The sequence below is a fragment of the Notamacropus eugenii genome, chromosome 5 (genome assembly GCF_028372415.1).
Source record: "Notamacropus eugenii isolate mMacEug1 chromosome 5, mMacEug1.pri_v2, whole genome shotgun sequence".
Taxonomy (NCBI): domain Eukaryota; kingdom Metazoa; phylum Chordata; class Mammalia; order Diprotodontia; family Macropodidae; genus Notamacropus; species Notamacropus eugenii.
The window spans coordinates 234,508,447-235,661,879 of NC_092876.1; the positions used below are offsets into that span (position 1 = coordinate 234,508,447).

General features: G+C 37.8%; 3 protein-coding genes, 5 long non-coding RNA genes and 2 pseudogenes across 22 annotated transcripts; 7 read left to right on the top strand and 3 right to left on the bottom strand.

Moving 5' to 3' along the window:
- Positions 1-12,778: 12,778 nt before the first annotated feature.
- LOC140505871 (uncharacterized) lies at positions 12,779-19,225 on the top strand. The gene is made up of 4 exons (XR_011967688.1): positions 12,779-12,860; positions 17,173-17,242; positions 17,755-17,885; positions 19,039-19,225. It is a non-coding gene; the product is annotated as an uncharacterized lncRNA (long non-coding RNA).
- A 15,759-nt stretch (positions 19,226-34,984) lies between these two features.
- LOC140505872 (uncharacterized) lies at positions 34,985-35,381 on the bottom strand. Its single transcript, XR_011967689.1, has 2 exons — positions 35,307-35,381; positions 34,985-35,167 (listed from the first exon to the last, which is right to left on the bottom strand). It is a non-coding gene; the product is annotated as an uncharacterized lncRNA (long non-coding RNA).
- Positions 35,382-57,633: 22,252 nt separating this feature from the next.
- Positions 57,634-67,084, top strand: LOC140505874 (uncharacterized). 3 transcript variants are annotated; one of them, XR_011967691.1, is made up of 3 exons: positions 57,634-57,730; positions 59,225-60,243; positions 62,652-67,084. It is a non-coding gene; the product is annotated as an uncharacterized lncRNA (long non-coding RNA). The 3 variants fall into 3 exon arrangements; XR_011967692.1 differs by having other exon boundaries at positions 59,225-59,508; positions 60,084-67,084; XR_011967690.1 differs by having other exon boundaries at positions 59,225-67,084.
- A 27,956-nt stretch (positions 67,085-95,040) lies between these two features.
- Positions 95,041-95,756, bottom strand: LOC140505873 (14-3-3 protein theta pseudogene; annotated as a pseudogene).
- Positions 95,757-137,084: 41,328 nt separating this feature from the next.
- Positions 137,085-138,930, bottom strand: LOC140505876 (uncharacterized). Its single transcript, XR_011967693.1, has 2 exons — positions 138,740-138,930; positions 137,085-138,087 (listed from the first exon to the last, which is right to left on the bottom strand). It is a non-coding gene; the product is annotated as an uncharacterized lncRNA (long non-coding RNA).
- Positions 138,753-494,771, top strand: RAPGEF4 (Rap guanine nucleotide exchange factor 4). Of its 9 annotated transcripts, none has more exons than XM_072612340.1 (31): positions 138,753-138,941; positions 184,589-184,731; positions 194,402-194,490; positions 211,477-211,623; positions 332,139-332,211; positions 341,101-341,120; positions 377,844-377,897; positions 378,249-378,355; positions 384,450-384,571; positions 386,043-386,226; positions 411,497-411,581; positions 412,292-412,352; positions 414,883-414,959; positions 415,447-415,593; positions 418,238-418,353; positions 423,333-423,421; positions 429,983-430,061; positions 442,070-442,220; positions 443,786-443,874; positions 445,324-445,354; positions 445,593-445,671; positions 447,402-447,548; positions 448,877-448,974; positions 460,070-460,195; positions 460,807-460,985; positions 464,519-464,609; positions 472,803-472,853; positions 473,654-473,741; positions 474,127-474,191; positions 489,891-489,945; positions 493,391-494,771. In XM_072612340.1, the coding sequence occupies exons 1-31, from the start codon at positions 138,877-138,879 to the stop codon at positions 493,516-493,518; spliced, it is 3,036 nt and encodes a 1,011-aa protein (XP_072468441.1). In that variant the 5' UTR covers positions 138,753-138,876; the 3' UTR covers positions 493,519-494,771. The 9 variants fall into 9 exon arrangements, with proteins under 9 accessions (XP_072468441.1, XP_072468440.1, XP_072468443.1 ...); XM_072612339.1 differs by having other exon boundaries at positions 138,778-138,941; positions 341,101-341,165; XM_072612342.1 differs by lacking the exons at positions 138,753-138,941; positions 184,589-184,731; positions 194,402-194,490; positions 211,477-211,623 and adding an exon at positions 221,042-221,406 and having other exon boundaries at positions 341,101-341,165.
- A 20,413-nt stretch (positions 494,772-515,184) lies between these two features.
- On the top strand, positions 515,185-515,825 carry LOC140507812 (uncharacterized; annotated as a pseudogene).
- An 11,409-nt stretch (positions 515,826-527,234) lies between these two features.
- Positions 527,235-737,069, top strand: MAP3K20 (mitogen-activated protein kinase kinase kinase 20). Of its 4 annotated transcripts, none has more exons than XM_072612348.1 (20): positions 527,235-527,366; positions 552,780-552,972; positions 621,305-621,392; positions 631,516-631,617; positions 637,187-637,252; positions 640,205-640,233; positions 640,335-640,472; positions 650,164-650,250; positions 658,347-658,421; positions 665,606-665,712; positions 675,481-675,616; positions 689,399-689,443; positions 691,701-691,731; positions 691,826-691,965; positions 696,311-696,373; positions 697,834-697,926; positions 720,129-720,245; positions 722,671-722,745; positions 725,006-725,156; positions 735,967-737,069. In XM_072612348.1, the coding sequence occupies exons 2-20, from the start codon at positions 552,814-552,816 to the stop codon at positions 736,656-736,658; spliced, it is 2,394 nt and encodes a 797-aa protein (XP_072468449.1). In that variant the 5' UTR covers positions 527,235-527,366; positions 552,780-552,813; the 3' UTR covers positions 736,659-737,069. The 4 variants fall into 4 exon arrangements, 3 of the variants coding, with proteins under 3 accessions (XP_072468449.1, XP_072468451.1, XP_072468450.1); XM_072612349.1 differs by lacking the exon at positions 527,235-527,366 and adding an exon at positions 552,450-552,599; XR_011967694.1 differs by lacking the exon at positions 735,967-737,069 and having other exon boundaries at positions 722,671-723,365; positions 725,006-725,065.
- A 45,815-nt stretch (positions 737,070-782,884) lies between these two features.
- CDCA7 (cell division cycle associated 7) lies at positions 782,885-798,202 on the top strand. Of its 2 annotated transcripts, XM_072612352.1 has the most exons (10): positions 782,885-783,079; positions 787,368-787,493; positions 787,916-788,158; positions 792,708-792,944; positions 793,313-793,390; positions 794,100-794,294; positions 794,908-795,045; positions 795,883-796,032; positions 796,607-796,743; positions 796,855-798,202. In XM_072612352.1, the coding sequence occupies exons 1-10, from the start codon at positions 783,059-783,061 to the stop codon at positions 796,889-796,891; spliced, it is 1,362 nt and encodes a 453-aa protein (XP_072468453.1). In that variant the 5' UTR covers positions 782,885-783,058; the 3' UTR covers positions 796,892-798,202. The 2 variants fall into 2 exon arrangements, with proteins under 2 accessions (XP_072468453.1, XP_072468452.1); XM_072612351.1 differs by lacking the exon at positions 787,916-788,158 and having other exon boundaries at positions 782,926-783,079.
- Positions 798,203-1,001,823: 203,621 nt separating this feature from the next.
- On the top strand, positions 1,001,824-1,093,294 carry LOC140509106 (uncharacterized). Its single transcript, XR_011968572.1, has 5 exons — positions 1,001,824-1,001,907; positions 1,085,300-1,085,507; positions 1,086,237-1,086,340; positions 1,091,872-1,092,005; positions 1,092,732-1,093,294. It is a non-coding gene; the product is annotated as an uncharacterized lncRNA (long non-coding RNA).
- Positions 1,093,295-1,153,433: the final 60,139 nt, after the last annotated feature.

The window sequence follows — 1,153,433 nt, forward strand, 5'->3', positions numbered from 1 at the left end:
GAGTGTTCCAGAGGCATTCCCATGTTCTCTAAACCAATGTTGAGAGGATCTTCAGGGTTTGCTTGTCCACTGATTTTGAAGCCACAGGACTCTACACCCCGCCACTAGATGGCACAGTGCATAGAGCGCAACTCCTGGAGTTAGAAGATCTGAGTACCCATGCAAGCTTGGACGCTTAGCTGTGTGACTCTGGACAAGTCACTCCTCATTTTCCTCATCTGTAAAATAATCTGGAGAAAGAAATGGCAAACAGGTCCAATAATTTTGCCAAGAAAATCCCAAATGATGTGAGGAAGAATTGGAAACAACCAATCGACTAAACAACAATAGATTTTCTAAACTGGTGTGAGAGAATCTGACCTGAAATCAAACACCAGAGCCCCCCTCCCAGGAGCACAAAGCCCTCTCAAACCACAATCATTTTCAAAATCCTTTTTGAGCTCTTCCATGGCCTGAGCCCATTGAATACTTATTTTGGATGTTTGGGATACAGAAGCCTTGACGTTTACGTCTTTCCTGATGGTAAGCATTGTTCTTCCTCATCAGAAAGGATGGGAGGAGATATCTGTTCACCAAGAAAGTAACCTTCTACGGTCTTATTTTTTCCTCCCTTTTCTGGGAATTTTCCCAGCCGGTACTTGACTTCTGAGCTTCCTCTCCACACCCACCTGGCCTCCAGATCCACCCAGCTAGTGCTTGGGGTCTGAGATTCAAATATTGCTTCCCAGTCTTAGGGTTTTCAGGGGGGGCAGGGTTGCTATTCAATGTGAGATTAAGTTCAGGTGCTTGGGTGGGGGCAGGGGTGCCTCATGGGGCTCACTTCCCTCAGGGGGTTTACGCAGAGACCTTCAACAATGGATCCAGGCTCCCAACTGCCCTGGGAGCCCCTGTCCACTGTTGCCTCCACTGCTGCCTCCCGAGGGGGCCTGAGTTATGGGGACACCCTGCTCTCCTCTCAGCGAGCTGAAAAGACCTTCTCACTGACCTTTGGCACCTGTGGGTGGAGAGACCTGTGCCGCTGCTGGAGATTCCGTCCCTGAAGCCTGCTGGGATCTGCTCCTCTCGATGCCTCTCAGCCAAGGCAGGGCTGGGCTCCGCTCCGGGTTGGTGTGCGACGGACCTTTCACGTCGGTTTTTCAGGTCTCTCTGGAACAGAAATCTCCACTCTGTTGTTTTGTGGCTTCTGCTACTCCAGATTTTGTTGGGAGTTCTTCCTTACTGGTATTTTATGGGCTGTGGGTTTGGAGCTATCATATGTGTATCTTTCTACTCTGCCATCTTGGCTCCTCTCCCCCAACCCACAATCATTTTGGCAACAAGTGTGTGCCATGTGCTCTGCAAGGCACCTGGCACCCCAAGAGGTCCAATTATTTCACGGTTTTGGGAAACACGTTCTAATGATGGATGCAATGTATGGACGAAAAAGGTGGGGAATATGACAATTCAGAGAGTGACAACACGGGAGTTCACAGCAGAGAAGTTGCAAGACCGAGGAGGGAGTAGTAGTGAATGAGTTAAGTTCAACAGTGAATAAAGCATTTATTAAATACCATGTTCAAAGGACCATGCCAAGCTGCTGGGATACAAGTAGTAAAATCAGTTCCCTGCTCTCAAGATGCTCACAATCTAATGGAGGAGACAAAACCTTGTCACCTCATTTCTGTCCTTTAAGAGACTGACATCTGCAGTGGGGGAAGGGCAAGGAGAGAGATCAGAACACCTTGGGAGTCAGAGAAAAAGGTGGGGAATGGGGGTTGGGGGGATAGGTAGGAAGACAGTTGGGGAGGTGGAGAGAGACAGAGAGAGAGAGAGAGAGAAAGAGAGAGAGAGAGAGAGAGAGAGAGAGAGAGAGAGAGAGAGAGAGAGAGAGAGAGAGAAAGAGAGAGAGAGAGAGAGAGAGAGAGAGAGAGAGAGAAGAGAGAGAGAGAGAGAGAGAGAGAGAGAGAGAGAGAGAGAGAGAGAGAGAGAGAGAGAGAGAGGGAGAGGAGAGAACGCTTCTTGACTCCAAAGATACAAACGTTCCAACGGGAAAAAGGTCCTAGGAATATCCTCGGTTTCCGTCCTCCAGTCTCCCCTACCCAACTTAGATTTTTCCTGGTTTTGTGGAAAGCTGGGAGACGGACACTCCTTTTGACAAGAAAGGCAGCTACCTAGGTAGAGAGTTGCCTTCTCCTGAAGAAGTATGAAGCCAGATGTGACAGTGTCCAGAGAACCACAGAAGTGGACGTTCTTTGATGCGTAGACTTGTGATTCCAGAGCTTGCGAAAGGTGTTAATTCACTCGGGTCCCCGCCCTCTGGAGGCAGGAAGTCGCTAGCTGTCAACTCACTCCAGCCTCCCATTGGTTGCAATTCCGTGGCCCCACCCACTCCAGATGCTTGATAAGAATCTTCTGCCCATTGTTAGTATTGGAAGGCAGAGGCGGAGGCGGAGGCGGAGGCGGGTGAACAGGCGGCAACATTTGGGTGAGCCAGTCCAACAATCCTTCCTCTGATTTGCTCAAACTAAGGGCGTGTGGGAGACCATCAATTGTGGAACACTGGCAAGCAGTTCAGGATGGCCTTCAGAAAACGACTGGAAAAAATGACCGAGATCCTGAGAAACCTGGAAAAGGGACCCTTTATGTATGGCCTGGAGTGTATGCAAGAAGGGACTGGCTTAATCTCCAGTTGCATTCGTCGTCTGCAACAAAACCAGCTTTTCAGCCAAGGAGAGGTCCAAGACACCTTTGGTCAGGACCGATTCCGAGAGGCTTTGAGGAGGATCAGCAAGTCTCTCAGAAGACTGCGCCCCAGACTACTGTGCAAACTCCTGGATGACATGTTAGATTGCTTGGATGATCTGGATGACTTCGAGGATTCTGCCTCTCTGTTCTGCACTCTAGTTCAGATTCAGAGCAGGCTGGAACAGCTGGCTCCTGCACAGGTCCTGAGATAACTCGAGGACTTGGCTGAAGTGGTGCAGGATGTGTGCCTTCCAGGGGGTTTCCAGCTCTCCTCCTACCACCCCAGCCTGGCAGCTCGTCTGCGCAAGCTCCATATCCTGCCGGTTCTCATCACCCTTGAAGAGGTCTTTGATTTCATGTTCAGCCCAAGGAACATCCAGCAACTCCACTTGCTTTTCTACTTTCTCCACCCACGCCACACGCACAAGCAGCCTAGACTGCCATTTCCTCACTCTCCTTTTTTCACATGGCTCACACTTCAGGACCTCCAATGGAAGCTTCATTTTTCTCTCATGCTTTATAAATGGCCAAGTGGATTCCTGTGTGCGTGTGTGTTTCTCGAAGATCTTGTTTCATTCCCTGAAAATAGATGCAATCTCAATGATCTCTGATGTTTTGATCCCTCTGGTTCCAGAGCAACTTTCAAAGCCAGAGACAGGTCTCCTTTTGAAAGTGCCCAACATGCTAATGAAGAGGTTTTCCACAATAATAATAAGCAACAGATGCCTGCTGAGTTTATCCCAATCATCCTGTTCCTCCAGCAACTAGTTGAAGATGAGGTCATACCATGCCATAGGTATCTGGCAAGCTAATCTAACAGCTGGCAAGCTGATGCATCTAGACATGGTGAGAGAGAGATAAGGTGGCATGTGTCAGGAAAGCTGAATGATCAGTACCATCACCTTGGTCATCATTTTCCCTTCTGCCCTGAAGGAGCAAAGCCCAGGACTCTTGGCCCAAGACTTTTGGGAGTAGTCATGATGCCAACTCATTGCCTTCAGCTATCATCCTGGGCAGCAACCTGTGTAGACATGCAGCCTGGAGACTAAAGCTCAACATGCTTGTCTCACAACTAGGGAAGACTCAGAAGACAAGGGTCTTAACATTGTCTCATGGTTAAACTCAGAAAATGGTACAAGTTTAATCCATTGAAATAACATCAAAGAAGAGGAGTTAAATGCAGCTTTGCACCCTAAAATTCTGGAACTTTTGAATGTCACTGGCAGCTGAAACCTTTCAGGACTCTTATCTCTCCTAGCTAACTGTGCAATCCTTGAGAACAGTGATTATGTCCCCAACATTTAGTACAGTCCTTTGCACAAAGTACTTACTAAATATTTCATTCATTCATTTGTTTATTTTTCTTGTGTTGCAACCTTCCTCTCACTCCACTCCCAATATTCTCTTTTCTGAAATACACTTATTGTAAGTTTGACCTTTCACAAACCCAGCCAGCATCTCTCTGGATATTATTACCATCACTTTTGCCTCTATCATGAAAGCACAACAAACTATGTCTCCCAACATATTGCCTTTCATTAAAATAAACTGAAGACAATTTTCCAACCAAGGATTTAGATGCTTCTTATTTTATTCTCTGGTGACACTATCCTGACAGAGGGAGACTCAAAGACAGAGACAGAAAGATAGATTACATTACATTAAAATAATTGAATAATAAGGTGCTGTAAGAAACAGAATATAAAGAAGTATGGAAAGACCTACATAAACTGAAGCAGATTGAAATAAGACAAGGTTAGAAAACAATATAGTGACTACAAGCCATATCAACAGAATGAATTGAACAACCACAAAACAAGCGAAATTTGCAAAATTCAAGGAACAGTCAAAAGAAATAGGAGACAACTTTCCTCTCTTGAAAATGAGGAACTCCATGAGTATGAAACAGTGTACATATTTTTCTAATGTTATCTGTGTATTGATTAATTTGTTTTCTTTATTGTCTCTTTTCCCTCTTTAAAATAATACTACTTACATGGGATGGCTTGCAGGGGAGGTGGAAAAAGGGTTAAATACAAGTGATGTCAAAACTAAAGATGTCAAGAGAATTTATTTTACAAATAAAACAGGTATGGGAGGTGGGAAGAGCCAACATTAGCCAAGGGTCGGGGTGTTTTGAATTCGGTCTTGGAGTGAAGATAACCTTCTTACAGACAGGTGGAAAATAAGGCTGATTTGACTGAACCAAAGAATATGTGGAAGGAAATAGTGAAGAATAAGCCTAGAAAGTTAGGATGGGATCAATTTGTGAAAAGCTTGAAATTACAAACAATTTATATTTACAAGGAATTTATATTTAATTCTAGAGGCAAAAGAGAGCCTTGGGAGATAGGCAGGGAGAGGGGTAATGTGGTCAGATAAGGCAAAAACAAGTAAAACATTAAAGGGGAAACTATATTATATTGAAAGGAACTATAGACAATAAACTAATATCAATACTAAATTTACATGCTCCAAATACCTTAGCATCTAAATGCATAAAGGAAATACTAATTGAGCTACAAGAAAACATAGCAATACCATAGTGACAGGTGATCTCAATGTCCCTCTCATAGTTTTGGAGAAATCTAAGAGAAAGATAAACAAAAGTTCTAATAAAGAGCTGAATAAATTGCTGGACAAACTAGAACCAAAATTGACTTATAGTGTCTTCTAAATGGGACTACAAAAATATATATGGAATCATATGGAACTTTTACAAAAACTTACCATGTATTAGGACACAGAGATATTGCAAACAAATATTAAAAGGTAAAAATAATCAATACACTATTTGCAGACTGTAATGCAATAAAAATAGTCATCTGTTCAGCGACCACAAATAAAAGATGGGGATCCAGAAGGAAGCTTAATAATGAAATCATAAATGAGTGGATCAAAGAATAGATCATAGACAAAATTAATAAATTATATGAGGAAAATTATAATAATGAAACAACACACCAAAATTTCTGAGTTGCAGTTAAAGCAATTCTGGGGTAGGGGATTACATCACTGCAAACATGCATTAGCAAAAATGGAAAAATAAGTTAATGAACTTAATGCATATTTATAAAAATCAGAAAGATAAAAAACAAATACAAAATAAATACAAAAGACATTAAAAATTAGAAGAGAAATATATAAACTGGAAACCATAAAAACACAGAAATGATAAAAAAACCTAAAAGCTGGTTCTTTATAAGAACTAATAAAATTGATAAACTTTTCACCAATCTGATAAAAAAAAAGAAGGCAGAGAAATCAAATAAGTAAGGAGAAATCACAAAAAAGCAGAAGAAATGAAAAGAATAATCACAGCCTACTATGCAGTTCTATGCTAACAAAACTGAGAACACAAAAGAGGAATACTGACAAAAGTAGAAAACATGTAAGCTAACAGAAGACCAAATAAGAAGACCACTATGACTTTTATCATCCTCTTCATCTGAAAACTCATCACAGAGATACATTTATTACCAGGAGACTCATCTTCGTGGAAATTGCTTCAGTTTTGCCTTTCATACCTCATTAGTACCTTCAGTTGTTTCTTTTTCTTTGATTGGAGGGCTAGAGGATAGAGCACAAAACTCTTCCCATGGAGGGAGGAGTTTATGGAAGGCTCAGAATGACAAGCATGTCTTCATTTGCCACCAACGAAGTATTTTACTTGCTTGATGGTTCAACCATCATCTATAGCATTACCTCCCCTTCTTATATCTTTTTTTGTGTATTATCTTCCCCAATTTTTAAGCTCTTGTGAGCAGAAACTGACTTTCTTTTTCTTTTTTTAAGTCCCCAGCACTTAGCACAGTGCCCAGCATATAGTAGGTACTTACTAAATGCATAGCGATTTAGTTTTATTAAGGGTCTCAGTGTCTGGTACCTTATCTGCCAGGCGATCTTCAGAATCTTCCTAAGACAATTCAAATGTAAGTAATTCAGTTTCCTGGCATGGTGCTGGTAGACTGTCCAGGTTTCACAGGCATATAAAAGTGAGGTCAGTACAATGGCTCTGTAGCCCTTCAGTTTGGTAGTCAGTCTAATACCTTTTCTCTCCCATACTTTCCTTTGGAGCCTCCCAAACAGTGAACTAACTCTGGCAATATGTGTGTCAGCCTCATTATCAATGTGTACATCCCTGGGAAGCATACTGCCAAAATAAGTGAATTTATTCACAGCATTCAAAACTTCTCCATTTACTATAATGGATGGTTCTATGTATGGATGGTGTGGTGGTGGTTAATGGAGCACTTGTGTTTTCTTGGTGTTAATTGTTAGGCCAAAATTAGCACAAGCAGCAGAGGATTGATCCATACTTTGACGCATCTCAGGTTCAGATGCTGCATTGAGTGCACAGTCATCTGCAAAGAGAAAATCACGTGCCAATATTCAATACTTTGGTCTTGACTTGTAGCTTTGCAAGTTGAAGAATCTACGACCAGTGCTGTAGTTGACTTTTTTTTTTGCCATATTCATCCTTATTAAAAGCATTTGACAACATGGCTGAAAATATCATGCTAAAAAGCATGGGAGCAAGCACACAGCCTTGGTTCATGCCATTGGTGACTGGGAAGGCATGAGAGCATTTTCCATTATCTAGAACCTGGGCCAACATGCTATCATGAAATTGATGTGCAATGCTGATGAACTTCTCAGGCAACCAAATTTTGGCATAATTTTCCATAAGCCCTCATAATTAACAGTATCAAAAGCCTTGGTCAGATCTACGAACATTGTGTACAGGCAAGTATCTTGACACCAATGACTAAGAGAGACACCCCCCCTCCCCACCGTGATTGTCACAGGACAATCTATTTCCTTTATCTTTACAGAGATAAACTGCCAAGCATTCAAGCTCTACTTTAGAGAGCACCACCCCAATGGGCTGACCATGTTGGTTGAATGCAAAATGTACACTTGCCAAAAAGACTGTTTTATGGAGAATTCACACAGGGCAAGTGTTCACATGTTGGTCAGAAGAAGCAACACAAAGACATTCTCAAGGTCTCTCTTAAGAGCTTTAGAGTTGATTGTGTGACATTGGAAACACTGGCACAGGACTGCTTAGCATGGTGTGCCCACATCAGAGAAGGTGCTGTGCTCTATAAGCAATGCAGGATTGAAATAGCTCAAAGGAAATTCAAGATGCACAAATTTAGAGTATCCATCCCAAATGTTCACATGGAGTATTTGTGTCTGACCTGTGCTAGAACATTCCAAGCTTGTATTGGTCTAATCAGCCACAGTCAGACACATTGAAACTTGACTCTAGCACCATAATGTCATTTTGGTCCTCTTCCAGAATGGACAACTAAATGCTTATCATTTGTATTGTACCAAGTAGAGATCTTAAATAGTCCAGTCTCAGAAGTGGAGATAGAACTATCTGTAAGAGAAATTACCTCCTACTCCTAATGGATTTGCAAAAGAATTCTATTAAACTTTTAAAGAAAAATTAATACCTATATTTCACAAATTACTCTCAAAAACTGAGAAAGAAAGCATCTTGCAAGAATCTTTTTATGGGAAAAAAATATAGTGCTAATACTTAAACCAGGGAAGGATAAAAAATAGAACTAGAGATGAATAACATAAATAAATATCAATTCAATACTCAAATACAGTCCTGTTAAATAGACTACAGTAATTTAGCAATAGTTAAATAATTAATTATGACCAAGTTGGATTTATAACAGGGATTCAAGGACAGTTCAACATTAGGAAATCAACAGTATCATACAAACAAAAATATTCCAAAGCACATGATTATCTTGAGGAATGCAGAAAAAGACATTGACAAATTATAGCCTTTATTTATGCTAACAACAACAAAAAATACTGCTGACTATAGGTATAAAGGGACATTTTTTAAAAAATCATAAAAGCCTCTTATCTAAAGTCCAAAACAAGCATCATATGTGATAGAAATATACTATTTCCAATAAATATGGGAGTAAAGCAAGGATATCCACATTACTTATGGAAATACAATGAGGAGAGAAAAAAATTTAAGATTTGGAGACAGGTAAAGAGGAGATAAAGCTATCCCTATTTGCTGATGATATGATGGTATTCTCAGACAATCCTAGGAAATAAACAATGATACTAATAGAAACAATAGCTTCAGTTAAGTTACGTCACAAAACAAACCCTTAAAAATCAACTACATTTCAATATATAATAACCACAAAATCCAAAAAGCAGTAAAAGAAAAGAAAATTTTATTCCAAATAATTACAATATACTTAAAGTATCTGGGGATTGAACTACTGGTAAATCAATAGATATTTGTTAAGTTCTTACAATGTGCCATGCACTGTGCTAAGCACTAGAGATACAAAAAAGGGGCAAAAGACAGTCTCTGCCCTCCAGGAGCTTACAGTGTGGCATATACCATGCAAACAAATACACACAAACGAGCTACATACAAGATAAATAGGAAATAATCAACAGAGAAAAAGGCGCTAGAATGAAGAAGGCCTGGAAAAGGTTTTCTATGGAAGATGGAATTTTATTTGCTCCTTGAAGGAAACTGGGGGATGCAGGAAACAGAGGCAAGGAGAGAAAGAGCTCTAGGCAAGAGGACAGACAAAGAAAATATCTGGAGTTAAGAAATGGAGTGTCTTGTTTATGGGACAGCAGGAAGGCCAGTGAATCAAAGTCTTGGGTGGGGGGAGAGAAGTAAAAGAAGACTGGAAAGGTGGGAGAAGGGTGGAAGAGGGGCAAAGTTATGAATAATTTTGAATGTCAAACAGAGAATTTTGTAGTTGATCCTCAAAGAGATAGGAAGCCACTGGGTTTCATTAAGTAGGGGTGTTCACATAGTCAAACTTGTGCTTTAGGAAAATCACATTGACAATTAAATGGAAGATGGATGGGGAGAGACTTGAAGTAGGCAGACCCACCAGCAGACAGCTGCAATAACACAAGTGTAAACTGATAAAAGCCTAAACTAGAGTGGTGGCAATATCAGAAAAAAAAAGGTGAAGTCTACAGGCTTTACCAAAGTACAGAAAAAGCACAGGTATATTCCTCATATTTATTAATTTTAATTTGTGGTTGTTCAGTCATTTTTCAGTCATGTCCAACTCTTCTTGTCCCTATTTGGGTTTTCTTGGCAAAGATACTTGAGTAGTTTACTATTTCCTTTTCTAGCTCGTTTTGCAGATGTGGAAGCTGAGGCAAACAGGGTTAAGTGACTTGCCCAGTTTCACACAGCTGGGAAGTGACTGAGGCTGAATTTGAACTCAGGAAGGTGAGTCTTCCTGACTTCCAGGTCCAACACTCTATCTTTTACAACCCCTGACTGCCCTATTAATCTTAATTACAAGATACTAATTAAGCAATCAGTAACTAAGTACAATGATAAAATAATACTTAACAGAAATTAAATGCGATGATAAGACAAAATTAATCAGCTGATCTCACTGGACATATTGATTATTTCCAGTTTTTTGTGATAACAAATAATGCCGCCAAACTGTGTTTGAGCATAGAGTTTTTCTTTTAGTTAGTAAACTCTCCAAGTTTATTTCATATAATGGGACTAGGGGGTCTAAGGGTAAATCATAATTTTTGGAACCTTTGTTGTGTGCCACCAGATTGCTTTCCAAAAAGATTTCAACCTTTTTGAAATCTCAGTAATTGGGCATGACGGATTATACCTGTTTTTCCACAATCACAAAAGGGTTTCAAGTTTAATAATTTATCCTGCTGATTCCTGTTTCAGTGTTTGCAGCTTCTTCAACTCTTTGAGAAAAATAGAAAGAAATAAGCTAAACTATAGTTCTAAGGGGATAAAGGAAAAATATTTTTAAAAAATCAATAAGCAGAGACCTAGTCACTTCTGGTAAATAACAGTTACTTTGTCAAACAGGAAGATGGCTCAAGGTGAGAGTAGTCTGATATAGTTTCTGAGGTAGAATTGTTGAACATACAAGGTTCACTTTGATTGAGCTTCTAAGGAAGGAGATGCTTCGATTCCCTCTCCACAGGCATTAATCACAACTTCTCCACAAACTTAACAGATGTTTTTTTTTTTTTTGAGTGTAGCTATGACAAAGCAAATTCATTACTATGATCATGGCATAAAAGATGATCCTCTCTCAACTTATCTAGGGTGGTCTGAGGATAACATCCAGTTTGCCACCAGTCTGAAGTCAAAGCCTCTCCAGTTTGGGAGAACTCTTCAGATCTTACACTTGACTTCCATGGCCTTCAAGGACCCAGGATATCACCAACCACAATGAGGCATAAGATTTTAGTGCAGCATCTGGAAGAGGGTGATAAATACACATGAAGAACAACCATCTTAAGCATTTAGGAGAAGGGGAAGGAGGAAGCTGAGAAGGGAGGACAAAGAAAAGGGAGGAATCAGAAGGGGGAAGAAAAGGGATAAAGAGGAGGAAGAGAAAGAAGGAAGAGGAATAGAAAGAGGAGTAAGAGAAAAGAGGAGGAAAAAGAGGAAAAGAAAGAGGAAGAGGAAGAGGAGAAGGGGAAAAGGAGGGGGAAGAGCAGAGGAGGAAAGTGGAGAAGAGGAGACAAGATGGAGGAGAAGGCAAGGAAGAGGAGGAGAATATGAGAAAATGAAGAGGGGAAAGGATGAGGAAGAATTTGGAGAAGAGGAGAAAGAGAGAAGGGGAAAAAGCAGAGGAAGGGCAAGAAACTGTGGTTGGAAATGACTGCTCCAGGTGGATTTCACCAAAACCTGGAAAAACTTACATGAACTGATGCTGAGTGAAGTGAGCAGAACCAGATCATTGTACATAGTAAGAGCAACACTGTGCAATGACTTTGATAGACTTAGCTCTTCTCAGCAATGCAATGAACTAAGACACTTTCAAAAGACTCATGATGGAAAATGCTATCCACATCTAGAGAAAGAACTATGCAATCTGTATGTAGGTGGAAGCACTCTATTTTCTCTCTTTTTTTTCCCTTTCTCATTTTTTGTTTTGATTCTTCTTTCACAACATTGCTAATGTGGAAGTATGTTTAATATGATTGTTCATCTATAGCCTATGTACACATATTTATATGTATATATATGTATGTGTATATATCTGTATGTCTCTGTCTATCTACCAAAATATCTATCATCTATCTTTATCTACCCATATACCTCTCTCTCTACCAAATTATCTATAATCTATATTTGTCTGTCTACCTGTCTATCTATCTATCTATCTATCTATCTATCTATCTATCTGTCTGTCTGTCTGTCTGTCTGTCTGTCTGTCTGTCTGTCTGTCTGTCATCTATCTATCTCTGAGAGGCAGTGAATAGAGGCAGCTAATGGCACAGTGGATAGAGTACTGGGCCTGGAGTTAGGAAGTTCTGATTTTAAGTCTTCCTCAAACACTAGCTCTGTGACCCTGGACAAATCACTTAACTTCTGTTTGCTTCAGTTTCCTCAACTGTAAAATGGAGATCATTAAAGCACCCAATTTCTCAGATTGTTGTGAGACTCAAATGAGATATTTATAAAAAGCACTTAGCACAGTACCTAAATATTAGGTAGTAGAGATGCTTATTCTTTCCTTCCTAGGCCTTTCTTTCAGGTAAGACTGAGGAGTAGGGAACAATGACCAGAAGCTAAGAAGAATTTTGAGAATTATATTGTGAATTGATGTTTGAGTTATTATACATATCAGCTACAAAGATATTATATATAGCAACTATAAAATGGGATGAGGAATAGAAGAAGTAAGGTCTTACAGAATTTTACAAACAAAATCTATGGACTGAGTCACTAATAAGACCTATGGACTCAGATGTCTGTGAGCTTAGGCTAAATCTTTGGGATTATCATATGATATTATCATGGTCCCAGAACTTGTGGGACTGTTAAATCAAGCACTCCTGGCTCTCACGATGCCACCATTAGGGCAGGAGAGGAAAACTGAAAGGAGGAACCAGGTATTTGCTGAGAAGGGATGAGACTTTGCTCAGGTCTGTCCGATTGGTTTTTTGCCTCTGATGTCTCAGGCTGAGAGGAACCAATCAGAAATTCCATGTGGCAGTTAGAAGGTGCTCAACAGACAGTTAGGAAAACAAAGAAAGATTCTAGGTAGAAGAGAGTTTGTCTAAGGTCAAGACAGATCTTTGAGAAAGATGAGCCTGAAAAACTAGAGGTTTGTGTTTGTGTGTATGCAAGTATTTTCCAGACTATAGTGGATTAACCTTACATTGGTGATAATTCAGTGTTATTTGTACTGTAAATATTGTTTGATTCACCTATACACTATAAGCTCCTTTGGAATTAATTTTCTTTATTGGAGATTCACCAGTTATGTTGAAATCCCTAAAATATAAGGAATGACTGGAACATCTGTTTTGATGTGTGAGACAGGTTGAGAAAGTAGAAATTATTCTTGGAAAGAAGTGGGCTGACTCTCCATGATAAATACAATTGTTTTTCCTGGGTATGTCATAACAAAATATTATTCATGAAAATAAATAAATAGCATTAATATATATTTTATATTTCATCTGTGGTATATATTTAGTTGACAATATCTTCTTTAAAATGTTTTACTTCCCATTCAAATAAGGTCTGGAACTGTACTGTGCAAGGAGCCATAATCAGGAGCAAAATGATGAAAAGAGTCACTATATTGAACTTAAATTTTTTAAAATTAAAAAAAGTGAGTCATGAAATTTATTTCATAATTGCTTATTTTATATGAGAGGCAGAGAGTTGGCCTCAGGGCCAAGTAGACTTAGTTCTCACGTCTCACATGTATTGCATATGTGATACTGGACAAGACATTTAACCTTTCACTGCTTTTAGGCATTCTCAAAGGCTATGAGTTGTAGATAAAATACTGAACTCAATTGGTTAGGGGTTTTCTTATCTGGGAGTTCCTTATATCACTTAATCATAGGTCAAGAATCTTATCACTGTCCTTTAGTTCACTCACACACACATATGTATATCTCTATACATAGAGATATACATATAAATAGATATACACACATATATACATATCTGTCTCTGACTCACTTATTAAATATAGATTTATTTTGTGTGTCTAATGTAGAGAATTTTTTCAAATAAAATATTCAAAAATTATACCCACATAATAGATAAAGTATAATTATCCCACACCTTGAATACTCCACTTGAAGAATCATCCCATAGGAATATCCAGTGGCCACCCCAGTCCCATGTCCAGTAGAGTCATCCCCCACAGCTTACACAATAGCTGCGGCTCTTGCTGCAGATTCCCTTCTGTCCACCTCTAGGACTAGATCTACAACACCAAAGCTCCCATTTTCCCCCTTCCTTTGCCTTGAGGACTTGCTGCCTAAGGCTATTCTGCATACCTTACCTCAGCTACAGTTTTAGTTAAATACACTTTGATGGATCACCCTGGAGTTATGAATAACACTTTCTATTAGAGCATATATTTCTTGATCCAAAGTATAGTATCTTAATTGATCCTTATGTCCTTTTGAGCCAATGACAGAGTAGATATCTAATAAAGGTTTGTGGAATTGATTTTAATTCTATGGGAGAAGCAAATTCTGATTTACAAATAGTTGACTTCTCAACAAGATTATAGAGCCTACACCCTATACCATAACATGGGAAACTGTTACTCGGATGATCTGAATGTGTGTGACTTGATATTTTAGCATTACTTTAAATACTTTGGGACTTCACCTGGAGTTTTTGTGAAAAGGGTCTAGAGATCCTTATTTGTCTCCTCTATGATCCAGGACACAAAGATGAGAAATAACCAAGTTTTTTTGTCATGGAAATTGTTGAAAGAGGTATAGCACATAAATCTGGGAAGTGAGTTTGGAACTGACTTTTAAATTCTATAATTTTGTAGGGAGGACTTGGAAATGTTTTGAAGTGGGTCATTTTAGTATATGTGCACAAATGCAGACAGAAAGGAAAGAAAAAGAAAAGCGAGGTAATGGAAATATCTCTATAAAGTCTTGTACCCAAGTATTATTCAATATTTGGAAAAATGTAGATTTTTTTCCTAAAATTCTTTTCCTGGTGGTACCTTTCGAAGGTATTATAGTTTATACTGGAAAAATATAGTGACACATTCAAGGGTCTTCATCTAGTCATATCTTGTTAGAGCAGGAAGACATCTTGAAATCATTTGATCACTATAATAATTTGACATTCAATGAGGCCATGTGACTTCCTTAAGTCCATACAACTATAAGTAGAAAAACTGGAACTAGAGCCCAAGAATCTTGACTCTCAAATCCCTTGTAACACATATTGTCAGTTTTTCCTTTCTAGAGAAATTGAATTTTTTTTTAAAAAAAAGCTGGCAGTACAAAGAACTCTAGGAGAGAAAATCCAAAAGTTCTACAAAGGCTTCAAAGCAGTGCATCAAAGGATTAGTCAAAAAGCATTTATTGATCCCCCTACTATGTGACAAGTCCTGTACTAAGTATTACTGTTGTTCATCCTTCATTTTTGAAGAGGACCAGTGACATCACAGGTGATGTCCTGATTTGGGCGTGAATTGGATTGAAGTGAGGCAGAGTTGCACAAACTCATTAGTCTCACTCTCTCTTCCAATATCATCAATTTCTGGTATCAGGACAAAAGTAAAGATAACTAGTGATGGCCCCTTGGGATGCAGTGGATGACCTTGGTGTCTTCCACAGTTTCTGCTTTAGCCACCTTCATGGCCATTGGAACAAATTGTTTTCATCAGCCCATCCTACCAGGGGAAACCTTCACATCCTCTAACTCACTAACAGGTTTGACACCTATTGGTTAACCTCAATTTGGATAGGCCTATTTGCTGACTCCTATTGTGCATGGTACAGCTTCTTGGAGCCACAGATGAAAGTGGGTGACAGGTGGACAGCAAAGGTGGACAAGCAGCCTTGAAAAAGGCTTAGCAAGCCCTCATAGTAGAGGTGCTAGTCTCCTGAACATCCCATATACCTGCCTAAACCCTAGGAATGCAAAGAAGAAGTCCCTGCCCTTGATGAGCTCACAATCTAATGGGGGAGACAATATGTACACAACTATATACAAACAAGTCATAATATAGGGTAAATAAAATATAATTGATGGAGAGAAGACACTATAGAACTTAGATGGATTGGGAAATGCTTTTTGTAGAAGGTGCGATTTTAGTTGAGACTCAAGGGAAACCAGGAGACAGAGATGAGAAGGGAAAGCATTCCAATCATGTCTGACAGAGAAAATTCCAAGAGGCAAGAGGTGGAGTGTCTTGTTTGTGGAAGAGCAAGGAGGCCAGTGTCACTGGATCAAAGAGTATGGAATAAGGTATGAGGTGCAAAAAGACTGGAAAGGAAGGAAGAGGGGAGTTGGGTTATAAAAGGCTTTGGATGCCAAATAGGATTTTGTGTTTGATCCTGGAGGTTAAGTAAGTTCAGCACCAAGGCTTTCCACAGTCTTGAGTCCAAATAGGTCTTTCCAGCATTAATTCCCACTATGACACTCTGTAAAATGAATACAGCAATCATTCTACCTTACTCATCTTTCCCAAAATGGCTGTTACACTGTTCCCCTGTTGTACCTATGCTCATCCTGTTTCCTCTACCTGGAAAGCCAGCTCTCTCATCTCTACCTAAACAAATCTTGACCTGCCATCAAGGTTAGCTTCAACCTTTTATAAGGACTTCCCAATAGATCTTCCCAGCTAGAAGTAATCTGCTCATTGTAATTTCTTTTTGTACAGAGTTGTATAATTTAAGCCACCATTCATGTTTTTTTTTAGTTGTTTCTGTATATATTTCATTACTGGAGTATACATTTTTTAAAAGGCAGACGTCATCTTTTCAGTTTCATCTATACGACAGGAGCTAGACGAGCACTGTGCATGAACTGTAGTGGGCTCATTGAGGAGCAGGTATTGCAGAGATTCATCTAGTAGAGAAACATCAGAATCTCAGGAATCAAAACTAATAGAAAAAGTAAGATGGAATAATTGGAAAATAAAGAATAAACATATTCTGAAAAATTTTAGCAGTTGAAGAAAAATATTAGCACATTGAAAAAAGGATTTAGGAGGATTTTGGAGTCTAAGATGGAAGAAAAACAATTATTAGGAGAGTATCTAGAAGAATGTTAGAGGCCCTTGAATCTTCCCATTTAGGTACATCTGCCTGAACATGGACTCAGTGGACGGGGAAACTGAAATACTTGAGTTTCTGAGGAGGAACTTAAGTGTGACATGTGGGCTGTAGCTGGATCATTAAGAGACTGGATTCCTGAACCACAGGAGTTGGAGCTATAGAATATCCAGAAAGAAAATATTGTGATAAAGAAAAGTAGCTTTCTAACAAAAAATCACCAAGATTATTGGGGTTTAAATTGTAAGATAGAACAGGAGGGTCATCCTTCATTTTAAGGTTCTAAGATGGTATGGCATGCCAGAGTTGCTCGAAGATTGCATGATATTCTACTCTTTGAATTATCCTTTTTTTCACTAGGCAAGTTCTGGATCACTGCTGTCAAATTTGCAAGGCAATCATTCCTGAAAGGATGTAAGGGGAAATAGAAGTAAGTTGGAGAAGTTTACACTACAAAACAAAAATAAGGGTCTTGGAGCAAATGATCTCTCAGGCCCCTACTAGATCTGATATCCAATATTAGATACCACAATCTGATATTGTGGAAATACCTAATTTCCACAACTTGTAAAATGGGATTCTTACGTTAAATTGTATCCCTGGTGCCTAGCACAGTGCCTGGCATGTAATTGGTTCTAAAAAAAATACTTGTTCATTGGCCAATTGTAACATTAAATGACATTCCGGGTTTTTAAGTATCATCCCCCTTTCTTGACTTGGAAGTATCTAGATGATTACAGCCTTTGTGGCTGCATATTCAAGTCAAGGTTGCCTATCCGAATGTGAGTGAGTTTCATAAAAAATACTGCACAACAAAAATTTACTGTCAAATGTAGGCCTTGGAGCAAATGGCCCCCAAGAGCACTTCAAACTCTGACATTCTGTGGTTCTTAGATTTTTGTCAGTCTAGGTGTTAAGTATGGTCTCCCTTTCTTGACTTAGTTTCCGGATGATTGTTGGGTACAGCTCAGGGAGATGACATTTCATCAGACAAAGAAACAAGTGAATTTGACAAGCAAAACTACAGAACAAAAGTGAATCCAACATGGGTCTTGGAGCAAACGACCTCGAAGGTAAGGTTCCTTCCAGCTCTAATATTTTAGGATTCCTAGACTGTTGGCATTCTGGACTTTTAAGTATAGTCTCCTTTTCTTGCCCTGGAAGCTTGGAGGTTATGGCCAAGTAATAAACCCAGTAATCTCCTACTACAGAAAAGAAAGGAAATTAGTTTGACAAGTAGAACTGCAAAACGAAAGTGTATTCTCTGAGCTCTTGGTTGGAAAAGTCAATGAATATAAAAACATCTATTAATTCCTAATGTGTATAAGAAGTCCTGTAGCTCTGGGCTCTTCAAATCATATGTCATTCTCAGTATCTAAACATTGTTTCTCTTTCTTACCTTGGCAGTTTTCTGATATTTAATAGACAAGAATACTGCAAATACTACAATTACTTCATGTAAAGAAATAAAGTTGTAGTTTTCAAGCATGGGCATGGCTCATTATTTTAAAATTTTGTCCATAGCTCATTATCAGCTGCTGATGCCAAATAAGAGAATACTCAAGATAAGTTTCCATATAGACTTTCTACATCATATCATTAAAGAGTAACAAGATTATAATGACTTGCAGAATGGTAGATGGAAAATGAAAAGTATATAACATAGTATAGCAGTATATGCCTCATTTTATAATGCTTCTGAGTCTCTCTATGTCCCCCTCTCCTTCTACAATGGGGATTTTAAGGAAATGCTTCACTAAAACTGATCTGAACAAGTTAAGCATGGATATGGGACATGCCACTGAAATGCTGTGATAGTGGTAGGGATCTGACCTGGAGAAGTAGAAGAGTTTGATGGAAAGTCTAAAGGCCACAACATTTAATTTTCTACTTAGTTTGAAAGTATGAGGCCTGGAGGTCCCAGTATGAGGATGCCTACAACTATTTGAAAGACAGTTTGGTGACTCAGAGAATTCAAAAATGACTTTGAGGCAATTTCTTCATATCAAATAGCAGGAGGGAAAAAAGCCTTCCAAAACTTTGGTGTATGTAAAGTAACTGCTTCAAGGCTTGACATTCAAAGAAGCAGAGAATAAAAAGTAAATGGGTAATGTCAGATTATTCCAGATGGGGAGTGGGTTTTCAGGTATTGGGCATCTATTGTGAGTATTTGGATAATCTTGATGCAGCTGGAGAAAAGATTAAACATGACCTATTTCTTCACAGGTGAAGCTTTTCAAGTGTAGGTCAGAAGAATGATCCAAGCTCTACAACAGAAATAAAAAGGCTTTTCTAAGCATCTTGTCATGTCAGGATTATAGAAGCCAGGCAGGAGATACATTCCTGATTGCCCAGAATCAAAGGCAATGTATGTTCAATGTATGTTTGCAATTAAATGCGACTCTGACCATTATCACTCCTCCCAAAAAGATCAAGAATCATGGGACCAGAGAACAAAGCAGCTCTCTACTAGGATTCAACAGGCAGAACAAATATCGAAAGGCAGAGTTATTTTCTACTAAAAGTGTAATGCAGGTTATATGTACGTGCTGGAAGAATTTGAGAGGCAAATGCAGAATTGGTTGGGCAGAAGATTATGACCATGGGACCAAGTCTGGGAAAATGACAATGTGATCAGGGATAAGGAGTTACCCCAGACCCTACAGATTGTATAGTTGGCACAAAAATGTACATTTTTTGTGCCCCTTGCCTTGGTTGTCCTTGGATAACTGGCAGTAAGAGGAATGGACTTAATACTCAAGGCACTCCTGTTTCATTCCCCAGTGTCTTTGCCTATTATTAGAACAATGGAAGTGTTGTTCTATGCCTAGATGACATTAGTCCTCTATATGTTCCTTCTTGAGTGAGCATGTGGTCTTTGGAGCATGATCTCAAGGTTTATGGGGTACAGAAGGACAGTTATGATGTTATTTGCTTAATTATCAAATTGTGTAATAAGAGCAAAATATTACACTATAGCAGATTCCATACATGATAGCAAGAAAGACTAAGATGCTTGAGTTCATTGTCACAATCATCAAAAAAGATTATAGAGTTCTGCTAAGGAACTTTGTGTGAAAAACTTGAAAAAACTAGAAAGCAGGCCATAGGAAGTCAAGTTATAGAAAGACTGAGAAATGTGTCAGGCTTTTTTTGTTGTTTTAATTGCCTTGGAAAATGTTAGGGAGTAACAAAGGCAATGTGGTGAGATAATCTATCACCCATAAAGTAATTATCTGACTCACTGGTAAGCCAAAGGAGAAGAGTGATAGCAGCAAGTTAAACTCTTAGGAGCAGAGTCAGCTTACATGGGATGGGAGCTCTACTAGAAAAGTTAGGGGCTTATTAATCATAGAAATCCTGATGGATAACTGTAGCTAGCTCAAGGATCCAGTGAAAGAGCTGAAGCCGTATGATTCCTGGTGAATGTTATATAGGGCCTCAGATGACCCTCAAAATAGCTAGAGTTGAGAAACTGTTGGAGTTAAGAAAACTATGTGGGAACAAAGGGAAGAAATCTCAGAATGAGATCAAGAGAACTGGAGAGTTATGGGTAACCAAGTCTGGAGTTGAGCAAGTCGTGCAGAGAACAGTGGGATGGCATATGTAGGAGACATTGGCAGTTTTCCAATTTCCAAGGCATGAGCAACTACCACATGCTTATGCTTTGCATGGACATTTCTTCACAAATGCACTAGCCACAAGAATATCCCGTATGCCTAGATGACCCACACATTATTTCTCAGTATGTCCCTTCCTGTGTGAGTATGTGTTCTTTAAAGAGTAACTTCAAGGTTTATGGGATAAGGAGGAAAAGTTACAATGTTATTTACTTTATTATTGAATTAAAACACCATCATTATGTACTACATGTTTTGTATGACATACTGGTAAAAAGGTAATACATTGGTAGAGGCTACTGAGTTATCTAATAGGTTGGAGAGGATTTGGACCCATTAAATACCTGGCACCAATACCAACCCTGGGAAAGAGGATGCACAAGTCCCCAAGGGCAAAAAGGTCAAAACCCAAGGTGGCGTGGAGACAAAGAAATAGAGATAGAATAACCTGACCTTAGCAGTGCCAAGTAATCAAGGGAAGGGAAGAGGTTGGGCTGGGTCTCATGACTCCTATCATAAGGCTTTGCTTCCATTGGATGTGGGTCCCTTCATGGATGGCTATTTCCAAGAGTTAGACATGGTAGGAAAAAAAAGGATATTTATGTAATAATACAAAAATGAGATAGAGGAATGAGGTCAGTTGTGATGTTAATTCCCATGAAATATTTAGAACAATAAGTAAGGGGCATAAAGTCCATGAAATGGATGAGAGAATTCAGGAGAGACTAGAAGGAAAGTAAAAGATAGCATAATATAAAACAATTTTACATAGCAACCGAGTTGTATTTAGAGGATGCAGTAAAAAAAAAAAACAAACAAAAAACAAACAAACAAACAAAACAAAGAGGTTTAAAAGTTGAGGAGAAAAAAAACAAAAATTAAGAATTTAGGTAAAGACAAAAAAATTGGAAGAGGGCAAGAAAATAGGAAAGGTGATTTCTTGGGAGGAGGGTCTCTGAAAACAGTATATCAAAGTATACTATAAGCAAAATGTATCATAATATTTTGATGAGCAAATGGATAAAAATCAATGCCAATGACATAAATGGAGAAAAACGCTAACCATAAAGGTACGTGGATTAAATAGTCCAATAATTTTTTTTTAAAAAAGGTTGTAGTTGGGGATTTAGTTTTTGGAAGAAGGTTTGTGAGCCAGATGAGACTCCAGGAAGCCACTAAGCTCCTCCCCACTCCAGGTTTTTTTTTTTTTTTTTAAACCCAGATGGGGCTGCTTCCCTCTCTGACAAAGATGTATATATGTTAGTGGTCAGGCAGTTTGAAAATATTGTCTGTTGATTTTTTTTTTATTTCTCTGAAATTTTGACTTTGATTTTCTCTGATATCTGTGCTTTATTAGTTATTGTTAACCCCTCAAAAGTTGCCTTTCCTAAGATGGCAGAGTGAAAAGATGCAGCTCTAGAAGCTCTCCTCCCACAGCCCACAAAACACCTGTATAAATGAGTCTAAATTCTAGAGCAGCAAAAGCCACAAAACGACAGAGTAAAAGAGATTTCTAGTCCAAGGCAGCCTGGAAAGCCAACAGGAAAGGTCTATCACACCAGGTGTGGAGCAGAGTGCAGCCCAGCCTTGGATGTGGAGTGAAGTGTAGCACAGCATGGGCCATGCTGCTGCAAGGACAGAACTGGAGCAGGTTTGAAGGCACCACTGGCAGCAACTGCTGGTCCCAGATTCCTCAACTCACAAATGCCCAAGACAGCTTCAAAAGTTAATGAGAAAACTCTTTCATTTGGGTGAGAAGGGAACACAAGGATCTAGCCTCAGACCCAGGCAGTGGCAGCTTCCATTGTTGGAGCCCTGGCCTAAACTCCCTGGGGGAATTGAGCAGCTGATATAGATCTCAGCCCTGAGTGGCAGCCCTAGGGTCAGGAGGAGTGCTGATGTGGTGGAATTGGTAGAGGCTCTGGTAGAGAGAATCCTGCTCACAGACCAGAATATAGGCTAGAAGAGGAATAAAATCCCCTCCCTTAATTGTGTCACCTTGGAGGAATTGAGAACTTACAAGTCCCTTGAGTATACCCTCCCCTTGACAAAGAACTCAAAAGTCAAGTGACTGGCTGGGAAGATGCCCAGAAAAGGGAAAAATAATAAGACAATAGAAGGTTACTTTCTTGGTGAACAGGTATTTTCTTCCCTCCTTTTGGATGAGGAAGAGTGATACATGCCATCAGAGGAAGACCTAGGGGTCGGGGCTTCTGCATCCAAAACCTCCAAAGTGGATATGCAGCAGTCTCAGGCCATGGAAGAGCTCAAAAAGGATTTTGAAAATCAAGCAAGAGAGGTGGAAGAAAGGTTGGGAGGAGAAATGAGAGCAATGCAAGAAAATCATGAAAAGAGAGTCAACAGCTTGCTAAAGGAGACGCAAAAAATGCTGAAGAAATTAACACCCTTTAAAAATAGACTAACTCAAATGGCAAAAGGAGTCCAAAAAGCCAATGAGGAGAAGAATTCTTTAAAGAGCAGAATTAGCGAAATGGAAAAGGAGGTTCAAAAGCTCACTGAAGAAAATAGTTTTTTAAAAACGAGAATGGAGCACATGGAAGCTAATGACTTTATGAGAAACCAAGAAATTACCAAAAAAAAAAAAAACAAAACCCCAAAAGAATGAAAAAATAGAAGACAATGGAAAGGAGAGAAGTTAGAACTCAAAGTTTTAGTAACAAATGTTGAGAATTGTTTTTGCATGCAACTGGGAAATAAGAAATATAGGTAATGGGGTATAGACATCTGTCTTGTCCCACAAGAAAAGATAGAAGATGGGGATAAAGGAAGGGAAAGATGTGATAGAAGGAAGGGTATATTGGGGGAAGGGGTAATCAGAATATATGGTGTTTTGGGGTGGGGTTAGGGGAGAAATGGGGAAAAACAACTGACCTAGAAAATAGAATCAGGAGAGACAATTTAAAAATTATGGGACTACCTGAAAGCCATGATCAAAAAAAAGAGCCTAGGCATCATCTTTTATGAAATTGTCAACGAAAACTGCCCTGATATTCTAGAACCAGAGGGTAAAATAGATATTGAAAGAATTTACTGATCACCTCCTGAAAGAGATCTGAAAAGAAAAACTCCCATGAATATTGTAGCCAAATTCCAAAGTTTCTGGGTCAAGGAGAAAATAATACAAGCAATCAGAAAGAAACAATTGGAGTATTGTGGAAATACAATCAAGATAACATAGAATCTGGCAGCTTCTACATTAAGGGATCAAAAGATTTGGAATATAATATTACAGAAGTCAAAGGAACTAGGACTAAAAGAAAGAATCACCTACCCAGCAAAGCTGAGTATAATACTTCAAGGGAAAAAAATGGTTATTCAATGAAATAGAGGACTTTCAAGCATTCTGGGTGAAAAAACTAGAACTGAATAGAAAATTTGACTTTCAAACACAAGAATTAAGAGAAACAAGAAAAGATAAACAGGAAAGAGAAATCATAAGGGACTTTCTAAAGCTGAACTGTTTACATTCCTACATGGAAAGATAATATGTGTAACTCTTGAGACTTTTCTCTGTATTTGTGTAGTTGGAAGGATTATACACACACACACACACACACACACACACACACAGGGCACAGGGTGAGTTGAATAGGAAGGGATGCTATCTAAATAAAGTTAAGAGGTGAGAGAAGAATATATTGGGAGGAGAAAGGGAGACATGGAATGGAACAAATTATCTCATGAAAAAACCAACAAAAGGCTTTTTCAATGGAGGGGAAAAGGGGAGAAGTGAGGGTGAAAAGTGAAGCTTACTCTCAGGGGTGTGATAGAAGGAAGGGTAGATTGGGGGAAGGGGCAATCATAATGCATGGTGTTTTGGGGTAGGGGTAGGGGAGAGATGGGGAGAAAATTTGGAACTCAAAATCTTGTGGAAATGAATGTTGAAAATTAAAAAAAATTGGAAAAAAAGGTTGTAGTTTAGATACAAAAACTAAACAATGTGATGTGTGGAAGAAACATCTTAAACATGAAGACATATTTAGAATGGAAATCAGAAGTTTGGACAAAATATTCATTAGCTGAGATTCACCCCACCCTTCTCCAAACAAAAGTCATAACATGCTTTTAGACAAGGGAAAAAATTTAATTCAGTGTTGAGAGGCAAACAAGGGTGCTGGATTTTGTTGAAAAGCTCCAATAAAAAACAGTACTAAAATACATTAACCAAAGGACACAGAATCTACATTTATAAGAGGAAATACTATAACTGTCACAAAATATAAATTTTCTCTTTCAGAACTAGATACACCTGAAGGAGAGATAAAGCAAAAGGATAAATCTAGAACCCAGCTGACTGCTGGTGATGTTAGGTTTGAAAGATTTATGATCTTCTGAAGGAGATACATAATTATAAAAATCTCATGTAACCTTTACAAAAAATAAGGGAACATAAAAGTTCTAAATAATTATAAAAGTCTGGGATAATACTGGGGACACAAGCAAAAGGTATAGGCCTAAATGGAGACTTCATATGTGACAACCACACAAGTGAGTCAGTGAAACACAAAAGTGATAAATATTAAAAAGGAAGAACACCAAATACATTCTTTACGCACAATAACAATGCAAGGAAAAGATACAGATGTCAACGGGGACATCATAACTTTTTCAATAATGAGAGGGTCAAAGAATAACTTTACCAATATAAAGGAGAGTAATAAAGTTGAGATATTATACCAATATTTCTGTATGTAGCTAAAGAAATCCTCAGGGGAAAATTAATGTTTCATAAAGTTCACATCAAAAAAAAAAGGAATCATGAACAGAATACATAATTTAAGACTCAAAAATAAGCTCCAAATAAACACATGAGAACTATTGAAAATGAGGGGAGATATGGAAAAAATGAAAGGCAAAAAATTCTAGCAATGATAAAAGTAAAAGTTGTTTCTTGAAGAGACCAATCCTAAATCTTTAGTTAAACTGATTAAAAAAGGAGAGGATAGTTAAATTACCAGAATAGAAACAAAAGTGAAAAAATAGCGAACAAAAGAAAAAGTATCTGAATCCATTCTACCCAATTATATTTTAGAAAAATGAGGATTTATGAGAAATACAGGATTACTGACAGCAAGATGAAGTACTCAAATTAATCCAATATTACAGAGAGGTCTTAAACTACCCAATATCAGAAAATGAAAATGAAAAATGAGTAAGCCACAAAAGAAAAAGAAATGGAAAAACTCTGGTCTGGATGGATTTACACATCCTTTCTATCAAATGTCTAAAAACCAAGTAGTACATATGTTAAATAATTCTCAAAAATGGACAAAGCAAAAACATTCAGCTGAACTCCTTTGATTAGAAAAATATGATCCTAGCATCTCAGCAATCCAAAGAAAGATAACAATTGTATCAATACCACTGACTGTTGATACAAATGTTATAAACAAAATCTTATCAAAGTGTATAGCAATACAGAAAGATAACCAAATAAAGATAACCTATAACCAAATTGAATTAGCAGGATTCAAGGAAAATTCAACATTAGAAAAACAATATGAGCAAGTTATATCAAAAGATGCATAAAAAGTCTGTTTTAAAAATACAACTGATGTTTTTAAAAAGATCAATAAAGCCCAAGTACAGAAGCACTCCTTTTTTTTAAGGATCTGTACTTTTTAGTGTAACAATGTATCAAGCAGCATAACTTTGATTCATGTCTATAGGGCAGATTTATAATGAGACCTGAATTCATGGTAATTCAGCACTTAGAAGGGTGGCTATGAAATGGCTAATGCTTATACTCCCAGGTAGAAAGCAAAATTTTCTAGCAGTGGACATGGGGCCCCAACCCTGAACTAGGGAGGGTCATTTCTCCTGGGTGGCTTCCATTGCATCATCATGCCACAAATAAAAGGACATTAGACAATATAAGGACAGGGTCAACCAAAGATATTCATGAGAAATGCCATTAAATCTGACCAATATATTTAACAGAATTTAAAAAAAAATAAGCAGAAGTAAGGCCAGAGAGAGGTAGAACCTATAAGTTCCTCTCCTCTGGCTTGTTTTTTTTAAGCCCTCCTGTTTCTAGAATATAGGCCCACAGGAGAATATGCATACACAAACACACACACAAACACATACATACACACAGTTACATACCTCCCACTTAGTCCAATTATAAGTCATACTTCTTAAAGGAGTTGTGGATGTGGCAGACACCAGCTACTGCCACAGTTGAGTTGAATACCTTGGGAAGACCCCTACTACTTCCTTCTAATCTCCTTGAGAGTCCCTAAAATCCCATAGCTGATATATGAAAACTTCTGCCCTCTCATCCAAGGGCTGATTTCACATTAGCTCTTTATTTAGGGATTTTTGTGGCCAGTAAAAAACCCTTGTCAGAGGCGATAGCACTAACATTATTTGAGACAGGGAAACACTAAGCAGCTTTCTCCAAAACACAAGTGTAAAATCAAGGACATTACCTTTCTCCACAATTTTTTTATGTGAATCTGAAAATGTTAGTGCTAGCAAAAAAAATTAAAATGCTAAAGGGGGAATAAGTAAAAAGGAGAAATCAAAGGGAGAACCTTGCTTCAGTGGTAAGAAGGGGTACCATTGATGAATGTTCCTTGGGAGAAGAGAGATTGTCTATAAGAGGAGATTGGGACCTTACAATGGATATAATCTACAGAGATTCAGTTCTTAGAGAAACCACTCATTCTGCCTCAGGAGAAGGGGAATAAGAGCTTCTGGGGCAACTGATATCCAGAAGAGTGGAGAATGGACCCAGAAAAGAGATTTCAAGACAAATGGAGGAAAATGATCATGGTAGAGAGGGAGGAAGATTAATAATGAACTCCACAGTCAAGCACATAGGAAACTTCATACCATGGGGCAATAGCCTCACTGTCACCTGCAGGAATTGGTATTTCTAAGAGTGATGCACAGTAGAAAAAAGGGGGCTAGGGGGCAAAATCTACAACACAACAATATAGAAAATGTTTGGAGTGAACCTAAAATAAGTACCTTAGAAATGTTAATTCCATGAGGAATACAGAGACTAAAGAACCACTAAAGTATAAAGGCCAAGAATCAAAAAATAAAAGTCTAGAATGGACAGAAAGAAAGATAAATCATGAAGAGAATGAGTGAAAGAAGTCTCTTCTCGAAAAAGGCGCAGGAAATCAAATTTAAAAAGTAATCAAAGCAATCAAACAAGTTGAAGGGGAGGAGAGGGCGACTTTACTTGACTAACAGAGGGGGAAAAGAGGGTAAGCACTAATTAGATAAAAACAAGCATGAAAAACTAATACATCAAAGTTACTTATATCTACTTAAAGTCACTTGCTACCAAAGCATATTATATTTTAAATCTATTACATTTGAGAACCCAGAGTGCAAAGTACTATATGAATTGCTCTTGGGTAGGCATATGGAAGATGAAGATGAGGGAAGGGCAGTCCTACTCGCAAGGAGCTACAGCCTGGTTTACAGGAGACAAACACACAAGATTGTTCAACATATTGGAGCTGCAACCTGGCATTTGAATCTTGAATGCCTTGAGCTCTGTCTTGAAGAGTTTAGCTCTTGGAAGGCCTAGTTACAGCTGTCTCCCCAATTACCTCAAAAGGAACTTCTAAGATAGTATTCTAGCTAGACTTTAAATATACAAAGCCAAGTGCAGAGTATGGAATTTTTGTGATAGAGAAACTAATGGCAGGGTAGTTCTCTGTGTGTGAGTATAGTTCTTTGTTGAGCCTATTACTTGAGAAAGTACAGTATTTCAAAGTGCTATCATTAGTATGTTCATAATTGTTTGATGAATCTTGAGGCATGCCTGTACACATTGTGTTTATCTTTAGGGAAAATGAAATGCATGTAAGTGAATATGGAATATTATAATATTCCATTAGCATTTTAGTTATTTAGGAAAGAAAACAAACATGTCTTTCTACAAATAGCCTCTCTGATATTCCACTTTGGCTTGGCACTTTTGCTAATGTGGCTCCCTCTACCTGGAATGCTTGCTGCATTGTATCGATCTACTCAAATCTAATCCCGCACTCTCTTCTGTGCATATGTGTTCATCTCTTCTATTTCCCTATGTCTTGAAAGTGCAGACCATGCTTTTTTCATCTTTATTTGTCCTACAACTCCTAGAAAAGTACTTTGCACATAAGCATTTGTTGAATGAATGAATTGTAAGGGGTTAACTGGGGAATGGGTAGAGTAGTACAGAAATAGAGTTGGCAAAAAAGTTACTTAGAAATTTGAATTGTGAAAATTAGGGGAAACCAGGATGGGATATTTTGAAAAGGACAGAACAATTTTGGTTTTAAAATTATAATCAAAGTTTAAAAATTTTCAGATTTGGGGAATTAATAGAACAACAGCAACAGAACAGTAGTTGAGCCTAAAAAAGCAGAAATATGAAAATATATAAGCTGTAGTATCGCTAGAACAATTTACTGTTAGAGTCTTTCAGTCCAGGTAAGTCTAAGTGATCACTGACTCAACTGATAAGAAGCAGGAGCATATAAGTCTTTCAAAAACATGTTAGTTGTTAGGATAAAAGGGCTTAGGACAGATAACAATGTAAGTGTAGAATTTTTTAGAAAAGTTTGAGGGTAAAGATGGAGTAAGAATACTGTCATTGAATAGGTCAATGACATGTTCGAAATTAAAATAGTTGATCTCAAATTCCTCTGGAGGATTCTGAGTGGCTGAGGGTAAAAAAGGGAGTGATTTCAGAAATGAAGAGTCAGACTGTGCAAATGTATAGAGAGATGGGATGCTGAATGTGGAAAAGACAGAACAGATTAATTTGTCTGGAAAATAGTTTGTATAAAATGCCCTTGAAAGGTATGCTAGAGCCAGGTCATGAAGGGTTATGAAAGACCAGATAAGTTCCTGTTCTGTCTGAGGCACAAAGTAGTCACCAAAGCTTCTTGAATCAGGGAGTGAAATGATCAGTTAGTCTTAAAAACAGGATTACTTTGGTAACTTTGTAGAGGATAAATTTTATAGAAAGAGGAGATACTGGAATCTCAGAGTCCAAGTTAGGGGGTTATTGAAAGAGTACAGATAAGAGGTCATAAGGATGGTGGTCAACGAGCAGAGAGGAGGCAAATCAAAGGATGTTGCAAAGGTAGTATGTACAAGATTTCATAACTGATTGGATGAATATAGCAGATGAGGATGAAAGACTAGTCAAGGATGACTCTGAGGTGAATGAAGAGAGAAAAAAGAGAGACCAGAGCAGCTTTGGGGGGACATTCACAGTTGAAAGCAGGACCTATGAATGAAAAAGAAAGGAAAATGAGAATGATAGGAATAAAATCAGGAGAGAACATTATTAAGGAAACTAAGAGAAAAGAAAACTGTCTCAGAGGAGGTTGATCAAACATGTGAAAAGCTGCCAATAGGTTAATGAAGAATGTCCAACTGAGAAGAAGCTATCAAATATAGCAGTGAAAGGTGTTGGCCTTGTTGGTCTTGCATCTCCCATGAACGTGTTCAGGAGGTTGCAGAAGGGAACATATCCTTGTGAGTTGCTTGTGGTCCACAGGTGGCTCAGGTACCACAGTCTGCTTCCTAAGTTTAGGGTGGTCTTTCTAGATAGGGGAGACAATCTTAATTTTAGGAAAGTGGGAGGAGGCAGAACCTTAAGGCAACTCTTATTTGATGCCAAAAGAAAGCCTCTTTTTAGCCTGTTCTGCTGCAGCAAAATCAACGTGGAGCCCACAATGGTCCTCTGATCTAAGTTTCCCTTGGGGATGGACTAGCCAAGCAGTTTAAGAGATGGCTTCTATTTGGAGTCCACTAATTGACAGCATCCAAGATGTTCATCTCTTGTCCAGAAGTTATGTCTTTAGGGTTTGAAGGGAAAGGTATACAGGGCATTAGAGCAGTGTCTTAAGGCAGAAAGAGGTGTCTGACTCTAAACAATTTCAGGACCTGATAGAGAAGTGTAACTTGGAGTATGAGGCTCCCATAATCCTTCAGAGAAGGTAACTGTTTATCTGTTTCTATCACACCTCTGAAGAATGTTCTAAATTTGACCACACCTCTGCCAAACATCTCTTGGCTCACTTTATTCAAGGTTCTGGTAATTGATTCATTTTTTTTTAAATGAATACGACTATTGAAAAAAATAGAAGAAAATGTAAGGAACCTCATATCCAAAAACAACTGACCTGAGAAACAGATCAAGGTGAAAGAAAATCTAAGATTCAGAGGACTGTCTGAAAGTCATTGCCAAATAATAATAGTGTTTATATAGCGCTTACTCTGTGCCAGGAACTGTACTTTATGTAATCACCTTACAAATATTATTTCATTTGATCTTAATAACAACCCAGGGAGGTAGGTTCTAGTATATTCCAATTTTGAAAATTAGGAAACGGAGGCAAACAGAATTTAAGTAATTTGCCCTGGGTCACACAGCTAATGTCTCAGGTTGGATTTGAACTCAGGTCTTCCTGATTCCAGGCCCAGAACTCTATCCACTGTGTCACGTACCTGCCAAATACAGAGCCAGAATCATATTTCAAGAAATCATGAATGAAAACTGCCCAGACTAAGAACCTTTCATTCTAAGCACTCCAAAAAGATGATTTCCCACGACATGGCTATTCTTATTGCTTTTAGATATATATATCTGAAACCAAACCTAGCAGTTCCATTATTCACTTCAGAATTATAGAATACCAACATCCACAGGTCTAGTTTGTTTCATTGAAGTCACGCATGAGCCTTGAGTACTTCCAACATCTTGTTTTTGGTAAGTGTATTTTTAATAGTGATTCTGTCTCACATGGCTGAAAGAACATTGGCTTTGGAGTCAGAGGACCTGAATTCAAATCTCTCTTCTAATGCTTACTTGCTTATATGACCTTGGAGAAATCACTTATCCTCTTTTGGGCCTCAGTTTCTTCATCGGAGTTTCAAATAAATGGCCTCTGAAGTCCCTTCCAGCTCTGACTTTATGACAGTGTGATCTAGATAATGCTTAGTTTACTGTTGTTCAGTCATGTCTGACTCTTAGTGACCCTGTGGGCCATACTGACTGTAGAGTTTTCTTGGCAAACATCCTGGAGTGGTCTACCATTTCCTTCTCTAGTAAATTAAAGTAAACAGAGGTTAAGTGACTTGCCCAGGGTCACATAGCTAGTAAGTGTCTGAGGTCACATTTGAGTTCAGGTCTTCCTGACTTCTGGCTTAGCACTCTTAACCACTGTGCCACTTAGCTACCTCTCTCACATTCTACTTGCTGATAATATACAATAATTATCTAATTTCCTTAATCTTGAAACAAAGAATTCTTTTAACAGCTGAGAGATAAGTTTCCAAGGAAAACTCTGCTTTTATTAACCTCTGAATGTTGGTGTGTGGTTTTGTAGTCCATTATAAGGTTGCTGTTTGTCCTTCATTCTAGAAGAGGACCATAATGTCAGGGAAGTGATGCCATGACATGCAAGTGAATTGGATTTAAGTCAGGGAGGGCTGTGCAAAATCACCAGCCTCACTTTCTCCTCTGGAGCCATCTGGGTCCAGTAGCCAGATATAGATCAGGATGACTGGAGATGGCCCAGGATGCAGTAGGGGACCATGGCCTTTTCAAGTTAAGGTCTTCAACACATCTCAGCTTGACAAATATTTGAACTATGTGGCCAGACCATCACAGTTGCACTCTCTGAAGCAGAATTTGAATGCTTGGTAGTTTAGTTTGAGAAAGGACCTCAGTGACAGGTATCTTATCCTGCCAGGCAATCTTCAGAATCTTCCTAAGATGGTTCAAATGGAAACAATTCAGTTTCTTGGCATGGTGCTGGTAGACTGTCCAGGTTTCACAGGCATACACCAATGAGATTAGCTCTTTGGCTCTGTAGACTTGAGCCAATCAGGACCCCAAAAGTGACCAAATCAGGCTTGGTCTTGGACCAGAGTGATTTGGGGTTAGCTGTAATGTCCTCTTAACTAGAGACTAAGGTGAAAATACCCAGTTTTCTAAATGACAGTTACAAAACATTGTAAGAGAGGGCTAGCAGGGAAACAATTTTTCTGCTCTTTTGAGTTTCTCTCATTTCGTACTCTAATAACATCCATGTTATGAAAAGTTGTATGACATAACCCTGTTACCAATCAGGTGACTTCAGTCTTGTTGAATGCGTTCCAAATTACTTTACACAGAAAACTGGCATCTCATCATTAACATTTTGAAACTACAATTTTAAAAGAGTGGGTTTACCAAATGCAGAGGCTGGCTGGCTTCTTACCTCATGCTGCCACCACCTATCCTTTCCTCTCTCCCCACAGCTTCTTCAGGGGACTGGAGGTGGGGGGAGGAGGGGGAAGGGAGAGGTGAATAGGATATGCTGAACCTGGATGATATACTTCCAGTTTTCTGGGCATGCTAAAGGTGCCCAGGGTCCAGAGTCATTTCCAATGGGTCCCCCTGCTGCCCCTCCTTCCTCCTTCCTTTGCCAGGTGAGGGAAGGTAAATTTACCAGGTGGGGGAGAGTGACTCAAATTCCCTACCATTTCCAACACTCTTTTCTCTTAATCTGATCTGGGATGAGAGGAGTTAACAGAAAAAGCTGGAGCTGTTTGTAGTCCCTGAATTGAGATACCCTTTTGCCTCTAGTGATGGGAGTGATCGGGATTGCAAGAATCTGCTAAAATGTTTCTTAGCTGTTCAACTTTTCACTGTATCCTCAGTGTGGTCATAGCTGGGTCTAAAAGAAGAAGAATCTTAAGAACTTTTAAAAAATTTCTTACTGAAATAAACTTCCTTTGCTTGTACATCCAAAGTGGGGCATTGGACTTTCCAGACAAGTAAGATGGTACCTCTGGAAAAAGATGCAGTTGGCACCTCCTCCCTTCTCCCCAGTACTGGAGAGCTTCAAGGGGTTTCTGTAAGCCAAATCTGTGGCCATTTTGCAGGAAACTGACTAGTGGGAGTCATGTTACACAAAAGCTTTTCTCTTTAGGTGAGTCAGGAAACAGTTAAGTACTAGTTAACCTGCTTCTTTTTGATCTGGTGGAAAAAGTCCTCCCTTTTCTCCCTTTTATCTCTCCACATTAAGAACATGGCCAGAGTTCCAAAGGGGGTTGGGGGGAGAGGAGAGAGAGAGAGATAGAGGGAGAGGGAGAAGGAGAGGGAGAGGGAGAGAGATAGTTTTTTAGTAACTTCTTTCATTCTAAAAGTTTCCAGACCATTTGCTTTCAAACCCTTTGTTCACACTGCTCATGCAAATAGGTTATGCCTTTCTTTCTGTCCATCCTCCTCTCATTCCTATACGCTAAAACTTTCTTGGTTTTCCCTGTATCTACTTATCCCTCTGGTGGACTTTGAGTAAAGCACCTTTATAACTGCACATATTTCTTTCCAATTCTGATGTGACATTTCTCTTACCCTCCTCTATTTGCCTTTATCCCTTTTCTTTCTCTTTCTCTGCCTTGTCCTCCTGCTCCTCTGAAACTGCTGCAATCAGAGAGTGAAAGGAGAGGGGGAGAGAAAGAGGAAAGAGGCATTCTAAGAAAAGTCCAGCTCCAGCCCTTAGAAGCTTTACTTGCTGGTTGGCTGCATTTTGAAAGGGTGAGGGTTAGTGTTAGAGCCGGATGGGGAGTCGGAGTAGGAGGCGGGCTAAACCTTACAGGGTTTTAGATTACACATATACACTCCCTCTCACCACACAGAGGCAAACATAGATCAGAATGACAGGACAAACAGAGTAATACAGATAATGATGGGGAAATCCAGAAGCTCAGAGAGGCTTGTCAGAAATCCCCTGCACTAATGAGAATATCTTTTTGGTCCTCTAGATTATATTGACTTCAGGCACAAACCTTTCCTTTTCAAAATCCGGAAAATTGAGCCTTTTGCAATTCTGTAAAAGATAACCTAGGAGCAAATTTCGGAGAAGTCCTGCTGAGTCTGACTTGGAGGCTGAGGATCCAGTGGCATGAGGCTGGAAGAGAAGGGGGATCTGGTAGGCTTGGACGTGAGAACTGGGGAGTCCCTCCATGATCCTGGGGTAGGCAAAAACCTCCATATGGAAGGAGAACATATATATATATATATATATATATATATATATATATATATATATATATATATACATATATATATATACACACACACACACACACAGACACACACATATACACATGTATACACATGTATACATATATGTATACATAGCCCCCCAGGTATGCACAGTTCTTACAGGAACTAAATATCAAATTGTATAAATGAGTTGGGTCATAAAAGAAGATCAAACCCTTTGGGGGAATGTGGTGGATTTCTGATTTAAATGCTTATATTTCTTTCCTTTTAACCTAAAATAGCTATTAGAGGGTTTCTGGACAAAGAGATAGGTTGATTTTTAATTTTGGAAATGAGTTAATTTCACATTTTTTCTCCTTTCTTCTCTTGTGTAAAAATAGGACTTTAAAATTATTGCTCCAACTTTGAGAACAGTCAGTTTCTCCCTCACTCCATTCTGCTTTGTTCCTGGGAACAAGTGGAAATGGTTTTTTTAGTATTAATACAATCATTTATCAAGCCACAGGTATCCTCTGTAAGAAAATATATTAGGCATTTGCTTATTGTTTTTTGAGCAATGTACTTCCATCACCAGGAGGCAATAAACTTTCTTCCTCTTGTAAGACTTTCTTCAGAGCTCCTGTTGTCTCACAAATGACAGACCTGAAGCCGAGAGGGCAGAGCAGAACCCACAGTAAGCAGGAGACTTCACCTGCAAAGCAACAAAAAAGTCAACTGTCAAATGTGGAAGGATTGTATAAGTAAGCTCTAAGACCCCTGATCCCTCTGAGAGGCTATGGTTTTGTATGATATAGCAGTATGACGCTTCTTCGTAACCTGTACACTTTTACCTTATTCTTTTTTCCTTAATTATGCTTCCAAATATGTTTCCCACCATCTCCTCCCTTTCATATCTTGCACTGAATTTACCAGTTATCATTGTATGCTAACTTGGAGGGTCTTATCAAGTTTTTCACAGAATTTCTCAATTTCTGCCAGCCTGCTCTTGTGTTCTGATTGTGACGTCAAAAGAAAGTGATAAAGGTACTTAACGGGGTGACTGGACTGACCCTCTGTGGAGAAATGATTTCAATCTCTGTTATTGAAGGGAATTTCCAAATTGATACCCTCACCATCCTTGAGAGAGGGAAAAGTTTGGAAAAGTCACTATGGAGATTGGAATAGTGAATCAATTAGGGATGTCTTGCCACAGGGAGGGCCCAGTTTCAACAATGTAATATAAATTTATAGTAAACCCAGTTACTAGAGTTTCATGATTTCTTCCAGCTTCATTCAGCAGCAGGAAAGTAAGAGTGAAGGGAGCAAATTGGGAGTAATCCCAGACTGAGGCTTGGGAAGGTGAAACTGATGAAATGATAAGCAAAGGATTTGAGAGAAAAGGGCTGTGTTGAGTTGAACTGATTCACTAAGGGATCAAGATGGGCATAGAAGGAGATTGTTGAGATTTTTGTTCTTAAAGGAAAGTAAATATGTAAAGCCTTCTGGATTAAACAGCAAGATACGTCTAAATCTTGTCTTTATAGAAAGAATAAAACAATGACAAGTTTGGCTGAGAAGACTGACAATATGGCCAACTACCATTCAAAAATTCTTGTTAAAAATATTGAGGACAGTATAATTACACTCAAATCTTTTGACACGGAAAAATTGCCTAGATTATTTTGCAAATGTAACCTGTTCCAGCCTGGTTTATTGCATGGGATACTTCTCAGTGATGGGGAGATTAAGTACAAAGTTGCATGCCTATGTGAGAGTGGAACTGGCAAACGCTTGGGAGACTAGAGCAGTTGAGAGATGCACATGTTTCCAGATCCTGTTGTGAGAGAGAAGAGGGGAGGGGAGGGAAGGAAGGAAAGTAGAAAGGTGGGCAGATAGAGACAGAGACAGATACACACACATAGAGACAGATAGAGAGAACAGACTTTGGAAATCAGGAATATGACAAGGGATCTGGCTCTTCTACATATATGCCTTCTAAAATCTGTTTCCTCCTGGAACCATGTGTACCTCCTATGTAATAGTAATAATAATAATAGCTAATATTTATGAAGTACTTGCTATTGCCCGGCACTGTGCTAAACACTTTGTAATTATGATGATAATCTATCCTCATAACAACCCTGGGAGATGGGTACTGTTATTACCCCCATTTTACAGATAAAGAAAGTGAGACATGGAAATGTGAAGTGACTTACTCAGGGTCAAACAACTAATAAGTATCTGAGACCTGATTTGAACTCAGGTTTTCCTGATCAATGTAGTTTCCAAGCATATCACCTTAATACCAAATATCAAGTAAGTTTATCATTAAGTTTTGATCTACCACAATTATCCTAATAGGAGACCATATCTTACTTTAAATGAGACCACATTATAATTTAGTTTCAGGACAAATTTCTTTTTTTTTTTTTATTTAACTTTTAACATTTATTTTCACAAAATTTTGGGTTACAAATTTTCTCCCCTTCTCCTCCCCCCCCCCCAAACCCAAGCATTCTTATTGCCCCTGTGACCAATCTGCTCTCTCCTCTATCCTCCCTCCCTGCCCTTGTCTCCGTCTTCTCTTTTGTCAGGACAAATTTCAATCAAATCAGAACTGGATTTGTAATCATAAATGGTAATATTCAAAATCTTAGTTTTCCCAAGGGCCACTACCTCAAATTATAGAACTCACTGCTCTCAATTAGCTCTCTTTCAAAAATATCTCACACTCATTTTCACAAAGATCTCACACTTTAAGTCTCACCTTCTCATCGTCCTTGGTAGGAACCCACGAGGCTCTAAAGATTGGAACACACTCTTCTAATGCTTTTTCAAGGACAAAATGTTATACTCAATTGATTCTATGCCACAAACTTATGTTTATATGATGTAGTTTAGGGGTGCTGACGCAGTTTAGGAGTGCTGGAGCCCCTAAAATTATCAGGTTATAAGGCGGAGTTGCCTGGAACCAATTCAAGAATTCAAACTGTCCTTCAGTCAAGTGGCAAAGTTTATTGTGATGCCAATAGAAGAGGGCAGAGTTCCTCAGAGAACTTGCAACCTGATAGGAATGAAGTTAAAGTTTATAAGGAAAAGGGACAGTGAAAGGATGTCAAAGAATGCTAATCAGGTGATTCGGGAGCTGGGTTCGGGAGTGGTCAGAGTTAATGCAAGCAGTCCAGGTGCTGGCTTGCTGGAATGTAGGGAAAACAGAGATTTATTGAAGGGACAAGCATTGCCAGAGCATGGTCCTTGAGCAGGCACTAGAGACAGGACCCTTAGGCAGGCACCCCTTGTGCCTGCGCTGATAGCCTTTATCTGAGGAATTTCAGAGTCAACTCTGTCTGTGCCTGTAAAAAGAAGAAAATTGTCTCATGGGGAGGGGGTGGGGCAGACGTGGGATTCTGTTTGCTCCCAGGGACATGGTCTTAGGGCTTTTTGGGGTCCAGGTCCTACCACCTATAGTTTCCATTTGGTAAACGTTGTCTATATGAAATTGCTAGTAAGTATTTCTCTAGAAAGTTTCTCATGTCCTTCTTAATCTCAGTGAGATTAACAGCTTCATCAAGGCTGTCTTCCAGCTCCAAATTCTTCACTTTCAAACCCTCTGTTCACACTGTCAGTGCAAAGGAACTTCAGCTTTCTTTAACATTCCATCTATTTTTTCATTTCTACATACTTAAACCTTCTCTTGCTTCCTTTCCTCCCACAGTAGTCTTTGATTAAAGTCCTACAAACTTCAAAACAGTATCTTTCTTGTTACACTCTGATTTATCATTTCACTTTACCCTGCTTTATCATTTTAAGGAGATAACATGCAGCTGCTTTAACCATTTTCAGGAGCAGACTGCGCAGTATAATGAATGCACTCACATCAGATTGGAAGGACAATATGAAGCAGCATTAAAGGAATATAGTAATACATGTATAAAGGTAAAGCCTAACAGAATAATAGAAATATTTACATATATCACCAAATCAGGGGAAAACCTACATCTGGATAATGTGGCTGGGGAATACCAGTTCAGCCTTCAGAGGCCAGACTGGGAAAATATCCTGGGTAGAGAGTCCTCCTCATGGGTGACTCCAAAAAGTATGGGAAATCTCTACAGGTTATATCCAGTTTTAGACAAAAAAGGCATGGGGCCAATTAATTGACTTGTCACCAGAGCCTTACATGACTTAAAGTAAGTAACTGCACTGGATGTGCTGCAGGTCTGGATTGGGCCAGAGTCCAGAGGAGCAAAATGTCGGTGATTGATATGACAAAATGTTTGTGTTCAAAAAGATACAGGATTGTATCTTTATTACTAGAAGGGCAGCCAACACTTGCAGGAGGAGGAGTCCGCCAAGGCCAGGTTCAACTTTTAGTCCTGAGAACCAGGGCAAGGTGACTTTTTAGTCATGGGAACATGGCCCCTGTTCCATGGAGAAAGAACAACATATGTACTCATGTAAGCCTATAAATGTACAGGGAATATCTTTAATATTTCATTAACGCTTCACCTGGATACTTTAGTCTATCTCATCTTGTTTCCCAAATATATTCTAATCTAGTCTAATATTCCACTGAATCTCTCTGGTATAGATTTTCTTATTCAGTACCAATTAATTGTTCTGTTTATTCTCTAGTTACTGAAATCATCATCTGCTAAAATAATGCATCTATAGCCTTCAAGGGAAGGGAGAGAATAATAGAAGTTTTTGCTGTTTACTCCTAATCTTAACCAAAGGGAACTGCAAACTGTCCCAAAATCTGACAAGATATTTTAGCAGTTCCAAAAAGCTCTAAACCATCATTTGGACATTTACCTTAAAAATTTTACATTTCAGTTACAAATTTAGTCTCTAATTAGTTTATAATGCCATAAATATCTATAAACCAGGAAAAAATATTTTCTTTTCTGTTTTTTATTTCTGTAAACTCAACCTGGCTATGGTTGTGAAGATAGAAAGTATCTTGCAGTATTTCCTTCTTATCTCTCACTGAAAGTCTGATTAAAAGGGTAAAAGAAAGTTCCTGCTAGTCTGGGGAGGGGAGTTTTAGCATCAGATTTGTAAACTGGAATAGTTGTTTTAGGAATGTAGGCAAATTAGGAGAGGCAAATCATCTGTATAGCCCCTTGCACTCTTCTAATCTCCCTTTCTGTACGTTTTTTTACAGCAGTCTTTATGGCTGGCTGGATGTTAGTCTTCAAAAATATCCAAAGTAAATACAACCACATGCACAGATGAGAACTGCTGAAGGGGAAGTCCTAGTTAAAGTCTGCTTCACTGCCTACCAAATTTGAGTTTTCCTCACTAAGCTAAGTGAATGAGGACAAAACTAATGTTGGTCAAGTATTTCATCTACTTCATCAAAGTTGTTCAAAAGGCTGATACAGTGGACCCTTCCTGAAAGATCATGAGATTTAACTGGTGGCTTTTGCCTTTGAATCCTGAATCATAGCACCATATTCACCAGATTACTGGGGCAGCTACTGATCAATCTCAGACCATGTATGAGGGTTGAAGGGAGAAATACAGGAAGAGAAACAAAATGAGAGAGAAAGACTGGCTGAGTTTTAACTGATTGCAGGGCTCCCTAGAGCCCTTGAGTGATCAAGCCAAGGGAATTATTATTGTTATTGTTTGTATCACAACAGCCAGGGTAGTTTTAACCTCACCTAAGTCCTTTCCTGGGCTAAAGTCAAATGCAGACTCTCAAATTTTTGAACAATCCAGAGTCCTCAGAGTCCTAATTCAGGAACTTGAGTGTGTTCAATCTGAACCCCAGGGGACTCACCAGGTTCTTGTCATGTCCAATTTGATCCTGTACTGATTATTCCTGCCCCTGACTGAGCCAGAGATCATGGAGATTCTTAGATTCTGTGGTCTCGGGAGAACTTTTAGGTTCACTAGGGTCAACACTGAGGGATCCCACTTCTGACACCAAAATTGTTGGTTAGGAACAAAACCAAAAACCTGAAAAGGTTTTAGAAATGATTTTATTAAGTTATTTGGCAGAGGAAAGTCTCTGTGAGGTTTAAATTATGTCAAGTTTAAACAAAGGCATAAGGACTAGCAGCTGGGGGGCCAGCCAGTAGGCAGGCAGTTTCTAGGTAAGGTTGCTTGAAATATACATCAGCAGGTAAATATAAACATTCAATAAGGTTTGGGCTAAGCAAAAACACAAGCTATTGGGTAACTAGAAACACAAGGTTTGTGGGTGGGTAGGACCTGGGTGGGTAGACCCCCCAAAAAGCACCCTGAGTTCCTGGAGGGTCTCTGAGGTCAACATGAACTTTAGTTTCTGGTTAGACAATTTCTAGCTATATAAAGTTAGGCTCAAACAGTATTATTAATAAAATATTTTCCACACACAAACTCACTTCCCCTATATGTCTACAGTTTTTCAAGTTTGTCTTTCTATATATTTCTTTCCTAAAGATGCTCTTGGAACCAAAAACAACTTTGTTGATGAATTCTCTACCTTTTGGGAGACACACCCATCAGTGAGGGTCTGATGACTCTGAGTCAAAGACAGGAGCCCAAACTGAAAGTAAAGGCATTTTTAAAAGCATACTAAGGAATTTGCTCTCAATGTTAGAAAATTCAGATTCCTGGAATACAAATTTGGTTTCAACTGGGCCTGATTAGATTACATAACCAATCAGCATCCTGCAGAAACTTCCTAAAGAAAAATAAAGCATTTCACAGTAGAGAGCAGGGTATTGAATTAAGTGAATAAGTCAAGGGAGAAAAAACGTATTTGAAATGCAAGTGGCAGGATTTATGATCAGAATAAGAAGTAAGAAAATATGCCCTGTTCAAGGGCAGGTGACAAGGGCAGTATAAGGCCAAATAATTTTACAATTGTTTTGAAAACAGTCTTTTTAGATGTTGTGTCTAAAACAAGACAAAAGGATAAGTCTATTTTTTACTGTGTCCTTGCAAAAGGGATAGGGACATTTTAATAATAGGCCACCAAGTGATTAAGAGAATTTCTATATTGTTAGCTCATCAAGATGTAGCAAAATAATTGTGTTTCTGATTTCTCCCCCACATCTCTTTTCTGTGCTCTGTCCACCAAATGTGTCTTTCCTCAAAAAAGCTCTGCTCCCAACTCTTTCCCTTATACAGTAAGAACTCAGCATTTTCTCCTTCAATTAAGAGTCACATCTCTCTTCAAAATTATATCAGGCTTGGTTGGAAGCCTAGCCTTCCTTATCCTCTTTGCCAATAAATAAAGGAGGAGAAGGAAAGGATGGAGGTGGGGAGCATTTAAGAAATTTCATATTATTTGCCTTAGACATGTAGTTCCCAGGAAAACTTTTGTTATAATTTGATTGATTGGAAGTTTTATTTTCAGAATTACTGCCATGTTGTTATTCCTTAGTATGGATGGTTTGTCCATTCTGGAAGAGGACCAAAATTACATCACTATGTTAAGAATCAAAGTACAGTGTGACCAACTGTGGCTGATCAGACCAATATGAGCTTGGAATGCTCTACATAGGTTAGGCACAAATAGTCTATATAACAGTTGGGGTAGATTCTCCAAATTTGCACATCCTGCATTTCCTTTGAGCTGTGTCAATTCTGCTTTACTCATAGAGCACAGCACCTTCTTTAATGGGACATGTTAAGAGGACACACTCCTGTGCCATTGTCTCACATGTCATGCAATTAATTCCAAAGTTCTTAAGAGAGACCTGGAGAGTGTCCTTGAATCACTTTTTTTCTGACCATTTGAGTGCTTGCTTTATGTGAGTTCTCCGTAAAATAATTCTTTAGGCAAGCATACATTTGGCCTTATGTAACAGGAGGTAAAAATCTTCTCCTCCCATTGATATTCCTCAGGTGGGGCTATTGGGCGAGGCTTGTTTTGTATGGGAGGGGCACACCTTTTACTGATTGCTGATGAGGCACTGGGTCAGGAGGGGTTGTGCCCACTGGTTCTGAAAAGAGTATATATACTCTGAGGTGAGGTTTGGCTTGGAGCTTAGTTTTTGGAAGAAAGTTCATGTGCCAGATCAGACTCTGGGTAGCTGTTTTAAGAAGCCCCCAGGCTTTGAAAACCCAGATGTTGCTGCTTCTGTCTGGTAATGATGTATCTATCGCCTATGGTCGGACAGTTGCAAGCCCTGTGGGTTGGTCCTGTTTGTACTTTATCTGTTGGGTTATGTGTTTAATTAAAGTGATTATTGACCCCTCAAAAGTTACTTTCATTTAAGAAAAGCGGATCTAAGAATCCGTGGAGCAGGCCCTCCTGTGTATGCCAGGGTGCTTTCTGCTACACCTTACTAAACTCTCACGAGAATAGCTCTGTAGATAAACCATACTATAACTTGGGGCCAGTCAGATTCACTTTATTGTGACTGATCCTAAAGAGTTTATCGTAGAGAACTTCAAAATCTTGTTTCATATGTGGGAAATAAAATATCAAGTTATTCTTAACTGAACTTTGGAATGAAAAATCTAGGCGGAGTTATCAGGGCCTACCCTAAATTGGACATCCTTTTTTTCCCCATTAAGAGAAAATAGAATAAATTGACCCAGTGTTTACTGTTCACTTAATACAGACATTATCTATAAGATTTTGCATATAAATTCTTTCACAGAATGCTACCAGAACAGTCCTGTTCTTGAAATGAAATCAAATGCTGCCATCTGCTGATTAAGAATTAGAAATACATTGAGAAGATTTGATAAGCAGCCACCTTTGTATTTCCTTCTTTAGGAAACATACACCATGGATAAGAAATGATATTTCCAGGTTTAAATGAGAAGCTATGCCAGTCTTTCCACAATTTTAGGTTTTTACATTCATTCATTATAGAATTGTGCAATTTAATTTTTTTAAAAATTCCTTAGGAAGATCTAGAAATACCTAACTATACTTCATTTGACTTCCTAAATATTGGTGTTAGAGACAGACGTGACACACAAAAAAAGTATCAAGAAAAATTCATTAAAAATGGAGTTCAGAGGAGGGAAGGCCTACGTTCCTTCCCCTGAAGTTACGGGTAGCTTCCTGCATGGCCACCAGAAGGACCATGAACAGGTCGGGATGAGGCAGGACCCTCATAGAAGTCTGAACTTTGAATTTCCTGCGATGCTGTCCCCTGGCCATGTGACTCCATGTTCTCCTCTCTAATAGGCCCTTCCTCATGCAGCGCCTTGGGTCTACTGACCTGTTTCTGACCTCTAACCTGTCCATGCTAGGTCACAACCCCACCATCAAAGTGTGGAAATAAAACTTACTTTCTGTTTTCCTGCAATAGAAAGGGCAGCTAGGTGGCACAGTGGATAGAGTGACAGACCTGGAATCAGGAAGATGTATCTTCTTGAGTTCAAATCTGTCCTCAGATACTTATTAGTTGTGTGACCCTAGGCAAGTCACTTAACCCTGTTTGCCTCAGTTTTCTCACCTGTAGAATGAGCTGGAGAATGAAATGGCAAACCACCCCGGTATCTTTGCTAAGAAAACCCCAAATTGGTCACAAAGAGTCAAATACAACTAAAACATGCTGAACACATACAATAGAACTTGGCTGATTAGGAGTATGCGATGTGGTCAAATGAGCAACCATGAACAGAGCTGAACAGAAACCGTGTAGGAGTCATCTATGGGTCCTGTTATCTTACAGCTATGGGCTTAGTGGATGTCTAATAGTTGTAAAATTCTGACTGTAGTCATAAAAAAAAAGATACCCTCTCTTAAAATCTCAAAAGTTAGGATAAAATTATTACTTATATCTGATTTCTTAAAGCTTCAAAGCTGGATGAGGGAAATAAAAGGAGATGTTTGAGGGGTTAAAAAATATTAATTTTATGTCCAATTAACCTAACAACATAAAAAAATGCAACTGCAATTTATTTGTGGTATTATTGTCTCACACTTTGCATAGAGCATGTAAACTTTTTATCATTACTTAAAGACTAATGTGGCAAAACAAAGTGTCTCAATTTTCCCCTTCCTCTTTCTGCTTTTAACAGTTGGTTGTTGTCCTTCATTCTTGAAGAGGACCAAAATGAGACCACCATGATAAAGTCAAGTTTTAATGTGTCCAACTGTGACTGATCAGACCAATATGACCTTGGAATCTCTACCACAGATTGGGCACAAATAGTCTGTGTGAACATTTGGGTGGTTACTCCAAATTTGTACATCCTATGTTTCCTTTGAACTGTTTCAATTCTTCTTTGCTCATAGAGCACAGCACCCTTTCTGATGTAGGCACGCCATGCTGAGCAATCCTGTGCCATTGTCTCCCATGTCACACAATTCCAAAGTTCTTGAGACAGACCTTCAGAGTGTCCTTGTATCACTTCTTCTGAGCACCATGCTATCTCCTGCCCCATGCGAATTCTCCGTAAAGTAGTCTTTTTGGCAAGCAAATGTTTTGAATTGGAACAGAGTGGCCAGCCCCAGAGTGGTGTTCTCTGAAGCATAGTTTGAATACTTGGCAGTTCCACTTAAATTAGGACCTCAGTGCCTGGTATCTTATCCTGCTAGGTGATCTTCAGAATCTTCCTAAGGCAGTTCAAATGGAAGTGATTCAGTTTTCTGGCATGGCACTGGTAGACTGTCCATGTTTCATAAGAATGAGGTCAGCACAATGGCTCTGTAGACCTTCAGTTTGGTAGTCAATCTAATACTTCTTCTCTCCCATACTTTTCTTTGGAGCTTCCCAAACACTGAGCTAGCTCAGTAATTAGCACTTAGATTGATGCATATCTTTTGTCCAAACTGTGGCATGCAATTGGTAGGTAAATTATACAGCTTTTCTATCTGTTTGTATACACATATATGTACATACACACCTTGGAAAGATATTGAAAATCAATAAGCTGAACCTAGAATTGAATGACGGAGAGCACTATGGATTGTCTCTGGGAAATTAAAATGTTTACTTAACAAGTCTGGACTTTTCCGTAAATCAAACACTCAGTTTTTTCATTCTTCTATTCTTTTGATTTATTTAATGGCCAAAACTCCAGGAATGCTACACTCTTCAATTAATTAAAATTGAGAATCACAGGACAGTGGAGAGATGGCAGCACATACAGTTTATAACACAAGAAAATAAAATGAAAACAGACTAATATATGTCATCAAAAATGTGTAAGTGAAAAAGAACTCTTGTTAAAATCAAGCAACAACCGAGTGGCTGCACATGTATTCCGTTGGTATCCTCATGATATCAGAGGAAAGCAAGGAAGGCCCCAACATGTTGGGCTGACTCCCTGTACTGAAGTAATGACATATTACGAAGAAGAATTACACTATGTGGTGGGCACCAGCAGACTGTTATCCCTGAAAGGACAGTACTATTTGAGCATTTGAATAGAAATAGTTTATGTGATAACTTCAGTTTTATAATGTGTTTTCTCTTTTCTATCCAATGGAATAAAAGATCTAAGGTACTAAATTTACTCTTTTGCCAATTTTAAGTAATGCTTTTATGGGCTTTGAAGATACCATGAAAGGAGTGACAAAAAAGTTGACTAGTAAAATACCAAGTTCCTTTAGAGTGTTGAGAGAATGTATGCTGTTTAAAGGAAGATTTTGCTTCTAAACCAAAGTTTAGCACTTTGAATATACATCATAGTACTCAGAATTAACTTGAAAAGGGACATGTAAGAGGTAATGTTTTTTCTAAATTAATTTGCACCTTCAAGACAGTAATGTTGAAAAAGAAGTAATACTACTGAATGGGAAAAAGCTCTAACTTGGACTTTTCAGAAATATTAAAATTTTTTTAATTAAATAAAAATTTTCAACATGAAATTTTTTCATGTCCTTTTTCTATCCCTCTTGGTAAAATAGTTAGGTGAAAGACTTGATATGCACAACAATTTTGTCAGTATTATACCTTTTGGCTAGCTAGATAGGGAATTCTTTTTCTCCACAGTTGACTTCTATCAAGGGTATCACTGTGGGACCTGGAATAATAATGAACATTTGGTTTTCTAGTATACAATATCCAATTTGCAGCGTTTAGCTCACAATAACCTTGTGAAATAGGTAGTACAAAAAGAGGTATCCACATTTTTACAGATGATGAAATGGAAACTCCAAGAGGTAAAGTCTCACAGGTAGTAAGGATCTGAGGAAGGAAGCAAACCCAGATCGTCTACCTCCAAAGACAGCACTTCTTTTCCTCAACTTCCACTGCCTTCCTACAAGCTACCAAGCTTAGGAACTACAAAAAGAGGAATAGTGCAATGCATTGCTGCAGTCATTCTCTACTTTTCCTTCATTCCTCTTGCCCACGCAAGGTTAGACAAGTGCAGTCTGATTCATCATATAGCTCATTGGTGGGGAATTCAGAAATGGGGATGCATGAGAATCACTGTGGGCTACATTTTGGTTTAGAAAACCACACACGTTTATATATTCTTTTTTTTTTTTTTTCAAAAATGAACATATCACATTAAGATCAGTTAGGAACAACATTTTAACATGATTTGGGCTAAACTTGAGACTGCTGAGGGCTACATGTGGCCCATGGCCTTGTGCCTGATACCTCTGATGTGGATGGAATCACTGGTAAATGAGCTTATTCAATCATTGAGCATTTATCAAGTGTTTATTTAGTGCTATGTGCTAGGATGGCTCAGTGGAGAGAGGGCTGAGCCTGGAGTCCGGAAGACTCCTCCTCCTGAGTTCAAATATGGACTCCGATACTTACTAGCTGTGTGACCCTGGGCAAGTTACTTAACCCTGTTTGTCTCCGTTTTCTTATCTGTAAAATGAACTGGAGAAGGAAATGGCAAACCATTCCAGAATCTCTGCCAAGAGAACTCCAAATGGGTTCATGACAAGTCAGATGGGACTGAGATGAGTAAATAACAAAGACATGTGTGAAGCACTGGGGATGCAAGAAGAGGCAAAAGACAGTCCCTGCCCTTCAGGACCTTGGAATCTAATAGGGGAGACAACAAGTAAACAAACAAATGCAAAGAAGCTGTCTACAGAATAACCAGGAAATAGGGAAGGCACCAATTAAAGAGAGTTAGGAAAGGCTTCTTATAGAAAAATAGGATTTTAGTTGGGACTTAAAGGAAACCAGGGAGGCAGAGATGAGGAGAGACTATGCTAGGCATTATGTGAAAGCTAGAGAAAATACATGAAGCCAAGAGATGAAGGGTCTTATTTGTGGAACAGCAAGGAGGCCAGTGTCACTGGACAGAAGACTATGTGACAGGGAATAAGGTATCAAAAGACTATAAAGATGAAGAAAAAGGATAGTGTATATTATGAAGGGCTTTGAATGCTAAGTAGAGGTTTTTGTATTTAATCCTGGAGGTGATGGGGAGTCTTTGGAATTTATTGAGTTGGGGGAGGGGGAACCTGCTAGACAAATGAAGGTTAAACCAAGAAAGGCTTTGCTTACTAAATAAATAATAAGGTATTTGGTTAACCTTACCAGGATTTCCCTTGCTCAGTTGCCCCTGTTTGTTCATAGCACATTACTAATGTTACAAAAAAAGCATGCTGCTTGAAACAAATTTAATTCAGACCATTCTTAGTAATTTTAAAATTAAGACAAAGTTATGGAGGAGGAGCCAAGATTGCGGAGTAGAAAGAAGCACATATGCTTAGCTCTTACCCCACAGCCCATAAAATACCTGTAAAGAAGAACTCTCAACAAATTCTAGAGCAGCAGAAACCATAGAACAACAGAGTGAAGGAGATTTCTGTTCCAGAGAAACCTGAAAAACCGACAGGAAAGGTCTGTTGCACACCAGACATGGAGCAGAGCCCAGCCCTGCCTTGGCCACGCAGCATTGAGAGGAGCAGATACAAGCAGGCTTCAAAGACAGAATCTCCAGCGGCAGCACAGGTCCCTCAACCCACAGGTGCCAAAGGTCAGTGAGAGAGTCTTCTCATGTGGCCTAGAGGAGAACGAGGTGTCCACATAACTCAGGCCCCCTCAGGAGGCAGCAGTAGAGGCAGCCGCAGATGGGCTCTCAAAGCAGGCAGTAGCCCGCATCCATTATTGAGGTAACTGAGCCCTGTGTGGTGGCCCTTCCCATACATGAGCAGCTGATCTTAATCTCACACAGAATAGCAACCCCACCCCTGCCAAAAAACCCCTAAGGCTTGGGAGTAGCTCATTTGAATCTCAGTCCCCAAGTGCTGGCTTGGTGGAACTGGAGGCCAGGTGGTTGTGGAGAGGAAACTCAGAAGTCAAGTAACTGGCTGGGAAAATGCCCCCGAAAAGGAAAAAAAATAAGACCATAGAAGGTTACTTTCTTGAGGAACAGGTGTCTTCCCCCATCCTTTCAGATGAGGAAGAACAAGGCATACTGTCAGAGGAAGTCAAGGTCCTTGCCTCGAAAGGGAACTTAAACTGGGCTCAGGCAATAGAAGACCTTAAAAAACAAATTGGCAGCTTACTAAAGGAGAACCAAAAAAATGCTGAGGAAAATAACAGCCTTAAAAAGAGGCTAACTCAATTGGAAAAAAAGGTCCAAAAAGCCAACAAGGAGAAGGAGGTTTTAAAAAGCAGAATTTGTCAAATGGAGGAGAAGGTTCAAAAGCTCACTGAACAAAATAATTCATTGAAAGAGAGAATTGGGTTCAGGGAAATGAATGACTATGAGTTAAACCAAGAAGTTAGTAAACAAAACCAAAAATTTGAAAAAATGGAAGATAATGTGAAACAACTCATTGGAAAAGCAACTGACCTGGAAAATAGATCCAGGAGAAATAATTTAAAAATTATTGGACTACCTGAAAGCCATGATCAAGAAAAGACTCTTGACATGAAATGATCAAGGAAAACTGCCCTGATGTTATAGAATCAGAGGGCAAAATGGATATTGAAAGAATTCATCAATCAACTCCTGAAAAAACCCGAAGAGAGAAACTGCTAGGAATATTGTGGCCAAATTTCAGAGTTCCCAGATCAAAGAGAAAATACTGCAAGCAGCTAGAAAGAAACAATTTGAGTACTGTGGAAATACAATCAGGATAACACAGGATCTGACAGCTTCAACATTAAGGTATCGAAGGGCTTGGAATGAGATATTTCAGAAGTCAAAGGAACTAAGATTGAAACCAAGAATCACCTACCCAGCAAATCTTAATATAATACTTCAAGGGAAAAAAATGGTCATTCAGTGATATAGATGACTTTCAATCATTTTTGTTGTGGAAAAGACCAGATCTGTATTTAGAAATTTGACTTCCCAAGACAAGAATCAAGAGAAGCATGAAAAGGTAAACAGGAAAGAAAAATCATAAAAGACTCTCTAAAGCTGAACTGTTTACATTACTACATGGAATGAAAATATTTTTAACTCTTGAATTTTTTCTCAGTATTTGGGTAGTTGGAGAGATTGTACACACACACACACACACACACACACACATACACATAGAGAGAGAGTACAGGGTGTGTTATATCAGAAGAGATGATATTCATACACAAAAATAAAATAAAATAAAGATTGAGGGGTGAAGGAGGAAAATTCCTGGAAGAGAAAAGGAGTAATGGAATGGGGCAGTCTATAACTCGTAAAAGAGATAAGAAAAATCTTATTCAATGGAGGAGATAAGGGAGAAGGGTAGAGGGGGAAAAATAAAGCTACTCTCCCCACATGTGGATGAAGGAGGGAATAACATGCTCACTAAATTTGATATGAAAATTTATATACACCACAGGAAAGTAGGAGAGGAGGCGACAAGTGGAGTGAGGGGAATGTTAGAAGGGAGGGCAAATGGGAGAAGGGAATCACTAGAAATAAACACTTTCGAGAAAGGACAAGGTCAATTGTAGGGGAGAAAAATAAGGGGGGATACAGTAAGACAGAGGGCAATATATTTAGTATTACACAACATGATTATTATGGAAATCTTTTGCAAAACACATATTTAGTCTGTATTGAATTGCTTGCCTTCTCATTAGGGCTGGGGAGGGGGGTGGAGGGAGGGAAACTGGAATTCAAAGTATTAGAAACAAATGTTGAGAATTTTTATTGCATATAATCGGGAAATAAGAACTACAGGGATAGGGGTATGAAAATTTATCTTGCCCTGCAAGAAAAGAGAGAAGATGGGGATAGGAGAGGGGGTAGGAGAGGATGGAGGGGAGGGTACATTGAGGGAAGGAGTAATCAGAATGCAAGGTATTAGGAAGTGGGGGAAGGTGAGTGATGGGGAGAAATGTTGGACATGTTACAAAGTGAGGTAAAAGCAATTAGTATTAAAACAATAGACTGAATTAATTACTGAGAATAAATCAATGACATCTTTAGTTTGGAGAAAAGAATTTCAGTCTAAAGTTCCTAGAGGAAGGTAAGCTCAGGTAAAATTTGGTATTGATGGAAAAGTCAAGGTTTTAATGGTAAATTAGATTTTATGATTGCCATTTAAGCAGGAACTAGAACATGTATAGAAAGGCATGTAAGCCACTTAAGATTTTCCTCAAAAGATGTTCCTTAGCCAAAGTGAAACTATAATCATATTTGAAACCTGATTATTAGAACTTGCCATTTTTAGATGCTATGGGACTATTAAGTAACTGTTCTTCTGAGTCTAACTCCAGGTATGGGTAGCAAGAAAGGTGATCTGATCCTCCAATCCATGATGCCAGTAAGCTGATGAGATGCTGGTATGAACTGCACAGGTGATCTCAAGGGAAGGGTGGGAGAGTGGCTGTTCAGCATGGGCTGAGGTAGGATTCTCCTGACTCAATTTCCCCACTGACACCTGGCAGACTTTAAGCCTGATTGAATGTAAGTGGATAATCTAATCCTGCCTGGAATTGACATGAAGTTGGGGAGATATTGTATCCCTGCAATGTCCTTACTATTGGTGGCAATTTCCTATATTCAAAAGGTTTGTAAGTTTAATACCAGATCTATTCAATTATAGATTATGGGTAGGGGAACATCCCTAAAATTAAGCTATTAGGTATAGGACTTTAGACCAACAACAATAAGTTAGGGTCCTTTAATTCTTAGTAATACTGTGGAGACAATTAGGTCAAGAGCTTATGAAGTTAGCAACATAAATATTATCTGTGTCTCAGTTGGTTAATGTTTAAAAAAATCTTTTGTGGTCCATATTGTAAATGCTTTAAAAAGATGTATCACCTGACCAAAAGTTTGAATTGCTTTATCTGTTATAAACTGTGTTAAAAATAAATAATAATAAAAAAAAGACAAAGTCATTAATTTGTATAATTGGGAACTTATTACTAGAATAAAATCAGGATATACAATATCCACATATATATATATAGGCAGTACACATGGAGAAGTAAACATGGTATGGCATGGACACACATAGGAAACATAGCAGTCAGGGCATATATGTGAAGAGACAACTCATAAATACACACACACACACACACATAATGCTACAGGGCTACTACAACTTAGTTATCTCATTTGGTCACTCCTATTGACGCTAAACTCATAGCATCTGCTGGATGGGCCTGTTATAGGCCTAGCGATGTCTTCTGGACATTGGTCTCCATAGGACACTTCTTTGCGGGACACAGTTTTTGCAGATTTTGCTTGGCTCTAGTTTCCATTGTCTCCCCCTTCTGGGTACTGCCAAACTCTTTTTAGTTTTTTAAACACACTTTTCCAGCTCTTTTAGAAAAGTTTCTTGTCGTGGGAACTCCAAAATGTCTTCTCTTTTTTTATTTATCTACAGTTTCTTCTCTGAAGTCTCCTATCTCCCTTGTGTGAAATTTTCACGCCTACATGTCAAGGTCTTCAGAACAAAAATCAGATTCATCACAGCTGACCAATGTGTGGAGATTTGGTCTTTTCTTTGGACTCCCCACCATGATCAGAGACCTCACTCTAGTTTAGGATGAATATTCTATAATGAAAATTTTTACTTCTGAGGATAATCTAGATTATGGTTATTTGCCCAATAGTTATCAAACAGCTCTGGAATTTTGAGTATTTTACTATCTGACTGTTTGTCTTTCTTTCTCGAAGAGGACTGATGACGTCACCAGGGTGATATCTTGACTTTCCAGTGAATTCGTTTAGTGGGCTGAGAAAAAGTAAGACTGAGGACAGTCACTGTCTCAGCCACCAGCCCAGCCTCTTTCCTGAAACTTTCATCAGCAGATAATGTCCAAAGAAGTCTGAAAAGCATTTATTGAGTAGTTACTACGCCAGGCACTTTACTAAAAGGGACAGGAGAGGTACAAAGAAAATAAAAACAGTTTTCGTTCTCAAGCAATTCACATCTGAATGCAGGGAAACAATATAGCACGAGATGTTTTCAGAGTAGATGGGAGGTAATTTGGCAGGGTATGAGGGTGGAGGAGACTCTAACGACTTTCAGAGACAGGGAAAGGTCGCCTACCTGAATGTGCTGGAATTTTCAGTGTAAGCATCTATTCCTCAGAAAACAGCAAATGCTAAAGACCAGAGTTTGATACACTGTTTTGTTGATTGTCTGGACCAGGATTCTGCAAGCTACCTAGTCTGCTGCGTGTTTTTGTTTTCCCTATAGGGAAGAAGTTGTTTTGTTTTTTTTTTTTACATTCTTAAATGACTGGAAAAAATCAAAATTAGAATAATATTTTATGATAGATTAAAATTATATGTAGTTCAAATTTCAGTGTCCATAAATAAAGCCTTATTGTACCACAGTCATACTTATCTATTTATATATTATCTACAGTTGCTTTTGCTACAAGGGTAGAGTTGAATAGTTGAGGTAGACCATATATGGTACTCAAATCACTTCCCATTGCTGTTAGTGCACACTACAAATAGCAGAGATGGTTATAACTTGATAGCATTTCAAGTGCTTGTATCATCTTACAGCAACATTTTATTTATTTTTATTACTTGTGCATATATATCATGTCAAAACAAGAAAAAATGCATTTTTGAGACAGTGGAATGTGGATTATTTTGTTATTGAATTCGATGGCAAAGCGTTGTTTACTTTGCAATGACATGATAGCTGTACTAAATGAACACAATACATGTCCATGTTACCAGACTAAACACTCATCACACTATTTATAATTCACAGAAAAGCAACAGTCAGAAAAATGAGATAATTTAAAATGAAATCTCTCATTGCAGCAGAATTTGACAAAAAATTAAAAAGGAAAACAAAGCTATAACCATAGTAAATTTCCAGGTAGCTGTTTTCTTTTTTTTTAGCTAAGCAAGGAAAATCTTTTACTGATGGAGCATTTATTAAATTGTGTTTGATTATAGCAGCTAAAGAAATGCTTCCAGAGAAAACAAACTTGTTTAAGACTATTAGCCTTTCAGTTCAATTTAAATCATATCCTTATGGAATTAATATCAGGTATCTGGAAGTACCTCTCTGTGTGAAAAGACATTTTCAAAGATAAAAACATAAAATCTCATTACAGATCAACATTAACAACAAATTTCGGTGATAGAGAACTTTATACCCCAGTTAAGTGAAATGTTATCCTCTTATCAAAAAGAATTATGTTCTTATTAGTAGAATTTGATTTATAAACTATTGTACTTAATTACTATTACATTTTTAATTTCCCCAATAAAAAATTGTGGAAACGATTTCTTGTTAAGTACTTATATGCTATCTTTGCTTTTGTGTATTGGTCCACACGGCCTAAATATCTACTACTTGGCCCTAGATCTCTAGTTTTCCTTACTAAAAACAAAAATGAAAAAGCCAATCACCTGGAAACTTACTATGGTTGTAGCCTTATCTTCCTTTTTTTTGGTCAAGAAATTCTGCTGCAATGAGAGATTTCATTTTAAATTATCTTATTTTTCTGACTTGCTTTTCTGTGAATTTGGAATGTTGTGATGAGGGCTTAGTAGTCTGGTAACATTGACATGTATTATATTCATTTAGTAGAGCTGGTGTCACCTAAAAAAGAGATGGAGAAATGTTTATAAAACACAATATTATTTTAAATTTTTTTACATGTAAAGGCTATTTTTAATATTCATTTTTATTTATTTTTTCTTTTAAACACCATTTTATTTTTTCAAGTTACATATAAAGACAGTTTTTAACATTCTTTTTTAAAATAAAATTTTGAGTTTCAAATTTTCTTCTTCCCTCCTTTCCTTCCTCCCTAGAATGGTAAACAATTTTATATGTTATATATGTGCAATTATGTAAAAGATATTTCCATACTAGTCATGTTATGAAAGAAGAAAAAGAATAAAAGGAAAAAAACCCAAAAAACTAAGTGAAAATAGTATGCCTTAATCTGCATTAATCTGCCTTAATATTGGTCTCTCTCTCTGGATTTGGATAGCATTTTCCATGATGAATATTTTGGACTTGTCTTAATCATTTCATTGCTGAGAAGAGCTAAGCCAATCAAAATTGATCATTGCACAATGTTGTTGTTACTGCGTACAATGTTCTGCAGGTTCTACTCACTTCACTTTTCATCAGTTCATAGAAGCCTTTCCAAGTTTTTCTGAAATCTTCCTGCTAGTCATTTCTTATAGCACAATAATATTCCATTATATCCATATACCACAACTTATTTAATCATTACCCAATTAATGGGTATCTCCTCAATTTCCAATTCTTTGCCACAACAAAGAATGCTGCTATAAATTTTGTACATATAGGCTCTTCCCCCCTTTTTTTGTGATTTCTTTATGATTTCATAGTAGTGGTATTACTGGATCAAAAGATATGCACAACTTGATTGACCTTTGGGCATGGTTGCAAATTGTTCTTCATAATGGGTGGATCACTGCACAACTCTACCAACAGTGCATCAGTGTCCAATTTTCCTACAGCCCCCCCCAACATTTATCATTTTCCTTTTCTGTCATATTAGCCAGTCTGATAAGTGTGAAATGGTACCAGAATTGTTTCAATTAATACAAATCTTACAAGTATGTCTTGTATACTTTTTTTTTTGTGGGGGGAGCCAGTTGTTAAACATTTATCAGCATTGCTGCCTCCAGTACAAAGTAAGAATGAAGTTGGAACTTAAAAGAAGTTAAGAGAAACTAAGCTATGGGAGCTGAAGGGAGAGAACATTCCAGGCAATACAAAGGCAGGGAGAAATGGGGCATCCTTCGAGGAGCAGTTAAGTAGGCCACTTTCCCAGTCACCAATGGAGTAAAATAAATCTGTGTGCTTGCTCCTATGCTTTTTCAACAGAACAAAGGTCTGTACACAACATTTGCAGATCTGACCAAGCCCTGTGACACTGTTAGTAGTGAGGGGTTAAGGAAAATTATGTCAAAATTTGTTTGCCTGGAGAAGTTCATCAGTATTGTACGTCAATTTCATGATGTCATGCTGGCCTGGGTTTTAGATAATGGACAATATTCTCATGCTTTCCCATTCTCCAATGGAATGAAATAAGGCTGTGTGCTTGTTCCCATGCTTTTTTTCTTTTTAGCATAATATTTTCAGTCATGTTGTCAAATACTTTCAAAGACACAGCTTCAAGGTCAACTATAGCATTGACCGTAAATTTTTCAACTTGAAAAGGCTATAAGTGAAGAAGAAAGTGGAGGGAGTGTTGGTGCGTGATTTTCTGTTTGCTGATGATTGTGCACCCAGTGCAACCTCTGAAACTGAGATGCAACAAAGTATGGATCAATTCTCTGTTGCTTGTCATAATTTTGGCCTATCAACACCAAGAAAACAACAGGTGCTCCATCAGCCACCACTACATCATCCATATGTGGAACCACTGATTACAGCAAATGGAGAAGTTTTGAATGCTGTACATAAGTTCACTTACCTTGGTAGTGTCCTTTCTAGGGATGTACACACTGATAATGAGGTTGACACACACACATTGCCAGCGCTAACTCAGTGTTTAGGAGGCTCTGAAGGAAAGTGTGGGAGAGAAGAGGTATTAGACTGACTACCAAACTGAAGGGCTGCAGAGGCATTGTGCTGACCTCACTCTTGTATGCCTGTGAAACCTGGACAGTCTACCAGCTGTATGCCAGGAAACTGAATCACTTCCATCTGAACTGTCTTAGAAAGATTCTGAAGATCACCTGGCAGATAAGGTACCAGACACTGAGGTCCTTACTTAAACTAAACTGCCAAGCATTCAAACTCAGCTTCAGAGAGCACAACTCCAATGGGCTCGCTATGCTCCAATGCAAAAACATGGGCTTGCCAAAAAGACAATTTTATGCAGAAGTCACACAGGAGAAGCGATCATGTGGTTGTCAGAAGAGGCAATACAAGTACACACTCAAGGTCTCTCTTAAGAACTTTGGAATTGATTGTGTGACATGGGAGACACTGGCATAGGATCGCTCAGCATGGCGTGCCCACATCAGAAAGGGTGCTGTGCTCTATGAGCAAAGCCGAATTGAAACAGCTCAAAGGAAACGTAAGAAGTGCAAATTTAGAGAATCCACCCCAAATGTTCACACAGACTATTTGTGTCCTGACCGTGGTAGAGCATTCCCCAGTTTGTATTGGTCTGATGAGCCACAATGGCAGACATTAAAACTTGACTCTAGCACAGTGATGTCATTTTGGTCTTCTTCCAGAATGAAGGACAACAACCAAGTAGGCCAGATGGAAACCCTTTGCTAGACGACAGTGAGGGTTCATATAGCCACCTCCGCACCTCCCCAGCCCTGTGTCCCTGGACATCTTCTGCCTTTTGGACCGAAGCTGGCAGCCAGGAGGACAGGGAGAGGCTTTGACCAGTCAGCAGACCTTATCAGGTCTCAGCTATAAACTGGGCAGAAGAAGCCTGGACAATCTGGGAGAAGAGCGGCCAAATCAGGAGCCACCGCCGGGGCACGGAAGGTGGACCACCTCTGGGAGTGGAGCGTGCTTCCCTTAGGGTAGGCGGTCCAGTTGTGGGCGCCAAGGGGATTCTGAGTCAGAACGGGAGGTAGTCCGTGAGGTGTGGAGGGGAGGGAGGAGGGAGGAGGGAGGAAGAACAGCTTGGTATTTTAGTATGTGAGAAGAGGAACTGGAGGAAGGAATGGGAGAAGCTCTGGCAGAGGTGGGACCTGAGCTGACCCCGGTAAAGGACATGAGGCGGGAGCGAAGACTGGAGAGCTTCCATGCAGTGGGGGGCAGGAGGTGTTAGAGAAGGGCTCCAGCCGCTCTCCACCCCTAGCTTCCCTCGCCCTTTCCTCCCCGCCCCCCCCACCCCAGGACCTCTCTCCGTCCCACCCCCCCGCCCTGCCCCCACCCAGCTTCTCCCGCGCCCTCCTTCGCTACAACGGCTCCCAGCGGTCCCAGTTCTCTCTTCATCCCTCGCTCCTCCGCCCGACTCCCTGAGGCCGAACATCAGCAGGGGAGTTGGGATCAGCCCTTTGGGTATGTGGCCCCACCAACCGAGAGGAAAAGGGGGTATGGTCTCGGGGGGCGAGGGGGGGATGGGAATCAGTAGGACCTTGGCACGTGACCCTGTAGCCCCTGGAGGGAGAGCGCTCTTTAGACCGAGGGCTTCTCCCCTGGGCACCCTGAAGGGTGTATGTGTGTGTGTTGGTCATTTCAGTTGTATTCAACTCTTCGTCACCCCTTTTGGGGTTTTCTTGGAGAAGATTCTGGAGCGGTTTGCCATTTCCCTCGCCAGTTCATTTGACAGATGAGTAAACTGAGGAAAACAAGGTTATGTGACTTGCCCAGATTCACACAGCTGCTCACAGAGTCTGAGGCCGAATCTGAACTCGGTTCTTCCTGACTCCCGGGCCAGGCACTCTATCCACTGCACCACCTAGCTAACTGCCTATGAATGTATACATATATATACAAAACAGACACATACATGTATAATGTGCATGCTTATATATTTGTACGTGTTGTGAATATATGTTAAATGATTTGTCCAAGTTCCCCCAGGCAGTAAATTACAGGAGGTATTTGAACACCTGACCTCTGACTCCAGATCTAGTGTCCTTTCCACCGAGTCACACTTTCTCACGTTTCCTGACCCAAAGCTTATTGAAAAGAGCCGAATGCTTTGTGACAATAAGAACCAGAGCTATAGCATAGCCTGAGGTCTGCTAGACCACTTCCAGTGGACTGAAAAGTTGGGGAAAAATTGATAGTAAATCCAGAGAGGAAACCAGCCAGTGATGTGAGAGAGAGAGTGAATGAAGACAGAATAGTTTTGGAACTTTAGGGCATGGAATTTGCCCCAGGTGCCAGACTCACTTGAACTCCCCAAGAAGAAGGGAATTGACAAAAGAGGAAGGGAAAAGTTACCTGAAGGACAAGAGATGAGATGACTTTCAGTGACTACTGCTTTCAGAATAGAAAGCATAGGTTTTAATGGTTAGTAGGATGAAGAAACCTCAAAACCCAAGGAAAAAGAAATGCCTGGATAAAACTTTTATGGGAGTGACTGTAAGGATTCAGCGGTACTTCTGGGTTATGTACCACATAGAAAGTTTAAGTTTTCCACAGCAGATATCAAGGAAGGAGTACAATTTTCAGTTATATGTTATTACCATTTTGATTTCCAAGTGATTTATACGAGTATATTTAATGACTACCCCAAATTACAAGTAAAGCAAACTAACCCTGGCATATCAGTATCTGGATTTTCTATTTAAATAAGTGTCAGGAACAGACCTTGTCTTTTCAGATATTCTGAATTCCACCTAAGTAATGTGTTTATAACTTATTCAGGGGTTACTGTAAATAGTGTTTAGTAACTAGAAAGGTGGTTACCCTGCTAATAAATGAATGCTAGAACAGAACTTTTCAAACTTGGAAGAACCTTTCAAATACAGTTGTTTAATCTTTGCGCAGATCTGTAGATTGTGACTTTAAAAGCTTTAGTGAGAATAGTTAATTTAATTCTAGGTGCTTTTCAAAGTGCTACAGAGTATACAAAGAGGAAAAGACAATGACCTCATAAAGGAGTTTATAATCCAGAAGGGGAAAAGAAGACTTGTACATAAGTAATTATGGTAACATATTGTAAGTAGTTCATGAATTGTACAGACACTAATAAGAGAAATAAAAGTAAGGAGATGTTTTTAAGTGGGAGGATTTCCGCAGGACTTCATGAAGAAATTGATGGTTGGATTTGACCCTCATGAAAAATAAGACCTTAACAGACTCAGATGACAAAGAAGACATTCCAGGTAAAGGGACAAAATAGTAACAAAAGTATGAGAGTGGAATAATAACAGGAGTGTTTGGGGGAAGACAAGTAAATCAGTTTTATAAGTCTCAGGTTTGTGTAGTGGTATAAAAGATAGGAGGAAAGGTGAAAAGAGGATTGGGAATAGCTTGTGGAAGGCCCTGAGCTTAGACTCTTCACTTAATCAGTAGGCAAGAAAGATCCATAGTGAATTTTGGAGCAAGGCGTTGAGTATGATCCCTGGTAAAGAAGGACCTTGCTATTGTGAAAGTAAGGCTATTCTCACTAATTTTTAACAAATTATGGAGGGACAAGAGTGGTACAGGAAGCAGGATATGAGTAAATGTCCCACTTTTTCAAAATAGTTTGTTGGTATTCTAGAAACTGCAGACCCATAAAGGGGTTGAGGATATGTTAGAAACTATAGGCTAGGTAAATATGACCTTATCCACAGATAAAATTATCCTATTATAGATTTTTATTATTATATTATAGAATTATAGCAGTTTTATAGAGTGAGTTATTTAAAAGATGACTTGTGATCATGAGTTCATTAAAAATTTTCTTTTTCCATAGGGTTATTAGACTGATTCATCAGAGGCATAATGAGTCTCAGTGGTAAACACTAGTCCAGACCACCCCTGAAAATGAACCATATCCATAGCATCACCTGAAAAGTTGCTATCCAGTCTCTGCTTGAAGACCTCTAGTGAAAGATAACTCAGTACCCCCAGAGGTAGCTCATCTCAGTTTTAAATAGCTCTGAATTTCTCATGGGATCTTTGAGAACAAACTAGTTTCTATGTAGACTAGTTTACAATATAATTAGATGGATCTGTAGCAGTATTGATTGATGTCACCCTAGAGAAAGAGTACCTTAGTATTATGGCACAGCATATTGTCCATATCCTGTTCTATCTAATATTTGTATCAGTGATTTAGAGGAAAGCATAAAAGACATTATTATCATTTTTTCCAGATGATACCATGCAAAGAGAGATAAGGAATATGTTGGATGAGCACTAAAATTTAAAATGATTTTGAGAGGCTAGAATATTGAACTGAAATGAGATGATATGTCTAAAGGCATTCTTCATTTAGCTTTACTGAAACAGAACTATTGCATAGGATAGTATAGGATGAAATAAACCTTTCTTGACAATATTTCCCATACAAAAAAATCTTTAGGCCCAGTGCACCACAACATTGACAGAAGTGTTTGTATAATCTTAATTCTATACTAATATAATATCAGTGTCCAGAATAAGGAAGATAGTGTTCAGTTCTTAGTATTACCGTTTAAGGGAAACCATGACAAAACAAAGTTCATCAGTTGGTGACCAGTTTGTTGAAAGGTTTTAAAAAAAAACAAAACATAAATGAGAAGCAGTTATACTGGGTGGAGAGATTTTTGCCTAGAAGGGAATATAGTGAAAAGAGCATTATTAGGAGTCAGAGGACATACATACACGTTGATTCTCCCTCAAATACCCTAACCACTCAGATTTCCTCAGCCTATTCACCTCCCATGAGCTGCTCCTTTATCCCAGCTGAGCCAAAAGAAGATGTTCACGTCCTTCATCTTGCCATCACCCACAAATGTACCACCTCCACATTCAAGAATTCTGAAATCCCCTTATCTGACCATAATCTGTTGGCTTTTCACTTCTCTCTATAATGTCCATAAAGACTTATCATTTACTTTTTTCTGTCTTTAATATTCTTGTCCATCTCTGTATGTATAAATATACCTTTCCTTTTTAATTTATGAACATTTTCCTTTTATACAGGTGTAGTTACCATGTATTCCTTGATATAGGTTCTGTTTTCTTTGCTTCATATTATTTCATGTAAATCTTTCTAGATTTCTTTATAATCCTTGTCCTTACTCATCTTAATCACATGACAGTAATTTATTGCACTGATAAGTCATAATTTACTCAATCATTCTTCACTTTGTGGGGGTTTTGGATAAATGTATGAACTGATGCAAAATAAAATAAGCGGAAGCAGAAGAATAGTACACACAGTTACTATAATGTGAAAAAAACATCCCTGAAAGGCAGTTAAATGCCATTGAATTATAATGACTAATTTTGGCTTCACAAAGAGAGGCTGAGTTATAAAATGTGGCATACTGTCAGAGAAGATTGCTGTGTTGGTTGGTTTTGATTAGCTGTTAGAAGAGTTGTGGTTAATGGTAGAGTGAGGCACATGTCAGGAAAGAACTATGACATTAAAGTAAATCAAAAGATGTAATAGCTTAAGTTTCAGTGTATTTGCTATTTTAGGCTTGTTCAGCCTAGGAAAAGAAATTTGTTACAATGATAAGTTGTTTTTAAACTTATTATAAAAAAGCAAGAATTTCAAGCTTTTATATCATGTTGAAAAATAACACAATAAAATGCCAAGTTTGTGTATTTCATATAATAAAGATTCTATAATCAGTTAAAAACACCTTATACTATTTCTGTAGTCTTCCTAATGCATTGCTACTAGTCTCTCAAGCCTCCTGGCTATTCCCATAAGAATGTTAGACCCAAATGCCCACACTCAAGTTATGTACTTGCATAGTAAAATGCATAGTAATTTAAACAATATGAATATGCAAATGCATAAGCTGTCAGATGTCCACAATTTTTTGAGGCTAAAGTGGCATTTATTTGCCAAAAAATAAAAATGTATTAACTAAAACAGTCAGAAAGTGAAGTCATCGGTAAAGATCTCAAAATATTCTTAGATACATGTGGGTATTCAGAATGAAAGGAACAAGTGGAACCCAAAATCTTGTAGATTGCTGCACAAAATTTGATCATTCCGATTTGACAAAAATGATGGAAGAGTTTTCCTAGAAAACAAAGTTTTCCTAGAACTGTAAAGTTCTTTCATAATCCTTTATTTTACAAATGAGAAAACAGGCCAGAAGAGGTACAGTGACATGCCTCAGGTTACATAGAGCAAATGGAAGAATTAAGATTTGGATGTAGGTCTTCTGACTTCAGAAATGGCACCCCCTATATGAGTCTGTCTTTTGGTTTTCCTTCTTTCAACTTTTACTATTTTAACACTTTGAATATAAATTTTAGTATGTAAGGTAAGTTCATAAGGGCATACATTTACTTGACATTGTTTTCTGTCTTTTAGAGTGCAGAAAGTACCTCAAGTTGACTTATTCCTGTTATAATAGCTTGATGGATGTCAAGAGCCTGGTCGACCATACTACAAAAGTGGTTCTTAAAGGATGTGTCTCAAGTTTTGGCTAAGCTGCTGCATTAATTATGGATATTATGGTGGTTTTTTTATTTCTTGTTTTTGTTAGAACTGTGATTTCATTATTGTAGGGAGCTTGATGAACAACATCTTCTACCAAAGAAGATGAGCATCTTTTCTATAACTTAGAGTTTTAGAAAATTGTCTGGATCACTCTGTAGGTTAAGTTGACCTTTCCAGGGTCACACAGCAGCCATTATGTGTCACAGGCAGGACTGGAATCCAGAGTTTTTGAGTTGGAGGTCATTCTCTGTCTGCTATGCCATTATCCATTGATTATTATCTGACACCTAGGGTGGGAATGTAGGTATAGTACTATACTTATTAGCAGTATTTCACTTTACCTCTAAATAGCTCCAAGGGGCAGTTAGGTGGTGCAGTAGATAGAGCACCAGGGCAGAAGCCAGAAGGGCCTGAGTTCAAATCTCACCTCAGACACTTGACACCCACTAGCTGTGTGACCTTGGGCAAATCACTTAACCCCAGTTGCCTCATCCTGCGTCATTTCCAGTCATCCTGATGAATATCTGGTTACTGGATTCAGATGGCTCTGGGGGAGAAGTGAGGCTGGTGACCTACACAGCCCTCCCTCACTCAAAGCAAAGTCAAGTGCAAGTCATGTCATCATCTCTCTGATGGCTTGGTCTTCTTCGGCAATGAAGGACAAACACACGCACACAAATAGCTCTAAAGAGCTGGACAAAATGTTTGACAACCACTTAAATACTGAAGCGATCTGGACTAAATGAACCAAAAAGACTCCTTTGTGCATACTTAGGAGACATAAGGATTATACTTCAGTATTGGGAGTCTTTATGATTTTATTGTTGTGACTTCTTCTCCACACAGATCATAACCTCCAACTTAAAAAAATAACTTCATGGGGGTTGCTGTGGCTCAACAATTCATTATCTTGCAACTAATGTGGTAATGATCTTGTGTAAACTTGTATAGACTCATCTTAGAATAACAGACATGTGGTCTCAGCAGTACCATATGCAAAGCCTTTCCATCTGTCAGATATGTAAAAGCCTCTGTTGGCATCATCTGCAAAAATTCAACATCTTCTCCATTCCAGAATAAGGAATAAAAATAAGGAGTTTGGTGCTTGGTGGAAGCTATTAAAATATATAGCAGAATAGTCATTACCACCAAATAAAATACTGGCATATTATTTAAGCATTATTTGGCCTAAATCACAAATGCAAAAATTTATTTAACATAGTATATACAGAATTTGAAATAAACTCTTCACCTGAGGTGTCAGACCCCATCAAATTTCTTGGGTCTGAGTTGGGAGGTTACAGAAAATAACCCAATTGAGATCCAAATAGACCTTTGTTTTATTACAGTGTGAACAAAAAAGAACTACATATGAGGGTAAAGAATTCCAGCCACGTGTCTGAAACGTTTGGAATAAGTTTTGTAACTACTGAGGATCCCACAGGGAATTACCAGCCTTAGTGAGGCAGTGAAAATTCTAAAAGGACTGCAAACAGGGAGAGTTCAGAAATAGTTCCTTTGCTAAGTGAGTTAAAGTAAAGAAGAATTCATACTTAGGCTTAGAAACAAAGTTTTTTAGCACATTATTTAAAGGAGTTGAGGCTTGCACGGAAGTGTGTTGTAAACTATGAGAAGAGTAAAAATGAGTTTCGTAGTTGTGCCATAGCATGGAACATTTAATAAATATAATTTTGAGTCATTTGTCTTGAATATAGGGGATTTTCAAACTTTTGCAAGTTTGATTCTGTGAGTTTGGGGCATTTAACATGCCTTTTTCTAAAGCACCTGGCTAGAGGTTTTTTATAAAATATCTTACTTGTGAGTGCTATCTGGTAAATCCTTTTGAATCAGAAATACTTACAGTCAGACTCCAGTTACTTTATCAGACTTAGTTCCAAACATCCTATTTGCTGTAGTTTGTAACTAATCCCAAGGACCGTAGGTAAAAAAAAGTTATGCATATTCCAAATAGATTCCATAGTATGACTAGTAGAGGCAGTAATGAAGTACTATATAGATGACCTATGAAAAAAGATTTTAAAACATAATGGGTCTTTATTATAGTGTCCTCTTAAGTTTGAATGCTAGTTTGGCTATAGCAGTATTTTTAAAGGTTATTTTCATAACCTATGGCTAAGTAACCCAGGCTATTGGCTTAAACAGAACCAATTCAATCATGGAGGCTTCCCCAAAGTAATCACTCTTTTTTAGGGGGGGACTTATTTTGCCACCACCTAGAATTTTCTCTGGGAAATCTCAGGATACAGCTCATTTCTAGGTCTCTATAGATGTACACAAAAGTGTCTTCAGATTTCATACAAGCACTCATGGTAACAATGCATATCAGGCACAGGATAGCCTTTATTTTATCCCATAGAAAACAGATAAAAGACTCACTATAGCCCATAAACAATAAAATTCTTGCTCTGGTGAATCTGTGAATTCTCACACTCCCCCAAGGGGTATATCTAGCCTCCTGGTACCACTTGTGATTTGGAACTTCCACAGAAAGGAAATACACTTTGGAGTTACTACAGAGGCAACCCTTCCAATGTTCCATTTCATTCCATTTTCAGCCCAGAGACTCCACAGAGGCATTTGACCTTATGGAACTATCCGTAGGGTTTGAGAAATAGACTAGAACAACCCTATAACATTCCAGTGAGTCCTCCTTTTGCCCTAGAAACCCATGTAGCCATACAGGCTAATGACACTTTCCTGAGAGCTTGGCCTCCTTTAGATAGGAAATGACTGTAGGATTACTAGAAAGGTAACATTTTGCTCTCAATCTTAACACTATCTGAATATCTCTTGATTTTAGTTGAGGGCAAAATTCAAGTCAGTCACTTTTGCATGTTGTGACTCTAATAAACCTTAGTTTTAGGAGCTATGTGTGTAAGTTGGCTTCTCCACAAGAGACAGGTCTTCTTTGAAACTCCCCTTCTTTTTGTAGCAGGTTGGATTTTAGAATTTGAGGTTCAAGAACTCCCATTTGCATGGGGAAGAGTGCGAATAGCTCCTATGTGGCTCAGCCCAAAGGAAGAGCTATATCCAGCTCATGGAGGTGGGAGGAGGCCATGTCCTTACATAGGATTCTCCTCCCCCATGCTGTCTGGGACCTAGATGTGTTCTTCTCTAGTCTGTGTTTAGCTTTCTCGTGATCTCAGTCATGGGCCAACTTTGCAACTGACTCCTTTTTTTCTAGATCCAGAACAAAGTGGTGATATAGGCTTAGAATCTACCTCCTTCAATACTTCACTTCACAAAAGCACTAAACTTTATTCATGCTTTGTCTATGTAGTGACTGAATTCACAAATAAAAATACTTAAATTCTTTTTAGCTTAAATTTTTTTTTGCACAAATGCAAAAGATAAATGTGAACTTAAAAGTGTCAGCCTTAGGCAGTTTCGAACTTGTATTGAAGTTAGGATTTAAAGCTTTATTTGTAATCACTTCAATATTATTCTTAGGTCTTCCACAGAATTATTAAATAGAATAGATTTATTATCTTCTTGATACTAGATGCTAAGGGTCTCAAATATAAAAAAGGATTACCCTCAGTTTATCTGCTAGAAATGGTGGTTTAAAGGGCAATCTCCCAAATTAATTTGCAGATTAAACACACCTGGATGCCAAATGGAGAGGCAGTGGGGTGTAGTGTGCATTGAGTGTTGGGCTTTCGGTCGAGAAATCCTAGTTTCAAATACTGCCTCTGACGTTAGTTATATAACCTTTAACGAGTGTCTTAGTCCATCTGAACTTCAGTTACAGGTGAGCTGTGCTATTTGTGCATAAGCGGAAGGAATTCCCATATTGAGGAAATGACATGTTCTTAATACATTGATGTAGTTGAATTACATGTAGTACTGGATATCTGTCCTTGGACACACAGTTGCTATCAAGAGAAGGGTGAGGATAGGAGCTCTGATGGTGGCAGTTATGAAAGTTGTGCTGTGCCAAGGATACTTTATAGCAGGGGCCCCTGTATTTCCAGAGGGAAAGGTCTCTAAAATAATAATATTATGGAGTGAAGTAGCAACTGGATATTTATATGTAGGGATTTAATTGGAATATTCTTAAATTGAAAATGAGTTGGAATTATTTGTTCATATTTGGAAGTTATGATATTTTGAGAACATGGTTGTTATTGGCCAGAATTAAATACATTTAATTAAAATGTGGTTGAATTTCAAATTTTCTTTTCCAATAACAGAATGTATACATAAAATCAGCAACCATAAAAAGAAACTGAATAAATTAAAAAAAAAACTTCTGCAGTGAATAAATCCAATCTCTACCTTTTTCTCCATCTTGTCTTGAGTTAATAATGGAATGGAATGAAAAATCACTTTTAAAGCATTTACTGTGTGGCAATTACTGTGTATTCCTTCCTCACTAAGTGCTGGGAACACAAATAGAAAAGCAAGACGGTCTCTACTTCTGAGGAGTTCACATTCTAATTGGGTAAAACAACATATAAAAGGGGGTTCAGTTAAATGACAAATGCAAAGGCCAGGTGGTACTTGGGTTCAGCAAGCAAAGTAGTAGACCACATGGCAAAACTTGTAGGGAATGGCAAGGAGATGGCCCCTGGTACCAGAAAGTATTGAGAAGAGGGGAGTGTATCCAAGGGTTAGAGTTCAGTCAGGTTCAGGATTGTCTCTGGCAGGGTGGGGTGAGGTTTGAATCCAGATGTCAATAGACACACAGTGCCTGGCTTGAATTGGGCTTTGGGGCTTAGGTTGAGAAGGGTCATAGGGTCTCCTGATTACTGACAAGGACATGGGAGGTATGTCTTCCCTCATGCTATTCACTCTGGCATCATCACTGAGCTTTGCACTTCAGGGAAATCATAGTCTTTATATGAATAGGAGAAGCATTTCAGAGGAGGCATAGTGAAGTAAATTTAAGTCAAAGCTAAAATTACCAGTGGTCAAGCAGATGTGGTGCTGGGCCTAGAGTCAGGAACACTAATCTTTCAGAGTTCAAATCTGGCCGCAGACACTTACGAGCTATGTGACCCTGGGCAAGCCACCTACTTTTTTCCTCATCTATCAAATGATCTGGCACATCACTCCATTATCTTTTGCCAAGAAAACCTCAAATGAGGTCATGAAGAGTTGGGCACGACTAAAATGACTGCAATAATAAAATTATTGCTCTAATATGCTCTAATCCTAGTTAGGAAAAGCTAGATCTTTTGATATGAAAGGTCTCTGGGCAAGAATTGTGTGTGTGTGTGTGTGTGTGTGTGTGTGTGTGTGTGTGTATGTGTAGAAGAGTTAGTCCATTTCTCCATGAATTATTTTTAATTTCTCTCATAAAAGCTTGTGACTTCTTTTGGCAGAGCTCCCGTGTCATAGCCAGTAACTTTCTTGGGTGGGAAGAGACCTAGAAAGCAAGCAATCATATGTATCCATGGCATATAATTAAGAAGATTATAGATTACATTGAAGTATTAAATCAGATAATTTTAATCAAATTTTTTAAAATTAAATTTAGTCCAGTGCCCTAGCCTGCTCCAAGGCTCTGTGCTTTTAGCAGTGATGTTAGTTGGGGAGTAGGACAGCTTTAAGCATGATGGCTTTGCCCCCTACTAGTTATAATTTTTTAGGATAATGCATATTTATCCCTTATTATGATGAGTCAACACCAAGGTGCCCATAATTTGGTTTATTTTGTTGAAAAATCCAATGTGTTTTTGAAGAACTGCATGTGATTCTCAAATTGAGGATTATTGACCCAACGTACTTCCTCCTAAACCCCCAAGTTTCTAGTGTCCTCGTAGAAACTGTGCAAGACCAACCCTTTAATAATGGCCAGAGAACTTTGCTCTTAGTAAAGTAAACCCATACAATAAAAATAAGAGCCTATTGCCCATAAGCCAATACACATTCAACTGATAATATAGCTTTCCCTTTAAACAGTGATACATTTTCTAGTGAACTACTTCATGTCCTCTTGAGGATGTAAGAAGGATGAAGACCTGAGTTTGGATTGCATATGATTTCCTGCTTCTAGTAAAATGATTTACTTGCTTATCTGCCTACTTCACCATTACAATTCACCACCTCCTCCATTTCCTCTTGCTAGAATTGTGTAACCATTTTTTGGCTAAGTTTCATCCCTGAAATCAATCCTGTATTGAAACTAAGGAAATCAGGATCCATGAATTCATTGCTCAGGTAGTTTAGCATCTTATCACTTCCACTACTGTTTTCACTCTGACATTTTTATGCTGATTCTAACAACTGTGATCTTTACTTGATCATTTTAAGTAATCTAATCTCCTGTCAGGTACCCTAATATTTGGACCCTTTATTATTCTAAGTACCATTTCTCTGACTTGGAATCTCTGTAGGGACAGGGAGGCAAATTTATAATTTTAGAAAATAAAGAGATCTGATCCAATTAATTCATAAATTCTTTTGTGTTTGGCACTGAAAGTTCTTAAAATTTATTTTATTGTTTATCTCCTTATTTCTGGACTTCAGCATAAAATTCATGTAAATTGTAACAGGTATTTTGTGAATTTATATGTTAAAATATTGATGAATAATCTGAATCTAGATTTCATATAATGTTTGAGAGTTGGTGAAACATTTTGTCAAGTTAGTGAAAATTATAATCATAGAAAATTGGGTTTTGATGAGATTCTAATTGTAACTTGTATCGTTTATTTTTTCAAGTGCATATGGCATGTATGCTGAATTTCCCATTTGTCTTGTGTGGGTTTCTTGATGTGTGTAATGTTAAATTGGGATCTCAGGTTTTAAATAATTTGTACACTTGCACCTACATTGTATTCTTGAGCAACTTTTTTTGGAACCATTATAGTTATTTTCTTTCCTGTTTTCTCTTCCTTGCTGGTACCTCTTATTTTAGAAGGAATACTTTCATGTTGTTTTCTTTTCTTTCCAGGATAGAGAAGAACTTGAGTCTCTGTCTCTATTTCTCTGCTTATGTCTCCTTCTCTGTCTCTCACTTTTCTGCTTAACCAGAAACTGCAAAGCACCTGTCTTCTTTAGGGGTCTTTCACTGCAAATTGCAGCTTCTTCTGTTTCCAGTATCCTGTCTGGATGCATGTGTTTTGTTGAAGGGTGGCTCTGTTTGTGTTGCTCTGTGTATTTGTCTTATTTTCATTTCTTACACTTCTCATACTCCTCATTTTACAGAGGAAGAAACAGCAGCCTGGGATGTTAAATTAATAGTAAAAAGTCACATAGATAATGTGTTTGAGGTGAGATTTGAACTCGTCTTCTGACTTCGAGTCATACTGTTTCCCCTGTATTAATACTGTATATAATTTAACTTCAGAAGTTGTTTAAATTTCTCATGCAAGGAAATACCTGATAGAGCTAACTTTCATTTGATGATTTCTCGCTTAAGGCTCAGCTCATGTGCAATCTAAGGGAAGGCTTTCCTAATCCCCCTAGTTGTTAGTGTTTTCTCCCTCTACAAACAGGCATGCATGGATTTAATTTGCTTATGTGTTATCTTCCCTCCAAAAGAATGTAAGTTTCTTGGATCCAGAGACTTTTAAAAGTGTTTTGTTTTTATCTGGGGTCTAGCATTTCCTTGGGACAGCTAGGTGGTGCAGTGGATAGAGTACTAGGCCTGGAGTCAGGAAGACTCATCTTTCTGAGTTCCAATCTGGCGAGAGGCAAGTCACTTAACTCTGTTTGCTTCAGGTTCCTTATCTGTAAAATAAGTTAGAACAGGAAATAACAAACTACTCTAGTATCTTTGCCAAAAAAAACCCAAATGGGGTCGCAAAGAGTTAGGACAGAACTGAACAACAACATTGTCTTGTGCATAGGAGGCACTGAATGATAGTTGATTAGATTAGTTTGAACCTAGATATTTGGAATGTTTAAATTATAATATTAAAACTAAAAAGTGAGAAGTCCTGACATTGGCAACTTTGGTATATGTACCTCTTGTGCAAATGTAACGAAATAGTCAATCTCTAAGATTTGAAAGTATTGTTTATTAGTAGTCTCTATGACTTGTAGATTAAGTGAATTTAGAATTTTGGCTTTGTGATAACTCATAATAACTTTCTTCCCATCCATGACTGGCTTTCATAATTGAGCCCTCATTTTAGTACTCAACATCCTCAGATACACAGGTCTCTTGGATACAATGTCTTCTCCCCCCCGCCCTTTTACCAGGGTTAAGAGAGTTTACAACTGATTTTTTATAATAGAGAAAAGAAATTTGAAGAACTAAAGCTTAGAAAAGAATATTGCAGGAATTCCGGTCTTTAAGATAATAATTTCTGCTTTGAGAAATTAGCAACAAGGGAATAAGTGAGAAAGCTTCATTGTGTTGCAGCATTCGTTTTGATGAATGATTTTCATGTACACAGTAGGTCTGTATATAGGTATAGCTTTGAAAATACAGATTTAGCAAGACAACAACAGAACAGTATTTGGAAAGGTGAAGAAAGTAAATAATCCTGATGTTATCAAGATTAGAAAACATTAGAACCAAGCCATGCTGGATTTCTATCATATGACCCTGCATATGATAGAAAAAAATTTATATATATATATATATATATATGTATGTATGTATATACACACACACACATACATACATACAGTATATACAAATATTTATATAAAAATGATGACAGTTCCTTTCTCAGGTTGGCTATTGGCCTGATGACAATTGATGACCAAGTGCCTAAATTATTTGAGGACTAAGATTCCTACAAGCATTTAAAGCATTTTGTATATCTTCAAGTTGTATGTCAATGTCAGCTATTCTTGTTACTGTTTTATTTGTATTTTCTTTTGTAATGATTAAGCCTACAGAAATCTCTTCCTGACTATTATATATCAAGTGGTCTTAAGTCAAGAGGTAGTCATCCCTTCACAAGAGATAAAGTGAAAAGTGATTGTCATCTTTGATGCCAAGATAAATCCACAGAACATAAACATCTCTTGGAAGCCATGTAAATCACAAGAACACATAACATTTTGAGATAATGAAAATGCAAAATTGGAGTGGTCATGTAATAATCAGAAAAATTATTGGCAGCAGGATAAAAATTGAACTGTGTCAGTTGTTTGCCATCTACTCTGATTTTGTTATCCAGAAGAACCTACTTATACTGTGGACTGAATGTAAATAAACTACAGTGAATTTTGATTTGTTTGCTAGAAAGATTGGCTAATAAACAGACATTTTGGAACTTGTTAAAAAATGGGAGTAAAAGAGTGACTAGAAGTTCCCACTTACTAATTTATGGGTTTTTTATTTTAAATTCTTACATCTGTTCTACAGTAACACATTTTATAATGCTGTTGTTTTTACTTTTATTTATTTTATTGATGTGTAATATGGATTATATTATGACGGTTATGTGGTATGTCATACATGAATGAAATATGGAGCTGGAGGTTTAAGAAAAGAACTGAAAGTTTTGGAATGACATAAGAGTTTGATGGCTTCAAAGGATAATCCATTGATTGCTATAGTTGGAAGCCAGTAAGATATTAACTAATATCGATGTAGAAATTTTATCGTTAATCAGCTATGTAACATATTGTATAACTTCACATATCTTGCTGTTGTAAACTGACACATCTACTTTTGTAATATGGAACCCACTGAGATTATTAGCTATTTTTTCTTATTATGATTCTATTTTGAGCAACTTGTTAAAATAGACATAATATAATTTATCAAATTAGAAAATTTAATTAGTGCTAGAATTTTTTATTGATGAGGATAAGCCACCCAGTAAGGGAATAATATTAGTAATCCTACTAAAGTATGTATGAAAAACAGACATACTGAAGCCATAATAGTGGTTGGTCTAAGTGGATCTGTGGGTGCAATGAGAGGAACTGGAGAAGCAACCTCTGGAAAGGAGTCCTAAGACTTTTCTGAAGACTTAATTGCTATATCCCTGCAATAAGACTTTACACCATATAAGTAAATTTCTCTTTTGTGTATGTGTTTTTCCCAAGACATTTTAACTTGAACCAGAGTGCCAACGGCTAGTCAGTCAGGATAGTATAGCACCTTCATTTCCTGGATAAGGATACTAAAACCCAGAGAAATTGAGTGACTTCCCAAGGTTATATAGGTAGTAAGTTCATAGAACAGAGATTTGATCCTAGTCCTTTGACTCAGAATCAAGGGTCTTTTTATTTTTTCTGTTAGATCATGAAGTTATGGATTGTGGGTACCCCTTCCACCAGGGAAGATTAAAACCCTATTCATATCTCATTGTTTACTTTAACCTTCTGTAGAAGAGCCACCTGACATGCCATATCTACATTTTTATTAAATTAGTAAGAAGTAACACATTATACTGATAGGTAGAGAGAGAACCAGACTTGTAGCCGGAAATAGCAGAGCTCAAGTTAGCTCTTGATACATACTGATTGTGTGAGCATGGACAGATCATTTTGGTCACAGTGCTCCAGTTACTTTCTAACACATTTGCACAGTAGGTGTTGATCTGCACTAATAGAAGTTTCCTCACCAAGAATTTCACCAGTAAAATCATAGGTTCAGACCAAAGGGAAAAAAAAGTAATACAACTAAGTGCATAATTACTGTTAGTCTCCAGTGAGGGACAGAGAGCATGACCTAATGAAGAGAGGGCTGGCCTAAAACACAGGAAGACCTTCTTTCAAATTCTATCTCTGACCCGCATCATCAGTGTGGTCACAAATAATTCACAACCTTTCAGTACCCTAGATTTAGTGGGAACTATGTCCTAACTAGTTCTAGGTTCTAGGACCTGGTTCTAGGAGAACTAGATTTTCCTTAAAAGGTAATGAATCCATCCCTGAGAAGTGAATAACTTAGGAGACTGAAGGCTCAAGCTATTGAGATCACTTTCTGGTGCCTGGTGTACAAAGTGGCCACAAGGAGCTCCAAGTGTTAGTGAATCAAAATGTCTAACACACCAAACTGAGTCAATTTGGGAGGTCCTCAGTGCATATTCTTGTTGAATATTCTCCTGAAATGGCAAAATAAATCTTATGACTTGTTTTGTTCCAATGTCAAACAAACTGCCAAGGGACTGACCTGGATCAGGCCCAACCCAGTACTAATATTTAGCAAGTCTCAAAGAGTTTCAAGTGGTAGACAAATTGTCATTCTTCATCAGTAGAGGGAATTTCCCCACCAGGAGCTCCCTATCCTAAAGAAACCATAGTCCCAGTCAAACAAAAGGTCAGGTCCATTTAGAGATGCATAAGTATGAAGCCTGGAAAATTCCTATAGTCTCCCATAGACACAGTAATGAAGTTAGCTAATTATCACTTTAGGAAGCAATAAGAGAGAGTTTGGTTCAGAGCAAATAAGTTAGGAAGAAATAATGAAGAAAGCATGACAAGTGTTAGAGGTTATGAGAGTTGTTCAATGAAGGCAATAAGAAAAAGAAAAGCCTGTGTGGGGAACTATGGAACCTTGGATTCAAAAGAGACCACAAAGGTCATGTAGTCCAATCTGCACCTAAATGAGAGTCTCTGTACTGTAGCTAATGAGATCATCCAGTCTTTGAACACCTCCTCGGTGAAGGGACATTTTTTTTCCCTTACGCTGAGCATAAATATCTGGATAATTTCCACTTTCTGTGATTTTGCTTTGCCCATTGTAGTTAATCCATTCTCCTACCTTGTACTCTAATACTTTGACCTATTTTGGCCCTACGTGGTCTAACTCCCTCTTTCCTGCATTTTACTTTATTAGTTGGCAAGTAGTTGAGCAAATTAGGTTATGTGAATATAATGGAATAACATCTATTAATAAATGACAAAAGGAGAGTTTCAGAGAAATGGGTAAATCTGTATGAAAGTGTACAAATTCAAGTGAACAGAACTTGTTAAATGATTTAGAGAACAACATAAAAAACCCCCACTAAGATTTAAGAGGTTTGATGAATATAAAAACCAGCTGCAATTCCAGAGGACTATTAATGAATTGCTACCCATCTCCTGACAGAGAAGTGAAGAACTCAACGTACAGAATGAGGCAGATGTTTTTGGACATAGACAACGGTGGGAGGAAAAGGGGGAGGATTAGTTTTGTTTGACTACATATTTTTGATTCAAGGCTTTTGTTTTTCTCTTTCATTTTTTTTTTGTGGGAGGTGAGTGCTAGCAATAGGGTTATCAAAAGGAAATTTAAAAAGGATGGTCACTGAAACATTTTAAAAATGCACAAAAAAGAATAAAAGAGACTGGTGGGAAATCCAGATAAAAAAGGACAGCTTTGAAAATAGCACCGAATTTGTCATCTCCTTCAAAAGTAAGGCATTTTGTACATAATACAAGTTTGAGGCTTAATTGTATAATCTTTTTTGTTCTGCTTTGTATATAGAAATGCCCAAATTGCTTGGTGTTAAGTTCTGAATTAAATATCTATATGGAAATAAATCCATATGTATGGTTAAATAAGCTTACTTTCTCTGTGTGACAGATAAATCATTGCAAGGTACTTTGAGGAGGTAAAGATCACAAACCAGAGAATCAGGAAAGGAGATGATACCTGAGCTGAAATTTGAAGGAAACTAATGATTCTAAAAGGAGAAGGCAAGGAGAAAATGCATTCCAGCCATGGGGGATATACTAGTTTGTGTAGAATGCAGAGTGCATGAATGGGAGTAATGTAAAAGAAGTTTGGATAGGAAGACTGGTACTAGAGACCCAAATGTCAAATAGGATTTTGTATTTTAGCCTAGGCACAATGGGAAGCCACTGAAACTTCTCGGGCAGGAGAGTAACGTGATCACAACTTGCTTTAGGAATGTCAATTTGGAAGCCAAATGAAGGATAGAATGGAGGGGAAAAGATTGGAAGCAGGAAGAGTAATTAGGAACCTATTGCAGTAGGCCATGCAAGAGGTGATGAAGGCCTGGATTAGGATGATTACAATGGATGTAAAGAGAAGGGGAGAAATGTGAGAGATGTTGAGGAGGTAGACTTGAAAAGACTTGACAGCTGATTGGATATAAGAATTGAGAGGGACTGTAGAGTGAGGCATGACTCCTAAGTGGTGGTATCCTGGAAATAAATAGGAAAATTCAGATTGGGGAATGTAAGATATCCTGGTCTCTATTATTTGTAACTCAAAGGACCCTTCACAATGATTAGTTACTGTAGTCATGCCATACTACTGTATGTTATTTAATATCTCTTATATTTGTTACAATGAAATATTTGAGGCATCATTGTACTTTTGCTCTTATCAGTGAAATCTGGTATGCGGGGACAAAGGCAGGGACACAGAAGCATTAGTTCTGTTTGATTTCAGGTATGAGTCATTGGCAGCTAATTGTATGAAAGGATGTCACAGCCAGACTCAGAATTAACCAGGTGTAAAAATGTCTTGAGTGGGAAGCTGAGTCAAGAGGGTCCTTATCTTAGTCTTTCTAAGGTTAGACCCTTCCCCCAACTATTTCCCAGGGACAGATATCCACTGGTGGGAATTTACAGATGCTACTCCCATAGAGCTGATGATAATTTTTCTGAAATAATGGACTAAGGATCTTACGAGAGGTCAGATACTTATACCTGAAATCAAAACTTATAAGAATATCAAATTAAAGTCCTGCAAAATTCTGCCTTATGTAGCAAAACTTCATTAATCATATGTTAGGGCAGGATGTGATTATTGTGTTCATGTGCACTAACAATGTTGGTTCAGATTCATCCTACATTTGGTATAGTTGTTGGAGGCAAAATTTGCCATGTGTGCATATATATCTGAAAGTATATCTAAATAAAATAAATATGTGATAGAATTTAACACCCCCACTCTCCACACCAACCCCCTGTTGACTCTGTAGAGAGACTGAAGGAAGGGGAAGTACATCTGGCCTCTTTAGGTGGTCTTCAGAGTACCGCTTGCCAAGGAGTTATATGTTCTAGGAAGAGATTTAACCCAGTAAGTTGAAGGGAATAACTACCACAGGAAATGAGGGAGAAAAATATCTGGTTGAATACTGGATAAGTTGGATAAGCAGTATTTTACATTCTGGAGTTTTCATGAATTTAGTTTACACACAGTGAATGGCAGTTGGTTCAAAATGTAACTACTACATGCTAATTATTAACAGATATAATTTCCTGATTTTCTAAATGATCTCAGATGAAACTCACTCTGTAATTTGAAGTTTAATTCAGAAATTTCCTACTGTGGCTGGGAGGGGTTCTAGTTCTTTAAACTGCAGCACTACAGTTTCATCACACGTCAGCAGAACTGGTCCTAAGGCACCTCACAGACAGTTATCTCTTAAGAGGATTTTCATATGCTTCTCTCCCAAAAGTAAGGCAATTAATCAATTAAGCCTCAAACTTGTATCATGTACAAATGCCTTTCTTTTTAAGCATATGACAATTTCAAAGCTGTCCAGTTCTGACCTGTCATCTCAAAGTTGTTTTCTTTTTTCAGGGGAAAATAGATTTTGTGTTTAACTAATCCTATTTTACAAATGGATATACTGAGTTTACAGAACACTTCCACCCAGTTTAACCCAGTTTCCTACCTCCAAAGACTATGATAAAGATTGGCAAATGGGTTTAAAAAAGAGTTGGATAGATAGAGGACTGATGATAATGATTGAGTTCCATCTTTTGAAAAATAGACTGAAGATGAAGAAAAAACTATACATTTTTGGAAATAGCCAAAGCATGAATTTGTTTTGTTTGACTATGTTTATTTTTTACAAGGGACTTGTTTTTGTTTTATACTTCAGTGGGGGGTGGGAAGAGAAAATGAATTGTTCATTGAAAAAAGAGTAAAATAAAATTGAAGTTAAAAAATAAAAGTCATGCAGTACAATTAGTGCACTTGACTTGGCAAACTATTAAGAGATCTACAGATCTTCACCGCATTGAATAGATTCTCTGTGGAGAATTTATGGAAAGACATAGACAAGAATTGCGTGGGATGAGAAAGTATGGAAAGGTTATAAGCTATACAAGTAGAAAAGTAAATTTGAAAAATGCTTTGAGATTATCAGCAATAGATACTACTAAAGATAAAATGGCCCAACCCATACTCTTTCCATGTTCTAGGGCCACTTTTAAACGTGACCTGTTCATCTATTTTACTACTACTCTAGAAAATATTTCTTATGGAGGTAAAATAAAATATACTGTCAGAATTGCTACGTTAGCTTACATTTTCTCTGTACTGGTTTACTTTTGGAGTAATCAGCCCCTTACTGTGTTTCTCTAAATATTTAATTTATATAGATCATACTTGACTTGAAAAGTAACAACATGTTTTCTGACTATGAGCAGTAAGAAATTCTTACACAGCTGCTAGGCTTTCAGGATAGGCAGGATATTCATTATGAAGTGCTACTGTTTAGCTGTGTTTCCCTCTTCAGATTGTTTCTAGTTCTCTTTTTCATTTTTGAAAATTATGCACTAGAAAATCATCAAGAAACATGAATATTTCCATATACATAGACCAAAAAAGTAAAATTTTTGAATATGAACAAACATTTATTATATATTAAGTTTAGTATGGTAGAACCAACATTGCTGTGTATTTATAGCCATTTTTGAATTTCCTTATGTTCTGTTTATTTTAAAAATATTTTGTGGATATGCTTTTCTTTCTTTTCTTTTTTCTTCTTACTTCACTATTGCTACTAGCACCTTCTAATTCTCTTAACTCCCAAATCCAAGTTCTCCCTTTCAACAAAAGTATGGTCAAGAAAGCACATTTGTATTGTCTTAAAATATAGGTCCCATAATGCAAATATATTCTACACCTCTTCTCTAGTAGGTGAAAGTCATGCTTTGTTATTAGTCTTTTGGAGTAGTGAATGATGGTTATGACACTGATAGGAGTTCTTGGATCTTTCAAAATTGTTTTCATTTACAGAATTGTTGTCATTGTATAAATAGTTCAGTTTCTATTCACTTTAATTTGCATATGCCTTCCCAGGCTTTTCCTAAGCTATCCCATTTGTTATTTCTTACAGAGCAACAATATTGCATTATATTACATACCATATGAAGCAATGCCATTAGCAAGACAGAACCACATACACAGAGATTCACCCATTAGTTATGCTTCATTTCATCATGAACTTGGTGGAGCAAATGTGGAGAAACTGCTTTAAGTGTGAACCCACTCTCCTCAGGGACTGAGGAGAAAGGTAGAAGGAAGAATGTTGGGGGTAATGCTTATAACTTTATTCTTGCTATATTATCTTAGTAAATATGCCTTTGTAAAATCCACTGGTATTAAGTGCCTTTGGTCCTATCAACATGACCATTTGAAAAGAAGAGTCACTTCAAAGATGACCAAGATATGAAGAGATCCCTGTAAGTAAATAAGAAAGAAATCCAAAGCAAGTGAATAATCAGCAATGAACAAAAGAAAATACATACTTTAAGCTTGTTTCTATTTCTTTTTAAGATTCAACATATAGTGGTGTAAGAATTATATATATATATATAATATTTTACAAATATTTACCAATAATATTTTATTTTTTAACAGAAGCAATCAAACTAGAATGTGGTGTAATAATGTGTACTATGGTGGTTAATACAGAAAGGTAAAAGAAAATGAAAAGAATACATTTTTACTATTGAAAAGGCATTTAACAAAGATGCGAAATATATAGTTTTGCTATTGGTGGCAGGTCATTTTCTTGACTATTTTTAAAGATTAATTTTATTGTTTCTTTCATGTTTTATAATATAGTAATTTCTGGATATATCTTCTTCATGAAACGATAGTCAGTAATTGAAACCTCCATTATAATAATGACAAATAGTTAAGTAAAGAAAACCAGTTTATTATAGCTGAAAATGTATACATTTCCTTAACCTACAAAAGGGTTTTAGTGGAGCTGACTCATTTAGTTTCTTACTGCTTAGTGCTTAAAACTTCATCATTTTAAAACAATAAATGTTATTATACATATTAAAATACTTCTTAGACCATAGTAGGTATTTAGTTATTGAATGAATGAGAGAAAAGCATTAATATGATTAGAATTCATTTGATTCTCTACCCCCTCTCCCATTTTCTGTCTTCAGATCTATTTGTCCATAATGCCTTGGAGAGGTAAGTCCTATATTCCTATTTTCATTTATTTGCTTACTTTTGCCAAGGCATTCAGGGTTAAGTGACTTGCCCAGGGTCACACAGCTAGTAAGCGTCAAGCATCTGAAGTTGGATTTGAACTCAGGTCCTCTCAACTCCAGAATAGAGCCCATACTCTATCCACTGCACAACCTTGCTGCCCCTATATTCCTATTTTAAAAGAGTCATTCTTGATGAGAATAAACACAATACTCTCTATTATTATTTTACTGTGCAAGTTCTAAGTACTACTCACTTAAACACTCCATCTTAGTGAAAAAATAAAATTTTATTTCCAATCAGATTTTTAAAACTTACACAAGATGTAGTTTGATTAATCCACAACAGAGATGAAGAGAACTGTTCTGGGGGCAAGGGGATTATTTCAGGAATCCACATACCCTTTTTTAACATCAGTAAGATCAATGAGGCATCTTGACCAAACTTGTACACTAGGGATCTTTGTGGCAGAACACACACAAAAAAGTGATTGACATTGGCCTGTGAACAAGTTTTAGTAATTGAAGACAAGGCATTAGCCATCTAGACTTTGCCCTAGCAATGGATCATAAAACTGGAAGATGGGAATAAGTGATGAGAACAGGATTCAGAGGGTAGAACTGAATTATTGGAATCAGTGAACAAACCACAAAGCATGACACTGGTTGCAAATCAACCCGAGGTGCAGAGATGAGCCTCCAGTGACACGCACTGGGTAGCTTTATCTTTAAACTTCACCATAGGCAGGCGATGAGGAGGGGAAGAGGAGAAGAGAGAAAGATTCAGGGAGGGAAATGAATATACTTGCATATTTTTCAAAACTATATGTAGCATCCAGTTAATGCCAGACATTTGGAAAGTTAAACCAACTTGTAAGGGGGCAACTTGTATTTATTTGTAGATACAAATATAGGTTCAATGAAGAAGACACTTCTTTGTATAGGCTGTGCAAATGATTACTACCTATGTGACTTCTTCTAAATTGAATCACCTCTGCGGGCATCACTTTCCTCATCCGAAAAATGAAGGGGCTTGATTAGACGATGTCTGAGTTCTTTCTGGCTTTATATCCATGATCCATAACTTTGTATCCAGCAAATCATCATGGTCCTTCTACTTATTGATGATGTGCTCAGAAGAACCACAAGTCTTGTGATGACATATGGAGTGCACTGAGAAGTTTAGTTGAAAATTATAGTCAAAAAGCTGTTTTGAAGTCATGTGTACAGAGGCTTTCGTAATTCATTGTCATCCGTCAGGAATGTGCATTTTCTCTTGTCTAGTTCCTAGAAATAATGAATCAACATGTGAAATGAAACAGTCATAATACACCCTTGCCTCCTCCCTTCTGTTTGGCAACTTGCAAAAACAGAGTCATTAAATTAATCAAGCAATTGGAAAATATAGAATATAATTTATTTGCTAGCAAGTAGTTGTCAAATTGTGCACTGAAACTTTGACTACTTCCCATCTACTGACCTGAGGAACTTGTGGCCAGTACCTAGGCAATGACCCAGGTTCATATTAGAGCTAGATGTAAGTGTATGATATATATCAGGGGTATCAAACTCATAGTCTAAAATATCCAGGTGCAGCCAGAATCAGATCAAAATGTAACTGTGAAATGTTAAAAATACAGTATAACATAGATAATGTTAATTTGTGGGGCTTTTTTTTTTTTTATCAACTTGCGTCCCACAGAGATCCGTTTCTATTTGAATTTAACACCACTGATATAGACTGTTTTGAAATTTCTAAAATAGAAAATCTCTCATCTCTACTCTCAAGCCTCCCAGTCTGAATTTGGGAACTATTCTGATCTCGTTAACCAAATTCACTCAGGATAGTTGACTTTTTAGTAGCCACATGATATGTTAACGTTGAGTTAGGTAACTTAAAAAATGTAGCATAGAAAAATCAATACTGAAATGCAGTTTTCAGAAATCAGACTATAAGAAAGCTGCTTCACTTCATTGACTTTCTTCCCTCACTTTCCCTTTCCACCCATATCCAATAGATTGGGGAGAAGAGCCAGGGAAAGCATTTCAAGTTTTGAAATTCACAAAAGGTCAGCCCAGAAAATAATCTGAGGCAACAGAACAAGGGGTTATGAAGGACTCCTCAGGATCCGGAATTCATGCTTACTGTCACCGTGCCTACATCTGCCAGTCCAGTTCAGTCTTGCTCAAGTCTATTCTGTACTGCAAACTGGTCTCTGGTAGGCCCATCTTACTGGCCCCACATTACTCTGTGTTCTTACCATCATATCTCTGCCTTAAGCATCACAATGTTCTAGAATTGCTCAAGACTCATCTTTGCACCATTTTGAGTTACGGTCATATCACCATGTCAGCAACTGAAGCTCATGGCAGCATGCAGGTGCTGTCTCCTTTGCACCCGTGGCTCCCAGACTCTTAGTATGGAAGTCAAGGCAGAGACAGACCAAAAGTTTCTCCAAGGGCAAAGGAAAAAGAAAGTGGTGATTCTGAGAATGTCCATTCCTTCACATGACCTCCACTTAATTCTTCCCTATTCATTACATGAAATTTAAATCACTTTATCAGATCATAGGGTTTTCATATAGAAAGAGTATATTGATAACTTGAAAAAATGAATGTGAGGAAATGATTTTATAATTAAACCATACTCAAACTTATGAAGTGTGAGGAGCAGAGAGAAAGCCAGTTTAGTGACATCGCAGACTGTGGGAGGAATAATTTCTAGTGAGGCTAGAAAGAAAGGTTGGGGCTCAGCTGTGTAGGGTTTTGAAAGTTAAACAGAGGAGCTCCTATTTTGTCACGGTGGCACAAGGGAGTCAATGGAGTTACACGGTCAAGTCTTCGTTTAAAGGCAGTCACTTTGGTAGACATGCAGGGAGTAGACTGGAGTGAAGAAAGACAGGTTTCTGTTGCAATAATATCTGGGATTTGAGGGTCTGAACTAAGGCAGTAGCTGTATGAGGAGGGAGAAAAGGGTGGATGCGAGGGATGTTGTGGAGGCAGAAATGTCAAGATCTGACAAATGTTTAGATATGTTTGCTGGGTTGTTGGGGATAATGCCAGTATTACAAACTTGAAGACTGGAAGGTAGAAGGAAGTAGAAGCAGAAATAAGGAAGTTTGGGAGGGGAAGCGCTTAGGAGAAAAGAAGATGAATTAAATTTTGGACATGCTGAGCTAGAGGTGTCTCTGAAACATCCAGTTTGATAGATGTAGGGGGTCTTCTGCAGAGATGATAATTAACTCCATGGGAACTGATAAGGTTCCAAACCTTGAGGAAAAGCTACAGTATTTATCTTCATTCATCCATCTATCTCACTTAGGTCCTTGTAGCATGGCCACAGTCTTTCCTGTTGTCTTTTGGCCAGTGAAGATCAAAGATCTCTGTTGAGGCAAACATTCCCTGTCATTAGGTATAGTGCTGGTTGACACCATTGAAGGTAGTACCTCCAGTGCTCACTCTGCCTAGCTGGAGACATCACTTTCTCTGTCACAGCACTTCCTGTCTTGTCCAGGGAACAGGCTTCTCTTTTTCAGCTTTGAGAGTCTCTGTCACCAACTCCAGATTCAAATACATGAATACAAATCCTGAAGGCTTTTCTTTCCCTGACACCTAGGAAGTGTTTGTCACAGTAGGAGGAAACTTTCCCTATTTATTCAGAAGCCAAGAAAGTAGTCCCATTACCTCTCTAATTAATCTCTTAAGTACTGACATTCAACTGCTTACAGCTCCTTTATTTGAAAAGGAGAAGGGCCTTCTCTAAGCCAAATATGACCCTGAGACCCTAGTATCTGCCCAAAGCTCCCAACAATTTGAGGGGGACACATATTTCTGCGCGGGAGACAGGGACCAATTTCCCAAACCCTCATACTGGACACTGCTTTTCCCAGAAGTGGGAAAGTTTGTCCCCTTGCAAAACCAATATATGCATTTTAAGACAGACATGACAGACACTTCTGGCTCTACTTGGTTCCCCTTCACATTCCCCCATATGACCTCAGAAATTCTCTTTCCTAACTCTTCTAGCTTTTCTGTTCCTTTCTTTCCAGCCCTAGCTCGCAGTTTTCTTTTGTTGCCCTAGGAGTTGGGATATGATGAATAAGCTTGGCTTCAGGGTTGTGCTTCTTGAGATGATGTTCATTGTGAGGTCTGGATTGGGCCTCAATCTTAGGATAGAGAGCTGGACGTGGAGTCAGAAAGACCTCAGACCTGACCTCAGATGCACACTAGTTTTAGGACCCTGGGCAAGTCCCATAATTTCTCTTTGCCTCAGTTGCCTCAACTGTAAAATGGGGATAACAATAGAACTTACCTCCCAAGGTTTTTGTGAGGCTTGAATGAGATATTGATACTTAACTTAGCATGATACCTCACACATAGTAGGCTCCATAGAAATGTTTATTCTTCCCTTTCCCTTTCTATTCCCAGTTCCCATTGAATAGATCCCTTCAGGTGTGACTTGGCCTCTTGAGTCCTGAGGTGGGGCTAGAGAAGCTAAACTGCCATTACTACTCCTAAATCACAAATTAAATTACAGCTAAAACATTTGTTGCTCAGTTTTTTCAGTCTTGTTTGACTCTTCATGAACCCATTTGGAGTTTTCATGGGCAAAGGCTACAGGAATGTTTTGCTATTTCTTTCTCCAGCCCATTTTACAGATGAGAAAACTGAGGCAAGCAGGGTTAAGTGACAGGATCACACTGTCTGAGTAAGTGTCTGAGACTGGATTTGAACTCAGGTCTTCCTGATTCTACACCTGCTACCTACCTGCCCCAAACATATGATCATTCTTTATGTTTAATTCCCATATTAGCCATCTGTTCATATAATATGTTCATCTATTTACAACTTCAAAAAATGAGAGAAAATGAAATAAAGTACTTTTTTTTACAGGAGAACTTTTAAAATTGTAGGTGGAGTGGGATAGCTGGAACAGTTTAGATAATTCCAATTTTGTTGATAGATGATTCCAATTTTGTTGACAACATCTAAAGCATCATAGTCTGGAGCAAGTCCGACATAGACCTTCTTCTCTTCATCAGGCCCGATCAGTGTGTTGACCTTGGCCACACTGATGTCATACAGCTTCTTTCTTGCCTGCTTGGTCTGATGCTTGTTGACTTTGATGTCCCCAATGAAGACTTGAGTGCTGTTCTCTTCAGTCTTCTTCATAGTAGATTCAGTGGTCAAGGAAAACTTAATGATGGCATAGTGATCAAGTTAGTTTCTCTGAGGGGCACTTTTCCAAGGGTATTTGGGCTGCCTTTGAAGTCTTAACATCTTGGGTCTCTGGAATGTAGGGGATGTTTGAGTCTTCTTTTTGTGGCTATGAAAACCCTTCAACACCACCTTCTTGACCTTTAAGGTCTTGGACTTGGCTTCTGTCTTGGGAGGGACAACAGCTTCCTTCTTTGCCTTTGGTGCCATCTTGGGGGAAAGGCAAAATATTCTTTTGCACAGCATATAGCTAGTTATGTTCAGAGGTAGCACAAACTGAAAATTATAAGTAGAGTAGATCCGAGAAAAGATTACACAATGTTGTGAGTAATAAATATAGATACTCACGGTTTTAGGATAATTATTAAAGTCAGCACCACAGAAAACAATTACCACAACATCTAACAAAATGCACTTGATACCTCTGTCAGAAATGGAGCTATTGGATCCACAGTGGATGGATCGTAGATCTTTTTGTGCTTGGCATTTCTTACATTTTTTAAAGAGGAGGTAGGGGAAAAAACTCTTACTATCACTGAGGCATTCAGAACTCACTGGATATTTTTGGGGACTTGGTAAAATGTTTTCTTTTTAGTATGCAAAAGGTCTTACCTGACATTAATGTGTGTGTAGTTAGTGAGGATATGTATTATCTACAAAGAACATAGCTATTATTCAATTAAGTAGGTGGAGAAGAAAGGAGAAAGCAATTGTGAAGGAGAACAAAGCACAGTGTAGCATAGCAGAGCATAGGAAAGTATGAGAGGTGCGGTTAAAGCCCTGATGACACAGCCAGTCTAGGAAAGGCAGGATCACATTTTATTCCTGAGGGCAGAGGTTTTTTCACATCTCTGGGATGAGGTGGAAAACACTGATATAAATGAATTATTTCACTTAAGTAGTTACCACAAAGTAGCTGAATCTCTACCCTGTCATAACTAGCTAATATAGCTGTATATTTTATAACTTTAATAATCTGGAACTGGATTGTTTTGCTTAGGCTAGTTGCTAAAGAGTATAGGTTAAGGATGGAAAACCTACAGCCTTGAGGTCACATGTGGCCCTCTAGTTCTTCACGTCTGGCCCTTTGACTGAATCCAAACTTCACAGAACAAATCCCCTTAATAAGAGGATTTGTTCTGTAAAATTTGGACTCAGTCAAAAAGTTTCACCCAAGGACTTAGAGGGCCATATGTGGCCTTGAGGCCAAAGGTTCCCCACCCCCTGGTATAGGTGAACCCAGGACCAAGAATTTTAAAATGAAATCCTCCCTAGCTGGCCTTACAGTTAAGGAGGAACAAAGAACTTTTAAGCAAGTGGTATATGCCTTGAAAGATATTCATTGCCAGGAACAGTAACTTAGGGAAGCAAAATTTAAGATGTATTTTTTTATTAAGCTGTAACATCCTGTTTTTTTTCCTCTTAAATTTTAAGCTCCCTCATGTATTCATGGCAAGAATTTTGTTATACAAAAAAATCTTTTCTTAATTATTTCAACATAACCAGTAGTTTGGGGAATATTTAATTTCTGGAAGGATTTGAATAGTCTATTACAAAACACCTAGACATATCTAAGGGATAGTGACCTTTGGGGAGCTAATACTTCTTAGTTCTGGGAATCTGGAACATGAGTGAAACTCCTAGGATATTAGATCACATTTTAATGTCTCCCAAACATTATCCTACAATCTAATCATTTTGCAAGAATAAGAATCAGGCTTGGAGGAAGAAAGAGTACAGCACAAATGTACCATAAACTAGAATGAATTCTGTATATTGGTAATTCTTTTTATGGGGGAATTTACTGATAAAAGTGCTAGCAGTCTTTTGTTCTGGAGAAAGTGCCAAGGGCTGAAAACATTTTCTCTTGAGGTTTAAAAATTCTTGTTTATGTCTTAAGCATCTTCTTTTGGTACAATTCCCATTGACTGCTGTCCTATCCTTTTCTCAATAGCTGTAAGGATCTGGTCTCTGTCTACAGCTTTACCACTGTCTAATGATTTCACTCCTTAGACAGTAAACTTGTGAAGTTGGCATATATTTTGAGTTAGTCTAGGCAAAAAGTACAAGACACAGTGTATTATGAGAACTTAGGGGATATTTCCCTGGGCTTAATGAGTATGGGAGAATAGTTGCAGAGCCAGAGTTTCAGTTAGACACAGGACTTTTTGAGATTAATGTCATAAAACAATATCTCCCTTCCCTTTCAGTCACTGTTGCTTCATAGTATTTTTCTTACTGTTGAACCTGTAAGGGAAGATTAAATGACACCTATGAAAAAATGCTCTAAACTACTATTGTTTAGAGAAATACAAATTGAAACAACTCTGAGATACTACTTCACACCTATCAGAATGACTAATATGATAAAAAAGGAAAATTACAAATGCTGGAGAAGATGTGGGAAAATTGGAACACTAATGCATTGTTGGTGGAGCTGTGAACTGATCTAACCATTCTGGAGAGCGATCTGGATCTATGCCCAAAGGGCTATAAAACTGTGCATACCTTTTGATGCAGCAATACCACTAGCTCTGTATCCCAAAGAGATCATAAAAAAGGGGAAAGGATCCACATGTACAAAAATATTTATAGCAGCTCTTTTTGTGGTAGCAAAGAATTGGAAATTAAATTGAGGGTATGCCCATTAATTGAGGAATGCCTAAACAAGTTGCAATATGTGAATGTAAGGGAATACTATTGTTCTATAAGAAATGATAAGCAGGCAGATTTCAGAAAAACTTGAAAAGTCTAACATGAACTGATGCTGAGTGAAATGAGCAGAACCAGGAGAACATTATACACAATAACAGCAACATCGTGTGATGATTAACTTTGATAGACTTAGCTCTTCTTAGCAATGCGGTGATCTAAGACAATTCCAAAAGACTCATGATGGAGAATGTTAATCACATCCAGAGAAAGAACAGTGGAGTCTGAATGCAGATCAAAGCATACTATTTTCTTTTTTTTTTCTTTCTCATGGTTCTTTCACAACACGACTAATTAATATGATTGTACATATGTAGCCTATATCAGATTGCATGCCATCTGAGGGAGGGGAGAAAAATTTGGAACTCAGAATCTTATAAAAAGAAATGTTGAAAATTAAAAATAAATTTAAAAAATTAAAAAAAAAACGATCAAGTGACACTCCGAGGGATCATTGAACTGCAGTGGGATGTTCACTATGCTCTTGCTTTGCTTCAGACTTATTGAGCCTGGTTGAATGCTGAATTAACATATAGGATCTAGAAATAAAGTTTTTGTCAAGCATGGCTCACCCTAGATATTTCCCCTTCTGAGTGGAATAAATGTAGCTAACAATCATTCAGGCAGGCAGGCTACTATGCAGAAAGGATTTTTATTGAGGCACAGATTGAATTAGGTAGCCTCCTGCAGGAGTGCACTGGAGCCAATTCTAACTGACAGATTTTCAACATTTTCAACAACTCAGAAATTGGATGTGCTACAAATCAGAACTTGACTAATTGTTTTGTTTATTATCTAGACTTAAATGAGGGAGAAAATATTAATAATACAGATTAAAATTAATAGTGTTATGCACATTTCTGCTTCTCCTCTTCCCTGCCCTCCGACCTGCCCCAAGAGCTAGTTAAATGTTTACCAATACACCACTGCTCAAGATCCCTTTCAAATCTAAGATCCAATGATTCAATATAACAAAAAAGTTCCCAACAATTAGAAGGATCCAAAAGTAGAACAGTCAACTTGTGGTGAGGCCCCTGTCACTGCAAGTTTTCAAGTGAAGGCTGGATTCCAACTTGCCTGTGATATCTTAGAAGAGATTCTTTGCCCAGTGGATTGGTCTAGATGGCTTCTGAGGTCTCTTCCTACTCTAGGATTCTGTGAGGTGAGTGTAAGTGAGGAGTGGAGGATGACACTGGTGTTGCAAGCATGAGTGACTTGGAATTTGATGGTCCTGTTGACAGCAATAGAAAAAGTTGGGAAGAGGAGAGGGTTTGGGAGTATAGGGGAAATGAGGAGATAATAAATTCTGTTTTGGACGTGTTGAGTCAAATTTATCACAAGAAATACAACATGAAGAAAATGTGAATTGTGTATTAAAGAAGCCTATTTCCAAGTCATATAGTGTCATTTAAAAATATTTGATATTTTATTTTTTCCTAATCATATGTAAAACAATTTTTAACATTTTTTTTAAAAATTTTGAGTTCCAAATAATCTGTCTGTCTCCCTCCACCCTCACTGAGAAGTCAAACAATTTGATATAGGTTATACATGTGCAGTCATGCAAAATATATTTCCATATTAGTCATGTTGCAAAAGAAAATGCAAACCAAAAAAAACCCTAAGAAAAATAAAGTAAAAATTGGTATGTTTATAGACTCCATCAGTTCTTCCTCTGGAGATGTATAGTATTTTTCATCATAAGTGCTTTGGGATTGTCTTGGATCATTGTATTACTGAGAATGGCTAAATCATTTATACTTAATCATCATACAATATTACTGTTACTGTGTACAATGTTCCCCTGGTTCTGCTTAAGTCTTTCCAGGTTTTTCTGAGGGTATCCTGCTTGTCATTTCTTATAACACAATAGTATTCCATCACAATCATATACAACAAATTGTTCAGCCATTCCCAAATGGATAGGCATCCTTCAATATCTAATTCTTTGTCACTGCACAAAAAGCTACTATAAATATTTTGTATATATACATCCTTTTTCTTTTTGTTTTTAGCCCTTTGGGATACAGACCTAGTAATGGTATTGCTGGGTCAAAAGATCTGCATTATTTTTATAGCCCTTTGGACATAGATCCAAATTGGCCTCCAGAAGGGTTCAGTCAATTCACAACTTCACCAACATTGCATTAGTGTCTCAATTTTCCCACAACCTCTCCAACATTTTTCATTTTCCGTTTTTGTCATAGCAGCCACTCTGATAGGTGTAAGGTAGTACTTCAGAGTTGTTTTAATTTGCATTTCTCTAATCAATAGTGATTTAGAGCATTTTTTCATATGACTATAGATAGCTTTGATTTCTTTGAAAACTGCCTGTGCATATCCTTTGACCATTTATCAATTGAGGAATGGCTCTTACTTTTATAAATTTGACTCAGTTCTCTATATATTTGAGAAATGAGACCTTTGTCAGAGAAACTTGCTATATTTTTTCACTGTTATGATTACTTGTATTTCCCTCTATCTCATTTCCCCCTATTTATCCTTCTCTCTTTTCACCATATTCACCTTTCCCAATCCCCTATTTCTTCTATTAGCTTCCCCCTTTAGATATCTCCTTCTCTCTTACTTTCTTGTGTGTGAGTGTATGTGTGTGTTCATCCTTCATTGCCAAAGAAGACCATGCCATTAGAAAAATAATGACATTACTTGCACTTGACTTTGCTTTGAGTGAGGGAGGGCTGTGCAGGTCACCAGCCTCACTTCTCCTCCAGAACCATCTGAATCCAGTGACCAAATATTCATCAGGATGACTGGACATGACCTAGGATGAGGCAATTGGGGTTAAGTGACTTGCCCAAGGTCACACAACTAGTGAGTCTGAGTGTCTGAGGTGAGATTTGAACTCAGGTCTTCCTGACTCCTGCATTGGTGCTGTATCCACTGCACCACCTAGCTGCCCCTAGTTTCTTGTAGGGTAGGATAGATTTCCATACCCAACTAAGTGTATTAAAAATACAATATTATTAAATGAAGGAGGCTACATCTTCTCAAAAGAGCATGACAGAACACATTGACTCTTTCTTTTATTTTTAAATACGTTACCATTAATTCTAGTTTTATAATCCATGATAAATAACAGTTTTATTAAGCCTAAGATCAACTTCTTACAGTAAATATTATTTCACCAAATCTATAATTCCTTCTCCTTCTCAAGACACACTCCATTCCCTCCAAATCATCATATCAGGAAATGAAAGTTGTTTTTCTGCTTTCGCCAGAGGGGCATGCTGAATCTTACTGTATTCATGGCAAAGTGTTCTAAAGAAGCAGCTTACTTTCTAAGAACTGAAAAATGACTATTTTTATGAGGGTGGATGGGACCAGGATGCTCATACATAAATAAGTGGCAAGCATTGGGGCTATAGGGACCCTGCTTATTTCTTAGTTTTGTAATAGATAATAAGATATTGAGCTAGTTTGTTCATTGTACCAAAGTCTGTCTTGATGTTGTTCTGATTCACTCCAATTATCCTGAGGTGTTAGTTACCAGAGATGACTGTTCTCTATTCTTGTGATTATTCTTGTTTTGGCTTATGTCCATTATTATTGGTCATTCACACCATCTGGTGTTATCACTACATGTGTTCCATAAGAATTCACTTTGTCTTCTCAGGCCTTGCTTCAAAACAGAATAATGTGACTCAGAAGTTCCCCCAGAATAAATCATTCTTCCATGTTCCCACTCACAGCTTTTTAATCTTCACAATTCCATCAGAGCTTTTAAAACATATAGTCTAAGAAGGTGGTTGCAGGTGATTGAAGTTAAAACACATGTGAGTCTTTTTTTGTTAAGAAATGGAAAACAATAACATATGTGCAGTTGCAATAGGCAATTACACTTTTGTATATTCTGAGACTACTATCATTGGGTAGTTATTTAATGGGATATAATATGTTGAAACAAAATGTATCTGTCCTTCCAAAAAAAATCAAAGGATAACAGATTGATATGCACTGTGTAGTACTGATATTAATATATTAACAGAAGTAGGGCAGCTAGGTGGCACAGTGGATAGAGTGCCAGGCCTGGAGTCAGAAAGACTCGTCTTCCTGAGTTCAAAACTAGCCTCAGACACTTACTAGCTGTGTGACCTTGGGTAAATCATATAACCTTGTTTACCTCAGTTTCCTCATTGGTAAAATGGACTGGAGAAGGAAATGGCAAACCACTCCATTGTCTTTGCCAAGAAGACCCAAACGGGGTCACGAAGAGTTGGACACAACTGAAATGACTGAACGATAACAGAGAACTTCTGGGCATGGTCCTCTGTGGAGGATTTAGGGAAGGATATATACAAGAGAAAAACATGGCAAGAAGGCAAATATGGGGAAGGTGGAGTCAAGATTGTGGAGTGAGAGTCAACATTTTCACTAGTCTCATCCAATATATCTCCTGCACAACAACCTAGAAAACCTCCAGATGAACTTCTGATCAGGAAAGCCAGGAAAAAGTCACAGTGAGTACAGTTATCCCTTCCACATCACAGAAGTTAGGGGTGTGGTGCCCCTGGGATCTGGAAAATTCATTTTAAAGTTTTCACCCTCCCTTCACACCAGATAAGAAGTCTGATTTTTTCTTTTTCTTTTATGGATTGTTTACAGTACTTTATTGTAAAATTTGGGTTCATATTTGTAAGACAGATAAACCCAGAACACAGGAGGGCTGCTAGCACAGGTTCATTCTTGATCTGATCAGATAGGGAGAAAACTTTAGAGGGGTTAATAATCTGACTTTATTCTTGTCTAGTCTTCTGAAAAGGGTTGCTGGTAATGGGAGCACTAACTTCTACAGCATCACCTCATCACCCTTCTCACAAGGACCAGTGAGAAGGGAGGGCAGCGACTCCTATGTCAATCGAGACAGGCACAACTTGTGCTTCCCCTAAATCCCCTCAAGCCTCAGTGGGGGTGGGTTGAGGCTAACACAGATTCCCCCGAGCCTTGATGGGGGCTGAGCAAGGCACACACAATCAAAGCATTCAACCCTAAGACTTCCCCAGTCATTGACCATGCCCACCTGCTTTATAGGGCGCCAGACAAAGAAGGCATGCTGCCAGCAATTCTTCTAATTTTACGTCACCTCATCGCTATATCTCACTGCACAGCTGCAGTGGATATTTACAATTTAAACACAAATGTTTATATTATTTATCATTATATAATGCTGCCCAAGCATGGTAGAGATATCTTGAACCATAATCATGAAAACGCAAATCTAATACCTAGGAGCAAGAGATTATTATGGCTGTGGATTTTGGGAAACTAAACTCTAAGAAAGAATAGTCAAAATCCACTCACACACACTAAAATCCACCTTACTTACAATATTATACAACACTATATATCTATTTTATGCATTTCTGTTTTTCTGAACTTTTTCTGTGTTGTCTGTTGGCCTTTGGGTGTCTTTTGTGGCTTCTGCAAAATGCCCCCCAAATTCCCATTTAATTTATTATGCCAATCTGATACATTGGAACTGTGATGGGGAAAGTCATGATTGGAACAGATAACTGTGATTTTCCAACCCAGAGAGGCTTATAAAGAGAGACAGAAAGGTCTGCAAGCCCCAGGGGTAAGGATTAGCTGGGATCCACACTGTAGAGGAAATAAAGGCAGCAGCAACTTCAGCAGTGGCGGTAGCAATGGTAGAAGTGCAGGAGGGGGGAAATATTTTAGCATTCAGAGATGGTAAGGGTACTATGACCAATCAGTAGGGCAGGAATCACCAGGACAGAAGATCCAAAAGGACCCATGAGCTAACACTGGGAACAGGAATGGATTCTAGCTGGCATCTCTGTCAACCATAACCTAGTTCTAGAATAGAAAATAGCAGTCATAGTCTCAAGTGAGAAAGGCCCTAGTTTGAATATAGAGCAAGGAATAAGTTCCAAAAATTTAGCTGTGTGATTCTGAGCCCAAGGGTGGGGGATGGAAAGAGGAGAGGTGATTCAGTTCTAACCTAATTCAGCCCCACACATAAACCTGCAATGGAATAATAAAGGAAGTAAACTAAGACCCAAAAAAGAATCAGGAAATTCAGTAACTCTGAATCTGCAAAATCTCCCAGCAAGCTAATATGATTGAGTCCAGGAGTGATCTAATGAAACTCAACCATATACAACACAACAAACCCAAAACTGGGTCAGAAACTTGCAGAGTTCCTACCAGCAGGGCAGTGAACTAACCTCTACCCTATTGCACCTTTTTTTGTTTATAACATGTAATTTTATTTTATGTTACTTTGCTGTTACACAGGGCATAACATTTTCACAAGGCTTTTTTTGGGACTACAGTCAATGATTAGCAACACACAACAGTGGTCCAAACTTTCTAAGAAACGATCACTGGACAAACATGACACCCTCTCACATGTGCACAAATCTGCATGGAAAAGTACAAAAAATGTTAGGCCTGGATTTGTGTATTTCCAATGGTTTCCCCCAGTCTAGTGTTTTAAGAAATGACATGCTCTTTGCTTTACCAAAAAGCAACATTTATATTCTGGTAGTTACATGCTCCTTCTACATTACTACTTCATGGTAAAGTAGACATCAGAACTACAAAGGCAGAAGTGTGAGTGAACCTTTATTGAGACAGGGAAATTGTCAAATGAAACAGCAGCAACTGAAGCAGTCATGCTGTCACAGGACTTATTTTACAGTAGGCATGTTTTAGTTTGTGATCTCTAACTCTAAAAGGCCAAACTTGTTTCCATTTGACCCAATACTTCCAAGATTCCTCCTTAAAAGAAACGTATAAGAGCATGCGGAAGTTGTTTGGCGAAAGGAAAATCCTGAAAAATAAGGTGGGAATATGGGGAGTAGGTGGTAGGGGAAGCTATGTAAAACACTTGAGTTGTATTTAATTATATTTTCATATCTTCACTGTAATAGAAAACACTGTCACTTGCAGAACTGGTTCAGATTTTTAAATACCAGATACACTTTAGTCTTCTACATAAATGTTTGGAAGTTACTTATTTTTATATGAAATGAAGCTATTAATACTTTTCTACAGCAGTAACCACACACCAGGAAGGCCAGGACAAACGCAAATCAAGGAATGGAGTTTTCCCAAAGCTGCAGTATCAAAAGACTATAAACGATTGATTTCCATACACATGGATGGGTTCTCTTTGCTATAGGAAATCCAAGTGGAGCTATAAGGAATGGAGACACGTAAAAAAGTTTCTTGAGAGAAACGAAGATGACACCCTGTATGAATTTTAATTTTCTGACCCTTCTTCAGCATCACATTCTTCTCCTGCACTGCCTGATGTCCATAATGTTAGGTTGTCTCTAAGCAGCTGCATGATAAAGGGACTGTCTTTGCAGGAGTCTTCGTTCAGTGTATCAGGTTCTGCAACAGCCTCATCAAAAGCCATTTTAGCCAACGTGCAGGCAAGCTCTGGGTTATTAAGGATCTCATAGTAAAATACAGAAAAGTTAAGAGCTAGCCCCAGGCAACTGGATGTATAGGTTGCATCTCTTTCTTGCTGAGGTCAATGATTTCTTGATAAACTCCTTGGAATTATCTGTTGTTTGTTTTCAGTCATCAACACATGCTACTTCAGCAAGGTACAGGAAGTAGTCTCCTTTCGTTTTCAGACAGAAGACCTTGCTCTCTGGATTACTCACGCTGGCTATTAAAAACTTGTCCAACAATTTCAGGATGGTGGTGCAAATGGATCTTAGTTCACACTCTACTTTCTCCTGCTAGTCCTTGACCAGCTGCATCTTCTTGTCAGTGCTATAGGTTTTCCGCTCAATGATAGAAATGACCCTCCAGGCTGACCTTCTCCCCTCCTCCCCTCCGCCTTGCCCACGATGTTCTTGTAGGATCCTCGTTGGAGAGCTTGGCCCCCTGCTAAGTCATTGCCTTCATGCAGGTGGCCATGTCATCATAGTGCTTGGCTCTCTGGATCATCTCGGTCTTCTCCATGGTGGGCAGGTTTCAGGTGGGTGCGGGGGCAGTGGCAGCCAGAAGCAACAGGACTAGGGGAGAGGGAGAAGCTGCACCAAGGGTGGGGGCAGGAGAGAATCAACCCAGGTCAGGAGGAGTCCTTGAAAGCCTTCACCTTCACAACCTCCCACCCTACTTTGATCTGCTTTAGGCTTTGGCCCCAGATCACATCTTCTTGAAAGCACTGAAAACTTTCAGGCTCCCAAACTGAGCTATAAAAACAGCAGGACATAAAAAATATATGCTCAAGTCGGATATTCTCTCTCCACCCTAGAAGTGAATCAAGCCCAACAGTAACATAAAATCCAAAAGTCAAGAATTAGGGTAGAAGAATGAGCAAATGAAAAAACAACAACCATAAAAAGTTACTATGGTGATAGGGAAACTTATTACACAAACACAGAAGAAGACAATCACTTGCAAACATCCTCAAACAAACATAAAAAAATGCAGACTGAACACAAGCCCAATAAGAATTCTTAGAAGAGTTAAAGAAAGAGAATTTTTAAAATGCAAAAAAAAAAAAAAAAAAAGATTTTTCAAAACCAAATTAGTAGGGGAAAAATGGGAAGAGAAATGAATTATGCAAAAAAAATTATGAGAACTAACATTTCTATAAAAAAGGTACAAAACATTACTGAAGGAAATAGCTCCTTAAAAATTAGAATTGGTCAAATGGAAGCTAATGACTCTAAAAGACATCAAGAAATAATTAAACAATGTCAAAAGACTGAAAAAATAGAAGGAAATGTGAAATATCTCATAGAAAAGTAACTGACAAGGAGAGAAAATTAAAGAGAGATAATATAAAAATAATTAGGTTACCTGAAAGTCATGATTAAAAAAAAAGAGAGGGAACTAGACATCATACTTCAAGAAATTACAAAGGAAAACATCCCAGCTATCTTAGAACCATAAAGCAAAGTAGAAATTAAAAGAACTCACTGATCACCTCTTGAAAAAAAACTCAAAGATGAAAACTCTTAGAAATATTGTAGTTAAAATTCAGAATTCCTAGGTCAGTGAGAAAATATTGCAAGTAATAAGAAAGAAAGAATTAAAGTGCCATGGAACCATAGTCAAGACCATGTAAAATTTAATAACCACCACTTTGAAGAAACAGAGGGCTTACAATATACTCTTCCAGAAAGCAAAAGATCCAGCATCAAAAATAATCCCCCATGTAAAAGTATAATCCTACAGGGGGAAAAAAATGGATATTTAATTAACTAGATTTTCAAGCATTCCTGATGAAAAAAACCAGATCTGAATATAAAATTTCACAGGGCTCAGAAGAAGCACAAAAAGGTAAATATGAGGGAGTAATCATACAGGACTAAACAACAAATGGAAGAGGACTGTTTGTTTTTACATGAGGAAAAGGTACATGTCCTTCAGAACTTCATCATCCCTAGGCTTCTTAGAGGGAGTCTAATGAGACAGAAGGCCAATCTGTGATTCTGTAATTCTTTTATGTTGAGATAATCTCAAAAGAATGGAAGGGTGAGGAAGAGTAATACACTGGGGAAAGGGGGAAGATAGAGGAAAAATGAAGATTACCTTATATAAATGTGCCAGCAACTAGTGGATTGGAGGCACGGTGGTTATAGAAAAGAAAGAGATAATAGCAGCGGGGGCTAGGTGAGTCTGTACCATCTGTACATGACTGGTTTATTGATCTGAGGGTCAGGATTTATATACTCTCAAGCAAGCAACGAAGGTTATTCCCATGAGAACATTTTTAGTTTACATCTTTTACTTCCTTATCTTAGTTCCTTCTGCGAAACAATCAGGGTCAGGACGATCTCATCTTTGCTTATCAGGAGTGGAATGGTAAGCCAATCCTGAGAACATCAGCCTTTGCACTAGTACAAGTCTCAAGTATAACCTGGACAGTACCTCACATTCTGAACTCCATCAGTACTGGCCCTTTTCATAAATGGGGTGCACAAGGAAGAGTTTATACACTGAACAGAACAGCAGGAGGGGAACAGGCAGCATTTGAACCTCACTCTCATCTGAACAGATGGGAGGATAGAGGAACATACACACACACATTTGGATACTGAAATTAATTTTAACTAATAGAAAAGGAAGGAAAGAGGTTAGAAGAAGAGAGTGAAGGGATAAGATGGAGGTCAGTTTAAAGGAGGCACAAGTTAGAATAAAATAAATTCTTGAAGAGGAGACAAGTTAAAAAATGAAAGTATAAGAAAATATGAAGGAGGGAAATAAATAGTTAACAATCATAACTGTAAATGTCTATGGCATGAATTTACCTACAAAATAAAAAAGGATAGCAGAATGGACTAGAAACAGAATCCAGAATCCAGAATCTTTGTTTACAAAGAGTACATTTGAAGTAGAAAGATACATATACAGTTTTAAAAATAGGGATCCAGAGCAGAATCTGTTATGTTTCAGATGAAGTCAAAGAAGCAGAGGTGACGATCATGATCTCAGACAAAGCAAAAAGCAAAAATAGAGCTAATTAAAAATAAACAAGGAAATTACATTTTGCTACAATGGAATCATAAAAAATATTAATATGACCATATAAACATTAAATGGCATAGCATCCAAATTCTTAAAGGAAAAATTAAATGAGCTAGGGGGAAATAGAAGTAAAGATATATTAATGGAGGATCTCAATTTACTTCTCTTGAATCTAGATAAATCTAACCATAAAATAAACAAGAAAGAAGATGATGAACAAAATTTTAGAAAAATTAGTCATGATAGACCTCTGGAGAATATTGAATGGAAATAGAAAGGAGTATACTTCTTTTGTTCTGTGAGACACTTCCACAAAAATTGACCATATATTAAGGCATTAAAAACTTCACAAACAAGTGCAGAAAAGCAGAAATATCAGGCACCTCTTTTCGACAAGCAATGTAATTACATTCAGTAATGGGCCTTTATAGCATAAATTAAATATTAATTAGGAACTAAATTAATCCTAAAGAATGAGTGAGTCGAAGGACAAATCATAGAAACAATACTACAATCTACCAAAATTTGTCAGATGCAGACAAAAGCAGTGCTTAGGAGGGAATAGATAGTGAAATTACTACTCTTGTATGTATAAATCCTGATGACACAGAGTCCCCCCTGTTATTGATCTCTGAAGATAATCAAACTGTTTGGTAAGAAAATGGTTTAGGGTTACATTTTATTTTTGAATGGTGGTATTGTGTTCAACACATATATGAATATAAAATTGTAACCACACTAAAGTTTGCATGAAATATTGATTACACTATATATTTTGCATGCCTTTATAATAATAAATCTTAATAATCTTCTTAATCAGTCTTAATAATCCAAGCTTAATGTTTCATATTTTTGTCATATGGCAAGAATATTTTGTTACTTTTGTTTTACCTAAATGTTAAAGAAATTGAATGCTATGCTATGAGAAAGGAACCTCTGAACTAAATTTCAACAAAAGAAATTACTTCTAAATTGTGTTTCTTTTTTAGTTACATTATCTATATGCACTTTATACAACTAAGTCAGAAGATTCATTTTCTCTTTTATTGTAAATGCACTTATTTCATCTTACACATGTACAACACTAATAAGAAAAACATGTAGGGAGATTTCCAAGTTTTTTACTAGTTATTTATGGAATATGTCGTGTCAATTTGCTTTTTGTGCATATTAAAGTTAATTCAAATAGCTAGTCTGTATTGCAAATAGGAACCAGGATCCATATTTATAAACATTGTTCAAATTAAAGGCATTGTAATTAAGTATAACTAGAAACTTTTTCCTGATTTCTTTCTGTGCTTTGTCTTTTAGTCCTCTCTGGTGTATAGAAGTGCTCAATACTATTGTATTTTTTTCAGGTGAATTTTTTCATAGAATCATATAGTGCAGTAACTTTCTTTACTTTTAAATATAATATAATGACGAGACATAGACATCTCCACTCCAAATGCTTGTATGGATTGGTACCTGATAAGTGGTAGTGCTTTCTAAGCTTGTATTGGTCAATTCAGCCACAGTTTGACACACTATACATTGATTCCAATACAGTGAGTGATGTTATTTGATTACAAAGGACAATAACCAATGAACCAACCCACATCTGTGGAAAACTAGAGAAAACTATTTTTGTCATTCATTTGTTTCAGTTGTGCCCAACTCTTTGTGACCACATTTGGAGTTTTCTTGGCAAAGATACTGTAGTGGTTTGCTGTTTCCTTCTCCAGCTCATTTTACTTAGGAGGAAACTGAGGCAAATGACTTGCCCAGGGTCACACACCTAGTAAGTGTCTGAGGTCAGATTTGAACTCATAAGGGTGAATCTTCCCAGCTCTAGACCCAGAGCTCTACTCTGCCAATTTGAACTATAGTTAAGCTGTAATTTGAGACTTTACATAAGGAACTGGTAGTGACAGCAAAATGAATAAAAGACAGGATTTTGGGGAGCTGTTTCTAGTATATGGGTCCCTGGGTAGTATCTTTTTATTATTGACTGAATTTCCTTTAAGTTGTTATGGATCTTTGAAGTACTTTTTCTAAATGCCCAAAGAGTAGAGAAAGAAGGACAGAAAGAAACACAGATAATCAGGACATTTTGAAGTTACATTTTAAAATTATAACATATTATAAAGGTATGCAAATTTTGTATACTAGGGATTTATAATTTTATGGACAATGCTTCTTTTCTGTTCTATTCTACATATAGAAATTCCCATTTTATTTTGGGATTTGTTAAGGTCAAAATGTTTTTTGAAATTGACTTGCCCTGTAAGCTTTTTGCAACGTTCAGATGAGAGAATAGATATATAACCCTTCTCAGAAGCAGCCTACACAGGTTCAATACTTATCGATCTTCCCCTTTTCATCCAGATCTCTACACATGCCAAGGAAATGTGAAAGTGTGGAAGTAGAGAAGCTTCTGGGAATACCTACTGACATTTATCACAAAGAGTAACTGTCATAGGTCATGGTCTGGAAGGATTTTAAAAAACAACTACACAGTTATTTTTTTTAAACATCTGACTTGCTATGACTTTTGTCTTAGGAAGAGACACATAGTTCTTGAGTGTTTCTCTGAAATCTACTTGGGATGTTACATTTGCCATTGGGCCACCAGGTGATGAGCTATAGTATCTGAATAATACTACCAAAAATTAGCATTAATGACATTGGTGATAGAAGATGGTACTGGACTGAATTGTGGTGAGCTTCAGGGATCCCCCCTGCCTCCCACCTGATATTTGACCAAGAATTTTTGATAGTACTCGTCTAAAGAAAGACCTTTTGGTAAACCTGTCCCTGGAGGCTAAGGTATGGAATATAGAAGACAGAGTAAAGGAATGGAAACCGAGAATTTACATAAATGTACAGTTATTTATTTACATAAATAAATAATACCTACATATTTATTTACATAAATGTGTACATTTAAGATACTTCGTATGGTTACATTTTACTTTAGATTTAACTGACAAATGAGGGAATTCTTTGGATCTATCATTACTGAAAAGAGAAACAATACTGGGGCCAGAAGTGAAAAGGAATGAGTCTGTGGGAGTTGTATTTGTTCATGCTTAGGTTGCAAGGAGATATTGTAGCTCAAGCTTAGATTGCCACCTAGTGGCTTAGACAGATATAGCATGCTGCATCAGCTTCATCCCTCCTAAAGAAATGTTATCCTGATGTGCCCTTTGTATCAATAACTCTAGGACTCAAATGTTTCATATTTAAAATCATCTGAAAATTTTAAATAGCTCTATGGAAGTGACTACTTCCATATCTACTGGTTACCCTTTATTCACATTTCATTTATTGAGAAAGGAGGAAAAGAAACCCAATCAATAACAGATAAACATAAACAGGTGGGGTAGCTAGGTAGTGCACATACTCCAGGTAGTCCTCGAGTCAAGAAGAGTCATCTTCCTGTGACAAAATCTGGCCTGAGACACATACTAGCTGTGTGACCCTGGGTAAGTCACTTAACCCTCTTTACTTCAGTTTTTTCATCTGTAAAATAAGCTAGAGAAGGAAATGGCAAACCACTTCAGTATCTTTGCCAAGAAAACCCAAATAGAGTCATGGAGAGTAATTTCTCCTCGAAATCACCAATAGCAACAAAAGACAAACTCTTTCCACCTCTGTTTGTATCCTCCTATAGCTTAGCGATGATGATATTCTAAATGTCCCATGGACCTGCTGATGCATTTGAAAAAAGATCTCATCTTTTCTTTTCTTTTTTTTTTTTTTACTGTCCGGAGTATAAACCAAAATCATTTGAACCAATTACTGCTCTCCAGATTATAGTTCAAGGTAATGCTAATTGTTCTCTACTTACTATGTGCGCTACTTTTCCTCTTGGGGAGGAACTGATTAGGGAGGGAGAGAATAAGCATTTATATTGCTTCTGTTAGGGGCAAGGTGCTGTGCTAAGCACTTTTACTACAAATACTATCTCATCTGATCCTCACAACAACACTGAGAACTAAGTACTGCTATTACCCCTATTTTATAGTTAAGGAAACTGAGGCTGACAGAGTGGCTTGTCCAGATTCACACAGTTCTTTTGTCTAAGACTGCATTTCAACTCAGAATTTACCTACTCTAGGCCCAACACTTGATTTAGCATATGCAGCCCTGTATCCTTTTTATGTGTATCACCAATGGTATGTATATTTTTCAATAAACTCTGTAGAATTATTTTTTAAGGTATATGCCTCTGTATATATATATATATATATATATATATATATATATATATATGTATATGTATATATACATATACGTGTGTGTGTGTGTGTGTGTGTTTCTTTTGCTCCCTTAGATCTAGACTGGACCAATTTGTCTTTTTTTCTATCTAACCTCCCAATCCATCCTGCATCTTTCTGAATCACCACTTTATTCATGTCATTTTCCTGCTTAAGAATTTTCAATAGTTTCCAGTTTCTATAAAATAAAGTGCAGACTCCTTATACACCCATCGAAGACCCTCAATAATCTTACCCCAACCTCTGTTTCCAGACCTGTTTTTTGCTTGTACATGAAACTAGGACTAATCTACTCATCATCAGGGCTAAAATCAGGTAGACCTGAGTTCAAATTTGGCCCTAGACACTTACCAGTTGTATGACTCTGGGGTAGTCACTTAACCCCTGTTTGCCTCAGTTTCATCTTCTGTAAAATGGGGATAATAATAGCCTTGCAATGTTGTGAGGATCACTAAGTAGTAAGTAAGCGCTATATAACTGTTCACTATACATATTATTATTATTTCATGCCATGACTCCTGCCCCTCTTTCCATTCTCTTTTGTTGTCTGGAATACTTCCTTTCCCTGACTGTCTTTTGAAACTGTCCCATCTCCATTCCCTGACCTTCCATGAGACTTGGAGTTAATTCAGCTAGAAGTGGTGTCTCTCTCCTCCCTGAACTTCCATAGCACTTCTCATAGAGACTGCTCATATGATGCTAGCCTGGTAGTGCCACAGATTGTAGTCATTGAGGGTATATGCCTTCCCTTCCTTTATAGACTGGGAACATTTAGGAACAGAGATCATGTAAATCCTGAACTTCTGGGTCTTATACTTCTTTCTCAGTTCCTTTCACATAGCAAGTGCTCAAGAAATGTCTGTTGACTAAATGAGCTAGGTGAGGCAGTGAATAGAGTGCCAACCTGGAGTCAGGAAGACCTGAGTTCAAATCTGGTCTCAGACACTAATTATCTGGGTGACCTTGGACAAGTCACTTAACCCTGTTTGCCCCAGTTTCCTCATCTGTAAAATGAGCTGAAGCAGGAAATGGTAAATCACTCCAGTATCTTTGTCAAGAAAACCTCAAATGAGGTCTTAAAAAGTTGGACACAAATGACCGAACAACAAAAATGAATAGAAAGAAGCCTCTACTGGAGAAGCTACGGATCTTCAGATCTTCCCCCCACTTCATCTAGATCAGGGGTTCTTAACCTCAGTACATGGATAGTTTTCAGAGTTGGTGAACACGGATTGGAAGTTGTCCAATTGAAAGTTGGACAAAGGAGGCAATCAATAATTATTGAGCAAGCACCTACTATGCCAGGCACTAAGTGCTGGAGGTACAGAGAAAGGTAAAAAAAGACAATCCTTTTTCTCAAGGAGCTCACAATCTAATGAGAGACACAACATGCAAATAACCATGTATAAACAAACTGTAGGATAAACTGGAGATAATCAACAGAAGAAAGGCACTAGAATTAAGAGGATCCAGAAAGCCTTCCTGTAGAAGGCAGGGTTTTAGCTGGTTCTTAAAGGAAGTCAGGAAAGCTCAGAGGCAGACGTGGAGGGACAGCATCAACGACGTGGATCGGTTGGGAGTGGGGGGGGGGGGGGAGAGTTAATTACACAAAAATGTTAAGAATTTCTGGTCTACAGCCATTGTACAATGGGGAGAATGGTTAAAAGCAGAGAAAGAATTCCTATTATTATAGGTAAACCTGATTGTGAAAGGACTTTTCTTGTATGATGATGAGAAAAAATGTGGAAAAATATGAATTCATCTTCAAAGGTATTCTGCACTTTTGAGTGAAACTGTGCCTCTGCCCTCTAGGAATTTGCAACCTGTGAAAGGTCTTTGGAACTGATTCAAGAAATATGGCGAATTAAGAAATAGTGTATTAGAGGTTTAGAAAAGACTCAGTCTCTGTGCTTTATCATAGAGATCAAATTTCCTTTTGATTAGGTTGGCTCCTTTGCTCTGGTTTCATTAAATTTGAATTTGAAATTGCACTTTGTTACAGGAGCTGTGCTAGGTCATGGGACCTGGCTTGGAGGTTTCCATTCATTCTGATGAAATGCAGCAGGAGAGAAACCACAGTATGATGACAGTTTAGCTCACCATCCCAGGCTGGTGTTTAATACCAAGTCTGACTGCCTTGCTCCTAGGGAATCATGGAATTGGGCTGTATTTCTCCTCTTCCACAACATTTGTTCTAGTTGCTCATATTCTTGTGAAACAGATACTTCTATAAATCAAAATGAAGCAAACACTAAACAAAAGCTGATGTGTGGGTTTTTTCTTAGAAAAAAGTTGCTGCTTTTTCTTGACACATGTCACATTCTAAATTAGATAATTGTTTATCTTTCATTCTGAAGAAATTCGGATTTTGTGAATGTTCTAAGTCATTTTTACTTCACTTCTTAGCTTGCACACACACACACACACACACACACACACTTCTCCTTGTACAATTTGGGTAATTTCTTTCATTTTCCTTCCTATTCATTTTGAGAAATCAATTTCATAAATGAATGATAGAATTGTTGCTGTTTGTCCCTCATTTTTGAAGAGGACCAATGACTTCACGGAATGAAATCTTGACTCAAGAGTAAATTGGATTTAAGTGGCAGAGTTGCACAAAGTTGTCAGCCTGACTCTTCCTGAGTCATCAAAGTCCCTTGGTAAGACATAAGTCAAGATGACTAGCAATGACTCAGGATGCAGTGGATGACCTTGGTGTCTTTGGTGTCTATCCAAGCATTAAGCACTCCATAGAAAGAAAGCAAAAAACAATATGCTTTGGCCTGTATTCAGACACCATCAGTTCTTTTTCTGGGAGCATATAGTATTTTTCATCATGAATCCTTTGGAATTGCCTTGAATCATTATTGTATTGGTAAGAATAGCTAAGTCATTCACAGTTATTCATTGTACAATATTGCTGTTACTGTGGACAATGTTCTCTTGGTTCCACTCTCTTCATTTTGGATCAGTTCATGTAAGTCTTTCAAGGTTTTTCTGAAATCATCCTGTTCATCACTTATTATAGCACAGTCATATTCCATTACAATCATATACTACAATTTGTTCATCCATTCCCCAATTGATGGGTATTCCCTCACTTTGCAATTCTTTGCCACCACAAAAAGAGCTGCTATAAGTATTTTTTGTAAAATATGTCATTTTCCCTCTTTTAAAAAAATCTCTTTGGCATACAAAGCTAGTAGTGGTATTGCTGGGTTAAAGGCAGTTTTATAACCCTCTGAGCACAGTTCCAAATTGCTCTCCAGAAGGGTTGAAACAATTCACAACTCCACCAGCACTTCATCAGTGTTCCTGTTTTCCCACATCCCCTCCAACACTTATTTTATTCCTTTTCTGTGATATGAGTCAATCTGATAGGTGTGAGGTGGTATCTCAAAGCTGTATTAATTTGCATTTCTCTAATCAATAGTGATTTAGAGCATTTTTATGTGAATATAGATAGTTTTGAAAACTGCCTGTGCATATCCTTTGACCATTTATCAACTGAGGAATGGCTTATATTCTTAGAAATTTGGCTCTGTTCTCTGTATATTTGAGAAATGAAGCTTTATCAGAGGTACTTGCTGCAAATTCCCTCCCGCCCTGTTTTTTTAACTTTCCTTACAAATTTGGTTGTATTAGTTTTGTTGGTGTAAAAATGTTAATTCAATAAAATCAAAATTGTCCATTTTATATCTCACAATGTTCTCTCTCTTGTTTGGTCCTAAATTCTTCCTTTATCCATAGATCTGACAGGTAAACTATTCCATATTACCCTAATTTGTTTAATGTCTAAATCATGTACCCATTTTGACCTTATCTTGGTATGCAGTGTGAGATGTTGATCTCTACCTAGATTCTGCCATACTATTTTCCAGTTTTCCCAGAAATTTTCTTTTTCAAAAAGTGAGTTTTTGTTTTAAAAGCTTGGATAAAGATCTAAAAAGTTTTGTTGAACACCAAATTCCTATGGTCATTTACTGCAATGTATTGTGTACGTAATCTATTTCACTGATCCACCACTCTATTTCTTAGCCAGTACCAGACTGTTTTGATGATTACCACTTTATAACACAGCTTGAGATCTGGTACAGCTAAGTCACCATCCTTCACATTGTTTTTCATTAATTCCTTTGATATTCTTGACTTTCTGTTCTTTTAGAGAAATTTTGATATTATTTTTTTCTAGTTTTATAAAAGAATTTTTTGGTAGTTTGATTGGTATGGCACTGAATAGGTAGATTAATTTAGGTAGAATTGTCATTTTCATTGTATTGGTCCAGTCTACTCACGAAAAATTAATATTTATCCAACTTATTTTGCCCTGTGTTAGACAAGCTATATCTGAAAATATATTTAGTTATGGGAAAAGCATTTTATGAGGGATTCATATAAAATGGAACTCTTCTAGAGAGGATGTTCAGAATGGTGAGGGACTTCAAACCAGGTGTTATGAAACTTGCTTGAAGAAACCAAGGATGCTTAATGTGGAGATTTAGGGAGATACACGATAATCATTTCAAATGTCTGAAGTCCTGTCATGTAGAATCGATAGACTTCCTGTGTTTGGCTCCAAAGGGTAGAACTTCGAGAAAGGAGTGTGTTATAAGGAGTTTGATTATGCCTCAAAATAAGAAGCACGTTGTAATTTTTAATATGGTCTAGAAATGAAATGGTTACCTTATTAAGCAATGCCCTCCTTATTCCTGGAGGCATTCAAGCAGAGGATGACCATTTGTCAGGAATGTAGTAAATGGAATTCCTTTTTTTGGGTAAAGAGTCAGTGCTTCTTAAACTGGGGGTCATGACCCTCAGTTTAAGAAGTGCGGAAGGAGTCAGGAGTGGAAAAAGTTTAAGAGACCCTAGACTAGATAATCTCTAGTATGAAACTGTGTTCTCTTCCCACTGTGGTATTCAATGAGTCTATAAAACCTCTGAAAGTCTATGAGCTGGTTTCAGGGATAAGATGTCACATAAATTAAGCCAACTTACTGCATCAGTCTGAAGGAGGGCCCTTTCTTGTGAGCTGTAGTAGGTTTAAGATGGAGAAACTTGATCAGTTTCTCCTACCCATTTCAAGTGCTACATTTGACATAAAAGGCCTCTCCTAATGAGCGATTACTGGCAATCTATTCAAGAAAGGAGAAAAGGAAAAAACCATAGACCCAAGCACAAGACTCAGCAGTGCCCAAATGAGTTATTAAAAGATTTCTGAACAGCCGACTGAGGCCTCTGTAGGGCTGGAGATGAGAGTAGGGCTTTGTTGTTATTCATGTGTTTCAGGCGTGTCCAACTCTTTATGACCCTTTTTGGGAATTTTCTTGGCAAAGATGCTAGGTTGGTTCGCCATTTTCTTCTCCAGCTCATTTTATAGACTTACCCAGGGTCATCCAGCCAGTAAGTGTCCATAAGTGTAAGACCAAATTTGAAGTCAGAAAGATAAGTTTTCCACATTTGAGGCCTGGCACTCTATCCACCGTCCACCTAGCTAGCCATGAGAGTGGTATTTTGGACCTCCAAATCTGCCCGGATATTTGGGGGGTGATGTGGCAGTTTCTAAGATGGATTCCCAGTTTCCCTCATTTTTGTACAGGAAACTCCATTTCTGATATGTTTCAGGGATGCTCTCTCACATATTCTTTGACTTCCAAATAATTTACAAAGAATTGAAAAGTTGCAGACAGCCGTAAATGCTACTCAAATCTTAGGGAGAGGACAATAACTTAAGACTGTGAAGTCATACAGAGGAATATTTCAAATGATTTCCCAATCTAGTAACTCCTATTGATTGCAGTTCAACCGTTCCATTACCCACTTTGAGGTTTTGTTTTGTTGTTTTACTGAGGAGTATCCCAAAACTTAACTACTCTCAGAAAATGGTATCAATCTGTAAATAACAAGATCATGAACCTTCAGCTCTTTTAGTCAATACTTGTCCCTTAGGGTTCCCCTTCATTTTACTCTTTAAAAATAAGTTTTTATTGATATTTTCTGATTCTTATATCACCTTAATATTTTATATATCCTTCCACAAACCTCTCCCAGAGAGCCATCTAATATGACAGTTTTTATTTTTTTTTTGGAGAGAGGAAAAAAGTCAGCATAATTGATTAATACATTGAAAAACTCTGAAAACATGTACAATGTATATCCCTTGGGGACCTCACAGTTCCTTAGAGGAATGGTTTGGGGGTGTCTAATACGTCTTTATTAGAGTCCCACTTGTTCTTTAGAATTTTGTTAGATTTACTTTTGATTTTTTCGATGAGTCATTCTTCTTTTCATTTACATTGTAGTTACTGTGTATATTGTTTCTTGGCTCTGTTTACTTCACATCTGCATCAGTTTATATAGATCTTTCAATGCTTCTTTCTATTCATTATGATTATCACTTCTTACAGTGCAGTAATATTTCATTACGTTCATGTACTACAATTTGTTTAGTCATTCCCAGTTGATGGGCATCTACTTTGTTTTCAATTCTTAGCTATCACAGAAAGTGCTGCCATAAATATTTTGGAATATATAGAGATCTTTTTCTTATTAGTGGTTTCCTTGGGGATATAAACTCAGTAATTGGGTCTCTTGTTCAAAAGATATGATCATTTTTGTCACTTTTTTGCATAATTACAAATAGCTTTCTAAAATAGTTGTACCAATTTATACCTCTGCCAAAAATATGTTAATGTGCCTATCTTTTCACAACCCTTCCAACGTTGACTGTTGTCATTTTTCATAATTTTTGCCAATTTTTCAGGTGTGAAGTGAAACCTTAGGATTGTTTTAATTTGCATTTCTTTTATTATTCGTTATTTGGAGCATTGGATATATTTCCCAGTTCTTTTGAGAACTCTTTGTTCATATCTTTTGACCACTTATCTATTATGAATGGCTATTATTCTTAAATATATTTATCAATTGTTTAGATATCTTGGATGTTCAGACTCTTTTCAGATATTTTCCTATTCAACCACTTCTATTTTTATCCTAGATGCATTGATATTGTTTGTGCAGATGTTTTTCAGTTTCAAGTTCTATCTTCTGCTGTAGATGTAATATTATGTTCCTTAAGTTACTTTAATTTTTTAATGTGGTCCTATTCCTGGTTCTCTTTCATTTACTTCTGATCCCCTCTTTTTATTTGATATTCTCCATTTCTCTCCTCCTCTTTAGCTAAGGAATGATCTTATTCCTTAGTTTTTACATTTATTCTTTTTGCACCCCTTTCCAAAAACGGATTTCAATCACTCTCTTCATTTTCCATCTTTTTGTTTACTCTTTACCCTCATTCTCTAATTCATGATCCCTATATAAAATGAATATCTATGAAAATGAATCTTGCTAATGATTCAAACCCTTCAAATATTTTAAAATTATCTAATTGTACTTCTAAAAAGCTAAATTTTTATAGTTATCCACGTAAATACCCTCAGTATAATTTAGAGATTAGCAAAAGACAAGCTATGCCCCCAAACCTTGCAATATGAAGAAAGGGCAAGACTACAATATATTAATTTATTCCTCCTGAAGTTATCATGAAAGAAATGATCTTAATTTCTAATAAAACCTGTGGAAGAGCTTCCCTAAATTAGTGGAACAAACTTTTTGTTTATATGACCCATAAAAAAGAGCCATCTTCTCAATCGACTATTTCTAAGAAGAAATGTTACCATTTACTATCCATAACATGAATGCTTATTTTTAGAGATGAAGAAGGTTTTTTAATACCTATGACTCATTTGAAACAAAAATTTATCTCTTTTAGGACTTAAATACTGATAAAGAGCCTGATGTAGTAGTATGTCTAAGTACTATCTTGAGTCAAATCCTTTGTTTTTGCAGTCTCTCAGTATAGGTATAAAAGCCTAATTACTAATCCCCTCCAAATCCAAAACAAACTAGGACTTTGTTCTGGGCTGGAAAAAGTCTCAAGGTGTGAAGTTCCCTTGGCAAATTGGATATTTTGGAAGATATTGACTAGTCTGGCCTTAGGTACTCATTGCCCCTTTGATCTTAATTATTTATAGATACACAAATCTTTCCAAGTTTCTCTGAATCCATTATACTTGTCATTTCATCAAATATAATAATTCTCTTATAGTGAGCATTAAATAATTTGGATATTGATATTTTGCATTTCTTCTGAGAACTAGAGAATAGAATAGCCAACCTAGAATCAGAAAGCAGTTAGTTTGAAGTACTGCCTTAAACACTTAGCCATGTGACCCTGGGCAAGTTACTTAATCTCTCTGTTTCAGTTTCCTCATCGATAAAATGGCAATTATAATAACACCTACTTCAGAGGATTGTTGAGAGATTAAAAGACTAACATACAAAAAGTATTTTACAAATCTTAAAGATATTAATGTTGGCTCTTATAAACTTTGACTACATGTTTATTAAGGAATAAGCTCTTTTGTATTGTATTTATAATCAATTCTCCATCAGTTCTTGATATCAGACCTTGAAAAAGAAATTTACTCCAAATATTTTTCCCTGAGGTAACTATTTCCATTTTCATTGATTTTTTCAATTGTGCAAAAGCATTTCCATTTTATGAAATCAAAATTGTTTGCTTCTATGATCTTCTATGATCATCTCTATACCTTGTTTAGCAACGAATTCTCTCCCTAACCAGAGTTGAGAAAGGTATTTTCTTCTCTTTAATTTTTAAATGATCTTTCATATTTAGGTTACAAATACGTGTGGAATTAATTGTGATATAAGGCATCGGATAATGGTCTCAACCCAATTTCTGCCAATTTGCATTGTCATTTTTGTCAGAGAAGGAGTGCTTATCCCAGTAGATGATGTCCTCTATAATGATGAATTCTACTGTACATAATTGGCCCTATTGTTTGTTTACCTAATCTGATACATTCTTTAACATCATCAAATAGCTTAGATGATTACTTCTTTATTATACAGTCTGAGATATGGTATTGCCAGCCCCTCATTCCTAATTTTTCATGATTTCTTTTTTTATCTTGACACATCTTATTCTTTCAGATGAATGGTAATTTTATCTAGTTTTATAAAGGATTCCCTTGACAGTTTCATATGGTTCCAAGTCTTTAAATTTATGTAGTATTACCTTATATAACACAACCATGGGTAATACCTCTGCAATTTATTAAATCTTCCTTTATTTCTGGAAAATATTTTGTACTTGTATTCACAAGTTCTGGGTGTCTTGGTCAGGATACTCCCAGATAATTTATATTTTTTAGAGTGATTTTGAAAGGAATTGATTTTTCTATTTCTTCATACTGTGTTGTTAGAAATACAGCAAATCTGACTTTTTGTGGATTAGATTAGAACTACTTTTGGAGCAGTTATAATAAAGGCTTCTTGAGTTTCGAGAATTTAAAAATGAGGAGATGGTTTGATCAATTTCTCCTACCCATTTCAGTTTCTTCATTTGAAGAGAGGTGCCTCTCAAAGTGAGTGATTATGTGGTAATACAAGTGCCCACACTGAGAAGGGGAAAAGAAAACTCTTGTACAAGACATACATTCCAAGGATTTATTAAAGGATATTCTTTGCAGCTGCATAGGGATGAGAGGAAAATACAAATTTCTTCCATATTTGGGTGATGGTATGGAAACTCTGGGATGAAGGTCAGCTGAGTTGCTTAGTGGATAGTGTGTCAGACCTGAAGTCAGGAAGGCTTAAATTTCTGAGTTTAAATCTGGCCTCAGACACTTACTAGTTGTGTGATTCTGGGCAAGTCACTTAACCATGTTTGCCTGTTTCTTCACCTGTAAAATGAGCTGGAGAAGAAATGGCAAACCAGTCCAGTATCTCTGCCAAGAAAACCTCAAATGAGGTCATGAAGAATTGTATATAACCAAAAAGTGACTGCACAATAATAAATGGAAATTCCCCAAATTTCAATGGTATGGCAGCTTTAGAGATGCTTCCTAGTTTTTCCTTTTTGTGTAGGAAAAGTCCCATCTCTGCCTTTATCTCTTTTGGGGGAGTTTCAGGATGGTAGTTGATGGGGTAAGCTATTATCTTCTCTACCTTTGTATATCTTTGAACACAGCAATTGGTTGATGGGCAATAAGAGAGTGAGAGTGGGATGTTCCCTGATTTAGTCAGGGATGGCTAACAAGGGACATCTGGAGAATCTTATCTATAGTGCCGAATGCTATGGGGCCATCTGGATTCAGAAGGACACTTATCTATGAAATTATTGGGAAAATATGGAGAGCCTTGATTTCAGAGTTTTTTTTTTTAAGCAAGGGATAATGAATACTTACCTTAGAGACTTGTGGTGATGTCAATAGAGTAGTGGGCCTGGAGTCAGAAAGACCCAAGTTCAAATCTGACCACAGAAATTTACTAGTAGTATGACTCTGGATGAGTCACTTAACCTCTGCCTTAGTTTTCTCTACTGTAAAATGAGGATAATAATAGCACCTACTTTTCAGAGTTATTGTGAGGATCAAATCTGATAGCATTTGCAAAAAGCACTTAGCACAGTTTCTAGCAGCCATAGGTGCTATGAAAATGCTTATTCCCTCCGCTTCACAATTTATATGCCGATTATCATTCAAGAGCCAAGAGAATCACTTTGGATTGCTCTCTCCAATGAGGAATCAGAGCATTTATAGAGGTGCTTATGAGTTGGGATCATATTTGTGAAATGCTAGCTTGGATTTCATGGAGGAAGAGGAATCAATTTCCCACACAAATGAAAGCCATTGTAAGAAAATAGAGATTATATTTACATATATGCATATATTCCATGGCAAGTAATATTTACATTCTTGAGGGTACTAAATAGCACAGGGTCAGGGATAAACCTTTAAGACTTTCAGCTGTAGGTCCCCCTTCAAGATGAGTGATCCCTGAATGACTATTCTTGGATCCAGTTATTCAATCAGTTGTAAATCCAATTATTATGCATTCTTCAAAAAGAAAAAACCCTCCAACCTTTACTTTGTATTATAACAATGACCTATGTAATTTGTGGAAAATAGATAAAGTGTTGCCACAGGCATAGGAATTTATATAACTTAGTTTTTTGATTTGTTTTTACAAAATATAGTGATATATAGTATATATATATATATATATATATATATATATATATATATATATATATATAGTGATATATGTATAGTGATACATACATATATATATATATATATATCAGTAGTGCTGAACTGATCCACTATAATTTATAAACATAATCTTTGGGCTGACATCTAGACCAGAATCATGGTAGATGTGCTTTCAAGTATTGTGAAACAATTTATATTGTTCAAGAACTACAATGAGCTTTAAATGAAGATAAACTTCAACAGATAGTAATGATTTTTTAAATATATCTATCTTGCTGATCAAGAACAGGGAAAGTTCTCAGAAGTCATATGATCTAACTCCATTTTATAAATTAGGAAATAAGGCTCAGTTTGGAGTCAGGTTGTGAAGGGTTTAAAATCCCAAACACTAGTCCATATTTGAATCTAGAGATAAATAGGGAATTTTGGCAGTACAAGATCAATATGTTCAAACTTGCATTTTAGTTCTATAACTCAAAGGAAGGTTTATTGAAAGATGGGCACATCAATGTGCTGTTGTTCAGGCATTTCAGTCCAACTCCTCGTGACCCCATTTGAGGTTTTCTTGGCAAAGATACTGAAGTGATTTGCCATTTCCTTCTCCAGCTCATTTTGCAGATGAGGAAACAGAAAATAGTTAAGTGACTTGCCCAGGTTAGCAAAAGCTAAAAAGTGTCTGAGGACAGATTTGAACTCAGGAAGAGTTTTACTGAATCTCGACCAAGCACTCTATCCATTGCATGACCTAACAGTGAATATATGTGGCAAAAGGGTAGCTCACAGCTCCTTGTTGCTGAAGTTCTCTTTTTTCATTCTTTTTATCCAGTTATTTATTTTTAGTTTTCAACATTCATTTCCACAAGATTTTGAGTTTCAATTTTTCTCCCCATCTCTCCCTTCCCCCATCCCATAATGCCTTGCATTCTGATTACCCCTTCCCTCAATGTGCCCTCCCTTCTATCATACCCTATCCTTCCGTTATCCCCATCTTCTCTCTTTTCTTGTAAGGCAAGATAGATTTCTATACCCCATTACCTGTATTTCTTATTTCCCAGTTGTATGCAAAAACAATTCTCAACATTCATTCCTAATACTTTGAATTCCAACTTCTCTCACTTCTTTCCTCCTCACCCATGCCCACTGAGAAGGCAAGCAATTCAATATAGACTATATATGTGTAATTTTGCAAAAGACTTCCATAATAGTCATGTTGTATAAGACTAACTATATTTCCCTCCATCCTATCCTGTCCCCCCATTTATTCTCTCTTTTGACCATATCCCTCCCCAAAAGTGTTTACTTTTAATTACTCCCCTCCTCTCATTTGCCTTCCCTTCTATCATCACCCCACCCCACACTTATCCCCTTCTCCCTACTTTCCTGTAGTGTAAGATAGATTTCATACCAAATTGAGTGTGCATGTTATTCCTTCCTTAAGCCAAATGTGATGAGAATAAGCTTCACTTTTTCCCTCTCACCTCCCTCCATTTCCTCTCCATTGAAAAACCTTTTTCTTGCCTTTTTTGATGAGAGATAATTTGCCCCATTCCATTTCTCCCTTTCTCCTCCCATTATATTCCTCTCATCTCTTAATTTTATTTTTTAGATATCCTATTCTTCTCACTCTGTGCCTTCTGTCTATATATATGTATATTTGTATAATCCCTTCAACTATCCAAATACTGAGAAATGTTTCAAGAGGTACAAATATTATCTTTCCATGTAGGAATGTAAACTGTCCAACTTTAGTAAGTCCATTATGATTTCTCTTTCCTGTTACCTTTTCATACGTATCTTGATTCTTGTGTTTGAAAGTCAAATTTTCTATTCAGCTCTGGTCTTTTCATCAAGAATACTTGAAAGTCCTCTATTTCATTGAATTACCATTTTTTTCCTTGAAGTATTACACTCAGTTTTGTTGGGTAGATGATTCTTAGTTTTAATTCTAGTTCCTTTGACTTCTGGAATATCATATTCCAAACCCTTCAATTCCTTAATGTAGGAGCTGCCAGATCATGTGTTATCCTGATTGTATTTCCACAATACTCAAATTCTTTCTTTCTGGCTGCTTGCAATATTTTCTCCTTGACCTGGGAACTCTGGAATTTGGCTACAATATTTTTAGGAGTTTCTCTTTTGGGATTTCTTTCAGGAGGTGATTAGTGGATTCTTTCAATATTTATTTTACCCTCTGGTTCCAGAATATCAGGGCAGTTTTCCTTGATAATTTCATGAAAGATGATATCTAGGCTTTTTTCCCATTAAGCCTTTGAGGAAGTCCCATAATTTTTAAATTGTCTCTCCTGGATCTATTTTCCAGATCAGTTGTTTTTTCCAATGAGGTATTTCACATTGTCTTCTATTTTTTCATTCTTTTTTTCTTGTTTTATAATTTCTTGGTTTCTCATAAAGTCATTAGCTTTCATCTACTCTATTCTAATTTTTAAAGAACTATTTTTTTCAGTGAGCTTTTGAACCTCCTTTTCCATTTGGCTAATTCTGCTCTTTAAAGCCTTCTTCTCCTCATTGACTTTTTGGGCCTCTTTTGCCATTTGAGTTAGTCTATTTTTAAAGGTGTTAATTTCTTCAGCATTTTTTGGGTCTTCTTTAGCAAGGTGTTGACTCATTTTTCATGATTTTCTTGTATCACTCTCACTTCTCTTCCCAGTTTTTCTCCACCTCTCTTACTTGATTTCCAAAATCCTTTTTTTTTTTTTTAGCTCTTCTATGATCTGAGACCATTGCATATTTGTTTTGGAGGTTTGGGATTCAGAAGCCTTGACTTTTAGGTCTTCCTCTGATGATATGCATTGTTCTTCCTCATCTGAAAGAATGGAAGAAAATACCTGCTCACCAAGAAAGTAACCTTCTATTGTCTTATTCTGTTTTCCTTTTGGGGGCATTTTCCCAGTCACTTACTTGACTTTGGAGTTCTTTGTTAAGAGGAGGGTATACTCTGGGGACCTGTAAGTTCTCAGTTCTTTCAGAGTGGCACAATCAAGGGAGAGGAGTTTACTCCCTTTACAAGGGTGAGGAGTTACAAAACTGCACTCTGGTCTGGGAGCAACTACAAGCACTCTTTTCTACCCAGGATCTGCCAGTAGAATTCCCTCTTCAGAGCTTCCACCATGCCAGCCAGTGCTCCTCTTCCTCACCTCAGGGCCACCACTCAGGGCTGAGATTCGGATCAGCAGCTCAATTCCCCCAAGGTCTTTAGACCAGGGCTCCAACAATGGAAACTTCCACCGCCTCAGGCCAAGGCTAGGGCAGGAGGACCCTGCTCACTTCTCAGGCAGGTGAAAGAGCTTTCTCACTCACCTTTGAAGCTGTCTTAGGTGTTTGTGGATTGAGGAATCTGAGAATCGCAGCTACTGGTGGCCCCTTGAAACCCTCTCCATTCCTCTCCCTGCAGCAGTGTGGCCAAGGCTGGGCTGTGCTTCACTCCAAGCCTGGTGCAATATACCTTTCCTGTTGGCCTTCTAGGCTGCCTTGGGCTGGAAATCTCTTTCACTTTGTCGTTTTTTGGCTTCTGCTGCTCTAGAATTTGTTTAGAGTCATTTTTTGCAAGTATTTTATGGACTGTGGGGACAGACCTTCTAGAGGTGTGTCCTTCTATTCTGACATCTTGATTCCACCCCCTCTCTTTTTTCATTCTTTTTTTTGTTATTTTATTTTTTCAGTTTCTTTTTTTTTTTTTAGAGATTTATTTATTTATTTTAAGCTTTCACATTTGGTTTAAGGAAGGAAAAACATGCACACTCAATTTGGTGTGCACACTCAACAAACTTCTTATCTAGTGTCATTTTATGTTATATGACTTTCAAAGACTTTTCACATTTAGTCTAAGATCTTTGGATTGATTGAGATAATATTCTCTCCCAGAAAAGGTATCAGTGCTAAAATGGGGCATAAAGGTTTCAACCCTACTTTTACATGCATATATCTTTTGCTTTTCTTTATATGCTGTCTTCCCTGATAAAACATAATCTCCTTAAGGGCAGGTGCTGTTTCATTTTTTGTCTTTGACTCTCTAGTGCTGTGTGCAGGACCTGATACATAGTAGGGATGAAGGAAATAAGCATTTATTAAACACTTACTTTGTGCCAGGCACTGTGCTAAATGCTTTACAAATATCTCATTTAATCCTCACAAAACCCTGGGAAGGTGGTACCATTATTATTTGAATTTAATAGTTGAAGAAACTGAGGCAGATGGAGGTTGAGTCATTTGCTCAGAGTCACACAACTAGTATGTGTCTGAGGCCAACTTTGAACTCAGTTCTCCCTAACTCCAGGTCCAAAATACTCTGTCCACCATTGCACTGAGCTACCTTTAGTAGGCTCTTAATAAATGCTTGTTGATTGATTTGCCCCTCCCTTTGTCCTCTGCACTGGGCTGGCTGTTTAACCATGGGCAAGTCATTGGATATCTCTGAGCTTTAGATTTCTTATACACAGAATGGGAATAAAGCTTATAACTTTTTAGTTTTTTCAAGATGCATTATGGCATAGTATGTTAGAGGATCAGCCTTGCAGTCAAAAAGATCTAGGTTCAAGTCCTTCCTTTTATACCCAGACTGAACAAATGGATGATTTCTTCCACATGAAAGACTTCAAATGAATACATCTAAAATAATTCACTCATAGTACTTTACATGTATATACAGACACATGTATATATGTATGTGCACATGTATGTATTTATATACATACACATATATATATATATAATCTCATTTAACTCTCACAATTATTCTGGGGGGGGGGGTCTATTTAGTGCTGTAACTTCATTGGGAAATGGGGATGGGGGCTTTTCCTAGTGGGAGACTCCTGGTGTGGAAACTCCTTCCACTAACTCACATTGTCTACTCATCTCTTACTCAAAATGTTGCTTAGGGACACTGAGAGGTTAAATGATTTGTTCATGGTCAAAGCAGCATGTGCCTGAGTCGAGCCTTTCTAATTCCAAGGTAGATCCTTTATCTACTTTACCACTATACCTCTTGAGGCTTCTAGTATAGCTTTTATGTCCTATTTTATGAATAAGGAAGTCTGGAAACTGCCATAGAAAAGGCTATTGGGATTTAGCAAGAAAGAGGTTATTAGTGACCATGGAGAGAGTAGCTTCAGTTTGGTCCTTGTTAGGAAAGGCAGATTGTTAAAAAAAAAAAAAAAGTGCATTAGAAAATAGAAAGTAGAAACAACTATTGTTGGAAGCATTTTCTAGGAAATGGAAGAGAAACAAAAACAGTCAGAATAATTTGAGTGTGTGGTCAAGTGAAGATTTTGTTTTTCCAAGGATGGAGTAGATATGGGTATTTGCAGTTAGCAGGGAAAGCCATTTAAAAGGGAGAGGAAAATTAAAGCAAGAGATCAGGTCAAAGTCTGACCTAGAACACAATTTCTTACCAGTACAAAGGTCATTCAGGCCTTTAGATGACAGATACCAGGGACTAGTAGCTTAAATCAATTTATTTATGATGTTCAGGTCCTGGCACTGGGTTCATTTGGTTTTCTGGATTTCCAATCTGAATTCTACATGTCTTACTTCTGCCTCCGATGAGGGGTGTGACTTAGGAAGGGTCATTTCACATCTCTCAATCTCATCTATAAAATGAATAGGAGTGGACTAGATGACCCCTAAGATCCCTTACAACTCTGATACTGTATTATTCAATGAATTGCAAAGCTTTGTAAATCATTGCTTTTGTGCTCAGTATGTTTAAATTAGCAAAGATTTTATTTTCAGTTGTACTTCCATTCAATGAGTTTGATACAAACATATATAGCATGTATAAATCACCACTAACAGCAGAGGCAGCTAGGTGGTGCATTGGTGCGTTGTCTAGAAACACTTGAGCTCAAATCCTGCCCCAGACAATTACTACCTGTGTGATCCTGGTCAAGTCACTTAACCTCTGTCTGCCCCAGTTTGCCCAACTTTTCTTTTATTTTTTTTTGCCCATTTTGCCCTACTGCAAAATGAGGACAATAATAGTACCTACCTTACAGGATTAAATGAAATAATATTTCCAAAAGCACTTACCACAGTGTCTGGCAAAAGTTTGTTCCCTGGATCCTTCCTACGGGTCTAAAATATCTAAGGATTAAGCAGTAAGGCAGACAGATCACTTTATGGCCTCAAGGAAAAGGAAGAAATGACATTGGAATTCAGGAAACGTCTGCACCTGCTTAAAAATATAATTACCTCTTTACAAATGGTATTTTAAGAGGTGTGCTAAGCAAAAGCAAAACAAGGACCAAATACTAGTTTAAAAGTTTCACAAAAGGTTAGATTTGATTAACTACTGTCTGATTTTAGAGGCATCCTCAGCAAATACAGAATCTAAAATATTTGCCATTGAAATTTAAAAAATATATAATTTTGTGTACCTGTTATTGTTCTATAATGAATTTGTCTAAAAAAAAGAGTCAGAAGCCATTGAAGTTGACATAGGGAAAATATTAATATAGAAATCAAGGAGAAATTATGCATTTAAATAATTTCCTATTTATAGGAAAAAACTAAACCATGTGTTTATACTTGCAAGGTGAAGTGGAGGATTGGTTATTAATTTTGTAAACATTATTTTTACCTGAAATATTTAGAAAAGAGTTGAGTGTTTTATCTTGATATTTAAGTGATTTATTCAGTTTTCTGAGTTTTTAAGACCAGCTCCCCTAGACTTATCCTTGAATCTATTCTCTCCTGTCTTTTTCAATAGGTGGCCTGTACTATCATCTTCTGTTTCTTTGTCTCTCCTCCCATCTTTGTCTTTCTGTCTCCTTTCTTTCACTCTTTCCCACTCTGCCCCCTTTCCTGCTTTACCACACAAAGCAAACCCTTCTACATGCACAAGTAATCATATTCAGTTCTATCTTTCCCAACAGATTGGCCCAATTCATCATAACTCTTCAAGTTACCAGTGATCTCTTAATTGCCAAATCTAATGACCTTTACTTCATCCTCATCCTTCTTGTCCCTTGACACTGTTGATCTCTTCTCTCTAGGTTATCATGATACATATCTCTCTTGCTATCCTGCTATGTGTCTGCTCTCTTCCCAGTATTCTTTGCTAGATCTTCATCTAGATTTCACCTGTTCACTGTGGGTGTCCTCCAAGACTCTGTCCTGGATCCTCCCCTCTTCTCCCTCAATATTATTTCACCTGGTGATTGCATCAGTTCCCATGGTTTCAGCTGTCATCTCTATGTAGATGATTCCCAGATCGTCTTGTCTAACCCTTACCTCTCTGCAGACCTCCAGTCTCACATCGCTAACTACCTATTAGACATCTTAACTGGAAATACTGTAGCCGACCAGTCAATAAACATTTATTAAGCATCTGTTATGTTCTAGGCCTAAGCTAAGCATTGAGGATACAAACAAAGGTAAAGGACAGTCCCTACTCTCGAGGAGTTCACACTTGAAGGGGAGACGATACTCAAACAACTATGTCCAAACACATTGTATACAGGATAAATTGGAAATGATCAACAGAGGCATTTAGGGAGAAGGAGAAAGGGTTTCCATAGAAGGTAGGATTTTAGCTGGGACTTGAAAGAAGTCAGTAGACAGATAATGAGTAGGGAGAGAATTCCAGGCAGGGAGGACAGCCATTGAAAATACACAGAGTCAGGAGATAGTGTCCTATTTGAGGAAAAGCAAGGCCAGTGTCATTAGATTGCAGAGTATATAGAAGGGAAGAAGCCTGGGAAGGTTGTGGTGGTAGTGGTAAAATCAGATTATGAAGGGCTTTGAATGCCAAGCAGAGAATTTTATGTTTGATCCTAGAGGTGAGAGGGAGTCCTGGAGGTTCTTAAGTAGCGGGGCTGACATGGTCAGATCTGTGCCTTGGGAAGATTACTTTGGCAGCTGAGTGGAGGATGGCTCAGAGTGGGGAGAGACTTGGGGCAGGCAAACCCACCAACAGGTTAAGTCAACAGGTGTGAGGTGATGAAGGTCTATAGCAGGGTGTTGGCAGTATCAGAGGAGAGAAGGTGGCCTATGTGAGAGATGTTAGGAAGGTAAAATACATAGGCCTTGGAAATAGTTTGGAAATGGAAGATGAGAGAGATTGAGGAGTCAAAGAGGAAATCTACGTTATAAGCCTGGCTAACTGAGGATATTGGTGCTGTCAAAAGTAATAGAAAGTTAGGAAGAGAGGAGTTTAGGTGGAAAGATAATTCAGTTTTTATTGTTGTTCCTGTCATGTCTGAATTTTTGTGATCCCCCATAAATCATAGCACACCAGTTCTGTCCATGGGATTTTCTTGGCAAAGATATTGGAGAGGTTTTTCTTTCCTTCTCTGGTGGAATAAGGCAAATGGAGGTTAAGTGATTTACCCAGAGTCACACAGCTACTAAGTATCTGAAGGTGGATTTGAACTCAGGTCCTCCTGACTCTACCACTGAGCTAATTCAGTTTTGGTCATGTCAGATTTAAGACATCTAATAGGGATAATCTGTTTGAGAAGTCCAAAAGACCATTGATGTGGCAACACTGAAAGTCAGTAGAGAAGATAGGGCTGGATTTCTATATACTTTAGGTTATGAAGGACAAAAATTTAACAAAACCTGGAAGAACCAGCATATTTTTGTGTCAGTTGATACCCTTGGTCTTCCTAGTGTTAATTTCTCTCAACTTGTTTCCAGTAAAACAATTTAGAATTGGCTAATGAGTATTTATCAATGAGTTTGTGATTCTCTCGGTGCTGTGCGTTGGGGTGAAGATTCACTAATTCTGAAGCCTTCCTCTGTGCCTCACCCTGAGGCTGGATTTATCTTTGGCTTTTCCTATCATTCTCAATTGGAAGGACTGACATTAAATATATGACAAAGTCTAGCAGCCGTTTTGTTTATGTAACAATGAAAATAAATGGTAGCAAAGAAGGCAATGAGGTGGCACTGTGGATACAGCACCAGACCTGGAGTCAGGAATTTTTATATTTCTGAGTTCAAATATGGCCTCAGACACTTACTAGCTGTGGGCAAGTCACTTCACCCTGTTTACCTCAGTTTCCTCATCTGTAAAATGAGCTGGAAAAGGAAATGGTATCTTTGACAGAAACAGGGTCATCATGAAGACAATCAGACATGATTGAAAATGACTGAACACAAAGAAAGAAGAGCAAATACAGAGTGAATGAGGACAGTCTGAATAAATATTCCTGGAAGCTACTACCTAGAGAAGGATCATTTTAACCCTCTGTTCCCAATTCCCTTACCCTAATTAAACTCTCTTTGGGGAAAAGTGGAGGCAAAATTCCAGGGGAGAGGGGTAAATAACCCCTCCCATTAAGTCATGGATGAAAGATAGTGTCTCTCAGGGGTCAGTTATGTTAGAAACATGCTTGACACTGAAAGGTATCAAGGAAAATTTATTAGAGTTCAGAGGAATAGAACATTTCTGGCCAGAAGTGGACTCCACCTTCTTCAGGAGAAGGGAGTGCTGAATAGAGAAGTGAGATGAGCTTTATACTGTTAGTTCAGAACAGATCCTCCCATCAGAGGATGGACTGGTCCATTCTCCTTCAGGTCACAATCTCCCTTACGCGCCCATCATATGTGGCATGTGTAGGCATGTGCCCCACCATTATCATAGGTTCCATGATAAGAAAATGGAGGGATAATTTTATGCAGGGTGTGTCAGCTAATATGCATGAGGTTTATTAAGCAAGCACAACGAAGAAAAGCTTTCTTCCAGTCATTGATCCTAATCAGTTTAGGCAAGTTTCAGGCTTGGTCCCCTTTATAAAGAACTTTGTGGCTTTCTGAAGGTCACTGACTGTTTCCTGATTGATTGGACACATCTGAGATCTGCTAACTTCCTTATCTGATTTGTTTTCAGCAACTCTGTGGAAACTTAACTCTTTGCTTAGATCCAATCAGCGTGGCAACCACACCCCACTGCAATCAGCAGCAACTCCAGCAACACCTTTCCGATCCTCGGTAGGGAAGAACAGAGAGGTACAAACCCAGATCTTCAACTAAGTGCTTTTTTTCCTGGAAAGTCAAGTGCCAAGACAGAAGATGATATCAAGAGGAAGGATGAACTCTGAGCTCTTCAGCTGTCAACCTGGCTTCCCTCCTTTTGGCATCTTTCTCTAGACATCGACATAAAACAGTACCAGACTCCTTCACACAGTTCTTCCTAGGAGTCCCAAATCTAAAACATGCAAAGCTGGTTGATTCTGGGTGGCCTTTCCATTGCAATGCAGGTGCTATTTTCTTTCTGATCTGTTCTGATGTATTTTGCCTTCTTGTGGTACCAGAATATGAAGAAGATCTAGCGCTTTGCTTCCCCACCTTATCTCTTGCAGTAAATATGGTCATGGTCCTCACTGGAGTGTTCTACCTTCCTTTACCATACCAATAAAGTCAACTTAGTCAATAGATCAACATTTATTAAGCATCTATGTGCCAGCACTGTGCTAAGCACTGGGGATACAAACAGAGGCAAAAGACAGTCCTTGGCTTTAATAAGCTCACAATCTAACAAAGCAAGTTCTATACAGGAAATTATTAACAGAAGAAGGGCACCAGAATTAAGAGGAGTTGAGAAAAGCTTCTTGTAAAAAATGTGATTTTGAGATTTAAGGGAAGCCAGAAAAGTCAAGAGGCAGAGTTGAAGAGAGAAAGCATTCCAGGTATGGGAAACAACAAAAAAAAATGGTGGAGCCCAGAGATGAAGTGTCATATTTATGAAACAGCTAGGGGGTCAGTGATACTGGGTCAAAGATAGAAATGAGAGAGGAAAGAATTCCAGCCAAGGGAAACTGTCAACAAAAATGCCCAGAGTCAGGAAATGTAATGTTGTGTTTCAAGAAAATCAAGAAGGCATGTGTCTCTGGATTGCAGAGTATATGGAGGGAAAGAAGGTGGGAGAAGATAGGGACTATAGGAAGGGGCCAGATGATGTAGAGCTTGCAAAAGCAGAAAATTTTATGTTTGACCCTGGAGGGGACAGGAAGCCACTGGAACCATTTTATTGAATGGAGGCATATGTGACATTGTCACACCTGTGTTTTTAGAAGATCAAGTTGACAGCTGAGTGGAGGATAGACCAGAGTGTGGAGGGACTCGAGGCAGGGAGACCAACCAAAAGGCTATTATAATAGTCTTTGCCCACATCAGCATGGTGGCAATTTCACAGGAGAGAAGGGGGGATGCACAAGAAATGTTATGAAGGTAGAAATGATAGGACATGGCAATAGATTGAATATGGAGAGGGGTCAGAGAGAATGAGGAGGATGGATGACATCTGTGTTGTGAGCCTGGATGACTGGGAGAATGGTGGTGTTTTTGACAGTAATAGGAAAGCTAAGAAGAGGAGAGAGCTTGGGTAGGGTCAGGGGAAGATGAATTCAGTTTTGAACATTGAATTTAAGATGTCTACAGGTTACCTAGTTTGAGATGTCCAATAGGCAGTTGGAGATATAAGACTGGAGGTCAGGGAGATTTTAGGGTTCCATAGATGAGAAAATCATCTGGGAGTTGATGAGATCATCAAATGAAATAGGGACGGAGGGAGAAGAGGGCCCAGAATAGAGTCCTGGGGGACACTAACAGTTGGTAGGCATGACCTGGAGAAAGATCCAGGAGAGAAGACTGAGAAGGAGCATTCAAACAGATAGGAAGAGAACCAGCAGAGGGTAGTGTCATAAGCATCTAGAAAGAAGACTCTCAAAGAGAAGACCATGATGTCAAAGAGTGTGCAAGAGTTAAAGAAGGATGAGGATGAAGGAAAGGCCATTAGATTTGGCATTTAAGAGATCACTGGTAACTTTGAACAAAGCATTTTCAATTGAACGATGAGATCTAATCAAAGAGAGTTATAGTGATAATGGAGAAAAGGAAATAGAGGCACCTACTGTAGATGGCCTTCTCAAGAAATTTAGCCATGAAAGGGAGGAGCAATATAGGATACTAGCTAGCAGGGCTAGAGGGTCAATTGAGAGGTTTTTTTGAGGATAGGGGAGAAATGGGAGTATTTGTGGGCAGTAAACAGGGGGAGACTGAAGATTTTTAGGAGACTAGAGATAATAGAGGGGGCAATCTGCTGAATAAGATGGAATGGAATGTCATTACTTGTGCATATTCAGAGGGTTGCCTTTGCAAAGAGAAGGGCCACCTCTTTTTGTGAGTTAGGGATGAAAGAGGAGATAGTGGCACAAAGCCTCTGAGTGGTGTTAGTCAAGGAGAGGGATAAGAGGGAGCTATCAAAGAATGGCCTTGATTTTCTCAGTGAAATACGAGAACAGGAGAAAATTTCTTCCAGGAAGCAAACTGGCTATGCACCACTGTCATGGTAGTTCATATATATACATATGTTCTGGCTGAGTTCATCATTGTAGGACACTCAGACTGTAGAAACCCCTAAAAGACTAACTCTTCATACACATTATTGGGGAAGGGTGGCAACAGTAAATGATGTACTTGCCAGGATGTACTTGCAGCAAGCACTTTGTGTATGCTGAAACTCCCTATGATATCTGTGAAGCTCTGAGAGGAACCCTGAAATACTGGCAAAAATGGATTCTGGTGATACCACTAGTTAAATAGTACCTTGAATAGGGTCATGAAACTATTCCTGAGTCAAAGAAATAGATGGGGATACCAAAGATTCCAGACTATACCTATTTGAAACTGTTATGATCAACTTAACACAAAGGACAGTAGAATGATTGGCTCTCCTTCATGTTCTGGTACCACATGATGGCAGGATTCACTGGAACAAATGAGATACCAATACTCCACCTGCTAGAAACCCTTCAGCGCAGGAAAGTATTGACCTTTAAATTGGGCAAAGCATGAGTGCACATGAAATGAACTGAAGATATGAATGTTATAATAAAAATGGAAATATATTTTACAGTTTTAAAAGCAAGGATATTCTACTGTTTTCTGTCAACAGTTTCCTCAGATCCACTCAAATCATACAACAATGTATCACAGGGCAATTGTAAAAGCTAATTTAATCCCTAAATGCAGATTAGATTAATTAAAAACTGAAACTAAGGAACTACGAAAATCTGGAGAGAAAAAATTTGAAGAATCTGGAGTTGGTGAAAATCTTTACTTAATACAAACTCCAGAAATCCTGTCTTATGACTGATTGGATGGCAAAAACAATGTTGATATTTCTAGTGATTTTGAAGAAGAGATGTGCATAGTTTTATTGGAATTTCAAAAAATCCTTTTTGAGTTTGACGGCATGAATGCAATTAACAGACTAACTATGCCAAAACAGAGTAATTTTAAGAAACTGGTCTTTACTATAACTAACATAAACACATAAATGAATGAATTCTCTTGAAATACTTGGCAGAAAATGTACAAATATTTCAAAATTTGTGAACATGGAAAGTACAATAGGAGAAAAGGTGGAGGTAATCAAGGAATACTCCTATGGGCAGGTGTCAAATTCTACCATGAGTGAAAAAAAACTTGAAAAAAACTATTAAAAACCTGCAGAAAATAAAAGATTACCTTGATATGTCATTGGCATGTAGTAGAAAATATGAACAATATATCTCCTGATTAAGACAAACAAAAAAAAATGAAATACAATCCCCAAAACAAAAGTATTTCAGACATTCTACATTCCTAGGCAGCTAGGTGGCACAATTCCTGGCTTGGGAAACTTAGAATTCAGATTCAAATCTGACCTCAGACACTTATTAGCTATGTGCCCAAAGAAAGTCATTTAATCTCCATTGCCTTAGTCTCCTTATCTATAAAACAGATAAACTAATAGCACTTATCTTCCCAGGTTTGTTGTGAAGATAAAATAATATAATAATTATGAAATACTTTGCAAATCTCAAAGAGTTGTATAAATGCTAATCATTATCATTTCTTTATCAGCAAAATAAAGAAAAATCAAAAAGAAGATGCAATTCAAGGAATCAAAGAAGCAAAAAAAAGCCAACAATTCAGTATTAATCAAATGCTTTTCTAGAGAGGTTTGAAAAGCAAAGAATTCAAAAGGGAGTGGGAACTTCTGGGAGAAGAGCATGTGCAAAACTTCCAGCCATCTATAAAAACCCACGAAGTTACAACAAAAAAAGCTAGATCAAAGGTGGAAAGGTGTGTATAGTTCATAGTGCAGGTACATTACGAAAGGTGACTGAAACTCTAGTTTGTTCATAAAACTGGAAAGTTTTGGGGAGATTAGATATATATTTTTTGGCTCAAATATTTGCAGGGATGCCTGAAGTACTAGCAAAACATTTCACCAGATTCTTCTCACATATGCTTGACTTCACTTTTTTTTTTTAACAGAAATCTTCATATAACTATTTTAAAAGATGAATAAAAAATGGGAAGAGAAGATGAGGTAAAAGATGAGATTATCAGTGACTTCTAAATAGTCCATTACATATTTATGTAGTTAATAAAAATAAGTCAATGTTTCTATTACTAAAAAAGTCAATTAACATATGAAAGCAACATATTTGTTTTTGAGGCACAAAAAGAGGTTGCCAAGAAGTCCCAGGGAAGTAAAGAGCAACTTATTATTGATTTTGCAATTATTGAACAGGCTGGTTCAAAGTACTATAACATTTATACTTCCTTTATTGATTATCAAAAAGCATTCTCTTTAGTTCTATAGTGCTGGTATAGTAATATGTTACAAGTCTATTACAAAAAGAGCTAAGCATAGTGAGAATGCTTGAATAGTTGATTTCCATATAGAAAACTGCTCTCTCTCTAAAACATGTCACAATACTTGACACAATAATGTCAAGAACAATTGATAAAAATGTGGCATCTTTTAGGGAGGCAGTTTAAACGTGTTATGCTCTAGTGAGCCTATTTGTAAATGCATTATTGCTTCTCCTAAATACAACAAAGGATGCCTTCTAAGTTAAAAAGGCAGTCATAGCAAAATATCTTATTAGTCACATGGATAACATCAAGTTACATGGTTCCACTGAAAAACACATGAACACCTTCATCCTGTGGGATATCTCTGCAAAAATACCTATTTGGACTTGAAAAGGGTAAGATTTTTTTCCAAAGTAAAAACTTTCTATTGAGAGAGGAAAACAGGGATGGCTTCATGGAGAAGGTGACATTTAAGCCTTTGAAACTGAGGTCAATAGACTTCCTCTAAACATGAGCATGCTCAAGGGAAAATTATTATAATTATTATTATCTGACACTTATACAAGCCTTAGGATTTGTAAAGTACTTTACACACATACATTCATTGGATTTTCCCAATAAGAATTAATATTCCCATTTTACAGTTGAAGAAATTAAAGATGAAAGTGAAGGGTGTTCATGTTCATTTGCTTAGAAGGGTATGCACTGGAATTCAAATTCAAGTCTTCCTAACTCAGGGTCTAACTCTCAAACCACTCATGCCATATTGATGCAAACTTTGGCATACCTCCATTTCCTTCCCTTCACTGTTTCCCAATAATTTACAGTTTAATTGCTTTTTTACCCCTCATCCCCTCTCTCCAAGTAAATAGAATTTGTCCATGAACTCATGAAGATGTTACTGGAGCTGAACAGATAAAATTCACAAAAACAATGAAGGAATTTTTCTCTCTAGCTGTGAAATAAAACTTGCAGCAGTTTATTAAGACACAGATGTGCTGCGTTCACAATGGGGTACGATTCTTAATGAATAAAGGGAGAGAGAGGCTAAAGGTGTTCACCTTAAATTTTAAGGTTCAAATGAACTAATAGATGATGGAGATATTTAAAAATATTTTGGACCCTTTTAGGCAGGACACATCAAGCATAAATCTATCAAGGAGAAAATTGCAACTGTATGTGTAAAGAAGCTTACTAGCATTCTGCAATCAGAGCTGAAGGAGAAAAACACATCTAAAGCAGGCAGCACTTGTGCAATATCAGTCTCAATGTACACTTGCAAGAATGGAAAATGAATCATAACAATTCTGGAACATATTCTAAGAAAAATTCATACAAATGATAGAAACACAGAGCTCATTACTCCAAAATAGATATAAAAAGGTGACTACATCCTCATGAAAAATGACAAAGATTGATAAATGTTCTCAAATCACATGATAAATAGATTAAAAACTTAAATAGTTTTTGGAAGAAGTGTTCATTATTTCACCTCGCAGCTGTAAAGGTTGGCAAAGGATACCCACCAATGGATTTGTTCAAAGTAACTGTAAGTGGCTTATTTCTGGATTAAGCCTCTGAAATGCCTAAGATCCAGGAGTGGAATGAAAATGTCCTATAGGACCAACAACCATGTCAATTCAGCCAGCATATGTTGAGAAGTAAAGATTGAACAAGTGGCTGAGCCATGTGGGCTTGCTTATAGAATTTATAGGCCTACAATGGCAATTAGGACCAGATAATTTTCAACAGAAATCATACAAGGGTTACCTGCAAGAAGCTGGTACATAGTGATCAACGCAGATTATGCAAGGATGCTATAGAAACTGTGTGACACATTGCTTACTGCAAGAGGCAAAAATTTAACCCTTACCAAATAACTAGTAAGGCAAGACCCAGTGACTAGAAATACACATCAGAAGTTCATTATCTTTCATGGATTGAAAGGTAAATCAACACACTACAAATACAGACCTTAAAATGCCCTAGAAAACTCCACAGATAAACTCTATTATGATTGAAGCATTATCATCAAATGGACCTAACATTGATCCATAAAAAAATTAAGAACAATATTTTAATAGAAGTAACCAACCAAAACAATATACTTTTAATTCTAAGCTATGTGGCACTAAAAACTTCTTCTTTTAATTTTTTTAATTTTATTTTTTTACTTCCAAATTCTCTCCTTCTCTCCTACCCAATGAAAAGATGTGAAAACCAAACCCCATTACAAATATCTATAGTAAGAATCTATTTTATTTCTTACTAATGCCTGTCTTAATCTACTTTTCTTCTTATCCCCTTCTCCCTCTTAACTCCTTTCCCTCCTATTTCCGTTTGGTAAAATGTATTTCTATGCCTGTGTGTGTATAGTGTGTATATATATGTGTGTGTGTGTGTGTGTGTGTGTGTGTGTGTGTGTGTGCGTGTGTGTGTGTGTGTGTGTGTGTATCCTTCCCTGCTTTCAGACAAAAGTAAGGATCATATCACGAGCTCCTCCTACTATTCCCTCCATCATAGAAATTCCTCCTTGTGCCTGCTGTTCATGTAAGACAATTTTTCTTATTCTTCTTCTCCCTCCTCTCTTAGTGCATTCCCCTGCCTCACCCACCCCCTTTTTCTTTTGAGATCATCTGTATACAATAGAATCACACCAGACTCCCTAATTAGACTCCCTATAAGAACTTTGATGATGATAATTTCCTTATGTAAAAATGTAGACAGCTTAACCTCATTTTGTCTCTTATGATTTCACACTCATGTTTACCTTTTTATGCTTCTTTTGTGTCCTTGTTTGTATGTCAGATTTTCTATCCAGCTCTGATTATTTCACGGAGAATGCTTGGAAGTACTGTTTCATTAAAAATTCATTTGTTTACCCCTTACTCCCCCAGTAGGATTATGCTCAGTTTTGATGGGTAGGTTATTCTCTATTATAAACCTAGCTCCTTTCCTTTTTGGAATATTTTCCAATCTATCTATTCCTTTGCAGTGGTGGCTACTATGTAATCCTTACCATCTTTACCATGACTCCATAGCACTTAAATTCTTTTTTTTTTTTTTTTTGGCTGCTTGAAGTACTTTAAAAAAATTTTTAAATAAATTTATTTATTTTCTCTTTTCAACATTCACTTTCACAAAATTTTGAATTTCAATTTTTCTCCCCACCTCGTCCCTACTCCACCCAGGACAGTGTGTATTCTGATTGCTCTTTCCTCCAATCTGCCCTCACTTCTATCAACCCCCCACGCCACCCCACCCTGAAGTATTTTTTCCTTGACTTGAGAGCTCTGTATTTTGACTTTAATACTCCTAGGCATTTTCATTTTGGAATGTCTTTCAGAAGGTTACCAATGTATTCTTTAAATTTCTACTTTACCCTCTTGTTCTAAGATATCTGGGCAGTTTTCTTGTATGATTTCTTGGAATATGATGTCTAGATTCTTTTTGTTCATGGCTTTCAGGTAATCCAACGATCCTTCTTAAACTGTGTCTCCTTGACCTATTTTCCAGGTCAGCTGTTTTTTTCCTATGAGATATTTCACATTTTCATTGTCCTCTCCTTATCTTTTATCCTTGTTTTATTATTTCTTGATGTCTCATGGAGTTATTAGCTTCTATTTGGCCAATTCTCATTTTCAAAGAGTTATTTTCTTCAGTAAGATTTTGTACCTCTTATATCAAGCTGTTAATTCTCTTTTCATATCTTTCTCTCATAACTCTCATTTGATTTTTAAAATCTTTTTTGCTCCTTTTAAACTTCAACTCTTAGGTATTCTTTTGGGACATAAATCTCATCTGCATTGTTCTTTGATGCTTTACTTGTAGACATTTTCAGTTTATTGTCTTCTTCAGTGTTTGTGTCTTGAACTTCCCTGCCACCATAGCAGCTCTTTATGTGGGGTTCTTTTTTTATTTGCTCACTCTCCCAATCCATTTATTGACCTTGGATTTCATATTAGTGCTGCTGATCACTTCTGTTGGGTGGATATCTTGTCTGAGTTTCTGTCCTTTTACGTCCTTCTTCTGCTTTCATAGCTCATTTTGAGGACCTACAAGTTTTTAGTTCTCTGAAAGTAATGTGGTGTGGGGAGAGGTGTGTTCATTACCCTCCCAGTATAAGTTCTGCAAGTTTCTGACCCAGGTTTGGATTTATTGGCTTATTGTGGTTGAGGATTTCAGTGGACTTGCTGGAGTCAGTAGCTGTTAGTTTGCTGAGTGATGCTGCATGTTCAGAGTGACTCACTGAATCATTGTTCTCAGGTTCCTGCCCTGATTATTCCACTGAAGGTTTATGCTTTGGGCTAACTCTAGAACTGAGTCACTGCTGTTCTTTGGCTTAGAGTCTAAGATACATTTCCAGAATTTGTTTCTTGCTCAGTACACAGCTAGGGACCACATTCCTGATCTGCTCCTTTCAACCCTGAATGTGACTTGTGATTGGGTAATGAGAGAGCTACTAGATGGTACCTGTTCCTGCATGCAGAGCTAGTTCAGGGATCCCTTGGCATACCTTCTTGCCTTACTACTCTGCCCTAGCCCTCTTTCTGTCCTTGAACACTGGAATGCTCTCTGCTGTTACAACTACCATTGAGTTTACTCCTGGATAGACTCCAAACCCAGTGTTTGCAGACCTCTCTATCAGTCTCCCTAGGCTATGTTTGGCTGAAAAAATGACTTATTATGACCTTTTCTTGGCTTTTCTGATCAGAAATCCGACAAGTACATTTTCTACATTTTTGTGGCAGAGGGATGCTAGGCAAATTAGGTAAAATGCTTCTTCTCACTTGGACATCTTGACTCCACTCCCTTGCACTGTTTTCTCTGGAATGAAAAGCTTTTTGAAATATGGGGTACCTCAAAAGTGCAGCTTTAAGTTACTAAAATTCAAAACTTCACTAAGACTTTTAGGATACTTTGTATAGAGACCTACCAGAAAAAAAAATAATCAAAATCACGTGGGGACAGTATGAGGTACCTGTAATCTCTGTCAACTAGCCTGTTTTTGAAACTGTCTTGAGAATGTTTTTGGTGAGCCAACAGATTCAACAATGATGAGTTTAATTCCCAATATTTTTTTTTAGGGATTATGTGACTTTAATTTTTTTCTTTTTTTCCAAAATTTATTTATTTTCAGTTTTCAACAATCACTTCCATAAATTCCAAATTTTCTCTTCCTTCGCTTTCTGTCCCCAAGATGACATGCAATTTTACATGGATTCTACAATACATTCCTATTAAACACATTTTCACATTAGTCATATTGCATAGAAGAATTAAAATGAATTGGAGAAACCATGAGAAAAACAAAACAAAACTTAACAAAGGAGAAAATAGTCACTTCATTCTGTATTCTGACTTGATAGTTTTTTCTTTGGATGTGGATGGCATTTTGCATCATGAGTTCATTTAAATTCCTTATTACTCACTCACTCATTTATGAAGTGGAGGTGCCCGATTCTGCAAGATTAATCTGGTGTTCCCTATTTCCTTTCTGAAGCCTGCATATCTATATATGCCACAAAACACTTACAAAAGACACTTATTGACCTGTAAAATATTCTACAGAACATTAAATATAAAAGGATGATATCAGGGCACTGAATTTTCTGAGGACTTTTTTGTGTCTGAACTCCATGAAAAAGACTAGATGAATGAGATGAATAATGAGAATAGTTCCTATTTACATAATACTTTTCAGTTTCTAGAGTACTTTCCTCATGGCAACCCTGTGATGCCATGAGTTAGTAACAATTACATAATTACGTTAATAAACCAACATAAATTATTATTCTCATTTGGTCTACACAACAACCCTGGGAGGTAGGTACTATTATTATCCCTATTTTTCAGGTGAGGAAAGGTTAAGTAACCTATCCAGGGTCTCACACCAAAGTTGGAGATCACATTTGAACTTGGTTTTCTTGACTCAAAGCCCAGTATTCTATCCACAGCACCACTAGTGGTATTTTCTACATTTTGTAGCTGAGAAAGGGAGGTTGAGGGAGTGTGGTGGGGGAGGAGAGGTGACTTGTTTAATATAAGCTACTTAGTGGGAAGAACTCAGGTTTTCTGAGTCCTCTTGCTATTATATTAGAAATTGATATACTTGATTTCTACTATAAATTTATATATTATACAGGATTTCTACTATATTTCCTATTGTAGTGCAAATATCTATTGGTTGCCCAAGGATGGGATAGAGGCAGAATGGGTTCCAGAAATCCTATTATGACCTAGATAATTGAAGTTCATACCAAGTTTGCTACTTTATACTTGGATGATTTTGAGTTAGTCACTTAATCTCTCTGGTCTCAGCTTCCTCATCTATAAAATGGAGCAGTTGGATTAGATGGCTTCCAAGGGTCCTTCTGGCCTTAAGGCTGTGAGTCCAGTTTTGCCATCTGCCTAATAAAGGCTGAAAAGTTTCTTCCATCAGACTACCACAGTGCCTGAGAGTTTATAATTCCATCATTAGATGCCTCTTTGAAGTAAGGCATTGAGGGTACATATAAGACTTGGTGTTAGCAGAGGGGAGGGTGCTATGCCATTTCAGTCACATGCCTTTGTTTTTTGTGTTCAGAGTTCTTTCCTTCCAAGCCTAGCTCAATTAACAGTCAGCTCAAACACCACCTTCTCCAGGAGGTCCTTCTTGATTCATGATATTCCTTTCCCCCAGATTGCTTGGTATTTATTTTGTACATATTCATGTGTACATAGTCCTCCTTAATAGTATATAAAGAGGCCCTTGAGGTTAGAGACCATTTCATTTTTGTCATTGTATCTCTATCACTGTCATTGTATCCTTGTATCACTGGTACAGATAACTCTAAATTCAGGAAGTAGGTATTAATAAGAAAATGCTAATTTAATACTTGTTGAATGATTGATGTTAGTCACACCTGATTTGAGCAAGTTACTTGGGTAGAAAGAGTGTGGGTTTGGGAGTCAGTAAAGATGATTCTGTTCACTAGCGTGGTGACTTTGCGTTGACACTTAACTGGCTTGAGCTTCAATATACCCATCTGTGAGATGAGAGCATTGAATTAAACAATCTCTAGGTCATCTGTTGACTTTGACATTCTCTGTTCTAAGATTTCTTCTAACTTTAATAGCTTTTTTATGTTCCAAGATACCTCCCAGCCCAGATCTTCTTTGTTCCAAGATCCCTTGCAGGATGGACTCTGTAATCATACATGAATTTATTAGTTTATTAGACCAGAGGTAGGAAGGAAAGAGCTGCAGATTTGGAGTCAGAGGACCTGGGATGTGGTTCTGCTTTTTATCACTAACTTTCTGACATTGAGAAAGCCCATCAGTCTCTTTGGGTTTCAGTTTTGTCATGGAATCAATGATCTCCATAGTCCCTTCCAGTGATATCAGTGATCTTATTTCTTTCACAAGTGTACACAAATCATCCTTGCTAACATGTTGCAACCTACTTATACCTATCTTATATCTCTCCTTTGGCCTTCGGGTCTAACGCAATTTTGCTTTTGAAATTATAGTACTTCATGATTTGCATTCATAAGCATCACTGGGAAAATATTAATGTTAAAAACATGTGTTTCAGCATTAAAGAGTTGCTTGGGATTATTGAAAGCAAGACACAATTTCTTGAATCAACTTGATAAATACAACATGGATGGGGTAAGGCAAGGAAGAAACATCTCTAAAAATAACTGGGAACTTTACTGAATTGCTAGTTCAAGATGAGTCAACCAACGACATATGGTAGAAAAATTCTTCCCCTCCCCAAAACATGAACTTAGACTTGTATTGATGGATATGTATTAGCCAGGATGAGGAGAGGTTTATATCACATTGGTAGTATTGTATTCAGTCCTTTAACCACATTTTAGGAAGGAAAATTCCTTATTACTCACTCACTCATTTATGAAGTGGAGGTGCCCGATTCTGCAAGATTAATCTGGTGTTCCCTATTTCCTTTCTGAAGCCTGCATATCTATATATGCCACAAACTACATGTACGACCTAAGTTGGAGAATATTCAGAACAGATTAGCCTGAATGGTGCCAGAGAGTTCCTGTAGGCCATATGCATATCCATTTAATAAACTGAGGATGTTTAGCAAAGGGAAGAGAAGACATATTGGATATGATACCTGTCTTCAAGTATTTCCATTCGTCATATGAAAAGTCATTCGATTTGGTCTGTTTAATCCCAGAGGACTGAATTAAGATCAGGGATGGGGAACAGAGTTACAAAAGAGGCAAATTTAGGGTTGATAGTAAAGAAAAATTTCCTAATATTTACAGCTAAATGAAAATGCAATGAATTACCTTGAGAGAGAATGGGTCCTTCACATAGGAAATATTCAAACAAAGAGTGAATGGCCTTGTTGGATATCTTATAGAGGATTAAGAGGGGATTCTTGTTCATTCATTCCTGTACGAGACGGACTAGATGACTTTTGACCAACCCTGAGACTCTGTGAATATGGTTTTTCATCTCTATTATCTCAGTAGTAAACCCTTTGTAGCAATGCTCTGAATTGAGTGAACCAGCAAAACTCACAATGGTATACGTGAGTATTCTAATTTTCAGTAAGTTCAAGGTTTATTGCTGTTACAAATCTCACACTCATACTCACAAAACTGTCTACTTACCCACACCTTGAATTATTTTAGGCTGGATGTACTCCCTTTTTGTATAAGTGATGATAGGAAATATTGGCATAAACTTTGCTTATAATTAAGGAGAAGACTGTTCTCCTTGTGACTCTCATTATCACCATCTTTTGAGTAAGACAATCTGAGTAGGCATCTGTTATCCTTCTATGTATTTTCAAGAACCCTGAGACCATTAAATAAATCAGGCTACATAAGAAAGGATATGAGTCAACTGTTTTTCTCATATTTATCATATAAAAAATGTGACCACTGGAAATATTTTGGCATGATAATTTCTAGGCCGTGTTTTCAGTAGTCTCCATTACCTTGAAAAAAGTTGGAGAATTTAACCAAGGAAGTTCAACGGGGATCCAAAGGACAAACTACGAGGAGGGAAGTCCACTTGATAATCTTGTAATCATATCCTGAGATAAGGTGGTTTGAGGATAAACAGAATACTTTCTGGGGTGTTTTAATATGCTGTCACTTCTAGGGGAGTAAAAACATTCCAAGAGCTTTCTCTCTGCTTTGTTTCTTTAAAAGCAGAAGAGAGGGACCATGGCTGTGACTCTGGTCCCCTGAACTTTTATTGAGTAATTCACTAACACAGCCATTGTGATAATCAAAAGATTTAATGAGTCTCAGAATTCTTGAGCAAGTCAGAGAACTAGTTTTTCTCCTCTGGTAGAATCTTACTGGATAATTTCTACATTGCTTATTGTTTGTTGACTCTTAAAATGAATAAGCCTTTATGACACAGTCCACCTTAGGTTTTGGGTTTGGTTTGCAGATGGGGGTGTAGGAGCTGGAAGTGAGTAGGCAGGTGTTGTTATCTCTGGAACAGTTTTTTCAACAGAACTACCCACACCTCTATTCTGATGGCAGCCCTCCTTTCCACTTCTCCCTCCAAGAGAACTTTCTTTGTGCGGCTTCATCTGAATTCAAGGTTTTCTCCAATCAAATGTGACAGCAATCTCTGTTTTTCCTTCTTCTCCCAGTTCCACATGCTGCATCTCCAGGCCTTGGTTTGGGGATTAGGCTACAGTGCTCTCTCCATTCACCTCCCAGGCCTTGGTCAATACCTGAAATGCCAAGCAGTTCTCCCCACCTCTGGCCCACGTCCTCTAATTGGTATCTTTCCAGGACCCAGCTGACAGGGAACTTGTTGCCATTGGAGCTGTTCTAGCGGAGACTTTTTCTTGTCCCCTCCCCTCTTCCCTTCATCCTTTCCAGAGGAGAGAAATGAAAAGAAAGGTGAGGAGGAAACGCCAGCAAGTTTTGACAGCTGCTGAGGAAGATTAATCGGTTTCTAAGGAAACACAGAGGCAGCAGCCATTTTAGTGGCAGATGCCGTATGAAAAATAATGACACTGACAACACATCTCTCTCCCCCCGCCCCCCTCGCCTCCCCTCCCACATTCCCCTCAAACCATTGCACCGAGCTGCGGGCCGGGCTGGCGCCAGTGAGAGCCAGGTGGGAGAAGAGCAAGCGAGCTAGGGAGCGAGCCAATCCCCCTGGCCCGGCCACCTGTCGCACAGCAGCCACCTAGCCTGGGGGGACTGCGAAGCTCCTCACTCCCTGCCTGCTCCAGGCGAGGAGACACACCTGGGACCCGCAGTGCGGTCTGCTCTGCCCTGAAGCCGCCACTGCCCTCTGCTGCTCAGCCCCAGCCCGGGGACCCGGGAGCCTGGGAGCCCGGGAGCCCGGGAGCCCGGGGAGCTGGGGCAGGGGTTTCGAGGTCAGCCGTCTGAGCTGCTTCCCGCTTCGCCAGCCCCCACCCGGCAGTCTCCCGCTCCTCTGCCTGAAGGCCGCAGGAGCCAGGCTGAGAGGGAGGAACTGGGGTGGGGGGGAGGGAGAGGGATGTAGAGGAACCTACTGCTTGCTGCTCTCTGGGTGAGAGGAAGAGAGGAAGGAGGTGGTGGTGGTGCAGTGGGTAGAGAGGAAAGCCAGCTGGAGAGCAAAGGCACTGAGACACAAGGGAGGTGGCTGACTGGCTCCCTCTGACAGCCCAACATGGTCGCTGCGCACGCTGCCCATTCTTCCTCCTCCGCAGAGTGGATCGCCTGCCTGGATAAAAGGTATCACAAGAACTCTTCCCCACCCCCCAACGCCCCGTTTCCCCCCAACCTCGCCCCCGCCTCCCCTCCATCCCAAGCTGCTGCAGCGGCAGTAAGGAGCTGCTGGTTGCATTGCGGTGCCGGGCATCTCTGCATCCCGTGCCTCCCTCCCCAGCACCAGCACCTGCTTCTTTGGAGACGAAGAGCAATCAGAGAGCCCTCAAGATGCCCAGGAAGAAGAGGGGATGGCGGAGGAGGAATTGGGGGGAGTGCAAGGGGAGGGACCGTGGCCCAGAATCTCCCTAGGGGATGTTAGGAGAGATACTCTCACCCACCCCGCTGGAGTAACCATACACGTGGGGATAGAAAATGAAATGTGGTTATGTTAAAAAAACAAACAAACAAAAAACATACCACCGCAAATCCTCTGGCTAGACCCTCTCTGTCCTTCAACAGCTGTCTCGAAGCTGCCCTTTGGCGAACCCCACTTCTATTAGTGCAGGAAGGCAGAGGGGTAAAATCTGATATTTGCCTGGCAGTTTGGACCAAGGGGGAGGGGGCGTTTTTCTTAACTTCTATCTGAGGTTTGGGGTAACAGATAAGGCAGCCTAGCGATTCTTTTCTTGCTCTGTGAATCAAAGTATTGGGGCCCAGTTGAAAACTTCAAACCATTTTGCATATTTATTCCCAGTGGTCTCCTCAAGGTTTGTACATTAGATAGGTCATGAGGCCGCCTGGCTACTTTGGGTTTTTTGTTTGTGTGTTTTGGGTTTGTTGGCCATTCCGGAAAAGGGATACCTTTCCTTTTGTCACATAAACAAGCAAACAGCCAGTTCATTTTAACTTCTAAGTACAGTTCCATTAACAGGGATTCTGTGCGTGTGTGTGTATTCAGGGTGGGGGTGTAATTTTCCCAGGCGATGACAAGATAATTTTGTGTTTGACCAGATTGTGGGTTTAACAGTAAACATTACACAGTATGTAAGACATCATAGTTTATTACCCTGATTAAAAGGTGCTGCATCTGAACTGTGCTTGGAATTAAAATCTAAGCAAGGGATCTCACAGAGAAAACCATTTCGAATTTTAGAGTTTGAGATAGTCCTGGTGGGGAATATTTCAATGTCATGTTGCTATCTGCATAACATCTCTATTTATAGTTGTGTGAAATATTACTTTCTGCCATATTGAAACCTTTACAATGATCATATTTGTAACCAATTAGAAATCAGAAATCTGACATATAGATTGTATGCTCCAAAATGATAGAAGTTTGTAGAAGATTTAAGCAGTTTGGAGAAAGAGGAATACTGTGTCTTTTTTAAAAAATCTCATATAGCTGACAGACATTTAGGGAAAAGTCTGACTTTCATTTGTCATATACTAGCAAGATTTTTGGCAAAGGGTGCCCCTATTTATGTCTAAAACAATATGTACTAATATCAGAGAAGTTACGTGCAATAAATAGCAAGAAGATTTCAGTGACAGTTAAATCATACAAAATTATTTCTTGGAACTAGGAGCATTTTAAAATGAATAGTCTACTAATGTGGAGAGTAATCTGAATTTAATTGTTTATGAAAAATGGTTTTAAAAATAGAAAACCTGGCTCCTATGCTTAATGCATCTATAAATTATCTAATTATTAATGCTTTGTAATGAAATGTTTCTTAAAATAATAAACTTTATTTTTCCATTTGCCCTAAGGTTTAATATATAATCTCTTTGCATGTTTATGATGGCTAATAATTCACCGGGAACCTTTTTGCCAGCATTTTCCTATGATAAAATCATATAGAAAAGTCAGCACTTAACTGATCTGTTTTTGAGCTGGTCCTTTTTGTAATGTTTCTGTCCTACTGAAACTGTTTGAAATTTGATTTTTAAAATATAGAGCTATTATTAACTAATCTGTCATCAGTCACAATGGTTAAAAATCTGCAAATTAAAAGAAACCTTTAGTGTTTAATTACTTAAGCAATGTTAAAGAGTTTCTCTTTGGGGTATAGTGAAAACAGCAATAGGCTATATATAAAGCTGGAGACCAGGGTTCTAGCACCAGTACTGTAATAACGCAGGATGTGATTTTGGGCAAGTCAGTTCACCACTGTCTGCCTAAGCTTCCTGAGAGGCAGCGTGGTGTAGTGGATAGAGTGCTGGACTCGGAGTCAGGAGAGACCTGGGTTTGAATCCCACCTCTGACACTTCCTAGCTGTGTGACCATGGGCAAGTCACTTAAAATCTCAGCGCCTCAGTTTCCTCATCTGTAAAATGGGGATAATAATACCTGTAGTACTTACCTCCCCGGGAGAATATAATGATGAGGTAAGTACTACAGGTATTATCCCCATTTTAGAGATGAGAAAACCTTACAGAGTTGTAGTCAAGATCAAATGAATTAAGGTATGGGAAATGCTTTGCATACCTTGAAGCCATGTATAAACACCAAAGACAGTTATTATTAGTGGTATCTGTAAAATGGGGATATTAATATCTGCCCTGCTTATCCTTCAGGGATGCTGAAGGATCCAATGAGCCAGTGTACATGAAGTCACTTTGTAAAGCCTAATGCAATAGAAGTATAAGATGGTATTAGTTTGTGACAGCAATGACTACTTTGCATTTTGCTCACTATTTCTAGAAGGAACTGTGTCTTGATGTGGTCATATAGTTAGTAATGAATAATGCATATGACTATCGATACAGAATCTAGTTATATCCACGAAGGAGTTTATAGTCTTTTTTCTTGTTCTTGGTTGTAGACACATAACCTGCAGTGTCTCAGTTGACTGGCATATTTAAATGTCAAGAGAGATCACAGGCTAAACCAGACAACTTAGCCATCCTGGTGTGTCAAGAATGTTGCAATCTTTTCTAGCCAGCTGATGAATTCTTTAAATATTAATGTTTTCATTTTAAAAGATGCTTTGTATGTAGTTGCTTTGCATCTGTCTTACCTAAGTAGATGCTAAGGTCTTTCTTAGTTTTGGTTTAATTTAAGAGGCTTTTTAGAAGTCCCTTAAACAAAATATATATTAATCAAACTTTAGGTCCTTAATATGAGATTTTATGGAGGAGACAGAATCAGTATGTTAAACAATATGTCATTAGTGTGTTTGGTAAGTAAGAGTAGTTTAGGGCAAATCATTTAACTCTGACTCACTTTCCTCAGGGTAGCTCTCGTTCTTAAAAAGTTACTCTCTAGTTAGGAAGATCATACTTACAAATAAATGAAATTACCAGACAAAAGCATAATGTATCAGGGAAGCTTCAAAACCCTCTGCTCTTCCTTCACCTAGAGACCTCACACTCTCACTTTCTATTGTGACCTCTGCTTGGATCTGACCTGACCTGACCTGAACTCCATTCTCCCAGCTTCAACGTCCCTCTGCCTCACTTCCCACATTCAGTTAGTCACCAAATTCTGCTGGTTATTTCCTCACAACCTATCTCTCTCCATCTTTTTCCTTACATTCCCATTTCCATCAATTTAGATCAAGCCCTCATGACTGACCTACAACAATACTTACTGACTTTCCTGCTATCCTTAAAGACACAGTTCAAACTTCAACACCACAGTAATACCTTTCCTAACCACTCCAGCCCAAAATGAGCATCCATTCTTTGCAGTCCTATGGCAATTATTGCCTTTAGTTACATCTGTTCTTTTGTATCCTGGGATGTAATTTATACATCTTAATTCCATTTAATGTTTCATATGTTTCTAGATAACAAACCAATATATAATTATAAAATCTACAACTGGAAGGAAGAGGCATTAGGTTGTATTGGAACTAGCTCCTACCAGATTGAAAAAGGTAATTTCAAGATTTTCAAAGTAAAATTACAGAGATCAACTTTCTCCCCGGAGAGTCAGTTGTTAAACACTTACTAACACACTCTTGCGTTAGCTTTGGAGTCAGAAGACCTGGTTTCAGATCCTGCCTCTACCATTTAATACCAGTGGGATTTGGGGCAAGTCCCTTCCCCTCACTGGTTCCTCCTTAACCCGTTTATAAGAAGAATGGTATGGACTACATCATCTCAAAGGTTCTTTCTGGCTCTGACATTCTGAAATCTAAGACAACCTGAAAGATCATGTAGCTGGACCTCTTACCCAATGCATGAATTACTGTATTTCATCCCATCCCACCTCAAGGTAGCATCATAGCACCACAGATTTAGGGCTGGAAAGGAACTCATCTAGTCTATCCTCCTCATTTTATGGATGAAGAAATTGAAACCCAGAAACATTAGGTAACTTGTCCTAGGTTACACAGGTATTAAATGGCACAACATAGATTTGAACTCAGTACTCCAAATCCAGCATTCCTAATACTATTGATATACCTCTTCTTGAGCATGATCAATGATTTGGGAGATTCCTACCTTTTAATGCTTAAAGTTTTATTGTTGGACAACTTTAAGTGTTAGAAAATTACTCTTATTTTTAATCAAAATCTGATTCCCTATATCTTCCATCCACTGATTTTAGTTCTCTCTGATGTAGGTATTCTAGATAAATTTAATCTCTCTTCCAGATTACAGTTCTTCAAGTATTTGAAGATAGCTATCATATCCTACCTCATTTTTCCTTCTTTTCTGACATCCCTAATTCCTTTAGCTGTTTCTTATATTATGTGGTTTTAAATCCTACCATGAGCCTGGTATCTTTTTGTAGATAGCCATGCTCCATTTTATCAATGCCCCTATTTAAAATGTGGTGCCCAGGAGCAAAGATCCAGGATTTCAGGACTAAGTAGTCAAAAGTTGAGTTTAAAACTATTAAACCATATCTCTCTCATCCTGTACTTGTACAGTTGATTTGTAAAATCCTAAGTGAATGACTTCATATTTATTTATTAATGTTAAGCACTTCAAGGGCAGGAACTGTATAATTTTTCATTGTTGTACCATCAATATCAGACATAATGCTTTGACGTAGTATATACTTAATAATTGTTTGATTAATTGAATCCTTATTAAATTTAATATATTTGACCAGTTGAAATTTTTTTGGGCCCTGATTCTATCACATAAAGGTATTGACTATTCCTCTTAATTTGGTTTCATCCACAAATTTTACAAATATGCTACCACTTTATCCTACCAAGTCACTAACACCAATATTGAAAAGGATAGGAACAAGGAAAAAAGTTGGCAGCATATCATTTGAGACACTTTTAGGTTGCCATTAAGAAAAACTCTTTGAATTCAAGTTATTTGGAGACAAATTCACCTAATTATACTATCATCTATCTAGTATATATTTCTTTTTTGTTTTCTTATTTTACTATAATATTTTATTTTTTCCCCAATTACAAGTTAAAACAATTTTTAAACATTTAAAAAAAATGTTTGAGTTCCAAATTCTATCCCTTTCTCTCTCCCTCCCTTTCCCCTCCTTGACATGGCAAACAATCTGATATAGTTCATACATATGAAATCATGTAAAACATTTAGTCATTTTGTACAAGAAGACTCAAAAGAAAGAAGGAAATGAAAGAAGAAAGGAAGGAAGGAGGGAAGGAAGAAAGTGAAAAATAATATAGCATATATTTCTTCTTTCTATTGCCAAAGATTTAATGAGAAATGATATTAGCTGTTTAGCTAAAATCCACACATACTGTGGCATGTCTATATAATTTCCCAGATCTGGTAGTCTGGGAACTCTATTAAACAAAGAAATTAGTTCAGTCTTATATAACTTGTTCCTGGTGAAAACAGAGATTATTGCTTGCCTTTCTAGGACTTCACAAGTCATCTGTTTAATAATTTTGTTTATTAGGTTATGAACTTCTTGAGGTCAAGGATAATTCCTTATACTTAATTTGATCGCCCAAAGCACCTAGCATATAATGATGGGGGTTGACAGAAGATGATTACACTGTAATGGAGTGGGGAGGCACTATTCTCAGCTTTCACCTTGTGGGTTAGGTGATCAATCACTCCCTTTCCTGAAGTTTTCACAACAGGAAAAACATTGTGCTCCTCTCAGGGTGAAAATAAAGTAATACATATACTTATTACTTCTTTGGTATCACTTTTTTTCAGCTGTACCTCAATGTTTGCTATTCTACACCTGGCCTGTTCAAATTAGAATGAGATATGGTTTTTTTCTGTTGTGTTTGTTCTAGTTGCCTAGCAACATCTTTCCCCAGTTCTGAATCTGCTAACACCAAAACAAATCAAAAAGTGTTCATGGGTAAAGAAATGTGTCTAATGGCTCATGCTTTGTTTCTTTTACCCTTGGGGGTAAAACCCTGTTTCTGGGTTGTTATCGTTCCTGCTCACATCAACATCTTTGCTTTGGGGTCTTTGGGCAGCTTAGCCTGTGGTTGGCCTTGCAAGTTTGCACATATAGCACATATATAGAAGACCCATGACTTTCATGCCGTAGGAGTGGTCCATAATCATATATACCCATAACTCTATATTCTAGGGACCTTCTTGGGGTAAGGAGAATATTACAAAATGCAGAAATATAATAAGCAAGTGAAAGACGTTTCTCTCTGTCTCTGTCCCCTCTCACCTCCCACCCCATTTTGTTGTTGTTGTTCGGTCATTTATCAGTTAAATCTGATTCTTCTTGATCTCATTTGGGATTTTCTTGGCAAAGATATTGGAGTGGTTTATCATTGCCTTCTCCAGCTAATTTTACAGTTGAGGAGACTGAGGCAAACAGGACTAAGTAACTTGCCCAGGGTCACACAGCTGCTAAGTATCTGAGGCCAGACTTGAACTCAGAAAGATGAGTCTTCTTGACTCTAGGCCCAGTGCTCTAGCCACTGCACCACCTAGCTGCTATGTATTCATGTATGTGTATGTATATTTACATATATGTATATATGTGTACATGTATTTATATGTATATGTGTATTCCATATTTATATGTCCCTTTAAGGTTTGCAGAGTGCTATATCTTTATTATTTCATTTGATTCTTACAATAAACCTATGAAGTAGGTGCTATTATTTTGGATGGAATAGGATGGTAGATCTAGAGCAAAGAGGAGCTTTAGTCGACAACTATTGTGATGATGATGATAAAAATTATCTCTTTAAGGTTTACTGAGTTACTTGCCTATGGTTATATAGGTACTAAGTATCAGGGTAGGAATAGAATCCAAATCTTTGGACTCCAGAGTCAGTTTTCTTTACTTTGTACCACACTGCATCATGTTTGTGTATCTCTCTGTGTATGTGCTAACACAAACATTTCTGTCTTCAGCATGCAAGATTTCTTTTGCAGTGGCATAGCTTTTGCAACTGTATCACACATGTATGACCAGAACTCATGCTGACTCAAAAAAGTCACCATCTGAGCTGCAATATGGTTCCAACATAAATGTATCAATACATTTCTGTATTCATGATCTTACTGAGTTCAGTATCCCATCTTTTAGTACAGATCTTAACCTATTCATGCTCTCCCCTTCTGTGTAATTCTTGTCTGTACCTTTTTCAGCAATCTATCATAGGGATTCTGGAAGCTTCCTCTAAATCTTTTATTATTTAATAGATACTGTTGCAACATTTGGACTTTCCACATGTTTTCACTTGCTCTCACTATTTGATCAGTCCAGCTTTTTTCCTACTTATACGTTAATTTGATAATATCTTTTATATCACTTTATACCATTAATCATCATTGATATTTACTACAATTTATAGTTCTATTTTGTGTTCTGTTGCCCTTTTGACTCACTTGCAGTTTTGATTCTCTGGAAATTGTAGTGCTCAGTAATTCTGAACCATATAACACCCCCAGAAGACTATTGGAGTTAAATAGATGGACTTCTGTGTCAGAGAATGAGCATAAAGTAGATTATAATTGCTAGGGTGATGGTGAGAAGGGGTAGCTGCTCAACTTTTATTTTGCTTCTATTTTATTTTCTGTCAAAGATTATCATCTTTGAACTGGAAAGAAAAAATAAAAGAGATTAATAGGAATTGATAATTTATAAAGATATTAATAAAGATAATACTCATAATAAAATATCACAAATAAAAGATAATAAAGATAATAAAATGAGATTAAGAAAATCTCTAGGGGTGTTTGCTCAATCAATCAATAAGTGGTTATCAACTATTATAACTATATTAGATGGTGAAGAAACAAATACAAGATCAAGATAGTCCCTTCCCTCAAGGGAATTTAGATTCTACTGGGTGAAAGGGTGTGTTTACAGATAAATAAATAAAACATATATACAAAATAAATATATGGCAATGGTGAGGCTGATAATTGGGAGAATCAGAAAAGATCTCTTGAAGGAATTGCCACTTGGATGGAACCTTGAAGGAAGCCAATAGCATTAAAAGATGGCAGTGAAGAGGAATGTGGGATGGACTGTCTAAAGGCATGTAGATGAGAGATAGAATGTCATGTATAGGGAAGGAACAGCAATTCGACCAGGTGGGTTTATGTGCTGTTGTTGTGTTCATCCTTCATTTTCGAAGAAGACCATGACATTAGAAAGATGATATGACTTACACTTGACTTTGTTTTGAGTGAGGGAAGGCTGTGCAAGGTCACCAGCCTCACTTCTCCTCCTGAGCCATCTGGATCCGTTGACTAGATATTCATCAGGATTATTGGAGATGGCTCAGGATGCAATGGGAGACCTTGGCACCTTTAGGCCACGGCCTCTTCAAGTACTCACTTAGGGTGAGGTAATGCCCATTCAGTGAGTAGACCTGTTTAAGAAGTAGTCAGGGATTAGCCCCTTTAATGAGCCAAAGAAAAATAACTAAATCAAGCTGGGAGTGAAACAACAACAGTTACTATTGATAATCACTCTTAAGCAAGGAGGGTTCAGAAAACAGCCCGTAAGTGGAGTTTGGGCAGGGGCCTAGTGTTGTCCAATCTGTGGGCTTCAGAGTTCAGTAGGTTTAAGGTTTTGGAAAAGGAAAGGAAAGCAAAGCAAAGAGTTTATGTGTAGAGTCCTCCAGGGGGAGTAATATGTAAACAAGACTTCTTTACAATGGAGACATACTAGAGACCTCTCCAAAAAGATCAGAGGTAAAGCATGAATTTTTCTTTTTATCCCTATTATTTTTTAGAGTTCTATAGCAATAGGACAAAAATAGAGGTTGAAGGAATAAGCATAGTCAAAAAGGAAACAAAGTAAAGGGAACTTACTTTTCATTTTATCTTTAATCGTGTACAAACACTGAAACCTTTCATGAAAGTAAAGGTATCTGGGGAGGCAGTATCAGACTTCAAACTATGTTACAAAGCTATAAACATCAACACAGTTTGGAACTGGCTAAGAAATAGTGTTCAGTCAATGGAAAAGATTAAGTTACATAATAGTAAGTGGCCATGGTAATTTAGTGTTTGATAAATCCAAAGAGCCAAACTTTTGGGGCAAGAACTCACTATTTAACAAAAATTGCTTGGAAAACTGGAAAGCAGTTTGACAGAAACTAGCCATAGCCAACATCTCTCAATATATACCAAAAGGTCAAAATGGGTACACGATTTAGACAAAAAGCATGATTTAAGTAAATTAGGGGAGCATGGAAAAATGTACTGTCAGATCTTTGGACAAGGGAAAAGTTTGTGACCAAACAAGTGACAGAGAGAATCATGAGAAGTCAGGTGTATAATTTTGATTACATTAAATTAAAAATCCTTTGTATAGAGAAAACAAATGCAGCCAAAATTAGGAGGAAAATAGGAAACTAGGGAAAACTTTTGTAGCCAGTTTCTCTGAAAAAGATCTCATTTTTCAAATATATAAAGGACTGAGCCAAATTAACAAAAATAAGAGATATTCCCCAACTGATAAATAGTCAAAAGATATGAATGGGCAGTTTGATAAAGAAATCAAAGCTATTGATAATCACATAAAAATGCTTTAAATCACTACTGATTAAAGAATGCAAATTTAAACAATTCTGAGGTACCACCTCACATCTATCAGATTTGCTAAGTTGACAGAAAAGGAAAATGACAAATGGAAAAATTGGGACACAAATGTATTTTTGGTGGAGATGTGAACTGGTGCAACCATTCTGAAGAACAATTTGGAACTATGCCCAAAGGGATATAAAATTGTGCCTACCCTTGGATCCAACAATACTGCTATTAGGTCTATATCCCAAAGAGATCAAAGAAAAGGGAAGAAGCTCAATTTGCACAGAAATATTTATGGCAGCTCTTTTTTGTGGTGGCTGAGAACTGGAAATGGAGGAGATGCCCATCTATTGGGGAATGACTGAACAAGTTGTAGCATATGATTGTGATGGAATACTATTGTGCTATAAGAAATGACAAGCACGATGTTTTCAGAAAAACCTGGGACAACTTCTATGAATTCATGCAAAGTGAAGTGAGACCTTTTTTTCACAGTAACAGTAATATTATAAAGATGATCAGCTGTGAAAGACTTAGTTACTCTGATTAAAACACTGATCCAAGACAATTCCAAAGCATCCATGATGAAAAATGCTCTCCATTTCCACAGAGAGAACTGATAAACCCTGCATGCACATTGAAGTATACTCTTAAAATTTATTTTTCTTGTGTTTTTTTTGGTCTGTGTTTTCCTTTGCAATATGGCTAATATGGAAATATGTTTTGCATCACCTCACATGTATAATCAATTCCAAACTACTTGCCTTCTCAAGAAGAGAGGAGGGGTGAGAGAGATATTTGGAACTCAAAATTGAAAAAAAAATGTTAAATTCTTTTACATGTACTTGGGAAATATTTAATGAAATAAAATTTAAAAAAAATTTTTTAAAAGGTACCTGGGAGCAAAGTGAGAAAGACATGTTAGAGACAGGACCTTCAGTGTGATCTGAGATTACAACCCTGAGGCTTGGTAAAGATGGCACTGCCTCCTTTCAGTTGGCTTGATAGCTTTATCTTGAGAAAACATTGATATTTGCTACTTGCTCTCTTTTTATGTGGATGAACATCACTCTCTCTGTCTCTATCTCTCTATAAATCTTTTCTCTCTCCTCTCCCTATTACCTTCTTCTCTTCCCCTCTCTTCTTCCTTCCCACTCAGACCCCATCCTTGATCTTCATAGAAGCTTCCAGCTGCTCTGTGTCTGACCTGGGTTAGTTTATCTTTCCCTAGACTTCCTGGGGGCCCACCATCTTAGTGCCAGGCTTATGGTAGACATCCCATTGACTTTAGCCCTCCTGCAGTTCAGAGCCTCTGAACTCAAGGGATCCACTAGCTTTAGCCTCTCAGTTGCAGGGACTAAAAATGTGCATGTGCCACCACACCTGGCAAGATCCAATTGTCTCCAGAAATCGCATCAGTAGAAACAGGCAAAAGCTCTTCAGATATCCAGGTTTTCTCTTTTGAATGTACTTATCTCACAAAATAAAAATAAATGAAATTCACCTTGATATTTATGATCCTCCTTGAGAAAAATGGAAGCTGATTATTGAATTCTGAAGAGTGTAGTAAGAGGAAAGTAAAATTTGTATCCTCTAAATCAGTTTTCAAGATATATTTATATAGTTTTCACTGGCTTTTAAACTCCTTATACTTCTGGTGGCTATATAAGCTTCTTTATCCTACCCATAGGATAGGGTAGGATAGGATAGGATACGATAGGATAGGATAGGAAAGGATAGGATAAGATAGGATAGGATCTCTTTCATTTTAAACCAAATTATTTTGACAACGATGACTTTTTAAAATGTGCCACTTCAAAACAACTTCTAGAAGATATACTGGAGAGTTAGCTGACTTGACATTTTGGGCATTTGTTTTCTGGCCTTGAAAGCTTTAAATAGTATCCCACTACTCTATAATTTAAAGTGTTCCTGTAACTCATCATTTTGGTATAGATATGTGTGATGTTTGTTAATTCTGCTTGTTGTGATACCTAAGATGACAAGCAACTGGAGGTCACAGTTGGGATCTTTCTCATTGTTTCCGTTGTGTCAGATTCAGGCTTATGACCACATAGTGACAGCAACCTAGCCAAGGAAACCAAAAACTGCTCTGTTGCACTGTGTTGCAGTTTGGAAGATTAGACAAGAGTGACCCACCTTAGCATCATTGTATGACTCCTTGGGTATAATGTGTGCTGTTGCTTGACATGGAGCCGTCCTTCTGCCACTATTAGGTGGCCCAACAAGTTTAGGGTATTCCAATTATACCACCGTGCAGACATTTGATAAATATTTCTTGAAGGCTTTCTAAAGATAAATAATTAAATAGAATATCAACTCTTATATTTAGTTGCTCAAAATAAAATATTATTACTCAGAGCAGCAGTTTCTGTTAAATTGTCCAGATCGTTACTGTGTATCATCTACCCCACTGGAACCTTGTAATACTGTCCTCTATAGAAAATATAATTTGGTGCTTCAGAATTTCATTAAAAGAGTGTCAACAGAATATCGTTATAAGATAGTCTAACCTATTGGAAAGGGCTTTGTAGACATTTATACACTCTAATGTAAAAATTAGGATAAAGTAAGCTTTTATTCTTTTTCATTCTTAGATGCTTTCATTCTGACCTTATAACTCTTCAGTTTATGACTACTCTCTTATCTTTCTCACAATTGAATTTCACATGATCTGGTTTGCTTTCATTCTTACTGCTTTCACCAGCTTCATTTTAATGACTTTAGAGCTGTGCTTTGCCAGACTTCTTTGCCCATGAATATTTTTGAGTTTGAGATCTAGATGGATAGATAGGTAGATATAGACAGATAAATAGATAGAAACCACAAATGCTGATCCTATGGACTGTGATAAATGGATAAGCAGAGAAGACCAAGGCAAAGTTTGGAGCAAAATATAAGAACTTAAGTGTACTTTCATAGAAAAAAATTGTCACCTGTAGTTACTCCAGTATTAATATTTTTGGAGAGAAAATATTATTAGGTTTAATAATTTCTACAAGAATTCCTAATCTCACTGTGTGGTATATCAGGATTCCTTTCCAGAAAGAGGGAAGGGTGAGAAAGAGAGAGAGAGAGAGAGAGAGAGAGAGAGAGAGAGAGAGAGAGACAGACAGACAGACAGACAGACAGACAGAGAGAGACAGAGAGGCAGAGAGGCAGAGAGACAGAGAGAGACAGAGACCGAGACAGAGAAACAGAGAGACAGAGAGAGACAGAGAGAGAAAGAAAGAGACAGAGAGAGAGAGAGAAAGATGAAGAAGAGAGGAAAAAAGAAGAGAGGAAAGAAGAAAAGAGGAGAGGAGAAAGGTCACACCAGGTAAAACCTTGTAATGACAGAACAATACAAGATACAGTACTACTGGATGGTTTTCCCATAAGTCCATATGATTACGTGCTCCTGTTTTGGGGAAGTTTTGTGTGTGAGATTGTGCTGCAAACCATTGTAGGTCTTAGAATCAGAGAAGGTTAAAGAATTTTGTTGTGATGAAAAGTCATCATAAGGATTATCCTTGAAGATATCTGAGTCATTCTCTATCCTGAAGATCTGCCAGGCTTCCCATTACTAAATTAACTTGGGATTTGTGGTTTCTCACAAGAAGTTTGATGAAAAGTTGCCTCCTCTTGCTTATACAAATTGTTTTAATTATCTTACTGAATTAAATTAAGCTCAGCTAAAGTTTATGCTGTGTCTACTCCGTGCAAATCATTGTGCTTTTTCTTGATAGAAAATAGAAAATAGTAAGTGCAACTGTCAAGTGGACTTCAGTGAAATGAGGAGATAAAGCAAACACATCATTACATGTAATGCAAGGCATAGCATGATAAGGGCAAGGAGAGGTCGCTTTTGGTTGGGGAAATTGTGGAAGGTTCCTTGATGGATGCAGATCTTGATTTAGGACTAAAAGAAGAGAAAGAGTACCATAAGAAGAGTTGTGGAAGGAAGGAGTGTGTTTCAGACATAAGGAACAGTGTGCAAAAGCTTGATGAGGAGAGGGGAGAGAGGACAGTATTGCATCAGGGAACTCTCATATCCTCATAAGATTCCTGTTCAAAATTATAATATTGGAGCTCCACTGTGATATGACAATGTTTTCCTCCCCCAACAATCTCCTGGAAAATGTAGTAACACCAGATCTGTTTTTGCTTATTCTTAGATTATAGTGTCTGACATTTAAAAAATTGATTTATTAAATAAATGATTAAATTAAATAATTTAAAATAGATAAATTAAACAATTAAATAAATAGTAAGAATTTAATAAATATTTGTTAATTGACTGATAGATGAGCATTTGTGCTTAAATCAGTGACTAGATAGTGATTTTAATTCTAAGGAAAATTGAATGTAGTAAAACATTCCCCTCAGAGAGGATGATTGTAAGTGAAGTTCTCTTATTGTTCTGTCACAATAATTTTCTTAGCAAATCTATGTAAAAGAAAATCTATCAAATTGTTTCTGTGTGACATTAAATTATGACATTAAAGAACAGGAACTAATACTTGTTTGCTGTTGCAACCTAAGGACCACCCTATCTGACTTGTAATTAACAAACCTTTCACATATGTTGCCTCCCCTTTAGAACGCAAGCTCCTTGAGAATAGGGATTGTCGTTTTTATTTGTATTCCCAACATTTAGCACAGTGGTTTGCACATAGTAAGTACTTAATAAATGTTGTATTAATTAATCCACTTATCTTATAATTTTAAGTGTTTTATAGTTACCTCATGATTTCATTAAAAACCTTACTTACATAAATATATTTTACTAATATCTTTTGCTTTTACATTGCCTCAATTCCCTTCTGTATTCCTCCCCATTATCCCACCCCAGAGAGCCATACCTTATGTAATGGGACTTTGGTGCATGCCTAGATCATCCAACATGGAGGCATTTCTGTGGAAGACTACAAGGGTCCACTTCTGTGAGAAGACATCTCTGTTGACCTACCCCATGGGTGAGAATAGCCTGTTTCCATTGACTTCATCACCAGATGTCTATATATTAAAATTACCACCCTGGCAGAGGTTCTCTCTATCTTCCAAGAGTACCCAAGAGTGGAGGATTTGTTCACTTCCTGAGTAGCATCATACAGTAATTGATGAAGGGCCTCTGGGTCGCTTCCTCTGCCTTTAGACTCTGTGACCCCAAGAAATGGGTTTGGGGTTTTGAGCTTCTTTTGAATGTGCTTTTCAGTCATGAATTCATAGATTAGAGTTCCCAGATCTGGGAGCTCAAGCCATGGTGAACTTGGATCCCAGGAATCTGGGCTGACTATTTATTGCCTTGAGCCCAGGAAGGAAGCTCTGAGAAAATAGAGTTCTTGCATGGAAGGTTAGTAGGGGCTTTGGACTTTTAAAAACATTAAAAAAAAATGTTTTTGGAATTTTTTGAAAGAGAAAAGGGAGAAAAAGAATTTACATACTTATCAATACACAAAAAATCCTGACTACATCTAGATACAGCTATAATAGGTATCCATATTTAGATCTATATGTAGCTTCATAGTCATAGACAACAGGTGCACACACACACACACACACACACACACACACACACACACACACACACACACACACACCCTCTTCAAAGGACCAGGGAGGAATGTCTTATCTCTTTCAGGCTGATTTATTCTTTGTGATTTTGAAACTTTCATATTTTATTTTCGTGGCTATGCTTTCCTCTATTAGTGTGGTCATTGTGTTGCTTCCTTGGCTCTGCTTACATCAGCCTGCCTAAGTTCATCTAAGTCTTTCCATACTTCTCTATATTGATTATATTCATCCTTTCTTACAGCACAATATTATTCCATTACCTTTATGTACTGCTGTTTGCTTAATCATTCCTCAATCAGTGGGTATCTACTTTGTTTCCAATTCTTTGCTACCATAAAAAATGTTGTTATAAATATTTTGGTGTGTATAGAGCCTTTCTTTTTATAAATGACCTCATTGGGATCTATGTTTAGCAGCAAAATCTCTGGGTTAAAGAATATGGACATTTTAGCCAATTTATTTACATAATTCCAAATTGCTTTCCAGAATTTTTTTTTTACTAATTTATCACTCAGCCAAAAATGCATTAATGTTCCCATCTTTTCATAACCTCTCCTTTTTACTAGCTCCATCTTTTGTCTTTTTTGCTAATTTATTGCCTATGAAATGAAGCATGAGGGTTGTTTTGATATGTCTTTTTGATGTTTTGTTATTAGTGATTTGGAGCATTCCTTCATATGGCTGTTAATAGTTTGAAATTCTTTTGAGAGCTATTTGTCCATATCTTTTGCCTATTTGTCTGTTACAGGATGGCTTTTGAATATCTTACTTCTGTGATGAATGAAGTAATAATCTGGGGGTGTCTAAATTAAGGAAATAAGTATACTTCTATTTTTTCATTCTCTGGAAATTCCTCAATTATAATAAACATTTAATTCAATTTTGAACAACAACAACAAAATAGCACTGTTGGCTAATCAGAGTAGCCTCAGTAGGAAAGGCAATTAGATTTAGAAGATTACTGTGAAGTACTTTAGACCCATCTCTTAGTAAAAGATTAAAAAGGAAGCCAATTAATATTTAAGGTAAGAGTACATTAGGCAAGCACCAATGGATAACACTTTTGCTCATTCTAAAAGGGGAAGACAAAGAAAGAGAATTTTGCACTTTTAAGGAGAACGTTGCTTGACCTCCATAAATTTAAAATGTAAAGGAGGGATTTACAAACCCTGGATGGGATTATACTCTCCTAGAATTTCTCATTACCCAAAGGTATCCTGTGATCCTGGATTTAGAATTGGATGGGATATCAGGGGCTATTTGATCCAATGTCCTCATTTTACATGTGAAGAAACTGGGACCCAGAAAGACTGAGTGACCTGCCCGAGGTCATATAAATAGCAAGTGGCAAAGTCAGAATTTAAATCCAGGTCCTCTGGCTCCAAATCTGGCATTTTTTCCGCCATACCAAGCTGTCATAATAAGCAAATAAAAAAAAAAAAAGATTAGCTATCCTGTCCTATAGTGTTTATCCTAAGTAGGGAATGGACATAGTAAAAGATAATGACAAAATCTTAGTGAGTTTACACCTCCCTGTTTTGTGTTTTGTTTGTTGAATAGGATTATCTCTGTCTTCCCATACATCAAGATATCTTATAAGTTTTTAGGGTATACCAGAGCTTTGAAGGCTGTTTTTCTTCAAATGCTTAGTTGTAAATGATGACAACAAAAATAGTGGCATCTTATATTCACCACACCTTCCGGTCATTTATGTGACAATGTGTCTATATAGACATGTGGTCTATATAGAGAATACTTTTTCATGAGTTGAACCCTGAAATAAATGGGAAGAAAAAGAGGGATGGGTTGGATTTGGGGAGTTGAAAAGTTCACTAAAACCAATCCTTTCACCCTATATTGTGAGACAAGATAGTAGAGTTGGAATAAGTTCTACCTTGAGCATCAGAAGATACCATAGGTTGAAGTCACATCTCTTATGCTTAGTCCCTCTGTGACTTTGGCTATGGCTCAGAGGAGTTGGGACTAGCTGACTTCTAAGATCCTTTCGAGTTTAAATTTATGATCTACAAATATTTGTGAATCTTAAAATATTGAAATCTCCAAAATAATAAAATTGTGGATAACCTGAAGGACAATGGAGAAATGTGTGGAGAGCAAACAGAGGCTTAAGGAATATTGTCAAGGAGTTGTATGATTGGATGTGATCCTGTGGTGAGAATAAAGCATTATTGATCCATGTGTCTCAGTGATATTCTCAAAATAGAAAGTTCTGAAATGATTCCATTCCCATACTCCCTTGGTTTTCAGTAAATCTTCCCATATGCCCTATGAATGGAAATAAATTCTAGAGTCTACAATGCATCTGTACAGAAGCAATAAAATAAACAGATTGATTTTCATGAAGAAAACTTTATTAAGTACATACAATTTTAAGACCATAAAGTCAATAAATTTTTATTAGGATACAGTCAATTTAGTGAGGCCTTTGATTCTATTTCTTATCAATCAAGTTTTATTATCATTCTTGTATTGAAAAAGATACCTCTATATTCATTTATTTCTTGCTTCAGATTTAATGGAGAGCATTATGGATGAGAATCCTGATTGACAGAGATAAGTTGTTATGAAGGGAATTAAAGCCTTGTGAACACGTTTACAAGGAACAGGATATTCCAATGGTACCTCCAAAATTTCGTTACTTCTTTGATTGAAAATCAATTCAGATTTTCTGATTATTGTGGAAATCAATTAGCTCATCTTTTACTGGGTCATTGTTGCCTTTTTTATCCAACTCCGTGTAAGAATAGTTTTATATCCAAATCTCATTTGTTTGTTTTTAGTCTGGAGGAATTATTTTTTCAATTATTTTTCAAACTTTTAAGGCACACTATTCGACTCCTTTTATCCTACAATATTTTTAGCAGCACAAGACCTTTTTTCCTTGATAAATGCCCTGCCTGATACTTTTCAGAGCTATAATCCCAGAGATCATGAGTGATAGTAGGGCTCTTAGATCTACTCCTTGGCACCAAATCAAACAAGTCCAATCTCTCTTCCACATGACAGTCCTTTAATACTTGACAATGCACCTCCCATTTGTAATGAGTAATGACAATTCTCTCAGAAGTAATAAAAATATTCCCATTTTCTTATCTAATTTTATTGTTTCCCCTCTTAAAAAATCATCCTACCAGCTCTCAATGGAAAATTAGTGATTTCAGTGGGAAGAATACTAGATTTGTGGTCACAGGAATCTGAGTTCAAACCCAAACTCTACCACTTAGGTAATTTTGGATAAATCACTGCCCTCTCTGGGCCCCATCTGGAAAAGTGAAGATGTTGGACTAGATGACTTCTAAGGTTCTTTCCAGCACTATATATATATATAATCTTCTGCTTTTAGTGTATAACAAGGTATCATAACCTTCCTAATCAAATTCAATGTATTTTGCTAGTCTTTTGTTCTATGTGCATATCTTCACATAGTTCATAATAAAATAAAAAAATAGAAATGAATTTCTAGAATTAAAGCTGATGATGTAGCTATCCATCAGTATTGCTTGGATTATTTGTCCCTAAATCCATCATCTGGACCTCACAGATACTTTTCTGCCACTTTTGGTTTGCTCTGATGACTTCATAAACGTACCTTTCAATTTATTACAGACTTGTATTTTGCTGCTTTCTATCTTCAGTTGACTAGGCTTCTTGTATTAGATTCTTAGACAAATGACACACAACAAACTTATAATAGCTTTTTATTTTTTTCAGAAAACTACCAACTGGGTTTGTTGAGATCGGTTCAGATATCTCCATCTCCTACATCTCAATATCATTGAGTAATACAATATCATTGAATAATAATACCAAAGGCTCAGATTGACTTTTCTGAGCCCCATTTGTTTCATATGTTATCATGCCTACTTCCCCTACTTCCTTTTCTTTCCCTTAACAAAAAAGTCATCACTAAATGACAAACTTTCTAGTGATGAGTCTCCATATTTAGTTGGCTGGGTTGGTTCTCAGACATATAGTAGACATATAGACTGTTGCCAAGCTCAGTTTGTTACTTATAACCTACTGTGGTTGGAATCAGATAAATTTGGTAGAACTGTGTGCCAATTCAGAATAAAAAGATCTGAATAGAGCCCTTAAGATTTTTGTCTTGGTAAAGCTGTGTACTCTAGTGACTATAGTTTTTGGCATAGAGATTTTTTGCTTGCTTTTGGTTTGTTTTCTCAGGTACAGTCCATATGGAAGTTATTTGATGACCTCTGAAAAAGTGAAGTGCTATAGCATTTAGATGTTTAAAATATACAAATATTTTTCTTTGTGTAGGTAAAGAATCCAGAAAGTAGTGGAATTTTTCTGTTATCCTTTGAATATAAAGCATTGGGCTGTAGACATAATTTTTCCTATTCTGTTTGACAACAGGTTGCCAGAGAACAGAGAAAATCTTGCAAAACTTTCAGAAAAAGTCTTACAAATGCCTTAGCAGTCCAGAAAATGGTACAGTAAGGATGTAGACACTAAGTGAACAAATATGAAATATCTAACATTCAGGACACAGAGCAATCCTGGAGCATAAAATCAGTTGGTCAGAGTTGTGATCTAGACATGCAGCCAAAGAATGATATCAAAACAATGATTGCAGGATAACAGAAGATAAGATAATAGAAAACCAGGCAGAGGAAGTGTAGAGGAAATGATATATAGGTGACACAGAAGAAACTAGGAAAGCATGGGGTGCTATTGTCTGTAACAGATGGGAAAAAAGAACAAGGAATCAACAGCAAACTGATAAATACTAAACAGCAAGAGAGCAAACTATCACAGCTGAGGCACACAAACTGCTGTGAAACTCTCAAATGGTATCATCATTAAAGCCAGAGTTGGCTAGTGATTAACCAATAAACAACGTATGTCTCCTCTTGTCCTATGTCACTGAGAACATGTCCTTCTGAGAAGAAGGCACACCTTGATGAAAGTCCTTGATTTGTGCTCAGGGTACACATTTGTTCATTTAGTAATTTTCCAGTTCTGGTTATTGTTTAGTTCATATATGTGCAGCCACATACACATTAGACTACCAAAAAGAAAGGCAGCGGGCATACAAAAATGTAAACTGTAAGGGATGTGAAACTTGTATGTTATTGCTACCCAGACTACAAACTACTTAAGTAAGACTATCTCTTTTATAGTAGTATTTTTAGTTTGAATTTTATTTAGAAAATTCTAGAACAATTTGACCAATCTATTCAAATCTTCACTTTATTATAATAGTAACATTTTTCTGACTCCTTTTCACACCTTTCCATCTTCTATGCATCTTATAACGTATCTGAGACTGAATCTGTTTATAAGATATTCAGGGATTTAGAAGCATTGAAAAAGTCAGGTTAAGCTAGCAGGTTAAGCAAAGCTCTGGTTATCATTGACAATAGGTCCCAGGTCAAGTCCCACTTGGTCATTGGGCCCTGATTGGCTCAGTAATTGGCCAGAAACCCTGAGGGTCTTCCCCTGTCAGATCGATTTTTTTTTTTAATAGATAAAAGAGGCCATTCTCTGCCTCATTTCTTACCTAGCCTTAATCACTGAAGAGGCATTGCCTCAGACAAACTAAGACCTATTAAAGACCTTAGCTTTAAAAAGGTGAAGATTTAGCACTGCATCTGGGGCCATCTCCAGTGGTTCTGATCTATATCTTACTATTAGACCCAGGAGAAAGTGAGGCTGGTGACTTTGTACAGTTCTCTCTCACTGAAATCCAATTCACTTGTATGTCATGGGATCACCTTCCTGATGTCATGGCCCTCTTTGAGAATGAAGGACAAGCAACAACAAAAAGGGGAGAGAGGGAGTTAATTTAACTTCGAATTGTGGCTTAAGAAAGAGAAAAATTGAAAGGTAAATTAAGAAAATATTTGATCAAAAGTAATAGGCTACCCTGAGAAAGTCCTCTAAAATTTTTCAAAACAGAGAAGGTGTTTAAAGATGCCTAAAGGCAACATAGTTTAACAAAAACTTCATTTGGGGAAGAAAGGGAAAGAAAATGTATCCAGGAAAGGGATGGAAAGTGGGGGATCAACCAAGTCACAAAAAGTGCCAATGAGACATAGTGACTACCCAATCTTCTCTATGGTAGGAGAGAGGTAATGGACTTCTAGTGGGTAGAGTTCTATAGCCATGAGACTGGGAAACTAAGGACTAGGGCATCAGACTCTGGTCTCACAGCCAGGTGGGCCAGTAATAGAACAAACCAGATTATCCTGGGTATAAAATGGGAAAGAGTACCTACCACCTGCCTGTAGAAGTTTGTGAAAACTGCTACTGCTGCTTGCTGCAATGGATATCAGGAAGGTGATGTCATGACCTCCAACTGAATTATATTTGAGTGAGGAAGGGCTTCACAGTCACAAGTCTCACTTTCACCTCCAGAGCATTCTGAGTTCAGTGGCCAAATATAGATCAAAATGACTAGAGATGGCCCAGGATGCAGTGGGGAACCTTGGTCTTTTTAAGCCAAGGTCTTTAGCAAGTCTCAGTTTGACTGAGGCAAAGGCTATTCAGTGATTGACTTAACAAGGAATGAGAAAAAGAATGGCCTCTAAAAAAAAGGTGAAAATTGGATTGACATAGTGAATGAAAAACCACGAAGGTAAGAAAGAATAATACATCATGCTTTATGTTCTCTGTATTTATATGTGTATATGTTTTCTTCTCAAATAGAAGATAATTTCCTTGTGGCAAGGGACTCTTTCATTCTTGTTTTTTTATCCCAAGTGCCTGGTTAGTTGTTGTCCTTCATTCTTGAAGAGGACCAAGATGACCAAGATGACCAAGATGATACTAGAGTCAAGTTACAGTGTGTCTGATTGTGGCTGATCAGACCAATACGAGCTTGGAATGGTCTACCCCTCAGGTTGGGGACAAATAGCCCATGTGAACTTCTAGGGTGGGTTATCTAAATTTGCATATTTCACATTTCTTCTGAGCTACTTCAGTTCTGCTTTGCTCACAGAGCATAGCACCTTCTCTGATGAAGGCACGCCATGCTGGGTGGTCCTGTGCCAGCGTCTCCCACGTCATACAATCAATTCCAAAATTCTTAAGAGAGTTAAGCGTGTCATTATATCTCTTCTTCTGACCTCCATGTGATTGCTTGCCTTGTGTGAGTTCTCCGTAAAATAGTCTTTTTGGCAAGTGTACGTTTTGCATTTGAACAAAGAGCCCAACCCATTGGAGTTACACTCTCTGCAGTAGTTTGAATGTTTGGCAGTTTAGCTCGAGAAAGAACCTCAGTGTCTGGTGTCTTACCCTGCTAGGTGATCTTCAGAATCTTCCTAAGATAATTCAAATGGAAGTGATTCAGTTTCCTGGCATGGAGCTGGTTTTGTGCTGATAGTAACAGGTCTGAGCGATTTTATGATGTCCTGAAGGTTATTTATGGGCCAAAGATCTATGGTACAACTCAACTACTCAATGTTAATGGAATCACATTGATTAGTGATAAGGATGTAATACTAGAGAGATGGGCTGAACACTTCCATAGTGTTCTCAATAGATGGTCATCTATCAATGCTGAAGCCATTAACTGTTTACCTTAGGTTGAAGTCAATCCCTCCCTAGCTGAAGCTCCAACTGAAGAAGAAGTTTTGAGGGTCATTAGGCTCCTTTTGTGTGGCAAAGCACCTGGTGCTGATTCTATTCCAGCTGGGATTTACAAGGTGGGGAGTCCATTGCTCATACAAAAGCTGACTGAAATTTTTTGGGTTATATGGCAAGAGGAGGTTGTCCCTGGGGAGTTCAAGGATGTCTCTATTGTCCATCTCTATAAAGGCAAAGGAAATTGATTGTCCTGTGGCAATCATGGGGGGCAGGGTGTCTCTTTCTAGGTCACTGTTGACAAGATTATTGCCAGAGTCCTCCTTAACAGGCTGATCCTTCATCTGGAAGACGATCATCTACCTGAAAGTCAGTGTGGCTTCAGAAAGGGCAGAGGAATTGTTGATCCCAGTGCTTAGAATATCATAGAAACATAACATGCTTCTTTATTGTCATTTAGTCCTTTGACAAAAGATCTGTATTTTTAAAGAGTCTACACAAATTGGCTTGAAACATTTGATTTTTTAAAATAACCTATGTGGTATCTGAGGATATTTCCCAACTCAGAGGATACTACCCCAGAGAAGGCTGTCCCAGGTATGCTTTAAGGTATAAGAAGCCTCTGCTAACCATTACTGTGTTAGACATTTCTCCAATGGACAGTGTTCTGCTGAATGCCTCCTGTCTTCGGGATGTAGGCAGATAGAGCCCCGCTGGACTTGTGGGTGCCAAGCTTCTCTCTGCTCCCAATCTCTGAAATGCTCTTTCAGTTCAAAAGCTGTAGATTGTAAAGCCAGCATAGCCAAAGGATTTGGAGGGTGGAGAAACCATTCTTTACTTTTTTCCTCAATTAGTGCTTTGTCCAGATCTCTTCAGTCTTAATTTAGAGAGCTCAATGCTAGCCAAAGATTCTCAGGCCCTAGCACCAATTTTGTTTTTAAATTTATTTTCAGTGTTCTACAATCACTACCATATAACTTAGATTTTTTCCCTCCCTCCCCGATATGGCATACAATTTTATACATTCCTATTAAATACATTTTCGCCATAGCATGTTGCATAGAAGAATTAAAATGAATGAGGAAAATCATATAACAAACCAAAATGTAATACTAAAGAAAATGATCTGCTACATTCTGCGATTGAATTCCATAGTTCTTTCTCTGGATGTGGAAGGCATTTTGCCTTAAAAGACCATTGGGAATTTTTTAGGTCCTTGCATTGCAATGAAGTTCTTAGTCTATCAGAAAAAATCCTCGCACACTGTGGTTATTGCTGTGTACAAATTTCTCCTGGTTCTGCTCCTTTTGCTCAGCATCAGTTCATATAAGTCTCTCCAGGCCTCTCTGAAGTCTTCCTGTTCATCATTTCTTATAGCACAATAGTATTCCCCTGGCACCAATTTCTTTAGAACAAAGAGCAGACAAAGATTTGGTTAAGTAGCTTGTGCACTCAGGCTAAAATCTTGTCTTTTCTTTGAACTCCACTTCTTGGTTGGAGGGCTTGGGTCTCTTGGTCTGAAGCTTTATAATAGTATATGGTAAACTTTCATAGTGCCTCTTCATTTTAATCTCTGAGGTTTAGGCTACCCTGGGGCATTATCCAAACAAGGGCTATTTGTCCAATAGCTGCTCCAAACTCTGCAGTTCAGGGATACTCTTTTCCTATTCTAAACTTCTTCCATTTCCCCATAGAGATGAATGTGTAAAGAAATGGCACTGAAGCAAAGCCAAACCCTTGAAGTAAATTCATAGTCTTCTCTACCTTTCTAATATACAGTTCACCAGATGGGGTTACCAAGGAATAAAGGAAAAGGAGAGTTAAGGAGAAGGGAGCAAAAAAAAAAAGGAACATAAGAGGAGACTTTGATTATGCCTTCGTGGGAATATAGATGCAACCCCACCCTCAAATGAGCAGTGAAGAGCAATAGCTTCTTTGATAGTACATTCATTAAACTATTATAATGTCCTTTGAACCAGGATTCAGTTCTGTGCAGTGAGTACGCTCACAACGAATCTCGTACCTTGCCAAGAATTTATGTCAGGTGAAAGTTCTCAAAATCTTTGTTTTCTGGATTCCTTTATATTATTAAAAATAATTTAAGATCCCAAAGAGCTTTTGTGGGTTCTATATACCAATATTTATCATATTAGAATTGAAAACTGATATTTGTTAATTAATTATAAAATAGTAAAAACTAACAGATTACATATTAACAAATTATGTATTTTTAATGAAAAATAACTATTTTCCAAAACAAAAAGTAATTAATGAGAAGAGTGGTCTTGTTTTACACATTTTTGTAAATCTTTTTAATGTCTGGTTTAATAGAAAACAGCTAGATTTTCATGCTGCTGCATTCAATCTGTTACAATATGTTGTTTTTATTGAAGTGTATGAAGAAAATCTGGCCTTACACAGATATGTAGTTGGAAAACAGAGGAACACTTTGACAGGCAAAGAAAATCTCAGCATTATTATGATGGGCCTCTAGGGGGCGCAGTGCATAGAATGCTGGGTCTGCACTTAGACAACTGTAATTTGTTTAGCCATTCCCCTAAGTGATAGACATTCCCTCAAATTCCAATTCTTTGCCATGGCAAAAAAAAAAAAGCTATATATTTGCACATACTTACTTAGGGTTTGTTTTGCTTAGTACTAATCTTTTCCTTTATAAGTCAGAAAGACTCATCTTCCTGAGTTCCAGTCTGGCCTCAGACACTTATGAAGCTGTGTGATCCTGGACAAGTCACTTCATTCTGTTGCCTCAGTTTTCTCGTCTGTAAAATGAGCTGGAGAAGGAAATGGTAAACAACTCATTTCTTTGCCAAGAAAACCCTGAATGGAATCATGACTTTGTGGGCTGCCAAAAAGCGTCTTATGAAGCCTTTGGGATCTTGAAGGTTATACTTTGAGAACTACTGATACGCGGTAAACAGCTCTGCTAACTGACAGTAGCATAGGATTTTCCTAAAATAGTCAAATTGAAGTAGTTTATTCTGCCCAGAGTAAAGAGTAGATGGCTATGATTTGAGAGACTCTGAAAACATATTCTTAATCATAAATAGCTCCTCTTTCATTGTTTGAAATTCAGTCATTAAAGATGAATTCCTTTGATTTCTGAAAGTTTGAGCGACTTCCAGAGACCTTTGTTAGGAGGCAAATATTCAGGAAACTAGTACTCCCTATTATTAACATGTATAGTCATGCAAAACAAATTTCCCCGTTGACCACATTAAAAAAAATTTCATTCTGTACTCTGATTTTTTCACCTATCAGGAGATGGATGGTATATTTCATCAACAGTTTTCTGGAATCGTGGTTGGTCATTATACTGATCAGAGTTTCTAGGTCTTTCCAACTTATTTGTCTTTATAACATTGTTGTCATCGTAGAACTTGTTCTCCTGGTTTCATTCTGGATCTCTTCATACAAATCTTCCAGAGTTTCTCTACAACCATCCCTTTCATCGTTTCTTATTGTACAACACTATTTACTCTCATTTAAAAACTGTAGCTTGTTCAGCTGTTCCCCTAACTGATGGTACTCTCTCAGTTTCTAGTTCTTTGCCATGGCAAAAAAAGCTGTTTTTGTACATACTTAATTAGGGTTTGTTTTGCTTAGTACTAATCCCTCCCTTTACTTACCCACCTTCTTCTTTAGTCACCCTTCTCTCTTCTCTCCTTTTACTTCTATTTCTCTGTTGAGTGAAACATATTTCTGTACCCAGCTCTCCTGTGTATGTATTCTTCTCTCCTTTGTCCAGTTCAGATGAAAGTGAGGTTGTTCAAATGCTATCCACTTCCCTCCACCTTTTTCTCCTTGTTTGGATAGACGTCTACTTATGTAATCTATCATATTATGCGAGATAATTTCCCCTAACTTTCTTCTTCCTTTCCCTACCTAATGTATTCCTCTTTCCCTCCCTTTTCATTCTTCTAAGATCAACAAGACATAATAGAACCATTCCCAAGCTTTCTGTCTAGATTCCCTCGATGACATTCAATTAAGATAGGATTCAGAGGGGACATGTGTATCATCTTCTCATATTAGAAGGTAAGCAATTCTCCCTCCTTATTTAGTCCTTTTGATTGTTCATTTGTGTTTGTGTTTTTGTATTTCTCTTGACTCCCTATGTTTTTACTTCAAAGTTTTTATGCACCTCTGGTCTTTTGATCAGGAAAGTTTGGAAGTTTTCTATTTCATTAAAGATCCATTTGCCCCCCACTCTAAGATTCTACTTAGTTTTGCTGGCTAAGTTATTCTTTATTGTAATCCTTTTTCCTTTGACTGCTGGAATGTACTATTCTAAACTTTTCTGCTCCTTAATAGTGGTGGCTGCTAAATTGTTTGTGATCCTAACTGTAACTTTTTTCAGTACTGAAATTTTTTCTTTCTGGCTTATTGCAGAATACACTCTCCCCCACCCCCATGTATATATTTACTTAGAAATTTTGATTTTGGCTGTAATACTTCTGATAGTTTTCTTTTGGGGGTTAGATTTATTGTATTGTCAATAAATTTATTTATTTTATTTTGCCCAAGTTAATTTGTACACAATTCTAAAAGTGCTGGGGATACAAAGAAAGGCAAAAGATAGTCCCCACTCTCAAGGACCCCAGTCTATTGGGGGAGAAAATGTTTAAACAAGCTATAGCCAGGATAAATTAGGAATAATCAACAGAGGAAAGACACTGGAATTAAGGCAGGATGAGAAAGGACATGGGGAGGGAGGGAATTCCAGCATTCTGAACACATGAATTTTGTAAAAGACTTTGAGAAATAATTTTCTAAAATACAGGTATATTATATAAAGGTATGTTAGACATGTTATATAAAGTACCTGACCACTCCCAGCATATATGTTCCTCTAGAACAGTAGTGGGGTTACTAAACCGCATATAGGGATCCCTGTGGGCTACATGTTGACTTGAAAAACCACATATTAACATTATCTATGTTCTTTTGTATTTGTTTTGAGAAATATAAATATTTCCTAAATACATTTTAACCTAGTTTGGGCAACACTCAGGAGTGTTGTGGCCACAGGTATGATACCTCTGTTCTAGAAAACTATGCCAGGATCATGGTACTCAAAACCATAGCTTACCAGTTACTGCCAATATCATTACTTTTACCAAGAAGCCAGAAGATATATATAGTTCAAAACAAAAAGATATTTGATCAATCAGCATAGTAAGTACAGTGATGAGAAAAAATTCCCTTATGGTAGCCCCTGATTTATGGGGTATACATTTTCACAGTTTGCCAGGGCATCAGTTGGCAAGGTAGGGAGGAAGGAGGAGAGAAGGAAGTGCACAAAGACAGGGAACACATGCGACTTGGGAGTGAGAGGAGGCACATATATGATCACAGCACACCATTGAGAAGGCCACACACATAATAATCTGTATCTCAGAGCTGCTGCTGTCTTCTCTCAATGTCATCATATTCTTCCTTGCTTGGTGTCTTCATTAGTTTAATGGTCATTGAGGTATTCTCTATTACTGTCTGTTAGTTCAGCTGGGGACCCTTCTCCTGATGAGGAAACTGAGGCAAGGAAAGTTAAGTGACTTGCCCAGGGTCACAAAGCTAGTAAGTATCTTAGGTCAGACTTGAACTTGGGAAGATGAGTTTATCTGACTGCAAGCTCAGCACCCTATCCACTGTACCACCTAACAGTACTACACTCTGCTAGGCTTTAACTATCACCCCCTGGGCCAATACTGCTACCATCAACTGATGAGAAGTTATAAAGTTTCTTCCTTACAGATTGAACCATAATTTTTAAACTGGGTAGACAAGGGTTGTAAATCACCACCACTTTCGACCAGGAAAGCCACAGAAGCCAGCAGAATGTTCCAGGCTCATAACAAGTATTCTTTCAATTCTCTGTGTAAGATGCTGATTCAGAGTCTATTTTTTCCCCCTTTAGAATGATCCTGTGACTTTACTGATATAGAGAACTCCCATCAGGTGAGGGAGCTTCCTTTTCCGATATAGCACATGCTCTGCAACCTAGAAGACTAGGTTGTCTGGAGGGCATTGAGAGGTTGTGACTTTCCTAGAGTCACACAGCCAAAGTGTTTACGAGGTAGAACTTAAATCCAGGTCTTCCTTACTTCAGGGAGTGTCTTTTATACACTACAAAGGCAAATAGGTGGTGCAGTGGGTAGAATGTTGGACTTGGAACTGGGAAGATACAAGGTTGAATCTTGTCTTAGCTGCTTACTAACTGTTTGATTACAGGTAAGTGACCTACCTCTCTTGCTTCAATTTCCTCACCTGTAAAATGGACGTAATAATAGCATCTACTTCATAGAATTGTTGTGAGAATCAAATGAGATAAAGTGCTTGGAAAACCTTAAAGCTCTATATAAATGCTTTGATTATTAAACTATATTGTCTCTCCTTACAACAATTGCTTCTCCTTATAATGATCAGATGCCTTCTACCACTATTTCCTCCCTTACCCCTTTCTTACAAGAAAAGGTGGTTCTGCTGCTTTCCAGGGCAAACCCCTCTACATATTTCTCCCGTGTCCTCTAGCCTTCTTTATCATCCCCTCTCACTTACCTTCAAACTCTCCCTATCAACTTGATGCTTCCCTACTGCCCACAAACATACCTGTGTCTCTCATCCTCCAAAAACCTTCACTTGATCCTTCCATCCCTGCTATGATCCCATATCTATTCTGCCTCTTCTAGCTAAACTTGAGAAGACTATCTTCAATACATGCCTCCATTTTCTCTCCTCTCATTTTCTTTAATTCTCTGTAGTTTGGTTTCTGACTTCATCATTCTACTGAAGCTACCCTCTTTTTGCCAAATCTAATGACTTTTTCTCAATTCTCATTAAAAAAAAATCTCTTTGCAGCCTTTGATGGCGTTGATCACCCTCTTCTCTTTAATACTTTCTTTTCTCTAGGTACTTTGGGATACAGTTCCCTCCTGGTTCTCTTCCTGCCTATATAATTGCTCCTTCTCAGTCTCCTTCACTGAATTTTCATCCAGGTCATGCCCACTAATCTTGATTATCCCCAGGGCTCCACACTGAGCCCTCTCCTCTTTTCCTCCCTTATTTCTTTTGGTGATATCATCAGCTATCATGAATTTAATTATCATTTCTGTGCTAATGATTCTTAAATTTTCTTATCCAGCCCTAACCTCTCTGCATGCCTCCAGCCTTCCATCTCCAGCTGCCTATGCAGCTGTTCAGTAAACATCTTAAACTCAACATGTCCTAAGCACAACTCATTATCTTTCCACCAGACTTTCCTCCCTTCCAAACTTCTCTATTATTACTGAGGACACAGTCCCCCAGGCTCAGAACCCAGGTGTCATCTTCAACTCCTTGCTACCTCTCACCCCCCACTCTCCATCCAATATGTTGTTAAGGCCTGTCAATTTCATCTTTGCAACATCTCTCAGTTATACTCCCTTTTTTCCCTCTGATACTGCCATCACCCCAGTACAGGCGCACATCTCCTAGACTCTTGCAATAGCCTGCTGGTGGGTCTGCCTGCCTCAGGTATCTCCTTATAACAGTCTCTCTTCTGTTCAGACACCAAAGTGATTTCTAAAGTGCTGGTCAGACCATGTCAGCCTCCCAGTCAGTAACCTCCTATCACCTTTGGGATCAAATACAAAATGCTCTGTTTGGTCTTCAAATTCCTTTATAATCTGGTCCCTTCATACTTATCCAGTCTTCTTATACCTTATTTATTGCCATATACTCTTTGTTCCCATGTTGCTGTCCTCCTGGCCATTCCACAAACAAGATACTATCTCTTAATTCTAGGCATTTTCTCTGCCTGTCCCCTGTATCTGGAATGCTCTCCTTCATCATCTCTATCTCCTGGCTTCCTTCTAGTCCCAACTGAAATCTCACCTTCTATAGAAGCCTTTTCCAGTCCCTTTTTATTCTAGTGTCTTCTCTCTGTGAATTATCTCCTATTTATCCTGTATATAGCCAGTTGCCCAAGTAAATTCTTTCAATATTCTAAAACCTAGGTCATTGATTCCAAGGACTTGAATTGAATACATATAGGTTCTCTCTTATCATTTCTTTACCAATAATGGCTTTAAATGACACTTTCAAATTCCATTTTTGTTCTGTATTTCTGCAGCCTGCCTGTGAAGTGAGACCTGAACATAATGGATCTGGTTTACTTTGGAAGGGCCTCTCGGCAATAGTAGTGCTAACAACAGTTAACATTTGTGTAGTGCTGATTATATGCCAGATGCTGTGCTAAAGGCTTTATAATTATTATTTCATTTGATCCTCACAACCACCCTAGGAGGCAGGTGCTATTATTATGCCCATTTTATAGGTGAGGAAACTGAGGCAAACAGAGGTTAAGTGACTTATCCAGGGTCACACAACTAGTAGATGTCTGAGGCCAAATTAGAATTCAGGTCTTTTTGACTCCAGACCTGGCACTTTATCCGCTGTGCCATCTAGCTGCCCCAAACCCTTCTTGTAACATATTGCTCACTAGTAAAAGGGAAAAGAACTTAACTGACTCTACTGGGTATATATCTGTGCATTAAGTCTAGTCAGAGTGCTTAGTAAAGAAACAGAAGTTGAATAGTTCTTACTTCTTCATGTTACATCATCATTCCACTTATCCATAAAATGATGGTACGATGCTGATTCTTCTTTTCCTGTAGAAGAAAAGTTTGTACTCTGAATTTTATGGTATAAAGCTTCCAGAATATTTTTAAAAATTAAGTTGGATTATTTTAATCTATTAATGCTTCAAGAGAAATGAGTACAAATATGGGCAGTGTGTCCTTGTGGCTTTAAACATCTCTCTCTGACCCAAGCATTTTGAAGTTGCAATTTTTTAAAACTACATAACAAAGTTATTGAACAAGAGTTCTCAGTTTTGGTAAGAGTGAAGTTAACAGATCACTTCACCAAACAGAACAATAGTCACTTAGGTATACCCTTGGAGAATCATTTTCCAAAATCATTCAATCTCTCCTTGGCCTTTCTCTTTGGTCTCTTTCAGGATTCCCTTTTCCAGCTTCTCAAAGAGGAATTTCTATTAACTGAAGCTTATAATAACAATAAGCTTTTATACAGCACTTTAAAGTTTGTTCTATAGTGTCTGACTCTTCATGACCCCATTTAGGATTTTCTTGGCAAAAATGCTGGAGTGGTTTGCCATTTTCTTCTCCAACTCATTTTATAGATGAAGATACTGAGGCAAATGGGGTTAAGTGACTTGCCCAGGATCACACAGCTAGTGAGTGTCTGAGGCTAGATTTGAACTCAAGAAGCCAACTCTTCCTGACTCCAGGCCTGGCACTCTATTCACTGCACCACCTAGCTGCCCCTCATAATACTTACAGAAGAGTAATAGCATACAAATTGTTTTCTCCATTTGAGTTGTTGACTTTCCAGCCATAGTGTTGCCTTGCTCCTTCTCTTTTGGGACCATGTTAACAGTGGTCTAGCTCGTGACTGCTTGATAAATATGATGTTTAAAATGTTCACACATCACCATTTGACTTACTAAGATACCTATTGACTAGAAAACGTTCTTTTAAGTGGAACTTTTGATAGACATAGTGTTTCTACAGAACATATAGAAAAGTCCACTTAGCTCCTATGGACTCTCCAGCTTTACAAAAAAGTGGTAAAACCATTCCATTTTGGGTTTAAGTGGAAGGTAGAAGATATATAGTAAAAGACAAAAGGTATAAAGCATGCATTGTACCCATCCTGTCATTTAAAAAACACTGACAAACTTTAAACCTTCATGTAAATTAGCATAGTATAACAGCACTAAAATGTGGGAAGAAATTATGGCCAGTCTAAAAGTAAGCACACTATTAATGATTGAAAACAACCTATGTTTTTGAAACAGTATTAATATAGTGAACATGCATAGCCTAAAGATTCATTGTTATTAAGTGGGGGAAAGGACAGTGAAAATTGTGCATTAGACCAGCTGATTTTCACTTAACTGCGAGGCAGCTCTAAACTTTCAGAGGAGATCTTTCAGAAAGCAAAATCCTAGATAAACCTGTAATTGAATTTACCACATATTCATGACATCTATGGATATTCAAAACCTACTTAATTATAATGTGAATTCACCTAATTATCAAAGCCATTCAGAACAATGAGGTTAGAAGACTGATTACTTAATGATGTGTTCTAAGCCATTAATATTTTGACATATTTTCAATATTTTACTGTGCTTTGTGGTTTCAAAGTTCTTTAAAAATTCTTAACTCTTCATAACACCCTGATCAAGTGATCAGTGTTATTATCTAGGTATTACAGATGAGCGTGCTTGAGTCTTTAGGAAGAGACTTACTTAAGGACACATGATGATTTAGAGGGAGAGACAAGAATAGCACTTAATATTCCTGACTTCCTATGCCAAAGGCACCATTTTTTGTATGTCAGCATCCTAATTATTCCATGCTATCTAATTAATATCTATGAAAAGCTAAACACTTCAAAGAATCCTCCTCCCTCTCCACCCTGATTATACATTACTCTCTTTCCTCCATCCCATGGTCCAGCCAAACTGGACTTCCTGCTGTTCATCACATATGACATTCCATTTCCCATCTCAGTGCCTTGGCACCTGCAATCTCTCATGCTTGGAATGTATTCCCATCTTCGTTTGTCTTGTAGAACCCCTTATTTTCTTTAAGATCCAGCTTATGTTTCAATGTCTGTAAGTCTCTTCTTCTCCCCTTGCCTAATTTTCCCTCTATTCCCCTTCTCTCCACCCAGCTAGTGCTTTTTCTTCTTAAAAGTACCTTCTATTTATTTTGTGGTTCAGTCATTTCAGTCACATCCTATTCTTCATGACTGCATTTGGCATTTTCTTGGCAAAGATACTGGACTGGCTTGCTATTTCCTTCTCCAGCTCATTTTACAGATGATGAAAGAGAGGTAAACAGGGTGAATTAACTTGTCCAGGGTCACACAGATAGTAAGTAGTGTCTGAGGTCACATATGAACTCAGATCTTCTTTACTCTAGGCCTGTAACTCTATCCATGGTGCCACCTAGCTGCGCAATGAATTTATTTTACATTTATTCTATTTTCACATATGTTCAACATTTTCAGAAATTTTGAATCTCTATAAATTATTACTTTCAATGAAGATGAATGAGAGTTGCTAGTCTATGTCTTCTTCACCAAACAAAACAAACTTTATTCTTCAATACAATCCCCAAACTGAAAATGATCTCAAATTTTCCTAGAATACTTTACCTACATCTCTCATCCCCATTACACTCTTCCTTGTGTTATACTTATAACTCATGGCATAGAACCTTGATTCGTTTTCATTGATCAGTCAGGGGAATTTCCCACAAATCAGTTTTTGATTTATGACCCTAACTAGGGTAATCTGGGAATTTCAGAATTTGGTTTAAGTCTATATTCAACAGAGAAGTTTTGTCAAAGGACCCTAGGACCAGATGTGCACTGGAGTTAGGGTGAACCAGCTCTTCTTACATCTTTAGCATGAGCATCAACACTTTACAAATCATCCAATATTGGCTTCCTTTATTGGTTTATTGATTGTTTAGACTTAAGAAACTGATGTTAATATTAATAAGTTAATAAAACTTATAATGTAAATATTGCGGGTTAAACTTAGAAGGGTGTCATCCATATAATTTTTTTTGTTTGGAGATTCATTTGTTAAACACTTACTAGCATACCCCTACTTATAGACTTCATACAAGCACTCTAGCTAACAATATGTGTTTGGTACTAGACAGCCTTTTTTTCAGCCTGCAGAAAAATGACTCACAGACTGTTTCATTTTTGTCTTCATATCCCCAGTGCTTAGCATAGTGCCTGGCACTCTGTAGGAACTTAATAGATGCTTGTCGAATGGAATAATGAATGAATGAATAACAATAAAGACAGAAATAATACTAATAAGTGAATGAAATAATTTCCTTTCCCTCTGGTTAGTCCTACCTTCCCCTGGGATCTTTTATAATCCTTCATATTTTTTGTACCATCTTGCCTTGTTTATTAATAGGTCAAATAGGTTTTCCCAACTCTATTCTTTCCTTTATTTGATCTATCATTTACACCAGAATAATTTGTGTATAGATCTGGTAAGGTCATCTCTGTGCTAACTAATTTTCAGTGGCTCCCTCATTGTAAATAAAGTTCAAGTTCTTTTGTTCCTATGCATATAGATCTAGCCTTTTGCATGGACTTGACATTCAGGGATTTGACAGATTTGCTAGAGAGCTAAAGTATGTAGATCAGGTAGGGTCATCTCTCTGTTGACTAATTTTCAGTGGTCCCCTATTTTCCTCACAGTATAGATCAAGCTCTTTTATCTGGCATTCAAGGGCCATCTATCAAGCCAAAGGAAGCCCCTCTAGATGGACGAGTGATCCCATTCTGTTTCACTTTTGCTGGACAATTGTCCCCTCTACCATCCCTCTCTTTCACTTATCTTCAGTCTCTTCCTATCTACTAGAGGCTTCTCTATAGGCTACAAATACATCCGTATCTCCCTCATCCTGAAAAAGCCACTTATTTTATGTTTCCATCCCAGCTAGCTATTATCCTATCTCTTCTCTATTTTTTGGACAAGCTTCTAAAGAACTTGATCTGCAATTCATACCTCTACTTCCTCTCATCTCACCCTTTTCTTAACTCTTCGCAGTCTGGCTTCTGATCTTATCATTCTACTGAAACCATACTGTTTCTAAAGTTACCAATAATGTAATTGCCAAATCTGATGACCTTTTCTTAGTCCTCCTTTCCCTCTCTGTAGTCTTTGACATCGCTGATCTCCCTTTTCTCCTTGATACTCTCTTCTCCCTAGGTCTTCATGACACTAGTCCCTCCTAGTTCTCCTCCAGTCTGTCTGTCTGCTCCTTCTTAGTCTCCTTTGCTGGATTTTCATTCAGGTCACCTAAGGTTCTGTCCTGGTCCTTCTTCTCTTCTCCTTTTATCATGTTTCACTTGGTGATCACACCAGCTTCCATGGATTTCGTGGATTCTCTTATGCAGATGATTCCCAGTCCTATTTGTCTAGCCCTAATTTTTCTCTTGAGTTCCAGTTCCACATCTCTAACTTCCAGTTGGACTTCTCTAGCTGGGTGTCTTATGAACATTTTAAACTCATCATATCCAAAACTAAATTTATTATCTTTCTACACAAAACTTCCCTACTTATTATTTTTGGGCACTACTGTCCTCCCTGTCACCCAAGTTTACAGCCTAGGTGAACTCCTCATTCTCTCTCACTCCCCATATCCAATCAGTTGTCAGATTGTGTCATTTCTACTTTTGTTGCATCTCTTGTATGTACCCCCTTTGACACTTCCTCCATCCTAGGGCAAGCCCACATCATTTCATACCTAGACTATGGCAATACCTATTACTTGATTTCCCTACCTCAAATCTCTGTTCCCTCCAATCCATCTAATCTAATTCAATGGAAGTTTATTAAGTGCCTACTGTATGCCAGGTACTGTCTTAGGTAATAGGGATACAATTAATAAAAAGACAATCCCTTCCCTCAAGGAGCTTACATTCCAACAGGGGAAACAACACACAAAAGGAGGCAGGAAAGGGGGGAAAAGGAAGACGTCAGGGGTTACCTTGAGCCAGGGCATGTTTTCATGGAGTTGAAGCAAGGCAGGGCAGCAGATGCTGAGCGGATGATGTGAGTCTAGTTTCTGCCCTCTGTAAAGGAAAGCATTGTGAAAAGTTTCATGCTCTACCCTTTAGCCCTCCAATCAGAAGAGGGAAGAGGCTGAGGGAGGAAATGTCCATCAAGGCTTGAGTCACCAACTTAGTGGTAAATTTAGAAGTGATGAGCTTATCCTGGGAGAAGCATCTTGTTCCATGAAGTCGAAACCAGGCAGGGCAGGAGATGTGAAGTAGAGTGAATGCTCCACTCAGCTTTGAAATTGATCTCCCCAAAGTGCAAGTCTGACTATGTCCTCCTTCCCCTCATTCAGTAAGCTCTAGGGGCTCCTATTACTTCAGGATCCAATAGAAAATCCTCTGTTTGCCTTTTAAAGCCTTTGTAATCTTGCCTTTTCCTACCTTTCTAGTCTTCTTATACGCTACTCTCTCATCTCCCTTTCCTCCCTTCCTCGTACTCTAAGAGCCAGTAACCTTGGTCTCCTTTGTTCCTTACACAAGACACTCCATCTTCCAACTCGGGGTATTTTCATTGGCTGTACCCCATGCTTGGAATGCTCTCCCTCCTCATCTCTACCTCCCAGCTTCCCTGACTTTCTTCAGTTCTCAGCTAAAGTTCAACCTTGTGTAAAAAACCCGTCCTAGTCCCCAACCCTAGTGTCTTCCCTCTGAGATTATCTCTGATTTGTCCTGTTTAAAATCTTGTTTCTGCATAGTTATTTGTGTATTGTTTCCCCATTAGGCTCTAAGCTCATTGAGGCCAGAGTCTATTTTTTCCTTTCTTTGTATCTATAGCATTTAGCACAGTGCCTGGTACACAGTAAACTCTTAACTGCTTGTTTAATTTTAGGCAATTAGGCAGGTTGTTATTTGTGATATCTTGACTTCTGTGATATATCATTTGTCACATCATTGCTTTATATGATGTGGAGCCATCGGTCAGGTACATTGTCCCTCAGTACGTTACTATGGTTATGCTAAACCTGCTGTACATAACAGTTTTTTGGCTTATATTGTAATTGCCCTCCAGTGTTTTTTCCAGCTCTACATTTTATGATTGTATGATCTCTATCCTACTAGGTCAGGCTATGCTAAGCAACAATTTTTTTTAACCTTGTAACTGGCAGGAGGACAGCAATAAAACCTTTATTTGTATCCCCAGCCCTTGGCCTGGCAAATAGTAGGTACTTAATAAAGCCTTATTCACTAACTGACCATCTGAGCACTGGTGTTTTTCACACTTATGCATAAAATGACATAAACCAAAAAACAAACCTTGCTCTTTCCATTACACTTTCAGTCTCTTTTCCTTCTATTATTCCAACTACTTGACCTTTATCTCAGGCAGACACTACAAGTGGACGATGAGTTGGGTCCAGAATCAAAGATGAGGAGAGCAGGCTGGATTGCTTTTGGGAAAGTACAAATTTCCTTTTGTGATTTCCAGACTCCTCCTTGAAACAAAGGTTCATCTTTTTTTCATACCAGTGTTCTTCCAGTATTATACATTTTATTGCATATTATATGTTCCATATTATATGTTTGTGAATTATAGGACCATATGGCATCTGAAGAAATCAAGTAGAGAAAAATCCAGAGGACACTGGAGAGAAGCAGATCAAGACTAAGTAATTTCCAAAAGATTACAAAGTATTATGCAAGAGCAATGATTTAACAGATTCCATCAAATAAATGTATGATAAAAACATGATCTGGTCACATTTAGATAGTTATCATGCTCCATAGATATGATCCCAGTGTCAAGAGAATGAGAAGATCCCCCAAATGTTGGTTGGACATCCTGTGATGGACTTATGGGAGGACATGGAGAAGAGTTACACAGGAACCAGGAGGCATGGATGGGTTGTGATCAGTGTCAGTGAATGGAATGCAGATCTGTTGACTTACTGGGGTATTTTAATTTCTCATAACTCAAAGCTGATAGTGGAAGTTCATTTTCCAGTTTGGCTGAAAAAAATAGATTTTTAGCATTTTATTTCTGAACTTAAATCATGGGCTACTCTATTGGAATTGTTTTACTTTAGGAATATTAGGAAGTGATAAACACCTCAGCAATCCAAGTGGTTGATAAGCTTCTTATTAAAATAATAACATAATCAGCAGAAACAATTCTGACTTCATAAGATTTTTCAAATTTTTCTTTTTTTTTTGATTCCAAACACCAAATAAAGTGAGCACTACCACATACGCTGCAGAATAGAAAGAGAAGTGTACATGAAACTGTGAATCCCTATTCTTAATGGACTTTTAGAAGGCTATGTATCTACAATTATTGTTCCTTTCATAATCTGTCCATGTCCATAGAGAAGACTCTGTGAAGTGCTGGTATATAACTTACTCCACCAATTCACAAAGATCACAACCATGTATAACCTGGTTAAAAATTCTTTGGCTTGCCTAAAGCCCATATAGGTTAATTGTGTTGTCTGTTGTCACAAAGATAGTGTCAGAGACAGTTCTTCTTTCAAGTCTGACAGTCTATTAACTAAGTCTTCTTGGTCTTAAACACTATTATAATTTCTTCACCTATAAAATGGGTGTAATCATAGTTATCCCAAAAATTTGTTGCAAGTATAAAATTGTATAATTGAGATCAAAGTCCTTTAAAAAGAAAAAAATGCTATATAGTCACATTAAATATGTGACACATTAAATATTTAATGTTTAAAGAAGCTATTGCTATTTGAGGGGAAAACACATAAACCAACCTAGAAATCTTTCTTAAAAAATGTTCCTTCCTTGGAAACTTTTTGTTTTTGTTTAAGCAGATCTATCTTTTGTCTCCCTTTAATTTGAAAAAGTTATATATTACTATAGATTAAGGTCTGGAAAGGCCCTTTGAGGCCAACCTCCTTCTTTTGAAGATATGGAAAGGGAGGGTATTTAAGGTTCTGTAATCTGCTTCAGGTCCTTACAAGTACTGTCCTGTATGTGCCTTGGGAGGATTTGCATGCAGGTCCTCTGACCCACACTCTTTCTACTTCACAATATTGTGTCAGATGATGTGCTTAGCTAATCTTTCTTGCTTCCTCTTGTAACTTGCAAAACCCCAACCAAAAGATATCCTTTCCATAGCTATAATTATAATTATATTAAAATAATATAATTAAATGATTAATATATATTATATATTTTGTCATATTATATGTATATATATATCTATCTAATGCAATCAAAAACACAAACTCTCATTTTAGATGCAGATATGTAAAATAGTTGAGGGACCCTGAAATTAAGTAAGAATTTATACTTAGAAAAAGACACACCATAATTAAGCCTCTAAAAACATCATTCTTTGTACTTCCCTATACATAGTGACTTTTTGCAGAGTCTTGGCCCTTCCTCTTAGGTAATTATCAGAGCTGGGTAGGACCCCCGAAATCATGTGGTCTAAGCCTCCTCACTTTAAAGGTGAATAAATTAAAGTTTGCGAAAGTGGGCAAGAGACTTCTCTAAGGTCATAAAGTGACAGTTTTACTTTATTAGATGTTTAGAGATTACAACATTCACCTAATTTTGATATTGAATTAATTTCTTTGGCTAAAGGAAATCAGCCTAAAGAAATATTATAATAATTCACCAAGTAACGCTGTCTTGAGCTGCACTGTACAGCCTTCAGGAATACAAAGGAGTGTTAGTTTCAGTGTACTTTGTCCCTGTTATACGTTTTATGGAATATTTGTTCAATTCTGGGCTCCACAGTTAAAGAAGGACATTGGTCTCCACCTGCTTATAGGCTGCTAAGCCAATCAGACAGTATATATTTCTTAAACATCTACTACGTGCCAAGTACTGCACTAACTTCTGGGGATGCAAAGAAAGGCAAAAGACAGTGCCTGCCCTTGAGAAGTTCATAATCTAATAGGGGAGACACACATAAAAAGATGCTGAAAATCAGGGGATGGGGAGAGTTGAAGAGGGTGGGAGAAAAGGGGCATGAGAATGTCTGAGGTTGAAGTCCAAGGGAGTATAGAGAGGGGAGGATCCCCAGGAGGAGGGAGATTCTGAGAACTTGTAAATGTCAGAATGATGAGATTCCAGAAAGCATGATGAAATCTAGATGGGAAAGGATGAGATGGCTGCCTCCTTAAAGAGAGGGTCTGGAAGGAACTCTCCATTGTTCACCCTCCACCATAGGGATGCCCCAAGGGACAGGGGCTACTGAGGAGGTAGAGTTTCATGTTTGATGCAATCTTGTAGAAGGATGAGATTACAAATAGTGTGATGAAAACCAGGGATGCAACCGCATAGGAAATGATGCAGTGGACACAGTGCTGGCCTTGGAATCAGGAAGATCTGCATTCAAATCATGCCACGAATATTTACTGGTTTTGTTCATTCCTGCTCTCATGCTTTTTAACATGATGTTTTCAGTCATGTTGTCAAATGCTTTCAAAGATGATGAACATGGCATCAAGGTCAACTACTATATTGATGGTAAGTTCTTTCATTTGAAAAGGCTACAAGCCAAGACCAAAGTGGAGGGAGTGGTGATGCATGACTTTCTGTTTGCAGATGACTGTGCACTCAATGCAGCCTCTGAAGCTGAGAAGCAACAAAGTATGGATCAGTTCTCTGCTGCCTGTGCTAATTTTGGTCTAATAATTAACAAGAAAACACAGGTATTCCATCAGTCACCACCACACCATCCGTATGTGGAACCATTGATTACAACCAATGGAGAAGTTTTGAATGCTATGATAAGTTCACTTACCTTGGTGTACTTTCCAGGGATGTACACATTGACAATGAGGTTGGTGCAAGCATTGCCAGAGCTAGCTCGGTGTTTGGGAGGCTCTGAAGAAAAGTTTGGGAGAGAAGAAGTATTAGACTGACTACCAGACTGAAGGTCTACAGAACTGTTGTGTTGACCTCATTGTTGTATGCCTGTGAAACATGGAGAGTCTACCAGTGCCATTCCAGGAAACTGAATCACTTCCATTTGAACTGCCAGGAAGGTTCTGAAGATCACCTGGCAGGATAAGTCCCGGAAGTCCTTGCTCGAGCTGAACTGTCAAGCATTCAAACTATGTTTCAGAGAGTGCAACTCCAATGGGAGGGCCACATTTTTCTTATGCAAAATATATACTTGCCAAAAAGACTATTTTATGGAGAACTCACATGGGACAGGCAATTACATGGTGGTCAGAAGAAGTGAGACAAGGACTCTCTCAAGGTCTCTCTCAAGAACTTTGTATTTGACTGTGCAGCATGAGAGACTGCTCACCATGGCATGCCCACATCAGAAAGGGTGCTGTGCTTTATGAGCAAAGCAGAATTGAGACAGTACAAAGCAAACACAGGATGTGCAGATTTGGTGTATCTACCCCCAAAATTCATACAAACTCTCTGTGTCTAACCTGTGGTAGAGCATTCCGAATTCGTATTGGTCTGATCAGCCACAGTTGGACACACTGAAACTTAATTTTATCATGGTGATGTCATTTTTGTCCTCTTCGAAAATGAAGGACAATAATCAACCAACCAACCAAATAGTTGTGTGAGCCTGAGCAAGACACTGAAGTGCTCTGTGCTTTAGTTTCCTCACCTGCAAAATTAGGGGGTTGAGCTTTGGTAACCTCTAAGGTCCCTTTCAACTCTAAATCTATGATCTTGTAATACTCTAGAGTGTTCAGAGAATGCCAAGCAGAGTGGAGAAGGACTTTGAGTCCTTGTCATATGAGGGTAAGTTGAAGAAGTTGGGGCATGTTTAGCTTGGAGAAGAGTAAGCTCTGTGGGGACAAAACAGCTTTATTCAAGTACTTGGAGGACTATTATGTGGAGGAGGGAATGCATTGGTTTTCTAGGGCAGAACCAGGAGAAGGCATTCATCTTGAAACTGAACTATTCCAATTCTTAAATGTTTCCATCCAGTTCTCATATCCCATCATTCTGTGATAGCCACTATCCTTCCAAGTATTTAGAGACTCCAAAAGGTAATGAACACACCATAATGGGTAATTATTTGACCAAATATTATTGAACCTGGTAAACGTAAAGATCAGTGACAAAAGAAATTTAATCAGTGAGGTAGGATTTGAACTGAGTCACTGAGGATAACCAGTTCTGAAGAAATTACTTTGTAGCCTGGCTGAAAACTTATAATTCTGTTTAAAAAGTGGATTGAATGTCAGAGTTCGACTGAGGTAAAAAGCAGAACACTTAAGGGACCTTATAGTAGTTGCCAAAGCAAGTGAAAGGGGCAGTGACCAAGAAGAATTAATCTAGGAAAAGTTGGCTTTTGATGTTTCCCTTTCTCCTTTTCCTTTGAGAAAGGAAAGACTGAAGGAGCAGAAGGAAATATCCAGAGAGCTAATTGGGAGAGCTCAGAAGGCAACTCTGTGCTTCCTTTTGTGAGATATAAGTGGGCAGTCAAAGGTTTCTGCTGATAAAGTAAAGGCAAAGTAAAGAATCTACCTCTGAACTCTCAGAAGCCAAACTACTCTGATGCTTAAAACCCCAGAGCCGTAGCCACACTATGTTTTAAATTACATTTAAGAAAGGTGAATTAAGTCATTTGTTCTCTAAGCTGAAAGGGAGAACAAGGGTTGAGTTAAAGAATGGTAGATAACAGCTAAAAACAGGAGGAGAAAATACCAGTTGGCATCTAGGTATATTTATTTTTGAATGGCTAGTCTTAAGTATATCATCCCTTTGACCATGGTGCATCAAAATCAAGGACCTGTGATTTCTTCACTAGGGGGACATCCATAATGAAAAAAGAATTCTGTTTATAAGTCTTAAAGACATTCTACAGTCACACAGCTAGTAAGATTCAGAAGCAACATTTAAATCCAGGTCAGCCTGTGTCCAGGTCTAGCACTCCAAGTCTCACCATCCACTCACTACGTCACATTACCTCTCAAAGTGAATACAGAAAATTGGTGGCAAACTCATCTGTAACAAGAAATTAAATACAAAATGACAACTAAAAGCATATCTTTCTAATTTTTGGTCTGGATCTGTGATTTCCTTGCTGTGGGGAACTCCCTGTGCCAGTACATATGGTTGTCAATAATTAATAGTTTAAAAGAGTTGCCTGGGACACTGAGAGGTTAACCAGATATGGGGAACATGCAGCCTCAAGGTCAAATGTGGCCTTCTAGGCCCTCAAGTACAGGACAAATCTTTTTATTAAGGAGATTTGTGAAGTTTGGATGTAGTCAAAGGGCTAACTTGAGGACCGACCAGGCCACATGTAACCTCGAGGCTGCAGGTTCCCCACCCCTGGGTTAAGGGGCTCACCCATGGTTAAATTGCTCATGTGTCAGAGCCAGGAAATGAATATAGGTCTTCCTGACTTCAAGGCTAGACCTTGAATACATATTACAACATGCATGCTATCCTTTCCTAAGGCCACAGACTGTTCAGTGATTCTCTACATTGTCAGACACTCCCATAGCTTCTTGGTTCCAAAGGGCATACTTTAAGAGTCATACGTCTTCCAAACGTCAATATGACTGACTTCATGCACTAGAGACCAGCCTCCCCTACGAATGATTTCCTTCATCTTATCAAGCTGTGGATGAGCCTCTCTCAACAAAACAAAATTCTCGAGACTTCTAGGTTGACTCATTAGGCTTATTCAAAAACACCTCTTATGCATCGTTTACCTCCAGGATTCAATATAAAGTCCTCTCTTTGGCTCTTAAATCCCTTCAGAACCAGACCCCTTCCTACCTTTCCAGTCTTTATGCCTTACTCCCCTCCACATATTCTACAATCTAGTGACATGGGCCTCCTAGCTGGTCCTTGTAGGTGATGCTCCAACTCCTAACTCTGGGCATTTGCACTGGCTGTGCCCCATGCCTGGAAATCCTCCCTTCCTCCTATCTGTCCCCTAACTTTGCTGGATTCCTACAAGTCTTAGCTAAAGTCCCACCTTCTGCAAGAAGCCATTTCCTGTCCTTTTCAATCTCAATGCCTTCCCTCTGAGATTACTCTTGGTTTAATCTCAATACATTTTGTATATACATAGCTATTTGTATGTTGGGCCTCTCTTTTCCTCCCTCCCACCCCTATTTAAACTGTGAGCTCCTTGAAAGCAGGGCCTTTCCTTGTATCCCCAGGGCTTATCAGAGTTCATGGCACATAAAAGGTACTCATTAAATTCTAGTTGATTTGACAGGTTATGTTGAGACTTAAAATAAAGCAAGACCCTGAACATCTGCTTAACTATAATTAGGTCCCAGTATTTAAGGCTCAGGGGATAAATGTTGACAAAATGGGTCCTCTAGAGGCAATTTTAATACCTTTTAAGTACTATGCCATCAATTTAAGCAAATGTCCATGTGATTGTGCATGCCCTATGATCTGGTGGCCTGAACAGCTTATTTTCTCCTGGGCATTAACAACTGTCAAGGAGACATACTCAGTATGTTCTTTCACTCAATTATCCATTTTCTGTTAAATAGATAAAACTTTAAAATAATAAGCAGTTGGCAAATAATGTTAATGGAAACACCGTTTAAAATTATTTTTATTTTTAATTTGTGGAATAAAACAAACATTTCAATAACAGTATAATAAAAAAGATGATTGCACATGAAACTGTGCATCTATGATGTACAGCTAACTATTCCTTTTTTAAACGTACGAGAAAGTTATCATGTAAATTTCTTTTCTCTTTCTTTTTGTTAGGGGATACAAATTAAAGCATCGTTATTATGGTTACTATATTTTTTTTATATCCTGTCTTGTAAATTCATTCTTTTACACCAGTAGTTCTTAAGTGTTCTAAATTCACACTAATGCTTATTTCAGAAGTTGCTATATTATGGCAACCTGTAGCTATGCTGAACAATGCTTAAAAAGTTTTACTTCAGGACCCCAATACGAGCTTCTTCATATTATCATTATTTTAAGAACTAGATGGTAAATGAAAATTTAAAACCAGAAGAAAATGATGTACTAGCTACCAGCTGTGTTTTAGGATAACCCCATTCCTGAAACTGATATGCCTTCTTTTCTTACAGACCTTTGGAACGATCCAGTGAAGATGTGGATATTATTTTCACACGACTTAAAGAAGTTAAAGCTTTTGAGAAATTTCACCCAAATCTTCTTCATCAGATCTGTTTGTGTGGTTATTATGAGAATCTGGAAAAAGGAATAACATGTAAGAAATTTAATTTCAGTGAGATTTTAGCTTCCATTTTCTTTAACTTGAGTTGAGATTATCCTCCGGGGATAAATAACAAATCCAATAAACTTGAATGTTCTCTTCTAAGGTGCTGGATCTAGGCAGAATGTCAGGAGTATCAGTAATTCCAATGAAACTTGTTTTATCTTCAGGGGACTTGTAGCTTATGGCTTAGTGTTAAATATTTAAACTTAATATTGAGGATGAAGTGAGGGGACACATAATTTTGAACTCCTTGGTCAATATTACTATCTACTGTTGTCCTTTGATTAATGTTTTGGCACCTTTTAACATTTGCTTTGGGAAGCTCCTTTGTTAATAAGAATATCTTTTTTTCTGTTGACTTTTTCTTCCAGCTTAGGGATAGCTGGTAGGGAAGGCATATATGTTCAGACATATTTTAAAATCTACACAAAGAGTTCCTCTCCCAACCCAAGAAAGGAATGAGCCAGCATGAGAGAAGCTTTAGCTAGAAAAAGAAGGCAGGTCAATTAATGTCAATGCCTTTAATTAATTGGAGAAATGGTTTGTTCACTTTCGGTGTAAAGAAAGATTTAAGGGAGAGCTGGGCAAAATGACAAGGGAGCTTCAGTGTTTTCATTCATCTAGAAATACCCATGTTAAAATATAAATATAAAAATATGGGTAATTAGGTGGTGTAGTGGAGAGAGAGCTGGGCCTGAAGTCAGGGAGACTCATCTTCCTGAGTTCAAATCCAGCCTCAGACACTTACTAGCTGTGTAACCCTGGGCTAGTCACTTTATCCTGTTTGCCTCAGTTTCTCCATCTGTAAAATGAGCTGGAGAAGAAAATAGCAAACCACTCCAGTATCTGCCACAAAAACCTGAAATGGTATCATGAAGAGGTGGATACAACTGAAATGACTGAACAACAACAAAATAAAAATACTGCTCAATGATAAACATGAAAGACTTTAGAATTACCTACTACTTGGATTATCTTTAGTACTATTCTCCATTTGCATAACTAATTAGAATATTAACACAGTGCATGGCACATTGTAAGCACTTAATAAATGCTCTATTTACTTATATAATGGAGCACTTAGTCTAATGTTTAAAGATAAAACCTTTTTGATTCTTTACTAATGTGAGACAAAGATATAGTCTTCAAATAACAAAATAACTTTACTTTGGGTGATATATATATATATATATATATATGTCATACATGTATACTTTTTCTTTTACACGTGAGTTTTCCTGTTTATGACAAGCATTGCCTATAGTGATCAAGGTATTTTTAAATTCATGTGAGCTTTTTTTAAAAGAGGAAGATGGAATAAAGCAGGAAATTACCTGACTCTTCCAAATTCTACCTACCCCCAAATAACTTAAAATAATACTTCAAAGTGAATTTTAGAGGGGCAGAAATAATTAAAAGTTGGGGAAAAACAATTGTCCAGCTTAAAATAATTTCGAAGGATGTTAGGAAAGATCTAACCTCTTGGGGTGATGGTCTGGCCAGAGTGAAGGGCAGACAATGAAAAGAGATACCCACTGAGTCAACAAACAGCACGACTTGAGGGCAGTTGTGTAGGGGGCAGGCTTAGCTTTGGGAATTTTCATCCAGTAGACTGTGTGTGAGGTCTTAGCTGGGGCTGGATGTAGCACAGTTACCAGACCCAGTCCCCAGAAGTTATTTCAGTGAGGAGCAAGTGCACTAGTGAATGCAATAGCAGAGGGGGTAGGTTCTGCTAGCTGTAGTCACTGCAGGAGAGCAGAGTCCCTGGTTTCAGTTCCAGGTCAGAGGGGTGAGCTAACACTTACCACTGCCAGAGGGACTAAAGGGAGCAAAAATGTTGGTGGTGATAGTGGTACTGGGAGCCTTGGTCAAGGCTCAGGAGTGGAGAGGAGTGACCAAGGTCACTCATAGATCAAGCATGAGCAAGAGGAGCAGTGACCATACCTGGTCGTGGATTATAGAACATTGGAAGAACCAAAAAGTCAAAGACCACCACTTAAGGTTCAGGAAACAACAGCACAAAAAACCTGAAGCCTAAGACATTATCCTCCACACTCCAGGAGCAGAATCTGACCCTAACATAAAGTTAATAGCTAAGACATAGGCTGGTTAAAAAAATGAATAAACAACAGAGACAGAATCTGACCATAGATAGTTAGTATGGTGATAGAGGAGATCAAGGTTCAAATTCAGAGGAAGACAATGAAGTCAAAACAGCTACATATAAAGCTTCAAAAAATATAACATGATCACAAGCCTCCCAAAAATTCTTGACAGAGCTTACAAAGGACTTTAAAAATCAAGAGAGGTAGAGGAAAAATTAAGGAAAAAATAAGAATCATGCAAGAAAAATCAAGAAAGTCATAAAAAGAAAATCAACTAATAGGAAAAAGAAATCCAAACACTTATGGAAGAAAATAACTCTTTAAAAATTATAATTGGGCAAGAGGTAGCTAATGACTTCATATGATATCAAGAAACAATAAAATCAAAAGAGTGAAAAAATAGAAGAGAATGTGAAATATTTCATTAGAAAAAAAGGAACTGACTTGGACAACAGATCAAGGAGAGATAATATAAGAATTATTGGACTGATTATTGGACTACCTGAAAGATATGATAAAAAAAAAGAACCTATGCACTACACTTCAAGAAATTATTAAGGAAAATTGCCCTAAATTTTAGAACTAGAAGGTAAATTAGAAACTTAAAAACATCCACTTATCACTTCCCCAAAGAGATCCTAAAATAAAAACTCACAGAAACATTATAACTAAGTTTCAAAGATCCCAGATCAAGGAGAAAATATTACAAGCAACTAGAAAGAGGCAGTTTAAATACTGTGGAACTATAGTCAGGATAATGCAAGATGTAGCAGCTTTATATTAAAAGAACAAAGAGGATGGAATAAGATTTTCCAAAGAGGAAAGGAGCTGGATTTGCAACTAAGAATAACCTACCCATTGAAGCTGAGCATAATCTCTTAAGGGAAAAAGGGAAAGTTTAATAAATTAAAGGACTTTCATATAGTCTTGAGGAAAAGAACAGAAGTGGTCAGACAATTTGATCTACAAGAATCAGGAGAAGCATAAAGTTAACATGAAAGACTAATCATAAAGGATGTAATAAGGTTAAACTCTTTACTTCTTATATGGGAAAATGCTATTTGTAACTCTTAAGAATGTTATCATTACTAGGGTAGTTTGAAAGAGTGAGGAGAAGTATAATGAAAGAAATTATCTCAGAAAAAAGACATGAGTGAGAATCTGTTACAGTGGAGGGCACGAGGAGGTGGAGGACTATCAGTGCTAGAACCTTATTCTCATCAGAACTGGGTTAAAGAGGAAATAACATATTTATCTAGTAGGGAATAAAACTCTTCTTAATTTACAGAGAAATAGGGTAAGGAAATATGATAAGAGAGAGACTGAGAAGAGAATGTGAATTAGGGAGGCAGTGGTCAGAAGAAAGCCAGACTTCTGAGAAGGAATAGGGTAAAAAGAGAGAAAAAGATAAACAGTGAGGGAAAATGCAATGGAGGGAAATACACAACTAGCAATTTTAGCTTTGAATGTGAATGGGATGAATATATCCATAAAACAGAAATAGCAGAATGGATAAAAAACCAGAACCTGACAATACGTTGTTTATAAGTAACATGTTTAAAAATGAGAGACATATATGAAATAAAAATAAAGAGCTGGAGTGGAATATATTAGAACAGGGGTAGCAATCACAATCTGGATTTAATTAGAAGAGATAAATAGAGAAACTACATTATGTTAAAAATGTTACATTATGTTAAAATGCAGTAATATTAATACTAAACATATATGCACCAACTGCCCTAACATCTAAAATTTTAAAGGACAGGTAAATTAATTACAGATGGAAATAGATAGTAAAATTATAATATTAGAGACTTCAAACTTCCCCTCTCAGAATTAGATAAATCTAACCAAAAAATAAATATGAAGGAAGTCAAGCAAGGAGATGAATAGAATCTCAGATAAACTAGATATATTGAGAGAATTGAATGGAAATAGGAAAGAATATACCTTTTTCAACAGTATGTGGTACCTTTACAAAAATTAACCACATATTAGAGAATGAAAACTGAAATGGAGAAAAAGTATTACACGCATCCTTTGCAGATCATAATGTAATAAAATTACATTTTAATAAAGTACCATGGAAACACAGATTAAAAAATAATTGGAGACTATTTAATCTTAAAGAATGATTGGGTTAAAGAACAGGTTAATAAAAACAGTAAGTAATTTTATTAAAGAGAATTATAATGATGAGATAGCATGCTAAAACTTATGGGATGCAGTAAAAGCAGTAAACAGACAAAGATTCATGTCTCTGAATACATCAATAAAATTGACAAAAAGCAGATAAATGAATTAGGCATACAATTGAGAAAACAAATAACAAATTAAAAATCCCCAAATAAAGACCAAATTGGAAATCCTAAAAATTAAAGGTGAGATTAATAGAATTGAATGTAAGAAAACCATTGAATTAATAAATAAAATGGTGAGTTGATTTTATTTTAAAAAGCAATAAAATAGGTAAAAAATTGGTTAATATGATTTTAAAAAAGAAAGAAAACCAGATCAATAGTGTCAAAAATGAAAAGTGTGAGTACACTATTAATAAGGATGAAATTAAAATAATTGGTAGGAGTTATTTTGCCAATAAATTTAACTGAAATGGAAAAATACCTAAAAAGTATAAACTGGCCAGATTAACAGGAGAGGAAATAAAATATCGAAATAAAACTATTTTAGAAAAAAAAGAAATTGAACAGACCATGAATGAGCTTTCTAAGAAAAAAGCATCAGGAACAGATGAATTTGCAATGAATTCTACCAATCATTTAAAGATCAACTAATTCTAATATGAAATAGATTGTTTGGAATTAAAGGCAAAGAAAATGTCCTACCAAGATCCTGTTAAGAAACAAATACGGTGCTGATACCAAAATCAGGAAGAGCAAAACCAGAGAAAATGATATACCAATTTCACTAACGAATATTGATGCAATAATCTTAAATAAAATACTAGCTAGGAGACTACAGATATGCATTACAAAGATTATATATTGTGACCAAATGGAATTTATACCAGGAATGTGGGGCTGGTTGAATATAAGGAGAACTATTAACATAATTGATTATATCAATAGCAAAAGCAACAAAAATTGCATGATTATATCAATAGACTCAGATAAAGCTTTTGATAAAATACAACACTAATTTCTATTAAAAATACACACCTGAAAGCATAGGTAAAAGTGAATCTTTCCTTAAAATGATAAGAAACATCTATCTAGAACCATTAGCAAGTATTAGCTGTAATGGGTATAAGCTAGAAGTCTTCCCAGTAAGATCAGGAGTGAAACAAGGGTGTCCTTTATCACCAATATTATTCAGTTCTGTACTAAAATTGCTAGCAATAGCAATTAGTAAAGAAAAATCAATCAAAGGAATCAGAATGGGCAATGAGGTAATAAAAAAAAAAAAAAAGAGCAGACAGAAGTTAAGTGACTTGCCTACCCAGAGTCACACAGTTAGAAAGTATCTGAGGTCAGATTTGAGCTCAGTTCTTTTGGACTCTAGGCACAGTACTCTATCTACTATACCATCTAACTGCCTCTACTTAATAGCTTATAACATTTTTGGTATCATGGAGTTAGAACTGGACAGACTGCCAAACCATTATAAATAAATAGGTTTAGTGATGAGTGACAAATTTTTTTTAAAGTAATTTATTTTGGTAGATGAAAAGGACTGGAGTGTGTGTGTGTGTGTGTGTGTGTGTGTGTGTGTGTGTGTGTGTGTGTATTTAGGAATTTTTGTATTAGTTTCGTATTCATAGTGAGTGACCTAGGAAATATAAGTATGTGCCAGCTTCAGGCTCATTCCATATCTTTCTCCCTGTCTCATAGACTTTTGTCTCATGGCTGTTGAATCCTTTTTTGCCCCAATTTTCTACCATGATCCTGTAGGGCAATCTTAAGACAGATGAAGTCCATGACCCCATAGGTCAATGTTGACCATTTGTTCTAACAAATTTGGCTCATTTTTTACAGCTTTGGAGTGAATTTCCTCGTTTGTTTATAACATCAGTCTTGGAGACATAAATTAATCTGAACATATTTTGTGTTCTGTGTGTATAATCTTCTTCATTATCTCTTCTTTCTGCCACAACTCAGTCATACTTTTGCATCTTAAAGTTGTGCTGGAAAGCCCTCTCCTTGAATTTCTGGAATTTTTCCTTACTGTCCCTAACTCATTGCTTATATGCAGGATCCATAACAAAATCTCCCATCCAATTGGATTAAACCTCTTGTCTGATCTCATTTCACTTCATCTAATGATTTTCAAAGACTTTGTGCACTCACTAGTCCAAGGTTTTGGTGTTTATTGCTTTACTGAGACATATTCTTACCTAAAAGTAGTGAAGTGGTTTCAAGTCAGCCCTTACATAGGTATGAATTGTTGGACAAATATCAGCAAAATAAGTTTGTTGCTGCCATTTTGAAAATGATTCTCTTGAAGGAAATGGGATCCCATTAAATGACTATTGAGTTGAGCAAGGCTTAATTTGCAATTTAGGTCCAAATATAGTACAAAGATGTTAATTCTGGAATCAGAGTAGGACATGACTTCAAATTCTCCCTCATATGCCTATGACCTATATGACCTTGGACAAATTACTTAACTTTCCTGGATGGACCTCAGTTTCCTCACCTGAAAAATGAAAGAGTCGGATTAGAGAACTACTGATGTTCCTTACAACTTTAGAACTAATGACTCTTTGATCACAAGATAATTCTTACCCATGGTGACTCATGAAATGGTGAACCTTTCTTGGCTCAGTCCATGATAGATATGTACTCATCAAAATATCAGTGATTCTCATGAGTTAAATTGATTCCAGGGTTTAATTGGATGGTATATATTTGATTATATATTAGTTTCCAAAGTATTATTTCTTACCTTACTGGGCATTAGTGTGGGGAGAAAAACAACCTGTTTGCAGCCTTTAAAGAATGTTAAAGGAAAGGCTCCCAAAAAGACCCTCACAGGTACTGAAGCCACCAGTAGGATGAAGAATGGGAAAGATCATTGGAAGTGGCAAGAGTCTCATGGCAAGAGTCTCAACTTTAGAATATGTTCTAATTCCACTTCAAGTAATAACTAGCTGAATGACTTTAGGCAAGGCACTCAACCTCATGCTGCAGTTTCCCTCTCAAAAGGATAAAGGCAACTAATAGTTATTCTATGTACTTTGTAGGGCTGTTATGAAAAGAAAATGAGACTGTAGATGAGAAAGGATTTTTTTGTGGGGAGAGAGAAAAACTATAACCAGTATTACATGAGGTCATCTAAAAAAACAGGTAAAAATTTAGACTTGGTGAATACAAGTGGAGTTGATGTCTCATAGTGATGATGTGGATCTAGGTTTGTTTTATTTTGTTTTTGCATGTGAAATGATGTTGATTTATGAGAGGAATTACTCAATTACTCAGTCTTTTTCTCTTTTTAGAAAAATGGAAGTATGTCAACCTACTGTAGACAGGTGGAATAAAGATGAACTATTGTGATATTTTCTGAGAATTTCCCTATAAAAGGCCTTTTTAAAAAGATGACTTAATTGCTAAGGATGACAACCAGCAAAAGGGAAAAGGCCAGCCTGGAAGAGAGTTTTTTTTAAAATCATTTTTTTCTTTTGTTTAACATTTACACAAAAGTTTGACTAGCCTTTTCCATGCCTAACAGTAATACAATGGTACATTTGATGATGGAAAAGAATATTGTCTATACTGTGTATCAGTGAAAATAGCTTAAATTTATTTACCCTACTTGTTACAGTCAAGTAAATTTGAGACACATGAAGAGACTTTGCTTCTGAAAAATGAATAGATTATATTATGACTTTTTCCTTCTCTTGCCTTCCTCATAGAGGAAGAGTACTAGACTTAGAATCAGAAGGGCTAGTTCAGATATCCTTTAAACACTAAATAGTTGTATGATCCATTTAACCTCTTTGAGCCTCGGTTTTTAAATCTACAAAATGGGAATAATTGCATATCTATTCTATACAACTGCCCACACATCAGTCATGCCATCCAGAAACTTTGACTGATGAATTAAAAAAAGAATTTAGCTTTTTATGGAATTGTTATGTGATTGCCATTAACTTTTCTGCCAGAAACTATGTATTGAATATGAAAGATCAGCTTCTTTCCACCTCTTTATCTGGCGTAGCTCTTTTAAAAGATACCTTTATTTGTATAGGGTTTTTGAACTAGACATTTCAACCCCTCATCCTCCATGTACTATTCTTTGGAATAGTTCAGAAATATTTTCTTAAATAGGTATAGGCAATGGGGTTTCTATTGTTTCATCCTAACTTCTATGATATCCCAAGTGAAAGAGAGAATGAGATTCAAAACTAAGAAGGTCCTTATGTGGTCATTTGTTAAGTTAACATATTAACTACATGACCAAGAACAAACAAATGGCTGTGAGTAAAACTGTTTTTTTTCCAAGGAGAATATATTTGACTGTTTTAGTAGGATAATTTATTGGACAGCATATGAGGCGAGATGCAGGTCTAGAGAGTATTACTAGATTGTCAGCTTTCTGAAGGTGAGAATTATGTCTTATTTATTTTTCTTTCCCCTATAGTCTAGCACAGAATATTGCACATAGTAGGTGCTTCCTAATAAATCACTGTTGTATGAACAAATAAATATTGCTTTAAATGCATGGATATGGTAGAAAGAATCCTGAACTTGGAGTCAGAAGATCTGTGTTTGATTCTAGTCTCAAATACTAGGTGTGTGAATTTGAGGAATACATTTCATCTCTCTGGGCCTCAGTTTTCCCATCTGTGAGACTAAAGTTTATAAACTAGTACTGTATCTCTTGCACAGAGTTGCTGTACAGTGCCTTGTAAAAGTTAAACATGACATAAACATGTGCTACTAGTTATACCAAAAACAAGTAGATTCAGTTATAATCTGTTAGTTTGCTTGTTTTTATATGTGTGGAGTAAATACTTTATAATATGCTCAATTTGGGGGATTTAATACTTAATTGGCATTTAGATTATATTTTATTTCAGGTTTGCAAATTACTTTACAAGCATTATGTCATTTGAGCCTCAAAACAAGGCACTGAAAGTATTATTATCTCCATTTTACAGATGAGAAAATTGAGGCTTAGGTTAAATGATTATCAATTCAAAGAAGTGAAATGTGAGAAAATATACTGAAGATGAGAACTATTTTTAACTTTAGACAATCCTCAAGGATCATATTGTCCATCATAACAGGCATAAATTACCATCATTCTGTGGTTTTGAAGAAGCCATTGCCCAAGAATCCTCTTTGATAGAATGTGGGATGTCAGCCTTCACAGCAACTCAAAAAAATCTGTGAATTTATGTATAAGGAGTAGGACAGCATATTGCAGACTTGGAGAAATGGATTAGAGATAGGAATATTTAAACAAGGCAAAAAAGTTGTTTTGTTTTACTAAAAATAAAGGTACATTTTTCCATATTTGTGATAATCTACAGACAAACTCACCAAGTAATGAAGTCAACTTATTCGTGGTATATTTATACTACTTCTTTTCAGTATTTCGTCAAGGGGATATTGGAACAAACTGGTATGCAGTCTTGGCAGGCTCCTTGGATGTCAAAGTATCTGAAACCAGCAGTCACCAGGTAAGAGTTCAGCTTACTTTTTTTAGAATCAAGCTTTTAAAAAAATTTAATTAAAATTTTTAAAAATTTTACATGAAAGAAAATGATTAAAAACAATTCAGATAACCCCACATATTTTCATGCATTCAAAAGTTTCTCACCAGAAAAATCAATTCTATCCTTTTCTCCTTCTTAGCATTTCTATGATATCCCCTCAGGAGTCTTCTCCATCATAATACCTTACTTCCTACTATGCTGTGTCCCCCAAGAACTGAGACCTCAATTTGGGAAATGGAGGAGAATTTTGACAATCATTGTTGACATTCTTTCTGTCCCTCTCTTTCTGTCTGCCTATCTCTGTCTTTCGGTCTCTGTCTCTGTCTGTCTCTCTCTCTCCTTTCCTCTCCTGTTTCTCCCTCCCTCCCTCCTCATAATAAAGGAAGATTGATTACTTGGAAAGATAGAAATGAACAAAGACAGCCAAAGAACAAATGCAATATTTACCCTTGGTACAATGGGCTCTTAGCTTTCAGAATATTATTTTTCCATTCTGACATGATCCTAAATTTTCCACACTGTGCTCTTAGGAGAAATCAATTGATATCAATAAGTCCTTGAACCAACCCATCTTCCATGGGCTATGCTCCCCATATGCCAGGGTAGCAGTGTACAGTGTAGGTCAGGATCTTCCTCTAGAGAGCTACTTTCATCACAGGTCAGTGAATATCAAGCATTTCCTGACTTATGTAAGGACTTATACTTCCCTCACTTATACTTAGGGGTCTGGGAAGCAGCAACATCACTAACTAATTTTGTGTTTAAGGCAAAAATCTAATATTGCCCAGCTCATCCTAATGGCATGGAATTCTTGGCATAGGAGATGATTGATAATTTTCAGTATTTTCTAGAGGGTACACTGGTTTTGGAGTGAGAGGATCTGGGTTCAGATATTGCCTCCAGCACTTAATTACTTTTCTTTTAAAAAACACTTTTCGTTCTGATTTGAAGCTGAAACCTGCATATGTTGTCTGCCCCTTTAGAATATGATCTTCTTGAGATTAGTAACTACTTTGCTTTCCTGTTTATATCTTCAGCACTTAGTACAGTGCTTTGTACTTAACAAATGACTTTTTGTTGATTCATTCATTTCCATGTTCATCCATTCATTCCTATATATGTGATTTAGAGCAATCATTTAACTTCTTTGGGCCTCAGTTTCCTGATTTGTAATATAAGGAGTTTGAACTAGATGACCTTTGAGGTTTACATCTTTGATCCTATGATGCCTTAGATTTGTTAGACATTTATTGCAGCTCTTCCAGGGAAGACTCCATTCTCCCCTGCCTTCACTCAGGTGCAGAAATTGCTTTAGTAGGAGACAAAGCCTTTCATTACAAAACTTAAGAGGGAACTTAAAACTGAAATGCCAGGAGACATCAGAATAACTTTGGAGAACAGGTTTTAATTGTGAAGTAGACAATTGATAACACTAAGCACCTAAAAAAGAGGGGAACCATAAAGAGGAAGGAATCCCAGCATGAAGGGAAGGCTGGAGTGTGAAGAAGATGCCAAACTTATAAACTGTAGAGTTCTGGTGAAATCTAGTCCTGCTTTTTTGTTCTGATGGATAGGGTCCTTCCATTTGTGGCTGTACTGTTAAATTCAGAAACAGAAGATGGCCAGCAGAGGGAGCTACTTCACCATTCAAAAATTTCACTAACGTCGCCAATGTAAGCATAGAGAGAAGATGCTTTGTCTTATTTGCAGAGGATCTCAAAGCTGGACCGGATGTTTGGACAAATACAGTCAGGATCCATGCAGATCTTGATGAGCTGGAGCAATGGGTTGGAAAGAATAAGATCAAATTTATTAGTGATAAACATTAATTCTGTATGTGGTTTTAAGAACAGTCTTATAAGTTACGGGATGAATAAATTTTGGCTAGACAGTTTTTGTGGGAAAGATCTTGGTAGCTCTAATGAAAGGCCGACTCAGCTGTGTCAACCAAAAAGTCCAGGCAATCTTGGAATTCATTAAGAGATACATAGTATGCAGAATAAAGGACCTAATAGTTTCTATCCTACTATTATTGTTTGACCACAGCTGAAGTAGGTGTTCAGTTCTGGATACCAAATTTTAGGAAACAGGAAAGATGAAGAACCCCTAGAAGAGAGAATGAGAATGCTGAGTGACCTTACAACCATGTCAAGGAACTCAGGATGTTTAACCTAGAGAAGTCTTGGGGGTGGAGGGTAGGGAGCGGAGATTTACAATGGTGTTCAAATACTGGAAAGGCAGCTGTATGAAAGAAGGATTAAGTTTGTTCTAATTGGGTCTAGAGGCAGGTAGGTGGCTCAGTGGTTAGATCATAGGTCCTGGAGTCAGGAAGACATGAGTTCAAATCTAGTCTCAAATATTTAATAACTGTGTGACCCTGGGCAAGTCACTTAATCCACCGGAGAAGGAAATGGCAAACCACTCCAGTATCTTTGCCAAGCATGGAGAGTATTGGCTTGCTATGGTCCATGTGGTCACGAAGAGTTGGACATGACTAAACCACAACAACTTGGGTCTGTGAGACAGAACTAGGACCAGTGATTGGAAACTTCAGAAAGTTAAACATCAAGAATTTCCTAACAATTGGAGCTACCTCAGATTAGAATGTCAGCTACTGGGTTGCTTATCACAAGACAGGCCTTTAAAACAAGAGTTGTGTTACGGACCATTTGTTGGCAACATTGTGTGTGGGGGGGGAGGAGGGAGTTCTTGTTCTGTCTATCAAGAGATCCTGTGACTCTGTATGAGGAAAATTCCCACCCTGCTGGTTTACTGAAGCACACCTGACCATCCTGTTTTGAGGCATTAACATTTCAAGATGAGGAAGTTGAGAAACAGTAGCCATAGACACCAGAACTGAGTTCTTGGCATGGCCTTGACCCTTTACATCTTCTTAGGCTACCTTCTGGCTCAAATGCAGAGTCAAATGCTCTATCTGGCTTCTCTGTTTTCCTCAAATTCCCAATTTTTGGCAGTACTCACTGAGGGTCCCTACTTCTCCCTCATCCATCATATTATTCTCTTTACACCTAGGCTGGGGAGTCTGGATGTGAAAGAGTGTTGCTAAATGGAAAGAAGAAAGACAGAAAAGGCAGACTAGAAGAAAGAGGCCCCTTTCTTGTCAAAAGTCTCTAAAAATGAGCCTTGCTTGCTCTCAGCAGTTAGTCCAACCTTGAGTTTTGGCTTCCTTTACTGTTACTTTTTTAAAGAGCAAGCTCTTTTCCTTAATGTGGCTTTCCTAGAAAGTGTTTAGGGAATGCTATTTCTAGTATAGTCAGTCCTGAAGTTAAGAATATGTTGTATTTTTAAAAGTTCATTCAGAATAAGCTGGCAGTTTGGAGCTCAGAATACAATTCTCCAGAGAGCCAACATTGCCTGTCGCCGTTTGTTTCATAGGACAATCCACAAAAGCTCATGTAATCTGTAATCCACCAGAAATGTGGAAGTACTGAAAATTTCCAGCTTTAGAACTTAATTATTTCATGGGATAGTGTTTCTATGGATTCAGAATCCATTTCTAATGAAAATGGATTCAGCATGTCAGTATGAGGCACAAAGAACATCTAACAACCAAGGAAAGAGGGACTCCCATAGTTTCTAAGTACTTTTGTGACCTAAGCAGTGTCTCTAGGAGTTGGGGATGGGCATGGGAACAGAATAGGAGTAAATAAGGCGAGTGTACAGGGTTTGCTGGAACCCAGGTCAAATGATTTTCAAGAGCCAATTGTTAAATTTTCAATGTGAGCATTTATACCTTTGAAATTGGCAAATGTCAATTTAGGGCTTGATTTATAGAGCTGGTTGTTAAACGTTTATCAGAATATTACTAGGTGAAGCATATAGGCTCACAGAATTTATATCTGGAAGTATTTTGGACCTCATTTACGGATGATGGAAGCAAGACATAAAGAAGTTAAGTGTCTTGAGGGAAGCAAGAGAAGGGGGATGGAGTGCCAAGGTTTCAAGGATAATTTTATGGTGCTTTAGGGATTACTTCTGGCACAAATACCTGGAGACCTTTGTCTGTCCCTAGGCATATCCTAGGCATCCTCTTCCATCCCTCTAACCCTTTCCTTTCTCCCACCAGCCCAAGGGATTGACTAGTCTGCTTCCTTTTCCACTTCTATCAACTATTGTTTCTACCCTGACCTTTTCTCCTTCAAGGCACACTGTAGAACATAGTTCATTCTTTGTTTATCCCTTACCTTCCTGTTTCTGCAGAAAGCACCCCTTTTGGAGTGCTTATAAGTGTTTTTACTGCTAATACCTGGAAGTGGAAGTAAATGATTTCCTCCAAAGCCTTCCCCATCCCACTACCTTTTTCTTTTCTTACTTAGACTTTGTTGAAAAAGACAGTTCTATGCAGTTGCTAATAGAAGATCTCTGGGTAAACAAAATACAGAAGGAAGATATATCTAATTTCAGAAAAAAATGAAAACTACATACAGACTTTATGGGAACTGGGCCCAGCTGAGAATTCCGGTGGGGATGGGTCTTCAGGAGAGAGTGGGCAATGAGGAGAAGTGATGAAAGATGGGGAAATGTCAGGAGGAAAGTTCTAGGAGAGGGATGGCATAGCAGTGAGCTTGGAAGGTTTTACGAAAGAAATCTTATATTATTCAGTTTATTTAAGTCTCTTCCAAGCCCTCCCTGTTTCGTAGGCTTCTCCTCTTTATGCAGACTTCTGTACCTTCTGTAACAGACCGTTGGTTCACTCTGCTGATCCTTTCTGTTTCACCCTTGCTTTCCACCACCTTCATGCCTTGTTCTTAGGAATCATGAGATTTCAAGTTGGGAGGCTTCTGAGAGATCATCTAGTCCAATCCCCTCATTTTTCAGATAAGAAAACTAAGGCCCCAGGTGATGGAAGTGACTTGAAGAAAGCCACACAGTAAATAACACAGCTGGTATTGATGTACGTAAATTTTCCTGGTTGGTGAGGAAATAAAGTCATTGACTCTGAGCCAGCCTCAGGCCCTAGGTGCTGCTCTTGTAGCTCCCCAGAACCTGAGCCATCAATGTCCCCTGAACTAAGATTAAAGGAATGCCCTGATTCAGCCTTTTCTCTCTCCTAGGCACAAAGTTTGTTTTCAGCTTTCCATGTTCATGTCCCTGCAACCATCCTCACAGGATTGCCTGTGACTTCCCCAGCTGTTCTATTTGCCTTCACTTCATGGCTTTTCTTACCCTCTATGAAATAGAGTCCTTATGTTACTCTAGGGCAGAAGTTCTTAATCTTTCTTGTATCATAGATCCCTTTGGAAGGCTGATGATGCCTATGGACATCTCAGAGTAATATTTAGATACATAAAGTAAAAAATTGAAAAGGAAACCAACAATGTTGAAATACAACTATTTAAATATATTTTCAAAAACAAAGTTCATGGACCCTAAATTAAGAAACCCAGAGTTAGAGGTTTAGAAATAGTTAGTTTAATTTCCATTTGGAGTAATTCTTTGCTGAGATTTTATTTGTCTAATTCCCTCAGGATGCTTTTTCTAAGTAGGATACCCCATTCTCAGGACAGATGCCTAAAGATGCCATATTCCCACAAGAATACATCCTTCACTGCAACACTTCAGTAGGCTTTTTGCTTCCCCATCTTATTTATATATAATGAAAACAAATACAATGTCAGTTCTTCATTAAATTTCAGTGGGAATGCTAATTTGTTAAAATTTTAGTGAAAATAAATTAATATGAACTGTTTATATATATGCATACATGTATATGTCTGTTTGCATACATATATGTGTTCTCTCTGCACTGTTTTAAGTTATGAAACTCTAAATATTGGGTTAATGAAAATGGGTTTGCAAATATCGCAGTGGATGGGATGACAGGACCACCTAAATTTTTGTAAAGACAGTTGTCTTCCCTTTTCTCACATGTTCGAGAACACTCCCCAGAGACATTTATGTGATTACAGAAAAGTACCTGGATGGAAGGGAAGATATGTACTGACTGTTTCATAACCAAGTAAGACATAAAAGAAGGCTGTGATCCTGGTTATATTGCCCTCCCCATTGGGGATGTTGGAAAATTTTATGGGGGAGGAAAGAATGCCAATGGGAAGGAAAAGGAGGAATCATGGTAACAGTAAGTGGCTTAGAGATGTACCAAGAAAGGCCTTGACATCAGCAATATGAAGAAGCTAGCTGAAATCCAAGGGGTGAAGGCCTGAAAACCTAACTAAATTAGAATCCAGCTAATAGAGTTTAATCTTGTTAAAAAAAAAAAAAAAAGGAAAATAATATGATGATCTATTAAAATATCTACAGTTTTAGTTCTTAAATGTCTGTTTGAAGTACTAATAATCAAAGGTGATAAGTAACAGCCTGACAAAAACAAAATAAAGGCAACCATATGGGTGTGGTAGAGAGCGTGACATGGAATCAAAGAACCCAGGGTCAAGTCTCAGATCTGTCACTTACTGGTTGTTTGATTTTGGATGAGCTAATTCTGCTCTCTGGGCTTTAATCTCTTTATCTACAAAATAAAGAACCCAAACTTAGATATTATCAAAGGCCCTTTCCAATTGGAAAGTGCCTGGAACTGTATTTGTCTGTGGTTGTGACTACAAAGCTGTTGTTTTACCACAAGGGGGCGGTAGTAGAATGTCAAAAGGCAGAAAACCTATTTGTTATACACTTGGAATTCTAACTTTGAATATTTAAGAAAATGGCTTAGCAATTTCACTTTCCTCTGAGAAACACAAAATCAAAGACGGTATATTTGGGTGAAATTTAGGAAACTAATTTGTTTACCAATTTTAGCTCCTCAATAATTCATGCTGTCCTCTCTCATACAAAGACTATATCTCTAAAAAAGACTTACCAGTAATATATGTGTGGATACTAGTTTATTTCTTTCATAGTAAGATATCCACCTCCTTTCCTCCTTTGCTCTATGTTTCTCCTTCTCTCCTTCTGTCTCTTTCTCCCTCTCTCCCCTCCTTTTCTTTCCTCTCCCTCCCCTTCCTCTCATCCTTCTCTTTTCAATAAAAGATCTCTTCTAGAATGCTTGCTTTGTGTTAGGCAGTAGTTTATAGTGGTAATTGTAATTCCTGACTATTTGTCAATGTTTGAATTTTGAGCGTTGTCAAAGAATTTGATAGTTAGTATTTCTCCTCGGCATATTGCCTGCTTTTTCATCTCTAGAAAACTTTTGGGAGAATAGTCTACAAGTATATCTTGTGTATACTGTACATTGTGAAAATGTGAGGAAGGAATAGATACCGTTCTCAGATGATTTCTACAATAGATTAGTTCTTCACATTCCTATAGATGATGAAGAGAAGTATCAGATATAAAATTGTGCTGCTTTTATTGGAATATTCATTATTGATTACTTATTGCCCTTCCCCTCTCCAAGTTTGACTTGGAGTATAAAACTTAACCTCAAAGGTACTGTTCCCTCAAGCAATCCCCTAGGCATGTCCAACTCCTTCCAGATACCTTGATAGACAAGTTTGGGATAATTTCCTCCAAAAATTTCCTTATCATCATCATCAAGTGATGTATTAAACAGGGAGAAGTTTTCACTTTCCCTTTCATGCAAGGTCTTGTTTTGGTTGTTTGTCTTTTATCCTGGAAGAGGGTCAATGATGTCAGGAAAGTGATGTCTTATCTTGCAAGTGAATTGGATTTAACTGAGGCAGGCCTGTGCAAAGTCACCAGCCTTACTTTGTCCTCCAGAGCCATCTGGGTCTAGTGGCAAGATATAGATCAGGACAACTGCGGATGGCCCCAGATGCAGTGGGAGACCTTGGCCTTTTTATGCTAAGGCCTTTTCCAGGTCTTACTTTGTCTGAGCCAATGCACATTCAGTGATTAAGGCTAGGGAAGAAATGAGGCAAAAAATGGCCTCTTTTTTACCTAGTCAAAAACACATCAGTCTTGGAGAGCTGTACACAAGTCAAAGGAAGGAAAATTTTCCCAAAAATGATCTTTCTCATGATGCTTCCGTTTGTGGATGACATCCCTTCTGTTGCACTGAATCCCAAAATACCACATAATCTTTTCGATGAGAACCATGGCCAATCAGAAGATATTGGTATTGCAAGTAGTGAAGCAAGTAAGCGAAAACTAAAGAGATAAAGAATATGTATTGTTCATATTGCGTAAATATTAAGACAATTAGCTGGTGCAGGGGCAAGAGTTCTGGAACTGGAGTCAGAAAAAACTGAATTAAAATGCTGCTTCAAACTCTTGCTAGCTGTGTGACAAGACACTTAATCTCTCCCAGTCTCGGTTTCTTCATCTGTAAAATGAGGGGAATAATGCTTCATTGGGTCATCAGATCAAATGAAATCAAATGAAATAACATGTACAGTGCTTGGAAAACTTAAAGCACTCTATAAATGCTAGCTATTCTTCTTATTCTGATGGTGGTGGCGGTGGCATACAGTTGGATAATAGATTGCTTTTGGTGTCACTTTGATGCCTATTAAGTTACTCCATGAGTACATACATCTTGGACAGAAATTGTGGATGGGCAATTACTTCAACTTAGAATTCATTAGAAAGAGGGCGGAGTAGGACGTGTTTGGGAAATGCACGATACTTTTGGTGATTCTAAGATGCTCCCTAACTACCAAGGCCTATCTTTATAAACTATACAATGAAACTCCTTGGAAGCTAAGTACTTTGGATTCAGTCTTTGCATCTCTTAACACATAGTGACTTGCATATAGTAGATAATAAAAAAAAGTATTTGATGAATGAACATACATCATCTCCTGCTATATGATCTTAATCATGGAACACTTCAAATTCAGAAGAATCACCATTTCTTATGTCCCCAAAACACTGGATAGTAGTAGGTTTAAACATATTGTCAGTGATATAAGTGCCATGAATTACATTTGTGCCGAGCAAAGAGATGGGCCAATCAAGGTTCAGGGCAGCTGCTCTGTGAAGGGTTTACAGGATGACTTGGACAAGAATCAGGCAACAACATGAGATGTCATGAATGGGCTGAAATCTTAGCTGGTAGAGTGAATGCCCATACCTATGAGATTCAGTAAAGTATTGAAATGCTTTATTTTGTTGTTTCTATTGTCATGGAATCCAGTAATGAAAAGGTGTTAAGATTCAGCCATGGGACCTGTGAGTGTAGAGCATCAGCCTAAATCAGTGTCCTAAGTTATATTCTATCAGAGCCTTTACTTACTTAATGACTTGTAGCAGAAGTTCCTTTATTGTTTATTGGATGAAAGCCTTTGACTTGAATGTGTTCTACCTAACTGATAGTACATAGTTTTTCCTCTTGACAGTAAATGCAATCAAGTGTATGTGGCAAGCTCAGAGATCAGGTTGCATTAAATTTTATTATTTAAAAAGACTCAGGAGCACTCAATAAATTTGAGTGATAAATTTGAGATAGTGCAGAGAAGTCAGATACTATAAAACTTAATGGAAAATGCTACCCAAAGGACTAAAATCTAAAGAATAGAAGAAGTTTTCCCTCTACACTGAATAATTAAAGGACTAATACAGTCTTTGAAGTTATTCTTTATTTATATTTATTCAAGCCATTCAAGTCAAGGTAAGTTTAATTTATGAAATAAGAATAATTGACACCATTTAAATGATAGCTTGTTGACTGGTCATAGAAGAGGACATTTAAAAAATGTCTACCAAATTATATGTAGATTTCCCCAAACTTTTTATTATTTTTATTATTATAACTAGTGAAGTCTTATTTTACTTTGATAATATCTCTGGTTTTGGGAAGTTGAATTTCAAATGACAGCTATGTATGTATTGGTAAAGCAATATTATATGTGTAGTTCTTTAGATTAGGTACAGTCTTTTAAAATAATGATGCGTTACCATTGCACATCCACCAGCACTCCAATTTTAAACAGAAGCTGACTTTGTATAGTATTTCAAAGATCCACAATTCCTTTCATGTGGATATTCTTTCTACCTATGCTAGTCAGAGTCCTTCCATCTACAAATGTTGAGATTTAGCCAGGTTGGTGCTTTGGCCTGAGAGGTGATGTCATGACAGCCAGATGGGAGCTGCCATTGTTTGGCTAAAGCAAAAGCTGGAGAACTCAGAGTCACTTCCAAGGTGGCAATTAGGCATCAGGGTAGGTCTTTAATGGAGTTTACAATGAAATAAAACAAATCAAGCCCTCTATAGAGATAAGAGTGTTCCAAGAAAACTCAGTTTACAATGATAATATTAGTAATGCAGATAAATTAAAGAGTCACGATTTGAAATCTAACAAGGTCCAAAGAGAATTCTTTGGTTCATATCAGGCTTCACTAACAAGGACTCCTCTGACTATCAAGCCTGGAGACTCTGAGTCTTTTGCAGACTGTTTGACTGTTAGACTGGGAGATAAAAAACAAAAAAAAACAAAAACCTAAAGTGGTAGAAGCTACTTAGAATTGGCCATAAAGGAGAAATTATTATAAAGTATATCAGAAATTATAATTATTTTCTTTTAGTGGTATATACATACATATGCATATTTCTATGTATAGAAGAAAGGGAATGTGGCAGAATAGATAGAGCTGACTTCAGAGTTAGGAAGACCTAGATTTAGGTTCTGGCTGTGCTGTATATTGGCTATGTCACCCTGGGCAAATTTCTTAACCTCTCAGTGCCCCAGGCAATTCTCTAAGACTATAAATTGTAGAGAATGTGCCCACTTGTATTAATAGGAATTTCATCACCTAATAGTGTGGCAGCTAGGAGTGCAGTAAATAGAACACAAAACCTAGACTCAGGAAGACCTGAGTTCAAGTTGGGCCTTTGAAACTTACTAGCTGTATGACCCTGAGCAAGTCACTTAACCTAGGTCTGCCTCAGTTTCCTCAACTGTTATAAAGAAGTCAGGAAGATTAATTTTCCTGAGTTCATATCTGGCCTCAGACACCTCCTAGCTGTGTGATCCTAAACGAGTCACTTAACTCTGTTTGCCTCAGTTTCCTCATCTGTAAAATGGGCTGGAGAAAGAAATGACAAACTATTCCAGTATCTTTGCCAAGAAAACCCCAAACAGGATCACAGAGTTGGACACAATTGAAAATGACTGATAACAGCAATGGCGCCTATTGCACAGGCCTGTGAGGATCAAAGTGACCTCATATTTGTAAAGCACTTAGCACAGTGCCTGGCATACAGAAGGTGCTCAATAGATGTTTGCTCTCTTTTCCCTCCTCCCCTTTCCTTGAACTAATGACATCACAGATCAAGTCCCTATTTCTACTTCATGATTTATATTCCATACAAGTAAGTATGTAGTATATATGTATACAGGTAGGGGTTAGGACATTCATTTTTTTATTCCCTAAAATTTATCTCACAGTGCTGTAACTTTGGACAGTACCTACCCATATATCTCTTGCAAATCTGTAAACCAGGTCTCATGCCTCCTAAAGAATGCTGGATTTGGAACAAGAAGATGTGGACTTGATCCTGGTTCTACTAGTTAATACCTTTAACACCTTAGGCAATGCATTTATCCTTTCTCTGCCTTAGTTTCCTCACCTCTTAAAGTAAAACTATTCAACTAGGTGACCTCTAAAGGCCTTTCTGACCCTATGCCTGGTTGTTAGAACTTTTCATTGTTCTAACCGTTCTAGAAAGTAATTTGGAATCGTGCTTTGTGACTAAAAGTAACTAAAATGACCATATCTTTGGATCCAGAGATTCAACTATTAAGCATGTATCCTAAGGAGGTGAATAATAAAAAAGAAAGGCCCCAAATTCAGCAAAATGTTTACAGTAGCACTTTTTGTAGTAGCAAAGAATTGGATGAAAATATATGCCCTGTGATTAGAGTATATACATATAACAAAATATTACTGTGCTGTAAGCAACAGTAAATATGAAGAATACAAAAAAAGCGCAAGAAGACTTAGGAAGTGATGCAGAATTGAGGTCTTTGGAATTAGGCAAACAATACATACAATGATTGCAACAGAAAAGGACAATAAAACAATAGAAACTGAATGCTGAAAAATTACAATAACCAAACTTGGCCCTAAAGAAGAAATATGAGAATAACACTGTTCTTGTCATTCCCCTCCCCGCCCCCCCCACTTTCTGGTGCCGTGCATTCCAGAGCAGGTGTTGGTTAGTTTTACTGAACTGTTTTCTTCTTCTCTTACCATAGTATCGGGAGGTGAAACAACCATGATCATGTAGCCCAGTCATCTTATAACAAGCGCTTACTGCACACAGTTGTCTTGATGGATACAAAGTACATTCAAAATGATCATAATGAACTATTATGAAATTCTACCCTCTGTGTACGTGCACACACATATACACCATGCTTAAAGCTCCTTTGGATGTTCATTTGAAATCAAAACAAATTGCTATCCATCATTTGCATATAGCTAGCTCCTCTTGCCCACTTTTCCTCATCTTTCACCATTGATTGTAAACTACTAATATAGTCCATACATATCCCTGCTGATTGGTAAGAGTTCACTACATTTCACCAGGAACAGCCACTCAAATATGTCTTCTTCCTGTCATGCTGCCAAAGAGATGCCCCCTGCTCCTCTCACCTCCTTTTCTACTTTCTGTTCTGAGAACAGTAATCAAATAAATTCATGGCTTCTGGAAAGGCTTCACAATTTGATTGTCTTATAAATTCAGACACTATCTCTGTGACTTTACCCTTCCTTTGCCACCACTTATCTCTATGCATTGTATATTCCTATTAGAATATGAACTCCTTGAGTCAGATACTGTCTTTTTTGCACTCTTTAATACTTCATATAATCTATTTCATTCATTCACTCATCACTATCTATCATCTATCTATCTGTCTATCTATATTTCAAAACATAATTTTCTACTCATATGTACCTTAGCCAACATTTTCTGCACCAATAATCACATGCACTTATCTGTGTACTTAATTACATGGCAACATAAATGTCATGGATCTCTCTCTCTCTCACACACACACATACATACATACACACACACACACAGAGCTAGTAAGTGTCTGGGGCAGGATTTGAACTCATGAAGACAAGTATTCCTCATTCCAAGCCCAGTGCTCTATCCGCTGCTCCACCAAGCTTCCCTATCCATTCATTTAGTGTACCCTCACTGCTCAGGACAGTGTGATAGGCCCTCTGGAGGATATAAAGAGACATTGATGGAATTTGGAGATAGATCTGAGGCTATTTCCATTACAAAGAATATAAGAGTACATATCATTTTGAGGGCTTCAGGACCCTTATGGTAACCTGTGATCCTTTTTAACAGAGCCATGAATCATTTTGGGTTCTGTCTTTATAGTTCAATTCTTTCTTTTGGTATATGACAAAGGCTTCCTAAAAGGTAAATAGAGATGATGATACCATACTACCAGGTTTTGATTATTGGTGGTAACATGGAAGCATTTGTAAAGTAAAGCCCCACATAATCCAAAATCCTCTTATTGATCATGAGGTTCAACCTACCAGAGCTACTATTGAGCAGAAAACTTATTCTATGTAAATTTCACAGGACTGGACAGTGAGGAGTTATACAAACCTTTCTTACTATCAACAATGTTAATTTTTTTATCACCAAAAATAATGAAGTATCTCAAACACTTAAGATGACAAGAAGAGCTGATCAGGAGAGCAAGAATACAGGAAAGCCTATTTTAAAACAGTTTTTGATGAATTATAGCAAATCATAATCTGTCCTTAGAATCTGCTTTACTAAGCTGAGAGAGATTTACTAAACAGAGAGAGTACAAAATGCCCAGAGTCCTGGGATCTCTTATCATGGGCAGTTTTCAAACTGAAAATGTTCAGTTTTGTTTCTTGACAAACATCCTTCATTTCTTCCCTGCTTTTTAATTCTTTTCTTTGAATTTATTGATTTTATTTTCTTGAGCACAATTTTATATGGTAATATCTGTGCAGAAGCAATTTTCCATTGTTCAGGGATCTGGACTATTATGAACATTTGTCTTAGTAATGTGATTACAGAGTAACTAACTTGATCTTAATAACATTTGGCTATTATCATGTATTAGATGCATGAAAGGAAAACAATATATATTCTAAAGCAGAGAATTATCCTTGTATGCTTCCATAGTTTATTTGCCATAACAAGGTAGCTGATGGAAGGAAAGATTGTTTCAGATGACATTTGAGTAACTATTGGTACTTTTTATTTAATTTAAAAATTGTAAGCAATTGAAATTACATTTATATATAATTATTAAAAATTATCATTTTACTACCATCAAAAATGACCGCTCAAATAAGCATAGAAAACAAGGGAGGAAACCTTACAACAAATATTTAGCTTTTAATAAACCAACAAAAAAAATGATGTTCTGTGCATTCTATCAGGTCTGTTCCAAGTTCCACCATGTTTGTCAGCTTTTTACTTTTTCCTTCTCCTTTTCCCTTTCCCTTTCTATTTCTGTTTCCCTTTCCATTTTTTTTTTTTGCATAAATGTTAGTGGATGGTCAGTTCTGGTTCTGTTGCTTTGTTTCCTTGTCACCTCGAATATGGAATGACTATTCTGTATTTCTCTGAAAGCTTAATGTTTATTGTTATAGTATCATAAAATTCTATTGTATTATTAAGTCATATTTTACTCAGCCGTTATCTAGTTATTCGATATAGGCTATTTTCTAACAGTTTTGCTATTTAAAAATAGAATAGCTATTGATATTTTCATATAGCTAGTTCTCCCCTCCCCCTTTCATGGTGTCTTAGGATGCATCCTATGAATCGAATCTCCAGGGCAAAAGGTAAGATTAATATTGTGATTCATTCATTCCATATTTACATTTTGCTGTCCAGAATGTTTGCCTATTGGCATTATCTAAAACCAGATAGAATTACTTCTAAATTTCATAAGCAATATTGCGTACAAATTCATTTGTTAGTGTTGAGAAGTATCTGGATTATCTTATTGTTTGAATAGTTGCTTCTTGTGCAGCGTTTTTAGATATACAAACTATTTTCTTTACAATAGCTCTGTGAGGTAATATAAATAAAATATTGTTATACCCATTTTAAAGACAAGGAAATTACCCTTTTCTTTCTTTGTTTCCTATCCCTTCCAAATTTCTGAAACATATCATTGTCTTCTACTGTTCCTAACTCCTCTTCAATTCCTATTGTATTCATATTTGCCATGAAAGCAGAGTCATTCTCACAAAGATTGTTTGTCATTGACATGTAGCTAAATTCAAGCAGTGACCCACCACAATTTGAAAGGCCTCATGAAGAAACATTATCCACCTCCAGGTAGAGAACTGATGGACTCATAATGCAGATTTTATTTCATTTTCTTCCTTTTTTTGGCACATAACTAATGCAGGAATTTGTTTTGCATGACAATACATATTTGTAGTGGGGTTTCTTTTCTTTTTTTTTGCCTTCTCAATGGGAGTAGTGAAAGGGAGAGAGAGAATATGGAATAAAATGGAATTTAAAAATAATAAACAAATTCAGTTGAACGTTCTTTTCTAATTTTCCTTAGATACCTTGCTACCTTCAACATTGTGACCATTTAACATTCATCTAAATGTTCTTTGACTTAATTTCCAGAGCAATCTTTCGATCTTTCTGTTAAAGGGAGACTAAAGGTTTGAATAAATGACTGACTCATGGACTCAGTTGATTAAATTAGAAAGAATAAGAGAATGTAAAACTATCCTTGATACAAATAATTGTTCTTACATGAAACAGAATATTGTTGTTCCCTTATAACATTTTGTTAATTCTTGACCATTTGTGGTTTAATCTCCTGGGGTCTTCCTATTCTATTCCTTTGGTTCTTATACTACTCTGCCCTGGTGTTGTCAGTTAATTTGTTATGTGCATTATGTTTTTGTTTCACCAACTGGATTGTAGATTCCTGGAATTCCGAAAGCATGTTATAATTGGTTTTTGAATCACTTTTATGTTGTCTAGCATCGTGCTTAGCAGGGAGTATGCTGCAGGATACAGTCGGCTGGAGTGGAAAGTGTATGAATCCTGAATTCTAGAGTCTAGCATAGTGCCTGGCATTCAGTAGGTACTTAATAAATGCTTGTTAATTAATTGATTGAACTTAGATGGGACCTGGGTTCAAGTCCTACCTCTAAAACTTAACTCTAAGGTCATGAGCTATCTAATCTCTCTGAGCCTCAGTTTCTTAATTTGTAAAATGTAGATAGTAATACCTGTAGTGCCTACCTCAAAGGATTGTTGTGAGATCCAACTGAGATATTGTGTGCAATGCACTTTGTGTACTTTGAAAGCTCTACATTGATAAGCATCGCTTACGTAGAGCACTCACTAAATCTTTTCTTCATTGATGGTTCAATCTGCGAACTTTTTACAATACATGCTTCTGTTTGTTCTTTATGTATAGACAGCTTTTCAGCATTTTTATGATGACTCACAAGAGATCATGTTTCATTAGGACTAGCCCAGCTAAGCACAGATAGGCTTATCACCAGAAAGCTGGCCACTAACTAGGGATAGAGTTTATAGCCTCAGCAATAGATGAAATGTAGAGGTAGTCTAAAAATCTCACTTCAACCCATAATATCAACTCTTCTACCAACAAGCCTTTGTCCAGAGCTGCGAATAAGCAGAAGAACTGACTGATGTATGTTACACAGAGGAAGAGGAAGGAAGTGTAACCCGTAATAGTCAGTTTTGCTGCTCTGGATGAAGGCTTGTACTATGTGTGGGTGGGGTGGGGGGGTTGAGTTGAAACTTGACTAGGATGAAGTTTCTGTACCATTACTGGGTTTCATTTATTTGTGTTTCCCAAATCCTCCTATCCCAATGCAATTGTTGTGACTTCTTCTCCCTCAACCTCTTATCACTGAAGCAAACACATTTGTCAGGGGGGACTCCCTCCTTCCTTTTCTTAAAACAGATATGAGACAAGAAAACTGAGAACCAAACATCCCCTAAACATAGAAATTCTCTCACAACTACTTATTTTGCATTCATAGGATGCAGTGACAATCTGTACTCTGGGAATTGGAACAGCATTTGGAGAGTCGATTTTGGATAACACTCCCCGCCATGCTACCATTGTCACAAGAGAGTGCAGCGAACTCCTCCGCATTGAACAGAAAGACTTTAAAGCACTATGGGAGGTAATCTCAAAGGCTTCTCTTCAATTAATGTAGTTTTAGAAAAATAAATACAACTGTAATGTGTATGATGACATTACAATCAAGCCTTAATATGTTACATTCTGAATCAGCAGATGGAATTTTATTTCCCAAACATTCTTCTGAATGAATGAACACCACCATTTTGACACAGACATCCTTGATTTTTTCAAGTATCTGCTTCGTTTTCTAGACTGGCATTCCTTATAATTATTTCTCAAATGACCACTTAGTATTTTCTATGCTTTCTCACTATTGCATGAGCAGTTTAAGAGGCTATTTTGGAGATGTATTCTTCACTAGGGAAGATGATATGGAGTGTTCTTAAAGTCTTAGTGTAGTTTTTTTAGCTACTAATACTTAATAGTGGCATTCCTTTTTGAATTAAAAAAAATTCATCTATACCTGCTTAGTAATGTGGAATACATAGAGTTAACACCTGTATTGTTTAGATGCTTTTTTAAGTGTTGTGCTCCATAATAATATATGGTAGGTGGCTACACTATAATAATGCCTGGTTTCTTGCCAACGTTGACGGAGAGTGGCCCAGCAGTGAGTGGACACAACAGGTCCTGCTGGTTTTTGCATTTATCTGCTGCTTACCAAAGTCTCTCAGTTATTGAACTCATTTATGTCCTGCATTGGTAATAAATTAATCTAATGTGCAGTCATAGTAAAGCCAGCCCTTGTGAAAGCCCAGCTAATCCTTCTATCCCCTCACTCTCGTGAGTTCTCTCAGCTTTCTGATTTTAAACCATGGTTAGTCCTTGCCTTTGTCCTCTTCTCAGTGTGTTCAAGTGTTAACCCACTGAGCTGGCAGCCTTCACTACTTGTCCTAGTGTTGCTAAGATTTTATACTTGATATAAAAAGAATTTCGTGTAATCAAATAGTATCCCCCAGAGCAAAACAAAATGCACTAACCGAGAAAACCCGCAGGTGAACAAGTGATACTTTGCTTTAAAGGCCACACAAAGCCTTAGAAAACCTCCGTGGTGAAATCGGTTCCTTTTATTCTTGGCAGTAGTGTATAAATTGTGGGGTTACTTGTTTGAAATGCTTCTCTTGGAAACTATTACAAAGCCCCAACTGATCAGGAAAGTTCAGAGACAAAAGCTTAGTTTTAGGAAGGAAAAACTAAAATAGGTTTCCATGAACTGTGGGTTTTCTGTCAATTAAAGTGACTGAACTAGAGGCAAATAAGCCATTTCTTTTTTTTTTTTTTTTTTTTTTAATTTTTTTATTAAATTTATTTATTTAACTTTTAACATTCATTTTCACAAAATTTTGGGTTACAAATTTTCTCCCCTTTTATCCCCTCCCCCCCCAAACACCAAGCATTCTAATTGCCCCTATGACCAATCTGCTCTCTCTTCTATCATCTCTCTCTGCCCTTGTCTCCATCTTCTCTTTTGTCCTGTAGGGGCAGATAGCTTTCTATACCCCTTTACCTGTTTTTCTTATTTCCTAGTGGCAAGCACATTACTCGACAGTTGATCCTAACACTTTGAGTTCCAACTTCTCTTCCTCCCTCCCTCCCCACCCCTTCCCTTTGGAAGGCAAGCAATTCAATATAGGCCATATCTGTGTAGTTTTGCAAATGACTTCCATAATAGTTGTGTTGTATAGGACTAACTATATTTCCCTCCATCCTATCCTGTCCCCCATTACTTCTATTCTCTTTTGATCCTATCCCTCCCCATGAGTGTCGACCTCGAATTGCACTCTCCTCCTCATGCCCTGCCTTCTATCATCCCCCCCACCCTGCTTGTCCCCTTATCCCCCACTTTCCTGTATTGTGAGATAGATTTTCCTACCAAAATGAGTGTGCACTTTATTCTTTTCTTTAGTGGAATGTGATGAGAGTAGACTTCATGTTTTTCTCTCACCTCCCCTCTTTATCCCTCCACTAATGAGTCTTTTGAGTGCCTCTTTTATGAGAGATAATTTGCCCCATTCAATTTCTCCCTTTCTCTTCCCAATATATTTCTCTCTCACTGAAATAAGCCATTTCTTGATCTCCTATTTTAAAAGGTGAACTGAAATGTTCTTTTTAAAAACCAAATTTGTAAAAGTGATTAAAGACCTAAATAGTCCTCACCTGTGAATTGTTCAAACAGAGAAATGATTTCCTATGTGGCAACTGATTGAAATCAGTAATATGACAGTGTTTGTAAGAACATTTTTAAAAAATGACTTTTAATTAGGGGCTCCTAGGGGCTGTGAATTTTAGTTTCCCCAAAAGCCACTCTCTGTATAAGTTTTTAAAACATTTTTCTCCATTTTTTTTACTTTGAGAGGTTTAATATCAAATCATTTTGGGGAAAATGTTGGGATGTTCTATACATACTGGACCTATTATTTAAATTCATATCTGTACTGTTTATGTACTAGAGTTCAAGATCTTTGTGAGAAATTTCCTCACACAGTTAATGCTGCTAAGTTACTAAATGAATGGATAGCAACCATACCAGGGTAAGTTAGGAGGAACTTCAGGAAGGTATCATATGGCATTGTTGTGTTTAGACAAAACTTCAAAATTGTGCCACACATAACTTTGACCATGAGTGCAAATGGTGATCTAATCTCAGAATTGTGAATTCTGATGTCTGTGCTAATCTGATTCAGTATGGTTGGGAACAAGCCACGTAACCTCAGATCACAGCTTCTCCACATGGGATGGTCAAAGAGCCCTTGTTTGATGAACTTTTGGTGGCTATTAAGATTCAGATGCCAAATGATGAGAATTTGGGTTCCTGAAATAATTCTGGGTTAAAAATGAATATATCATATATTTATATAATATGTATTATATATTTACTTGCCTACCACTGAAGATTTAATTGTGGGATTCCCCTCAGGTTGCATTGTGATAGGAAGATATTTTATATACATACATACATATATATAATTTATACACACATATACATACATATATATACATACATACATATATATATATAATTTATACACACATATACATACATATATATACATACATACATATATATAATTTATACACACATATACATACATATATATACATACATACATATATATATAATTTATACACACATATACATACATATACATACATACATACATATATATATAATTTATACACACATATACATACATATATATATTCATAACTCCATCAGTGACCTTAACATCAATTTAGAGGTATTTTGAAACAATGTGAATAGAACACAACTAAGGCTGGGGTATTTATTTCCCACAAGCTAAAATGACAATAGTTACGTAAAAAGCACACATATTACAATAACCCAGCTAAATGTACCTGAAACTACATTTGAAACCACCTCTCCTATAGTATTTGAGGGCTGCTTCATGAAGTCAGTGCCATGTCATCTACAAACAGTCACATTTAGCCCTTCCTTTCTATTTGACCTTTTGTGTAGGACATCCACCTCTAGCAAGTATATACATACGTGTATATATATATTATATACATATAATATATGTGTGTGTATGTATACGTACATAGACATATATGTGTGTACACATATATTTGTGTATATACATTTGTATATGTGTGTATATATGTTTGTGTATATATGAAAAGTTTCGTGTTTTCTAACGTGAATCAGAATGGGAAAAGGAAATAGATCATATATATCATATAATGTATACACATACATGTATGTTCTGTTTGGCCCCAAAGGGCAAGGCCAGGAGCACTGGGTACAACTTGCCAAGAGACAAATTCAGACATGATGCCAGAAAAGATTTCCTAATTATTAGGGCTGCCTCAGGAGGTGATGGACTCTTTGTCAATGGAAGCCTTTAAGCAAAGTCTGGATGATCGTTTATGAGGTACGTCATCATGGGGATTCCTTTCAGGTATAGGATGAGCTAAATGGTAATCAAAGTCACTGACAAGTCTAAAATTCTGTGATTCACTTCTTTACCACTTTTGGTGTCACTCTCCAGAGGGTCATTGAATCATATTATCTCTGTGGTTCTATGTATCAAGAAAGCTTACATGATCTTAACATACATGCACAGCAGGCTCCATGATCATTTTACACTGTGTCGTACTCTATCAAGTTAAAGCCTTTTCCTACTCAAACAAATGGGCCACCTTAGATGACAGTGGGGTTTCATTCATTGGAAGCCTTCAAGCAGAGACTGGATGATCAGTCTCTGGGAATGTTGTGTGAGAGATTCTTTTTTAGAGTAGACAACCAGAGTAGGCCCTTCTAATTCTGATATTCTGTTATTGGTTTACAATCCACTCTCTTTTAAGACTATGCTGAATTCATAAGCTATTGTTTTCTTTTCCCATTCTGATTCACATATCATAAAACCATGAGACATGTTTTTAGTTGGTCAACATTATTTGGTCTTCTGATCATAGCTTCTGAATAGTGGTATTTGTGGTTATGCCCTAGTTAACCAATAATGAAAGCAGTGTGTCAGAGAAAATGCTGGCCAGGCTAAATCTGAAGCATTGAGTTCAGCTCTGGGTACCACATTTCAGGAAGGACAAGAGCAAAGTGGAGAGTGCTCAGAGCAGTAGTGGGTGGGGCTTAAAGGTCTTGAGTTCAAGCAATTTGAGGATCAATTGAATTAAGTAGGAATGTTTAGCCTAGAGAGGAGAAGACTTTGGGGGTAGGGAAAGGATTTGATTGCTATATTTTGTATTGGAAGAGTATTAGAAGAAGTATAAGACTGGCCTAGACAGTAGAACTAGAAGCAGCGTGTGAAAGCGGCAAAGAGACTAGATTAGATTGAAGTAAGGACATTTTCTTGTGCCCTAAAGCAAAATGGTTACAAGATGGAGGTGGGTCCTCAAACAGAGACTCCATGACTTTTTGCCAGAGGGAATTCTTTTTCATATATGGGTTGGATTCAGCCACAAAGGCCCTATGCTACTCTGAAATTCTGTCAATCTGAGGTTTTAGAGAACAATTTCCTGTAGAAAGTCTGTTCTTGTGTTACAGAGACTTAGACATCAGGTTTTTAAAATTATTAAATTAAATGTTAATTAATAACAGTAATTAAATTAAATAAAAATCATTAAATATTTTAAATATTGCTCCTTTTTTTGGAAAAAAAAAGACATCATGGTTGCCTCTTTATTATTTTTTTATCCCCTCAAATTTAGATAACTAAGGATACTTAGATCTCTCAAGAATTTCAGATTCATGGTGCATGAAGAAGGCTCTTTGGTAGAATCACAGTGCACATCATTAACATATAAATAAACAATTGCTCCATTTCAGCTTGTCCATGATAGAACAGAGCCAAGACACTTTAATCCAAATACATCTCAGACAATGTAAAAGACAATTTTCTTGCTCACCCTTTTGTGGGTCTTGTCAACATGTCTTGTGATCCTGTTCTTGGTGTGCTCATTCTTGCTCTCAGTTTCATGTGTACAGTGGGTACAAAGCTCGTAACACACTTTAAAAACCAAAAACAATCTTTTGAGCTCTCAGGTCATTTAAAGGCCTAATGTTGGACAGTAAGTCAGGGAGAGAACAAAGCAACCCTGATTTCTTGTCCAGTGAGAACCCAAACCGCCCTGCTTCACACGTATTTTATATTTATATATCAAGAGCTACCATTAATCAAAAATACCCATAATCTTGGATCAAATATTAATAACTGGTTTAAGACTCCCAAGCCTATACTTAAATTCAGCACTTTGTCATTTAACTTCTTTACTGATGGTGCAAAGTACCACTGAGTTTAAATTCTTATTGTCTCAAGAACTGAAAATGGTATGCAGTGGCTTTTAATATTAATTTTCAACGCATAATTCAGGTGCCTGGCTACCATCTCCTGCTTTTTCTGTGGCAGTATTGAAAATGAGATGTTTCCGGCCCCTGTTATATATTTTAACAAGTATTAATATCAAAGATGAGTGAAAGAAGTAACGTATTATTGACTAACACGGAATAAATTGCCACAATTCACTTAAGCTAAGAAAAGGTGACCTGACCTTAAAGTAATGCTGCCTAATGACCCCCAAATAGGACTATAAATTGGAAACTAAAATAGGGAAAAAGATAGGGGAAGACAATTTTCATTAGCAAAGAATCAGGGAACGGAAAAGGATAATTTATATCTTGTGAGAATATTTGTTTTACTATATATTTATTGATAGAGACAAATGGATAATAGCCCCTGATGGGAAAAAAATTGTATGACAGGGGCATGTTGGAGAGGTCCTGAGGGCTGCTAATTTCATTTACGCAATATAAAACAAGGTTAGCTGAGCTATAATTGAAAAATATTTCACAGATTTTCAGATCTAGTCCCTTTTTTGAGTGAGCATAGGGGAAGAAGGTGAGAAAATATGTTTAATAGAACTACACATTTAGAAGGATCATCTAGGTCATCAAGTCTATTCCTTAATTTTACAGATGAGAAAATTGGGACCCAATGTGGTTAAGTGACTTGCCTAAAGTCAAGCAAATAGTAAATGTCAGAGATGGGTTTGAATGCAGGTCTTTCCACAGTAAACTCCGAGCCTGTTCCACCATTATCATGCTGCTTCCTTTCATATGCATATCCATTGAAGCTTCTGAAGGCCTTCTAATAGGTAGTCTCTAATAGGTAGTTGATAAGTTCTAGGGAGTTGCCTGAGGTAGGTAGAAGGTGTCACTTGCATAGTATCACGCAACCATTAAGGGTCAAAAGTGGGCTTTCAATCCAAGTCTTTATGATTTCAAGTCCTGTACTTTATCCTCTTAGGCAGGATACTTCCAGATAACTGTCATACTAACAAACATGGTTATTTTCAATTGGTCATGGGGAGAAGAGAAGAAATATAACTTGCTCTGTCATAAGTGATGAAGGATCCAATAACACAGCAGGGACTCTATAGCACTGGAGAAATCTATTTGTCTTATGCTCCCAGTGCTTTGAATATAAGAATCCTGTCTGATATTTCACAACCTCAGTGCATCTCTTCTATCCATATCCATATCCAATCATTTATCAAGTCTTGCTGATTTTGCCTAAGCAACATCTCTCACATTCATCCCATTCATTTTACTCTGTGGCTATCCCCCTAATTTAGTCTCCTATCAGCTTTTACCTACCTATTGCTTTCACCTCCTAAATGGACCCCCTGCCTAAGGTCTCTGACTTCTTAAATTCATCCATCCTTGCTGACAACCAATACTCCTAAGGCATAGACTTGACTCTTTCTCCCATGCAAGAAGTTCCAGTGGTTCCCAATTGCTTTTAAGATAAAATACAAGCCCTTCTATTTGTCATTTAAACTTCTCTACCATCTGCCTCAGCCTTCTTTCTAGACTTTTTCTTTCTAGACTTATTCCTTCACACACTCAATGGATGGTCCAGTCAAATTGACTTAGCTTTTGTCCCATGTACCAAACGTTCCATCTTCCTCTTCTGTGGCATTGTACAGTCTTCCCATTGGCCTGGAATGCCCTCTTTCTTCCTGGCTAATCACTTAGGATCTCTAATTTCTTCAAAGTTTATCTCGAGTACCAGCTTCTTCAGAGGTCTTTCAGTTACTAGCGCTGCTCATTCTACCAGAAAATAAAGATATTTTGAACTTGTCAGTGTTTTTGATTTATTTATTTATATGCATATTGTTCATCCCCTAAATAGAATGCAAGTTTCTTGAGAGTAAAGTAGTGTTTAATTTTTCTCTTTGTATCCTCAGGGCCTAGAACAATGTTGCCATGTAGCTGGTAAGGGCAACTGGGTGGCACAGTGGATAGAGTACAGGAAGTGCAGTCAGGAAGACCTGAGTTCAAATGTGACCTCTAAAACTTATAAACTGTGTGACCCTGGGCAAGTCACTTAACCCTGTTTGTCTCAGTTTCCTCATCTGTCAAATGAGCCAGAGAAGGAAATGACAAACCACTCCAGTATCTTTGCCAGTGTCAGTTGTAATCCAAATGAGATTACAAAGAGGCAAATTTGACTGAAATGACTCAACAACAGAAAAATGCTTTTTGAAAGAAGAAAGGAATAAGTGGACAGTATTAGCACTGAAATCTTTATTATAGCATACCCTTTTAGGATGTATTATAACATACTCTTTTAGTTTACATATGCACATAAAAGAGCGGGAGCATGCACACGGGTGCACACAGACACATAGACACACATTCACACACACAGACACAGACACACAAACACACATTCACACAGACATACATGCACACACACACCCCTTTCTGGATTTCTTTCTTCACTATACCACAGCAATCTTATTCACTTGGAAGTCTACTCCACCACGATTTCTTCTAGGAACTTTCATTTTAAAGGTCCCCATGTCCCCACTTGAGTACCTCTTTCCCACCCAGCTCCCACCAATTTTCAACTTCCTTTTGTATGTTTTCTCCTCCTATTAGAATGTAAGTTTTTTGAGGCCAGCTTATATTTATATCCTCAGTATTTAGCACAATGCCTGGCACTTAGTAAGCACTCAATAAATGCTTGATAACTTGACAAATAGATAAATAACCTTACGGAAGTCTGAAGATGCTATATGAGTAGGCATTTTCCACAGAAAACACACATACATACATTTTTTAAAAAACCAAACCTGTGATTTCATCAGTACCGGGAGCTCCTAGTGAGGGACTTGTGTTATCCATACAGGTTGGCAGCTTCCCTGCAGCTTCCCTGCAACTCGTCTAGGGTCACACAGAGGCGGGGACTGAACCCAGGGAACCTGTTGCAGTTAATATAAAAAGGAATTTTTGTTAAAGTAATCTTCAGGGAAGTGAGTCTAGTCTTCCCCAGTGCTCTTTGACAACTCATTTGGAACTACGTTTCTAAGAAACATCGGCTCCTGCCTGTGTCAAGGGGACTGGTTCTGTTACCTTTATCTGTCTTTCAGAGTCAAATTCTTAAACCAAGAAATTTCTGAAAAGTACTTGAGGAGTTCATTGTTTTGTATAACATGCTTTTGACAATTGCTGCTAACCTCACAATTACTTTGCTAGTCTTAGACCTTCAGTCAACGAGTGTGCATTAAGCATCTACAGTGTGTAAGTAGCTGGGATATAAAGACAAAGGATGAGACAAGCCCTACATTCTTTCTACTTAAACAGAAGGATTGATCAACCTGATTTCTGAAAGGCATTTGACTTGCAGTATTCACATATGATGCAGTATCATGATATGTAATCTGGAGGATATAGTAGATATAGATTAAAAATCCATCTTCCTTCCTACTGCAAATGCCTACTCATAGCATCTTTGGGCATCTGTAAGGTTATTTCCTAGCCCAGAAAATTGCATCAAGAGGCTAAGAAAAACATATCCAAAAATAAACATGAAAGCCAAGACTCCATGCCAGGAACTTTGGCCACACACATCCTGTTGGGCTGCTCTCTTGCCTCGCCCCTCAGAGTTCTGATCCTTTCAAACCAAACGGAAGCCTGGTCAGATTATTTGTCTCCTATGTCTACTCCAAGAGTCCCTCACCGCTCTATCCTCAGACTCTACTTCCTTTTCATGCGTGACAAAATGATTCAAATCCAGAAAGGAAGGGAGTGAAATTGTTGGGAGGTAACTTAAAGAAGAAAAAAACGGAGATCTCTTCCTTTGTCACTGACCACTTGAGCTTCCCTGGATAACACATGAGCACCAGTTTCCTTTTCATGGACTGAGATAATGCTAAGAGTTAAGAGTTACTGACAGGGAATCATCTACTGTGGAGATAGATTTTGCTGTCCACATCAAGACTAGGGATTCACTGTGTCTCTGACTGAGAGATAGCAAAAGGAGGACGCATGCTCTACAAGGTCAGAATACATCTTTTTATTCTTTTGGGGGAGGCAGGAAAAACATGAAACTAATTACACGTGTCATTTGAGAAATTACATTTGAAACCATTTCTGGGGTTTTTTATGTCCCACTGGGCCTGAGCAGTACAGCGATATTCTGAAAAAATTTGTTTTTGCAAATCTTAGAAAGCATTTTTTATTTCTAATGATGGGGGCTGTGATGGTTTAATGAAATAGCCTCCCCACCCCCACCCCCTACATTTTTGGAGAAAATGAAGAAGAGATAGGCACAAATAGTTTGTTTTTTAAAATAAATGTTAGTATTCAGTCAGTCACTTAGCAACTCATTTGAATGGCATATAATTTTAGAAATGAACTTTGGTCAAAGGAACAGATTAAATGCTATTATACTTCACCTTCTGCATGTCAGTGGGACTCTTTCCTATGGTTCTAAGACAGTGTGTGTCCTTTAATGTATTAGGAGTTTTGTTTCTTACATTATTTATAGTTTGAAGCCCTAGGACCTTCTCAATCTGTGATCTCATCATCTTTCAGAAGATCATCAGGGGAGTCGGGATAGATCAAGTCAAGACTCTAGGGAAAACCCAGATGTCACATAGTATGGCTGGTGGTGGGGGTGTTGTAAGAATTAGCAGGCCTCTTTGCATGGGTATTAAACCTGAGATGCCTCCAGGGCAGTAAAAGATGCTGTGCTGATGATCTGGCCATCTTTGAGTTTCTCTAAACAGAGATTCTGAAAATACACTTGGCCTTCAACTCTTCTTTTGGGGAGCATGAACATTATCTGCCCATTGACCTCTCTTTCCCATGGAGCCTCTTACCCTTCAGTCTCAGCTGGTGGTAATATTCTCCATTTGCCCTTTTACATGGTTGTTCATTAAATGGGAACTGATGCTACTTGTGGTATTTTATCCGAAAAAATTTATGTTTCAACCAAAGGCAAAAAGGATTTCTATCTGGCTTATCACTTTATTTTAGAGCATCTCCCAAGGTTTTGTATTGGGCAACCAAATTAGAGAGAATTGAAACAGTATTTTCCTCCTGATATTGTCCACAGAGTTAGGAGACAGGCATTGATAAATCTGTAGTCAGATTAGCTGCATGGATAGCGTACAGTGGAATCCTTCCTCTGTTTTCTTGTACATAAACATGTAGGTAACATACTGACCTGATTCACAAGGCTCTATGCAGAGGAAAAGGTGGTCATGTGTGATAATGTCTCTAGTCCACTTTTTTCACTTTGTTTTCAAAAAATTAACTGCAGAGATTTATCATAATATTTCCTAACTGCCTTAGGCCAACATTCCTCCAGACAGGGAAACTCATAGAAAGAAGCATGTAAGATTTTCAGGAGGAAACTGTGGTATGAGCAATGTGGTTCTGGGACTTTCCTGCTCTTTTTCTCTCTCTCTCTATCCCCTCTTTCTCCCTCTCTGTTTGTCTCTCTCTTTCTCTTTCCTTGTCTCTCCTCTTTCTCTCTTCTTCGCCCTTTCTCTTTTCCTCCCCCTATCATTCCCTTCTTCCCTTCCCCCTGTTTTTCTCTTAACCCCCCCTCCCTCTCCCTCCATTTACCCCTCTCTCTTTATCCTTACCTTGCCCTCACCCATTCTGTTCTGACCACTGGAACTCCACCATTGAGAGGAATCCTGGTTCTGTTCCTGGGTTACAGTATTTTGTACTGAGAAACAAAAAGAAAGAAATCTGGTTGCAGTATTTATTCTTTCAAAATTGCTTTAGGAATGTCCTCATGAAAGGGTTTTGCCAACCTCAGACTAACGAGGCATTTTGAATGGAATGGGAAGATAGAGACCAAACCAATAAATAGGAGTCTGAGCATGTAAAGGAGATCCTGATGTGGTCTGGTGGTCTGGACAAACATGAACATCTATTCCTGGCTTGGGTCAGTCTTGCTCCATGACTTTTCTGAAGGCATCTTAGTTTTTTGGTCAATCTGTGGTAAAATGCTGGTCTTAACAAGGACCTATCCACCTATGGGGTTGAGAATTAACGAGCTAATGTTGGTTAAACCTCTAAATGCTTTATAGGTTCAAAGAACCTATTTCTACTCTTTGTTTGGGGCATGAAGAACATCCACCCACAAAAGCTGTGCATGTAAATGAAGAAGGAAAAAATTGGGAAATCTGTACAGCAGCTGACACCATGACAAATGAAAGTATCTGAATGTTTGACAGGTACTTGGAGCATTTTCTTCATTTTTTTTGCAGTGATGAGATTTGATTATCCTCAATCCTATTGGAAAGTATTTTGAAGCTGTCACATATTGCCTGGCATTCTTTGCACTCTGCCAGGGCTTTGTGAGTGTGAAAGGTGTTTGTTATTTGCCAGACATGTATAGATTTCTGTAGCTTATCTTTTTCTTCTCTTAATAGGAAATTTTACTTATTAATTGGTGTTTCTGACTGATCTTAGTGATAATAACATTGATTGTCAGATGTGACAGAGGAATTTATTCAGGGCTTTATTGATGGTTGTCTACTTACAAGCAAGTGCACCAGATTTAGAAACAGAGGACCTAGTCCTTAGTTCTGCTAATAACTTATCTATCTGATTATACACAAGATACTGCACTGTTCAGGGCCTTAGCTTCTTACTGTACAATGGCGGCATCAGATTGCATGATCTATAAGGTACCTCCTCGGTCTAAAATCTGTGATCCTACCTATCTGATTTGAGGGGTACTGATGAAGATATCACCTCCCCTCTAAAAGTCTTCCTCACTGGACTTCACCATTTTTAAATTGGTATGCAGTAAACCCTTTTAAAAGTGCGAATGCCACTGTGGGGAAAACATACTCAGTCTTTTGACACTTTAACCTAGATTGGTTTATTAGGTTTTTTTTTATTCTACAGTCTTTCAGTTGTATCTGACTCTTTGTGGTCCACTTGGGGTTTTCTTGGCAAAGATACTGGAATGGTTTGTCATTTTCTTCTCATTTTACAGATGAGAAAACTGAGACAAACAAGGTTAAGTGACTTGCCCAGGCTCACACAGCTGGATTTGAACTCAGGTCTTCCTGACTCCAGGCCCAGCAGACACTCTATCCACTGGGCCATCTAGTTGCCCCTTTATTAGAGATGAGTAGACTATAAATTATATATAGATTTTATATAATGTAAGTTATATAATATAAATTACATATAATCTATAGGAGAGTAGTAGACTGTAGACTACAGAGATACAACGCTAGGTTGGGATGAAGGAGATTTTAATTTTATTTCTGTCTTTTGTTTTTAATCACCGTTACTTCCAAATAGATATCTTTCCACTCTCAACCCTACCAGTGAGCCTTCCTTGTAATAAAGTAAAAAATATTAAACAAACTCAGTTGCCCCATTTGAAATCTTACGCAAAATTAGGACAGGCCATTTTTGACAAGAGAGAAGCAAAAACTCTGCCTATGGTAGTTGACTCTGAGTTCAGCTATAATAATAACTAACATTTACATAGCACTTACATGCCAGGCACTGTGCTAAATGCTTTACAATTGGTATGTCATTTGATTCTCTCAACCACCCTGGGAGGTAGAGCTATTATTATCCTCACTTAACAGATGAGGAAACTGAGGCAAACAGATTTGCCTGGTCTAGGGTTGCACAAATAATAAATATCAGAGGCTGGATTTGAACTCAGGCACTCCCAGGCCCCATATTCTATCCACTGCATTACCTAGTTGCTCACAAGGCACTGGCTCCTGATTAAGGGGCATGATTTTGCAGGGAAAGGATAGCTAGGTGTTGTAGTAGATAGAGTATGGGGCCTGGAGTCAAGAGGACTCATTTCCTGACTTCAAATCTGGCCCCAGATACTTACTAGCTGTGTGATCCTTAGTAAGTCACTTAACCTATTTACCTCAGTTCCCTCATTTGTTAAGTGAGCTAGAGAAGGAAAAGGCAAACCACTTGAGAATCTCTACCAAGAAAGACTCAAATGGGGTCATGAAGAATTTGGACCCCCTTGAAAAACGACTGAACAATCTAATAGTGTGGGGGAGTACTGAAGATGAGGGTATATTTAATTGGGATAGGAAAACAGATATAAAAAAAACCCTGTTTTTACAGTTTTACATAAAACAAGCTTTAGGTATATTGTATGGTTCAGTAAAATATGTTGGTTTAATTATATAGTTTTTGCAAGTTATGTTTTTCACCAAAGTAGGGAAAGACAGACACTTGCATGATACTGTGGGGTGAAATCCTATATTTGGCATCAAAAGACTTGGGTTTGAATTCTGGCTCTAATACTACCTGTGTGAATGTGGGCATCTAATTACCCTATTAAGTACCTTACTACTACCCTCAATTTCCTCATCTGTAGACGATAAGGTTGCACCAGATGTCCTTTGAATTTCTTTTCAGCTCTAAATCTTCTATCCAATGTATATGTGCAAGGAAAAAATAAAGGGAGTGAGGGAAGTAAGAAATATAAATGAAATCTTGGAGATTGGACTTTGTCACAGCTGGATTTCCCTCTTTGAGAGGAAAAGTAAGTAGATTGTAGTAATGTTGTAGGCATTGACAAACAGCTAAAATTTATCATACTTTGTTTAAAAAGAAACCCCAACCTCTCACCCGACCTCTGTTGCTGCCCTTACTCCTCTACCAAGTTGGGACAAAGTCAGGATAGTGCCACAGTGAGAGGAATGCAAACATTTGCATTGTGCTTAGATGTTTGCCCTACAGTGAACAAGCTATACCATTTTTACCTAGAGAAGTAATGCACTGTGGCCTTTCTTAATAGTAAACAACAGAGCTGAAGGAATTTTATAGCTAGAGGTCATGTCCCCTAAACTCACGAGTTAGAAAACTAAGATCTGGCAAAAGCCGAGTGATCTTCCCAGGACTGTGAAGGTAGTGATAGCAGAGCTGAGATTGGAACTCCAGTCCTTTGATTGCAAGCCTGGTGTCCTTTCCACTCTGGCTTCCATGTGTAGAAGCACCATAATAGAGTGGAAAGAATATTGTGTTCAGAGTCAGGAAAACTGGGTACTAGCCTTGGTTCTGCCACTAAAAGTTCCTGTGTAACTGCCTTATTTTGCCTAGTCTATATCTGGAATAGATAGCCCACTAGGTCTGCGTCTGGTGCCACACCCTGTTTTGTGCCTAGTCATTATGGTTTGTGCACAGGGAAGCCTTCTTTAGTGGATTAAGTCCCCCATCTTTTTAACTTCTTGGTTCATTAACACCACCCTCCAACCCATTCCAGGGCTGGTTTTACTTATGGTGCACAAGACCAAGGGGCTTTGCAAAAGAGAGGAAGTAAAGGAAGGAAACAAGCATTGACTAAGGGCCTAACTCTGTGTCAAGCACTGTGCTAGGTACATATTGTCTTATCTGGTTCTTACAACAACCCTGGGAGGTAAGTGCTATTGGTGTTGATGCTGAGCTGTTCTAGTCATATCTGACTCTTTGTGATCCCATTTGGGATTTTCTTGGGAAAGATACTGGAGTGATTTACCATTTATTCTTCCAGCTCATTTTACAAATGAGATACCAAGGCAAACAAGTTAGGTGACTTGTCCAGGATCACACAGTTAATAAGTGTCAGAGGCCAGATTTGAACTGAGGAAGATGAGTCTTCCTGACTCCAGACCTGGCACTCAATCCACTTTGCCATCTAAATGCCATTATTATTGCCATTTTACAATGGAAGAAACTGCAATAGACAGTTTGAGTTTCTAGAATTACATAGCTAGTAATGTCTGAGGCTCAATTTGAAGTCAGGTCTTTCAGGCCCTACTCAATCTACTGTACCACTTAGCACCCCAAATAAATTCGGTATAAGTTTTATTTCTATACAAAGAGAAATGCTAAGCATAGAAGAATGACAATAGGAATTAACAAAATTAATAAAATTTAAAAAAGATTCAATAACTCAACTTGGAGCTGTGGTTATAGTTGGATGGAAGGCTAATGTTTAAACCTTGTGAAGATACAAAACAGTCCATTTACCTTTCACCTTTTTTACAGTTGTGCTGCTCCACCATATTTCTGGTAAACACAGACACCCTTCTTTCCAATAGCCACCCTTTCCCTCGTAGAAACATCCTTCATAACAAACCCCGTCTTGCTGCTGCTGCAGTCAATATCACTTTGGCAGGTGATGCCACCACCATCACTTGCAGATCCCCAGAACTTTTGAGCTTACAAAGTCAACTGGTTAAGGAAAGAAAAACACAAAAGAGTGAAGGACTGCCAGAGACTTGGATGTAGGCTCACCTAGTTTGACCTCCCAGCCCTAGCTGCTACATGGATATGATTGCCATGACACCTTTACAGAGAAGGACACTTACCCCTCACTAGAGTCTATGACCTGCAGAACCACAGTCTCGAGAATGACAAGCTGGAAGTTTGTCTCTTTTTAGCAGATGCAGCACCCCATCCCAACCACTATTGTTATGAGGTAGGAGGTTGACAAAAGAACCTCTCAGGGATACACCATGTTGTACTAAAACACCAATTTAACTGATTGCTGAACATTGTGTGTCCAGAAGCAGCCCTGGAAATCTCATATAGTTGACTGGAACCTGGGAGAGGATAGCTGTGCATATACTATGAAATGGCATATGTCACATATAAAATGAGGGGATGTTACTAGATCAGGGGCTCTTAAACCAAGACCTGTAAACTTGGTTTGTTTGTTTTTTTAAAAACTATTTGAATACTGTATTTTGATATAATTGATATTTTTATTCTCATATGTCTTCTATTTTATGTTTTTAAAAACATTATTCGGAGGATTCTATAGATTTCACTGGAATGTCAAAGAGATGCATGACACACTTTAAAAAAGGCTTAAAATTCTTGGATTAAGAACTCTAAAGATCCTTTCTTCCACTAAAATTCTAGATTCCAAATATATTCCTGTCTGTAAAAAAAAAGTAAACTTTTTTTCTGAATTGAGGACTTATGTACAGGAGAAGGGGAAAATGCTACCGATACCTAAATTGCTATAATGATGGGAATGATCCCATTTTAGTTTGAATTCCCCAAACTACATTTCAAGTATTATGTTTCTCATTTTTTTATTTGTTTAAACCTATATGGTGCCATGGAAAGAATATTGACTCCAGAGTCTAGAATTGTGGGTCTGAGATGATTATTACTTGTGTAACCTTGGGCAATGCATTTAACCTCCCTGGCTTTCAGTTTCCTCAATTATAATATGAGAGGACTAGATCATATGGCCTTTGTGATCCCTTCCAGTTTCTGGATCCATGATATTGTGATTATATCAGTCTAAATCCTAAACTTTAGGACACTCCCAGTGTGGAAATTCCCTCCAGTACAGATTCCCTTCTATAACAGTCTTACAGAGCTTTTAGGAGCACTGAGAAGTTGAATTATTGTAGTCATACAACTAGAGCATGTGGCAAAGGCAAGATCTGAACCCAGCTCTTCTTGATTCCAAGGTTGTTCCTATACTCATTATGCTACTCTGCCTCTCATACACTATGTGGAACAGAAAATATGTATTTGACCAGTGCCTTGCCCTTACTAAATACTCAATAAACGCTTAATGAATGGTAATGCAAATGTATCATTTTAGATAATAGTTTATTTTATGACATTTTACAATGTTAATGTTCTTTCAGGGATTGGACTTTTCACAGAATTGTAGAGCTAAAACTTAATGTCATTTTCTTTGGTTGTTTTTAAGACACAAGGAAATGAAAAAAATTGTAGGACTTTTGCTTTCTCAAAGCAACTATAAAAATAAATGCTGCAGAGAGGTTTTTCTTGTACTTTTGAACCTTCAACAAGTTCTTAGTAGACTGAAGATTTGGGTCAAGATTACCCCCTTAAAACACTTAAAGGCCCTGAAGATTCATCACAGTGGATATTCCCTTCATGAATGCAATTCAAGATCTTGCTACTAGTGGTAGATAGTCTTTTAAGAGGTTTTTGTTGTTTCAGTCACTTTCGGTTACGTTAGACTCTCCATGACCCCATTTGAGGTTCTTGTGGTAGTAAAGATACTAGAGTGGTTTGCCATATCCTTCTTTAGCTCATGTGACAGATGAGGAAACTGAGACAAACAGGGTTAACTGACTTGCCCAGAGTTACACAGCTAGTAAGTGTCTGGGATCAGATTTGAATGCATGAAGATGAGTCTTCCTGATTCAGCCTGACCTAGCTGTCGTCTTTTGAGACGTACTATCAGTGAAAAATTTTATCATCTTACAGCCATATTGGCAATGAGTCTCCTTGAATTTAGGCTGGCCTGTGCAGACAGGTATGTAATCTATTAGCCATTCAGGACTCAATGCCCTTCTGCCTTGGTAGCCTTGTGAGAGTTGGCTCTCCACTAATCTTATCTTTCCAAACGTCTTGAGGGTAAGATGAGGTATTACAGAAAACTTGGCTGGTTCTAAGCTCACTGGGTGAAGAAAAGATGCTTGCATAGCCCCTTGTCCCTGAGTGATATTGTCAGTTGCCTGCTCTGTCACTGCTCAACAGTCTTTAAACACTCACCTGCAAATTCAGACATTAATACAATTTTTTATAAATGACTATAACTTTGTGAAACTTCCCTTTGACTAATTACTAAACCTGTCTGTCACAGTTTAACTTAGATCTATCCTCCCAGCATCTTTTTCTGAAAAAAAAACTGGAGTTTAAAAATTATTTTAAATCCTCATAACTTTATTCAACTACTTTCACTCCACAAGTTGACTCCAGCATTCATGTTTAGAGTTGATTTCCTTTCTTTAATACACAATAACAGAACTTCCCCTTATAACAAAGAAAAGGAATTTTGCAAACTACTTTGTACAAACTAGAAACATTGCCATCGTATCTGGTAACATATGTGAAATTCAGCCCCAGTAGCCCTAGATTTAATCAGATGACCTGGTTCCAACCCTAGTTCTGCCTTTTATATTTATCTGACCTTAGACATTCCACTCCATCTCTATGGGCCTTGCTGTCCTCACCAGCATATTGGCAATGTGACCACAAATCACTTAACCTCTAGGTGAGTCAGGAAACTAATAGTCAGTAGAAATTTATTAAGTGTTTACTATGTGTTAGACACCGACTAAGCTCTGGGAAGACAAAGAAAGGCAACACACAGTCCCTGCCCTGGAGGAGCTCACACTCTAATAAGGGAGACAATGCGTAAATCAGCAATGTATCAAGAATACGAAATAAATTGGGGATAATCAACAGGAAGGCACTAGAATTATTTTTTTTTATTTTTCATTTTTAACACAGTTCATATCACATGAAACAATTCCAACTTTTGGTCAGGTGATACTTCTTTTAAAGCATTTGCAATACAGACCGCAAACGAATTTTTTTTTTTTTTAGCATGAACCAACTGAGGCACAAATAATAACTATGTATTCTAACTTCCTTGACCTAATTGTCTCCACACTATTACTAAGAATTAAAGGACCCTAACATTGTTGTTGGTCTAAAGTCCTAAGCCTTATAGCTTAATTTTAGACTTAACCTCAGATGTTCCCCTACCAACACTCTTTAATTTAATAGATCTGGTATTAAGCTTACAAACCTTTTGATTATAGGAAATTGCCACCAAGAGTAGGGACATTGCAGGGAAACAATATCTCCCTAACTTCATGTCAGTTCCAGGAAGGAGTAGATTGTCAGCTTACTTTCAGTCAGGCTTAAAGTCTGCCAGGTGTCAGGGGTGAAACTGAGTCAGGAGAATCCTACCTCAGCCCAGACTGAACAGCCTCCCTCCCACACTTCCCATGAGATCACCTTTTGCAGTTCATACCAGCATCTCACAGGTTTACTGGCATCATGGATTAGAGGCTCAGACTGCCTTTCTTGCTATCCGTATCTGGAGTTAGACTCAGAAGAACAGTCACTTAATAGTCCCATAGCATCTAAAAATGGCAAGTGCCAATAACTAGGTTTTAGATATGACTATAATTTCACATTGGCTAAGGAACATCTTCTGAGGCAAGTCTTAAGTGGCTTGCATGCCTTTCTATACATGTTCTAGTTCCTGATTAAATAACAATCATAAAATCAAATTTACCATTAAAACCTTGACTTTTCCATCAATGCCAAATTTTGCCCAAGGTTACCTGCCCCTAGGAAACTTAGACTAAAATTCTTTTCCCAAACTAAAGATGTCTCTGATTTAGTCTCAGTAATTAATTCAGTTAATTGTTTTAATACTAATTGCTTTTACATCACTTTGTAACATGTCCAATTTTTCTCCCCATCTCTTCTCTCCCTCCCTTCCTACCCATCCCCACTGAGAAGGCAATCAATTCAATACAAACTAAATATGTGTCATTTTGCAAAAGACTTCTATAATAATCATGTTGCGTAATACTGACTATATTTCCGTCTATCCTACTCTATCCACCCTTATTTTTTTTATTCCCTCATTTGACCTTATCTCTTCCCAAAAGTGTTTATTTCTAGTTACTTCCTTCTCCCATTTGCCCTCCCTTCCGTTATTCCCCTCACCCCACTTATCCCTTCCTCCCCTACTTTCCTGTAGCATAAGATAGATTTCCATTCCAAACTGAGTGAGCATGTTATTCCCTCCTTAAAGCCATATGTGAAGAGAGTAAGCTTCACTTTTCCCTTCTCCCCTTCTCCCTTTTCTCCTCCATTGAACAAGATTTGTCTTATCTCTTTTATGAGTTATAGCCTGCTCCATTCCATTTTTCCCAGTATTTTCCTCCCTTACCCCTTAATTTTTATTTTTTTGTGTGTGAATATCATCTCTTCTGATTCAACTCAGCTTATGTGTGTGTGTGTGTATGAGTGTGTGTCTACAATCCGTCCACCTACCCAAATACTGAGAAAAGTCTCAAGAGTTACAAATATTTTCTTTCCATATAGGAATGTAAACAGTTCAACTTTAGAAAGCTCTTTAAGATTTCTCTTTTCTTTACCTTTTCATGCTTCTCCTGATTCTTGTGTTTGAAAGTCAAATTTTCTCTTCAGTTCTGGTCTTTTCATCAAGAATGCTTGAAAATCCTCTATATCATTGAATGACCATTTATTCCCTTGAAGTATTATACTCAGTTTTGCTGGGTAGGTGATTCTTGGTTTTAATCCCAGTTCCTTTGACTTCTGGTATATCCTATTCCAAGCCCTTCAATCCCTTAATGTTGAAGCTGCCAGATCCTGTGTTATCCTGATTGTATTTCCACAATGCTTGAATTGTTTCTTCCTAGCTGCTTGCAGTATTTTCTCCTTGACCTGGCAACTCTGAAATTTGACCACAATATTCCTTGGAGTTTCTCTTTTTGGGTCTATTTCGGGAGGTGATCGGTAGATTCTTTCAATACTTATTTTGCCCTCTGGTTCTAGAATATCAGGACAGTTTTCCTTGATAATTTCATGGAAGATAAATGTCTAAGCTCTTTTTTTGATCATGGTTTTCAGGTAGTCATGTAATTTTTAAATTGTTTCTCCTGGATCTATTTTCCAGGTCAGTTGTTTTTCCAATGAGATGTTTCACATTATCTTCTGTTTTTTCAAACTTTTAGTTTTGTTTTTTAGCTGCTTGGTTTATCTCATAGTCATTCATTTTGCTGAACTCAATTCTCTCTTTCAAAGAACTATTTTGTTCAGTGAGCTTTTGAACCTTCTCCTCCATTTGGCTAATTCTGCTTTTTAAAGTCTCCTTCTCCTCATTGGCTTTTTGGACCTCTTTTTCCAATTGAGTTGGCCTTTTTTTTAAAGGTGATATTTTCCTCAACATTTTTTGGTTCTCGTTTAGCAAGCTGCTAACTTGTTTTTCAAGCTCTTCTATTGCCTGAGCTCATTTTAAGTTCACTTTGGAGGCCCTGGAGGCAGGGGCCTTGACTTCCTGTGACAGTATGCTTGTTCTTCCTCGTCTGAAAGGATGGGAGGAGACACCTGTTCACCAAGAAAGTAACCTTCTATGGTATTATTTTTTTCGCTTTTTTGGGGTATTTTCCCAGCCAGTTACTTGACTTCTGAATCCTTTGTCAAGAGGATAGTCCTATTGCTCCTCCTCCCCCCAGTACTGGGTTCAAGGCTGAGATTCAACTCAGCTGCTAGATTCCCTGGCATTTTGGGTGGGGGCAGGGACATCACTCAGGGCTGAGGTTTAGATCAGCTGCTCCCTACTGCCAGAGGCTTTAAGCTGAGCTGACTGGACAATGGACCCAGGTTGCTTCCTGGCCACGATAGCGGCCTGCAGTCTGCTCCTGCTGCTGTCACCTGAGGCTATTGCTGGAGGAACCCCGTTCCCTTCTTGCCCAGATAAGAAAGCCCTCCCACAGTGACCTTTGGAGCTTTCTTTGTCACTTGTGGGTTGAGGGATCTGGAATGCTCCCTGCTGGGAACTCTGCCCCACAGGTCTGTTCAGGTCCTGTTCCTCCTGGTGCCACGTGGCCAGGGCTGTGCTCCGCTCCACTCAGCATCCCGTGAGATAGACCTTTCCTGTTAGCCTTCCAGGTTACCTTTGGCTGGAAATCTCTTTCACTCTGTTGTTCTGTGGCTTCTGCTGCTCTAGAATTTGGTGAGAATCATTTTTTACAGATATTTTGTGGATTGTGAGGGAAGCGCTAGTATATATGCATCTTTCTACTCCACCATCTTGGCTCCACCCCCAATTCTAGACACTAGAATTTAAGGGGATTTAGAAAGACTTTCTGTAGAAGTTGTATTGATAGAAGGAATTTTCTCACTGGGGAGTTCTCTATATCAATAAATCCCAAGTCCAGTTCCTTGTTTCATACGTTAAGGCTTGTAAAGCACTGTGAGACATTTTCTCATTTGATCCTCACAACCATTCTGTGAAGTTGGTGCTTTATTATCCCAATATTACAGATGAGGAAATCGACATACAGAGATTAACTGACTTGCCCAGGGTCACACAGCTAGTTTAGCGTCTAGAGGGGATTTGGGCCCAGGACTTCCTAATTCAAAGTCAGACTCATGGTCCTCTTATTAGGTGTTTATAATCTTAGAACTTTACTGAAAATTAAGATTTAAATAGAATTTTTTTAGACATTGAGAGTCCTCCTAGCAAAACTAGTCTAAATTATTATTCATTAGATTCTTGCTCTTCAATAAGCTCCTTTAAATATAGTAATGCACAGTGACGTCAGTAATAAACAGAGCGAACATATAGATGAATGTTTGTTATGTGGAATTTTAGCAGATATAGAGTTTTTTAATTTATTGACTCAGTGTTGTCCATAACCTTATATTCTCATGGTGTGTGGAATTATTTTTGCTCCATGTATATTCCACATGTCCTATGTTGATGTATTTGTACCTATCAGTGCAAGTATCCTGGATGATATGTGTCACCTTCTGTCCACGGCCATGGACAAATTAAATCTTTATGCTGACAGTGCAGCTGTTATGAATTGAACTCATAAAATTGGTTTGGGAAAAGGTATTCTGTTGACATAAAGTATTGTTTTTTCTTAATTTTTCTTAGCTGGCTGTGATTTCAGGTCTGTAAAATTAGGGTTAACATCAACCCAAGGCAGAAACAGAAGCAGGAGCAGAATCTCTTTGCAGACATGGTCTATATTTCCTTAAAAGGCATTTAGTTGTTCAAGACAAGTTGCCTTGTCTCTTTCTGGCTTTTGGGAGCTCATTTTTTGTTCCATTCTTAAGTGTTAGATGCCCTACAGCCACATGAAAGTGCTAATGATTTGGCTGAAGTTATTTGTCAATATAGTTAAATGAAACATGGGCACTGAATGAATATAAAAACTGAGAAGTTTGGGATGATTGCTTGTAAATTTATTCTGATAATTTTAAAAGAGGCATTTTCTGGCATCCTAAGAGTTTAGATCAGGGATTCTTAACCTTTTTCATGATATGGACCCATGTAGCAATCCAGTAAGGCTATGTGGATTCCTTCTCAGAATAATATTTTTAAACGGACAAAATAAAATAGGATCACAAAGGAAACCAATTTTATTAAAATATAGTTATCAATATTTTAAAAATCTTTTCATGGACTAGGTTCCTTCCAGCATTCAAATCCTGTGCTCCATTTTCCCCTTCTCTCTTCCCTTCTACATCCACTTTCAAACTCAGGAAGTTATTACTTAAATGAGACTTCATAACTGTAAAAGCAAAGGCATACTTTAGAGGTTGGGTGGCCTGTTTAGCTTTTCTTGGAAAGTTTCCACAGGAATAGATTTCCGTTTATATATTTGCCACTGTGAAGATGCTATGATAGGAAATGCCCATGATAAATAAAGAATATTCCATGATCAGTTCACTACTTGCAGGGCACCATGGTCCAGTGGAAAGATTTTTAGTTTCATCAGTCAACACACATTTATCAAGTGTTTTCTGTGTGCCAGGCACTGGGCTGGGCTTAGCCTCATAGGATCTGCTTTCAAATCCTAGCTTTACCACTCATGTGACATTATATCTAAGGTGATATATCAAAGTCATATATCACAACTTTGAGTCTCCAATTTTCTCCTCTTTAAGAGATCTACTGCTACAATAATCCATACCTACCTATCAGAGGATTCTAAAGAAAAAGATTTTTAACTCTTTTTGGTTGTAGTATGAGTTATTTTTCTTGGACAGATTGGGGTATCATTAATCTAGCCCCTTCTCTGTTGTTTTTGATATACGTTAGATGCTTTTAGTGTGACCATCTGGTTGGACTGAAATTGAAGAGCCTTGATCATATGATCCAAGTAACAACATTATATACCACTGTGTCAGAGTAATTGGAATCTGGTCTTCCCAGGAGACTAAAAACACTGAGTAAAGAAAAAGTCACATCAACTGGTAAATGAATGATGGAGGGGAGGAGGAGCAGCCAGTCTTTAAGGTAAAGATCAATAGAAACTGCTAGCTGTCATAAGATATAACAGAATTAGAAATTTAACATGTAAATGTAGACCTGCTAAGCAACATGATATAAAATTCTCCAGTGATCTGGAGCTGACCTTGAATATTCAAAGGCAATTCTGGTGGAATACAAGTTCAGGAAGGTTCTATCAAACCTGAAAAGCTTTGACTATGATCTGGGGAATAGATTGTGTGCCTGTTGTTAGGATTCGCTTAGTTAAGTTTGGAGAAACACATTATCACATATTTCATTACCAGGTGATGAGTATTTTTGGCCATGAAAGCTCACAAAGAATACTTGATGAGGTGTGGAAGTATTGCAGTCTTTGTCAGTAAAAAGACAATTTGTTGAGATGAAATCTTAGATCTTTCAGCGTCAAAGTGTAAGGATAAGAAGTGAGACACTAAACTGGCTAGCTAGCTAGCTAGGAAACATTTTCCAACTTGTGAAACCTCTCTTACCCTATAGATATTATCCTCAGAATGCATTTATATGCAAATGAATTATTTTTTCATTTTCTCTATTTAAAAGTCTTGGTAATATGTAATTTTATGGTGATAGAATCTCTTTAATTACCATAGCCAATTTTTCCTTGATGAAACAAATTATGTCAGAAACATGAGAAGGTAGAGAAAAACTATTTCAAATCATCTCTCCAATTTTTGAATATGGTTTCAGAATATTGGGGAAGGGAAAAGGAGGCATAAATAAAAGTGGAGGCAGAGAAGGAGAAAGGTAGAGATTCCCTTTCTTCCCAACAACTCTCTTTGATTTTGAATCAAGGAATTTTTCTGGCCCTCTTACTAAATTAATATAACTGGTGAGGTCTATCTAAACCACTGACTTATTTTAAAGGAGTACTTTTTCAATCTCATGAAAGATGTCATGAAAGACATCATGAAAGATGTCAAGTCAAGGTATGAAATGATGAAATATGATTTCTTAACGTAGCAAATATAATTTGACAACATACGTAAAGTCATCTTGGCAACATAAATTTTCCTAATAGCTTTCCTTATATGCATATATTTACTTATAGGTATACTCATATACATGCAGGGATATTATGAGGACCAGATAAAGTGACATGTGGATAGAGCTTTGCAAACCTAAAAGTGCTATGTAAATGCTAGCTAGTATTATCAAATTATTACGTATTATTTATGTATTTGTATGCACATGATGCTATATTGCATTATAATATTGTATTTTGCACTGTAATTACACAGTACGTACATACATTTATACAGACACTCCTATTTATATCTTGAAAGAGAAATTTATCATCTCTTTGCTGCTGGATGATGCAGATTTGAGCCACAGCAACTTCTGGAGAAGGTTTCCTAAGTCACAGAGGAACCCTACCTGGCTTACCCCCACTTCTGAAATCGTGCATTCTTCTTTCTTTTTTGCTTTCCAGTCTTGTGGGTGTGTTTTCTTTTTACATCACAGATATTTACAGGTTATTCTCACTTTGAGAGAGGTCTTTCTTGTAACAAAACAAAACAGTTAAGTAACATTAGTAATTCAGTGACCTTGTCTGAAAATTCATATATTTCACATCTATAGTATCCTCCCTACTTCTCTGTTTGAAAAAAAAATTAGCAGAATTCTCTTTATTTTCTTTACCTTCCACTCTCTCCTTCCCCATTGAAAAAGAAAAGAACAAAAGCAATTTTGAGGGGTAGCAAATATGCATAATCAAGCAAAATAAATTCCTCCATGGCCACATAAAATATATGCATCCATCCATATATGTTTTATATATATATATTCTACACCTAAATCTATCACCTCTTTTTAATGGATGGCATATTTCATCATTGGCCCTCAAGAACCATATATGGTCCTTGTCTTGATCATAACTTACAGCTTACAAAGTTGTTTATAACTTTGTTGTGTAACAAAGTTGTAGAAATTTTTTCCTAGTCCTATTTATTTATTCTTCATCAGTTTATAAAAGTCCTCAATTGTTCATTTTTTAGTATTGATGTCAAAGTGTAGGATGTTCTTCTATTTCTGCTCATTTCTCTCTATATCATCTCATCACAATCTTTCCCTGTATTTTTTAAATCATTTATACACTAATTTCTTAGAGTACAATAATATTCTTTCACATTCATACATCAGAACCTATCCAGTCACTTCTCATTTGTTGGACAATATCTTAGTTAACAAATTTTTTATACATAAAGGACTTTTTTTTCTTTGGGATATAAGCCCAGAAGTGATATAGCTGGGTTACTTGTGATGTATTGTGGGTGGACCTGTGGATAGGCAATTCTGGAAAGCATTTTGGAGTTATACATGAAAAGTTACTAAACACTTCATTCTCTTAGAAATCATAGGTTGTTGAATTATTGAAGTGTGCCTGGAATTGTCACTTTTGAGCAAAATGCTGGAAAGGTTGATAAGAGCTTAAGCTATGGTACAACCTGGAGTGAAACTTTGGAAGGCATGATTTTAGTAATCTGATGCTTTTAGAATCACCAAAACTGATTCTAGTGATGGAGAGGTCTGGGGCAGGGTTATTTCTTACATCTCTTTCTCATATTATATATTAGTTGTAGTGGACAGAGGAGATAGTTTCCCCTTGGACTTGGTGGAGGAAAGTTCAAGAGTGACGTTTGTAGGGCGGTGGCAGATTTTGATGTTTGGGCCAGACTCTAAAGTTCCTTGTGCTGAGATAGACTTGGGGAAAATTGCAGCAACCTGGCTGAGCTGTGAAAAATGAGTTGGTCCAGTGGATAGAGATGAGGCAAGACTCCAATGGGAACGAGAGTTAAGAAGGGCCATGGTTGAAGAGCCTCCAACTCCACCTACCTTGTAAGACGTTCTCTGTTGAAGCTATAAGTTCCTTCTTTGTTAATAGACTATGGTACAAGTCCCATTAAATCCTTATACATTCTGTAATAAATATGTGCATGTTGTACTCCCTGATTGTCTTTGTCGCTCACGTTAGCTGACTCAGATGTTTTAGAAGTCAGTCAAAACCAGGTATTCCTAGGAAGGAGACACTACAGATATAGACATGAACTATGATTTTATTATTGACAAGTGCCCAAGACTGAATGCTGTGCATTTATCCTCAAGCAACGTGCCAGTAACACAGGTGTGAGAAGTTAGTGCATTACTCAAAGCTCTGTTCTTCCTATCAGATGTGATTATACTCGCTTTTGTTTGGTTGTTGCCTGGTGGACAAGAATAACACCGCTTGGGTAAGAACGGTCTTGTCCTAAGGCGTTTATTCCTTTCTGGCTTCCTCCCCCAAAAGAAGCATTTCCTGCCTTTCAGTCAAATGATGAGTAATTTTCAGACTTCAGGATGTGACATAGAGACCAGTCAGGCCATAATTATTTTGATGGGATAGATGACAAATCAGCTCTTAGCATACATCCCATCTAGGTAAAGTCAGGAAATACAAGGAAAGCTGAAAATAGCTTGTGGCTGTGTGGCAGCATCTTTCACTTCAGTGATATGGTGTCAGATTATAGAAATCATGCTTACCAAACTTCTCATTGCAATACCTAAACAACATAGTGCTACTTGTCATTGTAATTTAAACGATTTTTGGCAATTAGGAAGTGTCTTAAGAACGAACTTCAGGGGAAAGGGCTGAGGATTGTCACACTCTTTAGCCAAGATAAAGATATTGCAACTTATGTAAAGTAATAAGCAGCAAAATGAAACCCCAACAGAATGTTTGGTACAATGAAATATAGAAAAATAACAGCAACACAATTCAATGAGTACACAGATGGAAAAACAGCAGTCGCAACGTGCTATAATATAAAAAAGTTCTAATGTATGTAGACAAGTTTTTATTTGGGTACACTTTAAGTAGTATATAGTTTGTGGCTTATTGTGATTTGTACTATGTTAGCATTACATTTGTCAAGGCAATTCTGCGAAATTACTATTGAGTTTATAAAAATATTTTTTAAAAGATGCTGTACGTACTATGTATAACACAGAGAATGTATTAGAAGAAGCACAAAGTATTTGGAAGATGGCAGAGTATTTAGGACAATAAAAACATTTCTAGGGTAGGTTTGGCAGTTTGTTACTATTGAGTCATAGACCTCAGTCTCTTAATTTCTTTATACCAGAAACAGAGATAGAAAAGGACCTGGATAAGTCACTTATCCTGTCTCAGTCTTAGTTGCAATATCTATACAATGGCAATAATATCTGCACCTACTTCAAAGGGTTATTGTTTAGATCAATTTAGGTAATATATGCAAAGTGTTTCACAAAGTTTATAACACTATATAAATGCTAGCTCTTATTTTTGTTGTTATTGTTATTAACAGGAATAAAAATAACTTTATGCCAAAGAGTTAATATGAAAGTGCATCTCTATTCTCATGGGCATGAATGGAAAAACTGAATCCAGACATTTAGTTAATTCCAGGTCCTGCGTTCCATCTGGCAGAAATTTATCAACTGAGGTGAAAAATCAAGAAAGAGGCACTTATGGAAGGAACAGCCTCATATTATGAGGGCTACAGTTCTTAGTTTAACAATCCATGCTGTTAGGTTTCATTTTCCTACAAGAGGTGCCCTGTTGGAGAGCCTCTCCAGCAGAGATGGCAGTTGGGAATCATTGATTCATCTGCCAGAACTAAGATATGAAGAATTTTGATCCTCTTCAAAATTCTTTTCTTTATTTCAATTTCAGTGTACACTGTAAGAAGGACAGGCTTAGAGCAGTGTAATATGTAATGGAAATACAAGATCACCTGGCATTTCCTGGTCCTAGTTTATCCTTCAGACCTGTCTGACTTCCCATTTTCCTTTCTTTTCTAAGTGGCAGATGAAGGGAAGACGCAGTGAGAATGTCATTTGATTCTGATATTGGATATTTGATTTATAGCCAAAAAAAGAAAGAAGAGACCATGTCCTTACATTAGTCAGCTTGATCCGAGGAAATCATATGTCCAGGACAAAGGTACAAGGACAAACTCAAGACCTTTCTCTGCCTGTAATGATGGCAGCTAAACAAAAGAAGGAGACTGGATGGAGTCAGACTTGAGAAATGGCAAAGCACTTGTGATTATTTCCAAACTGGTTCATCTTCTCCACCAAGAGCTCCTCTTTGGGGTACCAGTTCTCACCCCCAAGATGCTGCTTCCCACCCCACCTTTTGTATGACTGCAAAGTCATGGAAATACCATGATTCAGAGTGACCCAAAGGACTTCAGTGATATAGATAGAAATGGGAAGCAGGATGTTACCTATGATGTCTTGTGTGTGAGAAATAGTATAACAGACATCAAGTACTGAAAGAAAGAAAGGGGCTGGTCATAGTGCAGGAGGAGTGAAAGATAAAAGATGAGTACCTTGAGTACCATACTTATATCCATGAAATATGAAATAAATTCTTTTGTTTAATGGTCATTATTACAGGCAGAAATATGAAAATAAAAGGTTTTAACTCTAGCATATTGGGGAAGACCTTTATGTAGGGATTTGCAGAAAGATGAGGACACGAATTGCTATGAATGAGAAGGCATGGAAAAGGGAACACCAATGAAGAAAGGAAGGAAACAAGCATTTATTAAGTGCCTATTTTGTGCCAAGGACTGTGCTAAGTGATTCATGATATCATCTCATTTGATCCTCTCAGTAATCCTGGGAGGTGAGTGCCATTTTATCCCCATTTTGTGTAGAAGGAAACTGAAGCAAGCAGAAGGTTACATGACTTGTTGTGAGTCGCACAGCTAGTAAGGGTCTAAGGCTGGATTTTAAGTCAGATCTTCCTATCTCCAGTCCCAGAACTCTGTTCACCATGGTGCCGTCTAGCTGCTCCTGAGTTCACAGATCATCAGCATACTTCACATCCCTGAGGAGAGGTTCTAGCACACTTCACCCCATGGACATTCTTTTGTCTGTTGATAATGTTTGCTTTTCTTGGTCCACCCTCCAACCCTCTAATCAGAGGGAAGATTGCACTGTCCTGGAGTGTTAGAACATGTAAACAGGTCAAGCTATACATGGTAATTTGAGGAGAGAGTGGGCACAAACAGACAAGGAGGATTAGGGAAAGCTTCTTGTTGGAGGTGGGCTATGATCTGAGCCTTGAAGGTAGCTAGGGAATATAAAAGGTAGAGATAAGAGGGGAAAGTGCATTCCAGGCATGAGGGCTAACCCAAGTAAGGCAGAGAGGTAGGAACTACCATGTCAAATTCAGGGAAGGGCAAATAAGTAAATTTGACTGGTAGAGTACATAGTATCATAGATTTTGAGCTGGAATAGATCTTAGAGGACATTAAGTCCAACCCCCTTGATCATAGACAAGGAAATTGAGACATCAAGAGGATTTTACTTTTCTAGGGTCCCACAACTAGTATCTAAGGCAGGATTTTAACTCTGGCCTTCCTGATTCCAAGTGTAATAATCTATCCACTAATGCCACCTTCCATGAACAGGAGTAATGTGAAATAAACCTAGAAAGGTAGATTGGAACACAGTTTTGAAAGGTTTTAAATGATAACCACCTGGGACAGTATTTAAGAAACAATAAGGAACTAATGAAAATTCTTGAGGAGGGAAATAGTGTGGCGAGAATTCTGATTTGGAAAAATTTTGGAATTTTAGAAGAATTCTATTTTGACTTCTATACAGAGAATCAATTAGTAAGGGGAAGCACAAGAGTCTGAGAGTCCAATGTACAATTTTTTTTTTGTTGCAGATTCTTCAGATATGCAAATCTAAGAACCAGAATTATATTACACACCTGTAATAAACTCAGAGGTTCAGAGAGAGAAAATCACGGCATAGAATTCACAAGTGAGGCAGCTGTGGTATAATGGAAAGAACATTGAATTGGGTGACTACAGGACCTAGATTCAAATCCTAGCTTTACTAGTTAGTATCTTTCTGACTTTGATCAAATAGGTAGGTATCTTAAGGTTAAGGTTTTATTTTCCTTGCATTTAAAATGTGAGGATTAGACTTGATGGTCTCAAAGATCCCTTCTAGATCTAAAGCTATTATCTTATCATGTTCTATCTCTCATCCCTTCTGTTGTCTTTTCTCCCTTCAAGTGATAGGGATGTTAATTATTGTGAATTATGTCTTCAGTTTCATTTTGAAACTATATTATTGTCTCCACCATTGGCTTGGATTTTTTTGAGATAAGTTGAGAGTGCTTATTGCCAGTGTCTTTCTTTCCCTTCAGCAACCTAGTTGGAATGGGCATCTTCTCTCTAAAAATTTGAAACTGGAAATGCCCCAGATTTCCCTCCTCTCTCAGAATTAGCAATTCTCTTCACCCCTCATGTAGGGAAAGGACATGGAGTCATCTCCACCAATGTGGACAGGTCCCATATGATTGACTCTTTGAGCCAAGAATTACATCAATTTGATTGGAGCCAATGAATTTATGTTGGAGAGTAGTGGGAGATAAGAAAACAAAGTTGAATTAAAACCAAGTCATGGAGGTTCTTGAATATCAGAATAAAGTGTTTTACACTGTAAATAATAGGAGACTTTGAAGGTATTGAAAGGGAGAGTGAGAGAATAAAAAGTGATACTTCAGGAGAACGCTGATCCGCACAAAGGAGTTGATCCACAGAAAAGCGGTGAGATCATTGCCATGTATTGAAGACGTATTCATAGGGTCTGTATTGAGGAGCTGTATCAGAAATAGATTGGAAAGAACAATTCTGAGATGTCATGGAGGAGGACAGCACTTGGTAACTGACTGAATATAAGTAATGTCAAAGAAGGAGAAGTCAAGTTTATATGGAGATTTTGAGTAAAGTAGAGAAAATGACTTCTATTTTAAGGAGATCAATAGGATTCTCTAAGTAGGGCATACACGCCCCATACAGTAAGTATGTGCAGAAACTCAGTCCACAGTGATGCAGGAAATGCCCAGATGGAGATTAAGGCCAGTGTGAAACCTTCTAGTGATCAGCTGTTGGCTAGTGTCCTGGGCAAGTCCACGCTTCTGTCCCTAGGCTGACCCTTCCTGGTTAGTGACCTAGAAGCCCCTGACTTTGATTCCATTCTCCTTGTATTTAGTTTTGCTCAGTTTATAATCTATGTGTCTAACAATATCCTTGGCTTTAATTCTGAGCTGCCCTGTGTAGACTTTTTGAGTATTTAGTCTTCTAAATTAGTGGAAATCCTTGGCAGAATAAAGAGCAACACTTTGTTGTACAATATTTATGGAGTACCTCCTGTAAGTCAATAATAACAATATTAATTAGATTATCCTAGTGTTTTTATAATTAAGAATTATAAAATTATATTCTAAAACTTTTATTGAACTATAAAAAGCAGTTATTTTATCCATCTGTACAACAGTTCACAGAATATTTAATATAGAAATAACAAGGTAGCAACTGATGCCAGTATTGCTTCTACCTGAAGTCCATTGAAAATTTAGAAAGAATGAGATAATAATAAAAATAACAATAGTATCTGACATACAGAGCTTTAAGGTTTAAAAACCACATGTATCATCACATCTGGTCCTAAAAACAACCGTCTGAGACAGGTACTATTATTATTCCCATTTTACAGATGAGGAGACTGATTTGGGATTTGTCCAAGTTCACAGAGTGAGTGAAAGTGGGATTAGAACCCAGAGATTTCTTACTTCAAATCCATATGCCACAGAATGCGTGCACAGAATATGTGCATATTGATTTTTGAAATATTTTGCATTTGCATAGTAACTTAACTGTTTTCAAAGAGCTTTCATATTATTTTGCCTTTCCAACATCCCCGTGAGATAGATAGAGGGTTAGTCAGTCTTATGAGCACTTCACAGATGAAGATGCCCTAAGGGATTGCCTGAGGAGGTCAAATAATTAGTCAGGGTTTCTAAGCTGTAAAGGCCAATGGATTTCACTGGCAAATCCATTTGAGGATAAAATAAGAATAAACTTAAAAGAAATTGACAAAAGGGAACAGTGCTGGTATATTCTTGAAGAACCGATTCTACCTAGGTTTCTAGGTGTACAGGTTGGGGGAGTACAGGAGCCAGGTGAGTTTACAAGTAGGACAATGCATGAATCTGAAAACAGTAATCACTGATCAGTGAATCCTCTTGGGGCAGTTTCCAGCATTCTACACACCTTCTCGTTGTGCTTTCTCCCACTTTCATGTCTGGCTATACTTCTTTCTCTCTCTTTCCCTACCACATAGACCAAGCCCAAGTTCTTGCTAAAGCAGGCTATTTTTCTGGGCTTCTGCATTTGGCTGTCTTGTCTCTGGCAGGTGTTGCTCTTTCATTTTACACAGGAGGCCAAAAATTTATCCTAAACACTTCCTTCATTAGAGGTAATCCTCGTACTTTGTGGTGCCCTCGGGAGAGGACAGTCAAACCCACTGTGGCACAGTATCATGGCCCAGCTCTGCCTTGTTTTGGGAGTTCCATCTCAAACTTCCACCCTGGGACTGAGGGGATTTTGGTTCATCTTCTTTATGCCTTCTTTATGTTTTCATAATTGCCATAGGCAAGGACGCAAAGTATGGCCCTTTGGAAAATGACAGCGTTCTTTCATCCAGAATTCTTCAACTCCGAAGGCTGGCTCTGTTTTTCATCGAGAGAAAATTACTTCTAAATTCCTCTGAGTTTCTCATTTCCCTGTCTCCTTCTACGCACCCCACTGTGAATCAGTTGGATCCTCTCAAGCATGCAATTCAATTACTTTTATTGTGAAGTTGAACCATGATTGTCCTTAATGGTCAGAAAATTATTCAGCATCTAAGAAAACAAAATGCACAATTAAAAACCCAGCCACAGAGGTTTCCCTGGGATTTGTTTCTGACCGTAGAGAAGTATTTTTTATGTGAACTCCCCTTTCAGGCACCTGACGTTTCACATTTGTTCTCCAAATTTTTTACAAATGGAAATTTGTTCTTTGAACCAAGAGTATTCTTATATTGAATGAAATGTTAATTTGCCTGAATGTTAATTTGTTGTGTTCCTTAGGGAAGCAAAAGTATTTCATCTTGATTTATGAGAATTGTCAGGTATTAGGGGACAGGCAGTGTTATTGTTCAGTGGTTCCAGTCATGTCTGACTCTTCGTGGTCCTATTTGCAGTTTTCTTGGCAAAGATACCAGAATGGTTTGCCATTTCCTTCTTCAGCTCATTTTTACAGATGAGGAAACTGAGGAAAACAGGGTTAAGTGACTTGCCCACAGTCATGTAGCTAATAAGTGTCTGAGGTCAGATTTGAATTCAAGAAGAGGAGTCTTCCTGGCTCCAGACCTGGTGCTCTATCCATTGTACCACCCAACTGCCTGGGGGACAATAGATAGCAGTGTTTTGATTCAGTCCTTAACTTAGTGTGGATCCCAGGGCAACTTACTGAATTTTTCAATAACTTTGTTTCTCTTTCAAAAAAAGAAAATGGAAGGAACCTTAAAAGGCTTTTTGTCATTGTTAGAAATATCTAGTGAAAATAAAGAGAGAGTAGTTAAATAGAGAGAGTTCTGAGGCTGATGTCAGGAATGCCAGGTTTCAACTTCTACTTCTAACATGATATGTGTCTGTGAACAATTATCATTACTTAGCTAACAAATGCTTATGGAGCATCTGCTGTATGCCAGGCACTGTGCTAAACTCTGGGGATAGAATGAAATGTCAAAACAATTCTGACTCTGAAGGAGATCACAGTCTAATTAATACACATGCTTATATACATCTATACATACATTTACACATATATGTATATATGTGTATGTGTATATATACATATATGTATGTGTTTATGTGTGCACCTATATCTATATGTCAGTATATCTATATCTATGTATCTATACATAAAATTGGAGTTACTCAGCAGAGGTAAAGTATTAAAATTAAGTCTCTTTTACATGCTAAGTTCTGGGGATACAAATAAAGGCAAAAATCAGTCCCTCCTCTTAATGAGTTCACAGTTTAACTTCTTTGTACCCTTGGACTGATCTAATCACTAAACCAGTCTTTTTTGGGATCTTCATTTCCCCAGGCTGATGACAACACAGATGCTTCAGATATTTGTTACTAATGAAACTGGCGTTGCAGCTATGAAGTATTCCAGGAATGTTGTTCATAATAATCTTTAATTGGCAATCTGGGGGATTTTCTGTAGGTGTCACATGGAAATTATTTTATTATGTGGTGGGGTTGCTTTGAGTAATCTGGGGACAGGGAGTCATTGAACTTTATGAACCAGTAATTGTCTTGATGGAGCATCAAGGGTTTTGTAATGTACTGCAATTGAATATATGAGGGGAGGGGCCTCATCCTCCTCTGCTTGAGGAGAGCCTGGGAAGCCTGGGTAAGCGATGCCTGATGAGGTGCACAAACAATCTAAGGCATGCACCTGCTCCTGTGGTGGTGAATGATGCCAACAAATCACCAAGCAGAAAGACAAGGCACGAACTGAAGCCACTTTAAAACAAAAAAAAAAAAGGAGTAGTGTTGGGTATCTGTTACTCTGGTAAAGGGTACAGATAAGGAGTTAAAACCTGTGTTACACCTACAAACAAGCATTTACTTATTAAGGTTCTACTAGGTGCCGGGCATTGTGCTAAGCCCCAGGAATGCAGAAATAAAAGAGACCTTGCCTTCAAGGAACTTCTGTTCTGTAAGGGTAGACAATACATGCAGATTTAAGTACATAAAAATAAACAAAGATAATTTTAGTGGGGGATGTCACTGGAGGAAAGGAAGTGGTGTCAGGAAAGACTTTGTGGAGAAGGTGGCATTTGAGCTAAGCTATGACAAAAGCTGGGGATTGATTTTAAGAGATGAAGGTAGGAGGGAATTCATTCCAAACCTAAAGTATGGCCTGTGTAAAGAAATGAAGGCTTTAGATGGAAACCTACCTGTGACAAATAGGAAGAAAACCAGGTTGGGGTGGGGGCAGGACAGGGACTGCAGAATCTGTGAAGGGAAAAAAAGTATAACATACAGAAAGATAAACTGGAATGAGGCTATAACAGACTTCATGTGTTCTATGGAGGGCAGTATGTCACTTAGGTGGCTAGTGGTCACTCACTTTGCTGTGGCTAATGAAACACATTCTGCAGTGGGGAAAAAATATAAAAATTGTTTCTGAGAAAGAATTTTATCTATCTATCTGTCTTTCTGTCTATTTATCTGTCTATCTATTTATTTATTTTTACCAATAATTCCTTTTAGGAATTTTCAGTCCCAGTGTGGAATGAGCTGTGAATTTTGGGGTTGAGATTTGGGTGATATTTCAAGTCTTTATCCATGTTTTACCTCTATCAATTAGATTTTAAGCCCCTTGAGGGTTAACTGTTCTTTTTCATCTCTATTACCAGGGCCTCTATTACCAAAGCTTTTGTAAACTTCAAAGGGTTATATAAATGTCAGCTTATTTTTTAAAATTAGGAGTTACTAGCAAATGTTTCTTGAATTGAATTGACTTATTTTAATTCTGGCTACAGTTGCCATTATGTATCTTATTCTACTTTCTTTCAAAGTAAAAAGGGTCTGGTTATAACTTAGCCACTGACCCACAATGTGTGGACAGGGGTCATAGGATCATAGATTTAGAGCTAAAAGGGACCTTAAAGTCCTTCAGGTACAAACCTCTAATTTTGCAAATGAAAAAATTAAAGCCCATAAAAACTTGCAGGTAGCAAGTAACAAAGATGGGATCTGAACCCAGATTCCTTGACATTAGATTGCAAAAAGTTTTGTGGAATTCACTAGTCTGTAAAGTCAGGGGGATAAATGAGTTATCTCTAAGTCCTCCACATATCTCAAATTTCTCTTCTGAAAACTGCCCTACAAGCCCTTTCCAAATGTTTATCTCCGTGTGGCTTAGACTCACTATAACCACAAATTCTCCCCCTACTTCCCTGTACAATTCCTCTCATGAGGGCAGCAGTGATTCTCTGGTGCATGGGGAAGCAGCTTCACATAGCCAAGACTGAAAGAAGGAGAAGAGGAATTCTCTTCTTTTTCACTACCAATGTAGCCTGTGGGTTGCCTGTATTATTCCTTGATCTTAATACATAACCAAACCACCTACTTTTCTGATCACTTATCTGGATGATTTCTCTTCCTAGGCATAAGTCATACGCTAAAAGCACCACTGCAGTTTTGTAACCTGACATTTGATTCTTTGCAGGTTAAGATGTTGCACGAGTTGGAACCATCATAACACCAGGAAATATTAGTATTTATAGGTTTCTTGTTTGCGATATTTCCTTAGGATCATTGAAAGTACTATGTAGTTTTTCAAGCACGGTTCATTCTGTTTTCTGACTCCCATTTGTTTCCATTTCCAGATTACTGTCTGACTATAGTGTGTATCTAAGATTTGTGTACTAGTGGATCATCTCAGTAGATATTTAATAAAACTGTTTTTATCATGCTTTTTAAAAAAAGTTTTGCTGCCTTTGGTTCTTGTACCACAGTCATTTCCTGACACATAGTAGGTATCTCATAAATGCTTGTTTTCTTCCTTTCTTCCTCCACCTCCTCTATATTATGTCCACATGGGGGCAGCTAGGTGGATAGAGCACCAGTGCAGGAATCAGGAGGACCTGAGTTCAAATCTCACCTCAAACACTTGACACTCACTAGCTGTGTGACCTTGGGCAAGTCACTTAACCCCAACTGCCTCATCCTGGGTCACCTCCAGTCATCCGGATCTAGTCATTGGATTCAGATGGCTCTGGAGGAGAAGTGAGGCTGGTGACCTGCACAGCCCTTCCTCACTCAAAACAAAGTCAAGTGCAAGTCATGTCATTATTTCTCTGATGACATGGTCTTCTGCAATGAAGGACAAACACACACACGGCACAGATCACCCCCTACACCTTGCCCCACCACTACTCAGAACCCAAGTCACTGCAAACACTGGCAGATGAGAAAGGAGAATTCTGACCCCTCAAGGCTGGTGGGGGTTGGGGGTGGTCAGCAAAATAAGAAGGGAGAAAGCAAAAGAAACTTGACTATCTTGGGTCCCCAGCACCTGCCACTGATTAAAATAATTCCTGCTGGGACCATGTCACCATTTCCTATCCATTAGAATTGTTTGAATTTTTTTTCCCTTAACCTCATCATTTGTAGGACTTCTCTGAGAAATTTTAGAGCTCTTTATCTATAAGAAAAGTCTATTTTCTCTTCTCCATAGTAGGTCTCCAACAGCTTCCAACTTTCCTTCTTCTCTGAGACCTTTCCTGGGTAAATTTAGAAGTAAACCATAGATTTGGTGGTATATCAGTCTTCAGGCCTCTGGAGCTCCTCTGTGCCCCCTTTTCAATTTGCAGAGTTCATGGTAATATAGCAGTGAAACCAGAGAAGGGATGAAGGCAGAAAGATGATAGGTTCTTTGAGTTCTGTGGAACAAAGGCACGTGGCAGTAAATTCATTCTCATCAGCATTTTCATTATTATTATTTCTGGAGTCACCCAAAGGGTGGGTTTTTCAGGGAAGTTAACTCCTCTGTTCTTTTTCAGGTGAGTAGGACTGGACATCAGAGGTAGGTGACCTGGAGTAGCTGCTCCAGCTGGTGTGATTTAGGGTGTGCCCACGATCACCAGCTTCCACCCTGGTCCATTCTTTTAGCTCTTGCCTTGGCTGCCCCACCCTGGGTCAGCCTGCCAGCTAGAAGTGTAAACAAGGTGACAGGGCTCAGTGTGATCTCTGAGTTGGTGCTAGTTTGAAAGCAGAAGAGGAAGGAGATGGGAGGCTGTACAAGAACGGCTAGTCATATGTGGAGGAGAAAACAGGTAGTAAAATTTGAAGAGGCCTTATCTGTTAACCTGGATTTTTTTTAGATTTCTTTTAGAAGTTTTTACAAAGGTACTTAAGAAGAGAGAAGGAAGCCTGTGGTCTTAGACGGTTATAGGGATTAGATGCCTAAAGGTTTTTTTTTAATGCTTCTATTATTTGACACAAAATAATTGGAGATACTTTGCTTCAGTAGGATCCTGTTTTAAACTTGACACTTATTTAGACCCTGATTATTTTGTAGATGGGTTTTTTGTGGTCTTTCCTCCCCTCATTTCCCTTAGGTCAATGGTGATTCACTAGGAACATGGGTTCGTTACACATTTCATGTCCACATTATTTCATGGATCTTGGAGTGGGCACCAACCCAGACATTGTCTGGGACCTATAATGACTTGCTGATCCTTCATCTTAATGATTGTGAGGTCTTGGGCCAAGGCACATCCTGTTGTTTTTCCTTTCTTTATCATAAGGAAAGGTTCTGACTCCAGTAAGAGAGAAATTATCTTGGGCTTGGGCTAATTCTGGTATATTTTCATATACCTCAAGGCATTCTTCATAAATTTTAAAATTCACAATCAGTTAATACTTTCTTTCCCCTGAACTCATATGTTATGAGTGGGCCAGTGATAGTTGATCCCTGTCACATGAATCAAAAATAAATTGGAAAAAGGAAAGATCATTGAAATTGGTATTAGAAGGACCTGGGCTTGAGGAGTTCTCACCCTTTTTTTTTTAAAGCTGTGTTACCTTGGACAAGTCACCTAACTTTACTGAGACTATTTCCTTCTCTAAAAAGTGGGATGTAGATACTTTACCTATCTCATAGTATTATTGTGAAGAAGGTCTATTATATTATAAACATTTAAATGGGGATTATTATTACCAATAATAATTATGCTTATCCTTCAATATTTGTTATTTTTTATCTTTGAAGGTACTAAGAATAATTAAAATAACATTGTTATGAATAATAAATTATGAATAACAGTTATTATAAGTATGTACTTTTCTTTTGGAGGCAGCTATGTGGTATAATAGATAGAGCTCTGGGCTTCGTTCGAGTCAGGAAGGCCTGACTTCAAATCCAACCTCGGACAGTTACTAGCTGTGTGACCCTGGGCAAGCCACTTATCCCCTGTCTGCCTCAGTTTCCTCAATTGTAAAATGAGGAAAATAATAGCATGTACTTCTCAAGGTTTTTGTGTGGATCAAATGAGATAATATTTGTAAAGTGCTTAACACAGTCCCCAGCACGTAGTTGGCACTTAATAAATACTTATTTCCTTCATTTCTTTTACATGTTTTGACTTTTACCATTTTCTGATATGATGTAGTAGAAAGAAAATGTGGGAGGCCAGGAACTTCCCTTTTCATAGCAGCTATGCTGCTAACTAGCTGTGACATGACCTTCTACTTATTTGAATCTCATTCCCCTTGACTGCTCAGTGAAAAGGCTTGGACTAGAAGACCTCTGAGGTCCCTTCTAGCTCAAAGGTTCTATAATTTTCTCATCTTCACCATTAATATAGTCACTAATATTTTCCTCTTCAGCACAGAGCATATTTAATTAAAACTTGCATGCCATTTTTGATAATTTGTTTGACTTAATGTTGTTAATTGCCTTAAATGCTCTTCCTACAGAAGTGAGCATAACCTGCTTGTTTGAAGTATTGCTGCGTCATTTACATCGCTTTGTGCATAGTACTTTGGTGAAACACTAGACTAAAAAGCATGGCAAATAACTCCATTGTCGTACATGCTAATCTATTGGTCTCTTTTTCCATTCTCTGTTGAAGGTGCACATAGGTATACTCTACCTAACACTGTTAGGTAGAATATTAACAGTATTAACATACAGTTAATTGGTGCCACCAAAAAAAACTGCTGTAGCTCAAAATATATTGCAGGGAGTAATTAGTTACATAGCAACATTACTATAAATGGAGGATGCATTCCTAGGTAGACAAGTCGGACCATAAAAATCAGTCTTTTCAGAAACCTCAGATTACAGTGGAGCTAGTGTGAGAAGGATGAATAGCTGTCAGATCTCAGATGCGGAAACCATACACCAAGTTTTCAGAGGGACCCTTGAGGCCTGCTAACAGCCAGTGGAATTAGTGAGGGGGTGGTGCTGACTACAACACAGGAAGGAAAAATTCAAGTGGTGTCTTGGAAGTGGAATAGGAAAAGAAGCTAACTCTTTCCTGTTCAGTAATATAGAATGGTTCTTGACTTTAGATTGAGGTTTAATTATTGTCTTTGTATTTCTAGCACCTACCACAGTATCTGGCACATAGTAGGACTTTACTAAATGCTTGGTGATTGATTGTTTGATAGTTAGCCAAACTTAGAGGAAGGGAGGGGAGAAGAAGGAATGTAAAGAAGGATTGCTAGAGAGATTGATAACTACTAACCCTACGATTTCAGCTTATTAATTATTAGTAAACTTAAAGGTGCCCAGGATTTTCTTGCTTTAAGACTAATATAATTGTAAGTGACTTTGGGTTCCTTTGCCTGCCTCATTGTAAAAAAAATATATATATAACCCTTAATAGAGGGTTATGTGGGCTATGTCCACATAGAGTATTCACATGTGTGGTTTCATTTTGATGAGCCAGACAAAAGTAGAGACCCAATAGGTGCCAGTCTAGCAGATGCTAGATATAGGATGCAATGCAGGCTATCCTAACTTATACTAGGTAATTTATTATTGTCTTATAAAGGGTCTTTAAGGGATTTGCTTTGATGAATAGATGAGTGTTTTTGGATAAGCAAATTAGTTAGATGTCATTGGGTGTTTCTAAAGTGTTTTCACATGGTTGCAAATTCTTGCTACTAGTATTGTTTGTATGTTGTTCCATTTGTCCCTGGAAACCCCACTTTTCCTTTCGCCATAAGATTTAACTCACTTGTACCCTCCCCACATTCTCATTGCCATTACCTCTTAGGCTTGTGTTGTAGGCTAGGATGCAGACTGCAGCAAGCTGTATTAGCTCAGCCTCCATAGGGATATCATGAGCCAAGACACTGTGAAACAGACATGGAGCAGTTTGAGTTAATTTCACAGTCAAGTAGACTGAACAAAAATACAGCTTTGAACTAGGAACACATAAGGTTGGCTCTGTGGATTGAGACCTTATAATAACTTCAGGAATCTCATTACAGGTTGCTTTCAGTTTCTTAAGGACTACTCAGGAGCTTATCAAGTACATATTTAATATATTAATTATTTATGAACCCTCAGACTCTGATTGGTGCATTATATTTGGAATCCATTTTGGGACACACCTGGGTGCCCTTGTCATCTATATTTGCCTATGGTGAAGGATGCTGGCATTTCCCTTTCATCTTAGCCCATTCCCCCAAAGTAGCACACAAAACTTCTTTAGGTGCTGAGCTGTTTCTTTTATTATTGTTATTACCACCAAGCCCTGTGGAGAAACATAACAAAATTGAAATAATGGAGAGAAAAGTTCATAAGGTACAAAGCTCAATCATGAACTCTAATCCTGCAAGTAAATAAAAGGGAACCAGGTATTAATCTTCCCTCTCTCTTCCTTGACTAAAACCTTTCTGGGACATGTGGCTTTTAGATTCAGATAACCGAGTTCTGTCTGGAAGGCTTGATGTTAGCTGAATTCTAGGTTTCGTATGCAGTGGATAAGACTGTTGAGCCTGGAATCAGGAAGATCTGAGTTGAAATCCAGCCTCAGCCATTTACCAGCTATGTGACTGTGGGCAAGTCACTTAATCCTGTTCCTCAGTTTCCTTTTCTGTAAAATGAGCTGGAGAAGGAAATGGCAAACCACTCCAGTATCTTTGCCAAGAAAACCTCAGATGGGGTCATGAACAATTGGACATGACTAATCAACCAAAAAAAAGCAGCAATCTCTTTTTCTGTGTCATCATTATCATCACCACCACCACCATCATCATCATCACTAACATTTTTACAGCACTTACTATGTTTGAGGCACTCCACTAAGTACTTTACAATTATCTCATCAGATCCTTGCAACAACCCTGGGAGGTGGTGTTGTCATTATCCCCATTTTACAGATAAGGAAACTGAGGCAAACAGAGGTTTAGCGACTTGCCCAGGGTCACACAGCTAGTAAGTGTCTGAGACCAAATTGTTGACATTATTTGGCTAGTCACATAACTAGTTGGAGACAAACTTAGGACTCAGAAATTAAACTATGTTTTATCATTTTTGATTCAACATACATAGTTAATGATGACCATCAGTAACATCATTTTTCAATATGAAGGATAGCCTGGAAGATTGTAGATATTTAATAAATACTTGTTGATTGATGTAGTTTTCTTCTAAATCTGTATATTGTATCATATTGTATTACGTTCTATTATATTATATTAGGTAATATGTGTCACATATAGTATGTATAGATGTTGATTAATTGATATTTTTTCTGAGTCTGTGTAAGTGGCAACATTGTATTCTATTATGCTAGGTAACCTTGATACATACGCATGTGTAGTTGTTGTTCGATGGTTCAGTCACGTCTGATCCTTTGTGGCTATGTAGACCGTACTATCCATGGGTTTTTCTTGGCAAAGATACTGGAGTGGCTTTCCATTTTCTTTCCTAGCTTATTTTACAGATGAGGAAACTGAAGTAAACAGGATTAAATGACTTGCCCAGGGTCACTCAACTAATAAGCATCTGAGGCTGGATTTGAATTTAAGGCTTCTTAACTCCAGGCCCCATGCTCTATCCACTGTGTTACCTGGTTACTCTCTGTGTGTGTGTGCGTGTGTGTGTGTGCATACACATATATATGTAATATATATATTATATGTGTTTGTATATACTTGCTGATTAAATGATATTTGATTTTCTTCTGAATCTGTGAATGATATGTATGTTTGTATTGCATTCTGTTGTATCTCTTAGACAGAATATAAATATATGTGTATATATAGATGTGCATGTATATTTTAGTATACTCTTAAGGCATTTTATAGAGCTGATGTTAAATCCCACCTGTGGCAAAGCTAAGTTGTTTGCATTCAGCCATCACTGGAAGGAAATTACAAAGTCTGTAAAGAGTTGAGAGGTAATATAGACACAAAAGTGGCCTTTATAATCCCTGGGCAAGAGAAACTCAGAGACAGAAATAGCTCTGTTTGTTGGCTCATTTCAGAAGAGTAAATTAACACAACAATGACTCTTTTTTTGGTGTTCTCATGTTAAGCTTAAAATTCTCCATGTGGAGATGAATGCAGGGAAGTTTCAGAGAAAGAGTATCATCAGGCTAGGATGGATTTTGTGTGTGTGCACCACCACATACATCCCCTGAATCTATGAAGTGCACAGGTTTGTTCATTTTACACTTAGAAATCATGTTTGTTTCTTGAAAGGAGAAACCAAACCTAATCTTCTTTTACTAGTCCTATTTCACCTGAGTCAAGAGATTTCAGAGGATTCTGAAAGAGCTGCAAGCACTGTTGGCAGCCAATTGAAAATCATCCAGTAAAGAATGCTCGGATCCTATGGCCCTTTGCAAATATTTAAGGAGCACTTTAAATATCTCCTGGGGATGGAACTGAAACCTCATGAATTAAATAAAACCTTTAATCACCGGCCGATGCTCCGATTGCTTTTTGACAGCAAAGTATAGGAATGGCAAGAATGATTTGTTTGATTAGTTTCCTCTAATTAACACAACTTGCTCTCAGTGATAGCACTGGTATCGGTGTTTATAGTTGCTATCTAAAGAAGCACAGATTTTTCGTAGTATTAGCCAAACAGGAATAACAGAAAGGTAAGTTACATATTAGGCAGTTGAGTATCAAGTGTTTTCTTTATGAGTGATGTAAATTCTGGAATCCTGACTAAAAATTCACAAGTGACAGCTGTCTGCAGTCTTTTCTGAGGCCATCTGTACCATTTAGCAGTATAAATCATAAATAGACCTTTGATCTAGGACAGTCTCATTGGACCCATCCTTTTGCTTCCCTGAGTCACCATCTCAATGGGATATTGAAAGGGAGGTTCAATAGAATAAACAGTGGAATCCTTGTCTGGGAGTGACTGCTCGGCAATTGTTTCATGGCAAAGGAAAATAAAAAAAGTCCTGCTCCATTCACTGGCTCTTTAATTTCGATTACCAATGATAAAGCAGTGGCTACGGCTAAGGTAGGATGCAGAAACATTAGCGTTAATATGCTGCAGAAAGACAAGATAAATCAGCACAGCTCTCATACATCACTAAGGGAGAAGCTGATTGCAACTTGACCATGTGCCTGAGTAGTCATATCAGTGGGAAGAACAGAAGAACATGGATTAAAAGTCTAAAATGTACCCTTAGGGCTATTGGCTGTGCTGGACCTGTAAGGAGACCTCAGTGTAAGTGTCAGTTTGTTTTATATACATATACCCTGTATGGATATTTCTGTAAGTAGTAGGTACCGCGTCTCTTCTCTCTGTGTTTTCACTGGTTTGAGAGTGTTTATTTACAATATTAGATTTTATTTTGTCCATATTTAACATTAACATAATGGAGTGAAGTATTTAATAGAGGATAATTTAGTACTGTATATATCTTAGAGTGAAACATACAAATTTGTCAATACTTAAGACCATGTGTTAGTGTTTGAAAGTTTGTTTTTTTAATGGTATTTTAAAGTAGCAGTTCAATTCCTTTGCCATACATTAAGAAGATATATGGGGGTGGTCTTTTGGCAGGGGAGGGCAACCCAACATTTCTCTGGTGTTGTCTTTTATTTTGAAATACTCTGAATATGCAAGTACAACCTCCTCAAAAATGCATTCTATTTCTACTGCTGGGATGTTTGTATTGTTTTATAGCTGTTATTAGGCAAAATAATCATAAAGGGTGTTTTCTATGGACCTTTTTATATTCCAAAATTAAGCACAGATGGTAATTTCCAGCAGTTTTAAAAATTTGTCAATTATTTAATTTAGCATCACTTAAGCATCTGCAAAGAGAGGAGGCTGCGATGGCAAGGAAACTGAATAAGCATTGATTGCTAGTCTGAATTACATTTTAAAAGTTTTTTGCTGCAAATCTCTGATTTCACAGTTTATTTTTACCAAATTAGATTATCATATCTCATTATCAAGGCTGGAGTGTAGCAACGAACGGGTGGAACTAGCTCAGCTATCCCACATTTCCTGTCAGAGCAGTGTATAAAGCTGTTACTGATTGTTACTCAGAGGAAAATTCTAATGCCAGTGCACAGAGCAACATGCTTAAATAATGCATGGGCAAGGAGGAGGGAAGCCAGGATTTTATGGCTGAAGCAGTGGCATGGAGCTTTTGTTCAGAAGGGAGTCCGCAGAAGTGTGAGCATAGAATATTCCGAGGAAAGGATGTAACTAATCCAATAACTGGCCACAGGCTGTATCCCAAATGACATTTCAAAACTAATCTTTAAATAAAACACTCAAGCCATAATGTATCTTGAGGAGGGGCCAAGGGTGAATGGGATTTGCAGTGTCAATTCCAACAGTTTCCTTCCTGAAAATTCAGTGAAAAATTTACTTCAAGGAGATTGAATGGTAGAAGAGGGCAAAGAGTGAGAAGGGAGAATGTTGCCCTAGAGACGCTGGGGTATCTTGCCTGAGGGATGAAGTTTTGGCATAGTAGACCTACTAGTGAGGAATAAACATTGAATGATTAACTGTGTTCCATCAGTATGTCTTCGATCCTGCAATAATTAGAGGCATATGTCTGCTGAATCCTAATCTTTTTAATTGTTGATAGAGCAGCATGCGATTTGCTAAAAATATTCTCAAGCATTCATTTCTGCAATAATGTTTGCTGCCAAATACGTTAGGCCAACAGGAGCACTAGTCCAGTGATGGCTGCTCTGAATAGTTGAGTTTCTGAAGGAATGGACAAAGTTGAGAATTGTTACACAGCTGGCACAGCAGCTGCATTCAGTCCTTAGCTCAATTTGGCCTTAAATTTCCTTAAACTTATCTTTATTCCTGGAATGGCCAAAGTAGCCAGAACGTGCTTAGCCTCAGCTCACTGCAAACCAAACAATCTGTTTTCGAAAGAGAGTCTTTTCTGTAGAGTCAACAGCAAGAGCAGCCAAATACAGTATTGATTACATGACAGAAAGTTTGAATAATACTAATAACAAACAGCAAAAGTAAAGGCAAAGAAGTAGAATGAGGTAAGCTGGTCAAAGACCAGAAGTTAAAAGGATGCATTGGGTCACTATTGCCTCCGACTAAAGGACATATGGAAAATCCCACTATAAAACCAATGGTAATTACATTGCAGTTAGGGAAAAAATAAACATGCCTGTGGGTTGGAAGGAGGCCTGGTAACTGTAGTTTCTTTTTTCTCCTAAGAATTTATTACTTATATTTTCTTTGGGATTGTATCATGAAGGTGTCAGGGAGAGCTTTTTTATATTAAGAAGTGTTCTATGAATAAAAGAGTCTGGCAAGGAAGAGTTTGGGTTAGAAAGCAGGCAGGAAACTGATAATAGAGACACATCCTTTCCTATTCTCCCTGTCACAAACAGTTATTTGACATCTGCTATGGTGCAGGGTACCTCCTATTGGAGTTACCAAAGAACTAAGACATACAGTTTTTGCCTTCAAGGAGCTCATAATCTATTGCAATGGATACCAAATGGGTATAGCTGCTGAAGGATATAGGCTACTTTAGGAAAAGGAAATGGTGATCCTGGTACTTGGTCCTGGTATGAACTCATTCTGGGCACCTTTTAAGAAGGGCATTGAGGAACTCAGTAACGTTCAGAGGAAGGGGATGGAGATTATAAAGAGATTTCATTGTGACACTGGGAAACTGAATGAAGAAAATGGTGATATTTAGCCAGAATAACGGAAAACTTGTGTTGTTGTAGCATGATAACTATCTTTGAACTGACAGAATTAAGGGCAGAGAGTGTAAGATTCAGAGAGGCACATTTCATCTCAACGTAAGGGAAAGCTTTCTAATAATCAGAGCTATCCCAAAGTGCAATGGGCTGCCTCAGGAAGCAGTATGTTCTTCATTAAAGGTTTTCAAATGTAGCCTCGATGAGTAGTTGGAAGGTATATGTTAGTTATGGTGTGGTTGGACTCAGTGGCCTGTGGAGGTCCTTCCAACTCGGTGATTCTGATTTTACTTGGAGAAAAGTAATGAACATATAAGAAACAACATATCTAATACAGGGGATGTTTTATCAAAATTATTTAAGCTGCAGTGATTCAAAGAAAACATGAAAAATGTATAGGGCAATGAATAATCAAATGTTAAGAGATATGCCTTGGAATATAAGAACAGCGATCTGAGAAGGGTTAGATTAGGGGGAAGAGGTTTGTAGGAATTTGGACCTGAATTGGTCCTAAAAAACTACATAAGGTATAGATATAGGAAAGTGGAAAGGAACAGACCTGAAAAAGTGGAGAGGAAATTTACATGAGTCATAAGAGTGAGCATTAATTAACATGCTGTTAAGGAGACTGGTCAGAGCAAAAAATTTGTGTTACAGAATGGTAATTTGGCAAGATGGAAAAAAGTTATGGAGGACTTTGAAAACTAGGTACCAGGCTTCACACACTTAGTTCAGTGGGTCCTGGGAAGTCATCATAACTTTCAGAGCAAGATAGTTACAAGTTGAAAACACTCAGAGCATAGGATTACAGACCTAAGACCTTAGAAGCGGTCATCTAGTTCACTCTTTCATTTTATAACGAAGAAGCTGAGGACCAGAGAAATTAAGTGATTTACCCAGCAACATTTAAAGAGGATTAAATTGGCAGATACTATCCCATTTAAATTGAGGAGCAGTGATATTGGTATCAGAGGCACAAATTAGAAGGTTTCTGTGGTAATTCAGATGTAAGGTGAATAGGATAGTTGTGGTGGAAATAGAAAGGAAAAAAAGATAAACATTTTGAAAAATAACAAAACATGGTGACAGACTACAAAGGATAAAGGTAGAATTAATGGCAATACACACATAAAGATATGTTATATAAGTGTGTATATACTTATATGTGTGTATATAATGCATACATATAATACATACATATATACATGTGTATATGGGTACACACACATATACACCCATATATACACATATATGTATATATCTAGGTCTAGGAGACTGTACTAATGTTATTGTTCTTAAAAGGAGTTGGCAAAAAATGACTTGGTTTAAGGAAGATAAGTTTGATTTGGGATTTGAGCTTGAGGTAGTATTGGGGGCATGATTCACAAAACAATTTCCTAATTAATTGTGACCATCCAGAAACTTCAAGAATGAAAAAAGAAAAAGATTGAAAAGAGCCATAAACAGGAGGGTGAAACTATGGTGTCTTAGTTAATTTGATTCTTGAAGAAGGAAAATTATTACAAAAATCAAAAATATTTAGACAAGGAATACAGGATTATCATTTTTAATAGGAGAATGTAAAGGCATGAAACATTATGAAGTAGTGTGTGTTTGTACTTTTTCTTCCTCAGGCAAGACCCAGGATCATCACAGAGCTTTTATGTAACCTTAATATCTATTTGTGTTTTCAAAAGGAAGAATTTCCAAAGAGCCTCTGAATTTATAATGGTTTGGGGGAGGGAGATTTAAAATTGGGAATGGGAAATTTCAATATAGACTCATTGTGAAGAATGTTCTGGTTGGGAGGACAGGGCTGGATGTGCTTTCCCATGGCTCAAGAATCAGCTCAGGGATCCTAAAAAGCAGAATGCAAAGACTAGAATTACAAATACACAGTACACTGAGAGAGTTCAGAGAAGGCAGTTTGCATTTTAATAGGGAACTAAAACATGATAAGTGCATTCAAGAAGAAAAAACAAGGTGCTATGGAAAATTAAAAGGGAAAAGTTAGGTAACAGTTCTTTCCTTAGAAGACAGAATAGACTCTCTGAGGAGAATAAGGATCAAATTTGCCTCCATTCCATATGATCTATGCTTTACCTTGTTTACTTTTATTTATTTATATTTTACAGACTTGTGTATAGATAACTGAAACTATAGGGTTTTCTTTTTATTCTCCCTCATCTTGGATTTGATTTCACAGATTTTGTGAGATATAGTTAATGACTGGAATATAGATATGAAAGGGGGAGTATGTCCTATTTAAAAGGAACAGATTAGGGAGCCAAGATGGCAGGGTAGAAAGATGCACATATACTAGCTCTTCCCCGACAGCCCATAAAATATCTGTAAAGAAAGACTCTCAACAAATTCTAGAGCAGCAGAAGCCACAGAACAACAAAGTGGAGGAGATTTTCAGCCCAGGGTGACCTGGAAGGCTGACAGGAAACGTCTGTTGCACTAGACACAGAGCAGAGCGGAACCCAGGCTTGGCCACACAGCATAGCTCTGTGAGGAGGACACCTTGGGGTTGGAATCCCCAGTTACAGTAGCAGCAATTCACAGATCCCTCAACCCACAGGTGCCAAAGGTCAGTGACAGCTTTTTCAGCTGGCTGAGAAGGGAGAAGGGCCTTCCCATAGTTTCGGCCTCAGGTGGTAGCCACAGAGGCCACATCAGATGGGCAGCAGCAGCTTCCACAGCAGCCCCTACAGCCCCCCACATCCATTGTTGGATCATAAAACCCCTGGGGACACTGAGCAGCTGATTCCAACCTCAGCCCTATATAGAGGGCCTGCCCCCAGCTAATACTCCTGGGGGATTTGAACAGCTGATATTTGTCTCACACTGGATGGCCGCCCTGCCCCTGGAGCTTATCTGAATCTCAGCCCTCAGTGCTGTCTTGGAGGAACTGGAGGCTAGGTGGTTGTGAAGTGGAAACTCTATTACTCAGATTCTGGTCACAGAATTTTCTGCTTGCTCCCAGGCCAGTGTAAACACTTGATTATACCATCTTGGAGGAGCTGAGATCTTACAGACCCCCAGAGTATACCCTACTCTTGACAAAGGACCCAAAAGTCAAGTAACTGGTTGGGAAAATGCCCAAAAAAGGGAGGAAAAATAAGACTAGAGAAGGTTGCTTTCTTGGTGAACAGATATCTTCTCCCATCCTTTTGGATGAGGAAGAACAATGCTTACTATCAGGGAAAGACATAAAAATCAAGGCTTCTGTATCCCAAACATCCAAAATAATATGCAATGGTCTTAGGCCATGGAGAGCTCAAAAAGGATTTTGAAAATCAAGTAAGAGAGGTGGAGGAAAAATTGGGAAAAGAAATGAGAGACATGCCAGAAAATCATGAAAAGCAGGTCAACAACTTGCTAAAGGAGACCAAAAAAAATGCTGAAGAAAATAATACTTTTAAAAATAGGCTAACTCAATTGACAAAAGAGGTTCAAAAAGCCAATGAGAAGAATGGAAAAGGAGGTTCAAAAGCTCACTGAAGAAAATACTTCTTTAAAAATTAGAATGGAACAAATGGAGGCTAATGACTTTATGAGAAACCAAGAAACTACAAAACAAAAGAAAAAGAATGAAAAAATGGAAGATAATGTGAAATATCTCATTGGAAAAACAACTGACCTGGAAAACAGATACAGGAGAGACAATTAAAAAATTACGGGACTACCTGAAAGCCATGATCGAAAAAAGAGCCTAGACATCATCTTTCATGAAATTATCAAGGAAAACTGCCCTGATATTCTAGAACCAGGGGGCAAAATAAATATTGAAAGAAGCCACTGATCACCTCCTGAAAGAGATCCAAAAAGAGAAACTTCTAGGAACATTGTAGCCAAATTCCAGAGTTCCCAGGTCAAGGAGAAACTATCACAAGCAGCTAGAAATAAACAATTTGAGTAGTGTGGAAATATAAGCAGGGTAATACAAGCTCTAGCAGCTTCTACGTTAAGGGATTGAAGGGAGTGGAATATGATATTGCAGAAGTCAAAGGAATTAGGACTAAAACCAAGAATCACCTACCCAGCAAAACTGAGTATATACTTCAGGGGAAAAATTTTCTTTCAATGAAATAAAGGACTTTCAAGCATTCTTGAGGAAAAGACCAGAGCTGAAAAGAAAATGTGAGTTTCAAACACAAGAATCAAGAGAAGTATGAAAAGGTAAACAGGAAAGAGAAATCATAAAGGACTTATTAAAGTTGAACTGTTTACATTCCTACATGGAAAGACAATATTTGTAACTCTTGAAATTTTTTTCAGTATCTGGGTAGTTGGTAGGATTACACACACACACACACACACACACACACACACACACAGAGCACAGGGTGAGTTGAATAGGATGGGATCATATCTAAAAAAATGAAATTAAGGGGTGAGAGAAGAATATATTGGGAGGAGAAAGGGAGAAATGGAATGGGGCAAATTATCTCTCATAAAAGAGACAAGTAAAACACTTTTCAGTGGAGAGAAAAAATTGGGGAGGTGAGAGAGAAAACATGAAGCTTACTCTCATCACTCAAGGAAGGAATAAAATGCACACTCATTTTGGTATGAAAACCTATCTTACAATACAGGAAAATGGGGGAGAAGGGGATAAGCTGAGTGAGGGGGATGATGGAAGGGAGGGCAATGGGAGGAGGGCATTTTGGGGTGAGAGGAGGGGAGAAATGGGGAGGAAATTTGGAACTCAAAATTTTGTGGAAATGAATGTTGAAAATTTAAATAAATAAATTTAAAAAATAAAATAAAAGGAACAGATTAGATATAAGGGATGGTAGAGTAATGTTTTATATCAAGAATATGTAGTCATGTGTATTACTCCACAAATACAGAATATAGTGGAAGTAGGAAAAGTTGATAATGATGTAGAGAGCATTGGGGTAATGCTTAATAGATGAGGAACCAGGAGTGATGTTGTTGTGGTAGTATATTATAAAGCACCTAAACAAAGGTAGGCTATGGATGATGAGTTTTAGAAAATAATAGCAATACTTAGTCTTAAAATTTGTATTATAGAACAAGATGAGGAAGGGAAATGAGAGAACACTTCCCCAATCCCCATTTTACAGAGGAGAACACTGAGTCTCAGAAGGGTTGCCACAATTGTGTGATCTCATTCAATCCTCACAACTCTGGGAAGAAGGTTGTTATTATTATTCAAATTTTACAGATGGGAAAATGAGACAGGTAGAGGCTAAGTGATTTGCCCAGGGTTAAATAGCTCAGTAAGGGTCTCCAGGTCCAATACTCTTTTCACTGCACCATTACACTGCCTTATGCTGAAATTATACATACCTGGCATGTGGCAGTAAGGAGGGACTTCAACTGTCTCTGCCTCTGCTGACACTTTCTCTCCACCAAAAGCATAGCAATTGGTTTATTTTTTATTTGCCTTAATAATAATTTCATCCTTTGAAAAATGGAGGATGAGAGAAGAGGAATTCCTATTCTAGACCTAATTCTGACTATCAACGAGAAATATATGATAAAGAAAAAATAACTGGAAACTTGAGAGGAAGTACATCTTAAAGTCTCAAATAAATCAGTAGGAGATGCAGTCTATCAGATACCCTAGATTTGGGGGTAGCAGAGGAGAGAGTGGGAAACAAGTTACAAGGAGTTCAATAAAAGGATAGGTAGAGACTCTGAACCTAAAATTCTCCAGAAGAAGTCAGACCAAAAGGCATGGGGAATTCCATGACCAAATATGAAATATTTTTGGTTCTTAAAGCCCTTTATAATCTGCCCCCTCCTACTTTTGTAGGCTTCTTACACTTATCTCATGTCCACGCAATCTCCAGTGGCATCAGTTTCCCTGTTACTATTTGCACAAGACACTCCATCTCCTGATGCCTTAAATTCTCTCCCTTCTCATCTCTGTCTCCTGGCCTCCTTAGCTTCCTCTAGGTAACAGAATCCCTTCTTTTGCAAGATGTCTTTCCTGATCCCCCTTAATGTTAGTGCCTTTTCTCTAAGATTAGTACCAATTTATCTTGTATATGGTTTGTTTGTATGTAGTTAATTGCATGTTGTCTTCCCCATTAGACTGTGTGCTCCTTGAGAGAAGGAACTGGTTTTTTGCTTTCTTTGTATTAGCAGGGCTTAGTACAGTGTCTTGCACATGACATAATAAATGGTTTGTTGACTTGTTGATGTTTTTACTCTCAAGAATTGTGGAGACTTGTAGTAATAAATATCAACAAATTAGGGGAATGCATTTCTTTTTGGCCATGTATAGTTCTCTCAGGTCATGCAGCTCTGGACGTGAGTAAGTTTAAAAAGTTAGAAAGAATCACATTTGAAAAATGATGTTGGGACTTGAGCTTTCTTTTTCATATCAATTTTTACGTCATTTGGAAGATGGTGAAGACTTGCACTGGAGAAACAAGAAATATGCATTAAACTGACCTATTTCAGTTGAATATCAAGTTTTAGTTAAAGTCTCATGCTAAAGGAAATAGGACACACTTTGAATTACTTTTGCATGAGGAAACCAAGAAAGCAGAAGCCATTTTATACATGTAAATAACTTCATTCCTAAATTAACCCCTAATCCAATTTTTAATCATTGAAAGAGAGATTAGAAAAGGTGAGACATGCTTCAGTTGCTGTGTTTTTGTCACCCAGACATGCTATTGCATCTGGAATGGGCTGGAAAACCATTTCAAAATTACTGTTCAGGTCAAGCATAACAGCAATCAATTTCTGAAATAATAAGAATGTGAATTAAGAGTCCTTAATCAATACTCTTCACACAGGTCATAATCTTAATTATGTGGGCAGCATGATAGTGCAAGTGCACTGGCTTTGGAGTTGGAGGATCTGGGGTGAAATCCAAGATCTGCCACCCATAGTGCAAGCTATGTGATCTCTCTTGGGCAAGCCTTCTGAAACTCAATGTTTTCCTCTGTAAAATGGGATTTGGGGAGCTGTTCTCTCATTTCCCTTCCTCATCTTGTTCTATAATCCCATGAAAGAGACATTTACTTCAAGATTTCTATGTCATCCATGGAGAATTCTTATTTTGTTTCAATACTTTAGTGCTTCCAGAAAATCCCAAATGGAAACTTCATACTATGAATGAACTGTATGGAGCTGTAATCAATTAGGTGGCAGTGGGGCAGAGTAGGGGATTTAGAGCTGCATAACTTAGAGATGCTCCATTTCAACCCCTAATTGTACAGATGAGAAAATATGTTCAAGATGAATTGATTCCCCCAAGACATGCAGGAAGCTAGTTGCACAACAAGGGCTGGAACCCAAGAGATCTTTCCATTAGCATTTGCTGTTCATGTAATGTCATTGGCGATGGAAGCTGCATATTGTTGACACCCAAGATCATTTCCTTCTCTTTCATCCATTATTTCTCAAATAAAGGAAGATAGGAGGGAAAAAAAACTGCTGGTGAGAAAAAGAAAGGTACTATGAATTTAATTCTACCTGTGGAAGGTGAGTGAGCTCTGAGTGGTGTGAGAAGAAGGGGCACATTCCATTAGTGTGATTTAGAACCTCATGGCTATATCACAAAATCTTAGGAGAGAAAGCTAGAATGACACCAGAAACCATCTCATCATAATACCCTTGTAATATAGATGAAAAAACTGAGGCCCTGACTGGTGAAATTACTTGCCTAAAGTGACCCAGGTAGTGATTAGCAGTTCTAGGGTGTCAACCCAGTCACGATTTCTAACTACAAGTCTATTATAGTCTTTCCACAGTACCTCAGATCCCCAGGGTTCCTTGATTAGTGCCTTCTCTCTATTGATTATCTCCAATTTCTCCTGTCTATCTGTAACACTAAGTACCCCAACATACACAGTGGGACCTACTATCACAGATTCTTAGATCTGCATTCATAAAAAGAAAGCAGCTTTCAAGGGGTTAACAATCACTTTAATCAAGCACATGTATCATTTCTTTAACCAAGTACATATATCGTTTACCTAGTTCAGGCGAGTGAGCACCCTGCACTTCAAAGAAAACACAGAGAAATCAAAGATCAACAGACATGGCTTCCTCTGCCTGAATTCAACAGACAGATCCATTTGTCTGACCATAGCTACCAGAGAGGGAAGCACTGATATCTGGGTTTTCAAAGCAGGGAGGCTCCTTAAGTGGCTTCCCAGAGTCCTCATCTGACCAAACAAACACTTCCAGTCAGTAAGCCCCAACTCAGAGCAGTTATACCTTTTTTAGAGCCAGAGGGCACCACAATCTTTGAGAACCAGTGCCTTAACAAAAGGCTTGGTCCTTTCCACAAATCTTCCTTAATCAAACTCCCCTTAATGGGCAGGCCCATTAATGGGTGGGAAAGATCTTTAATCACATTACAATAATTATCAATACAAATACATATACTGTTTCTAGTTAACGAAACCCTTATTTCTGTATTTTACTCCTAGTGAAGACTTTTGATTGATAAAGGCAAGATTTAATCAGAGGTACTTGATTATACTAAAGCAAAAAACAGCAAAAGATCCTATTTTGCTTGCCATCACACTATCTCATTTGTATATAATTGTTTTCATCTTATGTCCCCATTAACTTGTGAGGAACTGGGATTTGTTTTGGTTTTTTTTGTCTTATAAACAGTCTCCAGTGCTTAGCACAATGATGGGCACATAACAAGTGTTTAATAAAATGCTTGTGGACTGACTATTGTGACAGGGAGCCAAGGTCCCTGGAATATAGCTCTGATTTCAGCCCCAAATGAGCCCTTGGGCCTTGCTTTTTCTCTTTTCCAAAAGTAAAGCCTTTATGATGCTTTGGAATATATTAAGAGAAAGACTTCTGAAATATTGAATTGTAAAATAAAACCCTTCAAATAAAAAATTTTAATTGGGTCATGTTTGGATCCTGGTAGTAGGTCTGACTTTGGGCACTGCCTTCCCAGTCTTGGTTTTAGGAAAGATCTCTTCATATCCCAAGACAACTTCAGTAACATGGCATATTGAAATAGAATCAAGGGTATCTTAATTTAACCCTTTCCTGTTTCTGTGAACTTGAAAAGTTAAGTTCTGTAGTTCTTAATCTTTTGAAAGATACTATCAGAGATGATGTCCCAAGAAATGAGAACACTGACCTGACAATTTACTTTCCTGTACCAAGAACTAGACTGGAGACTCTCTGAAACATTGCTCTGGATTAGAAGTTTTTAACCTGGAGTCCATGAACTTATTTTAAAAAATATTTTGATGACTATATTTCAACACAATTAATTTCTTTGTAATCCTATTTATCTCATTTTATGCATTTAAAAACATTATTATGAGAACGTTTCCACAGGCTTCATCAAACTATCAGAGAGTGCCATAGCACATAAAGAAACTTAAAAAAAAAACCCTACATTAAGATGGAGACTATACTGAGGTCCAGAAGATGCAGAAGAAGATGATAGGCAAGTTTTTTTTATTATTTCCCCCAAATGGCATATAAAAAATGGCCTCTTTTAAGGCCTACTTTAATGATTTGTTCCTTGATAAACCATATTTATTATCAAGACTGTTCATTAGTGGCAAAAAAATTAAAAAAAGAAAACAAAACAAAAAATGAAACAAAATGAAAACTTAACTAATGATGTTATAGCCTCAAGCTCCAACATTATTTAATTCTGAATCATATAAATTTAGAACTTAAGGGAAGCATAGAGACAACACTATTCCAATTTTCTAATTCTAGATGTGAGGAAATTGAAGAACAGAGAAATTAAGGGCCTTGCCCAAACTCATATAGCTCATAGCTCATAGCTGACTGAGCTGAGACTAGAAGCCAGCCATTCTGATATCCAGTCCAGTGCTCTTTCCATTATATTAAACAGTGCATAGATGTGGAATATATACTTTGGATGTCTTTACTGAGAACTAGACAACTGTCTTGAAAGTAAACTTTTAGCTCATCTGATTGTATAGCATTTTGTATTCTTATCAATTTATATTTTGATTTTTTTAAAGATATTTATCTGAGTAAGTACCTTGACAGGAAGAACTATCTCATTTCATTGGATCAGAGATATACAGTTGGAAAGGGCCTTAGAAATCATTTAATGGAATCTCCTCATTTTATAGATAGCGAAACTGAGGTCCACAGAGGTTAATTGACTTGACCAAGGTCATACAAACAATAATTGTCAGAACCAGGATTTGAATCCACTTTGTCTGACTTCAAATCAAGTATTCTTTCCTTTACAATATATTATATCTTTGTATCCCTTTAGCCCCCACAAAGTGCATTGAATACAGCAAATGTTTAGTAAATATTTGTTGAATGAAAGATAGATCATATTTATGTTGGTTTAAATTTTGCTAATACACATACATTATCTCCTTTGAGTTTTCCAACAACTTCCTGAGGTCTATGGTATCTTCATCCTCATCCTACAGAAGAGGAAACTGAGTGTCTGGGAGTTTAAGTTACTTTTCCATTGTCAAGAAGCTATTAAACCTTGTGGTATTAGAACCAAGGTCTACTGGTTCCAAATTCACTACTCTATTTAGTAGCTATAGCAAATGACTCCTCCCCTGGTACATTCTAGCTGTGAGATTCTCTGACTCTCCTACCCAAGGAACTGATTAAGTTCTGTGAAAAAGCTCATTGATTAAAGAAAACAGTAATTATCCCTGAACAGCTTTGGTGGAAATGGTAGCTTTTCTTCCTTGCTAATCCTATGAAGATAAGTATAGGAGATAGGTGAGGTAAGGTTAGTTTCTTGTTCTTTATTCTAAGACCACCATGGTTCAACACACCCATGTAAGGACTTTTTAGTGATATAGAAGTTGCAGACTAAACAATGCATCCCTATTATTCCTATGCAATACATACAGAGTAGTAATTAATGAAGCTTGTTTTAGAAATGTGGAGGGCTTTTCTATTCTTTTCTTTTTTTAATAGATCTAGTGTGTCTTGATTGCTAAATTCTTTATTTTTGTGTGGTAGAGTTTGTGCATACTAAAGTAGTCTTTCATAGGATTATTATGAAAGAATTCAAACACTCAGCTTAGGTTTAAGACCAAGAAAGACTGATTTTTCTAAGAAAGAACTTCCACCTGAGGAAGAAAAAGATTGGGCCATGAGAAGTTCATTTGTTGCATTCCCACTGATTTACAGCTATTAAAAAAAATCTCCACTATTGTTGAGGAAAATTTTGAATCTTTCCAGTGAGTAGTGAAAATATTTAAAAATAGAGAAAACTTTTCAAAAAAAATAATAGCATTTACATTGTGGGTAGAATGGTAGCTCTTTGGAGTCAATGTTATAGATATGAACAATAGAGCTTGTGTTTTTAAAGCTATGAACTAGTAAAAAACTTCATATTTTTAGGTGTTTCTGCTCATATTTCTATGTATCTTCTCCCCTCCTTTCTCTAAAACTTTTTGAGACTATAGCCTGTAAGTAAACCTATTATTCATAGTGATAAAGTATTAAACCAGCCCATTTCATAGCCTTGGTTCCTGGCCCACCCTTAGTTCTTTTAGAATCACAAAAGTCACAGTCACATAATTTTAGTGTTGAAAGAGACCTCAGTATATTCCAACTTAAAGCTTATAACACACATATTAATTCCATGATCATAATTCTAATGCTACATATGTAGGAGTTTTTCCTATTTGCCCCTTTGGATTGTAAACATCTTGGGATCAACAAACACATACGATCAATAAAATCTTTCTGAAGCACATTATGCCCTGCCATCTACTTTGTGAATGCCTCCTATTATTTTTGGCTTAATAACGATAGGGTTAGGACCAGGAGGCAAGAAAATTGATTTTGAGGCAAGTTTTTTCATCATCCTGCCTTTTTACTTAAACTGTAGCTAATGTTTTTGACTTGTCTCATAGGACTCATCAATGACAGTAAAGTGTATTGTAAATAATTAAGTGCTTAATAGTTGTCCTGATCATTTGTGCGATGTAAGCTTTCTTGTCTGAGACCTACTGCTCACCTTGGGATCAAGCCCACTAATATTTGTAGCATGAAAATGCTCTATTTTTCTTCAGATGTTTTCCTTACTCCATCTACCCCATCTGACTGCTTACTGCTGCTTCCACTTCAATCTGGGACTGCTACTGTTTCTGCTTTCAAGATTATTCACATACTGAAATTATGCAGGAAAATTTGTAGATTCTTTATCACTCATCCTCAGCCCCTGTGCCCACATATGATGCCCTTCTCCTTTTTCCTATAGCATTGAGGACAGCATCTGATAAGAGTCAAACTTCTTCCATTGAGACTGTGTCAATGGCCATGGCCTGGGTGGCCAGATCCTTGTTTGGTTCTCTGGTTACTTTTTTACACTATTATCAGACTCTGTTAGGTAAACTCATTGTAGAAGCAGGTATGACTTATCTGATTGATGCTAAACCTTTTGATTATAATATAAAGCATTCCTTTTTGGAATAATGATCCAATTAAGCTCAGGGAGAATTTATATGCTTTGAGAGGGGAAAGAAATCCAACACAATCATTAAGCTTTTTTCTTTCTAAAGTAACTATTGTTTAGTTGGGTTTATATCAGAATTTGCTTTCCTAGTCATGTTTTTAGGGAGTCCAGGAACCTTGCAGGCAGAACTTTACCCTCTCTCTCCCATTACTGAACCCTAAATATTAGCTGACACCTTTAAAAGCCCATTCCTGCTTCTAGAAGCAAAAATTATTCAAAGTTGTGGCATTTAAATTGTTGCACTATTTTCTAGAATAACCGTGAGTGGTCCCTGAAAACAGCACCGTAAGCTAATATGCCTATGTATTCAAGATGGCTGGGGTGAGGTTTTCTTTTCAGATCTATCTCTAATAGCAATAATTTTTTGATCATTTTATCTTATAGTTTGATGGCTGGGCTTATTTAGAACTTGTTCAGAATCCTGTCTGGACAGAACTGGAACCCAGTAGATTGGATAGAATTAATAGCCTGAAATTTTCATTTTACTTGTTTTGTTTTTCATCTCTTTTTGAAGAAAAAGTGCATTTTTTTACTGTAATATTGGTTTACTGTTATCCACATGTGGAGATTTGATGGATTTCTGTTCTGTCAGACTGGAGAAAAAAATATAAAGCGCAAAGGGGAATACTTGATTTTCAGGCAAAAGAAAAGGAACTGGAAATCAGGGATCCTTTCAAAATGGGCTTCTGTAGTTTTTACAATGACTCTGATTCCAGTGCTTTATCTCCTTTGTCTGTTACCTCTTTACAGAGATTAAGAGATAGGAGATTAAGAGATAAAGAGATTAAGAAGATAGTAGATGCTAGATCTGAAACAAGATTCCTTACTTTAAATTGTGGCAAGTAGACACATGAGATTTTCCTATTTAGGTGAAGGCCAGGGATTGAGATAACTACTATAGTGAAGAATTTTTTTAAAAAAATATATTCTCCCTGTCAAGAGTTTTCAATATTTTTAAAATTATCAAAGCTTTCTGCATCTTATTCTACATTAGTGTCTGAGTGATATTTGTAAGTGATGCAAAAGATACAAATTATATTTGTCATTTGTCATACGATTGTCATAAGTGAATTTTCTTTTGAGAAGCTTTAGAGATACCACAGGGAGCTCAGTGGTTTTTGTGTAATACAATCTTAAAAATTTATGTAGTAGAAGAAGCGTTGGACTAGGAATTCAAAATTATCATGAATATGACTTTGAAAAAGTCTCCGAACTTTTCTGCATCTGTTTCCATCTGATATAAAGGAGGAGGGTATGGGAATAGAATTTATTTTTCTTTCCAGGAAACTCACTTTTAGTTAAGTATGACAATATCATATACGATGGTAAAGTTTTCTTGTGTGGCTCATGAACTGATCTTGAAGACAATTTCAATTTCTAAGAGTTCAGAAAATGTTTCAGAATAATGCCAGCAACATTGGAATAAATGCCTGGCTCCCAAGATGACTGCTTTGAAGAACAAAAATAATTTTTAGTAATTTGAATATATGAGTTCTGGTTTGCTTATTAAAAAACACTTTCATTGTTTTGTAGTCCTAACCTCTTGTGTATCAGGAGTTCTTTGAAGTTTTATTTTTTAAAATAATATTTTTCCCCAATTACATTTAAAAACAACTTTTAACATTTGTTTTTTTCTAAATTTTTGAATTTCAAATTCTGTCATTCCTCCTTTCTATTCTCCCCTTCACTGAGATGGCAAGCAATCTAATATAGGTATACATGAGTAATCATGTAAGACATTTCCATATTAGTCATTTTGTGGAAGAAAACAAAGAAAGAAAAAAGAAGACAGGAAGGAAGGAATAAAGGAAGGAAGGAAGGGAGGAAAGAAAAAGAGTATGCTTAAGTCTGCATTTAGATGCCATCAGTTCTATCTCTGGAAGCAGACAGCATTTTTCATCATGAGTCCTTTGGGATTGTCTTGGATCATTGTACTGTTGAGAATAGCTAAGTCAGTCACAGTTGTTCATCTTACAACATTACTGTTAGTCTATACATTGTTCTCCTGGTTCTGCTCACTTCACTCTACTTAAGTTCATGTAAATTTTTCCAGGTTTTTCTGAAATCATCCTGTTCATCATTTCTTATGGTACAATAACATTCTGTAACAATTATATGCCACAATATACTCAGCTATTTCTCAGTTGATGGGTATCCCCTCAATGTCCAATTCTTTGACACCACAAAAAGAGCAGTTGTAAAAAAATTTTTGTACAAATAGGTCATTCCCCCCCCGCCCCAACCTCTTTTTAAATCTCTTTGGGATATAGACCTGACCCAGTAGTATTACTGGATCAAAGGAAAGGCACAGTTTTATAGCCCTTTGGGCACAGTTCCAAATTTCTGTCCAGAATGTTTGGATTCATTCATAACTCCACCAACACTGCATCAGTGTCCCTATTTTTCCACATCCCTTTCACATTTGTTATTTTCCTTTTCTGTCATATTAACCAATCTGATAGGTAAGAGGTGGTGTCTCTGAATTGTTTTTTATTTGTATTTCTCTAAGCAATAGTGATTTAGGACATTTTTCTTATGAGTATAGATAGCTTTGATTTCTTTGTCTGAAAACTGCCTCTTCATATCCTTTGACCATTTATCAATTGAAGAATAACTTGTATTCTTATAAATTTGATTCAATTCTCTTTATATCTGAGAAATGAGGCCTTTATCAGAGATACTTGCTATAAAAAATGTTTTTCTAGTTTTCTGTTTTCCTTCTAATTTTGGTTATATTGTTTTTGTTTGTGTAAAAACTTTAAAATTTAAGATAATCAGAATGATCCATTTTCCATTTCCTAATGCTCACTATATCCAGTTTGGTCCTAAATTCTTGCCTTATGCATAGATCCAACAGGTAAACTATTCCATGTTCCCCTAATTTGCTTATGGTATTATCTAAATACATCTAAATCATGTACCCATTTTGAACTTATCCTGGTATACAGTTTGAGATGTTGATCTATACCTAGTTTTTGCCATACTCTTTTCTACTTTTTCCAGTAGTTTTTTTCTAATAGTGAGTTTTATTCCCAAAAGTTTTGGTTTTTGGGTTTATCAAGCACTTAGTTACTATGGTCATTTACTACTGCATATTGTGAACCTACTCTAGCTTACTGATCCACTTCTCTATTTCTTAACCAGTAACAGATTGCTTTGATGGTTACTGCTTTATCATACAGTTTGAGATCTAATGTTGCTACACTAACTTCCGTCATGTATTTTTTCCCATTGATTCTTTCAATATTCTTGTTCTTTTGTTTTTCCAGATGAATTTTATTATTTTTTTCTAGCGCTGTAAAATATTTTTGGTAGTTTGATTGATATGGCACTGAATAAGTAGATTAATTTAGGTAGAATTGTCATTTTTATTATATTGACTCAGCCTACTTATGAATAATTAATATTTTTTCCTCTTGTTTAGATCTGACTTTATTTGTGTAAAAAGTGTTTTGTAATTGTGTTCATATAGTTCCTGAGTTTGCAGGTAGACTCCCAAGTATTTTTATACTGGCGATTTTAAATGGAACTTCTCTTTCTATCTCTTGCTACTTGTCTTTATTGGTGATACATAGAAATGTTGACGATTTATGTGAGTTTATTTTATATCCTGAAATTTTACTAAAGTTGTTCATCATTTCAGCTAGTTTTTTAGTTGATTTTCTAGGATTCTCTAAGAATACCCTCATATCATTTGCAAAGAGGGATAATTTTGTTTCCTTATTGTTAATTTTAATTCCTTCAATTTTTTTCCTTCTCTTATTTCTATAGTTAACATATTTAATATTTTATTAAGTAATGGTTGTGATATTGGACATACTTGCTTCACCCCTGATTTTATTGGAAAGGCTTCTAGCTAATCTGCATTACAGACAATGCTTGCTGATGGTTTTAAATAGATATTATTTATCATTTGAAGGAAACTTCCATTTATTTCTATGTTCTCTAGTTTTTTTCTAATAGACATAGGTGTTGTCTGATGAGAAGTTTTTTCTTCATATATTAAGATAATCATATGATTTCTATTAGTTTTGTTTTTGATATGGTCAGTTATGCCTATAGTTTTCCCCAATAATGAACTAGCCCTGCATTACTGGTATAAATTCCATTTGGTCATAGCATATGATCTATGTAATATATTGCTGTAATCTCCCTGCTAGTATTTTATTTAAAATCCTTGCATCAATGTTCATTAGGGAAATTGGTCCATAGTTTTCTTTCTCTTTTATTTTTTTGTTCTTTCTGATTTAGGTATTACCAACATATTTGTGTCACAAAAGGAATTTGATAGGACTCCTTCTCTGCCTGTTTTTCCAAATAGTTCATGTAGTTTTGGAATTCATTGTTCTTTAAATATTTGGCAGAATTCATTTGTGAATTCATCTGGTCCTGGGGATTTTATTTTCCTTAGGGAATTCATTGATGGCGCATTCAATTTCTTTTTCTAAGATGGGGCTGTTGAAGTATTCTATTTCCTTTTCTGTTCACCTGGACAATTTATATTTATGTAAATATTCATCCATTTCACTTGAATTGTCAGATTTATTGGCATATAATTGGACAAAACAACTCCTAATAATTGCTTAAACTTTCTCTTCATTGGTGATGGATTCACCCCTTTCATTTTTCATACTGGTAATGATTTATTCTTTCCTTTTTTAAAACAAATTAACCAATGGTTTGTGATTTTGTTTTTTCCCTTAAAATCAGCTTTCTAGTTTTATTTATTAATTCAATGACTTTTTTTCCTAATTTTATTAATCTGTCCTTTGATTTTCAGGATTTCCACATTGATGTTTAATTGGAGATTTTTAATTTCTTCATTTTCTAGTTTTTTAGTTGCATGCCCAATTCATTGATCTGTTCTTTCTCTATTTTGTTGATGTAAATATTTAGATACATTTTCATATAGTACTACTTTTGCTACACCCCATAAATTTTGGTATATTGTCTTCTTCTTGTCATTCTCTTTAATGAGATTATTGATTGATTCTATGATTTGTTGTTTGGCCCACTTATTCTTTTTCATTAAATTTCAATTAATTTTAATCTATCTTTTCATTGAATCTTATTGAATTTAATTTTATTGCATTATGATTTGAAAAGCATACATTTAATATTTTTGCTTTTTTGCATTTGATTGTAAGGGTTTTATGCCTAATATATGATTAATATTTGTGTAGGTAGTATGTACCACCAAGAAAAGGTATATTCCTTTCTATGCCCATTCAGCTTTCTCCAGGGGTTTGTCACATCTAACTTTTCTAAAATTCCATTCTTCTCCTTAACTTCTTTCTTGTCTTTTTTTGGTTAGCTTTATCTATTTCTGAGAGGGGAAAGTTGAGGTTCCCCACTAGTATGGTTTTACTTTCTTTTTCATCCTCTAACATATTTAACTTCTCTTTTAAAAATTTAGTTGCTATACTATTTGATGATTCTATGATTAGTATTGTTGTTACTTCATTGTCTATGGTACCTTTAAGCAAGCTATAGTTTAAATCCTTATCTCTTTGTTTTGCTTTGTCTTGAGATCATGACTGCTACTCTTGCTTTTTTTTACTTCAGCTGAAGCATAACAGATTCTGCTCCAGCCCCTTACCTTTACTCTGTGTGTGTCTCTGTGCTTCAAAAGTGCTTCTTGTAAACAGTATATTGTAGGATTCTGTTTTTTAATTCATTCTGCTATCTGCTTCCATTTTATGGGTGAGTTCACCCCATTCACATTTACAGTTATGATAACTGCATATTTCCCTACATACTATTTTGCCCCTCTTTATTTGCCTCTCTCTCACTTTCACCCTGTCCCTTCTCACAATTGTTTTTACTTTTGACCACCACCTCCCCCAATCCATCCTCACTTCTATAAGTAACCCCACTTTTTTTCATCCCTGTTCCTTCTTACTTCCCTGTAGGGTAAGATAGATTTCTGTCCAACTGAGTGTGTATGTTATTCCCTCTTTGAGCCAATTCTGATGAGAGTAAGGTTCAAGCATTATTCTCCAACCCTCCATATTCCCCTCCACTGTAATAGCTCTTTTGCATCTCTTTTATGTGAGATAAATTACCCCATCCTATCTCTCCTTTCCCTCGTCTCCCAGTGAAATCTTCTCTCACCCCTTAATCTTTTTTTTTGTATATCATCCTATCATAGTCAACTCACCTGCACCCTCTATTTATGTTATTCCTTCTAATTGCCCTAATAGTGATAAAGTTTATAAGAGTTACAAATATCATCTTCCATTTAGGAATATAAACAGTTTAACCTTATTCAATGTCTTATTTTTTCCCTTCTATTTGCTATTTTATGACTCCTTTTATTCTTGTATTTGAAGATTGATTTTTTTATCAGCCCTGGTCTTTTCATTAAGAATGTTTGAAAGTCCTCTGTTTCACTAAATATCCGTCCTGCACTCTCCAATCCCCCAAGGATTTGTGGGTAGGTGATTCTTAGTTGAAATTCTAGCTCCTTTGCCTTCCAGAACATTATGTTATAAGCCCTCTGATCCTTTAATGTAGAAGCTGCTGAATCCTGTGTAATCCTGACTATAGCTCTATGACATTTGAATTGTTTCTTTCTGGCTGATTGTATTATTTTCTCCTTGGCCTGGGAGCTTAGGAATTTGGCTGTAATATTCCTAGGAGTTTTCATTTTGAGATCTCTTTCAGACGGTGTTTGGTGGATTCTTTCAGTTTCTATTTTGTCCAGTGGCTATAGGATATCATGGCAGTTTCCTTTAAATATGATATCCAGGGTCTTTTATTATCATGGTTTTTAGGTAGTCCAATAATTAATTCTTAAATTGTCTCTCCTAGGTCTATTTTCTAGGTTGGTTGTTTTTTCAATGAGAAATTTCACATTTTCTTCTATTTTTTCATTCTTTTGATTTTGTTTTTATCATTTCTTGTGTCATGTAGTCATTAGCTTCCACTTGCCCAATTCTAATTTTTAGGAAATTATTTTCTTCATTGAACTTTTGTGTCTCCTTTTCCATTAGCCTGGTTCTACTTTTTAAGAAGTTATTTTCTTTACTGAATTTTTACAGATCTCTTTCCATTTTTTGTGCTTCCTTTGCTAAACTATTGACTCTTTTGTCATTATTCTCTTGCATTACCCTCATTTCTTTTCCCAATTTTTCTTCTACCTCTCTTTTATCATTTCTAAAGATCCTTTTTGACCTTTTCCAGGAGTACTTTTGGCAGGATGGTAGGACTGAGACCAATTCACATTTTTTCTTTGTGGTTTTATATGTAACAATTTTGACATAGTGTCCTCTTCTAAGTTAGAGCCTTTATCCTCCTTGCCATCATAGTAACTTTCTGTGATCAGGTTCTTTTTGTTTGTTTGCTTTTTGCTGATTTTTCAGCAATATTGTGGTATTTTGTAACTTCATACTTTACATAAAAGTTGTGCTCTACTCTTGGAGTGGAGAGGACACTGTCCCAAGCTTCTTGTGCCAGGCCTGAAGGCCTTGCTGCTAACTTGCAGTGGGCCTCAGGGCATAGCTTCTGGATTACACTGGGGGTAGGGTCTCACTGCTGGCTTACACCAGGGATGGGACTTTGCTCCTGTGCAAGCCTAAACTGGGACTTAGGGCCTTGCTGTTGGCCCCCTGAGGTATGGCTTGCCACTGGCTCACTCTCTGAACCCTGTTCCCCTCCCACCCTAGTGAAACCTTTCTTGTTTACCCTGTAGGGGTGGGGAAACCTGCGACCTTGAGGTCACATGCAGCCTTCTAGGTCCTCAAGTACAGCCCTTTGACTGAATCCAAACTTCACAGAACAAATAAGTTTGGTTTTAGTCAAAGGGCTGCACTTGAGGACCTAGAAGGCAGGTCCCCACTCTTGCTCCAAGCTGTCCTGGGCTAGAAAAATTCTTCACCATTCTAAAATTGGTTTTAGGTGTTTCTTCAAGGTTGTCTGGAGGGGAATTTGGGAAAGATCAGGTGAGTTCCTGTCTCACTCTGCCATCTTGACTTAAGAAGTTCATTTTTTTGAACTTTTTGAAGAAACTTCCTGTGGATGACTTTTATTCTCTCAGTCATTCATTAAGAATATACTATATAAAAATGACTATGGTAGATAAAGGAACAGAAAGATAAATATGCATAGCCTCTGTTTTCTGATAGTTTATATTCTAATGTGTGATGTGTAATTGATGTGTAATTCTAATGTGTAATGTGTAATGTCTAATGTGTAATTGATAACACTATTGTCATTACTGACCCAGACCTGTGATTTCATGGGCATAGGAAACTCCTAGTGAAGAAACTCCTTCTATCAGTGCAAATTAGTCTTGGAGAGTTGTTTACAGCACTGAGAGACTAATCACTTTGTCAGGGTCACAGAGCTAGTACGTGTCACTCTCCATTTTAAAACGTGTTTAACTGTAAATAATCTTAATAAGTTTACTGTAAGTATTTATATAACCCACAGCTGTCACAAGAGCACTGTCTCCATTTATATTACTTTTCTCATTGCCATATATAAGTTTTACACTCTAATGGCTATTAGCTATTAGAGTTTTCCTCTAATAACTTTTATCATGTGTTGCAATCACCATAACCTCCATCTACACAATAATTCTGTCACCTACATCAGACATGCTTTGTGTTAGCCATAAGATGATGATAATATGTTTTAATCTTATTTCAATTGATAGAAACCTGAACAGCACCTATAATTGCCTATTCTCTCTTACTGTCAGTAGTTACATGAACTCAATTTTTCTTTAGGCTTAAGTATATTAGCAGATAGCTTTGTCTTTAATATTAAGTAATCTATGGACAATTCAGTCTGACAGGATTCTGCTTATTGAATGCTGACTACTTAGATCCATTTAGTACAGTACAAATTGATTGTCACAATACACCACTAACTCAGGCTAGCTAAACTGGCACTTTAGTTGAAGATAATGCTGTTGAGTGCCTGACTATAAAGTTCAATAAGTTTTTTTCCACAATGAGCACAATGTATCTATGATTGCATCATCAATATACCCAAAGAGAAGTGATATTTGGGGTTGCTGAGTGGTCCTCTAAGGAGTCTCAGTGTTAATTTTATCTCAGGTACTCTTTCAGTTTTCTACTGGTTGAGCCAATACAGATATCATTTTTTCACATATTAAGCTTTTTTATGTGATGATGCCTGTCTTAGATGAGAGGCACAATCTTTATAATAAACATTCTAGGAAATGCTTTGTGAATTGAAGAAGCATTTATGAAGTGATTAGTTCTAAATATGCTTATGCAAGATTTTTGGGTGTGAGCCTTAGTTCTTTGCTTTCAATTTTTCAGCAGTGTGTAACCCATAGATTAATTAACACATTAAGTAGAGACAAAAAGCTCAAAAGCTGTCTGTGCCAAAATGGCAATTAAAGGGTAGATTTCTCTTGCTGCTGTACCCATAAGCTACTATGCTCCCCAAAGAATCAGAGTTATAGGTCTCCAGAAGAGCAATATAGAGACTCATGGTGGGCATGAATGGGCTATAGCATCCTACCAATGAAATAATTTGTGGGAGAAGTAATATATTAAAGAAACAGAAAACCAGAAGAGAAGGGAAGCTGGTTCTATAATAAGAATAAGGGATATCTTATGGACAACCTATGTGTTCATTGGGTAGCCACACCGTTTTATAACATCTAGAACAAAAATTCTTAACTTTCTTGATACCATAAAGCAAGCCTTGGCAGTCTAGTGAAGCTTAAGACTTCTTCTCAGTATGATGTTTAAAATAATTTTAAAAAATGCTAAATATCAGTTAGAAGTTTATGAAAAATAAATATTTAATTTTCTATCCAAATCCACAGACTGCTTGAAATTAATCCATAGAATTCAAGGGCTTGTGGACCCAACATTTAGAACTCTTAGTCTTGAAAAGGCCATATTGGATAGACCATTGGAGGAGGATTTGTGGGATTTCATGAACAAGGGTCACTAAGATGAGAAGGTGTTGATAAGATATGATCTTATCAACTCCCTTTAGAGGGAGTACCCAAGTTGATTAAATTGTAAGTCTATAAAGTGGGTATCCCCCAAATCTCTGTCTTTTGTCCCCTTTTCTCCCCCTCCCCATGTAATTTCACTTCTCTATGTCATCTCCCATTGATCAATTATCTTCTCTACGTAGATGATTCTCAGATTTATTTACCAAGCCCTAACCTCTCTCCTGATCTCTAGTCTCACATTTTCAGTCTAAGGTACATCTCAAATTAGATATACCATAGGCATCCTCAACTCAACTCAACAGATCTAAAACACCAAAGCCCTCCTGTGTTCCTAACTTCCCTATTCCTATCAAGGATGCCACCATATTCCCAGTCATCCAGGTTCTCAGTAGAGGTGTCATGCTTGACTCCTCACTGTCTCCAGTCCTCTATATCCAATCTGTTGCCAAAACTTGTAAGTTTACTTTCATAATATTTCTTGTATATGTCAGAGGAGACTCTGACAGTACCACAATCTTGATACAGGCCCTCATCATCTCAGGCCTGGTTACTGAAATAATCTTTTACATTTTCTCCTCTCATAAGTGTGTCCCTATCTGAGTCCATTTTCTACTCAACTATCAAAGTGAGCTTCCTAATGTACAGCTCTAACCATGATACATACACACACACACACACACACACACACACACACACACACCTTCAATAAACTCTAGTGACTACTTATCACTTTCAGAATCAGATATGAAATCTTCCATTTAGCTTTTAAAGTATTCCATAACTTGGACCCTTTCTACCTTTCCAGTCTTCTCATGTTTGACTCCTATCTATGTGCTCTTTGATTCAGAGACACTGGTCTCCTTAATATTCCTCATACAAGACCATATCTCTCAGCTGCGAATTTTCACTGACTGTTCTCCACATCTGGAATTCTCCCCTTGCTTATCTCCATCTCCTGGTTTCCCTATCTTTCTCCAAGACTCAGCTAAAAGCACCCCTTAATGCTAGTACTTTCCCTCTGAGATTATCTGTCATTTGCACTATATAGATTTTGAATGTACATAGTTGTTGTATGTTGTTTCCCTCAGTAGACTGTGAGAATCTTGAGAGCAGTGACTGTTTTTGCCTTTCTTTGTATCCCAAGCACTTAGCATGGAGTAAACGCTGCTGGCTAATTTAGCACTGAGTAAGAAAGATTCTAAGTTGTAGGAAAGGGGCTACTGTTTGTTCTTCATTCTCTAAGAGGACCATGGGAGGTGATGCCATGACATGTAAATGAATTGGATTTAAGTGAAGGAGGACTGTGAAGTCATCAGCCCCACTCTCACAGGGCTGGCCTGCATTAGTAGCAGGGGTGTTCTCATTCAGGAGTTTCCTATATCCATGAAACCAAAGGTTCAGTACCTAGCCATATGTGCAAGGTACACTAGGGTCAGAAAAACAAAAGCAAAATGGTTCTTGACCCCAAAGGGATTCAGCTGTATTGATGTGTGAAAAGTAGGGAAATAGCTTGTATGTAGATACGCAAATACAAAGTACATTTCTCTCCAAAATCAATTAAGTCACAGATCTATGGGAGTATCCCAGCACTCTGTTGTTAAAGTGGCTTTTAGGAAGCAGAGAACTGGTTAGAAGTACATAATGTGGCATCATCTTTCTTCTAATTTCACCTCTATAGATTTGGATTGGGAGAAATTACTGGGTGAAAACTGCGCTCTTGTACGATCAATTTGAGTGTTGTGACTTCACTCTAAAATGTCATAGAAAAACTTTATTGGATTGTGGGTAGCTGGGAAAGTACTGGTTTTCAATACCTGATAGCTTTTCACTTGTAAGTGAAAAATAATACAAAATACAGAGTATTTCACTGGGCTAAGAATGATGGGAAGTCTTTGTCTCTAGGGCATCAGAAAAGCTCAAGCAGATTTTGCCAGTAATTTCCTTCTGTTGACAAATACCACATCAGTGTACAAATACTGTATTTCACCATTGGGGAAAAAATGTGATTTGTTTATAGGCATGTGAAAGCACGAGGAAAAAGCATGATGGTTTATGCATAATGCAGATCAAGTTTTATTCTGAGATTAAATTAAGCATATCTTGAGTAGACACCCGCCCTGGTGTAGATAAGCCAATGGACATCTCCTCAGTGTATGTACATCTTCCACCAGTGTAAAGTACAACTCCTGTCTAATTTTTCATACGGTCCATGTCTTTCAGGAAATCCCCAGGAAGAAATCTATACAATCTATACAACCCATTTAAAACAATGTTTGCTGTGTGCCAGGCAGTGTGCTAGACTCTAGAAATATAAAGATAGAGATGAAATACTGTTTTACCAAAGGAGCTTACATTCTATTAGGTGGATGTGTATGTTGTGTGTGTGTGTGTGTGTATGTGTGTGCACGCGTAAAATAAATACATTGGAGTGGATGCCTTCTTGCATCTCTGTGCAGTAATCCAGACACTTTTCATTCTACTTATACATTTTATTTGCTTGGGACCCTTTCTCATCCTCTTATTTTTAGGTTTCCCTGTGTGTTCAAATAGAAATGAGTGCTACTGAATGGTAGTTGTTGGATACTTACATCTCTGTGATTGGCTGAGCTTTTGATCCTTGAGAAGCCTTGAATCTACTCCTACTTCATCATTTTTGCATGTATTTAAGCAGATGCTGCCCAGAGCTCACTCTGGTTCTGCTACCTGCAGCTTAATTGAAGGGAAAACATCAGACGTTTCAGAGATGCTTTTAGAGGATAATTTTGGAAGCCATAAATATGGAGGATCAAGGTAGCCAAAACAGAACTAAGTATCCTGGGTTCCATCACTGAAGGCAACCTCATGGGTAAAAGAAGCAACAAGGAAGGACCAAATACTTAAAGCAGGAGACTGGTTTTTCTATTGTCCCATGATTCATAAAAAGTTTCATCTCAAGTCAGCTTGCCGCTTTTCCCTGCCAGAATGCAGTTTATCATTTCAGTGCCTTGAGTTTTAATTTGATCTTTAGTTTAGAAAAGTTTGTCTTGAAACTAAATATACTTGTATATGCATATATATATGTATATATACATATATATACATGTATAAATGTTGAAAACTTCTTTCCTGACAGCCCTCTTTTTAATCTAGACTCCAAAACTAGAAGCTCCAAATTCTTATGGGACCTGTGGTGAGGGAAAACTATGAGTTTTTACCACTCTGGGTCTGAAGATGCTTGAACTTTAAAAAGAACAGTGTGTGTGTGTGTGTGTGTGTGTGTGTGTGTGTGTGTGTGTGTGTTGCTGTAAATACCAAATCCTGGTAAACCTATGTAACAGTAATTACTTTCACTTATGAAACTCGGCTTCTTTATTTTAATCGTTTAAACAGGTTGTTTACATTGTGATGTTCTTTTAACGATGGAGTTCGTGGAATCCTCCCCTTCCTTCTAGACTTCCCCAAAGACATGTGTCAGCTAAAAAGAAAACATCCACCCTTGTCTGTCTAGTCAGGGTTTACGGATAGTTTGAGATTTAAATGTACATTTTAGGTTATTAGAGAAAAAGAATGATGTCAGGTGGGGAAATAACTTTTCTGTCCCTTCATGAACCCTTAAGTTGCTTTTTAAAGTCAATGAAAAACTGGAGAATATTGATTCATTGCATGTTCGCCACTAATTGACCATGGACAAAAAAACTGAAACCAAAATCACTCTCTTACTGAAAGATTTAAATCTCATTACCCGAACAAAAAAAAGATACAATAATAACGATGATGTTGATAATGATAATTACAAGAGCTAGCATTTATAGAGTGCTTTAAAGCTTACAAAATACTTTATAAATGTTACCTGTCATGTTGCCTGCACAATAACTCTGGGAAGTAGGTGTTATTAATAACCTTCTTCTTACAGTTGGAGAGGGATGGGAAAGGAAGGGAATGTGTATGTATACAATACCTTCTAAATGCTAGGCACCGTGCTACGTGCTTTACAGGTATCACATCATTTTGTCCTCATAACAGGGTAGAAGACAGGGACTGTTATTATCCCCATTTTGTAGTTGAGAAGATTGAGGAAATCAGAGGTTAAGTGATTTTCCTAGGGTTGCACAGCTAGTAAATATCTGAGGCTGGATTTGAACTGAAGTCTTCCTGATGCCAGGCCCAGAACTCTGTGCCACCTAACTGGCTAGGATTTAACCATGATTGCACATTAATATTTACAGAATAACATATAACAACAAAATTGTCTACAATTTGCTTGTTTTCTAGAACATAATGATACTCACCAGGTGTCCATGCTCAGATACTTTTTATTACCTTCAATCATTCACTTGCTTAGAAGAACAGAGTAGGTGGACAGGGGCAGATGGCTAAGCATATGGTGAGAATAATCCACATCTTGAGAGATGGGAAGTAGAAGTTGGAGAGGGGTCCTTCTCCACATGGCATGCTCAGTGCAAGGAGCGATGAATTGGAACTTTCTTTGACAGAGATACCACCCCCACCACCCACTGGCTCATCCCCAAGAAGTCAAGCCACAGCCTTGTGAGCTGTATACCAAGCCTCTGGCTTATGTGTTTAGTGAATTGGAAGAAAGGGGATTAAAACTGGTTGAGTAAGCACATGAGTAAATCAAGGAAAATCCCGATGTGCTTTGCAGTGACAAGAATACAGCTGAGAAAATACCTTGAAGAGAGTTCCATTCTCTCTTTCTCTCTGGGGTTCTGGATCCACACAAGAGAAGATTTAGATGGAAGGAATTCTTTGGGATGAGGCAGTGGTAGATAGGGTGATATCTTTGTCAAAGGAAGTTCTAATTCATCTCTTCTTGCACTGAACATACCTTTTGGAGAATGACCCCACTCCATATTCTAATTCCCACCTGTCAAAATGTGGGTCATGATTGATTCTAGCTTTGGTCATTTAAAGTGATACCCAAGCTCCAGAAACCATTCAAACTTCTGTGTCTTCTTTTAACTACAAAACATCAGTCATTTCCTTGGACCAATGCCATGTCTACAGACTAACCCAAAGCCATATGCCTCTCCAAGAGTGCTCTTCTCCAGATGTTAACTCAAGAAATTTTCTGATATATTCTTACCAGTTGGAGGCTTTAAATAAGTAAGATGCTGAATATGGATTCTAAGTATGCCAGAGTGTTGAGTTTTTAACCTGTAAGTCACATACCCAGTTTCTTTTTGTTCAGATGTAGAGCAAAATAACACAATAAGTGAAATAATTGGACTCATAGAGTGGAGACAAGAGTTGTGGAGCCAGACCAATTTTAGTTTTCATCGATTAAGCTTCTTCTGATAACTAACTGCTTCACAGCATTTTTATATCACAGTATCCCATGATCACAATGTTTAATTCTCAGTATACCTTTGAATGACCACACCAGGAACCTGAAGGGAACATTGAGTAGTTAAAATAAATGAAGAGTTTTCTCACTGTGAGAATACTTTTGTGGTAGAGTCTCTAAGTTGGAAATAATGAAAACTCTTTGAAATATTTTACTTTGCAATACAAAGCCTTAATCTCAATGATGACCTTGGGCTATAATTTTGATAACTGGCACTTTTGTTCTCCATTTTCAGCAGGGAGGTAGACTGTTTAAAAAAACCAGACTATGTTTATAAATCATTCTTTATGAGTTGGCCATCTTTTTCTTATATCCTTTTTCCTTCTGAATTTGTGGATTCCATAGTCCTTCTTTGAACAATGTAGAGGTTAGGTCTATAGGGAATTTGCTAGAACTGCTGGGTTTTCCTCCAAGTAGCTCTTCTATTTTTCCTGTCACTTACCTTTCACTATGAAATCTAGAAGTCCAGAAACTTTTCTTCTTAAATAAAAATTTAAATTTTCAAGCATATACTCATCCCTATTATTTATAGCATCTGTCTTTTTTTGTTTACATATCAACTGACATCTTTTGGCTTCAGTTTATTAACATTAGTGAAACTATTTAATATGCTTAATTTTTAATGGAGAGAGAGAAGTCTGGTAAAGTGAACACAGAACCCTCCTCAGATTCAGGGAGATCCTGAGTTGAAGTCTTCTTATGTATGTAACCCTGGGCAAGTTGCTTAACCTCCCAATGACACCCTTCTAAGACTACAAGCTTCAGAGTAGATGCTAGACGTTTATTCATATGGATTTCTCCATACCAACTAAATTACAAGCCCATGTGCATTTTTAAAAAGAGGCAGTATGGCCAAGTTGATAAAAGGTTGTCTTTGGAGTCAGGAAGACCTTTTGATAAAATCAGCACACAGATTCTCCTTTCACCTCCACCCCCACCCTCAAAAAGAAACCAACAACAAAAGTGAATAAAGGCATATAAAGCATGCTCCCATTTCTCAGTCTTTCATTTTTTACCAGAAGTGATAATATAATTTATTTAGGAAGCTTCAATGACATTAAGTTGCTTTCACTTTTAAATTCCAATCTGTGAGCCCCAGAGTGAAATGAGTTTAATGGTTGGTCTTTGGGAAGAAAGAAAGAAGGAAAGGAAGGAAGGAAGGAAGGAAGGAAGGAAGGAAGGAAGGAAGGAAGGAAGGAAGGAAGGAAGGAAGGAAAAGAAAGGAAGGAAGGAAAAAAGAAAAAAGAAAGAGAAAGAAGAAAAGAAAGAGATAGTAAGGAAGGGAGGAAGGAAGGAAGGAAGGAAAGAAAGAAAAGAAAGAAAGGAAGGAAGAAAAAAAGAAAGAGAAAGAAGAAAAGAAAGAGATAGGAAGGGAGGAAGGGTGGAAGGAAGGAAGGAAGGAAGGAAGGAAGGAAGGAAGGAAGGAAGAAAAAAAGAAAGAGAAAGAAGAAAAGAAAGAGATAGTAAGGAAGGAAGGAAAGAAGGAATCTAGTCAGTATGCCCCAAAGTAACTGGGCAACTTCCAGCCATCAAAATTTACCTTCCTTTGGAGAGGAGAGGGAGAAGAAGAGAGAACAGGAGAGAAAGAGGGAGAGGGAGAGTATGAACCTCTTACCCAACTGGCTCTGGAGCTCCCAGGTTGGACCACAATAGGCTCCTGCCCAAGCACCACTTAAAGGCTAATTTTAGACCCTCCAGGCTCAGATAGAATGTCAATAGTAACTTTCTATTTTGACCACCTAGCCTGAGGGTCTTCCCCTCCCTGTTTGATTTTTTTTTTTTAATTAAAGGGGCCATCCACTAACTCACTTCTTAAAGAAGCCTATTCACTGAATGGCTGTTAACCTCTCTCAAAGTGAGGACCTGAAAAAGGCTTTAGCCTAAAAAGGGCCAGGGTTTCTCATTGCATCCTGAGCCATCTCCAGCCATCCTAATGAATATCTGGTCACTGGACCCAGAGGGCTCTGGAGGTGAAAGTGAGGCTGGTGACCTGCACAGCCCTCCCTCACTCAGATCAAAGTCAAGTGCAAGTCATATCATCATTTCCCTGATGTCATGGTCTTCTTTGAAAATGAAGGACAAACACAAGAACAATTTTTAAGTTATTTTCCATACTAGTTGAGTCTTGAAATTGAATTCCTATGAATTTTGTTTTGTTTTGTTTTCTTCTCTTTCTACCCACCCAGAACCATATTTGAGCAAAAGTGTTATCTATGCAACACTTTAGCTTAAATTTCAAAATCCTTTAACTGTATGGGAAAAACCCTTCTCTCACATACAATGTACTGAATGTATAAGGACAACAGATATCAGAAGGATACATTTTAAATATTTATGCATATATCATGACATAAACATATAACCTATTGACTCACTCTCTCTCTCCCACCACTAAAATAATATTATTGCTTGAACGTTACTTGATTGGTACCTTAGGTGGGTTCTTAATTCATACGCTTGTCATAATAGGTATAAAATCTTTTTACGATCCATGCTTATTAATTCTATAGCAAAACAAAACTGAAGATTCATGGTTCAGGAACTGATAAAAGCCTTCTGAATTCATTCAGGATACTTTTTTGTCAAATAACAATCAGATCTTGCATACTGTATTGTGCTTAGCTAGGAAATTTGCTAATTTTTCTATTGCTATTTAATGGACTTTATACTCAGACCTGAGAAATCTTTACTATATAAAGGGATATTCAACTTCTTTTTTTTTTCTCTAGGTGATGGAAAATGACAGTAAGAATTACTGTTCTGCTAGATGTTATAGATGGGTGAAAAATATTATACTGTTCAAAGGGCTTTCTAGTTTCTTACTTTGGGGTAAAGAATCATGCTTCTTTACGCTCTTGGGAAAGAATTCCTGAGAAGGTTTCCTTTGAGCAAATAGGACAAAGCGTAAGAGATTAGATCTCATTTTAAAACATTCATGATGGAGAAAGTAAAGACCTGCACAGTCTTCAGAGTATTACACATCCTTCCATTCCTGTAGTCTCTGGTCTAGCTATACTGGCCGACTTTCTATTCCTAATTAATGATGTTCAATCTCTCATCTCTATGCTTTTGCATGACTAGGAGGCAAAAGATCTGGTTCTCCTCTCATTTTGGCGACCCAAACTGTGACTTTCCAAGGTCTCAGTTTCGTCCTCTGGGTTAAATCTGATAATGTTTAGAGTATGTTACTGCTTCATATGCTTTAATTTCCCTGATGACATTATTCTACACCTTGCCTCTAAAGACTAGCATTAAAATTAAAAGCATTTTCCTGAAAGGAGACCCCAGTTTCAAGTTCCATGTAATCACAATCCAAGTCATCTCACCATCTACCTGCTTCCAGTAAACTTCTCCGTGATTGGAATCTTCCTCTCTTCCTGCTTTCCATCTCCCCTTTCTGGACATCATTCCCGTGTGTGTGTATTGTCTTCTGCTATTAGACTATAAGCTCCTTGTAGGCAAGGATTGTCTCCTTTTTAAAGAAATTGTATCTCCAGAACTTAACCCAGTGCCTGGTACATAGCAAATGCTTAATAGATACTTTTCCATTTACCATTTCTCAGGAAAATATTTATTTGAATGATATTCTTGAGTTTCGGTGCTGTTGTTGCACTTGCTGCTGAAAGGACGTGATTCTTTGTAAAAAGTTAGGTAATCTTCTGATGCTTCATATTTACCTGGCATGAGTCTCCTTCTGCTTTCCATGTATCTTCTCACTGATTTGCTTAAAGGCTGCACTCTCTTCTCCCTGTGTCAATCTTATATGGGCATGAATAGACTGGTGAAAAATGCAACTTTCTTGGGTAATAAAGAAGGAAAGCTGATTTCTTTTATTTTCCTGCCTGGGTACCTCTCCCAATGAAGGAAATGAAGAGAGCAGAGAAAGAAGAGGAAAGGGGAGAATGATTTAAAAAAAAAAAGTTTCTGAAAGCTGTTCAGTGTATCAGTCCTTATTTTCAAAGCTAGAATAATGGATCTGGCCTCTTAATTCTGTCAGATGATCAGTATCACACAGCTCTGTGATAAATCCCAGAAATTTGGAATGACTCAAGGGTAGATCCTTCAATGAGCTGTTGTCCAAGGCTAGCCTAGTTCCAAAAACCACGTCACTAAAAGGTTGTCTGACAGATAAAGAATGTTTTGGCTGCAGAAACTTATGAAACTATCTACCATGACATGGAAAAAATACTTACAGATGGGATCACAAATTACCTTTTTGTACTGATGACTAGTTTGCATTTACAGAACACTTTAAATTTTTAAACGTATTTGTTTCACAATAACCCTGTGAGATAGAAGTATACATTTTCTTTTTGTTGTTGTTGTTATTTTTTACTATTTTTGTTCCAGATCTGTGATTTCTTTGTTGCAGGGCAACTTTCAATGTGCAAAATCCCTCTGTCCCTCCAGATTAGACACTGATTCTATAGCATATGGTCTTCAGGCATTGTCTGGGGACACCAAGAGGTTCAGTGACCTGTTCAGAATTATTCAGTTATATGTATCAGGCATGGCTTGAATTCAGGTGTTCTTAACTCCAGAGACCACTGTTGATCGACTACAGCTAAGCTGTTTCTCCACTGCAAGCATTATTATCCTCCTTTTGTGGATTTGGGGCAATTAAGAAACTTTTTATTTTGTCTTGCAAAGTATATGCACATACACACAATCACATACACACACGTGTGTGTATCATTTTCCCATAACTACATGTTAAAACAATTTTAACATTTTTTTTAAGTTTTGAGTTCCAAATTCTGATTTCTTACCTCCTCCCTGAGATAGTAAGCAATCAGATGTGGGTTAGACAAGTGCAAGCTTGTAAAACACTTTCATATTAGTTGTTTTGTACAAGAAGACTTGAATAAAAGAAAAAGAGTGAAAGAACGGTAAAAGTAGGATCCTTCAGTCTGTATTCAAACAAAATCATTTCTTCCTCTGAAGGTGGATAGTATGCTTCATTAATAGTCCTTTGGGATTGTCTTGGATCATTGTATTGCAGAGAATAGCTAAGGCATTCACAATTCTTCATTGTACAATATTGCTATTACCGTGCACAATGCTCTGGTTCTGTTCACTTTACTTTGCATCAGTTTATGTAAGTGCTTTCAGGTTTTTCTGAAGTCATCCAGCTTGTCATTAATTAGAAAACTTTAAATGTCTTTTTATTATTTTAGATGAGAAATGAAATCTATTTCTATTCCATATTTGCTCATGAATGATCATGTTTTTATGTATATTCCTAACATTATAGTATAACTCCCATGGGGAATGACAAGAGGAGTCATCGCTTCTTTGGGACTACGCTTGGTTATTGTAATTTTTCAGCATTCAGTTTCTATTGTTTCCTTTCAAAGAAACTTCAGTCTCTGATAAACTAGATTGTGTCTGATTGCTAGAAACATGGGAAGCATTGGATCTAGCTGATCAAGCCATTTGGCTTTAGGCTTGTGTCCAAACAGATAATGTCTCATCTCTAAGGAAGTCCCCTTACTTCTCAATAATCTGGTAATTAATACTCAAAACATACAGGGTTGATTTTTTTTTAATTGTGTTTTACAACTGACCTATCCTTAACTTTTTACATCTTTCTGCATAAAGTATATAAACCCAGACTTCCATGCCTTTGTGCAATTAGTTCTTTTGTATTTGTTCAAGCTCACATTTCCAAAAAAAGCAATCAATTAATCATGGATACATATTTAACAAACTTGCATCGTGAGTGACGTTTAGGTCAAGTACCACTTTGACATTTAGGTCAAGGACTGCTTTCAAAATCCACGGCCTTTCATAGCAGATGATATAAATGAATTCTCATTTTTTGAAATAGCAACTTACCAGAATGATTGGATAGTATTATGTTTTTTCTCAACCTTCTCCTTGTTAGCAGTTATCTAAGGGGAATGGGGTAGGGAACTAGAGATTGGGAGATTGTATTATAGCGGGCTCTATATTTGTGATTCTATCCACGAGTTCGTGGGAATGCTGTTTCACTGTGTGTTTTATTGCAGCAATAAGAAACCACAGGGTGTGCATCGTTCTTTTCGCAATTGTAGGCCTCACATGCCAAGCTCATGTGCCACTAGACCTAACAACTATGGGACAAGAAACCATCCACCTAGAAAGCCTTCTTTAACAGCAAACAACAGATTTTTTAAAAGAGCTTGGGGATAAGAAAGGGACTATATAGAATATAATTTAAAAGTCATTTTGGTAGTCAAAGTTATAATGAAAAATCCATAATTTTGTCTAAAGAAAGTCTTCAGGGACAGTTGAGAAATAGATAAATAGAGGGAATCACTAGATTTACATGAAGGGAAACTTGGCAAAAGATTAGGGCAAAGGCATTTAGTGTCCTGGGGAAAATTACATACCCTTTTGTTGCGTTTTGTCCTTTCTGGAAAGTGGATTTATGTAAGGATTATTTTTGTTGGTATCACAAAGTATCTGGACCTGTGATTTCATTGGCAGAGGAAACTCCAAGTAAAAAATAAATCCCTTGACCAATGTACATTGGCAACTCTCCCACAACTCTAGTCTTACTACATTGCTGGGGCACCCAAACCTGTGGCTTGCCCAAGATCAGACACTGGCTTTCACTCAGACTATATCGCAGAAAAACATTTTTTGGATCATTGATATCTTTTGTTTTTTATATCATCTACATTTCCCTTCTAAATCTTATTCCCAGAGAGCCATTCCATATAACAAAAAAGAGGAGGAAAAAGTTAAACAAAATTAATTAATATATTAACCAAGTTCAACGATATGTTCAGTGTTCCAGAGCCATTGTTCCCCATCTATTCAAAGAATGGAGGGGGGTGCACTCTTATATCTCCTTTGAGGGGCCAACCTTAGCCCTAATAACTTCATAGCTTTTGTGTTTATTTATTGTGGTTATGTTTTTCCATTTGTATTGTAGTCATTGTATGTTATTGTTTTTCTTACCCTATTTTATCAGCTCATATGTCTTCTCATTCTTATTTATCTTCATCATAGTCATTGTTTCTTATAGTGGAGTAATAGTCCATTAAATTCATTTAGCATAGCTTAGTCATTCTCCTTTTGCTAGGCATTTACTTTGTTTCTAGTTCTTGCTATGATAAAAGTGCGCTCTCTCTCTTTCTCTCCCTCTCTCCCTCTCTCTCTCTCTCTCTCTCCCTCCCTCCTTGTCTCTCTCTCTCTCTCTTTCTCTCTCTCGCTTGCTCTCTCCCTCTCTCTCTCTCTGTCTCTCTTTCTGTCTCCCTTCCCTTTCCTCCCCCTCCTACCTCTATGTATACATATATAATAGTAACATGTACTAATATATATGGCATTGTATGTAGTAACATATAGTAATGTGTATACACATAAACATAAATATAATATGTATTGGTATTTAGTCCCTTCTACAACAGTTGAACAACTTTACAGCTCCACCAAATGCATTATTATGGTAACCACAGGAGAGGTTTAGGGGTTCACTCAAATATTTCTTCACATAATCTTTCTATGCAGAGTAGTTAATAATAATTTTGTAAGATAGATGGATCGGTATTGTTCCCAGTAAGAAGACTGGAATAAGGGATAACAGAATGTTAGAGAAGCAAAATGACTTGTATGAGGTTATACAATTCAACATTGCAGTAAATGCTGAAACAGGACTTTGTGGATAAACTGGTTATTGTCCACATTATTGTGACTTGTCATTCATTTGAAAATAAAGATATTAACCCTCAGTTTTCTCTTTTCTATCTTTCCTTCTATCTTTCCCCCAGGACTTAATTGATCTCTTTCATTATCATTGTTGTTTTCTGCTATTTTCACCCTGATTAAATTCAGAGGGAATACCTAGACATCATCGAGTAATGAAGCCTTGATCAATAGCACACAAAATTTAAAAAATGGCTCCCAGTACTTGGGTGTCATGCTCATTATCATGTGAGTTTTGCGAAAAAAGAAAAAAAAGCAGATTCACATTGTTGATTTCTTCTCAGTTTACAATTCCCTGACCTCAGGCCTTTGTTCGTCCTTTCTAGCTATAATTTTTAGACAGTGTATCCCTACCAAACTTACTATTTTTTCAATGGGTCATTTCTTCCAATTTAGTCAAATCACGTTCACTTATCTTCCAATCCACTTCCGTTATCAAAAGTGCTTTTAGCCACCCTGTCCAGATTAGTCATTTATCAGCTTGCTGTTCTGCATCCCTTGTTATTATTATCCCCATTATTTATATAAGGCCTAGTATTTCAAGCCTACTTTTAATCTGCTTCGTCTTTTGTGACTAATCCTGTGCTGTAGATTAGCAAATAAAAAATTAGCAAGGCTGTGTTTCACATTTGTTGAACCTCCTAAGCTAATACTCTGATATTACATAATAAATAAGCAAATCATTGAGAAGATATGTGGTAATCAGTTGAAGGCAACTCATACCAGTACGATATCTATGCATCTTGACAAATGATTCTAGAAATTATCATAATTTTTTAAAAGAAGGAAAAAATAGTGTGCCCTCCCCATGAATAATACTTTTTTTATTTACTCTCCTGCCCCAGATTTCTAATAAAACATTACTTGTATATTTCCTTTGCGCTTATCTTTTACTCTCTTGTATTAGTCATTGGTGTGCCTGCCTTCCCTTATTATTAAATTGTAAGTTTTGTTTCATCAGCACTAAGCATGGAGTCTTGTACAGAGTGGGTGCTTAATTTTTTAAATTAATTTTTTGAACTTGATTATTTACTCTGCATAATACGTTAAGTACTTTTGCTGTGTCTTATAGTCAATTTAACAAATATTTCTCAGTCCTTTACTATGTGTCAGATACTGAGTTAGGGGCTGAGAATACACAATTGTGAAACAATTCTTGATCTCGAGAAGTTTGGATTTACTTGCTTAAAGGAGATCATCAAGAAATGAATATTTCAGTCTAGCAAAAAGCAAGAATTGTTTCAAGCCTTTTCTCTCATTTTACATTCTGTTTCTTTATTGAATTTAATAATGGGTAAATGGCAGAGAACACTTACTACTTTCCTGAGAGTAATAGATAATTTTCCAGTAATGATTGATTAAACATTAGATTCTCTATCTTTGTGCTTGTTGCCTTTCCCATTATTTTTCTCAATTCTCAGACTCTCAACTAGTGTGTACTAATGTGTAAGTATGTGTATGTATGTGTTTGTGTATGTATGTATGTATGTACGTACGTATGTATGTATGTATGTATCTCTCTTCCTCTCTCTCCATTTCTTGAGCCCATCCCTTCCCAACTTCTCCTTTCTTTCTTTCTTTCTTTCTTTCTTTCTTTCTTTCTTTCTTTCTTTCTTTCTTTCTTTCTTTCTTTCTTTCTTTCCTTCCTTCCTTCCTTCTTTCCTTCCTTCCTTCCTTCCTTCCTTCCTTCCTTCCTTCCTTCCTTCCTTCCTTCCTTCTTTCCTTCCTTCCTTCCTTCCTTCCTTTTTCTTTCTTTCTCTCTCTCTCTCTTTCTCTCTCTGTCTCTCTCTCTCTGTCTCTCTCTCTCTCTGTCTCTGTCTCTCTCTCTCTCTCTCTCCAATATTTTCTTTACATACCAGCTATATATTTTGCTTTCGTGTCCCTTTTCTCCTGTTTTACTGCTGTGACATCTGCTTATCCCTGGGTTACTATTAAACTGAAAGCTTCATGTTGGAAAAGTAAGGCTGATTGCAAGAAACAAAGGACCAAATTCATTCACAGTTACTGCGTTGGGGTAGTATCAGAAACAGATGGGATGCAGTCAATGGAAGCTGCACGTGCAAGTGAATAGTGGGATGTGGAAAGCTGATAATGTTGTTAGCACAATCCTGATCAAATCAAGAGATCTTGCAGTTGGATGGATCAGGTATCAAGTCAGTGAAGGAGAGAAAAGTTAGTTTTCACTGGTATGAGAAACACTGACAAATATGGAACCATTTAATGAATGATTATAGCGTTTTAGAGTTTGAATAGATCTTTAAGATATAATTTAATCCACCCCATCTTTTTATTACAGCCTAGGAAACTGAGTCCTATAAAGTGAAAGTGATTTGTCTAAGCTCATATAGATAATAAGTAGCAGACTCCAAATCTAACTCCTTACGACAAGCGCTGGTCTCCTTGTTACCAAGACCTAAGGTCAAGTAGAGAACCAAGACTGTCCCTGAAGGATCAAGCCCAAGAACAGCTACATTCTCTCCACTCTCTCCTCTCATTTTTATATGGATGAAATCAGGTTAAAATGAACACCAAGATTAACTCTGAAAAGAAAAAAAATCATGAAAAGGCAACAAGCAACCTAAGGGGTGTGTAGAAGGGGAGAAATGCTTTGAATGTTCAAACTCTTAAAACCAACAAGGAAATTAAAACTCAAAATCTTTCCTATGTTAAATACTCGTTGAAAAGGTTTAAGGATTGTGTTATTTATCTTCCTTGAGGTGTGGATCTATGTGAATGCAATTGCAGGGCTGACAGAATCACAGCATTGGAAGTTGCCTGGTGAGCCAGACGAAAGAAAATTAGAGTTGGTTAAGAGACTCCTACAAGATTATATCTGAACCATTATATCTGAACAGATGAGTGTCTGTTCTATTTTTAAAAGGCTTCTAGATAGTTAGGACTTTGAAGGTTTCTCTTAAAGATCCTACCTTTACCTCCTTGATATATGATTTACAATGGGAAAAAAAAAATAAGTGTTAAAACTTCACAAAAATCTGCTTTTTTCTAATTCTAGTTCCTATACTTTGGTCTTTTTATTGTACGGTAGTGGGTGGAAGAGTCATTTTGTGAAGGAAGAACATTTATTTTGGAAACAGTAAATGTTAACCTGACCAGTAAACTATTGAAAAAATATCTAGTCATTCTAACCTGAATAGGAGCCTCGTTTTCTGTGTGTTTTGAAACTGACTGGAAGACTACAGATTTAATGAGGAGAGAAAGCTGATCTTTGACTTTGTGATAAGTGGGTGCTGAGAAAAAATCTATGTCTTTGCTCTGAGGGGGGTTCAGCTTTGAAGCTCAAAATAATAGTGTCAGTGCCCTGCCATCTGCTTTCTTAATCCAGTTTGTACCAACCTTTTACAAGCCACACGTGCACATAGAAAGCATAGCACACACAAAATATGGCCTTTGAAATGCTCATTGAAAACTCTATGATTCTCACGGTTCTGAGCTGTTGCTATGTTGAAGTTTTCTATGCTAATAGATGTTTCATTTATGTTAAGCTTCTTCTAATAAATAACAAACAATCCAAGAATTTCCATTATGCTCTCTATGGAAACTCTTCCATGGCTTCTCATGTGGGAGCAAATATACTTTCAGTTTTTGTTATTGTTTTCGTTTAATGTTTTAAGCCAAATAGAATTTTAGGGCTAGAAGGAATCTTAGAAATCAGTTCATTAACTGATCCCTAAACCCTAATTTTATAGGTAAGGAAACTGAGGCATAGAATATCAAAAAACTGACCTAGAATTACAGAGGTGATTTATAACTGATCTGGGATGAGGATCCAGACCTATTAAATCATATTCCAGAGAGCCATGATACCTTTTTCTCTACCAGCCTCTCAAAACAGTTTGCTTTAAGATTTTCCATTTTTTTTTGTTGTTGCTAATATTTTCTTTGCTAGGTGACAGCTGGATTCTACTTTTAATCCATACTCTTTATTCCCTGTCCTGTTGTGAGGCATTCTGGCAGGTTTTTGCTGTTGCTGGGTTTTTTTTCTTTTCAGGCATGTGGCATTCTAGTTCTGAAACAGAAGCTGAAATTCATGAAAAATAGTGGCTAATTTGAGAAAATGAAGAATGCAGAAGGATGTTCCCAAAGACAGTGGGCCTTTAAACCAACTTGTATACACCTGTGTCTGTGTTGGGAACAAATGGAGTTCATCATCTGGGTGAATGGTCAAGCTTCAAAAGGTGGAGGAACAGATAAGGGGAGATTCTGTTTTGAATCTGATTATAGCTAACAAGAAGGAACTGGTGGCTGATTAGATATGCCTAGAACTCCAAGGAAAGTGACCACTCTATTTTAGAATTCCTGACAGAGGAGAGGAAAGTTGAATGAGAATAGTCTGACAGAAACTATAGATTTGAGAAAATCAGATGTCAAAGGGTTTAAAGAAAGGAAAGAATCTAATAGCTGAATGTTTCACAGAGGAAGGTAGTCAAGAGGGATGAAAAGCATTCAAGAATGAAATTCTGAAGACACAAACAGAAATAATCCCAGTGGGTGAGAAAATGGATGATTCTCTTAAAGAGATTGATGTAGATGTATAAGGAGCTCATTGGTCATCAGGGATTTTGAAAGAACTTACATTGAACAACAGGGGCAGATAGGTGGTACAGTGGGTAGAGTACTGACATTGGAATCAGGAAGACTCATCTTCCTGAGTTCAAAACTAGCCTCAGACACTAGCTGTGTGATCCTAGGCAAGTCACTTACCCCTGTTTGCCTTAGTTCTTCATCTGTAAAATGAGCTGGAGAAGGAAATGCAAGCCACTCTAGTATGTCTGATGAGAAAACCCCAAATGGGGTCGTGGAGAGTCAGACACAATCGAAGGGAGTGAACAAAATAGCACAATGGAAATATAAATTATTACTAGCAAGATAAGAATAGTGTCAGAATAAGTTGAAGCTATGGATGAATGATAAGGGCAACAACACAAGACTTTTGGAAGGTATTTCGGGAAAAGAAGAGGATAAAGGAAAGAATATAACTGTGGCTCAAGGTAACATAATGATGAGTCAGTAAAATCATTCAATTTATTTGCTCCTCTTTTCTCTGCCAAAGAGAATGATTTGGAGAGTCAAAAAAGATAAGACAAAAATGGGAAATGTGAAGTATAAACCCAAGATAAGAAAAGAGATCATAAAAGAACCCTAGAGAAAAAGAAAAAAAAAGGAAAAGCTACCCTAGAGAAGTTAGAGTTATTAAATCTAAAGAAAATTTATCCTTTGATACTAAGAGTCAGCAGGTGCAACTGTTGAGCTATTGTTCGTGATCTTTGAAAGATACAAGAACATATTAACAAGCTGTTTTGAATCTGTGAATTACTACAACCATCTAGAAAGTAATTTAGCATTAGGCAATTAAAGTGTCTAATATATTCATACCCTTCTACTGACTGATTCCATCGCTAGGCATATGCCCCAAGAAGATAACTGAAAAAAAGAAAGGCTACATATGTCAAAATATGTATAGGAAACAAAATAGAAACCCTTCAAAAGAGGAATGAATGACTTAACAAATTTTGGGATATGAATGTACCTGCACTTAACACAGTAGGCATTTAATAAATGCTTTATCTATCTATGAATGCAATGGCATATTACTGTGTTGTAAGAAATGATGACTAAGATGAAAATGGAGAAGCATCAAAAAAATTTACACAAGAACGGATAAGATGCGAAGTAAGCAGACACAAGAAAATGATACACACAGTGACTACACCAGCATAAGGAAAAAATAACCACAAAAAAGTTAAAATTGAATGTTATGAAGTTATAAATAATGTTTCCTTCAAGGAAGAAATGCGTATTGTCTACACTTTTTCAAAGGTAGAGAGGGGGCAGTGTCCACCAGGGTGAAACATTACATATATTGTCATCTTTTTCATGCATCTATTTCTTTTTCTAAATCATTTGTTATAAGGGATGGTTATAAGGAGAGTACCAGGAGAAATTTAGGTGATATAAAATCAATTTTTTTCTATAAAAGTTTAATTTTAAAATCTTTCGTTCACAGAGAATGGAAAGGGTGACATAAGACTGGAGAAATGTCCAATTGTCCCAATTTAAAAAATGGAAGAAATTGGAGTCTGTTAAGTATAGATCAGTGAATTTAACTTTGGTTCCTGGCAAAATTCCACAAGAATTATTAAAGAGGTCATTTGTAAAGAGTTAGAAATTGAATGTGTGATTACTAAAAGTCCGAATAGCTCAAATAGATCATGCTCACTTCTATTTCCTTTGTAAAACCATTACTTTATAGATGTGGTGCTCAAACTTTTTGGTTAGTACTTCTTTATACTCTTGATGATTACTAAAGACCCCCTCCCCAAATAGCTTTTGTTTCTGTGGGCTATATCTATTGATACTTATCATATTAGGCATTAAAACACCCTAACATTATTATGGAAATAGTTTTAACCTCAGAGATCCCTTAAAAGTATTTTAGAAACCCCTTAGAGTACAAATAATATATATACATACACACACACACATACATACATACAAAAATAGTTGTTGTTCAGTCATTTACTTATGTCTGACTCTTTTCGACCCATTTGGGGTTTCTTGGTAAAGATACCAGAATGGTTTACCATTTCCTTCTCCAGCTCATTTTATAGATGAGGAAATTGAGGTAAGCAGATTAAGTGCCTTACTCAGGGACATACAGTTAATAAGTTGTCTGAGACTAGATTTGAACTCAGGAAGATGACTTCCTGATTCCAGGTCTGGCACTCTATCTGTCACCTAGCTGCTCCCAAGACAGGGTGCGGAGAGGTGATTTATGGTTGTTTTGTAAAACCACAAGGCATCAATAAACCTTTAAAGAAAAACAATGACATTCAAGGATCATTTGAAGGAGCTGGGGATAATTAGGTTGAAGAAAAGAAGAGGAAACATGCTCTCTGTTTGAATATTTGAAAGTGATCATATGAAAGAAAAACGAAATAGACTTGTTCTATTTGATTCCAAAGGACAAACCTAGAAACTGAGGAAAAATCAGGGAGGCAGATTTGGGCTTGATGGAAGAAAACCTCAACAAGTAGAGCGATCTGAAAGTGGAATGGGCTATCCCAGGTAACAATAAGGGAAGATTTCAGAAGAAGCTTTTCCATCGAAGGCTAGATGACCCCTTATTGGGTGTGTCATAGAGGGCATTTTTGTCAAGATCTGATTTGGACTAGGTGATTTTTAAGGTCCTTTCAACTTTGAGGATCTGATTCTGCACTGTGTGCCCTCTTTTTTTTTTTTTTTTAATAAATTCAATGGATTGCATATACTTTAAAACTCTAGATACAGGACTGCTGCTTCTGACTGGACAACTTTGGAACTCAGAGACTGCATCTGAAACCCACATTTTATAGTGATAAAGAGCCTTCCTTCACTGGTGTTAGGTTTAGCCCTCTTGGAACAACTAGGTGACCCAGTGAATAGACCACCTGACCTGGAATAAAGAAGTCCCAAGTTCAAATCTGGTGTCAGGCACTTACTAGCTGTGTGACCCTGGGCAAATCATTTAACTCTGCTTGCCTCAGTATTCTCATCTGTCAAATGAGCTGGAGAAGAAAATGACAAACCACTCCTGTGTCCCCCAAGAAAACCCCAAATGGGGTCACAGAGAATCAGACGCAACTGAACAACAACAACTGGCAGCTTGAGACCTGAGTGCAGCAGGTTAGGGAAAAGAATTAGAGTGGAGCTCCCACAGGACATGTTTAGTGACCAAACAAATCATGATGAATAACACACTTAAAGGGTAACCAAGTTCTTTTAAAAAAATCTCTCCTGTCATTTATTGTTTATCTTGCTCTCTCATTACCAGATCAGCGTAATCAATCTTCTCCTTCTCCTCTTCCTCCTCCTCCTTCTTCTTCTCCTCCTCCTTCTCTTTTTTCTTCTTTTTCTTCTCCTTCCTCTTCTTCTCCTTCTCCTCTCCTCCTTCTTCCTCCTCTTCCTCTCCTCCTCCTCCTCCTGTTCCTCCTCCTCCTCCTCTTCCTCCTACTCCTTCTTCTCCTTCTTCCTCCTCCTTCTTTCTCCTCTTCTACTCCTCCTCTTTCTCCCCCTCCTCTTCCTCCTCCTCTTCCTCCTCCTCCTCCTCCTCCTCCTCCTCCTCCTCCTCCTCCTCCTCTCTCTTCTTCTTCTTCTTCTTCTTCTTCTTCTTCTTCTTCTTCTTCTTCTTCTTCTTCTTCTCCTTTTTCTTTTTCCTGAAATTGCATTTTTGCGGATATTCACTCTGCCAATATAGATTACAAACTCTCTTTAACTCACTGTATGGTCTTCAAGTATTACTATCACTGAAAAATTATCATTGTTGTGATTTAACAAATAAAACCCTTGTCACTATTTCTCTTACGTGGCCAAAATCAAGAAGAGTTTTTAATGTAAGTAGAAGTTTTCCCAAAGAACAAGCCTGAAGTAAGAATGACAGTCTTTTAATAGTCTGTCTGAGAATTTTTAATACTCAATTTAGTTCAATTTGACATGCATTGTATATTTTGTGCAAAGCACTGAGATCAACTTTGAGGACTTTAATATTTTGCAATATCCCTCATTATAGATCAAACTGTAGAAGCTACTATATTTTGTGCAAAAAATGGTTATAATTGGTCTAGAAAAGCTGTACTCCCTCAGAAACTTTAGATTTACTAACTCTCTGAGGTCCTGGATTTAGAAAAGTCCTATGGCAATATGACTGGATATAGTTATTCAGTGAACAAAGGATTTGGGGGTTTCCTACAAGAGATGTCTTGATGAGTTTTTCTCAGCATAGCAACCCATAACTGAGTACAAATAGCTGCAGCACACTGAATTTTCATCTAGAGATTATAATCAATCAACAAATATTTATTATGCTCTCTTTATTGGGCACTGTACTAAGTGCTAGGGATACATATCTAATAGTCAGAAGGTATGTATAGTGCTGTTTCTACTCCCTCTTAGTAAGTCTCTAACTTTCTGAAGGTAGCTCACTTTGTTCCTAATTCCTACCTTTGGGCAGGTCTCTACTACTGGGCTCTACCTGGAGGCGGGGAGGGGTAGAGTTTCACTGAGTCTTTCCTGGAGCATGTAAGGTCTAAGGCAGTTCTGAGGGCAGCAACGGCAGCTCTCTACCTCCTTAGCCTTCTTTTCCCACTACTACCATACTGTCAGCTCATCTGTCTAAGATATTCAGGGAAGTCTAAGATATTTAAGATTCATTTTGATTTCTGTTTTGGGGGAGTTTAGTAAGATGTTATGAATCAAAATCTCTTTGCATTGTCTCAAGCCCTCAGCTGGTAGAAATCACAGCAACTGAAACGGGAGAGTCTTCTTTCTCTGTCCCAAGGCCACCAAGGTCACTGCTGTAACTTTTTTTCCAAAGACTCAGAAGAACAGAAACTAGAGAAAAGCACCAGCACACATTTAAAGAAACCTGTTTCTTTTGAATATACATAGCTGTTACAAAAAGTCAAGAAATGCTTGTTAAGGGAAAGAAGAAATGGAGGGTTGAGAAGAAAAAAAAAATTCATCTCTTCCTTGAGAAAACAAGGGCAGAAGGAAAATAGAGCACTGGAATGGGGCTCACCAATTCTGCCCCCACCCAGTAGCATGACAAGAATGGCTCCCTGAACCAGCTTTGTCACCAACTTTCTAAGCTATTTAGATGACTCAGCATCATCTCCTGCTCTGATATCCCAAGTTCTGGCTTGGGTTTGTGATCTGTGGATCTCCACAGCCCTCAGCAGGCTTAGACTTTTTGCAATTTTATCACCGCAGTTTAGCTAAGATCTTGCTCTTTTCCTCTCCTAGGAAAAGGAGAGGGTTAGTTTTCAATCATAGTTCTATGACTCTCCAAAGATTAAGTATATAATCATTGTTACACAAAGAAAGACGTTTTGTGCTTTATTTCCTTGCTCCTATTATTTATGATGTTCATTCCAAATCTTTGGTAACAATTATTTAAAACTATTCATATAACAAAAGAAAATACTTATGAAAATTCAGAAAATGATGATTCTCCAGGTTGTAGTAAGGAAGAACCACCTTGCTTTATACATTTCCACATATGTAAAAATAAATTCATTGTTGGGGTTAAGTTTCCTGAGTGATTATGGAGTGAATAGATTTATTTTGGAAGGAACATGCACCTGAAAGATTAATTTTAAGTTAGGAGAACACATTGAGCCTGGCAGAGGGCATTGTGAAAAAACAAAGTCTAATTTCTTCCAAACAAAGCACTGCTTGTTGGAAAGCATGCTTTAATACTTGTAAATTCTATATATATGCAGAGCTGCTCATCAGTTCACCCTTGGGCTTTGTGTGCTTGAGGAGTCCTTTTGTTTGAAAAAATCAAATACTGGAAAAAATGTAGGAGTCTCTGCATGTTATGAAGACAGAAGAAACTGTTATGTGCTATTAGACTTGGTGTTTTGGCAATTTAGTGTGTTTGGATCTGCTTATGGGTAGTACATGTGGATCCGGGTTTCATGCAAATACAGTGACAGGATGCACCGTATCTCTGAGTCCATGTGGCTCTCTAAGCAAATATCTATTCTGCCATTTTTTTTTAGTGCTATCTCCTTTGAACAATGACCTCTTCTAAAAATGGACAAAGGTTTTTGGATTTATGGAATAAGTTAAGATCATGCTTTGTAGTTAACACTGATGACCCTTTTGTTCCTGGGCGCAAGTCTGGCTTTAGGGATTTAAGTCCTCCATGAATACTCATGGCAAATGATATAAGCCAGAGCAGCTCAACTTGCCTTAGAATGCTTTCTAGTGGCAGTTTTCATCTGCCAGTCTGTGACCTAGTTTCAAGGCAGAGATATGGCATGAGGTTTTGCCTAGCTGTACAAGAAAAAACAGTCCTGCTTACTTGTGTTAGTTTTTGACTATCACTTGGATGTAATAAATATCTTTGCCTTAATAAAGCAAGAACCAGAATCTAGATTCTTTAGAAAGTGATCATTTTCTTTGCCATTGTTAAGCATAGAGATATATCCCGGTTTACATGGTAGATGCTTTTGAAAAGTTATGCCAAATGAATCTGTATATGTAACACCAATGGATGCTTCTCTATCATTGTAGTGATTGAAAGTGACAGATAATGTGATACACAGTGATATAGTGCCCTTTACTTCCTACACACTCTGTCCCTGGAGATATAATCAGCCATACCCTGGGACAATAATTAGCTCATTTATTGTCCCTCAGATCTCGTGATTCTCCCTTCCACTGCTTTAGGAAGTTTATATTAAACAAAAAGTTAGAAGTATAATCACAATCTCTCTGAGCCCCTAGTTAGGAAAATTCCTAACATTTAGGCAGAGGTTTGGCTGTGTGCCTTAATTTAAATTTATATTTATTCCTGACTAAGCCTTAGCCTCTTTGTGGTTGAAACAAAGTTCAGGTTACCAGAAACATTTGGGTGAAGTTGTAAGCAGAGTTCATTAGAGAGTCTGTCAATGAAAGAGTGGACATTTTCTTGGAATTTCTCTCACTCCTGGAAGAGGCTGTTATAGCTCTGGGGGCTTCAACTCGAGTCTTTTCTCCTCAGTCTCTCCCATAGCTCAGTTCTGCTTTGTCTTTCTCATTTTACCTCCTGTGGTTGTGCTGCCAATTCTTCTTCTCAGTCCTTTCTGTCAGTCTGTATCCTGCTTGCCAACACTCTTTCTCTCTTCAATTATTTCTTTTATGTCCCTGAAGGGATGCCACTGGATCCATTCTCTGTGCTGCCAAACATTCAAATGACTGGATCCTCGATTGGCTTGCTAGTTTATACAAAACCTAGAGTAGGACCAGTCTCGTCAACTAATCCAAATATACTTCCGATGCAGTTACTGTAATCCATCCAATGGGTTTCAAGGACTTTGAAAGTGATCCAGGACTTTTCCCATTTAGTCTAATGTCTTTGACTGAGGGTTCATTATGTATGTTCTTTATCCATACCTCTAATTCAATTAAGAAATCCTGTCTCTATGAAATTGTTGAGGTATATATATTTATATATATTTATTGAATAAGTAGCATATTCTATTGGAAAAAGAACTCAATGTAAAGTTAGAAGAATGTATGGACCTGGTTTTAAGCCATAGCTGCCACTTATTAGTTGCATGACTTTGAACAAATTGCATATCTCCATTTGCCTCAGTTTCCCCATCTGTAAAAAAGGGGATAACAGTAATTGAACTTTCTGCCTATTTTGAGGACACAGTATTGTTTTAGACACCATAAAATATCATATTTAACTTGATCTAGAAAAATAGAGTAGATGTATGGCTTAGTGGATAGAGAGCCAGCTTGTGTGTTAGAAAGACCAGTGTTCAAGGCCCTCCCTAGACACTTCACTTAACCTCTGAGTGCTTTGGGCAATTTACTAAATGATTAACTTGCCAGTCTTCGTTGGTTTAGCTAGTTCCTTTCCTGGGCATCCTGGCATTGGCTCACTTATTAGTTCTCACCAGGCACCCTCCCCATCCCTCAACAAAACAAAAAGAAAAACATACGTGATTTTTTCTTCTAGTCTTAGACTCAAGGCAGGATACTATAATGGTGATAATTCAACCCAATACTTTCCCAACACAGAATATTGTATTAAATGAGAATTTAGTTTCCCCTGGAATCCTATTCTTTTGCCTCATCATTTTGTGGGGGAAACTTTTTGGTCCTTGAAGGCTAAGCCAGTGGAGCACAAGTTCTGGCTTCTTCTATTAACTTAAAAAGCCTTCAAGTAGGAGTTAGTCCCCTAAGATTAACCTCTGACAACCAGTCCCTCAAAGGGACTCATGGAAAAAGAGTTGGCTAACAAGTGACTGCACTTAGCCACAATGACTCATGAAACCATCTATTTCCTCTAAAAGTGGAGGGTTTGCACTTGTGCCAGGGAATGGAATACACATGCACTGATGAAATCGCAGGTGTTTTGAAGTAGTGAAATAAGAAATGTGGCAGACAGGAAGCTTCTTCACAAGAACAGAACTGAAAGGAAATTTTATTAGAATTCCATTGGTACTATCTTAGAAAACAACAGTAAAAACAACAGCAAGAGAGACATACTTTTTGGGTATGGCCAGTGAGGGAATTTGTTTTTCTTGAATATGTATATTGGTTACAGGACTTTTGTTTTTCCTTTTCCCAATGGAGGGGAGATAGGGGAAAAAAATAAATTTTTGCTAATTTACTAAGAAAAATAAAAATTTTAAAAAGAAAGCAATAGTAAGACATAAGGCTCTAAAGAGGAATAAAGAGTATTGTATTGGTTGTTATTGCCTATAACAGTTATTACACAATCACCAGCATTTTCAGTAGGATTAATACCTGAGAATCTTAAAACTGAATTCACTGTAAAAAGTATAAATGCTGGCAGTCCTACACTATTAAACACCTGCATTTATTTTCATAGCTGATTAGTAGTGACATTTTCTGTAAAGTTAAATTTACTTGTTTTTATGAATAATGATTGACATTCATTTTTGTGTTCCTATACTAAGGGGGAAAGATTATGAATAAAAGGTAAATAAATGTAGTTTGGAGGCATTTAGAAGTATGTATCACATTTTGAAATGACATCTGCCATTTTGTTTCCTTAGTATCAGTTAAACTTACAATTATTCATCATTTTCAACAAATTTTGTTTATGCCTTTTTATGTGTCATTTCTTATTTTATCTCCCCTTTGAATCTTCCCCTTTAAAAAGGAAAATTTGGTCCAAGTCAATAGGAGTGCATCCAATGGTACCTGCAAATTCTATATCCTTGCCTACCTTCCAAAATAAGAGAGGTATAAGTCATTCTCTTCTCCCTGGGATCAAGACTGATCATCAAAATTCATTTGAATTTGGCATGCTTTTAGTGTTATTTGTTTACCCAATAATAATAACTATTATTATTATATCACTATGATTATTGTGGATATTGTTATCTTGGTTGTAGTCTTCCTTTGTTCTGCATTATTTCATAAAAGTCATTGAATTCAGAAGTCAATGTCAGTGAAAGACAAAATACTTAAAATCTGAATTCTTTGAATTTGTCATTTCTTAAGGTTGAATAATAAACATTCTTTTACATTCATGGACCACAATTTGTTCAGCCATTGCCTAATCAGTCGGATACCCATTATGTTTTGTTTTATACAGGTAGAGTTTTCTTTACGTCATTGACCTTTTGGGGGAGTGTGCCTAGGAGTGAGATAGCAAAATCAAGAATCCGAACAATTTAGTGATTTTTCTTGAAAATTGTAAATTGTTTCCCAGAATGGTTGTATCAAATCACAGCTCCACCAATGGTATAATCACATTTAAAATGATAGGATACTTCTCAACAGAGTCAGTTGTGGGCAAAATTGTGAAGTAGACTTTTTAGACACACTCTGTTCTTCCCAGGTATCCGAAAACCTTGCACTCAGAAAAAACAATACAAATTCTGCTCTTATTCAAGGGATAATATGACTGATAAATCATAGTGTATTATTCTTCCTAAGAGTAATTGCATTGTATTGGGGGGGAACCCTTAATATGCAGTTAAGAATTCCTTGTATAAATTCAGGTATCAGTGTAAAATAAAATATTTTTGGAGGGTCATTCATTCTATCAAAGCAACCTTCTGCTCTGCCTAAACACAACGCCTCTTTGCACCTAAGTAAAGGAGCCATCTGACACAAAAGCAGAAATAAATCAATGAGTCTACATTGATGATGGGATGTTGTGTACCTAATATTTTCTGTTACATAGTCTCCCACACTAGCTATTAAAAGTCTAATTGTTTAATATCAAATTCATGAAGTATTCATGCTCTAAAACATGGCATGTTGTTTTTACATACTGTAAAAAAGAAAAAACATTTTTAGCCCAAAAGTTATACAAAAAACAGGTGGCAGGCTGGATTTGGCCCATTGGCCACAGGTTATAAACCCCTGCTCTAAAATATGGACTGCTTTCTGCTTTTAGTAAAGCTCTATCTGTGTTAATTTTGGTTCATCACATCTGGTCCCATCCTTTCATAGTTTGCTGAGATGACTGGATAGAAATCCAATCATCTGTTTTTCCTACATCAGCTTGCCATTTTCTGTGTTTTCAATTACTTATGTACTTTAATTTAAATTGAATGTAGCAAGTTCAATAAGTGAGGAACAAGAATCCTGTTTCTAGTGTAACCTTCATTGAGGTGGTGTTATTCGGTAGTATTCCCTAGGGCACTTTCTTTTATGACATCCATTTAAGTGTCATTGACCTACTGTGTGCATCTCACTCTAGCAATTTGAGTGGGCCTAAGAGAAAGTCATTGCTTAATTACCCAAATATACTGAGTGGGCAATACCTTCAATTAGTGTGATTCCAGTGAACTACCTGGAATCTCAGCATGTCTGAGTACTGTTAAAAACATGGAAGTGCTGAGCATTCTTGGATGGGGACCTTGCATCTTTACCACAATAAAAATAATGTGAGAATTAGTCAGCCCTAAGAAAAATTGTTAAAATGGACAAATTTGTGCATCTCCTTACTGCAAGTGCTTGGTAGTGTCTGGCAAATCATATTAGAAACCATCTCATCTCTTGTCCCTTAAGAAATTTTTTCTTTTTGTCCCTCATTGCCCTGTTCTATGTCAGATAATAGCCAGCTAACCTCATAAGCAGTCTGTTTAAAAGAGTACCGATGATATTAACCTTTCCAGATAATTACAGAAAAAACCCTGGACTTGGAGGGAGAAGATCTTGGTTCTGTTACATATTACTGATTTGACCATGGTGATTACTAATATGTACTCAGCCTCCCTGTGCCTCAAATTTCTCCTCTGTAAAATGAAGCAGTTGAGCGAGACTACTTTTAAGGTCCTTTGTGGTTCTAAACCTAGGAGTGAAAACATGTGGTCTTTCCCAGCATAGGAATTTCAGGCTCTCGAGAAGACTCCAGAGTGGGGAAGAACCTTGGAGGCAAAGAGACCTCCAGCGTTTCTCAAATGGTGCTTGACTCTTTGCTGGCATTGACTGAGGCCTCACTCCACCTAGTCCACCTAGTCAACCATTGCATAAAATCATGACAATAATAGCTGACATTTGTGTAGGACTTTAGGATGTACAATGCCCTTTGCCTGCATTTTCTCTTGATCCTTGCATCAGCCCTGAGAAATGTGTTACCTTTCTTATTATTCCTATTTTTATAGATTAAGAAACTGAAACTCAGAAAGGATAAGTGGCTTGTGTGTGGTCACACAGTAAATGCAAGAAGCAGACATCATTCCTTTAAAAAAATGTTTTGTTGATGTTATTTTCTTTTTAAAATATCATTCACTTCCTAAAGATGCTTCTCTACCCCAATATGGAACATCCTACCTTACCCTCCCCTTGTGATGGGTAAATATGGTAAAGCAATACAACACAATAGCCATATCATTAGATGATTAAAATCTAAGTTTTTTAAAACACCAAGATCAGTGTTCTTTCTAAGAGAAAGGTAATGTAGAAGATGAAAGCAAGGACCATTACTGAGAATAATTACTGAAGAGTAGCACAGTATAGAAGAGTATGAGGAGTTGGGTGGGGTGGGAGAAACTCAGAATGAATTGAAGCTAGGGATTATGTCTATTGACAAAAAAAATGCTAAATTGTGGCCTAGAATAAAATCCAAGATGCAATAGGAGAATAGATGGGATTGCTCAGGATTTGGTGGGGTCATGATCATGAATGACAGTGAGAAAGCAGTGAGAAAGTCAAGTCTCATTTTGTTTCTGTTTTCTCTTACAAAGATAATATTTTTGGAATGGGGAGGATAGAAAAAAGAGTGGCTAACAGGGAATTGAGTCCAAGATAAATAGAGAGATAAGAGAATCCTTAGCTACTCATGAAAACATTCAAGTCACCAGGCCTAGATAAATTGTCCTGAAAGAAGTTGTAGATGTAATTGATAAAACACTGTCTGTAATCTTTGAAATACCAAAAAAAAAAAAAAAAAAAAAGAGGAAAGCCTTACGAAGGACAAGTGTCATGATTTAAGAAGAAAAAAGGGCTAAGGTAGCATCTGCAAAGTATAAGCTGGTGAGTGGAACTCTTCATGGCAAAATTCCAAAACACAATTAAGTGGATAGCTTCTGAGTATTTAAAAATCGAGATGGCTTCGTTATAGATAGGTCATGACTTGTGCTGTTTTAGCAGGAGCATTGGCTTACAGATCTGTATTCAAGTGCTGCTTCTGATACTTTTATTGAATTATCTTGGACAACTCTCTTAACCTCTCTGGACCTCAGTTTTCACATCTATAAATAGAAAGCACTGGACTTCCACAATTTAAGTTTTTGATTATATGACTAACCTTACTCTTTTTTTGACAGGCAAGCTAGACCACTAAACCATGATCTATTTACATGTCAGCAAAGTATCTGACAATATCTCTCATGCTCCCTTTTTGGTTACAATGAGGAGATATGGGCTAGGTGATTGCACAGTTAGGTGAAGTCATATGTGGTTAAACAACCAAGTTACCTTGAATGGATATCATTACTATAGTGGCCCAGTTATCTATTCTTGTGCCAGTTAGGAGTTTTATCAATGCCTTGCATAAAGGATCAGAAAGTACATTTGTCAAATTTTCATATGACATTAAACTGACAAGGCATGTTGATGACTAAGTCAGGGTCCAAAGAGATCTTGATAGGTTAGAACATTGGGCTGGATTGAATCAGATCAGAATGATAATAGTGACAATAACTCACTTTTAGATAGCACTTGAATGTTTGCCAAGTTCTTTCTATGTTATCTTGATTCTCACAACAGTGGGATTCCCTATTCTTCCACAAATGATGTTTTAGAGGGAATTCTTGGGGTACAGTACAAGTTGGATGAAGAGACCTCTTGTCTCCCAGTTTTGAGATTTTGTGATCTTCACAGAAAAGCCATTTGTATGAATTTAGAAAAAATACCTATAGGGAAAAAAGATTGCTGGAACATTCTTATTTAAAATAGCACACTATTACCATTTCCCTACTTGTCTACTGTTCAACATATTAATATGTTTTAGCTCTGCAAAGTATGGGAGCAAAATGTCACATCAACATTTCACGCCATATACAGACAACAGTTTTGTTGTTGTTGCAGAGCAGCAGAGAAAGAAAACAAAAACTTTTAACCTATCCTATGAATATAACTGTTTGGAGATAGTGAGGTACCATGTTGGATAGAGTGTTGGACCTGGAGTCAGAGACATCTGAGTTCAAATCCCACCTTAGACACTAGCCATGTGACCCTGGCTGCATCACTTAGCCTCCATTTATCTAAGTCCCCTTAAATGTAAAATGAGAATGATAATATTAATACCTACCTTCTGGGATTATTGTGAGCTTCAAATGAGGTAATATTATTTAAGTACTACTTATTATTGTTTTCCAATAGAAAGCATTTAAAGCATTTTATTACCAAGGTTTTTTGAAAAGATGATGGCTTAAGAAGTCACCATGTAAACCTTTTCCATTTTTCCCTTGTTTTCTGTGACCCCTATGTCTCATTCTTAGGTATCATAGGATTTGAAGCTGGTACTTTAGAGATGGTGTATTCTAATCTCCATTTTAGAGATAAAAAAAGTGGAGGCCTCAAGATCAAAGGATATGGACAGGCAGTTTTCAGAGGAAGAAATTAAAGCTGTCTATAGTCATATGAAGAAATGCTCTAAATCACTATTGATTAGAGTAATGCAAATCAAAATAACTCTGAGGTACCATATCAGACCTATCAGAATGGCTAAAATGACAAAACAGGAAAATGATAAATGTTGGAGAAGATATGGTAAAATTGGAATGCTAATTCATTGTTGGTGGAGTTGTGAACTGATCCAACCATTCTGGAAAGGAACTATGCCCAAAGGGCTATAAAACTGCATACCATTTGACCCAGCAATGCCACTTCTAGGATTGTATCTCAAAGAGATCATAAAAATGGGTAAAGGACCTACACGTACAAAAATATTTGTAGCAGCTCTTTGTGTGGTAGTGAAGAACTGGAAATTGAGGGGATGCTCATCAACTGGGAAATGACTGCACAAGTTGTGGTTAATGCATGTAATGGAATACAATCATACTATAAGAAATGATGAATAGGTGGACTTCAGAAAAGCCTGTAAAGACTTATATGAACTTTAAAGACTTATATGAACTGATGCTGAGTGAAAGGAGAAGAACCAAGAGAACTTTCTACACAGTGACAGCAACATTGTGCAATGACTGACTTTGATAGACTTAGCCCTTCTCAGCAATGCAAGGACCCAAAACAGTTCCAAAGGATTCATGATGGAAAAAGTCATCCACATCCAGAGAAAGAACTATGGAGTCTGAATGTAGAGTGAAGCACTATTTTCTTTTTTATTTTGTTTTGTCTTTTCTTTCTCATGGTTCCTCCCATTCATTCTAATTCCTCTATACAACATGACTAATGTAAAAATATGTTTAATAGGAATGTATATTTAGAGCCTATATCAGATTGTATGCTTTCTTAGGGAGGGGAGAGGGGAAGTTGGGGAATTGAAAACTTGTGGAAGTGAATGTTGAAAACTAAAAATAAATCAACTTTTTTTTTTTTTAAAAGAAAAGATAAAGAAAAAACTAAGAACCAAAGAGATCATAGGATCATAAGCTTAATGCAGGAGGAGACCTTAAAGGTTATCAGTTTCAACCACTTTATTTTACCAGTGAGGAAACTGAGGACCAGAGATTTCCTCAGGGTCACATGGCTAATAAAATGTCAGAAGAAGGAAGTGTGAAGCCAAGATGGTGGAGTAGAAGCAGAGACCTGAGAGAACTCTCCCCCCAAATCCCTCAAAAAACATGTAAAAAATGACTCTAAAAAAATTCTAGAGAAGCAGAAGTCACAAAATGACAGACTAAAGCAAATTTCCAGCCCAAGACAATCTGGAAAATCAACAGGAAGGGCCTACCACACCAGATTGAGAGTGTAGCACAGTTTGGCATGGGCCATGATAGCATGGAGGGAACTGGAGCCAGCCTTAAGGGACTGAATCTTTGGTGGTGGCTACAGTTTCTAAACGTCTCAACTCACAAACACCAGGCAGCTTTGAAGGTTAGTGGGAAGGGAATCTGACTTGACTGAGAGGGCAACATGGTCCAGCCCCAGCCCCAGTTATAGCCTCAGGGCTGCGGCAGCCACTGTGGAAGCAGGGACTGCTTCTGGAATCTCTCACTTAACAAAGAACTCAAAAGTCAAGTAATTGACTAGGAAAATGAGCAAATGGGGAAAAAGGAAACACACTACAGATTCTTGCTTTCTTAGTGAAGAAACATTTTCTTACATCATTGGTGATGAGGAAGATCAAAATATGCAAGCAGAAGAAGACAAAAAAGCCAAAGCTCCTTCATTCAAAGCCTTCAAGAAAAATATAAATTGGTCTCAGAACATGGAAGAGGTCAAAAAAGATTTTGAAAATCAAGTAAGAGAAATAGAGGAAAAATTGGTAAGAGAGATGAGAGTGATGCAAAAAAAAAAAATCATGAAAATCAAGTCAACAACTTTCTAAAGCAAATACCCAAAATGCTGAAGAAAATAACATCTTTAAATTACACTAACTCTAATGGCAAAAGAGGTCCAAAAAGTTGATGAAGAGAAGAATGCCTTAAAAAGTAGAATAGGCCAAATGGCAAAAGAGGTTCAAAAAGCCAAAGAGGAGAAGAATGCCTTAAGAAGCAGAATGAGCCAAATGGAAAAGGAGATCCAAAAGCTCACTGAAGAAAATAATTCCTTCAAAATTAGAATGGAGCAAATGGAAGCTAATGACTTGATGAGAAGTCAAGAAATTATAAAACAAAACCAAAAGAATGAAAAAATAGAAGACAATGTGAAGTATCTCACTGGAAAAACAACTGACCTGGAAAATGGATCCAGGAGAGATAATTTCAAAATTATTGAGCTACCTAAAAGCCATGATCAAAAAAAAAAGAACTTAGACATCATCTTTCAAGAAATTATCAAGGAGGGGAGGAGCCAAGATGGCAGAGTAGAAAGAAGCACATACACTTAGCTCTTACTCCACAGCCCATAAAATATAAAGAAGAATTCTCAACAAATTCTAGAGCAGCAGAAGCTACAGAACAACAGAGTGGAAAAGATTTCTGTCCCAGAGAGACCTGAAAGACCAATGGGAAAGGTCTGTCATGCACCAGATGTGGAGAAGAGCCCAGCCCTGCCTTGGCCACATGGCACTGAGAAGAGCAGATCCGAGTAGGCTTCAGGAACAGAATCTCCAGTGGCAGCACAGATCCCTCAAACCATAGGCACCAAAGGTCAGTGAGAGAGTCTTTTTGGCTGGCTGAAAGGGGAGTGGGGTCTCCCCATAACTCTGGCCTCCTCAAGTGGCAGCAGTAGAGGCAGTAGCAGATGGGGCTCCCAAAGCAGGCAGTAGCCTGCATCCATTGTTGAAGGTCTCATCAGAAAGCCCCTGAGGGAACTGAACCGTGTGTGTCAGTCCTGCCCGCACCTGAGCAGCTGATCTTAATCTCACACTGAATAGCAGCTCTGCCCCCACCAAAAGCCCCTGAGGCTTGGGAGCAACTCATTTGAATCTTAGCCCCCAAGTGCTGTCTTGGTGGAACTGGAGGCCAGGTGGTTGTGGAGAGGAAACTCAGAAGTCAAGTAACTGTCTGGCAAAATGCCCAAAAAAGGGGAAAAAAGGTAAGATCATAGAAGGTTACTTTCTTGGGGAACAGGTGTCTCCCCCCATCCTTTTGGATGAGGAAGAACAACCATACTGTCACAGGAGGTCAAGGCCCCTGCCTCCAAAGGGAACTTAAAGTGGGCTCAGGCAATAGAAGATCTTTTTTTTTTTTTAATTTAACTTTTAACATTTATTTTCACAAAGTTTTGGGTTACAAATTTTCTCCCCTTTTATCCCCTCCCCCCCCCAAACCCAAGCATTTTAATTGCCCCTGTGACCAATCTGCTCTCTCTTCTATCCTCCCTCTCTGCCCTTGTCTCCGTCTTCTCTTTTGTCCTGTAGGGCCAGATAGCTTTCTTTACCCCTTAACCTGTATTTCTTATTTCCTAGTGGTAAGAACATTACAGTTGATCCTAACATTTTGAGTTCCAACTTCTTTAGCTCCCTCCCTCTCCACCCCTTCCCTTTGGAGGACAAGCAATTCAATATAGGCCAAATCTGTGTAGTTTTGCAAATGATTTCCATACTAGTTGTGTTGTATAGGACCAACTATATTTCCCTCCATCCTATCCTGTCCCCCATTACTTCTATTCTCTTATGATCCTTTCCCTCCCCATGAGTGTCGACCTTGGATTGCATTCTCCTCCCCATGCCCTCCCCTCTATCCTCCCCCCCATCCTGCTTGTGCCCTTGTCCCCCACTCTCCTGTATTGTGAGATAGGTTTTCCTATCAAAATGAGTGTGCATTTTGTTCTTTCCTTTAGTGGAATGTGATGAGAGTAGACCTCATGATTTTCTCTTGCCTCCCCTCTTTATCCCTCCACTAACAAGTCTTTGCTTGCCTCTTTTATGAGAGATAATTTGCCCCATTCAATTTCTCCCTTTCTCCTCACAATATTTCTCTCTCACTGCTTGATTTCATTTTTTTTTTTAAGATATGATCCCATCCTCTTCAATTCACTCTGTGCACTCTGCCTCTATGTATGTGTGCGTGTGTGCATGTGTGTGTGTGTGTACTCCCACCCAGTACCCAGATACTGAAATGTTTCAAGAGTTACAAATATTGTCTTTCCATGTAGGAATGTAAACAGTTCAACTTTAGTAAGTCCCTTATGACTTCTCTTTGCTGTTCACCTTTTCATGGTTCTCTTCATTCTTGTGTTTGAAAGTCAAATTTTCTTTTCAGCTCTGGTCTTTTCATCAAGAAAACCTGAAAATCCTCCATTTCATTGAAAGACCATTTTTTCTCCTGAAGTATTATACTCAGTTTTGCTGGGTAGGTGATTCTTGGTTTTAGTCCTAGTTCCTTTGACTTCTGGAATATCCTATTCCATGCCCTTCAATCCCTTAATGTAGAGGGTGCTAGATCTTGTGTTATCCTGATTGTATTTCCACAATACTTGAATTGTTTCTTTCTAGCTGCTTGCAATATTTTCTCTTTCACCTGGGAATTCTGGAATTTGGCCACAATGTTCCTAGGAGTTTCTCTTTTTGGATCTCTTTCATGCGGTGTTCTGTGGATTCCTTGAATATTTATTTTGCCCTCTGGTTCTAGAATCTCAGGGCAGTTTTCCTTGATAATTTCATGGAAGATGATGTCTAAGCTCTTCTTTTGATCATGGTTTTCAGGTAGTCCCAGAATTTTTACATTGTCTCTCCTGAATCTATTTTCCAGGTCAGTTGTTTTTCCAATAAGATATTTCACATTATCTTCCATTTTTCGAATCTTCTCGCTATGTTCTGTGATATCTGTCTTTCTCATAAAGTCCTTAGCATCCATCTGTGCCATTCTATTTTTGAAAGAACTATTTTCTTCAGTGAGCTTTTGAATCTCCTTTTCCATTTGGCTAATTCTGCTTTTGAAAGCATTCTTCTCCTCATTGGCTTTTTGAACCTCTTTTGCCAATTGAGTTAGGCTAGTTTTCAAGGTGTTAATTTCTTCAACATTTTTTTGGTTCTCCTTTAGCAGGGAGCTGATCTGCTTTTCATGCTTCTCTTTCATCCTTCTCATTTCTCTTCCCAGTTTTTCCTCCACCTCTCTAACTTGATTTTCAAAATTCTTTTTGAGCTCTTCCATGGCCTGAGCCCATTGGGTGGGCTGGGACACAGAATCCTTGATTTCTGTGTCTTTGTCTGATGGTAAGCATTGTTCTTCCTCATCAGAAAGGAAGGGAGGAAATGTCTGTTCTCCAAGAAAGTAGCCATCAATAGTTTTATTTCTTTTCCCTTTTCTGGGCATTCTCCCCAGCCAGTGACTTGACCTCTGAATATTCTCCTCACACCCACCTCGCCTCCTGGTCCTCCCAGCCAGCATTTGGGGTCTGAGATTCAAATGCTGCTTCCCACCTTAGGGCTTTTGGCGGGGGCAGGGCTGCTATTCAGTGTGAGAATTAAGTTCAGATGGTCAGGTCGGGGCAGGGCCGCCTCTCAGGCACAGTTCCCTCAGGGGGTTTATGTACAGACCTTCCACAATGGATCCAGACTCCCGCCCGCTTGGAGAGCCCCTGTCTGCAACCGCCTCTCAGCTTCTATCTCCGGGGGGGGGCCCGAGCCATGGGGGGCACCCCACTCCCCTCTTGACCCGCCAAAGAGACTCTCTCACCAAGCCCTGTCACCTGTGGGTAGAGGGGTTTTTGCTGCCGCTGGAGATCCCGTCCCTGAAGCCTGCTTGGATCTGTACCTCTCGGAGCCACGGCCGCCGCAGGTCTGGGCTAGGCTCCGCGTCTGCAGCGCGACGGACCTTTTGCGAGAGGTTTGCAGGTCCCTCTGTGGGTGGAGGGATCCGCGTGGCCGCTGGAGATCCCGTCCCCGTAGCCCGCTCGGATCTTTTCCTCAAGGTGTCGCGGCTGCTGCAGGGCTGCACGCAGCTCCCAGTCCCGGCGCCCAGTCCTCAGCGTGAAGGACCCCCCGCAAGAGGTTTGCAGGTCTCTCCGGAACAGAAATCTCCCTCGCTCCAATATTCCATGGCCTCTGGGTGCAGAATTCACCGTGAGTTGGTCCCCTCTAGCCGTTCTGTGGGTTGTGGGTTCGGAGCTATGTGTATGTGCATCTTTCTATTCTGCCATCTTGGCTCCGCCCCAATAGAAGATCTTAAAAAACAAGTTAGCAGCTTACTAAAGGAGAACCAAAAAAATACTGAGGAAAATAACAGCTTTAAAAAGAGGCTAACTCAATTGGAAAAAGAGGTCCAAAAAGTCAATGAGGAGAAGGAGGTTTTAAAAAGCAGAATAAGCCAAATGGAGGAGAAGGTTCAAAAGCTCACTGAACAAAATAATTCGTTGGAAGAGAGAATTGAGTTCAGGGAAATGAATGACTTTGAGTTAAACCAAGCAGTTAGTAAATAAAACCAAATATTGGGGAAAAAATAGAAGACAATGTGAAACAACTCATTGGAAAAACAACTGACCTGGAAAATAGATCCACAAGAAATAATTTAAAAATTACAGGACTACCTGAAAGCCATGATCAAGAAAAGAGCCTAGACATTATCTTCCATGAAATTATCAAGGAAAACTGCCCTGATGCTCTAGAATCAAATGGCAAAATAAATATTGAAAGAATTCACCGATCACCTCCTGAAAAAGACCTGAACAGAGAAACTCCTAGGAATATTGTGGCCAAATTTCAAAGTTCCCAAATCAAGGAGAAATTACTGCAAGGACCTAGAAAGAAACAATTAAAGCACTGTGGAAATACAATCAGGATAACACAGGATCTGGCAGCTTCAATATTAAGGGATTGAAGGACTTGGAATGAGATATTTCAAAAGTCAAAGGAACTGGGATTGAAACCAAGAATCACCTACCCAGCAAATCTGAGTATAATACTTCAAGGGAAAAAATGGTCATTCAATGATATATACTACTTTCAATCATTCTTGTTGAGGAAAAGACCAGATCTGTATAGAAAAATTTGACTTCCCAAGACAAGAATCAAAAGAAGCATGTAAAGGTAAAGAGGAAAGAAAAATCATAAAAGACTCTCTAAAGCTGAACTGTTTGCATTACTACATAGAAAGAAAATATTTTTAACTCTTGAATCTTTTCTCAGTATTTGGGTAGATGGAGAGATTGTATACACACACACACACACACACACACACACTCATAGATATATAGAGAGTACAGAGTGTGTTATAACAGAAGAGATGATATCCACACAAAAAATAAAATAAAATAAAATAAAAAATTAAGGGGTGAAGGAGGAAAATTCCAGGAAGAGAAAGGAAGAAATGGAAAGGGGCAGGCTATATCTCATAAAAGAAATAAGAAAAATCTTATTCAATGGAGGAGATAAGGGAGAAGGGGAGATGGGGGGGGGGATAAAGCTACTCTCTCCACATGTGAATGAAAGAGGGAATAATATGCTCACTAAATTTGATATGAAAATTTATATCACACCACAGGAAAGCAGAAGAAGAGGTGACAAGTGGGGTGAGGGGATTGTTAGAAGGGAGGGCAAATGGAAGAAGGGAGTCAATAGAAATAAACACTTTTGAGAAGGGACAAGGTCAATTGTAGGGGAAAAAATAAGGGAGAATAGAATAGGACAGAGGGCAATATAATTAGTACTACACAACATGATTATTATGGAAGTCTTTTTCAAAAGAACAGATATTTAGTATGTATTGAATTGCTTCCCTTCTCGGTGGGGCTGGGGAGGGAGGGGGGAGGGAGAGAAGTTGGAATTCAAAGTATTAGAAATGAATGTTGAGAATTTTTATTGCATATAATTGGGAAATAAGAATTACAGGGAATGGGGTATAGAAATTTATCTTGCCCTACAAGAAAAGAGAGAAGATTGGGATAAGGGAATAGTGGGGTATGATAGAAGGGAGGGTACATTGAAGGAAGGAGTAATCAGAATGCAAGGTATTAGGAAGCAAAGGGAAGGGAGTGATGGGGAGAAAAATTGGACATGTTACAAAGTGAGGTAAAAGCAATTAGTATCAAAACAACTGACTGAATTAATTACTGAGAATAAATCAATGACATCTTTAGTTTGGGGAAAAGAATTTCAGTCTAAATTTCGTAGAGGAAGGTAGCCTCAGGTAAAATTTGGCATGGATGGAAAAGTTAAATTTTGGCACTGATGGAAAAGTTTTAATGGTAAATTTGATTTTATGATTGCCATTTAATCAGGAACTAGAAATGTATAGAAAGGCATGTAAGCCACTTAAGATTTGCCTCAAAAGATGTTCCTTAGCCAAAGTGAAAATTAGAATCATATTTGAAACCTGGTTATTGGAACTTGCCATTTTTAGATGCTATGGGACTAATAAGTGACTGTTCTTCTGAGTCTAACTCCAGGTATGGGTAGCAAGAAAGGCGATCTGAGCTTCCAACGCATGATGTCAGTAAGCTGATGAGATGCTAGTATGAACTGCAAAAGATGATCTCATGGGAAGGGTGGGAGAGTGACTATTCAGCCTGAGCTGAGGCAGGATTCTCCTCACTCAATTTCCCCACTGACACGTGGAAGACCTTAAGCCTGACTGAATGCAAGTGGTTAATCTAATCCTTCCTGGAACTGACATGAAGTCGGGGAGATATTGTATACCTGCAATGTCCCTACTCTTGGTGGTAATTTTCTATAGTCAAAAAGTTTGCAAGCTTAATACCAGATCTATTCAATTATAGATTATTAGTAAGGGAACATCTGAGGTTAAGTCTAAAATTAAGCTATTAGGCATAGGATTTTAGACCAACAACAAAAAGTTAGGGTCCTTTAATTCTTAGCAATACTGTGGAGACAATTAGGTCAAGAGCTTGTGAAGTTAGCAACTTAAATATTATTTGTGTCTCAGTTGGTTAATGTTTTAAAAAAAAAATTCTTTTGTAGTCCATATTGTAAATGCTTTAAAAAGAAGTATTGCCTGACCAAAAATTTGAATTGTTTTATCTATTATAAACTGTGTTAAAAAATTAAAAATTAAAAAAGAAAGAAATTATCAAGGAAAATTGCCTTGATATTCTATAACCAGAGGGTAAAATAGAAATGGAAAGAATCCACTGATTACCTTCTGAAAGAGACCCCAAAAGGAAAACTCCTAGGAATACTATAGCCAAATTCCAGAGTTGCAAGGTCAAGGAGAAAATATTACAAGCAGCTAGAAACAAACAATTCAAACATTATGGAAACACAATCAGGATAACACAAGATTTAGCAGCTTCTACACTAAGTTTTCAGAGGGCTTGGAATATGATATTCCAGAAGTCAAAGAGCTAGGATTAAAACAAAGAATCACCTACCCAGTAAAACTGAGTATAATCTTTCTGGGGAAAAATGGAACTTCAATGAAATAGAGGATTTTCAAGCATTTTTTGTTGAAAAGACAGAACTGTATAGAAAATTTGACTTTCAAATATAAGAATCAAGAGAGGCATGAAAAGGTAAACAGGAAAGAAAAACCACAAGGGACTTATTAAAGTTGAACTGCTTGCATTCTTACATGGAAAAATGATATTTGTAACTCATAAGACCTTTCTCAGTATTAGGATAGTTGGAGGGAACACATATATATATATATATGTGTGTGTGTGTGTGTATGTGTGTGTGTGTGTGTGTATGTGTGTGTGTATGTATATATATATATATATATATATATTTTTTTTTTTTAGATACATTGACTTACATAGAGAGACAGAGAGACAGAGGGCATAGGGTGAGCTGAATATGAAGGGATGATATCTAAAAAAAATTAAGTGCTGAGAGAAATGTACTAGGAGAAAGAGAAAGGGATAGGTAGAATGTAGTAAATTATCTCACATAAAAGAGGCAAGAAAAAGCTTTTACAATGAAGGGGAAGAAGGGGAAGGTGAGATGGAATGAGTGGGCCTTCCTTTCATCAGATTTGACTTCAGGAAGGAATAACATATGCATTCAATTGAGTATGGAAGTTTGTCTTACCTTACAGGAAAGCAGGAGGAAGGGGATAAGAAAGGGAGGATAATAGAAGGGACAGAAGATTGGGGGAAGGGGTAATCAAAAGCAAACACTTTGGTAGAGAGATAGGTCAAAGAAGAGAAAAGAATAAATGGAGGGCAGAACAGGATAGAGGGAAATATAGTCAGTCTTTCACAGCATGACTGTAATGGAAGTGTTTTACATGACTACACCTGTATAACCTATGTCAAATTGCTTGCCTTCTCAATGAGGGTGGGTGGGGAGGGGCAGGGGAGAGAATGTGGAACTCAAAGCTTTAAAAATGAATGTTAAAAGTGGTTTCTACACGTAACTGAGAAATGAGATATATAGGCAATGGGATATAGAAATCTATCTTGCCCTACAAGAAAATAGAAGGGAAGGGAATGGGAGGGGAATGATAGAAGGGAGGGTAGATTGGAGGAAATGGTAATCAAAATACATGTTGTCCTTGTGTGGGGAGAGGGGGGAGATGGAGAGAAAATTTGAAATTCAAAATTATGTGGAAGTGAATGTTGAAAACTGAAAATAATTAAATTTAAAAATGTCAGAGCAAGGATTCAAACCCAGGTTCTCCTTACTCAAAGTCTAGTGCTCTGTCTACTATGCCATGCTGATCAAGATTATATAGCAAACAGTAAAGCCTAAGCCATTTTTTTTCAGTGTTTCTGGTCACTGGAGAAGGAAGCAATTTCTCTGTAAGCCCTGCCAGTTCCCTAGTTGCTTCTCTCTTAACTAACCCAAAGCCTGAGTCAGCAGATTCCCCTGAACTACGCTAAAAGGAATGCCCTGAAAATCAGTTGATCCTAAGTTGTGAGCATAGATCCTGCCACTGAGCTTTTCGTGCTCATGTCACTCCAATTATTCCCACATATTTCTGATTCTATTTTCTATTATCTTTTTCTATCAGTCTGCTTATCCCAGTCCAAGGATCCCCAATACTTTCTAGCAAAGAAGTACTTTTGATCTCTCACTAATCTTGTGCTGGCCATTAGGAGGAGGAAGGAAGAAGGGGTGCTGAGAGTTAAATTTGATAATGGGGCAGCAGTTTTTTCATTGCCTATTGTTGGTGGCGAAGGTATGGTGACAATCACCACTCTACACTTGTATCCTTGCTTCCTCTCCCCTCCTTCTGGAGATTCCCACCAAATACCTTTGGAAGTAAAACCGCAGGCCACAAAACCAATGGGACTTTGGCAGCAGCAGATAATTTGGAACTTAGACAAAAGCATCATGGTCTAGTAGAAAAAGGAGAATGTATTCAAATCCCTACTCTTCCGCTTACTATCCATGTAACCTTGTACAAGTCTCTTAAATTTTCTGGGCCCCAATTTCCTTATCTGCAAAGTTGAGGGTATAGGACTAGATGACCTCTAGCATCCCTTTGTATAAATCTCTGACCTTATTGATGGTTGTACTGGTTATGAGCTCTGGTCAAGCCTCTCAAGTATCCATCACTCATACAGGGTTCTTCACTCAAATTTCTATCTTCTTCTCTAGTCTCTAAAATAGGGGTTCTTAATCTAGGGTCCATGAACACAGTTGATTTCCTTTGTATTCCTATATATTTTATAATTTTAAAGCATTATTTTTAGAAGGGGTTGATGTGTTTTGCCAGACTGCCAAAGGTGTCCATGACACCAAAAAGGTTAAGAACACCCACTCAGAAAACTCCAAATTCCTTTTCTCTCCCCATCTCTCCAACATTATTGTTCTAGGTTCCTAACAAGGTGACTAGGAGTGTCCCCACCACACACACACCACCCCTACCCTGGTCCCTAAGAGAGCTATATCTTGAGGCCACTGGGCTACTGTCTCAAATAATATTAGCATAAAATGATGGAACACTTATGATTCAGTTGCATTTCAATTCCTCTAGTTCCAGTCAGAACTAGCTCCCAATCCCCAGTGATCTGCTGGGAGGGTTTTTTTCTTTTTTTCTTTTTTTGCCACTGACTAACATAGTTTTAAAAATAGTCCATATTTTAAAATCTATTTGTTAGACTTACAGGTTTTTAAAAAACTTTAAAAATAATTGAAAGTTTATCCTTTACTGTTAATAGAGCATAGGATTACAGATTTAGTACTAAAAAGCACCTTTGAGGTCACTGAGTCCCTCACCTCCATTTTAGATGATGGAATTGCGGCACTGATGAGGTGTAACTAGGGCCATGTAACTAGCAAACATCTAAAGTGGATTTCAATCCAAGCCTTACTGACTTCAAGAATAGTGCCCTATGTCCAGGAGGCCCATATTAATATCAAAACCAGAATGTTTTCCAGATGACATTTTTGGTAAATATTTAGATAATTTCATTACAGGATTGTTGTGGTATCTACAAGCAAATTTCTCTTTCTTGTCTGCCTTCCTCTGCTCTTTTTCCCACCATGATTTTGGAAGTATCTTCCTCCTGCTTGGGATATTGTTTTATTCTTTGAACATAAAAACATGGAAAAATAGAAAAAAAAAGAAAAGCATACTAGAAAGTCTATTGTTTAAATATCTGCTGTTATTTTCCCCTGAAAATTTCTCTCTTGGGAAGATCCCTCTATGTTGTAATGTATATGCAGGCACATGCATTGTATACCTGTGAATTAGTGATGTAGAGACATGGTTATTCCTTCAAGACCACAGAATAGTCTGTATTAGCAAGTATCACCAGACAGAAATGGTTGCTATTTTTGTTAGTCCTAGCTGACTGCAATCTAGTACAGAATTGGTAATTAGATTCCTAATTACTAGACTTTGCTGATAAATCTTTCAGATCTGAACTAAATTGCCTTTGAGCCAAATCCACAACCATGTGGCTTCCTTTCAGAAGGCAAACTGCCAGCATACCCTGTATAGGTGGTTAACTGGTTCCTACTCAGCCATGCCTTGAATAGACCTCTCTCCCTTAATTATTGTACAAACCAGTCGAAGTCTTTCATTGAGTAACATCTGCAGCTTTCCCTAGAATTTCCTGATCTCTTGTAGGCAGCTTTCGGGTGTGTATTTGACATAGACCTTCATAGTAATTTATGGAGTTGCTAGCAATCATTTGAACAAAAGAACTATTAGCTTTCAACATGCTAGAGATATGGGAGCTTCATGCCGTCGGGACCCAGATGATATCTGTTAAAATATCTAAGTGTGTGTTCGTCCATCGTTGCCAAAGAAGACCATGCCATCAGAGAAATGATGACATGACTGGCACTTGACTTTGTTTTGAGTGAGGGAGGGCTGTGCAGATCACCAGCCTCACTTCTCCTCCAGAGCCATCTGAATCCAATGACCAGGTATTCATCAGGATGACTGGAGATGACCCAGGATGAGGCAATTGGGGTTAAGTGACTTGCCTGAGGTCACACAGTTAGTGAGTGTCAAGTGTCTGAGCTGAAATTTGAACTCAGGTCCTCTTGACTCCTGTATTGGTGCTCTATCCACTGCACCACCTAGCTGCCCCATCTTAAAGTATCTAATGTTTTGGTGAATGGCAGCACGTTATTAAAATTTTTTTTGGCCTTTCTTTGTATTCTCAGTATTTAACAGTACCTGGCACATAGTATTAGGTTTTTGAAAAGTATTTGTTGACTTGATTTGATGAATGATGGATAGGGTCCTGAATTTAGAGTCAAAACCACCTGGATTTGAACTCTTATTAGCTGGGTGAATGTTAACAAATAATTTAACCTCTCAGAGTTTCAGTTTCTTCATCTCTAAACTGGGAATTATAATAATCATCACTTACCTCTCAAGGGCATTAAGAGGAAAGTGCTTTAGAAAGTTTAAAACACTATATAGATGAATTATTATTTTCATGTCTCTTGACTCATGCTTTTTCACTTTCTCACTGGCAACTTAAAGTTTGTAATCCCTTTCCCTTATTATTTCAAAAGTCTTTTCTTCTTAAATTTGCTGGGTTTTTTTCTGTTTTATGATTTTTATTTCAATTTTTGTGTGTTTTAAATTTTGTCCGTTAACTTTTCCCCCTTGATGGTATATATATAAGGTACAGTTTGTAGCAACTACAATACAGTAAATGAGACCAATTGCTAATAGAGTTAGGTTCTGATTAGTTTAAAAAATGAATTTCATGAAGTGTTCATATGTATTTGAATTTGCACTATTTGAAGTTATAATTGTGTAAAATATGGTAATTGGTTGTAGCCCAGTGGAAACATGCAGTGCAAATTCAAATAATGTGATGGCTTCAAGGGATTCATTATTCACACTAATTGGGATTTAGCTATATTAACAAAATTGCTAATGACCTGGCTGTACAAAGAAATTGTTCTAATTTATACAAGGTTCCAGAACTTTTTCAGGTGTTGCTATTTTCAAGATACAAGATCTGTATTTCTCTCTGAGTTCAATCTAATGTTTCCAACTTGGATATGCAGGAACTGAAACCTTTATAGTTGGATGGCTTTGCATAAGAACCTGGGAGAGCAAATGATAAACATCAGGCAATATGTGAATACATTTGGCACCATTATTTTTCTTATACAATCTTGTTTCAGTGAACTATTTCTGCCCTGATTCATATAAGGCATTTTGTAAGGGCTGAACACAAAGACTGTGACCGGTTTTAGCTAATTTATATTAGAAGGTACCACTACCTCATTTGAAAATGTGGGTTTTTCATGATTAAGAGAATAAAACCTCAGCACCATTTTCCTGTTTAACCATGAGATTAACATGTGGATTAACTTTTAATGTGAGGTCATGTTTTGTTCATACTAACTGCACTGCCTTTTCTGTTATTAGCTAAAATGGAAAACTTTTTTAACTTCCATTAAGATAATATTTTGAGACCAGGTAGATTGGTTTCATCTCAAACAACACTTTTATCTCAAACAACACTTTCCTGCAAAGTGAGATCTTCCCATTGAGAAGCAAAGGCAAAGAAGATGGCTTTCAGCGTCAGGAATCTAAACAACCTCAGGCTCTGAACAATTAGTTCCAGGTGCTTTCCTGGAATTCTTTTGTTTAGTAGCATCTGATTAGTACTCCTACATAAAGGTGCTCAACCACTCCTGTGTGATGAGGAAGAAAGTGAAAAGGATATAATAAAGAAATGGACAAGAAAGTGAAATTTGACCATTTTCAAGGGGCAGTATTCAGGAATCTTGGATGCTGGCCTGGCCCCGCGGATAATATGAATGGTTAATGAACTCACAGAAAGAAAAATGAAGAAAAAATATGTTTGGCTTGGTTGCCTTGGTTTGCATACAGGTGTAAATATCTTTGCCCCAGAAGAAAAATAGATGAACCAGGAAAATCTTGACTGACATGAGGAAGAAGATTATGTCTTTTGAGAAAACATCAATGTTACATTACAGACATCATTCAGAGCTACCCAATGGGCCAGATGTTTGCCAGAATCCTTAGTGTTACCAGCTGCCCACCAGAGCAGATGAAGCCTTTCTGCTGACAGTTTATGTAGCCCACAAGCACTATGAAGTGCTGATTCTTTTGATGCTGTTTAATATTTATGTATATTCATAAATATAAACACATAAATATACATGACATTGCACAATAAATAAAAGCTCAGCTTTCATCATGAAAGGGGAGGATTGTATTTATTACCTGAGAGGCAGTCTAATATTCATTATTTCTGTTATGAAATGTCCCCCCACTTGAGTTGGATACTTCAGGTTGCTTTATGCTCATTTTGGAATTAAAAGTATCCAGACCTGTAAATTAAAATAAGTGGTATCATCTATGCAAAGGGAGTGTTCACAACATCATCTTCAGTTATTTTCTGAGTCACCCAGGCTTGAAATCTTATGGTCACCAAGTTTTGCCAATTATTCTTTTACATTTTTCAATATCTGTCTTTCCCTTTCTATTTTCATTGATTCAGCCTTAATTTAGAGTATTCTCACCTGGACTTTCTTAGCAGCTTCTTAACCCTTCCTCCTGTAACCCTCTTCTTAAACCATACTCCATACCACCATTAAGTTAATCTTTCTAATGTAATGTTTTAATCATTCCAGTCTCATACAAGACTTTCAAAGGCTTTCCATTTCCTATAGAATAGAAACCCAAGTTTCTTATCACCTGAACAATATATTATTCCCTTCTTTCATTATGACCATTTGTGAAATAATAGTTCACATTTTCAGCAGGATTATTTTTGGCATCCTACTGAATTTGGGAACCTCCATGTTTTCTGAATCTTTGTGTTCTCAGTATTTAGTACCATTTTTTAAAGATAGTGTTCAAGAAATATTTATTGAATTTATAAACTTGTTTAGACAGGGTCATAGAATTTAAAGTTGAAAACGACTTCAAAGATATTTCAACCAGGCTTAGTCAAGGAAAGTAATTTACCTATATAATGGGGTGTGTCTGTAAGGTACTAAAGCTGAATTTCAACAAACATAGTAAAACACATCTAAGTATTGCTCTTTTCAAAATCATCATCTCATTATACAAGTAGTATGCTTTCATGGCTCAGAATATTTTGAAATTCCTCAGAATTTTTGCAATGCCTTCAGAACTTGGAACATGTTCTTTCAAATACCTCAAATTTTCATCCTTGGTTGGTTGATTTGCTCTTTGGGAAATAGGGACAAATAGAAATTAAGTGACTTCCCAGGGTCACATAGCTAGTATGAGTCTGAGGCAGGATTATAATTCAGATCTTTCTGACTCCTGGCCTAGCAATCTATGTACTGTGCCATGGTCATACAATACAAAAAAACATTTCTCAAAAGAGGAATTATAACCTATTAATAGCAATATAAAACAGTGTTCCGAATCCCCCAAAGTAAGGGAAACACAAATGAAACAACTTTAGGATTTACCTCACATCCAGCAAATGGAAAAAGATGGAAAAGGATGACAAGAATCAACATTGCAGGGGTTGTGTGAAAACAGGCACAATCTTGCCTTGTTGTTGGAGCTATGAACTGGTTCATCCTTTCTAGAAAGTAATGTGAAATTGTGTCAAGAAAATGATAAAAATGACCTCATAACTCAGAAGTCTCATTGCTAGACGTCTACTCCAAGGGGATCGATGACAAAAAGCAAGCCCTTACATGGCCCCAAAATATTTATAATGGGATTTTTTTGTAGTTGTAAAGAATAGAAAGCAAAGATATCCACTGATTGGGTAATGCTGTGTTGTGTTTGTCCTTCATTGATGAAGAAGACAGTCAAGGGCAAGTCATATCATCAATTCTTTGATGTCATGGTCTTCTTTCAAAACAAAGGATGAACACAAACAGATCTGAAAAGGCCAGCCTAAAAAGACCAAGGTCTCCCACTGCATCCTGGGCCATCTCCAGTCATCCTGATGACTGATCACTGGACCCAGATGACTCAGGAGGAGAAAGTGAGGCTGGTGACCTTGCACAGCCCTCCCTCCCTCAAAACAAAGTCAAGTACAAGTCATGTCATCATTTCTCTGATGTCATGGTCTTCTTTGAAAATGAAGGACGAACACAGAATGTTCTTTGGAAATATCTCAAAGTCATTTGGAGCCAACTCTGGTGACTAAAGGCATTTCTTCAACTTTAAAATAAGGAGATTGCAGAATAACTGGTTGCTAAGGTCCCTTTCAGGTCAAAATTCTGTAATTAAGATGGTTAATAATGTTGTTGATGAAAGAATGTTATATTGAAAACTCTGTAATGATAGGAACCATGTAGTTTTGGTCTTTATATATACCCCAGACACTCAGCATATATTTACGGAGCATAGATTATTAATTGTGTCTTTAACAGCAGACAGAAGAAAGATAATACTAATTCAGTTCCATCCAAAGACTTCTTAGTTAAGCCATGCTATTTTTCTACGTAAGCTTACTAAAAGTTTCCCAGAGGTCACATAAAATGCAGGTGTAGATTGTGCGTTGAAATAGGCTAATAGCATGAAATTACCTTCTTTGGAAACATCCTTTCTAGAGAAAGGCATTTCTATCCTTTGAAGGAAGCTAATTTGGTGAGATTCATCTATTAAGAAAGAAGCATATTTTGTTTTGTATGTGCAGCTATTAAAAAATTCAAGTGTTGAAATTATTAACTCTTCACATTACTAATAATTGATCCTGTGTAGGAGGGGTGAGAGGGATATGTTCAATCAATCGGACAGAAATATGGAAATGATATCCTGTGATATAACGCTCCTAGGTGAGGGAATACTCACCATCTTATCATGGGAGCCTTGTTTGAAAGACAGGTATATTTTATGTTATCATAGGGCAAATTTATGAGTCTATAAATACACACCTCAGATGCTTTATGAAGTCCAAAGTTTCTGCTTTTAAAAGTATAAATCTGTGACTGTTTAAAATGAATAAGTGTCAAAGTATTTAGTTTATCATATTCTCTTTCAGAAATACCGGCAATACATGGCAGGACTTTTGGCTCCTCCTTATGGTGTTATGGAAACCAGCGCTAACAATGATAGTAAGTAAAAAAATTGAAAATGTTTTGTCTAAAAATTTTAAATACATATGTGTAGTCATTGTGATGGTTTATCAGTGTGATGGATGCAGAGATGTGTGTACATTCAACTGATTTTAAAAATCAGAGTATGTCTATGACTTTGGTTTATGCAGAATGTGTCTTTATTAGCTATATGCACCTAGCATTTGAGCAGTTAGGTGGTGCAGTGGATAGAATGCCAACCCTGAAGTCAGGAAGACAGCTCATCTTTCTGAATTCAAATCTGGTCTCAGACATTTACTTGCTGTGTGACTCTGGGCAAGTCACTTAACCTGTTTGTCTCAGTTTCCTCCTCTGTAAAAAGAGCTAAAGAAGGAAATGGCAAACCATTCCCGTATGGGGTCATGAAGAGTGAGGCATGACTAAAATGACTGAACAACAAAAAAAGCTAACATTTATATAGTGCAAAGCACTTTAGTACATTACCTAATTTGAACCTTTCAACAACCCTGTGAGGTGCTATTATTATCTTCATTTTACAGATGAGAAGATTGAAGCAGAGAGCCCAGAGCCACACCTCTATTGAGTAACTGAGGCAGGATTCAAACTAGGTCTTCTGGCCACAGGTTCAATGCCAATGCTCTCTCTGCTGCATCACTAGCTTCTCTGTAAAGACATATGATACCTATAAATACAAAATACCTTTCTGAAAGGTTTTCATTTTGCTGTAAAACCCTATGTCATTGCTATGCTTCCATTAAAAATAGTACCAGGGGCCATCTTTGTCTTACACAATTTCTAATACCTAAGAGCTGAGAGTTGCTGGGGCTGCAAAACCAGCTTTTGCTTATTATGCATTTTTATTATATTGATCAAGCAGAGTATAATGATTCAAATAGCATAATGATTCATTATTTACTGGAATAAAATCAAGGTCTCTGCAAATTCCACACCTTTAGTAAAAGATCAATCTTTACCTAAACATTAAAAGAAATGTGCTCTTCTGTGCCAATATCTGTTTTAGTAGGTAATGCCTGCCTTACTGACTTGATGAAATATTAGTCATTGAAGTCTAATTATCCATCGATATATGGCAGGAACTTTTGTTTCTTTCTAGGGTTACTGGAAGTTTTTTCATAAATTCTAGGAAAATAGAGCATTCCTGACTCTTTAGTTGTATATTTTACACATACATGACACAGCATACATTCTTTAACGGTTTATCATCTCAACACCTAAGTAAAAAGGTATGTATAACCTCTTCTTGTTATCCCACAAACCTCAGAACTTTAGTGTAATTCTTTCAAACCTTTAACATATTCATAGTCCAAATCTACCTCTGCTCCTTTTAATCTTAGCTAGTGAGCTTATTTTCTACTTTAATCCACCAAACAAATCCAGGCTATCTGATGTGACTCTCCCATCTCTCCTCCATTTTACCTCATATATTCTCTGCATTTTCATTCATACCCTTTTCCTTTGTTCTTGTATCTATGGAAGAAGAATACCTCCTTACATCTTCAAGGTTTTCCTCTCCTCTGATCCTTTTCTTCAACTTATAAAAATATCCTAAGACCTACTCTACTCTTTAAAAAAATATCCTCCTTTACTCATTTATTACTTTTCTATCTCTTTTTCCCTTTTCACCTCTGAATTTCTCTAAAGAGTAATAGTTCAAACCCTCCATCTCTTCTCCAGACATTCCAGAACTACTTACAGTGGCTTCTATCCTTGCCATTGGACTGGAAGTTCTTTCCCTAAAACTGTTATCTATGAAGTCATTTTTTTTAACCCAAGTGTATTTATCTCTATTGGATTTCATTTCATTACAGTCAGACTGCTAGCCTACAAAGATATTTTGTAGTTTTTACTCATCCATTGTGTTAACTATTCCTGTCAGCTTTGTGTCATCTTAAAACATTCTACCTGGGCCTTTAGCAAACCAGTGATAAAATTTTCAAACAGCACAACGCCAAAGGTATCTGAGGTACTCTACTGGAGACATATATCCTTCCAAGTAGACACTGAAGCATTAATGATTACTCTTTAAGTCTGGCCACTCAATCAATTCCAAATCCATTTAATTATATTATCGTCTAGTCCACATTTCTCCCTACATCAAAGAAATCATGTTTAGACTCAACCATCCCAAGTATAAATATCTTCCCATTTCTTCCATATGAGTAGTATTAGATATTTGACCAAATGCTACATCAAGAGTATCTAACGCATTTCCTCAGTTTGCTAGTGTATTACCCCCATCAGAAAAGGAAATACTGTCAGTATGGTTTGACCCATTCTTGATGATACCATGATGACTCTTCATAATAACCATTTCTTTTTCTAGATAATTGCTAACCACTCATTCTAACACAGACTTAGGGAGGCTCTGAATGTGATGCTCAATCAGCAAGGCAAGATAGATACATTAGGGAGAAATACAAAATAAAAGACAGTCAATGACAATGATAGTTACAGGTCCATAGGGCCCCTGGACATAATTGATTACCTTGATGGGGGTTCCAGAGGGAATGGGGCACCCTCTCTATAGTGGCAATGTGATATTCACAGCACCTAAAGAGGCTATGAGTGTGCCAGCATAGTTCTGAGTTGCAAAATATAACAGGCTTTCCACATGGAAATCAGAACCAAACATTTATTCAAATACCAGAAAGCTTAATCCCAATACCAGAAAACCAAATCTATCATAGTAACAAAAATCTATGCACAATAACAATGCAGGGGCACTACCATCTCCAAGCCTTCCTTCTGTTAGGCTTCCCACAAACCAGCTCTCTTACACAAATTGCAAACAGGCTCCCTCAAACAAAATCACAAACAAGCTCTCCTACTCACGCTAGTTGCTGCCCCAGCTGCCTGTTTTCTCTGCCCTTCCCATCTCTGACTAGTCTGACCAACTTCCTCTCAGCTCTGCTCTAGCTCCACCTCTTCCTATTCCATGCATTCAGCAAGTTCCTCCCACCAGAGGCTTCATGTGACTCAGACTCCCATGTGACCAGGCAGGTCATTATTACTAATGAATGGGAAAGATCTTCCCATTTAAATTACCATTACACTTCCCCAGACCAATTAAGTGTAAAGGGATTTTAATAAGGTTGTTAATTGGGTCTAGCAGGACCAGGAATTGGGGGAAGGGAGTGAGGAGCCTAGACCTGGACAATAGTACTGATTCCTGCTAGTTGGGTGGAGAGAAGAATGCTGAAAAATTAGAGGCTAGTAGATATTCAAACTTACCACTTTGGGAAAAGGACTTTTGACAATTCTTGCTGATGTTGTTCTGACAGAATTACTCTGGTTTTTATGCTTCCTGTGGGCTTATGTGTTTATCAGGTTGGGGAGGCTACTGTATTCTTTATCCCACCTCTTTATTGATTCACTTCAGCATCTTGCTAGGAATCAAAATCAAGCTCCACAATCTATAGTCTTCAGATTCTGTTCTCTTACTTTTTTTGAAAATCAGGATGTTTGCCCTTCTCCTGTCCCATGATACCTTTCTAATTCTGCTCAAACTTTCAAATATCCCTAAGCTCAGCAATTAGATCCACCAGTTCTTTCTATATCCCAAGATACAGTTTACATGGGTTAGATGACTTAAGTTCACCAAGGGCAGGAAGGTGTTCACACCCTCTTTCTTTAGTTATCCATCTTGTGCATCTCCTTCCTGTTGTCTGCTTTGGTTCTGCCATTTCCTCTGCAAAGATGACCTTTCTTGGCAGACAAAAATTGAAACAAAAGACTTAGGCAGCTCTTCCTGCTCTCTGTTACTAGTTATCGCAACCTCATTCACTCCAATAAAAACAACGTCAAGAACAACATCTTGTTGTCCTTAATGTTCCTCACCAGCCTCATCCATCTCATTTTGAGTTTAGTACTCCTGAAGCTTTTTTACAAAAATATCCCAAAGTTGTATATTCATTTTTTTGTTATACGTTCTTGCTTCCATCTTCTGTTCATATATTTTGTTTTGTTTTATTTTGTTTGAGAATGGATCTCCCTAACTCTCCTAGACTAGAAGTGCAGCTGCCACTGATGGGCCCTATCGCATTGCTGATCAGCATGAAAGCTCTAACCTGCTCTTTTCCATCCTGGTCTGGGGCAGCCCTTCTTAGATAGTCCAGTGGCCCGCTGGTCCTGGGGTTCACCATATTGGCACCACCCTTAATATGGATACCTGATCAACTTCCGTACATTTTTAAAATCTAAGCTCAGTGTACACAAATCAATCTCCAAATAATCCTCTTTTTTCTTTTCACTGTAATTTCCCTTCTTTGTTTCTTCAGAAATTCCCATCTCGCCTGGGCTGACTTTCCCTAGAGAATTCTAATCTAAGAGATCCTATCTTTCCTTTGAAACCTTCAAAATATGCTTTTCCCATATCTAAAGTATATATCCAACTGTGTGTGCCTGGCTAAACTCTCATCTATTATAAATTCTAGGAGGGAGTAGCTACCTCCTTTCAATGTTCTCATCATTTTAATCCCAGAAACTAGTTCTTTCCTGCCAGTGTTCCAACTAAGGTTGTTGTGAGGATCAAATGAGATAATATTTGTAAAGCTACACAATGCCTGACACACCTAGGTGCTTAATGAATACTTCTTCCTTTTTCTTAGTGAGAATCCGATCCAGTACAGAACAGGGTCTTTGTTGGTTCCTCCACCTTTTGGATGGTGAAATTATCTTTCAGGCAAAGTAAAAAGTTGTTAGCTGATCTACTTTTGAAAGAGGGAGAAAATGTGCTCTGGACTATTGAAACTGGTCTGGATAATTGAAGTCCCTAATTATTTCCTCTATGCCAGGGTTTTTATCTATTTCCTGAACTCCTCTATTTCTTTCTCTTCAGGCAGTCTGTTGTATACTATAATGATAAAACCACTTCTGTTTCTTCTTCTATTGATCTTTACCCGAAATACTCTTCTGCTATTCTCCCTTTCTATTATTCCTGGATTTCATCACATAAGTGATTTTTTTTAAAATTTTGTTTTGGAGGCAATCAGAATTGAGTGACTTGCTCAGAGTTACACAGTTAATAAGTGTCTGAGGCCAGATTTGAATTGAGATCCTCCTGACTAGGACTGGTGCTCTGATTTCTTAATATATTATGCTTCTCTACTTGCTCTCCCTTTTATGTCTTATGTTTTAAATATAAATCCAGAGCTATATAGCAGTCATGGGTTTCTCCCATCAAGTCTTAGTGATAATTGTGAGGTCAAATTTGCCTCCATGCGTCAGTACCTTAGTTACTTTTGCCTTTTCTTAGACCAAAAGTTCTCAAAGTGTTGTCAGGGTGGGATCTTCTTTGGGGTTTTCAGGTTGTTCATGAGGTCAAAACTATTTTAATAATGATCCTAAAACATTTTAATTTTTATAAGTATCTGTAAATACAACCCATGTAAACAAAAGCTCTTTGTGGGGAGGTCTTCAATACTTTTAAGAGTGTAAAGGGCCCCCAAGACTCAAAAGTTGAACTGCTAGCCTAGAGACTGGGAGCCTTAGATTTTGCTATTGGCTTCTTCCTTAGATTTTTTGACCTGTAAACTTATTTGTATCTCAAGTACTGTTCTTCATTCATTATAGATACTCTTTTATCCTGTTTGATGGATGTCCATAGGCAGTTTTCACCTTCTGCTATGATACTAAAATCTAAATCTCATTCTAGGATATGACTGTCATACGAAACTGCTCCATTCCCCGGTCAGCCTTTACATGCAGTTAGGCAGGGCAGTGAATTGACACTTAATAGCTGTGTGACCCTGGGTAACAACTCTATTTGTCTCAGTTTTCTCAACTATAAAAGAGAGATAATAATAGCACCTACTTCCCAGGGTTGAAATGAGGCTCAAATGAGATGAATTTTATAAAGTGCTTATCTTAACACCTGGCACACAGTGGGTGCTATATGAATATCTATTCCATTGCTCCTTCCTTTAACTTCTGCATCCCTTGCTTTCAATGGGCAGCACTGAGGAAAATACTGCCTATGCCCCTGTGCTCTTTAGTTTCTTGCCCAAGGTGACTGGGCAGTGATTTGTAGGTTCTTTCTCTCATTATAATCATTTGTGCCCACGTGTATCACCAGAGGTGGTTAGTAGGCATCTGATAAGTACCGGGGTTTCTCTGTTATGTCTTAGGTAGGAGTCCAGGGAATACAAAAGACATTGTTATCAGGGCAATAAGTGGTTGCTGTGGTACCTCTTAACAGGGCATCCAACTCACCAATTCTCTTCTCTCTTTCCTCTGACCCTTATTGGAGGATTTCTCATTCTATAGCTTCTGTGGTTCTGCTATATCATCACTTACAGGAAAAAAATAGCCATTTCTTCCTCACTTCATCCAACCCCTTCTCTTCAGTTAGAGGCTCATAATTGTTTTGAAAATCTTTTGTTATTTTTCAGTCTTTTCAGTGATTTCCAACTCTTTATGACTCCTTTCAGGATTTTCTTGGCTAAGATACTGCAGTGGTTTGCCATTGCCTTCTCTGGTTCATTTTATAGGTGAGAAAAACTGAGGCAAACCAAATTAAGTGACTTACCTAGGGTCACAAAGCTAGTAAGTATCTGAGACCAGATTTTAACTCAGATCTGTCCACTGTGCCACCTAGCTGCTCTCCCTGTAGTTAGAGGCTCAGAGTTGTTCAGAAAATCTTACCTATCCCTTTATGCCCAGTTCTAACGCCATCTGCCCCATGAACTTTTTGTCATCACCTCTCTCTGAAGAATTTCCCTCACCTTTTGTTCAATAGTTTCAGTACCTTTTTTGTTGCATTCTGTCTTGTACTACAAATGGATATGTAGAATCCCCTTGCAAAAAGCTCTGTTAGAGCAAGAACTATGTTTTATTCAACATCTTACATCCTCCACAGTTATTAGCAAACTGCCCTACACATAGCTAATGTGTAGTCAATAAAATAATTTATTAAGGCATTGACTGCAAAATGTTGTATATGTTTGGGGGGCAGGGCAGCTGGTGGCTCAGGGGGTAAGGGAATTGGATTTGAATTCAGGAAGACCTGAGCTTGAATTTTGCCTTTGCCTCAGACATTAGTTGTGTGACCCTGGCCAAGTCACTTCCCTTCTCCCAGGCTCACTATTCTTATCTATAAAATATGCATAATAACAGCATCTATCTCACAGGATTGATTTGAGGCTCAGATGAGATAACATGAACAGTGCTTTGCAAACCATATATAATGCTAGCTATTTTCATCATATACATGTTATTATTACTGAATTGTTATTGAGCTCTTAGATTTCAGTTAACATTTTTGGGGGATGAAGGAATGAATGACGTTAAAGTGCTCACATGAGAGGATTATTATTTTGCCTCACAATTCAGATCTGGGGACTCAACCTCATCCACGTACTTCCTGTTTTGTATCTTTCTTAGGTCTTCTGCCTAAGTATTTTAAATGCTTGAGTTACACCCTTTTTGATAGAGACTTGGGATCAAGGATTCAAAAGAGGAATTAGTGTATTTCTTGTTCCTCTCTAGCTCCTAGAGCTTGCTCCTGTTGTCCAACAAGACAATCATAGTTCCTGTAATAATGATAGAGTAAAACCTATAATATACATGTGTTCAGTACTCAGTGGATCTGAGTTTATTGGTTTAGGAGTTCCCTCCAACAATGCAATTGCAACCCATCCATTCTTTCCCACCCTGAACAACTCTTGTTGGTGACCTCTCAAAAGTTTGCCACAGGAGGTCCCTCAACATTCTAGAGACGTTCCTCTCTTTCTCTTGACATTGCAGGTTATCAGTGGAACACCATAGCTGTTTTGTCATTTCTCATTCTTGCCATGTGACCAGCCCATCTTCTTTTCTTATCCTACAGTCTGTGGTGATGTCTGTTGTACCTGTTCTTTAGAGTTCTCTTTGGTTCTACATCACAGCGGCTCATATCCACCATTCCACTCGCCATTATTCTCAATGTGATGTTCATCGTTATGTCTTCAGCACTGACATTCCATATCTTATTATCCATCCATTATCCAATATCTTATTGTCTTATTATCCATCTAGCAATACCAATGAAATGTTAGTATTGAAAAATTGGACTTTTGCTTTCAGGGAAACTTTAGGATCAGTAAAGGAACTTGGAATTTTCTGAAAGCAATCTACCCTTCTGTTCAACTCTGAGCCCAACTCATGTTCATCCAAACTGGCTATCCTATACATACTTGCATCATGTGCATTTACAAATAGCATTTTTGATATAAAACAATTTAACTATTACACTCATTTTGCATGCACCGTATTTTAAAACTGCACATTGTACTAAGCCAACATACACAATGTGACCCTACCCCTTTGAGCTGTGTGTGCCTAAGAATTGTTTGCTTCTCTCTCAATGTAGCTGTCCCTCCTTCTATGAACTGTTCACATCATTGTCTGTTCACAAGATGGTTCTTTTTCACTGCTTCCTTCATCATGTCATTTGCTCATCATGTTGACTCAGGAGTAGCCATACCAAGGGTGAGAAGAAGCAGAGAAGTGTGAGCTCTTTTTAGTTGCGTGATGATAGATGCATGGGCATATGTGGTCCATGGGCAAGTGTGGCCACTAGTACATTGGAATGAGTCCTGCTTCCTTGGAAAAGTGATGAAAGTATTAGAGCATATTAAGATGCTATCTTTTATAATTTTATAATTTTGTAATGCTATTTTTTAGTTCTACACCATTTCCCATTCATTTTTTATTTTAGGAAAGCATTTTGAAAAGTTGCTGCTATTTTTCAAGATTACAAATACCATATGTAAGGTTTCACCCCACCTAAAATAGGAATTAACTGGTACAAATTTGTCCCTTGGTTTGGTAGCAGCATTTAAGAGGCTGAAGACTTCAGAGTTTGAAGCTTTCCCTGTTAATTCATGTTCTCTTCTTTTTCCCCCCTAGGGATGCCCGACAAGGAGAATGTGAGTAGGAGCAATCTCTGCTCAGCTTCTAAAAACTGTAATAAGGTAAAAAATAATAATAACTGTCCTGGTAAAGAGAGCCCCTTAAACTTCTCCACGTTAAAAAGAAAAGCCATAATATCTTCTGCTCTCTACATCTCAGCTTTGGTGAAAATTTTAGAAATTGAAAAATAAAAAGAAAATAGGAAATAAAAGATGAAAAACTTGGTCTGAGGAATAAATGAGAAGGGAGCATACTTGGCTTGCCATAAATATGTGTGTGAGTGATTTGTCTAGGGGAAAAGAGGTTTTGCATGTCATCACCAGACTTCTCAGTTTTTGTATCCCTGGACGGAACAGTTAGCAGTAATATAACCCACCCCCACTTTACAAAACATAGAGGGTTGTTTGAAGTTGTAGATGATGTCTGTTGTTACTGTTGTTGGTTTAGTAGGAGCAGCTTGAAATCTGAGATTACAGGTGAGGTTACTCAGTTAGTCCTCACTTCCCCTCTCCCAAACATGACAATCATTTTGTTTTCTGTTTCATTTGAGGACAACCAGGTAAAAAGTGAGTGGTTCAGTCCAAACCCCTCACTACAATTAGAAAGATAATGCTAAGCCCATGGTCTCACAGTCTCATGACTCATTCAATGGCAGCAGCTTTATATATAACTAAATAATTGTTATTGTTTTTTAAAACCTTTGAAAAGGCAAATTAATTGAAGATGACACCATGGACATCTAAATCTCCATGACAACTTAAAAGTGTTAGCAATTGAAACAGAAGGAAAGCAATTAATTTGAAGTTCTATTCAGTGTGATTAGTCTCTCAAATGCTTTACTACTGTTCACCTGTGTTCTCTTATTACTCCTATGTAGTAATATTGTAGAATTGTTGGGGTTTTTTATGCTTTTTGCCATAGAAAAGAAATTCAGAGAATTTTTTAGTCCCTTTCCTGAAATTTAAGGAACGTGTTTAAAAGCTTCTATCACTCCTTCTTTGTGTTTTTCCCTTTTATGTCTCAGTGCCATTGGGTCTTCTAAATCAGGGAGAGGTCTTTCACTTCCTTTTTGTGATGGGCCCCTTTGACAATCTGGTAAAACCTATCACTGCCTTCTCAGAACAGTGTTTTTTAATGCACACAATAAGAAGCACAGAATTATAAATGAAAGAAATTATATTGAAATGCACTTATAAAAATAATTTTAAAATAAGTTCACAAGCTTCAGGTTAAGAATCCTTGTTTTAGATCATACTTTTTCTCCCCACATACAGCAGGAATTTTCTCCATCATCAAGTTACTGTCCTTTTATCATTGGTGTCCCCCTTTTCCTATATAAACCTTTTCTTTGATTCTTTGTCACACACACAAGAATAAACTTTGTGCTTTGAATAAAATAAAAAACACTATTAAGATTTAATTTTGTTGATCACTTAGTAAAAGTAAATGAGGATGAGTGAACAAACATTAATTCTGATAAGTACTTTAAGGGAGGAACTGAAAATGATTGAGACTTTATGCACTGAAATTGATTAAGTGTAAATAGTTACTAAACACATTTAGTTGCTTGTAGTGATGCGCCATGTTTTTAATAATGGATTACTAATCATAACTGGGACAGTTTTGTGAGGCAATATGACTTTCTATTCTGTCCTACTCCAAGGGAGCACATCTCAGGTCCAACAAGTTTTTTTTATTCTACTGTACTATATAGTACCATCTGACAATTAGGAGTTATTGATTTGTCTGGTTCAATCCTGTGACCTTTAACCTCTTGGGGGAGTAGGAGGCTGGGGGAAGATACTATAGAAGCAGGGATTATGGTATCTACCTCCTTAGGGCTTGTCAGGCTACCAGCCCAACCTGGGACTAGAGACTCAAGCATTTGCCATAGGTGCTTCATTCATTCATAACTTCCTTCCTCTCCTCAAGAGTGTTGGTACCAATCTTTGTCTCTGGGGAGGCATATTAACTTCACGTAGAATGTTATACATACTCTGCTTTGTTGCCTGGGCTTCCATACTCTTCCATATGTTGTAGATATCAAGTCTCCTTGATGGACACTGAGATGTCAGAACAACCAATGGTCAATAGTATTGGCATCTATTTGGATGTGGCCAATTATGTGTAAGGAAAGGTGTGGCATTAGGATGAGGCATCCTTTCTGTGTTTTACAGAGCTGTCTGAAGATATATTTATTATTCTGCAATGTTATCTTTAGAAAGATTCTCACAATCCAGCTCTGTAGGCAGGAGGAGAATTTAATTCTTCTGCTCCCTGAACACACTCTCAAAAGAATTGACATGGGCTGAAATCAAGATACAGCTCTGAGTTTGTTAGGCAGAAATAGGGTTAGGGGATTTTAAGGGAGAGATTTCCTTCCATAATGAGCATCATTAGGCCTTTATTTGGGAACATTACATATGAAATCTAAGCAAGATTTCTTAGGAAAGAGACAAACATATACTTAGGTACTAACAAATGTGGTAAATGTCCATATCCTTAATTGGCTATTAGGAAACTTTTCATCAGCTTGTAGATGCTAAACAAGATGCAAGTAATTAATAAGCAGCCTTTTAGTTGCAGGAGGACAGAAACTAGAGTCGGAACCTCTGGGTTGCGTGAAGGAAAATATTTCCTTGATAATAGAGACATTGAGTTATGCTGAAATTATTCTTTACCCTCTCTGACTACATTCAGGACCCTGTTACATTCCCTTTGTTCCTATGATTGTCAAATTAAATAGATTTACAAAATAATTTCAGTCTCAGACTAGATTATCTGTAGAAAGAATCCCTTTCTGTGATACCTACTGGGGATTTTGTTTAATTACTCTTTTCCAACATTAATTAAATTGTTCATTTTTTTTTTCACTGTCTTCTTGTTGGCTGTATAATATTTACTGACCCAATCTCACCTCCTATTAAAATTGTGGTATTTCCATGAATTGACATTTTGCTAGAAGCAGATATATACTTCTTTCATTGTTTGGGATACCGACAGAGATGATGCCAAGATTCTGGAAATTATAATATAATGAGAAAAAATAATCAGGAAGAACTAGAACCAAAGAATTACAGTACAGGGAGAAATACTTCAGCAGTGTTCTCTGTTAAGAGAAATCAAAGGGGGAATTCTCCAGGCATGATAATAGTTAACATTTAAATAGAACTTTAAGGTTTGCAAAGCGTTTTGCACATGTTATCTCCTTTGATCTTTACAACCTTAGGAGGTAGGTGTTATCATTAGAGCCATTTTACAGGCAAAGAAAGCTAAAACTCAATGAGTTCAAATGACTTGACCAGCGTCACTTATATAGTAAGTGTCTGAGGCAGGATTTGAACTCAAGTCTTCCTGACTCCAAGTCCAACATTCCAGGTATTGTATCACCTAGCTTTAAATCCTGCTAAGGGATAATATTCTATACAAAGTTTATGGGACTGGAAGCTTTCTGTGATGCCAGCTAGTTACCTAGTATAGCAGCTAGAGAGCTGTCCTCCGAGCCAGGAAGACATAATTTTGCCTCTTACTGATACTGGCTTTGTGACCCTGGGAAAGTCACTTAGCATTTCAATGTTCTAGACCAGAGGTGTCAAATACACCAGGACCCACAACACTCCTGAGTGTGGTCAGAACCAGAATAAAATGTAGTTAGGAAATAACAAAATAAATAAAAATATAATAAAACATAGATAATATTTCATTTTAAAACTAAGTCAATATGCATCTTCTGGGGAGCTTTACATATGGATTAGTGCCTATTAGCTGCAGAAAAGGTACTTATCTACATAGGTGGAGGGAAGTTCTTCAGCCATGAGTTCTCTATAACCATGGACAAATTGGATCTTCTGTCAATCGTAGGTCCTGTCCCTAGGTTGAATTTTTTTCCTCAAAGTCCCAAGTTCATGTTGAATTTAGTAGAAGTATCTTTCAAAATAAGTCAATGGATATGTAACCCATTAGATAAAGTGAGAATTTAGAAATTTTATTTTTGACAGGTACAGTCACCTTTTTTTAAGACTTTTAAAGTTAAATTTCTTCTTAATTTGCTATTTTCTATCACTTGAAAAATTAGATGTTTTGTTGATATTTTTAGAGGAAATCAATTAATTTCTTGGAAAATGCCTTAATTCTAATTAAATTCCACTTGCAAAATGCTCACATGGGATGGGAAAAACTCTGACTTGGAATGCAGTCATCAGCACTTCCCCTGAATATACAGAAAGACAGGCTTCCTAATGTACCTGGAGTCCAGGAGGTTTGACCTGAGGTAATTGACAAGTCACTATAAGATTGAGGCAGGAGCCAGAACAAGAGTAGAAAAGAGAGCAGCTATCTAAAAGTAGAGCTGAGCTTTGGGGAACAGAATGTAGTCATTTCTGGTATCTTGCTTTTTGATCTTCTAACCTAGTACTGACTTCCCCACCTAAATTTCTCCTCTTGCCACCTATTTCCTACATAGCTCCAAACCGTTGGATATGGGACTCTGAAGGACCCTTTCTGTCTCAGCCTGGTTTTTTTGGCTTGCACTAGCTTCTGATTCAAATGCCATTCCTCTTCCCAGGTGGGTACTACCCATCCTCAACCCTGGTGATAATCCAATCACTGGCATACCTTGGCCCTGATACCACTAAGCACATATCAAGATATCTTAGTCTGTGGGCATAGATTTAATCTAGGTGATTCAGTGCATAAAACCTGGAGCTGGAGACAGGAAATTATGAATTTGAATCTAGTCTCAGATGCTTCTTAGCAGTAAGACCCTGGGTAAGTCACTTAATTTCTGTCTGCCTTTGTTTCCTCATTTGTAAAATGGGGATAATTATAGCACCTATCTTCCAGAATGGTTGTGATGATGAAGTAAGATAATATTTATGAAATACTTTGCAAATCTTTAAGAAATTTATAAATTCTAGCTACTATTATTGTTAATTCTGTAGGATGTGAATGATGCCAGTCACATTGTTACAGACACAAGCAATTCATGTGTAACTTGTTGGAGATGTGTGGTGGCAAAAGTAGGAGAAACACCAAACAAATACAAGATCATTAAAAGAATGATGTAATACCAAAGAATTCTGGAATGCAAACAGATTGTCAAGTACATGCAGAGCCTGCTGCTAGGATTTTGAAGGAGAGACTGCTTATCATTCATGTGATTAGCCCTAATAATTCTATTGGTCCAAGCTTGTGCATGGTGTGTTGTGTAAATTTTCATTCTCTAAGTTAGTCCATTAGAAAATACAGAGATGTCTGCCTAAACAATAGCATGGCTCTCCTTCTGGAACATACCAGTGGCTTCATATCTAAGGTGCTCAAGGACAACTCCAACTCTCACGCCCCTGAGAAAATGTTTGTTCTGGCATTTGTGAGTTATGTACTTTCTGGCGGTGGTAGTGCCCTTCATGGTCTTTTTGTCCTTTGGATTCCTGACCTCCCCCTCTCCAAGTTGCTCATTTTATAAGCTGCAGGCACTGGCTCTTTCTTTAACTCCTGAGGTGACTGTTGTGGATTGCTATTGCTTTGTTGGATGTTGTCTTACAATTAAATACTAAGGATAAGGGAGCTATTAGGAAGAGTTGAAAGGTAACTTTTTAAAAATATGATTTTCTTGGTGGTTGTTTGTTGTGAATTTGCCCCTGCTTGTTGCTTCTAAATATGTCATATTTATTGTAAACTAAATTAAGGACTTATTTGAAGACTGCCTTTTTTTTTTTTTTTTTTTTTTTTTTTTTTTTTTTTTTTTGGTGAGAGGGCAGATAGACAATATTCTGAATCTTCCAGCGTAGGGGGACATATTTGACAGGTGTTTGCACACTCATATGAGTAATGTTTAGTCTGCATTTCCTCCCTAGGTTGGTTTTCTTAATAAATTAAAACAAAAATAGAGTCCTATAATGTATCCAAAATATAAGTTTTGCTATTTAAGTTGTTGCTATTCACAGTTTAACTAGAACTTCACAATAGTGCTATGCAGGGCTTTTTATTTATACAGTTTAAAAACAACAGCAAAAGTAGGGTCTGGCAAGGGGAATAAGGGAGATGAAAGAAAGGCATAGTGGGAAAATGCTGGCTCCAGAGGACCTGGACTCAAAGATGACTCTGATGTTTCTGTTTAAAGTTGCCTGGGTGACCTTGGCCATCCTGTCTCAGTTTCCTCCTCCATAAAATGAAGGGCTTGGACTTCATGACCTTTGTAGTCTCTTCCAGCTCTAAATCTATGGGTTTTTTAACCTCTCAGCATCAATTCCTGATTTTTGAAAATGGGTACAGATCCGGTGTCTGGTGTGCTCAATCTAAACCCAGTTGCTGAATGCTTATTACAGCCATAGTTCATGAAAGGAAAATATTCTACTTTCCCTTTCTATGATAAAACACTGTTTCTGCCATAAGTTTTTTTGAAATCTCAAGAAAAAACTATTAAGCAATTTAAAGAAAATATATGTATGTACATATGTATATATATATTTCTAGCTCCATTCTTCACTCTCTGCTCCCTCACTTTTTTTTTAACCAGTGTCCTTCTAGCTAATGAATGAATAATTCTCCCAGGAAAGACTGAGATATTATTGCTGATTTGAGAGTTATGAAAGAGCATACTTCTGTCTTCAGAAACATTTTTTCCATAGTGATTTCTTTTTCTCAGTTGTTAGATTCAATTGATTACAAGTATAAAATATAGAGTATCATTTACTTTCAATATATTTGCATCTTCCTTGCTCCTATTTTGAGAAATTGAGACCAAATTACTTGTAAAGTAGGCTTTATTCAGGATTGAAGAAGGCAAGGTTTCTTGGGTTGAGTAAATTAATCCAATGATTGCATCTTTTAATCTAGATTTAGTCTTTCCTAGCATCGGCTCCGCTATTTGAATGTCAGGAACTGCTGGAAGAAACCTGAAAGCATTATCTAGTTCATTTTACTGCCTCTAGGGAAAACTGTATTAAACTTATCCAAGGAAGATAGCTATTTATCTTCATGAAAATTGCCCTAGAAGGAAACTCTAAAATCATGATATGTTCCAGTCTTGCAGAATTCTGATCGGCAGTTCTTTTAAAATGTCTAAACCTTTCTTATTGCAATTTTAGTCTATTCCCTGTTGTCTTGTATTCAAAGAATTACTCAAAAATACTTATAAAATATCTCTTATGTGGTTTGAGGACTATTAAGATCTCCCTGAGTCTCTACTTTTGAGACTAAGTTCAGTTTCTCTAAACTTTGTTCTATGATCTTTTATTTGAGCCCTTTAATTATTTTCCTGAGTTCCCAAGCTGCATTCCAGTAAAGGATCCACTTATCCTAAATATGTAAGGGGAATATGCTCATAGGTCCTCTACAACATCAGTGGTGTCAAATAAAGTAGAAATAGGGGTCATGTAATGTTATACAAGGATCCCCGCAAGCTGCGTATTGACTTAGTTTTAAAATGTAACAGCATCTGTGTTTTGTTGTATTTTTACTTATTTTGTTAAATATTTCCCAATTACATTTTAATCTGTTTCAGGCTGGACTTGGGATGTTGTAGGTCCCATGCAGCCAGTAAACTGTGTATTTGACAGGTATGCTCAAACAGAGTTTGAAAGTATTGATATCCCACTTGCTTCTTTTAATTTCAAAGTACAAAAATGTTATCACTCCAGTTTGGTCCACCATGACCTATAGCTCTCTTTCTGTTTGAAAAAGTCAAAACTGCTCTGTATTTTATTGTTCTCCCTTGCCTTTCACTACTAAGTAAATTACTTTGTATTATCCCTACTGCCTTATCCTTTTTCTCTACAAGGTCATTTCCAATTTCAGTACAATTCTCTCAAAGTACTCATCACAGCTCCCAATGCTAAATTTAGTATTATCACCTTTAATGAGTTAGCTTTCTTTTTTTCCCATATAAGTCATTACTATTTCTAAAGAGCTGTGAGTATTCCTTCTAGGGACTCAGATCATAGTTTTCTTGAGTGACTGTTGTACATACATATGTACCTACATATATATGTACATATACATATGTAGAGATATATACACACATATGCACACATATATGCATATACATATGTGTATCTATTTCTCTATTACATTGAGCCTTCTGGTAATGAGTCTATTCAAAATTACCTAGGATGGTTCTCATATTGACAGTTTGTGGTCAGGTTTGATATTCAAAACCTTTTCCTTTTGATAGTCTCATTGGCGTAGTCTTTGGGAATTCAAAGGGATCTCCAAACATTATATGATGAGGACAATAATAACCATATTCAATCTAATAGCATTGGCCACTGGATGTAACCTCATGGTACTTATTTTGTCACTATTGCATTTGTAGCTGTGGTAAGATGACCTTGGCTAAATCACTTCTTTTTTTGTTTGTTTGTTTTAAGATTTAAATTTATTTATTTTCAGTTTTCAACATTCATTTCCACAAGATTTTAGTTCTAAATTTTCTCCCCTTCTTCCATCCCTGATTATCCAGATCTTCCCCTAGTCTGCCCTCCCTTTTATCTTCCCCATCTTATCCCCTTCCTCTTTACTTTTTTGAAGGGCAACAAAGATTTCTATACCTCATTTCCTGTATATCTCATTTTCCAGTTGCATGTTGTTCTTAAAACTTTGAGTTCCAAATTCTCTCTTTTCTTCCCTCACCACCCACTACCATTGAGAAGACAAGCAATTCAATATAGGTTATACATGTGTAGTTATGCAAAACACCTTCAGAATAGTCATGTTGTGAAAGACTAACTTTATTTCCCTCCATCCTACCCAGCCCCACCAATTATCCTATTTTCTTCTTTGACTCTGTCCCTTTTCTAAAGTGTTTGCTTCTGACTACCCTTCCCCCAATCTCTATCATTCCTCCTTACGGCTTTCCCTCCTACTTTCCTGTAGGATAAGATACCCAATTGAGTGTGCATGTTATTCCCTCCTCAGTCCAAATCTGATGAAAGTAAGGTTCACTCATTCCTTCTCACCCTCTTCATCTTCCCCTCCATTCTGAAACCTTTTTCTTGCCTCTTTTATGTGAGATAATTTACCCCATTCTGTCTCTCCCTTTCTCCTCCAAAAATATTCCTCTCTCTCCCTTTAATCTTATTTTTTAAATATCATCCCTTCATATTTGACTCACCCTGTGTCCTCTATCTATCTATCTATCTATCTATCTATCTATCTATCTATCTATCTGTCTGTCTGTCTGTCTGTCTGTCTGTCTGTCTGTCTGTCTGTCTGTCTGTCTATCTCCTCCAGCTACTGTAATACTGAGAAAGGTCTCATGAGTTACAAATATCATCTTTCATGTAGGAATGTAAGCACTTCAACTTTAATAAGTCTCTTATGATTTTTCTTTCCTGTTTACTTTTTCATGCTTCTCTTTATTCTTGTATTTGAAAGTCAATTTTCTGTTCAGCTGTGGTCTTTTCATCAAGAATACTTCAAAGTCCTCTATTTCATTGAATATCCATTTTTTCCCCTGAAGGATTATGCTCAATTTTGCTGAGTAGGTGATTCTTGGTTTTAATCCTACCTCCTTTGACTTCTGGAATATCATATTCCAAGCCCTCCAATTCCTTAGTGTAGAGGTTGCTAAATCTTGTGTTACCCTGAATGTGTTTCCATAGTACTTGAATTCTTTCTTTCTGGCTGCTGGTAATATTTTCTCCTTGACCTGGGACCTCTAGAATTTTCCTACAATATTCCTAGGTGTTTTCCTTTTGGGATCTCTTTCAGGAGGTGATTAGTAGATTCTTTCAATTTCTATTTTACCCCCTGGTTCTAGAATATGAGAGCAATTTTCCTTGAAAATTTCTTGAAAGATGATATCTAGGCTCTTTTTTTTTTTATCATGGCTTTCAGGAAGTTCAATGATTTTTAACGTATCTCTCCTGGATCTATTTTCAGGTCAGTGTTTTTTCCAGTAAGATGTTTCATGTTTTCTTCTATTTTTTCATGCTTTTGGTTCTGTTTTATAATTTCTTGATTTCTCATGGTCATTAACTTCCATTTGCTCCATTCTAATTTTAAAGGAATTATTTTCTTCAGTGAGCTTTTGGATCTCTTTTTCCATTTGGCCAATTCTGCTTTTTAAGGCATTCTTCTCCTTATTGGCTTTTTGGACTTCTTTTGCCATTTTGGTTAGTCTATTTTTAAGGTGTTATTTTCTTCAGTATTTTGGGGGTCTCCTTCAGCAAGCTGTTGACTCGATTTTCATGATTTTCTTGCATCACTCTCACTTCTCTTCCCAATTTTTCATCTATTTCTCTTACTTGATTTTCAAAATCCTTTTTTAAGCTCCTCCATGGCCTGTGACCAATTCATAGTTTTCTTGGAGGCTTTTGATGTAGAACCTTTGACTATACTATATTCTTCTGGTTATATGTTTTGATCTTCCTTGTCACCAAAGTAAGATTCTATAGTCTGAGTTCCTTTACAGTATTACTCATCTTCTCAACCAAACACTTGACTTTCTAACTCTGTCAAGGTAGGACTCTGCCTCCAATGGGTGTGGGTGTGGGTGTGGTTGCACTGTCCCAGGCTTCAGGGATTTTGTATCAGTCACTTGCCCCCCACCCTCTGTGGGCCCAGAGCTCTAGAAGCAGCCTCTGCTGCTGCTTCTACCTCCCCCCATCACCACCCTGAGGTTGGGGCTTGACTCTTTTAGCCAGGTCCCACAGAGTTTTCCCACTGACCTTTTGGGCATTTGTGGGTTGAAAAGTCTGGAAACTGCCAGAGCTGCCAATGATTCAGGCCCGTCGATGCTAGCAGCCCACGCCAAACTGCACACTGCTCCCTGCCCAGTGCAAAAGACCCTTCCTGTCTACCTTCCAGGTTGTCTGGTCCTGAGAATTTGTTTCACTTTGTCATTTTGTGGGTTCTGCAGCTCTAGAATTTGTGTAGAGTCATTTTTTACAGGTATTTGGAGGATTTGGGGCAAGAACTCAGGGAAGTTCCTGCTTTTCCTCAGCCATCTTGGCTCTGCCCTGCCAAATCACTTCATTTTTATGGGCTTCAGTTTCCTCATCTGTAAAATGAAAGGCTTTGACTCAAGGGTGTCTACAATCCCTTTTGGCTCTAAATACAAGAACCTATTAGGCCTTAGGTGTGCATGGAAATGAAACTAAGGAAGAGGTATAACTATGATAATTGTATCTCCATCCATTGTCAGCATTTGTATCATCTTAGTACTGTTTTCATTTTCATTTAGGGAGAAAATTGATTTCTTTTGCTGTTTAGAAGTTTGAGTTAGGGGCAGGAGCTCTATCCCTATCTGAACTCTGTCTCTTCCTTATTATTTTCTAGAGGAGAGATACAGGTGAAGGTGAAAGTTGCTTAAAGATTGTTTTTATCTGTGTGCATGTGGGTGGGGTTTTGTGTGTGTGTATACATGGCTTTCTTGTGGGTTGGCTTTTAGACTAGCCAATGTTTTCTTTTTCTCCTTTTAGTTTGCCAACAACAGTCCTGGCATTCCTCTGTGTAATCTAATGATTTTTATCACCCATTCTGTAGAGGCCTGAGTAATAGCTGAAACGTGCCTGGCAATCTGTGAAATGTGCAGTATGTGGAAGGCAATGTGATAATGTGGCAATGGAATCATCAGGCTAGCCATGTTTTGTAAAAGAACATGTTCTTCAAAGGGTAGAAATAATCAAAACTTTCCATTTGCATTTGTCTCACGACATGTCTCTATGACATTTTTATATTCTATAAATGGGATTAACAGATGGGCTTGACAAATCTCTAGAAATTTTCCTTTCATGGGGCCTAACTTCAAATCTTTTCAATTTAATTCAACAAATTAAGCTTTACTACATGTAAAACAAAATATTTGACCCCAGTCAAAGATTAAAAATTGAATTAGTCCCTGTTCTCAAGGAGTTTATAGTCTACAGGAGGTGCAGAAATGTTAACAACTAAGTATAATGTAGAACAATTTGCCTTGTAACCTGAATCATGGAATAATATGCTAAGAAGATTAAATGCTATTCCCTCACCCCATTATATCTTGCTACTCTTAGCACAGGTAAGCTATGGGAGACCATCTAGTCTAAACCTACTGTCTCAGGACAGTTTTGTAGTTTATGAAGTCTCTTAGGTTGCTTTTTGGAATTAAGTTCATCCTTTTTGGTGACAAGGGTAAGCCTTAGAACAGTCCCCTTAGGGCTCAATCCAACTCCCTTAGGATCATAGGATTATAGAGGAGAGGCAATCTTGGGAATGATCTAGAGCCTTCAGTCCAACACCTTATTTTACAAATGGAGAAACTCAGGCCCAGGGAGATAGAAACTTACCAATATCACAAAAATAGGAAGTCAGTCAACAAGTATTTATTAAGAACTTGCTAAGTGCTGGGCACTATATTTAGTGCTGGGGATATAAAGAAAGGCAAGCATAGAATTCCTTCCCTCAGAGAGTTAACATTCTTCTGGAGGATACAATATGCAAATATCTATATACAAATAAAATATGGAAAGTAATTTCAGAGGGAAGGCACTGATTGGTGAAGGGATTAAAAAGGAGTGACTCAGGTCTCTTCCAGAAGGTGGCATTGGAGCTGAGTTTTGAAGGAAGCCAGAGAAGTTAGATGGCTCATGGCCCATGACCATGCCCTCCAAATACAGAAGACAACCAATGCAAATCCACAGTTGAGAGAAAGGGCGAAGAACATTAAGAAGGCCAATGTTGCCACATTGTGGAGTGTATGGAACTCTAATATCTGTAAGAAATGTGGAAAGGGAAAAAGAGTTAAGGTTTTATAGTTGATTCTTTAAGTAATAGGGAGCTACTGGGGTATATTGAGAGTGTGTGTGTGTGTGTGTGTGTGTGTGTGCTCACGCACACACGTGTGTTTGGGGGGGGAGTGATGTGATGCGTTCAGACCTGCATTTTATTTTATTTTTCCAATTTTTAAAAACATCTTTATTTGAAGTTTTGAATTCCAAATATTCTCCCTCTCCCTCCCTCCCAGGCCTGCATTTTAGAAAAATCACTTTGGCAGCTAAGTGGAGGATGGATTGGAGTGGGGAGACCAATTAGAAGACTATTGCAAGAGCGCAGGCAATGAAGTCTGAGTGCAAATTAAAGAATCCCTTTTTCACTTTCTTTTATTTTTCTTGCTTTTTCTTGCTGTAATTTTTTATAGCTTGACTAATATGCATGACTTCACATGTATAATTGATATCATATTGCTTGCTTCTCAAGCAGTAAGAAAGGGATGAGTGAGGTAGAGAATTTGGAACTCAAAAAAATTTCAACGTTAAAAATAGATAAAAGTAATGAGTGTCTGCCATGAGGGTTGTGGCTCTATGAATGGAGAGCAGAGAATACATAGGAGAGATGCTATGAAGGTAGAAATGGCAAGAGTTAAGCAACAGATTGTACATGTAGGATAAGTGTGAGTGAGGAGCCAAAGTTCCAAGACTGGCTAGCTGAGAGGATAGTGGTACCTTCAACGATAACAGGAAAGTTGAGAAGGAGGGAGGGCTTGAGGGACATATTGAGTTTGAGATACCTACAGGACATCCAGTTTGAAGTTCTGTGATCCCAAATTGAGTGCTTTTCCCACAGCTCCACTCCTGTCATAGAGTTATAGGCAGTCATTCATTTGAATGTCTAAACAGTGTGATTAACTCAACCAAAAGCAAGAAATAAAAATCACTAAGTGCTTACCCAGTGCTCTCATTTGATAGTTTGGTTATAAACAATAGGAGGAAGCCACACCCGAAACTTCCTCCAAAGTTCGCAGTAAAGACGAATGGGGTCTTAGTGGTCACTCTTGTCACCCTCGAGCAATGCACAGAAAGAAAAAAACACGTCCAGGGCTGGCTGGAATGGAGAAGGCCCAGTGTTAGGCCAGTGGTACTCAACATCGGACCTTGGCTTTTCTTTCTATTTTTATCAACCTCTCTCTTTCAAATGTCAGAGAGTTATAGTGCCCAGACGCACAATGAAGGACTACTAAGCCTAAATTCAAGAGGATTTTTCCAGAAGTCAAAAAAAACTCCACTAAAAAGGAGGCAATAATCCATGTTTTAGCATTATAACTTATGTTCATCTCCTTTTCCATACTATTGATGGTTATGTGCATTCATGAAACACTTGGGCTCCCTCTGGTGGTCTCAAAGGCAACTTTGCATTTCAAGTATTAAAGCTAGGGCTTAACCATTGAAAGCCATCTTTGACTAGTCTTGGGTTACAGAATCTTAGACTTGGAGTGGACCTCAGAGACTGTCCATTCTAGCCCATTCCTGGACTGAACTCTGCTCGCCAACACTCCTAACATTCTTAGTGACCCAGCTTAGTTCCTAGCCCTGAGATCCTTGGATGAATCACACAGGACCTCTTTGCAACTGTTGACTACTTTGACCTGGGAGAAGTGTTCCATAGCTGTGAGGGTATATACATCCCCTCCTCCCCAGGTAAACTGTGATCCAATGACACTGGCCTCCTCATCAAACAAGACACTCCATCTCTCCTCACTGGCATTTTCACGGGTTGTCTCCCGTGGTCGGAATGTTCTCCGTTCTCATCTCTTATCCCATTTTCTTTCACATCCCAGCTAAGATCCCACCTTCTACAGGCAACCTTTTTCACCCTCATGATTCTGGTACTTTCCTTCTGTTGATTATCTTTACTTTATCTTGTCCATAGCTGATTTGTATATGGTTGTTTGTGTATTGTCTTCCCCACTAAATCACGAGTTCCTTGAGAGCAGGGACTACCCTACTGTCTTTGTTCTCCTAGCCCTCAGCACAGTACCTGGCACATATTAGGCACTTTATAAATGTTTATTGACCAGTTGAGTGAATAGCCTAAGGTCACCAATTTCACCAGTTTAGTTAGTGGCTGAACTGGCCCTAAAATCCAGATATCATGACTGTGAGCTCAAGTTCAACCCAGGTAAGCCACTTTCAGGAAAGTCTAGGAATGATGCTACTGGTCATTACCCCAATGTGGCATACTGACCAGTATGATTGGAACAAGTAGCAGGTATAGACCGCTGGGGCAGTATATGGAACTGGCCTTCAGAAGTAGACATAATAAAGGGCAAGACAAGTAGTCACGGAGGCAGGAACTTAGAATTAGCTTAGAAACTAGTGGAAAGAAAGGCAGAGAGAGGCGGAGCCAAGATGGCGGAGTAGAAAGACGCACATACACATAGCTCTGAACCCACAACCCACAGAACGGCTACAGGGAAGTAACTCACGGTGAATTCTGCACCCAGAGGACACAGAACATTGGAGCGAGGGAGATTTCTGTTCCGGAGAGACCTGCAAACCTCTCGCAAAAGGTCCTTCACGCTGCGGACTGGGCGCCGGGACTGGGAGCTGAGTACAGCCCTGCCGCGGCCGCGGCACCGAGAGGAAAAGATCCGAGCGGGCTTCAGGGACGGGATCTCCAGTGGCCACGCGGGTCCCTCCACCCACAGAGGGACCTGCAAACCTCTTGCAAAAGGTCGGTCGTGCTGCAGACGCGGAGCCCAGCCCAGACCTGCCGCGACCACGGCACCGAGAGATACAGATCCGAGCAGGCTTCAGGGACGGGATCTCCAGTGGCTGCACAAGTCCCTCCACCCACAGGTGACGGGGGTTGGTGAGAGAGTCTCTTTGGCAGGTAGAGACGGGAGCGGGGTGCCCCCATAACTCGGGCCCCCCCCCAAGAGGTAGAGGCTTGGAGGCAGCTGCAGACCAGGGCTCCCCAAGCAGGCGGGAGCCTGGATCCATTGTGGAAGGTCTGTGCATAAACCCCCTGAGGGAACTGAGCCTGAGAAGTGGCCCTGCCCCGACCTGACCACCTGATCTTAATCTCACACTGAATAGCAGCCCTGCCCCCGCCAAAAGCCCTAAGGCTGGAAGCAGCATTTGAATCTCAGACCCCAAACGCTGGCTGGGAGGATCAGGAGGCAAGGTGGGTGTGAGGAGAATATTCAGAGGTCAAGTCACTGGCTGGGAAAATGCCCAGAAAAGGGAAAAGAAATAAGACTATAGAAGGTTATTTTCTAGGTGAACAGGCATTTCCTCCCTGCCTTTCTGATGAGGAAGAACAATGCTTACCATCAGGCAAAGACACAGAAGGCAAGGCTTCTGTGTCCCAGCCCACCCAATGGGCTCAGGCCATGGAAGAGCTCAAAAAGAATTTTGAAAATCAAGTTAGAGAGGTGGAGGAAAAGCTGGGAAGAGAAATGAGAGAGATGAAAGAAAAGTATGAACAACAAATCAGCACCCTGCTAAAGGAGACCCAAAAATATGTTGAAGAAAATAACACCTTGAAAAATAGGCTAACTCAATTGGCAAAAGAGGTTCAAGAAGCCAATGAGGAGAAGAATGCTTTCAAAAGCAGAATTAGCCAGATGGAAAAGGAGATTCAAAAGCTCACTGAAGAAAATAGTTCTTTCAAAATTAGAATGGCAGAGATGGAGGCTAAGGACTTTGTGAGAAAGCAAGATATCACAATACAAGCCCAAAAGAATGGAAAAATGGAAGATAATGTGAAATATCTCATGGGAAAAACAACTGACCTGGAAAATAGATCCAGGAGAGACAATTTAAAAATTATGGGACTACCTGAAAGCCATGATCAAAAAAAGAGCCTAGACATCATCTTTCATGAAATTATTAAGGAAAACTGCCCTGAGATTCTAGAACCAGAGGGCAAAATAAATATTCAAGGAATCCACAGAACACCACCTGAAAGAGATCCAAAAAGAGAAACTCCTAGGAACATTGTGGCCAAATTCCAGAATTCCCAGGTGAAGGAGAAAATATTGCAAGCAGCTAGAAAGAAACAATTCAAGTATTGTGGAAATACAATCAGGATAACACAAGATCTAGCACCCTCTACATTAAGGGATTGAAGGGCATGGAATAGGATATTCCAGAAGTCAAAGGAACTAGGACTAAAACCAAGAATCACCTACCCAGAAAAACTGAGTATAATACTTCAGGGGAAAAATTGGTCTTTCAATGAAATAGAGGATTTTCAAGCATTCTTGATGAAAAGACCAGAGCTGAAAAGAAAATTTGACTTTCAAACACATGAATGAAGAGAACCATGAAAAGGTGAACAGCAAAGAGAAGTCATAAGGGACTTACTAAAGTTGAACTGTTTACGTTCCTACACAGAAAGACAATATTTGTAACTCTTGAAACTTTTCAGTATCTGGGTACTGGGTGGGATTACACACACACACATGCACACATGCACACACACATAGAGACAGAGTGCACAGAGTGAATTGAAGAGGATGGGATCATATCTTAAAAAAAAATGAAATCAAGCAGTGAGAGAGAAATATATTGGGAGGAGAAAGGGAGAAATTGAATGGGGCAAATTATCTCTCATAAAAGAGGCAAGCAAAAGACTCATTAGTGGAGGGATAAAGAGGGGAGGTGAGAGAAAAACATGAAGTCTACTCTCATCACATTCCACTAAAGGAAAGAATAAAATGCACACTCATTTTGGTAGGAAAACCTATCTCACAATACAGGAAAGTGGGGGATAAGGGGACAAGCAGGGTGGGGAGGATGATAGAAGGGAGGGCATGGGGAGGAGAGTGCAATTCGAGGTCAACACTCATGGGGAGGGATAGGATCAAAAGAGAATAGAAGTAATGGGGGACAGGATAGGATGGAGGGAAATATAATTAGTCCTATACAACACAACTATTATGGAAGTCATTTGCAAAACTACACAGATTTGGCCTATATTGAATTGTTTGCCTTCCAAAGGGAAGGGGTAGAGAGGGAGGGAGGTAAAGAAGGTGGAACTCAAAGTGTTAGGATCAACTGTCGAGTAATGTTCTTGCCACTAGGAAATCAGAAATACAGGTAAAGGGGTATAGAAAGCTATCTGGCCCTACAGGACAAAAGAGAAGATGGAGACAAGGGCAGAGAGGGATGATAGAAGAGAGAGCAGATTGGTCATAGGAGCAATTAGAATGCTTGGTATTTGGGGGGGGAGGGGATGAAAGGGGAGAAAATTTGTAACCCAAAATTTTGTGAAAATGAATGTTAAAAGTTAAATAAATAAATTTAATTTAAAAAAAAAAAAGAAAAAAGAAAGGGAGAGGAAGCTGCCCCTGATTACATCTCAAGAGCAAAGTGCTGGGAAATTTTGAAATCACTGAAATCAGCCCTAGTGGGCTTTCTTGTTTCTGACCTGGATCTCAACTTGGATTGCCCTCTTTACCTCCAGGCTTATTTATTCCCTCCAGACTTGTTCTGCTAATTACCTGACAGTCCTCCGAGCCTCAATTTTGCCACAGGAAAATTGTAAAATGAGAATGTTAATAACATTTCTGGTACCTTGCTCAGAGGGTTGCTTTGAGGATCAAACAAGACAGGGTCTGTAAAGTGCTTTTTAAGTCAGAAAATGCTGTTATCAGTGTCAGATATCATTATTGTTCTTATTAGTAGTCATATAATCATTATTGCTACCATAAAACTTGGTATTATTACTGTTTTTTACTACTACAGCTACTATGACTATTACCACTACTACTGCTGCTGCTATTGCTAGGTAGGTTGGTAGTATAATGTAGGTGGAATGAATAAAATGGAGGTATAACAATGGGTAAGGTCAGTATAACAGATAAAATTTTGACTTGGAGTCAGAGAGACCTAAGATCAAATCCTGCCTCATTCACTTCCAAATTGTGTGACCCTGGGCAAAGAACTTAACTTCTCAGCCTCAGTTTCCTTTTCTGTGAAAGGAAGATAATAACTTTAAAAGGTTGCTGTGAGGACCTAGAGGGATAATATATATAAAGAGCATTGAAAATCTGAAAGTACTGTGATTTTCAGCTATTACTGCTACTATTGCTGAGGGTTGTGAAGTATTTATTGCCCATAAAGTCCTATTTGTCTCTTTCCTTTCATTGCTCAACTTATCTCTGCCTACAGTCTATTTTTTCTTCCCTTGTTTTCTTCTTGAACCCTTACAATTAGGCTTCCAATCTAAATGGAAAAAAAAAAACACCTCTCAACATTGCTACTGTCATTTTTTGTTGATAAACTGAGTGACCTATTTTTCACTTTCACATCTTAGAGTTTATATATTCTTACAGTGATAATTTTCAACACCCACCCTTCCATACTTTTTTCTCCCAAGTTCATGCTTCCATAGCTGGTTTCTCATATGAGCTCAAGTCCTATATATTCAATCACCTATTGAACTTATATAGATGGAAGATTTACTATCAACTGAAATTCAACATGTGTAAAAAGGAACTCTTCAAAAACAGCTGCCTTTCCTAACTTCTCCATGTTGGCCAGCAGCACCGCCATTATTTTATGCATTCTGGGGAACTGAGACACATACATATTAAGAGAAATCTCCAAAATAGCAGTTGGTAAATGCTTAAATGCCAATTAAAAGTTCTTTAAAAAGAAGTATTGTAGAATTCAGATGAGAAAAAGATAACTTCAGTGAAATGAGGGGATTGAATTAGAGGACCTTGGGAGGGCTCTCTGATCTCCAAATCAGTGATCCTATGATTTTGTGATTTCTATCTGAAGAAAACAGGGAGGGTTTCATGGAATAAGGGAAATGTGTACTGGGCCTTAAAAGATGACTCGGATGTGAAAAGTCAGGGAGGAAGCAGGAGGGCAGCTGTCATTAGGGACCAGAGGAGCAGAAGTGGGAAATTACGAATTGTTTTTCAGGGATAATGAGAGGACTGATTTGATTAGAAGAGAGAAGTAGAGATAAGATCAGAAAACTATGGTGGAGGCAGATTGTGGTGAGTCATGAGTACTGGACTAAGCTGAGTTTGGACTTTATCCTGTATTAAATAGGGAGCCACTGAAGGTTTAATAAGTTTATTATTAAATAAACATAAGGGATAAATTTATTATCCCTTTCCTTTGTATTGGCAAATTTCTTTGGTTGTGATATTAAGTCAGAACTAGTATTGTCGTATCAAGTCTAGTCATTAGTGACCTTGGACAACTTTAAACTCAATTTTGACTTATTGTCTATACATCTGAAGCATATCTCTGTCTAATACAATAGACCTCAATAGCAGAATAGGTAGAGGATAAAAGATTAAAATTAGGGAAATAGAGCAGTTAGACATCTTTTGGAGTAATACAAGCATGAGATGATAGGACCTTGAACTTTTGGGGTAGATAAAGGAAATAATGAAGGAATGGATAGGAGAACTACTTTGAATAGGGAAACAGACAGAATTGGCTACTGAATGAAGGATGGGAAATAGAAGATTCCAGAATGACTAAGATTCTCAGCCCCGAGAGAATGTCCATGAAAATGAAAAACAGGACGTGGAGCTGAATTGGGGAGGGAAAGGCTGGTCAATTTTAAACATCTTGAGTTTGAAGTGATGGCAGGATATCCAAATGGAAATTTTCATCTTATAGTTGAGAGACAGCATTGGTATAGTTGAAAATGCAGAACTACAGTTTGAAGATATATGACACATGACTGTGTCAGATGGGAAAGAATTTTTTGTGTATTTCTACAGTGACCATAAATAAGTCACTGAACTTGTCAGTGTCCCAGAAAACTAAGACAAAAAAATCATAGAGGAGATGCCCTTTGATATCAGTGGAAGGAAGAAGGGAAGGGAATAAGCATTTATATATCACCTACTACATGCCAGGCAATATACTAAGCCCTTTAAAAATATTATCTCATTTACTGAAAAGAACTATAGATGAAATTTCAGATCTAGACCAGAATGGAGTTGCTATTTTTCTGTCATCTCTATCTTTAAAATGGACATTCATTTCTTCAAAACTCCCATGTTATTTCCGTAAAGACTCATGTGCAAAGGAAAAAGAGTAGGGTTTGAATTAATGATGGCAATCAATAGGAAATATTCTTCTAAATGGCTATTCAAATTCAGAAACAGAGCTGGCTGAAATGCTAGCAAACTATTTTTGGCACCAGTTATCTCTGATATTTTCAGACATAGCTGGCCATTTGAGGGGCATTTTACATAGAGAGTCATGAACCTGGGAAGTTAGATCATATAGAGATTAATTATTCTCATTCATACCAAAGACCTTTAAATATTTGAGATTCTGCCGTCTCCTCCTTCTCTTCTTCAATTATCGTGTAATATTATTGCCTTACACTATATAGCTGTTCATTCTGTTATACATCCTAAAGATGAGTGAAATATATTCATTTCTCTTTGATCCTTTTGGATTTTATTAACATAGTAAATATTAAAAATGCCATCCATATTTGGTATCCAGTGCCCAATGAATCAAGCAAAACCTCCAGGCTGCACTCCTGATTTTCTCTGCCATGCCACAGGAACCTTTTTGACAATGGACACACACTTCACCCCTGGACATCTTACACTGAAAATGCCTTCTCATCCTGCAACCTCTCCCTCTGATTGGCTGGCTCGTTGCATAACCTCCATTTTTAGAAGGATACCCAGGCTAGCCATGTTTTCATTCCTCTCTGGGCTCCACTCCTGATTCTCTAACCATTTATTCCTTCCTCCCTTCTCCCACTTTTCAGCTTTTTTAAAAAAATGTATTGCATTCCCTGATTAGAGTGCTCCTTGGAGGCAGGGGCTGTCTTCCTGCTTACGTTTGTATCCCCAATGCTTAGTACAGTGCCTGGCACATGGTGAGTATTTAATAAATGCTTGTTGAGTTGACTTGAAGGAACAGTCTAGTTTAGTGTCATCATCAATGTCCATTGCACCATAGCAAGAATGCCATAGGTCATCACTTACAGCCAGTCCTGGCTTTCTTCGCAAAATCTGCTAATTCTAAAGAGCAGCTAATACACACACACAGTCTTCCAGTGTACAACTCCTAACACAAGTTAAGGAGATAGAATTGAGACATTTAGTACTTATTGAAAAAAGCGAAGTTAACTTGAATCATGTAATGATTCACACCAATCTGAAAATTTGAATAAAGAAGCTATGAGAAGTGCAGACAGAAATAGTTGACTCTTTCTTCAGCAGACATTACGATAGTTTGTCCTTAAAGGATAACACTTAACTTCTGCCTTTCTTCCAAAATAGAAATGTTTCACAAATTCTAGTGTAATCTCTGGTCAAAGATATATGCAAAAAGAGACATCATAATCTTTGACTTCTTTCTCTGCACAGTACTAGCAAATATTGAAGGCATTCCTAATCATTTGAAATGATTCATAATAAGCTGAAAACACTAAGGTAGAAGTGTCAGATTTCTTAAGTATGCTTGAAATGGTTCCTACTCAAGTTTTAAGGGTTTATGACTTTTTAATTATTTATTCATCTGAAACAGTTTCTTTGAGCAGGAAATCTGCCCCTCTCAACCACTGCAGACCTGTGCTTTTAAAAAAAATGGGGTCAGAGAAAAGGTCAATGGCACAGAATTTTAGACCTTAAAATTAGGAAACTGATTTTTTTTTGTATCTTATACGATACTTAACTAAAGTGACTTTGCTTAGAGTGCTTCTCAAAATATATACTAAAAATGAAAGGTAAATATTTATGTTTTACTGTAGGATTGATAATTTTAGAGTTTGTATTGCAACAAGGCAAGTCTAGTTACTGGTTCTCTCTGTATGGCTTGGCTCATGCTGCATCCCTTACTAGGAATACCCTTGCTTCTTCCTCTCTACCAATCCAAGTCCTGTCCATTTTTCCAGGTCCAAGTCAAATCCTAACCCATTCACTCAATAAATATTCATTAAGATCTGCTAGGCTATGTGAAAGTCAGCTTGGCAGAGTAGATAGTAGATAGATAAACAGCCTCAGACTTGGGACAACCTGGGTTCAAGGCCCACTCTTGACATGCATAGTACATGGCACATAGTTAAGCATTCATGAACACTTGTTTATAGGTCATTTGACCTCTCAGTACTCCAGACAGCTCCATGAGACTATAAATTGAAAAACATTTGATCATCTACATTGAAAGAGGAGTTTTCTGATCAATCAAATGTTTAGGAAAAGAAAAAATACGCTAAAAGCATTGTGCCAGACACTGAAGCAATTTTAAAGATAAAGGGGAAAACATCCATCTCAAAGAACCCACAATCTAGTAAAGAAGATAGGATATACACACAAATAATAATACAAAGACAATGTATGACATCACATGTATGTGATAGTCAAAAGCTTATATACTTTCCATGTATTATGGCATTTGTTCCTCACAATAACACTGTGAAATGGGTGCTATTGTATTTCAGATGGAGAATCTGATAGAAGCCCCAAGAAGATGCCCAGGGTCACATAGCTAATACGTGATTAGTGTATAACAGAGGTACAAGCATCACCTCCTCCTCAAAATCTTCCTTGACTATTTTGGGCAGCAGCAGCTTTTTTCTCTTCTGAAATCATATGGCATTATATGGAGTGAAGGACAGAATGGAGCCAAGCTGAGCTGGGTCTGGATCCTACCTATGCCACTTACTAACTGTGTGGCCATGGTTAAGTCACCTTTAGTCATTACCACCCCCCCACATACACACACCTTGTTAAACTTCAAGCATCATTTTCATCATGTCCCCTACTTAATCTACACAAGCTCCTTGTTGTCAATTCCTGATGCATCCATGTTTCCTCTATCTTTTCAGTTTTCAACGATCATCTACCTTTTTCAGTCTATCTTTCCCACTATGCCTTAATTCAATGCTTTACCCCATTCAGAACTTGATCAAGCTGCTTTGCTTGTTTGGAATGCCCTCTCCTTAGCCCAATCTAATTCATAAAGGTCCAACTCATTTCATTTCTTTATAAAGTCATCCCTCTCTTTTCCAGGACTCACTAATATCTCTCTCTTCTGAAGATAGTTTCCACCATATAATTAACTATATGCAATCTCCTGTTGGTCACATATATAACTCTTTCTCTCCAACCCATTGTAAACTTAGTAAAGGTAGACACTGACCATAAAATCATGCTTTAAACTTCTGTTTTCCCTATTATATCTAAAACAGGGTTGAACACAGAGGCAGAATAAGTACTTATTAAGAGTTGATGTGAAGTTTGACTCTCTTAGTCCCTTCTCAGCTCAAAATATTCTAAAATTCAAAGTAATAATAAGAGTTCCAACTTATATAATGCTTTAAGACTGACAAAGTGCTTTATATGCATTATTTCACTGGCTCCTCATAACAACTTATGAGGTAAATCCTAGTAGTATTCCTTTGCTTAAAGGTTAAGTCATTTCCCCAGGATCACACAACTAATGATTATCTTAAGGGACATTTGAAGACAGTTTCTTTTCTGATTCCAAATCCAGCATTCTGTTCGCTATATTATTCTCCCTCTGGTACCTATAATGATCCTGCTTCTTTTATAGTATCTCCATGGTATCAATAGGTTTAGTGTCTGGGAAACATTTTAGTCATTCAAGCTATTCAATGTATTTCTAGTAGATGTTACAGGGTAGCTGAGAAATAGAAAAATGACAGGAAAATAAGGCATCATTAGCTATGTTCTGGGCTTTTGTACATTGGTGCCCTGTCTCAATGTTCTTTTTCCTTTTGACAGTTGTGGTGAAGTATCATTTTTGGTAATTGTTGACTCATTTTGTGCTAAAAGTGAAGACATTTATGGGTTGTTGTTGTTTTTTTAAGGATGCAGGGTATGCATTGCAAAACACTTGCTTGGCTATGTTAAGATTTTTCCCATTCATGTCCAGATTTGTCACTGCTCAGCTTAGTGAGAGTGGAAATCTACCATATATCAGAACTATCTTGCAGTTAACATTTCTGTTCTGTCCAAACAACTGGACTATTGGCTCATTTCACCCAATTTTTTACTTCCTGGTTGGCCATTTCTGATCCCTTTGGATCTAGTTTGTTAAGTCAGGTGGTTCATCTATTGTCTGTCATTCTTTTTGTGGAATTTGCCCAATGTTTCTTCATTTAATGAACTGCCTCTTGTATTTTATTACCCCTGACCTCTGTGATTCTTAATTTGTCATGCAGTTCTGCTGCCACAATACTATGCAGCATTCTTTCCATTGCATGCTGGATAAAGAGAGGCTTCTCCCTTTTGCTATCCATTATAAATAAGCATCCTGATGTGGTGAATGTCTCTGATCAAATCTGTGATTATTGTTTTCTGATCTATTTCTCATCCAAGCTGCCATCTTGCTCTGAAGTTGGTGACCAAAGTAAAGATATTCAAATACTTCATGCATTTCCAAATTGCTTTTATTAAACCTTATGATCATTGTGTGTTATGAATTTGCTCCTTTTAAATGAGTTTCAAATATAAGCATCTTAGCTTTTCTTTGTTTGTTCTTTTTCAAAGAGTTAAACAAATTACAAAAAGAAATTCATATATTGTTTTTACCTACCTCCACCTTCTACCATCCTCAAGAGATTCATATTTGAGATTACTCTTTACCCAGACAAATATAGCAACCAATATCATTTAGAAAGACAGCATTTCCAGATTCCATTTCAGTGCCATGACTACTGTGTGTATTTGTGTGTGTGTTTGGGGCGGGGGGGACCGGGAAATTATTGGGGAAAGGAGTGTGGGGTATGTTGCTTCCATGAGTTGTTTGTAATGGGTCCTTCATTGATCGTCTGACTGTATAGCTATACATTTTAAATACAGTTATTTCAAGGATATGATTTGTTTGTATAAAAACCACAGGTGTGAGAGTATAATTCTGTGCCCAATTAGACACCTGTATTTATGGAATAGCATGGGTAACTTGCTCAGTTGCTTGCTCTGAAACCTTATAACTTAAATGCACCTTTTAATATTGTGTTTTGGCAGGTTAGCCCCTTGTATGAAAACATGGGTCGAAACAGTCAGGAATTAATGAACCCCTGAGCAAAAGCATTAACTGCTTTGAGGTACTAGATTAATATGTATGGTGGTAGGAAAAATCATTGGCCAAATGGGTCATGTGAATTAGAGAAGAAAGTTGATGTCTCTCTAGAAAGTGAACCATGGCTCATTGACTGGATAATCAGAATATGGCAAGTAGTGAAAAGCTGTCCTAGATGATAGAGAATCAAAAACAAACAGTTAGAATTAAGATTAGAGCCTATCAGAGGTATTTTCCCTTAAACAGTCATGGACAGATAATCTTTTGAAGGAAAGTTGTAAAACGTGTGGCATTTTATAGAACATATTATTCTTGATATAATCAGAACAACTCAAAGACCAAATCAAATTCTGAAAAAGAAGAGGTTGGAGAAGAAAATGTGTGGTGTTGTTGATTCTCTGAGGAACATTGTGTCCGGACTGAAAATTCTGCTGAAGCAATGATTATTCTGGAAGGTTCTTACCTACATCTGATTACATGTACTCAAAGCAGTTTTTAGATCTGTGGATTTAATCAGACTAAATCTTGGAATACAGAGAGATTGTTACCACCCTTAGAAGTCCCTTGAACATTAGCCCACCTTTTGCCAGTAAAAAGTTTTCTTTTATGAAGGAACACAGGTGAATGAAGCAAATTCACAAGGTGAGGTTTTTGCCAATATCTAGAGCTGGAGTGAGAAATCTGGAAGTTTAATCCTCAACTTCATTTCATATGATCTAATGGGACAAGTAATAAAAGATTGTCCCATTGATGTCTGTAGTTGCAAAAATGCAACATATGTATTTAATGCTTTTGAGGTGATACTGTGAAAGACTAAGGAGGTCATTTCTCCCCATAAAACAAAATATATTAAATTCTTCTTTTGAAATTTTTTTAAATTCAAAAATGAATTACTTCAAATGTTTAGGCAAAAATTTTAAAAACTTTCCATAATAAATTTTTATCATGGAAAACTTTTTTAAATCTGCAGGTCAGTATTTTTACCATCCAAAAAGAAATAGTATTATTAAATGAGCTAGATTTTTGCCTTGAAAGACTGATAAATATTGATATTACTTTTATGTCTCCTATTGTCAATTTTCCTGTCTTGCCAGGATATAAAATTTTAAGTATAATTTTGTGATCTATAGTATTTATTAAATAATTTTACTTTTTATTTTCTTAACATTTGTATCTTTATATTTGTCTTTTGTTTTAATATTTATTTCTGACTATATCCTTCTCTACTTCCTAAGGCAAAGAGTTCTATCCTAAGAAAGATTATAAATTTTTTTAAACAATTTAGCCAAATGAACTAGCATATCTTTTATATCTGATAGTACAGTATATATGATTTTCTACCCCTAAAGCTCCTCTACATTGAAGAAGGGAAGAGATCCATTTTCTTAAGTCTTCTCTGGGGCTAAACTGGGTTATCATAACATCATTCAGTTTTATTTTATTATTCTTTCTGTTTACATTGTTCTAGTCATTGTGTATTCTCTCTCTGTCTCTCTCTGTCTCTGTGTGTGTGTGTGTGTGTGTGTGTGTGTGTGTGTGTGTGTGTATGTGAGTTTGTATATGTATTTTCTGGTTCTGCTGATAACACTCTGTGTTAGTTCCTATAAGCCTTCCCATTTTTGCTCTTTCTTATGGTACCATAGTATTACATTGTGTTCAGTGCCACAATTTACTAAGTGATTCCTCAGCTGAGGGACATTTACAATGCTTCTTATTCTTTGCTACTACAAAAAAAGTAGTAGTACTTCTCTGAATATTTATTACGTATGACCCTTCCTTCTGTCTTTGATGTCTTTGAAGTATATGTTTAGCAATAATATCTCTGGATCAAAGGGTATAGACATTTCAGTCAATATTTTTTAGCATAATTCCAAATTATTTTCCATAATAAAATATTTTCATCCCCATTAACAGTACATCAATATTCGTGTCTTTCCATATAGCCTCTAGCATTGATTATTATCATCTTTAGTAATATTTATCAATGTTCCAGATGTGAAGTAAAACCTTGGAGTTGTCTTAATTTTTGTTTCTTATATTATTAATAATTTAGAGCAATGTATTGTAAGGTTGTTAATAGTTTGCAATGTTTCTTTTGAGAAATGTTTGTTTACATTCTGTGACAATTTATCCAGTGCCAGTGGCGTGCTGGTAAATGTTTAACAACTGGTTCTCCAAAATTTATATGTATTACACATTTTAAAGCTTAGTCTGTATTGTTAACATTTCCTCCTTTACTTTATCCAGTCTAGACAATCAGTAAAATAATAACAAGCAAGTATTAAGTTGTTCATTTGTGTCTGACTCTTTGTGATATTATGGACCATAGCATGCCAATACTGTCCAATGAGATTTTCTTGGTAAAGATGCTGGAGTGGTTTGCAATTTCTTTCTCCAATGGATTAAGGGAAACAGGGTTAATTGACTTGCCAGGGACACTTCATAACTGTCTGAGGCCAGATTTGAACTCAGGTCTTCCTGACTCTAGGCAGAGCACACAATCCACTGAGTCACTTAGATGCCTCCTGAATCATAGCATTTGCCAATTTCTGAGGAATAAATGTTAACAATGAAAATTTAGCAATTGACTCTGGAGAGCCAGAATGAGCCAGCTCGTACTTGCTCACCATTGATTAGTCCTATTATATTTGTATTACTAATATATATTGGATATTGTGAATAGCTTTGAGGCAGTGTGTCATAGTTAGAGAGAGTTCTTGATTTGGACCTAGATATCTTGCATTCAAATATTTGGCGATGTTGGTCAAGTCATTTAATCTCTATGGACCTCAGTTTCCTCAGCTGTAAAATGAGAGGGTTGAACTAAATAATCTTTAATAATTCTTCCTGCTCAAAAATCTATAATCCCATGATACCACAATTGTACCCTTATCATTTAAATTTGATTCAAAGATTTTTCCCTATCAGTTTTCCTTCCCCAGTTGCATTCCCTTCAATACTGAGAAAGGTCTCATGAGTTACAAATATCATCTTTCCATGTAGAAATGTAAACAGTTCAACTTTAAAAAGTTACTTATGCTTTATCTTTCTTGTTTATCTTTTCATGCTTTTCTTGATTTCTTGTATCTGAAAGTCAAATTTTCTATTCAACTCTGGTCTTTTCAACAAAAATGCTTGGAAGTCCTCTATTTCATTGAAGCTTCATTTTTTCCCCTAAAGTATTATATCCATTTTTACTAGGTAAGTGATTCTTGGTTTTAATCCTACCTCCTTTGACTTCTGGAACATCATATTCCAATCCCTTAGTATAGAAGCTGCTAAATCTTGTGTTATCCTGATTGTTTCTACAATACTTGAATTCTTTCTTTCTGGCTGCTGACAATATTTTCTCCTTGACCTGGGAACTCTGGAAGTTACCTCCAATATTCCTAGGTGTTTTCCTTTTGGGATCTCTTTCAGGTGGTGATTGGTGAATTCTTTCAATTTCTATTTTACCCCCTGGTTCTAGAATATGAGGGCATTTTTCCTCGATAATTTCTTGAAAGATGATGTCTAGGTTCTTTTTTTTTTGATCATGGCTTTCAGGTAGTCCAATAATTTTTGAATTATCTCTCCTGGATCCATTTTCCAGGTCAGTTTTTTTCCAATGAGATACTTCACATTATCTTCTATTTTTTCATTCTTTTGGGTTTTTCTTTCTAATTTCTTGATTTCTCATAGTCATTAGCTTCCATTTACTCCATTATAATTTTTAAGGAATTATTTTCTTCAGTGAGCTTTTGGACCTCTTTTTCCATTTGGCCAATTCTACTTTTTAAGGGATTCTTCTCCTTATTGGCTCTTTGGACCTCTTTTTCCACTTGGGTTAGTCTAATTTTAAATGTGTTATTCTTTTCAGCACTTTTTTGGGTCTCCTTTAGCAAGCAGTTGACTCATTTTTCATTATTTTCTTGCATCATTTCTCATTTCTCTTCCCAATTTTTCCTCTACTTCTCTTACTTGATTTTCAAAATCTTTTTTGAGCTCTTCCATGGCCTGAGACCAATTCAATTTTTTTTGGAGGCTTTGAATACAGGAGCTTTGACTTTGTTGTCTTCTTCTAGTTGTATATTTTGGTCTTTCTCATCACCAATGATGTAAGAAAATACCTCTTCACTGAGAAAGTAAGAATCTATATAGAGTTTGTTTCTTTTTCCCCATTTGCTCATTTTCCCAACGAATTACTCGGTTTTTGAACTCTTTGTTAAATCAAGGGCTCCAGAGGCATCCCATCCTGCCCTCCATTCACTCCACTCTCTTCCTTGACCTGTTCCTCCCACAATAGTGTTCGTCTTCAATTACTCCTTCTCCCAATCTGTCCCATCTGTCATCCTCCATCTCCTATCCCCCTCTCTCCCTCACCTTCCCGCAGGGCAAGACAGACTTCCATACCCAATCGAATGTGTGCTATTCCCTGAGCTAAATTGCAATTTATAATCTTAAAGAATTGCTTGAGACAAGGTAAGATTAAAATTGGATTAAAGGGCACCTGGCAGGGAGTAAGGTATAACAAGAATGGAAAGGTAGAAGGGGGTTAGATTTGAAGGGCTTTGATTACCAAATTGAGCACATTGTATTTGTTCTTTAGAGGCAACAGGAAGCCAAAGCAGATGACTATCTGTTGTCATGTTAGCCTACTCCTATAGGGTCAAGGGTAACAGTATCCACTGTTTCACTTCCTATTTTTCCTCACTCTTAGCCCATTAGTAACCACACATCAACTTCCATGGATACAGTTACCATCTCTATGCTCACAATTCTCGAATCTACCTTTCCAGCCTCAATCTCTTTGATGATCTCCAATCTTGTATCTCCAACTGCTTTTTAGGAATCTCAAAATGGATGGCCACTAAGCATCTTAAACTCAATATGTCCAAAACAGAATTCATTATTTTTCCACCAAGTCCTGCCCTACTCCCACCTTCTCTATTCTCATAGAAGACAACATCATCCTCTCTGTCCCTCAGGTTCACAACCTGGGTGTCATCCTGGACGCTTTGATAGCTCTCATCCCCTGTATTCAAACTGTTGCCAAAGCCTGTCAATTTCACCTTTGAAATATCTCTTGAATTTGACCCTTTCTGTCTGCTAACACTGTCACCCCTCTAATGCAGCCCTTCATCACCCTATAGCTAGACTATTACAATGTGTGTTTGTCCTTCATTGCTGAAGAAGACCATGCCATCAGAGAAATAATGACAGGACTTGTACTTGACTTTGTTTTGAGTGAGGGAGGGCTGTGCAGGTCACCAGCCTCACTTCTCCAGAGTCATCTGAATCCAGTGATTAGATATTCATCAGGATGACTGGAGATGACCCAAGATGAGGCAATTGGCATTAAATAACTTGCCCAAGGTCACACAACTAGTGAGTATCAAGTGTCTGAGGTGAGATTTGAACTCAGGTCCTCCTGACTCCTGCACTGATGCTCTATCCACTGCACCACCTAGCTGCCAATAGACTGCTGGTGGATCTCCCTTCCTCAGTCTCTGTCCATTTCAGCCCATCCTCCAATCAACCCCTGAGTGATTTCCTCCTCAATAAATTCCACTGGCTCCCTGTTACCTCTAAGGAACAAATACAATATGCTAGATTTGGCATTCAAAGTCCTTCAAACTTAACCCCATTCTACCTTTCCAGTCTTGATATACCTTACTTCCAACCAGGTGCTCTTTAATCCAACGACACTGGCTTCCTGGCTATTCCATGAACAAGACACTCTCTTGACCCCCAGCATTCTGTCTGTCCCCTACACCTGGAATACTTGCCCTCCTCCACTCTGACTACTGACCTCCTTGGCTTTCTTTAAGACCTAACTAAAATCCCACCTTCAACAAGAATCAATGCCAGTGCCTTTCTTCTGTTAATTATTTCCTATTTATCATGTAGATAACTTGCTTTGTGTATATTTGCTTACATCTTGTCTCCCCCACTAGATTGTAAGCTCCTTTAGGGCAGGGACTATATCTTGCCCCTTTTTGCATCCCCAGCACTTAACACAGTATCTGGCATATAGTAGACACTTACTAAATGTTTATAAATTGATTGATTGATGGAACAGGTATCAAGGAGTGGCATATACATGTATGTCTCAAAACTGGGACAGTCATTACAATGAGATAGAAGGCAATAGTGGTGACTGGGTTGGGATATAAGTGCATACCACAGCCTTCTTCTGTCCTTATGACTTAAGCTCCTGTATTTTTTTCTCAGCTACTGAATACATGAGAACCTGAATATGTGTTACAATGATCAAAGGTTAGGAGACCTAGATTCTAGTTCCCTCTCTACTACTAACTCATAGTGTGAACTTGTCACTTCCCTCCTCCATTAAAAAAAAAAATGAGAGCGTTGTAGTAGACGATAGCTAAGTTTCCTTTCATTTCTTATGTTCTGTGTCAGCATGGGATGCTGGAAAGATCACTGGACCTGCTAGTCAGAAAAACCTGGGCTCAAGTGCCAGCTTTGCCACTTACTAACTGTATAACCTTGGACAAGTCACTTGACCCCTCTTGAGCATCAGTTCGCACAACTCTACAATGAGGAAAATAATGCGCTACCTAACTCACAGGGGAAGTAAAAGTGCTTTGTAAACTTTAAAGTATTTTATAGATGTGACCTATTTTTATTATGAATCCAAGTGCTTTGCTATTTCAAGTGACAAAAAAGGGTCAGGCTCAGACCAAGTTGGTGTATGGGCTTGATTTTGATGATGATGCATTTGTAAGATTAAGGCAAAAAATTGATAGGCCAGGAGGATTTCTGTGCAGTTCTGTTGAGAAGCCCAACAGATCATGCCCCACTGACAAGTGACCCTGAGAATAAAAGCTTAGAGTCAAAGGATGCTGAGACGGCTGCCTCCCAGCAGCTAGTCCAGGCTCCCATGCGGGCAATACTGGTGCCCAGGACTACCAAGCTTGAAAGTACCCTTTGATGTTTTCTCTTTAAGAAACTATGATGCTATCAAAGGAATGAAGGACTTGACAGCATGTTGGAACTTACCTTTTAAACACCTGCTCTTGGGACTTTTTTGCTCTTTGGAGTTCCCAGAAACTATAGGCATAGGCCAACACAACAAACTAACGTTATAGTGAGGATTATTTGCATTATTATACTAAAGCTACACATTCTGCAAATAATCCAGACAGGATTTTTCCCCATTTGGTTGTTTGGTCAGTTAACTAGCATTTATTAAGCAATTGCTACATCGCAGGTACTACAGGGAGTGCGAAAGATATGAAAAAAGGCAAAAATAATCACTGTCCTCAGGGAGCTGTCCAATCTAATGGAGACAGCATGCTAAAAAAAAAACCCACAGCACTATGTACATTCAAGATATATAAAGAGGAAATGGAAAGTGTTCCAGAGGGAAGACACTGGTCCCTTGGGGAAGGCCTCCACCAGAAGGTCTGATCTAAAGCCAGCTAGAAGGAAGTCAGGAAATAGTGGGTACTTAATAAATGCTTGTTGATTCACTGACTGACCGATTCATTGATTCGTTACTGGGTGAAGTAGGACGCTAAAACCTTTGAGCTCCCTGAGGTGAGCTTTCCCCTGTTGTTTCTTGCTCTTTATCCTTCAGCAATATTTCCTGAACCTATGTCTTGGAGTCTCTACCTACGGAAGGGGACTCCTGGGATCTCTGTCTTGGGGTATCTGTGAGGTTCCTTCTCTGCTTCCCTCCCAAATTTGCCATTGGTGTCAGAATTCCTAGTTATGACTCTTGTAGTACAGCTTCTTTATGCTCCTGAAAAAAACAATAATTCTGATAGCCTCACTGGTCATAGTCAAAATGGCCAGCTGTCCTTTAGAGAAAAGAAACATATTTCTAACTTATAGTTGCTTATGTGCATATTGACATGTTTTAATTCCATAAGTCCTTGTTTTGGACTCCTCCAGCATACTCCCTGATAAGAACACCATAATAACATCTTTAAATATGGAAGGCAAAAGGAAGTCTAATTCCTTGAAGTTCTTAGAACTGGGAGAAAGGATCAGCTTGGAGGGAATTTGTAAAGACTGGCTTTGGACGTTGGCTAAGGAGAGGCAGCTGTGGTTATCTGACAAGTTATTTACTTATTACCTTTCAAAAAGGCAGCAATTATTCTTACTCAGAGATCTTTGAGTGCAAAGAAGTTACTTAGCATTAATGGACCTAGTTAGGACTTTCCACACTGCTGGACATTTTCACTTGAATGTCTCATGGACTCCTAAAATCCCACATGTTCAAAAGTGAACTCTTCATTTTGCCTCTATAACTTGTCCTTCTTCCTAACTTTCCAGTTTCTCCTTTTACCTGTTGGATTAATACCAAGACCTCTCTTTGGCATTTAAAACCCTTTTATATATCATTCCTAATATGCTTGTTGCCAGTTTGGCTTTCTTGTTCTCTTAGCACATTCCATCCCATCTCCTATCTCTGTGCCTTCATACCAACTACCTCTCATGCTTGGAATGTGCTTACTCCTTATCTCCACATCCTGGAGTAGCCAGTTTCCTTAAAAACTTGGTTCTGGCATCACCTTCTTTTCTACATGAAGCCTTGCAGATCATTCCTGTTCCCATCCCCCTCCCTCCAATTACCTTATATTTTATATATATTTATATATAAATACATGTGCTATCTCCCCAATAAACTCTCCAAAAGTTAAGACTGTTTCATTTCTGCCTTTGTTTCTCCACTTCCTAACACAGTGTGTGGCACCTCATAGATGCTTGTAAGTTGATTGTCAACCAAGCTTTCATAGTCACTAAACCTTGTTTACTCTGCCTTGGCATTATCTCTCCAAATAATAATCTCTATTCCATTCCCACTGCAACCATCCTAGTTCAAGCCCTTAGTTCCTCTTATTAAATGATTTTAATAGTCTGTTAACTCATCTCTGTTTCTCCATTCTCTCTCCTCTCCATTCCATGCTTCACATTGATAACATAAAAAAGCTTCCAAATGCATAGATCTAGTCAAGTCAGTCCCCTGCTCAGGAGCCCTCATAGGTTTCCAGCCCAGGTCTACTTGATTGTCTGCTGAACAAAATGCTAGAAACTCTGTAACTAGCATTTGAGACCCTCCATAATCTAGTGGCAACCTACCTTTCTTGTACTTTCTTTCATGCACACCGTGCTCTGGGCAAACAGGACAGTCTGCCACTTCCATATGTTTGAATATGCCTAGAATTGACACTGTCCTCTCCCACCTCCATCTTTATTTCTATCTCTAAAAAACCTTTGTCCTTCAGCGTTCAGTTCAGGTGCTACCTTCTCCATGAAATACTCACTGATCTCTTTAGCTAGAAACCACTCCTCCCTCCTTGAATCTTTCAAGCCACCCTGATAAATCCTCTCCCTCAGTATTCCCTAACGTGTGTTAGGCAGTTTAGTGGATAGAGTACTGGCCTTGGAATTAGGAAGACCTGAGTTAAAATCCTGCCTTAGATATTTAACAGCTGCTCGACCTTGGGCAAGTCCTTTCATCTTTCTCAGACTTAGTCTCCTCATCTGTAAAATGAGGTTGATAATATTACCTACCTCATAATGATGTTGTGAGAATAAAATAGGATAATACATAAATAATGGCTATTGTTATCATAGTATATGTTTAGTATAAGACATGTATAAATCTTATCTCCTGTACTAGTTAGTTAGTAAGCTCCTTGAAGGCAGGGACTATGTTACTTTTTTATATTCTTAGCCTTTGCTTACTTACACTTTACAACTAGTGATCATGTGATGTTTGTTGAATTGAATGTTTTGAACAGCTGACTTTCAGAACACAGGTTACGTAAGGGCATGTTAACATAGTGATGAAATTTTCAAAATAAATAAGTTGAGTGGGAATTCAGCCATTTCAAATAAATCTTTAACCTTGATCCCTGTTTTCTCCCTATATTGCTCATATTTCTTCCTCTCGATCTTAGTAGTGCTGGAACAGCATCCACAAAATTTACCAGTACATATGTATGTGGAAAGCTACCCCTCATGCATTTATAACTCATTATGACCTTTATTCCCCTCTGCTGATGATATATTTCTCTTGCTGGACCTAGGAGGAAGACTTTCCAATTCATTTTCATTTGAATGATTTCTAGTTGTAGAGAGAGGGCTTTGCTGTAAGAAATAATTTTTTGAATGAAGCTTAACTGCTAGTGCTTCATTTCCCCTGGAAGGGGCAGACACAGACCTGAGCTGGTGGGCTTTTGATGAACCTTTGACTGACTACATTTTGCTCTGTTCTTTGATCAGACAGCAGAGGGTAATGAAATGAGTTCTGTTCTAAGAATCAGAAGGTCTTGGGTTCTAATCTCAGCCCTCACTTAACCCCGGAGAGCCTCAGTTTTTTTTTCAACTGCGAAATAGTAAAAACAGTACCTATTCTGGATACCTCACAGGGTTTTTGTGAGGATGAACTGAAATTAAAATGTTTAGAAAATTGGATTGTGTGTATTTGAGGTATTATTATCATAAGAGCTGTTTCAGTAGGTTCTAGGAATTTGAGGTCTCATATGCCCTGAAAAACTTCAAAAGAATTTCCTGTTTCTAGAAATCTTAATTTCTAGAAAGAGAAGGAAATTGCTTTTCCTCCCTAAACCCATCAATATTTATTTCCTTGGGGCTTGGCATTTTAATCTATTTTTATGTTTATCTTGCTTTTCCTTTTATTCTACTTTGATGTTTGCCATGTTCTGAGTGGGCATTCATTGCTATTACTTTAAACACACCAACATCCAATCATTCTTGTTTGTTTGGTTCTCCATGTTTTATATAATTTCTATTTAAATCTTGGCAAATAAGATAGTCTAATTTTGCCCTTTGAATGCCCACAGCATGCATATGTTCCAGGCAGGATTTATCTCAGACTGTTATTTTTTTTTTAATCTTATTAAACTCTTTAGTTTTAGTGAAATTGCTATTTTCTTGCTGTCTCCCAGCCCACAATTATTTTTAATTAACTTTTAAAAAATTTCTTTTGCTTGACATTTTATTTTTCAGACACCCCTCATAGAACCTCACGTTCCTCTTCGTCCTGCTAAAACCATTACCCAGGTAATGGAATGTAGGTGGGTTTTGTAGCTAAAAGGTCTAAGATTTAAAGTAAACGTTAGTGAGGTAGTCTGTATGTTAAAGAATATGTGAGGAAAACATCAATGTACTTGCCAAAGATGTTTGGTGTGTATTTAGAGCTTCTCTCTCATATATATGTGTTTTCATATGTTTTCATATATATCATTACGTGCTGTCCAGATAGACACTGTAAGTATATGGGTGGCTTTCACTTGATAGAAAGCCAAAAGATCAGATTTGAAAGTAACTTCTGAATTTGTTCCGTTTACTGTTCTTTAATCTCTTTTTCTCTTTCTCATTTTTCATTCTTCCTGCCACTTAATTAAAATTTAGGTTCCTTCAGAGAAAATCCTCAGGGCTGGGAAAATTTTACGGAATGCTATCCTCTCCCGAGCACCTCACATGATAAGAGATCGAAAGTATCATCTGAAGACTTACAGGTATGTACACTGCTGCTGACAATCCAGCGAAGGCTGTGACCGACATTCCTGTGGTAGCCTCTCTCTTACAATGAATGTCTTTCTGAAGGCCTACATATCTTTAGGGCAGAACTCTAGGACACGGCAACCAGAGCTTTAGCCCAGTTCATCAGATTTACAGATCACTGAAAGCAGTTCCACTCATCAGCATACTGGGGCAAGTGCCTTTCTCATTCCCGTCCCCCTGCTCCCAGTCATACACACTCCCCCTCCATGGTGGCAGTAGAGGCCTCTCACCATGTCCCTGAATTCCTGGCTTTCCCTGTTATCTCTCAGATTAAGGTAACCTTTCATGGTATTTGTCCCAAGTATAATTTTTCATGCTTGTTCTGGGCATTTAAAACAACCAAACGAAAAAGCAAAAAAACAAAACCTCTCTTCTTGCTCTTCATAAGGCTGCTTAAGTTCTGCTTAAGGGGCAGCTAGGTAGTGAAGTGCATACAAGGCTGGAGTCAGGAAGGTACATCTTCCTGAGTTCAAATCTGACCTCATACTTATTAGCTGTGTGACCCTGAGAAAGTCACTTAATTCAGTTTTCTCATCTATAGAATGAGCTGGAGAAGGAAATGACAAACCACTCCAGTATCTCTGCCAAGAAAACCCCAAATGGGATCACGTAGAGTTGGACATGACTGAACAAGACTGCCCAACACTAATTCGTGAACTAATTTGCTTTGAAATGGATTCTGTTGTGCTAAATACTACAAAGACCTTAATGTGTCTAGTTATTTGTCCCTATTTAAGATATGGATAAGATCTTATAATATATAGGCCAGAAATGTTCATTCATGAAGTACATCTCTGCCTATTGGGGCCATCACGATGTTCCCCAAATCTCATATGACTGGAAAGCCATGATACACAATCATCTATTTCTTTTTCTGATTTAAACAGTATGATTATACTTTCCTGTGTTTCCTGCCTACCCCTAGAAAAGCCCATCGAAATAAAACATTTTGGGGAACAGAGAATGAAAACTGAAAGTCAGAGATCACAATTTATTTTTTGCCTAGGGTCTTTAAGATGATAAACTCCTAGAATGCAGGAATTATGCCTTTTCTTTGTTAATGATGCCAAGAGGTTGAGAATGGGTCTCAGGAGGCCTAGTTTCTCTTCCCTGAGATTTTCTCTTGTTTTTTTGGCATCTTTCTCCATCAAACCAATATGTCTAGTCCTGTCACCTTGATTCCTTGCTTCCACTATTCTCACTGCTACAGAAGGAAAGGAATAATTAGCTTGGGTTTCTCCTTTCCTCCACAGAGTCACCATGACAGCAGCAGAGGCTTCCTATGACCTGAAAGACAGCTAGAGAGCTCATATTTTCACTAACAACCATTCCTGAGTTTTTAGGAGGGTACATGTTCCTGATGCTAATTTTCTCCTTCCTGTAACAGGAAAGGGCTGAGGGAAAATGAACAAACAGCATCATCATGCACATACATACACACACACATATTTGCCCTTATTCCAGGTTTTCTTCTAAGTAGTATGGACCTGGCAGAGAGGATCATAAATCTTTCACTAGTCCATCTCACCCAGTCTCAAATACTTACTAATCATATGACCCTGGACAAGTCACTTAGTTTTCTCAACTGTAAAAAGGACATAATGATAGCACCTGGCTCCCAGGGTTGTTGTAGGGAACAAATGTGATAATATTTGTAAAGCACTTAGCACAGTGCCTGGCACACAGCAGGGACTTCATAAATACTTGTTTCCTTCCTTCCATCATATAGTCCCACTGCAGCTGGGTCCAATTTTGTGTTCCAAACTAATTACTAATGGTTAGAGGACTGTCCATGTGAACAGGAGAGAAATCATCTCAATGTATTTGCTTTAAACTACTTGAGGAATAGGATTGTATGTCTCATTTCATCTTTGCATCCACAGTACTGAACTGTGTCTCTGAATATATTAGATACTTAATGAATGCTTTTTTGGATTGAACTTATATTTTTAAAAAAAAGCATCACCTTGGGAAGTAGCTAGGTCCCATTTGTTGCAGAGATGAGAGTACAGTCTAAGTACACTTAACCTATTTTGTATCCTGGACCTCTTATCTGGTGCAGTCTGTAGAACCTTTTCAGAATAATTTTTTTAAGTTCATAAAATAAAATACATAGGATTCAAAAGGTAGCTACTTATACTAAAATTGTTGTTGTTCACATGGTTCCATGGTGTCTGACTTTTTGTAACTCCATTGGGGGATTTCTTGGCAGAGATTCTAGAATGATTTGCTGTTTCCTTCTCCAGCTCATTTTACAGATGAGGCAAAGAGGGTTAAATGACTTGCCCAGAGTTACACTTGCCCAGCTAGCGTCTGAGGCTGAATTTGAATTCGCTGAAGATTCTTCCTGACTCCAGGCCCAATATTCTATGCACTGTGCCACCTAGAGGCCTCTATGCTATAATACTGTTGTCAAGATATATCAAAACAAAAACAAGTTCATAGACCCTAGGTTATGATCCCCTAGCATGGTCAAATATGTAAAGGAGATGAGCTGCACATAGTGGACAGGGCTTACCTTCTATTCTCAAGCCTATAGACATTTTAAAGACTGGTTCCTCTGTACTTCTTCTCACCATTCTAGATGCTTAATTGTCTGTTAATGCCTGTTAATGCAATTAGCCTTCCCAAGAATCCCTCTCTAGATCTGAACTGCCTCCAAGTTTGTAGTACTGAGAGTTTCCACATAAATTCATAAAATTGTATAGACTGCTAGGGCTGGGAAGAACATCAGAGAACATCTTAAACAGCCTTTTAATTTGTAAAGATGATGTACCTGGGAGCTAGAGAGGTTTGATGATTCCCTAAAGATCCTGCTGCTAGTTAGTGGCAAACATAAGAGACAATTCTGTTTTCCTAGAATTCTTTTCCTTAGTTCTAACCTGTTGAATTCACAACCCTCTTCAGGGACTTTATCATAGATAATCAAAAGCCCTAATGGGATATTGGAGCTGACCCATTCGCCTTAAGGAATGTAGTCCAGGGAAATCAGTGAACTTCCTTTGGGCCTGAACATTTTCTAGTCACATCTAGTCAATATTCAGTAAACATTTATTAAGTACCTACTATTTGCTATTCACTGTGCTAAGCACCGAACAAAAACAGAAAGACAGTCTGCCCTCAAAGAGTTTGTAATCTAATAGCAGAAAAAAAATACACAAAAGGAAGCTGAAAAGCAAGGTGTCAGGGCTGTGAAGGGTGTGGTGAAGAAGGCGGAGACGGACCAGAGTATTGCCACCAGGTGAGAAATTAGACATCCTGAAACTAGTTCCACAGCAGTTTTGGAGTTCATAGCTCCACCCTTCAATAAGATAGGCAGAAGATAGTGATGAGGTGGAGAGCCAAGGCTAATGGGGTCTCAAAGGATGATGAGGTTTTTCCAATAAGGAGCTTCCTGGATCATAGACATCAAAGTTGTCCCAGAGCAAGGTAGCACATCTCATTCCCAAGGGAGGCTTCCAAGCATGCTTGAGATTTGCTTGTAGATACACACACACACACACACACACACACACACACACACACATATGTACAAATAGGCATCCAAGCTCTCTCTAAGTATCTCTTTTATTCTAATGCTCACTGGAATGATCAGTAGGACCAACATTCATTTTGGTCTCTCTTGGCCAGTGATGGCTATGGAGCTCCTGATAACCCCACAAGTGATCCCTGCATTTCTTACCCACACTGGTGGGGGAAGCCAGGGAAGCTGTCCTATTCTACTTCCTTTTTATGAGAGAGGGGTGTTCTAGGAATGGATGAGTAAACAAATATACAGTAGCTGTTTGGAGCTCTTCTGATGAAAGGCTCTGTAAAAGTGGCAATTCTGTCCTTAAGTTTCGGAATAGAGCGGGTTCTACATGTTGTTTCCCTTAGCCTCTATTATTACTTTCTCATAACTGCTTTGAGATGAGAATGGGAGTCTGGTTAGCTAGAGTTTCAGAAACTGAAATACATGACACTTAACTTATCCATGTTAGTAATTTGAAGTGAGGGAGAAAGGAAGGAGGGACTTCCCTTCACTAAGTTATTTTAATCTACTTTCTCCTTATTTCTACTTATCAGGCCTACTTAATATTCCCCATAGGCAATATTCAATAGCCTACCTCTATGTCTTTGCATAGACTGTCCAACCTACCTGTTCCTAGAATCATCTGTCAGTCCTTCAGTAAGCATTTTTAAGCACTTTTCATTAAACACACTTATTAAGCCAGACACCATACTAAGCACTGGAGATTTAAAAAGAAAAAAGAAGGAAAAGACAGTCCCAGCCCCCAAGGAACTCAAATGGGTTCTACCTTCTTTCCTTTGACTCTGAGAATCCCTACCTCCCAATGAGGCTCAGATCAAGTATCATCTTCTACATGAAGCCCTTCTTGATCCCTGCCCGTACCCAGTGTTAATTCTCTCTACCTCTCAGTATTTTGTATGTGTATATAAGGTGTCGTAAAAGTCTTAGTGCAGTTTTAAGCTATTGTATGAGGAAGCATTCCAACATACACTGGGCAGGGGGGGCTTGCTATCACAGGTTCTTAGATCTGCATTCATAAAAGGAAAGACACCTTTTGAGGGGTTAACAATCATTTTAATCAAGTGCATGTATCATTCCTTTAACCAAGCACTTATATCATTCAGTTAGTTCAGGGGAGCCAGCAACCTGAATTTCAAAGAAAATACAGAGAAATTAAAGATCAACAGGCATGGCTTCCTCTGCCTGAATTCAACAGACAACTGGACCCCAACTATCTGACCATAGTTACCAGAGAGAGAAGCATGCCATCTGGGTTCTCAAAGCCTGGGGGCTCCTTGGTGGCTTCCCAGAGTCCTCATCTGGCCAAACAAACACTTTCAGTCAATAAGCCCCAAAGTAATCATCAACAGACATGGCTTCCTCTGCCTGACCATAATTCAACAGACAGGTACAAGCTGTCTTACCATAATTACCAGAGAGGTATATCCAGGTTCTCAAAGCCTGGGGGTTCCTTACCAGCTTCAAACCTTCTTGCAAAAACTAAGCTCCAAAGTAAAACCTCACCCTCAGAGTATTTTTAGAGCCAGAGGACATCTCAACCGTTGAGAGCCAGTGCCTTATTAACAAAAGCTGTGGGTATTCCTACAAATCTTCCCTAACCAAACTCCCCTTAATGGACAGACCCATTAATGGGTGGAGAAGGTCTTTAATCACATTAACAATACAAATACATATACTGTTTCTAGTTAAAGAAACTCTTATTTCTGTACTTTACTCCTAGTAAAAACTCTTGATTGATAAAGTCAAAATTCATATCAGAGGCACTTGATTATACTAAAACAAAAACAGCAAAAGGTTCTATTTTGATTGCCATTACAACCATTATTTATTATTATTAAATTATTTTTAAAGTTATCAAAGGTTAAAACTGCACTAAGACTCTTGAGACACTGTATATCTGTGTGCATATATATATATATATGCATGGGTACACACACATACATATGTACATATGCCCACACATCTGTTATAAGTATATGCTCTAAATATATACATATGTGTGCATATAGTATATGTCTCTCCATAGATGTACTTATATCTATACACAGGTATTTAAAATAGGTGTTTATGTACATTTATTTGTATATATATATGTTTATATATTTGTATACATGCATATATACACACTCTTACATACATCCGATTATACATCTGTATAATTGCTATTTTCCTCTAATAGAAGATCACCTTGTGCACAGGTATTACTATGCTTTTCTATCCATTCCTAGTCCTTAGCATAACACCAACAACATTTGGGTGGCAGGGGAATGTGTGATTTTATGGCTCTAGGCTCCTCCTGGCAAGTAAGCTCCTTCTACCAGAGCAGGTCAGCAACTGTTTTGCCCTCAGTCAAAAAGACAATATGTTAGTGGAGAACCTTGAACCCAAGACTTCCTAATTCTGAGGCTAGTTTTATATCCACCACACCATGCCAGCTCTTCCCTTGTACACAGCAGCTGCCTAATAAATGTTTGTTGAATGGTATATAATTGATGCATTCATTTGTCTCCCTTTAGGCAATGCTGTGTGGGAACAGAATTGGTCGACTGGATGATACAACAAACTCCATGTGTTCATTCCCGGGCACAGGCTGTGGGCATGTGGCAAGTTCTCTTAGAAGAAGGTGTTCTCAATCATGGTAAAACTGAAATTGAATTACTAGAAAATCCACAGCATATCCTACAGTGACAATTAGAATTTACATAGATCTCTCGAATGGGAAAGGAAAAAAAAGAATTATGATCCCATTAGGGACCCTGCAAAACTAACATCTTCTTTTAGGAATACAAGTTCAGTCACTGGATAATATTGATTGCTGAGTTCCATCATTATCCCTTCCTAACTCAGGAGAATAAATGAAAGGAAAATGAAATTGTAACCCAAGGGCAACAGTTCCAGTTAGGTTTATTAGTTTGTATTCATGGTCCATTGATAGTGTGATTATGTTGTGAGCATTGTACAGCCATCCTGAGGTAGGACCAACTGAAGAGCATGAAATGTGCTGCTGGGCTAATGACATAAAAGTAGGTAATGAATTTAAAAGCCTCCTTTTAAATGTAGCATTGTGTAAGAGAATCCATTTGTGGTGCTACAGTATGACCTCACTGAAAATCATAAACCTTTTGTCAAAGAAACACATGCTACCCAGGGCTCCTATGCCCATGTGTGATCAATTGTCAAGGATGTCAAGGTATTTGGTGACTGGAGGAGGGGTGGTGTTGCTATGAGGTAGTGATATTTGTGCTAAGAAATTTTCAGTAAACTGATCAAACATTGAGCACACCCATCGAGTGACACCAAAAGGCCTGGGGATAATTTGTAAACCTAATCTTTATTATCTAGCAGTACCGAGGCACCATTAGGCAGGGTCTGGAATATGCCTGACATGTAGGTGATGAAGTCTCCTGGGCTTACTCTCAAACAAGATCCAAAGCTTTTGATAGTCTTCAAGGCAGGAAGAATTCCTCTTCCCTACCTCCCTCCCTGCCTTTTCTCAGAGCTTGGACTGAGAGAATTTCTCCAGAGGGACCTTCTAGGAGTATGATCTACTTTGTAATTTTTACTTGAAAATGTTTATACACATGTAAAACACATTAGAAATTAAGAATAAAGGTCTACACTGGAAGGAGAAAGTACTGAAAAAAATCACAGATCATAGTTCAGTATCCTTTAAACAGAGTGAGCCCTGACAGGACAGTTGTACCTTTTGCTACATTTCATGTACCTAAAGGAGAGTCAGTTCTTATTGGACAAACTGATCAACATCCTCAGAGTTCAGCTACCAGTCATTCTTTTGCTTTACAGAATTTGGCAAGTGCTCCTAAAGGGAATTTTAGGGAAATCCCTTGAGAGAGGTGTGTCAGAATAGGATGTAGATGGTCCCTATGACTCCAAATAGGAGGTAATGCATTCCAGCTGCAAAACACTGGGCAAGGCAGACATGAGAAGGGTGTATCAGCCTCATCATTTAGCTGTCATTTGGTTCTGCTTGCTTGGGAAGTTTCGTTTGTTTTTGTTGAATTGCAACAGCCATTCAGGGTGTCCCTGCAGAGCAGGCAGGGTCTGTGAGTCAGGTGTGTAACGGGACCTATCTTCCATGTTGCCCTTAGTGGACCAAGAGCACCATTTCCAAGATAAATATTTGTTTTATCGATTTCTGGATGATGAGCATGAAGATGCCCCTTTGCCAACGGAGGAAGAAAAGAAGGAGTGTGATGAGGAGCTGCAGGACACCATGCTGCTCCTGTCGCAGATGGGACCTGATGCACATATGAGGATGATCCTCCGGAAACCGTAAGTGAGAAAATTAGAACTGACCCATTTTAGACTGTTATCTAAGCAGCCTGGGTGTGGGGGCCTCACAAAGGTTTACAGAGTGGGAGGAAGTGCTTATTTCCAAAGCCCTGCCCTCTCACAGAACAAAGGGACATTCATGGGATTTGTAGCACACTAATCTGCTTGTCTTAAACCAGGCACCTTCAGTTCACTTCTGACTAGTTGAAATTATAGATTTCTCACTAGACAGTGTGTGTGTTGAGTAACTACGTCTCTTTACCTTAGACCATTCCTGGTCTAGTGTGTCTGAGGACTGTCTGTGACTGTCCCAGTGCCAAGCTATAACCAATCCTTTCCACAGTAATGCTACCCTACTGAGCTAAATCAGAATACTTAGATCATCTGCCTTTGGTCACTAAAAATGACAACGCTGTGATTTGTTTCTTCTCTGCCCTATTAACTGTCCCTCGCCTCATTTTGTGCTCCTCCTGTCCATTTCAGACAATCTAATCTCATCTTCGTCAGTCACCTAGCAGGGTTTGTTTGGGCTTTTGGTCCAATTCTGCGATTTCGTCAATGTAAGGAAATTCATTTCCACTCAGGAAGATCTGGCAACTGCTCAGCGATTTAGTCATAGAAAGTTGATAAGGGGCCCTTTAGAGGTTAAGAGGCTTGCCCAGAGTCCTATAATCCATTTATGTAAGAGGGAGGAGGAGAACACAGGTAGTCCTGAGTTCTGAAGCCAACCTCTTTTTCCACTCTGACTGGATTAAATTAATGTAAGATTAATTCATCCTTCAAGTCAACTGGCACATATTTTATCGAGAAACCCCATCCCAGTAATAGTTCCCGTTCCTGTTACTCTTTACAATATTAACAAAGCACATTCTTGCATGCTGCCCACCTTCTGACAGAAGATCCAAATGACAGGTCAGAGAGATGTTTACAGATGTAGCTCATGTATGGATTTGTTTTGCTTGACCATGCTTATTTATTACAAGGATTTTAGTTTTCATGGAGGGATGGAATTAGGGAGGGAGAATGGAGTTAGCAATATAGTTGCCAAAAAAAAGAGAAAAGAAAGAAAAAGGGGGCATTGAAGCATTTAAAAAATATGCACAGAAGAGAATTGAAGGAACTTCAACAGGAAACACAGACAAATAGGACAGCTTCGAAATTAACATTGAAATTTTTTACATATTTGAAAAGGTAAGCCTTATGTAATATAAATTCACATATAAGCTTTTCCTCTTATTTTTTATGGGAATGTTCTCTTTTTTTGATGTTTGCTAAGTTTGGAATAAATGAAAATTAAATTTTAAAAACTACCTTTATTTTACAACAACTCTGTGAAGCAATTAGAATGTGTACTACCAATCTCATTTTACAAGTGAGGAAGCTGAGGCCCAGAGAAATGAGATGACTTGCCTTGCTTCCACAGGGCTATACAACAGGGAGACAATGTTTTATAACAGAAAGAGAACTGAATTTGGAGCCCAAAGACCTGTGTTCTAATCTAGACTCTGTTACTTATACTTCCTATATAACCTTGAGTAAATCATTTGGCCTGCCTAGACCTCATCTATAAACTGAGGGGTTTGAACTAGTTCATCTTAGAGGTGACAGCTCTAAAATCGTGTGAGAGAGCAATGGCATTTAAGTTCAGGTTGACTTGATACCAAGTCTAACATTCATTCCACTATGCCATGATACCTCTATCAGTCAAGTTAATTTAAAAAAAAAAAACAACCACTTATTAAGCACCTACTATGTGCTGGGCACTGTGCTAAGGATACAAAGAAAGGTAAAAAAACAGTACTTGCCCTAAGAGACACAGTCTAATGAAGGAGATAATATGCAAACATAAGTACAAACAAGTTATATGCAGGACAAACTGGAAATGACCAACAGGAGGAAGGGACTAATTAAGGTGAATCAGGAAAGGCTTCCTATAGAAGGTGGGGTTTTAGCTGGGACTTGAAGGAGACCAGGGAAGCCAGGACACAGAAATGAGGTGGGAGAGTGTTCCAGGAATGGGGGACAGCCAGGGACAATGTGTGAAGTGAAGAGGAACAGTAAAGAGGTCAGTCTGGAATGAGGAGTGAGGAAGCCAGTGTCATTGAATCACAAACATGTGGGATGTTGGGGAAGGGGGCAGTGTCAGGACTGGAAAGGTAAGGAGTGGCAATTAGGCATATTAGGTAAATTGGGAAGGGCTTTGAAAACCAAACAGAGGATTATATGTCTGATCCTGTAAGGAATAGGGAACCACTAGAGTTTACCAAGTAGGAGGGTGACACAGTCAAACCTGAGCTTTAGAAAGATTACTTTGACAATTGAGTGGAAGAGGGATTAGAGTCTGTATGTGAGAAGTACCAGGATAGGCGTAGGGGAAGATAAAAAGGAAATAGAAGACTTTGTGAGAAGCCTTCCTTGATCCTTCCAGCTAGAAGTGATCCTCCCTCTTAGAATCTTTCAGGTGCCTCTGTCTGACATCTCCTAATTACTTAATCATTTTCTAATTCTTCATTACAGTTATTTGTGTACATATTTCTTAAGGGTAAGGAAGTGTAATTTTTCTTTTCACCTTTCTATCCTCAGTGCTTTGCACAAAGTAGGCACTCAATAAATTCTTGTTGAATTTAATTAAGCTGTGTTCTACTTACGGATGATTTGGCAAATTGTTCTGAAGCTATCCACATACAGGCAGATGTTTTCCTGCTAGAAGTGAAATCATCTCTCCACCCTAAAACCAGTGCCAACCAGATGTAAAAGTTGTCACTGAATCACTAGTCTGGCCTACAATTATTGTTGATGTGTCCCAAACAAGGCTACTGAACTGTATTCTTCATATATTCCCTGGGTTCAATCCAAGAATGACCTATCCCTCAGGCCAACTGTCACAATGTTGTCTTTATGAGACTTTTCCTTTCCATCCCTCCAATTAATCATACCCCCAACTACCAAAATGATTATCTATTTACCGAAAGATACAGCATAAGGAACCGGCCAGAGTCAGGAGGACCTGGTCTTAAGTCCCCTCTCTCTGACACATACAGACTATGTGGCCTCAGGCCAGTAATGCAAGTAAATATCTGTAACTGTTACTTAGTAAAGTTGATTTGCATTTCCTTACTGGGAAATCCCTACATCAAGGGCATCATTTGTCTGACACCTCCCATAAATATATATACACATATATGTATATGTGTGTGACTATATAAGTGTGTATGTGTGCATGTGTATGTTAATCCCATTGTATCTCTTATCAGAACTTTCTACAAGCTCCTTGTCATCTTCCAAATCAGCCATGTCAAATTCAGAAAGAAACAGATCCTTGCAGTTGCATGTTGAAAGAGAAAACCACAAATCAACATGATCTTTGTGATATTATATTTTCATTTATTTTGTTAAATATTTCTCAGTTACATTTTAATTTTATTCCAGACACATTGGGGAGTTTTGTGGGATCATTGGGGGTTATTTAAGCCAGTGGGCCTCAAGTTTGGTACCTCTTCTCTAAATCATTTTTCTTTCCCTTCCCATGAGCTCCAAAGGGCTGTCTTTCACTTGTTGCTAACCCAAAACTCCAAAAAATGCTTTCTGTTGTAGTAAATTAATCCTCTTTTCTTCATCCTTTTTCCAACTCTGTCTTTGCTTGTCCAGACTGCCTTATACATTGGGGATATTTTCCTTTCTTTCTCCCATCATATTGCTATAGCTAAAACTTGCCTGTTTTTTTTTTTCTTTCATAAATCGCTTCCCAATGACTTACCAAGCTAGAGTTGTGAAACATCCTCATGATCAAAAGCACTATGATTTTGTTTCAGTGTGGGTATTTTTTCCACCAATGTAATTGACAGTTGCATACTTTAGTAGTGGGTTTTATGAGTTGCCATGTTTTCCTCATCCCTAATTTCAATCCCTAGTCAACAGCTCTGTAGTGACAATCTTCTCTAAACAGTTTGGTCTTCATATGAAAATGTGTTGGCTGAGTCCTTCCTCAGAGTCATTCCAACTTGATAGAACTTTCCGGTCTTATGCTCTTTTGCATAACCTTCCAAGCCAAGTCAACAAGCATCTATAAAGCACTTACTATGTGCTAGGCCCTGTGCTAAGTGCTGAGAATACAAAGAAAGTCAAAAAACAGTCCTTGCTCTCAAAAAGCTCACAGCCTAATGCAAAAGACAAAATGTAAACAAATATATATGCAAGCTAGTATACACACACACACATGCACAGATAGAAATATATACATATGTAAAATCCAAGCACGAAGAGGCATGAAAGTGGAATGTTATTAGAAGCCATGACCAGGACGGGGTCCCTGGAGCTTTGTTCCAGCATGAGAGATTACCAAATGGTGAAAACATTACCTGGGGGTGGGAAACTGTAAAGCCCTGCTGACAAGAACCTGTATTCCTCTATGGAAGAAGGGAAGAGTGGGATTTTATAAAGTGGCATGGTAGAACCAGGGTCTAGTGGTGCTTTGGTGACGTAGAGCTAGTGACAAGGTAGTTAAGAGATGGAGGGTGCACCCCTGCGTGGGATGTAGGTTGACTGTCTCCCCAGGTTACCTGAGCAAAGGTCAAGACTGGTATGACCAATACTCTATGCCAGCCTAGGGTTGGAAAAGAAGGTCCAGTCCTGGCGTGGTGATCTAGTCCCCTCAGTTCAGACAGTGAGAGGTCTTTCAGATGCTGTTTCATAGCATAGTTTGTCATCCAGGGAGAGAGAATAGCCAGAGACCATAGGTAGAGTTCTCTTCCTTCTTCCTTTCCATGAAGGCCATGTGTGTGAGTGTGTGTGCATGGTGTGCATATGTGTGTGCATGTATGTGTGTATCTATTTGGGAAGAGAGAATTAGAAGGATACACAGAAGAAGGGAGACAATACCTCAATATTTGCCAGAGAACTATTTCTTCCTATATCCCTGTTTCCTCAGTGATCTAACTTTTCCTCAAGTATGAGAATTGGGCAGAAGGATTAGGTTAAAACTTCATTAGGTTTCCCCATGAAAGGAGAGGGAGGGTCATGCCAAAGGTAGGGGACAAGAGCTGGATCACCTTAGGGAGGGGAAAATGCTCCTAGGCCTCAGAGCTTGCTTTAACCTTCTGGTACAATCTACCTTAGAAGAAAGGGGTAGGCGGTGCTTCAAAAAAGGCAGCTTTCTACTGGATCCATACTCTGGCTTTCCTGACCCTGCCAGATCTTACACTCCACAGGTATATACTTTGAGACTCCAAGAACACCTCCATATTCCCCAATGACACAGAAGTAGAACCTTCACTATTATTAGTGGACAATTTGCAATTCAAATATAAGTAAAGTAAAGTGAAGGGAATCTCCCAGATTTCACAGTGAGGTTAAAACCCATTTCTTCTGAATCCAATGAGCTCTTTCACCATGTCATGCACCCTCCTTTGAACTCTTTGAACTTAGCTATGCCAGTCCTCAGACAAATAAACCCAATATAGGCTGGCATTAATCATGGCATTAATCTTCACAGGAGTTATAGTTATCTCACCAGCCCAGAGAAGGCAGAGAAGTATTAGTATCTTTAAGTAAGCACATTGATCCGCCAAGGAATTTAATGACATGTGCCTAACATCATGCAGAGAGGTAGATTACTAGATAGAATTGGCCCTTGGTACCAATCTATTGTGTAACCAAAAACTGTAACTGAAAACCTTTGGATGCAACAAATGTAGGTTGACAGAATATACTGATTATCATGATTTTTTTTCCATATACCTCTTAGGCTAATTACCCATTGCATCCTATCATTCTTTAATAATAGTTGCACTTGAAAACTTGGACTCTACTTTGTTGCCAATCAAAATACAGATTTCACCAATTTTGTAAGATTCTGAGTGTGTCAGGGGTGGGGAACAATTTGTGAATGTTCCATGTCCACATTCCATATACAATACTGAAAGCAATAGAATTGTGCTGGCTGTTATAACTTTGATTTAGTAGTTTCAGATTTATGTATTGGAATGATGGCCCTAAGGAAATGGAAAATGACTAATAAAGAGAATAATAAAGCTATATCTATTAAGCACCTAAGATTTCAATCTGCATATTCAGATACTTGTTCCTATGTGATCAGATTGGTTGTTGAATCAAACAAAATTATCCTTAAAAAATAAACAACTTTTGATTACTAGAAAGAGTAGGGACTTCCTAATTTATTTGCTTATTTATTCCTAATTTCTTTCCCTTAAGGGGAATGAAAACTTTTGGACAAATTCAGCTAGAAGCATCAACACTCTCATCATTACTTTTCCTGGTAAGCCATAGTACTGACCCTGAAAACATAGGACATCTTCAGAGGTTTTGCCAAGACTCACCATTTTGTTGTCCAGTTGCTGAGGACATAACAAGATAGCAGATACATTGACTCTATGACCCTCCAATTTTTCAACTGAACACAGCTGCATTTTACAATAGTCACCACTGCCAGAGAGGTTGCAGAACTCTGATAATTACTAGGAAAGAAATAACACAATATTCTTTGATGAGAAGATTACTTTGAGAATTTGATTGTATAATGAAGATGTTGCTTTGAAAGGTACTTCCTATTGTTCTGAATCTGAGACTCGCTAGCAAAAAAAAAAGTGTCACTTGTTTTGACAGGCTACTTAGAAAAATTCTCTGTTTATTACATTAACTGCAGCATTTTATCTGTCAAACTATGAAAGAATGTCCTATAGTTTAAAAAACAGAATAGAGCTTCAGGGGATTTTTTTTGGCATGCTCTTATTGCTATTGGTATTGGGGGAAAAAAAAACACATACATTTTGAATGTGAAATTAGCTTTTTGTGCCATGGCAGGCAGAGTGGTTCACAATGCCCCATTTCGCAGGTGCAGACCTGGAGGGTGTGTGAGGGCAAACGCTGGAGAATGATGACACTTTGATCATGCAGCTGTTACAGCCCTGAGACAGAGGAATCATCCTAAAAATGGGCTTTTGAATGTTCTAGTTTTTATTTTCTGTTATTTATAGACTGTGGGAAGTTACCTTATAGAAAACTGATGGCAAACAATTCTCCTTTTCCAAGAAACTTATTTGGTTGTTGTTGTTTTGTGTTGTTTTTTTTTAATCGCATTGGGCAAAAGGCATGGGTGGAGTGGAAATAAATGAATATGTAAGTTGACAACACATTTGGAGTCATAAGTAGGAGAACAGCTGGAACAAGGATGCTTAAAGAAGGAAGGAGAGAAAACACTGCTGACCTCATCATTTAAGTGAAATTGCCCTCTCCAAAGTTCCCAGTGACTTCGTCCATTGCTAAATACAGGAGTCTTTTCTCATTCCTTAGCCTCTCGATTTCTCTGCCAAACTTGACATCTCAACCCCTCCCCAGGGTATTCACCATTCTGGTGCCATTTGTGACACTGCTCTTTAGGGCTTCTCTTCCGTATCTGGCTGCTCCTCCTCGGTCTCTGCATGGTTTGTCAAACATATCATGTGTTGGAACTGTAGGTATACCTGAAAGCTCTACCCTAGGCTCCCCTTTCTTCTCACTCTGCATTTTCTCATTTGGCAAGCTCATCAGCTTCCGTGGAGTTAATTATCATATCTATGTTGATGGCTCCCTGATCTATCTGTCTGGCCCTACTTTCTCCCCTGAATTCCAGTTCCACATCACCACCTACCTGTTAGACATTTTGAACTGGATATCCTAGAGACATCTCAAACTCAGCATGTAGAAAATAGAACTCACTATCCTGCCTCTAAAACGTGTTCCCCTCTGGGAACACTTAGCCTTTATTTTCACATATCTCTTCCAAACGTCCCTATTGATGTTGAGGGTGCCACCATCTTTCCAGTCACTGAAGTTTGTAACCATGGTGTCATTCTTGGCACCTCGATCTCACTCACCCTACACTTCTGATCAGTGGCCACATTTTGTATTTGCTCCACAACATCTCACCAATCTACCTTCTTCTCTTCATCCACACAACTACCACTCTGGTCAAGACCTTGTCACTGCTCACTGACTGTTGCAATGGTCTTCCACTCACTATGACTCTCACCATTCCAATTCATCTGCTACACACTGCTAGGTCTGACATTTGCCACTCCCTTTGTCAATAAACTCCAGCACTTCCGTCTTATTTCTAGGATCAAATATAATCTCCTTTGTTTAATATTCAAAGTCTTCCACAACCTGAAGTCAACTTATCATTTTAGCCTTTTCACACAACCTCTTCATATATTCTATGATTCAGTCAAACTGGACTTTTTAACTCTTCTTCATAGATGATACAGCATTTCTCATTGTCTTGCCTTTCCACTATCTGCCTCACATCCCTGGAATGATACATGCCTTTGTCCTCTCCTAAGACTCAGCTCAAGCACTACTCTTTCCACAAGACTTTTCCTGATATTCCCAGCTGCTAGAGTCCCAAACCTGACAAAATCACCTTACATAAATTTTGTAGATTTTTTTAATAAACCTAGATATGTACATTTCTGTCCCTATAAAAATGTAACCCCCTTAGGGTAGTGATTTTTTCCCTTTTGTGTTTCTATCATCATGATCTAGCATAGTGCTTAGCACGTAAGAAGCACTTAATATTCGATCCTTGGTTAATTGTGTAAGACACCCAATGTTGTTCCTAAAAGTCCAGTCCAGTGAAGTCAAACTCTCTTCTGTGTGCAGTTTTTAAGTTACTCCCATTTGGTAGCACTGGAATACAGTAGCTCTATCTACTTTAGAGTTAAGATCCTATAACTCCACGAGAAGCTGAATTAAGATTTATTCCAAACAAGGGAGAGGAAAGTAACATAACATGAGAAAACAGAATTGTGATTGGTTGTAAATTTGGGGGGCGTATTTGATCTAAAACTAGAGAATATGAGTTTACCCATTTGAAGAATTATTATCACATTGGTTAAGAGTTAGAGAAGATAGATAACCATAGATAGATCAAGACCAGGGGTTTCACACTGAGAGCAGATTTTCTAATCAACTAAGGATTTTCTGTCCAGTACCTCATTTGGTTAGGTGGTGTTAAGAATGAGGCCCCATTTAAAGGCCTGAGAGCAGACGTGTGACTGGGGACTCTTGAGAAGCAATTATTAAATTTTCGAGGTGAGCATTTACACCTCAGAAATCCACAAAAGCTACAAATCAGGACTTGATTTATTGTGTTGTTGATTGCCTAAACTGAAGAAAGTGATGAAGAAAATGTTAATAATGCAGGTTAATCTTAAAAGTATGTCATGAGGCACATTGTTCCACCCTTACTTAGGTTGTTAAACATTTACTAGCACACCCCTGCCTGGAAGTGAATCTGATTTTAAAGGTCTTTCTGTTTGGTCAGAATGTTTCTGAAGGTACAAACTTTAAAATCCAGATAACCGTGGGGTCATATGATCTCAGACTTCCTAAAGCCAAAAATACTTAGTATTATGAGTTTTCAGGCCTTTGTCCAAATTACTAATAAGACAAGAAGAGAAAGAAATGGACAGGCCAGTTTTTGTTAAATAAAAAATTCATTGTATGTACTTTTCACTGTGTAACAGATGTTGAGAAGTTTGCCATTTAACTGTCCCGTAAAATTACCACATGAAAAATTGTGGAAGTAAATAATTTTCCTAAACATCCTTCTACTGCAATTATCCAACCACCTTGGGAACAATTAACCACTTATCCTTCATTTTCACACACCTAAAGACTATCTATACTCACACAAATGGAAGATGCCAGTAGAGATTTTAACAAAAAAAATCATCTGTTTTAAAATTCTCTTAACTATTCTACCTCATCCCCAAAACATAAAGCATCCTACTATAATAATAATAATTATTATTTTCATTGATCCTCATTGTTGTTATTTGAACCAATTATTTCATTAGTTTAGGAAATTCTTGGTAGGAAAATCCCTCTACCAATGCAAGTAGACACATTATTTGCAACTTGGAGACATAGAGAGTTGCCTAAGGTCACTGAGGCACATTTGCCCAGGGCCATACAGTCAGTATAGACCAGAAGCAAGACTTGAACCCAGGTCTTCCTAAATCTGAGCTGATTACCTATCAGCCATGCCTCTCAAGCTGCCTCTCTGTTATTATTAGTGGTTAATAGTTACATTGATAGTTAATTAAATTAAGTGATGTCACGATTTGTATTTGTATTGTGCTTTGAGGTTTACACAGTGCTTTCCTCACAACTCTGCTGTGAGGACACATTGCTAACATTTATATAATTCTTTAACATTTTGTAAGGCACTTTACAAATATTATCCAATTTGATCCTCATAACAAGCCTGACAGGGAGGTTGCTATTATTATCCCCATTTTGCAGATAAGGAAACTGAGGCAAGGAGCACTTAAGTGACTTAGCTGGGATCACAAAAGTAATAAATGTTTGAGGCTGGGTTTGAACTCAGGTCTTCCTGACTTGAAGTCCATTATACCACTTAGCTACCTCTGATAATTATGTGTAGATATTATTATATTCATTATACAGACAAAGAAACTGTAGTCTAAAGAATTGAAATGGCTTTAGCATAGTGACTAGCACATAATAGGCACTTAATAAATGTTTTTGAACTGACTGATTGACTGACTTGCACAGGGTCACACAGGTAGTAGGTGTCTAAGTAAGCTTCAATATTATTCTTCTGTCAGTAGGAACTTTATGTACCACCTCTTTTATTAAGGTAGAGACCAGTCTTGGGGGGGGTCAAGGGGAATAACCACTTAACAGAAGTAGGAGGATAGAGATTGGTCAAGTGATTATCAGATTTGGGGAAGATGTTTACCTTTGATTTTGCAATAATTATACTTCCACCCCTCCTAAAAACTGATATGTGGTGTAGATTATCTTTGGTGAATGAAAATAAATTTTGTAATCACTGGAGATGCCTGATCAAGAATTTTAAATGACTGATATGGAAATATCATTTGGGATCCTATGTAGTTGTGAGATCTGAGTATAGTCCTGCCTTAGTAGCTCAGAATGAATTCCTTATCCAACATGCCCAATCATTCAACCTCTGCTCGAACACCAGCAATAAATAACAAGGGATGAACTGATTAGTGTATTGAACCCAAACTGTCATCCTTTAACTTTTCTTCAGTAGTTATAGAGTTGCCCTTTGGAACCACACAGCATCAATCAAATCCTTCAAAAGGAGAGTCCTTCCTATTTTGAAGACAGCTATCATCGTCCTCTCCCTCACGCTAGAATTTTTTTTCTCCAGACTGACACCTCCAACCATCTCTCATACAATATAGTTTTGAATTCCTGTACCATTCTGGCACTGGTAGCCCTCTTCTAGTTCTAATTCTGTCTCTCAGAAGAAAACCCAGTGGTGACAAATGTGGAATCACCCGTGCAGAGAATACTAAAACTTTCACCTGTTTTGTTCTGGACGTGACACTTCTATTAACGAAGCCTGGTGTGGCGTTAGTTCTTTGGCAGCTAAAATCACATTGTTGACTCATAAAGACATTATGGTACACCAAAATCTCCATTTTTTTTTCAGCTGAACTATTTTTAATTCATGTCTTCTGTATCATGGCATTGTGTGATGGATTTTTTTTTGACTCATGTTGGACTTTACATTTATCCATACTAAATATTATTTTTATTAAGTTCAGCCCCAAATTACAGCCTGCCAAGATCTTTTGGAATACTGTGTCCATCATTAAATGTACTAGCTGTCAGAGAAGCAATATGGAGTGGCAGATAACAACCACAGCGTGAATTTATATGGTATGTTAAGGTTTGCACAGCACTTTATTATATTATCTTGTTTTAGTCTAGCAAGAACCCTTATAGTTTGGTGCTGTTATTATCCCCATTTTGTAGATGGAGAAACTGAGAGTAAATGACTTGCTCTGGGTTAAACAGATAGTAAGGGTCGGAAGCCAGATCTGACCTCAGGTCTTCCAGACAATAGGTCCAACAGCCTGTGCGTTACCCCACCTAGCTGCCTAGATAAAGAGAACTGGCTTCAGAGTCAAGAATGCATGGGCTCCAGTTCTGACTTTGTGGTTTTGTGAACCTTGGCAAGTCACTTAATCCCTCATTGTCCTCCAGATAGCCCTCTAAGACAGGCTTTCTTATTTTGTGAGTGTGTCATGGGCACCTTTGGCAAACTCATCAAATGTATAGATCCCTTCTTAGCGTAGGATTTTAAATGCATAAAATAAAATATGTAGGATGTTCAAGGAAATCAGTTGTATTGAAATAAAGATTTTTTTTCCCATCTGAATCACAAACCCCATGAAATCTATCTATGGACATGCTTAGGGGCTTGGACTCCAGCTTAAGAACCCTTGCTCCAGGCCCAGCACCTAGCTGCCCTTGGTGCTCTATAAATGTTAGCTATTATCATGATGAGGATAAGGATGAGGATGATAATGTACTGGTTCTCATTACCACCTCCTTGGTACAAAAGCCTCCTAAAATGTTTTCCCTCTGCTATGCCACTTCTTAATACATCTTTTATACTACTGACCTTACTATAATTCTCCTAATGTATCAGCTTGATCATATTTTTTTTTGCTTAAATTTATATTGGCTCCCTGATGCTTAATAATGACATTGGGAATTCTTTTCCTGATATCTAGCGGCCTCCACACTCTGGTACCATCCTACCTTTCCAAGCTTCTTTCATATTATTCTCCTCTCCATGGTCCTACTAAACTGAATTGCTTCCACACACATCCTGAACTTTCATGCTTTCCCCATGTTGTTCACTATGCCTAGAAGGTCTTCCTCCTCTTTCTTCACATGATGAATTTCTGCCCATCCTTTAGAGCCCAATTCAAATACTTCCTCTGCCATAAAACATTCCTTGATTCTTCTATTAACAATTACTTTCCCTATCACATAGATTTTGTTGTGCATTTCTTCCATGTACTTATGTAATAACAAATCTTCCAGTTATCTTTGTTTCTGTCTCATCCTCCCTCTAGGCTATAAACTCCATGACAGCAGGGACTGTATTTTATTTAAACTTTATGCCTCCCTCAGATCCTGAAACAGTGACTTGCCAACAGTAGGTACATAGTAAATATTTGAAAGATTACTATTATTAGCAAAAGAAAAATAACAAGGATCCATTACATCTACAAAGTACCTCCTCAGAGTATTTTGGGTGTACCAGGTCACACATGTATAGTTACGCTGACCCATCTGGGATCATGTAAGGATACGATGACACTGTCTTGGCTAGAACCCAGTTTCCTTTTCCCAGTCTAACATTTAGTCTCAGAATCATGAAACTTATTGTTTTGGAACTGGAAGGGACTCTATAAGTCATCTAGTTCACTCCTTTCATTTATATGTGATGAAACTGAGGAAGAAAGAAGTTATTTTCCTAATTATTAAGATTAGAAGCTGGCCTCCTGACTCTCCATCTAGCAGTCTTTCTGGTTATTTTAAAGAAAAGTCTGTTTTACCTTTCAAGCTTATGCTTAGTATTTCGCTTCAAAGGAGGATGTATAGAATTGACATTTACTAAAAAGTTGTCAGACACGTAAATTAAAAGAAATACTCTGGGAAACCCTAACCCACAAACACCCAGAACTCAAAGGGCCTGAACTGAGCAGCCCAAATACTAATGCCTAGATGTGACAATGTAATCCCATAAATTTTCTGCCATTAGCTACAAATTTGTATATTCTGTGTTTTCCAGTCTATAAAGAAGGAATGTATAAGCTTTTCCAACAGCCCAGCAGCCTATGACTCTGCCAGGCCATTGGATTCGGCTCATTATTCTGTTCCATTCCATTCAACTCAGCAAACATTTAGGAACCTTTTATGAGCAAAGCATTCTAGGTGAGATGCCTTATTGTACCTGATAAAAGCAAGTATGCTTTTCTGAGCTAAGACAGCTAAGGGACAGGCTGAGAACAGACAAGTATGCTGTGTAGGATTGAGAAATGACCTTTTAAAAGCCTCAGATTACCAGATCCTTGGAATACCCCCTTCACTCTCCTTTCCTTTTAAAGGAATCTGTTTTGCTTTATCAAGTTTATACCTGATCATGAACTTCAAATGGAGGAATGGAGGATGGTTAGAATGATGAGACAGAGCAAATGTGAAGGGGAACAAGGAAAGAAGGGTAGAAGAATATTTGCTGTGTTGGCATGCTCATATTCCCCTCAAAAGAAGTTGAAAAAGGAAGATTTAAATACAAGGAGCAAAGAAATGCTCTTCTAGTCTGAGGAGAAAATCTGGAATTAGAAAAGGGAAAAGCAAGTGATTCAGTAAAGGGCAAATCCATCATGGAAATCAGCATGAGTCACTTCAGTCCATGATTCTCAAAATGCCAGACTTGTTCACAGGTGACCATTGTGTAAGTTGTAGCCTTTGCGGAGGGCCCACTCTGGTCTTGTCAGATATTTATACAAATTACTTCTTTGGATGTGCATCTTATCCTCTGTACCCATGGAAACAAGAATACCAGAGGGTTGCTCTGCAGGACCTGGGCAGGCAGCCTTTTCCCCTACAGAGTTCATTAGGTAAGGCCCCAAATGGGGTGAGGGGCAGAGCACAGAGAGAAAGAATGATAATGTTTACCAATACCATTCTGCCACTTAGAGGCTGGCTAAATCCCACATTTCAGCCACGTTCCAACAACTGAGGATCTCTGTCTCTGACCTTGATAAATTCCTTGATAAAGCTGTATTTACCAGGAGCTTCCAATATCACCTGAGCCCTCCCAGCCTTTAATGTATAAACTGCTTCTCCATCCATCCCCATTTATTATCCTGTCTGTAACTAGACATTGCCGCCAGAATGCATCCCCTGCGGAAACTAGGCCTTCCCACAGCAGGATCTGACAAATCCACTTCAATGGGGCACCATGCAGGTTTGTAAAGAAGCAGGGATGCCTAATATCTCTCCCTGTGACATCTGGAGAAGGACAAGTAAAGACCAGCTACATCCATGGGCTGCCACTCAGAGAGTAGCTTGAGAGTCTATTCACTTGTCCAAACCTCGTAGGTTGCTCTTATGAAGGTACATGGGAGTTATCTCCTCCTGTTCAGGGCAGAGTGTTCCCTTTACTCTTGAAAGCCAAATTGCTTTCAGTCCTTGGGACCCTTTCATTACCTTTTGAACGAGCTGGTGCTGATTTGCAGAATGTGTGTTCTGCATAGCTTCTCAGTGCTTTCACACCTGCCCCCTCAGTTCTCCATAAAGTATGAAAGAGGGTTAATGCTGGTGTTTGCCAGGAGAAACTATCTTTTAAAGTTATTACTTTGTTCAGTGATTATGGTAGGAGGACACACTGCTTAAAATATTACTTGATGCTCTTGGGGGGAAGGTAGATCAAGAAAAGTACCTGGATCTGATCAGTGGAAAGTAGAGAGGGGTGAACATTTTCTAAAACACTAGAGGGCATGACAGCACAGGTCCATGGGAGAGTTAGTCTTCAGTGCCCAGTTACTGGCCTTGTGGCAGCTTGTTTCTTTCTCCCTGTGCCTATAGCATCGCTGAGTCTGGCTTTTATACCTGGGTGTTAAATAATGGGCACCACCCTCAAACAAAGAAGAGCCAGAGTGTTTGATTTCCTTTGGTGGGCAGAGGTTGGTCAATCCCCCTGATGCTTTGTCTGATCCTGTCCCCGTGACTTATAGCAAGCTTCAGCATCCAGCTGAATTGGTGCTACAGCTGGCCAGGAGTCAAGACCCCCTTTCTCTGCCCCAAGTCTCTCTCATGAATGCCTGCCTTTGCAGTTTGTTAAGCTGGACATAGAAAGAAGCAAACTTCTTCATACCTTTAAATCGTAGCCTCTCTGATCACATTAAAACATTTGCCATAATATAGCCAAGAAGATCTTTCTTTCTGAAGATATTTTGAATACTCTGGTTTCATGATTGAACTAACTATGCTTTAGATCCTAGCTTCGCATTTTGTAAGTTTCTTGGATCCCAAGATGAATGGGTGAGCTCTTTGTAGCTCAAACACCTTCCCCACCTGTTTCCTCTTCAACTGATCACTCCGTGTACAGCTTTTATCTTTCTTCCACATTTGGACATCTCTCCTTTGCTTACCCAGTTTGTTTTAGGATCTCATTTTTTCATCATGCCTTGCATTTATCTTGGGTATATTATACTGTAATCACTTGACAGGATATATAGAATGGACACTTTTACTAAAAAGTTGTCAGACGTAAAACAACTTAGCCTAAATCTTAAGCCTACTAAATCCTCTGTATACAAAGCTATAGAATATAGTTTCTGTTGGAAAGACGTTTGAAACAGAATGTATCACTGGGTGTGGTCAGAGATGACAAGTTTGGCTTAAGTGTGGGCTGAATGTCAATAATTAGAGACAATAGTGGCGGGATTAGGATAGAGTGTTCCAGCACCTTAATTTTGATACTAGGGATTTCAAATTTGATCTCTTCTGCAATGGAGAGCTATTGAAGTTTCTTAATATAGCTACATGATAAAAGCTGGGCTTTAAGTATCCTGTATTCCCAAATTTACTTATTTACTCTGTGTGGCAATAGTGTCCCTGTCCCCACTAGTGTGTTTAGTAGGCCTTGATACCTTTATCACATGTCACATCACAAATAAGCAGGTTCTGAGACCACTCAAGGATTGTTATTAGCTTTCGTAGGTAGTGAAGTGGATAGAGCATTGGGTCTGGCATAAGGAAGACTCCTCTTCCTGAGTTCAAATCCATCCCCAGACACTTACTAGTTGTGTGACCCTTGATAAGTCACTTAATCCTGTTTGTCTCAGTGTCCTCATCTGTAAAATGAGCTAGAGAAGGAAATGGCAAACCCTCGCAGTATTTTTGCCAAGAAAACCCCAAGGAAGGTCATGAAGAGTTCGATATAACTGAAAATGACTGCCAAATTCATTTAACTACTCTATGTGGCAATGGTGCTCCACTAGTGCGTTGAGTAGACCTTGGTCATTCATTACATGTGTCCCATCACAAATAAGCAGGTTCAGGGACCATTTAGGTATAATTAGAGCCATTCCCACATGTGTTAGGAATGACTGGATGATGATGCATGTTCCCTGGTAATACTCCTGTTACAAACAGGTGCAAAGTTCCCAGAGAACCAGAACAAGTCTAACAGTTGGTATGTCATATCCTGGGTAGTAGTGATTAGTCTCCTTCCAGAATAATCCTAGGCATGCCCATTCCCCAAGAGACACAGTATCCTCTCCAGTATAGGGTAACCATAAGCCCACAGCAAGATAAAATCAATATCTCCTATTTGTAGATGTATATCTCATCCACAATACTTTAGTCCCCATGCTACTCCACAGTATCATAAGTTTAAATCTAAAAGGGCCTTAAGAGATCACCTAGTCATTACCTCTTATTTTATAGATGAGAAAACTGGGACCAGAAACTAGACTTGCCTAAGTTCAATGCTCTATCTACTGTGGCACTCAAAGTGAAGAGAGTGCTGGTGCATGATTTTCCGTTTGCGGATGATTATGCACTCCATGCAGCCTCGGTGACAGAACTGAGATCTTTCTTTCTCCTGTATGATGCGTCTCCTCGCTACAAACCAATGGGGTAAATAAAACCCGATATCGGAGACTACTCAATTCAGCAGTGAACATAAACATCTAAAATGTGGAAGGTACCATGTGAGGTGTTGAGTATATAGAGATGAAATGAGTCAAAGAATGGAATATGTCAGAGCATGGAATATGATGGGAGTAGGGGGTGGGCAGTATGGTAACCATAAATAAGCATGATAGAAGATAAATTATTATAGGGACAAAGGAGAGACCCAGAAAAAAAAAAGCTCTGAGGTAATTTGAACCTAGCAGCATTTCTCTCTTTTTTTTTTTTTTGCAGCCTCAAAGAATTGGGAAGAAAGTGTATTCGATCAGCTGATTAAAGACTAAACAAACTGTGATATAGGAACATAGTAGAATAATCTTGCTCAATAAGCAATTACAAATATGATGAATTATGTCCCCTAAATGTTGTTTTGCTGATATTTTATTCTAATTCCTTTTTTACACCTACCCAGACTAGCTACAGTCCTGGTATGATGCATCCTCCCTGTGGTTATTTAGGCAGTGAGGTGGTGTAGTGGATAGGGTATTGCTTCATCTGCCAGAAAAACATCAGCATTTGACCAGTTACCCCCAAAAGTCACCACAAAGGGGACTGAATTCTGTTCATTCATGGATCAAGAGTTACTCTGGAAAGTTGTGAAGGGTATCTATGGGCTACACTCTACCTGGGACTGTCTATAAAGTCCATTCTGATCTTAAAAACACTTACTGGCCCCCATCTCTCTTAAATCTGGATGGAATTTCACATGCATTCACCCTTGTGCCAGGGAAGACTTGCTCCCTCCAGTATTCACAGTTCCAAGTCCTCTTTTCTCCTCCTTTCTGCCTTTTCTGCTTTCCACTTCCACTCCCTCTAATAAGCAGATGTCCTTTCCAAATCTTTTGGATAAAACATTTTATTGTAATAGACTTTTACATGAGTACTTCAGGGAATGATTACAACAAATTTAAAGCATCCTGTGCTTAAGAGGGTTTTAAATATATGTATATATATATATATATATATATATATATATATATTTTTAATATATTCCCAAAAGTAGGTTTAATTTTACCACTTTTCTTTCTTCTTTCATGTTGTACCAGCCCTGACTAGACCTCTCATAACTAAAAGACAGGAAGCAGAAAGACAAAAAAAAAAAAGATTCGGAGGGGTCTGCGCAATCCACAGACCTTACTGTGCAACTTTTAAAAACCCACTCTGATGACAAAGAAATGTCAGGTTATATTTCCAACTTCAAATAGGGCCCATTTTCCTTAAACATGGAATTTTAAAAATTATAGATAATAGCTTTCTTTTTTCATGATAGTTTCAGAGGTACGCCCACATTTCAGTGAGAGGAGAGATTTAAAAATGATGAATAATTGAAAGTTATAGTGGTTTTTGTTTAGGAGTAAGATTTATTAATACAGTAAGATAACTGATGCAAGCAATCCATAAATCATTTAGCAAGCATTTATTAAGCATTTGGATATCTAGGTGGTGCAGTCAGTGGAGCGCTAGACCTGAAGTCTAGAAGACCTGAGTTTGCATGTGGCCTTAGACACTTACTAGCTGTATGACCCTGGGCAAGTCACCTAACTTTGTTTGCCTCAGTTTCCTCATCTTTAAAATGAGATGGCACTGTGCAAAGTACTGGAAACAAAATATGCTAGGCACTGTTCTAGGTAATGGAGACATAAAAACAAACATAACATAGTTCCTGTCCTCAAGGTGTTTATATTTCAGTGTGGGAGGTGGGAGTGTGGACTAAAGCTCACACACATACACATTTACATAGATAAGTACCAAAAGGAATATAAGTTCATTTCAGAAAGGATTGCATCTGTAGCTGAGGGGATCAAGAAAGACTTGATACAGAAGGTAACACTTAAACTGAATCTTAAAGGAAACTATAGGTTTCAAAGGGCAGTGGTGAGGAAGGCGAGCATTCCAGGCCTGGGGGACAGTCTGAGCAAAGGCAAAGAAGCTGGATGTGTGGAACAGTGAGAAGGCCAGGGTGGCTGAATCTCAGAGGATGAAGAGGGAAATGATGTATAAAAGGACTGGAAATGTAGGAAGGGACTTAAACATCAAAGTTTTTATTTGCTCATAGAGGCAATAGAAAGATACTAGAGTATGGGAAAATGGAGATTGCGACAGTCAGACCTACTCTTCAGGAAAATCACTTGGTGGCAGCTGCATTAAGTAAAGGTTGGAATCAAGGAACTTTCAGTTCAACAAACATTTAATAAATACTTACTTTGTGCCAGGCGTTGAGACAATATCTCCCATTTCTCTGGTGATTTAATATTTAGCAGGAGATTTTCTCCCAACCACTCTGTGAAGCAGATAGTACAAGTGTTTTGCTTAGTGAGGTCAATTAATATGTTCCAGGACAAACAGCTTCTATACATCAAGAATTTGAACAAGAGGCTCCTGAAGCTGAGGCCAGTGTGCTTTTTACACATTCTTAGAGAATCCATCAATATTTTCAAGATGCTACTTAAATACCTTCTTCTCCACAAAATTTTTCCTGATGCCCCCACATGCTAGTGCCATCCTGCTCAAACTACTGTTTTATTCACATATGTATGTTTTTACATGTTTATTCTGGATATGTCTATGTTCTATTTTTCTGTCTATCTATCTGTCTATCTATCTATCTATCTATCTATCTATCTATCTATCTAATCTATGTATCATCTCCTCTAACAGAATGTAAGCTCTTAGACTAGAGTAGGGACTGTTTCACTTTTTGGTTTCCATGTCTGCAGCCCTTGGCACATTGCTTGGCACATAGTCACTTACTAAATGATTATTGATTGGTTATACTATGAATGTCATGTGCCATTCTCCGAAAAAAAAAGAAAGAAAAATTCTTCTATTTCTCCTTTGTTTCTTCTGAATCCAAAACCAAGTTTCTTTCTATGTCATTATGCTTTCTCCCATCTGTCTCTGACCACAGAGAAAATAATGTGTCAAAGTAACTGAGCAATTGGACCAATATAAATTACTCAAGAGTATCCTTTTGAGAATTTGAAGTAAACAACTCATCAAAATAGTGACACTGGACAGTCTTCCAGGATATGGCAGTAGCTTTAGGTAAAGAGCCCTTCTCTGCAGCACTGTTTACCATATGGAACAGGTGGTGGGAGATCTGGGGCTCTAGTCCTGGTTCTGTTGCTGGTTAGCTGTGTGACTTTGGCAAGTCATTTACCTTAGTTGCAAAACCTCAGGGCTTGTGGTCAGCCCTTCTTGTCCTTGACCTTTCTGCAGCTTTTAAAAATTGTCCATTCTGCCCTTTTAGATATTCTCTAAGAGCATCAGAAATTTTCTTGGTTTGCCTCCTATCTCTTTGACTACTATTTTTTGCGTCCTTATCCCTTCCCTGATCTCTTTTTTGTGACTATTCCATAAATCTATCCTTGACCCTATTTTCTCTATTGACTGTTTAGTTTCCTTTAATGCTTCCCCTTTTATGAATCTCTACTTCCAGACTTTCCAGGATTCAGTTCTGCCAAACTCTGTTCTGAGCCCTGGTCTCTCTTCAGAGATCCAGACTCGTATCTCCAGGTGTGCCAACACTGTATCTTTACCTAAATGTCTCTTCAGCATATCCAACTCAAAATGGAGCTCATGATCTTGCCTCCTAAACTTGTTTCTCTTTCTAACTTTATTGGTTTTATCTATTGTGTCTATGGCTCCACAATTCACTCAGTCTCCTGTCCTCTTGAACTAAATCTTGACTCTTTCTTCTCACTCACCTCTCATATCTCTTCTGTTAATTACCTCTGTAGCATCATTTTTTCCCCTCATTTGCCTCTATTTTTTTCTTGCCTACAAGTCCTTATCATCACCTACCTGGACTTTCAAAGTAATCTCCACACAGATTGTCTCACTCCTATCTTCTCCTTCCAATCTATCCTTCATAGCACTGCTGAAATCAATTTTCTTATGCATATATCTTGTCATTTTACCACTGCTCAACTGTTGCCTTTCAGATAAACTATGAAGTGTATAGCCTGACGCTTAGGGTCTTCCACAATCAGTTACCCCTTGGCCTCTACACATTTTATATTGCAACAAAGCTGGACTAAATCTTCTGCCCCTCAAATACAGACTTGTACTTATACACCTCTGTAATATTTTTTCACAGCATCCTCAGTGCCTAGAATAGCCTCTGGCCCCATTTTGCCTACCTTTAAAGCCCAGTTCAAGTGCCACTTCTTCTAGCAAACCTTCCTTGATTATCCTTTCCCCCTTTGCTTTGTAACTCCACAACGTTATCCTATAATATTTTCTGTTGTTGTTGTTTGTTTGTTCCATCCATATCTGACCTTTGTGACTCTATTTGGGGTTTGCTTGGCAAAGATACTGGAGTGGTTTGCTATTTCTTTCACCAGTGGATCTAAAGGATCTGTTTTGTCAGGCACTCAGAGGTTAAGAGACAGGGAAGTGTCTGTAGCTGAATTTGAACTCAGGTCTCCCTAGCTTCAGGCCCAATGCTCTATCCACTGAGTCCTCAGCTTCTTTATATCTTATATTATACTATTTGTATACTTATTGTTATTATTGTATTGTATTAAGTTATACACTTTTATTTAGCACATGGAGCTAATGATGATCTAGGTCCCAGGTTTGGGGCCTGCTAGCTTCACCATATCCCAGGGCAATATTCTATGTATACCCCTAACTTCAGCCACTTTCTCAAGAACACATGCTATTTGTCACAAAGGGGATTGGTTACAAAGGTGTCTAAAGCAGTTGACCATTAGGTACCATAGTAGATAGAATTTTGGACTTAGAGTCAGGAAGACCTAAGTTCAAATCCTGCCTCTGATACTTAGCTGTGTAACCCTGGGCAAGTAATTTCACAGCCTCAGTTTCATCATCTGTAAAAGTGGGGAGAATAATAGCACCTATCTCATAACATTATTGTAAGGGTTCAATAAAATAACATGTGTGTGTATATATATATATATGTATATTGCAAACCTCAAAATGCTATATAATTATTAACTGCCATTATTGTTTCTATTACTGGTAAAATAATTGAGCATGCATATTCTTTGTTACTAGTTCAGTAGCCTACACCCATTTTGAAGGACAGTGCATCTTTGAAACCTTAAGAGTGCATCTGTATGTCCACTTCACTTTCACACACACACACACACACACACGCGCACACACACACACACACACGCACACACACACACACACACACACACACACATTATAAGGAGCCTTCCTGCTAAACTTCAGAAAGACACAGGCCAGAAATCCCATAACCTGAATTATCTTCTTTACTTTTAGAGATTTAATTCTGGCCCTTCCTTCCCCCAGTTTAATTCCTTCCTCCTTCCATGACATTATACCCCACAGAGGTGTGAATGAGGCTTGGTTGCTGCTTTCACTCTTAGCTTTCTATCCTGGTTACCTTGGTATTTGCAGCTAGTGCAGAGCAGGGGAGCAGCAGGGTTGCTCCTTGTATTGAAGAACCATAATCCTATTAAACCTACCTTGAATCTTTCACATTAACTGCCTTTAAAGTGGGGGGGATGGATAAAGGTGACTCAATTGACTTTTAAATCCTTAAGGGTCCTACTTCCAAAATCCCCATGTGTAAGTCAAGTAGTAGATTAGGCTCCCTACTAAGAAGGCCCTGGCTGCATTGGAGACCTAGCTCTTGAGTCTTGTCCTATAGGTATATCCCCATATGGGGCCTGTACCTTCTAGGTCCCACCATGTCACATGAGATTGGCATGTGATTATGTCTGTCATTGATGATCCTTGGCAGGGCCTAAATGTGGATATTTCCTATCCAGTGGTTTATTTTTGATCACCTGATGGAGAATGAACTAGGAAATGCAAATCTAGCTGGATTTCAGTACTATAGTTTTTGGTTTGCATTGAAATCATTGAAAAAAATGAGATCTAAAGTGTACTCTTGACTATATGATTCTCTATCTGTCACCATGCCCATAAAAATATATATTAAAATGTATCAACCCTATTTTCTATTATAGTTTCTATTTTGATTCACCTTTAGTCATATAAAGGTTTTTAAAACCATCTTTATGCTTTTTACATTACATATAAAGGTTTTAAAAACTATCTTTATGCTTTATGCTTTTTCTATTACAGCAGCAGTCAGACTAAACCAAGTGGTACAGCATCAGAGTCTTTTTCATGTTTGACATTTATAGTAATCTGGTCTTTCAATTCAATGTTAATCATTGCATTTATTCTGACTCTAGAAACCATGTTGTTTCTCTGGTTCTTCTCACTTCACTTTGCATCAATTCATATTAGTCTTCTTGTGTTTCTTTATGTTCATCATTTCTTATAGCTCTGTAGTATGCCGTTATATTCATTATCATCACTCAGAAAATAGTGATTGATATTTCCCATCACACAGAAAATAGAATGCCATACAATATCTAGTTCTCTGAAATTCATAAGAGACCATCCTTTCTCTTTTCCTTCTCCCTTTCTGTTAATATCTTTGCTCTGTTTATTATTTTCCATTTGTCCTACAAATAGCTTGTTTGTTCAACCATTCCAAAGTTGATGAGCATTTCTTTTCTTACCACAAAAAAGCACTTGCTGATGCACAGATTGTTGAGCTGTTTAACTAAGTACCTGAACAAATATAATCTTATCACCTTCTGATTTTTATGGGTGATCTAGTGGGGAGATCATTGGACCTGGAGTCAGGAAGACCTGACTTCAAATCTGACCCCTACTAACGTTGGGCAAGTCAGTTTCTTCATCTATAAAATGGGATAGTAATAGCACTTACCACTCAGGGTTATCATGAAGATAGAGTGAGATAATATTTGTGAAGTATTTCACAAACCTTAAAATGCTATGTGATTGCTAGTATAGTTAATGTTATTATTATTAAACTTATTTTCTTTTCACTTCAGTGCGCATCTCTTTTTCTGTCTCTGAATTTGGTATAACTTCTTTCTCAGATCAGTATTTAATATTCCTTGTTCATTTTTCCTGGAATCTCCTTCATGCTCCTTTCTTCTCCCCTCTGAATAATTCTAGATGGCCCCTGCTCATAAGTGAACAGAAATATTGGGGGTTTTAGAATCATTTTGATCCCTTAAATCAAATAATGATCATCATTATTTTTATTATTACCCCATACTAAAGGAGTAGCAAAGGATCCCAAGGACTTAGGGTTGAACAAATACACATAGAATTAATTATCTCTATTATCTTTTTGCTATTTCAAGTTTTTATGGATAAAGAAATAATCTCTATGTCCTGAAGTAACCAGCAATGTCATGTGGAAGGTGTCTTTCCATGCTGTATCCTGAGTATGGAGTCAAGAAGACCTGAGTTCAAATCCCACTTCTCAGACACTTATTAGCTGTGTAACCCTGGGCAAGTTGTCTCACCTCGAAGTGCCTCAGTTTCCTTCCTCTGAAGGCCTCTCAGGTCACCTCCAGCATGAAATCTATGATTCTATGGTCCTGGGTGTTTTCTTTTTTAAGTCAAAGGAAGAGAAGAGGCTGTATTTTTTTTCTTTTTCATTTGATTTATTTCATTTCCTTCCACCAACAAGCATATTTACTTCAACAGTTCCTTTAGGAATTGTAATGGCATAAATCCTGCCTTCTGTTGATGTCAATTTAATGAGAAGACATTCCCACCCACTTTACTGGCTTGTAAATCTATTTCCATAAACAGCATATTTGAGCAAACTCAGATTTTTTTTTTAATGTGTTCTTTCCCTTCATCACTTCCCTTGTAGGCCTGGCCAGAGGACTGTGGATGATCTAGAGATTATCTATGAAGAACTACTTCACATTAAGGCCTTATCACATCTTTCCACAACAGTAAGTTGTCTTTTCAATTTGGTAACACTTTTGAGTCAGGAGAAATGTAGGAGACATTTGCTACCCAGGATTTTCTTCTCATAATATTAATATTTCATTGGTACTACTGTTACTATGTCCTTTATAAAAGCCATGTGCGCCAATACAAAGAATCATCAATAAATGAACAAGCTTGCATTTATTAAGTGCCTACTTTGTGAAAGGCACCAGACTAGGTGCTAAGGATATAAAAATAATGACGTAATCATTATTCTCAAGGAATACATCTTACATTCTGATGGTCAAAACCACGAATACATATATAAGTATATGCAGAATAATTATAAGTAAATATAGAGTAATAAACTGGAGAAGTATAAATTGAACACTAAAAATCATGCCTCAAGGGAGCAAATATAATGTGGTAAAGACCAAAGTGTTCAAAAGCTTGGTTTTTTAAAGAGTATAAGCTCCATGAGAGCAGAGACTTTCTACTTGTATTTGTATTTCCAGAATTCAGCACAGTTCTTGACACAGAGTAAGTATTTGATAAATGCTAGTTTATTGGTTTTTAAATTAGCTGTTGTAGGATCTTTAAGAAAGGAAAGGAAAATTCTCCCTGAAGAAGCATGCATAGGGTGAGAAAGTCTGTGGACCAAGAAAGCACAAAAAAGCAAATATAATTTAAAGAAGCTTTGTCTTTTCTGAACTTTCTCCTCTGTTTCTTTTAGGTGAAACGAGAGTTAGCTGGGGTTCTCATCTTTGAGTCCCATGCCAAAGGAGGGACCGTATGTAAGTGAGGCCCCCTGGCTGAAGGTGCTGACTAGTTAGAGATTCTTAAAAGCACACACCCTGAGAAGCTATTTGTGGAGTCTAGTAGCCATTTGGGGGAGAAGGGAGGGATGGTACATGAAGCTTTTCTATTTCTGGCTCTTAGCTTGAATGATTTCTACCAGTCATTAAGATTCTAACATTTGGCCCATAAGTACTGTTATGCCCTATTCAGATTGGCTACAGAAACTGTGAACAATGCCTAGAGCATGGCCGGGGGGGGGGCCGGGCGGGGCTGGTCCAGTAACCTCTATGATTCTTTTATTGGTGTTGCTGTTCAGGTGCATAAAACTCTTTGTGACCCCATTGGTTTGTTTGTTTTTTTTAAGCAAAGGTCCTGGAGTGGTTTGCCATTTCCTTCTCTAGCTCATTTTACAAATGAGGAAACTAAGGCAAACAAGGTTAAGTGACTTGCCTAGGGTCACACAGCTAGTACATGTCTGAGGTAGGATTTGAACTCAGGTCTTCCTGTCTTCAGACCTGGTTCTCTATCCACTGTGCCACATACCTGCCCCATGATTCTTTTAGAGGAGGGCTCTAAACTAGCTCTCCTTGCCTACATCTGCCAATAACTAGCTATTGTAACCTTGGTCTCTGGTCATTCTAACTCTCTGAGGTTCTTATTCTTCATCTACAAAATCCCTCAGTTGGAATAGATGGTCTATAGCACTGAGAGGTTAAGGGACTTGCTAGGGTCACACAGCTAATATGTGTCACAGGTGGGACTTTTACCCAGGTTGTCCTGGTTTTGAGCTTGGAATTTTATCCACAATAGAAAAGATTATTAACCTTTTTTCCCATTTATTTTTATGTGAAGGACCCCTAGCCAGTCTGAGGAAGGCTAAAGACCACTTCTCAGAATAATGTTTTTGAGAGCATAAACTCCTTTCTCATTCTAATATTTTTGTGACTCCATGGTTCTCCAGTTGAAACGATGGGCAAAACCCTCGCCTCTTCCACACAATTCCAGCTCTCTTTAAGCTCTCTGTGTCACAGTTGCCTTGTCTGTAAAGTAGGGGTAATAATCATATCACTGACTTCACGGGGTGGTTGGGAGGAATGAATGCACATTACAAGCCTCCAAGTGTTAGATCGAGTGTCCCGAAAGTCTTAGGGCTGTCAAGTTTAAGACACTTAGGATACCCTGTATAAATATAAGCTTTTGAGTCATAAGAGCTGAAATTTATCAAGTGCTTAGAGATAATCTAATCCAAACTTCTTACTTTCCAAGTGAGGAAACTGAGGCCTAAAGATGTTAAGTGATTTTCTCAGTTTCACACAGCTGCAATCAGGCTTTGAACCCAAATCCTTTCAGTCTAAATCCAGTGCCAGTGGAGTCAGGAAAAAACTGAACTCAGATCTAGTCTGGGACATATACTAGCTCTATGACTCTGCACAAGTCACTGATTCTCTGTATGCCTCGGTTTCCTCATCTATAAAATGGGAATAAAAATAGCATTTACCTCCCAGGGTTGTGAAGTTAGAATGAGATAATAATTGCTAAATGCCTGGCACATAGCAAGAGCTACAAATGTTACCTCTTTTTATTAGTGATTCCATAATATGTTTTTTACATTTCTTTCACAAACTATAAATTTTTTTTTAAAAACTCTTTGGAAGTCTACTGATTTTTTCTGCTTTATGGAAGCTAGCATCCAGTTGGAAAATGAAGGATTACTGGTAAACTGACATTTAATAAAAATAAATTAATGAATAGATGAACAATAGATAAATTGATGAAAAGATATATAAAAGGCAGAACAAATAGAGGCATGTTTCTGTTCCGTTTTTATGTCTTATACTTCAGTACGTAAAGGACCCATGGTTTCATGAGTATGGGTATTCCTTTCAACTAATGCCAACTTCAACCTTTCTATGCCACCATACCTTTATAACCTTCACATGACCTGGTGACCAGTCTCCACACAGGGAGGTGCAATGGTCATACTAGCCTCCGTTGTCTATACGTGAAGCATTTCCAGCTCAGACAGAACCTTAGTATTATAGTCTGACTCTAGAATAAGGATCAACAAACCATGATCCCAAGGTCAAATCTGACCTGCAAGTTAAGAAAGAGTTTTACATTTCTAAATTTGTTGTATTTTAAAACATAGAAACCATTCTTAGCTCACTAGCTGTGCAAAAACAGACAGAAGCAGAATTTGGCCCTTGTGCCATAATTTGCCCATCCTTATGCTAGATAAGTAATTACTAAGGGGAAAAATCCCTAGAGTAATGTTTGAGAATTTACGACTGCTTCCACACCAGAGGTACCAGAGTACGAGATTAGTCCAGGAATATTTATTTTAAGCTACTTGAATAGGTTAAAGTTTTCTAGTGATGTTTTTCCTCCTGGAATGAATGTATAATGTCAGCATGTTGATTTTTTAAAAATTATAATTGGATAAGCTGCAATTTAGATCGATGTGCTTCTATTACTATTGTTGTTGTTGTTATAAGTATTGTCTTTCTTTTCTGCTTTTTCTTGCAGTGTTTAACCAGGGTGAAGAAGGTACCTCCTGGTATATTATCCTAAAAGGATCAGTGAATGTAGTCATTTATGGCAAGGTATTTTTCCCCCTTTTTGAAACCTTAATATGCTCCATTTGCTGTTGTAATTGTAAGAATTAACACTAAAGTACTAGCATTGAGCTTGCAACAACACTGTTATCTGATTTAATAAAGAGAATATAGCCTCTCTTATAGAAATGATCCCACTCTATCATAGTGCTGTATGGTATTATCTTTTCTGGTGCTCTCCTCCCTGTTGATTATAGTGTGTGAATTTCTTAAGGCAGGTCCTAGACCATGTGAATATAACTCAATGTGGTTTCATCTGTTAGAGAAAGCTAATCTAAAACAGTGTAGAAGGAAAATGAAACTGAATTCTTATGACACACCCTCCCTCTGGCACCCCGAGACAGGTAGAGTCCAGTAAAATGCATCTGTGTTCTTGTGGTTTTAGCACCAGAGAGACTAGGGAGGTTCTGGGGGGTGAGGTGGGGGGCAGCTTTCCTGCTCAAACAGTCGCTTTAGAATCTTCGGTTGTGTTTAGGGAGTGGTGTGCACCCTACATGAGGGAGATGACTTCGGAAAGTTAGCCCTGGTCAACGATGCACCACGAGCGGCCTCCATCGTCTTACGAGAAGATAACTGTCATTTCTTAAGAGTGGACAAAGAAGATTTCAACCGAATCCTAAGGGTGAGTGAAGAGCAGGCTCCTGAGAGTGGGGAATTGTCACTAGGAACTTCTCTCCCCACAAAATACATGCATATTTTGAATCTGGATGTTCATACTTTGTAAATTAATACTCTGGGAATAAATCTCTATTATTACAAATTCAATCACACTTTGAAAAAGAGAGAGAAGAGCAGATGTAGAAAAATAAAGTAGAATGGCGTACGTGGAAAGATCACTGAACCTTAAGTGGTCAGGATTAAAATCCTGTCTCTTGTCACTTAGACTACTGCTCAGGGTGGGGAAGTAACTTAACCTCTCTGGTTAACTTACCTCACCTGTAAAACAAGGTGCCAAATGCAGGATATTTGATTCATGTGAATATAAACAAAATTCCTTTGTAAAATATTAAATTTATGTATTTAGTTGCTTTTGCAATACACACACACGCACACACAACAGATAAAAGACTTCTAAGGTTCCTTCCAATTCTAGATTTCTAATCCTAAGAGAGGGCAACAAAAAAGAAGGAAGAAATGATATCTTCGCATAATGAGAAGCAGCAGCATATAGTCAGGAGTGTACTGGAACCAATTTCAACAGTCATGAGAGAGAGCTGATGGTTAAATTTTCAGTGTGGGCATTTAGATTTCCACAATCAGCGAAGTCTACAAATCAGAGCTTGATTATTATTTAGTTAGCTGTCTAGAAGACTTAAGAAAGAGATGGAAAAAAAGTTAATAATGCAGCTGAAACTTAAAAATGTGTCATACATGCTTTTCCCCCCTTGGAGTGCCACTTCTTAAATAGGCCAGTACACCCACCCCTACATTTAGTTCATCATCCTCATCATCATTATCGACAATATCATCATCCTCACCATCGTCATCATAGCTAGCACTAACATAGGACTTTAAGGCTTACAAAGTGCTTTGCAAATGTTATCTAAATTTAGCCTCACAACAGCCCTGCAGAGTATTACTACTCCCATTTTACATATGAGGAAACTGAGACTAAGAGGTAAAATGACTTGCCCAAGGTCTAAGCCCACTCTTTGAACCCTGTACTTTATGCTCTTTTCCCCATTTGCTAGGTACCCTTCCTTCCCCATCCCTTTTCTGCATCTCAAAGCCCTGTTTTCTAACTCCTGTCCTCTCATGCAAATTAGAAAGGACCTGATATGAGGTAATTCAGCCTCCATCCTTACCTCTCTCTCCCCTCATTACCTCACTTCCTCCAGTGCAAGACCCAGGACCTTCCTGATCTCCCTACCTTCCCTTGTCAAACTCAGAATTAATCTGCTCTGCTTCATTTAAGTCAGAAGTTCTTAACCTGAGATTCAGTCACTTAAGTTTTCTTAAAAAATAGCTTGATAACTATTTGAATAAAAATGAATTTCCTTTGTAATCCTGTGTGTTTTATGCAATGCATTTGAAAACAATATTCTGAAAAGCAGTTGTTTTGCAGTCAGTCAACAAATACTTACTAAACTTCAACTGTGTTCCAGATCTTTGGCTAAATATTGGTTAATCGTCTTTCCTAGAATACTAAAGGAGGCCATTTGTGTTTTCTTAATGTAGAAAAGGTTAAAGGCAACTCAGTTAGTGATAGGGACCAAGACAGCACTGGGACATGGAAAGACTTTGCTAGGGTCATGGGGCTAGTAGGTGACAAAGGCAGGACTGGCTTTGTTCATGGTACTTTATTCACTATTATGGAACTCAGACATTTTTTGTCATGGACCCCTCTGGCAGTCTGGGGAAGCCAAAGGACTCCCTCCTAAGGATAATATTTTAATGCATAAAATACAAAGGCTGGTAAAGGAAGCAAATAAGTGAAATACAGGGATCAAAATATTTCAAAAGCAAATTCACGAATCCCAAGTAAAGAGCCCTTGCACTTTGGGGAGCTACCTTTCCTTTATCATTCATACCAAGTTAATTGAATGTGAGTCTCCACCAAAGTCCTCCTCCATTGAAATGCCTCATCATTGCATGGACGTGATCCCAGGGAACATAAACTCTGGAAGGCTGGGCACAGTGACACACAGTGCCTACTGCCAATAAATGAGCATAAATGCTCTCTTCATCAGCAAGTTGGCTACTAACTAATTTATTTATGGGCTAATAGCTGCTCATGAAATGAGGGGGAGGAGGAAAAGTAGGAGGGTAGGGATAGGGGAGTTTTTAGTTAGTCCTTAGAAATCAGTTTAACTCTTGGTATGCTCACTTTGGGCAACTCAGTTTCCTCATCTGTAAAATGAGCTGGAGAAGGAAATGGCAAAACACTCCAGTACATTTGCCAAGAAAACCCCAAATGGGGAATTCATGACATGACTGGAAACAACAACATCAGCAACTCTCTCAATGTGAGATCATTGCACATCAACCAGTGAGTCAATATGTTGTCTGGTATTAGAATCCTTAGGTTCCAATCCTGACTGCCATTTACTACTTGTGTGACCTTTGGCAAATCATTTAACTTCTCAGAGACTCAGTTTCCTCATCTGTAAAATGAGAGATTGGACTAGAATAGGATCTAAAGTCCCTTCTGGTTCTATAGTGAGAATCCTCACAAAGCCCAATTGAGTGTCTGAAGGGTTTCAATTATTTTTGTCATTTTCTAAATAAATGGCAGCATTGGTATGTAATGTGATTTGTATTTCTAGGATGTTGAGGCGAACACAGTAAGACTTAAAGAACATGACCAAGATGTCTTGGTGTTGGAGAAGGTCCCAGCAGGAAACAGAGCTTCTAATCAAGGAAACTCACAGCCTCAGCCAAAGTATGTTTTCATCCAACCTTGCAATTGTCAGGCAATGATTAACCCTTGCACGTGGTATCATCATCTCTATAATAACATATTCTCCTCTGTGGAAGACCGCTGGGCATGTCTCTTTTCTTTTTAATTTTTTTTAATGTGATAGACTATATCACACATCTTATAAAGCATAATGTATCAATTTCTGACCATGTATGAGATCTGGTGCTATCTGAAATCATTTTCTAAAGAATATTGCCTTAGACTAAAATCTCTTACTCTTTGCCATGCTTTAGAGAGATAGCTTTAAAGAAGAAAACAGGAGAGAAGGGAGTGAAGAAAGGGTATCAGTCATCTAAGAGGGCCAGTAGGTCCCTGCATAATAGGAAAAAATTAGGTTTGGCTCAGAAATCTGAAAATACAAAGAAGCATTATTGTTTTTGTCTACAGAATGGATGGCTGGAATTAGAATTCAGTGTTTAGAATTCAGTCTGCTGAGCATGGGACAGTAGGTATCAGTGATTTTTGTCAACACCCACCTGCCTGTTAAATTCAAAACTGCATTTGATTCTTATTCCTATGACCCTCTATCTGACTCACAGTGTCTTAAAAATAATCTCTTTTAGTTCTGCTTTTATCTGTATCTTCCTACACAAGATGTCTATCAAATGTATTTGCTTTGTGGGGTTGTAAGATATGTTTGGCTTCCTTAGTAGACTCTAGAAACATGTTTTTATAGAATCTTAAAACATTCCTTCAAAAATTGAAAAGGCATATTATAATATGGAGATTAGCATTGAATTTCTGAATGAAAACAAATTTATGCAATAGCCAGGAGAAATATCACCAAATCCTGATATGGTCAGAAGGAATGAATGTGTTTAGAATAAATGTTTATTTTCATAGGCATACTGAACAAATAGGGTCTGTACAGTCACAGAATGCTAACAATTAGGAGGACCTTTCAACATCATCTAGTGTTACCTTCTCATTTGTAAGATGAGGAAATGGAGGCTTAATGTGATAGAGCTGTTAGTAGAACCAGGACTAAAAACGGGAAATCCAGGTTCTGCCAAAAAAAAAACAAAACAAAGTAAAACAAAAATCCCCAAACCCAAACAACAAAAAAACTCTTCTTCAAACCTTCTCTGACACATGCAAGCCATTATAATGCATTGTAATAGCACTATTAGGATGTAAAAATGCCAGCATAAATTCATTTTTAAATATTAAGAGTAATATAGGAGTCATTTCTAAATTATGGATATCTATACAGTTAAAGTACCAACCTATTAAAACAAAGATAAAAGTCCATATCAAACTCAAAGAATAAAAATGAGAAGCTATGTATATACTTGAGGCAACTCCAACCTGACTTATTTAAACTATCTGTTTATTTCCTCAGAATGGGAAATGGATAAAAGACAAGACATTGACACCACTATTATGTTCCCTAAGCAAGTTTAACCAATGTAATCAGTTGCCACAATGAGGAAGTTGAAGGAACCCAACTTGATTTCCTTGTTGAACAGAGATACTACAGCCAAGAACACTAGATTAGAGTAGACATGCATTTAACAATTTACGGAGAGGATTGTGAAACATTATCAACAGTATGGTTTCATAAAATAGCAAGAGGAAATGGAATGAAAATCAAATTTGCTAAAATCTTGATGAGAATAAATTTATCACATGTTCCTCCTCAACAATGAGAGATGACTGGAAGAAGAACAACAAACAAATGAAATATAGAAAAGATCTGTAAAGATTTTTATAACAAACCCTTTTCTCCATCAATTACAGTGGAGCCACTACATTTGGACTCTAACCTCACAGTCCCTGATGTGCTTCATGAAATGGCAAAAAAGAAAAGAAAGATGAGAAGAATGGCTGGACTAGACCAAGTTTACAGACAGGAGGTCTGTGCTGAAGATGACATAATTTTGAGGTTGTTAGGTAATGATTCTAAAAGTATTTAAAAGAGGGGAGAATAGCAAAAGTTAAAATCTAACTTTTTTTTGCTATCAACTAAAAAAGTAATCAAGAGAAGATTAATAACACCTCAACCATTTGCCTCTTTTCTCATCTGTACAAAGTTTTTAGGAGAATATATGTACACCAATGGAATCCTTGATGAAGTAAATAGAAGCAAATAGTCAGGCTTTCCTAAATGATATTCAATAACAGACAACATTTTTATAGTCACACATTTGACTGAGAGTTGCAAAGAATACAGAATCTACTGTTTATTTCTTGTTAATTATAAAAATGCATTTGATTTGCTATGGAAAAACTCCACCTTAAAGGCTCTCCTAAAAAAGAAAAAGTCTTTCAGGTATATATCAAAATCATAAAAGATTCCTTGAAATATCTAACTAACATCAGAAATAGCTTTGTTTGATAACCCATTGGTTATTAGTATCAAGCAAGGCATAAAATAGGGAGATAGTACTCACTACATGTATCTACCACTGTCATGAACAGAGGACGTTTACTACAGAATCCAAATGGAAGAGGGATTCCCCAGATGATAAGGTACTCTAGCTGTTCCCGTTTGTGGATCCCATTGAATTAAGTATACTTTGCATAACCTCTTCAAGAAGATTCCTCGTGATTCTGTAAAGAGTTCAGTGGAACCATGCACATAGGGAAAATCAAGTGCATAAAGATTTCTATTGTCCAGAATGACATTCATTTGGGTGGACAACTGATAGAGCTGTTCCATCAGTATGTATATGACAGACAGATACATCACATATATTGACCTAAGAGGACAACAGATTGAATTGCTTTTGGGAAATCCCAGAATAACACAAAAGTAGAGGATAGGCAGCCAGGAGGTACAGTAGATAGAGCACCAAGCCTGGAGTCATAAAGACTTATCTTGCTGAGTTCAAATCTGGCCTCAAATACTTCCTAGTTGTTTGACTCCAGCCAAGTCACTTAGCCTTGCAATTTGCCTCAGCATACAAAGCAGGCCTCCAAGCTAGGAAGACCCACCTCTGACACAAATTGACTGTGTAATGCTGGGCAAATTATTTAGCCTCTCAGGACTCTGTGATACTTTATAAATTACAGTCAAGATGTCAACTTATGTTTATAGAGGAAATTTCCTCTGCCAAGAATTTCTTGTATGAGTGAAATCATAGGTCCAGACTCTAGTCTTATCCTTTTAATAATCTCAACCTTCCCAAAGAAACAAAGGTTCCTCTTATAAATGATAGTATTCCTCCAGTGATTCTATGTGACTACAAATCATAAGATGCCTCTGTCTCCAAAGAATTAAAGCTGAGAGTCTCCCAAAGGGCAATGGAGAGATACATGGTAGCCTTGAGCAGACTGTAATACATTATAAATGAAGAAATGTTCAAGAGAAGTGGGGTGAAGGACACATCAGAAAGATGCCTGACTGAGAAGGAAGAGCCAATCAAGTGGCAAGAGCACAAGATAACTGATGAACAGGCCAAATGCTCTAGTGGTACCCATGCAACATCAAGAGATATTGAGGAAAGAGCCAAGCCAGAACATTGGGCAAGCCCATTTTGGAGGATTTATGGGAACGTATAGATCTAAGGGTCATGTACGTTAAGAAGATACCATGGTTGCCTGTCTGCACTGTCAGAGGGAATCCACAGATCTTCTAAGATCACAGATCCATCAAAATGTCAGAACATTTTATGGCCTGTACCTTCTTTGTCTTCAAGAAGTCCTTACCCAAATACAGTCTCTGAATGAGCCTCGAACTCCCAGAGGATTCAAAGCAAAGAGACATTTTCTAGTTTCAATGTTGGGGTACCCGCCAGTGATTTTCTTCAATTCTAAAAATAAAATTGAACCAACTATCCAAAACATTTTTACATTCTAATGTGTTCTTTTATAATGATCCTGATGTCATAAGGAGCCTATAGGTGATTTGTCTTTTAACCATTAGACTTTCAAAATGTCTGAAACACTTGATTTCATATCCTTCCTCTGACTCCAGTTGTACTGCCAAGATTGAGTCACCTCAAACTCTTTGAGCCTCAATTTACTCTTCTAAAAATGAGGATATCAATACCTGCATCTTCTGTCTAACTGGCTTCCTGCTGTGATGCTAAAGGTGCCAATGCATGTAAAGGGCTTTCAAATGATAAGCTTTCAAGTGCTACATAAATGTCAGTCATCCTCATGGCTCAGACCCTGTTCCTGTGTGGTCATCTCTCAATTATTTATGCTGTTGGAGGGAGACTATAGAGTAGAGCTTCTGAAGTAATAGATGAAACAAACTTATATTTATCTTTGTAATAAAAACGATGAAATTTTCCTACACTTTAAAATTTTCCTTCCCAATTTATGATTTTGATCTATTCTATATCATGTCGGTTTTAATTGTTTTTTAATTACTTTGCATTCTCAAAGCTCATATCAACTAATAGTGAGAAAAGCCATCCAGAAGTGGATAGAAGGAGCCAGTGTGGAATAAAAGAAGTCCTATAAATCCTAAAAATAATAAAATAAATTCCTATAAATAAAATTAGTCCTATAAATTACTATAAAATTTCTATAAATAAAACCACATATGGATATTCCAGAATTGACCAGGCTAATATCTTCTCTTCTCCTCCAAACCTCTATTCTGAATTACCTGAATTGTATTAGGACTTAAATGTGTTATTGTATCACCCTCTAGAACATTCTTGATCTCTTAGTTCTCAGTCTTCTAATGTTTGGCTTTTCTCCAGGTCCTTTTAATCCTTGCAGTCAAAGAGTTTGGATTTTTTTTTTTAGAAAGAATAATCAATCAGAAAATCTGCTTCAAGTGGTTTCCCCATTACCTTTTGGTGTGTGTGATTTGTTGGATTACTTTCTCTCTCTGTAAAGTGAGAGGCTATTGAATTAAAGTTTGATAAGCTTATTTGAGTTTCTCCAATTTAAAAACATCTCTAATACACCATGAATTATTACACAACACTTTTTTCTCCGTTGGAAAAAAAACTAACCACTTTTTTTTTCTCCTTCTCCAGGTATACTGTGATGTCAGGGACACCTGAGAAAATTTTAGAGCATTTCCTAGAAACAGTACGCCTTGAGCAACCTTTAAATGAAGGGACAGGTATGTGTTTTCATAATTAGATACAGCTGTCATAAATGTTTATAGTGTAAGCAGGATCAGAGTTCAGGGTGATCTTTCTAAGCTTGACTGAAATGTCAGTGGGGAGTGGAATGGTAGAGATCTCTCTTTCTCTTGCTTCCCCAGTGCCTTCTTCTCTCCCTCCCTCCCCACCCTAATGATGTTGCAGACTACCTAGATTTAAACCGTGCATGTGAGGGTTTGCTTTACACAATTCAAGACTTGCTGTAATCGGTATGGATTCTTAGACAGCTTCAGAGTGTGAAGAATCTCACAGTGGGATGGACCAGGGCCTATGTATGTTGCAGAGGATGAAGATACTCTCAACATTGGATTAACAATTGAAAATTGGGAAATCTTGTCTTTTTTTCATTACCAGCTTACTGAATGTCTCTCTTCAAGCTACTGAATCTCAAGTCTTTGTGCCAGGAGACGTCTACTTTTTAGGGAACATGGCAAAATGGAAATTTGGAATCAGAATACCTGAGATAAAATGTGTCTATTCAACTTACTACCTGTGTGACCTTGGGCAAATCATCTAACTTCTTAGAGACTTAATTTCCTTATCTGCAAAATGAGAGGGTTAAAGTAGATAATTTCTCAGGTCCTTTCCACCTCTATGATCCTGTGAGTTCATATTTGTGGATGAAAGTTACTTGCTAAATATAACAAATAGGCTTGTTGCAAAGCTCTTTATGATTACAAAGTACATTTCCACAATTACATTTGCCAACATCCTTACAGGATGACCTATTATTGTTGTTGTTCAACTGCTCAAAACTTCTTTTCCTACTTCTTATTCCCCTCTCCTATTCCATTTTCTAATTTTATAGGTGGATGCCCTGATACTCCATTCATACAAATTAAGGAGGGAGTAGTGGGACAGAAAAGGACCATACGACCTACTAAATAAATGTAATCAGGATAACTCAGTCATCGGAGGTGTGTAGGTCAATGCCTCAAAATTTTATGATTTCATCGAAGTTCTCTCCCTGCCCCCAAACCACTGATGAGAATCATACCACCTCTGTAGCTTACTTACTACATGATCTTCTAAAGTCACTATGAAACATATATTACCTAAAACACAACCTGATGCTGATCTTAGTCTGGTACTTATATATCCAATCCGTCACCAAGCCTGAACTCAGAGTCTTTCGAGCATGGTAAGGTCTGCTGTAGCTTGTGCTCCACTGACATAGCATTTGAGAATCCTTTAGGGTGACCTCTATGTCAGGCAGAGGCATTAGAGTGGGTAGGATATTAGTGATGCTTCCGTTACATGTCCATAATATGCTACAACCTTTCCCTCTCTAATTTGACTTATATATGTAATATGTGTGTATGTATGTATAATATGCTAGGAAGCTTTTTATTTGTGTGCTTGCATTCATATATCCACATATATACATGTATGCCTATGTATTTATGTATATGTATATATGTATACACATGCACACATATATGTATGACAATATTTGTGTGTCTGGGAAGGGGAATGCAGCTAGGTGGCACAATATAAATTGTTTGACTCAGGAGCGAGTATGACCTGACTGACCAGTTTTCTGACCCTGGGCAAGTTAATTAACCTTTCTCTACCTCTGTTTCCTCATTTATGAAAACAGGTACAATAATAACAACACATCTCACAGGGCTGTGGTGAGGATTAAATGAGATAACGCATGTAAAGCTCTTTGCAAACCTTGTATTGCTATATAATTGCCAGCTTTTATTCTAAGCTATTATTTGTGCCTATTTGATCATGTCATGGGTTTTATGGGTATGTATACAGCTCTCATTTTGGTACAAAATACAGACCTCTCTATAATCTGAATATTGACTGAAAAAAAAGTTTCTGTTTACATTGGCAAGTGCCTTATCTAAGAAGAGATCTGTAAGGTTTTTTATTGTCTAGGAAAAGAAAACAGTGCCTTTCCTTTTAAGGTCTCCTCTGAAGGTACTGTTCTTTTAAGGAACTTAATTTTACTGGCCTTGGAATAGCAAAGAGTAGAAGTCAAGAAATCAATCTATTTTGCGGCTGTTATGTAGATCATTGACCTTGCCTCTGACCAAAGAAAAGATACAAAGTGTTCTGATTCAATCCTTCCAAAGTAAGAAAAAGCTACATAAAGTACAGTTACCCTGATTTAACTTTTCAATATCCTTTTCTGGGAAGGCTCTGGTATTAGGCCAGTGTTACAAGCAGTTAAATAGTATAGAAATTATGTATCAGAATTATTCCTAAAAGAAAGACCTCTATATAACAAACCTATGCCCAAAATGCACCAAAGAACTGGGTTAAATAGTGGGACAAACTGACATTCATTCATTGTCAGTCAACATGCAATTATTAAACACCTCCTGTATGCCAGATATTTACCAAGTCCCAAGCAATAATCTGACTAATGAAAATGAGCCTTTTTACATTTTTTGTGTAGTGTGTCAGTTTTTTAACTTTGTGTCAATATTCATTCATTGCATTGTTTTGGTGTTTGAAAACTATGTCTGATCTGAGAAACAGTACCATTGCATTCCATTCATATAAACGAGAAGCCTATTCACTAACCAGACAATAATTTTGAATAGATAAAAAATAAGAATACCAAGTATGAGCTCTATTCTTCCTTTTCTTCTGTTCCTCCTTTGCTTTTCTGGTATTGTCTAGACTTACTTAAAGAAAAATTATTTGTTCATCATTTCAACTTCGGCCTAGATTAGATAATAAAAATTATGGATATTGTATAATTATTCAGTACAGAGAATCAATACATGCTTGATTGATTTCCTAATGCTCTTATACATTTTCTCAGTGATCCCATTATCTCTCATAGATTCATTTTGGGGGCAGCTAGATGGTGCAGTGGATAGAGCACCAGTGCAGAGTGAGGAAGACCTGAGTTCAAATCTCACCTCAGGCACTTGACACTCACTACCTGTGTGACTTTGGGCAAGTCACTTAAGAATATCTGGTCACTGAATACAGATGGCTTTGGAGGAGAAGTGAGGCTGGTGACCTGCACAGCCCTCCCTCCCTTCAAAACAAAGTCAAGTGCAAGTTATGTCATCATTTCTCTGATGGCATGGTTTTCTTTGGCATCAAAGGATGAACACACACACACATAGATTCAATTCCATATCTGTGTACAGGGAGTCCCTAAAGTCTTATTGAAGTTTTAGACTCTGATAGCCTAAAACTGCACTAAGACTTTTGGGACTCTCTTTCATATTTACCCATGTATACACACATATGCATGTACATGAATGTATATGTAATGCACATACATGTGTGTGTGTATATGTATGTTTGTTTTGCCTCAACTGTGGGTGAACAGAGCCCTTTGTTTCCTCAGTAGGTTCTTCATAAGCACTTCATGGATTTAGGGGAAGTTGTCCCTAAGACAGTCCAGAGAAATTATTTTTTTCTTCTATTTGGAAAGTTTCTATTTATCAGTGTTAGAGCTACCCTTATTGACATGGAGATAATTGCAAAAGTGGACCTTTTTCTCGAATTCTGGCCACATATTTCTCTTTTAAGACTAGGGATTTGATGAAGTATGCAGCAAGCTTTCTTGATATGTTAGAAAAACAATAATCATTAGTCAGCTGATTTTGTACTCACTAAGCTATTGCCAAATCATTTCAATGAATTAAACACTGCATTTTGGACAGCTAACCTCATCAGCATCAGATGGGATTATATATTTAGAGATCGAGGAGACCTTAGAGGTCAACTAGAGATCTTGAAGGTCAACCTGTTCCATTTACAGATGAGAAAATTAGGGTCTGGAGAGGCTAAGTGACTCATCCAATTTCAAAGAGCTTTTAGTTATAAACTCAAGTATCTTCTCCTTACTCCAAGACTAGCACTTTATCTACTGTGCCTATTGCATTATAAAAAATAATGCATATGATGAAGGCAGAAAAGCATAGGAAGACTTACATGAACAGATGCAAAGGTAGGATTTGAACCCAGATCCTCTGACTCTAAATCCCAAACTTTCCCCACTGTACCATGCTTGCTCCCCCGTTCTTGGGCATCAAATGTAGGGGATCATTTTAGGATTCTAAACATTCACCATCTGACCAAATAGATTTGGAGATAAACGAGAGGTTAAAAAGAAATCAGTGTTAAAGACAAGGGGTGGAAAAGAGGAGGAGTAATGTAAAATAGGCATTTCAGATTTGGTACATCCAAGATGTAATTACTCATCCTCCTCTCAACACTACACTTTCAAAACTTGCGAATAATGGGTTAAGAAAAGACATTACAGGAGTTGTAGAAAGACAGATTCACTAATGCACCACTGGAGGGCCAGTGAATTGGTCCAGTCATCTAGTCACTTGGAATTATGCAGAAGTGACTAAAATAGTCATGACCCACAGATCTCACTGCCTCAGGAATAATAATCCTCAGGGAAGTTCTTGACAAAAATAAAGGTCCTCTATGTGCCAAGATATTTATAGTAGGAGTTTTTATAGTAGTAAAGTATTGGAAATAAAATGGATGGCCATTTCTTGGAAAATGGATTGTTGATGATAATGACAATGATGGTGATGAGGGCAGCAATGATGATAAGCTGGCATTCACATGGCATTTTAAGGTTAACTTATAAAATATAATAAATAATATTTATATATTACTTGCATATAACTTATTAATATTAATATTTTATTATTTATTATTAATGTTTATATATTGTTTATATTATATAATTTTATCCTCATCACAACCTTGGGAGTTGTCTTCTTGTTGTTCAGTCATTTCTGTTGTGTCCAACTCTTTGTAATCCCATTTGGGGTTTTCTTGGCAAAGATACTGGAGTGGTTTGCCATTTCCTTTTCCAGCTTATTTTATAGATGAAGAAACTGAGATAAACAGGGTTAAGTGACTTGCCCAGAATCAAACAGCTAGTAAATGTCTGATACTGGATTTGAACACGGGTCTTCCTGATTTCTTTTATCCATTGCACCTACTGCATTATAAATAATAGTGCCTATGATGCATGCAGAAAAGCATAGGAAGACTTACACTAACAGATGCAAAGTGAAGTAAGCAGAACCAAGAAAATAAGGCACACAAGAACTACAACAATGTGGATAGAAAGACCAATGGCAAAACTTAAACTGAAGGTTGTCACAGTTTATAATGACTAAGCCTGACCCCAAAGAAGAGATGTGGGAATGTATCTCCTTTCTTGCAAAGCTGGAGGACAATGAGTATGAAACATTGCTCATGATGTTGGACCTGAGTAATATGTTAGTTTTGGTTGTACCTTTTTTCCTCTTTTTTTATTTGTGCTTATGAAAGATAGCTGCAAGGAGGGAAGGAAAGGAATATGTTGGGAAATGTAAGTGATGTAGAAAATCAAGCAAATCACCATATAGAGGCAGCTTAATGATGTAGTGTTAGGGTGAAGGACTTGGAGTCAAGAAGACCTGAGTTCAAAATCTGCCTCAGATATTTACTAGCTGTGGGACCTTCTCTAAGTCACTTAATGTCTGTCTCCCTTAGATTTCCTCATTTTATGGGCATAATAATAGAACCTATCTCCCAGGACTATTGGGAGAATCAAATGAGATATCATATGTAAGATTCTTTGTAAACCTAGCATGATTTAAATACTAGCTATTATCATTGTCAGGAAGCTACATGGCCCAATTGATAGAGCACTGGAACTGGAATGAGGAAGACTCATCTATGTTTAAATCTGCCTCAGATGTTTAGTGGCTGTGTGACCATGGACAAGTCACTTAACCATTCGCGTCCATTTCCTCTTGTGTAAAATGAGCTGGAGAAGGAAATGGCCAATATCTTTGCCAAGAAAAACCTAAATGGGATCATGAAAAGTTGGACACGACTGACCAACAACAAAAATTGTCATTATTATTTTTATTAAGAACAAAACAAATAATATTAACTCCTATAAATGGAAGACACTCTGTAAATGCAGTGCTGAGATATCTCATAAACAGTTTAGAGTTGCCGAGTCCATCGCCATCATTAAATTTTCTGGCATACTTGGGAAATGGAGTGTTTTATTATTTACTGCTTTAATTTCTTCAATGCTTTATTTTTGTGGTTTATTCATTGGAGTAACTTTCCTCTGGTGGAGGGAATTTTGGCAGTCTAGGACAGCGACGTTCAGGCTTGCAAGCCTTGCTTCTGTGCTTCTCAGGTCATTTGTTTGCCTGTTGTTTATTCATTCATTCATCTAGCAATGATTCTTGAGTGTTTGATATAGGTAAAATCCAGATCAAAGCAAGGAGACTAGTGACTGCTTCTCAAGATATCCTGGGACTATGCTGTGTTCATGAACTGAGAATCTTTCTATCTCCCAGGCCTATCCATGAGCTGTGAAAAGCCGCATCCAAAATAAATTTCTAAGAAATGTTGGGTTGAGAGTTAAAGATTACTTAGTGTTTCTAGACCAAGGATTTTTAGATTCTTGTAAAAATCCTTGGTCTAGAAACACTAAGTAATCTGTAAAAAAGATTTTACAAGAATCTAATTCTTCTGTTCTGTTCTTGTTTTTCCCTCTCCAGATTCAGTTCTAAATGACTTCATCATGATGCACTGTGTTTTCATGCCCAATTCTCAGCTTTGCCCAGCCCTGGTGGCCCAATATCCTTTTATTATGAAAAGTCACTTCCCTTGAGTACTACCTTTCACACAAAAGATTCACATCACCATGATACCTTGTAATCATCTTCTGGTAAGTCATGGCCTCAGGCTGAGGTCTGTACTGTAAGACTATACTAAAATCCAGGGATTTTCTCCAATCAGAGAACCTTGGAATCACCCACAATTACTTTAACCATCATGTACTGGGGAAATTCCTCAATTCATTTATATTGATGTCAGAAAAAAATATTGATGATAATCACATTGGATAAGAAGACATATATGGGTTGTGATCTGTACAGCATAGTGCCTGGCACATAGTTGGCACTTAAGAAATGCTTGTTGACTGATCAACTAACTATACAGGTAAAGGAAGTTCCAATGATCCATAATAAAACATGACTCCATTGATACTTTGAAATACTATCCATTAACCTGTAGTTATGTGGTGAAAATGTAGGGAATACAAGTGATTGCACAGGAAAGAAATGAAAATTGAATCCAGAAGAATGTGTATGACTGCATAGGTGGCAAAGCAAGGCAAGAGGAAGGGAGATTGGGGGGTGGGGGGGAGGGAGGGAGGGAGGAAGAGACAGAAGAGAAGAGAGAGAGTGAGAGCTATTTAGGACAGTTTTCTAACAGTGATATGAAGGACTGCTACCACATTATCCCTTGGCACTCCCTTCTAGAGATAAAATGACAACACTTAGGCTCTTAAAGAAAAGTGATATTGTTGCTAATTCCTGCCATATTCAGATAGTCAAATGTGGAAAAACAAACCTCCCAAAGTAATTTATTTCCTTCCTATTTGAGTTGTGTATCATTTGGGAGAGTAGTCATATCAATTAGACCACAGATCCATGGATGTATTGGAGCTGATCACAGTCCTTTTCTGCCCCTCTTAGATATGTATCAACTACCTTATCCTTTCATTAATGAATTTTTCCTCATATATTGATTTTTTAAAATACTGTTCATTTTAATAGTTAGACTGTCTAATAGCATTGTTAAAATGTCTCCCATAGAAGACAACTTAGAAATGGTTTTTGTTTTGGGCAATTGCTTAAGATCCATTGGTGAAGTTGGTTGAGATGTTGATATTAACAACTCCCACATCCCAACACTGAAGTATGAAAGGGGTAATTTACCACTAGCAGCAACAAAATTTTGAAATTAGAAGCAAGTTGACTTTGAGTAGCATAATGTGTTGAAGAAGAGAGAATGGCTTTCACTGATATTCCTTTCCTTGTTCTAAAGCAGTGCAATCACTGTTGACATGCAATTTTTTTCTTTTTTTATTACAATTAATCTGCCTGATTCTCATTTTTCTGCATACCCATAATTCTCATTGAAATCAGCAGAATGCATGAGGGTGAGAGATTTGAGCTGAATATGTTACTCAGTGGGAGCTGCAAGAGTGAGATTTGAGTGTTTATTTGTCTGGGAAACTATCTTTCCAAATAATGACAGCTTAATGAGACTTACATATATAATATGGTCTTTTTGGCTCATATTCAGTTTTTCTGAGACAAATGGACAATTCCATGCTCACACTGTTCTCTTTTAACAGTACACGTAGGAGTCATTATTAGACTTGGGGTTGTAGGGAAGACTAAAAAACACCTTTGAGAATAGGCATTTTCTTTGCCATAGCTGGCAAGTATTATATAAACAGGAACCAAAGGAAAATGTAATCAAACTATGTGCAGGGAGGAATATAGGAGAAGCATTTTTTCATTTTTAAACCCTCCCCCAAACTCCAATATTCAAGCTTAGACAATTTGTAATTTTAAACATTGTGTTTGTCCTCTTGCTTTTGTATCTGATCTCTTACAAAGGTGCATGTTAGGATACCTATGTCACTGTCTTGAAACATAAACACTTGGTGGGTGAGTATCAAATTAGCTTTACTTTAGGTACAATGCCATGCCCATGTAGGCATTAAATAAATACTTTGTAATGGAAAAAATAAGGGGAAAAATCCTAGAAATGTGAACAACAAAATCAAAAAAGTAAATTGACACCAAAGGCTGATTGTTATATACTAGAATCCTAGATGTTGTCTCTGCCTCACTGTATCTACCCCTTTATTTCTCAACTCTTATAGAATCTTAGGTCTCTGATGTAAATTAATGCCTGACATCAAAGAGATGACAAAATCAACTTTGAAATACATCTTACATGACAGAGTTTTATGGCTCCAGTATTATAATACGTAAGTCCTAAGTGATCCCTTTAAAAGATCCCAGTGGAAGTTTCTTACAGGACTGAACAGAACACAACAGCATTTCTTATGGTCAAGTACCAGCCCTTTCTCCATCCCCAGCACCTCTGCTAACCTTCTGTACCTATGCTGGTGGTGGGGCCCTTGAACCTTGGATCTTTGAATTCAGTTCGAATCATTTCCTTGCATCCCACCAATCTTTGCATCCTCTTTTTCTCCCTCCAAAAAATTCCTTGCCTTTGAGGTGCTTATATACTACTAGAAAGAAATAATATGCATCAGATTGCCTCTTGTTCTTCCCTAGATTAACTAATCCCTGGAAATGAATATAGTAAGTGGACTGATTTACTATTCTTTCCAGTGATCATGCCACACAGTGCCTTCTCCTTCTTTCTGTAGGCATTCTCATTCATGGTCCACTGCCCACAAAGTTAATTTGGTGACAGTATGGTCCAAGTGGAGAATTAAATGAAGGCCAGAGGAGAGTGTTCTGAGAAGACTGACTTGTCCATTCCACTCTGCCCCCTTTCCTACTGATGCTACCCAGTTATTCAGTGAATAACTGGTTGTGGAGGGGTAATAGTGAATTGAAGTAATTGTTGTTGAGTGGTGTCCTCACTACCTAAAGAGGTCCTTTCAATGAAAGGTTGGCAAATTAGTTGGACTTTAAAGGATAGATATTAATTCAACAGAGAAGAAAGAAAAGAGTTCACATAATAGCCCTGGGTCTCAGTTTTCTCATCTGTACAATGGAGGAGTTAGGCTAGACTATCTCTAAGATTCTTTCTTTCTCTAAATTTCATGTTGTTATAATTCTTTTTCTTTGTTTACAAGAATAATTGCTCCATCGCCATTCAATCTCCTCTACTTGTCCAGAGTTATGGGTGAGAAATTTGACTTATTTAGCTGGAAAATTCTCTCTCTCTTCTTCTTACCAGTCAAATTCCTTCTGTAGTCAGTGGGCAGATGACCCCCAAAGTTTGTTTTCATCTCTAAGCACAGATGTTGTATGCAAAGCAGACATTCAAGGCACAACAACACTGAAGAGGATCAGTTTGGATGTTGATTAGTGTTTTATAAATAGCTGCATAATTAACATGTACTTACTGCAAAAAGGTATACATAATATTGTATTCCCTGTTGTAGGCTGTAATGAATCTGCCGCCCGTTCGTCCTAGGAGGTTTTCACTTACTTTCACCATGATAATTTTAATATGTGGAGCCATTATTAGCTGAATTAAAAATAAGTAAATGAGCAGTAAAAATACAGAAAAATTACAGGTGCCTGTGGTGAGTAAGATAATAACTAGGTAAAAATATATGAAATAATTACAGTGTATGAAAGGCAGAGCCGGCATGAAGAAAATGACTCAATGGAATATTAAACCTGCAGTTGGCAGTGTTCAGAAGGCACAGTCTACATCATGTTCTCCATCTCCCCTGATCCTCATCTCCTATGTCTTATTATTAACAGCTCCAACCCATCAGAATGTGCCTAGCCAATACAGCTGGCCTTTTAAATGCCAAATCTTGTCATACCTGTATTTGACATCCTGCAAACTAAACATCCAAGCGGGTAGTTGAAGAGTTGACTCAGTGGACCAAATCTGTCAAATATTTTGAATTCTTACAGCCTTTAACTTTGCCAGTCCCATTGAGTCCTTTATGACCTTCATTAGCATGCTGATTTCTGCTTAGTTTTGGAATCTTAGTGGTTTGGAAACTTTTCTGGGCAATTATAATGAAAGATAAACCATACAGGCAGGTTTTGGGTGGTTTTGAGGATTTTTAGAAAATGACATTGCCATTGATTTCCCCAAAAGGATGATTTTGTTTTTAAAGTCAATAAATTTTAAAAAGTATTGCAAAGTCTGAAACTCTGGTAGGAATTATGGAAATTCAAAAGACATGGTCCCAGTTCTCAAGAAATTTGCAACTTATTTGGGAACACAAAGACTGAATGCTCAATATATTAGTGAATTCATAGTTGAAGATAGGAATGGTGAGAAGAGAGAGAAAGGTCAGATGGCATTACCAGGGAAGGTTATACACTTAGGGAGCGCCTAGCAATGGGGGATGGCTAAACAAATTATGGTGTATGAATGTAATGAAATATCATTCCACCATTAGAAATAATGAAAATTATGGTTTCAGAGAAACTTGGTAAAGACTTGCATGAACTGATGTAGAATAAGGGGATTAAAATCAGGAGAACATTGTAGCATAACAGCATTATTGAAAAGAAAAAAGTACTCTGATCCATTTGATGGTCACCTAAGATTACGGAGGACTCATAATGTTTTCTGCTTCCTGACAGACAAGGTGATTAACAAGACATACATGGTCAGAAAGAATCAGAGAGAGGCACAGCAGCAATGACAGTACTATGTTGAATTTATTGTTTTAAAAGAAAAGTAAGCTGAACTTAATAGAAATTCAGAGTACCATAAAGAATTCTCTTTTTCTGCTGTTAGGTATATGGAAAAGCTCATTTGGTTTGGTGCTTGTTGTATTTAGAGTAAAAAAATTCTAAATAATTCTGTTAATAATTTACATAATGGCATGCAAGGAGCCTGGGAATTAGGAGTTCTGATTCTGAGTCCTGGCTCTGTTCACTGCCCTGTGTGACTTTAGGCAAATCATAGTCTCTTGTTTATTGAATAATCTATAAAGCTTCTTTCAGCTTTAACACAAAAGTGATCCTATGGTTTGTAGATTGTATGTGGTTTACTGTTCTGGATTATCTCCTTCTAGTGTGCAGATTATTAAAAATTGACTATTATCTGAGGGTGGTAGAGGAGACTCTAATAGAATTGTGTGAGTCTCTGCTGTTCTGGTGGAGAGGGTGCCGGGGTACACAGCCACTCTTACTTGCCCCTACCTGTATACAAGCTTGGTGACTTCTCTCCTGACTTCTTGTCCAGGGACACCCTCACTTTCCTCTCTGACCCAAACTGGAGAAAATGGCAGTCTCCTCTCAGAACTGGTTCACCTTGTCCCAATAGACCCAAACGCTGCTTCTAACTCATTGCCTAGGAGGACCTTGATATAAATATTTTAATCTGTCTTGAGATATGGTAAAAATGATTTAATAACTCTTTTCTATAGCTCTGAACTTCCAGCTGGAGACTCAACTTTGGTAAAATGCTGCAATTTTAATTCTACCTTGGTTAATCTTCCTGGTCACAGCCCCTTGCCTTTCTATGAAATGCATTCCTGATAATACATTTAGATTAACTATGTAAATATTTTAAAGTTTGTGTCCCAGTTTAAGAGACAAGGTGAACATTTAAATAGATTTTTTAAGAAGTTATATAAACCTGCATGTCCCAATGAAGGCATTAATTAGTCTCTTGCCCTGTCCTCAGGGATGGGATGAGAAAGCAACAGAAAAACAGAGACACAGAGAAATAGAATGAAGGTTGTTGGCTTTGGTGTCAGGAATCCTAACCAGTTCCAACAATAGAGTATCTACCTTTGTCTCATACATGATTTAAACATTCTGCCTTGGACATAGAATCAACTGGTAGCAAAATTCGTGACGGTTGCTCTACTAAAACTCTTGTTTGCACCCTTGTCCCTGGAATTTATTAGCCTCTTCTCCTCACAGTCTCTAAGGATGGGCAGATCTGGCTTGTTAATCAGTCAAGCCCCAACAGCCTCAGAATCAGAATGAAACTCCCTGAGGTCAAGGAGGAAGACACTGGGGATTTATGTTGACCAGGGGGTCATTCATCTCCAACATTCTATTACATTTTGGGGGAAAAAGAGCTATCTTCTGAAAGAAAAAGTACGTGATCTCTTGAGCTCCTTTCCAAACCAATGGTGTGATAATTTCTAAGTATTTTGCTTCTGATCTCCACTAAATCCCTTCTCCCAAACCTCTTCTTGGCATGGAAGTGACCCTAGGCTCTTGAAGGTTATGCTAGCAGATTTTGAATACTTCCTCCTACAGATAAATCATGTCTATTGTCTATGGATCAGCCTAAGTTCAGAGACCAGGTTGGCCCAAAGATGCTGAACTTTTTGACCACAACTCTTAATGACTAACTACTTTATTCATAGAGGTTACATTGTATATCAGTGAACATGGTACCATTACAATGAAACCAGAAAACCCTGGAGTATTAAAGTGTAAACATTCTACTTTCAAAGGACAATTTAATATCAAAATTTCACTTGAAGTGAAGTTAACTGATCAGTTATACCTATCTTACTTACCTTTACAAGATTTTTGTAAAGATCAGATAAATAATGTGTATTTGCAATCATTAAAGCACCCTCTAAGTACCTGTTATCATCATCATCATCATCATCATCATCATCATCATCATCATCATCATCATACTGTTCTTCATAGTTTTTGTGATGGAGTTAATGGTCTCAGGAAAAGTTGTTCTCGATATATTTCTTTCGTATTTAATGTTAGGTTAACTATTGTCCAGGTGGATAAAAGTATTTTGTTGTTGCTGTTGTTGTTATCACCTACTCATTTCAGCCGCTACTTTATTTTTTCAGAAGTCTTTAAAATCTTCAGTAAGTTTCAACAGGAACTTATAAAGACCAAAGGTCACCTTGTCCTTCTGTCTTTTCTGTAACCTGGGTTGATAAGAGTTTCATAGTGGGTAAAATGCTTTGAAATCTTCTGATCTTGTTCATTTGCATGGTAAAACGTCTTCAGGAAAAGGGGGTGGTAGGGAATTATACAGTTAACTTCCAACACACTGGTTTCCTCGCTGTTTCTAGAACAACACATTCCGGTCTCCTAATTCTGGGCATTTTCACCAATTTTCCCACAACCATAATGCTTTCCCTCCTCAATTCTTCTCCTGGCTTCCCTAGCATCCTTCAAGTTCCACCTTCTACAGGAAGGCTTTTCCCATCCCCCTTAATGCCAATACCTTTCCTCTATTGATGATTTACAATTTATTCTGTATATAACTTGTTTGTATGTTGTCTCCTTTGTTAGATCATGAGCTCTTTGAGGACAGAGATGGTCTTTTGCTCTTCTCTGTACGTTGAAGCATTTAGCACCTTTTCTGTCCTTCTAGTCTTTTTACACCTCATTCTCCCTACTGCATATCCTATGATTCAGTGACATTAGCTTTTACTGCTGTTTCTTACACCAACACACCATCTCCCAACTCTGTGAATTTTCACTGACTATCCCTCATGCCTGAATTTTTCTCCTTGGAAAAGGGAAATGCTGAAAGTACTGGTAGTCTGGATGCAATGCTGTTCTCAAGGCTCTTGGGTTCAGCATCCTGGGATGTCTCTATCAGGGCCTGCTGGTTCTTTGACAAGGGCACATGCTACCTCCTGTTTCTCCCTAAGGATGCTTCTTACTACATTACTTACAGCTAATAATGATTGAGGAGAGTATTCTGAAAGACCAGAAGAGATTAAGTTCTTGAATGATTAAGAACATTATGTGAATGAAATAAATTTCAAGAATTAATTAGTAACAGCAGTAACAATTTTAAAAATCAGAAGTTTGGGATATATAGACTTAGGAGTGGGTAAAGTTGGGAGTTGTGGTAGTTGGAAGTCAAATTCAGATATCAATAAAGGTTCAGAAATTAGCAAAAGCTGAAGTAAAGCCAAAGGTTCCCTGGATCACTACTGTGAAAGAATTGGAATCCATAAAAAGTTTATTAAGGTTCAGCAAGACGTACAACTAAATCCTTCAGAGGGTAATACCATGGTTTACAGTTTTATACCACAGTAAGCTGAATAAGCTGTAATCAACTGAAGTCTTAGTCAAGAGACTAAGTTGTTTTCCTGTTAAATCCCTATGCTTCCTAACCTCCAATGCAACTAGTTTTTCTGAAATTCTATTTTTTTAAAAAAAATTTCATATACCCTTGCAATCATTGACAGAAACAAAAGGCTTGGCGAACTACCTTTGTCATTTGCTGCAGACAGGAGACAAATTTTCCTAACATAAAAATGGAAAAAGATATACCTTCCTCCTGTCCCATAGAAGGAATAACTTCTGTTATAGTGGGCAATGAACTTTATTATCTGCAACTGGATTCACATGAAGACATACTGCTGGTGTGATGCTTCTATCTGCTTTGTGACACAGGGCCTCCTCAACTAGATGATAATGACCTTGAAATTTCAGACTAGATCCAATATAACTGCAGGGATGAGGGGGGTGTGTATGCTAAATTTTTGTGTTTGAGTCATGTCTCCTTGAAAATCAGGTCAAGCTAACCTTAAAAGGAAGAATGAATACTCTAAAGATCTCTCTAATGGATTATTTAGAATCTTGATATTCCAAAACATTTGTTCTCATCTAAGTAACAAGAAAACCCTTCTTCTCAAACCTCAAAAACAATAATCCATCAGTGAATTTTGTTGAAAGCATTTTAAGGGGTTTTTTTTACTAGAAAACATGGGAAGTAAACTAACATTTTCTTAATGAACCACTCTCTCAAAAGCCACATTATTAGAATAATTAAGCCATTTCCTAGAGACATTTTCCTAAACTCTGATTCCAGGCTCCAAAAATTAAAAAATTATTGAGGGAAAAGAGTTCATTTCCTACATGAGATTTGACCATGCAAAAGTGGTTATTAATGTACTTGCTTAACATTCTACATACATGTACTATTTTATGATCTTCATGTATTTAATAATGATTTTAGGTTTTTTGTAAAATTAGTAATGGCATAATTTAAAATAAAAACAAGGCCTGAAAGTTTTGCACAGCAAAGTATGTTGATACCCATCTTTTAGGATTCACTAATAAACTTAACTATAGAATTCACAATAAGTAGCATTGACATAGAGCTTTAAGGTTTATGAAGTGACTTACAAATGAAATCTCATTTGATCTGCACAATAAAACTAGAATGTAGGTACTTTATTATCCTCACTTCACAGATGGGTAAACTGAGGTAAATAAGAATTAAATGACTTGCCTATAGTCATATATCTAACCAGAGGCAAGGTTTAAACTGAGATCTTCCCAGACTCCAAGTTCAGCATTCTATAGACCACACCACCCAGCTGACTAAGAATTTATGAGGTCATCATACCGATCAAAGAAATGGCTGGCAATGTTGGATCTAGATTGGGTGGCATGAGGGAGAGGAAAGTTAACATGTTCTGCATTGGTTATCAGGATTACAGTTAGGGATTCTGCTTTAGGGAGAGTGGTAGCAGAGCCTTGTTTTCAAACATCATCAGGTTGAAACAAATACTATTTTATTTGATCATCTATTGAGATGCTTTTTAAATTTTTTTTAATTGTAGTTTGCTACATGGAATTTACTCTTATTTGCTGTCACTTTCCTCCCTTCTTTCTATCCATTCTTCCCTCACCCTACTGTTGCTTTATCATCAAGCTCAAATACTTCAAGGATCAGAGACTATCGTCCCCATGGCTACACTGGCACAGTTTTGTAGATATGATTAATGAATTGCTGTGGTCAAAAAAAACCCTTCATCACTCAGTGGCTCACTTTTCAGTGATGACAGACTTTCAGAACTTAGCCAGACTGATCCGAAGATGAAAGATAAGCTGTCCATGTTCAGGCCCATATGGGACCTTTCCAAGCCTGTACTTTGGCTGATGTAGCCCTCAAAACTAGAATGAACACCACAGTATAATAAGACATCAAAGATTTTAGTGAAGGTTCAGTGTCATTGAAATAAGAAAATGAACTAATCTTCCCAAATCAAATATGCTCTGAGCTACTTCAAATTACAATCTACCATAAATACCAAACGAAAAAGAGGAATGGGGTAGGGAGGGGGGACAGTCCACATCAACAATATATTTAAATTATCTTAGTTCTGCTTTCCAGTTCTCATAAGTCTGTGTTACTATTAGGTTTGGATATGATGGTCCACTGTAATATTTATTTTCAGTTGAACAATAAATTAATAAGCAGTTTTTTTGCTACTCAGTTGTCTATTAAATACTACATGCATACTATGATGTCTCATGAGAGCAGGGACCCCTGCCATTATACCTCTTAGAAAAAGAAAAAAAATAGAATCAAAAATACTAAAAAACAGGAGACTGAAGGGTTAATCAAAAAAGAAATCATTTTCATAGACAGTGTATGTGTTTCTCCATTTTCCCCCTAGTCAACTCCAAGAGAATTGTAGTAATACAGGTAGGCCAATTTCCTTTTTATGAATCCAGTGCTCAATTTATGAAAACCATTTTGTAACCCATTTACATGTAGGAAACCTTTGCTTTAAGGTTCTGTCATTTACTTTGATCATGATTATTTATAACCCCTCTTGAAAATGCCTTTTACCAGTGTAGCTCTCAGGAATAACATTCCTGAGAGGCTGTTTTCTACAATGCTTTAAAACAGTGGTAGTGGAGCCAAGGGAGGATCTGGTCTTTTTTATTCAGTTAGAAACTAAATGGCTATATGTTTTATTAGTCACTTGAGAGAGAAGGGAGTGTTAAATGAAAATGGGCAAATAATTAAGCATCTACACTTTGCAAGGCATTGTGATTTGCTCTGTGGGAGACATAAAATAAAGTAAAGCATGGTCCCTGCTTTATATGATGGAAGGCATGCTGGCTCTGGAGTCAGAGGACCTGGGCTGAAATCTCAACTCTGACAATTACAACCTTGAGGACCTTGGGCAAGATGCAAACTCTCTGGGTTTCAGAATCCTTATCTATGTTATGAGCCTCTGGGGATCCTTTCCAGCCCTAAAGCTATGCTATATTATTTCCCAGGTTATTTGTAGTCTGGTTCTAAGACAAAACGTAAATATGAGGAAAATTAACAAGCTCTATAAAGCAGTTTAAACTCAAAGGAAAAGAGGGCAGTATATCAGGGACTCCTAAGGAATAGATCAGTATCCTACAAGTTGATCTCAGAGCCCAAATTGGTTAATTTCCAAGCCAGTTGTTGCTGTCACATAGCCCTCATATACCTTCCTAGGAATCCCAGCAGAAAAGAAAGTAAAGCTTGTCAGTAGTGCCCCCAACTTCATTTGGGGTGGGTGAGTGAAGCTTTACTTTCAGCACCCCCATTCTCCCTTTCATCTCCCACTCTAAGCTATGCTTAACTATCATATCTACTTCCATCTAAATGCTCAGGCATCCTATTATTAATATTTCCTACTACCTCCCTGCCCCTTCATACATGCACACTCATAGATATAAAGTTTCTGAAAATTATCTCTTCATGTTTAAACTGTTCCATGCAGTACTTAATAAATTGATAAATGGTATGTGTAAAAGATGCTTCAAAGAAGGAAGAGAGGACTTTAGACTAGGATGAGTAGGAAAGGCTTTATATCAAGAGGTGAAATTTGAATTGAATGGGTAGAATTGCAATAGGCAGGGAAGAAGAAGAGGGCATTCCAGTGTAAGAAAAAAAATGGAGGTAAGAGGGTGCAAAGGGATGATGTTTGAAGGTGTGGGGAACTGTGGTTGAAGCAGATGATTTGTCTAGTGGAGTTATAGAAGGTAAGTCTAGAAAGGTTATTTGGGCAAGATTATGGAGGGATTTGAAGACTAGGACAAGGAATTTTATATTTAGCCTGTGGGAAATAAAGGGTTTTTTTTGTCATTTCCAGCAATAATGATCGAAATGTTTGAAGTAAGACTTTTGGAACATCAGTCTAATGTCAATGTGCAAGATAGATTGGAGAGGAAGAGAAACCTTAGGCAGAGATACACCGTGGATGGCATGTCCATAACAGTCTAGTACAATGTAGTTTAATTCTGGCACTTTACAAATACTTCCCTGAAAAATAGGTTCCAATGTGCTGAATGTTTTCCTTGACCCCTTGGCACTTATCATGCACAGCCTTCTCAAGGTACAGAACAGGACAAAATGGACTATGCCCTCAACAACAAGAGGCGAGTCATCCGCCTGGTCCTCCAGTGGGCTGCTTTGTACGGAGACTTACTCCAAGAGGATGAAGTAGCAATGGCCTTCCTAGAGGTACTCCAGAATGATTCCTTCTCTCAGCAGCATGGTATATAGTTACTTATTCTAGAAACAGGACATAATTTACAAGTTTTAGAGTGATATTCCCATTTCAAAGAAGATGAGGCAAGGAATTTTAAAGATGTTATTAAAATTGGGTAACCTATTACTTCTTTTAGTGATGGAGGTGAGAGAGGAGGAGTGAGGTGGTTCTGCGGTTGCAGAGATAGAGCCATGATTAGATATAGCTTGTGAGCTAAAGACTATCCAGTCTGAAGAGAATGCCTCTCTTCCAATCTATGACTCTAACTCTCCATGATGTCTTCTCTCCCCATTTACCTCTCTCTTAACAACAACTCTCCTCCATTGTTCAATTGAACACCTTACAATGATTATACCTTACCCATCTGACGTTAGGAACCAGAAGAACAAGATGGTTTTTTAAAAATTCCTTCTAGTCCAAATGCTTATGATCCTATGGTTTCTGAACCAAAATAAAGCAAGGTTTGGCTGTTTATTCTTCTCCCCTTCTCAGCAGCACTTTTTGGGTCAGGGGGGAATGATGTAGGAATAGTGAGGCATAAGCACCCCTTAGGGTAATGGAATGGAATCTTTTTTTTTCTTTAATGCTGAATGGTTGCAGGAGTTTGAACCTCCATCCATCCAGTGGATGTGAGTGATATATATGCCATAGGCCTACATTAAGACAATCATTACAGATCATTCAAAACAAAGATTGAGCTCCCGCATCCCACTCCTTTGGCTTCTTCCCATCTCCTCACCTTTTCTAACCAGAATAAAGAATGGCTTTATTCAAAATTGCTTTTGTTGACACCCTTGCTGCCTCCTCAACTTAGTGATTATAAAACTGCCCCTAAGGAATGACATTACTGAATAAAGCTTTCTAAGGAACTGATGAACCCAGGCAGGGATCTCAGACTGATGGAACATATTATATGGAAAGGAGATTCAACAACCTAACTGAGCAGTAGGAAATCTTGAAGCAAGAAGCTCAACAAAACTGGATGATGGGAAATTTCTCTAATAAAAAGACCATTAATTTTGTGGAACTACCTTCATCTAATTCTTTGAGGATCCCTATTTGATATCAATATATTGAATACTTAATCATTTCAAGGGGTGAACTTTAAGTTGAACTTCAGAATTTATTTTTAATGAACCTAACATCAAACAAACAAAAACAACCTGTAGAGCTGAGTTGAACAGCTTGCTAAACCCAGTAGCTGTTAATGTTTTTTAGTAACATTATTCATTTTAATAATAATAGCCAATGTAACGTATGAAATGTCTCCTCTCATTTTTTTAAGAAAAAAAAATTTTTATAGAATTAATCAGCATTAAAATGAAGAGCATCATAAAAATAGTTCTCTATAGGAGGGTAGAAAACTCTGGAGGAAAATGATGTGTATGACGCAATAGATTTTCCTTTGTTCAACTTATTGAATAAAGGCCTAGTGACTAGCCAGTGAAACTAACCTATGGAACCTACTTCTTAAACTTTACAGAATACCATGTCTGTGGTTGTTATGGCTAAACAATGTGTTCTTCACTAATTTCAGGAGTTTTATGTGTCTGTATCAGATGATAGCCGGATGATTGCAGCCCTCAAGGAGCAGCTTCCAGAATTAGAAAAGACTGTCAAGCAAATGTAAGGAGAGTCTTGGCTTTCTTTGTTTTATAATGAAATAAGTATACTACCTCTAATAACAATCTCCTTCTGACCAACTTGTATATATTAAAGTTTTAAAAAGCAATCACAAGACATTGTAGAGTGAGGGACCTGAGTCCAGTGGGATAGGCAGTCATGATGTGGAAGACAAAAAAGGGGATGAGAATATACCAAGCTACATTCCCTGTTGGAGTGTAGCTAGGAGGTACAGTGGAATCAGAAGGACATGAGTTCAAATCCAGCCTCAAACACTTATTAGCTGTGGAACCTGGGGCAAGTTGCTTTACCTCTGTCTGTCTCTGTTTCCTCATCTGTAAAATGGGGATAATAATAATACCAAACCTTTGGGGTTGCTATGAGGATCAAAGGAAGTGATATTTGTGAAGTGCTTTGCAAAACTTAAAGGACCTCATAAATGCTAGGTATTATTAGCAAGTTTAATTACTGGGGTTGCAGTATAAGTTGCTTCATTTTCTCCCAGATTTAGATGAACAAAATGGGGCCCTCCCTGGTTTTAAGCTTCAAATTCCAGAATCAGAATAGCTAATGTTCATATTTATTTAGATATTCAGATTATTTATTTAAATATTTATTTAATTATTCATGTTATAATTATTTAAGTGTTTATTTAAATATTAAATTGGATTTAATTAAATATTAAATTGTTAGTTGTTTATGTATTAAATAGATTAGTAATATTAGTATAAATTTTAATAATATTACTAATTATTGTTAATTATTAAATATTAACAATAAATATATAAAATATTATTTAAATGATGATAGTAATACTAATGATGATAATAATACATAACATAGATCAATTGATAGAATGCACTATATGCCAGGCACTGTGCTGGACATTTTGCAATTATTATCTCATTGGATCCTAATAACAACCCTGGGAGATAGATGCTGTTATTATCCCCGTTTTAGAGATAAGAAAAATGAGGCAAACAGGGTTTAAGTAACTTGCCCAGGATTATACAGCTAGTAAGTGTCTAAGACTGGATTTGAACTCAGGTCTTCTTGACTCCAGCTCTAATGCTCTACCCACTGAGCCACCCAACTGGTGTAGAGGAATATTTAATGAGAGAAGTACTTAACATGAAACTTCCCTCCAGCCCAACTCTGTTTAGTACTAACATTCTCATCATATAAACACAGAAGACTGGAAGGTGAAGCTTGAGCTACATCCTAAGTCCTGGGAGGAGTCAGGGATCCTTGTTGTTAATGTCTCTCCTGCCTCCGTCTTAGCTGATCCCTTCATCTCCTCCCCTGCCCTAGTCTCCTTAGCCTGAAATGAGGATGATCCTCTCTTTTTGTGAGAGTGTTATCTCATTGCATTGTGTAAGGCAAGACTAAGAAATAAAAGTTATATTTACCAAAGACATTGAATAATGGGTTGTCCCTGCTTCTGCATTTTAGCTCAGAAGACGGCAAGACTCCACAAAAGAAGGTGGGTAAGAGACTTTTAGTTGGAACATGTTATTTTGTACACAGTAAGACTATGAGCTTCCAGAACATTTAAATATGCCATTTAAAAATATAATGAATATTTTAAAAATAGCAACATCTTTTTCACGCATTTGTTTTTCTGGACCTGATTGATGCCCAGGTATACTTTTATTGATGTTTCAAGACAAGGTAGTTATTCTCCCCTATAGCATTTAATGCCATTGCTTTTTTCCTCCCAGCACAAAGTTCTTTTGCAACAATTCAACCCTGTTGAAGACAGAGCACAGAAACGCCAACCTGTCCGGGGGTCTGATGAAAGTAAGCACTATCCATTTTACATGACTCATTACAGCTCAGTTAGGTGGCACAGTAGATAGAATGCTGGGCCTGGGTCATAAAGAGTCATCTTTCTGTGTTCAAAGCTGTCCTCAGATGCTTACTAGCTATGTGATCCTGGGCAAGTCACTTAATTTTGCTTGCCTCAGTTTCCTCATCTGTAAAATGAATTGGAGAAGAAAATGATAAACCATTTCAGTATCTTTGCCAAGAAAACCCCAAATGGGGTCAAGAAGAGTCAGATGTGACTGGAAAACAACTGAAGAACACTGCAAATCAGGATAAAATCTTCCCTCCCACAATAATCATCTTGGTCCTTCTCTGTTCAGAATTGATCATCTTTGGCAGCTAGGTGGAACACTGCATAGAGAGCTTGACTTGGAATCCAGGAAACCTGAATTCAAACCCTGCCTCAGGGTTTATTTATTAACTGTTTAATCCTTGGCAAAACTCTTAACCTCCCTGTGCCTCAGTTTCATCTGTAAAATGGGTTGTGATGAGAATCAAATGAGACAACATATTTAAAGTTTTTTGCAAAACTTAAAATGCTACATAAATACTAGCCATTATTAGGGGCCCTTCTCAATACATGAGGCTCCATTATTTGTACTTCTTATCTTTTGACTGGAGTGAGGTCATTGCCACAGTGTGCTAGAGGCAAGCATAATCATCTCCTGCTGCTATCATACACCTATATGAACATGGGTGAGATGCCAGGGTGTCTGTCATCAGATGCCTCCTCTGGGAGGGTAGTGCGTTTGGTGTCATGGGTGCTTTGCAGATGCCAAAGAGAGTGGAGCTGCTTGGAACACTTTGGGTAAAACCCATCTGGTGTCCTCAGAGAGATTGACTAGCTTCCCACTCATCCATTCACCCACAAAGATTCACCAAAAGCATTGTGAGGGAGGGGAGGAAAAGGCTTACATTTTCCATTTCAAATCATTAATACATCATAGGACTGGGGTGGGGGTTTGGGGAGGCTTGAGACAGCAAACATGGCAGCTGAAACTGCCTCTGTGACAATGGCTCAGGCGTGATAATGAACGGCCTGCCACTACACTCTGCTACTCCAAATAGAAAGTGAGGTGTCTTTCTTACAACAGATGGCATTAAACCAAAGTATACATGTAAATGAACCAGATGAATGAGACATTTCAAACCCCAAATATTCTTCAGAAAATGAGTCACAGACTTCATGCTCTAGGCAGGGGAACAGAATGGGGGCATCAGGTTGCTACCCCAGGCCTGAAACTGTGTACCAGTTTGGAATACCCACCATAGGACACCTGATAATCATTATCATTAAGTGTCTATAGTGTGGCACCTTGGTCTGTTTGGTGCAGTTTTTACAGTAGTTGTAAAAGGATCAGAGTCTTCAGGCAGGCCCAGATTATGGCCCTAGATAACAATTAGCATTCTTGTCCCCGTTAGCTTTTGTGGTTTTCACAGGCATCTGAACTGAGGGACAGGGGAAGGAAGAGGTCATGAATATATTTGTTATAAATAGTTAATAAATAACCATTTTGTATATTTAGCTCAGTCCTTTCTGAATAAGTAAAAATGTGGATCCATGGGAACATTAGCATGGAAAATAGTAGGCTAAGAGTGTAAAAAAAAATTTCAGGATGAAGAAAAGATTTCTAAAATTTGTGATTTTAAAAAAGTACGTGCTAGACTTACACACCGTAATAAAATTTCTCTCTTTCTCATAGTTCTGTTTAAAGTCTACTGCCTAGACCACACATACACCACTATCCGCGTGCCTGTGTCAGCTTCTGTGAAAGAAGTTCTTAGTGCTGTAGCAGACAAACTGGGTTCTGGAGAAGGACTGATAATAGTCAAGATGAGCTCTGGAGGAGGTAAAAATTTAATCCAAATGTTTTACTTTTCTGCCAAAAGGAAAATCCTGGCCGAACAGGAACACTGAGGTTAGGATTTGGTAGCGTCCTTCCACACTAATTTAGGTGGATTAGGTGAGCACTCACACTTTTTGTCATCATCCTCAATGATAATACGTGCTTATTTTACTAGTGCCTTCACATAAGCGATTGCATTTGAGCCTCACAACTCTGATGTAGATAGCACAGTTGTGATTATTTCCATTTCATAAATAATGAAACTGAAATAGAGGCAGATACAATAACTTTAGAAGGTACTACATTTAGACAGGGACCAGTCCTGGATTCAAATTTTGGCTTTACTATTTGTGGGTCCTTAGAGAATTCTGCAATTAACTTTAATTCAGTAAGAATTTATCAAAGGTCTTCTGTATTATGGACCTCTGGTGAAGTAGACTGCAAAATGGACCTGTCCTCAGAATGTTTTTAAATGCATAAAATAAAATGTATAGAATTTCAAAGGAAACCTATTGTACTGAAACTCAGTTATCAAAAGAAAAAACCCCAACTTTTTTTAAGCCTACAAAATTAAGAATTCCTACTTTGGAAAGAATACTATTTGTGAAGAAGAAATAAGGGAAATTATAAGAAACTGTTTTCAATAACTATATGCCAATAAAGCTGACAAATAAAATACATACATATTCATAAAAATATGAATTGCCCAGATTAAAAAATAAGAAATGGAAAGTTTAAATTGCCTGATCTCAGAAAATAAATAAAACCATAAATTAACTAAAACAAAAGACACAGATATAAACAAAATTAAATAAGACCTGATAGATCATAGATTCATTTAAATATCAAAGTATTTTTAAAATATGTAAATAAAGGAAATAATTCAAACCAATTGCATTGAAAGTCCTTTAAAAATATAAATACTGTGTTCAAAGTCCAATATTAAAACAGAATCCATCTGAGTTTTATAAAGTTTTCACCTACCCTCCAAAGACTGGGAATTACTGCTGAGCAGAAACATCGTGTTTGATAGATAGCAAACGTAGTTTATGCATATGATCACAACAGGATCTTGGAATTGGATAAATTGACCTTTTGGTATTTTGATCCTTGCTTTGTGTTTATTTCTGATGGGCTTTTCTTTTCTGTCACTGAGGGGCCTGAGTATACCATGTCTTTTTTTATTCAGTAGGTCCTTTAGTAATGTGTTTCACACAGTCACTGTCCACGTTCAGGTAATTCACATGGCTGACAATTTGTTGGTGTGATTAGGGCAGTGCAGCATATTTCAGATGCATTTAATGGGCAGTCTTATGCTTTTATGTTCACAGAAAAGGTGGTGCTGAAACCTAACGATGTTTCAGTGTTTACAACGCTCACTGTTAACGGACGTCTGTTCGCCTGTCCACGAGAACAATTTGATTCACTGGTATGTATGGATGCCATTCTCATAACAGCAACTTCAGTCAAAAAGCTTGTGTAATCCAAGTGCTTAAAAAAAGGAAAAGAAATACATTGAATTCTGTTTGGTTTTTCCTACCAAAGAAAAATCTAAAGCATATTTGAGATAAAGAACATTTTAAAAAAGATACTCCAAACTACAGATTTGGGACTCTGGTATTTTTTGAAAAACACTACTTCAGAGGCACCATTCCTACCATTTCTGCATCAAAAACATAGTCTACCTTTCCAGGTACTTTGAAATTTGAAAGTTAGCATAAGCTTTTTTTCAACATAAAGGTGCTATCTGTCAGACACAGTAGTAACTTCTGTGAACTTATTAAGGTGAGATCATCATTCAGTAATGAGAAAAATAGTTTGCTCCTGTAACGTTCGAATTTGTTGTTGCTAAGATTTTAAATATTTTTATGTAGACCTTTTTTATGCAGTCTTCAGTAAAGTATCCAAGTGACACAGAACTTTTAGACGACTATCAAAATAACCCTGAAACAATCCATCCCAGTTACTGTTAGTTGTCAAAGGTACTGCCATGTTCCTAATTACCCAGGCTTAACACTTCATTGTCATCCTCAGCTCCTCGCTCTCAGCCTATGGAGAGATAAAGAGAGGAATAGAGAGGAGGATAGATAGATAGGTAGGTAGATGGGCAGATAGATAGATATTCTTCTCTAACACAATTCTACTCTAGTTCAGGCCCTCATCTCCTCTTGCCTGGACTATTGCAATGAGCATCTAATTGATTTCCCTCCCTCAAGTCTCTTCCTGCTCCAATACATCCTCCACTCAGGGGTCAGGTGATTTTTCTGAAAGGAAGAACTGATTACATTACTCTCCGATGCCCCAATGGTTTCCTATTGCCTTTAGAACTGAATATAAAGTCCTCTGTTTCACACTAAGGGCAGCTAGGTCGCATGATGGATAGAGCACTGCACCTGGAATCAGGAAGACATGAGTTCAAATAAGGACTCAGATAATTCCCAGATATGCGATCATGGACCAGTCACTTAACCTCTGTTTTCCTCAGTTTCCTCATCTGTAAAATATGCTAATACCTACTTCACAAGGTTATTGTGAATATTAGAGATATTTGTAAAGTGCTTTGCAAACTTTAAAGCACTCTATAAAGGTCAGCTATTATTCTTTGCTATTTAAAGCTCTTCACAATCTATTTGTCATACTTTTGTCTCTTCCATGTTCTCCTCTGTCCACACTGGCCCCCTCATACACACCACTCCATCTTCCATCTCTGTGCCTGTCACCAGCTATCACCCATCCCTGGAATTCTCTCCATCCTCCCTTCTGCCTCTTAATGTCCCTTCAAGTTTCAGCTAAAATCTATCTTCTGCAGGAGTCCTTGCTTAGCTGCCACAAGGGCTACTTCCATCCTCTATTATTTTGTATCTACTCTGGATATTTCTTGTATTCATTTTTATTCCCTCCTCTATTAGACTGTGAGTTCCTTGAGGACAGGTACTGTTTTACCTTTCTTTGCCTCCTCAGCACTTAGCACAGTGCCTAACAAATGGCAAGTGCCTAATAAATACTTTATGATTGATTGATCTTGTATTTAGGAGGTATTCTAGGAATATTTGCTGAATTAAACTAAAATACCCTGGTGGTAGAATTCTTTTCTACTTACCCCACATAAAGTGGGTTAAAAAGTCAAAAGGCTATTTCCTGTGCTGTTTGGAGGAAAGCCATGAGACTAGTTCAAATGGCAGAAATGCCTATTACTATGCATCTGCTTAGATTCCATAATAGAGAACAAGGACATTGACCTCTAAGCACCATTAAGCAATTAGCACTACATAAAACCGAGTGACTACAGTTACTATGTCTTTAGAGAGGCTTTAAGTATAATTGAGAGGAGGGGTAAGTGCCCGGGAACAGGGTCAGAACACATGGATGGACCCAAGTCTTACCTCTGCCCAGTAAGGACTGAGTTACCTTGAGCAACTCACTTTCATTTTCTTCATCTGTAAAATAAGAGGGTTGGTTAAATGACCTCCAGGATCCTTTCCAGATTTAAATCCTATTATTTACTGTCATATGATCTGGGTTTTGTTTTCTTTTTAGACTTTTTACATAGTACTATACATGAGAAGAGTTCACTTTTCTATACATTTATCCCTAGATCTAGGTTTTTATTAGTAGCATACTCCTGAGAAAAGCAGAGAATATGTATAAAATAATGGGTTTGATTCTGGGGCCAAATCAGAAAAAATCCTGCAGCAGATCTAGGCAATACTTTTGAGGCCAGCTTCAGCTTCCCTTCCTCTCTGAAACTTCCCATAGCCAGCACTCAAGAGCCTAGAGAAACAGGACCAAAAAAAAAAAAAGCCTAGCTCTTCTTCCTGTTGTAGAACTGACAGCTCTTGGATATAGGTGAGATTTCTTTATGATAGAGCAATGAGTTTCCAGATATGTAATGATCCTAGTTCCCTCTGTTTCTTCTGTTAGTCCCCATGCATTGTGTTTAATTGGGTTTTGTCCTGGTCTAGAAGTGATTTGGGATATTGAACATAGAAATCACTGAAGATTGGTAATGATCAATCTGGGTCACAAGGTCAGCAACAGCTACATCCTTAAAACATGATTTTAGATAGGGAATCCTGTGTCAGAGGCTATGGGACCATGAGCATTAAAGGTCATGGTACTTAAAGGACACCTTGTGACATAGCACAGACTTAAAAATGCAGTGAAAGATTCTGAATTCTAATCTTTATTCTTCTCCTAACTTGTCGTATGACCTTGGGTAAATCACTTTACCTCCCATTTTTTCCTCACCTGTAAAATGAAGAGATTGAACCAAATACATTATTTGACATCCCTTCCAAGCATAACATTCTGTATTTTAAAATTGATTTCTGCATTTATCAAAACTAGCTAGAAGTGAAGTTTTACAGACTACAAAAGTATCTCAAAATGATTTAAACGGAAACTTGCCAGGGACAGTGTCATCTCTTTCAAGACAACCAGGGTCCCCTTTCCATTTATGTTGGTAGAGTCCATGACCTTTGCTTATAAATTTGCAGTTTGTAAAGGCTGATCATGCTTTTATCCATATATTTTTCTGTCATCTGCTGAGCAAACTGAATTTTTTTTTAAATTCTAAACTTGAATTTCAACTGAAATGACTGTTTCAATATATACAGTAGAACTGAAAGGCTGTCTTGTACATGAAACAATGACTCCATTATGCAAATCTTGCTTTTCTTTTTAAGTATATAATCAATTCAATATTACTTTCAAAGCTGCCCTGCTTGTTAGATGATTTCTTCTTTTATTTTTTATGCATTTCAAAAGCATGTTTTAATGACTCCTCCCCTTGCTTTCTTTTCATTTTCTTTCTTATTGGGGGCCAACCCTATCTGTAGGTCCCCTCTTTCTCCTCACTCTACCCCCCCCCCACATACACTCATTTGCAAAGAAAAAAAAACAAACCTTTGTAACAAATGTGCACAGTCAACCAAAATTAATCCTCATATTGACTGTATCCAAAAATGTACATTTCCATTCTGCAACTTGAATCCATCACATCTCCATCTGGTAACATGCTTCATTACCAGTTCTCTGGAGTTGTGGTTGGTCATTACATTGATTGGAATTTAAACATTTCCAATAGCGAGTCATTTTTAGAAGGGGAAGCCAGAACTGGAAGAGAATGCTTCCATGGAACACTATTTAAGGTGCTTTGTGATGTGTTTACGACATGAAGGCAAATGGGGGTTTCTCTTGCCAGTTGGTTCTTGTTGAGCGTGTCAAATGGCTTTGGAATGAAGATATAAAGCACGGCTATCTCCAACTCCTTGTGGGGAAGACACTAACTTTTTAAGCCTCTGTTTATTCACAGATGATCCTGCATCCTTACAAGCCATTACTGCTTGTCAGGATCAGTCTTCCATTTGAACGCTTGAGCAGTGGAAAGGAATTTATACCCTCTCTGAAAAGGGATGCTCATGTATACTTCTTGGGGCCAGTTACCTCTTCCTGACAAGTAGCTCTTTATTAGTATTACTGTGACTTATGGCATCAAAACAAAGGGGTGGTTTGCACACAATATGTGAATATTTAGGCCATGAAGCACTCTTTGGAGTCCAAAAGCAATTTGGAAGACTTCAGGGATATCATCTATGAAGTAATGCTCCTCACTAGAATTTGGGCTGAGCCCATCCATCAATCACTCATACAAAGTATATTTACTAAGTGCCAACTATGTGCTCAGCATCATGCAAGGCACAGTGTGGGTTGTGGAGAAATGCAACACATAATCCCCACTCTCAAGGAGTTCATCATCTAACAAGAGAGATAAGAATAGCATATTTAACAAACAGTGCCAGGTGACACTAAGTGCAAACTGAAACTCATCCAGAGAAAGGCAACTGGGATAGTGAGGGCACTGGTGGCCATCCTGGAGAAACACTTGGACGAATTAGGAGAAGCAAGCAAGAGAGGACTGGACATCTGTCTAAATGTACTTGGAGGGTTGTCATGCAGAAAAGGGATAATTAAGCTTTGGGGTACTTGTCCTTCAAGGACAGAAGTAGGAGCACTGGGAGGAAGTTGTACAGACTCAAGATTTTAGCCTCAAAGTAAGGAAAAATGGGAGAAAATGGGGTAGCTCTTCCTGTAAATCTTCAAATCCAGATTGGATGGGTATTTGTTTATAGTTTAGGTTCCTTTCTGGTCTTGGTGGATGAGATGTCTTCTAAGGCCCCTTCCTGCTCTTAACATTTTGTCATATAATTGTAATATAATGTAATATAATTGCATGCTAAAATGTACAGAACAACTTAGAAGTCCTTAAACAGTTCAGAGGAGAATATTAAATATATCAGTAAAAAATGAGTGGGGCAGGGGGACTCTGACCACTTCTCAGTGTGCTGTGCAGTAACATTGGGGAAGATGAGTGATTGTTGTCGCTTCAGCTGTGTCTAACCCTTTGTGACAATATTTGGGATTTTCTTACAAAGGTACTGGAGTGGTTTGTCATTTACTTCTCCAGCTTGTTTTACAGATGAAGAGCTGAGGCAAACAGGGTTGAGTGACTTGTCCAGGGTCATAAAGCTAGTGAGTGTCTGAGGCCAAATTTGAACTCAGTAGATCTGTCTTCCGGCCTAGTACTCTATTCACTGTACCACCTAGCCATCCAATCAAGATCACAGAACTAGATAAATGTAGGCATTCCATTGTATGTGTTTTTTGGTTTACATGGATATATACATATATAGATAGTGTGAGGGCCCAGGCTAATGAAGTATTGTAAGGCAACTCAAATAGTGAGGGGATTGGTGGCCATCAGGGAGAAGCAGCTGGAAGAATTAGAAGATGAGAGACAAGGGATTGAAGGAAAAGGGGAGAGAGCAAGAGAGAGAGAGGGAGGGAGGGAGACAGAGAAAGAGAGACAGACAGAGAGAGAGAAAGAGAGAGAGAGAGAGAGAGAGAGAGAGAGAGAGAGAGAGAGAGAGAGAGAGAGAGAGAGAATTTATTAGGTGCTTAGTTTGTGCCAGGTCTTCTGCTAAGCATGGGGAACACAAATAGAAGCACAGTCTCCTCAAGGAAGTGATATTCTAGGGGGAGCTAGAAAGGTGGAGGGAAGTTGCCAGCAAGGAGATAGAGAGGAAGTCCAGAGAAGTGGACAGGAGAGAAGGGAGCATGGCTGGGGTACCCCCAAGAAATTGTGGTCTGGACTAGGAACTCAACCAGTCAGAAGAGTGGATCTCAGGGTAGAGGTATTCCATAGTGGGAAGGCTGTTGGTGAAGGTGGTGGAGAAGACCAGAGAGGAAGTTGAGTCAAAAGGGAATCATGTTCTATTTTGACACTAACTTGTTATCTATTCATCCCTGATTACTGTTCTACCTTTGTTTGGTTTGCTTTCCTGGTGTCATAGATGAGCAAACTAACAGTACTGCCTTCTCAAACACAGTCTAGTGAAAATAAAAAAAAACCCACTAACTGCTCCCCCCAAAAAAACCCTACAACATTGTTCTTCTTACAATGTAAAAACACCATTGGGAGAGAAGGTGGAGGGGAGAGACAGAGACAGAGACAGAGACAGAGAGAATGCATATCTTTGGGGCTATTGTTCTGACATCTCCTAATCATGGGCACATGGACACTAAAAGAAGTCTGTCATTTTTATCCAGGCATTTTCCAGGACTACCTTTCCATCCCAAACTACTCAACTCATGCTGTAGAGTCTTTCTATATAGCCTTAAATGGCTAACACTAAACGAAACTCATTCCTCCACAAGCTGATCCAACTCCCTGCCTTTCTCTATCAATTTTAATAGCATTGCCCTCTGGCCCATTATCTGAGATTAGCTCAGATGCTTGGAATAATCTTTCATTCATCTTTTTTCCTTTGTTTCCTTCCTCCTGTCATTCATTTATCTTTTAATTAGTAAATACCTACTGTATGAAAAGCTAGATGTTGAAGGCAATATAAGATAATTAAGATTGCTGGTGCCCTCAAAGCTTATAAAGAGAAGACAAGAACGTAATGGGACATTGTCAGAGGGGGAAATCACTCTTATTTAAGGGATCAAAGATGACTATTAGTATTTATGCTGGATATTGATGAATGAAAAAGTGGGAAGGGAAGACACTGAAGGTATGGGGAATGATGTCAATAGGAGATGAGAAAGACTGTATCATGATAAGTGGAGAAGTGACCCAGTTTAATGGGGATACAAAGTGTCTGAAGGGAAGTAAAGTGTTATACATATAATTGGTTAACAATTATCCATCCATCAATGAGCATTTCTTGAAGGCCTACTATGTGCCAGGAACTCTTCTAAGTACTGGGGATATAACAACAATAATGAAACATTCCCTTGTTCTCAAGAAGCTTACATTCTCTGGATGAACAATTTGTTCACCAATAATGTATGCAAAATAAACACAAAGTGAATTTTTGGGATGGAAGGGCAGTAGAAACGAGGAGGGTCAGGAAAGGCTTAGTATAAAATGTCGCTGGAGTAGTTTGAAAGACAGGGTTCCAGGAGGCGGAGGAGAGGGGCATTCCAGGCATGAGGACAGCCAGTGCCAAAAAAAAAAAAAAAAAGACACAAAAAATAGCAGAGGTAAGAGGCAGAGTCATCAATGTGAAAAACGGAAAAAAGGCCACTTTGGCTTGGCCACATAGTATGAGAAGAAAAGTAATAGGTAATAATACTAGAAAGGCAAATAGGGGCTAAGTCATGAAGGACTTTAAAAGGCAAATAGATGAGTTTATATCTAAATCCTAGAGTCAATAAGAAACCAGTAGAGTTTATTGAGCGGAGAAGATACCATAACTGAACTTTAGAAAATCATTTTGAGAACTATTTAGAAGGTGAGACACTTGAAGCAAGGATGCCAATTAGGGGGGCTATTTGAATAGTTTAACTAAATGTAGATGAGAGCTAGGGTGGTAGTCCTGGGAGTAGAAAGGAGACCACTACAAAAGATATTGTTGAAGTAGAAATGGCAGGACTTGGCAACTGGTTGAATATGTGGGGTAAGGAGAGTGAGAAGACAGGGATAATGCCAAGTTGATACAATGCTGATAACTGGAAAGACAGTGGTGTCCAGGACAAAAGTAGGGATGCTCAGAAGCAAGGGTGTAATTGAAAGGGAAAATAAAGAGTTCTGATTTGGATATGTGGAAAGATATCTTGCCACTATACTCAGATTTCTTGGCAAAGGAAATGGTACAGCAAAGGCTTGAAGGCTAAGAAGGGATCATTTGTGTTGTGTGGCATCTGTCTCTATAACAGTGAATTGAGACATATTCATTCCCTTTGCCATAGCTGTCTTCTAGGCACTGGACATCTTTCATCTGACCTATGGTAGGTAGACTGCCTGCCTCCGCCCCTCTGTCCCTGTACATTGTTGTAAATATCACTGTTGATATGTTCTTCATGTAGCCCTTCTACAACATCCCATCAATCCTCAAATCTCTATTATGACCCCTTGATTTATCTTCCATACCAAAGAAATTCCTGACCCCTGAGCTCCAGAGCTCATTTGAAGTTGGTAATCCTGTTTGCATGCACCTTATCTCTCAGTAGTCTTTCACTTACAACTTCTGTTTCATTTACTCATATCTTATTAATTATTATAATTATAAATAATTGTTAGTAATAAAATCATTAACTAATTATTAAGATCACATATTCTTCCCATCATTAATCCTCCCTCTTGGACTCCCTCTTACCAAGAAAAACAGAATTTAATGGAAAGGACACTGCTCTTAGAGGCATGAAAAAACTGAATTCAAATCCTGTCTCCAACATTTACTAGCTCTGGGACCGTTTGCAAGTCAATTAGTCTCCCAGAGTCTCAGTTTTGCTGTCCCCCAAATGGGGACAATAATGTACAAAATACTTACCTTGCAGGGTTGTTTGGGGATCTAATGGGATAATGTATGAAAAGCACTTTGTAAATTGTAAAATTTTGCATTATCATTCCATCCAATCTTGTCCTTTCCATCCTTGAGAACCTAGCTTCTATTTCCACTATATACTACTTTTACTCTAATTCTCTGCTAATTCTCAGAGAAATTTCTCTCCTCTTTCAGCAACCCATTCATGTTTGTGCTCCTAGGTACTTATGTGCCACTAATTTAAAGTGTATTTCTATATACAAATATGTCTTTGCACGTACCTATTTATCCATGTGTTGAACTGTATAGGTTAATCTGACCCGTGTTCCCCAGTCCCCTGTAAATTATGAACTTTTTGAGGGTAAGGACTGATTGCACTCTGAATAATTCACCCCCATTCATTTAACATGACACCCCCAGTCCATGCATATTGTTAATGGAGACAGAAAAATCACATTATCAAGATTCCCTAAGTAAAGTATTTTCATTTATTACCACCAGTAATAAGTCTTCTGTGAATATTTAGCAATAGAGTTAAGACTGAGGATAGGCAAGAATGGCTGCAACCCAGGGTACAACAGACCACGGGGCAAAAAGGAACACTTCGATATTGTTGTTTAGAAATGCAATCATTTCTAATGAAGGACATTTCACTCCAGAATTTATTTACTATAGGAGGAGCCAAACTCAATGTTTGAATTCCTCCTTGCACCTAGGGTTGGAGAGTCTGGTAGGCAGTGACTCACAGGGGTCACAGTTTTCAAATGCAAGAGCATGCAATTTTCAAACCCTGTCTAAAATATATAGATACCTCATCCTGACTACTCAACAGAATTTCCAGGAAAAAAAAGAGGTAATTCTAACTAAGAAGCAACATGATGTTGTGAGTGAACTTATTTAAAATTTTTGTGACCTCAACCTTATAAAATAGTTATGTGTATATTAACATGATGGACACCCTACGGAACTGCCAGGAAGTTGTTGTTAGTCGTTTTTCAGTTGTGACAGGCTCTTTGTGACCCTTTTGGGGTTTTCTTGGCAGAGATACTGAAGTGGTTTGCTCCTTCCTTCTCTAGCTCATTTTACAGATGAGGAACTGAGGCAAACAGAGTTAAGTGACTTGCCCTTGTCACACAGCTACTAAGTATCTAACGCCGGATTTGAATTTAGGAGTCTTCCTGATGCCAAGCCTATGATTGTGCCACCTAGCCGCCCACTGTCAGCATGACCTGCATTCAAATCCTATCTCAACTCTTTACTATGTCCATAGATAAGTTGCTTAATATCTCTGAGCCTCACTTTCTTGATCTGTCAAATGGGGAATAATGATGGTACATATGTACCACAGGATTGTTGAGATGATCAGATAAAGTGAGGCATGTCTGTAAACCTTAAAACACTATATAAAATGCGGTATTGTTACAGTTGTGATCATGTTGAACTGAATGGAAGTATGTAGTTTATTTCATTCGGTAAATTGAGAGCACTTCAGACAGTTTCACAGGCATAACAATACACTGAATAATATATGATATTCCATTTATAGGCAAAGAAATTGATGTATGGGGATGGTGGGGAGTGGTCTGAGGCTACTAGGAAGTCAGTAGCAGAGCCATAATCAGACCCTTGATCTTCTAACTTCTAACCCAGCCCCACACTTTAGTCAGCAGCACTGCTTTGGTCCAGTACTCCCCGTGGAGTGAGGAGACTGGGTTTAATGCAGGATAAAGAGGAGCATTCCCTTCTGCTGGTGTTGCTGTTTCAACATTCTGAGTTGCATGCTGCCTAAAGAGGCTTGGTTGGGATGGCGCTAGGGATGGAAATATAGTTATTCCTGTGAAAGCCACCAGTACCTTCAACAGGAGGGTTATGATCAGATGTCACAAACTCCTCTGTCAGCCACTGCTTTGAGTTGACTCCAGGGAACAAACACTGAAGCAAAAGAAAATTCTCCCACCTCCACCTCTCAGGAGTTGCCAAGATCCTCTCAGAACACAGTTTATCAGAATGAGGATCTCCAGTTGTCACTCTTCACAGCCAAAGGAAATTGTTGTTTCTCTCCCCAGAGTAAATCCAATATATGAATTTAGGGGCAATGCTGATTTTTACAGCTTAGATTGGGTGATACAGCTTCTCACAGTGTGTTCCGGGACCCCTGACAGAGGGTCCTCAAGAGAACTTTAGAGGGTCCATGAGGTCAAAATTATTTTCATAATAACACTATAAATAGATGTAACATATGTGAATGAAAGCTCTTTGGGGTTTCCAATAATTTTTAGGCATAAAAAGAAGTCCAGAAATAAAAACCAAAAAGTTTGGGAACTGTTGGTTATATGTCACAGTGACGAGTTTTATTATTATGCTGAAGTGAAGTGAAGTGAAGTGAAGATCATCTTACTGCTGTGACTAAAATCAAAACCTAGGGATTTTATTTAAAAAAACACGATTAGAATCTAGTTTTGTTCAGCAACTCTGAGTAGAGCTCAGCACCACACAGTGCAGTGGAAAGAACACTGTCTGGTCAATCAGAGGAGTCAGATGACTTCAGTTTGAATCCTGACTCAGGCAACTTGTAGCCATGTCACAACTGCACTGTGCCTCAGTTCCATACTTGTAAAATAAGGGAGTTTGAATTAGATGATCTCAAATATCCTTTTTATTGCTAAATCTATGATCTATGTATTATTTTCATAGACACCCTTACCAGAACAAGAAGGCCCAACAACTGGAACAGTGGGCACTTTTGAACTGATGAGTTCCAAAGATTTGGCATACCAGATGACGATTTATGATTGGGAGCTCTTCAACTGTGTACATGAGGTAAGGAGTCCCAATGCTGAATTTTGCATTTTTATTCAGAGCTCTGGGTTATAGCTGATGGAGTAGCTCAACTCTGAGTTTTAGTTTATGTTACATTGTGTGTGTGTGTGTGTGTGTGTGTGAGTGTTTGTGTGTGTGTTTTCCCACCTGAACCTGAAACTCCCTGTGAGGAAATTGCTCTTACCTGCCATGAGCACCAACTATGCAAATTGCATTCCTAGAGAATTGTCTCTAAGTTCTATTACAATAAGGAAACTAAATGACAACTCTGTGAACATCTAGCACATTTAAGTCAGCTCTAACGTCTTTGTTGCTAAAATAAGACAAAGGGGGAGTAAATGAAATCCCAACTTGAGTGCCTTCCTGTGTATTGAATCACACTGAGGTGTCTAAGTATATTAAGCCTTTAATATATAATCTATATTTATATGATGAACATAAATGTCACAGTGAACCTCTATGAACTTGCAGTACAGTGGAATACATATCCATGAACCCACATTTTCTACCCTGCAAGATTATCATGAGAAAAAGGGGAAGGTGTCTATTGCTTTTCTTTATGTAAATAAAAAGATAAGCAAATATGACAATTTTGAATTGTTCTTTTCTAGCTGGAGTTAATCTACCACACATTTGGAAGGCACAATTTTAAGAAGACCACTGCAAACTTGGATTTGTTCCTAAGGAGGTTTAATGAGATTCAGTTTTGGGTCGTCACTGAGATTTGCCTTTGTGCCCAACTCAGCAAGCGAGTTCAGCTCCTAAAGAAATTTATTAAGATAGCAGCCCAGTAAGTACCTTTGGCATATGCAAGAGAAACACTCTAGTGTGTGTGCCAAGTGCAAAATCTGTCTGCTGCTTTCTTTAGCCTTTCTCCAAGACAAAAAATCTCTGAAGTACGCACCCTGTCTTTACTCCGTGTCAGGCATGCAGTTCTGTCCAGGGGTTCAGAGAAGAACTTAATTTTTTCTTCTTCAGAGAAATGCCATTCTCACCTTTTTCTAGCACTCAACATCCACGCCTCATAAACTATCAGCAGTTCCACACCTGTGCTGATCATAGGGCCACCGGATCTCATGATCTCTCTCGGTCTGCTCTTGGCACTTGATACTCACTCTTTGGCCCAATCACCTAAAGAAAATTCAGCAGTCAGTGGGTATGGCCAAAGAGATGGAAATGAGTGAGCCAGCGTGGCCCATGGTGTCCAGGAGAGGGCAGTGGAGCACGCGCAGAGAAGCCAGGGAACTGTGTCTAACAAGGAAGGAAATGCCCCAAAGCGTGGAGGCAAGCAAACCAATACAAGAGAATCGTCTCCATAAAACTCAGGGTAAAAATCAAGCACCTTTAAATATTCCATTTAGGAGCACTTCATGGGAAACCATCTATTTACTGGTGGGCCAGTTAGATCTCCCCTTGACACGAATTTAATCTTCTCTTGCTATTTAGATATGCTTGACAACCCCCTGTTTACTTCCATGCTTCCAGTATCACTACAATGCTAAAAATAAATTGCTAACCGTGGCCCGGGGCACCGACAATCCTTTCCCTTCTATATTCAAGGAGCTCTGCTGCACAAAGGTGGAGAGGAAAACAACCTCCTCCGAGCTGCTTTCTGAAGCTCCGAATTCGGGAGCCTGCTCAGTCTGCTTTCTAGACCGCTAAACAAAAGACAGCGAACCCTGAGCCATGTTTTTCCTTTGCCAAATGTCTCAAATTATCCTGCCAAAACAGGAAGGTCAGCAAAAACTCCCCCTGCGTGTGGCTCTCAGGCCTGTTTTCTTGTCACCTTGCAGCTTCGGGGGCTTTTCAAGGGAAATGTAACAAAAATGTCACTAAGGAAGTGAGGCCGAATTGTCCAGCCCCTTGGCCTAGGAGCAGAGAACAGCCTTTTTGCCAGGTAAAAAAGGCCGCCAGCGTCTCTCCCGTATTTGGTGCTTACTGAAACCTGTGGACAGATACAGCTTCCAAATCTGACAGAGCTCATTTTCCTCTTCCCGCAGTGGTGAGTGCCAGTGGAGGAGAAAATACAAAAGCATTTTTTGCATGAAAATGGGCAAAGTCAGAAAAACATATAAAGGCCTCTTACTGCTAGATTGGGCTCCTACCCACTTTGTTGTTTTTTGTGAGAAAGAAGATGGAATCTGAAAGTAAGACTCTTTCTTTAAAAAAAATAACAACATCGACATAAAACCTAAAGAGATAAAATGATTGTCAGCAGGGGAAATCATCAGGATCATTTTTGCATTCCTCACCTCTCTGTATGAGGTATATATATGATAGTGAATATGGATTTTTATGTTAACTCCTGTCATCTAATTAGGGCTGTCCTGGGCTCAACATGGATAAGGAATCTCCTCTGATTTTAATAAACTTGTTTCCCAAATATGAAACATACATGTTATAATAGTAACACCATCCATTTTTCTTGTTTTCCTCTTTTTAAAGTACTTTCACACATTATCTCCTTAATGCACACACACACGCACACACACACACACGCACACACACACACACATACACACACAACCTTATGAAGGGAGGATGTAATACTATCTTCACTGAGAAAGCTTAAATTGAGAGTTTACATCCCTGGCTCAGGATCCCAAAGATACTTAGTGGCAGAGCTTGAGGCAGGCTGGCTTCAGAGTTACTGATTCCTGGCCAAGTAAGAATTCCATTAAGCTTCTCCCTCCCATGATAAAACGCATATGGACAGACACAATGCCTGGCATGTAATAAAAAAAATTTTCACCCAATTCTCACTCTTCCTCTCTTGGCTTTTTCCTTTTATCTCAGTTCTCTCCTTCCTGTTCCGCTCTTTCATAGAGCTAAGGGCACACAGAGCCCACATATGGCAGGCTTAGGGAAAGGCATTATCATTGGTGCTCTGTGTTCCCTTCATAGCAGGGTCAGTGGTGATGGCCTCCCTTCTTGCTCCCCCAATACATCCCTCAGGGGAAGAGAAGGGAGGTGCCAGCACACCCAGACCCATGTTCTATGCCTGCATAAGCTCATACATGACCTCTAAGCTTCTTTTCAGTTCTAACTCTATGATCCAATGATCCTTTTTTCTCTTTCCCCACCTCCTTCCCCCAAAATATCTATTTGGTTAATTACCTCCTTTGGCCTAAAGCACTTACAGCCAATACAGAGGTAAGTCCTTCACTCCTATCTCCCTTGTAGGATCAGGTCCATTATGCTGTACTCTTATTTTTTTTCCCTTTCAGAATAGACAATTTAAGATTTACTAGAGACTGATTGTTCAGTCTGATCCCTGGCAACACACCAAACAACTTAATTTAGCCTTTTATAAAAATGCTAATCCATGTTGGGTTTAACTAAGATTCAGTTACCTTGGATAACTATTGATTTTTGGTAGGGGATTTGTCTCTACCACAAGTGTACTGCCCTCCTTTCCCCTCCTGACCAGCTAATGTTGGAGAGGTTGAGAATAGAAGTATACTTGAGTCATGCCAAGTACCTGGGCTGCTCAGTGATATTCTGACTAAGAATTTTGTTAATATCTTTCATTTGTTCCCCTCCCAGATATTCAGTCATCAAACTTAAATAGACCATCAAATAGCAAAGTGATAGGCTCAAACAACATGCTTGATCTGATGGAGCAAACTGGTGGAGGGAGGTGGCAGGGATCAGTTGATTCCACATCTATTTTCAGTGAAGTATCTACTACTATAAACGTCCTAGAAAAGGAGTGCCTAGTGCCTAACTCATAACTCCAGCAAAACCTTTTGAGGGGATGGGTGCACCGCTTATTCCCTGTGATGGCTGAGAACAGAAGGGAGGACAATGGCTTCTCTCAGCAATTACAAGAATGAAGAACAAAGGGTTCCTCCTCTGCCTTCTAGATGGGGGACTAGCCAGCTATGTCCGTCAGTAGGTTAGAGATCCTATTCTCTCAAAGAGCACTTTTATACCCTCTTCAGATTTGTTAGAGTTTTCATGTGGAAGCAAAGCTTTGAAAAGGTATTCCAATGCCACTTTACCAGGGGACTTATTTTTTTAACCCTCTTCCAAAATTTATCCATTCCTACAGTCATTATCATTAAATGGTATACAAAAGTATGACTGAGAAGGGGAGCAAAGGCGAAAAATGCTAAAAGTTCATCTGTCTGAAAGTATAGACAGAAGCGAGGTAATAAGAATGTAGCCACTCGACTGAAACTTATCCGACACATTAAATCCAGTCTTTCTCATTCTTTTAAGGAAAGCCAGCAAATATTAATGACTGCCAGAGGCAGAACCCTGATCTTCTGTGTCCCCCAGAGTTACATTTTACTCAAACATAAGCTTCTTGTGTTTCAGCTGTAAGGAGTACAAAAATTTGAATTCCTTCTTTGCCATCGTCATGGGACTCAGTAACGTAGCTGTGAGCCGCTTGGCGCTAACGTGGGAGGTAAGCATTGGCTGAAATCTAATTGTCCTATTTTCCTGAAGCACAAATACATAGTCTAGAGCTGGGTTCTTAATCATATTGTGTGTTATGGACCTCTTTGGCATTCAGATGAAGCCTTGGGAGAGATTACATTTCAGAATGATGTTTTTGAATAGTTGAAGGAAATGCTGAATTTCAGTTAGAGGTTACTGAAAAAAAAATGTGCACATTTGTGTATATATCTGTATGTATTTTTATATATATATATCATATACACACACACACACACACACACACATTTATATGTCGTTCAGTCATTTATTTCAGTTGTGTGCAACTCTTAGTAAACCCATTAGGGATTTTCTTGGCAAAGCTACTGGAATGGTTCATCATTTCTTTCTCTAGCTTATTTTACAGAAGAGGAAAGTGAAGTAAACAAAGTTAAATGACTTGCCCAGGGTCACACAGCTAGTCAGTGTCTGAAACCAGATTGAACTTCCTGATTCCAGGCTGGGTGCTGATTCCTTTACCACCTAACCACCATATGTGTGTGTACATATGTGTGTGTACATATGTGTATGTGTGTGTATGTATGTGTGTGTATGTGTACACCAAAGTTCACAAACCTCCTGAAATCTTTCTGCAGACCCTTTGGGAGTTTGTGGATCTCTGGTTAAGAACCCCTGGTATATTTATTAGTGAGGTTTTTCCTAGAAAGAACCCTCCATGGTTTGTGAGAGTGGCATATCAGGTAAGAGACTGGGAGACATTTTTTTATACTAATTTCCCAGCTATCTGAATTTGATCAAGAATTATCTTCTCTCTAGGCTTCAGTCCTACCATCTATACAATAGAAATATTAGTAGTCTCCCAACAGGACATGGTAAAAAGTTTTCAGATGTTCACAGGAATGACAGAAGGGAAGTTTCTGCTAACCACTTAAATGGGAGATGTGTTTTTAACCAAGGCAGACATTCCATTACTGAGGGAATAAGCAGTGAGGAAAACTGCCTGGGACTACTGTGAACTGCGTCTCTTAGCTATCTGGCAGATCTGTTCTATTTGAATAAAGGACAATTGACCAAAACTCAATATTTAATTCAATTTGACCAACATTTGTTAAGTCAATACTTTTGCCAGTTTGGCTATTCATAGTCCTAGAAGATGTATGTATTTCACATTTGTCCAAACATTCACAAAGCAGTATAAGTTCATTGTATATTGTACATTTACATAATTAAAGAAATACTCTTCTTACTGGCAACAATGCAGAAATAGATTTCTGCCCAAAGTGGAAACATTCAAAATTAATGAATAGATAGAGAGATAAATGGAGACAGATGATAAATGGATAGATAGATGATTGACAGATAGATGATAGAAATAGCCATTGAGAGATAAAGACATTAAGAGAGACAGAGAGAGACAGAGACAGAAAGACGGAAAGAGACAAAGAGAGTCAGAAAAAGAGAGAGAAAGAAAAAGAGACAGAGAGAAAGAGAGAAACAGAGGCAGAGAGAGGAAGCCAGAGAGAGACAGAGAGAGAGGGCTTACTATGTGCCAAGTACTGAGCTAAGTCCTCTGGATACAAAGTCAAGCAAGCTAGAACCTAAATGACAAAAGAAGAAGATGGAGGAGGGAGACAGGTTGCAGAAGGGGCAGCTGAAGGTTCTTCTGAGAGCTGCCCATTTTGCAGGCTGTCCTGAAAAATCCTTTCATGCTCCTTTGCCTGCCATCCCCTAACTCTCCCAAATGCTGGAATTGCTTTCAGGGCATGCTATCCCAATTCCTTCTCTCTTGAGTTTCTCTGTGTATGCAAGGCAGATGCGGCACACAGCACCTCATCTCCTGAATATAGGAGTGAGAGAATTGGTGAGGCCTGCATGTCATGAAGCTGTATCAGCTTCCATCTGGCAAAGAAACCATGTTAATGCTGCAAGTAAATAAAGCAATCAAGTCATCTTCCAGTTTCCCCTGCCTTTCATCAGAAGGCTTATGGGGGCCATTAAAGACACCCTGAGGGGTAAATCTGAATTGAAGCAGGCCCAGGAGACCCTTTTGGGTAGATAGCCTGTCCAAAGCCTTGTGTTTTAGTGACTCTGCCCCTTCACTCACCTGGTACCACTTTTCCCTCAGGGGTTCCAGACCACTCTAGAGCAGGCCTTTTGAATCCAAGGAAGCTAAGGGACCCTGCAGGAAGACCAGAACTAGACCAGAAGCAGGTATCTGGAAGAAGTAACTCTGAGTTCACCTAGAGCAGGTTTTGTGTCATAGACCCCTCTGACAGTTTGGTGAATCCTATGGACCCCTTCTCAGAATAATATTTTAAAATGTGCTAAATAAAATATGCAGGATTACAAAGGAGACCAATTACATTGAAATACTATCAAAGTTTAAAAAAAAATAAGTTCCCAGTGCCCAAAGGGCTACAAAAATGTGCATACCCTTTGACCCAGCAATATCGCTACTAGGACTATATCCCCAAGAGATCATAAAAATGGGAAAGGGTCCCACATGTACAAAAATATTTATAGCAGCACTCTATGTAGTTGCTAAAAACTGGAAGTCAAGGGGATGTCCATCAATTGGGGAATGGCTGAATAAATTATGGTATATGAATGTAATGGAGTACTATTGTACCATAAGAAATGATGAAGAAGACTTCAGAGAGGCCTGGAAGGACTTATATGACCTGATGCTGAGTGAAAGGAGCAGAACCAGGAGAACCTTGTGCACAGCAACGACCACAGTGTGTGAGAGTTTTTTCTGGTAGACTTGGATTTTTGTAATAACACAAAAACTTCTTATAAAAAAAAAAAATCCCAAAGGTGGTTCTCAAGGCAAAATGCCTTCCACACTCATAGAAAGAAATATGGAAGTCACTCACAAAATGTAGCAGATCATGTTTATGTATGTCTATGTGTTTGTGTATCATGTTCTGATTTGTTATACGATTTCTTTCATTTATTTTAGTCTGACTACATAGCATGACTATAGTGAAAATATACTCAATAGGAAAGTATATGTAGAATCTATACAGAATTGTATGCAGTCATGGGGAGGGAGGGGGGTAGTGGGGGGTAGGTAGGGGGGGATAAAATCTCAATTGTATGGCAGTGATTGTTAAACATTAAAAAATAAAAAAAATAAAAATAAGTTCCCAGACCTCAGATTAGACCTGGCCTAGATCTTGTCAAGAGCCATGCTAGTTGTGGACAGGGGACTTTCGGCCACATCCCAAATGCTGGCACCATAGTATATAGCATAGAGGAGCCACTGCCCTCAACCTCTCCCATTCACCTGGAAGGAATTACAAATATCAGGCAGGAAGCATTTAATGCTTAAATGCAAGGGCAGAACCAAGTGCCATAGAATTCGGATAAGTCTTTGTACTCCAGTGGAAGCAAGAAAAGACTATGCCATTTAAGCCAAAAGAGATTCTTGTCTCATCCTTAGTAAAACTCTGTCTTAAGGTAAAACACAACTAAATTAACATCTTCCTATCTCTTAGAAATGCTTCAACTCATATAGATTCTTGAGTTTAATCAAATAGGCCTATGGTCCTATTGTGGACCTACACTCACCTGTAATTATGAGGTACAGGAAGTTTACAATACCATGGGGGATCATGACATGTACATATGAAACTATTAGAGAACCAGACAGTATGCAACAAAAATACCATGTAGTTCAGATAATATATGCAAATTAAATACAGGTCTATTCCTCAGCTTACCTACAGGCATTTATCTACATCTCTGACATACAATATCTACCTGTGAATAGCTAACTCTTGAGTGGCTAAAATACAATCCACTAAGCATTCATAACATGCCTACTATGTGTAAAGCAGTGAGTTAGGTACTGAGGCTACAAAGACAGCACAAAAGAGTTCCCTTCCTCATGGAACTTATATTTTACTGGGAAGAATATAATTGATAATCATATAATTATACATGCTTTATTTGGAAGAGGGAGGAGAAAATACTAACAAACTAAAGGTATAAGAGTAGACATCCCATAGCACTGAGTGGGGGAATATGTGTGATAATTAATTCCACTAAGTTTTCAGCTGTTTTTCATTAGGATTTCCCCCTCACCTCCATTAACCCACCTCCTCATCCCCAGTCCCCTGATTCTCAGTTTTTCCATAATCCATAAGGTATTCAGTGGCAGAATTGTTCTTGACAGGGAGTAAGTGAGGTATGAGAGGAGGAGTTAGCCTTAGTATCTCCTTCTACCTTCTCCTTCCCACTGTCATTTTCTTCCCTCCTGTTCTGGGAATGGTTTCATAGACAGCTTAGAATTCTCTATCCTGTTTCTTACTTCTGGGTCCCACTTCTGAAAAAAATTCTTGGAGTATTAGTTGAACCTGTTGAACTTAAAAGTGTTGATGTGCCTGCGCTACATTACAGGAATTCGATTCACAGAATCCCAGGACAGTAGAGCTAGAGAGTCTAGGTCCAGGAGGCTCTCTAGTCTAGTCACTTCATTTCCTAATACAGAGCCAGACAGGAGAGGTATAATTTGAATCTAGACTTTCTTACTCAAAAGCCAGTGCTTATTTTCCTGTATCACCACCTCCCTCTTTGGAGTCAACTAAATTCCACAAAAGTTTCTTAAGCGTCTGCTTTGTACAAAGCAGTGTTAGATATTGGGGATACAAAAATAAGGAGCTGATAGTCTTCTGAGAAGGGAGAAGACACAAGGAATCCTTCTTACCACCACCACTCCATTATGTTTTCCAACAAAAGCAGAAGGCATGGTCTTTTCTATGATAAACTTTAGATTGTTTGTTTAGCAGTGAAAAGGAAAATCTTGGGAAACCTTGAAAGGACTGCATGTTTGCTGCTTGGCTGGGATTAATGGAGGAGCAGTGACATTGTGTATATTCTGCACTGGATCAGAAGGGGAGAGAAACCCTGGTTGGAAATAATAGGGAAAGAGAAATACAGCTTAACTCCTGGGAGTTCAAAGGAATAAAGAAGAGTAACTGTCTCCAGTTTTTCCTGAATTTAACTTCTTTGGACGTAGTGTTTACCTGTTTTCTCTTCCATTAGACTGTGAGCAGCTTGAAGACAGGGACTCTCTTTTACTTTCTTTGTTTCCCCAGTGCTTACTCAGCACAATGCCTGGCACATAATAGGGACTTACTAAATGTTCATAGACTGACTGGGTGACTGAAGACTATCATTGGAGGGTTATACACAAGCAGAGATCTGCCACACAGTGCCCCCTCCTCTTCTATCCCATCCCCATCCCTCACTTCACCCTTCATGCTTGACTTGCAAGTAGTATCCCTCCTCCAAATCACAGAAGCCATCACAGATGGCTTGAAGCTGGCAAGGTTGGTCTTCCTTGCCACATCCTAGAAAATAGGGAGGAGGAGCAGCCACAGAAGGAGAAGGGATAGGAACTGATTCTTACTTTCAGAGCTGCAGTCGGAGGAAGCTGTTGGCATCCCAAATTGCAAGCCAGAATATTAGATGCTATGCTACTTTAGCACTTCAATGCATCTGTGAGCTTGTTAATTTAGTAGTATTCAGTGATTATCTTAATTTTTCTGTGCTTTTTTCATCCTTTGTAGTTCTTACCCATGTTCTTCCATAGATCCTCCAAAGAGGATCCATTCAGCATGCTAGAAGCCTCCTTTTAAAACATTTCATAGGTACCAGTGAACTGCTCAGGCCATCAGTGATTTTTCCTTCCAGCTATATGCCTGACCCACTTCCTTTTCTGACTATAATTTCCTAAATGATATCCCTTTTGCCACTTTGGTATGACAGTCATCACTGGAAACATGCTTCAGCACACTTGAATATACAGTACTTTTTTGTTGTCTTCTGAGGATGCAGTTCTTAGGCAAGTGTTGCATTTGTACCATCCTACACCATGGTGCTGTTGTGAGGATCACATAAATCATGGATTTCAAGTACTTTATAAACCACAAAGTGCCATATTGGTTAAATAAGCTTCTGTAAGTTGGCCTGGAAGCCTAACCACCACATCTTTTTGATTCTGTGGGAAAATGCAGCACAAATTCCAAATAATTAATTTACAAACAAAGTAGTTAACTATTTGTAAGTTTCTTGTTAGCCATGTCTGAATCCTCTTGATCCCATTTGGGATTTTCTTGACAAAGATACTAGAGTGGTTTGCCATTTCCTTTTCCAACTCATTCTACAGATGAGGAAGTGAGACCTACAGGGGTAAGTGACTTGTCTAAGATCACACAGCTAGTAAGTATCTGAGGTCAGATTGGAACTCAGGAAGATGAGTCTTCCTTACTTTAGGCCCAACCTTCTATCCACTGCATCACCTAACTATTTATAAGTTAGGTGACTGCCTATATAGATAAGACAGAGATCAGTGTGAACTAGTCTACTCAGGGGACTTTTACACTAGGGGTTTTAAACTTAACTCAAAATGGGTCATAAAAGGTAGGTAGGATTGGGCTAGAGTGAGAGTGGAAATTCTATTTTTTGCAGAGAGGAGGTGTAATATAGAAGTAAACTAATTTTACAGATGACAGAACTGAGACTCATAGAAATGACAGCACCATCGACTTTTAATTCTCTGTGCTAAGGAGAGGAGGGGTAAATATAATAGAAAATGATGAATCATCTTTTATATTTGGCCATGGAATGTAATCTGAGATATACACTGGATTAGAGAGACACATTCAGCCTCATCCAAATTAGATGTGCACCCTCACGGACTCTGTGCCCCTACTTGACTTAGCTGTATGACTAACGAACCAACTGGGTGATAAGGAAAAAGTCTATTTATCAATTAAGTCATTTGTGAATAATTAAACATTTATTAGATTACTTAAAAACCCTCCAATAACTCGGGAATTCAAGTTGAGAACTTTTATCCCCAAATGCCCTGGATCAGAACTCAGACCACAACTCTTTACCATTTTCTTTTGAAGTAATAAAATTAAAACCCATCCTCAAAATGAGAATTTAGGGAAAAAAACCATGGCACATAAAGTACACTTAGTTTCTTTAAAAAAATGATCTGTAAGTTTTTCAAAAGAGATTTTGAGATTGGTTCAGATTTGGAATGAGAGGAGAAAAGCTATTTATGCATAATATAAAAATCTAATGAAATTCAGGATGTATTTATCAAAGGTGAAATTTACACAGGAAAGAAGGAAATTGGAAACCTCTGACATCCAGGACATTGCCAGTCCTATTAATGATGCATGATAGAAAAGACAAATCATAAAGCTCATCATGCTCATTCTTGATTTGGAGACCTTTAGAAGTGGGAAAAACATTGGTTCAGTTTTACTGAAAACCTGGGACTTATAGAATGGTGGACAGCAGATTGAACAATGAAGAACAGTGGTGGACTTTGTGTTATAGAATTTTGATTTGAATTCACAGTTCAAAATGAGAAAGAAAATTAAGAGCTCAGTAGGACATTAACTTCTGTACTGCATGCAGTCAGATAAATCAGGCAGTTTGAATCTGCTCTATTTTGATAAACATACAAAATAATCTCAGGAAGGCAAAGGGATATAGTAGCAAGAGTCCTCCAAACAGGACATGGGGTCAAAGTCTGATTCTGCCACTAACCATGGATGTGTCTTTGGGCAAGTCACAACCTTCTTGGGTTTTAATTTTCTTCTCTGTAAAATGATGGAGTTGGATTAATCAGTTCCAAGCTCTGTAAGAGGAGTTCTTCAATATATTTGGGGGGGGGGGTGGACATGGACCCCTTTGGCATTCTGATCTCAGAATAATCTTTTTAAATGCATAAGAGTACTTAGAATTACAAAGAAAATCTCTCCTCACCCCCAAAATCTATCCATGGACCCCTTCCATGGATCCCAGATAAAGGATCCCTGTTCTATGATCTTAATTCCTAGTTGTGGATATCAGAGAGTTAAAAAAAGATTACCAGTCTAGTTGTGACCCAGGAAAGCTATCATCTTTATGAATCATCCTGTATGGATAACAGTGTTAAAAACAGTAAGACCCAAGCATTCATAAGTAACTTTTGGTTCACACAAGTTAAAAGACTTCTGGAAGGATAGTTTTTGTTATTGTAAAGTACTTTGAAATGGAAAAACCTGTTACAGCCTCTGCCTGGTTGTTTGATTAAGAGCCAGGGGTAGGCAGGAAACATTTCTTACAGAAATGATAGTGTATCTATATATACTGAGTGTGACAGAGAGTGTTGGTATTTTGATTTTGTCAACAGAAACTTCCAAGCAAGTTCAAGAAGATCTATGCTGAGTTTGAAAGCTTAATGGTAAGTGGCAGTAGCCCCTTTATTCTGTTCACTGTCTGTATTAAGCCATTTGCTGATGAACTAATTTGAAGTCCTCGTTTCACAATATTTTATCTGTCCTTGTCTGACTTTAGGAAGTTTATGATCCCATTTTAGTGCTGCTAAAACAAGCATGTATGACTAATGAATTACACTCTTAGGAACCAACTTAAAGAGGACTTATGCCCCACATAAGGTCGATTTGTGTAATTAAGAAAAGCAGTGTGAAAGGCTTTTTTTCTCTTATCAGACATTGGATGGTTATGTGCTCCAAGCTGCATTTTTCTCGTTTTACTCAAAACCACTTTTCCCTGTGAGTTGGCATGTTTGCAGATGAAAAATAATTGAGTAGGATTTGGCAAGAGGGTTTGGGTGGTGTCAGGAGAGGTACATGTTTGGACTGGTAGTGCAAGACAGGCAGAGGCAAATCAAGGAACGTGTAGATAACTTTGGAATAAGGGCCTGTAGGTAACAGTGGACTGCATACTCTGGACTTTATTGTAAATTTAATATTTGCATTAAAGGACATGGCTCCCCAATAAGCAAATAATCCTAGTCCTATCATCATGAAAATCAAGAAAGAAGAGAAATGGAAAAACTTTGTATGTGAAATGTTTTGTTTTAAGACATGAATTACATTTAACTAAAGCTGTTGTACTTTTGTATTCATCACCGATTTAAAAACACAAAAGATTAGACTTATCTGAAAGTTGTCTCTTATTACCACTATTCAATATGATGTATTTGCTGGTGGGTTTTTTTTTTTGTTGTTCTTTCTTAAGGATCCATCCAGGAACCACAGGGCTTACAGGCTCACTGTTGCAAAACTGGATCCACCTCTCATTCCCTTCATGCCCTTACTCATTAAAGGTAATCCAAGTGAGCAGGTAATAAGTATCTGAGAAGTGAAGGGGTGATAAAATAGAGCTCTTCTGAAAAGGGGGGAGAGGGTAGGGTCCTTCCACCTTCTCTGGCGTTTTATGGTTTGTTTTTCAAGGGCTAAGAGGGTTAGGAGAAGCAATGATCTGGGGTTTTGAAAGTCTCTCTGGCTGAACTAAGCACTAGTTTAGCAATTTTACTAGTCTCAAGTAAAGAGATTTTAAAGTTAAACACCTGATATAAAAGGAACCATTGTCGGCCTTGTACAATTACATTATGCAAATCAGTTGCTGTAATCTAGTGTGGTGCCATTGTGCTTTTGTCCTGTGACAAATTTCAATTGGTTATTAGCTTGTGACTTTTTATTTCCATACAGATATGACATTTACTCATGAGGGGAACAAGACGTTCATTGACAATCTAGTAAACTTTGAAAAAATGGTAAGTACTCTATATAATCTCACCTCAACTGTTGGGAGGGAGTATTTCTCCCAACTCCCCCCCTCACTCACTCCCCTCCCTCAAAAAAAAAAAAACCTAACAAATTTGCATTCATTCTAATAAAAGAGGTAATTTCCTCATATGCTGTTAAGTGGAAACTCAAGGAAGTTATACATAAAGGATTTTGAAAAATTTGGCTCAGAGTGACTCCCATTTTATTCTGTCAGTTCTTTTTTGTGGTACTGAATTATATTTGTGTGGTTGCCCACAGTGGCCTGGCTTTTATGCTCCTCTTTTCTCCTGGGGGCGCCTGTTGCTATAATGTGGAAATGCGATAGACTGACTTTCGTGTTGTTGCTTTTATCACAAGGTTTGTGGAGCTAGCCTGCCCTAGGATGCCAGGGAAATGCTTAACTGCCTTACCTGACTTTGCTGCACAAAAATAGGCAAAAGTCAAATTCTGCAAATAGATTTCCACTGGAGTGGTATAGTTTATAGGCATAGTTTGTATGATTTCACTCAGGGATGGAGAGACGAATTTTAAAACCTTCAAGGTAGAGGGTCTATCTGGTTCTAAAACAGCAGGCTTCAAGTTTGCATTTTTCTAGGATTTGGCAAAAAGCTAATTTTTTTCTGTTGTATAAAGCAAGAATGAGGCAAGAGGCAGGTAGAAACCTAAGAAGTGCTGACTTACTGTGAGTGGGAAAAGTTTAAGAAGCCCTGAATGGAGCACTGGATAGAGAGTCACCTTGGAAGCAGGAAGACCTAGGTTGAAGTCTTGTCTCTGATATATACTGGCTGAGTGATAAAAGCCAAGTTATTCAACCTCTCAGTGCCCAAGCCTGCTAGCTAAGATTGTAATTTGCAGCTTTAGACTTGAAGCTTATAGAAGAGTTGCCGTTAGGCATCCATCAATAGAAGGAATTCCTACGTCAATGTGGGTGAGTCCAGCTCCCCCAAAAAGAAAAAAAGATGTAAGAACAAAACTTCTATTCATGTAGGTTGAATGTGAGTGAGTAATGGCATATATTCTACTAAATCTTTTATGAATTAATGTAATGTAAATAAAAGGCCATTATCTATGACACTTATTGTTTTCCAAGCTCATATAAATATGATACTATTCATTGCAACTTTGTCTTATTTTCTGGAAAGTTTGATATATGTTACCATATGATTATATCTAATTTAGGAAGATTCTTTATACGTAAACCTGAGATCTGATTAAATTTTCCACAGTTTTTTTTAAGTTGAGCTCATGTTAAGTTAAATTTTTGCTTTTATAAAGTATTTTATTTGCTTTTATAAAGTATTTTAAAATATGCAGGTTAAGAAATGCGTAAAGAATGCTGATTTTTATAATGATTTTTAAATTTTATTTTATAATGTTTTATTAATGCTTTTATATTTCTATTACCCATAAAATCTGAACCCACAGTGGGCCTGAAGGATATTTGACCCCTTCATTTTTTTATAGACTATATCAACCATCGAAAACCTTCTCGAAAGGAATTGTTCTAGGTAGCCAAGTTTTCCACATAGCTGAGAGTTTATACCACTGAGAACCAAGAATGGTTTATTTTTACCATTTGGGTTGGAAATCTTCCTAAAATGTATTGTGTAGTTTCTTCTCTGTCTTCATAAATAAGTACATTAGAATGGAACTTAACCTTTTCTTGATGACTCTAAGACATCATTATTAATACCAATTATTTTACCATTCAATTAAGCAGTAAGAGCTTCAAGAATGGAAGACTTCCAAGAAAGCCTGTTTAGTTTTAAGCTGTAGTAAGAGAGGTATAGTGAGTGTCCAGGAATAGAAAGGTGACTAGCATACTGTCCTCTGCCTTGGTCAGACAACATCTGAAATACTGGACTCAGTTCTGGGCACCATATTTAAGGGATGACATTGAAGAGCATCCAGAGGAAGCCAGCCAGAGTGGCAAGGGGCCCAAGTTGATGCCATCTGAGGAGGAGTTGACATAACTAGATAGTTGCACAAGGAAAATGAAGATTTAGGGAGCAGGATAATTGCTATACTGGAAAAGTCATCATATAGTAGAAGAGTTAGATTTGATCTACTCATCCCCAAATGGTGGAATTAGGAATAGTGCATCATTCAATTTTGCAAAGAGGCAAGTTTGACTTGACGTTAGGAAAAACTTCTTAACAATTAGAGCTATGCGAAAACTGAATGACTGCCTCCAGGGGTAGTGATTTCCCTCTTGCTGGAGGTCATTGATTAAGGTTGGATGAACACATGTGGGCAATGCTGTAATATCAATTCTTACTGAGGAGTGAGATGGACTAGGCAGTTTCTAAGGTTCCTTCCAGCTGTGAGACTGTAACTATTTGCCTCTGTATTTAAATGTCTCCAATTTTCTAATGATTGTTTGCTTTATTTAGCTTTTCCTCTTCTTCCTAGCTGTTCAACCTGTTTGCTTACACTAGCCCCTATTCTGTTTCTTATTTGTGGCTTCTTATCTACTATGAAATCAGAACCAGATGGTCAAGCCTGCTGGAATTATCAGTCAATTGACAAGTATTTATTAAGTGTCTACTATGTGGCTGACCCTGAAAAATAAAACTAAATTGCCTTGGGATGAAGGATTAGGGTCTTTCCTCTAAGTGAAGCATATGATTTAACACATGGGCTTTGTGATATCTAGTTTGTGTTCTCAGAGACTCTACCTGCTATTTCCTCATTCTCCACGGGGTTCTGGTTAGGTGAAGCTGCTAGTTAGCTGAGTTCTGGGGAGTAAAAGTGTCCAAACAAAGGCTGGACAAATTCAGGAGACCGTTGAATAGTTGGTTGGTCCAATTTCTTGCTAGTTTAAAAAAACAGGAAAACTGTAGCACTAAAGTTGAAAAAACAAACACCACATCACAGGAGAACATGGGAAATCCTATAGCAATTCTGGACGAGTCAGCACTGTTGAGCTTTGGGAATCAGCCAAGCACAGACTATAACCATGCAAAATAAATAAATAAATAAACAGTTGCTCAGTCCAGGGTTTCGGGATTTTGTACATCCTGGAAAATAATATATATGCTCTGACTTCTCAGTGGCATTTGCTCCTGAAGTCAAGTTCTTTATCTGTACTGTTTGTCAAAGGGGATGGATGTGCAGTGGTTGCATTTTTTCTTTTCTGCTATTTGAGTCACTACTGAGCATCCAGATCAGCATTCTTCACACGTTTCTTAACTCGCAAATTTTAAAATATTTTACCAACTTAAAAGATAAATCAAATAGCTACTCAGAAATAGAAACCAAAAAAAGCTTCCTAGAAGCAAGTTGCCAAATTATACAAAAAATTTAAAAGGTGGACACAGTCATTTAATATCATTTTCTCATCAAAAAGGATATCTGCATTTGGATTCCTCATCATCATTATCATAATAGCTAGTATTTATATTATAGTGTTTTAAGATTTGCAAAGTAATTTTCAACTGGATTTTTTTTTAAATTTATCTTCACAACAACTCTGGGAGGGAGGTGCTGTTATCATCCCCATTTTATAGATGAAGAAAGACAGAACTTGTCAGAATTCTGACTTGTCCAAGATGACATTGCTGGCAAGTGTGTGAGGCAGAATTTGAACTCAAAGTAAAATATCTGTCAACATCTGACATGACCACTGGCAACTGTCCAGGTCGAGATATGACTGGGGGATGAAATTCAACAAATGTAACAAGAATTAAGCTGTTGTTTAATAGTTGAAGTTAGACTCCACAGTATCCAGATGACCTTGGGCAAGACCTCTGTGTTTCCTCACCTGTGAAATGAGGAGATTTGGACTAGATGACCTCCAAATGTGTTCTAAGTCTATGACCCAGTGATCCCCTATGAAACATATTGTTCCACCTGCCATGGAGTCCAATATAAGCATGTGGAATGACATGGACGATGCTATGGACATATGGGAAGGCAAAATGATGTAAAACCAACTGCTGAAAAAGCCTGAATGAGAGCCTTGGAATTTTCAGGAGTCCTAAGATCTCCAGCTGCAAGCAATGATCTAAAATATTGAGCCATGTGACCGAATGATGATGATTGATGATGACTGACATTTATGTATGACTTTAAAGTTTGCAAAGTGCATTATGTCCATGATCTCATTGGAGCCTCATGATAGAATGTGACCCTATAATCTGAGATTTAGAGCTTCAAGGGTCCTTAGAGGTTGCTGACACCCTTCATTTTACAGATGAAGAAACTGAGACTTGGAAAGACTGAACTGAGGCAGGGTTCAAACCCAAGTCTTCCTGACTCCAAATCCAGAATCCTTGCAGGTATACTATGCCGCCTTCCCCTCTCAGGAATTGAGATGTACTATGGAATGAACAAGGCCTTGGGAGTTTTATTTATGGAGCAAGACAAAGATCTTCTCTTTTTAAAAGTATATGACAAGACAGCCACCAGCCACATTTCTCCTTAACCAGCAAAGTAACATGCAGTGACTACTGTTCAAACCTATTAGGAGAATACAGTCCATTTACAATGCTGACAATAATGATGATGATGGTGATGATGAGGATGTTTATTATACTACATACCAGGCACTGTGTTAGCATTTTGCAAATATTCCATTTTATCCTCACAACAACCCTGGGAGATAGGTGCCACTAGTCTATTCATTTTACAGTTGAGGAAACTGAGATAAAAATAGAGGCTAAGAGACTTGCCCATGGTCACATAGCTAGTAAATAGCTGAGGTTGGATTCAGACTCAGGTCTATCCATTGTGCCACCTACCTACCCAGCTACCTTTCTCTGTGCTGCAGTATTTATGCACCACAGGCAAAAAGCTAAGAGGCCTTATGTCAGGTGTGTGCATGTTGAGCTAAAGCACATTTTGCCACACGTAGATAACACTTCCAGCTCTCCAGCTATGATACCATCCTAGGAAAAGTGGATCTGTTTTTAAAATTGCCCTTCCACCAACTGGATGGCTCAGAAAGAAGGAATGGAAATCCCAAAAGGCATTCCACATCAGCATCTCTACAGAAACTGGGCCTTCTTCCCCTATCCTCCATCCCAAATGCCAGAAGCACTTACTCACAAGTGTGACTCTCTCAGCTGTCACCTTCTGTGGCATCACATACCCTGTTGGCAGAAGAAATCCCCTTTGTCCTCCTGTACATCATAATAGTGTATCAGGGAGGCCAAGATGATCAGTTGTTCTTGGGGTCTGGATGACTGTGACTCCAGAAGTTGCACCTGTGCAGGGAGCTGAAGTCACCAGGACATTCAAGGACCCAGGTTGCTTTGCTTTCTGTGGAGTGGAGCACGTTAGCAGGAGACCACTGTGCCAGTCCCTCCACCCCCCGCACCCCTCCAGGCCTTTATTGAGCCTCTCCACCCTTGAGGTGTGAAATGAGGATTAGGGAATTTGTTGCATATTGGTTTTCAGGTTTTGTGGATAGGAACAAAAGAGAATTCATACTCTGATCCTTATGCAAAAAAAAGAGGGGGGCAGACATTCTTTCATTTTTTTTGGAACATAAAGGGGTATTCGAAAAGTGTTTGAATAAAGCCCTTAGTAGCTTTCTATGGCATCCATGAATATTTATAACATTTAGGAGCCTAGGCTAGGAATGGATTAGCAGATAATGTGTTGGCCTGCTGCCACCATACCAGGCTGCATAAAGCTGAAAGGGTATTGTTGCATATATATAGCGTGCTGATAGTCACAGTTGCTACTGTATTATGTGCTTGGTTCTATTTCAGACATACCCATATTTAGGTTTATTTATTTATGAATATCATTTTTAAGCTAATAGTTTTATTTGGCATGAGAAGACTGGTGCAAACTTCTAAACATGCATCATCTCTCCTTGAACGAAAAAGAATGTTTTGAACCGTTATTTTTTGCTTTACAAATTGTAACTGAAATCCAGCCCTTCCATCCTGCCAAGATGGAGAAATAAAAGATCCTACCTACCCAGCCCCACTGTACCAGCTAAAAAAAAACCAAACTATAAAATTATTTATGAAGTTTACTCTTTATAGTACATAAAGCAGTCTAAATTCAGATTTTACAAATGCTTTAAATTAAATCAAGGCATATTTATTGAATGTCTGTTCTAGTTGAGGCATTATCCAAGGATGTACATGTGAGTCCAGGCCTTGAAGTTCCTTCCTGCCTTAAGAAACTCATAATCTAGTTACTGAGACAGAACATAAAAAATGTGATGAAAAAAGGGTGAATTACCATGACATATTTACATCAGAGTTCAGCCATCCTATTAAAAACTTTTAAGAGTCTTCTACGTATAACAAACACTAGGTGATAAGGATATCAGAAAAAAAGAAGGCACAATTCTTGTCCAGACAAACTTCTCCTGGCCTTAATAGGAAGAAAGCTCTCTAAGGGCAGGGTTTATCTGTGGTTCTGTCGTTATATAGCACCCAACACATATACCTAGCAATGTATTTTGTACATTAAATATTTGTACTTTTAAAATAAGTGCTAAATTGACTTTTCCTCAAAGAGCTTACAGTCTAGTATGGGGAATAAGACAAATTACCTGTGATACAAAATAGAATATAAAAAGTGCTTTAGCAGAACAGTTTATATGACCCAATTGGCTCAATCAATCAGCAAATATTTATCAGGCAAATAAATTCATGGGAGCTCATGAAACCACTCTAAGGGTCACCTACAGTTAGAGGTAATGATCTGAAGTCATTGTTCAGTCATTTCAGTTGTATCTGTCATTTTTTTTCAAAAAGCTGGAATAATTTCCTTTTTGTCCTGTACAGTTTTCATTTTTTATTTCTTGAAATATAGCTCTGAAAAAATAGGCTTTCAAAAAGCCCATTGTGCTTTCAATGGAGCTAACTTGACCAAACCTTTAAACCCAAATCACTCTGGTTTTCACTGAATGACCAATAATAGCCCCAAGCCCCTAAACTGGCCCTATGGGGCCTTGTAGGTCCTTGAGTGAGACCTTTTGACTGAGTCCAAGTTGTACAGAACAAATCTTTTTATTAAGGGGATTTGTTTTCTGAAGTTTGGATTCAGTCAAAGGGCTGTACTTGAGGACCTAGAGGATCACATGTGTCCTTGAGGGTGCAGGTTCCCCATCACTGCCCTAAACTCATTGGTTAGATTTTGATTACTTAAATGAGTGTAAACAATCACTCTTTTCTGTTCAGACCAAAAACTCTTGAGGAGTTTCCCTTCCCAAATAGATGCTTTTAAAGTGATAAACTGGGCCATCTTTTGTCTCAATTCTTACTTAGCCCTTGGTCATTGAATGGGCTTGGGCTCAGACAAACTGGGAAAGACCTTAGTTTGGAAAGGCCAAGGTCACCCACTGCATCCTGGGCCATCACCAGTCCACCTTTGTCTTGCCACTTCACTTTGAACATTCAGAGGAGATACTGAGGCTGATGACTTTGCACAGATCTACCTCACTTAAATCTGCTCCATTCTCAAGTCAAGACATCACCCTCATGATATCATCAGTCCTCTTTGAGAACATATGATGAACAACAAAAATAGTCCTGTCCAACTCTTCATGACTCCTTTTGGGGTTTTCCTGGCAAAGACACTAGAGTAGTTTAGCATTTCCTTCTCCAACTCATTTTACAGATGAGGAAACTGAGGCAAACAAGGTTAAGTGACTTGGCCAGTGTTATAGAGCTAGTAAGTGTCAGGGGCTGCATTTGAACTCAGATCTTCCTGACTCCAGCCCAGGTACTCTATCTATCCACTGCACTACCAGGCTGCCCTATGATCTAATGATCCAGAAAAGGAGACAAAAAGAATGGTCAGACTAGGTTGGAGAACCAAGAGAGAGTAGTATCCTGAAAACTTAGAGAAAGGAAAGTATCAAGGAGGGGACAGTGTTTAAGAGTGTCACATACTGCAGAGGTCAAGGAGAATGAGAATTGGGAAAAAGTCACTGGATCTGATAACTAAGGGAACATTAGTTAAACTTTGGAGAGAGCAGTTTCAGTGGAATGAGACCAGATTGTCAAGGGGTAGACAAGAGAATAAGAGGAGGGAAAGTAGAGGCATTGATTCATATAATTAGGAGTTTAGCTACAAAGAGCAGAAGAGATTTGGGTGATAGAAAGGACTAGGGGAGATGTGGTTGTGTTTGTAGCTTGTAGGAAATGAACTAGTAGAGGGGGAGAGGTTCAAAATGAAGATAGCGTGGAGGTGACAAGAAGGGCAATATGTTGGAGGAAATGGGGTGGAATGGGATCACTTGAACAAGTAGAGGGGTCAGCTTAGGTAAGGAGTAAGGCTACTCCATCATGTGGGACAGGAGTGAAGGAGAGTCGCAGAAAGCCCCTGAGTGATAAGAGATGAAAAAGAGGAAAGGAGAGAGTTCACAGCCAATGGCCTCAATTTTTTTTCTGTTATATATGAAGCAAAATTCTCAGCTGAGAGAGTGGAGGGTGGGGGAGCCACAAGAGGTTTGAGAAGGGATAAAATATTTTGGAAGAGCCTTTATGGAGAGGGATTGGGGGTTGATAAGGGACTGCCTAGCAGCAGTGAGAGCCCTGTTGAGGTTGTATAACATAAATTTGTAGTGGACCCAGTCAGAATGGTTGTATGACCATTCAGCAGCATAATATAGAACTGGAGGAGGAAAATACTAGGAGTAATCCATGGCTTAGGTTTAGATGGGACTAAACAGTGATAAGGAGGCTAGGTATTCAGAAGAGAAGACCTCTGTGGAGTCAAATTAATTCACCAAGAGGTTAAGATGGAGAGAAGACAAGGATACAGAGGAGATGGCCTGGGGGAAAATTGAGAGATCAAGGGATTCAAGGTACAGTGCAGATGAAAACTAGGGCTATGTAAGAGGAGAGAGAGAGAGAGACAGAGACAGAGAGACAGAGAGAGACAGAGACAGAGAGAGACAGAGAGAGAGACAGAGACAGAGAGAGAGACAGACAGAAAAAGAGACAGAGAGAGAAAGAGACAGAGAGAGAGACAGACAGAGAGATATGTGAAAAGCTAATAGATTATGGTCAGGTAAGGGAATTTCAGTGTTCTAGAATTTGGAGGTGATACATTTGTGGGTGATGGCAAATTCAAGGGTATGACCATCTCTGTGTGTTACTGAGATGAGGTAAAGGAGTAACTCATGCAAATAATAAATGCTTGTTGACTTTTTTGACTTCTGAGACTTAAAGTTGATCCTGAGCAGAGGTATATGTCAATAGAGACAGGCATCATGAAGTACTGGATAGAAAGCTGGCCTCAGTCAAAAAGACAATAGCTGTAAATTTGAAACCTGGAATCTCCAAGGGGCAGTCCCTTGTACAATTTTGTGACTAGAACTCTGAATCTGGGGCAAGGCTGGATTTGCTCACGGAATAAGACAACATCCATTGGGTGGACGCTGGGAGGTAAAGCCTATGTATTTTTTTACTTTTCAGTCACTCGGCATCCCAGGAACTTGCTAGGTTTGTTTTATGGAGAACATCCCTTCTGGCAGAGGTGGGAAGTCTTGGGTAACGCTACTTGGCTCTGTCCCCATCTTGCCAGTTAGGTCATGAAGTCTACGTACTTTTAACCTCAATTGCTTTCAAAATAAATGTGAGCAGCGACCTGCTATTTGCCGAACATGAGGATCAGAGGGCTGGAAAATATTGCTGGAATTCCATGGTACAGCGGAAAGACCCAAGAACTTGGAGTCAGACCTGGCTGCAAGTCTTGTCTTACCTACTTAGTACCAGAAAGCAAGCCATTGATCCTAACTGGGCCTCACATTCCCCAACTGTAAAATGAGGGGGTTGGATTAGTCTCCAAGGCTCCTTTCAGCTCCAAATTGCTGGTCCTGTATTTTAGCTCGTTAGCCCAAGTTTATTCTGATGCACGTTGAGGGGAAGAGTTGTCTGTCAATGATTGGAGGACTACCTAAACTTTGAATGTTTAGTCCAGTCTTTGTGCATGATAAAACCCACTCGAGTTACATGGTTTTTGTAGAGGCATTGGCAGGGTTCATACCAGGCTACATGCCACTGGCAGCATTATGCTGACCTAATGAAGCAAAGAAAGGGACCCCCATGCAAAAGCAAGGTTTGAATTTCGAAGATGTAACTAAAGTTATCTTTGAGTGCAATTAAAAAGGAAACATCAAAATTAAAACCATTGTTAAAATTAATCAAAGATTTAGAAAGGTAGAACCCAACTCTCGAGCTGAAAATTACTGATTTAAACAATTGTTCTCACATTTTAAACTACATAATGAGGTAAAAATTACGAAGCCTCAGAGCATAAGCTCTAAAGACTAGTCTAAAACTGAAGTCAGAATGAAATGTTTTAGCTTTCAAAACGAAAAAGCAGAACAATTACTTCCTACAAAATGGTATAGGAAGAGGTTTCTGACCCCCGTTAATTGTTTTATTATTCTTCAGAGGGGAATACAGGCAGCATTTCCCAGGGTTTCCAGTAATTACACTCCATTCAATATCAGAAGAATTACAATAATTCTGCATGGAATATGCTTGTGCCCTTCAGATGCAAAGCCTTTGGAAAAGTGGAAAAAACAACTTAAAGTAAATTAGCATGAAAATTATCGTAGTTACTGTTTATTTGAGTGCTCCATATATCAGAGGCTAATTATACATTGTATGCCACATTTTCTTGGAGGTATTTGTGATATATTTCTCATGCTGACCAAAAGATGTATGAGTTTTAGGGTCCTTTATAAAAGTACACTTGAACTTTACCAGTTCTGCCTTTGTCCGTGAGAAAATGTCTGGGCATGGACCGTTCAGACTTAGAGTAGCAGTAGTCACCAAGATCTTATGAGTATTCTTTTTAATATAAAAAATCGGGAATCCTCTATGAATCATCTTGTATGAATTGGTTTTTTTTTTATTTTGAAGACCATTGAGTCTCTCTCAGATTCATTTTCTATAGTCTGGTAGGGCGAGAGACCAGGGGGAGGGGGAGAGGGTGGAGGAAACAAGGCAGCTCCAGGGCTTGAGAGTCACTTTCCCTGTGTGGAGTCTTATCAATTTTCTTGCTATTGTTAAAGGTAATTCACCATCTCTATGGAGCCACCTTTAGAACATAAGCAGCAAAAGCCTCGTGGAAACAGCACACAAAGATTGAGGGGTCCTTGCTAGTGTTAAAATGCCATGTTCAAAAAAATTCCATATTCCCTGCTGTGGAATGATGTTTTGTCTCACAGATTAAAAAATACATATCAGGGCTTTAAAAAAAAGAATTTAAACTAGGAAGAAATGAAAAAAAATATTTCCTTCCAATCATTTGAATTTAACCAAAAGATTTTTAAAGGAAATTAATATTAACCTTGAAACAGACTTTAACCTAGAAGGCTAATAGACTTGAAAGAACAGTAAATCACACAACAATGTGGAGTATCACATTAGAGGTAGAATGTTTTTTATAGATAGAGAGATATTGACTGGACCTGTGATTTGTTATAGGGAATTCCCAAATGGGCAGACGCAGTCTTACCCATGCAACAGAGAGTCTTAGTTGCCTAGGGCATAAGAAGTTAAGCAATTTGGCCACAGTTACCCAGCCAGTATGTGTCCTGGGCAGGACTTGAACCCAAGTATTTCTGACTTCAAAGCTATCTGTCCCCTGTTCTATACTACCTGTTACTCACATCTACAACCGCACCTATCTACCTTACCTACATACCTGCCTGCCTGCCTGCAGATCAGCTTGCCTAGTGCTTCTCAAGCAGGACTTGTTTTTGTTCATCTGACCAAAACTATATAAAGCTGCTAAAGCAGAACATAGTGGGTCTCTGTCCTCCAAAAGTCTTATAATGAGTTGATTGAAAGTGTCATGAGTAAAAGAAGCTGTTTGGGCACTTCCTAGAAGCCCACAGCACTTTAAAGAAGGGCTCAGTGTTTTGAGATTTTTCGTACTTGTGCCATTACACCTAGGACTGGGACTGTTTCTACTGATTTTTTACAAAACATTTTAAAGTATGGCCTGGGTCTCAAAGTGAGGAATAAGAGAGGAGTTCACTAAGTGATAGCAATGCTATTTTAATAAATGTAAAGCATCATGAAGAGTACTACAGTATAGTTGTTGTTTTTTTAAATGCTGAACTTGCGATCAGAAGCTCTGGGTTTGAATCTTACCTCGGTTACTTCCTGCCTTTGTGACCTTTGGCAAACTATTGACCCACTGGCGCTCAATTCCTAATCTGAAGAATTAGGACAGTGTGGAGGGTGGACCAGGTATTCTCTAAAGGCCCTTTCAGTTATAAATCTATTATCCTATGAATCAAATAATGGGAATCTTTTAGCCACTTTATATAAGAAGTCCAAGTGAAAGATGAACCTATTGACATATCCTGGAGATGCCTCACTGCTAGCTCATTGAACCCTAATGCTGGGTGAACAAGGAATTTGCAAATATCCCTGGCAGAAAATTCCCAAGGAGGAGCTCTTCCCCAAAACAGTTCCCTGTTCCATAAACTTTGTATCTTGTATTTTCCCTTCCTTGGTTTTAGAACTAGGTGGAGTAGAAGACAAATGCTAGATTTGGAGTCAGTTCAAATCCTGCTTCAGACACTAGCCGAGTAAATTACTTGAAACTCTCTCTGCCTCGGTTTCCTGATCTGTAAGATGGGAATAATAATATTGCCTCCCACTCCCAGGGCTGTAGTGAAGATGAAGTGAGATAATATGTGTAATGTGTTTTTCAAACCTTAAAGTGCTGTACAGGTTTAAGCTAACTTAAAACTGTACTAAGACTTTTGGAACACTTTGTATAAATACTAGTCATCAACATGATTATGTTGCTAATCTTCTATTATATTTATTTACTTTTTAAATATTCATTTTTAAAAAAGATTTGAGTTCCCAATTCTCTCTCTTCCTCACACATTGGGAAGCCCAGCAAATGATACCAATTATACATATGAAATCTTAGAAAACATATTTCCATAATAGCCATGTTACCAAAAAAGCAAGAAAAATAAAGTGAAAAAATTGTGCTTCAATTTGCAGTCAGAGTTCATCAGTTCTGTTTCTGGAGCTGGATAACATTTTTTATCATGAATCCTTCAGAACTGTCTTGGATCATTGTGTTGATCAGAGAAACTAAGCCTTTTACAGATGGTCATCATTACAATATTATTATTGTGTCCAATGTTCTAGTTCTGCTTACTCCACTTTGCATCTCACTATTATTATTACTTAAAAGCAGGGGAAACAAGTACAGAAACACAGTAGGTGATGTTGGTTGCTATCATATTGGCCTGACAGACAGACTTTTTAAATCTCCAAAATTTTTAACAACCTTTCCTAAAAGTGTCTTACAAACAGAGCTTCTGTTAGGCAATTATTAATAACTTAGGGAAATACAGAACCGAAGCTGGGCACCAGATTTTAAATATATACTTTCACTCAAAGCTCTAATGTTGTTAAAAAAAAACCCTCCAATTTTTAAAATGTTTTATTTTCCTTTTAAACTGGGCCCCACTGGCACACACCTACAGCCATTGCTAATCTGTATGACTTCCCAAGGCAATAGATGATTCAACAGGGCTTCTAGTTGTCCTCATATATTCTACACTGCTTTCTGACTCTTGATCCAATAATTTGATGAGCCTGTCCTTAAGTCTATCATCCACCACCTGTCTGCAAACCTCTTATGTCCGCAGAGCTTGACTTCTTAAAAACTGGTGGATTTACAAACCTGACTCTTTCTTAATCCTGTGCCTTACTTCCCTCTTGGTGTTTGACTTGTTCACAGTCTTATTTAAATTGGGAAATACCGGTCTACGTTGTAAAGCGTTCTGTAATCACCATGTGAAGGTTCAGCCCTAGAGAGTCAGCATTGACCCTGAAGTTCCATGTTTCAGCAGATGTCACCATACTTGCTGCAGGCCACAGGCAAAAGAATCAAGAGGAGGAAACAGAGTGCTCTCCCACATCCTCTTTGCAAGTCACTTTTTTCATCTCTTGTTCCCAGTCCCTCCCAGAGGCTCTGGCTACAGAGGACCACTCCTACCCCATGACTAAAGTTCTCCATCTAGTTTTCCTCTCCCTGGGAGGCAGCCCCCCACTCCAACTCCCCAGGAGGTGGCCCTTCTCACCACACTCATCAAAACTTCCTCGAGTGTCTTACTGTGAAATGAACTGCCCTCAGCCAACTGTCAGAAAGGCTTTGATCAGCTCCTTCCCTGGATGGTGTCAATAGCTTCAAGGAGTTCAGTGTGTTACTCCAATACACTCCAGGGGTATTGAAATGGGGGAATTTCTGGCACCAAAACAGAGAAGTGTAAGAGATTATTTCTTTGTGAAAGGGAGATCATCCACTATAAATACACCACCTATGAATAAGGCCAACCTGGCCATATAACTGAGGAATTTAATTGAAATAATGTTTAATTATATTTTTAAAATTCTTACATGTGTTTTTATAGATTAACTCCCAAATAGTTTATGAGTTCTATAGTATATATTGGGTTTTTGACTAATCAAAGAAGCTCAGAAACTGGGAGTCTGAAGGGACTTCAGAGGTCATCTTTTCTAATCTGTAACATCTCTCAAAAGCCATCATCCTATTTATACTTGAAGACTCTCTCCCACCCTTCCCCCTCCAAAGAAGGGAATCTTCTCTCTCCCAAGGTAACTCATTTCTCTTTTGTATAGCTCTAATTTGTTAGGATTTCTCCCCCCTTAAATCAGCCTAAATTTGTCTCTTTGTGACTTTCAATTGCTGCTTTTTGCTCGATCTTTTAGGACCAAACAGAGTCGGCCTGATGCCTCTTCTTCAAAACAATCCTTCAAATGCCTGTCTTAAAGACAGACTTCGCATCCCCCCTAATCAATATTTCCCTTCTTGTGGTTATCACCCCCACCAGTTCTTCCAAATGATCCTGTTAAAGTCTCCTGAAATGTTTCTCAACCATAAACTCTCTTCAGAGTGCTCACTCTAGGATAAGAGAACTCCTTTGGAAGGCAGTAAGACGTTAAAGAGAGATTTAAAAGTTATTATTTGTGAAGACTCTTAAATCTTAGGTTTTTAAATAGCCCTGTGTTCTGTCTCCCACCTATCCTTCCATACTTATTTAATATTACTCCCTTTAACAAACTCTATGTTCTAGCAAACTTAGAAGTCTACTGTTGTTATTAATCAGTTGTGTCTAATTCTTCATAACTCCAGTTGGTGTTTTCTTGGAAAAGATACTGGAATGGTTTGGCATTTCCTTCTCTAGCTCATTTGACAGATGAAGAAACTGAGGCAAACAGGGTTAAATGACTTGATCAAGGTCACACAGCTAGAAGGTGTCTGAGGCAAGATTTGAACTCAGCACAATGAGTTCTTGAATTAAAGCCCTTCACTCTATCCACTGAGCCACCTAGCTGCCCGTGGGGAGGCATAGCTACAGGAATAATTCTCCTTTGGCTTTTTTTTTTCCTTTGCTTTTTTATCCACAAAAAATAAGGGGTAAATAGATGCAGAATGAGATTAGAACTCCTCCTGAACATTTCACCATGCCCTAGCTTACAAAGATGAATTTTTCATCAATCTTTAGTTTCTCCCAAAGTAATGTAATTTGAATCAATATTATTTTAAAATTATTACTGAGAAGCATCTGGATCATATACATTACAAAGGATATGGTTGCTCATCACACCAGCTATAGCTGCAATAAATAATGATTGTTTTTCTTGGCAGGTTCCATCACTTGCTACACTGATAGGCTTTTTTCCTCTTCTTTTTAGCGCATGATTGCTAATACGGTCAGAACGGTGAGATACTGCAGGAGCCAACCCTTCAGTAAGTTATACATTATATCTTGCCATCTGGGTCTTGATGGCATGACTGTTTTTTAATGAGAATATTTAATGGGAAGGCTTGAGATGCCAGGTAACTATATCAAACACTTTGGACTTCAAACTCCAAGAGGACTTGGGACCTTCCCTTACTTTCAGGTTGTTGCAAAGCTAGACAGTAAAAACAGGAAGACTATTTAAAGAATGAATGGGGGAGGGGGGATGAATTTAAGAGTATTATTTTGATGTTCCTAACGTGGTCTTTGAAGCTGTATAGAAAAAGATTAAGACAAGCTTACCCAGCAAATCCAGCCTTATCCTAGCTCTTCCTCTGACTCATTGTTTGATGTTGGGTAATTCACTTAAACCCTTTATGACTCAGTTCCATCACTTATAAAATGGGAAGACAATATTTATCATCTGTCCAGGAGTGGTGTGAGAATTAATTAATGTTTGAGATATATTTGCAAAAGGTACTGTGCAAAGAAGTAGTATTTTCTGTTCCCGATATCACCATATGGGTTTAATGTGCTTTTTTTAAATTTTTGTAAATTCATCAGGGTAACTGGCACAATAAAATGCATGATGAGAATCACAATAAAGTGGTGTCACTAAATGCAGCCTGGGGCACTATGTTACCATGGCACCTTGGTTCTAGCTTTCATTTGGGTCCTACGTAGGTGGACTGGTTGGTGGGTGAGAGGAATTTGGCTCCCTAGAACTGGGCTGGAAAAGTGTATTTTGTGGCATTTTTTGGTTGTTAACCTTATTCCATTAGTCATTTTTAGAAATTTGGATATTAACTCAGAATTAATTTGTCATAGAGCAGACCCCATAAGTCTCCTTGGTGCCATTCCTGCTGGTGAATGCTATGAATAGTAGTTGCTTTTACAGACGTAAAGACTGTCATTATCACGAATCATTACTGTGCTTTCTGTCACTGTGGTACATGACAATAAACTTAACCAGCATTTGTGTGGTGCTTTATAGTTTGCAAAGCAGTTCACATATTTGTTCTTCACAATAGCCCTGTGAGGGCAGTGCTACATATATAGTATTATCCCCACTTTATAGATGAGGAAACTGAGGCACAGAGTGGTTAAGTGATTTGCCAAGCTTGTGTCAGAAGTCAGTCTAAGCCCAGCTCTTCCTTACTCTAAGTCCAGTACTCTAACCACCAGGCAACACTGCATTTCTATCAATGTATCCTAGTAGGTGTCACATGGGGTATAGGTGTTTCTTTCTTGTCAGGACTTCAGGTGGGTAGGGTCACATAAAATGCTGATGTCCTATTAGTACCTATTTTTATTTTAGCTTCAGTGCCAAAAGAGGGAAGGGACTAGGGGAAAAATACTATGGATTAACACGGTGAAGACTGACAGCTTTGAGAAATTGGGATTTAGGATGGGCAAGGAGACATCATTGCTGAAGGACAGATGCCCTTGCCTTCTCAAGCCCCTGTTATCTGCTCCCCCATGGCCTTAGGCCAGATAGGCCAGGTGAATCACCAAACTGTCCCACACAGATTCTCTCAGGGTCTGTGAGTGGCTGGCATTCCTCAAAGAATGGTAATTAGATAATGAAAGAAGAGGCTTCTCTGGAGCCACCTCTTGATAGTCCCATAGGCCTTCCTGGAAATATACCCCTGCGTGAAGGAGAGGGTGGGCTCTGGGGATTTGCATATTTGCATTCTGCTCCATTTTCTCCAAGAGGAGAAGGAAAACCGGTTTGTAAAATAAAGTGTACTGCATTTGTTGAAGTTATCTGTAACTGCTGGTAAACAACAGCTGCTCAGCTCTGAAGTCACCAGTCTATAGATAAAGCTATAGGGATAGAGTTATAAACATTGTGAGACCATGGACAATGTAATTACAGTATATTGTGCGTGGAGGGTATATTGCCAGCCCAAAGAGATGAAATTAAACACAATGTGTTTCTCGCTCAGTCCAGTGAGAGATTAATTCTATGTGATTGGTATCCTGATGAATTTCTTCTTATACCAAGTAAGGACCTCTGAATCCACATGTTTTTCTCTGTTCAGTCCTAAAATCTTCTCTTTCCCCCTTTGTGCAAAAAGTACATTCCCTTTGCCTTTGGGAATGGTGAGAGGAAAAGGAGAAGGGCATGTGTGTGTGTGTGTGTGTGTGTGTGTGTGTGTGTGTGTGTGTGTGTGTGTGTGCATGTGCACATGTGCATATGTGTGCATGGTGAGGGTGACAGGAGTGGGGGAGAATAAAAGAAATGGAAGGTCTGTAAGAGTGACAGCAAGGCAGAAGAGAAAGAGCCTGACCTGGAATGTGCAGTCCTGGCCCTAACCACAAAACCACCTTGTGACCTTTGACACAAGTGACAACCTCTCTGGGCCTCTGATAAATAGAAAGGAGTTGGTCTAGAGGATCCTTAGACTTCCTTCCTCCATGGAGCTATAAAGCTGGAATTCAGGGAGTCCTATTATAGAGCACCCTCTGGAATGCCAGGTACCAGCTGGGTCAGGGAATGTTGTTTAGCAGGAAGAGTGGCGTCAGCCTTCTGGGTTGGGGCTTTATTTTTTCAAGTAGAGAAAAGAGGTGTAATAAAAAGAACCTTGAACTATGCAAGACTTGGACCCACATCCTAATGTCATGACCTGCCAGCTTTTTTACCTTGGTCAAGTCACTGATGCTCAATTTCCTCATGAGTAAAATGAGAATGATATCTGTACCATTTACCTCCCAGGGATGGTAGAAAAGAGGTTTATGAACCACAGCGGAAATGGAAGCTTCTCTTAAGTACAGAGGCCTCAGAAAGGTCAAAACAGGTACCTTTTTAGCAAGGGAAGTGAACATTTGGTATCATGAATCAAGAGTGGCATTCAAGCAAAAGTAAGTATTTCAATTTTGTAGGCAGGTCATACAAGCAAAAGAGGAAATTGCTTCTTCAGACTCAGGGCTTATTTCTTTAACCTTGACCCAAATGGAAATTAAAAGCAATAGACAGTAAACAGTGAAACATGTAGCTAGCATAGGCTAGAGTGATTCTTATCTAGGGAAGAAAAAAAGGATCTATTTTAGTCTTAAAGTGAGATTGATGGGAAGAAGGAAAAAGACAAGTCAATAGACAGTATGTTATCAGAGTGAGATGTGCCCTCAGATGGTCGCTTTGATTTGACTGAGGTAAGATGCTACGGAAAACATCAAACAAGGAAGTTTGGAATAGGAAGAGAAAATAATTAGGAGAAGTTATTTTTAATGTCTCCTATTAAAGTTTTAATAAATTAAAATATTAAAATAGCACAGTAATTATTAAATAGTATGTTGACTGTTTTAATATAGATATGAAAATTTTACTGTAGCAACTTCTCAGTCTTATTGACTCCCAACATTTAAGGTAGTAAATATGTGAAAAGAATAAATCATTTGATATTGAATAGGTTGACTGTAATAACCTGTGCTCCTTTCCTGTGTCATCAGATCCTGATGCAGCCCTTGCTAATAAGAACCATCAGGATCTCCGGGGTTACGTACGACAATTAAACGTGATTGACAACCAGAGAACGTTATCCCAGATGTCACACAGATTAGAGCCTCGTCGAGCATGAGCATTTAAAGGGACTAAAACAATGGTTCATTTCTGGTCTACTATCTGCTAAAAAAAAATGCCATTTCTATTACAACTGTACTGCCATATATAACTTTATAGAACAAAGAAAAAATTAGTGAAAACAATCCCTGGGCATTGCCCAGCACACCAGCTACATGGTGATGAGGGCAGTGTGGCATTGTGGAAAGAGTATTGAACTAGATGCTAGAAGACCTGGGTTCTAATCTCAGCTCTGCCCCTCACTAGCTGTGTGGCCTTGGGCAACTCACTTAATCTCTCTGAGCCTCCGTCTCCTCATCCATAAAATGGGGATAATTAAAGCTGTTTCTGCCTACCTCACAGGGCTGTTGTGAGGATCAAAAGAGATCACGTATGTGAAAGCGCTTTGAAGATTCTCAAGCACTATCTGAACATGAGATATGATAAGGAGAGGAACATATTTGGCTTGTGAAATGCTTGTACACTGTAGCTTCAGGAATGCCCAGTTGGTATGCAGCTTTATTCATTTTGAAGTGCATCACTATCTTTGCTGTACTATAAATAAAAACCATAGTAAAATCCCATAGATCTACAGCCAGCGACAGGCACATGGTAAAATCCCTACATGTCTCCAGCACCTTTGTATAGGAGTAAGCAGATCACTGGCAGAATTGGTGGGGAACTTCTCGAAGAGAGGGCAGATGTAATATCTTCCATGGTTTTGAATCCACAAGGTTATATGTTGTTAACAGAGATCCATGGAAGATCAAGATGGAGGTAGCAACGATGTTCTCACCTCCATGGCCATGGCTCTGAGAGGACCTGACTTTGCATACTACTGTATAACGCTGGGGTTCTTTAAGTGAACTTGAAAGAACTGGTCTCTAATTTTTGAACGATAACTAGAATTGTATTTATGTTTACAATATAACCTTTTTAAAAAAAAAAAACTGACCAATAAGGATTACACAGAAATTCCAGGACTGAGGTTGTTAAAATTGCGATAGCAAAGGTAGAAAATGACATTGAAAAAGAGCACAATATGCACAAAGCATTTTTTTTTTCAAAATGAGAATATTTTCCTGGGCATTAAAAAAAAACTTTACTATCAACTGCAAATTATTGTTACTGGCAAAAAAAACCAAACACATATTTTCTGGATGTAAACATTATTACAGATATCTTAATTTTCAACAATCGTTTTGCACTTTCAGGTAGAATGTAAATAAAAGTGTTTATTCAATTAAAGTTATAAAGTATTTATTTGCTACATATCCAGTATTGTGCCAAAATCATTACTTTTTTATTTATTTTATTAGCATGTAATTGGAGTACAGGTTTTTATTTGATCTTCATAATTTGGCAGCATTTAATAATCATATGATGTGTATGTATCTTCTGTAAATAACGTCTAGGATCTTCATTAAATAGAAATGCTGAAAAAATGTGCTTGAGCCTTTATTTTAAAAAAAATGATGGTGGCTGGGTGTGGTCCAGACTTTTGATTTCATCACCTTAAGGAACTCCTGCTGATCAATCTCTCTCTACCAGTGGAGATCGGCTTGTGTTCTGCAACTCAACATCTTAAAGCCCTGAGAGAGTAAGTGATTAATCAGGGTCACACAGCCAGTATGTTTTAGGGGTAGGATCTGAACTGAGGTCTTCCTAACCTCGAACCTAGTTCTCTATTTTCTACCTCATGCTTCCTCTCCTTACCAGACATTTATTCACTCTCTTCCTATCCTACCAAGGTTGTCAGTTGGCTAATGTGAGTGAATTGAATTTGAAAGTAGCATCTAGTTCAGAGGTTCCCAAACTTAATTGTCATACCATCCCCTTTAAAAAAATTACTCAGCACCCCCCTGGAAATCTACTTTCTTTAACTCTTTAACATTTTTTTTGAAATTTGCATCATTTCAAATATATATACATTTATATGTATGTATGTATATTAAACTACTCATATTAAATTTAATAGCTTATTGTAAATTTGTGGGTTTTTTTCCTGCATTGAAATTTTGATGATACAATAATGCATCATATATATGTATATATTATTGTATTGTATCCTAAATAAGTCATTACATGTACATATTCCTGCCAATGCAGGTTGGAATTCCTGACAATGCTCATTGTTGCTCCTTGGATAAACTACTTATTCCTTGGTTAATCATTTAAAACCTTTCACTCTCTGGCTCCAACCTGTGTTTTCAGATGGATTTCCCATCACTCCTTCTCCTGCTGGTAGCCAAGCTGGCTTGCTTGGATTCTCCATACATTATATTCCTTGTATCATCTCTATCATTCACCCAGACTCTTTCTTCCCTCCATCCCTGAACCCCCTCCTCATCTCAGTCCCTTAGAATCTTCGGCCCTCTTCAAGGCTCAGCTCAAATGCCACCTTCTATAAGATGGGGGAGAAGCCTTCAAGTCCTGATTCCCCTCTTGTTTTGTGCACCACAAATTAACCTATATTTTATATGTATTTTCTGTTTCCTTATCTTTGTAATATGTTCTTTTCCTCCAATAAAATGCAAATTCCTTGAGGGCAAAGACTATTTTTCTTTCTATTTTATAGACCTAGTACATACATAGCATAGAACCTGGCACCTAGAAGGTATTCAACAAATGTCTGTCAAATTGAATTGAAATGGCCTGCTACAATCAAGTCATATCATGAAAAGATGATTGATGATCTCTGTGGGTACCTTAGGCATGAGGTAAGGGTAACAAGGTGGCTTTGCAATATTAGGAAGTAAAATTAGGATTGCTACCCTAAGTGCCCATTGGCTATTAGCATAAGATGATAATTACCAGAGAGGGCTAGATCCATGACATTTCCACGATTCTACCTAATAATGTAACCAAAGGAGCATTTTTTTAGGGGAGTGGAAAATGTTTCATTTTCCTGGCATGAACCTGAAAAGTTAATGACATTCCCCTGCCCCATCCATCTGCAAAATACGTATCTCTCTTCAATAACTCATGATTTTTAAATACAATATGTGGTCTAATCATTTTTAAGTTTATATTTTCAGTTCAAGTCTTTTGAAATAATGAACTCTATTAATTTATTACTCATTATCTAAAGTGATATTTGTCCCCAAACCAAAATCCAAAGTATATCTTCTGATTCAAGTATCCTGGTGTAGAATTTCCATGTTAATACTATCAGTCAATTAATCAGAAAAAAAGCATTGATTAAATACACGCTATATGCTATACACTATGGTAGACTTGGGGACACAGAATATGTTGTACTATTTTTGCCATGACCATTTAGTAAATACCTTTTGTAAAAGCTACTTAAGTCTGGCTGACAATCAATAAGAAGCACCCTGGTTGGGGTTTGTAAGCAATACTAGAAATCCAGCCCCTCAAAGTTACTCCTAGAAGAATGAGTAGTAGTCAGCCCCGGAGGGGCTGTTGCACCCATAGAGGCATATACAAAGTACATTCAAGGTAACCTAAAGCATTAGCTACTAGAAAGTACCGGGAAGGGCCTCATGCAGAAATTCGTGCTTGAGCTGAGCCTGGAAGAAAACCAGGAATTCCAAGAGAGGGCAATGGTTTTTGGTCTTTGATGGGTTTTTGAGGCTTTGAGATTTCACTTGGACTTCATCACAACACCATGAGATTGAAACTACAGATATTGTTATCCCTATTTTTACAGATAAAGAAACAAACTTGGAGAAGCTAAGGGATTTTCTCAGAATCCTAGCAATGAAGTTTCATGGGAAGGGTTCAGACTGTAGTTGTTGCTGCCTCTAAGTTCATTATTCTGCATAGCCTCTGTTCAGCATTAGTATTTCTAGACCTTACCTTTCAAAAATCAGCTCTCAGCCACACACACACACACACACACACACACACACACACACACACACACACACACTTCCATGCTTTTGATTGTTTTAGACATTCTGGATTTTCTCTGACTCAGTTTAGTTTTTCCTATGAGGGACTGGAAGTAGGCAAGGAGGGACAACAATCAGAACTACAGGCAGTATTCTGGGTATAAGCTGATCAAGACTTGAACAAAAGTAAAAACTCTTTCTGTTTATTTTAATATTTGAATATGCTCAATATTTTAATAGTACTTTTGGCCACAGGAAGATACTGAGAAAGCACCTTTTGTAAACAGTTGATAAGAGAGGTGTCAAACATGTGAACTGTACGTGACCCACACTGAACCAAGTTAAAATGTAATTGGGAAATATTTAGCAAAATAAATTAAAATACAATAAAATATAGAAAATATATTTTTAAATTAAGTCAATATGCAATCTGCAGGAATTCTTAGGTATGGATTAATTGTCCCCTTTTCTATTTGAATTTGACATCACTAATCTGTGGGGGTATTTAGATGGGACAGTGGATAGAGCACCAAGCCTGGAGTCAGGAGCACCTGAGTTCAAAGTCAAGCTTCAAACATTCACTGAGCAAGTCACTGAACCTTTGTTTGCTTCAGTTTCCTCATCTCTAAAATGGGTATAATAATAGCACATACCTCCCAAGCTGATCCTCAAAATAATCTCCAGGTTGTTGATGAGCATATACCTTTGTTGAAGATTGTTATGAGGATCAAATGAGAATAATTGTAAAGTGGTTAGCATAGTGCCTTATACATAGTTGGCACTATGTTACTGTAAATGTTAGTTATCATTATGATGATGATGATGACGATGATGACATAACCTTAAATCCCTTTATGGGTTTTAGCTACTGTACAGAGGCCATGATCTTACAAAAAGAATCAGAGTTCTTTCCACTAATTGAACTTCACCACACCAAGCTCATGTGCCACTTTTCTGCATGCTGACATAGCATTACATGATCTGCCGGCATTTAATTGGCTTGGCATATTACTTTCTGAAAGACCTCGGTGTCATCTTTGAGGATTGAATTATGTGCTTCCTCTTCCAGGTACTTCATAAAAATATTAATATTGTTTCTTGCTCTATTTGAAGAAGTGACTATTATTTCATTAAGTGACTGACCTTTGTCGTAAGGCAAGCCCAATTCCAAATTCATTAAAAAATATCCCCTCCCCTGTCACCTGGCACCATGTTGTTCTCAACATTCTATGACCATATGCTGACTTAGATATCATGTTGTTTAAAATAAACACATAATTTATAAAATGAATACATAGTTTTAAATAAACTTATCTTTTCTTTAGCTTTCCTTTCATTCAATAAACATGTATTAAGCACCAAATATAAATATTTACAATATTTTTAGTGTATGAATATTACTTTTTTTGCTAGACCTGTGGTTTCTTCAGTGTAGGGAACTCACAATGAGGAACTTCTCAGAATGTAGATTGAGCCCTATTCTGCCATGAATAGAGAACTTCTTGGGGATGCTAAGAGTTTAAGGGACTTCCCCAGGGTCTCACAGCTGATATGTGGCAGAAGCTGATATATGACTCAAGAGCAAGTCTCTCTGCAATACATCCCACTGCCTCTCAAATTTTAATAAAAATGCTTCAGCATTAATAAAATTATTTACAATAGCAGCAATATTATTTTAAGAATGACTTTGAATGAATAAGTTGTTTCATCTACTATAAATACCCAAATTAACTATAAAGGACATAGGAAGGAAAATTCTATCTGCATCCAGAGAAAGAACTGATCAGTAAAAGTATGTATAGAATGGTTTTACGTATATATAGCTATTTGTGTCTAGTAGTAGCCATGAGGGGTGGGGAGAGGGAAGAAAAAAAGGAAGAAAAATGTACATGATAATTTTGTTATAGATTTGAAAGGAATAGCAAATTGGACATAACAGATCTGTATTATCATGTACAATCATTTTTTATTATCTTATGTTATGGAAATGCTCATTTTATTCCATAATATTTTAATCTTATCAGTGTAGGCATTCCCTTCACCAATAATTATCACAGTCTGTCTAACCTAACCAGGGAGTCTCATCCTAAGCAATTCTTGCCCAAGTCTATTTATAATTCCTTTACAGAAGATCTACTCAAGATTTTGTAGGTTTTCAACTGTTAATATTTCCTGGATACAAGTGTAATCATCATAGTAATAATTATGCAAGCACTTTACAGATATTATCTCCTTTGATCCTCACAACTACCCTAGGAGGTAGGTGCCATCATTATCCTTATTTGACAGATGAGGAAACTGAGGCAGGTAGAAGTTAAGTGATTTGCCCAGGGCTACATAAGCGGTAGGTGTCTGAGGTCACATTTGAACTCAGATCTTCCTGATTCCAAGTCCAGCATTCTACCTACGATGCTACTTTGCTGAACCTGTGATGCTTGATAATTAAAGCCTTCTTCCTTTTCTTAATATTCTTTACATCATTCACTTCCTTTATAGAAAAAAAAAATTGCTATTTACATTCACTCTGAGCCAGTGGGGTCAAACAATGACCAAATGAAGCTTGGCCTGGGATCTATCGTTGGCCGATCAATGACAGCCAGAGTGATTTGGGCTTAAGGCACGGTTCTGAAGAAAGAAATCTAACCTGTGAACTCCAAGATATCTCGGGAGGTTTCAGTGACCAAAATTTACATTCCTTTGGGTAGAGCACCTGCAGGTAAGGGTATGATACCTTGATGTGGACAGAAGGAAGGGAATAGAGGGGAAAGAAAGAAAGAAGGAAGGAAGGAAGGAAGGAAGGAAGGAAGGAAGGAAGGAAGGAAGGAAGGAAGGAAGGAAGGAAGGAAGGAAGAGCTGTGTTGCCCAACTGGCCAGTTACCTGGTCTATATGAACAAAATGAAAAACTACATGCTCATCATAGAGACATGATTTGCCAAGAAATTCTATCAAGGCAACAGCTATAATTAATATTTGAAAACTTGCGAACAAAATTTTTGAAAAATTGAATGGCTTACAGGGTCATAAAAAAGATAGTGAATTTGACCGGAAGGAGGAAGAAGAAGAAAATGCTTTTGTTTTTAATCAAATACTACTATAGGAAATAGTCCATCTAAAGTGGTTAACATCCCACTTAGCAAAGTCACCAGCAGCCTGAAGAGGAGTTAAGCTTTTTCCTGCAATTTCTGATAGCCATGTAGGCAAAATTGGCTTCTCAATTCAATACTAATTCCTCTTGAATGCAGATCAGTGTCTATCAGTGAGAAAAAAATTAAAACAAGCATCCTTCTCATTTTATTTTGTGCTGACAATAAAATAAAATATAAAATATCAGGCCTGGGGACTCATTGTATTAAAAATGAACCCTTACCTTGAGGTGTTTACTTTTTAATCCACTTGAAACATTTTTTTGAGTAATCAGAACTTTCTCTGGTTAAAGATACACACATGTCATGAAATAGACAGATAGGCCACAGTATTCCTGACATAGTGGAAACTTGAGAAAAACCTTTAACCTAACCTCATTTATCAGTTACCTTTAAATGTGTATGTTTCTTGTCTTCCCAAATACATTGTAGGCTTCATGAGGACTGAGGACTTTGCATCTCCTGCCCTGTTTTGTACAGGGTCCTCTAGGACCCCCCACTTTTCTTTCACCATCAAGCTCCCAACAGTTGGCTCTATGGCTTTGCAGACTACTTTTTTCTGATCTTACCACTTCTAACTTGGCCTCCCACCATCCAGAATTGCCTGCAAGAGGAGACACAGGTATTCACTTCTCCCTTCCACTGCTCACTAAAATCATCTTGCAAACCAGTAAGTGGAAGAATAGGCATCAATAAAGTAAGCAAAAGTAGTAACTCAGAGAAGGCAGGAAAAGACTCAGGACAGTCACAATACAAAGACCAAGGCAACAAAGAGAATCAAAGAGAGAGTAGCCAGTACTGACAAGGGCTGCAGAGGGGCCAAGGATGAGAGGAGCTGAGAAAAGCCCATTGTATCTGGCAAATTAGGAGCCACTGGTGACCCCTAAGAGAGCTATTTCAATAGAATGCTACAGATAAGAACCAGATTCTAAGAGGTAAGTAGGTGATATAGAAATGGAGGCCAATGGAGGATGCTAAGTTCAATGTCCCAGTAGATCCCACCTCTGACATCCAGTCATCTATGTGACCTTGGACAGGTCGCTTAATTTCACCAAGCATTGACCAAATCATCTTTAAAGTAGAAATTATGGTAATTGCTCTACTAAGCTTGCACGGCTTTTGTGAAAGTCAACTGAAAGAATTCATAGATGCAAACGTGATGGCTCCTTCAGTCTTCTACTTATATACTTCGGGCTGCCCTAAAGGGACAGTGGTATGTTTTGGAAAGAGTGGCACATACCAGGGGTCAGAAGATATCTCATTCAAATCCCTCCTGTGACACTTACAAGCTATGCAACTATGGACAAATTACTTAACCTCTTTAATGCATCGAGATCATAATACCTGCCTCATAGAGCTAATGATCAAATGAGATAATGTATGAAAAGTTATTTGCAAACTGACTTACCAAACTGAAGGCCTGCAGAGCCATTGTGTTATATTGTTGTATGACTGTGAAACCTGGATAGTCTAGTAGCATCATACCAGGAAACTGAATCGCTTCCATTTGAATTGTCTTAGGAAGATTCTGAAGATCACCTGTCAGGATCAGGTACCCAACACTGAGTTCTTTACTTGAACTAAACTGCCAAGTATTCAAACTCTATTTCAAAGAGCACAACTCCGATGGGCTGGCCACACTGTCAGAATGCCAAACGTACATTTGCCAAAAAGACTATTTTATGGAGAACTCACACAGGGCAAGCGTTCACAAGCTGTTCAGAAGAAGTGATATGATACAAAGATACTCTCAAGTTCTCTCTTAAGAACTTTGAATTGATTATGGGACATGGGAGACATGGCACAGGACTGCTCAGCATGGCTTGCCCCCATCAGAGAAGGTGCTGTGCTCTATAAGCAAAGGAGAATTGAAACAGCTCAAAGGAAATATGAGATGGCAAATTTAGAGAATCCATCCCAAATGTTCTGATGGACTATTTGTGCCCGACCTGTGGCAGAGCATTCTGAGCTCATCTTAGTCTGATCAGCCACAGCCACTGAACCTTGGCTGTAGCATAGTGATGTCATTTTGGTCCTCTTTGAGAATGAAGGACAACAACGAAAGAACAATGATATACTTACTTACATGCATATACATTTGTATACATATGTGTGTATATACACATGTGTCAGACATCCTGCAATTCACCCTCTTAGTTAGCTCTCTGCCTTTTTGGCCAGGGGCCCATTAAAAGCTCAAACTTAACCCTTGAATCCCTAGGCAATGCATCCTGCCTTTCCTTTAAAACTTAACTCAGATGCTGCTTGAATCTTCCCTGACCCTTTCTTTGATAATGACCTTCCTCATCCCCTATACATAGCCCTTTGTTTTGTAATTCTCTAAGGTGGGCAATACTGTGTTCTTGTAACAATATCATGTAATATTATATTCAGTGTATTCCAAAATTCTTAATGCATCTTTAAGCTATTATGCACTAAGAATTTTAGGCTATTCCACAGATAGCCATCTGTGTGGATGGCTTTCCTTCTTAGTAGATGACAAGCTGATTGAAGGCAAGAACTTTTAAACACGTATCTCTATTCAGAACCCTGTACACAGTCATTATTTAATAAAGCACTAATTTTATAGAAATTCCAGTTGGAGTTCCAGTGGGAACCCTTTTGGGGTGCAAGGTAGGGTGGGTATAGCACAGAAGTCAATTGGTTCTTACCGGTATGATATGTTTTAGTTATTGTGGTGTTTGTCTTTAATTCTGTTTTTACTAACCCTACTTTCAAGTTACTAACCTACAACCTTCCTCGACTGGAAGTTGTTCTAATTCCTCCTTCACCAAAACATCTCTGATATCCCTAGAGGGTATTCATTTGCTGATGCTTTATGTGAAGACTTGTTTTCATATGTATATTTAGATCTGGATGGTTTTAAGGGCCAGGTGATCATGAGTCCCTTCTTTGAGCCCATTACGCTTAGCAAAGGCATCAAACCAACTGTATTTCTTCTATTCAAAGCCCATAGCCCTTGATAGACCTCCTGCCCCCACCCCATTCTGTTTCCCCAGTTGTGTCTGGCTCCCAGATTATTGGTGGAACAAAGGTAACTGACAGGCCCTGCATTCAGTGTAGAAGATTGGAGGAGGTCTTAAATGCCAGAGTAAGGAGTCAAGATTTCATCCTATAGACAATAGGGAGGCAGGCTGTTTAGGCAAATGATCTGTTTGTATAGTCTACAAAAATTATGCAGTATTTGAGAGGCTCCTTCTGAGAGTGTGGCCCCTCACTATTACTTCTTACTCTTCCCCCATCTGGTACTCACAAAGCATTATCAAAATCATTTGTATTTCTGGCTTCAGAAATTAAATTGTAGGTATGAGCCAAAATATGCATTAAATTAGGGATTGTTGAGTGTGGCACTGTGTAGGGGCCAAGCAATGCTGGGACCATGTTATTAATAACTCATTTTCAATGACAACACAACCAAATGAAAAGAATCAAGTCAACGTTTAAATTGTTGTGGGGAGGAGTTTGGGGATAACGCCAGAAGAGACACAGTTGTTTTATAGGTTTATCAATCAGATTTCACTTATGTGCTAGAAAAGAAATCCCTGAAGTAATAGTGTAAACTCTTTTGTGTAGTATCTGCCTTAGAAATCCTTTCGGCATCCGGAAAAGATTATGGTTGGCATAAACCCACATAGCCCACATAATTCTGCATTTTACTGGAAAGGATAAGGGGAGCAGCGCTACTAAGGAGTGCAGGGTGTTCAGTGATGATGCTCTGCATATTGAGTATTAGGAAAGATTTGGGGGATTACAGAGTTTTAATAATAGCTACTTTGTTAAATTAGGAAGTTTGATCCTCTGGTCTTATTGACTCCAAGTATTCAAATGACAGTAAAAGCTTCAATCAGGGGCATCAGAACGTAAGATTAAGGTCTGACATCAGAATGAAAGAAGAGAAAACCTAAATAAAAGGGTCACATCATTTGTGGGGGTAAGGGGGAGGGAACTGGGAGAAGGTACATTTCAAATCTATGGTTGAGAGAATATTTAAAATATCTTTTGTTATAAACTTTGGGACCACCAAAAAACATGAACATTTCAATAAATGAAGAAGAAAAGAGGATTTTATATGAAGCTGTGAGCTTGTTACATATAAATTTTCTAAAGTGTAACATTAAAAGACATTCCTCAATAGATAAGTGGTCAAAGGATATGAACAAAGTTCTCAAAAGAATTGCCCACTATTAATAACTATGTGAAAGAATATTTCAAATTAAAATGACCCTGAAGTTCCAGCTCACAACTAGCAAATTGGCAAAGATGCCAAAGGATGAAAATAGTCAATCTTGGAATGATTGTACAAAGACAGGCACACTAATACATTGTTGGTGAAATTGTGAATTCTTACAACAGTTGTGGAAGACAATTGAGAATCATGTTAGTGGTCACTGGTAACAAGAAAGGCTTCATATACACCAATATATTTTAAGCAGCACTTTTTTGGGATAGCAAAAAATTGGGAATAAAATATATACCATAAATTGGAAAATGGCTAAATAAATTGTGATACATGGATTTAATAGAATATTATGATACTTAAGAAACAAAAAATGATAAATAAAGAAAAGCATGAAAAAACTTTTCAGACCTAATGCAAACTGCAGTAGAGCCAGGAAAACAATATAAACAAAGATTATAAGACATTGCCTTGTTAAAGAGTCTTTAATGACATGTTTTACTCTTCTGAGTCAAATGCTTTTTTGTAAATATCTCTCTCTCTCTCTCTCTCTCTCTCTCTCTCTCTCTCTCTCTCTCTCTCTCTCTCTGTGTGTGTGTGTGTGTGTGTGTGTGTGTCTATGTGTGTGGTTGTGTGTATCACACAAATGAGGATTTTGGATTCCATGAATTTTTAACTCAATTTTAACTCAATTGTGAAGATATGGTCTATGGAAAATCATATGTAAAAGTGCCTTTTCCCTTCCCATGTTTTTGTCAGCAAGCTAAATAATACATAAACCCTCTTAAATAGATTTGGGAAGGAAAGTTTATAGGATTGTAGTTGCTGAATTCTTCTTGATCTCTTTTTCTTTTCCCTCTTTCTTTTATTTTTTTGTTACAGATGTTTCCTCAGTCAGGGAAAGAAGAGAGATATATTTGGTCTAGTTTTGTTGTTTGTTCAGTTTTTTTCAGCCCTGTCCAACTCTTCATAACCCCATTTGGGATTTTCTTGGCAAAGACGCTGGAGCGGTTTGCCATTTCCTTCTCCAGGTCATTTTACAAATGAGGAACTGAGGCAAACAGGGTTAAAGTGACTTTCCCAGAATCACGCAGCTAGTGAATGTCTGAGGTCACATTTGAACTCGTGAAGAGTCTTCCTGATTCCAAACCCAGTGCTCTATCCAGTGGGCCTCCCAGCTACACTTTTGGCTTAGTTGGATAGGTTGAAATACAATGGAAAAACATTTATGAAGTTCTTAATAGATGGGACCCATGGGAACTTGGCCATGGGGATTGAGGTGACTAAGGGAAATGCTTCTGAGGTCTCGGGGCTCTGGGTTGCTGCCCCTGGGTTTAGCCCATGGCAGAAGAGGGGAAGTTCTTGGGTCTAACTGGGCCCTCAGGCTCCTGTTGCAGGAGGGCTAGGTATCCCAAGAAGCTTAACAGATACCTTTCCATCTCCTACCCCTGCCTACCTGATTGGAAGGGGTCCTGGAGGGCCTTGGTATGTTGAACTTCCCACAGATTTGTCTTCCTGTCCACTTATTGTCTTCTGTTTTGTGCTTTTCAATAAAATTTTCAGAGCTCGTACTCTCCACAGGTTGGCTGAGGTTCTTGAGGTCTTCTTGCTGTAGTAGTGGGTTTTTATGACTTAAACTTCATGAAATGGTGGTAATCGGAGTTAGGTCTTTACTGATATCCAGATGCTACTTTAGAGAGTTAACAACTTGCTTAAATAATTCAAGGTGGAGCTTTTGTAGCTAGAAATGGGATCTTCCCATCAGTTTTCTTCCTTCCAATTTGGTTTTGATCTCTACTAGTTTAGATCTTTGTTCTAAGCATCCAGTGATCTCACTATATAGAAAGTACTGATTCCCATAATGGTAAAAAAGAACGTGTATGTATAGCAGGTGCTTAATAAATGTTTGTTAAATTAGAGTCCATCTAATTTTTTATGATGTTTTTTGTAACTTGCCATATCTATCACCTTTTAACTTTTGAAGAAAATATTTGTGACATAAAGCTGTGAAGACATAGTCTTTGATCCTGTTTTGTTTTAATCAGCTAGGTTATGCAGCCGATAGAACACTGAGCCTGGAGTCAGGAGGACCTGAATTCAAATCTGATTTTAGACACTGATAGATGTGTGACCCTGGGCAAGTCCCTTAACCTGTTTACCTCAGTTTTCCTCAACTGTAAAATAGGGATAATAATAGACTACCTCCAAGCGTTGTCATCAGGATCAAATGGGATCTTTGTAAAGCACTTAGTACAGTCCCTGACATTTAGTAGGCACTTAACAAAAGTTTGTTCCCTTCCTTCCTTTCTTCCTACTTTCCTTCCTTCCTTCCTTCTTCCAAAATCTACTTTCTTATAAGAGAGGTAATGTGGGGCAGTCAATAGTGTGCTAGACTTTGAGTCAGGAAGACTTAGGTTTAAACTTCACCTCTGTCACTTACTAGCTAAATAACCATGAGTAAGTCACTTAATGTCTCTAGGCCTCAACTTCCTCATCTGTAGAATGGAGAAAAGAACCACAATGCTATCATGACTAACACAAGTTAATCCATGTGAAGTTCTTTGAAAAGTTGAAGACACTGTATAAAATTCAACTCTTATTGTTATGTCATTATCCCTGTCCTCCCCTGTACCAAACTTTGTGCTGAAGGCTTAAAGTATGAAAATAGATGTTGACTTGCTTTGGAAGATACGAGCAAAATTCCCCTGCCTCCTGATCCTTCGCAACACGGTGATAGTTAAGTTGCATCATTTTCATAGTGATTTGTTAGCTTCCACTCACGAGCACCATGAGGTAGCAATATCAGATGTTCCACCTGGTCTGCCAGCTCCTTTGCTTGTCTCTTCAAGGGGAACTCGGGAGTTCTTCTCCTTGAAATATTCATTGGTTGGCACGTGCTTAAGTGCCTACTATGTGCCAGGCAATGTAGTGGGCACTGTTGTGACAAAATCAAAATAGTCCTTGCTCTAAAGGCATATAAATTCTATAAGAGGAAAAGGTGCCTACATGCAGACTTCTCTTTAGCAATTTTACTACAAATCCCGAGATTCTTAGCTAGTCCTTGGATTTTTCATACATGTGCACACATGTATACGAGTATATGATTGCATACATGCATGTATGCATGCGTGTATATACATACACACATATAAATACACATGTTTTTGTGTGTGCGTTGTGTGTGTGTATTTACATTTATTATTTTTCTATACATATAAAAGAAGCATCCAGAAGCTAGATAAGGATCTTGGGATTTGTTCTATAGCTGCAAATACATGTATGTATATATGTGCATGTATGTGTGCTTATAGATGGAATCATGAACAATATACATATATTAACACAAAGGGAAAGAACATAATTACTTAATAGAAAAGAGAAGACAAGGCTCTTTTTAAAAGTCAAACATATACAAAGTAGATGTAAGGTAATCTGAAGGCAGGGAGACATTGGCCTTTGGAGGAATCAGGAAAGGCTTCGTGTAAGAGGGGATCTGAGCTAAGCTGAGAAGGAAGTTGTGGCTTCCCAGCCAGGGACGTGAGCAGGGAGCACATTCCACACAGAAAGAGAAGTCTATTTTAAGGCAGGGAGACAGAAGACAGACTGCTATGCCTGAGGAACAGCAAATAAGCCATTGAGTTAGAACATAGAGCACATGAAGGGGAGTCATATGTAGTAATCCTGGAAAGGTAAGCCAGGCTGTGAAGGGCGTTAAATGTCAACTGGTGGTTTTATCCTAGAGGCAAAATGGAGCTACTGGAACTTCCGAAGTTGGGCAATGACTTGGTCAGACCTCCTCTTTGGGAACATGATTTTGGCAAGAGTGTGGAGGATGAATTTTAGTGAGGAGTAATGAAGTCTGAAAACAAATGAGGAGGCTATTTCCATAATCCAGGAAAGAGGTGATAAGAGCCTGAGCTACAGGAAAGACTATATGATGGGAGAGAGGGGAATGGATGCAAGAGATGGGCTATATGTAAAATCATCAAGATTTGGCAACTGGTTGTATATGGTGGTGAAAAACATGACTTTTCAGCTCTAGATCTATGATTCCATGGATGCAGAAGTTAAGGATAACTCCAAAAATATAAATTCGGTTGACTTAAGTGACTTGCCCAGGGTCACACAGCTAATAAATGTCTGAGGCTGGATTTGGACTCAGATCTTCCTAGTGCTAGTGCTTTATCCACTGTACCAACTAGCTACTATGAAAGGAAGGAGAAAGTACTATAGTTTAGAGAGGATGGGAGGCTCTGTTAAGGGATTTTATTTTATTTTTAGGATGGAAACATGCTTTTGTAGGTAGCAAAGATGGAGCCAGTAGATAGGGATAGGATGAAGGTGAGAGATGGGACTGGACATTGTAGAAACAAACTGCCAGGAGCAGGAGAAAGGGCTGAAGTAAATGGGTTGGCCTTGTCGAGTAGAGGGGCCACTCAATCAGATTCCAAGTAAGGGAGGAGGAAATATAGGATGACATCTAGGGCTTTAAGTATATAAAGAAGTGGAGAAGAAAGAGCTTGTAACAAATGTCCTATATTTTCTCAGTAAAGAATAACAAGTCTTCTGATGAACGGAGAAATGGGGTTGGGGACGAATGTAGAAAAATAACGGGCATGAAACTGTCTGCATTTGAAATGTACAACAACAAGCTCATCCACAGGACTCTTGCCAGAGTTAGAGTTGGGCGTTTTAACTAAGATTTGGGAAGAATCCATTTCATCCTATGTAACCCTCTCTATGGACCAGCCTGAGCTCTGTTGGCCACAAACACATATTCTTCACTGAGCCAACAGCAACAAAAAAAGTTATCATCAAATTCTGCCCATATGATAAGCCATCCAAAAAACATTAACTAGAAAGATGGAAAAAATTGTTACACACAATGCTTTTAAAATCCCAATATATGGAAATAGGTATTTAGTGGCAGATCATATGTTAGAATCTTCACTTCTTCAGTTGTTGCTGCTCAGTTGTATTTGACTCTTTGTGATCCCATTTGGAATTTTCTTGGCAGAGATTTGCCATTTCCTTCCCCAACTCACTTTATAGATGAAGAAACTGAGGCAAACAGGGTTAAGTGGCTGGCCATTTCCTAATCTAGTTCATTTTAAAGATGAGAAAACTGAGGTAAGTAGGGCTAAGTGACCAGCCCAACGTCATACAGCAAGTGTCAGACTGGATTTTAACTCAGGAAGATGCACCACCTCCCTATCAAAGGTCTAATAAAAGATTGTTGGTTTGGTGGGTGTTTTTTGTGGAGGTGGGAGAGTGGAGGAGGAGCAGAACATTGGGATAGGAACTCCCACTTTGGAAAATCACTCCGCTAATGCAGATTAGTAACTTCTCTGTAATTAATAGTCCTAGAGGGTTAACTAGGAGACTCTAGGAGGTCAATTCACAGAACCATTCAGTCAAAACTTGACTTGCCTAAAGTTATATAGGCTAGTACATTTCAAAGCAGGATTCTAACCCACATCCTTTAGTATCCATTATGGGTTATCTCCCCAAATGAAGTCATATTTCATAAAAAAAAATAATAATAAAGATCATTCTCTGATTTAAGAGGAGGTATGGTTGGTGCTAATGTAATGAACATGGTAGTCTCAGATTACTCCAGATTCATTAGAAGACGATGAGCAAATTTCTTACTCTAATTATTGAAGTATATGTAAGATATGGTTGTTTCTGCTAGTTAAGAGTAAGACTTTCTAGAACACTGAGAATACAAATTAGGAAATCAGATATGGTGGTTATAATGCAATTTAGTTAATGTGGGCTACTTTTCTTAAATCAGTGCAAGAATATCTATTGAGAAAAAAAGTCTTCATTTTCCTGTTTATAAATAGTTATGGCTTAGTGCATAACAATAGCTCTATCTCTGCTATTGCAGTGCATTTAAAAGCCAGATGATGACTGTATTGAAAAAGAAGCGAGAGAAAATCAATAGATTATTGCTTCAGTGGAGCTTACAACAGTGCTGATTAGAGAACACAAATGGATTGCATAATAGTAAAATAACTATAAACTTGGTATGGATTTAAGCCCATGTTAAGACCATTCTTAACCACATGTATCTTTAGAAAACATGCATTGAAATTAGAACAGCAAATTAAATTTATTCAACCACAAAATCTAATACATATAAGAAATAGCATTTATTAATGATCTGGAAGAGGGAGCAAATAGCATGTTAATGAAAATTGCAGAAAATATTAAATTGGAAGGTGTTACAAACAACTATGCAGACAGAAGTGGGCTACGAATGGCTACAGATGAACCTTAGAAAGTTGGAAAACATAATGGGTGGATAGATTAAGTTTTTAAATGCAAATTATTATAACTCGTATTTAAATTTCCAAAAGACCCTTGCATAAAATTTGAGGGTGTTAGAGCAACATGCACCATGGAGGCTCTATCGGAAGATGCCCTGGGTGAAGAAACAGAGTTAGAAATAGTAAGCAGTTCAAGGCACAATCTGGATTATATGTAAACATTTTGGTTCTAGGGAAAATGAGGAAAAATTGGAGGCTAGGAAGAATGCTAAAACGGGTATGGAAATGGAGAGAACGAAGAAAAGAATAGATATGTCAATCACTCAATCAATCAACAAGAAATTATTAAGCACCCCGTATGTACCAGGTACTATGTTGGGAGCTATGGATGTAAATACAAAAGTGAAGCAATTTGCCCTTGAGGAGCTTACAGGTGTAATTGAACCATCTCCTCTAAAGTGCCAGCATCCTCAGTCAGACTGTCATCTCTCCATGCCTGGACTATTGCAATAACCTGCTGGTGGGGCTGCCTACCACAAGTCTCTGCCCTCTCTAGCTCATCCTCCACTCAGTTTTGCAAGTGATCTTAAAGCACTGATCTGACCAAGTCACCCTCCTGCTTAATAAACCTATGACCTCCAGGATCAAATGTAGAATCATCTGCTTGGCATTCAAAGCCCTTCTTAACCCTCTCTTCCCAGTCTTCTTATACCTCACACTGCTTCCTTCTCCCCCACTTCAATCCAGTAACCCTGATCCCCTGGCTTTTCCTCTCACAAGAAAGCCATTTACCCCACCCTAGGTATTTTCCCTGGCTGTCCCCCATGCCTGAAATACTTTTCCTCCTTATCTCTACCTCCTACCTTCCTTCTAGTCCCAGCTAAAATCTTATCTTGTACTAGAAACCTTTCTACATCCCCCTAAATTTTAGTGTCTTCTCTCTGATGATTATTTCCAATTTATCTTGTATATAACTTGCTTGTTTATAATTGTTTTCATGTTGTCTCTTCCACTGGACTGTGAGGTCCTTAAGATCAAAGACTATCTTTTGCATTTCTTTGTATCCCTAGTGTTTAGAATGGTGCCTGTCTCTTAGTAGGTGCTCAATAAATTCATTGACCAATTAACTCAATTTATACAATAATCCTCTGTAAATATTTGAAGTTAAAAAAATAACTTTTATGTATAACAGTTTGCATACATTACTTATCTTAACTGTGCAATAATCCAATGAGACACATATTACAAAGATTGTTGTTCTCATTTTGTAGGTGAGGAAACTGAGGCTTTGGGAGCTGAATTGACTTGTTTGTGGTCACCCACCTATTAGAAGTTAGACATGGAATTTGAAATCAGATTTTTTTAAATTATATGTAATCTAATAAAGCTACATAGTCAATAAATTGGTCTGGTATCACAGATTTAGAGCTAAAAATCTAGTTCAATCCCCTCATGTTAGAGGAAATTGAAAACAGGGAGGTCCAAACAATTTGCCCAAGTAACACAATGTGAACTCAGATCTTCTTGACTAAATACTAACATTTTATGCTCTATGCCACTGAAGCTATTAATTGATACATAGTGAGGAAATAAAATATGGAGTTTTAAAAAGACTTTTAAAAAATAAACAATTTAAATTACTTCCCTCTTTCCCCAGTCCCTGTCCCTTCTGTTTCCCCTTTGCTCAACAAATTTTAAAAGGCCCTTCCTACCCTTGTATCTTTATCTTAAATGGAAGGTCCTAATGATATCAGTAGGTAGAGCAAAGGGAGGTGATGGAATGACCACTGTTCCAGTAGAAGCAATGGATCCCAATGGGCCACGTGGATCACAGGTTCTTAACCCAAGACCCACATACCCCTAAAGAATCCATAGATAAATTTCAGGTTGTTCATGAACTTGGATGGGGAAAAAAGCAAGTTACATTTTTATTTTTGCTGATCTTTGGTTTCCTTTGTAATCTTATATTTTGTTTTATGCATTTCTAAACATTATTCTGAGAAGAGAGCCACAGGCTTCAATGGGACTGCCAAAGACATCCATGACATGAAAAAAAGTAAAGAATCCCTGATTTATATGAACTAATTCCTTCTTGTTCTTCAGTACTTCCAAAAAGATGTTAGTTTCATGATGTCTTTCTAGCCTTGGGAGGAAAATCCCTATGTGTGAGCTGGTACCATACTCTTCAGGTTTCTCCTTCAAAGAAAAAAGAAGAAGCTCAGTTTTTCAGAATAGGTAAGCTTCATTAGCAATAAACAATTATTACAGGTGAGCCCTGGGGTCATTTCATTCCCTGTCACACACAATAAAAAGAGAAGACTGTCTGGTTCAGCCCCAAAGGCTCCAGAAACATCTTCCAGGTGAGTTTTTTCAGTTACCTAATGTTATCTCTGTGAAGTATGACTAAATCATCTTTTAGTTGCTTGTTTTTCACTTACTAATTGTCATCTGATGAAAGGGGGAAACTGTGACCCAGTGATGTAAAACTGAATCTCTCTCTTAAAAAAAAAAAAAAAGGTAAGAAATAGCTTTTATTTCTTTTATCTTAAAACACCAACCCATTGTCTGATTCTAAACTGAAATCACTTCTTTATTATTTGGGTAACTGAATGAGATTTTTCCCCTTCATTTTATTTTAATAAGCAGGCAGGAACATCAGAGCTTTCAAGGGAAATTCTCCATTTGAAGAGAATATAACGTATTTAGAAAACAAGGAACAAGGTGATTTTTAGCCCTTAACTGGGGGCTAAAATATTGAAGTAAACATTTTTAAATTTTCTGGGTTTTCCAATATTTTTTTACCCTTTCCACATATTTTAATATGAGAAAGTACTGAAGGAAGAAAAAAAATAGATGCTTTCATGTGTTATAGAAGTGTTTTCCATATTAATTTGGCCACAACACATTTTTTTGTCCTTGAAATATATTGACATAAACCATAACGAAAAGAAAGTATCTAATCATATAAAATGTTCTTAAAAATAAAAGTTAATTGGGGATATTTTGGAGCAAAATAGAACAAACTAAACACTTTCTAACAGTAAGAAACTGTCACACAGAAAACATATTTTTGATACATATATTATTTTACGCTCCATGCAAGTCTTCCTTGAAGTTTCATCACAGAGTTGCACCTAGGTTTTCAAAAGCTATGACAACAAAATACAAGGCTTTAAGTATAGGCTTGGTTACAGAGAGAATCTGCTGTCTAAGAACCAGCCTAAGGAAAGCCTCTTCACAAGGATCTGGGCACCAGACAATTAATTTTTTGGCACTGTGGCTCATGAGACAAAAAATTAGTACAGAAAATCCTGTGTATCGAACTGTTACAAAACAAGACAAATGCACCCAGAATTATATATTTTTTAGATTATCTGGAAACATTAACTTAATTATTATTTTATTTTATTTTTATTCTTAAAGTGTGTTCTTTATCTAATAATCAAGTATTTTACACACTATGTGAAGAAATAAATTATGTAAGTGTGTATAGCATGCTTGTGTATATACATATACATGCGTGTGTGTATATATGTGTATATATACATATATATATATATATATGAAGGGAGAGAAAGTAATATATTCAGATTTCCTTATTTGCCACTGTAAGGAGGACCTGTGAATGTTCCTTCTATTAAACTGAGCTAAAGGACAGCTCAGGGCAGCTAGGTAACACAATAAATAGAGCATCAAGCCTGGAGTCAGGAAGTTCAAATCCTGAGTTCAAATCCAGTCTCAGAAACTAACTGTGTGACCCTGACAAGCCATTTAACCCTGTTTGCCTCAGTTTCATCACCTATAAAGTGAGTTGGAGAAGGATATGGCAAACCACTCCAGGATCTTTGACAAGAAAACCCCAAATGGGGTCAAAAAAAGTCAGACACAACTGAAACAACTAAACAACAACAAGGGACAGGTCTACCTTGAAGGGGCAAAGAAAGATATTGGCAGGGCCGATTTCACTGGATGCCAAAAGGAAACTAGAAACATCATTTCATGGGATACTTGGTCAACTTGCTTTGTTGAGCTTATGGGGAGCAAACACACCATCATCAAGATAATTACAACAGAGTCTTTCATCTCAGTCTCTGCCAGCAAAAGGCTGCTCTCAGACAGACTCCTCTCTGCTGCTCTCCCCTGCTCTTGATGTTGCCATAGACTTTGCCTATGGATCTGCACCCTCTGTCCCCTAGTCATGTGCCACCACCATGATGAGTCTTGGGAAGATTGCTAAAAATCAAGGTGAGCCAAAGAAAATGGGCATTCTTCCAAAGCACATAGAAGAGAATGAGGATGGGGACACATCAGAAGCAGTGGAAAAGTTGTGGTCCCTCAAAAGAATGGCAAGAAAGCTGTGGCTAAACCAGCAGAAAAAAGGTACCACTGGCCAAAATAGCTGTTGTCATTACCAGACCTGCAGAAAGAAGTCATGACTCCCAGTAAGAAAGTCTCCATGCCCCTGACAAGAAAATGACTACCTCAGTCAAAGCTGTCATCAGAGTAGGTCAGAAGGGAGCCACTCCAGCTAAAGCAATAGCTCCCATCCCCCTTCATCAAAGGAACAAAAAATGGGAAGAATGTTGAGAAAGAGGGCAGTGAATCTGAAGAAGAAGACAGTAAAGATGAGAAGAATGAAGAATCTGAGCCTTCAAAAGCCACAAAAATGAGAGGAGCTTCAAACAAACAAGACTCTGGGGATGAGGAGGAAGAAGATAGTGATGAAGATGAAGAAGATGAGAAGGATTCTGAAGAAGAAGCTATGGAAGGGAAGTCCACTTCTGGGAAATGTGCCCTTGACAAAGCTGGGAAAGCCATGGAATCAGAGGAGGAAGATGAAGAGGAAGATTAGAAGGAGGAAGATAAGGAAGAAAAAGAAGTTCCCACAAAAAGAAAAATGACCAGGAAAGAGGAAAAAGGAAATAGGCAAATAGAAAGCCCCTAAAGTCGAGAAATAGACATTGGAAATTGAAGCAATTTTCAACCTCTTTGTTGACAACCTGAATTTCAGCAAAACCACTTAGAACTAAAAACTGGCATCACAGACTTCTTTGCAAAAAAAAGGACCTTACCACTGTAGATGATCATGAGGAAGTTTGGCTATTTGGAATTGAATTAAATTTGGAATTAAATTAAATTTGGAATTAAAGTCAGCTGAGGACTTGCAAAAAACCCTGGAACTCAGTTGCTCCAAAGTCCTTGGCTCTTACATGGAACTGGAAAAAGGAAAAAGAAAACCAAAAAGATTGAAATGCTACAATGCTCTTTGTTGGTCTTACAATGTAACTCAGGGAGAAGTTAAGGAAGTGTTTGAGGATGCTCTTGAGGTTAGACTGGTCTGTACCAAGTATGGGACACCCAAAGGAATTGCTTACATTGAATTTAAAACAGAAGCAGAAGTGGACAAGACCTTGGAAGAGAAATAAGGATCTGAGACTGATGGTCAGGAGCTCATTTTGGACAACACAGGGGAGAAAAGTCAAGGACAAGAGAATTCAAGTGGTGAGCCAGAATAAGAGTAAGCTGGCAGATTAAAGACACTGGCACTGAATAACCTTGTCTAGACTGCCTCTGAGGAAAGCCTGCAGGAGATATCTGAGAAGCCAAGGTCTATCCACTTAACCCAAAACAACGAAGATAAATCCAAAGAGTGCACACCCATTGAATTTGCCTCTGTGGAAGGTACAAAAGGAGCTTCAAATTTTTGGAACAATATAGAAATTGAAGGCAGAGTGATCTGGCTAAAGAGACAGAAGACAACTAATGCACCACCAAGAAGCCAGTCTTATAAAACTTTGTCAAAGGTCTGTCTGAGGACACAACAAAAGAAGCATTGAAAGGTTCATTTCACAGCTCTACTGGTGTCAGGACAGTCACAGACAGTGAAACAAAGTCATCTAAAGGCTTTAGTTTTGCAGACTTAGACTCTAAAGAAGGTGCTGTGAGAGGTCATGGAAGACAGGGAGATTAAAGAAAAAGAAGCTAACTCTGAATTCAGCCAAATTCAGTGGCTCTGGAGGCCATGGTAGCAGCCACGGCACTGGTGGTCATGGAAGTGTCAGTGGCTGAGGATCTAGTAGAGGAAGCTAAAGGGGCTTTGGTGGCAGAGGCTGAGGAAACTTTTGAGGTAAGGGCGGTTTCCAAGGAGGCTGAGGAGGAGTACAGTAGACAAGAAGCCACAAGGAAAGAAGATCAAGTTTGAATAGCTTCTCCCCCAGTTTCTTTTCCCCTACTCTTTGAACAGACTCTGGGGGTTTTGTCTAATCATCTAATCATTGACAGAATCTTCTGAGGAGATTCCAAGACAAATATGCAGTCCAGAGGTCTTTTCAGAAAAACCTGGAAGAAATTTCAAGGGAGAGAGGGTGTTGTTTTTTACTGGATGAATGTTCCATATAAACTTTTTCGGAAAGATGAGTGAAGTTGTGAGACTTAGCCTCTTTGTCTGTGAGTTGTCTTGAGTTTATAATGTTCTACCCCACTTACAAAACTATTTTTTCCTGCCAAAAAAAAGAGAGAGTGATGAATATGATAACCCTAACATCCATTACTCAGCATGAATTAGGGAAATTCTATAAAGAATTTAACAAGGTTCTCTAAAACAAATAAGCATATATGTTGATACTCGGTGACTTTAATGAGAAGGTAAGCCAGGAGGAGGACAATTAAAACTATATTGGAAAATATACATTAGGATTAAAAAATGAAAAATGTCAAAGGCTTGAAGACCACTCAGAGGATACACCTGTACATTAAAAATACTTTCTTCAAGAAGAGAGTCAGATAGTTTTGGATGACTTAAGGACCAAATGTTATCATGCAAAAATAAAAAGAATATATCTGAATAGAAAAGAAATAACTATGAATTGATACAGGAATCCTTCTCAATAAACTAATTATATACAGTCAGATCATTGATAACTTGAACCAAGGTAAAAATCAGTAATATCTGGCTAAATCAGCTCATTTCTAGAATATTTAAAGATCAAACTGGAATGAGGTTAATGAATAGACAGAGAATATGTTATAGATCTGTCGGCATTTCTATAGTGATCTAATCCTATTGCTACTGATAGTAGAATGACTGCCTTTAAATTCTACCACCTCATCATGCAATGTGCTAAGTGACAAAAATACTCAAAAGATGAAAGTTAGAGGACCTGACCAAAGATATTCAGAGGAAATGTATGTTAGGTGCAGTAAAATTTCAAAGACATTCAAAGTCAGTTTTCAAGATGTCTTGAAAGAGAGCAAAAGTATAAAGAATGGAAAAATTCATAAACCTTAATTCTTTGCTTTTAGGTGACTGAGGTGACATCAGATATCACTAAACTTCAGTGATGTGGTGCAGTGGGTAACAGTGCTATACTTGGAGTTAGGAAGACCTGCTTCAGATACTTGCTAGTTGGGTGACCTTTCACAAGACACTTAAACTCCCACAAACTCAGTTTCCTTATCTGTAAAATGGAGAGAATAATAGAAGCTACTTCATAGGGTTGTTGTGAGGAATCAAACGGATTAATATACATACAGAGCTTTGAAAATTATAAAAACATTATTGAAATGCTAGATATTAATATTGTTGTTGTTAACACTTTAACTATTTTCTTATCCATACAAATTTATTAAAAGAATGCTCTATGTATGTATGTATGGTACTGTGGGAAGAGGCCAAGAATCAGAGGACCTACAATCAAATCCCAGCTCTTCCATTAACCATTATCTAATCTTCACCTCTCTAGACCTGAATTTATTAATTTGAAAATGAGAAGAATGGACCAGATCTCTAAGGTCTTCTCCAACTCTAAATAGATGAATCCATGCAGAGTATCCTTTTTTTAAATTTTCGTTTCCTAGAGCCATTAAAGAGTTACTTTATTTAGTCAAAGGGTTGAGTGAATAAAGCTATATGACATGGTGAGATATCACTATAGCAAAAGTGGATAAGATAACCTGCAGGGAAAAGAGACTTGAGGAAGGCAGACCAATCAGGAGGCTACTTGATAGAAAAAAAAATACAAAACAATACACAAACAAACCAAATGCACAGGAGTTTAGAATCTCTAGATACTCTGGACCTTGATTTGGTATTAACAGTCTCCTGGTTCTCCTTTGCAGGGTTTTGACTCCACTTTATAACTTCTAATTATTTGAAAATTTAGAGCTCAAAACCTTAAAAAATGTTTTAAATTGTTTTAACATATAATTGGGGGAAGTAAAATATTCTATGTATATTGGAAATCATTTTGAATGTCCTTTAGTGAGGACCCATTCTGCCCATTCCTCTCTGTTGGGGAATGTATTCTAGTTTCACTTCTGCCTCTTTGAATAGCTGACTTCTGTGCCTTCATCTTCCCTTTACTCCTCTCCAGGTACTTTACTATCCAGGGACTGCTCCTTAAACAGGACACTCCATCTCCTGACTGTCATTTGCTGTCTCCCATACCTGGAATTCATCTCTACTCTTTAACTTTCACAACTTCCTTCAGGTTTCAGCTAAAATTCTATCTTCCATGAAGAGTATCCTTAATGAAAACAATTTACCACAATAATTTTCTATAGTATTTCATATCTTTATAATTATACAAATGGGAAGAATAGAGGATATACTATCTTACTCTGCCTTATTTCCTTATTTTTTTCAAAAAGCATTGACTCGGTTGAATAAAATTAAGCTTTAAAGGTTCTCAATCAAGGTGTCTTTCACATTTATATTAAAATTTTAGAAGATTCTATGACTGTTCTAACTATTGAGGTTACCTTGTTCAGTAATCTGCTGAGGATCAGAACCTCAATTAGTGCTATTTACCATTGACATGGAAGAAATTTCATTGGGGTCCAAATAGAATTCAGGTTCTTTTTTTATGGCAAAAGACTCTAGAAGCTATCACATTAGAAGTAACATTATACTTATTGAATCATCCTTCCACACACACAACACATCAATGCATCTTCAATGAATTCATACTCATTTGAAAGAGATCAGCTTATCCACAATAGAAAAACAAAGTGGATGAAAAGTTCATGCAGTCAGAATTATGACATGCAGTTGAATGGGAAGCCTACTGAACTATTCCATCAGTAGATGCATCTCGGAGAGGTGGTACAGATGGACATAGAACTGGGCTCATATTTTAATGGGAAGAGATCAGGCTGTATCACATTTGGGAAACTACAAAGTGCTTAGAAAGATCCCAAAGTACTTGCTACTGTAGAAAGCTGTCCTTTTGATAGCTACAGAAGATCTTGAATTTGTTTATAGCTGCTAGCAAGTACTCTCCATCATGGACATATGTGCATGATGATATGTAATCAGAAAAGGAAATGAACTAGTCTAGTAGAGAGAGTAGATGGCCTAAGTACTACAGTACTTAATACCTCTGATCTATTAAAATAATGACAGGAAGTTGTCTTGCACCTTTGTGGGCTCTTTAAGTAAGATTTACTAAAAGAAATGGGCAAGAATTACATAGGATTAGAAAGCCTGGAGGAATGTTATCATCGGTGTAGGAAAAATCTATATTGATAATGTCACAAATTCATTGAGGTTTTAAAGTGTATATTTCATACTTTAAAGTAAAATAAAATTATAAATAGTAATGAAATGTTTTACCCATCATTGCTTTTCCCATTACATCCATCACCAAGTTTCCATTTTGGAAATGCTGCATTATACTTTCTTGATGGTAAACTACCACTAATCCATCTTATTTAGGACATCACAAACAAATGTTCTGGTCATTAAAATGTTGCTTTTTTCAACATATTCCAATGAAGAATTCAGTTTCTATTATGTGCTGTATTTTCCCTCTCTCTAATGTGGGATTGATATATATATACCCTATATGAAATGTTGTCTCCAAGTGTGACCTTATTAGTATCTCTTAGTAACATAGGTGCACTACCAGAAGGCAGAACTTGTCCTTTTACATGTCTTTGAAGTCAAGAAAACACCACATATAATGGTAATACTTTCATTAAAAAATAATTCTAGAAAGAAACAAAGAGTTTCTTAGTGACTGTGGCAAGTAAATTGATTAATCATTTAACTATTTGATGAGTTGGGGCAGAATAATGAGTTTTCAGGAGGAAGTAGAACATTAGAGCTTAAGAGGTATTGTTCTGGTAAGGTTCATGGCTAAGCTACAGAAGCGTTTTGTCTGACAGCGAGTAGCACCATAGGATGAAACTTTACTAATCTTTCTGGCTACAGTACCACAACAGTGCTGTTCTGAATGAACAGTGGCTCCTAGATCCCTGCCCTGAGCCCTCACTTGTACCTCATCACTTCACAACTATTCTGTAGCCTGGGTGATTTTTTCATGGATGTGATACCCCATACTTGCCTGTGCTTGAGCTCACCTGCCATTTTCCACCCTCCTCAAATATCCTTTCACAGCCTCCCTGGTGATCCTTGGCTTCTTGGCCTGGAATTCACTGCCTGGAAGAGCTCAGTGTCATCTATAAACTCAGAGATGTTGCTGTGAACTCCCTCTTTCAAATCATTTGTAAAACTGTTAACTAAGACCAGTCCTGGCATAGCTCCCTGGAGGGATAAACATAGAGAAACAGCATGGGATAAGTGTAAAAAACCAGGAATGAATGAAGTAACAGGCATAGTTTGGGCAAAATCAGGGGTGAGAAACCACAGCAGTTAGGAAAATAAGTAACAGTGAGACTACTAGAATAACGTTAAGCAGTGTTTTAAAGGTAAAAGGAGAGCAGACAACATCTATTGGGGAACAACAGGATAGCATAGTGATGAAATTCAGTAATGGAAGACACATTACAGTTACCTCTTGATTATTAGTTTTGGAAAAGGAGACCATTGGTGTTCGTGGTATAGGATGATGGATAATAAGCTAACACACAGCAGGAAAGATAAGCTTTATCTTTGGGCATCAGCTATGAGGTGTTGAGTTAGCTATGAGGAATTCATCCCCAGAACCCGTGGCAGTAAAGATGGAGGTGCTGAAGAGGAAAAGGTGAAGCAGAAAGAGCTCTAGACGGAGCCCAAAGATGGATATTAGAATTTTAGCGTTGCTACTTTGGACCTACATGTCCTTAGGCATATCATTTATCCTCTGTGTGCCTCGTGTAAAATGAGTTTTACTTCGTGAAACCTAAAGCCTTTTTTGACTCAAACATTTTATGATTTGACAGGGAGGGACTACAGAATAAGTCCATGTGCCAGGGGAAGCTAACCTAAGATCAGGGAAGGGCGAGTTAGGGCTGTGGGGATAGCTAGGAGTGAGGAGATAACTTAAACCTCATGTAGCTCATCTGAGCACAGATAATATGAATTAGATTATGCTATATCTGAAGGTAGTGACTATAACCTTTGGATTGAATGAAAGGGAAAAACCATAGTCTGGAGAACTGACTGATAAAAAGGTTAATTATCCTGGAGGATAAACAGGGTTTTGGGCAATTCTAAGGGAAAAGAATGGAAAGATTTGGCATTTGCCTGGGTTTGCAGAAAAGACTAGAAAGGAGAATAGAAAGACAACAGATTGGCAGGTTGACAAAAAGGGAGGATTTTGTACTTAAACATCTGGAGTTAGAAATCCAAGGAAAGCTGATACATGATGATGAAGGCACTCCCATGGAACAATGGACCTCCTGTGCCCTTTACTTCTGAGTGATTTGGATGTAGCTAGAATGATGACAATTCTTAATCTGTCAATGATACCCTCTATCTCCTGCTGCTCCTCTCCCTGGCTGAAAGTCTCTTCTCCTTCCTCAGATTTTCTTGGAGTAATATGTCTGGATTGCTCCTTGGCCCCCATTACCTTCGACTTTGAATTATCCCTGACTATCTCCATGTCTACCATCACAGAAAGTAAACTTCCAGAGGACAAGAACTTTGCCATTTAAAAAAAAATCTTTGTTTCAAGGGCCTGGCACAGTGCCATGCATATAATTGTTTAATTTAATTGAATGATTTTTGGGGTCATTCTACAATGGTGCCAGTCTACAAGTCAGTCAGCAATATTTATTCAATGTGTGGACTATGATGAAACACAAAATGTTTTTTAAAATATAGTTCCTTACAATAGAGGAGCTGATAGTCTAATTGAGAACACACACAGAGAGACACACATACATAAGCTGAAGAAAGTATTTTGTTGTTGCTTTCATTCAGTCATGCCTGACTCTTCCTGACTCCACTTGGGGTTTTCTTGCCAAAGATACTGGAGTGGTTTGCCATTGTCTTCTTCAGTTCATTTTACAGATAAAGAAATTGAGGCAAACATGGTGAAGTGACTTGCCCAGGAAGCATGCACAGAGTCATAAATCAACAAATGAAAATTAATGAGATAGAAACTAGCAACATATGCCTTCTGAAAAAGTTTTGGGTAGGAAAGTGAACAGACTCATGATGGATCAACAGTTCAAGATTCCCAGAGATCTGAGTTTGTGTCTACATTTTTAAGGTAGTGAAAAATATACATTATCAGAGAAGGAAGAACATATCATATATCCTATACCCTTTGCAAAGGCAAAGGTTAAAATGGTATGTGTATAGGCAAAGGTTTAAAATGTGAACAAAATCTGTATATTAAAGCAGATTAAAGGATATAGGAACACTACAGGGCACTATTAAATAAGAAAAATTAAATAAAAATTACCATCTTGTGAACTGAATATAATGCTGATGAAGAAAAATTCTATTTACCCTTTGGTTTATTTCTTTAATTTATTTCTATTTATCCTATTTTGTCCTTCAAAAAATAACATTATTTAAATCCATGGTGATTGTGAGCAGTGATTTTCCCAGGATCTCAGGGATGCAAAGGAACTCAAATGTCATCCTTTATATGTTAGCACAGTAATTTATGGTTAGGAGCCAGACACAGAATTACATATATCACGGTCTGAGATGGCTATCTGTGATGGCTAGAGAAGGTGCCTTTGGGTATGAGCTTGCACCATAGTTCTTAGTGCTAGAGGGCAAGAGGAAGACTACTTGGGGAGCTTTCCCTCTTCTGATTTGCTTATCCTTCTGTCATAATGAGAATTAAATCTGACACTCTGCACCATTAATGACAGTGGACCTTTAAAAAAAATGGAATCATTCTAAGTGAGAGATGAGCTCAATGAGCAAGGATTGGTCAGATTCCTTTTGGTTTTGAAACTAACACAGACTCTGGTTGGCCTAGCATTCAGGAGACAGGGAGGATTAAACAGACACTAATAATAAAATTGACAGATTGTAAAAGCAAAGTTGGCAGGGAAATAAACACTAACCTATTTATGTACTTATGATTAGCAAATCAGGTTAATCTTAAGACAATTTAGGTAACAGGCTGAATGAAGAGGTTGAGATGTGAGTGAAGAAGCTCTTGGAAAGATGATATTAATCAACAAATGTTTATTGAGCATCACTATACGTTTAACATGGTTCTAGGTTCCATGAGGAGATATTGAAAGGTAATATTTATGCCTGATTTTATCTTAGCTGTTTGTGTCTGTGTATCTAAACACATGTGTGTGTATACATGTGTGTTTTATTTCCATAACGGTTCGGGTGTATTTTAGTGAAACTTTGCTTCTCACCCAAGACCTTAGTTTCAATGCTCTGGACAGTATGTTTAAAATAGATATTTCATAAGGTGAATTGTTGAAGATGTGGTCTATGACTTCTAAGGAGGGAATTCACAGTCTAGTTGGAGAAATAAGACTAACCATTCTCTCCCCTAATGGTCAGGTAGTGATGAGATCTGTGTTTATAGAGGTATGCTACAATATGATGTCTTTGCTCTGGACAGATTGGCTGTCTCAGATTATTACCCCGGGAGAGGTGGTAGAAGAAAACAACAAAAGATGACTGGGAAGGTGATAGAACATGGATTAAGAATGTTGTAAAAAGTAGAATGCATTTTGCAAAAAGCTTCATGATTGTTAAGGATACCTAGGATATATCTGGGTTTAAAACTAGAGAATTTAGTTTTCTAAGTATATTTACCAAGTAAATTTAGTTAGCATTTCCTAGCATATCAGGAACTCCTTTCTCATTATCCGCTTTTTATCCATATCTTTCCTTCTAAGTTTTACCTCTTCCATTGAGTTTTCCCTTATCATTCCAACCTAAGGAGATCCCTTCCACCTTTAAAATCCTGTAATAATCATAATTAGTGCAGCCAGGTGACAAAGTGTATAGAGTACCAGGCCTGAAGTCATGAAGATCTGAGTTCAAATCTGGCCTCAGATAATTACTAGTTATGTGACCCTGGGTAAGTCACCTAATCTTGTTTGCCTCAGTTTCCTTATCTGTAAAATGAGCTGCAGAAGGAAATGGCAAGTCACTCCAATATCTTTGTCTGGAAAACCCCAAAATGGGGTTACAAAGAGTTGAACACATCTGAAACAACTAACAATAACACAGCTTATTTAGCACAGAGTGAGTTATGTAATAGCCATTTATTGATTTGATTCAATTTGAGAAACATTTATTATGCACCTATGAGCAAAGTGCTCTTCCTGAATTATTTCTCATGTCCCCTAACAGTACATGTCTAACAACCTAATAAGACATTGTTCCCACTCTGATATGCAGAAAGAATAATCATGGCAGAGTCAGGAGACCTGGGGTAAAACCTCACCCGTGATACTTACTATCTGTGCCATCTTTAGCAAATCATTTAAGAATGAGAAGGTTACTCTCAAAGGCCTCTAAGGGACCTTCCAGATCTAAACTGATGATCCTATGATTTTCTCTCTTTAAACTCTCTCTCTTAGAAATCTCACCCATTTCTGAAGCTGCAAAAGATTCCCAGATCCACACTTCCAGTCTTCGTTTCTCCCTTTATTTCTCTATCTGCAGCTGCTGTGACTGGACTTGTCTATCTGCATAGAAGTTATCACCTTTCCCCCAAGTCCTGTCCTTTCTGACTTTTTAGTAGACAGCCTGGGTGCTCCATAAGGATCCACTCAATGTCTGGGCTGTATGGGGTGTTTTGGGGGGACTAGCACCTGTGGTGTGAGGGTTTGCCAAGCCCTTTTCAAGGCTGCCCATTTTCCTTTGGTGTCTACCTGCCACTCAGTCTATAACTCCATTGGTCACACCCAGTAAACTTTCTGAGCAGATGAGCTTAACAGATGAGCCTCAAACCAATTGGTGAGTTAGGAATGTGTCTACCCCATGTGAAGACTTCTCCAACAGAATGGGTAGATGAGAATAATTTATTCCAACAGGCCATGAAGGTGGCTGAAGCAGACACTTGCAGGGAGGATTAGAGCTTGGCCAGACACCAAAGGTTCAGAGACACTAAGATTATCCACTGCATCCAGGGCTATCACTAAAAAAATGACTTTTGTTCTGTCATTGAACTTCAATGACTCTAGAAGAGAAAATGAAGCTGAAGATTTTGTGCAACTCTGCCTCACTTAAATCCAACTCATGCACAAGTCAAGATTGGTTCTTTTGGAAAACGAAGAAGTAGCAACAACAAACTCAATGTCTAGTAATCATTTAAGAGGAACTTTCACAGAACATTAGATAGATTCTCCTATGGCAGGTTTACATAGGATTGGACAAGAATGGCACAAGATGTGAGGAAAGGATGGGTTTCTTTTTGGTGTGCCCTAGTGAAAGTACTGTCACAGAAAAGAGCACTGATCCATCAGTCTCGAAATATTTCTAATACTATTGCTGAAATATTTATATAGGAGTGAAAGGGGATCAATAATGGACTTTTTTTTCTCCTGGCTGTCTCCCTTTCCTAGTCCTCCAGCATGCAGGGAGCACTATGACATTTCTGCGGATTCTTATTGAAACTGCACCTTTCTCTCTTGTATAACAAGAGCTGTCTGCTGGCTTCAACCTCCGATGGGATTTGGGTGGTTTTTATTCCTTAATGTCAAGGTGAAAAAACTCAGTGAGACTTCAGCTTGGAAGCAGGAGGAGGGAGGCTCAGGTGGATGGTTTTGGGTGCTGTGCATGGGAGCCTGCTGCACATCGGCTTGCCCACATCTCTAGACGAGACAGACTCGTTTAAGCGGCTTCTCTGAGTCTCCCCGAGCTCGGCTGCCTTCTTTCGTCCCTGGGGGTGGAGGGGAAGAGCAGGGCAAGGGTCTAGGGGCCAGCTTGGCAGTGCCTGGTCCTGCTGTTCCGGGCGGGGGTCATAGCTGCTGCCAGAGGGTAGGTGGTGCTGTTGTCGTGACTGTGGCTTCCTCATTGGCGCTGGGAAGAGAGGCGGAATGTTTAACTCCGTGACATGAAGCGGAAGCGTGGGAGAGCCATCGCACTCACGCCGCCTGCCTGGGACTCCCGCCGCCTCGGCCCCTCCGCTTGAGCTCGCCCTCGCCGGGCCGCCTACTGTTCGCTCCTGGCTGGGCTCTCCCCGCTCCTGGAGCGGGCTTCTTGCGCTAGGTCCAGAGGGGGAGGCAGGTAAGAGGCGTGTGGGATGGAGGGAAGAGAAGAGAGGGGTCCTGCCAGTGTCCTCGTCTCCTAGGGGAAGGGGCACCCGGGAGCCCGCTGCTTGCCCGCCATGGCGCGTCATCCTTCTGCTGTCACCTTCTCCCGGGCCAGAGGCGCGCGTGGGGCCGCTCACTTGTAGGCCTCTGCCGGGACTGTGGCGTGCGCCCAGGCTGTCCGGGGACCGGGAGGCCTGAGGGGGCCCCCCCAAAGAGCGGGAGCGGGGTTGGGGAGAGGATGGGACTCCCGAGTTCCCGTCTGCGGGTGCCAGCCCTGGTGGCAGCTTCGGGAGGGCACTCCTCGGAATGGGGCCAGCCCTTGGGAGTCGAGTAGAGAGCTCAAGGAAGAAAAGGGGAGGCAAGCGAAGTCCCGACGCAACTTTGATTGCTGGGGAGTTCAATGTTCGGACGTCAGCCTTGACTTTGGCCCGGGCTGGGCAAAGTTTCCTGCAAATTGCGTCTTCTCTTCTGGAAGGGAGACGAGGGCCAAGAATGAGCTGCGCTTTCTGCCTTTTCCATCCTTTAAAGCACTTTCCTGACGTTCAGAGCACTTTAACAGAGCAAGTGAACCCGCGGGTGTGACCGGAGGAAGCCTCCAACTTTCTTGAATATTCTGCGGTTTTTCTCCTCTCTTCTGCCTCCTCTCTGCCGGCGTTCTAGCCCTCTCCTCCCTGGCTCCCATCCTTACCGCTTTAGGGAAACACCGGGCTTTTCCTGTTCACGAACCTACCCCCCTCCCAAGAATTTTGGAAAGAGTACGTATTCGAAAAGTAAAAGAATCACAAATAAACAGAAAAGGACGTTGTAGCTGATCTTCTGTTCAGTTTTGTTCGGGCACCATTGTGCCTGTCAAATTCGGGCAGCATGTCCTCTAAGTGGAGATTATAGGGCACGCACTTGCCCTTCAGAATCCCATAAAAGTGGATGCATTCAATAATTGTAGGTTACTGCAAAATTAGGATGATATGAAAGACACTTTGTCCTCTTCCTCTGATCTTAAACAACTATAAAAAGAAAACCCATTTTTGGTGCTTTCTCTAATTCTTAGTTTTCTTTTCTTTTCAAATTTCAAAAAGAAAGTAGTCATACTGATCTCAGGGCCTGAGTCTGGTGTTTTCATATCAAGCGAATTGATCCACTTTACACTCTTTAGGAAACCCAACCAACCTGGGATTCATTATCTAACTGATCTCTTTCAGCTTTTGTAAAACTTTAATGGATCTTTTGAAAACATTGAATTGTCCTCAAAAAAATTAAGTTGTTCATAAGTTGTTGGGCTTAAGAATCAGTGTTGGGAAAATGATTTGGAGTTCTCTTCATTTAAGTGTGATATGGTTATTTTTATTACTACTGTTTTTAGTAATAAGGTGACACAATCGATTGAACCATTCTAAAAATGTGGCAATAATTAACTTCCATGTTTTGTGCTGTCATCCTATTGTAGAAAAAAAGTTGAGATTTTCCATGAAATGTTTTTTCTATTAAAACATATGTTTATTTTAATGTTTATACTGATTTCAAAATATCTAAATTCCATCTTCTCTCCTGGCCTCACTTGAAATACTCTAGAAACATTTCTGTAAGGCAGAGACAATAAAGGCATTCAAGACTGGCTAATTTTTTTTTTCCTGTATAGCAAGTCCATTTCAGGCAGTTTCATTCCTTTTTAATTTTCAAAGACAAAAGAGATGACTGCATTATAATTATAGCACTGGGCCCTTGTAGAGCCTTTGTTCTAAACTCATGCTACACTAGTGAGAGATTTTACAGAATTACAGAATTTTCTGTAAGTTGGAAAAGAGCTCAGAAATCATGGGGTCCAACCCTGTCATTTTAAAGAAGAGGCGCAGAGGCTTGAAAGGACTTGCATAGGGTCATAGAACTAGATGGGGTTATCTCCAGGTGTAGGAACTATGGCTTTTGGTCTCTGTCCAGCATACTTTCCACACAGTTCACTACAACTCTATAAATTTATATGAATTAAAGAGTAGTATGTATTAAGTTTCTTTAATCTTTTGCAGTTTAATCTTCTTAAGGTCAATGTGACGTTATTCTTTAAACAGAAAAAATGAAAATTAATGTTTAGCTCTTCAGTTTTGGCAAACCTGTATATCTTCCTGAGTAACATAATTGAAGAGCAAAGATTTTTCTTTATCAGTAAAGCAAGAAGGTAACTAGCTTACTTTCCCCTACCATTGAAGGGAGCGTCAGGATATTTTAGAGACTGAGAGCAATATCCAAGTATTAAGTACAAAGATTTGGGTCTAAAAATGGATGGTCAAAGATCTTGGGAACCAAGGAAGCTTCTTGCCAAATAAGGAAACTTGGCAAGTAGTCCTGTGTATTTTAAGTTAGCACAAGAGTAAGTGTTATTGGCAATATATTGGCAGTGTGCCTATCTGGAATGAGCAGAGAAACTGACTTTGACAGGGTTACAAAATTTTAAACTGAAGCAATCAGAGGTGTGGGATGAATAATCTAATTATCAGAGAAAGCACTTGAAAAATTAGAATGAGGGCAATAGGAAGAGATGCCAGAAGTAGTGCAAAGCTACTGTAGCTAGAACTTGAGTCAGGAAGACTGTCTTTCTGAGTTCAAATCCAGCCTCAGACAGAGTGACCCTGGCAAGTCACATAACCTTGCTTGCCTCAGTTTCCTCATCTGAAAAATGAGCTGGGAGAAGGAAATGGCAAACCACTCCAATATATTTGCCAAGAAAACTCCTAATAGGTCACATAGAGTTAGTCATGTCATCATTTCTCTGATGTCATGGTCTTCTTCAAAAATGAAGGACCAACCTGTGAGCAGACCATGCTGCCTCAATGGAGACCCAGTTAGCTGGGTAACTCAGCTCATCCTCTCCCTTCTGTCTCCCCCTCTCCTTCCTACTCCTCTCCAAAGGAAAGTAAATTTGGATGGCAAGAGGAAGTCCAGTTAACTTGGGGTTTACTAGCTAGATTTTTCTTCCTTCCTTCCTTCCTCCCTCCCTTCCTTCCTTCCTTCCTCCCTTCCTTCCTTCCTTCCTCCCTTCCTTCCTTCCTTTCTTTCTGTCTTTCTTTCTTGTCTTTCCCAAAACCTTAAACCCAGTGCACTCTGAAGCCCATGGACTAGACAACCATAGGTCCCTGCCCAAACTCCACTTAATGGCTGTTTTCTGGACCCTCCTGGCTTGAGAGTGATTATCAGTAGTAACTGTTGCTCTTTCCCTCCCAGCTTGATTTAGTTATATTTTTTTTCTTTTGCTCATTAAAGGGCCATTTTTGAATGGGTATTACCTCACCCTAAGTGAGTCCCTGAATAGGCCTTAGCCTAAAAGGCTAAGGACTCCCATTGCATTTTGGGCCATCTCCAGTCATCCTAATGAATATCTGGTCACTGGATCCACATGGCTCTGGAGTCAAGGTGAGGCTGGGGACCTGCACAGCCCTCCCTCACTCAAAACAAAGTCAAGTGCAAGTCATGTCATCATTTCTCTGATGTCATGGTCTTCTTTGAAAACAAAAACACAACAACTGAACAACAACAAAAAAGGCAGTAGACATTTGATTCTAGTGAAGATATCTAATGAGGTTGTGAATATGGATCATAAAAGACAGAGAAGAAAAGAATCACAAGTCTCAATAGAGACATCTGTGCAAACACTCCTAAAAGTCCTAGAATGAGATAATCAAATGCTAAACTTCTAGGATTAAAAGTGGTAATTTGGATCATCTGTTTTTCACTTTCTTACAACCAATACAGTTTGATAGTCAGATTTTCTTATCTACCCAAGGAAAGTCAAGGCCATTCTTGGCATGATTTGAGTAGTTGGATTGGGGGAGGTGACATTTTTTTGAGGTACGGACCCTCTCCCACTGTCTTCCCGGATCTCACATACTGATGTCAGTGAAAAATTCAGTCAATATGTCCCTCAAATATATCATCAGTAACTAGAAAGCTCTACCTGATTTGGGAGGAAAGTTATGAATGTTTGAAGTTTATGTGGATTTCTTTAATATTTGCCACCTGCTGTCCCAGCTTTTCCTAGCACAGTTGCTTGCTGTAACAGCAGGTCAGGGATAAAGACAAGACCTGGGATTTTATTGATAGAGGAAAGCCAGATAGAGAAATTCTCTTTACCAATGAATTCTTTGCAACTTAAGATTAAGTGATTTGCCCACAGTCACACAGCTAGTATGTGTCAGAGGCTGACTGGAACAGCAGCTAAATAACCCTAAATGAAGAGTTTTGTGGGACAAAGTGTTTACAACTTTTCTAACATCCCAAATTGAACTTCACATGGACAGCATATCGGGAAACCATGAAATTGATCTATGTACAAAAGAAAAAATAGGTTGAGGATGAGATGATTTTTGAGGGGTACAGTTTTAAGTCAGGGCCTTTCTTGTTAAAGCGATGAACTTGACATTTATCTTTAGCACTGTTCCCTCTGTCTCTCCTCTAACCGCTCATGGGACATACATATTTCCCCAGCACCTTCCTTCTGCTTCCCAGGTATGTGGGGTCTTTGTTAGCAGTGTTCAAACTTTTTTTTTCCCTTTCTTCTATGCCAAATTAAAACTTATCTATTCTCTCTCATATGACCTAAGGGTCCTGCTCTCTTCTAGGAAACTGTGATGAACTAGTTCTTTCTAAAATTTCTTTTCTTTGTCTCTTTATTTTTAGTTTTCAGCATTCACTTGTGTTTGATTTTTAGTTCTAAATTTTCCCTCTACCTCCCCTCCCCACTCCCCAAGACAACATGCAATCTGATATGGACTATACATATATAATCATATTAAATATATTTCTACATTAGTCGTATTATGAAAGAAGAATCAGGAGAAAAAGGAAAAACTATGAGAAGGGAAAAAAAAGAGAGAGAAAATAGTATGCTTTGATCTGCATCTAGACTCAATAGTTATTTCTCTGAATGTGGATAGCATTTTGCATTATGAATCTTTTGGAATTGTCTTAGATCATTGCCTTGCTGAAAAGAGCTAAGTATCTCAAAATTAATCATCGTACAATATTGCTGTTACTGTGTACAATGTTCTCCTGGTTCTGCTCCTTTCACTCAGCATCATGTAAGTCTTTCCAAGTTTTTCTGAAGTCTACCTGCTCATCATTTCTTATAGAATAATAGTATTCCATTACATTCCTATACCACAACTTGTTCAGCCATTCCCTAATTGATGGGCATCCCCTCAATTTCTAGTTCTTGGCCACCATAAAGAGAGCTGCTATAAATATTTTTGAACATGTGGGTCATTTTCCCTTTTTTAGTATCCCTTTGGAATATAGACCTAATAGTGGTGGTTGTTGATTGTCCTTCATTCTCAAAGAAGATCGTGACTTCAGGAAGGAGATGCCATGACTTGCAAGTGAATTGGTTTTAAGTGAGGGAGGACTGTGCAAAGTCGCCAGCCTCACTTTCTCCTTTGGAGCCATCTGGGTCCAGCGGCAAGATATAAATCAGGAATGGAGATGGCCCCCATTGTCTCGGTAATGCCTGGTACAGAGTTTGTGCTCAGTAACTAAGTGCTTACTGATTAAATTTCAGTATCATAAAAGTTCACGTTTAAAAAGCTTTAAAGTTTGCAAATCATTTTACATATTATCTCTGAACTACCATTTATTGGAAATGTTCTTGAGTTGATTCCTGTGTGATTTAGAAAAGGTCCCTTCCCATTCTAAAATTCTGTGACTTATTAAAAGTGACAAAATAACTAAAATTCTAGACATGTTTTATTTAATCCCATCCACAATGACATTTCAAAACTAATTCCAAAGAATGAAATAGATAAAATAGTAAAAACTATTACCTTAAACTCAGCAACTTGTGATGAAATATGCAACATAAGGCTATCGCTGGGGAATTTCATACCATATGAACCTAGCAATTCTGATAGTCACTTCATTTCTGATATGTATTGGTAGATCAAAGGGTACAAACATTTTTATAGCCCTTTGGGCATAGTTCCAAATTGCTCTCCAGAATGGTTGGATCAGCTGATGAACTAGTTCTTGCTGATGGGTTAGTCAGTTCAATTAAATTCAATTAATACTTATTAAGAACTTACTGTGTGCAAGTTGATTAGTCAGGCAATATATTAGTGAGTATCCTCCCACATAACCAAACTCCTTAAGCAGGGAAAATGTACATTACTCTAAAAAGCCCTTGTCAGTAGTAGAAAGGCAAGGGAAATAGGGCTACAAAGCCTTGGCTCTTGGAGCTTAGGGAGATATTTCTAAGCAAAAAGAACTTGTCAGCTGGTAAATGGCTCTGCAAGAAGCAGCATGAAAGGACAGTAATTACCCAAAAGAGCTTCAGTGGGAGATGCTGTGTCAGAATATAGACCTTATCACTTGACATGAAAGCAAGTGCAAGGAGTGGTCTCAAGTTTGGCTTGCCAGTATGACTCACTGTAGTTAGTATTAGGTTTCCAGGCCCCAGTGCTAGGGTATGCATTTATGTTCCCTCAGAGTTTGATCAGCTTAGTTTGGTATCCAGTCCTTGTCTTTTTTTCTTTAGTACAGTTCGCTCTGGGAGTTTCCCTAACCATGTATGTTTAGGACTATGGAAATAGTGGAACAGAGTTTGAGGAAGGCTTCTCACCAGAGAAAATAGGAGTGAAGAAAACCTTAATAGATACTTGCTATCTTGAAGGGAAGTGCACCATGGATATGTTCTTTTTAAAGAATTTGGTCCTGGACTATTTGACATTCTGACAGTGACTTAGATAAAGACATAGATGAATGATTATCAAATTTGGGGTGACATAAAACTGAGATGAATGGATAGCAGGGTCAAGATCCCGAAAGATCTGGCAGGATAGAATAATCTGCCAGTTCAAATATAATGAAATTTAATGAAGATAAATGTCAAGTCCTATACTTCAAAAATAACCCGTAATTATAAGATCAAAGTAGAATGGTTATACAGTAGTTCATGTGAAAGAGATCTGGGAGTTTTCATGCATTTTCTTGTTGTTGTTCAGTCATTCCAGTCCTGTCTGACTCTTCATGACCCCATTTGGAGATTTGTTGGCAAAGATACTAGCATGGTTTGCCATTTCTCCAGCTCATTTTACAGATGAGGAAACTGAGACAAACAGAGGTAAGTGACTTGTCCAGGGTCATACAGCTAATAAGTGTCTGAAGCTGGATTTGAACACGTCTCCTTGGCTCTGGCACTCCCTCCACTATACTCCTTGCGGCATAGTCAGATTAGTATAATTCAGCTGTGTGATGTCAGCAGAAAAAGCTAATGTGATATTAGACTAAGGTACAAAAGGCATAATATCCAGATGTAGTAAAGTACATAAAGAGTATTGACTCTGGAGATGAAGTTCCTAAGTTCAAAACCTGCCTCTGGGGTTTACTACATGTGTGACATGAGGTAAGTCATTTTACCATCTTCAGCCTCAGTCTCTTCATGTGTAAAATGAGGAAGATGAGAAAAAAGGCCCCTGAGGTCCCTTCTAGCCTTAAATCTAAAATTCTGTTCCAGTCAGACTACATTTGGAGTACTGTATTTAATTAATTAATACAGACACATTTTAGGATTGTTGACAAGTTGGAGCATGACCAGAAAAAGGTGACCAGAATAAGAATACTGTAGGTGATGCCATAGGATGGTCAGTCAGGTCAACTAGATGACACAGAGGGTAAGAGTGGTGGACTGGGAAGTCAAGAAGACCCAAGTTCAAATTCCTCCTCAGATACTTCCTAGCTGTGTGACCTTGGGCAAGTCACTTAACCTCTTTCACATTAGCTGCAGTTATCAGCTAAAAGAACTGGAGATGTTTAGCTTGAGGAAGAGCAGAGTCAGGCAAGACATAATATTCATATTCAAATAGTTGAAGGACTATCCCATAGAGGATGTTGCAGAGGTCGATTTAGATTCGATGTAGAGGACAGAGGAAGAAACAAAAAACAAAATAATATGTAACAAAACGAAATGACAGCAGCAACAGCTGCAACAACAACAACCAAAACCCACTCCTTCCTAACAATTAGGCATATCCATACGTAGAACGGGCTGCTTGAGAAGTAATCATTTTCCCCTCCCTCGAGGTCCTTATGGAAAATCAGTGTGATCACATGTCGATTACTTGCCAAGATATTGTGGAGAAGAGCAGGTAGGTGGTACAGTGGTTAGAATGCCAGGCCTGGAGACAGAAAGACCTGAGTTCAAGGAGTCTGGGCAAACCACTTAACTCTCTTTACCTCAGTTTCCTCACCTGTGTAATGGGCTAGAGGAGGAATTGGCAAACCAAAACCCCAAATGGGGTCATAAAGAGTTGGACATGACTGAAACGACTGAACAACATGCTGTAGAGAGAATTCATATGCAGATGTTATGGCCTCTAAGGTCCTTCCCAACTCTGAGACTGAAGTTTTGTGAATTGCCTCTGAGATCTGTTTGCCTACTCTGAGCCTGAACACCCTTACCAAGATGGTCCTCTGTGCCTAGGAAAGGTTCTTTTTTTCAAAAAAAAAAAATTATGTATGTGTGTGTGTGTGTGTGTGTGTGTGTGCGCGCGCGCGCTGAACTCCTTAGGTAATCTGGCAAAGCCTATGAACCCTGTCTTAAACTAATATTAAGTGTATAAAATAAAAAACATAAGATTCCAAAGGAAATAATTACATTAAATAGTTAAACTAATTTTTTAAAAAGTTAAGGACCCCTGCCCTAGAATATTTCCTATAGTAGAATTATGGGGTTTTAAAACTGAAAGAGACTTCAGTATCCATCTAATCTGACCTCTTCCTGTTAAAAGAACCCTCTCTATGAATTATCTGCCAAATCATGTCAAGCCATTCTGTAAAGTTCTCCAATGGGAGGAACCCCCTACCTTCCAAAGTAACTTCAGCCTCTGACAAGTCCTAAGGAATTCAGGCTGATGATCTTTGTGGACTATTGAGAGAAATATTTTTGGTCAGATTATAGCCTTTCTGTGCCCCTCAAATTATATCATATAAATATCTGCCCACTCTACCCAGAGGGAGGCCTGTTAAGTTAAGATGTTCTGTCCCATTGCTACACACGTGCATGTTTTGGGAGCTAACTGCTCCTTTGACTGTTAATATCATCATATTCTAAAATAATCTGTTGTTCAGACTCTGGAGAGGATTATAAGAGTATAGAGAGATGAGTTTCTAAATCGGACTTACATATATCAGTACTGCAGTGTTTATTTCTAGTGTGTGAGTTTGGGGGAGTTGTTTTCCAATATAAAATTTGATCTGTGAAGGATATTATTAATGCACTTAGTATCTATATAAAGAGTATGAGAAATAGTCAGAAAGAACTCAGAGGTTATATAAATAGGGGAAGTTATGACCCTGAGGTCATAACTTAAACCTGGTGGGACCATTTTCATAGCTGGTTCTTCTTAGCATAGTTTAGTATAATCTTGTTTTGAGGGGAACTAGAAAGATGAAAAAAATCTGTCTCTGACCATAATTTTTAATCAAGTGTCAAAAGTCATGGGAGAAATGAGGCAGTGTGATAGAGTTACAGCAGCACTGGACTCAGAGTCAGAGGACTTAAGCTGATGTCTCTCCTTTGTCACTATTAGGTCACCCCTCTGGGTCTCAGTTTCCTCATCTGAGAATGAGAGAGTCAGACTAGATAGCTGCTAAGACCACTTATAGCACTAAATCTGCGATCTCATGTTCTAATAAAGGTCCACACATTCTGGGGAGCCCAACCTGACCTTGGCCTAGTCTTGCAGAGTTAGATCAACGCGATATAGTTCAATAGTGAAGAATGCAGGACTGAGTTAGGATCCAAGAAATGAAAAACAAAACAGAAACTTCATTAAGCTTTGGACCAGTCACACTGAGACTTTAAAGGCATATTTTGCTCTCTACATTTGGAGAACGTGGGGGAAGGCTTGTAGGAAAAAGTTTCTCATATGGCTCCCAGGACCCACTACCCCATTCCCAAATGATATAATAGACCATCATGGTAGTTATTACTGTGCTCCTTTGGGGCTGTCATAAGACTCTCATTGCATCCATGAGAAAAGGAGTAGTGCTGGACCAGAGTCAGAGAATTATACAGTCTTAAAATCAGAAGGGACCTTCAAGGTTCTCGAGTTCAACTTCCATTCCTCCCCCTGCCCCATCAATGGAATGTCTTCAACATCTGATAGTCATCCATCTTCCACTTGAGCACTTCCAATAACAAGGAGCTCACATTTTCACAAGACAGTCCATTCTATTGTTGAATAGCTGCAATTATTAGGAAATGCTTTACATTGAACTGAAATCTGCCTCCTTTTAATTCTCCCCCATTTACTCTTAATTCTGTCCTCTTAAACTATAAGGAATAAATAAAATTCTTCTATGACAGACCTTCAAATATATTTGAAGACAGCTATGTTTCTCCTTATTTATCTCTTTTCCAAGCCAACTATTCTCCATTTTCCTCAATCATTCCTCATTTATATCTCTTGCTGTTCTGGTCTCCTTCCTTTTAACATGTTCAGATTCAAGTGACACAGCCCCCCCCACCCCCATTAAAATGCAGTATTCAGAATTTAACCCATTGCTCAAAGCAGTCACTGTCATATCTTCTCCTTTTTCTACAGAGTGGAGTTGCATATTAAACTTTATGCATATTCATCTGTGTGTGCTAAGCTAAAAGAAAGAAAAGTTATAATTTAAGTAATGAAGTTATTTTCACCTTGTTATTCTACTTATGAGTGTGTCTGAGATAGAAGACATCAATCTATTGTTCCCTCAGTAGATCTTAGTACTTGTGTGGCATCCTAGAATAGTAGGACCATAGTTTTAGAGCTGGAAGGTACCTTAGAGACTAATTCCTCCATTTTACAGATAACAAAACTGAGACATAGAATAATTAAGTGACTTGCCTAGGATCACACAATTATCATCAGGCAGGATTGACCTTGGGCAAGTCACTTAACCCTGTTTGCTTCAGTTTCCTTATCTGTCAAATGAGCTAGAGAAGGAAATGGCAAACAACTCCAGTATCTCTACCAAGAAAATCCTAAACGGGGTCATGAAGAGTTCGACATGACTGAAACTATGGAACAGTAACAGTATTTGAAACCAGATCTTTCTGAATTCAAGTTTAATGCCCAATCTACTCTATTTGACCACCTCTCTATTTTCCTATGCTGAGTGTGACTCTAGAATCCCATTTATCATACCCATAAAGTATTCTGCTTAGGTTGATAATAATGAGAGAAACAGTCTCGGTTGATCTTAGCACTCTGGGGCAGCTATGTTCCCTTTGACTTCTTTGTGTACACTCTTGGGGAAGCAGGAAGAATAAAGTCACATAACTGTGTGATAACCCTCTAATATAATTATAGTGTGAAGTCTTTTTGAGTATCTTTCCTTTTCCTTTGCATTTTCTCTCAGCTAAGTCTTTACCTGGTTTTGTTTTCTTGTACTTGAGTAGAAGACCTGATTCCTGACTTTCTCTTTTCAGTACCTTAGCTAGATGTAGTAAAAAAAAAAAAAAAAAAAAATCAATTGTTCCCATAGTAACTATCTCAGATCTATCTGCTCTCTGATATAAACTGTCATCTTTTAAAGAGACCTTAGTCTCTTTTTAGCTATGAATGTTTAAAGATTGTCTTAAATTCAGTCTTCACCTTCCATGCTGACTTTAGGCCCAAGCCTCTACGTGAATCCATTATAATGGAAACTGGAGTACTGAGGTACAGTTCATAGGATGAGTGACAAAATATAGGTGGAAGTGAAGATGATGGAAGCTTTGAACCTACTGATACCTCCCAGAGAGTTGCCATTTCTACCCATCCACCTGTGAGTTGCTGTCTTAACAAACCCCAAAGAGTCTGATCCATAATTACGTAACCTGCTGTTCTCTGTCCCCTCCAAAATCCTTACCAACAAAGAATCAGGCGGTATTACTGCACCATAAAGCATGGCAACTTATTGTGCAGTAAGTAAGCCAGAAAATGAAATCTATTTGCTTCATATTGACTAGTCCAATTTTAGTGTCAATGGCAGATCCTATCAGAATGGGGTTTTATGATGTAATCCTACTTTCTAATGTCCTAGATGTCAATCATTCATTGTATCATTGTATTTACCTACTTTGGATGTGTAATATATTAAAAAGTATCATTTTATTTGATACATTGTATCAATTTCACCACATTGTATAGGTATGTATGCATACGTAACTATGTGTATGTTGTACATATTTTTATATGTATTTATTCTCTCCTCTATGAGAATATAATTTTATTGTGATTAGCTAGTATTTTATTCTTTGTGTTCACATCACCACACTGCCTGGCACATAGAAGTCACTTAATTGGTTGATTGACTTCTACTTCTAGGAAAAGAAACAAAAATGACAAGAAAATAGTACATTGGAATATATCTTATTGTTTAAAAAACAGTAATATTCTTTGTTTTTATATGACCTCCATTTTCTACCCACAGGTACTCTGGCCTGTGCTACTAGTTATTTCCAAAATTCTAGGCCTCTAATGAATTTTTGGTATACTGTCCATACTCAAATAATCAGATAATTAAAAGGATGTATGTGTTCTCTCCAATTGTGTAGGCTGTAGCCTTTTTATGCCTGCTCCTAAGTTTGCCACAAGGAATCCACCTAACTGTTGAGTACTTTCTCACTTTCTTTTGGTTTCAAGATTGCAACATACAGGCTTTCCTTAGCTTTTGCCTGTCTTTGCTCTGTGAGCAACCTATCTTCTTTAATCATGCATTTTTTTGATAACATCCTTCATTTAGTTCTTCATAGTTCCTTTTGTTTTGTCACTATCTCCTCACACCCACCATTGCTATTTGTGATAAACATTTTCAGTTCTTGGAAGGTAGAACTGTTCCAGGAGCTCCAGCTATGCAATGACCTGGATAGGATACTGATATTAAAAAGATTCTTTCTAGGAGAAGCATAGGGTGATTATAGGAGCTATTCAATTTCCCAAAGTCAATCCAGGCTCCACTCATATTTCTAGTTAATCACAGAGCTAACTAGATCTCTCTCCAGTGGAGGAGAAAGAAAGGACTATCTCTTATACAATTATAGTTTATCTCATCACTTCAAAAAGAGAATACAACACTCCTCTGAAATCACCCAGAGACAAGCTCATCTGGCATATTTAATTACTGCATGTCTGAGCATGTGGTATTCAGAAGAACATATGAAGTTAGCAATGCTGTCACAGTTTTCAAAATGGCAGTTGCTCTTCCATTTGAACATCCAAATGTTGTTAGGACTTTCACTGTCAAAGGTTAAAATCAAGTGCAATTTGCCAGAAAATATGTGCCTAATATAGGGACAGTTGTTTATTATCCAAAAATGTAGACAGGTGGTACAAACTATTGAGAAAAATAAATGCACTATTATATCCCTGATGGTAGAAACTAAAGTATTCAGTGGAAATGTATACATATACATTTCTCCATCTGAAACTATTTCACCCAACTATATGTTGGGAAGGGAATGATGACCATTTGGGGTGTAGTGCAGTGCTAATCATGCTCTTCTGCAAAAGATTAGATTATCATGATAAATATCTTATATTTTGAATTTTTCATGGAACTGTAAAGTTGATAATATAGACAAAGTGGCTCAGTCCAGAAAAATAGGAATTATCCTGCAATATGGTAATATTCATCTCTTCATTGCAGCAACAATTTTATACTGCTTTCTAGACATTGACATTTGGGACCTAAATTTATCTACCCTAAAGCCCCATTATGATTTACGATGTTTGTTGTTGTTGTTCAGTTATTTCAGTGGACTTTTTGTGACCCCATTTAGGGTTTTCTTGGCAAAGATACTGGAGTAGTTTGCCATTTCCTTCTGTAGCTCATTTCATACATGAAGAAACTGAAGAAAACCAGGTTAAGTGACTGGTCCAGGGTTATATGGCTAGTAAGTGCCTAAATTTAGGCCTGGTACTCTATCCACTGCATCACCTAGCTGCTCCTATTTTATTTGATATGTTATACATGTGAAGTCATGCAAAACATATTTCCACACTAGTCATGTTATGAAAGAAAACACAGATAAGTAGTGGGACAATGGTGGTACCCCTCACAGTAAGAGAGAAGTTAGAGAGGGTTTGGGAGAAAAGATGAGTTCAGTGAGTTTAAGTTGCCTATGAGATAACCAGTTAGGATGTCCAAAATGGGGGGTTGTGGTGGGCAAAGGTAGGGGAGAGAGAGAGAGAGAGAGAGAGAGAGAGAGAGAGAGAGAGAGAGAGAGAGAGAGAGATTGGTGTGAACCTAGGACAGAGCGTTGAAGGATGCATACTTGCAGTGATGGAGATCTATCAAAGGAAGGTGAGAAGGAGCAGTCAGAAAGGTAGGAGAAGAACCATGAAAAAAGGAGAAAGTATCCAAAAGAAGAAGGTGATTGATATTGTCCAAGTCTACAGAGAAATCAAGAGGGATAGGGACTGAAAAAAAAAGCAAAACATTGGATTTGATGGTTAAGAGCTCATTGTTAATTTTGAAGAGATTTATTGCATTTGAGGGATGAGTACGAAAGCCTGCTTGCAAAAGGTTTAGAAGTGAACCGTGAAGAAAAAGTAGCTGGTGTTAATGGCTTTCTCAAGTGGTTTGGCCAAGAAGAGAAGGAGAGGTATAGGAAAATTGATAACTGTAGGATCAAATGAGGGTTGGTTTTTTTTTGCTTTTTAAAGAATAGAAGAGACATTGGCATGTCTTTTATAAGTAAGAAGGGAGAGACCAGTACATAAGAGACTAATGATAGGGGACAAAGTAGGAATGATAGAGGGGTACTCTACTAGAGAAGATGGAGGGGAATTGGATCAAGGGTGCATATACTTGTCTTAGCAAGGAGTAAGGTCACCTCTTCATATGGAAGCAGGTGGAGTAGATAATTCGGTAAAATGTCTAGTTGATGTGAAATGAGGCAGAAAGAAGAGAGAGTTTGCAGTGAAAGTATGATGTGTGGTCCTTGGCTGAGAGAGTAGGGGTAGGCTGTGCCTTGGGAGAATTGAGGAGAGATGAAAAAGTTTGGAATAGCCACTATGGTAAGTGGAATAGCAAACTGATTAGGGAGGAAAAGAATATTTGTCTTTCTTCGGTGAGAGCCCTATTGATATTATGTAACAAAAATATGTAGTGGCTCTAGTCATGTGCAGGATGATGAGTATTGTACAATACAAATTCATAGTTAAGATATTTGAGAATGTAACCCTAAAGAGAGTAGCTTTATCAGAAAGTTATTGGAAGGAAGAAATTTGAGAAAAAAAAAAGACAAGATTTGTTTCCATGAGATAGCATTACCAATGAGAAGAATTCTGAATTTACAGAGGGGGGGAAACTGTAAGAAGATTAGATGTCTTTCCTAATGTCACAAAGCTGATAATAATAATAGTTAATATTTATATAGCACCTACTACATGCTATCTAAGCATTGTGCTATGTTCTTAAAATTATTATTCCACTTAATTCTCCCAACAACCCTGGAATGTAGGTGCTATTGCTATCCCCATTTTTCAGATGAGAAAACTGAAGCAAACAGAGGTTAAGTGATTTGCCCAGGGTCACACAGCTAGTTAGTATCTGAGGCCATATTTGAATTCAACTATTTCTGACTCTGAGCCCAGTGCTCTCTACCCATCTGACTACCAAGGGGTAAAAAGTGGTAAAGCCAGGATTAGAACTCAGACCTTCTTACTCCAAAGCCAGCACTCTTAATACCGCATGACCAGTATAGCTGCAGCTTCCCATTTAGTTTTGAAGCTTTGTGAACAGGAAAAGGTATATATGAAGTCCAAGACCCAAAAGTTATTTGCAAAATCTGTCATTATGTCTTAATGGTTTAAGTCAGAGGATGCAAAGAACTAAAGGAAAATGGAGTTACTGTAAAATAAGGGTTTTCCAAAAAGCCTAATATATTGTGTAATTGAGGTAGTTTAGGGGAGCAGTGTGTGATGGGAGAAAATTATTTAGACTTTCAAAATTACTGGGTTTGGAAATACCATACTCCTGAAATTGTGCTAAGTCTATTTCTTTAAGTCTTTTTTATAAGCAGACATTAGTGCAAAATCATATGTACTCTGAGTGATGATTGGTGAAACAGATGGGGATTTGGAGGCACTTTATGAATGTAATGGATGCTTAATAACCAGAAAGACTATGGGTCTTTTCAGACCATTGGTGCTTTAAGATAGAATTCTAGACAAGAGTGTGAAAAGCAAAATTTTCTGAGTTCTACTGCTGAAATAATCGTAGTGACAGAAATCATAAATAGAAAGATTGGATTAAATTCTAAAATTGCCTGTGTTTGGTTTTGACTTATGCAAATTAATAAGATGTTAATAGCTGAGAGATTTTTTTTTAAGTTCCTGGAATTTGAATGATTTCTTCAAATACTTGGAATTCAGTATATTACTGATCTGTCAGCTCAAAGTCAATCTATGCAGATTTTTCTGTCATCTGTCAACATGCCAGACTTTTGCATTGTTTGTATTTTTGAATGATAGAACCATGGAATGAATCCTAAAACCGAGTGTATTTTGTAGTAACCATCAATTAACCTGAAGAGTCAAAAGGTTAAATAGCAAATTCTAAAATAGAAAAACCAAGGTCATATTTTTACCCCTGAAAAATGAAAGCTTTCATTTGGTACTCTAATGCTCTAGAGATTTCCACTAACACCAGAAGGTTTAGGTCCAGATTCATCATTTGACTCCTCAGACAAAATAAATTCTAAAGCAAAATGACAGCTTAATTATTGGCTGAAAAAAATAATTTTCTCACACAGTAGTACCAGTTTACTTAAATGGATGACTTCAACCACAAAATCGACTATTTCCATCTCTTTGGAAATTGTGAAACCCTATCATTTTTTTATTATTGTGATAGCTTTCCTCCAACATCAGCCTTAATACTGTATGTGTGTATACACATATATGTGTATCTATGTATGCATCTGTGCTACACAAACACACACATATATGTGATATGAAGAAAGTAGAAAAATAGGGAAGAGAATATTTATTAAGGACCTAATATGTACCAGGCACTTTACAAATATTACAAGTTTACAAATATTATCCCATTTAATTCTCGCAACAACCCTGAGAGGTAAGTGCTCTAATTATCCCCATTTACAGTTGAGGAAACTGAGGTAGATAGGTTAAATGACTTGCCCAGAGTCACTCTGAGGACAGATTTGAACTCTAGTTTTCTTAACTCCAGGTCTAGCACTTTATGCACTGTGCCACTGGCTGCCAAGTGACTTGGTTTAAGAGTTTTGTGACATTGGAGACAACTAGTGTACTGAAAACTCAGAAAAAAACAGTGAATTTACTCTTTTTTTTTTCTGTGAGAGATTAGCTTCCTTTATTTGATGTATTGGAAAAACAGCTAACATGGTTCTTTTTGTATCAAAGGAGTCAGGTATGCAAAACACTAGAGTACAGCCATTCAGATTAAAATGCAGTTGGGAAATGGTTAACAAAATTCTTACAAATCTAATACAGCATAAAGTTAATTTAAGGTCAGTGTGGCCCTTAGGGATCTATTTCTGAGTTTGACACAACTGTTCTATGTAAACAATCCTAGCTGTCCTTATTTGATCAGATAATTTTCTTACCAAAATTACTATAGTATGATTATCAACTCAGATTTCCTTGTGCTGATGGGTATAAATTGTTCAGCTGACCACCCTAAATGCTGGTTCATAAATAAAGTAGGAAAAACTCAATCGGGGGAAAATTGCATATTAATTAATTTACCCATATTCTTATGGGCAAGAGATTATCAATTGGCCAAAATTTTCAGCAAAGTCTCAAATACTTTGTCAGGTTCAAGAGGAGCTTTGAGCATAAGGCTTCCTTTTTAATGCCCCCAGAATTCAGATGGGGCCTCATCACTTTGTTTTTAAGTCTCAGTAAAATATGCAAGTAACTAACTGCATGATTTAACTCATACATATCAATTTCCAGATGTCAGGTTGGGATTCCAAAATGGGTTATAGCAGTTCTAGAGAAGTATTTGACCAGAGGTGTCATATCATGGAATGAATGCCCTGGCAAATGACATTTCAGCCTTCAGAGCTCAGTTTCCTTCATAGAGCCCTAATGTTCCAACTGAGTTTGGGGATTTAGTCCTCCTTTTAATAACCCCTAAGCTTGGGGTCCTAGAGCAAGGAATTCAAACTAAGATCCAAAACCTGCCTTTATGTAGATTCATACTGTTATGATCAGGACAACCATATGGCTTAAGATGGCTTTCTTGGTCTTGAAAGGATCTGCATCTAATGAGCAACCCAAAGGGCCTGTAATGATTCCAGATCTAGACATGGAATTGAATTTCAGAAGTATTTGGGGGTATAGTATAAGGTAAAATGAGGGTGGGGTGAAATTTTCTAGGATATGCACCAAGGAGTATTTGTGTAAATGTCAGACTTGTATTTTGAAGCTTTTGTTTTTGTAGTTTAGTTATTTTCAGTCCTGTCTGACTTTTGGTGATCCCATATGGGGTTTTCTTGGCAAAGACACTGGAGTTGTTTGCCATTTCCTTCTCCAGCACATTTTGCAGATGAGGATACTGAGGCAAACAGGGTTAAGTCTCTTATCCAGGGTCACATAGTAAGTATCTGAGGCCAGGATTGGGTTTAGGAAGATGAGTCTTCCTGACTCCAAGTCTGGTGCTCTGTCCACTGCACCACCAAGCTTCCCTTTAATCCTCTATAAATGTCATTCAAAAAATCAAGGTATGACTCTACATACATAGAAATGAGTTACCCATATTTCTAATTGCTTCCTAGTACAGTATTTTAGGATCATAGGCTCACTGGAACCTAGATTTAGGGCTGAGAGGGACCTTAGAGGTCATCTAGTCTAACCCCCTTCATTTTACAGAGGGGCATAGAGAAATTAAATGATTTGATCATGGTCACACAGCTAGCAAGTGACAAAGATCTAAGCTCAAGTACTACTAGTTCAAAGTCTAGCAGTCTATCAATTTCCTGAATACGGTTATGTAAAGAAACAACAGGGGCTGCTAGATGGCCCAGTGGATAGAACATCAGATCTGGAGTCAGGAAGACTCATCTTCATGAGTTTAAATCTGGCTTCGGACACTCACTAGCTGTGACCCTGGGCAGAGCACTTTAACCCTGTTTGCCTAACTTTCCTAATCTGTAAAATGAACTGGAGAAGGAAATGACAAACCAGTCCAGTATCTTTGCCAAGAAAACCCCAAAGGGGTCACAAAGAGTTAGATACAAATGAAATGACTAGATAATAACACAGAAATGAATGAAATAGTGAGGCATTCAGAGAAAGAAGGCCATAGCAAAGAAGATCCAAGGCTCTGTCCTGGGCCCACTTCTTCTATGCTATTTCACTTTCTCATTACCTGCCATGGGTTCAATTACCACACCTATGCAGATGACTCTCAGATCTGTTTTTTCCAGCCCTAACCTCTCTCCTGATTTCCAATTTCTTATTTCCAACTGCCTGTTCCGGACTTCTCAAACTGAATGCCCCACAGACATCTTAAACTACATGTCCAAAACTGAATTCATTATCTTCCCCCTCCCCAAAGGCTCCTCTCTTCTTAACTTCCATATTACTGTCAAGGGTACCACCATCCTCCCAGCCACCCAAACTGGAAACTTAGGTGTCATCCTCAGCTCCTCATTCTCTTACATGCCCTACCCTCAACCTTCTCGCACCTTATCCTTCTGTCCTCTCACACTGCCACTGCCCTCAGGCAGGCTCTCATCATCTCATATCTGTACAATGGCACAAGCCTGCTGATTTCTCTCTCTGCCTCAAGTATCTCCCCCTTCCAATTTGTTCTCCACTTGGCTGTTAAATTGATCTTCATAAAGTGTGACCAAATCACTGTCCTTTCTCCCTTCCCTCCATTTAATACATTCTTTTGATTCCCTGTTCCTTCCAGGTTCAAAAATAAAATTCTTGGTTTGTTTTTTAAGGCCTTCCATAACCTGGCCTCTTCCTACCTACTTTGTCTTCATGCACCTTGTTTTCCTCCACATGCTGTAGCATCCAGTGATATATTTTTTGCTGTTCCTCTATATCCCTACTCCAAGCATTTTTCTGGACTGTTACTCATGCCTGGAACTTTTTCATCATTTCTACTCCTAGCTTCCCTGGCTTCCTTCAGGCCTCAGCTTAAGTCTGCTTTGTTTAAGAAGTCTTTCCTAGTACTTAATGTTAATACCTTCCCTCAGATATGTCCCCCAGTTTATCCTGTATAAGTCTTGTGTGTAAAAGGTGATTTGCATGCTGTCGCCCCCTTTGGACCATGAACTCCTTAAGAGCATGGAGTATTTTTTGCCTTTTTTTTTTGTATTTCCAATGCTTAGCACAATGCCTGGCACATAGCAGATACTTACCAAATATTAGTTGACCTGACTGACTTGACTTAGATGATGCGTGGTCTCATAATCAGGTCATTGGAAGAAGAGCTGAAGGAATTAGAGATGATTTTTATACAAAGGTAAAGATTTTTGTGTGTTTGGGGACGGGGAGGGTTGTAGAAGGTCAAGAACCAGAACTGATTTCCATTATGCATCAGACTATTCTATGGAAGACAAATCCATAATCTACATAGCTCCATGAGGAAGAATTAGGAACAATGAAAAGAAACTACAGGAAGGTAGATTAAGGCTCAGTATAAATAATAACTTACTAACCATCAGGGATTTCCAGAAGTAGCATGCACTTCCTTGTGAGTTCTCTGGAGTGGTAGAAGTGTTCAACCAGAAACTGAATGGCTGCCAGTCAGAAGGCAGAGTGCATTGACATCCAATCCATAGCTCTTTGACCTTTCTCTTTTCCCCATATCAGACCACAAGTCAAGAGCTCCAAGTCCCAAGTGTCAAAGTGATAAAGCACACCTGGAGGAGAAATGTGGTGGAAGCATATTCTATCACATCCAAGAATCCAAATGTGATTAAAAATTCAGGGGCAGATTAACTCTGTAAATTGTGTTGGTTAAGTTCTCCCCAGGGAACATACCATATTAATTTGTCTCCTGGTGTACTGGCTCCCAAATTCCTGTTATTAAGTTTCATTGCCTTCCTGTCAATAGCATGTCCATACTACCTCTTCCCAAATCTTCATTCCTGTTTTAATCAGCTCATCTTCCCTTAAGCCCTCTTCAACCTGGACCACCCATTGCCTGGCACAGTCTGCTGTGTCCTTTGGAACACCTCCTTTATTATCAACAAATTCTCCTTCATTTGTGAACTTTTACCATCATTCATTCCATATTTTTACTTTAATGGAAGCCTGATTCTTCTCTGAAGACATCACATCCCTTTAAACCCTTTCTAGACCTATGCTGTTCTTATTCTTAGCTCACAGGACCAGGAGGGGTCTTGTATACACTTATTCTTTATTCTGGCAGTAGAGATGGCTGTACTGCCATCCTCCATGAACTTTCCTCATATGAGCTCCTCAGGATCTTATTGTATCATATGTTTCCCACTTTTTTTTGTATTATTGACCAACTTCTAAATATTGCCCTAGTTTGTTCAGTGATTTATTACCCACCTCATGTTCCTTCTTTTCCCTTCCAGCCCCTTCCATGATCTGGGGGTACCTCAATATTTATTATGCTGACAACAATTCTGAAAACATAACCACACAACACCAAACTTTTTCCATTGCATCCTCTGCAATTAAGATAATTTTGCCTCTTTGCTAAAGCTCCTTTTATTTCTTTTTCTTGTCTTTTTGCTATGTTATATTTCTATAAAATATAGGTGTATTTATGATACTACATTAATGATCTTTTCCACCCAGCCTCAGCCACACACTCCCAAATGACCACTTTTTAGGTTTTTACAAGTTCCCCAAATTGCTATATCTACAAGATTTTGAAGTTTATAATTTCACTTCTCTGCCCAACTTCCTCTTTCACTAAACTTACTCTTCACTCTATAGTTCTTTGACCCATCCCTTTTCTCTTAGTTCATCCTTCTCAATAGGCTGTGTTTCTATACCACCCTTGATACCATGGTCTTACCATTTTAGTGGTTCATTAGCTGCTACCTTAGAATCCCTTGCTCCCCAGGTCTTCCACTGTTGCTGACTGGTAAATCTCATCACAGGTCAGCTAGGAATAGTCCTGATGACATCTTTTCTTCAGGCTGCCAGAAGAAAGAGTGTACAATTCCAATTGGACTCAGCCTCTGACATAAAGGCACCTCCTTTCCAGTATGACTATTGTATCTATCTTAAGAATGTGATCCTTCTCTCCCTATCCATTTCCTGGAGGTGAGTAACCCCCATTCCCAGAAGGTCAAAGTGTCTTCTAGAATTTTATGTTTCTTAGAGAAATTTATTTCTTTGAGAAATACCCTGCAATGGCCTGCAAGGGCCATTTACCATTCAGGTAAATAAGGAATTCAAGCAAATAAGTATGTTGTGGGAAATGACTCTCAGATGAAATGAGCTAACTTCTTTTAACCTCTTTTAACTAATTTTCTCTTATTTTGATTTTAGACTGTAAATTTGGGTAACTGACAGGAATTTACACTGTTTACATTAACCCAAGTGAAAACAGAAAAATGAGTACCTGGCAATAGTTTTTAAAAAATCAGCAGATGGAATACATGTATTCATTTCAATTATAAGACATGAGAAATGGTGGGTTTTTTCTTTAATTTACAACATTAATTCTTTTCAAAAAGTCATTGACTATCAGATACATTAATTTTTGGTAATCAGTATTTTTATATTCAAGGTGCCACTGGGTTTGCCAACAAAATTTCCTCTTCCTACTCTACTGTTCCATCAGAATGTCACAGAAAGAATGACAAAAACCAAAGTGTTCTTAAATAACCAGACAGCAAACTAGATAGTATTTTCCATATTTATTCAGGTAATTTAATAAATTACTAATCACTGCTGAATTTCAATTCACACTTTTAAATTATCTCCTATTATCATTAAGAATAAGGTATTATCAGAAATCTTCACAATGAACAGTCAAGATTATAAACTCCTTTGGGGCCAAGACCTATGTTTTATGCTTCTTCATATACTAGCTGGCATTTATGTAATACTTCAGGGGTTGCCAAGCACTTTATGTACATTATTCATTTAGGACTTTGAACAACCCTGTTATATAGTTAAAGCCAGTTTTCATAGCTCTGTTTTGTAGATGAGAAAAATGAGGCTGAGGTTAAGTGATTTGCCTGTAGGCAGCTAGTGTTAGAGGGAGGATCTTAACCCATTTCTTCCTAGGTCTAAATCCAGGACTCTATCCATTGTGCTATGCTGCCTCATTCTTCTACAGAGTCTAATAGGTGCCTTATACAGGTTACTGATTAATAGATATTTCTTTGATTAATTGAATCTCAGAAGAACTTGAGAAGCTAGTTCTTCTCCCCCAACCTCTTGCTCTAGCATGGTGCAGCTTTCCTATTCATGAAAAATAATTTTATTAATTGAACAGATACCTATATGAATACTTACTGTGTGAAGGATACTATTTTGGCTTTGTGAGAACTACAAAGACATATAGGACATGGTCCCCACCCTCCAAAACCTGTTGAGCAAATGGAGCAGAATTCCAAGCCCCCGTCTTTTCTACCTGTGTGTCTCCTTTTTTGGAGGTGGTAGGAGGCGTATTTTTTTTTTAAATAAAAGATCAACTTTTTCAAAGCCAAGTAGGAATACTTGGGGCTTTGATCTAATGATCTTTACAGAATTCTTGAGCTGGATGGAACTTACCTCTGCCTCTGCCTCTAGGCCAGATCATACCTAAACGTTCCTGAACAAGTGAGTAATTATTCTCTTAAAGAAGACCTCCAGGAAATGAGATCAACTTCTTTCATTAACCCATTCTAGTGTCTCAGTAGTTTTACCAGTTTTTCCTCTAGTAGCAATTCAAGTTCAGTAGCTGTTCTTAAGTGAAGAAATCACTAATTGTGATATGAGGCAATTTTTCAAGTGGTAGTTTCTTTTCATTTCAAAACCAATGTCATTTTCATTAAATGACTTTTTCTTCATTGCATCCTATGGTGCCTGGGACATAGTAGGCATAAATGCTTTTTGATTGATTTTCTCCCATTCTAGTGCATGGATTACCATATCCTAACCTTTTACTTGTTCCCCTATATTGCCTTAACTGGTTTTGTCTTGAAGTAAAAAGACTATTGTAGCCAAATAAGAATAAAACTAAAGAATTAAAATTATATTTGATTCAGTCCACAGTAGCTAGACTTTAAATGTTCATCATTTTGTTTTTCTGTGTTCTCAAATATGCAGGGCAATGAAGGAAACAAAATCCCCATCTAGGCTTGATCTTAACTCTGAATTTGATTTCACATCTCAGACTTATGTTCTTTGGTGACCCAGGGTTCCTAACACTGGCTTCCTCCTTTGTTCCATGTTAAGAGTCTCAAGGAGCTGTGTACGTAGTCAGACAACACTTTCGTACTTGTTTTCAGTGATGACACTTCTGTCATCTCATAGCAGCAAAACCTTTACAGCTCGAAGTTTTAAGCTGTCATCACTGGAACCTATGTCCAGCAATGCTGTCACTGTGCAGTGGTAACATTTATGTACCTAGGCAGTAGTAAAACTTCTTAGACTACAGAAGGTATCACTGTTATAATCTATGGGTGGGGTATTCTGTTCCTTTGGCAACAAACATAATAAAAATTTTAACAACCATAAGATTCATTCTTGGCAATGTTCTATGGGATGATTTAATATACTGTAATCAAGGGAAACTATTCTGCTCTTTAATTAAACTTTGCTATGGTATACAGACCAGGGAGATACTTGTGGAAAACATTTGGCCAGATTTATAGTATCTTTGTAACTGAAAGGTTGCTTTTATCCTCTTGAGCACTCTTTGCATGTTTGGTTTTGCCAGGTTTTGGCTGTAATTTTGCCAGGATGTTCAGTTGCTTAGGCTGTGTATATTTTGTGTAAAGTGATCACAACAGGGAGAGATGGCATGCTTTGGATTCCAGAACAGCTATGCAAGCCTGCAATTGAAAGCACGTTTCCAGTTTGTCAGGGCTTCCTGATAGACCTGGTGACACACTAGCCTTTTCACAGAGCTCCTCCGTGTGTGCGTGAGTGTGCTTGAGTGCAGGAAGTGTGGCTTCATATCTGCTGTGGCAGAAATCTGAGCCACTTCTCTGTAGGCAGCTGTGTTGCAGGGCTTGGATGAGTTGTTTTTAAATTTTTCGTAGGCTGCCAGGGTGAGTTTTGTTTGGATTTTTTAAGCCCATACAATTATGGGCTTCTTTCTTGCCCTTCTATCTCTTCAGTTAACGTGTCCTCTGAGTGTCCCAAAGGACACATTCTATGTTATTTAAAATAGCGTTCTGGGGCTATTCTAATAGGATATGAACTAACTGGACTCTGTTTTCTCTTTGCAGATTTTGTGGAGGTATATTACTTTGTCATTATGAGATGTCGTCTCTCGGTGCTTCCTTTGTGCAAATCAAATTTGATGACTTGCAGTTTTTTGAAAACTGCGGCGGAGGGAGTTTTGGGAGTGTTTATCGAGCCAGATGGATATCACAAGACAAGGAAGTGGCTGTAAAGAAACTGCTCAAGATAGAGAAAGAGGTAAGGCTTTTGCTTACCTTTTTTTTTCTTCTACCATCCAAGTTGGCTTTGATGACATTTCTGTAAGCTTCTCCTGTTGGAGGGGACATGAAGTAGTGTGTGGGGCTGATCCATGGAACTTTCCTGTTCTCCTCTTGGGAGCCCCATAAATAGAAATTATTGCAGTGAGTGTGCTTTGAGGTTGCATTCTGCTAGGGGTCATCTCAACTGAGAGGATTTCTTTCCATGTTATAAAAGACTTTGTGTTCCCTGGCCCTTACAAGGAGCAAGGTGAGATTCAAATCCTTCTTGGAAGCAAGGTTTTCACTCCCCTGGCTAGTTGGGGGGTTGCTAGAGAGCAGTACATGAAATTCATATTCCCCTTTATGTTTTTCTCTCTTTGGGTACTCTGAGACTTTTATACATATTGCAGCAGCCTTAAAATGTTGGCCACATTTAATCAGTTTTGAAAGTTATATATTGTCCTAAGACTCAAATCCCCAGCTTTAGGCATATACTCTGTACTAGCACCTGTCATCACTTTATTCTGCTACCAACCAACAGAGAAATCCTACCCTTGAATTAGGCAAAGACAAGGATCTCTCCTGGAAGGAAACTGAAACATATCTGAGCAGTCTGAGACTTCATCTTATCCATCTTAGTAATTTAATGCAGTATCTTTTAATGTTCAAGTTTATATTGGAGACAGTATTCATATTTGAACTTTCGTGTACAAAGCTACAGTGGTAAAGTTGGCACTTATGTGCAATCTTCCATGTGCAAACCCAATTTCTATCAACTTCTGACAAAATGTTTTTATCTCTCAAAGTCTCATGGTTCCTCCCCGTGACAGGGGATTTCAGAGCTATGCCAGGCCCATACTTATGTTGGTCAAAGCATGATCATCCCAGTTTTCAAAATGGTTCTATCTCTCTATGAAAGGCACTGAAACTCAGTCACAGTTAGCCCCAGGACTTGAAACACTAGTAAAACATGTCAGCCTTCATAAGCCTCAGTGTTCATTCTATGTTCCCATAAATCCATGTGCAGTCCCCAAGAGGTTCATACTGTGAAGAAACACTTCCTCATTCTACCCATATATCTAATCACTTTTCCTCACAGAGGCACATTGATTCAGATACTTTCTCTCTTCCTAACCACTATTTTACTTCATTCATTCAATTACTGTACCACAATCCCCTGCAAACACACCCAACATCTGCCTCTCACTACCAGGTCAAAGCATGATCACCAAGGTCGACATTTCGATGCTCTTTTATAGGCCAGGGAGTAATTACCAATTATGGGAAGCTGTGCACCTATTTTGCCTTTTACACACAGCTATTTGCCTTTCAAGTTGGGGCTTCCCCGGAGCCTATCATCTTTCTGTGCTAAGCCTCTTCACCTAGAACATATTAAGGATTGCTTTTAACAGCTTGATTTTGGTGATTCCTAGTCATATCACTTATTAGAGACTGGTGCAGTTTCCTCATTTAGGCTAAGTATTGTTGTTCCAGATATCTTTATAAACTGAATGTTTCCAGAAATAGCCTTTCCATCCCCCTGACCGATATCATTTTTTCCCATTAATTACTGCCAGTAGCCATAACAATTGCTAGGGGAAGACAAGGAAAGAGCAACACCATAAGGAGTTTCTTCCCAGCTGTGCCATGTGATTACCAACTGTGTTTCCACTGGGTGAAGCCAGGTCAGAAGGGCTAGGTTGCTAGGATAACTCTCCCTTAGGGTATCTGTAGGATTTCTAAAGCACTTAAGATATGGGAGTTCTTAAAAACGAGCGTGTACCTAAAACAGGAGAGCAGTGTGAAGGAAAATTATAGGGTTTGGCTCTTTCTTTCCTTCTAGATCAAAAAAAGTTATTTGAATATTAGCCAAGTAATAAAACAGTCTTTTACTCTATGCTGCATCTAGGACCTTTCATCTGATCAGCTCAAAGAGCTTTATAGGGATTAGGGACCAGATGTATCATTTCATTGATAAATAGAAGTCTTGAATGAGGAAACTCATTCTATCAATGCAAGGTAGAACTTTCTTTGCCACTTTTAGGCTTAGAGCAAGGGTTTTTAATGTGGGAAACCCACGTCCTTGGATAGATTTCAGGGAGTCCATGAATTTGGATGTGGAAAATTTACATTTTTATTTTCACTAATCTCTAGGTGGCACAATGGATAGAGTGCTGGACCCAGAGTCAGGAAGACTCCTCTTCCTGAGTTCATATCTGGCCTCTGGCACTAGCTGTGTGACACTGGACAAGTTACTTAACCTTGTTTGCCTTAGTTTCCTCATCTGTCAAATGAGCTGGAGAAGGAAATGACAAACCAGTCCAGGATCTCTGCCAAGAAAACCCCAAAAGGAGTCACAGAGGGTTGAACATGACTGAAAAAATGACAACCACAAAAATCTCTAAATGAAATTTAGCATTTCCTTCAATTATTTCAAAATATTAGTCAGAGGAGGGGTTCATAGGTTTCACTCTCATACAAAAAGGATTCATGAACAAAAGGTTAAAAGCCCCTGACTTGGAGAGTTGCCGGAGAGAAGAAATGACTTGCCCTGTGTCGCACTGCCAGTGTATTGTCAGAAGTTGAATGCATGTCTTTGTGGAGAGCTCTCTCTTCACTTAGTCATACTACCTCTTAAAGTTGTCTATCGACAATTTATGCCCATTTTTTAGATTGGGAAATTTATCTCAGATCCTACTTCATGTTGAAGATCAATCTAGTGATGATGAAAGGAATAGAAATAAGCTTCAGAATTTCTTTCCCTTGACTTTACTTTCCTACTCAATAAACTTCTACTCAAATATCACTTCAAGCATCAAATATAAAATCCTAGTTGGCAAACGTTCTCTGTTTCAAAACATCTCTCTACTGCAGGCTTTCCACTCGTCTTACATATTATATCCCTTCAGCTGCTCCTTCCTCCCTCACCAGCCTTGATATTCTTCAAAGAAGTTAGTCCATCTCCCAACATCTTCACTAGCTGTCCCTTATGCATGGAATTCCCCCATTCGTCATCTTCACCTCCTGGCTTTCTTTGTGTTCTTCAGATCTCAGCTAAAATCTAACCTTCTATAGGAAACTCTTCCCAATCTCTCTTTGTTGATGATCATCACTTAATCTTGTTTGTTATTTCCCACATTAGATTATGAGATCCTTGAAATCAGAGACTATCTTTTGCCTTTATCTGTATCCTAGCACTTAGCATAGTAGGTTCTTAAATTTTGATTGACTGACTTTTAATACAAGAATTGCTATTTTAAAATGAAATAAGATCAACCAAATGCAGGCAGTTTTCATCAAATATTTATTCAGAGAGGCATCTTAAGTGTGTTAATGATATCAGCATCCGTCATGCAACTTCATTAGGGAGGCAACATGGTATAGCAGATATTGACTTAGAGTTAGGAAGACCTGGGTTCAAATCCTGCCAATTAAGATCCTCACTGTGTGATCTCAGTCAAGTCAAAGATCCTCTCGGTGCCTCAGTTTTTTCATCTATAAAATGAGGGGGTTTGCGTTGGAGGTGTCTAAGGATCCTTCCAGCTCCAATCTGTTATTCGCTTATACTAATTTTATGCAACTATGGGAATGGCTGTATGAGGTATGAAACAATTTTTGGTATAACAACATTAAATGCCACATCCAAATTCATATATTAACACAAATGCAGTATCATTGAGAGTGTGTCTTATCTGTTTAGAGGTAGAAAAGCACATGGAGAAATCAAAACATCACAGAGAGATGCTGTACATTATTTTAATGTCCAACTAGGCTATTTCAGGAGTTAATTCTAGTGATACCTCAAATACATGAAAGCATCCAGTTGTATGGGAAAAATTTTAAGAGTAAAATTGAAAGAGTATTTACTTCTTTCCTGAGTTCTTAATCTTTTTGTGTGCCATGGATCCTTTTGGAATCTAAAGACCTCTTCTCATAATAAAATTTTTAAATTCATAAAAGAAAAAGTATTAGAAAGGAAACCAATTATATTGAAATATTTTTATTATCTATATGTATGTATGTACGTATGTATATATTTGAAAAAACAAGTTCATAGACCCAAGGTTAAGGACTCATACCCAAAAATTACCTTTACCTATTTTCTATTGACCTATACATTTATATTTAAAAGGGCAGCTAAGTGGTACAATGGATAGAGTGCCTGGACCTGGAGTCAGGAAGACTCATCTCTCTGAATTCAAATTCAACCTCAGACACTTACCAGCTGTGTGATCCTGGGCAAGTCACTTAACCCTGTTTGCCTCAGTTTCTTCATCTGTAAAATAAGCTAGGGAAGGAAATGGCAAACCACTCTAGTATCTCTTCCAAGAAATCCCCAAATGGGTTCACAAAGAGTCAGATATGACTGAAAATAGCTGAACACCAAATATATTTATATATTATGTTCAGTGTTGGAATATAAACTCCTTTATAGGCAGGGAATATTTTACTTTTCTCTTTGTATGCCTAAAACTGAGCATAGTATCTGGCACATAATATGTATTTAATAAATGCTTATTGATTGATTGTAAATTATATTGAAGGAGTCAACATTTACTGAATTAATGGGAGCTGAATGGCATTTAAGATAGATACAGCAACATTAATTATTGGAAAGGAAAAATATATTTACTTTATAAATTATCAATTTACTGTATGGCATATGTTCATATTAGCTGTTAGAATATCGTGCTGCAGCACACTTAACTTGGTGTCTGAAGTTTGACTCCTATGCTTACCAATTTTGTGGCCTACCAGAGGCAAAGCAGGCAAAGTAGGCCTATTTACCCTTTCAACCACATCTGTAAAATGAGGATAATCATAACACCTTCCTCACAGGATTGTTTTAAGGACTACAGGACATAGCATATAAAATGCCTTACAGAACCTTAAAGTACCACCTAAGTGCTATCTGTTGTTATTGTTACTGTTTCTATTATATTACTGACATATATATTCTGATAATAATTGTGGGTGTGTAAAGGGAAGAATGGGTTCTTAGTCTTATTGTGTAGTTTAGCTGCATTAAAACTAATAGCTCACCTTTGTACATTTTTTTACAAGTTATAAAGTGCTTCTCCTCTCCCTCCCCCCAGCCTTGTGAAGTGGACAGTGCAAGCATTATTAGAATGCAACTGAGGCTTAGGGAGATTAGGGAGGTCAAGTGGTAGAACTGTTAGAGATAGATTCAGTTTTTGAAACTAAATGTTCTGATGCTAAATCTTTCTATTGCACACTGAGTCTTTCTGCCACACCAGGATGCATGGAGGACTAAATCAGAAACTTGTTTTCACCTGGCAGAATGTTTACTGCACCTGGTTATTTTTTTTTTACCCAATGTGACTTTCCTTTGTGTGAAGACATAAATGTTCCAAAGGAGAAAGTGAGTAAATAAACGGCCACCAGTTTTGGAAGCTGTGGAGCATTATCTCCTGTAAAACATACTCATGTAATTAGAAATATAATGGAAATATAGTGGATTTCACTTTTCATAAATCTTTAACTTAGAATTGCATCTAGGGAAAATGTATTTCTTCTTTTGAAATGGCCTTTTGTCCTTATTGCAAAAAAAAAAATTGGTGATTACAGATAAATATTAGGTTTCAAAACATTTAATTAAAAATCCTACTTCTGCCAACCATTGTTATGATAAATTACTTTCCATATCTATTAACATAAATTTTTTTTTAAAAACTCATTATATCTTATAGCAGAGGGGTGGAGGGTTACTAGAACAGAATGGTGTAGACATTGCTAGATGTGGTTATTGCATTAGATGGTTTTGCTTGGTTGTTTTGGTTGTTGCCAGAGAGGTTTTTATGGGGGTGGAGAGTGGGAAAGTGGGAAATACCAGTGTTATTGACAAAAAAAAAAACAACAAAAACCCACCAAACCAATAAAGCACAGCAAAACTAAATAAAATCCCTTTCACATATCACCTCTCATCACTTTTCCTGTTTCAACATGTGCCTATGAAGTGTTTAATGCTGGTTTCAACAGGGCTGTTCTTGAGCCAAAAATCTGTTGTGCGTCAGCCATGGTTCTTCTAACTTGTTTATGTTATTTGCATATTTGCTTACAATCTTCCTTTATTTTGTAAGAAGTATTTAAGGCAGAGAAGAACAATGTGGTCCCAGGGATAGCTACATACCAGAAGTATGCATGTTTGTGTGTATGTATATATGTATGTATGTGCATGTATGTATGTGTGTGTGTATTTACATGTGGGTATGTATATGTATTTAGCTATAGACAGATCTAGCTATTTCCTGGTATCTATTTGCTAAATTCCAGATGAGAGAGAATGATCTCTTTGGAAAGAAATGTAAGCAGTAGGGGGGAGGGGTGTGGATAGGGTGGAAATAAAAAACCCAAAAGGCCACCTAATTAAACAGTGCTGTGATTGAAAACATTCAAAGGGAAAAGAAATGTGCTCTCACAAGTATAAACAGTTCATCAGCTTCACAACACGAATTTTTAAAAGTTCATTTCCCGATTTAATTTTCCTCTGGCACTGCTATGTTTTATTGGATGACATCTTGCTTTAGACATGTCTGTGCAGGCTTTTGCTTTGGAATTTTAAAGCCCTGTGTGTTTTCTTGAATTCTGTTAGTGTTAAAATAGTGTTAGAAAAAGATTTACAAACTAGTAGGGAAGAAACAAGATGTGTTTTTTTTTAATGAATGACTGGAAAGAAAAGGAATTCTTACATACTAAAATACAAAGGTTTGTCTTTATCCTAACTTTTGCAACTTACTTCAACCCTGAATTTCTACCAAAGGCTAACAAGGGAAGTAATGTTGGAAGGCAGAGAAATTAGTTTCATAATTTTGTGCATCATTGTATTGTAATACAAACATTTGTAGATGAGGAGAGAGGATTATTATGTAAAATCTGTGTCTTAGCAAAAGGACCTAACTACTTTTCTCAACAGAAGGAAAAAAAATAACAGTAAAATAAAAGACAAAAATGGAAAATGAAATGAATACTGAACGTGGGCAGAACTAAAAATAGAGGCGGTCTTTTTTATACACAGTTTATAGATATTGAGTGCTTGCTGCTGACTCCGAATGACCTCCCTTCTGGGAGGTTTTCCATTGGAGGGCAAGTTTAATGTTGTTATCATTTTATTAGATCATTAGAAGAGATTCCCTCCCCACCCTTCCCCACCCTGCTTCATAGATCTATCAGCCAAAGATTGATTTTGCTAGATCTCTTTTCTTACAACCAGAGTTAAAGGAATCTCATTTTAACTCCCCATTCCCCTCTGATCTTTTCTCAAGAATGTAGCAGACAAGGAAAAGAAAACTGGGTCTTTTACTTTTGTAATTCCTTCAAAAGTCTAGTCCTGTACTTGTACATATTATGTGCTTGATAAATATTGTTGATAAATTGGCATCAGACATTTCTGCCATCTGGAACTTCATGATCTAAGACACAAACTGAGTTAAGCCATTAGAAAAGAGATATAAACAATCAAACACATACTGAACAAGGACATAGAACCTCAGAACTAGAAGGGCCCTCAAAAATCCTTTAGTTCAACCCTCTCATTTTACAAATGAAGAAGCAGGTGCAGAGTGGCCCAACCCATGGCAGAGGGAGAAGAACCGAAGGCTCCAAGCCTAGAACTCTTTGATCTCTTCCCTGAATTAAATGATTAAATATCATGCATTTACAATATGTACTGCAGATATTAATGTCCATATTCTTAGGGTGATTGGTAAGAGGAATAATTAGAGACATATATTTAGATGGCAAGGGGTCATGGGAAGTGTGACAAACAAAAAGACATGAATTATATGCTATACAGTATCTGCCTAGATAATAGCTGTCTCTCTGATTCTAAGGAGATAGACATTGCACCAGTCAACAAGCATTTATTAAGTTGGGTCAACAAACATTTACTAAGCATCTACTATCTGCCAGGTACTAAGCACAGTATAAACGCCAGAGAGTTTGTTTAAAAGCACGTGTTATATGCTTAGCCTCTTTAAATATTACATTTGATTTTTTAAATGGTTGATGTGGTCAGAAAAAATATTTTGTCCAAAAACCATCCTGTAAGATGAAGCCCTTCTTAAAGCTCTATTGCTCTGCTAAGGCAAACTGAAATGTAGGGAAACAAAGAAAGGGAGGAAGTCTAAAAGATTTCTAGAACATTCTAAGAGACTCAGATGTATGACACTGTGTTGCAGTTAAAATGAGGAGTATGTTCCAGGCAAATATATATACATACACACACACACACACACACACACACACACACACACACACACACACATGTATATACACACACACACACACACATACTGTAACATTCATCTTACACAAGTCTAGGAGAAAATTAAATTGCATGATGAAACTGAAATAGTTTCTAAGGAACTCAAAACCTGAAATCAAAGCCCAATATGGAAGGAGAAATGAACCCTTCCCCCCTTACCCATTTTTAAAAGTTTCATAAGAAGTACAGTCCAACTTCTGTTTTTAAAAATAAAATCAATTTCTTTGGTTTAATAAAAAGCCTTGTAGTCTTAAGGTCCTTTCAGACATTCTCTTTGTATTTCTTGCCCAATTGTATCCAAAGTATTTCTCTCTCTCTCTCTCTCTCTCTCTCTCAAAACAGCCCCCATACCTCCAAAATAATTTGTGACCACAGGAAGCCATTTACTTGATATGTAGCAACCATGTGACCAAAGTAATGTGAGCAACAGTGAAACAGTGGGAGATAATATCAAGAAGTTTGTTGGAGGAGCCCTGTCATGACTTTCATTTTTTATATATTATTTTATTTTTCCCCAATTACATGTTAAAACAATCTTTTAAAACTTTTTTAAAAATAGTTTTGAGTTCCTCTCTGATAAATTTCAGTAATAAGCTATTGAAGCTTTCTGATTCAGTCTGACTTTCTTAAAGTCATCTCATAATTCATAATTTACGCTTCCTAATCTCAGCTGTGTCCTTATTACAACAAGGCAAACACTTTATTCCTCCCTAATCAGTTTATTATCTCACTCCCCACAATGGCTATTCTAGAATTTTTCATCTGTCCTCTAGCTTCCCATTGTACCCCTTCTCCTCTTGTCTAAGTTTAAGATTTTGCCACTCACTTCCCCCCAAAATTGTCATTTGCCAAGAGTTCCCCTTCTCCCCTCCTCATTTCACTCCTTTCAGACATCTTCCTCCACTATCTTCTTCATTCCTATCTTGGATGAACAGGAGTCCCTCCTTCTTTCCAAAGCCAAGCCCTCTACATATACCCTTGATCCCAACCCTTCCCAACTTTTCCAGCACATTGGACCCACTTTCATCCAAACTCATTCTCTGATCTTCAGTGTCTCCCTATCTATTGGCTCTTTCTCTGATGCTTAAAAATACTCCCATGTCTCCCTTATCCTTAAATGGTCATCTAACCATCCTGGCTAGCCATCTTCCTATATCTGTGTTCCTCTTCTTGACCAAATTCCTTGGTAAAGTCATCTACATTTGTTGCTTCCACTTTTTCTCTTCTCCCTCTTCTAAATCCTCCACAATTTGGCTTCTAACCCCATCTGTCAGTTGAAACTGCCTTCTTCAAAGTTACCAATGATTTCCTTTTTGTGAAGTCAAGAGGGCTTTTTTCAAGAAGTCCTGATCCTTCTGGACTTCTCTGTATCATTTGACAGTGGGGACCATCTTCTCCTTCTGGATGCTTTCTTCTCTGTAGATTTTTGTGACATTGCTTTCTCCTGGTTCTCTTCTTAGATGTCTGACTGCTTTTCAGTTTTCTTTGATTGCTCTTCATCCCCCAAAGCTCTCTCTTGGCCCCTCTTCTCTTCTCCTGGTCTATACTGTCTGCCTTGGTGATCTCAACAGTATTGAGTTATCAGTTCTAAGGAGATGATTCCCATACCTATAAATCTAACCCTAGTGTCTCCTGAGCTTTAGTCTCACATTACCTTACTCCTTTTCTCATTTTTCAACTTTTTAAAAATTAAATTGGATGCATAAAATATAGACATTTCTCACATGGACAATTCTTGTTATGAAAAAAGGCAGCAAAAATACAGTAATAGTGGGTTGTGCTTCACAAAGTAATCATTTTGGAAGAATGCAGTACAATGCAGTTACAACTATGAGGAAATAATGTGAATGACCAATTGCCTTTTGACATTTTGATTTGGATATGCTATATGCATCTCAAACTCAACATATCCAAAACAGAATTCATTATATTTTCCCTACAAACCTTTCCTCTTCCCAACTTTCCTAATATTGTCAAGGTTACCACCATCCTGCCAGTCACTCAACCTTGCAACCAAGACATCATATTTGACCTCTCATTTACTCCACATATCCATTCCATTATTGTTTCTACCTTCACGGTCTCTCCTATACCTCCCCTTGTACAATACCACCACCCTAGTACAGGCACTCATCATCTTCCCCCTGTCCTATTGCAGTAGTCTCCTGGTGGGTCTGCCTACCACCAGTCTGTCTCCACTTCATTCTTATTCACTACTCAGCCAACCTCAAGGTGATTCTTATAAAATCTAGGTATGACCATGTTACCCTCCTGTTCAGTGAACTCTAGTGGCTTTCTAGGATCAAATGCAAACTGCTTTGTTTGGCACTTCAAACACTTTATAACCTGGCCCCTTCCTACCTTTCCAGTTTTCTTATACTTTACTCTCTTCCACATACTTTATATTGTAGCAACATTGACCTCCTTGCTGTGCCTCAAGCAACCCTCCATCTGCTGTCCCTGATTCTTTGCACTAGGTGTCTCTCAAGTCTGAAATGTTCTTCCTTTGGCCTCAACTTTCCTGACTTCTTTAAGGAGTTAGCTCAAATTTCACCTGCTCTATATAATTCTAAGCCATATATCTAAGAGCCTCCCTGGCCCACAGCCTTCCATCTACCCTGTGTATATTTTCTCTGCCTATTTGTTGTCTCCCAGATTAAAATGTAAGATTCTTGAGGGAAGTCTGCATCCTCAGCTTTTAGCATTGTCCCTGGCACATAGTGTTTAATGTTTGTTGGCTTGACCTCATAGCTTCCAACAGTTTGAAACTGCCTACTACAATGCAAACACTGCTTCTGTTTTAATCTAAAACCTCAGATTTTATTTTCAGGGTTACTTCATAAGGAGAACTTATTTATTTTATAGATGGAACCAATAAGAATATTTAAAAGTGCCTAATCATGTTAGGAATTAGCTTATTGACTCTTTTGGAGACCTAGTTGAATATAATGGTTGGCTGTACTTCTCAGCTCATTTCAAGGGCATATAAGAGAATAAATGACCACAATTATATCATGAATACTTTTTTTTTGAGAATTCAGTTTTGGAAACTGTGATGGATAGTAGCTCACAATTATATGGTATTTTGCAGTTTCCAACATATTTCATATTGTTTCATTTGATCCTAACAATAGGTTGCCTATCTAGGCAAAATGAGTATTATTATTCCCCTCTTACAGTTGAGGAAACTGAAGTTGAAAGAGGTGGAATGGCTTTCCTAAAGTCATATAACTAATTAAGTAGGAAGGAAAGGAAGATGTAGTGGAAAGGGTGCTAACTGTGGAGTCAGAAAAAACTTCTCTTCAAATCCTGCTTGCAATTCTCAATAGCTGTGTGACACTGGGCAAATCACTATGACATCCGGGCCTCAGTTTACTCATCTGTGGGGGCATAACGACACCTGTAGTGCTTATCTTACAGCGTTGTTGTGAGGATCAAATGAATCATATATGGAAAGCACTATAGAAATGCCAGTTCTATGCTTAGAATTCTCTCCCTCGTTATTTCTAGAAACCTTGTAGCTTTTCTGGCTTCCTTCAAGACTTAGACATAATTATTTAGAGTAAGAAACAACTTTGCTGTGGAGTTGTAGGGATAACAGTAGTGATATCTATGTAACACTTTAAGGTTCACAAAATACTTTTTTATACACTCTGATCCTCATAACAACCCTGTGTGAATTGATGTGGTTATTAAGGCCCAAAGTAGCTCTCTACCTGTCTTTACCAGAATTGCTTGCAAACATGAAATTAATGTTCTTGCTGTCTTCCTGAAGGTCTGGAGAATAAATAAGATAACCATTAGCTTTTGTATATATAATATACATTGGGTACAGTATAATACATTGTAGCCTTTGTGTATATAACACACACTGAATTCACCTCCCTGGTTCTTGCAATATGCCAAAGTATCCCCAAATCATGTGTGTCTTATGTATACTCCTATTAGTAGTGTCACTAGTATTAGATATATTCTTCTTATACTTAAAAAATATCCTTATTTCATTTTATTTTTCTGAAGTTTTTCCTCTAGTCAAACTGAATACACATAGAAAGGAACATGCTTGTGGTTCAGGATTTTTGTAGTCTTAAGGGATTTTATATATTAACATAGAACTTAAAGTGATTTGAGTTTTTCTGGGTTTGGGGTACCCTTCCCATTTCCCTCCCCAAGCACAATCACTTCAAAGGTTATAAATTGAGAACTTAATGACACAGTGATGTCTTTAGTTTTAGATTTTGTTGACAGATGCCTCCCTCCTGGTAGCAGACCTGACTATGATGTGGATGGGAATCATCATTAAAAAGAGGAAATCAGTAGGGGAAAGCAATAAGAAAATTTGGGATCTAGCCCTTCCTAGTATATTGAAGTCTTTCCTTTATCATGTTTTCACAAATCCTGGGATGTTTACCTACTGCTGTTTGTCAGAATGAGTAGGAAGAAAATTTCCCTTTTAAGAACACTATATAAACAATTGGAAGCATTCAACACCTGTTTATCGTAGCAGAGCCCTGCAGAGGGAGAAGGGCAAATTCTCCATTAACTTTTGCATTCAGAAATGGTTTCAGAAAGGAGAAAGAATTTCTTTCCTTCTGTACACTTGGTTATGATTAAGAGGCACAAAAAGCAAGATTGAGGTACTGATAGCTTGCATTTATAAGCAAAATCTGGCCTGAAGTTCTCCATGTTTCTTTTGAACTATGTGCAAGGCTTTTTCAAAAGGAAAGAGTACTAATCAGTGCTTACATGAGTCAGACATTTGTATAATGTATAACACATTGGCATTTGGCTTTCTTCTTAGGATAATTACTTTTGAGACAGGTTTTCAGTTCCTGCTACTATTTGAAGGATAAGAGATGATTAGGGAGTCAGGGTTCAACAGCTAGATACCTGAGCTGAAGGCAGGACAGAAATGGGCCAAGTCAAAAATGCGGGTGGCAATATTTTCAAATCATAATGATGGAGTAGGCAGACTGAACAGGGGAGATTGTAGCTTGAGACAGTAGATTGTGAGACAGGCAGATTTCTTTGTTTTTGTCCTATATTGTATCAAAGTCCCATTAACTTGAATACACGAGAATTAACCATTTCCATATTTTGTACATGTAGATGGAGGTCTAATTTTCAAACTTTGTTTAGGCTACCTACCTTAAAATATTATTTCATAAGACCATAAAGTTAGATCTAAAAGGGAGCTCAGAAACTATTTAATCCAGCCTCCTGATTGAACATATGAGGAAACTGAGGCCCAGGAAGGTAAGTGATTTGCCCAATTTTTATCCTCCTCTCATTATTACCCTGGAACAAACTCTTCATTAGTCCCCTGATATAACACTGCCCTTTCTTTTTTCTGTGCTATTCCTCCTATTGAAATATAATATAGTCAAAAGATTAATTTGGTATTTATCAATAAAGGTAAGGAAGGTTCAAACCAAATCTAATATGAATGCCCAGAGGATATTTCATTGATGGCATAGGCATAGCAACTTTTAAATGTCATTTTAAAAACCATGTTATTTTTTGATACAGCATATTGAAGTTTTGTCTCAGAGAGGATATTTGGAACTGAAATTTTAAAACAGAGCTCACCAAACAAATTGGTTCAAGATAAGCACACACACACACACACACACACACACACACACACACACACACACACACCTGCAAATTCTATTTAGGAAGGAAATAACTTTTACAAATGCAAATATAGTTTCCATATCTCCTTATTGTTAAATGCCTAGGTTTCTTCTGATCTTGTAAGGGATACATTCCATTCCTGGGATTCATTTCTGTAAACCACTCAGTGTGGAAAAGGGAAAGCAGAAATCAAAGCCTCAACCTTCTTTGACCTCGGATAATTATTTTTTTGTGGTGAAGTGTTGTCATGTTGATCCCTTTGTTCCAGTCCAGTCATAGAAATAAATGAATGGGTCAAAACTGAGGAATAGAAAGGGGTTTGTCTGCCTGGCTTGTTACCTTTTCCCAGAGAAAGCTTTCTTCTACTCTCTGATAGAGGAGTAAAGGCTTTTCCAAGAGGAATCTTCTTGGCAGAATCTGTTTGGAGAATATTATTAGATGATTGGACTCTCTTTTTATTTTTTATCATTTCTGAAATGGAAAGTTAAATCCTGTGTCATATCTTGTAGATATGTATAGCATTAGATTTATAGGCATCTCCTTTTCATTTAAAGACTTCACCTTCCTTTCTTCTCAAGTGATTTTGGAGGTTTTCCCCAAATAATATTTGGCCAATGTGATAATTTTTATTTGACAACATAATAAGAAGGAAATGAAAAGATTATGACCACCAGAGGAAAGATTTTAATCAAAATTATTCATTCAGAGATAGCTTGCTTTCTTCAATATACATAAGTAAAATATTCTATTTTCTTTTCAAAGAAAACTTCTTGTATTCCTGACTTATTTTGCAGGTTTCCCATCTCCCCTTTCCTTAGTGAGATTTCCCTGTTTGAGTGTGCTAATTGAAATATCTGTAGTCACTTACAAGAAAATAGGTTGATAATTTTTAATTGTTATTTCTAATGGTGCAGAAAGATGTAAATCCTAAAATATTTTAAAATAGTGCTTATCTATGGGACTGTGTCTGAAAGAATTCTGTAGTATCAGGTATACATTTCTTATGGTTACAAATATCTTTGTTAAACTTGTCAGACATACTGTCAAGAATTCTCTCTTTTACTAAGATAATACCCATATTATAGACTTTTCCTGTTGTTATACAAGCAACTACAGTATAAGGGGCATAATCTGACACCTTCCTGGAGAATACAAATTAAATCTGTGGTATGGTTAGAAACTTTATTAAAAAAGTACATTTATTCATTTTACATTCAAGTCATCTGAACATTTGGATCTGAAAGCATATTATCTGGTGTTAGAACAAAGGTTCTTCTCTTCCAACTGGAGAAACCAACTCATTTTATTGACTTCAGAATTATTTTATTGCTTCTCTGAAACTATCTGTTTTAGTGATTGATAAATGCTTTGAGGCAAGATAATTCAATATAAAATAACAGTAATAATGACATGATATGTAGTCCTATTAGAGCTGGTACTTTACATACATCTTCTCATTATAGCCTCACAACAGTCTTATGAGATAGGTACTGTTACAAGTGTTATCTCCATTTTGTCGATAGGGAAAATAAAGCACAAAGATTTAATTATTTAACATGATCAAACAGGAAATGGAAAGATTAAACATTGACATCTTAAGAATCAACGAACTTAAACAGATGAAAATGGATGATTTTAATTCAGGTGATCATTATATATACTATCCTCTGTGGGCAAGAATCCCTTAGAACAGGTATTCTTAGAATCCCTTCTAGGTCCTTGGATGTGGCCTTTTGACTAAGTTCATTTTACAGAACAAATCCTTTTATTAAGGATTTATTATTCAGTCAAAGGGCCTCATTTGAGGACCTAGAGGGTCACATGTGGCCTTTAGGCCCCAGGTTCCCCACCTCTGCCTTGGAAGAAATGACATAGCCTTCAAAGTCAATAAAAGGGTGAGAAAAGCAGTACTAGGGTATATATAATCTCAAAAAAATATCAGAATGATTTCTCTTCTAATCCAAGACAAATCATTCAGCATCACAGTAATATGTCTATGTTAAAACCACTGATGCTGAAGAGGCCAAAGTTGATCATTTTTATGAAGACCTGCAACTTCTTCTTGAAAAACACCTATGGAATACTAAAGTAGGAGATTAAGAAAAATCAAATAACTAGAAAGTTTGGCCTTGAAGTACAAAATGAAGCAAGGCAGAGACCAATACGCCTTTGTCAAGATAATCCAGTGGACATAGCAAAGACTTTTTTTTAACAACCCAAAAGATGATTCTACACATGGATGTCACCAGATGTTCAGTGTCAAAACCAAATTGATTACATACTTTGCAACCAAAGGTGGAACTCAGTTAAAACAAGTCCTGGAGCTGATTGTGTCTCAGATCATCAACTTCTTATTGCAAAATTCAGATTTAAATTGAAAAAAGAAGGGAAAGTCATCATTATATATATATATATATATATATATATATATATATATATATATATGTAAAACCTAAATAACATCCCTTATAAATATGAAGTGAAAGTGGTAAATAGATTTAAAGGATTAGATCTGGTAGAAAAAGTCCTGAAGAACTATGGACAGAGATTCAGAATATTACACTGTACACAGAAATGAAAAAAACCCAACATTTCAATGAAAAAGAACAAGAAAGCAAAGTGGCTATCTGGCAAGACTTTATAAAGAGCAAGGGAAAGAAGGAAAGTGAAAGGTCAAGGAAAATGGGAAACACATACCCAAATGAATGCAGAATTCCTAAGAACAGCAAGGAAAGATAAGATTTTCTTAAATGGATAGTGCAAAAAAACAGAAGAAAGCAATAGAATGGGAAAGATGAGTGATGTTTTCAAGAAAATTAGAGATAATGATGTAATAAAAGACAAAAAGACAATCTCTTCTAGCAGTAGAAGAGATTAAAAAGAGGTGACAAGAATACACAGAACCATACAAGAAAGATCTTAACATTACCCCATGATGTGGTTGCTCATCTAAAGCAAGACATCATGGAGAATAAAGTCAGGTGGACCTTGGGAAGCATTGCTAACAACAAGGCTAGTGGAGGTGAATTTCACTGAATTTCACTGAACTATGTAAAATCCTGAAAGATGGTGCTGTTAATGTGCTGCATTCAGTATGCTAGCAAATTTGAAAAACTCAACAGGGGTTACTAGATTGGAAAAGATCAGTTTGCTTCCGAATCCCAAAGAAGGGTAATGCCAAAGAATGTTCAAATTAGTGAACAGTTTGCCTTCATCTCACATGTCAGCAAGGTAATGCTTAAGATTCTGCAAGCTAGATTTCATCAATATATGAACCAAGAATTACTAGAAGAGTAGGTGGTTTTCAAAGATGTAGAGGAACTGGAGGCCAGATTGGCTCTATCATGGAGAAAGAAAAGAAAAAAAATCTACTTCTACTTCATTGACAACACTAAAGCCTTAGACTGTGGGAATCACAATAAAATGGGGCAAATCCCCAAAGAGATGGAAGTACCAGATCATCTTACTTGTCTCAGTCAAGGAGCACCAATTAGAACTTCATGTGAAACAACTAATTGGTTTAAGATTGGAAAAGGAGTATGACAAGGCTGTACATTGTCACCTTATTTATTCAGTTCATATGCAGAGTACATCATGCAAAGGCTACACAGCATACTAAAAAGCAGAGACATCACCTGCTAAGAAAGGTTCATGTAGTGAAAGCTATGGTTGTCCAACAGCTATGTGTGGCTGAGAGATTTGGGCTATAAGGTAAGCTGAGTGCTGCAGAATTGATGCTCTTGAGTTGTGGTACTGGAGAAGACTTTAGGGAATCCCTTGGATAGGAAGGAGATCAAATTAATCAATACTTAAAGAAATTAATTCAGGCTATTAATTGGAAGGTCAAATATTGAAGCCCAAACTTGAATGCTTTGGCTACATAATGAGAATATGGCACTCGTTGGAAAAGACCATGATGTTGGGAAAGTTTGAAGGCAAAGGGAAAAAGGGACAACAGAGAATGAAATGAATAAATAGTGTCATAAAAGCACTGAAAATGTGCTTGGACAGATTTTGGGAATAGTAGAGGACAAAAGAGCAGAAGTCCATGGGGTCATAATGAGTTGGACAAGACTGAATGACTGAAAAACAAACAGCTAAAAATTGTTAGAGGCAGGATTTATAGAATATTTCTCATACTGTTAGGGCATCTAGGTCTAAAAAAAAGAAAAAATGTATTTTAAATTGATATGCCTGAAATAAAATAATCTGAAGTAAGTTGTCGTTTAGATTCATGAGATTATAATATGTAGAGTTGGAAGGGATATTAGAAGCCGTCTGGTCCAATCCCTCATTTCACACAGAAAACTAAGGTATCAAAAATGACTTACTATGACCACATGATAGTAAATAGTAGAGACAGAATTTGAACTCAGGTCCTCTGATGATTATAGCAGGGAAGAAAATACTAACCAAATATTTTTATTGACCAGTTACTTTTTGGAAGCTATTTCAGTTGATAGATAAAGGGGGCACATAAGAGTACGTTAGGAAATTGTGCAGGTAAAAATTGTGTGTTACCTGTGTTTTTCATGGATAAGTGAATATTTATGTGTGTGTGTGTGTGTGTGTGTGTATATTTGTAAGTTAAGACTCTCTAAGACAAAAAGTTGCAGAATAAGTGTTGATCTGCATGATCAGGAGGAGTCTCTATCTATAAAGACAGAACTTTTAGAAATGCCCAGTGAGGAAACTTTCTACCAGAGTAGTTCAGCACAAGTCCTGTAATTTATAGTCTTAGAAAGTTGACTTAGGGTACTGAGAGGCAGAGATTGGTCCAGACTAACAGCCAATACTTCATACGTCAAAGGAAGGATTTGAACTGAAGTCCTCTTGAGTCTGAAGTCAGCTCTCTATCTCCTGTACCACACTGCCTCTCATGTAAATATATATCACATATACATACATACTTATATATATATAAATGAATTTAAAGTAATCCTATTGTATAGTAACTGGTACATGTAGAATATAAGAGGAAAAGGATTTATTTAACAAGGAGATTTATTGGATTCATTAAAGATCAGAGAATGTTTAATGAGAAAGCTTTGACTAGAATTTGATATTAATTAAAACAGTTCACTATCTTTTTTTCTCTATTAGAAGGGCAAATTGGAGCTGAGTTCAATCTCTCTTTTCCTTGCGCCCACGGGATTCCAAGACCTTTATAGATCCAGTTTTTTTAAATGAACATTAGAATGTTGTAATTAATTGTGGTAAGTTTTGGTTTATAGTTTACATATTATGTGTCCTGATAGATTCAGGAGCAGGTGAGATGTCTCAGCAAGAGGAGGTCTGGAGGGGTGGTGGTGTTGGAGAGAAGGGATTATAGAATACAAGTCCTTAGCTCTTCTGTGCAGGAACAAAGGTGATGCCATTCCTCTCTTCAATGAGGATCAACTACATAGTCCTTGGTTTACCCATTTGGTAGAAGTGTGTGTTTCATGCTCTCTCAGATAAATCCATATAAGGCTTAGCATCTCATTTCCATTGCCTTCTTTAGGAAGCACCTTTTTTCATACAGTGCAATTCTCACCCATATTTTTTCAGCTTAGGCTATTTTCTTCCCGTAGTTCAGGGGATATAACTAAAATAGAGACATAGCTTTGCAGAATCTTAGCTTGAGGAGAGATATTCTCACACTCTGATAATGACCTCCCCTTAGCCTTGGGCTCATCTGCTGCACCCTTTAAGTATGGATTTTTTTTTTTCAGCTGAAAAGCCTCAAGCCACATCACAGTTTGAAAATAGAAAATGAGGTTCATTTTCAAATAATTCACTGATGTTTCTAATGGTCTTTGATGTAGAACCTTATGTTATTGAATGTAGTAATGTTGAATAAGTCTCTTATCAAAAAAGGAACAGTGCCTGAAAACTAAAAATAAAAATCATTTCAGAGGGAGGTTTTCTAAGAGGGATTATTTTTTTCTTTCTTCCTTTTCAATTTCCTAAAAATAATGTCCATTCTCTTGTGCTGTTTTGCAATAATCTGTTAAGTTAGAAAATTGTAAGAAAAATTCTACTACCAGAATGAGAGATGGTAAATACTGTGAGGCAGGATAATTGAATATAATAACAATAATTATGGATGATATCCAGCCCTATGTGAGTTGATGCTTTACATACATCATCTCATTAAAGCCTCACAGTAACCTTTTGAGGTAGGTACTATATCTTCATTTTGTACATAATGAAAGTGAAGCACAGAGATTCAGTAATTTTGCATGATCATAGCCAAAAATCATAATAGGTAGGATTTGAACCCAGATCTTTCCTTATTGTAAGTCAATTGTATCACATTGTCTCTTTAAAGCATCTGCATAGAGGTACATCATGTCTGATGTAAAGAATTTTCCATTCCAAACATTGTTTTCCCCTGTGGTATCTAAAAATGTTGGTTAAAGCTGAGACTAATCAGGATTTTAGATCTAGTTACTTGTAGTCGGTACAAGAAAAATGGTAGAAAATGTGTGTGTTGGCATGTGGGCTAACAATGCAACATTTCAATAGCATTATGTAAAAACAAACAACAAAACCCACTCTAAGCACATGAGATTATCAGTTCCCTATTCTTGGAAGTTATGTTCTTTCTTAATGGAGTCTATTCTTGCATCAGCTTTTCTGGGTGCCATGTCACACTGCTGACTCATATTGAACTGGCAATTCACTAAGACACCCTCCCTGAATTTTTTTCAGAATAATCACTACCTGTATTTCCCCCATCATATACTCATGAAGCTGATTTTTCTACCTGAATGACTTTACATTTGTCACTATTAAATTCATCTTATTAGATCCATCACAATTCTTTTGGATCCTGACGTTTATCTGTTATGTTGCCTATCTCTCCCGGCATTGTGTTATCTGTAAATTTGAGAAGCACACCTTATCAAACAAGGCATAAACATAAACATAAAAGGATAAACCTTATCCAAATCATTAGTAAAAATGTTTAAAAAAAAAGTGCCAAGCACAGATCTCTAGGGTACTGCACTAGAGACTTCTTATCCTACTGACACTGAATCATTAACAACTCTTCTTTGAGTCCAGTCAACTAAACAAGTTTGAATTCATCTAACTGTATTATTGTCTGCTCTATATTCTCCTCAAGAATCATATAAACTACTTTATCAAAATTTTTGCTAAAATCTGGATGAACTGTATCTTACAGTATTCCTCTCATCTACTTAATTTGGTAATTCTAAGCAAAAAGGAGATGATGTTAGTCTGGTATGACAATGTGTTTATCCTTCATTGCCAAAGAAGACCATGCCATCAGAGAAATAATGACATGACTTTCACTTGACTTTGTTTTGAGTGAGGGAGGCCTGTGCAGGTCACCAGCCTCACTTCTCCTCCAGAGCCATCTGAATCCAGTGACCAGATATTCATCAGGATGACTGGAGATGACCCAGGTTGAGGCAATTGGGGTTAAGGGACTTGCCCAAGGTCACACAGCTAGTGAGTGTCAAGTGTCTGAGGTGAGATTTGAACTCAGGTCCTCCTGACTCCTGCTCTGGTGCTGTATCCACTGCACCACTCTACCTGTTCTTGATGAAGCCAAAATGGCCCTTTGTAATTACTCCCTTCTTTGAATTTTTGCCAGCCATCTCTTTAATGATTCTTTCTGTAATTTTGTGAGGAACTGAAGTCAAGATCACTTAGAATAGTTTGCAGATTCTGTTCTCTTTCTTGTTTAGAAAGTTGGTACATTTGCCCTTCTCTAGTCTTGTGGGACCTTTCCCATTTTACATAATCTTTTCTTTATCACTGCCAGCAGTTAAGCAGTCACATCTGTCGCTTTTTTCAGAACCAAGAGATACAATTCATCTTGGCTGATCAACTTCAATTCATAAAGGGAAGCTGGGTGCCCTCTTACTATGGCCTAACTTATCCTGAGTTACGTTTCCCATTATCCATTTTTGTTATGCCATTGTCATTGTAAGAATCATTTACTTTTGCAGGAAAAAAAATAGAAGCTAAAGCAGAAAAGTAAAGTGACTGACCCAGGGTGATACAGGTAGTCAATGACAGAGCCAGTTTTCAAAAACATGTCTTCCAGTTCCAAAGTCAGTGATCTTTCCAACATGCCAGATGGTGTCCTAAAGACGTTTATTTTATGGACATTACTGACCATTCAGAAGAAAGGGGAATTAGTCCCATGGTTGTGCCAGTTTGCCTCTGTTAACTCTGCCATGCCATAAGAAGAATAGGCATTCCTGTGGGCAGTGTGCCAGTGCCAAGCTGCCCTTCTATGGGCCTTGCCTTGGATCAGGTGTAGAATTCTTGCACAGCTGAGGCAGCTCTTGTTTTGTTTTGTTCATTATATGTGGTTTGGAGTGCCTATTTCCTCAATAAAACACACACTTAATGGGGTTTTTAAGCTTTTATGATTCCTTTCAGAATTTCAACTGGACAGTAAAGGCCAGTATTTCCCATCAATAATAATCAATGCTTTAATGTCAAAGAAAGAAATCAGATTGTCAACCTTCCTCATCCCACCCCCCCCATTCCACAGCCCTACAAAACGCACTTTGATTCTGTTTGGCAAACATTTATTGTTTGTTATGTGTAAAGTACTCTGTAAGAGCAAGGGGACACAAATACACACACACAAAAAGACAGTCACTATCCTCAAGGACCTTACATTCTATTGAATGTAAGGCTGAAAGGGGAGGTTAGAGCTTGATCTTGAAGACTTTGAACATGAGGATAAGGCAGTTCTTATTGTATACTCGAGGCAACAAATAGCCATTGAAGGTCTTTAAGCAGAAGAGCTATGATATGGTCAGAACTGTGCCTTAGGAAGATAATTTTGCTGGCCACAGAGAGGATGGGTTTGAACAACAGGAAAAAAAAAGGAAAGCAATACCAATTGGAAGGCTATTGATGAGGACCAGAGGGGTGGATGTCAGTGATATTTGGGAGATGGAATTGCCAAGACTTTGAGACTGATTAGATATTGGCTGGGTCGGGGAGGGGGCAGAGGGAAGGAGGAAGAGGTGTAGGGCAGGGAGAATGAAGAATCAAGGTTAATTCTAAGGAGCCTGGGAGGATGGTAATGGCCCCAAAAGAAAGTGAGAATTTTAGAAGAGAACTTTGGGGCAAAGGCATTAGCAAGCTAGGAGCTGAGAGCAATTTCTGGAGAACCATCAAGATGAGATGAGGATGAGCTGGAGAAAGCAATAATGTGCTCAGTTGTATCACTTTACGTTTGTTTTCATTGTCATAAGTATGTTTCCGTCTATTGAATGAATTCTTTGAGGTTACATTGAGGAGGGAAGAAGAGTGAGTGATCCAAGTTGGTAGGGGCATATGTGCTACGAGAGTTGTGAGTTACCATTGGAATATCCATACTCCAAGAGAAGAAAGGGGAATCTAGAAAGTACTGAGTAGCGTAAAGACTGTAGAAATATTGGAAGGGGTAGATGTGAACTTTCTTGAACAGTGTGCACAATCTGGCAGCTAAAGACTGGCAAAGCCAAGTGCATTCACTTATGCTCCATTAAGGGAACATGGTAGTAAATTTTGAGTGTTAACCTCCTCAGTACTAGTAAAAACACTATCCTTAGAGGGGTAGGAGAGAAGCAAATTGTTTCACTCATCAAGTCTATCCATCTCCACAAAGAATCATAAAATCATAGTAATGTAGAAGTCCCTACCCAAATCTAAAGCAGAGGAACCAGGAAATATGTTATGGACAAGGTGGCTCAGAATTGAGGCCTGAAAGATAAAGAATTCAGTGTAATGACATTAAGAAGAAAATGTATACATTCTAGACCACCAAAAAAGCATTTTAGGCCATTTTTAAAACAAGGAAATAATAATATATTTGCATTGTTTTATGAGTAATAAAGAATTTTGTATAAAGGATTGTCATGTGAATCTCAAAAGGATTCTGTGAGGCAGGTAGTTTAAGTATTCTCATTGTAAAGAATAGAAAACTAGACCCAGAGAGACTAAATAACTTGTCCAAGGTCATTTAAAGGGCAAATGACTTAGTGGGGGTTTGAAAGCAGGTCCTCCAACTCCTTGTCCTATGGTGTTTGGAAAACAGAATTCCCAAGTTCCAAAATGACACATCAGAGCAACACGGTAGAAGTGTGAATAAAACCAATCTACTTGGGCCTCGGCCATAAGCCTCTAAGCTTTCTAAGTTATTCTGTCTGGCTATAATTCCTCAAACCTTATTTAGTCCATTAAGATTCACTCCATATAAAAATCTATCTTGTCCTACAAGAAAATAGAGGGCAAGGGGATGAGATAAGGGAGAGGTATGATAGAAGGGAGGGCAGATTGGGGGAAGGGTAATCAAAATGCACGTTCTCTTGGGGTGGGCGGAGGGAGAGATGGGGAGAAAATTTGGAACCCCAAATCTTGTGGAAGAGAATGTTGAAGATTAAAACTAAATAAATAAATTTAAAAAAATATTCACTCCAGGGCAGCAATCTGGCTAGGTAAGAATCGTATATCCCTTATTGCAACAACGTATTCTTAAGCTAATTTTGTTTTCTTTTTCTCATTTAAAAAAAAAAAAATCCTTTTGTTTTTGTATCACCATCGTTTCTAAATATCTATTTCTTCTTCCTCCCCTTGGCTATTATAATTATATAGCATTCAATTTGTTTGTTTTAGGTAGTTCCATTTGCATTATTGTAGTCATTGGTTGTAGTCTCTTCCTGATATTGCTTACTTCCCTTTACATTACTTCTGCATCAAGAATGATTTTACATATGTGTATGTATTTATTTGTGTCTAATGGTAGCCATATCTGGGGGAAGGAGAAAAAGAGGGAAAAAAAGAAATTTACATGATAACTTTTTTATATATTTCAAAGAAATAGCAAGGTGTTATATAATAGATTTTAAATTTTATAGGCAATCACCTTTTTTTTTTCAAATTCTATTATGTTATACAAATGCATGTTTTATTTCATAAGTTAAAAATAAAATAAATAAAATTTTGAAAAAAAAACTTCCCTTCTTCTATGACTTCTTCTCTATTCCATTCCATTCATGTAGCATAATTTGTTTAGTCATTCTCTAGTCAATGAGCTCCTACTTTGTGTCATGAAAAAAGTGTGAATATTTTAGTGTACATGGGACCTTTCTTTTTGTCCTTGAACTCCTTTGGCTCGGTGCCGTGGAGTAGGGACTCTGGGTCAAAGTGTATGGACATGTTGGACTACCCATCTGTTATTCCTCAGTCTTCCCATATGACTAATCGGCATTCATTTCCCATCATACATTTCTGTGATGCTTTTCTTTATATACTGCTTCTCCTACTCATTTCTTCACTGAACACATGCTGCAGCCTGCTTATTCCCAACATGTGACTCTACTCTCATTTCAGTGGCCCATAGTCATTTTCCACATTCTGCATATAGCATCAATAGATGAATACTGGTGTTTAAAAATGAGGCTTTGTTTGAGAGAGAAGCTGGTGGCCACTGAAAGCACTACATTTTTTTCCTCTGCCTGCTTTGATATAGAGATTTTCCACATCAGGAGTTTCCTAAAAGAAAGAAATTGCACACACCCGTAATGCATGTGCACACAATATAAAAATCACATGTGCACTTATATATTCATATGCATATATATATTTTTGTATGTACGTATATTTTCACAAAGAGGAGGCATATATTGCACAGTGGAGAGACAGCTGGCTTTAGAGTCAGGAAGACCTGCCTCTGATTCATCTTAGCTGTGTGGCTCTGAACAAGTCTCTTAACCAGATTGTCAACAGTTGTGCAAAGAACTTGGAATTCTAAATAGAGCCCCGTTAGTTCAGTCTCCTGTCAGGATCTGAAGTCATGTTGTCACTGTCATGAAGATCATGAAGTCACTCTATATATAGAACATCTCAGTAGTTGTAACTAGCATCATAAGGTGATCCTTGGGTAAGCAGCTGTATAGGCAGAATGTTTCAATGAAAAGTATTTGTTTTGTAGGGATCCTCTGAGAAGCAGTATATTCAATTTTTAAAAACTTTTGGTGGGGGGAACTTATTTTAAAATCAAAATTTTAAAATTTTATTAGTACTTTTATTTTTTCTAATTTTATTTAACTAAAAGTTGAAAATTAAAATGGTCATCTTAACTCTCTAATGTAAGTTATTCTTGGTGTTCAGTTGTTCAATTGTGTCCAACTTTTAGTGACCCCATGGATATACCGATGCTGTTCATGGAGTTTTCTTGGCAAAGACACTAGGTTTGACATTTCCTTCCCCGGTGGATTAAGGCGAACAGAGGTTAAGTGACTTGCCCAGGGTCACACAGCCAGTAAGTGTATAAGGCTGGATTTAAACTTAAGTCTTCCTGACTCCAGGCCCAGTACTCTATTCATTAATAGCTGCCTCATGTTGGAAGCCATACAATATTAATAAAGTAATATTTAGAAACTCTTGGACTATGAGTGTACAACTGTGAATAATTGGAGAATATTGAAAAAATTCACTTGATCTGATTCATTGGCCTGTCTACATACCTTGCATATGGAAGAGTTTCAACTTGAAACCAACAGTTTCAGCTGGTACTACAACCAGCTTTAAGAATACAGTGAATCATAATTTTCCTTTTCTTTTCCTATATGTTTCCCTCAACCAACAAAAGTGAAAGAAGGTTTTCTATGCCAGAGAAGAGATTGATGCTGAAAAGCGAAAATCCCCACAAGGGATTTTAGTTAGACTGAGATGTCAGAAAAGGCCTCATCATAGTGGTAGCCCCAAGGTATAATCTATATGCATAATAAAACTCCTGTATACTTTTGAAAGTTCTAGAGATGAACTTGGGAATGATGATAAAAATGATACTAGGGCAAATGACCGGGACTCCATATATGACTGATGTTTCATTACTGTTGACTAGTAAGCCAGCTATTAAGAACAGGACAAAAGATTGAATAGAGGGAGGGAGGGAGAGGGTATGAGTTAGACTGTAATTAGGAAGAGTCATTATTGTTGAAGAGAAAGTTTTATTGCAGACTGTGACTTTCACCCAACTATCACTAAATAGTTGTCCAGAGCTCTAAGAGAGGAGTCTAGTCTATCTGAAACTTTTACAATTTCCCTGAAGCTCCTGTTCTGAGAAAGCCTGTTTTAAGCACTGAGAGCTGTCATGATTGGATGAATTTTTTTTTATTTAAAAAAATTCATATACAACTAGATTTGTTTTAAAGACATTTCTGGATCCAACAAATGCCTTTTAAAACCTCTGACTGTAATTGATATAGATAGATCCAAAAATAAACTTTGGCTTCATTTCAACAAAGACCTTTGACAGGTATTTTTCTCTTGGCCTTTGGTCAGTGCATGTATGAGTTGTATTTGAGATTATAATTGCTTTCTTTTTAGGAGCATTTTCAGAGAGTTTCTTGAATGCCTTAATAAGAAATTCAGACATTCCCTCTTGCTCAGTCCAGTTAATAGCAACTACATGGCAAAATCCTCTGTATATTGTCTCATTCTGTTTCTTCTCTAGCATCTCAATTCCCAATAATTTCTTCCATAAAAGAGGGGGATATGAATTAACTCCTGGGAGGTGAGGCTATTCATATTTTAATTTTAAAAGTAAACGTATGGGTGAGGAAGGATCATGAAATAAAACAGCTGGATATTACAGTTCCCCAAAGGTTGGAAACCTCACTCTAAATCCTGAAAATCTACCTCTGAGACAGGGCATGATATAATAGAATCCTGGATTTGTGAGTCAGAAAACCTGGGTTCAACTCATGGCATGATATAGTGGAAAACCCATAGTATTTGGAAGAAGATGATTTAGGATTAAATCCCAGTGTTTCCATGTATTAGTTGTATGACTTTGGACAAGTCAGTTACCCCTGCCTTAGAATGAGGGGACTGAACTAGATAATTTCCAAGACCATTTTCATATCTAAACTCTATGATCCTTTAAGATGTGTTAATAGAGAATTTATTAATTAATTTTTAAAATTGACATCATATTCCCCATTGTCTTTAGCATCCATATCTTTGAGTCATTTTGCCATGGATGCCCAGTTTGACTGAGGAGTTGGGGAGAAAGTTCCTTAGGATTTTAGTGCTTTCATTTTGAAATACAATACAAAAAAGATGAACAAACCATAGTCTATCTTAACAGTTTTGTAATAAGCAACCATCAAATTAGGTGCAGATAATGGAGAGAGAATAATAGTCTTTAAGAAACCACATATTCAGCATTACTATATGTTTTGTCCTCCTTATTTTTACATATTTTGTTTCTGTTTTTCTCATGTGTTATTTTTATACATTTACTTGTTTTCTTACCCATTAGAACATTAGCTCTTTATGCACAGAGATTATTTTATTCTTCGTTTCTATAGTATCAAATGCCATATGATATAGGAAGTGGGTGGCCTGTGTGTAGTAGACATTAATAATAAATCTGGAATGCCCTCCTCCATGGCTCAGGGAGACTGGAGTTCTGTCTTTGTGAGAATAGCCATGATTGGGCAATCACTCCTTTGCTGTGGCATCTTCAAAGGGGTTATGGTTCTTGGGAATATTTCTATCAATCACACACAGATGTTTGAAGTCTAAAGGTACAAGTCTTTTTGATGGGTGTTCAGGATTAAAGACACTTTAGTTGGTCACTATAAGGGGATTGTTTTGCCCTAACCTGGAAGGTAACAGCTTAATCTTGTCCAGTTTAGCTTTTGTTCCCTACCAAAAGCTTATTACGTAAAAAGCAATGATGGATAACAAGCAAACATATTTATTAAAGCAAGTAACAGAATGGTACCTGGAGAATTTTATAAATTCGTTTAGCATACAGAATACATGAAAGGCAGGATACTCTGGAATCCTGGAGTGAAATAAAAGCTCAGCTCAATCTGGAAGAGAATACTCACCCTATAAATCCACTCTTAGCAGTTTCTAGAATTATAGGCACTGGGAATCAATGAATACATTGGTCTGCCAGTTTCCCAAATACCTTTGGTGAGGGAAGTTCCCCTTCATCCTTCAGAATTTACACCTTGCCTTCTTTCTCTTCCTCTACTCCTTTTCCCAAATGTATGCCAGTCAATCAGGAACCACATCTCTGTGTACATATGCAGCTTCACAGCTCTGCTTTTCAGAGTAATTTCAGACTCAACTGGGAGTAGTCACATATTTGTATCCTCAGTTGCTAATCTAATACCTATAATTGTTTATTGATTTCTTGGTTGAACTGCTAAAATGTTACTAGATAACAATACAAAACAATTATTCTAAAACATGATGGTTACAAATAATGACAATAGGTTTTCATTTTTTAATTTTTTGCATCAATGCATAATTATGGCTTTGTTACTCATTGGGCTTTGGGGTAGGTACAGTTCTTTTCCCTAGCAAGGTGAAAAGACAGGTACAGAGTGGAAAATAAGATGGACGTAATGTTCATCAAGACGAATGACTGATTAAGAGAAATATGCTTCAGGTCCTTACTGGTGCCATCTTGTGTCCTTTGCATGGCTTTTGACCTGAGAATACTTCCTAGTTCAGGTGTGGAGTGAAAGGGGTCTTCTACCCTTGTCCTAGCATGGAGCTTTGTCCTTCACAGTTGGTCTGATTCTAAATCAAAACCCATGAGGGAGGGTATAACATGTTCCATGGAAAATGGCTATTCATGTTGCTATACCGTGCCGTATCATGAATTTTGAAGAAGTTTGTTAGAAGAGTAGGTAGAAACTAGAAATAAAAAGGGAAATAAACCAAAAATATTTAGAAAAACCCTGGAGAGTCAGTCTATTTAACTGGTGATTTACTTGATACCAACCAATTAGTGTTTACAGCAAAGTGTAGACCATTTGTGGAGAACTTTCTAAATTGTTTTTGAGTGGCAAGATGCATCTTTCAATGAAATCATTTTGTTAAGAAAATAAAGCTGATTATAATGTGCACCTAAAATAGTGAGATGCAGTTTTAAAATATCACAGTTTTGTCTATAAATACTAAAATTTGAGGGAAAAAAGAGTGCATAAAGATGAACCTGTATTAATTATCCTTCATGATGGAGGTGTTGATGCCAGAGTTGTTTACATTAACAAAAAAAAATACACAAAAAACAGTGAGAAAAGGAGTAGATGGGAGATTGTGAATATGAAAAGATAGAAGATCAATCTTGTAGGCAGAAGCTACCAGGAAGGAAACTCTTTCCTTAAATCTGTGAAAAAGTGAGGGCATGGTGAAGAGTTAAAAGAGACCCAAATTAGTAGAAAATCAAGCAGAGTATGTGACATAGCTTGTAGTGAGCCCATATGTCTTGAAAATGTAAAAGACAAAAACTGAATGATAAAATTGAGAGACCTGTAGAGGTATTTGTAGATTGGCCATATACCTTGTTATTGAAGGAAGCAATATGACCTTATGTAGTTATTCTCTGAGAAAGAAGAAGCATTTTTCTGAGAGGTCTCCTGAGATCTGGGTTCTAATCATGTCTATTACTAACTAGTAGCGTAGCTACGAGTAAGTCACTTTTCTGTAAAATGTACATGATCACGAAATTATCCTGATGGATTTTTTAGAGCTCTAATAGGCCACGTTCTCTTGTTAACTTTCACTAACTTGGAATTTTTAGAACTGACCTTGCATGGCTTCTGGCAAAGAGGCTGATGTTGGACTTCATTGTTCTGCAGAAATTTGGGGATCAAAATGGGAAAATGAGGAATGGTTTTCCAGCTCTTTTGGTTTATATATTTAACAGAAGCCCAGTATGCTAAACTGGCAAGGGTCTCCTGGAATAAGTGGCATTGAATACCTTAACAACATCAGCTCTGAGATTAGCTGGTGCAAAAGCAGCATGATCTACCTTTCTGAATGGCAGCCTGCATTCCACTTTTAGGGGAAAAGGATGCCCCAGAGGCATAGGCAGAGAACAGAGAGGTAGCTTTCTTTAACCGGATTTGTTGCCCCTCTCCCTTTTGGCTTATTCACAGCTAGAACAACAACAAAAAAAGAACCCAAAACCAAGATCAAGATCCTGCAGATAACAGTCCTTTCTAATTATGTTTTAAGCCTAAACATTAAAATTAGAATCCTTTTGTGCACAATATGTCAGTTTTCCATCCTGCCTTAAATTGGCATTTTGGATTGTGTTTCTCTCCAACCAGCGACGAGCTTCATCAGAGAAGGAAGGAGGCAGAGGGTGAGAAAGAAAGAAGCAAGAGAAATTCTAAATGATAACCTTTGAATGGTGCAAGTTCAATCCCTAAAACAAAAAGCCGAATCTTTTTTTTCCCTCTAAATAATGTGCTCTCCAGCTTCACCTCTCATCCTGAGAAACATGAAAGGAAAAGTAAAAGAGGTGACCCAAATCACAGAGTTCCTTTGATAGAAGAAATTCAGCTGTTTTGAACACTTACAATCAAAGGAAGTGGTTTCCCTAATTACATGAACTATGTGAAATCTCTCAGAATAGCTCTTCCACCCCAGGATTCCTTGCACTTTAGAAGTTTGCATAAAAGCTCACATGGAGAATCAGATGCAGAGTGTTTGATTCAGATTTTATTAGGCAGAAGTGTTCCGACATCCATCGTGTATAGTTTGTCGCTTGGCTGCTCAGGTTTGGATCACTATACCTGGTTTTGATGTAAATGTCTTTCAGACCTGAACTATCAAGATCTTTGTTCAATCTTTTTCTTCTAAGAAGTGCCCCTTTTCAGAGACTGTGGTAATGAAAATATTCAGAAAGTTGGTCCACCTGATTCATTACCTGAATTATAAAGACTACTTGGTGTTATGTTTCTGCAAGTCTTAAAGAGGAAAATAAAATCTTCTGTGTGTATATGCATGTGTGAATGTTGGGAAGATGTGTTAAAATATTAGAGTTTATCAAACTCTTAATCACAGAAAATGTGTAAAGTTTTTATTATCTTAAAAGTAGAAGTTTAAAGCCTAAAAATACATGTCCTGAATATTTCTCTTGCTGTGATCTGGAAGAAACCAGAAAATTGAGAGTAGGAATCTGCCAAAACACTTGCCCCAAAATTCAATTCAATTCAACGAGCATTTATGACTATATTAAATCCTTTGTATTTTGACAGCCACCTTGGTATTGAGGCATACTGTGTTGTGCAGGTGTGTAAAGATGAGAATTATAAATACCCCAAGTTCCCTGTTTAGTGAGGCAGGCGTCAGTATGGAGGTGGGAAAAGACAGAAGCAGCAATTTTCATTAAGATGTCAATTTAAGAAGTAATTTTTTCCCCTCTGAGCAAGTCATTTTGATATGTTGTTCCTGTAAAAGGAATCAAGGAACATTTTCCAATAATAGAAATGACAGTGTGCTTTGCCTCAAATTCCTTTAAAAATTTTAGTGACAGATACTTTGCTCCTACTGTATTGTTATTAAATGTACTTAGATTCTCCAGGTCCTAAATGACCATGATTCACACCAAAAGGAAAGTCTTTTTTTTATCCAGTGATTGTTGTAGTACTCTGAGTTTATAATATTTGTAGAACACACTAATGCTTAAACTGTTAACAAAAATGCAAATGTCAAGAAAAAAATAATAGCTGTACCAACCCACAAATTTGATTTATCAGTTTGCCTGGGATTCTTCCTTTTGCTTCAAGATCCTAGGAAAAAAGTGTTATATTAATATAATACAGACATTGCAGGTGTTTGCAGCTTTAAGGATGAACTTTAAATTTTTTATTTATGAATATCTTATATTTTTCACATTCTCAACTTCCAATTATACACTGCCAAGGTTCTATGGTTGTATGTGTTTCTGGAGGTGGTTGCTAATAGTAAAGGGGAGATAATGGGAGAAAGAAGTAGTTAAAAAAAATCAAAAGGATGATTAGGTGGGATAGGTAGAGATTCATATAAAATATTGAATGCAGATTTGTTTTCCTAACATACTGAGCAGACATTTTATGGGATAATCAATATCTTCCTTTTTAGCCATGCATAGTGATGTCAGCCTATAGTCCATGATACTGCAGAGGTTGAGGTTGAGGAAATCCTTGAGATCAGGAGTTCTAAGGTTCAGTAGACTAAACTAATAGCTTTAAGACTGTGCTAAATCTACCACTGATACGAAGACAGGGAGGAGACCTGGCTGTCTAAAGAGGAACAAATAAATACAAGTTGGTAATGGAACGGGTCAAAGCTCCCATGCTGATCAGTGGGATTGAGCCCAAGAGTGGCTGTTGCACTTCCAGCCTGGATGAGATAAAATAGATCCACTATCAAAAAAAAAAAATCTTTCTTTTATTCATGGAAGTTCTCATTTTAAGGAAGAAGGTTATGGTACTTGGAAAGGTGCATATGTATGACCATCTCAACGTTAATAACACGAAGTCATTTTGTTTCATCTCTTTATCCATAAGACCTAGGAGCTAAGGACAGACTGATCCTTAAATTACAACTCAATTGTTTTAGGGCAGGGCTACACCTAAACTATCTTAAATAAAGAGACATGTATCTTTTATTAAAATTCTTCAACTTCTCTTGGCAGTAAGTTCTACAATCCTCATCATCAGAAAGTTCTTTTTAATTTCTAATTTGAGTTTCTTTGATAAAGTTTAAACTTGAATTATTAAACCTAATACCCTTGTGCTGCCCTCAGTAGAAATGGCTGACAATATCCCTTCATATCAAACTTGTAAGGATTAATAAAATATTTAAAGTCATGTTATAAAATAATATACTGAAGTATGTATATAAAAGCACTTATCACTAAACCATTAAAAATAGCTATTGCTTCTCACTCTGAATTCTCTTAGTTTAAATAATCTCATTTGGGTCCATCTTTCCAGCTCTTTTATTTTTTCTTTTCAATCATTGCCAACAGATTCAAAATATTTCAAATTATTCTAAATTTTAAATTCTTTTCTACAAACAGGATCCCAACTTAGAATAACTGCTCAAAAAGTATTTTTTCTATCTGCATTAGTTTGGTTTATGCAGTTCATTCGTTTATTTAGCCATTCACTAGTCAAAATACTAAAGTAAGTACTAGTTAGAATAATAAACAATCATTGGCCTAGACTTTATGGGAAATAAGTAAAAGATATTAGACCCAGTCTTTGCTTCCAAGGAATGTACAGCGAGGCAGAAGTTACTAATCAACAGGAATAGGACACTTATATAATTAGCTATAATATAAATTAGAATATATTGTTATAGAAGTGATATTCACAAATGCCCAGATAGGAGGAGCAGAGTGCCTCTAACTTGTGTGTGTGTGTTTGGTGGGGTTGGAGAGGGGAAATGAGAAGCGAGGAAGGAATCAGTTCTTAGAGGAAATTCTATTTGTATTATGTCTTGAAGACAGGTAAGGTTTAGTCAAACAGAATGGTGGAGAGAGAATGATATAAGCAAAGACATGGAAGTGGGAAAAAATGGACTTGTAGTCAGTAAATCAGTTAATAAACCCTTAAGTACCTACCATGTGGTGGGCACTATACAGAGTGCTGGGGATACAAAAAGAGGCAAAATGTAATTCCGCAAGGAGCTCGCAATTTAGTAGGGGACACAATAAATAAAAGCAAATGTATTTTTTGTTGCTGTTCAGTTATTTTTTAGTTGTGTACAACTCTTTATGACCTAATTTGGGGTTTTCTTGGCAAAGATACTGGAGTGGTTTGCCATTTCCTTCTCCAGCTCATTTTATAGATGAGGAAACTAAGGCAAATGTGGTTAAGTGACTTGTCCAAGGTCACCAAGTTAGTGTCTGAGGCCAGATTTGAACTCAGGAAGATGTCTTTCCAACTCCACGTCTAGCTCTCTGTCTATTGTGCCACCTAGCTGTCAATCTCTTTCTCCCCTCCCCCATGCACATACAGAGAGAGAGAGAGAGAGAGAGAGAGAGATAATTAAAAGAAGGAAGGCACTAGAATTAAGAGGGATTTAGAAAGTCTTTCTGTGGAAGATGGGATATATATACTTGCGCAACAGCAAATAGTCAAATAGTCCACTTTGGTTGGAGTAGAGGATGTATACTCAGCCAATTGGTCAATAAGCATTTATTAAGCACCATTTATTTGACAGGCTCTAAGCTAAGTGCTTGGGATACACAGAAAGGCAAAAGACAGTTCTTTCTCTCAAGAAAGTCTTAGACTAAGTCTAGAAAGATAAGTTGAAGTCACTTTGCAGAGAGCCTTGAATGACAGGCTAAGAAACTTGGGCTTTATTTTATATATTGTGAAGAACCATTGAGAAAGAATGAGAAACCAAGGAAAGGGAAAGGTGAGGGACCAAGAAAAGGAAACATTCTTACAGTTGTGCCTTAGGGAGACTGATCTAGCAGCAGGGTACAATTTTGTAGGGGTAAGATATTTAGAGATAGGAATCTCAGGTGGGAAACTAACTGTGATCAAGGCATACTAGAACTTGGAATAAGATAATGATAACAGTAGTGGATGCCAACCATATAATACAGACAGAATCAGGAGGACATGGTGACTACTTGTATGTAGGGGTAAGAGAGAAGAGCTGGTTCCATGGCATTTTTATATTTAAAAAAACCCTTGCACATAAGCATAAGGATTCTTTTCATTTTAAATCTGTATTCATCCTGTATTATTTTTTAAGCTTTAATAATTTAAACCCTGCACTAAGACTTTTGGCATACTCTGTGTAATACTGCGCTATGATACCAATGTTTATCTTGTCTTTTGTGACCCTGAGCTCTTTCTACATTTATCTGTATTATACATAATCTAACTTTAATAGTTTTTAATTTATACTTATTATTCCTGTTGTCCAAAATGTCCAACATACAAAAATCTTTATTTGAAAATTATTAATGATAACATTAATTATATGCTAAAGTTTGATTACAGTGGAATACTCTCCACCCCCAACTCCTTTACTTCCCTCTCCATATTCTTTCACAATCCTGAAAAATTTTGTTTTGTAACTACAGTCTTGAATTCATTTGATAAATTGTGTTTCCCTCTGATTTTTCAACTATTTATTTTAAAAGTAAATTTTATCAATGTTTGTGCTGTTGGCAAAAAAAGACAGTTTATCTTATAATTTTCTAAACTACCATTATATTTGATAGCAGTTTTGATCTAAGTTATTCATTATTTCATGTTTTTATTCATTCAAAATTTAGATTTTCTATCTTTCTGATATCATTACATTTGTATACTTTCAGTAAACTGATGAGAGGTAGGGAGAGAAAGGGACATGGGGGATAAAGATGAAAAGGGAGGGAAAGGTGGTGAGGGAATTATAGGGAGAGGAAGAGAAAGGGAGAAATTGAGGAGGGAGGGAGAGGGAGAGAAGAAACTGGATTTGCAAACCCTTCACATATGCTAGGTTCTTCATTGACATACAGTAGGAGTTCAATAACTATTGTTACCTAACTTCACAATGCTTTATTTTCCTCATTTATGGAGTTAAGATAGTCTTCTATACCTACCTACCTCTTAATGGTCACATAAGCCATATACTCAAGTGGGTCTGTGATCTTATTGATGTAAGTAGCCCATATGAAGAAAGCAGCCCCCGAGCCTTCTTATCTTGTACAGTACTTGTTCATGTGTTCTCATAAATTGGCTGAAAGGGACTCACCCAATGTTCTTTACTTTGTCTTAATATTGTAAGTATACCAGTAAAGCACATAGGTTATCCAGCATTCATCTCTTATTCTTGCCTAGTGATTAGTTTATCTTCTTTATCATTCATATATTTATTTGATGATATCCTTTATGTCAATTTTAGTAGAGCTTATGTAATACTCCCCATAGAACCCCATTGCCTTTTGGGTAATATTTATTTCCAGTTCTTTAAGAATTTTCTCCAAAAGCTAAATAAGTCTGTAGTATCTTCTAAATAAGATTCATAATCACTCAAAGGAGTTTGGCTTAACTATCCATAAGGGGAAAATTAAGTGGATTAAGAATGCATATTATCCATACTTTTTGATGACAATGCTACCTATGCATTATGGCAGTGGCACATGGAATACAACCGTCTCCAAAGAATTAAAAACAATTATCACCTAAAGAGCAGTGGGAAGGTTCATGGTGAATGTGAGTGAGCACCATAGTTTCTCACATACCCAGTAACACTACAAGAAAAACAAGAGTTAAAGAAGTCATCAAGTAGTCATTTGATGGGAAGAATAGATGGACAGGTACTATGGCAAAGGAGAAAGATGTTAGGTAGACAGCCATTGTGTTCCACACATATTCCTCCAAAGCAAAAGCCAGAAGGGGCCACCAAAATGTTAGATAGACTCCCTTCTATGGTGAACTGATGGTGGGACATGGACAGGCATGAGTTAAGATCTCCATCAATGGAGGGAACTTCCAAATCAGTGACTGAGAATGCAAATATTATGAGGTAGTATGAAACAGTGAAAAGACCACTACATTGGACTTAGTATTCATGAACCTGAGGTTCATGGCCCAGCTCTAACAGTTGCTAGCTATATAATTGTGGGTGAGTCATTTTACCTTTAGTTTCCTTATAACTATAATGAAGATATAATATTTAGAGTACCTTCTTCACTTGGTTCTCTGAGGAAAGCATTTTATAAATGTCAGACTTTATGAATGTGAGTTGTTACTATGATTATTATGTAATTAAACTCTATGCTTTATTTTAGTAATGAAAAATAAAGGCTCATAAGTTCCTCAACTGAATTCTGTGGCCTCCTCCATGCAAATGATCATATTTAACTCAGAAAAGAATACATCTAACTTAGAATCATCAGATTTAGAGCTGAAAAAAAATGGTTAAAAGCCTTGCTGACATATCCATTTATCAGCACAAACAATTGCTGTGTATTTCAGTTAAGAAATTCATTGAGCTAATTCTTCTGCCTTTGAGTCCTCTGACTCCCCCACCCCATCCACCCCTGCCTTGTATGGTTTTCATTTTTCTTTGCTAATATTGCATGTGATTTAATGGATTTAATATGCCCTTAATTAGCTGACAGTCAGCTTCTTCTGAAAAGAAACTTTAATGGTTCTTGTGGTATCCTGGGCATGAAAATCATTGACCTTTATTACTAAAACTTTATGGTAAGATGGGCAGGATGGTAAAGTACTTTTAGTGTGCGCTCTGATATGAAGAGCTACCTTTCTCCCCACCCTGCTCTTCTGACATTTATTAAACATCTCAACTCCTTAGTATTGTGAGGATGATGACTTGCATGATGACTGCATATACTTTTCTGAGGAAGGTGGCAAAGCTGAGTTTATTTACATCTGGGAGCTGGAAGTTGATGGGACAAAGGGAATACTCCTGTCCTCATGTCTACAGTGAGTATTTCTGTCCTTTCTTATGGAATGGGGCTCTCTCTAGTCCTGTGTCATTGGGAGGCTGCCATCAGAAGTTGTATGGTATGGTTGATGGGCTGATTTGAAAGAGATAAGAAGTTGAGCTTGTCTCATTCTACATGCTGCAGTTTGGCAGATTTGGCTCCTGCCCCTCTGGCTATGTGCTTCAGAAACATCAGATCTCAGCTGGGAGCAGACGCCTTAAAAATAGCTTATCTCAGTCTGATGCCCACAGGACTCAGCATGGGACTCTGCTGGGGGTGCTTAGGAAATAGTGATAATTGCTCACAAGGTTAAGTAGGAATGCCTTCTGAAAGTTCAATTAGTATTCCTGATTCTGCTTCACCCTTTTTTTGCCTTTTGATGTCAGTTTACCCAGGTTCCTGACCAGGCAGCTAACGTTCAAGAAATATGAGGGAAGTAGATGTATTCATGAATCCCAGGTCATGGTCAGCCCCTATATGTATCAGTTACTTTGTATCTCATAACCTCAGGTATAATGTTTTCCAGCTGGATATCTTGAAAACCTGTGTGAGGTTTTGTTTGTTTGTTCATTCGTGGATTTTTTGTTTGTTTGTTTTGAGTTTCTGTTGTTGTTGTTATTCTGGCATCTTTGATATCATTCAAGGTATGAGAATCCCCTGTCCTTATGTGCCATTTATCTGTAACTCATTGTAAGCAAGCAAGCAGGGGGGATATGGGTAGAATGAAAGTATATACCCATCAAATATAGTCGATATGTTGCTTTGCATTGCTAAACTCTTTTTCTCTCTTTTTAGTCTTTCTTATAACAGATGGTTCCCTGTGGGGAGAAGGGTAGGGGAAATATGAGAAATGAAGGTGAGGTAAAAATAAAATATATTGATAAAAACAAGATTCTAAAAAGGGAAAGTTGCCTGAGGCACTTAGAGGTTAAATAATTCACAGGATGGTAATTAGTATGTCAGAGGCGCATCTTGAACCCAGGTCTTCCTAATGTCAACATCAGCTCTTTATAGGTCATCACACTACTGTGTGACCTTGATACCAAGGTCATCACCCTGCCTTCAGAGCTCATCACTGCTACTAGAAAAATACTTCATGACCTTGAGTTGCTAGCATTGCATTTGAATACAAAGGACATCCAGTGTTCTGGAATTACTTTAATTGTTTAACTAAGCAAACAGAGCAAACTACTTTCTCTTTCTAAGAGGAAAAGAAATTGAAAACCAGTGACTAACAGGTGCATCAATAGAACTTATTGTAAAAGGATCATAGTATTGGCTTTCAGTGAACTGTAGCACTGAAAACCAATGGACAGAAAAGAGAAATAAAAGTCATCTCGTCAAATCCTGGTTAGCTTTCCAAATTCAATAATCAATGATAGGGTTAACAATTGCTAGCTAGATTCCTAACACTGATACTGTTTCTCTTAGGTTTTCAAAGTATTATGTGTATGTTATCTCACTTTATCCTCTCAATGGCACAATGGAGGAGGGACATTTACTTACAAGTTTGAAGAATTAAACTTGTTAAATTGAGATATTCATTGCATAGAATTTTCATATTTAGTGATGCCACAATGACTGTGATGTTACCTAATTAGACACAGATGATGAAGGGAAGAGTAATGCCCATCTAATTGCTCATTGACTTGACCCTTAGGAGTAAGGCGTAAGGCAGGCCTGCACCACATATGGCTCATAGGCCACTTGTGACCACCAAAGGAATTTGGGTGGCCTGGGAAAAATGTAGGTTTGCCACTGCCCACTCTCCTGTTTGCCACATGACCCACAGTAACCAACCATCATCAGTTAAGTTGAACTTGTCTGTGGCCTGAAAAGGTTTACAAGTTGTTCAGGTCTAGTCTAAGGTTAGGACCTTAGAGATCTAGGCCACCTTCTTCATTTTACATATAAGGAAACTGGGGTCCAAAGAGGGAAAGTAACTTGACCTACAGGTCATAGTTAATGGCAATCTCTTGACTTCAAATCTAGTACTCTGTCTACTCTACTAAATTCTATCAACATCACTATGCTGTTCTTTAGCTCATAACTATAGCTATTCTTTGTAGAACCTTATTGACATTGGGGTTAATGTCCTGACAACCTTTCATGAACATCATAATAACTTTGTTTCCTCAGTTTACCCTTATGTTACCTTTCTACCCTAGCAGCATGCAATTTCATCATCATCTGAAATTTTTCTTTTGTACAGTTCTGCCTCTCTCCACTCCATTTACCATCTTACCACTTAAGATCACTTTGTAATGACTGTCTAAGCTCCTTATATGTCCTGTCTAGAAGGGGTGTACTGAACAAAGCTTGACTTCTTTATTGATGATCTGTGTTTGCTATTAAGAAAAATACCACATGTACTTAAGGCCTTAAATACCTTGGTGTACCTGGTCACGTCTCTTTTACCTGCTCTTGGTTTCCTGATAAGTTCTGAAGGCCCAGACTCTTTCAAAATCCTGACATTAGATTGCCCAATCTGCTCTGCCATTTTCATATTTGGCCCTACTAATAGTGTACTCATCATGCTTGGTAAGATCAATAAATCATTATTGTTTTCCAGACTTTTCCAGGATCAACATTTCACAGTACAGGCTTCCTTAAACATCTCTTTAATCTCAAGCTGCAAGAATGTGAGTGATGTGAGGGATGATTAAAATGCAGGGAATGCATTATTTTCTTTGCTACAAATAGCTACATGTTCTCATACACATGCCAGTTCTTGTTGGCATCAATTGATGGTGCTCAGAGTGAGGATGGCAGCAGACAGAATCTTTAATAATCATGTGACTCTCAGGTCCTTGAAAAGATCATAAATTCTAGAGTCAGGGAAGATCTTAAAAGACATTCAGGTCAACCTCAGTCTCAGGTTTGAATGTAGTCTACAATAGCATTCTCAGCTACTGGACATCTAGCCTCCCCTTCAAGATCTGCATGATGGGAGAGATAATATCTTCTGAGGCAGATTATTATAGTTTTGGACAGCTCTAATTGTTGTCCCTTATTTCGAGCTAAATTCCGTTCACCCTCATGCACTGATACAAGTTCGACACTCTGAGGCTAATTGAGATCTGAACACAATACATTCCAGATGTGGTCTGACCAGAGCAAAGTATAGCAGCACTCTTACTTCCCTCATTATGGAAATTCTATTTTCTCTATGCAGCTTGAGATCATAATAATTTTAGGCTGCCATTTTGCAGTGCTAACTCATCAAACTTAGACAATAAAATCTTGAGGAATTTTTCAGATGCTTTCTACCTTACATCTCCCCTGTTTTATACTGATACAATTGATTTTTTCAGCCCAAAGACTGAACTTTACTTCAACGAAATGTGATTCTGTTGGTGCAGGTATTCATTCTGCCAAGTCAGAAGAGTTGTGATCAGTGACTTAGTAGACAGTATTCAAGAATTCCTGTCATCTGTGATTTATCATTCTGAGTCAACCTGTCAATGAGTCTCTTTGAATTTAGCCAAACTGGTTCTTAAATGACTGCCTTTTAATCTACAAAGGGGCCTAGATTCAAGGCCTTTCCAAACTGGTAGTACCTACTAGAAATTGTACTTCCCTGGAACAGCTTTTAAGGATGCAGTCACCTCCATAGTATGATGAAGGTTCAGAATAAAGCTTTATTGGGGAATAGAACTTTACAGTTAGACTCTTTCTCTGTGACTACTGACCTCCCTAGCTTTCTTTAGGACAGGACTCTCATTTTCCTCTCTTGTATCTCCAGCTCGTAGCTCAGTGCCTGGCACATAGTAGACACTTAAAGTTTATTATTACACTTCATCTTATTAGCTTCAGTCTATTCCTTTAACCTGTTGAGGTTTTTTCCCCCACTCCATTCTCCAATTTGATAAACATGTCTTTATCGAAATCATTGATATTAATGTTTACCAGGACCAAAGGGAATTCCACTGTAGCATTCCACTAGAGACCTTCTATTATTTCAATAAGGGTTTGCATTCAGTTTTTCAACTGGTCCCAAATCTACCTATTAATGCCCATCTACCATCTCATATACAAGACTTTGGATATTTGATAAAATTCTATCCTGAAATACAGATATATTATATCCATGGTATCAGTATAATGTAAGTTCCTCAAAACTTTGCATACTATAAACCAAGTACTTTGTACAATGCCTGGAACACAGTAGGCACTTAATAAATGCCTAGGGATCGATTGTTTCATTATCCTGAACTGGAAATGAAGTTCATCTTGAATGACTTTATCAATTCTTGCTAATCTTTACTAATCACTTCTTTGAAGTGCTTACAAACCATCTCAATAATCCATTCCACGATGTATTAGCAATTAGTGTAAAAACTTACTAGTCTCCAGTTTGAAATATTTGCCTCTCTCAAAACCAGCAACGTGTTCACCTATCTCATAGCAGGACACCTGCTGTCCACAATGCCTCAAACATCATGGGCAATAGTTCAGTAATCTCATTCAGTTCATCTAAGATTACTCATTTGAACTGAGAGCAGCTAGGTACCCGCTTATCTTCTCCTACATTTCAAAATTCCTTTTAAACTATTTTTTAAATCAATATACATACACACTTTCCAACGTAGAGAAAATTACCAAATTAGAGTTAAGTAGTTGTGTCTTCTCTCTTTTCTCTCATCTTCCTATCCATTTGAAGCAGAGGATTCTATCGCTTTTATGGAAAATGAGGAGGTATATGCTGAAGCCAGCTCTAACTGGCTTGTAAGCACCAATTGTTAAATTTAAATTTTCATTATGAGCATTTACACCTTAAAAACTGGAAACTGCTTCAAATCTAGGCTTAATTTATTGTTTTATTGATTGCCAAGACTTAAGAAAGTGTTAATAATGAGGATTAAACTTAAAAGTATATGTGCCTCCTCCCTGCCCCCTTCCACCTCCCCAGCCTGTGTGTTAAACATTTTCCAAAACATATCTCTATTGCTTGATAAAAGTTGTTTGAGCTCAGTAGGAGTGTAGTAGAAGGCTCAGATAATGAAGTCATCACTAGATTGGAGGCCTGGTGACTACAGACCAATAATAATCACAATAATGGTCATTTATATTGAACTTTAAGGTTGACAGAGTGCTTTCCATCCATTATCTCATTTAAGCCTTACAACACCCTTGATTAAAAGTATGGAGACCTGGGCTCCAGTCCTATATCCACCATTTGCTATTTTTGTGATTGTAGGCAAGGCACTTAATCAATCTGAATGTCAATTTCTACAGTATAACGTATGTTTTGACTAGATGATTTCTAATGTACCTTCTAGCTCTAAAATTCTATAAACCTTTTGAAAATGTTCTGTTAAGGACAGAGAAGACCAGGAAGACTGATGGGTTAGGTATACCTCAGTCAGCTGGTGGGTCAATTGCTGTATCCGTCAAACAGTTGTCATTAACTGTCAGTCACCAAGTGGGTGAAAGCCAGAGTGGGACCTGATCAATATTAGGTATTGAGTGATCAATGTAGAAGTAAGGAAAGTGTAATCTTTTTATTCAGAGTTCCTGCTTAGCTTCAAGTGGAGCTAGTTTTGAGTCAAAACAATGATGTATAGAGCAGATGTAATAGGATCTTGTACCTGGGGCTTCAAAAACAGCCCCAACCGGTAAATATGGACAGAAAGCAAAGCAAAAAACAAGTCAGGTCCATGGAGTTCCAAGGATGGAGTTGCTGCGGCAGAGCAGAAGAGTCAGGGTTGAAGACAATCAAGAGACAAAGAGACAAAGACAAGAGACAAATCTCCTTTCATATGTTGCTTTTTAAAGAACCTTCTGGTAACTCTGTCTTGAGGATTTGGGTTATCTGACTCTTACGGTGGAATCCTCAGGAACACAGATAGACATCTCCAGATGATTGGAGCAGGGTCCTTAAGGGCTAGCTAATACATTCTGATAGAATAAATGAGGGCAGAGGTATCAAATAATCCTCTGTTTTGGACAAGGAAGGTAGCTGAATGTCATTTGGACTGATAAGAATGAGACACAAGAGTTAATGTGTTGGTGTGGATCTCCAGGCATTAGCAACTAAACCTTTTTTTTCCCCTGAGACAGTCTCTTTAACTGTGGGCAGAATGGAGCAGTGTGGATTGAATATGATAGTATAGTTTGGTGAAGTCTTACTTTGTTTAAACGACCATACTCTGTCCAAAGAAGTTTATTTGGTTAGATGGATGTCAGTCTGCATGGAGGTCTCTAAGAGTAAGTAACAGTTCTTTCTTCAACCCTGTTCTAGTAAAAAAAAAAAATCTTATCAGTGATTTGAATAAAAGTATGAAAGGTAGTCCTATCAAGTCTATAGATGACACAATAAGAAATAGATGATAATGGCAGACAAAAAAATGAATTTTAAAAGAAGCTGGCAGGTAAGAATGAGGGACTGCAGCAAGATAAAAGTGAATAGGGATATGGAAAGATTCTGTGTTTAGGCTTTAAAAAAGTCAATTACATGTGTAACTGATTGAGGAGACCTGGCTTCACTTCATTTCAACAGTCATTAATAAAATGCCTATTCAGTGAGAGCACTGAAGAAGATATGAAGTTTTACTTTAGGTAAAAATAGGTTCCTGTCCTTATGTATTTTGTAGCCTAGTAGGAGAAATGATATACACTATAAAACCCAAAAGAACTAATATTTGGCAGTGGTAGGGAAAGTTCCAGGGAGGGAAAAGGCTGTTACTGATTAGGAGAAAGAGAATGAGGAGATTGGTCAACCATTCATGGAGTAAGTGCATTGAATTATTCTTTAAAGGATGGTAAGGATGACATTTCAAACATAGGAAAAGTTGTGAACAAAGGCACAGGTGTGATAAATTATTAGAGCCTAGCAAACATGGAGGAAAGTTATGTGAATTAAGATTAAAAAGGAAAAGTGCTATGAAATTCTGTAGGGCCTTCAATGCTAAGAAAGGAATTATCTGCTTTATTCAGTCAAAAGAGAGCTACTGAAAATTTTTGAGCAGATTGATGATATGAGAGACTGAAGTATAAATCTAATTTTCCTGAATAGATTGGAAGGGGCAGTTTGGAAGAGTGTTGGATTAGGAAGAAGAGAACCTGAATTCAAATCCCCACTTGATCTAGTCACTTCATTTCTTTTAACTTTGATTTCCTCATCCATAAAATAAATGAGTTGGGTGAGATAACTTCTAGATTTCCTTCCAGCTCTACCTCTGTGCTCTTGTGGGGAAAAAGTATAGGTGGGAAGATACTTTAGTGGGTTGTTGTAAAAGTACAAGGAAGTGGCAATGAAAGCACATGCCTTGGGACTTTCGGCATTGGAAACAGACATTGATAGGATTGAGAGGTAGAAGGAACTTTGGAAATAATCAGTTTATAGATGATGGAACTGAAACCCAACTAGATTGAGTGACTTGTCCAGGATCCAACAGGTAGCAACCAACAGAACTGAGATTCAAACACAGGTCCTCTGTCCTGGTCTTTTCATTGTACCTTGTAGACAATGAATACATTAAATTTATAGTGCAAAATATATTATATATTACGTTATACATTGTGTATAGTGTATTCATATATATATTATGCCACATATATATGTATATACATATATATATATACCTATACAATATTACATATTGTCATTGAACAAATAGAGATTAATAGCATTCCAAGGCATTGGTGGTTGTAACTGAAGCTCTGAGGTGAATGAAACTGCTAGCGAAAACACTTGGGGAACTCATGCTCCAAGGAGTCAAGAAAAGAAAAAGGAGAACACCCCCCAGAAAAAAAATACTTAGACAAATAGGAAGATAACTAGAATATGCTTTTGAAACCAAGGCTGAAGAGAGTATTGAGAAAGAAGAAAGTGGATGGGGGGGGGAGGAGCCAAGATGGCAGAGTAGAAAGACGCACATACACATAGCTCCGAACCCACAACCCATAGAACGGCTACAGGGAAATAACTCACGGGAATATTGGAGCGAGGGAGATTTCTGTTCCAGAGAGACCTGCAAACCTCTTGCGGGGGGTCCTTCGCACTGTGGACTGGGCGCTGGGACTGGGAGCTGAGTGCAGCCCTGCCGTGGCCGTGGCACTGAGAGAAAAAGATCTGAGCGGGCTTCAGGGACGGGATCTCCAGTGGCCACGCAGGTCCCTCCACCAACAGAGGGACCTGCAAACCTCTCGCAAAAGGTCGTCGCGCTGCAGACGCGGAGCCCAGCCCAGACCTGCTGTGGCCGCGGCCGGGGCACCAAGAGATACAGATCCAAGCAGGCTTCAGGGACGGGATCTCCAGTGGCAGCACAAGCCCCTCCACCCACAGGTGACGGGGGTCGGTGAGAGAGTCTCTTTGGCGGGTCAAGAGGGGAGTGGGGTGCCCCCATGGCTCGGGCCCCCCAGGAGATAGAAGCTGAGAGGCGGCTGCAGACCAGGGCTCCCCAAGTGGGCGGGAGCCTGAATCCATTGTGGAAGGTCTGTGCATAAACCCCCTGAGGGAACTGAGCCTGAGAATTGTCCCTGCCCCAACCTGACCACCTGATCTTAATCTCACACTGAACAGCAGCCCTGCCCCCGCCAAAAGCCCTAAGGCTGGAAGCAGCATTTGAATCTCAGACCCCAAACTTTGGCTGGGAGGATCAGGAGGTGAGGTGGGTGTGAGGAGAATATTCAGAGGTCAAGTCACTGGCTGGGAAAATGCCCAGAAAAGGGAAAAGAAATAAGACTATAGAAGGCTACTTTCTTGGAGAACAGACATTTCCTCCCTTCCTTTCTGATGAGGAAGAACAATGCTTACCATCAGGCAAAGACACAGAAGGCAAGGCTTCTGTGTCCCAGCCCACCCAATGGGCTCAGGCCATGGAAGAGCTCAAAAAGAATTTTGAAAATCAAGTTAGAGAGGTGGAGGAAAAACTGGGAAGAGAAATGAGAGAGATGAAAGAAAAGCATGAAAAGCAGATCAGCTCCCTGCTAAAGGAGACCCAAAAAAATGTTGAAGAAATTAACACCTTGAAAACTAGCCTAACTCAATTGGCAAAAGAGGTTCAAAAAGCCAATGAGGAGAAGAATGCTTTCAAAAGCAGAATTAGCCAAATGGAAAAGGAGATTCAAAAGCTCACTGAAGAAAATAGTTCTTTCAAAATTAAAATGGCACAGATGGAGGCTAATGACTTTTTTCAAAACCAAGAAATCACAGAACAAAGACAGAAGAATGGAAAAATGGAAGATAATGTGAAATATCTCATTGGAAAAACAACAGACCTGGAAAATAGATCCAGGAGAGACAATTTAAAAATTATGGGACTACCTGAAAGCCATGATCAAAAGAAGAGCCTAGACATCATCTTTCATGAAATTATCAAGGAAAACTGCCCTGAGATTCTAGAACCAGAGGGCAAAATAAATATTCAAGGAATCCACAGAACACCACATGAAAGAGATCCAAAAAGAGAAACTCCTAGGAACATTGTGGCCAAATTCCAGAGTTCCCAGGTCAAGGAGAAAATATTGCAAGCAGCTAGAAAGAAACAATTCAAGTATTGTGGAAATACAATCAGGATAACACAAGATCTAGCAGCCTCTACATTAAGGGATCGAAGGGCATGGAATAGGATATTCCAGAAGTCAAAGGAACTAGGACTAAAACCAAGAATCACCTACCCAGCAAAACTGAGTATAATACTTCAGGGGAAAAAATGGTCTTTCAATGAAATCAAGGACTTTTAAGCATTCTTGATGAAAAGACCAGAGCTGAAAAGAAAATTTGACTTTCAAACACAAGAATGAAGAGAAGTATGAGAAGGTAAACAGTAAAGAGAAGTCACAAGGGACTTACTAAAGTTGAACTGTTTACATTCCTACATGGAAAGAAAATATTTGTAGCTTTTGAAACTTTTCAGTATCTGGGTAGTTGGTGGGATTACACACACACACACACACACACACACACACACAGAGCACAGAGTGAATTGAATAGGATCGGATCATATCTTAAAAAAATGAAATTAAGCGGTGAGAGAGAAATATATTGGGAGAAGAAAGGGAGAAATTGACTGGAGCAAATTATCTCTCATAAAAGAGGCAAGCAAAAGACTCATTAGTGGAGGGATAATGAGGGGAGGTGAGAGAAAAACATGAAGTCTACTCTCATCACATTCCACTAAAGGAAAGAATAAAATGCACACTCATTTGGGTAGGAAAACCTATCTCACAATACAGGAAAGTGGGGGATAAGGGGACAAGCAGGGTGGGGGGGATGATAGAAGGGAGGGCATGGGGAGGAGAGGCAATTCGAGGTCGACACTCATGGGGAGGGATAGGATCAAAAGAGAATAGAAGTAATGGGGGACAGGATAGGATGGAGGGAAATACAGTTAGTCCTATACAACACAACTATTATGGAAGTCATTTGCAAAACTACACAGATTTGGCCTATATTGAATTGCTTGCCTTCCAAAGGGAAGGGGTGGAGAGGGAGGGAGGTAAAGAAGTTGGAACTCAAAGTGTTAGGATCAACTGTCGAGTAATGTTCTTGCCACTAGGAAATAAGAAATACAGGTAAAGGGGTATAGAAAGCTATCTGGCCCTACAGGACAAAAGAGAAGACAGAGACAAGGGCAGAGAGGGATGATAGAAGAGAGAGCAGATTGGTCATAGGGGTAATTAGAATGCTTGGTGTTTGGGGGGGGAGGGGATAAAAGGGGAGAAAATTTGTAACCCAAAATTTTGTGAAAATGAATGTTAAAAGTTAAATAAATAAATTTAATTAATAAAAAAAAAAAGAAGAAGAAGAAGAAAGTGGAAGTTAGAGGATAAAGACTAGAAAAGAGTAGTTAATGGGATTTGGAGATTAGAAGGTGGTTTGGTGACTTATGAGGTGACTTTTGGTGACATTTTCTGTGCCTGTGTGTGTTGAGAGGGAGGAGGTAGTTGAAGACAGTAGTACATTCAGATAAATTGGCTTGATCTGTGCATTTGAAAAAGTTCTGGGATGTTGAGTTGAAAAGCATGCACAATTTGAGCCAATTAGGTGATAAGATTCTCAAAGAAGTTATGAATTTTTTTAATTTTATGAAATTTATTTATTTTCAGTTCTCAATATTCACTTCCACAAGAATTTGAATTCAAAATTTTCTCCCCATCTCTACCCACCCCCCACCCAAGGACAGCATACATCCCATGTACCCCTTCCTCCAGGCTGTCCTCCCTTCTATTACCCACCCTTCTTCCATTCCCCCTTTCCCTCTATTTTCCTGTAGGGTAAAATAGATTTCTATACTCCATTGCCTGTATATGTTAATTTCAAGCTGAATGCTAAAACAATTTTTAACACTCATTATTAAAGCTTTGAGTTCCATACTCTCTCTGTTCCTCCCTCCCCACCCACCCTCACTGAGAAAACAAGCAATTCAATATAGGTCATATATGTGTAACAACACAAAACACTTACATAATAGTTATGTTGTAAAAGATTAACCACGTTTCCCTGTATCCTATCCTGCCCTCCATTTATTCCATTCTCTCCCTTGACCTGGCCTCTCACAACAGTGTTTGCTTCTGATTATCCCTTTCCCCACTTTGCTCTCCCTTCTATTATCTTCCCCCTCCTATCCCCTTTCCCCTTGCCTTCCTACAGGGTAAGAGAGATTTCCATATCCAAATGAGTGTGTGTTATTCCTTCCTTAAACCAAATCCCATGAGAATAAGGCTCACCTATTTCCTTTCATCTCCCCCTGTTCCCTTCCATTGTAAAAGTTCTTTCTTCTCTCTTTTGTGTAAAATGATTTGCTACATTCTACCTCTCTCTTTCTCTTACTCCTAGTACATTCCATTCAAGAGTAAATTTTATTTTTTTAGGTATTCTCTTTTCATATTCAGCTCAGCCTATATAATAATTTGAAGTATTTTGAATCTGTTGGCAATGATCAAAAAGAAAAAAATAAAAGAGCTGGAAAAATGGACCCAAATGAGATTATTTGAACTAAGAGAATTCAGAGTGAGAAGCAATAGCTATTTTTAATGGTTTAGTGATAAGTGCTTTTATATACATACTTCAGCATATTATTTTATAACATGACTTTAAATATTTTATTAATCCTTACAAGTTTGATATGAAGGGATATTGTCAGCCATTTCAATTAGAAATTAAAAAGAATTTTCTGACAATGAGGATTGTAGAACTTACTGCCAAGAGAAGTTGAAGAATTTTAATAAAAGATACATGTCTCTTTATTTAAGATAGTTTAGGTGTAGCCCAGCACATAGTAGGTACTATGTAGTCCCTTTTCTTCATCATAATGGAGTGAGGTTTCTGTTTTGAAGGTAGACAGTCTTTTCTAGTTTCTTTAGCTTAGACTTTCACTATGTAGAATATTTGATAGGAATAATATGAATTAAAAGGAATTGTCATAAACTGGAAAGATGAAGTTCAATAATGATTAATCTAAGGTAATAATCATCACCATTTTATGTAGGAGGGGAATGGGAGAGATAGAAAACAAATGCTTGTAACTGATAAAAATTTAAATTATAGTCTCAAAGAGTTGTTTATGGCATTGAAAGAATAAGTAACTTGCGTAGTCAAACAGTTAGTATGTGTTAGAGGCAAGACTTTAACTCACATAGGTATTCCTGACAGAGGGATAGGCTCCCTATCTACTACAATGCTGCCTACAAAAAAATAATAATAAAAGCACAGACATACAGGAAGGATGAACTAAATATGTATAAATACAAAGGTTGATAGATAATGACATAAAAGTTGAACACAAGTTTTAGGCACACACTTTTTAAGAAAGCAATACTTAAGTTTAAAGGGAAAATATGATAGTGATGCACACAAGTAGAGAAATAATATGTAGGGATATTTCATTACACAAAGACATATAATTCTGTATCCTTCAAAGGGATAGTGATATGGAGATTGCTAAGATGTTTCACAGGGGAACAACAAAGATACAAAGCTATATACAGCTCCAAAGCTTCTAGATAAAATGAAATATTCAGACAATCATCTGGATGCTTTATCTACGCAACTCCAGACATTTGGATGTTTCATCTACATTTTTTGGTATTGTGTAATTATCTAGACTTAGCCAAAAAATGATTAAAGTCCTGGAAAAGATTTGTCTAGAAAGATTAAAGGGATTAGAATTATTCAGTCTGAAGAAGAGGAGGTTGAAATTCAATGTAATAATGTCTTCATGTTGGTTTAATGGCAATGGACAAGGGTCACCAAAACATTAGAAATATTCACTACATACGCTGACCAAAAATGGGTGGTGAGAAGGGAGGAAAGAAGCGCACCCTTCACCAAGCAGGATATAGGATAGTTAAAAGTTGAGAAGGGTTGATAAGTGTTTAACAGGGGGTTGTGGATATATGCACACACTATTAACTTTAATCTGTGTGATTAACACTTTCTTAAGTTGAGACAATCAGCCAAACAATAAATCTATCCCTGATTTGTAACAATCCTGATTTCTGGGGCTATAAATCCTCATAGTGAATATTTAACAATCAGTTCTGCCAGCAGGACAGAGCTGGCACCAGAACACCCCTGATTAAAAGGCAGGATTTTCTGACTGGTGATGGTTGGTTGATTGGTTGTTGTCTTTCATTCTCGTTGAGGACCAAAACACTATTTGGAGGCAAGATACGGTGTGTCCAACTGTGGCTGATCAGACCAGCATAAGCTCTGATGGTTCTATCATGGGTCAGGCACAAATAGTCCATATGAACATTTTGAGCTACTGCAATTCTGCTTCATTCATAGAGCACAGTACCTTCTTTGAGAAAGGCACATCATACTGGGTGGTCATTTGCCAGTGTCTCCCATGTCTCACACTCAAAACCAAAGTTCTTCAGAGAAATCTTGACAGTATCTTTGTATCATTTCTTCTGACCTCTGTATGCTAGTGTATAATACTGATGAACTTCTCTGGGCAACCAAATTTTGCCATAATCCCTCATTATTGATAGCATAAAAGACCTTGGTCAAATCAACGAATGTTGTATGCCAATCTCTTTTCTGGTCCTGGCATTTCTCTTGGAGTGTTGGGCAGCAAACACCATATCAACAATTCCTCTGCCCTTTCTGAAGCCACACTAGCTGTCAGGTAGATGACTCTCTTCCAGGTCAAGGATCAGCCTATTAAGAAGGACTCTGGCAAGCATCTTGAGAGCAGTGACTAAGAGAGAGACACTCCTGTGATTGTCACAGGACAACCTATTTCCTTTACTTTTATAAAAGACAGAAGATGGAGACATCTTTGAGCTCCTGGGAGATAGCCTTCTCTTGCTACATAACCGGGAAAATTTCCATCAGCTTTTATATGAGCAGTGGACCCCTTAAATCTCAGCTAGAATAGAATCCTCACCAGGTGCTTTGCCATGCAAGAGGAGCCTAGTGGCATTTAAAATCTCTTCTTCAGTTAGACGTTTGGCTAGTAATTGACTTTAAGCTGAGGTATATAGTCAGTGTTTCAGTACTGATTGATGACACTCTGTTGAGAATACTATAGAAATATTCAGCCCTTCTCTCCAGGATCATGTCCATCCTTATCACTAATGATTCCGTCAGCATTGAATAGCTGAGATGCACCATATGTCTTTCCCCCATACATAACCTTCCCAGAGCATCATAAAAGTACTTTGGATTGTTACAATCAATATGAAACTGAATTTCATCTGTTTTCTTACTGAACCAAAAATCCTGTGTTTCTCTAAGCTTCACATGTACTTTATTTGTGGTGAAGTTAAACACTACCTTCTTAGAGACAGACAAACTATCTTGTTAGTAAACTCTGTGGAGTTCTCATTTTTTGTTTAGCAGCTTCTGAATTTCCCCATCATTTTTGTCAACCCAATTTTGATGTTTGTGTTTTCACCCAGATGAGTAAATGTAGTGCTGTACACCAAATCTCTGAAAGTTGCCCACATTTTCCACTCCACTGTTGCTAATTGTGTGTTGGCTCAGTTTTTCCTCCAAGTTAAGCTTGGAGAAGCACTCTTATCTGCTTACATTAAGTCTTCTGATAGTTGTCTTGCTTTGGAGCTGCTGCTTTTGTTGAATTCAAATATTTAGCCTGGAAAGGATAAGTCTATGATCAGTCCAGCACTCTGCACTCTGCACTGTCTTTGTCACTTTCACATCCAGTATATGAGGGTTATCAAATAGTAAAATAACTTTCTAAGAGAGGTATTGAGACCTCCTTCTCTAGAGGATTTTGAAAATAAAATTCTGATCTGTTTTCTGCTTGTGAAGAATTAAGGGGACATCTCTAAGAATAAAGGCTAGAGTTGAAGGTCAAAGAAGGAAAAGACTTTGAGGCCCCTTCCATTCCAAAAACTATAATTTTATTAGGGGGTTATTAAGATCTTGTATCTATTCTTGACAATTAATAAAAAAGAAAATGGCAAGCAATTGTTTATGGTGGGCAGTTCTCATTAGTCACTTCAAACATACAAAAACCTGTTTTAGGAATAATACAAAAATTAATCTAGTTCCAGCCTGGGCATAAATTGATATTCAAGAATCAGTCTAATCATAGCACTCAGGCTGCAATAGGAATTTTCAGACTTTTAAAAAAAAGAATCAAATTTGCCTAAATTCTTCTAAATGATTTTGTAGATTTCCATGTGTAGATTGCCAAATATAGTAAACATTTCTTTTCTGGAATGTAAACAATCAAATTCTGTTGCTCAGTTGAGTAATATTATAGAGCACTTATGAGTGTTCAGCTAATCAAATTGCTGGAGTAGCTGAAAATCCCTCAACCTGTAATTTTGCATAGAGAGAGGGTACCTCATGCTGTGCAATTAACTAGTTTTATTAGCAATAAATTTGTTTGCTTCTGACTGCTTCTACTGCTGTAAAGAGCATTCTGAACTTGATCTTCATCTAGCCAAGTATCAGAGCCAGCTAGTGGAGTCTAGTAATTCCAAAGAGGAATTCATACTTACCTTGTCCGACTAGTCATTGACATTTCTTAAGAGGGAGACATTAACTGCCGAGTACCCTAGGAAAACCTTAAGGACAGGGGTGGAGAACCTATGACCTCAGACCACAGGCAGCCCTCTAGGTCCTTTAGGAGAGGAATATGAGGGAGTTGTAAAGGCATTGACTATCTAAGGTTGAGTTAACAGAGTGGTGATGAGATATATTTAAATGTAATCTTATTAGACTCATTTTAGGTAATGGCAGTTTCTATTAATGGATCACTGGGTCTAAAACATTTTCTCTTTTTAATCTTTTTTTAAGAGAGAGAAAAAAGAGTGTAAGAGCACAATTCATAGTCAAAATTTATGTGAAATTATTACAAAATAAGCAAAATATAAAGGGGGAGGGAAGGTCAGAAAGGAGGGACAGAATTTAGAACTCAAAACTTTAAATAAAATTTTTTTTAAAAAAAATAAGCTAAATATATAGGATGTCCCCAATGTCTTAGTGGAGTTTTAAACTATTAAAACTAATGAAACATTAGCAATGATAATAATAAAGTTTTGTTATCATTAATAATAAAGTTTTAATAATGATTTAAGCTATTAAAGGTTAAAACTGTTCTAAGACTTTAGGGACACCCTTATAGTAAATTCCACTGTTGAATCATATTTGTTCAACATGTTTAATTCAATAAACATCAAATGCTTATTTGTGCAGAGTTAAAAAAAAAAAAAAGCTCTTAAATTTGATATGACCTCATATGAGATTTTCTTGGCAAAGACACTGGAGTGGTTTCCCATTTCTTTCTCCAGTGAATTAGGCAGAGTTTAAGTGACTTGCCCGAAGTCCCACAGCTAGTAGGATTTGAACTCAGGTCTTCTTGGCTCCAGGTCCAGTGCTCTATCCACTGAGCCATCTACCTTCTTCCTGTAACCAAATTGTGAATAGAAAAAGAAGTTTTTGTTGTTTGAGGAATTTGTGGTCAGACTATGAGTGAGTTCTGGAAGAAACTGAAGGAGTCCTCAGAGGTCCCTTCCACCATTAAATCTGTGATTGTATGATCCAGTAAGTTATCTTGTCTAACCCCCTTATTATATCATTGAGGAAGTTCTTATTTGGAGAGGTTTACACCACTTGCCTGAGGTCATATAGTGAATTAGTGACAGAGTCAAGTCTAGATTAATGAAAAAACTTTTTCTAGATGTTTTGATTTTACTGTTCACAAAATGGTTTCATGCCTGTTATCTCACCAAATTCTAATGCCAACCTTGCAGGAGAGTCTGGGAAGAAATTATTGTCTACATTTTATGGATAGGAAGCTAAAAGTCTGAAAATTTAAGTGATTTGACCAAAAACACAAAGCTAATATAACTAGAATTTGAAACTCAGGTCTCTTAACTGTCCTCTCAGATTTCTTCCTTGTTAGGCAACATTTGACAAAAGGTTGATCTTTGAAAAGTTCTTATTTACAACTGAATTCAAGACCTTGCATGACAAAATATTAGCAATAGTCTTATGAGGAGAAAAAATGGAAAAAAGTCCTCCACAGTCATATCCCAGCCTTTAGCACCAAAAACAGTTTTGTTGACAGCATTACAAAGTTTGTTAGCTGGAGATTTGGAGGTACTTTTGCCCACTAAACTGCTTCTAACTCATATATAAAATGTTTTTGCTCCTCATGCTGTCAGAATAACATACTACAAAAGCACCAAATGTGTATAAATCTAGTTTATCTTGGCTTTCTATGACTTTTATGGTCTCCAAATATTAAATTTCCACCATTTATTTCATTCAGTTTCTGCTCCCCTCTAGTCTTGCCAGGTTAGCTTGCCCTCAGTAGGATATGTAACCAAAGAGCCCACTCTTTACTAGAGCAGCATGTTCTTTGGAATCTAGCCTGAGCTGTTCTCCAAGAGAATGTCAAATGAAGAAAGGGTAAGCTTCAATACGCCATAAAAAATCATTGAGTCTTAATTTTTGTAGGTTCACAATATAAGCAGTGACTAAATGAAATTCCTCACTAGTCCCTCTTCATCTTCCAAAAAGTAGCACCAAAATGAGAGAAATGTCTCATCAGGTTAATCACTTTAGCTATGGCAGTTAAGGATATTTCTCCAGAGGGAATTTCTTCATGGAAGTAAGGAAAGTTACTTATTTGGTTAGTTTAAAAGAAAAGAATTTTTTTTCCCCAAAGAGAATCCACTTGGCAAGAGCTTAGATACCAAACAACACTCCTTTTGATCTAAAAAGCATTTATCATGAACCCATTAGGTTTCAGCCACAAAGGCAGGCTGCAGACGTGTAAAGACAAAAAAAAAGTGCGTACCCTCAAGGACCTGCGTTCTTCTGTGGGGCAAGAACATGTAACATCAGTAAATAAATTGAGAATATATGCAAAATTAATACAAAGTCATTGAAAGGAAGAAGAACACTAGCAATTGGGGGCATCAGGAAAGGCTCTGGTGGCAGTTGAACCTTGCAGGGAGCTAGGACATAAACACAAGATGAAAGACAAATATCAACAAAAATATTCATAAGACCATAGACCTTTGAGCTAGAAAGGACCCTAGAAATCATCTAGTCCAACTCCCTCATTTTACACATGAGGAAACTGAGGCCCAGAGAGACATTGAGTGACTTGTCCAAGGTCACATAGATTATCAATAGCAGAACTATGCCTTTAATTGAAAGGGGCAGAATATGTTTTATTATTGTACCTGCCATGCCCTGGTCTAGCAGATGAGGAATCTCCTGAGCACACTCACTACAACGAACATACCTTGATATATTATATTTATAATTCAACACTTCAGAAGCCTAGAATTTTTTCAGTGTGAGATCTCCCTCCACCAATGAACACAACTCCCTGTGCCTTAATCAATGGGCTTCATAAATTGCTGGGGCAAAATCCATTCATTAACTCGGTAGCAAGTAGTAGTACTGGTGGTGAGCTTCTCTGCATTCATCTGGACTGATGTTTTTATGATGGCCATATCCTTTGTTGGGGCAGTCCTTGAAGCCTTTCTAAGGTGAGTAGACTCACCCAGCAGATGGTCTGCTAACAGAGAAGCCAGGATTACTCCTATGCTACTAGAAACCTTTAGAGGAGCACTTTGGTGAAGGATGCTTTATCATGATGCAAGTACATAATCCATTAAGCTTCATTGATGATCCTGAGGCTCTGCTCATCACATTTGGGGAGGACAAAAGACCAGCCATTTTCTTTATAGGTTTAAAGTATGCTATTTGTCACTTTAACTGGGCTACTGAAGTGGCCTCTGAATCTAGTGACTGTTTCAAAGGCCATAACCCATGTGAGACACTGGTCACTATATACAGGACTGAAAATGTTTTGGAAATAGTGCAAGCCCGCTCTTTAGGTTTTACTTGTAGTATAGCATTTCTAGGAGTAGGTTGGGGAGCTGGTTTTCTTCCTGGATTAATAGGTAAGAAGGAAGTTTTTCCTTTTTTAACTTTTTCCTTTTTTTTTTTTTTTGAGGGAGGTGGTAAACTAGTAATGATAGTGATAGGGTAAATGTGCAATTAAGGAAACATTTACTTATTCCTACATTAATCAGAATGGAGGGGTTGAAAATTGCTAAACTGAAACTTGCTGCAGGTCTTTGGCTTTATCCATTTATACTGGCTGTCTAAAGAATTCTAATATCAATATTATCACCTTTTTCCATGCTCGCTTCCCCAATTTCTGAAATAGTAAGGATGTCAGCACAAGAGGAGGAGAGAGACTAAAAGATGTAACCATATAAATGAGTCTAAGGCTGTGGTTGGAAGGAAGGAAGGAAATAAAAAGGGAGGAAAAGGAGGGAAGGGAGAAAGGGAAGATTGCTTATTAAATGGTTAATTAATGCTTTATTAAATGTGCCCAGGATTGAGGTTTCAAATAGAAAAAAAAAAAGAAAAGAAAGATAGTATTTTCTGCAGGGTAAATGGTAGTCCACAGAGTACTATGTTGGTATCAATGAGTTGACCAGTTCTGGAGAGGATTACAATCCATCCTCATGCATGCTGAGTTCCCAGGGGATCATATTTCTAGGAGCATATCTTTGAAAACCAGACTAAATTGAGGTCAGTACAAATCTAAATTGAGGGTGGTAAGTGTTGAATTGAGTATTGAAAATGAGAAGGCTCATAATCTCAATAATAAACTCAATAATACTTCCATAAACTCAGTAATGCTTTAGGGCAGAGGTATCAAATGGGATGACACTCTGAAGAGGGTCTGAACCAGATTAAAATGTAATTGGGAAAGATTTAACATAGCAAATCAAAATAAAGTAAACTAGACAATATATAGTTTCTAAAGTCAATAAGCAGCCTGCAGAAATCCTTATGTGTAGTTTCGTCATCTTCATTTCTATTTGAGTTTAACTCTGGTGCCTTTGAACAGCTAGGTGGCAGGATGGGGCACCAAGTCTGGAGTCAGGAAGACCTGAGTTCAAATGTGACCTTAGACGCTAGCTGTGTGACTTTGGGCAAGTCACTGCCTCAGTTTCCTCACCTGTCAAATGAGCTGGAAAAGGAAAGGGGAAACCACTCTAGTATCTTTGCCAAGAAAGCTCCAAATGGGGACATGACCAAGACAACAGAACAACAACAAAGAACTACTGCCTTAGCGGACTCTTAAATAGTTCTAAGTATCATAGGGGGTCTTCATATATAATACAAATATTCATGGAGAACAGGGCCATCTCCAGTTGTCCTGATCTATATCGGGACTGGTGACTTTGCACAGCCCTCCCTCACTTAAATCCAGTTTGCTTGCATGTCACAGCATCACCTCCCTGATGGAATGGTCCTCTCTGAAAATGAAGGACAAACATTAACATTCATGGAGAACGTTATTCCTATAAGAGGCTTTCAAGATGGTAAAACCTCAGAAGCGAGGTGTGATGGTACCCTTGGCAATCCTTGTACTAAGAAATGGTCAGACGGGTGAATCATTTGAATTTAGGAGTTCTGAACTGCATTAGCCTAAGCCAAGAAGCACCTTCTTCCCTTCATGGTATTTACTACAGCATTTGCAAAATGAGTCAGCAAGTATGGCACCAATATTGCTCGTCTTCATTTGAGGGTGATGGGATAGGGAACTAGGCTGCTCATGGAGGGGCAAACCAGCTCAGGTTGGAGCCAGACCAGATCAGACCCCAATTCTGATCATCCGTTGGACAGGGCCTATGAATGATTGCTGTATTTCCAGTTTGGGCCAGATTGGGAGACTCAGTCTCAACAAAACAAAACAAAACAAACAAATTAAAAAAAAAACTTGGACTTCTCTCTGACTGAAGAGCCACAGTGTACCCATTAAAACTCAGTCCCCAAACTGAAGTTAAATTCCAAGTCTAGAACTGGGGTTATATAATTAACTGTACTACCCTATTTAAGGGGCACATCCGGTAAATCCTATGTGTGCATTTTCAGGAACTTGAAGACTTCCATCTTCCACAATCTTCTGTTCCCCTTTTCTGAGTAAGCATTTACAAATTTAAGTAGATCTAATGTCTACATTACTTACACCCTGAATATCACTATCATCTGATAATATGAAGAAAACCAAAGAATCCCCTCTTTCCTTCTCTGTGACATCATTAGAGAATTTGCAAAATGAGCTAAATGAAGCAGAAGAAGATACCAGGATCATATATTTCATAGCAGCTAAAGGAAGCAGATGCTCCAGCAATAAGCAAACACCAAGAGTTATGAATGGTGGTAGGTGGAAAACATGGGAAGTCTGTTTTTAGCACCCACCTGATTGCTGGTCTGATCCAGAGTAATGCTGGGAGCATTGTCCAAGTTCATGGATATATATATATATATATATATGCTGATTATGATCTACTTCTAGGTCTGGGACAACTGAAGAAAGAGTTTTATTCAATGAGTTGATCAGTCCTTGGAGGACTAAAATTCACGCCCATGCATTCTAAGCTCCTGGGGGATCATACTTTTGGAAGTGTATCTTTGAAGACCAGACAAAACTATTTGAAATGACCCTGAAATGTATGGGAACTCTTAATGAATGTTTGCTATGAGCAGAGGTTGCCAAACTCCACCTGGCCTGGAGTCAGGAAGACTTATCTTCCTGAGTTCAAATCTGTCCTCAGACACTTTAGTAGCTGTGTAACCGTAGACAACTCACTTAACCCTGTTTGTCTCAGTTTCCTCATCTCTCAAATGAGCTGGAGAAGGAAATGGAAAACTACTTCAATAATTCTACCTAGAAAACCCAAAAATGGGGTCACAAAGAGTTGAACACAACTGAAATGACTGAACAACAACAAATTAATATGGGACTGCCAGGAATGGTTTCTATTTTGCTTTTGACACCACTGGTCTAGAGTGCCTTGGGCCCTAGAATGGGGTCCTATTGGCATTCATTGGAGCCAGAGCCACATGGCTCTGGAAAAGAGAGTAAGGAGGGTGACTTTGCACATCCCTGCCTCCCTTAAATCTACCCCTGATATCATCAATCTTCTTCAAGAATGAAAGACAAGCAACAACAACTCATTGGAGCAATGATGACCTAGGTTAGAACTTTTCCCTTTCTTTCACTGCGTTTCTGTCTAGAGATTTAAGAATTTAAGAATTTCAACATAGAATGTTGAAAGAAATAACAGCAACAAAAGTAACCAACAACCTTCCCTTAAAGCATAAGTAATATAGCTTTGACTTTTTTATCTATATTTATGATGTAATTAGAGAATTCTTGTGGAAACTCCTACAGATGCAGACCTGCAACGAGGTTATTTAATAATATAGTTTTATAAAGTTGCCTCAGGCAATAAGAAATCAAGTGGTCACCTAATTAGTAGATGTCACAGGTAGAATTTTAAAGCCGGGTCTTCCTGATTTTAAGGTCAGTCCTATGTCCAACCATGCCTTGATGACTTTTTCTATCCTTGGACTCATAGGATCAAAAATTTAGAGCCTTTTTAATTCTTCTATGCAACAAGACTAATGTAAAAGTGTCTTTAATAAGAATGTATGTGTAGAACCCATATAAGATTGCATGCCATCTCAGGGAGGGAGGGGAGGGGGAGAAAATTTAAGACTTATGGAAGTGATTGTTGAAAACTGAAAACAAATAAATTAATTAAATTAAAAAAAATTAGAGCCAAAAAGGAATAGTAGAGATTATCTAATTTAACCACTTCATTCTACAGATGACAGAGCTGCTGTTCAGAGTTTAAATGACTTACTTATGGTCACAAAGATAGTAAGTAGCAGAGCTGGGGAATTAACATTCTGAAATTCAAAATCCATTACTCTTTGTAGTCTCATCCTGCCTCATTGTCAGTGCCAGATCAAGATTAGAATGGTAGATTGTCTCAAATAATTGAGAGATAAAGTGAGAGAGCAATTGACAGTTGAGGAGATAAGCCAGTCTGGAACAAGATAGAGGATGTGAATATAATTGGTGGACCTGGTTATTTGAATCATCCTAAATATCAGTAGACTGCTTTCAGTATCTTTCCTTTCTTTCACCAAAAGAGCTGAACTTCCTTTTCCCTAAATGTATTTAAGAGAAGGTAGTATCTCTAACCTAAGTGTATACAGACTATTTCTAAGACATATGAATTTCGGATGCATGTCTAGTTGAAGTAGGGCAAACTGGAAAGCTGGAGACTGCACTCTCAACCAACAAGTCACTGCTTTTCTTAAAGAAATCAGGACAGTACTCAGAATTTACTAATTCAGTGTTCTGTTGAAGATCTTTCCAAAGGATTCCAAAAGAAGGGAGTTAAAACCATGAGACTGAGCAGTGTGTCTGGTCTTGGTGATGGAGGTTGGTGTAGCAGAAATCATAAATCTTGTGAAATCATCAACTTCCAAATACATAGATGAACTATTTGGAGCCTAAACCATCTCTAAAATACCTTTCATCTATGACAATCCATGAGTCTGTTACTCCATTTGTAAGATATAGTCAGTCATAAGGCAAAAACTACTGAATAGCTCCTTGGTCCCAGGCAGTACTATCAGATTAGGACCTCTTGAGTGCCTGGGAAGACTCAACACATCATTTTACAAGGCACATCTAGGTGGGCTTCTTGATTCCTGCATCCTTTTTCATTATTTCATAATACCTCATATTTATAATCTGCCGGGTGGTTTTCAAAGAGCTTTATATATATTATCGTGTTGGATCCCCATAGTACCCAGAACAATAGTGTTAGGTTAGCAACCTATATATAATAGTGCTAGGTTAGATACAGGTACGTTCAATATGGGTCCACAGTGATTATTAGCAAATCGTTCATCATGATTTCTTAGGATCATAGAGTTTTTGTGTAGAAAGACTTTTAGAATGATAACCATTAATCCAACTCCCACATTTTATATATGGGGACACTGAGCACCAGAGAAGTGAAATGACTTGTCCAGCATCACAAAGATAATGCACAGCGTGCAAACCTAATTCTGCTGACTAAATCTAGTATTGTTTCTCATATACCATACTAGCCTTTCAAAGGATAATGATGACCATATCAAGACTATTGAATTATACTCATTCTTTCTAGTACTTGTCTAATTTTAGTAACTTAAATGTATTACCAAAAGGACATTTTATTTTAAAAACATTAATATTAATATTATAATATTTAAATATAATTATATGTTTTTGAGTATATTTGTTTATATTAATATTTTCCAATTACATTTTAAAAAATCTTTAACATTCATTTTTAAAGTTTTTTGAGACCACACCCAATGCAAACAAAATTCAGAGGGATGTAGAAAACTGGGAAAGAATTTTTACAGCTAATGTCAGTGATAAAGGCTTCATTTCTAGAATATATAGAGAACTAAGTCAAATGTACAAAAATATAAGACATTCTCCAACTGATAAATAGTCAAAGGATATGAATAGGCAATTTTCAGAGGAAGAAATTAAAGGTATCTATAGTTATATGAAAAAATGCTCTAAATCACTTTTGATTAGAGAGATGCAAATCAAAACAACTCTGAGGTACCACATCACACCTATCAGATTGGCAAACATGACAGAACAGGACGATGATAAATGTTGGAGAGGATGTGGGAGAGTTGGAACACTAATACATTGTTGGTGGAGCTGTGAGCTGATCCAACCATTCTGGAGAGCAATTTGGAACTATGCCCAAAGGGCTACAGAAATATGCATACCCTTTCACCCAGCAATATCGCTTCTAGGACTGTATCCCCAAGAGATCATAAAAATGGGAAAGAGTCCCACATGTACAAAAATATTTATAGCAGCACTCTTTGCGGTGGCCAAGAACTGGAAATCAAGGGGATGCCCATCAGTTGGGGAATGGCTGAATAAATTATGGTATATGAATGTAATGGAATACTATTGTGCTATAAGAAATGATGAACAGGAAGACTTCAGAGAGGCCTGGAAAGACTTATATGATCTGAAGCTGAGCGAAAGGAGCAGGACCAGGAGAACTTTGTGGACAGCAACAACCACAGTATGTGAGAGTTTTTTCTAGTAGGCTTGGAACTTCATAGCAATGCAAGGACTTTAAAAAAATTCCCAATGGTCTTCTAAGGCAAAATGCCTTTCACATCCAGAGAAACATCTATGGAATTCAATTGCAGAACGTAGCAGATCATTTTTTTGGTGTGTATTGCATTTTGGTTTGTTAGATAATTTCTCTCATTCATTTTAATTCTTCTACACAGCATGACTATAGTGAAAATATATTTAATAGGAATGTGTTTGTAGAACCTATATAAAATTGTATGCCATCTCAGGGAGGGAGGGAGGAGGGTAGGGGAAGAGAGGGAAAAATAATAATCTAAGTTATATGGGAGTAATTGTAGAACACTGAAAATAAATAAAATTAATTTTCAAAAAATAAAATAAAAAATAAAATTTTGAGTTCCAAATTCTCTCCTGCCTGTTCACCCCTCCCCCACTTCTTGAGAAAGGAAGCAATATGATATCAATTGTACATGTGAAGTCATGCAAAATATATTTCCATATTAGCCACGTTACAAGAGAAAGAAACACATACACACACAAGAAAAAGAAAGTGAAAATGTACACTGTAGTCTGCACTCAGTTCACCTCTGGAGGTGGATGGCATTTTTCATCATGGGAGCTTTGGAATTGTCTGGGATCATCACCTATCAGAATAACTAAATCTTTCACATTTGATCATTGTTACAATGTTGCTGTTACTGTGTACAGTGTTCTCTTGGTTCTGCTCACTTCATTTTGCATCAATTCATATAAGACTTACTAGTTTTTTTGTGAAGCCATCCTGCTTATCATTTCTTACAGCAAAATTGTATTACATCACAATCATATACCACAACTTGTTTAGCCATTCCTCAATTGATGAGCATCTCCTCAATTTCTAATTCTTTGCCACCACAAAGAGTTGCTATAAATTTTTTTGTATGAATAGATCATTTTCCCTTTTTCTGGTCTCTTTGGAATACACACCTAGTAACTGTATTTCTGGGTCAAAGAATAGGCACAGTTTTATAGACCTTTGGGCATAGTTCAAGTTGTTTCCAGAATGGTCACATCAGTTCACAACTCTATCCATAGTACATTAATGTCCCTATTTTTCCACATTCCCTCCATCATTTGTCATTTTCCTTTTCTGTCCTATTAGCCAGTCTGATAGGTGAGAAGTGGTATCTTAGAATTGTTTTGGAGGGGCAGAGCCAAGATGGTGGAGTAGAAGCAGGGACCTACTAGAGTTCTCCTTCCAAATCCCTCAAAAAAACTATAAAAAATGACTCTAAACAAATTCTAGAGCAGCAGAAATCACAAAATGACAGACCAAAGCAAATTTCCAGCCCAAGACAATCTGGGAGATTGCAGGAAGGGTCTGTTGCACCAAGCTGGGAGCAGAGTGCAGTTTGACATGGGCAGTGCCAGCACAGACAGAGCTGGAGCAGGCCTTAGGGGACTGAATCACTGGCAGCTGCTATGATTTCCAGACTTCTCAACTCACAAACACCAAAGACATCTTTGAAGGTCAGTGGCAAGGGTCTCTCCCCTGACTAAGGGGGAAACATGGCCTGACCCGAACCCCAACTTGAGGGTGGCAGCAGTCACTGCTGAAGAAGAGTTGCTTCTGGTGCCCTCCACTTAACAAAGAGCCCAAAAGTCAAGCAACTGGCTGGGAAAATGAACAAATGGGAAAAAGAAATGGAATATACATTCTTACTTTCTCTTACATCATTGGTGACAAGGAAAATCAAAACATACAATCAGAAGAAAACAAAAAAGTCAAAGTTGCTGCATCCAAAGCTTCTAAGAAAAATATGAATTTGTTTCAGGCCATGGAAGAGCTCAAAAAGAATTTTAAAAATAAAGTAAGAGAGGTAGAGGAAAAAATGGGAAGAGAAATGAGAGTGATGCAAGAAAATCATGAAAAATGAGTCAACAGCTTGCTAAAGGAAACCCAAAAAAATGCTGAAAAAAATAATACCTTTAAAATCAGATTAAGCCAAGTGGCAAAAGAGATCCAAAAAGCCAATGAGAAGAAGAATGCCTTAAAAAGTAGAATGGACCAAATGGAAAAAGAGATCCAAAAGTTCACTGAAGTAAATAATTCCTTTAAAATTAGAATGGAATAAATGGAAGCTAATGAGTTGATGAGAAGTCAAGAAATTAGAAAACAAAACCAAAAGAATGAAAAAATAGAAGATAATGTGAAATATCTCATTGGAAAAACAACAGATCTGGTAAATGGATCCAGGAGAGATAATTTTAAAATTATTGGACTACCTGAAAGCCACAATCAAAAAAAAAATAAAGCCTAGATATCATCTTTCAAGAAATTATCAAGTAAAACTGCTCTGACATTCTAGAACCAGAGGGTAAAATAGAAATGGAAAGAATCCACTGATCACCTCTAAAAGAGATCCCAAAAGAAAAACTCCTAGGAATATTGTAGCCAAATTCCAGAGTTCCCAAGTCAAGGAGAAAATAATACTAGCAACCAGAAAGAAACAATTCAAGTATTGTCAAAATACAATCAGGATAACACAAGATTTAGCAGCTCCTATACTAAGGGACCAGAAAGCTTGGAATAGGATATTCCAGAGGTTAAAGAAGATAGCATTAGTACCAAGAATCACTTACCTAGAAGAACTGAGTATAATATTTCGGGGGAAAAAATGGATATTCAGTTAAATAAAGGATTTTCAAGCATTATTAAAGTTGTACTGCTTACATTCCTACATGGAAAGGTGATATTTGTAACTCATGAGACCTTTCTCAGTATTAGGATAGTTGGAAGGAATATATGTGTATGTGTGTGTATGTATGTGTGTGTGTATGTGTATTTGTATGGAGAGAGATAGACAGAGAGACAGAGGGCACAGGGTGAGCTGAATATGAAGGGATTGATATCTGAAAGTGAAAATTAAGTGTTGAGAGGAATGTATTAGAAGAAAGAAAGGCAGAGGTAGGATGTAGTAAATTATCTCACATAAAAGAGTGACAAAGAGCTTTTACAATGGAGGGGAAGATAAGAGGGAATAAGTAGCCCTTCCTTTCATGAGATTTGGCTTCAGGAGGGAATAGCATACACACTCAACTGGGTATGGAAGTTTATCTTACCCTTCAGGAAAAAAGAGGGGAAAGGGGATAAGAGAGGGGGAATAATAGAAGGGATGGCAGATTGTGGGAAGTGATAATCAGAAGCAAACACTTTGGTAGAGGGACAGGTCAAAGGAGAGAATAGAATAAACGGAAGGCGAGATAGGATAAAGGGAAATATAGTTAGTCTTTCACAACATGATTATTATGGAAGTGCTTTGCATGACTACACATGTTTAACCTATATCGAATTGTTTGCCATCTCAATGAGGGTGGGTGGGAAGGGGGTAAGGGACAGGATGTGGAACTCAGAGCTTTAAAAATGAATGTTAAAAATTATTTTTACATGCAATTAGGAAATAAGATGTGTAGGCAAAGGGGTATAGAAATCGATGTTGCCCTACAAGAAAATAGAAGGAAAGGGGATAAGAGAGGGAGGGGGGGTGATTTTTTTCTAAAAGTGATATCTAAAAGTAAAAATTAAGTGTTGAGAGGAATGTATTAGGAGAAAGAAAGGGAGAGTACAGATTGGAGGGAAGGGTAATCAAAATACATACTGTCCTGAGGTGAGGGAAGGTGAATGATGGGGAGAAATTTTGAAATTCAAAATTTTGTGCAAGTGAATGTTGAAAACTGAATATAAATAAATTTTAAAAAATAAAGTATTGTTTTAATTTACATTTATCTAAGTAATAGTGATTTTGAGTATTTTTCCATGTGACTATTGATAGTTTTAATTACTTCTTCTGAAAACTGCCTGTTCATATCTTTTGACCATTTATCAATTGGGAATTAACCCATATTTTCATAAATTTGGCTCAGTATACTACATATTTGAGAAATGAGGCCCTAATTAGAGAATCTAGCTATAAAAATTTTTTTTCCTTCTGTTTCCTGCTTTCCTTCCAACTGTGGCTAAATTAGTTTTGTTTGCGCAAAAACTTTTTAATATCATGTGATCAAAATTATACATTTTGCTTCCCATTAACTTCTCTGTTTCTTATTCAGTCATGAATTCTTCCTATTTCAGAAATCTGAGAGGTAGTTTTCTCAGTGCTCCCCCGATTTACTTAGTTCCTTCATATGTAAAATCATTTATCTATTTTGATATTATCTTTGTATACAGTTTGAGGTGTTAGTCTGTTTCTAGTTTTTGCCAAATTGCTTTCCAATTTTCCCAGCAATTTTTGTCAAATGGTAAGTTTTCTCCCCCAAAGTTTGGATCTTTGAGTTTAACACTAGATAACCATGGTCATTTACTACTGTGTATTGTGTACCTAATCTATTCCACTGACAAAAGGATATTTTTAGAATTTATTTTTGTTCCTGCAGAAAAAGGAAACTCTTTAGACTACTCTGTTGCCTAAGATAAGCACAGTGTATTTAACTAAATAAACAAAACAAAATATTTCTGTCCAGGAAGAAAGACTACAAAGGAATGTTTCATGTATTTCTATGCACCAGCCTGGTCTCCAAAAGACATATAGAGCATAGCAGAGGTAGAATTATTCACATATATTACAGAGTTAAAATTTGACAGTTTTTCTAAAGTCAACAGGTTTTTGCATGAAGCATTTGTGTACACAGAGAGAAAACAAAAGCCTGAGAGACAGATAGAAATTGAACAATTCTGATTTATTAGAACATTCTGTAACTGCGAAAATTGTACTGTTATACAAATTTGTCTTTTATTTTTCAACAGGCAGAAATACTCAGTATCCTCAGTCACAGAAACATCATCCAGTTTTATGGAGTAATTCTTGAACCTCCCAACTATGGTATCGTAACAGGTAAGACCTCCTTTGTCCTGAGGCTTCCTCCCGTACATACAATTTACAAGGCTTTTTGCTACAAATATGTTAAAATGCTTAGCACTAGATACAGTTATGAACTGTATTCTTCTGTCAGATGTCACTTTTGTTGCCATAAAGCATTAATAAAACTGATTATATCAATATAATTAGGAATGGTGTTTCTACTTCTACCCATGTTTAATTGTGCTAATTATATCTGAGTAAATGCTATTTAAATGCACTTGCAGCTGCAATACCAATATTTGAAGGTGCTGTTTAACTAAAATTTCATTTAATTAGTTGAAATGAGCGATGCTTTTTGCAACTCTGTGACCTTTTACAAATTAAGATTTCTTGAGCTATTCGTGTTGTAATTCTTTACAAGGCATTTTAATCCCATTAGAGCATTCTTACTTCAAGGTCTCTGACATGAGAACAGTATTTTTCACATTTGGTCATTTGAGTTGATAATGACCTTGATCTAAATCATCAGTTAATTAGGAGCAGCAGCTTAAAACTAAGTGAAAATGTATTCCCTAAAATGGAACATGTAGAAAATTTTGCACCTCTTTTTTGTACTTTGTGCTTGTATGTATTTCTGTTCTACAGTAAGAAACTGTTAAAACTACAATGTTGGCTATGATAACCATAGGATTTAATTTTAAAGAACCTCTGACATTTCTAACAAGAAGATCCTTGGTTCAAGCTGGATATAAAAATTTTAATTACTAGACATTATCATGTAGCAAAAGTAGATGTGATGAGTAATTTAATCCCTTCTTCACAGGTCTAATTTTAATTACAATCCCACTTTTTTTTTGAAGACTGACATTAATAATCTTAGATACTTAGACTAAGTAAGATGTCACTGAATTGTTGAGTTTATTGGCCCACCTTAAGATAGTACTACACAAGGCTTTTCCTTATTCTCAAATATTTCTCTAGTTTCCAACACAACTTATGACTTAGTGGCAGTAGCTGTGGTGGTGTTGGTGGTATCAGTGGTAGTCATAGTAGTAGCAGCAGTAGTAGTAGTAGTAGTAGTAGTAGTAGTAGTAATTGTAGTGGTGTTTAACATGGCAGTGGATAGAGATCTGGTCTCAGGGCCAGAAGAACTGAATTCAAGTCTTTCCTCTGGCATATAGTGTCTTTGTGACCCTGGACAAGAAATTTAACTTCTCAGTGACTCTATAACACCTTTAGGACCCAGAGAAGATTCTGACCTCCACTGGTAAAGGGAATTATTTTCTTCTTCTGAGTTCCCTCTACCAATGATACCACAGATATTATTCCTATAGGTTTTTAAAGTTTGCAAAATGGTTTTATGTACATTATCTCATTTAAACCTGACAATTACCCTATGAGATAGGAGTTGTGGATATTACTCATTTTTATTGTTGTTTTTCAGTGGCATCTGACTCTTTTTGACCCCATCTGGGGTTTTCCTGGCAAAGATACTGGAGTGGCTTGCCATTTCTTTCTCCAGCTCATTTTACAGATGAGGAAATAGATAAACAGGGTTAAGTGACTTATCCAGGGTCACATAGCTAGGAAGTGTCTGAGACCATATTTGAACTTAGAAAAATGAGTCTTCCTAACTCTGGGTCTGTTGCTTTATCCACTGTACCATGCAACTGCCCATTATTATTTTATAGATAAATAACCTGAGTTACATAAGCAGGCGCATGGTGGAGCTGGCTTATACTAGCTTGCAGGAGCCAATTGTTATATTTTCAGTGTGAGCATTCATACTTTGTAAATCAGCAAGCACTACAAATCAGGACTTTATTATTTTGTTGATTATCTAGACTTAAGAAAGTAATGGAGATTATGTTAATGCAGCACATGAAGTTTTAAATGTGTGGTATATATGTAAGAGAGACAGTTGTTAAGCATTTATCAGCATATCCCTACATAGAACTTACAGCAAGTGTCAAAGACAAGATTTTAATCAAGGTTCTCCTGACTCCCAACTCCAGTATACTATGCATTAGGCCAGGCTGCTTCTCAACTGATTATAATCTCATCCTTTTAAAGATGGAGAAATATAAGCATACCCAAAGGTAAGTTGCACAGAACCTTTACCCAGGTCCCTTATATGAAATTCAGATACCTCTATTTTGCTTCTTCTATTCAAATACCTTCTGTTTTGCTGTCTTAATATCATTAAGGCTGGATCATTACCTAAGATGTTGGATTTTTAAAGTTATCTTTAGATTTTAATTGCTATAATTCAAATTATCTACATAGCATCTGTGCTTTTCATTAACTTGAAAAACTATCTCCTATTGACAGGGAGTTACATTTATGAGTGGAATTTAAGTTTTTTGAACTTTGAAACAGTAAATGTCGGCTAATATCATCATCATCACAAAAATCGCCATTATCAAAATCATCTCTGATAGCCTTCTGGATTTCTCTCCTTTTCTCCTAAACCTTTCTGTTCTTTGTTCTGCTTAGGCTTAATCTACAGAAATGCACCCAGTTTGATGATGCCAAGGCAGGCTTATCCTTATGTGACCTATGTGACCCATGCAAGTGTGTCACATCAAATGAATTTGTGCTCTTCTGCTTAACTAAATCAAACTCTTTCATCTTCTTTGGGTATTTGAGAAAAAGGCTTTCATTTAAACAAAAGGAGAAACTATTCCTGATGTTGTTTGGAGGGAAAGAATCAAAAATGGGGCTGAAGGAAGGGTGCAGATTACTTATTCCATAGGTTGGTTTATAGATAAGATAGTCTCATTTCCAGCTATCTCGCTGACATCTAAAAATGTCTAATTATGTTTTCATTGTTAGATATGCTTCATTTAATTTCTTTCATTAATATCACAGTAGGCCAAAGCTTTGATTTCATCCAGTCCTGTAGCAGGAGGGCAAAATGTAAAAAGAGCACTGGAACCCTAAATCAAATTGTGACTTTACTGTTAAATTCTGGGATGAAACTGGGCAATTCAGCCTCTCCAGCACCTGTAAAATGAGAAGGTTGAATTTGATTACCCCTAACATCCCTTCCAATCACCTGTGATCTCTGTCCCTCCCACACCACTCAGAACACACTTGTAGGGAGGAAATCCCTTCTCCAGGATAAAAATTCATACAGCTGGAAGAGACCCTAGTGTGTCACGGAATCCAATCCCCTCTTTTAAAGATGAGGAAACTGATACACAGAGAAATTAGCCAACTTGCATAGGGTCCCATAACTGATATTTTAGGCAGGAGTTAGGCCCCAGTTTTTCTGGCTCCAACTTCAGTGCCCCATCCACTACACCTTAGAGACTCTCAATTGATCTACAAGAATCTTGTTTTCTATTTCACTTTAGAACAGAAAAGTAAATAAGCCACCATCCCTGCATGCATCTAGCATTTTTCTTTTAAAGCAAGAAAGACAAAGTATAAAAGTTTAAATCCCAAAAGGCTACATGGAACCCTGAAGTGGAGTCATCTCTGGCTTGGAAGGCATTATTCCCCATTACCAGAATGCAGATGCTTATCTTTCTGCCCTTTTTGTGTATAGTATTTGATTTTCAGTCATCAGCCAAATTGCATGAACTTTTCCAACATGCGTTTCATAAACTCAAGACCCAGTCAGAATAATGTATCATCTCTATCGTTACCTGTTCTGAGTATGCCAAGTTATGGAAAGAAAAGATGTTAGGCAAAAAAGAATGCTGCTAACTTCACCTAACATATAAATGTAGGTTGATATGATATGATGTAAATACAGATTATCTTTGAAAGAGATTAAATCCAGCTTTGAGTCACTGGTAGTCCTGCTTTTCTGTCAGAGGCTAGAGGATTAGACAGAAGTTAGACTGGCTTACTGTTTGACTCCATCCTTTGTTGAGGGAAAAGATTTATTGTTACAGGAAACCACAGGCATCTTTAGTTAGGGCTTGAGGGGGAAAATTCTTATCAAAAGATTTTGTTTGGGTTTGTTTATTTTTGTTTGGGGTGTGTGTGTGTGTGTGTGTGTGTGTGTGTGTGTGTGTGTGTGTGTGTGTGTGTGTGTGTGTGTGTGTGTAGCTTTCTCATGCTTGTAAAAAATCTTTAGGACTGTGAGGAGGACGCATGAGACAGAGAGGATAAGAGGTGAGCCAAAGGGAATGTGGCCCTGGCTTTTTATCAAAAATAAAATGAAGTTGGATTTGCAAGTAGAGCTTTGAGCCCCAGGAAAGAACAGAAGCCTCAGCAGAACAGAAAATCATGTCCTTAATATTCCAGATTCAGGAGACATACTAGCTGTGACTACTTTTATTTTATCATCTCTTTGTTCCTCATTCTAAGAGACATGGGAGTAATCAGAGGAGACCTTGATTTATTTATTGAAAACTTTCAATTAACCTGACATTAGAAGCTGTGGGTCTTTGTTTGAAGGACACACCTCTTTAAAGCAAACCTAATCACTAGGAGCCAATCATAGGATTTCCTTGAGTCCCCTCAGTAAGATGCTAAGGTAAGTGGTAGTCTCTGGCCCCACCAACAAAGACCACAAATTGTAATCCCATCACCTTGATTGTAGGATGGAAGTTCATCAAATAAGGGTCCCCCCCCCACCCCTTATACTTCTTTCTAGAAGATAAAGACTAGACCTTTGATTTAGTGGAATAGGGAGCTCCCAGGTAAGGAAATTACTTCTACTAATGTAGGTCATCACCTTCTCTGCAACTTGTGGTCACCTAGTTTGGAAGAGTAATGAATTAAATGACTCGCCCAAGTGTATATCAAAGGTAAGACTTGAAATCAGGTAGTCTGTGCTCCAAAGACAGTTCTATTCACCATGCCATCCTATTTCTCATACCTGTTTTTGGTAGCAATAATTATTTAGAGACAGCTAGGTGATTTGGTATATAGAGTGTTGAACCTGGATCTAAGAAGACCTTAGTTCAAATCTCACCTCAGACATTTACTAGGCTTGTGACCCTGGGCAAGTCACTTAACCTTATTTGCCTCAGTTTCCTCCTGTAAAATGAGCTGCAGAAGCAAATGGCAAACCATGCCAAACTTTGCCAAGAAAACTCCAAATGGGGTCATGAAGAGTCAGTTACAACTGAAAACAACAATAACAATGACTTAGAAAAACATGGTAGGGAATAACATAAAGCCAACCCTCCTTCCAGATCCACAGTTAACCAGGAGGGAAAAAAATCCGAACCTCGCCTGAACAAAATATAAATCAGACCTGGAGATCCAAAGAAAAAAAGGTTCCTGACAAAGCTGGTCTAGAACCCTGAAGAACCGTGATCTGGAAATCAAAAGTTGTATCTAAGGAGTCATAATGCCACCCTGTTGTATGCATTTTTATCAGCCTGTGAAAAATTTCAAAATCTTCATATATTTACTCACCTTCAGTTGACTCTCTGTCACATGACCCACATAGGAAGTTTCAAACTTTAAACACACACACACACACACAAAATGAGTACAGAATTTCATATAAGCTATCCAGTCACTTTTCCTCCTATTCAATTCTAGGCCTGATTCTATCCCAGCATTTATTTGCATAAATCTATGTGTATTTATGTACAAGTGTTTATTTTTGTAATTTTATGATTGTATTATATTTATAGGTATAGAATATACATATATATCCAGGTATGCACTAAGACTTTTGGGACATGCTACATATGTATCTGTACACATATGTATATAATGATTGATAGATCATTCCTATGAAGAGTTCATATAATTGTATAACATCATCTGAACATTAGACATTCTTCAGAACTTGATTTTTTATGGAGAGTTAATCCAAACTCTTTTGAGTACTTACGAATTTTGTCAAGAGGCTTTGCAATGCTTAGGAGCTTGATGCCATCAATACCTGAGGGGCCTCATCATCTATAGAGAATCTCTCTTCCATTTGGACTTCACTGCTGTTTACTGGATAGACTGCACAACCCTGTCAAGCCTCATTGGAGAGCACATGTGCCCCTATTTTATGCCTCACATAATCTTTCAAAGAGTCTCATATGATTCTTCATGTGCATGGGAGATGCATTAAGGAAAGCCTTTAAAGTGGCATTTTTGTTCTGCCAGTTCAAATGCTTTCTTACAGTCAATACACAATAATTATAATGTGATCTTTTGTATCTTCAACAAGAAAGTAATTAGTCAGTAATGTGACTATATAGATGTGATGTGCTATAGAATATTATTTGTAAAAGTCTACCTATTTTCTGAGATTCTATCTCACATTTATCAGATTTGAAGTTGACAAAAAGGAAAACTACAAATATTGGAAGGGTTATGGGAAGGCCCATTAATGCACTGATGAAGGAGCTGTGAATTGGCACAGCCATTCTAGAAAGCAATTTAGAACTATACCCAGAAAGTTACTAAATTACATACACCATGACCTGGCAATACCACCCCTAGGCTTATACCCCCAAAGAGATCAAAGAAGCGAAAATGAACCATATGTCCAAAAATATTTATAGCAATTCTTATTGTAGTGGCAAAAACTGGAAACTAACCGGGTAGGCCATCAATGTGGAAATGGCTGAACAAAATATGGCATGTGAACATGAAGTACATTATTCCATAAGAAATAATTAAAGGGATGATTCTAGGGAAATCTAGGAAGGTGAGCAGAATTTGGAAAACAAGTTTGTATTATAATAACAACATTGTAAAAAGAAACAAATTAGAAACAATTAAGAACTCGGGTCAACGCAATGACCAGCTCTTAGGGAATTTCTCAGCCCAGAGATCTAAGATTTTCCTAAAGAGTAATTCCTCTCACCTTGGTCCATTTGATTGGAAGTCAATAAATCAAAGCTAGAAGATAAAAAGTTAATTAGCATCACCTGATGATCAGTTGTTTGGTGGCTAGGGATTCCAACAGAACATGGAGAGATATACACATCTATAGGGTTTTACACAGCTAGGTGGCTTAGGGGATAGAGTGCTGGGCTTGGAGTCAGGAAGACTCATCATCCTGAGTTCAAATCTGGCTTCAGACATTTAGTAGCTGTGTTACCCTGGGCAAGTCACTTAACTGTGCTTGCCTCAATTTCTTCATCTGTAAAATGAGCTGGAGAAGGAAATGGCCAACCACTCCAGTATCTTTGCCAGGAAAACACCAAATGGGGTCACAAAGAGTCAGACACAACAAATAGGTTTAGGGCAGGTAGCAAAAGAAGCCTGTTGGGGGAGTCTGGTCAGCCTTTTTCCTTATTTGTGAGGTTGAGAGGTTGTCAGGTGATGTGGGGAAAGAGGGGAATGTCTAAATGTCTAAATTTTGGAGTAACTTTGATGTCTCATATCCAATATCACAGAGGCGGTTCTCTGTAGTTAATTTCATCAGACTCAGAATATCTATAGGGGACCAAAGGACTAAAATAGTGAAAACTTCCTTTTGAGATGGAAACAGACTGAGAGGCTGTCTTCATTTATACAACCCTGGAGGCTACATTTCTTTGACCTTTAGGTTTACTGTATCTGGCACGGTACAAAAGTTTGGTACATTTTCTTCACACAACCCTGATTCCAGAGGACTGATAATAAAGAATACTCTCCTCTTCCTGATAGAGAAGTGATGGACTAAAGATATGGAAGTGAAATACACATTTTTATACATGGCCAATGGGAAATTTTGGTTTCCTTGACCGTATGTTTGTTACAAGAGTTTTATTTTTTTCAGTTGGAGGAAGAAGGTAAGGAGAAAAACAATGCTTGTTACTTGAAAAAAATAAAATTTAATAATAAAAAACAAGCAAATTAGAAAGTCTCTATATTCTCAAAGATGCCCTCAATACATGTTTGATTATGTGCATAAATAGTTTATAGAGATGAGAAAGTAAGAAAACAAATCAATAGTTATTGGTTTTTCTCAATCTCCTTTTCTACTAGTTTGTATAATTCTTTAATTTTTTTGAGTCATTTGGTAACCTCCACTTCTTATGATTTCCCCCAAGCCTCCTTTGTGTAAGTTGGACTAGTTTTTGTTTGCTTAGTGACATTTCTGATTTTTCAAACAGATGTTAGAGGTCAAATGTAGTTGATTCATTGTCATTAGTGGAAAGAATAGTTCATTATAAAATCTTGACTAATCTTTTCCAGTTTTCATCCGTTTGTTGTTCTCCCCATTTCATCTAATTGTGTCACTTGTAACACTTTTGATAAACTTTCCTCTCCTTCTATAGCTACTTACTATCCTTTCTTCCATAAGATTTTATAAATAAATTTATATTTTAATCTTGTGTTAACATTAACTTCCACATCTTTTCCCTTGGCAAAAACATCAAGTTTTGCTGGTCAAAGAGGTTTGTCAAGCCTTCTGGTCACCTTGTTGTGTCATTTTCTTTTTGTATGTTTAATTTCCTTACTAAGCAGTCAGAGTTTGTATTGATGTCTGTTACTTTGTCCATTTCCCATTTTTTCACCATCCGTTGTTTAAATAGGTCAGGTTAGAAATGCTTTAGTTGCATGCTCTATCTTAACATTTTTTATTCTTTCTTCTCATTTGTATTAATTTTCCCCTTTGTTCTAAGTGGGTAGTATATACACTGAAAGCTGATTGAAAAACATTCCCACATTAGTAATACAGGTTGTTTCCTCTAAGTTATGGTCAGTTTCATTGGATGTGATGCTAAGTGGCTCTTGCTATACCCATAGCCTCAAAATTCTGTAAAGAAAATATATATATGTGAGACTTCTGTGTAGTCTATGAGTCTCTGGCTCCTATTCTTTCATATTACTAAGTCATCTTTCCCAATATAAATACATTTTTGCCATGCTCTTCTATAGCCTCTTTTTCACTGAAGTCATTGCATATCAAAATATATGTTAATTAAATCTTGGGTTTCTTAATAATTCTCCATAGAATTTTTCTCCCTCCTCATTCTGCAATAGATATTGGCTCATAAGATGCAATTATCTTCATTGTGGCCTTTTTATAAATGTTCATCAAGACTGCTTTCATATGAGATGATGAAATATCCCACAAAATTACATTACTAGATGTTTGTTGAAGCCTGATTAAAACCAACTCCACCAATTCCTTTATTTGTCTTTCGAAAAGGACCTGTGAGATAGCCTTCCATTTAGCTGCAACTTCCATTTGTCTTTTTATAGAGAGAATTTCAATATTGAGATGATTCAGTTTCTCTAGCAATGTGTCCACCAAAAAAGAAATCTCACATTTAGAGAACCAACAGTTAAGTTAATATTAATAGATGTTCTAAAAATTGTGTGATTTTTAACAACTGTCACCACTCTGCAGAAACATAGAGGCTTTGCACAGGCATGGTAGACATTTTATGTTTTTTTGTGTTTTATAGTTTGCTGTTGCCAAAGAATTCATGACTAGTGGCCAACCTATGAGAGGTGATCCCTTTTGAACTTAACTACATTGATTCTTGGGATGTAAACACTATGATACCAGGTCTCTGCATGAAACTTACTTTACATGAGGCCTTAAAGGTATATAGCCTTTAAGAACAAAGACCCACCATTAAACTGTGATGAAGCATTGGAGAAGTATTTTGTGGAGAATTTCATGTCCTTTGTTCTTTGCAAAGATACTTTTCAGTTTTGAAAAAAGTAAAGTTATGTGTTGTAATAGTGTTAAGTAACAGTCATTAAAACTGTGAAGGGTAAAATTGAAATTCTTCATTTGAAGAACTGTCTTTTACCAATTCTACCACTTCACATAAACAAGCATTTCAAGAATGTCTCATTATTATCCTACATATGCTCTGATATACACATTTAGCAATCTGTGTAATGTAAATACAAGTTTTTTTTAGGTCCCTTTTTTCATACCTTTATTCCAAACATATTCTTCAAGGGTTCACTAGTTTTATTTCTTTCATTTCTATATAGCAGAATTTTCTTCCCCTCTTTGAATGTAAATACATTAAAATTTATTGTGTAAAGTCTACACTAATGGGTTTTACCTTTGAGATTATTTTTCTAGAACAACCTTAATTTTTAGAAAATTTAGCATAGTGAATTGTTAAATTTTCTAGTATACCTATGAAGCCTTTCAAATAAATCATTTTACTATAGGGCTCAATTCTGCTGTCATATCAGGAGTTCAAGGCTTGTTTCTGAATCATCAAATTCAAGTTTAGAAGAGCATTTGTAGTTCTAATATGCATATCTTTTTTTTCAGAGTATGCTTCTCTAGGATCATTATATGATTACATAAACAGTAATAGAAGTGAAGAAATGGATATGGAGCATATTATGACTTGGGCCACTGATGTAGCCAAAGGTAAGAGAGTTTTATGATTTTAAGCCTGTCCTGAAATAAGAACATAATGAAAAAATTTGCTTTTCTGGCAGTAGAGAGTCATATGTCCTGTTGTACTATATCCTTAAATGATTTTTCCCTTTCCAGAATGAATATACTAATACTCAACTGATCCCTGTAACAAAATTTAAACTTATTGTCTTCTGCTTTTTTCTTCATCATTTGTACTCTCTTTTCCTTTTCTAGCTCCTTTTCTCTTTTCCCTGCCTCTTTTTTTTTCACTCTGCTTTTTCTTTCCTTACCTCCTCATTTACATTCTTTTTTCTCTCCAATCAGCATCAACAATTCAGCATCACATGACAGGGTAATTGACCATCTTACCACTCTAATTTCTTGACACATTAGATGGAGAAACTATAATGCCATTGTTCTGCAAGACTTGGTTTATACTCAGGCCCAAGGAGAAACTGATTTATCGTTGGATTAGTTCTACCCTTTTTGTATACATGATATATGCTAAAAATAGGAATCACTTTCAAAAAATATATCATTCATGCTGCCATAAAAAACAGTTCAGATTTCATTTTATATTTAATATGGTCTTGGAAATCACTCTTGGAAATTAAATATTTTTAACCTACAAAATCCTCAGAATACTAGCCAATAAAATGTCTAATCCTTTTTTTCCTCATAAATTCATGTACAACCTAATGCTTTCTGAAGTAATTCAAATTCCATTTATTTTTATCTGTTTTTTTCCATTTTCACAACTGTGAACCTTTTGGAGTTTTATTTTTAACTATCTAAGTTGCTCTGGAAACAACTTGACCTAAATAATGAAGGCTAATAGTTACATTGGTATTCCAGCAGCAACTCCTGGGATGCCAATGTCCAGATTTTCTTGGAGCAATTAACTCTGTGTAACTGATCTAAAGGATAACAGGAGAAACAGTAAATTGAGAATGATCAAGAATTTGAGGCTTGACTCAGATACTTCACACCTGTGATTTTGGACAAGTTCCTCTCATTTCAGTTCCTTCATCTGTAAAATGGGGACAATTATACTTGCTTTACTTACTTTACATGGTTGTGGAAGGAACATGCCATGTAAATATGAATTGTTACCAGTATGTAAAGTAGCACCTTTATTCATCTGTATAAAATAATATTTAATAATGTTTCATTATCAGGAAAGGGAGCAAATCCTATCCTGTTTTGATTAGTAATTTATTGGTTGTTGTCCTTCATACTCGAAGAGGACCAAAATGATATCACTAGGTTGAGGTCAATATACAGTGTGTCTGACTATGACTGATGAGACCAATATGAGCTCAGAAGGCTCTGCCACAGTCAGGAACAAATAGTCTATATGAATATTTGGAGTGAAGATGTCTAAATTTGCAAATCAAAATAAAAAGAGAGTAAGATATTGATTATCAGAAGCAATGCATTCCTTTTGGAATTATCCTATTTGGGGCTCAGCCTGGAAGATAATATACCTAGAACTGGTAAATTCTCTTTCAGAATTTAATTCTTTTCAAGGCATTTTGCTGTAATATCACAGTCATCTTTGTGTGGATCCATATGATATGACAAAGGGCTGGCTTATCTTTAAGTAAAGATCACACAGTGTTATTATTAGAAGTCCTGCTGCAACAAGAACCATCCCATTTAGCCTATCAAAACAACCTAAAAGTAGAAGCAGTGTAAACCTGAAGGCCCCCCCTTCCTGACGCTGGATTTACCTAGATTTTCATTTACATTATTCAGTTATATCCATTTTACACAAATGATGGTCATTTTGCATCCTGATAAACTTTTCCTAAGCATGAGAATAGGTACAAGCTCCTATCTATCCCAGAACAGCACCTCTTTCAACCTATAAATCCTATTTATAGAGGTCATTTGGCTCTAAGCTAGCAGCATCACAGCCCTTCCCTAAGGGATCCTCTGGGTACTTTGGCAATAGTGCAGGAATAAAAAGACTTAGCAAACCAGGAGGGAATACAGGAAGAGACGCTTGAAAGAGCATTGGAATTGGAGTAAGAGGATCTGAGTTCAGATTCCAACTATACTATTTAGTAACCTATGTAATTTTATGTAAATTATCTCACCTCTCCTGACCTCAGTTTCCTCATCTGTAAAATTATAGGGTTGGACTGTCAGTTAAGAAACATTTATTAAGGGCCTATTTTGTGTTATAGTCACTATGCTAAGGGTTGGACCAAATGGTATCTAAGGACCTTGCCAGTTCAAAATCCTCTGAACTGACCAGATGGAGGAAGTATGTGCCATGACTGTAAAGCAACATATAACTGTAACCTAATTCTTCAGGCATTTCCCCTTCAAAATTTCAAAAAATGTTCTGAACACTAGCAGCAGCATTGGAATAATTCACCATAGTAACTGCTGTGTTATTTAAATCCAGAAGTTTCAATTTGTCTGGGGGAGAGAACCAACCTGGATACTTTAAAGTCACATTATTTTCATAGAAGAAAGAAAGTTATATTATTTTCTAAAAATAGAGGGGAAAGAGAAGAAAGAGTACTACAGTCATGGCTTTAGTCTACTATTATAAGGAAACGTAGAACTTAACAGCTTAGAGGGAAAGACTTGGTTTTATACATTCAGGATCAAACATTGTGGGCTTTTGAATTTGACCATCATACCTGCCAAAAGCTTTAAGAATTTTCAATACTTTGAGGTGGTGAGAGACCAAAAGATGAAAAATTCAGTGCAACTAAGAATTCTCATACGTTTTAAAGGAATAGGTACCTTGCACTTCTCTGATGAGATGGCAGTTTAAGAAAGCAGAAAGGCTGTCTATTTTTAAAGACAGAAAAACCAACAACCTGATCTTGAACATTTATAATAGGCATCTATGGGTCAATTTTCTAAAAGTATGAAATAACTTCAAGTTTTCACGTCTCCTCAAAAGACACATATCAAAATCTTCCCCAAAGCTAATATGAACCTAGCAAAGGTATTATTTAATCTTCAAATTTGTTGCATTTTTTAAAAAGAAAAAAAGAGTAGAGCTTGAAAAAAACTAAAAACTTTTGTGGTAAACATTGATTACTGTAACACTAAGTATAATTTTGTGTGATAGATTGTCTGTTGTGTATTCAGTCATGACCAGCTCTTCGTGATCCCATTTTGGGATTTTCTTGGCAAAGATACTGGAATGGTTTGCTATTTCCTTCCCTAGTTCATTTTGAGATGAAGAAACTGAGGCACACAGGGTTAAGAGGCTTGGCCAGGGTTGGAGCTCATGAAGATGAGTCTTCCTGATTCCAAGCCCAGTGCTCTATTCACTGAACAACCTAGCTGCCCATAATTACTGATATGTTATTTACCTTATTTCTATAAATATAATATCTTACATTTTGCAATATACAGAATTATAATATATAAATTTGCTGTCATTCGTATAAAATTTAAGTATCAAACTCTTGTTCAAAATTTTAAATTCTCAATCATAACATTATACTATGGAAAAATAAAGTTTATCATGAGTCATTGGATTATAGTGCCTTATCTGGGAACATCATCCATCATAAGTGTGATGATTACCTTTGTATTTAGAATCATATTCTTTATAAAGTGTGACATAATTCAAAAGTAAGCACCATAACAAATGTGTCTTTGTCTTTTGTAGTATTTGAAACAATTTTGCTTGGCAAATTTTTTCAGAAATTTATCTTAGTAATTATTGTCAATATAATTTTTCTTTTAATTTAATATATTAATAGAGGAATAATAGTAAGAAAGAAGTAACAAATTCAATGGGAAAGATTTGAAGTGCACATTCTAATTAGCATTTCACTTTAACAATTTGAGAATACTGTGTTACATTCACTCAATAATAAGCAATCAATATTGTATTCAAAACATTTCATTTGAAAAAAAGAGGGGAATAGAACCTGTATCTTGACATTCAGATTTGTAAGACAGACTTCCTTTATCATAGTTTCATCTTTGTTCAGAACATTTGAATTATTAATTAATTCATTAACTTGTCTTTACTTGTTTGTCAATTTATCTATGTTTGAGAAAAATTCATTTTGTCTATAACTTTTAGATATTTTAGAATACAAAAATATAAAAGATTAAATTTTAACAAAAATAATAAAATAGTGAGCATTTAAGATTTGCAAAGTACTTTACATATATGTATATATGTCATTTGATTTTATTTGTCCTTTAATTGCTATAAAAATGATTCCTAGAAAAAAACACAATTTAGTAAAAATAATATAGTAAGAAAGAAAGAAGAAAAGAAAAGTGGAAATAGCAAAAATAATTTTATAGAACTGGAATTTTCAAAAAGTTTTAAAAATTAACCAAATACTATTTTAAAGAATATACAAACTTCAGAAATTGTATAAGTAGGGAGGTATTCCTTGGGCTCCCATTTTCTCCTCTTTACATAAAGGGAACATTTGAATAGCTTAAATGTAGGGGAAGAAAATTTTCTTCTATTTTTATATTTGCATTTTGCAAAAATAGCACATCTGTCAGAGCACTTACATACTGTGGAGATAGACAGTATGTAAATTCAGGCAGCAAGAGAACAAAAAAAAAAATCATTCCTGGAAAACTGACCCAAATCTGGGTTTTTCCACACTAAGTGGATTCCTTATTGGCAAAAATTCATTTATTTGTTATGTGTTCAATTTACAGAGTTAAATAGACTTACTTTTAGCCAAAATATGTAGAAGAGAATTTTCGTTCAAATTTAAATATAAATTTCTCCAGAAACTAAGCCTTTGGGAAAATAATAAAATAATTATTTATGATATATTGATAAGTGTAATCAATTGCCCTGTTAATGACAGCTCATTAACTCTTACTCCTCTTCCTAATGCCCAGGTGTAATAACTATGAGGACAGGAAACCCTGGCTTGATTTAGATCATTCCAGAGAGTCAGATGAAACCTTAAAAATTCAGTCAACAATCTGGATTTTCTGAACATTAATGATGTTGATTATTTGTAACAATAAATCATAGTAGTAGACATATTTATAGGTGACTTTAAGGTTTTTACAACATTATGTGTGTGTGTGTGTGTGTGTGCGATAGTTGGATAAGTAAGAGAACTGAGTCTCAGAAAGGTAAAATTACCATAATTTGGTAACAAAGGAATATTGGAGATGTGAGTCAAACCCACATGTCTCCAGACTTTAATTCCAGAACTCTTGCTACTACACTATTTGCCATAGGATAGATTCCCCAATTCATATTTAGTACCTTTGAACTGTTGGTAGTAGGAAATGGAATGCCTAGGATACTTAACCTTAGGTCACCCTTTTGACCAATTACTTTGATAATAGGAGCTTAGATTCATCCAAAACCCAGAAAAAATGAAGTGCCCATAGACATCACCTTTAATCATAATCCAACACCTAACAGATCAAAGTACAACAACGTGACTGTGCCATTATTTCCTGTCTCCACTCCATCAATCAAAGAATAACTGTACAAAAATCCAATTTGTGCTGTTGTTATCTTTGCTTAAAGGCCATGTGATACTGACACATTGTGAAATTAACATTGGTGATTCCTTTTTTCCCCTTCTCAAACAAATAGGAATGCACTATTTACATATGGAGGCTCCAGTCAAGGTGATTCACAGAGATCTCAAGTCAAGAAATGGTAAAGTAGCCATGTATTTTCAATCTTCTTGTTCTTAAGGCCATTTTGGAAGTTTGGCTTTCTGCACTAACAGTTCTGAGCTCATTCTTGTTTGAAAAATCATGTTACTTTTGGGTTATTTGGTTTTAGATTTTTTTTTTTGAGTCACTCATGCTTGTATGAGCCAAAGTTGTGATGGAAATAACTTGAAGGATTAGTGTCTGTTCACTGCATCACTTAAAATCTGTCCAAGGGGAACAAAGTTTTGGTGTTATTTTTCAGTTGTACAGAGCTAGCTGAAGTTTGGTGGTTTACTATTGAAAATGTTAATCTATCACATCGATAGACTATGCAGTCCTTTTGAAGTGTTTCTCCTATGTCAAAGGAATTGCTACCCTTTTCCCCCTGTAACCTTTAGAACTCTAGGTTTGTAGTGGATGATGAGATACCATGCTTGGACAGGTGTTCATGTGGTTGGATGTGGGGTGAGGGGGGTGGGGGGGCTTCCCTTGATGGGAAGGTGCTTTATCTCCAATCACACCCTCCTCCTACCTAGAAACAGAAAAAGGTGAAAAATGGGGCAGAGGCTATTGTGGTAGCTGCCACTTCATAATCAAGTAAGTCAAGCTCCATAATCCACCAGTTATTTTCAGTTGACCATTGACTTCCCCTTGTTTTAGGTGATCTTTGGTACTTGCTAAATAAGCTCCTTTAGAATAGGTACTATGAGTTTTCTATTTTGTTTACAATGCTTTGCTAAAATAAATGATTATTGGGCTCTCTTGATTCCAGTGGACAATATCAGAATTTTAAAGCACTGTTACGACCTCAAAATTTTCAGACATACTTAGGATTGCCAACAAATAAAGGTGTTTGAAATCTTCTCTTTTAATTTGACTTCTTGGTTAAATGAGGGGGAAAAAAGTCAGTGTCATCCATAAGTTGCCTAGTGATTTCAATCCACTAAAATTGCTCTGTAAGAAAAATAAAGTTCATTGTATCCTTATTTCCAGCCTCAACAATGAAAAAGTTCATAATACCATTTAAGGGTTTTTTGAAATCTGGATATTGCACATTGTCCTTTAAATGTGTATTGTTTAGATATGAATATGTAAGGAATTAAAAATTTCCACCAAAGCAGAAATGAAAGCAAAAAAAAAAAAATATGGCAGCTTTCTGTTTGCAAGCTTAATTTATAATAATGTATTGTGTGCATCAAAACAAAATTTGACTTCTAGATCTTCCTGAAGATTTTGCCTGTATTCTTCAAGAAATAATGTCTGTATGCAAAACTGAGCAAATTCTTCTGACTTGAATGTTTAAAATTTGATTGTTTAAAAAAAAATCCTGCCTATTGTTGTATCATTAAACCTGAGTCAAGGCTAAAATACTAGCACAAGGTGAGGCTTGATCTTCCATTCATCTTAATAGCATATTAACTTTGAAGACTAATTATGACCATTTAAAGGTCAACACTGCTAATCATTTCACTGGTGATCATCATACCAGAACTATCCAGCTAATGCCTTTCTACAATACATGCCTTGTCCCCTGGCATATTAATTTGAATAGATGTCCCAGGGGAGAGTTATGAATATGTCAAGAGTTAAATGTGTGTGAACCTCATGATTTTTCTGAGGTCCCATAAAAGAAGGATTTGCATTAGGTATTCCAATCGTTGTTTGAGTTTTTTAGTAATATTGAAAAGAGCTAACCATTTTCTTCCTTTTTGTTTGAAGTATTTTAATATAATTTTATTGACAAATCTTTCTTTTGAACAACAAAGTTTTTTCCTTCATCACCTGGTCTTTACATAGTGATTTAAGTTTTTCAACCTTATTTCATTTAATCTGTTCTTCATCTCATTTGATTTATTCTTAGGGAGATAAGTTTTAGAAATATTATCATCCCTCATCAATAATAGTAAATATTCATTGAACTCTTTTGATGCCTAACACTGCTCTGGGGAATACAAAGGGATACTACATAAACCTCTGCTCTTCTAGAGCTTAAAATTTATTTGGAGGTAAAAAGTAGTTTATCTAGTCTAGTTCAGGATTATATGAAACCAAGATATGGTCCTATGCTCAGCAGTTATAACTATAGGGCTTATTGATGATATATAAATGAGTCTTCAGTAAATGCATGAAACCCTATAAGGCTATATTGCCCAGCCTGACTTGTTGTTTGCTGAATCTGAGTATAAATTCTAGTTTTCAGAAAAGAAATGATCAGTACCCATGATAATACCAGGAAACAAACCCTGCTTCAGAAGTGAAGGCTACTTAATAGCCTAAGATACTCAGGACCATGTTGTCTTCATGAGGCAAAAAAGAGCTGGAACTTTTAAAAAATCTACCAATGTAGAATAAGCAAATTCCAGACTCCTTTGAGTGTACTAGTAATGAGTAGGCTAGATAGGGATGAACATAAGGGCTGGTGCTCATTCCTTTGGCATTTAGGACTGTACTTAGGGACTCATTAGTCACTTTAGCTGTTTCTGTCTCCCTCTTTCCTCCTTGCTCCAAAAGGAACCTGGTGTAGCCAGACTACATCACACATACAACATGAAAAAAAATATAATTTATGGATGAGGACAATTAGGCATGGAGCAGTTAATGACATCTTCAAAGTCACACAAAGTAGCTACTGGCAGAACCAAGACCAGACTTTAACTGCTAATCTGGTACTTTTTTCTTTTTTTTCCACTGGGCAGTGCCATTATCTGATGAATAAAAGACTTAGTAAACTTTTTTCATTTCCTGTACTTTAATTTATAAACCAAGGCCACCTTTCCTTTTCAAAAATCTTTATTGCAGCCTTACTATTTTCTCCTTTCTGTAAATCTCCCAAGTGACTCGATTATAAGTACTGATACAGAATACAGAAATTTTAGGTTTTCATCAATAATAAGCTGCTTTAAAGAGATGAGATTGATAGTCATATAATTCTTTTTTTCCTTTTTATTTGCAGTTGTCATAGCTTCTGATGGAGTATTAAAGGTAGGAATGTTTTGTTTCAAAATATTGAATTTTAGGTTCTCACTAACTGTTATTTGATCAGAAATAAGTACAAAGTTGATTTATGATTTTGTGTTTCCCAGATCTGTGATTTTGGTGCCTCAAGGTTCCATAACCATACAACACATATGTCCTTGGTAGGCACTTTTCCATGGATGGCCCCAGAAGTTATCCAGAGTCTTCCAGTTTCTGAAACATGTGATACATATTCCTATGGTGTGGTGAGTTGATTTTACATGACATTGTAGGTATAGAAAGCACATAGCATGATAAATCTGGAGTCAGAAGAATGGTGTTCAAATCTCATCTCTGCCATGTTCTCCCTTTATGACTTTGAGTAAGTTAGTTTCCTCATCTTTAAGAAGAGGGGATTGAACTAGATGATTTTCATGATCCTTTCTAGCTATAAGTCTATAAACCTATGATCCAACTTAAAGAAACATGGAGAAGAAACGCATCATTTTCTTTTTTTAAAAGTCTTCATGTTCTACTGAAATCAAACGAAAAGGGGCATCATAGAGAGCTCTAGCTGACTGGGAAAATAAACTTTTAATTTAGTGTCAGTTCTGAATGACATATCACTATAATGCTTCTTTTCTCTCTAGAGGGGAAAAATTGCTACCTTATAGGAACACACTAGTGGAGGAGCGACTTGGGATAATACTACTGACCCTATGCCCTGAGTAGTAACCTCAGAGAAAGTGTCTGTTTTTGAGTGGTTTGAATGTCTGTCACTGAAATGATGATGGAAAAAGTGGATCATTTGGAACATGATTTACCTGGAAAGCTTGCTAGTAACTGGAACCACCAATAGAATAGTGAGGTCTGCTAACTAAGTCAGTAGACTTTTTTTTTTAGTGATAATTATATTTAGAGCCCTGCTTTACGATATTATGGAGGAGAAGGCATTACATAAAAAGGACATAATATCCATAAAAGTGTTAAAAACCTATCTGTCTACAAAGCAGTTTAACAACATGAAAACAGCATATTGGTCAAATAACATACTCTTATTAAGATGTTAATTAAGATACTAATAATCTTTCATAAGCTATTAGAGTTGGAAAGAACCTTGGAGATTGTCTTGTCCAGAGGTGACAAATGCAAGACCTCCCAGATGAAACTCACAACACTCCCAAATATGGTCTGGATCAGATTAAAAAGTAATTAGGAAATATTTAACAAAATATTTTAAAATAGTTTTGTTTTAAAAATTTAACAAAATAAATGATATAGACATATATAATGTATAGACAATATTACATTTTAATACTAAGTAAATATCTAATCCATAAGGATCCTTATATATGCTTTAGTGGTCTCTGTTTTGATTTGAGTTTGAAACCTCTGACCTAGTCGAACCCCCTAATTTTGCAGATGAGAAAATTATAAGGTAGGGCTAATTAGCGGGTAACAAGGTCACCCAGCCAAGACTAGGGACTAGGTCATATTAACAAAAGCAAAAAATATAGTATTAAGTCGATTTTTGAAATAATTAATAAAATATAGAGTTAAGCAGAGTCATAATAAGAAAAGGCACAAGATTAATCACAGCAAAGTTCTAAAGAAGGCAAGATCTTAGAAAGTCTAATGGGTACAGATGAGAAGAAAGCACTTTTGGAGGGACTTTGTTTTGTGGTTTTAAAAACAAAGCTGTAAGTAACAATTTAAATATGGGTAATTTACTTCAGCTTCTAAAATGGCATACTATAAACTCTTTGGCTTCAGCTGAGATATAATGTCCTACCACCATCCCTTTTCCTCCTTTCTAGCTATATATTACCTTTTAATTCTCCTGAGGAAAGTTCTGTAGGATTAGCACAAGAAGCTGACTTACTGCCCCAGCCTATAGGGATCTCTGTTGAATTTCCTTAGATAAACTGTTTGCTGTTAACTCCTTAGTCAAGTTTTGAACGTGCTTTCACTTGTCTAGATTCTATTAAACCTTGTCATTTATAACTGCTGTCTATTAAGTAACCATGTTTGCTGAAAATTAAGTTAGAGACGTGTGTGTGTGTGTGTGTGTGTGTGTGTGTGTGTGTGTGTGTGTGTGTGTGTGTGTGTGTGTGTGTGTGTGTATAAAGGCTAGAATTTTAAAGTTTGGAAGACAACACTGGCATCTGACCAAAGATCCAATGTCACTTAACTGAGCCAGTTACTAAAACTGAGAGATATAAACCATTACTGGAAATGAACCAATAATTTTTCTTGAAGGGAAGACAGAAGGAGGAACATCTGAGTTCTGAGAGAAAATAAAAGTCTTAAAGTGATCTCTTGATTCAAAGGTACATTCTACCTTTGAGAGATGAGGTAGTGAAACATTTAAAATGTAAGAAGCCATCGTGGATACTGTCTTCCATAATCTGTGAGGTATTACAGAATCATTCAGAGTAGTCCCTTACAGTAAGTTTAGCTGTATTTTTCTATGTGAAAAAAGAAAGTATTTATTTCATCTCATGAGCCATAAGTAAGACCGAAATGCTTTGGAAAATGATCCTTTAGCTAATTTTGTAGAACCCTCTGGCAGTTCCTATTGTTTTGGCTGAACTATTCACTCCTTCTCTCTTTGAGTCTTATACATATTTGCATAAGTACATACTTTTGGGTACTCATAGCTTTACATTTTGAGGGGGAAAATTGAATACAGTGTTGAAAACTCTATTGAAAAATCCAAAGAGAGTATATTAATAATTCAGTTCACCAGGCACTTATGATTAAGCTTGGAATCTCTTCTCAGATCTTGACTGACCACTCAAAAGCATTTATTGGTCATAAAATTGACTTTGTTTCAAAATAGCCTCATTTATGAAAATAATACTTTCAAAGCCTAATATTTTTAGGGATCTTGGTATGAGATATAAAAATCTGCTTTGGTTCAATTGAAATGGACTTGCTAACTGAAAACAAATACTTCAGATATAAATTATAAAGATTTAAAAAAAACAAACTTTGTGTTTAAACATTGAAACACATATTCCACCTTAGTAGTATGGTGGAGGACTACAGGTTCACATTGTGGGTTACCCTGTCATTCCCAGATTTCCTGTGTTTTCTTTGTTACTATAAAGAGTTAAATTAGAGGTATGCAGAGTGGAACAAGGAGTGTCCCTATTGTTTTAGCCTCCTTTTCTACCCCTGCCTTTCTTTTGGTGGGCTTTAATTTGCAAACCTCTCTGTGACTGTAAAAGTTGAGTTTATTGCAGAAATTAGCTTTACCACTCAAGTGAGTAAACACTATTCATCACTACATAGGTCTGAACTTTCTCAGTGAGTCAGAATTTAAGAAGATCTTAGTGTAGATCTTACCTCATTCCTGAAGGATCTTGCTTTGGGGCTAGGTTTACCCTGCTTTTTTCCATTTGGAGATTTAGTAAATACTTAACAAATCATTTCAATAAACAATTGAACAAGATAAAGCAAACGCTCCACCTATCCCCCACCCCATTTCCAAATTCATTTTCTAAACTCATTCATCTCTTCAAATTCTGCCCCCCACTCTCACATATTCACACCCTTCACATTCTTTTGAAGGTCAGTTATGTTCACAAGAAAATATAATTCTCTTGACTAATAGATACAAAAATGCTCCCAGAGTGACTTCGTTTTCAGCCACTGCTATTTTATAGTCTTGAACAGCATCAGCTAAATGTCTGGTTATTCTTGACTAAAAAGCTACATCAGCGGATACCATTCAGAGCAGTATTTCATAGACTGAATTTAATTATAGTCAAGGGTGTTCACTTTTCTCAGGCAAAACATTTACAATGACCTAAGCAAACACCTCAGTAGTCAAGGTTTTTAAGTAGGAAAAGAGAGAACAGAAGTAACATTTTCCAGACTCTTCTCTGTAGTCACCTACAAAATGATATCAGATCTAAAAGGTATTGTTGAATATTATGGTTGGGTGGGGAGGATGACAGATAAGAGGAAGATGCTGGTGGATTTTATGTAGATTGTAATCCTGTCAGCATAGATGCCTTTAGACTACAGCCATACTTGGGAAGGACCATTGGTCAAGACTGCAGGTGAATGCCTCTTATTCTTCAAAAAAGTAAAGTGGACCTCAAAGGTAACCAGAAAAGTATTCATTCATCTCAATTGCCTTGATGACTGCTCTTCATTCAAAAAACACTCACAGATTACCTGCTAGATGCCAGACACTGTACCAAGAGCTGAGGATGCAGAGACAAAAATTAAACCACCCCTGCCTTCAAGGAGTTTACATTCTGTTGAGGAAAATGATGAATCCACATATAAGTGAATGCCAAATAAATGAAAAATCAAAACAGTCTTCTTCACATTTCTCTTTGTTTCTTGTCTTGAAGGCATTAGAGTAAACACTTCACTGATTGGCACTAATTGAGGGGAAGAATTATCTGAATTAGTGAAAAATGTGGACTATGATATATTTTTTAATGCTCATGGCAACATGTACTAAAATCAAACTTTTCATATAGATCTGTTTGAGACATTAAGCAGGCAAGATTCGTGCAAAAAGCAGTATCCACTTGGCCATGATATAACCAATAATTTTCAAATTATCTCTTTTTAAATAAAGTTTAGAAATAAATATTTCTTAAGCATCTAGAAATAAATAGTCAATATATTTAAATATGTTATGTTGAGTTTCTATTTTGTGGAGATTCAGCATGGAATAGTGGATAGAGAGCTGGCCTGGATGCCAAGAAGACTTGACTTGGAGTCCCTCCTCCAGGGCATATTGTCTTTGTGATTCTAGGGGAAGACTCTTAAACTTTCATGAGTCTAGGTCAGTGGTATCCAACTCAAATAGAAACTGGGGCCAATAAACAATAGAGAAGGATCCCTCTTAGTATATATTGACTTAGAAAACCACACATATATGATCTATGATTTATTATATTTTTATTTATTTTGCTAAATATTTCCTAGTTATATTTCAATCAGGTTATGGAATGCTGAGGAACCACACCTATATTCTCAGCAATTCTCCAAGACTTTAAGTTACAGGGAAGGGGACTGACCTGATTTTTTTTCCCTTGTTTTCTTCTGTTTTTATTTTTTTTTAATTTTATTCATAACTTAAGAAATAAGACAAGCATTTCCATGATATAGTAAAATAGAGAGGAAAAGATGACTGTATATGAAGCTGCAGATCTGTAATGTACAATTTGCTCTTCCTTTTCAATATATAATAAAGTTATCATATAACCTTTTTTTCTTCCCTCCCTCTCCCCCCAGACATGGCTAATGACTAAAATATGTATGATATATAAAAATCATTCTATAAATACTTCTATTTATCCATTCTTTCTCCGGATGCAGAGATTCATATGTCCTTTGTAGTTTATAATAGTCAAAATGACTTAGTCACTCAAAGTTTGTTCTTAAAATAATATTGTTACTGAATACAACATTCTCTTGGTTCTGCTCATGTAGCTCCTCATTGTTTCATGCAAGTCCATCCATGTTTTTAGTAAGGGGAAGTTTCCTTGACTAGAAGGTTGCCTATACAATAAAGTCACAGATGTAGTCACTATCCCCTATAATTTTATTTAAATATATCCTCTGTAATTTTAAGTCAAATCATTTACAAGCATTTATTAAGCTCTTACTAGGTGCCAGGCACTATACTAAGCACTAGCCATACAAATACAAACACCATGAGAGCTCCTTCCCTAAAGGAGCTTACATTCCAATGCAGAAAGATATCCCACTAAAGGACGCTGACAGGTATGTGGCCAGGTACCAGGGGAATTGGAAGGCAAATTGTACAGAACTGAAGAGAAATCCAGGAGGGTCAGGAGTCTAGATATAGCAGGCTTTGGTGGCCCTTTCTAGAATGGAAGTTTCTTGGAGGAAACAGCCAATTAGAAGGAGAGGCTACAGGGGTGGGGTGTGGTTCCAGTATGTGAATTCTAGGGTAGAATGAACTTCCAGGGTGTAGAGATTTCTGGGGCATTGTAGAAAAAGTTGGGGAGAGTTGGGGGTTTAGCATGGAGAGGAATAATTACATCTATTCCTAATAATCTTATTTAAACAATTGATTTACAACAGCAGTTGACACTTTGCAATTTCTATACATATGCATGTATGCAAATAAGGTAGATTTTTACCCAAGTAAAATGATCGCAAATTCCATATTAGTTTAGTTTGAATTAATGACATGACTATTTTGGGCATACAATAAATGTTTTCAAGGATTACTTTGGATCTGTGAGAGATCTTAATAAATATTTGATCACTGACTGATATTCAGATATTTTGGTTAGTTGTTTTTTCCACTTTTTACCTTTTGATTCTCCTCCAGAGGTTTTCATGACAGTTAAAAACCAATTGACTATTTTGCAAAGCTCTACAAAAATGAATTGGATTTTGGGGAGCAGGGAGTGGAGATGTTGCCTTAGACCCCAGAAATCTGTGTCTCTTAGGTATGAAAACTGTCTGACAGCAAGCAAATGGCTACTTTAGTCTTGAAATATATATTCATCATAGAGAAATGGTTAGTAAATGACTCAGTGATCCAGTAAACTCTAGCAAGTGGCTCTTCCCTGATAAACACATAACATTTCTTTAAGAACCTAAAGCTAGATGGATGGATGAAGGGAAGGCAGATAGATAGATAGATAGATAGATAGATAGATAGATAGATAGATAGATAGATAGATAGATAGATAGACAGACAGATAGACAGATAGACAGACACAGACAGACAGATACCTATATAGATGTTTGTATATGATGGTAATTCTGCAGAAATCTGAACTTTAAGTCACCACTGGAAGGGACTCTCTGAGATTAAGTGACAAGTGTTGATTATTTGATCTGGTGCCCTTTTATAGAAAAATGAACTTTGATTAGAGGGAAAGACAGTTTTGTGATCCTTCTAAGAACAATCAGGACTTCTTTTTCCCCACTTAAGAATCAATAACATGCCAAATGACTTTTGGAAGAGATTATATATTAGGAATCTCTGAAGTACAACAAGCTTTGAAAATAGAGTTGCTTAGGAGAGAAAATACCAGCCCTAGTTGTCTGTGATCCATATTTCAGAAAAAAAGTCATTGCTCAGTTAATAACTTCTCTTTGTTGGTAAAAGGAAAAGTAGAGAAAATATGTCATTTTTTCCCAAGTCATCATTCCCCTAACGGAAAGTAGAATTTTTTTCCCTAGCAAAAATTAGCAACAGATAAACTCTGTAAAATGAATAACCTCATTCTTTATGGAAGATGAGATGGAGAAAATGTTCTGATGAAGATTTCCATACTATTTGGGCAACAGAGGACTAAGTTGTGAAGAATAGACATTAGGGTACATATTCACTTGGTTTGTTGTTGACCACAGTAATTTGCCTATTTTGCTATCATCTCAGAATCTCTCAGAATACTGGAAGACACATGAAGGTTGCCTTGCTTCCTCAGGCTTACTGAAAGAATTTGATGTGTCTTTTTCAAAACCAAAATAAAGCCTGAGCTTTATTCAGGAGGTCTGATGGGGTGGGAAATAGAGAAAGGTTACCTCTAGCTTGGGCAGATGGCTGTGTTTCAGATACATACTAATAAGTGACTCTTTTAGATCCCTGAAAGACACTTGCTCAACCTTCTTCTGACATTTACTTTTGGAGAAAGGGCAGAAAAATCTGTTGAGCTGTTATATGCTAGAAACTCAAGCTAGGAAATCACAGAAATGTGCTGGTATTAATTAAACTAAACTAAATTAAACTAATTAAAAAACATCAGTGGGCACTCAGAACACTGCTGTCAATGGCTCAATCCTTCATTGTTTTGCATCCATCAGATGAGTCCTACAACCACTGTATGTCTAAGAAGAGAAAAGTTTTTAAAAAGTTCTGTTTTCCCAAATTAAAGGCTTTATAATAAATTCAAAAATTACTTATTAAATGCTAGCAATGTTCCAGACACTGTGCAAGGTAGCTGAAATGCAAAAGATAAAAACAAAACAGTCCCTTACCTCAGGGAGCTTACATTCTTTTGGGCAGAGAAATATAACTTCCATGTAATATTTTGGAAATCATCCAGTTGGGTATTTTTGTATATCAATATTAACATTAATATATAACATCAATATTAAAAAAAAATTTTTGGTCTCCAAATTCTTTTTCATGCACATTATCTCAAAATGTTATTAGTCACATTTTCAGTTGAAGTTTGCTGTGTGTAAGAAGATCCTAGAAAAAAAAGCCATAGACTTTTTCTGAAGGTTTTGGTGGTCTGAGGCTTTCAATTTATTCTGGGCTGATTCCTTTGCCCATTCTCTATAGGAATATTAAATGATTTCATGCATGTTCTCTTCCTATCCCTTGCATTCCTGAGTCTTACCACCAGTTGAGTGGTAATTGGAATAAGAAATTGAGGGGTTTCATTTTTTTTCCTCCCTTTTACCTTTTACCTTTACCTTACCCTATCCTACCTCATATACCCTGTGCCTACTTTGGATCTTTCTTCTCATTCTTCTCTTGTCCTGAAAATATTGGGTAAAAATGCCCCTTCTAAGATACTCCTACCTTTCCTAATAAGCTCTGTGATTCGAATAGAATTATTCAGTAGCTCTTCTGAAGAAGCACCTCACGCACTTGATTAAAAGCCCAAATATGCTTCACTGGATTTTTTTTCCCTGCTTGAACAGCATCTGCCAATTTCCCTGGTTTTCTGCTAATTACTTTCAGTATTAGCCAGAATTCTTTCAACAGGATGTGCTTGAATAAGACTGAGTACTGGCTAAGGCAACATGGGACGTAGACTTAGAGGATGCTGCTAAAAGCCTTTGCCTGAGTGGTGTCTAATGCTCAATCTGTGTTCTTTTTATTTAGAAAAAGAGTACATTTTATATTTAGAACAGAGCACTAGAAATCAAAATCACTGAGTTCTCCTCTTGCCTCTATGACTGATTCCATGGATATGGAATACAAAAATTACAGTTTTGCCCCCATATCACTTGCTTCAAAAAAAGCCTCAGTTTGCCCTTCTGTAAAGTGGGCCTGATTCTTGAGGTATTAGGAACCTTAATTCTTTTGATTACTATTAAAGGGAAAAGTAGCTTAATGTCTCAACCTCCATTACTCAGTCTTTAGAACCATCCTCATTCCTTTCAGCACTCTTGATCTTGTCATGTACTTAGAAAGTCTTATTCAGAACTTTAATTATTTCTGAGGAAATATAGTAGTGGACCTATCCAAATGGAAGCAAAGGTTCGGTGATTTTTTTTAATTTAGTATGATAAAAGATGTTAGAAGTAGAGGAAAGAGAAAATGTTAATATCCTACATGGACCAGTCACTAAGAAGCTTCATCTTGGCTAGTGATATCTCCAAAATTGGAAACCTAGAAGTTATACTCTTTCAAGTGTCTGCCATTTTGGGTTAAGCATTTTGGCACAGGTATGAATTTTGAGCAAAATACATTTGAAGAGACCTTTAATAAGCCTTTAAAATATATATTGGATTTGGAATGGATTGCTAAGCCTTTAAAACATATATCAGATATTGAAGGATTTTCTTATAAAGATATCTCTCAAAGTCTGGGTGGGGGTGATAAGGTAGAGACAGGAAGAATATTTTGCTTCATAAATATCAAGTAACCAAACACAAAATCCAGTTTAGGAGATGAATGAGAATTTTAGATTATAATAAGATGAGGATGCTTACTCAGGTCCATTGGTTTAATAAAATTTTTAAGTCCTCTGACTCTTTATGTCCCAGTTTCTAAATCCAAATTTCTCAATAAAGAAAAGGAGAGGAACAGTATAAAAATGTTTAGAGGTAATCTTATCTATGTATATATGCTCATTTGCTCAGGTTTTATAGATGGGATCTGATGTGCTGGTAATTGGTTACAGATATATGCTATACCAAGTTTCAATAATATACCAAAAATACAAAGTACAGGAATAAAAATGATATTTTTTTTTGTTCCAGGTTCTCTGGGAGATGCTAACAAGGGAGGTCCCCTTTAAAGGTTTGGAAGGATTACAAGTAGCTTGGCTTGTAGTGGAAAAAAACGAGGTAAGACTACGTTTCTACATTCAGGTACATAGATCAGAAAACAGTATTGGGGTTTTGCAAAAGACTTTTTCATCTTCTTCAAATTGAAAGTAAGTTCACGCTTATGGAAAGATTAGCAGTAGGAGCTAACACAAAGGGTCAAAGTGATGTTATTCCTCATGAATGGACCCTTTACATCTAATTGTTGCAGCTTCACGTCGTGATGCTGTAGATCAAAAATTGTACTAGTACTGTACTAGTTTCTCAGTCTCAATTGTAAAACCTAGGGGTTTGTTCTTAGTGATGAAAGAAGCCATTGCGTCCAAGGTAGGGGAACAGTTTAACTCCATCTCCTGCGTTTAGGACATCTTTTTACTGGCCGGGAGTTGATCTATCTGTAAGAGACCTTCAGCTACTTCAACTTAACTCTCCCAGCAGGAGTCACTATAGTACAAGAAACTGTCGCTTAGATGAGAATTTCAAAATAAAAGAAGAAAAAATAGTTTCAAAAAAGGGGAAAAATTACAGTTTTGCCACCTACGTTCACCACGACATTGAAGATGAGCTCCTCACTGGAATTGGCGAGGCAGTGGCATAACTGTTCCCTTCTTCACGCAGAGCCTTTCCATTTCAAAAGGACTTCAGTGGCGTAAACACCGTTTGTGCTGTGTCCCCAGCCTCGCTTTTCTTCTTTCCACAAATTGAGGCTTTCAGTTAGTTGGACCTATGAGCCTACATCAGAGAACATGGCACATTCATATCAAAGGGAGCAACTACATTTTGAAAAGGTTTAAAATTGTGACTGAAATGTACAGCCATGGAAATTCTCAGCATAAGGATGAAGCATTCAATATTGAGGTATTATGGGAACGTAGATAACCTTATGGAAGCATGCCATTGTCTTTGCAATACAATATAACTTTATTTCATATACCTTCATAATTTTCAGATCTTCTCTAACCAGTTCCCAGAAGTGGCTAAGGCAACGCTAGAGTAAATTAACAAATAGTCCAAAAAAAAAAGAAGATTTGAGATTAGCACACTTCAGACTTATAAAAACATGTTTTAAATGCATTAGATTGCTTCTTATCTCCATGTATTCACAGGAAGGAGTTAGAGTAAACCAAAAAAGTACTGTTGACTAGTAGTAACCAAGTTTCTATCTCTTCACACATTTAATACAGGATAATCTTGCAAATTTGTCCTTCAGAGTCATTGGGGATGGCTGAAGTTTTGTGGTTAGCAATTAAAAGGTAGAAATATATTTGTATGTATTTGTTTATTATAAGAGTGGGAGAAAAAACTTTAAATAAATTTGAGAATATGCCTTTATTTTTGTTTAATAAGGATTTTTTCAGCTTTAGGTAATTGTGATGTTTTTTCCTGGTGTACCATTAGATAAGTGGTCACACATTCACAAGAAAACTGACATCTTAAACATATGAGATCTAACCGAGAAGCTAAAAATTGGATCTTTGCTAGTGAGGTGGCTAGATGCTTGGTACTTAACTTAAAAATGAAAGTGAAGAAAATTACTGATGTTCAAAATGAAATGCAATCTTTTCTTTTTAACTTTTCTTGCAATAAATATGAGAAAAGATACTCTCAGGATAAATGTATTCTCCAATTATGTGCAGTACAAGAGAATGCTTGAAATCAGAAAACAATATTCCACATGAATGATGGTAAGGTACTGCTGTGGATTCGAAGCTTAGTCAAGACAATGGAGTAGCTGTGAAGGATGTGAAAGGGATTTTGAAAGCTGGCTTTGGAGAACTAGCTCTAGGATTTGGGGTTCATCATTTCTTAAAGCCTTTCTTACCTCTCTGGTCATGCAACTATTTTATTTAGTACAAAATTCCTTTATGTCTTCAAGGTCCATTTCTAGCCCACTCATGCATGAACCATTGTTTACAAAGTGGGTGACGTATTCTAGTTGGTTTATGGGAAATGTGACCTGCAAGATTATGAGACAAAGTACCTGATGTTAATTAAATAAATGCATGTCAATCAAAGAAGGAATGTTGTTAAATTCTCTTAATAAGATGGAAGAAAATTATTCTATATAAAGATGCTTGTTTTCCTCCCTTTCACATGATTAACTTACCAAAACTATAGAACTCAGATTTTCAATAATTTCCATTATCATCTTTCAAAAGGAGGATAAATATCTCATTAGATTACCAGAGGCAATCATTCTAGTACATTAAGTTTTCCTTTTGGCATAATGTGAGGGCTTCAGGAGGGATGATTTTATTTCCTATTGAAAATGTGACACTGTACCAGTAGTTCTTAACCTGAGGTCCATGAACATATATCTTTAAAGATATATATTTTTTGATAACTGCGTTTCAATATAATTAGTTTCCTTTGTAATTTTATTTTATGTAATTGACAACATTTAATAATCTAAGAAAAGAATGACCATAGGCTCCACCAGACTGTCAAAGGGTCCATGACACACAAAAAAAGTAAAAACTCCTTTCTACACTAAAGAAAATAAAATTTTTGGAGTTCCCTGACATGCTAAAAGGATTCTGCATGAAAAAACTATTGAACTAGAGGGTATCAGAAATTAAATCCAAAGCAACGCTGAATTAGCACTGGATTTTTTAAAGAGCCTAGCAGCCAGGAAATTGATTGGGCATTACTAAGAAGTTCAAGTTTGTAACAGATTTGGAAATCCACTCTAGTCATTTTAATGAGATTGAACCAACAACTCATTCAGAATGTTATGACAGCACAATTCCTGTTTTATAAATATTTAACTTCTTGCTTACTTTAAAGTATGTTTAACCCAAACAACAGAATTACCATCTATATTTAAGATAGCACTCATAAAACTTAGTCTATTGCTTTGGAATATATTTTAGAAAAAAAAGATTTTAAGCAAATTTTGAAATCATTGCATGTCTTTAGAAACTCATTCTGAAAAAGATACAACATAATTTGGGGGAAAATCCATTTCTAAACAAATGTTTTAATATTTTTTAACTTATCATCTGAAAATGTTCTAATTTGTTATAAACATTAAAGTTTTTTTATTTTTCCCCAGTTAAAAACAATTTTAACGTTCCTTTTTTAAAACTTTGAGTTCCAGATTCTTTCTCTTTCTCCCTGTACACACCCTCCCAACCACTGAGAAGGCAAGCAGTTCTATATAGTATATACATGCGTAGTCATGCAAACATTTCCATATTAGATACATTGTGAAAGAAAACAGAGAGAAAAAGACTTCAATAAAAAGAAAATAAAAAGCATGCTTCAATCTGTATTCAGACACCATCAGTTCTTTCTCTTGGGATGGATAGCATCTTTCATCACAAGTCCTTCAGAGTTGTCTTGGATCACTGTATTATTGAAAATAGTGAAGTCATTCACAGCTGATCATCTTACAGTATTGCTGTTACTTTGTACATAGTACATTTCACTTTGTGTCAGCTCACATGAATCTTTCCAGATTTTTCTGAGAGCATCCTACTTATCATTTCTTACAGCACAATAGTATTCTATCATAATCACATACCACAATTTGTTCAGCCATTCCCCAGTTGATGGATATCCCCTCAATTTCCAATTCTTTGCCACCAAAAAGAGCTGCTATAAATATTTTTGTACACATAGGTCCTTTTTTTTTAAATCGTCTTTCGAATACACACCTAGTAGTGGTCTTGCTAGGTCAAAGGGTATGTGTGGCTTGATAGCCCTTTGGGCATAGTTCCAAATTGCTCTACAGAATGGTTGAATCAATTCATGACTCCACCAGCAGTGCAATAATGTCTCATTTTTTCCACATCCCCTCCAACATTTGTCATTTTACTTTTCTGTCCTATTAGCCAATCTAATAGGTATGAGGTAGTATCACAGAATTGTTTTAATTTGCATTTCTGCAATTAGTAGTGACTCAGAGCATTTTTTCATATGGCTATAGATAGCTTTGATTACTTCATCTGAAAACTATTCCTATCTTTTGATCATTTATCAATTGGGGAATGGCTCTTATTTTTTATAAATTTGACTTAGTTCTTTATATGTTTGAGAAATGAGGCCTTTATCAAAGAAATTTGTATCAAATTTTTCTTACAGTTACTATTATTAACTGTATTTCCCTCCATCTCATTTCCACCCCCACGTTTATTCTATTCTCTCTCCTTTCACCCTGTCCTTCATCAAAAGTATTTTGCTTCTGACTACTCCCTCCCCCAATCTGCCCTCCCTTCCATCACCTTCCCCCCTTCTCTTATTCCCTTCCCCTCCTACTTTCCTGTAGGACAAGATAGATCTCTTTACCCAATTGAGTGTATATGTTATTCCCTCTTTGAGCCAATTCTGATGAGAGTATGGTTCACTCACTCCCCCTCAATTCCTCCTTCTTCCTCTCCACAGTAAAAACTTTTCTTTCCTTTTTTATATGAGATAATTTACCCCAATATGCCTCTCCCTTTCCCTTTCTCTAAGTATATTCTTCTCTCACTCCATAATTTAATTTTTTGTATCATCCCTTCATATTCAACTCTCACCTGTGCCTTCTACATATGCCTTTTAACTGCCCTAATAATGAGAAAGTTCTTATAAGTTGCAAGTATCATATTCCCATGTAAGAATATAAACAGTTTAACCTTATTAAGTCCTTTATGATTTCCCTTTCCTGTTTACCTTTTTATGCTTCTCTTGAATCTTATATTTGAATGTCAGATTCTCTATTCACCTCTGGTCTTTTCATCAAGAAACTTGGAAACCCTTTATCTCATTGAATGTTCATTTTTTCCCCCTGAAGGATTATACTCAGCTTTTCCTGGGTTGGTGATTCTTGGTTGTAATCCCAGCCCCTTTGCCCTCTGGAACATTACATATTCCAAGCCCTCTGAACCATTAAGTAGAAGTTGCTAAATATTGTGGTATCCTGATTGTGGCTCCATGATACTTAAATTGTTTCTTTCTGGCTGCTTGCAATGTTTTCTTCTTGATCTGGAAGCTCTAGAGTTGGCTGTTGATCAATGGGTTCTTTCTATTTCTATTTTACCCTCTGGTTATAAGATATTAGGGAAATTTTCCTTGATAATTTCTGAATAGATGATGTCTAGGCTTTTTTTTTTTTATCATGGCTTTAAAGTAGTCCAATAATTTTTGAATTCTCTCTCCTGTATCTATTTTCCAGGTCAGTTATTTTTCCAATGAAATATTTCACATTGTCTTCTATTTTTTCATTCTTTTGGTTTTATTTTGTTGTTTCTTGATTTCTGAAAAGTCATTAGTTTCCATTTGCTCAATTCAAATTTTTAAGGAATTATTTTCTTCAGCGAGCTTTTCCATTTGGCCATTTCTTTTTATGGAGTTTTTTTCTTTAGTGAATTTTTGTGCCTCTTTTTCCATTTGGCCTACTTTTTTTTTAAGGAGTTATTTTCTTCAGTATTTTTTTGTATCTCCCTTACCAAGCTGTTTACTTGTTGTTCATGATTTTCTTGCATCAATCTCATTTCTCTTCCCATTTTTCCTCTACTTTGATTTGCAAATACTTTCTGAGCCTGATCTTTAAAACTACTTTTTAGCTCTTCATAGCTTGAGACCAATTCATAGTTTTCTTGGATAATTTGGATGTAGGAGCTTTGATTTTGTTATCTTTTTCTGAGTGTGTGCCTTGAACATCCTTGTCACCATAGCAACTTTGTATGGTCAGAATTTTTTTCCCTGTTGTTTGCTCATTTTCCTAGCGTATTTGTTGTCTTTTAACTCTTTGTTAAAGTGGGGCTCTGCTTCTTGGGTGGAGGATGCACTGTGCCAGGTTTCAGGAGTTTTGTGCAGCTGTTTTCAGAGATACTTTTGGGACATGTAAGTTTTTAGTTCTTCCAAGGTGGCATGATCTAAGGAAAGGTGTTTGCTCTTCTCCTGGTCTGTTCTGTGGTCTGAGTGACTACAAGCACTCTTTTTTACCCTGTAACTACAAAGAGAGTCCCTGCTCCACTGTGGCAGCAAGTTCCACTGTGCTAGTGCTCCTCCTCCTCCTGGGATTGCCACCTGACTCTGACCCAGATCTAAGTATGGGCAAGGTAACAGAGTCTTGTCAGAATACTAGCAAAGAGATCCCTATAATATCCTTCTGATCACTTGTTTGACCCCCCTTTACCATCTGTGGACTGAGAGCTCCTGAAGCAACTGCTGCCACTGTTTGCTGGTTTTCTGGGACTGAGGCTGTGCTGGCTTGGCCAGTGCAGGACTGTGCTCCACTCTCGCCCAGGTGTGACAGACCTTTCCTTCTGACCTTCTAAGATATCTGTAGGTTGAGTCTAGAAACTGCCACTGTTGCCACTGATTTGGCACCCCAAGGCCTGTTCCTGGTTTCCTGGGGCTGTGTCTGGAGTTATGCTGGCTTGACCTGTGCAGGACTCTCACCCAGGTGCAAAAAACCTTTCTTTCTGGTCTTCTAAATTGTCTTTGACTGGAAAATTATTTCACCCTGACCTTGTGTGGGTTCTGCTGCTCTAGAAATTTTTAATGGTATTATTTAAAGGTGTTCAGAGGGGTTTGGGGGAGAGCTCAGGTGAACTGCTACCTTTTCTCCCCCATCTTGGCTCTGCCCACATTAAAATTTTTATTAGTCTTGTACTAAATGTTATTAAATGTTACTAAAATGTTATTTCAGAATGTTTTTAAATGTATTATGGGAATCTACAGAAAATATAATCATAATGTAAATGTCTTTAGGCTATTTTAAAGCAATTTTAAACCACTAAACCAAACATAAATATGAAATATCTGATTGTAGATTTATCCAGTCTTTCCAAATGTATTTTCTAAAAACAAATAAGTTATGTTGTATATTGCCTTCTACATAACTAGCCAAAAAGTTACTGTAGTTAAGAAATAATGGGAGTGATATGTTCTACTATCCAACTTTTCAAGTACTAGAAAAATAAGACATATGCAGCTACCATACCAAGATAATTTTTTAAATAATGTTTTAAATTTAACATTTCTCCTTGAGTGAATTAAAAGATGCATTTGATTTCATACTTATAATTAGACAATATATTATTTATTTTATAGGGCTTTCTCCCTCTATAAATAGCTTACATTTTTAAAGGGAAAAGTAAAAATGCCTGGCTGTTTTGATAATCTAAGTGTTTAGAGTTTTCTGTATGTTAAATTATATTGGATTTTTTAAGGTACAATTTATTACGTCTTATTCTACCATGCTTGCAAAGAGTCAAGATTAGAATATATATAAGTATCTAGCATTCCCTCTGATAAAGCAAGAATTTCTTTCTTTTTATTGTTGCAGCTTTTAAAAGATATCTTAAGCTAGATATAGACCAGATTTGTAGCCCCTCCCAGGGCTGACGGAGTCCATTGTTTAAAATATGGATTTGGAAAATCCCTTTTGCAAAACACATAATAGAGCCCCTCTATAACTCCGAGACAGAACTGGTCCCCTTGACATAGGCTAGCTGTATTATATCAGATTTTCATTGTACACAATTGCTATGTTTGGGGATTCATGATTTGACCCAGGGTATGTCCCAAACAATGTAATAGTGAATCAAGCTATAATAGATTTCTCCTGTCCTGGTTCTCTCAGTCAGTTCTTTAGTGTGTCTATCTATACATACTGCTGAAAAAAAATGTGCACTTCTCTAAATTTATCTCTGTAATCTCCTGGGCTAAAGATTCCTCCTCATCCCTTTACCCCCAGTCATATTCTTACTGCCAAAAGTCAAACTGGTTTCCTTGCTGTCTGGCTTGTTTCCTTATGGTTTGAAACTCCATCAGCAACCTGAAGAAATACAGTGAAAGAGCTATGGATTTTATTCTCATTGTTGATCTAAGTTCCAACTTGCCCACACTCTGGATTCTTTCAGATCTGTCATAGTTCCTTTTAGACTTGTTTCTATGTTGACTTCTATTTGTTGGATTTTACCTGTTGCCCTCCTGTGAGTTAACTGGGGAAGGCAGATTTATATAAAACGCAGTTGTTAATGAATCTTTTTCTAGTCTATATTAGTAGTAGCTTTACATTGCAAATCTTACTCAAGCTACTGTTCACTTTAAAATAAAATAGCATTAGTTAAACCAGCCATTTTTTGTTCTTAATTAACAAGTACGTCCTGTTTCTAATGCAGAGATTAACCATTCCCAGCAGTTGCCCCAGAAGCTTTGCTGAATTGCTGCATCAGTGTTGGGAAGCTGATTCAAAGGTATGTTAAAGAGTTAATGATTTTAAGTGTTTTTCAGTTTAGTGTTTACATTTGATAATGCAAACCGTATCCCTGCTCTTCACGACATAGGAAAGCTAAAGGGTTGCTCCTGCTGGAATCTAAGCCTCATAGCAGTCAAATCATTTGTTCATTCCAGTGGTTCTTTCTTTCTTAAAATTTTTGTCGGAACTCCTGACTGCCAGTCAACGGAAGCTTATAGTTTCTCTAACATTCTCTTGTTGAGGAAAAAGAACCAGAAAGGTAAGAATTGGGGCTGTAAAATTGTTCTATTACCTTATTTATTTCAGTTGAGAAACCAAAGGTTTTTTTTTTCTTTGCAACTTTAAATATCAATGACTTAAGGAAATGTCCATGAAATCAGTTAAGTGCCAAAGTCAGCAACCTACTCAAAACAATGTAAATGAAGGACTGTCATTTTAAACAAAGAGCTGGCATGTTAAACCAGAAAACCTTTAAGTGATTGAGCTCCTGTACTGATGAAGATACTGGTTGTCAGGTTTTAGTGTTGCTATAATAACCAATGATCATACAAATAATAGACCTTTAAAAGAATAAGCACATTCCATACAATATTGCTCAGAGAAATGTTTCACAATCACATCTTCAATACATTGCAGTAAAATCCCCCTCATAAGCCGACTAAAATACCTTAATATTTGTAACATTTATGACATTGTTCCTATGAAACTTACTGCCCCCTGTAAGGTGTTTTCATTTAACAGTATGTCTTCTCAGAATCAATGAAATCATGTGGGGATGTGCCTGATTATGATTTTTATTCCATGTTCAATCTCAGTGGTTTGAAAGCATGTTAGAATTTAATTTAAAGAATTCTAATCAGTCAGACAACCAGAATTTATTAAGCACCCACTATCTACCAGACATCGTGCTGAGTGCTGGGGACCAAATGCAAGAAAGATAGTTTTTAGGTCTTCCCTGTCCTCAAAGAACTTTCTACTGTCATCAGCAAATTAATAAGCATTTATTAAGAACCTACTATGAACCAGCCATTGTGCTAAGGACTGGGAATGCAAAGAAAACTAAAAGATTGACAGTCTAATGGAGGGGATAACATGCAAACAACTACGTGTAAATAAGCTGTATACAGAATGAATTGGAGATAACCAATAGAGGAAAGGAACTAGAGTTAAGGAGATCAAGAGAAGTACTTCTGGGAGACAGAGGAATTTCACTTGAGACTAGAAGGAAGTCACAAAAGCCAGGAGGCAGAGATGAGGAGGGAAACCATTCCAAGCAGAGGGGATAAACCAGAGAAAATGCCCAGAGCTGAGAGCAAAGACACCCATTCAGCAAAAATGACCACCACATTTGTATTCTTAGTTATTTATTCATTTTCACAGTAAATAATAATTTTCAAGACTAATCTAGAGCATGTGTATTATATCAAGATAAGTTACTACTTTTCCTCATGTATTTGTCCAACCTGACATTTTGACAGTAATTTTAAAATTTTCCACAATAAGATTTATTTGTTGCTTTTTTCAAGTTTTTGATACCAAGAAAGTTAATTTTTAAAGATTTGATCTCATTTTGTGTATGAATTTATTTAGTGTACCTTTGTAACTAGTCATTTTGCAAAAAAAAAAATTAATCTGCAAAGTGAAATCTTTTTATTTCTTAAAGAAAATCCATTCAGTATTGTGTTTGAAAATAGGTCGTATTTTTTCCTATGAAATCTGGCTTATATAAAACTTGAGTGTATCTGTAATCTATATTGTTTTATCTATGTATATATCTATTTTGTAGATATATATAGTCATATATATGCATCTGTTATATACATATATATACTTATGTCTATTTTTTTATCCTATCAAAGAGAGCTCATTTGAGGGTCATGCTCTGTATTTAGATCAGTCCGTATTTGGGCCAATTATGGTACAGATATATGCACTAGAATTTATATTTTAAGGATTTATAGTGCATATATGTGTGTGTACATGCATAATACATACATATACATATATATGCATACATCTGTACACACATATACATATACATCATGCAGCTGTAGCAGGGAATGTCTAAGCTATAGTGATCTGAGGAATAAGGACCAAAGAATCATTTTTAATTTTCTACTCATACAACATTCAAAGCAAATTTTCAGAGGTTTTTTGTTTGTTTCCTCTGTAATTTTATTATTATAAAAAAAGTAGGTTGTGAGGATGCATGTACCATAAATACCAGTGCAGCTAGGTGGTGCAGTGGATAGACCACCAGTGCAGGAGTCAGGAGGACCTGAGTTCAAATCTCACCTCAGACACTTGACACTCACTAGATGTGTGACCTTGGGCAAGTCACTTAACCCCAATTGCCTCATCCTGATGAATATCTGGTCACTGGATTCAGATGGCTCTGGAGGAGAAGTGAGGCTGCTAACCTGCACAGCCCTCCCTCACTCAAAACAAAGTCAAGTGCAAGTCATGTCATCATTTCTCTGATGGCATGGTCTTCTTCAGCAATGAAGGATGAATACACATAAATACTTTCGTAACAGTCACACAGTCTGAACCCAACCCACTACTCTCCTCCATAAAATTGTTCTAACCAGTCTATTCACTGTATCTTAAACTTGTCTTGGATTTTCTTGCCATTAAATCATTGTCTCTCTCCCCATTCCCACCTTTTTATGCTTATCCAACTTCCTTCAGTCCACAACTGAAGTCTCATATCTTGCACTGGATCCATCTGAAACTTCTAGCTGTCTAATTAACACATGCTCTCTCTCATACTCTACTTATATGTCTATATCATCCACTTGGCCTATATTATATTTTACCTTGTAATGCTACTTTTCTCAATAGGTATGCCTATCTTTACTGCTAAAGAATTGACAGCAGTGAATATTATACTTTGTATTTCCCAGGGACATAGTAGGTATTCGGTAAATATTAAGTAGCCAATCGGACTCCCTAAAATGAAGTTATATATTCACTGCCTCCTTCTGAAGCTGGAGTGCAGTACCAGTGGACAATAGTCTGTATTAATGTTGTTTTCACACGTTTACCAATAAAGAAGTGTCAAACGCATGGATAGCAGGCTATTTGTAGCCCACAATACTTCTGAATGTGACCCAACCCTTCTATAATATAATTTCAGTCTCATTTTAATGTGTTGATGTATTAATAAGAAGAAAAGAAATATGTAAACATCTGTGGGTTTCTGTGTCAATATGTGGTCCTCAGGGATCTTAAAGTACACTTTAGTGCTCCCCATTTCTGTTTGTTTGACACCATTGTTCTAATGAGTGGTTTAAGTAGAAAATCCATTGCTTATTTGTGCCTGTTGAAGTAAAATATAGAGTTTATATTTTAATAAATGTTCTACCACTAAGCAATTGCTGGTGCTTTTCTCCTCAAAATTATCTTGTATGTATTTCATACACAACTACATATATACCTGTTGTCTCCCCCAATGGAATATCACCTCTTCAAGAGCACAGACTATTTTACTGGCAGAATGACTGGCACAGTATCCACCAGGCACAAAGTAAGTGCTTAATAAATGCTTCTGACTGACAAGTAGACATAAATGATAGTTGGTCTTAAGTAGGTGTCAAGTCATTCTAGGATTATGTCGGTACAAGCTAAAATATAGCATTTTAAGCCAAATTGGCTAGAAACATAAATTTGAGAATAGAGAAGAGTCCATTAGCAAAGCCAACATTTTAAAAAATGTAAATCCCCAAACCATTTGAAGCAAATTACACCCAAATCTGACCATGATACTAATGTGCATGTACTTAGGTTTACTGAGCCACATGTAGTGGTCATTTGACCCTGAGGTACATAATCTCTTAAGCAAATTTCTGACTTTCCCATTGGTGAAATTAGGAGTTTGAGGGTAAAACAAAGAAGCAAACAAACAAACAAACAAAACCCTGCAATTCACCATGTTTTGTGAAGCAGTTAAAATCAAAGTGCTTTTTATCTCAGAGTTCATGGGCTCCTGCTGACTGTTTTTCTACCTAAAATCAAAATCCACTGTTTGTGATATTATAATTATTTATTCACAAATACTATATTACACCTGCTAAATAGTGGGAGAAATTAAGATGGTGCTAAAGATGAAGAAAGGAAAATAGTGTATATACTCCCTGGGCAATTCTTTCATTGTTTTTCATGTGCTCTCGGTCTCTGGCCCGCACACTTTTCATTGAGCTGCATCCATTGAGTACTGCCAACTCTTGTCAAAATAACTCACTTGAAAGAGTGGGATGATGTCTGGACTCTGAATGTTTGTCTTAGTTTGGTTTCTTATTTCAGTGGGAAGCTAAGAAATTGCCCATCTTCGTAATGTAGGAAGCACTTGGTTCCCAAGAGAAAGAGAGGCACCTCAAGACTGTTCCTACTTGTTTTTGTGCTCCCAAATTAAAATGCATGTTTTAATTGCTGCAACTGTAATTTGTTCAGAAATGGTATAATTATGAGGCGTGATGGAGAGAGAATGTGCATCATCCTTTTATTATCTCTCTCCATCTTTGTTTTAACCTTTTGTCTCAACCTTGGCTAGAGTCTGTCAAATGGAGTAGTATAGTCACTGCTCTCTAAAGAAATACATTTAACTGCTGTACTTGCCATTTTCACTGAACAGTACCATTCGTTTTCATCTCCCAGCCGTAAAAGAAGCTGTAATGTGGAGCAAAGTTGTGAACTTAGTATGATTTTTAAAGTAGTGCGTGGTTTCTTTTTATTTGTTTGGGTTGCTTAGGAATCGCCCCCCACCCCCACCCCATACTAAGGAAAACATTTCCACTAAAGTCCTTCAGTGGCTTATCATGGAATGAAAGTGACCCAGAGTTCTTCATTACTGCCTCTTAGAAGAGCATTTATATTAACTCCCCTAGAAGACCCTTTTTGAGCAATCATATGGCTTAGTGCCAACCCCTTCCAATTACCTTGTATTTATTTTTTCTATACTTTTGTATTTCCAGGTGTACATGTTGTCTGCTCTAGTAGAATGTAAACTCCTTGAAGACAGGGACTATCACATTTTTTTTGTATCTCAAATGCATAACACAGTATTTGACACACAATAGGTGCTACTATAATAATAAAGAATAAGAATAAACAAATACTTATTGGGAATATAAAAATTGTTAATTAAAGAAACACAAGTAATTAAAAGACTAGTCAAGCTGGGAAGGATTTGTTTCTTGTTTTAGCATCAGTTTAGCTCAATACTAAAAAATAAAAATAAAAGCCTCTTCACCAGAATGTTGGTGGATGTTGGTAGATGGAGATTTTTTTTCAATCATAGTAATTTATACAGATTCTCAGCTAAGTTTCAGGGTTGCAGTCTGTTTCAGCACAAAGAGGACTTATACCAATTGTGTTACAGAGCTGTGCAGTACTAAAGTAAGGAAAATATAGAAACTAAATAGGAGGAGCAAGTTGTCATTCTAAAAGTATTCAGTGTTACCTCCACAAGTAGACTTGGGCATGGATACTCTTTTTTTTTTCCTGAAAAAGAACATTCTTTATTGACCCTCCAGAGGTTTCCTAGTTCTGAAAGAATAAATGAAGGAAAAACAACCTTTGTTTCTTCATGTGCATAATAGATTAGCAATTAAGAAACTAATTAACCTAAAAATGTATCTTCCCTCTGCCAGTAAGGCTACTATAAAGATATCTTTGATCTTCCTAATTGGTCTCCCCATTTCTAGTGTTTCTCCTTCACCAATTCATCCTCCACATAATTGTCTAAATAATCTTCCCAAAGCATACATCAGACCATGCTACAATTCTGCTCAAAAACTTGCAATGGCTCCCTCTTAACTAAGGATTAAATTAAAAGCCCTTAATTTGAAGAATTGAAGCCCTTCAAAAGCAAAGCCCTAACTTGCCTTTATAACCTTATTTCATATTCTTCTTCTTCCTACATTCTATACTATGGACCACCTAGTTTTGTTTGACTGTTTTTCAAATTTGACATTGTATTTTCTCTAGCTATCCCCCATACCTGAAATAAATCACTACTACCCCCCAAATCTGTTTATCAGAATTATTTTTTTCCTTCAAGGCAAAGTTCATGTACTGCCTCCTCTATGAAGTCTTTCCTGAGCATCCCAATGCTTCATGCTCTATTCTAGAAGTTACTTCATGTTTACTTTCTTGTTATATGCTGTATCCCTCCACTAATAGAATGTAAGTTCCTTGAGACCATGGATCATGTTATATCTGTGTTTGCTTCCCCATGCCTATCACAGTTCTTGTTCAAAGAAAGCATTGGTTGAGTTGGTTTATCCCACTTTCTACAAGAAACCTTTCTTGATTCCCCCTTAATGCTGGCATCTTCTCTCTGAGATTATCTCCAGGTTATCCTATATATGTCTTATTTGTACATAGTTGTTTGTATTTTCCCTTCCTCATCAGATTATGAGTTCCTTGAGAGCAAATTTTTTGCCTTCCTTTGTAGCCCCAGAGCTTAGCACAGTGCCTGGCACATAGTAAATGCTTAATAAATTGTAAATTTAATAAATAGTAAATGCTTAATAAATGCTTATTGACTTGACTTGTCTTAAAATTTGCCTTCGGTGAATGAGCTATCAAGTAATGTTGAGTTTCTCTCACTATTAAAGAAGCCATTTATAAAGACTCCATCTTTATGACCAATGTCCTTAAAGAGGATTGTTTAAATTTTTTAATTAACTTCTTATAATCACCCTCCCCCCTGCACTTGTTAGTTTGGGAAGTCATGTTCTTAGATCCACTTGATGCTCTCTTCCGGAAGAAAATATCAGACTGATAGCTCCAAAATTATCTCCCAGACATGTCTCTGAACCGAGGATCTGATCTTTTTTAGTGTAGATTATCTTGATACAAAGCAAAAAGGAATGGACTCAAATCCATCAAAGAACCTGGGTTCAAATCCCAGCTCTGGAACTTACTACCAGTACACTAGGGCAAGTTACTTCATTTTTCTTGGCTTCAGTTCCATCTTCTCTAAAATTAGATGGGTTGAATTGAAAGGTCTTTAAGGGTCTAAACTCCATGTCTATGATTCCTTGATCTCTGTGTGGGAAGGATATAATTTTCTCACTAAATGGAACTTATTGTTATATTTATGTCTCCATTAACTCCAAACCAAAAGTATCCCTCTCTTGATCCCTGCTAAATGAGTACTTATCCTGTCTTTTTCAGAAACGTCCATCGTTCAAGCAAATCATTTCAATTCTGGAGTCCATGTCAAATGACACTAACCTTCCTGACCAGTGTAACTCATTTCTGCATAATAAGGCAGAATGGAGGTAGGTATCTGTGTTTTTGAAATCCCATGAATTTATGGTTTAAAGTTATTTTTTAAATATGGGTATAAAAACTGGACATGTGATTTAATTGGTATAGAGGAATCTTAGATGAAAAAAAAAATCCCTCTACCTCTGCAAATTAGGTCTTTCTTCACAATGGTTAGTCTTGGTGAGTTTCCTGGGGCACTAAGGTTGTGATTTGCTGAGGGTCACATAGTCAGTGTGTATCAGAGCCCAGGTTGGAACCCCTGTTTTTCTGGCTCTAAGGCCGGCTTTTTATTCACTCCACAAGCTGCCTCTCAGAAGACAGAAACTATTTAAAGAGCATGGGCAGTGTCGGGGCTGAGTACAGGCCAAGGAACAGGATAAAGCTCCTCAATTTCAATCTTAAGTACATTCTAGAAATGTGAGTACTTCTGTGAAAAGTTTGATAGCCTACCTAATATGCTCGCCTGTTTTATAGGTAGACAGAAAATAACATGAGTGTCCCAAAGAGTGTTCCATGGAACTTGTTGTTTTGTAGTGTTTGAAAAAGAATACTGAAATCAGATCTTCTGCGGGAGAAGATTGTTACCAGACATTTCTCTGTGTACACACTATATTAGGAAGCTTTGGCTTTCATCCAGGTAGAACACATCTATAAAACTATTTCCCAGTCTTGAAACTAGCAAACCAATGTACTAATAGATGATGAGAAGAGAAGGGGCAAGAAATATTCTTTTTGAAATGAGATTTTAAATGTTTGCAAAGTTTCCAAACTCTATGAATCTGGTAAAAACAGACTTAATAATGACGGAATTACTTTGTGTGAGTGGAAAAAGTGAGCACCGGATGAAGAATTTGAGCCAGATCACATGATGCTTGAGTATAAATAGCATGTTTTAGAGCTGACATTATTCTCCAACTGACTCAGCAGAGATTCTAAGTAACTTCACCCCAGCTCCCTACCACTCATCACTAAGGAGACACTTTGCGCCATCTGCTGATAACAAATTAAAACTACAAGCATTTAGAAAATGAACTGCCTACCTACCGCTGTTCCTGTAATTAGGCATTTTCTTGGGGTTTTGTGTTTTTGTGACTTTTACACTGAACTCATTCATTTTCATCATTTTTGGTAAATGCCTCACTAGGGCCAGGGAATTTAGGACAAATGAATTAATTTAGTGATCCGAATGGGTCTTTTCTAGACTGAAAGAAGCAAAAGGAATGAAAAATAAAAATTCCGTTCATTTCCTACTAAATCAATTGGAAATAACAAAATGAAACATTGCCAAACTCTAAGATTTCTCCTTGAGGTCTAATGAATGAAGAGTTTATAGCTAGTGATTTAGTTCTGTAGAGAAATGATGCAAATAGGAAGAGATCACAAAAATTCAAATGTCTGTGAATTTAATTAATTGATTTCTCATGATGAACATAAGTTGTTACTGAAGGCTCCTCCACTATCTAAACATTATCATATCAGCCACTTACTTAATTGTTGCAAAGCCCAAACCTCTCATTTGCAGCTAGAGAAATTTAGTGACTTGTCCAAAGTCATGTAGGTTGTAGGTAACAGAGTAGAAAACAGGTCTTCTGACTCTAAATATTCCTTCCATTATCCCACACTTCCACTAATGCTCTAGTGAAGTACCAGCCTAATGCTTTGTCATGCCATGAAAGTGATCTGGGATTCTCCAAGGCTTTATAAGCTTGAACCCAAGTGTTCTTAAGTTGGGGGAGGGAGGAGTGAAAGGCTGGACCGCTTCTTCAGTCTGGTAAAGCCTCCTCTCAAAAAAAAAAATGTTTTTAAGTGCGTAAAGTGAAATACAGAGGATTACAAAGGAAATAAATTGTGTTGAAAAACAATTATAAAAATATTTTTAAATAAGTTCACAGATCCCTGGTTAAGAAGAAACACTGCTCTAGAAGGTTCTGGCAATACAGAAAGACTTCAAGGAAGGTCTTCACAAGCAGCCATGCTTCTATTGTCTGAGGAGCAGTTTCACTAGTTTCAGAGAGGCTCATCCCTAGAATGATGGCTACTAGGGGATGATTTTATTTATTTACTTTTTTTCCCTAAGGAACTCATACAACTGTTAATTAAGTCATGGAATGATTGTGATATATGTTAATGGATGAAGTACACTCATGTAAAATCACAGGTCCTTTATAAAGTACTGAAGGAAGCCTGTATTATATAGAGTCAGTAGTATTATATAGGAGATAGAGTACTTGCCTTGGAGTTGGGAAGATCTTGGTTCAAATATCACCTGTAAAATTTGTTGTGTGACCCTAGATTAGTCACCTCTGTAGACCTAAAGCAATTCTCAAGGGTTTATGTATTAAAATTTTTGAGATTTAAGGTTTAGTGCCAAAAGTTTTTACCCTAGGAATAGTATTTGGAATTCCTTTTTTATTAATCTAGGTATACTTGAGAAATAACATTGTTTTGTAAAATCCCTGCTTAGGATAAGCTTACAAATTTTATATTCTTAAATTAGTACAATTTATTCTGCAAGTTTTCTTAATTATTAAAATAATTCTCTAGTCAATAATTCACTTGACTCTTGTCACCTGTCTTCTACAAGAGGAAGTACAAGCAGCTCACCCTTTTTTTCCTTTTTTTTTTTGCAAGAAGAACACTGACACTGGAAAATACTGTGATTTTTTTTCCGGTAGACATAGTTGCATGTTGTCAAAAAAACCTTCGAAATATTTTTCAACTTTAAATTAAAATGTATAACAAATGAGATAGATATGAAGTCTTATAATCTTATAGATAACTAGGAAAAAGATGAAAATAGGAGGACAAAGTCTCAAAAGAGACTTTCTAAAATAGGAGTCAGCAACTTCTTTAGCCTTTAATGCCACTGGGGGAGAGACAAGTAGTGCTCATGCGTTGCCCATAAAAAGTAAGATAATAATGCCTTATTATTATAGCCATGAGTAACGAAGTTTCACATTCATTACCTCATTTGAATCTACCTACAACTACATGAGGTAGGCAAGTGGATATCACCTCCATTTAACAGATGAGAAAATTGAGGCTTGGAAAAACAAAATGACTTGTCCAGCTCTGAAGCTAGGACAGAACTAGGATCAGAGCTCAGGTCTGCTGACTCCTAACCCAGGGTTTTTTGTGCAATGCCATACCTAAGTAGAAAAAGAGGATAGAAGTTGAGATTTTTGTTTTTACTTTGAATTTTTAAAGAGAGAAAAGTTCAAAAGAGAGAGACAGGGAAAAGTGGGAAAAAAGAAAAAAAGGAAATTAAGTGATGTGCTACTAACAGTTGCCTTATGTGCCACTCAGTGGCACCATTTCTATAGGTTGCCAGTCTTTTTTGTTGTAAAAACTTGTGTGAAGACTACCCGGTAGTTTAATGGTATTTTATTAGGCTGGACATTTAGTTTGATATACAATTAAAGTTATATAGAAAACTGGGAATATGACCAGACTAAGTTCACTCTAATGAATCAGACTAAAAGTTTAACTAGATCATTCAAGTGTTTCTTAATATAATCTGGCATTCAAGCCCAATATTTGCATAAGGCTTTCCTTATTCGTGGAGAGATGGATTACTCTATGCTCTGTGCCCACCTGAGGGGTAGAGTCAGCTAGAACTTGGGAGAGGAAACATCCTAGTTTCTGGCTTCTAGCTGTCAGAGAAGACACATTCTGTTCCAGATTCTCTTCAACTCTCCCCCCACAGGCATGTGTAGAGCACTTAGTAATCTCTCCATCAAAATAGTTTTATGCAAATGTTAGACTTGAACCCCTGGCTACATTAACATCTTAATTTTCCAAAAAGACAAGAATGAAATATCAATTATTTACCACATTTCAATTCTTTTCATGTGTACAGATGGCTAAATTTTAGTCAGAGTCAAATTTCAGCAAGTGCTTTAGAAATCGTGAAATTTTGACAGTTTTTTATATCTGAAAAATCTTCATAGTGTACATGAAGTGAAACGTGATCTTCAGAAATAAGCTAAGTAGATGGTTAGAATATGCCTACCAAGTCTTCTTGAAATTAGATTCTTTCCACTGCCTTTCTGGGTGGTAGAAAGGAAATTAAGTGCTTGAAACTTTTCATAAATATGTTAGGCCACAATATTTTCATCATGCTTCATCATTTACTAGCAAATTAGCAGTGATTGAGTTCATGATTACAAGTATTAGGGAACCAGAAAATGTCTTCTGGGTAATATTTTCCATTTTCATTAGAAGTCTTAGTTTCCTACAGTTGCCTAAATCTTTTGAGGCCAGAGGCCTGTGGTAATTTGTATGGATGAGGTATGTGGTGTGTGTGTGTGTGTGTGTGTGTGTGTGTGTGTGTGTGTGTGTGTGTGTGTGTGTGTGTGTGTGTGTGTATGTGTGTGTGTGTAAGAGAAATCAAATTTAGTATGTGTATTTTTTCCATGCCTCCTGCAATTTATTGTTTGTTAGTGTTCTCCACTGATGACTATAATATCATGGGAATAAAACCCAAAGATTAAAGACCATTCATTAATCCTTGGATTTTGTTCTGAATATGGAAAAATCATATATAGAATGTTGATCATTATGACAGATTAGAGTTGTTCTTGAATTACATAATGTGTTGGCTTGAGGATTAACTAGGGGAAACAAATATCAACCATGTGCAACCCTTTTCAGATTCCTGTATTTGTGAATTTGTGTGCCTATTTGACAATAAAGCTTTTCCTCTGATGACACTGATGATTTATTGTGCCATGTAACTTTATAAAAATACGTAATGTGGCTGAGTTTTTTCTTTTGCCGACTGACCTTTTATTTTAAAAGAAGTTTCTGTCTAATGAAAAAGATAATTATAGTACAGTGCATGATTTTGACATGAAAAACTGCTGTTAGTAGGACTTTACCTTCGATGGATTTGGCTTAAGAGAAAACCATAATTTGCATAGATTAAAACACCTAAAAACTACATTTAAGTAGCATTGAGGTTGAGTCAGGGAGGGTATCAACAAAGCAAGCGGGGCCACTGTTCTTAATTTGTCCTGTCAGCATAGGTATTACAGCCCTCACAGCACATGGCATCAGGCATTCTTGTTAGTCCTTGAGAGGCACAGGCAAACAAATTAAAACAAATTAAAGATGAAAGGTGTTCATGCCTTCAACCTATTTGTTTCTATCTGTTTGTGTCACAGTCTATAACTTATTTAAATGTTGACTGATTTTCCATGGGGACCGGAGATCCCAGTGCATAGATAAGTTGTCAGCTCTGAAACTGGGGACAGATCCATAACTTAAAGAACAAGCAAAATTTTGCTTGTTGGTCATTTGTTCTGATAAATACATACATACATACATATATATTGGAGAGATCGGCATAACTGGCAAGAGAAGCTAATATTCAAAATGGTAGGAACATCAACTACCTCTTTCAGGATCTAGAAAAGGGTGAGGAGTATGAGTTTTTGGCTATTACATTCTTCTCATTCATCTATTTCAAACACAGACTCACACTCCACAAAACTTTCCCTGGGAATGAGAATAAAGGTTTTTTGTGTGTTTTGTTTTAGGTTTTTGGTGTTGTTGTTTGTTGAAATACCCCAGGACATACTTCAGGGATTTTTTCTATGTTAGATCAAATCCTAGGCAACTGATAATTCAATGCTCCTCTCTTGGATCTTTAGTAGAGAAATTTTTTAAAATCTGTATTTGTGATTTAATTGGCATAGGGAACTCTACAGACCTAGAACTTAGATGCAGGCTTACAGCATTCTCTGAGGCACTGAGAAATGAAGCGACTTCTCTATAGTTACAGAGCCAGTATTTGTCCAAGCCAAGACTTGAATCCACATCCTTCTGGCTCCATGGCCAGCCCCTAACTAAATATTTGGTGATGCTATTTTTGTAGTGTAAATGCTTTCAAAGTGCTATCCCTGTGTGTTGGTGCACAAAGGGAATTTTTTTTTCCCTAAATGATTGATTCACAAAGAACAAGTACTTCAGGGTGGCACAAGCATTAACTACCTCACTTATTTTAACAAGGCACTTTTCAGACTGCCTAATGGGATTAAAGCATATTATGATATTAATTGCTTGCCAGATTCCATCTTAGTGGGATATAAAGTTTTTGGTCCAAATTTAGACCTACCTTGACATCTGCTCCATGGAGAAGTTTATGCTACTCAGACTATATTTAGTTACATACATGTGGTTATTAGAGGGAACCACAACAGGGCACTGATTTACTCTCAGTTTCCCTGGAGGTGAAATGCCAGGCTTTGGAGTTCAGTTAACAGTTTTAGTTAGGTATAGCCACCCTTCATTTTCAACTTCCTAAACCAAAGGTTTGGCTACCTATGACAAGATGCTTCTGGATAGTGCCTATAATAGCTGTTGTTAGTGCTTGACTATGATAACCATCATAAACACATCTTTCTCCTCTTTTTCAGTCTGTCTTAGTATGCCCCTACTTACATTCTTTTTTTCCTCTTTTTTTTTCTCCTTCTCCATTTTGCCTTGGACTTGCCAATGATCCATAATGACATTCACAGGCATTAAAAAAGAGTGCTGGATTTGGAATCATAAGTCCTGGGTTTAAATCCCAGCTCTGCCACTTGCTACCTGCGTGACCTTAGATAAGTTACTTAACTTTCTAGGACCTCAGTTTCTAAAGTGAAAGCATTGGACTAAATGAACCCTTCTAGTGCCAAACAATTAATTCTGTGATCCCATTTGGGGTGCTCATTCAGACCTCAGAAATACAAGAAAACTACTTAGTCTGCAGAGATCATTTGAGAGGAAGCAACTAGAATTATTTTTCTTTACAAAGAAAAAGGAAACATTTAATATAACTTTTTAAATGAAGTTTTGTGTGATTCCTGGTTACCTAAGTTAGGTTCTCCTGAAAGAACTCCTGTTGCTGAGAGCAGAAATTCTTAATCTTTTTAGTTATGGACCCCTTTGACAGTCTGGTAAAACCTATGACATTCTAAGAATGCATTTAAATGTATAAAAACATAGGACTACAGAGGAAACCAATTATATTGAAATACAGCTAGCTAGCTATCTTTCCATCCATCTAGCTTTAAAAGCCAACTTCACAGGCCCCAGGTTAAGAACGTAAAGGTTTCAATGCAATTCCATTTAAAACACAGTTAATAACACTTTACTGTTTGCAGAGCATAATGTTAGGCTAAGGAAAACATAGAATTTAGGTAAGACATAGCCCCAGTCCTTGTGGTACTTATATTACATATAGCACCTACATATAATTATAATATAAAATTAAGCATAGTGAATGGAAAGCAGGAATGGAAAACATGCTTTGTGATGTCCACTGAGAAAAAGTTGTTACTAGGTTGGGAAGTGGGCAGTAATGATGGAAACACCAAGGAAGTCTTCGTGTAGAAAGTAGGGACATGATAATCATAGAGAATAGTATGAACAATAGCAGAAAGTTTGAGACAGATTCATGGAGGAGAGTAGTCCGTTTTGGCCAGAGTCTAGAGTATATATTAAGGAATAGAAGGAGATATCTAGAAAGACAGGAAAACAAATTTTGGACTTGAAGTGCTATACGATGCGTTCAAAGGATATAAATAAAGGTTTTCAGAAGAAATCAAAGCTATCAATAGTCACATGAAAAATGCTGTAAGTCACTATTGATTAGAAAAATGCGAATTAAAACAACTCTGAGATACTGCCTCATACCTGTCAGACTGCCTAACCGAACAGAAAAGGTAAAAGACAAATGCTGGAGGGGATGTGAAAAAATGGGGATACAAATGCACTGTTGGTGGAGTTGTGAACTGGTGTAACAATTCTGGAGAATAATTTGAAACTATGCCCAAAGGACTTTAAAACTGTATATACACTTTGACCCAGAAATACTACTACTAGGTCCAAATCTCAGAGATCAATAAGAAGGGGAAAGGACCTATTCATAAAGAAATATTTATAACAGCTCTTTTTTGTGGTGGCAAAGAATTGGAAATTGAGGTGATGCCTATCAATGGAAGAATGATTCAATAAGTAGTAGGATATGATTGTAATGGAATATACTATTGTGTTATAATGATGATGGGATGGTTTAACGAGAATCTGGGAAGACTTAGAAGAACTGATACAAAGTGAAGTGAGCAGAACCAGGAGAACATTGTATGCAGGAACAGCAATATTGTAACCGTGATGAACTGTGATCTACTCTGATTAAGACAAAATCCAAAACAATTCCAAAGGACCTATGATGAAAAATTCTATCTATCTTCACGGAGAGAACTGATGAATTCTGAGTATATATTGAAGAATGCCATTTTCATCTTATTCTTTTGTTTGTGTGTGTGTGTGTGTGTGTGTGTGTGTGTGTGTGTGTGTGTTTTCTTTTGTAATTTGGCTAATATGGAAATATGTTTTGCATGACTTCACATAAGTAATATTATTCTTTGCCTTTTCAAGATGTGGGTGAAGGGCAGGAAGTAGGGACAGTTAACAAAGTAAATAAAAATCTATTTTAAAAAAGAAAAGACAAAGAAATATTATAATGTCCCTGAAGTGAGAATGAAATTAGGGCTGAAACTTTCTATCAAGATTATTACTGGAATTCTCAAATCACTCATTACTGCTTTCAGTGGTGTTATTAGTTAACCAATTGAGACACAGAATAGAATTTAGATTTATTCTTTTTTCAAGTAACAAGTATTTCTTTTATCAATGTGTCCCTCCCACTACCCACTTGAGTAAACTGAAAAAAATAAGGTAAACATCTATCAGTATATATATAACTGCATAGTCCAGCAAAACAAATGTCCAAAAATGTGTCTCTGCATTTTAAGTTCACTGTCAGATGGTGGGTAGTGTATTCTATTTTCATTCTTCTGGACTCATTTCTAATATCTTTTAAAATAGTTTTTCTCATTGTATAAATTGTTCTCCTAATTCTGTTCACTTTGCTCTACCTCAATTCATAAGATCTTTTGAGTTTCCTTTGAAATTGTCTATTTCATCATTTCTTACAGCACATGTTCCATTGTGTGCATCAACTACAAAAAAATTGCTATATATTTCTATGTTCATGTAGGTACCTTTCTTTTTTCTTTGCTGCATAGGCCTAGCAATGGTATCATTACACCAAAGGGAATGCATAATTTGGTAACTTTCTGGGTGAAGTTCCAAATTGCTTTCTGGAGAATGGACCAATTCAATGCTCTACCAACAATGCACTACTTTACTTGTTTTTCTATAGCCCCCCTCCCTAACATGTGACATTTTTCTTTCTTTTCTTTTCTAGTCTGATAGGCATGAGATAGGACCTCAAAGTGCTTTAATTTGCATAATCTCTAATTATTAGTGATTTAGATCATTTTTTCATATGATGGTGGATAACTTGGATTTCTTCCTTTGAAAACTGCCTATTCTTACCCTATGACTACTTATCTACTCAGAAAATTGCTCTTATCCTATAAATTTGAATGAGTTCCTTATATACTTTGGAAATGAGTCCTCAATGAATTCCCAGGTCACTCATTATTATCAGTGGTACCATTAATTTTTCAAAAGAAAAAAATGATAAAATTTAGATCTATTTAAAAAGAACTTTTAGAAATTGCTAGACATATCTGGTTTATTGTTTTAACATTGGATTTTACCTTTTAGTTTTTAAAGACATCAAGGTTTCCTCTTCCAGGTAACTAAATATTGTATGATGCTTGAGTTAGAGTTGTCCTTTTACTTTATTTAACATTCCAATAGAAACTTGGAATAATTTATATCTGCTAAGAAAAACCAAGACTTACCTGGTTGTCCTGGTACAGATGTGAAATTGAGGCAACGCTGGAGAGGCTAAAGAAACTGGAGCGAGATCTCAGCTTTAAAGAACAGGAGCTAAAGGAAAGAGAGAGACGCCTCAAAATGTGGGAGCAAAAGCTGACTGAACAGTCCAATACTCCTGTAAGTATGTGCTATGACATAAGCCTCCTCTTTCCCACTTCCCCTTTAAAGAGCATTTAGAAAGACTGGCTGAGCATGGCAGCATGGCCTCTACTCTCATTCTTTCTTCCCATGGCTTTGCAGGCAGTAGTTTGATAGTGGTCCACCATTTACATCTGAGTGATATTCATATCAAATTTCAGTTAAAAAATGCAGAGAAACCCATCAGCAAATTGTATTCTATTTTTGGCTCTGTCCTTGAGAGCTGTTTTTCTGTCAGGGTCTTTATAGACCAGAATTTTGTTGTTGTTATTTTCCCATCACTTGCATTTTCCCATCACTTCCCATCAGCTGTTACTATAATAAAATCCCATCCCTTCTGCCTCCTCCCACCCTTTTTTAAAAAGAAAATCATCCTATCCATTAAGTAGTCTAGGCTCTCTAGTGTTCTGGTCATAGGAAGGGTCTCCATGTTAAAAAGTATGTTTTTTATAATTCTCCTAAGTGAATATAGGCATGTGTATTTTTTTTTTAAATGTCACAAGAAGATAAAGATCACATATAACTTATACTTGACTCTGAGAATTTTGGAAAAGAACCTTTTCAGAATGAATAACAGAATCCTGCTTTTATTAGTTATAAAGAAGGAAAAGATGGTAAAAATTATTATTTTGCTATAAGAATTTAGTATCTCAAAAATGACTGGTTGTAAGGATACAAGTAAGAATTTTGCTATAAAAATAATAACAACTAACATTTGATAGCACTAACTGTGTGCCAGGCACTGTGCTAAGAGCTTTTTAGTTATCTGATCTTCACAACAGTGGGGTGGGGGAAGGTGCTTTTATTATCACCATTTTACAGATGAAGAAGTGGAGGCAAACAGAAGCTAAGTGACTTGCCTGGAGTCACACAGCTAGTGTCTGAGGTCAGACTGGAACTCATTCATGTCTTCCTGACTTGGACCCAGAGCTCTATCTACTGTTCCACCCAGCTCCCTCTATGTTTAACTACCAGGAGGACAACATTGCATTGCATGAGTCTATTATTGAATAATTTTTAAATGGATCATTTAAACAATAGTGGGGATGACCTCAGATGGGAGAAAAAAGTAAGTAGTTCATTTTGGGGTGGTACTATTTCAGGACCCATTGGTACTTAACTTACAGCAGTTATTTGCAGTCAGCCCTAGAGGCCTAAAGATGATGCTTACACATGACAGCCATTTATTCGTTCATGATCATTCAAACGATCAGGCTAATTGCTTTATTTATAAGATGTCAAGAACACCTCTTACCCTTGAGTATATTTTTGTTTTTGTTGTTCTGTTTTGTTGTTACTAGCTGTATGACTTCAGCAGTACTGAAAATCCCAATGATTAACTCCCTCTACCAATGCAGATCATCACTTGATAAAAATTAGGGAATTGCCCTGGGCAATAAGAGGTTAAAAGACTTGTCCATGATCCCAAAGCCAGTATATATTAGAGGATGTACTTGAACTCAGGTCCTCCTGACTTTCTGAGGTCAACCTTGAGATAATAGGTCTAAACATATGGAAACTTTAAACTATAAAACACTGAGGGGCAAGATTAATTTTATGCTGCTTTATAAGAAGGTACTTTGAATCACTTATCAGGATAGTTTGGGGGACTTTTCAAGATGTCTCTTGTTTAGTTTCTTGGCATGAGTCATGGTAGGAATTTGTGGGTTATGTCTTAACACAATAACACTGTTACTGACCAGTCTTGTTCTAGATAAGAAAACAAATACTTTTATCTCCTAGACATTATTCTTTTACAGTAAATTGCTTCCACTTCATCCCTTCTCTCCCCTCCAGCCCCCCTTTTAAAATCAAGAGCCTAAATTTTCTTTACTGTACTTTTGGCTCACCTCTTCCACAGAAAGTTGACCTGTGAAAGGAAAGGAGGTTTTTACTCAAGTAGTTTGTATTCAACAAATATTTCATTTGTGCATAGCATGAATCTGAATTCCCAGTTGACATTAAATTGGTTTATATAATAGACGCTTCAAAGAAACAGATACAGCTTTATACAGCTTTAAAGAAGTGGCTGTAAGAATGGTTAAGAATGATGTCTCAATTAATTGGATTCTCTTCAAAATGGGAAACTACACTTAGGCAATTCTTGTATGCTTCAAAAGATCTGTGCTTCCATTGACTTGAGCCATCCTTCCACCAGCACAGATCAAGGACCTTCCACATGTTAGATGATGTTTTCCTGAATTGTTGTGGCCAAAGAATTGTTGGCCAATTTGATAACCTACTTTGTGGTGAAGAGTTTCTACTCACTTAGCTACCCTGATGCTGCATTCATTTTGTTGGTAGTCCCACAGGCAAAGTTTGTCTAGCTTGGTGGAGTTTGTATTCTACTGACATATATGACCTTTGAGAATCTAGGGGTTACTTCCATGCCATAATGAGGCAATAAAGGGGAGGTGTCTTTGCATAACTGAATGAAAATAGTAGAATTCTCTCTAAAGCATTTGCCCCTTATTTTGAAGGATTATCCCACAACCAGTTCTATAATTATTAGAGGGAATTAATTTTCAACTCAATGTTTGTTATGCAGAGAATAGGTCATAGGTCAAAATACGTTGTGAAGAAGGAATTCTTATTTTTATTCTTGAATAACAGGAAAATGTATTTTCTAAGAGCAACTTGTATGTACTAGGAATAAAAAAAAGACAACTCAAAATTATTTATGTGAAGTATAGTTTGTTTATGGTATGAAATAAAAAATTGTCCTAAAAACAAATAAAAGTGAATATATAGTTCTTAAGCACTTAACAGCTAAAGACCGCTTTGGGCAGCTGGGAAATTTGACTGAAAATATCCAGTTTCCAGAGCAAAAGGGCATAAAGAAAAATATTTTTCCACATCACTGCAGTCTTTCATCTGGATTCTATAAAGTGACTTTATTGTATTGACATCTCTAGAAGTATTTCCCTAATAGAATAAGATGTCATTCAAAAACTCAGTCATAACTTTAATGAAAGGATTGGAAAATCAGTTTTTAGATTCACAATACAAAGGTCATTCCAGGAGGGCAGTAATTGTACTCTGTGCTACTACAACATTACCTAAATACTGGAACAGCCCTAAATTGCTGTAAATCCTAATTTGGTTCACTTCCTTGAAAGAAAGCCAGTAATTTTGCTAGATCCCAGCTACTTTACCTTTTTTTTGTCTTACAATTAACAATATGGAGGTAAGTAGGTTACTGACAGCTATACTTTATAGGCAAAACATTGTGTATGACTACCATGAACAGAAAACATCTCAAAGTAAAATGTCTGAAATAGAGGAAAATGATATCGTTAGAGGAAAGGGATAGGAAAAGTCTAAATTGCTGCTCTTTCCTTCTCAGCTTTCAAATCTAGCTACTCATTTATTTGTTTATAATTTGTAAAAGATGCAGACCATATGCCGGATATTCACAGAGTCACAAAATTTGAGATGTGAAAGGGACTTCAGTGGCCATCTAGTTCAACCTACACAAGAAAGGAATCTCCAAACCTTGACATTCTAATGCCTGGGTCAAGTAAATTATTTAAATCAGGAATGCCCCCAAATGCATAAGAAATGAAAAGAGTTAAGGGAGAGATCTCTTTTCCCAGTTCAGGCCTATACCCAAATGCGACAACAAGAAAAAAGAAAGAAGTTGGCTGTCCTTGGTTCCCCAAAATTCTCTTGCCTGCTGAACTGTCTGCACATTTTCATAAACTTTTCTGCTCTGGGCCAGGCTTTCTTGATTTCTATGGTTTTGTTGGGATTTTCCATCTATTTCCTTTCACTTTTAAATGTGACAATTAAAATGAAAAAATTCTGTGGTAAAGTGAAATGAACAGAAACTCAAAACTGCTACCAACCATTTTGTATACACAAAATGGAGGCTTGTTATAATATGTTATAACATATTTTGGGGCTTGTTATAACTTTTTCATTTGAAATCATATTCCTTGTGGTTATTCATAGACTTTCCACTAGAATTTGTCCTGCCACTTGTGAAGAACAAAACAAAGATGTAACAAACTAAATCTAAATGAATTCCTTCATTAGTCCCCGAGTTCATTTCACTAACCGTTTTACTTTCTGTTTAATTCTAGCTTATCTTGTGGTGCCTATTTCCTAAATCGAGTTTGGTTTTTAACTCTCCTTTTTTTTACTTCTGTCCTTTCTTCCTTTTTGATAGCTTCTCTTGCCTCTTGCTGCAAGAATGTCTGAGGAGTCTTACTTTGAATCTAAGACAGAGGAATCAAACAGTGCAGAGATGTCATGTCAGATCACAGCAGCAAGTAACGGGGAGGGAGATGGCATGAAGCAAAGTCTACAGGCCATGATGGTGATGGGCTTTGGGGATGTCTTCTCAATGAACAAAGCAGGAGCTGTCCTGCATTCGGGGATGCAGATAAACATGCAAGCCAAGCAGAATTCTTCCAAAACCACATCTAAGAGGAGGGGAAAGAAAGTCAACATGGCCCTGGGGTTCAGTGAATTTGACATGTCAGAAGGTGACAATGATGATGACGGTGATGAGGATGACACGGATGACAGTAGTGAATGAAATCAGAAATCCAGAATTCTCTTAAGCCTGAAAGCAAAGCAATAAAATTTTAAATGTTCAGAAAAAAAAGAACCTTGTAATTTTGATCTATATGAAAAACAGTCAAGGAAGAAATCCAAACACTGTGGGTTGTTTTATTGGTTTTTTTAGGCCAGTCACATTTACTATGGCAGCACTCTCTGTTTAGACTACTACTGATTTATTTTTGCTTAATGAAATTTTGAAGGAAAATAAGAAAAATGTTAAGAAAAAATAGACATAGCTCACAATTCAACTGTAATGTGGTGCCTGATTACAGAAATTTCTGTGGCTTAAAAAGAAGCACAATTGACTTTCATGCTGAGGACATTTTAACATATTTGAAACATGAGTGTTTTGTACTATGTATTTGGCTTAATTTTATTTCCCTCTTACTACGGATAAAGATATTTGTATTTCAAGCAAATGCTCCTGGCTCCTATTTCAACCTAAATACTTGTTTCTGCTGTTAACCTGTTCTTAAATCAGAGCAGTGAATTTCTTACATATTTATTTGGTATGAAAATACTTGGTGATGTCAGAAATGCTTGCTTGTCAATGAAATTTTTGACAAAAGAACATGAGATCAAAGAAAGTTGTTTCAAACACCTATCTTCAGTAAGACCCAAACAAAGAACATTTTCAGCACCAAATTACTATTTGTATAGGATCTCATCCCAAAGTGTCCTAGTGCTTCTGGAAATACAGTTGCTTAAAGTAAAACCTGAGCAATTTTATCAATAATATGTTAGTGAAAGAAAGACTACTCATCTTTGAAACTGACAGCAAATGCTAGAGTCCTTTATATTTATGTCTACAGGCTTTGGAGACTTATCAATGCACTTTGCTCTTAAAAGTTAGCTTGTACTTTATGTAAATGAACTCATACTTTATGCATTAGAAAAAGACTCCTGTTGATCGGGGCACCACCTTCCAGCCTTTTGGGTGCTAAACATGGCCCTACTTTCAATGATCAGTAGATATGGAATGGTAATCCCGGATCCTAAATCTATTTTTCAGAAGAAATTAACTATTGTGAAATAAAATTCAGAGGAAAAAATGACTGTAATTATTTAGGGGGAATAACACCAGATTCTGTATCTGAACAGCTCTCCACCATGACCTAATCACTAATTTAGTTCTCAGACAATTCCCCAGAATCATCTGTATGCTACTATGCCTCTTTCTTCAGTGACTCAGAGATGCCAGTGCTTCTACAGAGAAACTGATAGTTATTTCTCTGGTGACTGCTTGAGAAACCTGGCAAAGTTAAGATGTTTTCTAAATGAAATAGTGTCAGCAATCTGTTTCCAGACTAAATTATGAAGCAATTTATTTTTTTTCTTGAAACTAAATCCCATAAAATGCCTTTAGTGGCATTTTTTCCCCTTAAAAAAGCCTAAAGAAAGATCATCACAAATGTTATTAGTTATACATATATCCATTGCCATTTCCAATTGCATTAGCTAATCCAAGCTTGATATCAAATCTCCTAGAATTTGAAAACTTCTATGCTCCAAGACCCTTTCAAAAGATCCCAAAGGGATCTGTATAAGTTATGCCAGCTTCCCCATTTGGAGTAAAAATTAAGATTTTTTTGCAAGTGATATGTGAAACAATCCTTCATGCCAGTGGGGCTGAAAAATGAAGTGAGTGGCTTCAGTAAATCTTTTCCTGGGAAACCAGTTTTGAGTAATTTTTGTTCCTGTAGTCATTGGGAGCATGAAGCTAAAGGATTATAGTTTCCAAGTGAAGAAAACTAGTGTCAGGCCAGGTACACAAAGAGCTGAATTCTCTTGTACCTAAGGACTTTTGCAAAGCATTAGCAACCATCCATCAAATTCTTCTGATGCTATTTACTGAGCTATTTACAGACAGTAAGTATATAAGGTACCTTTGGAACCTGTATTAATGCCAAAGTCACAAGTATGCATGCTAAGTCAATATAAAGAAAAATAAGTTCGTGGTAACCCCTATTTATTGACCCTTGGACTAGAGACTGAGTTTGTGAAATGCCATACAAAAGATAATTTTCCTCCCACTGTTCCAACATGGATAGTATCTAGTGACTAAAATACTTGTGCCATCCAGGCATTGTTCTGTTGGGGGTGGGGGCATGTCTGATACTTTCCAAAGCCCACAATCTTTCAAACTTAGGTGGGACTATGAGCGTAATAGAGGACAAAAGAGGAGAGATGAAGGAAAGGTGTTTTGGCTTTTTTTGCTAGAGTCCCAAAAAGACAGAGACAAGAGTGTTCTTCACATCTTTCATCTTGCATGAGCAAAGAAAAATATGTCTGCACGGTGTTCTTCTAGCATCTAGGCACTTTATATATTAAAAAACACAACAAAAACAACAACAAAAAACAAAACAAAACCCCTTACCTTTTGACCAACAAATTAGGACATATAAATTAATGAGAAAGAAAGAGAGTTTCCCTCTTTTTAATATGTAAATCGATTGGAAGATTGTTGTATTACAAGCTATAACCCAGAAAGTCAGGGACTACCAGCATTATGTACTTCAGTTTTGTCACTGACATAGCCGCTTTTCTTAACATGTTTCTTTGCCAATTTCCTCATCAGGTAGGGATGGTAGCAGTTGGCCATGATCACACTGAGACAGTGTGCTATAAGATAATATAATATTTATGCTATAATACACCCAGTGCCATCAAGGAGGACAGCGTGTATTACCTTCTTCCTGGAGTTGTGTCCTGAACTCCTTCCTAACACTCAGGGAATGCTACTTTGGGGCACAGTGGCCCCTTCATTTGTCCAGAAAGGCCCGGGCATCGCTGAAAGTTGAAGGGTGTGTTCAGAATTAGCAGGAAAGGCCCCCAGAGATTATCTAGTCAATCCTCTCATTTTAGAATTGAGGGGATGGAGAGCAAGGAGAGACAAAATGTCATACAACTGAAAAATTCAGTTCAGTTCAACAACCAATAATTAAATGCATTATGTCTGTATGTATAATACACCATCATGCACAGTATACCTTAGACTTCATCCTTGTCTTCATAGAATTTAGAGTCAATTAAAGAGATGTGACACTTACAAGAGCTGGAATTAGAATCCATTTCTAACTCCCATAGTTATTTAATAGATGCTGTGAATGATACACATTTCTAATAAACTCCATTTAGGTCAGAGCTACTTGATAGTAATTATTTTTAGATGTAATACTGTTTCAACACAACTGATGAAAAGCAAAGTAAGACTTTGGCATGGTTAAGTCTGAATTTTGAAAGCTTCTTGCTACCACATCATCATTTCTTGTTAGAATGATCCTTTACCAGCATCCTTTGGTAGAATTTAGCAAACCACAGGTTCTTCTTTGAATTTTTAAAAGAAATACTTATTGAATTAATGCAAAATCACGGAGGTGGTTTTCATTGTATAGTTTATAATCTACTTTTATTCAGCTTCTACTCAGCTTTAGAATATCTCCACCAAAACCTAACATGCTGGTTTATCTCACAACTGTAACTAACTCATAAAAATATGTATGTTGTTAGTAAGGACAGTTTGGGAAATGCTGAGAAATTTCAGTATGGAAAATGAGATTTGAATCTTTACCTTTTTGTAATCCTTGTTAGGATCAGATTTCTGAAGACTTAACTGCCCTTTAATATTTTGACTTAATTCATAAGGTTATTCAAGTAGACACTGACAACTTTACATTCATATTAGGGTGTCCACAGCTATTCTCCTTCAGCAGCAATAAATTGCCAAAGTCAGAGCACACTCGTTCAAAATAATAGCCGCTACATATACACTCAGCCTGAAGTAAGACTATCCATAGCCTTTATCTCCTCAGCACCAAGAATAACAAGGGGTAGAACTAGTTTCTAGGGGAAAACAGACTATAGAGATATGGTGGAAGGACAAAATCCAACTCGGTTCATTCCCAAGTATACCGACTCCTCAGTTCTCAAAGAAGAAAATTCAAGGAACTAGCTTTGTTACTTTGATTCTGCCTTTCCCTCTACTCATTTTTTTAAACAGAAATATCTATATTTTATACAAACATCAGGGGTGAAGGACTCAGAAAAATTGTGCAATCAGCAATGATAAAGACCTTAGTTTTTCAGACTTTATTAAGCAGTTTAATTAGTCACGGTGTAAGTGGCAATTAGTCACATTTTAAGAGGCAGTACATGGACATATTTGCAGTTAAAGGAGCTAGGATAAAATCATCACTCTGTTGTGCACCACCTATGTGAAATATAACAAGTAACTAAACTTTTCTTGGTTCAGTTTCATTTTCTGCAAAATAAGGGGGTTGCCCTAGGGGATTTTTGAGATCACTTCCAGATAAATTTATGATCCTTATACTCCTTTACTCAGTTCAGATATTTGGAACTGTACCTCAGTAGGTTCAAGGGATTTAACAGTCAGATCAGCCAGTGAAAAAACATTTATTATGAGCTAACTATGCGCCAGGCATTGTGCTAAGTGCTGGGATAACAAAGAAAGGCAAAAACATGTAGGATCCAGAGTAGCACCTCATAGTAATGCTACAGACTTAGCCTTATCTTTTTTTTTTAAATCAAAGAAGTAAAGATTTTATGATTGATAGTAAGAAACCAGTTATTCCAAGTTAAATATTATTACACTAGCAGTAGTTTGCCACATGTCAAAATGTGACCACACCACACAAATACCGTTAAGGTGTTACTAGCCAACTTCACCTACATCTTTTGTTCATTTTCTTTCTGTAATCAGGCACCTTTTTACAAGTTTTGCAAAAGACCCCTTTTCCAGGATAGCATTTAAATATTGTCTCAGAGACAATCTGTTCTATTCTTTGCCTTTTAATGTAGCTTGATGGGCATACGTGCAGCATTTTCCACAATGTAAAATTAGCCACTACCAGGAAAATCTGGAGGATAAAACATTTCATTTTCTCCCCCAGACTTCAACTTAGTGTGTGCACTCTAATGCCTGTGTGGAGCTTTCTGGTGTGGGAATATTAACTTCAGATTTAGTTTCGAGCACCTCTATTAAATATTTTATATTGTGTGCTGAATGTTATAATACCTTTATAATGTCAGATACAGTACACGGCATTTATTGCTTTTGCACTCTTGAAAAAGTTTTGTACTAAATAATAGAAAATGATACTATTTATACTCTTCAAGTGTGGTCAGATGAGCTTTAAATTGACAGCATTTTCACGGTGGTTTTTTAAAAAGTATTTTTTTTCTCTCTCTCATTCTGTTGGGATATTATTCTGAGCAAGGCCGGTGCCAGAATTTTGTATAAGGATCTGTATGGAGCATGAAATTACAGTCTTGTGTGGTGAGACTTTTCCGGCATTGTCTTACTTCATAGTAGGAACTTAATATTCCAATACAAAGCCAGCAATGTATTCAGTAATCTCAATGGTGTCATACATTTCATTTTGATGTGAACTTTTTTCCTTTGCTTTTCCTTTGTTCTAAAACTCTATTTTGCAATAAACATTTTGACAGTAAATTCTTTGGTTATGTGTTGCTATGTATGTAGTGTCTGTGTTAGCTTGGATCCCCAAACACCTTCAAAAGGGATGATTGTCACATGCTTCCTACTTTTCACCCATCCTCTGTGCAGGGCACATAGTCATGCAGTTTTAAAAAAATCGGTAAAAGGACTGAACTGATATGATAATGGGGCAGAAAATCAGGTGGGGTTTTTTGTATCTTAAAGAAAGGGTGGGAAAACATCTAGAAGTGTGACGCTGCTGTGGGTACTACCATGGCCCTAATGATTCTCTCACTGAAGATTTTATATTGACTATATTATATGATGAGGAAATATGTAAAGAAAATAAGCCACTGTGTACTTAAAGACTCCCATATTCTTTTTTCTGTGTCCAATTTCAAAATATTTTGAAGCATGACAGCCTTGACCCCAGCGAGACTTAGTAATGTTAGATCTTTTCATGCCTTCCAGTGTGTTCTACCAATCAAGTATCCAAACCCAAGAGCCTAGTGGCCTCAGATTTAAGGATTTGGGAATAAACCTTTTTTAAGGTCCTCATTTCTTTAAATATTAAAAGACACATTCTATTTCATGCCTCCTAAATTCTTCACAGGAATATCCCCAAAATTACTGACTTTGGCCACTACAAATTCAGCCATAAATAAGATTCCATCCAACATATATTCATTTTTAGATTGTGTTTGGCTCAGCATTTAGAATCTGTATAGGTCCTTTGCATCCCTGTACTGTCCCCCCAGGGGGAAAAAAATTTAGCTTAATCACAAGAAATATTTCTTTGGTTTTCTGTATTATTTCTTGAACTGGTTAATAAGTTTATCATTTTACATTTGTTTTTGTGTTTTGGGGGGAGGAGAATGATTTGCCTTTACAGCTGCATCCAGCTGTTTAGTAAAGCAAGCAAGTCTATAATGTATTTTCTTTAATCCAGCTTAGCTTTATAAATCTGTTCCCCAAGTTATCTTATATTCCTTTTCTTTAAAACAGGTGAGTACATGTATTTGGTAGTCTCTGCAAGCATCTATTAAAGAAGGAAGGAGAATAGGAAAAGGCTGCCTTTATGTAGTGCCCTGAGAGGACACTGAAGACAGCTCACAGTCCATGAAATAACAGAGATTTCAGAAGTATAAATATCTTATGAAAGATTTATAATGAAGTACCAAACGTGTATTAACCTAGACATTTAATATGGAGACTGTTAAAAATACTGCTTTCTGTCTTTCAAACTTCCCCCTTAAATTCGGTTCTATCCAATTTATCAAAATGAATTTCCCACTATTACCCAAAATGAACCTTCTACCTTCTCTCCTCACTGTCCCAGAGGTTTTTTTTACCTTTCCTGTTCCTACTTTCTTGTCTCTGCTTGTGTTGTTCCCTTTGTCCAGAATATTTATCTTTCTCTAGGCCAAACTCTATCATTTAAGTCCTAACCCAATTACTTTTTCCCCTAATTACTGTAACCCGTTGTTTTCCTTCTCTCCTGAACTCCTTAATCTGCATACATTGTCTTCTTTTGAGATTTGTTAGTATCCTTTCCCTAACTGGATTCCAAAATTATTTCATATTACTCTCCTTCATGCAATCATGTTCCAGTCAAATTGGATTATCAGTGGTTTCTCAGTCCCAATCTGTACTCCCCTGTCTCTGTGCAGGCATCCCCCATGCCTCAAACATAAGCCCTCCATCTGTCAAAATCCTTCTCTTCCTCCAAAGCCTATTCCAAGAGTCATCTTCTCCAGTAAGATTTCTCCAATCCTCTTCCCAGGTTCTCTCTTTCTTCTCTTATTTTTATAGCATCTTAACTAGATCTTTCCTTTGCCTTTACGGCATTCTACTTTAGTGGATGCATGTTGATGTACATTTCTTATCCCTCCTATTGAATTTAAATGCACTCCTTAAGGGTGGGCACTGTGTAGTATTTTTCTTTATTTGGGATTTTTTTCTTGTCCCCAGTACCTAGCATAATATCTTTCAAATGACAGATATTTGGTGAAATGAAATTGATATTTAACCAGCAGACCTTCTGATTATTTTTTATACTGAAAATTAAAACTTCCTTGAACTTAGCATTCTTTTCTCGTCATTCAACAAAAAAGGTGTCTTGTTCAGAGTGATTAGAAGATAAAGGGCTATTTTCAGGGTAATCCTACTAGAGATTCAAACATTTTGGCAGGTTAAATTCCTAAAAATTAAGAGCTGTATCTTTCTATCATTCAGAGCATGGGTCTCATGATGGATCTTTAGAATCCTCTAAAATGTAAGCAAACTCATTGAGGGCAGGAATTGTTTCATTTTTGTCTTTGTGTCACCAACTCCTAGTACATAACAAGCCCTTAGTAAATTCTTGTTGATTAATTAGTCTTTGGCACCAAAAACAATTTCTAATGAACATCTCCATAAAAAGGCCTCTTAGGTCAGAGGTGTCAAACACAGAAGGTGTGCTACTTACACCATTCCCAAGTGTGGGAGCGCATCTAGAACCAGATTAACATTAGGAAATATTTACAAAATAAATTAAAATAAAATAAAACATAGATAATGTCACATTTTAAAACTAAGTCAATTTGTGGCCTCAGGGATCTTTATGTGTGGACTAGTGACCCCCATTTCTATTTTAATTTGGTACCACAGTTGGGGATGTATGTGTATCTGTGTCAAAATAACAGTAATTCTTGCTTTTTAATTACTTCCAACTCCTTCCCCAAGAAAAAGTTGTTTATCAATATGGATATAATTATCTGTGATATATGCCAGTGACTTGATTTCTTGTTACTATTTTATATACATGATTATACTTATATCCACCGTTCCCTATAATTGCTTGATTTCCTTCATTAGCTAAAAATCCTGGAGGAGGTTCTGTCTGATATTTATCATAAAATATCTTCAAACACTAACACTATCATGAAACGTAAAATCAGCGTAGGGATCCTTACAATCTTAATTCTTGATATTTCACCAAATAATCCCTGAAATTAGAAACAGGGTTAAGGTAAAATCTGGAAAAGTTTCTAGTCCAGCACTAAATGTACAGCTATCCAAAAGAAAGATGATATTTGGAGATCATGGAGCCCATTTTTCTATAGCTTCTTTTGTAGAACTCTGCACACCCAAATCAATTTGTTCATTAAAACAAAGATTTTGTCGTGATGCTTCCAAAATGACCATATAAATTATTATCAATTAATAATTGGCTGCATTAGCTGGGGGCTCCATTGTTAAATGTTACATGATCAGATACCCTTTCCTTACCAACTCTTAATTGTTAGAGGTTTGGAGAGGAATGATGGGGACAATAGTGATTCAAATGAAATTTAGCAACTTGCATGTGAAGAAGATCCACAGTAAAGGAAGCATCAACTTCAATGAAATCCACCATTAATAGGGTTAGGACTCATCTTAATGCTAGTAAGCAGCATTATAGAGAAGGATTATTCCATACGGAGGAGTGAGCTACACATCCACTATTCTTACTCTGTACGTATTTTGTTCTATATAAGTTCATTAAGTTGTAGCAAGTTCTTTGTGATGTTTGCTGCTGTTGTCAAAATCCATGGAATGCTCACAAATACATCTTATGATGAGACAAAGAATATTGACTTAGTCCAACCTAGAGGGAGAACCAGGTCAAATTGACTGGCAAAAATTAAGAGAAGGAATTTGGCTAAAAAGAGAGTGGTATTATTACTCTTTTCTCCTTCGTATTTCCCATGCAGCTGCTGCCATCCTTTGAGATTGGTGCATGGACAGAAGATGATGTGGTAAGCATCTTTTATTAGTTCCATTAATTCTTTCTGGATATATTGAGAATAAATTTAGAAATAAGGATTTAAGTGCAAATGGAAGTAACTATAGCCACAGAAGAGTCTATGAGCTTTATATTTCTAGTTTTCTCATGATAACCCATTGAAGTTTTAAAGTGACCCTTTAAAAGCAAAACAGAGATCATTTCAAAACCATTTGTGTTCACACTCACTGATCTGGAAGGTGATCAAACCATAAGTGAATGTGATTGAAAAGTACTAAGGATACATCAGGACTACATATGGACACTTCAGGACTAAGTGGCCATAATCTTTTTGGTTTGCTTTGGTTTTAAAGAAACCTGATTAGGCTACTTTTGCAGATTCTTTTAAAGCTTATCTACTCACCCGGGTAGAGACTGGAATTCTGCACAGCTGAATAGTATTGTCACCCTTCCTGCTGTTTGTCAAGCTCATTATAACCTCATGGTTGCCATCTTTCGTTGAAACTCCCCACAATGGAAACACAAGGGAATTCCTGAAAGTCTCTGTAGATCCTAAGAATCCAGAGGGTTTCTAAAAATTGGGTAGTGTTTCTAAGTGTCTATATGTCCCCCAAAAAAAGCCTCACTGTATTTCATATATCTTGTAGGTAAAACTCTGTCTAGTAGCTATCTTATTTAGCCCTTAGTATTTTTTAATCCTCAGTCTCTACATGTGAACAGGGATGAATTTTCCTTAGGGATATAATGAAAATTATCTAGATGATATCTATCAGATACCCAGAGTTCAGCTCTATACTCTCAGGAGATCATTATGATGGAAAGTAAAAATAGGCTAGATATAATCCAGTGCCTGGAAGGGATGGGTTACCATACCAGTAGAGAGATCTAGGTTTTCTTCCTTTACCACTCCTAAAGGATCTCCTGGAGGTATGATGTGAACTTCTGGTGATCATGGATTAGACTACTTTTGGTTAATGAGGAACAGGTACCATCTAAAATCTTTGACACAAGTAGGGTTATGGGTCCTCATCAGTACCTTTTACAAGGTTTCTCAAGCACTTTTTTTTTTACACTGGGTACCTCACTTATGAGAAAAGAAAAAACATTTCTAAGAAAAAACAAAATTTCTTCTGGTATTTATTAATCATTCTACAAACTCAAATTTAAACATACTGTAATACTGAAAGCATTGAGGTCATTGGGCTAAAAGTTATCATAGAATGAAATGGTAAGCTTTTGTTTGATAAGAGCTTACACCATTATAGTGTTAGTGTTAGAAAAAAATGTGCAAATTAAGAAACTGAGTCACGGGAAGGTTAAATGATTTGTCCAAGATTTCAAAACTAATTAGTAGCTAGCCCTAGAATACAAGTTTCATGGCTTTTGATAGATTTTTCCCCCATTCTATCGTATAACAGTAATAAAAAATATTTTATATACATTATATCATTTCAACCTCATTAACAACTGTATGAGGGGAGGACTACAGGTCTTATCCACATTTCTTAGATGACAAAACTGAAGCCCAGAGAGCTTAGGTGATTCACCCTTGATCACATAGCTAGTGAATGGCAGAGGCTGAATTTAAATCCAAGTCTTTTCTGCTCCAAGCCTCACAGTGTATTCACTATTCCATTTAACTTCTCATACTGTCTAGGACTAAAAGAGTCTTTGTGTGGATTCCCTCAGTGATGTCCAGATGGTTAGGACCACATTTAACTCTTTCAATGAGGATAGAGACTAGACCTATAATCTCATTCATAAAGAAAATTCCTAGATAAGGAAACTCTCTCTTATCAATTTGTAGAGAATTGCCCAGAGCTGGGATGTTTTCAGAGGCATCACTTGATCTTCTTGGCTACAGGGCCAGCTCTCTTTTCCATTATACCATCTGGCTTCTCAACTCTTGTAATAAGTGGAAAATATAAATCCTAAACATTCTTTAGAAACAAAATTTCCATGAAATGCCCAAACTCCTCAACAAGATACATATATTGTTTTAAAGAATCATTAAATATATCTAGTGTTAACCCTGAAGTCCTAAAACCACAAATGGCAAGATCTTTCATTTTCCCTTGCAAGCAGAGCCAGAAATTCAAATTTCAGGAAAAAATATATAGATAGATATAGATATAGATTGAGTAGTTCAGTGTTAAATCTGGCCACAACTACCATGCAAATTTAAAAAAAAAAAAATCTGTCAGTGTTAAAAAAAAAAAAAGATGACAAAAAAATTGCATTTAAAACTATATTCTCCCATTCTTTCACAGTACTTTTGGATGCAACAACTCACCAGAAAAGGCAAGTGGAATAATACTTTCTTAATTCATGAATTTTGTTTCTTTGAGACCTGGTTTAGCCTGATTCCTTTTGTTTGTTTTCCACTAACCCTTAGGTGATTCTTCAGAAGAGATGAGTATATATGCAACCTTGTTTAAAGAAAATAACATCACCGGGAAACGGCTTCTGCTTCTCGATGAGGAGGACTTAAAGGACATGGGCATTGTCTCTAGGGGACACATAATTCATATAAAGGTATTTCAAATAAGACATATTGAAAACATGAATCCACATCTTGTGGTTACCAATACGCTTCATAGTTTAAATGCTAGAATTAAGAGATCACCCAAATTTTGGTCAATCGAGCAAGTTTTAAAACACTGTCAAAAAGCATTTGTTAATTACCTGTTGTTTGTCAGACACTATGCTAAGTACTAGAGATACAAGGAAAGGTCAAATCCCCTCCCCCCCAAAAAAACATAGTACCTCCTCTCAAGGAACTCACCGTCTAATGGAGAAAATAAAAAGCTAACAATTGTGTAAATAAAAGATATCTACAGAATAAATTGGAGATAATCTCGGAGACAAGGCATTAGCATTAAAGGGAACCAGAAAAGACTTCTTTCAGAAAGCAAGATTTTAGCTAGGACTTGACAGAAGCCAGGAGAAGGAGAAGAGGAGAGAGAATTGGCGGAATGGGAGAACAGGCAGTGAAAATGTAAAATTAGAAGAGGAAGTTATCTTATGTGAGGAACATTAAGGAGTCCAGAGTATGTGGAAGAGATAAAATGTAAGCAACATAACTGATATGGAATTATGTTTTACATGATTATACATGTACACCCAGTATCAGATTGCTTGACATCTTGGGGAGTGGATTCAGAAAGGAGGGAGGAAGAAAATACTTGAACTCAACATCTTTCAAAAAATGAATGTTGAAATTGCCTTTACATTTAATTGGAATAAGATCATTAAAAAAGGAAATGAGGTATAAGAAGACTGGAAATGTAGGAGAGAGCTAGGTTATGAAAGGCTTTAAATGCCAGAGAATTTTATATTTGAGCCTAAAGGTGATAGGAAGTTATTGGAGTTTATTGAATGAGGCAGATGGGAAGAGGGGGCTCATTAACATGATCAGACCTTCATTTTAGGAAAATCAATTTGACAGTTGATTGGAAGATAGCTCTGAGCCAGGGAAGACTGGAGGTGGAAAGACCAACCAGAAGATCACTTCACTAGTGATGAAAGTCTGTCCCAGAGTGGTGGCAATGACAGAATAGAGAAGGGGACATACTCAAGAGGTGTTTTAAAGGAAGAACCAACAGGACTTGGCAACAGATTGGATGTGGGAAGTGAGAGAGGGTCAGGAGTTGAACATAACACCTAGGTTGGGAGTCTTGGTGATTGGAAGGACTGTAGTTTCTTCAACAATAGTAGTAGTTAGGAAGGAAAACAGGGGAAAACTGATTAATTCCATAACTTAATTATTTTTGACCTGGAGGGGGTATTAACACATGTATTCTGATGTTCTATTTCCACTCAACCAGTTTACTTACAAAGTCTTCACATATTTCCAAAGATTCTTACTTAAGGCTGTTTGCGAGGAGTTTCAGAATTCAACCACTAAAGAAGGAATTCTGGGAAGATGGCAGAATATGTCAGAAAATTCCAGACTCTCAAAATTTCCTCCACAGACAAAACATCGCTTCAAAATGAATGTAGAGAGGCAAAAATAAAAGGGTAAAGCAGTTGTCCTCCTTAGACAACTTGCGAAGATCTCCAGGTGCTGAGGTTTCTCAGGTTTAGCTGCTAATTTTTTTTTTAATTGTTGAAGCTAAATGAGACAGTATGACATAATGGAATGGCACTGCATTTGGCGCAAAAGGACTTTTGTTTAAATCACAGTCCTGGCTTCTTACTACTTGAGTGACCTTGGGAAAGTAATTTAATTTTTCTGGGTTTCAGTCTCTACATCAGACAAATGAAGAGATTGCACTCATTTATGCCTAAATTCCCTTCCAACCCTAAATCCTATAAGCTAATGAAAATTATTTGTCAGAGTACTTCTCAAAGGGAATTCTTTTAGGGAATTTTAGGGAATAAAACAAGACTACTTTTTTTTTCCAGTAGGAGTAAGGGAATAGTACTTAGACAGTAGATAAAGGAAAAAATTCTGGAAATCAACTTCCCACCAAGTTCTAATGCCCTCACGGTACCTCCAACAATATCCCAGTGCTCTTAAATTTGCCAGCCAGTTATAGACAACGACTAACCTCAAGCTCTCTTTTTAGAGAATTCCCCTTTAATGGTAAAAAGAGAACCCATCCACTCAGGTTGGCTTTCTGCATCCTGGAGATGATCAAGGCTTCCCAGTCTGAGTATAAGCAAAGGAAATTAGCTCTTTTGCATGAGTATATAACAGTTTATATTGTTAACAAATATACTATTGCATGATACAAGAATTCAGCCTCTTTTCTCTTATTTGGATAAAGTGCAAGCAAATGAATGTAAACAAAAACCTCAAGAAATTAGCCATCAAAGAAGTTCAGTTTGTTCATCAGGAGGTTTTCTGTCCCTCTGTCATAATTAACCATTCCTTAGTTAAATCATTCTATGTGAAGGATGTTTTTCTGTATTACAAAGGTCCCAAGTAGAAGCACATGTGATTGTGTTGTACAAAAGCCCACCATCAAGAAATAAATTTAAAAAAAAAAAAACTCACCCTCAACACTAGTTCTTCACTTCTGTTTAAGAAAAGCCTGAAGAGAATAGGGATGCTATGTGATGACTAAAATATTGATGGTGCTGGGTACAGGAAGTTTGCAGGAGATCCAAACAAGACTCAGAAATAGAATCATTCTTTTTCTTGTGAATATCAGAGGCCAATGATTGGACAGATTTCACAAGATATCAGTATAGGTGATGGGAGTATGACTGGAAAGGGTGAGGGGTAGGACTTCCCACCATCAAAAATGTTAGCTTTACTCTTTGCCATTCTATCATCAGAGACTTGAAGACTTGTCCTCTTCAAAACCCCTCAGTTAAAAAATGAAAAAGAAGCTCTACTCAGCAGTGTAACACCTGGACAGGGAAGAGTGAAAGGGATGAAGGATTAGCTCCAGAAGTTCTGGAGAGGGGAGAAGGGAGAAGGCACTGGAAGACCGTATATGCTTTAGTGCTCACTTTGCCAGTCAGAATTAGAATCATTGAGTCATAGAATTTTTAGAGCTAAAAGGGACATGTCATCCTTGAGAGGCCTCAAGAGCATACCTCATGGTATAGTAGAAATAGGTTGGAATCAGGTCTCTTCCCCCTTCTACTTGGGTGAGCTTAGACAAATCACTTAACCTCTCCCCCCTAAGTTTCTTCATCCTTAAAATAAGGAGATTGGATGTGTTGGTTTCTAAGGCCCTCCACAGCTCTGAATCTATGAGTCACAATCCTTACTTTACATTTGAGGAAACTGACTTGGAGTGCCTTGGCCTCAGCCCATCTCACTCTGAGAGTTGGCTAGCAGCTCAGAAAGGCCGTGCAGCTGGGATATACATGGATCTAGGATAGACAAAGTAGGAGAACCAAAAGATTTTGCTGTTTCTTTTCCTCCAGGGCTGTTCTTCTCAGCTTACCCATAGCTCCCTTCTTTCTCTGCTCACTTGAAGCTCCCATGTAGAGGAACAAGGTCTGTAGAATAGGAATTGAACATCCAATAAGTATTCATTACATTGTCAAGTGTCAACAGCTTTCATTTTTCTTTTTAAAAAAAAGCATCTAATTCCCCCATCCCTACCCCTCACATTTAGTATGTTTTTCTCCCTACATAAATAACAATATGTGCTGTTCATGGAAAAACTGAATTATACCTGATGAGTATAAAAAAATTCTTTAGTAATCCTTTGTGTTTCTTCAGGAGAGAGAGCTTTGGACATATCCACATGAAAGTCTTTAATATACAATAAGCTATTTAATGGAATTTGAGCCTTGGCAAATAGTCACTGATGCCGATGTTCATGCACCTTGTTTTTCTGGCTGTTTTGCATCCTGCAGACACCAAGCAGGCACCTGGCTGGTCACAGCTACCCTGACAGTACTTGCAAGAATATTTTGTTTATTTCTTAGCTTGATATTGCTTGTCCTTTGTACATCTTCATGTTTTATTAAATAAGTGCAACCTACTCACACTTCTTTGGATGGGGATAAGATGATACTAGGACCTCTCAATTAAGAAAGAACATATCTCTGTGACTTTTAAACTCAGATAAACGCCTAAAGTAGTAGGAGATTGTCACTTGCCCCAGGTCACAGAGACAGTTTGTGGGACAAATGAACTCTCTTCCTCATAACTCTGAAGTCAGCTTTTTTTTAATCCACTCTATCACATTGTCCATCTCTTTGGATACTACTTTGGGTAATAAGAAACATTGTGTTGAATGTCTCTTGAATATTGGATATGTTGAATATGAGATTCCCTACAGGATTAGAGTTTGCATGAAAGCCTTTGGTCTTTATATGCACTATTGGTTTTAATCATGATCTTATTACTGTGGGATCCTGGGAAACAGGCACATAATTAATTTGATTAATTTTCATTTTTTTTTTACAGTCAGCCATTGAGAAATTAACAAATGATTACCTCAATTTGTTTCACTTTCCACCGCTAACGAAGGTAAGTGAAATCTTTTCTTGTTAAAAATCTGGTCAACTCAGCCAACATTTATTAAGCACTTATTATATGCTAAGCCAAGAACTGTTCTTAGCACTGGGGAGACAAAGGCAAAAGACAGTCCCTGCTCTCAACGTACTCACTCTCTAAGGTGTAGACAACTATATACAGATAAGATATATACTGCATAATTTGGAGATATTCAACAGAAGGAAGGCACTAGCATTAATGAAGTTCAAGAAAGATTTGTGTAAAAGTTGGAATTTTAGCAAAAACTTGAAGAAAGCCAGGACACAGAGATGAGGAGGGAGAGAAATCCAGGCGTGGAGGATATAAGTGAAAATGTCTAGAGTTGGGAGATGGGGGTGGAGGATGGGGTGGGGGGACTTGTCAGAGCAACAGCAAAGAGGCCTGAAGGTGTACCTACAGTTACTGACCCAGGAAACACTTGGAACCCATGCACCTGTCACATACACACCTCAATCTGCCAATGCCAGTAAAAGTTTGTTTGAAGTCTTATTAGACTGATTACAATGAAAAAAAAGTTATCTCCACTAAACAAAAGGCTCTTTCAGTGAAGTTTTAGAAGTTTGTCATTAAAACACTCTTGTCACCTGCAGGTTGAAAGATTAACACGATATTCATGATAAGGCGAACATATCTCAACTTGGGAAATCTAAGTATTAACACTTGCAGTTAAGAACTATGGTTTCCTGTCTTTCTCCAGTAGGCCTTTGTGCAACATCCAGGTTCCTGAAGGAAATCTCACAGAAGGTCCCTGCAGCATCACTCACTCAGGAACCTGTGGCATTATCTTATTCTGGTCATTTTGAATACCTTCAGCCAGATGTGCTGCTGTTTAGTGGAAATAATTTAAATCTGCTGTATTGAATATGTCAAAAGTACACTCACATACTTTGCTGAAAAATCTTGTCCAGAGAGAGGTGTGATGAAAGTTCTTCCTCTGATTCCCTAAAGGCCCTCCGTTTTCTATGCTAACATTCTGATAATCTCACATGGGAAGCCCTTTCTGGGTTCAGGCTGTTTTGCAGTCCCACCATGTTCTCTCTGGCTGCTATATAACAGGTAAGTGGAAATAGCTCATAAACGCCTTGAACCTGGGGAAGCTGTCAAGGTGAAGTCCCACAATGCATCTCAATGCGCTAACTGCATCCCTGGTGGCAGGTGGAGTTCTTAAATTTTTCTCTGAAAAATAAGACAATGATGTTGACCTTTGAGTGCAAGAGAGTTTGTATTTTGCCAGATTCTCAAAAACTTAGACTTTGTCACTTCCCTTGCATTGCATAATCTAATTCCCTGGGGAATCCTAATAATACTAGAAGTGAGACAGCAGACAGGGAAAAAAAACCTTTGCTAAATGAGTGAGACATTCCCTTCCCTCAAGTTTTAAAAGAACAAAACAATAACCCCAGATTATATGGTTCTCTGTGCCTTTCTTTTAGGATTCAGCCAGTGAACTAGAAGAAAATGAAGAAAAAGTTGTAAACCTTGAACTTGTCTTCGGTTTTCACTTGAAGCCAGGGACTGGACCACAGGTAGGCTAAATTTCTTTTTTATTTTTAAGTTTTATTGATGTCTTTATATTTTACATCTCAGGAATTTCCTGCCATACTTGCTCCTCCCCCACTCTCCAATAAGTTATTCCTCATAACAAAAAAAAAAAGCAGCTAAGCAAAATTTACTGATAAAATTACTGTACTGGATAGTGCATACAGCATTCCACAGCCTGTATCACCCACTTCCTTACTGAGAAGGGGAAATTGTTTTGTCCTCTCTTTTCAGAGACCAGGATGGATCATTTTAATTAATCTGACTTCAACTGCCTTTTAGGGTTATTTTGCTGTATATTTTTGTACTCAATGCGTCTTTTTTTCTCCTTGTTCTGCTTATTTCAGTCTGCCACATACAAGTCTTCCCTTGTTTCTCTGAATTCCTCAAAGTTATTATTTCTCTTGGGCAAAATAATATTTCACTCCAAAATTCCAGTTTGTTTAGCCATTCTCCAAATGGCAGGCTCCTCTTGTTTCTAGCTTTTTTGGCTGCTACCAAACATAATGATGGGAATCTTTTGGATTTTCTATGTCTTGACTTCCTTGGCACTCAACTATATTTCAAATTATGTGGATGCTTTTAAATTTACTTTATTCTATTTATACTCTTATCTGAGATTTCCTTTATTCTACTTTAGCTTCCTAATCTGTAGTTCTCTACTCTTTAGTAAGGGATGTTAGCTGTGTTCTAAATTAATATGAAATTAATAAATTAATATAAAACACACAAAACCACTTCCCAGCTGAAGGACTGCTGACCTCATAAACTATCTCCAGGACCAAATCTTAATGTGTTGTCTAGTAGCCACAGTGGAGAACACAAGCTAATCTTTAGTATAGGGTGAACTTTTATAGTATAGCTTTCTGATTCTACATATTTTGTAATAAAGAAAATTAAATAATAGAGCTAAATTGTATAGAAACTTATGTAAATGTCAACATCCCTAATGCAGGACCTCTTATAATGCTGGTGCTGGGGGAAGAGGCTGTAGCAGAACTAAAACCATGTTAAAGCTAGCCTTAGTAAATCAGGCTTTTCTCTGTGTGTCATCATTCATTTATTTAACAAACATTTTTTAATAGCCTACTATAGGTAATTCTCAGTGATAGCCCATTTTCTTTTTACGACTAGCCTCTTCTGGTCCCCCTAAATGCTAGTGCCTGAGGTATTTAAGAGAATGGCAGTACCATCTAAAGAAACAGGAAAGTTAAAAGGAAGAGCAGGTTTGGCCATAGTGAGTTTGAAATGTGGTTGAAACATCCAAGGGCAAATATCCAGTGAGTAGTTGGATATGTGGAACTCAGACAGGGAGAAGCCAGCTCTAGAGTTATAGTTTGAGGAATCATCAATATAGAAAAAACCACTGAAGCCATTGCAATTAGTCTAGAAGATAAACCAGTGAAGATCTGAGAAGGAGCCATCTAAAAGATAGGAGTAGCCCCCGGATAGAAAGCAGCCATCACAAAAAGTAAGAAAGGAGAGATTATCATAGATAAACTGGGAATGGATGGTTAACATTGTCAATGGAGCAGAAAACTCAGTTTGAGATCCAAGAAGAGGCCATTAGGACTGGCAATCATGAGGTCATTAGTGACCTCTGAGTGAGCAGTTTCAATAGACTCAACGGATGGAGGGACTCGTTGGTGGAGTCAATAAGCATGGAGTAATTTTTCTAAAATCTGAAGGGAAGGGGGAGGGCATAGATAATAGCTTGAGAATTAGCAAAGTTAAGAAGTTTTGTTTTTGTTGTTGTTTTGCTTTTTTCACTTTTGTTGTTATGTTTTGTTTTTGAGATATGGGAAACCAATCTGAAAAAGAGAGAGAAGGTCATGGGATTGCAATGAGTTAGAGAGGAAAATATCCTGGATTTGGAATCAGAGGAGCTGGATTCAAAACTTGGCTTTTCTCCTTATTACTTATTAGAAAATCAATTCAACTCTCTGGAACTCTGTTTTCTCATTTGTAAAAGAAAGGGATATGGGACTCAATGATTTTTGAGATACTTTCCAGTTCAAAATCCAATGAATTCCTATGATTCACATCAGTACAGTGACTAGTACCTGCTAGGTGATGCAGTGTATAGAGCTCCCTGGAGTGGAGTCAGGAAGACTCATCTTCATGAGTATAAATCTGGCCTCAGACATTTATTAGCTATGTAACCCAGTTTGCCTCAGTTTCCTCATCTGTGAAATGAGCTGGAGAAAGAAATGGCAAACAACTCCAGGATCTCTGTCAAGAAAACTAAATGACTAACAACATCAAAATGATCATGTACAGGAAATAGCAAATGGTCCAGTTTTACTGGAGGAGAGAATGTGTAAAGCGGAATTATGTGAAATAAGATTGAAAAGGTAAATGAAAGTCAGATGACAGAGGGTGTTAAGTGTATTTTATCTTAAGAGCAGTAGGAAATTTTATCTTCAGGAGCCATTGGAGATTTTTTACATGAGGGGAATGGGAGGAATGATATATGTCTGATCTATGTTTTAGGAATATCAATTCCACAGGGATAGAATTAAAATCCAGGTGTGTGGTGTTGCTTTCAGATCATACTTATTTCAGGTTTCTCCTTTTAATGAATGACTATTGTGAGTGATCACAAATTTTGTGATTGGCTCATGACTTGAGATTTGTAAGATATTTGTCCCAGATTACTTTCAGTGTTGTTCGTACGAGTGCCAACATTTCCTTGAAAGAATATTGACTGTTCTACTGACAAAAATTGTCAGTTCTTTTGCCATGATTTTAGTTGAGCAAAACTTGATCCACAAGTAAGATTCCACATTTTTTTTTCCAATGGAGTGTATGCTTTCAATTAATTTTTTCAAAAATGTCTTTTTATCAGCAACATCTGACCAAAAAAGAAGCCAGATACATGAGATTTTCCCTCTCTTCTCTCATTTAAAGGCATCAGGAATGATTACTACACAAGTCCACATTGATCAGGAGTTCTCAAACCTGAGTCCATGGACCCTTTTGTTACCCTGGAGCTGGGATCTCCATAGCACTAGAAAGAGAAAGAGTGGATCACAATATAGGGATTCATGAAGTTGAAGAGGAAAAAAATAGCTTTATTTTTACTGGCTTGCAACTGAAACTTAGTATTTTCTTCAATTATGAATTTAAAAATAAACATTTCTTTTTTTCTAAGAAAGGCTCCCAAGTTTCTCCAGATTGCCCAGAGTTTCCATGACACAAAAAAAGGTTAAGCTCCTGCTCTAAAAATTAACACTACACTTAACTGCATATTTTTATGTCCTGGGCAAGGTTGCATTTCATTTACTTTTCTAAGTATTTTTGCAGTTTACAATAAAAGAAACACTTTCCTCATATCACTCTTGTCAGAACAAAATTTTAAAACCTTAACCCACAAATTAATTTTCTATGAGGAAAGCAATGGTTTGGCCAGTTTTGATATGGGAAAAATTAAAGATAAAAGTTTCTTTTCAGTGACACTAAGAAGTCATGGATGATTCAAGTGTCTATTTTTGATGATCCATATATATGGATTTTGTACATCATTAGTTATGCCTGAATTCTTACAGCCTAGTGCCACTTTTGCCACTTCCTCCTTCCTAATCAATTAAGTTGAGTCAGCTCTTCCAGTTATTAATGTCAGTGCAAGATAAGGAATTAAAAGGGGGAAATTTTAGACCATAAATATAATTATATTTTCTACCTATTATTCTCTCTTTTGTTTCTTTGGTGACATTTGCCATCATAGATGCCAGTTTTTCTATTTTACCCATTATTTTTGCTCTAGAGGTCATAATTTCTGCTCTTATATTTCTTATTTTTCTTCTGAACCAGTCAGGAACAGTTGGGGTTCCGTTTTCTCCTCACATTCCATAGGGTCCTTTGTTTTGTCATTTGCTGGATCATTTTCTTCTGTTTTGCAATATTTATTTATGTATTTATTTATTTATTTATTTATTTATAGATGCCTGAATTCATTTACTAGGTCTGGAGGCCATATTTCATTCTCTTGTTAATTTCTTTCATGTTGATTTATCTACTTATGTTCAAGATCTTTGTACTTTCTTTTTCCTGAGAGCTTTGGTAATTTCAGCCTTCCCCATCCCCCACAGTTTTTTCCCCTATTTACTTTCTGACTATCCCCTCTGAGGGTGGTTTCCCCAGGGACTTTTTCTTGATATACCAATCTATGTCTCTGCCCCAAATTACTTTTGGTCAGAACTAGCCTTAGCTGGATGCTATGCTCTTTCTCTCTCAGGTTTAAAGGAGTGCTGCACAGCCCCCACATACAAAGACACAAAGGATGTCCTGTTCTGGTGATCTATCCTCACACTTTCTCTGTTCCTCAGTTCCCTGGTCCAGCTGCTGTTCTCTCTGGCACTGGCAGTTTAAAGCTCTCCAGCACTGATGCTATGGGGTTGTAAACCCCAGTAGGCTTTTGCTACTAAAAGTTTGGAGCCATGCTGGCTGTCACAGTGGAGCAAACTTCTCTGGTTGGAACTGGGATATCTGTGGCACTGGAAAGAGGGAGGATATACTGGGGTGTAGAGGTGGATTTTGTTGTAAGTCTGTTGCGTTCTTGAGTCTGCTAGTACAGTTTTGCTACTGGGTGAGTGGGAGGTCGGGGAGGAGTATTGAGTGAGCTTAGGGACCTTAAACATTAGTTCGTGGATTTGGAGGTAGGTTTTTTCCTTTTATTTTCTTAAGGATTTGGGATATCAACCAGGGAGACAGTTGAAATTGCTCTGTCTTTGGCTCCTGATTTGTTTTAGAGAGGTTCAAGAGGTCCTATGTGTCAGAGAAAATATCTAGTCCTCCATCTTGTTGTTCACATGACTGGGAAGTCTTAGACACAAAATATCAATGTGAGTGAAAAAATGAATCTGAATTGGTCAAGCTATCCTACTCCTCCTAAAGGCCTTTTCTCTAATCATTCCCTCCTCTATTCAATCTTTCGCTCTCTGAAACTCAAATATTAAATGCATGAGAAAAACCTGCTATCCTAATATTGTCCATGGGGATGATCTTTTCCTTTAATTAGTTAATAAGCTTTGGTTGAGGCTTGGTTTGTGTAGAGAAATTTATTATGCTCTGTGGGAAAGTTGGTAAGGAAGGTATAGTTAAAAATAAAAGATAAAGTCTTCTCCCTTGAGGAATTTAAAATAAAGTCTGGAAAACAAAGCATATTTTGACTCCTCCCCACTTTCACATTGCCAGATCTCATCATTTGAACCTTCATATCTTTCCTAGACATCCCCTGTTTTTTTTTACTACTAACAAAGACAATGCCCTAATTAAGGCCCTTTATCAACTCTCCCTGTACTATTGTTATAACTTTCCAATGGATCTCCCTCCTCAGGTCTTTCCCCACTCCAATTCATTCTGCAGGTTCCAAGGTGATTTTTTCTAACACATGAGTCTGATCCAAACTAAAGTCTAGTAAGAGGTATGCAGAGAAGGTGGTACACTACAGACATACTTCAGAGGAAAAAGGATCAATGGGTTACTGTAGGACATAGCAAATTCCCTATCACTGGAGGTCTTGAAGTGGAGATTTTGTGACCACTTATCAGAGATGGTGAAGGGAGGATTCCTGCTTCAGGTACACATTGGACCAAATTACCTTACAACTTTGAAATTCTATGACTTAGTAGATTATCGTCAAGATATAACTTGGGTTCCAGGGATATTTTTTTCCCATCAGATCCAAAGTTCCTCCTAAATTTAGTCTCATGGCACCTTGCTTTAAGTTTTAAAGATTAAATCTGGGGGCAGCTAAATGGAGCAGTGGCTAGAGCACTGGCCCTGGATTTAGGTGGACCTGATTTCAAATCTGGCCTTAGACACTTGACACTTACTAGCTCTGTGATCCTGGGCAAGTCACTTCACCCTGTTAACTCTCCAAAAAAATAAATTAAATCTGCATCAAGGTTTTAGGGATACTTTGTGTAGGGATGGGCATGATCATTTGGTCATTTTAGCCTCCCCACTCTCCATTTTATCAATAAGGAAATTCATTCCAAGATAATCTAAGTGACTTACTTAAAGTGAGTGAAGGGTAGAGATGGATGAGACTAGATAATAGATCTACTTTTTCTTTTTTTAAAATAAGCTTTTTATTGATATCTTCTGGTTTTTGCAACATCATAGCTTTCCTCAATATCCGTCTTTCTCTACAGAGTGCCATTTCAAATAACAAATAGCATTTTTTAATTTCAATTTCAAAGAAAATGAAAAAGAAGAGGGGAAAAAATTAGAACTGATTGATACATTGAAAAAGTCTGGAAATATGTTCAAATGACCCATGGACCTCCCACCTCCACAAAGGATTAGGTTGGAGATATGCTCTCCTGTCTCTTCTTGACAACCATGCTTATTCTGTATAAGTTTGCGACATCCGCTTTTGATTTCTTTGTGTATAGATATTCTTTCCATTTACGTTGTTGTAGTTACTGTATATGTAGTTTTCTTGGCTCTGCTTACTTCCCTCTGCCGCAATTCATGTGTGTCTTCTCCAAATTTAACACATACATAGTTTCTCAGAGCACAGTAATATTCCATTATATTCATGTACCACAATTTGTTTAGCTATTCCCCAATTATGGACATCTACTTTGCTTCTAATTTTTGGTATTTCAAAGAGTACTTTTATAAATATTTTGGCATATATGGGGATTTATTTTTTATCAATGACTTCTTTGGGATATAAATTCAGTAAAGGAATTTCTGAGTCAAAGAGTATGGACATTTTAGTCATTTCATTTAGATAATTCTAAATTGCTTTCTTAAATGGTCATACCAATTCATGGCTCCATCCACAAAGCATCAGCATACCTATACTCTTACAACCCTTCCAACGTTAGCTACTAAACTTTTGTCATCATGCCAATTTGCAGGGTGGGAGATAAAACCTTAGGGTTATTTTTATTTGAATTTCTCTTATTAGTAGTAATTTGGAGCATTCTTTTATATATTTGTTAATACTTAGAAATTCTTTTTTTTTGTTCATATCCTTTTGTTTGTACCTACTTATCTATTGGGGAATGATTAATGGTTATATATCTATATACACACACATATATGCATATATGTTAATTGTTTATATGTCTTAGATGCCAAACTCTTACCTGAGAAATTTGATATAAAGATCTTTTCCCATTTGACCTCTTTTCCTCTTATCCTAGGTTCATTTTGTCTGTATAGAAGCTTTTCGGTTTTATGCAGGTTACCTATTTTATCTTTTGTATTTGCCTCTATCCCCTGTTTCATTAAGAATACATCTCCTACTCATAGCTATGAGGTATATGATTTGCTTTCTTCTATTTTTAATAGGGTGGCCTTTAATATTAAGATCATGTATCTATTTAGAATTTGGTGTGTGTAAGGTGTTGGTCTAAAGCTTATTTCTACCTGACTGCTTCCCTGTTTTCCCAGCAGTTTTTATCAGATAAGTTCTTTCTTAAATAATTTGTTTTCTGCTTTATTTAACACTGGGTTGTTGAGTTCAGTTCTTTCTGATCTTGCCTTGTCTAATTTGTTCCATTGATCTGTCTCTCTACTTTTTTAACCAATACCATATGGTTTTGATGACTGCTGCTTTATAAAATAGTTTGACATATGGAAGAGCTATTCCCTCTCTGTCCCTTTCTATCTTCATCATTTCTCTTGACATTCTAAATTTTTCGTTTTTCCAAATGAAGTTTGTCATTATTTTATCAAGTTCTATAAGACATTCCTTTAATAATTTAATTGGCATAGTATTAAAAGTATAAATTAACTCTGGTGGTATTATTCTTATTATATTAGAATAGCACAACCATGAACCCTAACTATTCCTCCAACTGTTTAAATTGTCCTTTATTTCTTTATTAATTAAATACATATAAGTCTTTTGTGAGCCTTGGTAGGTCAATTTCCCAGATACTTTAGGGTTTTTGTTTTGTTTTGTTTTTGTTATTTGGAATAAGATTTTCCTTTCTACTGTTACATTTTGGATTTTATTATTATTATATCAAAATGCAGTTGATTTTTGAGGGTTTGTTTTTTTAGTCTGAAACTTTAATGAAGCTCTTAACTATCTTGATTGCTACTATCAGCAACTGATCAGCAAATATCTTGCTAATTCCCAGGATTTCCATTAGTAATTTTCATACCATCAGTAAATATATTCTTATCTCCCAGATACCTATCCTCATGTGTTTAATTTCTTTCTCTTCTCTTATTGCCATTGTTAGGATGCCTATAACTTTATCAAATAGTAGTGGAGAGAGTAGGCATCCTTGCTTTACTCTCATGTTTATTGGAAAAGACTCAAGTATATCCCCATTGCACATGATGCTTACTTTTGGTTTTAGATATACTCAACATCTTCTCATCCTTTGCATAAAATGCATTTTATTTCTTCTCATCCTTTGCATAAAATGCATTTTATTGGTCCAAACACTCTAAATCCTTCCTTTTGATTTCACATAAAAAAATGTTGTAAAGAAATAAAAAAATCTGGGACTTTTGCTTTGGTGCCAGAGGAAAGAAGTCTTCCCATTCAGAGTAAGAGATTACATCTCTGGCACTCTGTGGTTATTGAGATATTAAGCTTAATGGAGTTTATTATCGCTCTTGAAATCTCACCAGTAGGGAATGTTCATCCTCAAATTGCCAAAGAACAAACTGTTAAATCACCTACCCATTTCTCACCAAGACCTTTCCAAGACATTTCTTTTATAAAGATGCAAGAATAAATTTCTGAAGGAGCTATGTTTAGGTTATTCATTCTCTTTAAAAGTGTTGAGCTGTTAGATAGTTTCTCCCACATTTCCTCCCCCATCCCATGTTCCCAGCAGCCATCCAGAGTAAAGGAAAGTTGATAGCAACTACTTTACTCACTTAAAATTAAATTGATCCTAGTGTTCTAACTTATTAGATTATAGATTGAAATGGAGGAAAAAGAAAAAATAAATTACCACTTCATTCTTCCAACATCTCCTTGCGCATAGGCAACAGTGGTCCCCAGGTCTGATCCACCTCCACACAAACCAGTCAACACTTCAAGTCTTTAGGGGAGAAGGTACTTGGAAAGATCATAGGATCATAGATTGAGGACTGAAAGGTTTCTGTTCGCACCCAGTTAGGAGCAAGCAGAATTAAAACCCAAAGAAGTGATGTGTCAATGACCCATTAACTTTCTCCCTATACCTCTTTTTCCTTCCCTCACCTACTGTCTACATACTTCAAGCACAATGGCTAAACTCTGGGCATTCTAAGTAACTGACTAGTACCACTCATCATGTTTTCAACCTACGAGTTAAAAATACTGCTTTTTTTTCAAGTATTACTTATTCACACAGTACTTCTGTAGGCCCTCTATTATGTTGGTTACAAAATGTTGAGCTTAATCAATTTAATTGAAGATTTACCCTTTTCTCAAAATATTGAAATACCTATAAATTTTCCAGAATCTCAAGTAGGTCTTTTTTCTGCAGTGTAATTTTTATAAAAGGTTAGATACATATGAATAAAATAATTCACAGAATAAAATAACAGGGAGAAAAGAAAAGGATTTGTATAGAATTTTTTAAAAAAGAAAAGGAAAGAAAACCGCTGGACACTATTTGTAAATTTCAAAACTGCTAATTTTTTTTTCATGTGAAGCATCTCCTTTATATTGAAATTTTTGTATAATGAAGTTTGCTTACCTTTTTTTTAAAATTGTTCAGTCATTTCAGTCTTGTCCAACTCTTTGTGACCCCATTTGGGATTTTCTTGGCAAAAATATTGCAGTGGGTTTAACCATTTCCTTCTCCAGCTCATTTAAAGATGAGGAAGTGAGGCAAACAGGGTAAAGTGACTTGCGCCAGGTCACACAGCTAGTAAGTGTCTGAGGTTGAATTTGAACTCAGGTCTGCCTGACTGGCCAGCACTTTATCCACAGCACTACTTAGCTGCCCTCACTTGCCTTTAAGACCATTTTGAAACTATCATAGGTACCTTTCAAGGATGAGACTCCTATAACAATAACATGTTTTAATTGATCAACAAAGAAAAAAACATTATTTAGAGAATTTGTAACCTATTGGGTTTGTTCTCCTTACTTAAAAAAAATTATTTTAGGAAGAAGTATTCAGACAAGATATGCCTTTGTTTTTGTTGTGGCTTGTTAAAGTTGGATCGTTATCTCTCATACCAAGCATAGTAGAGGGTTCAAAAAAGCCTGTTTTACACACTGATTGGATTCTATCAAAAATTTTAATTCTGTCTGAGATAACTAGAAATGTAGGGCAAAAAAAGTTTTAATTAAATTACAAGAGCATTTCTACCCATTATTAGCTATGACATTTACATTCTAGTTTGACCTCCACCAAATTCCTACTCTTATGCTTCACTGTGGTTCGGAAGTAACTCTAGATTCTTGAAGCCCATGCCATGGGAATGCGTGCACCTGTCATGTCCCATCAAGCTGGAAAGATTTGAGCCCAGGCTCCCTGATATGTCCATGATCCAGCTACCTATTTGAGAACATCAGGAGATTGTCAACAGGAACTCATGAGACCTGTGGAAAAATGGATGGTCACCAGCATCAATTGAGGAAGACATGGTTGAAATTGCAAATCTTTTGAAATACTGAAATATAAATAATATTTTCATTATATTTATCCCCAAGAGAATTCAGGGAGCTCAGAGGTGGGAAAAAATATCTCAGAGTCTGTCAAGTCCAACTCTTATTTGAGAGGAAAAAAAATCCATTCTACAATTCTAAATGGTCATCTTGTATTTGGCTCAAGACCTCACATAAAAAGGAACCCACTCTATTCCAAGGCAGCCCTTTCTATTTTGTATAACGAATTGTTCAAAAGTTTTATTTTGTTTTGTTTTTTTCTGACATCAAACGTCTGCCTTACTACTATTCCCACCTTTCTTAGTACCTAGCTTTCCTTATGATACCAAGAAGAATAAATCTAATCCCATTTTCTTTCATTTATTTAAAAACAACTATCATGTCCTTCCTAAGTCTTTGGTCCCCTTTAATAATTATAATAATAGTAACCAACATTTATGTAGCATTTGTTAAGTTCTACAGAGGCTATGTACATATGTAGTATAGTCTTATAAGATCTCCAACAACCCTGTGAAATAGGTGGTTTTACTATCTCTATTTTACCTCCACTACACTAAGCTCCCCACTTGCTAAACAAATCCATTTCCTTCCAAATCATTCCCATAGAGTGCTCTTAAGGCTTTCACCATCTTTGTCATTCTCCTCTGTATACTATCCAGCGTGTCAATGTCTTTCCTACAGTCAGAGGCCTAAAACTGTAACAATATCCCAGCTGTGGTCTGACCAGAGCAGTAAACAGCAAGATTATCTTCTTGGATACTGTCTCTCTTAATGTAGTCTAAAGTCACATTAGAATTTTTCATTGCTATGTCATAATGTTTGTTGTTGAGCTTGCCAAGATTGCCCACTAACCTCCCCCACCAAGTTCTTTTGCAAATGAACTACTATCCAAGCATTCCTTCTTCCATTGATATATATAATTCGATCTGATTTTTTTAAACTCTAATATAAGACTAGCCTTCTATCTCTATTAAATTTCCCCCCATCAAATTTGTCCCAGTGTTCTAGGTTGTCAAGACTCAGACCTCCTAAACCTCAGGTCAACATCCTAGCATACGTAGCCTATCCCCAAAGTAAAGAATTCTGATAGATACCCATACTGAAGCATTTATGTGTAATATGAATCCAGGGCTTATTAGACTTCTGGGCTCTTGTAAAACAAGTACTTTTTAGTTGCATTATTAGGATGAGCACAGTCTGACTGTCATAATGGAAGCATAACAATGTTAGAGCTGGAGAAGACCTTACTGGTGACCAAATAAACCATTGTTCCTTCATAAGAAAGTTAGCATATGACATTATGACTCAATGGCATTCTGTGAATCTCTGCATTGTATGTGACATCAAGGCACGTGCAGTATGTTGCTCCAGTAGAACTTCCCAATGGATAGTGGGACCCAAGTATGTTTGAACCCAACTTTTTAATGATAACTCACCATGAACTAACAAACCCTTAGAGTAAGAATGCTTTGTATATCAACCTCAGCAAAAAGGGGGAATATTGGAGATTTGAGTAGCTCAAAAATTAAGATTAAAAAAAAGAAGTACTAAATCTTTCCAAGATAAATGCCTGGTGCCTTCTGATTTCAAATATAATCAAAGACCCTTTCGCAAACATGGCAGCCCTTATCCAGAACAATTTAATGTAGTCAAGTGTGCAATGCATCCCAGGAAAGTGTATTTCACTTGATTGGTTTCACTCTGTTTTAACAGTATTTCTAAAGTCCCCTTTTCATACCCAACTCAAACCAAAAAAAAAAATGCAATATAGCAACCTTATCTATACTGGTGTCTCATTGGCACCAATCTGCCCTGACCTTAGACACAGGCTATTGTTAAGGGTATAACGCATTTACATATTTTGCAATAAAACATCAGTTATTTGCATTACTGTGTCAAGTTTTATTTGATTCTTTCACCTAAAAATGACTCATTTTCCTTTCTTGTATTTTAAAAACCAACTACTCTAAGCTTGTTTGAGAATAATCAAAAATTGCCCATTTAGCTAGAAGTCATTTTCTTTTCAAAAGGCAAATGTTATTTAATCTTTCAGCTGTTCATTGTGCCATCATAAATACTTTCTTTTCAGCACAGTTGTGGGGACTGAAATGAGCCCACTAATTGCCTCCCATTTCGACTGACATGTGGTGGTTTAGTGGAAAGAGAACACAGCAGGGAGAAGGAAATAGGAGGCTGAGAAAATGAGAGCTAATTATTTTCACTGCCTCATGTCAGGCTCTGTGTCAGCCTTGTTTTTACAAACTGGAAGGTTTAGCACTAAATAAAACAAACTGGCGTCATGTTTTTATATACTGGCAGTGTCATAGAAGCAGCTGCACATCTCAGAGACAATATAATGCCTGCATTCGCATGGACACCATCTGACAGACACTGTGAGCCACTGTTAATGAGGATATCGCAGTGGTGCCAAGTGAAAGGTGCTGAATTATGTATGATTCTTCATCAGTACAGCAATAGTCCTGTACATCATTATGAGACATTGTTTTGCTGAAGAGATTAAAACATTCTTAGTTCCAGACCCTGCAACCTATACACACGAAAAGAGGTTATTAATGGAATTTTTAGGGAGAGTTTCTTGTGGATTTCTTTTTTGGTTTAAAAAAAAAAAATCTCATGGGACAAAGCCATCGTGGGTCATGACACAGTATATCTAAAGAAGAGAAGCAAATTAACCATACTTGTGTTATCTTCCTTTTAAAGGGAGCATAATAAAATATAGTGTAAGCGGGGTTATCCATAATGATAAATAACCCAGGTGCTGTCGCTGGAGGTTCAACTCTTATGCCTTTAAAACAGCAGGTTTTAGCAGCTGAGCTAGATAATAGCTAAGAATGGGAAAGGAGCCTTTGGAGGCTGGAATCTACAACATCTTACTACTTTTAACACCAGCAGGACCAGCATTTGTATCATATTTTTGTTTCATCTTGCATTCCATTTGAACATCTTGAAATATTCAATTTCCTGCTAAGATGCCATTTCCAGGTTTTTCCCCCTCTTGAATCTTAAAAAAGTTTATGGCAACCTCCGTGTTTTAAAATGGGCTCTAAATGTTTGCTTCCTTCAAGACTCAGGGGACTCTTAAGAAATGGGTTTGATCATCTAGGTTCCTAAAAGGTATATAATTGTCTTATCTTCCCATCTCTCAGTCTGGTTTGGTTTGGGTTTTGTTTTTGTTTTTTTTTTTTCAGTTGGGGGGGAGGGTCAACTTAAATCACCCTTATTGATCTTATTCTTTTCATTCAGGTAAATGGTAATAGTTATAGTGAAAGCTGAGTTTAATTAATGAATATCCTAGATCACTGATATTTCTTCACTTTTCTGCATTGAAAAACAAACAAAAGAAAACAAATCCACAAACCCCAAAACTCTTCTCCTTAAAATCAAGGTTGGAAACCATCAGCTAGTTTTGTCTAAATCCTTGGTAATTCAAAGACATTTAAAGCTTTGCAGATTAGAAGTTATCCTTCCTCTGTTCTTTTCTTTTGAGAAAGTTTGTCTTGATTTGACAGAGAGAGGAAAGTGGAAAAGAAAGTCAGGGCTTAGAAAAGTATCTGGCACCACTTGGAGCTACATGGAATGCCAAGTTTGCCAACAGTTTGTGAAGGGTGTAGCAGTGGCTTCCTCACCAAGCGATATTTATTTTAGTATTAACTGAGTGTTGTTTAAGATGCCGTCTGATCACAATGTATGAGTTTATGTTTCATTTGAACAAAAATTTAACACCAGGAAAATATTCACATCACCAGAAAGGGTCACAACAGTTGAAACTGGCTTAGTTTAGATCCATTCTGAGTTACATATTCACCATGTTCACACTCCTAAAATATTCAGGTATTCCAATAGCTACCTAAATTACTCTCATCCTTTGCACTCACAAGAAATTTAATTTAAAGATAAAATTTTAGCTGTATCAAGTGAAAAAAAATCTAGATGTTTGCTTTGGGTTTGCATCCAAATGCAAATTATCTAGGTACTTTAAGACCAGAAAAGATTGACAAAAGGCAAGTCATCTAAGATGAGTAGCTGCTGCTTACCTGAGTCCAGCCACTCTACCCATTGTAATCCCAAATCTTTTCCTATTGATTAGCAACTTTTTCCCCCAGGAGTTTGTTCTCATATGGAAATTATTTTGTCCAGTAAATTTGCATTCATATACAAAGAAGACCATTAATTTGTTGTACTTCTTTTTAAAAATATAATCAAATGTCTTAATAGTAAGGAGGAAACTTATCCAATGAGTTTGCATCTAAAATATTTTCCCCTGTATTGTTTTGGTAGGTAATAAAGTAGCTGGTACCTGGAATTATATTATATAGACTATTATATCTGACTGGGATCTTAAGGACCAACTAGAGCCAATTTGCAAATGAAGAAACTGAGGCCCATACAGGTTAAGTGACTTGTTCAAGATTGCATATCTATTCAGTGGTGGAGCCAAAATTTGAATTGTAAAGGACTGACCTAGGAGCAATGGATGGAAGGTTCAAAGAGGCAGTTTTAGGTGTGGATAATAGCTTTTGGTAGGTAACAGGTTCCTCCTTCTTCTAGAACATGTTAAATGACCACTTATTTGTTGGGTATGTGTTTAGAAGAGATTCTTAGTCTAGTATAGGCTGGACTAAATGGCCCCTGAAATTCTGAACTCTGAGATTCTGTGATCACATGAACCTAGCCCCCTTGTTCCCCAAGCCCAATGCTGTTTATATCATATTGCCCTATCTTGTTACTAGAAGCTTTAAAAATTACTAGAAACCAATATTTTTTTTTCCTTTTGAAAGATGAAACTTTTAGACGACAAATATTTATATATAGGCTAAAGATTGCCTAGCTAGCTAAAGATGGCCTGGCTAACAAAACAGTGATACAAAACTAGGAAAAAGTAGACTCTTCATGTAACTCTTCAGATGATCCATTCAACAGGCCAATTCTCCCATTCAGTTCAATTATGTTCAGAAACCATTTATAAAGTTCCTAGTAGGTGTTAGGCAGAGGGAAAAAAATGAAACAGTCCCTGTTAGCAAGAAGCTTGCAATTTAATGGGGGAAGTGGGAAGGGAGATATTTCAGTGAATTGTTATTTTTATTTAGGAAATACTGATCTAAATTATGTTCAATCTTACTAGTCAATTACATGGCATATACCAACCTCCATTTGTTCAGATTTTCCTTTATTTCATGAGCCCCCATCTTTGCCATGGGGTAATGGGGATTTGTGCTCCATTTCTACCACCTTATTTGTCTTTGGAGAGTTGCTCCTTTTTCATGTAATTTTTAGCCTCATTTCTAAGGAGGATGAGCAAATCTCAAGGACAGGTTCAAGTGCCACTTCTGATACATTGTGACAGTGTGACCCTGGACAAATCACTTTATCTGTCAGCACTCATGGCAATGCTCTGAGACTAAATTGTCTCAGAAGAAGGTGCCAGCCTGCACTTGGTAGAGTGAGTTTGCCCACTCAGGATCTCCCAGAACCATTGAAATTGCTTATTCAGTTCCTATTCCCTAGTCCTCTGGCTATATCTATTTCTCCAATCCATTGCATTGTTTATTTGCATGAGCATAGAGAGAAGATAGAACTGAGCCAGAAAGAAAAGATCTTATGTAGCGATGACCTTCAAGTAGTCTTTTCTTAAAGTGGGATTTTTTGCATTTAAAAAAACCCAAACTTTTCTCTATTTCTCATCTAGGAAGGTGAGAAGTAGAGGAAATAGTTTGGTTTTTTTTTTTGTTAATTTCCCCCAGTGGGGGAAAGAAAAAAGTCTCATAACAAATAAGCATAAACAAACAAAATAAATCCCCCCAAAAATATGTCTCAGTCTGCATCTTGAGCCTACATTTCTTTCAAGAGGTTGTTAACCCCAAGCATTGATTCTTACATCATTCCCCCAAACAAAGCACCATATTCCTAGGAAAGAATAAATCAAGCTGAAAAGGACAGGAGTACCTGAAATCAGAGCTGCCCCTAGAAAAAGGGTGAAGCTTTTCTAAAAATACCCTTACTTCTCCCTTTCTGTACCTTCTCCTTCATTCACCCTCCGGGACTCAATAATGCTGCATGGATGTCCAAGCCAACTTTCCCCAAGGACACTTCCCCCAGTGTTATCTCCCCTCCTTGATGGCAACTCCCCATACTGCAGAATTTCACTCTCTCCCTGCAGCCAATGAATCCAGCCTGCCCTGTGTGCCATGCCCTCAGATCAGTGCTTAGTGGCTCATCGGATAAACTCATCTGTACTCACACATTTCTTAATGGCCAATCATGCCCGAATGTATTATGCTTTTCATTTAACACTTGTGTTTTAAACTTCAGTGCCTTAATCCACAGGACTGAATAACTGGCCATTTCATACATTCATGACAGAGTCCTAGGGAGAAGGAATTGGGGGCAGAGGGTCTTTGGGGGCTCTTCAAATCTCACAATGTAGGTAACTATTCCACTTACTATCTGACTAGCTCTCAATAAAATTCACCCATAGATGTTCCATTCAGTCTGAAAGTTGACTTTTGGATATTTTGTGTCCAGAATCAACCTTCCAAGCCAAAGATTATTATGAGAATCTGTAAAACATTTTGTAAACCATGAAACCTAGATAGGCATGAATTATTATTATTATTTCTTGTTAATGAGATAGATAATGCACCCCTTATAATTTTTATGATTGTAGCTTTCTTTCTTTCAAGCTCCTGTAAAAGACTGTGAAATTGTTGCTTTGTAATCAGTCCAGGTATTTCCATGGATAACAAAAATATTAGAGCTAAACATATCTAAATCTACAAATTAAGCGCAAGAAGGGTGGGTTTTTTTGCTTTTGTCATTGTGAATGTCATCTGATTCCATTTATTTGATCCCCTCCCTCCCCTGCAAGGAAGCCCCACTCTTCATTGTGAAATAGAAGTGACCCTGGCATCCAAAATGCTATACCAGGTGACCACAAGACCTAGCAGGTCCTACCAAACCAGAAGGGCTTCGGATTCAGGGCTGACATGTACCATATGTGTGACATCCAAGACCAACCCTAGCTAAGTTCAGAGATGCTTATCATCAAAGGGTTAGCTACCAAGTGATGATGATGATGATGATGATGATGATGATGATGATGTTATGACTAAAATAAGGTATGAAAATTATCTACTGAAGTAAGGAAAAGGTTGAGATCTGCATCTGTGAAGAGATTATACACGTAGATAAAAATCAGAGATCCTTGAAATACTGAAACATAATAAAATGTATCCACAGATGGGTAGCTCAAGGACTTTTGAAATTCAATTCAAAAAATTTAATTCAAAAAGCATTTTTGGAAGTATTACCATGTTTGAAGCACTGCACTAGATCCCTTTCTTTCAAAGAGCTAACAGTCCATCCAGTAGGAGATCATACAATCATATATTTAGAGCTAGAATGAACCTTAGAAACCATCTGGTCCAACTCCCTCCTTATACAGATAAAGAAACCGAGGCTTAGAGATATTAAGTGATTCACTCAAGTTCACAAAGCTAATGTTTAATGTTCCTGACCTCAAGTCTATCTCTTATCACTTACAACAAAGGTGTTAAACTCTGTGGCCCCAGAATGCCACCAGCAAAAAATATGATTGGGAAATACTTAACAGAATATATAAAAATGCAATACAACATAGTTGATGGTAATTTATGATTTTCTACATCAATATGCAGCCAGCAAGGATACATTTCTATCTGAGTTTACTACTACTACTCTACACTGTGCTTCCTTTCAGATGAAATATGATTTAAAAAAACATTAAATTAAATATAGAGTGTAAAAGTATCTGAGTGGTATAAAGTGCTAAGTGTTCAAAGGCGGGAGGAATCACTTTTGAATCAATTAATCACAAAGCATTTATAAAGAGCCTACTATGTGCCAAGCATGATGCTAGTCACTAGGGATACAAAGGGAAAAAATTAAACAGTTCCTATGATCAAGGACCTTATATTCTTTTGGGGGAGAAAATGTGTATGTGTATATGTATACATACATATGTATGAGAAAAAGTGTGTGTATATATGTTTATATGTATATGTAGTGAGAAAATTTGTGAATCTGTATGTATATATACATATATGTATTGAAAAATGTGTATGTATATACATATATATGCGTTGAGAAAATGTGTATATGTGTATACATATGTATGAGAGAATATGTGTATATATATATATATATATGTATCCGAGTAAATGTGTGTATGTGTTTGTGTATATATGTGTGTGAATACATATTAATATATACAGAATAAATATAACTTATGGATAAACAGGAAGGGCACCGAGAAAAATATGATGTTTGAGCTGAGCCTTCATGCTTGGATTTCAACTGGCAAGAATGTAGAGGGAATGATATGAACAAGAAAGGGAAACCAGAAAGCTTAGACTGTCTTTGGGAATGGTGACTATGATATTTTGATGTCTAGAATTCTATCTTGGGGTATTTCAAGAAATGCTATTTACATCCTAGTATTCTAAGACAACTCTAAAATTGTCTAGGCTAACTAGCTAGTAAAAAGGCATTACAGTCATTTGGAATTGAAAGAAATTAAGAGAACACTTGAATTGCTATATTTATGGAATGCTTTAAACATTAAAATTAATCAGTCTATATGGAACAAGTTGTAGCAGCCTCTAAAGTACATTGTAGCTAGATCAGGACAAATAGGAAATTCAATTAGGAATTACATTTCAGTGAAAATTGGGATGTCATACTGAGACACAGTATGGCCCAGCGGATAAAACTCTGGACTACGAGTCAGGAAGACCTCTGAATCCCATGTCATACATTTACAATTTATGTGACCCTATGCAAATCACTTAACCTTCTTCAGCCTCGGTTTCCTCTTCTGAAAAATAAGAATAATAACAGTACCTTTCTAACTTCTTACTATTTATGTGACCCTAGGCAAATCACTCAATCTGTCTCAGCCTCGGTATCCTTATCTTATGGGGATAATAGTAACACCTATTTCATAGCATAATTCTTAGGGTCCTTTGAAATGGTATATGTGAAACTTTTTGTAAACCTTAAAGCTCAGATTGATATGAGCTATTACTACTATTAACTTGTTGATAAAATAGATCATTCTCCCTTTCCTTAAAACTTTCTTGACTGTAGCTTTATTGCTTCTTTCAGTATCTTTTATCCTTAGTGTAAAAGTCTTTTAAATAAGAGAAAAAGAATAACATAAAAATAGAAGGGACAGGGGAAGCCAGTATTTAGCTCAGGGTTTCTCAAAATAAGACTTCAGGAAAGTTGAACAGAGTTCCAAGTTCCCAGTTGTAAAGGATTAATGAAGCTGAACTCGCTAACAGATTTTTTTTGGTGATTGTACTGGTTGTTAGTGTTATGGTATACCTCTTTGTCTATAGCATAGTATACCTCTTTGTATATAGGTATAGCATACCTCTTTGTAACCTGCCTTTCCCCTCTTCCCTACAGTCAAGGAGTGGCCAACAACATTTACTGAACTCATGTGACTTTTCATAATTTCCTGTCCTCATACCCTTCTCATCAAACTTCTCTCCCTCTTGGCTTTCTGGTTATCTTAATAGAGGGAGGAACTAGACTCATGACCCTCCTGGTAACGGACTCCTACGTAAGGAAATACCTTCTACCCATGGAGATTGGTGCTATCTCTGTAATTTATAATCCTAGAGAGTTATCTAAAAACATTGACATCAAACTCAAATAGAAACAGGGGCCTTTAAATCATACGTAAGGACCTTTGCAGGCCACATATTGACTTCATCTTAAAATACGATATTGCCTATGTTTTAAAATATTTTTATTTATCTCTTAAATATTTTCCAATCCCATTTTAATTTGGGCTGAGCCATTTTAGGGAATATTATGGGTTTCAGGTGCCATCAACATGTTTGACCTCTCTGACCTAGAGCCCTGAGTGGTTAAGAACCTTATTCAGGATCACACAGTCTTTTGAATGAGACATGGGACTTGAGGCCAAATCTTCCTTTTTTTTTTTTTTTTTTTTTAGGTCTTCCCATCTTTGAGACCAGCTTTCTATCCACTATGCACACTGCTTCTCACCTTTATAAATTATCTTAATAATAATAGATCACATTATTCTTATACTTCTTCCTCCTCTACTACAACATGGAAATTTTATTGGTGAGTGTGTGTGTGTGTGTGTGTGTGTGTGTGTGTGTGTGTGTGTGTGTGTGTGTGTGTGTGTGTATTTAAGGGAAGATTTAGATCCTGACCTATTGTAGGGCCCAATCCCATCTCCACCCTGCTGGAGATTATGAAATGAAATAACAAGATAGATAAATGCATATCCTCAAACACATTTCAAAATCTCCTTCTAAGCACTGTGCTTTTGGCCTAGCTTCATTTCCATATTTGCCTGGCAAAGGAAACAGAGCTAAGGAAAATTCTAAAGCTTTATTACTTAACTGCCCCGAGGAAGTTCCTGCTGTTTGCAAGTTGAAACACTTCCTAACCCTCCTGATTTTCTCAAGGCCAATGTTGCTGTGGCAGCTGAGGACCCAACACAAATAAACACAAAAAAGTACTCTGTCAACAGTAGCCATGTAGCTAGTCCAAACGAGAATAAGGCTGGGGCTTCAATTTGATTGAATGAATCTTTTCCCTCACTAATTATCTCTCCATTTTTTATGAATGTGCTAAGCAGAGAAAGTTACTCAGGTCAGAAGTTTGTCCAGCTTTGTCTAAATGAAGGTCCAAAACCCCCCTGGCTGTCTTTTGAAATCAATAAATTTTCAATAGTGCTTTCTTGATTATGTTCCATAAAAGCTTAACACACTAAGGAAAGACATTCTAGGTGGACTCCTATGAAAATAAGTTTTCCAGTTCTAACATGAAATACTCAAAATCTTTTGGAGTAAAATATTTTAATTAAAATAATGAAATATCCAATTCAATACATATATCTTGGGTCTGCACTAACAGAAGTGTTATAAGGACCATATTGGATTTAGAGATGAAAGAAATCTGTGCTATCATATGATCTAATCTTATTTCACATGTAAAAAGATTTTGTTGTTCACTCATGGCTAACTCTTTCTGACTCCATTTGGGATTTTCTTGGCAAAGATACTGGAGTGGTTTGCCATTTTCTTTTCCAGCTCTTTTGATGGATGAGGAAACTGAGTCAAACAGGATGAAGTAACTTGCCCAAGGTCACATATTTAATAAGCATCTGAGGCCAGATTTGGAAGATAAGTCTTCCTCATCTCAAGCCCAATTGCTCTATCTACTACCATCTAGCTGCCCTGGCATAAGAATATTTAGGCCTGTGGGAATAAGATAACTAACCGAAGGTTACACTAATAGTAGACAGCAGAGCACAGATTTAAACCAAACTTCCAGTTCCAAATCCAGTGTTCTTTCTACTACCCCGGAAATTCATTCAAAGGCATTTCTTTACTGAACAGGGCATTGGGGGTGGGGTGGAGAGATGGCATGTGGAGAGAAATGCTTTCAATAATGCTACATTCAGAATAACTTATGGGTTTTAAAACATTGAGATTTATGGGGGGAAAAACTGTTTCACTTCCTCAAGTTCTTTAATTTTGTTTTTAATTCCAGGATTGCAAGTGGAAAATGTATATGGAGTTGGATGGAGATGAAATTGCTGTAACCTACATAAAGGATGTGACATTCAACACTAACCTACCTGATGTAGAGACTTTAAAGATGACAAAGGTAGGGTTCTATTTACAGCTTAAAAGCTTTTATGAATTCATGGATCTCAAACAAAGACATTAAAATACTCCAGCAGTGCGCTTTTGTGCCTGTCGACGCTCATATAAGCTCAGACTCAAGCTGATTGTTAAAAGGCACATTTTATTTAGCAGATTGGGATCATAATAGTTTTTTGTTAAAATCCCACTTATGCTGCATGAACGATGAAGCAGGGCAGGAAAGAAATCATTTAACATTTTTCTTTTCTGACTTCCAGGTTTCCTTCCCCTTAGTCAGTTATTTACAACATTTAAAGGAAAAGACAATGCCAACAATAAAAACATTGAGCTCAAACTTAGGTTCATTTCAAACTTCAAAAACCTTAGAAAAAACACTTTCTTGCTGTAATCTTTCTTCACTTTTCCCTGGAGGCCAGAAATAAAGATATACATGAAAAAATATGGGAGTCTTGGATAAATTTTTAATGAATCAGGCCTTCCTATACTCAAACCTACAAGTGTTTGGGAAGAACATCTTTCATTTTGTCACAGCTCCAGTGTAAAAACAAGTTACCTAAGGTACCTGAATAGTGCAGCACTATACGCAGCAGTGAAGTGGCACAGTGGATAAAACTCTGGACCGGGAGTCAGGAAGACCTGAGTTCAAATCCATTCTCAGATAAGTACTAACTGTGTGACCCTGGGCAAATCACTTAATCCTGTTTGTCTTAATTTCCTCATCTGTAAAATGAACTGGAGAAGGAAATGGCAAACCACTCCAGTATCTTTGACAAAAAACTATAAATGGGGTCACAAAGAGTCAGACACAACTCAACAACAACATACATAATTTAATACATAGTATAATACAGTTTACATAACACTATACATAATGCAGAATTCTGACCAAGAACCTATGCTGCCATCACAATCCCACTCTAAAAGAACATCTAATAACTTAGGGCCCAAGGGTCAATGTGTAGTGTGAGTAATCATTCAGCCACCTTGGTGAAGAATATTGGCTACAAATGATAATCCAGCCCCATTCAGTGGTCAAAACTACATACCAACAAGATGATTCAGTGAAAAAAATGGGAGGTACATAGCAAAGAAGTATTCAGAATGTCAGATGGTAAAAGTCATATTAAAACATAACATATAAAAAACTTAAATAGACATGATCTCATTGATGTGGACAGCCCCTCCAATGATGCAGATTACAACCCATTCATCCTGTATAGCCCTTTTCCCTATTTTTCCCATAAATTCACCAGAAGGTGCCTCCCCACTATAGAGTCCCTCTCCCCCCACCCCGGATCTCAACACATGACCAATCCATGTTATTTTTCAAACATACTCATATTTAATGACATCCTTTGGAGGATAATCTATGTGGTGAGCAAATCAGATCAGATTTTTCCAGCCCCTTAGTTTCTAAATGTGTATAAAGTAACCAAAGGTCCAAATCTGTATTAACCATAAAAGATTTCATTAGGAGAATGTTTTATTATTGGGCCTCTCTATGTAACTAGAAGTTATTCCCACATAATTGTTTACTTTTGAAGATGATTATTTAGTATTCACTTTCTTTTGTTTTGGGGGGGAAACAGACACTGCCTCAGTTGTTTTAAAGATCTAGAAAAAATATTTTCTCTTCCTCCCATACACTTTGAAACAACAATAGCTCATACCATGGAGAAAAAAAGCAAAAAATATTTTCTTTAGTGGTTTAGACTCAACCATCAGTCAGTCAATCAATCATCAGGATGATAGGTGGCACAGTGGTCAGACCTCTGGGCCTGTAGTCAGGAAGACCTGAATTCAAATCTTGATTCAGACACTTACCAGCTGTGTGACCCTAGGTAAGTCATTTAACTTTCTTTTTCAGTTTCCTCAGTTGTAAAATGGGGATAATAATAGCACCTACCTCCCGGGGTCATTTTAAGAACCAAATGAGATTTGTAAGGTTCTTAGCACAGTACTTGGCACATAGTTGGTGCTGTATAAATGCTAGCTATTTTTAAATTATTATTATTACTAATCAGCAAGCATTCATTCATTCCTTAATTCAATAAATATTTAATATATTATGTTCCAGGCACCACACTAAGCACTAGGGATACATAAAGAGACAAAAGACAGCCCCTGCCCTGAAAGAGCTTATGTTCTAATGGTTTTATATTATGTACCTATTACGGGCTGGGCCTGGAGTTATAAAGACGAAAGCAAAGTCTCTATGCTCAGAGAGCTTGTGTCTAGCCAGAGAGAAAAAGTTTATATAGATAACTATGTACAAAATGTACAAAACAAATATAAATCTAACATGGGAAATAATCCAAACTATAACCTGATGGACAGAGCCTATAAACAGGAAAGGTGGTTTGAAAGGTCATTCTGAAGAAAAAATGCCAGAAATCTGTTACAATTATACACCATTTTCTTTTCAGCCACCATTTGTAATGGAAAAGTGGATTGTGGGAATTGATCCAAATCAGACTGTTGAGTACATTGTAACATATGAGGTAAGTGTGGGAGAGAAAAGGGAAATGGTTCTTTCAATATCCATTAATTAGCAGTTGTGCTAAGCGGCCAATGTGGTAGATTTATAAATAATATTTGGGCCCTTGAGTGGTTATCTATCAAAGAGTAACATATTCTCTGCCCTTGGGGTACCAATAAATTAGTAGGACAATCTGGATGAATTTATATAGAGAAATATAATTACCACAAAGGCATTTTAATGATGAATCATAGGTAAGAGGTTCAAGTTATATTGGCAGGTTGGCAAAGGCAAGTGAGGTAGATAATATGCTGTGCTTTGAGTTTTACTTTCCGGTAACAGTTTATCATAAGGTGGATGAAGTTTGACAGCCTGTTCTAGACCGTATGGTATGAGTGCCTACACTTTACTGAAGTGCTTATAATTCAGTGTGTGTTCTATGATTTGGTTTGGTCTCAATTTATTCTTGGAAATCCATATCTCTGATCAGTAGCCAAGCCCAGAGTGATCAAACCCTGGAAAAACAGGCTCATGCTTATAATTTCCACTGCTGAGGAGCCTGGTGGATGCTTGATCTCAAGTTTTGAGTTGCAGCAGGGTTGAAACTGATCAAGTATCCACATTAAGTCCAGCACCAAAATGGTAAGCCCATATGAGTGGAAGGGGCGGGGGGGGGCACCTAGCCCAGGTCAGAAATGGAGCAGGTCTGAGCTTCCATGGTGATCCCAATAGTATCTGGCCTGTGAATAGCTGCTGTACTTTCAACCTGGATAAGATAGGAAGACTCAAACAAACTGGCAAACAGTACCCAAACTCACATAGAACTGATTTTCATCAGGGGACAAATTTTCATCTTTCCAGTGACTAAAGATTCATGCACCTCAGAGTTCACCACTTACTAGTGTTGGAGTAACTGAATGTTGCTTGATGAGCACAAATCCAGAGCAAGGGGGGTCTTTTCCCCTCACAGTTCTTCTGCCTAGGCTGTTAAGACTTAATGATCTCTCCACAAATAAGAAGCCCATCCCAATGACTGGATTTTCAAATTTTCCAAATACAGTTATCCCTTCCACATCACAGGGGTGAGGGGTACAGGGCCTGCCATCTGGAAAATCCATGTAAAGTTTTGTGGCCCTCTCTTCATACCAGAGAAGAATTATTATAGTGTTCAAAGATAAAGTATGTTGATATTATATAATGCTATACATATATTTTGTATATTTCTGAGTTTCTAAATTTCTTCTGTGTCATCTCCGGATATTTGGATGCCACTCCCAAAAAATATCCATTTAATTTCTTATGCTGGCCCATGATATATTGAAACTGCAATGGGGAATGATGTGGAACGGAGAATTGTAAAGTCTCTTTCCCTCACCTCATAATAATGGAGAGGGACAATGGAGGCATCCTTAAACTCCTGGGGGATAACCTCTTCTTTCCATGTAACTTGGAAAATTTCAGTCAGCTCTTGTATGAGCAATGGTCCCCCTACCTTTTAAATCTCAGCTGGAATAGAATCAGCCCTTGGTGCTTCGCCACATGAAAGAAGCCTAATGGCCCTCCAAACCTCTTCATCAGTTGGAAGTTCAGCTAGGGAGGGATTGACTTCAACCTGAGGTCAATAGTCAATGACTTTGAGAATGAAAGACACCAACCAACCAACCAATTAATGGAGACCAAATGACCTTCATCTTCTCTACTTTCCATTTGTTCTAAATTCCATGTGGGATACATTTTTCCCAAAAAGACACCTTAATCCACACTGATTAGTGACCTCTGTGGAGGTATCCTCATAGACATCAATATTGGGTGGTTAGTCTCTGATCTTAGAAGCCATCTAGTTACCCCTATACCTGAACAAGAATGTTTTACAACATTCTCAATAAGCCTTTGCTTAAAGGCCTCCAGCTCATCCAGGGAGAGATTAACTGGGGAGGGGGTTGTCATTAGCAAGGGAACCCCTAACTGCCAAGGCCAGCCATTCCACTTTTGGATAGCTCTTTGGGTGGGAAGTTTTTTCACCTCTTGTGGTTAAAAGAATAAGGAAAGCAGAATCTTTTTAAACTAGTAAGATGCTAGAATAAAGTGGGGTGGGGGGAGGAGGGAGAGAAAACTGAACTAAAAGGGAATAGAAATTTCTTAATGTCTACTCAGAGTGTTCCCAAAAGGAAAAAATCAGTAGCAAGAGACATTTGTTTTCTTTGCATCTAATTGTATAATTTTGCTTTGTATGTGTTTGTTGAGTTTTGCTTTTGTTATCTCCTTGTTTGTTTTTTCAACAGAGTGATGTTAAATCTCCAAAAAGTAGTAAACATGTCCAGTCAATTCAGTGGAGCAAAACAAAACCTGTAGATGAAGTAAAGGCAGTAAAGCTTGTAATCCAAACATCATTTGCCAACTCGGAGGGCAATGCTGGAAGCAGGTCTAATTCAAGTAAGTCCAAATTTGTAAACTAAATAGTTAGGGTAAGATAGAGCCTCCAGAAAGGAATAAATCATACCTAGGATCATAGACTGACTTCTTTGGGCCTCAGTTTCCTCATCTGTGCAGTGAGAGTAAGGAGGAGAAAGTGAGACTGGTGACCCGCACAGCCCTCCCTCACTCAAAACAAAGTCAAGTGCAAGTGATGTCATCGTTTCTCTGATGTCATGGTCCTCTTCAAAAACGAAGGATGAACACAACAACAATGAGAGTATGGGAGGGACCTATTTCCCTCCCACATTCTCATTGTGCCTGGCACACAGTAGGTGCTTAATAAATGCTTATTCCCTTTCCCCTTACCTCTATCAATGAAGTCACAGGTCTAGACCCTTTTCCTGTAAATCAAAACTTCACTATGAAGAAGTAGAGCATTGCAGGTTGATCACTGGACCTGGGAGTCAAGAAGACCTAAGTTCAAACACCACCTATAATGCTTATTAGCTATGGGACAATGGGCCTCAGTTTTCTTATCTATAAAATGGGAATAGTAATACCTATAGAAGTGGGATAACGTTTGTATTAGCGCCTTCAAACTTCAAAAAGCTTAGCAATTGTCAATTCTTATTTTCTAGAATATTTACCCAGGATATAAGAAATAAAGGGAGTTATAGATGTGAACCTCTGTTCAGAACCTATCAATAAAGCATTAATTAATGAGAAATCATACATAGGCATGAAGTCATAGTAATTAAATTTCACTAAATAGCTGAAGAAATAGAGAATTACAGAATTTAAAATGCCAGAAAAATTAGAAGTTACCCAACACCCTCATTTTTCCACTGAGTAAATGAAGTCCAAATGAAGTAAATGATGGTGAAATGATTTGCTAGATAGTGTGCTCATCTACTAAACAGAATAGCAAGGATTAGAATCTGAATCCTATGACTTTAAATCAAGTAGTCACGAAACTAGATTGTGTTACTACTTTGTGTAAATGATCATAAAAACCATGAAAAACTATAATAAAAACTGTAATGTAAAAGTTCTCTGAAAAGTACTTACACATATGATGTATTTATGCTGCGCATGCTAAAGTATGAATGAACACATTTAAGAATTTAAATTTAAGAATATCAGTCATTGTTTTGACTCACAGAATGCTTTCTAAGGATTTATTGTTTTTGTTATTGTTGCGCAGTTGTGCCCAACTCTTTGTGACCCCATTTGGGGTTTTCTTGGCCAAGATACTGGAGCAGTTTGCTATTTCCATCTCCAGCTTATTTTACAGATGAGGAAACTGAGGCAAACATATATTAAGGGACTTACCCAGAATCAAACAACTAGTAAGGGTCTGAGGCCAGATTTGAACTCAGGAAAATGGGTCTTCCCGACTTCAGGCCCAGCTCCCTATCCACTGTGCCACCTAACTGCCTAATACAAAAACTATCTCCTTTTTTTAAATGTTTTATTGTAAAATGTACATGGAAAATTAGTACAGCAAACGGAACTTGTTTAGTAAGTATTTGCATTTAAAGTAATTTCAATGCTAAAAGTTTCATAAACTCTTAAAAATCACTCTAAGTTCTAATCAGAATTCTGTGTTTGTCTATTTTTATTCAGTTTTTCCTCCTTTCTGGTTAGAGTAGGTGTGTAATAAATTCTTATGACTTTATCTTTTTTGCTTTCCATTATTTAGACCTTTTGAGATTTCTTTGTATACCTCTCCTACTTGATCCTAATTGCATTATATCATTTCATTACATTCACTACCACAATGCACTTAACCATTCTTTAATTATTGAATATTTAGGTTGTTTCTAGGGTGGTTGTTGTTGTTGTTGTTGTTTCGCCATCACATGAAATCTACTATGAAAATCTTTGTATAGGTAACCTTTTCTTGTCTTGATAACACTTTTAAAGTTTATTTCCAACAACGGACTCATTAGGTCAGAGGGTATGATCATTTTGTAACTTTTACTGTGCCAAAAGCAATTCCATCAGTCTTCATTTCTACAGCTGAGTGCCAATGGCAAGAAAAGGGGGAAAGAAAAGGAAAAGAGAAGGCCAATAAGTAATAGTGTAAATGGAAAGTTGAGGAGAAGGACAAAGGGGAAAAATAAGGAGATATGTTATTAACAACTAAGTATATGGATTATATGTGTATGTGTGGTTATACATATGTGCATATATTAATGAATTGGATATATTTAATCAATATTTTGAAACCTTGAGAAACACAAAGTTTCCAGGTTATTAAGAAAATGTCATCCATATTCACCTCTTTTAGACATATGAGTCCACCTTATCATTCATCCACTCTAAAAAATAAGTAATCATTTTAAAAGAGATATGTAGAGAAGTACCTGTCTTAGCTAGGATAAATGATGTAGGTTCCTTTTCCCCTACCAAAAAAACAAAAAATTTAGCCTGCTTAAATTTTACTGTTTAATTCAAGATTTGACCCACATATAAAGAACAAGGGAACCAATATGCAGGTTCTAACAAAGGAGGCTAAAGAAGCGTTCTACTTATAAGATTGAGCATCCTATATATGAGAAAGGAGAGACATTTCCAAATAGTGTGCACTCACGGGCTTAAAAGAAAATTGCTCTCTAATTAGTCAAAATCCCATAAATTCAGATATTCATTAAACAAGCCACACAGTACAAGAGTAAAGACATACTGACACAAATCCTCAGTCAATGGAATTGAATGCTTGCTTGCTTGTTTGCCTGTCTTTTAGAGACAAGATATCTTCATGATGTAAGACAGTTACTTCATGGAAATAGATAGATAGATAGATAGATAGATAGATAGATAGATAGATAGATAGAAAGAAAGAAAGAAAGATAGATGATAGATGGATGGGTGGATGTAGATAAATAGATGATATAAATTGATAGAGACAGAGATCAATAGAGATTGATAGAGACAGACATTGATGGATAGAGATCAATAGATATAGTTATAATATAGAGACAGATAGGTGATAGAAACAGAATTAAAGACAGATAGAAATGTGTGTATGTATATATAGGTGTATATATATATATAAATAGCTTTTATTTAGGAGGAGGGAGATAGAGAGAGATATTGGTAAAAAAAAATGTATAAGTATGCACAATATACTCAATGACAAAATTGGAAGTTCTCATTTTCTTTGACAATGCTACTTTAGGACAGAAAGTCAAATTGGAGTTCATGGAATGCAAGTGAATTTTTCTCACTTTAAAAACAGGCAACTTCCAAAGCTGCTCCAGATAAATTCAATTATCTATTTTTACTTAAATTTCCCTTCAGGGAAGGGATAATGCTGAAACTTGTCCCTGAGAGTTGATCTTCAGATTTTCAGTATAAACATTTATATCTTGGAAATTGGCAAAATCTATAAACCAAGGCTTGATTTATTATTTTTAAGAAAGGGATGAAGAAAATGTTAATACTGCAGATTAAACTTAAAAGTGTGTCATGTGCATACATTTTAGAGATCTTGTTAAAACTTTTTGCAACACATCCCTGCTTTAGGATCTAAAAAACATTATAGAATTTAAGAGCAGTATGGCTCTGGAAACTCCCAGTTCTCAAACATACACAATGTAATGTATTTTTAAAAATTTATTTTATTTTCAATTCGTGGAACAAAACAAGTTATCTTGTAAATTTCTTTCTTCCCTTTTCCCCCCTTTTCTTTCCCATCCTAAAGATGGTCATCATTAGAGACAAATAGTTGTATATGTGTACAATTAAATATGTAAAATATATCAGAAAGTCAAAATTTTATTTTATAGTTTCTTGATATAGCAAATATGCAATAAAGACAAATTTATATATATATATAATACATATATATAATAGCAACATCTGAAGCTATTTATCCTCCATCCTAAGATGAATTAAATAATGCCTTGAGAGCAGCAAGATTTGAGATAGCAAGTAGTGGGCTAGGCATAAAAAGAGCTGCAGTCTGATAACAATTCTTCCATTTACTAGATGGATGACTTTGGGCAAGCTATGTGACCTCAGTGGGCCTCAGTTTTCTCATACACAAAAGGAAGGGATTGGATTAGGTAATCTCTAAGAATCCTTCCAAATCTTTGAATCTATGAGTCTTTGAGATTCTTAAGAAGTTAATTAACCATTTTGAATCTGTTTCTTCTTCTACAGAATGGTGATCTAATGCGTAATGCACATAGTGTACACCCTGTCACCCAAGTTCAAATGAAAGCTAAAAAGTACTTTATAACCATAAAATGCTGCATGTAGGAATCAGATGATGTTGTGATGCATATAATTTTTGAAGAATATACCTTCAAAGTATAGTACTTCCATGGTACAATAAAATGATTACACAGATAGATAGATAGATAGATAGATAGATAGATAGATAGATAGATAGACAGAGGCAGATAGATAAATAATGAGATTAAATTTTGTCATCTGCCTTCAGTAGATAGATACAAAGTGATTTTTGAGGCTTAAAAAAAGGTCAAGCCTTCCCTGCAAGATCCATAAATAGAGCTTCTTCTGATGACAATGAAATTTGCCATTTGTATTTCAAATTTTGAAATATATTTACAATTTGTATTTTATCTACAAGTGATTTTTATCAACACCACCTCTATAAACTCTCTTCCTTCAACCCCCAAGTCATATGAGCTCCTCCCAAGATTAGTTAATAATTAACATTATCTATATTTTAAAGGTAGGGGGAAAAAGTGGGGAGGCAATATAATAACTTGGCAGTGACACCAAAGCCAAGGCACGTTGGGATAATAAGCCTCCATTCCAGGTTTCTCTGCCTTTGTTTGCTCACCAAGAAGGCTTCAGTTGTTTTTTTATATCCTGAACAAAGGCTACTGCATGTGCCTGAATATTTTTTCTTCCTTCTTTAGGATATGGAATAGTAAGGGAAGAAATCATTGAGTTGTAGTTTATAAAAATTATCTGGGTGAGACCTCAGGGTGAAGTGTCTTCTTCACACACAAATAAACAGAAACCTCATGGTTCCAACTGGAAGCCTGAGAATAAAAATAAAAAGGCATGGTAGATTCTTCTCCTGAGGCTGAATTTTCCAAAGGTCAAGAACGGGGTGAGTGATGGGAGGAATCAGTCACAACAGGCAGGGAGGACTCAGGAATGTTGGGCACCATGGTGCAGGCATTAAGGTAAGGAAGAAAAAAAAATCTCAAGAATTAATTCTTTTCTTTCTCAACTGAAAAAAACTAGCTGGAAGGAATGCTTCTCTTAGAATGAAAATATCTTAACAAAGGAAAGTACTCCACTTGGCAGGAAGTACAGTATAAAAAAGTGGCTTTTCATGCCCATTCCCAACCACAAGAACACAGGTACATAAGGGCTTCCCCTGAGCTATTTTTTTCCAGTATATTTTCCTTTACCACTCCAGGTCCGATGGTCACAGAAGTCCTAACAATTTCCAAGAATAAGATGTATGCCATTTGCTCTTTGAAGAAAATGTAAGGCACTATATCAAGCAAGTACTTCAGCATGTCCAAGACGGTTCTGACCTTTCTGCAGGAAAGATCCTGCAACCTCAGCATCTCAAGGAAGACTCCTTGATAGATTTAAGAACTGACTCAAAAAGAAACAACAGAAGCAAGCCTGATTGCTAACTTCAATTCAATGAATGGACTCATCAATGAGTTCTTGCTTGAATACCTCACTTGGGGCCAGTACCTAAGCTAGGTGTTACCGGGGAATCTAAGAAGAATAAGACACAACCCCTCCTCTCAATGAGCTTCAGTGTTGGTTGAGGAGATAAAACTTGCACACGTGGAACAAATGTAGAACAATACAAGGCAACATATCACTAAATCCTCAGATTCATAGTTTCTAGATGCACAACTCTAAAGTTTTAAGGATGTTTTGAAAACAATGTCTAGCCTACTTATTGTACAGGGAAGCTAGATGGTGCCATGGTGCAAAGAACAGTGGGAAGACTCCTCTTCCTGACTTCAAATCTGGCCTCAGATCCTTACTAGCTGTGTGATCCAGGGCAAGTCACTTAACCCTGTTTGCATCATTTCCTCATCTGTAAAATGAGCTAGAGAAGGAAACAGCAAACCATTTCAGTATCTTTGCCAAGAAAACCCTAAATGGGGTCCGAAAGAGTTGGACATGGCTGAAAAACAACTTAACAACAACATATTGTGTAGATGAAGAAACTAAGGGCCAAAAAGACCGATTTTTCAAATTGATACTCAGAATCAGTGGAAGAACCAAACTAGACCTCATGACTTCCAAAACAGTCCTGCATTTCCTTTCTAATTGTTACAGAAAATCAGAGAAGATAAAAGTCAAATATGGGACTGGAGTCACTAGTAAATGAACTGAAGAGGCAGAGTTTGAGCTGGTGCTTAGAGGATAGGTGGAAAGGATAGGGGTTGGGAGTGGGGAGTAATGTAGGTAAAAGGAAATATTCCCTCACAAGTTGAATAACTAAAGTCTTGACAAAAGAATGGAGACCATGTAATACATAACCTTCATACTGAGATTTTTTTTAGCCAGATCCATAATTTCATAAGTATATTGAGCTCCCAATGAGGAATTTCCCCTACTAAGGCAGATTAGCATCTTCTTTGCAACTTATAGTTGTAGAGAGTTGCCTGAAGATACCAAGAGGTTAAATGACCTAAGGTTTCACAGCTAGTCTGTGTCAGAAGCAGGACTTGAGCCCACTATGGCATCCACTGTGCCATCCTGCCTTTCCAATGGAAAATACTGGAAGAAAAATGACTGATAGAAATATGATGTAAGCAAGAAAATTGCAGGCAGGCATCTACCTGCTGTAGTAGTAAGCACCCTGGCGTACACAAGAGGGTCTGCTGTATAGGTTCTTAGATCTGCTTTTCTGAAAGGAAAGCAACTTTTGAGGGGTCAACAATCTTCTTTAATTATATTCATCAACAGAGAAAATACAAGCAGAGAAATAAAGACCAACAGATAGGGCTTTCAACTGTCTGATCATAAGCAATACATACATCACAGAAAAACAGACAGATCCAACTGTCTGACCATTACATATATATATATATAGTTACCAGAGAGAGAAGCATTAACCTCTGCGTTCTCAAAGCCAGGGAGCTTCTTAAGGGCTACCCAAAGTCTTATATGGCACATGAAGCTTCTTCCAAAGAGTAAGCCCCAAAGTAAAACCTCACCGCAGAGTATATATATACTTTTCAGAGTCGGAGGGAATGATCCTCATGTGTCATTAGAAACAAAAGGTGTGGGCCTTCCTACAAAACAAATCTCCCCTAATCAAGCTTCCCTTAATGGGCTTCACCTGAGGCCTATTAATGAGTGGGGGAAGATCTTTAACTCTTCCCCCCACACACCTTTACCCTTACATTAACATTACACCTGCATTCAATGAATGGGGAAACCTAGACCCTAATGGACTATATCCCAGGATACTGAAAGAATTTGCAGGTATAATTGTTGATGATCTCATAAAAAACAACTATGGAGATTGGGAGAGAAACTTCAAGATTACAGGTAGACTAGTATTGCTCCAGTTTTCAGAGAGAGGAAGCAGGTAAAGTCTTCAAACCAGAGCAAATGAGCTCAAGATTTCTTTGCTTTGACAGCTTGAAAAAATCTAGAATATCTTATTAACTGGATGACTTATTAGAACTTCAAAAATGACTTGATGATTACTACAAGCCTGCAGGAGTTCATCAAATACAAGTCAGATCAGAATAACAAAATTTCCTTTTTAAAAGGATTACCAGACTGGCAGATTAAGAAAATACCATACAGATAGAATACCAGGATTTCAACAGGAGATAAAATCTTATGGAGAATATGGGATAGGTGATAGAATTGTCAGGTAGGTTCAAAACTAGTCAAATGGCTGGATCCAGTGAGTGATAATTAAAGGAACAATTTAGTCTGGATGGATATTCCTAGAGGATTACCACAGATCTCTTTGACCCTATTGTTGATCAATGAAACAATCATCAAACTTACAGACCACAGAAACCTATTACATGGCAAAATGTGCATTCAAAAAGACCTCAGAAACCTAAAATACTGAATCAAATGTAGCATGATGAAATTATAATAATGATAAATTTAAAATTCTACAATTAGATTCCCAAAAACTCAATGATGAGTACAGTATGAAAGAATCAAAGTTAGACAAGCATTCACGTAAAAAAGAATGGATATTTTACCTGAGTACAAACAATATGAGTCAGCACTAGGACATGACAACCAAAATGGCTAACGTGATCTTAGACAGAATTAATAAGATCACAAGGCCCAGAACAAGGGCATTATATGTATATGCTTTGCCCTGATCAGACCCCATCTGGAGGCTACAATGCTTCGCATAGTTCCTTTGATACCACTCAATTCCTCACATATATTAAGCACCCACTGTATGACACAAATTATCCTAAGCTGAGGAGATCAAAACAAAAACAAAACAGCCTCAAAACTTGGGGAACTTATATTCTTTGGTATGGAAAAAAAAGCCTCCAATACCTTGCATACAATAGGTGTCTACTAAATGTTTATTGAATTGAATCCAGTTTGGGGCACTACATTTTAGGAAGGACATTAACAAGCTGGAGTGAGTCTAGAAAAGGTTAGAGGGGACTCAGAGTCCTGACATACAAGAACTATTTAAAAAGGCAGAAAAATAGAAGACTTGGGCCAACACGAGAATATTTTTCAACTCTTTGCAGACATGCTTTATTTGACCCCAGGTAAAAATAGGATTAATATCTGGAAATGACAGACACCCTTGTCCACTAGGTATAAGAAAAAATTAACCTAACAATTAGAACTGACCAAAAGGCTACCTCGGGAGGAAATAAGTTTCCCATTAGTAAAAATCCACAAGAAGGGGATGATTTGCTGCTGAACAGGAATATGGTAGAGACGATTCCTGCTCAGGTATAAGAAGGCTTAGATAACTGTGGAGGTGTCCTTGAAGTCTCAGGTTCTGTGAATCTGCTATCATAGCAAAATTCTACCTGGGTAGCATCTCTGACAGAGTGGCTTTCTCTACAAATGATTCCATATTTGCAGTTGAGCCTTGGATGGACAGTATCACACCTCAAAGGTACCTTAAAGGTCATTCTATGACCTTAGTTTGAAGTTTTTTTTTTTCTTTTCTATAACATCACCACCAAAAATAAAGCTCTTGGAATGTGAAAATATCACTGATCAAAACCTATGAAATCCTTAAATGGAGAGTACCTTTTGGTCACCAACATTTCATAAGCATACTTGTTTTAAATAACCTTTGTATTATTATTATCATTAGGAGGAAGAAGAGGAATAATGAAAATAATAGTAATGATATTTAAGATTTGCAAAACACTTTACACATGTGATTTCATTTGAGATAGCCTACTATCACATTGAGCTATTTATTAGCACATTGTTATATTAATACACCACTACTGAACATTATATTATTTATAATTAACAATTAATTATTAAAACATTGATTATTATTGCATTATAACCCTATATAACATGTGAGTAGGGTGCCCCTCACACATCTACTCACTCTCTCCATTGGTTCACTTGCTCCAACCTCCTCAGGTCTAAGTTTTCCTAGATTGACTAGTCTAGGTTCCCAAAGTGTAGCTATACTCAAACTTCCTCAGGATCCAGGGATAAATTTCTTGTGGGGAATGCACTTCCCCTACTCACCTCTCTCTCCTATGTCCCCATCAATGCATATCCCTTCCCACAAACCAGCTACAGATAATGAAAATGCTTTTAGATGTTAAATATAATATTTACCTAACCAATACATTTCTTTAGACTCAAGCAAAAGAAATTATGCTAATATGTTAGGTGCTCATTTAAATCAAAAGAAGGAATAATAACTACATCACAATCCATATATAAATCTGAGTCATATTCTCCAGTCAGTGCTTTTCAGTATCTAGAGGGGACAGTAGATATCCATTTACAGAGACCTTCCAAGGTGGCACATGAGTAGAAAAACTCATGTACTCAGGGTAGCTCACAATTGTGGAACTATAAACATTGGTGTCCTCTTTCCATCTCAGAAAATATCTATACAAGTTCCTTGATAAATTTGGTTTGCATATTTAACAGATGTTTCCACTGCCAAGCTTGAGTTCACCTATTCTGTGCTGAAATAACACTTCACTAGACATGGCATCTCAGCCAAACTAGTTGATTCACTGAGTAACTTCTTTGATTTTCTGCTTGTCAGCTGTTCCTCTGCTCATCTAGAATTACTTCTCAATAGCAACCATAATACCTATTACTTCTAGCTTAGCTGATAAAGTTATGAAATCTTTGCTTTCACCTCTCTCTGTCCTCTTTCTGGCTTCAAACTCTGAGTCTTCTCGGCAAATTTTCACCTCAGCTTAGATTTAGTAACCAAATTCTCATCTTCTGTCAATAATCAAATAAATTACATTTTGTCCCATAATAATGTAACAGCTCCAGTACCCATATCTCTCTAATATCCCATGACATGTCACATGCAAAAATTAGCAATTGTTATCTCAGAACTCTGAGTCAAAGTAATTATAACTCTTAGAATTATGAGCAAAGCAGATATAACTCAACAATGTACTGCTCCATATAAAAGGGTGATATCTCAAAAAGATAGTATCTTATACCAGAATACTTTCATGTTTAGAATTAATGTCTTAAGAGGGATGATTTGAATGATAGTTTATATTTCAACATCTGGAGGTAAAATGGTTTCTAGTAAGTTTGCATTATTCTTTAAAAAATTATTATAAATCAGGAATGCAATATTGCAGTAACTTATGAGTTTCAATTCCATTTCTTTTCACAGATACAGACTGCCAATGGTTAAATACCCTCAGGATGAGACAAGTTGCTTCCAGCCCTTCTTCCTTTCAACATTCTCAGAGCAATCCTATTACTGCTGGGTTACCCTACCTTCATAATCAAGCTTCCTATGCTGCTGCTGTCCAAAGAACACCCTTTAAGTATTACCAAATCACACCTATAAATCATTCCCGAAGTTCATCTCCTACTCAATATGGATTGACTAAAAACTTTTCTTCACTGCATCTAAATTCCAGGGACAGTGGTATTTCTAGCATTCATTCTGATACCTCTTCTGAGAGGGGTCAGTATTCAGGGAGAAGCAGGAATAAATCTAATCGAGGGAGTGCTTCCCTCAATTCTTCCCCCAAGGGAAGATATAGTGGGAAAAGCCAGCATTCTGCTCCTTCAGCAGAAAGGTACTCTGGGAAATTCTATAGGGTCTCTCAATCAGCACTCAGTCCCCATCAGTCACCGGACTCCAAAAAGAGCCCAAATAACGTCCATCAATCTAGGACCATCCCAGGGATGCCTGTAAACACTGAAAATAACTCAAAAGCAAATGAAGATGAAAGCAAAGTTAGTGAAGGCGGATGGACAAAAGTAGAATATCGCAAAAAACCACGCCGGCCTGTTCCTGTCAAAACTAATAAGGAGAGAACTAGAGGAGCCTATCGAGGCCGGAGAAATTTTTGATGCATAGTTAGTCAATTTCATTTTCTAAACAGGGACTTTGTAATGGATTGTGCTCATGTGGTGCCTTCAACTGGACTTTTATTTAAAAACCTCAACAGTATGTTAGCCTTGGGAAAGGGAGAAGGGAATGGGATGCCACTGATTCCAGAGATGGCAGTCAAACTGGAAGCAAATCTGAGGATGCCAGTCACTAAACATTGTCCTCATTTGGGGAGGGGGAAGGGGCAGAAAAATGTGAATAGTTTCTGGTTTGAAGATCTAGGAGAATTCTTCATTCTTATTTTTTTTTTCTAAATTAACATTTGACATTCAGAAGAAAAAATATTACCATTTGCCCCTTCTATTTAAAAAAAGTCAAATTACTTTGAAAATACTCATAATCTCATTAAAAATTGATTAGTATTTATTTTACTCACATATCTGTGTTTTTATTATGGACAGTAGCCTGCCTAAATAAAGAAAAGTCACCAACCTTACTTTGACTCATGTCCATGATCCCATTCAGAAACCAAAGATTTAAATTAGTCAGGAGATTGGACATTTCTTTTCTTCTAAGCTCCAAACTGACAGATCCTTTCTCTTGAATATTATTTTCTAAATTTTACCAAAGTTGGGGTGGAGGGGAGGTTGGGAACACCATGATGAGATTTCTTGGAATATAAGAAATTTTGACATAAAAGAAAAGGGACAGAAAGCTGGACAACAATGTCACAGGCTGGAAGCTGAGAAATTAAAATTACCAACATCCTTATTTGAGCAAGACAGTAAATACCAGCCTTGTAGCAACAGGACTGGAAGCAGCTGGGGGTAGAGGGGTGGAGTGTGGGGGTGGGAGGAAGCTGCCTGCAGGACAATGGACAGGAGTTGCCAGAGTACAGACATCATAAATACACAATTCTTAACATTTGACAAACCAGAGAAGTGTGGCAAATTAGCTGGTATTGATTCCCAGATATTTGGAGTTCCCATTCAGGAATCAGTAAGCCAGAATATCCTTTGCTCTGCACAGTCTTCTTAATGCCTAATAGAAATCCCAATGACATGCTGCTCTTTTAATAGAAACCGGTCATTGTCAGAGCACCCATGCATGTTCCCAGAATAGTGGTCTGGCTGCAGTATAGTATTTGGGGTCCCAGGAGGAGAATCCCCTTCTGAGAAGTCTACAGTTTGTTCAGGAATAAGTTGAAGGGCATTAAGATGAAGACTACAGGAAATCCTACCTTTATTTACAGATTTACCTTGATTTACCAATGTGACTGTTAACATTTTATTTATGGTTATTGGTATTCATGATGAGAAACAAATACTGGGTAAGTTAGATATATAGAATTCAGTGTGGTATAGTGAGAACAACCTTGGCTCTGGAGCCAGAGAACCTGGGTTCAAATTCTTCTTCTGTCACTACCTGTTTGATCTTGGACAAGTCTCTGAACCTTTCTGTGCTTCAGTTGCCATGGCTATGTACAATAATGGATTGAATTCACTAGCCTGTAAGGATCCTTCCAACTTTAGATATCTGATCCCATTAAATATGTTACATAAACTCCTGGGACTCAGTTTCCTTATCTGTAAAAAGGACATGGTTGAATTAGATGATTGCTGAGGTCATTTTTAATTCTAGCTCTAGGCTAGAAGGAAAGTGTACTAAGTCAAGGTTTCATGTTAACGATGATACAGTAGATTTGCTTCTTAAAGGGCACCTCTGCTCTTATACAAATGATAAAGATGCCTCCCTCAATGATGCCTTTGTACCAGCAGCCTGTCTTCCATGCTTGTAATGAACCCACTCCTCATCCCTCTGACAGACTCCTCCACTTCCTCCAAGGATCAGTTCTTGGACCAGTGGTTAAGGAAAGCTTCCTACTCCTTAGTTCCTTACATATTTTATCTCCTGCCACCGCCTAGGAAAGAGAGCAGGGACCATTTTCCCCCTATTTTGTCTTTGTACCCTCAGCACCTAGCACTATGCCTTATATTTATGTATTAAATATATGCTAAGTACTTAATAAGTATGCCTGTTAGATTGGGTTAATGAATTTGAAAATTCAATTCAACAAATATTTATTAAGCAAGGTATCATAGTAGATGCTAGGAATGCAAATGGAACCCCTCTCCCAAAACCCATTGGTATGGAACTCTTTACTTATTGATGGAGAAAAAGGTTGTCCTGGCTTAGGAACAAGAGTTACCCAAAAATGAAAAAGGACCTTTTCCCTCAAGGAGCTAATGATCTACTAGGGAGGAGAGGGTGAGGGAGTGGGAGAAATTGACATATGTGCAAATAAATGGAATATTGTGGACAGTGTCAACAAACATTATTAAGTGCCAATTATGTACCAGGTATTGCACTAAGTTATGTGCAAAGGAGAGATAGAGACAAGATGTCCTCAGAAAAGTATGGAGAGATCACTGTCAGCTGAGGAGATCCAGGAAGACGTCATAAGGGAAGGGGCACCTAAACTGGGCTTTGGGGAAAGATTTGTTGTTGCTGCTACTGCTGCTGTTGAATTGTTTCAGTCATATCCGACTCTCGGTGACCATGTTTGGGGTTTTCTTGGCAAAGACACTGGAATGGTTCATCATTTACTTCTCTATCTCCTTTCAGAGTTGAGGAAACTGAGGCAAACAGAGTTAAGTGACTTGCCCAGAGCCATTTGGCAGGGTGAGGGAGTGTGAGGGAAGGGAAGCTCAGTTGTTAAACATTTACTAGCAGACCTTTGTCTTCTGTAAACTTTGAATGAGCTCAGCACCAGTGCAGTAGAAGTCTCAACAGATGAAATCATCAGCATGCTGGAGACCCAGTGACTGTAGCTAATAATAATAGTAATTTACAACTGGCATTTATATAGCCCTTTTAGGTTTATAAAGTGCTTTGATATCCCCGATCACATGTGATCTTCACTGCAAGCTGAAGAAGGCCAATTTGTATGGAACGTTGAGTGTATTCATGAGTCATGTTAGATCAGTTCACAACAATAGGTTGGAGCCAGATTGTAAAGCATTTTAGATGCAGAGGACTTTATCCTAGAGGCAATAGGGAGACCCTGCAGCAGAAAGACAGGTTAAATATTTCAGCAAAGATGAAATGAGAGTGCCTTCCAGACTCAAATAGGACCACTAACCTTAATCTTAAATGAAGTATATGTGTATATATTATCTATCTGTCTGTCTGTCTGTCTGTCTCCTGGTGTTACAGGCTCCAGCCTCAGAGAAATTAGAATGTTTCCTTAATAGAGAATCACTGTCCTACTTAAAAGTAATAGGTTAGGACAGTAAATGAACAGAGAGGAGTGTCTCTAATAGCACCTAAAATTGATCTGAATATGATAAATCATGGAGATATACTTAATGGACTATATACTGCCAATTGATAAGTAGTAGCATTTGCACTCAGTTGCCTGATCTTAAGGTAATATAATGGAGTTGGTTATTTTTTTCATGATGCTTCTTCACTAGTATCTAGCCAAGTTATACTTGCCATGTTAAAAAGAGATGTTTGTCAAGTTTGGAATGGGCAAGCCTGATTATTTTCATCAAACTAAATGATCATTTCAGTCATTCTAGGAACATTTATTAACATCTTACTAAGTTCTAATAATAACTAACATTCATATGCACTTTAAGGAAGAGTTTTTTAACCTGGAATCTATGAACTTGATTTTTTTTTTTTAAAAAGTTTTGATAGGGGGCGGAGCCAAGATGGCGGAGTAGAAAGACGCACATACACATAGCTCTGAACCCACAACCCACAGAATGGCTAGAGGGGACTAACTCACGGTGAATTCTGCACCCAGAGGCCACAGAATATTGGAGCGAGGGAGATTTCTGTTCCGGAGAGACCTCCAAACCTCTCGCGGGGGGTCCTTCGCGCTGTGGATTGGGCGCTGGGACTCGGAGCTGAGTGCAGCCCTGCAGCGGCTGCGACACCGTGAGGAAAAGATCCGAGCGGGCTACAGAGATGGGATATCCTGCGGCCACGCGGGTCCCTCCACCCACAGAGGGACCTGCAAACCTCTAGCAAAAGGTCCGTCGTGCTGCAGATGCAGAGCCCAGCCCAGACCTGCGGCGGGGGCTCCGAGAGGTACAGATCCGAGCAGGCTTCAGGGATGGGATCTCCAGCGGCTGCACAAGCCCCCCCACCCACAGGTGACGAAGGTCGGTGAGAGAGTCTCTTTGGCGGGTCGAGAGGGGAGTGGGGTGCCCCCATGGCTCGGGCCCCCCGGGAGATAGAAGCTGAGAGGCGGCTGCAGACAGGGGCTCCCCAAGCGGGAGGGAGCCTGGATCCATTGTGGAAGGTCTGTGCATAAACCCCCTGAGGGAACTGTGCCTGAGAGGCGGCCCTGCCCCGACCTGACCATCTGAACTTAATTCTCACACTGAATAGCAGCCCTGCCCCCGCCAAAAGCCCTAAGGTGGGAAGCAGCATTTGAATCTCAGTCCCCAAACGCTGGCTGGGAGGATCAGGAGGTGAGGTGGGTGTGAGGAGAATATTCAGAGGTCAAGCCACTGGCTGGGGAGATTGCCCAGAAAAGGGAAAAGAAATAAAACTATTGAAGGGTACTTTATGGGAGAAAAATCACTTCCTCCCTTCCTTTCTGATGAGGAAGAACAATGCTTACCATCAGGCAAAGACACAGAAATCAAGGATTCTGTGCCCCAGCCCACCCAATGGGCTCAGGCCATGGAAGAGCTCAAAAAGAATTTTGAAAATCAAGTTAGAGAGGTGGAGGAAAAACTGGGAAGAGAAATGAGAGGGATGAAAGAGAAGCATGAAAAGCAGATCAGCTCCCTGCTAAAGGAGAACCAAAACAATGTTGAAGAAATTAACACCTTGAAAACTAGCCTAACTCAATTGGCAAAAGAGGTTCAAAAAGCCAATGAGGAGAAGAATGCTTTCAAAAGCAGAATTAGCCAAATGGAAAAGGAGATTCAAAAGCTCACTGAAGAAAATAGTTCTTTCAAAACTAGAATGGCACAGATGGACGCTAAGGACTTTGTGAGAAAGCAAGATATCACAGAACATAGTGAGAAGATTGGAAAAATGGAAGATAATGTGAACTATCTTATTGGTAAAACAACTGACCTGGAAAATAGATTCAGGAGAGACAATGTAAAAATTCTGGGACTACCTGAAAGCCATGATCAAAAGAAGAGCCTAGACATCATCTTCCATGAAATTATCAAGGAAAACTGCCCTGAGATTCTAGAACCAGAGGGCAAAATAAATATTCAAGGAATCCGCAGAACACCGCATGAAAGAGATCCAAAAAGAGAAACTCCTAGGAACATTGTGGCCAAATTCCAGAATTCCCAGGTGAAAGAGAAAATATTGCAAGCAGCTAGAAAGAAACAATTCAAGTATTGTGGAAATACAATCAGGATAACACAAGATCTAGCACCCTCTACATTAAGGGATCAAAGGGAATGGAATAGGATATTCCAGAAGTCAAAGGAACTAGGACTAAAACCAAGAATCATCTACCCAGCAAAACTGAGTATAATACTTCAGGAGAAAAAATGGTCTTTCAATGAAATAGAGGATTTTCAAATTTTCTTGATGAAAAGACAGAGCTGAAAAGAAAATTTGACTTTCTAACACAAGAATGAAGAGAACCATGAAAAAGTGAACAGCAAAGAGAAGTCATAAGGGACTTACTAAAGTTGAACTGTTTACATTCCTACATGGAAAGACAATATTTGTAACTCTTGAAACATTTCAGTATCTGGGTACTGGGTGGGAATACACACACACACATGCACACACGCACACATACATAGAGACAGAGTGCACAGAGTGAATTGAAGAGGATGGGATCATATCTTAAAAAAAAAAAATGAAATCAAGCAGTGAGAGAGAAATATTGGGAGGAGAAAGAGAGAAATTGAATGGGGCAAATTATCTCTCATAAAAGAGGCAAGCAAAAGACTTATTAGTGGAGGGATAAAGAGGGGAGGCAAGAGAAAAACATGAGGTCTACTCTCATCACATTCCACGAAAGGAAAGAATAAAATGCACACTCATTTTGATAGGAAAACCTATCTCATAATACAGGAGAGTGGGGGACAGGGGCACAAGCAGGGTGGGGGGGAGGATGGAGGGGAGGGCATGGGGAGGAGAATGCAATCCGAGGTCGACACTCATGGGGAGGGAAAGGATCATAAGAGAATAGAAGTAATGGGGGACAGGATAGGATGGAGGGAAATATAGTTAGTCCTATACAACACAACTAGTATGGGAATCATTTGCAAAACTACACAGATTTGGCCCATATTGAATTGCTTGTCTTCCAAGGGGAAGGGGTGGAGAGGGAGGGAGCTAAAGAAGTTGGAACTCAAAGTGTTAGGATCAAATGTAATGTTCTTACCACTGGGAAATAAGAAATACAGGTTAAGGGGTTAAAAAAGCTATCTGGCCCTACAGGACAAAAGAGAAGACGGAGACAAGGGCAGGGAGGGAGGATAGAGGAGAGAGCAGATTGGTCACAGGGGCAACTAGAATGCTTGGGTTTGGGGGGGAGGGGATAAAAGAGGAGAAAATTTGTAACCCAAAATTTTGTGAAAATAAATGTTAAAAGTTAAATAAAAAGAAAAAGAAAAAAATAATAATATAAAAAAAAGTTTTGATAACTACCTTTCCTTTGTAACCTTATGTATTTTGTTTTATACTCTAAAATATTATTCTGAGAAGGGGACCATGGGCTTTATCAGACTGCCCAAAAAGTCTATAACACATAAAAAAGGTTAAAAACCTCTGTTTTAAAGTTTAAAAAAAATTTATATAAATTATCTTCTTTGATGTAAGCACTTGAAGAAATAAATAAAATATACTCCCTATCACCAGGAGTTTATAATCCAGTAGGGAGATGGTCCAGGGACATAAATAACTGTCATTTAGATTAGTACAAATGTATAAAAGAATTCTAGACAACATGTTTAGAGTTTGTATGAATGAGGGATCAATACTGACTTAGAAGGTTAGAATCACAGATTTAGAGCAGGAAGGGACCGTTTATCAGCTACTTCAGTGTCCTCATTTTACAGACGGGCAAATTGGCATTAAGTGATCTGCCCAATATCACATGGGTAATAAATAACAAAGTCAGAATTAAAACCCAAGTCATCTGATTCTGTAGTCTCTACCCTACTATACTTCTTATAAGAAAAATTGTATTCTACAACAGTAGTGTCAAACTCAAATAGAAACAGCCATTAAATTCTACAAAGTAATTGCTGTAAGCTATTGACCTATTAGCATTATCGATGATCTATTGTACCTTTATTTATTTTGTTAAATATTTCCCAATTACATTTTAATCCAGTTTGGGCTACACTTGGCTGGCTGCAGAGTCAGCCTATCTGACACCTCTGTTCTAGGATATGTACAGTTCTTCAGTTGTCTCTACATACCCTATCTTCAAGATCAATTATGTTTTGCTTGTATAGAGATCATGGTTTGTTTGTTTTTAACGTTATTGTATTTTGTTTCACTTTTCTAGATTGTCATTCACTTTTGTGTGTCTGTATTCTTAATTTGCTCATGTTTTTCTCTTTTATTTGGTGAGGTTTGCCTCTACGTATATGAGCTCCTGTTGCTGCTGTCATTTTAATTCTACCATTTTCTGCTACAGTCATAAATTCCACTCTTAGGGTTCCAAGGTTTTTTTAGGATCCACAGAGACCTCTGCTCCCTCATCAGACATAGATTTAATTTACTGTGTCCCACAATCTGTATTCATAAATGTGTGAACTCATTTAGATAATCTACACGCCACCTGTTCTTGTGTTAATAATGTTGTTTTATTATTTTATCTCCTTGTTCTCAAGATCTTTAACTGAATTTTCTTTCTCCTGAAATCTTTGATAATTTCAGTGTTTTCCCCCTTATATTCTCCTATCATTCACCTTCTGACTCCTTTCCTTTTTAATGATAGTTCCTCAGGTTCTAGAACTCAAAGATCTCCCAGGTTCCTCCTACAATGGGAAATTTATGGTTCATCAGTCTTTGACTCTGCCACAAGTGACTTCTGGGGAGACAGAACTGGCCCCAGCTGGCTATTAGTCTCCTTTGCTTCAGGCCTGGTGGATCCATACACACTAGCATCCTGCCTCTGTGCCCTCTGGTCCTCAGTTCTCTGGTTGAGTTCTATTGTAGCACAGAGTGTGGCCATGCAGCAGCCCCAGACAGATTTTTGCTTTTTAATTTTCTACTGTGCAGGGACAAAGACTGGAGGGCAGGTAGGGCAAATTTGAGTTCTATCAGAGTTCTGTAGGTCAGTTTGTGTATGCCTTTCAGAGTATAGTGGCTGTCAGAGGAGGGGACTCTTGAGTAGGCGTGGTCAGGACTAGGGATGAACATTCTCTGCTATTGGTTCATATGATTGCTTCATTGTTCTTGGTGTTTTAGACCATGGAGACAGCTGAAATTGCTTTATCTCTTGCACATAATTCTTAACTTGGAGAAGTCTGACAGATCAGAAGGATCAAAGAAAATTTCTAGTTCTCCATTTTACTGGCTGTGTGACCTAATCCAGCTAAACTAGTTTTCTAGTCCAGAATTTCTAAGTATATATTTGTTACTGGCATCAATTTCACCATTATCAATAAGGAACCACAAATTTTGAGTACAGTAGTTTATCCAGGACTGACACCACTGAAATAACAAATTACAGAGACACTATTCACACAGGTAACAATTTTTCACAAGTTCTCGCTGAATTTGAACAACTGCAATTAAGTTAAGATACCTGGAAGTGAAAGACCACATAAGATGGGACCAAGTTCCTTAAAAATGTTTGTTTACCTCTTAGAAAGAACAAATATAAGATCATCAAATCTAGGAAAGGTTTTTTCACTCCATAATAAGAATTATCAGGCATTAGAGAGCTTTTAGGATCTTATTGTTATGTCCCATAACTAAGAAGAACAAACGTAGGAGAGAATGAACAGAACTGGGCAAATTCTTGGGCCAAGAGGAAAAAGAGTTCCTATTTAATTCAGAACAGACTGAATCATGCTTTCTTTTAGTGAACGGAATACCAATAATTTCTCCTTCCACCTATACAAATCCTACCCATTCTTCCAGCCAATTCCTATCTTTTTGACTCAAAAGACATTTATCAAATGCTTATATGTGTCCTTCACTGGGCTAAGTGTTGTGAGAGATAACAAAGGAAATATGAGTCCCTATCCAGTAGAGCTTTTGGGTCCAGTAGTGGAACTGGGCACATAGATAAATACAGTTCATAATAATTCATATTAAGTGCATTATTGAGGTGAAACCAGTGTAATGTGAGGCCTGAGAGAGAGGAGATATTTTTGACTAGAGGTGTCAAAGACAGTCCTCAACAAGGCTTTCTTTGTTCAGTGACTCCCTTGGATATTGATCTCTTCCTTTTCTGAAATCTTAAAACATTTACACTCTGATTTATTTGGGCATCCTCTTACATTCCTTTTCTATGTCATTTAATATCTAACAAAAGGCCATGCACACTGAGGGGCAGGAAAGAGTCCTAGTCTCATTTCACATCATATACTCTGAACCTTGGTTACTATGGGACCACTGGTCAAGTCATTTAGCTTCTCTGATCCATGGTTTCCTTATCTGTGAAAGTGGAAAAATTAGTCACTCAATCAACCAGAATTTATTAAATACCTACTGTGTTCAGGAAAAAAGGACAAAACTTTATAAAGCTTAACATACTACATAAACATGAGTTATTACTATGTGTATTATCATTACAGTAGGTTCTTCATATTTGGTCAGTGAATGAATGATAATTAGATAAGAAAGCCATTGGTTAAAGGTTCACATGCAAACTTCATCTGTTGTAAATTTGTGTGAATGCAAGTTCTTGGCTTTCTTTCCCCACCAGACTACAGTTGTTGTTTTTTGTAAATGAAAGTGAAATGATGGACCCCTCCCTCCCAGAGATCTTCTCTCCAGGTTGTAGCATCCTATTGACTTGATGTATGACCTGTGACCAGTGCATACCTTGTATAGAAAGGTTTGTGATCTTGAAGTCCGGTTCAGGAAGCCCCTGGAATACAGGGTCCCTATTACTCCAGAACATTCTTGATCTGACTGAGATTTTCGGGGGAGAATATGTGTTGGTGGTACTGACAATGCATGATTCGTCAGCTGGCTGGGGCTGATTATCAAGATGTCCAAACTGACTCCTCTGCTGTGTGTAAGCAATTTAATTTAGTGCCTAATTTTAATCTGCAGTGTACTGTATGTCCACATCTGCTATGTTAAAGCATTCATTAGCATTTAAAGGGGGAGCTGATGGTATTGATCACTCTTATTAAAACTAAAAACAATCACATGGCAGCCGCTACTGATGAAAAATCCTCTGCTAGGTCTCAGCTATTAAAAATTTGAGCAAAACTTTATCTACTTAGAGTTTCTGAAACATCAGGAAGGATGGATGACATTCTGTTTACAACCCTCAAGAAGAAGTAGGTGAACGGGACCAGAAAAGGGAGAGAAACAAGTTCAATGTGAAAGTTTATGATAATTGGGTACCAACCACAAACTGCTTTAATACAGGCTGGTCATTTGAGAGGTAGGGTGGTGTAGTGGATATAGAACAGCCTTGGAGTCAATCAGGAAGATCTGGGTTCACGTTCTGCTTCTAGTATGTACAGATGGTATGACCACTAATTACTCATCCTCTCAGTGTTCCACATGACTTTCTGAGACTATAAGTTGTAGAGCATGCATCCATTTTCAGTGGTAGAAGAAATTACCTTACAGGGAGTCCCCTGCACCAGCGAAATCCCAGGCCTGATCTAAAATAAATGAACTAGTACATAAAGATCATAGTTTCTCCTCGGTACCCCTGGGCTCCATCCAACATCACTTCTATGGATTTTCCATTCCCTACCTATCTTATCACTCCCCTATCAGCCCCTATCTTAGGGATGAGAAGACCTGAACAGAAAATCTACTTTGTAGGAATGGTTTAGGGCCAGTCATAATCACCATTGTATCTATTTGCACGGAACACGTACTGCATTTAGATCTGTACAGAAATCATGACAGAGGCCTCCCATTCTTGAAGAAAATGCCATCTGATGTTTCCGTTTGCCATTGGCAGTGGCGGGTCTGTGGTGCTAGAAGCAATTTCAGTTGATCTTAGAAGCAAGTGTTGTTTATAGCTTTCACCACCATCACCATGTTTACTTTGAGAAATGAGGTGGAGAGTTCCAAGTCACCAGCCTAACTCCGTCAAAGTGGAAAAACATAAAGAAAATTTAAAAAAAATTAATCCTTTGGTAAATTTAATGTGGTGTCATCACAACCCCAAAGTGTCACATATTGATCTTTATCAATAAACCAAACCCTAGGCAGCCATCTTGCAAAGTCACCATTGGTTCAATATGAACAAAATGGAACTGATGGATTAGTACAAGTTCATTCATTCTACCGGAGGAAAGTATACAGAGGGCAACACAGCATTTTGTGATTTGTATATACAACTGTTTCTTGGCAAAACTTGTCATTCAGTCAGGTCTTAATCAGCTATGTTACTGGGGACCAGACTGGCACAGTAAATTAAATCAGTTGGCAATTCCAAAAAGCTTGTTTGAAGCAACTTTGTAGACATTCTTTTTGACTAAACCCATTGTTGACCAGGAACCTATGACAAAATCGAGTTTCAAAATGTATTCTTAACTAAACGAGAGTTAAAGGCAATTACAAAAGATGAAATATATAACTTTGATTACTTGAAACTGAAAAGTTTCTGTATAGACAGAATTAACACACCATGAATATGAAGGGAAGTAATCAAAAGGGAAAAAAAAACTTCTTATCAAATTTGTCTGATATGGTTTTGGTATACAAGGTATATAAACATATATATGTATATATTTACACATACATGCACATGTGTATATATACATATATATACATTATATACATATATACATTTTGTCATTCCTTCAATAGATAAGTGGTGAAAGGATATGAACAAATGTTCTCAATAGAAGAACTACAAAGTATTTACAAGCACATGAAAAATGTTCCAAATAATAATTTTTAAGTGAATATATAATAATAAGAATAATACAAATCAAAACATCCCCAAGATTTCACCTCATATCCTGCAAACTGGCAAAAAAAATGCCAAAAAATGGTAGTAGTCAATTTGAAGGGGCATTGGAATATATTAAGCACACTAGTACATTGTTGGTGGAGCTGTAAAATGATAGAACCATTTTGGAAAGCAATTTCAAATTACGCAAACAAATTAATGAAAATGCCCATATCCTTTGAACCAAAGATTCCATTATTAGACCCAACCTTAACCCCAAGAAAGTCATAGATAAGAAGAAAGTCACTATATACACCAAAATATTCATAGCAGCACTTTTTATGATAGCTAAACATTGGAAGCAAAGTTGATGCCCATCAGTTGGGCAATGGCTAAACAAATTGTGATACATGAATGCAATGGAATATTATGTGCTGTATGAAATAATGAAGAAGAAGACTTCTCTTTCAGAAGTATGGAAAGACCTAGAAGAATGGATATAGAGTGAAGTAAGTGAATCAGAGTGAAATAAGCAGAACCAAGAAAATATCCCTTCCACATCATGACTTTCCCCATTGAGGTTTCAATATATTACAGGTCAACATAAGAAATTAAATGGGAATTTTGGGGGAGTTTTGCAGAAGCCACAAACTACACGTGAAGTCCAAAAGATGACAAAGTTTAGACACTGAGAAATGTGTAAAATATATGGATAATAGTGTGCAATGTCAACATATTTTATCTTTTAATACCATAATAATTCAGATTTCTTCTCTGGTATGAAGGGATAGACAAAAGAGTTTCTAAATCTTCAGACTGCAGGGGCACCATACCCCTACACAATGTATAAGGGGTAACTGTATATAGCAGCCACAGCAAAGTAAATGTATGAACTACATACCAAAAATAAAAAAATTAAAAAAAAGATCAAGTAGGACTCAGTTGAAGAGATATGAGAGAACACCCTCAACCTTCATGGACTTGGGAGGTCCATAGGTATTATATTGCACATGCTTCTGTACTTTTTCAACATGTTGAACAGTTGTACTCATTTTTTTCCCTCTCAAAAAACCCCACTATCTGTTATATTGAGATGGTTCTATGGCTGGTGGGGAGAAGGAATACTTGGTATAATTCTAATGATGTAAGAAATGTAGTATCAATTTAAAAATTTTTTTAAATTGAGTTACATCTTACAATGCTTTCTTCCCTAAAGAAGTTGTTGCTGAACAATTAAATAGCCAGGAGGGAAAGCAAGGGATCAGTTTAGTTCCTAAGCTAATTCAGCCTCTGACCAAATTAATTGGATCTCATAACATGCTAATACGCAATCAACTCAGTTCAATTTAACAAATAATGTAGTAATACATTACTACAATAATGTAGTAATATCTACCATGGTCCAGGAACTAGCAAGAGATAACCCAGAAATAGATGCATAAAATTTTGATATTGTGAGGAACTTTACAATCAACTTTACATGAAAGAATTTGATATCAAACTCTTTGCTTTACAAATGAGGAAACAGAGACTTGGAGAGGTTAATTATTTGCCTCATGTCACATGGTTAGGTAGTTGCAGAATCAGAACAAAAACCTAGGTCTGTTATCCTCTAGGTCAGAGCTCTCTCCCTTACCTGATGTTTGGAGGTGTTTCTGGACATATCTAAGTGAATCACTTCTGGTCCATCTTCTGGTTTTATTTTACTGTCACCAAGTTCAAGGACTAGGTTTGTTTTAATTTTATCTTTGAAACCTACCACAGTTCATCGTACTTAATAGGTGCCAAATCAAGATTGGACTGAATTGAACTGATAAACTGCTTCAACAAAATAATTCTTGGTCTCAACCAATAAAACTGAGAAACAATTAGCAAATTCATTCTCAAAAAGACAAAGAAAAGCACAATGACAGTGTAGATGACTTGAACCCAGTGAATCCTGACTTCTCTTTGGTTTGGTTTGGTTTTGATTCTATCTGGTTTTTCCCACACCCTGGTCCCTGGGAGGAGGTTGTACAAATGGTCAAGATAATAGCTGATGAAAATTCCTAGAGAGCATGTATTCCCAAATTTGAAATAGGCATTTGTGTCTATTATTGGATTCAGAAATGAAGGGTATGTCTTCCCAATATTATCTTGAGAATTGAAGGGTTGTTTTTGTTTTTCTTGTTATTGTAAAACAGAGACCTTTAATTTTGCTTGGTATGTGACTGTATTTGTTGAGTTAGTTCTCTGATAAACAGTAGTTTATATGAACACTGGAAGCCCTTTATTTTCAAAAGTAATTTTGGAGGCTTTTTTCTGAGCCACATTAGCTGACCATTCCCTTCACCAATGGGCATGTGCACACACACATACACACACACACACACACACACACACACACTCACACCAGTTAATTTTACACAACTTCATCAAACATATGTAGGAAAGATGCCAACAGTAGCAATACTTCTCTTGTATTCAGTGCCTTATATGGCCAAATCACATCCCATAGTTACTATGATTATCTTCATATCATAGGAGGAAAAGGAAGGTATCATGGCAGAGCAGAAGGAATGACAGACTTAGAGGCTTAAGGTTCAAATCCTTACTTGGCCACTGAGTAGCAGTGTGATTATGGACAGGTCATTTAACCTTTCTGATCCTTAGTCGCCTTATCTGTTAAATAATGTAGATTGGTCTATGAGACCATATAGATTAGTCTATTGGTCTATTGGTCTATAAAACCTGTAGTCCAAAGGCAACAAGACACCCACAGAATTCCAGTGTAACCTAAACCAGAGTATGGCCCAAAATGTACTTGGAAAAAGTACAACAAAATAAATAAAAATATGATACAACACAGATAGTGTTAATCTGTGGTTTTCTAAGTCAAAATGTGTACTGCAAGGATCCCTTTCTTTTTTGGCTTAATACTGGTTTTTGTTATTGCTGTTCAGTCACATCCAACTCTTCATGATTCTGTGGACTATACTGTCAATGAGGTTTTCTGATTTAAGGCAAACAGAGGTTAAGTGACTTGACCAAGGTCACACAGCTAGTAAGTGTCTGAAGCCAGATGAACTCAGTTCTGATGCCAGACCCAGCACTTTATTCACTGAACCACCTAGCTGCCTCCTAGACAAACAGAAGTTAAGTGACTTGCCTTAGGTCACACAGCTAGTAAGGGTCTGAGGTCATATTTGAACTCTAGGCCCACCACTCTATCCTCTGAGCCACCTACTTGGATTAACTTACCTCTAAGGGCTCCTTTCAGCTCTAAATCTATGGTACCATGATCCTAGGGTGGCAACCCAGCATACTGGACATAAAGGTGGTAGAGCGTTGGCCTTGGAGCCAGAAAGCCCTGAGTTCAACTCCCAGCTCTAATACATTGGCCATATGAACCTAGGCAAATCACTTAACCTCTTAAGGCTTTGGACAATTGTGACTACACATTGAAGGGAAAGTTCTGACCTGCATTAGTGAAAGTTTCCTTATCTCTGTATTTCCCATATCAGTGAAATCGCTGGTCTAGTCTTTATATCCCTATCTTTTGAGTCTAAGGCAAGATGGAAAGAGGAGACAAGATTCCCATCAAGGTCATATAGGGAGAGCTGAAGTCTAGATCTGAAAGCAGAGTCTTTTACTCAGACTGTCTCAGTCTTATATCCAAAATGGATAGAACAGGACCATTTCCATTTCAAGTCACTGAAAACAGAAAATGGAGATAATTCACAAAATACATTTCATTCCATTGGGAAAGCTTACCTAATAGGTCATGAGTATGAGAAGGGAATCAGATCCCAGTGTATTTCTCTGTCTTAGCAGGTTGTTTGTCCTGGATTTTATCTTTCTTGCCATAATGTAAATGTTTAATTTAAAACATTAAAATTTAATATTAACAATTTCTTTTAATTAATTTTAAAATTTAATATTAATAACATTAATTTAAAATATTAAAATTAACATTTTGCATATACAATAGGTAGTTAATACAGAATTTAAGCATTTGCCTAAAGTTATTCATGGATTCACAAATGCCAACTTTTAGCCAAACTATTCTAAGCTATCTCCTTAAAAGAATATTCTACCTCCAGCCACCATACATTTGCAAGGAGTTTGTAAATACAAACCTGGCTTTTAAGATCTGCAACAATCTGGTTTCCAATCTACCTTTCTGGACTTATTTCACATTATTTCCTTTCATCTACTTTACATTCTAGTAAAACTATACTAATGCCTATTCTGTCACCCACCTTCAGCTGCACATTCTCACAAACCAGAATACGCTCTCACCATCTCTCAGAATCTTTGCCTTCCTAATGGATTCAGCTCTGGCATCACTTTGTCTGAGAAGCCAAGGTTGATACTTGGGGAATTTTTGTTGTTGTTGTTCACTTGTGTCCAACTCTGTGAGTTGGAGACAACATATGACTCATGACTTCATTTGGGATTTTCTTGGCAAAGATACTAAAGTGGTTTGCCATTTCCTTCTCCAGTTAATTTTACAGATGAGGAAACTTAGGCAAACAGGGTTAGGATCATGCAGCTAGTAGGTGTCTGAGGCCAGATTTGAACTCAAGAAGGTGAGTCTTCCTGACTCCAGGCCCAGCATCCTATCCACTGCACCATAACTGTTTCTGATTTTAACAGTGGTTTTTAAAGAGTCATTGTGGAGACACTTTCCTTATTCAAGAGAGGATTGCTTATCCCCTTGTATTCCAGTTGTCCCATAAATGAAGGATGGGAGATGCACATCTGCAGGTGGGATTTCTCTGAGTTTATCTTTAAGAAAAAATGACCTGGCTAGAGACAGAGAAATATGTTGGTTTTCTTTGGTTGACAATTCTTTCAACACCTTTAGCCTCTTTATCTTGTGCTGATTTTTAAGCCTAGGCTTGCTTCCTTTCCTATTGCATTCAACAAACTTATTAAGCACCTTTCCTGTGTAGATCACAGAGTTAGGTAAGGGGGAAGACAGGAAGTTTAGTTAGAACAGAAACCTAATGGGACAAGATACAAACACAGAGCACTATAACATACAGCATTTCCCAATAAGTACACAGGGAAGGTAGGTAACATGAGGTCTGAAAAGAAAGGTCATGACCTACACAAAAATCAACATGTTCAAAAGGACAATTTATAAATAAGGTTTCATACAAATTATTAGAAGGTTTGAGGAGGCCCTTATTTCTAGCAAGTAAGGTACTTGGTATTCCATTGCTGGGACTATAAATAGAAAGCTTTTTAAAAATTAAAACAAAAATTCCTGACTAGTTTTGAATTCTGTATAAGTTTGCCACTCCATTTTGAACAATTTTTGCAATATCCTCTTATTTAGATGAAAATCAGTGTGAGGATAGTAGCAATAAATTCTATAGATTAATTCCTTCTCTCCTTCCCCCACCTCCTTCCACACCTACTTATCCAGCCTGATGTGGGAAGAAATGAGATCCTAAGTTTTGCCAGTTTGAATTTATTTATCCAAACTCAAGACATATCTAAAAGATGTAATACTTTCTCTATAGTTGATTAGAATTGAGCAAATGAGATCACATATAGAACTACAACGTAAGTGTTAATCTATAAACATCTATTAAGTGCCTACTATGTGCCAGGCACTGCGCCTGGCAATACAAGGAAAGACACAAAAGAGTGCTTGGAACAATGACAATATCAATTCTACTCCTAAAAAGAAGGGAAAGGATTCAAGGGAAGTATCATGATGTTTTCTATGTGAGGGACATTTATAAATAGGGGGTGGGGTGGGTGGGCAATATTTTCAAAATGAGCATTACATCTCTTATTTTCCAGGTAAAGAAGGCAAAGTAGGGACGTTAGGGGTGGTGGAGCCAAGATGGCAAAGTAGAAAGATGGACCTGTAGAAGCTCCCCACATAGCCCATGAAATACCTGTAAATACCCTACAAGAAAAGAGAGAAGATGGGAATAAGGGAAAGAAGGGGTCTGATAGGAAGGAGGGCAAATTGAGGGAAGGGGTAATTGGAATGTAAGGCGTTATGGGGTGGGGGGGCGGGGAGAGATGGGGAGAAAATTTGGAACTCAAAATTTTGTGGAAATGAATGTTGAAAACTAAAAAAAATAAATAAACATTAAAAAAAACTCCATTAAAAAAAAAAAGAAATTGAGGTAGGGAAAAAAAGGAAGCACTAGAGCAGCCGGAATTATGAAAATCAACAAGTTACTTAAAATATTTGAGGGTGTACTGTTATTGAATTAGATGCCATATGTTTTACTTGCTTCAGATGAGAAAATCTGTTATCAATTGAAACATAATTCACACAGGTGTTTAATTTTGATTCTACAAGCTGAACAAGATGAGTCAGAAGAATTCCTGTTGTGGTAGAGGTAGAGGTGTTCATTTGGTGGAGCTGCAGAGGGAATGGAGAAGGCAGAAAAAAAGTTGTTGGTTTTTTTAACCAATATTTGCAAAGTCAATAAAACTTAGAATTCTACAACCCTCAAAAAAAAAAGAAGGTAAGCAATTTGTTCCCCAAAATAAGTCCATAGGAAAGAACTGAGACAACAATTCAAAAAGAAAGTCATTTGGGTTCCCAGAGGTACATTCCAGAAAAGCCAAGTAAATTGACCTAGGCTCCACTGCCAAAATAGAGGCAGGGGAGAGATGGCACTTGCCCTGCTGGGTAATGAAACCATATCATAATAAAAGTTGACTCAAAAAATTGTCATTTAAGAATGCCCAAAGGTTCTTCTGAAGGATATCGAGTAGTGCTAGAAAGAGAAAACAAAAACAAAATATGTGTGTCTATATACAGAGGTCAAATCTCTGATTTTTAAAGGATCACTATGGAGGTGAGTGGATCCTGTCTTCTTATTATGTAGCTAAAGTATTACAGCTTCAGCTTCAGTTTTTGTCCTTACAATGAGTACTCTGAATTAATTTCTTTAAGCATTGACTGATTTGATCTCCTTGCTGTCCAAAGTCTCAAAAGAGTCTTCTCCCAGCACCACAATTTAAAAGTTTTGTTCTATGACACTCAACTTTCCTTATAGTCCAACTATCACAACCATATATTACTACTGGGAAAACCATAGCTTTGACTATATGGACCTTTATCAGCAAGCTGATGTCTCTGCTTTTTAGTGTGCTCTCCAGATTTGTCATGACTTTCTTTCCAAGAAGCAAGCTTCTTTTAGTTTCATGGCTACAGCCTCTTTTTGCTGTGATCTTTGATTCCAAGAATAGAAAATATGACACTGCTTCCATTTCTTCTTCCTCTATTTGCCATGAAGTGATGGGAACAGTTGCCAGGATCTTAGATTTCTTAGTATAAGAGGGAAGCAACGTCTAATTAGCCTAGAAAGATAAGTTTGAACCAGATTTTGTTGAGCTTTAAGTACCAAGCAAAGGAGTCTGTGTTGTATTCTAGAGACAACTGTCACCTAGGGGAGCTGGGGAGTAGCTTGGTCAGGGAAGTATCTGAGGAATGTCAATTTGACTGCTGTACAGGTAATGGATTGGAAACGGGAGAAGCTGGGTGCAGGGGGACCATTGACCAATAAACTAGGTGACTGATGACGAAGGTCTGAACTAGGCCCTCTTGGATGTGAAGAGAATAAGAACAATATGGAAAGAAGGGAGATGGATGTGAGATATGTCACAGAGGTAGAATGGATGATTCGACTCCTAATTGCATATGGGGGGTCGGTGAGAATGAAGAGTAGATGATAACATTTGGGTTGCAAAAGTGGATGACTGGAAGAATTCTGATGACCTTGAAAGAAATGGGAAAGTTAAGGAGGAGGAAATAGTTTAAGGGGAAAAAAAATGAATCTATCATGAAGCATTACTGAATGTGAAATGCCCATGGTCTTTTCAGGAAAAGACATCCAAATGGCTAAGAAAAAAGATGGGATCTAGATTGTATATTTTGTGGTCATCTGCACAGAGAAGATACTTGAATCTATGGAAGCTAATAAGATCATCAAGAGAAAGACATTGTTGTGAGAGAAGACAAGAGGTCTTGGGGTACACATATGTATAAAAATCAGGACGTGGACCTTGCAAAGGAGACAAGGAAAGATTAGTCAGACAGGTAGGAGAATCACAATAAAGCATGTCAGGAAAGCCCAGAAGGAAAGTCTGTGGTCAACAGTATGCAAAAAATGCAGAAAAGTCATGAAGGATGAAGACTGAGAAAAGTCCTTTGGATCCAACAATAAAGGTCATGAGTCACCATGGAGAAAACATAATTGACAATGCAAGGATTTGAGGAGTGATCAAGAAGTGAGAATGTGGAGTAAGCTAGTATATTCAATGTTTTCAACTTCTTTCTTTTCTCTTCCTCTTTCCCCTCAACAATCTCTAGAGCAAAATCAAGTCTGTAACAAAAGCCAAATCTACAAGAAGCAGCAAATGGAGAGAGAAGCAACTTTTAATCCTTTCTACGTTGAGCAGCTGGAGGGGAATATTTTACCCTATTTAAATACTTTTTCAAATGTGCTTTTCAGACAATCCATACCCAAGTCAATAATTTATACTCCTTTCAAATGCCAACTAACTAAATAAAATCACTATTAAATCTTAAATGTTTCTTCTAGTTGTAGAGGTCACACTTCCAACCTCTTACCCTACCCATATCTGAAGGATTTTCCTTCTCTCTCTTGCGAAATAGGCTTTGATGAAATTCTTTTTGAGTTGCATTTACGGCTTTAAGATACTTCAACAATTCTGAATCTTTATTCCTCTACAAGAAGTCCCACTTCTGGAACCAAGCATGTCACATGCCAAAGAATCTATGGTCTAGAATATTTTTTAAAAATCCAACAAATAAATAAAAGGCCTTATTTATAATTAGTTTTAGGCATAATGGTAACTTCCCCACAATATGGTTGTACAGGAAAAACTAACTACTATTGTCGATAGATGAACAGTAACACCCCAAATTATCTCCCTCTCTAACTAGATACCCAAAGGTCAGCAAGATACTGCATGTGTGCAGTCATTCAAGCAGTGTCTGTATGTGGAATCGTAAAGGGCAGAACACTGCAGTCTTCCATGGAGATTTGGTTTGGGGGTTCCTGACAAACTAATAAACAATGGTTCTTACCCTCACCAGTCAAGTTCAATGATCTTAGATTTTTTTTAATGTAATAACTCATTGTTTAAAATCTCTGATTTTTTTCTATTTACCTAACCGTCCCCCAGTGGACACCACCATATACATGTGTATATTTGATAACACTTCCCACATGGGTACACTTCAAAACCCATTCCCTAACCGTTATCCAATAATTAAATGAGTTGATTTAATGTTATAAACATCCTCGGGTCCTCCCCTTCTACAGTGAATAATCACTCAAAACAATGATGTATGTGTGGCCAATATGTACAACCAACTCAGCCCTCAAGTAACATGAGGATAGGTTTTAAAGAGACACATTTGAATTTTTTACTTCTTGTGATTACCCTCTGACCTAACTAGTATCCTAACCCCACAAAAGACATTATCTCTCCTTTAGTATTTGAGTGAGAAAAACCTGCTGGAAATACCTTCTCATATTTCCAATCAATAAACTGAAGGAAAATAACCAGGCTATTCGGGAAGATGAAAATCAGAATTACTACTGAGGTAAGAAACTCTGCAAACATTATAGCATTTATCATCCTAATAAACTTACTGAGATCCAAGGTTTCAGCTCTTGGCTTTTGATGTATGGGATATAATGTAGGAGGAGTCCTCTATGACTACAATTAATAACAGTCTGTGGAGATTTATATTTAACCAGGCATAAACATCTGGGGTGGAAAAACAGTAGGAGACCGATGCAAACCTCAGCTGGAAAGGATCAGAACAATGTCAGCAAAGGCTGCTCTCTATAGTAAGAGCTGTTCTTGAGGTTTGCTTTGATGCACATTCCACCACATAGATTTCTGGTCTTTCTCTATCATTGTTGGTCAAAATCCAAATTTGGGTCAGAAACCCAAAAGGGGTTTCAGAGAAGAATCAGATGAACCAGTCAGTGATGAAAGCAACAAGTCCTTTAATTTGATTTAAATTTAATTAAATTTAATTTAATGGAAAAGGGACAGTCAAATGGCTTAACCTTAACAAAGAGTGAAGAGGAAGCAGGGGAAGGATGCCAGGGTGAGCCTCTTCGTGCTAGATCTGGAACTGATATCATTAGACAGACCTCTATTTGTTTGTAAATGGGTAGGTAGGAACCAGTGGTAAGGGAAAGATTGAAGACTGGAACTGAATATACAGATGTTGGAGTCAGCTACATATCAAGAATAATTGAACTCAAGAAAGCTGATGACATTTCCAAGAGAGAATATGTAGAGAGGGAAAAGAGGAGGATTTGGGACAAAACTTTAGGGTACATCAGCCTTTCATGGAATATTCAGCAAAGGAGACTGGTTAAGAGTACTGGGATAGGTAAGAGGCAAACCAACAGAGAGAGAAATAGTGCGAAATCCCACAGAGGTGAAGCTATGCAGAGAGAGAAGGCTGTGGGTCAACAGCATTAAATGCTGAAGAGATTTGAGAAAAATTAGATACTAAGAGGCCATTATCTCTGGCAACTTAGGAATCAATCGTTATTCACTGAAGAAGATAACTCCAGTTGAGTGCTGAAATCAGTAGGTATTAGATTACAGAGGGTTTACAAGACAAGTCAGAAGAAAGGAAATGGAAGCAAGAGATGGTAGGTACATTTTCTAGGTTATTGGCTGTGAGGAGAGATGTGGAACAATATGTTGGGGGCAGATTAGGGTCAATTAAAGGTCCTTTAAAGGTGGAAGAGACCCAGACCTGTTGGTAGGCAGCAGGAAAAATAACCAATAGGTAGAGTTTGAAGTAGGGGTGAAGTGAAGGGTGGGTAGAGTCATGGAGAGATGTTTACTGGGGCAATGCCCTGAAGGAGATCAAAGAGGTTTTGATCAAGGGTAGAAAAAGGGATGTACTTGTAAATATTTAACAACTAGTTCTCTAGCGAGAAAAAAGTATGTATACACAACACACTTTTAAGTTTTAATTGAATTATTAACATTTTCTTCACTCTTAACTGTAGACAATCAGCAAAGCAATCATTCAAGTCCTGATTTGCAGTATTTGTTGATTTGCAGGTCATAAACAGTCACACTGAAAATTTAACAATTGCCTCCGTAGAATACTCCTGGGTACAAGATGGGTTGGCCTTGGTAAGAAGAAGGAGCTGGTCTTTATTAGAAACTAAAAGAAAAAAAGAGAGAACTGGGAACATCATGGGATGTTGAGGAGATGTGGAGGACAGAAGACAATAGCAAACAGTAAAGTATAGGGTGAAATCCTCTGCCGAAAGTGTAGAGGTAGGGATGGTGAGAGAGGCTTCAAAAGAAAAGAGAAGGTTTGTCCTTTGGAAGAAAGGGCCCAACTAAGAAATCAAGGAACAGGATTGGTTTTGTAGGCAGTGATGAAAAGCAAGCTGGACTTGTAGCCAGATGGAAAGGTCACAAGGTTACAAACAGAGAAAAATGGGATGAGAGAAAAAAAATTCAGATAAGACTGTTAAAACAGGTACTGTGGAGGATAACAGGTAAGAGTCATGAGACCTGCGTTCTAATACTGACTAGCTATGTGATCTGGCTTAAATCACTTAAACTCTATGTTGTGGTTCAGTTGTTTCAGTCACTTCTGACTCTTCATGACCCCATTTGTGGTTTTTTCAGCAAAGATACTGGAAGTTTGTCATGTCCTTCTCCAGCTTATTTAATAGATGAGGAAACTGAGGCAAACAAGGTGAAGTGACATGCTCAGGGTCACATAACTAGTAAGTGCCTAAGGTCAGATCTGAACTCCAATCTTGCTAAGTTCAGCCCTAGCTCTCTACCCACTGCATCACCTAGCTGCCCCAAAATCTATAGGTCTCATTTAAAAAATAAAGTGTTTGAATTAGATTATCTTTAAGATCCTACCTAACACTAAAAATTTTGAGTCTATGTTTCCATGACTTAGAAAAAAGAATAACATTGTCAGAAGCCTCTGGGAAATAATTCATAGGCAAAAATAATGCAAAAAAAATTAGCAATACTAATGGTGATTTTTACTTTCAATAATAATAATAATAATAATTTCCAGTTTTCTTCCTTATTGACTTTTCTGCAGTATTTCACACTGTCCATTACCCTCTGCTCTGGCATATTCTCTCCTTACTATGTTTTTGTGCCATTGTCTCCTGGTTCTCTTATCTCTCTGACCAATCCTTCTCATTTTCCTTGGTTCATTTATCATCCAAGTCATGCCTACTAACTCTGTGTGATGTCTAAGGCTCTGTCCTGGGCCCTCTCCTCCTTTTCTCTCTACTCTCTTTCACTTGGTCATCTCATCAGTTCCCACAGGTTCAATGGTCATCTCTACGACTCTGAGATACAGATCTCTCTGTCTCTCTGTGTATGTATATACACGTGTGTGTATATGTGTGTATGTGTATACACACACATATACACACACACATATATGTGGTCCTCTTCTCTCTCTTCATTCCCATTCCTCAGGTTCCATCATGAACTGCCTATTGGACATTCCAAACGGGACCTTCCACAAGGATCTCAAGCTCAACATATCTAAAACAGAACTCATATTCTTTCTTTCCCAACACAATCCTTTCTGAATTTCCTTATTTCTGTCAAGGCCCCTATCATCCACACCATCACCCAGGTTCATTTCTTTAGTATGATCCTCACCTCCTTACTCTTACTCATCCCACACATCCAGCCAGCTGCATGAGCTCATTGTTTCTAGCTCCACATCTCTCACAAATGTTACCTCATCATTACTCACGTAGGCACTGTAACTCCTCACCTGAACTATTGTTACAGCCTCCTATTTGACCTTAATACCTCAAGCCTCTCTGCATTTCAATCTGTCCTTCACACAGCCATCAGTTATCTTCCTAAGGTACAAATTTGTCAGCCTCCCCCTCTCAAATTTCAGTGGCTCATTTTTATCTCTTTTTATCTAGGGTCAAATATAAATTTCTCTGTTTGGCAGTCAAATCTCTTTACAACTTGGTCTCTTCCTACATTTAGTCTTCTTACACATTGCTCTCCTTCACAGAATCTTTGATCCAGATACATTTTGCCAACTTGCTGTTCACTCCACAAGATGCTTGATCTTCCATCTCTGTACATTCGCACTCACTATCTTCTTTGCCTGGAATGTATTCCCTGCACACCTCCAGGAAGTGCTAGCATGTTTGCCTTTGTGTTTATACAATTGTTTCCTTCTATCAACCTTTCTCCCAAAGTTAGGTGGAGAATGGTGGTAGTCATGGTAGCACATCTACTCACCATATTATCTGTGACTGATTCACCACATGTGATGAGTGATACATATCTCAGTCAATCCCAGTCAAGTCCCTTGCCATGAATAAATGTGATTTAATGAAAACATTTTATAAAAATATGAAATGCACAGGAAATCAATGCAGTTTAGTCTGTGAGAATGACTGTCATTTTTTTCTGTCACTTTTCTCTTTCCTAATTGGTCATTTGAGATGAAAAGTGCAAGGTGACCCAGACATCCAAACCTCGCCTGAATACTTTTAGAACAATTTGACTGCAAACGGTCTTGAGTTACGTTTTTTTTTTAATTTTTTAATTTATTTATTTAACTTTTAACATTCATTTTCACAAAATTCTGGGTTCCAAATTTTCTCCCCATTTGTCCCCTCCTCCCACCCCAAAACACCAAACATTCTGATTGCCCCTATCACCAGTCTGCCCTCTCTTCTATCATCCCTCCCTTCCCTTCTCCCCATCTTCTCTTTTGTCCTGTAGGGCCAGATAACTTTCTATACCCCATTACCTATATTTCTTATTTCCTAGTAGCAAGAACAGTACTCGACAGTTGTTCCTATAACTTTGAGTTCCAATTTCTCTTCATCCCTCCCTCACCACCCATTCTCTTTGGGAAGGCAAGCAATTCAATATAAGCCATATCTGTGTAGTTTTGCAAATGATTTCCATAATAGTCATATTGTGTAAGACTAACTATATTTCCCTCCATCCTATCCTGCCCCCCATTGCTTCTATTCTCTCTTTTGATCTTGTCCCTCCCCAAGAGTGTTGACTTCAGATTGCTCCTTCCTCCCATTGCCCTCCCTTCCATCATCTCCCCCACCCTGCTTATCCCCTTCTCCCCCACTTCCCTGTATTGTAAGATAGGTTTTCATACCAAAATGAGTGTGTATTTTATTCCTTCCTTGAATCAAGTATGATGAGAATAAACTTAGTGTTTTTCTCTCACCTCCCCTCTTTATCCCTCCATTAATAAGTCTTTTGCTTGCCTCTTTTATGAGAGATAATTTGCCCCATTCCATTTCTCCCTTTCTCCTCCCAATATATTTCTCTCTCACCCCTTAATTCCATTTTTTTAAAGATATGATCCCATCCTATTCCATTCACTCTGTACTCTCTGTCTCTGTGTGTGCGTACGTGCACATATGTGTGGGTGTGTGTGTGTAATCCCACCAACTACCTAGATAATGAAAAGTTTCAAGAGTTACAAATATTGTCTTTCCATGTAGGAATGTAAACAGTTCAACTTTAGTAAAGTCCCTTATGACTTCTCTTTGCTGTTTACCTTTTCATGCTTCTTTTCATTCTTGTGTTTTTTGAAAGTCAAATTTTCTTTTCAGCTCTGGTCTTTTCATCAAGAATGCTTGAAAGTCCTTGATTTCATTGAAATACCATTTTTTCCCCTGAAGTATTATACTCAGTTTTGCTGGGTAGGTGATTCTTGGTTCTAGTCCTAGTTCCTTTGACTTCTGGAATATCATATTCCATGACCTTCGATGCCTTAATGTAGAAGCTGTTAGATCTTGTGTTATCCTGATTGTATTTCCACAGTACTTGAATTGTTTCTTTCTAGCTGCTTGCAATAGTTTCTCCTTGACCAGGGAACTCTGGAATTTGGCCACAATGTTCCTAGGAGTTTCTCTTTTTGGATCTCTGTCAGGAGGTGATCGGTGGATTCCTTGAATACTTATTTTGCCCTCTGGTTCTAGAATCTCGGGGCAGTTTTCCTTGATAATTTCATGAAAAATGATGTCTAGGCTCTTTTTGTGATCATGGCTTTCAGGTAGTCCCATAAGTTTTAAATTGTCTCTCCTGGATCTATTTTCCAGGTCAGTTGTTTTTCCAATGAGATATTTCACATTATCTTCCATTTTTTCATTCTTTTGGTTTTGTTTTGTGATTTCTTGGTTTCTCATAAAGTCATTAGCTTCCATCTGTTCCATTCTAATTTTGGAAGAACTCTTTTCTTCAGTGAGCTTTTGAACCTCCTTTTCCATTTGGCTAATTCTGCTTTTGAAAGCATTCTTCTCCTCATTGGCTTTTTGAACCTCTTTTGCCAATTGAGTTAGCCTATTTTTCAAGGTGTTATTTTCTTCAGCATTTTTTTGGGTCTCCTTTAGCAAGGTGTTGACTTGCTTTTCATGCTTTTCTTGCATCTCTCTCATTTCTCTTCGTAGTTTTTCCTCCACCTCTCTAACTTGATTTTCAAAATCCTTTTTGAGCTCTTCCATGGCCTGAGCCCATGGAATATTTATTTTGGATGTGTGGGATACAGAAGCCTTGATTTTGTTCTTCCTCATTGGAAAGGAAGGGAGGAGATATGTGTTCACCAAGAAAGTAACCTTCTATGGTCTTATTTTTTTTCCCTTTTCTGGGCATTTTCCCAGCCAGTGTCTTGAGTATCTGTTGAGTTACTTTTCTCTGAGCTAAACTACATCCTTTTCCACTGTTCAGGTCTCACTTCCTTCAGGAAATCATAAAAGTTATTCTGCTAGCCACAGTATATAGCCACTAGTATATAGTGCCTGATAGGAGAATGACATCATTGGGTAAAGGTGTATTCTGCAACTCTTGGACTACAGACAAGCCATGATAAGACTGTCAAAATCTTCTCTCTCTAGCAAAAAAAAATTTTTCCAAGCTCGAGAGTTCCCCAATCTATGGCTTGATCCCTGTATGGGCCAGTCAGATGGCTTTGTTCAATGTCATTAATGGCATCCCTAACCATAAGCCAGCTGCTTTGTAATTGGGTGCCCAAGGAGAAGCTGTGGATACAATGTGCATGTTCAGCATAGACCAATTATATCTACTGGAATAAACACATTTAAAGCACATGACTTCTGATGTGAGGCACAAACACATTTGCCTTCACGCACAAAAGACTTTCAACTTTTAATTCTTCAAAAAAGTTATGATTTCACTGGCATGTGTGCTTCTTTCACTGATGAAAACTGCAATTTCTTCACTCTGAATTGATGGTCTTTGTGAGGTGTTGTTGACTGTGTGTGTGTGTGTGTGTGTGTGTGTGTGTGTGTGTATCTATATGATTTTAAAGAAAGATCTTCTGGTGATGAAACTCTCTGACTTAGCTAGTCTGGTTGTCAGATGACATTCTATTGTTGGACTCCTATTCAAAGAATTTTTATCTTGGTAAAACCTCCCAGATCCTGTGCTCTACTTGTGTAGCTTTTGAGAAGCCAGAGTCACCTGCAACATGGCATCAGACCTAGTTTAAATAGATAATCTTAGAGATGTAAGGAATAAAATTTTTACTAAATGTGTTAGAACTGGATGTGAAGTTTGAACAGTCCTTAAATCCATGCAAGGGCTTTGCTAAGCAAAGAAATTCCAGTATCAGAGTTCAGATCATACTGGACACAGTAAGAAGTTCTCAAGAGGGGCCAGAGAGAACTAAAGTTCACTCGAGATCGGACTATAAAGGAAGTAGTTGCCATTTCTCAGTCTATGGTGTTCTCTACTCAGAGTCAAAGTTGGGGAGGAAATAGAGCCAAGGGAAGGGGAAAGCATGATGGGAACAGCATTGTTTTATAGTTTACTCACACACTGAAGGTGTCCACTTTCCCTAAATAAAATTCCCTGATTGCTCATTATAAAAATGAGCTTTAAAAAAAATACTAAAACTAGGAAGAATTTGAATGAAATAACCTTGTGAGGTAACATTGTTTTTTTCTGGTTCTCGTCTTATGGGTCTGAACACTTTTTCACTCCATAAAAAACTCAGTGAATTCTATGAGATCATTTGGTGATCACATCAGCTCTGTGGGGTTCAGTGGTGATCTTTAATTTTGATGGTTCCCAGATCGATAGATCCAGCCTTAGTCTCTTTCTTTAGATCTAGTCATGTATCACCAATTGGAATTTGCACATTTCAAACTGGATGTCCCATAGATATTTCAAACACATGTCCAAAACAGAACTTATTGTATTTCTTCCCAAGCTCTATTTGCTTCCCAGCTTTCCTGTTTTTGTCAAACTAAGATCATCCTCTTCATCACCCAGGTTCACAGCTTCATCGTCAGACTGAACTTCTCACGCTCCCTTCATATGTATCCGATCTACTGCCAAATATTACTGTTTCTTCCTTCATATCATCTCTCCAATCTGTCCCCTTCTGTCTACTCTCTTGGTCATAATCTAGTTCAGGTCCTTATCACCTGTCATGTGGACTATGGTAATAGCCCTTTAGCTAGTCTCAAGTCTCTCCCCACTAGAATCCATCACTCCTTCAGCTGCCAAGGTGATTTGTTCTAAAGTATAGATCTGGTCATGTCACCTCCCTGGTCAATGAGCTTCTATGGTTCCCTATTACCTTCAGGATCAAATATAAATTCTGTTTTTAAAACTCTTTATAATCTGGCCCTATTCCTGCCTCTCCAGTCTTCTTACATTGCACTGTCCCATATATGCTTTATAATCTATTGCTTTACTTGCTGGTCCTTGAAAATAACAGTCCGTCTAACGTGAAAATGTGTTTAATAGGAATGTATGTATAGAGCCCATATAAGATTGCACGCCATCTTGGGAGGGAAGAAGGAGGGGCAGAAAATTTAAAATTTATGAAAATGAATGTTGAGAACCGAAAACAAATAAATTAATACATTTTGAGGGGAAAAAGAAAAGAATAGTCCATCTCCTTGACTTTGTACTGGTGGTCCTCCATACATGGAATGCTATGCCCCCTCGCATCAATCTCTTAGTTTCTTTGATTTCCTTCAAGACTTATCTCAGATCTAATCTTCTATAGTCCCTCCTTCTATCTATCTCAAAGTCTAAGCTTCTATAGTCCCTTTCCCAGTCCCTCTAGCTGCTAGTGCCTTCCCCTCTCAAGGTACTCTTCATCTACTCTGAATAAATTTTGTGGTACACAGTTAGTATTTACACATTGTCTCTGCCATTGGAATGTGAGCAGGTATGGTTTTTGCCTTTCTGGTCAATGAGCCCAACTCTTACAAGCATGCATAGTGTACTTTGCTGATACAGTCCCCAAGTGGACTTCAGAGCATGTGCAGGTATTGTTTCTAGACTGCTTATCATAGGAAGAAGGGGATCCTTTTGATTGGCTGCTGCTCCAGAACAGAAAACACACTGGTAATGCACTAATTAGGCCAAGGTGTTTTCTCTTTCTTGCCTGGTTGCCCTTGAGTGAAGACTAAATCTGCTGGAGGCGAATGAGAGAATTGTGGGAATTGTGTGAACCAAACTGATTCCATCTTGTAAAACTGACTCCATTTTGAAACCTAAGTTTCATTTTCTCCTAAATTTCACCTGCTAAATTATTGCAGAAATTGAATGGCATCCTGTTTCACATCCAGGAAAGTCCACTTCCCTGTTCTTCCCTGTCCCAACTTCCAAAAGTCACTCATCTCCCTCCCAATTTAGAAGGCCACCATTTTTTCTCCAATTAGAAATAAGATTATCTAATCCTGCATCCTTGTTTATATCCTGTTTTTAATGCATAAAACTCTGTCTCCTCCTGTATTTGGGATCCAGTGGCAAACTGAGGAGGCCTGGCCCCAATTTGTTATGCAATTAAGAAGCATTGCTTAATAAAGTGATATGCTATGTTTGGAAGCTCAAACCATTGTTTTCTCGTTATTTCAGATCTCATCTGCCAAAGGAGTAAGGACTCAGACTTTTATTTCATTGCCCAGGCCATTTCCATGTGGTTTATGAGTGTTGCCTCTTAAAGATATACTCTCCAGTAAGATATATATTAATATAACATGCATGCATTCAGCACAGATCTATCATCTATATAAACATATGCCTACCATTGTGGGCACAAGTACAATTCCTTCATATACTCATTTGAATGTGACCTTTATTTTGAAAATGATTATTATTATTTATGACAATCCTTCTAAAACATGTCATTGAAGAATAATAAATTGATCCAGGTTGGGTTAGGAAAAGAAGGAAGAAGTAGTAATGAATTAATTTATTTTTTAATATTATTTTTCTTTTTTAATATGATCTCAGTGACTACTAGCCAACATGAGATTTCAGTACACAAAAAACAAGGAGAAACATATATGGAACTGTGAAATTCTAATACTTGTGAGTAGTTTTTTTAAGCGAATTAAATTTAACATAGTACTGACACAATTGCCTTATTCTTATGTAAACATCTTGCTTTATTCTGTATACTTTTAAAACTTTTATTGATGCTTTTTTTGTTTTTTCCATATTTATTAGTAGAATCAAACCAAGCAATTCAATGCCTTAGCTCTGTCTAAAATGTACTTCCCATTCTATATAATTCATTTGCAAGTGACTGTAGATTCACTCTCTGGAGGCTCATTATAAAAATGAGCATTAAAAAAATTACTAAAACTGTGAAGAATTTGAATGAAGTAACCTTATGACGTAACACTGTCCTCTCCTGGCTCTCCTCATATGGATCTGATCACTTTTCACTCTACAAAAACCACTCGAGTGAATTTTGTGAGATCATTTGATGATCTCATCAACTCTATAGGGTCCAATGATGAGACTTAATTTTGATGGTTCCCAGATTAATATATCCAGCCTTAGTCTCTTTCTTTACATCTAAATGGTAGGGACAGAGTTACAGAATTAAAAAGGACATTACAGTCAGTGCATCTCATAAAATTCATACCTAATAGAAAGTTCTCTCTTTTTGGGGGGTAATCAGGATTAAGTGACTTGCCCAAGTGTCTAAGTGTCTAAGCTTTGAATTATAAGTGTCTAAGGCTTTGAATTCAGGTCCTCCTAACTCTGGGACTGTCCAATTCATTATACCACCTAGTTGCCCCAGTTTTCTCTTTCAAAATCCACAATAAGTAGTCATCTAGTTTTTGACTAGCAAAGAGATCTCATTTACTCCATTAAGGGAGACTTAATGGAAAGTTTTTCTTTAGAGTAAGCTGAAATATGACTTTCTGCTGCTTCTACAATTTGCCCAGAACTTTTTAGTATCCTTCACAGTTTACACTATCCTGCAGATATTTGGACATACTTAAAATCCTCCTAATAGTAACAGATAGAAATTTCCAACCAATCTACCAATAAACAAACATTTATTGAGCATCTTCAGTGTGTAAGGAACTTTTACTAGGTTATAAAAAAGAAGTGTAAGACAAGGTTCAAAACACTTTAAGAGTTTACGATAGCTGACACCTAAATCAAGACAATCAAGACACTTGAATGTCTGAGTGAATTGAGTGAGCAAGTAAGTGAATGAAATTGTTTAGATTAACATCAGTAGTTTCAATCCTAAATGTAATGCACTGGCAATATCCCTTAGCAAGGAGTGTGCTGGTAAATGTTTAACAAGCAACTCTTTGATAAAACAATACACACACTTTTAAGGTAAATATTTTCTCTATAATTTCATTTTAGGCATTCAACAAAATGGATCACACACCCTGATATGTAGTGATTTTAAATGTGTAAATAAAAGTTCATATTGAAAATTTAACAATCCATTTGGAGCTGGCTCCTGCTCACTCCTGACCTCACCTCTTCTCAAGTGGACATGCTATTATTAGCAGTCATATTGGCATTATATAAATCAGGTAGCAACAGACTAGACCCAAAGGCAGATGAACTGACAAAATATAACAGTAAGAATGATGATAATCATAATACATTTCTATTTCTATGGTGCCTTAAGGTTACAAAACACAGTTGACCTCCTCATTTTATGGGTGACTTATCTGTGGTCACAGCTCTGATAAGTGCTCGTGTGGGGTACTAAAATCAGGTCTCTCAACTCCAAATCCAGTATTTTTACCATAAAGACAAAAGTCAAGAAACAGATAAAAAACCAATAAGAAACACTTAAGTCAGAAAATGGCCACTGTCTTAATGAGCACCCAATATTGATATAAATTAGAGTCCCTCCCTGGGTGTGTTTGAAAAATGCAACACATGAAAATATACTAATATGGAACAAATGACATAATTGTAAAGAGAAACACCTCACTCTTATTATTGGCCTAATATCATATAACATTGGCCTAATAGCAACATAACATAGCTAAGGCTAGCTAGGTAAGGCAGCTGTTCGAACTGGGCTTAAAATCAGAAAGACTTACCTTCATTAGTTCAAATCCAGTCTCAGATGCTTACTAGCTGTGTGGCCCTGGGGCAAGTCACTTAACCCTGTTTGTCTCAGTTCATCTGTAAAAGAACTGAAGAAGGAAATGAAAAACCAGTATCTTTGCCAAGAAAAGCCCAAATAGGGTCATGGAGTCAGACATGACCAAAAAATGATACCACCACCACCAATCTGGAATGCTCAATAAATATTTGTTGACTGAGAGATTGGATGGAAAATTTTTTTCTGTTGTTATGAGCATATAAATTGGCTTTCTAATACCAGTTGTTCTTTTTGAGCTATCCAGATATTTACCAGTTTCACTCACTTAAAATTAGAATGACTGAGCAATTCTTGACTTGTCTTAATTTATAATTTATAAAATAATTAATATAACCTAATTAGTAATAATACTTTAATTCTTCAGAAGGTGAAAAGAGCAAAGAAGGGAATTAATCATCTGGATTTGATTCTGACCAATCAGAAAGTAAAGTAGAAATGATGGCGCCTTGGTGGAAAGTGAGCCTACCACATTAGCGTCTGTGAACGATATACCAAATATCTTCTAGATTTGGGAAGAGAGAGCAAACTTCAAAGAATTCAGAGAAAGGATCATATGGCCTATGACAGTGGTATCAAACTCAAGTAGAAACAGGGACTACTAAACCACATGTAGGGATCTCTGTGGATCACATATTGACTTAAACCATATGTGTTCATATATTTCTTTTTTTTTATTAAAACATCAACGCATTAAAATCAGATAGGACCTGCATTGTAGTCTGGTTCAGGCTATACTCAGGATTATTGTGGGCTGTATGAAGCCTGTGGGCTTCATGTTTGATACCTCTGACCTATAATCTACAACACAAGTTGGCCAGAGAGGAAGAGGATACTCTTAAGAATTCAAGTTTGATCACTAATGCACTGTTGGTAGAGCTGTGAACTGATCCAACTATTCTGGAAAACAATTTGGAACTATGTACAAAGGGTTATACAACTGTGGATACCATTTGATCCAACAATACCTCTGCTAGGTCTATATCCCAAAGATATCCCAAAAAAAGGGGAAAAGGACCTATTTGTACAAAAATATTTATAACAGTTGGTTTTGTGGTGCCTAAGAAGTAGAAATGGAAGGGATGCCCATCAATTGTGGAATGGCTAAACAAGCTATGGTATATAATTGTAATGGAAAATTATTGTGCTATAAGAAATGACAAGCAGGATGATTTCAGAAAATCCTGGAAAGACTTACATGAATTGATGCAAGGTGAAGTGAAAAGAACCAGGAGAACATTGTACACAGTAAGAGCAATATTGTTTGATGAAGAACTGTGAATGACAGCTATTCTCAGCAATGATCCAAGATAATTTCAAAGGACTAAAGATGAAACATACTATCCACCTCCAGAGAAAGAACTGATGTTGACTGAATACAGACTGAAACATGCTATTTTTCACTTTCACTTTTTTTATTCATCTTCTTGGACAAAATGACTAATATGGAAATGTTTTACATGATTGCACATGCATAACCTGTATCTGATTGCTTACTAAATCAGAGAAGGCAGAGGAGAGGGAGGAAGGGATAGAATTTGGAACTCAAAACTTTAAAAAAGTTCAAATGTTAAAAAATTGTTTTAACATGTAATTGGAGAAAAAATTTTAAAAAATTTTTTTTAAAGAATTCAAGTGTGACAACACAGAGCCCAGTTATTCCAATAAAGAATTTAAGAATCAACTGTCTAAAAACACTAATGTGGCTACACAGGGAATTTATCCTTTAACTCAGACTCCAAATAGACTGTAGAAAAGTGGAGGATTAAGAGCCAGTAATGGAGGGTAAGTACAAAAATTGCAGCATCCTATTAGAATAATATGAGGACACTAAGTAGTGCAAAACAAAGTTGAAGTCTCAGGGAAACAAAAAATTCTTGTCATTATTGTTGGTGGCAAGATAAGATCAAAAAAAGGGCTATAACCCATGGTTGGGTTATAGTTGGGACAATGGAAATTACAAAAGAAAGCTGATAAAGTGACTCCACTGTTTTGATTCTTTTCTCTCTCTCTCTCTCTCTCTCTCTCTCTCTCTCTCTCTCTCTCTCTCTCTCTCTCTCTCTCTCTCTCTCTCTCTCTCCCTTAGAGAATATTCTTAAGCCAGGAAAGCATGAAGCAAAAATAGTTAAATAAACATTTTAGAGCTTTAAGGATTTACAAACTGTTCTCCACAGCAATTCTGTGAGATAAGCAAGACAATTGTGTGAGACCTATATTAATGAAAGACTATAACTGGATTAGCGTAACCCTACAGAGAAAAACAACACTTAGTCCTCAGCCTAGAAGATACATCCAAACCTTCTCTCTCATTTTTAACGGGCCAGGTTCAACAAAAGATTTTAATCTGTAGTTGGAAAAGGGAGGAAGGAAAAACAAACCTTTTTTCCCTTAATTTTCTATTTCTTTCTTTTTTTTTACTATCAATTTAATCATCAACCAAGACAAACATTTCAACATACAAAGAACAAGAAAGAGAACCGTATATGAGGCCATGAGCTTCCATTACATAGTGTTTTTTAAAGTGTATATTAAATTTAGTAATTATTAGCAAAAATGACTTCTTTGTATCCCCTTCTGAACTTGACAGGGAGTCTAAACCAGGACATCACTCAGAATTTGGAGGATTGGAAATGGAAGAAGAGAATGGAGCTACAAAGATATAAATGTGCAAATTTGCCCCAGTATCATTCTGGTTTCATTTTGTGGTCACCACTGAAAATATGGAAATGATGATTCTGCATGCATTACAAGAGAGACACTGTTCTTTTTAAAAGTCTAATAATTTCACTCGGTAGCCTGTGGAGGGCAACGGTTCAAAGTGTACCTAATTATGTGAGATCTGTCAATGGCAGTTGGGAGGTATTCTGCCCAGTGACCTTCATTGTGAAGCTGTTTTCTCCCTTCCTTTTCCATTGGGTGTTCTGGACAATACAGTTTTCACAAGGTCAGTTGCTGACACGAAAGCATTTTCATTCCTATCCTTGTGTGGCTCTATCAGGAAGCTCGACTCTCCAAATGAAGACTTCTGTGAACTTGTTTGTGTAGACTTATTCAGAGATGTCAAAATTCAAAGGCTCCAGTTCTTCAATCTATGGCTACCCCTGGAGCCAGGCTGCACAGCTGTTGCCTGGGTGAGGTTGTTGAGGGCCCAGCCATTCTAAGAATCTCCATCCTTGGTTCCCTGAGAAGGTTTTTCTCTTTATCGGTTGTCCAATTTGCTAAGTGCCACCATCACATGGGCCATTCTACTTTTGATTTATGCTTCCCATTCTCTGTCTTTTGTGGTGGTGTCTTTGAGTTACCTGGTTAAGTTCATTTGTTTGAGTCTCTCTGATGAAAGCTTCCTGTTGAATATCAGAAATTTCTATTGTTACCTTCCTTTTTTTTCCTCTCTCTCTCTCTCTATCTTGATCTTGACTGCAGTTGTAAAGCTCTTCTATTAAGTCATCTGATTCCAGCCTGGAATCAGGTCAATATTACCAGAAAAGTAGCAGGCCTGTTATCTAAAGAATATAAAGCAAAGTAAACCCCTTGGGAGGCAGTACTGAGGAGAGATTAGAGAACAGGATTGACTTCATTTAATTCATTCAACTCAGTGACTCCAAAATTCCCTGCCACCAATTCTCTCTACCCTAGTTCACCTTTACCTGGCATCACTGGCGTACCATTTGTCACTTCTGGTACTTTCGGACTTCAATGGATAGAGGACAAGACCTGGAGCCCAGAAGACCTGAATCCAGATGCAGCCTTAGACACTTACTAGCTATGTGACCCTGGGCAAGTCATTTAATCTCATTTGCCTCAGTTTCCTCAATTGTAAAATGGGAATAATAATTAGCATCTGCCTCCCAGTTGAGAAGATCAAATGAGACAACTGTAAAGAGATTAGCATGTGACTAGCACGTAATAAACACTATGCAAATGTTAGCTACTATTACTATTAATTAAACTACTCCAGGAAGCAACTGATAAGCTACAAAATGACCTCTGAGATAACTTGCAACCTCCATCTGTTTTTCAGGCTGGACCTGAAGAGAGAAGTAAACTGCCTTAAGCTGCATTTAGTGGTCTGGTGTCACAGGAATCTACCCTGCCTGCTTCGAAGAGTGTGTTGAATTTGGGATGTTTACCTCTGGTTTTTCAATGTAGTCAAAATTTATATTTGCTCAGTGGAAGAATTCTCTGCTTCTAACTTGATGGACTAGGAGTTATTTCCAGAGGTTTAGTCAGTCAACATGATTGTTCTTCGCCCTGACAAAGATTTCCTAGGAGAACAGGATGATCTGTGTCAAGAAATTGTTAGTCAACCAGTCAGTCAGCAAGCTTTTATTTTTATAATATTTTTAAAAACATATTTCCACATTAGTCATGTTGTGAAAGAAGAATCAAAACAAAAGGGAAAAAACACAAGAAAAAAAGAGAGAGAGAAAACAGTATGCTTCAATCTGCATTCCAACTCCATAGTTCTTTCTCTGGCTTTCTCTGGCTTAGGATTTTCCATCATGAGCCTTTTGGAATTGTCTTAGGTCATACCATTTCTGAGAAGGGTTAAGTCTATCAAGGTTGGTCATCACACAATCCAACAAGCTTTTATTAATCACTTACTATGTGCTAAGTGCTGAGGATACAAAGAAAAAACATTTTTAAGTCCCTCGCCTCAAAGAGCATATAGTAAAAAGTATGTTGTTTGAAATAAGGAATTGAATATTGTCATGGACTCCAGGAAAACTGTAAGAAGACATCTCCACATTAGCCTGGTGAAGACATTCAGTCAGCAGTCACTGACCTGTGTGATGCCTGTCAAATTACAAATGAAGTGAAGCTAAAAGTGTCTCCCAGGACAGGGAACTGGAGTCCAGGACAACTGTGCAGGAATTTTCAACAAAAGGTACTTCAAGAAAAAGATACTCTCATCCCAGATGAAAGATCACCCACCTCACTGCTCAATTCTTTCAATATCCCATAGTCAATATAGTTGTCCTATTTATAGCCCATCTTGCTAACACTAGAATCTCTCTCTCTCTCTCTCTTTTTTCTGTCTCTGTATCTCTCTTTATCTGACTCGATTTTTCTATTTTTTTGTCTCTGTCTCTTCACTTCTCCCTCTTATCCTTCTCTCCTTACTCTTACCTTTCCCTCCCCTTTTTTCTCTTTCTCCTTTCCCCCCTTTCCCTTTCTCTCCTTCTCTCTTTCTCTGTCTCTCTCTTTCCCTCTCTCTCACCCTCCTTTCCTCTTTCCCTTTCTCCGCCTCTTTTTCCTGCTCTGCCTCTCAAGCTAGGTAAAGGGAACAACATATAGTTAGTATAAAGGTAGAACATGCTGTTTCCACAGCATAGGGGTAAGAATAAGCCTAGGCCTCAGGGTTGGGGAACCTGTGTCCTCCAGGCCATTTGGATTCAGTCAAAGGGCCATACTGGAGGACCTAGAGGCCACATGTGGCCTCAAGGCTGCAGGTTCCCCACCCCTGGAAGGCATAATGAGGCACTAGCCTATAGTAGTTATAGCTGTATTTATACAGCACTTTAGGTATTGCAAAGCACTTAACAAATATTTCCTCATGACAGCCCTGGGAGGCAGGTACTACTATTTTCCCCATATTACAGCTGAGGAAACTGAGGCAATGACTTGTCCAAAGTAGCCCAGCTAGTAAATGTCTGAGGTAGTCTTTGAAATCAGGTCTTCTGGCTCTAGATCTTCTGGCCCTATCCACTGTACCATCTCACTGCCTAACAGTGGGGAAATTACTATAAAACTGTCTTAAAAGGAGGGCTTTAAAAAAAAACAACAAGAGAATTTAACTTTACATAAACAGGAAAGCGGGAACAATGAAAGCTATTTTTTCGGAGTTGAGGTGAGAAGGTGGTGTCATAAGGAAGTGGTGCTTATGAGAAATTAGACTGGCATGAATATACAAGCTACACCAAAGCGGAGAGAGCCCTCAAAGGCTTCCAGCTTAATGAATTCAGGGAATGTTTTGGGGTACACCAGAACCTTGCGCTACAAGGAGAGCCTCTCAAAATCCTTTAAGCAAAATGTGCACTCTCTTACTAACAACCAAGCTGGGTTGTTCTATTAGAACTTAACGATATGTGCTCCTTGATCCAAAAGTCTTATTATCATTTTGTCCAGCCTCTATTTTTTGTTCATCCAAAATCAAAACAATCCACAGATAATTCCCACTCTTAGGTAATAACTTCAACCTTCTCTCTGTGACACTAACCGTCTTTCCAGAATTGCTAATATAGAACAAATAATGAAAGAAGGAAAAAGTAGCCTGGACAAGCCATAAATGGGACAGATGCCAGTCTCTGAAAAGGCATCTATTTAGAGCAGTGACTTCCCCTCCATGTTTTAAGGCAACCTAAGTTTTTCCAGTTACCAAGAAACAGAAACAACAAATAAAAATCCTCAAATATAATAAACTACTCTGTTTGGCATTCAAAGCCCTTCAGAACTTGTCCCCTTCCTACCTTTCAAGTTGTCTTACACCTCATTCCATCTTGCCTCCCCATATACTCTGCAAGATGGTGTCACTGGTCACCTTATAGTTCCTGACGCAAGACTCTCCAACTGTAGATGTCATGCATTTTCGCTGGTTATCTCCCTAAATGGAATTCTTTCTCGGGTCATCTCTGCCTCCTGGCTTCCCTGGCTTCCTTCAAGTTCCAGCTAAAATCCCATCTTCTCTGAGAAGTGTTATCTGATCCCCCTTAATGCTAGTCCCCTTCCTCCATTGATTATCCCCAATTTATAAATCTCCAATTATATGTATATCTTGTTTGTCCATATCTTGCATTACATATCTTGTTTTCATGTTTTCTTCCCAACTGGACTGAGCTCTTGAAAGCAGGGACTCTTTCTTTGAATTCCCAGTGATCAGCACAACACAATGCCTGCCACATAGTAGGTGCTTAATAAATGCTAATTGACTGATGACAACAACAAAGGCAGCAAAACAACATTATAACACTGTAACTGTCAATTTATTCTAACACAGACACTATACAGTTTGGGGGAAAGAGGGGAGGAAATTTGTCCAATCAGTGAAGGATAAACCACCAATTCTTCCAAAGCTGGGAAAGATGGATTCAGAGATTAAAGATGAATTAATCTTCTCCAAAGATTCAGTCTTTGATCAAAGATCAAAACTTCAGTACCTGCGTTTAAATATTTCATAGTGATCAAGAATCCTCATTCTTGAGAAGACTAATGCTTCATCCTGTTTGCACTGTGACTTTCAATCCCTTGACTCCTCAATTCTCTCCCTTTTCCCCATCTTGGCTCCTTAGTAAACCAATTCAACTCTACATGGTTCTCCTCTCTTGAATCCCCAGCCTCCTTATCATTTCACTGATTATGCCCTGCCAAGCCTCAGTCTTAGATCACTCCCACTATTTTCCACCTTCACTCTTATACGTATGCTGCCGAACAAAGGTAAAAAAAAAAAATCACACGACCCTTCTGACTGGGTTTACTACAGATTTATATTATACAACCTCAATTAAACTTTCATTGCTGCTAGGCAATTCTACCACACCTCCCTTATCAACTCACCACCTCACTCCACAGAGACTCTTCCAAAACTTTTCATCCTTTCTCAAACTTCTTGTGGCTACCCCCTTCCCACTCTTTTAGCTAGGATCCTTGCCTCATATTTTATAGAAAAACTTGAGGCTATTTGCTGTGAACTCTCTCTTATTGCCTCTTCTTCATCTCCTATTACTCAGATGCCTTCTGCCTCTGTCTTCTCCTTTACCCCAGTCACATATGAAGTGGCTTTACTACTTTAACCCTTTTCACCCCCCTTTTCCTACTAACTAGCTTCTCTGCCAGCTGAAGCAATCTTATTCCATTCTGTATGCACCAGCAGATTGCCCCCTCTGTCATCCCACTCTATCAGTGATTTTTAATCTTTCCCTGTCTGTGGGCTTATTCTCTACTGCCTACAGACATGCCCATGTCTCTCATCCTCACAAAATCCTTATTAGATCCTTCCATCTCCACTAACTATTATCCTATTTTTCTTCTACCCTCTGTAGCTAAACTCCCAGGCTTCTCTCGCCAGATTTACCAGGGATCTCTTAGGTGCCCAATTCAATGAACTTTTCTCACCCTTCATTATCCTTGACTTCTCTATAGTGTTTGACGCTTCCGATACCCTTCTGCTCCTAGCTACTCTCTTTTCTCTAGGCTTTTGGGATACCACACTCTCCTGGTTCTCCTCCTGTCTATCTGCCAGATCCTTCTTGGTCTTCCTTGCTGGATCCTCTTCCACATCATGCCCTCTAACCACAGGTATCCCTCAAGGTTCTGTCCTGGGCCCTCTTCTCTTCTCCCTCTATCCTACTTCATTTGGTGATCACATCAGTTCCCATAGAATTAATTGCCATCTCTATGTTAATGATTCTCAAATCCACCTTCCCTGCCCAATCTCTCTGCTGACTTCCAATCTCACATTTCCAACTGCCTTTCAGATACCTCAAACTGAATGTCCAGTTGATATCTCAAATTCAATATGTCTAAAACAGAACTCATTATATTCCCCCCTCCTATCTTCCTTATTACTGTAAAAAATAACTCCATTCTCCTAGTCCCTCAATCTCCCAAATTCAGGGTCATCCTGTATTCTTCATTATCTCCCTCCCTTCTCCATCCTCACTGCCATATCCAATCTATTGCCAAGGCCTGTGGATTTCACCTTTGCTACATCTCTTGACTATGCCCCCTTCTCTTCTGCCCCTACCACCACCTCCCTGACGCAGGCTTTTATCACCTCATACCTAGACCATTTTCTTTTTCTTTTTTTTCTTTAGGATTTTATTTTTCCCTAGTTACAAGTAAAAACAATTTTTAATATTTGTTTCTAAAACTTTGAGGTTCAAATTCTCTCTCTCCCTTCGCCCCTCCCCCCCCCAATGAGAAGGCAAGCAATTCTATATTTATACATGTCACACCTGGATGATTGCAGTAACTGCTGGTGGGTCTGCCTCCTTCAGTCCATCCTTCATTAAGCCACTAAAGCAATTTTCCTAAAGCACAGGTCTGACCATGTCATCCCCTTCACTTAATAAACACCAGCAGCTGCTACCACCTCCAGGATCATTGCTCACTATTTGTCATTCAAAGCCCTTCACACTCTAGTCTCTTCCTATTTTTCCATCTTTCTTACACATACTCTTCAACCTAGTGAGATGAGTTTCCTTGCTATTCCATGAACAAGACCCTCTATCCCTTGCCTCTGGGCACTTCTCTGGCTGTGCTTCATGCCTGCAACACTTTCCCACCTCATTTCTGCTACTGACTTCCCTGCCTTCTTTTAAGTCTTATTTAAAATCCATTCTTTTGCAGGAAGTCTTTCCCAACCCCTCTTATTATATATTGCCTTCCCTCTGTTAATTATTTCCTATTTATCCTCTACATAGATTGTATATATTCGTTTGCATGAAATCTCTCCCATTAGATTGTGAGCTTCTTGAGAGCAGGGCCTGTCTTTAGCTTTGTGTTGTGTTGTGTTTTGTATCTCCAGCACTTGGTGCCTGGCTCATAGTAGGCTCTTAGTCAATGTCTATTGATTGATTGATTCAGCTGTTCCTCAACTGATGGGAATCCTCTTGGTTTCCACTTCTTTGTCACTACAAAAAGAATCTGCTAGAAATATGTTTTGCATATATGGGTCCTCTCCCATTTTCTTTCATCTCTTTGGGGAAATAGGACTAGCAATGGTTGGTGTGGTGGTGGTGGTGGTGGTGTTTTCTCCTTTCTAGAAGAGGATCATAACATCTGGAAGATGATGTCATGACTTGCAAGTCAATTGGATTCAAGTGAGGGAGGGCTGTGCAAAGTCACCAGTCTCACTTTCTCCTTAGGAACCAGTGGTAGAGCTGGTTCAAAAGACTTGAGCATGTCTCTTTTCTTTGGATTAATAAACCAAACACTGCAATAAGAAAACATGGATAGACAAGACTCTCAGAGGATGAGAAGACAGGGTAAAACTAGTATCTGTACAGCTAAAAGAGAAGTCACATTGATTAAAAGCAAGAATCTTACAAAGTACAATATAATTGAAATGAGAAACCTGAGTATAGTTTGGAAAGTTTATTTTTGTGGGAGAAAGTTGGCTCAGGTGGTAATTAGCTAGCCCCTCCCATGGTGTAGATTCTGGTAATAGAAGTGAAGCTTTAGGCCTTTTTAGGTTTGCCTACTTTTGTGTGCCTTCTGGAAAGTCACTAGGGGAGGTAGGTCTATAATTAAGGTGTTATTGATAATAGAGGTTCATGACATGACAGACTGCAACTTTCTTAAAAGGTTTTATAACTATACTACCTTTAAAATCTTTTGGTGGTGTTTGTATCCTGTTGTGCTATGATCTGCTTAAGATATTCAGCTTTACAAAGTCAGCCTGGGTTTAAGTTACAAGACATTGAGAGGGCCCCTTGAAACTGAGTTAGCCTCCTTCCCCATGAGATTTCTAAGCATGACACTTCATTTGGATTGTTGCCCTGGATCCACCCAAAAGCATTTTGAATTAATTGTTGCAAGGCTCATAAAAAAGCTCACTAAAACTTTTGCTAACTTAAGCTTGTCCCGTGATACTAGTAGGAAAAATCTGGCAATATTGGTTCAGAAGGAAAAAAAAAATTCTGTCATTTTTGGCTGGTCAAATTTCAGAGAATTAAGAAGAAAGGTATGCCTTGTGAAAAGAGTATAGGGAAAAGAAGAGCTAAGGCAGTTCATGCAACAGTCCAAGTTTATATAGACCTGAATCTGATGAAAACAAAATATTTATTAGGAAATAGGAATTTCTTCTGGGAAGTTTGTATATACAAACTGGTGCCAAATTTTAAATTGCATATATGTATATTAGCCAACAAGCTTTCACTGAATGTCTACTTTGTTTAGAGATGCTATGTATGCTGGGTAAGTGCTTATGTAGTCATTACATTCCCTGTTTTTCTTTTCAATTTTACTGTGAGGCAGTGTGGGTTGGAGGATGGCTAGGTGGTCTTGGCCCTAATCTCTGTTGATTTTCTGCATCTAACTACCATGTACCTTTGTTTCATCCATTTGCAATGAAAATCTGTCACTGATTTTCTCTACTGGTGCAAAACTTTAGATGAATCACATACAATTATAGTTCAAAACTGTATTCCTGTTTGCAGATTTCTAAGAGGAAGCAACAATTCTATTTATATGTAGATTCACAGAGGAGACATTTTCATTCCTCTTCCCATTGTGTTACTTATTTTTGTCTATCAAATAATATTTTAAACAGAGAAAGAATTTATTATTTAAAAGAAGCTCATAATTTTTTAAATGAAGATCAAAATCCTTTTCTAATGTGAATAATTAAATTATCCTCTAATCCAATAGTTTGGGTTTTCATATAGTGAGGCATACTTCTATTTCCACCTAGCCCAGGTGTTCTTAGCCTTTATGTGTGTCACACACCTCTCTAGCCCTCTGAAAGAACCTACAAATCCCTTCTCAAAATAATATTTTTAAAAGCATAAAATGAAATACATAGGATTACAAGGAAAACTAATTATATTGAAATTCAGTTATCAAAACTTTACCAGAAAAAAAATCAAGGACACTAGGTTAAGAATTCCTGATTTCAGCAGAACATAATAACAATTTTTGGTTTATTTCAAAATGCTGCTTATAGATTCTTGTTTTCAAGTCATTTCTACCAGAACAGTAGATTGTGTTCTTCAGACATAAAGACATACAATACACAATTCAATGTTGATAGATAATCTCTGGTGTTGTGGGAAATAAAACCAATCTTTTAAAAAATTTGATACTATAATTAAGGTCTCCCCTCCCCCTTTTCTCTTTTTCTTTCTCAAACGAAAAATGAGAAACAATTGAGTTACTTTCTGACTGTAGCAGATTTGTGTAATAGACAAGGAACAAGCTGTGCAGAGAAACATCTAACATCTCCCTTGCACACACGTGTTGCAGATGTAGCAAACCCATTCGTAGTACGGCCCTTAATTCCAAGGGAAAGGAAAAATCCGTTAAGGATGTTTTCCAAACGATTCCCAAAGCGAATGTCTTTTTTCACAGTTGATAATCAGTTTTATTTGTGAATGCTCCGAATTTACTTCATCTGTGAGATTTTACCCACTTCCAGCCATCTATCAGTGGGTTTGATTTTTTTGCACATCTGAAGACAGAAGTGTATCTTAGCCTAAGTGAGGAATTTAATTTTTTAATGCTTTCAGAAAATACTTTTAAATCAGGGTTCAACTTTTATTTACGTGAATAAGAATGCTAGTGAGTGGTGCCCAATAGAATGGAAAGAGACGAATGGTGGGTGAAATACTCCGCTACGAGCACAGAACGCCAGGCTGCAGGGATGAGCCCTGAAGTACCTAGTTGGTTGCTCGGGGCTAGCTAGGTCATGCACTCCATTAAAACCCCACTCTTTCATCCTCCTTCTTCCGGCCCCAGCATTATGCAAATCAAGTCAGGAACCCGGGGGCAATATGAACCATTTTCCCGCCGCTCGCATAAGGACCGGACAGCAAAGTAAAAAGAGTAGGATAGGGTGGGTAAAAAAATAATTGTTTGGTTTTTTTAGGGCGGAGCTTCCTACGGCATTTTTTTCCCTTTAATAGGCATACGACGGAAAAACTCTTTTAGGGGCGAGCTGAGGGGGCCTAGGCCCACGAGTCACCGCACCGTTCAGGACCTGGGTCACTAGGCGCGGGAAAGCCGGGGCCCAGCCCCGCCCCGCCCCGGCTCGGGCTCGGCGCGCGCCCCTCCCGCAGTCCCTCCTCGCTCCCTCGCTCGTGCTGCTCCGCCTGCCGTGGGGCCGCTGTCGGCTTTCTCCGCTGCCCGCGCCCCTGCTCCCCGGCAGCGCTCCCTGCCCTTTAAAGCGCCCTTCCCGCGGACTCCCGCCGCCACTCATGGATCCTTTCCGCATGCAGGTGAGGGTACGCGTCTCCGAAACTTGGAATTCCACTCAAGTGTGCGGGAGCGGTGGAATGGAGGAGGAGGGCGGTTGGGGGGCAGTTTGGTCAGCTCGGCCAGAAAAAGTCCGTCCACGTGGGTGACGGAGGCGCCGAAGCCTTCCTGCCCACGAGTGGAGAAGAACGTAAGGGCCCCCCTCGGTCTGAGAAGCGGAGTGGAGGAGAACCTAAGGTCCCCTCTCGGTCTGAGAAGTAGTTACTGCGAGTGTGTGTGTGTGTGTGTGTGTGTGTGCGCGCGCGCCTGGGACTCCACGTGGAGCGGGGCTGCACGCGATCCTCTCGCCTGGCGGGGCGGCCCCGGAGCGCGGACCTCGGGGCGCACTGACTCTCACGTAGTGTATGCGGGCTCCCCCAGCCCAGGGATCCCCCCTACTGCCCTGGGGCCACCTTGGGAGGAGTGTGACGGGGAGGTTAGTGTGCTGGCGGGAAGAAAGTTAAAGAGTCTTGCATTCCCACCCCACTCCTCTCTCTGCCTTTCTTCCTCCCTGGGGCTTAAGCTGCTTTCCTGCATCTTTGCTTAACCCCTTTGCTTGCTCTACGTCTTGCCCTCCACCCCACCCCGGCTGCGCCCACGTTTGCGCCCTGGTGGGCATAGCGGGGAAGGGAATGGGGCGATGGGATGTTCGCAGCGAACATTATGATGTCTGATGATGTTTTTGGTGATGCTATCCGATCTCTTTGCCCCTTATAGTAATACACGTCATTATAATACCCTCATCTGAATAAAATTCAAGTCTTACCAGCTTCTAAAACTCCTGTTAAAATGCCACCTCGCCTACGGAGCCTGCCGCTGGAAGGGCTTTCTTCCCCTTTGGAATTAGCATTTGCATTTGTGTGTCCTATCTCCCCGTTAGGTTGCAAACTCTTGGAGGTTAGGGCTTGAAGTTCTGGTAAATGAAGCTTTTATCCCCCAGTCCCCCGCCCCCATCCCCATTCTGAGGTTGTAAAATAGAGCCTATGAGAAAGAGAACCAAAAAGTGGGATCTGCCCCGGGGACCCAGCCAGTGGGGGTTGGGCCAAAAGGAAAAAGCTAGAGCTTTTTTCCCCTTGGGGAGGGGAGTTAAGTGATGTGTGGGAGGTGGAGCTTTGCGATTACGAAGCTGATAAGAAAGTGCCCTTTGCTGCGGAGAATCTGTGTAGCGACCTCGTGCCTTGGAGCAGTTGTTCAGTACCGAGACTTTGGAATAGAAAGTTCTGGCCCAGGACTATAGACTTGGCATTACTGCTTGGTTTTAGTTAAGTATTTGAAGATGGATCTGGAGTCTGAAATCGTGCTCAGATTCTGAAGCTGACACTTTGTGTCTCTAAAAGTTAACCACGTAGTTTACAAAGTTTTTTTTTTAATTTGTGACACTAGTTAAAGTGTTGCACGCACCTGCTGAAAGAGACAAGCTCTCATTGGAGGCAAACCTAGGTTTCTTGATAATTTATTAGCAGATGGATGCAGAACAAAAAGTCCTGGAAATATACCAGATGTATACATTACAGATACAAAGTACTCCCTTGAAATATTTAATACGTGCTTTCAAGGGACTTTTTATGCCTAATAATGAGTTCACAACAACAAAAATTACATTTTTCTCACTTTAGGATATCTTCTAAAGGCAAAGTACCCAGAGTATTTTCTAGAAGTGACTTAGATCCCTCTCCCCTCCCAAGTTATCATAGCATTTCCAATTTGTGTCATTAATGGCACTTAACCTACTTTGTATCATAATTATTTGGCTATGTGTTCTGTGTCCCCTTAACTCAATAATGAGCTAATAGATACTTATTTTTGTATCTCCACTGTCCCTCATGCAGTGCTTTGCACAGAGTTGGCACTCAAATGTTTGAATAAACAATTAGTATTCGGAAAGTAAGCAGTGTGGTGCATTTTAAAGAGTGTTGGATTTGCAGGCAGGACCTAAATTCCATGCCTAGTTCTTCCACTTACTACTTGGATCACATTTGATAAGTCACTTAACCTCTGAGCCTCAGTTCTCCTTCTCTGTACATTGAAGGGTTGCACTAGATGGCTTTTGCTTTCTCTGCTAGCTCTAAATTTAGTGTGCTTGCGTTTCAAATAATTTTATTTTTAAGTTAAGGCGCACATTAAGCTGGGAGGACCAGTTGGTGCTTGAGTAAAAAAGACTTAACCAGTAACATGTGATTCCTGGTATCAGAAGATCCCCTATGTGAATCACAGAGGCCAGAACTAGATAGAAGAGTAACTAATGGTTCATTTTAGCCAGAAGGTGGATAGAATGGAGAATAATAGTATGAAATAAAATTGGAAATAAGATTTTTTAAAAACTGCATTTGGTCACATAAACAATTGAATGCTGACCAAGATAATAAAGTATATAACTTCTGATAAATTGGTGAGGGACAAGAATTAAATTTGAGGTTCCCTGGATTTCAGGTCAGAGAAATTGGGTTTAGATCCCCAGTGTCCTTGCACAAATTCTCCCTGAGCTTCAAATTTCCTCTTGTAAAATGAAGAGGTTGGACTATGATCTCAAACCCCTTCTGGTAATACCTATGATCTATGAATTTAATTTTACAGAGGAGCATGTTTTATTTTTAAAAAAAAATTAAAGTGCAGATGCCTTCATTGAAATTGATTTAATCAATTTAAAGGCAAAGGATAGTTTTTTTTTTTCTGTTCCCGTCAGGATTTTCTACTGACTAGGTATCAAAAATCTCTGCATTTTATGGACCATTGATATGGATCATAGGTGTCCTGCTTGAATTACTTCTTGGAGGTAGTGTGGTACCATGAAACATTATCTTAATCTGGACTCAAGAGGACCCAGGTTTTAATCCTGACTCTGTTACTTAATAAAAAGACAGGAGTTTAAGAATACCTGGAAGGACCTAACTGCATCATCTAACATCCTGCATTTTTTTTTATTGCTAAGGCAAAGAAAATAGGATGAAATTTTTTTATTTTGAAATAAAAGGACAATTTCTTTTGCATCAGTTGATGGGCTTAAATGGTGTTAAACCATTTTTACAACCTTGGGCAGGTCTTAACATCTTGGCCTCAGTTTCCTCATCTGTAAAGCACATTCTTGAATTGGATCATAAATTTAGAGATGAAAATGATTTTGGGTCAACTACTTCCATGATGAGCCTAATGCCTACACCATATTGCTATGGTAATAAGAATCAAAGAACTTGTCCTTCTGACTTAGAGAGCTTAATGGGTCAGCTCCAACTGCCTCAGTTGACAGTTTAAAGCCTAAAAATATAGAGGAAATAACTAGAACACAGAAGGAATATTAGTTTTACATTTTTAAGAAGCATTCTTAAGAGGTACCACCTGGATTTTTGTATTGATGTTGAATTGTATGCTATTATTGGGATCAGGAAAAAAACTCCCAGAAGTTGCTTAGCAAGGAGTTTGAAACTCAACAGGTGGGACTGGAGGCTTAGAATCACCCACTTAGACACCCTTCTTGTTAGGTGCTGTTTTCCTGTAGATTGAGTGAGCAAACAGACCCATATCTGTTATTCCATGAGAAATTGCCGTCTATCTGAACACTTAAATGGAATTTCATATTCATACAACATATGAAATGGATTTTTGAATGTCAGTCAGACTTTTAAACTCTCACGAAAAGCCCCAACTTGTTTATTCCACAGTATTGAGGCATCTAGTTTGTGAGGACTGTTTCTGCAATCATTGTCACTTCTGATTGGAGGAAAGTCATATTTGGAATCCTTCCACCTTGGTATATCTATTGACTCCTCCCAACTTGTTACCTTGGGAAATGAGCATCCATGTATAGTTTCAGATCTAGACAGAAAGAGACTTCTTAGGTTTGAGTTTGGCTAAGGGAAAAACAGCTGTTCTTTTTCAGAAGTATAGCATGATCAAATTGAAAGAATCAGAACTGAAATATTTGGGAAAGCAAATGTAAACTAATGTTAAGCTTAGAAATTTTTGAAGTTAGGTGCTAGGTGACTCCAAAGATATTGAATAAATTATTTTAAAAAGAGTAATTCCTATCCCTCTACCCACCTCCCTCCAATTTATGAATAGCCTCTCTTATTTGAAGGCATGTTGACCTGGTTTTGGACTGATTTTTTTTCTCTTCTTAATAACTAGTCCTGCTTTATTATCTTATCAAGAGCCTAAGAAATGGGCTCCATTGCCTCATAATGTTTTAAACATGCAAAACTCAGAAAATTAATATGTTGAAAAGTTAGACGCTGCAGTAAGCATCATATTTAATCAAATTGCCATTTCCATTTTCAGCAAAAGGACCTTTCTGTAAAGAAGAACTTCAAAAATTTCAGAAATGTGAAATTGATTTCCATGGAAACCTCGTCATCCTCTGATGACAGTTGTGACAGTTTTGCTTCTGATAATTTTGCAAACACAGTAAGTGCAGTATGAGAATAAACAGAATTGAGTCTGCCATGCTGAAAATGCCCCAAATGCTTTGTACGTGATTAAAACTGCTTGCTTTTTGCCTACATTTCTATACAGCCGTTATGAAAATACAGTATGCTCTGTAATTTCATTTCACTTTTTGCTGTGGTTCTAGGTAGTAATTGTTGGAGGTAGATTAGCTACTTATTCTATCCTTTTGAAATGTCGCCTAACCTAACATGCCTGATGATTTGCCATAACAACTCAGAAATCATTTGTAAACCCCTGAACCATTTTTCTTTGTAACAAAAGCTATTCTCTTGTAGTGCACTTGTAAATGTGATTTGCTCTCTGCACGGTTTATGGAAAATTGGTTCTTCAAAAGGGAAAAAAAAAAGATGCACAATGGCATTTATTTATTTATTTTACAGAAGCCCAAATTCAGGTCAGATATCAGTGAAGAACTGGCAAATATTTTTTATGAGGACTCTGATAATGAATCTTTCTGCGGCTTTCCAGAAAGTGAGGCACAAGACCTAAGAGGGGATTGTGGAATTTTACACAAACCCAAACTCAGGCCAGATATCACTAAAGAACTGGCCACTGTTTTTTATGCTGACTCTGATGATGAATCATTCTGCGGCTTCTCAGAAAGCGAGATACAAGATGGAATGGTGAGTTTCAGGGTATTTCAATATCTAGAATTAATATATAGTACCAGAATAAAATACTTATTTCCAATTTGATTTCTTTTGGTAGTTTACCTCTTTTTTGGTCATTTTAGGTGATTTACCCTAAAACAAATTACTCTTAACTCATGGTTTGAAGTTTAGGTTTTATTTAAAAATTCTGGAAAGAAAAATAATTCTAACTTTAAAGAATGTTCATGATGAAAAACACTTGCCTTTTTGTAGCATTTATTCATCACTGAGTTCTAGTTCATAAGAATTAATTGCTCATGAGTATTGTAGAAATACTAAGACTTAGAGCAGAAAGTCAGAGGTTGATTCATTCTATGAAACCATTAGTGGGAAGTTCAGTTTGTTTGAAAATATGGTGACATAAGGATAATGAGGGACCCTTCTTTCATCCAGTGTTTCCCATGCTTGGCTTTATCTATGCCCCGCTGCTGCTGTTGCTGCTGCTGCTCCGCCACTGCCACCACCGCTGCTGCTGCCACCATTACCTCTTCATTTCTACTGCTACTAGGTCACCTACCAGCTTGCCTGCTCAATTGGCTGAAAAAGTTTATTGCTTCTTTGGGGAACCCAAAATATATCCCAGGAGATGGCTGTGCTTTTTCTTTTGTCCAGTTTAGTAGAAGGAATGCCTTCTGTACCTTAGAGCTGTTAATTTTGTATCTGGACTAGAAAAATGAAATGAAGATCAAGGGGGAACATCTCACAGCCTAGTGATTGCATTTCATTTGCAAGTGTCATCCCAAAGTTTCAAGGACTAGCAGGTACAGAGGGCATCTAAGCTGATTAACTTAGAAGCATATCTTGGAAAAAATGAAGCAACTGCATAATGAATTATTTCCCTACAAACAGATAGGTGGCTTAAAAGATTGAAGGAGGTTTCAGAAGGTGCTTTGTTTGGTCACCAGTTTTTGGAAGGGTAATGGCAAGCATTGCTAGTGACCTCTATAAAGTGACAATGATTTTCTTTTGCCCAGACCAAATAACTTCACCCTTTGTATAAAGGTCAAGTTGGTATCTTTCCTAGAACTAGAAGGGAGATCACAGGATTAAGAAAGAGGGATTCTTCTTCCATTCTCCTGGTTCTCAGGAAGAATAAAAGATTCCTTGAAAAAAATGGATGTTGTTCAAGGGGAAAATAAAGAAGGCCTATGATTTGAAGAGGCAGAAAATCTTGACCTGTGTCAGGAGGTGGGAGGGTGTAAGAATGTGGAAAGAAGGTAGGAATAGCCACTTAATTCTTAGAAGAACTCAGGAATGGGTATGAGGGTCTTCTATAGAACAGTATGAGTTGGCCTTCTGAGAAAAAGCATCTGCTTACACTCAGTAAATGATGATGAGGGATTATGTAGGTGGCATCAGGAGAGATAAACCAGTAAGGGTTTGAGGATGAAAAAAATGAATAATTGTTAAACTGAGGAACACCAAGGCAGCCAGTTTTGGACCTGGTAGTAGCCTTCTTGGGAGGCTATTATCTTGAAAGGAATGGAGCCTCCCAATATTTCTCAGATTTGATGAGAACTTCCCACTTGCATTCACATGAGGGAAAATGATACTTCAGAAGAAAACAAAAAATCATTGCTAGGCATTGTGAAGTCCTGCCAATTTGAAGAAAGAAAGAAACTTCAGAAGAGAGGCACAGGAAGATTTGGAAATTGAATAAATGATTAACAAGATTGAAATTATAGAGAAGTGAGAGAGGAAAAATGTTAACTGTAAAAAAGTTTTTTTTTTTTTGATGGCTTGTGAAAACAATATTTGGTCAATTTTTTTTAGTGGGATTGAGTTTTATTTAATAGTAGAAGGAAAGCTACTAATTTGCTTTCAGACTTAGGAATGCAAGCAAAATTTAAAAGCTTTATTGATAAAAATAAAGAGCATGAACTCAGAGATGGCTTTATTCTAAAGGTGTTACACATCTCTTGCCCCCTCTGCTCTCAACCACTCCCATCCCTAGAGGAGGCATCCAGATGCTACTTATTCACGCCAGTGCCTGCATTGTATTTTGCAAAAGGCACCATGTATGACTCTAGACCTTCCCTGTGCCACCATAGATGATCTCATTGTTAATCTCATTCTCTTTTTAAACTTTTAACAGTTTAGTTGTATTACCCTATCCAAGTTATTGTTGTTGCCGTCTACCAATCTATTGTCATCCTTACTAACGTATTAATATTTAATACCCTGGCCTCCCAATTGATTAACTCTCCCGTGCCCTATGTCTCCATTCGGTCTCAGTTAACCAAAGATGTAGTTAATTGGTTAAGTCTTCAGTCTCATCACCCTAAACTTTCCCTCTACCTCAAAGACCTTGAACTCTTGAAGTGGTCTCCTTATAATCCCCTTAACTTTCATCTCTGCCAGCTATTTTTGGCTGATTAATCTCTTGTCCCATTACCCTTTCTTCTTATTTCCCTCCTTTTACAATTTTGTTCCACCATTCTTGAATCTCTTGCCCTCTTGGCCTTCTACTGTGTATACCTTACTTTTCCTTAACCTTGGGCTATCTCCGTTCCTCCCCCCAAACTGTGTAGACTAGGCTCACTATAAATGTTATCTAAATTCAGTTACACAAGTACCTAGCAATCCTTGTATTCCTTTTTGATTGATTCTTTATCACTATTCCCACAATAGTTGTTTCAGAAATCAAGTTACTAACCAAACCTTCCACCCCCAATAAGCTGAGGAACTTTGCCTAATGCTTCATTGAAAACATACTTACATGCATGCATACATACACATACCAGTGGCTGCAACATATTGACTTTTAAAACCACAAGTTAACATTGTCTATGTTATATTTTTATTTATTTTATTAAATATTTCCCAATTACATTTAAATCTGATTCTAGCCATACTGGAAAACAAAGTTTGACATCTCTGGTCTGCACTAATTTCTTCCATTTCCTCTTTAACCAGTGACTCTTAAATCTCTTCAGCATTTTTACCCAGAGACTTTTCAGACTCTTCATTTTTCTGTTAGCTCAATTTTCTGATCTGTTCTCTTCAGAAATCATAGAATCTCAGAATTTGGAGGAATCTTAAAGACCATCTGATGAACTTCAGACCCCAGCCACTCTGCAGAGCCTGGTCTTGAAAGAACTTCCTTGACCATTTACTTTGCTCAATCCAGTGACCCTCTTTCTTGACCATTCTTGGATCTTTCTGTAATTTGCACTACTAACCACTCTCTCATCTCCAACGCTCCCTTCCAGTTGGCTTGTATGACACTTCTTCTTTCTCCTGATTCCCCTACCTGTTTGACTACTTCATTGTTTTCTTTGCTGGTTCATCCACACCCACTGTAGATATCTGTCCCTTCAGTAGGCCCTTTTCTCCTTGAAAATCTCATCTCCTTTTCCACTGTACTCAATCTAATCTAGACTTATTTTGAACTTCTAGTTCCATATTTTCAATTGCCCTCTATATATACATCTGCTTGGATGTCTGTCTGAAGACTTCAAAGTTGGCATGTTTAAAATTGAGCTAATATTATCTCTTCTAGAAGGAGCATGGTATAAATAATGACATTCAACTTGGAATTGGAAAGACCTGAGTGGGTGCTGCCTCCAACACTTACTTACTATGTAATCCTTGACAAGTTTTTTAACTTCTCTGTACTTGTTTCCTCCACTGTGGAGTGAGTGGTTTGGCCTTACTGCTCTCAAAGTTGCCATCATCTAAGTCTATGGCCCTATGTTCCTGTTTCTGTCACTGGTGCCACCAACTTCTTGATCATCCAGGCTCATTTTTGATTTGTCCTTCCCCTCGCTTTCATATCCAGTCACTTGCCAAGTCCCATCCACTCTCTTGCCACTGTATTTCTCAAATTTGTCCCCATTTCTTCATTTACGCAGCCACCAGCCTAGGATTTCTTTCCATCCATTCCTATCAAACTCCCCTTCTTCATCCATAAAGTCTTCCTGATCCCACACTCAGCCCTACCCTACCTGAAAGTGTTTCCTTTTCAAATTTTCCTTGAGCATATTGATTCTTTCCTTTGTCTCATCATTCTGTAACTCGAATCTATGTATACAGCTAAATGCTGGTAAAATGTGAATTATTCAGAGACAAGGATCTTCATTTTTCACTTTTATATCTCTTGTATTTAATATAATGTTTTGCATACAGTAGGCTCATAATAAATGTATAAATGAGATGGAATTGGGTACAGGCAGAAGCAAGAAGCTGTTTATATATTCTGTGGCCTGTTGGCTAGGTGAACTGTATGCATTAAGAAAATAAGCTGCGTGACCGAGAGTAATCATTAGCTTCAGTTGGTCAGGTTTCTTCTCAAATATTTCCTGGCTGTAAGTAATAAAATAGCCTTTCGAGGGAAAATAATAATATGGGATTATCTATTTCATTCTAACTGGTGATGAGAGTACTAATTATATTACATCCAGATTAATGTCTGATTGTGATCATCTAGGGAGTCAGTTTATTTATGGGTTCATTTTTAATTTTTTTTTTTGATGCATCAGATAAGAATTGTAAAATTAAATAAATTGTTCTATTTGAACAGAAATTGGATTCTGATGATGAAGGCAGGAGGACTCGGAGTCAAATGAAACGTTTGGGTCCTTTGCAAGTAGCTCTAAAGTTTCCAACGAGAGATCTCAAAGGGACAAGGAAGCAGAAAGCAGCCCCACCCAAAGCCCCAGAGGTTCCCACTTCCAATTCTGATTCTGACTCCGAAGATGAGAAAGGCTCCAGTTTTTTGGAAAAGAGGGCATTAAATATAAAGGAAAACAAGGCAATGGTATGTGTTGTAGAATCCTATGGTCAAATCTGTTTTTTAATATTGGCCTTTCACCTTGTACAGGATGTTACTGCAGAGGGTTGTTACCTTTGTTCCTGTGATAGTTCATAACATATTCCCTCAAATTGATAGCTCTTTTATCAGTCTATTGAAACTATACTTAAGTGTTTTAGTTAATATCCTCTAATAATTCCTATGCTTCCAGATTGTTAGATGTCAAGATATGGTAACGAAAGAAAGAAGGGTGACTCAATTTTTAAAGTTGATGACTCACATTAGAAAATGATTCTAATAAAATGATTTGTTCACTTTAGGTTTTTGTTTTTTTTTCCCCCTCCAATCTCTCCATTCCCCTGCATTCCTCTCAGCTTGCAAAACTAATGTCAGAATTACAAAGTTTCCCGGGATTATTTACTGGAAGGAGATCACTTCCAGGTAGTAGCCCAGTAAGTATAAATTAATTTTGTTTGCTTATATTTCACAGAATAAGTATATTAGCAGATTTAATTAAAAGTAAGAGCTTTTCAAACCATCAGGTTAAAATAAAAAGGTTAAGTTTCTTGATAATACTATAAATGATTGCAACTTTTAGGAACAAAACCAGAATGATTAAGATCAATTAAGCAGATGCAGTGCAAAGAAAAGAAAATTGGCCTCACCTACATTCACCTTTAATAGACCTATTTTCTGTTGAGCATTACTGACCACGTGGGATGTCTTAGGCTCAGTAGGTAGATCACTTTTAGAAGTTTTGGAACAGTACTGGAAATAGTATCAGTTCCTTTCTCTTAGCCAAGGATAAATGAATAAAGCATGTACTGATGAAGATTTCAATGACAAATGAAGCTGTCCCTGTTCTCTAGGAGCTTATGTTTTATTGGGAGAAACAATTTCAGTACCTTCAGGCAGATACAAAATACATTTCAGAATATGCAGTGCTAGCAACTTTGAAAAAGGATCAGGAAGATCTCATGTAGGGAGAAGAAATAAGGAACTTCCTGGATTTTGCTCAGACTAATGAATTAGGCTTAGTTTCTGTGGGTGCTTTAGCACCAATCTCATGTAACTTAGATTGTAAAGTAGTGTTCTTTGTTTTGAAGAAATACATTTCTAGGAAAATGTGTTATCTTCTTCATGGAGGGTTTTGCATTTTAGCAGCCGAAGCCAAATCGAAGGCGCTCTTTCCCAAGAGATCCCTCAAGGAGAAACCCTGAACGCAGAGCTCGCCCACATACCAGGTCCAGATCTCTGCTTGAAGGACCCCCAGATATGCATTTAGAAGATGAAATAGATTTTGAGGACAAGTACATGTTGGTGAGGAAAAGGAAGAGCGTCGATGGATATATGGATGTAGGTTTCCTCTATTTCTATTCTATGAGTTCATATCTAGAATTTTACTGTATCATTGTTGTGTCTTCCCCCTCCTTTGTTTTTTTTTTCTTTTGTTGGAGAAAACTGCTACAAAAGCTTGCAACTTTTGGTTTAGGACAAAAAGAGTCTAAAAGCCTACTCTGTAAATAATCTCTTCATGGTGACCCAGGGTTCTCAACTGCCTTTCCAGTAGCTCATTAGGTTAAGTAGATTCCTACCATGGTGGAAAGGTTTCAGGCTTAAGCCTAGTGATGGACTGTGTGACTGTCAGCTGAGAACCAATCTATAAATATGGAAAGTTTAATCCGCAGAGGATTAGGAACAGTAATCCGTTGAAATCACTACTAAAGAGTGAAAGGCTACGATGATGGAGGGTGTAACTTCACCATCGAAAAGAGTGGTTCTTAGGTCGGTATCAAAATCTATTTATATTGCATGGGTGCATCTATACAATTAATATGAACTTTCTTTTTCTATAAACACGAAGGAAGCTTTTTAGGCTGATTTGCCAAAGAAATTAAGAATATGCCTATGAAATTTTAAGCCAGACTAAGAAGTGTGGAAATTATTTTCATAAATTGATGTCACATAGGATGATGCAACACCTAGAAGCCGTCGCCCAGGTACCATGACCCTTCCTCATATTGTTCGTCCAGTGGAAGAGATTACTGAGGAAGATCTGGAAAACATCTGTATCTCGTCCCGGGACAAGATCTACAACCGTTCATTAGTAAGATCCTCTAAGTCAGAGATTCTTTATCTTTTTTTGCCTTGTGGACCCATTGGATGGTGGTGAAGCCTGTGGACTCTTTCTTAGAATCATGTTTTTACATACGTATAATGAAATGCAGAGGATTACAAAGAAAACCAGTTACACTGAAATAGTTTGAAAAGCACATTTTTTATAAAACCAATCCAGTTTCATGAACTTCAGGTTAAGAGTTCAAAAACTCTTCCTCTAGCAAAGTTGATGCCTTGCTAGAATAGGCTGACGTATTTTTCACTGTTATTCAATTCTCCTTAAAATTTGTATGTGTTAGCTAGAATAAGTTCCCTTTCAAGGTAGATAGGTGATGTGCTAATAACCGTACTGCAAAGGGCAGGTGCCTAGACCCTCTTATGGAATCCCTGGACCCCATCACCCCTTTTCCCTCTTCCGACTAGTCATACACTATGCTTAGGACTCAGGAATAAACAGAACAGTATGAAACATATGGGGTTGCTCATCTTCTGGTTATTTTTTTTTAAACCACAGAGTTCTGAAGATGTAAATGGACTCACTGTGGTTCATTTCCACCCACCCCTACCTTGCCTTAAGCACCTTGTAGAAGAGAAAGTCAGAGTTTGATGAAAAAAAATGTAAATCTCTTCTAATTTGATGACATGGCTGTGTCTGAAGCTGTTTTGACCTTAGTTCATTTGGATGTCTTAGTTCATTTGAATGTCTAATCCGTATGACGGTGAGCTGCTTGAGGCCCCACCACAGAGAAGTTCAGTCATTAAGCCTCTTATTTTCTCTACAGAAACCAGCCTGCTTATTCTCACTTGCTGCCTTTTTTTGCTTCAGGGTTCCACCTGCCACCAGTGTCGCCAGAAGACCATTGACACCAAGACAAACTGCAGAAACCCAGAATGTTTTGGAGTTCGGGGACAGTTCTGTGGCCCCTGTCTTCGAAATCGATATGGTGAAGAGGTCAAAATAGCATTGCTGGATCCAGTAAGTCATGGCAGGGTTCTAGCTCTGCTGTCTCCTAGCAGGGTTGGAAAGACTCATCTGAAATTTTGGAGTAAATCAATAAACATTGCTAAATGCCTCATGTACCAGGCACTGTGCTAAGTGCTAGGGATACAAAGAGGCAAAAGACAGTCCCTGCCTTCAAGGCTCTTACAGTCTAATGGACTGGAAATAATCAGTAAATATCTTTAGGGTTTGCTCTGACATTAAGAGTAGAGTAACTAGTAGTTTCTCTATCAACCAATCAGTAAACTTTTATTAAGCACCTGCCATCTTCCAGGCATGTTGCTAAGCACTGGGGATCAAGGCAAAATATTGTCCCTGCCCTCAAGAAGTTTACAAGCTAATATATATGAGTTCAGTTATACCTCTTTTGGAATTGCATAGGTCTACGATGAATGACTTCTGAATTTCCTACCAACTGTTGAGACTTTATGATTACACATCAAGAAACTTTGTTCTCTTGGTTGTTTTCCTCAAAGAAAATGAACATCCCAGTTAAAATTTTTTTTATTTGTCTGTGTTAACCTTTTATTGCCATTTTTTTAAATCCTAGAATTGGCATTGCCCACCTTGTCGTGGAATCTGCAACTGCAGCTTTTGTAGGCAGCGAGATGGACGATGTGCAACTGGTGTGTTGGTGTATTTGGCAAAGTACCATGGTTTTGGGAATGTGCATGCTTATTTGAAAAGGTAAGATGTGTGTGGACCTGTCTGCTTGTGCCCAAAACCAAAATGAATTGGGGTTCCTGATGCCACCAAAAACTAGAATTTAAAATTTTTGTTTGTTTTTTTCTTTTACAGTCTGAAGCGGGAATTTGAGATGGAGGCCGAAAATTGATGAAGGAGTCACTGTCACCGTTTCCTTTCTCTGATCTCCTTGTTAAAATTTCAATAATCTTGGGCAGTTGATGGTTAAACAACTTCAGGTGTCAATCTTGATAATCAGTATTTTTTTTAATGGCGGGGTTAAATTAAGATAAGATTAAAATCCGTTTTGAAAGCACAAGTAATAAAACTTTAAGGTTGCATTGTAGTTTTTATGCTTTCTCCCTCACCCCACTATCACTGACCATAAAATGATTTTATTGAAATACAGTTTACTTTGTCCCTTTAGTATTTGTGGGGAGGAAGAGGGATGATTCATGATTGGAATCTAGCAATTAAGACACTTGGAAATACCTAATTAAGTATTCTTAGTTAACTAACCCTCCTAATATAGTACCTCATATACGTTGAAGATTCTGGGAAGGGGTAGACTCAGTACTTAGAAACAGTATAGATGACATGATGGGTACAGAGGACAAAGTGTGATATAGAATTTGCTGAGCTCACAGTGCTTGCACTTAAATACTAGGGTTTCTGTTGACACGGGAATTAATTGCTTTAAAACTTTGTACTTCGTGAGATTTAGAATGTGCATGTACTGGCTCATTTTACCTTTGTGGTATAAAAACTTTATGTGCTACATACATACAGTTATATACTTGAATCAGCATTTTTAAAAAAATCACAGCAACCAAGAAGTATATAAGACCTTCAGTATTAGATGTGCCTGACGGTTTCCCTCCTCTTTTCCCCAATAATCTTGCAGTTGAAAACTGGACTAACCTTAAAATTCCTGGTGTTTGGCTTAAACATATCTGCTTTTTCTCCCCTGTGTTTTATGCAATTCATATATAGGGTGTTTCAAAATATCTCTTAGACCATATTGTATGGAAAGTTGGCATGAGCAATAGCCTGCAATGCTTAGCATTTCTGCTTGACTGAAGAAAATAACAGGCCATGCACAGAGTTGACTTTAGATTTTACATTCTCCACTGCACACTGGAAGATCCCTTCTTTAAGATGGAAGCATTCAAATGGTTATGACCAGAGTACTTTCTGATCCCCTTTTAGTCTGTGAGATAATATCCATGTTTGGCTTTTAATGTTAATCAAATTGGATTGCGAGACAGGACGTTACTGTACTCTGAGGGGGTCCCTTGTACTTTCCTGTACATGTAGCATTAGGTCACGGTTCTCATGCAGTGTTGGATGCATAATTAGACCTTAAATCGGAAAACAAAGCAAACTTTGTAAATAGGTCTTTAGATCTGTAATGTTCTTTTGTATACAAATTTTATTTTATTAATAAAAGGTATTGTTCAGACTTGTCTGTTTTTTCTTTGATACCATTTTTTTGGAGAAAAAGTATTGAGTGAAATAAGCATTTATATTAAGTAATTTCAGCCAAATGTGGGATTCAGGATGGTAAATGACTGGGGTTCAAGTCTTGTTTCTGACTCACTGTCTCTGTTGCTCTGGGCAGGTCCCTAAGTCCTTAACGTCTAACTCAAATAGAAAGGCAGGCCACTAAACAACATTTAGAACATCCTCATGGGCACATCTTGACTTGGAAAACCACTTAAGAACATTGTTAATATGTTGGATTCTTTGTGACCCCATATTGAGGTGTTCTTGGCAGATACTAGAATGGTTTGCTATTTCCTTCTCCAACTCATCTTATAGATGAGGAAACTTAGGCAAACAGGGTTAAGTGGCTAGTATGTGTCCGAGGCCGGATTTGAACTCAGATTTCCTATCTCCAGGTCCAGCACTCTTATCTACTGTACCACCTAGCTGTCCATATTAACACGTTATGTTGTTTTTCTGTTTATTTTAAATATTTCCCAGTGACATTTTAATCTGTTTCCTAGAGTCACATATCTATAATTTGCAGAGAAAAGGCTGACCTGAATTGGTAGATAGATTTCTTCACTATGAAATCACAGGTGTAGTTCCTATCTCTTGGTGGCACGATGTAAAACTAGATGGAGAATAAGGAAGCCCTGGGTTGAAAACCAGTCTAAGACCAGCTGTGTGACCCTGGACAGATCACTTCATCTCATCTCCCATTTCCTCATCTGTAAAGTGAAAATAGTAGCATCTTCCTCCCAGAGTTGTTGGGAGGATTAAATGAGATAATGTATTTGCAGACCTTACAACACTATAATTAGCTATTTTGCATACTTTTGTCTAACATTCTAACTCCTGCCTTAGATTATAAGCTCCAGGTAGGCAAGAAACAGCAATTTGTTGCCTTTTTCAGAGTGCCTGACTTGGTGCTTGATTGTTTCAATGAACTGCATGCTTTTGGATGAGCCAAAAACCTAACGTTACTTCCAGCTTGTATGATTACCGTAAGAATTCTCTAAATGGTATTGTTTAACCGAGTAACCAGCATAGCAAATTCACAACCGACTCATTTTCATCAATCATTCAACAGCTCTTTAATACCTGCTGTGGATGAACAGTTCTAAGAATCCTAAAACAAGGTCTTTGCCCTCAAGGAATTTTAGTTGAACATTAAGAGAATCAACTGTCTCTATACTTACAATCTGGTTTTTGGGAAAAGCAATCATTCACTTTGACATCCAATTATCTGTGATGCCGTGAAAGGATATGTGAAGTCAATTTGGAGTTGGAATCTTGTTTCTGTCCCTTATAACCTGTCTAATCTGGGCTTCATTTTCTCTGTCTCTAAAAGGGAATAGGGCTAGATGGTCCTCCAATTCTAAATCCGTGATGATGCCTCTGTTGGGGAAAGCGGGGCTAGGGCAGAAGAGGAAGAAAAAAAGTTAAACAAACCCAACTGATTTGAATAGTCAGTCTGATCCAGGGAATCCTGGATCACCAGCTACATTGATGAAAATGGAATTACTCATTTTAGCTTAGCCTGCAAGAAAACCATGTGATTACAGTACAGTGCCTTTTAGGGGAAAAAAGTTTTAGTGGACAGTATTTGTCCCTACTCAAATGCTGATTATAATGCCAATGTTAATTTCAATATTTCTGGCTTTTTCCCCTGTTTACTGGAAATTCTATGCTTAGGAGATTGTACCTCAACTGTATTTCAAAAATTGGGTATGTATTTCTTTGATGTCCATTGGGCCTGGATCTCAGAAAAAAAAAACAAAACTGCTACTAATAATTTCAGGTGACCATTTGGAGCATCCCAGGTATTTCAAGGGAAAAAAATTGTTTTTAAATTCCTTATTGTAAATACTTTACAGTTTCCATTACCAGAAAAATTTTTGAGAATTATCATTATCACATGCTACTGAACTAAATGAAAACTGGAGGTAGATGCTGTGTATTACCTAAATCCATTTAACCATAGGATGGTTAGAGTAGATACCAAATGCTCTGTTTAGTTGCTTTCTACAAAGGGGCATTAAGAATAGCCCTAAAGTGTGAAAGCAGGACCCATGTTCTAGTCGCTGCTGGGCCAACTAGTTTTAAAACAGAAGGAGCTTCACTTGTAAAACAAGGATTGTTTTAGAGTCAGGTTTTGTAATGGTTCTTTGGGCCTGGTTGCCTCTACTCAGAAGAAATTTAAAATGCAACTTCTAACAATCCATAACTATAGAAACTTGGAAATGGGCTAGTATCCAGCTCATTGGTGTTCTGTCAATTGTATATATGTTATTAACTAAAAGTGAAGAGATTGGTTTGTACCCCCACCCCAAGAAAGAAATACATAGTGATTTTTTTGGATCAATTATTCAGTCCTTTCTCCCCTTTGAATTATTTATGGTTTTGTATCACCGTCTATAATTCTCACTATATCTTCACAGCAACCTGTGAACAGTGGCATTAATAAAGAACACTCAATCTTTGACTTAACTATAGATTTACATATCTCTTCATTTGAAATTACTGACTGAAATAACTAGGAGAGAGCAAGAAGGAAAGAAATAGAAAACCCTTCATTCTAAGTCATTAAAAGCAAGAGGAAGTTTTTAATGGACAAAAAGCTGGCCTAGACATGGTGAGTGAAAACTGGAATAAGGAGCAGGCTTTGTAATTAAGTTTGTGAATTTTGATACTAGGGATTGAGATTGAATTTGGAATTCCACTGATAGAGAATTTTAGGATGAGGACACTACCCATGCAATATCTTTACAATTTTTAGTCAGAACAGAGATCCTTGACCTAGGGTTTATGAACTTCACTTTTTTAATTTTGATAACTTTTTCAGCATCAGCATTATTACTTTTATAATCCAATGTATTTTATGAAATTGAAAACATTCATAACTCTCCATAGGCTTCACTAGATGCCAAAGCAATCCATGACACACAAAAGCTTAAGAATCCCCTCCCACCTCCTGTTGTGTTCATCCTTCATTTTCAAAGAGGACCATGACAGAGAAATGATAACATGACTTGCACTTGACTTTGTTTTGAGTGAGGGAGGGCTGTGCAAGTCACCAGCCTCACTTTCCCCTCTTGAGTCATGTAAATACAGTGACCAGATAGTCATCAGAATGACCAGAGAAGGCCCAGAATGCAATGGGAGACCTTGTCCTATTCAGGTACTCACTTGGAGTGAGGTAACTGTCATTCAGTGAATAGACCTCTCTAAGAAGTAATCAGGGAATGGCTCCTTTAATGAACTAAAGAAAAAAACAAGTAAATCAGGAGGAAAAGAGTAAGTTACTATTGATAATCACTGAAGCCCGAAGTGTCCGAAAAAGAACCATTAAGTGGAGTTTGGGCAGGGACCCGTCGTGCAGTGTATGGGCTTCAGTGTGCTGGGTTGAAGGAAGGAAGGAAGGAAGGAAAGAAGGAGGAAAGGAGGGAAGGAGGAAGGAAGCTAGCTCTGTAGACGCTCCACCATGTTTCTAGCAAATTTTGCTAATAATAGTCATAATTTGTATAAGCGATAGGGCTCAATCCTTCACCTCAAATGTGAGCTAGTGTCAAGTAAGCCCTATTTATAGTGGTCATAGTTATATATACAGCCTTTTATAAGAGTGTATATATAAATCTATATAGATAAAGGGAATTTTGAAATCCTTGCTTCTGGGGAAATCCTACAACTAAGCTAATAAGAAAGCATGCTGTGGAATTTGCATTCTCTTGCCACTCCCCTTAACCAACTTGAGGCTGATTCTGCTTATTTCAGTGACATTGATCCAGGAAAATATCTCATATGAAGCAAGACAAATGCCTAGTAACCCAGAGCAAGAAGCAATTTATTCCAGACAAGTAGTAAAAAAAAAAAAAATGCTGTTTTTCATTTCAGTGGGCTGATAAATTTTTTTAGCCTTGTTTAAGGAGAGAAAATGTTAGGCTTATGAAGTTTTTCCACACTGTAGTTACTTTCATTGTAGGTAAAAGTTTCACTAAAGATTGTTCTCAAAATTTTTCGTCACTGAAGAAGCATTTGTTAACCACCTATTATGAGCCAACTAGGCCAGCTGGATGGTGGGGTAGATAGAGCACTGGGCCTGGAGTCAGGAAGATTTGAGTTCAAATCCAGCCTCAAATACTAGATTTGTGACCCTGGGAAAGTTGCAACCCCTATTTGCCTCAGTTGCTCATCTGTAAAATGGGAACATGTTGGAGAAGAAAATGGCAAACCACTCCAGTATCTTTGTGAAAAAAAAAAAATCCCATGTATTTGTCAACAAAGAGTGACACAACTGAACCACTGAACAAACCATGGGCTCAGACATTGAACTGAGCCCTGGGTATATATAAATAAAGACAAAATTCAAAATACTTCCTGTCCTCAAGGAGCTTACATCCTCATGGGTCTATTCAGCTGCTATTTTCCCTCAGGGATGCTGTCACTGTTAACACTGTCTCCTAGAATGAAAATTAAGTATTTTTAAAATAACTATGTCAATCATAATGAAAGTTAGTATTGACTATGGGTGTCTACTTATATGATGCCATTTGAAAGGTGCTGGGAAATTGAATTCAATAAGCACTTAAAAACAATCTTCATGTTATTCATTACCAACTGATTTCCTCCCTCAGAGTTGTTCGGTCTGGGGGTATGGTTTTTTTGAGGCAATCAGAGTTAAGTGACTTGCCCAGGGTCATGCAGAATTTGAACTCAGATCCTCTGTCCGTTGTGCCGCCTAACTGCCCCAGTTGTTGGACTTTTTATTAGTAGAGGCAACATGGAGTAGTAGATAGCCAATTGAATTTGAAGTGAGGAAGAAAGGCCATACTTCAAATAAATCCTTCTAACACTGAGTTACACTGGACTAGTCACTTGAACTCCCTCTACCTTATACATTCCCCAAGATTTTTATAATCGTTAGCAATCTTTATTGATGGAAGAACTTACCACACAAGAGTACCCTTATGTGGATGAAATTATAACTCTGTGTATAAAATGATACAGACAAAACAATGAAGGAGAAGCAACTTGAGTAATCCAGCTAACTCTTGCTTGTAAGACCGTTATAGCAGCAGCCACACAGGTGATCCTAATAGGTCATTGCATAAACCAGTTTCTTTACTACTTGTCTCGTCTCCTCACTATTTCCTTTCCAAGACCTGTTTTGCTTAGAACTGTAGTAGGTGGCTGCCTGCATGGCAGGGGAGCTGATGTCCTAGTGGAGGGAAGCAGCAGGCATTTAGTTAAATAAATGTAAAATATGCACAGTAACCTGGATTTGGGGGGTGAGCCCTTATGATTAGGAAATCATACCTTAACTACTGAACCTTAGGGATTCCAAGAAGTGACCATGTGAAAGGAGTGTATTCTGGGCATGGAGTCAGCCCATGAAAATACCCAGAGGTGATAGATGGAATGTTGTGTACAGAGAATAGAAAGCACCCCAGTAACACTGGAAGGTAGAATTAGTGAAGACCAATAATATGAGACCTGTCTAGAAAAACAAATCAGAAACATTGTGAAGGGCCTTCAAATTGCCCCAAGACTTTTTGGGACACTTTGTATTACTTTGGCAGATGTGTAAAGGATGAAGTGCGGAAAAAGCGAGGTTAGAGAGGATACTCGCAGATGGAAAGTAATGAAGTTGTCACATCAGTGTGGTTTTGGGGAAGGGACTTAGAGAAAAGTGAAGGATTGTTAATGGCTCTGAGATTTTGAACCTGAGTACTTTGGATAGAAGTAGAGAAGATAAAAATGGGTGGTTTGGGGAAAAAGTAATTACCCAGTGCCCTACTGAAATCCAGATATGCTCAGGTCATAGAACATTGTCCTGATTTACTCCCTCCCAAAATATCTCTACCAGTGTAATGTTAATTAGAGAATTAAAGATCTTCCCCACCCATTGATGGGCCTGCCCTTTTAGGGAAGCTTTATTAGGAGAGGCCCACACCTTTTGTTCATTTGTAATGAGACACTGGTTCTGATGAGGGTTGTGATGCCCTCTGGCTCTGAAAAGTGTATATAAATACGCTGAGGTGACATTTTACTTGGGGGCTTACTGATTGAAGTGTTTGTTTGGCCAGAAGAGACTCTGGGTAGCTGCTAAGGCCACCCCCTCCCCTACCTTTTGAAAACCCAGATGTTAGTGCTTCCCTCATATATTTATGTATTTATGTATGATCAGACAGTTGAATCTGTCTGTTGATCTGTGATGTACTCATTGCTTACAGTCAAACAGTTGGAAACCCTGTCTGTTGGTTGATCTTTGTTTTTCTGCTTGTATTTTCTCTGAAGTTCAGGGTGCTGACTTTTCCCCCTGATGTGAATGATATATGTGCTTGATTAAAGTGATTGCTGACCCCTCAAAAGTTGCTTTCCTTTTAGAAAAGCAGATCTAAGAACCTGTACAACAGACCCTCCTGTGTATGTCAGGGTCCTTGGTGTTACAATCAGCTACCAGATTTCTTTGAGCTAAAACTTCTTTAAAATGCATTTGTCTCTTAGGTTTTACTTAACTGCTATGCCATTAAAACTTTTTTTGTTGTTGTTTAGTCATTTTCAGTCCTGTCTGACTTTTCCTGTCCTCTTTAGGTTTTGTTGGAGGTTTTTTGGCAAAGTTGCTGGAATTGTTTGCCATTTCCTTTTCCAGCTCATTTTACAGAGGGGAAAACAGAAGCAAACAAGGTTAAATGACTTTCCCAGGGTCATACAACTAGTGTCTGAGGCTGAATTTGAACTCATATCTTCCTTACTTCTGGACCTCTATCTACCTAGCACAATTAAACAATACTGAAGTATGAATAAGAGATATCAGATACTATGACCATTTTACATTTATTTAGGTACAAAGTGCTTTTATCCTGTCTCTTGGATCCTGAAAATGACCCAGTGAGGTAGGTAAGTAGTCATTACTATTCCCAGTTTGTACATGAAGGAAATGAGTTTCAAGAGAATTAAATGACTTCCCCAAAACACAACTAGCAGAATGACAGAATCTGTGTTCAGACTCAGGACTAAGGATGTCAAGTTGTGTTTGCTACTTTTCTTGACTGAGACAATGAGAGTTTTGATAGGAAAAATCATGTTAGGGCACAGGAACGTGAAGTTAAATCTTACTGGTGTATCATAGTGAAAGTCTGGGCAACTTCAGGACAACACAAAGGTATTGTCCACCAGGGGAGGGGAGGGGAGGATATTTCAGGAGAAGAGAGAGAAGTACATGATGGGGGGAAAGAGGTGGGAAAGAGCAATAATCACCTCATCTTTGGAATTTGGGAGTCTTTCATGGGGGACAGGTACTTTTCCTTTCTTCGGGTCCATAATTCTAGGAAAGTCAATGAAAAGAAGACTATTTAGCAGCTCCCTAGGCCAGGCTCCCAGATGTCACTTTTTAAAATTTGATAACATTTGGTTGTTATACACAAATAACTTTTCAACTGATAGTCTTTCTCCTCATGGTAACTTTCTGTTAAAAACTTCTAATAGAAATTGTGACTAAGGCATTGTGTAGCTTTCCACTCACAATTTACCATTTTTTAACAAAAAGGATGTCTTGTTTTAACCTAAGTCATCTGGAGCCAACACTGCCATTTAATATAACCGGAATGAAGTTGTTTTTGCCGTTATTATTATTTCTACTTTTACAGTCATTGTGTAAATCCTTTGATTCTGCTTTCTTCTGTGTCAGTTTATGGAAATCTTCTTAAGTGTTTCTGAATTCTTCATGTTCATTTTTCCCTACAGAGCCATGATATCCCATTACATGCCTATGTCACTGGGTATTCAACTATTTTCCAATTGAATGTTACCTGCTGTAGTGTGGTGATATAGGTGCAGTACAGATATTAGTCATGGAAAATCCTGATATTATTTGTATCAATAAGTCATGTCATTACCCAACTGTCCCCTCCCAAACTCTGAATTTTACTCTGTATCCATGTACAGTGTCTGCTCAAGATTTATGTACTGATGGACTAACTTAATGGGGGCATTGATCCAAGGTGATGGTTTCTTGAAGCTTTTGAGAGAAATGATTATTTCTCATGTTAATAGCCAGTTATTAAAATTGGTGAGACCCAAGCTTTTTTTCCTGTCCTATTTCCTTGTTAGAAGTCCAGGCTCTCTTGCACTGGGCAGATGGAAGATAGGATTAACATTCTCCTCATTCTGGGTATTGCTTCTCTGGCTAACTAGATCAGACTTATAATCTAAAGTGAATTCCTGTCCATTGTGTTCCACTCAAGCTAATTTGGATGAAGGTACATCCTTTGTTTAGGCTGCCCAAAGGCAACCTGTGGTCTGGGTGTAGAGGTAGATCCTTTGGCCAAGAGTAACATGGTGTCACTCACCCAGCCCCTTATTAGAATAGGTCCAGCTATGATTAATTGTGAATGGATCAGAGTTTATTGCCACTCTCTGAAACACCCACTTTTCCAAGAGCCATGAGCCCACCACCATAACAGTCCTTGTTCTGAGAGAGATCAAATGACCATTCCTATTATTAATATATTTATTAATAAATTATTAACAAAATGATTAATTACTCAGAAATAATTCTTTTGAAGTTTTTAAACATCATGTTATCCACAAACAAGAGCCTCTGCACAACTTCACATTATAGGAATCTTAAAATCTGCCTTGGGTGATCTATCCCTCTTCTCCCCATTAGGAAAAGTTTTTAGAAAAAAAAGCTTTTAGGAGGAGGAGCCAAGATGGCAGAGTAGAAAGACACACATATGCTAGCTCCGAACCCACAGCCCATAAAATATCTGTAAAGAAGAACTCCCAACAAATTCTGGAGCAGCAGAACAACAGAGTGGAGGAGATTTCTGTTCCAGAGAGCCCTGAAAACCTGATGCAAAAGGTCCATCATGCACCAGACCCAGAGCAGACCCCAGCCCTACCTTGCCCGGGGTGGCACCAAGAGGAGCAGATCCTAGCAGGCTTCAGGGACAGAATCTCCAGCGGCCCTGCAGGTCCCTCCACCCACGGGTGACAAGGGTCAGTGAGAGAGTCTCTTTGGCTGGTCGAGAGGGGAGTGGGGTGTCCCCATAACTCATGCCCCCTCGGGAGGCAGCAGGGGGGGCGTTGGCAGACAGGGGCTCCCCAAGCAGGCAGGAGCTTGGATCCATTGTTGAAGGTCTCTGCATAAACCCCCCAAGGGAACTGAGTCCCCTGAGGTGGCCCTGCCCCCACCTGAGCACCTGAACTTGATCTCACACTGAATAGCAACCCTGCCCTGGCTGAAAGCCCTGAGGCTGGGAAGCAGCATTTGAATCTCAGACCCCAAGCACTGGCTGGCTGGTTCTGGAGGCGTGGGGGGGGTGGAAAGAAAACTCAGAAGTCAAGTCACTGGCTGGGAAAATGCCCAGAAAAGGGAAAAAAAAATAAGACTATAGAAGGTTACTTTCTTGGTGAACAGATAATTCCTCCCTTCCTTTCTGATGAGGAAGAACAATGCTTACCATCAGGGAAAGGCTTCTGTATCCCACACATCCAAAATAAATATACCATGGGTTCAGGCCATGGAAGAGCTCAAAAAGGATTTTGAAAATCAAGTAAGAGAGGTGGAGGAAAAACTGGGAAGAGAAATGAGAGAGATGAAAGAAAAGTATGAGAAGCAAGTCAACACCTTGCTAAAGGAGACCCAAAAAAATGCTGAAGAAAATAACACCTCGAAAAATAGGCTAACTCAATTGGCAAAAGAGGTTCAAAAAGCCAATGAGGAGAAAAATGCTTTCAAAAGCAGAATTAGCCAAATGAAAAAGGAGGTTCAAAAGCTCACTGAAGAAAAGAATTCTTTCAAAATTAGAATGGAACAGATGGAGGTTAATGACTTTATGAGAAACCAAGAAATCACAAAAACAAAACCAAAAGAATGAAAAAATGGAAGATAATGTGAAATATCTCATTGGAAAAAGAACTGACATGGAAAATAGATCCAGGAGAGACAATTTAAAAATTATGGGACTACCTGAAAGCCATGATCAAAAAAAGAACCTAGACATCATCTTTCATGAAATTATCAAGGAAAACTTCCCTGAGATTCTAGAACCAGAGGGCAAAATAAGTATTCAAGGAATCCACTGATCACCACTGGAAAGAGATTCAAAAAGAGAAACTACTAGGAACATTGTGGCCAAATTCCAGAGTTCCCTGGTCAAGGAGAAACTATTGCAAGCAGCTAGAAAGAAACAATTTGAGTATTGTGGAAATACAATCAGGATAACACAAGATCTAGCAGCTTCTACATTAAGGGTTCGAAGGGAATGGAATATCACGTTCCAGAAGTCAAAGGAACTAGGACTAAAACCAAGAATCACCTACCCAGCAAAACTGAGTATAATACTTCAGGGGAAAAAAATGGTCTTTCAATGAAATTGGGGACTTTCAAGCATTCTTGATGAAAAGACCAGAGCTGAAAAGAAAATTTGACTTTCAAACACAAGAATGAAGAGAAGCATGAAAGGGTAAACAGCAAAGAGAAGTCACAAGGGACTTACTAAAGTTGAACTGTTTACATTCCTACATGGAAAGAAAATATTTGTAACTCTTGAAACTTTTCAGTATCTGGGTAGTGGGTGGGATTACACACACACACACACACACACACACACACACACACACACAGCACAGAGTGAATTGAATAGGATGGGATCATATCTTAAAAAAAATGAAATTAAGTGGTGAGAGAGAAATACATTGGGAGGAGAAAGGGAGAAATGGAATGGGGCAAATTATCCCTCAGAAAAGAGGCAAGCAAAAGACTTTTTAGTGGAGGGAAAAAGAGGGCAGGTGAGAGAAAAACATGAAGTTTACTCTCATCACATTCAACTAAAGGAAGGAATAAAATGCACATTCATTTTGGTATGAAAACCTATGTTACAATACAGGAAAGTGGGGGATAAGGGGATTAGCAGGGTGGGGGGGATGATGGAAGGGAGGGCAATGGGAGGAGGGAGCAATTAGAAGTCAACGCTCTTGGGGAAGGACAGGATCCAAAGAGAGAATAGAAGCAATGGGGGGCAGGATAGGATGGAGGGAAATATAGTTAGTCTTACACAACACAACTATTATGGAAGTCATTTGCAAAACTACACAGGTATGGCCTATATTGAATTGCTTGCCTTCCTAATGGGGATGGTGGGGAGGGAGGGATGAAGAGAAGTTGGACCTCAAAGTTTTAGGATCAACTGTCGAGTACTGTACTCGCTACTAGGAAATAAGAAATACAGGTAGAGGGGTATAGAAAGTTATCTGGCCCTACAGGACAGAAGAGAAGATGGGGACAAGGGAAGGGAGGGATGAAAGAAGAGAGGGCAGATTGGTGATAGGGGCAATCAAATGCTCGGTGTTTTGGGGTGGGGGGAGGGGAGAAATGGGGAGAAAATTTGGAACCCAAAATTTGGTGAAAATGAATGTTAAAAGTTAAATAAATTAATAAAATGAATAAATAAATAAATAAATAAAGATGCAAAAAGAAAAAAAGCTTTTAGAACCTCCAAAAAGCAATGACTACCCACTCCCTAACTCCTCTTTGGACTCTGCCCTGAGCCTGAGCTGATGTGATTGGTAGGTAAGTTAGTGAAAACTCACTTCAACCTACTATTTGTAATCTACCCCAGAATATGATTTCTATGCAGTCATCACTTGCATACCAGGGCTATATAAAGTGGTCATCTTTCAAACTGCTCTCCTGCTGTAGACGTACATATTGCCTTTTCCTGCCTGTCTTCTCTTCCACATGTTATTTTTATATTGGAAACAATAATTAGATCAATACTACAGTTGTTAGAGCAAATGATATGATGATCCACTGTTGTATGACCTGACTACCTAAATTTTTACGTATTATGAATCCCTTAAGCAGACTGGTAAAACCTATGGTCCCCTTCTCAGAATAATATTTTTAAATGTAGAAATTAAAAGATGGAGTATTACTAAGAAAGTCAGTTATATTGAAAAATAAAAAAATTAGAATGTTAGAATACAAAAATAAAATATTAGAATATAAAAAATTAAAATGTTAAAAAAAAAAACAACAACCCAAATTTATGGACCTCATGTTAAGAATCCCTGCCCTAGATCAAAACTGCCTTTGTTGGCCTCTTCTCCCATATATTTTTTGTTGCTGTTGAGTTGTTTCAGTCATGTCTGACTCTCTGTGGCCCCACTTCTTTGCAAAAATAATGGAGTGGCTGGCCATTTCCTTCTCCTGCTCATTTTACAGATAAAGAAACTGTGGCAAACAGGGTCACATAACTAGTAAGTATCTGAGGCTGGATTGGAACTCAGGTCCTCCTGACTTTAGGGCCAGCACTCTATCACCTAATTTCCCCATTCATATATATCTATATTTGTATAAATATATACATATATGTGTGTATATCTATCTATCTATCTATGTATATGTATATGTAGCTAGAGATGGCTACCATTAGACACAAATACGTAAATATATGTAAAACCCTTCTACACATACTTCTGTTTATCAGTTCTGTCTTTCTCTGGATGCAGACACCATCTTCCTTCATATGTTCTTTGTAGTTCATTTGGCTGTTTATAATAGTCAAAATGACTTAGTCATTCAAAGTTGTTCTTAGATTAGCTTGAGTGGAACACAATGGGCAGGAATTCACTTTAGATTAGAAGTATGATCTAGCTGGGTGGAGAAGCAAAACCCAGAATGAGAGAGAGAGAGAGAGAGTATCTGTGTGTGTGTGTGTGTGTGTGTGTGTGTGTGTGTGTGTGTGTGTGTGTGTGTGTGTACATACACACACATAAAATATATATTCTTCCATTTAGAATGTAAGTTGCTTAAAGGCAGGATCTGTCCCACTTTTGTATCTATATTCCAGTGCCCGCAGACTAAGAAATGCTTAATTTTTATTTATAGGGAAAGTCTCTATTTTATGGAAGAGTCTGATATATATTTTTGATGAAATTTTATTACAGGTGGTTTTTTAAAATTTCAAGAATTTTGGGGAAGATCAAATCTATTCAGACTAATCTATGGTTTGGAGAGAAATCTCAATTCTAACTGAAATTTTGTGTTCTATCTATAAAATCTCAAAATGGCGTAATGGATAGGAGGATCTGAGTTCAACTTCTATTTCTAATACAAATTGGCTTAATGACCCTGACAGATCAATGAATTTATTAATTTAATCTCTGTGTGTTTGGGAGGGGGGGGGTGAACTCTAGCTGTTGATCTGCATTGGTAGAGGAAATTGGGAGGGGTGTCAGCTTAGACAGCACTATCCCAATTGTTCAGCCCAAAAGGCTGCTCTGAAATGGATAATCCTGCTGTGAATCACAAATAGTCTCTGAGGGAAGATAGATTCTCAATCAGCAGTCAGGACAGTGGTGGTTTTCAGTCTGAAGCGGTCTTCCTGGCCACAAACACTCCTAAGCAATAAACCTCTATTTCTCCAAACCTCACTTATCCCCCAACCCTTTTTTCTCCCCCCCGCCCCAGCTATATGTTACTTGTGAATTGACACCAGGGATGTTTACTATTCCTGAAGAGTCATTTATATCGGTATTACTACAGTAAATTCTTTACAAAATAAAAATCAATAGTCACCGACATACTGAGTAGTGAGGAAAATAATTGTTTATGGCACTCAGCTTAAGCTGTTCTGGTAATCACGTTGAAAAATACAATATTTATTCATTAGATCAAATTTAATGAGGCCTCCTGGCAGTAATTATAAAAATTACTGTAGCAGTAAATTACTAATGAGTTGTGATGTGCTTCCTACCTGTGAGGAAGGACTGGAGGTTGAAAAAGCCTGATATCCAGGCAAGGGAGGGAGAGATCTAGAGCCCCGGTTTCATTGAGCTCCCAGCAGCTCATATGTATATGAATATACACACAAATGCCACAAAACCAAAATGGAAGAATAAAAAACACAAAAATTAAAAAAAAAAACAAACCCCGAGAGAGACTTCATAACCCAGGGGATTTCTCATTCATTACCCATTCAAATAGGATCAAAATTACAGCAGTCTTTCCCTAAAGGTTAATACCCCTGCAGAGAGCCAGCATCTCTGGTAGCACCAGAGCACTGGATGATTGCAGAGGATACCTAAGAAGTTGGAAACCGAATACAAACATATATCCTTATCATAGGAGGACATAACTGACCTCTGTCCCTCTATGTCTCTTTTTTAAAAATTTTATGTTATTCTGAACTTGAGAAATAAAACAAGCATTTCCCTAACACAGTAGAACTGAAAAAAATGATTATACATAAAACTGCCGATCTATTATATACAATTTGCTATTGCTTTTAAATAGATATTAAATTTTTTCTCCTTTTTTCTTCCCTCCCCGCACTCCTCCTGCCCAGAAATGACTACCATTAGATACAACTATGTAAATATGTAAAACCATTCTACACATACTTCTATTTATCAGTTCTATCTTTCTCTGGATGGAGACAGCATCTTCCTTCATATGTCCTTTGTAGTTAATTTAGGCATTTTTAATAGTCAAAATGACTTAGTCATTCAAAGTTGTTCTTAAAACAATTCTGTTGTTACTGTATACAACTTCCTCTTGGCTCTGCTCATATGGCTTTACATGTCTCTTGTAAAATTATCCTCTTCATGTTCAATTGAATACACATTTATTATAGCTCCAACTATATGTAAGGTTCAATGCTAGGGACTGGAGTGTATACATGAGTGTGCAAATGATTTATTTGCTAAATTGATTTAGAGCTAGAAAGGATCCCAAAGATTCCTTCATCTAATTCTCTACTTTTTCAGACACTGTAGTTGGCATTTTACAAGAGCCTTGGGTTTAGTTCCATGCATGAGAGATCAGAACGGGCTAATGTTCTGACTCCTCTATTTACAGAAGACAGCTAAGGTTATCTTTTTTAGGATGCTAGTAATTAATTTTGATTGAAAATTTGCGCCTTTGAAAAGACAAGAAGTGCACGGACACAGCATAAAAAGAAATGCATATTGACTGAGTTCATTTGAAAGATGAAACCTTGACAAAGTAAAGACCATTACAGCTTTGTTGAATAGTTTCTGTATTAAATGTAAGAAGTTCGAAGCTGTCACAGGGGATGCCAAACCAGGTATAGCTCACTGAAATTCAGTAGTAAAACATGACCTCTGGGGAACTAACAAAGCCAGATCAGATCTTGCCACCTCCAGTACAGGTCCAGGGATAAGCAGGTAAAGCAGATGAGATGTTCTGCTGAGCATTTGTCTCAAAAGCCAAGGAAAGAGGTGCGTGTCTCTGAATGGCAGCTGGGCTCCTGAAGTGACAGCTATCTATTCCCGTAGTGCCTGCCTATTGTCTACCCCACACATAACACCGAAAGGATTTTTATTTAACTTTGTGAGTTCTGACAGCATCTCAGAATGTCGTGCTCAAAGTGGGTCCAGCCCCCTCCTCTCATAGGGAGGGTACAATGACATTAGAGTGTGAAATTTTTCTTTAATTGCTGTTCCTTGAAACTTAGATTGTCAGGTTTGTGGGCTTGTCAGACTAAAGTATTGAGATTGTCATTATGTATTATATCACTAGAATATGATCATTGTATATGAAACTAATGAGCAATATTGTACTTAGTGGGGGACTTAAGGTGCAGTAACTTTATAAACCTGTAGCAGTCTGGGAACAATTGCTGTGTTGCATGTGGGAGAAGGAAACTGACTGGAGAGAAAAGGGCAAAAGATCTAAGTCATGGTTCTTCTACTTAGTAGCCCAGTAACCCTGACTATGACAAGCTATTTCATTTCTGCCTCAGTTTACTCATCTGTAATATGGAACTCATAATAGCTGTTCTACCTATCTCACATGGATGTTACAAAGATCAAATAAGATAGGAAGGTAGTCAGTCAACAGTCCCCTTTTGGAGAAGGGAAGAGTTATTATTAGGTAAATGCAGTTTATTGGCCTACATAATCCAAAGAATTGTGTGTGTGTGTGTGTGTGTGTGTGTGTGTGTGTTTGGGAAGTAAAGAGATGATACCTTGCATCTTGTAGGTTCTCATGTAAACAAATATTCATCAATATTTTGCCCCTGAATCAATTATAGATTTAGATCTGGACGGGACCTGAGAGGCCATTGAATCTAATCTCTCCTGGTCCACTTTTATAGATAAGGAAACAAGTACAGAGAGATTAAGAGAGTTGCCCAAGGTCACACAGCTATTAAGTACCTTGGGCAAGATTTGACCCCAGAACTTCCTGACTCCAACTCCAGTGACCTATTCCTTATACCATGCTTTATCAGTTCATAAACACCTCTCAAGAGCCTACTATGTGCCAGTCACTGTGCTTGAAATGAGGATATAAATACAAATTAGATCATATCAAAATAAACCCAAAGGAACTATCTGGGGTTTTAAAGTCTCATTTTAGTGTGCCCATCTTCATCATTCATCAGTGTCAAGAAAGCTAAACACTCGCTCTTCAGCTTGACAGACTGAAAGGGATTGTTTTTAAGCTCTAGGGACACAAATGCCAAGGGACCTTCATTAGAACAAAAGAGCAGATTAGCAAGCAAAGAGATTTTGGTGAAAATACAAGTATCCATCTGCCCTAAATTCCTACTCTGATGTCTTGTTGTAGCATGGAAGTGACCTATAGTCAACTAAAGAGCCCTAGAACTGAAGGCAGAGGACCTCGGTTAGAATCCTGGCTTCACTAGACAAGTCCTTTAACATTGCCTCCGTTTTCTCATCTACAAAATGGGAATATAATCTTCTACCTACTTTGACCTACCATTCTCAGACATGCAGGAAGTATCCAGGAAACTTTCTGGGATGGTACTGTCATTGTGGGTATACGGAAGTCCCAAGGTTGAAGACTAAGATTTTCTTACTGTCAGAGTAAATGATCTGTGAAAAGTGGTTTGGGAGCCACAAAGCATTCAATGAGTACTATGTTGATGACACTGATAACTAATATATAGAGCTTTATTTATATCATTTGATCTTCACAACAGCCCTACGAGACTGGTGTTATTGTCTCCATTTTACAGTTGAGGAAACTGAGGCCGACAGAGAGGCTAAGTGATTTGAGCAGGGCCACACAACAAGTGAAATTCTGAGGTAGGATTTGAATTTGAGTCTTCCTGATTCTATATCCAGCACACTTCTGTACTACCTAATGCCCTGGGTTCTATAAACCTTTTCCAGTGGTGTAAAAAGAATTACTAGAGGCTGCTAGACCAGCTCAGTGGTTAACACATTGGACTTGGAGTCAGGAAGACCTGAGTTCAAATCCAGGCTGAGGTACTTACTTGGGGTAATGACTTAACCTCCCTTGGCCTCAATTTCTTTATTGGCAAAATGGAGATAATATTGGTACCTATCTCTTGGGGTGATTGTTAGTATGAAATGAGATAATATTTGCAAGTGACTTTGTAAGTCTTAAAGCTTTCTATAAATGCTGCTGTTGTTGTTCTCAATATTACTACTGTTATTATCACTATGTATCTATCATCCAGAATTGGCTATAATGTGATGAATTTTTTTGGCCATAGAATACTTAGAGTAATATCCATAGAATAATGTTCATGGAATAATTGCAATGTGCATCACTATGGGGGCCCACAAGGATCTTTCAAAACCCTGAAGCAACTGACCAAGTAAGGATTAAAAACATAATTCCCAAGAGCAAAGATCTATTAGTGGATCAGTTCCTGTGGTGTAGGGGTAAGGCTCATTGCAGCTCCATCTTCCTTTCACCTCCTGTTGATGAAAGCATGAGCTCTAAAATCCCACCCGATAAGTAAGTGTGTCTTTGGTGCTCACTTTCCCAGAAACACTGGGCTAGTCTGCGGAAGATACAGAGACCTCTCAGACCTGGTCTCTGCCCTCGCAGTGCTTCTAATTTATTTGGAGAGACAAACTAGAACCACTTGGAAACTGAAATTGCAACACAAGAATTAAAAGCAGTGAATGAAATATAAGAATGCAGTGTTTGATTTCAGCCACCAAATGAAGCTTTTCTGAGGTCAAAGGAGGCAAGAGATCACTGTGGACTAGAGAAGGCTTGGAAAACTTGAAAGAAGAGAAAGACCTTGACTTGAGCTTTGACCTGGGTAGGATTTAGGCAGGAAGGAAGAGGAAAGGCCTTTCAGGCAGGGGTGGAAAATTGAACAAGAATATGATGAAGGAAGAATGCAGGCTGTGTGTAGGGAAATCAGGAGAAGCCAATTTGACTGGAATGGTGGATTGGTGTCTTCAATTAGTGGGAAATAAATTTTGAAAGATAGGTTGAGTCAGTCTGTAGAAGACCTTGAAGGCCAGGATAAGTGACTTGTTCTCTGGTCTGTAGGCAATGAAGTTTTATGAGCAGGAAAACCTAATGAACCTGGCATGATAATCTGGTGATATCACATCAAATGGATTTGAGGGAACCTAATTCTAGGGAGACAAAAAGCACCCGCCCATTTGACTTTTGAAAGCAGAAAAGCATAAAACATGAACCTTTTTTTCTTCTTTTTGAATTTCTCCAGGTGCTGTATGCTTCAGGACTATGTCAGAGAACCAAGAAAGATGACGGAGTTAACCATTTTAGAGAAACCATGGTACTAATTTGGGGGAGGGGACTCTAGGCATTCCTGTGGATTGTGCCTGTCATCCAGCACTTAAGAAACTAGGGAGAGAGTGAGAAAGAAGGGATTAGGAGTGGGAAGGAGGAGGAGAACTTTGCAAGGAAGAAAGGAGAGGGAAGAAAGAAAAGAGATTGTTCAACGTCCATTCAAGCAAATGTGTGTCTTGAATGCCACACCTTATTGTGAAGAATAGAGATTTCAAATATAATTTGATGTTCACATTTTTTACTCCACAGGACAACAAAAATAATCTAAGTACAATATGAAAATTCATTTGGGTCCTTGGCTAATGAAATTTTACCTTCTAAAATGTTCAGATTTTACTCTTGCACTGACACAGTCATAATCCTGCTCTGCCTACCCCTCCTCTCCCCCAGCACACTTATTATCAATTCTGTGCCAGGGGGTATCTGTGTGATTTTATAACAATTACTTTGACGACCACATGGATAGAAGATGTACTGACTTTGCTGTATGCCCTGCTTGATAAGAAAGAAAAATTTATTCATCCTGATCCAAGGTTACACTATTAAAACTTCCTTTAATATGGAACTAGGAAACAATGACTGCACTTAATAGTCAGTGACCAGGGAAGCATCATTTTTTAATTTTTTGAGAGGTCAAAACATATTTGATTTAAAATGTGCTCCTTTACACCTAGCTAAGGGAGATTTCCTTTTTCTGCCTTGTGGTTGAAAAGACCTGAAAGGTCACCTAGTCCAACTCACATAATTGTATAAAAGAAGAAACTGACACATAAAGGGTGGGGGAGGGGAGTGGAGTGGAAGACCACATGTTTAGAGTTGGAAGGACCATAGATGTCATTGGGTTCAAACCTCTATTGATGAAAAAACTGAGGCACAGTGAAGTTAAGGAATTTCCCAAAGGTCTAGTAGGTACTTACTAGCTAGTGTAGCTAGTAATTCTCTGGGGCAAGATTTGAGCTCAGGTCTTTCTGACTTCGAGTGTAGTACTTTGCCCACCATGACACCTCTGGTTCAGTTGTTTCAGTTGTTTCAGTTGTTTCAGCTGTGTCCGACTCTTTATGACCTCATTTTGGGGTTTTCTTGGCAAAGACATGAGTGATTGGTCATTTCCTTCTCCAACTCATTTTCACAGATGAGGAGACAAACAAGGTTAAGTGACTTGCCCAGGATCATACAGCTAGTAAATGCCGGAGGTCAAATTTGAACTCAGGAAGAGGAGTCTTCCTGATTCCAAGCCCAGTCAGTGCTCCATTTACTAGGCCACCTAGCTGCCCATACTGTGATGCCTAACTGCCTCTTATATCATTTGAGATTTCAACTTGGGTTTTCTGAATCCAAACCCAATGTTGTGTTCTACCAGTCTACATAGTCTCTCACGGAAAAGAGAATTTCTATGGCTACTCTTCGGAAAGCCAACAATTTTCTCAATCACATTCCATGCAATAACCCAAGATATCAATTCTTTGTTCATCATTCCTCTCTACTATTCCACAGACTGAATAGTAGTCAATGCCTAAAAATGTGCTCATTTTTCCTGCCTTTGCTTCCTGGAAGCACAGAGCATACGAAGCATTTTGTGCAGGCAGGTTGGTGCCTCATATATTTTGTGAAAATATTTATAAAGGATTAATTTGCATCTAGCATTCGTGGCCACTGATTCAGTTAAAACACAGATATTATTCCACTTGTTTTCCTTGTATAGATCTCTTTCTTCCCCTACCCTCTAGTTATTAGAACTGGGACATAATGTACATGATTAGTATTCCTCCTAGGTATAATACAGCTTTTCTAACCTGCACTTCTAGCAGATTATATGCTCTGATCTTCGGAGAATTTTAGACCAGAGGGAAAGAACTCGCAAATGGTTTGAACTACCCTCATAACCAAAACATCTGAGCAAATGAGCTCTAGGAACTCCACACTGACTTGTCACTTTAAAATGCAGAAACAAGGGTGTGTTGGGGAGAGAATGGACGAAGAGGTAGAAAAGAGAAAGGAAACAGGATGGAAACTCACCAGTCCTTCAAAGGGTCGCTTTGTTGGGCCCAGAGTGTCCCAAGCACATGAGGGCAGTCACACATGTACACACGGGGGTTTGCTGTCCTTTGCATTCAAGCACACTGCTCCTGGGTTACTTTTTGAGCTTATGGACAAGTATGATTTAAAGAGCCATCTGCGACTGCCACACGCATACACCGTTCTGTTCTTTGTGGATGCGGCTTGTAGGAGCGGTTTAGAACTGGCCTTTGTCCCACACACAGCACACTGTTGTCAGGATTTTTTTTTTCTCTACCAAATTGAACCACTCCTGTTCCTAATTGTATCATTCCTGCTGTCTCCTCCCAGCCATCACAGACTGTTCAACGGTGGCCAATTGTGGTTCGCTGTGTCCTTGAAGCCTTCTTTCTGGCGGCATTCAATCGCTCTCCTTCAGCTTCCTACACAGTGGTGGTTATATCCTAGGGTCACCTATTCTCCTCCTAGGACCAGCCCAGTGTGGCTCAAATGGTAATGAACATGGCTCCCAACAGGCAGACCCACTCACATACACACAGGCTTTATAGCCCTCCTAGCTTAGGCCACTCTAAAAAGATTTTGTCATTTGTGGCCTTTTCCCCTCCACTAGAAAAATTTTCATCTCTCTGTCTCTATGGTTTATAAATACTGGATGAGTTAAAAAGGAATGAGGCAGACCACAAAATGTACACAACTGGGCTCACGCATGGCAGCTTGCTTCTACCAAGATCTTCAATTCTGAGGCATGCGCCCTGGGGTTTTCTTCATCCCTTCAGAAATTTACTCCCCTTCTTGGCTTGAAATAATCCAGGCTCACTATTCTTCTTTTAGTTAGATATTTTCTTGATGAGACAGGAGGATTATGCCTTCATTCGCAGGCCCTTAGCCAGTGAGGACAAATGCTTGATGCAGATAAAATTTGGAGGTGTAAGAAAGAGTAAGATGTAAGGTATAAGTTAGATAAATGTCTGAGAAAATTAATAACAATAAGGAATCTGGGTTTGATGTAAAGAATACACCCATTTAGCAGATAATTTTCCTAACCCATATGGAGACAATGATTTGTTTAAAAAGACCAGAAGTTGAATATTTTTGTTGATGTTTTTTCTAAAGGGTTTTTCCTCTCCAGAGGTATAGTGAAACCTTGAAATATGATTGACTTTGCAGGGCTTTGTCTTAAAATAATAGTGATCTATTGTTATCAATTTATATGAGTGTTATGAAATCTTTGTCCATTTTTTGTTGTTATTGTTCCAAAAGCCTGACACTTTCCCTTGTTTACACGGATCTTTTTAGCTTAAGTTTGTGTGTGTGTGTGTGTGTGTGTGTGTGTGTGTGTGTGTGTGTGTGTGTGTGGTATGTGTGTGTACATTCCTGATTTGCACTGATCTTCTGGTACTTGATACCAGCCCTGCCTTACTCACTATGCAGAAGAGAGGCTATGCTTGAACATGCCCATCATGTACACATAGAGTGCTATCAATTTTTTTTTTTATTTCTGCCCAGATTTCATTTCCAGATTGTTGGAAAATTTCCTCACAGACCATTCACTTCTTCCAGTTCATAGGGGAAAAAAATCTGTGGCTCCAGTAGTCTGCTTGTTGTAATGTCACCCCTTCCACTAGACTGACAAGCACCTTCATGAACACATTCAGTGCATTCCTTTGCCTCCTAAGCCATGAATATCACTGCCCTTGTTTTCTGGTCCCCTTCACTCCCCAAGGCTCTTCCTGCTGTATATGCTTTCATTTGGCATCTTGTTCTTATCAGAGAGTCAGTGCATGGAGTGGCAATAGCTGTCTTACAGGGGTTGGGGGTCTGGCCAGTCAGTTTACTGGTTTAAAAAAAAATTAAATAAAACCTTTAAAAAACCATTTTTGGCCCTAAGGAAACAATCAAAAATGATTCTTAGAGGTGGATGCCTGTGGCGAAAGAGAATATTTTTTATTAGTGTTATGCTTGTGTCCATCCGTTTTACCCAGTTTCTGCCAGCTTAGAAGCAACAGGAATGGATTTTTTCTTTGATGGAGGGACACCAGATCTTTTTTTAGAGGCTTGAAGTCCCAGGGGAGTCGTTTACTTTTCTTGTGCTCCATAGCTACAATACACTATGCTCCCATCCTCTTAGTCAAGATTTACCTTTTTTATCAGAGAGGTTTTCAAATACTGCTTTTTCAGTTCATCATCTTCCAAAGCACTTGCCTTCCTCTAATAGACTTGGAAAATACATTACATGCTCACCCCCCCCCCCCCCCCCAAACTTACACTGACCAAGGGGCAGTGTGGATAAGTGTGGAGCAGGGAGAAGAATGGAAAGGATAAAAGAAGGAAGACCTAGAGGCAGAATTGAATCCAAGTCTCTCACCAGGGCCAGTCATACCTCTCTCTATTCACTGCCCAGCTACAGGGTTGAGTACAATCACATTCAGAATTCTGGTCTCATAGCTTGAAGACAATTTGTATCAATGCCTTTTGAAGGACAACATAAAACAAAACAGATCCCAGCCAATGACCATGACTACAGAACTGTAACTAAGGTAGGTTGAGCAGGGCTTTGCTCCAGGGCCCAAATTTAGAGGGTATAGAAAGTACTTAAGCAAAAGAAAAAAATGGAACTTAAGTGCCTATATTGATCAGTTAGGTGGACTTTTTCCTCTTCTTTTTTTCTTTTTGTTTAAAAAAATACTATTTATTATATGAGACAGCTCTCATGGACAGGAAGAGATACTGGGGAAAACTATGGTGATGTAGGAAAAAAACCAAAATATATCAATAAAAACTTATTTTGAAAACAAAATAGAAACCTCCCAGATGACTCACTTCTTTCACCTGGCAGCTGAATTCCAGGGAAGCTCCTACCTGACCCTGAATCAATACTGCCTCCTCCAGGGTCTACACTCTGGCTTAGTAATTGTTCCAAGAGGGAAAAAAATGCTAGCCCCAGCTGGCTCCCCAAGACATAGATGTGCAAATTAAAATAGAAAAATATTTCTTCTCCTTTTCTTCCTCTCCACTCAGGAGATTCTCCTATCATCTTTTTTCCTCCATGCAAGGTTTAAAATACAAAGGTCAGTGGAATAGGAAAGAAATATAGCCAGTAACAAGGCTTAAGAGTAACATCTTTGTGTTTGTTTTGGGCAAAGGGAAATTCATTTCATCCTTGCTTTCCCCTGGTTTAATTTTTTTGCTCCTGGAGAATTGTTGCCACCGGAGATAGACAAGTTGAGTTTTCTGATACCACTGGAGGAACTATTACAGGCTTTATGACTGATCTTGCATCAATTCAACTATTAGCCTCCAGACTGCAATGCTGTAGCTTTAGGAGTTCTTATACCCCTCCTTTACTCTATCCTTTGCTTCCATCAGTATGGGCTGATGTAAGTGAAAGCCTAGCTAAGCTGAAACAATGAAGGCATCTTTCAGACTTGCATATTAGTGAGTGTAATGGTCTGAGAGTGGTTTGTGGTACCAGTAATGCCAGTCTAAGGAGTACTATCCAAAATTGGATAGGAAAGAAGGATATTCACCAGGACAAGATAGCAGATTGTTCATGTTACATGTTTTCTTGATGGACAAGAAGTGACATCCATACTGATTGACTGTTGGCATGTGACTTACCACAGCGCTAGGCTGTGTGTTGATGGATAAGCCAGTCTCATCCTAGTGTCAGGAAGATTATCAGAAAAAAGAGCTGTCTGTAGTTGTTCCATTTCTGAGGAGATTGCCAACTCACCCTAACAAAAGGAAGCATTAGTGTGCTATTCGCGTCTCAGAAAGAGACTGTGATAAGATGACATGATAAACGATAGAAGGGGAGTGGGGGAGGTTGCCATAAAAACACATAAGGTAGCTAAATGGTGAAGTATAAAGAATATCTTGCCTTCACAACTGGTGAGATTTATTTTAAAAGGGGAAATGGTCAGAACCACAAAAAATGTGGCTTTGGGGTTTTCAGTGTCTCAAGAAACAGCTACAGTGCAGTTAGCTGGAGGGAAAACATACACACAGAACCCAGTGCCAGGATCGCTGAATGTTTAGGAAAAGAACAACTTAACGATTCCGCGCAGTCCTCTGCTAGCTTTAAAATGAAAACAAGCAGCTCTCAGAGGCAGCTTCAACCTCAGTTATAAACACAAGAACCCAAGCCCAGAGGCAACGGAGTGACTTAGTGAGGAAGGTTTGGGTTTGATTCCTGCCTTCATACTAAATATAAATCCAGGGCAAAGCATTTAACCTCCCTAGGTCTCAGTTTCCTTCTCTAAAATGAGGGAGTGTCTCTAGATGGTCCTTTCTACTTCTAAATCTATGATATCGTGTTCTTCATCTATAAAATGGTGAATAATTGTAGCATCTGGGAGAATCAAATGAGAAGAATGAATGAATGAAAAAGTACTTTTATTAAGTATTTACTATGCTAGGTATATGCTAAACACGGGGGAGGAGCTGATATTCTAATTGGAAAAGACAGCACAAAAAGAGGCTAGCATTTGAAAAAGCCTAGGTGGAGAGAGGTGGGGCTAACCTGGGGCCAGAAAAGATAAGGTGAAAGTTTAACAATCCAGTCCAGTGTAATCTAGATAAATGGATAGGACTTTTCAAACTTGAAAAGGGTTTATAAATGATCTAAACTGGGCAAATGTGTTACCTTCCCAAATTCCAGATCTGGTCCAAGGATATTCAGGCTTTGAAAACACCAAATATTTTGGGATGTGCTAAGTCATACCTGAGGTGGTCCTTACATCCCGAAGCAAAATAGTTTCAAGCCAGAGTGGATCAAAATAGAAAAATAAAAAACATGTCCCTCTTTTCTCCTTCCTCACCCGCACTCACCCCTAGCAGTCTATCCTCCTTAGGAGGTCCTTTGGAATGCTAATGACTCAATGTTGAACCAGAATTAGATGAGTCGCCTGAGGTGGGGGAGCTGAGCCAGGATGTGCCTAGGCATTTGCTCAAACATAAAAACCTCACTGTTACATCGTAAGGTTCATGGTGCCAACAATTTGTTACCATTATTTGATTTCAGTTGTTACTAATTTCCTAGTATTTTAAACTTATTTTTCAGTGTGTCCTACTCTTCATGGTTCCATTTGAAGTTTTCTTGGCAAAGATAGTAGAATGGTTTGCCATTCCCTTCTCCAGTTCATTTTGTAGATCAAGAAAATGAGGCAAACAAGGTTAAGTGACTTGCCCAGGGTCACATAGCTAGCTAGTAAGTGTCTGAGACTGAATTTGAACTCAGGAAGATGAGTCTTTCTGATTCCAGACCCAGAGCTCTATTCATTGTGCCACCTAGTTGTCTTTAATTTATCTAGACATTCATACTGTAAGATAATACGCAGAAATTGGTAAAGTCTGAACAGACTTGTAGTTAAGAGAGGAAAGAGTCTTGAGTGTGTGTCTGAAGGGTTACCAGAGAGCATAAACGAGAGGTATATTTCAAAAGCATCTTTCTAGGTGCTCATGCCTTCATCACAGAATAAGATACCAAGGAATAAGTTTTCCCTTTGATTATTGGTCTCTGTCTAGGATAAGTTCTATAAGTCTTCTAGTCTGAACCTTGTCTGTCTCTAGAGTCTTGTGGGCTACCAAAGCTACCCTAGGAGTAATGTTCAGGATCAGCTAAGTCCTAGAGATCTTATTCAGGAGCAATTTGAGAATCTTGGAGAGCCTCTAATCCGGATGGCCAGATGGTCCACTGTAAAGAGTACTGGACTTGGAGTCAGAGGACCTGGAATCAAATCAAGCTTTGCTACTTTCTATCTGTGTCAGAACCTCTCTCAGTGAAGAGGAGGTCTGGGCCAAAGATGTTCTCATCCCTCTTCAGGCTGTACTGCTGATTCATCTCCACAGTACTTTTCTCTACCGTCCCCAAAGCTCCCTTTTACGTATTGCCTTCCCTCATTAGAATGTGAGCTCCTCAGAACCAGGAGAACTTTGTGCACAGCAACGACCACAGTGTGCGAGAGTTTTTTCTGGTAGACTTGGAATTTCGTAATAACGCAAGAACTTCTTAAAAAAAAAAAAAAATCCCAATGGTGATTCTCAAGGCAAAATGCCTTCCACACTCAGAGAAAGAAATATGGAAGTCATTCGCAAAATGTAGCAGAGCATGTTTGTGTATGTGTATGTGTTTGTGTATCATGTTTTGATTTGTTATACGATTTCTTTCATTTATTTTAGTCTGACTACATAGCATGACTATAGTGAAAATATACTCAATAGGAAAGTATATGTAGAACCTATACAGAATTGTATGCGGTCGTGGGGGGGGGAGGGAGGTAGTGGGGGGTAGGTAGAGGGGGATAAAATCTCAATTGTATGGCAGTGATTGTTAAACATTAAAAAATAAAAAAAATAAAATAAAAAAATAATAACAAACAAACAAAAAAAAGAATGTGAGCTCCTTGAGATTAGAGACAGTCTTTTTGCTTCTATTCCCTGTATTTCCAATGTTTAATACAGTGCCTGGCACATAAAAAGCACTTAATAAATGAAGATTATTGACTGTGTAACCTTAGACAAGTCACTTAACTTTTGGGGGCTTCAGTTTATTCATCTGTAAAATGAGAGGATAGGACTAGGTGACCTCTAGTAGCAATTCTGCAGAGCAACTAGGTGGCTCAGTGTCTAGCCCTGGACTTGGAATCAGAAAGACTCATGTTCATAGATTCAAATCTGACCTGATACTTACTAGCAGTGTCACCCTGGATAAGTCACTTAACCTTGTTTGCCTCAGTTTCTCATCTACAAAATGAGCTGGAGAAGGAAATGGCAAACCATTCCAGTATTTTTACTAAGAAAACCTCAAATGGTCTCCTGAAGGGTTAGATAGGAACAACTCAACAACAGTAACAGCAGAGAGGCAGCTAGGTGGCAATGGCCTGGAGTCCAGAGGGCCTGTGTTCTAATATACTCTCAGATATATTCTAGATGTGTGACCTTGGGCAATTCATTTAACCTCTGTTGGCCTCAGTTTCCTCAAATGTAAAATGGGGATAATAACAGTATCTACCTCACAGGATTGTTATGAAGCTTAAATATACGTTAATATTTGTAATAAGTTCTTAGTACAGTAACTGGCTTGTAGTAGGTGCTATATAAATGCTTATTCTCTTTCCTTTCTCTGCCACCTTTCAGCTTTAAACCTATGAGTGATCCAGGGAAATTGGGAGATTATAGTCAAGGCTGAGGTAATTTTTCATAACCTTTTACTCAATTCAACTAAAGTTTACTTGAGGTGTCGTCAAAGTTTTTTTGACTCTTGGGAATATAAGCAAGGGCTGCCAAATGGTCTGCTTAAACCATCCCTTCCCAGCTGACTTTGTTAAGAGGAAGTTAATTAGCCTTAACTGGAGAAGGACCAGATTATAAGAAAGAGGCCCGTACCACCAATGGATCATTGGGATCTCAGTTGGCCAGGCCCTGACTACCAGAGTAAAATCTTATTCTGCATAAAGTATAGTCAATGTTATACAATAATCATAACAAGGGGGGAACTCTTTGACTCTGTGCCAACACTGAATTTGATTTTTCTCTTAGTACTGTAGAGATTTTTAAATAAAGGGTATTGTTAAATTTTAGGGGTACAGGAAATATAGTCATAGGAAGCTCAAGCCAACTTGAACTTTGGTAAGAATGAAGCATTCAACCCATTGAGATTGGCTTTACATTCCATTTGAGCTTTTTCCCTTAATGATGACTGATTGGCAAGGAGTTTGGGTAACACAAAATCCTGACCCATTTCCATCCCTTCACCTAGTGAATCATACATAATGGGAGGCTAGTCAGACCAGGAATATACTAGAATAAATGAAAAGAGTCAATTATATTGCTTCTGTTGATTGGGGAACTGTATTATGGTCTAAGGCTATATTTCCCAGTCAGTAATTCTGCATTCTCAAATGCCTTTAGAAGACTTGACTAGAGTCTTGTGGCAGATCAGATCATGGCTCTGGGGCTAGGTCCTGCCTTATGAGGCCTTTCATACAGAGCAGGTGTTCTTGTACCATTATCTACAATATCACCCTCCATTACCTCTCCCCCTCTGCTCTGGCAAAGCATGTTTGGTACCTGGGCTCTTGGAGAGACAAAGGCCCCTGTTGTTCCTATGCTTGATTTTTTTCTCTCTTTTCTCTTCCCCTTACAACATCAGAATCTACCATATTCTTTTCAAAAACTTAATGCCTCCTTCTACACTAGCCTAGGGACCATAAATGTAATATTCATGTATCTCGAGCTGTTGGCATCAATGTATGTACAACATCCCAAATGCCCAAGGGTGCAGAAGCAAATTAAGAAATTTACAGGAGAGCCATGGATTTAAAAGATCTAGAAGATGGTAAAGAACTGGCAAAATCAAAAGTATGTTGCAGGACAATTTTTTAAGAAAGGTTGTGTGGGTTGGGGAGAAGGAAGAAAGAGGAGTACAAAAACAACTTTAAAGGAGTTTCCATCTCCATCAAGAGGGAGAAAGATGAAAAGGGATGGAGTTAGTAAGTGAGTAGACACAGCAATCTTCAGGCTAATAAAAAAATAGAGAATTCTTCATATTTTGAGTGTTCCAGGCATCTCCTAGGAGATAGTCCAACAGGAATAATAGACTAAACTGCCTGACTAGGCCACCCAGATGGGCTAGTTAGTTAAATCTGTTCATCCCATTAAGCAATGTTTTAATTCTGAAATTAACTTCTAGTTAAATTCTAGAACTTTAGATTTAGAAAGAACTTTAAAGTCTGCCTCTTCCCCAATCCCTCACCTCTTGTTTTAAAGATGAAGAAATTGACACTCAGAGAGGTTCAGTGATTGTTATCCAGCTAATAAATTTCAAAAGTAAGATTTGGACCTATATTTTCCTTACTCAAAGTCCAGCAATTAAGCCATCACACCATGCTGCCTCTCGTTTTGTAGAAGTAGAAGAAATCAAGCAGATGTTCCACGTAACTAGTTTCTGGGAGGTAGGTGCTATTATCATCCCTATTTTATAGTTGAGGAAACAGGCAAATAGTACTTGACAATCCAGGGTCACATAGCTATGTAAGTGTCTGAGGTGGGATTGAACTCAGGCTTTCCTTTGTCCAAGACCACAACTCTTTCCACTGCTCCATTTAGCTGCTTATTGAGTTTATAGATGCTACATGTTAGATAACATGTTAGGTTAACATGTTAAATAACAGAGTCAAGATCCACATTAGGCTCTTGTTGTTTGCTGCTATAAAGTTGTAAATTAGAATTGTCTTTCTTTTCTGGTGAGGCAATCAGGGCTAAGTGACTTGCCCTGGGTCACACAGGTGCCAAGTGTCAAGTACCTGAGGCTGGACTTGAACTGAGGTCTTCCTGACTCCAGGGTCGGTGCTCTATCAACTGTCCCACCTAGTGTTGTCTTTTGACCAACAACTGACACCTTCCTTTAAAAAAAAATACAATTTTTAAGACCTAAATATTAAGTTCCATGTTGATATACATAAAGTATCCTTCTACAGAACTGATCAATTGCAGAAAATTCACCATAATCATAACAAATATATTTTTAGACTTGTCTCAAGTTTACTTTAATTTGACAAACATTTATTAAGCATCTGACATGTTCAAGACACTGTCCTAGATGCTGGAAATGAAAACAAAAATGGAATCGTCCCTTCCCTCAAGGAGCTTACATTCTACTGGAAGGATGGAGAGAGAAAACGTGCAGACAAATAAGTATAGTATGAGAAAATTGAGAAGGAAAAGAGCACAAACTATTAATTGGGGTAAAGGTATTAGGGAATGTATCATCAAAGAGGTGTCACCTCAGTTATAGTTTGAAGGAAGACAAGGATTCTAAGAGGTAGAAATGAGGACAGAATGAATTCCAAGAAAAGAGAATCACTTTTTGTGAATGCATGAAGGAGAAGAAGGAGGACTGGCTTTAGGAAATGCCCAGTAGTCCAATTTGGCTGAAATGTAGAGTTTGTGAATTGGGAATATTATGGAATAAAGCTGGAACTGTAGGCGTGAGATAAATAGTAGAGACCTTAAATGCCAAGACGAGGAGTTTGGATTTTGTCCCATTAGCAATGGGGAACCACTAGAGATTTTTTGGGTGTGTGCATGGGAGTAATATGGTCAGACCTGTGCCTTAGGAAGATTATTTTGGCAGCTGTGCAGAGGAGGTGCTGGAAAAGAGAGAAATTGGAAGGAGGGAGACCAATTAGGAGGCTATTACTGTAACCTAGGTGACGTGTGATACGGGTCTGAACTAGAGTGGTGACTATGTACATAAAGAAAAGGGACCAGATTAAAGACATTGTAGAGGTAGAATTGATAAGACTTGGCATATGTTTGGATATGGGGAGGTGACGGAGGGTGAGGAATCAAAGAATATCTTTGTTCCTTAGAGAAATTAATCCATCCTCCTGCACCCTGGAATCTAGACTTAGAATCTGATAATTTACATTATGGTCTTGGCTTTGCCACATTAGGCAAATCATGGGATTAGATGACTTTTCATGTTCCTTCCAGTGCTAAAGCTTTGATCCAACAGATAAAAACTTATATGACATGCTTAATAATAATAATGATAATAATGGTAGCCCTTTAATATATTTTCTCACTTGATCCTCACAACAACCCTGGAAGGTAGGTGCTGTTATTATTATTCCCATTGTACAGTTGAAGAAACTGAGGCAAGTAGAGGTTAAGCATCCAGGGTCACACAGCTGCATAAGTGTCTGAGGTAGGATTGAACTCAGATCTTCTCGTGCCAAAGGCCAGAACTTGAATCATTGCACCATTTAGTTATTTATTAATTTGTTGATTGTAATTATTAATTTGTAGATGCTGCAAAGTCAGGAGGGAAGATTTACATGCTAGATAACGGAGTCAAGATCCAAAAATACCCTGGCAAGCTGGAACACTGGGATGAATCTAATGAGATTATTAAATGAAAAAGGGATAATTAGTATACCATCTTATATATGTGTATGTATGTATATATGTGTGTGAATACGCATACATTATGTATGTATATATATGTATGTATATTATGTGTGTGTATACATACACACATATAATGGAGAAGGCATAGTTACATAAGAGTTTGCCTGAAGAAGATCCAGAGGTTTTAGTGGACTGCAAAACTTCTCCATTGGGAGACAGTAGTGGAACTGATATGGCAGCCAAAACAACTGAAGCCATCTTTAGGCTCTATAGAAGCACAATATCCACTACAGGGAGTTTTAGGTCTACTATGCTCTGCCATGGTCAGACCACATCACACATGTAACTAGGACATTTTATGCCTGGGTCAGGAGTCATGAAATACATACTTGGTTCAGGGGTGGGGCTGGGAAATAATTCTATGGTGGTAGACAAGACGGAGACCCTGGAACTCTAGTTCAGCACCCCTATCATGGGGGTGAGTTAGCACTCACCCTAGCAGACCATCTAATAGTTTTCTGATTTAAGTAGTCACTCTTGTTAAATCAGTAACAGATTTTATGTCAGTTCAGGATCTCTGGGCATAAGGAATGTCCTACATCCTTTTTCACCTACCTCTCTTCTGTACCCTACCCCTTATGTCTTCAGATATGCATGATCCTGGATACTTGTATATTCCTTATCACACTAATAGTGGATGAGACACTTGACACTAGCTGTGTGACCTTGGGCAAGTCACTTAACCCCAACTGCCTCATCCTGGGTCATCTCCAGTCATCCTGATGAATATATCTAGTCACTGGATTCAGATGACTCTGGAGGAGAAATGAGGCTGGTGATCTGTGCAGCCCTCCCTCACTCAAAACAAAGTCAAGTGCAAGTCATGTCATTATTTCTCTGACGGCATGGTCTTCTTTGGCAATGAAGGATGAACACACACACACACACAATAGTGGATGAGAACTAGCCCAAGGCAGGAGGCAGCAGAGAAAAGAAACCCTTCACCAAGACATGAAGAGTGATGGGAATGGAAGTTTGTGGAAGTGTGACTGGCCTAGGGAGAATAAACATTCACCAATACCATCTCTACCCTACCATGTACGAGTGCAATCAGAGTGGAAACAGGAGTATATTGTACGGAGAGGTATGGTATGGAGGAGATAGACACCAGGAACTTATTTCCTTTCTGTTTTTCAGGGAGGTTAAACCACAGGCAGAAAGCAGGGACCAGCACCATGTGGTAAGGGAATGAATTTATTTCTGGCAATAGTGTGCCCCTGTACCAATAAGATTCTCTGTTCTGTTCTTCCCCTTTGCAAGTGGGGCCAGAGTGGATGTCACCCTTGCTGATGGGGAGTCAGACTGGGGCCAGGGGAGGCATAGTGATGGCCAAAGTCTAGCTCCAGACACACTTGATTGAAAAGGGGTTTGGGGGAGAGCAATCCTGTGTTCATCTGAACAAATATAGGATTTGTTCTGTGAAGTCTGAATTCAGTCAAAGGGTCGCACTTGAGGACCTAGAGGGCCACATGAAGTCTCGAGGCCTCAGGTTCCCCATCTCTGGTAGTAGATGAACTGTGTTTTCGGAAAGAACCAGCATTGCTCTATGAACCAAAAGTGCTGGTTCAGCACAAATAAGAGAAGTTTACTTGCTGGTGTTAAGTCAGTGTTGGTGGTCCTATACTTTCCAATGTCTCTTTCCCATGCCCTTTCCCTGTATGAACCTGGAGCCACTCTCCCTATACTTTATAGGGTATAAAGGATGATTTCTTAGGACATGAACCCTCAAAATTTAGTGGCACCCTGAAGCGAAGCCCTCATAGCCCTTCCCTAGTAATAGCTTTGGATATCATGTTCAGTTCTGGGCACCACATTTTAGGAAAAACATTGATACGCTGGCAAGAGTTCAGAGGGCAGCCAGGATAGAAAAAGAGCCCCTCAGAATCATGAGGACCACTTGGCCGAGAGAAGGGGGTGGGAAGATATTATAGAAGTCCTCTTTAGTCATTGGCAAGATTAACATAAGGAAGAGGAATAGATTTGTTCTTAGTCCCAAAGGCCAGAACTTAGTGGGAGAGGTAGACTTAGACTTGATGGGCGAGGGAAAAACATTCTTAACAAGTAGAATTACCCTAAAGTTGAACAAATTGATCCAGCAGTTGTAGATGCCCTGTCATTGGAGGTATTTAATCAAATATTAGATAACTAGTAATTGGACCTGCTCAAGAGGAATATGCTGCCCCCTCTAGGTGGTCTTTCCTGGTTGCCCCAGATGCTGGTACTACTTCCCTCTAGGGTTATCTTGCATGGACTATGACCTCAGCTAGTACATTCTGATTTCCTTGTTGTCTTCCCCTATCTGAATGTAAACATCATAAGAGCAGAGATTGCTCTTGCTGTTTCTCTGTATCCTTAGCTCTTAACAATGTTCCTAGCAAACAGTAAGGACTTAATAAAAGTTTGTTGGTCGATCCTTTGGATTAGAAGACCTCTGGGGTCTCTTTCCATTCTTGGTGATTTTGTGATTTATAATTCAGGCTTCAAATTTTATCAGCATGTCTTGGGTATGATCCATTTAAATTATATTCCAATATGCATATGAATCAGAGCAAAGGTGAGAAAATATTGATTGTGTACTAAAAGGTATTGAATATGAGAAAAGTCATTCTGGGAATGATTTCTAAGGAAAAGATAATGACTCCTAGGAAGGTACCGAACAGCCACCTTTTTTTTTTTTAAAGAAGAAATAAAAGCAAGAGAAATATCCAACAGCATTAAAAATGAATATATCACAATCAAGTTTCCATGTACAAAATGCACTATAGGACTTGGTCTTAATAATTAGCAAGAGTGAAGGAGAAATCTTTATGATTCCAAAGAGTAGTCCATAAATTTTGAATTGCCTTATTGGAGATATATGTTTCTTGGCTGCAAAAACATTTGTCTGCTTTACTTCAGTCAAATTAGGGGGAAAAGAAAAATCAAACAATGGGAAATTAGCTGTGTTAAGTGAAATCAATGACCTTGCAGAGGAGAAAAAAACCCACAAGCTTCTTCTGTCACTTTATTAACAATTTGCCATCTCTTTAATGTGTTTGTTACCTTCCCCTGTTCTCCCCACCCCCCAACTCCCTTGCTATCTGTGATATGTCTTCACCAGCAATAGGATCCCTGGATTGTAATTCTAGCAGTAGTTGGAATAGGTTGTCTAAAGGCACAGTTAAGAATTCAGTTTCTGCACACAATACGTAAAAGGCCTGTAAGGATTCTTTGGTAGTTACATTTCACTTATGTATTTAAATATAACTCCGATAGCAACTGTTAGGAGATGCTATAACGTCAGGAAGCAAAAACTAGTTTGCTAGGTGTCTATTTATATTTGATTCTATTCCAAACAATAGGTAACATGCTTAGTTTTTAATTCTGATGATTTTGCTCTGGGAGTAAGGCCAATAGTCAGACTCTTATCATGCCCCCATGTCCATTTCAATGAATTCACATCACTTCGGAGAAAAAAAAAGTTTACAAAGAATACAATTCCTGGCTATTCTTTAACAAAAGTTCATTTGCTGAAGTTAATTAGGTCCATGAGTTACATAGCACTGAGATATTATAAAGTAGAATAAAATATGTATATCTGCTTGGAGAGAGAAGGAGAGATAGAGACACAAAGTGAAAAGTGTTTTCTTTCCCAATTTTAGGATCACAGCTTTATGGCATACTGTTATTATTCCACTTTTTGTTCTGAATTAAACAATTTAATATTTCTGAAACATTCTTTCCATTATTTAAATTAAAACAAGCAATACAGCTTTCCAAGTAAAGGGTAGTATTTCTTCTTTTAGACAAAACCAGAGAGACATGTATTGTCTATTTAACAATCGAAACGCTACAATAAAATAAAATGAGATTGTGGTATCGTAGTAGTGAGCTCCATTTCAGACGGTTTGCTCTGAACTAAACCATGTTCTTTATGTCATGGAATGACACATTGTTTAATTCATTATCAAATATTCATGAGCTGCATTTGTGCTGTATCACCTAAACGAGCATAAAATCATAAGCAAATATGATATCATCCTCACCCATTTCAGCGAGCGGAAATGGAGGAGAGCCTCGGCTTTAATGTCCCCGTGGCCTTTAGTCTTCAAAAAGGGCTATTAGATCTTTCAGAAATGTTGCTGTGGGGAGGAAGAAGGGGTGAAAAGGGAAATTGAACAAGAATTCTTACAGATCCTTGTATCCTGTCCCTCAGAGGACTAAAAGCAAATAAGGGATGTGACCAGAATTCAACAAAAAGGCCCAGTGTACTTCAGGATGTGGCATGAAAGCATTTCTTTAATGGAAAAGCTTTAATGTGACCAGAGATTTGGAATCAGACTTTTTAAGGTAAACTAGCTATCATTCATTCTTTAAAGGACAATCTCATGTTAGCCTGTCTGTATTTAAAGCAAAGTTGGTTCTGCCTATGAAAAGATTCATCTGAGAAGAATACTACTCTAGATTTTTTCTGCAGGGCTGATGGGTCCATTTTTTTTGCATTTCTGGGCTTAATGTAACATTTCATATTATTAAAGATCTAGTCATAAGTTGGGTATTATTCCTAGGTTAGAAAATGGGTTTACCTCGGAAATGTTCTATTTAACAATTGAGTCACATACATTTTTGTATAGAACTTTTTTCTACCATAAATAATACCAATGAATATTATTTTAAAAAGAAGAATGAAGAATACAAGTGGATATGAAGAGTAGTAAAACAAAATCAGGAAAGCCCTTTCGGAAACTGTAAGAATCATCTCAGGTCCTCTGGAAACAACTTTACTATTTTTGAAAAGCAGATTTCTCATTCTGACCATAGACAAACTCCCTCCACAGCACAAAAATTTCTACCGTTTTTCTAAAGAGTTCCTTCACAACAGAGAATTCAGGGTTCTAAGGAGTAAAGGAGTGTTCAGCCTCTCCAGGCTGCCTCCCTTAGTCTCCCAGGGCAGAAGTGAAACTGTCTTAAGAGGCAGCTGGCTTCATTTTCCTGGAGAATGTGGGAGTTGGCACACACATACACCCACATACATACACAGAATACCCTACTTATTTTAAACCTAGTAAGTAGGAGTCCAGGCTGTGGAGTTCAGAAAAGGACTTAAGCCAACTAGGTATCAGAAGCTCTCTCTCTCTCTCTTTCCCTAGCATCTATGGATGGTTAGTGACAGCTGTAAAGAACCATCTAATAAGCAGACACAATTGATAGCAGCTCATCCTGTTGTACTTTTGGATTGTTAATTCCTGCTAGCTCAGTGGGGAAGGTATTTTTCCCCTTTTCAGAACAGAAAGTATCTCCTATCCATCTAATTACACCAAATTTTTTAGGTTAAATTATACATTGAGAATAGGGGAACTTAGTATTTAAAGGAATCCTATGGTACAGTCCTTTTGTACAATGAAGACACCCCCTAATTTTTGTGAATTCAGATAATCATATATTGGGATGGTTTAATGAGGTACACCTGCTTTAGGCTTTTCCATTTTGGTGATTCCTTTCTTTCCAGTTCTTTTTAAATGGAAGTATAGCTGATGAGTATAAGGGCCTTAACCCTTCTCCTGGGAAGATCCTTTCCTCTTCCTTATAAAAAATTATTAACATTTAGAAAACTCTTTTACAGAGCTTTATAAACACTACCTATTTAAAGTCCTGTGATTTCAACAGACTGACCACTTCCCAGCATGGAAACTCCCTTCACCAATGCAGAGCTACAATCGGGGAAGATCATTTTCAATGGTGAGAACCATAGTCCTTGCCTGGGAGAGAGAAAAACATGGTCTCCAGAAGAAGACGTCATCTCAAATGGTGCTGTGATATGAAGCTTTTATTGCCTCAAAATTTTGTGGTCATGGATCAAATCTATGCTCTTTTGAAAGTGAGAAGCCCTTGGGAATTCACTTACCTCAGATAAAATTAGAGCAGAAACAAGTTCCTCCTGGTTCTTTTTGTTCTCTTTTCCATATTCTCCCCACCCTTTTTAAAATACAACAATGATTTTCTAATATTCTTTTTCTTAAGTTGGAGGGGTACAGCTTAAGGCTAACTAACGTGAGGGAAAATTCTCTTAGTCCAGAGAGAGGAAATTGTTCAGCTGCAAGTACTCCTGGAGTCCTTCTAGTTTCTCAATTCGAAATTATAAAAGAGAAAAAAGGTGTTGTTTTTTCCTTACAAGTAACTCATTGGCAGAAACCACAGGCTTAAAAGATACGCAAAGGATGGGTTCATAGTCATAGGCTCATAGCTTTAGTATTGGAAGGGACCTTGGAGATCTCTGCTCTCTCTTGTTTTATACATGAGGAAGCTGAAGCACAGAGAGGTTGAGTGACCTGTCCTGGGTCATTCAGCTAGCAAGTATATGAGGCAAGGTTTGAATCCAGCACCTCGATTCCAAGTGCAAGGTACAGACAGAAACAAAAACTACCAAAGTTTCTACGAGTGATTTTTCCACTATTTCAAAAGGGAATTTTAAAAAGGTGTCTTCTTCTGTCTTACCTTTTCCCCCACTTTGAGAGAGAACATATTGTCCTTGAAATAAAGACTGACAAATTACTGCTGGTTTGCCTCTTTGCAAGGCTTGCGCTGAGCACATAAGGAAGCATGCTACAGTAGAAGTCTGTCCTTAGTTCAAATCCCACCTCCAATTTTTTATTACCTGTGTAATCTTGGGCAAGTCATTGAACCTCTATGGACCTCAGTTTCCTCATTTATGAAATGAGGAGGGTGAAGTACATAGGCTTAGAGCTGGAAGGGACCTTAGCCTACGATCCCTAACATCTTAGCAACAACAATTTTCAGTTGCTTGCCCTGTTTGAGTCTGCTTGCAGACACTTTGGGAAAACTTCCAAACCCAGACTTTGAATGCTCCTAATTGTCAGCTGTAATTGGGTCAGGAAATGGGTAAACCAGAGAATGGCCTCGGGGGATTATAAAATAAAATGGCCACAGGGAAGCAATGCTCTCCAAACCATGTTCTGTGATGCAGGACAATCTGAAGTAGGTAAATAAAGTGGGTGAAAGGGCTTACAGACAGCCTGAAATACCCTTTCTCTAGAATAAAACCAGATTTGGGGGTGGGGGGCGGAGGAAGAAGGTTTCTTTCTCAGAGTGGAGATGCTATTGTAAGTGCTTTAGCTTCCAGCAGGGGGAGCTCTGACTCTGGAAACACTTCATCAGCTGCTACTGTAGCAAAGCTATTCCTTCCCATGTGCAAGACTAAACCTGGTTAAGTCTCTATCTCAGCTCCCAGGGGTCAGTGATTATGACCAACAGATATGATTTTACTGAACAAGTGACAAAGGTCTTCTGCATCCCCTGGAGCACAGATTTATTTTGTTGTTTCTTCATCTTGTTTTATACTTTTGTAGCTTTTTAAAAACTAAGGCTGAATTGGGATGTTTGATGTTTTAGAAATCAATAGTATCCTAACAACCTCACTTTAAAAATGAAGAAACTGAGGCTCAGGTAGTTAAGTGACTTGCCCAGGGTCACACAGTTAGGAAATGGCTAAATAGGGATCTGAATTCAGGTCTTACGGACACACTGCCTCTCAAAATGAGTATATGCTATCACAGAGCTGGACCTCAGCAGACTTTTAGATCTTTCCTAAAACCATTGGTTTAAACGTCCTCTTTCTTTTTGCCTCCTCTCCTCACATCTTATGCTCTCTTATAAGGCACACCTCCTAAAATGGTGTTCCCAGCAATGATGAATGCACTTAATTAGATGGGTCAATACCTAGTTCATAAGCCATTGCTATGGGTGGAAAGAAGCATGTGTTCTTGTTTCATAGGAGAAAGGTGAAATTTTCTTTTCTTGCCTTTTAGGGTAAGGCCTTTTTAAGTACTCACTTAAAGTGAGGCAATGCCCATTCAGGGAATAGGCCTCACCTCTTTAAGAAGGGAGTTAAGGGTTGGCCCCTTTAATTAAGAAGAAAACAAAACAAAACAAAAATTAAGCGGGAAGGGGAAGACACTCAGGGTTGTTATTTCAAAGAGAAACAGTTACCATTGACATTCATTCAAAGACAGGAGGGGCCCAAAATACAGCATTAAGTGGAGCCAGGGACCCATTGTGGTCGAATATATGAGCTTCAGAGTGAACTGGGAGGGAAAGAAATAAGGAAGGAAGAAAGGAAAGAGGGAAGGAAGGAGGAGAAAGTGAGCTGGTGACCTTGCACAGCTCTCCCTCAACTGAAACCAAAGTCAACTGCAAGTTGTTACCATTTTCCTGATGTCATGGTCCTCTTCAAAAGTGAAGGACAAAGGGGGGGGCGGAGCCAAGATGGCCGAGTAGAAAGACACACTTATGCTGGCTTTACCCCCACAGCCCATAAAATACCTATAGAGAGGGACTCTCAACAAATTTTGGAGCAACAGAAGTGAACAACAGAGTGGAGGAGATTTCCAATCCAGGGTGACCTGAAAGGCCCACGGGAAACATCTGTTGCACTAGAAGTGGAGCACAGCCCAGCCTAGCCTTGGCCTCATGGCTCCCAAACAGCCCTACTGGAATCTCCAGTAGCCGTAGCAGCAGGTTCGCAGATCCCTCAACCCACAGGCGCCAAAGGTCAGTGACAGGTTTTTTTCAGCTGACTGAGAAGGGAGAAGGGCCTTCCCATAGCTTCAGCCCCAGGCAGTGGCCCCAGAGGCCACATCGGGCAGTTCCCACAGCAGCCTACATCCATTGTTGGATAGTAAAACCCCTGGAGGCACTGAGCAGCTGATTATTACCTCAGCCCTGTGTAGAGGCCCTGCAACAGCTGATCTTTATCTCGCCCTGAATGGCGGCCCTGCCCACGCAGCTTATCTGAATCTCAGCCCCCAGTGCTGGCTTGGCGGAACTGGAGATCAGGTGGCCTGTGGAGAGGAAACTCTGCTAAGATTCTGGGCACAAAAATCCCTCTGTGTTCAGATCAGTACACGCTTGATTGTGCCACCTTGGATGAATTGAGATCTTACAGATTCCCAGAGTATACCCTACTCTTGACAAAGGACCCAAAAGTCAAGTGACTGGTTGGGAAAATGCCCAAAAAAGGGGAAAAAAATAAGACTATAGAAGGTTACTTTCTTGGTGAACAGATATCATCTCCCATCCTTTCAGATGAGGAAGAACAATGCTTACCATCAGGGAAAGACATAAAAGTCAAGGCTTCTGTATCCCAAACATCCAAATAAATATTCAATGGTCTGGCCATGGAAGAGCTCAGAAAGGATTTTGAAAATCAAGTAAGAGAGGAGGAGGAAAAATTGGGAAGAGAAATGAGAGAGATGCAAGAAAATCATGAAAACTTGCTAAAGGAGACCCCCAAAAAATGCTGAAGAAAATAACACCTTGAAAAATAGGCTAACTCAATTGGCAAAAGAGGTTCAAAAAGCCAACGAGGAGAAGAATGCTTTCAAAAGCAGAATTAGCCAAATGGAAAAGGAGGTTCAAAAGCTCACTGAAGAAAAGAGTTCTTTCAAAGTTAAAATGGAAGAGATGGAGGCTAATGACTTTATGAGAAACCAAGAAATCACAAAACAAAACCAAAAGAATGAAAAAATGGAAGAAAATGTGAAATATCTCATTGGAAAAAGAACTGACCTGGAAAATAGATCCAGGAGAGACAATTTAAAAATTATGGGACTACCTGAAAGCCATGATCATAAAAAGAGCCCAGACATCATCTTTCATGAAATTATCAAGGAAAACTGCCTTGATAATCTAGAACCAGGGGGCGAAATAAATATTGAAAGAATCCACTGATCACCTCCTGAAAGAGATCCAAAAAGAGAAACTCCTAGGAACATTGTGGCCAAATTCCAGAGTTCCCAGGTCAAGGAGAAACTATTGCAAGCAGCTAGAAAGAAACAATTTGAGTATTGTGGAAATACAATAAGAATAACACAAGATCTAGCAGCTTCTACATCAAGGGATCGAAGGGCTTGCAATATGATATTCCAGAAGTCAAAGGAACTAGGACTGAAACCAAGAATCACCTACCCAGCAAAACTGAGTATAATATTTCAGGGGAAAAAAATGGTCTTTAAATGAAATAGAGGACTTCAAGCATTCTTGAGGAAAAGACCAGAGCTGAAAAGAAAATTTGACTTTGAAACACAAGAATCAAGAGAAGTATGAAAAGGTAAACAGCAAAGAGAAATCATAAGGGACTTACTAAAGTTGAACTGTTTACATTCCTACATGGAAAGACAATATTTGTAATTCTTGAAACTTTTTTCAGTATCTGGGTAGTTGGTGGGATTACACACACACACCCACACATATGTGCGCGTACGCACACACAGAGACAGAGAGTACAGAGTGAATGGAATAGGATGGGATCATATCTTAAAAAAATGAAATTAAGGTGTGAGAGAGAAATATATTGGGAGGAGAAAGGGAGAAATGGAATGGGGCAAATTATCTCTCATAAAAGAGACAAGTAAAAGACTTTACAGTGGAGGGAAAAAGTGGGGAGGTGAGAGAGAAAACATGAAGCTTACTCTCATCACATTTGACTAAAGGAAGGAATAAAATGCACACTCATTTTGGTATGAAAACCTATCTTACAATACAGGAAAGTGAGGGAGAAGAGGATAAACAGGGTGGGGGGGATGATGGAAGGGAGGGCAGTGAGAGGAGGGAGCAATTAGAAGTCAACACTTGAGGAGGGACAGGATCAAAAGAGAGAATAGAAGAAATGAGGGGCAGGATAGGATGGAGGGAAAGATAGTTAGTCTGACACAACACGACTATTATGGAAGTCATTTGCAAAACTACACAGGTATGGCCTATATTGAATTGCTTGCCTTCCCAATGGGGATGGGTGGGGAGGGAGGGAGGAAGAAAAGTTGGAACTCAAAGTTTTAGGAACAACTGTTGAGTATTGTTCTTGCATACAACTGGGAAATAAGAAATACAGGTAATGGGGTATAGAAAGTTATCTTTCTCTAGAGATCAAAAGAGAAGATGAGGATAAGGGAGGGGAGGGATGTTAGAAGGGAGGACAGATTGGTGATAGGTGTAATTAGAACGCTTGGCGTTTTGGGGTGGGGGGAGGGAAGAAATGGGGAGAAAATTTGGAACTCAAAATTATATGGAAATGAATGTTGAAAACTTAAATAAATAAGTTTAAATACAAAACAATGGACAAACACAACAACAACAAAATTGCATTAAGCACTTAAGCTCTCAAAGATTCAGTTTCTTCATTTGTCATTGAAAAGGATTGGATTCAATCTATTTCTAAAGTCTGTGTAACACTTAGTAGAATCCATTCATTCCCTCTGGCAAGAGAGAAAAATAGAAGATGGGTGAATTAAATTAGATTTGTGTGTGTCCATTATTACAAAGCAGTGGGAAAATAAGGCTGTAAGTTTTCTTAGCTATCTTAAGAAAGAGGGAAAAAGTTAGAGCCAGTTTAGAAGGCAAAAGGAGGTAATTTCAATCTACTCCCTTGTCCCATGGCTATTTGTAAGATATGTTAAAATTTACTTCCTCTCTCTACTTAAAACCATTCCTTCTAGGACTTCAGTGGTCTTTTCCCCCCTTCATACTGAATTTATTTTAATCACAGACATGCATTTATCCAAGACTTTAAAGGATCTTACAGATTAGAAGGATTTGGGAACTTCTGTGATGAAAGAACAACTTTCCCCAAAGCTTACAAAAGAATAACAACAAAGAAATGGTGGAGGTTATAAAGAAACACCTGAGGGTTTACTTCTAAACAGTTATAAAGGACAGTGGCAGAGACCAGCAGGTCTCTGATGCTAAAAAAGTATTTTCTGTTCCAGCCTTGAGATCTCTATTTCTGCTTCTCATTCACACAGACATGGCAATAGTGGAAGGAATATAGAATTAACTGTCTGTTTCTGTTCATGGAACCATCATTAGCTCCTGTGGGCTTCCTCTTGATGCTTTGGTGGAAATTTTCACACACCTTGTGGAGTATAACTTTTTATTTCTAGTCAGTGACATAGACAGATAATTCCAGTTCCATGAAAAACCTCTCTAGCTTTTCCTGGACCACAAGCACAGTCTTTGCTCTCAGCTCCTTCATTCTGCTCCTTTGCAGTCAGGGATAGTATTGGATGGGTGTGTGTACGGGTGGGCAGTGGGCTAAAGAGGTAGGGCTTTAGGACTGGTGTGTAGTTACTACAGTGTGGAGCAGAGAAGGCTTAGGGAAAATAGTTTTATAGTAGTTAGGACTTAAGCAGAAGAGGAACGGCTTATGAAGTGAAGAGGAAGTTGAGTCTTCTAAGCAAATAGATGAAACTTAGGGGGCAGTGGGGCAAGGGGAGTTTCAAAATAGGTCTAGTATACTGTTTTCCTATTAGGAATGATTACTTGTGTAAGAAAACAGACAACAAGGGCCTCTCGTTGGCAGGTGGATAGAGCATTGGCTGTGGATTCAGGAGGATCTGAGTTCAAATGTGGCCTCAGAACTTGACACTTACTAGCTGCAAGTCACTTCACCCCTGTTGCCTCTCAAGAAAATAGAAGGTAGTCTAGGGAGATACTCACATAAAACTTTATCTCTTTCAGGATATTTGGAATGATACTTGATTCTTTTTGTGAAGATATCCCCTCTAACGTGGCAGGCTGCAATTCCTGTATACTCATATTCTGGAAAGCAAAGACCACTTCAATGCATACATCTGTTCTGAATAAGGCCCAGAAGGAGTCTGGGAAGTATCTTTTCTCAATTTTACTATAAATCTTCCATGGAGGATGTAATGAAGACTTTCCTTTTTGCCTTTTGATATTTCAGAGATACCAATGTATCCACTGGGTTGTCTGTCTATTGTCTTTTATCTTACGACAGGACTGACCCTCCTCCCTTTTCATATGCATATATCAATATTTTTTGCTCTTTTTCTTACATGTAGATAATTGTTGGCCATATGCTTATATGCACTTATGCTCACCATACCTTTCTTTCATTTTCTTTCCAGATGGTTGTGATTTTAATGTTTTGGTGACTGTTATTGTTGAAAGGAAAATTCTTCATTTACACTTTCACCCTAATTAACGAGGCAAAACTCAGGACAAAGAGAATTAAGAGGATTTTATTATAAATATGACAAAGTAAGCAACACACTGACCAGCTAATCACTGGAAATCATCAAGGGCTTCAAGGTGGGGGAAGCTTTTTTAGGTAACTTTAAGGTAATCCAGATAGGTCTACTTCAGCAAAGGAGATGCACCCCTTGAATTGCAGCTCTTCCCCAAGGTTGCAAGAATGTGACAATTTGCAGGTAGGGGTAACATGACAAAGAGCAGGCGATAGAAAAACTGCACACTTGGGCTCTCCTTTCCTACCAGAGCCTCCCCAAACACTGATAAGCAGGGCTGGGAATAATGGGGTAACTGAGTCAACATAACTTTCAACATTTCAACATTCATAATTCATTGACATATTGCATCATTGCAAGAATTTTGGTGTTAAAAAGATAAACTTCTGTGGGGTCAAACACTTCAGGATAATTCAACATCCTGTCTAGTCTTTCCAAATGTAATCCAGTCTGATCTATTCAATTCTGGACCCAGTTCTCTATCCATCTGCAGCATTTGTCCAATATAACCATGTTGATGGATTGATTTGATAAATTGCCTTTGAAGTTGTATATTGTATGTCTTAGAATCCTTGGTTTCCTTCCAAGCTCAATTTAGGTGTTACCTCCTTTAGAAAATGCTCCCACACACACTTTTTTATCCTCCTTTCTTTCTTCTTCCAGTTACCAAGTATTACTTATGCTTCAAATTACCTCGGATTACCAAGTATTACTTATTAATAAACAGTTAGACTGCAAACTCCTTGAAGGCATAGGTTGAGTATTGGATTGTTTTTCCTCCTTGTATCCTTTGCCCTTAGCACAGTGCCTTACACACAATAGGCTCTTAATAAAATCTCTCTGAATTAATTTGAACAATATGTTCTCTGTCTGAACAATTTGTTTTCCTACCATTCTTGTAAGAGGGTGCTGTAATACATTTTTAGTTCAGCAAAGCCAAAATTTGGAAAGGAGAATGAATGAAATTATGAAGGGGAAAGCCTTTTAGATTCAAAGGAAATATTCCATATCAGAGAAAGGATCTGAAACTTGAATAGCTCAGTTGAATAAAAAGAGACCAGGAAAACAATGAACTCAGCCTAAGAGCAAAGACCACTTCAATACAGACATTTATTCTGTAGGAGACCCGAGAGGAGTCTGGGAAGTATGACTTGATTGACAATGTTCCAAAACAGAGGAAAACACTTCTGAAGTATCATCAAAGTGGAGAGACTAGATCCTCTCCATATCATGTCTGAAGGTGACAAACCTTAGATGCAAGGCTCTAGGCAAAGAGGAGAGATTTGTGACAATCCTAGCTCAGAGTCATTGCCCTTGCTGAAAGAACATGGGTAGCATTCCGGCTAAAAAGAATACTACAATATCTCTAGCTGAGTTAGTAGCTGAAGGTAGTAAAAGACCACAGGTGTTCATAAAAAAGCAAGCCCAAGAAATCCAAAGGATCAAACTACCCAGCAGAGTTGCCATTCCCTGTGAAGAGCCCAGTGGGCAAACTGCCTGCTCAGCCCAGGCTAGCAGTAGCAGACCAGAATCAGGTAGAACAATGGGGGCAGCCCAGTAAAGAACTCTTAACAGTTGAAAGCTGTTTGACCCAGCCCAGTAGCAGATTCACCCATCCTGCTGAGATGCCTTGTCCTGTGAGGAGCCAGCTCAGCTGAGCAATAGAATAACCTTTCTTTCTGGAGAAAGAAAGGATAAATAATGATAAAGCACTCATCAAACACATACTATATACCTGACACCATGCTAAATGATGGGGATAAAAGTACCATAAAAAATAAAAAAGATAGTCCCTGCCGAAAAGGGGCTTGCATTCTAATGGAGGAAGACAATACATGAAAGGGCACTGGAGAAGGGGTAGGAGAGCTCCAAATTCTTGGAATGGGGTAAAGATGGTCAAGAAGTGACATGAAGGCCTAATAAGATAAAAACTCACTTATTTGAATCCATCATTTCAGACAAAGTCTAAGATTCTGGGAGTGGGAGGGAGGAGAGAAGGGAAGGATAAAGATGTCTAGGAAGTAGCACAGAGGTCTGATTCTGGACATGATAGGACAAAAGCCTCTCTATCAGAGTTTGGCATTCTAGGGAAATGTCCACAGTGTTGGGCCAGGAAGTGGATTTTAGATTTGAGTTGTTTGGGGAACAAGTGTGTTCTCCAAAAGTGGACCTCATTGCCATTGTACTATAAACTTGCATCTATGTATTTATGTATCCAAAGTTTTGCAAAGAAATTCTTTCAACTACCATTCTTGCTGTGTCATGCCTGTGATGAAAAGCTGACCAAGTTTCTTGGCTAATTTTTAAGGCAAAGTATACTGGGTGGATGCTGATGAACTTAGGTTAGCAAGATATCTACCAAAGGGTTGCCACTAGAATCCTGGGAGAAGTAGCAGAAGACACTGTGGACACACAACCTGTTAATGCCAGAGTTCAGACAGTGCTATATACTAATTTCTATCGTATTATTATCACATTTACTAACATAGCTTGGTAGGGGGGATAAAGTAGAAAAAGCATTTATTAAATAGATATTATGTGCTGAGGACTATGCTGAGAGCTTTTTACCAATATATCTTATTTGAGCCTCTTAACAACCTTGTTTTTCTTTTTATAATTGAGGAAACTGAGGCAGGTAGCTGTTAAGTGACTTGGTCATGGTCACACAGCTAATAAATGGCAGAGGCTGAATTTGAACTCAGGTCTTCCTGACTCTTGACCCAGCATTCTCTCCACTATGTTCATCTAGCTACCCAAGATCTCTGAAGTCTAACATCTCATGCTATATACCAAGATAAAGTTAAAATAGGTACATGAGTTGGACATACATACCATGATACCATGGGCAAATTAGGGGAACATGGAATAGCTTACCTGTTAGGTCTATGGATAAAGGAAGAATTTATTATCAAACAAGAGATTGAAAAGCATTATGAGATGCAAAATGGATAATTGTGAATATATTAAATTAAAAAAGGTTTTACCCAAATAAAACCAATGCAACCAAGATTAGAAGATCAAAAAGCTGGGAAACAATTTTTCATAGCAAGTATCTTTGATAAAGGTCTAATTTCTCATATTTTTAGAGAGCTGAATCAAATTTATAAGAATACAGGTCATTCCCCAATTGATAAATGGTCAAATAATATGAACAATCAGTTTTCAGACAAGGAAATAAAAGCTATCTATAGTGATGTGGGAAAAAATGGTCTAAATCATTATTGGTTAGAGAAATGCACATTAAAACAACTCTGAGATACTACCTCACAACTATCAGATTGGCTAATATGACAGAAAATGAAAATGGTAAAAGTTGGAGGGGATATGGGAAAATGGGATACTCATGCACTATTGGTGGATTATGAACTAGTCCAGCCATTCTGGAGAGCAGTTTTGAACTATGTCCAAAGGACTACAAAATTGTGCATACTATCTGACCCAGCAATACTGCTACTAGGTCTGTATCTCACAGGTTTGAAGACAGAGAGAGAGAGAGAGAGAGAAAGAGAGAGAAAGCACCTATTTGCATAATACTATTTATAGCAAGTCTTTTTGTGATGGCAAAGAATTGGAAAATGAGAGGATGTCCTTAAATTGGGGAATGACTGAACAAGTTGTGGTATATGATTATAATGGAATGCTATTGTGCTGTAGAAGAAATGAGGAGCAGGATGATTTCAGAACACCTGGAAAGTCTACATGAACTGAGGCAGAATGAAGTGAGCAGAACAGGAGAACACTGTACACAGTAACAGGAATATTGGATGATGATCAACTGTGAATGATTTATCTGTTCTCAGCAATATAATAATCTAAAATAATCCCGAAGGACTCATAATGGAAAATGCTATCCACTTTCAGAGAAAGTATGGATGGAGTCTGGAATGTAGATCAAAGCACACTCTTTTTCACTGTATTTTTTTAGTGCTTTTTTTTTTTATAGCATGACTAATATGGAAATAAGTTTTACATGATTGGACATGTATAACCTATGTCAATCAACTTGCTCACCATCTCGGTCGAGGCGAAGAGATTGAGAGAATTTGAAGCTCTAAAAGAATGTTAAAAATTATTTTTATATGTAATTAGGAAAAAATAAAATATTAAAAAAAGAGGTCTCTGAGGTCTTTCCCAGTTCTAAAATTTTGTTATCTTATGACTAATGTAATTGATCTACTTTCATGGACAAGAGATATTGTGGTGTTGTGGACAGAGAATATAGTTTCAATTTCTACCTCTAACACTTATGACTTGGGTGGTTCTGGGTGTGATCTTGGATCTCAGTATTTTCTTCTAGGCAGTGAAGAGGTAGACTAGATGGCCCTCATGGTTTCTTTTAGCCCTAGATCTGTGATCCTGTACCCTCCAGAGTTTGACTTTATCCACCTATTTTCTCCTCTGCTCTCATAATGAATCTTCTGCTAAGACAAGGGGCTGCCATTCTCCAAATACAATGTGGTAAGTCCAGCCCTTATGCATTCACTCATGCTGTAACTCTGTAACCCTCACCTAGCATTCCTCCTCTTCTCTTTTCCACCTCTCTAAACCATACTATTTAAGGCCCAGGTTAAGTTCAACATAATCAATGAAGCCCTTGCTAACTCAAATCTGCCACTTCCCCTTAATAGCACTTGAGGAGATTAACACTGAGGAAAATGTCTAAATTCTGGCTAAAAGGTCCTCTCCTCCTCCCACAGTTATTTAAGGTGGCACTAAACAGTTGCATTATTACTGTTAAATCAGTGGAAGGGAGAGGGAGAAGTCCAATATTCTCCCAGAATTCTGTGTCCTCATGGCTAGTTGCATAAACCATCTTTCAGCCCCAGAGCAGCCAGGGATAGCTTTAATTAGTAGTTATACCATGGGGGTTGGGCTGGTGGCAGCTAGCCAGTCCCACTGATGGAAAGAGGAAGAAAAAATGAATAAACTCATCCTTCTAAAATTTTATAATCCCCGTTACTATTTCTGAGGCCCATTTAGTACCTTGTCCTCTCTTCACTAGTTCTCCCTTACCCTTGAATTCCTATATTAGTTAAGAGTTAGAAGCACAAAATTTAACAATTTAACTAATTTAATACTGTCGTCTCACCTGGTTTAGTCTTTCTCTTCCATTATTTCCTGCCTTATACAACATCTATTTCTTTTGTATTGCCACGTGGCTTCTAAAATAGTACCCAACACATAGTTGTTGTTCAGTTGTTTTCCATCATGTTCAATTCTCCATGGGTTCTTGATGAAGATATTGGAGTTGCTTGCCATTTCCTTCTCCAGCTCATTTTAACAGATGAGGAATTGAGACAAACAGGGTTAAGTGACTTCCCCAGGGTCATACAACTGGTAAATGTCTGAGGCTGGATTTGAACTCCTGAAGATGAATTTTTCTGATTCTAAACCCAGTACTCTATCCACTGAGGCATCTAACTGCCCATACTATGATATAATATTTTTTAATGTATGCCCATAAATTGAGAAGGATCAACTCTATATGATTGTATTTACTTACCTGTGCCAGTTCAGTCACTTTTTCAGTTGTGTCAGACTCTTTGTGTCCCCATTTGGGGTTTTCTTGGTAAAAGAGTGCTTTGTCTTTTATTTCTCCAGCTCATTTTACAGATGAGGAAACTGAGGCAAACAGGATTAAGTGACTTGCCCAGGTCACACAGCTAGTAGGTGTCTGGGGCCACATTTGACACATTTGAACTCAGGAAGAGATCTTTTTGAGAATTTTTTCTCTTCCCCCCACCCCTTTCCCTTTCCTTACCACTTCCCTCTTCTGAAGACTGGGATTCAGGCAGCCATGTTCAGAATTCCCTTCTCAAGTTGAATACAAGAGCATGTCTCTTAAATTTACTTCTACTTCAAGATGACATTGCCAGTGGTGGATGGGTGAGAGAAATCTGACCCGCCCTGCCCCCCCCACTTTCTTGTATTCTGTCAGACCTGCAAAAGTCCTCAAAAGCTGCTTTGGTTTTTTCCTATCTAGCTAGTTATCTTTTTATCTGTGTCTCCATGGTTGGTTGTCTCATTTATAAACCTTGTCTTCTAGCTTGATTCACATAAAGGAAAGGTTAGAAAAAAGGCACAGTGGTAATCCATGTTTATGAGTATATCATAGTTTCCACCAATTCTCCTGAGTTTCCTCTTTCATAACAAATGTACTGTTCAAAAAACTAAACCCCTCACAACATGCCAGTGGTCCACTATGATCTTAAATAGTCTAAGTGTCCCAAATTCTAAATCCCTTACAAGCCCCTTGTAAATGACCCACTCAGTTATGACACTTGATTCCATGAAGTAGATTAGGCAATTGATCAGGGGTCCTCCTCTTCCTCTTAATGGGAAACTAATCTTCCACTCCTTAGGAATAATTTAGTTATAAACCTATGGAACGATTACCAAGCATAGCTTGCCAGATGACTGCCAATGCTTCGGTGTTCTGTAGACTAGGAATGTAGAGGAAAACCTACCTAAGAGCCATTCTTGTTCATTCTTATTGCCTTCCTATGTTGCCTGTTGTAGAACTAAACTATGTCAGAGCTGAAAGGAAGCTTACCAATAGCTCAGTCCCTCCATTTATAGCTCTAGCTATACAGGCAAGGAAACCAATGCCCAGGTAGGTAAAAGGAACTTGCCCAAATGCCTTTCCTTCCTCCAAGCATATCCTTCTTTGTTCATACCCTCCCCCATTTTAATTAATCCTTAAAATGTTAACTAAACGTTCAGCTGATAAAGACTTATTATGGCCCCTTTTAGTGACATTTGTATTTTAATAAAGGATTCTTGAATATTCCTCCCTAGGACTCCTGTATCCCTTCCCCCCAAGAGTTTATGAGATAAAAAGAACAAAACCAATGGACTCCATTAATCACCTAGGAAGGAAGGAATCCATGAAGTCAGACCCCTTTGAAAGTTTGCCAACCTCCAGGTTAAGTACATGGTGCTAATGAGGCCAAGGTTGTGTCTTTCATCTCTGATTAGAAAAGATTATTTCTTTGTTCCTTTGTAATAGACCGCATTTGTAAACCTTCAAGGAAACTCGTAAATGCATGCCCCTACTGAACACAAAGGACTGGATAAGAAATTGTGAACTAATGAACGCAAACCTTTCACTAACTGTGGTAGAGAGCATACTATGGTATGAAGATCTTTGGATAGGGAATCAGTAAGTCAAGAAGCATTTAAGTGCTTACCATGTGCCAGGAGAAGAACTGGATTCAAATCTTGATTCTTCCACTTATTTCCTCTTTAACCTCAGGCAAGGCACTTTATCAGTTAATAAGTATTGATTAAATGCCTGTTATGTGCTAAGCATTGTGCAGGCTTGGGGGATACAAATAGAAAGAACGAAACAATCCCAGCTGTCTCAGGATCTACCTCAGTTTTTTCCTCTGTGAAATAAAAGGTATTGACCCACTAACCTCTAAAAACTCATTTGACTCTAAAATTTATCATTCAGAGGTTAGACGACCTCTTAAGGTGCCTTCCAGATTTAAAATTCTATCCTACTGGAAGAACGGTCTAAAATCTTGTCTTCTTGATGGTGGCTGTATGACATCATCTTCCAGTGTGATATCCTCTCTCTGTATGTCTTTTTCTGTATATGTAGAATGAGTGGTTTAGACTAAATTATATCTAAGATCCATTGCAGCTCAGAGCCTATGATCATAAGTTTTCATAGGGATGTTGTTGTTCGTAGGATTTAGTGCTGGAAGAGACCTTAGGAGATCATCAAGACTGATTCCTACATTTTACAGAGGAGAAAATGATGATGGCCCACAAAAGTAAAATGATTTGCCCAAGAAGAGTGATAATTTGAGACCAAGATCCATTGAAGTCAATTCCAAGGCTTTTGCCCTCTAACACTCGATCTCTGCCTGTGATGTCCAAGCCTACTTCATATTTTGAAACAGGCCGGGTGCTTTTGAGAACCATGCTTCTCCAATCACTGCTGGCATGGAATGCCACTTTGTGTTAAGAAGAATATTCTGAAGAGTTGGGGGATTGGATGGGAGAGGGAGGAGAAAGAACAGAAGCATGGTCTCCATGAACCAAGATTGATTTGGAATATGAAGCATCTTATTGATAAAAAGCAAAGCCCAGACGGAAGGAAGCGGTTTGATATAGCACATGATTTGAAAAAAATCATGTGCATCTGTTTAGCACAATATACAACATAATGACAGCAATCTTCCCTGTTTGTAGCTATTCATCTGATTATGCAGAGTAACAATTCTTTTAGTTACACATTTATTTACCCAGGGATTTTTTTAATGGATAATAAGTTAGTAAATCAGATAGCATGTGTTCAAGATAATACTTTAGTAAACTATCTACCACACAAGGCAGTTGCAATTCATGTTTTATATAATATTCAATGTGCCATTAATACCCACAACACAATGTGGAGTTATGCATAGATCTTCATGAAGGACAAAACCACTTTTAATGATCCTTTAATACTGTTTTAGCTAGACACATGCTATTTGGAACAAATACCAGTTGGGGCTTTGTAGTATACCATGAGTATAATGGAGAGTGTCAGCTTACTTGTACTACAACCCAATATCCTTTAGATTTTCTTATTCTTGGTTCTGCTGGGGTTTTTAGTCCTTAACTCAGGGAGAAATGTGAAGTTTTCCTGTCAAATTCGGGTTTGTTTCCCAAACAGATATATGCTATATCTTTGGAGACCAAATAACAAACAAGGAGAATATTTTACTCATAGTATTGAAATGTGACTCCAGTAAGAACTGACATTCATATGGTACTGTACATTTAAAAAAAAAAAGCACTTTGCCCTTTGATCCTCACACAGCCGTGAGATATAGCCCATCAGGTTCTTCCTTCCTTCCTTCCTTTCTTTCTTTCTTCCTTCCTTCCTTCCTTTTTTTCCTTCCTTCCCCTTCCTCTTTCCTTCTCTACCTTTCCCTTCCCTTCATCCTTTCTTTCCTTTCCTTTCCCTCCCTCTCCTTCTTTCCTCCCTTCCTCCTCTTTCCTTTCTTCCTTTTATCCTTCCTTTCCCTCTTCCCTCACTTTTCTTCCTTCCTTTCTCCTTTCCTTCTCTCCTTTTCCCTTCGCTTCTTTTCCCTCCCTCTTCTTCCTTCTTTTTTCTTCCTTCTGTTCCCTCCTTCCTTCCCTTCCCTTCCTTTCCCTTTCTTTCAGTTTAGAAGTATAGTGGATACCCCTGGACAGATTCCAATATTGTTCAGCATAGAAGCTTTGGCCAATTCTGTTTCCAACCTGGCCAGACTGCCCTACTTGTGCAGCCTCACTATGCTGGTACCAGATTTAGTGCAGACACCTGACTGGCTTTAGTTCTACTGTAACTCAGAACTCCCAAGCTCAAATTATCCACCAGTCTCAGCCTCCCCAGGAGCAGGAGTTACTGGCATTGACTCCTACTTCAGGACTAATGTTTTCTCAGTAAGCAACTTGATAGAGGACTAGCTTCTGAGTTTTAAGTGCTGCTTCTGACACATACCATGGACAAAAGACAGCTCACTTAATCTCTTGGTACCTCTGAGAACTCTAAGACTACTTTCTTCTACAGGGAAATACCTGATCTGTGGAATGGGATCACTAAACTGATGATATCACAGTCTGGACATTCAAAATATGTTATCCTCATTTTACAGGTGAGACAGCTGAGGCTTAGAGAGATTATATGACTTGCCTAAAGTCACACAACTGGGAAAAGACAAAAGCATGGATGATCATCCATATACATGTATATGGATTCAAAATACCTATATATTATGTATATATGTTGTAATGGTAGAGGCTTCTAGGCACAGTGAATAGAGTGTTGGACCTTGAGTCATGAAGATCTGAATTCAAATCTAGTCTCAGACACCAGTTATGTGGCCTTGGGCAAGTCACTTAACTTTTGTCTGCCTCAGTTTCCTCATCTGTAAAATAATAATAATGGTAGCACCTACCTCCTGAAGTTGTTGTGAGGATAAAATGAGTTTTTATAATACACTTTGCAAACTTTAAAGTGCTATATGAATGCTAGTCATTGTTACTCAAGGGACTAGTAAACTTTATTTACAGGACCTGTTTGATGACTGGAAGAAGTAATCAAGAAAGAGGGCAGCACAGTGATTACAAAGGGTTCCCAACCTGCTTACTTCCTACCACACTACTGAGTCAGGGACGCGAAAATGTATCTGCTGCTATTGGGGAGCTATCTGATCTTTCCACTAAATGCCACCTCTGACTTACCTAGCCACAGCTTGTACATTCTCTTTTCTCTTGACACAGCTCACAGAGTTATCCACAGGTCATTAAAGCTACATCAGTTGTGATCTTCGGTCCCTTATTTTAAAGATAAGTCCTCAGGTCAGATTCCTATTGTACACCAAATTTGTAGGGCCTTTTAACAAATGAAAATCTGAACATCTTCACCAGAGCAGAGCTGGGCAGTATAGCTTCACAAGTGCCTTCTTTAAACTCAGTTGCAAATATGATCACTGGGCAGTTAATGTCAATAACAGGAAGATTCTCCTTTAATGGAATGAATTACAATATCATTCTTTTTTATATTTTGCTCACTAACAGGAACATTGGACTCTGATTCAGTTTTGATGTCTTTTTTTTTCTTTACAAATTTATTTATTCATTTTTAGTTTTCAATATTCACTTCCCTAAGTTTTAAATTTTCTCTGCCTCCTTTCCCTCCCCCTTCCTCAAAATGTCATGCAATCCGATAAAGACTCTACATATACATTCTTATTAAACATATTTTCACATTAGTCATGTTGTATAGAAGCATAGAATGTATGGGAGGAATCATGAGAAATTAAAAAAAAAAAAACAACCAAAACCAAAAAAGAGAGCAAATAGTATGCTTCAATTTGCATTCAGACTCCATAGTTCTTTCTCTGAATGTGGACGGCATTTTCCCTCATGAGTTTTTTGGAGTTGTTTAGGTCCTTGCATTGTGAGAAGAGCTAAGTCTATCAAAGATGATCATTGCACAACATGTCTGTTACTGTGTACAATGTTCTCCTGGTTCTGCTCCCCTTACTCAGCATCAGTTTGCATAAGTCTTTTCAGAATTTTCTGAAGTCTTCTTGCTCATCATTTCTTATAGCACAATAGTACTCCATTACATTCATATAACTTGTTCAGCCATTCCCCACTTGCTGGACACCCCCTCAATTTCCAGTTCTTGACCACCACAAAAAGAACTGCTACAAATATTTTTGTGTATGTGGGTCCTTTCCCTGTTTTGCAATCTTTAAAGAATACATGACACATGGTGAGTCAACCACTAAGGTCCAGAATCCTTTCTACACAGAACCATCAGCCAAGTCATCTGCCTCAATTTATCTAAAGACTCTTGTAACTTTCAGAGGATTGACTCCTGTGTACAAAGGAAAAAACACTGGACAGTCAAATCTCTTACTTTTTTCTTTTCCTGTTGATAAGTTGTATTGATTCGTTTTGTTTTTATACTCCAGTTATTTCTCTATGTTCAATTCAGCCTGTGAGTATTTATTTATTATGACCCAGACACTACACTAGGCAATGAAGATACAAGGACAAAAATTGGTCTCTAGTCTCAAAGAGCTAATGATATTCTCTTCCTGATGTACATTGAAGCTTAGATGGTAATGAAGCTATTTTCTGACACCATAATATACAACATTTTTGAAGACTCCTCACCTTTTGACAAAGATGAATTAAAGAACAAGAACTTACCAAGGACTCATTATGTGCTACATATGAGCTATGTACTGGGATCACCAAAGCAACAACAACAAAAAATTAAGGCAATCCCTGCCCTCAAGGAGCTTATTTTCTAATAGGGAGAGACAACAAACTCAAATAACCTCTCTGTGTATCAGTTACCTTATCTGAAAATGAGGGGAGTGGTCTCATTTTCAACAGAACACAATGAACACATGTAGGGGTTCCTGGTATGGAGAGTAGAGCTATAGAGCTGTCCACTAATATAACCCTTACCAAAATCAGTGGGGGTTATTGATTTGTTTACCGTGCTTAGAGTAAGGGGTAGAAAGTGTGGGAGGAGGCAAAGTGTGGGAGTTGCAGCAACAGAGGAAGAAAGATGGTAAGATGCCCTAGAGTGAACAACTGGATGGGGATGTAACCTGAAATGTGATCTGATTTGAGGCTGGTTGGAGATAGAATAGGATAGACAAGTTTGCACTCACTTAGCAATCAAGATGTTTCATTCAATTCTAGGGCTGGAGTCCCAAAGCTGAATAGATAACCTTCTCCAGGGACTGTGGCATGAATTCTGGAGGTCTTACGCAGGGGTTCTGGTCTAAGTAGGAAGCTGGTGAGGTTACAGATGGATGAGATATGAAACATACTCTGTTCTGGGGTTGGCTAGATATAGCATGTGAGGCAAGTTTTGATTAGGTCCACAGTTAAGATGACTTAGCCCTAGGGCTAGAGTTCTAAAACTGAATAGATTAACTTCCCAAGGACATAGGGGTATAGATTTCATCGCTGCTTTCTTAGATCTGAGATCATTCCATGTTATTAATCTGCATTTGACTGATTCTAAGATTAATTTTTATTTACATTATTGAAGTCATTGTGTGTATATTTTTCCAGATCTGATTAAGTTGTTCTGCATCCGTTTATAGAAGTCTTCCCATTTTTTTAAAACTTCTCACACTTGTCTCTTACATATAATAGTATTCTTTTATATACATATACCACAACTTGCTCAGTGATTCCCTGGTGTTTCCAGGCATCTGTTCTATTACTGATTCTTTGCTACTAGGTTCATGTTCTTGAGATGTTTAGAGAATGAAATTTTATGCCACATTTGATTTCTAATTTTCCTTCAAAAATTTCATTTATATTAATATTAACAGTGAATATGATGAATTTTGTATAATAATGCTCCTTAAATAATCCAGATAACAAAGAGGTCATGAAATAACAAATGTTCATGAAACATAAATTCAAACCTAAACTTTGTAAATCTCATAATGTCTTATACTATGTACCCTTGGTGAATATTTGGCAACAATGATGAAAACAATTACTGAATAATGTTTTAAAAGAATTATTACAGCACTAGACATTACAGAGGAAGAGAGTTTTCTTACTCATTGCCAAACTCTTATTTAAAATGTGTTCCAGGGGTCAACTTCCAATATTGAAACAAACCAATTCTATCTATATCTATCATTCATCTATTTATTTATCACATTTTATTGTTCAAGTATTTCAGTCATGTCTGATTCTTTGTGACTCCATTTGGGGTTTTCTTGGCAAAGATACTGGAGTGGTTTGTTATTTCCCTTTCCAGCACATTTACAGATGAGGAAACTGAGGCAAGTAGGATTAAGTGACTTACCCAGGGTCACATAGTTAGTAAGTGTGTGAGGCCAGATTTGAACTCAGGAAGATGAGTCTTCCTGACCTCAGGCTGGTGCTCTAACCACTCCACCACTGGCTGCATATGTGTATGTGTGTGTATCTATCTATCTATGTATATGCATCCATGTATGTATATATGTGTATACACACATACACACATGTATACATGTTAACTCAAGTTGTTTTGAGTGAAAGAAAGAAAATGTAGCTAAGTTTGGTTGTCTCTATACCAAAGTCACAGTTTGAAAATATACATTTTCTTCGTAGAAATGCTATGCTCACAGAGTTGGATGGACAGAGGTCAAGTCTATTTCTACCTAAAGTATAAATATCCTGGACAAGATCCCTGGTAAATATTTCTCTGAACTCAGTTTGAAAGTTTCTAGTGACAGGGAACTCACAACCCCATGAGACATTCTATTCTATCTCAAGACAGCTGTAGTGGTTAAGAAGTTCCTCTCTCTCTCTCTATTGAGGTGAAATCTATTTCCTGTTAACTTCTACTCATTAGACTTATTTCTACACTTTGAGATCAAGTACAAAACATATAAATTCAATCTTACATGACAATGTTTCAAACATTTAGAAACAGTGACTCCATCTTTCTTGTCTTCCCTGGACCAAATGTTACTTAGTTAAACAGGGTATTGTCCTTGAGAGTCTAGAACTTATGAGCATGCTTGAGGCAGCAACCATGGTTTATACAGTCCCTTGGGTGATCTTCAGAGCATATACAAGTATCCCAGTCATTTCTCTATTACATTAATTAAATTTAAATGATCCTTTTTGATATGATGTCATATTTTGTATCACCCTGCTCTGGGTATGCTTAAGTTGTCAATATCTCTCCTAAAATGTGGTGCCTAGAACTAAGTACTGACCTGATGAGTGTGACCTGAGGAGAACAGAGTATAGCGGAGCATTTTTCTTTTCTTATTTTTATGCTGTGCTATATTTTTATTAATGGCCATTGCGATTGGTATTTTGGGTGCCATTACTCAGTTGACTCATGTTTAGTATTCAGTCTGCTAAAACCTACAGGTCTTTTTCATGTGGATTGGTTTCTTTATGTTGTACTTGGGCAGATTTTTTCTTAGGTACAGAGCATACAAATTATGTCTATAAAATTTAATCATATTAGATTTAGTCCATTATTCCTGCCTGGCAAGAACTTTTTGGATCCCCAACTCTATGATGCAGTGTTACTTCTATCTTCTCTTTGTATCATCCGCCATTTTGATAAGATTTCCTTCTGTGTCTTTGATAAAAATGTTGTATAGGTAGATCAATTGTGGAGCACTACGCCTTGCCGCTAGGTGCTTCCTTCTGAGCCAAAATAGTTTGTACTAATTCTATTTGGGTCTAGTCATTTAACCATTTCTGAGCCCACTTAACCATACTGCTATATAGCCTCTATCTTTCAACTCATCTTGTCCATGAAGATATTGTAAGAGACTCTGCTATATACTTTACTAGAAATTCAAGGATATTATGTCTGTGGGATTTCTTGTTCTGCCAACCTAACTATATTGTCAAAAAAACAGAAAGGTTGACCCAGAATCATGTTCATTTAAAAGTTTTTTCCCTTTGTTTTTAAATAATAAGTTTTATTAATTCCTTTTTATATCAGTCATCTCTGGATTTTCCCCTTCTCTCTAAACAAAATAAAACACTAATAGATTCAGTGACTGCATCTGACAGTTTACACAACATTCTACACTGGTGATTGCCTACCTCTTGACCAAAAAGGAAGTCAATTTCCTTATCTCCTGTCTAGAGCCAAGACTGAGTATGACTCCTTCTTAATGTAAGCACACAGGCTCTTAGTGATCACTGATTTCCTTTGTAAAGTACGCACATATCATTCCCTCTGATCTATCCTAGGATTTCACTAGGAATTGAAGTCAGGCTCACTGCTTATAATTTTCAGGATAAACCTTCTTCCTATCCTTGAAAGGGGATATTTGCCTCTCTTCAGGCTTTTAGCACCTTTCCCATTCTCCCCGATTCCTATCCCCAATCACTTAAAGTGGTTCAACAGTCAGGTGTCCAAGTTCTTCAGTACTCCAGGACAGAATTCATTTCATCTTGGTGACATCACACTCACTTAAGGCATTGTGAGCAGCTCTCTATTTCCTTGTTAACCCTAGGTTTTGATTCTCTCAGCCGTTTTTGTTCTGTTCTCAGACTGAAGAACATTCTCTTTGGTAGAAAAAAAGATCTACATACTTGTGATTTCTTTTCTGTGACACTGTTGCTTTTGTTTTCTGAGATTGTATTTTGTCAGACCTTTCCCCAACCTAATGCTTTGGTCATCCTGCCACTGTCACTACTGCTTAACATGAGATGTATATTGATATTTCTCTCTCTCTCTCTGTTTCATACAGATATAGATAGATATGTATGTATACACACGCATTTAGGCAGATATTTTGATGAATATAACTAGTACTGGTGAGGACCCTGTTGAGACAGTTTCAGGGGGCTGAGAGAGGTCACAGGAAACCCTTGCTTTCCTTTCTTCTGGTCTCTTTTCTTCCTACTTGCATTTCAGCTTTGTTTCCCTTTGCATAGTCCTATCTGCTGGATAGAGAAGTGGGACTAATAAGGATAGAAAGGAATTTGGCTATTGCTGGTGAGTTTTTGACCTTATGTGGCCTGAAAGAACTGACCAGATGTTAAATGTAGTCATCAGAATTAGGGCCTAAAAATAAATGTTCTCCCTCAGAACTTCCTTGGTGGTACAGTGAGAATGGGGAGAATGGGAAGAGAGGGATATGAAAAGTCTTTCAGGTCCTGTTTTTGCCTACACTGTTTGCTTTACCTGATGCAGGTTGGAGTTTTCTGCCACATCACTTTCAGTATTTAGAACACTGATATCCTTTTCTGATTCGTTCATCACGTTTTTGCTGCATTAATTTTGTTTGATCTCCCTGAAACTACATGTAAATATGAAGGCGGTTTCCTGGTCTTCAAGGTCTTTATTTACATTTTTTAGGTAGTCAGCTTTTCTACTCTACTAGACGGCAAACTCCTTGCAAGTATGAGGGTTCTTTTACCCCTAATTATCAGGGTTCTGTGAGCTCAGACACAGAAATATTCCAGAGATATCGAAGGGCTCAGGTATAATCAAGGATGCTTCTTCTGTCACTAAGCGTATGTGGCAATAAGTCATAATTGCCTAGCACTTATGGGTATTCTTTGACCAGGGTCTTGAGTTTTTTACAGTTGTTATTAGATTGTCAAGATGTTTACATGGAAAAAAGAAAAGGTAATATTTTTACCATACTAATTACTTTCTTACGATATTAGTCAGCCAATAAACATTTATTCAGTGCTTACTATGTGCTGGCACTGTGCTAACCCTTGGGGGTATAAAAAAAAGCCAAAAAACAGTCCCTATCCTCAAGGAACTTACAAACTAATGGGGGAGACAACGGGTAAAAAGAAGTTGAAAAGCAGGGTTGTGTTCGTCCTTCATTTTTGAAGAAGACCGTGCTACCAGAGAAATAATGACATGACTTTGCACTTGACTTTGTTTTGAGTGAGGGAGGGCTGTGCAGGTCACCAGCCTCACTTCTCTGCCAGAGCCATCTGAATCCAGTGACCAGATATTCATCAGGATGACTGGAGATGACCCAGGATGCACTGGGAGACCTTGGCTTTTTAGGCTAAGGCCTTTCCTTTCAGGTACTCACTTAGAGAAAGTGAAAAGGCCTGTCTAAGAAATAGTCGGGGACAGCCTCTTTGTAGTAGGTATAGTAAAGGAGGATGAAGAGGAAAGCAGCAGCAGCAGTTTGTATAGCACAGCATTTTATGGTTCACAGACTAGCTTCCTATATATCCGCAACACAACCTTATCCCATAAATGATTATTATTTTCCATTTTACAAATGAAGAAAACTCAAGGTGTTAAGTTAAATGACTTTCCCCAAGTTACACAACTTCCAACTAGTCACTAAAACTTGAATCTAGTTTTTTGAAGTCCTGTGCTCTTGCCTCCACACCATGCTGCCTGTATTAGAGAACTGAAAATTAAAACTCAAATGCACTGAAGAAAGGCTTGTATAAGAAACACTACAATAAAATCCTTTGGAGAAGGGGGATAATTGGAATGAGAGCATGGTGAAGACCTGAATCCATATGGGAAATTGTGAGGTGTCTGCCTCTGGCTCCCCTCCTTCAACAGAGTTTTTGGGAGGAATTCTCTGGTATCCACTCTCCACCCTCTCTAATCAGAGGGAGGGAGTGGCCCCAGGGGGCAGGACATATGAGGGAGTGTGAGTTTGACAGTTGATGTCCTCTTTCAGAAAGATGAGTTTCTGGAGATGATGAAGTATGTGCGAGCAGTCAAGTGGGAAATGATTAATAAAACCAACACAAAAGAAATAAGTATAGACACACACAGGAAAGTCATCCAGGTAAGTTACCTTCTTAGAGATACACTACTGTGTTACAGTTAGGTCTTACATAATAATGATAGCTAGGGTTTATGTAGCACTTTAAGGTTTTCAAAGTGCTTTAGAAATATTATCTCATTTGATACTCATCTTGGGAGGTAGGTGCTATTATGACTCCCCCCTCCATTTTACAGATGGGGAAACTGAGGCAGGCAATGATTTTTTTTTTTTTTTTAAGTGACTTAACTAGAGTCACATAGCTAGTAAGTGTCTGAGGTCTTATGTGAATTCAGGTCTTCCTGACTCTGGGCCCAATCCTTGACATATTGCTATCCCTAGCTGTCTCCCAACATGACTGTCTTATTTTTTTGTTGTATTTTGTCCCTCTTCTAATAAATACTTTTAGTGGTACAGTTATAGTTGAAGGATTAGTGTAACAACACCAACCCAGATGTCTGGGTTTTCTATACTTTTAGATATTTTTCTCTGGTAGCCTCAGACTGAGAGAGAGGCTGATAACATCATTAGAACTATTAATGGGGTGGGGAACCTGAAGCCTCAAGGCCACATTTGGCCCTCTAGGTCCTCAAGTGCAGCCTTTTGACTAAATCCAAATTTCACAGGACAAATCCCCTTCATGAAAGAATTTGTTCTGTAAAACTTAGACTCAGTCAAAAAGCCACACTCAAGGATCTAGAAGACTACATGTGGCCTTGAGACCACAGGTTCCCCACCCCTGTTAGCAGAAATGCTTGCCTTCCTGGTCTGCTGGTTCAATGGCTCTGCCTTCTGGATAGTCGGACTGTGTAATTTACCTCTTTGCATCCCTTATGTCTGTCACAGGAATTTAAAGAACAGTGTTTGGTTTTTGTCTTTGTTTTTTGTTTTTTTTTTTGATAGACTGTCTAGGGGTTGGGATGTTGTGCATACAGTTGATGTTATAACCGTGGAGGCCACTCACTTTATAGCCCATGGCATGCACACTCGTAATAATTATTTGTTTAAGGAACATTTTCTCTCTAGTCCCATGAATACATCTCACTTTATATGGAATCCAATTCTACCATTTTTTACTGAGATCTGGAGGACCTTTAATATAAATGGTAAATTGATTTGGGTATCTCTTTAAACAATAGAATTTATCTATAAAGTTCATGGTCTAAAATGTTAAAAGAAAATAACTGTGATTTTAACAAAACAAAACATTTATCGTTCTTCTTTCCCTGGTGTTATCTCAGATCACTAGGAAAGAACTGGAAAGAGTCTTGAGGACTTTATAGATGTGACTAGTATTAAGTTTTACTAAGAAGTCAAATTCATAAGCACAGATGTCTTTATTCACGGATAAGTCTACCTAATTAGATACACATAGTTTCTCATGACATCTAAACCATTATACATTTGCAAAGATATTTTCATGATCTGCTCTGTTCCCAGAGTAGATCACATTTCAGTTTTAGCATTGCTGAATTTTTTTAGCCATTTGCCTAACCATTTGCATCATACTTGGTATAGTATGAATTTAACATTTTAAATATCTAAAATTAAGGCTAATGATGTATAACTCTATTTAATAACAGAGAACTCCACCAGAAATTCTACTGAGAATAGGCATGTGTAAGGTTTTCTTTCTTTTTTTTTCAACTGGTCTCTAATTTCTGGTTTTGGTGAGAAAATGACTTCATAGATATTATGGCTAAACCAAGAAGAGCTACAGCTCAGTAGGTGACTTAATCATAATAGAGATTTATAGATATTCTTCCAGTGCTTATCTAGACAGATTCTTTGACTCAACCTACTGAGCTGCCATTAGTTTACATGAGTAGACACCTAATGTTACTAATTGGTTCCACATAATCATGATGCTGAGTGAAATGACACTGTAGGGGACATGCTATTTCCCCCCAATAAAATGTACACTTCTTGAGGGCAGGGTCTGTTTTGTTTGTGTTTATGTGTTCCCAGTACCTTCCATAGTACCGAGTAAATAGCAACAGTTTAATAAATGCTTCTTTATTGAATTGAATGAATTGCCTATACCATATTTCCTATTATACCATATTGTTTCACTCATTCTCTTTTCTTTACTTTTATCTATAAATTTATTTATTTTTTCACTCACTTGGCTACTTCTTTGTGCTCCTTCTCATTTTCAGCTCGAAGTCTCTACCTTCCCCCAAAAAATGTCCATGTGGTAGGAACTCAACTGTTCTTTAACACTTTTTTTTGTAAATACTTCTCTTTTTTATTTAAATTGTCAGTTTGATTGATATTCTCTTTTTGTCCACATGCCCTTTGCAATGTCCTGCAAAAGACAATGGTCTCTGCTTATTTCTGAAATATAAACAATTGTAGGAGATGGCAGAAAGGTTCAGTGAGCTGACCAAAGTCACATAAATAGTATGTGACTAAGGAAAGATTTGCCTCCATGTTCTCTGACTCTAAATGCAGCATTCTTTCCACTGTACCATGATACTAGAATATACCATCTGGTACCAGTTACCAGATGTGGAAACTGAGTTACAAAGGGAGTAGGCTGAGTGGTAGAATGAGAAAAACATTGGCTTTGCATTCAGAGAAGATGGGTTCAAACCCTAGTATCTGTGGGACATTGGGCAACTCTCTCAACTTCTCTGGTCTTCAGTTTCTTTGCCCATAATATGACAAGATTGGATAATATGAGTTCCATGATGCCTTTTAGCTCTAAATCTATGACCCTATGATCATACAAAAGGAACTGTCCAAGGTTACATCATTACCTATTACTCGAGCTAAGACTAGTATTAGAGCTTGAGTCATTAATTCATTTATCTATTCAATGAATGCTTATTAAGTACTAACTTTGAGCAAAGCTCTGGTCTATCAGTCCAGGGCTTTTTATACTATTCCACATTACCTTTACTGGAAAGTCATATGACCAGGATACAGAATCAGAAAACAAAAATACCACATAACAATAGGTATGCATACACGTGCATCGTAATGGTAGCTAGGCTCTCATTTAGCAATTAGCACACTGACATTTAACAAATTCTCCAGGCATTTCTATAAATCCCTCTTAGTCTTCTCTTCATTCTAGCTCAGCAAGACATTCACATTTTTCATTCCTCACATAACTAATAACGTCCAAATGGTTTTTGAGAGAGCTGTCCTTCCTTCCCTGGAGTGAAGGCTGAGACTCAACCATCTCAGAGAAAGGAAGGTCAGTAAATGCCCCAGGCTTTTTGTGCAGTGCCTTTCCCTGGCTGCCTGCATTTCCTTATTTTATTTTGGGAAGCAAGAGGGCCAGTAAAATACACAAAAGCCACTGAGGCTCTCATTTCTCAAAACTGAGTCTTCTTTTCAAGCAGTGGAGAAGGTGAGGGAACAAGGGAAAGACTGAAGAGGAAAGAACAGAGATGGAGAGAGAAAGTAGGTAATGGTTATGGATGTGGTCTTTTAAACTTGCAGCCCTCTTCACTCTGATCTCTTCTGCATAAAACAAGAGTGCCATCTGTTCACTGGTTTTGTGTGCTTACATTTATTTTCTATTCTGGAATGGCTCAAGTGGGAAGCAGATTTCTTCTTTAAAAAAATTTATTTATGTTTTCAGTTTTCAACATTCACTTCCATAAGTTTTGAATTTTCTCCCCCTCCCTCCCTGAAACAACATGCAATCTTATGGGCTCTACATATGCATTCTTATTAAACACATTTTCACATTATTCATATTGCATAGAAGAATTAAAATAAATGGGAGAAACCATGAGAAAAAAATGAAACAAAACATAACAAAAGAGAAAACAGTCTGCTTCATTCTGTGTTCTGACTCCATAGTTCTTTCTCTGGATGTGGATGGCATTTTGCATTATGAGTCCTTTGGAAATGTTTTAGGTCCTTGCATTGCTGTGAAGGGCTAAGTCTATCAGAAACAGTCTTCACATACTGTGACTGTTACTGTGTATAATGTTCTCCTGGTTTTTCTCACTTCACTCAGCATCAGTTCACGTAAGTCTTTTCAGGTTTTTCTGAAGTCCATTTCATCATTTCTTATAGCACAATAGTATTCCATTACATTCATATACCACAGCTTGTTCAGCCATTCCCCAATTGATGGGCATCTCCTCAATTTCCAGTTCTTGGCCACCACAAAAAGAGCTGCTATAAATATTTTTGTACATGAGGATCCTTTTCCCATTTTTATGATCTTTTTGGGATACAGTCCTAGAAGCAGTATTGCTGGGTCAAAGGGTATGCACATATTTATAACCCTTTGGGCATAGTTTCAAATTGCTCTCCAGAATGGTTGAATCAGCTCACAGCTCCATCAACAATGAATTAATGTTTCAACTCTCTCCTGTCTTCTCCAACATGTATCATTTTTCTGTTGCGTCATATTAGCCAATCTGATGGGTGTGACGTGGTACCTCAGAGTTGTTTTGACTTACATCTCTCTAATCAACAGTGATTTAAAGCATTTTTTCGTATGACTATAGATAGCTTTAGTTTCTTCCTCTGAAAACTGCCTGTTCATAACCTTTGATCATTTATCAATTGAGGAATGACTTGTATTCTTGTAAATTTGACTCAGTTCTCTATGTATTTTAGAAATGAGACCTTTATCACAGACACTAGTTGTAAAAATTCTTTCCCAGTTTTCTGCATGAAGAAGATTTCTAAAGAAGCTAATGTACCATTAAGGGGGCAACTACATGGTGCAGTGGATAGAGCACTGGGCTTGGAATCAAGAAGATATCCTTATGACTTCAAATCCTGCCTCAGATACTTACTAGCTGTGTGACCCTGATCAAGTCACAGGGTCGTGAAGAGTCTGGCACAACTGAACAGCAGGAATAATGTGACATGAACATGATTCGAGTTTACCAGTCCTAAGAAACTAGACTTTCTTCATTACCTCAAAAATTAACCAAAAAATTACCCTAAAAATACTAGAAAGTTCCAACAAATTCACATCCTCTGGAACAATGTCACTTAGGTATCAACATCTAACACAAATTTCCCTTATAGTGCAGACTCTCAGTTCTAAGCCATTCAATTTGCTCACTGTTTATCTGTGGTGTAAACGAGCTACCTTATAAATGCTGCAATTTTTTTTAAACTTAGTTTATAGGGTCCTATACTTAGACCTGGATGGTACTTTTAAAGTCATTTAATTCAACTGCATTTTTTTTTTTTTGCATGAGAAAATAGAGAAAAGAGAAGTAACTTATCCAAGGTCATACAGCTAGTACACGAGAGAGGTTTCAAACACACATTCTCTGACTCCAGATCCATCACTGATACCTGTGTACCATACTATTGGGCTATGATGTTGTTTTTTGATCCATATTCTGTTTCCCTAACTAGTTCATAAGGTATCTGAGGCTTGGAATAATTTGCTGCACATCCATAGCACCTCTTAGATTATTCTTCATTGCATGGATGACAATTAGTGTAGCCTTAGATTATTGTATTTTCAAAGGTACTAAGTCATTCAGGAAAAGATGACTGTAGAGACAGGAAGACTCTATATGTTTGAGAAAGAAACTGCCTTGTATATGTCTTGAATGACTTAGATCTCAGGGGTTGACTGGATGAAAATCAAAATCTTTTTCTCCATGATTCTATGACAGAACTGATGTGGGGGCAGCCTAAAACTTTAAAAATATACCTGAAAGATCAAAGGATCATGGAACTATTTCTTAAATAAATTTTCTTGATGTTTTTGTTTTTACATTCTAGTCATTTCCAGAAATCTCTCCTCCTCTGGTCCCAATCCAAGTTGAATTTTCCATTATAACAAAGAACAGGTCCTAAGGGAAGTTCCCAGGTAAGACAGCAGCTGAAACATGGTGGCTATGACTTAAAAAAAAGCAGAGTCAGGGGATTATAAAAAAGGCAAGAGTATTAAGTGGGTATATATCATTTCATATATATGTATGTACATGTGTATATATGCCTGCATACACACATTTATGTATATCACACATAAAATATATATTTTTATATTTTTTATATTATATATAATTATATTATGTAATATATATTTTATGTGTGTATATATGCATATATCAATGGCATCATGAGCTTGATTTCTTGACTTATAAATGGATTGAATTTTTGCACAGATAGACTCTTAATAAATGAGTTCCTAAGTGCTTTCCTTAGTTTCTAAACTACAGTTAAAGATAATCTGACTGAAAAGAAAAGGAGCCAGGATTCCTGAATCCTAACCTATTTATTTATTACAACCCCAAAATTATTGAGTGTTCTTGGCAAACTTACTTAAATGATCGATTTCATGTTTCTTATCTTTCAGGTGCGATGAATAAAGTACATTTATTTCAAAATATTTTCAAATCTGAATAGTCCTCCTGCTCTGGAAGAACAACATCGTGCTGAGTTTCAGATCAGGAAATTTGTAATGCTTTGCTTACACTGAGATTTTGTAGCAATGGTTATTTTAAAACATTTCTTGGTGGGAAGGAGTTAGTCATTTGTGTTACATGTATCATCAAATAATATGCATACTGTTATATAATTAATATGCATTGATATATGCTATCATATAATATGCATACTGTTACATAGTAAATATGCATTGATGTATACTAAATTGGCACACATTATGGATACAAGTGTTAGATTCTGAACTCCATTTTCATGCTTTCTTTCCCCTGGTAGAATATAAGTTTTTTGAGGGTAGGGTCTTTTTCGTTTTTTATTTTTGTTTTCCCAACGCCTAACATAGAGCCTAACACATAGTAGTCCCTTAAATGTTTGTTGAATGATTGCCTGGGGACCATGTGCTGCATGTTCTCTGTACCCTAAACACTGTTGAGGGTTAACTTCAATATCTTCCTAAAATAGCTATTTGTCTAAAGAATTAGGGGATGCTTATTTTTCCAGTGATGTCTATTATCAGCTCAGAGATGTATGTGGTTATACAGGAAAACTTTTGGTTCCCATATATAATAAAACATCCTACTGGAAAAAATCCTAGTATTTGGTTCAGAAGGTATTTTACCTTTGCTGAAAGCATTCTATGCTCATTTAATTCTACCACATGAGCTCTGCAAAAAGTCAGGCTATATATAATTTTTGCCCTCTTATTAAAAAAGAACATCAGTCTCTTAAGTTAATTGCCTATGCTTTCTCTTTGATGGACTTGAATGTTTCAGCTGATGTCAATGTTTCAGTTCTCAAGCAAACATGCCAGCTCAAATAGCCACCTGGAGTTTTATTTTTTTCACACAGAATGCAAAGGTCCCAAACAGCTGTTTAGTGGTAAGAGTCCTGCCCTAAGAAACAGCAGACTTGGGTTTTGCCACCTACTTTCTAGATATTTGACTTCTCTGACTCTCAGTTTCCTTATTTTTAAAATGATGACACTAAGATCTGCACTGCCTGTTTTATGAGAATTTTTTAGTGAGGCTTCAATGAAATAATGGGCCTTTAATACTGAGTTTTACAAATGTGAGGTGTCATTATAATTATTTATTATTAATAAGAATTATCAATAGATAATAGTATATAATTATTTGCTATTGTTATTAAATATTAAAGATGTCACCATGCTTGGCAGTATTGTGTAGTGGAGAGAACACTGGTCTTTTAATCAGATGCTTAGGATGCGAGTCCTGCCTGACTGACTTCTGATACTAGCTGTGTTACCTTGGGAAAGTCTCAATTTTTCTGAGCCTCAGCTTCCTCACCTGTATAATACTTGCACTTACCTCCCAGGGACCTTATGAGGAAAGCGCTTTATCAGGTATAAAACATTACATAAATGCAAGGCAATGAAGAAGGAAAGTAACAAGCTTATTGAATGCCTATTTTGTGCCAGGCACTGAGCTCTGCTTTATAAATATTATCTCACTTGATCCTTATAGCAACCCTAGGATGTAGGTGCTATTAATGACATTTTACAGTTGAGGAAATTAAGGCAGAGAGCAGTTAAGGGACTTGCTTAAGATCACATAGCTAGTAAGTTTCTGATGTAAGATTAAACTTAGATCTTCCTGACTCCAGGCAGGAAGAAATTAGTTCCTTGTATTTTTTTTTTTAAATTGAGGGTAATACCATGTGGGAAGGAAGGATTACCTTCCTTTTCTCAATGGAAGACTTTAGGTATACATGTCAGAATAACCTTCTGCTTTATTACATGCATAATATTTGAGAGTTACATATATAAAATGTGAAACTGTTGAGTGAGTATATACTAAGTATGTAGTATATTGGAAATTTTATATTGCTATGCACTCTAGGAAATCACATAGTGTGACTATTTGCTTTAGAAACTGTTTTCCTCACAAAAACTGTGAAGTAGATGGTATAAGTACTGGTATTCCCATTAATGTATAGAAATAAGGGAAAGAATCTTAATTATAACATATTCTTAATCCTCAGATTTGTTTATTAAACTATAGTATTTTTAAAATTCAATTTTATTTTATTTTCAGTTCCAAATTCTCTCCCTCCCACCTTTCCCCGCCTCATTGGAGAGCTCCTATTTTCTTGCCTGCCCATTGAGAAGGCAAGAAAAATGTTGCAAACTCATTTTTGAAAAGGGTTACCTCAGTATTATCATCAATAACCTGGAATCCACAAAACCTATTTCTGCATAGTTTGACTTTTACCACTTGCTACATGTGCAAAATTAGAAAAGTAAAGTCAACAAGCATTTTATTAAATACTATGTACCAGGTTCTGTACTAAACAGTAAGGATATGAATACAAGAACTTATATCACAGTTTGTTTTTTATTTATTTTTTAGGGGTGGGGGGGTGAGGCAATCTGGATTAAGTGACTTGCCCAAGGTCACACAACTAGTAAGTGTCAAATGTCTAGGCTGGATTTCAACTTAAGTCCTCTTGATCACTGTTCTATCCACTGCAGCACCTAGCTGCACCTATGCCAGGGGTTCTTAATTTTTTGTGTCATGGATCCTGGAGAAGCCTAAGGACCTATTCTTAAAATACTATTTTTAAATGCATAAAATAAAATATGTAGAATTATAAAGGATATTATATTGAAATTTTTGAATTATATTGAAATATTGAATTATATTGAAATCCAGTTATCAAAAGGCATCTAGATGGCATAGTGGATAGAATGTCTGACCTGAACTCAGGAAGGCTTATCTTTCTGAGTTTAAATCTGCCTCAGACACTTCCTAACTGTGTGATGTTGGGCAAGCCACTTAGCCCTGCTTGCCTCAGTTCCTCATCTATAGAATGAGTTGGAGAAGAAAATGACAAACCACTCCAGTATTTTTGCCAAGAAAACTCCAAATGGTCTCAAGAAGAGTCAGACATGACTGAAATGATTAAACAATAACACAGTTCATGGCCCCTCTAAAATTTATTCATAGACTTCAGTTAAAAATCTCTTACTAATATCTGTCTATCATATTTATCATATTCTATCATCTATTTATCCATCTGTCTTTCTATCAGCTATCTATCCATCTATCCACCCATCTATCCATCCTTCCATCCATCCATCTATCTATCTATCTACCTTTCTATCTATCTATCTATCTATCTATCTATCTATCTATCTATCTATCTATCTATCTAATCTATCTATCTATTGTCTATCCATCCATCATTTATCTATCTACCATCTGTCTATCTATCTATCTATCTATCATCTATCTATCTATCTATCTATCTATCTATCTATCTATCTATCTATCTATCTACTATCTATCTATCTGTCTGTCTGTCTGTCTGTCTGTCTGTCTGTCTGTATGTCTGTCTATCTATCTATCCATCCATCCCATAGTCTGTTTAGCCACTTTCCAACCTTGGGGCAGTTAGCTCTTTCCCAATTTTTATCTGTTACTAATAGCTATAAACATCTTTGTACAAATAGTTCTTTTTTTCCCTTTTTTAATTACTTCCTTGGGAGAAGCCCCACTTTTAATAGAGATTACCAGAAGGAGTTCAAGGGCTATTATAATCTGAACTCCTTGTGATGCTCTGCTGTCAGGAGTGTTCCTAATTGCCCTGTTCCACCTCTGTAGGCTTCCTGACTAATCCTTTTATCACTCTTAGATGTTCCTCTGCTTAAATAAAGCCTACTAAAAATAATCTTATATAAATATATGTGCAGGGAATTTTCATAAGAAATTTCTTATGAATTTGGCTTTAAATAATTAGATCAGTGACTTCAGGAAATATGCAATGACCTCAAGGAAGGCCTTTAGTACACTGGGAGGATTCTTTGTGGAAGCTTTATGGGAGAACATGGACAACAACCACACAAGGTGAATAGACACGGACAGATTATAATCTGGACTGATGGAAAGACTAACCACATAGGGGAGATTATAGAGGCTTTAAACCTGAGAAACAAAATAAATTTCATTTGTCTACATACCTAATTGGGCAGCTAGGTGCCCTGTCTGAAGTTAGGAAGACCTAAGTTCAAATCTGCCCGCAGACACTTACCAGCTGTGTGACCCTGGGCAAGTCACTTAACCCTGTTTGCCTCATTTTCCTCATCTGTAAAATGAGCAGGAGAAGGAAAAAGCAAACTACTCCAGTATCTTTGTCAAAAAAAAACCAAACCAGATGGGGTCATGAAGAGTTGGATATGACTGAGCAACATATAATTAAACTTTTGAAAGGACTTTCAACTTACAAAGAAGTTTTTATAACACTTGATGTATTATCCTTGTTCCCCTTGCCCCACATTGCCCCTTGCCCCACCTTGACTTTTTCACATTCTAGTTCTTCTTTCATCCCTAACAACATCTGATAGACCTCTTGGATCTTTCTATTTGCTCTTTGAGTCATCTACAATTTTGATTTTTATAAAATGTATTATTCTATTGCTAAAAGTCAAGTAACATCACTGGCAGATTGGTGATGTTCAAAGGTGGACTTTTATGAGAACACACAACCTGGTATCATTGAAAAGATGGCACAATTTCCCATTCCTTTTTTCAAGAGATGTCATTTATAACCCAGTCAGTCAGTCTACAAACATTTATTAAACACTTGTTATGTTCCAGACACTGTTCTAAGTATTAGGGATACAAAGAAAGAAAAAACACAGTCTCTGTCCTAAGAGAGAGGTTACAGGTAAATAACTTAGCTTTTGAAATATATACAGTATAGACAGAAGGGAATTTTGGGGGAAAGGCCTGGGGTGGAAGGACCAAGAAAGACCTCCTGAAGAAGGGAAGATTCCAGCTGAGTTCTGGAGGAAGTCAGGAAAGCCAGCAGTTGCAGGTGAAGAGGGAGAAAATTTCAAGCTTGAGGCACCCCCAATGCAAACTGGCAGAGTCATATCAATGGACCTGAATTACATAACATATACAACATATTCCCCAGAGAATAATGAAGTATTAAAAAAGGGAAAGGTAAGAAGGGGTCCAGAGTCAGGGAAAAGACAATAAGTTTTGTTTGGATCACATTGAGTTTGATATGCCTATGGGATATCCACTTTGAGATGTTCAAAAGGCAATTGTTGATATGGGAGTGGAGTTCAGGAGAAGGATCAGATATGAATATATAGATTTGGGAATCATCTTGCCTAGAGATCATTAGTAACTTTGTAAAAAATGGATTTAGTTGAAAAATAAGATCTGCCCCAGAGTATACCCTACTCTAGACAAAGGACCCAAAAATCAAGTAACTGGTTGGGAAAATGCCCAGAAAAGGTGGAACAAAATAAGACTATAGAAGGTTACTTTTTTGGTGAACAGATATCTTCTCCCATCCGTTCTGATGAACAGTGTTTACCATCAGGGAAAGACATAAAAGTCAAGGCTTCTGTATCTCAAACATCCAAAATAAATATTCAATGGTCTGGCCATGGAAGGGTTCAAAAAGGATTTTGAAAATCAAGTAAGAGAGGAGGAGGAAAAATTGAGAAGAGAAATGAGAGAGATGCAAGAAAAGCATGAAAACAGGGTAAACAACTTGCTAAAGGAGACCCAAAAAAATGCTGAAGAAAATAACACCTTGAAAAATAGGCTAACTCAATTGGCAAAAGAGGTTCAAAAAGCCAATGAGGAGAAGAATTCTTTAAAAAGCAGAATTAGCCAAATGGAAAAGGAGGTTCAAAAGCTCACTGAAGAAAATAGTTCTTTCAAAGTTAGAATGGAACAGATGGAGGCTAATGACTTTATGAGAAACCAAGAAATCACAAAACAAAACCAAAAGAATGAAAAAATGGAAGATAATGTGAAATATCTCATTGGAAAAAGATCTGACCTGGAAAATAGATCCAGAAGAGACAATTTAAAACTTATGGGACTACCTGAAAGCCATGATCAAAAAGAGAGCCTAGACATTATGTTTCATGAAATTATCAAGGAAAACTGCCCTGATATTCTAGAAGCAGGGGGCAAAATAAATATTGAAAGAATCCACTGATCACCTCCTGAAAGAGATCTAAAAAGGAAACTCTTAGGAACATTGTGGCCAAATTCCAGAGTTCACAGGTCAAGGAGAAAGTATTGCAAGCAGCTAGAAAGAAACAATTTGAGTATTGTGGAAATACAATCAGAATAACACAAGGTCTAGCAGCTTCTACATTAAGGGATCGAAGGGCATGGAATATGATATTCCAGAAGTCAAAGAACTAGGACTAAAACCAAGAAACATCTACCCAGCAAAACTGAGGGAAAAAATGGTCTTTCAATAAAATAGAGGACTTTCAAGCATTCTTGAGGAAAAGACCAGAGGTGAAAAGAAAATTTGACTTTCAAACAGAAGAATCAAGAGAAGCATGAAAAGGTAAACAGGAAGGAGAAATCATAAGGGACTTACTAAAGTTGAGCTGTTTACATTCCTAAGTAGAAAGACAACATTTGTAACTCTTGAAACTTTTTTTGGTATCTGGGTAGTTGGTGGGATTACACACACACACACACACACACACACACACACACACACACACACGCATACACACACACAGAGGGAGAGAGAGAGAGAGAGAGAGAGAGAGAGAGAGAGAGCACAGGGTGAGTTGAATAGGATGGGATCATATCTAAAAAAATGAAATTAAGGTGTGAGAGAAGAATATATTGGGAGGAGAAAGGAAGAAATGGAATGGGACAAATTATCTCTTATAAAAGACGCAAGTAAAAGACTTTTCAGTGGAGGGAAAAAAGGAGGAGGTGAGAGACAAAACATGAAGTTTACTCTCATCACATTCAACTAAAGGAAGGAATAAAATGCACACTCATTTAGGTATGAAAACCTATCTTACAATACAGGAAAGTGGGGGAGAAGGGGATAAGCAGGGTGGGGGGATGATGGAAGGGAGGACAATAGGAGGAGGGAGCAATTAGAAGTCAAAACTCTTGAGGAGGGACAAGGTCCAAAGAGAGAATAGAAGAAATGGGGTCAGGATAGGATGGGAGGAAAATATAGTTAGTCTTACACAACACGACTATTATGGAAGTCATTTGCAAAACTACACAGATATGGCCTATATTGAATTGCTTGCCTTCCAAAAGGAATGGGTGGGGAGGGAGGGAGGAAGAGAAGTTGAAACTCAAAGTTTTAGGAACAACTGTTGAGTATTGTTCTTGCATCCAACTAGGAAATAAGAAATACAGGTAATGGGGTATAGAAATATTTCTTGCCCTACAGGACAAAAGAGAAGATGGGGAAAAGGGAAAGGAGGGATGTTAGAAGGGAGGGCAGATTGGTGATAGGAGTAATTAGAATGCTTGGCGTTTTGGGGTGGGGGTAGGGGATAAATGGGGAGAAAATTTGGAACTCAAAATTTTGTGGAAATGAATGCTGAAAACTTAAATAAATTTTTTAAAAAAGAGAAAATGATTTCAATTTTTTGGTGAAGTATGAAATGAGGTCCTCCGCTGAGGGTCTGGAAGGATGGGGAAGTATCTGGTGGAATTCTTGAAGAAAACTGAAAACATTTAGAATAACAACTGTATGAGTGGGATACTGAATTCATTACTGAAGCATAAGAGGATTGTTGCAGTTTTACCTTATATGAATAATTTAGTTTCTCTGGGCTAAAGTTTTCTCATCTGTAAAATGAGAAAACCACAACAACAATGAAAGCTAGTGTTTACGTGACACCCACTATGAGCCAAGGCTTCTAGGTGACACCATAGTGCATAGAGTGCCAGGTTTTGAGTGGGAAAGACATCTTCCTGAGTTAGAATCTGTACTCAGATACTTATTAGCTGTGTGACACTAGGCAATTCACTTAATCCTGTTTGCCTCAGTTTCCTCATCTTTAAATGAACTGAAGACAGAAATGGCACATCACTCTGGCATATTTACCAAGAAAACCCCAAATGGGGTCATGGAGAATTAGGCATGACTGAAAAACAACAAAAAATGTGCTAGGCACTGTGCTAAGTGCTGTACAAATATCTCATTTGATCCTTACAACAAGCCTGGGAAGTAAGGATCATTATTATCCCTCTTTTATAGATGAGGAAACTGAGGCAAACAGAAGTTAAATGAATTTCCCCAAGGTCACACATCTTAGGTGTTCAATTGTTTGATTGCATGAAGTGTTGGATTTGATCTCAGATCATCTTGACACCAAATAAGTGATTTCTGATCCTATCAAGCCCTAAATCCTGTGATCTCATGATCTACTTATTCATTCCTAGATTCATTCTATTGTCCATCTGCAGCAGTGGTGTGATGACAAACGTTCAACAACTAGATCTCTGAGAAAAAAAAGTTTTTTACAAGAGCCCTGCTTTTAGCTTGCATTATTAAGATTTTCTCTATTACTTTCCTAATTTGGACAATCAACAAAACAACAAACCAAGTCCTAATTTGTAGTATTTGCTGTTTTCTGAAGTGAATATGCTCACAGTGAGAAATACAATGCAGTCTCAAATCAGCCACTTGAGCTAGCCCTAGCATGCACCTGATCTACAGTCTCTGATCAAGGTACACACAGATACACAGAAAAGAGAAATACACACACACACACACACACACACACACACTCACACATACATACTAGTGTACAATTTTTAATAGACTGCCTATCCAAATGCATGATATAATTTGGACAATATCTATTTTCAGCCTTGTTTTTGCAGTGTGGATGGCTAGGTTAATATCCTTTGAGCATTTAATTATTTCATTAAGGAGTATTCATGGTGTTCTGGGACTTGATGCAATTATCCAAATATTATCTGTGCATAGGAACAATAGGGAACCTTGACATCAATAGGAAATCTTTCTATCTGGATTCCACATAGGACATTCTTCATGACATTACCTTAGTTGAGCATTTGTCTCCCTATTTTATGCCTTCATTGATGTTGGTTTGAAATAGATCATTATACAACATGACCTTTGTGGTCACGTCTGTCATGGAATTCTGTATGCTTTTAACAGAGATGTAAAAGACACCAGGTTTGAGATAACTCTTTAAGGCTGCATTTTGTTCTTCCAAGTCAAATGCTTTAAAAAAAATCAACAGCCAATTGTGTGACTGGGGAGATGTGGTCTAAAGTAAAAAAGAAATTGTAAAAGCATGCCTATTCCCTTTCTGGGTTTTCATGAAGGATGCTGTTGATATCCAGATCCTTCTCAGAAAAATTATGTAGAGATGTGAAAGTAGGCAAAGGGATCTGTAGTGATTAATAAAGAATCATAATCATAGAATTTATAGCTAGAAGGGATCGAGAGGTCTTTTTGTCCAGTATTCTTATTTTTATGAGCTAGAAAACAGACTTGGAGATTAAGTGACTGGGTCACATAAAGTAGTAAATTGCAAAGCTAGAATTCAAACCTAGATCTTCAGATTTCAAATCCAGTCCTCTTTTTCAGTATACCATAGTACTTTTTATTAATTATTTTTAGATAGACATTCAGTCCATAATCTTTTTTCATTCTTTTGTAACATTCTTTCCCATTGTGATAGCTTGAAATTTAATTCAAATGCCTTTAAAATTGAGTTTCCATAGATTTCTTCTGTACCAATTACTGGCTTCATCTTGTTAAATACTATTAACATACTGATTCATGGTACGCAGGGTACTGAGATGGAAGAATCCAACGGCAGTTGTTTCACTATTGTCATCTATAAAAGTAGATCATTTTAGAAACACTGTCAGATTTATCCATTTCACATCTTTTTAAAGTCCTGCCAGTTTTATCCACTGATTCTTTCAGCATGATCCGGTTTAGTGGAGTCTCATGTCAAAATCTCTGTTGCTTCAATTTCTGTTCTTTACTCTTTGTGAAACAATACTGTTCATAGTCATTCATCACATCCTCTTGCCACTTTTAATAAATTAGCTGAAAAAAAAGAAGAAAAAATTAAATTAGCTTGGACCTTAAATCAGTGTTGACCCCCAGCTATATTGTCAGTTTACTTGACCAGGAAATTTTGGTGTATGGCAGATGTTTTCTGTCTGAGGGAGATTTGATATGTTTTGGTCTCTTTATTGTGACAGTTTTGCATCAATTAAAATTATCTAAGAAAGTACAAAAGTCAGAATCCTTCCATATGGTACCTTCTCTAGGTGTTTGGATTCATTTTCTTACTATTTTCATTCTGAATTTAAAAAACCAGAATGTTTTTGGTTTTTAAGAGTATTTACCCTATACTCTTAAAAGAGTATACCCTATAAAAAGGGTATTACCCTATAAACAGAAGAACATAAAAAGATTATAGGTAGAATTAAAATGTGTGTGTGTGTGTGTGTGTGTGTGTAATCTATTCTATATATTATTTTCAAGATTGTTCTGCTTATCCATGACTCTTTGAACTTCATCCTATTCCCTTCTGTGTACTTAAAAAAAAGTTTCAGTGGCTCTCTTTTTTTTCCTCATCACTATTGTTAACTTCCTCTTTTCCTCCCTCATCCTCCATTGAAAGAGAGGAGGTAAAAATCAAACTTGTTCCTGTTAAACTTAGTCAAACAAATCAAATCTATGCTATGGGCATGTCCAAAAATGTGCATCTCTCTTTGCACTTTGAGTCCATAACCTCTCTGTCAGGAGATGACTAACATGCTTCATCACAAGGCTTTCTGGACACTTTGGTCATTGCTTTGATCTGAGTACTGATGTCTTTCAGAATTATTTTTCTTTGAAATACTGTTATTCTTTTATAAATTGCTCTCCTGTTTCTGTTCTCTTTGCTCTGCACTAGTTCATGGTTTTCAAAAGTTTCTGAAATCATCTATTTTGTTATTTCTTACAGCCTAAGGACATTCACATAATACAATTTATTCGGCCACTCCTCAGTTGAAGGGCACCTCCTTAGATGCCAGTTCTTTATTTTTATTTTCCACTTTTATATAGCTTTTAGGATCAGGAAGTTTGTTTGGCATGGGACTATTCCCTTCCCAGTACTATCCTACTTCTTAATCCCTCAGTCCTTCTCTACTCATTTCCCTGTTCAGCTGAACAAATTTCTAAATCAATTGTGTGTGCGCATGCGTGTGTGTATGTGCATGTGTGTGTGCATGCATGAGTGTGCATGTGTGTGTGTGTGTGTGGTGTGTTCAATCCCCTTTGTTCCATTCTCCATTCAGATCAGAGTGAAACTGATTGGCTGCCGACTCCTACTCCTTCCTTCACGCTTATACTTTCGCATACTTCGTGCACCTTTCTTCTCACACATGTCAAGCTCCACATGCTTCTCCCTCCTCCCTACCCTAGAATACTCCTTTTACTCTCCCTTTTCTTCCCCTTATGCCAGAATAGAGCCCATCTGCACCAGTTCCTCTTTTTTCCTTACTTAATTCTCTTAATTTGAAGACGTTAAGTTTATGAAAAGACACTTCTTTCTTCTCCCATTTGAATGTTAGCATCGCATCATACAGTCCCTTCCAATTGCTCAATGAAATTTACCTTCCCTGATTTCCCTTGAATCTTGTTTGTATTTCAAAGTTCCTATTCCATTCTGGACTTATCACCAGGAACTTTTGAAAGTCCTTTATTCTAGGGGTCTGCAAACTATGGCTTAAGGGCCTAATCTGCCTTGGCAGTCTGTTTGTAGGGCTGGTGAGGTAAGAATTGTTTTTGCATTTTTAAATACAACAGAACTGTATTTAAAGATGTAAAAAACATTCTTAGATCAGGGACCATACAAAAGCACACAGCAGAATGGATCAGGCCCAGGGGCCCAAGTTTGCTAACCCCTGCTTTATTACATTAAGCAGTCATTTTTCCTTCCTTCCTTCCTTCCTTCCTTCCTTCCTTCCTTCCTTCCTTCCTTCCTTCCTTCCTTCCTTCCTTCCTTCCTTCCTTCCTTCCTTCCTTCCTCCCTCCCTCCCGTCCTTCCTCCCTTCCTTCCTTCCTTCCTTCCTTCCTTCCTTCCTTCCTTCCTTCCTTCCTTCCTTCCTTCCTCCCTCCCTCCCTCCCGTCCGTCTTTCCTCTCTTCCTTCCTTCCTTCCTTCCTTCCTTCCTTCCTTCCTTCCTTCCTTTCTTCCTTCCTTCCTTCCTTCCTTCCTCCCTCCCTCCCTCCCATCCTTCCTTCCTTCCTTTGTCCCTCCCTCCCTTCCTTCCTTCCTTCCTTCCTTCCTTCCTTCCTTCCTTCCTTCCTTGCTTCTTGCCTTCCTCCCTTCCTTTCTTCCATCCTTCCTTATTCTCTGTCTCTGTCTCTCTGTCTCTGTCTGTCTCTCTGTTTGTCTCTTTCTCTCTCAGATCTCCTTAACATAGTAGAAGCTGACAGGTCTTGTGTAGTTCTGTGATGGCCTGGTACTTAAAGTCTTTCTTTCAGGCATTTGCACTATTTTTCTTTGATATGGAAGTTCTGGACTTTTGACTATCACATTCCTGGGACTTTTCCTTTTGGAACTTTTCTTTGATCAATAGATTCTTTTCAGTTTTCACTTTATCCTCTAGTTCTAATAGATATCAGTAATTTTCATTTATGCTTTCTTGAAATATAATGTCCAGAATTTTTTTCCATAATCATGCTCCTCCCAAAATTAAGGAGCCAGAATTAGCACCCCAGTTGCATTTAACCACTTATCAGATTAGCTTTTACAAAGAAGGATTTATTTCAAAGGTACTGATCAAACAAGAACAAACATGAAAACATTTCCCTCAATACCTATCCTGGTCTTTTGGGAGGGAAGAAAATCCAAGCTCACAGCTTAACTCAGTTAGTACATAGTATTAATCTTACCATGTTTAAATCCAAATCCTCCCTTGGAATAGTATCTCAAATGATCTGCCTTTTTAGGGCTCCCCTGTTGGGCTGGCTACAATATCTGGCCTAGCATTCTGGGCTCCAATTTCCATAGTTTAAGGTCCCAGATGGTAGCTCCCTTCTCAGCACCTAGAACTGAAAAGGACATAGAAAACAGACCCAAACCCCAAGTCCATCTCTAGGGGCCACATGGCCTAAGTTGGGGTAGGTGACCCTCAACCTCTTCTCCCACTTAGGCATCTCTTGCTATGAGTGAATGAGTCCATCCTCAGACACAAATTCAACAATAAGAATAAGATGGTCAGATCCTTTTAAAGACACAGATAGTTCCAAGTAGGCAGTCTATGGAAAGAGGCCATTGTGTGGTAGGGCAGTGTAAAATGTCCTCATACACGCTAATCCTCCTGTATCCCCGAAGTAGGTTTCAGGCATTTCTTGTGAAAGTTCCTCCATCTTAGTTGATTTTGGCACGTACCGAATCTCACTCATACACACTCATAATAATAAGAACACTAACATGAAACTAAACACTGTTACTGTAGTGACTGATCTTGGTCCTAGATATCAGATGAAAATCACAATTCCTTCTCTCTTGAAGACGTAGTGATTATGGGTGTATAATGTTATATACATTGTCATGTGGTCCTCATCCAGGTTTTGTTTAACTGTGTTTCTTTTTTCCTATAACAAGGACTGTGTTTGTATGGTATATCTAGAAATAACTGATGTAAAAAAAGACAACAATAAAATATTAATTTAAGAAATAAAAATAAAATTAAGGAATTGGAGGAGAAGAATTCTGAGATTTCTTTCAACTAGAAATCTGTACTCCTATGGTCTCCTAAGGCACGGATGGATTATTTGTGCCAGAGGAATGAGTGGCCACAAAGATGAAGTCATTGCAATGTTGAAGCAATTCTGTCATTTTTGCATCTCTTCCATTTATACCTGGTGTCCTGCCACTCAATAGTGAAATCATAACAAATTTCTAGGCTATTTTTAGGCTGATCAATGATTTTTGAACGTCTAATCCACAAACCTGTCAGCTTTAATGACCAGCTATGGGCTGTGACATTTCTCCTTATCCCCTTTAACCAGGAAATCCATCATGCAACTACGTAGAACTAAGTGGGGTGTCAGAGGCTCTTTCAATAATGATCAACTTTTCTTCCTATTTTTCTGAAGCAGGAACTTAGTTCAGTAGTTAAAAGATGACTTGTAGAAAAGTGGGAATCTTGTTGGGAAAATGGGATTGGTTAGTTGCGTGCTAAGTATTATATTCCAGTTGATAAATGATGTTGGGTGGAAAATTTATCCATTAATGGCTTTAATCTCATCCAATTAGGTCTCCCTAGGGCAAACACAGGTAGAAGAACACCTGGAATATCTCACACTTACCATCCTTATAGCTCTGTATAATTTTCCTTTAAAATGTGGTATGGATGATTGGTCCCTTCAGATTGTGCTTAGCATTAGTCTGGAAAACCTGACCTCATTCTTAGGTAGCCACTCCCTACTCCACTTCCCTTGACTGACATCAGTTGGCTTATTTGTTTGCTGAAATAGTCCTTCTGTCATCTCATTCTGACCTACCACAGAGCTAGATCCCATTATAACTGGGAAAAGCTCTCTCATCTCCTTGAGCTTACTAGACACTGTTCTTCACATACAAATATACTGCTGTGATCTTCAATTATTAAGACACATGCTTTGAGCTGGTTTTCTAGGAGTGGGGATGGGTTTGCACTGATTTATGTTCTTGCTTCAAGTTCACCTTGTGATCAACACCATGTATTTCTCAGTAGGTTGGCTAGAGTTAGAATGGAGTCATGAGAGAAGCTAACTAAAATATAGTGGGGGTGGGGTAGACTTCAAACTTATGACCTTGACCTCATTAGCTTGGCTTAGACCTATTGAGAATCCCCTAGGCTGTGACAGAATGCCCTTTCTCTATCCATTTCTGATATTGAGGTGTTAAAGGACAAAACAAGATGGAGGTGACTTTTCTTATTGGTGGGGGTGGGGAGGAGAAGGTTTGGATAACTTTGTTTATTTTGATTGCAACATCCTTATACTCAAAGCCAGAAGAATTCTTCCAACTGAAAATAACTATTGCATTATTTGAAGAAATAAAACAATACAAAAACCAACCAAACAGAAGTTTTATCCTTTATTCAGGACAAATCAGTAGTTTCATATTTTTCAAGTGATTGTGAGTCTATGGATTTCCTATAGTTATCATGGCATAATTTAATTTGAATAGTAAAAGTCATAGATAATTCTTGACAGATGAATTTTCCTGCTAATTCATTTCATCTGATTCCTCTTCAAAAGACCATACCATAACGGATAAAGTATTGGATCTGGAACTATAAAGCTCTTACTTCAAACATAGCCTCTGGTATTTATAAGGTGTGAGACTGGGTAAGTCACTGAACTCTCTGGGGCTTCAGTTTCCTCATCTGTAAAAAGGGGATAATAACACGACTTGGTATTGATCATATAAAGTTATTCTGAGGTTCAAATGAGAACTGTATACAAAGTAATACATATATTTGAGCTACTGTATATAGTGTAAAGGTCTTAGATGCTTTGAGTCAAGAAAAGCATCCAGTTTCACTAGTGTTACATATATATATATCTACACACATACACATACATGCACATATATGTATATACACACATATATACATACATAAGTATATACACACATGTGTGTGTATATATATGCATATATATGCATATATATACTATGTGCTATATACATATATGCCAGGAATCACAAAAACATCAAAAGATCAATCTCCCTAATCATTGACCCTTTTCAGAATATTGTCCATTGATAAATGAGATGTAAAGGAGACTTCCAGGAGCCAAGATGGTGAAGTGATTGGTAATTGCTATCTCACATCTCTTGTTGACCTTGAAGAACCCAGAGAATATCTCCCCAGGATAAATCCTGGAACAGTGGTAGCAGTAGAAGGGGTAAACAGTCTCTCAGCTCATGAGGCCAGGAAAATTGCTAAGGAGGGCCCCTCTTGCTGTGGCTGAAGGGGACCAATACAGGACTGGAGCTGTCCCAGATATCCCCACCTCAGCAAACCCAGAGAAGACCCTGAGCCCCAGTGGGGTGAAGCTTGCAACCACCAACACCAGGACCCCAGGTGTCCCTGAGCACCCCAGGGGAATCAGGAAGACACTAGCACACATGGGATCACCAGCTGCTGAGACTGTCTATGCTCTAGCTCAACAGAGGAGACCTCCTGTGGCCAGACCACTCCACCCCACCCCCCACTTAACACAGCTAGCTCCAGGGTAACTCTGGATAAAATCAAAAAGAGTTCACCGGGCCTCTGTTTTCCAACACCAGTCAGCCCAACACCAGGTAAGTTGCAGTATTTTAGCTTTAAGCTGAGAGAACCAGAGACCACAACACACAAAGCCTCAAGTTTTAGGCAAAGAATTCTGGGACAGAGCCCCCTGTGCCACAGACACAGAGATCTACTTTAAAAGGAAAAGGGTGATCACCATGAGTAAAAAGCAAAGCAGAAAAGAAAAGACCATAGAATCTTTCTATGGGGACAAAGACCAAAACACAAATACCAAAGAGGTCAACATTGAGACTGTACTCCCATCTGAAACTTCAGAAGGGAATATGAACTGGTTTGAAGCACAAAGAGCATTCTTGGAAGAGCTCAGGAAGAAATTTTTTTCTCCAATTTATTTATTTATTTTTAGTTTTCAGCATTCATTTCTACAAGATTTTGAGTTTCAAATTTTCTCCCCATCTCTTCCCTTCCCCTACCCCAAAACACAATGCATTCTAATTATCCCTTCCCCCAATCTACTCTCCCTTCTATCACACCCCTCCCATCCCTTTTCCCCATCTTTTCTCTTTTTTTTTTATTTTTTATTTAACTTTTAACATTCATTTTCACAAAATTTAGGGTTCCAAATTTTCTCCTCATTTGTCCCCTCCCCCACCCCAAAACACCGAGCATTCTGATTGCCCCTATCACCGATCTGCCCTCTCTTCTATCATCCCTCCCATCCCTTGTCCCCATCTTCTCTTCTGTCCTGTAGGGTCAGATAACTTTCTATACCCCATTACCTGTATTTCTTATTTCCTAGTGGCAAGAACAGTACTCTAGAGTTGTTCCTAAAACTTTGAATTTCAACTTCTCTTCATCCCTCCCTCCCCACCCATTCTCTTTGGAAGGCAAGCAATTCAATATAGGCCATATCTGTGTAGTTTTGCAAATGACTTCCATAATAGTTGTGTTCTGTAAGACTAACTATATTTCCCTCCATCCTCTCCTGCCCCCCATTGCTTCTATTCTCTTTTTTGATTCTGTCCCTCTCCAAGAGTGTTGACTTCAAATTTCTCCCTCCTCCCATTGCCCTCCCTTCCATTATCCCCCCCACCCTGCTTATCCCCTTCTCCCCCACTTTCCTGTATTGTAAGACAGATTTTCATACCAAAATGAGTGTGCATTTTATTCCTTCCTTTAGTCAAATGTGATGAGAGTAAGCTTCATGTTTTTCTCTCACCTCCCCTCTTTTTCCCTCCACTAAAAAGTCTTTTGCTTGCCTTTTTTATGAGAGATAATTTGCCCCATTCCATTTTGCCCTTTTTCCTCCTAATATATTTCTCTCTCACCCCTTAATTCCATTTTTTAAAGATATGATCCCATTCTATTCAATTCACTCTGTGCTGTGTGTGTGTGTGTGTGTGTGTGTATGTGTGTATGTAATCCCACCAACTACCCAGATACTGAAAAGTTACAATAGTTACAAATATTGTCTTTCCATGTAGGAATGTAAACAGTTCAACTTTAGTAAGCCCCTTATGACTTCTCTTTGCTGTTTACCTTTTCATGCTTCTCTTCATTCTTGTGTTTGAAAGTCAAATTTTCTTTTCAGCTCTGGTCTTTTCATTAAGAATGCTTGAAAGTCCTTGATTTCATTGAAAGACCATTTTTTCCCCTGAAGTATTATGCTCAGTTTTGCTGGGTAGGTGATTCTTGGTTTTAGTCCTAGTTCCTTTGACTTCTGGAATATGATATTCCATGCCCTTCAAACCCTTAATGTAGAAGCTGCTAGATCTTGTGTTATCCTGATTGTATTTCCACAGTACTTGAATTGTTTCTTTCTAGCTGTTTGCAATATTTTCTCCCTGACCAGGGAGCTCTGGAATTTGGCCACAATGTTCCTAGGAGTTTCTCTTTTTGGATCTCTTTCAGGAGGTGATCGGTGGATTCTTTCAATATTTATTTTGCTCCCTGGTTCTAGAATCTCAGGGCAGTTTTCCTTGATAATTTCATGGAAGATGATGTCTAGGCTCTTTTTTTGATCATGGCTTTCAGGTAGGCCCATGATTTTTAAATTGTCTCTCCTGGATCTATTTTCCAGGTCAGTTGTTTTTCCAATGAGATATTTCACATTATCTTCCATTTTTTCATTCTTTTGGTTTTGTTTTGTGATTTCTTGGTTTCTCATAAAGTCCTTAGCCTCCATCTGTTCCATTCTAATTTTGAAAGAACTATTTTCTCCAGTGAGCTTTTGAATCTCCTTTTCCATTTGGCTAATTCTGCTTTTGAAAGCATTCTTCTCCTCATTGGCTTTTTGAACCTCTTTTGCCAGTTGAGTTAGACTATTTTTCAAGGTGTTATTTTCTTCAGCATTTTTTTGGGTCTCCTTTAGCAAGTTGTTGACCTGCTTTTCATGCTTTTCTTGCATCTCTTTTATTTCTCTTCGTAGTTTTTCCTCCACCTCTCTAACTTGATTTTCAAAATCCTTTTTGAGCTCTTCCATGGCCTGAGCCCATTGAATATTTATTTTGGATGTTTGGGATACAGAAGCCTTGACTTTTATGTCTTTCCCTGATGGTAAGCATTGTTCTTCCTTATCTGAAAGGATGGGAGAAGATATCTGTTCACCAAGAAAGTAACCTTCTACAGTCTTATTTTTTTCCCCCCTTTTCTGGGCATTTTCCCAGCCAGTTACTTGACTTCTGAGTGTCCTCTCCACACCCACCTCGCCTCCAGATCCGCCCAGCCAGTGCTTGGGGGTTGCAATTCAAATGCTGCTTCCCAGCCTTCGGGCTTTGGTGGGGATGGGGCTGCTATTCAGTGTGAGATTAAGTTCAGCTTCTTGGGTTTGGGCAGGGCTGCCACACGGGGCTCAGTTCCCTCAGGGGGTTTACACGGAGACCTTCAACAATGGATCCCAGCTCCTGCCTGCTTTGGGAGCCCTTGTCCACTGCTGCCTCTGCTGCTGCCTCCCAAGGGGGCCTGAGTTATGGGGACACCCTGCTCTCCTCTCCGCTGGCCAAAAAGACCCTCCCGCCAACCTTTGGCACCTGTGAGTGGAGGGACGTGAGCGGCCGCTGGAGATTCTGTCCCTGAAACCTGTTTGGATCTGCCCCCCTCGGTGCGGCATGGCCAAGGCAGGGCTAGGCTCTGCTCTGGGTCTGGTGTGTGACGGACCTTTGGCGTTGGTTTTTCAGGTCTCTCTGGAACAGAAATCTCCTCCACTCCATTGTTCTGTGGCTTCCACTGATCCAGATTTTGTTGGGAATTCTTCTTTACAGGTATTTTATGGGCTGTGGGTTTGGAGCTAGCATATGTGTATCTTTCTACCCCGCCATCTTGGCTCCTCCCCCTCTTTTCTCTTTTCTTGTAGGGCAAGATAGATTTCTAGACCCCATTACCTGTATTTCTTATTTCTCAGTTACATGCAAAAGCAATTTGCAACATTTGTTCCTAAAACTTTGAGTTCTAACTTCTCTCCTTTCCTCCCTCCCCACCCATCCCCACTGAGAAGGCAAGCAATTCAATATAGGTTATATATGTATAGTTCTGCTAAAGACTTCCATAATAATCATGTTGTGAAAGACTACCCATATTTCCCTTCATCCTTTCCTGCCCCCCATTTATTCTATTCTCTCTTTTGACTTTATCCCACCCTAAAAGTGTTTACTTCTAATTAGCCCCCTCCTCTCATTTGCCCTCCCTTCTATCATCCCCCCACACTTCACTTACCCCCTTCTACCCTACTTTCCTGTAGTATAAGATAGATTTTTATACCAAATTGAGAGTGCATGTTATTCCCTTCTTAAGCCAAATGTAATGAGAGTGAGCTTCACTTCTTCCCTCTCACTTCTCCTTTCTCCCCTCCATTGGAAAAGCTTTTTCTTGTTGTTGTTGTTTTTTTTTATGAGAGATAATTTGTCTCATTCTATTTCTCCCTTCCTCATCCCAATATATTCCTCTTTCACCCCTTAATTTTATTTATTTAGATATCATCTCATCCTATTCAACTCACCTTGTGCCCTCTCTCTCTTTATATATATGTGTGTATAATCCCTCCAACTACCCAGATACTGAGAAAAGTTTCAAGAGTTACAAATATTATCTTTCCATGTAGGAATGTAAACACTTCAGCTTTAGTAAGTCCCTTATGATTTTTATTTCCTGTTTACCTTTTCATGCTTCTCTTGATTTTTGTGTTTGAAAGTCAAATTTTCTGTTCAGTGCTGGTCTTTTTTTTATCAAGAACGCTTGAAAGTCCTCTATTTCATTGTATGACAATTTTTTCCCTTGAAATATTATACTCAGTTTTTCTGGGTAGGTGATTCTTGGATTTAGTCCTAGTTCCTTTGACTTCTGGAATATCATATTCCAAGCCTTTCAATCCCTTAATGTAGAAGCTGCTAGATGCTGTGTTATCCTTATTGTATTTCTACAATTCTCGAATTGTTTCATTCTGGCTGCTTGCAATATTTTCTCCCTGACCTGGGGACTCTGGAATTTGGCTGCAATATTCCTGGGAGTTTTTCTTTTGAGATCTCTTTCAGGAGGTGATCAGTGAATTCTTTCAATATTTATTTTACTTTCTGGTTCCAGAATATCAGGGCAGTTTTCCTTGATAATTCCATGAAACATGATGTCTAGACTCTTTTTTTGACCATGGCTTTCAGGTAGTCCCATAATCTTTAAATTTTCTCTCCTGGATCTATTTTCCAGGTCAGTTGTTCTTCCAAAGTGATATTTCACATTTTCTTCTATTTTTTTGTTCCTTTGGTTTTGTTTTGTAATTTCTTGGTTTCTCATAAAGTCATTAGCTTCCATCTGCTCCATTTTAATTTTTAAAGAACTATATTCTTCAGTGAGTTTTTGAACCTCCTTTTTCATTTGCCTAATTCTGCTCTTTAAGCATTCTTCTTCTCATTGGCTTTTTGGGTCTCTTGTCATTTGAGCTAGTCTATTTTTAAAGGTGCTAATTTCTTTAGCATTTTTTGGGTCTCCTTTAGCAAGCTGTTGACTTACTTTTCATGATTTTCTCGCATCGCTCTCATTTCTCCTCCCAACCTTTCCTCCACCACTCTTACTTGATTTTCTAAATCTTTTTTGAGCTCTTCCATGGCCTGAGACCACTGCACATCCACTTTGGAGGTTTTGGATGCAGATGCCCTGACCTCCTAGATCTTCCTCTGATGGTATGCATCACTTCTCATCTGAAAGGCTGGAAGAAAATACCTGCTCACCAAGACAGTAACCTTGTATTGTCTTATTCTTTTTTTCCTTTTTGGGGTATCCTCCCAAACAGTCACTTGACTTTTGAGTTCTTTGTCAAGGGGAGGGTATACTCTGGTGACCTGTAAGTTCTCAGCTCCTCCCAGGTGGCACAATCAAGGGAGAGGAGTTTATTTCTCTCCTGGCCTGTGCTCTAGTCTGTGAGCAGGATTTCTTCTTCTCAGGAAGGATTTTAAAAGTAAAATTAGGGAAACAGAAGAAAAAATGACTAATGATTTTAAAAATATGAAAAAAGAGATCATAAAAGAATTTAAAAAGCAAATTGAACAAATGGAAAAGGAAATACAAAACCTAGTTGGAGAAAATAACTCCTTAAAAGGAACAATTGGATAGATGGAAAAGGAGATACAAAAGTTAACTGAAGAAAACAATTTGATAAAAATTAGAATCAGACAAGTAGAAGCTAATAACTCTATGATATATAAAGAATCAGTCAAACAGAATCTAAAGAATGAAAAGAAAGAAGAAAATGTAAAATATCTAAAAACAACTGACTTGGAGAATAGATCCATGAGAGAAAAATCTGAGGATTATTCATCTAACAGAAAGCCATGATGAAAAAAAGAGCCTGGATAATATCTTCCAAGAAATCATTAAGGAAAATTCCCCAGAAGTCCTAGATCCAGTGGGCAAAATCATCATCAAAAAAATACCTGTTCACCTCCTGAAAGGGATCCCAAACTAAAAGCACCAAAGAATATCATTACCAAGTGAAGGAGAAAATACTCAGGCCATCAGAAAGAAACAATTCAAATATCAATGAGCTATAGTCAGGTTCACACAGGACCTTGCGGCTTCTACATTAAAAGATCAAAGGGACTGAAATACGATATTCCATAAGGCAAAGGAGCTGGGACTACAACCAAGAATCAGTTACACAGGAAACTTGAGCACAATATTTCAGGCAAGGAGATGGACATTCAGTGAAATAAGGTATTTCCAGAATTTCCTGATAAAAAACTAAAAGTTCATCCCATTCACATTCATAATTGTGATTGCAATCTGTGTCTTTTCCTCCATCCCCTTCCTCCCCATTTATGGTTTTAGTTCTCTCTTCTCCCTTCCCCTCCACAATAGAGTATTAATTTTTGACCATTGCCTCCTTCAGTCCTCCCTCTCTTCTTTCTTCTTTGGTCAATTTGATTAAAAAAAAGAAAGAAGAAAACCAAATTACCAATATCAAAAATGAAAAGGGTGAACTCACCTCCAATGAGAAGGAAATTAAAACAATAATCAGAAATTACTTTATCCAACTGTATATCCATAAATTTGACAATCTAAGTGAGATGGATGATTATTTTAAAAAATATAAATTGCCCAGATCAACAGAAGAGGAAGTTGAAAATTTAAATAATCCCATCAAAAAAAATAATTGATTAAGCCATCAATGAACTCCCTAGGAAAAAATCTCCAGGGCCAGATGGATTTACAAGTGAATTCTATCAAAAATTTAAAGAACAGTTTAATTCCAGTCCTATACAGACTATTTGGGAAAATTGTTGAAGAAGGAGTCCTATCAAATTCTTTTTATAATGCAAATATGGCTCTGAAACCTAAACCTGGAAGTGACAAAACATATATTCTTTAATGAAGACAGATGCAAAAATTTAAATAATATATTAGCAAAAAGAATATAGCAATTTATCAAGAGAATAATATATCATGATCAGGAAGGATTTATACCAGGAATGCAGGGCTGGTTCAATATTAGGAAAACTATTAGCATTATTGATCATATCAACAACAAAACTAACAGAAACCACATGATTATCTCAATAGATACCAAAAAAGGTTTTGACAAAATACAACACCCATTCCTACTGAGTACATTGGAAAGCATAGGAATAAATGGAACTTTATAAAATAGTAAGCAGTATCAACCTAAAACCATAAGCAAGCATTATATGCAAAGGGGATAAGCTAGATGCACTTTGAATAAGATCAGGGGTGAAACAAGGATGTCCATTGTCACCACTGTTATTTAATATGGTATTAGAAATGCTAGCTATAGTAACAAAAGAAGAAAAAGAAATTGAATGAATTAGAATAGGCAAAGAAGAAACTAAGTTATCACTCTTTGCAGATGATATGATGATATACTCAGAAAATCAAGTAAAAAACTGCTTGAAATAGTAAACAACTCTGGCAAAGTTGCAGGTTACAAAATAAGCCCAGATAAATCATCTGCATTTCTATATATTACTAACAAAGCCCAACAACAAGAGAGAGAAAGAGAAATCCCGTTGAAAGCTACAGTATACACTATAAAATATCTGGAAGTCTACCTGCCAGAACACACCCAGGGACCATATGAACACAATTACAAAACACTTTTTGCACAAATAAAGTCAGATATAAGTAAGTATAAAAACAGCAGTTGTTCATGGGTAGGCCAAGCTAATATAATAAAAATGACAATTCTACCTAAATTAATTTACTTATTCAGTGCCATACCAAACTACCAGGTAATTATTTTCTAGAGCTAGAAAAAATAATATCAAAATTCATCTGAAAGAACAAAAGGTCCAGAATATCAAGGGAACTAATGAAAAGAAATGCTAGGGAAGGTGGCCTAGCCCTACCAGATCTCAAATTATATTATAAAGCAGCAATCATCAAAACCACTTGGTACTGGCTAGGAAACAGAGGGGTAGAGCAGTGGAACAGGTTAGCTACTCAAGACACAGTAGTCCATGCATACAGCAATCTACTGTTTGATAAACTCAAGGACCCCAGCTTCTGGGATTAGGACTATCAGATTGGCTAATATTACAAAACAAGAAGATGATAAATGTTAGAGAAGATGTGGTAGCGTTAGAACAGTAATTCTTTGTTGATGGAGCTGTGAGCTGATCCAACCATTCTGGAGAGCAGTTTGGAACTATGCCCAAAGGGCTACAAAAATGTGCATACCCTTTGACCCAGCCATATTGCTTCTGGGACTCTATCCCAAAGGGATCATAGAAATGGGAAAGGGTCTCACATGTGCAAAAATATTTATAGCTGCTCTCTTTGTGGTGGCCAAAAACTAGAATTCAAGGGAATGCCCATCAATTGGGGAATGGCTGAACAAGTTGTGGTATATGAATATGATGGAATACTATTGTGCTATGAGAAATGATGAACAAGAAGACTTCACAAAAACCTGGAAAGACTTATATGAACTGATGCTGAGTGAAAGGAGCAGAATCAGGAGAACTTTGTACACAGCAACAAACATAGCATGCAAGGAATTTTTCTGGTAGACTTAGTACCACATTGCAATGCAAGGACTTTAAAAATTTCCAATGGACTTTTAAGGCAAAACGCCTTCCACATCCAAAGAAAGAACTATGGAATTGGATCACAGATGGAAGCAGACTATTTTCTTTTGTATTATGTTTTGTTTCGTTTTGTGGTTTTTCCCATTCCTTTTAATTCTTCTGTGCAACATGTATTTAATAGGAATGTACATGTACAACCTATAAAATTGCATGCCACCTCAGGGAGGATGTGGGGAGGGAGGGGAGAATGAAAGGGAGGTTGGGGGAAAAATCTAAGATATATGGAAGTAATTGTCGAACACTGAAAACAAATAAAATAATTTAGTTAAAAAAATAACAGCTTTCTCAAAGTTTGGGCTCAACCTTTGGATGAAATTAGGTCCTTACAAATCATTGAACATTAAAGAAAGGAGGTTGACTTGACCCTAATACAGCAAAGATGTGCACCAAGGACACAGGGACACTTTTCTGAATAGGGCTTCTCTCATGTCCAGGTGGAAACTTGTCTGGTCAACAGGACAGGGCTTGGTGACTGAAAAAACCACCATGTGGAAGGAACCACAACTTCCTGTGGATGAGACTTTAGGTGCCCTTAGGTTACCAGGAAGCTACTTCAATGGAGACAAAGGTCAATCAAATCCCAGAGACAGTTCTGTTACCTTTTAGGGAAAACTAATCCTTTTTCTGGGAAAACCAGAAATCCCTGGTCCCATCACACACTACCCTCCAAGACCCAGGGATCTTCTAAAGACCTTCCACCAGTTCCTAATTTTCAAGATTTGATTGGACAATTATCCTGGCCCAGGAAATACAAGAAGTGAAGCAAAAATACTTTGCCTTACCAAAAAGTAATCAAAGGAAAAAGAAAACAAAAAAATGAGGAGGATGAAAAAAGGCAGGAATTCTACTTTCTGTTTCTCCTTTGGATGAACTGAACCTCAAATCTTAATCATCTAGTTCCGGTGTCAAATACAGCCAGAACCACATTAAAATGTAATTGAGAAATATTTTACAAAATAAAGATGCAATAAGACATAAAAAAAAATGAGATGTAAAGAACTCAGCCTGTGCTGAGAATCATATAATTATTTTATGGCATTATTGAACAACCTAGTCACTTGCTTATACACAATTTTTGCAATCACTAGTCACTAGAATGGGCAGCTAGGCGGCACAAAGTGCTGGTCTTGGAGTCAGAAAGACTTCTTCATTTATTCAAATCCTGCTTCTGACACTTACTAGCTGCGTGACCCTGGGCAAGTCACTTAACCCTGTTTGCCTCAATTTCCTTCTCTGTAAAATGAGCTGGACAAGGAAATGGCAAACCACTCCAGTATCTTTGCCAAAAAAATAACAAAGGGGGTCACAGAGTTAGACATGACTGAAACACCTGAAAAACAACAATAATCATTAAAACACTACAACTAAGCCTTTTAATTTCTTGCTTACAAAATGACAGGACAGTCCTGGGTGCACAACACAATGCTATTTACCCAGATTGAAGTCAAATCAAGTGAAGCAAAGACTGTTGGAAATTCCAGAGATAGCCACAACCCTATTTAGGATGATAGGATTAAAGTATCATGGATTGAGACCTAGAAGTGATAACAACACCTAAAACAGCAGCAAAAAGAACAATAGGTAGCATTTCTATTGTACTTTAAGGTTTGTTAGACACTTCACAAATATTAAGGTACAATAGCCCTGAAAGGTAGATGCTATTATTATCCTTCTTTTACAGATGAGGAAACTGAGGCAGGCAGTGGTTACGTGATTTGCCCAGGGTCATACAACCAATATAATATATAGACATATATTTAATATATTTGCATACATGTGCATATATTATATATGTGTGCGTATGTATGTATGTTTCTCTATCTCAGAAGGCAGAACTTGAATCCAAGTTTTCCTTTATTACTCATAGTACATAAGTCTCTCCTGACTCTGTCTTCTACACTGCTGCCTCTCAATTATCTCTCTATTTGATGTCAAAATATAAATGTCCCCATTTTTGCTTTCCTATTTTCCATTTTAATTTACTTCATTTACCTTCTTCTTTTACTTTGCATCCTATGCAGTTTTTGACATTTAAAAATCATGTTTTTTAAATGTATTAATAAAAACAGACCCATGGAACTCCCCGATGAATAGAGAAACCCGAGTTTGTACTAATTTGGATGGAAGTGTTGCACTTCCATCAATGTAACTTAGATCCACCTCAGCTGTAGTTCATTGGAATTGCATTTGGATAGTTGCTTTGGCATTTTCTTTAATGATTTAGAAGATCAAGCTCAAGTTGAAACATAACTACTGCTATCTTTCATAATACATAGTAATGATAATTTAGAAGCAGCTACACAGTACCATAGCATACAGAACTCCAGGCCCAGAGTCAGGAAGACCTGATTTTGAATCTCACCTCGGGCACTTCCTAGATGTGTGACCCTGGGTAAGTCAATTAGTCCTTTTTTTTGCCTTGGTTTCCTCATCCGTAAAATGAGCTGGAAAAGGAAAAGGCAAACCACTTCAGGATCTTTGCCAAGAAAGACTCCAATGGGGTCACGAAGAGTCAGATATGACTGAAACAACTGATCAACAATTTAGAAAGCAAGAAGCTCCTATTGAATATATGATCAAGTAAGAGAGTGACTTTGTTCCTTTGGAAAGGACCATGCAGATAGTACAGTCTTGAAAACAGACTCTTCGCTCAGAAGAGAGGTTAAGATTATCATAAGATCCAAACCAGAACTCCTTTGACAGGATTTTAAAAATAAGCAAGGGCTAAATGCTTCCAAGTATAGCCTCCTGTCTAGGTGTGATAACATTTGATGTATGTGTGTTTGTTGTGGTTTGCAGCAGCTGGTGGACAAGAGTGGGGAGAGCTGTACTTTACAGTGATTCTGAAAAACAAGGAGAATGTACTAATTAGAACAACTACAACCAAAAATTCCCAACAGTGGAGACTACACGTGTGTGCACAGAATAAAAGACTTGCCCCTGCATTAGGTTTCTTGCTTTCCCTTCATCTCTCCCCACCATCTGCATTAGCAATCTCCATCAGTGCTCATCTTTGAATATGAAAAACAATAATATATACACATATAAAAATGTGCATTTTATTACTCCTGCCTCCATTATCTCTCCTGTCAAAACTCCTGCCAGGGAAAAAACACACACACACATAACACACCCCACCTGGAAGTTAATTGAATCCAACAGGGCCTGTATCACAGCAGCTTAGCAGATTGTATAGGAAACTCAACCTACATGAATTAAATCTTGCCTCCCAGGGAGTCTGTGAGTCAAGTAGTCAAAGAAATACAACAAGATACCTGGCGATCAACAATAAGGAGAAACAAGGTGAGTGTGTAGATTTAAATTTGTGACCTGTTACCCAGAACTGGACTAATGTAAACCTAGTTTCGATCACAAAGACATGTCAATCATTAATGCTGTCTCATTTTTTGACTATCTAGATAATCTTGGAACCTCTGAATTTAACTTACCCTTCCAACAAGCTTTTTGAATATATATATATATGTATGTGTGTGTGTATATATATATACACATATATATGTAAATACATGTGCATATATAAATAATGTATAAAATATTATAAAACAAATACATAAAATGGAACTTGACTGAGTTTAGTAGCAGGAAGTAAAACTCACAGCACCAATGTAGAGAGTCTCTATGCAACTAGGTGGTATAGTGGCCTGGAGTTGGGAAGGTTTGAGTTCAAACTTGGCCTCAGACACTTACCAGCTGTTTGACCCTGGACAAGTAACTTACTCCCCATTTCCTCATCTGTAAAATGGGGATACACTGGAGAAGGAAATGGCAAACCACTCCAGTATCTTTGCTAAGAAAATACCACAGATGAGTCCATGGGGTCATGAAGAGTCAGATATGAATGATCAACTGAAAAAACAACTTGTATAAATACATGGTGAGGACCTGTAGAGTAGAAAGGATTTTGGTTTATGAGAGCAGTTAGGTGGTTCAGTGAGTCTGGTGTCAGGAAGACCTGGGTCCAGAGTCAGGAAGACCTGAGTTCAAATTCAGCTTCAAATCCTTACTATGTGACCCTGTGCAAGTCACTTAACATAGCTTGCCTCAGTTTCCTCATCTGTAAAATGGACTGGACAAGGGAATGGCAAACCACTTCATTATCTTTTCCAAAAAACAAAAAAAACCCAAATAGGGTAACAAAGAGTCAGACACAATCTAAATGACTGAACAACAATGAATAAAATTGGTGTAGCTGGAGAACTTCAGTGATGACAGTGTTTATGTTCTAAGTTATATTTCTAGTTGCCCTTCAGATCTTTTTTGTCATTTTATAAAATATGGCACCTGGAGCTGAACAATACTCTAGATGTTGTCTGATAAAGGAACAGGAGTAGGTATCTCCTAACCCTTGGAAGCTGTGCCTATCATGGCAGCCAAAGATTGGAGTAATTTTCCAGTCATTCTGGAGAGAAAATTGGAACTAGGACCCCAAAGTTACTAAACTGTGAGTGCCCATATTTCCTTTGACCTTCTTAGTCCAGAAATGAATTTTCTTAGCCAAGAAGACAGAAAGAAAAAAGAAACTGAGAAGCTCTGCCTTCCAAAATAACTTTAAACCACCCTTCCCACACAATCTGAAAACATCTTTTTGTTGTTCTTAGCTTTCCTTGGCACTGTTAATTCATTCTTTTCAACTCTTGATATTATTCTTATGTGGCCTTTTAAAGTATATTATATATCAGATTTTACATGGCTGTATTAACACATGGGTCTTCTTGTCTGTCTTTTCCATTTGTTCTCATCAGTATATTTTTTAAATGTTTCATTGATGCTCTTTTCCTTCTTTTCTTTGCATTATTTCACTGCCTCTTTTTCCTTTCCTCTATAAAACTCTCCCTTTCCCCAGTGAAAGCTATCCTTTTGTATTATTCATGTCTGGATAGATGTCATCTCATCTTGTATCCACAGTCAGTCCACCTCCTCTGCACTGAAAGGTGAGAACATTCTTCACTTCTTCCATTTTTTCCTCAGTGGACTTGTTTCTTGAATTAGAAGATTAGTGGTGGGATTGTGGAATTTAAAAAAATATGATGTTTTGTGACTGTCACCCTGTTGAGTTGAGTGACATTTGGGGATCGGTAGGAGTGGGAAGAACACTTGCCAACATCAAGTTGGGGGAAAGGTGGAATGTAGCCTAGTGAACATATGTTTTGGTATTCAAATGTTAAAGGGGAACGTACTCTTTGCATGTGCATCAAACCCATTTTCCACTGTTGTAAACCATAAACATATGGGCTAACAAATCCATTAGATAAATTCAAGTTTCCTCTAAATTGCTCTGGGGCCTCAGAAGCCTATGATTGAGAATCTATTGGGGAACAAGAGCTATATCTGTCCCAGTACCCAGAACAATTCTCTTACACAGGAGGCCCTTAAAAAGTATTTGTTGAATTAAAATGAGCTTTTTTAATATTGTTTGATCAAAAGCAAAGTATAGCATAAGATTTGGAAGGATCAGTGCAAATCCATTTTCCAATTCTGAGGGAGAAAAATAGTTCAAAATATATGTAGGGGGTTGATTAAAGGAGCACAGTACTTTCAACAAGTTAATGAGGTTGTTAGGCCTTTGGGATTTTGCTCAATGTTTGCTCTAGAGAATATCTTTGGTACCTCCTTGAGAGTAGGTTTCATTAATGGAGGACTGCTTCCAGGTCAGTGGGTCTCCTATAGGACTGGATGGTGTGTGTGTGTAGGGGGGAGTCCTTTCTGTTGGCCTGTAAGAAAGACCTAGTAAGAACGTTTTTGCCCCTTTCCCCTTTAGCTTTCTTTGGAAATAGCCTAAGAGCACAATGACCTGAGGAAGCTGGGACTTGATAGGCTTCCTTTCATAGGCCAATATAAAGGGATAGCTCCTCCCAGAATACTTGTCCCACTGGGATCCTTATCATCTTGGGACATTGTTTCCCATTGTTGTTCAGGTGTCTGACACCTCATGATCCCATGGATAATAGCACACCAATGCTGCCCATGGGCTTTTCTTGCTAAAGATACTAGAGTGGTTTGCCATCTCCTTTTCCAGTGGATTAAGAGAAGCAGAGGTGAAGTGACTTGCCCAGGGCTCACATAGTAAGTATCTGAAATCATATTTGAACTCACAAAGATGAGTCTTCCTGTCTCCAGGCCTGACACTCTGTCCATTAGACCTCCTTGCCTCCCTGAGCTATCTTACTCTTCAAAAATGCTCCACTAAATTGGGGCCAGTTAAATTAGTATTTGAGCTATCAATCAACCAACAAGCATTTATTAAGCCTCTATTGCATGCCAGATAAAATGCCAGGTACTAAAGATACAAAGACAAAAATAAAATTACTCCTCCCTCAAGGTACTTACATTCTGTTACTCATATATGTCTCCACAGTTGGCTTCTTACCGAGGATAAGCTTCCTTACTAGGTTGTAATCTCTCTAGCCTTTTTTTCTGGTTCTAGTGGAAAAAAAACATTCCTGGGGAATGGAAACCCTCTACTTGGAAGAATAAACCTTTAATAGAAAGAAAAGGGGGTGGGTGGAGTTCAACTTGTCCTCTTGTTTCTAATATATTTTTAAGCAGTCACTGGCTGCTTCAATCACTTCATTGTCCAAGCTGTTTGGACAAAGGACTGTCAAACTTCAAGCTTCACTGGTCACATGAAGTGGGTGGAGGAGAGTTTGCAGAGAAGAGGAGGGAAGGACCAGAGTTTTTTCATTCTATTTATGAAAAGGAGATCTGGAGTTAGACAAAAGGGGCCCAGTATCCCGCATGAGTGAAGTTCAAGCAGTGCCCCACGTTCCCCCAACTGCTAATCCATTAAAAAATAACAGCAAAACCTGATCAAGTAGATTTTACAAACATAATCCATCTCACAATGGAAGTAGGTGCTGCCTCAGATCTGCTGCTCTGGATGAAGCCTTTCTTAAACTGGCAGCTCAACAAATGGAGAAGAGGCCCTTTAGAAATGCCTGGGGTTATGACATGTGACCTCAGAGTAGCCAGTGGCATGATTTAGCCCTGCATGGCTTCATCCTGGGTCTGTCTGATTAAAAAGCAAGCAGTGGTGGGGATGAAGTGGGATATTGGCTGCTTTAGAAGCATTCCGAGGAGGTGGAAGGGGAATAAATTAACTGCAGGCACTTTTCTATAGCTCTGCTTTTTATTTTAAAAATTTTAGATTTAAAAAAATTTTTTGATCTCCTCAAAATGTAAATGAAATTTAGTCACAGGATGATAGTTTGGGGAGACACTTTAAGGGGTGTAGACCCTATATGTTACAGATGAGGAAACTGAACTTTAGAAGGCTGAGGACCAAGGTCATAAAGCAATCATTTGTTAGAACCATGACTTGAACCTTCTCTTCTGAGTCCAAGGTCCAATAACTCCTTGTTTTTGGACAAGAAACTCAACTGAATGAAATACTAGATTGGTTTGACATACTGGAATTTTGACTCAATAGGGTCCCAGAAATATTAGACATAAATTTTTGAGGAAAGGGCTTCCAATTTGAGTCAGTGTCACCAAAAGCAGGCAACATCTTCCAAATAATCCAATGAGGTAAGTGATTGCCTTAATTCAAAGATTATTTTGACATTATGGTTTTATTACAGGTTCAGTCTTTTAGAAGATGATTCCCATTAAGATAGGTTTGTGGGGTGTTTGTTTTCAAACGTACATATCTTGATATTTCACAATATGAATAATTTACTAAAAATCTCATCAATTTTTTCAATATAAAATATTTCCCAAAGGAGAGCTTTGAAACTGAAATTACAAAGTTGAAATGGAACTCATTATAAAATAGCAAATTTTCTTTTAAAAAAAGGTTGATACTTTAGATAGCTATTACTTGATTGTGATTTCTTCCCTTTTTTCCCTTTGATAGCCAAGTCCAAACTGCTGCCTAGCCATGATGTTGAGGTGAATGTTGGCTGTGCCAATGAAACGTGAACCCTGCTACTGCCCTGGGAAAGTTTTACTGACTCAGCAAAGTTTTTGAGTTAGAGCCTGCCATGGTGACACAACTTGCAAAGATGACTGACAAAGCCCCAGAGGGGTTACTGTTTGTGTTAGTAAAGAAGGTTAGAGATCACACACCCTGAAAGTATCAAAATATAGGTAAATTTGGAATACATTCCCCCCCCCCCCCACTCCTATTTCTAGAACTCAGGTCATATAAATCACTGTCAAGGAAGAATTAGCTAGAGATTACTTTCTATGGTTACACTGCTTTGGCACAGGCAAGAAATGGCTTTTCTTCATGGATTTAATTAGAGGAGATTTGTGGCAGTCATGAGAATCATAGATTGAGAGCTGAGATGGATTTTAGAGATTACCAAGTCCAAAGTGCCTCATTTTGCAGATTAAGAAATTGAGGCCCAGAAAGGTAACTTACCTAAGATTTTGGTTGTTGTTTGTTCTTCATTTTCAAAGAGGACCAATGATATCACAGGTGATGTCTTGACTGGTTGGTGAATTGGATTTAAGAGAAGCAGAATTGTACAAAGTCATCAGCCTTACTCTTTCTTCCAGAATCGTCCAAGTCCAGTGGCAAGACAAAAGTCAAGCCAACCAGGTGATGGCCCAGGATGCAGTAGATGACCTTGGCATCTTCAATGTCTGACGACCAAGTTCTAAGTGCTCCATAGCACTTGCTTCAGTTGCCTTTGTGGTCTTTGGAACAAATTGTTCTCATCTGTCCATCCTACCGGTGAAAATGTTCATGTTATTGGGGTAGATACCTCTCTAACTTACTGACAGGTTTGAGACCTGTTGGCTACCCTCAACCTGGTTTAGCCCCTCTGCCAAGATGGTTTACTGACATGTAGTCACTGCTTGCAGAGGCTACAGTTTCTTGGAGTTTCACTGGTGAGAGTTGGGTGGCAGAGAGATACCAAGGGTGGATGAACAGCTCTGAAAAGGGCTTGGCAGCCTTCACATTAGAGGTGCTAGTCCTCCTGGGCTAGAAGTAGTAGTCTTTCTTTTGCACTGGGTGATAGAGCATGAATAGATTGTTATCTGAAGTGGTAGAAGAGCATTTATATCAACGAATCATTGGCATGTAATATGAATAATTATAGCTAACATGTAAATGGCACTTTAAAGTTTGCAATGCACTTTATATATGTTAATTCATTGACTTATTTATCAGGTATACTATTATATATTTTCAGTATATTGTAATGAGTATATTATAATATTTAGCATATTATAATAAGAGCTCTTCTAAAAAGTATGGACATTTATATTCTTTTTCTTCTCTCTCTCTCTGTCTCCCTCAAGGTTCCTTTTCATTTTTAAAGGTTGTATTGCTATTAAAAAAAGACTGAGTGTAAGAGAAACTAAAGATGCCAACACCTTGTCATTTTGTTCTAATGATAAGAATTAATACTTTCCAAAGAGAAACCTAAAAACTTTTACAATTATACTGGAGCCTTACTGTATACATGCTTTTGTGGAGAGACAGCTATATTTTGTGTCACAGGAACTGGCTTCAAATCTTGACTCTGCTACTTTCTGCCTGTGCAAACTTGGGATAATTTTTTAATTATTCCAGGCCTCAGTTTCCTTATTTGTAAAATAATAAGCTAGAGTTTCTCAAAGGTTCCTTTGCACTTTGGTATCTAAGAGACAATAGTATAAGGGATATTAGTGTATTATTTTAACTTAAAGTAGTAAGTGGATCTTTTTTTTAATAACACTTAAATCTGCAGCAGTTAGGTGGTACCATGGATAGAGTGCTAGTTCTGGAGCCAAGAAGATATCTTTGTGAGTTCAAATTTGATCTCTGACATTTACTAGCTATGTGACCCTGGACAAGTCACTTAATTCTGTTTGCCTCCATTTTCTCATCTGTAAAATCAGCTGGAGAAGGAAATGGCAAACCATTGCAGTAAATGGGGTCACAAAGAGTCAGACATGACTGAAAATGAGTGAACATCAACAATCTACAGTGGGTTCACTCCCTCCTTTCATTACTAAAAAATGAGGTTTTACTTTGTGTTGTCTCATCATCATAGCACTTCTGTAAACCATAGATTCCCAGAGCTAGTGGGCACCTCTCTCAGGAAGAGATCATTGGACTAAGCATCAGGGATCCTGGCCTGTGGGCAGAGCACCATCACTAGGGCAGGGCATTGGGGTCACTTGTGGGTACTGAGTTGAAGAGTTCCATTTCCTGCCCATACCACTGCTTGACCTGAATCTCTCTCCTCCCCCGCTTTTACAGGGCAATAGGTAGGGCTGCTCCTTTTCCTAGCACAACTTGACTCACTGTCTGACTGCTTTCTGATCCTTCCCTGCTGTTGCCTCCCCCTGAATGCATTTCCCTTTCTGAGTGTCCTCCATGGCATTCCTGTGAATGTTGTGCTCCCTGACCCAGCCTGAGTTCTACCACATGCTAGTTACCTGTGGGCTTCATTTTCCCCAGTTATACTACCCACCAAACCTACTCTGTGAGGTTATTATGAAGAAATAATATATATGAAAATGCTCTGAAGAACATAAAATATTGGAAACCATTATTATCCCCCTTCAAACCAAAGAAAAAATGATAATTGTATGCTCTTCTCTTTAATATCTCCTAAGACGAAGAATATAACCTTTTTTGGTCCTGTATCCTCAATGTTCCAAAGCGCTTACAGTCAGGGAATTCTTCCTAATGTCAGATTTTAATCCCTCTAGGAGGTAAATGTTGAAATTTCTGTTCCTGTTTGACAGCTGAGGACGCTTGGGCTCAGAGCACTGATGTGACTTTGCAGAAGGCACACAGCAATCTCGACAGGGGTGACGGGCACTTGCACAAGCTTGCTTTGACTCCCACCTCCATACTCCTATCTACTAGACACATAGCCTCTATTCCTAGCTGGTAATCTGTTCCCTATGATTAAATCTATTTGATGGCTCATTTTAAATCAGCTTTAATTGAACACTTGCTGTGTTTTAAAAATACTACTCTCCCTATCCATGTAATTTTTCTTTCTATTTTATTGCTTTCTTAAGCACAAGACTTTTTCTTTTTCTTTCTGTCTTTTTTGGAAACAACCCATAAATGTTTTTCTGGCCCATCATTCTGGGGTGAGTGAGGGGGTTTACTTGTTCCTCATTATCTGGTAAATGTAACCTGTTGATAATCCCTGATAGATAATAAATATGTTTTGAATCCCACATAAAAACCTCTCTTAATTAAGAGTAATTTATCCCTTAAAGTTTCAATGAGCTGTAAAATCACCACTGTGCACTGAGATGCTTGGTAACTGACGGAACCTGATCTTTAGCAACAGGGTCCTGTAAGGAGAGAAGAAAAGTTCATCATTAAAGATGATGTTTCTTTGTTCTCCACTTTATCATATGAATTGGGCCTCCTTGGCACTCTAAATTTAATTCTTCTTGTATTTCAGGTGGCCTTAGGTACAAATAATAGAATCACAAAAGAAGTTGCTTTGATGAATAATTTCTACTTTCCAGAGACTGTATGTTCCAAAAGGTGGGTAGAAATTATAACGCCACTGTAGCTCTATTAATTCTGTGTATTCACAGGAAGAGGGTTGATTGGAAAAAATGCCATGAGGTATATCTGGAAAATTGTCCTTATATGGAATTACATGATAGGTCTAAGTATTATGTTTAGACATTACTTATTGGGCCTGATCCTACTGATGAGAAGGGAGTAAATTGCTTACTTTTTTTGTGAGGGAGGGGACTTAGACTATTTCAATCTGGCCTGATGAATCATAAAACATGGAAATAAACATCACTGCATTTATCTGGAGTTTTACATACCCATTAGTACCTACCGCTTATGCCTCTAGGTGCCATTATATATTCAGAAATTTCCAAGTAACAAGGTAAAATCACACATAGGTGACAGTAGCCAACAGTTACCAGACAAATCTTCAATCAACCACATCCAGCTGGAAGCAAAACTCCCTTCCAATCAAACACTTGAAACCAAAGTCTGAGTTGACAGAAGAATCTTACGTTCAAACCAGCTGGCTGAACCCTTCACATTTTCTAAGATTACTTCCATTCTGATCTTAACGTATTTTCACTTTTCATATCCAAGTCATGTTAGTAGGGAATGATTTCAATAAAAGAATGTGGTGTCATTTTCCTAGAAAGATGGCACCTCTATGACCTACTGGCAGTAGGGCAAGTATTTTGAGTGCTCTTTATGGAATGGAGAAATGTTTCTCACCAAAGTTTTTCCTATTCTTCCCAAGCCTTCCCTGAGCTCAGTGATCCACATCTGAGATTGAATGGGGGCTAGGGAAATCAAGTCAGCTTATGGAATCAAAACAAAGACTAACACTGGATACTTCTTACAAAGGCTTCTTTCCGTGTCTGAGACTTGAGTGGCATTCAACGGGTTACTGAGAAATTTGGGGAAGAGAGAAGAAAAAGCTCAAAAGAAATAGCAATTGATGTAAATCTGTAACATGATTTCAGCATCATTCAATCCTGTTACTACCTTCAAATCCAATTCCTTTTCGCTCATCAAACAGCTGAGTCCTACGTGCCTCAGTTGAAACAGAGGTTTTTGCTAATTCACCCAATAGTTAAGCTTGCATTTCTTTTGTATCTTTTATATTTACTTATCTGTGAATCTGTGGTTTGCACCCAATCAAATGCAAGCTTTTTGACTGAAGAAGTTGTGAAACTACAGACCTTCATTATTTTAGGATGCAGATCTTGGAAACTAAAGTTCTCACTGTGTTCCCCATATAAGTAATCATATTTACTTATGATTGTAAATGTTATGACCTCAGTTTGATGATTATGGTAAGTAAGCAGTCACAGAGAAGTGAAGGAACTTATCCAAGGTCCTATTCATGGTGAACATTGGAGCCAGGACAATAACTCAGGTCTTCTAGCCCTAAGTTCAATGTTTTTCTTATTATGTTTGATTATGTACTCACTTTTTGGCATGTAAGTAGGGACTTAATAAACACATGTTAAATTGAAACAGAAATTTTCCCATTTTCTTCCCTCCGTTTTCCTTTTGCCAGTGATTAAGTAATTCTATAGCTCTCCCTTTGCGTCATTTCCCACATATGTTTCCCTTTCTTGGTTAAGTGATGAAGATGAAATAAGTTTCTATAGGCAGAGATCTGAAGGGACAGAGACCACAAATTTGGGTGAAAATATTCTGCTTTCATAACTGTGATGCAAAGGGAAAACCCTAATTATAGGTGTGAACGTTGAGTGATTTCTGGAGCAAAACAGAAACTGTTTTCATAGGAAACAGGCACTAAAGGGACTATGCTAACCATATTTGACTACATTTTGTAATATTTTTATGATATAGTAAGTCAAGACAACACAAATCTCAAGTTTCAAGGGAGACATAACAATAAAGGCAAAAGTACTTTATTGTAGATTATAGGAAGTCATTTTAATGACCAAGGGATCAACTCTAGACTCATGGCTGACTCCTTTGGGTTTAAAAATCAGTCTCATAAGCAGTCATTCATCTACTCACTCAAGGGAAGTAGCAATTTATGTCCAAAATGGACTTCATTTTTGTAAAACATATATGGGCTTTGGTGGGGATGTGGGGGACAGGGATGAAAGACAGAAAAACTAGGTGGCACAATGGATAGAATGCTAGGCTTGAAGTCAAAAAGACTCATCTTCATGAGTTCAAATCTGGCCTCAGACATTTACTAGCTGTGCTACCCTGGACAAGTCACTTAACCCTGTTTGCTTCAGTTTCCTCATCTATAAAATGAGCTGGAGAAGAAAATGGCAGACCACCCCAGCATCTTTGCCAAGAAAATCCCAAATGAGGTCACAAAGAGTTGAACACAACTGAACTGAACAGCAACAGTAAAAGTTAAAATGTGGTTATACTGCTTGTGTATTTATTTTCAAAACGGATACTATGGATGAGAAGAAAGGTAATTTTCTGCCTGTTCTTGTTAAAGATCCATTTTTGGGCTCCACCTTCTCCCTCAAATAGAATCTAAATCTTAAGGGTGAATAAATACAGATTACACAAGAAATAGGGACCTACTCTATGTCAGGCATTTAAAAAAATAGGTGGAACTTATATGCAACATTTGTGAATATGTATTTGCATTTAATTTACATAATTGCTGACATCTATATTACGCCTTACAGTTACAATGCATTTACTTATGATTGTAAATATTATGACCTCAATTTCACTGATAAGTAAGCAGTCACAGAGAGGTAAAGAAACTTGTCCAAGGTCCTACCGATGGTGAATATTGAAGCCAAGGCAATAACCCAGGTCTTCTAACTCTAAGTTCAATGCTTTTATTATTATGTTTGCGGTTCAGTTGAAGGAACTGAGGATATTTAGTTTGGAGGATAGCAGCTGACTTAGGGTGATCTAGTTTGAAGGACTATCATGGGAAGGAAAGATTAAAGCGGCTCTCACTTATCTTCAGCAGTTAACTGATAGGGTGACAGATTTGGAGTGAGGAAGGTCTGAACTATTAGCTGTGCAAACCTGGTTAAGTCATTCAAACTTTCTAAGCCTCACCTTCTTTGTCTGTAAAATGGAGATAGCATCTAATTCATAGAATTGCTGTGTGGATTGAGGGAGATAATATATCTAAAGTACATTGCAAACCTCAAAGACTGTGTAAATGCTAGGCACCATCATCATCACCATCATTATTTTTAGAGAGCAGAAACGGAAGCAATGGATTACAACAAGTCAGACTTTGGTTTGATGAAAAGAAAAAATTTCAACACTTACAGCTATCTAAAAGTTGAACGGACTGCCTTAGGAGGTAGTGGGCTCATCATTACTCAAAGTCCTCAAGTAGAGATTGTCTGATCATTTGCTGGATTGCTAAGGAGGGAATTCCTTCTCAGTTTAGATCAGGTGACTTCTGAGGTTTCTTCCTACTCTGAATGACTGTGATTCTAGGATATACCCTGCTTTCAATCTCTCCTGTAGGTTAACATCAAACTAATTCCAAGTATGTAAGATAAAACAAAATAAGGCAATTTATGGTGATATATAAAAGCCCTATTATAAGGAGACAATATCAATGAATTACATATATGACAGACCTTTTAAATAAGTAGATTAAATTGTCTCTTGGATTCTCATTACCAGAAGGTTGGCTATCAGACTATTTCAAGAGCCACATGAAGCCATGTATTACAATATGTAGAAATTGTGATCACTATTGATAGAAAGAAGGCCCATGATGATCAGGTCATAGATATTTAACAATTTTGAAGTGTCAATTTGTTTCCGAAGCTCACTCTTGACGTGAAGGGCCTAGAGGTATTTTGGAATAATTCTTACTTTTTTGTAATATCATTAATTTGACTCCTTTGCCCTGGCTCAGGTGGAACATTAAAAAGTTCAGTATCTGACACTCAGTGTTTTAAGGGTAGCCATTGGCTCTCTCTTTCAAGCACTCAGGTTCAAAAGGCATCTAAGCATAGGGTAGTTTTACTTATACAGAAAAGCATTGGAATTTAATTTAATTCAAGACTGTAGTGAATTAATTATTCCCTCATCTCCATCTCCTCAATTCCCAGTGATTCCCTCCTTGTTGAGATCAATAACCTAATGTCTTTTCCTCATATTCTCATCCTGTCAATATAATCGATACTAGGACATGACTGAACAATGGTGATATTTTCATTTATTCTCTTATATTCTGCTTCGTATGTCACACTCAATGAAAATTTCATGAAAATAATTATAATCATGATTAAATAGATGGTGAATTTTTAACCTATCCATATTGGCTGCTTTTTCCACCAACAGAGTACCCCTAAGGAAATTTCTTTATGCAATGGAAATGTGGGTAAGCAACTCATTCCCTTGATTTTAAACTTGATTTTAAAACCATCTTGCTGCTTGGCAAACTGAGACTGAAACAACAATAAAGGCTTTTCAAACCCATAATGTCGGCCTTGTCAACAGAGGAAACATGCCTTGCTGCCCTTACAACTCAATCAGCTTGTAAAACTTCCCTGTGATTTTATAGCTTGTGATTTTCAGCAGTTGACTATCAGAAGGAAAATGGTATGTCACTTGTCTTTCTTCTCAAGACCACAAGAGGAAACCAGAGAAATTAATTCAGTCTTGTTAGACACTCAAAGTTAGCAAGTTAGAGAGTTGAAGCAACACATTAAGTCACTGGGGTCACTACTGGTGACTTGGAGGACACTAGTAGACACGTACTGGTGGAAGGGGCAGAGAAGGGGCAAGGAAGTGTAGCTCCTCCAAGCCCTGCTGAGAGAAGAGCACCCATTCAAGTGAGCACTCATGGGAGCTCACGCGCATGTACACACACACACACACACACGCACACACATGCACATGCACACGCACACACACTCTTAAGGTGCTTTAAATTGGGTGTTTCTAGGTTGATTACATCTGTTAACAACTGGGTTTCTAAACCATTCCCAATAACTCTAAAATCGATTTAAGTGACCTGTGTCTGGATTTCAGGTTCATTCTGTGAATAGAATAGGGAGAAAGGGAAAAAGGGTTTTTTTGGGGGGGAGGGGAGAGACGGGAAGAAAAGGGGAGGTGGTGGTTAGAGTCAGAATGCAGTTGCTGCTCCCTCCACAGATAATAAGCTAAGGAGTGATTCACAGGGCTACAGTCACTGACCAAAGAAGCTTGATTTCAGCAGTCATTCAAATTCAATTGCAACCAAAATAGAGCCTATGGTAGTTATTTTACAGGCCTCAGCACTCTGTGAAATCACTCTTTGGAATCAAATGCCCCCAGGGGAGTAAGTGATTAAAGCTGACTTTGGACGCTGAAATGTCCAATCAATACTGAATACCAGGAGCCTACTGTTAGTAGTGGTGGTGTGGTGGTGGGTTTACTAGTATCCTGAAATCAAACTGAGTAGTGTAGAGAAAAGAGAAAGGATAGCACAAAGGACAAAAAGCAAGCCAAGTGGAGATCAGAGAGATTCCAATAACTACGATAATTATAATGGTGACATTCATTTGCTACTTGATGATTTATGAATTATTTCTCCCCAACCACCACCAATATCCTGTAGGTATTACTTTTTGTACATGAGGAAACCAAAGCTTGGGTTAAATGATTTGCAGTAAAAATAAGCTAGCTTTCTTAGTTTTAACCTATAGATTTTTGAATGTCATCTCTGGGGAGTAGGAATCATTTCATGGTTCAGAGTAAACAGTTATCTGATTTTTCACTAACAATCTCAGTTTCCTCATCTGCAAAATGGACAATTACCTAGCCCACGGAGAAGTTATTTAGCCTAGGCAACTTGGTACAGTGGAAAGAGGATCAACTTTATAGTTAAAGGAAGAGAATTCAAATTTTGCCTCGAACATTTCCTCTCTGTATGGCATTGGACAGGTCAGCCAGTCAAGAAGTATTTACTAAATGTTTATACCATATACGGTAGTACGTACCTATAATCACTGTTTCTGGGGAGGCTAAAGCTAATGAATCACTTGAGCCTGGGAATTTTGAGCTTCAGTAGGCTAAGCCCACTGGATGTCCATGCTAAGTCTAGAATCTACATGGTGAACTCTCAGAGAGTTCAGAGGATCACCAGGTTGCTTAAGGAAGGAAAAACTGACCCAGGTCTGCAATGGAAGAGGTCAAAGCTGTGGTGGGGTTGGGTCATGAGTGACCACTGTGCTTTCAACTTGGGCTAGATAGAGAGACCTAGTCTCAAAGGAATTAAATGTTGACCATATGCCTCACTGTACTAAGCACAAGAGATACCAAGGAAGGCAAAAAGTAGATCCTAATTTCCAGGAACATATATATCCCAATGGGGGAGACAACATGCAAAAATCTAAATACCACCAAAATAATAGTTAGCGAATAGGAAGGGAAATGCATTAGCATCTGGGGAATCAAGGAAGGCCTCCTCAGAAGGCAGGATTGGTGCTAGGTCTTACCGGTAGCCAAGGAAACTGACAACCTCCATGGTTGTCAGTTCCCTCATTTATAAAATGAAAAGGATGGAATGAATGACCTCTGCAGTCCCTTCTTGCTCTATGTCTATATTCCTATATACGATGTTTTCAATGTGCTAGAGAACTTTTTCTAAAGATTCAATAATAATGCAAAATGTAATTTATAAATGTTTTATCATTTAAAAATTTTAACTAAACAAAATGCTATAGTTTACAAAATTATTTCTTTTAATACCCTTAAAGACAAAGTGAAGATAATCAAAAGAATCCACATTAAGGGTATCAGTGTTGGTTGGTCATTGTTCTTCATTCTCAGAGGACCAAAAGAAGATATCACTACAGGAGTCAAGGTACAGTGAGTCCAACTGTGGCTGATCAGACCAATATGAGCTTGGCATGCTCTGCCACAGGTTGGGCACAAATACTACATATGAGCATTTGGAGTGGAGCTGTCTAACTTTGTGCATCTCACATTTCTTTTGAGCTATTTTGCCTCGTTCATAGAGTACAGCACTTTCTTTGATATGGGCATGCCATGGTGGGCAGTCCTGTGCCACTTTCCTGTGTCTCACAATTGACTCCAAAGTTCTTCAAGGAAACCTTGAGAGTGTCCTGGTATCACTTCTTCCGACCTCCATGTGAGTGCTTGCCTTGTGTGAATTTTCCACAAAATAGTCTTTAGACAAATGTAAGTTTGGCATTTGAACAACATGGCTAGCCAATCAGAGTTGTGCTCTCTGTACCAGAGTTTGAATGCTTGGCAATTCAGCTTGAGAAAGGACCTCAGTGCCTGGTACCTTATCTTGCCAGGTGATCTTGAGAATCTTCCTAAAACCACTCAAATGGATTCAGTTTCCTGGCATGGTAGACTGTCCATGTTTCACAGGCATATGACAATGAGGTTAGCACAATGGCTCTGTAGACCTTCAGTCTGGTAGTGAGTCTAATACCTTTCCTCTCCCACACTTTCCTTTGGAGCTCTCAAACACTGCGCTAGCTCTATCAATGGGTGTCTCAACCTCATCATCTACGTGTATATCCCTGGAATCTATACTGAGATTTACTATAACTAATGGTTTCCATGTGTGGGTAACATAGTGCTGACTGATATTAATTGTGAGGCGAAAATTTGGCACAAGCAGCAGAGAATTGATCCATATTTTTTTGAATCTCAGCTTTAGGGACTGAATTGAATAAGGAGTCACACACCAACATTCCCTCCACTTTTATCTTGGCTTGTAGCCTTTTCAAGTTAAATAATTTACAGTCAGTGCAGTACCTGGTCTATTAGTTGACTGAATCAGTATAGTAAATCTTAAAACCATGGGCACTAGGAAGGGCCTGTGTACTAGGCAGAAGTTGCCTAATGGAAAGGGGTTCTGGGAAGATCCAATTCCACATCCCCCTCCCAACAAAATACTTTGCATAGACCTTGGTTGATGTCTAAAATTCACCATTAGAGCTCCATTCACTTAGTTAAATGTAAACATCTTTGCGAGGCATAAATATCAGTCTTTTACCTCTTAGTGTGAATGAGTTTCAAAAGCTTTCTTGAGAACAGTTTTGATGGGGATTAAGGTAGAGGAGATACAGGATTGGAAAGTAGCAGATATCTTCAAAAAAAGTCATGACTGTCCACTATGCTGAGGTCTGAGAGGCTTTGGGGGTAGAGGAGCCAGACATAGAGGAAGGAGGGAAAGTAGAAAGGCAAGAAGGAAGGAAGGAAGAAAGGAAGAAAGGAAGGAAGGAAGGAAGGAAGGAAGGAAGGAAGGAAGGAAGGAAGAAAGAAACAAATGAAAGATGGAAGCATTTATTAAGTGCTTACCTACTATGTGCCAGTAACTATGCTAAGTGTTTTACAAATATCATTTTGTTTGATCCTCACAACCATTTTGGGAGATAGGTATTATTACCATCCTCATTTTATAGCTGAGGAAACTGAGGTAGACAGAAATTAAGTGACTTGCCTGGGTCACATAGTTAGTAACTATGTGGCATCACATTTGAACTCAGTTCTTTTTGACTCCAGGTTATGAAGAACAATAACTCTGTCATTTCTATTTTCAAAACTTGCTCAGAGTAAATCCAAATTCATGTGAAAATTCGTCTGACACAAGAGAAATGGGAAGATGACATCTCAAAGCAAGGCTAGGGTTAGGAGTTGTTATGTATTGGACCATTTCCTATTCTTGAACCTCTCCCTTCATTGTGAAAAATATTAAGTACTACTCTATTAGGAGAAGAGATAGGAAAGAGGAAGTTGGAGAAGTTACCACTTGAAAACTTGTAAATAATTTCTAATGGAACCATGCCAATGCTTTCTGGTGTCTTGGATTATCAGGGTTATTCCTTTCTCACTTTGGCCTTGATGGCGGCAGCAATGGTACAGTAAAAACAACCTGGGAACGGGAATCTGAAGACCTAGTTTTATTCCTAGCTGCAGGACTTTGAATACTTCTGCAGCTCAGAATTCTCACGTGTAAATGAGGAAGTCAAACTAGATGATTTCTGAATTCTTTTTTTTTTTTAAGAGCAGAGGTAAGGCAATTGGGGCTAATTGACTTGCCCAAGGTCACACAGCTAGTAAATGTCAGGTGTCTGAGGTCTGATCTGAACTTAGGTCCTCCTGAATTTAAGGCTGGTGGTCTATTCACTGTGCCACCTAGCTGTCCCTGTTTTAAAATTTTTATTTTAAAATTTTTAATTTCTTTCCAATGAAAAAAAACAACTATGATCTGTGATAGTGTGTTAACCCCATCCAAGGTGAAAAAAATAATACCATGCCTTTTTCTGAAAGAGAATGTCTGTGTCTTCTTCCAAGTTGTCTGTCAGCGCAGGGTCTCCAACAGCTTTGAGAACAAAGGACCACCACCACGATCATCACCACCAATAACAACCTGACAATTACATCGGCACAATTATAGATATTGAGGAAACTGGTTGGAAATGAAAATTCCATAGGTCCCAGCTTGTAACTGGGTGAACTGAAAGGCCATGTGGTACAGTGAAAGTGTAGCGAAGTTGGAGTCAAACCACATTAGCTCAGCTCCCCACTTTGTTATTTACTAGCTCTGGGACCTGAGATAAACCGTAACTTTTCTGAGCCTCAGTTCCTTCGTACAAGAATAATAATTCCTACTTTGCATGGATCACTTACTGTTGTAAAGGTTAAGTGGAATAAAGCATGTGAAAGCTCTTTGTAAACTATAAAGCATTGTATAAATAAATGGTGTTATCAAGACAAAATAATACTTATCAACAAGCAGCTTCAAAGGTACAAAAACCATGCAAAATCACAGAACTGAAGAACTAGAAGAGATCTCAAAAATCTCTGAAGTCCCCAGCCCTGCTTCTAGACCATCATTTCCATAAACAAACTCAATACATTATTAATGCTCATAGTGTAGAATCTTCCTTTTTAGGAATTATCCAACACACAAGTCTCCTATCCTGAATTTCATTTTTAGGCCTAAAACCCTTTTTTTCCTTTATCATGTTTATCTTAAGAAATTATTTATTTTTGTACATACTTATAATCTGTCCTCATTAAACCCTGTCTCCTGCAATTGAATGACAAAAACAAAAACCAAAACCACAACAAGCTGAAACAAACTTGAAAAACTCAAACCTTCATCGTAAAATAGCCCAACAAAACAAATTCCCACATTGGCCATGCATGAAAACATATGTCTTTCTCTGCCTCTTAAGTTCATCAGCTCTCTGATAGGAGGCGAGTGACATGCTTCATCTTCAGTCTTCTGGACTTGTGGTTTATCATTGAATCGATCAGAGTTCCAAAGGCTTTCAAAGATGTTTTTCTGTGCCATCGTTGTTCAGTCATTTTTCAGTCATGTCTCTATGGTATTACATAAATTATTCTAGTTCTGCTCACTTCACTCTGCATCAGTTCATAGAAGTCTTCCTCATTTCCTCTGAAATGGTCCATTATTACATTCCTTAACAAATCTATGACTAGTAAGACAGAATTTTTTTTGGCCACAGATATATTTCCCCAAGCACTACGAGACTCCAGCACAACTATATTTCATGTTTTTTTCACAGTTCACCACATAAACTTTTATCATCTTGTTGATTACCTACAAAAGCAACTCTTACCCTTTGGGAGTCAAACTGCAGAGCTGAGGTCAAATCCTGGAGCTGAGGTTCAATCAATAGAGGCCTGTACTCACAGTTCGTAAGAGTACTGGCATCTCTTGAAGACATTATCACCCCCAGAAAACCTTTACCATTCCACTAGGCAATTATTGCATGAGCTGTCAGCAAAGCAACTGGCTCAAGACCTAAGAGTCCCTAGAATGGAAACCTAGGATAAGAGAGATTAACCTTAAAACCTATGCTTGCAATGGTGTCATTGGCACAAAGTTCCCATTTCTGCATTTGTAGACTATGTAAAGAACCAAATACCAGCCAGAAGAAAGGAAAATGACTCCCAGGGCCAACACGGAATCAACAGTGAAAAACAATATAGAAAAATAATATAGGAATAATCTTTTTGGACAGATACTGAAAGTAACTTTTCATGTATGTTCCAACTTTTTTAAACATGGGAGAAAACTAAGTACATTAAAGCTATACCATAGGTGAACTAAAGCAGAAGTATTTCTTGTGTTGGTAGTTAGTCACTGGTAATAAAAGAAACGTTTCGAAAACAGTTTTACTGAAGTCTTATTCAGAGGTCTTTTTTTTTTTTTTTTTGGTGACCTGGCCTCTGGTTTCTTGAGAGCTATTCCAAGAAAGCTAAAGTTCTGGCAGGTTCCCCTAAGATGGAAAGGCTTCAGGTATGGTCCTCATAATAGAGTATGTATCTGAACTAGCTGAGCAAAACTCCAAGAGACTTGTCACTGGAAGATTGGCCACTGGGTAACCAGTTATCTCCTCTGTAGGACCTCCTGAAAGGTCAAAGGGATCATGGATGATCCTTGTTAATGAAGGAGATGCTCAAGGTGATGGACCCATAGAGGGTATGTAAAAGCAAAGACCATTTTATTTTTACATTCCCCAGAAGTTAGTGTAGTACCTGGTTCATAGTAGATACTTTAAAAATACTTGTTGATTGATTTATAGATCTTTTGAAGTATGGAGAGTTAGGGAACCTATCTCCCTTCTGGAGAGTTAGGAAGTTTTTTCCTACATTTAGTTCAAATCTACCCCTTGGTAACCTTTACATTTGGTTCCTAATTCTATCCTTAGGGACCAAGTAAAATACTTCAACTATATGATATCCCTTTAAAACTTCCATGTCCCTTCCCTTTCCATATCTTCCCCCTTTCTCTACCATTCCTAAGGATTCTCTTCTCTAGGCTAAACATCCTCACAGCATTAAAATTATCTGGGGATGATGTACTTATGTGTCCCACCACTGTGCTAATCTCTCTCATTTGGACATATTCCAATGTGGTAGGGATCTTTCTAGGATACTGCACATGTATTTTGAAATGAGCAGAATATAGGAGCACTTTCACCTTCATGGTTCTGGTTACCATGTCCCTCTTAATGCTTCTTAAGATCACAAATGTAGATATGAGGACATTCTGCCTGGAGATTGCTTAATAATCCTTCATGCTTCTATTTACTTCCTCAAAATCAGAAGCCTAAATCTTCCAAGGATGAGGAGTTAGTAGGAAGACACTGAGCACTTCTGGTATGATGGAACGAAATTACCTCCATACCTCCATGCCAACGTATGGTCCATGGCTCTTCAACAAGTTTCTTGCAATACCTCTTTGCAAGGAAGCAGTATGTATGAACACATACGAATATACGTATATACATATGTGGATATATATATATATATATATATATATATATATATATATATATATATATACACATAGATATTGCTGTTCATAGGACTTCTCTGTCAGCTTTCTACTGATAGAGTCAATTTCCCATTTCCTGACAACAGACATGAATTAATGATGCAGAATTAATTATATTGGGCAGGGGGAGAAACAGAGAGGTTGGAACTAAGCCCACTCTTAGTATGATGTGCCCACTTTTCCAAAGGGGATCTTACTTCCCATTTTAACCTGCAGATCTTTTTTGCATACAGGCCTTCAGTTATGGGGACTGAATGGGAAAATAAGACTCTAGTTCTGCATTCTTTCAGAGATTCAAGTTTGTACTGCTATTTTAAAAGGCAAAAAAAAAAAAAAATCCTCTGCCATCACCTCCCCCACTATTTCTTCTGATCGATTTGGGAGTTGGCAAACTGACTTGATAAAACAGCAATAGATTTGTCAGATTAAGATAGTAATTTACTTCCATTAATTTGAGAGACATCAGCCTCTCACCGTGAGAAGAAAGATGGCTACCCTGGTGGGTTACATTTAAATTCACTAGATTTTCTTGCTTTCTTCTCTAACACTGAGACTTTTCCCCCTTAGTCAATAGATGCCTTCAATTTCTACCTCGAACGGTATTGAACAAGCACTCATCAGTTTATATTTCAGATTCTCTAAACAATATTCAGCTAGATGAATCTGTTTAATGAGCAGTGGATTAGTCCCTTCCTTGGCCCACTACAGATCTGGTTTCCAAAATAAAAAAACCAACAGGAAGCTGCTGGTTGAGAAACCATGCCACCTACAATGGTGGGGAACATTGAAAAGACATTCTCCAAACAAATGTTAACCCGGGGAAAAAATTTGAATATATACAAAAGATCAGATTAACAATAGATGAATGGCAAATGAGAAATCCGCTGGTGACCAGCCTTTCCCGGGAGCCAACTGGAACAATATGGATTATTTCGGATAATTTATGGTTTGCCACTATTTATTCTCTGTCTCCCATGTAACAGCCAATGCCCATCTTAGACAGATAATTAGGGAATTATCATATTACTTAACTAAGTAGGACAAATTGTATTGTGCTTCATGGTAAACCAACCTAGGGCAGCATCATTAGCATTGTTTAATTGTTGTGAACAAAATCTGTGCATTTGAATGTATTCATTTTATTTGTCAATATCCAAGAAAGCTTGACTATTCCCTTCCTATCAGGCTTCTCCAATACATTAGTCACTAGGTAATCTTACGGTTAATACAGACAGCAGCGTGGCAAAATGTAGGAAAATGTAAAGGTCAAAAACATGTTTCTATTATGAAAAAAATGAATGATAATGACATAATTTTTTCAGCTCATCAGGCTCTTTGCTAAGTGCTGCTGTTATTGCCAGATCAGTAGTGTATAACAAAGAAAGGCTTCTGCAGGCTGCTTCATTAGGCTGCCCTGTAGGACCTCACCTCCAGACCTTTTGCTAATCTGTTGGCCAGCTCCATAGTCTCGTTAGCTCTATTCACTTCCTCCTGACAGAGGATTTTCTCAGCTGTAGCCCTCTCAAAGGCAGTGGTTAAGGCAGCCAGGTTTGTGTCTGGTTCCTTTAAATAACAACAGTAAGAGACAACTTCGGACGTTGTCGGAGCAAGTAAAAATATCACCACTGACTTATTTTATATTGTAGCAAGTTAAATTATACAGTGTGTCCAAGAAGTAAACACGAAGGCTTTCTGGATACTGCGCCAATTCGCACAATGAGACGGTGCAGTAGGGGAAATGAAAGAAAAAGATATTCGGCAGTTTATGTAATCTTTGTTGACAGCATTTGGGGGAAACACACGTACCCAACGCATTCAAAGTCCTAGGGGGAAATGGCGAATGCCATTTTTCCAGACAAATTACCTGAAAGTCATGAAGCTATAATAGAGTTTATTTGTATATAGCATTAGAACCAATAACTACATTTATTACCGAGTGTCACAGAAAACATTTTGCATCCAGAGCTGACTGTAAAAGAGAGCCGGGGGGAAGCTTTTAAGGTGAGATTTGAAGAGAGGGGCTGAATGAAGAACTCAGAAGGAGGGAGCTAGTACTGGGGATAGAGGGCAATAAAGCAAGATAAGCATCTCCAGCTGTGGAATGTAATGGAGAAAGGAAGCCAAGAAGATTGGGGGACCCTAAGGAGCTGGTTGGAATGAGGGTGGAGACCACAGGGGTTAAGTGGACTGAATGGATAGGAAAATTAGGATTTCACATGTATGTTTATAGAAGCAGCATGATGTAGGGGAGAGTGCTGGACTTGAGAGCGGATAACTCTGAGTTCAAATCCCTCCTCTGACACTGCATCTGGGCAAGTCATTTAGACTCTATGGACTCTGGGAGATTCTCTAGGAGAGAGTTACTGTTACTAAGTAACAGAAGAGTGGTGATCTGCTATTTAGAAGAAATTTCTCACACCAGGACTTCCTCCTACTTAGGAAATCTTATCTTATCTTATCTGATCCTTATCTTAAGTGTATATTAGTTACATATATGTTTCTTTGTGGGGGTAAAGGTAGGAGGGTAAAATTAGGATTTAAAGAGGGAGGTGTGGCATGGACATTTCACAGAACATTTGCTCCGGAAGAATATCACTTTAAGTTGAAGGATCATGATTCTTTTGCGTTTTCCTTTTTTATTTCTAGACTTTGGGCATGTCACTTAACTAAACTTACTGATGTTCACCGAGTGACCTTTCAGTCATTAACATTATTACAGGATTTAACATATGGAAAAACAGCAATCATGATAATATACTTTCATTATATAGGTCATACAAGATTCTCAAAGTCCTATTTGGTGTTAGAGTTTTCAGTTCATTTTACAGAGGAGGAAGTCACAAGAAGATTTTTCTGAAGATACTTATGCTTTGGGCCCTGAGAGCAATGCCAAGGCCAAAACACAAACCTGTCACAGTATTTTTTGATCTTACAGAGTGACGGGGTCAGCTCTCCCCATAAACCTGGCCATTACTTAAAACTGCTTAAGCCAACTCACTCGTAGCTTTTTTAATAACCTGGCCTTGGTCACACTTTATGTACAGCCCTCCCTCCATTAAAAGCAATAGACAATTTTAAGAACACTGGATTTAAATTCAGAGATCTTGAATTCATATACAGTTACACTACTTATTACCTATGTGACCTTTGGCAAGTCATGTAGCTTTTCTGGGTCTCAGTTTCCCATCTATAAAAGAAGGGTGTGTAGCCTCTTTCTGTTCTAAATCAATGATGATCCGGCTAACACATAATGCAATACAGAAGCTTAGACTAATTGAGGAGGAAAGAGAATCCAGACAACAAATTCTTTCTCTTCTGATGTCATTGTGTTAATATCACAATTTTGTGTTAATAATAGAGTTAGTTTTATTGCTTTGAAGCAAACGTGATTTCACTGGCACAAAGAACTCTCAGTGAGAAATATTTGTGTACCAATACAATTTGCCACCTCATTGGCAATGTTCACATAGCACACTTATATAGCATCTTACAACATGCTTTTACAAACATTGTCTTATTCCTCTTCATGATAACCATGTGAATTAGGAATGGCAGATATTATTATTCCCATTTTATAGATTCAGCTGACACCAAGAGCTGCAACTTGGGCCCTGAATTTTTAGAAAATATTGACAGACCATAAACTCCTTCAGCAATATAGTAACAACTGAATTTAGCACTTGGTTATCAGGACTAATTTGTAAAAACAGAAAAAAAAAGGAAGAAAAATAGGAAGCTACCAGACAGTCTTATGCCTATTCCTAGGACAATTCTCTTGTCTGCCCTGCCCCCTGTTCTTACAACAGCCTTCCCCGTGGCAGCTTTTTGGTGACTCTGACAAAAGAGGGGGTTGGTATCTTGTCTCTCATTCACAGGGCTTTGTACCCTGCAGTGTCTCCCTCCCCAGCTGAATTTGTCTTAAAAGGTCAATTTGAAGGGCATATTTTGTGCCTTGGGTACCAAACTTACCAAATATGGCTGTGCTGAGAGCTGAAGATGATGTGACCTGCCCAGTCACATAGCTAGGAAGTGGCGGTTACAGAAAGCATAAATTTTCTGGGTCTTATCTAGTGTTAACTTCTAGTAGACCCATAGCTGAGGTGTTACATGGCTAAAGTGGTGATGGTTCCTAGATAGTTAGGAGGCCCATTGCTGCCCCATTTTGGAAGATGAGGCTGTGGCAGTGAGACAGCTTTTCCCTGTTTCCATTCTTGTTTCTTCAGTGCATCTGGATTGGTAGAGTCCCAAATTGTGATGCTAAGCAGCTCTATCCAGTTTCACATCCTTCTATATCTGAGGTTCTCTGGCTGTCCTAGGGAGAGTAGTGACCATCCCATTTTGCACTGGGAGAAAGGTAGACTTTAAGGCCAGCTACCACAAAACGATGGAGGTGGGGGGGGGGGGGGACTCCTGGTTGAGTCCCTGCACATTTGGGGACTCACTTAGCAGCCTACAGGCTTACAGAAGTCATATTTGGAGATTTACCAAAAACTCTCTGGTGTTCTTCAGAAAGAAGTCAGAAGCTTAAATTTTGAAATTTCCATTATCCCCATTCTCTGCACAGGGATTCCAGAACCACAATACTGCTAGGAACCCCAGTCATATAGGTAGTGACCTTTGTATGACTATCTTTGGTGATACTGTTCACAACTCCTTACACTCAGCACTTTTTCCCAACTATCTACTTAAATTTGTAGGGTGTTAAATACACTTAAGTGCATTTCTTCTTGTCCTGGCCTCAAGGAATTGGAGAAGAGCTGCTAATTCCCATTGGGAATTGTAGCTGTGTCTTCTAAGTGGGGTAGGAGGTGGGAGAGAATTTGCTAAAGCACAGCTTTAAAAGGGATATTGTCAAAATGCCATAACTCATAGCTTAAAAGCTTTGTGATGGAACTTTGTTGTTTGACAAGAAGAGAGGGAAAGGGAAGTAGGAAAGAGAAAGAGAGCAAGGAGGGAAGAGGCAGTAGGAACCAAAGGAAAGATAGAAGAGGAAGCACAGGTAAAAGGGAAGAGAAAGCAATAAGGAAAGGAAAAATGGAAAGGGAAGGAAAGGTTGAGGAATTCTTCATATCTCTAACTTCTTTTTGTAAAGTATTGCTGTTTTGTTTTTGCATCATTTTTATTTCCAAATTTATTTCTTCCCCTTCTGTCTCAGAGCTATCCTTTGTGACGAAGAAGAAAGGTATGTGTGTGTGGGGGAAGCTAACACAACAACTGAGTTTAACCATATATAATGTTCCTCATCCTTACTACCTCACCTGTGCAAAGGGAAAAAGGTATATTTTCTCATCTCTTCCTTGGGGCCAAGCTGAGTCATTTTTGTGAATATACCAAGATATCTCCCCTAAATTATCTCCCCTAAGACAGAGGTTGTTGAGAGCCAAAGAATAGGAGAGAGACAGAGAGACACAGAGTGAGAGAGAGAGAGAGAGAGAGAGAGAGAGAGAGAGAGAGAGAGAGAGAGACAGAGACAGAGACAGAGAGACAGAGACAGAGAGAGAAACAGAGACAGACAGAGACAGACAGAGACAAAGAGAGACAGAGACAGAGAGACAGAAACAGAGACAGAGAAAGAGACAGAGACAGAAAGACAGACAGAGACAGAGAGACAGAGACAGACAGAAAGACAGAGACAGACAGACAGACACAGACAAATGCAGTGACAGAGACAGAGAGACAGAGACAGGAAAGGAGGGTCAGAGAGGAACAGAGAGAAACATTCGTGCCACCTTCTATTTTCCCTTATACACAGGGTCCAATTTCTCCAAGTTCATATTCAACTCTGGTGAAAAGAAAGGAAGAGGGCCACATTTCAGGGAGCACCACTGAGGATTCAGTGCTGACCCATTCCATTTCCTTTCAAAGGTTGAGAAGAAAACTAAGCCAGCAAGGAGTCCTTCCAGACTCCCTTTCCTGAGACTGCTTCTTTTCACTATGGTATTTTTCAACACCTTGAAAAAAAACCTGTGGAACCAAGAAAAGATAATGCCATTATTTCTTCATTTTCCCTGTGTTGCTGGTAACAAGGCACATCCCTTCTTTTTACAGTTTATGCATATCAATGTGATTAATATAAAAAAAATGAAAGTGCCCAAATCCCCCTCTTTCTTTCTAAAAAAAAAAAAACACAACACAAAACCCCGTTGCCCTTTTCAAAACAAGGGGAAATTCAGTCTAGTTTCAGTGCCACAGTGATCAAATGGTGTCACATCACTATGGCAATGGCTGCCCAGGCCAGGAATACAGATCAGCTGTAATTGTGCAACGCCTTATTGCTGGTGCATGTCAATCAGAATCTATGAATTGAGAAAAATTTGCTCTGTTCATTCTGTTAAATGATGTATCCAATTAAACCTGTTAGAATTCATGATCTTCAGTCAAGGTTAAATGAAAGTAGTTACTCCTGTCAGCTAGGTGATTAAATGCTGCCTACATCAGGCACATTTATGTGCAAAATTAAAATTTTGGTATAAAGCATGAATCTTTATGCATGCCAGTTAATTATCTTGCGGGTTCTTCCACTTATTAAATGCCCACTGCATTTCTTCTTAATCATCAGCTTCCTTTCAAAACTTATTTCATACTTCACATTACACCAAATTTCAATGTTTAAATGAAATGCCTTATCAATGAAAACTTCCTCTTTTCAAGGGGTTTGGCTGTTGCTATGCTACTGAAAATAATCATTATTAACGTCTCTCTAGTCATTATGCAGGAGCACTCTCCCTGACAGGCTGCCTCATGCCCAGCTCTTGTGGTCGGGATCTCTTGCTAGGTGGTAGGTCGTTAGCACGGGCTGCGTTCTAATCTGGGACTCGTGCTCCATGCCAGGTTATTCCAACCAACTGCGAGCCGCCGACGGGAGACGCTTCACTGATTTTTATCCGTGCCTTTCTTTTTCCTCCCTGGTCTATCTTGAATGGATATAAAATGAGTACAAAAGTAACAATACGACGATTGACTACCCAGCCAGAGCGTGTTTGAATCAGGGGAGACAGAGAAGGGGGGAGAAAATATCTTGTTTTTCTTTTCTTCTTGAAAAACTAAGCAAAACAAAACAAAGACAGAACCCACGAGGTGCCTCGCACGAATGGCCAGATGTTGCCTCCACTGTTCAGTTAGGAAATAAATGAAAAATATAATGGAGGGCTGGTATTTCCTCATTGACTGTCCGCGGAAGACGCATGTGGGGTATGAGCTAGGTGATATCACCCACACTCAATGTTGCATTTTTGGAAATTAACATACTTTGGAACTAGTGTTGGTTCCCATTTGTGTGTGTGTGTGTGTGTGTGTGTGTGTGTGTGCGCACGCATTAGTGAGCATGCACACTCTTGCCAGTTCGCACATGTATGTAAGTAAAAGCAGAGGGTAAAAAAAGTTAAACTTTCTTTTTCACATGTAAACTTTTATCTAATCTATTTCACCAATTTATTTCTCTTGTTATGAGTCTAATGCACTTACTACAAATGGTGAAACTTTGAAACAAGTCCCTCATTTAATTGACTGCTATTAAAGGATACTAGCAAATTTCAAGTAAATCATATAATTATAGCTGAATTGGTATACTGTATCAGTAACTCTTTGTCTTATGTTTTTGTAGTTCCACAGTCCTCTATAGCCACAAAACCACTCAGAACTTAGAAGAGAAAAAACTACTTGCGCTTTTCAATGACATTTTCTGTGTGCCTCAAGCCATTATTTAAAAACAAAACAAAATCTTGTGATTTTTTCAAACATTTAAATGAAAAATAAGAAAAATCAATTGCACTACAACAAAGTTATTAAATATAGGTTTTAAATGAACTTTAAAGTTTTTATAGGTTTGCTATAAAAACAATGTAATTTTTTTAAACATGTAAAATGGAAGAAACTTTTCAGTGCAGTTTTAATGTATCAATTAAACAACATTTGATACTATTCAGTTCTTTATACTATCACTCATCAGATGATCTTTATTACAGAGAGAATCTTGGACATGTATTACCTAGGATGTTATGTACTTGACAAGAATCTCTCAAGTCACACCAATATTCAAATGTTACTAGTTGTTAGGGTCTCCTAACTCAGGATGAGTCAAAGAAGTAAGAAGGATATTGGTGGTCCAACAAAGAACTAAACAGAAATAGGAAGCTAAAAGTGATCCTTTGAATGAGATTAACTGAACAAGTAAAGAAACTTGAACCAATAAGAACCATAGTGTTTTTAAAAATTAGATCACAAAGAAGCAAGGCAATTTAGGTTGTGTGAAGTGAGAATAGAGACTAGTACCTGAAAAAATATAATAATGCAAATAAAATTCTTTTTCTGCCCTGAATTTTGTTTGTGTAGACACCTTGTAACCTACCCTGCTTGAGTGGTGGGACTGTTTCTTATTCATTTGCACTCATGGAAACTACAGGCCTAACTACAGACTCAGACTGTGGTGGGACTCCATTAAAAGCCTGAATCAGAATCCTTCTGAACAGTTCTATCTGTATCACCTGGTTGGGGGTGAGAGGAAACAGGGTGAGGAAGCTGCATGCCCTGTCAGTTAGAATGAAAACCCAAGGCAGAGAGGATGAAATAAATTATAAGTCAATAGCAGAGAGTAAACAAACATCCCTTTATGTTAATTATTGTAAATAGGATCTTTTTTTTTTATCTGTACATATTATGGGTTAGATATCTCAAAAGCAGTCTTTCCTGATAATATCTCTAAAAAAAAAAACAAAAAAAAACCCAGGCATCATTTTCTATCGAAATGGTTGCTGTCCCTAAGTGGTTTAAACCTCCCAGTGGAAACAACAACAGTTCTGTCAGAGGCAGAGTGGCCTCTGCCTGTGAGAAATATTCACCCACTGATGTGCTTTTCTTGCTAGCTTTTATAACTGGCTTTGCAACTTGGAGATGTAACGTAGCTTGAAATCAACTGTGTGCTTAGTCCTTTGTCAGCCCACACAGAAACAGATCAGGTTGTTCTGTCACACGGCTGTTTTCCCAGGTCAAATAACGCAATGGCATGAAGGAGAACTGGGTCCTATTTAATCAAACTCTTTTGATTATACAAAGCTCCAAACCTCATTCCAACAGGGAAGCCTCTTCTGGGACAAGGAAAGAAAAGGTTCAACCTTTAGCAGACACACTGGTGTAAAGCTGCATGGAGAGAGATTAATTCACCCAAATTTGTCTGGCAGAAGCAGCAGCAGGTCACCACAGCTCCAGATGCTTGACATTGGGAGTGGTGGGGAATGGGTGAAAGGGGTCTAGTTTCAGTTCAGGGAATTCATAGACACCTGTTTGGTTTACAGTTTTGTTTTGTGCTCTTTACCATAAAGAATGCTGCTAGAAATAGTTTGCTGTATATAGGAACTTTCTGTCGTTGACCTTCTTGGGATATATGCCAAGGATGAACAGGTCAAAGGGCATAAACAGTTTAATGACTTTACTTGTGTAATTTAAAATTGATTTCCAGTGCCAACGGACTACATTTGAGCTCTATCAACAGTGTATTAGAAGACAGTATATTCTTTTTTTCTCACAACCTCTCTAATGCTATTTACCATTTAAAAAAATCAGTGCCACCTGGATAGGTCTGAGGTAGAACCTGAGTTGTTTTAGTTTATACTTGTCTGGTTCAGAGGTGCAGAACCTGCAGCCTCGAGGTCACTTGTGGCCTTCTAAGTCCTCAAGTGCGGTCCTTGGATGGAATCAAACATCACAGAACTAAGAGCCACTTGAGAAACTAGAGGGCCACATGTAGCCTCAAGGCTGCAGGTTCCTCACCCCTGGCTGTTCAGAAGGAAGCTCAAGTGTTTTAAGCATACATATGCAAAGACTTAGATCCCTTTCTTGCTTCCTCATTGATGATTTTATAGATGATGAATTTGGGTTTGAACTTGTGAGAAAAAAAGACTATAGCAATGAATGAGCATCCTCATAAACTCTTAAGGCCTTTGATTTGCCCTCTCATCTTTTTCTTTTGAGTTCATGAAGACTTACAATATTTACATACAGCTTTCACATTTCTCTTTGAGCAGAAATGGGTTTTTGGCAAAAACAGTTGGTTTCCCTGCGTTCACCTGACAGAATATTTTATGTGTTTTATGGTTATGGGTCACAGTCTAAAACAACATAGCCAGCTAATCAGCGTTAAGTTTGTGCAAGTAGCCACAGTACACATAGTGTACCGCTGGAAATTTGCTTTGAGACAGAGTATTGTGCATCATCCAAACTCCCACTGAATTCCTCCTCAGTTGCCCCATTGTGGCATATCAGTGACCCCAGGCACTTGCAGGCTTTGACAATGCAGCACAGACTAGCTCCTGTGTAGCTGGAGAGGCTCCATATGTGGGCTAGATCGATCACTTATTGTAGGGATTTTTGGTCACAGTGATTCATGACTACTAAGACAAAACTGGTGATCACAGCTCCTCAAAGCACAAATAACCATCAAACATGGTCTTTAAATGTCTCTTTTCAAAAGTTTTCATTTCAAATTCAAATTTATTTCTCAAATTGAAAGAGTTCCTTTATTAGCATTCACAACAACATGAAGGGCAGAAAATAAAAGTATCTTGCATATTTCAGCTTCCATGACCAGGGTTAAATAGACTTAGAGGCAAAAACCTAGCCTTTTGCCTTTGCTTGATGGTATCTCTGTACATTCTAATATGTATAAACATTTGAAAAATGGATAGAAGTAATGATCAAATCAGGAAAAAAATAAGCATGCCCCTCTCAAATCAACTAAAGACCAGGTTTTAAGACTATGATCACACAACATGGATGAATGAATTGGGAGGCAGCATGTTACAGTGGAAAGAGTTCTGTCAGAGAACCTGGGTTCAAATCCCATCTCTGATACTGAACTAACCTGTGTGGCCTTGGGCAAGTCACTTAAACTAGCTGGGTCTTAATTTCCTCCTTTGGAAAATGAGGGAGCTCAACTAGATGATCTTTGAGTTTCTCGTAGCTCTAGATTTGTGGTCCTATGGTTTGTCCTGTCCAGGATACAATATGGTGTTTCACCAAAACTGTATGGTTAGATATTTTGTCAAACATTTTAAAAATAGAAAATATTATAGTATTCAAAGAAAATGACAAAAACTGGTCTCTATGAATTACAAAACTGTTAAGGTCAGTTTAAAATTTGTGTATTTATGATGAAACAGCTAAATTATCTCCATCTTTTATTGGATGATAAGTTCCATGAGGGGAGAGACAGTGATTTATTATTCTTTGTATCCTCCACGGTACCCAACACAGTGCCTTTTATACGGTAGGCATTTGATAGATATTTGTAGAATAACTGAGGAAAATTATGTATTTATAAACCAGACTTTCTTCCTTAAAGGGACAGTGTTTTGGAGAGACTGACTATATGTGCCTGTTCTTTATTCTTCTAATTTATTTTGGATGAATAATATAGCAACCACTTTAAAACTAGATGCCTAAGGCAAGAAACACTAGTCTTCCTGCATGCAGGCTCCAACATTAAGGAAACATAAGAGTTAACCAATATTGTGAAAACAAAGTCTCAGACCCGATTAAATACTTACATACATCTTTTTGAATTGCCTGTGTGAAAGAGAAGCAGATTGATAAAGGACAAGAGAAATGCTAAATATGCATCATGACAAACAGTGAAAAATTAAAGATTGTAACTAACATTAATTACGCTCTAGTAAGATGAATAGGCTGCTCATCATTAATGAGAACATACACCTTTGTCTAAGTTTCACATCCACCTGTGATGAATGTGCTAATGGCGATAAAATACATCATAGTAACATTTGAATTAACAGCACACTAATAGATTGACATATGAGTATGAATAAAGCATTTAATCATATAAACTGTACCACACCCAACAGCAAATTTTTCTGTATTGCAAATGTTGTACAAAAGTGAATTAAAAAAAAAAACACCAGAGCCCTATTTTAAATGACACTTTTGGTATCCTGTAATAGTGTATTACAATTCAGAAAAAGGAGATTATTAAGAAAATTCCAGAGACTTTCACTAGAGTGGAATGGATGGATATGTCTGAATAAAAAGATTGGGGCTTGGCTTCCCTATGAAAGATGAGGCCTTGCTCGGGAGATGCAGAAAATTCAAGTGCTGCTCATAATTTGAAGAGGGAGTGGTGCTGAGTCTGATCAATGCCTAGATGTTTTCAGCTACATTCCTGAGCATACATTTTAACTTGTATTGAAAATTGCATATATAAAGGGGTCAAGAACAATTTTCTGTCTTTGTGTGAATTTTTTTGTGGAGATGTTTGTATGCCTTATTTAGAAGAGCTCTTCTGTATGATTTCCATGGCAGAACTATTGAAATTCATATATAAGGTAAAAGGGCAGAGGAGGGAGGAAACTTTTAATGGACATGAAACAGTATTTAAAATCACAAATTGGGACTGTAAAGTCTAGGATAAGGAGAGTTATGTATATTCCAGTAACTAATCAGCATGCAGTCTGCACTGACCACCACAGAGGAAGCTTCTATATTATGAAACATTTTTGTACAGTTCCAAGATTGTGTTTATTACTATCCAGTCCTTAATCTCCAGTTATTTCTTACAAAGTGATTGTTTGTACTGTAAAAACTGTTACTCATGGCACTCATTTGCAGTAGATCCTATTATGTTACAATGTTTAAAATGCAGTTTTTACTGAAATTGCAAATGAGAAACAAACCGATTATCAGCAAAGAAAGGGAAACTGAAATTTCTGACTAAATATGTAATTTAATGTCCTGGTTAAAAGTTGCTAAAATTGAACCATTATGCTTACTTGTTTTGAAAAAAATGGACTTAAGTGGAATATCATTTATTTGCTTATAATTTTGTAGTTTAAAAAAACTGTTATTTTTGATAATACAAAAAGAGCCTCATAATTCTGAGATTCATGAAAAACCACTTTGTGCATTTAAAAATTAATTCTTTTTGTATTCTGATAAAGGACAGAATTCATATATTAGCCTATATCTGCAAGAAGGAATTTTAGGGAGCAATAGATCAAATTGATTTGTTTCGCTATGGTGTTACAGGTTTTTAATAGTGAAATTGAACTATCCTAGAAAGTCAAGTCAACAAGCATTTATTAATTGCTTACTATGTGACTGGCTTTGTGCTAAGTACTGCAATACAAATACGAGCAAAATGAAACATGGTCCCTGCCCTGTAGATGCTTACATTCTAATGGGGAAAGACAATGCATAAAAAGATGCTGAAAAGCTTCCGTGAGAAGTTGGGGATAGTGGAAAAAGAAGTCCAGAGAGAAACAGGATCAGAGAGGGGAGAGAAATGAAAAAACTGGAGATTGGCAAGGAATTGATTAATCAGAGGAAGCAACTGCCCAGATGGCGTGATCTTCCAGGGTGAGAAGTCTTCTGGCGAGGAGTGATATTTTAGTGAGAGCTACTTTTTGAAGAGAAGTGAATAATTTTTGAGAAGAGTAGGACTGATATTTAGTGAGATCTGCTTCTTGAATAGATCTAATCAGCTAACAACCTCAGGCCATCTCCAAAGACTACAAGTTCCCATCAACAATGGAGGTGTTCTGAATCAATGTACCGCGTTTCTCAACACCAATTAAATAAAAAGTCTAAATTTCCTTACCCTCTAAATGTACAGAGAGCTGTGTTAGGACTAAGGACATGAAGGTTTTTTTTTTTTTTTAATAGTATAATGCCTGCCTTCAGGGAATTTGGAGTCTAATGAACGCTATTATTTAATTACATACAATGATATGTGTGCCAGTCAGTCAGTCAAAAACATTTATTAAGCAATTACTGTGTGCCAGGCATGATGGTACAAACATTGTTGATACAAAGAAAGATTGAAAAACAGACTTACAATCTAATGGGAAATAATATTCACACCACCCCGGCAGCTACTTCCTCTGATTAATCCTCCATTTCCTGGAAAATTCCTCAGCCAGCCATGTTTACTACTTCATTTCTGTTCCCTCTCTGATCCTGTCTGTCTGGCCTTCTTTCTCTACTATCTACAGCTTCCCACTCCAGATTTTCAGCATCCTTTTATGAGTTATCTTACCCCATTAGAATGTAAGCATCTTCAGGGCAGGGACTATGTTCCTTTTGGCTTGTATTTGTATTTCCAACATGCAAATAAATAGCTATGTATGTACAGTGAAAATGGAAGGTGATCACAGAGGGAAGTCACTAGTAGCCAGCCGGTAGGAACAGAAAAGATTGCCTGCAGACTTAGGGATTTGAACTGAGCCTTGAAGTAACGAGGCAGTGGTGTAGGTCAGAGGCTGAGCATGGCAGGCCTGGAGGAGAGCCAGGACCACTGCACAGAGAAGCAGGATGGAATCTGTGTTCTAGGACTTGGGAACAGGTCAATGGAGCTGGGTTAGAGCATGTTTGGAGAGAAATAAGAGGCGAGAAGGCTGGAATGTCAGAAAAAGCCAAGGTCTGAAGAGCTTTAAATAACAGAAAGGGGACAAAATGGAAAGGAGCCAACTGAAGTTCATTGTGGGGATTAGGGGAGGAAGGAGAGAAGATGATGTGGTCAGATGTGTACTTTAGAAAAATCACCTTGGTAGCTGAGAACGAATTGGAGTGGGGAAGATACTCGAGGTATGGAGACCAATTAGAAAGCTGCTGAAGTAGTCCAGGTTAGAGCTGAAGAGGTCTGAGCTAGGGTTGTGGCTCTAGGAGCTGAGAAAAGTGGTGCACACATGCATATTACTTGTCCTTTCCTTGGATGGTGTTTCTGAAATGATGATAATGTGGAATATTAATAATGGCCGTTGGGATGAAAGAGGGGTGCATCTTGTAAAACCTACAGAAGAAGGATTCAACATCTTATTATCTACCTTATGGGACTGAATAATACCAAAAATCCTAGCACAAGGTCCAGGAGATGCTGATGATTCCGTGGACAGAAGTTCTGGGTTAAACTCTGGGACGATCAGGTGTGACACACTTTGACAGCCTTGACAATGATCTCAGGCATGCCTTCCTTGTTAAAAATGAAACAAAACAAAACAAAACAATGACAAAGCAATGAGCCTTTGGAGGATATCATCCACCTAGAAAAAGAGAAAGACAGGAATGGACTCAGTATGGTCCTGAGGATCTTGAAAAATTCTTGGACTTTTAATTGGCTGTATGATTGGGCCAATATCTACCAGAGACATCTCCCTCTCCTCTCCCCCTCCCCACTGCCACCCCTCCACTGCAACAAAAAGATCAGGCTAGTTCTTTCCCTAAAACACAAGGAAGCTCTGTCCAAGACAACACAGGGGGCTGTTTTAAGTTAATTTCGGTCTCTGATGATGTGAATCTGGCTGTATTGCTATGATTTCCTTGTCACATACAGACATGGAAAAGCCCACCCATGTGGAGTAGGGGCCTTTCAGACTTAGCAGATGTCCCAAGGCTGCACAAGTCACCATAACTTGCTTCACTGACCAGATATTGTTTACATATGGAGACTTGGAGAGGTCACACCAATTGTTATAATCTTTCTTGTTGAGTAAGCTTTCCATATTATGGCTAAGTAAATCTCTTTTTGTTAACTGTTGAATGAACTACAAATGTCTCAGTTGATTCCAGTATCTCAACATAGAATGCCAGGAGATAGACTTGAGTCAGACTTATTCAATACAGCCTGCCATGATGAGTGTGCCTGTTTCTTTGGCAGCCACATTCCACCATAGGGCTCTTCCCAGAGACTGTATTGGGTTCTCTGAAGGGCATCATATTCTTTCAGACAAGCATCTAAGCTAACAGAGATAAATGGCAAAAATTACACACAAAAACCTCCACGAAGGGGCTTAATGGGAACCCTTTATTCACCAACCTGTCCACAGATCCACATGGTGAAGAAGGATAACAGATGGCTTGAGCATGTTTTCATCAATCATTCCGTGTATTACCTCAGATAAAGATTTCTTGCTCAGCTTGTGGGTCTATTTGTTTCTTTAACTTTGCTTTGGAGAAGGCTCATTGGAAACACACAAGAGTTTCTTTCATGTGACCAACATTCTTCCATAAAAGAGGGGGCCATAATTTGACCTATTTATCATCACTTTAGATGCTTCTTTAAAAAAAAAATTAAGAACATATGGAGAAAAGAAAAAAACTTTTATTGAACAGTGTAAGTCTTTTGGCAGGAGCTTTGATTAAAGAGATGTGCTCTCAAAAATACCCCAGAGAAAAAGGAACATTTAATATTTGTTTCTTTTCTGCATTTGGGAGGGGAACACTGATGCAGAAACAGATGTAGCCTTACATAACGGGCACCCATAGCTGAAGATGTGTCGAGAAGCCTAGATACCTTAGTCAATGGTTAGGTAGAGAACAAGAAGAAAAGGCCATATAAGTAAGCTGCTACTCCTGATAGCATCACATATGGATACATGTGGGTATTTTCACCTTTTGGGTTGGAGCAGAGCGGTATAGTGGAAAAAGCCTTGGATTAGGAGATAGGACATCCGAGTTCTAATCCTAGCACTGACATGTTATGACATTGGGGGAGTCATTTGATTTCTGAGGCACAGGGGTTGGGTTAGATGATGTCTAAAAGTTATTTCCAGTTTTCTGCCTATGATCTCAAGTCACCTACCCTCTCTGGGCCTCATTTTATTCACCGGCAAATTATAGGTGATAATGTTCCCATTATGACTTTCCAAGAGTATTGTGGGAAAAGTCCCTTATAAACCTTACAACACTAGGTAGATATGAGTTATCGTTATTTTTGGTCTTCGTCTGGAATTCTCACCTGGAAGGGGTGAGACTATGTAGCTTCTGAGAATGTAATATGTTGTCTTCTCTCTGTAGAATGTAAGGTAATTGAGGGCAGGAGTAGGAGTTAGGAAACCTGAATTCAAATCCCACTTCTGATACTTATTACCTGTATGGTTTTGGGCAGATCACCTCCAAGCCTCAGTTTTCTCATCTGTAAAATGAGGCAGTTCTTTGCATCCCCAGTATTTAGCACAGCACAGGTTCATAGTAGGTTTGTAATAAATGTTTGTTGATTGATAGACTGAGAGTGGCATTCAACTGTACGATACAGGAGAGATGTAGAATCTGTCACATGGAGATCTCCTGTAGTTGTAGGGAAGAGGAAAGAGAATAAGCATGTATTAATCACCTACTATGTGCCAAACACTATAGTAAACACTTTACAAATATTATCTAATTTGATCCTTACAATGAAATCAACTACTATCCTCACTTTACAGTTGAAGAAGCTGAGGCAAGTAGTGGTTAAATGACTCATTTAGGGTCACACAGCTAATAAGGGTTTGAAGGCCATATTCTAACTAAGGTTTTCCAGGTCTAGTATTCTATCCATTGTGCCACATAGTTTCCTAAACTTAGTGCAATTCTAAAAGTCTGGTGGGCGGGCATTATTACTCATCTGAAACACCTTTAGGAGTTTGGTGGCATTTTGTCTGTGCAGGGAATACAGAAGCTACTGAAAGCAATGCTGTTGAGCAAGTTAGAGTCAATTGTGCCGCTAAGTGGCACTGGGGGAGGGCTCCAGCCCTGGAATCAGGAATGCTTATTTTCCTCAGTTCAAATCTGGTCTGTGATACTTACTAACTATAGGGCCCTGGGCAAATCACTTAACTTTCCTTGCCTCAATTTCTTCATCTGTAAAATGAGCTAGAGAAGGAAATGGCCTCCAGTTTCTTTGCCAGGAAAACCCCAAATGAGGTTATAAAGAGTCAGACATGACCAAAACTACAGAACAACAAAAGGGTAAATTAGACTCTCTCAAAGGTTTCCCATGTGCTCCTGTTACTATATGCTATCTTGTCTGGGAGCAGGTTGCCAGGTATCCTGGATATTATTTGGTGAATTTACATGTGAACTTGTCCTTTAATCTCAAGATATTCTAAGAAAAAAAGTTATTTTGAAATGATACATGGAAGTCTTGGTGAACAAGTCACACAAATGGTCATCTCTCAATAGTAAGTTCACAATCACATATTTCAGTAACAGTGGCTATGGGAGATGACCTAACTGGTGCACGATAGACTGTATCCCTGCCAAAGGAAATCATCTCTAGAGGGAGCTATTATTTAATCAGTGCAGAGTCTGAAGCCATTCCCAAAGAAAGGGACAACTTCCATTTTTCTGACCATTTTAACTATCCATTGGTATTCAGTAAATAGAGTAGCATGACTCATCAAGCCCATGATTTGTATACCTCTACCTCGAAGAAAGCCATATTAAAATCATTTATAGGTAACATGCTGAGTGTTCTGCAATAATAATTTTCTATGACCCTACTAATTTCCCTAATCGTTACATGATTTGTTGGTCAAATGTGCTAGATATTTTTTAGTATTAGAAAAAACAAAGCAGAGAATTTGAGCTGCTATGGACAAAGATTATGGATTAATATTTGAGAGCAGAGTAAATGTCTGAATGTAAACTCATTATAATAATGCTGGAAAGCTTATCAGTTACTTGGGGAAGAACTGGCTATTACTACTTATTCAAACCCACAGGTTGTCTCTGCCATAAAGTGTTGATCAACTTTGTTGCTGAGAAGAAACAAAATTCAAGAAAAGTTCAGGATTGAAAGAGGGAAAATTTTTATCCCTGGGACTCTTGAATTTAAAGAACTAGACGTCCTCATTTCCCTACATTCAATAAATATCTGGCTTAGCTGGAACTAGTAGCTTTGCATTTCTGTCCCAGATCCTATTTCTGTATGAGAGAGGAGAGATTGGTGGTTTGTGGGAAGTGACTTTATAAGGGAAAACCTATTCAAAATGTTGTCTACAGGAGGTGAAACCATCTGTCTTGCCAATTCTTAACGTGTTTCCTCTGTATCATAGCTAAGTTCTATAGCCCTCCAGGAAGACTTCTAGGTAGCACAGTAGATAGAGCACTTGGCTTAGAATCAGGAAGACATCATCCTGAGTTCAAATCTAGCCTCAGACACATTAGCTGTGTGACCTTAGACGAGTCTCTTAATCCTGTTTGTTTCGGTTTCCTCATGAGCTGGAGAAGGAAATGGCGAATCATTCCAGTATCTTTGCCAAGAAAACTCCAAATGGGTCACAGAGAGTCAGACATGAATAAATGACATCAGCAACAATAAAAATCTCTCCTGTAGGGCATTGATGGTAACTATGCATCCTACCTGGAGATCTGTAGAAAGATGTCATTTATAAAGTTACTGAATGTTAATGAATAGGATTTTCACTAATTGCAGGGTCCTTGTTGCATCTAGGAAACAGTCTAGTGGATTCTGAAGGCCACCCAGCATGAATATTGATTATAATGCCAAATTTATATGATCCCAGTTCAGGTACTGGTAAGCTGTCACTAGCACAAAGCAGTTGGAAGCACAGGGAAGAGAGGTGTTATCAATTCCTTGAGAATCATGGGAAAATCTTGTCAAAAACTTTAAAGAACTCTGGAATATGTTTAGAATGATGTTTTGCCATTGGAATGTAAACTCCTGGAGGAAAAGGACTGCTTCTTATTTTTTTTTTTTTTGGTCTTTGTATCCTTATTGGTTTGCACATAGTAAGTACTTAATAAATATTTGTTGAATTGAATTGTGTTGAATGAAAATGAATCATATAAGAGGAAATCTAAACCTAGTCTGAATGCTACCAAGAGTTAAGCAATGTTTATGAATTCTGCTGACAGGCTTCATTCAGTTATCTAATTAATTAGTTGGAATTAATTAAAAGGAATATTGAAGCAGAAACTAGAAGACTAGGGTTATTCTAGCGCTGGCTCTACCACTAATTTTGGGACTGCAAGCAAGTCACTTTATTTTTCTGAGGTTCATATGATGAAACTTTCTGCTATGGCAATGTTTGCCTTTATTGTGATCTGGCATTGATGAGATTTTGAAAAAATAAAAAGTGCCATACCTATGTGAGGTGCTGTTGTTTTTTATTGCTGGTGCCTAAAAACTAGAATGAAAACTTAAAAATGGAATGTGGAGTAGAGTCACCTTACTAGGCTGTAAGCTCCATGAGGGCAGGGGAGTTTTTCTATGTAAATTTTATAGCTTTCCCAGCACCAAGCAGAGTATTCTACAGAGTTACAAAAAGTATTCTTTGAATGAATTTGTTGAATGGAGTGAATATGAAGAAAAAAAGGTGCAATGAATATGAAGAAATGAAAGATGAAGTGATAGAAGAGAAAAACAAAAGGGTGACTGGTGAGGAGGGATACAGTGGCATCCATGTAATCCCAATTAATCTACTGATCACAAAGTATTAAATGCTCATTATGTTAAATCAATATTCACTTATTAAGGGTTAGCCCTGGATTGGGTACCATAGGGCAGAAAGAAGGTTTCTTAGCACAAGATCCTGCTTTCAAAGAAGTTGAATTTTGGCAGAGGGTGCTGGAAATGAGAGGGGGGAAACAATAATTAGGTAAACTTTCTTCTGTATGGTATTAACTGAAAACATCATAGGGGCTCAGAGAAAGGGTTGGAGGAAATTGAAATTTTAAAGAAGAAACAGAGTCAGAAAAGTACAATCTTGCCATCCTCTCCCAGCTGCCAATATATGATCACACTCAGGCAACCAGTCATTTAGGTATTTATGACAAGACTACAAAACTTCAGAGCTTGGAACAAGCTTTGGAGATTGTATAGTCCAACAACTTTATTTCTGTCTATGATACAACAGAGGACTGAAGATGGTAAGCGACTTGCCCCAGGGTCACACAACCTGCAATTAGAAGTCGAGTTTCCAGCCTCTGATGTTTTCCTATCACAGACAAGTAGCTTTAAAGGAAGGAAATTGCACATTTTGCATCCCTGTGAATTTCTTTTGGGTAAGATTACTTTTAGGCAAATCTGTTAGAAATGTCTCAGGACATTCTTTTAAAATGCCCATGCTGTTTGATATTTTAAATTTTTTTGGTATAAAAATATGTTGCCATAGAACCTCTTTGTCTTGAGATAAGTCTAGAAGACCATTTTGAAACACTCTCCCCCTTACAATACTTAAGTCACATAAACATTTGATTTCTTTCCTCCTTTCTTTTTTGTTCTCTCTCACCCCCTCTATTTGATTCTTTTCTCTCTCTTTTTTTCACTCTCTCCTCCCTTTCTTCCTCTTTCTCCTTCTCTCTCCTTTCTTCTTTTTCCTTTTTCTCTCCTCTTTTTCTTTTCCCTTTTTATTTCTTTCTCCTTTTCTCTCTCTTTTTCTTCTCTCTTTTCTGTCTCCCTCTTTCTTTTCTCCCTTTCTCTCTCTCTCTCTCTCTCTCTCTCTCTCTCTCTCTCTCTCTCTCTCTCTCTGGTCACCTCAACCTTTGGGAACTTTTCTCAGGAGACAGAAGGGACAGAAGTCAGTGGTCACATGATGGTCCCAGTGGTAGAGTGAGCAGGAAAAGCCCTCAGCCTCAAAGTTGAGCTGAAAAGACACAGGGAGGTTACAGGGAGTGACCTGTCTTAATGGGGAGCAATAGAATAATCCAGTAAAGGGAAAGCATTTATTCACACTTCCTTCAGGGTTTGGACAAAATAACAACGTGTCCCCTATTTAGAGGGTTTAGGCATCCTTTGCAGCATTCAGGGCAGGCTTTGCTTTGGCAGGGTCATCCTCAGATTCTCGCTGCCCCTTTGTCACTTGGGCTTGAATAAGAGCAACCCAGAGGACATCACACTTAGCCATCTTTATCCTCTATTATCATGTCACCACAGGGTAAACCATGTCATCCCAAACATTGTGTTTCAGGTTCCAGATTTCATGTCCCTAATCACTTCTTTAGATCGAGACCTTCACAAAGAAAAGCAGCCCTCTTCCGGCTATGTGTTGTCAATGTGCATAGATCTGATAAGATCTACCCTCCATCATAGCTCTGGAAGCTTTTTAGAGAAGGAAATAAAGATCACTGTATTGGATTTATATATGTTGTTTACAGAAATCATGGCTGTTAGGTTAAGCCCAGGCTGGTACATATATGTTTGTGTGAAGTCCCCATGTTACCTTCCTCTTTAACATCAAAGCCCTTTCATTCCCATCAACACCTTACGAGTTGGGGGATGGGGGACGGTATGGAAGCACAGAAGGGGCTGTGATGATGGCTGTCACTAGCATCAATAATTCTAACAAGTGCCTGGCATATCAATCAAAAGAAACACAAGCGTTTTGATAGCATTAATCAGAACTGGTCTCCTCCTGCAAACCATGCCAAATGACTTGGATCTATGCCCGATGCCAATTGTTCTTTCTCTGGCAGTTTGCATGCATATCCTTTTAGGTTTTTTCCCCCCTTGACATGGTCATGTCAGAGTAAAAATGGTGAATTAAATCATAGCAACGTTGCTCTAGTCTGGTTGTGACCATAAATGCAATGGGTAAAGTTCAAATAGGAAAGAAGAACAAATAACACTTGTTGCTAAACATGGGCTGGCAAATGCAGCAGGCAGATCTCATGACTTTACTGGCCAGGGGACTATTTCCCATCCTGACCAAAAGGCTGGAAGAACAAAGAACACCTTAAAAACAGAGTGAGTTTCCCTTTTTCCTTAAGATAAAAATTTAGTGCCACTGTCCTATTTTCCAGTGGCACAGGGAAAAGGCATTTCTGTGGCTTGCCCATGTTTTGAAAATGGCACCTCTCCTTTATGACTGTGCACTGGGGACTTTTCATCTTACTTCACTGTAACACGTAGAACTTTACTTATTGGAATGTAAATGATTATGTGCTGTGGAGAAGATGAAATTTCTGGCATTAAAGATGTGCATTTAGGACAAGTGTCCCTCCCTATCTCCAGCTGTCTATACATAGCAATTCCATTTATAGCTAGCCCCAACTCTGTCCTCTATGGAGTCTTTCTGACCCTTAGAACTCAAACCATACTTTGAAAATGTTGACACAGTGTGTGATAGATCTGTCTAGTGACTTCTTGGGTCACAATCCATACTAGTCTTTGGGGCATCAGGCCCAAGTAAAACTTAGAAACTTTATGGGGTCTAAGTAATCCTGACTATGATGGACAAATCAATCAGAGAATCTGACTTCTTTCACTTCATTTTATCTCAGTATAGACCTTATCTAAGACCCATTTCCTATTGGGGAATCTCATTGTTTTCACCTGACCTGTATGAAAGCATCTCACTGAGATTCAATCTTATCTTTTTTTTTTTTTTTGGTAACAATCTCCTCATTAATGCAAGAATGATATCCTCCTCACTCAAGACTAATGAATTGGTTTTAAAATATGGTACAGAATTCAAGGTTTCTTTAGAATCACCAGTAACATATCCCTCTTTTTTTGGCTAAAGAAGAAATGGGAAAAGTTATCAAAGGATCCTGATTCCTTGGAGTCCTTTATTCAAACCTTCTCTCACCTATGGCTACTTTTCAGAGAGCCATTTAAAACAGTGGCAGAAAGAGCAGTTATAGAGAATAAAGAAACAATATGGGAGGAGTTATGGATATATATATATATATATATATATATATATATATATATATATATATATATATATATATACATACATACACACACAATACATATACACATACATATGTATATACACACATATAAACATATTTGCGTATTCTTGTATTGATATACATTCTTATATATCCATATGTATGTATATATGTTTGACTCTATATCTATCATCTATCTGTCTGTCTGTCTCTATATCTACCTATTTTTTGCCTAAAGAGATTAAGTTTTTGAGTTCTTAACATCCTCCAGTCTTATATGCCTACTCATAGGAATAAAGTTACTGGAAAGGAATGATTCCATAGACTATGACACATACTTATGTTTGCATTGTGTATATGTTATCAAAACAACTGAATGAAAAAATGAGAAATTCAATCAACCGACTGTTTTCTCTACAAAATGGCAAATGTTAAAACATAATAGTAAAATGAACAGTTGATTCATTTTTCCTCCCATTGAATCGACTTTTTAAAACTGAAATTCAGCATTGTGTAGACATATTCTACGTGTGCTTAATAGCTAAAGACTCTTGCAAATTAATTAATTCGTGTTCTCTTTTGTGAAGGAGGATCATTTGTTTGAATGAGAAATCTACTTTCATTAAAGCTATTGTTAGCTATCAGTAAGGGAAAATGTGAATTTCACAAGTATGTTTGAACTTCAAATGCCTCGCATTTCGCCACGGATGCCAGGACTAGTGAGTCAATATAGAATATTGATTTTGCTTCACAAAAGGAGTGTAAATGGGCCCCAGCTCAGGCATTTCCTCATTATTCAATTCAATTCAACTTTAGGGACAGAGATTGGGACTAGATAGATCTATGATTTAGGTGAATTTAGGGACCTTACAGGTGAAGAAACACCTATCAATGTACTTTCTCGGCTACTTATTGTATTAGAATATCGAGTAGAGCACCAACGAGTTGAGTGACTTATCTAGGGTTATAGAGAGGCAGGACTTGAACTCAGCCTTCCTAGCTCCTAGGCCACCTCTCTATCCATCTTGCCATGCTGTCGCAGTTAGATTCCATTCAAGAACCATTTGTTAAAGGTATACTAGCTGCAAGGCACTGTGGTAGGTGCTGAGATTATAAAGGAAAAAATTAACTCCTGGTCTCAGCTGTCTACTGATGGGATACAACAGGTGCACAGGCAAGTAGTCACAACGTATGCATAAGGGGCAGCTAGGTGGGGCAGTGGATAGAGCACGGGTACTGGAGTCAGAAGGATGTGAGTTCAAATTTGACCTCAGACACTTACTAGTAATGTGACCCTGGGCAAGTCACTTAATCACAATTGCCTACAAAAATAAAAATAAAATAAAGTATGCATAAAACAACATGGCATAATTTCAAATTTCAAAGGGGAGAGAGCACTTACAACTCAGGAAATCCCAGAGACCATGTTTGTTTGGAGACAGTACCTGAGCTTTGCCTTGAAGGAAGCATGGGGGGAGGGGGGGCACTATAAGAGGCAGAGATGGAAAGGGAGTCTATTCCAACCCTGTGTTTGGGATCAGGAAATGGAATGTGATTATATACTATGAATGAATAGATGAATAAAAAGGCTTACTGTGTTCCAAGCTCTGTACCGAGCTCTGGGAATGCAAAGGTAAAAATGAGATCTTCCCTGCCTTCAAGACTTTACAATCTAATGGGGGAGAGACAACACCTATAGGGTAGTGGGGAGTTTAGGTTTAGGGAATCACAAGAGTACTGAGTTGATCCATAGAATAACGAACTGACTTAGCCTTTCCAGAAGCAACATCAATATTGATGTTGGGAAACTACAGGGTATGAATTCCACACCTATATGGGTGAACTCCCTCTGGAACTGGGAGCATAACTTTTGGAGTTCTTGTCTAAAGGTTGTGGCTCTAGGTGAGATGAAGTAAGGTCAAACTAAGGCAGAAGGGATGATTACCTTAAAGGTGGACAACTGGATGACATGTGAAGTAGGAAAAGAACTGAATTAAGAGTCAAAGGACCTGGGTTTAAGTCCATGTTCTGTCATTGACCATATGGGTGACCTTGGATAAGTCACAGTCTCACAGGGTCTCAGTTTCTACATATCAAAAATGATGGAGATGAACTGGATGGCTTCTGTGTTCCTTCCAGCTCCAATGCTATAATCCAATTTTGGTAGTCAGTATTTCCGTGTCTTTGTTCCCCTGATGAAGTTCTGTTTCCTGAATGGCAAGTTTAGACTTTGAATCTTCCACCTGAATTATTACAAGAGAGATTTGGTAATTAAGTTCTAACAAGATTTAAATGATATTAAAAACAGCCGGTTAAAAGGAAACATTGCCTTGGGCTTTGTTGTAAATTTGTATAATTATTTTTAGTCCTCTAGAGGATGCATAATTATGTTTCTGTATTTATAAAAATACTGCCTATGAGGCACCAAAATGAATTTTACCGTATGTTAATTTGCATATTAATGTTGCTTTTTTGGATGTCAAAATTTCCATGGCTAGGGGGAAAAAATCTTCTAGGAAAATTTCAAAGTAACCAGAATGAGTTGTAGATATCTTGGAGAGTGAATTTGTGCTGCTTGGGAAAAAAAATCACTGTCTAGGGAGAAAAAAATTTTTTTTTTAATTAAAGAGAAAAGAACTTAACAGTGATACAATGTAATAAAATTCAAAACTATTTTTTTAGTTTCCACTCTCCAGATTCAAGCAATTTCTAAGCCCTTTCAGTTATAGATCTTGCATATTTCTTGAATTAGTCTCTTGTCCATTTACATGACGACTACTCTATCACCGTTCTCTTGAACTACTGTGAGAGCCTCTTCACTGGTTTTCATGCTTCCAGTTTCTTCCCTTTCCAATTTATACTCTATATCAGTGGTGTTAAACTCAAATAGAAAGAGGTCGCTAAACCACATGTAATGATACCTACAGACCACAAAGTGACCTAGGAAACCACATTTTAATATTGTCTATGTTCTACTGTAGTTTAATTTTAATTTTAACTCTCAGATATGCTTTGACATCGCAGGTCAGGCTTTCATCACCTTGTGCCTGGACTAGGACCCACTGCTAGTGGGTCTGCCTATCTCAAGTCTCTCCCCCTCCAAACCATCCTCCATTCAGCCACTAAAGGGATTTTCCTAAAGTATAGGTCTGATCACAATATCTCTACTCAATAAACTCCTGTGGCTTCCTATTAACTCCTAGAGAAAATACAAAATGCTCTGTTTGGCATTCAAAACTCCCTTCATAACCTATCCCCCTTCTATATTTCCAATCTTCTTACACCTTAGTCCCCTACGTGTGCTCTTCAATTCAGTGACACTGGCCTCCTGGCTCTTTCACAAACCCCTCCATCTATATGCCCCTGGCATTCTCTTTGACTGTCCTTGGAATGCTCTGCCCCATTCAGCCTACCTACTGACCTCTCTGGCTTCCTTTAAATTCCAGTTATAACCTCACCTTTCATAGGAAACCTTCCTCAACACCTTTTAATTCCAATGCCTTCCCTCTGCTAATTATGTCCAATTTATCCTGTCTATGCTTGCTTTGTATATACATGTTTGCACAGTGTCTCCCCAATTAGATTGCAAGCTCTTGAGGGTAGGAACCGTCTTTTACCTTTTTTTACATTCCCAGAATTTAGCACAGTGCCTGGAACATAGTAGGTACTTAATAAATGTTTATTGATCGATTGATCATGGATGTTGAAGAGATATCCCAGCCAAACTGGAAAAAGAACAAAAATGTTGACCAGTATGTTATCAGATTCCAAGAAGTATATTGCTACTGGAGAACCAAGGAAAGTTACTGATACACTGGATTCAACAGGGAAAATTACAGAAGAAAAACCTTACGTGCAGATAAAGCAAGATTTTGAAGGTGTTCTCCAGAAAGCTACAGGAAATATAACGCAAATACCGCCTATTGTGCTTTAAAGATGGACAGAGACTTTCAACTTTGCTCTTCCCCATGCATGCCATTCTATTTTCTGCCTCTGTGCATTTTATACAGTGTTTGGAAAGCCATCTACCTCCATGTCTGCCTCTTTCAATTCCTAGGTTTTTTCAGGGCTCAGTTGAAATGCCCCCTCTGTTAGGAGACCTTTCTTAGGTTTCACATCTTTCGTTATGTAAATGTTTTCCTGCATTATTTTCTGATCTGCTTTTTAAATATGCCTCTTACCCTTCTCCCCCTCGCCCACTAGTTTGTGTTTATTTTGTATATATTATATTTCATTGTCTGGGTATATGTAGGTTGTGCCTCTCAATTGAACATAAGCTTCCTAAGGGCAGGTACTGCTTTGTTTTTGTCTTTGTGTCTCCAGTACCTAGTACAGTATCTGTCATATAGTAGGAGTTTAATAAGTAGCTGCTGAATTGAACTGACTTGAATTTCATTTTAGTCTGGAAAGCAGTAGGAAAGAGATGGAAAAATTCATCTAGCAAAACACCCTCATTTTACAGATGAGGAAGCTGAGACTTTGAGAGGTGTATTTTTTTGACTTAATTTTCTTCTCTAAGAGGGAATTTTAATATTTTTGCTAATGTGATCTGCTAATGATTTCTGGAACGCTAATGATCCACTTATGTTCTGATTGAGAAACAGTTTTCCTCTGAAGCATACATAGCGTCCCTTAACTTCTTCAGAGCTAGAAATGTTTTGATGGCTTATTATATTTTATCCTTTGGTTCCATCCTTTCCCCTAACCAGTCCTTTACCAGAATTGCTAACTACTAGGAAAAATGAAATAGTGGGATTTTCATATCTAATTTTTTCACTCCCAGGCTCTCTCTGCTAGAGATTCTCCATCGCAGAAAGGTTATAGAACTGGAGATAGGGGGACAGGCCATATTTAGGTGGGTGGGAGAGAAGAAAAAGAACATATCCAACTACAGGGTGGTATTTGTTAAAAAGAATATTATGAAAGGGAAAGTTTGTGAACATTTAGAAAAGAAAGATTTTTAAATAAGATCAGCATGGCTTTATTAAAAGCAGGTCATGCCAAGCTAAGCTCATTTCTTCTTTTCTCCCTTCCAATTATCAAACTTTTTTTTCTTCCTTTCCACCTATGCTACAGAGAGAAAGAAGTGGGGAGGGGAGTGGAAGAGAGAGGAGGGAAGGGAAGACCCTTGTATCCTATAAGCATAATAAAATAAAACACATTCCCTCATTGGGCACATCCAAAACTGTATTTCTTGTTTTGTATAATAGTTAGTCCATCATCTCTCTGTAATGAGATGGGCAGGGTTCTTCCTCAGTCCTCTGGAATCATGGTTGATTGTTTATTTGGTCAGAGTTCTTAAGTCTTTCAGAACTGTTGGTTTTTATTTTTCAAAGGGGTTACCAGACTGGAAGATCATAGCATTGCTAGCAAGTATCTCTGTGTTTCAACAAGGAATTTGACAAAGCTTATCATGATATTTTTGTGAATAAAATAGAGAGATGTGAATTAGTACAGTTAGGGGGCTTCATACCTAGATGAATGACTGATCCCAAAGGATAATCATAAGTGAATTAATTTCTTCCTAGTAGTGGTTATCAGCCTGATTTCCAAAAATCTCTGGGGTTGAAGGGAGGCAGTTTACAAAATTATCACAAGGGATCCACAAATCAATAATTATAGCAATCATAGATATTTTTAATTTTCATTGAGCAAAACGTGTGATATACAGTATGATAAATAAGCAAATATATTGTTGTAATTATCTCACAATACATATTATTAGTTATATATGATGTTGCTTTTGCAAGTATGCTCATCTAAGGTGCTTGCCAGATCAACCTGTTAACAAAACCTCATTAAGTGCCTTCTATGTGCCAGGAATAGTGCTAAGTATTGGGGATAGAAAGAAAGGTAAAAGACTGTCTCCTACTGTTGAGTAGCTCATACTTTAATAGGGGAGACAGAATGCAATCAATATATACCAGAATAAGATATATAAAGCTAAATTAAAGATGATCTCAGAGGCAAGGCACTAGTATTAAGGAGGAAAGGCTTATGTAGAAAGGGGGTACTATAGCTGTGTAAAAATTTGGTCCACCTGATGACTCTCAGCCTTTCTAGTTCGTAAAGTAAGTTTACAAGTAGCCAGTATAAAGTGGCAATAGAAGGTAATAAAATTGCAAAGAGGAACCTGGAAGTCACAAAAAAACTGTTCCAAAGATCAAAGGTGCATAATTTAGAGTTGTGTCATATTAACCTATATTCACATCCTGGTAATATGTGCTGAATCAGGAGAGGTCTCCTAGGTGCAGTTTATCAAAATTTCTGGTCCTGGAATATGTAAATTCCAGACAAAATCCAGACCTCCACATTTCCAGACCAGCAGAACATCAAAAAGGTGCCAATAACTTTGAGGTGATGGATCTGATGTTATATCAATAACTTTGAGATGATTTGGATATATTAATGAACTAACCCCAAGGTGGCACAGATAAGAGTTCCTCTGTTTCCTAAACACAAACAACCCCCCTCTCCCCAATAAAAAGAAGACCTCAAACTTCTGCCTCCCAGAACTCTTCCATTGGGTCCGTGTTGCCTAGTGCTCCCAACTCTAATCCATGATTAGAAGAATGATAGTCTCTGCTTCTCCCTCCCCCATCCTCTTCCCTATGCTGCCTGCCTAACTTCACCATTTCATTGCCTGTTTCCATGCCACTATATTCCTGCACCCCTGTACCACTTATCTCTTCCTTGATGGGCTATTTGCCCTTCCTCTCCCCCCCTCCCCGCACATTCTCTGTGTTTAATTAAAGCATGATTACTGGATTGTTGCCCCATTTCCTGTTGCCAATCGTAGGCTTTCCCAATGAGTATCTAAAAAACTAGGTATGCCTACCCCCATTTCATAATTTCATAAATTAATTATCAATTCAAAGTAGAACTTGGAAGGACCCAAGGGACAGAGATGAGGAGGAAGAGAATTCTGGGCATGGAGGACAGCAGTGAAAATTGTTAGAACCTGGAGATGGAGCATCTCTTTCAAACAACAGCAAGGAGGTCAGTGTCATAGGATGACAGAGTACATGGTGGGAGACTGGAGACTGAGAAGACTGGAATAGTAGGAAGGGGTCAGGTTAGGAAGGGCTTTAAAAGTCAAACAGGATTTTATATTTGGTCATGGAGGGGATCCTCCTCAGAAGAGGATTCAAAAAGAAAGGAAATTTCAGAGCACTGAAATTCCTGTTTGAAGATAATAGTTGGTTGACATCACTAAGCCCCAGAATATCTGACAGTATAGTAATATTCTATTACATTTATGTACCACAATTTGTTGAGCCCTTCTCCAAATGATGAGCATCTACTTTGTTTCTAATTCTTAGCTATCAGTAAAAGTACTGCTTTAAGTATTTTGGCATATGTGGTAACTTTTCCTTATTAATGATTTCCTTGGGTCTATAAGACTAGTAATAAAGTCTCTGGTTCAAAAGGGATGGGTATTTTAGTCACTTTATTTGCATAAGTCCAATTGTTTTCCAAAATGGACATTCATTTCACAGCTCTATCAATAATGCATGAGTGTTCCTATTTTTCAATGTTTCCATTTTTTTAATCATTTTTGCCAATTTGCAGGGCGTGAGGTGAAAGCTCAAGATTGTTTTGATTGGCATTTCTGTTACTATTTTTAACTTGGAAAATTTTTGTAGGGCAGCTAGATGGCTCAGTGGATAGAACACTGGTCTGGAGTCAGGAAGACCCGAGTTCAAATTTGGCCTCAGATACTTACCAGCTATATGACCCTGGAGTGTCTCAGTTTCCTCATCTGTAAAATGAGCTGGAGAAGGAAATGGCAAAACACGCTAATATCTTTGCCCAGAAAACCCCAAATGGGGTCACAGTGAATTGGATGTGACTGAAAAGTCACTAAACAACAATAACTGGTGGATTTTCCCACGTAGTTGTGAATACTTTGCAGTTCTTTTGATAACTGTTTGTTCATATCTTTTGACCGTTCATCTGCTGGAGAATGGCTATTATTTTTATATATACCTGCTAATTGTTCATTTATTTTGGATAGCAGATTCTTAGCAGAGAAATTATATATAAAGACTTTTTTTCTCATTTGACTATTTCCTCTATCCTAGATACATTAATTTTGTCTATGCAGAGGCCTTTCAGTTTCAAATAAAAAAAGTTACTTACTTTAATTTTTGTAATTGCTGCTATTGATGAAGAATATACATCTTACCCATAGCTATGAGAGGTATATGATCTGTTTTTCTTCTAATTTTTTTTAGTATGCTCTTTAATATTAAGATCATGTATCCATTTAGAATGTGGCATAAGATCTTGGTCTAAGCCTAATTTCTGCCAGTTATTTTCCCAGCAGTTTTTATCAAATAGGAAATATTTTCATAGGTAATTTATATTTTCTATTTTATCAAACTCTGGGTTATTGGGTTCTTTTGTTTCTGAATCTCCCTTGTCTAGCCTCTTTCTATCTCTCTATTCTTTAACCAACACTAAATGGCTTTGATGACTGCTGCTTCATAATATAGTTTGAGGTGTGGAAGTGTTATTCCCCTCTCATCTTTACTTCTTTTCATTATTTCCCTTAATATTCTAGATTTTTTGTTTTTCCAAATAAAATTTATTATTTTATTCAGTTCTGTGAAGTATTTCCATAATAATTTAATTGGAATGGCCTTAAAATGTTTGGGAGTATTGCAGTTTTTATTATATTGGCACAGCCTACTCATGAGCATCAAATTTTCCTCCAGATGTTTAGTTTGTTCTTTATTTCTTTAACAGGAGCTTTGTAATGAAATCTATACAATTCTTTTCTCTGCTTTGAGAGATTAATTCCCAGATATTTTATGCATTTGATAGTTAGTTGAAATAGGATTTCCCTATCATGCTTCTTATGTTTTCTTATTATTATACATGAATATTATTGATTTTTGAAGATTTATTTTATAGTCTTCAACTTTGCTGATGCTATTCATTTTCTCAATATCTTTTCTGATCAACAAAAAAGGATGGTTTTATGCCCTCTTTATTTATCTTTATTCTTCTAATTCTTTTGTCTTGTTTTATTGTAATTACTATTATTTCTAGAACTATATCAAATAATAGTAGGGAGGGTGGGCATCCTTGCTCCATTTGGGTATTTTTTGTAGAAGGCTCTGTCGTATTCCTACTGCATATGATGCTGCCTTCTGATGTTAGATAGATGCTAAATTTGTAGGGTTTTTAGCATAGCTATTTCTGCAAAAAAAGCTTCTGTTGAGAAGATCACATGATTTTGGATGTTTTGATTTTTAATATGATTAATTATGTTTATTCCTTTCCTAATGTTGAATTATCCTTGCATCCCTGGTGTAAATTTCACTTGATCATAATGAATGATTTCTTGGATAAACCACTGTACTCTCTTTGATAGGATCTTGCTTTAAAATATTGAATCAACATTCATTAATGATATTGGTTTACGGTTTTCATTCCATGTTTTATCTTTCTTTGGTTTAGGTAAAAGGATTATATTTATCTCATAAAAGCATCCTGGTAGAATTCTTTCTCAGTTTTCAAGAATAATTTGTGAAATATGAGCACTGACTATTTGGTCTTCTGATAGTTTGAGTATTTCAATATTTTTGAAAATATTCTATCACTTTGGTGTTTTCAGTTTTGTTAGCATATAACTGTGTATACTATGTTCTAATTATTCTTTTTATTTCTTTTGGTTTTGTTGTAATTTCACCTTGCCCATTTGCTATTTTATTGATTTAACTTTCTGTCCTTTTCTTTTTAATAAGATTAGCTAAGGTTTTTTCAATTTTATTATTTTTTTCTAAGAAACAACTTTCAGTTTTATTTATTATATTCATGTTTTTTGTTTCTAATTTCTATTTCCCCTCTCATTTTAATATCCTTGCTTTTTGTTATTTTATGTTTACTTATTTACTGCTTTTCTACTTTTAAAAAATCCATATTCAGTCCATTATTCCTCTATTTTGTCAATGTATGATTGAAGGATATTGTTTTCCCCTTGAGGACTCCAGTTATATCCTTAGAAATTTTGCTGTGTTGTTTCATCATTATCGTTTTCTTTTACATAGTTATTAATAGTTTCTACTATTTGTTCTTTGACCTAGTCATTATTTAATAGTTATTGTTGAAAGGAAGAATTTTTGACTAAAGAAGAGATAAAAAGCATTATGAAGTGCAGGATGGATAATTTTGATTACATTAAACCGAAAAATTTTTGCACAACCAAACCCAATGCAACCAAAATTTGGAGGGATGTAGTATATAGGGAAACAATTTTTACAGCTAATGTCGGTGATAAAGGTCTCATTTCTAGAATATATAGAGAACTGAGTCAAATGTACAGCAATACAAGTCATTTCCTCAATTGATAAATGGTCAAAGGATATGAACAGGCAATTTTCAGAGGAAGAAATTAAAGATATCTATAATCATCTGAAAAAATGCTCTAAATCACTTTTGATTAGAGAGATGTAAATCAAAACAACTCTGAGGTACCACATCACACCTATCAGATTGGCAAACATGACAGAACAGGAAAATGATAAATGTTGGAGAAGATGTGGGAGAGTTGGAACACTAATTCATTGTTGGTGGAACTGTGAGCTAATCCAACCATTCTGGAGAGCAATTTGGAACTATGCCCAAAGGGCTACAAAATTGTGCATACCCTTCGACCCAGCAATATTGCTTCTAGGACTGTATCCCCAAGAGATCATAAAACTGGGAAAGGGTCCCACATGTACAAAAATATTTATAGCAGCTCTCTTTGTAATAGCCCAAAACTGGAAATCAAGTGGATGCCCATCAATTGGGGAATGGCTGAATAAACTGTGGTATATGAATGTAATGGAATACTATTGTGCTATAAGAAATGATGAACAGGAAGACTTCAGAGAGGCCTGGAAGGACTTATATGATCTGATGCTGAGTGAAAGGAGCAGAACCAGGAGAACTTGGTGCACAGCATCAACCACAGTATGTGAGAGTTTTTTCTGGTAGACTTGGATCTTCATAGCAATGCAAGGACTTAAAAAAATTTCCAATGGTCTTCTAAGGCAAAATGCCCACAGCTTATTACAGAGAAAGAACTATGGAATTCAATCACAGAATGTAGCAGATCATTTTGTGTGTGTGTGTGTGTGTGTGTGTGTGTGTGTGTGTGTATTATGTTTTGGTTTGCTATATGATTTCTCCTATTCTACACAGCATGACTATAGTGAAAATGTATTTAATAGGAATGTATGTGTAGAACCTATATAGAATTGTATATCATCTCGGGGAGGGAGGGGGAAGGTATGGGGTAGGTAGGGGAAAAAAAAAATCTAAGTTATATGGTAGTGATTGTAGAACACTAAAAATAAATAAAATTAATATAAAAATTTCAAAAAAAGATTCATTGTTAAGTCTCCATTTGAGTTTATATCTTTTGTTTGTGGCTCCTAAACTAATTTCTATTCTTATTCCATTATGATCTATAAAGGATATATTAACTATTTCTGTCTTTGGGCCCAAGGTCTCCCAGTGCATCCTGGGCCATCTCCAGTCATCTTGATAAATATCTGGTCACTGAATTCAGATGGCTCTGGAGGAGAAGTGAGGCTGGTGACCTGCACAGCACCCCCTCACTGAAAACAAAGTCAAGTGCAAGTCATGTCATCATTTCTCTGATGGCATGGTCTTCTTCGGCAACGGACGAACACAATTTGCTTACGTTATATCTGCACCTTAGTACATGGTAGATTTTTGTAAAAATTCTTTGTGTACAGAAAAACATGTATATTCTTTTTCTGTACCATTTAGAGGACCCCATAAGTCTTTTAACTCTTATTTCTCCAGAAATTTGTTCCATTCCGTATTTTTCTCTTTTCTTTATCTTTCTGATAGACAAAACTGAGAGAGGGATATTGAAGTCTCCTGTCACTATTGTGTTACTGACTATGCCTTCTTGAAACTCAAATAGTTTTCCTTTATGAATTTGGATGCTAAGGAATTTGGAGCATATAAGCTTATTACTGATACTGGTTTGTTGTTTGTGGTTCCTTTCAGCATAATATAATTTCCTTGTTTATTCCTTTTATTTTTTTATGCTTATTTTTCCTTTGTCTAAGAGTGATGTAATTCCCACTTTTTTCAGATTCACTTGATGCATAGAAATTTCTTTTTTTCATTTCCTCAATTTTATTTTGTGTTTGTCTTTGTTTTTTAAATGTGTTTCTTGTAAGCAACAGATTGTAGGGTTTTGTTTCTTATCCAATCTGTTGCTCTTTTTTGTTTCATTGGACTGTTTAATCCATTCACATTTAAAGTTATAAGATAGGTTTATTTTTTCTTCTACTTGTCTCTAATTTTTTTTAAGTTATGGTTTTGCCCTTTCTTTGGTTATAAACACAATCTCATGTCCCTTCAGGTACTTCAATCTTTTTAAAGACAGTTCTGTTCCCATTGACTCTCTTCTCCTCATCTCTGATTTCTTCTTCTCATTTGTTACCCCTTTCCCTTTAGGTTTTTATTAATTAATTCCTCTCATTTGCTTTTACCTGTCTATATATTTCCTCCTTCCCCTTTTCCCTTCTCAGTTAGTTAAGTGGATTCCTTTTGCCTTTTCTCCCGTCCACCTAATCCTATTCATTAGGTTTTTAAATTTCAGCTTTTGTGTCCCTTTCCAGTAAGATGTTCATTATATATCTTTTCTTTCCATTTAGACTCTTATTCTTTGATTCATGACCTCTATAATCATCTGGTTTCTCTTTTTGCTCTATATTCCTTATACAATTAAAACTTCCAAGATAGCCATTCTAGGCTTTCTCCTCTAGCACTTTTACCTACTGCTTTGTAAGGTTTACTCCATGAATTCCCATTTTCCATTGTGCTCCATTTTCAGAACAGTGCCAATTATTGCAGGGGTCAGAGAAGACACTGCTCCATGATAGTGCTCCTCCACCACCATTGATCTATACCCTCCCTTGTTGACCTTTACTTTTTACTACATTTGCCTAGAAGTCTCCTCCCTGTGTCCATGCTCTCCCATTCCTCCAGGTGTCAGTTGCTTCCAGAGGTTTCAATTCCCCTCTTTTCAGAATACTTTTCAAGCACTCACTCCTCCAGCACTCATCCAGTGTAAAGTCCTTATGTCTCTTTACCCATAGAAGCATTCATCTGTAGAGCCCCCTCCTGCTTCCAAAGTAAGACCACCTTCCTTTCTCCCCATTGCATTTTTTCCCTTTCCTTCTCACCTACTCCCATGTAGGCTCTTCTCTTTCTGAGACCACAGAGGTCAGCTTCACCTCATTGCTAGCTCTTAATTTGACTGCAAGGCATCACTCATCTCTTTCTATTCTCTTGCTTTCTCCATCCTCCTTCCCCCATTGCATGTACTCTCTGATGTCATCATGAGGTCCCACAAAAGAAGCATTCAAATACAGGCAGGGTGTTATCATTGTTTGTTCATATTGTCCCCTGAATACCTCTTTACTGTTACCTCTATCAGATTTTCACTTTCATCTTGCTTCCTTGTGAACTTTTAGGAGGAATTACGTTACTGGTCTTTCTGTTGTCATTCTGTTGCTCAGTGTTGTTCTTGTCAGCTGTATTTATTTATTCCTCCTACATTTCTCGTTTAGTGTATTTGAGAAGCAAATAATGTCTTCAGTTCAGATTTTGCTTTTGAAAAAAGTTTCAAATTTGTCTTTATGATTGAACATCCATTTTTGTCTTGTATGGTTAAGCTCAGATTTGTGGGATAGGTCACCCTGGGCTGTATCCTGAGCTCCATTGTTCTTAGGAATATATTATTCATTCCTTCCTCCTTTTTCTAGTGTGTGCAAAGTAGTCTTGCATTATTCAAATGTCCTTTCCTTTGTATTTTGAGACCTTTCTCCTGTTGGTTTGAAGAACTTGTTTCTGAACTGAATTGTAAAATTTAATCACTATGTCTCTTGGAGTTTGCAGCTTTGAGTTGTTTTTGTTTTGATTGGTTTTGTTTTTCTGGAAGTGATCTTTGAATTTTTTCATTTGCAATTTTATGTTCTATGCTCAGAAGTTCTGGACAGTTCTCCCCTCTTATTTCCTTTATTATGATGTTAATTTTTTTGTCCTGATGTGTTCTTCTGTATGATGTCTAGGTTATCTCTACACATCATGTCTGAGACCAGAATGTTTTGCTTGAATAGTGATTATATTTTCTTTTATTGTTTTTTTCTTTTTCTTTTCTTGCTTCAGTTCTGTTTCTTTTCTTTGGTAAGACTTGCTATTTCAGATTCTAATTTTTTGATCCTGCTTATTATTTTTGCTGTTCAGGATATCAATTCTGCTTTCATAATTATAATTTCTCTTTTAAATCACTCAGGAATAGCATCTTGTCATTCTATGTTTAATTCAAATTCCACAGGGTCCTGTGTCTTATCAATTATTGAATCATTTTCTTTTATTTTTCAGTATTTATCCTTAGATGCCTGAACTCATTTACTAGGTCTCAAGGCTATATTTCCTGCTATTTTTTTCCTTGCATTTATATGTGTATGTTCAAGGTCTTTGAGAGTTCTCCTACCTGAAATCTTTAGTACTTTCAGTCTTTTCCACCTTATTTTCCTTATCAATCACTTCCTGACTCCCTCCTCTCTAATGGTGGTTTCCTTAGGGATTGGATCTCAAAGTATCTCAGACTCCCACACTTCAAAGTCTATTTGCCTCAGCACCAATAGTTCAATGCTTTGTAGAGTTAGATTCTGGGTTGCAGGCCCAGGTAGGCTTTTTCTCCTGAGGGTTATGGTCAAGCTGGCTGTCAAAGGCCAAGCAAACTGCCACAGCCTGGAGCCAGGGTCTCCAAGGCACTGGAAAGAGGGAGGAGGGGACCAAAGAACAGAGGCAGGTTTTGATCTGAGCCTGTTTCATGTCCTTTGGTTTGCTAGTGTAGTTTCTTGCTGCTGGTAGCATGAGAAGTAGAGTTGGGGTGCTGAGTGAGCTCAGAATCAGTGAGCATAACTTCCTGAGATTTAAAAAAAAACTTCTTTTGAATTCTGAGTGTCTTATACCATGGAAACAACTGACGTTGCCTTATCTTTGGCATGTAATTTCTGTTTTGGAGAGATTTGAGAATTCATGAGGATCAGAGAAAATATCTAGTGGGCCATCTTGTTCATATAACCCAGAAACTCTTTTGTATGTCAGTTAATTCAATTTCAATCCACTTAATTCAATCTACTTTTTTTTTTTTTTTTATAATTAGGCTTCTTCATCTTGTCCACACTGGAAATCCAATGGCTACTCACAGGCCCACTCCAACTATTGATCTGCATGGGAGATCTGTTTCCAATTTGGGTCAATTTATCACACCACAAACAATCTGGTAACATCTCCTACCAGATAATAATCTGCTCCTCATATTAATGCTGAACTTAGTATGGACTTCAGATTAGTATAGTCCATTGCAGCTCAGAACTCAAAATATCTATCAGTCTCAGTCTCCCTGGTAGTTGGAATTACAGGCATGGGCCACCATACCTTACAATTCAATTAAAAAATATTTAATAAAGTACATTCTAGGTAAGAGGCATTGTAATTGTCAACAGTGACACAGGGCCAAAAAAATGCTTATATTCCCTTAGATTAGTGGTAAGAGGGGGCATTGTGTCCAGAATAAGGGAGGTGACAGGGCCAAAGTTCTCTGCCTTGTCAGGTCACACTTGGAATACTGTTAATTTCTTCCTCCCTTCCCTTCTCTTCCCTTCCCTTCCCTTCCCTTCCCTTCCCTTCCCTTCCCTTCCCTTCCCTTCCCTTCCCTTCCCTTCCCTTCCCTTCCTTTCCCTTCCCTTCCCTTCCCTTCCCTGCCCTGCTCTGCCCTGCCCTGCCTTGCCTTGCCTTCCTGCCTCCCTCACTTCCTTCCTTCTTTCCTTCCTTTCTTCCTTCCTCATATTAGCTGTCTCTCAGTCTCACTAGAAAGCTCTCTAAGATTATAAGCTACTAACTAGTTGTAGAGGGGGTTTTCATACCAACAGTTCCCTCACACTGACAAGATAAAAACTTTGAACCACTTCCTTTAACCTGTTACTTCAGGTCATAGTCATGAGAAGAGAGTGATAGAGCTAAAGTCAGGAGAGCCCTTGGGGAAAATGGGGCAACTAGGTGGTACCATAGTGTATTGAGTGCTGAGCCTGAAGTAAGGAAAACTCATCTTTCTAAATTCAAATCCAGCCTCAGACATTTACTTGCTGTGTGACCCTAGGCCAGTCACTTAGCTCTGTTTGCCTCAATTTCTTTATCTGTAAAATGAGCTGAAGAAGGAAATGGCAAATCACTCCAGTATCTTTGCCAAGGAAATCTCAATTGGAGTCAAGAAGAATTGGACAGGACTAAAAAATGACTGAACAATAATAGGCAAGTCCTGAGTTTTGAGTCCCATTTCTGACACTGTGCAGTGGTCTGACCTTGTCTGAGCCTTGGTTTCCTCATTATGCCTTAAAGTTCTTTATCAATATATGCTGTCCCTATTACGTTCTCATTTGATTGTTAATTTATCCCTACTAAAATATTAGCTGCTTAGTTAAGTTGTTAGCTCATAATAGCATAAGTTGATTATTTGTAATGACTCAGGGAATTATCTTTTCCAAGGTATTTGCATCTTAATATGTGTTTCTCAATGAGTCTCAACTCAAATACTCAAGTGGAAAGAGAAGTCATGATCGTTATCCCTAAACCCACCCCTGCTTCCAAACTTCCCTGATTCTGTGAGGGTATCACCGCCCTTCCAGTCACCCAGATGATGATCACTCCTCACATGATATATCCAATCCCTTGCCAAATCTTGCCATTTCCATCTCCCCATCATCTGTTAGATGTAGTTCAGGCAGTAGAGTAGAGGCAGCCAGATGGCTCAGTAGAGGGCTAACTAGACCTAAAGTCAGGAAGATACAAGTCACCTTAGACACTTACTAGCTATGTGATGCTGGATAAGTCATTTTACCTTTGTCTACATTAGTTTCCTCAACAGTAAAATAGGTGTGATAAGAGTACTTACTATCAATCAAATCAAATGAGATTAAATGACATAATAGCACTTAGCACAGCGCATAGTAAGTGGTAAATGCTATAGAAATGTTAGGTACTTATTATTTTAGGTTATTTTACTATTGCTAGGTATTTTATTATTATCATAACAATGAAGATTGAATAAGATGATATTTGTGAAGAGTTTAACACACAGTCTGACACAGAATAAATGTCTATAAGTAAAGACATCACTATTCCCCTTTCTTTCCCTTCCTTAGGGCTGGCTCCTCGGCATACTCATCTCCCCCTGTTATTGGCATAATTTATGATGGATCCTCTGATAGCTCTTCCAACCTTTCAGAGCTCACAGGGTCATAACCTCGTCTGTTCTGTTCTGATGCTCATTCACCTAGATGAAGAAAGAATAAACACACAATAGAACCATGCATTTATAGCCACATGGTGAAACAGGAGGGAGTTAAATGTGTCAGTAACACCTGCTACTGCACCTATTTCTACCTATAGATAGAGATGCCCGTCATTTCTTCTTTTTCACTCCAAAGCCACCAGAGAGAGGAAGTTTTGTTAGTTTAAGCCCTTTGTATACATAATTTCCTTTGACTCAATAGCCATTTAAAAGGCTTTTCCTTACCTTGCAGTAAGTCAACAGGAAACAATTAGGATACCTGTTCATTTTCTCAAATTATATATATATATATATATATATATAAAGGTCCTTCCATCAAGCATTCCTGGAATCACATTTACCAAGTCTCCACAAGGATTAGAAGGCAGAATATTTTGTTCATGGTTAAAGCAGGAGTTCTTAGGCTTTTTGCATCATAGCATATACTCACCCCCTGCCCCCAGCCACCCACCACCCTTTTTTCAGCAGGTTAATGATGCTTCTCAGAAAAAATTTAAATGCATAAAATAAAGTACATAAGATTTTAAAAGAAACCAATTGTATTGAAATAAAGGTGTAATTTTTTCCAGCCATGGGTCCACTGAAATCTATTGAGTCTTTAGACCATAAATTAATAAACTCTGCTCTAAAGATTGGGCCCTGCTTGGCCAGTCCCCTATTGGCATACATATTTAGTACACACACACACACACACACATATGTGTGTGTGTGTATATCTATATATATGTATCTATCTATATCTATATCTATATACATCTACATATCCATATATACACACATGTGTTGTCTTGCCTAAGAGAATGGAGGCTCTTTGAAGGCAGTGTTTCATTTTTTTTGTCTTTTTATTCCCTAGTATCTAGCACAGTGTTTGGAATACAGTAGACCTTAACGCATGTTTGTTGACTGTTTGAAAGCAGGTTGAATTGCATTTTAGGAAATCACAGAACTCCTTTAATGATCTCAAAATTCTCCCACGAGCAAAGACTAGTTCTCAAATTCCCTAAGACTGCAAAAAACCATCAGATCTCAAGGAGTTAATCACAAATGTTGGAATGAATCTCTAATAATTGCTTACTTATCAGACTATAAATGACACAAAGTTAGATAGGATCATTAACTCATTGGATGATATTCATCTTCCAAAAGGATGTTGAGCAGCTTGATCACTAGGGCTAATCTAGTAGGATAAAAAATAACAGTTATAAGTTTAAAGACTTACAATTTCTTTCAAAACTGAGGCAACGTAATCAGTCAACAAGTCATCTGATAGAGATCTGGGATTCTTGTTGTATCCAACAAGTTGAATTTCAGTTGTATCCAACCCCATTCGGGGTTTTCATGGCAAAGGTACTGGAGTGATTTGCCATTTCCTTCTCCAGCTCATTTTACAGATGGGGAAACTTACCCAGGATCACACGGCTTGTAAATGTCTGAGGCCAGATTTGAACTCATGAAGATGAGTCTTTCTTACTCCAGGTTCTATCCACTGTGCCACCTAACTACTCTCTGGGGGTGTTAGTGGGCTGCAAACTCAATCTGTGTGTGATTGATGTTAGTCAAAAAGGTAACACTATCTTAGGTTGGTGAAGAGATAGACTGTGTCCTGAAATAATAGTTTTGCTGCACTTTGCTTTTGGTCAGTCTATATCTGCAATACTTTGTTCTTTTCTGGGTACTGTATTTTAGGAATGATGCAGGAAGACCACAGCAAGGTGACTTGGATGGTGAGGTAGCTAAAAGCTATGAAATAGGAATAATGATGAATGGAAGTTTTAGAGGACAAAAGACAAAAACATGATCATTGGGTAAATGTTACAAAGACACAGACCTTGTCTTGATAGACTTCCTAATAGATATGTCCAAAAGGGGAATGAGTGGCCAAACAAAGAATGGATGACCACTTGGCAGAGCACATTCTTATCAGTAGTGGGTTAGATTGAATAGACTCTGAGGTCCTTCCATCTGTGAGTTTCTGTGACTCTGAATGATATTCAGTGGGGAGATACTGGGGAGCTCTGCCCTTTCCTTAAATCACACATATAAGATCTATCCTGTCTACGTCTAATCCAGGCCCCATCTTTGACAATCAGTTGTCTTATTTACTTTGATGACATCCGTACAACCCAGCATTTTGTTCTACCTTTGCATATGAAGGGAGGAATCATGATAATGGTAAAGCAAAGATTCGAACTCAAAACATTTAGTCTTTTGAATCTAAGTAATGGTATCCATTATGAGCACAATAAAAGAATGGTCCTAATAAGTCTAAAGATATTTATAAGTCCTCATCTTTTCTTCACAGATATTAAAGAAAAGACCACTAAAGATTATCTTTTGCCAAGACAGACAAGGGAGGCCTGACTTATTTTATTAAAAATGAGCATAAAATAGGAACTCATTTAAAATGCTCATGGAAGAGTTGATTGCATTATTATTTTAATAGCATCTTATTCCTGAAAGTATTAATGGTCATTATCTGTCAACCAAACAATGAGACCACAAAAAAAAAGTCAAACAGTGGTTGCCTTGGCCTATCTTGATTGAGTAATTTTTAAAAATTGCTTGACTTATTTTTTTTAAGAGGGAATTTAAAAAAATCTTTACAACTTAAATGAAGAGTCAGCCGTGGTGGCACACATCTTTAATCCCAGCTAATGAGGAGTCTCAGGCTGGTGAATCTCTTGAATTTGGTCATTCTGAGCTGTAGTGGTCTACGTAGAGTGATGTCTACACTAAGTTCAACATCCCTATGGTGAGCTCTTATGTAGGGTTGGGGAGGGGAGGCACAAGAATCCCTAAAAAAGGAAACAACTGGCCTAAATCAGTAAAATGGATCCTAGGTAGTAAGACAGCGCTATGAATAGTGCTCCCCCCAACCCCCAACTTTCAGCCTGGGCAAGATAGGGAGATCCAGCCTTACAAAATAAAACAAAGTAACACACAGACACAGACACAGACACAGATACACACACACCTATTTAAATGTAAGGAATAAAAAGTTGCTGACAAAATTACATTTTAAGAAATCAAAAGGCTCCTCTGAATTGATTGCATTGTTTTCTCTCTAGGAGAAACAGTAGCCTAACACTTTCATGTGACCCTACCAGTACATGAATTTTCCTGAGAATGGAGAGTTGTTCATAGACTCTTTGTATTGTTCATCTGCCCTCAAATAGTGGAAATCCATTTGACCACATTCTGGACAGGACTTTTGAAGACCAATTTTGCAGACTTGTTTACTCATCTGACACACCAACTCACTACTAGGTACTCTCATAAAACTTGACATAGCCAGTCCTCTGCTGGAGGAAAACCACAACCAACAAAGGTCAATGTTCAATTTCCTAAAAACTACCCAAGAATCAATGGTTTGGGTTTTTTGCAGTTGACTTTCAAGCTTTTTCATTTTCTAAGAACCAACTCCTTCCTCTTCTTGGCAAGTTGGTTCAGAATAGAGTTTGATGAATTCAAGAAAGTGGTATCTTTGTAATGTTGTCCCTTGTAGTGACTTAGGTTTTTACACTTTTTTTCTCTGATTCCCATGTGCACAAAAGCAGGTAAGAGCCTGAAGGGAGGAATCATATAAAGTTGAAAAGCAAACTGAAAGCAGACATTTTTTACAATTTTACCATTCTCAGGAAATTTAAACACTTTTTATTCATTCAGATTAATAATATGTGAATGACATTGGGCTAATAGAATGGATTACTTGCTGATTTAAAAGATTTATTAGAAGATAATTCTAAATATTCATGAAAAGAGTAAATATGTAAAAATATTTTAGGGAAACCTTTGGTTTTGCAGAAACATTGCCATGCTGCTGCCTTTCTGAGTTAGAGCAAAGAAAACAATGCCTCTTCACTACCTCATTAAAGCTGTTAAATTGGGTTCTGAGAAAGCTGGTTTAATTCAAACCACTCTGTGCCAAGAGAGCAGTTATAAATCCAGCACAGGTCTCTGTTGGCTTCCCATCATGCTATCTGTACCCTCAGGTCTTTCTTTTTTCTGGACACTGTCTTCGTGGAGTAGAATAATATATCACTAGCATCCCACACCTGGGTGATACATGACTCTCTGGCCCCAGAACAACAGCTGGCTCAGTTTCTCAATCCTGGGAGTCCAGCAACAGCTGAATGCTAAGATGGATTACAGGAAGGCTCAGTCTATCAGTGTAATATATCAAGACAAGGCACTAATCTGAAGGTGTATTAGTCAAAAGATGGAGTCTCTGCAACTCCAAATCTGAAAAGAAGGGGCCAGTTTAATTAGAGAATAAAAAATGAGAGTGCAAATGACACAGGGCTTCTTAATTTTTAAGAACAGGAAGAGGGGTATAATTTCCATCCATAAGCATAACACTACCAGATAAGGTTTTACAGTATTTTCTCAAGGTATAAGTCATACCATCAAGGCTACTGCCATCCTCAGGGGAATAACTGTTTCAGCCATTTTTCTTTACACTTTTCCCCTTGTCTTCTACATAGGGCTTCTTAAAACTTTCTTATTCCATAGTTCCTGAGGACTGCAGATAAACTACACAACCCACCTGACGGAGGAGAATTTAAAATGCAGAGTAAAACATATGTTTTTGGACACGGTTAATGAGGGAATACGCCATGCTTGAATGTGCATATTTCATACAAGGGTTTTATTTTTCTTGTTCAATTGAGAAGGAAGGAAATGGGAGGAAGAGAAAGTGAATGATTGTTAATTGATAAAGTACATAAAATAAAATTTAAGAAAATAAAGCCTCTCACCACTTGGTCAAAAAGCAAAAACAAACTGAACACCCTGCTCTAGGCATTAAAACCCTAGCACAGCTTCAGCCACTCTTAGAAGCGGTTTTTGTACTGCTTTTTCTCTTAAGAAGTACATACGATGTAGACAACATACACATAAATGTATACATGATATAAACATGAGAAATATATGGAGATGATAGTTGTGAAGCACTTAGTACAGTATTGTTACAATTATTACAAATATCACTATATTCTACTATGTGTGGTGTGTACATAGATAAATACCAAAAAAAAGGTAGGTAGTAGAGGGGGGAAAGGAAGGTAAGCTACCTGAGGCAAGAATTCTTCTTCTGGTATTCTGATGCCAAGAAAGGCAGTGCTGCCATAGAATGAATATTGTCCTTGGGGTCAGGAAGACCTGGGTTATGTCTCACCTCTGACACAATACTGACTGTTACTCTGGGTAAGTCATTTAACTTGTAAAATCCCCTGGCAAATTTCCAAGACTATCAATTGCAGAGAATTTGCCTACCTTTATTGGTAGAGGAATTTTTACCACCAAGGAGTTCCCTATACCACTGAAACCAGAGAGGACCACTTCTTATCCCTATTGTTGCTATCTGTGTGACGATGATGGAAAACCACTGTACACAAGAATCAAAATTATGGATGATCCAAAGGGCCAGGGAGACATCAGTGGTAGCTGTAAATAGTCTGTAGGGTATTGCTAACAACGTATCCAAGAAATGGTATTTAAAAAAAAATTATCCAAGAAATGTATGATCAGAAAATGGGATGGGGGGGGGACCAGGTAGCCAGAGTGAAGGACCACAGATGAATACCCAGAGTTCTCTTAACTGTTAACCATTAAATGTTAAGACCTGGCTCTGTAGTTCTTAACCAGACCCCAATCTGGTGATATCTATTCATCCCTTCTCTGAATAAAGCTTTTAAATTCATAAAATAAGATATATGGAATTAAAAAGTAAAGACATTGTATTGAAATAGTTATTAAAATTAAATTAAAAGGTTCACAAATTTCACGTTAAGAACTTCTGACCTAGAGGTTTTTGTTGTTGTTGTTTTGTTTTGTTTGTTTAGCAACGGATAGAAGATTCTCTATGGAAGATTCATAGGAAAAAATGAATAGGAGATGACTTGGATTGTTTGGTGTCTATAGCAACAGGATGAAGTTGTGTGTCTGTAGATACAATGATATTCTTATGGGATGTCAGTCAGTCAACTGGCGTATTAAACATCTACTATTTTTCAGGCACTGTGCTAAGTATTGGGGATACAAAGAAAGGCAAAAAAATAAGTCCCTGTTCTTAAGGAGCTTGGAGTCATTATAAGGGAGGAGACAACATGCAAACAAGCTATAGATAGGAAAAAGGAGTCTAATCACATGGGAAAGGATTTCTGTGTGATTCCTTGCCTTTATTGTGTGGTTGGTTTTCTGACTATACATTTCATGGATAATTTATTTTATGCCACTTCTTTCATGCAAGTTATTATTGGCAATATGGTTCAGCACAGTGCCCTGCACATAATGTGTGTCATATGGAGAAATAAAAGGGTTCTAAGAAAATTTTGAGAAGTGAAAGAATGTATTAACAACCAGAAGGGAAAAGGGATGAGGACATGGTATTTATGTTGTTCCTTGTCAACAATCAATAAACATTAAGTGCCTACTATGTGCCTGGCATTATGGGAAACACTGGGGATATAAATAATAGGAAAGAAAGATGGTCTCTGCCTTCAAGGATGTTATAATCTAATGGGGAAAATAACACACAAAAGGAAGCTGAAAAGGGTGGGACTTAGGGAGGGTACCTCATCTAGAGGCATGGTGGAGAAGTCAGATATATCCCAGAGTAGTGTAGCCAGGTGAGAAATGAGCTTTGCCTTTCAACCAGAGGTGCTGAGGGTAGTGATGAATCAGAGCACTAATCTTTCAGAAGGATAAGGTTTTCCCAATAATGAACTTGAAGGAAGATAAGGAATCTGAAAGGCAGAGTTGAAGAAGGAGTGTATTCAAGCAATGCCTGACCAAATCCATGGAACTAGGAGTTTGGGGAAAAGCTATCAGTCCAAATTGTCTGGAGCATAGAAAAGAATAGCCAGCATAACATGAAATGTGCTTGCAAAAGTTGATTGGAATCATATTGTGGAGGAGCTTAAATGCCCTACTAAGTAGTTGGGCTTTTATACTAGAGGTAATAGAGAACCATAGAAGAGTTTTGATTGGGAGATATATGACACAGTCAGATCTGTACCTTAACAAGATTATTTAGTGGAGTTTCTATGCTATTCTAAAACCAGGAACATTCATTTTGGTTTATATTACAACTGTGAGTTTCAGAGCCTTTGGGACAGCTCATGTTATACAAGAAAGAGCATTAGCTTTGGAGTCTGAGGACCTGGATTCAAATTCCATTTCTGCTGCTTACTACTCATGTGACTTTAGTCATGTTGTGTCCCCAATTTCCTTATCTCTAAAATGAACATGTTGGACTGGATTTCTCTAAATCCTGTGATTCGATGAGCTTAATACCTTTTGGGCCATCCTGGAGTAATGAGAAAAATCTAAACAAGATCTGAAGATTATCTTTAATCTGGAGCTTCCCAAGAAACTAGGTGTCTAAGGAGTCCAGACCAAACCAGTGCATGGGCCCTCCAGTGTGGGGGAGTTATATAGAAAAGGGAAATAAGACCATTGAGGCTGAAGTTTGCCTATAAAGCCTGGACTGGGAATTATATGGACTTAGAGCTGGAATAAACCATAAAAGTTATCTAGTCCTCATCATCATCTCCTCCATCCCCCCTTACATATGAGGAACCTGAGGCTTAGAGACCCAAATTCATCAGTATAGTGGGTGGTAAGCTGAGACTCAAATCTTGGTCTTTCATGGGATAAAACCTGGTGCTACCAATACCAGGCTGAACAAATCATAAGCAGGAATTACTGTTGCTGGGACAAATGTCAACAACCTCAGATATACAGATGATACCACTTTAATGGCAGAAAGTGAAGAAGAATTAAGAAGTCTCTTGATGACAGTGAAAGAGGAGAATGTAAAAGCTGGTTTGAAACTTAACACTAAATAAAAACTAAGATCATGATAACTGGTCCCATCACTTCCAGGCAAACTGAGGGAGAAGAAATGGAAGCAGTGTCATATCTTATATTCTTGGGCTCAAAGATCACTTGGGCTTCAAAGACAATACTTGCTCCTTGGAAGGAAAGCTATAGCAAATCTGAATGGCATACTAAAAAGCAGAGACATCACCTTGCCAACAAAGGTCCATATAGTCAAAGCTATGGTTTTTCCAGTAGTAATGTATGACTACGAGAGTTGGATTTTAAAGAAAGCTGACTGCTACAGAATCGATGGTTTTGAATTGTGGAGAAGATTTTAAAGAGTCCCTTGGACAGCAAGGAGATCAAATCAGGAAATACTTAAAGAAATTAATTCAGACTGTTCACTGGAAGGTCAAATACTGAAGCTGAAGCCTATGTATGTTGGCTACATGAGAAGATGGTACTCATTGGAAAAGACCCTGATACTGGGAAAGAATGAAGGCAAAAGGAAAAGGCAATGGCAGAGGATTCAATGGATAGATAGTGTCACAGAAACAATGAGCATAAATTTGGACAGACTACCACACACAGTTAGCACTTAAAGAAATGAACTCTGACTATTCATCGTAAGGACAAATACTGAAGCTGAACAAACAAATTGGCCATATAATGAGAAGACAAGACTCACTGGAAAAAATCCTGATGTTTGGAAAGACTGAAGGCAAAAGGAAAGGGGACAGTGGGAGATGAGATGGATAGATAGTGTCATGGAAGCACAAAGATGACCTTGGACAGACTTTGGGAGATGGTGGAAGAAAGAAGAGCTGACATGCTGTGATCCATGGGGCACAAAGGGTCAATATAACTGAAGACTGAACAACAACCAGAACAAGCCTGGTGCTATGGAAAGAGTATAAGAACTGCAATTAGGACCTAGGTTCAGATCCCATCTCTTGTGCTTAATACCTAAGTGACCTTGAGCAAGTCATTTTACCCTTTAAAAATATATAAAGTAGAATTGCTAATAATTAGCACTATTTACCACTGGGTTATTGTAAGAACTTTATGAGATGATTTAAGTGAAAACACTTAGAAACCATGTAATTCTTTAACACCGTCATCATCATCTGCCTTGTCATCATCACCATGATTGAAAAACTTTAAAGAAGATCAAGAAGGAAAGGTGTCATCAGAGAAATATGTAATAGGAAGAGAAGATGAGGAGGTCATGTGGGGGGACAAGTAATAACAAATGAACACTCCACATGATCCACTGTCATCCTCATGATGCTACGCCAAAGGGAGAAGGCTCTCCATCATGTTGAGTGTCCCCCATCCCCTCTCTGATGGGAGGACATGGTCAAGAGTGACATGGGAGGAAACAGATGAGTTGAAAACTACATCATTGAAGGGAACATCCAAATAAATGAGATCACAGATCCATGTGAGTGTTATTCTTATTTACAATTTTGCCTAGAGACAGCAAATGGAAGTTTCCACTCACTAGTTAAGCCTAGGGACGCTTGCATTCACCTTTCGGCAAGGGCAGGAGTCCACTGTCAGTTTGATGCCAGAGATATGAGATTTATGCTGAAGGAAGCTTATTCTCAGCGCCAAGCACTGATTTGCACTTTTGTTCAGGGAAGGTCTTCAGTCTCTCCGGCACTGGAAACCGGTAAAGTGCTACTATGACAGCTTTCAAGGGAAAGTAAACAGTCAAGGGCAAACTTTTTTTTTAACCATTAGAAGCAGAACAATCCCATCCCTACCAGCTGCTTATCAGACTAACAAATGCTAGCTACAGGAATCATACCATGGTCCCACAAAATATCCATTACTCAGAATGAGGAAGGAGGCAGCCACTTGAGTGAAAAAGCCTGCAGTTCATGGTGATGGCATTTAACAACTGCCAGAGGGAGGCAGGGGCTCAGGCAAGGACTTGGAGGGATTGTGCAGCAACTTCACTTATCAATAGCAAGTCACAAAACAAAAGATCCATGGTGAAGACTACACTCATAAGGACTGAGCATTTTGGGTTGACTAAAGAGCCAGGATGCTCTGGGTTCTTTTGAAGGGCCTCCACATGTATACATTTTTGGACCCACTGTTCTCCCCGAGACAATGGTATGGTTTAGTTATTATGGGCTCTCTAGTTAGAATAACATGGTCCCCTGACCATTAAGGGCGTGGAGATGTCAAGGAACAAGAATAGGCCTGTAGCTATTGCTACCTCCTCATTATACAAGTGACAGACTAATTCTGTTGAACATATTTAGCACAATATTAAATGGGAGTGAGTGGCTCATCAGTTCTCTACTGATGAATATTTCACATCAAGTGGCCATGTAGCTCTAAATTACCCTTCTACAACAGTGGACATGCCTTGAAGCAAGGCATATCTACTGAAAGCATACCAGTGCTTGAGTTAGAAAGGGCTGGGTTCAAGTCCTACCTGAAGCATTTTAATGATGTGGTCTGTGGCAAGTCCCTCAACTTCTTAGAACCCCTTTTAAGATTATAAATTGCAAAAGAGTTCCTGATATATTCTGATGAAGGGCTTTCATATTTAGTTATCCACACTGATGAAAAGACAGATTTGGATAAAAAATAAACAAACACTCAAAGTCATCAGCATTAACATCCGATATGTTCTTGTCAAATGCTAATTAATGTGACCACATGAAAAGGCAATGAGGATAGAGGTTCTTAATCTTTTTTGTACTTCCTCCTCTGGAAGCCTGGGAAGGCTTGTAGATCTCTTCTCTGAATAATGCTTTTAAATGTATAAAATAAAATACGCAGGACTACAAAGGCAAACAATGATATTGAAATGAATTGGGCACAGTTGGGGGCACAGTGGATAGAGCACCAACCCTGGACTCAGAAGAACTGGAATTCAAATGTGACCTCAGACACTTACTAGCTCTGTGACCCTGAGCAAGTCACTTAACCTTGAGTGCCTCCTAAAATAAAGAAATGAAATACATTTATCAGGTTACTTGGGAAAAAAAAACTATTCAAAGACCCTAGATTAAAGAAGGTAAGGGACAAATTAGAGAATATTATGTCACTCATATTATTATTATATATATATATATATAAAATTCTATAAGAGTTTAAGAGCTTCACATACTATTTTCCCTTTTTTCTTTTTTGTGGTTTTTCCATTTTGTTCTGAATCTCCTTTCACAACATGACTAAATGTGACAATAAGTTTAATATAATTGTACATATATAGCCTATATCAGATTACATGCTGTCTTGGGGAGGGAGAAGGAGAGGGAGGGTGAAAGAATTTAGAACTCAAAATCTTATCAAAGTTGAAAATGAAAAATAAATAAGTAAGTTTAAAAAAAAAAAGAGTTGAAGAACTTCAAGTGCCTCACAAGGTAGGACAAATTGCTTCTGTAACTGAACTTTTAAGAGATAATGGTGGTTGGGAATATGGGAAAAACATTCCAACTGATGACTATTTCTTTCCTAAGAGAATAAAATAGAAAATAATTATTCCTCTGAAATAATTTGCTCACAATAAATTTGATAAGACTTCTACCACAGTGGTGGTTCATGAAAGCCCAGTTTGTGTTATATCTAGCTCATTGGCTTAATAGTATGAATTTAGTCGTTTTTCAGTCATGTTCAATTCTTCATGATTCCATTTGGGGTTTTCTGGAGTGGTTTGCCATTTCTTTCTCCAGCTCATTACAGATGGAGTAATTACTTGCCCAGGGTCACACAGTTAGATTTGAACTCAGAAAGATGAGTCTTCCTGACTCCAGGCCCAGCACTTTGTCCATTGCGCCATATCGGTGCTCCAATAGTATGAGACTTTATAGGAAGAGACTTTGAGGGGGAGGTTGGCATTTGTCATTTGGCAAATGGTTTTTGTTGTCATTTTTGGTCTAGACATGTGACTTCATCTGTGAGGAAACTCTCAGAGATGCAAGAAATTCTAATGCAGATCTGGAACTATTTTGCAGCTTGTAATCTTACTTAGAGACTTGCCTGGAGATCCTAAGGTTAAGGGACTTACTTATCTAAGATCACACAATCAGTATGGGTCAGAGATAGGATTGGAGCTCTTTTGGACTCAGAAGCTGTCTCTGCCACCGTACTTCCTGTTAGTCAGCAGGATGAGAATGAGAATTTGGATCATTACAGCCAGTGCTCTCTTTAAGGCAGATGCCACTTAGACTACTCTGCAGGGTAGAGAGAGGGCACAAAACAATCTGATTAATAAACAAGGATTCTGAATCACTAAGAGCCCTTCCACACATTTCCAGAAAGATAAACAAAAGCTTTCCGTGGGAGCAATGCAGATGGAGACATGGAGATTTTTTGATATGTTCCTAGCTGTGAGGACACGTTGCTTCATTGTTGGCCTTTTGGTGGGAATGCTCAGGCCTAGGGGGGAAAACAAAAGAGTGACAGAGTCATGGATCTGAATACAAGGGGTCTTCTGTCTTGATTGGAAAGAGACAATGAAAATGGATGAAACAAGTAAGAAGGCAAAGTAAGGCTCAAGGATTAGGGTGATCCGCGGAAAGTTAGAGATAGTAATTGTCTTAGGGAATTCTAACAATTTGGTTCTTTTTTTTTAGGATATCAAAATGTATGCTGAATGAATTTCTACACACTTTTTTATATCTCCTTTATTTGTTAGGACAAGTAAAGTAGGACCATGGAGCAGGAAGAAACAGGTGCTGGGAACCTCTGTTTCCTTGGGGGTCAATACAGCCAGGGTGCTTAAGCGGCAGGATGCAAAAAGACATCCCAATGGCCCCAGAGTTATTAAACTGAATATCACTTTTGACACAGTGATACCACTATTAGGTCTCCACCTCAGAGAAATAAAAAAGGATCCATGTGTACCAAAATATTTCTAGTAGCTGTTTGTTTTTGGTGTGGTAGCAAATAACTGGAAAATAAGAAGTATCTATCAAGAAAAGGCTGAACAAATTAGGGTATATGAGTGTGATGGAGGATTATTGTGCTGCAAGAAATGATGAAAGTGAAGGGGATGATTTCAGAGAAACTCAGGAACATATCTATAAACTGACACATAGTGAAGTAAGCAGAACTAGGAGAATAATTTATACAGTGTCAACAACATTGTACAATTATTGTGAAGGACTTAAGAACTCTGATGAGTGCAAGGATCAACCATGATTTCAAAGGACCAGACATGAAGAATGCTGCCCGTTCCTGACTGAGAGATGACTGACGAAATGTGCAAAGTGAGCCATACAGACGTATGGAACATGGCCAATATGGGAATTGGGAGAGAGAGACAGAGACAGAGAGAGACAGAGAGAGAAGGATAAAGAGAGACAGAGACAGAGAGAGACAGAGTCAGAGGGATAGAGAGAAACAGAGACAGAGAGAGACAGAGTCAGAGGGACAGAGAGAAACAGAGACAGAGAGAGACAGAGTCAGAGGGATAGAGAGAAACAGAGACAGAGTTGCAGCTAGGTTAGTGGATAACTCAGTGGATAGAGTTCTGGGCTTGGAGTCAGGAAGACCTACCTACGTTCAAATCTGGCCTTAACACTCACTACCTGTGTGACCATGGGCAGGTCACTTAACCTCTATTTGCCTAAATCCACTAGGGAAGGAAATGGGAAACCACTCCAGTATCTTTGCCAAGAAAACCCCATGGCCAGTATTGATATGCTATGGTCCATGAATATAAGTAACAACTGAACAACAATTTATTTTATGTATATGTGTATGTGTATGTATATGCATATATGTATGTCTATGTATATGTATCTATGTGTATCTACACACATACATGCATATGTATATATGTGTGTGTACATACACATATATATGTATATATACATATATTCAATCCTAAACTGGAGGCCATTCACCATCCTGGTTGGCTCCTCTATATCTGCCTACTTATAATTTTGATTTTTCTCAGAATATAGTGATGTTTATAACTATGTAACATCACTAAAAGGACACTAGTTCACAAAAGATGGACTTTGGAATGTTGGAAACCATTATACAGTTGCTCTTACAAAAGCTATCTGTCCCATTTTCCTGTACCTTTTCAATTCTGGATCCAATTCACTCTCCATCTGCATTGTCTGTCCCAGATACAAGTATTATAATTTAATTAGTCTAATCTCGTGCTTTAATCTGAGAATTCTTCATCCAATTTTCCCCTGGGTGGATGACTAGGACAATTTCTTTTGAGTCATTGTAAATGTCCCTTAGTTAAGTTAGGTTTCATACTAGTCTTTCTGTAGACTCCTTTCCTCTTGAACTTTTCACTAAACAACTCTTAAGCAAGCACCTTGTTTTACAAGTGAAACTATGCTATAAATTGATTTTATCTTTGACTGTCTATGTCTCTCCACTTGATAAGATCATGTGTTCAACTATTATTAAGGTCATCTCTGGGTTCTTTTGACCTCCTCAATGTGGCAATTGCTTTATGTAAACTTTTCTAGAAAATGATAATAATCAGAGTCAAAGATTTTACTTTTATTTATTTTTCCATTTTTTAATCAATTGCCTAATTAAGTAAGTTGAATTGTAATTATTAGAGTATTCAATATCTTTATCCTTTCTTCTAGGTCAATATCAGGTTAGGCTTTTCCTCTAACTGGTATCCAGTATCCAGTGGAATATAGATAACTGATTTTAAAATGACTCCCATGACAGTAATTCATCATTTTCTGTCTTTTAAGATATAATGGAGTTCTTTGTTTATGATTCTATTTGATGCTCATCATTCCCAGTCAGTGCCTTCTAACCCTCTTCTTAAAGTACTTGTGATGAACACTGGCAAAGTTTCTAAATAATCCATAATCTATCTTCTTTCATATCTTGATCTTGAACAATATTTTTACACTTCCTTCTCCCATCCTTTTCTGTGTCCATCTTTGCATTGGAGTTGCTGAACATCTAGGTGTCTGTTGACTTGATGCAGAGGATCTTGTCAAGTTTTTCACAGAATTTCTTTCCTTTTTCTTCTACAGCACACAGTGCCTCACAAGTTATAATTTATCTTCACAGTGATTCTCTTTTTGACATTCATCATAAGCACTGCAGCATGAGAAGACTAGATATGCCATGAAAACCTGTTGCTTGCTGCTTGTGATGAAACCAACCCCATCACTTTTATTTTCCTGGTTGAGAAGAACGTTTGAGACATCTTTCTGTTTAGTTTCAACTTGCTGATGCTTTCTGGTTTCATTTAGAACAAGAATGTTAATGTAAGTGGGGTTCAGGTGATCAAATGAGATAATATTTGTGAAGTGTTTAATGCTGTACCTGGCACACAATGGACACTCAGTATATTCCTGTTTCCCTCTCTCCCCTTCCAGTAAGTACATCAGCTTATTGGTAACCAGACAAAAATCTCACATTTAGAATCTGTTGTTGTTCAGTTGCTTTCAGTTGTATCCAACTCTTCATGACCCCATTTGGGATTTTCTCGCCATTTCCTTCTCCAGCTCATTTTTACAGATGAGAAAACTGAGGGAAACAGGCTTAAGTGACTTGCCTAGGGTCACACAGCTAGTAAGTGTCTGAGGTCAGATAGCAACTCAGATGAATCTTCCTGACTTTAGGCCCAGCAGTCTATCCACTGTGACACCTAACTGATTAATGCATATGGTCTAAAAATAACATGATTTTTAGCACCCTCAGTTAGCTCCACTGTCCTTCATTCTTCAGAAATAGAAGAAGGCAGAACAAGGCTAGGGTTATTTTGCATTTTTAGCTCTTTCAGTGTTTCCGTCACTAAAGAATTTATTCCCTATAAATTAACTGCCTATCTACTGGTGATGCCCCACTACTTAGCCAAACTGGCCCTTGGAAAACCATTCCCAGGACCTCATTTGAAACTGTTGTACCTTGATGGAACCTGACAGAATTTGCCCTACACTAACATAGTCTTGGAGAATCAAGAATCACTTCCACACCAGAGTGAGGCCCTGGAATAAGAATTCTCTTATTACTCAAAGATAATCATTGAGGCACAGAGTGGCCCTTCAACGTAAAGTGGTGGACAGGCACACTGAACCGCCAGTTACTAGAGGTCAGGTCACAGTCTGTGCTGTAATTGGCTCCATTCCTGTTTCTACTTTCTAGATGTGCCTTAACAGACATGGCCCCCTGCTCCAACCCCAGAGACATTTGTCAGCCCTGACGTGTCCTCTGGAAAGCTTCCAGCTCCACTTGGTTGGCTGGCCTCCAATTTGGCCTGTGGCACTATGGCAACAGCCAATTTGCAACAATAATAAACTGGCAGTCCTTTAAAAATATTCAACAAGTCATACTTTTCATAAATTCAGAGTGGGCTTCTAATTAGTATAAATTAGTGAAATCTTAATTAAGCATGGGTTGCACATGAGGACAATTTCCTGATTAACCTTGACCTATCTCTTGTATCTCTGGAGACAGAATAAAACCTTATATGTTATACAAGTCTAAGGATTGAATCCCAAGGAAACAAGAAGATTGGGTTAGTTTCATAAATTTATATTATACTCTTCCCTCTCCCCTAACAGCCTTACTGTCCTTTCTGCCTTTTGTGAATCCTCATTAACTGTAGAGACTGCCTTGAATAGTGATCTTAAGCTTCAGTTCACTTTCCCTTACATGAAGCATGACAGGGTTTCAGAGGAACAAAAATCCCAAGCTGTCCAGTGGGGTAATCCTCAGGGGAGGAGTATAGTACAGACCTGACTTGTCCAAATCCACACGCCAGTATCTGACAAATTCAGAAAATGGGCCTTGAAGAAATCATGTACCAATTCTAAAAAGATATTTAGTAAATTTTATCTCCTATGATTCCTTTTAATCCACAAGACTTTGTGCTTGATCTCAATGAGTCATGAGATTTCCTGACATATTTTGAGAGAACTGCTAACTACCATTTGGTAAAAAAAAAAAAATGTGCCTTGGAAGGTGAAAAAGCCTTCAGGTCTGGGAATTTTTTCAAAGCCTAACCCTGAATAAAATATATGGCCGTCACTCTGATATTTTTATTTTAACTCCCAATCTCTATTTCCTCTACCTCCACACATGACGTGGGAGTAGCGACTGGGTCTGTGATTTGATTGGTATAGTTTTGGAAGGTTACCTGTTTAGTTGTTTTAGTCCTGTATAACTTCATGACCCCATTTTGGGATTGGGTTTTCTTGGCAAAGATGCCAGAGTGGTTTGTCATTTCCTTCTTTGGCTCATTTCACAGATGAAGAAACAAGGTAAAGAGGGTTAAGTGACTTGCCCAGAGTCACACGCTCGTGAGTGTCTGAAGTCAGATTTGAGCACAGGTCTCCCTGACTCCAAGCCTGGTGCTCTATCTACTGTGCCACCCAGCTGCTTCCCTTGCCTACAGTACAACTGTACTGTACATCCTACAGCCTACAGACAATTTTCCACTGTGTCGAGGCAGGAATTGAACTCAAATTTTGCATCCTAGGTCTGTGTTCTCTTCATTGTGCCAAGCTTAGTGACTCTTCTATGCTATTTTTAAATTAGCTTTAGTGTTATAAGATCACAGGATCTAGAGTTAGAAAGAACCTAGAGACCATCTATTACAATCTTCTTATTTAATAAGTAAAGAAACTGACGCCTAGGAGCACACAAGTAGCAAGGAGCAGAGCTGGGATTAGAACCTAGGGTACCTGATTCCCAGTCTTTGCACAGTACCATACCCTCTCTAGTCTTTTGCTAATTGATTTCAAAAAAGCCAAAGACTCTTCTGCAGCCCAGAAGGTGGGCCCATTACTTTGTATTACTCTGCCATCACGTTCCCCTTTAAGTCAGTCGACACAGCCGAATTCCACTTTGGGAGAACTATATTGTTTCCGTGAAAAATCACTTCTTGTGTTGACTCAACTTATTCTCTCCCTCCTTCGCTTCTATGGTATAAATCAACTCAAGCTCATCAGCAATATTTTTAGTAACTTTTCGTTACCTTCCTCAGTGCACTTTGGAGGAAGGAGTAGCATCTCTCAGAAACACGAGCTGGAATGTTAAGTGCTGCTCAGACATTTGAACATAATATGCCCTGCTCCCAAGGCTTCTGTCACATTATTGGTATGGTAATTATTACAGCAAATGATAAAATACTGCAAAATTGTTTCTCCCCCCCTTCTTAATGACATAAATAAAAGAAGCAATTAATTTTATACAATAAAAACAAGCAATACAATAACTTACAAATTTGGAGTTTCTTCATTATTACATCAAATTGCAAAATGGAAACATGTAATTTCAAAAGACTCTGAAGTAAAAATGGAAACACAGCTGACGCTGCGTCAGCATGGAGGCTGCACCATCAACGTGGGGCTTACACATAGCACAGCCGCCAACTCTCTCTCTCTCTCTCTCTCTCTCTCTCTCTCTCTCTCTCTCTCTCTCTCTCTCTCTCTCCCCGCCAGGCCAAATATAATTGGGCAATGAAAAATTCAGATCAGAGTCATCTCTAAGATCTCAGCCATCTGGATGCAAGATTGAACAATAGTCTTGTCTCCCCTTACCCTTTAGCTTAGCATTCTAGGCGCTGCTGTTCCCAGACTCTAACTCTGCTTGTTTGAGTTTTCAGGAGTGGGAAGGCTATGATTGGTCTTCTTCTTTCACAATCTAGGAAGATAAGTACGGAAACAAATCTCCCATGAGTAATGACCATAGGTTTGTTTTTTTTTTCCAACACAGTGTGTGAACTTCAATTCCATGTACAGTTTGGTATGGCTTGTCATCATTGTCAGTTATCCTTGGAAATCCGCAGGTTCGGGGCTGACGTTAGGGTTTGTTTGTTTTTGTCACTGAAAAAATGCTAACACATTTTCCTCGACATCTTGTACCATTTTTTACAAGTATTCAGGGCACATGCCCTGCTTTGCATGGAAAATGTATTTCCACAGTTGTCAGAATGATGGACAGGGAGAGAATGATAGGACAGAGTAGTGATCTCAGCTTGTTATTACATACAATAGCCTGGTAAGAATCATGATGTGTTGGTGAGACAAACTGTGTCCCATTCTGGAACATATTAGGTTTGTCTCCAGGACACACATGACTTCACTAGGGTGTCTAACCTCATTCATAATAGATGCTAATCTTTTCAGGGCTGACTGATGACAGCACTTCCTGCCCTTCACGGAATTAGAGCCGGGTTTTATCAAAGGACTCAAACTGCCTGCTAATTAGACTAATTCCCTCCATCATGAATTATTTATTTCCATTGGTAACCGATCACTGTGACATTAATGGGTTCTGCTCAACTTAGTTTTCTACTAATACACACTATGAGTTAAATGTTGAAAAACTCCTGATATTTCACTCCAGGTCAAATGTATTTTTGTCTATCATTTGACAGATTTGATGAAGTTTTTGATGACCAAAGTTCAAATAGAACAGAAACCAAGTTTTCTCCACCCCAACCTCAACCCTCATTTAACTAAGTTCAGATTCTTTTAACTACGTCTTAGCTTAGTTAAAATTGACCTCTGCACTGAGGAATATTGTTTGTGCTATTTTTCTGTCGGGAGTATACTGTATATGTGCCAGTCATGCTAAATAGCATCTAATGATGGTGGGGATGAGGAAGATGATTTTGATAATGATAGACTCTTTTTCTAAATAAGAGAAGCAGTATGGAATGGTGACTCCAGGAAAGTCACTCTCAGTACCCTAGGCATTCTCAGAAAATAGCATTGCTTATTTTTCTTGACCTCTGTGTAGCATTTGACAATGGTGGCTACTTTCTTCTCTTGGATACTCCTCTCTGATTTGTGGTGATAACTTTCTTTCTACCTGCCTACTTCTTCTCAGTCTTCTTTGCTAAATTATCATCCATATCATATTCTCTGTGTGTGGTTCTGTCCCAGACACACTTCTCTCTCAGATGATCATCTCTATGAGGTTTCCATGGTTTACCATCTCTACACAGATGACTTTCATTAAGATCTACAGATCCAACATTCATCTCTTTCCCATCTCACCTAGTACACAGAATGGGATGTCCCATTTAAATATCAGACTCAACATTCATTATCTAAGAATACATTATCTTTCCCACAAAACTCCCTCTCTTATGAACTTCTCTATTTCTGTCAAGTGGTCTATGCCCCTTGTTTTCTCTACTCTGATCCATAATCCATACAGCTGTTAGGTGTGACCATGTCACTCCCTTGCTTAGTAAACTTCAGGGGCTTCTTGTTACCTCTAAGGTCAATACAAAGTACTCTACATGACATTCAAAATAGTTCTGCACCTCCTAGCTCAAACATATCTTTCCAAGCTTACTAAACATTCTTCCCCTTTATGCAGTTTATAATCTTATGAAATAGCCTATGAATAGCTGTTTATCACACACAGCATTCTGTCTATTGTGTCTGAGACTTTTAATAGGTTTACTCCCATGCCTGGAATTCACTTCCTCCTCCTCTCTACCAATTACTGTAAATCCTAAGATTCATTCATAGCTTACCTCAAACACCATCTTCTAAACTACTTCTCATATGTTAATGTTCCTTCTTATATTTATATAGTATAAAATACGAGTATATACTGTATTTCACCACATAATCATCACAGGTTTTAAGCCAAATTTTTTTTTTGCAAGAAAGTGGGGTGTGACCATGTGAAGCATTTTTTTGAAAACAATAGTGCCAATATTACTTAAAAATCATATATTACTAAACTGTTTTTGATACATGATTAGGATACGTGGAATACTCATGAATATACGTTAAAATTGAATATTGACAATGTGCGAGAAATAAATGCATATCTATATGCCACTGGTGAATACATGGCTACTCTGTTTACCTTTTAAGTGGCATGGTGAACAGAATTGTAGCATGTAATGATTACACAATATAAGGTTACAAACAAATTTTTGGACTGAAAAAAAACAGGTGTGACGATTATGCAGTGAAATATGGTAATTTAATATTATACATAACATATAAACTATTATGTAAATTATATATATTTACATATGTAACATTTATTTTCTATATAGTTTACATATACTTGTATATGTGTATGTGGTCTCCTCCAATAGAGGATAAGCTCTTTTAAGGCACTGATTTTTTTTCTTTAAAAAAAAGTCCATAGTGCGTGGCACATAGTGGGTGCAATATATTCTGTCAATAACACAATGTAGCATTTATTTTTAAAATGCACTTCCTCTGATTTCATAAAAATCAAACATTTGTGGTTTAATATTACACTCACTTAGATTCTGAGATTCTGTAAAACTTCTGAAACAGATTTTCAGTGGATATTCACCATTGAAAGAGCTCACTCCTACAATATATAGAGAATTGAGGCAAATTTACAAGAATACAAGTCATTCCCCAATTGATAAATGGTCAAAGGATATGAACAGGTAGTTTTCAGTGAGAGAAATTAAAGCTATCTATAGTCATATGAAAAAAATGCTCTAAATCACTATTGATTATAGAAATGCAAATTCAAACAACTCTGAGGTACCACATCACACCTATCAAATTGGCTAACATGACAAAACAGGAAGATGATAAATACTGGAGAAGATATGGCAGAGTTGGAACACTAATTCATTGTTGGTGGAATTGTGAGCTGCTCCAACCATTCTGGAGAGCAATTTGGAACTATGTCCAAAGGGCTATGAAAATGTGCATACCCTTTAACCCAACAATATTGCTTCTAGAACTGTATCCCAAAGAGATTATAAAAGTGGGAAAAGGACACACATGTACAAAAATATTTATAGCAGCTCTTTTTGTGGTGACCAAGAATTGGAAATTGAGAGGATACTCATCAATTGGGGAATGGCTGAATAAATTGTGATATATGAATGTAATAGAATACCACTGTGCTATAAGAAATGATGAACAGGAGGACTTCAGAGAGGCCTGGAAGGGCTTATATGAACTGATGCTTAGGGAAACTAGGAGAACCAGAACTCTCTACATGGTAATAACCATAGTGTATGAGAACTGTTTCTAATAGATTTAGCCCTTCACAGCAATGCAAGGACCTAAAATATTCCCAAAGGGCTCCTGAGGTAAAATGCCATTCACCTCCAGAGAAAGAACTGTGGAATCAGAATGCAGAATGAAGTAGACTATTTTCTCTTGTGCTACATTTTGTTTTGTTTTGTTTTTTCTCATGTTTTCTCCCATTCATTTTAATTCTTCTATGCAACATGAAAATATGTTTAATAAGAATGTATATGTAGAATCCATAAAGATTGCATGCCATATTGGGGAGGGAGGGGGAGAAAATTTAAGACTTATGGAAGTAATTGTTGAAAACTGAAAGCAAAGAAATTAACTTAAAAAAAATTCACCATTGAAGCTTGTCATTAAATTCTGCTTAGGGGATCAAACATGATGGAAGACCATGGAGGAGCCCAATATGGGGGAAGACTTCATCCCTACTGTACTTTTTGAGAGACAAAATGAACTAGTGGATAAAGCATTGGCCATGGAGTAAGGAAGATCTAGGTGCAAATCCTCAGATACTTAGATAACCAAAGATGAGTCACTCAATCTTTCTCTGCCTCAGTTTCTTCATCAGTAAAATGAAGGGGCTGAACTCAGTGCTCCCCAGGTCTGTTCTAGATCTGAATCTATGCTCTTATGGCTAAGAGGTAAGATAAACCAATTCCAGAAGGACGTAAATCATGTGTACCTTCACTCCTACCTAAAACTCAAGAGGATCATAAATTTAAGGTTAGGAGGAAGCGTTCTGAAAATCTAGCCTACTCCCCCATTTTACAGATAAGGAAATGAGGTTATGTTACTTGCCCAAGGTCATATAAATAGGCATTGATAGATCTGGGATTTGAACACTGAACCTTTGTCTTTCAACCCACACATCTTTCCACTGTACTGAACAAATAAACGAGGCCAACTTGTATTCATGACTTTGAGACTTGCACATGTAACAGACTTTACGTTGGACCTCCTAAAGAGTTTGATTACTATACATGGGATGCATTTATGTTAAAATAATAAAATGTCACTTGTAATAAGGTACATAATTCTAGGCGTACAGGAAGTTCACTGACACAGAAGCAAATGCTTACTTACTGTAGCAGATCTGTGCTGAGTAGAACACACATGAACGATACATGGCGCTGTCCAAGTACCTAAGCAGTGCTCTATGGTGAATGAAAGAGGAGTGGATGACCCCTGGCAACATGGGGAAAAGGCAGGCTTTACTGACACACTTAAGAGCATCAAGTTATTCAGCATAGCTGAGGAATGCTGAAGAACAATAACAGGAGAAAGACCAGAATGACAAGCAGTAATTAGAGATGGGACAGTTATTCTTGAACAAAGACATCACACACCATAATGCAATGAGGCGGAACCACAAACAGCAACAGGTTCTTCTGAAAGCAACTAGAATTCTAAACCAAAGGTCAGTCTTCTCTCTCTTTCCCCTCCTCATTCCTCTTTCTCTTCTCTCTCTCTCTTCCTTTCTCTTTCTTCCCCCTCTTGTTCTCCCTCTTTTTTCTGTCTCCTTCCCTCCCTCTTCTTCTCCTTTTCTCCTCTTCCTTCTTCTTCCCTCTCTCTGCATCTCCCCCACTCTTTCTCTCCCTCTTTCTGTCTCTTTCTCTCTGTCTCAACCATCCCATAAACCTTTTCCTCTCTTTCCTTCTCCCTCTTTTTTCCTCCCTCTCCTTCTTACCCCGTTCCTTTCTCCTCTCTTCCTTTTTTCTCCCTCTCTCTCTGTCCTCTTTTTCTCCTATTCTCTTTCCTCCATCTCCTTGTCCTTATCTCTCTTTCTCCCTTTCCTACCACTCTTCACCTCCCTTTCCCTCTCCTCCCTCTTTTTCACAACTGCTTCTCCCCTTCTTTCCTTTTCCTTCCCTCTCCTCTCTCTCCTTTCTCTGACCTCCTTCTTCCCTTCTCTTCCTTTTCTCTCTTTTTCCCTTCGCTATTCTCCCTCTCTATGTGTAAAAATGATTGCCATTCACAAATCAGTTTTCCCCCGAGTATGCCCATACACACCTTCAGACATCCTTTTAAAATAGAGAACGAAACAGATCGTACATACTCATAATCACTATTAACTACTTACTAAATGTGACCCTATTTTTCTCATGGAACATAGATAATTTTTTTATAACCTTCTAGAAGTTTTTTTTTAGTATTTTATACTAGAAAGTTTGCCACCCAAATTACACCAGATCTACAACCTAGAAAATGAAGATGCTTTCTGAATATATGTCTGCATGTATCATGTTTCTTTTATCATGAAAAGGGAAGCCCCTCTTCACTTGTGACAAATCCTATGCTGAGGGCCAGGTGAGTCTCTACCATGATGGGATAGGCATGAGGATTTTTGAACACCATAAGGCACAAAAGAAATTAGAAAATCTATGACAGGCAAAATTACACAAGAATTTCCATAAGAGAGTCCATATAATTAACATGTTAATTAATAGCACAGACGATTCTTTGTTTATAGTCAGATATTTTCTGAACATATCTATTTATCTATATATCTGTAATACCACATGTTTTAAATGAATATTCAATCAAACCACTACCCGACTCTTCTGGCTGAAATCACAGGTATTATTTTTCCACTTTAGATATAATTAAGGATAAGTAAGAGAAAATTGTGAGCTACAAGGTCATCTTCTCAGTGGAGAGTTTGAGTCTATTGGGGGGGAGTTTATTGTCATTGTTCTTTTTTATTTATTTTCTAGCTCTCAGATGAATTGAACTGTTAGCAGAAATTTCCCCCAAAATATTTGGAAGGAAAAAGTATTTATTAAGCATCTGCTGTATGCTAGGCACTGTGAAAAGCACTTTACAAATATTATCTCATTTGATTTTTTCAAAACCCTAGTAGGAAGGTGCTATTATTATTTTCATTTTACATTTGAGGAAAACAAGGCACATAGTTTAAATGACTTGCCCAGGGTCACATAACTAGTAAGTAAGTCTGAGGCCATATTTCAACACAAATCTTCCTGACTCTAAGCCCAGTACTCCAGTCACTGACCACTTTCTTTATCTCTCTCTGTCTCTGTCTCTGTCTCTCTACATACATACATACGTATCTATTTATCTATATCTATCTATCTATCTATCTATCTATCTATCTATCTATCTATCTATCTATCTATCTATCTGCACACACACATACACACACTCACACATACATACTTGTTCAGGAACTTCAGGTTGTTGTTGCCATTTTTTAAAAATCATAATCTTGTTCATAATTTCAAATATTATTTAATGACCCACTGAGATAGCAGTAAAATCTCAAACATTAGTAATAGTGGTTTAACTTTCTATGAAATAGTCTTAGCATTTAAGAATCACTGACAAATTCCAGATATCAGAACTTTCTTCACATTAAAATTTTATCTTATTATTTGTCATGCTAATATTTTAAATTTTTTATTATATTTAGTACTTTAAAAGAAGGCATCATCTTTTAAGACACTTTTGAAGCTAATTTTGGTTGATTTATACTGATTGTAAATTCTAGTATGAGATCAGAAAAAAAATGACCAAGTAATCATTCCAATAGATTTTTAGCCTTTGACTCCAAGCAGCCCAAATCTCACTTAACTTCTATTAATTTCTTAACAGAACATACATATGCACACACACACATACACACACACACACACAACTTATTGGCATATTCGACTTTCCCTCCTTTCCAGTTCATACTCCACACAGCTGCCTAATTGATATTCCATGACTTCTGTTCAAGAAATTTTAGTGGCTTCCCAGTGCTTCTTAGATAAAATAAAAACTCCTCTGCTTAGCATGTATGAATCTTTACTAAATGGCCTAAAAATGTATGCCCTAATGTACTCTAGAGGCAGCTAGGTGGTATGGTAGAACATTTAATAATCCATCATTAAGCATTTATTAAGCACATACTCTGTGCAGGCACTAAGTTCTTGAGAGATAAAAAAGAAAAAAGACAATGTTTGCCCTCAAGGAGCTTATAATCTAATGGTGGAATGCTGAGCCAAGAATTAGAAAGATCTGAGTTTAAAATTTGGCCTCAGAAAATTCACTAGCTGTGAGACCACAGCCAAGTCATTTAACTTCTGTTTGCCTCAGTTTGCTCAACTGTAAAATGGGGATAATAATAGTATTACTTCCCAGGGTTGTTGTGAGGATCAAATGAGATCTTTGTCAAGTACTTAGTACACTGCCTGACACATAATAAATCCTCCCTTCTTTTGTTCCTTCCTTCCTCCCCTTCCCTTGTTAATTTCCACTCTCCCCTCCTTCCTTTCTCCTTCCCTCCCCCATTTCCTTTCTTTCTCCCTCCTTTCTTTCCTTCCTTCCAGTCAAACTGCACTTGCTCTTACTCAAATGACATTCCATCTGCACCTTAATGCTTTTCTGTAAGCCACTCCCCATTCCTGGAATGCTGTAACCTACTTAGCTCCTTTCCAAGTTCAGTTCTAGTACCACTGCCTTTAGAACTACCCACCCCACAAATGATTATGCTTACTGACCTGTGAACATGTTATACTCCTTCTCGTAAAAAGTGAGCTCCTTGAGAGCAGGAGTTGTCTCACTTTTGCATTTATGTCAGCAGAACTTAGCCTTAGGCTTTTCATGTAACAATAGGTTATATGAAATATAATATGGCTTAATAAATGTTTGTTAAATTGAATATATTCATTTCTAAAGAGACTATGTGAGTTCTGGTACAGTAAGGAAAACTGTTTAAATAATATGTGACAAGTTAAATACAATTAGCAATAAATTAAGTATACTCCTCCAAACCACAGCACGCAATGGAGACTTTAAGCAAATCTGCTATAGCAGACAAGATGACTCATATGGAGGAAAATTATTTCAAGAATTTTGAGCTTTTCCATTCCTATTGGAAACACAGCCTTCTTCTAGGCAATAGGACAAGTGTGAACTCCTGGAAGAAATTTTAAAACACTCCAAGCAGATTAACATGTCATATTTCTTTATTAGATAGAGTGTCCCAGGACATGCTCAAAAGTAAGTCTGTATTGACTTTTTCATCAACCGCATTGAGTTAAAGATGCCTGGGTAGGAGACATTCCATAAATAGAGCCATGTATGCCCAACAGCCATCTTACTCTTCTATAAGGCAATTCTATAAAAAGCAGTGACATTCATATTCTGATGCTGATCTGACCTGGTTATTCACTCGCCCATGACAAAAAATATTCAAAACTGTTGGGCTCCACAAGTGAAATTCTTAAAGAGACGTGAACCAGGTCCTCTTTCTCTGAAGTGCTGAGCATATCTTTATTGTATACTCATATTAATCAATATCTCTCTCTTGAGAGATCTGTCGTCTTTGTCTATGTGTAAGAAGTTAGATTGGGGGACAGATTCAACAGTAAGAAAAAATTACCTCAGATGAGGCTAATTCAAACCCTGAGAAAAGTGCTTAGACTAGCTTTGTTCTGGGGAAGCTAGGTGACACAGTGGATAGAGCCCTGGTCTGGAGTCAGGAAGACCTGAGTTCAAATTTGGTCTCTGCCAGTAGCTGTATGACCCTGGGCAAGTCACTCAATCCTGTTTGCCTCAGTTTCCTCATCTGTAAAATGAGCTGGAGAAGAAAATGGCAAACCACTCCACTATCTTTGGCAAGAAAACCCCAAGTGGGGTCACAAAGAGTTGGACACAACTGAACACCACCAACAACAAATCTTTGTTCCCTTGATACCTTACTAAAAAAGTAAGCACACTTGTACCACTGTCTAAAAGGATGATAGATTTAAAATTGCAGGGCTCCTTAAAGATCATCTTAGTCTAGCCACTTTATTTTACTAATGAGGAAACTGAGGACCAGAGAATTCAAATGGCTTGACCAAGGTCACACAAAATGTAAAAGAAGGGTCAGGATTTGAATCTGAGTCCTGGGATTAAAAATCTGGTATTCTTTCTACTGTTCCTTGATGCTTCCTTGGAACCAGTCAAGATAGGTTTATTAGAACTATCACCTTCTTAACAAGTAGGAGTAACAAAATCATACACTATCCCACAGTTTCTTTTTCACTTTAACCTGTCACTAATAGTTTTGACAGTTGTTAATAGTACTGAAAGTTATTGCTATCCATTAATTCTAGCACTTGGCATCCCTGACACCCCTTCCCTATCTCCCCCACAGAATTTATTAGCTGGAATACAGTTTGGGGGAGAGAATACTTTCCATTCAATTAAACTCAATTAGACTCCTCCATCACCAAGATTTTAGATAGTAGGAGTTTTAGGTTGCTCCATCAAGAAGTCGTTGGCATAGGTATCTTAAATACTGGTTCATCATACAGCACCTTGGACCACTGTTAGTCAACAATAAACAAACAGCTAGATTTAAGTATTATGATTTTTAAAAGATGTTTTGCTGAAGAATATAATCAAGTCAGTAAAAAAGTGAGGAAGCATACATGATTTTATATCATTGTTCATATGCTATTAATTCATTAAATCAACATCTATTTGTTGAGTACCTATTATGTGCTAAACACTAGGGATGCAAAGATGTATAAGATGTGGATTCTGTCATGAAGGAGCTTAATTAAGGCAATTATCACCCAAATAATGACGATATAAGCTAAGAGCTGACAAACATAGTAGAATAAAAGTTCTGTAAGAGTTCAATGGAGGTATATTTTTGGTGTGGTATAAATGGGATCTTAAATTCAGTATTTGAGTAAGTATAGATGGGTGTAGAGAGAATTCTAGTTGGACAAAATGGCAAAGAGAAGATGAGGAAACAATAAGGAATATTTGGAGAATTGTGAGTAATTGACCTTGGCTAAAATATAGGGAAGTATAAAAGATAAGATTGACAATATTAGACTTCGTGAATCACCTCAGACATTTAGCTGTATGACCCTGGGAAAGTCATTTAACCTTGTTTGCCTCGGTTTCCTCACTATAAAATAAGCTGGAAAAGGAAATGGTGAACCATTCTAGTATCTTTGCCAAGAAAACCTCAAATGGAGTCATGAAGAGTCAGACACAACTGAAATGACTGAATAACAGCCCCAAAAGACTCTGAGGAGGCTCTTGAAGCCTTGAGGAGGCTTGGGAGTGAAGAATTTATCCTCTTGTATTGTACCATCACTGAAAAATTTTAGGCAAGGAAGTAATGATCAAAACTCTCTTATAAGAAAACTGATTGAGTAGAAGTATATAAGATGACCTGGAAGAAGGAGGACATGATAGGAGGCTATTTATTCAGGCATAAAGCAATGAGAGTCTGAACCAGAGTCTTTGCAGTGTAAATAAAATGAAATGACAGGAGACGAAGCCAAGAAAAAAATGGACATATTGATTATTTAAAAAGAGAAGGAATTTTTAAAAATGACTTTAAGGCATTATCTCTGGGTGAGTGAGAGAATGGTCATGTCATTAAGAGAAAATGATAGAGAGCATAGGCAGAAAAAGAGAAGTCAAAATGAGAAGTTAGTCTTGGAGCATCATACATATATACACCCACACATCTATATGTAATATGTATCATATATTCAAATATATTATATATGTATATATATGTATATATATATGGAGGAGAGAGAAGAGATGAGAGAGAGAGAGAGAGAGAGAGAGAGCGAGAGAGAAGGGTGTGGATTTTTAGGTGCTATACAGTAATATAAATATTTTGTCAATAAATTAATATAAGCATGAAAATACCATTGCCCTACAATGAAAGGATTAATTTGGCAGGGAGGTGTATGTGTAGATTGGACGAAAGAGAAGACTGGAAACATGGAAATTGCAGGAGATTCTTGCAGTAATCTAGGCAGTGATGGAAAAAATAACGGAGAGCCTGATTTTTATATTGGGAAAAGAAGTCAAAGAAAATCCACTGAGTCTATGCTTGGTAAACATAAAATACCCGAGGCTACATAGTGGTGTCATTAACAGAAGCGGGGACTAAGGAAAAAGAAGTTTTGAGAAAGAAATGATGAGTGCAGTTTAGGCTATGTTAAGTGTTAGGTGTTAATAGGATGTACAAATGGAAATATAGGATTGGAACTGGAAGAAAAGTCAAGGTGAAGATCAAGGTTTTATCATCACTCTCATAGAGATGGTATTAAAATCTATAGAAGGCATAAAATCATCATAAGTATGAGTATCAGAAAAGAAGAGATGATGTAATAATTGACATGATAACTTTTCCTCTGTGAGTCCTGCTTACCATAAGTGAGCATCTCTTTCTTAATGCAAATCACCTTGAAAGGACACGGTAACTACAGAAGAACAATTCTATAAGAGATGGTGACAATATTGGCCACTTCCACCCATCCATCTTAATAGTACAGAAGGTTTTTTTTCTGATACATAAAAATGGAGTGTTGTCCTCAGCTCGGTTTGGTGGGAAGGAATCTTGACCCTGATTTGAATTCCAGTTTTATCAATTATTAGTTGTGTGACACTAGATCATTTCATCTGAGTCTCAGTTTCCATGTGTAAAATGGGGATATTATTTAAACTACTCCCTTTATGGAGTTACTGTAAAGATCAAATAAGATAAACTTTGCAATGCCATTCATAACCATAAGTACATAATATCTGCCAAATTTAATAAATAATTTTGTATGTCTATAATTTTTGGAAAAGGCCAATACAGAAATTTGTTTCTCTAATAATGCATATTTTTTACAAGGATTTTGTTTTTCTTCTTTTTTAAGAGAGAAAGAAGACAGATTTTTATTAATTGATAAGTTCTTGTTTTGCTTTGACTATGCATTTTTTAATAAATGCTTTCTTTTTCTTAATGATGGAGGTGAGATGGAAAGAAAATAGATTTCTGTTTACTGAAAAGAATGAAATTTAATTATTTAGCATGTCTAAAAAACAGAGAAGAAACAGGATCCACGCAATTTCCATACGTCCCTTGAAAAATAGTCTTCAAATTATATGTACCACTTAATGTGTTTAAGATGCTAATCCTAGGGTCAGGAATATCTGTGTTCAAATCCAGCCTCAGACACTTACTGGCCACAAGACCCTGGTCACTTAACCTCTGTTTGCCTCGTTTCCTCATCTGTAAAATGAGCATGATAATAGCACTTACTCCCCAAGGTTGTTATAAGGATAAATGACATAATATTTGCAAAGAGTTTTGCAGACTTTAATATACCATATAGATGCTAGCTACTATATGGTAACGTGCATTGAAGAAGCTAGAAAACGGGAAAGTACAATAATATTATTCACACCCAAACCACCAGGTTTCAAAAACCATTTTTCCCCCCAAAAATCAACAACTAATGGCTACACATATGGAATGCCAGCCTCAGAACTAGAGATAATAATAGCTAGCATTTATATTGTACCTTGAAGTCTGTGAAGTACTTTATATCCACTATCTCATTTGATCTTCAGGACAACCCTGCAGGGATACCATTATTATCCTCATGTTATAGATAAAATCGAGGCTGAAAAGAGGATTAAGTGATTTGCCAAAGGTCACAGCTAGTATATATCTGGGCTGGATTTGAACTCAAATTTTCCCGATTCAAAATCCAACACTCTATCTGTCAAACCACAGAGCTACCTAGAACTAGGGTTTAAGTCCTGCCTTGAACAGGCACTGCCTGTTACTCAGTTTCTCAGGGTGACATATAATGATCATTTGAAAGAACTGGGCATGTTTAGCCTGAAGAAAAGAAGATATGTAGGAAACAAGGTAGTTGTGTTCCCGTAGATGAAGGACTGTCTTATGAAAGACAATTACTTTGGCTCTGTTTGGTCCCACTAAATTTTTATTTTGGGATCTCTTTTCTGAATCGATTGGTGGATTCTTTCAATGCACGTTTTGTCCTCTGGTTCCAGGATGTCGGGGCTGTTTTTCTTGATAATTTCTTGAAAGATGCTGTCCAGATTCCCTTTTTAATTATAGTTTTCAGGTAGTCCAATTATTCTGACATTGTCTTTCCTGAATCTATTTTCCAGGTCAGTTCTTTTTCCTATGAAGTGTTTGATTTTTCTTCTATTTTTCCATTCTTTTTGAATTTGTTTAATTGACTCTTGATGTCTCATACAATCATTAGCTTCCACTTGCCCAATTCGAACTTTTAAGGAGTTGTTTTCTTCAGTTAGCTTCTGTCCTTCCTTTTCTATTTAGCCAATTCTACTTTTTAAGCAGTCATTTTCTTTTTCCAAGTTGTTGACTCTTTTTTCATCATTCTCTTGCATCCATCTCATTTCTTTTCCCAATGCTTCTTCTACCTCTCATATGATTTTTAAGCTGCCTTTTGAGCTCTTCCATTAGTTCTTTCTGGGCTTGAGACCCCTTTCCATTTTTGTTTGGGGCTTTGCCCATGGATGTTTTGATGTTGCTGTCCTCTTCTGAGTTTGTGTTTTGATGTTCTGTGTCACCATAAAACCTTTCTATGGTCAGATACTTTTGTGGTTTGTTTTTACTTATATTTTTTTATCTTTTTCCTTTTTTAAAAAATTTGAGCTCTGCCCCCAGGGTGAAAAGAGCACTGTCTCAGGCTTCTTGTGCCAGGGGCTGCAGGCTCTGGCTGTTCACCTGGTGCTGTACTGATGTTGTCCTGAGGCCCACAGGGTGTTTCACTGAAGGGGTGGGGAGGATGGTGGCTGATGCTTTAGGAGGCTGGCAGCTTATCTGGTGCTGAGTCAGTTCCTGGTGCTGGTATCTGGCTTGTGCTGAGGCTGGCAGGGTATTTCTGTGTTTCCTCTAGGGCTACACTAAAGCACTTGGTGGTCTGGCTACTGGAGGCTTGCCTGTTTTCCTGGGGTTATGCTGAAGCATGTGGTGGTTCTCAGAGCTTTAGTCTGATTATTTCCCTGCCTATGTTGAGGCATGCGGGGGTTCTGGGTGTTGGTGTCTGCCTGCTCTTCCACATAGGCGTTCAGGATTACCCACTGGTTTGCTGAGATGTGGCTGGCTGTTGGCTTGCTGGATCACTTTCTGTCCTGGACTGACCTCACCCTTTGCACAGGTGAGACAGATATTTCCTTCCAATCTTCCAAGTTTCTTAGGCTACAAAATTGTTTCAGCCTGTTTTTTTTGCTGGTTCTGCTGTTCCAGGATTTGTTTGGGGGAGCTATTTTATGGTTGTTTGGAGGTGAATATGGGAGAGTTACAGCAACTTACCACTTACTCCACTATTTTGGCTCCCAAAAGTCCAACAAAGGATCTTCTAAGTGGGCCTCCTCAAAGTTGGGGTCCCACTCCTGGGTTGTATTCTCAAAATGGACTCAGTAATTCACACAATCACCTATCTCCCATTTGAATGCTGTAATCTATCAGACAAGCTGCTGCTTTTCCTAATCAGGAAACTCTTCATATAGAAAGAAATATTTTCCCTAGAAAAAATCTGGAAACTCAGTGAAAACCTCCTAGTTTTCTTGTGACTGGGGCTGTGGGGGTGAAGGTAAACTAATTGATTTCTAAGGTCCCTTTGCAGGTCTAAAGCTAGGATTCTAAGTTGCTCACAGTATTCTAACTAGTACTTACTTAGACCAATTCCAGAAAAACTGAGTTATTTGTTGGCTAACACAGACATGTGTCAGCTGTTTCAAAAATCAGAGCTGAAGTTATTTTAGATGGTATCATTAAATTGACACAGTGATGTAGTGGTCTGATGATTCCTTTGATAAAATTACTTCTGACTTACTAAATATGTTCATGCTCACTCTCAGTAACTTACTCTGAACATGGCACTAGACTTGTGTAATCAACCAACCAATCCAAAAATATTTGTTGAGTGCCTACTATGTGCCAGACACAGTGCTAGGCACTTTGGGAATACAAAGACAAAAATGAAGCACCGCTTGACTACAAGGAAAGTACATTCTATCTATTTAGTGAATAATAAATCATTCAGAACTTGAATATTGAGTTTATGAGTACTTTGTACATTTTAGTTGTTAGAACTCTGTGGTTTCTCCTTTCTACTTTTAAAAGAAGAATATGTAACCTATATGAAGTCAGTGCTGAGGGAAGCGGAAACCAGATGGAACCACATGAACTGCCTAGGGTCCAATCCCAATGCAGTATCATGGAAAGTACAATCTAGTGAGAAGTTCTCAGTTGGGTCAAAAGATATGACCTTATATTCTGAGAAAGGTTCTTGGAAATATAATGATGATCTGCTTCCTCAAGAAAAACAGAACCTGTATTATCAAAACTAGAACCTTTATACTTGTCCAGAGTTGGGATCAACCAGTGAGACCTTGCTTCAAGAATGAAAACAGGAAGCCAAACTGTAGGTATCTTAGTGAACTAACTAGGGGCCTAGTCACTGCCTGAGCACCTCTCTCTTCGTCTTGTTCTCAGTATTCCTACCTTGATTTAGAGAGTACTAAAGATGGAAGGAGTCAAGGGTATCATGTAGGCCTGAGGTGTCAAATAAGAGGCTCTAAGGCCATATTCTTCAACAATCCCAGTTCAGCTAGTGTAACCAAAATCAGATTAAAATGTAATATTTAACAAAATAAGGAAAAATGCAATAAGACATAGATGGTGTTAATAATATGTGGTTTTCTATGTCAGTATATACCTGTGGGGGTCCTTATGTACAGCTTAATAGCATTTCTATTTGACTTTGATATTACTGACCTAGGCCAACTCCATTATTTTACAAATGAAGAAGCTAAAGTCCTTAGAGATAGGAGAAAGCATCAACATCTTGCTGTGTATGACTAGCCAGGAGACTTTGAAGAGGGCTTTAGTCCCTATTCAACACTAGTCCCTATTCAACACTCACTGTGAGACCTTGGATAGATCATTTCTCCCCTCTTTGGGCCTCAATTTCCTTATCTGTAAAATGAATAAATTAGACTAGGTATTCTCTGAACACTAAACTGCTATGATTCTGTTAATATCAGTCCAAGGAAAGAATGATATTATTTTGGAATTAAAAGGTAAGCCTTTAATAACAAGACTAGGAAATAAATTTACACCATGATTTTACTTATGTTACTTATTTGATGGACATATCAATAATCTTTTCAGGAAGTTAAATATTGTAACTGTGTGGATGCTACATGTAAAGAATCTTCTAAGCCAACCTTAAAAATAGGGGCTTGTTGATAAGCTGCTAGATCTACGGTGATAATGTGGCTCCTTGATATTTTAACTGGTACTTCCTGATTGCTTACAATATTGTCTTCATGACCTGATAGTTCCGGAATTTGACAATAATATACCTGGGAGTTTTATTTTGGGATCTTTTTTGGGAGGTGACTGGTAGATTATTTTGATTTTTATTTTACCCCCTGGTCCTTGGATATGGGAGTTGTTTTCCTTAATAATTTCTTGAAATATGATGTCTAGGCTCTTTTTTTTTTTTTTAAATCACAGCTTTCAGGTAATCTAGTAATTCTTAAATTATCTCTCCTCAATCTGTTTTTCAGATCTGTTGTTTTTCCTAATGAGTTTTTCAAATTTTCTTGAATTGTTTTTATTCTTTTGACTTTGTTTTATTGTTTTTTTGAAGTCTTATGGAATTATTAGTTTCCATTTCTCCATTTCTAATTTTTAAAAAACTATTTTCATCAGTGAAGTTTTGTACTTCTTTTACCATTCGGCCAATTCTATTTTAAAAAATGCTTTCTTCAGCATTTTAGTGTCTTTTACCAAGCTATTAATTGTATTTTCATAATTTTCATTCATAATTCTGACTTCTTTTTCCAATTTTTTCTACTACTTTTATTTGCTTTAAAAATAATTTTTAGCTTTTCCAGGAATCCTTCCTGGGCTTTTGCCCAATTAATATTTTTCTTTGAGACTGCTTGTAACTGTTTCAGTATTGTCTTCTGAGTTTTTTCTTGATCTTCCCTGACATCAGAGTAACTTTTTGTAGTTAGATTTGTTTTTTTGTTGCTTGCTAAATTTTCCAGACTATTTCTTGACTTTGAACTTTATGTTAAAACTGAGCTCTATTACTGGGGTAGGGGTGAGGGTGGAAGTATCCCAACCTTCAGGATTTTTCCCACTGCTGTTGAGCTAGTTCTGGGGACTGGTGAGTTTTTGGTGCTTCCAAGTACTCCTGTGAAAAGACCAGAGATGATAGAAAATTTGATATTCAAATACAAGATCAGAAGAAGTACAAAAAGGTAAATATGAAAGAGAAATCATAAGGAAATCAATAAGGTTAAACTGTTTACATTCCTATGTGGTAAGATGATACATGTAATTCCTAAGAACTTTATTTTTATTAGGGCAATTAGAAGGACTCTATATAGACAGAGGACACAGCTGGGAGTTGGTTATGTTGGGATGATCTTTAGAAAATAGATAGGTGAGAAAGTGCAATGATGCACTGGGAAAAAGGGGAAGAGAGAAAAGAATGAGGAAAATTATCTCACATAAAAGAAATGTGCAAAGAAGAGCTTTTACAGTGTGGGGAAAGAATATATATAAACACTCACTTGGGTATAGAAATCTATGTTACCCAACAGGCAAGTAGGAATGAAAGGGAATAAGAAAAAGGGGAAGGCAGATTATGGCAGGGTAGGAGCCAGGAACAAGCCAGGTTTTAAAGGAGGCACAGAGTAAAAAGACAGGAATGAAAGAAAAAAAATAACACAGCTAGTAATCACAACTGTAAACATGAATGACATGAATCTACCCATAAAAAAAGATGTGGATAGTAGAATGGATTAGAAACTAGAGTCCAACAATATGTTGTTTATAAGAAACACACTTGAAACATATATATACACATATATGTTTATATATACATATATGTATATGTACCTATGTGTGTATATGTGTGTATATATATACATATATATATATATATATATATATGCAAAGCTAAAATAAGGGGCTGAAGCAGAATCTATTATGCTTCAGCTGAAGTAAAAAAAAAAAAGCTGGGATAGCAATCATAATCTTAGGCAATCAAAAGCAAAAATAGACCTGATTAAAAGAGATAAACAGGGAAAGTACATCTTGCTAAAAAGCGCCATATAAAATGAAGTAATATCAATACTAAACATATACCAAATGACATAACATTCAAGTTCTTAAAGGAAAAGTTAAATGAAATATGGGAGGAAATGGATAGAAAAACTTTACTAGTGGGGGATGTCAACTTTGCCTTCTGAGAGTTATGATAAATCTAACCACAAAATAAATAAGGAAGAGGTCAAGAAGATGGATAGAATTTTAGAATAGTTAGACATGATCAACCTCTGAAGAAAACTGAAGAATAGGAAGGAGTACACCTTTTTCTCAGCTATACACAGCACCTTCACAAAAATTGACCATGTCTGAGGCATAAAAACCTCACAACCAAATGAGAAAATCACAACCAAATGAGTTAAATACATCCTTTTCATACAATAAATGCAACAATGCAATATTGCGATAAAATTATCTTCAATGAAGACTGTGGAAACATAGATTAAAAATTAATTGGAAATTAAATGATCTAATCCTAAAGAATAAATGGACTAAAGAACATATCATAGAAACAATCAGTAATTTCATCAAAGATAATGACAACAATGAGACAACCAAAATTTGTGGGATGTAGCAAAAGTAGTACTTCGGAGAAGTTTTTATCTCTAAATGCCTACATCAATTAAAGAGAAAAAGAACAGATCAATGGCTTCAGCATACAACTGAAAAAAAAAAATTCGGAAAAATTTTTTTTCAAAACCCAACTTCATACCAAAATGGAAAACCTGAAAATAGGTGGAGAGATGAATGACATGGTAAGTAAGATACCATTGAAATTATAAACAAAACTAGGATTTGGTTTGAGGAAAAAAGTAGATAAACCATTGGTTAATTTGATTGAAAAAGAAAGAAAGCCAAATTACCAGTATCAAAAATGAAAAGGGTGAATGCACCATCAATACAGATGAAATTCAAGGAATTATTAGGAGTTATTTTGACAAGTTATATGTCAGTGAAACTGACCATTTAAGTAAAATAGATGGAAATTTACAAAAATATGAAATGCTCAGATTAGCAGAAAAAGAAACAGAATACTTACATAACCCAACTTAGAAAAAGAAAGCGAACAAGCCATAAATGAGCTCCCTAAGAAAAAATTCCCAGAAGCAGATGGATTTACAAGTAATTCTACCAAACATTTAATGGATAATTAATCTCAATACTATATAAACTATTTGAAAAAAAGTTTTAAAAAGGAGTTTTACCAAATTCTTTTTATACCACAAATATGATTTAAATACCTAAACCAGGAAGAGAAATTCCCCAATGAATACTAATGCAAACATTTTTAATAAAACACTAGCAAGGAGATTATAGTAATATGTTGCAAGAATCAAGCTCTATGACCAGGTAGAATTTATACCAGGAATGTAGGGCTCAATATTAGGAAAGCTATACGTACAATTGATCTTATTAATCACAAAAAACAACAAAAATCTTATTATCATCAACAGATGTAGAAAAAGCTTTTAATGCAATACAATGTCCATTCCTACTGAAAACATTAGAAACCATAGGAATGAATTGAGCCTTTCTTAAAATGATAAGTATCTAAAACCAAGAGTAAGTGTCATCTGTAACAGGATTAAGCTAGAAGTCTTACCAATAAGATCAGGAGTAAATCAGGGATGTCTATTATCCAATTGCATTAGAAGTGCTAGCTATGGCAATAAGAAAAAAAAGAAATTGAAAGGATAAAAATAGGCAGTGAGAAAGCAAAACTATCATTCTGCAGATGTTATGATGGTATACTTAGAGAAACCTAGAGAATCAACTAAATAACTAGTTGAAATAATAAACATTGGGAAAGTTATAGGATATAAAATAAACCCATATAAATCATCAACATTTCTAAATATTAATGAGAAAACCCAGCAGGAAGAGATAGAAAGATAAATTCCATTTAAAATAACAACAGACATTATAAAATGCCTGCCATGTGTATCTACCAAGACAAACCCATGGATTATATGAACACAATTACAAAACACTTTTCACACATAAAGATAGATCTAAAGAATTGGAGAAATATTAATTGCTTATGAGTAGTCTAAGTCAATATAATTAAATGATAATTCTACCTTTGTTTATCTATTTATTCTGTGCTATACCAATCAAACAACCAAAGAATTATTTTATAGAGCCAGAAAAATAAATTCATCTGGAAGGACAAAAGGTCAAAAATATTCAGGGAATCAATGAAAAAAAAAGGTGAAGGAAGGTGGCAATGTAGTACCAGATTTCAAACTATATTACAAAGCAGTAAATGCAACAAAAAAAGCAAAAACTAGTAAATGATTGTAATAATTTAGAGTTTGATAAACCCAAAACTATAAACTTTTGGTGAAAGAATTTACCATTTGACAAAAATTTCTTAGAAAATTGGAAATTAGTTTGACAGGAACTAGGTATAGACCATATTTCACACTGTATACCAAAATAAGGTCAAAATGGGCAAGTAATGCAGCTATAAATTGTTGTTTCATAAGTAAATTAAAGGAGCATGGAAAAGTATACTTGTCATATTTCTGGATAAGGGAAGAGTATATAACAAATAATACATAGTGTAGATGACCAGAAATAAAATGGATAATTTGGATTACATGAAATTAAAAAGGTTTTGCACAAAAAAAGCCAATGCAGTAGAAATTAGAAGAAAAGTAGGAAACTAGGGAAAAGTTTATAACATTTTTTTTCTGATAAAGGCTTCATTCCTCAAACATATAAGGAACTGAGTCAAATTCATAAAAAAATGTCATTCACCACTTGGTAAGTGGTCAAATGACATTGTAAAAAGTAGTTTTCAGAAGATGAAATCAAAGCTATCATCATTTTTAAAGAAAAGGTCTAAATCGCTATTGATTAGAGAAATGCAAACTAAGACAACTCTGAAATCATCCTACACTTATCAAGTTGGTGAACATGGCAGGAAAGGAAATTGATAAATGTTGGAGAAGATGTGGAAAAATAGGTGCACAAATATTCTATTGGTGGAGTTGTGAATTAGTCAAACCATTCTGGAGAACAATTTGGAACTATGTGTAACAAGCTATACAACTATGCATACTCTTTCATCCAACAATATTAATACTTGGTTTGTATCCCAAAGAGATCAATGAAAAGGAAAAAAGGATCTATATGTACAAAAATATTTATTTCAGTTCTTTTTGTAGCAACAAAGAATTAGAAATTGAGGGGATGCCCATTAATTGGTGAATGGTTAAAAAAGTTGTAGTATATGATTTTAATGGAATGCTATTAAGTTTTAAGAAATGATGAGTAGAATGGTCTCAGAAAAACATGGGAAGTCTTATATGAACTGATGCAAAGTGAAGTGGGCAGAACCAGGAGAACACTGTACACAATCATAGCAATATGGTAAAAATGTTCAACTGTGAAGGATTTTAGCTACTTTGGTCAATACAATGATCCAATCCAATTCAAAAGAACCCATAATTAAAAATGCTATCCACCTCCAGGGAGAGAACTGATGAACTCTGAGTGCGATGGAAGCATACTTTTTTCACTTGCTTTATGTTTCTTGCTTTTCATTGTGTGTGTGTGTGTGTTTGCAATATGGTCAATAATGGAAAAATGCTTTGCATGAATTCACATGTATGATTGATATCCTGTTGCTTACCTTCTTAGGGAGTAGGGAAGGGTCATGAGGGAGGGAGAGAATTTGGAATTTAAAAAATTTTAAGTGAATGTTACAAATAAATAAACAAAAAATTTTTAAAAGAAAAAATATTGCTTATCTATCTTAGCTTGCTGTAAAATGCTACTGTAAGCAGGCCTTAAAAGTCATACAACCCAAATCTATACCTGAAGAGGCTATACCACAAACAATCTTCCTTAGCATATCAATAAATCATTTTCTTAACATCTTGGTTACTTAAGTTATTTGACCTTTAGTCAGCTGATGTAACTTGTGGGTGAGATTTTCTCTGAGTTCTTCAGGAACCCAGGATGAGAAATTCTCCTAACAAATAATAATGAGTTTGGTAAATAGGATGTGCCAGGTCTGAGGGTAAGCTTGACCATTATACAATCCATGCTCTCCCCCATTTTCTCCTATCATAACCTGAAGACAATTGTATAAATGGTTTGAGGATTTGCTGCTTTGTCAGTTATGCCCAGTGTATATTTTTGTTCAATTGTGTCCAACTTCATATAACCTAGTAGACACTAGCACACCAATACTGTCCATGGAGTTTTTTTGGTAAAGATACTGGATTGGTTTACTATTTCCTTCTCCAGTAGATTAAGGCAAACAGAGGTTAAGTGACTTACCCAGGGTCACACTACTAGTAAGTGTCTGAAGTCATATTTGAACTCAAGTCTTTCTGACTCCAGATCCAGTTCTCTATTGACTAAGCCATCTCCTTGCATCAAGACCAATGTATAACTTTCCCTGTCTAGTTGAGACTTGGACAATAGCCTTTGCCAGAATCTCTCTTCCTCTGCTCTTGCTCCATCATGCCCCTGCGCCAGGTGTCTCATTTTGAGTCATGGGTTTACCACTGTATGAGTTAGGATGAATCACAACAAAAATATGGTTTTATGTGTTATTAGTCTGTTTCTTTCATGAAATCTCCTTTAAATCCATAAACTGTGAGAAAGTACTGAGACAGATATCTTCCTGAAGGCAAATATTTTTCACTCTTAACCTGAGAATGAGTACCATTAAGATGTTGGGATGAGGAGGAGGTGGAGAAATGATAGTGATAAATGTTAGAACCTATTCAATGGAATTTCTACAGGCCCTGTGATTTTTCAGAAATCTATTTATAAAGTTGCTTAAAGGCCTGATCTTAAAATAGCTAACTCCAGTAGCTTGTGTAAATATCACCCAAACACTGATGGAACAATCTGAACAGAAAAGTCATTAGAAAAGGTTAAGAGGGTCATTTCTGACATTTTTACTAGAGCCCAGAATGTGAACTCCTGACACTAAGCATAAGGAAAACTAGAGTATTCTTTATACACAATGTTATGACAAGAAGAAATATACCTATGCTGGTCCTTTTGGAAAACTTAAGAACATCTTTTACTATGGTGTTGTTAATTTAATGACCATTTTCATACTGTGCTGAATTTTTCGTTGCAAGATGACCTGCTATCCCATGCAATGGTTCCTCCTCAAAGATAACTACCTTCATTTGAAGCTATCTGTATAATTCTATACATGCTGTATGCACAGAGTCTCCTGCATTCTCGCCTTCAAAATGTCAGAGCCATATGATTACTTAATTTAGCTAGAAATGGGAGATTGTTGACAAAGAATCCCTGCTGAGTTCCAATGCCTGGAAATGCAGCTTTTATGAAGCAAATCATATTTGAAGAAATGACTAACAATGAATTTTGCCTCATATAGTGACATAATATTTAGCTCTGTCACTGAGGTATAATTGCCTTATTTTTATGATGTTAGTGCTTTATTGACAAATATGGATTACCTGAAATAAGTAAATTCTGCTGGAGGAAGTATGTAAAACGTTTGCAAACATCATAGCTTTTAAAAGACCAAAAACATACTCAGTTGTACCCCTCACATTAAATTTATCGTTCCATCTCTTTAAAAAAATGGAATTAAATTATAACACATCATTGTGGTTTAGAACTTTGGTGGGAGTTGGGAGAGGGACCCCAGAGAGTACCATGAGACAAGATCAATATATCTTTCCTTCGTCCACAATTTAACTTCTCTGCCTGTGAAATTCTGTAATCCTGTAAGGCAGAATACCTCACTTTTACAATCCCTTCTGCTTTGTACTAACTGGAGAAAGATGCTTAGCCTTTCCTAGGATTTAGAATCAGAAGGACCTTTAGAGGTCAGTTAGTCCATTTTGCGGATGACAAAACTGAGGCCGAGAGAATTTAAGTGAATTGCCAAAGGTCCCACAACTACTAAGCAACAGAAGTGAGACTTGAACCAGTTTTCTCTGACTTCAATTGCTATACTCTTGCTGCTACACTGTTGTTCTTCCCTGTCTGTTTCTTCATTTCTAAATTCAGGATAATTATACCAGGTCCAAGAGGCAACAGGATGTAAGGGATAGAGAAGCAGTCTTGGAGTTACGAAGTTCTAAATCCACAATCCTCTGACTTATGATGCCTAGATGACCCTTGAAGCCTCCCTGGAGCTGATCTAAGTGCCCAAAAGGCACTGATCCGCATCAGTGGAAAGGATTTTCTTACAATAACCTCAAGCACTTTATTAAGCCCTTATTATGTGTGTGGCACAGAGTTCTAAGCAATGGGGACAAAAAGAAAAGTGATATCACTTGACATTCCTACCCTCAAATAGTTCCCATTCTAACGAAGGGACAAAGAATATAGTGGTTCAGGATATAGTCAGTATAAGTAATATCAGAGAGAAAACTATAGCCCAGGAAAGGGTGAGAAAGTGGGGAGAGGAAGGGGAATTGAGAAGGGAAGGGCTGGGAAAGGCCCCTTTCAGAAGAACAGATTTGAACTGAGTCTTGAAGGAAGCCAAGAGGCAGAGGTGAAAAGGAAGAGAACTGGCACAGCCAGTGAAAAGGTTCAGTCAAGAGATGGATGGAGGAATATGTGAGGAATAGCGAGGTGGCCCATGTGACTGGATCATAGTGTTTGTAGTAGTGGGGGGGAGGAGGAAGACAAAATGTAAGAGGAAAGCTAGGAGGGGGCCATGTTGCAAAAGGCTTTAAAAGCCAAACAGAGGATTTCACATTTGATCACAGAAATAATAGAGAACCATTGTAGTTTATTGAGTAGAGAAGGTGACATGGTCAGACCTCTCCTTTAGGAAGATAGCTTTGGCAGCTAAACGGAGGATGAATCTGAGTGAGGAGAGACTTGAGGCAGAGAGACCAACAAGAAGGCTGTTATAGTAGTCCAGAACTTCCATACTGAGAGTTTCTCACACTGGTGAAATCACAAGTCTGGACTCCCGCTTTTCCCCCTCATTTTCCTCTCTCTCCTTCCAAAAAACCCTTCAACAAAATACCTACCTTATCTACTTCACAGAGTTTATGTGTGTGCTGCTTAAATGATATAATGTATTTGAAAATGCTTTGAAACCTGCAAAATGCTATAGAGATGTAATTCTAGCTCTAGAGCTATGATCCCATGACCTCTGTGATTCTTTTATTGTCATCATATAAGTATAGACAGAATTCATCAATAGGGAATCATCCTTTCATTTGGACTATGTATAGGATGGCCCCCATGACATTGGGATACACCTTAAGAAACCCTCTATACTTGTCTCCCTGTTTTATATTTCACTTGATGGTTATTGAATAAAATTCCCTGCCCAACTCTAGCTGAAACAGTCTTATATAATTTTAGGAATATGCTTTGCTAGAGACGAATTTTCCCAGGCTGTTTACTTGAAGATTTTAAGTTCTGCTGGTTAATGGCACCACATTTCCCTTCATCTTCTCTTTCTATCCCTTTCCAGTCTCTGTGACTTCTCCTCTTCCTTCCTCATGTTGCCACATTTTGGGTCCAGGACCTCACCCCCTTATCCTGGATTATTTCTAAGGATCATGGGATCCTTGATTTAATACTAAAAGGGATCTTAAAACCCATCTAGCTTAATGTCCTAGTTTTACAGATGAGGAAACTGAGGAAAAAAAATTAAGCAAAATGAAGGGGGAAAAAACCCTAATCTGTTACACACAGAGAAGTTCTTTGGTTCTGTTAAAAGAAGTTGGAAAAGGTATCTTCTTATAGTTTTTATATGGGGTGAGGCTTGTTCTTTATACTCTTGCAACATTCAGTTTCCATTATTACATGGTAGTGGGTTTTTTTTCTTTCCATTTTTGCCACTATTGCCACTGTTTTGTATATTGTTTTCCTGGCTCTTCTTACTTCACTCTTGCCTCAATTCATGTAAGTCTTTACATGCTTCTCTATACTTAATGTGGTAGCTGTTTCTTACTGTTTCTTAAATTCACATGCCATGGTTTGTTCAGCCATTAATCAATTAATGGGGGTCCACTCTGCTTCTAGACTTTTGTTGCCACAAAAAAAGGCTCACATATTTTGGTGAAGTTTTTTGTGTGCCAATGACCTCCTTGCATAGGTAGTTTTAATCAGAATTTACTAATCCCTTTAAACTGAATTTAAACTAATATCTCTTTCAATATTTCCATTTCACTACTAATATTCACAGCCTTACCCTTTATGAACAACTGATATACTTCCGTTGTAGACTTTTTCTCTATCTCTCTGAATAGCTATCATGATAAGACATATCTATTTGTATTTTACAATGACCTAACTAGTTAAATATTAGATTTGAACTCACAGGTCTTAGAATTTAGAACCTTAAAGAGTTTTAAAGATCGCCTAGTCTAACTGATTCATTTTACATATGAGGAAAGGAAGACTCAGTTTCAGCAACATATACAAAGGTGGGATTTGGACCTAGGTACTCTGACTCCATATCCTCTACTCTTTCTGCTTCTTCCATTTCACTGCTTCTAAAAAGGTAAAATAAAAACATAGTTTTTAAGAGGCATCACCTGGAGACAAATAACTATATTTTTAGCCAAGTTGGGCATTTATATTGGAAATTGATCCAATTTTGGCCAAACTCCAGCTGTCACATAATTTCTGGTGATAATAAGCAGTCTTAGGTCATCTTCAGTTATGTGAACTAGGAACACATCAGGAATAATAATTTATCTGGTATTCTTGAGTATCATATAATTTTGGGGGTCCCCAGTACCAGGTAGGCACCCACTTTTATCTATGCCCTCTGAGCTCTCAAGATAATCTTGAAATGATTGACATTTCCCATGTTGCAGCTGGTAAAGAAAGATTTCCCAGGAGAGCTTTGGGCAGGATAATTTCCAGTTTAAACCTAAACAATAAAGATTTGTAAAATAGTTGTTCTCTTGCATTTAGTTCTATAGAGGCAAGCATGGCTCCTCGATCCCTCTTGTTTCAGAGAATCATTGACTTCTTGGCTGACCCTCTGAGACCCTTTGGTGAGTAGCTACTCACTCTTCAAAAAATATTTTCTGCAGGATGTGTTATGAAAATGGAATATACAGGTGGAGATTTGCTTTATGATGCTAATTTTGAACTTCCTGTCTATAATGTTTTGCAGGAAGAGAGTCTATAGTTAGCATTGATGTAAAGTATTTTCGGGTAGCTATAAATGGATTATGTTAAGTGTGAAATGAACAACATGGGAAAGGAAAAACTTTTGCATATATCAAGTTAATATGTTTTCTTAATGAAACAGCTACTAATGAATGAATGAAAATGCATTTATGAAACACCAATTATATGCTGGACACTCTTTAGGTGCTGAGCATACGAATCTAAGAGAGACAGTGACAGCCCCTAAAAGAGCTTTCCAATAGGGAAATATGACACATACAGGGGAATAGTGGCCAGGAAAGTGACTTTTGGTTTAAGAGTCTCAGGGATAAAGTAGAACCATAGGATAGTAAATTGCCCTACCACTGACAATAGCAATGGTTTAGCACTGATTGTTTACTATTCCCAGAAAAAACGCAAGAAGGGTAAGAATGGTTTGGAGAGGCGAGGGGTAGCAGTGCTGCAGCAGATGGCAAGATGCCTATAGACTCTGGTTTCCTGGAGGATGGGGATGTAAACCATGGCAAGAGGACAGCTAAATATGCTGTAGAGGGTTAAGTAAGTTTTCCCTGATTCATCCACCAATCAGGACAGCATAGATCCACAAAGCATGGTGGCAATGCCAAAGCGTGGTGGGAATGGAATCTGTCTTGAAGGCCCAGTAAAAAAGGGGAAAGACAAGAAGAATCAGTGGTAGGACAGAATAGACTATAGAGTTTTTGATGACCAAGCCTGAACACACTCATGTGTGCAATTTAGGAGATCTGGAGGCTTCCTTGTGCTTGTTCTTGGTGTAAAGTCAACCAGAAAGACACAGGAACCTGGAACGCATGTTTGAAACACATCTCCTCTCTAACCACTTGACTTCTCATGCAAAGACTGGAGGACTTAATACTTCATCTTTAGAACACCTACTCTAGGACTTTATTAGCTATCTAAATGGTGTGAAAGTCAGTCAGTTGATGAGGATTTGTCTTTTTAAAACAATTTTTTATAATTCTTTTTTTAAAATTAATTTTATTTATTTTCAGTGTTCTACAAACTTAGATTTTTTTCCCTCCCTTCCCCTCCTTCCCCCTTTCCTCCCCCCTCCCTCCCTGAGATGGCATACAATTTTATATAGCTTCTACACATACATTCCTATTAAATACATTTTCACTATAGTCATGCTGTGTAGAAGAATTAAAATGAATGGGAGAAATCACATAACAAACCAAAATGCAATACACACACACAAAAATGATCTGCTACATTCTGTGATTGAATACCATAGATCTTTCTCTGGATGTGGAAGGCATTTTGCCTTAGAAGACCATTGGGAAGTTTTTTAAGTCCTTGCATTGCTATGAAGTTCCAAGTCTACCAGAAAAACCTCTTGCACTCTGTGGTCGTTGCTGTGCACAAAGTTCTCCTGGTTCTGTTCCTTTCACTCAGCATCAGATCATATAAGTCCTTCCAGGCCTCTCTGAAGTCTTCCTGTTCATCATTTCTTATAGCACAATAGTATTCCATTATATTCATATACCATAATTTATTCAGCCATTCCCCAATTGATGGGCATCCCCTTGATTTCCAGTTTTTGGCCACCACAAAAAGTGCTGCTATAAATATTTTTATACATGTGGGACCCTTTCCCATTTTTATGATCTCTTGGGGATATAGTCCTAGAAGTCATATTGCTGGGTCAAAGGGTATGCATATTTTTGTAGTCCTTTGGGCATAGTTCCAAATTGTTCTCCAGAATGGCTGGATTAGCTCACAGCTCCACCAACAGTGTATTAGTATTCCAACTCTCCTACATTCTTTCCAACATTTATCATCTTCCTGATAGGAATCTGATAGGTGTAATATGGTACCTCAGAGTTGTTTTGATTTGCATCTCTCTAATCAATAGTGATTTAGAGTATTTTTTCATATGACTATAGATATCTTTAATTTCTTCCTTTGAAAATTGCCTGTTCATGTCCTTTGACCATTTATCAATTGGGGAATGACTTGTATTGTTGTACATTTGACTCCATTCTCTATATACTCTAGAAATGAGGCCTTTATCCCCAAGATTAGCTGTAAAAATTCTTTCCCAGTTTTCTACATCCCTCTGAATTTTGATTACATTGGATTTGGTTGTGCAAAAACTTTTCAGTTTAATGTAATCAAAATTATCCATCTTGCACTTCACAATGCTTTCTGTCTCTTGTTTAGTCAAAAATTCTTCCCTTCTCCATAAATTTGATAAATACACTATTCCTTGCTCCACCAATTTGTCCATAGTATCAATCCTTATACCTAAATCAGGTACCCGTTTGGATTTTATTCTTGTGTACGGTGTCAGGCATTAGTCTATGCCTAGTTTCCACCACACTTTTATCCAGTTTTCCCAGCAATTTTTGTCAAACAGTGAGTTCTTATTTCAGAAGCTGTGGTCCTTGGGTTTATCAAACAGCAGATTGCTATATTCATTGTCTACTGTGTCTTGAGTACCTAGCCTATTCCACTTGTCTACCTTTCTGTTTCTTAGCCAGTACCAAGTAGTTTTGATAATTGCTGCTTTATAACACAATTTGAGATCTGGTAGGGCTAGGCTACCTTCCCTAGCATTTCTTTTCATTAGTCCCCTTGATATTCTGCACCTTTTGTTCTTCCAGGTGAATTTTGATACTATTTTTTTCCAGCTCTAGAAAATAATTATATGATAGCTTAATTGGTATGGCACTAAGTAAGTAAATTAATTTAGGTAGAATTGTCATTTTTATTATATTGGCATTTTGTTTTTACATTGCCTATATTTCTCCCTGCATTCTTCCTCCCATACAACCATTCCATTTAACAAGAAATTTTTTAAAAAAAATTAATTTAACCAATCAGTAAATTTAAAAAATATGAAATTATATTTAGTGTTCCAAATCTACGGACCTCCCACCTTTGGCAGGAGGTGTCTTCTCTTACTAATAGCTATGAAAGGTATATGATCTGCTTCTCTTTTCATTTTTTATGTTATAATCTATAATATTTAGTCTGAGTACCCATTTTGAACTTATAGCGGAACATGGTATAAAATTCAACAAGCATATTAAAGATCCTTCTTATGTGCCAGGTGCTGGGCTAAGTGCTGGGGATACAAAGAAGACAAAAGTATAGCCCCTACCCTCAAAGATCTCACATTCTAATGGGGAGACTGCATACAGCTACTTACATACAATATATGTTCAGTGTAAATGAAAGGTAATCTAGAAAGGTGGGGTTGGAGCTGTCTTGAAGGAAGCCAGAGAAGTCAGGTAAAAGTTAAGGAAGGAGAGCATTCCAGGTATGGGTTTTAGCTCCATTTGAAAAGGTACCAAGTCAGAACAAGTGTTCTCTAGAAGAAACAGTAAATGGACTAGTGTAGCTGGGGTTGTACAGTGGATGGAGGAGACCAAAGTCTAAGAAACCTGGAAAGTTAGGAGAGGCCAGGTTGTGGAAGGCCTAATGCCAAATAGAGGATTTATGTTTGACCATGAACATAGAAGGGAGGCCCTGAAGCTCATTGAGCAGGACTAGGATAGGGTCAGACCCACACTTTAGGAACATCACTTTGGCAGCTGAGTACAGGATGGACTTGAATGAGGTGAAACTTTAGGCAGGGATATCAACATTAAATAGTCCAGTTGTGGGGTGATGAAGGCCCATGTCTGGGTATTGGATATGTGAGTGGAAAGAAAAGGACATATACAAGAGATTTTGTGAAGATAGTATTGGAAAAATGAGAGGAGAATAAAGCTCAAGGATGACACCAAGCCTGTGAGACTGAGTGACTGGGGAGGTGGTAGTGTCCTTGATGATAACAGGAAATTTGGGAAGAGGAAAGATGTGTTGATTTTGAGATGCCAATGGGACATCCAATTCAAGACATCCAGAAGCAGTTGGTAACATGAAATTAGAGCTCAGGAGAGAAGACAAGACTGTATATGATCTCACAATCATCTTTATACGGATGATAATTCAACACAGATGGCATCAAGCAAGATAGAAAGAGAGAATAAAAGTAAGAAAAAACAACACAAAATGGGAAATAGTAGCTGATCAGTTAGTGTCAGTCAACAAGCATTCATTAACCACTTACTTCGTGTTAGTCTCTATGCTAAACTCTGGGAATAGAAAGTAAGGCAAACAAGAATAATCCCTACCTGCAAGGAGCTCACCTTCTAAGGAAGAGAATAACATGGGAGTGATGCTAAATAAACAGGGTAAATTGGAGATTACCTCAGATGAAGACACTAGCATTAAAGAAGACCAGGAAAGGCTTCTAGTAGGAGTGCCATGAAAGGCTTAAGGAGGAATGAGAAGGTTTAGAATAGCTGCTGTGGTGTGGAAGATAGTGAATCAATTAGGGAGGTATAAAAGAATGACCTTACTTCAATGAAGGCTCAGTTGAGATCATGTAACATAAATTTGTAGGTGACTTAGTCCAAATGATTTGGGGATTTTCTCTAGCTCTCTTCAGCAGCAAATGGGGCAGATGGTGAAAATTGTCTAAAAGTAGGATCTGGCAGATTATGACCATCCATAGAATGAATGAGAAAGAGATTCAAGTTTAGAACAATTCTGAGTTGAACTTTTTCATCAAAGGACTGAGATGGGGGGAAAAGAGATTGTAGCCAGCTTGAGAGAGAATGGAAGAGTATAGGAACTGGCATTCATGGTGAGGATGAAGAAGGGTTAGGGGATTAAGGCATAGGAAAAGATGAAATGATAAAAAAAATTGACATCAGATAAAGGAATTTGGGATTTTGCGAACATGGGAGTGGGACATTTATAGATAATGACAAGATCGAGGGTATAAGCATCTCTATGTATAATTGAGAGAGTGTGGAGGAGTAGGTCATGGGGACTGAGTTTTTTGAGAAACTGAGAGGTTAGAACACTTGAGGAAATAATAACATCCTGTATTCTGTTATGCCTCACTTTCTTCAGTAGCCATCACTCTGCCAGTTGCCTTGCCACCATGCCTACACCCTTTAATCTTTCCTTCCAGGCTTATTTCCCCTTTTCTCCTGTTCTAGTACTGGGACAACAATTAAAACCTCCGTTGCTTTGGAAAGGATGTGCCTCAATCCACTTCCTTATGCCTTTCATTTACCATTCCTGTAAGTTTTCCAAATTCAATATCCTTCCCTGACCTCTGACTTTTAAAATTCTCTGTTTAGCTTTTAAAATCCTTTATAACCTGGCCCCTTTCTTTCCTTCTAGTCTTCTCACATCTTACTCCCCTCCCCAAAGCTTGCACAAGAAACTCTACCTCCTATGCATTTGCACCTCTTGTCCCCTATGCCTGAAATACTCCTCTTTCTCACTTCTATTTTCCAGTTCCCCTGGCTTCCTTCAGGCCTCAGCTAAAATCCTACCTTCTGCAAGAAGCCTTTTCTGGTCTCCCTTAATGCTAATGTCTTTGATCTGAGCTAATCCCCGATTTACCCTGGTTGTGCAGCATTGCTCCCCTGTTATTCTTTTCATTAGAGTGTGAGTTCTGTAAGTTCTGTATCATTCATGCTTGCCTTTGGACACAGAGGAAGTGCTTAATAAATGCTTGTTGACGAGCACTAACTGACCAGCCACTACTTTCCTTGCCACTTGAGGGCAGGGTCTCTACCTTTTTTTATTTGTATACTTATTATTTTGTGCAGAGTTAATGTTTAATAAATGCTTTTTTCATGCACTCATTCATTCATTCACCAACTGTGTCTTTGGTCCAATTCACAACCTTGAAGTATCCAAGTAAGCATCAGCTTGGCTGAACTTTGTTATAGTAGTGGGGCCTATACCATAACGTTCCCTCATATTTAAAGCATGATAAAAATTGCACTTCTCAGGTTAGTGTTTAATAAATACTTTTTGGTGTAGTGGAACAGACTGTTTACCTAAAGTCAGAATAGATATGTTCAGATCATCTATCCACCACTAAACTGGTTGTAGGACCATGGGTAGACCTCAAACTTTCTCTAAGTTTCAGTTTCCTCATCTGAAAGGTGAGAGTGATAGTACTTTCATGACCTACTTCTCAGTGACTCATGATCATTCTTACTAGCATCCTTTTCACAAGGAACTTTGCAGACTCCATATTTGACTAATAGTTAATACAAATAATAAAATTTCTCAGGAGTAAACAAGTCCATATTTTTTGAAAAGTGTACCCTTTATGGTGATTATAAAACCAGTGTTTTGAAACCAGACAGCTTGGCAGGTCTCACTGACAGTGGTGGTGGAGACTGTCAACAAGGCACAAAGGATGTTTCTCACCTTCTTGGTGTTACTTGCTTTTCACTATAAAACATTAGCTTAATTTTATTTCTCCAAAAATGGTATCCTCTCATAAATACTTCATGGCATTACTTAGCAGGTGGATCTCTAGTGCACACAGCATGCACCCACATGTATAACATACACTGTCTGTCTGAGTAATAAAAGTGTAGCAATCTCTAGAGATGGATAGGAATCTCTTTTAAAGAATTAATATGTCATAAAAATTAGAGATGTGAACCATAGCCTTTATGGAGGCTTTGTCAGATGCTTAGGGAACTGTGTCTTGAAATGCTGAAATCAGTTATTCTTGACTTAGCCCCTCAGAACTGGCTGTATTGTAACCTCCCTGACAAATTTTGCTTACTTAGCAATTTGACCTAGGGCTAATAATTATACCAGCTGGGTATATTATGATCTTTTAGCATGCTCTTGGCTCTTCTCAGAGAACCAAAACTCTTAGTTAGCCTCAGGTTACCTGTTGATGGCTGGTCAGCCTTCACATATCTTTCTGTTTTTAAAAATTTAATCTCGCTAAATATTGCTCTCTAGATCAAGACAAGAGGCAAGACCCACATAAAGTATTCCTGCCTAAAAGGGTTGCAGGGGGAGGATGGCTATTATCCAGGGGTATGCTGATAAATGTTTAACAACTGGCTCTCTAGATTTACCTGGGACACACTTTTCAATTGAATATGCATCATTTACATCTTCTCCATCACTTTCTTAAGTCTAGACCATCAACTGTAGACCTTTGCTGATTTCCAAAGTGTAACAATCGATTCTCAAAGCACATAGGAGCTGGCTCTGGCATACTCCTGATATGTAGGACCCCTTCTTTTTATTTTTTCTAAGGCAAAAGGAGACATCTTAAATGTTTAACTTATGAATCATAGAGTTTCAGGGATGGAACTGGGTGCCAGAGATCACCTGTGCCCAAATAGGAATTGTCTCTTTAAGAAATGATCACCTAACCCCTGCTTTAAGACATATAGTGACAGGAAACAGGACATCTATGATGGCAGTCCATTTCTTCTTGAGACAGCTCTAATTATTAAAATTTAGATCCCATGACCTTTGTCTTTTTTCATTTTTGTTGGTCTTTTGACTTGTAATTAAATGTACTTATTCTTCCAGCCTTGTGAACATTGTGATTATAAGTAAAGGTAGAGATAGTGAAGTTTCTAAGTCATCTAGGTGGAGACAAAGAGCCAGAAAGGTGAGATCCTTGTCCCTAAAGAACAAACCAAAAAACAAAACCAAAACCATGACATGGGTCTTTTTGTATCATGAGAAGGCTATGTGAGTGATGTCATGTTTGAGGTGACCTTTTAAATCAATTTAGTTTTACTGAGTAAATGCTTTTAAAAAGGAATAGGAATGGATCTGGAATTTCATGAATTAAAGTGCTGCCAGGTGGGGAAACTCTTACAACTTGGCATTATCTATAACTTATAGTCCTAGCATTGTCTAGAATAATGAGAAGTATAAGTGACTTATTCAGTTATACCCTGAGTATGTGTCAGAACATAACACTCCAGACTGTGATCTGAACCAGGTTAATATGTAGTTCCTATCTGATTTCAAAGCACTGATATGTTAATACAAAAAGCAACAGATAAACATGTAGTTTTCTAAGTCAATGTGTGGTCTGCAGGGATCCCTATGTACAATTTAGTGACTTTTCCTATTTGAGTTTGATACTCCTGCTCTAGGAATATGTAGGCCATTTTGCCTAAATCGACTAAAAATAGACACCTCAGGATCTTATTTTCTTTATACCTCTCAATCAATTGTGTAGTCCAGGTTCAGTTATCATCCCTGACTTCTAACTCGCTCTAAAACACTATATTCAATCAGTTGCCTAGGTCTGTCGATTTTACCTCCACAATATCTCTCATATTCTATCTCTGACTCCTCTAACACTGCCACCACCCTGGTACAGGTCCTTGCCACCTCACACCTGGACTATTTCAACAGATTGCTGATTGGTCTTCCTCTTTCAAGTACCTCCAGACTTCAGTCTCTCCTCCAATCAGATGTTAAATTAATTTTCCTCAAGTGCAGGTGTGACCACATAAACCTTGCCCCCTAATCCCAATTCCATAAACTCCAATGACTCTCTATTTCTTCTAAGATCAAATGTAAAGTTTTTCATCACTTGGTTCCTCTCTATCTTTCTTTTTTTTTTTAATTTAATTTAATTTATTTATTTTTAATGTTCTACAATCACTACCATAAAATTAAGATTTTAACTCCCCCACACCTACCCCCCACTACTCCCCTGCCTTCCCAAGATGGCATACAATTCTGTATAGGTTCTACATATACTTTCCTATTGAATACGTTTTCACTATAGTCATGTTATGCAGACAAACTAAAATAAATGGAAGAAATCATATGACAAATCAAAATATAATACACACACACACACACACACACACACACACACACACAAACATGATCTGCTACATTCTGCGAATGAATTCCATAGTTCTTTCTCCGAGTGTGGAAGGCATTTCGCCTTAGAAAACCATTGGGATTTTTTTTTTTTTAAGTTCTTGCGTTATTACGAAGTTCCAAGTCTACCAGAAAAAACTCTCGCACACTGTGGTTGTTGCTGTGCACAAAGTTCTCCTGGTTCTGCTCCTTTCACTCAGCATCAGATCATATAAGTCCTTCCAGGCCTCCCTGAAGTCTTCTTGTTCATCATTTCTTATGGCGCAATAGTACTCCATTACATTCATATACCATAATTTATTCAGCCATTCCCCAATTGATGGGCATCCCTTGACTTCCAGTTTTTGACAACTACAAAGAGTGCTGCTATAAATATTTTTGTACTTGTGGGGCCCTTTTCCATTTTTATGATCTCTTGGGGATACAGTCCTAGTAGCAATATTGCCCTTTCTATCTTTCTAGCCTTCTTACACCTTGCTTCTCTACATGAACACTGCCATCCAGTGACACTGGTCTTTTTGTTGTTCCCCACACAGGGCATTCCATCTCCTGACATCCCCCATAATCTTCCTCCTCATTTCTGCCTCCTGGCTTCCCTGGCTTCTTTATTTTTTTAAAAAAGAAAAAAATTATTTTTTTATTTTATTAATTTATTTTTAGTTTCACCATTCACTTCTACAAGATTCTGAGTTCCAAATTTTCTCCCCATCTCTCCTCTCCCCCACCTCAAGGCAGCTTTCATTCTGATTATCTCTTCCCCCAGTCTGCCCACTACCACACACACCCTCCTTCTCTTACCCCTTTCCTTCTGTTTTCTTGTTGGGCAAGATAGATTTCTATACCCCTTTGTCTGTATATCTTGCATGTAAAACAGTTTTCATGTAAAAACAATTTTTAACAATTATTTTGAAAACTTTGAGGTCCATATTATCCTTGGTTTCTTTCAAATCTCAGTTAAAGCCCCACTTTCTTCAAGGAACCTTCCCCAGTCCTTTTTTGATCTTAATGTCTTCCCTATGAGACTATCTTTGATTTTTCTTGTATATATTTTATTTGTATTAATTGTTTACATGTTGTGTCCCCCAGAGAAAACGGAATTCTTTGAGAGGTTTTTTCTTTTCTTTTTGCATTTCTTTGTACCCCCCCTGAACTTAGCATAGTACCTGGCACCTAGTAGACACTTAACAAATACTGACTGACTTACCAGAAGATACAGTCTGCTGTAGAAAATTCTCTGTGAAAGTTTTTGGCTTTCTTTTCATATTTTCATCTAGGAAACCTATAACATGTGCATAGAACATTCTCATAAAGGATTTATAGGGATGAGAAAGTTGGCATATGGATTGGTAGTTACTGATTTCATCTTGGTCACTGTTTTTTAAGTAAAAGTACCATCTGTGATTTTTTTTATTTTGGGGGAACACTTCCCTCTTTGGGACATCTTGAAAATCACAGCTTGAGTGGCTTTAAAATTGTATAGCCTCCTGTATGAATTTCTTCTCTATGTAGGACTCTATATTTTATCAAGTTATCCTGTTCTATGAGATAAGGTCTAACCTCTCTTACTCTCTTGTTTATTTACCTTTAATTGCCATTTTCCTGTATTTGTTAACTGAGTGGGTAGTATTTAAATGTAGTAGTTGTATTATCATTGTTGATGAGCAAGAATTACTATCAAAATATGGGTAGATTTGTTCTGTTTTTAGTCTGTTTCTCCCCTTTTAGTTTCATCTTCAAATGCTCTTGTGATAAAAATGGCTTAGCTACATTATCTATTACATTAGGAACTGTCAAGTGAAGAGATAATAGTCCCATTCTAGTCTGTCCTGGTCAGATTATATTTGGATTACCATGTCTAGTTCTGGGTACCATATTTTTAGAAGAGATATTGACAAGCTATGACATAGCTACAAAATAATGATTGGAATGGTTAGAGTACTAGACTTTATGCTGGTTGAAGGAGTTTGGGTGATCTGGACTTCAGCTAATAACCTGAGACAAGATAGAAGTTAAAAGAAATGAATTTACCCTAAATAAAATAGTACACTATGTTCAGAGAACAAAACTCAGGCTAAAACAAAGAAATTCAAAACAGAGAAATATAATCTTAGCCTGAGATCTCTTGCTGGCTGGTTGGCCAGGCATTGCTGTGAGCCTGACTTACAAAAGAGCTGCAATAAACCTTGGGACAATGGCTTAAAAAAGAGTTCACTTTCCCTGTGGGAAAGAAGTCACATAAATGCAATTCAGAGGAGCACCAGCAGATGGTAGCAAAGAACCAACGGAGAGCAGCTCAGGGGAGAGCCCCCCCCCCCAGATGGTAGCACAAAAGACAGAGTGGCCCAGAGAGGGACAGGCAATTTGAATTTGTATCAAAACTTGCAGAATGACTTATTGTTCAATGACATCACTAGGCCAGCATGTGATATCAACAGCCCTACAGAGAATCAGTAAGAGTCAATACTAGAGTCAGAGAGAGATTTTATCTGAAATGAAGCCCTAGGAGTATAAGTTGCTCTGGCAAATTCATTTTCCTGCCAGCAGTATGGAAATATATGGAGGAGTGTACACCTGTGTGTGGTGGGTATGAGGAGAGAGGGTTGAATTTTCTTTGTCATGTTGCAACGGTGCTTAATTAACTGTTTTCTTTGAATTAATGTGTTATATGGTTAGTCTGGCAAAAATAACATTGATTGTAGCTTATGGATAAATTGTAATTTTTAAAGATATATACATTTTGAAAGCTGGGGGTTGCTTTCAGAGGATTCATCTTTGGTAAGGTGAAGCTTGCTACAACTAGGAATTAGAACAGTTAAAAGCAGCATGACTTTTCAGAAAGTAGTGAATTTGCTATGTGTTGAGATCTAATAACAAATTCAGGCATCTTTAAGATTGGGTGCGTGCTTCAGGCCAGGGTCAAATTAGACCTCTGGGTCTCCATGACTGTACAGAGAGTAGAGAATAGATTATCAGAGACTATCATTTCTCCATCACTGGAACATTTATGAGATGGGAATGTTTCAAGTCACAGATCCGGAAGGAAAAGGGCCATACTGGCCTGAAAGCTACGTCATACAGTATCTGTAGGATGGGGAGAAGATGCTGCTCCCTGGTGAAAACAGGAATCTCTTGTAAACTTACCTCAGCCAGCCCGGAAGAGGGTGCAAAGAACAATTTGTTTTCGTTTGCTGTCTTCTTTTTGTACATCTAGAAGCTCATCCAACAGGAAGCTGACAAAAAAAAAAAAAAGCCTATTCCAGAAAGGGAATACAGTGAATGGAAAGGATCCTACCTTTGGAATCATAGGTCCTGAAACTATATCCCAGATCCATGATTTAATACCTCTGTGACTTTGAGCAATTCACTTAGCCATTCTGGCTTTCAATTTCCTCATCAGTAGAATGAGGGGGCTGGATTAGATTTCTGAACTCTAAAGTACCTTTCAGGCAGCTAAGGGGATAGTAGATTGAGCACTGGACTTGGAAACAGAAAGACATCTTTATATGTCCAGATCTGGCCTCAGGCCCTTATTAGCTATGTGACCTGGGCAAGTCACTTAACCCTGTTTGTCTCAGTTTCCTCATCTGTAAAACAAGCTGGAAAGGGAACTGGTAAACCACACTAGTACTTTTGGCAAGAAAACCCCAAATAGGGTCACAAAGAGTTGGATATGACTGAAACAATTCATCACCAACAACAAAATTCCTTTCAGCTTGAGATCCTTGGAGGAAATCTCTTGAAAAGAGACTATATCCAATATCAATCCTGCTTTCAGTCCCAGCTGAAGATTCCAGGAGAGTAACCTTTCATGCTGTATTTCTTCACTCTGGACACCTGATTAATTTGGGACAGCAATGGAACCAAGGTGAGGAGAGATCATCTATTGACAACTTTTTAAAGTGAAAAACAAGCAAAACAAAAGCAAAGCCAAACACTGGCCTTGATCTCAAGCTGATCAAAAGATTTGTCTTTTTATTTGATCCTGAGAGAATCATCCATCTTTCCTTAAATATGGGCATTTTTCAGAACCTTAGGCTGAAGGTCAGTTTGGACGGTCTGATGGGGACAGCAGACCAGGAAAGATAAGAGAGTCCCCAAAGCTATCCATCACCTGAATAAAAAGCCAAGCAGCAGGTATTGATCCTGTCTTTGGAGATAGGTTGAAAGGAGAAGGTAAGGTCACAGCATAGCAGCTCCCCAGGAACTACGAAAGAGGTGAGACCATGATGAAGGGGTAGAGACATGGGAGGCTGGCTCATTCTGTGCCCTGTGGAAAAGGTAATTAGGGTCTCAGTCAACAGGGTATGAAAAGGCCTGTGGGTGCCTTTGCATCTTCTAAATCAAGGTAATTCAAATGGAAGCCAATGAGTTTCAATTTCCTGGCAGAAGCCAAGCCGACCCTTGCAGAGGATGAGTCAGAGAATAGAAAGGCAATCTGAAACTACAAAATTGATATCTCCTGGATCACTTTGGCAAATGTGGATGACAAAGGACTCATTTTACAGTTGACAGCAAATGCAGGTGATGTAGTCCCTAAAGCTGTAATCATAGTAAGTAGGCATCCACAAAGAAGTCCTCCATCAGTGAACTTTATGGCAGTGTCCACAGATTAAGGATTGATCACAGAAATTATGAGGTGTAGGTAGCTAAAGCCTAAATAGGCAAACCACTCATAGAACAACTAGTTAGTTGTCTCGGTGTCTATAGCATTCAGGCAAGCACACTCAGACTAGCAACTACATTATAGGATTTCTGAGTATTCTTGCACAGAGAAGCACCCACTATCCCTATCTCATTTACTTTTTTGGATGGGGAAGTAAGTTTGGCAGAGGGAAAGTCCAAAATTGTGATTTCATTGGTATAAGCAGCTCACTGGTATGGAAATGCTCTTCACCATGATGATTGGCAACTCATCTGTAAGTTTTAGTCTTAGAGTTGCCTAGTGGAAATGAAAAGTGACTTGCCCATGGTCACACAGCTAGGATGTATCAAAGACAAGACTTGAACCCAGGTCTTCCTGACTCCAAAGTCAGCCCTTTCTTTCCCACACCTCACTGCCTCTTATACCCTAGTTTCTGAAAAATGCCCATCATACAGAAAGTGAATGATTTTTTGCTTATTATCATGACATGCAGAAGTGGAGCCCATGATGTCCAGGAGGCTAATGACTAGACTAAACATGCCACAATGAGTCTGGGGTTTTCTCACATTAACTGGCAAATCCTAACCTTTCTAGAGGTTGAATGATTCTTTAATGAGTCTCTAGAGTTCATCAAATTTGGTTAACCTATCAGAGTTTATGATAAATAGAAGATATGCTAGACTAGCACTGGTATCACAGAATTTGAAAGAAAGGAGGGACTTTATGGATCATCTAATCCAATTTCCACATTTTAAAATTAAATTAAATTCAGCAAGCATTTATTGTTTACCTCCTACTAGGTGATAAGGGAACTTATAGTCTTGTAGAAGAATATGATGGAAAAACTATAACTTATAATACACAATATATGCATAAGAAAAGTACACATTTAAATTCATGTTGAAGCCCAAGCAGAGTTCATTAACTAATGAAGCATGTTAGGGAGAAAGCATTCTGGGAATAAAGACGGGTACAAGCAAAACAGAGTCAAGAAGCATGGCATGCCAAGGAAAGATGACAGGAAAGGAAGTTTGGATGGAATGTAAAACACATGGAAAGAAATAATATAGAAAGGAAAGGTTGCATTAGATTGTGAAAGGCATACAGTGCCTAAAACCTGTAGAAGCAGACCACCAATAGAGCAACTTGCTGATGATGGCTTTTACTCAAGTTGCTTAGGAGACTAAGGATCTTGACTTTTACTTGGTAGGTAACTATTGTAAGTATAATCTGGGTATGATATTGACCCCCATTCTCATTCTCTGGGCCAGCTCAATCTACCCAAACCTTTGCTCATACTGGCAGATATGGGGTTCCTAGAGAGAGAGACCATATCCCTACTATTAACACTCACAGCTCTCTTTACTTTCAGGGTCATAGTATGAAGCTAGGGGTAAACTGGTTACCATGATACCTTTGACTCTTAAATATAATATGTTTGCTAAATGATAAGGCAAAAACATAATGTCACAATCACTTAAAGACAAAAGGAGGAATAATCATAACATTTATTCAGTAGAGGAAACTAGGGAAGAAATAATCATAATATTACATTCTACCCATAAACCCAGGTCACACCTTCTCACCAATGCATGCATGCTGTGGCAGGTGGCATATGGTGGGGAACAAAACATTTTGAGAAATCTAGTAGGGAGACATAGAAGTGGAGAAACTCATGTTCTTGAGTCAACTCCCAATTCAGGACTCTTTGTTCTTAATCCCTTCAGAAACTATCTGCCCTACATTTTTCTTCTGTCTATTCCCCTTTTAGGACTTACTATTCCCCTGTAGGGCAAAACCACTTTCTTTTCTGCCCTTGAGTCAATGAAAGAATGACAAGCTCTTTTCACTCATAGCCTCCTTCAACAGGACTCTGAGAAAAATGTTACACTCTTTCAGTGACAAGTACTTTCCTTAAATTAGAGTACTCCCAAGCTCTTCAGATTTACAAACAGCTGGGTATTCTGCTCTGTCCTATTAGCTCCAATTCTCTTCTTATGGCAAAGATCACAGGAAAGCATATTTATTTCTCCTGTTTCTCCCTCTCAAATGAGAGAAGGCAGTAGCAGGCAGCAAAAGTAGATGAGCTGATTGGTCACAATGCTCTGCAGCCCTCTGCCAGTCTGTACTCTCAATACATTCATTTGATGGAGCAATTCTCTCTATCTAGATCTTATAATAGTCCGTGTTTCTCCATGCCATTTTATCTGAGGGATAATGTATATTTACAAGTGGATTTCATCAGTTTTTCACACAAAAATGATCTTTTTCTACCCCTTTTCAATAAATACATACAAAAGGAGTCATATTTCATACATAGTTTTGATCAAAGTAGCAGTGTGACTAGATCCATGTATAAGAAAAAAACAATTTGGCAGTTGTATGAAGGAGAAAGAGCACTGCGTGTGTATAACCATTGTATCATTTTCCATAGATTTATGCTGGTGGGAATATAGATTTTATGGCTAGAAATGTTATTGTGGAATAGAAATGGGCAAAAATAGAAGAATGAGGATACAGACATCTTAGGATCTGAGCGAAATGGTTTCCAAGATAGAGGGTGACGGAATATTAGAAATCTGGCTATTTAACCATCCTTCACAATAATATGATTTTTAAAAGATACTCAGTTATCTTCTAGCTGTTGGCAATTGTGGAGGGAGGAAATAAAGATTCACCCTTTATCTTTTACTCTCTGCACAGAACAATAGGTCTTGGTAAGGGGAGAACCAACATGAGACATGTTGACTGGATTGAGAAGACAGCATTTTGTTGTCATCAGGGTTGAACTCCTTGATTCAAAGTAGACTCATCCCTTGAAAATAGTAACTTCTACCAATCTTCAAAACTGGCCATCAGAGCTTAGAATGCAAAAGATACAGCACTGATTCCAACCCACAGTTAGGGGAGCTTAGGAACTGGCCAAGTCAGAAGGAACACAATGAGAACAACTTACTAGTCATTCTGCCTCCTGATGTGTGATGAGTAAGGCTCACAATCATTCTCCCTGAGCTCCTGGTACCATCTTCATAGCTGTTGGCTTAAGTGGGAAAGGAAGTAAAATGGAGATAAAGTGAAATGAATAAAGTATCTAGAAATGGAAAGTGAAAAAGATATTAAAGCAAAGAAGTCTGTCAAGTGACTGTAAAACTATAAGAACCATTTTCCTGTGAAGGTACTAAACTATCTTTGACGGCAATTCATATGTCATGGGTCTATGAAGGGTCTATGATTGTAGGAATTTCCCCCATATATGGAGACTGCAATTTATCTATAACTAATCTTATTAGAGGAGTTTGAGGCCTCAAGGGGGTAAATAATTTGCTTATAGTCACATAGCTAGTGGTGAGATTCATACCTAAAATCCTTCTGACTGAGTCCAACAGCACTCTATCTATTATAATGTAATGTCTTTCTTTTCCAAATTAGGCATACAAAAATATTGTGAATGATAGCCATGTCTTTTAAATAAATGTATTGTCTTCCAAGCCTGTCATTTTGAAGAACATTCAGCAGGATGTCTCAGTTCTAGTATGTATGGTATAATAAACGTTAAGTTATAACTTTATACTATTCAGCCATTAAAAATCCTTAAAATTGGATGATAAAATGAAAATACATTTTTTCAAAGGATGACATGGTTCAATCTCTTTAGCCAACCTGTTGGACTTTGGTGAGATGGGATAACTTGACTTGGAAGATTCAAGATCAAATTCAATGCTGTGTGGCTTTGAGGCTGACCACTATTTAAGCCCAAATGTCTCTTTTATATTGTGAAGTAATGACGTTGTAAGGGATCAAAGGATGAAAATTTCAGTACAAATAAGGGTTGTTTCATCCTTTTAAAGGCAGATGTGTCCTGCAAAACATTAAGGTTCAAGGAGAAGATATTGGCACTGATGATATGGAATCTTGCACAAGAAGAAAGACTTGCTTTTTCAAAGGCAGAAGAATGGCCAATAGTTTAACCTCAAATGTTTGTGTTTGCTACAGGAAATTTTTCCATAAGAAAAAGAAGGGAGCAAAATAAGCACACATTGATTGATCTGTTTCTCAAAAAGTGATACTAAAAGTGGTCCCAAGTATAGTAAAATCATATAATTTCAGGTAGAAAGCTTTAATTTATAAATCTACCAGATTGATTCTATCATACTCCCCAAAGCATCTGGTTCAAGCCTTTTCCTCTCTTCTCAAATGTATAACACTCCACACAACTTCTCCCACTCAACAGGTGACCTTGCCTACTACTTTAATGAAAAAATGAAGGCATCCTTTGGGAACTCTCTCAATTCCTGGCTCTATGACTCAAAATTCTCTACATTTTTTACCTGTTCTTATCTCCTTTGCTTCTGTCACAGAGAATGAGGTAGCCCTTTTCCTGGCCAAGACAAACCCTTCCACTTATGTCCCTAAATCTATCACCTCCCTTTTTTTTCTGGATCTTTTTTTCCCTTTCTCTTTTTGATCTTCAATATCTATCTACCAGCTTTTCTGCCACTACCTACACATATAATCAGGTCTCCGTATCCTTAAAAAAAACCCGGCACTTCACTCAATCTTATCTACAAGCTATTGAGTTGTATTTTTTTTTTTGCCTTTTCACAGTCAAACTCTTCTTAAGAGTTCTACATAGTAATGCTTCCTCTTCTCCATACCACCACCTCACTCCTCAATTCATTTCACCACCCCACCATTCTACTGAAACTACTCTCCAAGTTATTGATGACCTCTTAATTAAAAAAGTCAATGACCTCTTCTCCATCCTCTATACCTTTTGATGCTGATAACAACCCTTCCTCATGTGTATAGTATGCATGATGAGAGGTAATGTGAAATAAGTCTATAAAAATAAGTTGGAACCAAGGTGTGGGGGGCCTTCAACAGCAATCTAAGGAGCTAGGGTTTTGTTCAAGTTAATAAGGAGCCAGTGAAGGTTTTTGAGAAAAATGCCTGCATCATACCTGTGCCATAAGAATGTTATTTTGGAGGGGTGGAGCCAAGATGGCAGACTAGAAAGACACACTTACGCAGGGTCCTCCCCACAGCCCATAAAATACCTGTAGAAAGGGACTCTCATCAAATTTTGGAGCCCCAGAAGTGGAGAACAACAGAGTGGAGGAGATCTCCAGCCCACGGTGACCTGAAAGGCCCATGGAAACATTGGTTGTGCCAGACCCAGAGCCGAGCACAGAGCCCAGCCCAGCCTTGGCCGGGTGGAGCAAGTGGCATGAGGAGACTCTGGGAGGAGGACACCTTGGGGGCAGAATCTCTAGTTGCAGTAGCTGGTCCTCAAATCCCTCAGCCCACAGGCACCAAAGGTCAGTGACAGGGTTTTATCAGCTGGCCAGGAAGGGAGAAAGGCCTTCCCATAGCTCTGGCAGCAGGCAGCAGAAACAGAGCCTGCACAGCAGCCTGTATGGAAGCTCCATTGTTGGAGCGTAACAACCTCTGGGGGCATTGAAGAGCTGAGTCTTATCTCAGCCCTGGGTGGAGGCCCTGGCCAAGCTGGTTTTTGTCTCAAACTGAATGGTGGCCCTGCCCATCCAACTTATCTGAAAATCAGCTCCCAGTGCTGACTTGGGAACTGGAGGCCAGGTGGCTGTGAAGAGGTAACTGCTAAAATTCTGGGCATAAAAATCCCCCTCTGAGTCCAGACCAGTACACACTTGACTGTGCCAGCTTGGAGGAACTGAGATCTCACATATTCCCAGAGTATACCCTACTCTTGACAAAGGACCCAAAAGTCAAGTGACTGGTTTGGAAAAATGCCCAAAAAAGGGAAAAAAAAATAAGACCATAGAAGGTTGCTTTCTTGGTGAACAAATATCTCCTCCCATCCTTTCAGATGAGGAAGAACAATGCTTACCATCAGGGAAAGACATAAAAGTCAAGGCTTCTGTATCCCAAACATCCAAAATAAATATTCAATGGGCTCAGGCCATGGAAGAGCTCAAAAAGGATTTTGAAAATCAAGTTAGAGAGGTGGAGGAAAAATTGGGAAGAGAAATGAGAGAGATGCAAGAAAAGCATGAAAAGAAGGTCAACATCTTGCTAAAGGAGACCCAAAAAAATGCTGAAGAAAATAACACCTTCAAAAATAGGCTAAGTCAATTGGCAAAAGAGGGTCAAAAGGTCAATGAGGAGAAGAATGCTTTAAAAAGCAGAATTAGCCAAATGGAAAAGGAGGTTCAAAAGCTCACTGAACAAAATAGTTCTTTAAAAATTAGAATGGAATAGATGGAGGCTAATGACTTTATGAAAAACCAAGAGATCACAAAATAAAACAAAAAGAATGAAAAAATGGAAGAAAATGTGAAATATCTCACTGGAAAAACAACTGACCTGGAAAATAGATCCAGGAGAGACAATTTAAAAATTATGGGACTACCTGAAAGCCATGATCAAAAAAAGAGCCTAGACATCATCTTTCATGAAATTATCAAGGAAAACTGCCCTCATATTCTAGAATCAGAGGGCAAAATAAATATAGAAAAAATCCACCAATCACCACTGGAAAGAGATCCAAAAAGAGAAACTCCTAAGAACATTGTGGCTAAATTCCAGAGTTGCCTGGTCAAGGAGAAAATATTGCAAGCAGCTAGAAAGAAACAATTCAAGTATTGTGGAAATACAATCAGAATAACACAAGATCTACAGCTTCTACATCAAGGGATCGAAGGGCTTGCAATATGATATTCCAGAAGTCAAAGGAACTAGGACTAAAACCAAGAATCACCTACCCAGCAAAACTGAGTATAATACTTCAGGGGGAAAAAATGATCTTTCAATGAAATAGAGGACTTTCAAGCATTCTTGATGGAAAGACCAGAGCTGAAAAGAAAATTTGACTTTCAAACACAAGAATGAAGAGAAGCATGAAAAGGTAAACAGCAAAGAGAAGTCATAAGGGACTTACTAAAGTTGAACTGTTTACATTCCTACATGGAAAGACAATATTTGTAACTCTTGAAACTTCTCAGTATCTGGGTAGTTGGTGGGATTACACACACACACACACACACACACACACACACACACACACAGAGCACAGAGTGAATTGAATAGGATGGGATCATATCTTAAAAAAATGAAATTAAGCGATGAGAGAAATATATTGGGAGGAGAAAGGGAGAAATGTAATGGGGCAAATTATCTCTCATAAAAGAGGCAAGCAAAAGACTTTTCAGTGGAGGGAAAAAGAGGGGAGGTGAGAGAAAAACATGAAGCTTACTCTCATCACATTCAACTAAAGGAAGGAATAAAATACACACTCATTTTGGTATGAAAACCTATCTTACAATACAGGAAAGTGAGGGAGAAGGGCATAAGCAGGGTGGGGGTGGATGATGGAAGGGAAGGCAATGGGAGGAGGGAGCAATTTGAAGTCAACACTCTTGAGGAGGGACAGGATCCAAAGAGAGAACAGAAGCAATGGGGGGCAGGATAGGATGGAGGGAAATATAGTTAGTCTTACACAACACGACTATTATGGAAGTCATTTGCAAAACTTCACAGATATGGTCTATATTGAATTGCTTGCCTTTCCAAAGGGAATGGGTGGGCAGGGAGGGAGGAAGAGAAATTGAAACTCAAAGTTTAAGAACAACTGCTGAGTACTGTTCTTGCAACTAGGAAATAAGAAATACAGGTAATGGGGTATAGAAAGTTTCTGGCCCTACAGGACAAAAGAGAAGATGGGGACAAGGGAAGGGAGGGATGTTAGAAGAGAGGGAAGATCGGTGATAGGGGCAATTAGAATGCTCGGCATTTTGGGGTGGGGGGAAGGGGAGAAATGGGGAGAAAATTTGGAACCCAAAATTTTGTGAAAATGAATGTTAGAAGTTAAATAAATAAATTTTAAAAAAATAAAAAGAATGTTATTTTGACAACTTCTGGAAGATGAATTGGAAAGGCAAAAGTCTAGATGCAGGGAGACAAATGAAGAGACTATTAGATTAATTCAGGTGTTGAACACCTGAACTAGGGAGGTAGCTGAGTCAATGGAGAGAAGGGGACCAATGTGAGATATGGTTTGGGAGTAGAGCTGACAGGAGTTGGAAGCTGACCAAATCTGAGAGTGTCAGAAAGGGAAAAATGAAAGATCTTCAGTGTTACAGACCTGCATGTCTAGGAGAATGATGGGGCTCTGAAGTGAGAGAGATGAATTTGGAGGGGTCATGGATTTAGTGGGGAAGATAAGGTTTTGGGTACATTGAGTTTGAGGTGCTGTCAATATATGTAGGTAGAGTAATCTAAAAAGCAGTTGGCAATGTAGGACCTTAGTTCAGGATAGAAATTGGGGCTAGATTTTTAGGTTTGAAAGTCATATGCATAGCTATGGTTATTGAGCTCCTGGAAACCAATGACATCACCATGGGAAAGCATAACAGAGAGAAAAGGAAGATCTTATAGGATGTGTGTGTTCGTCCTTCATTGCTGAAGACCATGCCATCCAAGGAATGATGACATGACTTGCACTTGACTTTATTTTGAGCGAGGGAGTGCTGTGCAAGTCACTAGCCTCACTTCTCCTCCAGAGTCATCTGAATCCAGTGATATAACCTTAGGGAACCTCTACACTCAGTGGATGGGAGATGGATGGTGATCTAGCAAAAATGAAATGAGATGAACAATTAAACAAATAGGATGAAAATCCACTTTTTGTGTGTGTGACAGAGAGGAGTATCACAAAAGTCAAGGGAAAAAAGGCATGAGAAAGGGTTGTTCCCAGCATCAAAAGGTACAGAGGATTGAGAAAAGATCATTGATTTTTAAATCAAGATGCCATCAGTAACTTGGAGAGTAGTTTCAATAGAATGATGGGGTGGGAAGTCACACTGAAATTTGTTGAGAAATGAAGGTGAGGTGTGGAGTGAAAGTATTGATTATATACAGCATTTAAGAAGAGTTTGACTGTGAAAAGGAGAAGAGAGAAGGCTTAGTAGCTTGAGGATTTGGTAGGGTCAAGCGAAGAGTGTTTTTTAAGGATAAGGACACCTGAGTATATTTGTGGGTAGTGGGGAAAGTAAGTTAAATTGAACTCTCTGTTGTTTCTTGTATTCTACATTCTATCTCCCACATGCAGAAATTTGCACAGAATACACCTGGAAAGAAAACTCTCCCCAGGTCCATTATGAATATTCTTTGGACTGGAAACACTTGATTCAAGGATCAGCTTAGTTGCCAACACCTCCATAAAGTCTTCCTTCATTCTCTAATCAATTAGTGCCCTCTCTCCACTTCAACATTTTCCTAGAGTACTTTAATTCATCCTTTGCCCTCTTCACCTTGGATTCTACTTGTCTATGTATTTGTTGCATACCTCAATGGAATGGCAGCTCCTTGAGGGTGGGTAAGTTTTGGCTGTAATCCTTGCATCTCACATATAGTAAGATTTAGGGATCATAGGTACTTAGGACTGGAAGGGATATCAGAGGTCATCTCATTCAACTCCCTTCCTCTACAGAAAGGGAAGCTGAGGCCCAGGGAGGTTAACCTTCCCAAGGTCACTCAGCTAGTAAGTATCAAAGTGGAACTTGAATACAAGATTTTTCACTCCAGAGCCAATGCTCTTTCTATTGCTACCTCAGCCCTCACTTAGCAATTATTAAATTAAATTGTTGGATCATCTAGTCCAACCACTTTATTTTATACAGGAAGAGAATGAGAGATGTTAAGTGACTTGTTCAAGGTCACAAAGCTAGTTGGATCTCCTCATTCTTCATCCAGCTCTCTTTTCTCTGTGCTATAACACCTTGACCAAATCTCCAAAAGTGTTTCTGAATCTCATGACCTAAACTAATATCATTGTTGTCCTTCAAGGCTGGCAAAGGGCTTTACAGACATTGTTTCAATTGAACCCACAACAACTCAATGGAGTATACACTACAAATATGTATTATTATCCCTGATTTATAGATGAATAAAGCAAATCTCAGAATATAAGGGCTTTGTTGATGAGTCAGAGGTGGAACTGTTACCCAGGTCTCTTCTGACCTCAAGTCCACACTTTCTATCATACCACACTGGGTTGCTCCCTTCTGAAGGCATGCCTTTACCTCCCAATAGCTGTCACAAAAATAAGGTAGAAAGAACGAAGACCTCTGTATTGTATAGTATTAAACAAAAATTTTTTTGTGATCGGTGACTTTATTCAATTGATTTATATATACAATCATTCTTACTTTAGTAAATACTCCTTTCTAAAAGATTGGCTGACTAAACTTGCTCTCAACTGAGAATCTTAGGGGGGGGACCCACATCAATGTGGACTCAAACTGATGCCATTAGAGAAAGCTATCTCATTGCCCCTTAGAGGCACCTCTCCTCATGGGGAGGAGGAGCTAGCCTAGCTTTGGGAACTCTACTCATTTGTGAGAGTGGGCACTGAGATGAGGACACTCAGAGCTCATATGACCCACACATAAAATTTTAAAAATTTATGTTATATTTGCACCAAGTCCTAGAATGCAAATATTTAAAAGTGACCTTAGAGAATATTAAACGTGATATTAATGGTCATGTTAGCAAAAAAAAAAAAAAGTTTGGTAGTGGTCCTGTGATCAGAAATTTAACTCCCCATTGCTTCTACGGGAAAATCAGACTTAGTTTTCATTATTTTGACTGAATACTACTTTTCCAGGAAAAATGGAATTTTAGGCCCACTAAGGTAGTTAGTTAAGTGGATAGAACACTGGGTCTGGAGTCAAGAAAACCTGATCAGATCCAACGTCAGATACTTACTATCTGTGGGGCCCTGGGCAAGTCATTTAACCTCTGTTTGCCTTAATCCACTGGAAAAGGAAATGGCAAACCACTCCAGAATCTTAGCCAAGAAAACCCCAGTGTCATAAAGAGTCAGATAACTGAACACCAACACCAAAAATAAATGTGTGCAGTCATTGCATAGTACCAATACTTTATTTAAATTTTTTAAAAGTATAGTCCATAATTCAGCCTTTAAAGTCTGGAGGATACTTTAGGCTCCTGTAGTACCTCAGAGTTCCTGAATGACAGACTCATTGATTCAGAACTGGAATGGATGTTAAGAGGTCATTTTGCCCAACTCTCTCATTTTACAGTTGAGTGTATTAAGGTGTACTCAGATATATGAAATGATTTGCCCCATTGGTTGAGCCAGCATTCAAACCCAAGCATGATGATTCCAAATCGAGCATTATTTCAGTTGTCATTCTCAGTATCAACAGGCATACTGCTGACATTGTGGGGAAGGCTGGGTTAATTGAGAGTTCCTATTGGTAGAGTCCTGGATAAACCAGACTTTGGCTGTTTCCCTTAAATTTACCGTCAGTGTTATTTCCTCTTTCTTCCTATACCAACCATAAAGACCAGACTCCCACAATTCCATTCTATTTGGTAGAGCTTCTTCAATCTCCTATTTATTCTTCTCTTTCAAGGGACCTCTGGATTAAAAGGCTGAGTTTTTGAGGCCTCCTATAACTAGGTATTGTCCATTAAAAAAAAATCAATACATTGATCTTTCCCCTCACTAACAAAGATAATTTACCACAAACACTGTGTTTATGAGAATTCATTCTGCTATACTTTAGCCTGGAGGAGTTATTTGTCGATTGAAGGGAAAAAATAATAAAGTTCTCATCATTCATGTCTCTCCTCTCACCTTCAGCTATCCTAAGATTCTGTCAATAAAAATCTGCCAGTTGTTATCTCTGAAATCTGCCTGTCCAAGTTTTCATTAGTTCATCCTCAAAGAAGAAATATTATTTTCCACTTCCTCTTCACTAAACAAGTCTGGTATACCTGTGAGGTAATCCAAAAAGAAATCGATCCTATGGGATCCATAATGTTACTTGTTGCTGCCTACCTCTTCTCTGGATACTGTATATGTCCCCACATTCTACCTAACACTCACACTTCCATACATCAATTCTTGTATCACCAATTTATTTAGTGACCCTACTAAGTTAGCCAATACTTAGTGTCTCCCTGCCTATCACACCCAAAAAGATGCACTAGAGTAAGGAATGGTCTCTCTGCCCCTTCCCCTTCCCCTGCCTTATAACCTATAACCTTTGGTTGCCCCAAGAAACCACCTAGGCATCTTTCACATGACTAGGAGAAGTCTGTGGAGACCCCAGAAGAGCAGGTGTGCCCAGGATTAAGGGTAACATCTCTGAAGGAGAGTCTACCTCTCTTGCCTCATCTTCTTTCTTACCTGGTTATATTATTCCCTTGTCATCGTCCCCACTGCCTCACATTCCTGTCTCTAGAATGTTTTGTTCTAGGCCTTGAACCTCCCTTTGAGTAAAATAAAATGGGCAGTAATAAAGGCCTATTGCTTTATGCATTACTGGTCAGTCTGATGCCTTTGTGAAATCCCATAACTGCTATGGAGGACTGGCACATTGTGCTTCAAAACAAACCTCCATTATGAGCACAATAGGATTCCGTTTTTGGCCCATGATCCCCTGTTTTAAAGATGCTACTACATTTAAAGGTTAATTGCCTATCATTAAAACATCGTTTTCCAGAAGTGCCATTCATGTAAATACTAGTTGTACCAAGTTGTTAGCTGCATCTTACATTAGTATTATTTTTTAAAATGAAAGCAGCATTTCTTCACCGTTTTGAATTCTTTCATCAAAGCAAAGCTTATACAAAATGCAGGTTAGCACTTCTCCTTCCCTTTCAGGTGCTGTTAACTGCTCTTGATGCACTGAAAGCTTTTTTCCTTTCTATTTTCCTTTCTTGGTACTCAGACACCAAGCACGAGCTCTTCTGCCTTCTCCTCTTCCACTTCAATCAAAATGATGGAAGTGCTTACGCTGAGTTATTCCAGCTCTTTGGTGTGGGTGATCGCTAATGTCTCACTTATATCCAGAACTTCACCATAGGAACCTTTATTACTCTGTGTCCTCCCCTTTCTTACACACGCCAACAAAAAATGCCACTCCTTAAACGGAATGGGAAGCTGATAACACGGCATTCTGTATTAATCAAATTGTATTTATTATCTACTGTTAGGGTCCATGATAAAGATCCTAACAAATTTTAATTGTCTTGATCAGATGTTACAACAAATACAAAAAATTGGCTTGGTTGGTCTAATGAGCTAGAGAGTATACTGGAATTTCTATATTCAGTGAATTCTTATGGAACTAGGTAAAGCTGGTCTTTGGAAGTTAATATCTGCTATTGTCTGACCCATGGACCTACAGCTATCACTTTATCTAATTAGTGAACAAGGTCACATCTCTGGTAGTATGAATTAATGAGGAGGAAAAAAATCAAGACAAAACCTTTTTGGTTTGAATAATGAGAATTCATGTGATTTGGAGACCGCAATCCATTTTGGATACCTAATGAATACTGATTTCCATAGGAAAAAGTTGATTTTTATAGTGCAACTCATTCCATTTATAAACACAGCTATTGTTTGAATGACATAGTTTATATAGATTCAGGTAGATGGAGGAAGGTAGAAAGAAAAAAAGAAGGAAGAAGGGAAGGAAAGGAAGGAAGGCAGAAAAGGAGGAAAGAAAGGAAGGAGGAATGGAAGAAGAGAGGGGAGGAAAGAAGGAGGGAAGGAAGGAGAGAAGGAAAGGAGGGATGGAGGGAAAGAAGGAAGGAAGGAAAGAAGGAAAGACATCAGTTCCCTTATATATCATATCAGATATGATTCACTAGATTCACCAGATTCACCAGAAAATGGTTCTCGGTCTGAGATCCTATTAGGGATCTTGAAATATCTTTTCCATTCTGTCTTCGGATTAGATACTGAAAACATTTATGTTTAACTACTTGGATCCAAAGGGAAATGAAATCAATAAATTCTGAGCAGTGTTCTTATGTGACAGGATACAGAAGGGTAATCCTCCATCCCACTTGCTAAATAACATTAATAACCTTTACCACATGTCCATTGTCTGGAAATTTCCTGGGTGAAAGCATATACTCTCAAATGAAATATTTTCTGTTTTATTTGATGTATACTACCTCTCGAGTAGACAACCACAACCACCTCCTCTCTGGATTTCCAGGCCTATTTTCTCCCCCTCTTCAATGCATCATCCACACTGTTGTCAAAGTCATCTTCCTAAAGTAATCATCTGAAGATGTAACTCCTCTGGCTCAAAAAGCTTTCTGGGCTCCCTAAAAAATTATAAACTCCTTACCTTGGCATGGAAAACCATCTCAATCTGGGTTCAACCAACCTTTGTAGGCATATCTCCCATCCCCTTCCCTTGACATCCTTTCTGGTTCGTTCAAACTGGCTTCCTTTCGCTACCTCCCAGAAAGCCAGCATGCCATATCCCACTTCAATGATTTTGCATAGGTGGTCCCCTAGGCCTGGAATGTGCTCCCTCCTCTGCTTTGCCTCTTAGAATCCTGGGATTCCTGTGCAGTCAACTAACTTTGGCCTTTGTATTCTCTGTGCCTAGCACAGTGCCTCCTTCAAAGTGAATCCTTCAGCAAATCATTTTGATTGAATTGAATGTTCTACCTCCTTTGGGAAAACCTTCCTGAATTCTGCTCAACAGTCAGCTCTCTATCTTCAAATAACCGTGTGTGTGTGTGTGTGTGTGTGTGTGTGTGTGTGTGTGTGTGTGTGTGTGTGTGTGTCCCAACAGTCTTAGTAAAGTTTTGAGCTTTAATAGCTTACATATGGTATTGTATGTATGTACATATATGTATATGTGTGTCTCACACACAGTATCTTTGCATGTTATAGTTCTCCTCAAGTAGAATATAAACCCCTTGAGGCCAGGGACTGTCCGCTATTTTGCCATTGTATCTCTAGAGGTACCTGCAGCATGGTGTTTCCTGCATGCATTTAATAAATGTTTATGGGGTTGGACATGATTATTTGGCAAAATATGAGAAGATGCAGAATAATGGTCCAAATGGCCAAACTTGATTGTGGCTTGCCCTTGAATGCAATCCAGTACAGGGTGTTCTCCTGACACTGCTCAAACCCCATGGACCAGGCCACCTCCTACCAAGGAGGGAACTCAGAAAGGGAACTGCATCCCAGGATGGGCCAAGTTCCCAGAAAGAGCCCTCCAGAGTAATAATGGAATTTCTAAAGTACATGGGGTTTCTTCTTTAGGTCTTACTATAACATCACAGGTGATTAAGCATTACTTTTACTATTTTAAAAAAATCATGCTTTTTATCCATCCCTCACAGACAGCAATACACAGGTGACTTGACCTTAAACTTAGGTAATTATTATAATTAAAGAGCTAATACTACATTCACAAGCATGTGTAGATCCTTTCTTTCTGCCTATTGTCTAGAAACCATTATGCCTTATGCAGTTCCTTTTCTGTTCCTTGTTTCTTTGGCCTTCTTCCAAGATTCACTCTGTTATTATTTAAACTCTCTCTCAGTATGTTGGTATTTTTTTTTTTTGTGCTCTGCCTCTTATGACTTATGGATTATTCCTTTCTTGGGGAGATATTTTCCAGATCCATTCATAACTATTATTCATTCCACATGCTGCAAATATAATACCCACCTAATCAATCACCACTTCTACATTTGAAAATAAAACCATCCTTTCTTTATTATATTAGGCAAATTAGTCAAATGAATGTTTTCTAAAACTTGCTGCCTTTTTAGGTCCCTTGGCTCTCCGCCTGCCTTTTTCGACACCCCCCCCTCCTTTTTTTCCCTTCTCCTGTTTGCAAACAGTACCAATTTCCTTCTGCTAGCATTCAGAATGGATTTTGATCCTCCTGACTTTATCATCTGCTTTGATGATCATCTGTCCTTCTTTGGGAGTAACCCCTTCCCAATAAAGCTAGGTGGGTAGCAGAGAACTGTCAAAGACAGAAAAGCTTTGACTCCCTCTCGCCAGTGATTGAGTAGTGAAGGCCCTTGAAATTAAACAGAGGAAACTAGCCCCTCTCCAACGGGTTTTACTTTCAGAAAACACAGCAACCGTATAATCAATATTAATCACTGTGAATTGCAAAATGCCACTGTTGATGGTTTGCTTGGCGACCAGGGTACTAAAAATGAGGGAAGCAGATTGCTAACTCAATTCTTCCCTTACCCACTGTTCCCTGCTCCACATTTTACATAATGTCTCTGTTTTGCATTCTATTTTAAAGGAATTCCTTGCTTTAACCAACCCATCTCCCTTTGTGTCATCTTAGGGTTTTCATTGATTAAGCCTATTTGAGAACCAGCATAGGGAGAAGCATCTGTTACTAAGAGGAGGCTCATGTCCAAAATCTGTTATGGGGAACTCTAACTCCAGTCCTGACAAAGCACACAGATCTTTGGGGTGTGTGTGTGTGTGTGTGTGTTTGTGTGTGTGTGTGTGTGTGTGTGTATGTGCGTGTGCGCACACTTGTGTGTATGTGTGTTTATAAGCAATTAAATAGTGGTCTCACTATCAGCATAGATTATTTTAATAGACATACAGTACTACTTTAAACTAAGTCTTCACCATCTGTTCATCTTAATTATAAATGCAAAAAGAACATATTTTACATTAGCATCAGAAAATAGTGAGATATCAGGGACTGAAACGCCCATATATGCTCTTTGTACAATACTGAATACATCTGTGCTGTTTTCCCCTTCTTTTCACAATGCAAATCATCGAGGGAAAGTGCCTCCTCTATACAGACCATTTTTTGATGCTGAAGATGGTTCTCAGGACACAGGTTCATTATAATGGGATTTTAATAAATCAGTCAACTAAAAATAATACATTTTTTCAAGTATACAGTAAGCTAGGGCTTCTGCTTATTTTTGGCACTATCTAGGCATCTTCATTTTTTTCTAATGAGAGGAAAAAGACATTGAGAACAGTAGATCTGCTCTAATCTGCTCCAATGCATCATGAGATGGGAGAGAAAAATCTACAACTGGAAAGAATTTCTTCTTTATAAAGGAAATGTAAAAGACACACAGGGTGCAGAAAGAATGGCAGAACACTTAATGTCAAGTTGAAAAAGCTTCTGGAGAGGCATACATTGCCCTTTGTTGATCTGGACCTTCATGGTCCGGTGATCTTTCTTTTGGGAGAATAATACAATATGGGAGGCTGTAGTCTGCAGGGATGGAAGGAACATGTGTTCAATTCTGTTTTCAAAGATAGCAGATTCAAGCTTGATTTTTCATCTCATAAAGCACAACTGAGATAAACCATCTGATTTCCCAAAAAGTAAGATTTTCAGGAACTTTCTAGAAATTTGAGCCTCAAACCCAGGATAAATACCCAGGAAGCTGTTACAAGGAAGTTTACTTACAGGATCTCATCTGGAAAAACTCTTCCTTTTCACCAAATAAAAACTATTCAATCAAACGAAGAACTATTTCTACTGCATTTCCAGCATGCAGAGAATATTACCTATTTCCTTATGCTTATTAGAAAGTTATTTTTGTAACATTAGTGTAACATTATTTGATGGCAAAAGGTAGTCATAGATATCTGGGATGACAGCATTAACAAGGTGATAACAAGGCACATGTACCAGGACCAGGAATAATTCTTAGACTGGTACCATTTATTCTTTTGTAGAGATGATGCTCTTTCCTCTGTACATATTGTTCTAATCTGAAGCAGACACCAGGGAGAGCTTAGAGACATTGAAGATACCAAGGTCATCCACTGCATCCTGGACCATTGCCAGTTATATTGACTTTTTGTCTTGCCAGTGGACTTTGAAGACTCTGGAGGAGAGAGTGAGGCTGACAGCTGAGCAACTCTGCCTCACTTAAATCCAATCCACAAACAATTCAAAAAATCACCTCACGATGTTATTGGTCTTCCTCAAAACAAAGGACAAATACCAACAACACAGTCCTTAATCATAGTAGTGCCTGGGTGAGTTAGGGAGTAAAGCCAAAAATCCTGACATGGAACCTGATCTCTTTGTGGTTCCGTGGAAAGGGCATTGAACTTGGAATCAAGTCATAGGATCTGAATTAAAATCCTTACGCTAACACTCACTACCTGAGTGACCTAAATCACTTAATCTCTCTGAGCCTCAAGTTCTTTATCTGGAAAGTGACAGGACTGGTAACTGATGACCTCTAACACTATTCTGGTCTTCCAGTCTTTTGTGTAGTCCAGGCATTAGTTTGCATTATTGCCACAAAGCAAACTCCTACAATGTTAGGTCATTTAACAGATATTGCTATCCCTTTCCTCAGCCCTGGGAGTGCCCTCCAGACAGAAGTCTGGTTTCCCCTTATGGAAGTCCAAACTTGAAGTCCCTTTAGCTTGTGACAGCAACTACCATTTGCAGTTAGATATTATCACTACCTCTAAAGTTTGGTCACCCCAATGACTTTGAGTCCTTTGTATAATTACTTGTCATGTATCTCAGCTACTAAACTATGGACTACTGTAAGACAAACCATACTTGATTTTCCACTGTCTACCAGACACACAGATGTTTGATGGGATTTAAAACTGGGGGTCATCTAGTCTGAATGCCCCCATTTTATTGGTGAGAGATGGGAAGACCAGATGAGTTATGTCTTCCTGAAGATCAGAGGTGTAGCAATCATTTTGGATTTCTTTCATTTCTCCACCATCCCTACCTCCAACACCCTAAACACACACTCCACACTATCTCCCCCCACTGTTTTTCAGCTTGTGTGTGTGTGTTCCCACATTAGATTATAAGCTCCTTGAGGGCAAAAACTGTCTTTTTAAAAATTTGTGTCCCTAGCACCAGGTATATAGTAGATGCTTAATACATGTTTATTAAATATTGACTTTTAATAGAGTTAAGATTTAAACCCATGTCCACAGCTCCAAATCTGGTGTGTGTGGTTTTTTCATGATGCCATGCTATTTTTTAATCTTGTACTTTCCTTTGGCTGCACTCTTGTCCATGCCATTTTCCACATACTATCTGTTTCACCACTCCATACTACACTTATTGATGTATCTTAAAGGTATTTTCCAGTCTGCATAGTTTATTGCCTTATTAACTTTTGTTGAATTTGAGTTTGTGTAAAGTGAGGCAAGCATGTCTCAAATCATTGAAGGAGTACTTGGGTTTTCTACCACAATTGTTTCCTAGCATTTCCACAATTTTGCTTCATCTTTGGAGGGTCTTTCCATGCCATTAGAGCTTATCTTTTGTCCTACTACAGGGGCTTCATTTTACCTCACCATAAGCTTGCTGCTTTCCTTGGGTCCATACTTTTAACTCATCCAATCCACCTTGTGTACCACTACCAGCATAATTTTCCTAACACAAAATTCTAGTCCTAGAAATCTTTCCTCATCTGCTACCCCCACCTCTCAAGTTAGAAGGGATTATTCTCTCCTTAGAATAATTGTAGTACTTCCTAATCATCTGTGTCCATTAAGTGACACTTTCCCTATACCTAAAGTGCTAAGAGTTCTCTGAACTTAGGTGTCAAGAAAACCTGAGTTCACATCTCTTTTCTGTCACTTACTATCTGTGTGAAACTGGTATGTCACTTAACCTCTCCCAGCCTCAGTTTCCTCAGCTGTAAAAGGGAAATAACAATAGCACCCCCTTCAGAGGGCTATTGTGAAAATTAAATGAGATGACAAATATACCGGCAAACCTTAAAATGACATAAAATTCTAGCTATTGTCACTGAGAGGCAGTAAGGTGGTACAGTGGATAGAACACCAGGTCTGAAATCAGGAAGACTCCTCTTCCTCAATTCCAATCTGTCCTCAGACACCCATTAGCTATGTGACCCTGGGTAAGCCACTGAACCCTGTATGCCTCAATTTTCTCATCTGTAAAATGAGCTCGAGAAGGAAATGACAAACCACTCTAGTATCTTTGCCAAGAAAAATCTAAATGGGGTCACAGAGAATTGGACATGACTGAAACAACTGAACAACAAAATTATCACTGAGACCAGAACCCAAAGGCCTCACACTTCCAAGCACTGAATGAATGGATCTTGTTGTTGTCTATGGGTAAATTGCAATTATGCTGGAACGGCAAGCATGGCTTCAGTGCTAGTGACCTACATGCATCCTAGCACTTTACTAGTAGTTGGTAATCTCTTGGGGGATCTATTCAGTCTATTTTGGTTCAATTAATTCAATAAACTTTTTTTATAAAGCTTGTTATAAGCACTGTGCTAGGAGCTGAGGGATACACAAAGTCAAAAACTCAATTCCTACCCTCAAGGAACTCCACTTCTTTTACACAGAAATGTAAATGCAAGGGGAAAAAAGAACAGACAGCCAAGTTGCTATGTAGGAGGTAGCCCCTGAGCAGCACTTTGAAGGCAGCCTGTGGTGTGAGGAAAGAGCATATTCCAGGCATAGAGAAACCACGTGTGCAAAGGCCCAGAGGAGGGAAGGAGATAGAACACATGCTGGAGCTGATGAAACTGTACTAGAAACTAGATAGAATCTGGTAGCTGGTCCAAACAATTGTGGTAGAAAACTCAAGTACTCCTTCAGAAATCTGAGTCACATTTTACACAAACCTATTGTCAACAAAAGTTTACTAAGCTCTTGTAATAATATGTAAGACAATATGCAAGGTGCTATGCACGTTAGAAAATATGTCTAAGATATATAAATAATTGTCTGCAGAGAAAATGATAAACATAGAAGGTTTCACTTCACATCCAGAAAATTGACAAAGATGACAAAATATGGAAATAGTTAACATTGGAGGCATTGGTGGAGTTATGAATAAGGCCAGCCATTTTGGAAAGGAGTCTAGAATTATGTGAAGAAAGTGACTAAAATGCCCATACGTTTTGGCCCAATGGTTACAGAGCTAGCCACCCACCCCCACCCCCACCCCCACCCCCACACATGTACATATGTCTATATGTGTATATGTATATACCTATACATATATATATACATACATGTAAATATGTGTGTATGTTTCCTCCAAGGAGGTCAATGATAAAAATATAGGTCTCATATTCAACAAAATATTTGTAAAAAAAATTTTTTGTAGTAACAAAGAACTGTTAAAAAAATAGGTGTCCATCTGATTGGGGAATGGCTAAACAAGTTGTGGTGTATGAATGTAATAAAATAATACTATGCTGTAAGAAATAATGAACACAAAGGAGTTTATATAAAGACTTACGTAAACTGATGCAAAGTGAAGTAAAGAGAACCAGGAAAACAATATACATAACTGTAACATTGTAAATGGAAAGAAGAACAACAAAACAGCCTAACCTGAATGTCCTGAAGTTATTATAACCAAGCTGGGCCCCCAAGAAGAGGTGGAAGAAGCCTTTGTGGTGGTAGGGTGCTGCAGTTTTTGAACACCGCATGCAATGTCAGACTTTTTTTGTTTTTTGCTTTATTGCTTAATTGTGATAAACTGCTTTTTCCCTCCTTTTTAGTCTTTGGGATGATGTCCTGGGAGGAGGTGAAAGGGAGCAATCTGTTAGGAAATATAGGTGATATAAAAACAAAAGATACCAATAAAATTTTATTTTCATTTTAAAAGGGAGAAAAAAACTGGATACTATCCCTGTTCTGTAGGTCTTCATATTATTCTCTATTTTGATGCCATATTATTTCTACATTTTGCTTTCTAGCTTTGGAAGGGGGATATGTTGGTATTCTTATATTCTTAAATTAGTGTTGAACTTCTTTGTCATACTACTGAGGAAAATCAATAAGAAAGAAAAGCTTTAATCCTCAAATGAGGTGGGACAGAATTTTTAAAGGAAACTTAGAGTTTAGATTTCATCTTGTAAATTTATTGAGTCTATTGAAATTCAAATGCCCAGCAAACTCCAGTTTTTATTACAACCTTGACTCCTGCCAGGAGTGACCCAGGAATCACTGCCTACTTTAAAGTATTTCTCTCCAATAATTGGCATCTGGAACAAAGCCCCTGTGTCATGCTGGCCAGTTGTGCTGATTGGAGGGGGGAGGGGAGAAATAAGTAGGAATATCACCATTGTTGGCCCATGTCACAGCCCAGTGCTTTCCTGGACTCATCACTTCAATATGTTGAAATTGGTGAGCTACCTATAGAGTATAACTAATGTGGAGTGATTCTAAAAGAATGACTAATTTTACAAAACAAGAAACTTTCCTGAGTTCCTGCATCCAAAAGTCAATTAATATCTTTCGAAGTCACTTTTGGGAGGATATGCCCTTTCTCCAAAGATATTCCATTCCCTTTTGGAATTGCCTCCAGTGTCTGTAGCTCATCTACAGAATCATGGAATCACAGTATCTCAGAGTGGGAAGGGACCTCAGAGACTATCCTGTCCCAAAATACCTAAATAAGAGTTCTCTCCACAACTTCCCTGACAAATGGTCATCTGGTTTTTGCTTGAAGACTTTTCCTGAGGAATAAGAGATAGACGGGAGGAAGCATTTCTTAAGCACCTATAGCTTTTTCTGTAACAGTGTACAGCTATGAGGGTTGAACTCTAAAGTAAGCTGAGTGCCATGGAGTTGATGCTTTTGAATTGTGGTTCTTGAGAGGACTTCTGAGAGTCCCTTGGACAACAAGGAGATCAAATAAGTCAATACTTAAAGCAATTAATTCAGGCTATTCACTGGAAAGTCAGTTCTGAAGTGAAAGCTTAAATATTTTGGCTCCATAATGAGAAGATAGGACTCATTAGAAAAGACTCTGATGTAGTGAAAGATTGAAGGCAAAAGGGAAAGGGGATGGCAGAGGACCAGATGGATAGATATGGAAATAATGAACATGGAAACATGAAACATGAACTTGGACAGAGTTTCAGAGACAGCGGAATACTATGGTCCATGGCTCATGAAAAGTCAGACACGAACTGAATGACAACAAAAAATGCCAGGAACTATGCTACAACTACCTCATTTGAACTTCACAACAATCCTGAGAGATAGATGGTATTTTTTACTCGTATTTTATAGTTGAGGAAACTGAGGCAGATGGGAATCAAAGATTTGCCCAGAGTCACAGAGTTAATAAGTAACTCAGATCACAGAACTTCCTACTATACCATTTAGCTATCTTGGAAAAACTCATACCTTCTGAAATAGCCCGTTTTTCCTCACATCAATCCTAAATCTACCTATTTCTAGCTTCAACTCTTTATATTCTGGTTTCCTGAGAGCTCTGTAAATACATGAAGACAATTATCATCTCTCCCTCAGTTTTTTCTTCTCCAAGCTAAATGCCCTCAGTTCCTTTAGCTGCTCTTCAGATGGCCCAAACTCAAGTCTTTTCACCATCCTCATTACCCTACTCTGGGCAATCTAAAGTGTGGTTCCTGGAGCTGAACATAATACTCCAGATGTGGTGTTCATTTGAATATTTTCAATGGTGGCAAATCTTCATCAATTGAGTGAGGATTTCAATTTGGGAAACATCCAACAAAATCATGCTGAGACAGTTCTGGTGAGTAAGGCAAATGATCAAGCTGGGTAATATCATTTGGGGTCAATAATGAATCATAGGCATAAAATAATAAAACTGATTTCCTCGGGTGGTGTGCATATGAATTAATTCTAAAGAAAATGACAAGCGACCTCCCAAATGTTTTGAATAATAGAAGGAAGCATCATTGAAATAAGTGCATAATAAGCTTACCATAGTGACTCTTTGGAAGGGATCTATATTTCTTACTCGTTGAGTGTATAATTTTCAGAATATGTTTAAAAATAAAAGTCTGACTTTATTCACATTATGTACTTCTTTCCAATTGGCAGAGAAAATTCTCATGCTATCTGGCCAGTCTAGACCATCCCTGTTAGTGTAGCTCTGGGAAATAAAAGAAAAGGAAATAGAGTTCACTGGGATTGGTAATATCCCTTGGGACATGCTTAGAGGAAAGGGAAACAGTTGAGATAGAACTGGAGACCAGCAGCAATCCTTTACCACTCTTTCTCACCCCTCTTGGATAAGGACAGTTTTCCTCATGATGGGTGCTATTGAGTCATTTCAGTGGTATACAACTCTTCATGACCCCATTTGGGGTTTTCTTGGCAAAGAAACTGGAGAGGTTTGCTATTTTCTTCTCCAACTCATTTTAAAAATGAGGAAACTGAGGCAAGCAAGATTAATTTCATCGCCCAGGGTCATACTACAAGTGTTTGAGTCCAAATTTGAACTTAGGAAGAAGAGTATTCCTGACTCCAACTCTGGCACTCTAATCAATGTGCCACCCAACTTCCCTCATAGACTACTAGGCAAATGTCCACAATGGTGGTCCAGTCTTTCCACTTGGATTGTTTTGTGTAATTTGGCTGGTCCAGGTTACTGATACATACAATTCACAGTAAATCTATATGGTCCTCTATAAGCTCTCATTTACTTAAAACATAAAATGCTTCTGTGAATTGGAAAAGACTGGGAGGAGGAAGGGTAAGGAGTGGAATCTTCTTACTTGGTTTTTAATGCCTAGAGATATTCTTTTCAACCAAGGCCTCAGCCCCAATTATTAAGGATGATTAGAACCCTGCCCATCATCTGAAATTGCAGACTTCCTGACTGATATCCGATCTCACAAACATTTTCTCCCACCCAATAAATGGCAACAACATTGTGCCAGGAGTGGATTGTCAACTCCAGTGCAAACCATTAACCACATTAGAGAAAATAGCTTTGGAGAGGTATCTCTCAACAATTTTTAACTTCAGAAGATGTCATGAGAAGTGCCACAAATTATTATTGCCAACAATTTGTCCAATTTGTACCTGGTGAAATGTGTGTGTCCCTACACTGCACCATTTTACATATCAATGTAAAATATTAAAAAGGAAAAACGTTTTGTAATAAACAGCATTTTTGCTGATTGCAGCTGATTATGTTAAGCAGCTAGCACCGTGGATGTCACAGAGGAGACTTAATAGCTCCTATAACTAATCTCCACTGCTGACCTCTCCCCTCCACTGATGAAGCCTATTCAAAAACCTGCTGCCCTTTGCTCATTTTAAGATCTTACATTTCTGAACTGTTTTGATCATGAATATATTTGTCAAAGTTGTTGTGGGATTTGGGCTTTTTTGTGAGTTTTTAAAAAATAGAGTCTATAAAGAAAAATTTCTGCTACAGTTATATGATGTACTATTTAAAAAAGAAAAATGATACTTAAATGTCTGTGCTTACTCTCATGCTTACAGTTAATGTTAACATGTTTCTAATTAGAACTAGAAACTATTCTTCTTATAGCTGAGAATCTATATGAAGGAATACTGTGTCAATGTATTTTTTCTCTAACTCTAAATGCAGGGCAGTGATATCCCATTGAGGAAGAAAAGAGCCTTGCTCATTTCATCAGGCTCTATAGATGTGAGCTCACAAGCAAAACCATATTCTCAGTCATGAAACAATTTTATTTTCTTTTCCGGATATAATCTTAACAGAAACAGTGCTGCAGAAAGCTAATTTACAAATGTGGAAAGTGCTTCATAAATGTAAGTGTCTGTGTGTGTGTGTGTGTGTGTGTGTGTGTGTGTGTGTGTATGGCATTGTGACACAGTGGGTCAAGTTTGGAGTTAGGAGCACTTGGGTTCAGATTTGCTCCTGATACATGCTAATTGTGTAACATGGACCACTCACTAAATTTATTATTCCTTAAATCTCTAAGGCCCTAAGATGCAGATCACTTGCCGATCTGCATTGGTGGAGGCTGTTTCCACACTGGGAGCTCCCCATACTGATGAATTCATAGATGCCTTCCTCAATTATATACATGAGAAGCAGTGTGGTGTGATAAACAAAGGAATCAGGACCACCTGGGTTCAAGACTCACCTCTGACACATACTAGCTAAGTGACTATGGGCAAGTTAATTAATCCCAAGAAACTCTCTAAGATGATAAGTGACAGATGAGTTGCTGTTCCACATAGATAGAGGGAATTAGCATACATGGAGTCCCCAGATTGATAAAAATCAAAGATTTGTTCTATATATGTATATATGAATAGGAATCCAGCTATCTCTCTCTGATGCAGCATTGTTTCCAAAACTCTTACAATCAAATTCACATTCTGTCTTCCTTCCAGTAATCGTCCCTGAACTCCCAAGCAGCACAGGTTGTGTGGGTATGGGGAGAACCAGGCTAGAGGGGTAAAACTTACAGTCTTGAATGATTGGTAACACCCTGATCATACAAAAGTCTTGCCAGCTCCAAGGCAAAAAGCCAAGTGTCCTCAACTAAAATCAAAGGAGGAAGAAAATCAGCTACCCCAAAGCATAGAATCTGAATGCACATTCCAATTTATGGGTATTTAGGAAAGAAAAGGGGTAAAGTGATTTGATGAGGGCCACCCAGGAGACCTGGAAAGAGCAGCTTTCTATCAGACAAACCCTTACTGAAGACTGTTGATAAATATTTCCCTTAGGATAGGAATCCAGTTGCCACTAGCAAAACAAAAATCCCTAGGGGGCAGTACATAATTAACAATTTGAAGATACAGTGGCAAGCATTGTCACAAAGGGAGCTCAGAAGCAAGCTCCAAATGTACAAATCCAGGCTGCCACCACAACAGCGGGGGATGGATCCCTCTATAAACCAACGGCAGCTTTCCCCATAGAACAGACACTATGCCACTCTCCCAACCCAAATTCCCACAAATGCCTCCTAACCAAGGAAGTCATTTTCCTGGGGTTTTCTATTAATGCCACCATACCTGTTTTCCTTAGTTTGAGGGAAATTACTCACTTTACTCTGGGAAATCAACTAGATTGTTTTTCAATAAGAAGTAGGCGGATAAAACTCAATAAGAAGATGCTTGGAATAAAGTTGAGTTGGATAAAGTTTGCTTTGTAAAGAAATTTAGACACTTGAGTTTTTTTTTCAACATCCTTAAAATCAGCATGCAAACTCATGTGATTATAACCATAGCTCAGGGAAAGTTATCAGGGTACTGGAATAATTTTATACTTTTATTTTTCCTCTCTCTCTCTCCCCCTCCCCGTCTCTCCCCCTCCCCCTCTCTCTCCCTCTTCTTCTCTCTCTCTCTCTCTCTCTCTCTCTCTCTCTCTCTCTCTCTCTCTTTCTCCCCCTCCCCTCTCTCTGTCCTTTTCAGGATAGAATATTGGAGGGACTCAGTCAATCAGCAAGCATCTCTTAAGTACCTTCTAAGTACCAGGTGCTGTTCTTGGAATTGGGGCTGCAAAGACAAAACAAAACTAGCTTTGCCTTCAAGAAGCTTACTATGGAGGAGAAAATATGTAATATGCATACACATAAGTATTTGCAAATTAAGTATCTACAAAATATGTACTCAGTTTACTTACTATAGAAAGACAGGGAAGAAGCAGGCATGAAGGACCTGTGGAAAATAAATTTTAAGCATTAAAACTATCACATTGCCTCTGAACCTCAGTGTGTTCATCTATAAAATGGGAATAATGATACAAGCCTAGCCTATATCACAGGGTGGTTAAGGGTCAAAGGACATAATGTATTAAAAAAAACTTTGGGGCTTAAAAGCACTATTTGATGTCATCATTTGAACAAACGATTTAATTTTAAAAAATCATTCAAGAACACACTGATACTTTAAAGTACAAATTATGTTAATCATCCTGTTGAGTCTTCTTGATTATAGTGTCCACTTGGATGTGCCATGATCTCTTAATCAGAGGACTAGACAACCAGAGGAAAGATACCCTAGGTGTTAACTATAAAAAAGCAGGTTCCTGTCTGGGAAGTCACTTAGATTCTCTGTGAGCCTGAGAACCTGCATTTGAAAACAAGGAATAGAACCTTTGCCACCTGTCTATCTAATTAGAATTTTACAAGGGTTAATAAAATTTTTCCTGCAAAAGAACTGCAGCAATATAAAACCCACAAGTATAATTATTCATCTTGAGGTCACAGCTTTGGCATTGTCTGTTGTCACATACCACAGTACCCTAGATTTCAAGTTGGAAAGACTCTCAGAAGCCAGCTCATTCTACAGATGAGGAAACTGAGGCCCAGAGAAGTTAAATGACTTGCCCAAAGCCACATAGATAGTAACAGAGACAGAATTTGAACTCATGTCCTCTGATTACAAAGCTGTTTTTTCTTCCACTGTGCCATACTGACTCTCACCAGACTTTATAGTCTATTTTAGAAACCTCAAAATGGAAGGAAGTAAACAAGCATTTATCAAGTACCTACAATATCCCAACCACTGTGCTAAGTTAAGCACTTTACAAATAACTCATTTGATCCTACTACAACCTTGGGAGGTAGGTGCTCTTATTATCCACATTGTACATATGAGGAAACTGAGGCAGAGAGAGAGCAAAGACTTGCCCAAGGACACACAACTAGTAAATGACTAAGGTCTTCCGGACTTCAGGTGCAGCACACCATCCCCTATGATACCTCACTACCTTGGTAGGTAGGGAGGTCATACATAGAGTGATAAGACAGCATCTGGGCCAGTTCCCTATTTTCTGGCTGGTAGCTATGTAAATCATCCCAGGCAGTGAGCGGTTTATTCTCTCCTTGAAGGGTAATAAAAACTCCTCAGGCTCCCTCAGGGCTATGACCCATTCTAATGTACTATCAAAGTAAAAAATTCTTCACTATGCCCAAATAAAATCTCTTCTGCTGTGTTCATTTCCTCCTGTGCTCTCTGTTGACAAGGAGAAGAAAGTCTCATTCTTAAAGCTCATACTTCATCCTCCTCCCAGGTGAGTATTCTCAAGGGTCTTTCTTTAGCCCACTTTTCTTCTCTAGATGATCTCTCTTAGTGTTCTCGTTAGCTCTAATGGGCTCAGCTTTCATCTCAGTACATGATTCCCAGATCTACATTTCCATCCTCTATCTTCTTCTTGAAGTAAAGTGCCAAATCATTAGCTGCCAGCTGGAAATTGAGTCCCAAACAGAACTCATTATCCTCTGTCCCTAAACCTATCCCTCCTCTTCCAGATGGCTCTGAGGGAGAAAGTGAGACTGGTGACCTTGCACACCCCTCCCTCACTCAAATCAAAGCCAACTGCAAGTCATGTCATCATTTCCCTGATTCATGGTCCTCTTCAAAAATGAAAGACACAACCTGTGAGTAGATTGAGTAGCCTGAATGGGGATCCAGTAGGGTAACTCAGCTTGCCCTCTCCCTCTCCTTCTCCTCTCCAAAGGAAGGTAAATTTTGGTGGTCAGAAGCTGCTCAGTGAACTTGGGGTTTACTGGCTGGATCTTCCTTCCTTCCTTCCTTCCTTCCTTCCTTCCTTCCTTCCTTCCTTCCTTCCTTCCTTCCTTCCTTCCTTCCTTCCTTCTTTCCTTCCTTCCTTCTTTCTTTCTTCTTTCACAAAACCTTAAACCCAGTTCACTCTGAAGTGGACATTATTTCCCCTCCCCTCCAGAGCCCCTGGGTTGAGAAATGTCTGTTGAGTTTCTAGGCAGGGTTGGGCCTAGTAGCCACTTACTGTTAGTGGCTACACTTTCTGTTGTACCCCTTTGCCTAGCAGCTGCCTGGGCCCCCATCTCTGTTGTATCCCTTTGCCTAGCAGCTGCCTGGGCCCCCCTCTCTGTTGTGCCCCCTTGCCTAGCAGCACCTAGGAACCCCTGTCAAAACTGTTCTGTGAAAAATGTGTGCTATTGGAACCACAAGGCTGTACTGGGAGGTGCTAAGATGCTTAAAAGGCACACACACCTTTGTTCAGGGCTGCTTCCTTTGTGGACAGCCACCGATAATAAAGACGCTCCCAAATTCTCAATTAACTCTTGCCTGTGCTTGTCTCGGTCAGTCCATTTCAACTCTCAAGCTGATAGATTGGACCACAATAGGTTCCTGTTCAAGCTTCACTTAATGGCTGCATTTTGGGACCTTCCTGGCTTACAGTGAATGTCAATGATAACTGTTTCTCTTTGGAACTTGAGGGTATTCCCCCCCCAGCTTGATTTTTTCTTTTTTTCTAATTAAAGGGGCAATCCCTTGACTCAGTTCTTAAAGAGATCTAGTCACTGAATTGGCGTTAACTCTAAGTGAGTACCTGAAAAAGCCTCAGTTTAGAAGGACCAGGGTCTCACATTGCATCCTGGGCTATCTCCAGTCATCCTGATGAATATCTGACCACTGAACCCAGATAGCTCTGGAGGAGAAAGTGAGGATGGTGATCTTGCATGGCCCTCCCTCACCCAAATCAAAGTCAACTGCAAGTCATATCATCATATCCCTGATGTAATAATGGTCCTCTTTGAGTATGAAGGACAAACACAACAACCCTAACAAAAAACAACAATTCCTTTGCTATTTTAATCAGGGTACCACTTGTAAGTCAGGTTCACATCCTACAAGTCAACCTTATCCCTTCACTCTCATTCATCTCATTATCCATTCAGTTGCCTAGTCTTCTGGATTCTACCTCTTCAACAGGTCTTGCCTTTGTTCTCTTCTTTCCATTCCCATGGTCACCATCTTAGTTCAGACCCTCTTCACCTTTCTCCAGGACTATTGAAATAACCTCCTAATTGGTCTCCCCGCTCTCTAATCTAACCTCCAAGCAACTGCTAATTTAATATCTCTCAATCACAAGTGTGACATGTCATTCTTCCACTCAAGAAGCTTCAGTGGCTTTCCTTTTTTCTCTAAGATAAAATACAAACTCCTTGGTTTGGCATTAAAAGTCCTTCACAGTCTGGCTGCAGCACATAGTTCAGGCTGATTACACATTACCCTCCCACATTCTACATTTCAGTCAAACTAACCTCCTTGATCTTCCCCCCATATATTATTGAAAAGACATTTAAAGGAGGTATGGAGAAGTGATTAGACCTCTTTACTCCTTTAGGAGAAATGTAGAATTTATCAGTATCTTGATAGGGTGGGGACTATTGGCTGGCTGAAGGATTAGTCACAACCCTGGTGGCCTTAAAAAGAACATGTTCTCTAAGGGAATCAGTAGATACAGTCATCTCTGGCAGTCAAGAAAAGGGATAGATATGAAAAATGAACTCTGATCTTGAGAGGAAATCACTCTGCATTTTCCCTTTACCTCTTTCAAGGGGAAGTGGGGTGATGAGGGAGAATGAGGAAAGGGATTTTCTTCTACCACTATTGGCAATAGCATCTGGCAGTAGAGCAACTCATGAAATAGGTTTTACCACTCAACAGGTAGCAGACCCAGAGAGTTTAGCTACAGAATTGACATATACTATGAAATAAGAAATTCAGGGAGCCCAGCAGATTGACCTGACCACTAGTGAGTCTATTCCCCAGGGGGAAAGTATAAGAAGAGACATCAGTAACTTTCAGGGTCAAAGGGGTGAGCTGACTTGGACACATAAGTTTTCTATAACACATGTGTGCCTCTTCACTAGTCTACTCTTTGAATGTACTCACTCCCTTCACAAAGGAGTACACCTCAGGTTAATGGGAAGGAGAGATATTTTATTGCTACTGTTCATACTATTGTCACTTAATGAAAAGCTTTGCTTTATGCAAATGGTGTCAGCTAGATGATTCTTAAAAGTAAATATATCAGTGGGGACTCGTGTGAGCTCAATTTTTAGGAGTATGGTTCCACAGTGTAATCTTGAACCTGAGGTAGCTATCCTCTTGGGGGATAAGGCATGTTGGGGGATAAAGCAAAGGGACCTGTCTAGGATATATTTGGGGTACCCTGTGCGTTTTCAAGGACAGAGCAAAGAAAAAAACAGTACTTCTGTTTTCCCTATCATAGTTGCTTTGATCTTTGGCAGACAAAGATAAATGGATCTACCACAGTACTATTTATGGAGGACCCAATAGGTTCCTGAAAGGAGAGAGGGGCTCCCCAAAAGGAGAGATGCCAATGATCAGCCTCAAGTGGTTCCCCTGGGCTGTGACTCTAGGATAGGAGGAAAATGGAGACCCACAGGAAAGCTAAGGAGCTCTTTTGACTATTCTTGTATACCTAATGAACTTTCATAGAAAGCTTAGGAAATTCAGGTCCAGAGGAAGAGGAGTTGCTTCATTCTCTAATAAAACTGAATACTTTGCCTTGAAGATAGATTTTGAAAAATTCTTTTTAATCTTACCTTTTTGTTATTTTTGTTTTTATTTTTAAGTTATTTTCTTGTTGTTTTGGGGGTGAGGTTTTTGTTTTCATTTATTTTTGGTCTTGGGCTTTCTGACCTAGTAGTGGGCAAATTTAGACACAGCTTGGAAGCACTATGGTAGGTGTGAACCAAGAGGAAATTGGCACATTTATGTGTCAGGAATAAGTACGAGCTTAAGGGCCAACTATCATTGGAAGGGATTGACCCTTATAAAGGATTGTTGATTTTGGAATGCCCATGAATGGTGTCAATGGAATATCTGAAGAGAAGACACACTGCTTTTTGGGATTTTTTTTTTTGTGGTGGGGGGGATGGAGGGATGTAAGATATCACAAAAGTATTTAGGAGAGAAAACAAAGTAGCTGTTGCATTAGGTCAAGTATTTAACACTGTGGTGCCTTCTCAGGTCTCCAGAAAGATTTCAGAAATTGGGGATGGAGACCAGTGTTGCTAAAAGCACTCTGGTGCAATTTACTGGGACTACAAAAATTTAACTGGGGGTGGGAGGAGAGAAGAAAGGCTAGGGTATGATCAGGAGATTGGTCAAGAATACCTTCCAGTTAACCACATCTACTTTAATATCAAAGGACGTGGACTTTGTTTTGGCATTGATGATGCCTCCTAAGTATTGTACGTAAAAGGACTCTTTGCTAACCTTGAAATGAATTCTTCCTTATAACATTGAAGATATCTCCTAGAGAAGGTATGGCCCTGAGCATCTGGCATATTGACATATTAAGGAAGACCCATTGATTGACAGCAAATTTTAGGGAATACAGCATTATCCTTGGTCAATTGTGCACTGGTAAATGTTTAAGAACTAGCTGTATAAAGGGGAAAAAATGTATCCATGACATTTTTTTTAAGTTTAATCTTTATTATTAGTAGTTTCTTAAATTTAGACAATCAACAAAGCAATACATTAGGTCCTGACTTGTAGTTCTCTGATTCTGAAGTGTGAATGTTCACACTGAGAACTGAATAATCTGCTGACAGGTTCTCAATGGCTCCAGTGCATTCCTGTTCTTAGGCTAGGTCCTTACAAAGTGGAATTCCAGAGACAGAACCAGAACTGGAAGTCATGGAAAGAAAAAATACTTCACACAGACACTCAGCCTTAGTTTTCTAGAAGATAACCAGGGAACCACCAGGTCCCAGAAGGAAAGGACTACAAAGATGGTACAGCAGAAATGAGTTCTCTGGGAAAAGAGAATTCTCACCTTATCATGAAATGACTTCATGATTTCATGCTTCAGCTGACCTCAGACTGTGTGACCCTGAGCAATTCACTTAACCTCTGTTTGCCTTAATCCACTGGAGAAGGAAATGGCAAACCACTCCAGTATGTTTGCCAAGAAAACTTCATGGACAACATTGGCATGTTATGGTCCATAGGGTCACAAAGAGTCAGACACAACTGAACAATCAATGAGGATTTTCACATTTGGAACAAGGAGGCATCTGCAAGATCAGAAAAAAAGTTCTCATCGGTTAGTCTTGTCGTACTGGCTAACAAGAAGTTAAAACTGACTGGTCTTCTCTGGAGAATATCTGCAGCCTTTGCTTCTTGGTATATATAGACTATTTAAAGTAGCTGCTAATTAATTGATAATTTCTACTCATGTAGAGAGGAGGGTAGCTCAGGCAATTCTACACCCCTGTTACCAGAAGGATGAGCAAAGACATGGAAGTAAGACCATAGGGCATCTCAGTTCAATTGGGGTGAAGCCTAGAGAGCAGTAATATAAGATAAGTTGGAGATTAAAAACACTGAAAGATTGCAGAGGACTATCCTTTGACAGGCAAAGGAGTTTGCACATATCATTAGAATCAACCAATTTGAGAACATCTGTATGTTTATAAATATAGATACATACACATATGTATACACCCATATCCACATATATAGAGAAGGTATATAGACACATGAATATATATTAAGTATAGTAGATATATGATTTGTGTGTACATACACATATATGTGTGCACATGTATATGCCTACAGGTATGCATACATATGTGTGTATACATATGTATGCATACATATGTGTATATACATATGTATGCACACATATGTGTGTATACATGTGTCTGTCTACATCTACATCTACATAGGCAGCTAGATGGTGTAGCTGATAGAGTACTGTGCCTGGAGTCAGGAAGCCCTTAGTTCAAATACAGCCTTAGGCTCTGTGCTGTGCTAGCTGTGTGACCCTGAGAAAGTCTCTTAAATCGTAGTATACCTCAGTTTTCTCATCTATAAAATAATAATAGCACCTACCTCCCAGAATTATTGTGAGAATAAAATGAGATATCATACCTTAACCACTATATAAATGATAGTTATTATATGCTCACACACATACATGCATGCACACATATGCTCACATACATACATAGGTGTATATACCTATTTTTTTTCTGTTAAATCTTTCCCTGTTCCCATCTGGCTTTCAGCATTTCCATCATAAAGTATACCTTGCTCTACCCAACGTTCCAGTCTTTTCTGTAAAGATAGTATTGAAGAAGACATAAACACTGCCTAACTTTTCATTCTTTTTTCCCCCTTTATAATAGTTTTTTTCCTGTGGTAACTAGGTGAGAGGGGAAGTGATTTTTCCTATCCACTGCTTTTACTTACCTCTTTGAAGGATTTCTACAGCTGCCATTTGGATGTTTGCCTAAAGGTGGGCTGTGGTGGAGTTCTGGGGTCAACAACCTAATTTTGACCCCCATCTCTAGCCATATGGCCCTAAGAAAGTCACTCTTTCTCTGTGAACTTCTGTTTCCTCATCTCTACAAGAGGGAAAAAATACTTGTACTGATACTTCACAGGGTGATTGTCAGGGAAAATGATATTTCTAAACATAAGAGTATTGTATACATGTGAGTATCCATTGTTATTCTTATGCCACCCAAAGGACTCTTGTATCATTAGGAACCCAAGAAAAGAGGAAGTTCCATGACAGAGGCATTTTTGTTGGGGTGGGGGAGAGGTAATTGTCCAGAAGGCAGGCCCTTTTATAAGTCTGAATATTCAGGAACTCAGAATTTAAACTTGTATCATTGATTTCAGGATTTTTTGGGGGGGGCGGTTTACTTTCTACCACACTTGTTAGTTCCTTCTTTCATTTGCAGCCCTTCTAATTTGGGACTTACACGATTGTGCTGTTTCTTTTTACTCTTACACAATCTGGCCTCATTTCCATTTTGTCGTCCCCTTCCCATCTGACCTTCAACTCTCTATGGAGGTCAGGGTTTAGTCAACTTGTTCTCTGGTTACTCACTCTTTTCATCCTCATTCTCCACTGGTATGGTCTCTTCCTGGGTGCAGAAAGTTATCTTTTTGAACAGTGGCCAGCTATCCTGGATTACTTTGCCTCTGAAACTTTTCTTTCAATGTGTCCTTCCTTTGAGGGCTTTAGGTAGGCCTGGTAAAAATTGGTTTTCCCAAAGTCCATTTTCTTTTTCTTGCTGACTTCTTTCATTTAAAACAAAGGGGTTGAATTAGGTGATCCTAAAGGTCTCTTCCAATTCTAAGTCCTATGATCCTATGCAAGATACCTTATCTTAAGACCTTACACATCTTTCATCATCTTGGCATCACTTCTTTCTAGCTTTCAATCTACTTTTGCACCTGTTAATTAAGGATCTTGTTGAAATGTTCTTATGTCCCAAATGATTCCTCCAATTTCATAAACAGGACATTTTTTCCCATTGTAAAAGAGTTCATCAACCTAACTTAGAACTCACCAGTGGTAAGAGTAATGAATCTGAAGTCAGAGGACCTGGTTTCAAATAATATCTCTGCCACTTATTGTCTGTAATTAACCTCACAAAAGTCACTTGACCTCTCTAAGGCTCAGTTTCCTCACCTGTAAAATGAGGGTGTTGAACTGCATAATCCTGGACCTGGAGTCAAGAAGAATTGTGCTCAAATCTGACTTCAGACATTTATGAATTGCATGACCCTGGGTAAGTCACTAAACCTCTCTCTGCCTCAGTTTCCTCAGCTATAAAATAGAGATAATAATAGCAGCTACCTCCCAGGGTTGTTGTGAGAAACAAATGAGATCATATTTTTAAAGTACTTAGCACAATTGTGGGGACATAGTAAGCACTTGATAAATGTTTGTTTCCTTCCAAGATCCCTTCCATTTCTAAATCTATGATCCTATGAAGTTGTCTTTCTAAAAGAAAGTTCTCTATTACCACCTGATCTTGCCCAAAGCTGTATTGGAGAATTAATCAAATAAGGATCTAGCTACCTTCTTTTTTGGGGAGGCATTGGAGGCTTATAAAAGATTCCTATCTTCATATTGTTATCCTTTTCATTTTCATATTTAGCTTTAACCTAGGCATTAGGTGTATCCACTGACCATCATTGTCTTTCTTGGGACTCTATATGTGGATTGTTATCCTTGATGATCAGTGTTGTTTAGTCAGTCAGTAAATATTTATTAAGCCCCCACTGTGTTCCAGGAACTGTGCTAAGCACTGGGGATACAAAGAAAAGCAAAGGGCAGTACCTTCTCTAAGGAGTTTGCAGTCTAATGAGGGAGATAACATGCAAACAACTATGTACAAACAAGTTATAAGCAGGATAAATTGTAGATAATTCAATGAAGGGGAGGCTTGCTAAACCTGAAGTCAGAAAGATCCAGGTTCAAATTCTACCTACAGTACTTATCAACTGGGTGATCACAGTCCAGTCATTTAATTTCTTTGAACCTCAGTTTCCTTATCTGTAAAATGGGAATGAAAATTACCTGATATACCTAATTCATAGAAGTGTTGGGGAGACCAAAGGCCAATTATTATAGGTTTAAAAGGGATAATGGCTTTCCCTTTTTTTCCTATCTTTCCTGAAGTATCTGCTCCCTTTTGGTCCAATCTCAATTACCATTTTCTCTCCCTTTTTTCATGTTTCATTTTATTCATTTTAAATCAATACTGCAGCGAGAAAAAGTTTGTTATTCTCTGTTTTCCTTCTTATTACCTTGTCACTTAATTTAGAAATTTCCAAGTCTGATCCAGGATTTGTTGCTGGCAAATGCATCCTTACTCAGCACAGAGTTCTGTAGATGTCTCTCTAGGCTGCCAATATACACCCTTTTCCCTCTTGGCAAACTCTCCAGAGCTCTGAAAATAACTCCCTCCCAACTCAGTAAACACCATCCCTTCCATAATAGGAGAAAAATGGTAGTAGGTTTGTTCCTCATCTTAGCCTCCTCCGTGTGCCATTCAGAAATAGGAAGAACCCCCCTCCCACCCAAAAAAGCATCCAAAATGTACAAACTGTAGTGTGAAATCCAATCCTTAGGGCTCCCCACCACACCTCTGACCTCACTTACTCTGGTCTCACCACCCAACTTCTGGTTTTAAAACCAGGAAAAAGTCAGGGGCACAGTCTAACGTTGCGGTGAACATTGCTGTCTATCACTGGTACCATCCTATAGAGTCCATGAATTAGAGTATGAACTTGTGGAGAACTGGGGATGTCTTTTTGTATTTATTTGTATTACAGTCCTCAGTACAGAGTCTATCGAGCACACAATAGGTGCTTAGTACATATTTGTTGATGGACTGATTGGGTGAATGACTCTTGAACAATTTTAATTAGTGACAGTATCCGATGGAAGCCATAGCTGCTACCCAGTGAACGTTGAACCTAGGAAATATTGGGTTGTGATCTTCCTTGGAGGAGGGATATTAGATTTGCTCTATTCAACTTTCAAGGGCACAAGTAGGGCAATTCATCGCTACAATCGCAATAGCTACACAGAAGTGAATTTGGGCTTGATGTAAAGGAACACGGAACAATTAAGAGTTTTTCAAACAGAATGGGATGAAACAATGGATCTTTCTCACCGGTGGTCTTCATGGAGAAGCTGGATGACCCCTTTGAGATTCCGGTGAGGTACAAATTGGACTACATGGCCTCCGAGGTCCCTTTCCAACTCTTATGATTCTGTGGGGGTCAGAAGCATCCTCTTGGCCTCCTCTCCCATCTTTTCCCTTCCGTTTTTCTCTCTTCATCTTCCTCCTTCCAAGAAGTCTGGGGAAACCTGTGTTACTCCAGCCATTACCTTGAGGGGGCCTCGGGTCTACTTTTTCCCTATGCTACACCATTCCGGGTAAAATAAAAGCCACCCCCACCCCCCCATAACTACATTCGCTAGCACTCTTCTTCCCCATCCAAATCCAATCTGTGTTTTTGTGGAAGGAAACGAGCGAAGGATGGAAGGATTACAATTAGGTGAGGTCTGCTCCTCCAACCTCTCGGTGCTACTGTTTTAGTGACACTGGGGGGAGAACGCGACTCTAATTAATTTCAGAACAAAAGCTGCCAGTGCCGGCTCCTGAACCTCGCTTGCACACCACTGAGCACTCAATTAAAAGTGCTACCTCGCGCGGGCCTCACATGGAGGAGTCACTGCATGGAGTTACCCGCGAAAAAAGGGCAGGAGAATGGCGAGACCTACAGCCGTGAGGATGCAAGTGAAAACGAGAGGCTTATGGAGGAACCGGAATTATTCATTCCAAGGGATAGCCTCCATTCGCTCAGCTCCTGGGAGTCCTGTGGACACTAATGGGGGTTTCACACATGGATCAAGTATAGGACAAAATGAAAAGGAAATGCAGCTGAGTCCTTCAAAGACCGCGGACCATCAGACAGCTAAAAACCTTTTTCTGGTCTTTCAGCTCTTTGTATTTTAGTTCAAGTGACTTTGTATTCCCTTCAGGGTTGCTCCACGGGAAGTGGAAGGTGTGCCAGGGCCTGGCGTCTAGGCTGGGGCATTGCTGAATGCACCTCGGATCTCCCGGTACAGATCGGATCTTCTGAAATGTCCTCTTTTTGTCTTTTGGAGTTAAGTTTAAAATCCAAGCAAGAAATAATATGGATCCTGGAGAAGAGACATTTTGTTCTTAGCTGTACGCTTGAGTTGTTTGTGATGAATTTATCCTCACTGCCTATATGCACTTTTTCAAATTTTCTAGAATGGAAGAGGAAAACACAGCCAGAATTCAAAGTCCAAGACTAATCATACCCAGCATATGATCCGAAAGTGATACAAAGAGACTGTGTATGAGAGGAAATGGGAGAGCATGAGTCTGAAATATTGGAGACCCTTTAGAAAGGAAACCCTCCCCCCTCCCCAAGAAGCCTTGGAGAAGGTACTACCACCTCTAACAGTAAAACAGAGTTAAGTAGGGTGCACAACAAAAAAAGATTTCAACTTTACGCAAAAGTTGTAAGGTAGAAAATGGAATACCATTTTACAATTATAATCATATCATATTCTAACTCATGGGTCCTGAATGGTAGACAATCCTAGCCACTGAGTGGGTTTCCCCAAAACCTCTGTCAAGGGACGTTTTCTCTAGATATAGTCTCTTGCTTGGTGATCTTCTTACCTCTGATGAAGTCAATTATTATCTCTAGGTAGATTATTCCCAGACAGATATATATCTAGCCTTCATCCTGAACTACAGTCCCACATTTTTAGCTGCCTACAACACATGGATGTCCTGATAGCACTGCAAATTCCAAATGTCCAAAATGGAACTCATTTTCTTTCCTCTTATGCCAATCCCTTCCTTCAAATTCACTCTTTCTGATGAAGTTAAGCATTGTTCTCCCCAGTTACCCAGGTTTGCTGCATTGTTCTTGGTTTGCCAGACCAGTTGCCAAGTCATCTCAGTTCTGTCTCCACAACATCTCTTATATCCATCGCCTTTTCTCTGTTTGCTCCACTAATGTGTTGGCCACAACTCTACTCAGACCTTCAGCCCTTCTTGTTGGGACAATTGTATCGCCTGTACATTGGTCTCCCCACTTCCTCTCCCTCCTCTCCAGTCCATCCTCCAATGAACTGTCAATTTAGCATTTCTAAGACATAGACAGATTTGACCAGGCTATTTCCCTACTTAAAACCTTCAGTGGATCCCTATTGCTTTTAAGATAAAAACACAAAGAACCCAGTCTGACATTTAAAACCCTTCATAATTTAGATTGCAGCTATCTTTCCAGACTTTTTGCTTTACTTCAAGCATGCTTTTTCTTACTAGCTACTAAATTGGCCTGCTAGCTTTCTCCAACATTGATATTCCAGATGTTAGGCTATGCCTATGCCTCTGCCTGGATGCACTCTCTCCTGCCTCAGCATCTTATAATCCTTACCTTCCTTCAAAAGTTAACTCAGCTGTCCCCTCCTTCAGAAGCTTTCCTTGATGCCTCCAGTTGTTGGTGCTCTGTCCTGTCTCAAATTGTGTTGTATCCACGTCTATTAATGTGTTATGTTCCACCTGGAGAACATAAGCTTCTTGAAGGCAGGGTCTGGGTTGGTTTGGGGTTTGTTTGTTTTTTATCCTTTACATTTTGTCCATAGTAGCTACTTAATTGTTGTTAATTGATGTTAACATGGATCAATGTTAATTGAATTATTTCTGCCGAGCTATCTTAGAGACTTCCAGCTAATGGAGAAAGAGAACCCTGTGACATAGACTTTGCTTGTCATTACTTCCAACTCTTTTTGAAGGGTTTCAATTAATTCAGTTGATTCAGTAGCTAGGGAAAATAAATGACCTGCTTGTATTCTCATATGATTTCATTCCCAGTCAGGATGAATATAGGTGGGGGCAGCATGGAATAGTGGAAAGAACACAGGTGTGGGAATCATGAAACTGGTCATCTAATCCCAAGCCTGCCACTAACTAGTCAAGTGATCTTGAACATTGTACTCTTTAGACTTCGGTTTCCCCATCTGTAAAATGACCAGATGATTCTAAGGTCCCTTTCAGCTTTAGAGAGAATAAGCAATGCCTGACATAATAGAGTTCGTACCCTCAGTACAAATATACTTCCCTAACATGTTCCTTTTCTCTTTATCCTCATTTCCACTATTACAGTTATTTGTTTGAATTAGACAACAAAGATGGGGTGCTATTTCCCAGAGCACTAGCTAGTGATGAAGAAGGTACAAATTCTGTTAAAAATTTCACTTGATGCCAGGGACAAAGGGTTGGGAAAAAGGGACTCACTTGTCTTCTTTCATTAAAACACTAGGATAAATTACCTTTTGAGGTTTGCCAGTTAGTACTTTAGAAATCGCAGAGAGTAAGAACCTGGAGGGATGAGACATATCACAGGCATGTTTTGATGGAAGAACAGTGTACGTGACATGGGAAAGGTCAGGAACATGGAAGGCAATCCTAGATGGGGATTCCACAATGTGGGGCATGGGCAATGGGAAAGGGCTGCAGAAGGTCATGAGAGCAAGAAATGAAAAACCAGCTCTGGAGATAAGCATGATATTGGGATGGAATGTGACTGGACCCTAGGGAACAGGGTAGCACCTGTTGATGATAAGGTGTGCACTTTCCCCCTGCTGTGCTCTATCATTTCTCTTCCTTAAAAACAGCACCATGCAGTGAAGCTTTAAAAAAAATTTTTATCCTTAATATAGAACTGGAAAGGGGACAGAAAGAGAGAGCTAAAGGCTGCCAATAACATGATTCCTACTTAACCACTTGGTTGAAGGCTGGCTCCAGTTTTAGCATTCTGGTGCTCTGGGCAATGTCCAAATCACCTTATCCTAGCTGTGTCTCTCACCCTTCCTCATACAATACCCTTGGTGGAGAATCAGCTAAAACCTCTAAAGATAATCTTCCAACTTTGGCCACCATTGGTTTGCTGCTTTTTTCTGACCCAGGAATCTACATATCTAAATGCCTTTATGGTTAGCCTCTGTGTATCTGCCAAAAACACTCTGCTTATATCCTTCCTGTTTGTCTTCTCTTTTGCTCTTATCCTAGAGGTTTCAATAAGACTAAGAATCATGGGTAATCGTTCCCTCTGCCCTCTTTGTGGCTTTAGGGTTATGCCAGAGGGATTCATGTGGCAGCTCCCGTACCTTCCCTTTTTGAGCCCTTTCAGACCTGAATGGAGGTTTGAACCTAAGAAGTTTATTTGCTGGAAGCTGTTCCTTATGTTTGTACACAAAGTCCCCTGAACTACTGTCATAGTGATGAGAACATTGCTTGTCCCATTCATCCAAGTTATCTTGACTCAAAGCTCCTGCTTTTACTTTAAAATCTTAGATGTGGTTCAAGACTTCCCTTTGTGAGCCATGTTCAGGGAAGTTAAATTAACCTAAACATTGATTGAGACTGGGCTTGTCCTTCCTGGTCTATTGAAGCCCAAATGTTAACCCCACCACCCAAAACCTTAAAATTAACTAGATTGAATGGTCCCTGCTGGATTAATGGAACAAATTCCTGTCACATCAAAACATCTCCATGAATCTCCCTTCAACTTTTTCAACTCATTGAGAAAGCTTCCTTGAGAATGGAACATCTCCCCTCCTTGAAAAGTTTCTGAATTCCTGGAACTGATTAAGGCTTATTCCTGTCTAGTCTGCCTTGGTCCCTTTTCCCAGACAAAAACTCACTTGAGTGTACCCAGTAAAGATAGATATTTTTCATATCTCCAGAACTTCTTTCCTTGATTTTTTGTGGCTCTCTACCCCTATGATGGTTGCTAAGCCATATGACCAGTGTTCTTGTACCAGAACTATTGGTCCTAATGAGCCTTATTTTGGGAAATCAAAACTTCCAATTCGCTTCTCCTTTCCTAATTTCACAACTCTCTTGCCTTCCTAAGGATATACCTTTGTAGCCTATATCCAGAGACACCACATTGGAAGCAGGTACTATGGCCACCTAGGGGCCTGGAATTTCCAACTGACCTGTGCTCTGTTCTGTTCTTCTACCCTCATCACCCCATATAGTATTGTCAGGTCTAATTCCATCTATTTTCTCTGTATTCTAGGTAGTTATTCAACTTGTATAAATAAGATGGGTAGATAACCAGACAAAAGATGCTAAATGGTCCTTTAAGTTAAATTCTTATTTAGGTTCTTTTTAAATTTTTAAAAATTTACTTTAATTTATTGACTAAAACAAGAATTTCCATAACAGTATAATAAAAAAGATGATAATAATGAAACTGCAAATCTATTATGTACAACTTGCTATTCCTTTGAAATATATGATAAAGTTATCATATAAATTTCTTTCTTTTTTAATCTTCCATCAGCACACATCATATTGATGTGGCTCTCAGATGGTGGAATTCATTTATATAAGCTACCAATGACCTTCATCTCTGTCAGATCCTACATAGAAGCAGCAATATTGTGCGTATGACATGGGCATCTTCATATGCCTATGAACTACCTAAAAATACCTTGAAATTTTGGGTTTCTTGAAATATTCCATTGTGCATCAAATGTTCAGTATCCAAGTCAGCAAATGACACAATCTCACTTATTTCACCAAACAAGTTGAGTGATATGTAGTCATGTACACAAATCTATAGAGAAAACAAATGGCAATAAAAGTGAAGTATGAATGGTTAATTTTCAGAAAATTCAGTTCTAATTATCTAAGGAATGGAAGGAATATTTTACAATTATTATGATGATATCATTTTTACATTAGAGTGAAATGGTATTCATTTATTCTTCTGTAACATCAAAGATATGTATTGGCAATTAACAATTATACTCTGATATTTCTGTGGTCTACCTCACTAACTGTAATGGCCATTAATATTTATGTGTTACCTACATGCTCCTGATGGGGCCAGATTTGGTCCCCAGATGCTCATTTCTCTACTCCTATGGACTTCAACGTGAGTTGCAAGTGGGTATCCGAAGGCACATTTCTATCCATGGTAGTTTATCATTCCTATATTTTATATTCTGAAGCTTCAAGACCATGAAAAATCAGCTCTCATTCAGAGAACTGTCCTAACCAAGTTAGAAGCTATAAATCTGCCCAAACAGTGCCAAATATACACAAATAATAGTTAGGGACCCTCTCCCCTCAGTGATAAAACACCATTCTATCCTTCATAAAATCCTCAAGTGTGTCAGCTAAAACTTGTCCAAAGTAATGACTTAAAAGCTTCATCCAAATCATGAGCCTTTAGAAGCATGTACTAGAGTATTTAGGCAGTGATATGGAACATTTGGGTTATTTATTATGAATAATTTTCCAATACTAGAGAACAGGCACCTCCCTCAATTTTCCCAGAGGCTGGACTGGGATTCTCGTGAAAAATAATAAAAAGAAATTTACATGATAACTTTATTATATATTTAAAAAGAATAGCAAGTTGTGCATAATAGATTTGCAGTTTCATGTGGAATCATATTTTTATTATACTATGAAAATGCTTGTTTTATTCCATAAATTCAAAATAAAAGAAATTTTAAAAGAAAATTATATATATAACAGCTCCCACCCCTGAAAGCCACAGTGAAATTGGTGCAAATGCTATCACTACCAACTTCTATTTTCATTGGCTTGGGTGCACCCATCCCACTGGAAAATCCCAGTTTTTCTTACATCCTGTATGTGATTTGCAAATAACTCCAGCCTCAAGTGCATGGCTAAACAAATAATGTAATTAAATTCATTGAAGCATGGTAAAATCAAAGCTTGGCCCTTGCCTTGGCCCATATACCATGGCTTAAGCCACCTACTCCATTTTCTCCCAATCCATAGCACGGAAAGTTGTGAATCCAATCACTCCTCGCTCCCTTGGACATTTCTATGCTGTGAAAATGTGGGGAACTGTTGGGGTAAACAGACAAATGTCCCTGTCTCTCAGTATAGAGGGAGGAGACTTCTCCAGTTATCCATGGTGTTGTTAAGAAAGTTAAAAGGGGGAATGACTAGTAGTATGTGAGTACCAGGTTGGGTACCATGTACTCCTCTACTTGGTTCAAACTGCTACAGTAACATTGGCCACTGTACGTGTTAGTCTACCTACATTGTATTAACTCTACCTGCTCTGATCAGTCTCGTAGAAGTAATTTCTCAACCAGTTATACTTGCTATCTTGAAAGAGGAAGAGGGTTACTGACTATTCTTGCTCTCTTGAAAGGGGATCCCACACATTAATTCAGCCACACTAGTCCATTTCTCCCCATTGCTGCCAGTCTTTCATTCAGTCTTTGCTCTTCCATGTCTGTAGACAAACTAAACCATGCTGACCTTGCATCAAGGTCAACTGGAAAGTATCCTCATTAAGTTGTAAGTTCCTTGAGGGCAGGGACTATCGGTTGCTTATTTTTTTTGTATCCCCAAAACTTAGCATAATGCCTGGTACTTAACAAATGCTTAATAAATACTTATTGACTTGACTGGTATTTGAATTCCTCATGGAAATACTTTATCACAACTCACATCTCTCTTCCTCTCCCTGTTGCCAAAGGAACTTGATCTATTGGAACAAAAGTATTTTCTTTGTCAGCATTATCTCAGGGCTCTGTGGAATTTCTCTGTTCTGCCTCCCTACTCCCCATCCCTTTATTCAATAGGAAATTCCTGAAATTTCTAATTTCTTGGACTTCTCACAATTATGAAGAAAATGAACCTTTTGACATCTTGATATGAGTGAGACTTGGCTAAGCCAGATCATTGTAAAGTCATTTATAGATGCATGTGAAAGACAACAAATAGGCACAAATTAGAACAGATTTGCTAAAATTCACACAGGATCACGGGAATGACAGTTGTTGATTTTAAATCTACCTGTTATGCTTGTACTAGCAAAAGGCTATTATCCATATTGACTTTGACATTCCCTAATAAAAAGCTCTCCAGATTACTATATGTAGGTAGAGGCAGAACCCCTGATTTCAAACTGCTCTGGAAAATATATGTTAGATAAGTGTTTAGACCAACTCCTTCTGCATGTCCCTAAAGGAAATAAAATGTTTTCACACTTAAAATGTGGCAATTGTCCTTGTCATTTAGCCTTACTATTTAGGACTGTCAGTTTGTATTCCTAAAGTTTAAAAAAATAATTGCATACACACACTTTTCTTTACAGGTCACCTTTTAATGAGATTACACTCGAATGATTATCCTTGTTAGGGCACATAAGGAAACTTACATGTACTGCATAGCATTGTCAAAGAGAACAAGATTCATTGCTGCATGAAGTTCATTGTACTGCTCTAATGTATCTGTTAAAATTCTGGTCAGCTTTTCCCAATCAGATAATGGAAGGCAAGAAGGTTCTCCAACCCCATGGGCAAAAAGCCAGCAAATGAGTAGCTTATGGATAAAAAAAGTCTTATAAATTACCTAAAGGTAACTATATATGGATGTAAACAAATTATAATGAAATGTTAACCCTTTATCATTTAAAGGTTGGGTCATCTTTTCACTAGAATCCATATAAATCTCTTGCCATATATAAAAAGTGGTACCTGAGTTGTGCTTTGAAAGAAGCAAGAGGTTCCAAGAGACAGAGATGAAGCTAGGAAGCAGTCAAGGCAGGAGCAAAGGCAAAGAGACAAGACATGGGATGTCATGCATGGGGCTGGCTACCATGCCTCTGTGACCAGAATGGAGGGTATAAGGACAGTATTATTAAATAAGACTGGAAAGATAGGTGGAAGTCAAATTGTAGAAGACTTAAATTCCTGGTTGAGGATTTTGTATCTTGTCCTAGAAATTGGGAAATATTGGAGATTTTTAAATGAGTGTGGGAGAAGTGGATGACATGGTCAAATCAAAGTTTTTTGAGTATCAATTTCATAGTTGTGTGAGTTGGGGTTTAGGTGAGAGATCCTGGAAGCAAGAAGACCACATATGAGACTTCTAGAATGTTCTAGGCAAGATACTAATATATACTAATAATACTAATACTGGACTAAAATAAGGTAGAGACTACATGAGTGAAGAGATGAGGATAGATATAGGTGATAGTTTAAAGGTAGAATCAAAAGACTTGGCAACTGATTGGATATGGATTATGGAAAAAAGGGAGGAGTCAAGAATAATTATGAGGGAGAAGGAAGGAGGACCTAGGAGGAAAGGTCAGAATCCACCAAAGGAGATTGAAAACTAATCATCAGAAATGCAGAACTATGAGAAAGCACTGCTGTGGAAACCAAGAGAAGAAAAAACAGTCAGGAAGAGGTGTCAAATATTGTAAAGGGATCAAATAAAACTGAGTAAGACTAAAAAAAAGCCATTGCTCATTTTATAGGATCCTTAAATACTACTTTGATTTCATTAGCTTCTTTAAAAAAAAATTGTCATTGGTTCTTGCTAATGGAAATCTTAACTCCTTGTGTTGACTTTTAAAGTCTGTATATAGGAGTTATAGCAAAATTGGGCCTCCTGTCCGACCATCTGACTGTGTGCCTTCCATCTTGGGCTGCATTTGTCTCCAGTTTGATCTTCAACCTCCTTTGGAAAGGGGTGTGGTGCCTTCCACTCAACAAGGAGCATCCTTATCCATATCTTGTCATACCCTTCACATTCTAGTAATTCAGCAGCCCTCAAGATCGTCATTCAAACTCTGTTACCCATTCCCTACCCCCAGATTCCTCATTCTCATGTCCCTTAACACTCCCCTTTCATAGTTCCAACAAAATACACCCTTTCTACTGTCCCCTCTGGAATGCCTGTTTCATAGGTAATAAACTTTCCTTCACGCTAAATCTTTTCCTCTCCCATTCATTCTGTCCTCTAGCTACTGGAACCTAACTCTCCCTGATGAAACTTCTCTTAATTCTAGTGACTTTCTCTTTCCTAATTGTTTCCCATTTATCCTGTGTATAGCTTGTATATATTTGCTTGTTCCCTCCCCCAACAGACTGTGGGCTCTTTGAGACAAGGGATTGTCTTTTGCCATTTTTCTCTTCCCTCCCTCCTTCCTCCCTCCCTCCCTTCCTTCCTTTCTTCCATCCTTTCTTCCTTTCTTTTTTCTTGTCTTCCTTTCTTTTTTTTTTTTTTTTTGCCTAAGTGCCTCAGCATTTAGTGTCTGGCATATATTAGGCACTTAAAGATGTTTGTTGACTGACAACCTATTTTTCCATTATTCTCCAACATTCATTCTCTGATCAAGATGAGTTTTTCTCCTTCTTGCTTCAGAATATACCAAATGCCTCCATGATTTCCCTCAAATTGTCCCCTTCACTTTCCTGACATGTCTTTCTTCCCCTTTGCCTATGAAAAGAAGTACAGGATTTCACTTGGAAAGATCTCCATGGTCTTCTAGTCTGGCCAACACAAGTTCCCCTACATCATGCCCCATCATCCAGTTTATCCTTAAAGAACTACTATGATGAGGAACCCATTACTACTGAAGTAGCCCATTTCACTTAGAAATATCTCTAATTATCAAGAAGTGACTTTCTCCATACTCTTTAAAGATCAATTCAAATGCCAGTTTTTCTTGATCCCTTCTAGCATCTTTCCTTGGATATCATTTTAACACTTTGGTCAGTATCTTTCTTATCATTCAATTATTATTATTATGGGCATCTATCCTATAGTCGTCCTAGATTATAACTCATCCTGAAGGCAGAAACAAATTTTTTTTATCTAAACTCCTCAAGCATCTATGAGAATGCTCTGCAAATAGTGGGTGCTTAATAAGAATTTAATGAATGAAAGAAGCAAGTCATAATGCCAAACATAGCTCATTGGCTTCAGTAAGGAGAGGAAATGATCTCCCAATGTCAAAAACTCACCCACTTTGTACCCACTTTAAGAATTAAATATTTTCATCTGAGATCAATACAAGCACAATCAATCTTTCAGCAAACATTGACACCGGACATCAACATTAATATATTACTGCTATACAATGACTGGTTGGTTTGAATTGAAGATGAAAGTATTTCCTAGTAATACAACTAAACTATGAAAGCTAATAAAAAGAAAAGGAAAATTTTAAATTTAAATTTAATTTACAGTGATGAATTAATTGAATTAAAAACAATTTTTAAAATTAATTTAACAAAAAATAATTTAATTTACAGTGATAAAGTAAAGCTTGGGGCACATCCAGGTCTAGCTTCAGGTAGGATTAAAGTTTAGCATCTGGATGGATTAAAATTGTCTTGTTTCCAGTAACCTCCAAAGAAGAAATATTCCAATACAGTAACTTGCACCTATATTTAAATGTACCTATATTTAAAATGATTACTATTAGGAAATTGTCTGTTATGATGACCAAAGGCTTCCCTGGAATAATGCCTCTCCTCATGGTATGATTAGAATAAAGAGATAGTTATTATGTTGTGTAGAATAAACTATTGATATAGTCTAAGACAGTCATTAGATAGCATTAGCCTTAACTCTTATGGTCTAAATCACCATCTCAAACTCACCACGTCCAAAAGAGAACTCATTATCTTTTCTCTAAACTCTCCCTAACTTCCTTATTTCTGTTAAAGGTGCTGCCATTCTAGTCACCTAGGTTCATAATCTTAGACTCATCTTCAACTCTTTCCTCTCCCTCATCTCACATATTCAATCAGTTGCCAAATCTGGCTGATTTTACCTCCATTCTTTGTTCCTTAGCCATTCCTTTCTCTCCACTCACACAACTACCATGCTAGCTGAGGTCCTCATCACCTCTCACCCAGATGATTTCAATAGCCTCTTAATTGGCTTTCCTGGGTTCAATGTCTATCTTTTCCAACCTACACTCCACGCAACTGACAATAGAGATTCCCAAATACAGGTTTCACTATACTATTCAAGAATCTCCGAAGGCTCTTTCTTGCCTTTGGAAGAAAATACAAGTTCCTCTTTTTGTCTTTTAAATCTTTTCACAATTTGGCCAAGGCCTGCTTTTTCTGGGATGAATATACTTTATTGTCCTTAACATAGTACATCTCAACCAAATGGGACTGCTTGCAATTTCCCTTATGGAACATTCCATTGCCGGTGTCTATTCTTTTATACAGGCTCTTCCCTATGCCTGGAAGACACCTCTTCCTCACTCCTGCCACTACAAATCCCTAGCTTCCTTCAAGATTCAGCTCAAGTACAATCTTCTTCTGCAAGCCTAAAGCGATGCCCTCAGTTGCAGGTACTCTCCTTACCTAGAAATTATTTGCATAGATGTCATAGTTCATTGTTTACATTTAGGTTTCAATGTACATGTTCCTCCCAATAGAATGGAAGCTCTCCAAGGGCAGGGACAATTTGGGTTTGGATTTTATATCCCCAGGGTCTGGCAAATAGTAGGTACCTATAAACCTGGACTTCTATGGAAGATATCACATTTGACTTGAATTGAACTGAATTCTTTTGAACTTTCCTCAAGAATTTTATTCCTTCCTTTCTCCATGGACCCCTTCACTTTCCACACTTCTCAAGTTGTAGAGACTAGAACGTGACATTTGGCCTGTGCCCAATGAGGTCCTGAACCATGTAACATAATCTGAAATCATTCTTCCAATTGACTCTCTTCCTTTTTGAAATGGAAGAAAAAAATCCAAACCTCAAAGTATCTTTTCATAGTGTTATTAAGCACTTCATTATACTGTTCAGCATTCCTTTTATCTATTTATTTGTCTAAATACATGTTGGATGATTCATGGAGCCATGAGTGAACTTTGTCAACAGGACACTGAATACACTCTGGTGAGGCAAAAAGCATCTCTGCCAGCATATTTTCACATTCCATTTACACACTTGACCTTTTCTAAACATTTGACTGCCAAGTCCTGATGTTAAAGAAGATATTGCATTCAAGCTGATGAATCCTCCATTCATAAAAACTTGTACGTTTTGCCTTCTTTGGAGTGTATACTTATTTAATGGGACAATCATGACTAACCATTACGGCAGGAAATATATAATGAAGCAGTGTGATTTTTTCAGAAACGCTCGTCTCCTCTCTTCCTGCACTTTTCTATTGGGTAGCACACTTGAATCTGTTGAAAATGCCATTTTCGTGTTTGTTCTCCTCACTAATGTGCATTCCTATTCTGCTCTGCTAAGCCATCACTCTATCACTCCAGACCTCATTATACCTACTAATGGGTCTACTTCGCTCTGTTACTGAGAACTTCATTTTCATCCCCAGAGGTACCCATGTAAAGCTCATCAATTAAGCTTTTTCACTTATTGGCCACTAGCTCTCTGTTAGCAGAAGGTGTGTGTGTATTGGTGGGGGGGACCCAAGGGACCGGTCACTAGCTTTTATCAACCACAGTGCTGCATGTGAGACCGCAGTTGGAACAATTGTTAGGAAGCAATTGGGTGGTTTTTTATTTAGCTGCCACTGGATCCAGTGACTATGTTTAACTCTTCCATCTCCTTCTCTCTAATCATATAACCATCATCATAATCCAGGACCAAGTCATCATGTCTCATCTGGACTATTTCCTCAGTCTCCCAACTCATTTCTTCCTCTCTGTCCTCCACATAGCTGCCAAAGGGATATGTTACCACGTTCCTCCCAAGCTTAAAAAACTCCTGGGGCTTCTTATTTTCCTCTAGTCTCAAGTTCAGACTTCCCTGTTGTTAAAGCCCTTACCAACCTGGCTGCAACCTATGTTTTCAGATTTAGACATTATTCCCCCTCACACATATATCCCAGCCAAACTGGCCTTTCTGCTGTACTACCCACAAGACAGTCTATCTTGACTGCATAGGCTATCTGTCATGCCTTTAATGCATTTCATTAAATTTAATTTAAATTTAATCAATTTAATGTAATTTAATCCTCACCTCCACTGCTAGAATTCCTGATTTCCTTCAAAGATCATCTCAAAGGCTACTTCCTACCTGAGGTCTTTCTGGATTCCCTACCTATTAGTGCCTTCTTACCCCCCCCCCCAACAAAAAAGAATCCCGTTATATTTATTTGCATATGTTTTGTAAATATATGTATCTATACATATACACACAATATATGTATCTATACATATACACACAATATATGTATCTATACATATATACACACTCTTAATATATATATAAATATATGCGTCTATACACATATACATAAATATACATGTATAGAAGTACATATACATGTATATAAATATGCATACACATAGATACATGTATATGCTTTATGTATACATGTATATACCTATATACATACATGTACATGTATGTGTGTGCATGCTATCTTTCCTGATAGAGTGTAATCTCCTTGAAAGCATTTTTTTCTCTGAAATCCCAGCATCTAGCAGGGTACCATTTTCTTTTTATGACATTCCATTTATGATCTCAGCATACAGCAGGTATATAATAAGTGTTTGATAAATGCTTGTTAATTGGTTGATTGGTTGGTTCAGACCACTTTCTGTACTTCAACATGGAGGCCTTCGTTCTTGCAGTAGGACACCCCATGCCTTTCCCCATAATACCTCTATGAGGAAGGCAATAGCCATTGTCCAGGAAGAAGAAACTGATGCTCAGAAAAATTAAGCAACTTGCCTAAGGTCACACAGTTAATAAAAGTCAGAGCCTGGGATCAAATCCAGATTTCCTGACTCCTAGCCCTGTAACTTTGCAATGAATACAATTTTAAAAAGCATTTACTATGTACAAAGCACTGTTGGAAATACAAATAGAAAAGTAGGACAGTCCCTGCTTTCAAAGAGTTCGTGTTCTAATAAGGGAAAATAAATAAACACAGTATCCCTGCTGGATACCAGAGGGTTCTTAGATGGTTCTGCCCTTTAACAAGCTTGCAGCTTGAAGTAATGATAATAGGTGGGTCTGGAATTGAGCTAGAGGATGAAAGGGAATATTACTCAAAATATTAAAATATAAAGTCTATGGTATATACATAGCTGATGAATCTGCACCCAATTTGACTGGGCTTTCCTCTCTCTGAGCATGGCTTCCCCAATACATGCAGGGGCCTCTCCGGTCTCTAGAAAGGACTCAGATACTTTACATTCTGTGATCACATTGATTATTGAACATAGAAAAATGAAAGGAAATAAATCATATGCTCTTATATGGAGTCACCCACAATCAGCAGTCGCCTACCAGAGCTTTGAAGGTTTTCTGAACCACCACACCTAACTCATGGAAAGGAATAAGGGAAATGTGTGTGTGTGTACTTGTGTGCACACACACACGTGTCTAGCACTGCCTCTCAGGATTGTAGGTTATAAACATGAAAGAAGAGGAAATAGTAATGCTAATCAGACTTCCCCACAGTCCATAAGACTAATGGAACTGACTAGTAGCTGGCAGTCCTATGACCTGGGATCCTCCTATCTGATACTCTAGTGCTCATATCTGCTCTAATATCTGGGTCTCTTCCCCAGCACAGGTCTCCAGCAGTTTCCATCACCAGCTGCTTGAGTCCTGGGCCACAGCAGCTGCTACTGTAGCCACAGTCCCAGATCTTGCAGTTTGCCTCATGGAAGTCCTGAGGTCTGAAACACAAGATAGTAGAGATTGACATCCCATCGCTTGGCCACATAGACCAGTATATCCCGCTGCAATTACAGTGGCTGCCAATATCCCAACCACTTATACTCGTGATTATGAAGTCTGATTCTCAAGAGAAGTAGAGAGAAGAAAGAGGCAGTCACCCCTGTATATTATAGAGCACAAGTGGTACCACTTCTTGCACCAGGATGCATTTGGGGCATTTATATAGTACCTACTATGGGCTAGGCACTGTGCTAAGTACATCATTCAATCCTGACAGCCTGGAAGGTAAGTGCTATTATTATGCCCATTTCACTATTGAAGAAACTGAGGCAAACAGAGATTAAGTGACCTGCCTGTATTCACACAGTTAGCATGTATTTGAGACAGTTTGTTCTCAGGTCTACCTGATTCCAGTTCCACTAGAGACAATTGGCAAACTTTCACTTTGTTGTGCCACACAAATTTTGTTTTGTCTGTCTCCTTCTTTGGCAACTTCCTGGGTCCCTGAGGTCCAACAGAGATGAAATGGTGGTTCAAGAAATCCTTGATCTGGTGCCTTATTGCTAATGTTTTCTCAACAGAAAATAGCTATAATCACTGGCCATCCAAGAAATGGAACACTTAGAGTGAACCAAACTTGGCATAGGGCAGCTCAGATACCCATAATTCTTTGGGAGTCCCCCAGATTCCTCCATTCCAGGGAATACATTCCTGTTCTCCCCAGTTCTCCACTCCAGCACTAGTTGCTAGATGAGCTTGCTGCATTGCAATTTCTATTGTCTGAACTGGGCTACTGCACTTATGGTTTTGTGGCTTTCATGGACCTCTCCCAGAACGCCTTCCTATTGAAGTAGAGTAGACCTCAACCCCAACTCACTACCTGGCCTGAAGACCTTGTACTACCTGGTGTATTTGAGATCATAATGAGGAAAGATCATCCTGACTTCATCTGCTTCTCCCCATCTTTCTCTATAACATTAAAAACTCAGTTGTAACTGTCTCATGTCCCTTTTCTGCCCTCCAATTTCACCACCATTCCCTATAAAATTCTCCTTTATAGTATCCAGTAGAAAGGACATGAAATATAGAGTCAGCAAACTTGAGGTTTAATCTGGGTTCTGCTGCTCATTAGTTGTGTGACTTTGGGTAAGTCACTTCACTGTTCTGGGCCTCAGTTTTCCTCCTGTAAAATGAGGATAATTGAACTAGATGACTTCTGAGGTTCCTTCCAACTTTATATCAATGATATCTATGATCCTTCTTAGCGGTCTTTCTCTCTAAGTCCTTCCATATTCTGGTGCTCACTGAAACCTAGATGTCTCCTAAAAGTATCAGATTTCTTGGCCTCCTCTTCAACTTGTTTTTCTTTCTTTCACTTCCCTGACATACGGGGTCAGCAGGAGGAGTTGACATCCTTCTTATTTAATGCTGCTATATTCAGATCTTTCTTCTTCCACTATTCCTCAACAACCTCCTCTATTCCTTTAAGATTATCAGCTCCAATCAATAAGTATTAAGAGTCTATCATGTACCAGGCACTGTGCTAAGCAGTCAGATTAAATACAAAGCCTTGTGGTTGTCATCCATGGACCTGCAGGCCACTCTCTCAGTTCCCCATTATTTTTAGTACAAGGTTCAGGGTCTTCTATACCACAACCTCTCTTACCTTTTAAACACTCTGGCCCTAGGTGTACAGCCTCAACTATCTCCATTCTATCTCAACCAGTCAGTCATTCAATAAATCTTTATTAAGTGCTTACTATATGCCAAGCACTGTGCTAAGGGTTGGGGATACAAAGAGAGGCAAAAGAAAGTCACTGCTCTCACATGCAAGAACAGTTATAATTTGGACACATCTTCTCCAGGGCTCACCACTAGATCTGCTCCAGGCACGGGACTTCCTAGTTACAGAGCTGCATTCACTAGAATTTAGGGTACCTCAGAAGAATGATAACCTTGAATGACTGCAAGAGGGTGTTGGCTAGGAGATGGTTGAAGGATTGGGGAGCAATGACATCCATGGGGTTGGGCATACCAGGATGGCAGCTCAGAATTGAAGGATTTTCACGCTGGGAGTAAATAGCAATGGGAAATGATCATTATGGAATCATTGGGAATAGAAGTTTTGCATCAATCAAAGTCCATGTCTCCTTTACAACTAAGAGTTCTTCTGTTACCAGCATATACTGCCACCATCATTCTCAGAGATCCCAAAGTTGACATGGAAGTCCAGACCAAAAAAAAAAAAAAAATGGCCACATTGATTTCCTAGCTTAGGAGTCCTGGTATGGAAACCCTGTTCCTTTAGGATAGATTCCTCTCTAATACAAGTTAATTGTTAACAAACCAGTTGTACTTCATTTGGGCAGTAATTGCAGATTTTGAGCTGCCAAAGGTGGGTTAAAAGAGAAATGGATAGCTGTGTTGAAAGAAAGCAGCCTCCAAAATGACTGATTGACCAGGGCCCTAGTTTCCAAGAAGAGATTTTTGGTTTAAACACTGCTACAGTCAAACTGTGTGGTTGCTAATGGCCTAGCTTGTGTTCAGCTGAATTTTAATCATTAACAAGAAATGGGTTTATGTGGCCATCTGATTGATGACTAGGACCCTCTCCTGCTTATGCCTTCATCAGAATAGATTAATGGACCAGGGAACCAGTTTGATAAGAACAAAGAACTGGGGCCTGAAACTTTGACCAGCTTGGGAAACCGACTAATCAATCAACATATAAAAAATAGCATTTTTGCAGCCCACAGAGGGTGGTGGTCATAGGCTGGAGATGAGCAGAAAGAATAAGGGCTTTTTTGGTTCCTCCAAAGGAGCCTGGTAATTATGAAGTTCTTGAATTTACTTTTTTTATCTAAAGAATGCATCTACTTATATTCATTAATTTTTTTCAGCAAAAATGTTACATCAAGAAAGTTTTTCATAGGATCATAGATACACTGGCTGGAAGGGACCTTTAAGGCTATCTAGTTAGTGAGTTCTTAATAAGGTCATATTAAACTATAAGATTCCATTTCTTTAACAGAATCTGGTAGCAAGAACAGGAATCATAGCCTTAATTTCTGCTCCTGTTTCACCCTCCTACCCCAACCCTTGCCTCATTTTGCAACTTGAAGCAAACCAACGTAATGAATAAAGGTCTAGCATAAGAGTCAAGAAGTCCTGGGTTTGAATCCTGCCTTTGAAATACATTGTATGTCTATGGTTGTCACTTAACTGATCATTTCCCCTAAGCAACTCTCTAAGACTCTAAATAAACAAATGAGGTACCAAACTGCATTGGTGAAAAGAATAAGTTTCCACAAAGGTCCTCTATACTGATAAAATCATGAGTCCAAATGAAAGCAAAGGAAACCAAAACCCAACCCTTGTAATTATCTGGGACAAAAACCTCTCACTTACCCTATCTTCTGGGTCTCTGAAATCCACTGTTGGCTGTAGAGTATGCACAATTTTGCATGGGCTCATCTAGACTGCAGAGATGTGTGGAACTCAGGCAGGCTAATGATACATGCAGCGTTCCTTCAAGTGTTTTATGCATCTCAATGTTCCAAAGCACATGAAATCCTCAAATGATGCAACACAAATCCAAAGCATCCCCATATCCATAGCCTGAGAATGGGAGGCTATCAAAGATTAGCTACAGCTGAAATAGAAATTTAAGTGGTATTACCTGGAATATGTGTGTCAAATCCCTTAAATTAAAAACATAATGGAATCTAATGACTGCGGGTAGGAAACTTGCCGTCATTTTTTGATGCAGACAAATTGTAGCTTGTATAAGCCCACTGACAGATCTCACCACATTGTAACTGAAGCCCTGGTGTTGAAAATATATATTTATGATCTTACTATAAAGAGTGGCTCCAGGGATGTGCACAGTAAATACAGAGAAATGTGTCTAAAAGGAGAAAAATGTTAGCTTTTTTTTAAATGAGAGCGGTCAAAGGTCGACAACCTCAACAGAAAAATGGAGAAAATATAAATATTTCTATTTTATTTTATATTTTTCTTGCTCCCATCTTTAAATTTTGAACATGTAGAAGTTGAAAAAAAGAATTGAAGGAGTTTTTGTCATTTCATTCATCACTGTGCTTCATGAACAGAGAGCATGCTCTCATTCTGTGGCGATCAAAATTACTAAGAAGTTAGCACTAAAATTGTCAAGTGAACTGTGACCCAGCAGTACTTGGTAGCATCTTCACATTCAGTCTCTCAAAAAACCAAAAAAAAACCAAAGAAACAAACCACAGAACAAAACAGAACAGACAACAAAACCTGCCTCTTAATTGATGAGGATTTAATATGTCCTCAGTGTTCTGGAGATACTGTCTAGCCAATGTCACAAAACCTCCTGAATCTTCAGAATTCTTCCATAGAAGATACTCCAGCTAGATCAGGGCATGGAGGGGTGGAGGCGTGAGAGCATGAGAGTGGAAAGGAAAGAGGGGAATACAATAGGAAACCATTGTTTCCTTTGTGACATATTCATTCCCTTCAGAACGTTCTCTTATTTTTAAGTCCTCAAGAGCCACAAAAATTCTGCTGAACAATAGCAGGGATTTGTGAAAGGCTTTCTTAAGTCACATTTGAATGGTGGGGGAGAGCCCAAGCAGTCCTTGAACCCTTTTGCATCCAGCACATCTGATGGTCTTTGTGTGTCTCTGGCCACCTGCACGAGTCCTGAAATAGGTGCTCTCAGAAAAGCAGAAAATCCTCAGGACTGATGTGATCATATCACTCTCCCAATTCCTTGACATTTGGCCTAAGCTGGGGTGCCATGAGGATTTAGGCTACAAAAAAGTGGGGCTTTGAGGCAATTATTCATGATTCAGGTTTTAAAAAAAAGCTACTGAAGAAAACCATTTTATGGCCTCAATTAGCCAGATTATCTCCCCAACCCAAAACACAAAATAATTACTTATACTGCCACTTGCCGCTGTCTGTACCTAGGCAAGCTTAGATGCTTCCACATTATAAACAAAAGCCTCTCATCACCACCTCCCCCCATGCAAAAAAAATTGGAGGGAAAAATACCCAAAGGAAAATGTTCTCAGATCTTTCAGTTAAGAAGATTTTTTCAGAGTGGAACATGGATAAATAAAACATTTATTGGAAGAAATCTTGAAGCCCAATGCAGGGCTGAAAAAAAGACCTCAATATTATGTAACAAGAATTGTTCTGAAATACAAGTTAAAATCCTACCTTCTGCTAATTATACAAAATGTTCTCTATGTAGTTCAGATCGAAACCGCTTATTTTACTCTTCAAGCCAAGACTTTTATTTCCATTTTCCCCCTTTTCATCTTTTTTTTTTTCAACCTATCACCACTGCAAAGCCAATACAGCTGTGGAAGAAGCATCTGGGTGCCATTTTACCTCCCACGTTGTTTGCAAAATTGCCAGCTAAGTTTTGCTTCTATTATTTAATGGCAACGGTGGGAATTAATTCTGTGCTTTGGTCCTAGGTGAAAGACTATGGCCTAGACTGGAGCCGTACATTTCTCAGCTAGCTTTCCTTTTGCAACCCACTTGCTAGGCAATCCTTTAAAATCTCTTGGAGCAGAGAGCTGGGTTTTACTTCCTTGCCTTTGTGGGGGACCAGGTCCAATTAAATGAGGCAAAGATGGGTCTTACTGTACTAAGACTGAGAATCCTGGAGGAAGACAGACAGCCATGCAGGAAAAATGCGGCATTTGTGCAGCTGTAGGAAATCACCACCCCACCTCCAAAAAACTCCACGCCTACTAAGACTATTTAAAGAGCATCAGTGTGTTTCTTTGATGGTGGAGACTGAGCATTAGGGCCAGTCTAACACATGGGCATATTTGTGATAGGTTATTGAAGAGTGAAGTTAAGTGGATTGTGGCAGAGTGGAGTGGATAGGGAATGAACATGAATGAATAAAGTCATTTATTTGGCTATAGACCCTCAGAGCTGATTCTATAGCCAAAGCAAGAAGGCATCTAACTATGACTCCTTGTAGCCGATCCTGTCTGAGTCCCAAGGCAAGGCAGAGGTAGTAAACCCCTGCCTGTGTTTCTGGGCATGGAGGCAGCAGGGTCCTGTTTCTGCCCCAACACCCATTGGAGATTATTGACATCAGGAGGGCTGTGATGCTCAGAGCCCTGACAGATGTGACTGGCACACTTCTGAGCCCCTACTAGTCTCTGTGTGTGAAAAGAGAGCAACTGGAGAGAAGCCAATAGAACTAGAATCTGGATTTGGGTGTAATTAGCTGCACATCGTGAAGGGCTGGTGAATGGAGTGTGTGGGAGTGGGAAAAGTGGGGGGGATGAAAAGGAGGGGTGGTCTGTGTTAGGAAGGATGCTCCTTTTCTTTGCTCCCAAAGCGTTGACATCCCCCTTGCTAAGACTTTTGTCTCCATCTTCTCTTTTCTCTCTATAGTCTCTCCCTTGGTAATCCCTACTACTTCTAAATTCTCGATTATTACCTCTAGTTAAATGACTGCCAAAAGTATGTTGACAGCTCCCACTCCTCTCCAGAGCTTCAAGGATCAAAGATAGCTTTTGAATCCTGCCTTTGTCACTTCCTACCTGTGTGACATTAGACAGGTCACCTAACCTCTCTGAGCCTCTGTTTCCTTGGTCATTAAATGGGAGAACTGGCCGAGATGACCTCTATAGTCCCTTCGAGCTCTGAATGTGATTGTATTATTTCTGTCTGTTAGCCAGAGTTACCTGCATGATGACAACATACACATAGAGAGCACTAAGACCTGCAAAGCACCTCCCTATCAGGTAGGTAGGACAAGCATTATGTGCCCCCATTTTACAGATAAGGAAACCGAGGCTCTGTAATGTTAAACGACTTTCCCACTGTCACATGACTAGTAAGGATCTTGGGTCTCCTCACTTTGGATATGGTATTCTTTCCACAATTCCATGTTGCTTCTCAGATAATCTGTTCATACCTCAAACTTATTAAATTTATTAGGTCCTAAAACTATATTCTTCATCTTGCATCAAAGATCTCTCCCTGCTCCTATATCCTCCATTTACACTGATGGTACCACCACGTTCCAACCACTGGCAGCCAGAACCCTGCACTAGTTGCATTCTCTCTCCTTCGTTTCCCATAGCTAACCAGTTGCTAGGTTCAGTCAAGCCTCCCTTGTCATCATCCTTCATACCTATCCTCTCCTCTCCATTCTCACTGACCTGTCCTTACTTTAGACCTTTTGTTTCTTTTTGCTTGGACTACAAAATAAGAATGAACTGCATTTGATTAGTACTTTGCTGTTTGCCTATAGCATGCATTATCTCATTAGATCTTCTGGTTGCTTAGCAAGGAAGCAACCCAGCCAGGAATTATACCGAAGTCTTTTAACTCTCAATTCAGTGTTCTTTCCAATATGTTGTGATGATTTCCTAACTGATGGGTACTACCTTTGCACTGCTAAAACCATCTATTTTATGTTGAGTTCTGAGCATGGTACTCCCATGCTCAAAACCCATCCATGACTCCCTTTTGTCTCTTGAATAAATTATAAACTACTTAGCTTGGTGTTCAAGGCCTTTCTCAATCTGTTTCATTCTACTTCCTCTGTGGAATGTTCTGACTAAACTGAACTGTTTTCCATTTTCTAATCTTATATTGCTATTCTCTACCTTCCTACATTTGTGTACTCTATGCCAGAAATGGCCTTTTTCCCTGGCTTTACCTGCTGAAATCTTTCTTTTCCCTGTGCACTTCATCTTATTTTAATACATTAACATTATTTGTATACAGGTCTTATTCCCTCCTTCCACTAGATTGCAAACTTCTTGAAATCAGGGACTGTCTTTTCCCCACCCCATCTTCATATATCCATTACCTAATATAGTGTCTATTGTACAAACTAGGTGCTCAATGGATGCTGTACTTCATTGACTTAAATTGAAAATAGCACATTTGAACACTCAGGGTCTTTCAATGACACTATAATGCTTGAGTAAAGGGTAGAGATAACATCTGTTTGGGGATCTTGCAGTACTGGAGTCAAAAGGATTGCTATAACAGATTTATTGTTGTGTCATTTTTCAGTTGTGTCCGAGTCTTTGTGACCCTATTTGGGGTTTTCTTGCCAAAGTTACTGGATTAGTTTGCCATTTCCTTCTCTAGCTCATTTTTAGAAGAAACAGAGGCAAATAGGGTTAAGTGACTTGCCCAGGGTCACACAACTGGTAAGTATCTGAGGCCAGATTTGAACTCAAGAAGATGATTCCTCCTGGCTCCAGACCTGACATTCTGTCCACTGTGCTACCTGGTTGCCCACAGGGGTTCCATATTCCCCATACCATAGGATGTAGTAGAATGAAATTCCTTGGGATCAGGGACTATTTTCATTTTGTGTCCCCATGATGCCTAGCACACAACAGGAACAGATGCTAGTTGTCATTGAATGTGCTATGTGAGAAATACTAAGAGGGCAATAGGAGTTCAGGGAAGAGGGAAGTCAATGTGAAAAAAATATAGAATCTGCATGAAGGACAGAAGAGTTGAACTGGGCCTGTGCATATATACATGTCTAAAAATGGTTTACTACTTGGTTTGTGCATGATGTATGTCTCATCTTTGTTTCTAAAGGGTAATATCTGTGAGGATGATGGGGAGATGTAAGTCTTCTGTATCTTTTCTTCCTTGAGTGTCCCAGTGATCACACACCAGAGAACCTAATTAGCATTTGTTAGATTGAATGGAGTACAAAATTGCATGAAGGGGCCATAAAGTTTTTGGTGATGGGTATGAATCCAAAGGACTTCAAAGAATGGTAGCATTTCTGATCGTACCAGTTTGCATCAGTTCTAAAACTTGCCGATTTTATGAAATCACAAACATTTCAAAGTTGGAAGTGAATAAATGATCTCTTCATTCCAGTTCCCTCTGTAGAGATAGCATGGGATGGTAAATAGAGCATTGGACGTAGAATCAGAAGATCTGTGTTTAAATCCTGCTTCAGACATTAGCTATTACCCTGGGAAAGTCACTTAAGTTCTCTGTGACTCTGTTCCCTCATTTGTAAATTTAGGGAGATTGACTCAATGGCTTCTAAGGTCCCTTCTAGTTCTAAATGGACACCCATAGAGGTAAAGTAACTTACATAGAGAGCCATAACCAGTTGGGACCTGGACTCAAGCAAATACCAAGGAGGTAGGATTGCTGTAAAGAAAAATCCAGGAATGAAGAAGAGGAGATAGGCTTCCCTTTCTTTCCCTCCATCCCAAGTATTTGAACAGTAGTTGTTGGACCAATTGTCTCTCCTTGGGCTTACCTTTCCTTCCCATCTCCTCCATCAATCCCTACAGGAGCATAGTCCAGATTCTTTGGGTGGTGTTCCCCCTCTCCTTCAACTGAATTTATCTCTCAGTTCTAGGATACTGTGTTATAATTCTACTTACATAGTTATTGATAAGCCTGGGATTCAAATATCACTCTCCTCACTCCTAGTCCCATACCTTTCCCCTCATTACTGTGCTGTTTTATTCTGTAGATGTAATCTTAAGTAGGTTGGTTGAATTTGAACCTTTTCTTAGAACTAATCCTGCATCTTCTAGGTCTAGCTATGAAAATCCCTCTGTTACCTGAATTGCAAGAATCATTAAGAAAAGGTTTGGGTACTTCCACTCAAGCACAGGCCCTGATAGGAAGCCATCCTGAAGGCCACCTTTAGAAAAGCAACTGAGAGAGCCTGGAAATTCAGCTTAACCCTTGATACCCTAGATAAAGGCAAGTTTTGCCTTGGACTGCCTGAATTCCCTGGTGGAATTTTTATCTTGAGCCCTCCAGTTTGGGAGACCAACACAGATCTTCTGCTTCTCTAACCATGTTGGAGGCACAGCATAGGCTGACTCTCCTGTCTCAGGGTCACTAGGTCCCCACACCAGGGAGGAATAGGGAAAAAAAATGAGCCTTTGACTCACAAAGTCAGAGACTTTGAAAAATGAAAGTTGTGGACCGTGTAAATATGGAGTCCCAGGATACCATTTTTTCAAGCCACATTTTAGAACATAAGTGCACTTCCCTGTCCTACTCTGTACTAAAAAGTTAAGGGATTTCATGTTCCTTAATTAAAACCTATCTCAGGAATCAGTAGGAGGCACTTGAACAGCCCCTGCCCAAAGACACAGATTTACAGAAAAAACTTCCAACCGTGGGATTCATACAAGTGGCATACGGGCAATTGTGGATTTCTTTTAAAATCAGTTTCTGTCTGTCATACCTATGTAGTTACAAAATCAAAAGAGATAATAAAGTTCAATTGTATATTCCCAGTTTGATACCCCTATTGATAGATCTTCACACAGAAAATGCCATTTCGGGAAACTCTGATTCTGTGTCCCTCAGTAAAAAGAACTGAAAACCTCTCCTGTGTTGTAAATCCCTCCACAGCAATCCCTCTAAATCTGAATCTTTAAAGGGGCCCCATCAAGGTTCAAAGGTGTCAAATCGGGCCTCCTCTCCCCAGGTTGTGTTTGTGATTTCAAAACATACTTCTGATACTGGGGGAAAAAAAAGAAAACTACCCAAACAAGAGCTGCATCTGAGTTAAAATCCCAGCTCCCAAGCAGAGAATACAAGTTAACCCAAGCATGGCCAAACAACTCAATAGAGCATAGGGCCCACTGCTGGACCACCATACTGTACCATGGGGCTTAGGGTCCATCAAGAACTGCCTCTTTGTTCACCCATGGAACCCTCTGGGAGGGAGTCCTAGTCAGGGGTGAAAAGGGCATGTATTTTGGGAACCTCAACAAGACTGGAGTCTTTATTTGCTAGATAAATGGGAAGTGATCTTCACTGAAACAACACAGCCAACTTGCAGGTGCCTCTAATTCTGAGAAAAAATTCTGCTTAGGAAAAAAAATGGGTGTGTGTGTTTGACTGGATTGAAAAACCAAGCAATGCTCTCATAATGGTGCATGGGACCATACTTACTTACGCAAGAGCACAGAACATCTGAATGTAAAAATTAAATGGAGGAATGAGAGGGAGAAAAAAAGCAGGTGCTCCTTTATAAAGGCTAAATTCCATATTTACCAAACTGATTTGCATGAGGCATGTTTTCAATGAAAATATTGCTAGTCATTTTGCTGCATTTGTGCAACAGAAACATAAGGATGGAACAGAAGAGAACCGCGGTACTCAAGCTGTTTTCTTACACTTTGCCTATAGTCAAGAGTCAGAGGCACAAAATCTTAGTTTGTTGGAGTTTGGGGTTGCACCCACCTATGCTATCTGTTTCATAGAGTGGTTGTGAGGAAAGAGCTATGAGATAGGAAAATAGGCAGAGCCAGAAGGGACCTTAGAGACCATGTGGTCAAATCCTTTATTTTTCAGATGGGGAACAGAGACACAGAGAGAGAGAGACAGAGAGACAGAGAGAGTCAGAGAGAGACCAAGAGACAGAGAGAGAGAGAGAGACAGAAAGAGAGAGAGAGAGAGAGAGAGAGAGAGAGAGAGAGAGAGAGAGAGAGAGAGAGAGAATGGCTTGCGCAAGGCTAGTAGGTATAAGCAACAGTCAGGATTTGAACCCAAATCTATAGAAATGTTATTATTTGGGGGTGAGATTCCTTGAGCCTATGGGGATTTGTCTGCATCTAGAATGGAACCCAAGAACAGATGCAAAATTGGAGCAGGTCAGCCAGATTTGCATCACCCACAACCAGGCTGAATCCTCACTTCTGAAGGCTCACCTTGAAGAGGTAACATTGACTTGTCTAGTAGCTCCTGGTGGGGCATTCACTCTACCTACCCAAAGTTAGTCATGTCTACAGCAATTTGACTATAGAGGGTTCTGTTGGCACATTATCTTTCTTTTTTCTTTTTCTTTTGTAATATTAATACATTTTTATGGAATAAAACAAGCACTTCCATAACAGTACAATTTAAAAAAAAAATAACGGTATAGGAAACTGTAAATCTCCTATGCACAATTTGCTGTTCCTTTCAAATATACGACAAAATTATCATGTACATTTTTTACTTTTCTTTTTCTCCTCTTTTTTTCCTATGCTTCCCTTACACAATTCTAGAGATGGCTACCATTAGATATAAATAGATAAATAAAAAATATATATGTGTAAAATTATTCTATACATACTTCTACTTATCAGTTCTTTTTCTGGATGCAGATAGCATCTTTCTTCATATGTCCTTTGTACTTAATTTGGGTATTTATAATAGTCAAAATAACTTATTCAGCCAAAGTTGTTCTAAAAATAATAGTGCTAGTGTATACAGTGTTCTCTCTTAGTTTTGCTCACTTCACTCTGAATTATTTCATGCAAAGTGTTTCCATGTTTTTCTAAGCTCATTGAGCTCATCATTTCTTATAGCACAGTCGTATTCCATTTTCTTTCTAACGCTGGTATAAATTCTATTACACGAGCCTCTAGGCATGGGTTGTCTCCCTTGAGAATGCTTGATCATGTGCGAAGCTGTCTAACTTGGTTCCCATAGTCTTTGAGAAGCTTAATCAATCAATAAACATTTATTAAGTGCTTATTGTGTGTCACGCACTGCACTAAGCTCATGCTACAGAATGACAAAAATGAACGGTGGGCCAGTCAGAATTCAATTATGTATTCAGAGCCAAGAGACTCACTGGGTTCAAATTCGGGTTCAAATTCGGGTTCAAACACTTACCAGCTGTGTGACTATTGGCTAGTCACTTAATTACTCTGAGCCCAAATTTCCTTATCTTTTTTCAAGGATTGGCTAACAAAGCAAAATTACCCAAGGTGATTTACAGCTTTCTCTATGTAGTCTTACCTACTTATTTTAATTGGTGAGGAAACTGAGGCAGAGAGAAGGTAAGTCACACAACTGGTCAGTGACAGAGCTGGGATTCAAACCCAAGTCCTTAAACTCCAAATCACCTATCCTTTCATAAGGCACCACTCTGCCCTCTAAATGCTACTGGCTTGTGGATTGTTACTTTGAAAAGGAAAAGTTTTGAAAACAATGACATTTTTTATGGAAGAACATTAAATGGCCCAGTGCTTGCCATCCCTACCATTATCTTGAGGGAAGTTTATAAAATAATTGGTCATATAACATAGTTTATAGAATTACAAAACTTCAATTATATAATGACAAGCTTTAGTCATTTCTGACTACCTTAAGACTTTGGGACATCCTTTATATAGTGTTTTCAATGCATTTTCTCATTTGAACCTCCCTATCCTCCCCCTTTCCTCCAAGGTATGTACTACAGGTACTATTATCCTCATTTTACAAATGAGGAAACTGAGGCTTAAAGAGTTCAAATGATTTGCCCATGTTCACACAGATATTAAGTATCAGAAGGGAAATTTGAACCTAGTTCTTCACCAATTTAGGTCTATCACTCTATCTAATATGTCTCTATTACCTCATCCAAGAGAGTGTGCCAACACACAGTGCTGCTTTTGCTAAGGTCAGAGGTTTGATGGGTCCAGCATTTGATTTAGTCCATTTATAAGCATTGGACTTAAAAAGAGGTAGAATTATAATGTATCAAAATGGATTTCCTAAATCAATTTCACATTTATCTATTTTGTAGAAGACCTTCTACACCTCACATAAATTATCTTCTGGAATTTCTAACCCATGATTCCTGTTCTAACTCAGTGTGACCTTATGTAAGCCATTAAACCTCTTTGAGCCTCAGTTTCCTTACTTATAAAATGAAGAGGTTGCACTCATTGGTCTCATACATAGCTCAAACAGTCTATAAATCTAGAATGCTCTAACTGTCCATGATCTGTGATAGAAATGAGGTAAATTTTAATTCTTCCTTTTTATAACTCCTCAAAGGGAGCAAAGAAATAGAAACAAGGTCAGTGCCCAACAACAGGGGAACGGCTGTAAAAACTGGCATGGGAATGTAATGGAAATATTATAGTGCTAAGAGAAACTTTCTTTTTTTTTTTTTTTTTTTCACTTAGTCACATCCAACTCTTCATGATCCTATTTGAGATTTCTTGGCAAAGATGCTAGTGTGGTTTCCTTCTCCCATTCATTTTACAGATGAGGAAACTAAGACAAATAGGATTAAGTGACTTGCCCAGAGTTGCTCGGTTAATAAGTATCTGAAGTCAGATTTGAATTGAGGTCCTCTTGATTTCTAGACTGGCTCTCTATCCACTGTGCCACTTAGCTGCCTTTCCTGAGGGTGAAGAAATTGAAACCAGAGAGATTTAGGTCACTTGCCCAAGGTCACAGAGATGTAAGTAAGTAGTAGAACTGAGGTTTAAACCTAGGTCCTCAGACTCTAAATTCATCAGTTTCTTCCATTGTGTCACACTGCCTTGGGGGAAAAAAAACACACCTTTAAAAAAAGTGAAATCAAAGTCCCTACAAAAGCTCCCAAATGAGGTATCACATGACCAAATTCTCTCAACCCAGCCCTGGGGGTTTTTGGTCTCTCTGGTCAGAAATACAGCCTGTTTCTAAACCCAGCATACAATCATCAGCTTCTGGGTTGTCTGCTTTTCAAACCACAGTGCCCTGGAGTTACGCACCAAACCTTATGTGAGTGATTGTGTCTGCCTACTGGTTGATCTCACTTAAAGACTCATTAGCCTTTGCAAAAAGGTTTTCACTATGGTAATTTTATTGAAATGCTGAACAGTACAAATTTGATCACTGCAAGGATCTGTTAGCAACTCATGCAACCTTATCAACTGTGCTGGGGAATGAGAGTTTATTGCATAATAAAAATGTTACCCTTGGCTTGTGTGGGGCAAGTATTGAAATTTTTACGAGCTCCTCTTACTGAAAGTTATCAATAAATAACACACAATCCTTGACTGGGCTAATTCCAGATTGATGTGACTTATTTGATAAATCAACACGAAAAAGAAATTCCCAGCGCAATGGACTGATTGTTCAGGAAGACAATGACTCCCCATTACCTCCAGGATCAAATAGAAAAACCTCTATTTGGCATATAAAGTCCTGAACAGCCTGGCCCCTTCCTATATTTCTAGTCTTTACTCCATTCTAATACATTCTACTAACCAGCTTTACTGGCCTTCTTGATATTCCTGGAACAGGACACTCCATCTCCATCTCTGTACCTTTTGACCAGCTGTCTCCATGCTTGAAATGCCCTCCTTCCTCACCTCCATCTCCTAGTTTCCTTGGCTTCCTACAAGATTCAGCTCATATTGCATCTTCTGCCATTCCCAGTCTCTCTCCTTCTTCTTCTTCTTCTTCTTCTTCTTCTTCTTCTTCTTCTTCTTCTTCTTCTTCTTCTTCTTCTTCTTCTTCTTCTTCTTCTTCTTCTTCTTCTCTCTCTCTCTCTCTCTCTCTCTCTCTCTCTCTCTCTCTCTCTCTCTCTCTGTCCTTTCCTCTCCTCTCCTTTCCTCCTCTGTTCTCCTCTCCTCTGCTCTCTTCTCTCTCTTTCTCTTACAATGCCTTCAGTGCCTTCTAGCTGAGATTACCTTCTATATACTATAGATAGATATCTATAGATATAGATAGATATGCCTATCTATTTATATCTTGCATTTACATAGTTTCTTTCAAATATATTGTCTTTCTAAATAAAATGAGAGCTCCCTGAGGATGGAAACAATCTTTTTGCCTTTATTTTTCATCCTTATCACTTAACACAGTGCACAGCAAAAGTAAGCACTTAAATGTTTGTCGATGGCAGGAAGGTTCTAAGTTCTAGCTTATTAAGTCAAAATGGAGAAGCAGATAGAGGCTTTAGTTATCTGGTAGCTGTTCCAAGGGCACAAGACCCAAAGCATTTTTTTAATTCTATTACCCATGCTCCCAGATATTCACAGCTCCCAGATAGCACAGCTCTCTTCCTAACTGCCAATTTCACCAGCACCATAGATGATTCTTTCCTAAAAGAAGCCAATAAGATAATAAGCCTATTCATCCTGACTTTAGAAAAAAATAAGAGTTTTCTAATATCATGTGCCCAGTTGTGGGTCCCTACACACAGAAGTTGTAGAGATCAGCAGTCTGTGTTAAAGCTAGGTGGACAGTAGGGAAACCAGGTCATGCAATAGTACTTGACAAACACCACAGAGTATCTCAGTCTCTCTTAATCACCTAGACTCTCTAAACCTAGAATCACCAGGACTCTCTAAATATGGATTCCTGAGATTCTCAAGTTGTGGTGCCTGGAGGGTAACCCACTCTTCCCCACTGCTGTTCTTTTAGGGGTAGGTCATCTGGGTCCACTGCCTTTTCTCCTGTGAAATCAGTAGGCTGACTTGCAGGAGGCTTGTCATCCCTTCTAAGAGAAAAGAGAAGTCATCTACAGAGGGATTATGTTCTGAAATGTGATTTCAAGTGCATCTGTCCTGATGAGGACCATTAATATGGAATCTGACCTACTCAGGTACTCTGTTCCTGGCAATTTGCACAAGCAGAGTTCAATTCAGTTAGAGAGATCTTTGAGTCCTTACTGTGTGCTGACTGTATGTAGCTATGATGCTACATTCTGGTTATGTGGGGGTGACAGTTACACAAACATGAGTTTGGTCAGTGACTCCCTGCTCTCATCAGAAGTGTTCAACAATGGAAAAAAATCAGTTCTCAGATTGGTCCAGCCCTTTTTAGCCTGCACTAAATTTGTTTTTTAGACCTGCTTAGGGAATATATTTTGAGAGAATAGCTCTGGATTGAAGAAGCCGATGTCAGAACATACATGAGAAAAACCAGCACTGTCACTCCAAGGAGGTCTTCCTGTTTCACTTTCTTTGTTTTCCTTTTCTTTTCAGCTCACCATTAGAGGGAAAGCAAAAGGAATCTGAGAAGAAGCACACAGATATCAGTGGAGGGGAGTTGCTTTCAGAGAGTGCATTGAAAAAGCTGAAGAGTCAATGGGATGTCTAAGGCTTGATATCAGCAAATGACTAGATTCCTCTCACGCTAGTACAATTAATGTCTCAGAAGAAAGCATCTGGAAGAGACTTTGACACCAAAGCTGTAAGTAGCTTCCATGTGGCCTTGGAGAGAACAGGGTTGGGGGCATTCTGCAAATGAATTAAATGGCTCCCTGACAGTACTGAGAAGGTCTGAGTTTGTTTAAGTCATGATTGCTATAACTTAGCAATGTAAGGTTCATGTAAGAGGACCACATGTGAGCTGTTGCATTCCTTTAAATATTACTTTGAATGATATTTGCTCTTAAGCATCAGTAATTAGTCCTTAGCTAATATTTAAGCTGTCATTTTAATAGAAAAATTCTACTTAAGTGACTAGATCATATGTGTCTCTCTGCCATCCACATAAGATCAAGCTTCATTATATTTGGGTTATCCTAAAGTACCATGGTTTATCTACCACAGGTACCAAAATTGCAAAGATATTGCCTAGGATGAAATGACAAACCTCTTAAGATTTGTCCTTCAAATTCCTCCCTATTTAATGAACATAAACATCACAAGTAAAAATGCCTACTAAAAACAGACAGTTAAGAGACTCCCAACTCTAGCTGCTGATGGCAAATGCAAAGTCACCTATGCAAGGCGCACTTTCATCTCTCTAAAAGTCAGTTACAGATAATTGGATAAATTGGCTGAGCTACGTGACCTAGAGTCAAGAGATGAGAATAAGGTTGGCTTGTCATGCCTTACTTCCATTTAACTATTCCATAGAGCCAGAAAGCTGAAATAAATTTAGGGAACATCTAAATCCAACCTTTTCATTTTGCAGATTTGAAAACTGATGCCAGAAAGATTGTGACTAATTCAAAGGCACCACAAGATTGAGTGGTGGATCCAGACTTTTGAGTGATTCTGGACAATGGGAAGAATGTGGTAAGGAGTAATAGGCATTGTGTAAAATGGGGCCTTGATACTAGATATGAACCATTTGCAATGTATAAAAAATAGTTATGTCTACCTGATTCTATAAAATTCATTTTTGGCAGCTAGCTAGTATAATGGATAAAGTTGTAGACTTGAAATCAGAAAGACTTGGTTTGAAATAATGCCTCACACACATAATAACTGTGTGACTTTGGGCCAGTCATTTTACATTTCTTAGATTCAATTTCCTCATTTGCAAAATGGAGATGATGATAATAGCACCTGCTGGAGAGGGTTATTGTGAAGAAAAATGAGATAATGTTTATAAAATGCTTTGCAAACCTCGAAGCACTATAAAATGTTAGTTTTTATAAATATCTGAGTAGATGAGGAAGGTACTTATTTATGTATAGATAGCTTTATAGAAGTGAGATCTAATCTCACTTGTAAGCCCCCCTTGTAAGCACAGGATAGAAAGCAGAAAAATAAAAATAAAGAGTGATAGGGAGAAAGAGAGGGGGAAGACAAAGGGTGTCAACAGAAAAGAAAGGAGGGAAAAACAAAAAGAAGAGAAAGAGGGTAAAAAGGAAAGAGAAAAAGAAAGGAAGGAAGAAAAGAGAAAGAAAGGACAAAAGAATGAAGGAAAGAAGTAATGAAATCTTACTATGTTTGACTAAAACGTAATGAAAAGTTTCTTATTTACACCCCTGGAAAATCACTATAAATGTTTCTCTAACATGAAAAGATTCTATATAATTTGTGATCCCTTACATTGGCCTATGCCTAGTCTTTTATGGGAGATAGTAAACAGCCTGGGGACTCTCCTTTCTAAGAGGTTACTGTTGCTTTCCCTGAGTTTAGACTATTAATTGGACTGAGGGAGCAGAGGAAGAATATATGTGACTACATGATAAAGAGCTGCCACAAGGCTTTGCATGTTGGGAAGTGTTATACATCACCCATGCTGAAGCCTAGCAGATGTTGCAGAGTAATTGAAAGGGACTTTGGCCGCCATGTAATCTTCAGATAGCCCGGGAACCTCTTCAGACACTAAGACTGTTTTTCCAACTCCAGCCTTTCCCCTAGTGTAATTGGATTCCCCTTCTATGAGAGTAAATCCCCCAAATACCCTAAGCCAATAGCTTTAGCTGAATGTACTGGGACTCCATGTCACAAAGGAGAGACACAGAAACATATGTTAAGGCCTCTAGGAAGAGGCTCTGGTTATGCAATTAAGAGAATTCAAATCCTAATGTAAGCCCCTTAGAATTCTTTTTAATCATCCTATCCAACAAAGACAGAAAAAAAATGAATTATTTATTGTGTTAGATTTAACAACTGGAAATGTAAAACAGTTACATATATACCAATGCGAAGCTTATTATCATCTTAATTTTCCAATAACAATGAAAAATTTTTGACACTGCCCAGATTAGACACTAAATAAATGTTCCGGTAAGATTACATTATGTAGCTTTTGTAACTCAATGTGGTGGAATATTGCATTTTCCTGTCACTGAAAATAGAGTGAAATGCAGTTATTAGAATTATTGCAATATCTATATGCACATTTTCAAATATAAATGGGATCCTATAAACATAAATCATTCAACTACGGTGTGATTATGCTGCAATAATACAACAGGGACATAAATGAAGAGAAATGACATTGAACTGCCTTACTAGCAACTGGAGTTTAGAAATACCACCAGGATGGGCAGGATCATAATTGGAAAACTGAGTAAATACTGTAGCAATAGTTTTAACCCAAGAAAAGCACCAATTTCTTTAGAAAATGAAATTGTAGATATACTTTCCTATTTATCACACCAGGCACTTCCTTGGCACTGCAGAAAATAGGCATCTCACTAGCAAAAATGAGGTAGGAAGTTAGCTAGGATTGAAGATAAAATGTAAATCTTTTGAGGTGGTGAAAAAAGGGATAGTTTTGTTTGAGAGACTCCAAATGAGAGCTAAAATACTGGGGTCCCTTAATACACTGTCCTTTATAGCAGCCCACAGGAAATTGGAAGGAGCTGGTAGTTTATATGTCAAATATATAGATTTTTTGTGTTTTTCATATTAAGTGAACCTCAAATCCTCAGCTGCGCTCCAGCTGTCTGGCCACAATCAAGCACAACAAGAGGGGGGTGGGCTTATTGAAAAGGAAAGCGTGAAAATTACTTCTAGCAGGGAAGGGATCAGTATAAGGAGCGATTTAAGTCTGTATCTAGGTTCTGCAAGGCTTATGAGTGAGTTCCCAAAGTTCTTTCCCCCTTTTATAAAAGTGGGTGGTAAATGAAATTAGAGACAGAACAGAGAGAGCAAAGAATCCCAGGGGAAAAGCAGCTCTGCATCTTTTTGACCCTCATAGTACACCAAATGAGACTGTGGGTGTTCTTCCTTCATACTTGAGGAGAACCTATGACATCACGATGTTCTGGCCAAGGTACGCTGTGCTTGGCTGATCAGACCAATACCAGCTTGAAAGGTTCTACCACAAGTCAGGCATAAAGAGTCCATCTGAACATTTGGGACGGAGATGTCTCTAGATTTGCACATCTCATATGTCCTTTATGCTGCTGTGATTCTGCATCTGCTTCGCTCATCAAGCACAGAACCTTCTTTAATGCAATATGCCACGCTGGGGAGTCCAGTGACAGCCTCTCCCATGTACCACAATCAATATACTGAAGTTCTTCAGAGAGACTTTGAGAGTTGTCCTTGTAGGCTTCTTTTGACCTCTGCATGATCGATTGCCTTGTGCTAGTTCTCCATAAAATAGTCTTTTAGGTAAACATGTGTTTGGCATATATGTGGCCAGCCCATCAGAGTTATACTGTCTGCAGTAGAATTTGAATGCTTGGCAGCTCAACCTGAGAGAGGTCCTCCGTTTCCTGTGTCTTATCTTGCCAGGTCCATGGCCAAAAGCTGCTTTTCCATGGCCAAAAGCTGCTTTTTTTTTTCTTTTGGGTTTACTGGCTACATTTCTTGCTCAAAGATCAAGCCTTAAACCTAATTCCCTCTGAAGCTCATAGACTGGTCAACAAGTCCCCACCCACCTAGGACAGAGTGAATGTAATAACTAAATAGTAATTGTTTCTCTTTTACTCAGGAACTTTGAGGGTCTTCCCCTCCCAGTTTGATTTTTTTTTTTTATTAAAGGGACCATCCCTTGAGTAACTTAAAGAAGCCTATTCATTGAATAGGTGTATCTCACTCAAAGTGAGAATGTGATAAGACTTAGCCTGAAAGGGCCAGGGTCTCCCATTGCATCCTGGACCATCGCCAGTCATCCTGATGAATATCTGGCCACTGGACCCAGATGCCTCAGGAGAAAAAAGTGAGATTGGTGACCTTGCACAGCCCTTTCTCACTGAAATCAGTCAACTGTAAGTCATGTTATCATCTTGATGTCGTGGTCCTCTTCGAGAACGAGAACACAATCTTGCCAGGTAATCTTCAGAATTTTCCTAAGACAATTCAAATGGAGACAGTATGCCAATGGCATGCTTACCCAAGTTCTGGATAAAGGATGATGCTCTCACACTTTTTTCCTGGTCCTATGAGTGGAGGGAAGCAGGGCTATGTGTTTGCAGCAAATCATGAATAGCTAGAAGGACCTTGGAAAAAAAATCACATAGCCCATGCCTCAGTCCTCAGACAGGATGATACTTCTGTTATCTCAGACAAAGTAGACTCCAGACTCTTTTTAAAGACCGTGGAGCACTTCTTTCTGTAATGTACAAAACATTTTATGCTACAAAATAAAACATCCCTATACCTGTAGAGAATTACTGAATATGTTCAATCTTATTTTCAAAAGAAACTGATGCTTTTCATAGGCTAAAACTATTGATACAGCACTTTGAGTAGTAGCAAATGAATGAATGAATAAACAAATGAAGGAGTAATAACCATCTGGAAATAAATTGGGTAACCAATGATTGAAGAATTGCAGGACAAATTATGGTGAAGTATTATTATGTAATGAATATGAGCTATTCAGAGAAACATGGTAGGATGCTGATAGAGTGAAGAAAGCTAACTCAGGAGAACATACAAGGACTACAGTAATGTAAGGAAAAAGAAAAATCTTTCTCCAGAGACATAGTGATAAAGCAAACGCCTCCTCTCAATAAAGAGGTGGTGGTCTACCAATGCAGAAGATCGGATTACTGACAGATTTGACAGCTGCACTGGCTGGTTGGGCTCTATTGTTTTTCCTTGTTGGAAGGGAAACTCTCATAGGGGAAAAGGTTATTAGGAAGTTACTTTGTTGTTTTAAAAAAAAGTGCTAATAAAACATTAAAATAAAACTACTACTGTAGTATTAACTCTTTTCCCATTGAAGATATGACAGTCACTGAATGACAGAATTTCAGAGTTGGAAAGGACCTAAGAGGTCATTTAAAGAGACTATGTGGGTTGGCCTTTCTTCCACCACCACCACCACCACCATCATCATCATCACCACAGTTAAGATTAATATAGTGCTTACTATGTGCCATCCACTCAGGATTGCCACACTAAACAATTTCTATCCTATTATTTAGGAAAGGGACAATAGGGGAGGGAGAAGAGAGTAAGAATTTATTAAGCACCTACTATATGCCAGGGACTTTACAGATATTATATTATTTTATCCTCACAACTACTCTGTAAGACAGGTGCTACTATGATCCCCATTTTACAGTTAAGAAAGTTGAGGTGACAGAGATTAAATGACTTGCCCAGGGTCATACAGCTAGGTCATACAGTCTCAGGCTGGACCTGAACTCAGTGCTTCCTGACTCTAGGCTCAGTGCTCTGTCTACTGTGCCAGTTAGCTGTCTTCATTCTATCATTCTTATGTCCCAGGATGCTATGGGACTATTCTAGCACCAAATGTCAAGGGCCGATAAAAAAGGTCTATAAATCTAAATCATTGTTATTAACAATAAGACCCATACTTGGACATCTTCAAACAAAATGTTCAAGCAGTATTTTTTTTTAAAATCTCATTTGATTTTTCTTATAATTGTCAAAGTCATACGACATCTTGTGATAGACAGCATTGCCTAAGTATAGAATACTATTTCAATTTTCTAAAAGGCAATAATTAGCCTTTGCTGTCACATTGTTTGCTTTCTTGTGGACTTCACAATTCTGTTTCACTGGGTATGTCTTCTACATTGAGGCCTCATCATCAATTCCTCATTCTGAGGCCACATGTTTCCCCTACCCCCCACCCCAAAATGCTTGATCTCCTCTCCCCTTTATAACAACTGCCAAGAATTCAATCTTTTCCCCAGCTGGGAGGGAAGCTTGAACATCATGTAGGGTGCTCTCTCTCACCAAGAGTCACAACACAAAATTTAGTCATAGCACATTTGGGGGGCGGAGAGGGAAGGAGCAGTCATGGGAAAACAACGGCACATAGCCAGGCTGTTCCCTGTGCACCAAATGCGGTCCCTGTCTTGATTCAGACCGCTGCTCACTTTGAATGATGTCAGGCATCCCACGGTTTTCTTAGGGCTCCCGATGTTTCTCTTGTACAGAGCCAAAAGGTTTGGATTTGCAAGGCAGACCTAGGAGAGAGTCAACTTCAGTGAGCGCATCCTGCCAAGGAGGCAGAGGAACCTGGAATGAGTTTGTTACAACTCCAAGGAGCACAAAATGTACATGAGAAAAGGTAATGTTTCTAATCTGCAAAGCTATCTCTTCCTTTAGTGAGTGAGAACTCATAAATCTCCTGATTTTCTGTTAGCAAGTGTTAAGGGCAATAAGAAATGGGTATGCTGTTTGTAGATGAATAAGGAAAATATGAAATGAAGATAATCAGAAGCCAAAGAGATGAAAGAAACCTAGTTATTTTATGAATAAGTAACACTTTAAGAAACACCAGAACCCTTAAGAATTGTGAAAAGCAAATTTTTATTATTATTAAGTTAAAAAATGGGGGCGGGTGGAGAAACCCAAGATTTTTTGTGGTGGTTGTTGTTTTAGACAAGATGACCCTCTGAGGTTTGGGGACCGACTCAATCACCAAAAGACAGAGCAGCAATGCAGTTAGGTACTCAATAAGTCTATGACCTTGCCCCTTGTCTTGGGATTGTCTCTGTACCTTGTCCTCCCCCCTCTTAACTACATAGGAAAAGGGAAGAGATTTAAGCAAGGACTGGCATTAGCTAGATTAAAGGACCCTGCCCTTTACCCTCAAGTTAGAGCTTGATGCCCAGGGCCAAGATTCTCAAACTGAGGACGTTCGCTTAGTGGATGAAACTCAGAGGAAACAAGACAGGACAACCTAGGGGAGGGAGGGCAGTCTTTTTGCAGGTTCTTAGGTCAGAGTTTCTGTCTTTTCTAAAAGGGTTTAGATAATTATTGCAAAGAAAGTGACTGAATCTGAACTTGACAGAGACTGATCTAGCAGAGAAGTTACTGCTAGACTGAGACCAGCGTGAAGTAAGTCTCGGGAGAGAAGCAGAATACCATCAGAAGATATCCACATCACTGCAGTGTTGGAAGCGTTACTTGTTCCACCGTGACTGCATCTTGGCCACACATGTTCCCAATGGTCTGTCCTTCCACATGTGTGTCGTGACTGTACATATCTCTTAAACATGTGTCCCTACACATATCAACTAAGGCAGTGGTGTCATACTCAAATAAACGATCCCAGCCAGGCTGCATAGAAAACAACAATTTAACATTGAGTTGTATTGTATTTTTATTTATTTTGTAAACATTTCCAAATACCTTTAAATCTGATTTAGGCTGCTCTTAAGTTGGGGCCTATGGGCTGCAGGTTTGACATCTCTACATCAAGGTATGTAGATGAGTGAGAGAATATGTGTGAGTTTACACAACTTTCCTCCGGGTTATTTGGAGCATTGTTTGGTTGCTTACCTTTCTTATTTTGACAATTCATTAAATTCCTTTGCGTTGAATGAATTATGGCCTCTGGCTGACTACTAATGGCAAACACCTTGGTGGGAGCTCATGGTTTTAGGCAATGTGGGCTCACGGAGTACCTTAAACTTGGGATAGCCATTTCCTGGGTGGATCAGCCTTGGGAGTTGAAGGGTACCCCCAGCCACTTCAAGAGTAAATGTTAAGGAACCTCATCAGAGTCATTATTATATAAGTTGCCAAGACCAAATCAGCTCTGCATTTCCCAGGAGATACCTGTGCAAGTAGAATGAGATGGGAACTTTTTTTTTTTTAAAGAGTTCTTAAAAAGATGAAAATGATAGAGAGGGAGAAAATGGATGCTAATATTTGGACATTTCTTCCCATGCTCTGCTGCTGTTGAGTCCCACAGGATTTAAGATACTACAATGTTGATTTTTTACTAATGGAGGCAGCTGTACCACTAGCTGTACATAAATTTGATCTCCAGGCATGACTTGAACATGTTTTCTAGATAACAGGGATACTTCACCTATCAGTTGCTAGTCTTTCAACATTCTAGATGGTAAATAGACCTAAGTAACAAGACGCAACCTTTTGTGGTCATTTGAGGGGCAAGTTATTATCTGGACATTTACGGCTTCCTCAGGGTTAGGACCAAACCATAGGGTCAAGACCATACTGGAACTGAAAATCTTTATCTGTGGGCAGTTGAAAAAAAGGAAGAAACTTTGCTTGGAGTAACAAGTTCTAAGACTGTGTGGTGTACTTGTCTTTTCCTGATCCCAGTAATCTGCCCTGGTTTTCATAACACAACAATTTGAGGTCATGTGACAAACAGCTTGGTTCTAAGAAAGACAGTTCTAAATGGTCTAAAGAGAAAAGACTCAACTGGTTGGTATTTTGAACATTATAGTAAGTAGTTTCTAACCCCAAACCTGAGTATTTACCTGGAGGTAAGAAATGGAGAACTTTCATAACGGAAGAAGGCAGCTTCAGGGCTTATAGTAAAATGTCCTTTCATAGATAAGCTAGATAAGGGTCTGGATTTGAATTCATAAGAACAAGAGCCATACCCTAGTCAGTAAATGGTCAGAGAATATAAACTAGCAATTCTCAAAGAAAGAAATCCAATTTGCAGCTCCACTAAGAGGGTATTAATTTGTGTTCCTATTTTTCCAATGTGCCTCCAAAAATTGTCATACTTCTTATTTTTGTTTGTTTGTTTGTTTTTATCATCTTTACCAGTCTACTGGGTTTAAGATGGGTTTAATGGTTATTTTAAGTTTCATTTCTCTAATAATTAATGGTTGGTCTGGAATATTTTTTCATATAGTTGTTGATAGCCTGAATTTCTCCCTTTGAGAAGAAAGCAGTTCCCTTCAATGTCGCTCAGATAATGGCAGAGTGAGAGCTGGAACTCCCAATCCATATCCTTTCCACTATCTATGAACTTGATTGAAAATTCTGTGATGCAGAAGAAACAGTGACTCTGAACAGAGCATAAGCTTTTAGAAAATGGTGACTAGGATTTTCCAAATCACTTCAAAGTAGTTATCACTGTGACCCTCCCCATCAGAGTATACAGTATCACTTGATGGCAGACATAAGGGGGAGGCATGGCAGGTCCTCAAAACTCTCTCACCTGAAAGTAAACACTATTTAAGCACACACACACAAACACACACACACAAGTCTATCGTTCTTTGTCTTCTTAGTCCAATAGTAATTTATAAAATGAGACTAAATAACCTGTTATCAAAACCAAACTAAGCAATGCCTTATCATGTCATATCTTAATCTTGACAGCAGGATCAACTAGTTTATATGTGTTAGTTTTCCTTTTTAATTTTTTTAATTGGGTAATAGGCTGAAATTCTGCCTGTCCTTGCTTTCTTTTCTTGAACATTATCAGAATTGTGTTATCTGTATTTAAATATTTTCACAAATGATAACCGAATATCTGGCAAAAATGTATGATCCATTCCTCCATTATAGGCATTTCTTTAAATAGGTTTGGAGGTTGCCCTGTTTTACTCCTTTTTTTTAAGGCACTCACCAATGCAGTATTCCATATTCTCAGCAGTCATGTGTCATCCTTTCTTGGATTCCTAGACCACTCAAAATAAGGTAAAGTGCACGGTCAGTTAGTATCAAATCTTGCCCACCCAGGGCACTCCGACAATCAAATGTCTCTGGACACGAGGGCTTATGACTGCCAAATCATGCTTTCTAATTGACTGATGGTCATCAATAACATTGTTTAGCTACTTACTATTGTTATCATTTCAAATGACCTCTATTTATTCTCTTTTAAAGTTGAAGGGAAGTCAGCAGAAAAGCCATCCACCGAACTGGAACAGAAATTAGTTATTTTGGCACTCAGGACAGTAGCCACAGAGCATACCCTCAAATCAACCCTTCAAGGCAAATTTAGTTGTGTGGGAAGGAGGATCAGAAGCATGTGATGCAAGGCCCCATGATAAGGGAATTGTAGACAAGGTTAATTCTGGGGAGACTGCTGTGAGAGGAGGTTGGGGAAACAGGTAGGTTGGGTTAAGAAAGAACTCACCCTGGTACAGACACCAGGGCAAACTGGAATCTCTTAATTAATTGTTCTAAGTCAAGTTCTATTGTTTCTACGGCTGAAGTCCTTTCAGTTTCCTGTAAATATCAGTGTCCTGGAGAAAAGCACAAGTCATTCTATTGTAACTACAGCTGTACACTCAAGTATCTGTGCTGTGTCCATGGCAGGCTTTGTATCATCCTGAGATCTAAGCCACCTATTTACAGGCATGTAGGCAATGAAGTGAATAGAGCATTGGGCTTGGAGTCAGGAAGATTCATCTTCATGAGTTCAAATCAGGTCTCAGATACTAGCTGGGTGACCCTGGGCAAGTCACTTAACCCTGTTTGCCTCAGTTTCCTCATCTATAAAATGAACTGGAAAAGGAAATGACAAACCACTCTAATATCTTCACCATGAGAACTCCAAAATAGGGTCACAGAGAGTCAGATATGACTGAACAACAATGCAACAAAAGTGAATTGTTGGGAGAAGTAGAGCAGGAGAAGGAAGGAGAAGGAAAATGAACAACTTTCTCAGTTCCTCCTGAGTCCTCCCAGTTCAGTTTTATTTTTATTGCTGAACACAAATTTTGGGGAGATCAGACCTTCCAATATTTAAATGTCAGGATAAAATAAGTTTCATAATTCTGTTTCTCTCTGTCAGTAGAAATAATTGAAAGCCAACTGTACATTAATACACCTATTCTTATCTGTTCCCTCAGTCATAGCCTCCTTTTCTCTAAGCTATGCTCCTTATGGGCCGACTAGGTGGTACAGTAGATAAAGTACCAGGTCTGCAGTCAGGAAGACTCATCTTCATGAGTTCAAATCCAGCCTCAGATGCTTACTAACTGTATGACCCTGGGCAAGTCACTTAAGTTTGTTTGTTTCCTCATCTGTAAATTAGCTGGAGAAGGAAATGGCAAATCACTCTAGTATCTCTGCCCAGAAAACCCCAAATGGGACCATGAAGAGTTAGACATGACTGAAACAACACAATGACAATATGTGCCACCCACAGAGTAGGAAACAGAGCCTTGTTGTACGTGTCCAGCCTGTCCGACCTTTATAAGGTAGCCACAAACAGTGTCCTCATCCTGGCTTCTTGGCTAGGTTGTTCAATATTGCCATGAACACCCAAACTGTAGTTCAAATATGCCTTCACTCTCAGTGTATTGGGTCATTTACCTTAACAATGTGAACGTGCTCTCATTATTGTGTTCAACTTGATTAGTGTGTAGTTGAACATTTAAAAGTGCACTTCAGACGGAGGAACAATGTATGAATGCATGATTGGTTCCTAATAAATTGAGGGGCCTCCTAATGAACTGTGAGGGATTTGGAAGGAACCATTACCCACTAGACAGGGGTATGGAGAACCAGACCAAAACAGATAAAAGGGGAGGGAGGGAGGAGGGCTTTGCAGAGGGAAGACCTTTAACAGTTTGCCCTGCACCTGTCACAGATTGGATGGCACACTAAAGGAAGCCAAAAATACAAGAAAACTAGGAAATCAGGTCACTCAAGAGCTGAAAAACCATAGTTTGACAAGTGGACAAGATAAGCCTATATTTTCTTTCTTTTTAAAAAATAATTAATTCATTTTTAATTTTTAACATTCACTTCTATAAGATTTTGAGTTTTGAATTTTCTCCCCCACCGTCTCCTCCCCCCTCACCAATATGGCACGCAACCTGATATTGATCTAATATTTTCTAGAGACATGGGAAGCTGTGCACAGTCTACGAAAGGCCATGCCTGAATTCTAAAACCCTACCTCATCAAGGATAGGAATAGGCAGTTTTTGAAGGAAGAAATACAAAATATAAATAGTCCTATGAAAAAGTGCTTCCTGTTAATAATATTTGGAGAAATACAAATTAAAGCAACTCTAAGGCTCCACCCCATAGCTATCAGATTGGCAAAGGGGACAAAAAAGAAAAATTACCAATGTTGGAGGGGTTGCAGGAAGACAAGTACATCAATGGAGCTGTGAGGTGATGTTATGGAAAGCAATTTGGAAATTGCTATACTATACTCTTTGACCCAGCAATACCATTCCTAGGCATCTGCCCCAAATAATTTAGAGGGAAAGGACCCATATGTACAAAAATATCTATAGCAGCTCTTATGGTGAAGAACTAGACTATAAAGGGGCCTATCAGTTGGGAAAAGGACTAAATAAATTTTGTATGTGAATATAATGTAATATTATTGTGCGAAGGAAAAGATGAAAGGGACAATTTTGGAGAAATCTAGAAATACTACGAACTGATGCAGAGTAAAAATGAGCACAACTAGGAGAATAATTTATATAATAATAGCAACACTGAAAGGAAAGAAAAAGACTAGAACTCTGATCAATTCAATAACTAGTCATGATTCCCGAGGACCTATGAATGACATATGCCACACCCCTTCTGACAGAGACAGGATGGACTCAAGGTGCAGAACAATACATTTTTAGACATGGTCAGTATAATATGTTTTGCTTGGCTTTGTATATTTATTAAAATAGTTTTGCTTTTCTTTGAGGGATGACAAGAGGAAGAAAAAATAAGTGCTTATTAATTTTTTCAATTTCTACAAAATGTAGGGGGAAAAAAATCTCTAATTAGTATCTTAGGCTTGGCTAGATCTAATTAGTAACAGTAAATTCCACACACTTCTTTTTTACTCTTAACACCAGAACTTAAGGATATATCATTTGTATTAAAGTTTGACATTAAGCCATTGACCAAGTAACTCATGTAGGCTCCTCATACATAGAATTCAGGTGTGAGACGAAATGATCTATGAGATACTTTTGACCTCCAAAGCCTATGATTCTAATTTTTCTTATCTCTGTTTCTTTTTAGTCTACCACTTATCTCTACGGTTTTTAAGCATACAAATCAAAAATTGTGCAGTGGTAAAATTGTAAAAGACACTGGCCAATGAGTATGATTAAGATGGTATTTAAAATGGCAGGTTCATGTGGAATTTATAAGTTATAAAAACATTCTACAACACTAAATTTTCAAATCTGAATCTATGAATTTTTGTCTGAATGTCTGAATGTGACTTTTTAAAAATTTTATTCCCAGTTCATAGCAGTTTTATATAGATGAATTCCTCTAAACATGGGCATTTTTTTTTACCTTGTGTTAATCTCCATTAAAAAAAGGTATGAAAATCTGTGGTATATATCATCACTAACAAATATTTGCTATCTATTTTGTATTAGGAATCATGGGGGGATTCAAAAAGCATGAAACATGATGTGTGCCTACAAGGAACTTATAATCTAATTGGGTAAATATCCCTATGCATGAAAAAGAAAGTAATTATCAGCCATGGCACACACGTGCCCAATGCCTCATACAGTCTTGAACCAACAACTACTTCCTGTACATTTCCACTGAAAAGTAAGTCCAAAAGGCATTTCCAACTGAATAGGAAATTCATCTTGATCTGCTCCCCCAAATGAGCTTAAATTTCCTATTTTTTTTCCTATTTCTGTTGAAAATAATGCCATCCTCCCAGTCACCCTGTATGTAATGTGGAGGACTTTTTCCTCTCCCTCCTTCATATCCAATCAGTTACCAAATGCTGTCAGTTCTTCCTCCATGTCTCTCATGTCTGTCTCCTCTCTTGTGCAGGCTTATCACTAATCAACTAGACTATTGTTAGCCCTTCCCAATTGGTTTTTCTGCTTCCAGTCCCTCCCATTGTCCACACAGCTACCAAAATCATCTGAGAAACAGATAGGATTGTGTCACCTCTCTATTTAAAAACCTTTAGTGGTTCCCTGTTGCTCTAGGATAAAATATAAAATCTTTAGCCTTGCATTTAAGACTCTACCCATTCTAGTCCAATCTCCTTAAAAAACTTGACTTTCCAGTCCACTGGACCTGTTCTCAAACTCAACATTCCTCCTTCTGTGCATTCATACAGGTCAACCTCCATGCCTAGAAGATACTCATACCTTCTACTCCACCCACACACTCCAATCTGTCAGACTCAGGAAGAGCTGAGTTCAAATCCTGCCTCAGACACTTATTGGCTGTATGACCTGGGGTCTAATAATTTAACCATTCTATGCCTGTTTCCTCATCTGTAAGACGAGAGAGTTGGACTCAATGACAGCTAAGTGCCCTTCCAGATTTAGGTTCATGATACTAGGACCCTTTAAACCTCATCTTAGGTGTCTTCCTCCTCTAAGAAACTTCCCCCGATTTCCCAGTAGACAGTGCTCTTTCCTTGCCCAAGTTACTCCAATAGAATGCAATGTTAGGCACTGGAAGTGCTTTACACAAACAAGACTCTTAATAAATATCCATTTGATTGAATTCAAGTACAGCCAATAAGCGTTATAGGAGTTCAAAGGAGAGAGACATGACTATGGGCTGGGGCAATTCAAATCAACGAACATTGATTAATGCACCTACTATGTGCCAGTCACTGTGCAAAGTGCTAGGGATATCACAGCCTAATAGGGAAGAGAACATGTAAACAACTTTGCACAAATAGGATACAAACAGAATATATTGGAGAGAACCTCAGATGGAAGGGATAGATTCAAGAAAACAGTTGTTTGCAGATGAGGGGAATACCATGAGTAGAGATATAGAGAAGAGAACACAGGAGAGTTGTTTGGGGAGTTGTGAGGCCAGTTTAAATAGAGTGGGGGCTCTGAGGGGAGGAGGGGAGAGAGAAGGTTTTAAAGGTATTTTGAGGTTAATTTATAGAGAGCTTTGAATAGTAAGCAAAGAAGCCTGGATTTTATTCTGTAAGAAACAAAGAACCATTGAAAGTTTCTGAGCAGGTGAATGACATATTTGAGATGATAGCTAAGAAAGATAAATCAGCTAGCAATGTCTAAAATGGTTTAGAGGAAGGAGATTCTCAAAGAAGGAAGTATTAGTAATTAGTAATCAGAGTTACTATCCAACCTTGTCCAAATCTAGAAATAGCTTTGTTGCCTGGCAGATCAGAACTCTCTTTACTCTTCTGCTTGTCTAGAGTAACCTAGTCCTCAATGCTCACATGTCATGAGCATTGTCATGAGTATAGGGGCCCAGGGTCAGGCTTGTTATGTCAGTGTGGCAGACTTGATGCCCAAGTGATTTCCCTTCTGATGCATCAACCAACAAGAGCCAGCAACTAGTCAAGGGGAAGTGTAACCCTAACACTAATCGTCCTCTTCACTCCCATCGGACATACAACCATAACTCCTGACACAGTAGTGATGTCCTCAGTACAACCAGGATCTTGAATCTCTCCCAGTCCCGCTTTCCTTCTTTCTTAATTGTCCCACATTAGCAATGCCCATCCCTGGTAATCCTGAGAGCTTTACTAAAAGGGCTCAGCTTAACCATATCCATTTCAAGTCTCTTTTCCTATTACTGAGTATCCATAGTTAATTCCAGCAACATGCAGATTTTTACCATTTCTACAGAATTATTGTGCTTTAGCCATGACACACTTAACCCAAGGATGAATAGTTTGGATTCCATATTCCCGTTCCCTTTCCTTGAAATATCACATCACCCTGACTGTGAACCGCAAAGAGCTGACAAGTAGGCAGAAGAGTAAAATGGGGCTGTCTTTTGTTCCTACCTCCTGGGAGCTGGGTTGCTACCGTTGGGTGCTTGATATCTGTACGTGCTGATTTTGCAATGAGGGTAAGTAAGCAGTGCTGAGTTCACAAGTTCACATCACTGAACAGGCCATGAAAGAGGCCTTAATGAGAGACATCAGGACTATAAGATAGCCAGAAAACTACCCTTTCCTTCCTCCTGGTTTTGCAGGTTTCTCTAATAAGGGAATCACTGGGAGGAAAGGAAAGAACCTCAGCTAAATGTAACAGCAGGAGTGCCTCCAGCAATCTTCGAAGCCTGCTTTCCCAGAAGATCTCCAGCCATGCATCAGGGACTGCAGAAGCTTAATAACTAGAAGACCTACATGTATCACCTGCACACATACAATTTGTCAGAGGCTAACTCAGACCTGTCTTTGTCCCTGGTCTCACCTGCTGATCAGTTATTGGCCATGGCTGAGGGAAAAGGAGGCCAGAGAATTCAAGTCAGCAAACATTAATTTTGGACTTACCATGTACCTGGCACTGGAGATGCAAAAACGAATTAAGACATGGTGCCTGTCCTTTGAGAATCTTATAATCTAATAAGAAATTGTGAGTCTTCTCACAGCTCTAACCTGCATAATATTTTATCTTAATGACTGTGGTCACTTTGTTACTACTAAGCAGTTACTAACCTAGTGCTAAACACTAGGAATACAAATGTGAACAAAAAAGAAGGTAGTGCCTGTCCTCAAAGAGCTATTGGGGGAAGCCACAAGGAAAAGGGAGATGAAAAGTTTGGGGGGCAGGTAGTGGAGAGGAAAGTCACCCATATATATGGGCATGATGAAGAAGTCCAGAAAGTCAAGAGTGAAGTCAGGAGAGGAGTAAAGGGAAGCTGGTTTCAGTATTTCTTCAAAAGGGAGTTTCCAGGAGGAACTCAAAGATGGGAGGAGGAGGCTGAAGAAGCAGAGAAGTCTTCTGGTGTGAGAAGGCAGCTGAGGCATCGTATCAAATTTCAGGGAGTCAAGAGTGAAACTGGGAGAGCTCGGAATCTCAGTTCATAGAGCAAAAATAATGTTCAAGGAGAATTTGTAAGGGACACTGGGTTCCATGGTCCTGTAAACATGGGAGCCACAAACATACAAAATTAGAAAAGTGTGTCTTCCGTCTCAGTCCTGTAAGTATTTAAATAATGAAAGGATACATCTTCGGAACCCTTTACTATGGGAGGTGACTGGTTCAAACTCTTTGAATGATGGAGATCTTTTCTTTCCCCTGAGAAGAGCAACTTTTAGGGAAAAGGACATCCACTGCTATATCTCATGCCTCTGAAGACTGGATGAGTTCTTCCAGAGAGGATTTTATGAAATGGCTCCTAGTTACAATAGCTTGAACCCAAACCCTGGAAGACCCTATTTCACAAGATGCCCTTGGACTCAGTGAAGCCAAGAAGCCAAATGTCTGTCCTGTAGAAAGCGTTGATATTTATAGCTCCCAGTAATCATTGTTCCATTTGTATTAAGTGGTGGCAACTAATTCATATCCCTCTGCTTTTCTCTCCATTTCCTAGGAAACGAGGTACCTAGAACCTCAAGCAAAGTTCAGGAGAAAGTAAGATGATCCAGTGGCTAAGGTGATTCTATTATTAAGCATTTATATGACACTTTATATTTTCCAAGTGCATAACAATCATTCTTGTGAGTTATTTTGACAGGGTAACATCACACTTATTGACCTCAGAGCAATTACCGGAATGAAAGTGTGGTAGAAAAGGTAAAGGTTCAGAATGGTGGGAGCTGAGACAGCAGTCATCAAGATAAGCATTTCTAGGTGCCAATACATCTGAAGGAAAAGTCACACACTCAAAGTAACCTAAGGGGCCAGGGTTTTTTCTTTCTTTCCTTCTTCCTGCCTTCCTTTCTTCCTCCTTTTCTTTCATTCTTTCCTTCCTTTCTTTTTTCTTCTTCTTTGCTCCTTTCCTTCCTCCCTCCCTTCCTTCCTTGTTTACTTGCTCTTTCTTTTACTTCTTCATTTATCCTTCCCTCCTCCCTTCCTTCCTTTTTTCTTTCTTCTTTTCCTTCTTCTTCCCTTTCTCCCTCCCTCTATTCCTTCCTTTCTTTATTCTTTCTTCTTTCCTTCCTTCTTCCTTTATCCCTCCCTATATCTCTTCCTTCCTATCTTTTTTCTTCTTTTCCTTCTTCCTCCTTCTCTCCCTCTGTTCCTTCCTTCCTTCCTTCCTTCCTCCCTTTCTCACCTTTGATTTTGTGACACTGGGGTTATTTCACCAAGAACTCCAGTGAGGTTGGGCAATCTTCATTAGCTGCCTTTTGATACTGTTGATTTAATATGTGTACTTTTCAAGGGACTACTTAAACTGTAGCCCTTCAGGGATCCCAGACTTTACCAGAGTGGATATGGGTGCTCCCCACAAGATTTGCTGTGACTCACCCTAGCCACCATGGTTATAGGCCTCTTTGAATTGCATAGGCCAGTTATAGAATGAAAAACCTATAATCTAAAATTGAGTCCATCCTCCAAGCCTTTTTAGTTAGGTAGAAACTTTTAGAGCTTGTGCTTGACTGACATTCCTTTTGGGAACTGAGGGTCATTTCTCTGGTACTCTGGAGCCTCAGAGTAGGGTTTCAGAAAAGGTTGCAAAGAATTAGGAAAAAATAAATGAATATGCAACGTGGATATCTTAGCATAGCAGGACATAGATTAAGAACGTGGAGTAGGGTGAGAAACAGAACAGATCCCAAGGAATTCATAAGTCTAGGAGGGTCAAAATTCAAAAACAATGAAAGAATGCCAACAAGTTTCTCAGCTTCTGTTCTGAGGGTTTGCACCAAGACTACTAAAAATAAATGAAGTTCTATTCAGAGGTGAAAACCACCAACAGCCAAAGCAAGACCAGTGCAATCCCATAGCTTGAAGAAATTCATGAAAATCTCTGAAATGATTAATCCTCTTCTCCCACATTTCTTTGGTTCCCTCTATCCTAACAGGCCTTTGGCGAGTTTTTGATTGTTTTTCTTTACAGAGATCTGTTTTCATTCTAAATAACTGAAGACTATTTTCCACATCTTCTTTTGGTAGGTCTAAGTATTATTTGTAAGTCCTACATTTTTATAATCATCTGAGAATATTCTCATTTTGCAACTATAGAAATAATTTCCAGTGTAGCGACCATCCCTATTTGCTACTTCTATTCATTTATTGAAGTTCATAACTTAAAGCCAAATCAAGAATTCTGACCACTTAAAGGAATGCGGAGATGAAAAGGGGACTTCCAGCCCCTTCATATTATAGAAAAGGCAACTGAGACCCAGCGAGGAAGAAGGACTTGTCCTAAGTCACAGACAGTAAATAGTAATTCAGGAAACTGAACTCAGTTGCTCTAACTCCATATCCAGAGCTCCTTAAGAATCTCCCACAATTCCTTCTGCTTCTGTTCACTTCAGTCAATGTCACCAAAAACAAAACAAAATAAAACAAAAGCAGACCAAAAAAAAAAACAAAAAACAAAAAAAAAATTATGAACCAGGAGTCAGGAAAGTAGGGTGTTCTAGCTCTCTTATTTAGTAATTTCATGGCCTGGGGCAAATGACAAAACCACTTTAGATCTTAATTTCTTCATCTGTAAAATAGGGCTAACTGTCCTGCTTACTTCAGTATTAGTGCTCCCTTCAGATATAGTAAAACACAGAGCATAGAAATATAGAGGAGCATGGTCCCTGTGCAAAGAAGACAGGCAAATCTGGAAAGATGCTATATTTTTTAGTTGTAGGTTGGATAAAATAGATTCCAGGTTCCCTTCGTTCTCTGAGATTCTGTGATTCGAAAATATGAAGGTCAAATGATACAAAATAGTAACAATAATAAAGCTATACATAGTGCTTTAAATGTTACAAATTCACATGCAACATCTCACTTGAGCCCCAGAACAACATGGTTAGGTAGGTAATAAGGATATCATTTTTCTCCCCATTTTACAGATGATGAATCTGAGGTGGGGAGCTACTGTTTGATTTGATTTGCTGGTAGCTAATAAACGTCAGAGTGATATTTGAACTTAGTCCTTCCTGACTCCCGATGCAGTATGCTTTTCCTTCCCATTTTGTCTCCATATATTTCTAACATGTGAGAAATATTGAAAAGGGAGAAGTCCTATGTAAATGTGAGGACTTACTGTTGAAATAATGATATCTCAAGTGGCTCAAGTCCCAAATAAAACAAATTGTATTGACAGATTTTAAAGAGAGGCCCAAGAGCTACATATCAAAAATTATCTGCCACTTAACACCAATTCACTCAAGTGAGGCTTCTCAACGTCGTTTTAATAGAAGTACTGACTATAAGCGATAGTGGAAATAAGGTATGTGTATATTACTTGAGAACTATCACTATTCTAGAAAAAAACTTGATAGGTTAAATTCTTTCTGGATTTAACAGACATCAAAAAAATGGCATTTCTACCCACACAGAAAAGGATGGAAAAAGAGTGTAGTATAGGAAACTGAGTCACATTTTTTCAAGGATCTAATAAATTTAACACAAAGCCTAAAGCATTCTGTTTATCTGCTACCTTCTGATCTTTCTTTTTATCTCTCCTGTGCATTCTTAAAATGTATCAGTAAGCCTCTTTCCCCTTCTTTCCTTCCTTTCTGTCTCTTCTCTTCCTTCCTCCCTCTCTTTCTTTCTATTCTCCCTCTATTTCTCTTTTTCTCTCTTCCTTCCTTTCCTCCTTCCTTCTTTCTTTCCTTTCTTTCTGTCTCTTGTCTTTTCTTTCTTCCTTCCTTTTTTGTTTTTTCTTTCTTCCTTTCTCCTTTCTTTTTTGCTTTTTTCTTTTTCTTTCTCTTTCTTTCTTCCTTTCTTTCCCTTCCTTCCTTCCTTCCTTCCTTCCTTCCTTCCTTCCTTCCTTCCTTCCTTCCTCCCTTCCTTCCTTCCTTCCTTCCTTCCTTCCTTCCTTCCTTCCTTCCTTTCTTTCTTTCTTTCTTTCTTTCTTTCTTTCTTTCTTTCTTTCTTTCTTTCTTTCTTTCTTTCTTTCCTTTCTCTCCCCTGTCAGATCCAATGTCTCCAGCTAGATCTGTAAGTACAAGCATTATAAGAACCAGAATGTCTGAATGAGGCAGTCTCCACCAATTCCACACTTATACAAAGGGACTATTTGGCAACTGCATAAGAATCACTCATGAAATGGACCAAAAGATTTTATTTTAGAGAAATACACCTTTCCTGAGAATGCCAAAATGTTTGCTTCCAGTCACATAAAGCAACGGGAAGAATGGAAATCATTTCTCTAGTCTAGACACAGCAGCTGGTTTGAGATTCTGTAAAGTAGGTTCCCAGGCTGGAAAGTTTTTATGATGTAAACGTTCACCCATTTGAATGACTCACCTTGTTCCTCAAGGGACATCCTAGTTTCATTGTCTCTGAATAGCAAAACTGGTACCAGCCTGCCTGAAGCTCACAGCCCTTGCCTGCTTTCTCTGGTTTCCCCTTGTGCCTTGCTTTTTGGAAACATTGTAGGAGCTAACAGCATGAGACAAGGCAAATTCTCAAATCAAAGAAACAGTAGAAGAAAAAGAACCCGCCCCTACATCCACAAAACTTGTATTCTGGGTGTTGATTGCCCATCCGTCCTATTTTTGAAAGATGAAGAAGGGGAGAAAAAGAAAATTACTCATTTGTATTGTTTCTAGCCAAGCTGTGTACAGAAGGGTCATTTTCTGCCTTGATTCCTTTTAAACTTCGTGTGTTTTAGAAGGATAAATGTACATTAGGAGGATGGCAAAACACAGCCACCAGAATATCCCAGCTCTGTTCAAATCTATTCAGCCCCCCCCCTTTTTTCCCTTTTCCTCTTCAGTGAGCTTTGCATAAAGCTTACCCAAACCCACATGGATTTCTATAACATCCAAAAAGAATGACAATGAGTGATGTGATGTAGGTGGAAACTGCCTGAAGAAACCTAAATTGTAACAGGGAAAAAAATTGACATTTTAGATTTTAAATGTTACACAGTTTTTATAAAGCTTCAGTCAATTTATTTTATTTATTCTAATGAAGAGCATTACAACTGCTTTACTGCACCGAGGCAAGCACGGATCACATCATTAATCACACCTTGTGAATAGCCACAAATCAAGTCCTAACAGCAAGCACTGAATCAGGAGCAATGAAGCATAAACTCCTTCACAATTTATGATCTCTCCAATTGCATCTTTTCAACCATTAAATTGCAAGATACCATAAATTTTTATCTTCTTCACTTCAGTCACATTATTGATTCTGCCTTGTGAAATATAGAATAGCTGTAAATCCAGGCGATTGAATTAAATTTAAAGTCTTGACTTCGGAAAAGAAACCCAACACACTACCACGGCTGTTAATTTACACTGAGGAACAAATGATAGAAACATTAAAGTTTAAATGGACAACAGGGATTTCCAAGAGCCATAGCTCTGTCTATTCCAGTCCTTGTCAACCTTGGGGTTTTTTTTTCCCTTTTTTTTAACCTAAATTGTAAAATGTTAACAAAAAAGTTGATTATGTTTTAAAAGGATAAGATTCAGGCAAACAGTGAATTTTCATGGATGTCCACAAAGAAAATAAGCCATTTGATTTGACAGACATATAAAAGGCTCCTATGTGCCAGGCACTGTGCCAGGAACCAGAGATACAAAGACAACAATGAAATGGTTTGCTCTCAAGGAGCTTACCATCTGCTGTGAGGAAACAATGTGTACCAAGAAAACCAAATTCAAAGTATGTACAAAGTAATTTCTGGGAGGAGAGCACAGATCTAATGTGAAGGGTGGTTTGTTAACATCAGAATCAGGGTTCCAGGGGACCCAGTGGAAGAGGTGGGCAGAACAGAGAGGGACACTGATAAGAAGTGATTGGCACAGATGAGTATGGGGGATCAAAAAGAGATGGTCAAAGAAAAGAACTCTGGCCCAAGTAGCCTTTCTTTTTTCACTGTCACTTTCATCACTAAGGATACCTTCTCATCTTTTCTTTGGCCAACCACCACAATCCTTTCCTTCTTGAAATCTACTCCAGTTGACATGTGATGTGATAACAATGATTTTTAATCATCCTCATTGTCTCCTACACCATCATAATGGGCATCTCTATCACCCTTCAAGGCTTGTGAAGTGCTTGGCACCTTCACTGGATCCTTGCAATAGCCTTAAGAGGCATATGCTATTGATATTATTTTCATAATTTTACAGACTAGAAAACTAAGCTTTAGCCTTGCTAAATGACTTGCCCCAACTGGTAAATAGTCGAGGTGAAGAGAGTGAGAGCAGGGGTGGGGGTTGTGGGGAAAGGGAAAGGAAGACAGAAGGGAAGACAATTTGGTTACTTAAAACACAGGCATATGGGGATAGATAGATATCTTCTTTCAGGATATATATGTGTGTGTATGTACATATGTGTATGTGTTTTCTTCCTCTTCCTTCAGGATACACACACACACACACACACATAATATATCCTCTTCTTTCAGGATATACATGCATACATCTACAAACACATATATCTATATACATAGACAAATATAGGTATACATATATACCTATGTATTACTAATATTGCTGTGAATCCTTCATTTAAAAGAGGACCAAAGACATCATGGAGTGATATCTTGACTTGTAAACAGATTAGATTTAAGTGGTGCAAAGTTGCTAAGTTGTCAGCCTTACTGCCTTCCAGACTTATTGAAAGTCCAGTGGAAAGACAAAAGTCAAAGCAACCAGCAATAGCCTGGGATGTAATGGATGACCTTGTTGTCTTTGGTGTCTGATCTAGCTCTAAGCCCTCCATGGCTTTAGCTGCCTTTATGGCCACTGGAACAAATTGTTCTCATCCTTCTGTTCCACCATGAGCCATAAAGATGACTGAAATTGTAGAGCACTGGATCAGACATGGAAGATACCAAGGTCATTCACTGCATCCTGGGCCATCATCAGTAGTCCTGACTTGTGTTTTGCCACTGGACTTTGATGACTCTGAAAGAGAAAGTGATGACTTTGAGCAACTTCACCTCACTTAAATCCAATTTACACCCCAGCCAGGATACCACCTTATGATGTCATTGGTTACCTCTTCAAAAAATGAAGGATGAGTGACAACAACAATAATAGTAGTCACATTCTTGGAGCAGACATTGCCCTATAACCTTGATGGGTTTGAGACCTGTGGATTACTCTCAACCTGGTTTAGCCCACCTGCCAAGAAGGTTTGGCCAGGGTGTGGCTGCTGTACATGCTACAGCTTTTAGAGCCACAGATGAGAATTGAGTTCCAGATGGACACCAAAGGTGGATGAGCAGCCCTGAAAAGGGCCTGGCAAACCCTCACACCAGAGATGCTAGTCCTCCATTGAATACCTGATATATCCCATTAGGTAAATCTTTCTAACTTTGGTGGTTACTTTGTATGCTTGAAAGAGCCAGAATCATTGAAAGGTGCACTCCCCAGTGGTAAATGCTTCCTGCAACTATATTCCTTCCTTCCTTCCTTCCTTCCTTCCTTCCTTCCTTCCTTCCTTCCTTCCTTCCTTCCTTCCTTCCTTCCTTCCTTCTTTCCTTCCTTCATGCATTCACTTATTCATTCATTCTTGGAGGAGAAAATGGCCACTTCTAGAAGGTTGAGCCACATATGCCTGCTTGGCCAGAAGATCTAGATCCTAAATGAGTGGCTCAGACAATACAGATCTGAGGTGAAAACAATGTACCTATTCAGCAGTCCTACAAACTATTTTGTATTTTAAGTATTAATCTCCCCTGAGAATTTAATAAAGGTGATAGGTTATGGTTTATGTTCAAGCATGTATTAATGCATGCTTATGAGTCTTTTGTATTTTAAGCATTTTTTTGGTGGTAGAAGAAATAAAGAGCTAGCCTTTGTCTGGTAAATACTATACTGTATATTGCTGGAAGTGATAGTCTTTTGAGGGGAGCCTCTAACCATGAGCCCAAACCTAAGGTTTGTTTTTAAGGAGATTTTCCTGGAAATACTCCAAGTGAAGACACAATGAGTACAAGAAAAACAGAATTGCCTCTTTTCAGGGTGAGGTTCTCCTTAGACTGAATCCAGATCAAGTGAAACCAGAATAGGAGCCCCTTATAGGAGAGGTACTGCTTCCACCAGGGTGACATACTTTAAGGGTACAAGTGACTACAGAGTAAAAGCAGAGTGGACTCACACGAAGTAAATCAAGGCAAAAGGAAACCAAAAGGTGCTTCCCTGTTAACTACCACCATTGACTCCTAATTTTGCCCCCTAGGGCCAAGAAAATTGAATGTAACTCCTCTTCCAGATGTTTGACCTTCAACGACTTAAGGATAGAAATGTTTCTTCTCTGGATTTTCTTCCCTAGGCTAAATATCCCCAATTCTTTCAGCCAATCATCACATGTCATGGTATTGTATGACAGTTTAAAATTACATAGTTGGGACTTCAACTACTTAAGGATAAAAATGTTTTCTCTCTGGGTTTTCTTTCCTAGGCTAAAGATTCCCAGTTCCCTGAACCAATCATCACATGGCATGGTTTTGTATGATATAGTTTAAATGATAAGAGATGAAACAGGAATGAGAAATGAGACTGGAGAGAGACTATGTTTGGAGGGTCTTAAAGGTCAGGTTTGGGGGGGGGCAGTGAGAGGTTAGATTGGAGACTAAGGAATGAAGAGCAAATATCCTTAGCTCTCTTAGGATCATCTCTTTTGAGCTAAAATGGACCTAATAGGTCATGCCCAATCTCCTCATTTGTAAACTGAGGACCTGAGTCCCAGAATGGTGAAGAGACTCTATGAAGATAGTCTAGCCCTAACCTCAAAAGGAAGAGTAGCTGGATCCTGCAGGCAAAGACATTTCTTCTGGAAGCCTCATCTAAAATTATAGGCATGCAGAGACCAGAGAGATCTAGGCACGCCCCTTCCAAAAGGCTCATCTCTCTAGGATGGCATAGCTATAGCTCTTAGGGAAGTACTTCTCACAGTCCTTTGCAGTCTTGGAATTGTGTGGTTCTTTAATTTCATGTGCACTAACCTGGAAAGGGCTACATTTCAGCAATCATTGAATGAGAGGCACTTTGGGATCCTTCTGACTGAAAGCACATTCTCACCATCACTGTAACTATGACTATTACTACTAAACTATGACATCCCCAGGATTACTTCAGAGCCCCCAAAACTGTCACATAGACACTCACTTCCCAGGGATCATCACATTTTTTCAGGAAAAGAACATTATGCTCAGACCCTATAAGGGAATGTAATAATTTTCCAACAATTGGCTCCCCTACCTTTTCTTTCCCTTAAAACTTAATTGGCTCATACCTAGACAGGAGCATCCAGGTCGACATCTAGACATTTTTGGGCCGGTACGATAAATTTCTTTGTGCTAGGGTCAATGTAATAATCAAAAACTGTTACCTGGGGAGAAAATTTTTTGGTTCTCATTTCTTTGACCATCTACTAAACTCCATGAGATAGTCAATCAAGTATAAAATAAGAGAAGAGAATAAAAGCCTATTAGATCTTGGCCCTAGAAAGTTTAAAAAAAAACCCAGATTGATTAAATCCAAGTCTGAGGACCACAGTGCTTTAGTGAAAATGGTCAGTAATTGGGAACTCACTGATCTATTTTGCTCACAAACAGAAAGGACCATTGGAAATACTTAGATGAATCCTAGTTAACCTGGTTTCCAACCCAGGCAATGGCCCAGATTGACAGGCTCAGCTTAGGGACAAAGAACAGCAGGAGGGTAATGAAGGAACAGTACTTCAGAAGAGATGGGCTGAGTATCAGAAAGAAAAAGAGACAGACAGACACAGAGAGAGAGACAAACAGAGACACACAGACAGAGACAGACAGAGAAAGAGAGAAACAGAGAGACAGGGAAAGACAGAGAAACAGAACACAGACAGAGACAGAGAGACAGAGAGAGACAGAGAAAAAGAGAGAGACAAAGAAACAGAGAGAAAGAGAGAGAGAGGAAGACAGAGAGAGAAAGTTTCTGTCTATATTCACAGGAAGCTATCTCTGTCTTAAGGCCACTCAGGGGTTTGGCTTAGAAGACCCCCATCCTCACAGCCCTGACATTCACCTGACTTGCCAAGCAACCATTCCTCCAAACTCTGTCATCTGTTAGTAAAACTGGGATGTCCAAGAATAGCATGTAAATTAGTAAGAGTTACCCTTCTTCAGCACAGGTTACCCCTGGACTGGGGCATTTTTTTCTATACATCCTCAAGGACATTTAGAGCACTGGTGCCCATATCTTGAACTTGGAATATAATTGAGATGTATAAAGCCAGAGGGCACTTCTGGTCATTATATAACTAGGACCTCTAGGCCTCAGTCGTCAATAAACATTTATTAAGCACCTACCTTGTGCCAGGCACTAGACCAAAGGTATATTCACCTTCCCAGATACCCCAGAACCACTTATCTCACTACCACCTCCCTATGTGACCATCAAGAGGACCTTCCTAGAGACAGTGAAGACAGACACCTTTCCCAGCCTTCCTAGAGGAACTCAAAATGTAAGCTGGTTCCACTCACCCATTAACTGCTGATATTGATCCAAGGAATGTGCCATAAGCCTGACAAAGAATTGTAAACCGTGCAACAAAGGTTGTCTCAGAGAGGCATCTCAGATGTCGAATCTATGTTCTGATCACCCTCAGATTACCTTAACTCCTTTGGGCGTGGGAAGTAGAAAATATACTAAGAATATGCACTCTAGGGTTTGCTAAATTTTCTTGCATGATTTTCTTTGAGTTTCTAGTATCAAAAAATAAGATGGCATAATGGAGAGACTTTGTAATTGCTCTTCAGTCGTTTGTGACCCCACTTGGGATTTTCTTTGTGAAGATACTGAAATATTTTACCATTTACTTCTCCAACTCATTTTACAGATGAGGAAACCGAGGAAACCTGAGTTAAATGATTTGCCCACGTTGCACAGCTAATAAGTGTCTGAGGCTGGAAGATGTCTTCCTAGTTCCAGGCCTGTTGCTCTATCCACTGGGCCACCCACCTGTCTATTGGAGAGGTAGTTCGCTTCAAAGCCAGGAAGACCTGAGGATCAGGTCTCATTTGGATATTTACTAAGTGGGCAACGCTGGAAAAATCACTTCAACTCACACTGTTAAAGGTCAAATGGTGTCAAACTCAAATAGAAATAAGCCTCTAAAGTGTGCATAAGGATCCCTGCACTCTACAAACTGACTTAGAAACCCACGTTAACATTCTCTATGTTATATTATGTTTTAATTTATTTTTTTTGCTAAATATTTCCCCATTTTATTTTGAGGTGGTTCATAATGTTGTGATCCTAATTTTTGACCCCTATAGCCAACTGTCTAAGACTCAAAGTCGCAGAAAAGAGGCCAACCTTCATTGGAAAGAAAATTCTTCACTCAGGAGTTCCACATACCTGTGAAATGAATGACAGGTCCTTATCCTTAAACCCCTCTCCATCCCTTCAAATATTTCAACAGTGGTCTTTGAGAGGAGACAATGAAAAGAGTGTGTCGGTGATCCAGGAGTGAAAGAGTTCAGGGAAGTAGAGTATAAAATTGGGAAGAAAGGGCCCCAATAGTTCAGATAGCAATTGCTTCCTCTTTATCAAAGGTTTTCTGTGACAATCTTGAGAGGTTATCCAGTCCATTCCCTAACCCCCTACCATTTCCCACCCTTCATCATTTCATAAAGATGAGAAACTCTTTGGTTTGGGAGACCTCCAAGGAAGATTCCACAGTTCATCCCTCTACTTTGACAATTCAGTCCAATGTTAAATGACCCTTAGGATCAGCTGATTTTTCTTTACAGGGTGTTTCCCAATGTCCATTTCTTTTGGTGTTCAAGCTTAAATATGAAAACTTCTATGGAAAGGCTCCTCCCACACGCCTGCCAGATGTAATTCTCCCTTCTCTTCCAGGTGTTGTTCTCTCCATTTTATTCTGACACGAATGATTTGGAGTGGGGGGAAGGGGGAGTAGATAATATAAACCCTCAGATCTTTGCCCTTGGAAAACCCTTTATAACTATTCTCTGGCCCCTTTTCTTAAAACGGGATGTTAGAGCTTACCAAGAATAACTTGAGTATGAAATAGTTTGGAGTTTGGTTTCAGTTGGTTCTGAACTGCTGAAGCTGGAGTGGGAAGCAAAATGTCAAAATGTCTCCTCCCACCTCTAGTGAAGAGATCTAGGAAAATGCTAGTGGGGGAGGGGCAACTATTTCCTATTGCAATGTGATATGGGCTGTGCTTTTGTCTGAGCTGTGAAGCTTACTGGAAACAGAGAACCTGAATCACCATCACCAACAGAAATAGCAAATTTTAAAACCTTCTTGTTGATTTATAACAAAGACATAATACCTGGGGAGGGGGGAAATAGATGTTTTATAAACAAGCATTTTATTGTATCATAAAGATGTACACATTAGTACTGTTGACTCATTTTCTCTGCAATTATTTTTAAACATTCTGAGTTTTTGTTGTTTTGGGTTTTGTTTTTTTTTTTTTTTTTGGATGATGCCAGCCCAACCCCTCTCAAGCTTTTGATACCAAAAGATGAAATGTGTGGGAAATGTTGAGGGATTTTTTTTTAAAGGATTTTATGCATGGAGAGATTACAAAAAAATACTATAATCATCTCTGAATTCATTCACTCACCTGATCATGTAAGAGTGTTCCACCAAAGGCCCAGACGCTTGCAAATGCAAAATATCTTTCATACAGTTCAGGAGGAGAGTCTGGGGGAGTATTCTGTGCTGTCAGAAGACAATCCAGTAATGAGCACAAAGTCTTCAACAAGGACAAACAGAATAAAAGGATGGCTGGTAAAGTCGCTGCCAACTTACATAATAGCTGAGCTGGAAGGATTTTATAGACATGATAATGAGTACAAGAATGCACCCAACTTGAAGTGTTTTTATTTAAGGGATTTTAATTAACCAGAAAATAAGCACTAATCCCTGAAACTTGGAAAATAACAATATGCTCATCTTAACACTCCATGGTGGGGATGGGAAGGAATGAAGAAGAAGAAGGAATAAAGAAGAAGAAAAGAGTAGGGAAGGAAGATTTGGGTACCAGCAGAGTGCAGAGGAGGGGGGATGGCTAACAGACTGGAGTGGTTGATACAACGTTCATTTCTAAAATGTCAACCCAATAGCTCACTTGCTCAACCCTCTGGAATTCCCATGTTTTCATTCCTCTTGCAAAGCAAATATTAAGGCTATACTTACCAGCTGTGTGACCCTGGGCAATTGACTTAATTCTGATTTCTTTATCAAATCAAATCAAATAATGACATAGAATAATGATCTCATGTTCCTATCTTGGTCTTCTCATCTTCTTGGAATATGGAATATGCCATGTTCAATATGCGTCATTCCCACTCGGAAAATCACTTTAACACTCTTCAACATCACCACTACTTAGGAAGGGCACAAAAATCCTAGAACCTTGAAGAACTCAAAAGGTGTAGGTGAGGAGGGAAAGCATTCTCACCAGGGGAGATAGCCTATCCAAAGATCTGCTTGCAAGAAATGGAATATCATATACTGGCCATATAGAGCAGGCCAATTGGTCTGGAATGTAGACTTTATGAGAGTGAGTCATGTGAAATCAGTCTGGACTGAAGAGACATTGTGAAGGACCTTATGTAGGGGTATACTGGTAAATGATTAATGAGAAAAAGGAAAAAAAAGAATATGTATGACATATTTTCAAGTTTAATCTGCATTATTAACATTTGTTTTACTAACATTTTCTCCATTGGAAAAGTCCTTCAGTTATGCTAAGCTCACTACTACAAATTTTAAAAAGAATTACAATCTACAGACACACATATTATGATATCATTATTGTTGTTGAAAGATTATAGAATTTATTAAATTAAGGTTGTAGAAGACTCAAGCTCAAAAATTGTCTTCCAACTTGAAATCATGTCAAATAAATATTGATTATTGACTCACAAGGTCAAAAAGGACCTCAAGAGTTAATCCTGCTGGTGTCAGGCAACACTGTTCACCTGAATCATCCAAGACATGGTAAAATCTATGCTAGATGTATGTAAGTGCTTGTAGGAATGTCTCCTGAATAGGAGTTACCATCTTATTTAGCTGGTGAGACATCTTTCCCATTGGCAGCAATTCTACTTTCTAGCAGTTTTGAAGGGATTAAAAATCTTTTGCCAAAATTAGAAAGCTTTGTTGACTTTATTCCACTTAAGTTCTGTTCCGATTGTGGCAAGAAGGTTTTCTGACTTTGGGACACCTCTCTTTCTTCCTGGTGGCAGAATAGAAGCCAGCACTTCTGCTCCTCCTTTCCTCCAGTTATTGGTGCTCTCTGTCTCTCTGAGTGTGGGTCTCTCTGTCTGTCTCTGTCTCTATGTCTCCCTCTGTGTCTGTCTGTCTGTCTGTCTGTCTCTCTCTCTCTCTCTCTCTCTCCTTCCTTCCCCACTTCTTCCCTCCCCATGGCTCAATTATTAGTTGAGGAGACAATGCCTCACCTTCACATCTCATAGAACTTTCTATGCAGGACATCTTGCCTGATGCATCAATACACCTCCTTTTCCCTCTCCCCACTCCCAGGCTTTCTATCTCTTCTTCTACACACAGCAACCAAGTAAACATATTAATATTAACATTGGCTTTAGAAAGGACACGTCAATTGACTGTCTTATGGGTCAACTCAGGATTTTTGAGACTAGCCACACCCTCTGCTTCCTGACAATGTCCCCTCTATGTGTTGTTTTTTTCCTTTTAAAATGTAAGCTAGCTCCCTTAGGACAGCTACTGTCTCTTTTTGTATTTTTAGTCCCAGCACCTAATACACTGTCCGACACATAGTAGGTGTTTAATAAATGCTGTTTCACGAATTCATTGGTTGTGAGCTTGAGAGCCTGTGTAATCTTGTAGCAAGCTATACCTAATAGGGCCCAAGCAAAGTATATTCTAATAATATTTGGTATAGTATTGCAGTACTTCATATAGTATTGTAGTATATTCTTTTCTATTTATTTTTTTAAGTCAGAATTTATGATACGTAGTAATGTGCTAACAAAACTGAGAGCACAGAAGAAACAGAATACTTTATAAAATAAAAAATACCCAAACAGCCAGAAGACCACGTGGAGACTGTAAATAATCCAGTCTCAGAAAAAGAAATAGAACTAGCTGTAGAAATACTAGCAAAGGGGGAAAAAAATTCTGGTCCTAATGTATTTATGGGAGAATTCTATCAAACTTTTATTATAGAACAATTAGTATCCATACTACACAAATTAATTATTTTAAGATTTAAATTTATTTATTTTTCGTTTTCAACATTCATTTCCACAAGTTTTTGAGTTCAAATTTTGTCCTCTTCTTTCCCTTCTCCCTCACCCCAAGATGGTATGCATTCTGATTATCCCTTCCCCGAGTCTGTTGTCACTTTTATCATCCCCACCTCTTATCTTCTTCCCCTTTATTTTCTTGAAAGGCAAGATAGATTTCTTTACCCCATTGCCTGTATATCTTATTTCCCAGTTGCATGTAAAAACACTTTTTTAAACATTTGTTTTTAAAACTTTGAGTTCCAAATTCTCTCCCTTCTTCTTTTCCCTCCTGGTCCCATTGAGATGGCAAGCAATTTAGTATAGGTCATATATGTGTAGTTATGCAAAACACCTCCATAATCATCATGTTCTGAAAGACTAACTATATTTCCCTGCATCCCATCTCACCTTCAATTATTCTATTTTCTCCTTTGACCCTGTCCCTTTTCTAAAGTATTTGCTTCTGACTACCCCTTTCCCCAATCTACCCTTTTTTCTATCATCCCCCACCCCTTTTAACCACTTCCCTCCTACTTTCCTGTAAGGTAAGATACCCAGCTGAGTGTGTTATTCCCTCCTTAAGTCAAATCCAATGAGAGTTAGGTTCACTCATTCCTTCTCACCTCCTCCCTCTTCCCCTCCATTGTGAAACCTTTTTCTTTTCTCTTTTATGTGATACAAATTACCCCATTCTATATCTCCCTTTCTCCTCCCAATATATTCCTCTCTCACCCCTAAATTTTATTTTTGGATAGCATCCCTTCATATTCAACTCACCTTGTGCCATCTATCTACCTATCCATCTATCCATCTATCTATCTATCTATCTATCTATCTATCTATCTATCTATCTATCTATCTATCTATCTATCTACCTATCTACCTATCTGTCTATCTATCTATCTATCTATCTACCTACGTATCTGTTACCTCCAACTACCCTAATACTGAGAAAGGTCTCATGAGTTACAAATATCATCTTTCCATGTAGAAATGTAAGCAGTTCAACTTTAATAAGTCTCTTATGATTTCTCTTTCTTGTTTACTTTTTCATGCTTCCCTTGATTCTTATATTTGAAAGTCAGATTTTGTATTCAACTCTGCTCTTTTCATCAAGAATGCTCGGAAGTGTTCTATATCATTGAATGTTTATTTTTTTCCCTGAATTATTATACTAAGTTTTACTGGGTAGGTGATTCTTGGTTTTAATCCTAGTTCCTCTGACCTCTGAAATATCATATTCTAAGCTCTTCAATCCCTTAATGTAGAAGCTGCTAGATCTTATGTTATCCTGATTGTATTTACACAATACTTGAGTTGTTTCTTTCTGACTGCTTGAAATATTTTCTCCTTGAGTTGGAAACTCTGGAATTTGGCTACAATATTCCTAGGAGTTTTCCTTTTAGAATTTCTTTCCAGAGATGATTGGTGGATTTTTCAATTTCTGTTTTACCCCCTGGTTCTAGAATATCAGGGCAGTTATCCTTGATAATTTCATGAAAGATGATGTCTTGGCTCCTTATTTGACCATAGCTTTCAGGTAGTCCAAAAATTTTAAAATTGTCTCTCCAGGATCTATTTTCCAGGTTAGTGGTTTTTCCAAGGAGATATTTCACATTGTACTCTATTTTTTCATTGTTTTGGTTCTATTTTATAATTTCTTGATTTCTCATAAAGTGATTAGCTTCTGTTTGCTCCATCCTAATTTTGAAGGAATTATTTCCTTCAACGAGCTTTTCAGCCTCCTTTTCCATTTGGCCAATACTGCTTTTTAAGCCATTCTTCTCATTGGTTTTTTGGACTTCTTTTTCCATTTGGGTTAGTCTATTTTTAAGGTGTTATTTTCTTCAGTATTTTGGGGGGTGTCCTTTAGCAAGAGGTTGACTTGATTTTCATGATTTTTTTACATCATTCTCATTTCTCTTCCTAATTTTTCCTCTACTTCTCTTACTCTATTTTCAAAATCCCTTTTGAGTTCCTCCATGGCCTGTGACCAATTCATATTCCTCTTAGAGGCTTTTGATGTAGGAACTTTGACTCAGCTGGTCTCCTCTGGTTGTATGCCCTGATCTTCCTTGTCACCAAAAGTAAGATTCTGTACTCTGAGTTCTTTTATGACGTTTACTCATCTTCCCAGCCAAACACTTGACTTTCTAACTCTTTGTCAAGGTTGGATTCTGTTTCCACTGGAGGTAGAGGTAGAGGTGGGCGTACTGTCCCAGGCTTCAGGGATTTTGTATAAGCCACTCCATCCCCCACCCTCTGTGGGCCCAGAGCTCCAGAAGCAGCTGCCACCACTGTTGCTGTTGCAGCTTGCCACAACCACTATCCTCATTACCCTGGAGCCAGGGGTAGACCCACCAAACTGCAGCTCCTCTTTCAACCAAGTTCCAACAGAGTTTTCCTACTGATTTTTTTTTTTTTTTTTTAGCATTTATGGGTTGAGAAGTCTGGAAACTGCCACAGCTGCCAATGATTCAGTCACCTGAGACTTGCTCTGGTCAGTCTGTGCCAGTACAGCCCATGCCAGACTGCTCTCAGCTCCCTGCCAGATGTGAAGGACCCTTCCTGTCAACTTTCCAGGTAGTCTCGGGCTGGGGATTTGTTTCACTCTGTCATTTTGTGAGTTCTGTAACTCCAGAATTTGTTCAGAGTCATTTTTTACAGGTATTTGGAGGGCTTTGGGGAAGAGCTCAGGGTGTCCCAATATTCTCCACTATTTAAAGAAATACTAGGGCAGCTAGGTGGTACTCCAGGAACCCTTGGAGTCAGGAGAACCTGAGCTTGAATCCAGCCCTAGACACCTAACACTAATTGTGTGACCCTTGGTAAGTCATTTAACCCTGACTGCCTTGCAAAAAAAGAAAGAAATGTTAATGTGTCTGTGTTTTTCATGGTTTAATAATTCATGGTTAAAAATTATATTATATGAAAAATGCTATCTACCCCAGAGAAAGAACTGATAGAATCTGAAAACAGATTGAAGAATACTTTTTTTACTTTATTTTTCTTGGATTTTTATTTTGATCTATGTTTTCTAACATGACTAATATGGAAATATGCTTTGTATGACTATATATGTGTGCATATATATACATATATACAATATATATGTATATATATATACACATATATGATATGATAAATTTACCTGACTTGCTTTTAATCAAGGTTATTATTGAAATCAAAAAGATTTTTATATTGCTCAACCCCTATGTCTATGGTCTTATCTTTACAAAATCTTTATGAAAATAATTTACAAATTTATGAGGGGCAGAAGAGAAGAGACAGGTTTAAACACATGATAATTCTACAGCAAATCCAATCTTTAATCACACAATTAGCAAGAAGGTGCAGTGAGCACAAGATTCCACTGTGCTTATTGTTTGTTGACTATTGAAAGCATTTTATTTGGTAGAGCAAATTATACCTTTAAAGGCTCTCCTCCAACAGGTGTTCCCCATGTATAAGATAGGATCAGGAGACATTCCTTGCTAGATACTACAATGGAGAAGTTTACCAGGTAATTCTTTATTATTATCAAAAAGGGCATAACATAAGGAACTGTTGGATTGCCAAAGGAGTTTGTAGCTGCTACAGACAACATCAGGTACAGACCCCAAAGAGAAGATGGATTCCCTGTAGATGATTAAGTCCTTCAGGTTATCCAGTGACAAATGGTACTATGCTAATAACATCAAACTCTAGAAAGCTGAGCAGCATTCTATCTAAAATTCATAATTGATCAAAAGAGTTTGGTTTAACAATTCACAGAGGAAAAACTAGGTGGATGAAAAATGCCTACCATCCAGACTGTCATGTACAGTTGGATGGACAGCTCAATGAGCTGATATAGCAGTATGTATCCTTTGAACACACACTTAATTTGTGCGATGAGCTGACTCAAAAACCAAATATAAGGAATATAAATCTGCACCACTATACAGAGATCTTTCCAGTTACTGGCCTAGAAGGAATGATCTAGATAATGCTGTTAACAGATAGCATTCCCAACCCCAAATCCCTTCCCAGGACAGTATTATTAACACCAAGGGTTCCAGATCAAAGAAGGAGCTTCTCCTACCTGCAGAAGACAGTGGTTGTACTGGCAATAATTGTAGACAAAATATGCCAAGCCTTAAGGCCACATCTTAAGTGGACCAAATGATGCTTATGGGACACTTTATGGGCATGTGCACACTAGAGCATAAAACTAAGAATATAGTTATTTATCTTTTAAAAATATACATTTAAGTAAGATATGTGAAGATTTTCCCTTATGGTATACATATATACACACATATATATGTGTATATAAGTATATATATATATATTTTCCATCTGTAACAAGTATCCTATTTGACCCACAAAGTTACACACATGCACACATACACACACACACACACACTACACACACGCCACACATACATACCACCCACACACACAAGAAAAAAAAATTCTTTCAAAAACTACTCTGGTATAGTCCTTGCTATGAAAGCCTCTCTGCTCATTAAACTTTCCAGTGCCTCTGCTTTCATATAAAAATGTCTATGAAGTAATTTTTTTAAATGATCTATTTTCTGGCCTAATTATCTGTGTGTCCCTGAAGTCTTCCATAGTAATTCTTATTGTTTGCCATGAACCCCACAGGTCAGTGTAGAAGTGACCAACTGTGGGCTTCTCTGCTTCTGTACTGTGCCAGCCAGGCTCTTACAGCTCCAGCAGATTTTTTTTTAGTTCAATAAGAACTCAATAATCTGTATTTTTTTTTTCTTTCTTCGAGATCATCCAGAACAAGAAAAGGGTCATTGCTCAACATGAGGGATAAATTGCTACTGAGGTAAAAAAGGGCAGAATGTGAACTGGGCTGCTCAATAGTAATGTGATAGAGCTAGAAACATGAGTGGGCACATGAGTGTGCCTGCATAAATCACTTTCCCTCCATGGTTTCATTAAAGAGCTTTCCACTCTTGGTTAAAACAATAGGATAACTGAGATCTGCAGAACTATAGCATTTGATTAGAAAACAAAGATTCTGACATGTGTACTTATTAATGGTACTCTCTGAACTATTTCAGTCCAATCTGAAATCTCCATTAAAAAACAAAAAAAACAGACCAAGACTACATTTTGCAGATTCATTGTCTAATGAACTCTAGCAATGGCCTAGCTAGTCAGGCTTTTGTTTGCTGCACCACAGCATCCATGGTTAAGGTGGACTGGACACTTGGGAGGAATCTGAGTGGTCCTTGTTCTAAGTACCTGGAAAACACACAAAGGCTTTTGAAAAGCTTTTCCTTGAACTTCTACATTTTCAAGTACTAAAATGGGATATGTGGAAGAAAAAATTCTCAGAACACAGAAAAAGTCCTTGCTTTCATTTATTTGTTTATTTTCATATTGAATCAAAATTCTTGGTTAAAGTCTCAGAATGTCTATTACTTTAACATACAGAGAAGGAACATTCATTGTTGTCTGGCAACCAAAGTCTTAGCAAGATGATCGATCTGATTTCCCCTCTTGCCTCCCCCATTCCAGCTGCCTATTTATGGGTCAACAAGGAGAAGTTCAATGTGGAACCATACAACCCCATCCCCCATTTGCTTTGTATCACAGTTTTCAAAACTCCTAGAAATTTTCTTGACTTTACATCCTGCTGAGATGAGGCCAGAAAAAAATAATAAAGGCCAGGGAGATAAATTTTCCTAAATCCCAACGTGGCTGCCTTGACGCAATCATGTTGGTGTGTGCCTGGAGCATTTTGCAATGGCCCTGTTTCTTTTCAATCCTCAGATATTACAGTCAAATAGGACTTGTGTTATGGAAGATGTCAGACAAAAAGAGTTGAAAAAAATGTTAACATTTGAAGAACTCACCAAAAAATTTCAGAAGGAAGAAAATCAAGATGACAAAAGCATTGTTAAAAAAAATAAAATTGGGCACTTTGGTTTGACAACAATGAAAACTCTCATTTATATAGCACTTTCATGTGGGGGATATACTTTTCATCAAGCACATCCCCCCCAAAATTATGGGAGTATGTAGTACAAATGTTATTATTCTCGTTTAAGACAGTGAATTCATTAAGGTTGTGACTTGTCCCAGGTTACACATAGGAAATAATATGAAAGTCTGTCATTTCAAAGCCAGGACTCCTAATTCTAAGACTATTTGGAGTGTGGGGCAGCTAAAAAAGTTTTTGCTAACCCTAAAGCACAAAATAATTGTCAGCTATTGTCCTTAGGAGGCAGCAGGGTTATCCATCTATCTATCAAAGGAGAGAATTCTTATTACCTTGTGTGACTTTGGGGAAACCACTTAAACTTTCAAGGAATCAGCTTCCTTGGTTGGGTTATATGACTTCTGCAGGCCTTTCTAGCTCTAAATGAACAATCCTTTGATTATTATTAGAAAGGGCACAGAATTTGGGAGTTAGGTTTCGTCACCCTAGTTGTGCCACAGACATGCTACGTTACCACAGGCACGTTGCTTCAACTCTTCATAGAACCTTAAAACTGGAAACTTAGAGCTCATCTAAGTCAAACCCACTCATTTTATAGATGAGGAAACTGAGGCTCAAGGAGGTTGTATGAACTTCAGATTTATCCTATGACCTCTGGAGATGAGATCTGCAGTGAGGGACGGCTGAGAGGAGTGATTATTAAATAACCAGTTACTGGAGATATCTAGGGTTTTTTCCGTTCCTATTTCCTCATTCTCTACTAAGTCAAGCAGGAATCTGAAGGACATTGCGGATAATAATATTGGATTAATTTTCTCCTCAATCTTGTTCTGACCCCACCCAGGTGGGGAAGCTCATTGTGTTCCACTCAGGTTTGGGGGAGAGGGGTAAATCCTTTGTTTAGATTGCCCAAGGCTGGGAGTGGACTGGGAGCAAGAGAGATCAGAGTCAAGGCCCTTAACTCTTCATTAGAATATATCTACCTGTCATTATAATATTCATTCTCTCATTAATTATTAGCCAATCAAAGTTGATCGCTCTTCCATGGTCATATAAGCATCAAGAAGCCACTATGATTGGTCTTTGCTTCATGAGAGATGGCCAAATCACCACTATTTTTACTAATTACTCACTATTATAACGAATAAAAATGGTTAATTACCCAGAAACTATGTCTCTCAAACTTTTTATACATCACACAGATGAATGTCCTCCATGGTAGGAAGTTTGGTCTGGGTGGCAAGAGAAAAGACAGTGCTCAGGCTACAGGTTAGTAATGCATCCTTTAATCTCTGAAGTTTAGGTAAGACAACAAACATTTATTAAATGTTTAATATGTGCCAGGAACTATGCTAAATGCTAGGAATAAAAACACAGCCAAAGAACAATAGTACTTGCGCTCAAGGAGTTTACATTCTCATGGGAAAAGATAATACACAAAAAAAGGAACAAAATGGGAAAGGAGGAAGAGGAGGTTGGGATAGTGTTGAAATCCAGAAAGTTAGAAACAGAACCAGGAAGTGAATGAAGATTAACCCTTCCTTTTCTACAACTGGACAAAACAAAGATCCCCTTCTCCTGTCCCTCTCCCCAGATGGAAGCCTTGAGAGGAACCCATCAGTGGGAAAAGGGGATGAGAAGGCAATAAAGACATATGTGTCACGGTGGTACAATAGCGACAGGAAGAAATCATTGCTGTATATGCCATGTGCTAGATCGGTGATCTGGGGAGCGACAGATATTCAAGGAGAGGGTAAGAGGTTTATTCTAAGATTGTGTTGAATTAGCCAGACAACATGTGGAGCCAGAAGCAGGTAGTCATGTGCTTCAGTTCTAGATCATAACTCCACTAAATAAAAGGGAGACAGGGAGAACAATATGAATTCAAGGTCAAGAATGAAACAATTGAGTCAACATTAGGACAAGAAAATCAAGGCAGCTTATTGGAGCCCAGTGGGACAAATTATTTTGCTCAGTTCATTGAAGTGTCTGGTGGTATTGAAGTTAAGTTGAGCAAAGCTAGCTCTGCATCTCCAGTCCTCATTCTCCCAAAGAAAAAGGAGGGGTGCATCTGCGTTATGGTTCCTGTTGCTGAGTCATGCCCAACTTTTCGTGGCCCCATTTGGTGTTTCTTGGCAAAGGTACTGAAGGGGTTTACCCTACCATTTCCTTCTCCAGCTCATTTCACAGATGAGGAAACTGAGATAAACAAAATTAAAAAACTTGTCCAGCATCACACAGGCAGTAAGTGTCTGAGGTCAAATTTGATCTCACAAAGATCAGTTCCTGACTCCAGACTTGGCATTCTATCTACTGCACCACCTAGTTGCCCTGCAAAAGTAGAGGGACCAGTTATGGGAGGCAGTGTAGTACAGTGACAGGTGTATTGGAGCTACAGTTGGAAGACCTGGGTTCAAATCTCAATTCTACCACTTATTTTCTATATGACCCCATGTAAGTTACTTAACTGAGCTGGGCCTCAGTTTCCTCATCTGCAAAAAAGGAGATATAATAGATGGCCTCTCAGGTCCCTATCACCTCTAAATCTATGATCCTATTTGTATGTCTTATTGACATGAAAATGACCTTGACTTCCTAAAACCTTTATCCATTGTGCGCAAGCTTTGGCTGATTCAGTCAAGATGGAAAATCTCCTAAGATGGGTCCAGTAGTAGACTGGGTCTTCTGCCCAAAGACCTACCTAACAGAGTATTGAAATATTCATTGGAAATTTGGCCACTTGGTAATGATTTTTTTTTTTTTGTCTATGGCAACCCTTGAAAGAAATAAAAATGGAAAATAGCCCTCAGTCCCGTGTAGCTCCCTTCTGCTTCTACTTTTGCAATGATAATATTAAACAGAAGAGAGTACATAGGTTTCAATAATCATACAATTCTTAGACCACCTACAGATATTCTTTTAACTGCTGATAACTTATGTATCAATCCAATCCAAAAAGGATGTATTAGAAATATATTATCAATTTTTCAAACGATGAGTTGATTCAGTGCTGTAAGATTTGAACCATATCCATATTGACAGTATTACTTACATGTGGAACCAAGAGACAAAGAAACTGAATCTAAATGGAAGGATGGCTCATAAATTCTTCTTGGAATAGTAAGTAAGGGAACTGGTAGAGTTAGGTTCCTGGTGCACTCAGAGGTAACAACACATTTTACTTCATGGGACATGAAGTTAATTTACCTTGAAGTGTTTATGGTCCACGTAAAGAAGGACATCACCATGAAGCTAGATTCAGCTTAGGCACCAATATCTATTACAGAGGATGAAGAAACAGAGAAATTCTATGAAGAGCTTGATGATCCCTTAATACCCAGTAACTTCAGTATAAAGGTGAGTATGAGAGAGAAGAGTGAAAACCATATTGAAAAATATGGTTCAAGATGAAGAACTGAAAGATCAATGGTTTGTAAATTGTACAGAAGTCTTTATTATTACACATTATGAATATTTTTCATGAGAAATGAGAATAAGAAAATGTGGATGGCACTAAGTAACGTCATCAAAAAGAAAAACTTGATTATATATTAAGACAGGAAACAGTTACCCATGTTAGGATCATATCAAGGTCAGTTCTGCGTTTAGTAAGGCCACCAACCAACTTTTAAAAAGTTAAAATCAACACAAAATTGTAAGGAAATTTGAAAATGAGAAGAAATCTTGTGTATGATTATCCCCAAACTGCTTACATGTTTTGTTGACTGACAAATGGAAAATGACAAAAGTAAAGATATTGACTTATAAATATTTAACCAATATAAAACAATTGCCACAATGAGGAGGCAAAAGAGCTCAGAATTTTCTTCAGATGAAAAACTTGATCTTTTCACCAAGTGAAGGGATGTTGCAATGAATAGTAACCCTGCTTTAAAATATAAGCACTCATAAAATATTATGGACAAAGATTATTAGTAACATTGTTTCACATAATAGCAAAAAGTAGTTGAAAGGAAAATGTCTTCCAAAACATAAGCCAAATCATTCCAGCAGCATTTGTGGGTGAAACCAAAATGAAAACAAAAAAATAAATTTGAAATGGAAAAGCTCTGTTGTCATTTCTTTCGTGACCTAGTCTCATCAGCAATAGGTAATGAAATCTCTCTATTGGAGCTTTGTCTTTTCAGTACCCAATGTACTATGTGAAGAAGTAGAATTAGTATTTACAAATTCTGACTACAAATTGTAGCCAGAAAGAACAGCTGTCCTGAACCAATCACATACGAAAGAAACAAGCAAAACAATTTTAAAGCACTCACATAAATTTTCAAGATATCTCAAAAAGAGGAAACATGGCAAAAAAAGACTATAGAAAATATAACGGATGATCCTATTACCAAAAACTTGCTACTGGAAAGACACCAGCAATTACTGTACCAAATTCCTACTTTCTCATCTCCATAAAATATTTGTGAGAATGGATTACATAAGCATTAAAGGAATACTTGATGAACCATGAGAAGAGTTTCACAGACAATTTTCTGCAGCATACTGCATTTATAGAGTCATACAACTAATAAGGGGTTATGATGATAAGATCCTACTCTGCTTTTATCAAGATGCTACCCTAAAGGTTCTCCTCAAACATGATGTCACTCATACTTATGTTAAGATAACACAAGATTCCATAGCTACCCAGATATATATGTTTGATGGCCCATTGGGTATCAAAATCAAATGAGAGATAAAAAGAGGGAGATAGAGGCTAACCTGAAGTGTTTGCTAGTGTCACAAAGAATAAACTAGGCATAGTTCAAATAGAAAAGAGATTCCTTAACAATGGTGAGTTTTCCAGATGCTCTTCTTTGCAGATGTCATTTCGCCAATTTCCTTAAGTCCTAGAATGAAATAGAACACAATGAATGAGATCTGTATTAATTCCAAAGATTTTTGCTTAATTTTCTTTAGTGGAAAAATCAAAAGGATTAAAGTTAACTCATACTGAACAGATAATACTACACAATTAAGTGAACACGAGCCATTGACTTCAGTCCCTATATCTTGGACATTTAAGTAGATGGGCAATGAACCAGATGCATTTCTTAAATAAGAAGAGGATATTTGACTAGACCCCACTGAAAAGCTGTCAATGATCCTAACCTTCTACCTGCCACAAATACTCATCATTTTAATGTCAATACTTTTCCACTGATGGTATATGAATAATGAAATATAACTATATGAGAAAAACCCAAATTTCAGATAACCTAAAGAGTAATAAAATGGCATGGTTATTGCACTTTACCAATACTTGGGCTTTAGTGATATCATTAAAAAAAATCACTATATAGACCATGGCACTAATGTGCTATGTTTTCATAATGTCATCGTTTTTCATAATGTCATCACTTTCATAATTTCATGATACATACATGTTTTCATAATTTTGAATGAGTCTATGCATTTTGAGCTTCTGATATCAAGAATTTCACCAAAATGAGACTCATGGAAGCAGAAGTGATCATGGCACCTCTGTTCCTGTCATAACACTGCAGTACTTGTTAATGTATGAAGTGATCATATGCAAGTAGGGAGAAGGAAAGAAATAAGCATTTACACAGCACTTACTGTGTGCTGGGTACTAGGCTAAGTGCTTTCCAAGCATCACATTTGATCTGCATTTGCTTGTGGCCATGGGGTAGTGATTAAAGGAAGAACATATATGATACCATTAGATTCACTGGTGCTTATTATTTACATGGACCACATTGTTCTAGGAGAGTCAGAACATAGTAAGATATGAAAAACATTCATTTCAGAGACAATAAATTGGGGATGAAATAAGCTTCTGTGTCTGGGATGGTATCAGATTCTTGTATTGTCTTTATTCCTTGTGCAAGTTTACGCAGCTGCCTTGGGAAATCTTCTGTGATTCATATGTTTATGATCATATGTTCAGAGCTAGAAGGATCCTTAGAAATTATTGAGTTTAATTCCCTTATTTTAGATGAGGTACCGAGAGGTTGTGACTTGCCCAGGCTCACACAGCTAGTAAAGATGTGAGGTGGAATTTGATCCTAGGTTTTCCTAACTCAAAGTACGGATTCAAATTATAAGATTGTTTGGTCTTTATGTGTTCTGGAAGGATTCCACTGGTTTGTGGGTTTGGGGAATAAATTGATCAGTGATGATTACTATAGAGATTATTTTAAGCTTCACTGACTAGCACATATTTGAGAATATTTTTGATATATTTCATTCCCTCACATCTAAAATACGACAGCAAGGAGAGGAAGCAGTAGTTCACAACAAAATATGTATATAACATTAACATTTGTGCAAGTAAGGTGTTCAGCACTGGGCTCATCAGTATTTTGTCCATGTCCAGATGAGACAAGAATCATAACATGGAACATGGGTCTGTAGATTCTGGACAAAGAGGGATGCAACTCCTAAATTTTGAGCATCTATGTAAGTTCTGTCAGACATACAGTATTTGAGGTTATAAACTATGCTTTTTCCTGAAATCTCTAATCCTTCCACCTATTCCCACCCCCCAAAATCCTTCACAAGCCAAATAAAGCGTTATACAAACCTCTAGAACTTCCAAATGAAAAATGTAAATTAACTATAAACTAAAATTCAGGATATTGACTCAAAAACTTAGCTTTCTACACTTCTTATTATTTTATGATTAATGCTTATATTATGACCTAGAGCATCTTAGTCATTTAGGCACACCAAAAAATCTCTAAGGGGAATCAACTGGCTGAGAAGAAGAATTTGTTAATTGACAAATCCATAGAGGAAGGTGGTATGTGTTGGTATTGAACCAGCATCCAATCATGAAGCTCCCCAGAGTCAATATTCCTTTTCCCCAACCCCTACCTCATCAAGAGTGGAAAAAATGTGAACTCCACAACAACATGTCAAGTTATGTGCTTGGATACAGCCTTCCAGTTTGTTTGTCCTGGGGTTTGTTTCTCATTTACTTCTTCCTCCATTAGAGCTCACTGAATTCTCAAAAGGGCCTTTTGTGGTCATCTAAGCAAGAACACAAGAAGAAAGAACCTCCTGAGGAATGGTTACAAAATACTCATTACTTCCTACTCAACTTGAACTGACAATGTGATGAGCCAATTGGGAGGACTTGTCTTTCTGCTCTGGAAAATACTAGTTCTGCTGCCAATTTAGAATAAGGGAATAGCTGCTTTCTTTTCTACAGAGCAAAGGTACTCACTTCCTTTATTCATTTGCTTGCCTTTGAATCCTGCAGTACTTTTCCATTACTTCTGTTTTAAACTGGGGATTGCTCAGTTGTGTCTAACTCTTTGTGATCCCATGGACAATAATGTCAATTCTACCTCTGGAGTTTTCTTAGCATAGATACTGGAGTGATTTGATGTTTCATTCTCCAGTGGATTAAGGTAAACAGAGATTAAGTAACTTGCCCAAGGTAACACAACTTACTGGTAACACAGCACCAGTGAATCTAATGGTATCATATACGTTCTTCCTTTAATCATTACCCCATGGCCACAAGCAAATGCAGATCAAATGTGATGCTTGGAAAGCACTTAGCCTAGTACCCAGCACATAGTAAGTGCTATGTAAATGTGTGTCTGAGGCTAGACTTGAACTCAGGTCTTTAGACCTGAACTTTTGAACTTCAGTGGTGCCAGACCCAGCATTCTATCCACTAAACCATCTAGCTGCCTCCTTTTTGTGAAGTTACTGACACTCTATTGCTATGGCAAGAATGAAATAACTAGAAATGCTTTAGGACAAACAAAGAAAGAAATCAGGAAGAAAGCAAACAACTTAGGAAAACAACTTCTGGGAGATATCATTCAATAGGCGAATTTGAGGGGAAAGCAGAAGGCAAGACTATTTGAAAAAAAAAACAACCCAGTGTGCATTCTAAAGGCAGGTAGAATTTTTCTTTTCATGTGCTACTTTAAGTGATCTAGCATCCAGGCTGCCCACTTCTGTGAATAATAGAGAGCTGATTATATTTGGGTTGTAGCCAAACTATAGGATGGCTATGACCAACAAGCACCACCCTGAATCTCTCCCCAAATACCTTCTCCTTCCTTCACTTTCCTAGCCTTCAGACAATCAGAAAAACAGGAAGACTATGCTAAAAATTTATCTGAAAACTTAACCTAGGCACAAATAAGTTTCTGAAAATGGAGAAACCTAATGATGGATGAACCTACAATATTTCATCTCTTCTTAGTTTTTTTTTAATGATTTGTAGGTTATATCTTCTACCAAGATCTTATACCAGTACCTCTTCATGCTGTGGAGATTATCTAAGAGTGGTAAGTCCTATTTCATGCTGGAAAAACTTTGAGTATGATCCCAGTGACAAACTGGGTCTACCATCCGAGGAACAGGCAAGTTAAACATGGAGAGGCTTATCACCACAGGTGATAAATTCTTGAACTTCAGCAACCCATTAAACAAGGAAAAGTACAAAATGACTTCTTCCTGAGTGGCCCTGTTCTGTTACTGTAATACTGATGTCAAAGAATGGTGTAAAGAGGGTTCTAAAAAGTCACAGAATTTTTAGACCATCTATAAATATTAATTCTACTATGCATACTCAATGCAAAACTATTCCTTGATCCAATACAACTACTGAGGATTCAACCATATCAATATTCCTATTCTTGCTATAAATGAAACAAAATGAATCAAGAAGTCATAAATAGAAAGAAATCTCAGAATTTTTTATTAGAGAGGGACAGAAAGGGTCTGACAATCTTGGTTTCAGTATAAGTCAGCAGGCACACAAGAAACGTTTTTTCATGGGGCATGTGGGTCATCATATGGTACCAGTGATGACCACCGTGATGATAGCTGTTCCCTATAACTGTTGTGAAAGAGGAACAATCACATCAAAAATTGGACAAGATCCTCCAACATGGATATTCAGTGCCTCTAATTCAACCAATAGACTACAACAAAATTCATTAGAAAACATGGTTCAGGATCAAGAAATGTTAGTAACTAAAGTAGCTACGGAGAGATAGACTACCTGTACATCTATATATTATCAATACTTTTTTCAAGAAGATGTTCAGAAGGCACTGGATATGATAACACCATAAAAAATGAAATCAACTATCATTTCTGAATTCTTTCTATAGGCAATCCAAACACTGAATAATTAAAGAGCAAAATCAACAACAATTTTTTTTGAAGATGAGAAGATACTGTGGCCAATTACAATAGCTCTAATTTGACTTAATCAAACCAGCTACTGATGCTGATTTCTCCACTGACAGGTGGAGAAAAGAAAAGGCATTGATTCTCATTGTCACTGTTTCCTACAAAAGTATAACAGATGAAAAGATTTTTGCACAATGAGAGGGTAAGAAGTGTCCAGAAAGCAGCAGTCACTTGGACTCCTTGCCAGAAGGAGAGTCATAGTAGTGAAGAGCAACAGTGGCTTAAAATTTAAACTTATTAGCAAAACCTCATAGACCAGCATGGCAGAAGACTATCATAAGTGTGACCTCACAAAACAGCAGAATTAGAGTACAAGTGTGCAGAAAGCTCAGCTTGACACGACTAAGTCAAATCTGACTTTTGGTGGATCTTCACCATCATTGTGTTGAGTTGACAGCAGGTCTGTATCAATGAATCAATGTGGCATATACCTGCCAAAGAGTATTTGCTCTTACATACCAACAAGCTGACACCCATGAATTTATAAACTCACTGATGTCAATATTTCCTCTGGCCATCCAGATACCATTCTATACATGCCTTCACATTCTGTATGACTCTCCTAATAATAATATAAACAATGATTATAAGCTAGTATTTATATAGACTTTTAAACTTTGCAAAGTGCTTTACAAATATTATTTCATTTTATCCTCACAACAGCCCTAGGAGATAGGTGCTATGATAATCTCCATTTGCAGTTGAGGAAACTGAGGCAGACAAGTTAGTAGGTGAGTATCTGAGGTTAGATTTGAACTCAGGTCTTTCTGACTCCAGGTTCAGTGCTCTTTCTTCTATGCCTCTTAGGAACCATCCATCTCATCCAGGTACCCTCTACATTCTCCACAGGAATGCCACCCAGTGTAGAGATGGCCTTTCTCACATTCTCTTGGCATTACATAGATAGCCAGGCAAATGGACTGTCCTTTCCCTGGGGATCCTACACTCTTATTAGTGAGCACTTTCTACCCATATCCAGATCTTGTCCTATGTGTTGCTTCCTTACTAACTCCATGTCATCCTACCACATGTATAAATGCTAAAGAAAAATAGGTGTGGAGAGCCAGGTAAGTAGAATAATCCATGTTTTTTTTTTATTTTTTTTAGTTCTCAATTTATTTCTTTTTAAAAAATCAGTGTGAAAACAGGTTTATTTATCATAGGTCATTTTTGAGATATTTCAGGTGAAAATGACTTTCATTGTAAACTACAAATAAGAGTATTAATTTTTCTCCTCTCTAATGAATGTGCATTAATCTTATCTAATTAATATTAATCTAATTAATTGTGATAAATGAATTCCCACAAAGGACAGTCACACCATAGGTATAGTCACATTGGGATGGGGAACAGTCTATACTCCTAGAATTGGCACAGGGAAAGACACACCAAGTCACAGGACATGATGGATGTTGGCCCAAAGCGTGGTTATACTATGTGGAGCCACAGACCAGAAAAGTCTGTGAGCTGCAGAGATAGTGCAGTTTACACAAGTTTCCTTTAAACTCTTTCTGAGACTCCTTTTCGAATGGCATGGAATTTCTAATGCTTCTCCTTGTTTTTTGGCAAGTAGGTGTAAAAACTCTTTGTGTTATACTTTGTTCAAACTGTTGCCTATCCTTCTATTCCCTACCCATAATCCTTTAAAGTTCAACTCAAACAGGCACTTCTTCCACAAAGCCTCCCCTGATCCCCATAATTGGTAATAATATCTCCATGCCTCTCGCCTCTCACCCAAGAGGGCCCCTGTAACACTGTAGTTTTCATCTCTCGTAGGCATTCATCTTGCAAGATAATATTTTGTATCTTATTTCTCTACTAGATGATAAATTCTGTAAATGCAAGAAAGTGTCCTAGCTAAGTTGTGTACTTCTCCCAGCACCAAGTACAGTGCCTGGCACACAGCAAATGTTTACTAAATAATTGTTGAATTTGTCATCAAAGACTTTGTCTGACCTGTAATAATAAACAGCCTTTATGTAGCACTTTAAGATTTGCAACATGCTTTATAAATATTTTCTTTTTTTATCCTCCCAACATCCCTGGGAGGTAAGTAGAACTTATTATTCCCATTTGACAGCTGAGGGAACCAAGACAGACAAAAGTTTGCCTAGGGTTCCACAGTTAGTAAGTATCTAAAACTGTATTTGAACTCGTCTTCCTGACTCCAAGTCCAGCGCTCTAATCTGTGTCACCTAGTTGTCTTGACCTATGTATTTGATGATAGTCAACATAATCAAGTTATCAATTGCCAAAATCAACAAAACTTGGCCAGAATAAATAGAAGGAGTATGAGATATCTAGTTAAAGATGTCTAAGAGATATTGGGTGATGTGAGACAATAGCTCAGGAGATATATTAGGACTGGATATATAAATTAAAGAATTCTCTCAATAGAGATGACAATAAACCCAAGAGAGTTGATGAGATTACTGAAAGAGTATAGAAGGAAAAGAGCACCAAAGGCAGAGATTTGGGAGATATTGTTGGTTAGTAGGTATGACCTAGATGAAGATTTAGTAAAAGAAACAGATGAGAGGTCAGTCAGGTAAAAAGAAATCCAGGAGAGAGCAGTGTCAGGAAAACCTAGGAGAAGAAAGTATTCAGGAAAAGAGAGTGATTGATGTGTCAAAGTCTACAACGAAGTCAGGAAGGCTAAGAACTGAGAAAAGGCATTTGGGCAAATAAGAGATCATCAGTAACTTTGGAGAGAGTGCTTTCAGTTGACTGGTGAGGCTGAAAGCTAGATTGCAGGAGATTTAGAATTAAGTGAAAGGAAAGGAAGAAGAGGCACTGAGTGGCCAAATAAAAAATGTTCTACAGTACTTCAATGCGGAGAAAAGAAAAATGAGAAAAAATAGCAGATACTTTTGGAATTTTTGAAATAGTGTATAGTTATCTCTTCCTTGTCACAGGGGTTAGAGGTACAATGCTCCCAAATTCTAGAAAATCTATGTAGAATTTTTTGTTCTTCCCTTCATACCAGAGGAAAACGTCTGAATTAGCATGGGACTAATAGATAAAATATGTTGATATTATGTAATACTAGACATATGTTTTATGCATTTCTGAGTTTCTAAACTTTTTTTCTGTCATCTACTGGCCTTTTTATGTCATCTACAGCTTCCACAAAACTTCTGAAATATTCTCCTTTAACCTCTTATGCCGACGAGACATATCAAAACCACAACAGGGAAAGTCAAGGTATGGACAGGACAACTGCCATTTACAGGGAGAGGCAACATGACTTAAGCTAGTCTCAGAGTCAAATATTGTCTCTGACACCCATTGCCTTGGTGGCCAACAGCATGTAAGTCACTTAAGTTCTTTGTACCCCAAGGCAACTCTCTAAGATCATAAATTATATACAGAATTCTGACCAGCATCGGTAAAAAGAATTCCCTATACTAACAAAATTTCAGACCAAAAAAAATTTCTTTTAATTACACAATGACCCAAGGAAGACAAAAGAAAAAAAAATTCTGATTTTGTGACTATTAATAATCAATGATACTCCAAGACATTGAACTAAACTTTAAATAAAAAGGAATCCTTTGTCATATCACTGAATTAAATCTGATTTCTAATTTGAACTTGCTTCTAATGAAAGGAAACTTGGTAAGGAGAGGAAGTATTTTGTAACAAGGTCAAAGAAATATTTTTTCATGTGTGACCTCATTCAGAAACAAATCGCTCTCTATTTCCTGATTCGTTTTTAACCTTCCGGTCAAATTATGAGATGCACAGAAAGATGTGTAAATTTTGACAAGTTTGCCAAGATGTATTAATTGTTTGCAGGTCACCATTTACCAGCTAAACCAAAGAAGCATCTGAAATAATAATGAAAAAGGTGAAGTCCCTTCTTGGAGAGGGCTTATGAAAATTACTTAGAGTTTGTCATTTAAAATCTTTGGAGTCATAACATGACAAACTCTTTTGTCTGGCTTCCGTTAACATTATCACAGCTGCCAGAAGTTATCAGAAGAACTATAGGAAAGTATGTTACCTTGTTTCTCTGTGAACTTACTTGGCTGGGTTTTTTTCCAAATAAAATACCCCAATGTTGAGGTGACTGGATTTACAAGATGAAAAGCAAGGCTTTTCTGGAAGGGGTTTTGCCAATCAGAAGTACTTAAAATAATGGCTTCACTAATTACCTCATTACTGAGGTCATTTGAACTAAAAGTTTTTAGTTTAAAAATTTTAAACACAGGCTAAGGAAGTATTTCCATTTCCTTAGATCTAGCACACAAAATAAAAGCAAACTGCTATCTGCCCTAAAGGGCTGCAGAAGAAAGGGGACCAAGTGTTCACCAAGTGACAGGAAGTTCTTTTGTGAGACCTTTTTAGAAAAACTCTTTCTATTTTGATTTTCTTAGCTAAGTGTAAGTAACTTAGAGATGAACAACAAATAGATCACCTTGGGGAAGAGATGGGCAAAAACTGACAGTAGAAAAGCCAGCTCTGTTTTTGTTTGATTTTTCTGGCTCTGTTTCTAAGGGGGCACAGAGTGAAGTAATATCCACATTCCAGTTCTGGAAAAGCCATTCCAGCAAAGCTATAACTGGTCATTTGACCCCCTGGGGGCAAGCATCAGATCATCCATGGAGAGAGAGACCACCCGACATGATCCCACGAGAGGGAAATAGAGATCCCTGGATACTCACCGTCGTAGAAGAAAGCCTTGGGATACTGCAAAACTGTATGTAATCACAAAGTAATGAAAGGGAAGAAATATGTCATCTAGTAGCCTTCATATTTAACTAATTATCCTTGTTGACTAATTTCTGCCCTACTGAAGAAGTGAAATTGCTATCAAAACGCAAATACAGCAAATTTTAAAATTGCATACCCTTTTAAAAATCATTATTTCACCCTTTTGTTTACCCTCTAAATTTCAGCACTCTGTCTCAAGATCTGGTCACCCCTACCCTAGTTCTGGCTCTGCATGCTAGGGCTCAGGTCACTATCTAGAAAACCCCTAACTCCAGCCAATGAGCAAGAAGGCTTTGTGGGAACTAATTTTTGTGAATCAGCTTACGAAAGCTAGAGGATAGCTAGTGAAATTGATAGAGTGCTGGGTCAAGAAAAACTAAATTCAAATCCAGCCTCCAATATTTCCTAACTGTGATCCTGAGCAAGTCATAACAGCATCACCATCGCAGAACTGTTGTGAGGATCCAATTAAATTATATTAGTAAAGTTCTTTTCCAACCTAAAACACTATGCAGGCTATCATTACTCCTAAACCTACACTTAGGGACAGAAGGTAGTTAATGTCCAAAAGGACATTTTGTCATGCTTGGACAAGATATTTTTTTTAAATACCAGAATGACAAAGAATTAGAAATTGAAGCGATGCTTATCAGTTGGAGAATGGCTGAACAAGTTTGGGTATATGATTATGATGGAATGTTATTGTGCTATAAGAAATGATGCACAGTATGCTTTCAGAAAAACCTAGAAAGACTTTCATGAACTGATGCTGAATGAAGTGAGTAGAAGTAGGAGTATGTGATGATCAGCTTTGAATGACATTATTCTCAGTAATACCATGATCTAAGACAATTCTGAACAAATCATGATGAAAAATGCTAAACACCTCCAGAGAAAAAACTGATAGACTCTCAATGCATACTTTTGAAAACTTTATTTTTCTTGGGGTTTTTTTTTGTCTGTTTTCTTTCACAACATAATTAATATGGAAATGTATTTTGCATGACTGCACATGTATAACCTATATCAAATTGCTTGCCTTCTCAAGGAAGGGGGAAAGAAGGAAGGGAGAGAATTTGGAACTTCAAGTAAATAAAAAGCCCCAACAAATTATTTTTAAAATTTTACATGTAATTGAAAAAATAAAGTACTTAAAGTGGCCACCACCTCCCAGGACAACCCTTTGGTAGTAATTGTAACCCTCTTTAAGGAAATGAGAGACAAACAGGGAAGAGTAGAGCTCCTGAAGAAGACAATTTTGCTACCCTTGGCTCTGACTGGAAAGCTAACCAAAAATTAGCATGGATTTCATGGCCGGTTCTTAGCTATGGAGACTTACTGTGTGAGTGCATTTGCTCGTGTTGTCAATGTCAGTCTTCACTTTGCAGAATAAATATTGGGTTTTCCTAAAAGCATTTAGACCCACTAATTTCACAACTAATTACACTGGCCACTTTCAAACCTTTCAGCCTAGTATAGATACCTAAACTCCAAACAGTTCCTGACAGTGAGTGAGCTGGATGTCAGATTCGATCAGTCACAAGAAAGGAAGCTTGGTAGAGGATCTAGTCTCAAATGTAAAGAGAGCTGAAGGTTATCCTGGAACACTTTGAATACCACAAACTCCTTGACAGCACTCTCTAAAATGTTTTGAGTCCCACACTCAGAGCTTGAAAATATGACTCCTGGACACAATTTAAAAAAAAAAAAGCCTAGAAATAAAATGTGTAGAATGAAAGGACTGGAAGGGGTCTTAGAGATCATATGATCCAATCATCTCATTTTATATATAAGGAATCCAGTTACTGGCAGGACCAGACCTCCTGACTTATGGTAAATTGTTCTTTAAAGCTGGCTTACTGTGTAATATACCAGCCACAATGGGAAGATGCCAGACCTTTCTGTTGCCCACAGGACACAAGTAGAAAGGCATGCAAATCTATATTCCTTTCTTTAAAAAAAAAAAAAGATTCTTTGGAATGTAATTCTTGCTTAGTTGGGTTCAATGAGATGAGTTAATAATCATTTCATGCCCTCATCCAATGCAAACCAGAAAGAAAACATAAAACACATAGCCAAGTATTTAACTGAGACAGAATAACTTGGTAAATACGCAAATAAGTAAATGATTTGTGATTCCATCAGAGTGAAATTGCTCCACTATTACAGATTACAATCCCTTATAGATTTAGTTGGGCACCTAGGGCAGCTAGGTGGTGCAGGATAGAATGCTGGCCTAAAGTCAGGAAGACATCTTTGTGAGTTCAAATCAGGCCTCAGACTTACTGTGTGACCCTGGACCCTTAACCTTGTTTGCCTCATTTTCCTCTCCTTTAAAATGAGAAGGAAATGGCAAACCATTCCTGTATTTTTGCCAAGATAACTCTTTGTGAGGTCACGAAAGGTCAGAAAGGACCGAAGAGACTGAACAACCAAAGATTTAGTTGATAGATTCTAGAGAGTTTCCTGAGACACCTGGATGTTAAGTAACTTGCCCAGGGTCACATAATAATGCTTAGAAGCAAGATTTGAACAGAGGTTTACTTCGATTCCAAGTTCATTACTTTGTTAGTTCTACCACACTGCCTCTACAACAACTTAGATAAATAATCAGAGACAATTATGCATATGGGCAGGTAGGTGGTACAGTAGATAAAGTGCCAGACCTGGAGGCAGGAAGACCTGAGTTCAAATGTAAGCTTACTTAGCGTGTGACCCTGGGCAAATCAGTTAGCCTTGTTTGCCTCAGTTTCCACATCTGTAAACTGAACTGGAGAAGTAAATGGCAAACTACTCCAGTATCTTTGGCAAGAAAATTTCAAATGGGGTCATGAAGATTGGACAGGACTGAAACAACTGAATAACAACAAATCATGCTTAGAACATAGATTTAGGTGGGGGGAAAGACAGACGTAATTCAGCCAAACCTTCTAATTTTACTGAAAGGAAACTGAGGCCAACAGAAATGAAGGAACCTGCCCAACATCACACATGGAATAAGGAACCAGAGCTGGAGCACAGCTCCAGGTCCTCTGATTCTAATTCCACCACTTTTTTCATTGCACCATAGTAGAATCATTCTCTGCCACCGTACACAAATGGGTGCAAATGACAACTTCAGACTCATGTGCATTTCAGGGAAAAGGAAAAAAGGCAATCAACATTTATATAGCATCTACCTTATTCAAGGAGTTATGCTAAACTTTTTTTTATAAATAGAAGAATCCTGTAAGGTAGGTTCCATTATTATCCCTATTTTGCAGTTGAGGAAACTGAGGCAGAATGAAGTTAAGTGATTTGCCACAAAAAACACAGTTAACAAGTGTCTGAAGCCAGGTTTGAACTTGGACCTTCTTGACTCCTGGTCCACAGTTCTATCCACTATGCCACCAGGGAACAAATTTCCAGAAATCTCATATTCCCAGGTATGTGGGAGGCAGCTAAAGTGGCACAAGGGAGCACTGAGTCTGGATTTGGGAAGAACTAAGTTCAAATCTGGTCTCAGACACTTCTTAGCTGTGTGACTCTGGGCAAATCCTTTAACTTTTTTTTTGCTTCAGTTTCTTCAAGAATGAGATAGGGATCATAATAGCACCCACTTCATAGAACTGCTGTGGAAAACCAAGTGAGATAACAATATTAAATCATTTAGAGTAGTGCCTGATCCCTCATGAGTACCTAATACATGTTTATTTTCTTTCCTTTCCTTCCAAGTAAGAAAAAATTGCTTCAGTGCCATCTGTCATACATAGTGACCAGAAATCAGCCTCCTGCCTAAGTTCTTTCTGATCTGCCTTCCAGGAGCCCCCATCAGCCCTAGGGCATTGTGTGGTCTCAGACCTTTGCTGCTGCTCTCTGCTCCCTATCTCTTACTGAAGCTGTGTGTACCCTCCGCCTCTGAAGCAGCATCTGCTGCCTCCTCGCCATGCTGCAGCACTCATTTGCTGATGCTCTCTCATCGTTATCCAGCCTTCTCTGCCATGCCAAAGGCTTTCCGGCTCTGCATTGCTCTTCTTGTGAACATTGTTCCTACTTCTACCACTTCTAGAAGTGTCCTCAGGCATACATTCTTCTGTCTATTAGGAAACAGTCCAACTGTCTCCTCTTAGCTGACCATAAAAGGATTTGCTGTTCAGTTTGCCAGGAGCCTTCTTGGCTTGTTCCTCTATAGGAGGTGCTCAGCCTTTCCTCCCAAATGGATTAGGACAAATTAATTTCTTTTATCTCCTCCCTGCCTCAGGTTCCTGGTAGCCATCCCCCATGGTCATATTCATTTGTCCTTTTAAAGCCTGTCTTTCCTCAACCAGGGAATGATCATAAAAATGGCCCTGAAGTATTGATAATTTTTCCAAAAACATCAGGAACAACGAAGAGTTAGGAGGAAGCTGACAGTCTCTACTGGGCCCCTTTTACCCTCTCCTAGTTAAAACTGTGCAATCCTTTCACACCATACCAATTACATATATACAATTTGTTGAGTCTTATTAAGGAATCCTCTTATTCAAATATAGAAGGATTATCTGCATATTTCCCTTGGCCTATGTGACACACAAAGGCAAACAGGACCTAATTCACAAATTACAATTACACATAGTATGGCAAACACAGTAGGTATGTGCAAACATATAAAACATAGCATTACATAGCAAAGTTGTATGCAGCAGACCTAATACAGAGGTAAAAACTCAGTTTAAATGACTTGAACCAACCAAGATGGTAGAATTGAAGAAAGTAGTATAGCCTGTTTTCTGACAACTACTCCATCAAAGATCTCAAATAAACATTGGAATGGGTACTAATCAGAAATCTAAAGAGATGCTGGTGAGTCATCTTTCCAGCATAATCAATACCACAAATTCAACCTATAGTCTAGAGATTAGAGGTGGTCCAGCACCACTTAGCCTGTCCCTGAAAGAAGAACATGGATGGAGAGACCTCAGAGAGGGAACTGGGATCTCTACCTTCGACTCTGATGAAGAACACCTTTCCCCAAAAAGGGAAGATTTAAGACTCAGCTACTGGGCACAGGGGATACCTCAAGAGGGAGTTAAAAAAGAGAGAAAATATAAGAATCCATGATAAAGAGAATAGAATTGAAAGAAAGACAAAATTAATCATTATAACTCTGAATAGGATGAACTCACCCATAAAATGAAGGAGGACACTAAAGTGGATTAGAAAGCAAACTCCAGCAATATGTGACTTACAAAAAGGACACTTGAAACTTGAAGACTCACACAGTCAAAGTAAGGAGCAAAATCTATTATGACTCAGCTGAACTCAAAAAGTAATTGCAATATCAGACAAAGCAACAGCAAAAATAGAGTAAGTTAAGAGAGATAAATATGGAAACTACATTTTTCTGAAAGGTACCATAGACCATGAATTAGGTTCAATATTCAACATATATACACTGAAGGCTAACATATCTAAATATTTGAAGGAAAAACTAAACAAGCTATAGGAAAAAATAGTAAAACTAAAAAAGTAGGAACCTTGATATGCTTATTTCAATGTTAGACAAATCTAAGGAAAAAATAAAAAAGAAGGAAGACAGGAACTTGAAATTTTAGAAAACTTATGTATGATGGATCACTGATTATTATTGAATAGGAATAGAAAGGGGCATATAAATTTTTCAATTGTGCATGGCCCCTTTACAAAATTTGACCAAGTTTAAGGGCATGAAAACATCACAAGCAAATGCAAAAATGCAGTGCTATTAAACACATCCTTTAGTGACCACAATGCAATTAAAGTGTATTTAGTAAGGAACCATTGGATAAAGGATTAAAAATTAACTGAAGCCTAAATAATTTAATGATAAAGAAGAATAAATCATAGAAATGATGAGTAATTTCATTAAGGACAATGAACACAATGAAAGGGTATACCAAACATTTTGAAATGTAGGCAAAATCATCCTAAGGAGGAAATTTATGTCGGTAAAATTTTAGTAATAAAAATAGAAGGGATATTGACTTCTGTGAGCCAAGATGGTGGAGTAAGCAGTAAGTCACCATAACTCTCCCATATTCACTCCAAACAACCATAAAATAGTGCCCCCAAACAAATTCTGGAACAGCAGAACCAGTAAAATGATGGGGTGAAGCAATCTTTTAGCCCAAGAAACTTGGAAGATTGTCAAGAAAGGTCTGTCTCACTTGGATAAAAGGGGAGCACAGTACAGGAGAGGAAGCATCCCAGTAAGCCAGCAGCAAGCCCCACCTCAACAAATCAGTAGGAGATACTGAGCTGGCAAATGCCAGCACCAGAATACTCTTCTCCCACATGCATCAGCATAGCCTGGGAATAGCAGACTCCAGCTCCAAGAACCATTTCATGCTTCAGTGTAGCCCCTGGGAAATAGGCAGAACTCAACACAGAAACTCCCCTGCCATCCTCAGCACATGCCAGACACCAGCACTAGGACCCAGTCATAGCACCAGATAAGTTACCAGGCCCCTATGGTCTCTAGCAGTGCCAGGCACTCCCCACCCCAACCCCTCATCACAGCACTAAACATGAGGGTCCCTTACATTGTCTCAGGATGATATTGGGGAAGTACCAGGTGAACAGAAGCTAAGACAGTGTCTCTTCCCCCCAGGAAATTTTTTTAAAAGGGAAAAAACCCAACAAGATGAGCAAAAAACAACAACAAAAGAATCTGACCATAGAAAGTCATTGTGGTGACAGGGAAGATTAAAACATAACCTCAGAAGAGGACAACAATGTCAAAACCCCTATGGGAAAATCCCCAAATAAAAATGGGAAATGGTCTCAAGCCCAGAAGGAACTCATGGAAGAGCTCAAAAAGGAGCTTAAACATCATATAAGAGAAGTAGAAGAAAAATTGGGAAAAGAAATGAGAGTGATGCAAGAGAATTATGAAAAAAGAGTCAACAGCTTGGAAAAACAAAACAACTGCTTAAATAGTATAACTGGCCAAATGAAAAAGGAGATACAAAAATCCACTGAAGAAAGCAATACCTTAAAAAGTATAATTGGTCAAATGGGAAAAGGAAGTACAAAAGTTAACTGAGGAAAACAATTCCTTAAAAGTTAGAAATGGGCAAGCAGAAGCTAATGACTCTATGAGACATCAAGAATCAATCAAATGAATTCAAAAGAATGAAAAAGTAGAAGAAAATGTCAAATACCTTACTGGGGAAAAAAACTGACCTGGAATGTAGATCCAGGAGACACAGTGTCAGAATCTCTGAGCTACCTGAAAGTCATAATCAAAAGGAGAGCCCATACAGTATCTTTCAAGAAATTACCAAGGGAAACTGTCCTGATATCCTGGAACCAAAGGGCAAAATAGGCATTGAAATAATCCACTGGTCACCTCAAGAAAGAGATTCCAAAATAAAAACTCCAAAGAACATTATAGCCAAATTTCAGGATTATCAAGTCAAAGAAAAAATATTGTAAGTGGTCAAAAAGAAACAATTCAAATATTAAGGTGCCACAATCAGGATTACACAGGACTTAGCAGCTACAATATTAACGTGTCAATATTCATGGAACATGATATTCTAGAAGGAAAAGAAGCTAGGACTACAACCAAGAATCACCTACCTGGTGAAATTAAGCATAATATTTCAAGGGAAAGAAATGGCTATTCAATGAAATAGAAGGATTTCAAGCTTTCACAAGAAGGCCAGAATTGGACAAAAAAAAAATTGCTATCCAATATCAAGGCCCAAGAGAAGCCTAAAAAGGGAAAAGTAGAAATGAAAACCTAAGGGATTCAATGGAACTGACCTGTGTACATCCCTACATGGGAAGATGATACTTGAAATTCTTAAAAATTGTACACTGATAGTATAGCTAGAAGGAATATACATAGACAAAAGGTATGAGTATAGGGTGAATTTAAGGGGATGACATAAAAATTATTAAGTGATGAGAAAGAGGTATATGTTGGGTGCAAAAGGAAACAAGAGATAGAATGGCGTAAATTATTTCACATGGAGAGGCACAAAAAAAACTTTTACAGTGGAGGGAGAGATGGGAGGGTGGATGATGGGCATCACTTGAACCTTACTTTCATCAGTATTGTCTCAAAGAGGGAATAATATACACTATCAATTGAATATAAAAATATATCTTACCTGACAGGAAAGTAGGAGGGGAGGAGATTAAGTAATGGAGTAGGGGTATGACAGAAGAAAGGGTGGTAAACAGAAGCAAAACATTGTTTAGGAGGGAAAAGGTGAAAAGAGACAGAGGACAAACAGGAGGAAAATAGGATTGAGGGAAATACAGCTGGTAATCATAGCTGTGAACCTGAATGGGATGAACTCCCCCATAAAACAGAAGCAGGAAGCAGAGTGGATCAAAAACCAGAATCCTACGGTATGTTGTTTACAAGAAATACAACTTGAGGCACAGAGACACACAGAGAGTAAAAGTTAAGAGTTGGAGCAGAATTTATTTTGCTTCAAGCAAAGTAAAAAAAAAAAGCACGGGTAGCAATCCTAATCTCAGACAAAAGAAAAGCAAAAATAGATTTTATAAGATAAGGAAGAAAAGTATACCTTACAAAAAAGTACTATGGACAATGAAGTAATATTATTACTAAATATATATGCACCAAGGGACATAGTGTCCAAATTTTAGAAGGAGAAGTTGAGTGTGGAATAGATTAAGTATACAAGACAGTAGTAAATGATCATAATTTGATAAACCCAAAGACCCCAGCCTTTGGGATAAGAACTCACTATTTAACAAAAACTGCTAGGAAAACTGGAAAACAATATGGCACAAACTAGATATAGACCAACATCTCACACTGTATACCAAGATAGTAAAAATGGGTATATCATTTAGACATAAAAGGTGGTATTACAAGCAAATTAGAAAAGTAAGGAATAGTCTACCTATCAGATCTATGAAAAAAGGAAGAATTCATGACCAAACAAGAGATAGAGAGTATTATGAGATGTAAAATAAATCATTTTGGACTGTATTACATTAAAAGGCTTTAGCACAAACAAAACCAATGCAATCAAGATTAGAAGGAAAGTAGAAAACTGGAAAATTATCTTTATAGTAGGTGTCTCAGATAAAGGCCTTATTTCTCAAATACACAGAGAACTGAGTCAAATTTATAAGATTACAAGTAATTCCTCGACTGATAAATGGTTAAAGGATTTGAACAGGCAGTTTTCAGATGAAGAAATCGAAGCTACCTATAGGCATATGAAGAAGTGCTCTACATCACTTTTGATTAGAGAAATGCAAATTAAAACAAATCTGAGGTACTATCTCACATCTATCAGACTGGCTGATATGACTAAAAAGGAAAATGAGAAATGTTAGGGAGGAGATGAGCAAATTGGGACATTAATACTCTGTTTGTGGAGTTGTGAACTGATCCATCTATTCTAAAGAGCAAATTGGAACTGTGCCCAAAGGGCAACCAAACAGTACATATCCTTTGATCTATCAATACTACTACTATGTCTGTATTCCAAAGAGATCAAAGGGGAAAGGACCCACAAGTACAAAAATATTTATAGCAACCCTTTTTGTGGTAGCAAATTCATGGAAATTGAGGAGATGCCCATCAGTTAGGGAATGACTGAACAAGCTGTGGCATATGAATGTAATGGAATACTATTGTGCAATAAGAAATGATGAACACGTAAATTTCAGAAAAACCTGGAAAGACTTGCACAAACTGATGCAAAGTGAAATGAACATAACCTGGAAAACATTGTACACAGTATCAGCAACATTATGTGATGATCAACTATGAATGATTCAGCTCTTCTCAAGAACACAGTGATCCAAGATAAGTACAAAGGACTCGTGAAGGAAAATGTTATGCACGTCCCAATAAAGAACTGATATATTCTGAATGTAGATTGAAGCATAATTTTTTACTTACTTTACTTTTTTATGTTTTTTTATCTGTTTCTTCTTTCACAACTGTGACTAATATGGAAATATGCTTTACATGAGAACACATATATAATCTATGTCAAATTGTCTACCATTTTAGGAAGAGGAGAGGAGAGGGAAGGAGGAGAAAAATTTGGAACTCAAAATCTTGTAAAAATGAATGATAAAAATAATCTTGATATGTAATGGGAGGAAAATAAAATACTATTTTTAAAAAAGATAAAAGGAACATATCCCCAATTAAACACCAAAATAGAAATTGTGAAATTCAAAGAAACAGAAAGAAAAAAGAAAAAACTTTATTGAATTGACGGATACAATTGGAGCTAGTGGGTTTTTTTTTTTGGTAGGGGGAAATGAAATAGACAATCTGATTTTATTAAAAAGAAGAGGGAAAATTAATGAAATGAAAAAGGGAAATCATAACAAATGAAGAATAAAGAATATTAATTGAAATTGATTTGCCCAGCTACATGCTCATGAGAACAACTTAAATCAGATGGATAAATATTTACAAAAATATAAAATACCCTGATCAACAAAACCAGAAAAGGGATTTGAAATAATCATATCTCAGAAAAAGAAATGAAACAAACCAAAAATTTATTTTCTCCCTCCAAAAAATGTCCAGACAGATTTACAAGGAAATTCTGTTATTCAAAGAACAATTAAATCCAATATTATACAAGCATTTGAAAAAATAGCAAAAGAAGGAATCCCAAAAAGCATCCTTTCAAGATAAATATAGTATTGATATATGAACCAGAGAAAGTTAAAACAGGGAAATAAAATTGTAAACCAATATCTTTTTTTTTAAATATCCAATTTTTAAATAAAATATTATGGAAAAGGCTACAGAAATGTATCACAAATATTTTATGCTATGACTTGACTGAATTTATACCAGGAACGCAGATCTGGTTTAGTATTAGAAAAAACTATAAGCATTATTGACTACATCAGTTTTTGAGAAAATACAATGCTCATTTTTGCTTTTAAAAATTAAAATAACAAATAGAAAACATAGGAATAAATGAACCTCTCTTTAACATGGTAATAAAATATGTATCTAAAATCAACAGCCATCATTACTTAATTACTACTTAATAGAAATGCTAGCTATAGCAAAAAAAAAAAAAAAAGAATAGAAAAAGGAATTGAGGGAATAAGTATAATCAAAGAAGAAATAAAATGATCACTTTCTATAGATGATATGATGACTTCATTAAAGGACTCTAGAGAGTCAACTAAAAGTAATTGAAACAATAACTTCAGCGACAGTGCAAAATAAAAACATAAATCACCCATCTTTCTTTATATAAACAATAAAACTCAATAGGAAGAGATAAAAAGAGAAACTCCTTTTCTCAAAATAACAATAGAATGTATTAAAACACTTGGCAGTTTACATAAGAACTATTTGAATACAACTATAACACAAATAAAGTCAGACCTAAATAATTGGAGAAATATTAACTGCTCATGGGTAGATGAAGTCAACATAATAAAAATGACATTACATAAATTGATTTACTGCTTATTCAGTGCCATACCAATAGAAGCACCACAGGCTTACTTTATAGAACTAGAAAAAAACTATAATGAAATTCAGCTGAAGGAACAAAAGCTCAAAATCTTAAGGGAAATAAGGAAAAAAAAGTTGGAAAGAATGGGACCTAACAGTAATACATCTGATTGCAATAATCATCAAAACAATTGGGTACTCTTTTAAAAAGAGATGTTGATCAGTAGCATAGGTTAGAATCATAAGAGGTAGAAGCAAATGTATGTAGTAGCTCACTGTTTGATAAACTCAAAGACCCTAGCCACTTGGATAAGGACTCACTATTTTACAAAAACTTCTGAAAAAAAAAAAACCTCTGGTGAAGCTGGACTTTATGTTGATAGAAATTTGGTTTAGATCAACACTTTACCATATACTAAGGAAAATTCCAGTGCATACATGACATAGATATAAAAGCAAATATCATAAACAAATTTTAAAAAAAGGAAAAAATTAACTTTCAAATTCATGAATAGGGAAAAATTTGTGATCAAAGAAAGGATATAGAGGATTATTAAAGATAAAGTGGACAATTTTAATGAAATAAAATTTAGAAGTTTATGCATAAGCAAATCCAATGAACCTAAGATCAAAAAGGAAACTGGGGTAGGGAGAGTTTTCCTGATATTTCCAAGAAATATAAGGAACTGATTTAAATTTAAAAGAATAAGAATTTTTCACTTGATATGTGGTCACTTGAATCTCACTTTCATCTAAATTGGTAAAAGGAGGCTAGAACACAGACACAGACACACACACACAAACACACACAATGTGGTGTTGAAATACATTTGACTCAATAGAAAAATAGGAAGAAACAGGTAGAGAGGAAAGAGAGTCTTAAAAGTAAGTTTAGGTCTAATCAAAAGCAAAACAAATCCTAAATTTGGGGTAGAAGATCATGAATGAGGATTTAAAAGGAAAGAAAAAAAAACTAAGAACCCCTGACTTGGGTCTAGGTAAGAGTAAGAGAAGAGCAGGAAAAAATGGAAACCCTTTACATAACATATAGAGTGCACAGTACTGAATACCTTTCTGTGCCACTCCCTTATTATTCTACATACACAAGGGTGGAGAATAAAGAGAAAGAAAAACCTAAGGGAATAGAATGGAAGGAAATACATGTTTTAAAATTTTTACATAAACAAATCTAATACAATTAGAAGGGAAACTGTCAATTGGAAACAAATCTTTGTGAAAGGTACTCTGATAAAGATCTGATTTCCAAAATATATAAGGAACTGATACAAATTTATAAAAATAAGAGTCATCCCCAAATTCAAAATGAAGAAATGGTTAAGAGATATGAACAGGTAGTTCTCATAAGAAGAAAACTAAGTTTTCCATAATTATGTGGAAAATGCTCCAAATTACTGATAAGTAGAGAAATGCAAATTTAAAAAGTGCGTTGTTTCACCTTACACAACTTGTAAAATGACACGTATGAGGGGTTGTGGAATAAATAGACTTATTAATGCACTGTTGATAATGCTATGAATTCGTATACCCTTCTGGAAAGCAATGTGAAACAGTTTCCAAAATCTTACTAGATCTTCATATATATAGGACAAAACATTTTATACATATATACACACATGTATATATCCTGTCCATAGATACCACTACTATGTCTATGTAACAAAGACGTCAAAAAAAAGAAACAAAGGTCCTATGTGTGCAAAAAAACCATTCATAGCAGCTACTTTTTGTAGTGTCAAAGATTTAGAAACTAAAAATTAGTTGGGGAAGTGGCTAAACAAATTATACCATTTGAACATCATGGAGTAGTATTGTGTGATTAAAAAATGAAGAAAACTTTGTTTCAGAGAAACCTGGAAAGATTTTTATGAACTGATGCTCAGTAAAGTAAAAAGAATGGGAAACTAGGTGGTGTAGTGGATAGAACAATGAGCCTGGAGTCAGCAAGACTCATCTTCCCTAAGGTCAACTCTGGCTTCAGACACTTGTTAGCTGTGTGACCTTGGGCAAGTCACTTAACACTGCTTGCCTCATATTTCTTATCTGCCAAATGTGCTGGAGAAGGAAATGGCAAACTACTCCAGTATCACTGCCAAGAAAAACTCAGTTTTGGACATGACTACAGAACAACCAAACAAGAAAAAGTGGAAAGAACTAGTAGAACAATATATATTATAAAACTAATATTGTAAAAATGAATAATTTTGAAAGATTTAAGACCATCACTTAGTAGCCTCTCCTTCTTTAAGGTTAATTCAAACCATTTATCAACCAGTCAAGATTCTGGTGGTTGTCTCCCAGCTTCCAGGACACTCTCTCATATCTCTCCTGCCTTCTCCCTCTCAATTATTGTTCTCCTCAACAACTTCAGTGCCTGGCTCACACTCTTTCTCTCCTCCCAACACCTGCACTCATGCCAGGGGATTTCAGCATGTATACTAATGCCCCCTGTAACACACTAATGTCCCACTTCCTCAGCTTATTCATTTCATATAATCGACTCTTCTACTTCACTTCAATTGTACATAGGGATAATCATACCCTTGATCTTGCCATCGTCCACAAATGCTTCACTTCCACGGTGATGAACCCCAATACTCTTTTTTTTTTTTTATCAGGATCTCTTGTTATTTCACCTCTCTCTTTCTCTACCTTGCAATCCCTAGCCTTGTTCTTTATCCTCATCTTAATGCTCAATTCTTCTACTGCTCAGTTCTTTCCAGGTAATCATTCCTGCACTGGCTACATTGTCTTCTCTTCACACAGTGGACCAATTTAACTCTACACCATCTTCTCGAGTCCCTTGTCCTTTACCTTATCACTGATTTTACTCTGCCAATTTCAGCCTTGAGCTATTATTATCATCTTTTGTTTTTACTCCTACACACATGCCAGTGAACAAAGTGGAGAAAATTGTGAAACTTTCCTGAGTAAGTCCATTATAAATGTATAAAATGTATATTAATTGGGCCCTCACCGAAGCAAGGCTGTCCTTTCAAACCTCCCTAATTGATTCCTACTAATGCAGTCAGCAGTAGCTCTTATAAGTCTTTTAATTCTTCCCTAAATCTTGATGACTCCCCCTCCTCCAACCTTCTCAGAGAGGAATCTTGCTTTATATTTCCCTGAAAAAAAATGAGGCCATACATTGAGTTCCCTCCATCCTCCTCCTCCTTATGTCCTATTATCGTATGCTTTCCACCACTATCACCTTGTCTCACATGAAGAGGTGGCCCTTCTCCTCGCTAAGATAAACCTCTCTGTGTACGCAAGCCATCCTATTCCATCTCATCTTCTCCAATAAATTACCCCCTCTATCATCCTCACTTTACCACTAATTTTCAATTGGCTTCTTCCCTACTGCTTACAGACATGCCCGTGTAAAAAAAACCCTCATTTAACCCATTCATTCCCACTAGTTATTATCCTATTTCTTTCTTCTCTTTTTTGGCTAAACCCTGTGAAAAGGTCATCTAGTTGTTGCTTCTACTTCCTTTTCTCACAATCTTCTTAACTTTCTTCAGTTTCTTCTTGGACTTTATCATTCAACTGAAATACCCTTGTCTAAAGTTATTAGTGATTTAATTGCCAAATCTAACATCTTTTTCTCACTCATTCCTTCTTGACTTGCAGTTTTTAACACTATTAACTACCTTCTTCTCTTTGATACTCTCTTCTCTTTAGGTTTTTGTGTCATTACTATCTTCCAGTTTTCTACCTGCCTGTCTAACTACTCTTTCTTAGTCTCCTTTTCTGGATTTTTATCTGCCTGCTAACTGTAGGTGTCCCCAAAGCTCTTTCCAGGACCCTCTTGGCCAATGGGATATTCATGATACAAGGGTAAAAACCCGCAACAAAATGCATTACTACATCCTCTGGCACCAATGTCTTGCATACTGTCAGCCTGTTGGATAATTTCACTGTAACTTGCTTTTTTAAAAAAACCATTATAGTCATTTTTTTCTCCTCTTCTGTTCTCTCTTCTCCTTCCATTTTTTTTTTGAAGTTAGTTGTGACATGCTTAAGGTTGTCTTTAGAGTGCCTTGAGCAGGTTTTGGGAGAATCTAACATGGAAATAATTACTTTTCCCAATATCACAAGATTAAGTGAATACAAGAATTTTCCTGCAGCACATATACCATCAGTAACCCCATGAATAAGAGCTCCTGTAAAAATCTAAAAGAAAAAAATCATTGAAAGGAGGATTGGAGCTTATTAAACTTACTTTAGATAGGATTTTTTTCTTCTGTCTGATTTCTTTTATACACTGAATTTTCTGGCTATGCCATGATTAAGGCTCTCTTGAATGATCTGGAAGCTGTGAATTAAATTAAATAGTACATGTAAAAGTAGGCAATATGGGGTCCAAGTGACCTGATGTCAGAAGAGCTA

Coding starts and splice junctions, on each gene's coding strand:
- RAPGEF4 (XM_072612339.1), top strand. CDS start 138,877: ATGGTCGCTGCGCACGCTGCCCATTCTTCCTCCTCCGCAGAGTGGATC. Junction 412,353..414,882: donor TGCCAAAGGAGGGACCGTAT/GTAAGTGAGGCC, acceptor TTTTTCTTGCAG/TGTTTAACCAGGGTGAAGAA. Junction 445,672..447,401: donor TGTCCGGGGGTCTGATGAAA/GTAAGCACTATC, acceptor TCTTTCTCATAG/TTCTGTTTAAAGTCTACTGC.
- MAP3K20 (XM_072612348.1), top strand. CDS start 552,814: ATGTCGTCTCTCGGTGCTTCCTTTGTGCAAATCAAATTTGATGACTTG. Junction 658,422..665,605: donor GTTGGGAAGCTGATTCAAAG/GTATGTTAAAGA, acceptor TGTCTTTTTCAG/AAACGTCCATCGTTCAAGCA. Junction 725,157..735,966: donor TGGAAGCAGGTCTAATTCAA/GTAAGTCCAAAT, acceptor TTCTTTTCACAG/ATACAGACTGCCAATGGTTA.
- CDCA7 (XM_072612352.1), top strand. CDS start 783,059: ATGGATCCTTTCCGCATGCAG. Junction 783,080..787,367: donor TGGATCCTTTCCGCATGCAG/GTGAGGGTACGC, acceptor TTCCATTTTCAG/CAAAAGGACCTTTCTGTAAA. Junction 795,046..795,882: donor AGATCTACAACCGTTCATTA/GTAAGATCCTCT, acceptor TTTTTGCTTCAG/GGTTCCACCTGCCACCAGTG.